Source organism: Hypanus sabinus, chromosome 22 (assembly GCF_030144855.1).
Source record: "Hypanus sabinus isolate sHypSab1 chromosome 22, sHypSab1.hap1, whole genome shotgun sequence".
In the NCBI taxonomy this organism is placed as follows: domain Eukaryota; kingdom Metazoa; phylum Chordata; class Chondrichthyes; order Myliobatiformes; family Dasyatidae; genus Hypanus; species Hypanus sabinus.
This window is the reverse complement of record NC_082727.1, coordinates 18,301,284-19,171,283: the sequence shown is the minus strand read 5'-3', so window position 1 is coordinate 19,171,283 and position 870,000 is coordinate 18,301,284. Positions and strand designations below refer to the sequence as shown.

Here is an 870,000-nt window from a genome sequence, read left to right as displayed (position 1 = left end):
TTTACTTGCCTGCCTCTAAACTTGCCCCCGTCTCTCCACCGTCAACATTCCCTACCGCCACCCCCCACCTCCTGTGAGCGCTCTCAGCAGTCGCTAAATCAATACCAAAGCCCTTCACTGCCGAACGGGTCGATTGATTACACCCCTCCCCCGAATTAATGGCCGTCTTGTGGATTCATTTAATTAAAAGGAACGGTTCGCTCCGCCCGCTCCGGCCGAATTAATCAGCCTTTCTCATCGATCCTGGTCATGGCGCTGGGATGGGATGATTAGGTGTGTGCTTTTGGCTCGAGTGTTTGGTGGCGCATCAGAACACCGGGATACGGAGCAGGAAACGGCCATTCGGCCACTAGCACGTTCCCCCCTTTAAGAGCACAATGACTGTTCTGATCTCCACTCACCTGCGCGTTTCCGGCCAAAACATTGTCCATTGCCCTCCATAGATGCTGCCTGACTGGCTAAGTTCCCCCGACATTTGCATCATCTGCAGAATACCTTGTGTTTAATACTTGCCTGTTGCCCCAGCACCCGGCTCCGGAGTGCCTACTCTAAATAACCTCTCCAGCTAGAGGGTGCTTTACCTCCGAAAGACCTCCGTCCGATAAAGGTTTAGAAGTTTGTGGGTTTAGCCGTTAACATCAGAGCGCCAGCTGTACGACCGGGTCTCGGTTCCTGGCACTGTCTGTGAGAAGTTGGTACATTCTCCCCACGCCCGCTTGGGTTTCCTTCACAATGCAAAGCTGTACTGGTTAGGGTTGGTAAGGTGGGGACCCCTTGCGGGCTACCCCCAGCACAATCCTCGCTGATTTAATTTGACAAGAATGGCACATTTCACGGTCTGGTTCAATGTACATGTGACGAGTTAAGCTAATTGGACTAGTTGGAATCAGTTGGAGGGGCCCGCTTCCCTGATTCTAAATGGGTGAGGCCTAACCCCCACGCAACCCCTCGGCGTTGTCGATTCCTCGGGCGCATGGGGCGTTCGTGCCTGGTCGGGTTCTGTCAGTTGGCTTTGGTGGCTAGTACGGTTGAGTAATGGCAGTGAGAGGTGGTGATCAGGAGATGCCGCCATTAGAGTCTCGGTGAGTTCTGGCTTTTCCTCGAGACCAAACAGACCCCGGCCGGGACAGTCAGAAAGTTTGAGTGGAGCGAGCTGCAGGTGCCGGCCGATTTCGGAGTGCGGGGAGAATGTGAGGTATGGCTTAAAGTTGGGAAATAGAGAGTCACTGATTTATATGATGCAACCTGTATAACAAAACTAACTCAAATTTTAATCTACATGCATAGTTTACTTTCATAATCTATCTTCCCTTTCCTCAGAATCGGGTTTAATATTACTGACATATGTCATAAAACTTGTTGTTTTGTAACAGCAGTACATTATAATGAAATACTATAACTACAATAAAAAGTATATATATTTCTTATTGTAAGTTATAGTTTTAATGTTATATATATGTGTGTGTGTGTGTGTGTGTGTGTGTGTGTGTGTGTGTGTATATATAATGTGTATTTGTATGTGTGTGTATATAGTGCTGGAAAAAGAGAAAGAAGCACTGTGGTACTGTTTATGATTTCATTGACCATTCAGCATTCTGACAGTGGAGGGGTTGCTTAGAACTTTTGTAGTTGTTTAAAGTTCTCCCAGTACAGACCAATATAGATTATTAGCATAAGATGACTCATGAGATGTTTAAGAAATGGTTTCTAGATCAGAATGTTGAAGAGCGAAGCTACCGCTGTTCATTACTAGGGGAGAGGCAGAACATGGAACATAAATCATTCGAGTACTGTCACACTCTTCAATCTACAATGTTGTGCTGGCCACAGAGCAGTCCTCATTCTCTCCAGGCTCTAGCTCGCTCAGCCTGTCCTCGTTAGACATGCTCTCTAATCCAGGCAGCATCCAACATGGGCTGAGTGAGCAGAGGCATTTCTCTTCTATACTATGTGAAATTTTCTAGTAAGATTAAAAGGGCTTTATTGTAATTTTAGATCTACAAAAGAGAAACTCTGAATGCATGAAACATCGAGTATCTGAAGTTATAAGTTATGATGGAAACTCAGCAATGGATATCGCTGAGTTTTAAATCCAAACTCTGTGATGTTACCAAAAAGACCAGTAAGCCTGAAGATAGGGAAAATATCAGACGTCAGCAAAGGATGACCAGTACATTGAGTCGAAGTGGGAAAATAGAATAAGAGTAATCTATCAAAAAAATTAGAAACACCTGTAAAAACCTCGATATTAGCTTTATTTGTCTGAAGCATACAATGAAATGCATTGCTTTGTGCCAACACAGTCCAAGGATGGGCTGGGGGGCAACCAGCAAATGTGGCCACACTTCCAGCACCAACATAGCATGCCCACAGCTTACTAACCCTATCCCGGATGTCTTAGGAATGTGGGAGGAAACCAGAGCACCAGGAGGAAACCCACATGGTCATGGGGAGAAATGCAAACTCCTTACAGACTGGTGGGATCCAAAGCCCAGTGTGTGATTGCTGGCACTGTAGAATGATTGCTCCAATCACTGTAATACTGACCCAGGGGTTGAAAAGTTAATGCATGCCCTTACAGACAGGAGAAAGTATACATGGGAATAAAGAAATGATGAATGAATTAAAAACTTATTTTGCATTAGCCTGCAACAAAGCTAAACAGGAAATGTCCCCAAAACAGTAGTAAATAGATCTAGAGTAAATGAGAAACAGAATGAAATGAGCACTAATTAAATAGAAATGTTGGAGTAATTAATGGAAGTTAAGTCACTATTCCCATAGGTCCTAGTGAGGAACATCCTAAAGTTTGGAAGGAAGTGACCTTGTAACTAATGTATACATTGTCACTTTGCAATATTCCAGAGATTAAGAAAGGTGGCAAATGTAACCCGTCTCTGTAGGAGAAGAGGAGGGATTAACTGGAGATTTGTAGTCAGTTACTGAACACACGAGGGGCAGTTTGGTAGTGTAGAGCCCAGCATAACGTTGTAACAGTGCCAACAATCTGAGCTCGAGTTCTGCCACTATCTGTAAGGAGTTTGTGACCATTAAAGATTCCTCCAGGTGCTCGGGTAACCTCCCACGTACGGGTTAGGGTTAGTCAGTTGTGGGCATGCTATGTCAGCGCCTGAAGCATGGCAGCACTTGTGGGCAGCCCCCAGCACACCCTTGGACTGTGCTGGTTGCTAACGCAGACAATGCATTTCACTGTATGTTTTCAAGTTCCGATGTACAGGTGACAAATTAAAGCAGTATTTATGGAAGGGTGGCAGTTCATGTGAAATTCAGAGGACTGGACAATCAACACTAGTTTGTTATCACTTACAGCAGTTTGTAGATAGTTTAGCTAGTTTTCTAACTAGCTAAATAGATCCAGTTGATATATTTGGAATTTCAGGCAACATTCGGAAACATGAGGTTATCAGACAGTCAGAACGTGTAGATTGGGGTAACCTGCTGGCAAGGGTGGAGAGTTGATTACTGAGCTCAGTCTTTGTTTATGTAGAGTTTTTCACAAATTATATTGTATTTCTTTATTTTCCTGTGAACGCCTGCAAAAAATGAGTCTCAGGATAGTACATGGTGACATATACGTACTTTGATCCTAAATCTACTTCGACGTTTTTGACTTCTGAAGAGCAAAACAAGTGTTAGAGTCATGAGGCTGTCTTTGGATTAGGAGAGTGGGACTGTAGGGAACCACAAAGATCAGACCTGTGGCCCCAGATACAATGAAGGCCAATATCAGTGTTCTGGATGAGGGCACCATGTGCCACCACGGTGTTGTACCATTTGTGGGCTTGTGTAAATACCTAACACTTAACCTGCTCATCCAGATCAATGCTAAGTAATTATTAATAACGGCAGCCTCCGACTTGATCGCTGGGACACCATTCTGTTCACAGCTTCCCACCCCCGAGATAATCTGGCTATCCCAGCTCTCTGAACGTGGACCCATTCTATTCTGTCAGAGGCAGCATGGTAGCGTAGTGGTCAGTAAAATACTTTACATCAGTTGTGGAATCAGGTTCAATTCCTGCCTCTGCCTGTAAGGAGTTTGTATGTTCTCCCAGAGACAACTTGGATTCCTCCGGATGTGCCGGCTTCCTCTCACATTCCAAAGTCCTATGATTTAGGGTTAGTGAGTTGTGGGCATCTCCTGTCGGTGTCGGAGTTATGATGATGCTTGCTGGCTGCCCCCAGCACATTCTTGACACAAACGGGGCATCTCACTGTACGTTTCGATATGCTGGTGTACGTGTGATAAATAAAACTCACCTTTAACTTTATTTTGTCTCTCATCCCAGAGAGAGAAAAAAAGAGCCATCGGTGCACCTGTTTCAAGGCAAATAGGTCCTTCTTCAGGTACAGTCATCAGAACAGTAGCAGAGTATTCCAGGTGTGAGCTCACCAAAGCACCATGTAATTACAGCAAGGCTCCTTTACTGATGTCTTCCAACCCCCTTGTTATAGAGGCTAACATACCATTTGCTTTCTTAATTGCTTTCAGCAGCTGCACGTTAAGGTTTTGTGATCCTTGTCCAAGAGCACCTACATCCTCTAAAATAACAATACTTAGTGGTCTTTACTTAATTTTTTCTCTTCTTCATACCAACATAAATAATTGTTCACTTCCTCCTCAGCCAATCATTTCCTTGGTCTACACACCCACTACTTTTCATCTGCACTCGTCCCATTCCTGGGCTCACTGCTTGGATCCTGCTCATTGTGGTCCGATCAACGAGCCCTGGAATGGTTACAGCCCTCAACTCTCTGGAAGAGACGCCAACCTCACAACTACTACGGCTTCAAAAGTTCAGGATGAGTTTATTATCAAAGCACATGCATGTCACCGTATACATCTTGATATTCACCTTCTTGTGGGCATACCCCAATACGTCCAAGAACGGTAACGGATTCAGTGAAAGACCACACCCAACAGGGTGGACAAACAGCCAGTGTGCAAAAGGCAACCAACGGTGCAAATACAAAAGAAAAAAATAAATAATAGTAATAAACATATAAGCAATCAATATCAAGAACATGCGATGAAGTGTTGTTGAAAGTGAGTCCATTGTGGGAACAGTTCAGTGATGGGGCGGGTAAAGTTGAGTGAGGTTATCCCCACTGGTTCAAGAGCCTGACAGATGAGGGGTGCTAACGGTTCCTGAACTTGGTGGTGTAAGTTCTGAGGCTCCTGTTTCGTGTTCCTGATGGCAACAGCGAGAGGAGAGCACGACCTGATAATGGATGCTGATATCTTGTGACAGCACTCCGTGGCTAGGGCTTTACCCGTGATGGACTGCACCGAATGCACTATCTTCTGTAGGATTTGCCATTTAAGGGGGTTGGTGTTTCCATGCCAGGCGGTGATGCAATCAGTCAAAATGCTCTCCACCACACATCTGTAGAAGATTTTCAAAGTTTTAGATGCTTTGCAAACTTCTCGGGAAGTGGAGGAAGGGTAGTTTGGGACATGCTATGTTGGCATGGCTGCTGGTAGCGTAGCATTAACACAATCGCTTTACAGGGCCAGAGATCACCGAGTGGGGTTCAATTCCTGCCGCTGCTTATAAGAAATTTGTACATTCTCCCCACGATCACATGGATTTCCTCCCGTTTGTTCCCACTTTCCAAAGTCATACGGGTTAGCTTTAGAGAGTTGGGGGCACAGTGACACTTGCAGGTGGCTCTGCACAATCCTAGCTAATTTAGTCTGATTCAAACGACACATTGCACCGTACATTTCAATGTTTTGCCGTACATGTGACAAATAAAGCTAATCTTTAACCAGACGCATGGTGTCACTTGAGGACTGTTCCTAGAACATCCCCAGACAGTGTTGGTGATTGACACAAAAATGACGCATTTCGATATTTTTCAATTTACATGTGACAAATAAAGCTAATCTTTTTTTAAATCTGTAGTTCTCTGCGCTAAATGCAGAATAGGAGATGAAGGGAAGTTTATATAAACATGAGTGGCTAGTTACTGGTGGTGGTGGCATCCGTTGGTCTCGAGAGACCGTGGATCTGCGCCTGGAGTTTCCAGGACGCAGGCCTGGGCAGGGTTGTATGGGAGACCGGCAGTTGCCCAAGCTCCACGCCACCGACGTTGTCCAAGGGAAGGGCACTAGGACCCATGTTGGCACCGGTGACGTCGCAGAGCGATGTGTTGTTAAGTGCCTTGCTCAAGGACACAAACACGCCGCCTCAGCTGAGGCTCGAACCAGTGACCTTCAGGTTACTAGTCTGATGCCTTGCCCACTAGGCCACGCGCCAACGTTTTATTTTAAGCAGGTATGAAACTGGAAGGTACTTTCTGTAAAGTTGAATATCTGGAGACAGTTTAAAGCCGCCATGTTTGCGTGAGTGTACGGGCCAGAATCTGAGAGCACTTGCTGCTTAGCAGGAGACCAATCAGCCCATTGAGTCTGCACCGGCATGATTTAACATGCACGTGCTTAGGTTCATTGCTGATCCCTCGCTGGTCTGAGTCAGTAGTACCAGGCCTCCTTCAGAGAGTCAGCAAGTCAGACAGTATCGATGGAAAGGAATAAACAGTCAACCTTTTGGGCTGAGACCCTTCACTAGTCTTGGTCCAAAATGTCAAATGCTTGTGCCCCTCCACAGATGCTGCCTGATCTGTTGAGTTCCTCCAGCATTTTGTGCCTGATTCTCAAGATTTCTGGAATCTCTTGTGTTTGGGACTGGTGTCACATGTAGGATATACAAGGCTGGGATTTTCCTCCTTAAGGCCAATTGGTGAGGTAACTGGGACTGTAACATCAGTTCAGCAGTTTCTTGAGCATTTCCTAGTTTGACTCTGCAGTTTGCATTTATTGAATGGCCCTGGTGGGATTTGAACTCATTTTCTCTGGATTACTGGTCAGAGCGATCAATTCCACATGCTGAATATTCATGTTGAGACTGAGGTTAGAGAGCTGGGGAGGATGAGAGGTGACTTGATAGGGGTGTATATGATTATCAGCGGCATAAAGAGAGTGGACTTTTCCCCAGGTGTGGGAAATGGCTAATACAAGAGGGCATAATTTTAAGCTGTTTGGAAGACAGTATGAGGGGGTCCCAGAGGTGGAGCATAAGAAATAAGGAGTAGGCCAGCTGGCCCATCGAACCTTCTCCACTATTCAATAAGATCATGGCTGATCTGACCATGGACTCATCTCCACCTACCTGCCTTAATTCCCCTACAATGCAAAAATCTATTCAACCTTGTCTTAAATATATTTACTGAGGTTGCCTCCACTGCTTCATCGGGCAGAGAATTCCACAGATTCACTACTCTCTGGGAAAAGCAGTTCCTCCTCATCTCCGTCCCAAATCTACTCCCCCGAATCTTGAGACTATCCCCCCTAATTCTAGCCTCACCTACCAGTGGAAACAGCTTTCTTGTCTCTATCCTATCTATCCCTTTCATAATTTTACATTTCTTTATAAGATTCTGAATTCCAGCAAGTTTCTTTTTACACAGAGAGAGCTGGGTGGTAGAAGTAAGTCTCCAAGAGTCTCTTAGATAGATACATGGGCAATAGAAAATGGGGCCTTTAAGAGCCTCTTAGATAGATACATGGGCAATAGAAAATGGGGTCTTTAAGAGCCTCTTAGATAGGTACACGGGCAATAGAAAATGGGGCCTTTAAGAGTCTCTTAGATAGATACATGGGCAATAGAAAATGGGACCTTTAAGAGCCTCTTAGATAGGTACACGGGCAATAGAAAATGGGGCCTTTAAGAGGCTCTCAGATAGGTACATAAATGATAGAAAATGGAAAGCTATGCAGGAGGGAAGCGTTAGATTCATCTTGGAGTAGGTTAAAATGTCGGTACAGCATTGTGGACTGAAGGGCCTGTACTGTGCTGTATTGTTCTATCTTCCATGTTCTTTAATATCAGGTAATGACACAAGCCAGCAGACAGTGGAATGCAGAATTCCCATTTCCCTACACAATAACTCTACAGGTGCAGAGTTGTTGAAATCAGGGTGAAAAGGGGAGGGGGTAACTACAATGCACAATACTAAGGCTACAGTGCAAATGAAAGCTAAATTCTGCTGTTACTACATCTGACAAGTGGGAGTCATTTAAAAGTTTGGCTTTGTCGCACGTACGTTGAATTGTTAGAAACAATCCCATCTTATGGAGAGAGGCAAGGGAGGAGACTCCTTGGGCCTTGACCGGGACATTTGGATTCTCTTTAGCCACAGGTAAGGTCCCAGAGGACTGGAGAATAGCTGATGTGAGGGCAATAGAGACAACACAGGGTAGTATTTAAGTATAAGTTTTGTTATATTTGTCACTTGTACATTGAAAGGCCAGTTTATACAGTGAAGTATTTACTGCATCGACGACCAACACAGTCCGAAGATGTACTGAAGACAGCCCACAAAGCCGCCATACTTCCAATGCCAGGGTAGCATGCCCACAACTCACTAACCCTACCCCATTCTCTGGCTTCCTCCCACGCCCCAAAGAGTGTGGGAGGGAACGGAAGCACCCGGAGGAAACAAACGGGGTCACGGGAATAACGTAGAAACTCCTCACAAACAGTGACAGGAATTGAACCACAGCCTCTGGCATAATAAAGCACTACGCTGACTGCTACACCACAATCAGCAGTACGAAAACTTGTGGCGAAGCTCGGTAGGGGTACGTCTGAAAAAAAGCCTAGACATGAGGGACGGTCAGCATCTTTGTGGGCGGAGACTGTGTCTCACAAGTGATTGAGTTTTCTGAGGAAGTGACAAAGAAGATGGATGAGGGTAGGACAGAGGACATTGCCTACTGATAGTGGACTTCAGTGAAGCATTCAACAAGGCCCATTGTGGTAGGTTGGTCCGAAAGGTTGAGATGCATGGGATCCATGGAGACCTGGTAGATGGGATTCACAATTGCTTTGGTCACAGAACGGAGAGAGTAGCAGTGGAGGGGTGTTATTCTGACTGGAGCTCCGTGACCAGTGGTGTTGCACAGGTGTAGTTTCTAGAGGACATGAAAACTGGCAGAGTTGTGGACGTGAGGAAGGTTATTGAAGAAGACAGCAGGGGATAGATCAGTTGGAAACCTGGGTGGAGAAGTGGCAGATGGACATCAATCCAGACAATTGTGAGGCTTTGCACTTCGTGAGGTCATGTATAAGAGGAAAGTATGCAGTGAATGGCAGGACCCCGAGGAGTGTTAATGTGCAAAGGGATCGTAAGGGGTAAGTCCATAGATGCCAGATAGGGATGACGCAAATGCACTCAATGGCCGCTTTATTGGCTACCTCCTTACCTAGTAAACTGGCCACTGAGTGTATGTTTCTGGTCTTCTGCTGCTGCAGCCCATCCACTTCGAGGTTTGACAGGTTGTGCATTCAGAGACGTTTTTTTGCCCCTGTGGTTCTTTGAGTTACTTTCGCCTTCCTCTCAGCTTGAACCCATCTGGCCATTCTCCTCGGACCTCTCCCGTTAACGAGACGTGTTCGCCCGCTGAACTGCTGCTCGCTGGATGCTTGTTTTTTTTTGTTTTTCACACCGTCCTCTGTAAACTCTTGAGTCCGTTGTGCGTGAAAATCCCAGGAGATCGGCAGTTTTGGAGATACTCGAACCACCCTGTCTGGCACCAACAATCCACGGTCAAAGTCACTGAGATCTAATTTTTTTCCCCTCGCAAGAGAAAATCTGCAGATGCTGGAGTTCCGAGCAACACTCACAAACTGCTGGAGGAACTCAGCAGGCCAGGCAGCATCTATGGGAAAAAGCACAGCTAACGTTTTGGGCTTTTTTTCCATAGACGCTGCCTGACCGGTGGAGCTCATGAGTGTTGCTCATTTCTTCCCTATTCTGGTGTCTGGTCTGAACAACAACAGAAGCTCTTGACTGTGTCTGCTTGCTCTTATGCATGGAGTTGTTACCACGTTAACGAGCAGGTGTACAGATGGAGCTAATAAAATGGCCACTGGTGTAGAAATCACAAATAGTAAATTGGATTCTGAGTCTTTTACGTCTGTATTTAAATATTACTGCACGTTCCCAGCTTGGCTGCTCCACGCCTTCTGTTGCTCGTGCGTCCCGATTCAGCGAGTGGTTCTTCATGATCGTGACTCAACTTTTCAGCTTTCTCTTTCGATCCCCCTCCTCGTCCACCACTCTTTCTCTGTCTGAAGTCTCTACCGACTCCATAATTTTCCGAAGTTTCGCTGCTCTTTTGCCGCGTGAGCATCTCATAACTGGCGGCCAAGACCTCAGCCGCCAAGCGTGGCATGGCGGCATAGTGGTTAGCGCCACGCCTTACAGCACCGTGTGGTGCCCAGAACCTACTAACCCTAACCCGTGCGCCTTTGGAACGTGGGAGGTTGCCAGGTCAGGGTTCAATTCCTGCCGCTGTCTGTACGCTCTCCCTGTGATTGAGTGGGTTTCCTCCAGTTTCCAAAGATGCACGAGTCAGCGTTACTAAGTCCTGGGCAGTGTATCTAGGCAAAGCAACATGAGTGGGCTTCCCCAGCAATCCTTGGACTGTGTCGGTCATTGACTAACACAATACATTTCACTGTACTTTTCAATGCACATTGACAAATAAAGCTGATCTCCAGGACTATGCTGATTTAATATTATTGCCCCTACATCTGCCCAGAAGTCCTGTACAGATTGCAAAGGGCTTACCAACACTGTTAGGAGGCATTCCTGAAGGCATTTACCAATCCAGTGCAACAAGCACCTTTGGCCCCATCAATATTCGTAGAAAATGCAGAGAAAATCAGATTTTTCTCCTGGGTGTGAATCAGAGTGTTGGGCTGTAGTTGGGGGAAAGGAGGTTGGGAGGGGGGCTCAAGAGTAGTGGTGACCATCCACCTTCCCCTGGGCTACGTGTTCAGGGATACAGATCTCCAGCTGACAGCCATACAGGGAGCAGAACTGATAAAACCTGCACGAGGATGAGAGGCAACCCCTAACTATGGAGGTTCTGCAATTATGTTCCCGGTGGTGATGGAAGTGATCCTCCATACAGGCAATGTTGGGGGTGGTCTTTGATACAGGCAGTATCAGGTGTAGTCCTCGATACAGGTGATCATCGATGCAGGCAGTGCTAGAGGAGGTGACCCTTCATACAGAATGTGTTGGTGTGGTCCTCAGTATAGACAGTGCAATCGGTGATCCTCTATACTGCTGGTGGTGGAGTGATCCCTGATAAACCAGACCTACAGTGTTTCTTCCATACACACAGTAACTTCTCAATCTGAGATTCCTTTCTTCGATTACATACTGCAGGGGAGGACAACCCTCCTACATGTCAAAGAGTCGATATCCTGGATATGAAAGCAGTCTTCTCATCTCATCCTCCTCCACCCTCCCATCGCAACTATTTCACCCCCCCCCCTCCACTCACCAACCTGGTTCCTCAACCTCTCCACAGTGCGATGCTCTATTGCCTGCCAGTCCCTCTCACCACTTTATACGGGCCATTTCCCCTCTGCGTCCTCAGCCCTGATGAAAGGTCTTGACCTGAAACATCGACTATCCCTCTGCCTGCACAGATGCTGGCTGACCCGCAGAACTTTTCCCGCACACTCTTGTTTCATTCCAGATCACAGGGTCTGCATTACGTTGCAGCTCCGGGCTGCCCCTCCTGGAAGGAGTAATCCTCAGGAGGGTGGTGCTGTGGTGAGGCAGAGAGGTGTAACTTGCCAACCGATAGAAGGTGGGAATTGTCCATTTTTATCAAAACGATTCAGTCCAGAAGAAAAAAACTGTAAGCTGATACAAACGGGGACGCTGTGGAAGCGTAGCGATTAGTGCTGCGCTATTACGGCTCGGAACGTTGGAGTTCGGCGTTCCGTTCTGGCGCTGTCTGTAAGTTGTCCGTCCGCCCGCCCCGTGAGTGCATGGGTTTGCTCTGAGTGCTTCAGTTTCCTCCCACAGTCCAAAGACGTACCCACTAGCAGGTTAACTGGTCGTTGTAAATCGTCCTGTGATTAGGCTAGTGTTCAATAGGTGGGTCGCTGGGTGGTGCGTCCCTGGGGACGGAAGGGTCTGTTCTGCTCTTTATCTCTAACTAAACTAAAACAATGAAGCGGTTGACATCACACGGTGTGAGGTTATTAATAAACGATAGCAAACGTCAACACTAATTGTACATTTTCTAGGCACCTTTCCAGCAATCCTCCCCACAATGCCCAGTCAGTCAGCACCAGCGTTCAGTCAATCTCTCACTAAATGGGATAGTCATTGGGAGAGATTGTAGCAATATGTTGGAGTAATGTATCATTGAGTGGTCAGACATTATATTACTGGTCGGGATGGCGTCTTTGGTTGCGATTATTTTTTCAATGGACAGGATTCTGTGTCATTGGGTGGGGTGATATCATTTTGAAGTACAGAAGGGATGGCCAGGAACATTTTCCCAGGGTGGAAAAAGTTTAATAAAAGTTTGGATAGATTTTTGCATTGTAGGCGAATTAAGGGTTATGGGGGGAAAGGAAGGTAGGTAGAGATGAGTCCATAGTCAGATCAGCCATGATCTTATTGAACGATGAAGCAGTTCAGATGGTCTATTCCTGCTCCTCTCTCTTCTCTTCTTGTGTTCTAATATGAGGGGCTATAACCTTAAGGTGATGGGAGGAAAGTACAGGGGGGAGATGTCAGAGGTAGTTTTTTTCTTCACAGAGGTTGGTGGTAGTGCAGAAAGCCTTGCCAGGAGTGATGGTAGAGGCTGTTACATGAGAAACTCAGACAGGCGCACGGATGATGGAAAAATGGAGGACTATGTGAGAGGGAAGTGTTAGAGGAGGTTAAAAGATTGGCACAACATCAAGCTGTGAGACAGCATAAACAGATGGAATAAGGTAACTTTTGATGGGATAGCTGGAAACTTCCAATATCAGAAAATTCATACAAGCAGAACGATAAAAAATATTTCTTCACATATCTAACATTTTCTACTTTTGAATTCTTTTGCTATTTCTATTTTAGAGCAGTAATATTACACAGGCAGAGAAACTTAAGAGAAAAAATGTTTCAATGTTTGAAAATTTTTAGAAAGTGTAGGTCCATGGGGAGATGAGCCTAACTTGATAGCTCTTCTTACAAACAGCACTGACTACATAGAGCACAAGGCACTACTTTAAAATGAATCTAATCCTTCCTTTCTAGATAGCCCTCTATTTTCCTATCAACCGTACTTTCCACTTGCTCTATATCTCTAATCATCTGTCAAGTCACCTATCATTCTCCTTCACTCTAACTTGTTCAACCGATCCTCTCTAATCCAGGCAGCATCCTGGTGAATCCCCTCTGCACCCTCTCTAATCCAGGCAGCATCCTGGTAAATCTCCTCTGCACCCTCTCCAATCCAGGCAGCATCCTGGTAAATCTCCTCTGCACCCTCTCTAATCCAGGCAGCATCCTGGTAAATCTCCTCTGCACCCTCTCTAATCCAGGCAGCATCCTGGTGAATCTCCTCTGCACCCTCTCCAATCCAGGCAGCATCCTGGTAAATCTCCTCTGCACCCTCTCTAATCCAGGCAGCATCCTGGTGAATCTCCTCTGCACCCTCTCCAATCCAGGCAGCATCCTGGTAAATCTCCTCTGCACCATCTCTAATCCAGGCAGCATCCTGGTAAATCTCCTCTGCACCCTCTCTAATCCAGGCAGCATCCTGGTAAATCTCCTCTGCACCATCTCTAATCCAGGCAGCATCCTGGTAAATCTCCTCTGCACCCTCTCCAATCCAGACAGCATCCTGGTGAATCTCCTCTGCACCCTCTCTAATCCAGGCAGCATCCTGGTAAATCTCCTCTGCACCATCTCTAATCCAGGCAGCATCCTGGTAAATCTCCTCTGCACCCTCTCCAATCCAGACAGCATCCTGGTGAATCTCCTCTGCACCCTCTCTAATCCAGGCAGCATCCTGGTAAATCTCCTCTGCACTATCTCTAATCCAGGCAGCATCCTGGTGAATCTCCTCTGCACCCTCTCTAATCCAGGCAGCATCCTGGTGAATCTCCTCTGCACCCTCTCTAATCCAGGCAGCATCCTGGTAAATCTCCTCTGCACCATCTCTAATCCAGGCAGCATCCTGGTAAATCTCCTCTGCACCCTCTCTAATCCAGGCAGCATCCTGGTAAATCTCCTCTGCACCCTCTCTAATCCAGGCAGCATCCTGGTAAATCTCCTCTGCACCATCTCTAATCCAGGCAGCATCCTGGTAAATCTCCTCTGCACCCTCTCCAATCCAGACAGCATCCTGGTGAATCTCCTCTGCACCCTCTCTAATCCAGGCAGCATCCTGGTAAATCTCCTCTGCACCCTCTCTAATCCAGGCAGCATCCTGGTGAATCTCCTCTGCACCCTCTCCAATCCAGGCAGCATCCTGGTAAATCTCCTCTGCACCCTCTCTAATCCAGGCAGCATCCTGGTGAATCTCCTCTGCACCCTCTCCAATCCAGGCAGCATCCTGGTAAATCTCCTCTGCACCCTCTCTAATCCAGGCAGCATCCTGGTAAATCTCCTCTGCACCCTCTCTAATCCAGGCAGCATCCTGGTAAATCTCCTCTGCACCATCTCTAATCCAGGCAGCATCCTGGTAAATCTCCTCTGCACCCTCTCCAATCCAGACAGCATCCTGGTGAATCTCCTCTGCACCCTCTCTAATCCAGGCAGCATCCTGGTAAATCTCCTCTGCACCATCTCTAATCCAGGCAGCATCCTGGTAAATCTCCTCTGCACCCTCTCCAATCCAGACAGCATCCTGGTGAATCTCCTCTGCACCCTCTCTAATCCAGGCAGCATCCTGGTAAATCTCCTCTGCACTATCTCTAATCCAGGCAGCATCCTGGTGAATCTCCTCTGCACCCTCTCTAATCCAGGCAGCATCCTGGTGAATCTCCTCTGCACCCTCTCTAATCCAGGCAGCATCCTGGTAAATCTCCTCTGCACCATCTCTAATCCAGGCAGCATCCTGGTAAATCTCCTCTGCACCCTGTCTAATCCAGGCAGCATCCTGGTAAATCTCCTCTGCACCATCTCTAATCCAGGCAGCATCCTGGTAAATCTCCTCTGCACCCTCTCCAATCCAGACAGCATCCTGGTGAATCTCCTCTGCACCCTCTCTAATCCAGGCAGCATCCTGGTAAATCTCCTCTGCACCATCTCTAATCCAGGCAGCATCCTGGTAAATCTCCTCTGCACCCTCTCCAATCCAGACAGCATCCTGGTGAATCTCCTCTGCACCCTCTCTAAAGCTTCTACATATAAAACCAGGCATGTTAGAACTGGTGACGCAGCCTTTTGCTCTAATGCCCCACAAATCTGTATGTTCTTCCTGTGACACCATCCCCGCCCCCCGGGTTTCCTCTGGGTGCTCTGGTCTCCCCCCACATACTGTTAGGCTTAGTGAGCTGTGGGCATGCTATGTTGGCACCGGAAGCACAGGGACACTTTTGAGGGCTGAACTCAGCACGTCCTCGGAGTGCGTCGGTTGCCAGCACAAAACAATGCCTTTCACTGTATGTTTTGATGTTTCAATGTACGTGTAAGAAACAGAACTTATCTACCTATCTAAAATATATTGAGGACACATAGAGTAAGGTAGGGGACATGGTCGCCCCGCATACAACAGCCCCAAAAAAAGATCAGATATAGTGATGTTAATTGAGAGGTAAGTATTGGCTGCGACACCGAAATATGCTCCCTTGCAAATGGTAATACTGCATCTACCTAACAGGCCATAAACTGGGTTTGGGTTTAACCACGTTTGTGCAGAGACAGTACTTTCTGCAGTACAGCACTCCCTCAGAGCAGCACTGGCGCGTCAGCTAAGAAATGGGGACTCAGTCTCTTGAATGGAGAGTGGAAAATGCCCAGCTAGGGTGTGGCGAACTGGGGCGTTCACGTCAAGTCACCTTTCGTAGTCAAGTAGCTAAATGGAATTTAATGCAGACCAGTATGAGGAGGTTGGGAGGACCATCTGCACGGTGAGCGGTAGGGCATTGACGAATGCAACAGGACAGAGAGATCACCATTATTCCTTGAAAGTGGAAGATAGAGTTGCAAGGACACCTTCATAAATCAGAGTGCCGAGCACGGGACTGGGACGCTGAAGTTAATGCTCAGGCTAAATTTGGAATATTGTGTGCAGTTCTGGTCAGAATTACAATCAGGTTTATTATCACTGACATACGTTATGAAATTTGTTTTGCAGCACCAGTACAGTGCAAGAAAAGAAAATACTGTAAATTACATTCAGAAATATATATTTAAAAAATTAAATTAAACAGTGCAAACTGAGAGCAAAGATAACAAAGTAGTGTTGATGGGTTCATTGCCTGTTTAGAAATCTGATGGAAGAGGGGAAGAAGCTGTACCTAAAACATTGAGAGTGGGTCTTCAGGTTCCTGTACCTCCTCCCTGATGGTAGTATTGAGTAACGGGCACGTTCTGGGTGGAGAGGGTCCTTAGAGATGGATGCCAACTTCTTGAGGCATCACCTTTTGAAAGTGTCGTTAATGATGGGGAGGCCGTGATGGAGCTGGTTGTGTCTCTAGCTCTCAGCTGCTTCTCCTGACCCCGTACACTGGTACCTCCACACCAGACCGTGTTGTGACCAGTCAGAATGCTCGCATGGCACTTTTGCAAAAATTTGCTAGGTCTTTGGTCACACACTAAATCTCTTCAAACTCCTGAAGAAACATAACTGTAGGTGTGCCTTCTTTGTAATTGTATCAATATCTTGGGCCCAGGATAGATCTTCAGAGACGTTGACACCCAGGAACTTGAAGCTGCTCACTCTTTCTATTGCTAACCATTCAATAAGGTCCACTGTGTGTTTCTTTGATGTCTATTGCAATCCTCCAGTTACTTTATTGCAAAGGTCAGCTGTTGCTAATCAGAGGACAGAACTTCCCTGCTCTCAATATTAGCCTTTACATTTCCAACAACATTGGGGGGGATAATCCCAATGATCATCTAATCCACTTTTCTTCGGAATCAGCCCAGTGCTATCACTGCCCCAGGAGTGTGTGATAGACAGTGTGGAGGGAGATTCACTCTGTCTGACCCCGGGAGTGTGTGATAGACAGTGTGGAGGGAGATTCACTCTGTGTCTGACCCCGGGAGTGTGTGATAGACAGTGTGGAGGGAGATTCACTCTGTGTCTGACCCCGGGAGTGTGTGATAGACAGTGTGGAGGGAGATTCACTCTGTGTCTGACCCCGGGAGTGTGTGATAGACAGTGTGGAGGGAGATTCACTCTGTCTGACCCCGGGAGTGTGTGATAGACAGTGTGGAGGGAGATTCACTCTGTCTGACCCCAGAAGTGTGTGATAGACAGTGTGGAGGGAGATTCACTCTGTGTCTGACCCCGGGAGTGTGTGATAGACAGTGTGGAGGGAGATTCACTCTGTCTGACCCCAGAAGTGTGTGATAGACAGTGTGGAGGGAGATTCACTCTCTGTCTGACCCCGGGAGTGTTTGATAGGACGGTGAGGAGGGAGTTTCACTCTGTGTCTAATCTGTGTAGTCCATGCTATGTTTGAGGAAATACTGGAGCCTACCATTCCCTTTTCTGGAGGAACTTAACAGGTCAGGCAGCATCCAGGAAGAGGAATAAACAGTCTACGTTTTGGGCCAGGACCCTTCATCAGGACTGGAAAGGAAGGGGCTTCTTCATTGACTGTTCATTCCCCCATAAAAGCTGTCTGACCTGCTTAGTTCCTGTGGGATTTTATGTTTTTTGATCTGGATTTCCAGCATCTGCAGAATCTCTTGTGTTTACGATTCCCTTTTCCGGAAGTGTTTAAACAGAACAGAGTAACCTGCTCCCAGAGTCACTCTGTGCCTTTTTGCTTTCAGCTAAACTGATTGTTGAGACGGACACCTTTGGAAGCAGAGTGCGTATCAAGGGAGCTGAGTCGGGGTTCTACATCTGCATGAACAAACGGGGGAAGCTGATCGGAAAGGTAAGGGTTAACGTGAGAGCGGTGGCTTTGGAGAACGGGGATGGGAGACAGAGCGAGAAAGTGGACAAGTGGCAGAGAGCATGAAATAGAGAGAGATGGTTACCCGACACCAACTATCAGTGACGTGCGCAGGTGACATTTCAGCTCCTGATGCAGGATTTCAACCCAAAACTCGGACAATTCCTTCCCCCCCCCCCCACCCCACGTAGATGCTGCTCAACCTGTTGAGTTCTTCCAGCAGATTGCTTGCTGCTCAAGATCCCTGCATCTGCAGTTCCTGGTGCCTCCACCTGTTAGTTAGTAACAAAGTGCTCCCAGCTACTTCATGCAAGCTCATCCCAACACCTTTTGCCCAGATCAAAAAACAATCATCTCACCTTTTTTTAATCTCCCCAGCACCCCTGCCTTTCCTTCACTGTAAACCTTTCTCTGCCTCCACCTTCCCATTCTCTCGCATTCCACCTCAGCCTTTCTCCCTCTTCACCCCAATCCCTCCCTACCCCATGCTCTTACTCTGCTCCTGATTAACATAGAACACAGAACATTACAGCACAATGAGGTCCACTATGTTGTGCCAACCTTTTAATCAACTCCAAGATCAATCTAACACTTCCCTCCCACATAACCTTCCATTTTTCTATCATCCACGTGCCTATCTAAGAGTTCCATAAATGCCCCTAACTTATCTGCCTCTACAACCACCCCCTCTCTTGATATTTCCATGATACTTTCCTCAATCACATTAAATATGTCCCCTCAGATTAGTCACTTCCGCCCTGGGAAAAGTCTTTGGCTGTCCACTCTATCTATGCCTCTTATCATCTTGTACACTTCCATCAAGTCACCTCTCAATCTCCTTCACTCCAAACAGAAAAGCCCTAGTTTGCTCAACCTATCCTCATGAGACATGCTCTCTAATCCAAGCAACATTCCGGTGAACTTCCTCTGCACTCTCTGAAGCTTCCACATCCTTCCCATAATGAGGCGACCAGAACCGAACGCAACACTCCCAAGTGTGGTTTTATAGAGCAGCAACAATACCTCACAGCTCTTGAATTCTATTCCCCAAATAACGAAAGCCAGCACACCATACGAGTGGGGTAGGGAAAGGGGGGAATGTTGGGTGGGGCAAAGGCAATAAAATATGACATGGACAAAGTGAGCGAGGAAGGAGCAAAGAAGGTTAAGACTGGAGAGATAAAGAAGGAAACAGAAGAAAGTGAGATGCAGTTTTGGAGGAACTCAACAGGTCGGTCAGCATCAGAAGCATAAACGGTCAATGTTTTGGGCTGAGATCCTTCATCAGGACTCTGGGTGTGCATCTGAATCTGGTTTCTCCCCTGTCCCTGTTGGTCACAACACTCGATATCTGTTCCAAATGTACTTCCAGTCACTGTTCATTTGTGTTTCCTCTATTTTGGATTCTCCAGCTCTGCAGTCGTGAGGTGGGGCTTTTCTAACCCATCTGCCCCACCCCCACCCCCCCCCCCCCCCCCATGGCTGCTGCCTGACCTGTTGAGTAAGTTTAAAGGACGGCACAACATGATGGGCTGAGGGGCCTGTACCATGCAATACTGTTCTATGTTAAGTCCAATCACGATATTTCCGATGACTCAGAGTGCCCTGACTTATCAAGAACCTATCAACCTCTGCTTTAAATATACCCAATGACTTGGCCTCCACAGACATCTGTGGCAATGAATTCCACAAATTCAGTACCCTCTGGCTAAAGACATTTCTCCTCATCTCTGTGTTAAATGAATGTCCCTCTATTCTGAGGCTGTACCTTCTGGTCCTGGACTCCACTGCAATAGGAAATATCCTCAGCACATCCACTCTACCTAGGCCTCTCAATATTTGAGAGGTTTCAACGAAATTACCCCATATTCTTCTAAACACCAGCGGGTAAAGGCCCAGAGCCATACATTAACCCTTTCATTCATGGGAATTTTCTCTGGACCCTCTCCAATGCCAGCACATCTTTTCTTGGGTAAGGAGCCCAACTTTGTTCACAACACACCATGTGGTCTGACCAATGCCTTATAAAGCCTCAGCATGATGTCCTTGCTTTTATACTCTAGTTCTCTCGAAAAGAATGCTAACAATTGCATTTGCCTTCCTTACAACCAACTCAACCTACAAGTTAACCTTCAGGGAATCCTGCATGAGGTCTCCCAAGTCCCTCTGCATCTCTGAATTTTGAATTTTCTTCCCATTTAGAAAACAGTCTATGTCTGTTCCTTCTACCAAAGTACACAAGAATACACTTTCCTGCACGATATTCCATCTGCCACTTCTTTGTCCATTCTCCTAATCTGTCAAAGTCCTTTCGCAGAATCTACTTGCCGCTCCACTCATCTTCATATCATCTGCAAACTTGGCCACATCTTCATCCAAATCATTGTCATAGAACATGAAAAGAAGTGTTCTTTGACATTGAACACCACTAGCCACCAGCAGCCAACCAGAAAATGCCCCCTTTATTCCCACTCTTTGCCTCCTGCCAGTCAGCCAATCTTCTATGCATGCTAATACCTTTTCCGTATCCAGAGCCATCAAGCACTCCTTATACTTTAACCCTTTCATTCCCATCATTTCCCGAGAACCTCCTCTTGACACTCTCCAATGCCAGCCTTTCTTAGATAAGGGGTTCAAAACTGCTCGCAATACTCCGAGATGACACCTTGCTGTCGGCTAACATGCGGTCTACTATTCTGCTCCTTTATGCAGCGAAGCGGGAAGAGTAAAGATTGTGTCTTCACTGAGATTGTGCTGGAGAACAACTATACAGCCCTGCAGAACGCCAAGTACGAGGGCTGGTTCATGGGCTTCACCCGGAAAGGAAGACCCAGGAAAGGGTCGAAGACCAGGCAGCACCAGAGGGAGGTGCACTTCATGAAGAGGCTGCCCAAGGGGCATATGTCCACCGTGGACAATCACAGACACTTTGAGTTCATCAATTACCCTTTCTCCACCAGGACTAAACGCACCAGACACTCCAGGCCGCGATAGAAGCAGCCATCACCTCAGCAATAACCTCTCTCCAAAAACTAGCCCTGGTTTTTTACTGAATAAATAAATGAGAGGCTTTATTTTTCTACGCAACTCGAACCAATGTGACTAAAACCGCCTGAGATTTGGCGAGCAAATTCTGCAAGCCATGGATTTGGATGATAAAGGACTGAGGCACACACGGATTCTGAGAGAGGAGAGGAAATCCATGCAGACTCGAAGGAAACAGGCGAAGCTGCTTCACGCTCACCTGAGTTAGAACCGGCGTGTATGTATATAATGAGCTAGTTAGACATCGCGGGGGAAGGAGCAAAAGGCGGATTGCACAGTTTCTCTTTAAGCGCTGCTTTGGAAACTTGTTCACCTGAGGGTGCCATCCAGGAAAAAAAACGCCAAGGATTTACTAAAACACAGGTGCCTTCCACCTGGGAGCAGGATTAACTCTCACCCTGGATGCTGCTATCAGTCGATTACTGTCGAACTGTACTGACTGAATCTGAAAAGAGATCTGGTACAGCAAAGGATTATAACCTCACCACTGACTGTCTTTGTAATACTTTATTTGTTTGCTTTCACCTATTTTAGTAAAACACTGTATCATTGCCAAGAGATTGGCACAATTTTTATATTCACCTTTTGCAGAATTGTGTAAGATATTTTTTAATGGTGAGAATATTTATTTAATAATGGTATTAAATTTGTATTAGATTACAGAAAGTAATTGTGTGATGTCCACTGTAACAAAGGTTGGGCTAGGTGCCAGTGATAATTCCTGCATCTGTACAGTCAGCACAGAAGGACAAACTGGGGTGGTGGTGGGGGGGGGGGGGGGAGAGAGGGATGTAGAATGAAAAAGAGTAGCACGTACAAACACGCTGGAGGAACTCAGCAGGTTGGGCAGCATCTGTGGAAACGAGCAGTCAACATTTTGGGCCAACTGTCCTGACAAAGGGTCTCGGCCCGAAACGTTGACTGCTCCTTTCCAGGGATGCTGCCCGGCCTGCTGAGTTCCTCCAGCTTGTTTGTACGTGTTGATTTGACCACAGCATCTGCAGTATACCTTGTGTTTATGAAAAAGAGCAGAGTTTTTAAAAAAAAAGAGAACAAGAGAAATAGAAAGGAAGGAAGAGAGATAGATAGGAAAGGTGATTCATTCCATGTATCCAAAGCCTATTTTGCTGATACATTGACACCCATTATGGAGTCTTATTGCAATTGAATAACTTACTTTATTTTCACCTGTTTCCTTACTTGAGGGATTGTTACAATTACCATTTATTAATACATATGAAGAGTGAATTTATAATAAATGACAAAGAGGTATAGGAAAAGGCAGGTTTTTTAAGAGATACAGCACAATAACAGCCCAAATCATTCATGCAACCAGTTAACCTCCTAACCTGTACGTCTTTGGAATGCGGGAGGAAACTGGAGCACCCGGAGGAAACCCACACAGTCACAGGAAGAACATAAATCTCCTTACAGACCACTGTGGGAATTGAAAACAGGCTGCTATTAATGTGTATAAAGATAAATGTTATTATGCTCATGGGGTGGGTGGATAGATGGATAGGCAGACAGATGGAGTGAAACTGAGAGAACAGAGAATAGTTGCCTAATCTAGTTTAAAAAGTTGGGAATCTTTCTTTTCCCATTAGGAAAACCATGAGCATATTATACTCAGATTTATATTTCTAAATGAAGAGTGGAAATTTCCCATCAGGTGGTTGCAATTACTGGTAGAGAATTTGAAAGTCACAGCAACTCAGAATAAGGAGTGGAGTTAATTTGAATATAATGGTGACGTTGACAACAACAGCTGATCGGTGTTATCTATCCACTGCCAGGCTCTGTATAAACCCTACACTTTACAACACTGTTTGAGGTTGCTTCCTTTTTGTTGTTACCCATCTCGGACACTACAAAGGAATTTGTATGCTGCATTTTGAAACAACCTTCCATGAAATCTTGATACACCAAATACCTATTGAATTGAGCTGCTTTGTAATTAAGCTGAGGGCATTTGCAGAATGGAACATCGTCAGTGCTGGGTAGAGGGGAGAGTATCTAACCCATGCCTTTTCTTTACTGGAATATTTAACGGGACTGTGCAGGGGAAATTTTATACTGCCTCTGCTATCTTAACTTGGGAGTGATTGGTAGAGCAATGGAGGGAGAATATTATCAAATCCCTCTTGTCCTGGGAGTGTTTGCAAAGGGAGATTTACTCTACCAACCTATCTGAGTAGAGGTAGACATCATGCTGGAGTGCTTGGTTTCTCTTCATCTGTGCACGGTCATTACTCTAGAAGATTCTATCTGAGATGTGACATCGGGATTATCCGCGGGCATTCAGAGCCTGGCGCAAGTTACTGTACTGGTTTAGACAAGGGTGATGATTGGCATTTTAACAGTGTGGGCAGCACAGTTTAGAAAGACATTCATTAAAGATTAGCTGTATTTCAAGTTCAGTTTATTGCCATTTCGCATATGTCGCCAAATGAAAGGATGTTCCTTCAGACCAAGGTGCACAAGAAACCTATAATGCACACAAATAACATATTAAAGTGTTGGCGCGTGGCCTAGTGGGCAAGGCATCAGACTAGTAACCTGAAGGTCACTGGTTCGAGCCTCAGCTGAGGCAGCGTGTTGTGTCCTTGAGCAAGGCACTTAACAACACATTGCTCTGCGACGTCACCGGTGCCAAGCAACATGGTCCTAGTGCCCTTCCCTTGGACAACATCGGTGGCGTGGAGAGGGGAAGGCCTGCAGCTTGGGCCACTGCCGGTCTCCCTTACAACCCTGCCCAGGCCTGCGTCCTGGAAACTCCAGGCGCAGATCCACGGTCTCTAGAGACCGACGGATGCCACCACCATAACATACTAAAATAATATCACCACAAATAAATTAGCAAATTATATACAAGGTGAAAAGTGAACAGTATAACGCTACTGGCGCTTCATACGTGATGAGAGCATAAGATGAGATTTATGGGTGGTGGCAGGGAGTTCAGTTGTCTCACAGTCTGGGGGAAGAAGCTGTTTCTCATCCCAACAGTTCTTGTCCAAATGCTACAGTGCCTCCTGCCTGATGGGAGGGGGTCAAAGAGGTTGTTGGACAGTTGGGAGGGAACTGCTTATGCAGCACTCCTGGTAAATATCTCTAATGGCTGAAAGAGAGACCGTGACGATCCTCTCAGCAGTTCTTGCGATCCTTTGTAGGGACTTGTGGCCACGTGCTTTTCAATTCCCAAACCGGACAGTGACGCAGTCAGGACACTCTCCGAGGTGCCCCTTTAAAATAGGGGGGAGCCTCCCCATTTTACAGAATTTCAGATGATGCCAGGAGATGTATCAGCTAGCTGAGTTATGTCACAGCAACAACATTGCACTCAATGTCAGTAAGGCTAAAGAACTGATAGTGGACTTCAGAAAGGTTGAGACAAGGGAACACACACCAGTCCTCATAGAGGGATCAGAAATGGAGAGAGTGAGCAATTTCAAGTTCCTGGGTGTCAATATCTCTGAGGATCTATCCTAGCCCTAACATATCAATACAGCCACAAAGACGACAAGACAGTGGCTAATTTTATTAGGAGTTTCAGTAGATTTGGCACTCACAAATAAAGGAACTCGGCACAGATGTACTGTGGAGAGAACTCTAACTGGCTGCATCACCATGTGGGGGTGGGGGTATGGGCTACTACACAAGATCGAAATAGGCTGCAGAGTGTTGTAAAGATGGTCAGCTCCATCTTGGGTACTAGCCTCCATAGTATCCAAGACAGTTTCAAAGAGCGTCCATCATTAAGGACCCCTATCACCCAGGACATGCCCTCTTCTCATTGCTACCATTAGGGAGGAGATACAGGAGCATGAAGCCACACACTCAGTGATTCAGGAACTACCCCTCTGCCATCCGATTTCTTAACGGACATTACCATGAACACTACCTCGCCGAAATACCTTAGGAATGTGGGAGGAAACGGGAAAGCCCAGCACGGGGAGAACGTCCTTACAGACAGCAGCAGGAATTGAACTCCAATCTTCCAGCTGGTGCTGTTATAGTATAATGCTAACTGCTTGGCTATCTCATCATCCCTACAGTATCCAACTTCCCTAGCAATTGTCTTCACAGGAATGGCTCGAGCCTGCTCCCCTGAGCCTGGGCACTTAGCCAGCAAGGAACGTACAAACACAATTCACACCTGTTCTGAGTAGTTCAGAACCACTGAGAATTGTATCAGGAAGTTTGTACTCCTCCCCATCCCTCACCACCTTATTCTGGCTTTTTGTTTCTATTTTTATATAGAGAGATACTGCATGGTAATAAGCTCTTCCAGCCCAATTACACCCAATGGACCAATCGACCTACCAACCCATACGCCTTTGGAATATGGGAGGAAACCAGAGCACCTGGAGGAAACCCACGTGGTCATGTGGATAATGTGCAAATTACAAACAGCAGTGAGATTGGAACCCAGGTCACTGCCGCTGTGACAGTGTTACGCTAAGTGCCGCCCTACCCCTCCCCTTTCCTTTCCGGTCCCAATGAAGAGTTCTGGCCCGAAACTTCAACAGTTTATTCCTCTCCATAGATGCCTCCTGACCTGCTGAGTGCCTCCAACATGTTGTGTGTGCTGTTGAGAATTGTATCAGAGGCAATTGGAGCTGATTCTTTAAATAGAAATATAGGAGGGACTTAACTATCTATTAATGTTATTGAACTGACAAATTGATATTTTAATACGGTATGATTTCAATGAGATGAAGTTTGTCAGTTCAATATTAACAGGCAAGAACTCTAAATTAGATCTGCCTTCGTAACTCTCCGTTGCTTCACCAATGTGCAACAACCAAGATCTTTTTATGGGTAGCAAATGCCAGAAATACCCTGAGCAGATTATATTGTAAATTATGTATCCCTGCATCTGGAGTGTAGCAAGCATATCCAATGCAAATTCAGACTCAGGTTCAAAGTTTCAAAGTACATTTATTATCAAAGTATGCATAAATTATACAACCTTGAGATTTGTCTGCTTACAGGCAGCCACAAAAGAACCATTAAAAAAGACCAATACACAGACAGAGCAAGTAAAAACTACAAATCATACAAATAATAAAAGTAAGCAACAGCAATCTGAGCCAAATTGAGCCCGTAGACCCCGAGGAGCCGGAGCAGGCCCATAAACTCAGTCTCATTTCAGGGCCAATTGCCACAAAGCTCACAGACACAAAGTGCAGAGCAGCCAGAGCAGTCTCACAGCCTCAGCGCCATGGATGGAAGAGCGAGCGGAATCGGTGCAACCCTCGCCTCCACTCCCAACACCCTGCCTTTTCAGTCTACCTGAACCGGCATTCAAACGGTCCAAACACGGAGTCGCGCTCCACACTAAGACCCAGTCCTCGCTGATATGCTCGGGGCCTGTACCCCATTCCCCAGCCTGAGGCTGATCTCGGCCTTTCCAAATCGGCTCGGCACTTAAATTGACCCACCCTCGCTCCCGGTTTCGGTGGATGGGCTCCGAAACTCCTCTGCACCGACTCCTCTCCGATTCACTCCGGTCAACTCCATCCCTGACTCTGACGCGGTCTCAGCCATACCTCAACCTCGCTTCTCCTCGAACATGCCACGCCTGAACTTTACATCCCCCCCCCCCCCACCGCACGGCTCAACCCTCGAGTCAGCCTTGTCTTTGCTCGCCTCTTCATTGTTTGTGGTGATAGTTTACCACAGAAAATGTTATTAATAAAGTACTTAGTAAATTTCTTGCATTTTGAATCACCAGTAAGTTGTCACCCCACTTCAGTAGTTCCATCTTTAACTGTAAGTTTAAGATTCATTTTTTTATCACATGTACATCAAAACATACAGGACTGCTGAGGGGTCTTGGCCCGAAACGTCAACAGCACTCTGAAGAGTCTCACCCTGAAACTTCTGTATTCTTTTCCGTAGATGCTGCCTGGCCTGCTGAGTTCCTCCAGCATTTTGAGTGCGTTGCTTGGATTTCCAGCTTCTGCAGTTTTTTTTCTTGCTTGATATTCAAAATCATCTCATTTCCCTACAACTTCTATCACTATTCATTCCTCTGCCCACACTTTTAATGTAAAACTTCCCATGTAATGGGATCAACACCCCCGGATATATTGCAGAGCAAATGTTGGCAAATCAGACTATTACCGTGTGGCATTAATTGATTGCATTATAAAGCGGTACATAGAAATTACATGAAAATTTAAAAATAACAGATGTTAAAGTGGTTATTTTTTTATCTCTTTAAAACCAAACGTGCTGTCTTAAGCCAATTAATCACTTCTCTTTAATCCTGATCCACGCGAAGGCCATACTCTCGCTCTCAGCTCCCCAGCTTGTATTTCACTCTTGTTACCAGGAATCCGAGCCACCAACCTGTGATAAATCTACCATTACCCCATTTGCTTCGCAGCGTGTACTGTGTGTGTTATGTTAATGGCCGATGGTAGGAATCTGCATCCGAGTGGGTGGGTTAATTGGCAATACCGCTTGTTAAGAGCAGAAGCAGGCGACTAGGTGTTAGCAGGCAGTAGATGCTCCAGGTCTTGAGTAGAATCGGTAGATCATTGAGATAGAAGTTAACACAGGACAAAAGCTGATGGTGACAGGGAAGAGCAACTTGTGCTCCAGGCTGGTATTAAGGCTGTCATCAATCCACTCCAATGATTCAAAGATAAAGCAATTAGCTTTATTTGTCAGGTGTACATTGAAACATACAGTAAGATGCATCGTTTTGCCTCAATGACCAACACAGAGCAAGAACGTGCTGGGAACAGCCCGCGAGTGTTGCCGCCCTTCCTGCGCCAACACAGCATGCCTACAGTTTACTAACCCTTACTGATCCGTACGCCTTTGGAGTGTAGAAGGAAGCTGGAACACCCGGAGGAAACTCCTGCTGGAATGGAGAGGGCACACAAGCTTCTTACGGACAGCAGCAGGGCCACTGGCACTCTTAATCATCACGCCAATCGTTACGTGACCGTGCCATCCCTACTGAAAATAAAAACAGTGAGATTACAACATAGTGCTAGAAATGTTTTACTGATCTGATGAGTGTTTATAATGGTAGGCAACGTGCACCTACCAATACAGTCAACCCCCTCCCGATCTCACTCATCCTAATCATCCTGTCCCAGCATTTGCTGTCTACTCCCCTCCACTGATGCTGCTCCCCCAGCAGATTGTTTTATGTTCTGCGTTACAGTATCCTGTAGCTTCTCGTGTTTCGAGAACATGGAACAGATCAAGACAAGACCCTTCAGCCCGCGATTTTGTGCTGACCTTGAAACCTACTCTAAGATCAATCTAACCCTTCCCTCCCACATAGCCCTCCATTTTCCCACCTCAGAGTCTCTTAACTGCCCCTAATGAATCTGGCTCTAACACCACCCCTGGCAGTGCGCTCCACGCACTCACCACTCCCAGTGTAAAAAAAACTGCCTCGACACCCCCCCGCCCCATACTTTCCTCCAACCAATGTTATGCCCCCTCATGTTAGCCATTTCATCTCTCAGTTTGTTCACAACTTTCTGTATCTGTCAAGCAGCATTCAGTTCAAAGAGCAATCTCGGCTGCCTGTAAACACATTTTTGAACCAAGTAGGTCATGCGGCATCCTACCTGTCATGGAGGAACAGTAAATCTTCGAGGACTTTCCAGTAAAAGGGAAGTGGCATTGTTTGCCAACGTGGGACGCAATGTTCCATTTTCAGCACCGCGCTATAAAATCAGACCTATAAAATCAGGCTTAGATCCTGCCGTTGTTTGTAAGGAGGCTGCTCGTTCTCACCTTGACCGCGTGGGTTTCCTTCACGTGCTCTGGCTTCCTGGCACGTCCCAAAAGGTAGTTAGTGAGACGTGAGCATGGACCCAGGAGCACGGCAAGCCCAGCGCACCCTCGACACAAACAACACATTCCACGGTGACACATAAGGCTAATCTTTATCTTTAATAGTTAAATATTTGGAAGCATCCATACCACTAAAGAAGCTCCTGAATCGTCAAAGGTCAATGTAAATTTATTATCAAAGTAAATATACATCAAAATTCACTTTCTGGCAGAACAGTAGAACAAAGAAATACAATCGAAATCAATGCAAGACTACACACAAAGACTGACAAACAACCAAAGTTCAAAGTTCAGAGTACATACATGTCACCACATAGAACCCATAGATTCATTTTCCTGCAGGCATACTCAGCAAATCTATAGAATAGTAACTGTAAACAGGATCAAGAGCACGGGCATAGGAGACAAAAAACTACGTAAATACAAATATAAATAAATAGCAATAAATAATGAGAGCATGAAGTAACAAGATAAAAGGACCTTAAAGTGAGATCATTGGTTGTGGGAACACCAGAAGCAGAATGAGCGTTGTTATCCCCTTTTGTTCAAGAGCCTGATGGTTGAGGGGTAGTATCTGTTCATGAACCTGGTGGTGCAAGTCCTGAGGCATTTGTACCCTCTACCTGTTGACAGCAGTGAGAAAAGAGTATGGCCTGGGTGGTGAGGGTTTCTCCGATGATGGATGCTGCTTTTCTACGGCAATGTTTCGTGTAGATGTGCTCAATGGTTGCAAGGACTTTACCCACAATGTACTGGGCCAAATCCACTACCTTTTGTGGGGTTTTCCACTCAAAGGGAATAAAATCCTAACCTATTCAACCTTTCCCTATAATTCAGGTCCTGGCAACAACCTTGTAAATTTTTTTAATACTGTTTCAATTTTATTGATATATTTCCTGTAGGTAGGTGACCAGAACTGCATACAGTATAACACAAAATTTGGCCTCACTAACATCTTATACAACTTCAACATAACATCCCAACTCCTGTACTCAATACCTCAATTTATGAAGGCCAATATAGCTAAAGCTATCTTTAGAGCTTTGCCAAAGAGATACAGGTGTTTTAAAAGTGGGAAAGCAAGTTACAGAGGCAGAAAGCTTGAGAGAATGAAGTCCACAGCTTGACACACAGGCCTCGTTAGGCACAGCCACTTGAGGGAATCTAGGACCAGAGGCCGCAGACTCAGAAAGCACGTTTGCATATTTAGAACAGATCTCTTTAGCCAGAGGGTGTTGAATCTGTGGAATTCATTGCCACAGGCATCTGTGGAGGCCAAGTCATAGAGTATTTTTGTCACTTGATTAGTAAGGATGTCAAAGGATACAGGGAGAAGGCAGGAGAATGGGTTTGAGAGGGATAGTAAATCAGCCATGATGGAATGGCGGAACAACTCAGCAGGCTGAATGGCCTAATTCTGCTCCTGTGTCTCATGGCCTTATGGTCTTATTACAATTCCCAAGCGCATAGCAGCAGTGATCCACTACAGTGAATCCTGCATGTCCGCTGGTGAATGACTGTGAGCAGCTTTCCACTACAACTGAAGATATAACTGTCTTAACCTGGGGACTACAGTACATTGTAGTGGATAAACCAACCATACTTAAAACACGAAAAGAATCAGAAATTGTTTGATCCACAACATCGAGGAGGCACAGTCGAGTAGCGGCTTGCATAACGCTTTACGGCACCAGCTGTAAGATCAGGGCTCAAATCCTGCCTCTGGCTGCAAGGAGCTTGCCCACCCTCCCCGTGACCGCGTGGGTTTTCTCCGGGTGCTCCGGCTTCCTCCCACATCCCACAGATGTGTGGGTTAGGGTTTCCGAGTTGTGGGCACGACGTGTTGGCACAGGGGAGCGTGGTGACACTGAGGGCTGCTCAGCACAATCCTGGATGATTTGATTCGACACAAATGACTGTTTCACTCTATGTTTCAGTGTTTTGATATACGTGTGATAAATAAAGCTAACCTAATCTTTAACTGAAATCAAGTCATCCCCAAACCCAAAGGGACAGACGGAAAAAAATTTGAAGCTTTATTGAAATATCAACCGTCCTGGATAAAGCCCATTCTTAGACTATTGATGATACCGCTTGCGTGAAGTAAAGGTGTCACACTGATGGGGTAGGCCAGGGGTTTCTGAGGCTGCAGCTGAGACACATAATCGGTGAATCCTCTAAGTCCTATAACTGATGATCTAGTCCAAGGAACAGCGCAGATGAAGCTTTACTACGCATTTAACCTGACTGGCCCTGCCCTGTGAGTGTTGATATGAATTGGGCTGAAGAAACCCTGTCGTGCAGCTAACCCATATTACACACTCCCGATGGGGCAGTGGAAAGGGTAGCCTAAGTGGAAAAAACATAATTGCTTTTGTATCGTTGCTATGCACGGTTACAAAAAGAGTAGTAAAAAAATTAGCCAGCTCCATCATGGGTACTAGTCTCCGTGGTGTCCAGCTCATCATCAAGGAGTGGTGCCTCAGAAAGGCAGTGTCCATCGCCAAGGACCCCTGTCATCCAGAACATGTTCCCTTCTCATTGCCACCATCAGGAAGGAGGTACAGAAGCCTGAAGACACTAGACACTAGAATACTACAGCACAGTACAGGCCCTTCAGCCCTCCATGTTGTGCCGACCCATATAATCCTTTAAAAAAGTACTAAACCCACACTACCCCATAACCCTCCATTTTTCTTTCATCCATGTGCCTGTCCAAGAGGCTGTTAAATGCCCCTAATGTTTTAGCCTCCATCATCCCTGGCAAGTCATTCCAGGCACCCACAGCCCTCTGTGTAAAAAACTTACCCCTTAAGTCTCCCCTAAACTTCCTTCCCTTAACTTTGTATATATACCCTCTGGTGTTTGCTATTCGTGTCCTGGGAAACAGGTATTCTCACAATCTCATAGACCTCTATCAAGTCCCCTCTCATCCTTCTACGCTCCAAAGAGAAAAGTCCCAGCTCTGCTAACCTTGTCTCATAAGACTTGTTTTCCACACTCAGCGATTCAGGAACAGCTTCTTCCCCTCTGCCATCAGGGAGGAGGTACAGGAGCCTGAAGACACACACTCAGCGATTCAGGAACAGCTTCTTCCCCTCTGCCATCAGGGAGGAGGTACAGGAGCCTGAAGACACACACTCAGCGATTCAGGAACAGCTTCTTCCCCTCTGCCAGCAGATTTCTGAATGGACATTGAACCCCATTACTTTTTTATTTCCTATTTTTTGCACTACTTATTAAATTTAACTACATTTTATATATTTATTGACTGTCATTCACAGTTTCTTTTTCTCTCTATATACTCATGTATTGCATTGTACTGCTGCCACAAAGTTAACACGTTTCACAACACATGCTGGTGATATTAAACCTGATTCTGATTCTGATTCACAAACTGATTGCTGAATTGGCTCGGTTTCAAAGCGACTATTGTCTAGAACTGCTTTATAATAGGCTGCAATGTACTTCGGGGTGCTCCGAAACTGTTAACATTCAAGCTCCTTTTTTTTTGATTTTGCACTTATCTAAATCCGGCTCCTGCTCATTAAACCCAATTTATTTAGGAGGTTTGACGAGCCGGGGTCTGAACGCTAAATTGGGGGAATGAGCAACGCGTCATAGTGCAGTCTGCAAGGGCAGATGACACAGAAACCAGAAGCGTTGGAAAGAATCAGAGCCTTACCTCAAATCTGTGCTAATGTTTCTGACTGTAGAGTGTTTGTCACGACTCAGTCATGGGCTGAAATTGTCACTTTGGCATTAGTGTGGCGATACTCTGTTGGAGGTGTTGTACTTGAATGGGATTTTAAACAGAGCTCCTAATTGCTCTCACAGGCAGATGTTAAAGATCTACTATTTCGAAGAGAAGAAGATTAATCCTTGGTATCCTTGAGGATATTTATCCTTTAATCAGAATATTTGTAGAACAAATTAATTAGACATTAACATATAGCCTTGCCTGTGAGAGCTTGCTGTGCCCTGTGTGGTTGCTACCTTCCCCACACTGTACACTTCAAATTACTTAATTGTCCGGAAAGTGCTCTGGGATGCTCTTGTACAGACACTATAAAAATAAAAGTCTCCCCACTCCGTAACATTTCCATGGTAGGAAAGTCTATCTCAGCTGAGACACTGGCAAGTCAGAAAAGGAGAGAGAGGAGAGCCCGTCGTGGGGGCTCAGCACACTCAGACAGAGTTCCTTCACAGCCACTAGCCACCCCACCCCCCCAACATTGAGGACACCTTCAAAAGGCCTTGCCTCAAAAAGGTACACCCATTATTAAGGACCCACTCCACCCATCACCCAGGACATTGCTAGCATCAAAGAGGGGGTACAGGAGCCTAAATATACACAGTTAACATTTTAGGAACGTCGTCTCTCCGCCAACAGATTACTGAATGGACAAAGAGCCAACCCATGAACACTAGCTCTCTTCTTGCATAAATTATTTTATATATATATATATATATATATATATCTCTTATTGTAAATTATAGTAGTGTTGGCGTGTGGCCTAGTGGGCAAGACATCAGACTAATAACCTGAAGGTCACTGGTTTGAGCCTCAGCTGAGGCAGCGTGTTTGTGTCCTTGAGCAAGGCACTTAACTACACATTGCTCTGCGACGTCACTGGTGCCAAGCAACATGGGTCCTAGTGCCCTTCCCTTGGACAACATCGGTGGCGTGGAGAGGGGAAGGCCTACAGCTTGGGCAACTGCTGGTCTCCCATACAACCCTGCCCAGGCCTGCGCCCTGGAAACTCCAGGCACAGATCCATGGTCTCTCGAGACTGACGGATGCCAGCAATCTAATTTAAAGTATATTTCATCTATTGCTGCCACAAAACAGCATATTTCACAACATATGTCAGTGCTAAACCTGACTTGGATTCTGAACACACAAGAACACTGGAGAAACTCAGCAAGACTTGCTGTGCTCCTCAAGCATTTGGGTGCATGTTACTCAAGATTTCCAGCAACTGCAGAATTTCTGCTTAGTGATGGAGAATGGTTGAAGTTGCAGGGCAAAAGCCAACAAAGTAATCGATCTATTGTCCATCGGTGTGCAGAAGTTCAAAGCTCACTGAGATTTAATAATTTGATTTCAGTTTTTTTTAAAGTCTGGAAAGAAAGCTTCCATTTTTGTAAGCTGACAATGAAACTGCACTATAAACTCCTATAGGTTTATTCATGGCCTTCTTTAAGAAAGTTCCATGCACCCAGCATTCTTTTTAGAGAACTTCCACTGATTCCTCTCTATACTTGCAACACACACAAAATGCTGGTGGAACGCAGCAGGCCAGGCAGCATCTACAGGAAGAAGTACAGTCGACGTTTTGGGTCGAGACCCTTCATCAGGAATTTCCAGCATCTGCAGATTTCCTCGTGTTCCCCTCTATACTTTCCTCCTATCTCCTTAAAATTATGCCCCCCCCACTTATATTAGCCATTTCTACCCTGAGAAAATGTCTGGCTGTCCACTGCATGTAGGCCTCTTATCATGTACATCTCTGTTAAATCGCCTTTCATCCTCCTCCACTCCAAAGAGAAAAGTCCCAGCTCACTCAAACCATCCTGATAAGACAATCTTCTGTGTTCTATGTATCTGTTGCTAACCGGATCAGAGACCTTGGTAACACTGACATGAAGAAGAACCTACCAGAACGCTCCTTTTTGTATATTCCAAAACAATGCAGTTTAACTATAACCATTTTCTCTTAAACCTTAATTAATCCCAGTAAGAAAAGCCCTTGATGCTGTGAAAGGGGGGGGGGGTTATCAGATACCTGTGGGAAATGTCACACTCACAGTTTGCACTCACTCACCAATTTCAATTCTCATGTAAATGCAAGGTGTTAATCCCACCCTCCATCTCAACACCCCCACCGACCCTTTCATCTGCCTCCCAAACACAATTGCTTTGCTATTAAACACTGCAATCTAATTTGATTGCATGCAATTCATGTCAGGGGAGTGTGATCACCAAGTGTCGGCCCATGAACACTGCAATTAGTCTTTTTACTGTGGGGAACCTTGGCACGGGGTGAGAAGCAAACAGAAGGGCTGTAGTAAACTTTGCTTCTTCACACCTGAGGGGCTGGTGGGGGGACTGCAGAAGGGGTGTGAACCTCAGCTAGGGCTTCTGAAAACGTTTGAATTCCATTAGATGTTTCAGCAACCAGGACTGGAAAGAAGTGATCCCGATTGTCCCAATAACTCCAACTGTCATGAAGGCAGTTAGCTGTGGGCTTGCTGATGTTTCTATCAGGAGTTGTCAAGTTTCCTAGGAAGCAGCCCAAACTTCGGGGCATTGTGAAGTAAATGAGTTGGGCCAGCTGGTTCCAGGGAGTCCCTAGCATCTTTTAGATCTGAGATCAAATAGCACCATTATATACTCTTCCCTCTTCGTGAGATGGTTTCCAAACATAGGTTTGGAGTCTTCTTAAATCACGCCAGACTTAGTTAAAGATAAAGATCTAAATTATTAACTTTATTTGTTACATGTGCATCGAAACATTGAAATATAAAGTGAAAGAAATTCGCTATTTTGCATCAACGACCAACACAGCCCTTCGGGGGAGACCGCAAGTGTCACTGTGCTTCCAGCACCCGCAAACTACCAACTGACTGACCCGTTCAGCTTTGGTAAGTGGGAGGAAACTCAAGCATTCATAGGAGGAACATACAAACTCCTTACAGACCGTGGCGGGAATTGAACCCCACTCACTACTGCTACACTACAGTGATGTCCATAGTGTTACAGGGCTACCACCTCCAGTGCAGGTTTGGGGGTCGCAGCAGTGTAGGGGGTACTGCATTTTTGATAAAACACTAACCGAGGTCCCAGCTGCACAAGTGGACACAAACACACCCACAAGCTATTGTTCTTCAGAGAGCGGAGTGATTTCCCGTCAACCTGGCCTACGTTACTCTTCGAAACTATAACATTAAATAATTAGCTTGTTCATGTGCCTCGTGTGATCTTAACTTGTGAAAATAATATCTTGTGCTTCATAACTTCAGCATGTACCAAAACATTTTAAAAATTATTCTATTTAGAGATAGAGCATCTTTCTGAGCCCAACAAGCCTGTGCCACCCAATAACACCCATGTGACCAATTAACTTATTAACCCTTTGGAAATAGATGTAAACTGGAGCACCCAGAGTAAATTCACATAGTTGTAGAGAGAAAAAGTAAGTTCTTTACAGATGGCAGCAGGATTATAGTCAATAATTTGATTCTAAATGATAGTGACTATTGAAATACAAGGAACCATTGCAGTCAGCTTGTAACAGCAAGTTCTCATAGGTAGTATTGTAATAAATGTCCACATCAGCTTAGTTAAATAATTGTTGAAGGATGAGCATTATCTAATATCCTTGCTTTTCAATGAATAGTACTAATAACAAAAGAATATAAGAAAAGATAGCAACACACACACAAAATGTTGGAGGGACTCAGCAGATCAGGCAGCATCTGTGGAAAAGAGTAAACAGTCGACGTTTCAGGCCGAGACCCTTCTTCAGGGCTGAGAAGGAAGGGGGAAGATGTCTGAATAAAAAGATGGGGAGAATGGAAAAGAGGCGAGCTGGAAGGTGATAGGTGAAGCCAGCTGGGTGGGAAAGGTCAAGGGCTGGAGAAGAATCTGATTGGAGAGGAGAGTGGGCAATAAGAGAAGGGGCAGGAGGAGGGGACCGAGGGGGAAGCAAGAGGCAGATGAGAATGAGTGAAAGGTCAGAGTGGGGAATAGAGGAGGGGGAGGTAAGGGGGGAAATTGGTTAACCAGAAGGAGGCACACAAACATGAGGAAATCTGCAGATGCTGGAAATCCAAATGAACTCAGCAGGTCAGACAGCATCTATGGAAAAGAGTAAACAGTTGACGTATTGGACAGAGACCAGTCTGCAGGACATTTTGTGTGTGTCACAAATTCATGCCGTCTGCTTGGAGGCTACCCAGATGGAATATAAGGTGTTGCTCGTCCATCCTGAGGGTGGCCTCTTCTTGGCACAAGGGGAGGCCGTGGATCAACATATCCGAACAGGAATGGGAGTCAGAGTTAAAATGTTTGGCCACCAGAAGTCCCGCTCATGGCGGATGGTGCAGAGGTGCTTGACGAAGCGGTCCCCCAATTCACCAATGTAGAGGAGGCTGCATCGGGAACACCGGACACAGTAAACAACCACAGCAAAGTTAGAGGTGAAGCGTTCTCTCACCTGGAAGGACTGTTTGGGGCCCTGAATGGAGGTGAATGGGCACTTTGGCAGCTTGCAGGGATAAGCACCTGGAGGGAGATTAAAGGGGAGGAACAAATGGACAAGGGAATCACAGAGGGAGTGATCTCTGCAGAACCCAAGAGGAGGGTGGGAAGTAAAGATGTGTTTGGTGCTCTCTCCTGGCTGCTCCACTATTCAATAAGATCATGGCTGATCTTAGTTCCTCATAGGCAGTTTTTTCCTGACACTAATCCCAGTCCTCTTTAATCTATCAATATCCTAAAGCCCATCAGTCTTCCCTTCAGTGACTGGGCCTCCATAGCCCAGTTCAGTAAAAATTCCAACAATTCACCACTCACATTCAGATTCCGATTTATTTATCTCACGGATATTGAAATGCATCATTTGCCTCAGCAATGTGCTTGGGTCAGCCCACAGGTGTCACCAAACATTCCAGTGCAAACATAGCACGGCCATAATGTTCAGCAGAACAACACAACACTACAACATACAACGCAACAAATGATAAAACAACATCAGCGAAACAAGCATCATCCCTCCCTCCCTCCCTCTCATTCACTCGCGTATGCAGTCCTCCAACCCCACACAGGCCATCTTCGACCTTCAGCCTCCACTGGACCCACAGACTTTGGGCCTTTGACTTCCCCAGCGGACTCGCAGAGATTCAGAGTCAGGCCATCGGGCCTCAACTTTGGGCTTCAATCTTTGGTACCCCTTTAGGTGAAGAAACTTCTCTCTGCCCTTGAATGGCTGAACCCTTTGAATCTGAGACTCCTGGTTCCAGATAATCCAGCCAATGAAACATCATCCCAGCAGCTACCTTGCAAGTCCATAAGAAATATACATGTTTCAATGAGATTACTGCTCATTCTTCTAAATCCTAGCGAGTGACTGGCCCAAAATGCTTAACCTCTCCTCATTCACCAAACCCATCATCCCAGAAATTAATCTAGTCAATCTCTGCCACACACACTCCATCACAATTATATCTTTTCATTAGCCTCGAGGACACCCAGCATCAAGGACACCTTCAAAAGCAATGCCTCAAAAAGGCAGCATTCGTCGTTAAGGAGTCCCATCACCCAGGGCACGTGCTCTTCGCATTGCTACCATCAAGGAGAAAGTACAGGAGCCTGAACACATAAATGAACATTTTAGGAACAGCTTCTTCCCCATTACCAGCAGGTTTCTGAATGGACAATGAACCCACATACACCAGGTTGGTTGGTTGTCCATTGTGTCCGATGATGACAGGGAATCTGTTCAGTGGAGGTTTTAAAGTGGAAAAGCAGTTGCACTGGGGGCAGTTCCACTCTCTTGACCTCAGAAGTCCGGGTCCAGTGGTACGAACAAGTGTCACCAACTGGGGTCTTCCTTGGTTTCATGAATGACCATGACGTCTTCCTGTGCTTTGTCATGCCCTTCGCTCTCCGTGAAGCCTTGCAGAGCCGCCTTCCTGTCCATTGGATCTCACTGTAGATCTCATTGGCCTTTGCATGCTGGGTGTGAGGCCCGTCAGCTACCCTCACCTCATTTAGCCCGCCTGTCGACGCGGTGCACCGGGGTGTGGCTACAGTCGCTTGCAAGTAGCTACTCGGTGAGAGCTGAGTGTCTGGTGGGGACCGAAGGTGAGTGAGCTGCCCCAGAACGGATTCGACAAACCCCTTCACACAGATTCTACCCCTCCCTGGACACCTCATTCACCCCCACCCATGTACACTACCTCACTATTTTGGGAGAGGGGTTTTGCTCTCTTTTTGCACAAGTTGTTTAATTTAATTACATATATTTATAGTTTTTTTACTATGTATTGTAATGTACGGCTGCCACAAAACAATGACTTTTGTGAATATGCCAGTGATATTAAACCTGATTCCGATGCATCACGTCTTCCTTATCACTTGGCTTCACCTATCAACTGTCAATTTGCATTCCTTCCCCTCCATCCACCTTCTTAATCTGGTTTCTGTCCCCTTCCTTCCTCTCCAGTCCTGGGTATCACAGTTCTTTACTTCATATACACCACGTATTACTGGACATACTTGATAGTGTGGGTTGAGGGAAAAGAATATTGTCAAGGACACTCGGAGAATGCCTTTACTCTTCTTCTGGTAAATCTGATTGAAAGAGAATTTCAAGCAAGCATTACATTATTCAAAAATATCCTTTCAACTCTTTGGATGATATACTGCAGGATACACACTGGACACTGTGAAATAAATAGATCTCAGAACCATGAATGAGGCTGTATGTTGCTACATCCATTTGAAGCTAATAGTACAATGTACAGAACAGTGAAACAAGCCCTCAGTTTGACTTGAAAGAAAGCCTATTCTGCATGACATCCTTCTCTCAGTACTGCACTGGGAGCAGAGACCAAGGTTAAATGGTCAATTGGCCATACGGCATTCATAGAAAAGAGAAAAATTTGACATTTCAGACCGAGACCCTTCATCGGGACAGGTTTACTCTTTTCCATAGATGCTGCCTGGCCTGCTGAGTTCATCCAGCATTTTGTGTGTCTTGTTCGGGATTTTCAGCATTTGAAGATTTCCTTGTGTTTGTTAAATAGTCAATTTCTTGGTTTGGCAAGCCAGTCTTCCCTATGAACATAACATCACGGGATCAGTACACCTATAAAATAAAATAAGTTTACCTTTTACTTTTTGTTTTGTCCTGACAAAGGGTCTCGGCCCAAAACGTCGACAGTGCTTCTCCTTGCAGACGCTGCCTGGCCTGCTGCGTTCCATCAGCATTGTGTGTGTTGTTTGAATTTCCAGCATCTGCAGATTTCCTCCTGTTACCTTTCGTTATTCTTGTCATTGGAAAAGAGTATATGCCAAGTGGTCCAGATGAAGGGACTCAACCCAAAATGTTGACCGCCCATTTCTATCTATAGATACTGTTTGATCTGCCCAGGACAGAAGGTGGTGGCTACAGCCTGCCCATCCCAGGCAAAGCCCTCCACACCATTGAGCACGTTCACAAGGAGAGCTGCCACAAGAAAATAGCATCTATCGTCACGGGACCCCGACCATGCTCTCCTCTCACTACTACCGCTGGGCAGCAAGTACAGGAGCCTTCAATTCTACACCACCAGGAGCAGTTATCACCCCTCAGCCACCAGGCTCCTGAACCAGTGTGGATAATCTCACTCACCTCAACTCTGAACTGAGTTCACAACCTACAGACTCACTTTCAGTGACACGGCAACTCATGTTCTCGGTTTTATTGATCGATTGAGATACGTCACGGAATAGCCCTTCCGGCCCTTCAAACCGTGCTGCTCATCAATCCCTCGACTTACTCCTAGACTAATCACAGGACAATTTAAAACGGCCAATCGATCTACTAACCAGTCCATCTTTGGACCATAGGAGAAGCACCTGGAGGAAACCCACACAGTCAAGGGAAAAACCGACAGACTCCTTACAGACAGCGACAGGAATCGAACCCATGTTGTCAGTGTTATCTTACCACTACGCTACTATGCACCCTTTTTATTATTACTTGTACGCTTTGTCTTCTTTCGCACATTGGTTGTTTGTCAGTCTTTGTTTACAGTATGTATAGTCTGTCATAAATTCTATTGTATATCTTTATTTTTCCAGTAAATTTCTGCATGAGAACGAATCTCAAGATAGTAAATAGTGACGTATAATACACTCTGGTGTCAAAATGGTTGGTGTGTTTCATCTAGTGTGGTGGTGTAGTGGGTAGCGCTTGTCACTGTCATTTTCAGCTTCCACTGCTGGCTAGCAGTCTTGCGAAAAGGAGAGCTGAATGAGTAAATCTCTCCCTGCCAGTAGATAGCCTCTCCAACAGCAAGCCTCACTTACTGCCTTCTCGCTGGTGATACATGGAAACTGGGCTCCTTTCGAAACTACAGAGGACTGGGAGGAGGTCTGGCCCGGCCCACCAGTGTGTGGATACACCCTGGTACTCATGTACCAGATCCCCGGCCATGGGTAAATAACCCCACTGCCTTGTGGGCAGCCTTGGGAGGGACGAAGGCTACGGGAGTAAACTCAGACGGCAGATCCGGAGCGGAGCCCCTAAGGCGGCTGGACGTCATCGGACATCCTCCCAGCAGCTCCTGCAGCCAAGATGGTGACAAGTGTATTAGAACCATGGAACCATAGAACATTACAGGACAGAAACAGGCCTTTTGGCCCTTCCTGGCTGTGCCGAACCATTTTTCTGTCTAGTCCCACTGACCTGCACCTGGACCATGTCCTTCCATACACCTCTCATCCATGTACCTGTCCAAGCTTTTCTTAAATGTTAAAAGTGAGCCCGCATTCACCACTTCATCTGGCAGCTCATTCCACACTCCCACCAGCCTTTGTGTGAAGAAGCACCCCCCCCATGTTCCCTTTAAACTTTTCCCCCTTCACCCTTAACCCATGTCCTCTGATTTTTTTCTCTCCTAGCCTCAGTGGAAAAAGCCTGCTTGCATTCACTCTATCCATACCCATCATAATTTTATACACCTCTATCAAGTTTCCCTTCATTCTTCTACGCTCCAGGGAATAAAGTCCTAACCTATCCAACCTTTCTCAGTCACTCAGTTTCTCAAGTCCTGGCAACATCCTTGTAAACCTTCTCTGCACTCTTTCAACCTTATTAATATCCTTCCTGTACTTTGGTGACCAAAACTGCACACAATACTCCAAATTCAGCCTCACCAATGCCTTATACAACCTCACCATAACATTCCAACTCTTATACTCAATACTTTGATTTATAAAGGCCAATGTACCAAAAGCTCTCTTTACTACCCTATCTACCTGTGATGCCACTTTTAGGGAATTTTGTATCTGTATTCCTAGATCCCTCTGTTCTACTGCATTCCTCAGTGCCCTGCCATTTACTTTGTATGTTCTACCTTGGTTTTTCCTTCCAAAGTGCAATACCTCACACTTGTCTGTATTAAATTCCATCTGCCATTTTTCAGTCCATTTTTCCAGCTGGTCCAGATCCCTCTGCAAGCTTTGCAAACCTTCCTCACTGTCCATTACACCTCCAGTCTTTGTGTCATCAGCAAATTTGCTGATCCAATTTGCCACATTATCATCCAGATCATTGATATAGATGACAAATAACAATGGACCCAGCACTGATCCCTGTGGCACACCACTAGTCACAGGTCTCCACTCAGAGAAGCAATCCTCCACTACCACTCTCTGACTTCTCCCAATGAGCCAGTGTCTAATTCATAAGCTTTCCTTTGGACTCCACTGGTGAGGCCGAGAGGGGGATCTTGATGACTGGGCATCACCATACCTCTCTCCCAGGCTTCTGATGATGATCACCGTCACCCATTGTCCTTCAAGATGGACCGATGCCAACCAACCACCAATGTACTTTGACTTTGCATTCGTCCAGTTCTTCGTTGCTCCATATTCAAGCATCTGCAGCCTCCTCTGTGTCAGGAATAAAAGTGTGCAGTTTTTTAGTATTCAATTCTAAAATGAGACAGTCTGAGAACCACCAGCACTGCAACAGGACCATGTAGGATGGGAGAACGTGTAAAGGAAGGGCCAAGGTGCCAACAACCATGTCATGGTGCAATAGCCAGATCACCCAGGGATTGCACGGCCATTTGCAACATTGCAGAAGGATTTCATTGATTGTGAAGATACATAGACTATCCTGAACGAAACTACAGTTGACTCTCAATTACCCAGCAACTAATTGGGTTTTTTTTTGCTTCTGTTTAAGATGGCGCCGAGCTAGAATATCCATTGTTGTCATGGCTCAGACATAGTTGACACACTGGGTGTGTGAGTGGGATGGGAAAGGGGCGTTTTACTGTTGTTGTCGGTGTTGCTGCTTGAGGTGTTTTCTGAACATAACAGGCATGCTGCCGCCAGAGTGGAACCAGAATGTGTGGCGACACTGGCGCCTATGCCCAGCAAATCGTTGGGTGTACTGGTTGTTACTGCAAACAAATCGCCGAATACTGAAGTTGGGCTAACTGGCCTAGAATTCTCTTTTTTTTTGCCTCCCTCCCTCCTTAAAGAGTTGAGTTTTCATTTGCAATTTTCCAGTGCCCTGGAACCATCTAGTGATTGTTGAATGATCATTATTGATGCCTCCACAATCTCTTCACCACCTCTTTCAGAACCCTGGTGTGTAGTCCATCTAGATCAAGTGACCATATCTAGTTGGTGCGCTGGGTGCAAGGCAGAGTTTGTTAAGCTTATTTTTAAAGCTGTTTCAAAAACATTGCACAGAGCTCGATTTATGTTTCTTAAGCTATTTTGATATTTTTTTTTCAAATATTTGTCTATAAGTACGTCGGAGTAGTTAGTCAAGTAACCTGCTGTATTGTACAAAAGCCCGAAGTCCTGTACCATCCACTTCAAGAACAGCTATATTCAAAAAGAATTGCCATTTGCTTCTTGAACCAATCAGAAAACCCTAATCACTGTAGTTTAGTAACTCTGTGGCCATTTTGATCACATAGCTCTAAAAGGGATTTTGCTAGTTAGTTCTAATTGTATGCTTTCTTGTAAACATTATCATTTATATTGAATTTATGTGTATTCATTGTTGTTTTATTCAGAGTTTGAAACAGGAACTCAATGTTTCCATGTTCAAGGAAGACCAAAGCAGCAGTTACTGGAGATACTCAGAGTTCAGAGAGGAGCAGTGTTGAAATTTATTCTGAGGTGAAACGTCTTTGGCCTGTGTGTGTCCACGTGTGTGAGTTGGTGGGTGGGAAGGAGGGAGAAACGCGGGTTGTTCCGTTGTTGTTGCTTGTGTTGTTCTGCTGAACATTGTGGACATGGTGTGCTGACACTGGGATGTGTGGTGACACCTGCAGTCTGCTCCCAGCACGACCTTTGGTAGTGTTGGCTGGTAACACAAGTGACGCATTTTAATGTAAGTTTCGATATACGTGTGAGAAATGAATCTGGTTGTGAATCGGTGTTGTGAATGCTGCTTATAGGATACTATGTGCTTGTGATGCTGCTGCAGCTAAGTTTTTCATTGCAACTATGCAATGTACAAACTTTGTACATATGTAATTGTCCATATGACAATAAGGTCAACTTTGACTTTATATGACCAAGCATTCGCTCAGCATAAGTGCAGCCTGAGCAAGCAGATGCTGCGCAGTCAGGTTTCATTTTGCTCCTTCATCGTCCTGCAACAAGATGGTCTTTGTGCTTATTTCTTGTTTCACTGTCAGAAAGCAGGTCAAATGTAGATGCCTGGAAAGTAATGCACAGCCAGTCCTCAACATTCCCAGTGTCAATGCTTTCACTTTCAGTTGTTGAGTGAACCAACTTCTCACCTCTACAATTACCCTATTCGGTATGGTTGGTTTCATTGCACTGTCTCCTCTGGTCACATCATAAATCACACCCACAACTGAGTTTCAAAAAGCATTCCAGATCTTTTCCCAAACAAGAGAAAATCTGCAGAAGCTGGAAATCCAAGCAACGTACACAAGTTACTGGAGGAACTCAGCAGGCCAGGCCGCATCTATGGAAAAGAGTACCGTTGACATTTTGGGCAGAGACCCTTCAGCAGGAATGGAATGCATTTCCTTTCATTTCAGATCTATGAGCCACTCTCTGGTCTATATCTTGGAGTAGACAGCAACACATAAAATGCTGGAGGAACTCAGCCCTGAGGAAGAGCCCAGACACTAACTATCCATTTCCTTCCGTAGGTGCTGCCCGACCCATTGACTTCCTTCAGCATTTTGTGTATTGCCCTAGATCTCCAGCATCTTCAGTGTTTCATGTGCCTTGGGTTGCACAGAGTACAGCACCATTATCAAATTCTTCAGACCATGAATTCCAAAACCCAGAAATCTTGAACGCTTGAAAGGATTAAACACTTCAAAACCATTTTTGTTCTTCCACAGTGCCCTCCAGTGTGGTGTTTTTTTCTGAAGTCTACCTAAGGGCACATTTTGTTCTAAGGGGGTATCATTCAGCCACGTTCTCATGTAGTGCCTGAAAGCAGCCACAACCTTTAGCCAAATGTTCCAATCAGAAATAATCCCCAAGCATAGCCACTGCTTTACACATCCTCTGCTTTTAAAACTAACTTTCCCAGTTCTGACAGAGGATCTTTGACCTGAACTCTGAATTGTGTGGCTGCAAGTGTAGCTCTTTCTCCCCTTGCTTGACAGGATTCAGATGCATTTCTCACACGTATATCGAAACTTGCAATGAAATGCGTCACTTGTGTTACCAGCCAACACTACCAAAGGTCGTGCTGGGAGCAGACTGCAGGTGTCACCACACATCCCAGTGTCAGCACACCATGTCCACAACATTCAGCAGAACAACACAAGCAACAACAACGGAACAACCCACGTTTCTCCCTCCTTCCCACCCACCAACTCACACACGTGGACACACACAGAAGTAACATTTCAGGCCAAAGACGTTTCACCTCAGAATAAATTTCAACACTGCTCCTCTCTGAACTCTGAGTATCTCCAGTAACTGCTGCTTTGGTCTTCCTTGAACATGGAAACATTGAGTTCTTGTTCCAAACTGAATAAAAAAACAATTAATACACATAAATTTAATATAAATAATACACAATTTTTACAAGAAAGCATACAATTAGAACTAACACAACAAAAATCCCTTTTGGTGCAAAGTGGCCGTAAAGTTACTAAACTGCAGCGATTAGGGTTTTCTGATTAGTTCAAGAAGCAAATGACAAATCTTGAATATAGTTGTCCTTGAACTGAATAGTGTATGACTTTGACCAGTGACCAATCAGCATCTGGGATTGATCAGTAAGAACTAATTAAAGGAGGGCAGGGTCAAGCACAGTGGCAGTCATCTGAGTGGGCAGAGTCAGAGTGATGATCTTGAGGCTTTAGCTCTTCGAGGCTTCAGTCCGAGAAAGAAAAGGAAAGAAAAGCTCAAGTTTTTTTTTCATTATCTTTCTATCTGCTCAGCTAGGGACAGTAGGGATGATGGGGAGGGTAGTGAAATACTCCTCTTGCGGGATGTGGGAAGGCAGGGACATCTTCAGTGTCCCTGATGACTACAACTGCAAGAAGTGCATCCAGCTGCAGCTCCTAACAAACCCTGTTAAGGAATTGGAACTGGAACTGGATGAGCTCCGGATCATTCAGGAGGCTGGAGATGATAGATACATAGAGAGTAGTTACACCCAAGGTGCAGGACACAAGAAACCGGGTGACATTCAGGAAGGGGTAAGGGTTAAAGAGCCAATGCAGAAGACCCCTGTGGCCATACTCCCTCAACAACAGGTATATTACTTTGGATACTGTCAGGGGGTGGTTGGCAATGACCTAACAGAGGAGAGTCACAGTAGTTGGATCTCTGGCACTGAGTCTGCCTCCGAGACAGAAGGGGAGGGGAGAGGTGTTGGTGAAGAGGCACGCTGTGGTGATAGGGGATTTGTTAGTTAGGGCAACAGACAGAAAGTTCTCAGCTAGAACAAGATTCTCCAAGATTCCTCCCAGATGCCAGGGTCTGGGATATCTCGGATCAAGTCCTCATCAATCTTAAGTGGGAGGGTGAACAGCCAGAAGTTGTGTTCTATGTAGGTACCAATGACATGGGTAGGCAGAGGGAGTTCAGGGAGTTAGGTGCTAAGTTAAAAGGCAGGACCTCCAGGGTTGGAATCTGTGGATTGCTACCTGTGCCACGTGCTAGTGAGGCTAGAGCTATGAAGATTATACAGTTTAATACATGGCTAATGAGTTAGTATAGAAGGGAGGGCTTAAGATTTTTGTATCATTGGGCTCTCTTCCAGGGAAGGTGGCATCTGTACAGAAGGGTTGGTTTGCACCAGAACTGGAGGGTGAGGGGCTAATATCTTAGCAGGAAGGTTTGTTAATGCTGCATAGTGGGGTTTAAACTAGAGTCGCAGGGGGATGGGGACCAGAGTGCCAGAACAGTTAGTGGAGAGGTTGTGGACGCAGATGCTGGTAAGAACTCAGACAAAGTTAGGAATCAAAAGGTTGAACATGGTGCAATGAGTGTCATGAGCTCTGTATACTTCAATGCAAGAAGTATCGTAGGAAAGGCAGCTATTAGTGCTGAAGATGAGGTAACTGGTTTACAAACAGAGGCAATGTGTAGTGAGGAGAAGCTGTTGGGAGTACAAAATTGGAATCAATAGGATGGGTTACAATGTAAAAGGCAGACAAAATTGAAAAGGGTGAATTACAGGACTGAAGGTGTTGTATCTGAATGTGCGCAGTATATGGAATAAGGTTGATGAACTTGCAGCACGTTGCAGATTGCCAGGCGTGACGTTATAGGCATCTGAATCATGTATTGAAAGGACAGGTGGGAAGGCAGAGGGGGCGGCATTGCTCTGATGGTAAGAAATGAAATCAAATCACTAGAAAGAGGTGACAAAGGGTCGGAATCATTGTGGGTAGAGCTAAGGAACTGCAAGGGTAAAAAAGACCCTGATGGGAGTTGTATATAGACCCCAAATAATATTAAGGATGTGGCTTACAAATTACAATGGGAGATAGAAAATTCATGCCAGAAGGGCAATGTTACAATAGTCAAGGGGGACTTCAATATCAGTTTGGTGTTGGATTACAGAAGGGGAAATTTCTAGAGTGCCTATGAGATGGATTTTTAGAGCAGCTCCTGGTTGAGGATCAGCCATTCTGGATTGGGTGTTCTGCGATAAACAGGAATTGATTAGAGAACTTAACGTAGAAGAACTCTTTGTTGGCAAGTTATCATAATACAATTAAATCTACCCTGAAATCTGAGAATGAGAAGCTAAAGTCAGATGTATCAGTATTACAATGGAGTAAAGAGAATTACTGAGGCATGAGAGAGGAAGTTGGCCAGAATTGATTGGAAAAGAACACTGGCAGGGATGATGGCAGAGCAGCAATGGCTGGAATTTCTGGAAGCAATTCAGAAGGCACAGGATATATACATCCCAAAGAGGAAGAAGTATTCTGAAGGTAAGATGACACAACCATGGCTGACAAGAGAAGTCAAAGCCAACATAAAACCCCAAAAAAGGGCATATAAGAGAACAAAAATTAGTGGGAAGTTACAGATTTGGAAAGCTTTCAAGTACAACAGAAGGAACTTAAAAAGTAATTAAGAAGGTAAAGATGGAATAGGAAAGTAAGCTAGCCAATACTATTAAAGAGGATACCAAAAGTTTCTTCAGATACATAAAGCGTAAAAGAGAGGTGAGAGTGGATATCGGACTGCTGGAAAATAATACTGGAGAGGGAGCATTGAAAATCTGTGCCATGTGCAATGTGCTGCTGGAAAACAATGCCAGAGGCGGACAACGAAATGGCCGGTGAACTGAAAAAGTATTTTGCATTGTGGAAGACATTAGCAGGAAGGTGGAAGTTCCAGATGTCAGGAGGTGTGAAGTGTGTGAAGTTACCATCACTAGAGAGAAGGTTCTTGGGAAACTGAAAGATCTGAAGGTAGATAAGTCACCTGGACCAGATGGTGTACAGCCCAGGATTCAGAAAGAGATGGCCAAAGAGATCGTGGAGGCATTAGTAATGACTTTTCAAGAATCACTAAGTTCTGGAATGGTTCCAGAAGACTGGAAATTGCAAATATCACTCCACTCCACTCAGAAGGGAGCGAGGCAGAAGAAAGGAAACTATAGGGCAGTTAGTCTGACCTCAGTGGCTGGGAAGATGGAGTTGGTTATCAAGGATGAAGTCTCAGGGTATTTGGAGGCGCATAATAAAATAGGCCATGGTTACCTCAAGGGAAAATCTTGCCTGACAAATGTGTTGTTCTTCAAAAAAATAACAAGCAGGATAGACAAAGGAGTAACGGTTGATATTGTTAACTTGGATTTTCAGAAGGCCTTTGACGAGGTGCCACGTGTAAGGCTGCTTAATGTACCAGCCTGTGGTATTACAGGAAAGATTCTAGCATGGATAAAGCAGTGGCTGATTGGCAGGAGTCAAAGAGTGGGAATAAAGGGAGCCCTGTCATTCTGGCTGCTGGTGACTGGTGGTGCTCCACAGGGATCTATATTGGGACCGATTCCTTTTACATTACGTATTTTCCAATGATTCGGATGATGGAATTGATGGGCTTGTCGAAAGGTTTGCAGGCGATATGAAGGTAGGTGGAGGGGCAGGTAGTTTTGAGGAAATAGGGAGGCTACAGAGGACTCAGAGAGATTAAGAGAATGGGCAAAGAAGTGGCAGATGGAAGTGTATAGTCATGCACTTTAGTGGAAGAAACGAAAGGGTTGACTGTTTTCTAAATGGAGAGAAAATACAAAAAACTGTCATGCAAGGGAACTTGGAAGTCCTCGTACAGGATTCCCGAAAGGTTAATTTGCAGATTGGGTCTGTGATGAGGAAGGCAAATGCAACGTTAGCATTCTTTCATCATGGAAATATTGTGCAATGATTTGGAAACATTTAAATAAGCTTAGAAAACTCTGCCTTTCGCCCATTGCACCATGTCAACTAGATATGGTCACCTGGTCCAGATGGACTACACTGCAGGTTTCTGAAAGATGTTGCTGAAGGGATCACGGAGGCATCAGTAATGATGCTGGAAAGGTTCCAGGGGACTGGAACATTTCAAATGTCACTCAATTCTTTAAGAAGGGAGGGAGGTAAAATACAGGAAATTATAGGCCAGTTAGACTTGATTTCAGTCATCTGGAAGATGTTCAACATAAAATAAGCCAAAGTCATCATGCTTTCCTTAAAGGAAAATCTTGCCTGACAAATCTGTTGGGATTCTTTGAAGAAATATCAAGAGAGATAGACAAAGGAGAGTCAGTGGATGTTGTTGACGTGGATTTCAGAAGGCCTTTGACAAGGTGCTGCACTTGAAGCTGCTAAACAAGAACTCATGGAATTACAAGAAAGGTACTGTCATGGATAGAAGATTGGCCGACTGGTAGAAGGCAAACAGTGGGAATAATGGGGGCCTTTTCTGCATGGCTGCCTGTGACCAGTGATGTTCTGCAGGGGTCAGTGATGGGACCACTTTCTTTGATGCTATATGTCAATGATTTGGATGTGGAATGGATGGCTTTTTGGCCAAGTTTGCAAATGATGCAAAGATAGATGGAGGGGTGGAGAATCTACAGAAGGATTTAGACAGTTTTGGAGAATGGGCAAAAATGAGGCAGGTGGAATACAGTGCAGGGAAGTGTATGGTCATGCATTTTTATAGAAGGAATACAGGCATAGACTATTTATCAAATGGGGAGAAAAATTGAGAAATCAGAGGTGCAAAGGGACAGGAGTTCTTGTGCAGGATTCTCTAAAGGTTAACTTGCAGGTTGATTCAGTGGTAAGAAGCAGTTAGACCACGTTAGCATTAATTTTGAGAGGACTAGAATATAAAAGCAAGGATGTAATGCTGAGGCTTTATAAAGCATTGGAGTAGTTTTGTGCTCATTGTAAAGAATGTACTGGCATTGGAGACGGCCCACAGGAGATCCATCAAAACGAAAGGGTAAATGTATGAGGAGCATTTGATGACTCTGGGTCTGTCATCATTGGAGATTGGAAGAGTGAGGGGGTGGGGTTGGAATCTCATTGAAACCTATCAAATATTGAAAGGTCTAAATAGAGTGGATGTGGAGAGAATGTCTTCTATAGTGGAGGAGTCCAGAACAAGAGGACACAGCCTCAGAACAGTGAAGAACACAGCCTTTAGAACAGAGAAGAGGAGGAATTCCTTTAGCCAGGAGATGGTAAATTTGTGGAATTCCTTGCTATGAACAGCTGTGGAGACTAAGTCGTTGGGTATACTGTATTTAAAGCAGAAGTTAGTAGGTCAAGTCAAGTCACTTTTATTGTCATTTCAACCATAACTGCTGGTACAGTACATAGTAAAAATGAGACAACGTTTTTCAGGACCATGGTGTTACATGATACAATACAAAAACTAGACTGAACTATGTAAAAAAAAACAACACAGAGAAAGCTACACTAGACTACAGACCTACACTGGACTGCATTAAGTGCACAAAAACAGTGCAGGCATTACAATAAATAATAAACAGGACAATAGGGCAAGGTGTCAGTCCAGGCTTCGGGTATTGAGGAGTCTGATAGCTTGGGGGAAGAAACTGTTACATAGTCTGGACGTGAGAGCCCGAATGCTCCGGAGCCTTGATTCTTGATTAGTAAGCATGTCAAAGGTTACAGAGAGAAGGCAAGAGAATGGAGTGGAGAGGGATAATAAATTACCCATGATAGAATGGTGGAGCAGACTCAATGGGCTGAATGGCCTAATTCTACTTATGATCTTATGATCTTTTCAAAGTTCAAAGTACATTTTTTAATCAAAGCATGTATACTTTACACAACCTTGAGATCTGTCTCCTCACAGGCAGCCACAAAACAAAGAAACCCAAAAGAACTCATTAAAAAAAAGAATGCAATCAAACACCCAACGTGCAGAGAAAAAAAATCATATTGTGCAAACAATACAAGTAAGCAAATAGCATTCAGAATGGAAGTTTTACGAAAGCGAATCCAGAGACACAAAGCCAGACATTACTGCAGCCAGAGCAGGCCACAGGTTCAGTTCAGCACAAGCCGATCACACGTCACAGAGCAGTGAATGGAACTGGCTAGTTCCTCACTTACAGTCCCAACGCCCTGACCTTTTCAATCAGGCCCAGTGTTTCAATCATCCAAACATCAGGTTGTTCTTTGCTCTCGGACCACTCGGGGGCCTGCACCCTGCCACCACAATTCCCCCCAAATTTTCCAATTAGGTTTGGCACCTAAATCAAACAAACCTCTGGTCTTCTGTTTTCTGAAATATACAGTACACAGATAAAGCTGCTTACTGTAATATTCACAGAGTATGTTGTTTCCTGTAATATACGCAGACTATTCTGTTTCCTGTAATATACACATGGAATTCTATTTCCTGTAATATACACAGTGAATGCTGTTTCCTGTAATATTCACAGAGTATGTTGTTTCCTGTAATATAGGCAGACTACTCTGTTTCCTGTAATATACACATGGAATTCTATTTCCTGTAATATACACAGTGAATGCTGTTTCCTGTAATATTCACAGAGTATGTTGTTTCCTGTAATATAGGCAGACTATTCTGTTTCCTGTAATATACACATGGAATTCTATTTCCTGTAATATACACAGTGAATGCTGTTTCCTGTAATATACACAGAGAATTCTGCTTCCTGTAATAAACACACACAGAATTCTGTTTCCTGTAATATACACAGAGGATGCTGATTCATGTAATATACACGAAGAATGCTGTTTCCTGTAATATACACACAAAATTCTGCTTCCTGTAATATACACAGATTACTGTTTCTTGTAATATACACAGAGAATGCTGCTTCCTGTAGTAAATGCAGAGAATTCTGTTTCCACATGGAGGGAACATACAAACTCCTTGCAGACAGCTGTGGGATTTGAATGTGATCGGGGATTGTTGGATTGTAATGCGTTTTGTTAACCACTATGCTACCATAACCAGGAGCTCAATGACTATACTCAAACACTGCTGAACATATTAAAGTGGTTGCAGCAATGAAACAGCAATAAGAACGGGATTCAGAAGCACGATGTATAGGCAATGGGAATGAGGTCCCGGAGCACGGTGTGCAAACCTGGTAAAAACAACCAGACTGCTGAAACAATGCAGATTGTCATATTACTTTCAATAGTTCAATGTCAGAGAATGTATACAGATACAACCTGAAATCCTTACCCTTCACAGACATCCACAAGAAAATCCCCAAGGAATGAATGACAGGAAACATTAGAAATCCGAAGCACCCCCCCCCCCCCGCTTCCCATGCACAAGCAGCGGCAAAGCATCATCCCTCCTTCCACTTGCTCCAGCAAAAAGCATCAACCTCTCCCACCACCCACCACGCAGGCCATAGCAAGCCGCCAACGTCCATCAAAACCTACTGTTCCTCCCAACAGCCCGACATCCCAAAGGGCCCTGGTTAAATGTAATGGCCATGTGGCAGTTAGCACATCATTTAAAGGAACAGTGACCACTGATCAGGGTTCAGTTCCTGGCACTGTCTGTAAGGAGTTTGTACATTCTCCCGGAATCCACCTAGGCTTCCTCTGGGGGTTCCGGTTTTCCGAAGATGCGTGGGTAGGGTCAGAGATTCGCGGGCGTGCTATGTTGGTGCTGGAAGCGTGTTGACACTTGCGTGCAGCTCAGCACAATCCTTGCTGATTTGATTTGACTGGTCACGTACTGAAGACCTGCACTGAGACCAAGAGGCCAGTGTGTTCGCTGGGATCTTTAACCTCTCGCTTCAAAGCAGGCGTCAATTATACCAGAGCCCAAGAAGAGCGTGGTGACCTGCCTCAGTGACTATCATCCAGTAGCACTTACACCTACGGCGATGAAGTGTTTTGAGAGGTTAATGATGAAACATATCAACTCCTGCCTGAGAGAAAACTTGGATCCACTCCAGTTTGCCTACCGGAGCAATTGGTCCACAGCAGATGCTATCTCATTGGCTCTTCGCTCAGTTCTGGAACATCTGGTCAGCAAAGATGCATACACCAGGATGCTCTTAATTGACTACAGCTGTAACACCTCCTCTGCAATTGGATCCTGGATTTCCCAACTTGTAGATCCCGGTCAGTTTGGATTGGCAAAGACATCTCCACGATCTCCATCAGCACAGGTGTACCACAAGGCTGTGTGTTTAGCCCCCTGCTCCACTCACTTTACACCTACAACAGTGTGGCTTGGCACAGCTCCAACACCATATTCTAGTTTGCTGATGACACCACTGTTGTGGGCTGTATCAAAGTTGGGTGATGAATCAGCATACAGGAGGGAAATGGACAATCTGGCTGAGTGGTATCATGACAACAACCTCTCACTGAATGTCAGTAAGACCAAGGAGCTGATTGTAATCTTCAGAAGAGGGAAACCAGAGGTCCTTGAGCCAGTCCTCTTCAGAGGATCAGAGGTGAAAAAGGTTAGCAACTTTAAATTTCTGGGTGTTATTATTTCAGAGGATCTGTCCTGTGTAATTGCAAGGAAAACATGGCAGTGCTTCTATTTCATTAGGAGTCTGCGGAGATCCAGCGTGACTTTGACGAGCTTCTACAGATGTGTAGTGGAGAGTGTATAGCCTAGTATGGTATCACCAGTGCTGTTGAATGGAAAATCCTACAGAAGGTAGTGGATTCGGCCCAGTACATCACGGGTAAAGCCCTCCCGACCATTGAGCACATCAACATAAAACGCTGTCGTAGGAAAGCAGCATCCATCATCAGAGATCCCCACTGCCCATGACATGTTCTCTTCTCGCTGCTGCCATCAGGTAGAAGGTACAAGAGCCTCAGCCTCACACCACCAGGTTCAAGAACATATACCAACCACCAACCATCAGGCGATTGAATAAAAGGGGACAACAACACTCATTTGCCCCATCATTTGAGATGTTCCCATGAACAATGATCTCACTTTAAGGACTCTTTACCTGATTATCTCATGGTCTCGTTATTTATTGTTAATTATTTATATTTGCATTTACACAGTTTGTTGTCTTCTGCACTCTGGTTGATCTTTCATTGATCCTATTTTAGATACTATTCTAGAGATTTGCTGAGTATGCCCCCAGGAAAATGAATCTCAGGGCTGGTGACATATATGTACTTTGATAATAAAATTTTACTTTATACTTTGAACTTTGATGCAAACGATGCATTTGACTGTAAGTTTCAATGTTTCAATGTGCATCTGACAAATAAAGCTGACCTTTCAAAAGCAATGTGACATTTATTATTGTAAATACAGCCTGTAAATACTCTGCAGGACACTTTCTAATCCATTGCAATACACGTTTAATTGTTAATGTAGGAGGAGGTGAGCGGAGTTTGGGTCTGCAGAAGTTTGTTGCTGGCTCGGGCAACCAGAGAGAAGGGCTAGAATGAGTTCACACCTCTCGCAGAGAGTTAAACAATCAACACAAGACAACTCTCTTCGCCAAACCAGATCACAACTTCCCAGCAGATTTAATGACATGAAAATGATTCTCTCTCTGTGGAGTGACACATCTTGAGAACTTATTTGCTAAAACATTTTCACAGCTAGTGCCATGCTGACCTTAATTAGCACCTGTTAGATACTGTTCCCGCTTTACCACTGATTCAGTTGCCTCTAACTGATTGCACCGCTGATGTGGATTGAGTTTGCGTTAGTGCAATCACTCGACTCAAGTATGGTATTCTCCTAAGGGGTTGTCAATTGTTGTGTCTTCAGTTGGCTGGTCCAGATGCCACGGGACTTCATTGGGGATGTTAAAGTGGATTCCCTTTATGGAGAGCTCCTGTGCATGAATTAACGTGGAGAGGCTGATGCGCGCGCGGGCAGCCACCACCTTAGGGTCAAGGTCCAGCGGCGCGGAAACGTCTGTACAGAACCACAGCAGCATAGCTCAGCTGGAGGTGACTCTGCACAACTAAAATATTACAGTGATAGAACATCACAGTAAGGCCCTTTGGCCCACGATGTTCTGCCGACCCCTTAATCTACTAATATATTTTAAAATTTAATTTTAGCGTTTATTTCGCTCCATAGATGCAGCCTGACCTCTTGAGCTCTCCCATCATTTTCTGTGTGCTGCTTAGGATTCCCAGCATCTTCAGAGTCTCTTGTGCCTAGTTTTCTGTCTTATGCTTGAGATAGTCCCTGCAGTGAAGGGTTTGAGCACATTCTGTGAAGTACAAAATCCGGGCTGAGGTTTCATCGTTACACTGAGGGAGTCCTGATGAAGGGTCTCGGCCCAAAATGGCGACTTTTTTTCCTCAGATGCAGCCTGGCCTGCCGAGTTCCTCCTGTTACTTTGACTTCCAGCGTCTGCGGATTTTCTCTGGTTTGTGGTTCACCACGCTGCCAGTCGATTGCTGGCTTGCAGGGTTGTCATGTGTGGAGGGATTTTACTTATTTATTTAGAACAGGCCTTTCCGACCCAAGGAGCTTTTTCTTTATTAAACAAAATATACTTTATTCAAAAATAAAATTATATACAATAAACCATTCAATGACTTTCAACCCTTCACAACTGTTTCCATTACAGTCTTTACATTTTCATACTTTTCGCTGCCCACGTGGCACTCTGTTATTCCATATTTACATACACTTGTTTAGGGGTGTACACCCTGCACGCCCCTACCCCTCAACTCCCACGGGAGAAGAACCCTAGACTGTGGTCCTTCCCCATTGGGCCTTTGTGGTGGCTGCACCAAGTTTGAGTGCGTCCCTCAGCACGTACTCCTGCAGCCGAGAATGTGCCAGTCGGCAGCATTCCCCCACGGACATCTCCGTGTGCTGGTAGACCATCTTTGGGCTGACCAAAGAGCGTCTTTGACCGAGTTAATGATCTGCCAGCCGCACCGGATGTTGGTCTTGGTGTGCATCCCCGGGAACAGCCCGTAGATCAGAGAGTCCTCTGTTACGCAGCTGCTGGGTATGAACCTCCAACAACCCACGCACATAACCCTACCATAATCTTAGGACAATTTACAATGATCAATTAACCTACTAACTGGTACATCTTTGGAATGTGGGAGGAAACTGGAGCACCCAGAGGAAAACCATGTGTCCACAGGGAGGACGTACAAACTCCTTACCGAAGACGCTGGAACTAAACTCCAAAATCCAACACCCTGAGCTGTCATGGTGTCACACTAACTGCTGTGCTAATGTGGATTGGACCTCCGGGCCTATATTCAGTAGAGCTTAAAAGCATCAGAGGGTGTGTGCATGAAAGGTGTTGAAAGGCTGAATACTGGGAGGATGTTTCACCTGGCAGAGAGGCTTTCTGAAATCAACAGTCGCAGTTTCAGGTTATGGGGTAGACATCTAGGCTTGAGATGAAGAGAATTTTCTGCTGCCAGAGGGTGGAAAACCCATGAAATTCTCCACCACAGAAATCTGTGAAGTCAGCCAAGAGTATGGCCTTAATGATAGAACTGGAGCTTAAACCTACAACGTACCAATTCAAAGACATCTAAGCCAAGACATTATTCTTACTTATCAATGAGCTTCTCATGTACAGAATGATCACATCACCAAGTTCAAGAGCAGCCACTTCCCTTCAACCGTTCTGTTGTTGAACCAACCAGGACAACCCTAATCCAACTTTAACCACTTTGATCACCCTGCATTAAAATGGACACCTTTGTTTGTGTTCTTTCTTGTAAAAATGATGTATAATTTAAATTTAATTTATGCTTTTCTTGTAAATACTGCTTTTATGATGCTATGTGCCTGTATCACCGCTGTGTTAGTCTGTCCATTATGTCAGCCCAAATATACTCCAAATGTTTTATCTATAACAAATAGCTTTCAAAATAGATACATGAAGTGACTTAACACTGCAAGTCTATAAAGTAAAGGAACAGCCTGCCTTTAGCTGGTTTGTCCTGACAGTCCACATTCAGGCTGAATCTTCAGCTCCTTGTCTTGTGTTTGAAGGTAATCACAACATGGGCAAGCCTTACCTGGCTCGGCTTGGTTCCCTTCAAAGCCAAAGTTGAGTTTATTGTCATTTGTACGGGTGCAATGAGAAACTAACTTGCAGCCGCATCAGATAAACAGCATTCACACGAAAAGCATAAATATAAATTATACACAATTTATATAAGAAAGAATACAATTAGAACAAAAAAAAATCACAGTGCAAAATGATCACAGTGGTCAGTGTTGCTAAACTGTAGTGATTAAGGATTGTGCTAGTTGGTTCGAGAACCGAATGGTTGAAGGGAATTCGCTGTTCCTGAACCTGATGATATGGAACTTCAGGCTTCTGTACCTCCTGCCTGACGGGAGCTGTGAGGAAATGGCAAGGTCCGGATGCTGGGGATCTTTGATAACTGATGCTGCCTTCTTGAGACAATGCCTCCATTGGGGAGGGATGTCCCTATGATATATTGGGCAGAGTCTATTACTCTCTGCAGCACCCTACACTGCAGCACATTGAAATTTTCATACCAGAAAATGATGCAGCCAAACAAGATGCTTTAACCAGTACATCTCTATAAGTTTGTTAGTGTTAGGTGACAAAGCTAAAGTTCCTTAACAGAGCTCTGGACCATAGTTCTGATTACCGTCCATTCCCATTTCCTTCCAGTGCCCAGATATTAATGGAGACTCATCTGTATTATAGGGGGATCTAAATGAGAAAGCTGGCAGTGAACTCTTGTAAACTTGACTTCACAAGAATTAGAATGTGCTAAGAGCCCTAGATCGAGTGGACAACCAGAGACTTTTTCCCAGGGCAAAAATGGCTAATACAAGACGGCATAACTTTAAGGCGTTTGGAGCAAAGTACAGGAGGATGTCAGAGGTGTGTTTTTCACAGAGAGAAGAGGTGGGTGCACGGAACATGCTACCAGGAAAGGTGGTAGCATCAGATACATTAGGAACAGTAAAGAGATTTTAAGATAGGCACATTGATGATAATAAAATGGAGGGCTATGTGGGAGAGAAGGGTTAGATTGATCTTTTAGAGGTTAAAGGGTTGGCACAACATCATAGTCCAAAGGGCCTGTACTGTACTGTTCTGTGTTCTATGGTGTAACTCTTGAAAATAACTCTATACCCTGTAGTTGTTCTCACTAATACCATTCTTTTCCCTTGACCACTGCAGATTTTTTATTTACAAACCCACATTACATCAAATTAAATCTTTCCATTGAAAAATAAGAGCATACAATGTGCAGTCAGACACACGCAACGCTTCACATATTCGCAGTCAAATCATCTGCAACTTGCAAAATTTATTTAACATTTCTACCATTGGGAAGGATGTACAGGAGCTTCAAGATCTGAACTCGATGCCTTAAGAACTCCCCTCCTCCATCAGATAGCTGAACAGTCCATGAACCCATGAACACTACCTTGTTATTCATCTTTTGCACAATCTATTTGCTTATGTAACTTATAATAATTTTACATCTTGCCAAAAATCAACAAATTTCACAACATACAGTATATCAGTGGTAATAAACCTGATTCTGATTCAATTTAACACTTATTCTGAAACCATCACATGGTCTATCAGGGTTACGTGTAGTGAAGGAGGTTTGGCAGAGGAACCAGCGTGTAGTGGCATTCCCCACACGTCCCTTCTGGAGTTACACTTGTCTTTGTGGGTCTCCTGGATCTTGGTGTCATTAGTCAGCAGCAAAAAATCATGAGTGGTGTCTACTCTGCCCAAGCTGTCAGCAATTGGCATCAGTCGCTGGCGAAAGAGTGGTGGTGCTGAGTCTGCGAGGAACAGGACAGAAAAGGATCTACTTTAAATGATAATTTAATCAACTTTGCCTCCAGCTTCCACACTGCCCTCAAATTTCTTGGCCCATCTCTGACAAAATTTATGAGGATGTTACCAGGACTCGAGTTCAAAGTTCAAAGTAAATTTATTAGCGAAGTGCATGTATGCCACCATATACAACCCTGAGATTCAATCTCTCCCAGGCATACTCAATAAATCCATAATAGAATAAATGAAAGACTGCACCGATTTGGGTGCTTAACCAGTACGCAAAAGACAGCAAACTGCGGAAATACAAAAATAAATAATAATAATAAGAAGAAGAAGTAAGTACGCAATACATTTTGGGAACATGAGATGCAGGGTCCTTGAACGTGAGTCCATAGTTGTGGGAACATTTCAATGATGAAGCAAGTGAAAGTATTTTAAAAGCCTGGTGATTGAGGGGTGATAACTGTAACCTGAGTTATAGGGAAAGGTTGAATAGGTTAGCACTTCATTCTAGAGTGTAGGAGAATGAGGGGAGAGTTGATAGAGGTATATGAAATTATGAGATATATTGATAGAGTAAATGCAAGCAGGCATTTTCCCGTGGGGTTGGGTGAGACTAGAACTAGAGGTCGTGGGTTAAGGGTGAAAGGTGAAATGTTTAAGTATAAACTGAGGGAGAACTTTTTCACTCAGAGGGTGGTGTGAGTGCGGAACCAGGTGCCAGCAGTTTCAATATTTAAGAGAAGTGTGGATGGGAGGGGTATGGGTCGATGGGAATAGGCAGAATAATGGGTCGACATTATCTGGATGGACCGAAGGGCCTGTTTCTGCGCTGTAGTGTATGACCTCTCCCCTTTCTTGATCTCTCTGACTCCATCTCTACTGATAGGCTGCCCAATTATATATTTTACAAACCTACTGATTCTCACAGATATCTTGCCTTCTTCCCACTCTGTCACTTGTAAAAATGCTATTCCCTTTTCTCAGTTCCACCAGCTCTGCCACAGCCCAGGCTTTCCATTTCCAGAACATCTGAAATGTCGTGCCCTGATGAAAGGTCTCGGCTGAATCGTTGACCGTTTTATTCCTCCCCATAGATGCTGCCTGACCTGCTGAGTTCCTCCTGCATTTTGTGTCTGTTGCAGAAAAGTGTTACTCCCTAAATTGTCTTTCAGTTGGGGAATTTCGCGATGCGAAGTTGGTTACCTGTAAACCCCTTACAGTCGTTAAGGCAAAGAGTCGAACCCTGCCCGCCGTCCCAAATGGCGTGCGCTTCGTCAACAGGGGTCAGTGCAAACTCCGTTCTGCAAGCAGCCATGAAACGGACGCGTAATTTGAGGTGGTTGTACGGCAATGAGATGTCGGGACTGGAAAAGAGATGAAAGGAGATAGGGGGAGGAGACATCCCTTTACAGGCAGGAACGCTGTTTGTGTGTGTGTGAGTGACACCCGGGCAGCTGTGTGTGCTCAGTGAGTTATAAAGGGGGTGTGAGCATGTTGTCAGTGAGACCACTTTGAGCGCTCTCCTGAATAGCGCGGGGTCAAAGCCCCGCTCACAGAACAATCTGTGCACCAGCGAGCGGCTTTCTCTCCCCATTCAGCGAGCATACGGCGTGATCAAACGCCGCTTTTGTAGCACTAATATAAACCGTGTAATACAATGTCTAACTGCTACAATAACACAGAGAGAGGCGAGGATCAAAACGACGACTTGTCACAGAATGAAAGGGCCCGGCGCTTGGGTGCGAAGACGATGCGGGGGAAGAGATGAAGGAATGGATGAGAATACCGGGGGGAGGGATGTGGATATTAATACATTGTATCCGTCTTGTTATAATTTATAGCTTTTTTTATGAATTGCACTGTACTGCTGCCGCGAAGCGACACATTTCACAACACATGTCACTGATAATAAACCTGATTCTGATAATGTTACGGGAATACGGGCAACGAGCATAGGAGAAACGTGAATGCAGAGTATCGAAAAATAGAGAAAGCAGGCAAAAATAGACAGGCGGGGACGACAGCAAGTATGGGAGGGAAGGATTCATCGTGAGAGGAGATAGGGTGACAAACTTGGTTCTGATATGAAGAACAAACCGCGGGAGGAACTCGGGGGGGTCAGGCAGAATTTCTCCGGCCGTTTGTTTTTTTATATATAAATTTACTTCAGATTCCGTGGTTCTCTTAGGCATCGGCCACGGGCGAAGCTAGGTGTTCTGCCAGGCTGCATGAGACACAGGTCAGTGTTGGCGGGCACGCCACTGGGTTCCGAGGACATCTCGAACATTGTCACCTGCTCCGCCCTGGACGATAGCGAAATGTGCCTGACCCATCGTGTTCTCCCGGTTCCTAATGGCGGGACAAATCCGTCCAGACAGGGCCAAGGGGACAATTGATTTGAGCGAGAAGGAAAGAAACACATTGGAGGAACATGAGCATGTAGGAAAATATGTTAGTGTTTAGAATTATTTATCACATGCAAATTAGAATGCGTCGTTTGCGTCACCAACCAACACAACCCATGTTCTGAAGAAGTCAACTACTTCTTCACTTCCACAGTCGCTGCCTGACCTGTTGAGTTCTTCCAGTGTTTTGCGTGTGTTGCTTTGGATTTCCAGCATCTGCCGATTTTTCATATTTAGGACACCCTGAGGATGTGCTGGGGGCACGTTGACACGAATTAAACTTCAGAATGACAGAAGACTCCGTGCTAATGTTGGATTTGGGGATATCTTTCTTTTAATTTTAATGCCTGTCAGTGGAATTTGCCTTGTGGGATGTCCCTGGATGAGATCCCAGCCAGGGGATACCCACTTTCTAATCTTGCATGGTAGTTATGTGTCTACTTTCGATGCTGAAGTTGGGGGGGGGGGATCTTAATAACAAAGATGGGTTATTAGATGTTTTCTGACTTCTTGGAGGTGACCTTTGCTGGCATTTTCTACTTCAGACTCAGATTCATTTGTTTATCAATCACATGTTCATCGAAACCTACAGTAAAATGCATCGTCTGTGTTAACAACCATGCGTGGGGGCAGCCCACAATTATCACCACCCATTAGTACACCAACATAGCTTGCCCATAGTGTTCTGCAGAACAACACAAGCAGCAGCAAAAACAACAGAACAGCAGCAACACACACACACACACACTCCAACTCCCAGGACATGCTGCCTCTTGGCCTCCAGCCTCCGGAGATCAATTGAACTTGCCGACTTGACACCTACCCTCTGCCTAAGTGATACCCATGTCTTCTTGCAAGAAGGCATAGTTCATTCATTCTTCTGTGAATGAACTATGAATGAAATTATCCATTGCCTAACAATGAACAATACCCCCACTTTGGATTCCTATCGGAAGGAATGTCATCGATGAAGTCCCTAGCATGGCTGGATCAAGGACACTGTCCTGCGGAGCTCCTGCAATGATGACCTGGGGCTGGTAATGATGGACCTCCTATCTTCCTTTGTAGGAGATTTCACTCCAAGCAACAAAGTGGTTTCCCCTTGATGGTCATTGACTTGAATTCACTCAGTCAAATGATGCCTTGAGCTCCAGGACAGACTCCCCACAACATCTTTGGAATGTAACTCCCTGGTCAATGTTTGGACTAAAGCTAAGGTCTGGAGTGGAATGGTCCTGGTGAAATCCAAATTGGTCAATGGTGACCTGTTACTGGTGAATAAATGGTGAACATCCGATAACAATGTTAGAGATGAGAGCAGAAGCAGGTTATTTGGCCCTTTGACTTTCATCAGGATCACATCAATCTTTTTACTCAGCACCATCTTTCTCTACTATTATGCTAAACCCATATCCAGGGAATACATTAACTGGCCTCCCACAACTCTCTGGGGTAGAGAATCCCACCCTGTCAAGATAAGAAATTTCACCTTGTCTCAGATCTAGATGGCCAGAGATTTACTTTGAGACATCCTCCCTGCATTTAGCCTCTCAGTTTTAGAAGTTTCTCTGCGATTTCTTCTCATTCTTCTAAGCTACCAGCAATATGGATGCAGTGAACTCCATCTCTTGTACAATAGCACATTGCAGCTCTCCGTCCATGGTAGCTAACATCCTTGCGTAGGTAAGGAAAACACAATAATCCAGGAGTGATTTCACTGAGGCACTCCACCAACAGCAACAAGTTTTCCTTACTCCTGCAATCAAACCCTCTCAAACACGAGTAATCTGGAGATGCTGGAAATCCAGAGCAACACCTACCAAACGCTGGAGGAACTCGGCAGATCAGGCAACTATGGTGAACGACATATACCTGTCTGGACACGCCACCCCGCTGACCGCTCCTGTGGCTCCTCCCACGGACCGTGGCTCCTCCCACAGACCCCGGTATAAAGACGATTGGAGACACAGCCCCGGCCTCAGTCTCCAGGATGTAGTGTGGTGGTCAATTGCTGCTTGTTCTTTCTTCCAGCCAATAAAAGCCTATATCTCGCCTCACATCTCCGAGAGTTATTGCTGGTGCGTCACCTATGGAAACGAATAAACAGCTGACCCTTCTTCAGGAACTGCCTCTCATATAAAGGCTAGCATACCACTTACCTTCCTAATTGTGTCCTGTATTTGCATATTGACCCTCAATGATTTGTGTACACGTAGTCAAGTCCCTTGGACTATCAACACAGCTTTGTCTCCCCATTTAAAAAATTCTCCATCTCTTGTCCAGAATAGAAATATCATTCTGCTGGTATTTGAGATGTTTTCTGTTGGGACAATGTCAAAATTTCTGGATGACATTAACAACCTATAATACATTCAGATATGTTTGATTACAGAAATGCAATGATGAAGGTCTGAATTGTGGACCGTTCATTTCCCTCCATAGATGCTGCCTGACATGCAGAGTTCCTTCAGCACTTTGTGTGTGTTGATCCAGATTCCCATTATCTGCAGTCTAACACATACGTTCTGATTGTTTTCCCCAGATACCTCAAAATTCCTTAGAAATGTGGAATGTTTTCACACAGAACAACTGCAACTCTCTCTCTCACACACACACACTCTCTCTCTCACACACACACACTCACACACACACACTCTCTCTCACACACACACACTCACACACACACTCTCTCTCACACACACACACTCACACACACTCTCTCTCACACACACACACTCTCACACACACTCACACACACACACACACACACACTCTCACTCACACTCACACACACACACACACTCACACATACACACATACACACACACTCACTCACACACACATACACACACACTCACTCACACACACACTCACACACACACACACACACTCACACTCACACACACACACACACACACACACACACACACACACACACACACACACACACACACACACACACACACACACACACACACACACACACACACACACACACACACACACACACCCATGCTACATCCCGACTCTATCACCAGAATCAAGAGAATCAAGTGAAGAATTTGGATCCATTTTGTTTTGAAACTACATCTTAAAAGAAAAACAGAAACTGTTGGGCTATTCTCAGTAGGACAGGATTGTTGCATCTGTGGAGAGTGAAACAGAGTTAATGTTTCAGATCAAATGTCTTTAATCAGAATCTGAAATAGTAACTGATCTGAAACAATCCAGATGAAGGCTCTCGGCCCAAAATGTCGACTGTTTATTCCTCTCCATGGATGCTGCCTGACCAGCTGAGTTCCTCCAACATTTTGTGAAATAGTAACTCTGGTTTTCCCTTCACAGCCGTGGTCTGACCTACTGAATATTTTTGCCGTTTAGCATTTTAATTTCAGATTTCTGGAATCTGCTGCACTTTCCTTGTCAATTCCGATCTTCATCCTGCACGACGTCTGGACCGTACCGAGTTGATTTCAAGAATATGACAAGAGCGCATGTGCCAGTCGAATGCCTTGCTCCGCGAATACTCATTTGTTTCTCTTTAGGAATACTGCATGGAGTAAGGCCCTTCTGGCCCTTCGCACCCAGCAGCCCCCAACAAATCCCAGCCAAATCACAGGGCAATTTACAATGACCAATTAACCTACGAACTGTTACGTCTTGGGACTGTGGGCGAGGACTTCAAGCACTTGGAGGAAACCTTCCAGGTTTCCTTGGGGAGGATGTACGATCTCTTTACCTAGCACGTAGGGTTTGATCTCCAAACTCCGGAACGCCCCAAAGTGCAAGTGTTGCAATAACCATGGGGCCCAGAGTAACAACTTTGTATAAACTTCCTCTCTGATTCTTAATAATGATGAGGGACTTATTTAGCCAGAGAGTGGTGAATTGTGTGTTAAATCCAGGCCTTTGATAATCTTTCAAGGCATTGGGTATATTTAAAGTAGGGGTTGTCAGGTTCTTGATTAGTAAGGGCGTCAAAGGTTATGGGGAGAAGACAGGAGAATGGGGTTGAGAGGGGTAATAGATCAGCCATGATGGAATGGTGGAACAGATGCAATGGGCTGAATGGCCTAATTCTGCTCCTATGACATATGTGTTTTGAAATGTTTGCTTTGGATCCAAAAATGGGTTCTATTTTATTCACGAGATGCAGGTTTAGGGCAGGGGATTGGAAGTGTGGTAGATTTCACTCTTAGCTGCACACAAAAAAAACGGAATGGCCTCCTCCCTTTCTACTATTTCAACATTTCTATATTTGTCAGGGGGGAAATGCACCTTTTAAAATCTTGTCTGGTATCTGAAAAATGTTAATTGTGTTATTTTCTATCTTGGTAGTTGTGTTTCATCCGTAATAATATGGTACATCTATATTTTTTAAAGCATTCACAGAGAAATTGGGGAAAAAGTAAAGCAGTTGGGGGAGGTGGTTCACTGCTAGGTGTTAAATCCAGGCCTTTGATAATCTTTCAAACCGTTATGACTTCCTAATCACAATTTAAAGTGTTGAAAATTTACTTTGAAAGAGATAGCTTGGTTCAATAGTGTTTGTGTGGGGTGGGTCTAATTGTAAAATCATAGCAGTTTAACACAGGGATAAAAGGGAGCAGGAAAATGAGAGAGAGAGAGAGAGAGAGAGAGAGAGAGAGAGAGAGAGAAAAGCCCAATTGCTTTTTAGCCTGTTCAGGTCTGTCTGTAAAGCACAATAGGCTGAGAGTTTGCTGAACTGCACAAGTCCTCAAACTGCCTTTTCCCAGGGCACAGGAGGCAGACCGAAAGAGAGTGAGGGAGGTAACAAAACCTGAGCAAATAGCAAGGATACAAAAGATTTAAAGATTGCAAGCTTCTCCCGGTCTGGTTATGTTACAGGGCTAATGTGTCCATTCACGGCGAAAGGTGAATACAAACTTTCAAGTGTTCCTACATTAGGAAGTGTCAGAGCAGGTAAAACAGATATACACAGATGCGTGTACCGTGACCGACTAGTCAACATCTCTGTTCACCTCCGGCTCTTCTTCCTTTTTATCCTTTTTTTCTACAAAAATAAAACAACCTATCCTGGGAATATATGCGTTAAATGTACCATCAACAAATTGCAAAATCAAACCATCAACCACTATCGACCCAAGCCTTCCTCAGCTGCCTACCCCAACTTCCTACATTGCAATAGGGTCTGCATCACAAAAGATTTATCAGGACTTCCTGAAAGGGAGAGGAATGAGGCAGAAGAAAAATTATATTTTGTTTCCAATGTCAAGTGAGAAACATCAACTCTTTATTCCTCTCCATTGACGCTGCCTGACCTGCTGAGTTCCTTCAGCATTTTGTTTGTGTTACTCTCATTTGAAATGTCTTTTCTTTGCTCTCCAGTGTAGAGGTGCTGAAGCTATCCTCTGCCATTTAACAATGGCTATGAGGGAAGGTGGGCAATTCATACAACAATGCAGGCCTGTCAGCCCATAATGTTATGCTGACATTTTAACCTATACCAAGATAAATCTAACCCTTCCCTCCTATATAGCCCTCCATTTTTCAATCATTCATATGGCTATCGAAGAGTCTCTTAAATGCCCTTCCCTTAATGTGCTGGTCTGTCACTACCACCACCACAGCAGGGCATTCCACGTACCCACCACACTCTGTAAAAATCCTACCTCTGACATCCCCCCTATACTTTTCTCCAATCTTCTTATAATTATGATCTCTCACATTAGCCATTTCTGTTCTGGGGAAAGAAATTGCTGCTGTTCTCTTGATCCCTCCCTCTTATCATTCTGTGTTTCCAACAAGTGAACAGCTGTAGAGTGCGGTGAGAAAAACACAACAGCGCCTGTTTCACCTCAGGCAGTTGAAGAAGTTTGAGCCCCCAAATTCTAAAAATTTTCCACAGGGGCACAATTGAGAACATCCTGACTGACTGCATCACTGCCTGGTATGGGAACTGTACCTCCCTCAATCGCAGGACTCTGCAGAGAGTGGACAGCCCAGGGCATCTGTGGATGTGAACTTCCCACTATTCAGGTCACTTACAGTGACAGGTGTGTAAAAAGAGCCCAAAGGATCATTGGGGACCTGAGTCACCCCAACCACAAACTGTTCCAGCTGCTGCCATCCGGGAAACGGTACCACAGCATAAAAGCCAGGACCAACAGGCTCTGGGACAGCTTCTTCCACCAGGCCATCAGACTGATTAATTCACACTGACACAATTGTATTTCTATGTTATATTGACCGTCCTGTTGTATATCTTACTGTTTTATTATAAATGTCTATAATTTGCACATTTAGACGGAGCCATAACGTAACAACATTCACTCCTCACGTATGTAAAGGATGTAAGAAGTAAAGTCAATTCAATATACTTCTATCAGGGCACCTTTCATCTTTCTTCACTCCAAAGAGAAAAGCCCCAGCTCACTCAACCTACAGTATCCTCCTAAGACAATTAAACTGTGCATTTATTCACAGCCAAGCCTAGTCCTGATTTAAAAGGCTTACAACAGAGATCAGTGATACATTCTCTGATTGAAAAAAATACCAAGGTCATTTACTGCCATCTGGCTGAGATCAGTAGACAAACAGAGATCAACGTAAACAGGAGACCTGGTAACACTCTTACAGAGAGAAGAGGAGGCAAGTCATCAACACAAGAGATTCTGCAGATGCTGGAAATCCAGAGAAACCCACACAAAGCGCTGGAGGAACTCAGCAGGTCAGTCAGCATCCACAGAGGGAAATAAGCAAAAGTTGTTTAGGGCCGAGAACCTTCATTGGGACCAGAAAGGAAGGGGGTGAAGTCAGAATAAGAATGTGGGGGTGCAGTACATAAGGAGTACAAGCTGACAGGTGAGGGGCAAGGTTGGGGGGGGGAGAAGTAAGAAGTTGGGAGGGGATAGGTGGAAGAGGTAAAGGTCTGAGAAAGGAATCTGATAGGAGAGGAGAAGGGGGAAAAGCAAGATGAAGGGGCCAGGAGGGGTGATGGACAAGTGAAGAGAAGAGAATGGGTAAGAGGGGAACCAGAACGGGGAATAGAAAAAGAGAGAAGTGGGAGGGGCAGGGAGAAAGCACTGGAAGTTAGAGAAATTGGTGTTCATGCCATCAGGTTGGACGTTACCCAGATGGAAAGTGATGTTTGACTCTCCAACCTAGAAGAAGAAGCCACTTAGAACCTCAAATACATTGCATCATTCAGTGATGTCAAGGCTGATGTGTCAACTCTTTAACACTGTCCTGTTCCATATCTCCAAGATCTTATAATCCACTTCTGAGCCTCTGCTATATCATTGGAGATGCTGGATAACGCATTAAACAGGATTTGGCAAGGTTCCCCGGTGACTCTTTTAAAGAAGAGATTTTCTTTTTAAAGGCAGCATTGCACCTGTTCCCTTAACACCACGTCTTTGGTCGCAGCTTGGCATGGAAACACCAATACCCTTGAACAGGAAATCCTACAGAAAGTAGTGGATACGGCCCAGTCCACCATGGGTAAAGCCCTCCCCACCATTGAGAACACTTACACAGAGCACTGTCACAGGAAAACATATCCATCATCAAGGACCCCCACCACCTAGGAAGAAGGTACAGGAGCCTCATGACCCTCACCAGCAGGTTCAGGAACAGTCATTACCCCTCGATGTTGTTGTTGATGCAGCCAGCCGCTCTGCAAACGTGATGACACGGTTTGAGCTGAATCTTACGACACAGTCAAGCGTCAGCAGTGTGAGTAGCAGCGGGCTGAGCGAGGCTCCCATCCTCTCATTTTACAGGAGCTCCATCGAGAGTGTCCTCACCAGCTACATCACCATTTTGAATGGGAATTGCAAGGAATCCGACCATAATTCCCTACAAAGAATTGGGAGGACAGCTGAGAGGATCATCAAAATCTCTTTTCCACCCATCAAAGTCATTTATCAGGAGCACTGAGTATGTAGGGTCTTCAGCAATATCAATGATCCCTCCCATCTGTCCAACAATCTCTTTGGCCCCCTACCTTCAGGCAGGAGGTACCGTAGTATTAGGACAAGGCTTGTTAGGGTGGAAAATAGTTTCTCCTCCAGGCCATGAGACTACAAAACTCGTTGCCACCATCCAGGTCTCATCACATATGAAGAGCCAATAGCATAATACTGTTCACTTTGTAACTTGTACCTTCAGAATCAGGTTTAATATCACTGGCATATACTGTATCTTGAAATTTGTTTTGCAGCAGCTGTACATTGCAATAAATAATAATAACAACTATAAAAATAGTATATATAACATAATAAGTACATATAACAAAAGAAAATTAAATAAATAGTGCAAAAAGACAGGAAATAAAATTGTGAGGCGGTGTACATGGGTTCATTGTCCATTCGGAAATCTGATGGTGGAGGGGAAGAAGCTGTTCCTGAACTGTCTTCAGGTTCCTGTACCTCTTCCCTGATAGTAAATTGTGAACTTGCAGCTCCTTGAGGTTGTCATAGCCGGAGGTGGGGATAAGCTCCCACCACCTATAAATGCTCCCAGTGGCATATATCTCAAATATCCTCTGACACACAAGTCCAGTTCCTGGCCTTCATGTGTGGCTTAGCTACTAAGCCTGGCGGAATTATTTCTACCGAAAGAAGGGGCAAAGCCAGGTTACTGGCATCTTAAAAACAGTTGCTGCGGGCAAATGGGGCTCTTCCACTGTGGTTGGTAGCTCACTTAGGAGAAGGAAAACTCTGATCTCAAAGCTCAGCAGCCTTACAGCTGTGCCCACTCAAGAGGAAGGCCTCAGGAGTAAACCGCAATGCAAAATACAGAGCCAGAGTCCTTAAGGCAGTCCTACGTTGAGTTCAAAGTTGACTGGCAACTCCTGCGACAATGCTGGTGCCAAACTCTCCTTGGGATTCATCAGCCATGTGGAGCGGGAGAGCCTACTGCATGAGCAACAGACTGCTCGCCAGACTCTACTGCCCTACGTACGTAGACAGCTAGGACGCCACATCTATGGTTGCCATGAATTTGAACTCATTGAGCTAGCCAATGTTTACCACAGGCGATAAATAACCTGAATCTGAATTTGAAATACAATATTTCATTATATTCACCTCTAAGCTGAGTTTATGACTGTTCAAGCAAGCACAAGGAATTGAATTATTAGAACCGGAGAAGCATGATGGGCTGAATAGCCTCTTTACATTCTATACAATTTCATGATATTCCGCATCCAACATTTACTAAAGCTTAAACACATGCGATTCTACTGACACGGGAAATTCAGAGCAACACACGGTAGGAACTCAGCAACTCAGGCAGCATCTTCGGAGAGGTCTCTTCATCAGGACTAAAAATGAGCAAAACTCTGATTAGCATTTAGAATTCCCTAGAAAGACAAAGGTATCTGAAACTATGGGATAACCAAAAATTGCCCTAATAGTCGTATAACTATTTGGAGCACATTGGGCAAGCCACTTTAATAACGATGATGGAGACTACTGACAATATTAACTTAGAGCATCGTGGCCACAATTATTCAGCAAACAATTCAGATTTATCAGTCTGGAGGTGACATAATTTTAATTCACTGTTCAGGCCCACCAAATAGTTTAGAATTTGTTTGAGTTATTGAGGACTTTTCATTATTTTAGATAGTTTTCCACTTTACACTTTGTTCTGAATTGCTATTGTTTTGTGTAGTGATTTCACTTTATCGTCCATCTGCACCGCTCTCTCAGCAACTGTTGCACTTTATTCTGCATTCTGTAATGAACTGATCTGTATGAACAATATCTAAGACATGCTTTTCACTGTTTATTGGTACTATGACAATTATAAGCCAATGCTATAAAATCATAAAGCATAGTAGCAGAATTAGGCCATTTGGCTCATTGAGTCTGCTCTGCCATTACATCATGGCTGATTTATTACCCCTCTCAACCCCATCCTCCTGTCTTCTCCCTGTAATCTTCAACACCTTGACTAATCAAGAACCTATCAACCACTTCTTTAAATATATCCAATGATTTGGCCTCCACACCCATCTGTGGCAATGAATTACACAGATTCACCACCCTCTAGCTAAATAAATTTCTCCCCATTTCTGTCCTAAATGGACTCTTTTCTGAGGCTCACATGAGGGAATCTGCAGATGCTGGAAATTCAAACAACACACACAAAATGCTGGTCCCTCTAATCCTAGACTTCCCCACTGAAGGAAACATTCTCTCCATGTCTCTATCCAAGCAATGTTCAAGCAACACACACAATTTGTAGATACTGGAAATCCAAAGCAATATATAAAAAATGCTGGAGGAACTCTGCAGGCCCGGCAACATCTATGGAAATGAGTAAACAGTCAACATTTTGGGGCGAGACTCTTCATCAGTCTTGATGAAGGCTCTCGGCCTGAAATGTTGACTGTTTACTCTTTTCCTGGCCTACTGAGTTCCTCCAGCATTTTGTACGTGTTGCTTTGGATTTCCAGTATCTGCAAATTTTGCCTTTCAATATGCAATAGGTTTCAATGAGACCCCCGCCCCCCATTCTTTTATCAATTCATTCTTCTATGAATACAGATACTTGTGGCTGAAGGAATCGTTGACAAAGTCACTGAAGGTGCCTGGTGATAGGTACACAGCATAATCAAAGAGGCTGATTAAAACGTGAACTTTCTGTCAGGAGGACAAGGGGCTATGCTACATCTAGAGGACTGTGTGTTGGCCTGGCTATAATACACCTGATGAAGGCTTTGGAGGGAAAGCAGTGTAGATGGACTGCAATGATACTCTAGCTCCTTGCATTCAATAATAAGGCAAGATTATGTGAACTATTACAATTAAATTATGAATAAACTAATTATAACTATTTTATTGGTAAACTGATTGATTATTGTCATATACTGAGGTACAGTGAAAGTTTTGCATGGCATCCACTCAGATCATTTTATCTCATCAGTACATCAACATGGTACAGGGGAAAAGCAATAACAGATTTTAGAATATAGACACAGTTACAGAGATTTTATTCAGAATTCAGAACTCTATTACAGAAAAACTTATTTTATAACTAAATCGTATTTTATTGAATTCAGTGGGGTCACCAGGTTAGTGCAGTGGTCAGAGGTCTGAGTTCAGTTCCAGCATCCTCTGTAAGCCTCCTAGAGGACCACAATCTTGTCGTAGGGTTTGGAGGCTTGTGTGCCTCAATGACCCGGAGAGCTATGTTGGCTGGAGTCAGGGCTTTATGCTTTGGCTCTTGGTGGGGTCCTCATGCCAAACAGGTCAAAGGGTAGAGGCCAAACTAAGAGTGGTCTACTGGACCTCCAAATTTGGGGGTTCAGCACAGGGCTAGCAACCCTGACTGGTAAAACAAAGTTGTTACAGAGACAGCAATGAAGATTTCTTCTTGATCTGAGTGCGAAGGTTTTCCTGAGTCTCCACCCGGGACTTGCATGACTGACAGGAGTGAAAACCAAGACGAAGCTACTGACGTGATGAAGGAAGCCCAGAACACCACCAGAGATGGAGGACCTTCACTGCTGCCCCAAACGCCAGCGGCGTAACGGACAGTAAGTAAGTCCTCTATCAGAACGTTCATACATTCTTCCCATGTACACATGGGTTTTTTCCCACAGTCCGATGGTGTACTGGTTATTAGGTCATTGTGGTCAGGATTGGGTTAAATAGGTCAGTGCTGTGTGGTGCAGCTCTTGGGGGCTGGTCTGTGTTGTGTCTCTATATAATAATAAACATGTGTTGGCGCATGCCCTAGTGGGCAAGGCATCAGACTAGTAACCTGAAGGTCACTGGTTCGAGCCTCAGCTGAGGCACTATGTTTGTGTCCTTGAGCAAGGCACTTAACAACACATTGCTCTGCAACGTCACCGGTGCCAAGCAACATGGGTCCTAGTGCCCTTCCCTTGGACAACATCGGTGGCGTGGAGAGGGGAAGGCCTGCAGCTTGGGCAACTGCTGGTCTCCCATACAACCCTGCCCAGGCCTGCGTCCTGGAAACTCCAGGCACAGATCCAAGGTCTCTCGAAACCGACGGATGCCACCACCATAATAAATAAATATGCAAGGATGAAATGACTACATTGAAAAGTAGTGCAAGTGATTTCTGAAATGTGTTCAAAGGGAAGTAAAGGCACTAAATGCACCACGTAAACTTTCCTTTTTTCTTGCCAAGGCATCATGTATGGCGAGGAAGTGGGTTCTTCAGCCCACCGAGTTTACACCAACTTTAATAATCCTACATTAATCCTACTTTTTTATTCTCCCTCTCTCACCACTCCCTCTAATTCTACCATTCACCGGGGGCAATTTACAAAGGCCAGTTAGCCTATCAACCCGCACACCTTTGGTAAGTGAGAGGGAACTGTAAAATGGGGGGGGGGCAGTGGGAGAGGGAAATCAGACACTGTCATAGGGAGAGCATACAAACTCCACACAGACAAGACCCAAGGCCAGGACTGAACCTGGCCCGCTGGAGCAGTGTGGCAGTGGCTCCGCTGGCTGTGTGTGCCACTCAGCTGCCCTTCTTCCCATTGCTTCTTTCCTTCGTAGAGTTATAGACACTATAGCACAGAAACATGTCCGTCGGCCCATCCAGTCTGTGCCAAAATATTATTCTGCCTAGCTCCATCCACTTGCACCTGCACCATAGCCCTCCATACTTCCTCCCACCCATGTACTTAGTGAAACTCTCTTCAATGTTAAAATCAAACTCACATCCACCATTTCCACCAGCAGCTTGTTACACATTCACAGTTATTAATTAATTATTGTACTGCCCTGCACTTTGTGCACTTTAGGTAGTCCCGTGTAGGTCTGTAGTCTGGTGTAGTTTTTGTGTTGTTTGATGTAATCTAGTGTAGCCTTGCATTGTCTCACATAGTCTAGTGTAGTTTTATGTTGTTTCATGTAACACCATGGTCCTGGAGGAACGTTGTTTCATTCTTACTGTGTACTGTACCAGCAGTTTATGGTGGAAATGACAATAAAAAGCGACTTGACTCGACTTTAAGCGAAGAAGTTCCCCCTCATGTTCCCCCTCATCTTCACTTTTCACCCTTAACCCACAACCTCTCGCTGTAGATTCACACAATGTCTGCAGAAAAAGCCTGCTTGTATTTACCCACTCTATGCCCCTCATAATTGTGTATACAATATTATTTCCTCCATTAAGACCTATCTCTTTGAACAAGTTGTATGTGACTAAGTGATATATTGAGTTTGAGATCTCTTTTGTTAGGATTTAGCGCTGATGGTGTTAAAGGTGCCACGTACATGCAAGTTATTATGGTTGAGTTAGCACTTTGCAGAGGTTTGGGATAAGCCTGACAAGTGAGTACCAGCAGCAAGTTTAATAAAAGCTGTCTTCAAAGTTCAAGGTACATTTACTATCAAAGTATGTACAGTATACCTTATACAACCTTGAGATTTGTCTCCTTGCAGGCAGCCACAAAACAAGAAACCCAAAAGAACCGATTAAAAGTGACTGACAAACACCCATTGTGGAGGGAGAGAGGGAGAGAGGAAAGGAGAGAGAGAGCAAAAGAAATTGTACAGGCAATAAAAGTAAACTATACCATTCAGAATGAAGTTGAGTCCATAGACACGAAACCTGGAGTAGGCCCACAGCCTCAGCCTCAGTTCATCACACAGCAGAGCAAGATGTTGTGGAGCTCACAGGCACAGGGCCTAGAGCAGTCGGAGCAGGCCCACAGCCTCAGCCTCAGTTCATCACACAGCGGAGCAAGATGTTGTGGAGCTCACAGGCACAGGGCCTAGAGCAGCCGGAGCAGGCCCACAGCCTCAGCCTCAGTTCATCGCACAGCAGAGCAAGATGTTGTGGAGCTCACAGGCACAGGGCCTAGAGCAGCCGGAGCAGGCCCACAGCCTCAGCCTCAGTTCATCACACAGCGGAGCAAGATGTTGTGGAGCTCACAGGCACAGGGCCTAGAGCAGCCGGAGCAGGCCCATAGTCTCAGCCTTAGTGTAGCAAAGAGCAGAGCAGTGAACAGAACTGGCCCGACCCTTGCCTCCGGTCCCGGCAGCCCACCTTTCCAATCCAGCTAGCCCAACATTTAAATCACTTAAACATCAGGCCGTTCCTTGCTCAAAGACACGGGCCCTGTTGCATCTGGGCCAGCTTATTTCTCCTCATATCTACATAAGCATTTTGCAGCAGAGTTCACAGGACATCAATCAGATCGCTGATTGCTCGGACATCACTGTCACCTTGCTATTGAGCAGTTCAGTCTTGGACTATACCATATCGCTCAAATCCACTCAGTATGTCGTGTGACTCATTGAGCTGTTCATTATCAGCCTGATTCAGTACTTACTTAACAGTACATGTATCTGTAATACCAATGAATAGGAAACCTTATCCGTGTCCCCATTTAACATATTTTACCATCACTTTTATATAGGTTGAGCGAGCTAGGGCTTTCCTCTTTGGAGCAAAAGAAGACGAGAGGTGACTTGATAGAGGAGTACAAGATAATAAAAGGCCTAGGCGGAGTGGATAGCCAGAGACTTTTCCCATAGCTAATACAACAGAGCATCATTTTAAGTATAGTGTCGGAATGTCAGAGACAGTTTTATTTTATACACAGAAAGTAATTAGGGATGGTGGTAGAGGCAGATGCATTAGGGACATTTAAAAGACTTTTAGATGGGCACGCAGATGAAAGCAAAATGGAGGACTACAGGGAAGGAAAGGGTTTTAAAGATCTTGGAGTAGGTTCAAGAGTCGGCACAGCATCGTGGGCTGTCCTGTTTTATGTCCTATGTTATTTCAAATGGATTCATTCAAAGGACACATTGTCCACCTCCAATTGCGCCATGAACTGAGTGGCTTGCTGGGTTGTTTCAGAGAGCCATTAAAATTGGTGGCATGTAGACCACACCAGGAAGGGAGGGCATAATTCCTTCTCTGAAGAAGATGAATCCTTTTAATAGATATTTGACTTCCTACCTATCTGTTTACCTCAATAAAGTACTCTCTTAGAAAAGGTTTATGAGGCAAATTCATTCCAAAAATTCCAAAACAATAGGAGATTTATTGCTGTATGAGCATAGTAAGAAAAAGATACTCAAGTCTGTTCTATTTGTCAAGAATTCAAGGTTTTTTGTTGAACAGGATCAATTGTGACTGTCAGTCCTCAACTCTACAAATTCTATTATCAATCATTGTACTCAATGTAGTTGGCTAACAGGCTATAGTGTGAACCCATTCCAGGGCAACATCTTCCATTTATGCAATTGTGTTTAACATATAAAACATCTAAAGAGTGCTTAACTAAAACAAGCTACAATTGATGCTGATCTAATCTTAAAACTGATGACCAAAGGTTTTGTCAAATACTTAACTTAAGGTAACCTCTTTGAAAAGTAAGAGGCAGAGCAGTTTTGGGAAGGGGTATCAGGGATTGGGGCCGGGCGGCTGAAGAGCCTGTGTTCAATGATGGACTGATGAAAGGAGCCAGAATTAGAGGAATTCATATTGAGAGGATTCCCTGTTTGACCACGGTTTTCCTAATACCATGATGACTATGTCATTGGTACAATTGCAAGATTATCTTTGGATAAATAAACAGATAGAAATTCCACTTTTAGGACAGAATATTACAGCAAAATACAGGTGCTTCGGCCCAAGATGTTGTGCCAACCTTTTAACCTACTCTGAGATCAATCTAACCTTCCCTCCTACATAGCCCTCCATTTTTCTATCATCCATGTGCCTAAGCATTTCTTAAATGCCCCAATGTATCTGCCTCTACTACCATCCCTGTAGGTATGCTCCATGCACCCACCACTATATAAAAAAACTACCTCTTAAATCCGCCTTATACTTCCCTCCAATCACATTAAAATTATGTCCTCTTGTATTAACCATTTCCATCCTGGGAAAAAGTCTGGCTGTCCACTCAACCTACACTTCTTATCAACTTGTACACCCCTATCAAGTCTCCTCTCATCCTCCTTCACTCCAGAGAGAAAAGCCTTGGCTCATTCAACCTCTCCTCATAAGACACAGGGAACCGCTCCAGCCCAGTCTGGTCTACCTGACTCCAGTGCTGTTGATTATAAACTGCTGTTCCCTGGGAAGCAACTCCGTATAATCAGGAATGAAAAATAATGCAGAGGATAAAAATTGGACAACATCCTGAGTGCCAAACAAAAAACTGTTGCAGGAATATGCTTATCACCTCAGAGATCATCAAGGGCTGAACTGCTCTTACCAGCCACAGCAAGGCTCAAACCTGGAGTACCTTCCATGGGTTATCAAAGATCCTTGTGGAACAGCAGTAAAACCTGAGTTGTGCTGCTATGGTGGTGGGGGAGAGTGGCATTAGGGGGGCAAAGTTTGTTTAAAGAGAATTACTTTCTTCTTCTGTGCCCCTGAACACAAATCACATCTTATGTCTTCCTCTCTCACTCTTTCATTCCCTTCTTTCTATTTTCTGCCCTGTCGCTCACAAGAACTCAATTACCTCAGCAGGTCCAGTCTAATCCACAAATCACCTCCTTTAGTAAAACATTTTCAATGATACAGTAACGTGTAATTTTGCTAACTATTTTCCAGCTGTCGTCACGGTCGTAATAGATGCCGGGGTCTTTGATCATGAACAAATAGAATAAAGTTAAAAAAACACATTTTCATCTTTTCCCCCTCCCTCTCAAATGGGAAGCACTTTAGTTTATTGAGGTGTGAGTTCTGCAACATTCTTTGCATTTAATCCTTTCACTGATGAGCATACAGAGAATTGTTCAATAGCCAGGCACCCTATTCAAACAGTGTAATACATTAAATTACAGGCGTTGCTCAGATATACTTGTATACTGTTACACAGTACCTGGGATTAGGCTCAAAACTAGCCCCCCATTCACATGAAAAGACCTCTTCTCATATGACCTATCTTTAAATTGGCTGCATTGAAAAATAAAATGAAGAGCACGGTCTTACAGTAAAACCGATTGAAGTATAAATCTGGTAAGTCTGTAATTGCGTTAAGCTGTAATTCCAAACACACAAACTATTTCCTATCACCAGACGTTGCATTCTGTTCCCTGTGATGTAACCACTAAATTCTTTCACTTTGGTTCAACAATTGCTCGAGTACAAATGACCCCATATACTCTTGTGGCTACCCATGTCAATTCAACTTCTCATTCGTATTCTGGTATGTCCATCCATGGCCTCCTTTATTGCCACGATGAGGCTAAACTCAGGTTGGAGGAGCATTGCCTAATATTCCTGCTGGGTTGCCTCTAACCTGATGACATGAACATTGATTTCTCCATCTCCCGGTAATTTCTGCCCCTACCTTCTCTCTTTTTCTATTCCCCATTCTGGTTACCCCTTCACCCCTTCTCCACCTCCCTTGCCCATCACCAACCCTCTTGCTCTCCACCTCCTTCCCTTTCTTCCTTAATCCACTGCCCTCTCCTATCAAACTCCTTCTTCTTCAGCTCTTTACTTCTTTTTGTCGATCACCTCCCAGCTTCTTACTTCATCCCACACATCTTCCCCTCACCTGGTTTCACCTTTCAGCTGCCAGCTCGTACTCCTTCATCTCCTCCCAGTCCTGATGAAGGGATTTGGCCCGGAGCATTGACTTGCTGTGTTCCTCCAGCATTTTGTGTGTGTTGCTCAAAGCCTTGTAGAGGTTTTCCATCCTTTCAGTGTGTGAGTATTGATGTAACCCCATAGTGGCTCGAGCCTATATCTGTGTTACTAAATGCCTCTATACAACAGAATCTTTGACTGTGATCCTACATAGCAAGAACACTGTTACTCTCTGTAAATGAACCTAGACAGGGAGGCCTTCACTCGATGGCTGTGATCCTATGCAGTAAGAACCCTTCACTCTGTAGTTTTAAACTTTCATATTGAGGCCATCTCTCTGTGGCTGTGATGTTCTGCATTACTTTGTGCCTGTGTGTGATCCTACACAAGATATGACTACTGTGTAATCCTACACATTAGAGACGTTGTTGTTGCATTACTGTGATCGTAGTTGGATTCCTATGTTTGTGCGACTTTGATTCTAAAGATTAGCGTTACTTGTCCCATGTGCATCCAAACATCAAAACATGCACTGAAATGCTTCGTTTTCGTCAATCACCAGCACAGTCCAAGGATGTGCTGGGGGCAGCCCGCAAGTGTCGCTATGGTAACAGCGCTAACGTAGCATGCTAACAACTTACTAATATCTTTGGAATGTGGGAGGAAACCAGAGCACCTGGAGGAATCCCATGCCGTCACAGGGAGAATGTACAAACTCCTTACAGAGAACGGCAGGAATTGAAGGCCCAATTTTCCGATCACTGGCATTGCAAAGTCTGTTGCTAACTTGTATGCTACTGTGCCGCCGTAAATAGCAACACCCCGTTGTGTTACCAAGTGATCCGACACAGCCAAATTATATTGCTTCTGACAACAACCCTACACAGCAAGTCTCTGTTCCTGTATTACTGTGACCCTATACAGTGAGAACATGTTGTGTGACTGTGTGATCTTACTTGGAAAGATCCCATTCCCATGTGACTGCGATTCCACGTAAGAAAGAAGATCTTGTTGTGTGATCAAGTGAACCTACAGACCAAGAACCTGCTGATGTATGACTGTGGAACTATTACTGTGTGACTGGAATGGAGACCACATAACACCCTGTTGCTCTATGTCTAAGACACTAATCAATAGGATACCAACACTGCTCAAAATTGGAATTGGTTTATTATTGTCTTACATACCTCCATAAAGATCAATTCATTACACAGTGCATTGAGGTAGTACAAGGCAAAATAATAACAAAATGCAGAATAAAGTGCAACAAATCATAAACACAAGATATTCTGCAAATGCTTGAGATTGTGAGAACAATATCAGTTCTGATGAAGGATCTCGGCCAAAACATCAACTATTTATTGCTGACCTGCTAATTTCCTCTGTCACTTTGTGTGTGTTTCGCAGAATATAGTGTGGCAGCTTCAGAGAAAGTGCAGTGCAGGTAGACAATAAGATGCAAGATCATAAAGGCATAGATTGTGAGATCAAGGTCCTATTTTATCTTACTTATATAACAGTGGGGTAGAAGCTGTCTTTGAGCCTGATGGTAAGTGCTTTCAGGCTTTGGTATCATCTGCCTGATGGGAGAAGAGAGAACGTCCAGGGTAGGTGAGGTCTTTGATTATGAAATATTCAGCTGAAATGATCAAAACTATACTGACATACCCTGTGGCTACTCAATTGACTAATCCTTTGTAATGAGTCCTAATTGCTAAACAACCTCTGCAGAGGGAGAAATCAGAAACTGATGAGAATTGTATACAAATTCACACAACATGACACATTCTATATATATATCTTAGTATCTTCAGGAAAAGTCTATTTTTTAAGGAAAGTAATGGTTTCTCTAATTTAAATTTGAAATTATTTGTCTTTTTTTCTTAACTCTTCAGATAAATATCCTGATTCATAGCGTGGTGGAGGCATAATCAAACTTTTTTGAGATATATCTGATTTTTAAAATTCACTCAATTTTCAAAAATAAGGGAATGTGATTATATATTCAGCGAACATTGCTGAATAAAGTAAAAATAAAGCAAACCTCTTTCAGGCTTAGAAAAATTCAGAAAACAATGGATTTAAAGTTCACTGAATGTCTTCTTCTTAGGCAGTGCTTCAGAATTGAGGGTGGCTTGTCTCTACGCTGAAGTCTGAGATCACTGCTGAGGCCAATTCTGGATCCTCAGGTTCTGTCACAGAGGGGCAGAGGTGCCTGATGAGATAGGTAGGTGAACAGTTAGTGAGGTGATGCACCCCTTCTGCTCACTATTCTTGGTTTTCATATGTTCCCAAAGCATAGGCACAGGGTTCACAAGCCATTATGAATATTTGCTTCACAACCTGAGATGGAAACATCAATGTCGCGGAATGGAAACGTCTACAGAAAACGGTTGATGCAGTCCAGTCCATCAGAGGCAAAGCCCTCCCCATGAGTACACTTATATTAAGCGCTGCCGCATGAAAGCAGCATCATCATCAAAGACCCCCCCACCCACCACCCAGGCCATGCTCTCTTCTCGCTGCTACTATCAGGAAAGGGTCCAGATACTTTAGGTCCCATGCCACCAGGATCAGGAACAGTTATGACCCTACAACCATCAGGCTCTTGAACTGGTTTAGATAATTTCACTCACCACGACTCTGAACTGAACCTATAGACTCACTTTCAAGGGCTTCTACAACTCAGGTTCTCAATATTATTTTTCATTTTCATGATCTGTCTTTTGCATAGTGGCTGTTTGTCAGAGTTTATGTATAAGTTTTCATAAGTTCTATTGTATTTCTTTATTTTCCAGTAAATCAGTAAATGAATCTCAACATAGTATATGGTAACAGATACGTACTTCGATTCATTTTCCTTTGACTTTTCCCACTTTGAACAGTCACGACCCAGTGATTCCATAGAGTCATTGGTAACACTGCACATTCTCAAGAAGGCTTTGAGAATTCCTTGAATCTTTCCTTATGTCCACCTGGTGATAGCTCAGAAAAACAAATCTGTTTTGGGAGTTTGAGCATAAAATGACTTGGCTAGCTCAATTGAAAAGGCTGAGTGTTACCAGGGCCCAGCGTTGGAGATATGGACCTGGGAGAAGACACCGACATTGTTCCATTATCCTACCAGTCAATTTGGAGGGTTGTGCTGAGGCAACACCAGCACCTTATGGTTTCTGCCATACGTAATCTAAACCTCCAAAGAATGTAGGAGGGCAGGGATTGTTGCTGTCTAGTTGCCTATGAATTTTTCACCAGACTTGAGGTCTGGATTTTCAGGCACCCTTTATTTCAGACGGCCAACAGCTACTAAATGCACGGAAGTTCACCACTGACATTTGCTTTCACCTGGAGTTGAATACCAAGCTGTCGAAAGTGGTACACATTTTCGAAGGTTATGTCCTGAACCGTTATTGTTGGAAGAAATGTTGTATAGGCTTGTTCAGGCTGGAAGAGAACCTTTACCCCATTGTTGCTAATTGTACATCCCATCTTCTCATATGCTTTAGTGAATAAGTCAGTGAAAACTTGAAGCTCTGCCTCCAAACACATGCAATTGCATGTACAGACTATCAGTTTCAGTTCTTCTACCAGCCTTGCTTCTGGAGCCAAAGGTTCTGCAAATGCTGGAAATCTTGAGCAACACACACAAAATTCACGAGCAACTCAGCAAATCAAGCAACATCTATGCAGGAGAATAAAGAGTCAGCGATTCAAGCTGAGACAATCTATCAGGACCGGAAGAGTCTTGACCTGAAATGTCGATTGTTTATTCCCCTCCATAGATGCTGCCTGGTTGCTGAACTTGCTGAGTTCCTCCAACATTCTATACGTATTGCTCAAGTTTAATACACACTTTCTGTTTTACTAATAATCTATTTCACCATCAGAAAGTGAAAATGATTTTTCAAAGGAGTGCTCAGAGGAAAAGTCATTGGCGGTCAGGTCTCTGGCACTGAGTCTGGTTCTGTGTCTCTGCAGGGAAGAGGGAAGAAGAGGTGAGCTGTGGTGACGGGGGATTGGTTAGTTAGGGGGCTAACTAAGAAAGGAGATTGAGCGCATGAGAAAGAGATTCCCAGATGGTACATTGCCTTCTGGGTGCCAGAGTCTGGGACATCTTGGATCAAGTCCTCAGTGTTCTTAAGTGAGCAGCTAGAGGTCATGGTCCACGTATATATCAATGGCATGGGTAGGACGAGTAATAAGGTTCTGCAAAGTTAGTTCAAGGAGTTAGGTGCTAAGTGAAAGGATAGGACATCCAGTGTTGTGATCTCAGGTTTGCTATCCATGCCACATGTCAGTGAGGCCAGAAATAGGAGGAGCATACAGTTTAACATGTGGCTAAGGAGTTGGTGTAGGAGGAAGGGCACCAGATTTTTGATCATTGGGCTCTCTTCCAGGGAAGGTGAGACCTGTACCAAAGAGATGGTTTACAACTGGAGAGGGACTAATATCCTAACAGGAAGTTTTGCTAGTGCTGTATGGGGGGGAGGGATTTAAACTAGAGTTGCAATGGGATGGAACAGATAGTGGAGAGGTTGTGGGAGATGGTTGTAGTTAAGAGCTCAGACAAAGAAAGGAATCAAAAAGTTGAGCATGGTGTGACTGATGCTCTGAGCTGCATATAATTGAATGCAAGAAGCATCGTAGGAAAAGCAGATGAGCTCAGGGCATGGATCAACAAATGAAATTATGATATTGTAGCTATTAGTGAGACTTGGTTGCAGATGGGGCAGGATTGGCTATTCAATATTTTGGGGCTTTGCTGTTTTAGATGCAACAGAGTGGGAGGGTTTGGCTGGGGGGGGGGGGTGTTACCAGTTACAGAAAACGTCATGAGGAACAAGAAAGGCATGACCATTTTAATGGGGCTATACTATAGACCACTCATAGTAGGTGGTTTTAACTTTCCACATATTAACTGAAACTCCAATATTATAAAAGGATTTGATTGGAGAGAGTATGTCAAATGTATTCAGGAAAGTTTCCTTACTCAGTACATAGAAGTCCCAACAAGAAGGTGTGCGATACTTGATCTCCTATTAGGGATTGAGACAGGGCAGCAGACATAAGTCTGTGTAGGATAACACTTCACATCTAGTTTTAAAGTAAATACAGACAAAGATACTTCTGTTCTGTGGGTTGCGATTCTACATTAGAGAAAGGCTAATTTTGATGTTGCCAGATCAGAAAGGATCTGGCAAATGTGGATTATGGCAAAGAAGACCTTCAAAAGTGAAATATTTAACGTATGAATCTTGTATGTGTCTGTCAGAATAAAAGGTAAAGATAACAGGTTTAAGGAACCTTGGTTTTCAAGAGATTAAGGCCCTGGTTAAGAAAAAAAAAGGTGCATAGCAGCATAGCAGATATAGGCAGGTGGACCTAATGAGGTGCTTAAGGAGTACAAGAAATGCAAGAGAAAAGATAAGAAAGAAATCAGGAGGGCTAAAGGAAATCATGAGGTTGCCCAGCAGACAAGGTGAAGGAGAATCCTGAGGGATTCTACAGGTATGTTAAGAGCAAAAGGATTGCAAAGGACAAAATTGGTCCATTGGAAGATTAGAATGGTATTCTTTGTGTGGAGCCAAAAGAGATCACAATTTTATATTGGTATTTACTTGGGAGACAGACACAGAATAGATAGAAATGAGGGAAAGCAGCAGCGAGGTCATGGACTCTATAGAGAGTACAGAGGAGGAAGTGTTGGCTGTCTTGAGGCAAATTTGGATAAATTTCCAGGGCCTGACAAGGTGTTCCCTCAGACTCTGTGGGGGTGGGGAGAAAGTGCAGAAAATGCAAGGCCCTACTGAGATATTTAAATCATCCCTAGCGCCAAGTGAGGTACCAGAGGAGGATTGCCAATGTTGTTCTGCTGTTTAATAAACGCTCTAAAATTAAACCAAGAAATTATAGGCTGGTGAGCCTGACATCAATAGTGGGGAAGTTATGGAAGGTATTCTAAGGGACTGGATATATGAGTATTTCGACAGCCGTGGACTAATTAGGGACAGTCAGCATGGTTTTGTGCATGTTAGGTCATGTCTAACCAATCTTATAGAGTTTTTTGAGGAAGTTACCAGGAAAGTCGATGAAGGCAAGGTAGTGAACGTTCTCTACATGGACGTTAGTAAGGCACTTATCAAGGCCCCACATGGGCAGTTGGTCAAGAAGGTTCAGTTACTTGGCATTCAAGATGAGGTAGTAAATTGGTTTAGACATTGACTCTGTGGGAGAAGCCAGAGTGTGGTAGCAGAGGGTTGGCTCGGCTGGAGGCCTGTGACTAAGTGGAAGGCCGCTGGGATCAGTGCTGGGCCCATCGTTGTTTATCATCTATATCAATGATCTGGACAATAACATGGTTAAATGGATCTGCAAATTTGTGGATGACACCAAGATTGAGGATGGAGTGGACAATGAGGAAGAGTATCAGAGATTGCAGCAGGATCTGGCCCAGCTGAAAAAATGAGCTGAAAAATGGCAGATGGAGTTTAATGCAGACAAGTTGAGGTGTTGCACTTTGGTAGGAACAACCAGGTTAAGTCTTACACAGGCTCTAGGAACACAGGTCCAAATTTCATTGAAAGTGATGTCACAAGTAGATAAGGTCGTAAAGAAAGCTTTTGGAACATTGGCCTTCATACAGCAAATCAAAATATTGAGTACAGGAGTTGGCACATTATGTTGAAGTTGTATAAGACGTTGGTGAGGCCTAATTTGGAGTATTGTGTGCAGTTCTAAACACAAAAAATTCTGCAGATGATGGAAGTTTGTGGGTTCAAGTCCCAGAGACTTGAATCCAGGGTGACCTTCCAGTAGAGTGGCACTCGAGTGGAGTTATTGATCAAGTATTGAGTACGTTGAAGTTGTACATGATGTTGGTGAGGCCTAATTTGGAGTATCCTGTGCAGTTTTGATCACCTACCTACAGGAAAGATGTAAATAGTTTAAATGAGTACAGAGAAAATATTCAATGGTGTTGCCAGGATTGGAGGACCTGAGTTATATGGAAAGATTAAATAGGTGAGGACTTTATTACTAGGAATGAAGAAGATTGAGGGGAGAGAAATACAAAATTATGAGGGGTATAGATAAGGTAAATGCAAGCAGGCTTTTTTGTCCACAGAATTTGGGTGGTATAACAACTTGAGGACATGGGTTAAGGGTGAAAGGTGAAAAGTTTAAGGGGAACATGAGGGGAAAGCTCTTCACTGAAAAGATTGTGATATTGTGGAAAGAGCTGCCAGCACAAGTGGTGCATGCAAGCTTGAGTTCAATGTTTAAGAGAAGCTTGAATAGGTACATGGATATTAGGGGTATGGATGGCTATGATCTGGGTGCAGGTCAATGGGACTAGGCAGATTAAATGGTTCAGCATGGACTAGATGGGCCAAAAAGTCTGTTTCTGTGCTATACTTTTCTCTGATTCTAATATACAGAATCATAGAAATTTAAGTTTTATACCAACAAAGACTATTCATCTCACTGTGTCATTACCAGGCCAAAATACTATGATTTGGATGCTCCCACTTCTGAGCTCCTTATCTGTAGCTTTGGGGATCTTGACTCCAGTTAGAGTAGCGTAACAATTTGGATAACGTTTTACAGCACCAACTGTAGGATTGGGGTTCATTACCTGCCGTTGTTTGTAAGAGGATTGTATGTTCTCCCTGTAATCGTGTAGGTTTGTTCAGGTGCTCTGGCTTCTTCCCACAAACCTAAAAGACATACATGTTAGGGTTATTAAGCTGTAGGCGTGTTATATTGGTGCTGGAAGCTTGGAAACATTTGCAGATTGCCTCCACCTCATCCTCAGACTGTGCTTGTGGTTGACCCAAAATGTGTATTTTGAAGTTTTGCTGTACATACAACAAATAAAGCTAATCTTTAATATGATGATCATTTCTGGTTTCAATACCCCCTTCAAAGGATGTTCAGATCCAATAACATAATATGGTGGGGAAAACTCAATTCCTTTTTAATCAGATGAACCTAAACCATCGGTCAACCACTTTACAAGTGCCATTGGGAAATTAAATCCGTGTATGTGTAATACCTTTGCGTTCACACATATCAATCCAATACATAAAACAATTATGCAAAACGTATTAGAAGTTGCAGTATTATATAAAATAATAAAAACTGTATATAACACTTGCTTGCAAATTCTCTCCCTGCTTACACGTGTGTTTGTACTTTTCCACTAGAACGGATGATCTGCAGTTGTACTTTATATAAACTCTGACATAAATTATATATATGCCACTGGCACAGTTGACACGACAGTCCCCGATTACACGTGTGACTCTCGTGTGCACGGCTGGAGATGGCGGCCGGCAGAGTATAGAAGGAGGGGAAGGATGGGGGTGAATGCGGGTGGAGGGGTGTGATTTGCTCTGTTCGGGTGTCAGGTCAGGCCAGGCTGCCGTGCCTAAGGGGGTCGAGGAGGGCGATGCTGGCGCTGCTGCTGCCCCAGCTCCCGGACGACATCCTGCTGCTGCTGTTCTCGTACACAGACACCCAGGCCCTGGGCAGGCTGTCGCAGGTCTGCAGGAGGTTCCAGCGCCTCATCGGCAGAGACACTCTATGGAGGAGCATCGCCAAACTCTCCCTCAACACCGGCCTCACCCGCCTCGGCAGAGACGCGTAAGTGAAAGCCGTTTTTAAAACCGATTCCCTTTTAAAAAAAATATGGAGGCGCGGCCTACCCGAGTCCGGGGTTTCTGGCGACCCGACCACCAGTCTCCATGGTTACCGCCCGTCACCTTTTCTTGAACATCGCTGGAAAATATTTAATTCCACCCTCTGCCTAAGAAAGTTTTTTTTAAATTCCCATCATCTTCATTGCTTAATTTTAATTTTCACATTGCTTTCATTTTAATCCCACTAGCTAAGCGTTTTCCCCCGTTTATTTTCTGCATCGAAGCTCAATCGATCTGCTGTTATATATTTTTTATTCTTGAGAAATTTATTTTGAAAATTTTAATCCTTTATGTTAGGGTACATTGCTCAGTTCAGTATTTAGTTTTTGCTTGGAATTTACGGGGGGCGTGGTTAGAAAGGAAGATTTAGTCAATAACCCTTTTAGGGGAGGGCTGGGGTGCTGAGGAACGCAAAGGGAAATGGAAAATGTATTACCAAAGAACATAAACTTATGTAAAATAATAATTTGTGATAGTTATGTTTTAATGAGAAAAGTTGCACAACAGATGATGGCATGCTGAATTCCTGGGTTCATCCAGCATTTTGCGTGTTTTGGGGTGATTTTTTAAAATTTAAGACAACTTTATTCGTTAGTTTAAAAAAGGTTAAGTCAAGGCTCGTTTTACAACTCCAAAACAAAACTAATTGAAAGAAAATCATGGAGCCAGGAGATGCATGTGTACTTCATTTCTTACATTACTGAGATATGTACATATGATGATGTATGCCATATATATCATAAATAATTTATTGCAGGATATATATTCTGACAAGGTCCCCCCCCCCCCCCGTAAATTCCAACCAGAAACTAAATAAATTATACATGTATATTCTGTAAAAAGTTACTTGCAAAGAATGCTTAATCAAACAATATATTTACAATGCAACATACACACAATGCAGGAGGAATTCAGATCAGGCAGCATCTATGGAAATAAATAAATAACACAGACAAAATGCTGCTGGAACACAGCAGACCAGGCAGCATCTATAAGGAGAAGCACTGACGAAGGGTCTCGGCCCGAAACATCAACAGTGCTTCTCCCTGTGATGCAGCCTGGCTTGCTGTGTTCCACCAGCATTTTGTGTGTGTTTGAATTTCCAGCATCTGCAGATTTCCTTGTGTTTGCTAAATAAATAAATAGTCATGTTTTGGGTTGAGATCCCTACTTCAGTTCAGGATTGAGAAGGAAGAGAGAAGATACAGATAAAACACACACGCACCAATATTGAAGTTCTGGGGCTTGCTCTGTGGTGGTTATAGGAGTTGAACTGCAGGAGGTGGTTCTGACAGCTCTGGACACCTTTCTTCTGGACATGTTGGCATACTGAGCAGTGCATGGCTGGCTGCTCAATGTGCTGATCTACCTCAGGCCGCCTGACAAAGTTTTGGGCTTGTGCTTTCATTGTGATCGGCATGTAGCTCACTCCAACACTTCGAACAGCAGTTATCCTTTCAGCAGGTTGAGTTCTTAGTTGGATATCTGCAGGCTTCAGTTCAGTATCTAGTGGGGTACCGCAAAGCTCAGTGCTGGGACCCCAGTTGTTTACAATATATATTAATGATTTAGACAAGGGAATTAAATGCAGCATCTCCAAGTTTGCGGATGACACGAAGCTGGGCGGCGGTGTTAGCTGTGAGGAGGATGCTAAGAGGATGCAGGGTGACTTGGATAGGTTAGGTGAGTGGGCAAATTCATGGCAGATGCAATTTAATGTGGATAAATGTGAGGTTATACACTTTGGTTGCAAAAACAGGAAAGCAGATTATTATCTGAACGGTGGCCGATTAGGAAAAGGGGAGATGCAACAAGACTTGGGTGTCATTGTACACCAGTCATTGAAGGTGGGCATGCAGGTACGGCAGGCAGTGAAAAAGGCAAATGGTATGTTGGCATTCATAGCAAAAGGATTTGAGTACAGGAGCAGGGAGGTTCTACTGCAGTTGTACAAGACCTTGGTGAGACCGCACCTAGAATATTGTGTGTAGTTTTGGTCCCCTAATCTGAGGAAAGACATTCTTGCCATAGAGGGAGTACAGAGAAGGTTCACCAGATTGATTCCTGGGATGGCAGGACTTTCATATGAAGAAAGACTGGATCAACTAGGCTTATACTCACTGGAATTTAGAAGATTGAGGGGGGGATCTTATTGAAACGTATAAAATTCTAAAGGGATTGGACAGGCTAGATGCAGGAAGATTGTTTCCGATGTTGGGGAAGTCCAGAATGAGGGGTCACAGTTTAAGGATAAAGGGGAAGCCTTTTAGGACTGAGATGAGGAAAAACTTCTTCACACAGAGAGTGGTGAATCTGTGAAATTCTCTGCCACAGGAAACAGTTGAGGCCGGTTCATTGGCTATACTTAAGAGGAAGTTAGATATGGCCCTTGTGGCTAAAGGGATCAGTGGGTATGGAGAGAAAGCAGGTACAGGGTTCTGAGTTGGATGATCAGCCATGATCATACTGAATGGCGGTGCAGGCTCGAAGGACCGAATGGCCTACTCCTGCACCTATTTTCTATGTATCTATGTATCTATGAAATGCCATTCAGGCACATTTTGTGGAATGAGTGAAACAGCTGATCCAGTGTTCAATTCGCAAACATGAGGAAATCTGCAGATGCTGGAAATTCAAGCAACACACACAAAATGCTGGTGGAACGCAGCAGGCCAGGCAGCATCTATAGGAAGAAGCGCTGTCGACGTTTCGGGCCGAGACCCTTCATCAGGACTAACTGAAAGGAAAGATAGTAAGAGATTTGAGGGGGAGGGGAAAATGCGAAATGATAGGAGAAGACAGGAGGGGATGTGGTGAAACTGAGAGCCAGAACTCAGGTTGGAGGAACAACACCTTATATACTGACTGGGTAGCCTCCAACCTGATGGCATGAACATTGACTTCTCTAACTTCTGTTAATGCCCCTCCTCCCCTTCTTTCCCCATCCCTGATATATTTAGTTTTTTTTCCCCCTCCTTTTTTTTCTCTCTGCCCATCACTCTGCCTGTTCTCCATCTCCCTCTGGTGCTCCCCTCCCCCTTTCTTTCTCCCTAGGCCTCCTGTTCCATGATCCTTTCCCTTCTCCAGCTCTGTATCCCTTTTGCCAATCACCTTTCTGGCTCTCAGCTTCACTCCACCCCCTCCGGTCTTCTCCTATCATTTTGCATTTCCCCTCTCCCTCCTACTTTCCTTTACTATCTTTACTATCATTTACTATCTTTCCTTTCAGTTAGTCCTGACGAAGGGTCTCGGCCCGAAACGTCGACAGTGCTTCTTCCTATAGATGCTGCCCGGCCTGCTGCATTCCACCAGCATTTTGTGTGTGTTGCCAGTGTTCAATTCCATTTTAATGAATTTGTTTTCTTCTGGTGTAAGCTATATTGCTTGTTTCTTGTTAGTTTTCACAATGTAAGTCTCAAGGCTAGTCAGTCCTGTGTCAATCTCATCATTATCAGATCTTTCATCAATGGCATGAAGATTAGAGCCCTTTTTGAAACTGCAACTTGATTTTTTATCTTTTTCTCTTCCCTGCACAGTCCATTTATTTTTGTTTGCTCGGCATGCTCTTTGTATGTGTCCTATACTGTTGCATTTTCTGCAAGTTTTGCTTTTAAACATTGCATTGGTGTGGTGTATATGAATACTTACAAAAAATGATAACATAGTTTGTTCTGCTAGGCAGGTTTCCGATAAGAGGTTGCAATTTTGTTCATGTTCACTTTCATTCGTGACTGCAATTCAATTGCTTCTGTGTCTGCTGTTTCCATTGATACAGTGACTTCAACTGCTCTTTCAAGTGTGAGTTATGCTACATTCAGGAGTCGTTCTTGTATGCTTTCTTGTAAGATTCCGCAAAGTAAAGGATCTCTAGGTGCATCATTAACCCCATCACTGAACTTGTAATGCTCAATATCTTCAATTTAATCATGTATGCTGAAATGGACTCTCCTTTCTGATTCTGCTTATGGAACTTGAAGCATTCTGCAATTAACAATGGTTTTGGTTCTAAATATTCCCACATTACTTTCATGACATCAGCAAAGTTCATTTTAGCTGGTTTCTACAGAGACGTCTCTACTTCCTGAGGAGACTGAGGTCCTTTAGCATCCGCCAGATGATGTTGAGGATGTTCTACGAGTCTGTGGTGGCCAGTGCTATCATGTTTGCTGTTGTCTGCTGGGGCAGCAGGCTGAGGGTAGAATCAACAAACTCATTCGTAAGGCCAGTAATGTTGTGGGGGTGGAACTGGACTCTCTGACGGTGGTGTCTGAAAAGAGGATGCTGTCGAAGTTGCATGCCATCTTGGACAATGTCTCCCATCCACTTCATAATGTACTGGTTAGGCACAGGAGTACATTCAGCCAGAGACTCATTCCACCGAGATGCAACACTGAGCATCATAGTCAAGTCAAGTCAACTTTTATTGTCATTTCGACCATAACTGCTGGTACAGTGCATAGTAAAAATGAGACAACGTTTTTCAGGACCATGGTGTTACATGACACAGTACAAAAAACTAGACTGAACTACGTAATAAAAAAAACACAGAGAAAGCTATACAACAGACCTACACTGGACTGCATAAAGTGCACAAAAACAGTGCAGACGTTACAATAAGTAATAAACAGGACAGTAGGTCAAGGTGTCAGTGCAGGCTTTGGGTATTGAGGAGTCTGATAGCTTGGGGGAAGAAACTGTTATATAGTCTGGTCATAAGAGCCCGAAAGCTTCGGAGCCTTTTCCCAGACGGCAGGAGGGAGAAGAGATTGTATGAGGAGTGCATGGGGTCCTTCATAATGCTGTTTCCTTTGCGGATGCAGCGTGTAGTGTAAATGTCTGTGATGGCGGGAAGAGAGACCCCGATGATCTTCTCAGCTGACCTCACTATCTGCTGCAGGGTCTTGTGATCTGAGATGGTGCAATTTCTGAACCAGGCAGTGATGCAGTTGCTCAGGACGCTCTCGATACAACCCCTGTAGAATGTGATGAGGATGGGGGTTGGGAGATGGACTTTCCTCAGCCTTCGCAAAAAGTAGAGACGCTGCTGGGCTTTAGACAATAGACAATGGGTGCAGAAGTAGACCATTCGGCCCTTCGAACCTGCACCGCCATTCTGAGATCATGGCTGATCATCTACTATCAATACCCGGTTCCTGCCTTGTCCCCATATCCCTTGATTCCCCTATCCATAAGATACCTATCTAGCTCCTTCTTGAAAACATCCAGAGAATTGGCCTCCACTGCCTTCCAAGGCAGTGCATTCCAGACCCCCACAACTCTCTGGGAGAAGAAGTTTTTCCTTAACTCTGTTCTAAATGACCTACCCCTTATTCTCAAACCATGTCCTCTGGTACTGGACTCTCCCAGCATCTGGAACATGTTTCCTGCCTCTATCTTGTCCAGTCCCTTAATAATCTTATATGTTGCAATCAGATCCCCTCTCAATCTCCTTAATTCCAGCGTGCACAAGCCCAGTCTCTCTAACCTCTCTGCGTAAGACAGTCTGGACATCCCTGGAATTAACCTCGTGAATCTACGCTGCACTTCCTCTATAGCCAGGATGTCCTTCCTTAACCCTGGAGACCAAAACTGTACACAATACTCCAGGTGTGGTCTCACCAGGGCCCTGTACAAATGCAAAAGGATTTCCTTGCTCTTGTACTCAAATCCCTTTGTAATAAAGGCCAACATTCCATTAGCCTTCTTCACTGCCTGCTCCACTTGCTCATTCACCTTCAGTGACTGATGAACAAGGACTCCTAGATCTCTTTGTATTTCTCCCTTACCTAACTCTACATCGTTCAGATAATAATCTGCTTTCCTGTTCTTACTCTCAAAGTGGATAACCTCACACTTATTCACATTAAACGTCATCTGCCAAGTATCTGCCCACTCATTCAGCCTATCCAAGTCACCCTGAATTCTCCTAACATCCTCATCACATGTCACACTGCCACCCAGCTTAGTATCATCAGCAAACTTGCTGATGTTATTCTCAATGCCTTCATCTAAATTGTTGATGTAAATCGTAACAGCTGTGGTCCCAATACTGAGCCCTGTGGCACCCCACTAGTCACCACTTGCCATTCCGAGAAACACCCATTCACAATTACCCTTTGCTTTCTATCTGCCAACCAGTTTTCTATTCATGTCAATATCTTCCCCCCCCCTAATGCCATGAGCTCTGACTTTACCCACCAATCTCCTATGTGGGACCTTATCAAATGCCTTCTGAAAATCGAGGTACACTACATTCACTGGATCTCCCTTGTCTAACTTCCTGGTTACATCCTCGAAAAACTCCAATAGATTAGTCAAGCATGATTTGCCCTTGGTAAATCCATGCTGGCTTGGCCCAATCCTATCACTGCTATCTAGATATGCCACTATTTCATCTTTAATAATGGACTCTAGCATCTTCCCCACTACTGATGTTGGGCTGACAGGACAATAGTTCTCTGTTTTCTCCCTCCCTCCTTTCTTAAAAAGTGGGATAACATTAGTCATTCTCCAATCCTCAGGAACTGATCCTGAATCTAAGAAACATTGGAAAATGATTACCAATGCATCCGCAATTTCCAGGGCCACCTCCTTTAGTACCCTAGGATGCAGACCATCTGGACCTCAGGATTTGTCAGCCTTCAGTCCCATCAGTCTACTCATCACCGTTTCCTTCCTAATGTCAATCTGTTTCATTTCCTCTGTTACCCTATGTCCTTGGCCCATCCATACATCTGGGAGATTGCTTGTGTCTTCCCTTTCTTTGCTATGGAGCTGGTGTTGAGGGACCAGGTGAGATTCTCTGTCAGGTGAACACTAAGAAATTTGGTGCTCTTTACGATCTCTACCGAGGAGCTGTCGATGTTCAGTGGGGAGTGGTCGCTCCGTGCCCTCCTGAAGTCAACAACCATCTCTTTTGTTTTGTTCACATTAAGAGACAGGTTGTTGGCTCTGCACCAGTCTGTTAGCCGCTGCATCTCCTCTCTGTAAGCTGACTCGTCGTTCTTGCTGATGAGACCCACCACAGTCGTGTCATCGGTAAACTTGATGATATGGTTCAAGCTGTGTGTTGCAACACAGTCGTGGGTCAACAGAGTGATCAGCAGTGGACTGAGCACGCAACCCTGGGGAGCCCCGTGCTCAGTGTGATGGTGTTGGAGATGCTGCTTCCGATCCGGACTGACTGAGGTCTCCCAGTCAGGAAGTCTAGGATCCAGTTGCAGAGGGAGGTGTTCAGGCCCAGTAGGCTCAGCTTTCCAATCAGTTTCTGAGGGATGATTGTGTTGAATGCTGAACTAAAGTCTATGAACAGCATCTAAACGTATGTGTCTTTTTTGTCCAGGTGGGTTAGGGCCAGGTGGAGGGTGGTGGCATTGGCATCATCTGTTGAGCAGTTGGGACGGTACGCAAACTGCAGGGGGTCCAGTGAGGGGGGCAGCAGGGTCTTAATATGCCTCATGACGAGCCTCTCGAAACACTTCATGATGATGGATGTAAGTGCAACGGGACGGTAGTCATTTAGGCAGGACACTGAAGACTTCTTTGGCATGGGGATGATGGTGGCGCTGCTCAGGGAGATGTTGAAGATGTCAGTGAGAACATCTGCTAGCTGGTCTGCACATCCTCAGCACTCTACCAGGGATGTTGTCTGGTTTAGCAGCCTTCCGTGGGTTGACCCTGCACAGGGTTCTTCTCACTTCGGCCACGGAGAGACACAGCACCTGGTCATTCACAGGAGGGGTGGACTTCCTCAGTGCCAAGTCATTTTCTGCCTCAAACCGGGCTTAGAAGTTATTCAGCGCATTTGGGAGGGAGACATCACCTGCACAGTCAGGCATATATGGAAGTCATTCCTGCCTGTGGCCATCAAACTTTACAACTCCTCCCTCGGAGTGTCAGACACCCTCAGCCAATAGGCTGGTCCTGGACTTATTTCCACTTGGCATGATTAACTTGCTATTATTTAATTATTTATGGTTTTATATTTCTATATTTCTACACTATTCTTGGTTGGTGCAACTAACAAAACCCAATTTCCCTCCGGATCAATAAAGTATGTCTGTCTGTTTGGTTGGAGCAGTTAAACTTCTGAGCAAACTGTATGCTTTCCTACCTTTTACACTCTGTAACACTGGCACTCCTTCCTCATTGGCTTTTCCATTTGCTTCAAGATACTGCTCAATTCTCTCATTATACAATATCCGATTATCTGTAATGTAATGAAATGTGTCTATTTTTCTGATATAGCCCGGTATTTCTGTTTAAAATTCATGATTATTACCATCTAATACAGTGTATGAACCCTGAATTTGGTCTTTTTTTCTGCCTTTGTTTTAATCAACCATCTCTCTCTTCCCCTTGTGAAGAAACAAACATTTTGTGCTTGTTTTTTTTTAACTCAAACTTCTCTTTTTCCTTTGTGAAGAAACAAATGTGCTGCTCTTCAATATGTAGGTAGTCGTCTCAGGTTCAGTTTAAAAGTTACTCGTCTGCACTGTTAGGGATGTTTTTTAACTCCAAAACATAAAATTAATTGAAAGAAAAACACAGGGTCAGGAGATGTGTGTGTTTTTTGTTTCTTACTTTAGTGAGGTGAGCACATATGACATAGTGGTGTAATGAAGAATGCTATTCATGTACTTTTATATATAGCCTGTAATAAATTATTTAAACAACAAAGAATGCTTAAACAATATATTTACAATATTACTGAATTATTAAATAGACAACAATTTTATCTTTATTTCTGAATGAACACTGTTTGATTGGAATGGCCCCCTGCATTGAGCACCTCATCCTGGTTAGAATTTTGAGATGGCCAGTTAGGATAGTTTTTTCTATTCCCTTAACCCAAAGAGTGCTTTTGTGCTGCAAATGTAAGGTCAACTAAAATTTATTTATTACCCATTCTGCAGAATTAAAGTTGACTGGTATTACATAAACAGAGGTGCAAGTGTGAGGAATCACTTATTATTGCAATATTATGCTGTAGAACATAGGACACTACAGCACACCACAGGCCTTTCAGCCCATGATGTTGTGCCAGCCTTTTAACCTACTCTAAGATCAATCTAACTCTTCCCTCCTACAGAGCTCTCCATTTTTCTATTGTCCATGTGTCTATCTAAGAGTTTCTTAAATGTCCCAAATGGATCTGCTTTCAACGCCATCTCTGGCAGTATGTTCCACACAACCACCAATTTCTATGTTTTTAAAAAATAAAGTTACCTCTGACATCCTCTCCTATGCTTTCTTCCAATCACTTTAAAATTATGCCACCTGGAATTAGCCATTTCTGCCCTGGGAAAAGTCTCTGGCTGCTCACTCCGCCATTGCCTCTTCCACCTTGTACATTTCTATCTGAGAGAAAAGCCGAGCTCAGTCAACCTATCCTCGTAAGGCAACCTCTAATCCAGGTAGCATCCTGGTAAATTTCCTCTGCACCCTCTCGAAAACTATAATGAGGCGACCAGATTGGAAAACGATATTTCAAGTGTGGCTAACCAGGGTTTTATGTGCTATGTTTCAGTAGTATTTTGAGTTTATGATAAATGGTCTCAACCCGAAACATTGATTCTCCATTACCCTCCACACCTGCTGAGATCCACCAGCACTTTCATTTTTGCTTTACTTACAGTCGCAAAGTTTTTGATCAATTTGCATGTAAATTCTTAAAATTGGAAGTTAAAATGAATTATCTAAAAACATAAGTAAGGACTATAAAAGCATCCATTGGAATGTTTAAAATGAGGAAAGACTAGTTAAAAGGCAATGTGGTTCTCTTCTACTCTTGTAGAACTAAGGAAATAGCAGAGAAAATAAATAATTCTTTTGTGCCTGCTTTCATTGAGAAAAAAACTTCTGAACATACTGGCGAATAATGCATCTAGAGTGAGTGAAAAGCTGAAAGAAATTAGCATTAATTATAAAAATAGTTGTAAATTTAATAGAACTGAAAGCAGTTAAATCCCTAGGACCTGTTGACTTGCAATCCAAGGATTTGAAAGAATTGGCAATGGAGAGAGTAGATAAACTGGTTGTCATCTAATTCTTTTGCACCTTATTGTCTGTGTGCACTGCACTTTCATTATAATTGTTACTCCTGTTATTGTTTTCCCTTGTACTCGCTCAATGCTTTGTTGTAATGAAATGATCTGTATGGCTGGCATGCAGAACCAAGTTTTTAGATGTAGGGCACCTCAGTACTTGTGATGATAATAAACCAATTTCTAGAACTGTCCTCACAAATTGAAAGGAAGCAAATAAAACCCTTCAATTAAGGATAGGAAAAAGACAGCAGGGAAACTATAGATCAGTTAGTCTGGGATAGGGTAAGTGATAGAATCAATTGAGAAGGAAGTATAATATATAAAGAGACGGCTGTTTCCTGTAATATACACAGGGATGGTGGTCCTCGTGTATGTTAGTACTGGGAATGGCAGCCCCTGTGTATTTTGTAGAATATTTTAACGTACATGTGTACAAATAAAGCTAATCCTTAATATTTATGTACCAATGTTAGTAGTGGAAAAATCTACATCAGTTTCCGAAAGAAAAGCATGATTAGCAAGTCTTTTTGACATGACTAGCATAAATAAAGGGAACCTAGTAGATCCTGGTGGTGTATGTCAGTTTTCATTGATGAGGTACTACGCAAAAAGTTATTAAATAAAATTAGAGTTGTGGAGGGATTATGATGGTAAATGGATAGAAAAAGTTTTAGAATAAATCTGTTATATTCAATTTGAAACTGTGACTGTAGAGGTGCTGCTTGGTGAGTGCTGAGTCCCTGTCTATTCACAATTTATATCAGAGATCTGGAGGTAGGGACCAGGAGTCATATATCTGGGTTTCTTGACAATACAAAGCTGGGTTCTCTATCTCTATGGCCGATGAGGTTGATGCAGAGAGGCTTCAGGGGGATAACATCATACCAAGTGAGTTGATCAGGATGTAGCAGATGAAATATAATATAGATTAAAGTTATAAAAACTAGAAACTCTAGAATTTTTGAAAATGTTAAGTGACTGAAATTGTTAACATAGAACTAATAGAAAGAAGAACAGGAGAGACCAGGGAAACGTGGACTCTTCATTTTTACTTTTATTGAGGCACACAAGTATAACATAGTGGCATAATGACATATGTCATTCACATACTTTTACATATATCGTGTAATGAGCCTGTAATGTTTAAGTAATATTGTAAATGTATTATTTGATTAAATGTTCTTACAACAAGCAATCCTTAACCAAACAATGTATTTACAATATACTCAAATATTAGTGAAATATAAAATACACAACAATCCTCCCTGCTTAGCTATACAGTAAACTCCAACTCAATGTAGAATGGTTTACAACTTGTATACTGTATATAACTACTATATAGACATCCACAGCATAGTAAGTTCTAAATTATCTCATTCAAGCCTAAATATTTAATCGCTGTGGAGGATTTCTCACTCTTATGGAATAATGTCTTTCCTGACCAGAGAGGTCAGAGTGCACAGTTGTGTAATCCATGCATATCATAGGTGTGACCACAGATGCTTGGTTTAAATAATTCACACTTATTGCATTGTGCCCCGAGCCCATAGTCTTCTAAGCTTTGTAACACAGAATGGAGATTTTGCAGATGTTCCTTGTCATCTAGGTAACCAATTCCATTTTGCTTGCCTATTGTTAGTTTTCACATTGTAAATCTCAAGGCTACTTAGTCCTGTGGTACTGTCATCAATTGCATGCAGATTTGTGAAACTCATTTTGAAACTGCAACATGACTTCTTATGTTTTTCTCCTTCCTGTACAGTCCATTTATTTTTGTTTGCTGAACATGCTCTTTGTAATTGTTCTACTTTGTTCCAAGGTTGTCAAGCTGAGGAATGGTAGTGGGGACAAGCTCCCACTACCTAAAAGTGCTCCTCATGGCATGCGCCTCAAACAGCCTCTGACAACCAAGTCCAACTCCTGGCCTTCTCGTGTGGCTTAGCCTCTAAGCCTGGAGGAACCGTTTCTACTTTCAGGAGAAGGGGTGAAGATGGGTCCTGGCGCCTTAAGTGCTTCTGTAGGTGGAACTCGTCAGCCTGGGAAGGCAGTCCATCTAAGATAGGGAAAATTTTGATTTCAAACCTCCGCTGCCTTGCGGCCATACCCACTTGTGGAAAAGGCTTTGGGAGTAAATCCTGAGGACAAATTCAGAGTTGGAGACCCCAAGGCAGTCCGACATTGCCTTCAACCTCATTCTGGCAACTCCTGCAATGTCACTGGTGCCAAGCTGTATCAGCCTTTGCCCTTCCCTTGAACTATGTCGGTGGCATGGAGAGGGGAGACTTGCTGCTTGGGCAACTGCCGGTCTTCCATACAATCTTGCCCAGGCCTATGCCCTGAAGAGGACACTTGCAAGACTTTCCAGGTAGATCCATGGGCTCGTGAGACTAACGGATGCCATCCACTTTGTTGCATTTTCTGCAGGTTTTGCCTTTTGACTTGCACTGGCCTGGTGTATGTGAGCCCCTTCTACAATGGGAACACAGTTTATTTGGCCAGCCAGGTTTCAGTTTAGACGTGCCAATATTGCTCACTTTCACTTTCATTCCTGACTGCAACTCAACTGCGTGTCTGTCTGCTGTTTACATTGATAAAACAATTTTAAATGCTCCTTTAAAGTTGAGTTATGCTTCATTTAGGAGCCATTTTTGAATGCTTTCTTGTAAGATTCCACAATCTAAATGTTCTTTCAGTACATCATTAAGTCCATCACTGAACTGCCAATGCTCGGACAATCTTCAATTCAGCCACGTAATCTGAAATGAACTCCCCTTTTGAATCTGCTTATGAAACCTAAAGTATTCTGCAATCAACAATGGTTTCCTTTCTAAATGTTCCCACTTCCACAATATCAGCAAAGCTCTTTTTAGCTGGTTTGGTTGGAGCAATTAAATTTCTAAGCAAATTGTATGCTTTCTCACCTATTACACTCAGTAAATCTGTCACTCCTTTCTCATTGGCTATTCCATTTGCTTTAAAATACTGCTCAATTTGCTTAAAATCCAAAGTCCAGTAAATAAAATGTGCCTTTCTTTCCAATGTAACAGCCATTTTTGTTCTTTTTTAAAAAAAATACTATTATTATCAGTGTTGGTTGCCCGTTGTTTCTGACAGTGACGTAAGCCTGTGCGGGAGGAGTTTTATAGTGGAAAAAACTGTTACATCGGGGCAGTTCCACTCTCTTGGTCTCAAAAATCTTAAGTCCAATGGTACGAAAAATCATCACGACTGGAGATTTCCTCAGCTGCAGTGGATCGCCATGACACCTTCTGTGCCTTGTCATGCTCTTCACTCTCCATAAAGTGTTGCAGCACCACCCTCTTGGCTGTCGCATCTTGTAGTCGATCTCATATACCCAGTCTGCTGGAACTGGCTTCGCACGCTGGGGTAGGCGTATCCTTATCTCACTGGGGTTGGAGGTTCCCGGCCACCCTCACCTGGTTTAGTCTGTCTGTCAAAGTGGTGTACCGGGGTGTGGCCACTGTTGCACGCAAGCAGTTACTTGGAGCCACAGGTGAGAGCTGGGTGGCAGGTGGGGACTAAAGGGGGATGAGTTGCCCCTGGGTGCAGTACGACAAGCCTTGCCAACAGAAGTGCTACCCCTCCCTGGACACCCCATACAGTACTATCAGTACTTGCTGTTTATGAACCGGTGAATTCGTCTATTTCCTGCCCTTTTTTTTTAGCTCGAACGTCTTTCTCCTCTTGCAAAGAAAAAACTGTGCTATGATGTTTTAAAACTTGACTGTCTTGCTGTGCTTCACAGGTAGGTTTGTTTAAAACTTCCTTGTCTCCCATGTTGTGTTTTGTAACTCCAAAACATAAAGCTAATTAAAGGAAAAATGCGGGGAGACCAGAAGAATTTATATGCTTTATTTTTACTTTAGTTTTCTTTAGTGAGGTACATAAGTGTAATGTATTGGTGTAATGACATAGCTATTCATGTACTTTTTACATATAAGCTGTAATGAATTATGTAAACAAAGAATGCTGAACCAAATAGTATTACTTAAATATTACTGAAATATTAAATACAGAAATGTGTTCGATGGGTAGTGGGCTGAATCACTGAAAGTTAACGTTCAGGATCGCAAGTAATTTGGAAAGAAGGTGGAATGTTGGTTTTTGTTAAAAAGGATTACCAAATGAATAACTGGAATTGTATAGGGTTCTCATGCAATTATTCCTGGAATATTGTGTATGGTTCTGGTCCACCGACCCAACAAAGGGGATAACTGAGATAGAAGGAGCAGAATAAAGACACAAAATGCTGGCAGAACTCAGCAGGCCAGACAGCATCTATGGGAGGAGGTAGTGACGATGTTTCGGGCGGAAACCCTCCTGATGAAGGGTCTTTTTTCTCTGTCTCTGTCTCTCTCCCTTCTACCCTACCCTTTTCACTCGTGTTGCCTTAGAAAGAGCAGAATGGGTTTCACCAGATTGAATTCTAGGATCTGTGTTATTTTGGGTGGGGTGGGAAATATTTATGTTGGGTTGTTTTTTTTTGGGAGGAGATGCACTTGGATCTAAACACTAGGAACAAATCTAATTGAAATGTACAAAATTATTATGGATTTGACAGGGAACACAAATCAATCTTCGTGGAGAGACTGAGCAATTTCAAGTTCCTGGGTATCAGTATCTCTGAGGATCTAACCTGATTCCAACATATTGATGCAGCTGTGAAGGCAAGACAGCAGCTATATTTCATCAGGAGTTTGAGGAGATTTGGTTTGTCACCTAAAACACTCAAACTTCTACAGATGTACTGTAGAGAGCGTCCTGACTGGCTGCATCACCATCTGTTATGGCGGGGCTACTACACAGGATGGAAGCAAGTTGCAGAGAGTTGTAAAATTAGTCAATTCCATCATGGGTACTAGCAAAACATCTTCAAGGAATGTGCCTCAGAAAAGCGGCTTTCCTGAAGAACCCCCACCACCCAGGACACGGCCTCTTCTTGTTGTTACCATAAAGAAGGAGGTAGGAAACCTGAAGTCACACACTCAGTGATTCAGAAACAGTTTCTTTGCCTTGGCCGTCTGATTTCCAAATGGACATTGAGCCCATGAACACTACCTCATTACACTTTTATTACATTTCTGTTTTTGCACTATTTATCTTAATTTAACTTTAATATACATATATTTATTGTAATTCAGTTTTTTTTCCCCTATATCATTGCATTGTACTGCTTCCATGAAATTAACGTATTTGATGACATATGCCGGTGATGTTAAACCTGATTCTGACATGAGGGGGCATAGTTTAAAATGCTTGGAAATAGCCTTTATCACCGGTACCCACCCCCTTCGACGGCCTTTGTCACCCCGTACCCGCCCCCTTCGGCGGCCTTTATCGCCCCGTACCCGCCCCCTTCGCCGACCTTTATCACCCCGTACCCACCCCCTTCGGCGGCCTTTGTCGCCCCGTACCCGCCCCCTTCGGCGGCCTTTGTCGCCCCGTACCCGCCCCCTTCGGCGGCCTTTGTCGCCCCGTACCCGCCCCCTTCGCCGACCTTTATCACCCCGTACCCGCCCCCTTCGGCGGCCTTTGTCGCCCCGTACCCGCCCCCTTCGGCGGCCTTTGTCGCCCCGTACCCGCCCCCTTCGGCGGCCTTTGTCGCCCCGTACCCGCCCCCTTCGGCGGCCTTTGTCGCCCCGTACCCGCCCCCTTCGGCGGCCTTTGTCGCCCCGTACCCGCCCCCTTCGGCGGCCTTTGTCGCCCCGTACCCGCCCCCTGCGCCGGCCTTTATCAGCCCGTACCCGCCCCCTTCGGCGGCCTTTGTCGCCCCGTACCCGCCCCCTGCGCCGGCCTTTATCAGCCCGTACCCGCCCCCTGCGCCGGCCTTTATCAGCCCGTACCCGCCCCCTGCGCCAGCCTTTATCAGCCCGTACCCGCCCCCTTCGCCGGCCTTTGTCGCCCCGTACCCGCCCCCTGCGCCGGCCTTTGTCGCCCCGTACCCGCCCCCTTCGCCGGCCTTTATCACCTTTGCCATTTTTGCAGCCTGGGAGATCCAGCTTTTTCTGGCAGGTGCTCAGTGAAGTGGTCTACCAATCTACACTGAGGGGATGTCGGGTAGGTTTTCCATGCACCAAGTGGTGGGTGTATGGAATGCACTGGTGGCAGTGGTGGTGGAAGCAGGTACAATAGGGTCTTTTCAGAGCCCCTTAGATAGGTACATGGAGCTTAGAGGGCTATGCGATAGGGAAATTCTAGGCTGTTTCTTGAGTAGGTTACATGGTCAGCACAACATTGTGGGCTAAAGGGCCTGTAATGTGCTGTAGATTTCTATGTTCTATGAGAAAAATTTAACTGGGGAAAATTAATCTTTGGAATTCCCAACCTCAGGGCTGTAGGGGCTTAGTCACTGATTAAATTCATGGCAGCAAGTGAATTTAAATTCAAGTCACTGCTAATTTTTTTCCTTGAAATAATGTTTCTGTAAGTCCCCTGCCAGTGAGGTTAAATTAATTAGTGCATAGTTTCTATGCTTCTTCCTGCTTTTTGTTTTGAAGTTTTGAAAATCGAGACTACAGCCACATCTCCCAACCAAAGCAGGATAATTTCTCCAAGAAAGTGAGCGGGGAATTTGTCACATAGAAATTATGCACACTAAAAAAAATTCAGTCCCAGTCTTGTGCAGCAGTGCAATAATATATACCTGTATAGTACTATTGCCTAAATGTCAAGAGCTGGATGTTTGGAATTCAGGAGTAGACTAATTTAAGACTACACCTCATAGCTGGTAAGCCACAGGAACCGTGAGCACAATGCATAGGACATCAGTTATACCCCATGAGCTGTCATAACAATTTCTGTACCTACTGCATGTTAAAGATTAATCAGGTAAAGTTAATCCAGTAACACAGTAATAAAACTGGGTTTAATGGTGCTGTATATTCCCTGTGGTTTGCTGGCAGTGTTAGAAAGTTGCTGAACACCAATTTGCAGTATTTCTGTAACTGTCAAGTGATGCCCCATTACATTCAGAGAATAGGTAATTTGTTATTTCTGGCAGCAGTGATGAGGGCTATGGTTTTATATAGATACCGGACACTCTTATGAGTGCCCTGAACTTGGTTACAGCTTTGGCAATAGTGATAGCAAGCTGCTCTCTTGTGAGGGGGACATTGCATCTCGTATGTCTCAATAGTTAACTTTGGAACCGTTGAAACTTGGACAAGGGTCACTGCATTTCTAGTTGGTGCTGATTTAGCTTCAAGGATACTCTTTTGGTTGCTATAGTTAGCCTCAGCATTCCAGAAGCAGGAATAAAATGGGTTTCATTCCTGACCGCTGTCCTTCAGTTTATCAACAGGACAGTCTCAACTAACCTGTTTTGTTTCCTGTCCGTAGCAATGTTGGTGGTGACCCATATGGGAGCATGGAACGTAGTGGTTAGCATAACAATACCATTATCTATAAGTGTTTAATTCTTCCCATGACTTTGTGGATCTTCTCTTGATGTTCCCATTTCCTTCCACATTCCAAAGATGTTAATTAGCCACATGGGTGTAATTGGATGGCGTGGGCTCATTGGGCCAGAAGGCTTTTACCATGCTGTATCTCTTTTATATTTAACAAGGATTGATTACTTGCAGAGAAAATAGTACAAGTAAGAAAATACAAGGCTCACAGTGCTGGTGAAATTAAATAATTCGTTCTTTAGTACTCATGATTCACAATTTGGCCTCTATACAGGAGGAACCAAATGCAGATTGGATGATTACTTTGTGAAGAACTTGTGTTCAGTCTGCAGTTAACTGCCTGCTTTAATTCCCATCCTAAATATAGTCTAACTTCTCAGTCTGTTGCCCCCTATACTGTCGAGTCTCAAACTCATACTGTTGAGACTCAACGAGTCTCAAAACGGACTTGAGGAACCCCACTTTATGTTCTGTCTGGGCCCACTGTGGCCTTCTGGACTCCAATCAATTCCACAGACTGGCTTCTCAGTACAGTTAATTAATTGAGACTCATTGGGCCCAGTACATTTTGGCCCAATTAAATGCTGCCCCGATTAGCAAAATTCATGGAAGTAGTTAAAAAGGTATATTAAAAAAAATTAACATTTAACTGAGTAACAACTTGTGTATTTAAATGAAAGACAGAACAAATTAGAACACTACCAATTGTTGGATAGTACTATTAGTTCCTAATAGTGTTCGATGGAGGAATTCATCTACGTATGCTGCAGTGTTCTTTTGATTGACTATAAATGACCAAAGTCACCACAGACACCTAATGCAGATAATAGACTGACTTCATTACCTTCCTACATGAAGTAGTAATTGTAATCCAACAAAATTTTTCCTGATATCAGATATGTCATCTTAAAGTCAGAATAAAAAAACAAAATAATCAAAAATCACTGCTCTTTTGAATTGGTGCCTGTCAAATGGATAACACAACTGATGCTATTTAAAAACTGTTCATTGTAGCGTTTAATGGTTATGCAACTGATACTAGTTAGAAATTGTTCGGCAACAATTTCCTGTCCCAGTTATGTGGCATGGTGTACCAAATATATGAAGGGAATCCTAGCTATTTTCTCCATTAGTTTTTGTTCTTTAAGAGTTGTCCCAAATAAGTGGCTGCCCTAATTAACCGATGGCCCAACTAACCAGAATCCACTGTATTCACTCAGCTTGTTATATCTCGTTTTCCTTCTTTCTCTTTCTCTGGGATTGGAGATGATGTCCAGCCTGACCTGCTGGGCTTGTCTGAGTCACAAGATTCTGCAGATGCTGGAAATCTTAAGCAATGCACACAAAATGCTGGGGGATCTCAGCAGGTCAGGCGGCATCTATGGAGGGAAATGAACTGTCGATCTTTCGGGCTGAGACCCTGTATCGTGACTTCATCTCAGGGTCTCAGCCTGAAACGTATCCTATTCATTTCCCCGCATAGATGCTGCCTGACCTGCTGAGTTCCTCAAGGATTTTATGTGTGTTGCTGCTGGGCTTGTCCACCTGCTTTGCATTTTCCAATTTCTATATTCTTTTGTCTATTCATCTGTCTAGTGTTCTGACTCTATTGGCTCCCGTTCACTAAGTGACTGGACAATCTGTTTACAGCTTATCCCCATGGTCACCCCTGTATTACCTTGTCAGAAGCATTCCTGTTACCTTACCCTCTCTGCCACCTTACCGGCTGCTTTTCAGTTAAAACAAATGATATCTGACCTGACATGGTGAATCTTGTTTCTTTTTCCGCATATGAGACCATAAGACATTGAGGCAGAATTAGGCCATTTGGCCCATCAACTCTGCACTGTCATTCAATTATGGCTGATTTATTTCCCCACTCAACCTCATTCTTCTGTCTTCTCCCTGTCACCTTTGACAACCTTACTAATCAATAGCTTATCAACCTCTGCTTTAAATATACCCAATGACTTGGCCTGCACAGCCATCTGTGGCAGTGAATTCCACAGATTCTCCAGCCTCTGGCTAAAAAAATTCCTCCTTTCTTTTCCAAATGGAAATCTTTGTATTCTGAGGCTGTGCCCCCAGTACTAGGCTCCCCACAATAGGAAACAGGACTTCACCGTGTCCAGTTGACAATTTCCTATTTTTATTTTTATTTTCAGCATCTATTTTTAAAAAATTTTCAGTATTTGGTCTTGGCTGTGAGTTTCCATAATAAAATATTGCATATAATTTGGGCTTAGTTTTGAGTAGTACATGATCTTTGGAATAACGTTGCTGTTGGTGCCTGAAGATGCTGGTTCACCAGTTTTTGACAGAGGAATTATAAATAAGGAGTTGTTGAGCGATCTTGGCTCGGAGGTTGTACACAAATCCGAGGCTTGATACTCCCATGCGATTCTTGGAGAGTGCTGTGCTATATGTGGTGCTGTCTTTCAGATGAGACATCATCTCATAAAAGATGGTGAATTTCTGGGATTCTTTACCCTGCAGGGTCATTGGAAGTATTTAACGAAGAGTTTGACAGATTTTGAAAGATTGGGAAATTGAGGGCTGTGGGAAACTGGCACAGAGGAAGAGATGTGGTTTCAGGCAGATCAACGATGATCCCATTGAATGGCAGATCAAGTCAGAATCAGATCTACTATCACTGACATGTGACGTGAAATTTTAAATAATTTCTGCAGGTGCGGAAATTCAAAGTGATGTACATAAAGTGCTGGAGGAACTCGGGTCAGGAAGTTTCTATGGAAGTGAATAAACAGTCAATGTTTCAGGCCGCGACCCTTCTTCAGGACTGAAGAATATTTGTGAAACTTGTTTTGCAGCAAAGATATGGAAACCTATAAATCAGAAAAATATACAAATAGTGCAAAGTAAAAGGTGTCAAGGTAGGCCATTCGGAAGTCTGATGGCAGAAGACATGAAGCTGTTCTTAATCATTGAGTGTGAGTCATCAGGCTCCTGTACTTCCTCCTTGATGGTAGTAACAAAAGAGGGCATGTTCTGGATGGTGAGAGTCCTTAATGATGAATATTTAGAATTTATTTAAATCTTATTAATATACTACAACAGGAGGGAATAAGGATCCTTGTGTTATGACTCCATCGCAATGTACAGACATGTGAATTTAAAAGTCTGATTGTTTGTAGAAAGAAGCTGTCCCATAGCCTTTTGGTCCTGGCTTTAATGCTGTGGTACTGTTTGCCAGATGGAAGTAGCTGAAACAGTTTATGTTTGGGGTGACTGGTGTCCCTGACGATCTTCCAGGCCGTCTTTCTGCCTCATTAATGTTGAATACTATGTTCTTAAGTCTTTTGAGGGTAGGTTGAGTGAACCTGGTTTTTTTCCTCCTTGGAGCAATGGAGGATGAGAGGGACTGAATAAAGATGATGAGCAGCATTGTTCGTGTGGATTTTCCCAGGGCTGAAATGGCTAACATGAGTGGGCATTGTTTTAAGGTGCTTGGAAGTAACTACAAGCGGGATGTCAGAGGTAAGTTTTTCACACAGAAAGTGGTGGGTGTATGGAATGCACTGCCAGCAAAGGTGGTAGAAGCAGATACAACAGGGTCTTTTAAAAGACTACTGGGTAGGTACATGGAGCTTAGAAAAATAGAGGGCTATGCAGTAGAGTAATTCGAGGCAGATTCTAGAGTAGGTTACGTGGTCGGCACAACTTTGTGGGCCGAAGGGTCTGTAGTGTGCTGTAGATTTTCTATGTTCTGTGTTCTAAGTCGGTGTCCCTTGAAGGTGTTCTCAATGGTGGGGAAAGTTGTCCCCATGATGATACTGAAGGAGTCCATAACTCTTCAGTCTCTTGCAAATCTGAGTGTTGGTGCCTCCATACCAGGCTATAATGCAAGCAGTCTGCTCTCTGCCATATATCTGTAGAAATTGCCAGAGCCTTTGACATAACAAATCCCTTCAAACTCCTGATGAAGTAGAAATGCTGGTGTGTGACTTCTCATGATTGCATCGTTGTGTTGGGCCCAGGACAGATCCTTTGAGATGTTGACGCCCAGGAACATGAAGCTGTTTGCCCTATCCACTGCTGATCTCTCAGCTTGCCCTTCCAGAAGTCCAAAATCATTTCCTTGATCTTGCTGATGTTGAGTACAAGGCTGTTGTGACACCAGTTAAGCAACAAATCTATCTTGCTCTAGTACACCACCCTGTTTCCACCTGAGATTCTAAAACAAGTGGCATCATTGGCAAATTTATAGATGGTGTTTGAGCCACACAGTCTTGAGTGTAGAGAGAGTGGGAAAGCACACATCCTCGAGGTACACCTGTGTTGATGGGCCGCGAGGAGGAAATGTTTGGGCCACTGAGTGGCTGCCTTCTACTCCTAACTTCTTGCTTTAGTTTCTCAGCCCTCTTAGTTGAACAGAAAAGCCGAAGTACAGTGAGTGAGTTCTCATTTGTATCTGCACCACTACTTATCCTTCACCCAGCACTTTTTACTATGTGGTCACTATCGATTTTCTGTTTGAGGCATCTTGCTATGTGCAATTTGACTCCAGTATTACCTACATTACAACGAAGACCTCTCAGAAACTTCTTCTTTGGGTGTAAAGCTCTGAAAGGCAACCGAAGGCACTCTGTGTATGCAAGTCTTTTTGTTCTTTTGAGAGAGGACTAACTGCTATTTCAGAAAATTGCTTTGTCTTTCAAGCGACAAGCTCTGATTCCGTCCCCTTCCCCAACCTGAATCAGCAGACCCTGAGAAAGCAAATTATTTTCTCGCCTGGCTTTGATGATCACAAGAGCAAAGACGTGGAATGGGTGACTTTAAGTCAGATGTCTAGGAATGCAATCACACTAAAAAGAAAGTGTCAAAAGATATACAGGGCTTGGGGCAGGTGAATGGTGTAGAGAGAGAGAAAAGTGCCTGAGGCTATGGCAAGAGGATGGGAAAATGGAACGCCAAGGCATTCTGTGTGCGAAGCGGCCACTGTAACGCGTGTTAACAGCTATGTGAGATGCTTATTTACTGCCTGAATCATTTTTAAGTGGCCTCGGGGAACAATGGCTTGGAACAAAAGCTGATGGGAATGTGGCTTGAAGGAGAAATGGAGGGGTGGTGGGGGTAGTGGAGGTGAGATGCATTGAACTGTTTTATTGAGCCAAGAGGTGTATGCTGCAATATTGTCAAATTCCAGCAAATGTCATTAAGTGCAGGGCTGCCCACCCCAAGTCAAAGACCTGTTCATAATAAAAATGTTTAAATTAAGATATGAAGCTATGATTGCTGTTGATTTTCTTTTTGTCTGGGTAGTTGGTGGATTATTCATTTGGTTCAGCCGATTCTGAAACTGACTTGTGTTAGATTCTCCCCCTGAAGCTAACCCTTGCCATGGGTTTAAATGCAGCTGTGTCCTTACACCTCCTGATTAGTGAGTGTTGAGCAACGACAGGGTTGGCTAGACTGTGAAGTTCCACATTTCAAAGGGCCTGTGATGGTCCTTGGCTTGCATGTTACAAAGAATAGTTAATGGTGGTGATTTGTGGAATTGTTTGCAGATTAACGGATGATCATGGTTTAAAGGGTGAATAGAGTGTGGACTAAGTGAGCCATTCTGCTAATCTAAGTGAGCCACTCCAAAAATGATCAGTGCCAATCACTTTCTTAACTTCATCTCCAAACCCCATTTCCATATTTCTTAATGGGTGATTTGACAAATGGTCTGTTTCTATAATTGTGATTAATTTCAAATTTTGCAGCTTTTAATTGATCCTCAACAGAGGATCAATGGCAGAGTTCCATATTTTCACTCCCTTTTGTGTGAAGAAGTGCTTTGTGATCAAGGCATAGTGCCTTATGACTCTACAGCACAACAACCCACTCTTCTGCCCCTTCTGGTCTGTGCCAAATTGTTATTCTGCCTAGACCCATCAACCCAGACTGGGGCTACAACCTCATACTCCTGCTATCAACGAACTTATCCAAACTTATTTAAAATGTTGAAATCGAGCCCACATCCAGCACTTCCGCTGCTGTTCCATCAAGTCTGCTCTGCCATAAAATCATGAGCTGATCCAATTCTTCCAGTCATCCCCACTCCCCTGCCTTCTTCCCATACCCTTTGATGCCCTGGCTAAACAAGAACCTATCTATCTCTGCCTTAAATGCACCCAATGACTTGCCCTCCACAGCCACTTGTGGCAACAAATTCCACAGATTTACCACCCTCTGACTAAAATAATTTCGCTGCATCTCTGTTCTGAATGTACGTCCTTCAATCCTGAAGTCGTGCCCTCTTGTCCTAGACTCCCCTACCATGGGAAACAACTTTGCCATATCTAATCTGTTCAGGCCTTTTAACATTTGGAATGTTTCTATGAGATACCCCCCTCCCCCATTCTCCAAAAAATGATCTACGATTTTCTTTATACAATGAAAAACGATTAAAAGTCTGTAAATGCCAAAGTAGCTGCAGCAGATTTTCACTTGATGGCACCAGTTATGACACCTCTGCCACTACTTTGGCCGTCTTGAATTAACGCAAAGGAGCTCTAGAAATGAAACATTTTGGCCCAGAATAAACAATGCAAAGAACAGGTGTTGTGCCTTTGTGGGAGGTTAGGTGAGGTGATTAAAAGTGCTAAGATGTGTGTTGATGATGCTTTTAAAGGCAACATAATGATTAAGTTCTTGTAATAATATGGGAGGAGTCAATTCAGTCAATGAGTCCACGCTAGCTTCTTAAAGAGCAAACCCCATTCACTCCTCTCTTGCTGTTGAAGGTCAGGCTCTGAGGTACTCATCACCATAAAGCCATAAGACGTGGGAGCAGAATTAGGCCATTTGGCCCAACAAGTCCATCCACGATTCCATCATGGCTGATTTATTATCACACGCAACCCCATTCTCCAGCCTTCTCCCTGTAACCTTTGACATCCTTGCTAATCAGGAACCTATCAATCTCTGCTTTAAATATACCCAATGATGAACTCCACAGCCATCTGTAGTAATGAATTCTACAGATTCACTATCCTCTAGCTAACAAAATTCTTGTCATATCTATTCTAAAGGGATGCCCTTCTAAACTGTGGCTATGCCCTCTGGTCCTAGACTATAAAAATAGGAAACATCTTCTCTACATCCACTCTGTCTAGGCTTTTCAATATTCAATAGGTTTTAATGAGATCACCCTGCATCATTCTTCTAAACTCCAATGAATATAGACCCAGAGCCATCAAACACGCCTCATAATGTTAACACTTTCATTCCTGGTTTAGTAATATTGCCTGGTCCTCTAGAAAGTTTCAGTCTTCTCAGTTGCTCTCTGATTTCCAGCCTTGCTGCTGCTTGCCATTCTTCTAAAGGCCTTTGCCTCTCTTTGTGGCGCTCACAAAGTTTGTGAGTGATTTCAGTCTCCTGTATCTCTGACACCACATATCCCTCACCAATTCCTTTAACATGATTTCCTACATTGCAACAATAACCACACTTAAGTAATTCATCGAACATCTTCACACTGTCCATTACAAAAGGCAGGACTTCCTGTTGGCCACCTACTTCAATTCATCTTTCTACTCTGACATTTCGGTCCACGGCCTTTTCTTTTGCCACGATGAGTCCACACTTGGGTTGGTGGAGCAGCACCTCATGTTCTGTCTGGGTTGCCTCCAACCTGATGGCTTAAATACCGATTTCTAACATTTGGTAATTTCTCCCACCTCGTCTCTATTTGTATTTCCCCATTCAGTTTCTCTTCTCACTCCCTCTCTTCACTCCGGTTCCTCTCCTCCTTCCTTTTCTCCTATGTCCACTGTTCTCTTCTACTAGATTCCTTCTCCTTCAGCCCTTTACTACTTCCACCTATCACCTCCTACCCACCCACCTTACCCCTCACCTGATCTCAACATTCACCTGCCTGCTTGTACTTTTTCCCCCCTCCCCTGCCTTATTCTGGCATCTGGCCCCTTCCTTTCCAACCCTGATGAAGGATCTCAGCCTAAAGTTTTGACTGTTTATTCCACCCCCCCTCCCCATAGATGCTGGCTGACTTGCTGTTCCTCAAAGACTGTGTGTGTTGAACTGAGGCCCTGACTTAACCTGTACTAGGTCATATAGCACTATTCTGGAGAAGGGTACCTGGCCGAGTACTAAAGACTTAACTTGATGAAATCGCTGGAGTGTTCACTGATATCTTTAACTTCTCGATTCGGCAGCCTGAGGTACCCACTAAGGATCTGATTGTTGACTTCAGGAGGAAATCAGAAGGTCTGCTTCAAGTAGGCTTTAATTTTACTGGCGCCTAAGAATAATGTGTTGACCTGCCTCAATGACTATTGTCCATTACCACTTGCATCCACTGTGATGAAATGCTTTTGAGAGGTTGGTGATGAAACATATTAACTCCTGCCTGAGAACCCACTCGGATCCGCTCAAATTTGCCTACCGTAACAGCAGGTCTACAGCTGATGCCATTTTGTTGGCTTTTCAACCCTGAAATGTCTGGACAGTGAAGGTGCATATTTCAGAGTACTCTTCATCAACTACAGCTCCAGCATTCAGCACTATCACCCCCTCAAAGCTAATCAATAAGCTTCAAGACCTTGGCTTGAATACCTCCTTGTGCAATTGGATCTTCAATTTCCTGATTTGCAAACCCCAGTTAATTTGAATTGGCAAAAACATCTCCTTCATAGTCTTCATCAGCACAGGTGTACCACAAGGCTGTGTGCTTAATCCCCTGCTCTACTCCCTTTATATTTATGGCTATATGGCCTAGCACAGCTCTAATATTAGCCATATCTAAGATGGCTGATGACACATCTGTCATTGGCTAAATCATCATATAGGAGGGACGTTAAAAATCTGGCCGTGTAGTGCCATAACACAGCCTCTTTTCACTCAGCGTCAGCAAGACCAAGGAGCTGATTATTGACTTCAGGAGGAGGAAAGCGGAAGGCCAGGAACCAGTCCTCATCAAGGGATCAGATGTGGAGAGGATCAGCAACTTTAAATTAATTGGTGCTATCATTTCAGCGTATCTGTCCTGTGCCCAGCACACAAGTACCATTAGGAAGAAAGTATGGCAGTGCTCTACTTCCTTGGAAGTTTGCAAAGATTCAGAATGACATCTAAAACCTTGACAAACTTTGAAAAAGTGTGGTGGAGAGTGTATCGACTGGTTGTATCATGGCCTGGTATGGAAACGCCAATGCCCTTGAATGGAAAATCCTACAAAAGGCAGTGGGTGCAGTCCAGTCCATCACAGGTAAAGCCCTCCCTACCACTGAACATACCTACATGGAGTGCTGTCACAGGAAAGCAGTATCCATCATCAAAGACCTTCACCATCCAGGCCATGCTCTCTTCTCACTGCTATCATCAGGAAGAAGGTACCAGAGCATAAAGATCCACGCTGTTAGTTTCAGGGACAGTTATTACCTATAAAACATCAGACTGTTGAACCCAAGGCGATACCTTCATTCACCCTATCACTGAAATGTTCCTATAACCTACGGACTCACTTTCAAGGACTCCTCATCTCATGTGCTAATTATTTATTTATTTATTTATTTTTGTGTTTGCACTGTTTGTTGTCTTTTGCATGTTAGTTGTTTGTTCATCCTTGTGGGTGCTGTGTTTCTTGGATTTACTATGTATGCCCACAAGCCAGTGAATCTCTAGTTGTATTTGGAATCCGAATCAGTTTTAATATCACCGCATGTGTCATGAAACTTGTTAACTTGACAGCACGGTTCAGTGCATTACATAATACATATGGAAAGAAATAAGTAAATCAATTACAGTAAGTATATATGTATTAAATAGCTAAATTAAAAATAGTACAAAAACAAAAATAATAAAAGTGAGGTAGTGTTCATGGGTTCAATATCCATTTAAGAATTGGATGGCAGAAGGGGAAGAAACGGTTCCTAAATCGCTGAGTATGTGCCTTCAGACTGTGCCTTCATGGTGACGTATATGTACTTTGACAAAAAATTTACTTTGAACTTTGAGCAAGAGAATCCTCTTGGATTGCTGATCAATATTAATTTCTCAAGCATCATTGCCAAAGGCAGATTATCTGGTCATTGCAGACTGTAGTTTCATACATTGCTAATCTAACCAAGACCCATGCACTTGATCTTGAAGAAGGAGACATAACCAAGACATTGCAAACATCTCAAGATTGAGCTGGTGTAGAAAGTGTCTAGCTTGAACCAAGAAAGATGTGGAGTCCATATGAAAAGTCTGGACCTGAATCAACTGTCCATTTTCCTCCACAGCTGCTGCCTGAGCTGTTCAATTCATCCAGCTGTGTGTGTTGTTCCAGATTTCCAGCACTTTGGGTTATTCTCAATATGGAAATGGAAGTTCCTTTTTCAGAGGTTCAGAGATCCAATTTAATGTCAGAGAAATGTATACAGCATATGTCTGAAATACTTCACAAGCATCCATGAAAACAGAGGAGAGCCCCAAAGAATGAATGACAGTTAAACGTAAGAACCCCAAAATCTAACCCCCCCCCCCCCCCAGCTCCCCTCCCTCCCATCCGTAAGCGGCAGCAAGCAACAGTCCACAGTAGACCTGACCACAAGCCATGGACAGATTTCCAAATCAGACTGAACACAGTCTGGTTGTTGAAGATTACTGATATTTGCTGCAGTAATTTCACAGAGCTCCCTGAAATCTATGACAACTTGTTGTGGGTGGGGTGCAGAGCAATATAAAGAAGGACATGATTGTGCTTGAAAATGTAAAAGATTTGCCTGGGCAAAGGCAGAAGTGCATGAGATGTGTGAAATGTGACAGCAAGCTAGATTGTCCTTCGAGGGTGTGGGGCTCTTGCTCTAGTCCAAACGCACTGTTGATTTACAGTCTGCTTTGTGTGTGAGTGAGAGAGAGAGATGAAGATCTATTGTTGGTGAACATATGCGTCTCACATTTGTTTCTAGAGAGCAGCAAATGGCAACTGTTTAAAATAAGCGTGCTGCTTGCTGACCTTTGTACTTTGACCCAAGTAGGTGTTTTACATTGGGTTTGGATGTGTTGAAGGAGTCTCAGATTACCAAAGCTGTAACCTTGTATATTTTTCTTTACAATCTCTCTTTTCTGTACTAAAGCCAGTGAGGCCATGCTCCTGCTATGACTGCAGGTACACTGCTTGTGTCCCTTCCTGAAGGGACATGGACCGTGACTATTGCCAAGTCACTCAACAACAAAGTGCTTCACTGAGGGGCCCTAACTCCTCACATTAATCTCTGAACAATTTCCATGATCACCGCATGTTGTTGTTTGGTACAGGGAGTCCTAATCAGTCATGCTTCCTCATTGTCAGCTGTAGCTCAGTGGTTACTGCTCTTGCCTGATTCAGAAGGTTTTGGGTTCAAGTCTGACTCTAGACATGAGCAGAGAATCATTGTTGATATTCCTGAATTAGTGCTGAAAGCATTAGATAAAATAAAATAGTGAAGTAAGGTGGTGCATGTTTTTGTAGATGGAGATGTAGCATCATTTCAAAAGTTGACCAGAGGAGGTCTCCTTGGTTGGAAGTTCTACATTTGGAACAAACTTGATGGGCTGAATGGCTTAATTCTGCTCCTATGTCTTATGGTCTTCGAATATCTTACTTGCTGTCCATTACACCTACTGGCATTTAGGGCAGCAATTAAGGTCCTCCATCTCTCTCTGTCCTTGGCCTTGGTGGTGTTCAGGGCTTCCCTCCTTGTGCTTTCCAGTATTGTCAGCCATGCAAGTCCTTGGAGACTCAGCAATGCCATTGCACGCAGATGTACAAAGGTTCTTCATTGTTGTTTCCCTAACAGTTGTGTTTGACAAGTCAGGATTGTTAGCCCTGAACTGAATCCCTGATCCTGGAGGACTGGTGGACCACTCAGCCTGGCCTCTCCCCTTTGCCCTGTTTATCTCCCCGGGTTGCTGAGGCATAAAATCCTCCAAACCAGAACAAGGTTATGGCCCTCTTGGAGGCTTATTGTATTTTAGCCAATACTTCATAGAATATAGAACCTAGCACAGTATAGGCTCTTGGCCTCGACGTGCTGACCTTTTAACCTATTCTAAAATGGATTGAACCTTTTCTACCTGCACAGTGCTTCCTTTTCTCTTATCCTTATGCCTATCTAAAAAGTCTCTTAAATGTCCCCAGTGCATTTGTCTCTACCAGCACCCATGTTCCACATACTCACCACTCTCTGTGCAAAAACAAAACTCTGCTAACATCACCAGGAAAGAAAGTGCCACACTGCTGTTTTGTGAGATTTTGCTACAAGGTGCTTTGGGATTCCTGAAATGTTAAAAGGTGTTTTAGAAATTCAGTGAGTCTGTGTGTGCTGTTCTCTAAAGTGGGACAAACTGTCCGACTTTACACAGGAGGCAAGGGACTGCTAAAGAGTAGCTTTATTGAAACGTAGTGTGAAGTGCATCACTGGTGTCAATGACCAACACAGTTTGAGAATGTACTGGGGCCAGCTTATAAATGGTACCATGTTCTTGCTGCCAACATAGCATGCACGTGCTAACCCCTACTGACCCATACCTCTCAAAATGTGGGAGGAAAGTGGAGCATTCAGAGGAAACTCATGTGCTTTCAGGGAGAAAGTACAATCTTCTTGCAGACTGGCAGGAATTACTGGTGCTGTAAACCATTACATTGGCCACTGCACTACGCTTTCTAGCTTAATGGGATCTTTCCTATAACAGGATAACCAAAACAATACACAAAACTCCAACTGTGGTCTCACCAACATTGTGTACAATGCAACATTATGTCCCAATTCTTGTGCTCAGAGCTCTGACTGGCAAAGGCCAGTTGCCTTCTTCACCACCTTGTGACATCACATTCAGTGAATTGTGTACCTGTACTCCCAGGGCCCTCTGTTCCACAGCACTCCTCAGGGTGCTACCATTCACACTTTTAGTCCCACCCTGGTTTGACTTCACATAGTAACTGCCCCCATCCACCTCACACCATCACTGATCCATACCCATTGTGATATTTGGCCGTTACTAAAATAATTCTGAGGTTTTGTCTCCACAGTCTGGACTTGGTCTTATATAGTTGCTGTGAATCAGCAGTTCTTGTGTTGCCTTTTATGGTTTTGAACCTGTGCTTCCCTGCCTCGTCCGTGGATCAGTGTATCTTCCCCCTGTGAACTCTGACACAGTGCATTCCCGATCTCAGCCAAGCTGTTTTGAAGAGAGAATGGGAGATTGTGTCTGAAAGACGGAGACCTTGTACCGGAGAAGCACGAGTGATGACAGCAGGTGCTGCCCATAAATGCCCACTGTTTCCTTGCACTCCATCAGATTTTTTTTCCTTTGCACCACACATGTGAATCTTAACGTACTCCATTGCTTAAGCGCTCTGCCTAGATGAATTAGCTCCAGGCATTTACAAGACTAAGCAGGGTGGTCACAACACTGCTGACAGGTCGGGTAATATATGAACAGGCTCTCCACAGCTTTTGATCAATTTACATTTGAATCTGTGACCAAAATAAAAAGGTTTGGATTTTTGTAGCACCCTGTTGTACATCTCATTGCAATTAATAACTAGACTTTTACTTTTGAAGTGCAGCTACAACTAGGGACTAACATGTTTTTCCCATAATATAGACCCAAGGTGAGTCATTAGTTCATGATAGTGAAATTGGGGAGGAAGTATTGACCAAAACACTCCAAGTCTTTGCTCCACACCAAAACCAGGTCCATACACTGTCTTTATTATGGTAAATTGTTCCAAGATAACTCCCAAAGATTAATCAGACACTAAATTACACTGAACCAAAAGAGACATCGAGTCAAGAGAAGGTGGAGCAGGAGTTGACCATATAAACTGAGTCCTGACGAAGGGTCTCAGCCTGAAACGTTGACTGCTCATTTCAAAGGATGCTGCCCGACCTGCTAAGTTCATCCAGCCTGTTTGTACATATTGATTTGACCACAGCATCTGCAGTGTACTTTGTGTTGACCATATAAGCTGTTGTGCTTGCTCTACCATCTGCTAAGTCTGTGGCTCATCCAATCTTCACCTCAACTCTGGTTTCATAACTGTCTACCACAATTCTTTTTTTCTCCTAAAGCTCTCTCTGGCTTAGGATACTTATTATTACTCAGTATCTTCACTTCCATAAGATGAAGGATCCTTTTAGACAGTTGAGTTATTTTAAATCCATGATCCATGATCTCTGAAATTGCCCTGAACTGAGATTACCAGGTGTATACCCTGTCAGCATCTACCAAGTGAAGCATCCTCAGATCCTTGTGTGTTGCAATGAAATTGTCTTGCAGTCTTATAAACTATAAGAGCATAGGTCCACCTGTGTAAACTTTCATCACAAGGCAAGATGGATGAACAGGATGTTTGTATAAGACATGAGCAGTACTCAGTATTATGCAGTATTTACAGCGCTGTGCAAAAGTCTTAAGCACACATAAAAGAATCCTGTAAAGCAAGGATGCTTTCAAAAATAATGAAATGAGAAGTTTCTAAATATCAACAAATTTACTGTAAAGAGCAGTCAATAGTTTTTAAAAAAAACCTAAATCAAATCAATATTTGGTGTGATCACCCTTTGTCTTTAAAATAACATCCGTTCTCTTGGGTACATTGCCCTGCAGTTTTATGAGAAAATCAGCTGGTAGAACTTGCCACTGATCTTCTGCAGATTTTGGCTGTCCTGGTTGCTTCTGTGTGTCTTTCCAAGTAATCCCAGACAGCCTCGATGATGTTGCAATCAGGACCCTGTGGACGTGTTGCAGAACTCCTTGTTCTTATTTTTGTTGAAGATAGTTCTTTATGATCTTGGCTGTATGCTTGGGGTCATTATCCTGCTGCACAATAAAGTTGGGACCGATCAGATGCCTCCTTGATGGTATTGCGTGATGGATGAGAATCTGCTTGCACTTCGCAGCATTGAGGATTCTGTTAATTCTGACCAGATCACCAACTCAATTTGCAGAAATGCAGCCCCAAACCTGCAAGAAACCTTCATGTTGCTTCATTGTTGGCTGCAGACACTCATCCATGTAGTGCTTTCCAGCTATTCTACCTACAGACGCGAGCTGCCTCCTATATGAGCCAAATATTTTAAAGTTTAACTCGCCAGTTCAAAGCACTTGTTGCCATTGTTCAGCACCCTAATCCGTGTGTTTTTGTACGTAGCAGAGTCTCTTAGCTTTGTTTCCACTTCAGAGGAATAGCTTTCCAGCAACAACCCTTCACCAAAGCCCACTTCTGACAAGAATTGTCTGGTCTATACAAGGGTGTACTTTTGTTCCAGTGGTTTCTGTGAGTTCAGAACTGCTAGCAGTGCTGGACTTCTGATTTAGAAGAGACATCCGTTTGATTTTTCTCTCATCTGCTGCATTCAGTTTCTGTTGTCAACCACTGTGTTTCTTGGTCCTCAAACTTGCTCATTTCTTTGTGCCTCTTCAGAAGAGCTTGGACAGCACATCTTGAAACTCCTGCCTGCTGTGAAATGTCTGCTTCGGAGGGACCTTGCCACTCTTGCTGTAGTGTAAGAATTGGTGATTTGAAGGTTAAACTGTCAAATCCTCCACACCTCACCCTTTAGTTTGGTTTTCCTTCACTCAGTTTGATTCCTCCTATACCCAGGTAGAGAAAAGGTAAAAGGCCAGAGTGGGTAATAGAAGAAGAGGAAAGGGGAGGGAAATTTTTTTACTGGAAGGAGAAATAGCTATTCATGCTGTCAGGTTGGATGCTACACAGACAGAATATAAGGTGTTGCTCCTTCACCTAGTTACCAACCTACAGGAAAGAAAGATATCATTAAGACTGAAAGAATGCAGATAGAATTTACAAGCATATTGCCAAGACTTGTGCACCTGGGTTATTGGGGAAGGTTGAATAGGTTAAGATTTTACTCTCTAGAGTATAGGAGAATAAGGGGAGATTTTATGAGGGGTGCAGGTAGGGTAAATGCAAACTATCTTTTTCCACTGAGTTTGGGTGAGGCTGGAACTGCAGGTCAAGGGTTAAAAGTGAAAGGTGAACTGTTTAAGGAGAACATGAAGGGGGAGCTTCTTCATAGAGTGTGCAGTGAGCTGCCAGTGGAAGTAATGGATTTGGGTTTGGTCTCAAAACTTAAGAGAAATTGGGATAGATACTTGGATAGGAGGAATATGGAAGGCTGTGGTCTTGTATGCAGGAAGTTGGGACCAGGTAGTTCGGCATGGATTAGAGGGGCCAAAGAGCCTGTTTCTGTGCTCTAGTGTTCTGTGACTCTGTGGTACTTGCATGTTAGGAACTTGCTGTTGTTAAATAATGCCAAGTGCTTCTTAATCCCATGTTACTGCTAGATTAATTTTGCTCTATTTTAAGGAGTGAGATGAGATAGAGAGAATTAGTTCTGTCAGTCTGGAATGGGTCAGAGCTGAATTCTAGGCAGTGAGTGAGCAGCAGTCATACTAGCTAAGCCTTGTTACATTTTGTGTGAATTCCTCCTACATGGACTTCTTTAGCCTTTTTCTGTTCCTTTTCTCTGCAGAGTTCTCTGTGCTAGTTCAGGGAGGTGATTGAAAATTGCTGGGAATTATGTCAGTCTGCCATACAAAATTAGCAGTCCTTTCTCCACTATGCTGGATATTTTCTTTTTTGTTTAAGGTTGCTAGCAGAAAAAGATGGGCAAAGAGTAAAACAGATTTGACATTGTTTTGGCAGTACTACTGAAACTGATTAGAGCCTCTGTATCACTGGCACACTGTAGTACAGTGTGCATTCAGTTCTTTTCTGTACTGTACTGTTTCAGGTTTCCCCAGATAGCTCTGAAAGAGCGTGTGAAGGGCTCTCAGAACTGGAAGCATGGGAGGTGTCGTCAAGAGGTTACTCTAAGGTGGAAGTGCAAGTAAGTGGCAATTTTTTCTGTTTATGGCCCCATTTCTTCCCAATATGATGTCATCTACTTTATCTGCCGAGGGAGTTTTCAGCCATCATCCTAGTACAATCCTTCTCAGGCCAGTGTCAGGTAGGCACAGGAGGAGCTGAGCACCATAATCAGCAGGCACACTCTAATGCCTTCCCTATCATTGTGGGGGATATCAATCGGGCCAGCTAGAAGATGTCTCTGAAAAAACTACCACCAATCTATCGCTTGTGGAATCAAAGGAGCTAACACGCTTGACCACTGTGTTATCGCAATCAAGAACGTTCACCGTGCCATCCCACACCCACTCAATCACCTGACTGTACCTGTACTCCCAGGCAGAGACCACAGCACCGGTCAAGGGAGCTGGAGGAGTGCTTATAGAACTGCTTTCAGTCAGCGTCGATATTCAGCAGTTCGCTTTCAAATCTGAATGAATGTGCAACAGTTGTCAGCGACTTCCTCAAGACTTGTGTGGATGAGTATGTGCTCTTCAGAACATAGTGGGCATACCCAAGCCAAACGCTGTGGATGAACCAGGGGATTTGTAGTCTGCTGTGGCATTCCAAACCGGTGATCCAGTTACAGATGGAATCGGATACACGTCTGGTCTGGCAGGGTTTGCAGGCCGTGACAGCCGTCAAAGCAAAACCTGACATTGTGACTGGCTTGTGATGCTTTATTCCCTGATGAGCTCAATAAAATTACACCTGTGCAAATCCTTGCGGCATCTGGTGACTGTGATTTCTGCGTCAGAGCCCGATGTCAGAACATCTTTTAAGAGGGTGAACCCTCGCAGGTACCTGGACCTACTGCAGTTTGCCAATTGCCACAATAACTCTACAGAGGATGCAATTTCACTGGGTCTCCACTAGGCCTTGGATCATTTGGACAACAGTTAACACCAACTGTATATCAGACAGTTGTCTATTGATTACTGCTCAGCGTTCAACATAATCGTACCCTCTGTTCTTATCAGTAAGCTTCAAAACCTGGGCCTTAGTCCTTCCATCTCTTGATCTCTTCACAAAAGATCACAGCCTGTGCCGATCGGAAACAGTATCTCCCCTTCACTGACCATCAACACTGGTGCACCTCAAGATGTGTGCTTAGCTCATTGCTCTATTCTCTCTAAGCTCACGACTGTGTGGCTAGGCACAGTTCAAACATCATCATAAATTTACTGATGAAATAACTTGTTGGCAGAATTTCAAATGGTGACGAGGGGGCATATAGTTACGAGGTTGATCATCTGGTTGAGTGTCGTGCAACAACAACCTTGCACTCCATGTCTGTAAGACCTTGGAATTGATTGTGGACCTCTGGAAGGGGAAGTCAAGGGAGAACACTCCAGTTCTCATTGAGGGATCAGCAGTGGAAAGTGTGAGAGCTTTCAAATTCCTGGGTGTCAACATCTCTGAGGATCTATCCTGGGCTCAACATCTCGATGAAGTTACAAAAAGGCACAATAGTGGCTATATTTCATTAGGAGTTTGAGAAGACTTGATATGTGATCAAGATACTTGCAAATTTCTACAGATGTACCACGGAGATCATTCTAGCTGGTTGCATTACTGTCTGGTACAGGGTGGCCGTTGCACAGAATTGGAAAAAGGTGCAGAAAGTTATAAGCTCACTAAGCACCATCGTGGGTACTAGCCTCCCCAGCATCAAGGACACCTTCAAAAGGTGATGCCTTTTAAAAAGGTTCATTTATTATCAAAGTACACAACTCTGAAATTCTTCTTCTCTGGGTAGTCATAAAACCAAGAAAGGAAAGAAAGGCAGCACAATCATCAACCTCCAAATCCCCCTTCCCCGCACAAAAATACGAACAGGCACGTCAACCCCCAAAATCCCTCCTCCTGCACAAGAAAGGAACAAAACGGAATAGGCACATTAACCCCCAAATCCCTAATCAAGCACTAAAAAAAACCGAACCAAACAGAACAGGCCCATTAACCCCCAAATCCCCCTCCCTGCACAAAATAAAATAAGAAAGATCAAGCGAGAAACACAGAATATTAAAAAAAAACTATAAGACTCAGTGGGAGGAGCCTATAGTCCAAGTCCACATTCAAATACAGAGTGGGCAATACCCTCTGGGCAGAGCGAATAAAAGGCAGGCAGCTTCTACACTCACCTCAGTGCTTCAGTCTCCCTCGTTGCCTTAATCAGCACACAATGGAAGGTTTAAATGGCAAAAATGGAGACAAACATCGGCTGGCAACCCATCCCACAGCCTGCCCGTCATGAGGTTTGTGCACTCTGCGTCTGCCAGAATCTTGGATACTGCAAGTGCATCCATCGTTAAGGACCCCCATCACCCAGGATTTGCCCTCTTCTTATTGTTACCATCAAAGAAGAGGTAAAGGAACCTGAAGACACACACGCAATGTTTTAGGAATAGCTTATTGAATTTAAATTTTTTAAAATATATACTTACTATAATATATCATTTTAAAAAATCACAATGTATTGCAATATACTGATAAATCAAAACAAGACATTTCACAACATATGTCAGTGATATTAAACCTTTATTCTGATTTTGAAATAATGAGCAATTTTGTCTCTACGCAGTCATATCAAACCCTTTCAAGACAGGTATGGAATCAATGAGCCCAGCCTAGGTTGAGAGAAAGATAGTGAAGATATTACAAACAGGAAGAAATATAATAACAGAGAAGTAAATTAATTAAATTGGTTTATTATTGTCACACATGCCAAGGCACACTTAAAAACATGTCTTGCATACCATTCATATAAATCATTTCATTACAACAGTGGTATTAAGATGTAAGGTAAAGAAATAACTGTGCAGAATGAAGTGTTATGGTGCAGGTAGGTAATGAGGTGTAGGAGTATAATGAGATAGGCTGTGAAGCCAAGAGTCTATCTTACCATACTAAGGGATCATTCAATAGTCTTATAACACTAGAGTAGAAGCCGTCCTTCAACTTGGTAGTATATGCTTTTAAGCTTTTCTGTCTTCTCCCCAAAGGGGGAGGGAGAAGAGGGGGTGACGAGGATGGGTGTGATCTTTGATTATACTGGCTGCTTTACTGAGGCAGAGAGAAGTGCAGACAGAGTCCATGGGAAGGGGGAGGCTGGTTTTCATGACGTGCTGAGTTTGTCCACATCTCTCTGCGGTTTCTTGCATTTCAGTTTCAGTAGAATTTCCTTAAGTAGATAAAAGGGAAGAGAGAGGTTCCAATCAAGAATGAGGCTATGGCAATAGTTATGGGAGCAAGGAAGTGGAAGAGGAGTTAAGCAGATATTTTGGAACTTTTTTTGTAGTAGAGGATGTATAGCGTATACATCCATTAATACTGAAAGATACTGGTGGGAATTAGAAATATCATCACCATTACTAGAAAATTAGGTAAGCTAATTGGAATAAAGACAGAGAAGTTCCCTGACCTGATGGCTTACATTCAGGGAACCTCTGAACCTTTTTAAGGCATCACCTTTTGAAGGTGTCCTCGATGCTGGGGAGGCTAGTACTCATGATGGTGCTGGCTGAGCCACACAGCACCTCTCCCACGCCATCGGTCTTGCAGGACTCTGCATTACCAATGGCCAACTGGAATCACTGGGAAACCATGGAAGACAATCATCTGCACCATTTGTTGGGCAGGTGCAGTCCTGTAGCAGGTGGCAACAACGTCCGAAACAAGTCCATCTCCATCGCTATCGAGCAACTTGTTAGTGGGTTAGACCTGCAGTTCTTGATGATCTTAATATCCAGGAGTGTCTTGTGATCATAAAATAGCTGTAAAGGATGAACAACTATGCCTCTGTTTGAACCCAAAAAGGCTTCTGCAACCAAGCACACCGCATTTTACTGGAAAATGAGATTAGTGTATTAGAGTAAATATCTATTTGCTGGTCTTCGTTTACTCTCCTGATTACCCCAACTCTTTGTACATGGAGATCCAAACACTTACTCTGGTGAAGCTTTCCTAAAGAAAAGTCTAACAAATTTGCCCCACACATTTTCCACCATGAAGCAATGTTACTTCTGCTCGATTACAACTTTCCTAATTTCCTAAAAGTGACTGCCGTCACTCCTTTATAAACCAATTTAATTATCGTACAACAAGAGACGTTAGGCTAATCAGCTGAGAGTTACCTGCTTTTTGAATAGGGCTATCAGATTAGCAGTTTTCCAATCCTGTGGCATTTCTCCAGAACTGAAGAGTTTTCAGAAGATTACAGCTTTTTATCCACTCTCCCATTAACCAATCTTTTCAGGTTTGCAAACAAGAGAAAACTTGCAGAGGCTGGAAATCAAAGCAATGCACACACAATGTTGGCGGAACTTAGGCAAGGCAGCATTTGTGGATAAGAGTAAACAGTCGATGTTTTGGGCCGAGATCCTTCAACAGGACTGGAAAACAATATGAGAAGTCGGCTTCTTTGTTAGACTTTTCTTTAGGAAAGCTTCACCAGAGTAAGTGTTTGGATCTCTATGTACAAAGAGTTGGGGTAATCAGGAGAGTAAAGGAAGACCAGCAAATAGATATTTACACTAATACTACATTAATCTCATTTTCTGGTAAAATGTGGTGTGCTTGGTTGCATTTTGGGTTCAAACAGAGGCATAGTTGTTCATCCTTTACAGCTATTTTATGATCGCAAGACGCTCCTGGATATTAAGATCATCAAGTACTGCAAGTCTACCCCACTAGCAATCTGCTCGATGGTGATGGACGTGGACTTGTTTCAGACTTTGTTGTTACCTGCTACAGGAAGGCGCTGTCCAACAAATAGTGCAAGGGATTGTCTTCCATGGTTTACCAGTGATTCCAGTTGTCCATTGGTAATGCAGAGTCCTGCAAGACCAATGGCAGGGGAGGTGTGTGGCTTCACTCGATGCATGGACTAAGCTCTGATGCCAGCTTAGCGGAGAAGACACCAGAGGTGATGTGGTGTGGTGGCACCCATTCTCGGCTGGGTTCTGGTCTCTCCCATCAGTGCTGTCCTCTAGGGTTCACTCAGTGCAAGATAACCTGGATTGTGCTCATGTGTAGCTGCACAATGCACGATGATCGGACTGTTGCAGGCTCGTCCTTGCTGACAACATCCCATGCACTATCAATCAACAGAACATGACACTCGGACTTGGGCTATATTACTTTTTTGAAACTGTATGCTCGCTGCTATCAAATTAATTGTGCCTTGTGTATGACTGTTGGTACTGCGTTTTGCACCTTAGCCCTGGAGAACACTGTTTCATTTGGCTATATTCAAGAGTATTCGTATATGGTTGAATGACAATTAAACAAACTTTTTCTTAAGCCCTCATTATTATTAACTCTCCCCAAATTCTACAGTCATTAATGTATGTGAACAATTAGCTTACTAGCTTGCTCAGTTTTGGATGGTGCAGTGTCGCAGAGGGAAATGCATACGATCTTGGAGAATGGGAGAAGTCCATGTGAACAGCCCTGGAGCGTGGTAGCACCCAGGCCAGTGGAGCTGTGGGATTGTAGCTCTACCAGTTGTCTTCCTGTGTCACCTTCATGGTTTTAAATACACAACAAGCCAGTTCATCCTTTAGTTGTTCAGTACCGTTAATACTCAGAACCACATTGAGTTCTTGATATGCCAGCTAATATTCATGGTTGTATAATTATGGATTGCTATGTAGCAAAGCTATGCTGGAACAGGCTCTCTTCCTAGACAATAAGTTACTGGAACAGAATTGGGCTATTCAGCCCACCTAGTCTGCTTTGTTATTTGATCATGGCTGACTTACTATCCCTCTCAACCCCATTCGCCTGTCTTATCCCCTTAAAGTTTAATGCCAAGAGCCTATCTTGCTTCATTGAAACATAGAGAAAGGCTCCCTAGTTGTGTTGTCTTGAAGGATCACAGCACAGGATCAAAAAAAAAGCTACAAAAAGTTATAAACTTAGCCAGCTCCATCACGGGCAATAGCCATTCCAGCATCGAAGACACCTTTAAAAGGCATTGCCTCAAAAAGTTGGCATCCATCATTAAGGACCCCCATTATCTAGGACATGCCCTCCTCTCATTGCTACCATCAAGGAAGTGGTACAGGCACCTGAAGACACATGCTCAACTTTTTAGGAACAGCTTCTTCCCCTCCATTATCAGATTTCTGAATGCTCCCCCCCATGGACATTACTTCAGTGAATTTCCTCTCTTTGAACTGCTTGTTTATATATATATTGTAATTTATAGTTATTATTATGTATTGTTGCATAAAACAACAAACCATGATATATGCCAGTGATATTAAAACTGATTCTGACCTGATCTACCTTTTAATTTGTCTTTAGTTTGTTACCTTGGTTACAACTGGACAAACAATGGCTCTATCTCTCCCAAGCATCTGACATCCGAGCCTATCCCTTGAGTCGGAATGCTATTGGTCTGCATCGGCACCCTGCTGCTGTGTATACCGGTCACCAGGATGATGTCTGCCGATTTGTCGTCAGTGAACCACATGTTGTCAGTGGTGGCGGGTAAGAGATCCAGATTATTAAGTCTTCTTAGGCAGTCCTTTGCAGTGGATAATTATCTAGTTTGTTGGCTACTGATGTGGCATGAAACACAGATTTTGATACAGGTGGGCCAGGAAGTGCCCATACGGATCGATGGGTAGGTGGTTTGGCTATATTGCAGTTTTCCTACTCTTTATCCTTGGCCAGAAATATCCATGGATGTTAATTTTATTAATTTTTTTTTGGCCAAGGAGGCCTTTAGAACATTTTCTCTAGCCTCCTGGAACTCCCAAAGTTCAAAGTAAATTTATTATCAAAGTACATGTATATCTCCATATGCTACCCTGAGATTTTTTTCTTGCAGGCATTCACAGTAGAACAAATAAGTACAACAGGATAATGAAAAACTACACACACAGACTGAGAAACAACCAATGTGCAAAAGAAGACAAACTGTGCAAATGCAGAAGAAAATTGTAGTAAATAAATAATTCTGCGAACATGAGAATTTTTTATGCCATTATGAAAATCAGTTTTCTGGGAATCTGGTATCAGGCATGCAGATGATGTGGCTGCCTTGTGAAGCCATTCAAGCCATATCAGAGCTTCAGCATTAGCCTGGAAGGAGCCACTGATGGTTTGCTTATCTTGGCAATGCATGCACGTTTGTGGAAATGTAGAGGCATGGATTGGCAAGATGGGTAAACCAAGGTCATTGCCTTCTGATTTTGGAGGTTATGAACAGTGCCTTCCGATTTTGGAGGTGAGGTATAATCTTTTTTGTTGAAAAAGTTGGAATGATCATGCAACTTTGCTTGACTCCAACCTACACTGAAATCAAGGCTTCCATGGCATCACCAAACTGACATGGGACCACCCAGATTTGAGAAGGGTTATTCACAAATCTTCTCACTTCACAAAATGAAACATTCTTGTGAGGTCAAGAAAGTCTCTGCATTATGGTTGATGCTGTTACCTGGATTTTTCTTGGAGTTGGTAGGCCATGAAGATCATATCTATTTTGATGGCATCTGCTATGCAACTTGGTTAGGAGCTCCAGCCACTGGGAGGAGGCATAGAGAAATGGGGTAGCACAGTAGTGTAGCAGTGTCACAGTGCCAGCAGTCTGGGTTCAGTTCCTTTGTTGCTAGGAGGCGGCATGGGAGCATAACAGTATTACAGCACAAGTGACCAGCGTTCAATTCCTGCTGGTGTCTGAAGGAGTTTGCATGTTCTGCCCATCACCATATAGGTTTCCTCCAAGTGCTGTGGTTTCCTCCCACATTCCAAAGACTTCTAGGTTAATAGGGTAATTGGTCACATGGGTGTAATTGGGCAGCACGAGCTCGTTGGGCTGGAAAGGCTTGTTACCATGCTGTCTCTCTTAAATAAATAAATGAAACTAAAAAGAATGTCCTTTAGAAGATTTTCCCTCACAGAAGGCAGCAGGGACTGTCATTACTGTGATTGGATTTATTTCCTTCCTTGAATGTAGTTATGAGCTATTTTGTCTCAGACGCTCTCAGTTATATTCTTGTGTTCCTGGATGAGGGAAGTGAGGTTGTGAAAGACCCTCTCTACAAGGTTTAAGAACCAGTGGTCTTACTTGCATTCTGTGACTCTTTCACACATAGTATGGGTCATGTAGAAGGAGGCATTTAATTTTATTTTGCTATTGGGAGATATTTGTTCAAAGGCCAGCTCTACATCTGCTCCCTCAGCCCTTCTACGTTTCACGGTTCAACCTTCTCCCCAAAACATTCCCCCCACCCCACTTGGCCGTCTCTGCTTCCTGTTCAGTTCACTTTTACTCCCTGATGTGTTACCTCTGTGCATGCCCTTCTGTGGCTTCTTGCCTCTGCTCTCCCACTCTGTCTCTTACATGTGCCCTCACTTTCTTGTTGTCTCAGCTTCATAGTGACAGCACATGAAGGAATCTGCATGAAAGGTTAAGTGTATCTATCTCTGATCAGCTTAATTGTTTTAGGAGCCATTACATTTTTAAAAGTTATTATTTTCTTGTCCAAAAGTGTCCAAACTATTTCAACAGCCCTGTGAGGCAATTGTGTGTGTATTTATGTACTAAACCTAATGACAATTCTGATGCATGTTGCTGAGACAAGATGTTAAACTGCTTGGCAGGGATGGGAAGATCATTATCTACGATACTTGCAACTCATTCTGTGCAAAGTACTCAGCACACAATCAAGAGGTCAACTGCATCGACAGCCGAGGACATGTCATCGTTAGTGGCTCAAGAGACAAGACAGCACGGGTAGGTGTGGAGTAACAGCCTGGTGTTAAGCTCAGTTTGGCAGTTAATCTAGTCTCTATCAGAAGTGGAATTTGCACTATCTGGGAGGGAAGGATTATTTTTAACTGTTCAAGGAGAAGGCGAAGTCTTGGAATGCCAGCAATGAATCTTTCTGTTTTCACCTTCAGCTTTGTGAACGGGCTAAGGCTGGCAAAGAATTTAACATTGATATATAGAAAAAGGGTAAATAGTATGTCGGACAGGGGGGAAATACATATGTTTATATATAGAAGGACACACCACAAATTTATGTCATTCAGTGTTGTGTTTCATATACATACACACACACACACACACACACACACACACACACACACACACACACACACACACACACACACACACACACACACACACACACACACACACACACACACACACACACACACAATGTAATTCTTTTCTTGAAATATATTTTTAATCTGGTTCCAGTTCCCTTTCATGCAATGCATTCTAGATTACAACAGACAGTTTCTAAGAGAAATTTCCACTCATCTCTACCCTTGTCCATTTTGCAAATGATCATACATAAATCTGTGTTTTCCGGTTACTTAATGTCCTACTGGTATACAAGTTTTTAATATCTCAAAGTACTTGAAATTCACCTCTTATCCAAAATCCCCCTTAGTTTTCTGGCCTCTATTTCCAGTTTCTCCATTAACCTTTTTTTTTCATTTTTACATCTTCATTGTATATGGATTCTGTAAATAACGTCTCATGGAGCAGAAAGGTCAGTCTCTAGTCCGAGCTTGAGTTTCCGGAGATTTCATTGGACTCGATGCTTCTGGACTAAAGAGGAATGGAATAAAAGATGAGGCTTTGAAAACTGCTTCTCAATACTGTTAACCCATTCTTTGTTGAAAAATGTGCATCATACTATTCTCCAATCCGTGATACCACTGAGGAAGAGGTACAGGAACCTGAAGACTTGTACTCAATGATTTAGGAAGAGCTTCTTCCCCTCTGGCATCAGATTTCTGAACGGTCCATGAGCCATGAATATTACTTGGTTATTCATTTTTCTTGTGCTGTTTATTTATTCTGTATGCTACAGTAAACATCTTTACACTGCACTGCTGCTGCAAAATAACAAATTTCTTGACATATAAACCTGATTGTGATTCTGACCAATTGAGATTAACATTTTAAACTGGTTTCAGGTCAGTTTTACACGCTGGATCATGGTGGAATTGTTCCGGTGTTTTGTGAATAGCCACATGGTAACGTAGCAGATAGAGTAATACTCTACAGTGCCAGTAACCCCCCTTCGGGGTTCAGTCTCACAGTTGTTCATTAGGACATTGTACATTTTCCACAATTGACAGTGTAGGTTTCCTCCAAGTGCCTCAGTTTCTTCCCACATTCTTCCCACAGGTTAGGGTTAGTAAGTTGTGGGCATGCTGTGTTGGCTTCGGAAGTACACCCTCAACTTACTATCCCTAAGGTGGCACTTGAGGGCTGCTCCTAGCACATCCCCAGACTGTATGTTTCAATGTACAAGTGACAAATAAAGCTAACCTTTTATCTTGTTGATCAAAACTTGGATTTGAAATTGAATTATAGGGGATGAAGAGCAGTAGCAGATTACTGTGTTATACTTATTAAATGTATCTGTCTTACTGCCCATGTGTTGAGCTGTATTATGACAGCTAGTCATTCATTCTATGCACCTTTTGTCCTACATAGTAATTCTGAAGCTATCACTCTCAGAATCAGGTTTCACATCACTGGCATATATTCTGAAATATGTTGTTTTGTTCTAGCAGTACATTGTAATAAAATCTATAAGTTGCAGTAAGGAATATATATAATGCAAAAAGAGAGCAAAGGAATAAAAAAAATAATGAGGTAATGTATATGGATTCATTGTCCATTCAGAAATCTGATGGTGGTGGGGAAGAAACTGGTCCTAAAAGTCTGAGTGTGTGTCTTCAGGTTCCTGATGGTAGCAATGAGCAGAGGGCATGGGTGATGGGGGTCCTTAATGAGCGATGCCACCTTTTTGAGGCATCCACCTGTTTGAAGGTGTTTTGGACGCTGGGGAGGGTCATGCCCATGACAGAGCTGACTGAGTTTGCAACCTTCTGCAGCTTTTTCTGATTCTGTACAGTGGCCCCTCCATACCAGACGGTGACACAACCATTAGAATGCTCTCCACAGAGCATCTGTAGAAATTTGCAAGAGTCTTTCGTGATATACCAAGTCTCCTAATAAGATTCAAAGTACATTTATTATCAAGGTATGTATACAAAATATAACTGAAATTTGTCCACCCACAGACAGTTATAAAACAAAAAAAAAGCACAGCATGGAACCCATTCAAGAAAACATCAAACACTCAGTGACCAAAAAAAAAACTTTTTCAAAAAGTGAGCAAATAATACATAGAATATCAAACAGGAGTCCAGTAGTATTCAGTTTAGTTCAGATCAAGGCCTTGCCACTAGTCCATTGTAGGCCTCAGGGCCATTCTTTTCCAAAGTGCCCCAGTCTGCATCAATCAGATGGAAATATAGCTGCTGTCATTACCTTGGAAATTGCATCATCTGTTGGGTCCAGGATAGATTTTCAGAGATGTTAACACCTAAGTACTTGAGACTGCTCATCCTTTCCACTTCTTATCCATTCTTTTCCGTTCACTTTTCTTGGTTGTTGACTAACTTCTGAAACACAGTTCAGTGGATTCCAGTGAATTGGGACACATTGCGACCAATACATTTTGGCCAATTAAGTGACTGCCCCAGTTAACTGAAATTTCATGAAAATAGTTAAAAGGTATTGATGCACCATCAATAACTCACTCTGAGACGTGAAGGCGAGATATTGGCTTTTATTGACTGGAAGAAGGAACAAGCAGTGAGTGACCACCATACTACATCCTGGAGACTGAGAGGCCGGGCTCAGGCCTTGATCGCCTTTATACAGGGGTCTGTGGGAGGAGCCACAGGAGCAGTCAGCAGGGGGCGTGTCCAGACAGGTACATGTAGTTCATCACAGGTATAAAAAAGACAAACTACCATTTAACTGAATAACAATGTATGTGTTTAAATGAAATTCAGAACATTACTAATTCCTGTACAGTACTATAGAGCTGCATTATGTCCTAATAGTTATCAATGGAGGAATTCATCTGCCGTGTTCCTTTGATGACTGTAAATGAACAAAATCAGTGCAGATGTCTTCATACAGTGCTTTAGATGATTGCATCCTCCAAATCTTCATTTTTATTCAAGATGATTGTCAATACCTTCATAATTCTTAACTTGTTGAAGTAGTGAAATCAGGCAGAGGCTAAAGAGCAAAACTCCAGAGAATTGGAAACAAAGAGGTGGTTGCGAGAAGCGGAGCAGTGGCTACAGGTTTGCTTCAAGTCAGAGGACTGGGCCCTGGTCAGTGGATCTGAATGAATATACTACAGTTGTCGCGGATTTTAGTAAAACAGTTTAGACAAGCGCGTCCTCACGTTGAGGACATGCTTGTCTTCCCCAGTCAGAAACACTGGATAAACCATGAGATCTGTAATCTGCTCAGAGCCAGTCAGAGGCATTAAAGGCTGGTGACCAAGAAAGTTTCAAGAGATCCAGGTACAATCTCCAGAAAGCCATCTGAGTGGCAATTCCAGACTAAACTTGAATCAAAGAAGGATGCTGTGCAGCTGTGACAGGGCTTGAATGCTATCACAGCTTATAAGATTCAAGATTTCAAGATTCAAAAACTTTATTGTCATTCCAACCATACATCAGCTCTGCAGGGCAGAATGAGACAGCGTTTCCCAGGAGCAGTGCAATCATAACATAACAAACGCAACAATAAATAGTAAACACAACAATAAATAATAAAACGCAACAGCCACATGTTGGTTAAAATCAAGTTATAAGTGTCCAAAGCAGAGTCAGGTAGAGCAGCTATTTAGCAGTCTGACTGCCTGTGGGAGGAAGCTGTTTAGTAGCCTTGTTTTGATGCTACTGTAACGTTTGCCTGATGGCAGAAGAACAAACAGTTTATGGAGAGGGTGTGAAGGGCCTTTAATGATGTACCAAGTCTTCTGGAGGCATCGACTCTGAAAGAGATCTTGGACAGAAGGTAGGGAGACCTGAATAACCTTCTCTGCTCCCCTAACCACCTTCTGCAAGGCTTTTTTGTCGGCAGCACTGCAGCTGGAGTACCAGGTTGTGAAGTTAAATCAAGTGACATGGGAAACAACAGGGTTTCACTTCCAGATGAGCACAATGCCTTCTATGCTCTCATTGACCATAGAAGGCACTGAGGAACCATCACAAGCTGCTACAGCCCCTGATGATCCTATGACTTCTGTCTCTGAGGCTGACGCACAAACAGCCTTCAGGAGGATGAACCCACAAACAGCTGCCATCCCAGATCGAGTACCAGGCCAAAACCTGTGCTGATCAACTGATTAGAGTGTTCACTAGGATCTTTAACCTTTTGTTTCAGCAGTCTGAGGTACCCACCTGCTTCAAGCAAGTTTCAAGTATGCTGGTGCTGAAGAAGGATGTGGTGACCTACCTCAATGACTATCATTCAGTAGTACTTACATCCATAATCTTGAAGTGTTTTGGGAGGTTGGTGGTGAAACACATCAACTCCTGTCTGAGAAGCGACTTGGATCCACTCCAAATTGCCTACCAGAGCAACAGGTTCACAGCAGATGCTTTCTCATTGGCTCTTCACTCAACCCTGGAACAGCTGGACAGCAAAGATACGTACATCAGGATGCTGTTTATTGACTACAGCTCAGCATTCAATACCATCATCCCCACAAAAGTAATCCATAAGCTTCGAGTCTTCAGTTTCAATAACCCCTGTGCAATTGGATCCTCTTTTTTTTTTCTCTCTTGCAGACCCCAGTCAGTTCAGATTGGCAACAGCATCTCCTCTACGATCTCCAATAGCGCAAGTGCACCTCAAGGCTGTGTGCTTCGCATCCTGCTCTGCTTGTTTTACTGTGAGTCTAACCACAGCTCCATTGCCGTATTTAAGTTTGCTGATGACACTGCTGTCACAGATAAAATCAAAGGTGGAGATGAATCAGCATATAGGAGATGGAAAATATGGCTGAGGGTGCCATAGCAACTACCTCTCGATCAATGTTAGCAAGACCAAGGAGCTGATTATTGACATTAGGAAAAGGAAACCAGATGTCCACAAACCAGTCCTCATCAGAGGATCAGAGATGAAGAGGGTCAGCAACTTAAATTTCCAGTTGTTATTATTTCTGAGGATCTGTCCTGGGCCCAGCATGCAAATGAAATTATGAAGAAAGCATAGCAGTTCCTCTACTTCCTTTCAGCATGACATTTAAACCTTTAAACTTCTGTAGATGTGTAGTGGAATGTATATTGACTGGCTACATCACAGCCTGGGATGGAGGCACCAATACCCTTGAACATAAAGCCCTCCTCACCATTGAGCACATCGATATGAAACACTGTCACAGAAAAGCAGTACTCATCATCGGGTACCCCCCCCTGCCCAGCACATGCTCTCTTCTCACTGGTACTATCAGGACTTCAGATCTCACACCACCAGGTTCAGGAACAATTATTACCCCTCAACCATAAGGCTCTTGAACCAACGGGGATAACCACTCAACTTCACTTGCTCCATTGCTGAAATGTTCTCAATGGACCCACTTTCAAAGACTCTTCATCTCATATTCTTGATATTTTTAGCTTATTTCTTCATTGCTTCTTTCTTTTTAAAACACTGAAGTTGGTGTGATCTTTAATTGATTCTGTAATTGTTATTATTTTTTGGATTTATTGAGTATACCTGCAAGAAAATGAATCAGGATTGCATGTAGTTTGGTATTAAGTTTACTTTAAACTTTGAAATCATTCGTTTTCACTCCTGGCATCACCAAGCCTGAATGCTTGAAACCCCGGTGAACAAAACAATTCTGAATTGTCTTACTGCTTATTTCTCACCAACTGTCAGTAACAAAAGTTGCCACTTTTTGAACACACAACTGATGCTGTTTAATAACTGAGTACACTAAGCACAGTGCAGTGTCTAACGGCCAGTTAAGTGCGCCCGACTAGCGCAGTGAGAAACTGTTAAGTAACAGTCTCCTGTCCCAATCCCAAATAAACAAAAGGAATCCCGGCTATTTTATTGATTTTGTTTTTGTTCTTTTAAGAGGTGTCCCAAATAAATCGCTGCCCCAAGTAACCGATGACTCAATTAACCCAAATCCATTGTACTTGCTTCCCTCATGTAGGAGGATTGAAGCCTATCATGGCTCCAGCAGGGATTAGCAAACTCATTAGTCTAAATATGAAACCCAGGACCTCCCTTTGCCTGAAGTGAAATAAGCATCACATAATGAAGACTGGACTATCTGGAGAAATAAATAAACCTTAAGTAAAAGTTGTAAGTTTTGTTTTGGGATGAGCAAGTGCTGCATTAGTTCTTTAGAGGTTCTGTTGCTGTTATAACCCAGAAATGTAAAGCTGACATAATACAGACTGCAGTCTGACCTCGAAGCTGCCAGAATGTGTAGATACAGAGTGATTTGAGTCTCAGTTTTTTGGATAATAAAGCAGTACGGTGACAGCATGGGCATTACTGGGCCTTGAGATTAAAATTTAACACTTTGAGGACTGGCCCAGAATAAAATTACCTCCATTTTTCTCTGGGTATGTAGCTCCAAAAGTCATTGGAGGAGAATTAGGTCATTCAGCCCATTGAGTCTGCTCTGACATATGATCACGGCTAATTCATTATCCCTTTTCAACCCCATTCTCCTGCCTTCTCCCCATAACCTTTTGACACACTTTCTAATCAAAAATGTATCAACTTCCACTTTAAATATACCCAATGACTTGGGCTCTGAAGCCATCTGTGGCAACAAATTCCACAGATTCACTATCCTCTGGCTAAACAAATTCCTCATTGCTGTTCTAAAGGGGTATCCTTTTATTCCATTACCCCTGGTTATAATTGTGTGTGGGGGGGGAGGCATGGATCGATTGAATAGCATTGATATTTCCCCCAGGCAGAAATGCTTAATATGGAGGGGAATAATTTTAAGGTGATTTGAGGAAAGTATGGCGAAGTGTCAAAAGTAAGTTCTTTACACAGAGTGGAGGGTGCATGGAACTGCCAGAGGAGGTGGTAGAGGCAGATACATGCATTAGGGACATTTTAAAAGACTCTTGGATAGACACCTGGATGAGAGAAAAATGAAGGGTTATGTAGGAGGAAAGGGGTAGATTGATCTTAGAGTAAGTTAAGAGGTTGTGGGCCGAAGGGCCTGTACTGTGCTGTAGTCTGTGTTCTCTTTCCAGGGAGGGGAGAGGGGATTGTGGGGAACAAGTACATTATAAACCTTAATGCTTCAAGCCGAGAATTGGCTACTGACTCATTCTCAGTGGATCTTTCCTGTTGCTGTAGTTTTTTTGTCACTGCATGGAAGTAAAAATTGGCCATTTGAGTCCTCACCAGCTATTGGAGGAACAATCCAACTAGAATCAGGTTTGATATGTCATGAAATTTGTTATTTTTGCATTAACAGTACATTGCAATACATAATTAAAAATTAACATACATTAAGTGTGTGTGTGTATACTGTGCATCCCTCTCACCGGGTGTTGTATACCAACTTGACTCATTACCTAACTCTACTAACAGCCATGTGATTTAGCAGTGAGAAGACCACCTTGCATAAGTAGAATATATCAACGGTCAAAGGTTTCAACCAAACAGGATAGTTGTGATGTTCCGATTAAGGAACATTGATTGTAGCAAATGTTGTGTAAATACTGCTCTCACACAATCATCGGTCACCAAGAGATATCATATACCAGCATAAAATTGTAAAGAAAGCATATTTACCAATTTTCAACTTTATTTAACGGTTAACAGGAAAAGAAAGAGAAAAGGGCCCATTACAGTTAAACCAGTCCAATGTGCATGTAAATGTGGACCTCATTTCTGAAGTAGTCGGGTGTATTGCTGTACTTGCACACTGAACAGTACAGTATATTCCTGTAGGCACACACACTCATCCACTCAAGTTTTAATAAAGTCAGTCAGAGTTGTAGTGCACTCATTCAGATTTGAAGATGAATCCTTGAGTGCAATCCAGTCCATTGTCTCAAAGCAGTCCTGTAAGTGCTTCTGTGCCTCCCTTGTCCATATCCTCTTGGTCCTCACTACTGGTGCTGAATATTCAGTCTCTGCCTATACTCAGGGAGTAGAAGTACAGCCGGGGATCAGTCTTCCCAAAGTGTGTGTATGGGATAGCACGGTAAGCGCCTTTGATAGTAGTGCAACAGTGGTCCAGTGTGTTGGCTCCTCTTGTTTCTCAAGTGATATTTTGATAATAATTATAGAGAGACTTTTTCAAGCCTGGTTCAAATCTTCCAAGATGATGGGAAGGCTCCAGAATGTGCCTTTTTCAAGCCTGTTTATTTCGTAGCTCAGTTCATCTAGAGCCTGTTTGATACTGGCCTGAGGTGGGATGTACAACGTGACCAAGATGATGAAAACTCCAGCGGCAGATAAAATGGATGACACTTGATCCCACTCCCTGTCCTCTTCTCACAACTTTACAAGTACTTATCCGCATTTCCTTTGAACACTACAATTAATTCTGTCTCCACAATTAACCCTGGCATTGCATTCCAAACCTAAACCAACATGCTGCATAAGATAATTTTTGTTTCTTTTGACAATCACCTGATTCTTGACCTTTCCTCTAATGGGAACAGATTCTCACTATTTACTGTCTATATCCTTAATAATTTTGAATATCTGTATTGGATTTCTTCTCAATCTCCTCCTTTCCAAGAACAACACCAGCTTTATTCTATCCACATAACAAAAATTCCACATTCCTGGAATTATCCTATTTTTTTTTCTGTAGTCTCACCAAAGCATTGAAACCGCTTCTAAATCATGGCATCTAAAATTAGATGCAAAGCTGTGTTTCAGGCCAAACTTATGTTTCATGAAAGGTCATCATGGCTTTTTTTTTACTCAGATTAGAGCTGTAGAGTCGTACAACATGAAAAAAGGCTTTTAAGCCCAGCACATCCATGATGATAAGTGGGCACCAATCCAGCAGTACTTGGCCCATTCTGTAATTGGGTAATTCGAGTGCTTGTCTAGATATATTTTAAAAGCTACACATGAATCTTTTTTCAGTACAGCATTACAGGTTGTCATAACTCTGGGTTGAAAAATGTCCCCTTGCACCTTGCTCTAAATTTATGCCCTTTAGTGCTATTCAACAATGAAAACATAGAACATTATCATATTACAGTACAGTTTAGGCCCTTTGGCCCATGATGTTGTGATTACCTATTAACCTACTCTTCAGAACAAGCTAACCCTTCCCACATAGTCTTCCATTTATCTTTGAAAGGAGAAAGATTCTTGCAGTCTAACTCTCATAATTTTGTATACCTCAATTATGTCCCCTCTTGATTTCCTCCACTTTGGGTAAAGCAGACCTAGCCTTTCCAGTTTCTCATTACTTAAATTATCTGTAGCATTGAAGTTATAAGAGACTGGTAAATCTCCTCTGCACCCTTTTCAATGCAATCATTTTTTTTTGCCCGTATGCAGTGATCAGAGCTGTATGCAGGACCAGTCTTACCACAGCGTTATAAAGTTCGAGCATAACTTCCCTGCTTTTGTATTCAGTGTTCTGCCTAATGTGCTTAAGGCAGCATGTCCTATATGCCTCAACTTGTGTTATCTCCTGCATTATGGCATCAAGAAACTTTGGATTTGCATCCCTCTTTTCCTCAATATTTCCTAGGACCTTGCCATCCATGGTGTATGTCCTGGTTTCGTTAGAACTCCCAAAGTGCCTCACATTCCGATTCCTCCTTGTATCAGTGCACATCAAAGCACACAGTGAAATGCATCTTCTGCATTAACAACTAACACACCCGAGGATGCTGAGAGCAGCCTGCAAGTGTTGCCACACATTAGTTTTAAAGTTAAGATTTTCAGTACTTCCCTTTGCGTTTTTAATTTTCAGTTTTCAGTTTTAAGAGGGGAAATTTTTAAAGTAGATTTGAGAAGCAAGTTTTCCACTTAAGAGGTTGCTGCATATATGGAATGAGTTACCAGAGGTAGTAGTAGAGGCAGGTATAATTACAATATTTAGAAGGTATTTGGATGGGTAATTGGAACGGAAGGATTGAGAGGATTATGGGCCAAATACAGGAAAATGGGTATAGTTTAGAGGGGCATCATGATGGTATGGACAAGGTGGCTTGAAGGGCCTGTTTCAGCACTGTATAACTACGACTACATGCAGTCCTCCAGTCCTCTGGTAACTTATTCAAGGCCAGCAAAGATGTAACATCTGAGCCAGAGCCACAGCAGTCTTTTTGGTTACGTTCCATAGCAGACTGACTTATAAATCCCATCTGGCCCTGGGAATTTATCCACCTTTAAACCCATTAAGCTATCGAGTACTTCCTCTTTATGGAAACTTGCAATCAACTTTCATCTTCCCTTTTGCGGAGCTCTCCACGTACAAAGTCTGTTTCTTTATGAAAGATATTCATTTAGTACCTCACCTATACCTTCTTGCACATGTTGCCTCTTTGTCCCTAACAGCCCTAGCTACTTCCTGTTTTTTCTTTTCTCCTTAATATACATAGAAATCATCTTTTAATTTACCTTAATCCTGTCTGATACTTTGTGGTTATTTTTGTGATTTTTTTTTTGCCTTTGTAATTTACTTTAAGTGTACACTTTTTATACTCTTGACGGGCTCCGACTTTAGGTTTTTATACCCTGACATCCAGGGTGCCTATACTGGTAACTCTCAATACTCTATATCTTCCAAAATACCTTTTTCCCTATTCTTTCCTACATTTTGTAGGCAAACCTCAAAAGCTCAACATAAATTTATTATTAAGGTACATATACTGTACGCCATGGACGATCATGGATCATATACTGTACGTCATGGACGATCCAGAACCCAGCTGCGAAAGGAGGAGGGTTGGGCATGGAAGAAGCCCAATCCCGTAAAAACCCAGTGCTACAGAAGCTTCAAAACCCTCCTCCCTGGCTGAGGATGAGCTACAACTGGGGACAAGTTGGAAGACTGGTCCAGGGCAGGATTCTGGTGAGCTGCTGTAGGTGACCTGTGCCCCATTAGGGGTGATGAGCTTAAGAAGCAGATATACTGTAAATGTCACAATATACTACCCTGAGATTCAGTTTCTCATGGAGAAACACTGTAGAATCAATAGATCTCTCAAAGCTCTCATTATTTCCACGTCGTATGTTGTTTTGTATATATTGCTGTTTGTTAACTTCTCTGCATCTCCATTTCATTATCTCTTCCTTTTTAATTGTGTATTTTTCTCCTTTTCAATCTCTGTGTTCCTCTTTCTCTCTGTGGGTCTTGCATTTGGGTGTCTCCCCGTGAGTGCATGCGTGCGTGTGTGTGTTGCAGTCTATTGCTCCCTTTCATTCTCAAAAGGAGGGAATGTTTCTGGGAATCAGCCTCCTGAATGCGGGTGTTCCGTGGCTGAACTACAGCTTTTAAAATTGGGTGAGTGGATTTGACTGAGGAATGCCTTGAACATTAGGTGAATGATCTGAAATGTAAAGCAGAAAAGAGGAATCCTTTTTAAAAGACATACATTTTTAAAATTCTTGAGAGTTAACACATCTCTTCAACTCATACAGATTTGGTCACTGTGTTCGAACCGCCTGGGAGAATGCTTGCACACGATAAGGACAGAAGATCGAGTTTGGTCAATCGCCATTAACCCTACGCTGAGGTAATCTGAGGTTCTCCTTTACCTTCAGTCCAGTTGTGGCAGGCATGTTGATTCTAGAATGAATAGTAGTTTTTGTAATGATATCTTGCATATCCATATCTTATGAAATTTCGTGTTCTGTTGCCATATGAAGAAAGGCTGGACAGATGTATCTTCTGGAGTTTAGACAAATGAGAAGTAACTAAATTGAAATATGTAAGATCCCGAGGGCTGGCAAGGTGGATATGAGATGGTTTTCAAGAACATAGAATTTGAGTTCACTGTTTAAAAATAGGTGAAATTCATCCAGTGTCTTTGAATACTTAAGCAGAATTAGATGGATATAGATAAGCAATGGAATGGAACCAGATTAAAGGGAATGTGTTGAGGTTACAATTATATTGGCTATAAACTTAAGTGGTGGAGCAGACTTGAGGGGCCAAGTGGTCTACTTCTGCTCCTCGATTGCACGTCGCTCTTCCTAGCCACCCATCTTGACCTCATTATTGTTAAGTTTCTGACAAGACTTCGTTGGATCTATTTCCCCGTGTGAACTAACTATACAGATTTCTTACACCATCTGCGAAGTTTCTCACAAATCACTCAGGTTGCCTTCAGGAAAAATTTTTTGAATGCAAATTTTTCCCTTAATCAAAATGTTGAATTTTATTCAAAGCAATATACAGGTGGCCCCCATTTTTCAAACATTCACTTTACGACAGCTTGCTGTTACGAAAGACCTACATTAGTACCTGTTCTCGCTAACCAAAGAGGATTTTCGCTTTTACGAAAAAGGACGCCCGCTTTATACGTGTACTTACCCCGAGAAAGACTACCATGACCGTGAAGCCTTATACGGGCAGTTGTGTGCATATGTGTGTACGTGCCAATTCCCCCCCCCCCCCCCAAATCGATTTTGCTCGCTGTCTTCCTGATTTTGATAAACGAAACTACACCATACATACAATATTTTTACTTTATATAGGCTGTATATTTATCATATCATTCCTGCTTTTACTATACGTTAGTGTTATTTTAGGTTTTATGTGTTATTTGGTTTGATTTGGTAGGTTATTTTTTGGGTTTGGGAACGCTCAAAAATTTTTCCCATATATATTAATGGTAATTGCTTACTCACTTTACGACGTTTCGACTTACAAACGGTTTCATAGGAACGGTCTACATTTGGATAGCAGGGGAAACCTGTATATAGAATTTTGAATTGCCTATGTAATAGCTTGAAGAAAATTCAAACTATTAATATTTTCAGTTTCTCCCAAAAGCTTGGGTGTGGCCTGATATTTTTGCCCCAAGATATCTGCGAAGCACCTGTACTGTTCTGTGTTCTATATGTGATTCTATGACCTGAGTTTGAATTGTACAGATTGTGCATATACAGAGTCACTAATTATCCAGAATTCTTCTGAATATTTCAGTGCAATCACATTAATGTAGGAAGGAGAAAGAGTCACTACAGGTGGAAGAGAGTAAATACATTGTGATGATCACATAGCTAAATTGTATTATTAAGCTGAACCATGGGATTTACAGTAAATAGTAAAAGTAAGATTTAGAGCTTGATTTCAAAATAGAACAGCATTATATGTACACTGTACTCCATTCTGCCACCCTATTAAACCTTAACATAATACTTTGCCATCATTCTCTGCTTGAAACAGTGCGAGAGATTAACTAGTTAATGTTACTATTTAGCCACCTAGCTTCTCCTTCCTTTTATTGAAACAATGAACATTGTCCTGAAGGCATTTTGAAGCCAGGGAAATCATAGAATCTGATAATATGAAGAAGTGGAATGAGTATCGTAACACCCTTAATGGTTATTCAGGCCTCCTTCTGATGCCACCCTATTTGTATATCCTTTTTAGAAGCTGTCATTAAACAGGAAAACACATGCACGCGGACACATAAAAGGACAGTCGTGCGCACACACAGACACCAATTCCTAACATAGAAAAATCTATTTTTGGCAATATCTGAAATACCTTGTCAGGTTATCCCTCTTCCTACAAAAAGAATGTTTCTCCTTCTGTATTCTCTTGCAACCCACTGTAATTTGAACACCTGCATTAAAATTCCCTTTAATCTTTGCTCTGGGAACCTCAGCTTCACTTACCAACCCATGACTTGAGAGTTGTTTTGGTAAATCTCTTCCGCGCGCTCTCTTGTAGGGCATTGGGAACGCAGCCAGTAACAGTGTGTGTGGAGTTACTGAGCCTAAATGTGAGAGCTGGATTAAGATGAAGGCAGTAATGGCTAAATGGGATGAGCCACTGAGTTAAGTTACAAATCTGGTCATCTTTCCCTTGTATTAAAGATTAGCTTTATTTGTCACATGTACATTGAAACATACAGCAAACTACATCATTTGTGTCAGATCAAGTCGGTGAGGATGTGCTGGGGGTAGCCTGTACATGTCGCTACATCTGCGATACCAACATGGCATGCCCACAACTTGCAAAGCTTAACTGTACATCTTTGGAATGTGGGAGGAAACCGGAGCATCCGAAGGAAACCTACATTGTCACAGGGAGAACATATAAATTCCTTACATATAGCAATGAGAGTCAAAGCTGATCTTACAGCAGGCTTTATAATAGCATTACGTTAACTGCTATACTACCTTAGGTGGAATGCTGTGGTGGATCCATGTTGCTTGGGAGCTGGAAGGTTGCCTACATCTGATACAGAAACAAAATGTGCAGGGAGGTTAGATAATACCTGTGGAAATGGAAATAGACTTCAAGACATCCTGCGCGTGGTGTGTGTGTGTTATGCCATTCCTGTTTTCTCCCTGTATCCTTTGATCTCTTAGCCATTAGAACTATAATCTATTCCTTGGCAAAAAAAAAAGGTCTAGCATTCTTGGGAAGCATTATGCAGTCTGGGAAAAACACAGCAAACTTTTAAACTCTTATAATATTGCAGTCCTGTAGAACACACTTGGACTATTGTGTTCAGTTCTGGTCACCTCATTATAGGAAGGATGTGGAAGCTTTTCAGAGGGTACAAAAAAGATTTAACAGAATGCTGCCTGGATTAGAGCATGTTTTATAAGGATTGAGTGAGCTAGGACTTTTCTCTTTGGTGCTAAGGATGAGAGACAGCTAGATAGAGGTATAAAAGATAATGAGAGGCATTGATAGAGTGGACAGCCAGAGACTTTTTCCCAGGGTGGAAATGGCTAATGTGAATGGGTGTAATTTTAAGGTCATTGGAAGTCAGTTTAGTGTGGGATATCAGAGGTAGGTTTTCTTTTACACAGAGTGGTGGGTGTGTGGTAAATGCTGGCGGGGGTGGTGGAGGAGGCAGGTATTTCAGATACATTTAAGAGACTCTCAAATAGACATATGGAGGATTATCTAGCAGAGAAGCGTTAGATTAATCTTAGAATAGGTTAAAGGATCAGCACAACATCATGGGCTGAAGGGCCTGAACTGCACTGTTCTGTGTTTTTAAAAATTCTCTTCTGGCTTGCCCAGTCTCTTGACCCCATTGGATAGTTGCGTCAGAATAACAATCGGCTAATCCGTTCTGATGGTACTTAAGAGTTTGTATGAGGATTTTACCACTTAAGTTCACTTACCACTAACTGCACTCCATTTTCACGAGATTAAGTTTATCATCTAAAATGATATTTCAGTGTGGCATTGCACAATGCTGTGTTGTTAGACTGGCATAGTACATTTAAAACGAGATTTTAGCACTTTGTTGGGTTTTTAAGACCTATGGCAGTCTTCCACTCTCAAACATCTGACCCATGTATTAATGCTATTTGTAGGGTTGTGAAGAACAGCTTTTGCATTTGGTTGTGTAGCACTCATCAGTGTACGCCAAAGCTTTTTCATCCTCTAGAAAGCGCTATGAGAGGCAGGAATTAGTGAAAGGCTTTAAAGCGGTTTCTGAACTTTATGGGTTCAAGGCTGCATCTGAATTACAGGCCACCTGAGGAATATTGTGAGTACAACAGCCATCAGTGCGTAGAGGAGAAGCCAGAAAGTGGTAGTAGCTGGTTGCCTCTCTAGCTAGTAGAATGCTGCAGAGATTGGTGCTGATTCCATTGTTTGTCATCTGTATCAATGATCTAGATGATAATGTGGTAAACTGGATCGGCATATTTATGGATGACACCACGGCACTTCTGGTTCAAGCCTCTTGAACCAGTGGAAATAACTTCACTCAACCTCATTTACTCCATCACTGAACTGATCCCACAACCTATGGACTCGCTTTGAAGGACTCTTCATCTCTATGTTCTTGATGTTTATTTATTTGTTATTTTTGTGTTTCTTTTGTATTTGCACAGTTTGTTTTCTTTTGCACATTGGTCGTTTGCCTGTCTTTGTTGTGTGCAGTTTTTCATTGACTCTATTGTGTTTGTTTTTGTTTACTATGAATGGCTGCGACAGAGTGAATCTCAGGGTAATATATGCCATGGTAGCACAGTGGTTAGTGTGACACTATTACAGTTCTCGGCGTCAGAGAGCTGTATTCAATTCGGACTGCACCTGTAAGGAGTCTGTACTTCCTTCCTGTGGGATGCATGGGTTTTTTCCAAGTCCTCCTGTTTCCTCCCGCTGTCCAAAGGTGTACTGGTTAGTAGGTTAATTGGTCATATTGGTCATTGTAAATTGTCCCATGATCAGGCTAGGGTTAAATCGGGAGTTCCTGAGCAATGTGGCTCAAGGAACAGGAATGGCCTGTTCTGCGCTGTATCTCTAATAAAATAAATATGTTGATAAATATGTATTTTGATAATAAAGTCACTTTGAAGATTGGGATGTAGTGGATAGCAAGAAGGGCTATCAAAGCCTGCAATGGGATCTGGACCAGCTGGAAAAATGGGCTGGTGTGGATAATGCATCAAAGTAATTCATCTCTTCTCACCGTCGGCTCAGTTTGATTTGCTTATGTGCTACTATCATTTCCTGGTGTTATTTTGGACTTTGAACATTGTAAAAAGAGTTTATCCTGCCCCTTGTCTGAACTATGCATGCTGTTGTGCTATGTCTAAGGCTACAAAGCAAGTTAGTACAGAATAAAAATTTTAAACTACCTTTTGTTCATTGAAATTCTGCCTGAGGTGAAGATTACAAAACACTTTGAGAGATGCTTTGGACGCATCTTCTTTATAATAACTAATTTCTTCAAGCCACCTACTGAATTTATTTTTATCAGTCTGTACGGTGTAATAGAGATTGTTAAATGATTTTATTTGGTGGAGTCATACCCTTGTTGACTGCTACTGATGTGATCCTTTGTTCTGCAGCTTTCTAATGAACAGTGGGCAAAAGCAGGATGACGCACGTACTCGATCAGCCGTGTGTAAGGAGTCTCCCAACTGGGATCTGTGTGCTAAGATAACATTGCATTGTTGATAGCAGTAAATGTGGGCTTCCCCAGCACACTGCTCTGACCACCTGCAATGCTGCCTTGTGCAGCCGTAATCCACTGTTTTTGTAGTCTCCTCCTGAGAAGCTCAACCCCAACCTTTGTAAAGATGTGTGTGTGTGTGTGTGTCTTTCCCTGTCTTTTGAAGGAGGCATCATTCTATTGTCTTTTTATTGGAGTGGCCAGGGTGATCTTCAATACCTGTGAAGCTGAATAACCAAGTACAGAGAGGTCTGGCTGATCTCTAGCTCAGCTCTGCAATTTTCCTGTTCATTTTGCCCACCACCACCATAGGTATACCATCTGTAAATATACCAATGTGAAATTTGTTAACATAGCAGCAGCAGTGCAATGCCATACATGATAAATATAGAATAAATATATGAATAAATGTATATTAACTAGTTAAATTTAGAAATGATAGTGCAAAAAAAAATACTTTTTAAAAGTTGAGGTAGTGTTCATGGATTTAATGTCCATTGAAAGATTTGATAGCAGAGGGGAAGAAGCTGTTCCTGAATTGCCTATTGTGTGCCTTCAGGCTTCTGTCCCTCCTTTCTGGTACTAACAATTAGAAGAAGGCATACCCTGGGTGATTGGGATCCTTAATAATAGATGCCATCTTTCTGAGACACCGCTCTTTGAAGATGTCTTGGATACTACAGAGGCTAGTACCCATGATGGAGCTGACTAATTTTACAATTTTCTGTAGCTTTCAATAGCACCCCCACCCTGCGCATAACAGACAGTGATGCAGCCTATCAGGATACTCTCCATGGTACATCTGTAGAAGTTTTCAAGTGTTTTGGGTGAATTACCAAATCTCCTCTGACTTACCAAATCTCCTCAAACTTCTAATGATGTATAGCCACTGTCTTGCCGCCTTTATAGCTGCATCAATATGTTGGGATAAGGTGAGGTCCTCAGCAATATTGACACCCAGGAACTTGAAGTTGCTCACTCTCCACTTCTGAACCCTCTTTCAGGATTGGTTTGTGCTCCCTCGTCTTACCTTTCCTGAAGTCCACAATCAGCTCTTTGGTCTTACTAACATTGAGTGCAAGGTTGTTGCTGTTACACCACTCACCTAGCTGGTATATCGCTCCTGTACGCCCTCTCATCTCCATCTAAGATTCTGCCAACAACAATAATCAGCAAATTTATAGGTGGCATTTGAGCTATGTCTGGTCAGACAGTCACGTCTATAGAGAGAGTAAAGCAGAGAGTTAAGCACACATCCCTGAGGTGCGCTAGTGTTGATCGTCAGGGAGGAGGAAATGTTATCACTTATCTGCACCAATCTTGTGAACCTCCAGTTAGGAAGTCGAGGATCTAATTGCAGAGGGAGGTACAGAGGCCCATGTTCTGAAATATTTTGATCAGGACTGTAAGGAAAGATGTTGTTAAACACTGAGCTATAGTCAATGAACAGTATCCTGACATGGGTATTTGAATTATCCAGGTGGTCTAAGGTCAAGTGAAGAGCCATTGAGATTGCACCTGCCGTAGACCTATTGTGGCGATAGACAAATTGCAGTGGGTCCAGGTCCTTGCTAAGGCTGGAGTTGATTCTAGCTATGACCAACCTGTCAAAGCATTTCATCACTGTAGATGTGAGTGCTACTGGATGATAGTCGTTAAGGTAGCTCACACTACTCTTCTTGGGCACTGATATAATTGTTGCCCTCTTGAAGTAGGTGGGAACTTTGAACCGTAGCGGTGAGAGTTTGAAAATGTTCAAATCAGATTTAATATTACCAGCATATGTCATGAAATTTATGGCAGTGGTACAATGAAATATGATATATAAATATAGAGAAAAAACTGAGTTACATTAATTATATAAATGTCTATTAAATAGATAAAATAAGTAGTGCAGAATAACAGAAATTTAAAAAAAGTAGTAAAAAAAAAAGTTAATGGGTTCAATGTCCATTTAGAAATCAGATCGCAGAGGGAAGAAGCTGTTCCTGAATCACAGTGTGTGCCTTCAGGCTTCTGTACCTCCTTCCCAATGGTAACAGTGTGTAGAGGGCATGTCCTGGGTGTCTTTGAATACACCCACCAGTTGGTTGGCACAAGTTTTCAGAGTCTTACCAGGTACTCCAATGTGAGGTTTCAACTCCTGAATGACAGTCTGATGTCAGCCTCCAAGACAGAAATCACAGGGACACCGGCTGCAGCAGGGATCCTCACGGCTATAATTATATCCTCCCTTTCAAAGTGGGCATAAAAGATGTAGAGCTCATGTGGTAGTGAAGCATCACTGCCATTCATGATGCTGGGTTTCACATTGTATGAAGTAAGATGCTCTTGAGCATCTACTGATTACCATAGTTATTTTGACTATACCTCTTCCCACCCTATCTCCTGTTTCAAAAGAAAATTGCTATTCCCTTTTCTCAGTTTCTTCGCCACTGCCTCATCTGTTCTCAGGATGCAGCTATCCATTCCAGGCCACCAGAGATCTCCTTCTTGTTTGAAGAATGAGGTTACCCTTCATCTACTATTGATGCTGCCCTCACCCGTGTCTCCTTCATTCTTAGTGCATCTGCGCTCACCCCATCTTCCTACATTCGCAATAGTGATAGAATCCCTCTTATCCTTATCTATCACCCCATCAGCCTCCTCATCCAACAGATTATCCTCCATGACTTCTTTCATCTCCAAAGGGACCCTATCACTAAACATATCTTTACCTCCTCTACCCACTCCGCTTTCCGCAGCGATTGCTCCCTTCGTGATTCCCTTGTCCATTCGTCCCTCCCTACTAGATTCTCTTCAGGCAATAATCCCTGCAAGCATTCTAAGTGCTACACCTGCCCATACCCCAACTCCCTCACGTCCATTCAGGGGCCCAGTCCTTCCAGGTGAGGAAACACTCCACCTGCAAATCTGCTGGGGTCATCTATTGCGTCTGGTGCTCCCAGTGCAGCCACTACATTGATGAGACCCAGTGTAAATTGGGGGACCACTTCGTCAATCACTTCCACACCATCTGCCACAAGTGAGACTTACCAGAGGCCAAGCGTTCTACTTCCGATTCCCAATACCGTTCTGACATGTTGATCGATGGCCTCCTTTTGTGCCAAGATGAGGCCACCCTCTGTGGAAGAGCAACACCTTATATTCCATCTGGGTACCCTCCAAACAGATGGTATGAATATCGATTTCTCAACCCCTCCCCCTCTATTCTCTACCTGACCTTTTACTTCTCACCTGCCTATTACTTCTCCCAGGTCCCCTCCTCCTTCCCTTTCTCCTATTGTCCCCTCTCCTCTCCTATCAAATTCTTTCTTCTCCAGCCCTTGACTTATCCCACTCACCTGGCTTCAGCTATCACCTTCTAACTAGCCTCTTTCCCCTCCCCTCATCTTTTAATTCAGGCATTCTTCCCCCACGCCCCCCCCCCACCGAATCCCACCTCCCCAGTCCTGATAGAGTTTCTCGGCTGAAACGTCAACTGTTGACTCCTTTCCTTAGATGCACCTGACTTGCTGAGTTCCTCCAGTATTTTGTGTATGTTGCTATGCTCTTGAGCAGTTTGTCCATAGTGTCATAATGTTATAGAAACAGGCCCCTCAGCCCAGCTTGTCCATCCTAACCAATATGCCAATCCAAGCTCTTCTTATCCCAAGCTGTCCTCTTTCTCAGTTCTGATGAAGAGTCTTTGACCTAAGATGTCAACTGCTTATCCTTTTCTACAGATGCTGTTTGACCGGCTGAGTTCTTCCTCCATTTGTTTTCTTAGCAGCCAGCGAATTCTTGATCTAACCATCTAATTTTGTTTATGGTTTGATCTGCCTCTTTGTTTCTATTTCACATTTTTCCTAACACTAGCAAAGAATTGTTTTCTAATAAATACCGCATAAAGTGTCAGTAGGCACAGGCCCAGCAATGTGGTTTCTTCAGCAACTCCTTCTAAATAAATGTTAGCTACCATCCAGAGCACAGGGTCCCAACCTTTGTATGCCATATAGGAACAAGGTTGATAGGCTTTTCCTCAGTGGTGTGTGTGTTGTGTGTATATATAATTTTTTTCATTTATATCAGTATGTATATACTCTACCCTCTTATTGTATCCCTTCCTGTTTTGTGTGCTCTCTCTGTCTTTATACTCACTTTTTACCTCCCTCCATTAGCTTTATCTCTCCCTTTGCCCTTCCGCTTCAAGTTCTTTTTTTAATTTTGCTCCTTTAGTTAGTCATTGCAGGCACTTTTTTTTTACCCTGGTCATACTCACTATTTTCAATTTTCTTTCCTCTTTTTGCTCTGTTCTCTGGTCATCACCTTTACTTTTCCCTCATTTGTGCTTTTCAGTCCCTGTCTTTCAGCTCCCTTTCTCTCTACCTTCCTACCTATTATTCCTTCTACACTTGTTTTGTCAAAATATGTTACCGTTATTTTTCCCTCCTGCCCTTTCTCTGCCATTTACATGAGTGGATGGGATATTTTTGATGTGCACTGCCACCCAGCTGGCTGCTTTGAGTCACTCACCCATTTTATTAGGTACGGCGCCACTTTATGTCTTTCTGATCTTTCTCTCTCCAGCTCAACTTCTCTCCGCTGCAGAGCCAGTATCAGAAGCGATTAAACAGCTCATTAATTCTTCAATATGATGGTTGATATATTAGAGCAGAACAAAGCCAGATCTGTCAGATAACAGACACCTTTCCACATTACATTGGTGCCGTGGGTTAATTGAAGTTTTCCCTGGATAATGGTGTCAAGATGTAGGTTAAAAGTATTTTTAAAATGAAAATGCCCATTCTTGTGTGAATATATCCATCAGTTCAATCTTTTAGAAAGGCGGGAATAAGAATATTAGCTGTTATTGAAGTGATGACAAAGTGTCTTTACAGGTGTCGTTGGGCACCAGTGAGCTTTGGATGTATTTCTGACGTGGTTGAAGCAGTGAGAATCACTAGCGGTAGCTGAAATACTTGCTTGATTTCTTCCTGCAGATCTTTTGCTCTTTTGCAAACTGGTGCGATGTATGTGTGTACATGGGCACAGAATCAAGTGCACCTCCACAGTTCAGTAGTCTGTTAACAATTGCTCTCACCAGCATGAAGCATGGCACTTTGGCAAGGTGCCTGATAGCTGAAGACATCGCCATCCTTTAGCTCACGCTGGTGAAAATGTGCTGCCTGCAGGAACAGAAGACGGACAAATGTTATCGTTCTGGAGGATCTTTCCTGGGTTCAGCACGTAAATGCCATTATGAAGAAAATACAGTAGCACCTCTACTTCCTTAGGTGTATGACATCTAAAACCTTGACAGACTTCTATGGATGTGTAGTTAGAGCATATTGACTGGTTGTAACAAGCCTAGCATAGAAACACCAATGTCCTTGAACAGAAAATCCTATAGAAAGTAGCAGATATGGCTCAGTCTGTTCTGGGTACAGCCCTCCCCACCATTGAGCACATTTACACAGAGCAGTATCATGGAAGGAGTATCCACCATCAGCACCACCCACCACCAGGCCATGCTTTCTTCTCATTGCCTCCATCAGGAAGAAGATACGGGAGCCTCAGAATCCTCACCACCAGGTTCCGGAACAATTATTACCCTTCAACCATCAGGCTCTTGAACAAATGAGGACAACTTCACTGAACTTCGCCACCCTGTCAATGGACTGTTCCCACAATCTACAGACTCACTTTCAAGGACTCTTCATCTCATGTTCTTTATATTTATTATTATTATTATTATTATTTTTCTTTTGTATTTGCAGTTTGTTGTCTTTTGCGCATCGATTGTTTCTCCATCCTGTTTGGCGGGTTCTTTCATTGATTCTGTAGTGTTCTTTGGATTTACTGTGTATGCCTGCAAGAAAATGAGTCTTGGGATGGCATATGGTGACCTATATATACTTTGAAAATAAAGTTACTTTGAACTTTGAAATGGGAAATCAACTGGTTATTGGCTGAAATTGTAGATGCAGATTAGAAGACAAGACCATAAGACAAAGGAGCAGAAGTCGGCCATTCGGCCCATCGAGTCTGCTCCGCCATTTCATCATGAGCTGATCCAATCTCCCCTTTAGTCCCATTCCCCCACCTTCTCACCACAACCTTTGATGCCCTGACTACTCAGATACCTATCAATCTCTGTCTTAAATACACCAAATGACTTGGCCTCCACTGCCACCCATGGCAACAAATTCCATAGATTCACCACCCGCTGACTAAAAAAAGTTACTCCGCATCTCCGTTCTGAATGGGCGCCCTGCAAACCGCAAGTCATGCCCTCTGGTACTAGACTCCCCCACCATGGGAAATAACTTTGCCACATCCGCTCTGTCCATGCCTTTCAACATTCAAAATGTTTCTATGAGGTCCCCCTCATTCTTCTAACCTCCAAGGAGTACAGTCCAAAAGAGAGACAATGATCAGATCTGGGACAGCTGCTGGTCAAAGTTCAAAGTAAACCGTTATGTATATGTCTCCAAATACTACCCTGAGATTCATTTTCTTGCAGGCATTCACAGTAGAACAAAGAAATGCTATAGAATCAGTGAAAAACTGCACAGAAAGGGCTGAAGACAAACTGTACAAATACAAATAATAATAATAATAATAATGATGATAAATAAATAAACAAACAAATAGAATTGAGAATATAAGTAGTAGAATCTTTGAAAGTGAGTCCATAGATTGTGATCAGTGATCAGTTCAGTGTCGTGGTGAGTGAAATTATCTACGCTTGTTGAGGGGTAGTAACTGTTCCTGAACCAGGTGGAGTAGGACCTATGGCTGCTGTACTTCCTTTCTAATGGTAACAGTAAGAAGACTAATTTTTATAGGTGCACCGTAGAAAGCATTCTTCTAGGGTGCATCACAACCTGGAATGGAAGTTGTCCTGTCCAAGACCGGAAGAAGCTGCAGAAGATCGTGAACAGAGCCCAGCACATCACACAAACCAATCTTCCATCCTTGGACTCACTTTACACCGCATGCTGTCGGAGCAGTGGTGCCAGGATAATCAAGGACACGACCCACCCAGCCAACACACTTTTTGTCCCTCTTCCCTCCGGGAGAAGGTTCAGGAGCTTGAAGATTTGTACGGCCAGATTTGGGAACAGCTTCTTTCCAACTGTGATAAGACTGCTGAATGGATCCTGACCCGGATCTGGGCCGTACCTTCCAAATATCCGGACCTGACTTGCACTACCTTACTTTCCCTTTTCTATTTTCTACTTATGATTTATAATTTAAATTTTTATTATATTTACTTAGATTTGTACTTCAGGGAGCACGAAGCGCAGAATCAAATATCGCTGTGATGATTGTACGTTCTAGTATCAATTGTTTGGTGACAATAAAGTAAAGTAAGAGAGCATGGCCTGGATTGTGGAGGTTGCTACCACTCTTTGTAGATTTATTCAGTGGAAGGGAGGGCTTTTCCTGTGATAAACTGGGCTGTCTCCACTACTGTTCGTAGGCTTTTCTGTTCTTAGGCACTAATTTCCATATCAGGCCATGCTGTCTTCTTGCTCCAGCCTTCTGTGGAGGAATTTGGAGATGGACTTGTTGCATGTGACATTAGAGATGGAGCAATGGTGGGGATAGACCGGTGAGTGAGTAGTGAAGAAATTACTCTGGTTACGTCCAAGCCTCTTGATGTGTGCTCTTCTAGCATACAGACATTGACGTGTGTGGCTGCTCCTTTAAGAATCGACTGAGTAATACACAAAAGCAAGAGTTCAAAGATAACTTCACAGTGGTGGAAGCTGCGTGCCGCCGAGGAAGCTTTTCAATGGAGACAATGGGGCAGTGACGGGTTAAGAGGGAAATTAGAGGGTTTTGAAGGTTTTGCCAGGGAGGGGGTGAAAGGTTAAAAAATGGCCCTTTGTTCCAGCCCTAATTCTGAGGAACATGCTCTCCAAACAAATCGTACAGGTCGGATGCTTTTGTTACCACTTTTACTGATTGATCTTTTACTAGTTTACTTTTCTGTTTAGTGCATGTCTTTTGAAATTCTATGCAGTCTTGTTATGTAAGGTGTCTGCCTATTGAGCGCGAGTCTGTGAGCAGCAAGGCTGTATAGCCAACTTCAGGCACAGAGCTGCTAGAGAGTGATTTTGTTTTCCTCTGTCTTCTTGTGCTGAAGTGACTGATGCCTGGTCGGGACACATTCCAGTTAGTTCCCATTTCTGTTATCCTGATCTGCTATGTTCCTGCTCCTCTACTTCATCAAGAGGAGAATTAAATCATTACTCTCTGATTATCATCCTGTACACCTACCACAAACTTACTACCTCTGTTCTTGCCTTCAAAAACCTTTATCGCAGGCTTTCCTCTTCAAAAGTGTACAAGTCTGTTAACTATTTTCCTCATCTTAGTATTGAAATACCTTTCTTTCCCCCCCCCCCCATACAGCAGGTATGCTATTACAGCTGGGGGCATTGGAGTTCTGAGTTCAGCTCAGGCATTGTCTGTAAGGAGTTTGTATGTTCTCCCCAGTGACTGCGTGGGTTTCCTCCGAGCGCTCCAATTTCCTCCCACAGTCCAAAGACGTACCGGTTGGGAGGTTAATTGGTTATTGTAAATTGTCCTGTGATAGTCTAGGATTAAATAGCTGGGTTGCTCGGTGGCGCTGCTCATTGGACCAGAAGAGCCTATTTCATGATGTATTTCTACATAAATAAATATGTAACCTTACACAATATTGCCTCCCTTGTTTGAATGTTTTTATTAAGTTGCCTTTCTTGTGTGGCATTTTGTATATTTGCTCTGCCAAAGCCTTGCAGAATTGTAAAAGAACCTTCTATCTTTCTTAATAATTACAACTGTTTGGTCAAAGTACTTTTATAGATCCTTTGGATATAAGTTAGGACCAATTAACCTACCAACTGGTACACCTTTGGACTGTGGGAGGAAACCAACATCCAGAAGATGTCACAGGGAGAATGTACAAACTCCTTACGGACAGTGCCCGAGCTGATCTCAGAACTCCAATGCCCCTCGAGCTGTAATAGCATACCTACTGTATGGGGGGGAAAGAAAGGTAATCAATACTAAACGAACTGAAGAGAATAGTTAGCAGAGTTGTGCACTTTTGAAGAGGAAAGCCTGCAATAAAGGTTTTTGAAGGCAAGAACGGAGGTAGTAAGTTTGTGGTAGGTGTACAGGAAGATGGTCAGAGAGTAATGATTTAATTCTCCTCCTGATGAAGTAGGTCCCGCTTGGTGACGCAATAATATCAGTGCTGGACTCTAGAGCGAAGGTTCCCGAGTTCAAATCCAAGTCGGGTTGAGCGTCGAGCTAGCAATTCGGCCTCGTAAAAACAAGAATACCTTGCCATGGAAACACCGTCAAAAGGTGGTGCCCCGATAACTCCACTGCCGAGTTAAGGGCTATACTTCTTCTGATGAAGTAGAGGAGCAGGAATATAGCAATATGTGTACACACAGGGAGCATGGTTGCCCAAGGGTGCAGGGTGACATACAGTATGACATACCCAGAAGGTTGGGTGGAGTAGTGCAAGATGGAATTTAATTCAGGCATCTGCGAGGTAATGCATTTTGAATAGCCTAATATTGCCAGGACATGTACCCTGAACAGAAGGGAGTTTACAATCATTGGTCTACAGAGGGATGTAAGTTCGTAGCTCCCTGAAAGTGGCAACATAGGTGGCGAAGGTGGTGAAAACATTTCGCTATTTTCTTTCATAGATGGAGGCTTTGAGTGTGAGTTGAAGTTTTACTAGATCTTAAATGACACTTGGGATATTTTATAAGGTTTTGATCACCACAGTATGGAAAGAATGTGGTAGCGTTGGGAAGAGAGCAGAAGAGATTCACAGAATGGAGGACTTCAGTTACGAGGAGAGATTGATTAGGCTGGGATTGTTCTCACTGGAGCATAGAGGGCCGAAGGGCTACCTTACAGAACACAAGAGATTCTGCCAATGCTGGGAATCCGCAACAACATACCAAAATCCTGGTCAGGCAGCATCTGGGGAGAGGATTAAACAGTTGATATTTTTGGGCAGAGACCCGTCACCAGTCCTCATGAAAGAGTCTCGGCCTGAAATGTTGAGTTCCTCCAGTACTTTGTGTGTGTTGACTTTATAGAATGTTAACATTGAGGGGAACCGTTTTTCTTTCCCCAGGGCAGTGAAGTCTAAAACTACACAGAATTAAAGTAAAAAGGGAATATTTAAAGGAGATCTGAGGGGGAAATTTTTCACCTGGAGGATGGTGGATGTATGGAACAAGCTATGAGAGGAGGTAGTAGAGGCAGTTACAATCTGAGCATTTCAAAAGCATTTTGATGGGTATGTAGATAGGAAAGGAGTAGAGTGTTATGGGGCAGATTTAGGAAAATGGGATTAGTGTAGATTGGCATCCCTGGCAGCATGGGTGAAATGGGCCAAATGGCCTGTTTCTGTGTAGTACAATTTTATGAAATACAGAACTTAAATAAGAGCAGGAAAAACAACAAATAATGTGGGAAAACTATTGGATTGTTTTAAAACCCCACCAGGTTCACTATGAAATCAGTCCTGATTAAGGATTTTGGCCTGAAATGTCAACTGTTTTCATTGGTGCCTGACTGTTGAGTTCCTCCAGTATTTCTCTGTTACTCTGGATTTCTAGCATCCACAGAATCTCTTGAGTTTAAACCTCTGTGTGGGACTTGGATCTACCCCATATGGTGTAAAGTACTTTTAAATGCTTTTTAAAATGGCCCAGCAAGCACTCAATTCAGGGGCAATTTAGAATGAACATAAAATTCTGGTTTTACCAGTGATGTCAGATCTGAAAATAAGAATGAACAAAATATTGGCCCTTTATCCTAAGATGATACCCCTAATTCCTTAAGGTCACTTTTTGCTCTTTTAAAGATCTGTCAGTTAACCTATTCCACTCAGTTTTAGTCTTGGTTCATTCCCTCATTTTGGGTATCAATTTGATGAAAGTTTGCCTGTTCCTTCTGTGAATAAGGCCAAAATTAAGCAGTACTCCAAGTGGTTCTTAAAGTCTATGCCACTGAACTCCAAGACCCGATGAAGGGTCTCGGTCCAAAATGTCAACTGTTTAGTCCCCTCCGTAGAAACTGAGTTCCTCCAGTATTTTGTGTGCATTACTCAAGATTTCCAGCACCTGCAGAATCTCCTGTTTATGCAACTGAAACAAAATGTTTTTTTCTATAGTCTTTTGTCTCACTGGTAATGAAGTTAATAGTTTGATATTCCTGCATATAACACTCTGTGTTGTGTTTTTGGGTGCCAGTATTTAACATGCTCTGACCATTTTTTAAAAATTCTATACTTCCTATCAAAGCAAACTGCCTTGTATTTTCCCACATTGTAGGCCATCTACCACTTCCTTGTCTGTTCACTTAGACTGTATATCTGCAATTTTTTTTCGTTGTGCACATTCCTACTCTACTATCCTGTTGTACACATTCCACACAAGCCTCCTTTGCCTCTGGTCTCTTTGTCAGCAGTTCCCCCTATTTTGTCCCTCATTTTTATCTGGATTTTCTCAAAACTTTCTGTGCTGTTCATTAGCTTATCTATTCTATTTATCCTGCTTCATTTTAGACAGAGCATCTGTCTTAAGGTCATAGAGTCCTGGAGTTATACAGCATGGAAACAGGCCCTTCTGCCCACCTCACCCATGCTGCCCATGTTTGGCCCATACCTCTCTCAATCCCTCCTATCCGTGCACTTATCCAAATGTCACTTAAATGTTATTATTTTACCTGCCTCAACCACTTCCTCTGGCAGTTCATTCCATATACGCACCACCATTTGCATGAAGTTGGCCCTCGGTCCTTTTTTAAATCTTTCACTTCTTGAGTTACAACATAAACACTTTTATTAATGGCTTCATCAGCTTCAATAGGCAATGTCTCAAGAAGGGGCATCTATTATTAAGGACCCTCACCATCCAAGACATGTCGTATTCTCATTGCTGCCATCAGGGAAGAGTTACAGGAGCCTGAGACATAGTCAAAGTTCTTCCCCTCTGCCATCAGATTTCTGAAGAGACCATGAACTACCTCACTTTTTACTCTCTTTTTGCACTATTTTTAATATTCTTTTGTAGCATGGTAATTTTTGTATGTATTGCACTGTATTTTGTTTTAAAACAACAAATTTCACAACATATGTCAGTGATAATAAACCTGATTCTGAGCTATGTGGTGAATGATTTGCTTTTAACCCAAATTTGTTGTCTCTCCTCCCCCCTCCCCAAATGCTTAAGGCAAATGTAATGCCCTCTCCTGTACAGATGTTATACTAAATGATAAAGGTTTGCTTGATGCATAATAGGCTCCAAATCCAGAACTTACTTTAACACAGAAGGGCACCATAACAACCAGGCTGTTAACTGAAGATCGCTCCAGTTTACAAGGCAACCACTTGGCCACTTTGCACCTAAGGCACATTAAGCCATAACATAATGTCTCATCTGACTGTCAGTTCAATCTTATCTACCTGCCGAAAATTTTCACCCTTTTTGGTCATCAAATACGTTTCTTAAAATTATCAAAAGACTGCTGCTATTATTCTTTGAAGTGAATAGTTCCAAACACTCACAGGAATTTGAGAGCTAAGATGTCACCTCATCACCCTCTTAAATGGGCTTAGTTTTTTAACTTTGATCTCCAGTTGGAGACTGGCAGACATACAGAAACACTCTTTCCAAAACCATTCTGCCAACATCCTTCAAGAATCCATGTTTCATTCAAGCCCTCGCTCTCAGCAAATTTAAGCCTAGTCTATCTAACCATTCCTCATTAGACAACCCAACCATTCCAGGTATCACCCACATAAACCTTCTCTGAAATTGCTTCCAATGCATTGACAGCTTAAGGGAGTCAATACTATATGCTGTACTCCAAATGTGGTCTTGCCAGTGCCTTGTATCACTGAAGTGGGACTTCCCCACTTTTATGTCAATTTCCCTCTGTTTTCTATATGAGCTAGCTATATGAGGTCATTCTTGCCTTCAGCCATTAGGTTCTATAATGAGTCAACCTGTAGTCGGAGAAGTGATGACCTCTCCTGTTAGACTGTTTGTGGTAACTTTTTTTATTCTTTCTATTTCTCTTTTGATATTTATATCTGTACACTTGTAATGCTACTGTGACACTGTAATTTTTTTTGGGATCAATAAAGTATGCTTGCTATTCCTAATCTTTGCGCTCTTGTGAGCTGCCCATACTACGTGAAAATACAATGATGGAATGGTAACAGCAACGAAGGCAGCCATTTGTAGTCGAGCTGCATTCATTTATCACATGTACATCGAAACACACAGTGAAATGTATCACTTGCGTTAACAACCAACACTCTTAAGGATGTGCTGGGGGCAGCCCAGCCCACAATTGGTGCCACATAGCATGTCCACAGGGCTCGGCAGAACAACACAGAACACAACAAGCAACAAAACAACAGCAAGACCAATTTAGAGTTGATGAGTCTCATCAACTCTATCTGTTACTTCATTAACAACTTTTATCAAATTGATAAAGCACATTTTACAAATCATTTTTATGTGGCAGATGATTCTGTCCCAGATCAATCTTTCTAAAAGTTTTCTAACCACTCAGATTAAACTCACTAGCCTGTAGTTGCTGAGCCTTTCCTTCCTTTATAGAACAAGGGAGTAATGATTGCCCATATCCAAAAATAATTAAAATATTGTGCTCAATGGCCCATGATTTCCTCCTGTACTTCTCTCAGAACCCGGGATGCATTCCATCAGATCCTGGAGACTTGCATCATTTTCAATTCTTCCATACTATCAATTTTTAACATAGCTAGCGCCTGAACTTGTTGTTGTGAAGACAGGTGCAAAGAACTCATTTAGTAAATTAACTATGCCCTCCGTGCAGGATCCCATTTTATTTGTCCTTTATAGGCCCTGCTTCTCCATGTTATGTTATTTATTTGCCTTTAAAACACTTATAGATCCCTTTTAATGTTGTCTGTTTACTTTTTCTGATTTTCTTTCTGTACCACTTATTTTAGTTTTCTCTTTTCAGCTAAAAAAAATTCTGTTTATTCCAGTTTTCATTGACATTTAGAACTAGTTGCTTGTTATGAGCAGAAGTCTTTTGCTTTATCTTCCTCTGTGCCATGCAGGGAACTCTTTAATTAATTATTCTTTCTTTGCTCTAAAATCAAATGTGCCTCAACTGTATCTGAACCACTTCTTCCTAAAGGCAACCCATTGCTGTAACCTATTGTTGTAGCACAGTTTTGCGCGTCAACTTTTGGTTCCAATTTTTCTGGGCCAGATCCATTACCATCTTCTTGCGATCAGTCTTTCTTTAATTAATAGTTTTTACTTTAGAGTGCAGTCTCTCTTTATCTGTTGCGCACCTAAATCAGAATGGGATTTGATTGACTGCAATGGAGGTTAGAATATCAAGGTTGCTTATTCTCAATTATCAGTTCACAAGTGTAAAGGAGAATGAAATAGTTGTGACTCTGGATGTGATGCAGTATTTTTAAAAAAAAGCATAAAGAAGACAATTTATGAAAAAAAACACAGTAAATATAAATATTAAATATAAGGTCTGGATGAAGGATCTTGACTTGAAACGTCAACTGGTTATTCATTTCCATAGGTGCTGCCTGGCCTGCTGAGTTCCTCCAGCATTTTGTGTGTGTTGCTCTGGATTTCCAGCATCTGCAGAATATCTTGTGTTTATAAATATATAAGATAGTTTATATTCAGAGACTGATTGTATGTGGCGAGGATTATATTTAGATCTGGTCTTATTTGTGAGAAGTTAAGAGGCTCGTAATAAATTTCTTTGTAGTACAAAATCTCGATGCAATGCAGCTTCGTATAAATAGCCATGAGATGAGCAGACACTTCATCTATAATTTCTGTTGGTCATACTGGATATATGTGTTTTGGGAAGTTAGAACACTGATGGATGAAGGAATACTAGTCAGAACAATGGTGAAGCTGTTGTGTGATGAAGGAAAGCCAACCAGCAGATGGTGGAGCACTGATGGGGGCAGATGGTGAAATGCTGCTTGCAAGACAAACCTTGTGAGAGCAATCTCCTGTCCAGTGTTTATGCATAAAGTCATTGAGAAGTGATAGAACTAATGGAGCAATTGTATTTAAGGCAGGAAGAGATGGTGGGACACTGGATAAATATCCTCTCAGTCATCCCTAAAAATGAACAGAAACTAGGAAAGACTACTAGGTAACTCAAATCTTCAAAGCACTTTGACCAATTTTCTGATGAAGGGTCTTCAGTCTGAAATGTTAATTCCGTTTCTCTTTCTGTAGATGAAGCCTGATCTGTGTGTGTGTGTTTTGTTTTTAATTTCAGATTTCCAGCATCTGCAATTTAAAAAAAAAAGTCCTACCGTATAGTCCTTAATGGATAAAACACATATAGATCTGGTCCAGGTGCAGGTCAATGGGACCAGGTAGAATAATAGATGGGCTGAAGGGCCTGTTTCTGTGCTGTAGTTCTTTATGGCTCTAAATTTGTGTTCTATTCCCTATGTGGTTGCATCCAGACTCTATAATGCTACCTACTGTCAGCTGTACACGGCAGAGTAATCCCTTGAGGTATAGAGTCATAGAGCAAAACAGCATGAGCACAGGCCCTTTGGCCTTTTGAGTCCATGTTGACCACAGTACCCACCCAACTAGCCTCAATTTCCTGCATTTGACCCATGTCCCTCAAAGCCTTGGCCCTCCACCTACTTGTCCAAATGCTTCTTAAATGCTATTATACTTGCCTCAACTATTTCCCCTGGCAGCTTGTTCCATATACTTACCACCTGCGTGAAAAAGTTACCCTTCAGGTCCCTTTTAAATCTTTCCTCTCTCATCCTAAATCTATGCCCTCTAGTCTTGGATGCTGCTAACCTGGGGGAAAAGCTTGTTGTCTATGCCTCTCATTAAATGCTTACATAATATCGCCCCTCATTCTGCTTAATCCTGAGGAATAAAGACCTAGCCTGGCCATCCTCTCTGCATAACTCAGGCACTCTAGTCCTCGCAACATCCTCATAAATCTTTTCTTCGCTCATAAAAGAGCAGGCTTTTTGGATTCTAAGCTAATGTTCTGTCTGTCTTTTGGACAAAAAGAAGTTCTTCCTGGCACCCTGGGTGATGTTTATCCATTTCTTGAAATCGCTAAAACCAAAGTTCAAGGTAAATTTATTATCAAAGTACATAAATGTCACCATATGCACCCTAAGATTCATTTTCTTGTGGGCATACTCAATACATCCATAATAGAATAATAACCATAATCGAATCAATGAAGGACTCACCAACTGGACATTCGACCAGGGTGCAAAAGACAACAAACTGCAAATACAAAAATAAAGAATAATAATAAATAAGCAAGCAATAAATGTTGAGGACATGAGATGAAAAGTTATTATTTATTTATTGATTTGCAGCATGGAGTAGACCCTTCCAGCCTTTTGTGCTTCGCCGCCAGTAATCCCCAATTTAATCCTTTACAGGTGTCCCCCGTTTTTCAAACGTTCACTTTATGTCAATTCGTTGTTACGAAAGACCTACATTAGTTACCTGGTTTTGCTAACAAGGTGTTTTCACTGTTAAGAAAAAAGGTAGCGTGAACGCTGAGCAGCCAAGCTCCTCCCCCGGAACTGCATTCTAGCCGGCATTGCTTAAACACGTGCCTGTGAGCATCTGTGCTTTATGTTGATTTATTTTGTACGTCCGTTAGCAAGATGAGTTCTGAGGTATTGGAAAAGCCTGAAAGAGCGCGTAAGGGTGTTACACTTAGTGTGAAACTAGACATAATTAAGCATTTCGATCATGGTGAATGAAGTAAGGACATAGTGAGTTTGGCTAAGGGCTTGTGGAAGTTGATGAAGATGATGTTGAAGAGGTTTTGGCATCCCATGACCAAGAACTGACAGATGAAGAGTTGATGAAGAGGAAAGGATAACAATTGAAACCGAGCGCAGTAGTGAACAGTCAGAAAGTGAAGTCGTCCAGGAACTGAATGTGAAGCAATTGAGTGGGATTTTCACTGCGATTGACAACGCTGCAATGATTGGAGAAAAGTATGACTTTAATTTTGAAAGGGTACGTAGGTTTAGGGCATATTTGCGGGATGGTTTGAGTGCTTACAAAGAACTGTATGATAGAAAAATGCGCAAGGCTAAGCAGTCAAGCATATTGTCATTTTTCAAGCCCACATCAGCCACAGCAGATAACAAACGTCGACCTTCAACATTGAGGCAGGCAGACATGGAAGAAGGTGACCTGCCTTCCCTGATGGAAACAGATGACGATGAGATGACACCCCAGTGTCCCACCACACCAACCTCCAACGACTCTGCCTAACACACCATCATCAGTGTGCTCACTGTCTTTCCGATTTCAGTAAGTGAAACTACACTGGGTGTACATTATTTCTACTTTATATAGGCTGTGTATTTTTATGTGTTATTTGGTACGATTTGGCAGCTTCATAGCTTAAAGGTTACTGGAAAGAGTGCTTCTGGCGAGAGTGCTTGCGTGAGATTTTCGCTACGGTGGACAGTGCTGCAATAATTGCAGAAAAGTATTCCTACTTTATATAGGCTGTGTATTTATCAGATCATTCCTGCTTTTACTATATGTTAGTGTTATTTTAGGTTTTATGTGTTATTTGGCATGATTTGGTAGGTTATTTTTTGGGTCTGCGAACGCTCACAAATTTTTCCCATGTAAATAAATGGTAATTGCTGCTTCACTTCACAACATTCTGGCTTACAAACCATTTCATAGGAACGCTCTACCTTCGAATAGCGGGGGAAACCTGTATTACTATTTAACAGAGTTCATTGTAAGCAAGTGATTGTACGACAGAGTTGAGTCTGCTTGTAAGATACTTAATGGGATTAAGTGATGCAGGCTATCCCAAAAGTCACTGAAGAAGTTGTGATTCTGCTCTTATCAATGCCTAGGAAGGAACAGTGGTGTGTGGGAAAAACGAGATAGTGTTTGACTGTCAGGGGGTGGGGAGGAAAATGGGATGTGGATCTAGTAAGGTGAGGAGTGGAGTAGTGGCTAGGATGAAATTAGTAAGAGACCAAGGAAGGATGCAGATTCGAGAAGGAATAAGGGGCTTGAAGTTGGGAAGGGTAGAAATAGAATGGGAGACAGCGAAAAAACATCCTAATAACAAAATAAACTTTACAGCTTGAGATGGACTGTCATCGGGTATTTCCTCCATCACCAACCCCCCTCCCAACCTCGCCCCTCTATGAAGTTCGGGGTTGCTGTGAAGCTGATGAAAAATGACCAAAAGGGATTCACCCTGCTGGGATATTATGCCAGGGAAGGCTCATGTTGTGGGATAGTGGCAGTCAAGTGTTGAACCTTTTCATCGAGTGGATGGATAAAGGCAGTGACACTTCAGACTGAATGTTTCATTGTTTCTTCACTGAGAAAGCAGTTGTTTTTTTCTCCCTATCCAGGGGCTCTGCCTTGTAGTTACTTTCGCTCAGCGTAGCACTGGCCCTTTGTTTTTTGCCCTGCTTTGATCATGGCCCTGCCAATAGATAATTTGGCAATGGCATCTCCCAAAGTGGAAGCGTGGAATTAATGTAAAACAGCTTCTCTTTTCACTGGTTCAGTGGTCGACAAAGCGAAGCAAGGACCAGCCGTAAATTTTCGCCCAGGAGCTGATTAATTCTGAGAAGGTTGAGATACATGGACTGTAAAGTGCTCACCTCCTCATCAAAAGAGAACACAAATTGGGTAGACACTTTTTATTAACCCATTTCACTGACGTTAATTTTTTTCCCTAAAAAGAGCTTGAAGTACAGAAGAGGAAAGTACCAGATTGCATTCCTGATATTCATGGATGTGCTGGATCGGAAAGCAGTAATTTGACTGGGACTGGGACCATTAATCACACTCTTCATCTGCCTGGGACCTAGGCTCTGAAATTCTCTTCCTAACTCTGCCTTTCTTTCCTCCTTTTAAGACATTCCTTAAAGCTAATATTTTTAGCACCTGGCCAATACCTCCTTATGGGACTAGGAGTAAATTTTAATCACTAATCTCGCTAGGCTGTCTTGAGACATTTTCTTCTGTTAAAGTTGTAATATTAATACCGACAGTCATAAGACTAATGGGTCTCTGGGGGTGAGATCTAAACTGGAGTTAATTAAGATGAAGTGTGTTTATTTCTCTCGATGTTCCATGTCTGCAGTGTCACAAAACACGTAGTTGTTTTCCCTCATTGACCAAGTGTGTGGTCATTTATACAGGAGATTCTGCAGACACTGGAAATCCAGAATAACATGTACAAAATGCTAGAGGGACTCAGCAGGTCAGGCAGCACCTATGGAGAGGGCAGTCAATGTTTTGAGCTTTGACACTTTCATCAGGATTGGAAAAGAAGGACGGAGAAACCAGAGTTCATTCAGTGTTTTATAAATGGTTATTTATATTTGGTAGTTTCCTAAATTGGACTATTCTGTTTATGTTGACAATTTGAATGCAGCAAAAACCCACACCTTTCCTCTACTTCATTCCTCAGAAAATAAAATTTGTAACATAAACAGCCTCGATGCAACAGGCCATTAGATTAGATTATTAGAGGTGAGAGAGCTGTCCCTGGAGAACACACTGATGTTGGTTTGTTTATTCTAGTGAATGTGGGGAATTTTGAGAGTTCAGCATTGGTAGTATTGTTTCAGTGCCTTGAGGAGTCTGCTTCATGTTGTCTAGCTCTCAGACATATATAGAAGGGCAGGGATTACACCTCCTTGGTAATAAAGGAATATTGTACCAGGTTTGAAGTCTTGAAATTCAGCTGCTGTTTTCCTCAATCAACTAAGTACATTGAAAACTTCAGTAAATTTCGGTATTCATGTTCGAATTTTCCATGAAGTGACTTTAGAGGTATAAGTAGTCCATGTTTTTCACGGTTTTGTTATGAACCTTTATTGTTGGTGAGCATTGTGGCAGACGGTCGTTTTGTTGGGCGAGATTGTGGTAAAGGGTCTTCATTGTTGTAGAGCAGTGTGGCAGAGTGTCTTCATTGCTAAAGACTGATGTAGTTGAGGGCCTTCACTGTTGGATGAGAATGTGATAAAGGGTCTTTATAGTTGGAGGGCAGTGTGGTGGAGTGTCTTTATAATTGAAGGACAGTGTTGTAAAGGTCTTAATTATTGGAGGGCAGTGTGATGGATGGTCTTCGTTGTTGGAGAACAGGATGCTTAACGCTTTTCATTGTTAAAAGGTAGTGCCGTTGATGGTATTGTTAGGAGGGGAGTGTAGTGGAGGGTCATTGTTGGAGATCAGTGAGCTAGAGCATGGTTATTGATGGATGTCATTGTGGGGGAGCATGATCATTGTTGGAGGTCAGTGAGGTGGAGCATTGTCATTGGTGCAGGGTAGTGAGGTTGAGCATGGTCATTGTTGGAGTTCAGTGTGGTGAAGTGTTGTCATTCTTGGAGGTCAGTGTGGTGGAGCATCACCATTGTTGGAGGTCAGTGTGGTGGAGTATGGTCATCATTGGAGGGCAGTGTGGCGGAGTATGGTCATTGTTGGAGGTCAGTGTGGTGGAGTATGGTCATTGTTGGAGGTCAGTGTGGTGGAGCATCATCATTGTTGGAGGGCAGTGTGGCGGAGTATGGTCATTGTTGGAGGGCAGTGTGGCGGAGTATGGTCATTGTTGGAGGGCAGTGTGGCGGAGTATGGTCATTGTTGGAGGTCAATGTGGTGGAGTATGGTCATTGTTGGAGGTCAATGTGGTGGAGTATGGTCATTGTTGGAGGTCAGTGTGGTGGAGTATGGTCATTGTTGGAGGTCAGTGTGGTGGAATATGGTTATCATTGGAGGGCAGTGTGGCGGAGTATGGTCATTGTTGGAGGTCAGTGTGGTGGAGTATGGTCATTGTTGGAGGTCAGTGTGGTGGAATATGGTCACTGTTGGAAGTCAGTGTGGTGGAGCATCATCGTTGTTGGAGGGCAGTGTGGCGGAGTATGGTCATTGTTGGAGGTCAGTGTGGCAGAGTATGGTCATTGTTGGAGGTCAGTGAGGTGGAGCATTGTCATTGGTGCAGGGTAGTGAGGTTGAGCATGGTCATTGTTGGAGTTCAGTGTGGTGAAGTGTTGTCATTCTTGGAGGTCAGTGTGGTGGAGCATCACCATTGGTGGAGGTCAGTGTGGTAGAGTATGGTCATTGTTGGAGGTCAGTGTGGTGGAGTATGGTCATTGTTGGAGGTCAGTGTGGTGGAATATGGTCACTGTTGGAGGTCAGTGTGGTGGAGCATCATCATTGTTGGAGGTCAATGTGGTGGAGTATGGTCATTGTTGGAGGGCAGTGTCGCGGAGTATGGTCATTGTTGGAGGTCAATGTGGTGGAGTATGGTCATTTTTGGAGGTCAGTGTGGTGGAGTATGGTCATTGTTAGAGGTCAGTGTGGTGGAGTATGGTCATTGTTAGAGGTCAGTGTGGTGGAGTATGGTCATTGTTGGAGGTCAGTGTGGCGGAGCATCGTCATTGTTGGAAGTCAGTGTGGTGGAGCATCGTCATTGTTGGAGGGCAGTGTGGCGGAGTATGGTCATTGTTGGAGGGCAGTGTGGCGGAGTATGGTCATTGTTGGAGGGCAGTGTGGCGGAGTATGGTCATTGTTGGAGGTCAATGTGGTGGAGTATGGTCATTGTTGGAGGTCAGTGTGGTGGAGCATCGTCACTGTTGGAAGTCAGTGTGGTGGAGCATCGTCATTGTTGGAGGTCAGTGTGGTGGAACATCGTCATTGTTGGAGAGTGTGGTGGAGTATGGTCATTGTTGGAGGTCATTGTGGTGGAACATCGTCATTGTTGGAGGTCAGTGTGGTGGAGTATGGTCATTGTTGGAGGTCATTGTGGTGGAGTATGGTCATTGTTGGAGGTCATTGTGGTGGAGTATGGTCATTGTTGGAGGTCATTGTGGTGGAACATCGTCATTGTTGGAGGTCATTGTGGTGGAGCATCGTCATTGTTGGAGGTCATTGTGGTGGAGCATCGTCATTGTTGGAGGTCATTGTGGTGGAACATCGTCATTGTTGGAGGTCATTGTGGTGGAGTATGGTCATTGTTGGAGGTCATTGTGGTGGAGCATCGTCATTGTTGGAGGTCAGTGTGGCGGAGTATGGTCATTGTTGGAGGTCATTGTGGTGGAACATCGTCATTGTTGGAGGTCAGTGTGGTGGAGTATGGTCATTGTTGGAGGTCAGTGTGGTGGAGTATGGTCATTGTTGGAGGTCAGTGTGGTGGAACATCGTCATTGTTGGAGGTCAGTGTGGTGGAGTATGGTCATTGTTGGAGGTCATTGTGGTGGAACATCGTCATTGTTGGAGGTCAGTGTGGTGGAACATCGTCATTGTTGGAGGTCAGTGTGGTGGAGTATGGTCATTGTTGGAGGTCATTGTGGTGGAACATCGTCATTGTTGGAGGTCAGTGTGGTGAAACATCGTCATTGTTGGAGGTCAGTGTGGCGGAACATCGTCATTGTTGGAGGTCAGTGTGGTGGAGTATGGTCATTGTTGGAGGTCATTGTGGTGGAGCATCGTCATTGTTGGAGGTCAGTGTGGTGGAGTATGGTCATTGTTGGAGGTCAGTGTGGTGGAACATCGTCATTGTTGGAGGTCAGTGTGGTGGAGCATCGTCATTGTTGGAGGTCAGTGTGGTGGAGTATGGTCATTGTTGGAGGTCATTGTGGTGGAGTATGGTCATTGTTGGAGGTCATTGTGGTGGAACATCGTCATTGTTGGAGGTCAGTGTGGTGGAACATCGTCATTGTTGGAGGTCAGTGTGGCGAAACATCGTTATTGTTGGAGGTCAGTGTGGCGAAACATCGTCATTGTTGGAGGTCAGTGTGGCGAAACATCGTCATTGTTGGAGGTCAGTGTGGTGGAACATCGTCATTGTTGGAGGTCAGTGTGGCGGAACATTGTCATTATTGGAGGGTAGGTTGGCAGGCATCATTCCTTCTATAGTTTTTTTTTACAGCTGTGCAGACCAACAATTGGTCTGACAGGAAATTTTTTACACAGCCTGAAAACTGCTGTACTTTAATAACTAATTACTGTATATCAGAGAAAATTTTAGCTGCAAGGCAACCAGCACTATCTATGTGGAAACACTTCAGTTACTGTGAGACTGCACTCACTCATCTTTGTGGTAACAGTGGTTGGAGGGCAGTGTAGTGGAGTGTCTTCATTTTTGGAGGGTGGTGTGCTAAAGAGCAATGCACACAATGTGCTAGGGGAGCTCAGCAGGTCAGGCAGCATCTATGGAAGGAAAGATTGTGATGAAGGCTCTTGGCCCAAAAGGTTGACTGTTTATTCCCATCCATAGATGCTCCCTAGCCTGCTGAGGTCCTCCAGCACATTGTGTGTATTGCTTTAGATTACCTGCACCTGCTTGTGTCTGTGAGTTCTAAAGGGTGTTCGTTGTTGGAGGACAGTGTGGTACAGGGTCTTTATTTTGCAGATGTTAAGCATATGAAGCATCAGTGACCAGGAGAATGCTGATTCAGGACTTGGTCAACATGCATAAGCAAGCACAAGCTTTGTTGGCTTACTCCAGCCTTACTACTGAGTGACTTTAATCCTGAAGTGTTGTCACCTTAGGTGAACAGTTTTCTATTAATTCTGAAAATTATGTACACTCCTGCAAGTATTTTGTTGGAATTGAGATATCAGAGCCAGAATCAGGTTTATTATCACTGACACATGAAAGAATTGTTGAGGCACTGATGCAACTTTGGTTGACACAGGTCTTCACTGAGATTTGTGAAGATGTGTTCACTGAGTTCTGTGGAAATCGGTTAGTTAGCATCATATTTTGCTTGACTTCATGGAACAATTATGAAAAGGAAATGAATTTTCTTGACGGCTACATCTGAGGAGTGTGTTCTATACTTACTGTGGGGTGGTTGAGAAAGTTATTGAATATGAGAGTGCTCATATAATATGATGAATTGTGTCTTCATTTTACTTGGAGTTGTTGCAAGCTGAAGACTAGTCCATCATTCTTCTGGAATCCACGGTGCATTCCAGGAAGCAGCTGGTAAATAAAATCCCTGGTATTAACGTTTCCTGTGGCAAAGAGCAGGGAGATCTCCCTGAAGTTAGTACATTTGGACATCTTCTTTTTATGACTTTGTTCAATGATACTGCATGCTGTTTTGTTGCAAGGCAAAATTGATGTGGGTCTAGTATTTAACTGTTAAAAGTGGGATCTAAATTCATCTTTCCAATTGTACTGGTTTAACACAAATTGTATACTATTAGCTTAAAGGACAATGAAAAGGATTGGAGTGAAGGAGAATGAGAAGTGACGTGATAGAGGTGTACAAGATGATAAGAGGCATAGGTAGAGTGCATAGCCAGAGATATTTTCTCAGGGTGGAAATGACTAATATGAAGGAGCATAATTTTAATGTTATTGGAGAAAAGTGTAGGGGGGGACGTCAGAGGTAGATTTTTTTCCACACAGAGAGGTGGGTGTGTAGAGCCCCTTGCCAGGGGTGATGATAGAGGCAGATCAATTAGGGATATTTAAGAAACAATTACCAGTTAGATAGGTGTGTAGTTGAAAGAAAAGTAGTGGGTTCCATGGGTGGGAAGTGTTAAATTGTTCATAGAGTAGGTTAGTAAGCTGGCAGTACTGTGCAGTACAGTACTATGTTCCAATGCGGTTCTGTAATTGTACAAGAAATGCATAAATGATAGTTAAACCCTAATATTACATCACAGAGTTTTTCAACCACGGAGTAATTTGCAATCAACTTCACTTTGTTCTCTCTTACTGTCTAAATGTGCATGCTCCTTTCATTAGAGAATCTCTGAAAAAAGGGATGGAAACTACCCATAAAAATAGTGAGATAGTGTTCATGGGTTAATGAAAAAAGACTTGCATTTATATATTTTATTTCATCATTTCAAAATGAAATTAAATAGTTATTAAGTATAATATATATAAAGTATATTGTTAAGTACTTTATGTATTACACTACTGCTGCCGCAAGATAACAAATTTCATGAGAAAGGTCAGTTATAGTAAACCTGATTCTGATAATCCTTGTTGTAATGCAGGAGAGGCAAAAGCCAGTTGATACTTGTTAAGGTGGCACCTGACACTGGTTCCAGGGAAGCTGCAGAGGAGAACACAAGTTACTGGGCTGTATAATTGTAGTTAGGAAGAGGGAACATAGACTGGGGGATGGATTTAAATTAGTCAGTAGAAGGATTAATGGGGAAATAATATCTTCTCTTTTATTAAGTGATAAGGGTCAGAACTCAATGCCTGAGAGGATAGTGGAGGCAGAAGTCCTCCTGACAATTAAGGAATACCTGGGTGAGTACCTGAAGAGACACAAACTATGGACCAAAAGTTGGGAAGTGGGATTTGTTTGGCTGGCATGGACCTAGTAGATCAAATAACCTCCTTTTGTGCCTTAGTGTTCCAAGGTTCTGTTAAAGTCCACGAACAGCATTGTGAAAATGACCAACCAAGAGATGCTGAGGGAGAAATATTAGTCAGCACACGAAGGATAAATCTCATGGTGCTTTACAAGAATGAGCATTCACCTGAAAAGGCAGACAAGTCAGTGGTCCACCAGACGGTGCAGTATCTCCTATACTACACTGCACAAGATGGCGATACCTGAAGTGGTTCAGCATCTTGTGTACTGTATTGGGAGTGTCAGCCTGCATTATCTGTTCAATCCTTTGGAGTGTGATTTGAACCCATACGCTTCTGACTTGGAAGAGAAACTGTGACAACTGACCCACAGCCGGAACTCTTTATATCCACAGCTGCAGTTGATATATCTTGCCTTTTGAAATTGGGATAAACTTTTCCAATATTTCTTTTAAACATGCTATTCAGATAACTATAGTGGTGAAGTCGGCAGGGAGTTTATTTTACAAGGTCTTTCAGATTGGATCCATTAGAGGTAAATGTGATGGGTGGCCAGACCAAGCTGGTCTTTGTATGGTTCACCCCTTTTGTATTGGGATGTTTTTGAAACAGTTTTAATTCAATAGAAATTATTTGAAAGGTGCCGAATCTATTAGCAGCTCCCGCGATGGCATGGGACTTGATTGAGGGAGTCCGAAGTGCTGACTTGTATGTAGAATGGGCTGTGAAATACAAAGGGTTTTGCAGTGGGTGGGGATCTCCCTTGGCCACTGCAGTGATGGGAGGGTTCAAAAAGCACTGGAGAGAGAAGTGTTCCAATGTGGAGGGAGGGGGGTCAAAGGAGATAAAATAGAACTGAAGAAGCCCACTTACTTGTGCGGAGCCTGTCAAGCAAATCTACAGAATCACTGCAGCCAAGTTTTCAAAGGCAGCTGATCGTTTGATAAAACCTGCTCTGACTCACCGTTTTCTCACTAGTGAGGCGACAAGACCTTTGACCATTATCACTTTGCTCTTTGGAAAAAATTATTTCTTTTCTCAATAATATTCTGACTTCTACAAACCCTTTACACGCGCTCTCTCTCTCTCTCTCTCTCTCTCCACATCCTCACCCACTTTGCCAGTCATCTCCACTTCTCACTCGCTGTCAGAGACATTAAGACTGAGCACTCGCACTCACTCAATGTCTGACTGTAACAGTTGCCTCACATGTTCTCATCATTTGCATATCTTGGGAGAACAGCACAAAATACCATTGAAACAGGTGCTAGGAGTTGTGAAGTTCCAGTGAGAGATATTTGGGGGATTGAGCAGGCAAGAGACAGAGATTCCTGAGCCTCACTTTGGTGGAGTTTCATTAGCAAATAGTTTTTAAAGTCTTTGTAAATGTTTCCACGGTCCATGAGTTTGTTCTGCATGGGTGAACAGTGCCTTCTCTTCCCCGCCTGCCCCCCCATCCACATTTCTCCTTTTCTTAAAAAAAAGAATGCTGGCTTGACCTCTGTGTGTCAATTCTATTAAAGACCCGATGAGTCTAATTTTTTTGTTTAAGTCATAGAAATTGTATTAATGTTGCTAAGGACATGTTGCTAGGACTTGACGCCTCGAGGCCTGGAATGAACAAGGCACCTGAATTTAGACTGAAGATGTCAGCATTGAGGGAGGAGGACAGCAAAGTGGTGAGGTGGGGGAGACTTCCACAGTGGTGACATGCATGCTCTGCGTAACAATGGTGTGGCCCTCCATTTAAGTAATGAACTTAAGTACAATGTCCTGGCTGTTAGACCCTGTGCAATGCCTAGGGTGGTCCCTCTGACAGAAGTCCTATCTTGTAGAGTAGATGTTAGATTTGAGTTCACTCATTTCACTTAGGAGTGAACCTTTTCATTCACCTTCAAAGAAAACCAGATAAGCTCTTCACTTGTACCCATTGACCATCAGGGCATATTTTTCCAATAACTAAGCATTCATTATCACTGTTTATGGGTACAAATTGGACACTGCTTTGAAACTGCAGTAAGCGCTTCATTTATATAGTGCTCTTATAGGGTAGCAAATAAAAATTTTTTGACCAAGGCACAGAAAGAGGTTTTGGAATGTGTGGCTGAAAGTTCTATCAAAGAAGTAGGGTTTTTGAAGTGTCTTAAAAGAGAGAGAGGTTAAGAGAGAATTCCAGACCTTGGGGCTTGGGCCTAGCTATTGATGTGAATGAACAGTAGTAATATACTTTAAATGAACTTTTAAGGGCTTTAGGACATCACAAGGACCAAAGTGACCCTATGGGAATGCAAGCAATTGCTTTTTAATTTCTTTATTGATTTTTGATTAAAGATGAAAGGAGTTGAATTTAGATAGAGGGCACTCAGATATATTTTACCAGTTGACACATTTATACCACTGGAATATCTACAAGCAGTGCAGGATGTTAATTTAGGCCCTGTTGGGATCATCTGGTGTGCTGTATTTCTTGTAAGAAGAAAATATGTTAAATGACTCAGTATTTAAAGAAGACATTCCTAGTTTCTGTCTTGGTACATTGGTCTTGGGGGCGGGGGGATTCTGTCTGTCACCATCGGGGCTGACCAATGTGGATCTGTTGCTCAACTTTTCTGACAAAAGCTGCAGGGAGCACTTCTGTGGTTTCAGTCCTCTGGAGTTTGGTGGTGTATAACAATTAATGCTTCTCTGTGATGGACCAGTAGGAGGCAGACTAGAGCTAGGAGAGGTGATCCAACTTTATTTTTTTAATTTTGTTAAGAGATACACCACAGTAACAGCCTCTTCCAGCCCAACGAGCCTGTGCCACCTAATACACCATGTGACCAACTAAACTACAAACTTGTACACCTTTGGAATTTGGGAGGAAATGGAACACCCAGAGGAAATCCACGTCAGTGGCAGGAACTGAACCTAGGTTATAATAGCGCTGTGTTAACTTTAGTGAAGATTGAAGGGAAGAGGCAGGAGACAGATTTTGCATTTGGGAATGAAGTGAAAAAATGCTGGTACATTTAATTTATCACATGTTTATTAAAACATACAGTGAAATGTGTCAATTGCATTAACAGCCAACACAATCTTGGGTATGTGCTGGGAGCAGCCCATAAATGTCACCACACATTCTGGCATCAATATAGCATGATAACGTTGCAGGGCAGATCAACATAAGTCACAACAAAACAATACACAACAAGCAACAGCGAAACAAGCGCTAATCCTCCCTCCTAAGCACCTACACTGCCCCCCAGCCGGACACATGCACAGTCCTCCAACACAGGACAGGCCATCTCCAGCCTCCAGTGGACTCGTGGATCATAACTTGACTCTAGTCCACCTGTCATGGGTATGTGGCACCTGTGATGTAGCTTCAACACTCTATGGAGTGCTAAGGACAGTAAGTGGAATCAAGATGATGCAAACTGTTTTAAACATTTAAATAATATTGCCTTCTGAAATTAATATCTAACAAAATAGTATTGTGACCTTCATAAGCATGTTTCACGGGCATGAACTCATAAAGATTGCACATTGCTGAGATGTCTGAAATGCATAAGAGTGACTACAAGAATATTGACCTTTGATCCATATTTGGCACTGGGTTTGAAAGGGTTAACTGACCAATGATAATTCCTCCTCCTTTGATATTACATTACGGTAGAACTGGTGGTGACTGCAGACACAGGCGACTAATGGAGAGAGGAAGCCCATTTCCTCTAACGCGCTGAGCCTGCGGCAGTTGACGGATTGCCCTAAAGATTTATAGGAGTGATGGAACCTCTGTGCCCTGACACCTTGTTTCCATTTAGAAAGACATATGCCAAGGATAGGAAGCAATTAGGGAGGCAGGAGGGGAAGAGTGAGAGATCTGTGATGTTCCGCAGTGTACTACATTGCGGTAGCTCTGACTGAGTTACCGACTCAAGCCAAGCACTGATGTGTGATAATTCAAATACATCACCTTGTGTACTGGTTTGTATGTTTGCAGAATGTGATTTTTTTTTTTGACTTCCTTTCTCATTCTGGTTTTCATGTCTCACTCACTCACTCACTCAACTAGTAGTAATGCAATCACTTGAGTTGAGTCTGAAGGGATTGTCTACTGGTGGGTCCTCAGGTGGTTGTAGAGGCTGATCAGGTATCCACATATTCTGGTGCAATGCGGGCACGAGTAAGTAGTGACTGCGGTTAGTTTTTGGGTCTTCTGGTTGTTCAGTCTGTCCTTTCGCAGCTGACACTCGTTCTCTGCAGCGCAGGGGAGATCGTTCTCAAGAAGCGCAGCTCCCTCTTGAACAGGATTTCTTCCATATGTATCTATTGAGTGCAAAGTCTCCCCAGTTTTTAGATGTAATTTGAATTCCATCAGACTGATTTTGATATCTTCTGCCCTCCAGGGGCTCACTGAATTTCCTCCACCGGAGTTCGTGCATCTGTTCGTCCAGCTGATCCTCAGAACCTTTTATAAGGCTCTTTGGTGGTATTGTTCCAGGGATTTCAGGGACCAGCTGTAGGTGGTCCTTGATTCAGTTCCATACAGTAATGTCAGAAGTACGACTGCTCTGTAGACCAAAACTTTGGTTTGGACCTGTAGGTCGTAGTCTTCAACAACTGCTACTACTCAGGCAGTGGTTGATCTCTGAGTCGATGTCTGCTTTTGAGGACAGAATGCTGCCAAGATAGTAAAAGTGATCTATATTTTCAAGGGTGATATCGTCAACTTTTATGGAGGGCTGATATGCAACCTGTGTCTTTTTTATATTCAAACAAGATCCTGGGCCCTATATATGCCATGGCATCTAGCCACCTAGCACTACAGGACTTTCTCTCTATCTTTATCTCTCTCACTCACTCACTCACTCACATTTTTCAGTGCCCTCAGCACAATTACCCTAATTAAGCAAGAGACAACCCTAATAGGAATGTGGAAGAGTGTCACCATTTTACAAGAGATGAGTCAAAGTCAAGATAAAGTCAATTTATTATCGAAGTACATACATGTTAACCATATACTATCTTGAGATTCATTTTCTTGCAGGCATTTACAGAAAAATATTACAGTAGAATTTATAAAAAAAATATGCTTGAACAACCAATGTGTAAGAGAAGACAACTTATAAAAGAAGACAAGAATATATTTCCGAGATGGCGGCGCGACGCAGCTTGCAGCGGCCACTCTGGAGCTGATTATCTATTATTTGTGATGTGGGGTGCCGTGCGCAATCATAATCCATTGAAAACGGACGTGAGAGCACAGAGGAACATTGGGAAATCTCCAGGAAGACCCTCTTCGTTGCTGCTGCTGCTGTGAGGTCCGGGACTCTGCTGGGAAGAACAGGCCCCCAGTCCTCGGGGTCGGTAAGACGGTAGCACGATATTAATACACAGCAGCCTCTCCGGATTCTGGATTGGGGAGTGCCAAACGTTATGTGGATTTTCTGGTGTAGTCTGTTTTGTCATATGCTTTTGTGATATCATTCTGGAGGAACGTTGTCTCATTTTTTAACTGCATTGCGTTTGGGGTTTCTAAATGACAATAAACTGAATCTGAACTTGTGCAAATAAAAAAAATAATACTGAGAATTTGAGTTGTGCAGTCTTTGGAAGTAGGTCTGTAGCTTATGGAATAAGTTCAGATTAGTGATGATAGAAGTTAACCACGCCGATTCAGGAACTTGACAGGTGTAGGGTAATGAACTCTTCCTGAACCTGGTGGTGTGGGACCCAAGGCTCCTGTACCCCCTGCCAAGTGGACATAGCAAGAAGAGAACTTGGCTTGGGTTGTGCAGTCCTTGACGATCGACCCTACTTTCTTGTGGCAGTACAGCTTGTAAGGGTGGTCATTGGCGGGGAGGTCTTTGCCTATAATGGACTGGGCTATATTCCCCACTTCCTGTAGCCTTTATAGTGTTCTTTTAAATTATATATTGCAATGTACTTACAGCCACAATACAATATATTTCACAACATGTTAAATCCAATTCTGATTCTTCCCCATTCCTGCTCACAGGTGGGGAAATTTGAACTGTATCCGTGCCTTCCAGTATCCTTGGGGGGAAAACATCTGGGTGATGGAGATCAGTGAAATAATAGCAATATATGAGAGCCTAGAGAAGGTGTGGGGTGAAAATTCCCTGGAAGATTAGGAAAAATAGTCCTATAGTGCTAGCTTGCTGTTGCACACCAAAGAGACTTTAGTGCTGGAATCTAATTGAGGGTTTGTACCTAGGGGTAAGGTGCAACTTGGAATTTAATCAAAGATTTTGGAACGTTTATACAGTGAATCATATACTGGAATCTAATTGATGGTTTCAGATGGTCAGGATTGACATCTGCAAATCGTGCTTCTGACTCAGTTTATATTTGTATTTGATTTACACAATTAATCATTACTGGGGTATTAAATCCAACAAAAAAAAAGTGCTGTTGTCTACTTATCAGGAGTTTTGATGTCTATTAGTGTAATTACACACAAAAAAATGACAAAATTGTGGGGAATGAGTGTTCCCTCAGTGCTCTCCTCATCTGCTCTTTTTGCGTCACTGAGTAACGCATTGGAGTATATCAAAGGTGCAGAGTACCCTCATCGGCCATTGTGGTAACTGTCTTGTGTTTTCATCTGCACGGACAGGAGAGATTGGTATCAAGTGTTACTTGTAATGTAACCAGTTAAAGAGCAATTTGGTGCTGGGAATGCTGCCCTTACAGGACTTTGTTATGAGGGTCTGCCTTTTAGGCACTTGAAGTGTCTTCACCCATAAAGTTTAAAAGGCAGAGAGGCTACAGTATCAGTCTGAATTGTGCCCTCAGGACCAGATGGGTTTTTTTTTGAAGATTTTAGTGATTTGCATGCAGGTATTTAACATTTCAGGGCAGTTTGATGTTGAGCTTTATTTGTGATTGCTTTTGTATTTTTAAAGAATCCAATCGTTCCCATCTTGAAGAAATGACCCCATTTACACTATCTCCTTTAGTTCCCTGAGAGCATACTATGCAACTCGGTCACTTCTTTAAAAACAATTTTTTTAGTCCTCATGCTTAAAATGTTATATTTTTTTCTTCATGTTTAAGTCCCTCAGAACAACTTTATCCCTGTCTAGTAACTTCCTCCAGCGCTATTATATTCCAAACTCACAGCTCTCCTCCAAACTCATCTTTTTATGCATCTCTGATTTTGTTCATCATACTCCACTTTACTTAATCGCTCCATCTCTTTCTCTTCCTCTTTGACAAAATTCTTGACCACCTAGCCCATTATTTATTTCAGAATTAGCTTTATTGTGTCGGTCTTATATGATGTGAAATTTGTTGTTTGCAGCACCAGTACAGTGCAAAGAGATAAATGAACTATGCATTTAAGAAAAATAGTGCTTGATAAAGGGGTAATGAGATAATGTTCATGGCTTCATGGGCTGTTCAGCAATCTGATGGCAGAAAGAAAGAAGTTGTTTCTAAATCGTTGATTATGGTCTTCAAGCATCTGTATCTCCTCCCTAGATGCTAGTAATGAGAAGAGAGCATGTTCTGGGTGGTGAGGGTCCTTAATGATTGATACCACCTTTTTGAGGCACTACCTTTTGAAAATGTCCTCGATAGGGGGGAGGCTAGTGCCCATGACAAAGCTGGCAGAGTCTACAACTCTCTGCAGACTCTTGCAACCCTGGGCATTGGAGCCTCCATACCAGGATGAGAGGCAGCCAGTCGGAGTGCTCGCCACAGCACATCTGTAGAAATTCGCAGCTTAGGGTCAAATTTAGTCTGACAACACTTCTGTGAGTCACCTCAAAATGTTTTGCAGCATTCAAGCTGCTATATAAATGCAAGTTGTCAGCCTTAAGAAGATGAAAAGGATCAGCAGTTTAGGCAGATAGATTGAAACACTGATTATTTTTCTATTTGCAGTTTTTTTTACCGTCTAGTATAGGAGTATGAAACATTGAAACTGAGCCACATTTGGAAGCCAGGACAGGTGATTAGGTTGCCAATGCAGCAGTGAGTCGGAAAGAAATGAGGAAAGAATTTCAGATATTACTTTAAAATACTTGAGTCTTGAGGGATTGTTAGTTTTTTTTATTCTGGTGGTGCCAGCACATGGAAGTATTCAGAATTATTTTTTTCTGATCTGCCTGTGCTGTAGGCACGCCTATTGCCAGTTGATCAAGGTGGTTGAAGCTGCTCCTGTTTTTCATATCTTCCCATTTTATTCTTAATTCTTTTTCATCCCTTGCCAGGCCTCTTCTTCATACCCAGCCCACACAAAGAGTCTGGGGAGATAGACATATTCTATTGATGGTAGTTTATAGCAAAGCCAGTGTCTGTTATGAGCAATTTTGGCAAAGACAGCAGAAGCAGATTGCGTTGTAAATGGGATCAAGTTACAGTCGATGAGTATGATTGGTCGATTAGAGTCTAACAGGGCATTCACCTGCAGCACCTGCTGATTGCTGTCTTGTTTCTGTGCTGTCTCCTGCAGGTTTGCCTTCTGTGGGGATCCTCTTCATAGGGGTAGCATTGTTCAATAAGTATAGTGCAAGCTCCACTCCCACAGTAGCAGAGCTAAATTAAATCTGCACTTTCCTGCTCTTTAACTGGTTCAGTCCAACTGTTGAAGCTCTCCGTTGTCAGGGTCAACAATAGCTGTCTATGCATACGCAAGCCACTGTGCGAGCCAGGGCAGTACAATATGGAGAGCAAGCTGTTGCCAATGCAGCAGGCTTCCCCTCTCCATGCAGCTGATGAATCCAAAGGACCAATACTGTTTGGCACCAGTGGCATTGCAGGAGTTGCTATTCAGTGTTGAACTCAGCATAGGACTGCCTTCAGCTCCAGATTTTTCTTCCGGCTTGACTCCTGGAGCCTTACCCATGAGTGGGTATCGCTGCAAGGTAGCTGAGGTTTGAGACCACACACAGAAAGCTGGAGGAACTCAGCAGGCCAGGCAGCATCTGTGGAAGAGAGTACAGTTGATGTTTCTGGCTGAGACCCTCCAGTGGGACCTGCTGAAGGGTCTTGGCTCGCAGGATCAACTGTACTCTTATCCATAGACGCTGCCTGGCCCGCTGAGCTCCTCCAGCATTTTCTGTGTGTTGCTTGGATTTCCAACATCAGCAGATTTTCTCTTGTTTGTGAGGGCTGAGGTCAGAGTTTTCCTTCTCTTCGATGAGCTGCCAACCATGGCTGATGAGCCCCTTCTGCCCAGAATGACTGATTTTAAGGCACCAGTAACCTGCTTCTGCCCCTTTCTTCTCTTGTCAATAGAAACTGTTCTGCTGGACTTAGTAGCTAAGCCACACATGAAGGCCAAGAGCTGGACTTAGTTGTCAGAGGTTATTTAAGACGTATTTCATTGGTAGAGGGAGCTTATCCCCATTACCCTGCCCATCCCCCCATGCCAACTTTAAGGAACCAATATCCTACACTGCCATGTTTATGTAAATTTGTAACAGGTCTACATGGAACCTGAGCTAAGTTAGTGCACAGTGAGGATAATGCAGAAATAAGTATAGGATGCATATTATATACCAGGTTGTACGTTATATGCAGGGTGATTCAAACAAGAGCCAGAAAGTCCAGGGACAATCCAGATTCTAGATTGTGAATGCAGAACTATGGGTACACTGCATATACGAAGTGACTAAAACAGGATCATACTATGCTTGGTATAGATGAGAATCACAAGGCATTTGTATTACGTATGCATGGAACAAGAATGATTGGACCTCCTTCGTGTAAAGGTCTCTCCCTCTTCTGGCATGGACTTCTGTGTGCGTACGTGTTTCGTCTTGACAGACCTAGATCATCGCTCCCACAGTGTATGTTGCCCAGTGCAGCCTGTTACTAATATGACTCAGTAAAAATATTTAGTTATACTAATCCATTGTCGTTCTTGCTCCACGCATTTATAACATTTGGCGATAAGGATCAAAACCAGAATGGCTGTTCTACTCCAAACATCCCGTCCATTTTGGTCTGCTGCCATAGCAAAACTGATTCCTGGAAGCTGGCTGCAATGGAAGACAACCTTGGATTACATTGAACTCTTATCAATTTTAACAGGAGTGGCAAAGCCACTTACTCGTGCATTCGTAACTGTTTGTTATATGTACAATGACTTCAGCATGGGTGGAGAATGAAGGCAGAAGTATAGGGTGCACGTTATCTACCAGGAGTAAAGGACGTTTGTGAAATTCAAAGTCCATAGAATATGTTATATGCAGAGACTTATGGTGTATATTATAAACTTTTAAACTGAAAAAAAAAATGAGTGGCGTCAGATCTAACAGGAGACACAAGTTTAGGAGGCTATAGAATAACTACTGGAAGCTCTCAACCAGCCCAGTTCCTTCAACCCTATTAGCAATGGTGTCATTGGCATGTATTCCTTGTGCCCATTTCCAGCAACTTGGTGTATTAGAATTGTTATATGCATTTTTCCTTAGTCTCATGTTTGTCAATACATTAGACATGAGCCAACTGCAGCTAATCAAATCAAGTTTAATTGTCATTCAAACCATACATGGATACAGTCAAATGAGACAGTGTGCCTCTGGGGCATATTGTACATTCAAAACAGCGCACCAGAGAGAGAAAAAAATACGCATTGTTACACAAGAAAACACGTATATAGTCCAAGACCGTGAGCGACATGCAAATGGATGGTACAGATCCTGGCAATCCAGCCTCTCATTCCACTGGTTGAGCAGTGGAGAGTAACACTGATGGAAGAGGCCAAACTGAGCACAGATGCCGCACTACACCATCTCCAGCGTCGTCTCACCTGGACTGCAACAACAGGCAAGACTGCTTGAGCCTAGTCCTCTCTACAACTGAGGTCACGCTGCTGCCTCATCGCCTGGCTCACCACCAAATAAATGAAACAGGCCTGCGGCATCTTATGCTATCAATGTCCAACAGGGTCTTGCGATCACAGGAGAAACATCCAGGGCACTCACTCACAGTTACAGTGCACGCTGCCTTCATGTACCAACTCTGCTGCCTTCGAGTAACAGACAGTAACATGGTCTGTACCCAGGTCAGCTTCTCTGACCTCTCCCTGGCCTGTTTGCCTGTTTCACCCTTCTCCAAACTGTCCACTGGCTTCACCTTCTCCGACACGTCCGGCGGCTCTTTCGACACCCCGGCCGGTGGCTCTGAGCAATGAACAGATCACTTAAAACACATTTTAAGAAATAAAGCATATCTTTGGTTGACCCCCGAGAGGCTGCTGCGTTTGAGTGCACTGCCATCTTATTGGAATCTAAATATGAATGGTTTCATTTCTCATCAGCAAGTAAAAATTCTTCCATGGTCCACTGTCCTCTCTTAATAGATTCCTTCTTCATCCTTTGATATATTTGAAAGACAGATTCAATCTTTCAACCCCTTCCATAAATCACCTCCAAACTTTCTTCATCCCCTCCCTGTCCTCCACCCACCCACATTCCCCTTCAATTGGTCTCATTTACCTCCTGCCAGCTTGTACTCCTTTTCCCCACACCTTATTCTGATTTCTGCTCCCTTCCTCTCCAGTCCGGATGAAGAATTTCAGCCCAAAGCGTCAACTATTTCCTTCCATAGATGCTGCCTGACCTGCTGAGTTTCTCCAGCATTTTGTGTGTGTTGCTCAAGGTGTCCGGGATCTGCAGAATCTCTTGTTTTTATAGAATATTGCAGAATCTGTGTGTGGACTTCGATCTTTTCATGCAAATCTTCCCATTTTTGAGTGATTCTTCTTGGTTTCTGAATGGTGTTATATGACTGTGATATGAATACACTCTTGCGAGCTTTGTGTAGTATGCAAGATGTGTAGGGATTGTAGGAGTGTTGCCATGCCATGCCATCCTGTGGCTAGGGAGTAACGTACAGTGTAATGTGAATTCTGGTTAATTGGGACACATTCAGGACCAGTACTTTTTGGCCCAATTAAATGGCTGCCCTAATTCGTTGAACTTTTGTGGAAATAATTAAAAAGATATTCAAAAGTCAAACTGAGTAACAAATTATATATTTAACTAAAATACAGAACAAATTAGAACATTACTAATACTATTGCAGTACTATAAAACTGTGTATTAGTTCCTAATACTGATTGATGGAGAAATTCAGCCATGTCACATTCTTTTGACTGTAAGTGTACAAAATCAGCAGACACCTAGTGCAGATAATGGACTGTCTTCATTCAATGCTATCAATGATTACATCCTTCAGGTCTTCATTTTCATTGTAAAATTCAAGATGATTGTTGAAACCTTAAAATTCTTCATAGTTCCTAACTTGATGAAGTAGAAAAATCATTTCATTGTCATTCCCAGCTATTTCTGGCATCTCTAAGCCGGACTGCTTAAAACTGCAGTGAACAAAACAATTCTGAACTGTTTTGCTGCTTATTTCTCCCCAGCTGTGACAAAAATTGCTGCTTTTATAACACGTGCGTTGGCGCTTGGCCTAGTGGACAAGGCATCAGACTAGTAACCTTGAAGCTCACTGGTTCGAGCCTCAGCTGAGGCGGCGTGTTTGTGTCCTTGAGCAAGGCACTTAACAACACATTGCTCTGCGACGTCACCGGTGCCAAGCAACATGGGTCATAGTGCCCTTCCCTTGGACAACATCGGTGGCGTGGAGAGGGGAAGGCCTGCAGCTTGGGCAACTGCCCAGGCCTGCGCCCTGGAAACTCCAAACTCCATGGTCTCTCGAGACCGCAACAGATGCCACCACAATATAATACATACACACACACATACACACCTTTTCTACAACTCATGTTCTTGATATTATTCATTATTTATTTATTATTATTATTTGCTTTTTTTTGTAATTTCTCATTTTGTCATCTTTTGCACATTGGTTATTTGTCCAACTTTATGTGAGTGTTTAGTTGCTCATTGATTCTATTATGTTTCTTTGTGTTTACTGTGAATGCCTGCTAGAAAATGAATCACTGGGTTGCATGTGGTGACATATACTGTATGTATTTTGATAATGAATTTACTTTGAACATTATATTGGGTTTGTTCCATTCCGGATGTTGTATTGCGCTAGATCTATCGGCTTTCTTCATGGTGACAATGCAGGAAAGAGGTTATTGGTTGCCATTTGTACTCACCTGCTGACAGTTGGTTTCAATACAGTCCAGATAACCAAATGTTAGGAGGTCAATACTCATGCACACATTTAACTTGGTGGACTGAAGGAATTTCTCCTCGATATCTCCTCTCTAGCTCAGTCAGTAGATGTGGGAAAATGTGTACAATGAGAGAGAGAGAGTGGGAAAAGAAGAGGGGAAAGGGGGGTGGGTGCAGGGAAACCGAGAATCTTTGATTGAAGGGAATCCGTTAACTTGGAAACGGTGGGCTGGGTTTGGTCCTAACAATGTTGGTACTGTGGCAGATGCTATCCCGCTAGGAATGGCTTTGTGTTTGTGTGACCTCTGGCAATAATTCCATGCCTCTGAGGTACCTCCAATAATGATGTCAAATGATTAGGTTACCGAAAATGTGAACAGTGGCAATAGGACGTGACATGTTCTAATGACTGCTGGACACACTCTCAGGTCCGATGTACCTGTGCTGATATAACCTTTGCCACTATAATATCGCTTGTTCACAGAGTGCCTACTTACACAAAAAACCTTTTCCTTCTTCAAAAGCTGACTTAATTGCGTTTTTTACTCTTTTTTTCCCTCTCCATGCGGGGATCAGTGGGCTATAAATAATTTGAGTAATCGAGAGTAATAGGGTTGAGGGGGAGGAGAGGAGGGCAGGTTTGGGGAGGGGGGGAGGATGAACTTTTCCTCTTTTGTATCCTGTGTCAGTGAGGGTCAGAGGTCAGGAGGCTTGCATATTCTATTAGGTCGAGTCGTAATCATTGGAACAAATGAGTTTACCCAACAGTGATTAAAGTGCCAGGGAAGCTCGGCAAGGCTGAATGTGTTTGACAAGCTCTCTGGTGAATAATGTGACAGGCCCCAGAGCCCGTCATTGCCAAATTGCTATTGCACTACAGAGATACTTGAAAATAAAATAAACTGGATGTGTTGACCTCACTCATTTGGCCTGCTTTTTCCCAGTGATACGAGGAACACACAAGCACACCAGTTTTCTATGCATGTTTTAATTGTACAATCTATTTGTTGAACTCCTAAGGCCGGGATACAAGTGACTGATCTCCACCTGATCCTGCATAATGGAGAGCATCCTAACTAGTTCCATCATTGTCCTTGTATGGAGGGGGCCACTACACAGGATTGGAAAAGGCTGCAGAAGGTTATAAACACAGCCAGCACCACCTTGGGCACTAGGTTCCCCAGCGTCAAGGTCACCTTCAAAAGGCAATGCCTCTCAAAGGCGGCGTCCACCGTTAAGGAGCCCCATCATCCAGGATATGCCTCTTTCTCATTGCTACAATCAGGAAGGAGGTACAGGAGCCTGAAGACCCATACTCAGCGTTTCAGGCAGGAACCGCTTCTTCCCCGCCACCATCAGATTTCTAAACGGACAATGAACCCATGAACATAACTTCACTATTTTTGCTCCCCTGCACTACTTATCTAACTTAATTTCACATATACTTATTGTAATTTACAGTTTTTTTAAATTGCAATGTTGCAATGTTCTGCTGGTGCAAAACTACAAATTTCAAGACATATGTCAGTGATATTGTACCTGTTTCTGAAATGCTCGTTGCACCTGTCACTCTCCAGAAAATTGCAGCTTAACTTCTAAAATCCAAGTGATAGGAATAATTTATCTGGTGCATGCTATCACAGTTCAGGCATAGCCATGGAATCCAAGTCATAAACCAATAGATTCTGCAGATGCTGGAAAAACACACAAAATACTGGTGGAATTCAGCAGATCAGGCTACATTAATGGAGAGAAATAAAGAGCTGACATTTTGGACTGAGACCCTTCATCAAGACTGGAAAGGAAAGGGGAAGAAGTCAGGAATGTCAGCTTTTCAGCTGACTTTATTCCAAAGCCAGCTTTTCTTTATTCCTCTCCATAGATGCTGCCGGACTTGCTGTGTTCCTTCAGCTTCTTGTGTGTGTTACTAAGGCTGCCCAGTGTCCAGCTGGCACATATAGAAAGAAAGATGGTGCCTTCACAGCCTCAGTATGTACAAAAATATAAAAATAGTTAACTTTATTTGTCTCTTGAACATTGAAATATACAGTGAAATTGCGTCCTTTCTATCGACAACCAGCATGACCCGAGATGTGCTTGGGGACACACTGCAAGTGTTACCATGCTTTCAGTGTCAACATAGCGTGCCCACAACTTCCTCTCTCTAACCCATACAACTTTGGAAACCAGAGTACCCAAAAAACCATCATCAGGGAGCCCACCATTCAGGCTATGCTCTCTTTTCACTACTGCCATTAGAAAGAAGGTACAGGAGCCTTGGGTCCCACATCACCAGGTTCAGGAACAGTTATTACCCTTCGACAATCAGTATGCATGGATAAATTTACTTATCTCAACACCGAACTAATTCCACAGCCTATGGATTTTTAAGGACTGCACAATCCTATTTTGGTATTATTTATTTATTTATTTGTCTGTTTATCTATCAATCATCTGTGTGTTTTTGTATTTGCACAGCTTTTCTTTTCTACATTGGTTATTTTTTCTGTCTTTGTAGTTCCTCAGTGATTCTGTTCCATTTGTTTGAATCCACTATGAATGCCCACAAAAAATGACTCCCAGAGTAGTAGTGACATATTTGTACTTTGATAATAAATTTACTTTGAACTCTGAATGCACAGAGACACTTTGAAAACATAGAAACCCCTTACAAACAGTGGTGGGAATTGAACCCTGATCTTACAACTGGCCGTTACGCTCACCACTATGGTATCAAACCCAATGAAGTACGATTGAATGGTTAAATTTAGCCATTGTGTTACATGTAGCAGGCTCCCACAAACAGCAATGTGATATTGATCAGATCATTGGTGTTTTAGTTGCTTATGAGATGAGTAATGGCCAGAATACCAGAGAAATCTTCCCTGTTCTTCTTAAAATGGGCTGTTTTGAATCCATTTGAGGGGTGGACAGGTTTATCCTGTCATCAGACCCCGCAGAGGGAGTAACACATGCACAATGCCAGGAAAAACTCAGCAAGTCAGGCAGCATCTATGGAAAGGAACAAACAGTTGACTTTTCAAGCTGAGACCCTTCAGCAGGAGTGGGAAGTCACCTTAGATTTGTGCTCAATTCTCTGGACCTTCTGATGTGCAAATGCTCCTGCGGCCTTCTAAGTTATTAGTATTCCTTCCTGGCCAATTGCCTTTGTCACATTCTGCCTCCTTTTAAATCTGGGTCTGCTGGTCTTTGATAGGTTCATTAATGGATATTCTACCTTTTACCCCATCTTAAACTGTCATGGGTCTACTGAAGTTCAAGTTGCTGAAGGATACAGATGTATTGCCCTTATAGTGGAGGTGATAGTAGAAGCATGCCACAGGGTGGGAATGGGAGTTAATGTAAATGTGGGGGAAGCAAGAGAAAATGGATTAATTTAGACTTGGTGTAAGCAGGTGGGTAATGGTTGGCACAGATTTGATGGACCCTGAATTCAAACTGAATTAAACTCTATTTAAACAAAGCTAGACTACGAAATATATAACTAAGGAATCTGGAGAACATAGTGTATGAAGAAGTAGATAGCTTTCAGGTAATGCAAGTACATAGGAGGACGCATAGAATATTGGTTTGTATTGCAAGGTGTATGCAAGGGGGAGAAAAGTAGGGAAGCTTTGATGCACCTTTGCAGAGTACTAGTGAGACTGCACCTGGTGTATTTCATTTCGTTCTGCTCTCCATATTTAAGAAAGGACATCTCACACAAAAAGCTGTCTTTGGCCTTGATGAAGAGTCTCGGCTTGAAGTCTTTACTGTTTATTCCCCTCCAAAAATTACTTGCTAAGCTCCTCCAGCATTTTGTGTGTGTTGCTGAAGGTTTCCAGCATCTGCAGAATCTCTTGTGCCTTCGCTGGAGGAACTGGAGAGAAATGTTTACAGGTTCACCCTAGGATGAAGGGGTTGAGAGGTGAAGAAATGTAGAGGCCTGTATATCAAATGGTCGGAAAATAAGAGGTGATTTTTATCAAAGTGTACCGAATTTGAGGAGGTTTGATATTACAGGGTGGATGCTAAGGGGTCTGTGGTGACAGATTTTAGTTTCAGAAGAACGCGTTTCCTAGTTTTGCTGGGGAGAACGAGGCACTTTTCTCAGAGGATTAAGAATCTTTGAAACTCTGTCTCAACAGCTGTTTTGGAAAGAGAGTGGAAGCTGATGGACACCTTTTTCTGAGAGCAGGAAGGTGGTGGATTATCCATGACCTTCATGAGGGATGGAGATCAGTGATGACCCAATCATACCAGACAAGTTCAACTTAACCTTCCTTTTTGCAAAGCTCTGCAACCCACCAGTTTTATTAACTATTTTCTCCACCTGTTCTGATTCTGAATGTGCTAAAGAATCAACCATGTTGTGTGTGACAAAGAACTTAGTAATAGTGAGTTCCATGGTCCGTGTTAAACTGGCTGAAGAGAGAGCAAATCAATGGACAGCCACATCCAAACTTTGCTTTCCCAGAACCTCCGCCTATTTGGCATTATTAATGCCAGATCTTCTGCTTTCTCACTAGTGGTAAAATTAATTCCTTACAAATTGAGTGCCTATAGGTCTTGTTCACATCCACCGCGAGCAAAGCCCTCCCTGACATTGAGAACATCTACAAGGAGTGTTGTCTCAGGAAATCAGCATCCATCATCAGCGACTCCTACCATCCAGGCCATGCTCTCTTCTCACTGTTGTCATCAGAAAGAAGGTACAGGAGCCTTAGAACTCACACCACCAGGTTCTGAAACAGTTATTGCCCCTCAACCATTAGGCTCTTGAACTAGTAGGGATAACTCCATTCAACATGCCCCACAACCAATGGACTCACTTCCAAAGTCTCTTCATCTCATGTTCTCAATATTTATTGTGTATTTATTTATATTATGTTTGTTTTTTGTAGTTGCGCAGTTTGCTGTCATTTGCACATTGATTGTTCATCTTGCTGTGCAGAGTTTTTCATCGATTCTGTTTTGTTTCTTTTCAGTAACTGTGAAGGAATGAAAATGAATCTCAAGGCAGCATATGGTGACATGTACTTTGATAATACATTTACTTTGAACCTTGATTAATGCCAGATCCACTTATTTCCACTACTGATGAAATTAATTCCTTACGCATTAACTGCATTAAGTGGCTGTAAGTCTTAATCTGATTTGACTCTTTAAGTCTAACTCTGTAAGCTGTGCTTAATTCACACTTGGCTTATAGAACTTACTACAGTGAGTATCAAGTCACTTCATGGATTCTTAGTGCCAGGCATGGAATCTGCTGCCATACTACTTTGAGAAGTTCAGGGGTATATTGTGTGATGGCCTTTATTTGTTAGGGAACCAGTTTCAAGAGTCATGAGGTAATCTTGCAGCTCTATAAGAACTCTCACAGCTACCTGGACTACTCCTCTTCCCACCCTGTCTCTTGCAAAAAGGCTATCCCCTTCTCACAATTCCTCCGTCTCCACCGCATCTGCTCTCAGGATGAGGCTTTTCTTTCCAGGACGAAGGAGATGTCTTCCTTTTTTAAACAAAGGGGCTTCGCTTCGTCCACCATCAATTCTGCTCTCAAACACATCTCTCCCATTTCCCACACATCTGCCCTCACCCCATCCACCCACCACCCCACTAGGGATAGGGTTCCCCTTATCCTTACCTACCACCCCACCAGCCTCCAGGTCCAACATATAATTCTCCGTAACTTCCGCTACCTCCAACGGGATCCCACTACCAAACACATTTTTCCCTCCCCCGTTTCTGCTTTTCGCAGGGATCACTCCCTACGTGACTCCCTTGTCCACTCGTCCCCCCCATCCCTTCCCACCGATCTCCCTCCTGGCACTTATCTTGGCACTTATCCTTGTAAACGGAACAAATGCTACACCTGTCCTTACACTTCCTCCCTCACCACCATTCAGGGCCCCAGACAGTCCTTCCAGGTGAGGTGATACTTCACCTGTGAGTCGGCTGGTGTGGTATACTGCATCCGGTGCTCCCGGTGTGGCCTTCTATATATTGGTGAAACCCGACACAGACTGGGAGACCATTTCACTGAATACCTACACTCCGTCCACCAGAGAAAGCAGGACCTCCCAGTGGCCACACATTTTAATTCCACAGCCCATTCCCATTCTGATATGTCTATCCATGGCCTCCTCTATTGTTAAAATGATTCCAAACTCAGGTTGGAGGAACAACACCTTATATACCAGCTGGGTAGCCTCCAACCTGATGGCATGAACATTGACTTCTCTAACTTCCGTTAAAGCCCCTCCTCCCCTTCTTACCCCATCTCTGACATACTTAGTTGTTTGCCTGTTCTCCATCTCCCTCTGGTGCTCCCCCACTCTTTCTTTCTCCTGAGGCCTCCCATCCCATGATCCTTTCCCTTCTCCAGCTCTGTATCACTTTCGCCAATCACCTTTCCAGCTCTTAGCTTCATCCCACCCCCTCCGGTCTTCTATCATTTCACATTTCCCCCTCCCCCCACTACTTTCAAATCTCTTACTATCTTTCCTTTCGGTTAGTCCTGACGAAGGGTCTCGGCCCAAAATGTCGACAGCGCTTCTCCCTATAGATGCTGCCTAGCCTGCTGTGTTCTACCAGCATTTTGTGTGTGTTGTTGTTTGAATTTCCAGCATCTGCAGATTTCCTCATGTTTGCTCTATAAGAACCCTGGTTAGACCACACTTGGAGTTGTGTTCAGTTCTGGTCACCTCATTATAGGAAGGATGTGGAGGCTTTAGAGAGGGTGCAGAGGAGATTTACCAGGATGCTGTTTGGATTAGAAAGCATATCTTATGAGGAAAGGTTGAGTAAGCTTTTCTTTTTGGAACAAAGAAGGATGAGAGCTGATGTGATAGGTGATGAGAGACATAGATCAAGTGGACAACCAGTGACTTTTTCCCGGGATGGCCATGACCCAGGGACAAAGAATTTAAGACAATGGTATTGGACAAAAGAAATTAACAATATCTTTATTCTTGAGTAATGGAGTCCAGTCCTGATGAAGGGTTTCAGACCAAACTGTTGACTGTTTATTCCCCTCCATTGATGTTGCCTGACCTGCTGAGTTCTTCCAGCTTTTTATGTGTGTCACTCTGGATTTCCAGCATCTACAGAATCTCTTGCGTTTCAGGAGGGTAGCTGGCTAATCCGGGAGGTGATGTAGAATTTCTGTGTGCTCTGATGAAGGGGTCCAAGGTCATCCAATATGCAGAGAAGTCACATGTTAAAGTAAACTGTATCTGTACAGTTTTTTTTCCACGTATGAAGTGAGTGACCATTACTATAAAAAAAAATGACTATGCAGTGAGCCAACAATTACATAATGAAGAACGAAGCTGTACAAATATAGTGATCCATTTGAAACTCTAACACTATGCAATTGCATAAAGTTAACCTGAATTAACAGACTCCAGACCATGATGCCTGGCTGGCTGGCTGGTGGTGTAGTGGCATCCACACACTTCTTTGAGGCGAACGGTCCCGGGTTCGAATCCAGCCGGCTCCCAGCCTGCTTTCCATCCATGCTGGGTTGAGCGTCAAGCTAGCAACTTGGCCTCGTTTTTTAAAAAAACAGACAAAAATGCTAAAGAAACAGCAAGGTTGCCACCCGATGTACCACAAGGCACAGATAGGAACAACAACAAGACAATGATGCCATGAATTGCCCTCAATTCTAAATAAAGAGTAAGTCTGCAGAGAAAAAAAACACCAAGTAACCTTTGTGAGGTTGCACGTTACTCCCTTCACACATCTATTTTAAAAGCAAGTAACACATTTCAGGTGCCAGCTCGTGAGCCATTATTTCTGCCTCTACTTGTTCTGTTTGCCAATCAGCAAAGGAAGCTAATTAAGTGAGCCATGGATATCTCTGTTGAGTTATCAAAGGAAGGGTTTTTCATTGATCAAGAATTGTATAGAAGTTTGAACATTTTGGTCCCTTAGTACTAAAATAAGTTTCTGAGATTGAAAATTAGTCTTTGTCTGAGGCTTGAGGTGAGGAAACACAGTGAGAGGAATAAAACCTTGCTATGAAAGGTTGGGTTGGGGAGGGCTCAGTGTTGGTGGTCTGCTGGCCAATTTTAGTGTGGCAGGTTTTGTGTGAATAGAAACTAAAAGCTATTAGTGTGTACGTGAGTGTGATGGTCCCCCAGGGGCAGAGTGAAAGAAGCTAGGTGGTGGGAACACAGCAGGTAGTGGCTGGAACTGGGGAGGGGGTCTTTCAGGTGATCCGCAGCCTGTGTGGGATTGTGCAAACTGCTCCACCCCTGCATTGTGTTGTGTAATAAATGATTCTGGGCTTCAGTGGCCTGCTCAAGAGCAGTGTACCAACTGGAAAACAGCTGATTCCAATCTCTTCCCCCCTCCGAGCCCCTCCAGCGCACCTCCCCTGCTCTTAACCCGGCATCCAGACCCTGGTTTGGGTTAACCCATTACTAGTTTAACCTGCCCGCAGGATCTGTGTAGACACTTTCTCCTTTTATCTTCCTTGAGCGTTACGGTTCTGACACTTTAATAACTTTCACAGTGCAGCTGATATTGGAGGTAAATGCTTCGCTTGCCACCACCCCTTCCCCTTCCTCTGGTGGGTCAGGCAGCCTTCCTCCTAAAGCAGCTGAAACTTCCGACCTGGAACATGTGGGGTGCAGGCTCTGGATAAGACTGAGATGTGGATGAAGCAGGCCAGCGTCATGAGTATGAGTATTTCCATAATTGACCTCAGCGTTTGTTTTGAAGGGTGACACAATTCATGCAACAGTTGCAACAGTAAGATTGGGATTCAATTCCCACTGCTGTCAGAAAGGAGTTTGTACCTTCTCCCTGCGACTGCATGGGCTTCCTTTGGGCACTGCAGCTTCCTCCCACAGTCCAGTGGTGTACGGTTAGGGTGAGTGAGTTATGGGGATGGTGTGTTGGCGCTGGAAGTGTGGCGTCACTTGTGTGCTGCCCAGTGCAATCCTTGCTGATTTGATTTAACACAAACAAAGCTTCTAGCTGTATTTTTGATGTACATGTGGCAAATAAATATAATCTTCAAAGGGAGCATTTGCTGAATTTCCAGTTTTATGTACAACAGTCCCTATTACCAAATGTTACTGGGCTAAAGTGAGGAGCAAAGTTTTTTGCCATGCCTCCCCACTGCATCCACTCCAAAGCAAAAGTATAGAACCCAGGAAGTGACAAAGACCCTATACCTTCTGATTAATCTTGTTTGATTTGTAAGTAGTTGTACTTTCTCTTTTCCAGTTCTGTCATGACTGGGACTGCTTGCTGTGGCCATGCCTCACCGTTACGGATTTGGGACCTTCAGAGGTAAGGAAACCGATTCCATGAATCATGCAGCACAACCTGTGTCCGGATGTTACCACTGGGGTCCTATTTTTAGAGGGAGGAGAAGACTTGCACCTTTCTCATCTGTCAGTTGTTCATGTGTGCATTGCAGTCAATTGGATATCTTTAAAGTATTGTTGCTGTAAGTTGCAAGCACTGTAGGCAGCTGCCAGAAAACAACATTGTTTAGAAACAGAATCGGGTTTTTCATCACCAGCATGTGACAAGAAATTTGTTAACTTAGCAGCAGCAGTTCAACGCGATACATAATCTAGTAGAGAGAAAAAAATAATAATAAATAACCAAGTAGATCAACTACAGTATGCATATATTGAATCAATTTTTAAAAAACATGCAAAAAAAAGAAATGCTGTATATATTTTTAAAAAGTGATGTAGTGTCCAAAGACTCATTTGTCCATTTAGGAATAGGATGGCAGAAGGGAAGAAGCTGTTCCTGAAACACTGAGTGTGTGCCTTTAAGCTTCTGTACCTCCTACCTGATGGTAACCGTGAGAAAAGGGCATTCCCTGGGTGCTGGAGGTCCTTAACAATGGACACTGCCTTTCTGAGACACTGCTCCCTGAAGATGTCCCAGGTACTTTGTAGGCTGGTACCCAAGATGAAGCTGACTGGATTTACAACTTTCTGCAGCTTCTTTTAGTCCTGTGCAGTAGCCCCTCCATACCAGACAGTGATGCAGCCTGTCAGAATGCTCTCCACTGTACAACTATAGAAGTTTTTGAGTGTATTTGTTGACATGCCAAATCTCTTCAAACTCCTAATAAAGTATAGCCACTGTCTTGCCTTCTTTATAACTGCATAAATATGTTGGGACCAGGTTAGATCCTCAGAGATCTTAACACCCAAGGACTTGAAACTGCTCACTCTGTCATCGTGTCATGTGTTATTAGAATTGTTTGAGATATAAATATTTCTCACAACACTTTGGAGAGCTCTCATTCTGCTCTTCAGAAATGTCTGCGGGTCTTTAATGTTCAATCAGCTCTGAGTCAAGAGGATCCTTACATTTAATACCTCGTCTGAAAGACGGCTGCTCTGACAGTGCAGTTTTCCTTCACTTTTGCACCAAAGTGTCAGGCTAGTCTTTCTGTTCAGCTCAGCAGTACAAATAAGAAATAATCCCAAGATTATGAGTCCTTGAAAGTGAGTCTCTACTTTGTAGAATCAGTTCAGAGTTGTGGCAAGTGAAGTTGTCCACACTGGGTCAGGGGCATGATGGTTATAGGGTAATAACTATTCCTGAACTTGGTGGTGTGGGACCTTGGGCTTCTGTACTACAAGCCCAATGATAGAAGCATGAAAAGAGCATAGCCTGGGAGGTGGGGGGGGTTCTTGGATGATATCTATTCCAAGCATCAAGTACACATCTATACTAATCCTACATTCCACCCCTGATCTTTGATCTGTTTTTGCCTTGATGATTTGTGCTCATTTAGATGCTTCTTAACTGTTGTGCGAGTTCCTGCCTCCACCACCAGTTGGCTGAGCATTCCATATTCTCAAAGCCCTCTGGGTGGAAAAAAAAAATCGTCCTTAGGTTCTTATGCAACTTCCTACCCCTTAACTTAAATGTTTGCCCATTGGTTTCAGACTTCTCTGCAGTCAGGAAATATTCCTTACCGTTTACATGGGTCTATGCCCCTTATAACTTGCTATACCTCAATCATGTCTTCACTCCCCCTGCCCCCGATAAACATCCATCATCCTCCACTCCAAAGGAAATAAACCCAGCCTGTAAATTCTCATAAACCCCAGACAAAAAAAAAATCAGGTTTTTCTCCTTTGCTCTCTGTCCAGTGCAATTATGAACTCTATTGTGTGGCAACCAGAACTTCACACAATGTTACACCCATGTTCTTGCCTCCCCTTTCTTATAATCCAAGCTCCAGTCAGTAGAGGCAAGTATTCCTTGTGCTGCCTTCACCACCCTATCTGCCTCTTTCAGTGATGCTTGGACCTGAACACTTAAATTCCTGTGATCCACTGTATTCTCTGGGGTCCTGCCATTCATTGTGTCAGGTATTATTAGTCATCCCTTGCACTTAGCAGGCTTAATTTCCATCTGCTCTGTTCTCCTTACCAGCCGATCAAAGTCATTGTTGTAGCCTGAGATCACCCTCGGGAATGACTCACCAATCTCAAAAAAAATAAGCTTTATTTGTCAGGTGCGCATGGAAACAGTGAAATATGTCATTTGCATCAATGGCCAATACAGTCAGAGGATGTTACGGGGACAGCCCGCAATGGTCACCATGCTTCTGGCACCTATATAGCATGCTCACAACTCCCTAAACCCTAACCCTAACCCTAACCTTTGGAATGTGGGAGGAAACCAGAGCACCTGGAGGAAACCCACATGGTTACAGGCAGTAGTGGGAATTGAACTCTCATTGCTGGCACTGTAAAGTGTTATGCTAACTGATAGGCTAATGTGTCACCCCACGATCTCCCACATCTATATCCAGATCATAAACAGCAAGAATCCCAGCAGTAGTTCTGTGGTTCCCTTGGTCAGAGACTTCTAATCACAAAAATTATGGGTATAGCTGATTTGATACGACATATTTCACTGTATATTTTGATGTACATATGACCAGGAAAACTAATCTTAAAAAAACTGCTCTCCATTATCACTCACTACTTCTATTGCCAAAACAATTAATTTTGGCTCCAACTTACCTTGGAGTGGAGTAAGAACTCTCAGACTCCTAAGAGTGCAACTTAGCCGTGGCTGAAAACCCTCATGGAGGCTGAGGGAAGAGGATAATTCTGCACTATTTAGAGATGGTGGGGGACAATGAGTGAGAGATAATGGTGAGCAATCTTGGATATCAGCACAGTGAAGAAGGATTGCTTTAGTGAAGAGGGTGACTGACCTATAACCATTCCAGTGATGACCAGCTATCTGTTTCTGCTGAAGCTGCCCACTTGAGCAATGAATAAACACTCCATACAATTTTAAAGCCAAAGAAAATTTATCGGGCAGTTCTCATTGTAGTGGCAAGATAGCTCAGTGCAGCTGGGCAGTCTGAGTCTGCCTGAGTAACAAAGCTGTATTAGTCAGGATTAGGAACAAGGACAGACAGGGTTTGAGTTTATCTAGTGAAGAGGCAAGCACGGGCAATTGAAGGAGATTAGTCTTGTCTAGTAGTTTAATTTCTCTTTTAACTGGCAATCGCTCTTCATTTGGTTGGCAGGTTGTGCAAGTGGTTTAGTGTCAAGCCTGCTGAGCAGGGCAAGAAGTAACAGATCTATTTGTAATAGACAGGTGTCAAGTTTAGGTGTTGCGTGAAGCTGCTCAAAGGCTGACAGCCTTTTTTTTTCCCTCTTTCTTTGGTTTGGTTTTCTATGTGCTCCCACCATCTGTCCATAAACTGCTTACATCTCTCTCCTTTCTTGTTTTCACATCCTTTGTATATTTCTGCTTCTCAGTTCCATGCCCTCTTCTCATTACTGCCATCAGTGAGGAAGTTGCAGGAGCCTGAAGACCCACACTCAGTGTTTTAGGAGCTGTTTCTTCCACTCACTATCAGATTTTTGAACCGTCTATGAACAGTATCTTATTATTCGCAGCTCCCTTTTTGCACTATTTATTTACTTCTTGTATGTTTCTTATTGTACTTAGAGTAATTTTCATGTATTGCACTTTACTGCTGCTGCAAAACAATAAACCGTGATATATTTCAGTGATATTAAACTGGATTCTGATCTAGCATTTTTTTTTATTTAGTGGATTCTGGTTAATTGGGACACAGTGGAACCAATACATTTTGACCTAATTAAGCAACTGCCCCAATTAGGTGAAGTTTCATGGAAATAGTTAAAAAGGTATAAAAAAGACAAACTACTGTTTAACTGAGTAACAATTTATGTATGTAAATGAAATACAGAACAAATCAGAACACAATCAATGCTGTTACAGTTCTATAAAACTGTGTACTAGTTCCTAATAGTTATCGACAGAGGAATTCATTTGCCATGTTCTTTTGATTGACTGTAAAAGAACAAAATCAGCTCGGACACCTGGTGCAGGTGGTGGACTGCCTTCAAGCAATACTTTCAACGATTGCATCCTCCAACAAATCTTGATTTTATTTGTCATTCAAGGTGATTGTCGATGCCTTCAAATTCTTCATAGTTCCTAACTTGTTCAAGTCGTGCAATTGTTTCATTATCACTCCCAGTTGTTTCTGCTCCAACACATGAATGCATGAAACTACAGTGAGCAAAACAGTTTTGAATTGTCTTACTACTAATTTCTCACCAAATATCAGTGATTAAAAATCACTGCTGTTTGAACATAAATACACACACAATTGATGTTTTTTTTAAACTGATCGCTGTATACTGCTTCGTAATTTTTTTTCTTCATTCTTTCGTTTTTCTTGGTATTTCCTTCTCTTGCATCCTCTGTTCCTGTTTAACCATCCCTTTGAAGGGTCTCGGTCTGAAACATTGGTGCTGCCAGACCTGCCAGACCTGCAGAGTTCCTCCAGCATTTTTGTGTGTTTCTCTGGATTTCCAGCATCTGCAGAACCTCTTGTGTTCCATGCTTGCCTGCATGTTCATGCTCCCTTGCTTGCCTGCCTCACTTATTGCACTGTGCTGTCACTAAGCTTTCTGTGGAGAAGATAAACCTTCTTGGCAATGGTTCTGTGAGCCAGAAATTTGGGTTCCCAGTCCAAAGACTTCACCTCATTATATAGCCTGATGCAGGTGTTCTGTACAGAAGGAAACTTGAGTGGATGTAAAAGATTCCCTTTACCTGCACTGCTTTGAAGAGCAAGGGAGTTCTTCCAGGTTTCCAGAAATTTATCCCTCATTATCAGGTACTTCTCGCATGCTGATATGGGATCCTGCTGTGCAGAACATGTTTAGCATGTTTTCTACATTGCAGCAGATGGGTCTTAAGGACCTGAGTTATATGGAAAGATTGAATAGGTTAAGACTCTTCCTTATAGCATAGGGAAAAGAGGAGAGATTTGATAGTGATATACAAAATTGATGGGTATAGATAGGTTTTCTCCATTGAGGTTGGATGAGGCTTGAACTAAAAGACATGAGTCAAGGATGAAGGGTGAAATACATTAAGGGGAACATGAGGGGGGATCTTTGTCACTAAGATGCTGGTGAGAGTGCAGAATGAGAAGTAGATGTGGGTTCATTGAGAGGTTTGGATAGCTACTTGGATGTGAGGGGTACAGAGGGCTATGGTGCAGATGTGGGTCAATGGGACTAGGTGAATAATAGTTCAGCAAGCTAGATGAGCCAAAGGACTATAGTGCTCTATGATTCTATGGACAATGACTATGCTTTTAAAATAACACTCTGTTGGCCTAAAATTGGATCTTCTGAAAGTGTTAAAAAAGGAGCTACAGAAACCTATTTAAAAGCTGAATTGCAAATCTTTTCATTACTGTATGCAGTGGGTAAATGAGACATGGGTGGGAACTGTTTTCCTGTGGCAGTAATGAATAGCAGTTGGCAAACCAATCCCTCGAACTTGCTTCATCAATCAGTATCATGATGATCATTTGCTTCAATTCTACACTCCATAATCTCCTTTTTATTTTCCCCAATTTGATTTTATGGCGTTCTGGAGTAGAGAACTCCTAAAATTCACAACTCTGTGGGTGAAGAAATGTTCTGCAATCTTAATCTTATGGCTGATAACTTATCCTGAAACTATATCTCCCAGTTCTAAACTTCCAATCAACAGAAACAACTAAATAAATTTTACCACACTCTTTGCACTACATGGTCACCCCCATTGCCCATTCCCCATTCTGACTCCCCTCCCCTTACCTCTTTCCTTCTCCTCACCTGCCAATCACCTTCCTCTGGTCACCCTCTTTCTTCCCTTTCTCCCATGGTCCACTCTCCTCTCCTATTAGATTCCTCCTTCTTCAGCCCTTTACTCTTCCACCTATAGCCTCCCAGCTTCTGACTTCATCCCACCTACCTTGCCCTTCTTCCACCTTCTTATTCTGTGTTGTTCCCCCTTCCTTTCCAGTTTTGATGAAGGATTTTAGGTCAACTATTTACCCCCCTCCATAGACGCTGACTGACCTGCTGAGTTCCTCTAGCATCTTGCATGTGTTACTCTGGATTTCCAAAATCTGCATAATCATTTGTGTTCAAAATTTACCCTTTTTACTCATGTACTTTTCATTGAAATCTTTGAATTTTCTAAAGTCAAGATGCTTTTATTTTTGGAAAAATTCAAGGCTCTGTTTGGCTTATTCATGTGGTTTGTACAAGGTGGTACCTGAGCAGCAACTGAGTTTGAAATAAGCAACTCTATCACTATCTATTGCTGTAATGTAAATGCGTGCAGTGCTTCTGTGTGATGTCAATATTATCATCAACTTGTATATATACACACTCAGAAATGGGTAACACCCCAGTCTTTAGTATTGAAAAGAAAGAAAAATACCAATAGCTCGTGTATGGTTGAAACCACAAGTTAATTTGAAAAAGTGATTACAATCTAAATAGAATTCTTAAATGATTTTTGTATTTGGATTAATACATATCTGGGACCGAGTTCAAGACTGGAATCTAATCAAGGGATTCAGGTGGTTCATTTATAGAATAGCAGATACCTGTGATCTAATCAAGAGGTTCAGGTAGTTTATATATTGAATTACAGATACCCGAGGTATAAGTTATTGCTGTGCATAGTTTGGTCAGTGAAGATAATGTAAGAATCTAGAAGTTTGGATTTATCTTTTTTTTCCCCCTCGTGGGGGCCAGATGGGCTGCTGTGAAACAGCTGTTTTGCTTTCATCCTTTTATCTTCTGTGTGTGTAATCATGTATGTTTTGTCAAAGTACAAAGTAGCCCTGGTACAGGTTTACCTTTGTAAGCCATTGTGATGGCATATGTCTTGTGTGTGATTGTGTGCGTTTTCTCCCACATATAGGGGCCACCTTGGCCTCCCCTTTTTTTTTGTATCTTCCATTATCTGAAGCTCTTTCTCTGCATGTCGTGCTATTGAAGCTCATGCCCGGGCTTGCGGTGCAGGTTCCCACCATTCAAGACAGATAGTCAGGTGTTCGGGAAAGGGAGAGCCCTTTGATGTAAACCGCTGAAGTCAGCACCAATCAAGGAAAAAATACAAGCTGCACTGAGAGGCAACAGAATTTGCCTCAGACTGTGCAACAGCTGGACATGCCTGGAACCTAACAAAAATTGAGCAGAAAAATAATCTGTTTATTTCTGTTGTTCCTTTTCCCCTTCATCCTTCCTAGGGTGCTAGAGTTTGCCATTTTCACCAACATTCTGTTAGTCGTGGCTGAGAATAGATTGTAAATGTAGAGCTTCACCTCATCCTGGCAATAGCAGATTCATGTTGATTTTGACTGATGGTACCTCGTCCAACTGAGCACAGATCTGTTTAATCACCCTGTAGGCTTGCTGCAGTATTTTGCTGTTGACCTTACAAGGTTGCTTTATATTGATAAACATTGTGTTAGCTGAGGTGTTTGAAAAATACATCAAACGTAGGAAGCACACCTTTGCATTTTACCCGCTGGGCTGTTTATAACTAGAATAATGGACACCTGGTGGTGTGTTATAGTCTGGAATCTAATGTCCGGGTGGTTTATATGTAGAATAGTTGATACCAGAGTACGAGTTACAGGGTAGAATGTAATTGAAGGGTTCAGGAGCTTCAATTATTGAATAACAAACCTGCAAGTGAATTACAGGATGGAATCTAATAGAGGGACTCAGGTGGTTTCTGAATAGAAAAGCAGACTGGAATCAGGTCTGGACACCCATGTACACTTAGTCTCCATATCTGTGAAAGGTTAGGTACACTTTGGAATTAGTTTAGTGGAATTATGAAGTTGTGCTGTAAGGAAAGATCAAGTAAGACTGGCTGTAGTTTGGAAGGAGAAATGTGCAATAGAAGGTTCTGGGAGGGATTGACAGAAAACATTGTTTTCAGAGTCCAAAGTTATGTATTTATTTATTTATTGTGATGCAGTGCAGCACAGGTCTTTGCAGCCCTTCAAGCCTGGCAGTTCCCCGGTGTAACCCTCGCCTAATCATGGGACTGTTTACAATGACCAGTTAACCTACCAACCGGTACGATGTTGGACTGTGAGAAGAAACCGGAACACCCAGACGAAAACCCATGCAATCATGGGGAGAATGTACAAACTCCTTACAGACTGATTATTACAGTTTATTTACTTACAGACTGTTTATTTACAGAGTTGAACCCCTGTCGATGGTATTGTAAAGTGTTGTGTTAACCACTATGTTACCATGCTGCCCATGAATAGGGACGAGTGGTCTCAGTATAAAGATGTAGTCATTTAGCTTTCAGCTGAGGACATTTATTTTATGCAGAACTTTGTAAAACTCCATAATTCCCCATCCCAGGGAAATGGATGTTCAGTTTTTTCATACGTGAGAGAGAGCCTCCTGATTTTTGGAAACTAAGGTAATGAATTAGGTGCACAATTAAGCCTGGTGTAACTGAATGGCAGAGCAGATTGGAGAGGCCTTTTCACCTATTTGCACTATCATGTTGCATTTGTTTTCAGTTGAGAAGTACAGGGAATTCTTACATTGAATGTCAGATAGCTGGGAGTGAGCTAAAAGATGGAATCTAATCAGGAGGATTGAATATGTTATGAATAAGCAGATATCCAGGAATGAGCTAAATAATGGAGAGCATTGTTTGTTCTGGTTCACTTCTTGCCCTCGTTGGGGGATTGTTTTCAGCTTTAATATGGAGCTGATCAGTAGCTTGTGGTGTGACTGAGACTCCTTGATGTCGCATGGTCTCCAAGGTGGGATCTTTTGATGTGATTTCACCCTCATCCTAGGTGAACAACTTTGTATTATTTTTTCTTCTTTGCCAAACTGGAAGTTTGCCTTCTCTTTATCTACTGAAAGATTTGCACAGATGAGATGGGGAACCACATCAAAGCAGACATCTCGTTAATGACCGCAGAGATTCGGAAGTGTGCAGAGCATCCTGGCTGGAAGCCAAAACTCAGGCGGTGCAGGGTGCTGCAATCTCTCACAACACTGACCGCTCAAAGCCTCCTCTGACTGGAGTTCTATCCAGGTCAGGCTAGTGAAGCGACAATTTCTTCTCAGTCCAACCTGGACTTCGACAAGATTGGACATTAGAGGATGGTCCAGGGTGCATCAGCAGGCAAAACTGGTTCAGTATTAGAAGGCAGAGGATGGTAGTGGATGATTGTTTTTCAGACTGGAGACCTGTAACTAGTTGTGTGGCATGGTGATTAGTGTTGGGTCCTATATTGTTTGTCATGTATATTAGTGATTTGGATGAGAATGGAGATAACATGATTAGTAAGTTTGCAGGTAACCCTAAAATTGGTGCCATCGTGGACAGTGAAGGTGACCTTGGGTTGCAGTATGTTATAGGTCAACTGGGAGAGTGGGCAAGGGAACGACAGAAGGAATGAGTACAAAGTGATGCATTTTGGGAAATTAAACCCAGGTGGACCATGCACAGTGAATGGTAGGACCCCGGGGTATATTGTTGTCTAGGAAGACCTTGGGATACAAGTGCAGAGTTCTCTGAAAATGAGAACACAGGGTGGTGAAGAAGGCATATGGTATGTATGCCTTCATCTGATGATTCTCTTGACTATCAGAGCTGGGGCATCATGTTACATTTGTACAAACATTGTTTAGGCTGCATTTAGAATATTGCATGTGCTGGTTAGACTATGAAGATTAGCCTTATATGTATACACCAAAACATCGACACGTGCAATGAAATCTGTTGCTTGCATCAACAACCAGCACAGCCTGAGAATGTGTTGGGGGCAGCCCGCAACATAGCATGCCCACAACTTGTGTCTTTGGAATGAGGAAGGAAATTAGAGCATGTGGAGTGAACATTTTCAACCTCTCACTGTTACGGACAGAAGTTCCCACTTGCTTCAAAAAGGCAACAATTATACCAGTGCCAAAGAAGAATAATGTGGGCTGCCTTAACAACTGTCGCCCAGTAGCACTCTCATCAACAGTGATGAAATGCTTTTTAAGAGGTTGGTTATGACTAGACTGAACTCCTGCCTCAGCAAGGACCTGGACCCATTGCAATTTGCCTATCGCTACAATAGGTCAATGGCAGATGCAATCTCAATGGCTCTCAACATGGCTTTAGACCACCTGGACGACACAAACACCTACATCAGGATGCTGTTCATCAACTATAGCTCAGCATTTAACACCATCATTCCCACAATCCTGATTGAGAAGTTACAGAACCTGGGCCTCTGTACCTCCCTCTGCAAATGGATCCTCGACTTCCTAACCAGAAGACCATAATCTGTGCGGATTGGTGATAACATATCCTCCTCGCTGATGATCAACACTGGCGCACCTCAGGGGTGTGTGCTTAGCCCACTGCTCTACTCTCTATATACACATGACTGTGTGGCTAGGCACAGCTCAAATACTATCTATAAATTTGCTGACGATACGACCATTGTTGGTAGAATCTCAAGTGGTGACGAGAGGGCGTACAGGAGAGAGATATGCTAAGTAGTGGAGTGGTGCAGCAGCAACAACCTGGCACTCAATGCCAGTAAGACAAAAGAGCTGATTGTGGATTTCAGGAAGGGTAAGATGAAGGAACACATACCAATCCTTGTAGAGGGATCAGAAGTGGAGAGAGTGAGCAGTTTCAAGTTCCTGGGTGTCAAGATCTCTGAGTATCTAATCTGGTCCCAACATATCGATGTAGTCATAAAGAAGGCAAGACAGTGGCTATACTTTATTAGGAGTTTGAAGAGATTTGGCATGTCAACAAATACACTCAAAAACTTCTATAGTTGTACCGTGGCGAGCATTCTGACAGGCTGCATCACTGTCTGGTATGGGGTGGGGGGGGGGGGGGGTGCTACTGCACAGGACCAGAAGAAGCTGCAGAAAGTTATAAATCTAGTCAGCTCCATCGTGGGCACTAACCTACAAAGTACCCAAGACATCTTCAGGGAGCAATGTCTCAGAAAGGCTCCAGCACCCAGGGCATGCCTTTTTCTCACTGTTACTATCAGGTAGGAGATACAGAAGCCTGAAGGCACACACTCAGTGATTCAGGAACAGCTTCTTCCCCTCTGCCATCCGATTCCTAAATGGATATTGAAGCTTTGGACACTACCTCACTTTTCTTAATATACCGTATTTCTGGTTTTTGCACATTTTAAAAATCTATTCAATGTACATAATTGATTTAATTGTTGATTTATTATTATGTTTTATTTGTTTATTTTTCTCTTTCTGCTAGATTATGTGATACTAAACTTAATTCTTTTTTTGTAATTTTTTTTATTGAAGATCATCATCAAACAAACATTTCCATAAGATGTATTTCAGACATTGTACATATATATCATATAATCATGTATGTCACAAATTCCCACATAGTATTTATCTGAGGTATACACTTATAGAAAAGAGTGGAAAGAAAAAAACAAGCAAAAGGAAAGAACTATGTACAAGTAGGGAGTGATCTTTTTTTAACTACAGATTCATTAATTTGTGAGAATAAAATCAGGCCTATGAGGCATTATGTAGTTAAACCATTTTTCCCAGTATGAATCAAATTGTTCCAACTTATGATTAACAGATGCTGTTATCTTCTCCATTTTGTAAATGTCCGTTGTAATTTCCATCCATGCATTTAAAGTTGGGCTCTCCTGTGATAACCATTTCCTAGTATGAGTCTTTTTACCAGCCACCAACAGTATATTAAATATTTATCTCTTTTCAACCATTCTTGAGGTATGGTCTTACTCTCTAAGGGTATAATAATAAACTTAATTCTGATTCTGATATCCTGTTTTCTGCCATGCTGCAGCTGGAATTTAAAGTATAATTGTGGCAAATAAGATGTTAAGTTTGCTGTTAGAGAAATGGGGATGGTAAGTTGAACATTGAGCAGTACAGACCCTTTGGCCATGATGTCATGCTGACCTACATAAACCTATTCCATGATCAATCTAATCCTTCCCTCCTACACAGCCCAAAACCCTTAATCTTTCTTACATCCATTTGCCTGAGTCTTTTAAATTTCCCTATTGTATCACCCTCCCCCACCACTCTCTAGGTAAAAACTACCTCTGACATCACCATAAGTGTTCCTCTCCTCACCTTAACTAGATGTCCTCTGGTATTGGCCAATGCCACCCTGAGAAAAAGGCTTTGGCTCTCTACCCTATCTATGCCTCTTCTTACCTTATACACCTCTATCAAGTCTTCTCTCATCCTCCATTGACCAAAAGAGAAAAACCCTAGTTTATTCAACCTTCCTCATAGGCATCTTTTCTAATCCAGGCAGCACCTGGTAAATCTCCTCTGTGCCCTCTGTAAAGTTTCCACATCACTCCTATAACGTGGTGACCCCACAATACCCCAAGTGTGGTCTAAACAAAGTTTATATAGCTGCAACATTACCTCCCGGCTCTTGAGTTCAATCCCCCAAATAACCGAGCACCTTAACCACCTTATCACTTGTGCAGCAACGTTGAGGGATCTGTGGATCTGGACCCCAAGATCCCCCTGTTCCTCCACACTACTAAGAATCCTGCCATTGACTTGTATTCCACCTTCCATGTTCTGTTTAATCAGGTAAGAGCATGCAACTTGCGTTGTCCTTTTAAATCATCAAGTAAATGGCTTGATCAATTTGCAAACAGTGCTTTGAACATGAGATAACTGCTCCAATATGACCCAGTACTAAAAATTCAAAGGTTGTCTGTGAGTAGTGTGTCTGAAAGTTGCTGTTATGGGTCTACCTTATACCTACATATTTACTACACAGTCCTATAGTGCTTTTCAATTTCTTGAGATCTCCCTGAGTTCTTTAAAATGAATGAAATACTTCAAGTATCATCACTGGGCATTGAGACAATCAATTTGCAACAGAAGATCCAAGTTGAATACAGCAAGATAAATGGGCTAAACCTGTTCAAGTAATGTTGATTAAGGGATAAATATGCTCAGATATTGGGAAGAACTACTCTTTTTATCATTTAATCTATTGTCTTAGGATCTTGTACATCCATCATAATAAGCAGACTAATGTTAATGTCTCATTCTTAAGATGCCATCTCAACGTTCAGCACCCCGTAGGTATTGCACTTGTTGCCCCATAGGTCATTTGCTCTGTTCTATTGACTTTTAATCCACAACTTCCCAATTTACAGTTGCGAGAGTGCTGTCCAGTTATGACAGTACTCTCTGATGCCAGTTATAATATCAAAAAAAGGAAATATAAAAATAGTTTCTGAATAATCTGTGGGAATGTGCAGTTTGTGTTTGTTTAGCTTCAAAGGGCAGCTGGGGTAAAGAGGAGTAGGTGTAAAGTATTACTTTGACATCTAAACATTCTTTGATGTGTTTTTGTTCTATTTTTATAACTGTTGATTTCTTTAGAAGAAGTGACAGAGAGTGGGAATCTTCCTTTAGTTTCACACCCCATTCTCTGTTTCTCTTCTCAATTTCCTCGCACTCTGCCCAGTGGCACAGATTCCTTAGCAGGGTTTCCATCACTGAGACTTTAAATTGTAAGAAGCTCCAGTGGGTGGCACATTTTGGCATGTGATTATCTTCCCCAAAAGTCAGTTCATTCCTGGTTTAACTACAACTAGAGATGATGGATATCATTCAAAATTTTCTAGACTGAGATTGACATGTTGGGAATGAAATATGAAGTGCAGATCTAATATAGTTTAATTACAAAACTCTCTATTTCTCTTTCACCCTCACTTTTTTCTTTCTCTTCACTTCTGGTCAACATTCACCTGCTGCCTTGGACTTTCTCAATTCCTAAGTTCAACTTTGCTTCAGTGCCTTATTCCCATCCCTTTTTGGCATCCTGTGTTTTATTTTAAAATTCTCCCTTTTTAGATTTAAAAATGTTGATACTACCTGAGATAACGGGGCATCGCTTTTTCTAGAGTGGGATCAATATGTTGGGAAAGATAATTGGACTAATTCTGGCTTCTTCCCACTACCTTTCCAGTGCTGGTGAAAGGTTGCGGCCAGAAACGTTGGTTCTTTATTCCTCTCCACAGTTGCTGCCCCACCTGTTGAGTTCTTCCAGCATTTTGTGTGTGTTACTCTGGATTTCCAACATCTGTTTAATCTGTTCTGTTTATAAATGGAGCGCAGATCAGATACGGTCTAACTAATTAAAAAAACTCCTCTCAATTGTGTTTGTATTTTCTCTTCTTTGCCCTCATGTTGTTTTGTCTGCCCATTTCTGCTCGGTATTTATCTGCTGTCTTGGGGTTTTCACAATTTCTCAACCCCATATTTGCTTCAGTGCCTTATCCCCATGTCTTCCCGGCACCCTGTGTGTTATGTAAATGTTCTCCCTTTTAGATTTAAAAACGGTGGTACTTGTGTCATTGTTGTGCTGCAGCTGAAGTAGTGGAACAATGACCTTCTACCTTCCCACCACCCATCCTGGCCCTAATGAGTTAAACCAAACCCACCCCCTCCCCACTACCTTTTAAGGCCCTTACTTTTCTCTTTAATGCTGCGGAGACCAGCTAAGATCACGACAACGCAGTGACCAAAGTTGTGTTGCTATGCAGCCAGCAATTAAAGGCAAGCAGCACTGAAAAATCTACCCACAGTCTTACTGCACTTGCAGCGTGCCTCATCTTCCTCCAGCCCGGCCACATTGTGTGTTGCTGAAGGATTGGACTGGTGCAGAGGGGGGCTTTAGGGTCTCTTGCCTGTAACAAGGGGGCTGGGGGGAGCGGCTTTTGCGTTAGTGGTGGGTGGCCTGATGGAAGGCTGGCTGTATTGTGCTTTGGCACATTGCAGCCACTGGTAGCCACAGATGGTCAATAAGGAGAGGGTACAGTGCCATCTCTGTTTGTTTTTGCAAGAGGAACGGGAGTCACAGGTCATTGTCTTTGCCCCTTGGCTGCCCCAGTTACAGGGGGTGGCAGTTTTTCATAGCTGTGTGACATGACCGTTTGCACACACAAACTTAACCTTTACAAGAGGGGTTAAAATAGAAGAGAGAAAAGGCACAGCAGTACCCAGCGGCTCTGTGGAGGGGAGCAGAGGAATCTGGGCTTTGTAAAGGAAGGTGAAAGAAATCCTGATGCGCTACAGGCATCTCCAGTCAAGTGAGTATTTCTATAAGAAAGCAAAGCGAGGAGAACTCCCCTCCTCCAGGTTTTCCACCCACACATTGTATTTGCTCCAGATGGCTGAATGTTTAGTTTAAAACTTTATTTTTTTAAGTTCAGTAAATTTTACTTTTGTTTTAATCTTTGCTTCCCTCATTACAAATTTTCTCCTCTGCCCTGAACCACTACCTCAATAAAGAAGTCCCTCCTTACCTCCCCCTTCTCAAGGGATGTCCTTGTATTCTGAGGCTGCGCCCTCTGGTCCTAGACTTTGGTCCTAGTCGAGAACCAATCAACCTCTGGTTTAAATATACCTGATGACGTGGCCTCCACAGGCATCTGTGGTGAAGTATACTCGATGGGCTGAATGGCCTCGTTCTGCTCCATGTCTTATAGTCTTATCGTTAGCTCTGTTGTGTTCAATAACAAGCCAGTAGCTTGGATGCGATTTCTCCCAACCGGTGTGATCCTAGATGCAGGATTCTGGACATCGTAACATAACTTAGAATCCCTGAACCACCTGCTCACACATTCTCACACTTGGTTTTACACAAGTGTGATTCTTCTCTCACTTCACTCACATGCACACACTCTGAGAGCCGGGATTACCTCATTCCCTTCTCCAACGGTACCTCAGTACAGGGAACAATTTCTAAAATGCCTACCACTGTTCCGGCTAAGTTGGCAATGGCAGGAGGTCCAGTCTGAGACCATTTTAAATATCTTTCCTCTCTTTCAGGTGGCCTGTTCTACCATTTTTACCATTCCTGATAGCACATCGTCACCCTGCTATATGACTCTTGTTAATCCGTTAATGTACAAAATTGCAGTAAGCACAGAGCAAGGAGTTAACCTTTTAATCAGTAGGTCAAATTGCTTCCTAATTCTGCAAATACCCCACAATATAAACTGTCTGACAGCTTCCCAAATGCATTGTAGAAAGGGGTCTGTAATTAAAGGATGGTTTCCAATGTCAGTCTGATCCTCTCACATTTCGGATCACGTACGAGCTGGACGACGACATTCACCCCTCGAGCCAGATTCACCACGCAGAGATCATCAGTGATCTTCACTTCAGGCTCCAAATCCTTTGTTTAATAATGAATCGGTCCCAAGCTTTATTTATTTGATGTAAGTTTTAAACTTTTCACGCACATTCGATTGACCTGGCTCTGATTTTAAAGTTGACTTGACAGAGGTGAAATGGGGCATAGATGGAGCGGACAGTCAAAGATTTTTCCCCAGGCTAATACAAAGGGGTATAGCTTTAATGTATTTGGAGGAAAATATAGGAAGGATGTTAGAGGCAGGTGTTTTACACAGAGAGTGAAAGGTGCATGGAACACGCTGCCAGGTGTGGCGGTAGAGGAAGATACCATTAGAGACATTTACGAAACTCTTAGATGGGCATGTGGATGAAACAAAAATAGAGGGAGATGTGGGAGGAGTTAGGTTGATCTTAGAATAGGTTAACGGGTAGGCACAACATTGTGGCTGAAGGGCATGTACTGTGCTGTATCTTTCTATGTTCCCCACATCGCCTTCCCTTTGTCGAAGATGTGGTTATGAGAGACCAGCAGCTGTATAAATTTAGTCAATTAAATAAAGCTGAAGAAAGTACTCCATAGTGTTGGTATGTGGGAAATAAATGGTTGATGAGCATGTGAGAGAGAATAAGTTGCAGGCATACCAAGCAATAAGGAAAGGGGAATTGGTGTCAGCAGGATTGCTCTGCCAGGTGCTGACATCCACTCAGGGGGCTGAATCACCTCCTGTATTGTAATAAGTGCAAAAATCTGTAATGGCAAGCAGGAGACTGCTGGGCTGTCACAATCTGTTGTCTGTCCTTGGTTTTCCTTGTGTCCTCACTTCATGAGACAATCAGAGATGGAGAAGATGCCTTGAAGCATGAAAGAGAAAAGGTGATATTCTTCTCACCAATGCTCACTTCTAAAGTTCATTCTATAATCACAAGATCCTGCTGATTTTGGATTACTAGCGATTTCTGATTATGTTGATGAAGTTTGTGATACCTGCTGTATATCGGTTACTCCTTTAAAGTAGTAAACTACACAAGGCAGGAAGATTATTAGGGAAAATATCAATGTCATCAAAGGACTCTTCCCCAGTAGTATAAATAACCACAACAGTTTGTCACCTCTTTGAATCAGTGATGAAATGTCTGAAAAGATGTTATGGTGTCAGTCCGATAGACAGGTTGGACAATGAAGTACAATAAAATTCAACTATGGACCAAGATCCTGCCTGCATTAGTCCAGACCCAAGTGTTTATCAATGATATCCCACCCACCATCCCCCACCCCTCCCTCCATTCTGTACTCCCCGGGCCCTGTATCTGACTGTGACATTCCCACCTCTGCCCACAGCCTCCGGAAAAGAGAGAGATTTGCACTCTCAGAATCAGAACCAGGTTTCTTGTCACTGACATACGCTGTGAGATACTTTATTTTGTGGCAGCAATACAGTACAATACCTAAAAATTACTATTAATTACAATAAAAATATATTTTTTTAATAAGCGCTAAAAGAGAGCAACATATTGAGGTAGTGTTCAAGGCCCATTCAGAAATCTGTTGGTGGAGGGGAACAAGTGTGTGACCTCTCATTGTGGGAGTAATGAGAAGAGGATATGTCCTGGGTGGTGCGGATCCTTCACGATGGACAACGCCTTCGTATTCTATAGCATATCCAGTGAAATAATAACTTTAAAAGTGAAGCTACTGGTGTTACATTAATTCACACACGGCAAGATTGTGCAAAAGTCAATAAGAGAAATAACCAGATAATAGTAACTGACAGTTTAGTTAGAGCCTCCGTTTAATATCTTGCGTGAAAGGCAGCCAGGTAGAGAAGTAAATCACAGCATGTCTGAGAAACTGGTGTGGTAGTGGAAGAACAATTCTGATTTTTAAACAGGTTTTCCTGGGCCACTACCAATGTGAATCTGATTGAACAAGAGTTCTTGAACATTTGCAAATGGAACCAGAGCCACTGATTGTAGTTTACAGAGGAAAATATATTTACAATCAAAGATCCCTGTTCAAGTAAGCAGAGTTTAATGATGAAACATCTGCAGGACCAGCACAGGCTGGGGGAAAGGGTTAAACAATGTGTCTCTTTGTTCTCTGTGTAGCAGGCATGTGAACTTTCCCACTCACAAATGGGAAGACTGCCCCCCCCCCCCCACAAACTATGATACCCACTTGTACTTGTTGAAACATTTTTTTCCACAAACCTGATATTGAATATGGGTTTTCTTTGCCATTGCTCCTCTGGAACTTTTGAGATGAGAGCAGTCACCCTCTAAGTAAACTCGCCAGTTAGCTCTGAGGTAGACTCTTCCCTTTTGCTTTACCAGCAATTCTCCACGTGGAAGTCACACCCTCTCCAACCAACACAGTGTGTGCAGGCCAACATCATCAGCCTGATGTCAGCATCAAACCCTGATGTCTTTTAATTTCCTTGTAGGCTTTGCGTTAGAAATTATCATCCAGTTTTCACCCTGTACACCCTCACTTTTTCTGTAAATGTTGCAACTCCTCACTTGGGTGTAGACACTAGTCATTGACTTGGAAGATTGAGGAATTGAAAGTGATAAACCTACGCAAAAGAAATAAGGCCTGGGGTAGATTAGCAATGATTATTATTGAGGGGTAGGCTTAAGGGGCCAAGTGGCCTATTCATATTTTCTGATGTTGTCCAAGTCATTTGTTAGGGAATTGCATTTGACAGATATTGATGATTTTATTCATTCACAAGTCAGTCTTCATTATCTATTGCTAGTTAAAGAAACATTTTCATTAGTGTAGCTGGAGTCATACATAAGTCAGACTTTAATGAATTAAATGAGTTTTTATGACAATTCAACAACTTCACTGTCACCATTAGTCATGGTGGTTTTTTAGATTCCTGATTTATTTTATAATTTTGTGACTTAATCTTCCTGTGATGGCTAAGAAATTTATGTTGTCAAATCATTGGCCTCCAAGTAGTTGTATGACTTAATTTACTAATTTTGTAGCATTGCGTATTATGCCATTAAGAATTTATATCGAATTTCATGGAAGATCAAGTCCTGGTACATTTCACATTAAAACATATTTGTTTGGGGTAGGTTGTGAAACTCTGTCATGGACAGTCCCAAGCCCAGCTGCAAAAGGAGAAAGAGGGTTGGGCATGGGGCTAGCAACCCGTCTTGTAAAAACCATGGGAGAGCAACGTACACCAAGAAGAGGGGCTACACATGGGAAACATTGAAAGACTAGCCCAGGGCAGAGAACTCTGGTGAGCTGCAGTTGGCGGACTACGCCCTAGTAGGTGTGATGGTCTTAAGAAAAAGATGAAGACATGTTATGAGCTCCAGCTCCAGTTGATTTTTTTTTATTCATTGGATGGAAAGATTGTTGTAGGTCAAATACAAGGATAAGGAAAGACCTCCTCAACTCTTGGGTGATGGTGAGGGGCGACATTAAGGTCTTAATGGATGGGGATACATTTAGTTTCCTCAATTTGCCAAATTCCTGTCAGGGTTGGTGCTTGGTGATGAACAGAAGGAAAAATTCTTCACTCAGGGTAGCAATAATGTGGAATAAGCTGCCAGCGGAAATGGTGGATACAGGTTTGATTTTAACTTTGAAGAGAAGTTTGGATAAACACATGGATGGGAGTGGTATAGAGGGCTCTGGTCCAGGGACTAGGCAGAATAATAGTTTGGCGTGGACCAGTTGGGCCAACGAGCCTGCTTCCATACTGTGAGTGATGTACACCCGCATGATGAGACAGGAGGTTGGGGCTGACTCCTGGCTTCATTGGATGTCACCAAGTGTGACTATTTCTGACTTGTACTGGATTATAGATTACAACAGTTGTACCTTCCATTTATTTTCCATTTTTTAATATCTTTCTGGCGATGGAGGAAACTGGGTTACTGAGAAAAGTAGTGCTGAAATAAATGATCAGCTGTGAAGTTACTGAACTGTGGAATGGTTAGCAGGCATTGTGTCTGCCTTTACTCCATTTCTAAACTCATGCTTGAGGGCCAACATGGACACTGACTGACCTTGCTCAGCCTGTGCTGGTCAAAGTTTCCACACCACATTGACCTTTGTCATCTTCTGGGCAGCTTCATCTTTAAATGGTCACAGATTATTAACATGAAGTCCACCCTCACCACATGTAAATTGGAGTGGGTCATGTCGGACAGTCCCACAAGATGTTACCCTGTTTTAGTGATCACAGTGTGATGACTTAATAGCTCAATGTTTGGGGAAAAAATGGTTCTCTACCAGAGCTTCTGAGTCAAATAAGTCTGAATAAATCTCTGATGTGATCCTTAAGTGTCAGCTCATATTATAATCACTGATACTTCCTGTCCTATTTAATTAAATGTACGTGTTATTCAAGGTCTTCATGTTTCTCCAAAGACTAGAACAATGTAGAATTTATGCAACAAAACAGACCATTCCGTAGGTCTATAGCTGTTTATCCTTCATCTGTTCTACATCCTGTGTTACTTCAGCTAGGTCTACCGAATATCTTTTAGTCTTCATTGACTTAAACAGTCCTGAGGGAGTGATTGCATGTTCTCACACGTATCTGGGTGTACTTTCTTCTGAATTCATGTACTGTATTTATTAATGGGAGAATCAACGTTTCTGGCTGAGGCCCTTCATCAAGACCAAAGCATTGACTCTTTATTGCTTTCTATAAGTGCTACCTGACCTGCTGAGTTCCTCCAGCACTTAATCTGGCTCTTTTGCATTCTTTCCCTCACTCTCATTCTCATTTGCTCGCTCTTGTTCTTTAATGTCTTTGCCCTTGTTCATGTTATTATGCACTTTTTCCTTCTCTGTCCCTCTCAGGCTCTGTGCCTCTCACGTTCCGTCCGCGTTTCCCTCCTGTGAATAATCTTGTTTGTGCTTTCCATTTGCTTAAGTCAAACCTTCATCATCCGAGCCCTCCTAATGGGGAAATCCAGACTCAAACCCTCAAAACACTGCCTACACTGCACCTTGCATGTGTCTGTACACATACGGCAGAGGAAACTGCCGATACTGTCAGACATGGGATTGTTTTGAAAGGTGTGTGTGTGGCACAAAGTGTTTGAGACATTGTTACTGAAGAACAAAATAAAATAACAACAATTCTTGCAGTGAGAGTGTTTTGTTGAAATTAAGGTATCAAATTTCTGTCTTCCCTAGACTTTCTCTCTCTCATCTTTTCTTTTTAAAGAAATATCAAACACCAAAATGACTGGATGCATTCAACTTTTATCTGGGACTTTTAATATCCTCCCAGCTGGTATGACTGGGACAACATGAGGGCACCTCACAGCAAGGGTGGTGTGGAGCACCTGGCTAGCCAAGTGTCTCCTCACCTAGTCTCCAGCCAACCTGCCGCTCTCATGTTTGGGGAAAACAGTTCATGTCAACACCCGATTCCATGGTTATCCAAAAAGCAGTGCATTAGAATCAGGTTTATTATAGATTTATGTCGTGAAAATTGTTGTTTTGTGATATTGCAATACATAAAAATTAATTTAAATTACAAAAAGAATATATAAAATCTGCAAAAAGGAAGTAAGATAGTGAGGTAGTCTTGATGCATTCATGGGCCATTCAGAAATCTGATGGAGGATGGGAAGAAGCTGATCCTAAAACATTAAATGTGTGACTTCAGGCTCCTGTACCTGCTCCCTGATGGTAGTAATGAGAGGAAGGTATGTTCTGAATGGTGGGGGTCTCTTGTGATAGATGGCGTCTTCTTGAGGCTTTGCCTTTGAAGATGTCCTCGATGGTAGGGAGGCCAGTGCCTATGATGGAGGCACTTTTACAACTTTCTGCAGCTTTCTGTGGTCTTGTGCCTTGGATCTCCAAACTGGATAGTGATGGAACCAGACAAAATGCTCTCCATGGTATAGCTATAGAAATTTATGAGCCTTTGATGACATACTAAATCTCATCGAACTCCTAACATTGGCATGCCTTTGTGATTGCATCAATATGTTGGTCTCAGGATAGATCTTCAGAGATATTGACACCCAAGAACTTGAAGCTACTCGTCCCTCTGAGGACTGCTGTGTGTTCTCCTGACTTCCCACTCATGAAATTCACAGTCAGTTCCTCTATCTTGCTGACGTTGAGTGCAATGTTATTATGCAATGCCACGTAACCAGCCGAAGAACAATGGAGGGTCTTCTCACTGCCTGTTAGTGGTGGGACTACTGCATGCCTTGTCATGTGAAAGGGTAGTACAGTAGTGTAGCAGTCAGCGCAATCGCTTTACAGCACCAGTGATCACCGATTGGGGTTCGATTTCCCACCACTGTCTGGAAAGGGTTTGTATGCTCTTCCCGACACCATGTGGGTTTCCTCCAGTTCCTCCCACATTCCAAAGGCATACGGTTAGAGTTAGTAAGTTGTGGGCATGCTCTGTTGAAGCCAAAAGCATGGCCACACTTGTGGATACCCCTACCACATCCTTGTGTGATGTTAGTCATTGACGCAAATGATGCATTGCAGCGTGCTTTGATGTTTCGATGTACATGTGACAAATAACAGTTCCTTATCAAGGAGTATTGTACATGCTAGCATTGTGCCAGCATACACACAGGACTTGCCCAGTAATCCACTGCGTATTAGAAAATAAATCTTTAAATAATACACTGTATTATAAAGTCATGATGTATAACATAGAAACCATGACCATATACAGACCATCATGCCTACTATTCATATCTACATTATTCCATACCCATCTATTCCCTGGTCATTCTTGTACCTGTCCAGCTGCCTCTTAAATGTTGTTACTATTCCGGCCTCCACTGCCTCCTCAGGCAGCTTGGTCCTGATACCAATTACTACTTGTGTTTTAGTAGGAATACCTGTCAGATCCCCTTAAACCTATGTTCTCCAGTTTAAGATACCCTTACCATGGGAAAAAGACTTGGCTATCAAACCTATCTATGCCTCTCATAAATCTATATATCTCCGCTATGTCACCTCTCAGCCTCCAGGGGAGGGAGACCCAGACAATTACATTTCTTTTTGAAGCTCAAGCCAACCAACCCAGTTAAAACACCATTGTTTTATAATATAAACTATAGTATTATAATGTTAATTCTTAGTAACATAATGTGTTTTCTTATGTAGAGGTGTTGTCTATTAAAGATCAACTTTATTTGTCACCTGTACATTAAAATTTACAGTGAAATGAGGCACCTCTGGCTCCAATGTAACATGTCCACTACTCACTAACACTAATCTGTACGCCTTTGGAAAGTGAGGGGAAGCCAATGCACCCGGAGAAAACGCACAAGGTCACGAGGAAAATGGACATAAACCTTACAGGTAGTGGCTAACTGCCACACTAAAGAAATCTCTGCATTGATATATATACTATATACGGCTTCTGTGGCTCCCAATAATGGTGCTAGTTTCAAATTCTTAAACAGTGCTTCAGTTGTTCTAGTCAAGGATTTAATTTACCAAAGCCTTGCAAATACAGTATTACTGAACTCTTAGACAAAATTACTTTTACAGATACTCCTGCAGCTAGTATCATTTTCTGTATATGCAATCAGTCTATGCGTGTATGGACACACTCAATTACTTGTACATAGTGTGTTTTTATAGGATTACCTTTATATTTATATTTACTGTGTTCCTTACACCTATCGTGTGTTTTTATATGCTGCATCAGATCCAGCATTACAACCACTTCATGCTCTTTTGCACTTGTGTACTGAAGAATGGCAATAAATAATCTTGAATTTTGAATCTTAGTTGATAAATGCATTTTCCTCTCTGAGATTTAAAACTCAGTTCTGCTTCTTATTGTGGGACTTTCCATTGCTGCTTAGTGTAATGCTGTTTGAACCACACTGACTTGGGCTAATGCCACAGTCCTCAGTCCGTGGCTGACAAGATAGCTGCTTCATCTCATCAGCAGGCAGTGAAGGTGAAAGGTGGACAGAGTGTTTCTTCTTCCTCATAGTATCGTGACTGGAGCTTGGACCTTCTACCCTGCCGTTCAGAGGGCTTTGTGAAATCTACAGCCACGTGTGTTGCTCACTAACTGAGGGATGGGACCATTCCCGTTGAATCAAGATTTAGAAGTGAGGGCATGCAAAACCTCTTTGCAGAGAGTTCACAAAGATTCTGGAATTCACAATGGGTTGTGGTTAAGAAAAAAACTCACAAAGTTGCTTTAGAGAAGTAGATAAGGGAGAAGGGGTCGAACATGAAGCATATGAAACAGATGAGCACCAATGTGCAGGTTGGGCCAAAGTGGTTACCTGTGTTTCTGATACACAGGGTACAGTTCAAAGTTCAAAGTACATTTACTCATTGAGATTCATCTCCGTACAAGTGGCCACAAAACAAAGAAATCCAATAGAACCCATTAAAACAAAGACCATCAAACTCCCAATGTGCAAACAATAAAACTAAGCAAATGCTATTCAGAACCGAAATTCACTGAAGTGAGTTCACAGCCATGAAGCCAGTCATCCCTGCAGCCAATCCGTGAGCCGTTAGTTGCAGGCCACAGTCTCACTTCAGCACAGAGATGTGTACACCTCCCAGAGTGGCAAGCTGAACCCTGGCCCGGACACCCTGACCTTCTCAATCTGGCCTGGCACGTAGATTGGCCAGTTAGCCCATGTTCCTTACTATCAGGCCCAGGCCGTGCTACTTCGATACACTCTCAGGCCTGGGCCCCACCGCCTTGATTCAACCTCTACCCGACATTTCCAGCCAGGCCCAGCGCTTAAATCAGTCAGACCTCAGCTTGTTCCTCACTCTCAGGCCCAGGACCCGTGGCCTCAACTTCATTTCTCCTTGGTTCTGCCACTTCAAATCGCCTTCAAGTCCACTCCCACTGGCAAACATCGGCTCATTCTCTACTCCCAAGCCTCGCCATCTTTATTCGGCCTGTGCATGCCATGCTGCAAACATACTGCACCTTCAAGACTTTAGTTCACACCACAAAAATGCCAAGTCGGACAGGCAGTTCAAAAGCTCGAATCTGATAAGGAAGTTAGAGCCTATTGATTGCAGTGATCATTTCTGAGAAAACGTGATCAATTAAGTAATTAATAGTTGTATTTGATGCCAGCAAGTCAACACTGTGCTTCACCAAGGCCATCTTAAACAGGAGTGTCCCATTTGTGAGACATCTCACCAGTTGCTTTTCTTTTCAAATAAAATTTAGCATGAAATAGACAGTGACATAATAAATCAGGTGGATTTTAAGGAGCATCTTACAGGAGGACTGGTAGAGAGGCAGAGATGTTTATGGAGAAAATTCCTGGCTTTGGCTTTGATAGTTCAATGTACAGCTGCTGGAAAAAGAACAATCACATTCGTGTATTATTAAAATAATCAGAATTAAGAGACTGGTGATATTACAGACAACTTTAGTGCTGGAGGAGAAAATCTCGCCATTTTTTGGGCATCTCTTATTCTCCCTCCCTCTCTCCCCTCCCCCCACCTCCTCCCAATTCCTGCCTCCCTCTCACTTTCTCTCTCTGTTCCCCATCTCTCTCCCTCTCTTTTTCTCTTCCCCATCTCCCCTCTCCCTCTCTTCCCCATCTCCCCCTCTCCCTCTCTTCCCTATTTCCTCATCTCCCCCTCTCCCTCTCTTCCCTATCTCTCCCTCTCCCCCTCCCCTACCTATCTCCCCTCTCCCCTATCTCCCCCTCTCCCCTATCTCTCCCTTTCTCTCACTTCCCCATCTCACTCCCTCTCTCCCCTCTCTCTCTCTCTCTCTCTCTCTCTCTCTCTCTCTCTCTCTCTCTCTCTCTCTCTCTCTCTCTCTCTCTCTCTCTCTCCCTCTCTCCCTCTCTCCCTCCCCATTTTAAGATGTTCATGCAGTGATGGAGATTGACGCAGCATCGATTGCCCTAGGCATTTGTGCAGTCCTGTCTGTTTGTGTGTTTAATCATAGAATAAGTGTCTCTAAGTGATGCTGGTTGTGGGGTTTTTTTTGATGTTCAAAGTGTTGACTGAGGATTCTTTTCCTTTGATTCTCCTTTATCAAGTCCCATCTGGTTTTACAGTGAGTGCAGCCACTGGCTGGTGTGATAAGAGATTGCCCCAGTCCCGGTACAGTGCACAGAGCTGGAGACCTACGGCATGCTTACTTACACCGTTACTCATTGTTCTGGGACCTGGTTTCAAGCATGGAAATGTTCAGTAAAATGTTTCTCCTTCAGCCTTGTGTGAAATGGGTTTGCGCTTGCTTCAGTCTATTGGATTAGGTAGGGATAAGGCTACTGGTACATTACCCTGGAAGAACCTGTCCATCGACATGAGATTTATCATCAGCTCTACTGGCCCAGTTCCTCTCTGTCATGAACTCCTATGCACACATGCCCCACCTTGTCACAGCACACTCCACTGTGTCAAAGAGAGGGCAGTTCCCTCCGTGGCTCTGGTGTGATCCTCATCTCTACTCCTCTGTTTGTGAAGATTACACATTCTCCCTGTGACTCAGCAGGTTTGAGTTGGTAAGTTCATTGGCGACAGTAGGAGAATCGGAGGAAGCGAATGGCCACATGAGAGAGAATTGATTAAAACTAGTGGGGGAGTGGTATGAAAGGGATTACTCGGAGAACCAGCATAGATTAATGGGCCGAATACTTTTTCTTTGTGCCATGAGAAACTGTCAACCATCCCAACTTAATGCTGGGAGGCAGAGCTACCTCATGTTTTGCCCAGTGCTTCTCTCCCTTGCAGGGCTGGCAGCCTGCATCCCCCTATAAAACAAGCCCTCTTGACTCCTGAGCCAGTGTGGGAGGAACCACAATCAAACCATGAACAAATAGTCATGAATTAAGGGGCAAAACAGTTAATGCGTTACAGCCCCGGTGACCAGGATCCAGTTCGTCTTCCAGGAGTTGTAGGTATTCCCCTTGACCCCAAGGGTTTTCTCCGGGTGCCCCAGTTCCCTCCTGCATTCCACTGAGATGCAGGTTAGTAAGTAATAGGTCACACGGGTTCGTCGGGCCAGAAGGCCCTATGAACTGTTACTGAGCAGTTAGTCAAAATAAAGTTGGAGCTATACAGAATGCTGCAGATCACAGCAAGATGTTAGGATCTGCATCCTGCTGCCCAAATGGGCAGTGGAAACAGATTTAACGGGGCCTTTCAGCAGTGAATTGGATTACTGGGGGATCGGACCCCCATATTAAGGAGAAGAAGTGAGGATGTCGGACCATTCAGGAAGGGATGGAATGGGTAGGGGTTTGCCATGGAGCTATCAAAGCATGATAGAGTGTATCCTCCTTCTGTGATAGGTGTATCACTTTGCATAAGGTTGCTTTCCTGTTCCACTCTTTCATATTCATCCTTCTTCATCCCTTTGCCCTTCCCTACACCCTTGACCATTCTTTCTCATCACTACTCATATTCTAGGTACTGATTTTGATCAACTCCAAAAGCCAACTTGCTTAAGGTCAAGCAGCAGCTGTGGAGAGGAAATTTGGGCTTAAACCCTTCATCAGTCCTGATGAACTGCCTCGGCTTAAAACAGCAACTGTTCATTTCTCTCCATAGATGCTGCCTGACCTGCTGACTTCCTCCAGCATTTTGTATGTGTTCCTGAAGATTTCTGCCATCTAAAGAACATGTTTACCACCTAATGCTTTGGGTAAATGTCTTCAACCATCATCACCAGCCCTTTTGCAGCTTTTGACCTGAAGAGCTGTGCCCTTGTTCCTGCCACCTGAGTTCTCTTCATTTGTCAACCTTCGAGCTGACGCTGGAGAGCTCAGGCATCTCGCACAGACATATTCTTGCTACTATTCCCTGATAGGGAAACACCAATGCCCTTGAACGGAAAAGCCTACAAAAAGTAGTGGATAGGGCCCTCCCTGCCGCTGAGCAGATCTACATGGAACACTGTCACAGGAAAGCTGCATCCATCATCAGAAACCCCCGCCATCCAGGCCATGCTTTCTTCTTGCTGCCATCAGGAAGGAGGGACAGGAGCCTCAGAACCCACACCAGCAGGTTCAGGAACAGTTATTACCCCTCAACCATCAGCCCCTTGAACCAGAGGGGCTAACGTCACTCAACTTCACTTACCCCAACACTGTAATGTTCCTTTAACCTATGGACTCACTTTCAAGGCATCTCCATCTCAATTTCTCAATATTTATTGCTTAATTATTTATCATTATAATTTTGCTTGGCTTTTCTTTGTTTCTTTGTATTTACTGTGAACACTCACAAGAAAACATCTCAGGGTTTCCTATGGTGACATATACTGTATGTACTTTGATTATAAATTTACTTTGAAGTTTGAATTTAGCTGGTCAACTCCGGGAAACACTGTGGAAAAACCAAGATAGTTCATTATTTATTTAGTCTATAATATATCACATCTCTAAACTCCACATTAACACCAGATTCCATACAATATGTATTTATGTCCATCCATTGAAACTAATGTCTTGATCCTCCCTCCAAAGACTGTGGTTTGAGCAGGACGGCATGGTTATGGTAACTGTGTGACCTTGACGTTACTCCCTATTGCACCGACGTGGGTGGCACAGTAGGGTAGCGGTTGGCATAACGATATTACAGATTGGGGTTCAATATCCACTGCTGTATGTAAGAAATTTGAATGCTCTCCCCGTGACCATCTGGGTGTCCTCTGAGTGCTCGTGTTTCCTCTTACATTCCAAAGACGTAGGATTAGGATTAGTAAATTGTGGGCGTGCTGTGTTGGTGCCAGAAATGTTATGGAATCAGCACAACCCTCGCTGATTTGATTGATGCAAACAAAACATTTAACTGTATGTTTTGATATCTTGGTCTAAAACTTTCCATCCCACTTTCTCCCTGAAAATAGCTTTATGACCAAAGTTCTGGTCATCCACCTCAAAGTTTGCCTGTGTAGCTTCTCATGTTTGACACCCCAAAATGTTACATATGAAGATTCAGAGAATTTTACCTATGAGAAATAATTGCCCAGGATTATCTTCTTTGAACCAGAAGAGAGGTTTGAGACCTCTAAAACTGCGATATTGAAAATGTATAAAACTGATGTATTAGATGTATTTAATTGAGTTGTATAAAATTCTGAGATGGAGTGAATCAGAATCAGGTTTATTATCACTGACATATGTCATGAAATTTGTTGTTTTGTACCAGCCATACAGTCAAGACATTAAATTATTGTAAGTTTTTTTAAAAAATGGACAGTGCAAAAGACAAAATATGAGGAGGTGTTCATAGGTTCTTGGACCATTTCAACATCTGATGGCAGAAGGGGGAAAGCTGTTCTTGAAACATTGAGTGTGTGTCTTCAGGCTCCCGTACCATGTTGGTAGTAAGGTGAAAGGGCATGTCCCAGGTGATGAGGGCCCTTCAGGATAGATGCCTCCTCATGATGTCCTGCACAGCGGGGAGGGTTATGCCTGTGAATGGCTGAGTCTGCAAATCTCTGCAGCCCCTTATAATCCAATGCATTGGAACTCCATGGGAGGCAAGTCATGCATCTCCATAGCAACCAGTCAGACTACTGCCCACAGGTCATCTGCAGAAGCTTGCCGGAATATTTAGTGGTTTACCAAATCTCCTCAAACCTCTAATGAAATAGAGCAGTTTGTGTGCCTTCTTTGTGATTGCGTCAATGTGGATGGGGAAAGTCATGAGGGGAGAAGTTCCTGAGGTGAGGATTGTGAAACAAGAGCTCTGAACCCCAGGGAGCTAGGCATGCTTAGAACACAGAACGGTCCAGCACCGGGACAGGCTCTTCAGTGTGTAAAGTTGTGCAGATCATTAGAACATAAAACAGTACTGGACAGGCCCTTCTGTCAACAACGATGCGCTGATCAAATGGTTATCCTTAGGCAGATCAGAAATGAGATAGAAATCTTGGTGATAGGGAAGTTGACGGTTACTGGAGCAGAAAAGGACCTGGAGATCAGCTCAGCCATGGGTTGTTGAATGGCAGAGTGCCTATCAGGCCAAGTGACTGATTCCTGTGCATGTTTTTGTCCTAATTAGCATGCTGTAATTTCCATTGCATCCCACTGGTAGCTGCACGTTCAGGTGTGAGGCACTAAATTCTACCACTTCATCACCAAACATCTCCACTCTCTCTCTCCTTTTGCCTCGTCAAAAGCTCTGACCCAAGTTCCTGATGTGGCTCTCTGTCAAACTGAGACAGTTTACTGCACTGAAATCTCCTGTCCCTTTGAGTGAAGCAGGGAAGATAGGGTTAAAAATTTGACTCAGATTCTGATTTATTTATCACGTGTACATCAAAACACAGTGAAATTCACCATTTGTGTAAACAACCAACATAACCTAAGGATATGCTGGGAACAATTTGCATGTGTCGTCACACATTCCAACACAAACATAGCATGCCCACAGAATTGCAACAGCAAAACAAGCCTCTTTTACCACCCTCTCTCACACACAGACAGGCCTCCAACCCCAGGACAGGCTCCCTCTGGGCATCTAGCCTCCAGTGAACTCACTGACTCGCAGACATCAGACCCCTGACTTCTAGGCTCACCAACTTCGGTCTTCAACCCTCAGTGTCAACCCCAAGACTCGCCAGTGATAGGACTCCGAACTTCAGGCCTCAAACTTTGGACTCGCAAGGATCTCCGACCTTGGGACACACCGATCTAGGGGTTCACAGGCCCTCCTGCCTCCTGCCCATGCAGACTTCCAATGCCAGAACCTGTTGGCCAGCAAGGACTCGCTGGCCTGGGAAGTCACCAACCCTTGTCCACGGGGCTCACTGACCGTGCTTGCAACCTCAACGTCCCGCAGGGATCACTGGCCTTCAACTGTGGAGTACTCAAACCTGGACTCTTGCCTGAATCCCTCTCATTCCTGACCCTAAACCCCTAACCTGACCCCTAACTAACTCCTCACTCTGTCCCCAAAATCATCACTTTGAATAAAACGGAAAAGGAAGGGTTAAAGTCTTGATTCTGGTAGGTTTTGGGTCACCTCCAGAGTTGAGAATCTGCGACACAATAACACTCCACTCCAGGTTAATGTCAAGGATTAGTCAAACTACTTGACGATAAAGCTTGTCAAGGGATGCTTACAAGGGGCTGTTGCTAGGGCCGGCCTAGCTGCTTTAGCTGGTTGCCAGGGGCAAGGTATCGAGATGCAATGTAGTCATGCACAGTCATGGCCAAGGGGAGAACTGAACATTGACAAAGAAATTGTTACTCTAAATAATCTGCCCTTTGCAAAGCGAGTGAGGAGCAGGTCTACCCCAGCGTGTGGCTAGCTGTGATCAGAGGACTGTAGTTAGTCTCTGCTTGGTCTGTGTTGGGCCGCTCCGTTAGATCTCCAGCACTTTGCTTCAACTAATAAACTCCTTTTGCAAGCCATTCCCCCGGACAAAGGTGTGTATTTATTTTTGAACATTGCCCGGCCTTTATTCTCCCCTCTGCTTCACTTTTGGTGTGGTCTCCATCTTAATAAAGTCTGACCCTGCCGATATACCAGGTCAGTCAGATTAAATAGTCACCATTTTCTTTTTCTTACCCTGTGCAGCAGGCTTTCTCTTTCGACTGTTTGCAAACTTTTATCAGTGTCATTCACCATCGCTCTGTAACCGTGTCTTCCTTCAGCCAGCCTAACCTAAAGATGTGCCCCCAGCCATCCTCAAACTGTGCTGATTGTTAACACAAATGATGCACTTCACTGTGTGTCTCGATGTACATGTGATAAATAATCTTGAAACAACCTATCACCTCTGGCTGTTTATTCATTTCCATAGATGCCGCCTGACCTCCAGCGTTTTGTGTTTGAACCCTGTCACACCAGCCACTGCCACGCATGAGGAGTTACGCATCACTCACCGAGTTCACAATATCGTGGGCCAGGGTTAGCATTTATCGAGCACCCCGATGGCCAAAGCCAGGTGCCAGTCCTGGAGTTGGAGAACTGTCCATGTGTAAGTGTGGGAGGGAGGAATGTTCTGTTGTGTTCTGTGTTGTCATGTTGAACATTGTGGGCGTGCTACGTTGGTGCCAGAATGTGTAGTGACACTTGCGGGCTGCCCCCAGCACATCCTTAAATTGTGTTGCTCATTAAATGATGCATGCTTTGAGGTACAAATGATAAATAATCTATTGCGATACAGCACCTCCCGAGTTAACCCTAACCTGATAATGGGACTACTTACAATGACTAATTAACCTGCCAACCGGTATGTCTTTGGACTGTGGGAGGAAACAGGCACCCAGACGAAACCTGTGTGGTCATGGGGAGAACGTACAAACTCCTTACAGGCAGCGAGGGAATTGAACCCAGGTTGCCGGTACTGTAAAGCCTTGTGCTAATCACGATGCTACTGTGCCGCCCACAGTAAACAAACCTTGAATCTTGATACTATCCATCATGTGTCCTCCTTCAGCCACACACACAAAATGCTGGTGGAACTCAGCAGGTCAGGCAGCATCTATGGAAAAGAGTACAGTCGATGTTAAAGGCCGAAACCCTACAGGACTTGCAAGGAAAGGGGGAAGATTCCAGAATAAAGAGGTGGGGGTTGGGAGGGAGAAGTGCAAGCTACCGGGTGAGAGGTGAAGATCACAGAGAGGACGCAGTGAGAGAGGGTATTACTGAATTCCCATCGAAGAGAGGATTTAAAACATTTCAGGGTCGGCATGCTTTGAAGACTGCAATGGAGCAGCAAATCATAAACATCCTTGAGTCAGCCACCCTCCCCTCCAAACTGCACTCAGTCCTGACTTGGAAATCTGTCACTGTTCCTTCTGGTGCAGAATGGTGGAACTCCCTCCCCACCAGCGCTGTAGGAGCAACTTCACCTGCAGGACTGCAGCAGGCCGAGAAGGCAGATGGAGGAAGGGCAATTATGAATGGGAAGAAACGCTGGCCTTGCTCAGTGACACCCATATTCTTTTCATTAATCCAACTAACTCATAAACACAGGAGATTCTGCAGATGCTGGAAATCCAGAGAAACGCACAAAAAATGCAGGAGGAACCCAGCAGGTCGGGCAGCATCTAGGGAAAGCAATAGACAGCCACAGCTTGCCGATTGCTTCAGGATCTCCAAGATTCGCTTAGTTATCACGTGTATGTAGAAACAGTGAAATGCGTCATTTGCATTAACAACCAACACACCCGAGGATGTGCTGGGGGCAGCCTGCAAGTGTCACCACGGATTCCAGCACCAACGTAGCATGCCCATGGTGTTCAGCAGAATAACACAGAACAGAACAAAACAAGCCCCACACACAAACAGTGGTTCAACTCCAGGACGGCGTCCAGTCTCCAGTCTGCACCCCTTAGTCTCAGGGTGCTTGATAAATGCTACCCCTGTGTAATGAACTCAGTGAGTGATGTGATGTGATTTCTCAGTAGTGTGGTAGGGGCAGCACGGTAGTGTAACACTTTACAGTGCCAGCGACAAGGGTTCATTTCCTGCTGCTGTCTCTAAGGAGTTTGTACGTTCTCCCCATGACTGTGTGTGTTTCCTACATCCTCGAACTGCGTTTGGCATTGATGCAATTGATGTATTTCACAATGTTTCAATGTGCAAATGACAGCTGAGCCTAATCTTCGGCCTTATCAGTCCTGATGAAGGGCCTTTGCCTGAAACGTCAACTGCTTATTCCCCTCTGTAGATGCTGCCCGACCTGCTGAGCACCTGAGCATTTTGTGTGTGTTGCTCTGGATTTCCAGCATCTGCAGGATCTCTTGTGTTTATAATCCTTGTTTCTATTTTGTCTTTGGCAAGTGTCAGTGAGACTAGAAAGAGGATTGAATGGAAGAACCACAGTTACTGTCCTTGTTGCACAGACGGTTAATGTGATGATTGAATTGATGTGCAAGTTTTCAGAATAGATGTTTAATAGCTGAGTTTCTATTAATTGGTAAAATAAGTCCAAGCTGCATCATGACGTTGTGGGCTGAAGGGCCTTTCCAATGGTGTATTGTTCTGTTACTGTCTACTAGAGGATCAGATCAGTTTCAGTGTTGTTGTGAAATCTCACTGTGCACAAACTAAGTCTCACCATTCCTAGACTTCCCATACTGTCTCAGAAAAGTCTTCTCTGCCTGTAATATCCTGAGTTTAAATGCCTGACTTTCTTTCCGAGTGTGCACTAACTTCTTTAGCATATAATCAGAACCCATCCTCTGATCTCTTTCAGCGGGCAGCTGGAGACCAGCCTGGGGTCGGACTTCCGAAGGGGAGCTGGAGTCCTGGACATGCTCTATGAGAGTCCCTCGGTTGTGCTGACCTGTGGGTACGATGCCTACATCAGGCAGTGGGATATGAGGGCCAGCACCAGGTGAGAACCTGATCTCCTCTCTGCCCCCAGCCCTTGGCATCCATTCACAAATTGGTGCTTTTCTCTTGGTAGTTCATGGCCACAGGATACCTTGAATAATCTTACAGCCAATATTGCTAGTGTGGAGTATGTGACTATTCCCAAACAGGAATACAGAGACTGTGAACTGGGTCGATAACAGGGTAAAGGAGGGAATGTGGACAGTAACGGTGTTGGGGATTGGAATATGAGGCAGTGACGGTGTACGGGGGTGCGACATGGTCAGTGAATGTTTAAGGGAAGGTGGCAATAGGGAGTGTGATGCAAGACATTGCTGTAAGAGGAGGTACAGGGTATTGATGGTGTAAGAAGGGGATGTGGGTGGTGAGAGTGTAAGGGAGGGGATATGGGGTTCTGATGGTGTAACGGAGGGATATGGGGTGGTGACGGTGTAAGGGACGGACGTGGGGTTCTGACAGTGTAAGGGAGGGGTTTGGGGTTGTGACAGTGTAAGGAGGGATATGGGGTTGTGACGGTGTAAGGGAGGGATATAGGGTTGTGACGGTTTAAGGGAGGGATATGAGGTTGTGAAGGTGTAAGGGAGGGATGTGGGGTGGTGACAGTGTAAGGGAGGGGTATGGGGTTGTGGTGTAAGGGAGGGATATGGGGTTGTGATGATATAACGAAGTGGTCTAGGGTTGTGATGGTGTAAGGGAGGGATATGGGGTTGTGATGGTGTAAGGGAGAGATATAGGGTTGTGACGGTGTAAGGGAGGGATATTGGGTTGTGACGGTGTAACGGAGGGGAATGGTGTTGTGACATTGTGAGGGATATGGGGTTGTGACGGTGTAACGGAGGGGTATGGGGTTGTGACATTGTAAGGGAGGGATTTGGGGTTGTGACGGTGTAAGGGTGGGGTATGGGGTTGTGACAGTGTAAGGGTGGGATACAGGGTTGTGACGGTGTAAGGGAGGAATATTGGGTTGTGAAGGTGTAACGGAGGGATATGGGGTTCTGACAGTGTAAAGGAGGGAATATGGGGTTGTGATGGTGTAAGAGCGGGGATATGGGGTTGTGACAGGGTAAAGGAGAGGTATGGGGGACAGTGTAGGGGAGGGATACAGGGTTGTGATGGTGTAAGGGAGGGATATTGGGTTGTGACGGTGTAACGGAGGGGTATGGGGTTCTGATGGTGTAACAGAGGGATATGGGGTGGTGACGGTGTAAGGGAGGGATATGGGTTCTGACAGTGTTAGGTAGGGATAAGGGGTTGTGACGGTGTAAGAGCGGGGATATGGGGTTGTGACAGGGTAAAGGAGAGGTATGGGGGACAGTGTAGGGGAGGGATACAGGGTTGTGACGGTGTAATGGAGGGGTATGAGGTTGTGACAGTGTAAGGGAGGGATAAAGGGTGGTGACGGTGTAAGTGAGGGATGTGGGGTGGTGATGGTGTAACGGAGGGATGTGGGGTTGTGACGGTGTAAGGAAGGGGTATGGGGTTGTGACGGTAAAAGGGAGGGGTCTGGGATTGTGACGTGTAAGGGAGGAATATGGGATTGTGACGGTGTAAGGGAGGGATATGGGGTTCTGACAGTGTAAGGGAGGGGTTTGGGGTTGTGACAGTGTAAGGGAGGGATATGGGGTTGTGACGGAGTAAGGGAGGGATATGGGGTTCTGACGGTGTAAGGGAGGCGTCTGGGATTGTGACAGTGTAAGGGAGGGATATGGGGTTCTGACGGTGTAAGGGAGGCGTCTGGGATTGTGACAGAGTAAGGGAGGGATATGGGGTTCTGACGGTGTAAGGGAGGGGTCTGGGATTTTGACAGTGTAAGGGAGGGGTATGGGATTGTGATGGTGTAATGGAGGTGTATGGGGTTGTGACAGTGTAAGGAGTGATATGGGGTTCTGACAGTGTAAAGGAGGGACATGGGGTTGTGACGGTGTAATGGAGGGATATGGGGTACTGACGGAGTAAGGGAGGGATATGGGGTTGTGACGGTGTAAAGGAGGAATATAGGGTTGTGACAGTGTAAGGGAGGGATATGGGGTTCTGACAGTGTAAGGGAGGGATATGGGGTTGTGACGGTGTAAGGGAGGGATATGGGGTTCTGACAGTGTAAGGGAGGGGTTTGGGGTTGTGACAGTGTAAGGGAGGGATATTGGGTTGTGACGGTGTAAGGGAGAGATATGGGGTGTTGATGGTGTAAAGGAAGTGATTCAGTGTTCAAACTATCTTTAAAAATCAAATATAAACATGATAAACAGATATTTAAATTATATCAGGTTATGGATTGTGAACAGTCACTGGGAGTAGAAAGGGATTGTGAACAGTGACAGGGAGTTAAAGGGATTGTGAACAGTCACTGGGAGTAGAAAGGGATTGTGAACAGTGACTGGGAGTAGCAAGGGATTGTGAACAGTGACTGGGAATAGTAAGGGATTGTGAACAGTGACTGGGAGTAGAAAGGGATTGTGAACAGTGACGGGGAGTAGAAAGGGATTGTGAACAGCGATGGGAGTAGAAAAGGAATGTGAACAGCGATGGGAGTAGAAAAGGACTGTGAACAGTGATGGGAGTAGAAAGGGATTCTGAACAGTGACAGGGAGTAGAAAGGGACTGTGAACAGTGACTGGGAGTAGAAAGGGATTGTGAACAGTGATGGGAGTAGAAAGGGATTGTGAACAGTGATGGGAGTAGAAAGGGATTGTGAACAGTGATGGGAGTAGAAAGGGACTGTGAACAGTGACGAGGAGTGTGAACAGTGATGGTGAGTAGAAAGGGAATGTGAACAGTGATGGGAGTAGAAAGGGATTGTGAACAGTGATGGGAGAAGAAAGGGACTGTGAACAGTGACGGGGAGTGTGAACAGTGATGGTGAGTAGAAAGGGAATGTGAACAGTGATGGGAGTAGAAAGGGACTGTGAACAGTGATGGGATTAGAAAGGGATTGTGAACAGTGACGGGGAGTACAAAGGGACTGTGAACAGTGACGGAGAGTAGAAAGGGATTGTGAAGAGTGATGGGAGTAGAAAGGGACTGTGAACAGTGACGGGGAGTAGAAAGGGATTGTGAACAGTGACTGGGAGTAGAAAGGGATTGTGAACAGTGATGGGAGTAGAAAGGGATTGTGAACAGTGATGGGGAGTAGAAAGGGACTGTGAACAGTGACTGGGAGTAGAAAGGGATTGTGAACAGTGACTGGGAGTAGTAAGGGATTGTGAACAGTGACTGGGAGTAGTAAGGGATTGTGAACAGTGACTGGGAGTAGAAAGGGATTGTGAACAGTGACGGGGAGTAGAAAGGGACTGTGAACAGCGACGGGAGTAGAAAGGGACTGTGAACAGCGATGGGAGTAGAAAGGGACTGTGAACCGTGATGGGAGTAGAAAGGGATTGTGAACAGTGACGGGGAGTAGAAAGGGATTGTGAACAGTGACTGGGAGTAGTAAGGGATTGTGAACAGTGACTGGGAGTAGTAAGGGATTGTGAACAGTGACTGGGAGTAGAAAGGGATTGTGAACAGTGACGGGGAGTAGAAAGGGACTGTGAACAGCGACGGGAGTAGAAAGGGACTGTGAACAGCGATGGGAGTAGAAAGGGACTGTGAACCGTGATGGGAGTAGAAAGGGATTGTGAACAGTGACGGGGAGTAGAAAGGGATTGTGAACAGCGATGGGAGTAGAAAGGGACTGTGAACAGTGATGGGAGTAGAAAGGAACTGGGAACAGTGAGGGGAGTAGAAAGGGACTGTGAACAGTGACGGGGAGTGTGAACAGTGACGGTGAGTAGAAAAGGATTGTGAACAGTGACGGGGAGTAGAAAGGGATTGTGAACAGTGATGGGAGTAGAAAGGGACAGTGAACAGTGACGGGGAGTGCGAACAGTGACGGTGAGTAGACAGGGATTGTGAACAGTGACGGTGAGTAGAAAGGGATTGTGAACTGTGACGGGGAGTAGAAAGGGATTGTGAAGAGCGATGGGAGTAGAACGGGACTGTGAACAGTGATGGGAGTAGAAAGGGACTGTGAACAGTGATGGGAGTAGAAAGGGATTGTGAACTGTGATGGGAGTAGAAAGGGATTGTGAACTGTGATGGGAGTAGAAAGGGATTGTGAACTGTGATGGGAGTAGAAGGGGATTGTGAATAGTGATGGGAGTAGAAGGGGATTGTGAATAGTGATGGGAGTAGAAGGGGATTGTGAATAGTGACGGGGAGTAGAAAGGGGTTGTGTACATTGACGGTGTAGAAAGGGATTGTGAACAGTGATGGGAGTAGAAACGGACTGTGAACAGTGATGGGAGTAGAAAGGGATTGTGAACTGTGATGGGAGTAGAAGGGGATTGTGAATAGTGACGGGGAGTAGAAAGGGGTTGTGAACTGTGATGGGAGTAGAAAGGGATTGTGAACTGTGATGGGAGTAGAAGGGGATTGTGAATAGTGACGGGGAGTAGAAAGGGGTTGTGTACATTGACTTGGTGTAGAAAGGGATTGTGAACTGTGATGGGAGTAGAAAGGGATTGTGAACTGTGATGGGAGTAGAAGGGGATTGTGAATAGTGACGGGGAGTAGAAACGGATTGTGTACATTGACTTGGTGTAGAAAGGGATTGTGAACAGTCACTGGGAGTAAAAGGGATTGTGAACAGTGACGGGGAGCAGAAAGGGATTGTGAAGAGTAACGGGGAGTAAAAGGCATTGTGAACACTGATGGGGAGGAGAAAGGGATTGTGAAGAGTAACGGGGAGCAGAAAGGTATTGTGAACAGTGACTGGGAGTAGTAAGGGATTGTGAACAGTGACGGGGAGCAGAAAGGGATTGTGAAGAGTAACGGGGAGTAAAAGGGATTGTAAACAGTGACTGGGAGCAGAAAGGGGTTGTGAAGAGTAACGAGGAGCAGAAAGGTATTGTGAACAGTGATGGGGAGAAGAAAGGGCTTGTGAACAGTGATGGGAGTAGAAAGGGACTGTGTACAGTGACGGTGAGTAGAAAGGGACTGTAAACAGTGACGGGGATTAGAAAGGGACTGTGAACAGTGACGGGGAGTAGAAAGGGATTGTGAACAGTGACGGGGAGTAGAAAGGGATTGTGAACAGTGACTGGGAGTAGAAAAGGATTGTGAACAGTGATGGGAGTAGAAAGGGATTGTGAACAGTGATGGGAGTAGAAAGGGACTGTGAACAGTGACGGGGAGTGTGAACAGTGATGGTGAGTAGAAAGGGAATGTGAACAGTGATGGGAGTAGAAAGGGACTGTGAACAGTGATGGGATTAGAAAGGGATTGTGAACAGTGACGGGGAGTACAAAGGGACTGTGAACAGTGACGGAGAGTAGAAAGGGATTGTGAAGAGTGATGGGAGTAGAAAGGGACTGTGAACAGTGATGGGAGTAGAAAGGGACTGTGAACAGTGACTGGGAGTAGTAAGGGATTGTGAACAGTGACTGGGAGTAGAAAGGGATTGTGAACAGTGACTGGGAGTAGTAAGGGATTGTGAACAGTGACTGGGAGTAGGAAGGGATTGTGAACAGTGACTGGGAATAGTAAGGGATTGTGAACAGTGACTGGGAGTAGAAAGGGATTGTGAACAGTGACGGGGAGTAGAAAGGGATTGTGAACAGTGACGGTGAGTAGAAAGGGATTGTGAACTGTGACGGGGAGTAGAAAGGGATTGTGAAGAGCGATGGGAGTAGAACGGGACTGTGAACAGTGATGGGAGTAGAAAGGGACTGTGAACAGTGATGGGAGTAGAAAGGGATTGTGAACTGTGATGGGAGTAGAAAGGGATTGCGAACTGTGATGGGAGTAGAAAGGGATTGTGAACTGTGATGGGAGTAGAAGGGGATTGTGAATAGTGATGGGAGTAGAAGGGGATTGTGAATAGTGACGGGGAGTAGAAAGGGGTTGTGTAGATTGACTTGGTGTAGAAAGGGATTGTGAACTGTGATGGGAGTAGAAAGGGATTGTGAACTGTGATGGGAGTAGAAGGGGATTGTGAATAGTGACGGGGAGTAGAAACGGATTGTGTACATTGACTTGGTGTAGAAAGTGATTGTGAACAGTCACTGGGAGTAAAAGGGATTGTGAACAGTGACGGGGAGCAGAAAGGGATTGTGAAGAGTAACGGGGAGTAAAAGGCATTGTGAACACTGATGGGGAGGAGAAAGGGATTGTGAAGAGTAACGGGGAGCAGAAAGGTATTGTGAACAGTGACTGGGAGTAGTAAGGGATTGTGAACAGTGACGGGGAGCAGAAAGGGATTGTGAAGAGTAACGGGGAGTAAAAGGGATTGTAAACAGTGACTGGGAGCAGAAAGGGGTTGTGAAGAGTAACGAGGAGCAGAAAGGTATTGTGAACAGTGATGGGGAGAAGAAAGGGCTTGTGAACAGTGATGGGAGTAGAAAGGGACTGTGAACAGTGACGGTGAGTAGAAAGGGACTGTAAACAGTGACGGGGATTAGAAAGGGACTGTGAACAGTGACGGGGAGTAGAAAGGGATTGTGAACAGTGACGGGGAGTAGAAAGGGATTGTGAACAGTGACTGGGAGTAGAAAGGGATTGTGAACAGTGATGGGAGTAGAAAGGGATTGTGAACAGTGATGGGAGTAGAAAGGGACTGTGAACAGTGACGGGGAGTGTGAACAGTGATGGTGAGTAGAAAGGGAATGTGAACAGTGATGGGAGTAGAAAGGGATTGTGAACTGTGATGGGAGTAGAAGGGGATTGTGAATAGTGACGGGGAGTAGAAAGGGGTTGTGTACATTGACTTGGTGTAGAAAGGGATTGTGAACTGTGATGGGAGTAGAAAGGGATTGTGAACTGTGATGGGAGTAGAAGGGGATTGTGAATAGTGACGGGGAGTAGAAAGGGGTTGTGTACATTGACTTGGTGTAGAAAGGGATTGTGAACTGTGATGGGAGTAGAAAGGGATTGTGAACTGTGATGGGAGTAGAAGGGGATTGTGAATAGTGACGGGGAGTAGAAACGGATTGTGTACATTGACTTGGTGTAGAAAGGGATTGTGAACAGTCACTGGGAGTAAAAGGGATTGTGAACAGTGACGGGGAGCAGAAAGGGATTGTGAAGAGTAACGGGGAGTAAAAGGCATTGTGAACACTGACGGGGAGGAGAAAGGGATTGTGAAGAGTAACGGGGAGCAGAAAGGTATTGTGAACAGTGACTGGGAGTAGTAAGGGATTGTGAACAGTGACGGGGAGCAGAAAGGGATTGTGAAGAGTAACGGGGAGTAAAAGGGATTGTAAACAGTGACTGGGAGCAGAAAGGGGTTGTGAAGAGTAACGAGGAGCAGAAAGGTATTGTGAACAGTGATGGGGAGAAGAAAGGGCTTGTGAACAGTGATGGGAGTAGAAAGGGACTGTGAACAGTGACGGTGAGTAGAAAGGGACTGTAAACAGTGACGGGGATTAGAAAGGGACTGTGAACAGTGACGGGGAGTAGAAAGGGATTGTGAACAGTGACGGGGAGTAGAAAGGGATTGTGAACAGTGACTGGGAGTAGAAAGGGATTGTGAACAGTGATGGGAGTAGAAAGGGATTGTGAACAGTGATGGGAGTAGAAAGGGACTGTGAACAGTGATGGGGAGTGTGAACAGTGATGGTGAGTAGAAAGGGAATGTGAACAGTGATGGGAGTACAAAGGGACTGTGAACAGTGATGGGATTAGAAACGGATTGTGAACAGTGACGGGGAGTAGAAAGGGACTGTGAACAGTGACGGAGAGTAGAAAGGGATTGTGAAGAGTGATGGGAGTAGAAAGGGACTGTGAACAGTGATGGGAGTAGAAAGGGACTGTGAACAGTGACTGGGAGTAGTAAGGGATTGTGAACTGTGACTGGGAGTAGAAAGGGATTGTGAACAGTGACTGGGAGTAGTAAGGGATTGTGAACAGTGACTGGGAGTAGGAAGGGATTGTGAACAGTGACTGGGAATAGTAAGGGATTGTGAACAGTGACTGGGAGTAGAAAGGGATTGTGAACAGTGATGGGAGTAGAAAGGGATTGTGAACAGCGATGTGAGTAGAAAGGGACTGTGAACAGCGATGGGAGTAGAAAGGGACTGTGAACAGTGATGGGAGTAGAAAGGGATTGTGAACAGTGACGGGGAGTAGAAAGGGATTGTGAACAGTGACTGGGAGTAGAAAGGGATTGTGAACAGTGATGGGAGTAGAAAGGGATTGTGAACAGTGATGGGAGTAGAAAGGGACTGTGAACAGTGACGGGGAGTGTGAACAGTGATGGTGAGTAGAAAGGGAATGTGAACAGTGATGGGAGTAGAAAGGGACTGTGAACAGTGATGGGAGTAGAAAGGGATTGTGAACAGTGATGGGGAGTAGAAAGGGACTGTGAACAGTGACTGGGAGTAGTAAGGGATTGTGAACAGTGACTGGGAGTAGAAAGGGATTGTGAACAGTGACTGGGAGTAGTAAGGGATTGTGAACAGTGACTGGGAGTAGTAAGGGATTGTGAACAGTGACTGGGAGTAGAAAGGGATTGTGAACAGTGACGGGGAGTAGAAAAGGATTGTGAACAGCGACGGGAGTAGAAAGGGACTGTGAACAGCGATGGGCGTAGAAAGGGACTGTGAACCGTGATGGGAGTAGAAAGGGATTGTGAACAGTGACGGGGAGTAGAAAGGGATTGTGAACAGCGATGGGAGTAGAAAGGGATTGTGAACAGCGATGGGAGTAGAAAGGGACTGTGAACAGTGATGGGAGTAGAAAGGAACTGGGAACAGTGAGGGGAGTAGAAAGCGACTGTGAACAGTGACGGGGAGTGTGAACAGTGACGGTGAGTAGAAAAGGATTGTGAACAGTGACGGGGAGTAGAAAGGGATTGTGAACAGTGATGGGAGTAGAAAGGGACAGTGAACAGTGACGGGGAGTGCGAACAGTGACGGTGAGTAGACAGGGATTCTGAACAGTGACGGGGAGTAGAAAGGGATTGTGAACAGTGACGGTGAGTAGAAAGGGATTGTGAACTGTGACGGGGAGTAGAAAGGGATTGTGAAGAGCGATGGGAGTAGAACGGGACTGTGAACAGTGATGGGAGTAGAAAGGGACTGTGAACAGTGATGGGAGTAGAAAGGGATTGTGAACTGTGATGGGAGTAGAAAGGGATTGTGAACTGTGATGGGAGTAGAAAGCGATTGTGAATAGTGATGGGAGTAGAAGGGGATTGTGAATAGTGACGGGGAGTAGAAAGGGGTTGTGTACATTGACTTGGTGTAGAAAGGGATTGTGAACAGTGATGGGAGTAGAAACGGACTGTGAACAGTGATGGGAGTAGAAAGGGATTGTGAACTGTGATGGGAGTAGAAGGGGATTGTGAATAGTGACGGGGAGTAGAAAGGGGTTGTGTACATTGACTTGGTGTAGAAAGGGATTGTGAACTGTGATGGGAGTAGAAAGGGATTGTGAACTGTGATGGGAGTAGAAGGGGATTGTGAATAGTGACGGGGAGTAGAAAGGGGTTGTGTACATTGACTTGGTGTAGAAAGGGATTGTGAACTGTGATGGGAGTAGAAGGGGTTTGTGAACTGTGATGGGAGTAGAAGGGGATTGTGAATAGTGACGGGGTGTAGAAACGGATTGTGTACATTGACGGTGTAGAAAGGGATTGTGAACAGTCACTGGGAGTAAAAGGGATTGTGAACAGTGACGGGGAGCAGAAAGGGATTGTGAAGAGTAACGGGGAGTAAAAGGCATTGTGAACGCTGACGGGGAGTAGTAAGGGATTGTGAACAGTGACGGGGAGCAGAAAGGGATTGTGAAGAGTAACGGGGAGTAAAAGGGATTGTAAACAGTGACTGGGAGCAGAAAGGGGTTGTGAAGAGTAACGAGGAGCAGAAAGGGCTTGTGAACAGTGATGGGAGTAGAAAGGGACTGGGAACAGTGACGGCTGTAGAAAGGGATTATGAACAGTGACGGGGAGCAGAAGGGGATTGTGAACAGTCACTGGGAGTAAAAGTGATTGTGAACAGTGACGGGGAGCAGAAAGGGATTGTGAAGAGTAACGGGGAGCAGAAAGGGATTGTGAACAGCGATGGGAGCAGAAAGGGACTGTGAACAGTGATGGGAGATGAAAGGGACTGTGAACAGTGATGGGAGTAGAAAGGGATTGTGAACAGTGACTGGGAGTAGAAAGGGATTGTGAACAGTGATGGGAGTAGAAAGGGATTGTGAACAGTGATGGGAGTAGAAAGGGATTGTGAACAGTGATGGGAGTAGAAAGGGACTGTGAACAGTGACGGGGAGTGTGAACAGTGATGGTGAGTAGAAAGGGAATGTGAACAGTGATGGGAGTAGAAAGGGACTGTGAACAGTGATGGGATTAGAAAGGGATTGTGAACAGTGACGGGGAGTAGAAAGGGACTGTGAACAGTGACGGAGAGTAGAAAGGGACTTTGAACAGTGATGGGAGTAGAAAGGGACTGTGAACAGTGACGGGGAGTAGAAAGGGACTGTGAACAGTGATGGGAGTAGAAAGGGACTGTGAGCTGTGATGGGAGTAGATGGGGATTGTGAATAGTGACGGGGCGTAGAAACGGATTGTGTACATTGACGGTGTAGAAAGGGATTGTGAACAGTTACGAGGAGTGTGAACAGTGATGGTGAGTAGAAAGGGACTGTGAACAGTGATGGGAGTAGAAAGGGACTGTGAACAGTGACGGTGAGTAGAAAGGGACTGTGAACAGTGACGGGGATTAGAAAGGGACTGTGAACAGTGACGGGGAGTAGAAAGGGATTGTGAACAGTGACGGGGAGTGTGAACAGTGATGGTGAGTAGAAAGGGACTGTGAACAGTGATGGGAGTAGAAAGGGATTGTGAACAGTGATGGGAGTAGAAAGGGATTGTGAACAGTGATGGGAGTAGAAAGGGACTGTGAACAGTGACGGGGAGTGTGAACAGTGATGGTGAGTAGAAAGGGAATGTGAACAGTGATGGGAGTAGAAAGGGACTGTGAACAGTGATGGGAGTAGAAAGGGATTGTGAACAGTGATGGGGAGTAGAAAGGGACTGTGAACAGTGACGGAGAGTAGAAAGGGATTGTGAAGAGTGATGGGAGTAGAAAGGGACTGTGAACAGTGATGGAGTAGAAAGGGACTGTGAACAGTGACTGGGAGTAGAAAGGAACTGTGAACAGTGATGGGGAGTAGAAAGGGATTGTGAACAGTGACTGGGAGTAGTAAGGGATTGTGAACAGTGACTGGGAGTAGTAAGGGATTGTGAACAGTGACTGGGAGTAGAAAGGGATTGTGAACAGTGACGGGGAGTAGAAAAGGATTGTGAACAGCGACGGGAGTAGAAAGGGACTGTGAACCGTGATGGGAGTAGAAAGGGACTGTGAACCGTGAAGGGAGTAGAAAGGGATTGTGAACAGTGACGGGGAGTAGAAAGGGATTGTGAACAGCGATGGGAGTAGAAAGGGACTGTGAACAGTGATGGGAGTAGAAAGGGACTGTGAACAGTGACGGTGAGTAGAAAGGGACTGTGAACAGTGACGGGGATTAGAAAGGGACTGTGAACAGTGACGGGGAGTAGAAAGGGATTGTGAACAGTGACGGGGAGTAGAAAGGGATTGTGAACAGTGACGGGGTGTAGAAAGGGATTGTGAACAGTGACTGGGAGTAGAAAGGGATTGTGAACAGTGATGGGAGTAGAAAGGGATTGTGAACAGTGATTGGAGTAGAAAGGGACTGTGAACAGTGACGGGGAGTGTGAACAGTGATGGTGAGTAGAAAGGGAATGTGAACAGTGATGGGAGTAGAAAGGGACTGTGAACAGTGATGGGAGTAGAAAGGGACTGTGAACAGTGACTGGGAGTAGTAAGGGATTGTGAACAGTGACTGGGAGTAGAAAGGGATTGTGAACAGTGACTGGGAGTAGTAAGGGATTGTGAACAGTGACTGGGAGTAGTAAGGGATTGTGAACAGTGACTGGAAGTAGAAAGGGACTGTGAACAGTGATGGGAGTTGAAAGGGATTGTGTACATTGACGGTGTAGAAAGGGATTGTGAACAGTGACGGGGAGTGTGAACAGTGATGGTGAGTAGAAAGGGACTGTGAACAGTGATGGGAGTAGAAAGGGACTGTGAACAGTGACGGTGAGTAGAAAGGGACTGTAAACAGTGACGGGGAGTAGAAAGGGACTGTGAACAGTGACGGGGAGTAGAAAGGGATTGTGAACAGTAACGGGGAGTAGAAAGGGATTGTGAACAGTGACTGGGAGTAGAAAGGGATTGTGAACAGTGATGGGAGTAGAAAGGGATTGTGAACAGTGATGGGAGTAGAAAGGGACTGTGAACAGTGACGGGGAGTGTGAACAGTGATGGTGAGTAGAAAGGGAATGTGAACAGTGATGGGAGTAGAAAGGGACTGTGAACAGTGACGGAGAGTAGAAAGGGATTGTGAAGAGTGATGGGAGTAGAAAGGGACTGTGAACAGTGATGGAGTAGAAAGGGACTGTGAACAGTGACTGGGAGTAGAAAGGAACTGTGAACAGTGATGGGGAGTAGAAAGGGATTGTGAACAGTGACTGGGAGTAGTAAGGGATTGTCAACAGTGACTGGGAGTAGTAAGCGATTGTGAACAGTGACTGGGAGTAGAAAGGGATTGTGAGCAGTGACGGGGAGTAGAAAAGGATTGTGAACAGCGACGGGAGTAGAAAGGGACTGTGAACCGTGATGGGAGTAGAAAGGGACTGTGAACCGTGATGGGAGTAGAAAGGGATTGTGAACAGTGACGGGGAGTAGAAAGGGATTGTGAACAGCGATGGGAGTAGAAAGGGACTGTGAACAGTGATGGCAGTAGAAAGGAACTGGGAACAGTGAGGGGAGTAGAAAGGGACTGTGAACAGTGACGGGGAGTGTGAACAGTGACGGTGAGTAGAAAAGGATTGTGAACAGTGACGGGGAGTAGAAAGGGATTGGAAACAGTGATGGGAGTAGAAAGGGACTGTGAACAGTGACGGGGAGTGCGAACAGTGACGGTGAGTAGACTGGGTTTGTGAACAGTGACGGGGAGTAGAAAGGGATTGTGAACAGTGACGGTGAGTAGAAAGGGATTGTGAACTGTGACGGGGAGTGTGAACAGTGACGGGGAGCAGAAAGGGATTGTGAAGAGCGATGGGAGTAGAAAGGGACTGTGAACAGTGATGGGAGTAGAAAGGGACTGTGAACTGTGATGGGAGTAGAAAGGGATTGTGAACTGTGATGGGAGTAGAAGGGGATTGTGAATAGTGATGGGAGTAGAAGGGGATTGTGAATAGTGACGGGGAGTAGAAAGCGGTTGTGTACATTGACTTGGTGTAGAAAGGGATTGTGAACAGTGATGGGAGGAGAAACGGACTGTGAACAGTGATGGGAGTAGAAAGGGATTGTAAACTGTGATGGGAGTAGAAGGGGATTGTGAGTAGTGACGGGGAGTAGAAACGGATTGTGTACATTGACTTGGTGTAGAAAGGGATTGTGAACAGTCACTGGGAGTAAAAGGGATTGTGAACACTGACGGGGAGGAGAAAGGGATTGTGAACAGTGATGGGAGTAGAAAGGGATTGTGAACAGTGATGGGAGTAGAAAGGGACTGTGAACAGTGACGGGGAGTGTGAACAGTGATGGTGAGTAGAAAGGGAATGTGAACAGTGATGGGAGTAGAAAGGGACTGTGAACAGTGACGGAGAGTAGAAAGGGATTGTGAAGAGTGATGGGAGTAGAAAGGGACTGTGAACAGTGATGGAGTAGAAAGGGACTGTGAACAGTGACTGGGAGTAGAAAGGAACTGTGAACAGTGATGGGGAGTAGAAAGGGATTGTGAACAGTGACTGGGAGTAGTAAGGGATTGTCAACAGTGACTGGGAGTAGTAAGCGATTGTGAACAGTGACTGGGAGTAGAAAGGGATTGTGAACAGTGACGGGGAGTAGAAAAGGATTGTGAACAGCGACGGGAGTAGAAAGGGACTGTGAACCGTGATGGGAGTAGAAAGGGACTGTGAACCGTGATGGGAGTAGAAAGGGATTGTGAACAGTGACGGGGAGTAGAAAGGGATTGTGAACAGCGATGGGAGTAGAAAGGGACTGTGAACAGTGATGGCAGTAGAAAGGAACTGGGAACAGTGAGGGGAGTAGAAAGGGACTGTGAACAGTGACGGGGAGTGTGAACAGTGACGGTGAGTAGAAAAGGATTGTGAACAGTGACGGGGAGTAGAAAGGGATTGGAAACAGTGATGGGAGTAGAAAGGGACTGTGAACAGTGACGGGGAGTGCGAACAGTGACGGTGAGTAGACTGGGTTTGTGAACAGTGACGGGGAGTAGAAAGGGATTGTGAACAGTGACGGTGAGTAGAAAGGGATTGTGAACTGTGACGGGGAGTGTGAACAGTGACGGGGAGCAGAAAGGGATTGTGAAGAGCGATGGGAGTAGAAAGGGACTGTGAACAGTGATGGGAGTAGAAAGGGACTGTGAACTGTGATGGGAGTAGAAAGGGATTGTGAACTGTGATGGGAGTAGAAGGGGATTGTGAATAGTGATGGGAGTAGAAGGGGATTGTGAATAGTGACGGGGAGTAGAAAGCGGTTGTGTACATTGACTTGGTGTAGAAAGGGATTGTGAACAGTGATGGGAGGAGAAACGGACTGTGAACAGTGATGGGAGTAGAAAGGGATTGTGAACTGTGATGGGAGTAGAAGGGGATTGTGAATAGTGACGGGGAGTAGAAACGGATTGTGTACATTGACTTGGTGTAGAAAGGGATTGTGAACAGTCACTGGGAGTAAAAGGGATTGTGAACACTGACGGGGAGGAGAAAGGGATTGTGAAGAGTAACGGGGAGCAGAAAGGTTTTGTGAACAGTGACGGGGAGTAGAAAGGGGTTGTGAACAGTGACGGGGAGCAGAAAGGGACTGGGAACAGTGACGGCTGTAGAAAGGGATTGTGAGCAGTGACGGGGAGCAGAAGGGGATTGTGAACAGTCACTGGGAGTAAAAGTGATTGTGAACAGTGACGGGGAGCAGAAAGGGATTGTGAAGAGTAACGGGGAGCAGAAAGGGATTGTGAACAGTGATGGGAGTTGAAAGGGATTGTGAACAGTGACCGGGAGTAGAAAGGGATTGTGAACAGTGACGGTGTAGAAAGGGATTGTGAACAGTGACGGGGAGTGTGAACAGTGATGGTGAGTAGAAAGGGACTGTGAACAGTGACGGTGAGTAGAAAGGGATTGTGAACAGCGATGGGAGTAGAAAGGGACTGTGAACAGTGATGGGAGTAGAAAGTAACTGGGAACAGTGATGGGGAGCAGAAGGGGATTGTGAACAGTGACGGGGTATAGAAAGGGATTGGGAACAGTGACGGGGTGTAGAAAGGGATTGTGAACAATGACGGGGAGTAGAAAGGGACTGTGAACAGTGACGGGAGTAGAAAGGGATTGTGAACTGTGATGGGAGTAGACGGGGATTGTGAATAGTGACGGGGAGTAGAAACGGATTGTGTACATTGACGGTGTAGAAAGGGATTGTGAACAGTGACGGGGAGTGTGAACAGTGATGGTGAGTAGAAAGGGACTGTGAACAGTGACGGTGAGTAGAAAGGGACTGTAAACAGTGACGGGGAGTAGAAAGGGATTGTGAACAGTAACGGGGAGTAGAAAGGGATTGTGAACAGTGACTGGGAGTAGAAAGGGATTGTGAACAGTGATGGGAGTAGAAAGGGATTGTGAACAGTGATGGGAGTAGAAAGGGACTGTGAACAGTGACGGGGAGTGTGAACAGTGATGGTGAGTAGAAAGGGAATGTGAACAGTGATGGGAGTAGAAAGGGACTGTGAACAGTGACGGAGAGTAGAAAGGGATTGTGAAGAGTGATGGGAGTAGAAAGGGACTGTGAACAGTGATGGAGTAGAAAGGGACTGTGAACAGTGACTGGGAGTAGAAAGGAACTGTGAACAGTGATGGGGAGTAGAAAGGGATTGTGAACAGTGACTGGGAGTAGTAAGGGATTGTGAACAGTGACTGGGAGTAGTAAGGGATTGTGAACAGTGACTGGGAGTAGATAGGGATTGTGAACAGTGACGGGGAGTAGAAAGGGACTGTGAACAGTGACTGGGAGTAGTAAGGGATTGTGAACAGTGACTGGGAGTAGAAAGGGATTGTGAACAGTGACTGGGAGTAGTAAGGGATTGTGAACAGTGACTGGGAGTAGAAAGGGACTGTGAACAGTGACGGGGAGTGTGAACAGTGATGGTGAGTAGAAAGGGAATGTGAACAGTGATGGGAGTAGAAAGGGACTGTGAACAGTAATGGGAGTAGAAAGGGATTGTGAACAGTGATGGGGAGTAGAAAGGGACTGTGAACAGTGACGGAGAGTAGAAAGGGATTGTGAAGAGTGATGGGAGTAGAAAGGGACTGTGAACAGTGATGGAGTAGAAAGGGACTGTGAACAGTGACTGGGAGTAGAAAGGAACTGTGAACAGTGATGGGGAGTAGAAAGGGATTGTGAACAGTGACTGGGACTAGTAAGGGATTGTGAACAGTGACTGGGAGTAGATAGGGATTGTGAACAGTGACGGGGAGTAGAAAGGGACTGTGAACAGTGACTGGGAGTAGTAAGGGATTGTGAACAGTGACTGGGAGTAGAAAGGGATTGTGAACAGTGACTGGGAGTAGTAAGGGATTGTGAACAGTGACTGGGAGTAGTAAGGGATTGTGAACAGTGACTGGAAGTAGAAAGGGACTGTGAACAGTGATGGGAGTTGAAAGGGATTGTGTACATTGACGGTGTAGAAAGGGATTGTGAACAGTGACGGGGAGTGTGAACAGTGATGGTGAGTAGAAAGGGACTGTGAACAGTGATGGGAGTAGAAAGGGACTGTGAACAGTGACGGTGAGTAGAAAGGGACTGTAAACAGTGACGGGGAGTAGAAAGGGACTGTGAACAGTGACGGGGAGTAGAAAGGGATTGTGAACAGTAACGGGGAGTAGAAAGGGATTGTGAACAGTGACTGGGAGTAGAAAGGGATTGTGAACAGTGATGGGAGTAGAAAGGGATTGTGAACAGTGATGGGAGTAGAAAGGGACTGTGAACAGTGACGGGGAGTGTGAATAGTGATGGTGAGTAGAAAGGGAATGTGAACAGTGATGGGAGTAGAAAGGGACTGTGAACAGTGACGGAGAGTAGAAAGGGATTGTGAAGAGTGATGGGAGTAGAAAGGGATTGTGAACAGTGATGGGAGTAGAAAGGGACTGTGAACAGTGACGGGGAGTGTGAACAGTGATGGTGAGTAGAAAGGGAATGTGAACAGTGATGGGAGTAGAAAGGGACTGTGAACAGTGACGGAGAGTAGAAAGGGATTGTGAAGAGTGATGGGAGTAGAAAGGGACTGTGAACAGTGATGGGGAGTAGAAAGGGATTGTGAACAGTGACTGGGAGTAGTAAGGGATTGTCAACAGTGACTGGGAGTAGTAAGCGATTGTGAACAGTGACTGGGAGTAGAAAGGGATTGTGAACAGTGACGGGGAGTAGAAAAGGATTGTGAACAGCGACGGGAGTAGAAAGGGACTGTGAACCGTGATGGGAGTAGAAAGGGACTGTGAACCGTGATGGGAGTAGAAAGGGATTGTGAACAGTGACGGGGAGTAGAAAGGGATTGTGAACAGCGATGGGAGTAGAAAGGGACTGTGAACAGTGATGGCAGTAGAAAGGAACTGGGAACAGTGAGGGGAGTAGAAAGGGACTGTGAACAGTGACGGGGAGTGTGAACAGTGACGGTGAGTAGAAAAGGATTGTGAACAGTGACGGGGAGTAGAAAGGGATTGGAAACAGTGATGGGAGTAGAAAGGGACTGTGAACAGTGACGGGGAGTGCGAACAGTGACGGTGAGTAGACTGGGTTTGTGAACAGTGACGGGGAGTAGAAAGGGATTGTGAACAGTGACGGTGAGTAGAAAGGGATTGTGAACTGTGACGGGGAGTGTGAACAGTGACGGGGAGCAGAAAGGGATTGTGAAGAGCGATGGGAGTAGAAAGGGACTGTGAACAGTGATGGGAGTAGAAAGGGACTGTGAACTGTGATGGGAGTAGAAAGGGATTGTGAACTGTGATGGGAGTAGAAGGGGATTGTGAATAGTGATGGGAGTAGAAGGGGATTGTGAATAGTGACGGGGAGTAGAAAGCGGTTGTGTACATTGACTTGGTGTAGAAAGGGATTGTGAACAGTGATGGGAGGAGAAACGGACTGTGAACAGTGATGGGAGTAGAAAGGGATTGTAAACTGTGATGGGAGTAGAAGGGGATTGTGAGTAGTGACGGGGAGTAGAAACGGATTGTGTACATTGACTTGGTGTAGAAAGGGATTGTGAACAGTCACTGGGAGTAAAAGGGATTGTGAACACTGACGGGGAGGAGAAAGGGATTGTGAACAGTGATGGGAGTAGAAAGGGATTGTGAACAGTGATGGGAGTAGAAAGGGACTGTGAACAGTGACGGGGAGTGTGAACAGTGATGGTGAGTAGAAAGGGAATGTGAACAGTGATGGGAGTAGAAAGGGACTGTGAACAGTGACGGAGAGTAGAAAGGGATTGTGAAGAGTGATGGGAGTAGAAAGGGACTGTGAACAGTGATGGAGTAGAAAGGGACTGTGAACAGTGACTGGGAGTAGAAAGGAACTGTGAACAGTGATGGGGAGTAGAAAGGGATTGTGAACAGTGACTGGGAGTAGTAAGGGATTGTCAACAGTGACTGGGAGTAGTAAGCGATTGTGAACAGTGACTGGGAGTAGAAAGGGATTGTGAACAGTGACGGGGAGTAGAAAAGGATTGTGAACAGCGACGGGAGTAGAAAGGGACTGTGAACCGTGATGGGAGTAGAAAGGGACTGTGAACCGTGATGGGAGTAGAAAGGGATTGTGAACAGTGACGGGGAGTAGAAAGGGATTGTGAACAGCGATGGGAGTAGAAAGGGACTGTGAACAGTGATGGCAGTAGAAAGGAACTGGGAACAGTGAGGGGAGTAGAAAGGGACTGTGAACAGTGACGGGGAGTGTGAACAGTGACGGTGAGTAGAAAAGGATTGTGAACAGTGACGGGGAGTAGAAAGGGATTGGAAACAGTGATGGGAGTAGAAAGGGACTGTGAACAGTGACGGGGAGTGCGAACAGTGACGGTGAGTAGACTGGGTTTGTGAACAGTGACGGGGAGTAGAAAGGGATTGTGAACAGTGACGGTGAGTAGAAAGGGATTGTGAACTGTGACGGGGAGTGTGAACAGTGACGGGGAGCAGAAAGGGATTGTGAAGAGCGATGGGAGTAGAAAGGGACTGTGAACAGTGATGGGAGTAGAAAGGGACTGTGAACTGTGATGGGAGTAGAAAGGGATTGTGAACTGTGATGGGAGTAGAAGCGGATTGTGAATAGTGATGGGAGTAGAAGGGGATTGTGAATAGTGACGGGGAGTAGAAAGCGGTTGTGTACATTGACTTGGTGTAGAAAGGGATTGTGAACAGTGATGGGAGGAGAAACGGACTGTGAACAGTGATGGGAGTAGAAAGGGATTGTGAACTGTGATGGGAGTAGAAGGGGATTGTGAATAGTGACGGGGAGTAGAAACGGATTGTGTACATTGACTTGGTGTAGAAAGGGATTGTGAACAGTCACTGGGAGTAAAAGGGATTGTGAACACTGACGGGGAGGAGAAAGGGATTGTGAAGAGTAACGGGGAGCAGAAAGGTTTTGTGAACAGTGACGGGGAGTAGAAAGGGGTTGTGAACAGTGACGGGGAGCAGAAAGGGACTGGGAACAGTGACGGCTGTAGAAAGGGATTGTGAGCAGTGACGGGGAGCAGAAGGGGATTGTGAACAGTCACTGGGAGTAAAAGTGATTGTGAACAGTGACGGGGAGCAGAAAGGGATTGTGAAGAGTAACGGGGAGCAGAAAGGGATTGTGAACAGTGATGGGAGTTGAAAGGGATTGTGAACAGTGACCGGGAGTAGAAAGGGATTGTGAACAGTGACGGTGTAGAAAGGGATTGTGAACAGTGACGGGGAGTGTGAACAGTGATGGTGAGTAGAAAGGGACTGTGAACAGTGACGGTGAGTAGAAAGGGATTGTGAACAGCGATGGGAGTAGAAAGGGACTGTGAACAGTGATGGGAGTAGAAAGTAACTGGGAACAGTGATGGGGAGCAGAAGGGGATTGTGAACAGTGACGGGGTATAGAAAGGGATTGGGAACAGTGACGGGGTGTAGAAAGGGATTGTGAACAATGACGGGGAGTAGAAAGGGACTGTGAACAGTGACGGGAGTAGAAAGGGATTGTGAACTGTGATGGGAGTAGACGGGGATTGTGAATAGTGACGGGGAGTAGAAACGGATTGTGTACATTGACGGTGTAGAAAGGGATTGTGAACAGTGACGGGGAGTGTGAACAGTGATGGTGAGTAGACAGGGACTGTGAACAGTGACGGTGAGTAGAAAGGGACTGTAAACAGTGACGGGGAGTAGAAAGGGATTGTGAACAGTAACGGGGAGTAGAAAGGGATTGTGAACAGTGACTGGGAGTAGAAAGGGATTGTGAACAGTGATGGGAGTAGAAAGGGATTGTGAACAGTGATGGGAGTAGAAAGGGACTGTGAACAGTGACGGGGAGTGTGAACAGTGATGGTGAGTAGAAAGGGAATGTGAACAGTGATGGGAGTAGAAAGGGACTGTGAACAGTGACGGAGAGTAGAAAGGGATTGTGAAGAGTGATGGGAGTAGAAAGGGACTGTGAACAGTGATGGAGTAGAAAGGGACTGTGAACAGTGACTGGGAGTAGAAAGGAACTGTGAACAGTGATGGGGAGTAGAAAGGGATTGTGAACAGTGACTGGGAGTAGTAAGGGATTGTGAACAGTGACTGGGAGTAGTAAGGGATTGTGAACAGTGACTGGGAGTAGATAGGGATTGTGAACAGTGACGGGGAGTAGAAAGGGACTGTGAACAGTGACTGGGAGTAGTAAGGGATTGTGAACAGTGACTGGGAGTAGAAAGGGATTGTGAACAGTGACTGGGAGTAGTAAGGGATTGTGAACAGTGACTGGGAGTAGAAAGGGACTGTGAACAGTGACGGGGAGTGTGAACAGTGATGGTGAGTAGAAAGGGAATGTGAACAGTGATGGGAGTAGAAAGGGACTGTGAACAGTAATGGGAGTAGAAAGGGATTGTGAACAGTGATGGGGAGTAGAAAGGGACTGTGAACAGTGACGGAGAGTAGAAAGGGATTGTGAAGAGTGATGGGAGTAGAAAGGGACTGTGAACAGTGATGGAGTAGAAAGGGACTGTGAACAGTGACTGGGAGTAGAAAGGAACTGTGAACAGTGATGGGGAGTAGAAAGGGATTGTGAACAGTGACTGGGACTAGTAAGGGATTGTGAACAGTGACTGGGAGTAGATAGGGATTGTGAACAGTGACGGGGAGTAGAAAGGGACTGTGAACAGTGACTGGGAGTAGTAAGGGATTGTGAACAGTGACTGGGAGTAGAAAGGGATTGTGAACAGTGACTGGGAGTAGTAAGGGATTGTGAACAGTGACTGGGAGTAGTAAGGGATTGTGAACAGTGACTGGAAGTAGAAAGGGACTGTGAACAGTGATGGGAGTTGAAAGGGATTGTGTACATTGACGGTGTAGAAAGGGATTGTGAACAGTGACGGGGAGTGTGAACAGTGATGGTGAGTAGAAAGGGACTGTGAACAGTGATGGGAGTAGAAAGGGACTGTGAACAGTGACGGTGAGTAGAAAGGGACTGTAAACAGTGACGGGGAGTAGAAAGGGACTGTGAACAGTGACGGGGAGTAGAAAGGGATTGTGAACAGTAACGGGGAGTAGAAAGGGATTGTGAACAGTGACTGGGAGTAGAAAGGGATTGTGAACAGTGATGGGAGTAGAAAGGGATTGTGAACAGTGATGGGAGTAGAAAGGGACTGTGAACAGTGACGGGGAGTGTGAATAGTGATGGTGAGTAGAAAGGGAATGTGAACAGTGATGGGAGTAGAAAGGGACTGTGAACAGTGACGGAGAGTAGAAAGGGATTGTGAAGAGTGATGGGAGTAGAAAGGGATTGTGAACAGTGATGGGAGTAGAAAGGGACTGTGAACAGTGACGGGGAGTGTGAACAGTGATGGTGAGTAGAAAGGGAATGTGAACAGTGATGGGAGTAGAAAGGGACTGTGAACAGTGACGGAGAGTAGAAAGGGATTGTGAAGAGTGATGGGAGTAGAAAGGGACTGTGAACAGTGATGGAGTAGAAAGGGACTGTGAACAGTGACTGGGAGTAGAAAGGAACTGTGAACAGTGATGGGGAGTAGAAAGGGATTGTGAACAGTGACTGGGAGTAGTAAGGGATTGTGAACAGTGACTGGGAGTAGTAAGCGATTGTGAACAGTGACTGGGAGTAGAAAGGGATTGTGAACAGTGACGGGGAGTAGAAAAGGATTGTGAACAGCGACGGGAGTAGAAAGGGACTGTGAACCGTGATGGGAGTAGAAAGGGACTGTGAACCGTGATGGGAGTAGAAAGGGATTGTGAACAGTGACGGGGAGTAGAAAGGGATTGTGAACAGCGATGGGAGTAGAAAGGGACTGTGAACAGTGACTGGGAGTAGTAAGGGATTGTGAACAGTGACTGGGAGTAGAAAGGGATTGTGAACAGTGACTGGGAGTAGTAAGGGATTGTGAACAGTGACTGGGAGTAGTAAGGGATTGTGAACAGTGACTGGAAGTAGAAAGGGACTGTGAACAGTGATGGGAGTTGAAAGGGATTGTGTACATTGACGGTGTAGAAAGGGATTGTGAACAGTGACGGGGAGTGTGAACAGTGATGGTGAGTAGAAAGGGACTGTGAACAGTGATGGAGAGTAGAAAGGGATTGTGAAGAGTGATGGGAGTAGAAAGGGACTGTGAACAGTGATGGAGTAGAAAGGGACTGTGAACTGTGACTGGGAGTAGAAAGGAACTGTGAACAGTGATGGGAGTAGAAAGGGATTGTGAACAGTGATGGGAGTAGAAAGGGACTGTGAACAGTGACGGGGAGTGTGAACAGTGATGGTGAGTAGAAAGGGAATGTGAACAGTGATGGGAGTAGAAAGGGACTGTGAACAGTGATGGGAGTAGAAAGGGATTGTGAACAGTGATGGGGAGTAGAAAGGGACTGTGAACAGTGACGGAGAGTAGAAAGGGATTGTGAAGAGTGATGGGAGTAGAAAGGGACTGTGAACAGTGATGGAGTAGAAAGGGACTGTGAACAGTGACTGGGAGTAGAAAGGAACTGTGAACAGTGATGGGGAGTAGAAAGGGATTGTGAACAGTGACTGGGAGTAGTAAGGGATTGTGAACAGTGACTGGGAGTAGTAAGGGATTGTGAACAGTGACTGGGAGTAGATAGGGATTGTGAACAGTGACGGGGAGTAGAAAAGGATTGTGAACAGCGACGGGAGTAGAAAGGGACTGTGAACCGTGATGGGAGTAGAAAGGGACTGTGAACCGTGACGGGGAGTAGAAAGGGATTGTGAACAGTGACGGGGAGTAGAAAGGGATTGTGAACAGCGATGGGAGTAGAAAGGGACTGTGAACAGTGATGGGAGTAGAAAGGGACTGTGAACAGTGACGGGGAGTAGAAAGGGACTGTGAACAGTGACGGAGAGTAGAAAGGGATTGTGAAGAGTGATGGGAGTAGAAAGGGATTGTGAACAGTGATGGGAGTAGAAAGGGACTGTGAACAGTGACGGGGAGTGTGAACAGTGATGGTGAGTAGAAAGGGAATGTGAACAGTGATGGGAGTAGAAAGGGACTGTGAACAGTGACGGAGAGTAGAAAGGGATTGTGAAGAGTGATGGGAGTAGAAAGGGACTGTGAACAGTGATGGAGTAGAAAGGGACTGTGAACAGTGACTGGGAGTAGAAAGGAACTGTGAACAGTGATGGGGAGTAGAAAGGGATTGTGAACAGTGACTGGGAGTAGTAAGGGATTGTGAACAGTGACTGGGAGTAGTAAGCGATTGTGAACAGTGACTGGGAGTAGAAAGGGATTGTGAACAGTGACGGGGAGTAGAAAAGGATTGTGAACAGCGACGGGAGTAGAAAGGGACTGTGAACCGTGATGGGAGTAGAAAGGGACTGTGAACCGTGATGGGAGTAGAAAGGGATTGTGAACAGTGACGGGGAGTAGAAAGGGATTGTGAACAGCGATGGGAGTAGAAAGGGACTGTGAACAGTGACTGGGAGTAGTAAGGGATTGTGAACAGTGACTGGGAGTAGAAAGGGATTGTGAACAGTGACTGGGAGTAGTAAGGGATTGTGAACAGTGACTGGAAGTAGAAAGGGACTGTGAACAGTGATGGGAGTTGAAAGGGATTGTGTACATTGACGGTGTAGAAAGGGATTGTGAACAGTGACGGGGAGTGTGAACAGTGATGGTGAGTAGAAAGGGACTGTGAACAGTGATGGAGAGTAGAAAGGGATTGTGAAGAGTGATGGGAGTAGAAAGGGACTGTGAACAGTGATGGAGTAGAAAGGGACTGTGAACTGTGACTGGGAGTAGAAAGGAACTGTGAACAGTGATGGGAGTAGAAAGGGATTGTGAACAGTGATGGGAGTAGAAAGGGACTGTGAACAGTGACGGGGAGTGTGAACAGTGATGGTGAGTAGAAAGGGAATGTGAACAGTGATGGGAGTAGAAAGGGACTGTGAACAGTGATGGGAGTAGAAAGGGATTGTGAACAGTGATGGGGAGTAGAAAGGGACTGTGAACAGTGACGGAGAGTAGAAAGGGATTGTGAAGAGTGATGGGAGTAGAAAGGGACTGTGAACAGTGATGGAGTAGAAAGGGACTGTGAACAGTGACTGGGAGTAGAAAGGAACTGTGAACAGTGATGGGGAGTAGAAAGGGATTGTGAACAGTGACTGGGAGTAGTAAGGGATTGTGAACAGTGACTGGGAGTAGTAAGGGATTGTGAACAGTGACTGGGAGTAGATAGGGATTGTGAACAGTGACGGGGAGTAGAAAAGGATTGTGAACAGCGACGGGAGTAGAAAGGGACTGTGAACCGTGATGGGAGTAGAAAGGGACTGTGAACCGTGACGGGGAGTAGAAAGGGATTGTGAACAGTGACGGGGAGTAGAAAGGGATTGTGAACAGCGATGGGAGTAGAAAGGGACTGTGAACAGTGATGGGAGTAGAAAGGGACTGTGAACAGTGACGGGGAGTAGAAAGGGACTGTGAACAGTGACGGGGATTAGAAAGGGACTGTGAACAGTGACGGGGAGTAGAAAGGGATTGTGAACAGTGACGGGGAGTAGAAAGGGATTGTGAACAGTGACGGGGTGTAGAAAGGGATTGTGAACTGTGACTGGGAGTAGAAAGGGATTGTGAACAGTGATGGGAGTAGAAAGGGATTGTGAACAGTGATTGGAGTAGAAAGGGACTGTGAACAGTGACGGGGAGTGTTAACAGTGATGGTGAGTAGAAAGGGAATGTGAACAGTGATGGGAGTAGAAAGGGACTGTGAACAGTGATGGGATTAGAAAGGGATTGTGAACAGTGACGGGGAGTAGAAAGGGAGTGTGAACAGTGATGGTGAGTAGAAAGGGACTGTGAAGAGTGATGGGAGTAGAAAGGGACTGTGAACAGTGATGGTGAGTAGAAAAGGACTGTAAACAGTGACGGGGAGTAGAAAGGGACTGTGAACAGTGACGGGGAGTAGAAAGGGATTGTGAACAGTAACGGGGAGTAGAAAGGGATTGTGAACAGTGACTGGGAGTAGAAAGGGATTGTGAACAGTGATGGGAGTAGAAAGGGATTGTGAACAGTGATGGGAGTAGAAAGGGACTGTGAACAGTGACGGGGAGTGTGAACAGTGATGGTGAGTAGAAAGGGAATGTGAACAGTGATGGGAGTAGAAAGGGACTGTGAACAGTGACGGAGAGTAGAAAGGGATTGTGAAGAGTGATGGGAGTAGAAAGGGACTGTGAACAGTGATGGAGTAGAAAGGGACTGTGAACAGTGACTGGGAGTAGAAAGGAACTGTGAACAGTGATGGGGAGTAGAAAGGGATTGTGAACAGTGACTGGGAGTAGTAAGGGATTGTGAACAGTGACTGGGAGTAGTAAGGGATTGTGAACAGTGACTGGGAGTAGATAGGGATTGTGAACAGTGACGGGGAGTAGAAAGGGACTGTGAACAGTGACTGGGAGTAGTAAGGGATTGTGAACAGTGACTGGGAGTAGAAAGGGATTGTGAACAGTGACTGGGAGTAGTAAGGGATTGTGAACAGTGACTGGGAGTAGTAAGGGATTGTGAACAGTGACTGGAAGTAGAAAGGGACTGTGAACAGTGATGGGAGTTGAAAGGGATTGTGTACATTGACGGTGTAGAAAGGGATTGTGAACAGTGACGGGGAGTGTGAACAGTGATGGTGAGTAGAAAGGGACTGTGAACAGTGATGGGAGTAGAAAGGGACTGTGAACAGTGACGGTGAGTAGAAAGGGACTGTAAACAGTGACGGGGAGTAGAAAGGGACTGTGAACAGTGACGGGGAGTAGAAAGGGATTGTGAACAGTAACGGGGAGTAGAAAGGGATTGTGAACAGTGACTGGGAGTAGAAAGGGATTGTGAACAGTGATGGGAGTAGAAAGGGATTGTGAACAGTGATGGGAGTAGAAAGGGACTGTGAACAGTGACGGGGAGTGTGAATAGTGATGGTGAGTAGAAAGGGAATGTGAACAGTGATGGGAGTAGAAAGGGACTGTGAACAGTGACGGAGAGTAGAAAGGGATTGTGAAGAGTGATGGGAGTAGAAAGGGATTGTGAACAGTGATGGGAGTAGAAAGGGACTGTGAACAGTGACGGGGAGTGTGAACAGTGATGGTGAGTAGAAAGGGAATGTGAACAGTGATGGGAGTAGAAAGGGACTGTGAACAGTGACGGAGAGTAGAAAGGGATTGTGAAGAGTGATGGGAGTAGAAAGGGACTGTGAACAGTGATGGAGTAGAAAGGGACTGTGAACAGTGACTGGGAGTAGAAAGGAACTGTGAACAGTGATGGGGAGTAGAAAGGGATTGTGAACAGTGACTGGGAGTAGTAAGGGATTGTGAACAGTGACTGGGAGTAGTAAGCGATTGTGAACAGTGACTGGGAGTAGAAAGGGATTGTGAACAGTGACGGGGAGTAGAAAAGGATTGTGAACAGCGACGGGAGTAGAAAGGGACTGTGAACCGTGATGGGAGTAGAAAGGGACTGTGAACCGTGATGGGAGTAGAAAGGGATTGTGAACAGTGACGGGGAGTAGAAAGGGATTGTGAACAGCGATGGGAGTAGAAAGGGACTGTGAACAGTGACTGGGAGTAGTAAGGGATTGTGAACAGTGACTGGGAGTAGAAAGGGATTGTAAACAGTGACGGGGAGTAGAAAGGGACTGTGAACAGTGATGGGAGTTGAAAGGGATTGTGTACATTGACGGTGTAGAAAGGGATTGTGAACAGTGACGGGGAGTGTGAACAGTGATGGTGAGTAGAAAGGGACTGTGAACAGTGATGGAGAGTAGAAAGGGATTGTGAAGAGTGATGGGAGTAGAAAGGGACTGTGAACAGTGATGGAGTAGAAAGGGACTGTGAACTGTGACTGGGAGTAGAAAGGAACTGTGAACAGTGATGGGAGTAGAAAGGGATTGTGAACAGTGATGGGAGTAGAAAGGGACTGTGAACAGTGACGGGGAGTGTGAACAGTGATGGTGAGTAGAAAAGGAATGTGAACAGTGATGGGAGTAGAAAGGGACTGTGAACAGTGATGGGAGTAGAAAGGGGTTGTGAACAGTGATGGGGAGTAGAAAGGGACTGTGAACAGTGACGGAGAGTAGAAAGGGATTGTGAAGAGTGATGGGAGTAGAAAGGGACTGTGAACAGTGATGGAGTAGAAAGGGACTGTGAACAGTGACTGGGAGTAGAAAGGAACTGTGAACAGTGATGGGGAGTAGAAAGGGATTGTGAACAGTGACTGGGAGTAGTAAGGGATTGTGAACAGTGACTGGGAGTAGTAAGGGATTGTGAACAGTGACTGGGAGTAGATAGGGATTGTGAACAGTGACGGGGAGTAGAAAAGGATTGTGAACAGCGACGGGAGTAGAAAGGGACTGTGAACCGTGATGGGAGTAGAAAGGGACTGTGAACCGTGACGGGGAGTAGAAAGGGATTGTGAACAGTGACGGGGAGTAGAAAGGGATTGTGAACAGCGATGGGAGTAGAAAGGGACTGTGAACAGTGATGGGAGTAGAAAGGGACTGTGAACAGTGACGGGGAGTAGAAAGGGACTGTGAACAGTGACGGGGATTAGAAAGGGACTGTGAACAGTGACGGGGAGTAGAAAGGGATTGTGAACAGTGACGGGGAGTAGAAAGGGATTGTGAACAGTGACGGGGTGTAGAAAGGGATTGTGAACTGTGACTGGGAGTAGAAAGGGATTGTGAACAGTGATGGGAGTAGAAAGGGATTGTGAACAGTGATTGGAGTAGAAAGGGACTGTGAACAGTGACGGGGAGTGTTAACAGTGATGGTGAGTAGAAAGGGAATGTGAACAGTGATGGGAGTAGAAAGGGACTGTGAACAGTGATGGGATTAGAAAGGGATTGTGAACAGTGACGGGGAGTAGAAAGGGAGTGTGAACAGTGATGGTGAGTAGAAAGGGACTGTGAAGAGTGATGGGAGTAGAAAGGGACTGTGAACAGTGATGGTGAGTAGAAAAGGACTGTAAACAGTGACGGGGAGTAGAAAGGGACTGTGAACAGTGACGGGGAGTAGAAAGGGATTGTGAACAGTAACGGGGAGTAGAAAGGGATTGTGAACAGTGACTGGGAGTAGAAAGGGATTGTGAACAGTGATGGGAGTAGAAAGGGATTGTGAACAGTGATGGGAGTAGAAAGGGACTGTGAACAGTGACGGGGAGTGTGAACAGTGATGGTGAGTAGAAAGGGAATGTGAACAGTGATGGGAGTAGAAAGGGACTGTGAACAGTGACGGAGAGTAGAAAGGGATTGTGAAGAGTGATGGGAGTAGAAAGGGACTGTGAACAGTGACGGTGAGTAGAAAGGGACTGTGAACAGTGACTGGGAGTAGAAAGGAACTGTGAACAGTGATGGGGAGTAGAAAGGGATTGTGAACAGTGACTGGGAGTAGTAAGGGATTGTGAACAGAGACTGGGAGTAGTAAGCGATTGTGAACAGTGACTGGGAGTAGAAAGGGATTGTGAACAGTGACGGGGAGTAGAAAAGGATTGTGAACAGCGACGGGAGTAGAAAGGGACTGTGAACCGTGATGGGAGTAGAAAGGGACTGTGAACCGTGATGGGAGTAGAAAGGGATTGTGAACAGTAACGGGGAGTAGAAAGGGATTGTGAACAGCGATGGGAGTAGAAAGGGACTGTGAACAGTGATGGCAGTAGAAAGGAACTGGGAACAGTGAGGGTAGTAGAAAGGGACTGTGAACAGTGACGGTGAGTGGAAAAGGATTGTGAACAGTGACGGGGAGTAGAAAGGGATTGGAAACAGTGATGGGAGTAGAAAGGGACTGTGCACAGTGACGGGGAGTGCGAACAGTGACGGTGAGTACACTGGGTTTGTGAACAGTGACGGGGAGTAGAAAGGGATTGTGAACAGTGACGGTGAGTAGAACGGGATTGTGAACTGTGACGGGGAGTGTGAACAGTGACGGGGAGTAGAAAGGGATTGTGAACAGTGACGGGGAGTGTGAACAGTGACGGGGAGTAGAAAGGGATTGTGAAGAGCGATGGGAGTAGAAAGGGACTGTGAACAGTGATGGGAGTAGAAAGGGACTGTGAACTGTGATGGGAGTAGAAAGGGATTGTGAACTGTGATGGGAGTAGAAGGGGATTGTGAATAGTGATGGGAGTAGAAGGGGATTGTGAATAGTGACGGGGAGTAGAAAGCGGTTGTGTACATTGACTTGGTGTAGAAAGGGATTGTGAACAGTGATGGGAGGAGAAACGGACTGTGAACAGTGATGGGAGTAGAAAGGGATTGTGAACTGTGATGGGAGTAGAAGGGGATTGTGAATAGTGACGGGGAGTAGAAACGGATTGTGTACATTGACTTGGTGTAGAAAGGGATTGTGAACAGTCACTGGGAGTAAAAGGGATTGTGAACACTGACGGGGAGGAGAAAGGGATTTTGAAGAGTAACGGGGAGCAGAAAGGTATTGTGAACAGTGACGGGGAGTAGAAAGGGGTTGTGAACAGTGACGGGGAGCAGAAAGGGACTGGGAACAGTGACGGCTGTAGAAAGGGATTGTGAGCAGTGACGGGGAGCAGAAGGGGATTGTGAACAGTCACTGGGAGTAAAAGTGATTGTGAACAGTGACGGGGAGCAGAAATGGATTGTGAAGAGTAACGGGGAGCAGAAAGGGATTGTGAACAGTGATGGGAGTTGAAAGGGATTGTGAACAGTGACCGGGAGTAGAAAGGGATTGTGAACAGTGACGGTGTAGAAAGGGATTGTGAACAGTGACGGGGAGTGTGAACAATGATGGTGAGTAGAAAGGGACTGTGAACAGTGACCGGGAGTAGAAAGGGATTGTGAACAGTGACGGTGTAGAAAGGGATTGTGAACAGTGACGGGGAGTATGAACAGTGATGGTGAGTAGAAAGGGACTGTGAACAGTGACCGGGAGTAGAAAGGGATTGTGAACAGTGACGGTGTAGAAAGGGATTGTGAACAGTGACGGGGAGTATGAACAGTGATGGTGAGTAGAAAGGGACTGTGAACAGTGACGGTGAGTAGAAAGGGATTGTGAACAGCGATGGGAGTAGAAAGGGACTGTGAACAGTGATGGGAGTAGAAAGTAACTGGGAACAGTGATGGGGAGCAGAAGGGGATTGTGAACAGTGACGGGGTATAGAAAGGGATTGGGAACAGTGACGGGGTGTAGAAAGGGATTGTGAACAATGACGGGGAGTAGAAAGGGACTGTGAACAGTGACGGGAGTAGAAAGGGATTGTGAACTGTGATGGGAGTAGACGGGGATTGTGAATAGTGACGGGGAGTAGAAACGGATTGTGTACATTGACGGTGTAGAAAGGGATTGTGAACACTAACGGGGAGTGTGAACAGTGATGTTGAGTGAAAGGGACTGTGAACAGTGATGGGAGTAGAAAGGGACTGTGAACAGTGACGGGGAGTGTGAACAGTGATGGTGAGTAGAAAGGGACTGTGAACAGTGATGGGAGTAGAAAGGGATTGTGAACTGTGATGGGAGTAGAAGGGGATTGTGAATAGTGACGGGGAGTAGAAACGGATTGTGTACATTGACTTGGTGTAGAAAGGGATTGTGAACAGTCACTGGGAGTAAAAGGGATTGTGAACTCTGACGGGGAGGAGAAAGGGATTGTGAAGAGTATCGGGGAGCAGAAAGGTATTGTGAACAGTGACGGGGAGTAGAAAGGGGTTGTGAACAGTGACGGGGAGCAGAAAGGGACTGGGAACAGTGACGGCTGTAGAAAGGGATTGTGAGCAGTGACGGGGAGCAGAAGGGGATTGTGAACAGTCACTGGGAGTAAAAGTGATTGTGAACAGTGACGGGGAGCAGAAAGGGATTGTGAAGAGTAACGGAGAGCAGAAAGGGATTGTGAACAGTGATGGGAGTTGAAAGGGATTGTGAACAGTGACCGGGAGTAGAAAGGGATTGTGAACAGTGACGGTGTAGAAAGGGATTGTGAACAGTGACGGGGAGTGTGAACAGTGATGGTGAGTAGAAAGAGACTGTGAACAGTGACGGTGAGTAGAAAGGGATTGTGAACAGCGATGGGAGTAGAAAGGGACTGTGAACAGTGATGGGAGTAGAAAGTAACTGGGAACAGTGATGGGGAGCAGAAGGGGATTGTGAACAGTGACGGGGTATAGAAAGGGATTGGGAACAGTGACGGGGTGTAGAAAGGGATTGTGAACAATGACGGGGAGTAGAAAGGGACTGTGAACAGTGACGGGAGTAGAAAGGGATTGTGAACTGTGATGGGAGTAGACGGGGATTGTGAATAGTGACGGGGAGTAGAAACGGATTGTGTACATTGACGGTGTAGAAAGGGATTGTGAACAGTGACGGGGAGTGTGAACAGTGATGGTGAGTAGAAAGGGACTGTGAACAGTGATGGGAGTAGAAAGGGACTGTTAACAGTGACGGTGAGTAGAAAGGGACTGTAAACAGTGACGGGGAGTAGAAAGGGATTGTGAACAGTAACGGGGAGTAGAAAGGGATTGTGAACAGTGACTGGGAGTAGAAAGGGATTGTGAACAGTGATGGGAGTAGAAAGGGATTGTGAAGAGTGATGGGAGTAGAAAGGGACTGTGAACAGTGATGGGAGTAGAAAGGGACTGTGAACAGTGACTGGGAGTAGTAAGGGATTGTGAACAGTGACTGGGAGTAGAAAGGGATTGTGAACAGTGACTGGGAGTAGTAAGGGATTGTGAACAGTGACTGGGAGTAGTAAGGGATTGTGAACAGTGACTGGAAGTAGAAAGGGACTGTGAACAGTGATGGGAGTTGAAAGGGATTGTGTACATTGACGGTGTAGAAAGGGATTGTGAACAGTGACGGGGAGTGTGAACAGTGATGGTGAGTAGAAAGGGACTGTGAACAGTGACGGTGAGTAGAAAGGGACTGTAAACAGTGACGGGGAGTAGAAAGGGACTGTGAACAGTGACGGGGAGTAGAAAGGGATTGTGAACAGTAACGGGGAGTAGAAAGGGATTGTGAACAGTGACTGGGAGTAGAAAGGGATTGTGAACAGTGATGGGAGTAGAAAGGGATTGTGAACAGTGATGGGAGTAGAACGGGACTGTGAACAGTGACGGGGAGTGTGAACAGTGATGGTGAGTAGAAAGGGAATGTGAACAGTGATGGGAGTAGAAAGGGACTGTGAACAGTGACGGAGAGTAGAAAGGGATTGTGAAGAGTGATGGGAGTAGAAAGGGACTGTGAACAGTGATGGAGTAGAGAGGGACTGTGAACAGTGACTGGGAGTAGAAAGGAACTGTGAACAGTGATGGGGAGTAGAAAGGGATTGTGAACAGTGACCTGGAGTAGTAAGCGATTGTGAACAGTGACTGGGAGTAGAAAGGGATTGTGAACAGTGACGGGGAGTAGAAAAGGATTGTGAACAGCGACGGGAGTAGAAAGGGACTGTGAACCGTGATGGGAGTAGAAAGGGACTGTGAACCGTGATGGGAGTAGAAAGGGATTGTGAACAGTGACGGGGAGTAGAAAGGGATTGTGAACAGCGATGGGAGTAGAAAGGGACTGTGAACAGTGATGGCAGTAGAAAGGAACTGGGAACAGTGAGGGGAGTAGAAAGGGACTGTGAACAGTGACGGGGAGTGTGAACAGTGACGGTGAGTAGAAAAGGATTGTGAACAGTGACGGGGAGTAGAAAGGGATTGGAAACAGTGATGGGAGTAGAAAGGGACTGTGAACAGTGACGGGGAGTGCGAACAGTGACGGTGAGTAGACTGGGTTTGTGAACAGTGACGGGGAGTAGAAAGGGATTGTGAACAGTGACGGTGAGTAGAAAGGGATTGTGAACTGTGACGGGGAGTGTGAACAGTGACGGGGAGTAGAAAGGGATTGTGAAGAGCGATGGGAGTAGAAAGGGACTGTGAACAGTGATGGGAGTAGAAAGGGACTGTGAACTGTGATGGGAGTAGAAAGGGATTGTGAACTGTGATGGGAGTAGAAGGGGATTGTGAATAGTGATGGGAGTAGAAGGGGATTGTGAATAGTGACGGGGAGTAGAAAGCGGTTGTGTACATTGACTTGGTGTAGAAAGGGATTGTGAACAGTGATGGGAGGAGAAACGGACTGTGAACAGTGATGGGAGTAGAAAGTGATTGTGAACTGTGATGGGAGTAGAAGGGGATTGTGAATAGTGACGGGGAGTAGAAACGGATTGTGTACATTGACTTGGTGTAGAAAGGGATTGTGAACAGTCACTGGGTGTAAAAGGGATTGTGAACACTGACGGGGAGGAGAAAGGGATTGTGAAGTGTAACGGGGAGCAGAAAGGTATTGTGAACAGTGACGGGGAGTATAAAGAGGTTGTGAACAGTGACGGGGAGCAGAAAGGGACTGGGAACAGTGACGGCTGTAGAAAGGGATTGTGAGCAGTGACGGGGAGCAGAAGGGGATTGTGAACAGTCACTGGGAGTAAAAGTGATTGTGAACAGTGACGGGGAGCAGAAAGGGATTGTGAAGAGTAACGGGGAGCAGAAAGGGATTGTGAACAGTGATGGGAGTTGAAAGGGATTGTGAACAGTGACCGGGAGTAGAAAGGGATTGTGAACAGTGACGGTGTAGAAAGGGATTGTGAACAGTGACGGGGAGTATGAACAGTGATGGTGAGTAGAAAGGGACTGTGAACAGTGACGGTGAGTAGAAAGGGATTGTGAACAGCGATGGGAGTAGAAAGGGACTGTGAACAGTGATGGGAGTAGAAAGTAACTGGGAACAGTGATGGGGAGCAGAAGGGGATTGTGAACAGTGACGGGGTATAGAAAGGGATTGGGAACAGTGACGGGGTGTAGAAAGGGATTGTGAACAATGACGGGGAGTAGAAAGGGACTGTGAACAGTGACGGGAGTAGAAAGGGATTGTGAACTGTGATGGGAGTAGACGGGGATTGTGAATAGTGACGGGGAGTAGAAACGGATTCTGTACATTGACGGTGTAGAAAGGGATTGTGAACAGTGACGGGGAGTGTGAACAGTGATGGTGAGTAGAAAGGGACTGTGAACAGTGATGGGAGTAGAAAGGGACTGTGAACAGTGACGGTGAGTAGAAAGGGACTGTAAACAGTGACGGGGAGTAGAAAGGGATTGTGAACAGTAACGGGGAGTAGAAAGGGATTGTGAACTGTGACTGGGAGTAGAAAGGGATTGTGAACTGTGACTGGGAGTAGAAAGGGATTGTGAACAGTGATGGGAGTAGAAAGGGACTGTGAACAGTGATGGGAGTAGAAAGGGACTGTGAACAGTGATGGGGGGTGTGAACAGTGATGGTGAGTAGAAAGGGAATGTGAACAGTGATGGGAGTAGAAAGGGACTGTGAACAGTGACGGAGAGTAGAAAGGGATTGTGAAGAGTGATGGGAGTAGAAAGGGACTGTGAACAGTGATGGAGTAGAAAGGGACTGTGAACAGTGACTGGGAGTAGAAAGGAACTGTGAACAGTGATGGGAGTAGAAAGGGACTGTGAACAGTGATGGGAGTAGAAAGGGACTGTGAACAGTGACTGGGAGTAGTAAGGGATTGTGAACAGTGACTGGGAGTAGAAAGGGATTGTGAACAGTGACTGGGAGTAGTAAGGGATTGTGAACAGTGACTGGGAGTAGTAAGGGATTGTGAACAGTGACTGGAAGTAGAAAGGGACTGTGAACAGTGATGGGAGTTGAAAGGGATTGTGAACAGTGACCGGGAGTAGAAAGGGATTGTGAACAGTGACTGGGAGTAGAAAGGGATTGTGAACAGTGACGGGGAGTAGAAAGGGATTGTGAACAGCGATGGGAGTAGAAAGGGACTGTGAACAGCGATGGGAGTAGAAAGGGACTGTGAACAGTGATGGGAGTAGAAAGGGATTGTGAACAGTGACGGGGAGTAGAAAGGGATTGTGAACAGCGATGGGAGTAGAAAGGGACTGTGAACAGTGATGGGAGTAGAAAGTGACTGGGAACAGTGATGGGGAGCAGAAGGGGATTGTGAACAGTGACGGGGTATAGAAAGGGATTGGGAACAGTGACGGGGTGTAGAAAGGGATTGTGAACAATGACGGGGAGTAGAAAGGGACTGTGAACAGTGACGGGAGTAGAAAGGGATTGTGAACTGTGATGGGAGTAGACGGGGATTGTGAATAGTGACGGGGAGTAGAAACGGATTGTGTACATTGACGGTGTAGAAAGGGATTGTTAACAGTGACGGGGAGTGTGAACAGTGATGGTGAGTAGAAAGGGACTGTGAACAGTGATGGCAGTAGAAAGGGACTGTGAACAGTGACGGTGAGTAGAAAGGGACTGTGAACAGTGACGGGGAGTAGAAAGGGACTGTGAACAGTAACGGGGAGTAGAAAGGGATTGTGAACAGTGACTGGGAGTAGTAAGGGATTGTGAACAGTGACTGGGAGTAGTAAGGGATTGTGAACAGTGAGTGGGAGTAGAAAGGGATTGTGAACAGTGACGGGGAGTAGAAAAGGATTGTGAACAGCGACGGGAGTAGAAAGGGACTGTGAACCGTGATGGGAGTAGAAAGGGACTGTGAATAGTGACGGGGAGTAGAAAGGGGTTGTGTACATTGACTTGGTGTAGAAAGGGATTGTGAACAGTGATGGGAGGAGAAACGGACTGTGAACAGTGATGGGAGTAGAAAGGGATTGTGAACTGTGAAGGGAGTAGAAGGGGATTGTGAATAGTGACGGGGAGTAGAAACGGATTGTGTACATTGACTTGGTGTAGAAAGGGATTGTGAACAGTCACTGGGAGTAAAAGGGATTGTGAACTCTGACGGGGAGGAGAAAGGGATTGTGAAGAGTAACGGGGAGCAGAAAGGTATTGTGAACAGTGACGGGGAGTAGAAAGGGGTTGTGAACAGTGACGGGGAGCAGAAAGGGACTGGGAACAGTGACGGCTGTAGAAAGTGACTGGGAACAGTGATGGGGAGCAGAAGGGGATTGTGAACAGTCACTGGGAGTAAAAGTGATTGTGAACAGTGACGGGGAGCAGAAAGGGATTGTGAAGAGTAACGGGGAGCAGAAAGGGATTGTGAACAGTGATGGGAGTTGAAAGGGATTGTGAACAGTGACCGGGAGTAGAAAGGGATTGTGAACAGTGACGGTGTAGAAAGGGATTGTGAACAGTGACGGGGAGTGTGAACAGTGATGGTGAGTAGAAAGGGACTGTGAACAGTGACGGTGAGTAGAAAGGGATTGTGAACAGCGATGGGAGTAGAAAGGGACTGTGAACAGTGATGGGAGTAGAAAGTAACTGGGAACAGTGATGGGGAGCAGAAGGGGATTGTGAACAGTGACGGGGTATAGAAAGGGATTGGGAACAGTGACGGGGTGTAGAAAGGGATTGTGAACAATGACGGGGAGTAGAAACGGACTGTGAACAGTGACGGGAGTAGAAAGGGATTGTGAACTGTGATGGGAGTAGACGGGGATTGTGAATAGTGACGGGGAGTAGAAACGGATTGTGTACATTGACGGTGTAGAAAGGGATTGTGAACAGTGACGGGGAGTGTGAACAGTGATGGTGAGTAGAAAGGGAATGTGAACAGTGATGGGAGTAGAAAGGGACTGTGAACAGTGACGGTGAGTAGAAAGGGACTGTAAACAGTGACGGGGAGTAGAAAGGAACTGTGAACAGTGACGGGGAGTAGAAAGGGATTGTGAACAGTGACGGGGAGTAGAAAGGGATTGTGAACAGTGACTGGGAGTAGAAAGGGATTGTGAACAGTGATGGGAGTAGAAAGGGACTGTGAACAGTGACGGGGAGTGTGAACAGTGATAGTGAGTAGAAAGGGAATGTGAACAGTGATGGGAGTAGAAAGGGACTGTGAACAGTGACGGAGAGTAGAAAGGGATTGTGAAGAGTGATGGGTGTAGAAAGGGACTGTGAACAGTGATGGAGTAGAAAGGGACTGTGAACAGTGACTGGGAGTAGAAAGGAACTGTGAACAGTGATGGGAGTAGAAAGGGACTGTGAACAGTGATGGGAGTAGAAAGGGACTGTGACCAGTGACTGGGAGTAGTAAGGGATTGTGAACAGTGACTGGGAGTAGAAAGGGATTGTGAACAGTGACTGGGAGTAGTAAGGGATTGTGAACAGTGACTGGGAGTAGTAAGGGATTGTGAACAGTGACTGGAAGTAGAAAGGGACTGTGAACAGTGATGGGAGTTGAAAGGGATTGTGAACAGTGACCGGGAGTAGAAAGGGATTGTGAACAGTGACTGGGAGTAGAAAGGGATTGTGAACAGTGACGGGGAGTAGAAAGGGATTGTGAACAGCGATGGGAGTAGAAAGGGACTGTGAACAGCGATGGGAGTAGAAAGGGACTGTGAACAGTGATGGGAGTAGAAAGGGATTGTGAACAGTGACGGGGAGTAGAAAGGGATTGTGAACAGCGATGGGAGTAGAAAGGGACTGTGAACAGTGATGGGAGTAGAAAGTAACTGGGAACAGTGATGGGGAGCAGAAGGGGATTGTGAACAGTGACGGGGTATAGAAAGGGATTAGGAACAGTGACGGGGTGTAGAAAGGGATTGTGAACAGTGACGGGGAGTAGAAAGGGACTGTGAACAGTGACGGGAGTAGAAAGGGATTGTGAACTGTGATGGGAGTAGAAGGGGATTGTGAATAGTGACGGGGAGTAGAAACGGATTGTGTACATTGACGGTGTAGAAAGGGATTGTGAACAGTGACGGGGAGTGTGAACAGTGATGGTGAGTAGAAAGGGACTGTGAACAGTGATGGGAGTAGAAAGGGACTGTGAACAGTGACGGGGAGTGTGAACAGTGATGGTGAGTAGAAAGGGACTGTGAACAGTGATGGGAGTAGAAAGGGATTGTGAACTGTGATGGGAGTAGAAGGGGATTGTGAATAGTGACGGGGAGTAGAAACGGATTGTGTACATTGACTTGGTGTAGAAAGGGATTGTGAACAGTCACTGGGAGTTAAAGGGATTGTGAACTCTGACGGGGAGGAGAAAGGGATTGTGAAGAGTAACGGGGAGCAGAAAGGTATTGTGAACAGTGACGGGGAGTAGAAAGGGGTTGTGAACAGTGACGGGGAGCAGAAAGGGACTGGGAACAGTGACGGCTGTAGAAAGGGATTGTGAGCAGTGACGGGGAGCAGAAGGGGATTGTGAACAGTCACTGGGAGTAAAAGTGATTGTGAACAGTGACGGGGAGCAGAAAGGGATTGTGAAGAGTAACGGGGAGCAGAAAGGGATTGTGAGCAGTGATGGGAGTTGAAAGGGATTGTGAACAGTGACCGGGAGTAGAAAGGGATTGTGAACAGTGACGGTGTAGAAAGGGATTGTGAACAGTGACGGGGAGTGTGAACAGTGATGGTGAGTAGAAAGGGACTGTGAACAGTGACGGTGAGTAGAAAGGGATTGTGAACAGCGATGGGAGTAGAAAGGGACTGTGAACAGTGATGGGAGTAGAAAGTAACTGGGAACAGTGATGGGGAGCAGAAGGGGATTGTGAACAGTGACGGGGTATAGAAAGGGATTGGGAACAGTGACGGGGTGTAGAAAGGGATTGTGAACAATGACGGGGAGTAGAAAGGGACTGTGAACAGTGACGGGAGTAGAAAGGGATTGTGAACTGTGATGGGAGTAGACGGGGATTGTGAATAGTGACGGGGAGTAGAAACGGATTGTGTACATTGACGGTGTAGAAAGGGATTGTGAACAGTGACGGGGAGTGTGAACAGTGATGGTGAGTAGAAAGGGACTGTGAACAGTGATGGGAGTAGAAAGGGACTGTGAACAGTGACGGTGAGTAGAAAGGGACTGTAAACAGTGACGGGGAGTAGAAAGGAACTGTGAGCAGTGACGGGGAGTAGAAAGGGATTGTGAACAGTAACGGGGAGTAGAAAGGGATTGTGAACAGTGACTGGGAGTAGAAAGGGATTGTGAACAGTGATGGGAGTAGAAAGGGATTGTGAACAGTGATGGGAGTAGAAAGGGACTGTGAACAGTGACGGGGAGTGTGAACAGTGATGGTGAGTAGAAAGGGAATGTGAACAGTGATGGGAGTAGAAAGGGACTGTGAACAGTGACGGAGAGTAGAAAGGGATTGTGAAGAGTGATGGGAGTAGAAAGGGACTGGGAACAGTGATGGAGTAGAAAGGGACTGTGAACAGTGACTGGGAGTAGAAAGGAACTGTGAACAGTGATGGGAGTAGAAAGGGACTGTGAACAGTGATGGGAGTAGAAAGGGACTGTGAACAGTGATGGGAGTAGAAAGGGACTGTGAACAGTGACTGGGAGTAGTAAGGGATTGTGAACAGTGACTGGGAGTAGAAAGGGATTGTGAACAGTGACTGGGAGTAGTAAGGGATTGTGAACAGTGACTGGGAGTAGTAAGGGATTGTGAACAGTGACTGGAAGTAGAAAGGGACTGTGAACAGTGATGGGAGTTGAAAGGGATTGTGAACAGTGACCGGGAGTAGAAAGGGATTGTGAACAGTGACTGGGAGTAGAAAGGGATTGTGAACAGTGACGGGGAGTAGAAAGGGATTGTGAACAGCGATGGGAGTAGAAAGGGACTGTGAACAGCGATGGGAGTAGAAAGGGACTGTGAACAGTGATGGGAGTAGAAAGGGATTGTGAACAGTGACGGGGAGTAGAAAGGGATTGTGAACAGCGATGGGAGTAGAAAGGGACTGTGAACAGTGATGGGAGTAGAAAGTAACTGGGAACTGTGATGGGGAGCAGAAGGGGATTGTGAACAGTGACGGGGTATAGAAAGGGATTGGGAACAGTGACGGGGTGTAGAAAGGGATTGTGAACAATGACGGGGAGTAGAAAGGGACTGTGAACAGTGACGGGAGTAGAAAGGGATTGTGAACTGTGATGGGAGTAGACGGGGATTGTGAATAGTGACGGGGAGTAGAAACGGATTGTGTACATTGACGGTGTAGAAAGGGATTGTGAACAGTGACGGGGAGTGTGAACAGTGATGGTGAGTAGAAAGGGACTGTGAACAGTGATGGGAGTAGAAAGGTACTGTGAACAGTGACGTTGAGTAGAAAGGGACTGTAAACAGTGACGGGGAGTAGAAAGGGACTGTGAACAGTGACGGGGAGTAGAAAGGGATTGTGAACAGTAACGGGGAGTAGAAAGGGATTGTGAACAGTGACTGGGAGTAGAAAGGGATTGTGAACAGTGATGGGAGTAGAAAGGGATTGTGAACAGTGATGGGAGTAGAAAGGGACTGTGAACAGTGACGGGGAGTGTGAACAGTGCTGGTGAGTAGAAAGGGAATGTGAAGAGTGATGGGAGTAGAACGGGACTGTGAACAGTGATGGAGTAGAAAGGGACTGTGAACAGTGACTGGGAGTAGAAAGGAACTGTGAACAGTGATGGGGAGTAGAAACGGATTGTGAACAGTGACTGGGAGTAGTAAGGGATTGTGAACAGTGACTGGGAGTAGTAAGGGATTGTGAACAGTGACTGGGAGTAGAAAGGGATTGTGAACAGTGACGGGGAGTAGAAAAGGATTGTGAACAGCGACGGGAGTAGAAAGGGACTGTGAACCGTGATGGGAGTAGAAAGGGACTGTGAACCGTGATGGGAGTTGAAAGGGATTGTGAACAGTGACCGGGAGTAGAAAGGGATTGTGAACAGTGACTGGGAGTAGAAAGGGATTGTGAACAGTGACGGGGAGTAGAAAGGGATTGTGAACAGCGATGGGAGTAGAAAGGGACTGTGAACAGCGATGGGAGTAGAAAGGGACTGTGAACAGTGATGGGAGTAGAAAGGGATTGTGAACAGTGACGGGGAGTAGAAAGGGATTGTGAACAGCGATGGGAGTAGAAAGGGACTGTGAACAGTGATGGGAGTTGAAAGGGATTGTGAACAGTGACCGGGAGTAGAAAGGGATTGTGAACAGTGACGGTGTAGAAAGGGATTGTGAACAGTGACGGGGAGTGTGAACAGTGATGGTGAGTAGAAAGGGACTGTGAACAGTGACGGTGAGTAGAAAGGGATTGTGAACAGCGATGGGAGTAGAAAGGGACTGTGAACAGTGATGGGAGTAGAAAGTAACTGGGAACAGTGATGGGGAGCAGAAGGGGATTGTGAACAGTGACGGGGTATAGAAAGGGATTGGGAACAGTGACGGGGTGTAGAAAGGGATTGTGAACAATGACGGGGAGTAGAAAGGGACTGTGAACAGTGACGGGAGTAGAAAGGGATTGTGAACTGTGATGGGAGTAGACGGGGATTGTGAATAGTGACGGGGAGTAGAAACGGATTGTGTACATTGACGGTGTAGAAAGGGATTGTGAACAGTGACGGGGAGTGTGAACAGTGATGGTGAGTAGAAAGGGACTGTGAACAGTGACGGTGAGTAGAAAGGGACTGTAAACAGTGACGGGGAGTAGAAAGGAACTGTGAACAGTGACGGGGAGTAGAAAGGGATTGTGAACAGTAACGGGGAGTAGAAAGGGATTGTGAACAGTGACTGGGAGTAGAAAGGGATTGTGAACAGTGATGGGAGTAGAAAGGGATTGTGAACAGTGATGGGAGTAGAAAGGGACTGTGAACAGTGACAGGGAGTGTGAACAGTGATAGTGAGTAGAAAGGGAATGTGAACAGTGATGGGAGTAGAAAGGGACTGTGAACAGTGACGGAGAGTAGAAAGGGATTGTGAAGAGTGATGGGAGTAGAAAGGGACTGTGAACAGTGATGGAGTAGAAAGGGACTGTGAACAGTGACTGGGAGTAGAAAGGAACTGTGAACAGTGATGGGAGTAGAAAGGGACTGTGAACAGTGATGGGAGTAGAAAGGGACTGTGAACAGTGACTGGGAGTAGTAAGGGATTGTGAACAGTGACTGGGAGTAGAAAGGGATTGTGAACAGTGACTGGGAGTAGTAAGGGATTGTGAACAGTGACTGGGAGTAGTAAGGGATTGTGAACAGTGACTGGAAGTAGAAAGGGACTGTGAACAGTGATGGGAGTTGAAAGGGATTGTGAACAGTGACCGGGAGTAGAAAGGGATTGTGAACAGTGACTGGGAGTAGAAAGGGATTGTGAACAGTGACGGGGAGTAGAAAGGGATTGTGAACAGCGATGGGATTAGAAAGGGACTGTGAACAGCGATGGGAGTAGAAAGGGACTGTGAACAGTGATGGGAGTAGAAAGGGATTGTGAACAGTGACGGGGAGTAGAAAGGGATTGTGAACAGCGATGGGAGTAGAAAGGGACTGTGAACAGTGATGGGAGTAGAAAGTAACTGGGAACAGTGATGGGGAGCAGAAGGGGATTGTGAACAGTGACGGGGTATAGAAAGGGATTAGGAACAGTGACGGGGTATAGAAAGGGATTGTGAACAGTGACGGGGAGTAGAAAGGGACTGTGAACAGTGACGGGAGTAGAAAGGGATTGTGAACTGTGATGGGAGTAGACGGGGATTGTGAATAGTGACGGGGAGTAGAAACGGATTGTGTACATTGACGGTGTAGAAAGGGATTGTGAACACTAACGGGGAGTGTGAACAGTGATGGTGAGTAGAAAGGGACTGTGAACAGTGACCGGGAGTAGAAAGGGATTGTGAACAGTGACTGGGAGTAGAAAGGGATTGTGAACAGTGACGGGGAGTAGAAAGGGATTGTGAACAGCGATGGGATTAGAAAGGGACTGTGAACAGCGATGGGAGTAGAAAGGGACTGTGAACAGTGATGGGAGTAGAAAGGGATTGTGAACAGTGACGGGGAGTAGAAAGGGATTGTGAACAGCGATGGGAGTAGAAAGGGACTGTGAACAGTGATGGGAGTAGAAAGTAACTGGGAACAGTGATGGGGAGCAGAAGGGGATTGTGAACAGTGACGGGGTATAGAAAGGGATTAGGAACAGTGACGGGGTATAGAAAGGGATTGTGAACAGTGACGGGGAGTAGAAAGGGACTGTGAACAGTGACGGGAGTAGAAAGGGATTGTGAACTGTGATGGGAGTAGACGGGGATTGTGAATAGTGATGGGGAGTAGAAACGGATTGTGTACATTGACGGTGTAGAAAGGGATTGTGAACACTAACGGGGAGTGTGAACAGTGATGGTGAGTAGAAAGGGACTGTGAACAGTGATGGGAGTAGAAAGGGACTGTGAACAGTGACGGGGAGTGTGAACAGTGATGGTGAGTAGAAAGGGACTGTGAACAGTGATGGGAGTAGAAAGGGATTGTGAACTGTGATGGGAGTAGAAGGGGATTGTGAATAGTGACGGGGAGTAGAAACGGATTGTGTACATTGACTTGGTGTAGAAAGGGATTGTGAACAGTCACTGGGAGTAAAAGGGATTGTGAACTCTGACGGGGAGGAGAAAGGGATTGTGAAGAGTAACGGGGAGCAGAAAGGTATTGTGAACAGTGACGGGGAGTAGAAAGGGGTTGTGAACAGTGACGGGGAGCAGAAAGGGACTGGGAACAGTGACGGCTGTAGAAAGGGATTGTGAGCAGTGACGGGGAGCAGAAGGGGATTGTGAACAGTCACTGGGAGTAAAAGTGATTGTGAACAGTGACGGGGAGCAGAAAGGGATTGTGAAGAGTAACGGGGAGCAGAAAGGGATTGTGAACAGTGATGGGAGTTGAAAGGGATTGTGAACAGTGACCGGGAGTAGAAAGGGATTGTGAACAGTGACGGTGTAGAAAGGGATTGTGAACAGTGACGGGGAGTGTGAACAGTGATGGTGAGTAGAAAGGGACTGTGAACAGTGACGGTGAGTAGAAAGGGATTGTGAACAGCGATGGGAGTAGAAAGGGACTGTGAACAGTGATGGGAGTAGAAAGTAACTGGGAACAGTGATGGGGAGCAGAAGGGGATTGTGAACAGTGACGGGGTATAGAAAGGGATTGGGAACAGTGACGGGGTGTAGAAAGGGATTGTGAACAATGACGGGGAGTAGAAAGGGACTGTGAACAGTGACGGGAGTAGAAAGGGATTGTGAACTGTGATGGGAGTAGACGGGGATTGTGAATAGTGACGGGGAGTAGAAACGGATTGTGTACATTGACGGTGTAGAAAGGGATTGTGAACAGTGACGGGGAGTGTGAACAGTGATGGTGAGTAGAAAGGGACTGTGAACAGTGATGGGAGTAGAAAGGGACTGTGAACAGTGACGGTGAGTAGAAAGGGACTGTAAACAGTGACGGGGAGTAGAAAGGAACTGTGAGCAGTGACGGGGAGTAGAAAGGGATTGTGAACAGTAACGGGGAGTAGAAAGGGATTGTGAACAGTGACTGGGAGTAGAAAGGGATTGTGAACAGTGATGGGAGTAGAAAGGGATTGTGAACAGTGATGGGAGTAGAAAGGGACTGTGAACAGTGACGGGGAGTAGAAAGGGATTGTGAAGAGTGATGGGAGTAGAAAGGGACTGGGAACAGTGATGGAGTAGAAAGGGACTGTGAACAGTGACTGGGAGTAGAAAGGAACTGTGAACAGTGATGGGAGTAGAAAGGGACTGTGAACAGTGATGGGAGTAGAAAGGGACTGTGAACAGTGATGGGAGTAGAAAGGGACTGGGAACAGTGACTGGGAGTAGTAAGGGATTGTGAACAGTGACTGGGAGTAGAAAGGGATTGTGAACAGTGACTGGGAGTAGTAAGGGATTGTGAACAGTGACTGGGAGTAGTAAGGGATTGTGAACAGTGACTGGAAGTAGAAAGGGACTGTGAACAGTGATGGGAGTTGAAAGGCATTGTGAACAGCGACCGGGAGTAGAAAGGGATTGTGAACAGTGACTGGGAGTAGAAAGGGATTGTGAACAGTGACGGGGAGTAGAAAGGGATTGTGAACAGCGATGGGAGTAGAAAGGGACTGTGAACAGCGATGGGAGTAGAAAGGGACTGTAAACAGTGATGGGAGTAGAAAGGGATTGTGAACAGTGACGGGGAGTAGAAAGGGATTGTGAACAGCGATGGGAGTAGAAAGGGACTGTGAACAGTGATGGGAGTAGAAAGTAACTGGGAACTGTGATGGGGAGCAGAAGGGGATTGTGAACAGTGACGGGGTATAGAAAGGGATTGGGAACAGTGACGGGGTGTAGAAAGGGATTGTGAACAATGACGGGGAGTAGAAAGGGACTGTGAACAGTGACGGGAGTAGAAAGGGATTGTGAACTGTGATGGGAGTAGACGGGGATTGTGAATAGTGACGGGGAGTAGAAACGGATTGTGTACATTGACGGTGTAGAAAGGGATTGTGAACAGTGACGGGGAGTGTGAACAGTGATGGTGAGTAGAAAGGGACTGTGAACAGTGATGGGAGTAGAAAGGTACTGTGAACAGTGACGTTGAGTAGAAAGGGACTGTAAACAGTGACGGGGAGTAGAAAGGGACTGTGAACAGTGACGGGGAGTAGAAAGGGATTGTGAACAGTAACGGGGAGTAGAAAGGGATTGTGAACAGTGACTGGGAGTAGAAAGGGATTGTGAACAGTGACTGGGAGTAGAAAGGGATTGTGAACAGTGATGGGAGTAGAAAGGGATTGTGAACACTGATGGGAGTAGAAAGGGACTGTGAACAGTGACGGGGAGTGTGAACAGTGATGGTGAGTAGAAAGGGAATGTGAAGAGTGATGGGAGTAGAAAGGGACTGTGAACAGTGATGGAGTAGAAAGGGACTGTGAACAGTGACTGGGAGTAGAAAGGAACTGTGAACAGTGATGGGGAGTAGAAAGGGATTGTGAACAGTGACTGGGAGTAGTAAGGGATTGTGAACAGTGACTGGGAGTAGTAAGGGATTGAGAACAGTGACTGGGAGTAGAAAGGGATTGTGAACAGTGACGGGGAGTAGAAAAGGATTGTGAACAGCGACGGGAGTAGAAAGGGACTGTGAACCGTGATGGGAGTAGAAAGGGACTGTGAACCGTGATGGGAGTTGAAAGGGATTGTGAACAGTGACCGGGAGTAGAAAGGGATTGTGAACAGTGACTGGGAGTAGAAAGGGATTGTGAACAGTGACGGGGAGTAGAAAGGGATTGTGAACAGCGATGGGAGTAGAAAGGGACTGTGAACAGCGATGGGAGTAGAAAGGGACTGTGAACAGTGATGGGAGTAGAAAGGGATTGTGAACAGTGACGGGGAGTAGAAAGGGATTGTGAACAGCGATGGGAGTAGAAAGGGACTGTGAACAGTGATGGGAGTAGAAAGTAACTGGGAACAGTGATGGGGAGCAGAAGGGGATTGTGAACAGTGACGGGGTATAGAAAGGGATTGGGAACAGTGACGGGGTGTAGAAAGGGATTGTGAACAATGACGGGGAGTAGAAAGGGACTGTGAACAGTGACGGGAGTAGAAAGGGATTGTGAACTGTGATGGGAGTAGACGGGGATTGTGAATAGTGACGGGGAGTAGAAACGGATTGTGTACATTGACGGTGTAGAAGGATTGCGAACAGTGACGGGGAGTGTGAACAGTGATGGTGAGTAGAAAGGGACTGTGAACAGTGATGGGAGTAGAAAGGGACTGTGAACAGTGACGGTGAGTAGAAAGGGACTGTAAACAGTGACGGGGAGTAGAAAGGGACTGTGAACAGTGACGGGGAGTAGAAAGGGATTGTGAACAGTGACGGGGAGTAGAAAGGGATTGTGAACAGTGACTGGGAGTAGAAAGGGATTGTGAACAGTGATGGGAGTAGAAAGGGATTGTGAACAGTGATGGGAGTAGAAAGGGACTGTGAACAGTGACGGGGAGTGTGAACAGTGATGGTGAGTAGAAAGGGAATGTGAACAGTGATGGGAGTAGAAAGGGATTGTGAACTGTGATGGGAGAAGAAGGGGATTGTGAATAGTGACGGGGAGTAGAAACGGATTGTGTACATTGACTTGGTGTAGAAAGGGATTGTGAACAGTCACTGGGAGTAAAAGGGATTGTGAACTCTGACGGGGAGGAGAAAGGGATTGTGAAGAGTAACGGGGAGCAGAAAGGTATTGTGAACAGTGACGGGGAGTAGAAAGGGGTTGTGAACAGTGACGGGGAGCAGAAAGGGACTGGGAACAGTGACGGCTGTAGAAAGTGACTGGGAACAGTGATGGGGAGCAGAAGGGGATTGTGAACAGTCACTGGGAGTAAAAGTGATTGTGAACAGTGACGGGGAGCAGAAAGGGATTGTGAAGAGTAACGGGGAGCAGAAAGGGATTGTGAACAGTGATGGGAGTTGAAAGGGATTGTGAACAGTGACCGGGAGTAGAAAGGGATTGTGAACAGTGACGGTGTAGAAAGGGATTGTGAACAGTGACGGGGAGTGTGAACAGTGATGGTGAGTAGAAAGGGACTGTGAACAGTGACGGTGAGTAGAAAGGGATTGTGAACAGCGATGGGAGTAGAAAGGGACTGTGAACAGTGATGGGAGTAGAAAGTAACTGGGAACAGTGATGGGGAGCAGAAGGGGATTGTGAACAGTGACGGGGTATAGAAAGGGATTGGGAACAGTGACGGGGTGTAGAAAGGGATTGTGAACAATGACGGGGAGTAGAAAGGGACTGTGAACAGTGACGGGAGTAGAAAGGGATTGTGAACTGTGATGGGAGTAGACGGGGATTGTGAATAGTGACGGGGAGTAGAAACGGATTGTGTACATTGACGGTGTAGAAAGGGATTGTGAACAGTGACGGGGAGTGTGAACAGTGATGGTGAGTAGAAAGGGACTGTGAACAGTGACGGTGAGTAGAAAGGGACTGTAAACAGTGACGGGGAGTAGAAAGGAACTGTGAACAGTGACGGGGAGTAGAAAGGGATTGTGAACAGTAACGGGGAGTAGAAAGGGATTGTGAACAGTGACTGGGAGTAGAAAGGGATTGTGAACAGTGATGGGAGTAGAAAGGGATTGTGAACAGTGATGGGAGTAGAAAGGGACTGTGAACAGTGACGGGGAGTGTGAACAGTGATAGTGAGTAGAAAGGGAATGTGAACAGTGATGGGAGTAGAAAGGGACTGTGAACAGTGACGGAGAGTAGAAAGGGATTGTGAAGAGTGATGGGAGTAGAAAGGGACTGTGAACAGTGATGGAGTAGAAAGGGACTGTGAACAGTGACTGGGAGTAGAAAGGAACTGTGAACAGTGATGGGAGTAGAAAGGGACTGTGAACAGTGATGGGAGTAGAAAGGGACTGTGAACAGTGACTGGGAGTAGTAAGGGATTGTGAACAGTGACTGGAAGTAGAAAGGGACTGTGAACAGTGATGGGAGTTGAAAGGGATTGTGAACAGCGACCGGGAGTAGAAAGGGATTGTGAACAGTGACTGGGAGTAGAAAGGGATTGTGAACAGTGACGGGGAGTAGAAAGGGATTGTGAACAGCGATGGGAGTAGAAAGGGACTGTGAACAGCGATGGGAGTAGAAAGGGACTGTAAACAGTGATGGGAGTAGAAAGGGATTGTGAACAGTGACGGGGAGTAGAAAGGGATTGTGAACAGCGATGGGAGTAGAAAGGGACTGTGAACAGTGATGGGAGTAGAAAGTAACTGGGAACTGTGATGGGGAGCAGAAGGGGATTGTGAACAGTGACGGGGTATAGAAAGGGATTGGGAACAGTGACGGGGTGTAGAAAGGGATTGTGAACAATGACGGGGAGTAGAAATGGACTGTGAACAGTGACGGGAGTAGAAAGGGATTGTGAACTGTGATGGGAGTAGACGGGGATTGTGAATAGTGACGGGGAGTAGAAACGGATTGTGTACATTGACGGTGTAGAAAGGGATTGTGAACAGTGACGGGGAGTGTGAACAGTGATGGTGAGTAGAAAGGGACTGTGAACAGTGATGGGAGTAGAAAGGTACTGTGAACAGTGACGTTGAGTAGAAAGGGACTGTAAACAGTGACGGGGAGTAGAAAGGGACTGTGAACAGTGACGGGGAGTAGAAAGGGATTGTGAACAGTAACGGGGAGTAGAAAGGGATTGTGAACAGTGACTGGGAGTAGAAAGGGATTGTGAACAGTGACTGGGAGTAGAAAGGGATTGTGAACAGTGATGGGAGTAGAAAGGGATTGTGAACACTGATGGGAGTAGAAAGGGACTGTGAACAGTGACGGGGAGTGTGAACAGTGATGGTGAGTAGAAAGGGAATGTGAAGAGTGATGGGAGTAGAAAGGGACTGTGAACAGTGATGGAGTAGAAAGGGACTGTGAACAGTGACTGGGAGTAGAAAGGAACTGTGAACAGTGATGGGTAGTAGAAAGGGATTGTGAACAGTGACTGGGAGTAGTAAGGGATTGTGAACAGTGACTGGGAGTAGTAAGGGATTGTGAACAGTGACTGGGAGTAGAAAGGGATTGTGAACAGTGACGGGGAGTAGAAAAGGATTGTGAACAGCGACGGGAGTAGAAAGGGACTGTGAACCGTGATGGGAGTAGAAAGGGACTGTGAACCGTGATGGGAGTTGAAAGGGATTGTGAACAGTGACCGGGAGTAGAAAGGGATTGTGAACAGTGACTGGGAGTAGAAAGGGATTGTGAACAGTGACGGGGAGTAGAAAGGGATTGTGAACAGCGATGGGAGTAGAAAGGGACTGTGAACAGCGATGGGAGTAGAAAGGGACTGTGAACAGTGATGGGAGTAGAAAGGGATTGTGAACAGTGACGGGGAGTAGAAAGGGATTGTGAACAGCGATGGGAGTAGAAAGGGACTGTGAACAGTGATGGGAGTAGAAAGTAACTGGGAACAGTGATGGGGAGCAGAAGGGGATTGTGAACAGTGACGGGGTATAGAAAGGGATTGGGAACAGTGACGGGGTGTAGAAAGGGATTGTGAACAATGACGGGGAGTAGAAAGGGACTGTGAACAGTGACGGGAGTAGAAAGGGATTGTGAACTGTGATGGGAGTAGACGGGGATTGTGAATAGTGACGGGGAGTAGAAACGGATTGTGTACATTGACGGTGTAGAAGGATTGCGAACAGTGACGGGGAGTGTGAACAGTGATGGTGAGTAGAAAGGGACTGTGAACAGTGATGGGAGTAGAAAGGGACTGTGAACAGTGACGGTGAGTAGAAAGGGACTCTAAACAGTGACGGGGAGTAGAAAGGGACTGTGAACAGTGACGGGGAGTAGAAAGGGATTGTGAACAGTGACGGGGAGTAGAAAGGGATTGTGAACAGTGACTGGGAGTAGAAAGGGATTGTGAACAGTGATGGGAGTAGAAAGGGATTGTGAACAGTGATGGGAGTAGAAAGGGACTGTGAACAGTGACGGGGAGTGTGAACAGTGATGGTGAGTAGAAAGGGAATGTGAACAGTGATGGGAGTAGAAAGGGATTGTGAACTGTGATGGGAGAAGAAGGGGATTGTGAATAGTGACGGGGAGTAGAAACGGATTGTGTACATTGACTTGGTGTAGAAAGGGATTGTGAACAGTCACTGGGAGTAAAAGGGATTGTGAACTCTGACGGGGAGGAGAAAGGGATTGTGAAGAGTAACGGGGAGCAGAAAGGTATTGTGAACAGTGACGGGGAGTAGAAAGGGGTTGTGAACAGTGACGGGGAGCAGAAAGGGACTGGGAACAGTGACGGCTGTAGAAAGTGACTGGGAACAGTGATGGGGAGCAGAAGGGGATTGTGAACAGTCACTGGGAGTAAAAGTGATTGTGAACAGTGACGGGGAGCAGAAAGGGATTGTGAAGAGTAACGGGGAGCAGAAAGGGATTGTGAACAGTGATGGGAGTTGAAAGGGATTGTGAACAGTGACCGGGAGTAGAAAGGGATTGTGAACAGTGACGGTGTAGAAAGGGATTGTGAACAGTGACGGGGAGTGTGAACAGTGATGGTGAGTAGAAAGGGACTGTGAACAGTGACGGTGAGTAGAAAGGGATTGTGAACAGCGATGGGAGTAGAAAGGGACTGTGAACAGTGATGGGAGTAGAAAGTAACTGGGAACAGTGATGGGGAGCAGAAGGGGATTGTGAACAGTGACGGGGTATAGAAAGGGATTGGGAACAGTGACGGGGTGTAGAAAGGGATTGTGAACAATGACGGGGAGTAGAAAGGGACTGTGAACAGTGACGGGAGTAGAAAGGGATTGTGAACTGTGATGGGAGTAGACGGGGATTGTGAATAGTGACGGGGAGTAGAAACGGATTGTGTACATTGACGGTGTAGAAAGGGATTGTGAACAGTGACGGGGAGTGTGAACAGTGATGGTGAGTAGAAAGGGACTGTGAACAGTGACGGTGAGTAGAAAGGGACTGTAAACAGTGACGGGGAGTAGAAAGGAACTGTGAACAGTGACGGGGAGTAGAAAGGGATTGTGAACAGTAACGGGGAGTAGAAAGGGATTGTGAACAGTGACTGGGAGTAGAAAGGGATTGTGAACAGTGATGGGAGTAGAAAGGGATTGTGAACAGTGATGGGAGTAGAAAGGGACTGTGAACAGTGACGGGGAGTGTGAACAGTGATAGTGAGTAGAAAGGGAATGTGAACAGTGATGGGAGTAGAAAGGGACTGTGAACAGTGACGGAGAGTAGAAAGGGATTGTGAAGAGTGATGGGAGTAGAAAGGGACTGTGAACAGTGATGGAGTAGAAAGGGACTGTGAACAGTGACTGGGAGTAGAAAGGAACTGTGAACAGTGATGGGAGTAGAAAGGGACTGTGAACAGTGATGGGAGTAGAAAGGGACTGTGAACAGTGACTGGGAGTAGTAAGGGATTGTGAACAGTGACTGGGAGTAGAAAGGGATTGTGAACAGTGACTGGGAGTAGTAAGGGATTGTGAACAGTGACTGGGAGTAGTAAGGGATTGTGAACAGTGACTGGAAGTAGAAAGGGACTGTGAACAGTGATGGGAGTTGAAAGGGATTGTGAACAGTGACCGGGAGTAGAAAGGGATTGTGAACAGTGACTGGGACTAGAAAGGGATTGTGAACAGTGACGGGGAGTAGAAAGGGATTGTGAACAGCGATGGGAGTAGAAAGGGACTGTGAACAGCGATGGGAGTAGAAAGGGACTGTGAACAGTGATGGGAGTAGAAAGGGATTGTGAACAGTGACGGGGAGTAGAAAGGGATTGTGAACAGCGATGGGAGTAGAAAGGGACTGTGAACAGTGATGGGAGTAGAAAGTAACTGGGAACAGTGATGAGGAGCAGAAGGGGATTGTGAACAGTGACGGGGTATAGAAAGGGATTAGGAACAGTGACGGGGTGTAGAAAGGGATTGTGAACAGTGACGGGGAGTAGAAAGGGACTGTGAACAGTGACGGGAGTAGAAAGGGATTGTGAACTGTGATGGGAGTAGACGGGGATTGTGAATAGTGACGGGGAGTAGAAACGGATTGTGTACATTGACGGTGTAGAAAGGGATTGTGAACACTGACGGGGAGTGTGAACAGTGATGGTGAGTAGAAAGGGACTGTGAACAGTGATGGGAGTAGAAAGGGACTGTGAACAGTGACGGGGAGTGTGAACAGTGATGGTGAGTAGAAAGGGACTGTGAACAGTGATGGGAGTAGAAAGGGATTGTGAACTGTGATGGGAGTAGAAGGGGATTGTGAATAGTGACGGGGAGTAGAAACGGATTGTGTACATTGACTTGGTGTAGAAAGGGATTGTGAACAGTCACTGGGAGTAAAAGGGATTGTGAACTCTGACGGGGAGGAGAAAGGGATTGTGAAGAGTAACGGGGAGCAGAAAGGTATTGTGAACAGTGACGGGGAGTAGAAAGGGGTTGTGAACAGTGACGGGGAGCAGAAAGGGACTGGGAACAGTGACGGCTGTAGAAAGGGATTGTGAGCAGTGACGGGGAGCAGAAGGGGATTGTGAACAGTCACTGGGAGTAAAAGTGATTGTGAACAGTGACGGGGAGCAGAAAGGGATTGTGAAGAGTAACGGGGAGCAGAAAGGGATTGTGAACAGTGATGGGAGTTGAAAGGGATTGTGAACAGTGACCGGGAGTAGAAAGGGATTGTGAACAGTGACGGTGTAGAAAGGGATTGTGAACAGTGACGGGGAGTGTGAACAGTGATGGTGAGTAGAAAGGGACTGTGAACAGTGACGGTGAGTAGAAAGGGATTGTGAACAGCGATGGGAGTAGAAAGGGACTGTGAACAGTGATGGGAGTAGAAAGTAACTGGGAACAGTGATGGGGAGCAGAAGGGGATTGTGAACAGTGACGGGGTATAGAAAGGGATTGGGAACAGTGACGGGGTGTAGAAAGGGATTGTGAACAATGACGGGGAGTAGAAAGGGACTGTGAACAGTGACGGGAGTAGAAAGGGATTGTGAACTGTGATGGGAGTAGACGGGGATTGTGAATAGTGACGGGGAGTAGAAACGGATTGTGTACATTGACGGTGTAGAAAGGGATTGTGAACAGTGACGGGGAGTGTGAACAGTGATGGTGAGTAGAAAGGGACTGTGAACAGTGATGGGAGTAGAAAGGGACTGTGAACAGTGACGGTGAGTAGAAAGGGACTGTAAACAGTGACGGGGAGTAGAAAGGAACTGTGAACAGTGACGGGGAGTAGAAAGGGATTGTGAACAGTAACGGGGAGTAGAAAGGGATTGTGAACAGTGACTGGGAGTAGAAAGGGATTGTGAACAGTGATGGGAGTAGAAAGGGATTGTGAACAGTGATGGGAGTAGAAAGGGACTGTGAACAGTGACGGGGAGTGTGAACAGTGATGGTGAGTAGAAAGGGAATGTGAACAGTGATGGGAGTAGAAAGGGACTGTGAACAGTGACGGAGAGTAGAAAGGGATTGTGAAGAGTGATGGGAGTAGAAAGGGACTGTGAACAGTGATGGAGTAGAAAGGGACTGTGAACAGTGACTGGGAGTAGAAAGCAACTGTGAACAGTGATGGGAGTAGAAAGGGACTGTGAACAGTGATGGGAGTAGAAAGGGACTGTGAACAGTGACTGGGAGTAGTAAGGGATTGTGAACAGTGACTGGGAGTAGAAAGGGATTGTGAACAGTGACTGGGAGTAGTAAGGGATTGTGAACAGTGACTGGGAGTAGAAAGGGACTGTGAACAGTGACTGGGAGTAGTAAGGGATTGTGAACAGTGACTGGGAGTAGAAAGGGATTGTGAACAGTGACTGGGAGTAGAAAGGGATTGTGAACAGTGACTGGGAGTAGTAAGGGATTGTGAACAGTGACTGGGAGTAGTAAGGGATTGTGAACAGTGACTGGAAGTAGAAAGGGACTGTGAACAGTGATGGGAGTTGAAAGGGATTGTGAACAGTGACCGGGAGTATAAAGGAATTGTGAACAGTGACTGGGAGTAGAAAGGGATTGTGAACAGTGACGGGGAGTAGAAAGGGATTGTGAACAGCGATGGGAGTAGAAAGGGACTGTGAACAGCGATGGGAGTAGAAAGGGACTGTGAACAGTGATGGGAGTAGAAAGGGATTGTGAACAGTGACGGGGAGTAGAAAGGGATTGTGAACAGCGATGGGAGTAGAAAGGGACTGTGAACAGTGATGGGAGTAGAAAGTAACTGGGAACTGTGATGGGGAGCAGAAGGGGATTGTGAACAGTGACGGGGTATAGAAAGGGATTGGGAACAGTGACGGGGTGTAGAAAGGGATTGTGAACAATGACGGGGAGTAGAAAGGGACTGTGAACAGTGACGGGAGTAGAAAGGGATTGTGAACTGTGATGGGAGTAGACGGGGATTGTGAATAGTGACGGGGAGTAGAAACGGATTGTGTACATTGACGGTGTAGAAAGGGATTGTGAACAGTGACGGGGAGTGTGAACAGTGATGGTGAGTAGAAAGGGACTGTGAACAGTGATGGGAGTAGAAAGGTACTGTGAACAGTGACGTTGAGTAGAAAGGGACTGTAAACAGTGACGGGGAGTAGAAAGGGACTGTGAACAGTGACGGAGAGTAGAAAGGGATTGTGAACAGTAACGGGGAGTAGAAAGGGATTGTGAACAGTGACTGGGAGTAGAAAGGGATTGTGAACAGTGACTGGGAGTAGAAAGGGATTGTGAACAGTGATGGGAGTAGAAAGGGATTGTGAACAGTGATGGGAGTAGAAAGGGACTGTGAACAGTGACGGGGAGTGTGAACAGTGATGGTGAGTAGAAAGGGAATGTGAAGAGTGATGGGAGTAGAAAGGGACTGTGAACAGTGATGGAGTAGAAAGGGACTGTGAACAGTGACTGGGAGTAGAAAGGAACTGTGAACAGTGATGGGGAGTAGAAAGGGATTGTGAACAGTGACTGGGAGTAGTAAGGGATTGTGAACAGTGACTGGGAGTAGTAAGGGATTGTGAACAGTGACTGGGAGTAGAAAGGGATTGTGAACAGTGACGGGGAGTAGAAAAGGATTGTGAACAGCGACGGGAGTAGAAAGGGACTGTGAACCGTGATGGGAGTAGAAAGGGACTGTGAACCGTGATGGGAGTTGAAAGGGATTGTGAACAGTGACCGGGAGTAGAAAGGGATTGTGAACAGTGACTGGGAGTAGAAAGGGATTGTGAACAGTGACGGGGAGTAGAAAGGGATTGTGAACAGCGATGGGAGTAGAAAGGGACTGTGAACAGCGATGGGAGTAGAAAGGGACTGTGAACAGTGATGGGAGTAGAAAGGGATTGTGAACAGTGACGGGGAGTAGAAAGGGATTGTGAACAGCGATGGGAGTAGAAAGGGACTGTGAACAGTGATGGGAGTAGAAAGTAACTGGGAACAGTGATGGGGAGCAGAAGGGGATTGTGAACAGTGACGGGGTATAGAAAGGGATTGGGAACAGTGCCGGGGTGTAGAAAGGGATTGTGAACAATGACGGGGTGTAGAAAGGGACTGTGAACAGTGACGGGAGTAGAAAGGGATTGTGAACTGTGATGGGAGTAGACGGGGATTGTGAATAGTGACGGGGAGTAGAAACGGATTGTGTACATTGACGGTGTAGAAGGATTGTGAACAGTGACGGGGAGTGTGAACAGTGATGGTGAGTAGAAAGGGACTGTGAACAGTGATGGGAGTAGAAAGGGACTGTGAACAGTGACGGTGAGTAGAAAGGGACTGTAAACAGTGACGGGGAGTAGAAAGGGACTGTGAACAGTGACGGGGAGTAGAAAGGGATTGTGAACAGTGACGGGGAGTAGAAAGGGCTTGTGAACAGTGACTGGGAGTAGAAAGGGATTGTGAACAGTGATGGGAGTAGAAAGGGATTGTGAACAGTGATGGGAGTAGAAAGGGACTGTGAACAGTGACGGGGAGTGTGAACAGTGATGGTGAGTAGAAAGGGAATGTGAACAGTGATGGGAGTAGAAAGGGATTGTGAACTGTGATGGGAGAAGAAGGGGATTGTGAATAGTGACGGGGAGTAGAAACGGATTGTGTACATTGACTTGGTGTAGAAAGGGATTGTGAACAGTCACTGGGAGTAAAAGGGATTGTGAACTCTGACGGGGAGGAGAAAGGGATTGTGAAGAGTAACGGGGAGCAGAAAGGTATTGTGAACAGTGACGGGGAGTAGAAAGGGGTTGTGAACAGTGACGGGGAGCAGAAAGGGACTGGGAACAGTGACGGCTGTAGAAAGTGACTGGGAACAGTGATGGGGAGCAGAAGGGGATTGTGAACAGTCACTGGGAGTAAAAGTGATTGTGAACAGTGACGGGGAGCAGAAAGGGATTGTGAAGAGTAACGGGGAGCAGAAAGGGATTGTGAACAGTGATGGGAGTTGAAAGGGATTGTGAACAGTGACCGGGAGTAGAAAGGGATTGTGAACAGTGACGGTGTAGAAAGGGATTGTGAACACTGACGGGGAGTGTGAACAGTGATGGTGAGTAGAAAGGGACTGTGAACAGTGACGGTGAGTAGAAAGGGATTGTGAACAGCGATGGGAGTAGAAAGGGACTGTGAACAGTGATGGGAGTAGAAAGTAACTGGGAACAGTGATGGGGAGCAGAAGGGGATTGTGAACAGTGACGGGGTATAGAAAGGGATTGGGAACAGTGACGGGGTGTAGAAAGGGATTGTGAACAATGACGGGGAGTAGAAAGGGACTGTGAACAGTGACGGGAGTAGAAAGGGATTGTGAACTGTGATGGGAGTAGACGGGGATTGTGAATAGTGACGGGGAGTAGAAACGGATTGTGTACATTGACGGTGTAGAAAGGGATTGTGAACAGTGACGGGGAGTGTGAACAGTGATGGTGAGTAGAAAGGGACTGTGAACAGTGACGGTGAGTAGAAAGGGACTGTAAACAGTGACGGGGAGTAGAAAGGAACTGTGAACAGTGACGGGGAGTAGAAAGGGATTGTGAACAGTAACGGGGAGTAGAAAGGGATTGTGAACAGTGACTGGGAGTAGAAAGGGATTGTGAACAGTGACTGGGAGTAGAAAGGGATTGTGAACAGTGATGGGAGTAGAAAGGGATTGTGAACAGTGATGGGAGTAGAAAGGGACTGTGAACAGTGACGGGGAGTGTGAACAGTGATAGTGAGTTGAAAGGGAATGTGAACAGTGATGGGAGTAGAAAGGGACTGTGAACAGTGACGGAGAGTAGAAAGGGATTGTGAAGAGTGATGGGAGTAGAAAGGGACTGTGAACAGTGATGGAGTAGAAAGGGACTGTGAACAGTGACTGGGAGTAGAAAGGAACTGTGAACAGTGATGGGAGTAGAAAGGGACTGTGAACAGTGATGGGAGTAGAAAGGGACTGTGAACAGTGACTGGGAGTAGTAAGGGATTGTGAACAGTGACTGGGAGTAGAAAGGGATTGTGAACAGTGACTGGGAGTAGTAAGGGATTGTGAACAGTGACTGGGAGTAGTAAGGGATTGTGAACAGTGACTGGAAGTAGAAAGGGACTGTGAACAGTGATGGGAGTTGAAAGGGATTGTGAACAGTGACCGGGAGTAGAAAGGGATTGTGAACAGTGACTGGGAGTAGAAAGGGATTGTGAACAGTGACGGGGAGTAGAAAGGGATTGTGAACAGCGATGGGAGTAGAAAGGGACTGTGAACAGCGATGGGAGTAGAAAGGGATTGTGAACAGTGACGGGGAGTAGAAAGGGATTGTGAACAGCGATGGGAGTAGAAAGGGACTGTGAACAGTGATGGGAGTAGAAAGTAACTGGGAACAGTGATGGGGAGCAGAAGGGGATTGTGAACAGTGACGGGGTATAGAAAGGGATTAGGAACAGTGACGGGGTGTAGAAAGGGATTGTGAACAGTGACGGGGAGTAGAAAGTGACTGTGAACAGTGACGGGAGTAGAAAGGGATTGTGAACTGTGATGGGAGTAGACGGGGATTGTGAATAGTGACGGGGAGTAGAAACGGATTGTGTACATTGACGGTGTAGAAAGGGATTGTGAACACTGACGGGGAGTGTGAACAGTGATGGTGAGTAGAAAGGGACTGTGAACAGTGATGGGAGTAGAAAGGGACTGTGAACAGTGACGGGGAGTGTGAACAGTGATGGTGAGTAGAAAGGGACTGTGAACAGTGATGGGAGTAGAAAGGGATTGTGAACTGTGATGGGAGTAGAAGGGGATTGTGAATAGTGACGGGGAGTAGAAACGGATTGTGTACATTGACTTGGTGTAGAAAGGGATTGTGAACAGTCACTGGGAGTAAAAGGGATTGTGAACTCTGACGGGGAGGAGAAAGGGATTGTGAAGAGTAACGGGGAGCAGAAAGGTATTGTGAACAGTGACGGGGAGTAGAAAGGGGTTGTGAACAGTGACGGGGAGCAGAAAGGGACTGGGAACAGTGACGGCTGTAGAAAGGGATTGTGAGCAGTGACGGGGAGCAGAAGGGGATTGTGAACAGTCACTGGGAGTAAAAGTGATTGTGAACAGTGACGGGGAGCAGAAAGGGATTGTGAAGAGTAACGGGGAGCAGAAAGGGATTGTGAACAGTGATGGGAGTTGAAAGGGATTGTGAACAGTGACCGGGAGTAGAAAGGGATTGTGAACAGTGATGGTGTAGAAAGGGATTGTGAACAGTGACGGGGAGTGTGAACAGTGATGGTGAGTAGAAAGGGACTGTGAACAGTGACGGTGAGTAGAAAGGGATTGTGAACAGCGATGGGAGTAGAAAGGGACTGTGAACAGTGATGGGAGTAGAAAGTAACTGGGAACAGTGATGGGGAGCAGAAGGGGATTGTGAACAGTGACGGGGTATAGAAAGGGATTGGGAACAGTGACGGGGTGTAGAAAGGGATTGTGAACAATGACGGGGAGTAGAAAGGGACTGTGAACAGTGACGGGAGTAGAAAGGGATTGTGAACTGTGATGGGAGTAGACGGGGATTGTGAATAGTGACGGGGAGTAGAAACGGATTGTGTACATTGACGGTGTAGAAAGGGATTGTGAACAGTGACGGGGAGTGTGAACAGTGATGGTGAGTAGAAAGGGACTGTGAACAGTGATGGGAGTAGAAAGGGACTGTGAACAGTGACGGTGAGTAGAAAGGGACTGTAAACAGTGACGGGGAGTAGAAAGGAACTGTGAACAGTGACGGGGAGTAGAAAGGGATTGTGAACAGTAACGGGGAGTAGAAAGGGATTGTGAACAGTGACTGGGAGTAGAAAGGGATTGTGAACAGTGATGGGAGTAGAAAGGGATTGTGAACAGTGATGGGAGTAGAAAGGGACTGTGAACAGTGACGGGGAGTGTGAACAGTGATGGTGAGTAGAAAGGGAATGTGAACAGTGATGGGAGTAGAAAGGGACTGTGAACAGTGACGGAGAGTAGAAAGGGATTGTGAAGAGTGATGGGAGTAGAAAGGGACTGTGAACAGTGATGGAGTAGAAAGGGACTGTGAACAGTGACTGGGAGTAGAAAGGAACTGTGAACAGTGATGGGAGTAGAAAGGGACTGTGAACAGTGATGGGAGTAGAAAGGGACTGTGAACAGTGACTGGGAGTAGTAAGGGATTGTGAACAGTGACTGGGAGTAGAAAGGGATTGTGAACAGTGACTGGGAGTAGTAAGGGATTGTGAACAGTGACTGGGAGTAGTAAGGGATTGTGAACAGTGACTGGAAGTAGAAAGGGACTGTGAACAGTGATGGGAGTTGAAAGGGATTGTGAACAGTGACCGGGAGTAGAAAGGGATTGTGAACAGTGACTGGGAGTAGAAAGGGATTGTGAACAGTGACGGGGAGTAGAAAGGGATTGTGAACAGCGATGGGAGTAGAAAGGGACTGTGAACAGCGATGGGAGTAGAAAGGGACTGTGAACAGTGATGGGAGTACAAAGTAACTGGGAACAGTGATGGGGAGCAGAAGGGGATTGTGAACAGTGACGGGGTATAGAAAGGGATTGGGAACAGTGACGGGGTGTAGAAAGGGATTGTGAACAATGACGGGGAGTAGAAAGGGACTGTGAACAGTGATGAGAGTAGAAAGGGATTGTGAACTGTGATGGGAGTAGACGGGGATTGTGAATAGTGACGGGGAGTAGAAACGGATTGTGTACATTGACGGTGTAGAAAGGGATTGTGAACAGTGACGGGGAGTGTGAACAGTGATGGTGAGTAGAAAGGGACTGTGAACAGTGATGGGAGTAGAAAGGTACTGTGAACAGTGACGGTGAGTAGAAAGGGACTGTAAACAGTGACGGGGAGTAGAAAGGGACTGTGAACAGTGACGGGGAGTAGAAAGGGATTGTGAACAGTAACGGGGAGTAGAAAGGGATTGTGAACAGTGACTGGGAGTAGAAAGGGATTGTGAACAGTGACTGGGAGTAGAAAGGGATTGTGAACAGTGATGGGAGTAGAAAGGGATTGTGAACAGTGATGGGAGTAGAAAGGGACTGTGAACAGTGACGGGGAGTGTGAACCGTGATGGTGAGTAGAAAGGGAATGTGAAGAGTGATGGGAGTAGAAAGGGACTGTGAACAGTGATGGAGTGGAAAGGGACTGTGAACAGTGACTGGGAGTAGAAAGGAACTGTGAACAGTGATGGGGAGTAGAAAGGGATTGTGAACAGTGACTGGGAGTAGTAAGGGATTGTGAACAGTGACTGGGAGTAGTAAGGGATTGTGAACAGTGACTGGGAGTAGAAAGGGATTGTGAACAGTGACGGGGAGTAGAAAAGGATTGTGAACAGCGACGGGAGTAGAAAGGGACTGTGAACCGTGATGGGAGTAGAAAGGGACTGTGAACCGTGATGGGAGTTGAAAGGGATTGTGAACAGTGACCGGGAGTAGAAAGGGATTGTGAACAGTGACTGGGAGTAGAAAGGGATTGTGAACAGTGACGGGGAGTAGAAAGGGATTGTGAACAGCGATGGGAGTAGAAAGGGACTGTGAACAGCGATGGGAGTAGAAAGGGACTGTGAACAGTGATGGGAGTAGAAAGGGATTGTGAACAGTGACGGGGAGTAGAAAGGGATTGTGAAGAGCGATGGGAGTAGAAAGGGACTGTGAACAGTGATGGGAGTAGAAAGTAACTGGGAACAGTGATGGGGAGCAGAAGGGGATTGTGAACAGTGACGGGGTATAGAAAGGGATTGGGAACAGTGACGGGGTGTAGAAAGGGATTGTGAACAATGACGGGGAGTAGAAAGGGACTGTGAACAGTGACGGGAGTAGAAAGGGATTGTGAACTGTGATGGGAGTAGACGGGGATTGTGAATAGTGACGGGGAGTAGAAACGGATTGTGTACATTGACGGTGTAGAAAGGGATTGTGAACAGTGACGGGGAGTGTGAACAGTGATGGTGAGTAGAAAGGGACTGTGAACAGTGATGGGAGTAGAAAGGGACTGTGAACAGTGACGGTGAGTAGAAAGGGACTGTAAACAGTGACGGGGAGTAGAAAGGGACTGTGAACAGTGACGGGGAGTAGAAAGGGATTGTGAACAGTGACGGGGAGTAGAAAGGGATTGTGAACAGTGACTGGGAGTAGAAAGGGATTGTGAACAGTGATGGGAGTAGAAAGGGATTGTGAACAGTGATGGGAGTAGAAAGGGACTGTGAACAGTGACGGGGAGTGTGAACAGTGATGGTGAGTAGAAAGGGAATGTGAACAGTGATGGGAGTAGAAAGGGACTGTGAACAGTGACGGAGAGTAGAAAGGGACTGTGAAGAGTGATGGGAGTAGAAAGGGACTGTGAACAGTGATGGAGTAGAAAGGGACTGTGAACAGTGACTGGGAGTAGAAAGGAACTGTGAACAGTGATGGGGAGTAGAAAGGGATTGTGAACAGTGACTGGGAGTAGTAAGGGATTGTGAACAGTGACTGGGTGTAGTAAGGGATTGTGAACAGTGACTGGGAGTAGTAAGGGATTGTGAACAGTGACTGGAAGTAGAAAGGGACTGTGAACAGTGATGGGAGTTGAAAGGGATTGTGAACAGTGACCGGGAGTAGAAAGGGATTGTGAACAGTGACCGGGAGTAGAAAGGGATTGTGAACAGTGACAGGGTGTAGAAAGGGATTGTGAACAGCGATGGGAGTAGAAAGGGACTGTGAACAGTGATGGGAGTAGAAAGGGACTGTGAACAGTGACGGGGAGTGTGAACAGTGATGGTGAGTAGAAAGGGAATGTGAACAGTGATGGGAGTAGAAAGGGACTGTGAACAGTGACGGAGAGTAGAAAGGGATTGTGAAGAGTGATGGGAGTAGAAAGGGACTGTGAACAGTGATGGAGTAGAAAGGGACTGTGAACAGTGACTGGGAGTAGAAAGGAACTGTGAACAGTGATGGGAGTAGAAAGGGACTGTGAACAGTGATGGGAGTAGAAAGGGACTGTGAACAGTGACTGGGAGTAGTAAGGGATTGTGAACAGTGACTGGGATTAGAAAGGGATTGTGAACAGTGACTGGGAGTAGTAAGGGATTGTGAACAGTGACTGGGAGTAGTAAGGGATTGTGAACAGTGACTGGAAGTAGAAAGGGACTGTGAACAGTGATGGGAGTTGAAAGGGATTGTGAACAGTGACCGGGAGTAGAAAGGGATTGTGAACAGTGACTGGGAGTAGAAAGGGATTGTGAACAGTGACGGGGAGTAGAAAGGGATTGTGAACAGCGATGGGAGTAGAAAGGGACTGTGAACAGCGATGGGAGTAGAAAGGGACTGTGAACAGTGATGGGAGTAGAAAGGGATTGTGAACAGTGACGGGGAGTAGAAAGGGATTGTGAACAGCGATGGGAGTAGAAAGGGACTGTGAACAGTGATGGGAGTAAAAATTAACTGGGAACAGTGATGGGGAGCAGAAGGGGATTGTGAACAGTGACGGGGTATAGAAAGGGATTGGGAACAGTGACGGGGTGTAGAAAGGGATTGTGAACAATGACGGGGAGTAGAAAGGGACTGTGAACAGTGACGGGAGTAGAAAGGGATTGTGAACTGTGATGGGAGTAGACGGGGATTGTGAATAGTGACGGGTGTAGAAACGGATTGTGTACATTGACGGTGTAGAAAGGGATTGTGAACAGTGACGGGGAGTGTGAACAGTGATGGTGAGTAGAAAGGGACTGTGAACAGTGATGGGAGTAGAAAGGGACTGTGAACAGTGACGGTGAGTAGAAAGGGACTGTAAACAGTGACGGGGAGTAGAAAGGGACTGTGAACAGTGACGGGGTGTAGAAAGGGATTGTGAACAGTAACGGGGAGTAGAAAGGGATTGTGAACAGTGACTGGGAGTAGAAAGGGATTGTGAACAGTGACCCGGAGTAGAAAGGGATTGTGAACAGTGATGGGAGTAGAAAGGGATTGTGAACAGTGATGGGAGTAGGAAGGGACTGTGAACAGTGACGGGGAGTGTGAACAGTGATGGTGAGTAGAAAGGGAATGTGAAGAGTGATGGGAGTAGAAAGGGACTGTGAACAGTGATGGAGTAGAAAGGGATTGTGAACAGTGACTGGGAGTAGAAAGGAACTGTGAACAGTGATGGGGAGTAGAATGGGATTGTGAACAGTGACTGGGAGTAGTAAGGGATTGTGAACAGTGACTGGGAGTAGTAAGGGATTGTGAACAGTGACTGGGAGTAGAAAGGGATTGTGAACAGTGACGGGGAGTAGAAAAGGATTGTGAACAGCGACGGGAGTAGAAAGGGACTGTGAACCGTGATGGGAGTAGAAAGGGACTGTGAACCGTGATGGGAGTTGAAAGGGATTGTGAACAGTGACCGGGAGTAGAAAGGGATTGTGAACAGTGACTGGGAGTAGAAAGGGATTGTGAACAGTGACGGGGAGTAGAAAGGGATTGTGAACAGCGATGGGAGTAGAAAGGGACTGTGAACAGCGATGGGAGTAGAAAGGGACTGTGAACAGTGATGGGAGTAGAAAGGGATTGTGAACAGTGACGGGGAGTAGAAAGGGATTGTGAAGAGCGATGGGAGTAGAAAGGGACTGTGAACAGTGATGGGAGTAGAAAGTAACTGGGAACAGTGATGGGGAGCAGAAGGGGATTGTGAACAGTGACGGGGTATAGAAAGGGATTGGGAACAGTGACGGGGTGTAGAAAGGGATTGTGAACAATGACGGGGAGTAGAAAGGGACTGTGAACAGTGACGGGAGTAGAAAGGGATTGTGAACTGTGATGGGAGTAGACGGGGATTGTGAATAGTGACGGGGAGTAGAAACGGATTGTGTACATTGACGGTGTAGAAAGGGATTGTGAACAGTGACGGGGAGTGTAAACAGTGATGGTGAGTAGAAAGGGACTGTGAACAGTGATGGGAGTAGAAAGGGACTGTGAACAGTGACGGTGAGTAGAAAGGGACTGTAAACAGTGACGGGGAGTAGAAAGGGACTGTGAACAGTGACGGGGAGTAGAAAGGGATTGTGAACAGTAACGGGGAGTAGAAAGGGATTGTGAACAGTGACTGGGAGTAGAAAGGGATTGTGAACAGTGATGGGAGTAGAAAGGGATTGTGAACAGTGATGGGAGTAGAAAGGGACTGTGAACAGTGACGGGGAGTGTGAACAGTGATGGTGAGTAGAAAGGGAATGTGAACAGTGATGGGAGTAGAAAGGGACTGTGAACAGTGACGGAGAGTAGAAAGGGACTGTGAAGAGTGATGGGAGTAGAAAGGGACTGTGAACAGTGATGGAGTAGAAAGGGACTGTGAACAGTGACTGGGAGTAGAAAGGAACTGTGAACAGTGATGGGGAGTAGAAAGGGATTGTGAACAGTGACTGGGAGTAGTAAGGGATTGTGAACAGTGACTGGGTGTAGTAAGGGATTGTGAACAGTGACTGGGAGTAGTAAGGGATTGTGAACAGTGACTGGAAGTAGAAAGGGACTGTGAACAGTGATGGGAGTTGAAAGGGATTGTGAACAGTGACCGGGAGTAGAAAGGGATTGTGAACAGTGACCGGGAGTAGAAAGGGATTGTGAACAGTGACGGGGAGTAGAAAGGGATTGTGAACAGCGATGGGAGTAGAAAGGGACTGTGAACAGTGATGGGAGTAGAAAGGAACTGGGAACAGTGAGGGGAGTAGAAAGGGACTGTGAACAGTGACGGGGAGTGTGAACAGTGACGGTGAGTAGAAAAGGATTGTGAACAGTGACGGGGAGTAGAAAGGGATTGTAAACAGTGATGGGAGTAGAAAGGGACTGTGAACAGTGACGGGGAGTGCGAACAGTGACGGTGAGTAGACAGGCTTTGTGAACAGTGACGGGGAGTAGAAAGGGATTGTGAACAGTGACGGTGAGTAGAAAGGGATTGTGAACTGTGACGGGGAGTGTGAACAGTGACGGGGAGTAGAAAGGGATTGTGAAGAGCGATGGGAGTAGAAAGGGACTGTGAACAGTGATGGGAGTAGAAAGGGACTGTGAACTGTGATGGGAGTAGAAAGGGATTGTGAACTGTGATGGGAGTAGAAGGGGATTGTGAATAGTGATGGGAGTAGAAGGGGATTGTGAATGGTGACGGGGAGTAGAAAGGGGTTGTGTACATTGACTTGGTGTAGAAAGGGATTGTGAACAGTGATGGGAGGAGAAACGGACTGTGAACAGTGATGGGAGTAGAAAGGGATTGTGAACTGTGATGGGAGTAGAAGGGGATTGTGAATAGTGACGGGGAGTAGAAACGGATTGTGTACATTGACTTGGTGTAGAAAGGGATTGTGAACAGTCACTGGGAGTAAAAGGGATTGTGAACACTGACGGGGAGGAGAAAGGTATTGTGAACAGTGACGGGGAGCAGAAAGGGACTGGGAACAGTGACGGCTGTAGAAAGGGATTGTGAGCAGTGACAGGGAGCAGAAGGGGATTGTGAACAGTCACTGGGAGTAAAAGTGATTGTGAACAGTGACGGGGAGCAGAAAGGGATTGTGAAGAGTAACGGGGAGCAGAAAGGGATTGTGAACAGTGATGGGAGTTGAAAGGGATTGTGAACAGTGACCGGGAGTAGAAAGGGATTGTGAACAGTGGGTGTAGAAAGAGATTCTGAACAGTGACGGGGAGTGTGAACAGTGATGGTGAGTAGAAAGGGACTGTGAACAGTGACGGTGAGTAGAAAGGGATTGTGAACAGCGATGGGAGTAGAAAGGGACTGTGAACAGTGATGGGAGTAGAAAGTAACTGGGAACAGTGATGGGGAGCAGAAGGGGATTGTGAACAGTGACGGGGTATAGAAAGGGATTGGGGACAGTGACGGGGTGTAGAAAGGGATTGTGAACAATGACGGGGAGTAGAAAGGGACTGTGAACAGTGACGGGAGTAGAAAGGGATTGTGAACTGTGATGGGAGTAGACGGGGATTGTGAATAGTGACGGGGAGTAGAAACGGATTGTGTACATTGACGGTGTAGAAAGGGATTGTGAACAGTGACGGGGAGTGTGAACAGTGATGGTGAGTAGAAAGGGACTGTGAACAGTGATGGGAGTAGAAAGGGACTGTGAACAGTGACGGTGAGTAGAAAGGGACTGTAAACAGTGACGGGGAGTAGAAAGGGACTGTGAACAGTGACGGGGAGTAGAAAGGGATTGTGAACAGTAACGGGGAGTAGAAAGGGATTGTGAACAGTGACTGGGAGTAGAAAGGGATTGTGAACAGTGATGGGAGTAGAAAGGGATTGTGAACAGTGATGGGAGTAGAAAGGGACTGTGAACAGTGACGGGGAGTGTGAACAGTGATGGTGAGTAGAAAGGGAATGTGAACAGTGATGGGAGTAGAAAGGGACTGTGAACAGTGACGGAGAGTAGAAAGGGACTGTGAAGAGTGATGGGAGTAGAAAGGGACTGTGAACAGTGATGGAGTAGAAAGGGACTGTGAACAGTGACTGGGAGTAGAAAGGAACTGTGAACAGTGATGGGGAGTAGAAAGGGATTGTGAACAGTGACTGGGAGTAGTAAGGGATTGTGAACAGTGACTGGGTGTAGTAAGGGACTGTGAACAGTGACTGGGAGTAGTAAGGGATTGTGAACAGTGACTGGAAGTAGAAAGGGACTGTGAACAGTGATGGGAGTTGAAAGGGATTGTGAACAGTGACCGGGAGTAGAAAGGGATTGTGAACAGTGACCGGGAGTAGAAAGGGATTGTGAACAGTGACGGTGAGTAGAAAGGGACTGTAAACAGTGACGGGGAGTAGAAAGGAACTGTGAACAATGACGGGGAGTAGAAAGAGATTGTGAACAGTAACGGGGAGTAGAAAGGGATTGTGAACAGTGACTGGGAGTAGAAAGGGATTGTGAACAGTGATGGGAGTAGAAAGGGATTGTGAACAGTGATGGGAGTAGAAAGGGACTGTGAACAATGACGGGGAGTGTGAACAGTGATGGTGAGTAGAAAGGGATTGTGATCAGTGATGGGAGTAGAAAGGGACTGTGAACAGTGATGGAGTAGAAAGGGACTGTGAACAGTGACTGGGAGTAGAAAGGAACTGTGAACAGTGATGGGGAGTAGAAAGGGATTGTGAACAGTGACTGGGAGTAGTAAGGGATTGTGAACAGTGACTGGGAGTAGTAAGGGATTGTGAACAGTGACTGGGAGTAGAAAGGGATTGTGAACAGTGACGGGGAGTAGAAAAGGATTGTGAACAGCGACGGGAGTAGAAAGGGATTGTGAACAGTGACGGGGAGTAGAAAAGGATTGTGAACAGCGACGGGAGTAGAAAGGGACTGTGAACCGTGATGGGAGTAGAAAGGGACTGTGAACCGTGATGGGAGTAGAAAGGGATTGTGAACAGTGACGGGGAGTAGAAAGGGATTGTGAACAGCGATGGGAGTAGAAAGGGACTGTGAACAGTGATGGGAGTAGAAAGGAACTGGGAACAGTGAGGGGAGTAGAAAGGGACTGTGAACAGTGACGGGGAGTGTGAACAGTGACGGTGAGTAGAAAAGGATTGTGAACAGTGACGGGGAGTAGAAAGGGATTGTAAACAGTGGTGGGAGTAGAAAGGGACTGTGAACAGTGACGGGGAGTGCGAACAGTGACGGTGAGTAGACAGGGTTTGTGAACAGTGACGGGGAGTAGAAAGGGATTGTGAACAGTGACGGTGAGTAGAAAGGGATTGTGAACTGTGACGGGGAGTGTGAACAGTGACGGGGAGTAGAAAGGGATTGTGAAGAGCGAAGGGAGTAGAAAGGGACTGTGAACAGTGATGGGAGTAGAAAGGGACTGTGAACAGTGATGGGAGTAGAAAGGGATTGCGAACTGTGATGGGAGTAGAAAGGGATTGTGAACTGTGATGGGAGTAGAAGGGGATTGTGAATAGTGATGGGAGTAGAAGGGGATTGTGAATAGTGACGGGGAGTAGAAAGGGGTTGTGTACATTGACTTGGTGTAGAAAGGGATTGTGAACAGTGATGGGAGTAGAAACGGACTGTGAACAGTGATGGGAGTAGAAAGGGATTGTGAACTGTGATGGGAGTAGAAGGGGATTGTGAATAGTGACGGGGAGTAGAAACGGATTGTGTACATTGACGGTGTAGAAAGGGATTGTGAACAGTGACGGGGAGTGTGAACAGTGATGGTGAGTAGAAAGGGACTGTGAACAGTGATGGGAGTAGAAAGGGATTGTGAACTGTGATGGGAGTAGACGGGGATTGTGAATAGTGACGGGGAGTAGAAACGGATTGTGTACATTGACGGTGTAGAAAGGGATTGTGAACAGTGACGGGGAGTGTGAACAGTGATGGTGAGTAGAAAGGGACTGTGAACAGTGATGGGAGTAGAAAGGGACTGTGAACAGTGACGGTGAGTAGAAAGGGACTGTAAACAGTGACGGGGAGTAGAAAGGAACTGTGAACAATGACGGGGAGTAGAAAGAGATTGTGAACAGTAACGGGGAGTAGAAAGGGATTGTGAACAGTGACTGGGAGTAGAAAGGGATTGTGAACAGTGATGGGAGTAGAAAGGGATTGTGAACAGTGATGGGAGTAGAAAGGGACTGTGAACAATGACGGGGAGTGTGAACAGTGATGGTGAGTAGAAAGGGAATGTGATCAGTGATGGGAGTAGAAAGGGACTGTGAACAGTGATGGAGTAGAAAGGGACTGTGAACAGTGACTGGGAGTAGAAAGGAACTGTGAACAGTGAGGGGAGTAGAAAGGGACTGTGAAAAGTGACGGGGAGTGTGAACAGTGACGGTGAGTAGAAAAGGATTGTGAACAGTGACGGTGAGTAGAAAGGGATTGTAAACAGTGGTGGGAGTAGAAAGGGACTGTGAACAGTGACGGGGAGTGCGAACAGTGACGGTGAGTAGACAGGGATTGTGAACAGTGACGGTGAGTAGAAAGGGATTGTGAACTGTGACGGGGAGTGTGAACAGTGACGGGGAGTAGAAAGGGATTGTGAAGAGCGATGGGAGTAGAAAGGGACTGTGAACAGTGATGGGAGTAGAAAGGGACTGTGAACTGTGATGGGAGTAGAAGGGGATTGTGAATAGTGATGGGAGTAGAAGGGGATTGTGAATAGTGACGGGGAGTAGAAAGGGGTTGTGTACATTGACTTGGTGTAGAAAGGGATTGTGAACAGTGATGGGAGTAGAAACGGACTGTGAACAGTGATGGGAGTAGAAAGGGATTGTGAACTGTGATGGGAGTAGAAGGGGATTGTGAATAGTGACGGGGAGTAGAAACGGATTGTGTACATTGACTTGGTGTAGAAAGGGACTGTGAACAGTCACTGGGAGTAAAAGGGATTGTGAACACTGACGGGGAGGAGAAAGGGATTGTGAAGAGTAACGGGGAGCAGAAAGGTATTGTGAACAGTGACTGGGAGTAGAAAGGGGTTGTGAGCAGTGACGCGGAGCAGAAAGGGACTGGGAACAGTGACGGCTGTAGAAAGGGATTGTGAGCAGTGACGGGGAGCGGAAGGGGATTGTGAACAGTCTCTGGGAGTAAAAGTGATTGTGAACAGTGACGGGGAGCAGAAAGGGATTGTGAAGAGTAACGGGGAGCAGAAAGGGATTGTGAACAGTGATGGGAGTTGAAAGGGATTGTGAACAGTGACCGGGAGTAGAAAGGGATTGTGAACAGTGACGGTGTAGAAAGGGACTGTGAACAGTGATGGGAGTAGAAAGGGACTGTGAACTGTGATGGGAGTAGAAAGGGATTGTGAACTGTGATGGGAGTAGAAGGGGATTGTGAATAGTGATGGGAGTAGAAGGGGATTGTGAATAGTGACGGGGAGTAGAAAGAGGTTGTGTACATTGACTTGGTGTAGAAAGGGATTGTGAACAGTGATGGGAGTAGAAACGGACTGTGAACAGTGATGGGAGTAGAAAGGGATTGTGAACTGTGATGGGAGTAGAAGGGGATTGTGAATAGTGACGGGGAGTAGAAACGGATTGTGTACATTGACGGTGTAGAAAGGGATTGTGAACAGTCACTGGGAGTAAAAGGGATTGTGAACACTGACGGGGAGGAGAAAGGGATTGTGAAGAGTAACGGGGAGCAGAAAGGTATTGTGAACAGTGACGGGGAGTAGAAAGGGGTTGTGAACAGTGACGGGGAGCAGAAAGGGACTGTGAACAGTGACGGCTGTAGAAAGGGATTGTGAGCAGTGACGGGGAGCAGAAGGGGATTGTGAACAGTCACTGGGAGTAAAAGTGATTGTGAACAGTGACGGGGAGCAGAAAGGGATTGTGAAGAGTAACGGGGAGCAGACAGGGATTGTGAACAGTGATGGGAGTTGAAAGGGATTGTGAACCGTGACCGGGAGTAGAAAGGGATTGTGAACAGTGACGGTGTAGAAAGGGATTGTGAACAGTGACGGGGAGTGTGAACAGTGATGGTGAGTAGAAAGGGACTGTGAACAGTGATGGGGAGTAGAAAGGGACTGTGAACAGTGACGGGGAGTAGAAAGGGACTTTGAACAGTGATGGGAGTAGAAAGGGACTGTGAACAGTGACGGGGAGTAGAAAGGGACTGTGAACAGTGATGGGAGTAGAAAGGGACTGTGAGCTGTGATGGGAGTAGATGGGGATTGTGAATAGTGACGGGGAGTAGAAACGGATTGTGTACATTGACGGTGTAGAAAGGGATTGTGAACAGTTACGGGGAGTGTGAACAGTGATGGTGAGTAGAAACGGACTGTGAACAGTGATGGGAGTAGAAAGGGACTGTGAACAGTGACGGTGAGTAGAAAGGGACTGTGAACAGTGACGGTGTGTAGAAAGGGACTGTGAACAGTGACGGGGAGTAGAAGGGGATTGTGAATAGTGACGGGGAGTAGTAAGGGATTGTGAACAGTGACTGGGAGTAGAAGGGGATTGTGAATAGTGACGGGGAGTAGAAAGAGGTTGTGTACATTGACTTGGTGTAGAAAGGGATTGTGAACAGTCACTGGGAGTAAAAGAGATTGCGAACAGTGACGGCGAGTATAAAGGGATTGTGAACAGTGACGGGGAGTAGAAAGGGACTGTGAACAGTGACGGTGAGTAGAAAGGGACTGTGAACAGTGACGGTGAGTAGAAAGGGACTGTGAACAGTGACGGGGAGTAGAAGGGGATTGTGAATAGTGACGGGGAGTAGAAAGGGATTGTGAACTGTGACTGGGAGTAGAAGGGGATTGTGAATAGTGACGGGGAGTAGAAAGAGGTTGTGTACATTGACTTGGTGTAGAAAGGGATTGTGAACAGTCACTGGGAGTAAAAGAGATTGCGAACAGAGACGGGGAGCAGAAAGGATTTGTGAAGAGTAACGGGGAGCAGAAAGGGATTGTGAACAGTGATGGGAGTAGAAAGGGACTGTGAACAGTGACGGAGAGTAGAAAGGGACTGTGAACAGTGACGGGGTGTAGAAAGGGATTGTGAACAATGACGGGGAGTAGAGCGGGACTGTGAACAGTGATGGGGAGTAGTAAGGGATTGTGAACAGTGACTGGGAGCAGAAGGGGATTGTGAACAGTGATGGGGAGTAGTAAGGGATTGTGAAAAGTGACAGGGAGTTAAAGGGACTGTGAACAGTGACGGCGTATAGAAAGGGACTGTGAACAGTGACGGGGAGTGTGAACAGTGACGGTGAGTAGAAAGGGACTGTGAACAGTGATGGGGTGTAGAAAGGGACTGTGAACAGTGATGGGAGTAGAAAGGGATTGTGAACTGTGATGGGAGTAGAAGGGAATTGTGAATAGTGACGGGGAGTAGAAAGGGGTTGTGTACATTGACTTGGTGTAGAAAGGGATGGTGAACAGTGATGGGAGTAGAAACGGACTGTGAACAGTGATGTGAGTAGAAAGAGATTGTGAACAGTGATGGGAGTAGAAAGGGATTGTGAACAGTGACTAGTAGAAAGGGATTATGAACAGTGACGGGGAGTAGAAAGGGACTGTGAACAGTGACGGGGTGTAGAAAGGGATTGTGAACAGTGACGGGGTGTAGAAAGGGACTGTGAACAGTGACTGGGAGCAGAAGGGGATTGTGAACAGTGACGGCGTGTAGAAAGGGACTGTGAACAGTGACGGTGAGTGTGAACAGCGATGGGAGTAGAAAGGGACTGTGAACAGTGATGGGAGTAGAAAGGGATTGTGAACAGTGACGGGGAGTAGAAAGGGATTGTGAACAGCGATGGGAGTAGAAAGGGACTGTGAACAGTGATGGGAGTAGAAAGGAACTGGGAACAGTGATGGGGAGCAGAAGGGGATTGTGAACAGTGACGGGGAGTGTGAACAGTGATGGTGAGTAGAAAGGGACTGTGAACAGTGATGGGAGTAGAAAGGGACTGGGAACAGTGATGGGGAGCAGAAGGGGATTGTGAACAGTGACGGGGAGTGTGAACAGTGATGGTGAGTAGAAACGGATTGTGAACAGTGACGGGGAGTGTGAACAGTGATGGTGAGTAGAAAGGGACTGTGAACAGTGATGGGAGTAGAAAGGGACTGTGAACAGTGACGGTGAGTAGAAAGGGACTGTAAACAGTGACGGGGAGTAGAAAGGGACTGTGAACAGTGACGGGGAGTAGAAAGGGACTTTGAACAGTGACGGGAGTAGAAATGGACTGTGAAAAGTGACGGGGAGTAGAAAGTTACTGTGAACAGTGATGGGAGTAGAAAGGGACTGTGAGCTGTGATGGGAGTAGATGGGGATTGTGAATAGTGACGGGGAGTAGAAACGGATTGTGTACATTGACGGTGTAGAAAGGGATTGTGAACAGTTACGGGGAGTGTGAACAGTGATGGTGAGTAGAAAGGGACTATGAACAGTGATGGGAGTAGAAAGGGACTGTGAACAGTGACGGTGAGTAGAAAGGGACTGTGAACAGTGACTGTGAGTAGAAAGGGACTGTGAACAGTGACGGGGAGTAGAAGGGGATTGTGAATAGTGACGGGGAGTAGAAAGGGATTGTGAACTGTGACTGGGAGTAGAAGAGGATTGTGAATAGTGACGGGGAGTAGAAACAGGTTGTCTACATTGACTTGGTGTAGAAAGGGATTGTGAACAGTCACTGGGAGTAACAGAGATTGCGAACAGAGACGGGGAGCAGAAAGGATTTGTGAAGAGTAACGGGGAGCAGAAAGGGATTGTGAACAGTGATGGGAGTAGAAAGGGACTGTGAACAGTGACGGGGAGTAGAAAGGGACTGTGAACAGTGACGGGGTGTAGAAAGGGATTGTGAACAATGACGGGGAGTAGAGCGGGACTGTGAACAGTGATGGGGAGTAGTAAGGGATTGTGAACAGTGACTGGGAGCAGAAGGGGATTGTGAACAGTGATGGGGAGTAGTAAGGGATTGTGAAAAGTGACAGGGAGTTAAAGGGACTGTGAACAGTGACGGCGTATAGAAAGGGACTGTGAACAGTGACGGGGAGTGTGAACAGTGACGGTGAGTAGAAAGGGACTGTGAACAGTGATGGGGTGTAGAAAGGGACTGTGAACAGTGATGGGAGTAGAAAGGGATTGTGAACTGTGATGGGAGTAGAAGGGAATTGTGAATAGTGACGGGGAGTAGAAAGGGGTTGTGTACATTGACTTGGTGTAGAAAGGGATGGTGAACAGTGATGGGAGTAGAAACGGACTGTGAACAGTGATGTGAGTAGAAAGAGATTGTGAACAGTGATGGGAGTAGAAAGGGATTGTGAACAGTGACTAGTAGAAAGGGATTATGAACAGTGACGGGGAGTAGAAAGGGACTGTGAACAGTGACGGGGTGTAGAAAGGGATTGTGAACAGTGACGGGGTGTAGAAAGGGACTGTGAACAGTGACTGGGAGCAGAAGGGGATTGTGAACAGTGACGGCGTGTAGAAAGGGACTGTGAACAGTGACGGTGAGTGTGAACAGCGATGGGAGTAGAAAGGGACTGTGAACAGTGATGGGAGTAGAAAGGGATTGTGAACAGTGACGGGGAGTAGAAAGGGATTGTGAACAGCGATGGGAGTAGAAAGGGACTGTGAACAGTGATGGGAGTAGAAAGGAACTGGGAACAGTGATGGGGAGCAGAAGGGGATTGTGAACAGTGACGGGGAGTGTGAACAGTGATGGTGAGTAGAAAGGGACTGTGAACAGTGATGGGAGTAGAAAGGGACTGGGAACAGTGATGGGGAGCAGAAGGGGATTGTGAACAGTGACGGGGAGTGTGAACAGTGATGGTGAGTAGAAACGGATTGTGAACAGTGACGGGGAGTGTGAACAGTGATGGTGAGTAGAAAGGGACTGTGAACAGTGATGGGAGTAGAAAGGGACTGTGAACAGTGACGGTGAGTAGAAAGGGACTGTAAACAGTGACGGGGAGTAGAAAGGGACTGTGAACAGTGACGGGGAGTAGAAAGGGACTTTGAACAGTGACGGGAGTAGAAATGGACTGTGAAAAGTGACGGGGAGTAGAAAGTTACTGTGAACAGTGATGGGAGTAGAAAGGGACTGTGAGCTGTGATGGGAGTAGATGGGGATTGTGAATAGTGACGGGGAGTAGAAACGGATTGTGTACATTGACGGTGTAGAAAGGGATTGTGAACAGTTACGGGGAGTGTGAACAGTGATGGTGAGTAGAAAGGGACTATGAACAGTGATGGGAGTAGAAAGGGACTGTGAACAGTGACGGTGAGTAGAAAGGGACTGTGAACAGTGACTGTGAGTAGAAAGGGACTGTGAACAGTGACGGGGAGTAGAAGGGGATTGTGAATAGTGACGGGGAGTAGAAAGGGATTGTGAACTGTGACTGGGAGTAGAAGAGGATTGTGAATAGTGACGGGGAGTAGAAACAGGTTGTCTACATTGACTTGGTGTAGAAAGGGATTGTGAACAGTCACTGGGAGTAACAGAGATTGCGAACAGAGACGGGGAGCAGAAAGGATTTGTGAAGAGTAACGGGGAGCAGAAAGGGATTGTGAACAGTGACGGGGTGTAGAAAGGGATTGTGAACAATGACGGGGAGTAGAACGGGACTGTGAACAGTGATGGGGAGTAGTAAGGGATTGTGAACAGTGACTGGGAGCAGAAGGGGATTGTGAACAGTGATGGGGAGTAGTAAGGGATTGTGAAAAGTGACAGGGAGTTAAAGGGACTGTGAACAGTGACAGCGTATAGAAAGGGACTGTGAACAGTGACGGGGAGTGTGAACAGTGACGGTGAGCAGAAAGGGACTGTGAACAGTGATGGGAGTAGAAAGGGACTGTGAACAAACTGGGAGCAGAAGGGGATTGTGAACAGTGATGGGGAGTAGTAAGGGATTGTGAACAGTGACAGGGTGTTAAAGGGACTGTGAACAGTGACGGTGTGTAGAAAGTGACTGTGAACAGTGACGGGGAGTGTGAACAGTGATGGTGAGTAGAAAGGGACTGTGAACAGTGATGGGACTAGAAAGGGACTGTGAACAGTGATGGGAGTAGAAAGGGATTGTGAACAGTGACTGGGAGTAGAAAGGGATTGTGAACAGAGATGGGGAGTAGAAAGGGATTGTGAACAGTGACGGGAGTAGAAAGGGACTGTGAACAGTGATGGGTGTAGAAAGGGATTGTGAACAGTGACTGGGAGTAGAAAGGGATTGTGAACAGTGACGGGGAGTACAAAGGGACTGTGAACAGTGACGGGGAGTAGAAAGGGATTGTGAAGAGTGATGGGAGCAGAAAGGGACTGTGAACAGCGATGGGAGTAGAAAGGGATTGTGAACAGTGACGGTGAGTAGAAAGGGACTGTGAACAGTGACTGGGAGTAGAAAGGGACTGTGAACAGTGACGGGGAGTGTGAACAGTGACGGTGAGTAGAAAGGGATTATGAAGAGTGACGGTGAGTAGAAAGGGACTGTGAACAGTGACGGGGAGTAGAATGGGATTGTGAACAGTGACTGGGAGTAGAAGGGGATTGTGAATAGTGACGGGGAGTAGAAAGAGGTTGTGTACATTGACTTGGTGTAGAAAGGGATTGTGAACAGTCACTGGGAGTAAAAGAGATTGCGAACAGTGACGGGGAGCAGAAAGGGATTGTGAAGAGTAACGGGGAGCAGAAAGGGATTGCGAACAGTGATGGGAGTAGAAGGGGATTGTGAACAGTGACGGGGACTGTGAACAGTGACAGGGAGTAGAAAGGGACTGTGAACAGTGACGGGAGTAGAAAGGGATTGTGAAGAGTGATGGGAGTAGAAAGGGACTGTGAACAGTGACGGGGAGTAGAAAGGGACTGTGAACAGTGACGGGGTGTAGAAAGGGATTGTGAACAATGACGGGGAGTAGAGCGGGACTGTGAACAGTGATGGGGAGTAGTAAGGGATTGTGAACAGTGACTGGGAGCAGAAGGGGATTGTGAACAGTGATGGGGAGTAGTAAGGGATTGTGAAAAGTGACAGGGAGTTAAAGGGACTGTGAACAGTGACGGCGTATAGAAAGGGACTGTGAACAGTGACGGGGAGTGTGAACAGTGACGGTGAGTAGAAAGGGACTGTGAACAGTGATGGGGTGTAGAAAGGGACTGTGAACAGTGATGGGAGTAGAAAGGGATTGTGAACTGTGATGGGAGTAGAAGGGAATTGTGAATAGTGACGGGGAGTAGAAAGGGGTTGTGTACATTGACTTGGTGTAGAAAGGGATGGTGAACAGTGATGGGAGTAGAAACGGACTGTGAACAGTGATGTGAGTAGAAAGAGATTGTGAACAGTGATGGGAGTAGAAAGGGATTGTGAACAGTGACTAGTAGAAAGGGATTATGAACAGTGACGGGGAGTAGAAAGGGACTGTGAACAGTGACGGGGTGTAGAAAGGGATTGTGAACAGTGACGGGGTGTAGAAAGGGACTGTGAACAGTGACTGGGAGCAGAAGGGGATTGTGAACAGTGACGGCGTGTAGAAAGGGACTGTGAACAGTGACGGTGAGTGTGAACAGCGATGGGAGTAGAAAGGGACTGTGAACAGTGATGGGAGTAGAAAGGGATTGTGAACAGTGACGGGGAGTAGAAAGGGATTGTGAACAGCGATGGGAGTAGAAAGGGACTGTGAACAGTGATGGGAGTAGAAAGGAACTGGGAACAGTGATGGGGAGCAGAAGGGGATTGTGAACAGTGACGGGGAGTGTGAACAGTGATGGTGAGTAGAAAGGGACTGTGAACAGTGATGGGAGTAGAAAGGGACTGGGAACAGTGATGGGGAGCAGAAGGGGATTGTGAACAGTGACGGGGAGTGTGAACAGTGATGGTGAGTAGAAACGGATTGTGAACAGTGACGGGGAGTGTGAACAGTGATGGTGAGTAGAAAGGGACTGTGAACAGTGATGGGAGTAGAAAGGGACTGTGAACAGTGACGGTGAGTAGAAAGGGACTGTAAACAGTGACGGGGAGTAGAAAGGGACTGTGAACAGTGACGGGGAGTAGAAAGGGACTTTGAACAGTGACGGGAGTAGAAATGGACTGTGAAAAGTGACGGGGAGTAGAAAGTTACTGTGAACAGTGATGGGAGTAGAAAGGGACTGTGAGCTGTGATGGGAGTAGATGGGGATTGTGAATAGTGACGGGGAGTAGAAACGGATTGTGTACATTGACGGTGTAGAAAGGGATTGTGAACAGTTACGGGGAGTGTGAACAGTGATGGTGAGTAGAAAGGGACTATGAACAGTGATGGGAGTAGAAAGGGACTGTGAACAGTGACGGTGAGTAGAAAGGGACTGTGAACAGTGACTGTGAGTAGAAAGGGACTGTGAACAGTGACGGGGAGTAGAAGGGGATTGTGAATAGTGACGGGGAGTAGAAAGGGATTGTGAACTGTGACTGGGAGTAGAAGAGGATTGTGAATAGTGACGGGGAGTAGAAACAGGTTGTCTACATTGACTTGGTGTAGAAAGGGATTGTGAACAGTCACTGGGAGTAACAGAGATTGCGAACAGAGACGGGGAGCAGAAAGGATTTGTGAAGAGTAACGGGGAGCAGAAAGGGATTGTGAACAGTGATGGGAGTAGAAAGGGACTGTGAACAGTGACGGGGAGTAGAAAGGGACTGTGAACAGTGACGGGGTGTAGAAAGGGATTGTGAACAATGACGGGGAGTAGAACGGGACTGTGAACAGTGATGGGGAGTAGTAAGGGATTGTGAACAGTGACTGGGAGCAGAAGGGGATTGTGAACAGTGATGGGGAGTAGTAAGGGATTGTGAAAAGTGACAGGGAGTTAAAGGGACTGTGAACAGTGACAGCGTATAGAAAGGGACTGTGAACAGTGACGGGGAGTGTGAACAGTGACGGTGAGCAGAAAGGGACTGTGAACAGTGATGGGAGTAGAAAGGGACTGTGAACAAACTGGGAGCAGAAGGGGATTGTGAACAGTGATGGGGAGTAGTAAGGGATTGTGAACAGTGACAGGGTGTTAAAGGGACTGTGAACAGTGACGGTGTGTAGAAAGTGACTGTGAACAGTGACGGGGAGTGTGAACAGTGATGGTGAGTAGAAAGGGACTGTGAACAGTGATGGGACTAGAAAGGGACTGTGAACAGTGATGGGAGTAGAAAGGGATTGTGAACAGTGACTGGGAGTAGAAAGGGATTGTGAACAGAGATGGGGAGTAGAAAGGGATTGTGAACAGTGACGGGAGTAGAAAGGGACTGTGAACAGTGATGGGTGTAGAAAGGGATTGTGAACAGTGACTGGGAGTAGAAAGGGATTGTGAACAGTGACGGGGAGTACAAAGGGACTGTGAACAGTGACGGGGAGTAGAAAGGGATTGTGAAGAGTGATGGGAGCAGAAAGGGACTGTGAACAGCGATGGGAGTAGAAAGGGATTGTGAACAGTGACGGTGAGTAGAAAGGGACTGTGAACAGTGACTGGGAGTAGAAAGGGACTGTGAACAGTGACGGGGAGTGTGAACAGTGACGGTGAGTAGAAAGGGATTATGAAGAGTGACGGTGAGTAGAAAGGGACTGTGAACAGTGACGGGGAGTAGAATGGGATTGTGAACAGTGACTGGGAGTAGAAGGGGATTGTGAATAGTGACGGGGAGTAGAAAGAGGTTGTGTACATTGACTTGGTGTAGAAAGGGATTGTGAACAGTCACTGGGAGTAAAAGAGATTGCGAACAGTGACGGGGAGCAGAAAGGGATTGTGAAGAGTAACGGGGAGCAGAAAGGGATTGCGAACAGTGATGGGAGTAGAAGGGGATTGTGAACAGTGACGGGGACTGTGAACAGTGACAGGGAGTAGAAAGGGACTGTGAACAGTGACGGGAGTAGAAAGGGATTGTGAAGAGTGATGGGAGTAGAAAGGGACTGTGAACAGTGACGGGGAGTAGAAAGGGACTGTGAACAGTGACGGGGTGTAGAAAGGGATTGTGAACAATGACGCGGTGTAGAAACGGACTGTGAACAGTGACTGGGAGCAGAAGGGGATTGTGAACAGTGATGGGGAGTAGTAAGGGATTGTGAACAGTGACAGGGAGTTAAAGGGACTGTGAACAGTGACGGCGTGTAGAAAGTGACTGTGAACAGTGACCCGGAGTGTGAACAGTGATTGTGAGTAGAAAGGGACTGTGAACAGTGATGGGGAGTAGTAAGGGATTGTGAACAGTGACTGTGAGTTGAAAGGGATTGTGAACAGTGACCGGGAGTAGAAAGGGATTGTGAACAGTGACTGGGAGTAGAAAGGGACTGTGAACAGTGACGGGGAGTAGAAAGGGATTGTGAACAGTGACGGGGTGTAGAAAGGGACTGTGAACAGTGACGGCGTGTAGAAAGGGACTGTGAACAGTGACGGGGAGTGTGAACAGTGACGGTGAGCAGAAAGGGACCGTGAACAGAGATGGGAGTAGAAAGGGACTGTGAACAGTGATGCGTGTAGAAAGGGATTGTGAACAGTGACGGGGTGTAGAAAGGGACTGTGAACAGTGACTGGGAGCAGAAGGGGATTGAGAACAGTGATGGGGAGTAGTAAGGGATTGTGAACAGTGACAGGGAGTTAAAGGGACTGTGAACAGTGACGGCGTGTAGAAAGTGACTGTGAACAGTGACGGGGAGTGTTAACAGTGATTGTGAGTAGAAAGCGACTGTGAACAGTGATGGGAGTAGAAAGTGATTGTGAACAGTGACTGGGAGTAGAAAGGGATTGTGAACAGAGATGGGGAGTAGAAAGGGATTGTGAACAGTGACGGGAGTAGAAAGGGACTGTGAACAGTGACGGGGAGTGTGAACAGTGACGGTGAGTAGAAAGGGATTGTGAACAGTGACGGTGAGTAGAAAGGGATTGTGAACAGTGACTGGGAGTAGAAGGGGATTGTGAATAGTGACGGGGAGTAGAAAGAGGTTGTGTACATTGACTTGGTGTAGAAAGGGATTGTGAACAGTCACTGGGAGTAAAAGAGATTGCGAACAGAGACGGGGAGCAGAAAGGGATTGTGAAGAGTAACGGGGAGCAGAAAGGGATTGTGAACTGTGATGGGAGAAGAAGGGGATTGTGAATAGTGACGGGGAGTAGAAACGGATTGTGTACATTGACTTGGTGTAGAAAGGGATTGTGAACAGTCACTGGGAGTAAAAGGGATTGTGAACTCTGACGGGGAGGAGAAAGGGATTGTGAAGAGTAACGGGGAGCAGAAAGGTATTGTGAACAGTGACGGGGAGTAGAAAGGGATTGTGAACAGCGATGGGAGTAGAAAGGGACTGTGAAAAGTGACAGGGAGTTAAAGGGACTGTGAACAGTGACGGCGTATAGAAAGGGACTGTGAACAGTGACGGGGAGTGTGAACAGTGACGGTGAGTAGAAAGGGACTGTGAACAGTGACGGAGAGTAGAAAGGGATTGTGAAGAGTGATGGGAGTAGAAAGGGACTGTGAACAGTGATGGGAGTAGAAAGGGACTGTGACCAGTGACTGGGAGTAGTAAGGGATTGTGAACAGTGACTGGGAGCAGAAGGGGATTGTGAACAGTGATGGGGAGTAGTAAGGGATTGTGAAAAGTGACAGGGAGTTAAAGGGACTGTGAACAGTGACAGCGTATAGAAAGGGACTGTGAACAGTGACGGGGAGTGTGAACAGTGACGGTGAGCAGAAAGGGACTGTGAACAGTGATGGGAGTAGAAAGGGACTGTGAACAAACTGGGAGCAGAAGGGGATTGTGAACAGTGATGGGGAGTAGTAAGGGATTGTGAACAGTGACAGGGTGTTAAAGGGACTGTGAACAGTGACGGTGTGTAGAAAGTGACTGTGAACAGTGACGGGGAGTGTGAACAGTGATGGTGAGTAGAAAGGGACTGTGAACAGTGATGGGACTAGAAAGGGACTGTGAACAGTGATGGGAGTAGAAAGGGATTGTGAACAGTGACTGGGAGTAGAAAGGGATTGTGAACAGAGATGGGGAGTAGAAAGGGATTGTGAACAGTGACGGGAGTAGAAAGGGACTGTGAACAGTGATGGGTGTAGAAAGGGATTGTGAACAGTGACTGGGAGTAGAAAGGGATTGTGAACAGTGACGGGGAGTACAAAGGGACTGTGAACAGTGACGGGGAGTAGAAAGGGATTGTGAAGAGTGATGGGAGCAGAAAGGGACTGTGAACAGCGATGGGAGTAGAAAGGGATTGTGAACAGTGACGGTGAGTAGAAAGGGACTGTGAACAGTGACTGGGAGTAGAAAGGGACTGTGAACAGTGACGGGGAGTGTGAACAGTGACGGTGAGTAGAAAGGGATTATGAAGAGTGACGGTGAGTAGAAAGGGACTGTGAACAGTGACGGGGAGTAGAATGGGATTGTGAACAGTGACTGGGAGTAGAAGGGGATTGTGAATAGTGACGGGGAGTAGAAAGAGGTTGTGTACATTGACTTGGTGTAGAAAGGGATTGTGAACAGTCACTGGGAGTAAAAGAGATTGCGAACAGTGACGGGGAGCAGAAAGGGATTGTGAAGAGTAACGGGGAGCAGAAAGGGATTGCGAACAGTGATGGGAGTAGAAGGGGATTGTGAACAGTGACGGGGACTGTGAACAGTGACAGGGAGTAGAAAGGGACTGTGAACAGTGACGGGAGTAGAAAGGGATTGTGAAGAGTGATGGGAGTAGAAAGGGACTGTGAACAGTGACGGGGAGTAGAAAGGGACTGTGAACAGTGACGGGGTGTAGAAAGGGATTGTGAACAATGACGCGGTGTAGAAACGGACTGTGAACAGTGACTGGGAGCAGAAGGGGATTGTGAACAGTGATGGGGAGTAGTAAGGGATTGTGAACAGTGACAGGGAGTTAAAGGGACTGTGAACAGTGACGGCGTGTAGAAAGTGACTGTGAACAGTGACCCGGAGTGTGAACAGTGATTGTGAGTAGAAAGGGACTGTGAACAGTGATGGGGAGTAGTAAGGGATTGTGAACAGTGACTGTGAGTTGAAAGGGATTGTGAACAGTGACCGGGAGTAGAAAGGGATTGTGAACAGTGACTGGGAGTAGAAAGGGACTGTGAACAGTGACGGGGAGTAGAAAGGGATTGTGAACAGTGACGGGGTGTAGAAAGGGACTGTGAACAGTGACGGCGTGTAGAAAGGGACTGTGAACAGTGACGGGGAGTGTGAACAGTGACGGTGAGCAGAAAGGGACCGTGAACAGAGATGGGAGTAGAAAGGGACTGTGAACAGTGATGCGTGTAGAAAGGGATTGTGAACAGTGACGGGGTGTAGAAAGGGACTGTGAACAGTGACTGGGAGCAGAAGGGGATTGAGAACAGTGATGGGGAGTAGCAAGGGATTGTGAACAGTGACAGGGAGTTAAAGGGACTGTGAACAGTGACGGCGTGTAGAAAGTGACTGTGAACAGTGACGGGGAGTGTTAACAGTGATTGTGAGTAGAAAGCGACTGTGAACAGTGATGGGAGTAGAAAGTGATTGTGAACAGTGACTGGGAGTAGAAAGGGATTGTGAACAGAGATGGGGAGTAGAAAGGGATTGTGAACAGTGACGGGAGTAGAAAGGGACTGTGAACAGTGACGGGGAGTGTGAACAGTGACGGTGAGTAGAAAGGGATTGTGAACAGTGACGGTGAGTAGAAAGGGATTGTGAACAGTGACTGGGAGTAGAAGGGGATTGTGAATAGTGACGGGGAGTAGAAAGAGGTTGTGTACATTGACTTGGTGTAGAAAGGGATTGTGAACAGTCACTGGGAGTAAAAGAGATTGCGAACAGAGACGGGGAGCAGAAAGGGATTGTGAAGAGTAACGGGGAGCAGAAAGGGATTGTGAACTGTGATGGGAGAAGAAGGGGATTGTGAATAGTGACGGGGAGTAGAAACGGATTGTGTACATTGACTTGGTGTAGAAAGGGATTGTGAACAGTCACTGGGAGTAAAAGGGATTGTGAACTCTGACGGGGAGGAGAAAGGGATTGTGAAGAGTAACGGGGAGCAGAAAGGTATTGTGAACAGTGACGGGGAGTAGAAAGGGATTGTGAACAGCGATGGGAGTAGAAAGGGACTGTGAAAAGTGACAGGGAGTTAAAGGGACTGTGAACAGTGACGGCGTATAGAAAGGGACTGTGAACAGTGACGGGGAGTGTGAACAGTGACGGTGAGTAGAAAGGGACTGTGAACAGTGATGCGTGTAGAAAGGGATTGTGAACAGTGACGGTGAGTAGAAAGGGACTGTGAACAGTGATGCGTGTAGAAAGGGACTGTGAACAGTGACTGGGAGCAGAAGGGGATTGTGAACAGTGACGGTGAGTAGAAAGGGACTGTGAACAGTGATGGGAGTAGAAAGGGACTGTGAACAGTGATGCGTGTAGAAAGGGATTGTGAACAGTGACTGGGAGTAGAAAGGGATTGTGAACAGTGACGGCTGTAGAAAGGGATTGTGAACAGTGACGGGGAGTAGAAGGAGATTGTGAACAGTCACTGGGAGTAAAAGTGATTGTGAACAGTGACGGGGAGCAGAAAGGGATTGTGAAGAGTAACGGGGAGCAGAAAGGGATTGTGAACAGCGATGGGAGCAGAAAGGGACTGTGAACAGTGATGGGAGTAGAAAGGGACTGTGAACAGCGATGGGAGCAGAAAGGGACTGTGAACAGTGATGGGAGTAGAAAGGGACTGTTATCAGTGATGGGAGTAGAAAGGGATTGTGAACTGTGACGGGGAGTGTGAACAGTGACGGGGAGTAGAAAGGGATTGTGAACAGCGATGGGAGTAGAAAGGGACTGTGAACAGTGATGGGAGTAGAAAGGCACTGTGAACAGTGATGGGAGTAGAAAGGGACTGTGAACAGTGATGGGAGTAGAAAGGGACTGTGAACAGTGATGGGAGTAGAAAGGGATTGTGAACTGTGACGGGGAGTGTGAACAGTGACGGGGAGTAGAAAGGGATTGTGAACAGCGATGGGAGTAGAAAGGGACTGTGAAAAGTGACAGGGAGTTAAAGGGACTGTGAACAGTGACGGCGTATAGAAAGGGACTGTGAACAGTGACGGGGAGTGTGAACAGTGATGGGAGTAGAAAGGGACTGTGAACAGCGATGGGAGCAGAAAGGGACTGTGAACAGTGATGGGAGTAGAAAGGGACTGTGAACAGTGATGGGAGTAGAAAGGGATTGTGAACTGTGACGGGGAGTGTGAACAGTGACGGGGAGTAGAAAGGGATTGTGAACAGCGATGGGAGTAGAAAGGGACTGTGAACAGTGATGGGAGTAGAAAGGCACTGTGAACAGTGATGGGAGTAGAAAGGGACTGTGAACAGTGATGGGAGTAGAAAGGGACTGTGAACAGTGATGGGAGTAGAAAGGGATTGTGAACTGTGACGGGGAGTGTGAACAGTGACGGGGAGTAGAAAGGGATTGTGAACAGCGATGGGAGTAGAAAGGGACTGTGAAAAGTGACAGGGAGTTAAAGGGACTGTGAACAGTGACGGCGTATAGAAAGGGACTGTGAACAGTGACGGGGAGTGTGAACAGTGACGGTGAGTAGAAAGGGACTGTGAACAGTGATGCGTGTAGAAAGGGATTGTGAACAGTGACGGTGAGTAGAAAGGGACTGTGAACAGTGATGCGTGTAGAAAGGGACTGTGAACAGTGACTGGGAGCAGAAGGGGATTGTGAACAGTGACGGTGAGTAGAAAGGGACTGTGAACAGTGATGGGAGTAGAAAGGGACTGTGAACAGTGATGCGTGTAGAAAGGGATTGTGAACAGTGACTGGGAGTAGAAAGGGATTGTGAACAGTGACGGCTGTAGAAAGGGATTGTGAACAGTGACGGGGAGTAGAAGGGGATTGTGAACAGTCACTGGGAGTAAAAGTGATTGTGAACAGTGACGGGGAGCAGAAAGGGATTGTGAAGAGTAACGGGGAGCAGAAAGGGATTGTGAACAGCGATGGGAGCAGAAAGGGACTGTGAAGAGTGATGGGAGTAGAAAGGGACTGTGAACAGCGATGGGAGCAGAAAGGGACTGTGAACAGTGATGGGAGTAGAAAGGGACTGTGAACAGTGATGGGAGTAGAAAGGGATTGTGAACTGTGACGGGGAGTGTGAACAGTGACGGGGAGTAGAAAGGGATTGTGAACAGCGATGGGAGTAGAAAGGGACTGTGAACAGTGATGGGAGTAGAAAGGCACTGTGAACAGTGATGCGAGTAGAAAGGGATTGTGAACTGTGATGGGAGTAGAAAGGGATTGTGAACTGTGATGGGAGTAGAAGGGGATTGTGAATAGTGACGGGGAGTAGAAAGGGGTTGTGTACATTGACTTGGTGTAGAAAGGGATTGTGAACAGTCACTGGGAGTAAAAGGGATTGTGAACAGTGACGGGGAGCAGAAAGGGCTTGTGAACAGTGAAGGGATTAGAAAGGGACTGGGAACAGTGACGGCTGTAGAAAGGGATTGTGAACAGTGACGGGGAGCAGAAGGGGATTGTGAACAGTCACTGGGAGTAAAAGTGATTGTGAACAGTGACGGGGAGCAGAAAGGGATTGTGAAGAGTAACGGGGAGCAGATACGGATTGTGAACAGTGATGGGAGTAGAAAGGGCTTGTGAACAGTGACGGGGAGTAGAAAGGGACTGGGAACAGTGACGGGGAGCAGAAGGGGATTGTGAACAGTGATGGGGTGTAGTAAGGGATTGTGAACAGTGACTGTGAGTTGAAAGGGATTGTGAACAGTGACCGGGAGTAGAAAGGGATTATGAACAGTGACGGGGAGTAGAAAGGGACTGTGAACAGTGACGGGGGGTAGAAAGGGATTGTGAACAGTGACGGGGTGTAGAAAGGGACTGTGAACAGTGATGGGAGTAGAAAGGGACTGTGAACTGCGATGGGAGTAGAAAGGGACTGTGAACAGTGATGGGAGTAGAAAGGGACTGTGAACAGTGATGGGAGTAGAAAGGGATTGTGAACTGTGACGGGGAGTGTGAACAGTGACGGGGAGTAGAAAGGGATTCTGAACAGCGATGGGAGTAGAAAGGGACTGTGAACAGTGATGGGAGTAGAAAGGCACTGTGAACAGTGATGGGAGTAGAAAGGGATTGTGAACTGTGATGGGAGTAGAAAGGGATTGTGAACTGTGATGGGAGTAGAAGGGGATTGTGAATAGTGACGGGGAGTAGAAAGGGGTTGTGTACATTGACTTGGTGTAGAAAGGGATTGTAAACAGTCACTGGGAGTAAAAGGGATTGTGAACAGTGACGGGGAGCGGAAAGGGCTTGTGAACAGTGAAGGGATTAGAAAGGGACTGGGAACAATGACGGCTGTAGAAAGGGATTGTGAACAGTGACGGGGAGCAGAAATGGATTGTGAACAGTCACTGGGAGTAAAAGTGATTGTGAACAGTGACGGGGAGCAGAAAGGGATTGTGAAGAGTAACGGGGAGCAGATACGGATTGTGAACAGTGATGGGAGTAGAAAGGGCTTGTGAACAGTGACGGGGAGTAGAAAGGGACTGGGAACAGTGACGGGGAGCAGAAGGGGATTGTGAACAGTGATGGGGAGTAGTAAGGGATTGTGAACAGTGACTGTGAGTTGAAAGGGATTGTGAACAGTGACCGGGAGTAGAAAGGGATTATGAACAGTGACGGGGAGTAGAAAGGGACTGTGGGGAGTAGAAAGGGACTGTGAACAGTGACGGGGAGTAGAAAGGGATTGTGAACAGTGACGGGGTGTAGAAAGGGACTGTGAACAGTGATGGGAGTAGAAAGGGATTGTGAACTGTGATGGGAGTAGAAGGGGATTGTGAATAGTGACGGGGAGTAGAAAGGGGTTGTGTACATTGACTTGGTGTAGAAAGGGATTGTGAACAGTGATGGGAGTAGAAACGGACTGTGAACAGTGATGGGAGTAGAAAGGGATTGTGAACAGTGATGGGAGTAGAAAGGGATTGTGAACAGTGACTAGGAGTAGAAAGGGATTATGAACAGTGACGGGGAGTAGAAAGGGACTGTGAACAGTGACGGGGAGTAGAAAGGGATTGTGATCAGTGACGGGGTGTAGAAAGGGACTGTGAACAGTGACTGGGAGCAGAAGGGGATTGTGAACAGTGACGGCGTGTAGAAAGGGACTGTGAACAGTGACGGGGAGTGTGAACAGTGATGGGAGTAGAAAGGGACTGTGAACAGTGATGGGAGTAGAAAGGGATTGTGAACAGTGACGGGGAGTATAAAGTGACTGTGAACAGTGATGGGAGTAGAAAGGGATTGTGAACAGTGACTGGGAGTAGAAAGGGACTGTGAACAGTGATGGGAGTAGAAAGGGATTGTGAACAGTGACTGGGAGTAGAAAGGGACTGTGAACAGTGATGGGAGTAGAAAGGGACTGTGAACAGTGATGGGAGTAGAAAGGGACTGTGAACAGTGACTGGGAGTAGTAAGGGATTGTGAACAATGACTGGGAGTAGTAAGGGATTGTGAACAGTGACTGGGAGTAGCAAGGGATTGTGAACATTGACTGGGAATAGTAAGGGATTGTGAACAGTGACTGGGAGTAGTAAGGGATTGTTAACAGTGACTGGGAGTAGAAAGGGATTGTGAACAGTGACGGGGAGTGTGAACTGTGACGGGGAGTAGAAAGGGATTGTGAACAGCGATGGGAGTAGAAAGGGACTGTGAACAGTGATGGGAGTAGAAAGGGACTGTGAACAGTGATGGGAGTAGAAAGGGATTGTGAACAGTGACGGGGAGTGTGAACAGTGACAGGGAGTAGACAGGGATTGTGAACAGCGATGGGAGTAGAAAGGGACTGTGAACAGTGATGGGGAGTAGTAAGGGATTGTGAACAGTGACTGTGAGTTGAAAGGGATTGTGAACAGTGACCGGGAGTATAAAGGGATTGTGAACAGTGACTAGGAGTAGAAAGGGATTATGAACAGTGACGGGGAGTAGAAAGGGACTGTGAACAGTGACGGGGAGTAGAAAGGGATTGTGAACAGTGACGGGGTGTAGAAAGGGACTGTGAACAGTGATGGGAGTAGAAAGGGATTGTGAACAGTGATGGGAGTAGAAGGGGATTGTGAATAGTGACGGGGTGTAGAAAGGGGTTGTGTACATTGACTTGGTGTAGAAAGGGATTGTGAACAGTGATGGGAGTAGAAACGGACTGTGAACAGTGATGGGAGTAGAAAGGGATTGTGAACAGTGATGGGAGTAGAAAGGGATTGTGAACAGTGACTAGGAGTAGAAAGGGATTATGAACAGTGACGGGGAGTAGAAAGGGACTGTGAACAGTGACGGGGAGTAGAAAGGGACTGTGAACAGTGATGGGAGTAGAAAGGGACTGTGAACAGTGATGGGAGTAGAAAGGGATTGTGAACAGTGATGGGAGTAGAAAGGGATTGTGAACAGTGACTAGGAGTAGAAAGGGATTATGAACAGTGACGGGGAGTAGAAAGGGACTGTGAACAGTGACGGGGAGTATTAACAGTGATGGGAGTAGAAAGGGACTGTGAACAGTGATGGGAGTAGAAAGGGATTGTGAACAGTGACTGGGAGTAGAAAGGGACTGTGAACAGTGATGGGAGTAGAAAGGGACTGTGAACAGTGATGGGAGTAGAAAGGGACTGTGAACAGTGACTGGGAGTAGTAAGGGATTGTGAACAATGACTGGGAGTAGTAAGGGATTGTGAACAGTGACTGGGAGTAGCAAGGGATTGTGAACATTGACTGGGAATAGTAAGGGATTGTGAACAGTGACTGGGAGTAGTAAGGGATTGTGAACAGTGACTGGGAGTAGAAAGGGATTGTGAACAGTGACGGGGAGTGTGAACTGTGACGGGGAGTAGAAAGGGATTGTGAACAGCGATGGGAGTAGAAAGGGACTGTGAACAGTGATGGGAGTAGAAAGGGACTGTGAACAGTGATGGGAGTAGAAAGGGATTGTGAACAGTGACGGGGAGTGTGAACAGTGACGGGGAGTAGACAGGGATTGTGAACAGCGATGGGAGTAAAAAGGGACTGTGAACAGTGATGGGAGTAGAAAGGGATTATGAATAGTGACGGGGAGTAGAAAGGGGTTGTGTACATTGACTTGGTGTAGAAAGGGATTGTGAACAGTGATGGGAGTAGAAACGGACTGTGAACAGTGATGGGAGTAGAAAGGGATTGTGAACTGTGATGGGAGTAGTAAGGGATTGTGAACAGTGACTGGGAGTAGAAGGGGATTGTGAACAGTCACTGGGAGTAAAAGTGATTGTGAACAGTGACGGGGAGCAGAAAGGGATTGTGAAGAGTAACGGGGAGCAGAAAGGGATTGTGAACAGCGATGGGAGCAGACAGGGACTGTGAACAGTGATGGGAGTAGAAAGTGATTGTGAACAGTGACGTGGAGTGTGAACAGTGACGGGGAGTAGAAAGGGATTGTGAACAGCGATGGGAGTAGAAAGGGACTGTGAACAGTGATGGGAGTAGAAAGGGACTGTGAACAGTGATGGGAGTAGAAAGTGATTGTGAACTGTGACAGGGAGTGTGAACAGTGACGGGGAGTAGAAAGGGATTGTGAACAGCGATGGGAGTAGAAAGGGATTGTGAACAGTGATGGGAGTAGAAAGGGATTGTGAACTGTGATGGGAGTAGAAGGGGATTGTGAATAGTGACGGGGAGTAGAAAGGGGTTGTGTACAGTGATGGGAGTAGAAAGGGACTGTGAACAGTGATGGGAGTAGAAAGGGATTGTGAACAGTGACGGGGAGTAGACAGGGATTGTGAACAGCGATGGGAGTAGAAAGGGACTGTGAACAGTGACGGGGAGTGTGAACTGTGACGGGGAGTAGAAAGGGATTGTGAACAGCGATGGGAGTAGAAAGGGACTGTGAACAGTGATGAGAGTAGAAAGGGACTGTGAACAGTGATGGGAGTAGAAAGGGACTGTGAACAGTGATGGGAGTAGAAAGGGATTGTGAACTGTGACGGGGAGTGTGAACAGTGACGGGGAGTAGAAAGGGATTCTGAATAGCGATGGGAGTAGAAAGGGACTGTGAACAGTGATGGGAGTAGAAAGGCACTGTGAACAGTGATGGGAGTAGAAAGGGATTGTGAACTGTGATGGGAGTAGAAATGGATTGTGAACTGTGATGGGAGTAGAAGGGGATTGTGAATAGTGACGGGGAGTAGAAAGGGGTTGTGTACATTGACTTGGTGTAGAAAGGGATTGTAAACAGTCACTGGGAGTAAAAGGGATTGTGAACAGTGACGGGGAGCGGAAAGGGCTTGTGAACAGTGAAGGGATTAGAAAGGGACTGGGAACAATGACGGCTGTAGAAAGGGATTGTGAACAGTGACGGGGAGCAGAAATGGATTGTGAACAGTCACTGGGAGTAAAAGTGATTGTGAACAGTGACGGGGAGCAGAAAGGGATTGTGAAGAGTAACGGGGAGCAGATACGGATTGTGAACAGTGATGGGAGTAGAAAGGGCTTGTGAACAGTGACGGGGAGTAGAAAGGGACTGGGAACAGTGACGGGGAGCAGAAGGGGATTGTGAACAGTGATGGGGAGTAGTAAGGGATTGTGAACAGTGACTGTGAGTTGAAAGGGATTGTGAACAGTGACCGGGAGTAGAAAGGGATTATGAACAGTGACGGGGAGTAGAAAGGGACTGTGGGGAGTAGAAAGGGACTGTGAACAGTGACGGGGAGTAGAAAGGGATTGTGAACAGTGACGGGGTGTAGAAAGGGACTGTGAACAGTGATGGGAGTAGAAAGGGATTGTGAACTGTGATGGGAGTAGAAGGGGATTGTGAATAGTGACGGGGAGTAGAAAGGGGTTGTGTACATTGACTTGGTGTAGAAAGGGATTGTGAACAGTGATGGGAGTAGAAACGGACTGTGAACAGTGATGGGAGTAGAAAGGGATTGTGAACAGTGATGGGAGTAGAAAGGGATTGTGAACAGTGACTAGGAGTAGAAAGGGATTATGAACAGTGACGGGGAGTAGAAAGGGACTGTGAACAGTGACGGGGAGTAGAAAGGGATTGTGATCAGTGACGGGGTGTAGAAAGGGACTGTGAACAGTGACTGGGAGCAGAAGGGGATTGTGAACAGTGACGGCGTGTAGAAAGGGACTGTGAACAGTGACGGGGAGTGTGAACAGTGATGGGAGTAGAAAGGGACTGTGAACAGTGATGGGAGTAGAAAGGGATTGTGAACAGTGACGGGGAGTATAAAGTGACTGTGAACAGTGATGGGAGTAGAAAGGGATTGTGAACAGTGACTGGGAGTAGAAAGGGACTGTGAACAGTGATGGGAGTAGAAAGGGATTGTGAACAGTGACTGGGAGTAGAAAGGGACTGTGAACAGTGATGGGAGTAGAAAGGGACTGTGAACAGTGATGGGAGTAGAAAGGGACTGTGAACAGTGACTGGGAGTAGTAAGGGATTGTGAACAATGACTGGGAGTAGTAAGGGATTGTGAACAGTGACTGGGAGTAGCAAGGGATTGTGAACATTGACTGGGAATAGTAAGGGATTGTGAACAGTGACTGGGAGTAGTAAGGGATTGTTAACAGTGACTGGGAGTAGAAAGGGATTGTGAACAGTGACGGGGAGTGTGAACTGTGACGGGGAGTAGAAAGGGATTGTGAACAGCGATGGGAGTAGAAAGGGACTGTGAACAGTGACGGGGGGTAGAAAGGGATTGTGAACAGTGACGGGGTGTAGAAAGGGACTGTGAACAGTGATGGGAGTAGAAAGGGACTGTGAACTGCGATGGGAGTAGAAAGGGACTGTGAACAGTGATGGGAGTAGAAAGGGACTGTGAACAGTGATGGGAGTAGAAAGGGATTGTGAACTGTGACGGGGAGTGTGAACAGTGACGGGGAGTAGAAAGGGATTCTGAACAGCGATGGGAGTAGAAAGGGACTGTGAACAGTGATGGGAGTAGAAAGGCACTGTGAACAGTGATGGGAGTAGAAAGGGATTGTGAACTGTGATGGGAGTAGAAAGGGATTGTGAACTGTGATGGGAGTAGAAGGGGATTGTGAATAGTGACGGGGAGTAGAAAGGGGTTGTGTACATTGACTTGGTGTAGAAAGGGATTGTAAACAGTCACTGGGAGTAAAAGGGATTGTGAACAGTGACGGGGAGCGGAAAGGGCTTGTGAACAGTGAAGGGATTAGAAAGGGACTGGGAACAATGACGGCTGTAGAAAGGGATTGTGAACAGTGACGGGGAGCAGAAATGGATTGTGAACAGTCACTGGGAGTAAAAGTGATTGTGAACAGTGACGGGGAGCAGAAAGGGATTGTGAAGAGTAACGGGGAGCAGATACGGATTGTGAACAGTGATGGGAGTAGAAAGGGCTTGTGAACAGTGACGGGGAGTAGAAAGGGACTGGGAACAGTGACGGGGAGCAGAAGGGGATTGTGAACAGTGATGGGGAGTAGTAAGGGATTGTGAACAGTGACTGTGAGTTGAAAGGGATTGTGAACAGTGACCGGGAGTAGAAAGGGATTATGAACAGTGACGGGGAGTAGAAAGGGACTGTGGGGAGTAGAAAGGGACTGTGAACAGTGACGGGGAGTAGAAAGGGATTGTGAACAGTGACGGGGTGTAGAAAGGGACTGTGAACAGTGATGGGAGTAGAAAGGGATTGTGAACTGTGATGGGAGTAGAAGGGGATTGTGAATAGTGACGGGGAGTAGAAAGGGGTTGTGTACATTGACTTGGTGTAGAAAGGGATTGTGAACAGTGATGGGAGTAGAAACGGACTGTGAACAGTGATGGGAGTAGAAAGGGATTGTGAACAGTGATGGGAGTAGAAAGGGATTGTGAACAGTGACTAGGAGTAGAAAGGGATTATGAACAGTGACGGGGAGTAGAAAGGGACTGTGAACAGTGACGGGGAGTAGAAAGGGATTGTGATCAGTGACGGGGTGTAGAAAGGGACTGTGAACAGTGACTGGGAGCAGAAGGGGATTGTGAACAGTGACGGCGTGTAGAAAGGGACTGTGAACAGTGACGGGGAGTGTGAACAGTGATGGGAGTAGAAAGGGACTGTGAACAGTGATGGGAGTAGAAAGGGATTGTGAACAGTGACGGGGAGTATAAAGTGACTGTGAACAGTGATGGGAGTAGAAAGGGATTGTGAACAGTGACTGGGAGTAGCAAGGGATTGTGAACATTGACTGGGAATAGTAAGGGATTGTGAACATTGACTGGGAATAGTAAGGGATTGTGAACAGTGACTGGGAGTAGTAAGGGATTGTTAACAGTGACTAGGAGTAGAAAGGGATTGTGAACAGTGACGGGGAGTGTGAACTGTGACGGGGAGTAGAAAGGGATTGTGAACAGCGATGGGAGTAGAAAGGGACTGTGAACAGTGATGGGAGTAGAAAGGGATTGTGAACAGTGACGGGGAGTGTGAACAGTGACAGGGAGTAGACAGGGATTGTGAACAGCGATGGGAGTAGAAAGGGACTGTGAACAGTGATGGGGAGTAGTAAGGGATTGTGAACAGTGACTGTGAGTTGAAAGGGATTGTGAACAGTGACCGGGAGTATAAAGGGATTGTGAACAGTGACTAGGAGTAGAAAGGGATTATGAACAGTGACGGGGAGTAGAAAGGGACTGTGAACAGTGACGGGGAGTAGAAAGGGATTGTGAACAGTGACGGGGTGTAGAAAGGGACTGTGAACAGTGATGGGAGTAGAAAGGGATTGTGAACAGTGATGGGAGTAGAAGGGGATTGTGAATAGTGACGGGGTGTAGAAAGGGGTTGTGTACATTGACTTGGTGTAGAAAGGGATTGTGAACAGTGATGGGAGTAGAAACGGACTGTGAACAGTGATGGGAGTAGAAAGGGATTGTGAACAGTGATGGGAGTAGAAAGGGATTGTGAACAGTGACTAGGAGTAGAAAGGGATTATGAACAGTGACGGGGAGTAGAAAGGGACTGTGAACAGTGACGGGGAGTAGAAAGGGACTGTGAACAGTGATGGGAGTAGAAAGGGACTGTGAACAGTGATGGGAGTAGAAAGGGATTGTGAACAGTGATGGGAGTAGAAAGGGATTGTGAACAGTGACTAGGAGTAGAAAGGGATTATGAACAGTGACGGGGAGTAGAAAGGGACTGTGAACAGTGACGGGGAGTATTAACAGTGATGGGAGTAGAAAGGGACTGTGAACAGTGATGGGAGTAGAAAGGGATTGTGAACAGTGACGGGGAGTAGAAAGGGACTGTGAACAGTGATGGGAGTAGAAAGGGATTGTGAACAGTGACTGGGAGTAGAAAGGGACTGTGAACAGTGATGGGAGTAGAAAGGGATTTTGAACAGTGACTGGGAGTAGAAAGGGACTGTGAACAGTGATGGGAGTAGAAAGGGACTGTGAACAGTGATGGGAGTAGAAAGGGACTGTGAACAGTGACTGGGAGTAGTAAGGGATTGTGAACAATGACTGGGAGTAGTAAGGGATTGTGAACAGTGACTGGGAGTAGCAAGGGATTGTGAACATTGACTGGGAATAGTAAGGGATTGTGAACAGTGACTGGGAGTAGTAAGGGATTGTGAACAGTGACTGGGAGTAGAAAGGGATTGTGAACAGTGACGGGGAGTGTGAACTGTGACGGGGAGTAGAAAGGGATTGTGAACAGCGATGGGAGTAGAAAGGGACTGTGAACAGTGATGGGAGTAGAAAGGGACTGTGAACAGTGATGGGAGTAGAAAGGGATTGTGAACAGTGACGGGGAGTGTGAACAGTGACGGGGAGTAGACAGGGATTGTGAACAGCGATGGGAGTAAAAAGGGACTGTGAACAGTGATGGGAGTAGAAAGGGATTATGAATAGTGACGGGGAGTAGAAAGGGGTTGTGTACATTGACTTGGTGTAGAAAGGGATTGTGAACAGTGATGGGAGTAGAAACGGACTGTGAACAGTGATGGGAGTAGAAAGGGATTGTGAACTGTGATGGGAGTAGTAAGGGATTGTGAACAGTGACTGGGAGTAGAAGGGGATTGTGAACAGTCACTGGGAGTAAAAGTGATTGTGAACAGTGACGGGGAGCAGAAAGGGATTGTGAAGAGTAACGGGGAGCAGAAAGGGATTGTGAACAGCGATGGGAGCAGACAGGGACTGTGAACAGTGATGGGAGTAGAAAGTGATTGTGAACAGTGACGTGGAGTGTGAACAGTGACGGGGAGTAGAAAGGGATTGTGAACAGCGATGGGAGTAGAAAGGGACTGTGAACAGTGATGGGAGTAGAAAGGGACTGTGAACAGTGATGGGAGTAGAAAGTGATTGTGAACTGTGACAGGGAGTGTGAACAGTGACGGGGAGTAGAAAGGGATTGTGAACAGCGATGGGAGTAGAAAGGGATTGTGAACAGTGATGGGAGTAGAAAGGGATTGTGAACTGTGATGGGAGTAGAAGGGGATTGTGAATAGTGACGGGGAGTAGAAAGGGGTTGTGTACAGTGATGGGAGTAGAAAGGGACTGTGAACAGTGATGGGAGTAGAAAGGGATTGTGAACAGTGACGGGGAGTAGACAGGGATTGTGAACAGCGATGGGAGTAGAAAGGGACTGTGAACAGTGACGGGGAGTGTGAACTGTGACGGGGAGTAGAAAGGGATTGTGAACAGCGATGGGAGTAGAAAGGGACTGTGAACAGTGATGAGAGTAGAAAGGGACTGTGAACAGTGATGGGAGTAGAAAGGGACTGTGAACAGTGATGGGAGTAGAAAGGGATTGTGAACTGTGACGGGGAGTGTGAACAGTGACGGGGAGTAGAAAGGGATTCTGAATAGCGATGGGAGTAGAAAGGGACTGTGAACAGTGATGGGAGTAGAAAGGCACTGTGAACAGTGATGGGAGTAGAAAGGGATTGTGAACTGTGATGGGAGTAGAAATGGATTGTGAACTGTGATGGGAGTAGAAGGGGATTGTGAATAGTGACGGGGAGTAGAAAGGGGTTGTGTACATTGACTTGGTGTAGAAAGGGATTGTAAACAGTCACTGGGAGTAAAAGGGATTGTGAACAGTGACGGGGAGCGGAAAGGGCTTGTGAACAGTGAAGGGATTAGAAAGGGACTGGGAACAATGACGGCTGTAGAAAGGGATTGTGAACAGTGACGGGGAGCAGAAATGGATTGTGAACAGTCACTGGGAGTAAAAGTGATTGTGAACAGTGACGGGGAGCAGAAAGGGATTGTGAAGAGTAACGGGGAGCAGATACGGATTGTGAACAGTGATGGGAGTAGAAAGGGCTTGTGAACAGTGACGGGGAGTAGAAAGGGACTGGGAACAGTGACGGGGAGCAGAAGGGGATTGTGAACAGTGATGGGGAGTAGTAAGGGATTGTGAACAGTGACTGTGAGTTGAAAGGGATTGTGAACAGTGACCGGGAGTAGAAAGGGATTATGAACAGTGACGGGGAGTAGAAAGGGACTGTGGGGAGTAGAAAGGGACTGTGAACAGTGACGGGGAGTAGAAAGGGATTGTGAACAGTGACGGGGTGTAGAAAGGGACTGTGAACAGTGATGGGAGTAGAAAGGGATTGTGAACTGTGATGGGAGTAGAAGGGGATTGTGAATAGTGACGGGGAGTAGAAAGGGGTTGTGTACATTGACTTGGTGTAGAAAGGGATTGTGAACAGTGATGGGAGTAGAAACGGACTGTGAACAGTGATGGGAGTAGAAAGGGATTGTGAACAGTGATGGGAGTAGAAAGGGATTGTGAACAGTGACTAGGAGTAGAAAGGGATTATGAACAGTGACGGGGAGTAGAAAGGGACTGTGAACAGTGACGGGGAGTAGAAAGGGATTGTGATCAGTGACGGGGTGTAGAAAGGGACTGTGAACAGTGACTGGGAGCAGAAGGGGATTGTGAACAGTGACGGCGTGTAGAAAGGGACTGTGAACAGTGACGGGGAGTGTGAACAGTGATGGGAGTAGAAAGGGACTGTGAACAGTGATGGGAGTAGAAAGGGATTGTGAACAGTGACGGGGAGTATAAAGTGACTGTGAACAGTGATGGGAGTAGAAAGGGATTGTGAACAGTGACTGGGAGTAGAAAGGGACTGTGAACAGTGATGGGAGTAGAAAGGGATTGTGAACAGTGACTGGGAGTAGAAAGGGACTGTGAACAGTGATGGGAGTAGAAAGGGACTGTGAACAGTGATGGGAGTAGAAAGGGACTGTGAACAGTGACTGGGAGTAGTAAGGGATTGTGAACAATGACTGGGAGTAGTAAGGGATTGTGAACAGTGACTGGGAGTAGCAAGGGATTGTGAACATTGACTGGGAATAGTAAGGGATTGTGAACAGTGACTGGGAGTAGTAAGGGATTGTTAACAGTGACTGGGAGTAGAAAGGGATTGTGAACAGTGACGGGGAGTGTGAACTGTGACGGGGAGTAGAAAGGGATTGTGAACAGCGATGGGAGTAGAAAGGGACTGTGAACAGTGATGGGAGTAGAAAGGGACTGTGAACAGTGATGGGAGTAGAAAGGGATTGTGAACAGTGACGGGGAGTGTGAACAGTGACAGGGAGTAGACAGGGATTGTGAACAGCGATGGGAGTAGAAAGGGACTGTGAACAGTGATGGGGAGTAGTAAGGGATTGTGAACAGTGACTGTGAGTTGAAAGGGATTGTGAACAGTGACCGGGAGTATAAAGGGATTGTGAACAGTGACTAGGAGTAGAAAGGGATTATGAACAGTGACGGGGAGTAGAAAGGGACTGTGAACAGTGACGGGGAGTAGAAAGGGATTGTGAACAGTGACGGGGTGTAGAAAGGGACTGTGAACAGTGATGGGAGTAGAAAGGGATTGTGAACAGTGATGGGAGTAGAAGGGGATTGTGAATAGTGACGGGGTGTAGAAAGGGGTTGTGTACATTGACTTGGTGTAGAAAGGGATTGTGAACAGTGATGGGAGTAGAAACGGACTGTGAACAGTGATGGGAGTAGAAAGGGATTGTGAACAGTGATGGGAGTAGAAAGGGATTGTGAACAGTGACTAGGAGTAGAAAGGGATTATGAACAGTGACGGGGAGTAGAAAGGGACTGTGAACAGTGACGGGGAGTAGAAAGGGACTGTGAACAGTGATGGGAGTAGAAAGGGACTGTGAACAGTGACGGGAGTAGAAAGGGATTGTGAACAGTGATGGGAGTAGAAAGGGATTGTGAACAGTGACTAGGAGTAGAAAGGGATTATGAACAGTGACGGGGAGTAGAAAGGGACTGTGAACAGTGACGGGGAGTATGAACAGTGATGGGAGTAGAAAGGGACTGTGAACAGTGATGGGAGTAGAAAGGGATTGTGAACAGTGACGGGGAGTAGAAAGGGACTGTGAACAGTGATGGGAGTAGAAAGGGATTGTGAACAGTGACTGGGAGTAGAAAGGGACTGTGAACAGTGATGGGAGTAGAAAGGGATTTTGAACAGTGACTGGGAGTAGAAAGGGACTGTGAACAGTGATGGGAGTAGAAAGGGACTGTGAACAGTGATGGGAGTAGAAAGGGACTGTGAACAGTGACTGGGAGTAGTAAGGGATTGTGAACAATGACTGGGAGTAGTAAGGGATTGTGAACAGTGACTGGGAGTAGCAAGGGATTGTGAACATTGACTGGGAATAGTAAGGGATTGTGAACAGTGACTGGGAGTAGTAAGGGATTGTGAACAGTGACTGGGAGTAGAAAGGGATTGTGAACAGTGACGGGGAGTGTGAACTGTGACGGGGAGTAGAAAGGGATTGTGAACAGCGATGGGAGTAGAAAGGGACTGTGAACAGTGATGGGAGTAGAAAGGGACTGTGAACAGTGATGGGAGTAGAAAGGGATTGTGAACAGTGACGGGGAGTGTGAACAGTGACGGGGAGTAGACAGGGATTGTGAACAGCGATGGGAGTAAAAAGGGACTGTGAACAGTGATGGGAGTAGAAAGGGATTATGAATAGTGACGGGGAGTAGAAAGGGGTTGTGTACATTGACTTGGTGTAGAAAGGGATTGTGAACAGTGATGGGAGTAGAAACGGACTGTGAACAGTGATGGGAGTAGAAAGGGATTGTGAACTGTGATGGGAGTAGTAAGGGATTGTGAACAGTGACTGGGAGTAGAAGGGGATTGTGAACAGTCACTGGGAGTAAAAGTGATTGTGAACAGTGACGGGGAGCAGAAAGGGATTGTGAAGAGTAACGGGGAGCAGAAAGGGATTGTGAACAGCGATGGGAGCAGAAAGGGACTGTGAACAGTGATGGGAGTAGAAAGTGATTGTGAACAGTGACGTGGAGTGTGAACAGTGACGGGGAGTAGAAAGGGATTGTGAACAGCGATGGGAGTAGAAAGGGACTGTGAACAGTGATGGGAGTAGAAAGGGACTGTGAACAGTGATGGGAGTAGAAAGTGATTGTGAACTGTGACAGGGAGTGTGAACAGTGACGGGGAGTAGAAAGGGATTGTGAACAGCGATGGGAGTAGAAAGGGATTGTGAACAGTGATGGGAGTAGAAAGGGATTGTGAACTGTGATGGGAGTAGAAGGGGATTGTGAATAGTGACGGGGAGTAGAAAGGGGTTGTGTACAGTGATGGGAGTAGAAAGGGACTGTGAACAGTGATGGGAGTAGAAAGGGATTGTGAACAGTGACGGGGAGTAGACAGGGATTGTGAACAGCGATGGGAGTAGAAAGGGACTGTGAACAGTGACGGGGAGTGTGAACTGTGACGGGGAGTAGAAAGGGATTGTGAACAGCGATGGGAGTAGAAAGGGACTGTGAACAGTGATGAGAGTAGAAAGGGACTGTGAACAGTGATGGGAGTAGAAAGGGATTGTGAACAGTGACGGGGAGTGTGAACAGTGACGGGGAGTGTGAACAGTGACGGGGAGTAGACAGGGATTTTGAACAGCGATGGGAGTAGAAAGGGACTGTGAACAGTGATGGGAGTAGAAAGGGATTGTGAACAGTGATGGGAGTAGAAAGGGATTGTGAACTGTGATGGGAGTAGAAAGGGATTGTGAACTGTGATGGGAGTAGAAGGGGATTGTGAATAGTGACGGGGAGTAGAAAGGGGTTGTGTACATTGACTTGGTGTAGAAAGGGATTGTGAACAGTCACTGCGAGTAAAAGGATTGTGAACAGTGACGGGGAGCAGAAAGGGATTGTGAAGAGTAACGGGGAGCAGAAAGGTATTGTGAACAGTGATGGGGAGCAGAAAGGGCTTGTGAACAGTGATGGGGAGTAGAAAGGGACTGGGAACAGAGACGGCTGTAGAAAGGGATTGTGAACAGTGACGGGAGTAGAAACGGACTGTGAACAGTGATGGGAGTAGAAAGGGATTGTGAACAGTGATGGGAGTAGAAAGGGATTGTGAACAGTGACTAGGAGTAGAAAGGGATTATGAACAGTGACGGGGAGTAGAAAGGGACTGTGAACAGTGACGGGGAGTAGAAAGGGACTGTGAACAGTGATGGGAGTAGAAAGGGACTGTGAACAGTGACGGGAGTAGAAAGGGATTGTGAACAGCGATGGGAGTAAAAAGGGACTGTGAACAGTGATGGGAGTAGAAAGGGATTATGAATAGTGACGGGGAGTAGAAAGGGGTTGTGTACATTGACTTGGTGTAGAAAGGGATTGTGAACAGTGATGGGAGTAGAAACGGACTGTGAACAGTGATGGGAGTAGAAAGGGATTGTGAACTGTGATGGGAGTAGTAAGGGATTGTGAACAGTGACTGGGAGTAGAAGGGGATTGTGAACAGTCACTGGGAGTAAAAGTGATTGTGAACAGTGACGGGGAGCAGAAAGGGATTGTGAAGAGTAACGGGGAGCAGAAAGGGATTGTGAACAGCGATGGGAGCAGACAGGGACTGTGAACAGTGATGGGAGTAGAAAGTGATTGTGAACAGTGACGTGGAGTGTGAACAGTGACGGGGAGTAGAAAGGGATTGTGAACAGCGATGGGAGTAGAAAGGGACTGTGAACAGTGATGGGAGTAGAAAGGGACTGTGAACAGTGATGGGAGTAGAAAGTGATTGTGAACTGTGACAGGGAGTGTGAACAGTGACGGGGAGTAGAAAGGGATTGTGAACAGCGATGGGAGTAGAAAGGGATTGTGAACAGTGATGGGAGTAGAAAGGGATTGTGAACTGTGATGGGAGTAGAAGGGGATTGTGAATAGTGACGGGGAGTAGAAAGGGGTTGTGTACAGTGATGGGAGTAGAAAGGGACTGTGAACAGTGATGGGAGTAGAAAGGGATTGTGAACAGTGACGGGGAGTAGACAGGGATTGTGAACAGCGATGGGAGTAGAAAGGGACTGTGAACAGTGACGGGGAGTGTGAACTGTGACGGGGAGTAGAAAGGGATTGTGAACAGCGATGGGAGTAGAAAGGGACTGTGAACAGTGATGAGAGTAGAAAGGGACTGTGAACAGTGATGGGAGTAGAAAGGGACTGTGAACAGTGATGGGAGTAGAAAGGGATTGTGAACTGTGACGGGGAGTGTGAACAGTGACGGGGAGTAGAAAGGGATTCTGAATAGCGATGGGAGTAGAAAGGGACTGTGAACAGTGATGGGAGTAGAAAGGCACTGTGAACAGTGATGGGAGTAGAAAGGGATTGTGAACTGTGATGGGAGTAGAAATGGATTGTGAACTGTGATGGGAGTAGAAGGGGATTGTGAATAGTGACGGGGAGTAGAAAGGGGTTGTGTACATTGACTTGGTGTAGAAAGGGATTGTAAACAGTCACTGGGAGTAAAAGGGATTGTGAACAGTGACGGGGAGCGGAAAGGGCTTGTGAACAGTGAAGGGATTAGAAAGGGACTGGGAACAATGACGGCTGTAGAAAGGGATTGTGAACAGTGACGGGGAGCAGAAATGGATTGTGAACAGTCACTGGGAGTAAAAGTGATTGTGAACAGTGACGGGGAGCAGAAAGGGATTGTGAAGAGTAACGGGGAGCAGATACGGATTGTGAACAGTGATGGGAGTAGAAAGGGCTTGTGAACAGTGACGGGGAGTAGAAAGGGACTGGGAACAGTGACGGGGAGCAGAAGGGGATTGTGAACAGTGATGGGGAGTAGTAAGGGATTGTGAACAGTGACTGTGAGTTGAAAGGGATTGTGAACAGTGACCGGGAGTAGAAAGGGATTATGAACAGTGACGGGGAGTAGAAAGGGACTGTGGGGAGTAGAAAGGGACTGTGAACAGTGACGGGGAGTAGAAAGGGATTGTGAACAGTGACGGGGTGTAGAAAGGGACTGTGAACAGTGATGGGAGTAGAAAGGGATTGTGAACTGTGATGGGAGTAGAAGGGGATTGTGAATAGTGACGGGGAGTAGAAAGGGGTTGTGTACATTGACTTGGTGTAGAAAGGGATTGTGAACAGTGATGGGAGTAGAAACGGACTGTGAACAGTGATGGGAGTAGAAAGGGATTGTGAACAGTGATGGGAGTAGAAAGGGATTGTGAACAGTGACTAGGAGTAGAAAGGGATTATGAACAGTGACGGGGAGTAGAAAGGGACTGTGAACAGTGACGGGGAGTAGAAAGGGATTGTGATCAGTGACGGGGTGTAGAAAGGGACTGTGAACAGTGACTGGGAGCAGAAGGGGATTGTGAACAGTGACGGCGTGTAGAAAGGGACTGTGAACAGTGACGGGGAGTGTGAACAGTGATGGGAGTAGAAAGGGACTGTGAACAGTGATGGGAGTAGAAAGGGATTGTGAACAGTGACGGGGAGTATAAAGTGACTGTGAACAGTGATGGGAGTAGAAAGGGATTGTGAACAGTGACTGGGAGTAGAAAGGGACTGTGAACAGTGATGGGAGTAGAAAGGGATTGTGAACAGTGACTGGGAGTAGAAAGGGACTGTGAACAGTGATGGGAGTAGAAAGGGACTGTGAACAGTGATGGGAGTAGAAAGGGACTGTGAACAGTGACTGGGAGTAGTAAGGGATTGTGAACAATGACTGGGAGTAGTAAGGGATTGTGAACAGTGACTGGGAGTAGCAAGGGATTGTGAACATTGACTGGGAATAGTAAGGGATTGTGAACAGTGACTGGGAGTAGTAAGGGATTGTTAACAGTGACTGGGAGTAGAAAGGGATTGTGAACAGTGACGGGGAGTGTGAACTGTGACGGGGAGTAGAAAGGGATTGTGAACAGCGATGGGAGTAGAAAGGGACTGTGAACAGTGATGGGAGTAGAAAGGGACTGTGAACAGTGATGGGAGTAGAAAGGGATTGTGAACAGTGACGGGGAGTGTGAACAGTGACAGGGAGTAGACAGGGATTGTGAACAGCGATGGGAGTAGAAAGGGACTGTGAACAGTGATGGGGAGTAGTAAGGGATTGTGAACAGTGACTGTGAGTTGAAAGGGATTGTGAACAGTGACCGGGAGTATAAAGGGATTGTGAACAGTGACTAGGAGTAGAAAGGGATTATGAACAGTGACGGGGAGTAGAAAGGGACTGTGAACAGTGACGGGGAGTAGAAAGGGATTGTGAACAGTGACGGGGTGTAGAAAGGGACTGTGAACAGTGATGGGAGTAGAAAGGGATTGTGAACAGTGATGGGAGTAGAAGGGGATTGTGAATAGTGACGGGGTGTAGAAAGGGGTTGTGTACATTGACTTGGTGTAGAAAGGGATTGTGAACAGTGATGGGAGTAGAAACGGACTGTGAACAGTGATGGGAGTAGAAAGGGATTGTGAACAGTGATGGGAGTAGAAAGGGATTGTGAACAGTGACTAGGAGTAGAAAGGGATTATGAACAGTGACGGGGAGTAGAAAGGGACTGTGAACAGTGACGGGGAGTAGAAAGGGACTGTGAACAGTGATGGGAGTAGAAAGGGACTGTGAACAGTGACGGGAGTAGAAAGGGATTGTGAACAGTGATGGGAGTAGAAAGGGATTGTGAACAGTGACTAGGAGTAGAAAGGGATTATGAACAGTGACGGGGAGTAGAAAGGGACTGTGAACAGTGACGGGGAGTATGAACAGTGATGGGAGTAGAAAGGGACTGTGAACAGTGATGGGAGTAGAAAGGGATTGTGAACAGTGACGGGGAGTAGAAAGGGACTGTGAACAGTGATGGGAGTAGAAAGGGATTGTGAACAGTGACTGGGAGTAGAAAGGGACTGTGAACAGTGATGGGAGTAGAAAGGGATTTTGAACAGTGACTGGGAGTAGAAAGGGACTGTGAACAGTGATGGGAGTAGAAAGGGACTGTGAACAGTGATGGGAGTAGAAAGGGACTGTGAACAGTGACTGGGAGTAGTAAGGGATTGTGAACAATGACTGGGAGTAGTAAGGGATTGTGAACAGTGACTGGGAGTAGCAAGGGATTGTGAACATTGACTGGGAATAGTAAGGGATTGTGAACAGTGACTGGGAGTAGTAAGGGATTGTGAACAGTGACTGGGAGTAGAAAGGGATTGTGAACAGTGACGGGGAGTGTGAACTGTGACGGGGAGTAGAAAGGGATTGTGAACAGCGATGGGAGTAGAAAGGGACTGTGAACAGTGATGGGAGTAGAAAGGGACTGTGAACAGTGATGGGAGTAGAAAGGGATTGTGAACAGTGACGGGGAGTGTGAACAGTGACGGGGAGTAGACAGGGATTGTGAACAGCGATGGGAGTAAAAAGGGACTGTGAACAGTGATGGGAGTAGAAAGGGATTATGAATAGTGACGGGGAGTAGAAAGGGGTTGTGTACATTGACTTGGTGTAGAAAGGGATTGTGAACAGTGATGGGAGTAGAAACGGACTGTGAACAGTGATGGGAGTAGAAAGGGATTGTGAACTGTGATGGGAGTAGTAAGGGATTGTGAACAGTGACTGGGAGTAGAAGGGGATTGTGAACAGTCACTGGGAGTAAAAGTGATTGTGAACAGTGACGGGGAGCAGAAAGGGATTGTGAAGAGTAACGGGGAGCAGAAAGGGATTGTGAACAGCGATGGGAGCAGAAAGGGACTGTGAACAGTGATGGGAGTAGAAAGTGATTGTGAACAGTGACGTGGAGTGTGAACAGTGACGGGGAGTAGAAAGGGATTGTGAACAGCGATGGGAGTAGAAAGGGACTGTGAACAGTGATGGGAGTAGAAAGGGACTGTGAACAGTGATGGGAGTAGAAAGTGATTGTGAACTGTGACAGGGAGTGTGAACAGTGACGGGGAGTAGAAAGGGATTGTGAACAGCGATGGGAGTAGAAAGGGATTGTGAACAGTGATGGGAGTAGAAAGGGATTGTGAACTGTGATGGGAGTAGAAGGGGATTGTGAATAGTGACGGGGAGTAGAAAGGGGTTGTGTACAGTGATGGGAGTAGAAAGGGACTGTGAACAGTGATGGGAGTAGAAAGGGATTGTGAACAGTGACGGGGAGTAGACAGGGATTGTGAACAGCGATGGGAGTAGAAAGGGACTGTGAACAGTGACGGGGAGTGTGAACTGTGACGGGGAGTAGAAAGGGATTGTGAACAGCGATGGGAGTAGAAAGGGACTGTGAACAGTGATGAGAGTAGAAAGGGACTGTGAACAGTGATGGGAGTAGAAAGGGATTGTGAACAGTGACGGGGAGTGTGAACAGTGACGGGGAGTGTGAACAGTGACGGGGAGTAGACAGGGATTTTGAACAGCGATGGGAGTAGAAAGGGACTGTGAACAGTGATGGGAGTAGAAAGGGATTGTGAACAGTGATGGGAGTAGAAAGGGATTGTGAACTGTGATGGGAGTAGAAAGGGATTGTGAACTGTGATGGGAGTAGAAGGGGATTGTGAATAGTGACGGGGAGTAGAAAGGGGTTGTGTACATTGACTTGGTGTAGAAAGGGATTGTGAACAGTCACTGCGAGTAAAAGGATTGTGAACAGTGACGGGGAGCAGAAAGGGATTGTGAAGAGTAACGGGGAGCAGAAAGGTATTGTGAACAGTGATGGGGAGCAGAAAGGGCTTGTGAACAGTGATGGGGAGTAGAAAGGGACTGGGAACAGAGACGGCTGTAGAAAGGGATTGTGAACAGTGACGGGGAGTGTGAACAGTGACGGGGAGTAGACAGGGATTGTGAACAGTGATGGGAGTAGAAAGGGATTGTGAACTGTGATGGGAGTAGAAGGGGATTGTGAATAGTGACGGGGAGTAGAAAGGGGTTGTGTACATTGACTTGGTGTAGAAAGGGATTGTGAACAGTGATGGGAGTAGAAACGGACTGTGAACAGTGATGGGAGTAGAAAGGGATTGTGAACTGTGATGGGAGTAGAAGGGGATTGTGAATAGTGACGGGGAGTAGAAAGGGGTTGTGTACATTGACTTGGTGTAGAAAGGGATTGTGAACAGTCACTGCGAGTAAAAGGGATTGTGAACAGTGACGGGGAGCAGAAAGGGATTGTGAAGAGTAACGGGGTGCAGAAAGGTATTGTGAACAGTGACGGGAGTAGAAAGGGCTTGTGAACAGTGATGGGGAGTAGAAAGGGACTGGGAACAGAGACGGCTGTAGAAAGGGATTGTGAACAGTGACGGGGAGCAGAAGGGGATTGTGAACAGTCACTGGGAGTAAAAGGGATTGTGAACAGTGACGGGGAGCAGAAGGGGATTGTGAACAGTCACTGGGAGTAAAAGGGATTGTGAACAGTGACGGGGAGCAGAAAGGGATTGTGAAGAGTAACGGGGAGCAGAAAGGGATTGTGAACAGTGATGGGAGTAGAAAGGGCTTGTGAACAGTGACGGGGAGCAGAAAGGGATTGTGAACAGTGACTGTGAGTTGAAAGGGATTGTGAACAATGGGAGTAGAAAGTGATTGTGAACAGTAAGTGGGGCTTGAAAGAAATTGTGAGCAATGACTGAGAGTAGAAAGTTAGCTGTATTAACCAGGGACTATTGGGAGGCCTCCTGTGTTACTGCTTTAGTGATTCTGGCACTGTGTGTGAGCTGCCGTTGTTCTGTTAGCGTTGTGATTCTTTCTGTTCATGGGATACTGTTGCCACCTTGTGGAAATTCAGATTCCAGTTCAGACTATTTTTTTACAAATATGTTGAAATGTACAGTGAATTGTGTTGTTTGCATTAATAATGAACACAACCAAAGGATATGATGGCAACAGCCTACAGGTATCACTACACATTCCAGCACCAACATCGTATGCCTGCAATTTTCAATGTAACTTTCTCAGCTCATCAGTTTTTGGAGGCTGTAACTTGTCAGCTTCTGTTTTCCACTAAATATGACTTGTGTGTTGACCAAGTCAGATTGGGATTTCGCAGCAGTTCATTTGGACCACCCTGATACCTTCCACTACCGAGGACAAGGGCACCATGTGCCTGGGAACACTACCCCCTACCCTAAGGACACAGGACAGATTTTATGAGGAGGCCACCAGCTCCTCACTGTGATTATGACTGCTCCACACTGACCTGAACTCCTCTTCTGTACCACTTTCCTCAATTCATCCAGCTCTCCAACATTGTGTTGATTTTCATTAGGTGATTGAGTTCAAGAGCAGCAAGGCAATGTTGCAGCTCTATAAAACTCTGGTCAGACTGCAATTGGAATATGGCGTTCAGGTCTGGTCAGTTCATCATAGGAAGGATGTGTGGAAGCTGTAGAGAGTGTGTAGAGATTTACCAGGATGCTACCTGGATTAGAGAGCGTGTCTTACAAGAATAAGATGAGAAATGAGGGCTTTTCCCTCTGGATTGGAGGAGGATGAGAGGTGACTTTATGGAGGAGTACAAAAAGATAAGAGGCATATAAAGACTGAACATGTGATTGGAAGAAAGTATAGAGGGGTTATCAGGGGTAAGTTCTTATCACAGAAAGCAGTAGGTGTCTGGAATGTCCTGCCAGGAGGTGGTGGTAGAAGCAGATACATTAGGGACATTTAAGGGACTCAGATAAGCACATAGATGATAGAATAATGGAGGGCCATGTGGGAGGGAAGGGTCAGATTATCTTGGAGTAGGTTAAAGGCTCAGCACAACCTCATGGGCCAAAGAGCCTATATTGTACTGTAATGTTCTGTGTTCTTAAAAAATGAGACTAGTCAATGAAAAAGTGCAGAAAGGTTCACAAATCTTATTCCTTAGATGGCAGGGATGGTATGAGAGGATGGGTCAGATGTACATGTAAGACTGAGAAGGAATACAGTGGAAGAGTACAGAAGTCTAACAGAGCTAGACAGGCTGATGTCAGGGTGATTCAGAGTAGAATTGTCTGTTGCAGAAGTTCTGAAATATGTTAAAGAATACAAGAGATTTCACAACACAAAGATCTCAAAGGGTTCAGGAAGAGATGGGGATGAGATGGAGAATCAGCAGTGACGGTATGGAATGGAGGAACAGGTTGTGGGACTAAATGGCCTCCCCTGCACCTGTTTGCTATGTCTATGTTTGGTAGAAATAACAGAAATACTGTCTTCTTTTTAAGAGATTGTGATGTTGATGTTGAAAGGGAGCCAGGTGTAGTAGTACAATCACTGAAGACCAGCATACGGGTGTAACAAGCAGTTAGGAAGACAAATGGTGTCGGCCTTCACTGCGGTTATACAAGGCCCTGATGAGGCTGCACCTGGAATGTTGTGCACAGTTTTATTTACCTGAAAAATTACGTAATTACTGTAGAATGATTCACCAAACTGGTTCCTGGGGTGACAGCCTTATAATATGAAGGTAGGTTGAGTCAATTAAACCTTTTCTCAGAGTTCAGGAGAATAAATATTGACATTTAAACTAACAAAATACTTAAAGACAACTGTGAGGATAGATGTAGGAAGGAGGTTTCACTAGGAAATCTTCAACTTGAGATCATTTATCCAAATGGACTGGTTTCTTCACAAAGTGTGGCGATCCTGAGGAATTCTCTAGTGGGAAGCCAGTGGACTCTCAGTCACTAAATATACTCAAGAAAGATGACCGATTTTTAGACAGTAAGGAAATCCAAGGATATGAGGTTAATGACAGAGCAATCAGCCATGATTTTATTAAATGACAGTAGCATGAGGGGCTGAACGACCTTATCCTGTTTATTTCTGATGTAAACTCCCTTGAGTGCTGTATTTTTTTGAGATTTGAATTTGAGGTCTTTATCTTTTCTGTTTGGTGGATGTAGTCAATAGAGTTGCTCCCATTGTCTTGGCCAATATTTACCTCTTAACCCTCAGGTTAAGGGGTCACCATCACATTGTCTGCAATGAGATTTTACATTGGACACTTTGACATCTATGCTTCCTGAATATTACAGTGACTACATTTCAGAAGAATTTAACTGTATAGATTGTTAAAGGTGCATTAAGATGTCAGGTATTCTGTGTTGGAGACACAAGAGATTATAGATGTTGGAATCTGGAGTAACACAAAAAATTCTGGAGGAGTTCAGCAGGTCAGGCAGTATCCTGTAGAGAGAAATGGACAGTTAACGTTCCAGGTTGAGATCTTTCATCAGTTAACTGTCTATTTCTCTGCAGATGCTGCCTAGCCTGTTGCTGAGTTCCTTCTGTGCCTTATTCTTATTCTGTCCTGTATTCTTACAAGTTCCTTTCAAAACCTCTTACCTCACAAAGAGTAGAGTGAACAGTCTCGAAGGGATAGAGTTGTCTTGTAGAGAAGTTGGGAGGCTGGCTTGATACTCAGAAACTTGGAAGAATGGGTGATGATGGTATTTAAATTTTTTTTGTGTCATGGAAGAAGTATTGTTTCAGTATGAATGTGAAATTCTGTACTCAGGGAGAAATTTATGTGGATAATTGATGTGGATGGATGTTGGTATTACAGGGGAATCCTGGGCAGTAGGGCTTGATGAGGCAAAAGTTGTCAATTGTAAACACACTGATTGGTAGAGTAGATTGGAGAGGCCAGGTGGCTAACTCCCCTTAGTTCATTTATATTCCTAAACTCATGTCCCTCACCATCACCTGTATTGTCTATCTACCCCACATCATCCCACTTCCCCTTTCCTGTTTGCCTCCCAGGTGCTCCCATAGATAGTTGTGGTTGATGAGTACAGTGGATGTTTATGTGGCCATGTGTAGGCTTCTGGGACTGACAATGCCATCAGTGCTGTTTTCGGTGCTTGTTTGACGCTGCCTCTGGTCCAGCCTTTTGTGTGCTTTATTCCAGGCGCTGTGTGATGGAATGGGAAGAGCCACATGATAGTGCCCTCTACTGCTTGCAGACCGATGGAAACTTCATGATTGCCAGCGGCTCCTCACACTACGGCGTTGTCCGTCTCTGGGACAAGAGACAGTCAAAGAGTCTCCAGGTATGATGGGTGACCACTCCCACCCTGCGGATACCAGTCATCGTTGCCTCACCAGAAGCACTCTTCTGGTGATGCCAAGGTGCTAGGATGGGTTTTGCTGTCCTGCCTCAAACTGGGAAGAATTTGGGTTCAATCACATTGTAGATACACAAAGGCACAAAGCAGAATGGTGCTCCAAGGAAAGCACCCAACCTCCAGAGGCACTGCTCGTTAAAGCAAATGCATAATTCACTCAGTGAACAGGACGATTCACCTCACTCTCCCAAGGAAGAGGTCATTCAACTTACCCCCTCTCAGTATCATAAAGAAAGATTACAGATTAGTTTTACTTGTCACATATACATTGTTCGTGAGGATTGTGTTGGGGACAGCCGCAAGTGTTGCTGTGCTTCTGGCACCAGTGTAACATGCCCACAACTTACATTTTTGAGATGCAGCAGGAAACCCATGCAGTCATGGGGAGAGCGTACAAAGTCCTTACAGAGAATGACAGGAATCAACCCCAATCTTACAGTTGGTGCTGTTAATAGCATTATGCTACTATGCCTCCCCATTTTGTGTGGGAGCTTACTGTGCTGCCGCTGGTCCTGTAACATGAGGAACATTTCACTGGCGAGAGAGTCATTACATGTCCGTGCAATTGCACTTGCTGACTACAGCAAAGTTGAACTCTGTGGCCCATCTTTTCGCTGAACCAACGTGCTACTTTCTGAGTGATGCACATCACTTGTGTAAGCCAGTGTCTCCTCTGGCTCTGTTGTGTTCATGGGTCACAGCAGTGTGGAAAATACAGCACAGAAAGAGGCCATTTGCCTCCTCTCCTGCGCAAGTGACTCCACATTTCACAAATCTCCTTCCAATCATACATCGTTAAGAACAAATTTCCCCTTAGCCCACAAGCCTGATCTGTGATGGTTAGTTATAACCTTAGTTCTCAAAATTCAAAGTAAATTTATTATCAAATATGTATATGTTAACCATATACCACATTGAGATTCATTTCCTCACAAACATTTACGGGGGATAAAGAAAGCAAACTAGAACTTTCAAAAAACTACACATAAACAAGGATTGACAAAGTACTGAGAACAGGAATTGTAGAGTCTGTAGGTTGTAAAATTAGTTCAGAGTTAAGGTGAGTGAAGTTATCCATGCCATTTCAGGAGTCTGATGAGGTGAGACCTCCTGCCCAATGGTAACAGCGAGGTCATGGTTTGGAGGGTGGGGGTCTTTGATGATGGATGACCATGTAAATGTGCTCAATGATGGGAAGGGCTTTGCCTAGGATGGACTGGGCTGTATCCACCACTCTTGAGACTTTTCTGTTCCTGGGCAGTGGTGTTCCCAGCCAGTTAGGATGCTCCTCACTGTGCATCCGTCTATTAAAATTTGTCAAAATTTTAGGTGACATGTGAATCTATGCAAACTTCTAAGATGCTGTCATGACTTAGGATGACAGTTACATGCTGGTCCCAGGACAGATCCTCTATGTCAATGCCAAGGAATTTCTTTCTTCCCCCTCATTGATCAGGGATGTCTTCCTGTACCTGACAAATATTCTGTTTCTTCAGAAAATTTCAGAGACTCGTGACCAACTTAAGCAAATGTTTGACCTTTTACAGTGACCCTAGTTCTAGATTCTGCCAGAGGAAACATCCTTTGCACACCCAGACTGGAGACATTCAGGCTGTTCAATCACCTCCCATTCCTTTCTCCCTTATCAGTTTTCTCAGCTTTGCTGTAAATGTTGCCTCTGCTTCTTCTTATGGGAACCATTTGCAGACTTACCATTCTCCAAACTTTTCTTGCACCCTTTCTCACATTCATTTGTAACAGTATTTTTAAGGCCATTGGATCCCCAATAAGTCAAAACATCAGAATCCTTTTTATGAACCCTTCTTCTCTTAAAGCTTACCCTCAATCAATCCTTTAGCCTTGCTGAATACGATTCATTGTCCTTGAAAGCTGTAGCAAGAAAGGGGCTTTCAGTCCAGAAAGGTGACCCTTCAGGGTGTAGCCTCTATTAACGAGGGTGGGAGAGGTTGGAATCATGGATATGAGCATAGCTACAGAAACCACCCCCCACCCCTGCACACACAGTTGATGTAATTATCACAGGCAGACGGGTCAATGGAGAGTTTCTCAGTGTATTCGGCTTTCTGTTCCTGCTCTGTGGTGTCACAGCAATGCTCAGCCCAGCACAAAAACAGGTGTTTGCATAGAATTTCCATTTCTTTAGGCATTTCTTCACACAAGTCCGTTCCATGGGTTAAAAACGGGTTGTAAGTGTCAGACTATCAAATATTTCTCTCCGGCACCCTAACCTTAGTGCTGTTGTAACATGACAGAACTGGCAGTGAATTCCCTATCAGGATGATAATCATTTCACCTCTAGAGTTCAGCCACTGAAATTTAAGTGAATCTTATGTACATGCATCGTGGAAGATGGAAGCCCGAGACTTCCTGCCAGGTGGCTGTGCATCTGTAGCTACGCTACATCACTGGTCTCCGTCAGGCCCTGTGATGCTGGGAATCCCACCCCCATGAGGATTCTGAACCTGCAGATTTGGAGGCAAAGGTGAAGTTTTTTTTTGTGAGCAAGTCTGCATTTTAACTAACTCTTTAATTTAAACATCTTGCAGCTTTGACCAGATACAAAGTTCTGGATTTCACAGTGGTGTCCCAGGTTGGGACTTGGTCACATCAAAGACCTCACAAAGCAAGATCCACCCTCAGGGTCTGGGCACCCTGGGAACAGGACATAAGAGCCATGAATCCTGAACAGGATCCAGCATGATCTGACCCAGTGCCACCGCCTCACTCAGTAGACTCTGCTCTTGTGAAGAATCTCAGGACATTGAGGCTGGATAATTACTTGTTAGATCAAGACACCTTGCATTTCCTGGGTCCAGGCAGACCTCTGCTGCCCTGATAGCAACTGTATATAAATAGCAATTAAGCTAAGTTTGTGAGTTAACTGATTTGTTCTTCCACCCCCTCCAGATGTTCTTCCTGTCTTGCCCTAGCAGCAGCCCTGTGTACTGCCTGCGATTTACTACCTCGCACCTCTACGCTGCCTTAGCCCATGCACTTTATACACTGGATTTTACATCTGCGGACTCATGGCTTTCAAAGTAAATGGCACTTGGCATAAAGTGAGACATATCTGGAATGGAGCTTCTGAAGTCAACAGGTATCCAGCACACTTGGCAGATGAGACGGAAACCACGCCTTCACCCATCTAGCTCAGCAGTCCCTTTAAAATTCACCTTTTGTGGCTTTTTTTTAATATAAAGAGAACGAGGTCTTTATTTCCAATAAATATTTTATGACCTGTGAATAAATGTTGCACAAAATGTCTTCCGTAACTGCATTTGTATATGTACAGAAGCTGTCAAGGGCTGTAACAACGTCCTGATGTTTGCAAGCATTTTTATAAATAAAGCCTTGCATTTCGAAATAACATAACACTGTGCTTCACAGGGAGCTGTTGTAATGTAAATCTATTAATAAATTTATCAATGATTCTATCTATTACCACATCACTGCACTATAAACACTAAACCATTTTTTATAATGCTGTTTACATTGTGAAATACAAGCTGGTATTTATGAAGATTTTATTCCATTACTGTACTTTAATCTTTATATTTTAAATTATTTTTATTCAATATAACGTGAATGTTGTTTTTGTTGCACAACACACTGCAGCAAATTCCTAACACACATGAATGTGTATGATAAAGTTAATTACTTATTTGTACAACAGTTATAGAGCTGGGCAGAGTAACCCAACAAGCAACTGACTGAAATTGTGGAGTGGGTTGAGGGCCTGGGAGCTGAATGCTGTGGCCATATCCAACATCGACGCAACTAATCACAGATCAGAAATGGCTGATGAGAGCGGGTACGCGTTTATGGTGATTTGAGTATGGGGGGGGGGTGGCGGCAGATGTCAGAGGTAGGTTAATAGGCGGGATCGTGGAACACCCTGCCAGGAATGAAAACGCATACATTAGGGATATGTACGAGACTCAGTTAGGCACATGGCTGAAAGTAAAACAGGAGGGAAGGGCAAGATTGACTGTGGAGTAGGGTAAAATGTTGTCTGAAGGCCTATACTGTTCTATGTTCTACAATCCAGTGCAAAGGTGCTTTGCATTAGAAACTTAATTGAATGTTTTAACACAGTGCTGAAAAATGGATTTGGAACAGTAGGCCCAACTACAAGAGATGTGCATGAGGTAGAATGCCAGTGAGTGCTGTGGTCATTGTGTTTTACACTCCACATCTCCATCCTCAGCCACTTTCATCTTCTTCAGTTCTTGCACCACTTCCTGCTCCAGCTTCAGGATTGCAGTTGGCTTCTGATACTGATGAGAGGAAGGGAAAATACCCAGTGAATGCATTTTAAATTAACCCCCAACCACCACACCTCTTAAGTTGCTTTTATGCTACCAGCTCCACCACTTCATTCCAAGGCTGGACGCAGAAACTGTAGCCTGTGATCTACCTTTCAAAGAAATGTGGAGCAATAATCTGCTGGAGGAACCCCGTAGGTCAAGCAGCTTCGGGGGTGGGGGTTAAGGAGTCGTCGATATTTTGGGTTTAAATGAGAACCGAGAGTGGATTTGGGAGATGGTCGAGGACCAGAGATGATTGTTGGACTGAGGAGCAGTAATGAATTGAAGCAGGTAGGGGAGGAGAGACAGGCAGCTGGGTGATAGATGGCGGTAAACCAATAAAGAAGGCAGATAGAGTGGCATGCTGGTTTTGCAGAGCATAATACTGTTAACATTGCCAGCAACCTTGGTTCAATTCCTGCTGCTGCCTGTATAAGAGTTTGTATGTTCTCCCTGTGAACCTGGGTCACAGGCGCTGTAACAGCATTAAGCTAGTCACTATGCTGCCAAATGGAATGGCTTTTGACTCTAAACTAGGCCTGATCTATCCACCTCTATCAAAACTTACTTCAACCTGTCTGCTCCAAGGAAAACACAGAACATGGAATTACGTTCTATATTTCTACAGGACATAACAGGTCTTTTGGCCCACAATGTTGTGCTAACCTTATAACCTACTCTAAGATCAGGGTTAGGCCTGAGAAGCACAGTTTCACAGGTCTAATCATGGAGCTGAAATCCCTCATCACCAGAATTATTCCAGTAAATATTTACTGGGCCTTCATATCTTTCCTAAGTCAGAATGACCAGGATTGGACAGTGTTCTCCATTCACAATCTAACTGAATCTCTCACTACTCAGTTTCCATTTCCATGAGTTCACGGAGCTAACAGACTTGAACTATGCCTGACATGGAATGATTTAAATATCTAACGCAGCTGAGGCCCACCACATATTCCACCTGCCGTCTCAGTGAGAGCTGTATGGGAAGTTGAATGTGCTCACTGTGATGATGAGGGTGTTGTTGGCATGCGTGAAGCTGAGTGCAGAACCGTCCAGAGGGAGGCAGCAGCGGTCCAGATCAGGAATGTTGAACTTCTTGAAATACCTGGAATCAGAAAAAGTCCACTAGCAACAAAAAAACCTGTATTTATATAATATGACATGTTCAAAGAACAAATATGAATTGTATCTGATAGCACCAAATAACTTGAATTACTGTAAATACATATATATAAAACATCATTAAATTAAATAAGTAATAGAAAAATGGAAATTAAAAGTAGTGAGGTAGTGTTCATGGGTTCAATGTCCATTCAGAAATCGGATGGCAAAATGGAAGCAGCTATTCCTGAATCATTTCTGTTCCTCCTTCCTGATGATAGTAATGAAAAGGGGACATGACCTGGGTGATGGAGGTCCTTAATGATGAACACAGCCTTTTTGAGGCACTGCTCCTTGAAGATGTCCTCAATATTACGGAGGTTAGTGCCACTGATGGAGATGACTAAGTTTGCAACTCTCTGCAGCTTGCTTCGATCCTATGCAGTAGCGCCCTTCCCCCATACCAGACAGTGATCCAGCCAGTTACAATACTCTCCACGGTACATATGCAGAATCAAGATTGTTGCTGCAACACTACTCATTTAGCCGAGTTCCCCAAGATATCCTAATGTATTTTCTGAAATTAAGTCATTTTTGCAAGAAATTTAGGAGCAGCTAACTGAAAAGCTTCCACTAACAGGACAGAAAGTTGACCAGATTATCTGCAGTGGCTTAGACTTGATTCTGTGAGTACAATAGCGTCAGGCTCTGGAGACGACAGATGCTGGGTCATGAGTCATGCTATAAATGACTGCTTACAGCTTTCTTGTCCACTGAATGGAAAATTTACAAGGGTGCTGCCAACACTTGAGAGCCTGAGTTATAGGGAGGTGTTCAGTGGGCTAGGGCTGCAAGTCTGAGGAGTCTCCTTATAGAATGTGTATAAAATCATGAGGGGCACATGCAGGGTGAACGCACACAGTTTTTCCTGGGGAGCAGGTGCTAAAAAGGCAGGTTTCAGGTAAGAGGCGAAAAATTTAAAAGGTACCTAAGAAGAAACTTCTTCATACAGAGATGGGTGTGCATCTAGCTTGAGGCTGGTATATTTACATTTAGAAATACATGAATAGGAAAGGTTTAGAGCAGGATTTCCCAACCTTTTTTTTATGCCCTGGACCAATACCATTAAGCAAGTGGTCCATGGACCCCAGGTTGAAAACCCCTGGTTTAGAGGGATACGGGCCAAACACTGTCAAATAGAACTGGCCTGGTGGGCACCATGGTCAGTATAGGCAAGATGGACCGAAGGGCTTTCTTCAATACTACACCACCATGGCAGTTGATTCTATACTCAGTGGCTACTTTAACTAGGGTTTAGGAGTGGAACCCAGTGCAAGTTTTTCTGCTGCTGAAACCCATCCACTTCAAGATGTTGTTCTACACACCACAAAAGTAACACATTTATTTGAGTTACTGTCACCTTCTCATCAGCTTGAACAGTCTGGACATTCTCCTCTAACCACTCTCATTAACAAGGTGTTTTCACCCACAGACCTGCCACTCATGAGGTTTTTAATTTTTTAATCTAATCTCTAGAGACTTGTGCATGAAAATCCCACAAGATCAGCAATTTCTGAGATAGCCAAACCACTCCATCTGGTACCAACAATTATTCCACAGTCAAAGTCACTTAAATCACAATTCTTCCCTATACTGATGTTTGGTCTGAATAACAACTGAACCGCCATGTCTGCAAGTTTCTGTGCATTGAATTGCTGCCATATGATTGGCTAGTTCAATATTTACATTAACAAGCAGGTTTACAGGTGTATCTAATAAAGTGACCAGTGCGTGTATATTGTGAAACTTCTTTTGCAAGTTAACAGTGCAACACATTAAAATGTTACTATGTCACTAGAAGTTACAATAAGAAATAATTAATAAATAGTTCCTAAACAGAGTGAAATAATGAGGTGGTGTATATGGTTCATGGACCATTGGTGGGGAAGTTTCTTCAGGGTACGGATCTCTGAGTCGCGACTCTATCTGCTCACTTGGCGCATTGGTGGCAATAACCAATTGGGAGAATGAGTTCAGGTGCAGAAAAACTCACAGTATGTTGAGCAGCATACAGATTGCTATTTAGTGTTAAAAGCAGCAGCAGGTGCCTCTCATTTGGCCCCTTGTACCTGCCACACTATTCAATAAGATGAAATCAATCTGATCCTGACGTCAGTGTTACTTTTCTATCTGTTTAGTCAATATCCCCTGACCACCCCACCCCCAAAAAAAATCTGAAAATCTGCCTTCAATGTATTTGGTTACTATACGGAGAGAATTCAGTATCACAATCAGGTTTATTATCACACTCAGTGGCCACTTTATTAGGTAACTCCTGAAGCCCATCCACATGTATATTCAGAGATGCTCTTCTGCACAACACTGTTGTAACACAGACCTTCACAACACTTTTGCCTTCCTGTCAGCTTGAACCAGTCTGGCCATTATCCTCTGACTTCTCTCATTACTAAGGCGTTTTTACCCTTAGAACTGCCACTCACGGGATGTTTTTGGTTTCTCGCACCATTCTCTGTAAACTCTAGACTTGTGTGTGAAAAATTCCAGATTAGCAGTGTCTGAGATACTCAAACCACCACATCTGGTACCAACAGTCATTCCACGATCAAAGTCATTTAGATCACATTTCTTCCCCATTCTGATGTTTTTTTTCTGAACAACTGAAACTCCACCTTTGAGGCTGCCCTCACCCGCATCTCCTCCATGTCTCGGACATCCACTGTCACCCCATCTTCCCACTGCCTTAACAGTGATAGAGATCTTCATCTTTACCTACCATCCATCAGTTTCCACATGTAACACATTATCCTCCACAGCTTCTGCCATCTCCAAAAGGATTCCACCAGTAAACATATCTTTACTTCCACCCCCACTCCATGATTTCTGCAGGGATCGCTCCCCCTGTGATTCCCTTATCCATTTGTTTCTCAACTAACCTTCCTCCCAACGTTTATCCCTACAAGAAGCCAAAGTGCTTCACCAGCCCATTGACCTCCATTCAGGTTTCCAAACAGTCCTTCCAGGTGGGGCAACACTTCACCTGCTGGGGTCATCTATTATTTCAGGTGCACCCAAAACGGCCTCCTCTGCATAGGTGAGACCTGTTGTAAATTGGAGGACTGCTTCATTTAGCACCTTCGTTCCATCCACCAAAAGTGGAACTTCCCAGTGGACAAACATTTAAATTCTGATTCCCATTCCTGTTCTGATATGTCAGTCCATGGTCCCCTTATGTGCCAAGATGAAGCCACTGTCATGATGGAGAACAAAACCTTATACTCCGTCTGAGTGGCCTCCAACCTGACGGCATGAATATCAATTTCTCCTTCCCGTAAAAAAAATTCCCTCCCCTTTCCCTCTTCTTCTATTCCCCACTCTGGCCTCTCACCTCTTCTAAACTGCCTATCATCTCCCCCTGGGTCCTCTCTTCCTTCCCTTTCTCCTATGGCCCACTCTCCTCTCCTATTAATTTATTTTTCTCCAGCCCTTTAACATTCCAATCCACCGAGCTTCACCTATCAGCTTCTAGTTTTCCTTCCCCCCCCCCCCACCTCCTACCATTTTATTCTGATGTCTTACCCCTTCCTTTTCAGTCCTGAAGACGGGTCTCAGCTTGAAATGTCAATTGTTTATTCATTTCCATTGATGCTGCCTGATCAGCTGAGTTCCTCCAGCATATTATGTGTATACCTAATATTCCATCTGGGTAGCCTCCAACCAAATGGTATGAATATTGATTTCTCCTTCCAGTAAAAAAAATGCCTTTGATCCTCCTTAGGTGGAGAGATGTTGCCCCGCCCACTCATGCTCAATGGCTGGACCTCGAAAAAATTCATTATTCAGTTCTCAATTCGGATCTAAAGTTCCATGTCTGGGGACCTTTTATCAAGTACTTTCATAACCTTCCTCTTGACTAGGGTTTTTTTTTCAGTCCCTTGCTTTCAGCTCCTTTTTTTTTCTGGTAGAAGGCATTATTATCCTCTGTTGCTGAGTGCATTCACAGTCTGGGAGTTCGGCTGTCCTGACTTATACTCTCTATATTGTGTTGTGGTTGGTCTGGAGTTGCTGTTGTTTTTTCTTGTGTTGTGGGGCTTGGGGAGGACACTAAGCTTACTTGTCTTTAATTCAGGTGCTTTTTTTTTGCTAAACTCTCTTCCTTTGTAGTATATTGTTATTGTATGCTTAATTTTGCACTGTTTTAATGTTCCTCATTGGGATTTGGGGTTTTTAATTTGTAAAATGTTTTGAAAAACTAATAAAATTTTTTTTAAAAAAAGCCTCCCATTTCACTTTGCTTTTCTCACCTGCCCATCGCCTCCCCCAGTGCCCCTCCTCCTTCCTTTTCTCCTACAGTCCACTTTCCTCTCCTATCAGATTCCTTCATTTCCAACCCTTTACCTTTCCCACCAACCTATATCCTTCTAACTTTTCACTCTGGTATCTTCCCCTTCCTTTCTAGTCCTGTTGAAGGGTCTCAGCCAAAATGTCAACTGTTTATTCATTTCCATAGATGCTGCTTGATCTGCTGAGTTCCTCCAGCATTTTGTGTGTGTTGCTTTGAATTTACAGCATCTGCAGAATTTATTGTGTAACTGAACCTCTTATCGATGTCTACATGCTTTTTATGCATTGAGTTGCTGCTACCTGATAAGGTACCTGATCAGCCAACCTTGCTATCCCACACATATCCCACACATCTCCTCAAAAGAGGAGACACCCTTGGCATAGACATATCATGGAACTGCAACAGCACAGAAGAAAACTGGCTCAACCAATTTATGCCTGAGCCTTAGGCTGATTACTTTTTGTTAGATGTCCTCACAATACAACGTTGCTCATCTGGGTCAACGGTAACGCTGTACACATTTTTGGGGTACGGTAGATTTCGAATCCGCCACTGGAAGCAGGTCTTTGTGTCCTTTCTTGTAAATATTGGCTGCATTGATTTAAAAACACAAATAAGTTACTGGAATTGGTTTATTATTGTCACATGCAACAATATACAATGAAAAGCTTGCATAACTATTCTTACAGATCAAATTATTACACAGTGCATCATGGCAGAACAAGGTAAAACAGTATCTGTGTGGAATGAAGTGCAACAGCTACAGAGAAAGTTCTAGGAAGTTTCTGCGTTTATAAAGTATTGACTTTAAAACAGTATAATCTGCAATTCAGAAGAATGAAAGGCAAGTGATATTACCAAACCACAATAGAGAGGGGATTAACAGATACTGATGCTTTCCCTGGAGGGGGTGGGGGGGGGACTCTCAAAACCAAGGGACATGGTTTCAGGATAAAAGGCCAACTACTTAAGATGAAGTCAAAAAGGAATTATTTTTCAGTTAAGGAGCTGTGAATCTTAAAATTTCTCCATCTTTGAGTTGTGGGCGTCACCAGTTACTTGAACCAAGATGGAAAGGTTTCTAGATTACTAGGAAATCCAAAGTTTTACAGGGCTCAGGAGGAAAGTGGAACTCTGTGCAGTAGACTCAAAGGACAAATGATTTTTGTTTCTGTTTAAGTCAGTGCAGAATGGGTGGTTATCAACAGATCAAAGTCAGGTAGTCTCTGTAAATTTACGAATGCCTGCCCTCTCCCTGTACACATGTATTCCTAAACTGACAGAAACTACCCATCTACCCTTGTACCACAGGTGCACCCACATAAATAAATCTTACAATGCTTTGGCAGAGACATTTAAACCACTTGCTCTACGAGCACTTACATTGCTGCTACTCTCCTGTATCAGCGGCTGCTCGAGGCTCCCGACAACTCTAGAGTACGCTTCCCCCACCTCGAATTGCCACTGTCCAGGGGATCCCAGCGTAGTCTTCTGCTTCCACTTTCTAACTACAAGCAAAGGTCTTAAAGTGAATGGAAATGCAACATTCTACGGATATGTGCAGTAAAATGTGGGCAATGTATATACAGGCTCTATATGTATTCCGCAGTGTCCTAATCTGGACTGAATATGGGCGCCGAGTTTAATTCTGTAATGAAACGTTACCGAACAGACAGGAACAAAGGTAACTACTGAGACAGTAACAGCCTATGTGACATCACTCCCATAACCACAACAACACGGCACAGTAACAGAGCTGACAGGAGCAGCTGTAAGATCGGGTTCAATCCCCACCGCTGTCTGTAGGGAGTCTGTTCGTTCACCCCATGGCCACATGGGTTTTCTCCAAGTGCTTCTGTTTCCTCTCGCATTCAAAAGACGTACAAGTTAGGATATTAATTGGTCACATGGGTGTAATTGGGCAGTGCAGGCTTGTTGAGGTGAAAGGGCCTGTTACTGTGCTGTATCTCTAAATAAAAATAACACTGTAACACAGGGTGCAGAGACCAACACTATGCACCTTCTCCCTTCTACTAACAACCTCTAATGCCCTTAGTAATTACAGTTGAAGTCAGAAGTTTACATACACCTTAGCCAAATACATTCAAACTCAGTTTTTCACAATTCCTGACTTTTAATCCTAGAAAACATTCCCTGTCTTAGATCAGTTAGGATCACAACTTTATTTTAAGAATGTAAAATGTCAGAATAATAGTAGAGAGAATGATTTATTTCAGCTTTTATTTCTTTCATCACATTCCCAGTGGGTTAGAAGTTTACATACACTTTGTTAGTATTTGGTAGCATTGCCTTTAAATTGTTTAACTTGGGTCAAACGTTTTGGGTAGCCTTCCACAAGCTTCTCACAATAAGTTGCTGGAATTTTGTTCCATTCCTCCAGACAGAACTGGTGTAACTGAGTCAGGTTTGTAGGCCTCCTTGCTCTTGTACACATTTTCAGTACTGCCCACAAATTTTCTATCGGATTGAGGTCAGGGCTTTGTGATGGCCACTCCAATACCTTGACTTTGTTGTCCTTAAGCAATTCTGCTTCAACTTCGGAGGTATGCTTGGGGTCATTGTCCATTTGGAAGACCCATTTGCGACCGAGCTTTAACTTCCTGGCTGATGTCTTCTTGAAACATTGCTTCAATATATCTACATAATTTTCCTTCCACATAATGCCATCTATTTTGTGAAGTGCACCAGTCCCTCCTGCAGCAAAGCATCCCCACAACATGATGCTGCCACCCCCATGCTGCACAGTTGGGATGGTGTTCTTCAGCTTGCAAGCCTCACCCTTTTTCCTCCAAACATAATGATGATCATTATGGCCAAACAGTTCAATTTTTGTTTCATCAGACCAGAGGACATTTCTCCAAAAAGTAAGATCTTTGTCCCCATGTGCACTTAAAAACTGTAGTCTGGTTTTTTTTCTGGCGGTTTTGTAGCAGTGACTTTTTCCTTGCTGAGCAGCCTTTCAGGTTATGTTGATATAGGACTCGTTTTACTGTGGATATAGATACTTGTCTACCTGTTTCCTCCAGCATCTTCACAAGGTCCTTTGCTGTTGTTCTGGGATTGATTTGTCCTTTTCATGCCAGACTACGTTCATCTCTAGGAGACAGAATGCGTCTCCTTCCTGAGCAGTATGACAGCTACGTGGTCCCATGGTGTTTATACTTGTGTACTATTGTTTGTACAGATGAACGTGGTACCTTCAGCTTTTGGAAGTTGCTCCCAAGAATGAACCAGACTTATGGAGGTGCACAATTTTTTTTTCTGAGGTCTTCGCTGATTTCTTTTGATTCTGTTTGTAAACTTCTGACCCACTGGAGTTGTGATATAGTCAATTAAAAGTGAAATAATCTGTCTGTAAACAAAATTCCAGCAACTTATTGTGAGAAGCTTGTGGAAGGCTACCCAAAACGTTTGACCTAAGTTAAACAATTTAAAGGCAATGCTACCAAATACTAACAAAGTGTATGTAAACTTCTGACCCACTGGGAATGTGATGAAAGAAATAAAAGCTGAAATAAATCATTCTCTCTACTATTATTCTGACATTTCACATTCTTAAAATAAAGTTCTGATCCTAACTGACCTAAGACAAGGAATGTTTTCTAGGATTAAAAGTCAGGAATTGTGAAAAACTGAGTATAAATGTATTTGGCTAAGGTGTATGTAGACTTCTGACTTCAACTGTATCAACCTTTGCTTTAAAAATACCCAATGACTTGCCTGCCCAACTGCCTGTTGCAAAGAATTTCAGATTCACCACCCTCTGCCTAAAGAAATTCCTCCTCATCTCTGTTCTAAAGAGACAGTCTTCGATTCTGAGGCTGCGCCTTCTGGTCCTGGACTCGCCCGCCATAGGAAACATCCACTCTAGGCCTTTCAATAGGTTTCAATGAGATTCCCCACTCATTCTTCTAAATTCCAGCAGGTACCAGCATAGAGCCATCAAATGCTCCTCTGACATTAACCCTTTCATTCCCATGACCATTCTTGTGACCTCCTCTGTACCCTCCCCAATGCCAGCACATCCTTCACCTAGACATGCAAGCAGGTCTCACCAAAATACTTCTCCATTTCTGTATTAGTATGTGCAATAGTTGACAATGGGAGTATTTGGAAAAATAAAGAACTGGTATAACAAGGGAAACAAATTAAGAGTAATTGGGAAATATATTTTAAGAACCACAAACAAGAGAAAGTCTGCAGATGCTGGAAATCAAAATGCTGGAGGAACTCAGCAGGCCCGGCAGCATCAAAGGAAAAGAGTAAACAGTTGACAATTCAGACCGAGACACTCCTTCAGGTGAGTGCACTTCAGTGATGGAATGAGTGAAGCTATCCCCTCTGGTTCAGTTTCCTGACGGCTCAGGGATGAACCTGGTGCTGTAAGAGCATCCTGGGAGAGTAAATGGAGTGCCCTGAACACACAATACGCTCCACAGCCAGTAACAAGGAGAAAGTACTTTTCCAGTAATTAAAAGGGTGCCTCAAGTAAGCATCAAGTGTTCTAGGTGTTGCCGAGCTTGTTAGAGCTGACACAGCACGCATTCCAATTCATTTATCTCACGAGTGCTTAAACCTCCGTTAGTCTTGATAGACCATGGATTTGCACCTTGGGAAGTTTCCAGGGCACAAGCCTGGGCAAGGTTGTATGGAAGACCAGCAGTTGCCCAAGCTGCAAGTCTCCCCTCTCCATGCCACCGATGTTGTCCAAGGGAGGGGCATTTTTATCTCACGTACATCAAAACACACAGTGAAATGGGCCTTTTACGCTAACAACAACACAGCCTAAGGAGGCGCTGGGGCAGGGCACACAGGTCATCACACATGCCGGTGCCAACATAACGTACCCCCACAATGCTCGACAGAACAACACAGAACACAAAAAGCAACAAAAGCAAAACATGCCCCATTCCTTACACACACACACACCCCCCACCCCCCCCCCCCCGAGGTAGGCAGGAGGCAAAGGGAAGACACCCAAATGCAAAACTCGAGGAGGAACACAAAGACCCACAGAGAGAACGAGGAACATACAGACTGAAAAGGAAAAAAAATACACAATTAAAAAGGAAGGGATAATAGACAATAGGTGCAGAAGTAGACCATTCGGCCCTTCGAGCCTGCACCACCATTCTGAGATCATGGCTGATCACCTACTATCAATACCCGGTTCCCTTGTCCCCATATCTCTTGATTCCCCTATCCATAAGATACCTATCTAGCTCCTTCTTGAAAGCATCCAGAGAATTGGCCTCCACTGCCTTCCGAGGCAGTGCATTCCAGACCCCCACAACTCTCTGGGAGAAGAAGTTTTTCCCTTAACTCTGTCCTAAATGACCTACCCCTTATTCTCAAACCATGCCCTCTGGTACTGGACTCTCCCAGCATCTGGAACATATTTCCTGCCTCTATCTTGTCCAATCCCTTAATAATCTTATATGTTGCAATCAGATCCCCTCTCAATCTCCTTAATTCCAGCGTGTACAAGCCCAGTCTCTCTAACCTCTCTGCGTAAGACAGTCCGGACATCCCAGGAATTAACCTTGTGAATCTACGCTGCACTTCCTCTACAGCCAGGATGTCCTTCCTTAACCCTGGAGACCAAAACTGTACACAATACTCCAGGTGTGGTCTCACCAGGGCCCTGTACAAATGCAAAAGGATTTCCTTGCTCTTGTACTCAATTCCCTTTGTAATAAAGGCCAACATTCCTTTAGCCTTCTTCACTGCCTGGTGCACTTGCTCATTCACCTTCAGTGACTGATGAACAAGGACTCCTAGATCTCTTTGTATTTCTCCCTTACCTAACTCTACATCGTTCAGATAATAATCTGCTTTCTTGTTCTTACTCCCAAAGTGGATAATCTCACACTTATTCACATTAAACATCATCTGCCAAGTATCTGCCCACTCACTCAGCCTATCCAAGTCACCCTGAATTCTCCTAACATCCTCATCACGTCACACTAATGAAATGGAGATGCAGAGAAGTTAACAAACAGCAATATATACAAAACAACATACAACGTGGAAATAATGAGAGCTTTGAGAGATCTATTGATTCTACAGTGTTTCTCCATGAGAAACTGAATCTCAGGGTAGTATATTGTGACATTTACAGTATATCTGCTTCTTAAGCCCATCACCCCTAATGTGGCACAGGTCACCTGCAGCAGCTCACCAGAATCCTGCCCTGGACCAGTCTTTCAACTTGTCCCCAGTTGTAGCTCATCCTCGGCCAGGGAGGAGGGTTTTGAAGCTTCTGTAGCACTGGGTTTTTACGGGATTGGGCTTCTTCCATGCCCAACCCTCCTCCTTTCGCAGCTGGGTTCTGGATCGTCCATGATGGCGTACAGTATATGTACCTTAATAATAAATTTATGTTGAGCTTTTGAGGTTTGCCTACAAAATGTAGGAAAGAATAGGGAAAAAGGTGTTTTGGAAGATATAGAGTATTGAGAGTTACCAGTATAGGCACCCTGGATGTCAGGGTATAAAAACCTAAAGTCGGAGCCCGTCAAGAGTATAAAAAGTGTACACTTAAAGTAAATTACTAAGGCAAAAAAAAAATCACAAAAATAACCACAAAGTATCAGACAGGATTAAGGTAAATTAAAAGATGATTTCTATGTATATTAAGGAGAAAAGAAAAAACAGGAAGTAGCTAGGGCTGTTAGGGACAAAGAGGCAACATGTGCAAGAAGGTATAGGTGAGGTACTAAATGAATACCTTTCATAAAGAAACAGACTTTGTACGTGGAGAGCTCCGCAAAAGGGAAGATGAAAGTTGATTGCAAGTTTCCATAAAGAGGAAGTACTCGATAGCTTAATGGGTTTAAAGGTGGATAAATTCCCAGGGCCAGATGGGATTTATAAGTCAGTCTGCTATGGAACGTAACCAAAAAGACTGCTGTGGCTCTGGCTCAGATGTTACATCTTTGCTGGCCTTGAATAAGTTACCAGAGGACTGCAGGACTGCATGTAGTCGTAGTTATACAGTGCTGAAACAGGCCCTTCAACCCACCTTGTCCATACCATCATGATGCCCATCTAAACTATACCCATTTTCCTGTATTTGGCCCATAATCCTCTCAATCCTTCCGTTCCAATTACCCATCCAAATACCTTCTAAATATTGTAATTATACCTGCCTCTACTACTACCTCTGGTAACTCATTCCATATATGCAGCAACCTCTTAAGTGGAAAACTTGCTTCTCAAATCTACTTTAAAAATTTCCCCTCTTAAAACTGAAAACTGAAAATTAAAAACACAAAGGGAAGTACTGAAAATCTTAACTTTAAAACTAATGTGTGGCAACACTTGCAGGCTGCTCTCAGCATCCTCGGGTGTGTTAGTTGTTAATGCAGAAGATGCATTTCACTGTGTGCTTTGATGTGCACTGATACAAGGAGGAATCGGAATGTGAGGCACTTTGGGAGTACTAACGAAACCAGGACATACACCATGAAAACACACCCCCACCACGACAGGCAGACAAGTGGAGAGTGTTCGATTAGATGCTTAACTAGTCCCTTGCAGACGGTGGAAAGTCTGCAGCATACCAAGAGGTCATCACAAGATTTGACCTAACCTGCCGTGTATTGACTGTAATCACGTGGCCAGTCCTGCTGAGTTTCTGGTGATGGTAGGAGAGAGGGAGTTGGCAATGTCAATGAACGTTCATGTGCTTAGACCCAGCGTTCAATGGCAGGCACTTGCATGACACAGATGTTACTTGTTAGTGATCACCCCACATTACTCTTATTAACTTTAAAAGGTGACATTAATACAAGTGAACAATAAATAATACATATACTAAACCAGCAAGTTACCAGAGGAAATTAACTTCAAATTCTCACCTTTGAGCTCATCACTGCTAATTTCATACTCTTCCACCATTTCAGCGCCATCAGGAAACACGTAATGTACTTTCCTCCGACCTGGGTTTGCAGGGGACAGTCAGGTACAGTAATAATCAGCACCACTGGCATCTTTATTTTCACAGGCTTAGGGTAGACTATCAGCGCTACAGAATAAGCCTTATTTGAGTTCTGGCCAATTCCAGAAAACTCAACAATCCCAGTTTATCAATGTATCACACGTGTAATGACCTGAGCTGAATGGACAATTAGCAAGACAAGCTTTTCACTGTATCTTGGTACGTGTGACAATATTAAACCAGTTCCATTTATCTCCACACCATGCCCATCTTGTTCTGGCACCAGCAGCATTAAAGCCATAAGACATAGGAGCAGAATTAGGCCACTCTGTGCATTGAGTCTGCTCCACCATTCCATCACAACTAATTTATTATCCCTATCAACCCCATTTACTGCCATCTCCCCTTAGCCTTTGACATCCTAATTAAAAACCTACTAATCTCCGCTTTAAATATACCCAATGACTTCTCCACAGCCATCTGTAGCAATAACTTCCACAGATACACCACCCTCTGGCTAAAGAACCTCCTCCTCATCTCTGTTCTAAATGGACGTCCCTCTATTCTGAAGCTGTGTCCTCTGGTCCTAGACTCGCCCACTATAGGAAACATCCTCTCCACCTAGGCCTTTCATTATTTGATCGTTTTCAATGAGATCTCCCCTCATTCTTCTAAACTCCATTCTCCTCCTTATATCTGCACAATATCCTCCCCCTACACTAAACTCTCTCCACAGCATGGCACAGAATCCCACCTGGTTCACTGATAAACAAAATTCTTCAACCCTTATCTCATCCATACATGACCCCCGGCCCTGAAATGTCACTGACTCTTAAATGCACTCCATACTCACTGGAATTTAGAGGAACGTGTGGGGATCTCATTGAAACCTACTGAATGTTGAAAGGACAAGATAGGGTGGATGTGGAGAGGAAATGTCCTGTGGTGAGGGTATCCAGAACTAGAGGGCATAGCCTCAAAATTGAGGGGCAACCCTTTAGAACAGATATGACTGGTGTCGTAGTGGCATCAGTGCTGGACTCCGGAGCGAATGGGCCCAAGTTCAAACCCAGCCGGCTCCCTTGCACGCTTTCCATCAGTGCTGGGTTGAGCATCGAGCTAGCAACTCAGCCTCGGAAAAAAAAAACTGGAGAATGGTACAGAAACGCCACATGATGAGCAATCACCAATAAGATTGGTGCAAAAAGCTTGTCATGATGGCGCCCCAATGACTCCACCAGGAGTTAAGGGCATTCTCCTTCTTTAGAACAGAGGTAAGGAGGAATTTTATTTTAGCCAAACAGTAGTGAATCTGTGGAATGCTCTGCCACAGACTGCGGTAGAGACCGAATCCTTGCGTGTATTTAAGGTGAAAATTGATCGTTTCCTGATCGGTCAGGGCATCAAAGGATATGGCGAGAAGGCAGGTGTATGGGGTTGAGTGGGATCTGGGATCAGCATGATGGAATAGTGAAGCAGACTCGATGGGCAGAATGGCCTAATTCTGCTCCCATGTCTTATGATCTATAACGTTCTGCTGAACATAACAGGCATGCTGTGTTGGCAACGGAATGTGTAACAACACCTGCGGGCTACCCCAGCACACTCTTAGGTCCTGTACTGTAGCAGTTAGTGGAGGGTTCAATTCCTCCACTGTCTGTAAGGAGTTTGAATATTCTCCCCGTGAACACGTGGCTTTCTTCTGAGTTAGGGTTAGTAAACTGTGGGTGTGCTACATTACCACTGGAAGCATGGCGACACTTAGGAGGTCCAGCCCAGCCTCAGATTGCTGCTCTTTGAAATATTCACTGTACATGTTGATGTACCTGTTGTGTAACCCTCTCACCGTAAGCTCGTGATGAATTAGTTGTTACTGTGAAAGCAAACTATCAGCAACATAGCTCTACACTCCACGAGGAATAACAATCTGCAAAGGCCATTTCCGATAAATAAACTGTTCTGGGGTAAATACGATTCGGGTAAACACAAACATAATAAAAGTATGAATGTCCCTTTAAGAGAAAATGAGGCTATCACTTGTATGAACACGGACCCACCTGTGCAAGTCTATCGTTCGCCAGAGAGCAATAATTTAGCTCACACCAGATTTAAATTGTATTGACATAATATTTTAAACTATAACAAAATAAACGATTATGTGCAAACTGAGCCTAAATTTGGGCATAATAATTTAAGCTCATTGTTGCGTTATCATCCCCACGCGCCCTCAAACTCCCTCGTACGCACCCCTCGCCCTCGCTCTCCCTCGTACGCACCCCTCGCCCTCGCTCTCCCTCGTACGCACCCCTCGCCCTCGCTCTCCCTCGTACGCACCCCTCGCCCTCGCTCTCCCTCGTACGCACCCCTCGCCCTCGCTCTCCCTCGTACGCACCCCTCGCCCTCGCTCTCCCTCGTACGCACCCCTCGCCCTCGCTCTCCCTCGTACGCACCCCTCGCCCTCGCTCTCCCTCGTACGCACCCCTCGCCCTCGCTCTCCCTCGTACGCACCCCTCGCCCTCGGTCTCCCTCGTACGCACCCCTCGCCCTCGGTCTCCCTCGTACGCACCCCTCGCCCTCGGTCTCCCTCGTACGCACCCCTCGCCCTCGGTCTCCCTCGTACGCACCCCTCGCCCTCGGTCTCCCTCGTACGCACCCCTCGCCCTCGGTCTCCCTCGTACGCACCCCTCGCCCTCGGTCTCCCTCGTACGCACCCCTCGCCCTCGGTCTCCCTCGTACGCACCCCTCGCCCTCGGTCTCCCTCGTACGCACCCCTCGCCCTCGGTCTCCCTCGTACGCACCCCTCGCCCTCGGTCTCCCTCGTACGCACCCCTCGCCCTCGGTCTCCCTCGTACGCACCCCTCGCCCTCGGTCTCCCTCGTACGCACCCCTCGCCCTCGGTCTCCCTCGTACGCACCCCTCGCCCTCGGTCTCCCTCGTACGCACCCCTCGCCCTCGGTCTCCCTCGTACGCACCCCTCGCCCTCGGTCTCCCTCGTACGCACCCCTCGCCCTCGGTCTCCCTCGTACGCACCCCTCGCCCTCGGTCTCCCTCGTACGCACCCCTCGCCCTCGGTCTCCCTCGTACGCACCCCTCGCCCTCGGTCTCCCTCGTACGCACCCCTCGCCCTCGGTCTCCCTCGTACGCACCCCTCGCCCTCGGTCTCCCTCGTACGCACCCCTCGCCCTCGGTCTCCCTCGTACGCACCCCTCGCCCTCGGTCTCCCTCGTACGCACCCCTCGCCCTCGGTCTCCCTCGTACGCACCCCTCGCCCTCGGTCTCCCTCGTACGCACCCCTCGCCCTCGGTCTCCCTCGTACGCACCCCTCGCCCTCGGTCTCCCTCGTACGCACCCCTCGCCCTCGGTCTCCCTCGTACGCACCCCTCGCCCTCGGTCTCCCTCGTACGCACCCCTCGCCCTCGGTCTCCCTCGTACGCACCCCTCGCCCTCGGTCTCCCTCGTACGCACCCCTCGCCCTCGGTCTCCCTCGTACGCACCCCTCGCCCTCGGTCTCCCTCGTACGCACCCCTCGCCCTCGGTCTCCCTCGTACGCACCCCTCGCCCTCGGTCTCCCTCGTACGCACCCCTCGCCCTCGGTCTCCCTCGTACGCACCCCTCGCCCTCGGTCTCCCTCGTACGCACCCCTCGCCCTCGGTCTCCCTCGTACGCACCCCTCGCCCTCGGTCTCCCTCGTACGCACCCCTCGCCCTCGGTCTCCCTCGTACGCACCCCTCGCCCTCGGTCTCCCTCGTACGCACCCCTCGCCCTCGGTCTCCCTCGTACGCACCCCTCGCCCTCGGTCTCCCTCGTACGCACCCCTCGCCCTCGGTCTCCCTCGTACGCACCCCTCGCCCTCGGTCTCCCTCGTACGCACCCCTCGCCCTCGGTCTCCCTCGTACGCACCCCTCGCCCTCGGTCTCCCTCGTACGCACCCCTCGCCCTCGGTCTCCCTCGTACGCACCCCTCGCCCTCGGTCTCCCTCGGACGCACCCCTCGCCCTCGGTCTCCCTCGGACGCACCCCTCGCCCTCGGTCTCCCTCGGACGCACCCCTCGCCCTCGGTCTCCCTCGGACGCACCCCTCGCCCTCGGTCTCCCTCGGACGCACCCCTCGCCCTCGGTCTCCCTCGTACGCACCCCTCGCCCTCGGTCTCCCTCGTACGCACCCCTCGCCCTCGGTCTCCCTCGTACGCACCCCTCGCCCTCGGTCTCCCTCGTACGCACCCCTCGCCCTCGGTCTCCCTCGTACGCACCCCTCGCCCTCGGTCTCCCTCGTACGCACCCCTCGCCCTCGGTCTCCCTCGTACGCACCCCTCGCCCTCGGTCTCCCTCGTACGCACCCCTCGCCCTCGGTCTCCCTCGTACGCACCCCTCGCCCTCGGTCTCCCTCGTACGCACCCCTCGCCCTCGCTCCCTCGTACGCACCCCTCGCCCTCGCTCCCTCGTACGCACCCCTCGCCCTCGGTCTCCCTCGTACGCACCCCTCGCCCTCGGTCTCCCTCGTACGCACCCCTCGCCCAGTCTCCCTCGTACGCACCCCTCGCCCTCAGTCTCCCTCGTACGCACCCCTCGCCCTCGCTCCCTCGTACGCACCCCTCGCCCTCAGTCTCCCTCGTACGCACCCCTCGCCCTCAGTCTCCCTCGTACGCACCCCTCGCCCTCAGTCTCCCTCGTACGCACCCCTCGCCCTCAGTCTCCCTCGTACGCACCCCTCGCCCTCAGTCTCCCTCGTACGCACCCCTCGCCCTCAGTCTCCCTCGTACGCACCCCTCGCCCTCAGTCTCCCTCGTACGCACCCCTCGCCCTCAGTCTCCCTCGTACGCACCCCTCGCCCTCAAGTCTCCCTCGTACGCACCCCTCGCCCTCAAGTCTCCCTCGTACGCACCCCTCGCCCTCGGTCTCCCTCGTACGCACCCCTCGCCCTCGGTCTCCCTCGTACGCACCCCTCGCCCTCGGTCTCCCTCGTACGCACCCCTCGCCCTCGGTCTCCCTCGTACGCACCCCTCGCCCTCGGTCTCCCTCGTACGCACCCCTCGCCCTCGGTCTCCCTCGTACGCACCCCTCGCCCTCAGTCTCCCTCGTACGCACCCCTCGCCCTCAGTCTCCCTCGTACGCACCCCTCGCCCTCAGTCTCCCTCGTACGCACCCCTCGCCCTCAGTCTCCCTCGTACGCACCCCTCGCCCTGTCTCCCTCGTACGCACCCCTCGCCCTCAGTCTCCCTCGTACGCACCCCTCCCCGCTCACCTTCCTGAACCATCGCTGTTTTCTCCGCCGCTCTCAGGCGGCCCAGCCAATTCCCCGCCGCCATCGCGCCCAACACCTGCTCCGTCTCCACAGCAACGGCGCCGCGCTGACCCCTGACCCCTGACCTCGCCCCTGCACTGATTTCCTTAAACACCGATGGCGGAGCCGTTCGCTCCCGCCCCGTGTCCTGGTCCTCAGCGCGGTTTGGTTCTGGCGTGCGAGGGGAAATTTAAATTATAAATATAATGAGTGAGTGAAGGGTGGGACGGGCCTCGCCGGAAGTGGTTTCACTGTTCCGGGCATTTCCGGTGAGGTGAGGTCGGTCGGGGAGGGAAGGGAGGGTGGGAGGTGGTAGGAGAGGGCGGATTTAAGAGGAGGAGGGGGCTCCTGGGTGACTCAAGCCCGGAGTTTGATCAATTCTGTCACTGATTTCACTGTCCGGTAGATTCAGGCCACATCCGCCCGTCTCTGGCTGTTTTTTTTTGCCAATGGGCCGTCGCTGCTGGTTATTTTAATTTAAAATGTCACCAGCTGGGGTTTGGGCAGGAAACTGGGGCTTTGGGATCCGAGCCTGGGCGCCACACCTACTGGACCCGGCCATTGGATCTGACACCAGCGATCCACCTGCTAGACTCCATTAACACCCGGGATTCGACCCGTGGAATCCAATCATTGAACTGCCTCCAATGGAATCTTTCCCATGGGCTACAGGGTGTGGAATCTTAATGATGGGACACGACCCGTGGAATCCGACCCATGAACTCTTAACTCATGGAGGCAGAAGACGCTGGAATTAGGAGGAGAGAACCATCTGCTGGAGGAACTCAGACGGGAGATGTTGACAATTTCTTTCCTCCCAGACAGCAGATTGCTTGTGTCATCATCCCATGAATTCTGACTCATGAAGTCCATTCCCTGGAGTTTCAGTATTTTGGTATTTACGTGGAAGGGGAGGTGCTGGTGTTTATGGCAATGGAGATGTGAGAGACTGAAGATGCTGGAATCTGGAGCAGCACACAACATGCTGGAGGAACTCAGGCCACATCTGAAGGGGAAAATGGACAGTGACCTTTCATCTTGTGTGAAGATAGAGGGAATATAGCTTCCCATCACCAATCATCTTTCATCTCCCACTTCCCTCCCAGCCTCTATCATTATCTCCGCTCCTCCATCTGCCTAACACCTCTCCTCATCTTGATCCACCCATCATTTTCTGGCTCCTGCACTACTCTTTCTCTTCAGCTCTTAATACTGGCTACCACCCCAACTATTTAAGAAACTTGTATTTACCTGCTTCTTGAAACCACATCACACTGGAGTTGATGAGAAATGAATTATCAAAGAAAAGTTTACAGCAGATTTGATGCAATGTGTCTCTGCCGGGGCAGCTTCCTTGTGCCAATCTTTAGTCAGGTGGTAATAGTACTGTGGTTAAATGCACTGTTTGGCATGCTTCTAAATGACACTCATAAACACTAGAGATTCTGCAGATGCTGGAAATCTTGAGGAACACAGGCAAAATGCTGGAGGCACTGTACAGGTCAGGCAGCATCTGCAGAGTGGAATAACCAGTTGACATTTCAGTCTGAGTCACGGTAAAGGGTCTCAGCTCAAAACTCCTTCTTGTCGGAAAAACATGGAGGCACCTATGAAAACTCCTACAGCCCCCGGCGGCCCTGTGATTTCAGGCCAACTTGAGAGAAGGTGAACTCACAGAAAGGCCAGACGGGGTACCTGGCTGAGTACTGGGGACCTGTGCTGATCAACTGGCTGGAGTGTTCACTGATATATTTAACCTTCGCTGCAGTAATCAAAGAGAGATTCAAAACCAGTGCCCAAGAGAAACATGGTATCCTGCCCAAGTGACTGTTGTCCAGTGGCACTTGGATCCACTGTAATGAGGTGCTTTGAGAGGTTAGTGATGAAACACGTCAGCTCCTGCCTGAGCAGCTGGCATTTCATTTTCTCTTCATTGATACCTGGAACATCTGACGCATACGTCAGGCTGCTCTTCATTTGCTCCAGCTCAGCATTCAATACTATCAACCCCTCAAAACTAATCAATAAGCTTCAAAACCTAGGCGTCAATACCTCCTTGTGCAACTGGATCCTCGATTTCCTCACCTGCAGACCCCATTCGGATTGAATTGGCAACATTTTCTCCACGATCACCGTCAGTGCATGTGTACCGCATTGGCTTTGTGCTTAGTTCCCATAATATCACTGGCATACGTCGTGAAATTTGTTGTTAGGCAGTAGCAATACAGAATAACTAAAAGCTAAATTACAGAAAATAAATGTCTTTAAAAAGTTAAATAAGTAGAGGAAAAAGGGAAATAAGGTAGTGTTCAATGTCCATTCAGAAATCTGGTGGCAGAGGGGATAAAGCTGTTCCAGAATTGTTGAGAATGTGTCTTTAGGCTCCTGTACCTCCTCACTGATGGTAGCAATGAGAAGAGGGTGATGGATGTCCTTAACAATGGACTTCACCTTCTTAAGGCATCGCTTCTTGAAGATGCTGTTGAGGCGAGTGCCCACGATGGAGCTGACGTGAGTTTACAACTTTCTGCAGCTTTTTTTTTGATCCTATGCAGTGCCCCCCGCACTGGTGAATTGGCCAGTTAGAAAGCTCGGCATGGTACATCTGTAGAAATTTGCAAGTGTCTTTAACTTACCAAACCTCCTCAAACTCCTAATGAAATATAACTGCTGTCGTGCCTTCTTTGTGACTGCAATGATATGCTGGGCCCAGGACAAATCCTCAAGAAAAGTTGACACCCAGGAACTTGAAATTGAAATTGCTCACTGTTTCCACTACTGATCCCTCGATGAGAACTCTCTTCTTACCCTTTCTGAAGCCTACAGTCAATTCTTCGGTCTTACTGACGTTGTGCAAGGTTGTTGCTGTGACACCACTCAGCCAGCTTATCTACCTTGCACCTGCATACAATTTTGTCACCATCTGAAATTCTGCCAGCAATAGTTGTGTCTAGACAACTCCAATGCCACATTTAAGTTTGCTGACTACACCACTGTCACTAGCTGAATCAAAGGTGGTGTCAAGTCAGCATAGGGCGATTTATAAAAATCTGGTTGAATGGTGCCACAAAAACAAACCCTCATTCAAAGCCAGCAAAACCAAGGAACATTATTGACTACAAGAGCCGGAAGCTGGAAGTCCATGAGCCAGTCCTCATCAGGGGAATCAGCAACTTCAAATTCCTCAGTGATATTATTTCAGTGGATCTATCTTGGGTCCAGTGTGTAAGTGCCATTACAAAAAAGGCAAGGCAGCACCTTTGTTTTCTTGGAAGTTTACGAAGACTCGGTACGTCATCTAAAACTGTGGACAGACTTATGTAGACGTGGAGAGTATATTGAACGGTTTCTTAAATGGGCGGATGCCCTGGCAGGAAAGACAGTGGATCAGCAGTGGCAGATATTCTTGGGGATAATACAAAAGATGCAAAAGCAGTTCATTCCAATGAGAAGGAAGGATTCAAAGAGGGGGAAGGGGCCACAGTGGTTGACAAAGGAAGTCAGAGATTGTATAGCATTAAAGAAAAAGAAGTATGACAGGGCTAAGATGAGTGGGAATACAGATGATTGGGAAAGTTTTAAGGAACAGCAGATCTTAACTAAAAAAGCAATATGGAGAGAAAAAATCAGGTATGAGCTCAGTCTAGCCAGGAATATAAAAGGGGATAGCAAAAGCTTTTTTAGCTATGTGAAGAGAAAGAAGATAGTTAAGAACAATGTTGGCCCCTTGAGGAATGGATTGGGAGAAATTGTTATGGGAAACAGGGAAATGGCAACAGAATTTAATGCGTACTTTAGATCTGTCTTCACCAGGGAGGACACAAGCAATCTCCCAGATGTATGGATGGGCCAGGGTCATAAGATATCAGAGGAATTGAGACAGATTGACATTAGGAAAGAAACTGTGATGAGTAGACTGGTCGGACTGAAGGCTATTAAATCCCCGGGTCCAGATGGTCTGCATCCGAGGGTTCTAAAAGAGGTGGCTCAGGAAATTGCGGATGCATTGGTAATCATTTTCCAATGTTCCTTAGATTCAGGATCAGTTCCTGAAGATTGGAGAGTGGCTAATGTTATCCCACTTTTCAAGAAGAGAGGGAAGGAGAAAACAGAGAACTATCGCCCTGTTGGCCTAACGTCAGTCGTGGGGAAGATGCTTGAGTCCATTATTAAGGACGAAATAGTGGCACATCTTGATGGCAGTAATAGGATTAGGCTGAGCCAGCATGGATTTACCAAGGGCAAATCATGCTTGACTAATCTGTTGGAGTTTTTTGAGGGTGTAACAAGGATGTTAGATGAGGGTAAGCCAGTGGATGTTGTGTACCTAGATTTTCAGAAGGCATTCGATAAGGTGCCACATAGGAGATTGGTGAGTAAAATCAGAGCTCATGGCATTGGGGGCAGGGTTTCAACATGGATAGAAAACTGGTTGGCAGATAGAAAGCAAAGGGTAGCAGTGAATGGGTGTTTCTCGGACTGGCTGGAGGTGGCTAGTGGGGTACCACAGGGCTCTGTATTGGGACCACAGCTCTTTACAATTTATGTCAACGATTTAGATGAGGGCATTGAAAACTATATCAGCAAGTTTGCTGACGATACTAAAACGGGTGGCAGTGTGACATGCGAAGAGGACGTTAGGAGAATACAGGGAGACTTGGATAGGCTGGGGGAGTGGGCAGATACTTGGCAGATGTCATTCAATGTGAATAAATGTGAAGTTATCCACTTTGGAAGCTGGAACAAGAGGGCAGAGTATTGTCTGAACGGTGCAGAGTTAGGTAAGGGAGAAATGCAAAGAGACCTAGGAGTCCCAGTTCATCAGTCAATGAAGGTGAATGAGCAAGTGCAACAGGCAGTGAAGAGGGCAAATGGAATGTTGGCCTTTATTACAAGGGGAATTGAGTACAAGAGCAAGGATGTCCTTTTGCATTTGTACAGGGCCCTGGTGAGACCACGCCTGGAATATTGTGTACAGTTTTGGTCTCCAGGTTTAAGGAAGGACATTCTGGCAATTGAGGAAGTGCAGATTCACTAGGTTGATTCCTGGGACTGGGTATTGATAGTGAATGATCAGCCATGATCTCAGAATGGCGGTGCAGACTCGAGGGGCCGAACGGTCTACTTCTGCACCTATTGTCTATTGTCTATTCACGACCTTGAATGGAAATCCTGCAAAAAGTAGTGGATATGGTCCTCCCCACCATTGAGCAAATTTATAAGAAGATGCTGTTGGAGGAAAGCATCATCCATCCACAAGGACCCCCACCATCCAGGCCATGCTCTCTTCTCCCAGCTGCCTTCAAGAGCCTCAGGACCCACACCAACAGTTATTACCTCTCAACCATCAGGCTCTTGAACCAGGGGGAGATCTTCACTCAGCTTTACTCATCCCAACACTCAACTATTCCTACGACCTATGGACTCACTTTCAAGGACTCTGCATCTCATATTAACAGTATTTATTGTTTATTTATTAATATTTTGGGGGGTTTTTTTGCTACTTGTGTTTGCACTGTTTGGTGTCTTATGCACGTTGGTTGGTTGTCTTGTGTGTGGTTTTTCATTGATTCTATTGTGGTTCTTTATATTTACTGTGAATGCCCACAAGCAAATTGATCTTGTGAGGAGAACAGGTACTGATTCAAGTGTGTTTTCCTTGTGAATCGTCGAACAGGTGGGTGGACCGCTAGCCCTGGCAATCAACTGGCGTGCTGTGCATGGAGCCTCAGGGGATTGTAAAGGCATTTCGAAAGGTGAAACGAGGCCAGGAGATCCACTCAACCACAGCAGGGACACCCCAGAAAAAGGCAAAGCCAGAGGAAGTCAAAGGTAGGCTAACTGTGATCTTCACCTCAAGACATAGGAGCAGAAGTAAGCCATTCAGCCCATCGAGTCTGCTCTGTCATTCGATCTTGCCTAATTTATTTTCCCAACCAACAGTTTATCCCTGTAACCTTTGACACCCTTGCTAATCAAGTACCTATCAACCTCTGCTTTAAAAATGCCTTATGACTTGTCTTCCACAGCTGTCTGTGGCAATGAATTTCACAGATTCACCACCCTCTGGCTAAAGAAGTTCCTCCTCATCTGTTCTAAAGAGACGTCCTTCTATTCTGAATCTTTCTATTTTGAGGCTATGCCTGACTCTCCCACTACTGGGAACAACTTCTGCATGTCATTCAATATTCAATATCCACACCCCTACTGTGTGAACTTTAAAACCACTGTAAACTAGAGATTGTGTGTATTTATTATAGACTATTTTTGCCACAGCTCTGTTTATATTGTGCACAAACTGGCTACCGTATTTTGTTATACCGCTGTATTAACATAATTTAGAATACGTGCTGTTCTGTTTTGCAACTTTTAGAGGAGCTTGAAGTGCTGTGATCTGCAGAGTTACAGAGCTAAGTACTGAGAACAGATTATCAGATTAAAGATTATCTGCATTTGTCGTATGTACATCGAAATATCTGTGTCATTTGCGTCAACTACCAACACAATACCGGGATGTGCTGGGTCAGCCCACAAGTCTCTTCTGACTGCCATGATAGCAAGTCCACAATTTACTGACCCTAACCCAAATGTGTTTGGAAGCAGAGCACCCACAGGAATGCACATTGTCACTGGGAGAACGTGCAAATTCCATACAGACAGCAGTGGGTGATGTAAAGTGTTACACTACCTTGCCACCTGGCACTGACGCAAAAGGCTTGTTGTAAATTCTCTGTCTGTGAGTCAACAAGTTAATACTTTTCTCGTTCTTATCGACCTCAATTCGGTCATCCATGTTCTCAGTTAAGAAGCTGTACTCAACCTGCCGCTGAATTTTTGTTTGGTAATGTTCGATCATCTTTTTTTACACCTGATGCCTGGAGCAATGTGGGAGCTTTTCATTGGTGATTCACTGCAGAGTCTGATCTACTGGACAAGTAAGAATCACTGGACCTAAGCTTACCGGGCATCAGAAAGCAGCAGATGCCTTCAGCCTGTTCAGGTTATTGTGCCTGTGCTGTCCCTGAGAAAGTCATCTATTCAAGTATACAGTCTTCCAAAAGCAACACACAAAATGCTGGAGGAATTCAGCAAGTCAGGCAATCTGTATGAAGGATCTCATCCCAAAAAAACTTGTCAGTTAGCACAACGCTTGGCAGAGCCAATGACCCCGGTTCAATTAAAACTGCTGTCTTTAAGGAGTTCCTCCAAATGCTCCAGTTTCACCTCACATTCAAAGACGTACAGGTTAAGGTTGGTAAGTTGTGGGTGTGCCGTGTTGGCACTGGATGCATGGCGACACTTGAGGGCTGTCCTCAGACAGTGTTGGTCGTTGATGCGAATGACATATTTTACTGCATGTTTCGATTCACATATGACAAATAAAGCTAAGCTTTAGTATTTAGAACTTCAGCTTTTATCTTCCTCCTGTCTGACCTGCTGAGGCCCTCCAGTATGTAGTGTGCATGGCTCAAGGTCTGCAGAACCTCCTGCATCAATCTTTCAAAGTGTGCTTTTTGTTTAATTGCTTATGGCATGTGGCATCACTGGCAAACTGGCATCTGCTACTGTCCCTGTCTACGCTTGATCAGAACGGCTCAGAAATGCATGGCACGCCTGGCAGGGCAGGCTCCTTCCTCAGAACTGGGAAAGTGAAAAACAACCGTGTTTTCAGCTGCAAAGTGGGTGAGGGGGGCTGGGAAACAAAGTCAAAGTAGAATTTGTTATTGAAGTATGTGTATGCTACCGTTTACTACTTTAAGATTCATTTTCTTGCAGGTTCAGTTACAAATGCAGATTTTGTTCCTGAAGACACTAATAAGCCAGATGCATTTCTGTATCTTTCAGTAGTTTTGTGATCATGCTAGTTCTTTATTCCCGATTTATTTAAATTCCCTGGCTGCTGTGGTGGGATTTGAACTGATTCTTGATCATCAGTGCCAACCTCTGAATAGGAGGCCCACCAAGCTGAATACATACAGTCCTTCTCTGCCCAGCCGCTCACCCGGTTTCACCTGTCACCTGCCAGCTTGTAATCCTTCCTTGCCCCTCACTTACATATGCTGGCTCCTGCCCCCTTGCTTTCTAGTCCTGATGAAAGGTCTCGGCCTGAAATGTTGACTGTTCTATTCCCCTCCATAGATGCTGCCTGATGCTCCAGCACTTTGTGTGTGTTGCTCAAGATTTCCAGCATCTGCAGAATATCTTGTTTATAATCTGACTCCACTATCCTTTTGAGTAGCTTGGTCCAGGTAGTAACAACTCTGGGTGAGGGAAGCCAAGCTGGAGTGGCATTTTCTGCCTTCTCTTCTCATGGCCTCTGATCACTGGCCCAATCACTTGCTACACTGGTTACCCCTGTCCTTTCAGGTCCACAACTACTGCTATCCCAGCTCACTGCAAATGTTGTCAGCGCCTCTCACACAGTACGACTGGGTTTTTACAGTCCTTGCTGCCTTTCTTGCCTCTCTGCAGAGCAGTGGCTGAGTGGAGTGACAGCATATATCGTCCAGGCGGGGATCGGAAAGACCCGGGCAGAAATCTTTCAGAAGCAGATCAGACAGAACGGTGGCGAGGTCCTCCTGGCCTTCAGCCCAGCAGTGACTCACGTGATCGTGGAAGATGGGATGGACTGTGACCGAGCCCTGCGCCTCCTGAAGCGTGAGGTGCGGCCTCCCGGTGCCCATGTGTTGCGCTCCGTCTGGCTCAGCTCGTGTATCTCAGAGCGGAGGCTTCTGAGCCCCTCGGGCTTCAGCATCTTCACCCCAGATGACCGTCAGCTGCTGGAACAGCAGGACCGTCCTCAGAGATCAGGGGATGAAGACCTGCAAGGGAACAAGTGTACCGAGGTGAACAAGCCGTCTTCACTGTTGCCGGATGCGAACAACACAAGGCCAAAGGAGCCTCTAGTTGAGCACCAGCAAGGTATTACCACCAAAGAAAATGTGGAACCATTTCAGGACTCTGCAGCCCAGGTAATGTAACCCACTTCCTACCTCTTCCGCCCCAACTATCACTGGTGCCTTCTATTGGATCTGGAGTATAGGATTGGTGCAGGGGGCAGGGTTTCAGATTTCTGGATCATTGCCATCGCTTATGGGAAAGGTATGACCTGTACTTAAAGGACAGGATACACCTGAACTCGAGGGGGATCAATATCCTTGTGGGTAGGTTTGCTAGAGCTGTTGGGAAGGATTTAAGCTAATTCGGTAGAGAGATACAGACGTCGAAACAGTACCTGGGATGTGGTATACAAATTACAATGAGAGATAGAAAAGACTTTTAAAAGAGCAATGTTACAATAGTCATGGGGGATTTCAATATGCAGGTAGATTGGGAAAATCAGGTTAGTGCTGGATCCCAAGAAAACCCACTGGAGAAAGGCAATTCTGGATTGGATGTTGTGTAATGAACCAGATTTGATTAGGGAGCTTAAGGTAAAAGAACCCTTTGGGGTCAGTGATCAAATTCACCCTGCAGTTTGAGAGAGAGAACATAAAGTCAGATGTGTCAGTATTACAGTGTAAAGGGGATTACAGAGGCATGAGAGAGGACCTGGTCAAAGTTAATTGGAAGGGGGAACCAGCAAGGATGAAGGGAGAACAGCAATGGCTGGAGTTTCTGGGGACAATTTGGAGAGCGCAGGATTGATACATCACAAAGATGAAAATGGTATTCTAAAGGGAGGATGAGACAACTGTGACTGACAAGGGAAGCTAAAAGGTAAAGAGGCGCATATAATATAACAAAAGTAGTGGGAAGTTAAAGGTTTGGGAAGCTTTTAAAAACCAGCAGAAAGCATCTAACAAAGCCATAAGGAGAGAAAAGATGAAATATGGAAACCTAGCCAATAAAATAAAACAAGATAATAGAAGCTTTTTCAGATATGTAAAGAGTAAAAGAGAGGCAGGAGTGGAAATCAGACTGCTGGAAAATGACACTGGATGGGTAGTAATGGAGAACGATAAAATGATGGACAAGCTTAATATGTGTTTTACGTCAGTCTTCACTATGGAAGACGTGAACAGTATGCCAGAAATTCAAGAACGTCAGGGGGCAGAAGTGAGTGCAGTTGCTACTATTAAGGACAAGGTGCTTGAGAAGCTGAAAGTAGATAAGTCAGCTGGACAACACCAAGGGCTCTGAAAGAAGTGGCTGATATATTGTGGAGACATTAGTAATGATCTTTAAATAATCACTACAGAAGTGTATGAGGAGCCTTTGATAGCTCTGGGTTTGTACTTGCTGGAGTTTAGAAGAATGAGGAGGGATCTCGTTGAAACGTATGGAATATTGAGAGGTGTAGATGGTGTGGGCGCAGAGAGGATGTTTCCTATAGTGGTGGAACCTGGGACCAGAGAGCAAAGCCTCAGAATAGAGGGACTCCATTTAGAATACAGATGAGGAGAGATTTCTTCAGCCATGATGGAACAGCAGAGCAGACTCAATGGGCCAAGTTTCCTAATTCTGCTTCTGCATCTTATGATCTTATATTTCCAGCATCTGCGGAATCGCTTGTGTTTATGCTGTGCTGTGCTGTTCTATGTTCTAATACATTGAACCCCTCTGGAATGTCTCCTCAGTTCCCCAACGCTGACAGCAGCAGTGATTCTGAGGATGATGGTGTCTCCCAGCTTGATCTGCGGGCTCTGATCTCCGGGGACAGGCGTCCAGCTGCCAGCCCCGAACTCCGAGAACAGGGCGTGAGCAAGAAATGGGTGTGTTCTCAGTCATCGGAAAGCAAGAAGGTGAACCACAACAAGGCCATCACGGACAAGCTGAAAGTACTGGAGACTGCATACACACATCAGGGTGACAGATGGAGAGCACTGGGATATGGCAAGGCCATCAACGCTCTGAAGAGTTATCATAAACCAATCTCCTCCTATGAGGTAAGACCTCTTCCACAAAACATACTCAAGTTTCTAAAGATTTAATGATTGGAAAAAGGATCTAGTGCTTTCTCAGTGTATATGATGAATAAATCTGTTATAATCGATACCTGTACCCAGTTGTAAGCCCGAGAAGAGTTTATTTAATGATTGGCTTCATTTGTCAGATGTGGAATGTGTCATTTGCAACAATACAGCCTGAGGATGCGCTGGGGGCTGCCTGCAAGTGTTGTCATGTTTCCAGTGCCAACATAGCATGCCCATAACTTTTTAACCCTATGCTGTACGTCTTAAGAATGTAGGAGAAAACTGGAGCAGCAGGAGGAAACTCACACAGTCACGGGGAGAACATACAAACTCAGTGGTAATTGAAACCTAATCAGTGATCGCTGGCACTGTAAAGAGTTTCACTAACCATACTGCTGTCTGTGTGACAGGTTTACAACATGTATGGTAGGTTCTGTTACCATCTGCACATGTATATGTGTGGACAGGTGCAATGAAAAGCTTATTTGCAGCAGCATCACAGGCACATGACATCAGATAAGCAGCATTCACAAGGAAAGCATAAATTCAACATACTACACACAAAAGAACACCATTAGAATAACAAAAAAGTGAAGTGAACAACAAAAAAGTGACTCATTATAGTATAAAGAGTCGTTCACAGTGATTAAAATTGTGCAGGTTGGTTCAAGGACTGAATGGTTGAAGGAAAGTAGTTGTTGTTCAACCTGGTGGTATGGGACTTAAAGATTCTGTACCTCCTGCCTGATACTGTGAGAAGAACGTGGTAACCTATCTTAATGACTATTGTGCACTAGCATTTACATCCACTGTGATGAAGTGCTTTGAGAAGCTGGTGATAAAACATCCCAACTTCTGCCTGAGAAGTGACTTGGATCCTCTCCAGTTTGCCTACTATCACAAAAGGTCAACTGCAGATGCCATTTCATTGACTCTTCACTCATTTGTGGATACATACAAACGCTCACTCAATGTCAGCAAGACCAAGGAGATAATTATAGACTTCAGGAGGAGGAAACCAGAGGTCCATGGACTAACAGTCCCCATCAGAGCATCAGATATGAAGAGGGTCAGCAACTTTGAATTCCTTGATGTTATCATTTCAGAGGATCTGTCCTAGGTCCAGCATGTAAGCGCTATTACAAAGAAAACATGGCAGCACCTCTACTTTCCAAGAAGTTTGCAAAGATTTGGCATGTCATCTAAAACTTTGACAAACTTGTATAGATGTATGGTGGAGAGAGTATATTGACTGGTGGCATCATGGCCTACTATGGAAACACCAAAATCCTCGTTCAGAAAATCCTTCAACACAGATAAGGCCCTCTTCGCCATTAAGTACTCTTACACAGAGCGTTGTCACAGGAAAGCAGTAGCCATCATCAAGGACCCCACCATCCAGGCCATGTTCTCTTCTCGCTACTACCATCGGGACGAAGGTACAGGAGCCTCAGGACCAGAATCACCAGGTTCAGGAACAGTTACTACCTCTCAACCGTCAGGCTCCTGAACCAAAGGGGATAACTTCACTCAACTTCAGTTACCCCGTCACTGAACTACACCCTCAACTGAAGGACTCACTTTCAAGGATTCTTCATTTCATTCTCAATATTTATGTTCATTTATTTTTTTATTATGTTGTTTCCTTTTTCCTTTTATTTTGTATTTGCACAGTTTGTTTTTATTTTTTGCACGTTGGTTGTTGTCTGTCCTATTGGGTGTGGTCTATCACTGATTCTATTGCGTTCCTTTGTAATTACTGTGAATGCCCATGAGAAAATTAATCTCGGGGTTGTATATATGTACTTTGATAATAAAACTACTTTAAACTTTGAACTTTTGAACTTTGAAAATAGCATGGCCCAGATGGTGGGTATCTGTGCTGTTACAAGGGAATTTCTGTTTGAGGATAATGTTCTGACCAGACCTGGCAGGAAATAATGGAATCTGAAAAGAGGAAAATGTTCTGCAGATGCAGGAAACCTGAAAGAAAAACCAAAAGCACGAGCAAATATCAGCAGTTCGGGCAGCTCCTATAGAGAGAAAAACACAAGTAACATTTTAGACCAAAGACCCTATCTAGATTTAAGGGAAAAAAGAGAGGATAGAATAAAAGTGAAAGTTTGTGGGGCATCTGAAAGGATTAACCGAGGAAAGGGCTGATGCTCTAAAGAAAGATACTGCCTCAATTCTAAATTAAGCCACTAGCCTCTTCCTTCAGTTTGTTTTTATCTATTCATTCACAGGATCTCTCACCCTATTACAGAGTCCAGTGGTTTTTCTCGCCAATCACACCGAAATAAGATCCTGATGGCATGAATATCAATTTCTCCTTCCAGCAAAAATAGTTTTCTTTCCCTTCCCCCTTCTCCTATTCCCCACCCTAGTCTCTTACCTCTCCTCACCTGACTATCACGTCCCCTTGGGACCCCTCCTCCTCCCCTTTCTCCAGTGGCCCACTCTCCTCTCCTATCAGATTCCTTCCTCTCCAGCCCTTTACCTCCCCACCCACCTGGCTTCACATCACCTTCTAACTACCCTCCTTCCGCTCCCCCCAGCTTTTTATTCTTTCTTGTTTTGAAGAAGACACCATGTTTCTAAGGTAATCTGCTGGACTGAAGATAATTTCCAATTAAGAAGTTATTTGTGAGATGTTCTTTGGTTGGCTATAACATGCAGGTTTGTGAATGTTGGGGTTGATGCCTGCCTGAAGTGATTTGAGCTCATTGCTGATTGAGAACAAAGAATCATAAATTATTGACTGTCTCTTGATGGGAAGAGGGCAATAAATGGATGCTGGCTTGGAGCAGAGCCAATAACAAGGTGTTAAAGGACAGACACGTGGCCTGTGGCCAATGACACTGGAATGCAATATTTGAATTGATAAGGAATGGATATAAAAGTGGATGCTTCGTGTGTGTTGATAGCAGTAACTTCAAAGAGTAACTATCGTAAATACAAGTGTAATCAACCCTGTGTGAAACATGTGGTAAGTGAATCGGGAAAACAAGTAATGCCTGGCCAGAATAAACTGGCCCAGGTAATACCTTTGCTATTCTTTGACTATTCAAGTGAGTCAGGGATGCCTAGCAAGTGTGCACACAAGGTATTTAGTGTATGAATTCACATTCTTCTTAGTTTAAACAGTAAAGGTACTTGTCAGTAAACAACAGATCTCTCTGTGCCTCACTAATCATCGTTGTAAGTAGTAAGTATTTTTTTTTAACAGTATATTACCTCCTGAATGCCAGGGTACTGGAATCTTGGATTGAGTCCTCAGCATGTTTAAGTGGGAGGGTGAGCAGCTAGAGGTCATGGTCCATTTAGATACCAATGACGTAGGTAGGAAGACGGACAAAGTTCTGCAAAGTGAGTTCAGGGAGTTAGGTCCTAAGTTAAAGGATAGGACCTTCTGGTCTGTAATCTCAGGATTACTACCTGTGCTACATGCTACTGGAGCCAGAAATAGGAAGATCATACAGTTTAATATGTGGCAAAGGAGTTGATGTAGGACGGAGGGCATCAGATTTTTGGATTATTGGGCTCCCTTCCAGGGAAGGTGGGACCTGTACGGAGGAGATTGGTGGTCGGCGTGGCACGACGATCCGGAAGGGTCTGTTCCTCGCCGTATCTTAATAAATAAATAAAATAAACAAAAGGCAGATGCGCTCAGGTTGAGTCAGGCTTGGTTGCAGGAGGCAGCTCAGAATTCCAGGGTTGCGTTGTTTTAGACACAATACTACGAGAAGGATGGCATTACTAGGCAGGGAAAATGTCATGGTAGTGCTCAGTCAAGATAGACCGGAGAACTCGTCTAGTGAGTCTTTAAGGGTGGAACTGAGGAACAAGAAAGCTATGACCACGTTAATGGGGTATGTTATAGACACCCAAAGGTCCACGGGACTTAAAGAAGCAAATCTGTAGAGAGATCACAGATTGTTGCAAGAAACACAAGGTTGTGATGGTAGGTGATTTTAATCTTCCGCATATTGACTGGGAGTCCCATACTGTGTTCAGGAAAATTTCCTTAATCAGTACATAGAAGTTTCAATGAGAGAGCGTGCAATACTTGATCTTCTATTAGGGAGTGAGACAGGGTGGGTGACACTTTGCATCGTAATGCCATTAATTTCAAGGTAATTATGGAAAAGGATGGGTCGAGACCTCGATTTAAGATTCTAAATTGGAGAAATTTTGATGGTATCAGAAGGGAACTGGCAAGTGTGGATTGGGACGAGTTGTTTCCTGGCGAAGGCGTACTTGGTAAGTGGGAGGCTCTCAAAAGTGAGATTTTGAGAATACAGAGCTTGTATGTGTCTGTCAGAATAAAAGGCAAGGATAATAGGTTTAAGGAATCTTGGTTTTCAAGAGATGTTGAGGCCCTGGTTAAGTAAAATAAAGGAGGGGCATAGCAGGTATAGGCAGGTAGAAACAAATGAAGTGTGTATTGAGTATAAGAAATGCAAGAGAACATTTAAGAAAGAAATCAGGAAGACTAAAAGAAGGTATAAGGTTGCTCTAGCAGACAAGGCGAAGGAGAATCCTAAGGGATTCTATAGATATGTTAAGAGCAAAAGGATAGCAAGGGTCAAAAATGGTCCTCTGGAAGACCAGTGTGGTAATCCATGTGTGGAGCTAAACGAGCTGCAGGAGATCTTATTTGGATTTTTTTGCATCTGTATTTATTCGGGGAAATAGACACCGAGTCTATAGAAGTGAGACAAAGCAGCAGCGAAATCCTGGACTACAGGTTACACAGGAGGATGTATTTGTTCTCTTGAGGCAAATTAGGGTGAACAAATCCCCAGGGCCTGACCAGGTGTTCCCTCAGACCCTGAGAGAGGCAAGTGTAGAAATTGAAGTGGCGCGAGCAGAGATATTTAAGTCATCCTTAGCGACAGGTACTGGAGGTTAGCTAATGTTGTTTTGCTGTCAGCTCTAAGAATAAACCAGGAAATTGTAGGCTGGTGAGCCATACATCAGTAGTGGGGAAGTTATTAGAAGATATTCTAAGGGACTGGATATATGAGTATTTGGATAGATGAGGACTCATTAGGGATAGTCGGCTTTATGTGTGGTGGATTTTGTCTAACCAATCTTCGAAGAAGCTGCCTGGAAAGTTGATGAAGGCAAAGCAGTGGATGTTGTCTACAGGGAGTATAACAAAGCATTAGACAAGGTCCCACGTAGGAGGTTGATCAAGAAGGCGCAGTTGTTGGACATTCAAGATGAGGTAGTAAATTGGATTGGACAATGGCTTTGCAGAAGAAGCCAGAGAGTGGCAGTAAATGGTTTGCTTCACTGACTGGAGGCCTGTGACTGCTGGAGTGCTGCAGTGATTGGTGCTGGGTCCACTGTTGTTTGTCATCTACATCAATGATCTGGATGATAATGTGGTTAACTGAATCATCAAATTTGCGGATGACACCAAGATTGGGTGTGTAGTGGGCAGTGAGGAAGACTATCAGAGCTTGCAGTGGAAAATGAACCAGCTGGGAAAATGAGGTAGAAAATGGCAGATGGAGTTTAATACAGTCACGTCTGAGGTATAGCACTTTGGGAGGACCAACCTGGAACAACCTGAGGGGTGCAGTAGAACAAAGATCCATAATTCATGGAAAGTGATGTTACACGTAGATAGAGTCATAAAGAAAGCTTTTGACACATTGGCCTTCATAAATCAAAGTATTGAGTACAGGAGACAGGATGTTATGTTGAAGTTGTGTAAAATGTTGGTGGCGCCTAATTTGGAGTATTGTATATAAAGAAGATTGAAAGAGTGCAGAGAAAATTTACAAGGATGTTGCCGTGACTTGAGGACTTGAGTTATAGAGAAAGATTGAATAGGTTAGAACTTTATTCCCTCGAATATAGGAGATTGGGAGAAGGTATGATAGAGGTATACAAAATTATGAGGGTAAATGCAAGCAGGCTTTTTCTACTGAGGCTGGGTGAGATTCCAGTGAGTAAAGGATGAAAGGTGAAATGCTTAAGGGGAAAATGAGGGGTAACTTCTTTACTCAGAGGGCCCATGAGAGTGTGGAACAAGCTGCCAACACAAGTGATGCATGCAAGCTCGATTTCAACATTTAAGAGAGGTTTGGATAGGTACATGGATGGTAGGGGTATGGAAGACTGTGGTCCGGGTGCAGCTCAATGGGACGAGGAAGTTTAAATGGTTCAGCATGGACTAGATGGGCCAAAAGGCCTGTTTCTGAGCTGTTGTTTTCTATGACAATTCTCCTGTTGAGCTGACATCAAGCTTTCTCCTTTGCACTATATCCTGCTTTTGCGGTGGGAACCACAGGGGATCACTCTCCAGGCCAGCATTTATTGCCCGCTCCTATCAGCACCTGGTAAGGGGTAACTGTTTCAGTCCTAGTGATGAAGGTGTCCCCACAGTGCTGTTGAGGGACTGAACTCAGTACCTCACTGTGTTCACTGGATCTAAACACAGTTCCAGGATTTAGACTCAGTGATATGAAGGAGCAGTGAACTATTTATGATCTGCATCTTGTGTTTTTTTTTAATCTCATTTAAAATTCTGCCACTTGTGTGGTTTTGAGCCAGCCTTCCCCTTACTTTCCGTAGGAGGCCTGTCAGATCCCAGGAATCGGCAAGCGGATGGCCGAGAAGATTTGGGAGATCCTAGAAACTGGGCACCTGCGCAAGCTGGACTACATCAATGACAGCGTCTCTGTGCTGGAGGTTTTTGCCAACATCTGGGGGGCTGGTGTGAAGACAGCCCAGGTGTGGTACCAGCAGGTGGGTACTGGATTTCAGTGTTCCATGTTCAGCAAATGAGCTTATCGTCACTGTCTCGTGGCTCTCAAGTGCCTGTTCTGGCCAGGACTTCTCAATGGAGAGACATCGAATTATACCGAAAGCAACCCATGAATTATGTACAATCTCAGCACAGAGTCACGGCTTCTCAGTTATCAAGGCATAACAGGGCAGGAAAGTATGGTAGTGTAGTGGCTAGCATGACGCTATGACAGCGCCAACATCCCGGGTTCAATTCCACCACTGTCTGTAAGGAGTTCGTAGGTTCTCCCCGTTGCCGCATGGGTTTCCTCAGGGAATTCTGAGTTCTACCCCCATTCCCAAAATGTATAGGTTAGTAGTTGAATTGGTTACATGGCTGTAATTAGGGGGTGCATGCTCATTGGGCCAGAGGGGACTGTTAATCTGCTGAATCTCTAATAGAAATAGAAATAAAAGTTTTAAGAAACACGGGAGTAGTGCAGGAAAGTGACTCTGAGGTAAAAGATGTGCTGTGCAGTAGATTGCACGGGATCAGAATCAGTTTATTCAACCTGAAACTTGTTGATTTGTGGTCATAGGACAGTGTAAAGACATCAAGTTACTATAAGTTTCAAAAATAAATAAATAGTGCAGAAAAAAGGGAATAACTTGTGTTCATTGACCGTTTAGAATATGATAGCGGAGGGGAAGAAACATTGAGTGTGGGTCTACAGGCTCATGTATCTCCTCCCTGATTGTAGTAATGAGAGGATGTCCCAGACAGCGTGGGTCGTTTGTGATCGATGCTGCCTTCTTGAGGCACTGCCTTTTGAAGATGTCCTGGATGGTGGAGACAGTTGTGCCCGTGATGAGTCTACAACCCTCTGGAGCCTCTTTCAATCCCGTGCAGTGAGGCTTCCAGGCAGATGGTGATGCAGCCAGTCAGAATCTTCTCCACCGAATATCTATAGAAACTTGCAAGTCTTTCATGGCATCTCCTCAGGCTCAGAAACCTCATGGGAATCAGCCTTGGAGGCACTAATTTTGTGGTCTGATAATGCAGAAATTTCTCATCACCACTAGCTGGAGTTTTAGAGCAGGCATGACAGTGCATAAGTTAGTGCAACACTATTACAGTGCTAGTGCCCTGAGTTTAATTCCTGCCGCTTTCCGTAAGGAGTCTATTTCATCCAAGTGCTCCAGTTTCTTTAAGACCGTATGACATTGGAGCAGAATTAGGCCATACAGCCCATGGAGTCAGTTCCGCTGTTCAATCATACTTCTCCCTCAATCCAAAGATGTACCGGTTAGTAGGTTAATTGGTCACATGAGCATAATTGGGAAGTATGGACTCAATGGGCCGGAAAGGACCCTTTACTCTGCTGTATCTAGATAAATTTACAAAACATGTTGAAAACACTCATCAAGTCAGGCAGCACCTTTGGAAGAGGAAGCAGGATTGTTTAATGGGGAGGCTGTTGGTAAGTGAGAACAAGATTCTGTCAGACTTCCTGAAGGTGCTGTTGAAGTGCTGCGTTAAAACAAGGAAACAGAGAGCCATTAGCCTATCATGGTGACTCATCCATAGTCATCAGCGTCATTATATGCATGTCCTGTCCACGATATTCCCTCCAAATAATCCTGAATCCCACATTGACATCAGACTGAATAATTCCTTTCAGAGGACTTAGGAAGTTCTGAATAGTTCCCTAAATGGACTCTCGACCTCACAATCTACCTCTTCTACCTTAGTGTCTACCTGCACTGTACTTCACTTTCTCTGCAACTCTTTATTCTGGGTCTGGTATAGTTTTACCTTGTTCTACCTCAATGCACTGTGTAACGTTCATCTGTACGGACAGAATGCAAGTCAAGCTTTTCACTCTGCCTCAGTCCTTCATAATAATAACGTATTTATAGGGCACTTTTCATACAGATGATGTAGTTCAAAGTGCTTTACAGTGGAATAAAGTGCAAACACAAAAATAAATAAAAATTTAAAAAAAATGAAAATAAAAGACAAAAAAATGTATTGAATTGACTTTACTACTTACATCCTTCACATACATGAGGAGTAAAAGTCCTTTGGGCCCTTTTTACACGCCTGTCTTTGTAAATGTCCTGAATTGTGGGACGTTCACAACTACAGATGCGCTGGGCTGTCTGCACCACTCTCTGCAGAGTTCTGCGATTGAGGGTTCCCATACCAGGCAGTAATGCAGCCAGTCAGGATGCTCTCAATTGTGCCCCTGTAGAAAGTTCTTAGGATTTGGGGGCCCATACCAAACTTCTTCAACCGTCTGAGGTGAAAGAGGTGCTGTTGTGCTTTTTTCACCGCACAGTCGGCATGTAGAGATCACGTGAGATCCTCGGTGATGTGTAAGCCGAGGAACTTAAAGCTGTTCACCCTCTCAACCCCAGATCCACTGATGGTCAATAAGGGCTGGCCTGTCTCTATTTCTCCTGTAATCCACAACCAGCTCCTTTGTTTTTGCGACATTTTCTACGTCAGGGTGATGACTTCTTCTCTGTAGGCTGCCTCATTATTATTTGAGATTAGGCCAATCAGTGTAGTGTCATCAGCGAATTTAATCAGCAGATCGGAGCTGTGGGTAGCGACACAGTCATGGGTATACAGAGAGTAAAGGAGGGGGCTTAGGACACCGCCCTGAGGGGCTCCTCTTTTGAGGGAGCCCACCTTTACCACCTGCTGGTAATCTGACAGGAAGTCCAGCTACACAAGGCAGGGTGAAGGCCGAAGTCTCTGAGCTTCTTGTTCAGCCTGGATGGAACTATGGTGTTGAATGCTGAACTGTAGTCCAAGAACAGCATTCTCACATAAGCATCCTTCTCCAGATGTGTAAGTATGGTGTGTAGAGCTGTGGCTATTGCGTCATCTGTCGGTCAGTTGTGTCAGTAGGTGAATTGTAGGTAAATTGATGTTAGTTAAAAGCAAGGTTAAATAAATGGGTTTTGAGCTGGCATTTAAAACTGTCATCTGGCTGCATCTTAGGTTTTGAATCCACAATTTAGAAGTGTAGTTCAAAAGAGCTAACCTGATAATTATCTTTTGAGGAAATTGTTTAAATTTATGAAACCGGCAGAAAAAGTCTAAGAGCTTGAGCAGGGATAGAAAGCGAAAATGATGAGTCAATAAGTACATGTGATAATAATAAGCCAATTACCATGTACTGTAATTACCAATTACCCTACAGCTAGGCTTGGAACAGAATCATGGCAGCTCCTTTGCCTCAGCACCACTTTCCTTTCCCATTTATCTTCCTGATTCTCTTGATACCTATAGAACTCTACCTTGGATGTTTCATTGACTAACCCTCTCCAGTCTCCTTCGGTTCATCATCTGGATCGGGGGTTCCCAAGCTTTTCTTATGCCATGGACTGATACCATTAAGCAAGGTGTCCATGGACCCCAGATTAGAAACCAATGATCTAGATAAAGTGTAGAGTGGAGAGGATATTTCCATAGTAGGAGAGTCTAGGACCACAGGGCACAGCATCAGTATAGAAGGATGAATTTCTTTAGTCAGACGGTGGGGAATCTGTGGAATTCTTTGCCACAGGCAGCTGTGGAGGCCAAGTCCAAATATTTTTAAAAGAGGAGATTGATTGTTTCTTGATTAGTCAGAACATTAAAGGTTACAGGAAAAAGGGCATAAGACTTGGGTTGAGAGGGATAATAATCCAGCCATGATGGAATGGCAGAACAGGACAGGCTCGATGGGCTGAGTGGCCTAATTCTTTTCCTTTGTTTTATGGTCTTGTGGGTGAAGAGATTCTTCTGATATGAGACCGGAATGGTGACTCCTCACTTTGAAACTCTAACCTATTCGGGTTTCCACAGCCCACTCTGGGCTTTTAATCAAAGTTTCTCGTGAAAAGCAAAACCTTTCACTTATACTCTGCACAATTCATGTCGGTGTGTCTTCCAGGGCTTCAGAACTTTAGAGGACATTAAGACGAAAGCCACTCTCACCAGTCACCAGACAATTGGCCTCAAACACTACCATGATTTCCTGGATCGGATGCCCCGAGAAGAGGCTGCTGAGATCGAGAGCACTGTAAGTCCTTCTGTTTATGAGCATGTGAGTGTTTCGGGCGAGATGGGACTGCCAAACAAAGTCTTTCAGCTCAGCGCATTCCCTCATCTGAGCTAACCCCTGAAATGACTACCCACACATGCCCTCCCAACAAGTAGAATCATTGATAAGCTCTCCCTCTCGCCCTTTTGGGAGGGCTGATGGGGCATCTATCAACTCGTGGGAAAGGCATCAACCAGTACTACAGTCACTCCACTGTTCTGGGACTGGCCCTTCTCCCATCCTGGATCCTGTCACAGTGTTATCACCGAATAGGTGGACTCTAACAATTCGCCCTCATCTCCCAGTTGGAACTGCTGTTGGTCTATTACTGCCTCATGTACCGAGATACAGTGCACAGATTGCCTTGCATATACAGATCAGATCGTTATGTACCCACTGAGTTAGCATAAAGTAAAACTGAGAGAGCACTGTGCAGGTACACAATGAAGTGCAAGATCATTAGGAGGTAGATTGTGAGTCCGTGTTGCCATACACGAGATCTGTCCGAGAGTCTGATGACATTGGACAGAAGCTGTCCTTGAGCCTGCTGGTATGTGCTTTCAGGCTGTTCGACCTTCTGCCCGATGGGAGAGCGAATGTCCAGGGTGGGTGGGCTCCTTGCTTCTGCTGGCTGCCTTACCGAGACAGTGAGAAGTAAAGACAGACTCCATGGAGGGGAGGCTGGTTTCCATGATGTGTCCACTACTCTCTGCAGTCTCTTGTGGTCACAGGCAGAGCGGTTACCAGACCAAGCTGTAATCATCTGGGCAGAAAGTTTTCTATGCAGCATCAATTCAGTCTCACTTTATTTACTTGTGAACAAGGAGAACAATTCAGCCCCGTCTCCAAACTGTTCTGAGACTTCAGCTCAGAATAATCAATTTTATATAAATATTGACCCAACTTTCCAATTCTTTATTATTATTTTTATTATCCGAATATCAATCACAATACATTCTTCAGGTGATAGTAACCAATGGAAACTACATGTATATACCTTGGTGTTGGTAAAGTGATGTGTGTGCCTGCAATCCTTCATTTCAGTATCTTGCTGTGTGTGCATGTCCTTGGTCCTTTATTGCTGTTCACGTGGGAATTTATTCTCCTATTATGTACAGCTGCAGCTGGCTGCCCCCTTCACTTAACCCTTTCCCTGCTGCAGCTTCTGCAGCAGTACTGAAACTGTTCTTGTAGGGTCATATGTCATATGCTCCTCAGCCTCCTGAGATGATGGACCATTCCACCCTCCACTGGAGGGGCACACAATCCCTGTTACCCTCCACTGAGGGTTCCAGAGTCCCCAGCCCTCTCATCCCTCTGTCGCTCAATGATCTTGTCGAGCTTTCTGTGACGCTCTGTATCTCTCCTGATCCCTCCTCTGTAGGCTGCATGTTTGATACCCAGTGACGGGTGAAAAGAAATTTCCTCCCACTTGAAACTGGAAAGATTGATGGTCATCTCCACCATTGCTATGCTCATCATTGGATGAAACCTCAGCCACAACTTTTTCCAAAGGCCACTTTGACATTCTCTTGCCCTGAGCTCCTCTGAACTGTTGCTACCTTTATCTTAAATTGCACCAGCTCCTTGGGATCCTGATACAATAGACAGTAGGTGCAGGAGTAGGCCATTCAGCCCTTCTAGCCAGCACCACCATTCACTGTGATCATGGCTGGTCATACACAATCAGTACCCTGTTCCTGCCCTCTCCCCATATCCCTTGACCCCGCTATCTATAAGAGCTCTATCCAACTCTCTCTTGAATGCATCCAGAGACTTGGCCTCCTCTGCCTTCTGGGGCAGAGCATTCCACATATCCACCACTCTCTGGGTGAAAAAGTTTTTCCGCATCTCTGTTCTAAATGGCCTACCCCTTATTCTCAAACTATGGTTTCTAGTTCTGGACTCACCCATCAGTGGGAACATGCTTCCTGCCTCCAGCGTGTCCAGTCCCTTAATAATCTTATGTTTCAATCAATCCCCTCTCATCCTTCTAAATTCCAGTGTATACAAGCCCCGTCGCTCCAATCTTTCAACGTAGTCCCGCCATTCCGGGAATTAACCTTGTGAACCTATGTTGCACTCCCTCAATAGCAGGAATGTCCTTACTCAAGTTTGGAGACCAAAACTGCACACAATTCTCCAGGTGGGGTCTCACCAGGGCCCTGTATGGCTGCAGAAGGACCTCTTTACTCCAATACTCAATTCCCCTTGTTATAAAGGCCAGCATGCCATTAGCTTTCTTCACTGCCTGCTGTACCTGCATGCTTGCTTTCATTGACTGATGTACAAGAACTTAGATCTCATTGTACTTCCCCTTTTCCTAACTTGACACCACTCTGGTAGTGATCTGCCTTCCTGTTCTTGCCACCAAGTGGATAATCTCATATTTATCCACATTAAACTGCATCTGCCATACATTTGCCCACTCACCCAACCTGTCCAAGTCACCCTGCATTCTCATAACATCCTTCTGACTTTTCACACTGCCACCCAGCTTTGTGTCATCAGCAAATTTGCTAATGTTACTTTAATCCCTTCATTTAACTCATTAATGTATATTGTAAACAGCTGTGGTCCCAGCACCGAACATTGCAGTACCCTACTGGTCACAGCCTGCCATTCCGAAAGGGACCCGTTAATCACTACTCTTTGTTTCCTGTCAGCCAGCCAATTTTCAATCCATGTCAGTACTCTGCCCCCAATACCATGTGCCCTAATTTTGCCCACTAATCTCCTATGTGGGACTTTATCAAAAGCTTTCTGGAAGTCCAGGTACACTACATCCACTGGCTCTCTCTTGTCCATTTTCATAGTTACATCCTCAAAAAACTCCAGAAGATTAGTCAAGCATGATTTTCCCTTCATAAATTTGATAAGGTCCCACATAGAAGATTGGTGGGTAAAATCAAAGCTCAGGGCATCGGGGGGGGGGGAGGCATTGACATTGATAGAAAACTGGTTGGCAGATAGAAAGCAAAGGGTAGCGGTGAATGGGTGTTTCTCGGAATGGCAGGTGGTGACTAGTGGGGTGCCACAGGGCTCGGTATTGGGACCACAGCTGTTTACCATTTACGTTAACGATTTGGATGAAGGCATAAAAAATAACATCAGCAAATTTGCTGATGATACTAAGCTGTGTGGCAGTGTGGCATGTGATGAGGATGTTAGGAGAATTCAGGGTGACTTGGATAGGCTGGGTGAGTGGGCAGATACTTGGCAGATGACATTTAATGTGAATAAGTGTGAGGTTATCCATTTTGGGTGTAAGAACAGGAAAGCAGATTATTATCTGAGCGGTGTAGAGTTGGGTAAGGGAGAAATACAAAGAGATCTCGGAGTCCTTGTTCATCAGTCACTGAAGGTGAATGAGCAAGTGCAGCAGGCAGTGAAGAAGGCTAATGGAATGTTGGTCTTTATTACAAAGGGAATTGAGTACAAGAGCAAGGAAATCCTCTTGCATTTATACAGAGCCCTGGTGAGACCACACCTGGAGTATTGTGTACAGTTTTGGTCTCCAGGGTTAAGGAAAGACATCCTGGCTGTAGAGGAAGTGCAGCGTAGATTCACGAGGTTAATTCCTGGGATGTCTGGACTGTCCTACGCAGAAAGGTTAGAGGGACTGGGCTTGTACATGCTGGAATTAAGGAGATTGAGAGGGGATCTGATATAAGATTATTAAGGGATTGGACAAGATAGAGGCAGGAAATATGTTCCAGATGCTGGGAGAGTCCAGTACCAGAGGGCATGGTTTGAGAATAAGGGGCAAGTCATTTAGGACAGAGTTAAGGAAAAACTTCTTCTCCCAGAGAGTTGTGGGGGTCCGGAATGCACTGCCTAGGAAGGCAGTGGAGGCCAATTCTCTGGATGCTTTCAAGAAGAAGCTAGATAGGTATCTTATGGATAGGGGAATCAAGGGATTATGGGGACAAGGCAGGAACAGGGTATTGATAGTAATTGATCAGCCATGATCTCAGAATGGCGGTGCAGGCTTGAAGGGCCGAAAGGTCTACTTCTGCACCTATTGTCTATTGTCTAAATCCATGCTGACCGGGACTGATCCTTCTACTGCTGTCCAAATGTGTCGTAATTTCCTCTTTTATAATTGACTCCAGCATCTTCCCCATACGTCTGTGATCCAAAGGTTCTTCAGAATGACACAAAAAACCTGTTGCCTACGATGGTTTTATAAAGTTGTATAAGAGCAAAAATGAACAAAAGAGGAGCCCAAAGACAAAGGAAAAAGGTCACCTCATACTCGCTAGAGAAAACAAAAATTCCAGTGATATCTATTAACCTATAAAGTAGCCTGAATCAGGTGGCATGCCACCTGCTACTAAAAACTAAGAAGTTTCTAGAAAAAGCACAGAAGCAACTGCACTGTAACTACTGGGAATTCACTGAACAATTACATATGCTGTATGGAGGCTGTTATTCCTGTGTGGGGAATCAGATGGTAACCTTGCCGTTCCTTTAGCATTTTGTTTACTTTGCATGAGGCCGAGTTGCTGGCTCAATGCTCAACCCAACACAGATGGAAAGATTGTGAGGAGCCGGCCAGATTCAAACCCGGGACCACTCGCCTCGAAGTCCGGTGCAGGTGCCACTGCACCATCGGCCGGCTGTATCTGGGTGATTCAAGAGAGCATAGCAGAGTAAACTGCAAGAGGAGCAAATGAGGGGCCTAAGAGTCTGCTTCTGTGCTGCAGTTCTCCATGACTCTTTGATAGTCGATATGTTGAGTTCATCAGTACATTCTCCCCTGCGGAAAACTGAGCACGTCTGACCACACGTGATGCGTGCAGGAGCCAGCTCATAGCTGCCTCCTTCCACCACCAAGTGGCGAACGCAGGAAAACACTGCTCCAGCAAGCATGGGTGTGGGCGGACGTGCCTCCTGCCTCACAAGCCCCAGGTTGGGGATTGGTCAGCAGCCACTCCCCTGGCAGGGGTTTGCAAATCAATACAGACGCCCAGCAAGGGTCTGTCTGAGAAAAGCCAACCTCTAAATTCACAGATGGAATGCATTCAGTGATGCTTCTTTCATGGGCGGCACAGTAGCGTAGAAGTTACTCTACTGCTTTACAGAGTTAACTCCCACCACGATCTGTAAGGAACTTGAACATTGTTCCTGTGACTCTGGGTAGTCCAGTTTCCCCCCACCTTCCAAAGACGTACGGGTTAAGATTGGTAAGTTATGGGCATGCTATGTTGGGATCAGAAGCAGGACAACACTAGTGGGCTGTCCCCAGCACATCCTTGGACTTTATTGGTTTCTGATGCCAATGATGCATTTCACTGTGTGTTTGATGTACATGTGACAAAGCTAAGGATACTGCAGCAGCACCTGCTCCCCCAGCCACGTCTTGGGGAGCTGAGAAAAGGCAGCTTACACTGTCTGACCATTACACGGTTTAAATTCAAATTCATATTCAACTGTAGTTCAACCATAGATGGAATACCCATGAATACAGACAAGGGGAACGGTATTACTCTGGGGCCCTGGTGCAATTCACACAGAATCAACAGTCATTCACAGTATAGGCAAATATAACACATATAAGACAGTGAGAAAACACAGTTATACATAAAAACATATAGTCCAAGTCCCTGCATCTGTGAATGTTGCAGCAGTCTGCGGTCAAACTCAGCACATCTTGTCTTCTGCCAAGAGAACTTTGAAGGGCAGCACCGAAACAAGTATGGACGCTACGCCACACTGCCTTTGGTGGAGCGTACGGACTCCGACACCTCTCTCCTGGGCAGCTGCAAGCAGGTGCCACTGTGGTTTGAAACCTAGTCCTTGCTACAACCGAGGCCACACAGTTCCCCCGCCATTCGCCAATAAAACAGTGAAGCGGACGCAGCATTCCACTTACCAGTGCCCAACAGGGTCTTATGATCACAAGAAAAACAACCATGACTTGCCGTTAGATTGTACACTACCGTCATGCAGGCAGCAGCATGATCCACACCAAGTCCAGCTCCTTCAGTTTCTCCGCCAACGAGCAACTCACCAATGGGGTAGACTTGCAGTACTTTAAGTTCTTCATGTCCAGCAGGTTCTTGCGATCATAGCAAGATCAATAACAGCTTTGGTTGGCCAGTGGAATCTGTTACGTCTGAGCACACCACCATCTCTCCAGAATCATTAGAGAGGTCATCAGGATTCCTCACTCACATCCAGCTGTAGCACCAATACATTGAGGTAAATGTGATCCTCAGACCAGGGAAGATGTTGAAGGTAATCAAGTTCAAGTTAATATCATCTGACTGTACATATACAGTATATAACCAAATGAAACACAGCGTAACTCACAAAACATATCTCACACACACAGAAACCAAATACTACCATAAATATGGTAGTAAAATATAATGGAAAATGCATGCGGTGCATAGGACAGGTAAATGACAATTTGAAGTGTCAGAGTAGGGAATGAGCAAGAGAGAATTTTGTACAGCTGGAGCAGCATGGAAGGAAACAAAATATTGAATTGATGGAGCCATTGGGATCATTGTGTGTTCTCCAGGTGTGCAACACGGCTCGCTCCATTAATCCAGGCCTGATCGGCTTTGCCTGCGGCTCCTTCCGCCGTGGAAAGCCCACCTGTGGCGACGTGGATGTCCTCATCACGCATCCCGATGGAAAGTCACACAGAGGCGTCTTCAGCAAACTTCTAGAAGGTCTGAGAGACCAAGGTGAGAAGGATGTGAATTGGTAACTGGTACAGGGACACAGTTTGGAATGAAGGTCTCCAGGGATCTAATGTACAGCCTTGTGCAGGACATTGCAAAGTAAACTACAGCAGAACTCTGAACCAGAAGCCACTCAGGTACTCAACAGGTCAGGCAGCATCTGCGACATAGAACATTACAGCACAGTTTTGGCTCTTTGGCCCCCAATGTTGTGCCAGCCTTTTAAACTCCTCACAATCTTCTCACGTCCTTTCCTTCTCCCGTAGTCCTCTTTTCTATCATCCATGTGCCTAAGGGTCTCTTAAATGTTCCTAATGTATCTGCCTGTACTGCCACACCAGACAGGGTGTGCCACTCTCTATGTTAAAGATCATCCTCTGATATCCCACTTTATTTTCCTCGAATCACCTTTAAGTTACAGTGCCGTGCAAAAGTTTCAGGCATATTTATAAACCTAGAGTGCTTAAGTCTTTTGCACAGTACTGTATAACATATCTTTTGAGTTACCAAATAACACTCAGCTAATAAGCTAAGAAGTCTTATTTCTGTTTTATAGACAATTGGTGCAGGAGTAGGCCATTCAGCCCTTCGAGCCAGCACCGCCATTCACTGTCATCATGGCTGATCATCCACAATCAGTACCCCGTTCCTGCCTTCTTCCCATATCCCTTGACTACGCTATCTTTAAGAGCTCTATCCAACTCTTTCTTGAAAGCATCCAGAGAATTGGCCCCCACTGCCTTCTGAGGCAGAGCATTCCATAGATCCACAACTCTCTGGTGAAAAAGTTTTTCCTCAACTCCGTTCTAAATGGCCTACCCTTTATTATTAAGCTGTGGCCTCTGGTTCTGGACTCCCCCAACATCGGAAACATGTTTCCTGCCTCTGGCGTGTCCGGTCCCTTAATAATGTTAATGTTTCAATCAGATCCCCTCTCATCCTTCTAAATTCCAGTGTATAGAAGCCCAGGCACTCCCGTCTTTCAACATATGACAGTCCCACCATCCCGGGAATTAACCTCGTGAATCTACGCTACACTCCCTCATTAGCAAGAATGTCCTTCCTCAAATTTGGAGACCAAAACTGCATACAATACTCCAGGTGTGGTCTCACCAGGGCCTTGTACAACTGCAGAAGGACCTCTTTGCTCCTATACTCAAGTCCCCTTGTTACGAAGGCCAACATGCCATTAGCTTTCTTCACTGCCTGCTGTACCTGCATGCTTACTTTCAGTGATTGATGAACAAAAACACCTAGATCTCATTGTACTTCCCCTTTTCCTAACTTGACACCACTCTGGTAGTAATCTGCCTTCCTGTTCTTGCCACCAAGTGGATAATCTCACATTTACCCACATTAAACTGCATCTGCCCACTCACCCAACCTGTCCAAGTCACCCTGCATTCTCCTAACATCCTGCTCATATTTCACACTGCCACCCAGCTTTGTGTCATCTGCAAATTTGCTAATGTTACTTTTAATCCCTTCATCTAAATCATTGATGTTTATTGTAAATAGCTGCAGTCCCAGCACCGAGCCTTGCGGTACCCCACTAGTCACTGCCTGCCATTCTGAAAAGGACCTGTTAATCCCTACTCTTTGTTTCCTGTCTGCCAACCAATTTTCTATCCATGTCAGTACCCTACCCCCAATACCATGTGCTCTAATTTTGCCCACTAATCTCCTATGTGGGACCTTATCAAAGGTTTTCTGAACGTCCAGGTACACTACATCCACTGGCTGTCCCTTGTCCATTTTCATAGTTACATCCTCAAAAGATTCCAGAAGATTAATCAAGCATGATTTCCCTTTCGTAAATCCATGCTGACTCGGATCAATCCTGTTACTGCTATCCAAATGTGCAGTTATTTCATCTTTTATAATTGACTCCAGCATCTTCCCCACCACTGATATCAGGCTAGCTGGTCTATAATTCCGTTTTCTCTCCCCCCTTTCTTTAAAAAGTGGGATAACCTTAGCTGTCCTCCAATCCTCAGGGACTGATACTGAATCTATAGAACATTGGAAAATGATTACCAGTGCGTCCACGATTTCTAGAGCCACCTCGTTAATTACCCTGGGATGCAGACCATCAAGCCCTGTTTTCCAATCACCTTCCTATTTTAACCAATATACAGTTCTGTGCAAAAGTCTTAGGCACCACAGATATACATGTGCCTAAGATTTTTGCACAGTACTGTATACCTCCTTGTATTAGCCATTTCTCCCTGAGAAAAAGTTTCTGGCTATCCACTCGATCTATGCTTGTTATCATCTTGTACACCTCTATCAAGTCACCATCATGCTCCTTTGCTCCAAAGAGAAAACCCATAGCTTGTTCAGCCTATCCTCATAAGGCATGGTGTCTAATCCAGGCAGCATCCTGGTAAATCTCCTCTGCACCCTCTCTGTAGTGTCCATGTCCTTCCTGTAATGAGGCAACCAGAAGTGAGCATAATATTCTTAGTGTGGTCTAACCAGAGTTTTAAATAGGCTCATGAACTCTGTCCCCTGACCAGAGAAGGCTGATGCACCACGTGCCTTTTTAACCACCCTGTGGACAGTTGTGTGGCAATTTTGAGTGATCTGTGATGTGGACCCCAAGATCCCTCTCTTGCTCCACACTGCCAAGTACCCTGCCAATAACTGTATTGTGTGGAGAGAAAAAAACAGGGTTAATGTTACAGGTTGAGGAATCTGTTGCAAGTGACAGCTGACCTACTGCATTGAGGTCACTAGAGGTCATTCTGACTGTGAGCCAGCCCCCGCTGACCTGTATAATCCAGGGAGTTACGAGGGAGAGCAGATATAAAATGTCTTGGAGGAGAGGGTCCTGCCTCTAGTTTCTGGCTGATAATTCTCCTTCACACGACATGATGGCAATTGCTGTAAGAGTTTGGTCTGAGAGATTGGGCAGCCACATTTCCAGCAGAACTGCGCTCTCTTCTGTTCCCCACCCTCTGCAGCATCAGCGTTTCCCACATGGATGGGTGTAACTTGTCACAGAGCAGCTGTGAAGCTTATTGAGTTCGACAGCTTCTGTGGTTCCAGCTGTACACATGGGACTGGAAAATGTCCTTGGAGAAGTTATCTTCCAAACCTGTGTTGCAAATGTCCTGGAGTGTTTGATGGAGTGCTATGGAAGAACTTTATTGTGTCTAACCTGTGCTGCCCCTGCCTGGGATTGTGATGGAATTGTTCAAAAGGAGTTTAACTGTATTTAACCCCAAGAGTGTGACATGGGATGATAAGGAAGGAACTGCATTCAGTGCCTGACCCCAGGGGTGTGTAATGGGGCGGTGTGGAGGGAGCTTCACTCTGTATCCAATCCCAGGAGTGTGTGATGGTACAATACGGAGGGAGCTTCACTCTGTATCTGACCCCGGGTGTGATGGGACGGTGTGGCAGGAGTTTCACTCTGTGTCTGATGTCAGTGATGTGTGATGAGACAGTGTGGAGGGAGCTTCACTCTGTGTCTGACCCCAGAAGTGTGTGATGGGACAGCGCAGAGGGAGCTTCACGCTGTCTCTGACCCCAGGAGTGTGTGATGGGACAGTGACAAGAGCTTCACTCTGTACCTGATCTCGAGGAATGTGTGATGAGACAGTGTGGAGGAAGCTTCACTCTGTGTCTGACGCCAGAAGTGTGTGATGGGACAGCGCAGAGGGAGCTTCACTCTGTCTCTGACCCCAGGAGTGTGTGATGGGGCAGTGTCAAGAGCTTCACTCTGTACCTGATCTCCAGGAATGTGTGATGGGACAGTGTGGAGGAAGCTTCACTCTGTGTCTGACGCCAGAAGTGTGTGATGGGACAGCGCAGAGGGAGCTTCAATCTGTCTCTGACCCCAGGAGTGTGTGATGAGACAGTGTCAAGAGCTTCACTCTGTACCTGATCTCCAGGAATGTGTGATGGGACAGTGTCAAGAGCTTCACTCTGTACCTGATCTCGAGGAATATGTGATGAGACAGTGTGGAGGAAGCTTCACTCTGTGTCTGACGCCAGAAGTGTGTGATGGGACAGCGCAGAGGGAGCTTCACTCTGTACCTGATCTCCAGGAGTGTGTGATGGGACAGTGTCTGGACAGTGTGCTTTGTGTTTAGACTGTACAGAAATTTAACATTTCCGATAACTCTGCCTGTTGCAAGGTTTATTGACCGCTACCTTTTCTTTTGCAAGGGTTTATCACAGATGACCTGGTCTGCCAAGAACAGAACAGGAACCAGGTGAAGTATCTGGGTGTTTGCCGGCTGCCAGGGTGCGGGCGCCGTTACCGCAGGCTTGACATCATCGTGGTACCGTACACGGAGTTTGCCTGTGCCCTGATGTACTTCACTGGCTCCGCATACTTCAACCGCTCCATGCGCGCCTTGGCCAAAACCAAGAACATGAGCCTGTCCGAGCACTCGCTAAAGAGCCAGGTGCTGAGGGAGGGTAGGACCAAAGTCAGCTACGGCCACACTGTTCCCACGCCCACCGAGGAGGCCATCTTCCAACAATTGGGGCTGGTGTACAGGAAGCCACAGGAGAGGGACTGGTGAAGGGTGTTACCACTCTCGGGGGGGTAAGGCAGGCAATCTGATCCCAAACATGGGCACCTACCAGCTTATAGCCCTACTGCAGCCACCGTCCCCACCCCCCCCCACCCAGCTTCTGTCCTCTTCCACTCCAGTCTTTAAAGCAGGGATTGATAGGTTCATGATTAGGCAATAAAGGTTATAGAGACAAGGCAGAAGAAAAGGGTTGAGGGGGATAATATATCAGCCATAGGAGCTTAATTATGCTCCCATGTCTTATGGAATTGAGAGCAGGAGGGATCTATTTGGATCCTCAACCCTCCTGCACTATTCTACCAGTGAGTGACCTACCCAAGTCCTGTTTCTCTGCCTTATCCCCATATCCCTCAACTCCGATATCCAGGAATCTCGTCCTCCGTCATTGACTGAGCCTCCACTGTCCGCGCAGGCAGAGAATTTCAGCAATTCAACACTGCTGCAGTTGAGCGGGAGGAGGCCATCTCAGCTCCATTATTTATTTTTATTTATTCAGTCTTGATATGGTGTCCATAAAAAAACAAATTTAAGTACTTAGGTGGGTTAATTTCAGAAAAAATTAAAGAGATGGCTGCATTAGATTCCCCTTCACGTGAGGGGCAGGACTATGCTGTTTGTACCCTGACCAGATGGACTGAGCTACAGTCTAACTTTAAGCAAGTGATTTGTCTCTGCCTTGTGGACAGAAATAAACCTTCCCCATGGAAACACACTGCTGGAAGAACTCAGCATCAAAGGAGAGGAATAAACAGTCAACATTTTGGGCTGAGACCCATTGAACCCAGAAAGAGCAAGTGTCTGGCCATCTCGTACTATCAAGCACTTATCAATTCTGAATTTCACATCATCAACCCCCCCCCCCCCCCCCCCCAGCTTCTAACCCACTGGCCTACATGTCTTTGGGAAGTGTGAGGAATGTGGAGCATATTATAACAATGAGCATAAAACTCCATGAAGGCAACAACCGAGGTTGAGATTGAACCTAGGAACCTAGTTGAGGCAGCAACTCTACCCTCCACGCCACATGGCTTTTGCTGGGCACCTAATTTGAGGGCTTGCTAGGATCTTGGTTGCTGCAGTGATCCACCACCAGAAAGTTTGTAAGTGAACACAGATCTAAGGTAACTTTGGGCATGGGATGACAATAAACAAAAATTTATTTTAAACACAAACTTTTAAAAAGTCAAAATTATTGAACTATGTACTGCATAAGTTACCATGTAAAGTTCAAAGTTCAAAATAAATTTATCATAGTACATATATGTCACCTTATAAAATCCTGAGATTCATTTTCTAATGGCATACTCAATGACTGTATCAATGAAAGACCGTCCACCTAGGGCGTTCAACCAGAGAGCAGAAGACAACAAACTGCAAATACAAAAATATTTATAAGCAGTAAATATTGAGAGCATGAGATGAAGAGTCCTTGAAAGTGAGTCCATTAGTTGTGGGAACATTTCAATGATGGGACAAGTGAAGTTATCCCCTTTAGTTCAACAGCCTGATGGTTGAGGGGTAGGGACTATTCCTGAACCTGGTAATGAGAAACCAGAGGCTAATTTACCAATAATAAAATTTTTTCCCATTGCTCAGTAGATATAGGACAATGCAGCTTTTCTTGCCATTCCTTTTTATTTTTTTCTGATACATCTAAATTCTGTACTGTAAATTCATGATCATCTTAAAATTTTATTATTGGTAAATTTGTCCTCTATTTGTGCTAAACATGCCCTAATACAATTTATGGTTGTACATAGAGCTCATATGTCTAAGGATAAACTGGCTCGATTTTATTCTCATCTTAATTCAACCTGCGATAGATGTCATTCTGATGTTGCTTCATTGACTCATATGTTCTGGTCTTGTCCTTGTTTACAAAATTATTGGTAAGATATTTTCAGTATTATTTCAAGAGTTTTAAATATTAATTTTCAACCGCATCCTCTTACTGCAATTTTCGGTTTACCAATGACGGATAATAATCGTTTATCCGCTTCATCTCAATGAATGATTGCATTTGTTACATTAATGGCTAGAAGATCTATTTTATTGAATTGGAAAGAAATTAATCCTCCAACTGTATTTCAGTGGTTTTCTCAAACTATTTCTTGTTTGAGTTTAGAAAAAAATTAGAAGTGTGGTTTTTGATCCTTCAGTTAAATTTGAAGAAACTTGGAGACCTTTTATTCAACATTTTCACATGAGTTGAATTGTCTTTTTCTAAACCTTACTTATATTATCCTTAATTAATTGGATGGAGGTTTGGAGTTATTGGCACTACTGTATATGTACTTAATATTATTCAATTGCCCATGTTGGTTAGTGTTTTTTTTTCTTTTTTTGGGGGTTTTCTTTTTTTCTTTTTTTACTTCTTTGTTCATTAATGTTCTGAGTTTGAGAGGTTATATATTTTTATTATACATCTGAATGTCTATTTAAACTATTAATTATGTACTCTCAAACATTTTGTATTCATGTTTCATTTATGTTTGTTTAAAACTAATAAAAAGATTTTAAAAAGAAAGAAGGAGACCAGAGGCTCCTGTACCTTCTTTCGCATGCGTGTCGTGAGAAGAGAGCATATCCGGGGGGTGATCACTGGTGATGAATGTTGCTTTCCTGCAAGTGTTTCATATAGATGTGCTCTTTTCCTGTAATGGACCAGGCAGTTATTTGTACCAGGTTGTGATGCAGCCAGTCAATATATTCTCCGCTACATATCTATAGAAGCTTGTCAAAGTTTCAGATGTCATGCCAAATCTCTGCAAACTCCTGACGTAGAGGTTTTCTTTCTAATTGCACTTAGATGCTGGGCACAGGACGAGTCCTCCGAAATCAAGTTGCTGATCCTCCAACGAGGACTGGCTCATGGACCCCTCGTTTCCTTCTCCTTAGGTCTATAATCAGTTCCTTGGTCTTGCTGGCATTAAGTTGTTGTGGCACCACTCAGCCAGCTTTTCAATCTCCCTCCTATATGCTGATTCATCACCATCTTTTGATTCGGTCTACATCAGTGATGTCTCAGCAAACTTGAATATTGCATTGGAGCTGTCCTTTGTCATACAGTCATAACTCAAGTGACCATGAGTGTCATTTTCTTGTAGGCATTTAAGCAAAAGAAAAATAGAATTGAATTTATGAATAACTATACATAATTCCAACAAGTTTTTTGGATGAACCAGCAAAAATTTATTCAAATTAGAAGAATTCAATAAGCAACTATCCTCAATCTCCTTTATTTGCAAACCCCAATCAGTTCACATCAGCAATATCTCCTCCACAATCTCTACCAGCACAGGTGTACCACTAGGCTGTATGCTCAGCCACCTGCTCGCTCGAACTTTGATTGAGACCCAAGTACAGCTTCAAAGCCCCATATTTAAGTTTGCTGACAGCACCACGGTTGGCCAAAATGAAGGGTGAAGACAGATCTGTCTCATTTTTTTTTCCTGTAACTTCTATTATTGTGTGCATGCCTCAAAGAAAATTAATCTCAATGTAGCATATGGTAACAAATACATACTTTGATAAGAAATTTACTTTGACTTTTAGATCAGTGGTTAACAAAAAGCAATGTTAAACCATTCTCCTTTCCCATCATAGTTGAACAATCAGAGGCTGCAGTTACTGGTGGGGAATAGCATAAATGTTTTCATTTTATTTGCTCCTTTTAAATCTGTAAACATGCATTGGTAACATTGTGACTATGTACCCATGTTGGTATAATATTGAAAACTTCAGTATGACCACACTGAACTGAGGCAATTCTATTGTGAGCTGGAGGCTCTGCTTCCAGGAGCCAGGGCAGTCAGTGAGTGGTAAGTTTTTGCCCCAGTTTCATCATCTCCTGAGACACCAGAGCCAGTAAACTCAGACTTTAAAAAAAATTCAGATTTATTTAAGTTAAAGCTTTTTCAATGCTGGATATGGCAGTTTCATTTTTACCGGAGTGCACACAAAACTCCCATGGAATTGGAAAACCCAGTTGGAAATCTGGTGCAGTTTGTGGAAATAAGTGTAAAATGCCACCCTCACACCAGAAAAGCAGTACCACTGTAACCACATCCCAACTTCCCTCAACCGGAAACACCTGGGGAGATGGAAGAAAGCGCAGGGTGAGGAGCAGCTGTACCAAGCGCCGAGCCTAACTGGTGTTTGCCACCGTGTCTAGGCAAGCCTAGCATGTGTGTATGTGGCTGGTGGCAGGAAGTGGATTCAGAGAAGCATTATGAAAACAAGAGATGTTGTGACAGGGCGAAGCAGATTCAGACAGCAGTACTTCAGCTTGCAATTCCCTGCAGTCAGTTCTTGGCCAATTTGAAGCCTTCCATTCAATCTGCTTCTCCACCGGACACCTCTGGTGAACTGAGCCCTCTCATTGTAAGAATTAAAGGAGGTGCATGAACTGACAAGGTGGTCTGAGAGAATGTAATGTTTATGCAGGTGGGAAAGGAAGCTTCACTCAAACTTGCACAATGATGTTCATATACACAATTCCAGGTCACCCTAAAGCACTCCCCAGCCACAAAGATGTTTACTTTTGTATAGGCAATGTTTAACAGAGGAAACAGCACACATTTTACACAGATCAGCACAGATTATCTGCATTTGTAACATATAGGGCATCTAATCGTATCACCTGCCCAGATCTCTGGATTTTCAATGACATTTTTCTCTACATAATGGGCAGCAAAGTGTTAAAGACAAGTTATTCATGCCTTTAACACCTTAAACTGTATGGTCTGCAGGGCAAGCATAGTGAAAGATGACAATCATTCAACATAGAAACATGCTCTTCAGCCCAACTCATCTAGTCTATCCAAAATACCCATCCCAGCTAGTCCCATTCACCTGTGACTCATATCCCTCAACTTTTGTGATTAAAGTGCCTCTTCAATGTCAGCAACAGGAACTGCCTCAACCATTTCCTTACCACCCTGTGTAAAAATAATTGACCTTCAAGTTAGTATTAGGTCTTTCCCCTTTCACCTTAAACCTATGCCTTGTGCACTCCCCACAGGGGAATAAGACAGCAGATATTCACTACCTATACCAGGGGTGTCAAACTCATTTTAGGTCACGGGCCGGATCAGTCGGGCGCGGGCGAACGCAGCTTTCATTGCCTCCGTTTTTTCAGCCTGTTCTCATGTGTCTCAGTCTCTGCTATAACTACAAAGTGTTTCACTTCACAAATTCCGTTTCTTATGAAGACTGCTGAGCAAGCATTATTTTTATGATTGGTATTAACTTACAATCATAAGCTTCATATCGCCGGGCCATTAATAATTAAAATAATAGATCTATCTAAAATGATCTCGCGGGCCAGATATGGCCCATGGGCCTTGAGTTTGACACCTATGACCTATATCCTTAATGATTTTAAACACTGCTTCCAAAATAAAGTCTTAGCCTGGCCAGCCCCTTCTGACAACTGTCCCTCAAGTTGGGGAGGGGCATCCTTTCTGCACCCTTTCCAGTTTGAAGCGTTAGGAGCTGTTTTGCCACAAGACGCCGAGCAATGCATTCCTGGTGCTGGTTCTCACCACTTCAAGCTATGAACCTAGCCCCAACATCACTCATCATGACAGCAGCTGTAATTCTTTTAGATGAATTGGCCACGTGTCTAAAGACGAATTTGACATGTCAGCTTCATTGTCCAGTCCATGGATGTTTTACTCAATTGCAATAAGGTTAATGCTCTTCATTTCTCTAATTCACTGCAAGTTGTTTAGGGATCAGCTTTTCAAATGGCCTGGCAAGGGGCTCCCCTTACATCATCCATGGGCGGCTACAGATGCTCGAAACCCCATTCACCGTGAGCCAGCTGCTGAGACCACTCACATTTCAGACTGAAACCTACATAAGCCCCACTAGTGTTTACAAAGGCATCAGCTCTCAAACAGCAGACAGCAATGATAGGGTTAAAGGAACTCAGGCTAGCTTGCTTTCAGTAAGTGCCAGTAAACCCAGTCAGGGTATCTTCAGATGGTATACAGACAGGGAGCTCTCCCATCACACTCAAACATTTCATGTACATTTAATTAAGTTGATGCACCCAAATTATTAGCCCATCCTTCTCTACAGAAACTAAGACCCAGTGTGCATCCCAGCAGTGTGACACTCATTTTCAACATTTAGCTTGTTCCTCTCTGCAGAGAGCAATTCCATTAACCATTCAGACTGAGAATCACCACATACAAAATGCGTTCAGAGGTACTGAAAGATCATTAGTTTTCACAGATGTGCATGAGCTGCAGAGAGCAATTGCCAGCTGAAGCCCGAAAATCTCAGTTAGTGTAAATGAACTGAGCTCCAGGGATCAAGGACCCCAACTACTCCAGCACAGGATTGGTCATAGACAGAGCCAAGTTGTGACAGCAAAGTACTTGTTTAAGAGCAAGCCCATACTGTGATCAAGGACTGCTGTCAGGCAGTGGAGAATCTGAATAGCTCTCTTCATCACTGCAAGGATACAGTGGACTGAGCCACCAGGTTCCCCATTCTAGGCCGGAAACATGTCAGTTGTCCAATATTTGTGTGGGAGATGTGAAGAGGGCAGGGGTGGGGATGAAGGACTGGATTGAAATATCAGAAGGAAAAGGAGACAAGATAATGCTGTTATTGCATCAGTAGAGGGTCACCACCTTCAAAAGGTCCTTCTGGAGCTCACTGTGTATTGCACATTTTAAAAAGTTAAAATATAAAATATTACTGAACACATTATTCAGTTTAAGGCTAAATTTAGATACATTTAATTATACACATCCTTTAATTACACTACAATGAAGAGGCTGCCCGTTACAAATTCCTTCCCAGCACCAACATCTCTTTTGGGAATCCCTCCATCCTGGCCAACTCCAGGAAGCCCAGCTTGCTGTAGAATTCCAAACCACGCCTGTCATTGGGTCTTACTTCACAGAACGCTCCTCGAGATCCTGAATGGGAAGAAAACAATAGTGTTTACAGCTGGCAGTGGAAAATGGCATCACCAACATTCACATGTAGGAGGCGAAGCACTCATGCCTGCTGACCTCAGGAGGGTTTAACAGCCAGTGTGGAACAGGCCACCCAGCAACCCCCGATTAAACCCTCGCCTAGTCATGAGACCATTTAGAATGACTAATTAACCCACCAACCAGTATGTCTTTTGGACTGGGTGGAAACCAGAGCACCCGGAGGGAAACCACACGGTCACGGGGAGAATGCACAAACTCCTTACAAGCAGCGACAGGAACAGAACCTGGGTGTTGTGCTAACCACTACTCTACCGGGTCTCGGTACTTGTGTTAACCCTGTAATGTCTTGTGAAATGTCTTGATGTTCGCTATGTAATGTGTGCTAAATAAATTTTATGTTAAAGTGCATGCAGGTTCATCCTTGTATCGACTGTGACAGGACCAAAGGCCCCCCCCCCCCCCCCCACTGTCTTAGGGACACACAAGACCCATTGATTTATGGATTCCTGACTTTTGTGTGGGCTTATTATTGTCACATATACTGATAGTGAAATACTTGTCTTGTATACTGTTCATACAGATCAGACTATACATGCATTCAGCTAGATTAAAGGTGAAATAACAATGGAGAATAGTGTAAAAGCTACCAAAAAAGTGTAGTACAGCTAACTGATAAAGTGCAAGATCAGAACGAGAAAGATTGTGAAGCTGAGAGTCCGTCTTATCGTACAAGATGTCTGTTCAGGAATCTGATAACAGCAGCACAGAACTTGACCTCAAGCCTGGTGGTACGTGTTCACAGGCTTATGTATCTTCTGCCCAGTGGAGAATGCCCGGGAGGTTGGGGGTTGAATTGCAGAGAATGAACTCTCTTACTGACAGGCTGACACTCTGAAATGTCAGCTGTGAGCCACACACTCATCATTACCATTTGTTGCAGGAGAGAATCAATTTTTCCTCTGCCAGTGGTTTTAGTTATCAGCTTAACCCAATGTTGTTACTTGCAAAGGAACTGCCAATGGCTGCAGTCCTGATATTTAATGTTTACATAAAAGCCATGCAACTAAAGATTGGGTAATGATTTAAATTAACATTATCTGAAAACTTGCTGTTTACAATAGACCAGATAAACTACTAGATTATAAACCAGGAAGCCACAGGCACTGCAAGAGCTACTAAACACAAAACAAAGTACATATTTAAGCACCTCAGCTAAACGCTCTACAGGATTCAAAGAATTAAAGGTTACATAGATAAGAGGAGCCAACATAACTAAAATCCATAACTTCTATCACTTGTCAGAAATGCATGTGAAGATACAAGATGGTGCCAGTGACCGACGCAACCAACAGCTCAAAAAATCACTTCTACTTATATGCTTCTCCTGAACTGCGATTGCTTGCATCCAATAATTTACATTTTGATGACATTGAGAGTGGAGAGTGCAGCCATCGTTTCCCAATGGTGCAAGATGAAATGGTTGGCTCTATTACTCCTCACCAAGCAAGATTGTAATGAGAACAAGAGCTGAAGACGAGTGGGGGTTTAGTGCAATCTGCCATTCACTGCTGCCAGAGGAAGGTGCCCATTCGATTGCCTTGGCGCAGCTCATGGCTATGGGATTCTGCAGTTTAATATGTAATGTCCTCGGCACTGAACATGCTCCGCAGTTGTGAACTCATTTTTGGAGGAATCTGAGATTCATGCTCCATGTGTTTTGGGTTAGGTTTTTGTTATTTGCACAATTTCATCAAGACTATTCAGTGCAGAAGTGGCTCTACAGCTGAGGCCTGAAGTCACTAAACTGAACTGACTTGCTAGCTGTCATTTGTGGACTGTGGTTTGATGTTCAATAATCTGAATATTTGCATGTGTTTTGCTCTTTTCTCACATGTTGGGTGTTTGATGTTTTAATGGGTTTAAATGGCTTCGTGGCTTCCTACAGGAGGATGAACCTCAGGATTATATTTTGCATAGATACTTTGATAATAAATGTACTTTGAAACTTTCAATGAATTTTGGTCTGAGAGCTCTAAGAACAGATAATGATGAACTATTTATTGACACGCAGTACAGAACAGGCCCCTGGAGCCATGCCGCCCAGCAATCCCCCAATTTAATCTGAGCCCAATCCTGGGACAATTTACAATGACCAACTAATCTACGAAATGGTAGGTCTTTGGACTATTGGAGGAAGCTGGAGCAACCAAGGGAAATCCACACAAAAATATTGCACAGGTTTCTATTTTCAACATACCATAGCCCCCCGCACTAAACAAGCCACCCAAGTTCACCGCTCTCTTCCTACCTTTTTGGGGTTCCCAGCTTCCTTAAGAAAACCGGTATTTAAAGTCAGACAACAGTATTACACAGTAACATTGAAATACTGTGAAGTAGAGAATTACTTTAATTCTATTTGAAATTTTTAAATTATACCAACAGCCTGCCCCAGGAAACAATGAATACCCATGAGATTCATGAACCTTATGGATGTAGATATAGAGCAGTTGCAGTAAAGGAGACACTGGTCCTTACCATTGGCTTTTAAGGAAGAAAGCAAACAACCCATCATACTTTTAGCAACACTCGGATCGGTCACTTTTGAATGAACATCCACTTTAATCAGTGAGGGAAAGGTGGCGAGGAAGTTCTCTGGCAATCCTTGCTGTTCTTCATGGAAGCTCAGCATCATTTTCTGTGAGGGAAGCAAAGACAAGAAATTAAAGGCTCACTCAATGTAACTGTTCAACAGGATATAGAGAATGAGTAATGGCAAAGATTCTATAAAACTTGTGAAATTCAGCACAGTCCATAAAACAAGGGTGCAAAATTAGGTCATTCAGACTACTAAGTCTGTTCCACCATCACGTCATAGCTGATTTATTATACTTCTCAACCCCTTTCTCCTGCCTTTTTTCTCTCCATATCCTTTGACACCATAACTAACCAAGAACCTATCAACCTTTGTTTTATATATATTCAACAGCTTGGCCTCCACAGTCATGCATGGCAACAAAGTCAGATTCACCACCCTCTGGTAAAAGAAATTCCTTCTCATCTCTTCTATACGGACGTTCCTCTATTCTGAGCCTGGTCCTAGACTCACTCACTACAGGAAACATCCTCTCCACATTCACATTATGTAGGCCTTTCAATAGGTCTCAATGAGAACCTCCCTCATTTTTCTGAACTCCAATGAGAACAGGTCCAGAGCCAAACATTTTCTGTGTTAACCCTTTCATTCCTGGAATCATACTCGTGAATCTCCTCTGGACCCTCTCCAATACATTCTTAAATAAGGATCCAAAACTGCTCAATATTCCAAGTGTAGTCTGACCAATACCTTATCACCTCTTTCACTTGTGATATATCTGAATAAACTTCTGGTATCCTCTGATATTCTTGGCTACCTTACTTTCATATTTCATCTCTTCTCTCACATTTTCAGTTGTCTTATGCTGTCTTTTTTTAAAAAAAGCTGACTAATCCTCCCCACCAATTTTTGCTATATTATATGCTTTTCCTTTTCTTTTTACGCTGCCTTTGACTTCTCTTATCATGCTGCCTTTAGAGTATTTTTCTCTGAGATGTATTTCTCTTACAGGTGGGGATTGCTCCCAGAAACTCCAGCCATTGTCATTCCACCATCATCCCTACTAGTGTCCCCTTCCAATCAACCTTGAACCACTCCTCTTTCATTCCTCTACATCGGCCCTCTATTGATCAGGGTCAACAATGGATGTTGCGTCCTAGCCGTCCACATGATACGCAAGCCAGGGCAGTACGATATGGAGAGCAAGTTGTAGCCCATGCAGCAGGCTCCCCCTCACCAAGCAGCCTATGAATCCAAAGGAATGGTAGGGACCGATACAGTATGGCACAGCAGCAATGCGAAGTGTTGCCAGTCAGCACTGAACTCAATGTACAACCGCCTTAGGGAATCCAGCTCCATATTTTTCCCCAGGGTATACTCCTGGTCTTCCCCATGAGTGTGTATAGCCGCAAGGCAACAGTGGTTTTATGATCGTTTTCCATCTGCAGCTGACAAGCTCCATCTACCCAAAGCAACTGGTTTTAATGCCCCATTAACCTGCATTTGCCCCTTTTCCAGTCAGTTCCGCTAGGCTTAGTAGCTAAGCCACATCACATGTGAAGGTCAGAAACCAAACTTGGCTGTCAGAGACCATTTGAGACAAGCCACTGGGAGTTTACCCCACTACGCAGCCCAGCTATGACAACCTTAAGGAGCCATCTACTCCACTGTAATACAGATATATCTGATTTATCTTCTCATCTTATACTATCTCCTTTCCTTTAGCTCCCTAGTTGAATCTGTTTTATTACACAACACCCACTGTAGATTAGCTGATTCCCTAGTGGGCTTAACCACAAGTCGCTCTAAAAAGTCATCTCAGGTATTCTACAAATTTACTCTCCAGATTCAGCACCAACCTGATTTGCCCAAACTACATGCACATCGAAATTCCCACATGATTATTCCCGTCTTTTTTCTACTTCTCCATTGAGATTTATATCCTGCATCCAGCTACTGCTCGGGGTGTGTATACAACTTCCATCAACTACAAGTATAATGGTCCCAATCGAATTCAGGTGTAACCCACCCTATATGTACAAGAGATCCCAATGATCCAGAAATCAGAAACCCAGCCCCCTGCACCAGTTCCTTACCCATTCATTCATCTGTACTACCATCCTGTTACTGCCCGGACTAGCACGTGGTACTGGGAATAATGCAGAAATTACTACCTTGGCAGTCATGCTCTGCAGCCTCTTCCCTAACTCACTATAGTCACTGCAACCCCCCCCCCCCCACCCCCCACCCAGACATCACTGGATTTGCTAATACCAAGTGTGAAATGTAGATGTCTTGAGTGCTGGAAGACACTGAAAGGCATAAAGAATGATCAAACTCCATCCTCTTAAGCATCAAAGCCTGGAAACATTCTTAAAAGTACCCCAAGTTATAGCAACAAAAATTTTGGGTGGCACATAAGTGTAGCAATTAATGTAACATTATAGCGCCAGTCTCCCAGGTTTAATTCCACTGCCATCTAAGGAGTTGGCGCATTCTCCCTGTGACCACATGAGTTTCTTCCAGGTGGTCTAGTTTACTTCCATATTGCAAATACTACAGGTTAGTAGGTTAATTGGTCACATGGTGCAATTAGGCTGTGCGGGCTCGTAGCACTGAAAGGGATTGTTCACAAAGAAGATAAACCAAAGACCAGAGTTTGGCCAAGCTTTCTGCCAGAAAGATCAATGAACATGGCTGTTTACTCAACACCACTGCAAAATGGTGATTGAACTTTATAAAGTGTAGAGGCAAAATTTCAAAATATGATAAGGCACCAGATGTGGATTTAGACAAAAACATGAGATTCTGCAGATGCTGGAAATCCTGAACAACACACACATAATACTGGAGGAACTCAACAGATCAGCAGCATCTCTGGACAGGAATAAAAAGATGAAGGGTCTTGACCTTAAACAATGATTATTCCCTTCCACAGATGCCACCAGACTGAGTTCCCTCCAGCATTGTGTGTTGGAGGACAAGCTTCATGCAAATAAAGACTTTCAGAAAGCAACTAATGACAAGCAAACTTACTAGCCAAACAAAGGGGCCAGTTGGTGGCATTGGGGAAATCATCCTGATAGTTTAACAAAGCACAGTGAATGGTTGTTTTTCAGCTTGGAGAAGGGTATATGACCCTGAATTAGGCACACTGGCTACAATACCAGAAAAGAAAACTGAAAGTCAGGCAAATAGGGCCTAGACAGTCTGGTGGGTTGCCAGTGTAAGTGATAAAATTTACCAGCATAAAATTATGTATTTTGGTTGGAAAATTAAGAATGTGCAACAGGTTTAGTATCTCTGGCATACGTCATAAAATGTTTTGGAACAGCTGTACATTGAGATACATACTAAAAGCTAAAATAAATGCAAGCTATAGAAAAAAGTGAAATATATCATTCATTTCTAAAGGCGGTTCAAGGTCGCAGAGGTCTACAGTATAAATGCACATATCTCTAAAGGTGATAGGTTAATGAAACATTGATTTGGCTAAATTGTATTCAGCCCCCAGAACTAGGCAGTGGACCATGGCAATTCATGAGAGCTTTCAAAAGGTGTGGAATTTCTTGTGGCGTATTGTCCCTCAGTGAGTAGCAAAATCTTGGAGTTGGGTTGGGGAATGTGGAAACGTGGGGACAAAATAGGATTAGTGTAAACGGGAAGCCGTGCCTTTACAAGAATCCAATATCTTTAATTGTTGTAGTTTCTTCTCTTAAAACAATATATTGACAGCAGGTCAACTTAATGAAAAATTACCTGTTGTTCCGAGAGTTCTTTATTAGTTTCTGGTTTAACGTATTTCTCCCGCATAGCAGGTATCCAGGAAACTTTACACTTTCTAGCATATGGTTTCACATCCACCGTGCCAAGGGCATAGCCACATATGCTGCCCTCATCTTCCAACACGAAGCAATAATCTGGGCTCAGTGAGAGAAGTCCGCCCACCAAACTGTAACACAGCAAGAACAGCAGAGATATACTCACATCCACCATCCATAATAACTAAACATTAATTAGACAACACCTTATACTGGGAGTTGTTTACAGAACAATCAATGGACAATGTTTCTCTGTAAATTTGCCCAAGATGTTTAAACACTGAATGGCTTGAAAAGAGGGTGATATCTCCCACTGACTGACTGATCCAGATCTGGTCAAATTGGCTAGAAAATGTTTCAATAGACCATGGTGTCGTTGAATAGGAAGGGGTGAATAACCTATTCCTGCTCCTGTTACTAAAGTTTTTTTGGAGGTCTGCACTGTTGGCAGCAGCAATAAAAGGAACAAGAACACTTGGCAGCAAGAAACAGGAACCCCAAACAATCTACACCCCCCCCCCCCCCCCACTATCAGTCTCTCAAATCAGAGGCCTCTCTCAAACTTGACTCACCCCATCAGTGAACTGCTCCCAGAATCGCTGGACTCACTTTCAAGGATTCTTCATTTCATGTTCAAGAATTATTATACTTTTGTTTGTGTTTATTGTGAAGGAACCTCAAGGTTGTATATATGACATATGTACTTTCGATAGTAAATCTACTTTGAACTTTGTAGTTTGCCCAAAGACAGCAGTCTGACATGAAGACAAGCTCAGACTCAGTATTATTTGCCCAGAGCAGTGTCCTCAACATGGATCTGCTGCATCAGATAGATAGTCCTTAGCTGCTTATACGATTAGTCATCATTCAGAATTCTGGTAACAAAGTTACTAGCTAACTAGTAGCATCCAGCTACTCCATTCCCCATTAAAAGCCATTAGTTTCAATTCAAAAATAAACTTCAATTTTAAAAAAAGGGACAATTTTGGGACAACTGAACTCTCTCCAAACATACTCACCTGTCACCGATGATATCTGGCTGATCACACATTGTGTCACTGTCCATTTCATCATCATACATCTCCTTACAGATTTTATACACAGAGGCCTGTGGATAAAAGAAAATCCAGTTAATATAGTGCCTCAATGTGGGCTGATACAACATTCTGATAAAATACTGTGGGATGCATACATTTTATCCTTTCCTATGTATTGACAAGCAACACCCAGAGTCATCATGGAAACAATCCAGCACAGTATACAGAACAGCACCGGCTCTATGGTGCCCGTGCCAACCACATTGCCAAAACTGTCTGCACGTGATCCAGATCTCTCCACTCCTTGTGTTCATGTACCTGTCTAAATGTCACTCAAGTACCATTACCACCACCACCCTTGGAAACCCATTCCAGTACCTACCAATCTATGTCCAAAAAAAAAAATACCCTGCATATCTCATTTAAACTTTCCCTTCAAAGCTATCTCATCTAGTATTTGACATTTCCATTGTGGGAAAATTTATAAATTTTACCCCTCAGACTCCAATGCTCTAGAGGAAACAGTTTAACCAACCTTTCCTTTAATTCACTAAGCCTAATGAACGTTTTTTGCACCCTCTCCAAAGCCTCCACATCCTCTGTTAGGGGTGACCAGAACGGCACAGAATGCTCCAAATGCAGCCCAAAGGGATTGTGGAATTGGGGTTAGCTTTCCACTCTCGCAATGAGGCAACTGGAATCTTAAATCATACTTTATCACCCATGCTTAGCAACATGCACTGGCTCCCAGTGTATTTAAAATTCTCTTTCCTAAATTACTGTGGAATGCTTCAATTCCCATCTTGCTACAGCGCTCAACCTGGAACTCCTTTAGACCAAACTGCTCTAGGACAGGCAGTTACGTTTTCAGCTGCCAGCAACACTCTTAAGTGACACCACCCCCCCCCCCCCCACCAATTTCATATCTCTATCCTTTAAACACTTCATAAAACATACCTGTCAAAAGTTTTGTCATCTGTGGCTGTGTCAAATTTTATAGCACTCCAGTAAAGCACCAAGATTTTTGCTTCACTAAAGATGTGCAGACGTAACTGACCTACAGATCAGAAAATCACTAATAGTTTATGATAGCACAAGAACAACGGAGAAAGGGCAGCCTTCAGTTTGGGGAAAATTATTTAACTTCTAAAGGCAGCACAAGCTCATTAACATTTTATGGCATCTTAAATAGCACCTGGTGAATCAGAAATCAACTGAGGAATGGTGGTTCCATTAGGAGAATCCAGGAGACATCATTAAAACGAGACATGAAGTTCACAAACTGCCAAGTTATAGGAGGCGAATTTGGAATGAAATAAAGCTCCAAGAGGAGCAGCGAGCACGGTTATCATTTGCAGGCATAAGCAGAGATCTTCAGTGCCACTTGGAATCAATCATCAAGGCTCTGCCGCCGTTCCATGTACACTTTTATGGCACAGTTATTTCAGTGATACACAGGTAGTAGTTCCCATTTCGGATGTCTGCCACTCTTCAACTACACACTTCCCAGGAAATGACAAATACAGAGCAACAAGGTCCACAGGGTCTTTTCAGTTCCCATGGCTAATGGTAGTGGGACTTCTCAATCCATTTGTTGGAGAGAACTGTGGCGGTCGAGCACATGGTCAAACTGTTGAACATCCAAATCAGTCATAGCGAGAAACCAGCCAAGATCTGCCAAGGTACCAAAGAGCTTAACAATGAATGAGCCAGACCAAAGGACTAGATCAGAACTTTACAACAAACTGAAGAGATTGCTGAGAAGTGGGCAAGACTAGTATAGTCTTAACCATTGTCTTGCAGCACAAGAATCTGGACTGAGTAGATACAAAGCATTTAGTTTTGACGAAATAAATCATTCTTCCTCTAAATTACAAATCAAGATCTTTACAGTAAAAAGAAACTCTGAAACTTGAGTGTAATTGATACACACTCAGACCCAGTGTCTTCACAAGACTGAGAAGGCTGGTGATAAACAATAGCTTTGATGAAGTCTGAGGCAACACCCATGTAATTCCAAATACAAGAGACAAGGTTTTGTTCAAAGCATGATTGGATGTAACAGAGCTTTAAATAATTGCATGCAGAATTTTAACTAAATTCAGAACCTCCAAATAGTTCTTTGCTCTCAATTCAGGAACCAGATCCATTAACAAAGCTGATTACAAGGTAACACAGGTTTCAGATGGCAATGATGAAACTCAGATCTGTCCAGAAATCTCTCAAAAGAGCTATAGGATCTCAAGTCCATTGGTTTGGCAAATAAAGGGGAAGGAATTGTTTCAGGTTGAAACCTGCATCAGGGCAGACAAGAAATGTTGTCATTTTCTCCCACCACAGACACTGCTCAAGCTCTCCAGATATTACTTTCCCACTCCAGATTTGGAATAATCTCGATATCCATAAGACCATTAAGCACTTATGATATAGGAGCAAGAGTCAAGCTATTCAGCACATACATTCTGCTCTGCCATTGCTTCTGGGTTTTTTTTTCCCCATCCCATTCTCCCACCTTCTCCCCATAACCCTTAACCCCCTTACCAATCAAGAACCTATCTGGCTCTAAATATACCCACATCTTATCACATATGAAGCATCAGTAATGTTATACTGTACTTTTTAAACTTGCTTTATATATGCACCTTATTATTTGATCACGTGTACTTATTACTTTGTGTAATCGGTTCGAGTTATATGCTCTGTCGTACACCATGGTCTGAAGTAATGTTGCTTTGTTTGGTGGTATACACGTGTATGGTTGAATGAAAATGAACTTGATTTCTTTTCCTCCAAGTATCCAAATATTTATTACCTGAATACTACAATGGAGTTTAGATGTGTACACCTTCATAGGTATCAGGGTCACTACAATAGAGACCATCACCTTGGCTCAAAAGTTACATCAACTAAGTTCAAGAGGTGACTGACTAGACCGGGGGTCGGCAACCTGCGGCTCCCGAGCCATTTGTGGCTCTTTCACCTCTGTGCTGCGGCTCCCTGTGGCTTTGGGTAATAATTGGTCAGTATTTAATTAAAATGTATTTTATGTTAGTTTGTTAGCTTTTGAAATGTAATTATGGTGATCTTGTACAACCTAAGTGTAGCGACACATTTCCTGCCACATCCGAAACGGCTCACAATTAGCCAGCATTCCGGCTAAGGGAGATAGCCTACGGGGGTTTGTGAGTACGCGTCTTTTGCAGCATCTGCGTCCATGGGGGCTGGGTTGAGGGAGGCTTAAAAGCAAGGCTGTTTAGTTCGAATAAAGCTATCTTTGACTGCAGTTTACTGACACCGCTACAACGTGTTTTTATCGCTGGCTGTCCAGACGGAAGGTGCTGAAACGCTTTGTCGCGTGTCTGGAAGAAGTGAAAACTTTCCTGGGCAGCAAAGGGCTCACCTTTCCTGAGCTGGAACAGCCAGAGTGGCTGGAAAAGCTACACTTCATGGTAGACATGACAGCGCACCTGAACACGCTGAACACAGCTCTTCAGGGGAAAGGACGTACAGCCCTGCACATGTTGGAGGATGTTTTGGCATTCGAGCGCAAGTTGACAGTGCTTGCCAGAGATTTACAGAAAGGCACATTGTCTCACTTCCCCAATTTGAGAGAGTTCAAACAAGGTCACGACATGATAATTTCGGAGTATTTACATTCTGCAATCATCGCAATGCAAACATCGTTTGGGAAACGCTTCTGTGAGTTCAGAGAGGAAAAAAACACATTATCCTTCCCGGTCACTCCCTTAAGCATCGATCCTTCCCTACTGAATACGACTGCATTGGCAGGTGTGAGTCAACCTGATCTTGAGATGGAACTGGCCGACATAGCCGACAAAGACATATGGGTGTCCAAGTTTAGACGCTTGACAGCAGACCTTGAAGATGTTGCCCGTCAGAAGGCCGTTCTTGCTCAGAAACACAAATGGAGTGATATTGAAAACCTCACAGATGACAGCTTGCGATCCTGTGTAAAGATGAAGGTGACATCATACAGCCCTGATGTGCAGACGCTGTGCGCTGAGGTCCAGGAGCAGAAATCCCATTAACCAAGTATGATAAATATTTTAATTGCCTATTATTTTACTTATATTCATATTTTTTCATTGTTCAGTGAAATAGTCCTTTCATTTTTCAGGATGACAGCTGGCTGACGTTATTTTTGGTTTGCTGCTGGCGGAAAATTTAAGTTCGGCGTTTTTCATAAATACAAGAAGGACTCAAATAGACATTGAATATTTTACTTAAAAGTAACTTTCAACCCAACGTCTTTTTTTCGGAGTTCAAAATGTTTTTGTTGCATGCAGAAATGTAATTTCGTTTTCTCTGCAGGAGTTCATCAATTTCATAAATGCAACACATTATAGTTTGTTTATACATAGCATAAAGGCAAAAAAAACGTTGTATGCAGTGTTATTTCATTTTAAATGTCAAACGGGTTTTGCGGCTCCCAGTGTTTTCTTTTCTGTGGGAAACGGGTCCAAGTGGCTCTTTCAGTGGTAAAGGTTGCTGACCCCTGGACTAGACAATCTAATATCAAACTCACCAAGTAAACTCACTGTCAGAGGACATAGTGGCCATAGAGAATTCCAGTTTCCCCAGATTCTTTTACCTGCAATCACTATTTTAGGAACACTGGAGATATGGAAGCAGTCAGATGATCCAGTGGGGTTCAACAGTACGGAGTCCAAAGTCCCAATGAAATGAAATGTTCAACTTTGCTTCTTCCCAAAATGGGAGTGAAGAACACCAACAGTGGTGCACTTGTTTCTGATATTGCAGAATACGAGAGTAGATGCAATGTTTAATTAGGTTGCTGGATATTTTGAACATAAAAGACGCCCAACCCAAACAGCCTTGACTAAATTAAAGCAATAATCACAGAAACTTGCCCAATAATGGCCCCGGCTTTTGGACCAAGATCTTGCCAGATTGGATTCCGACAAAGACATTGCAAAACCATTAATCCATATAGTCTACTTTATTTAGGGATAACAGGCCCTTCTGGCCCAACAATACCCTTGTGACCAATTAACCCATTAACCATGTGGGAGGATACCAGAGCACCTGGTCTTGAGGAGAACATACAAAATCCTTACAAACAATGGCAAAATTAAACCTGGGTCACTGGTCTGTAATAATAATAATTACACCAACTGTTACGCTAACATACTGCAAACTTTTGGAGAAATCCAAATATTATTCCACTTCCAGTCTTACCCCATTAACTTGCATTGCATTCTGTTTTGAAGATTTAATAGAACCCAGGTTACAATTCTCCTTGCAGTGTAGGAATGCTAAGAACAGGCCAATCTGACCTGATTTAGTGCAAGTAGGCTTTGAGAACTCCAAACACAACAATGTCTGCTGAAGAGATAGTCAATAGGACCTTTAATAATGTCATTTCTAACGTATGAAGGGATTATAAATTGTGAATACTATTATTGGTCAAAATTGCCAAAAGGTGCAGACATTTAAGATACTTTCTTCACATTAAAGCATAAGAAGAGGGATTAAAATCATTAATAATGAAGGGAAATGTGGAAGAGCTGATGACGAGCCACAATGAAGAATTGCTTCAAGAGCAACTGAATAACTGATGGAAATATAGATAAGATTCTATATAAGGGGCTTCTGTGTACAGACAGCAATAACATGCTGCAACAAATCTCCAGAGTCTCATGCCAGGGGAACGTGGCTCGACTGTGCAGTTCCTGCATGGCTGGCTTCACAGAGCAAAGTAACTCAACTAAAGTTCAGTTACATCTTACTTTACATGAAAACAAAAGCTAGGATTTTGACGTTAGTCATGATCATCCAGCAGTTTGGCTTGCTTACATTTAATCTAATTATGCTCAATTCATTCTGTAATTTCAGCATTATAATGGACATAATCCAATGGATATAATAAATAGGAGTTACCTACATTGAATTATAAACTTTGATTCACTGGTGAAAAGGGCAAGCCTATCATAACTGTACTCAGTATCCACCATCTCATTCCCATGTTACATTCTGTACAGATAACACCTTTTGGTTTAGAGTTAGAGAAAGACAGCAGGGAAACAGGCTCTTGGGCCCAACTAGAGATTTCTTGCTTTTAGACCCAGTTGCCTGCTTTCAGCCCATAGCCCTCCAAGCCCCGCCCCACCATGTCCCTATCTAAATGCCTCTTAAATTGTTGCCATTGCAGCCACATTGACCACTTCCTCTGGCAGATCATTCCTGGTGCTCACTTCCCTCTGGATAAAGTAGTTCTCTCTCAGGTCTCAATCCTCTCCTCATCTTGTTTTTGTGCCCTGTAGAGTTGGGCTCTCAAACCCTGGGAAGAGTTTATGATCGTCCAGTCTTGTCTGTACCTTACAAGATGTTATAAACTTCTATGAGGCAACTTCTCATCCCCCTATGATACAGGGAATAAATATCCAGCATGATCAAGCTCTCCATATAATTCAAAGCCTCTAATACAGGTAGTGTCCTCTTAAATCTGAAGCACAGGAGATTCTGCAGATGATGGATATCCAGAAAAATACAGATATACAGAGTCAGGTAGAATGTATGGAGAGAAATGGTCGAGACACTTCATCCTCTGAAATCTTTTCTGCATCCTCTCCTGCTTGATAATGTCTTTCCAAAACTGTACACAAAACTCCAAGTGATCTTATCAACAACTTACTTACCATGCCTCTAGTTCTAAAACTGATTTTAATTAAATTATTATGAAACACCACTCACCTCATCTTTTGGAAAGTACGGTCTAATTGCATAGACTTTTGAGGTTGGCATGGGGGGTGGAGGCTGGTAGAAGAGATCATTTGCCCCATCAATGGGCAATAAACGCTGCGAAGAATAAACAGCTTAGTCAGTATAGTTCTACATCAGAATTTGGACATTAGTATCTGCTCCACATAACATACCTTCCAATCTCAAACTCATTTGCTACTGAAGACACCTTGTAAGACAACCATCTGTGTAATAACCAGATGACATCAACTGTATGTCTTACATGCTAAATACCAACTAGTATCTACTGCAGCAAATAAGTGAAGATGTGGAAATCACTGCACTTACGATGGAATTTGTGGATTACAAGCTTTTTTTAAAAAAGTCAAATATTTCTTTTGAAGGGTGGGAGCAAGGAATTTTTTGGGGGGGAGGTTTGGTCTGGAGAGGGTTAACTGGCTGTCGAAGCCGTGCATCCAGAGCTTCTTCGCAAGCGCGGTTTCGCAGGCTGCGCGTAAAAGCACCTGTAGGGGAGAAAAGAAAAACAGCGCGGTGAAGCTCCATGAACCTTTAGGGAAAACCAAGATTCAGCAACAGTCAGGAATATCTTTATCCATCAACTCACCTACGAGTCCATTGAGCACCAATGGCAAGGGGAGTTAAACTGTACTTCTATTGAAGTCAAAGCCTGGTCATTTATTTCCCACCCTCCACCCCACCTACACTTTAAGAGGCTGAATGTTCATCATTACTTGGTCACCCTTGTTCATGGAACTTCAAGATCTGAGCACGCTGCGCCAGTGCTGAGTAACTGTTGCGCAACCTGCAAAGGAACGTTTCTGTCAACCACATGTGAACTAAAATTTGCAGTGCACGCATGCGCAGTGGGATTCCAACATCTCCTTCTAACTGAAAAGAAAGCAAATTAGTGCCAGTACCAAATGTACCAAATTCTACTCAGAAAACCAGCTAGCCATCAACAGACCAATCCTTGCTTTTTATACAGTGTTTCTCTTTCAAAATGAAGAAAAAACAAAATCAGTCAGTGGGAATTCGTTGAATACCTGAAACTCTCCTGCTAGACCACCTCTAAAGGCCCAGGGTTCTTGGTCGCCACTCAAGAACTGTGCTGAAGATTGACTACGACACCCTGTTGATCAGATCCAAGCGGAGAATGTTACGTGGGGGCTTCCTGTGGTCTTACTTTTCCGCAAAAGCAATACACCACCTTCTCAACAGAAAGAAAAAGCGCGCAGCAAGAAATGCCCTGTCTGACCTAGACTACCTCTTACAAGATTTAGGGCTGTAATGATTCATTCTTTTTGCCCACTTGTTTTTGTAAAGTAGTAAAATGAAACAACCATCTATTAACCAAACAAGTGCCACCCACAACTTGAGAAATTTCTACTGTGGCTCTTTACAAATGCTTTATTTAAAAATGTGCATGGAATAATCCCAAGTTTTTCCATTGTCTTTGGGAAGCTTGAATAACACTCAAATATTGGTATTCCACAAGTCCCATTGCAGCCCTAAGCAATACCTTAAATGAAGTCACATTTTGGTGCTCCTCTTGTCAGATGACATTTGGTACTAGAATTTGTTTGTTTAAACAGAAAAAACGACCTATGCTGGTTATAGACCAAATATAGGGTAAACCTTAATTCAAATGTGTAAGTGCTGGAAGTACTCCAGTGGAGAGAAAAAAGAGGCAACACTTCATTCCCAGAAAGGCTGCCAGGAATCTTGAGTATTTTCAAGATTGTTCTTCCAGAATTCCAACATCTGCAGTATTGTGTCTTTCAATAGGCCGAGCATCACTGTGAACCAACTGATCAGCAGAATCATTGAAAGCTTAACCATAATGACCTATGGCATCTCTCAGTTCTCGCACAAAATCCAACGATAAAAGCCTCCACATGGAAAAACAGTCGTAATTGTCAGAGTAAGGCAGCATTCTGTAGACAAATTGAGATGGCTTCACAAGCTCACTCTTGTTCTTCCAAGGATTGGAAAAATCAGGTCCTGCACATGAAGTCTGGGTCACTCCCACCTGCTTAACTTGTTCCTTCCATGTTCTTCAGCATGTTTGACCAAAAGTTTTCTAAGGAGGTAATCATTCAAAGCAAGCTCCAGACTGTTGTCAACCAGGGCAGGTCTCTTCGGTTCCAGGTTCATCCAAGCAGATAGCTGATGGCTTAAATAAACATCAGGTATCCAAGATAGGCACTCTAAAGTTCTTAGCGTTTTCCATTTTGTGGTCTGGATCTGTAGTAGAAATTCAGTCAGAATCTGTGTACCAGTTGAAGGACTAGGCTTCAACCCTGCTCACCTTGATCAGAAGCATGAACAAGGTTCACATTCATACAGTGCCTTTTACAATCATGGGCCACTTTACAGTGCAAGGCGAACAAGTGCAGTCACTGTGACTGTTTCACCACTGTGAACACTGTACTTCCTCAACAAAAGGGAACAGGGAGGGGAACACCGAACTGGATAGCCTGCAGAATCTAGCACAGCATATACACGTGACAGATCCCTTAAGAACCTAAAGATCCAGAACTACTTGCAACTAAGTAGTTGAATCTAACTGCATAAATATCCTCTACAGTCCTGCATTAAAGTCTGACCACAGTGATGCTCACTGATAGCAATGGGATTGGAAAAAGTGAAAGTGAACAAAGGAGCAGAACTAAAGCAACACTGAAGAATATTATCTGATATGAATTGGTTGCAGCTCAGTTTCCACTGCAGTTCAAATAGATTATTTCTTTAGCTTCCGGTCAAGCACCTTCACAGAATGGCTGATAACCACTGCAGTGCTGGGTGACTACATACAAAGCTTCAATCAGAGAGCAAAAGAGGAAGCCAGACAAAAAGCACTTTGGAATCTGGATAGTTAACTATGTCAGACATATCAGCCAAGTCAGTAATTGAGTCAGACAAAGTGGCTTTGTTCCACACACATCAATAAACAGGCACAGGTCAATGCGGTCTGAGCTGACGTCATGATAGAATGCAGAACCTAGAAAATTCTGGTGGGCTTAGTAAATACTCTCTCCATTCTAAATTCTAGGCAGACACTGAGCATTTAACATTTAATAAGAGGTGAGGAAAAGACACGCTCACCAAAAACAATTTAGAAAGTTAGGGAAGAAGACACTTTAAGAGAAAATGGGAAGTCTTTGTTTACCAATAGCAGTGTCTAGAACTAATTGTTGCGTCCAGATTTTATATATTTCTGCCTCCAATATCCTTCAACACTGGGCAACTCTCATCAGTGGCAGCAGGCTGCATCTCCACTGTAGACACTATAGGCAACTCAGGTTTCTGACAAACATCAAAGACTTCACCCCTCCGTAAATAAGCTTTAAGGAATGTCTTTAACCAAACCCATGCTTTGATGACAAAGACTCCAAGCTTACTTGGGCAAATAACATTTCTTATTGCTACTGACATTACTGATAGGACAGGTAGCTTGGGAGGAACAGGTCTATATGGAGCACTCTTTCAGCAGATGACTAAATGATTCTGATTGAATAGGCTGATCGAAGTGCCAAATAGAGCCATCTGAAAATCAGAACTATAGAGTCAGCAGTAAAAAATAAAAGCAGTTAAATGTTTAGGTTCTGTGTAGACCTATAGAATATCGGTTTTCTCTTATCGGCTTTCCTAACTGAAGAAATTGAAGCCTGCGTTGATTCTTGCACAGAGAAACCAACTCTACATTATTTTCAGGAACAAGGCAAGAGACAAATACACTGAAGCCCTCAATAAGGCAATTTTCCCAGCAAGATTTTTAACTGTGAGCGATATGAAAAATTCAATTCACTTTGGCTTTCCTCTATCTCACCATTCCAAATGTGTGAACTTCTGATCACCAGTATGCACTCCATACCATTACAGTCATCTGACAGGTTCAGCACTGCAGCACAAGAGGGAAAGCTTCAATTTCTGGGTCTTACTCGTTTTATTGGATCAATTCAAAACGAGTTCAAAACCTGGCTAGGAATAAGGAAGCCTTCCTCTCAATCCACTAGTGAGATACAGTCCTGAGCAGTACCCAAGTTACATGCTATTCGGGAGGGATAATGCAATATTCAGTAAACTGAAACATACCATATGGTAGGGAAACACTTTACTTAACCTTCAATTTTAAAAAAATTTTTTTTTTTTTTTAAAGGGAAGGGGAATGGAAAATTTGTACAATTAATTTTACGCTGCAACTGACTTTCATATGCAAAGTGAGCCAGCTTAAAAACTGAACCCATTTCTAAAAATTAACTGCAGCTTCAGGAATCGTTGATCATGCATTATTACAGACCGCAAAACAAATTTATTTCAAAGAGCTTGTAACGGGTACTTGGGGACAGTAGCACAACTAGCTTTGATTTTAAAGATAATCTAGACTGTTCTATAAAAAATGTTAAAGCATGTCTTATAATACTGGCTGCACAAATGTGACTTCAAGACCTTTCCTCAAATTATTTTTTTTAAACCCTCATTGCCTATCACTAAGCTAACGAATGATCGCGCCACGCTTCGTACATCTGGCGTTGTCGATCCCACAGCTGTAGTAACTTGTGCTGAGGATTCTTCCATCTGTACACAGTGAGGGAAGAAGACAAGACAATAGAAGAGGTCGTTAGTAACCCTTCACATCACAGCATCACACTCAGGTTATGACAGACTGCAAACTACATCACTAAACACTAGAACCATCTCAGAATTCTACAATTAAACAATGGGCTGCCTTGCACAACTTGGGCTCCCAATATTCAATGGTCTAATGCTGAATGCTTCGACAAAAACACTTATGCTTGTCTCACCTATCACTAATTTGCCAAAACTATATGCCAGAGGAACAGGTTGAGCCAGTTACGATAACATCTTAAAAGACATCTTGGCAGGTGAATGAATAGAAAAAGTTTGAAGGGCTTTGAGTCAGCTCAGATGGTCTCCTTGAACAGTATGGATATTTGGACCAAAAGGCCTTTTGTACTGTTTCTCTATTGCACATTGTAATTGTTTAACTTAACTGCTACAAACCTAAGATCAACAAGGACTCTTTTGCACCCTATCTACTCTTTTCAAAATGGTTAAATTCATTTGTACTATTTACCAGAAAAATTTGCCATTTCATATCCTAAAATGTTTTAAATTGTCTCCCCTGATCCAGATCTTTGTTATTGCATTGCTAACTACGTTAAGATAGGACCTTTCTCACCCACTTCCCCAGTACACAATGGCAGCCAATCTTTCAGAAACCGCATCAAATGCTTTGCCCTTGAACCGGGGACCCCATTTCTAAAGGATTCTTAACCCTGGGGGCTTCAAAAGCTAGTCCATGAACTGAATCCAAGCCGTGATCACGGTGCCAGTTGAGCTGCCTGCTGCATCGTTTTTAAAAGACTGCATCCACGCCATATTCCCTGCCATCTGCGTAGAACCTGTGAATAAAATCTGGTTACATGCTGTAACCCAGACTATGCTGGTGCCTGAGGCAGTCTGCACTTCCCTCATCTCAATATGCCTGTAATGAAAGTAGCCATTACAGTTGCTTTGTCCCATGACTGGAATTATTATTCTTTAGGAAAAAAGGAGATTGCAAATCTCCCATTTTGAAGCAGCTCCCCACCCTGTTCTTATTTTTCGAACTGGTGGCAGTTTTGAAGTACAGACTGCAGCAGCAGACACCAGAATAGCCTTGCGCGTTTTATAAAGCTCGCATGCGCCGTGCCTGGAGTTGCGCTCCAAGCTTTCGGACTGCTGCATCTGTTGGCCTGCCACTGTTCTGTTGAAAACAGTAATGTTACAAAACACACAGCAAGCAGCTCCCAACAGCAGTGCATGATCTCGGCATATTTCAGCTCTGTCATGGGTAGTTCTTTGAGTGTTGTTATTCTCTTGGGTGGCATTCCCCAATTTTGGATACACTCAGCTAGTTCTAGTGATGTAATGTAGTCCACAGTCAGTCCCAGAAAAGAGACAATACAAAAATAAAATGCAATGGGTTGTCATTTAAGAAATCTACCACTAGACTTAAATTGTTACATGTAACAATTACATCAGCCTCTGAAAAACAGTCACCAGAATAAAGTTGTTTACAAGTGGTTTAGAAAATATAAATTCAAATTGAACCTGGTTTCAAATGCCAGTTCAGAAACAAGGCATCAAGTTACTAATGCCTTGTACTGTACAGGTGAATGAAGAGAGTCAAGATCAAAGTGGGATAATTAAAAACATAACTTGACTGGATAAAAGCAGCAAATGGCATATTTAAAAAGCAAGAACAGTTTAAGAACTGCCACCTCCAGATAATTCGCCATAGTAATGAACTTTTGTTTAAGTTTTCAAGGGCTGACACAACTGTAGGATCTCAAACCATGAGCATACGGGATGAAAACCAAACTGTGCTGTTACCTACCTAGCCACTGGACAAAGGATTTCACCATAGACACAACACCCTTTATATCCCAGACATAGGGGTACAGATCATAAAGAATGGATCTGTTTTCACAGTTGGCAAGACGTGTAAACATCTGCATTACGTTGCAGCACATTTCTTCGAACTTGGTGGCTCTGATATGCCATTTCTCAATCTGCAAATAGAAAATTTGGAACTATTCATATCTGAATACATGCTTTAGTGGGTGAAAAATGTAACATCAATTTTACATCTGCATATTCATCAGGGAAAATCAACCTTCATTCTTTTGCAGAATTTGATACTTTCAGATATTAATAACCACAATATTGCCAGGAATAGGATCTTGTTAGCTGCTGCCTGCACCATACAATTGCAAATCAACCAAGTTTGCCCCATCTAATGATCCACCAAGCTGCACCCAAAAATTGTTTATGAGAAGAGGCCACTTAAGAGATCCTTAATAGTAGTAAAATAAGGCCAAAGCAGCCAAGGAAAACAAAATCGAAGCTGCACTCAACTCAGAGCAAGCTGGCAACTGGCTCATTACTATTAAGTTGTGGTCAAAAAATTGACTGCTCCTGTCTGGGAGATTTCTGGTAACATTTCAACTAACCACAAGTCAGAATGCATGTGCAAGCAAGGAATAGTGTGGCAATCCATATGCATGGAATGAAAATGCATGCCAAAAGTCAGAACCAAAAACCTAAGCTAATGAATACTTCAGCTTCATGAATGTTCAAGGTGATAACACAGCAAAGGCATGGCCATCAATGTTGCAAGGAAGACTTTGAATTAACAAAATTCTCATATCCCCAGAGGAAGAAATCTGATACTTTTGTAGTAACTGAGCAGATCACTGCAGAGTAGTGAACGTCCCTTCTTCAGCTCTACAGTGAAGACCCCAAAACACTACAAGGAAAAAAAGCTTGCCAGACTGTTGCATGATTTGATACTAATTCACTGAAACAAAGACATTCAGATACTTTGTAAATATGTGAGAAGGGCTTCTGCCATTCAACAATCAGGTAATGCAGTCCACAACTCTCACTCAGTATATTTAAAGTGGAGATTAATAGACTATTGATTAGTAAGAGTGTCAAAGGTTGCAGAGGGAAGCCAGAAGAACAGGATTCAGGGGTATAACTAAATGGAATGGAGCAGACTCCGTGAACTGAATGGCCTAACTCTGCACCTATGTCTTACGAAAAGCTTTTCCTTGACTTTAAATCCCAATACCCCTGCCAGAATTGACCCTGCAGTGAACAAGTTCTTCCTTCTAGGCCACTAGGAGAGAAGGAGAATGAAGCACCTGATGGCACAAACATAGATTTGCCCAACTTGGACCATAAAGCCTACCAGCAGAATTAGGAAATTTAGTCTGTCCACTCATCATTTCCATCATGGCTGATTTACTTTCCCCCTAAACCTCATTCATTGCCTTCTCCTCCCAAGGTCTGACACCGTAATAAAAAACCTACAGACTTCTCCATTAAATATAACTAATGGCTTTGCCTACACAACCATGTGTGGCAAAGGATTCCAAATTCACCATCCTCTGGCAAACGGAATTTTTCCTCATCTGTTCAAAATGAATGATCCTCAATTCTGAGGCTGTGGCCCCTGGTCCTAGACTCACCCACTATGAGAAGCTTCTTCTCCACATCTACTTTATGCAGGCATTTCAATATACAATAGATTGTACAGAGATCACTCCTTCATTTGTCAAAGGCCTTCTGAAAATCCAAATAAACACCCAATAGATTTGTCAGACAAGATTTACCATTTAGAAATCCTGCCGACTTTGGCCATTTTGTCATGCGCCTCCAAGTACTCCAAAACCTGATCCTTAATAATACATTCTTCCAAGTATTGAAGTCAAGCTAACTGGCCTATAACTTTCTTTCTTCTGCAAGCCTCCCTTAAAGAATGGAGTGACATTTGCAATTTTCCAGTCCTCAAGAACCATACTGGAATCTGGTGATCCTCGAAAGGTCATTATTAATGCCTACATGATCTATTCAGCAATCTCTTTCAGGACTATGGTACATAGTCCATCTGGTCCAGGTGACCTGCCACTTTCTACCCCCTCTTCACCCCCACCCCATCCATCCTTCTCTTTTCCATTCCACATCTGGTCACTCTCTCATCTCTTCTCACCTGCCCAAGACCTCTCTCTGGTGCCCTCTTCCTTCCCTTTCTCCCATGGTCCACTCCTATCAGATTTCTTCTTTAGCCCTTTACCTCTTCATGTCTCCCTTCCTAAAAATTGTTGCAGAGTATATGGAAGCTGCCATAGACAAGAGATGCTGTTAATATCAGTGTTTAAAATGCATTTGGAAAGATACGTGAATAGGGAAAGAGGGAAAAATATCTACACTTAACAAAAGTTTTCAATGCTGATCCCTGGAACACAGGGATCAGCATTGAAAACTTTTGTTAAGTGTAGATATTTTTTAACAGTCAGGTAAATTTATCAAAATATATAAACTGTCATCATATACTACCTGAAAGTTAATTTTCTTGCAGGTTTTTTGAACCAAAGGGCCTGTTTTATGCAGTATGATTGACATGTTGACTTCTGTCTGCACATGCCCCATCTCCTTGCACATTAAGTTGGAGCACATTTTTTTTCTCCCCCCCACCCCAGAAGATTTATAAGTCAATTCAAAAGCTATACTCATTAGTCAACCCTCCTGTACAACTGTCCAGAGCATTGAAGGGATAGATAAAATGGCTCTTGTATTTTACCTTCTCTGCATCTTTTCCTTTACAGTTCACACTGACAACACTACTGTTCGCTCGAAGCCACTGGAATTCCCTTAGCATTTGAACAGCTTTGGGTCCATGCTCGTAAGGCAGATAGAACATCTCAGCCAGGAGGTTCAAATCTTCCAAAGTCACAGCTTCAGCAGTGTAGAGTGGCTTTTCGTTGGGACCTGGGATATACTGCTCTTTGTTTGTCTGTTCATCAGTCTGCATTGGTGCTATATCACTTCCTGAGTCTTCCTGCATAAAGATCTCAGGAGACTTCGATTCAGCAATACTGTCTTTGTCCATCTCCATAGGTTTGAGATCCTCAGACATTTTGGCCTTAACAATGTCCGTGAGGATCTGATTAACATTTTTGGTTTCTTGCTCATCTGGCTTCTCTACTGCCATCTCCATTGGCTCTTCATCAGACTGCTGCTTCTTCTCCTCCTCTTCCTTGGCCAGTAAGGCTGGCTCACCACTCAGTGGACTCCCCTGACTCATGATGGGCTGCTGGTAGACTGTGGTGACAGTTGTAGAGGAGTTAAGGCAAGGTCTGTCGATCCCTCCCACATCAATTGTGTTTGTCTTTGCACCACTGTGAGGGACTGTTCGGCCTGAAAACAAACACACCTTCTTTAAACCAGAGAACAAATCAAAATTCATGAACTGCTCACAGGAAAAAGACTTAGCATCTATATCTTTTAGTGTTAGACCAAATTAATGGAAGTTACAGTATCATAGCGCAGCAGTAGGACAACGGAATCTAGTTGGGGCTTTACTCACCAAACATCTACTACAAATATTAAAGGAATTAAAGGTGTCGTCAAGCAGAATTTACCAATGACGTAACGGATGGGCTTCAGATGGTTAAAGTACCACTCAAGATATCAGAGCCACATTTAACAGAGAGAGCCCAGCAAAAACAACAATAAAGATGAGATTGTTAGAGAGTGCACAGATGCACCGGACATCATTTAGATTGGAGACTTTGGATAGGCTTGTATTTCCCTCGAGTAAAGGAGCTCCAAAGTCACCTCTCATCTTCCTTCGCAGTAAACAGAAATGCCCTTGCGCACTCAGCCTTTCCATACAAGACATTTTATGATCCAGGTACCATCCTGGCAAATCTCTGCTCCCTCTCCAAAGATTCCACATCCCTCCTATAATGATGCAACCAGAACTGAACACAAAATTCCAAGTGTGGTCAATCAGGTTTTTATAGAGCTGTGACCATTACCTTGTAACTCTTGAAGTCAATCAGCTGTCTGCTGAAAACCAACGCACCATACGCCTTCTTGACCACCTCAGAACTTTGATGGATCTATGAACTTGGACCTCAAGATCTCTGTTACTCCACATGGCTAAGTATCCTGCCAATAACCCCATGTACAGTCTTCAAATTCAATCTTCCAAAGTGAATCACTTCAGACTGAACTCCATCTGCCACCTCTCAGCCCAGCTCTGCATCTGATGTTGTTGTAACCTGCAACCTTTTACACTACCCACTGCACCAACCTTCATGTCATCTACAGTCTTACTAACCTACTCTTCCACTTTCTCATCCAAATCAGCCAAAGAGCAAGGCCCCAAAATGGTTCCTGCAGAACACCACCAGTCACCTAACACCAGGTAGAATATGCTCCATCATCTACCATCTGCTATCTGCTGCAGGCTAGCTAATTTCAAATGTACACTGCAAGGTTCCACAGATCCCTTGCCTCATGATGATCTACAACAGCATTTAAGAATGGTGCAAGCAGAAACCCTCACACAGATAAGCTATGGGTTGCATATAAGGAAATGGACTAAGAGATGAAAAATGGGATTAACCTTTGGCCAGCAAGGATTGACCTGATGCCTTATCTTGTGACTATATCCACATCTGTTCTCAGTGCTCATTAACCTTCAAATCATGTATGCAGTAACCATGTCACATAACTAAAAAAATTGTGCCATAATCACCTGGCAAGCATTATAGATGTACGATGTAAAAGACAAGAGCAGACAATATCAGAACTTCGGAAATATTATCAACAGACTGCCAGTAAGAAAGACTACTGGGGAAAATTCAAACACTTACAGTTATACTGATGTGGCACTCCAAATTCTTGCATCCATTCTGTTAAGGCCATCTTCAAAGCCACTTGAGGACTATACAGAACATCGGTCTCTATCTCCTCATCACTGCCTTCATTTTCAAGTTTGATCTGAATGGATACAGTGCTCTCTTCCGTGTCAGCTGAAGGAAACAAAATTAACTACTGCATCACCCAAAACAGTATCGATATTACCAACTAATATCCCAGATAAATGCAGAGGTTACATAAGGGAACACAGATACAAGACAGGATGGCTATTTTTCCGCCTTATGGCAACTTTTCTTATTTAATGAAAAGTTTCAACACTAGTCTGTCAGTAAAGCATGATCCCAGCCTCACACATGGATACAAAGGAAGACCACAGCAAGGTGAGCAACAGTGGCACTTGGCTGAGCAATTGTTCTTTAGCTGTACACAGCTCAAGGGAAACAGACACAGGAGTTTCACCTGGTGGAACACATCTTCAAAACCTATGGTGGCCCGGTGAGAATAGGCAGCAACAGACAAGGGAATCGACAGCTGATTTGAAGCTGTCTTTCGTCCAAATCATTGTACCTCAAGTGGTGGTGGGAAACAAATGAAGTTCTTTCTGAGCAGCTTTTCTGGGACCACAACTGACTCAACAGATTTCATTGCACTGTTGGAGTGATCTACTTCTGTTGGAAATGGATTCACAAGTTACAACAATTCACATGTAGCCAAAGTTTCACACTGTCTACTTACTCATTACAACGTCCTTCCTCACACCATTCATGTTGGATTTGTACCATGTAGCTAGTGTGTGAATTGCAACAAAGTTCCCTTCAAATTCACAGTTAGGGTTTGTCAATACTCCTTTCAGCCGTGGAATGAGCTCAGTCGATCTCCCCTTGTACGGACCAAGGAAGAGTCGCTTCTGATCGTAATCATTGGCGTGTAGATTATCCCAGATGAGAGGAGACCTTTTCAAGATTTTGGTGACTTCCTCGATGGATTCCACAGAGATATCTTTTGACACTACTTTTGGACCTAGAGATCATTAAAAAAAAATCAGCTTCTCACACTTTAATTCTATTTATCATTTGTATTTAAGAAACACTTAACTATTTCAATGCCTCAAATTATTTTGTAGTGAATAAAACATTAAGAATTCAATTTAATCTTAACTGGAAATCTTAAAAGGAGGGGAACCAAAACTGGCTTCATTTATATTCTTGTTTAGGAAGAACAGGAGCCAAGTTTTCACCCTGTATCCTGGCTTAGTAACTAAAAATCAAGTCCATGTTTCAGCTTTTAAGAATGCTTACAGAACACATGCTGGCCAGCCAAAACTGTCACAGGATCAGAACAGTGATACACATAGTGATCGGCCTTATAAAAGAAGTAGCATACAGGTAACTCAGATGCTACCCAAAACTGACAGAATGCTGCCCCATATTAGGGGAAATGAAAAGGTTGAATTCACTGGTATCCCTTCGGAACATTACATTATTAAATAAGCATACAATACATACAGGGACAACTCAGCATAGAGCTATTTGAACACACTTCTGAAGAGACCATAAGCAAATATAGCACTTATCAGACAAATTAATCAAAAATACACAAGCACAATACTGAAGTACACAGCTCACCTGTCCACAATACATCAATGCCAGGAAGAAGTTTTTCGCCAACAGTCCTGAGGTATGGAGATTGAGCAACGTTGGGGTAGCAAAAAGTTCCACAGTACTCTGAACAAGATTTTTTAAAATTAGGAATCAGTATCATTTCTAACACCCTGTACACATGATTAAGTGGTTAACAGGCAGCAAAACTAAACATGTTTCTAGTTATTAAAATAGAAAGTGCAGAAATTATTTACTAAGATGTTGTCTAGACTTGGGACCCCCGAGTACCAAGGTTACTTAAACTATGACTTTACTCCCTTGAATATATGATACTGAGGGATTACCTAGTTTAACTAATTTACCATCAGGAGCATAGAGTGAAAGCAAGTAGTTCTTTACCTAGGAAACAGGCAAAGGATTAAAAGGGAAATTTAAGATGGGAGGCCAGGGAAGCTTCTTCACACAAAGGGTGGTGTGTACTTGGAATGAGCTACCAGAAATAATGGCTGAAATGGGCACATTAGCAACATTTTAAAGCCATCTAGATAAGTGCATTGCTGGGAGAGGTTTAAGAGCTTTGGGCAGATGGAAGTAGCACATTAGGCAACAGTTGGCATGGACAAGTCAGGCCAAAAGGCCCATTTTCATTCTGTGTAATTGACTATAAACAGAAAGCCAGATGTCATCCTGATGTACCTTGGAACATTTAAGCTAAAGTCTCATCTGAGGTCACAGTATACTGCAGTGAACTTCCTTTTTCCAACAAGTTTCCTTGTAACTTCAGTTACACAAGCTGTAGAAGTATATAGCAACTCAGACATCAGCCCTAGAATCCTTTTTGTCAACAAGTCTATGAAGCGACTTCACTGCACTTCTGACTTGTATATATAGAGCTCAAACTAGATTGTGAAACAAAACACAGGAAAGCAAATTTTCTTCACAAGACATTTATACGTAACTCAAATCTTATGAGAAGTCACTGTTCAGTAATACAAAAAAGACTTTTCAAACATGTCATTCTTAAAGATCAGCTTCATTTATCATGTGTACCGAAACAGTGAATTGCATCATTAGCATCAATGACCAACACAGTCTGTGAACATGCTGGGGACAGCCCACAAATATTGCCATGCTTCCAGCACCAACATAACATGTGGATTTCTCTCAGCCTAACTCGTACATATTTGGAATATGGAGGGAAACCAGAGCACCCAGAGGAAACAAATGCAATCTACCCACAGAGCGGAGGAAATTGTAAAGCATTAAGTTCAAAGATTTACACTGGCAATTGTACAGCTGGACTTGTGGCTCAAAGTTTGGAAATAGCAGACATACCTCAATGGAAGAAGTCCCTGCAACATGGCAAACCCAAGGACTCAATTCTGAACCATTAACATTTCTGGTTTTGGACATCCACCCTGTGCTCTGTTGTGCAAGAGGGAAACTAGCATAACAGGCTCACTGGCAGCAGAACCCACAACCAGGCTGCACTAATATATCGACTATGGAGGCATACTCACCAGTTGGACAGAACAGAAAATGCTCTGGCTCTCCCAAATATTGATAGATCTCATTAGTAACAGAAAGTTGTGCATGTGCAAATGAACTGAAGACCTCTTTATCTGCTGGACACATATTGTGGTCAATGTCATCAAATAACAGTGCAAAGGACTTGCACCCAAACTGTGACACCTGAAAAACAGGAAGGCAAGTCAGGACTGCAAGCACAACTACCTTCAACCCTAGACACCTCCCTTAACTAGAAAGGCAAGAGAATAACTTAACACAAGAAAATCTGCAGATCCTGGATATCCAAGCAACACACACAAAATGCTAGAGGAACTCTGGTCAGTGAGCATCTGTGAAGAAGAGTAAACAGTTGACATTTCAGGCTGAGATAGGAATGGGAAGTGGAACTGAAATTGGTGGTCACCAGGATATCCCACTTTGCAGTTCTTTTATAGTGGTGATGTTTATCTCAGTGAACAGGTTACCCAATCTACGTGCGTCCTTTTCTGCCATGTCATTCCTGGCGTCCTCTACTGTCACGATGGGGCCACACGCAAGGTTCGAGGGGCAACACCTTACAGTGCCTATAAAAATCATTCACCCTCCTTGGATGCTTTCATGTTTTATTGTTTTACAGCATTGAATCACAGTTAATTTAATTTGACAATTTTGACACTGATCAACAGAAAAAAAATACTTCTGTCAAAGTGAAAACAGATCTGTCCAGTCATCTAAATTACAAATATAAAATAAAATGATTGATTGCACAAGTATTCATCCCCCTCCCTTAATATGACACAACAAATCATTACTCATGCAGCCAACTGGCTTAAGAAGTCACATAATTAGTTAAATGGAGAGCACTGAGCGTTCAAAGTATTACAATTGATTGTAGTAAATACACCTGTATCTGGTAGGTCCAGCTGCTGATGAGTCAGTATCTGGGCAAAAAAATACACCATGAAGTCAAAAGAACCCCCTCAAGCAACTCTGCAAAAAAGTTATTGAAAAGCAATACAGGAGATAGATCTCAGTTAAGGTTTGCCAGAAGGCATGTGGAAGACTCTGAATTCAGCTGTAAGAAGGTTTGATAATCTGATGAAACCAAAATTGGGCTTTTTGGCCATCAGATCAAACACCATGCCTGCTGTACGTCAAACACTCACATAAAAACTACACCATCCCTACTGTGAAGCATGGCAGTGACTGCATCATGCTGTGAGGATGCTTCACTGCAGCAGGCCCTGGAAGGCTTGTGAAGGTAGAGGGTAAATTAAATGCAGCTGAATATAGGGAAATCCTGATGCAATCTGCAGGAGGATTGTGACTTGAGAAGATTTGGTTTCCAGCAAGACAATATCCCCCCCACCCCAGCATAAAACCAAAGCTACAAAGGAATGGCTTACAAAGTTATTATCCTGGACTGGCCAAGTCAGAGTTCAGACCTCAATGCAATTGAGAATTCGTGGCTGGACTTGAAAAGGGCTGTTCACTCACAATCACCTTGCAATCTGATAGAGCTTGAAGTGGTTGTGTAAAGAATGGGGAAAAATTGCAGTGCCCAAATGTCCAAAGCTGATGACCTATCCACACAGACTTAAAGCTGTAATTGCTGCCAAAGGTGCATCTACTAAATACTGACTTGATGGGAGTAAATACTTATGCAATTAATTATTTTATGTTATATTTGTAGTTAATTTAGATCATTTTGTAGAGATCTACTTCCACTTTGACATGAAAGAGTCTTTCTGTTGATCTGTGTCAAAATACTGTGATTCAATATTGTTAAATTAAACATGAAAAATGCTGGGAGTTGGGGGAAGAGAGGGAGGCAGTAGAATACTTTTTATAGGTACCATATATTCCATTTGGATATCCTCCAACCTGATGGCATGAATATTGATGGCTTGAACTACCAGTGAATGGCCCCTTCCCCTTCACTATTTTCATTTCCCCCTCCCAGCTCCTTACTTGCCCATCACCACCTGCTGGGTTCCTACTTCTTTCCATGGTCTTGTCTTCTCCTATTAGATTCCCTCTTCTCCAGCCATTTATCTCTTTCAAAGGCTATCTTAGATTGGGTGTTATGTAATAACTCCCCAGGGTACACAAAAGAATCCTTAGGAGGCAGTGAACATGATTGAATTCATACTGCAACTTAAGAGGAAGAAGCACACATCACATTTATCAGTATCACTATTGAATAAAGAGGCATAGGAGAGGTGGTTGCCTAGGTGGATTGGAGGAGGATACTGCTGGGGGTGACAGCAGAGATGGTTGAAGTTTCTGGGAATACTTCACAAGGTGCAGGATAGATACTTCCAACAGAAGCAGTTGTTCACAAATGCCAAGGGTAGGCAACTGCCGTTGACAAGGGAGGCTAAGGACTGCACAAGAGTCAAGGGAAGGATATAGGATGTAACAAATGTGAGTGGGAAGTTGGATTATGAGGAAGCTTTAGAACAACAAACGGTAACAAAAAAAGCTACAAGGAAAAAGATGAAATACAAGGGCAAACTAGAAAATAATATAAAGCAGGATATTTTTTTTAAATATGACAGTAAAAGGAAAGAGTTGATATTGGACCACTGTAAAATGATGCTGATGTGGTAATAACGGGAGACAAAGAAATGGCAGATGAACTTAAGGGTACTTTGCATCTGTCTTCACCGTAGACGACACTAACAGTGTGCCAGAGGACCAAGAGTATCAGGGAGCAGGAGTGAATGCCATTGCTATTACAAAGGAAATAGTGCTAGGCAAATTCAAAAGTCTTAAGTTGGATAGGTCACCAGGACCAGATGGACTAAATCACAGAGTCCCGAGAGGTTGCTGAAGAGATAACAGATGCACTGGTCATGATCTTACAACAATCGTTTGATTTTGGCATGGCCCAAGAGGACTGGAATATTGTAAATATCATTCCACTGTTTTGGAGTATCAGAGTCTATCAAGGATGATGTTTCAGGATACATGGAGACTAATGATAAAATAAGTCAAAGTCAGCATGCTTTCTATAAAAGCAAATCTTACCTAACAATTCAGTTAGAGTTCTTTGAGGAAGTAACAAGCAGGGTGGACAAAGGAGAGGCAGTGGACGTCATTTACTTGGATTTTTAGAAGGCGATTATTAAGGTGCCACATGAAGCTGCTTAACAAGATAAAATCTAATGGTGTTACAGGAAAGATATTGTCATGGATAGCGGAATGCCTGAGAGGCAGGAGGCAGTGAATGGGAATAAAAGAGGCCTTTTCTGGTTGGCTGCTGGTGACTAGTGGTGCTCCTCAGGGGTCAGTATTGGGCTACTTTTCACATTGTTTGTCAATGATTTGGATAATGGAATTGATGGCTTTGTGGTAAAGTTTGTGGAGGATACAAAGATAGGTGGAAAGGTAGGTAGAACTGAGGAAGTGATGTGATTGCAGCAGGAGACAAAGTGGACGAATGGGCAAAAAAGTGGCAGGTGAAATACAGTGTTGGGAAATGTATGATAATACATTTTGTTAAAAAGAACAATAGTGCAAACTATTTATCTAAATGGGGAGAAGGTTCAAAAATCAGAGGTGCAGAGGGACTTAGGAGTCCTCGTGCAAGACTCCCAGAAGATCAATTTACAGGTTGAGTTTGTGGTAAAGGAGACAAATACAATGTTGGCACTTGAATAAAATATAAATGCAAGGAGATAATGCTGAACCTTCATAAGACACTAGTCAGGCCACACTGTGGAGTATTGTCAACAGTCTTGTCATTGGAGAGTGTCCAGGAGGTTCACAAGGATGATTCTGGGAATGCAAGGGTTAACATGAGGAGCATTTGGCAGATTTGGGCATGTACTCACTGGAATTTAGAAGAATGCGGGGGGGGGGGGGTCACAGAAATCTACTGAATGCTGAAAGGACTAGATAGATGAGACACATGTGGAGAGGATGTTTCTTCTGCTGGGTATATCCAGACTAGATAGCCTCAAAACCTTTTAAACTAGAGTTAAGGAGGTTTTTGTTCCTTTTAAAAGCCAGAACATAGTGGAATGGTCTGCTACAAATTGCTGTGGAGGCCAAGTCCATGGCTATCGTTAAAGTAGTTCATAGTTTTCTGATTGGTCAGGGCATCAAAGAATACATTGAGGATGAGGATATGGGGATGAGTGGAATCCAGGATCAGCCGTGATGGAATGGTTTAGCAGACTCAATGGGATGCATAGTCTAATTCTGCTCCTATGTCTTACGATCTAACTTTCCAGCTCTTGACTTCACCCCTCACCCAGTTCCACCCATCACCTACCTTGTACTACTTCTGCTCCTAGCCCAATGTCCTGCTCGGCATCTCATCCTTTTTGTCCCATCCTGATGAAAGGTGTCAGCCAAAATGTTGGCTGTTTACTCTTCCCCACAGGTGCTGCCTGACCTGAGTCCCTCCAGCATTTTGGGTGCATTGCATAGATTTACTCAGGATGGCTTGCATAAAGAAATTTAGAACTTAGAAAGAATCTCAGCAACACCAACCTGATCCAATTTGCGTTTGAGAGTTGCAACCTCCTTCTGATTTGAGAATGTGATATCCAATCCAGGTGATATAGCATAAACAAACTCAATATTGTGCTCTTTTGCTGAAGTGATTAGCTGCATCAATTGTTCTGGAAGAGAAAAAAAGGTTTGAATAAACAAAAGGCTTGGGACAGATACAGCAAAACACACATCATCCAAGGAGCAAGGAACAGCCAATTCTCGAAACCAACCCACCTTCTGTAGTACAATGTAACACTGACAAGACAAATGACTAGAGCCAGCTACCTCTTCCCACTATAGAAGACCATACAATTCATACAATTATAGCAGCTCCCTCCAAAGGAAATAGCCACAACTGTAACATTTACAGTTAGATTGTTTTGATGGAGTTCCAACTACATGTATTTAACAATATTACTAAAACCAATAGGAGGGCATTACCGAGGCACCTGCCAATGAACACCTAACTAGTCAGTCTGTTGGAGTCACTGAGTTTTCACCTTGAGGACATCGATGCTGCTTCAATTGGTGGCTACAGACTCAGACACTGACAACCAAAGCAGACAACCTCAAACTGAGTTTTATCCCCAACCCAGTGAACCGCTTTGCTAGTGCACAACTAATCCTCGCTATAATGAAAGAACAGATTTTAATGGCTAAATTTACCTTCTACTGCCCAAACAGATGAATAATAGTTTTAAACATCAATCCACACGCTTTCTAGAAGTTTACTTTGTCACAACCTACAGCAGCAAGCAGAACAGAAAGGAGTAATGAACTCTGATCAAAATCCACACTGCAATGCAACATTTCTCTAAAATACATTGCTGGAAACAGTGAGGTCAAGCACCATTTGTGGAAAGGGAAATCAACCTTGCAAACAGTGACCTTCAAAACTTGGGAGGGAAAATTGTTTCCTAGTTGTGATTAAAGGTCGGTAACTAGAAAAAATATATCACCCAAGCTGTTACTAAAGGATCAACATTCATACATTTTCAAGCATTAGGAATTTGCTGTTGTGTGTTGGTGCCAAATGCAACTAAAACTAACATTCAAAAATTATTCTTAAAAATTAAAATAAAGCTAGATGTGCAAATATGGAATAAAGTGTGGATACCAGCACGTATTTATGATGTAAACAAGGTTTAAATGTTTACAGTGCAGTGTCTGGGAGAATAGATGGAGGAGGTAGGACTAAGTAGAATTTTTTCCAATGGATACCATATGATTGAATGAGCACTTGAGAACTTTAAAAGCTATTTGCAAGACTGCCCGTCTAAATTATCAACAGCAAATGCTGACAAGAATGATGACAGAGATACACAAGTTTATGGACACGAAGGGAATCAAAAAATATGGAAAGTGAGTGGGAATAGCGGAGCAAGAAGATAGACATAACTATGACAGCAAATGCACAAGCCACAACACAGCTAACTCCTGCTTCTTATGACCATGAACTACTGATAAGAGGAAATTCATATGCAGGATAAACTGCACAACAAACTGAAAGTGGAAATGGAACTGAATCTCACCTGCTTCTTCAACAGAGTACATCTCCCGCCAGAACATTCTGTGCTTATAGTCATCCTTTGGCGCATATAGGTACGTGTTCAATCCCCACTTGCGCATTCTGTTGAAGAATGTAACAATAAAGATGCAAATCAAGTCTCCTAATTGTGTATGAGATGCTGAAGATCCAACTTAAAACCAGAACACCAGCTCAGAACAGACCACATACAACTAACCATTAAACATGCAACACTGCAAGCCAAAAAAAAAATCGGTTAAGATTAAAATTCTCTCAGGATAGTTATCATTGCAATGATTATCTAGGTAGGTTAAAGACAAAAGCTTCAGAATTAGCTTGATTTAAAGACAGGTGTAGCTTACTTCCATATGATTAATGCATTAAATGGATGTTATTTTTCTAAGTGGAAATTCACACTACGGCAATTCCTTTGTTGGGGGACTTAGTCAAAGTTCAGGTTTTGTTTATGAACAGTCATGAGACTGCAGAATTAAAAAGTCATGTCAACTTCAAAGAACTTAAAATAATGAAGCTTACCTTCTGAACAGCTCCTTTCTCTGTTCCATGCTCCATGGGCGCCCATAAAAACCTAGGAAATCAGGAAAACCCAATTCAAATACTTCAAATGAATCAGATTTCAAATAGCTGCCTGAAAAAATTGATGTCATTTAAATAGTTTAAAATTTATGAAACAGGATATAAAAGCAGAACTAAACTCTATACTAAACTCATTTTTACTCATTCCTGACTATGGACCTGGGCAAAGGCAACATTTACTGCTTACCACCATGGAATTACAAGAGAACTGCTAGCCCATTTGCAACAGTATAGAGAAGCTTGTTAAATACATGGATGGGAGGTTTACAGAGGTCTGTGGGATCAGACAGTTGTTTGGCTGGAGGGACCAAATGGCCTGTTTCCGCACTGTAGTGCTCTGACTATTTTTTGTAAGGACATCCAAAAGTCAGCTACACTGGCAATATGGGGACAAGTAGCATATCAAGCAAATGGCCTTTCATTTGTTATTACTCAACCCTTTTTTTAATTTTCAGATTACCAATTGCCACAGTGGGATTTAAATTCACAGTGTTGTCACCCAAGGTCACTGGGTTATTAGCACATTCACAAATGCTACACTGATATTTCAGAACAAAGTTAACTTGATGTTACTCGAAGAAAATTGCTTCATATTTTTATTCATTGCAATGCAGCATAGAACAGACCATTCCAGTCGCACCAGCCTGTGACACCCAATTTAATCCTAGACTTATCACGGGACAATGACCAATGACCAATTAATCTGTCAACCAGTACGCCTTTGGACTGTGAGACAAAACCCACGCGGTCAAGGAGACAACGCACAAACTCTTTATAGACGGGCAGGAAATGAACTGTTACTGTAAAGCATTGTGCTAACCACTACAATACTGTGCTGCCCCATACAAAACAGTGTAGGTACTCAGGATACTGACAGTTGCAAACCAAGCCCAGTCTTGGGGACCTAATTTGCACCATTTCTATGCAGTTCTGAGCTTCTGCTGCAACCAAACATCTGACACAAAAGAAAAACATGGAGATTTATATCATCTATATGACACAGCATCTGCTGACTCCTAATTACAGTCTGATGGTTCTGATTTTGCATATGGAAAATATTCAACTTAATTCAAAAGTTCTTTATAAAATCATTGGACCAGACATGAGGAAATGAAAGACTGGATTGAAAGAAAATGCTGAAATGAAGTCTACAAATGAATTCACTACATGCAGTAATGGGACTGTTCAAATCACTGCTCAACTGGAGAGAATAATTTAAACACCTATGCTGCTGATATCCATCTCATCTTCAAGTAAACCTATTTTCATCCATTACCTCTACCTCCTACACTGGTTCATATAGAGCTGAAACCCTGATCTCCCCACTGAGCCTCAGAATCAAGTTTATTATTACGGATATGTCATGAAATTCATTGCTTTGCAGCAGCAGTACAATACGTAAAATGCACTATAAATTCCAAAAAATTAGTGCAAGACAGCAAAAATACCTAATTCTTCCTTTATCTAATCTTAGCAAATCTTCTCATCTCTTACTATGTCCAATTCATTAATCAACATTCCACTGACCACATGCACACCGAAAACAGTGAAATGCAAGGATGTACTGAGCATCTGCTTGCACCACATCTCAATCTTACAATTGTGTTCATCTAATATCTAAATGTACATCGCTCCATTTGAGTGCCCATGCATTCAGCTACCAAAACACATCACTCAAAAATGCAGTTTCTAAGAATGTTTTGTGTGCATGTCTCACACTGCTTTAAACTCAGAACGCACTCACTACCCAGTTACACAAACAGCTGTCAGTGGATTCCTTGATGCAGAACAATTGTTGCCCTGACAACCCAAGAACCAATGACTTTGCAGCAACACTGCCACATCAACACCAATAATCAGCCCCAATTTATGTTTTGACCTTGACCATAAAAAGGAATAGGTTAAATTTAGGCATCAATTGCGAAGTTTCCTGCAAATTATACCACGCAAACACTATTATCCGTTATTGCCCCTAGGAAATTAAAAATACATTAAATTGAAGCCTTGAAGTAGTGCTATTGTTTTGCCACAGAGGGAGCTATTTCAGAAATCTTAGTCATAAGACATCCATTTCGGGTTTCGGCCCGAAACGTCATCACTACCTCCTCCCATAGATGCTGAGGGGCCTGCTGAGTTCTGCCAGCATTTTGTGTTTTTAGTTATATCCAGCATCTGCAGATTCACTCGTGTTGCACTTAAAACAAGTTTCCCAACCAGGTGTCCACTGATCCCTCTGTCACTAGGTCTATGGCATAAAAAATAGATTGGGAACCCCTGATTTACAAGATAAATAGCTTCTACTTTGGCATGGAGGAAAGGAGGATTCGAAATGCTTGGGGAGAAAAGTGTTTTCAGATTTCATATTTTGGAATATTTGCATCTATATAATGAGATAAATTGGAGATGAGGCCCAAGTATAAACACAAAATCCTTTTATATTACATATACCTTGAAGGTACTTTTATATAACCATGGAAACAGAACATCTCGGCCCTTTTTGTCCATGCCGAACACTTACTCTCACCTAGTCACACTGGCCTACACTCAACCCATAACCCTTCATTCCTTTCCTGTCCATATAACTATCCAATTTTACTTGAAATGACAATACCGAACCTGCCTCTACCACTTCTGCTGCAAACTCGTTCCACACAGCTACCACTGAGTAAAGAAATTCCCCCCTCGTGTTACCGTTAAACTTCTGCCCCCAACTCTCAGCTCATGTCCTCTTGTTTGAATCTCCCCTACTCTCAATGGAAAAAGCCTATCCACATCAACTCTATCTATCCCCCTCAATTTTAAATACCTCTATCAAGGCCCCCCTCAATCTTCTACGCTCCAAAGACTAAAGACCTAACTTGGTCAATCTTTCCCTGTAACTGAGGTGCTGAAATCCAGGTAACATTCTAGTAAATCTTCTCTTGTACTCTCTCTATTTTGTTGACATCTTTCCTGTAATTCAGTGACCAGAACTGTATACAATGCTCCAAATTCGGCCTCACCAATGCCTTGTACAATTTTAACATTACATCCCAACTCCTATACTCAATGCTCTGATTTATAACTTACTTACTTTTGTGTTTGAGACAGTAAGCACAAACCACACAGTAATCACTTAGTATTGCAAGGTCTGTATATGACAACTGCTGAAAATAAGCTAGCAGCAACAGATCATTTCTCAGAATTGTCTGTAGTGTGCAGGGACATGTGCATCACCTGGGAACCTTACCAGCATCTCATGGAATTTTTCCATTAGAGGTGTCAGCTCAGCACTCAAGTAATTTCAAATTGCGGATAAGGGGAACTCAACCTATATTAAAGGAGATATTGTTTGTATTTCGATACTTTATGCTTCATTGACAGCCATACATTGAGCAGTTGGCTTACTAGTGAACTTCAAATCAAGCAAAATACATAGCAAATTACTTCTTCTAATGTGTATTTACTCATATCAAACCAAACCTAATTCCTCGTACTACACAACACCAGGTTTTCACAGTAGTTGGTCAAAATGCAAAAAACATCAGCCATGGTCAATGTGCTCTGTAATGAACCTCTTTCCTACACTTAGACAGCCTACGGCAGTTGTTTGCTATCCAAACTCACATTCCTGGTCAGTCTAAATAAAACTAAACTGTGTTCCTGAAACCAGTGACATGAGGAAAGTTCAAAGACTATCCTGATTCATTTCATTAAGTGCAACATTTGCCAAACTCAGAGGGTTCCCTAATTAACTGCAATTGTGCCACTTTTAAAGATTTGTTTTTGCCTTTTCTGATATCGATCTTGGTTCTGAAGGTTTAATACAAACCTTACCCTAATGAATGGGAAACAAAGCAATGCTAGTCATCTGTATTTCAACTAGCCATAACATGAAACACCCGAGTACTTTCAAGAATCACTCAAATCTTCCCACACATGAAAGGTCCGTTATCAATTGCAAGGAAAAATGAGAAAAAAAAAGTGAGTGGACAATTTATTCACATTGTTTTCCCAAACCATCCGCAATGAAGCAAAACTGAGAATGAGTGAAGATTGGAAAACACATTCCAGAAAGGTTAAGTCTGAAGAAAACAGTCTAGCAGATAATCCAAGCAGCTGATTTGGAATATACACGGGTTAGACCAGAGACAAAAATGTTGTGTATGTGAGTGCCTAAGTTTATTAGAGAACAGCTGTCACAATAATCTCAAAGGGAACTGATTGTCTAGGAGAACATCATGCTGAATAATCAGGCCACTCCACCTCCAAAATTGTGCCCTAAAGCAATTGTACCCCCATGCACAAGAATACATCAAGTATCCTGCACTCTCTCTTACTTAATAGCAATGAGGCAGCGAATAAAAAGCCCAGATCACCTCCATGCAATTGTGCAGAGGTTTAGGAGCTGGGAACAGCACTAATAATTTTAAAATGGTGCATTCACCCAATAATGACCTGAATCACTGCTGTCCAACACACCCACCAATTAGGCAACACTGCCAAAACATTAGCTTGCAAATGCAGTCTGTGCATTTTTCTTTCTAAACTGAAAGGCATGAGTTGCAGGGACAACCACAAAGAACCATCTACAGTTGTTTTTATCCTGCAATACCAAACAGAAAATCAAAGACCAGGTTTAGTGAGTAACACCTGAATGAAATTGACTGGACTAAATTGACAATTAAAGTATGCAAATAATACATTCACTCTCCCACCCCCACTTCCTTTTGTGCAACCAGAGAATATAATTCACAAGTAGGCCTGCAAGGAGGACAAAAGGATAAATCTTGTTTCTATTCTTAAAGTGAAAAAGGAATGTGGCAGTGAACCAACAGCAGGCTGCCAGCTGTTGCAGGATAGACTGTAATAGTTTAGGCAGATTCCATTGACATTGGTAATACTGTGTCAGCAAGTTCAATTCACTAAATCCGGGAGGAGAAACACAGCATTATTTCTATCACTTTGCAAATAATCAAAACCACAACATAAACAATGCTCAATTTTACACAAAGGCTTTAAAATAACAGAGTCAAATGAATGCATTAAGAGACCTGGTGAAAGCAGTTTGGTGCAGTGGGTGTTTTAGCACGAGGATTAGCTCATAGTAGGCAAAATGGCCAGATGGAGAATCATTCTGTTACAGCCTGTTAACATCCAAATTACCACTGTTCCCCAACAGAATAAAATTTAATGAAATTTAACAGACCTTTCACAGTAAGAACACATTGTACAGTTAGCAGTCAATGAGATTACATCTTGAGTGCATTCTCATTTAAAACAGCACAGCAGCACAAAAGTCAGAAACAAAGTATTCAACATTTCAGTTTAATATTTCAACTCACTAAATACAAATAGGACTAGTTCAATTAGGCCATCTGATCCATAAGCCTGTTTCTGTGCTGTATATAATGATTAACAATCACCATTCATAAACTAATGTTCCACTTGGAGACCCGATAAAGGATTTGGCTTTAACAACTTTGGAGCGAGCTCTGGTCATTTCAATTAACTCAGGTCCTAACACACTGCAAATCTGATAGCACCAACTCGATACATTAAACTCACTCATTTAATACCTACCATCATTCTCTATGTTGTAGGTCACTCATCACATTTTCACCAAATTAGCCAGCAAATCCAATTTGACTAACTTCACCTTATGGAGACACTGGAGTTTTATGCCACAGGTGACTATTCTTCAATACATTCATGATCAGTAGTAGGTGGCTTTGGCAACAAAGGTACACCATTGAAGACAATAAAATAATTCTAGTTACAGACAAGATAGATTCTGCAGACGTTGGAAAAACTCAGCAAGTCTGGCAGCATTTATGGAGCAAATAAAACAGACAACACTATGGTTCAAGGGAGTAAAAATAATTTAGGATGAAAGTTCCAGAGCAAGGGACTGAACTGGACAAAGATCAGAATAACAAAACGAGCACACCAGTGGCCAAAAATCATAACTGACAGTATCAGGCTACAAGCCAAACTGAGAGAATTACAAACGATCGTGTTTTTTTTGTCTGAAGTATCTGTATAACACATCAAAAGCTCAAAAGTAACCTTGCAGACCTGAAAGGATACGAAGCAGCCAACAATCCCACATTTAATAAGAGCAGACAAAGCAGTAAACAGATAGCGATTTAAAAATATTACTTTACATTATAATCACCTTTTATGTTGGTTTGCAACTTCAGGCAATAGTCAATAAATCAGAATAACCATGATTAAAGTCTTCTGGCTAACTAAAAACTTAGCAATCATACAAGCCTATTTCAACTCATGATCTAACCTTGGATATAGTGAGAATATTAGGCAACTAACGTTTAAACAAAAGGATAATATATTGATATCTTATAACTTACTCACATTTTCCTGATAAATACACATTAATAAGGAGATAACCAAATGTTACTAAAATCAAGTCGGCTCCTTCATGTTTCAGCTCAAGCAAGTTTGAGCGTTTTAAAGCAATTTCACAGCAGACATTTTGTGTCGTCTATTTTCATCATTACTGGAGCACAACTTCATGTCGTCACAACAAGAGAACTTAAAACAAAATGTCTGCCTGTGAACTATGAAAACAGCCTGAAAAAGAGGAAATCCAACTTGTGTATAATGCCTAATAATTACTCGTGTCTCAGTTTGGGTTCTATAATCAGCTGAATCCTCAGTCTGTAAAGCCATTTCTCACCTCCCCCCACATCTGAGTTTAAATAACCTGAAGTATTAACATTTTTAAAACAACAACGAGCACATAACTTATGAATCAAACATTTGTTCAATGGTGAAATTATGGAAGAAAAGAATGCACGTGCCTCTGTAAACTGTCAGCCTAATTGTGACCTTTATTCCTCCACTATCTAAATAGCAAGCTATGAAGAGGACAATCAAACCAAAACCAGTTGGCACGGACTTAACATTAAACTGATTGTCATTGTGAAGGACCGCACTTATTGCCCAGTCTAATTTTGCCCTCCACGTAACATACATTGTTGGGCCATTATTTGGGAGAGTTTAGCAATACAGGCTCATATACACAAACCCTTAACATGAAAAGCAACCCTTTAAGACATGACACACTCAACATTTTAATGATCAAATTATCAGCGCTGGCGTCCACCTCCAGATTTACATAAAATAATAAATCAACTGTAAATCCACTTAACCCTGAAGTTGATGCTGACCCCCAGCTCCCCATATCCCCCACCGTTCTCCAGATTGGAGAACTCTAAATGTGACCTACAACGCTGAAAAAAGATTCCTCACCTCCATTTTAAAAAGACACAGCGAGAGTTAAATGTTCCAACTGGATCCATGCCTCCAGAGAGACAGCAGCTCACAGACTCTGAAAGACAAGCCGGACGACCCAGTAACTAGTACCACCCTGCCCGCCGACGTGCCCCCTCCCCCGTGCTGAAATGCCCTGCTACTCACAGGACTGGGACAGGGAGAAAGAGCAGAGTAAGATTATGACATCACAAGTCATACCGCCCCTCCCCCAACAGCGGCAGGAAGGGGCCAGACCAAAAAAAAGCTGCAGCTTCGACACCAAGAAATCAACCGCGACACATCTACAGGGTGTATCACTTGTATAAGGCAAACACCCACATGACGAGGTTACAGTCCATAAAGAATAGGTGCTCGGCTATTTAACCATTTACCTTCCACGACACCGCAGAGGAACTTCCTCTTGCCTCCGGGAGGCTCCGGCCGCTGGGGCGGAGGATGATTATCGAGTGTGCCGTTGCCGATGGTCGGGTCGGGAGCGGCGCCGGGCTCGGCGGAGGCGGCGGCCGATGCGTCGCCGGGTGGGGGGCTGGGGAGACTGAGCTCAGCAGGGGCGGGGGTAGGACTAGGCTGGGCGGGCGGTGAACAGTCACCTCCGGCGCCGCCGTTCTCCTGCGGCCCGCTGGGTACTTTGTCCGTCTGCACCATGGTGACCGGAGGACCGGGCACCACCGCGACGCTCGCCGCCCAAACCTCAAGTACAACAGCCGGATCCCGAAAGTCTGCCGTTCGTCAACCCTCCTTATTTACAAAGCAGGAAATTATTTTTTTTAATAAAAGGCGTCTTTTATTTTCTCCTCAGGACAAGCAAACGATCACTAGCTTCCGTCCCTTGTTGTCTACAGAAGCACTCTGGGATAGCTGGTCCGCCCCTCCGCATGCGCAGTGACAACTACCACCCATCACCCTCTTTCCCCTCCATAAGGAGCGCATGCGCAGCCGCATCTTCGTCACGGACTCCCACCCAGTGCGCATGCAAGCGTCCCTATTTCGCCCCGCCTCCTCCGCACCCCGCATGCGCGTTATGGACACTGCCCCTTCCCTCTGCGGGCGCGGCGCAGATGCGACGCTACCCCTTAAACAGGGCGCATGCGTAAAACCGCAGCCCGCCCCTTCCTAGGGCAGTCCGCATGCGTAGTGGAATCCTTTGCCTTACGGCACGAACCCCAAATACATTTTCACTTTAAATTCATTTCCAAAAATTTATTGTCCATATTTTCCCAGAATCATTATCCATTTGTTCCGTATGCACAAAATCCGCAATTTTTTTTGCAGATAGGCTACGGTGGAAAACCTGTGCGCATGCGCGTCCTTTCAGATATTTGGTCGGCAGAGCCCTCTTTCTATTGAGTTAAGTTAAAAATAGTTTTGCTATTTTCATTTCTGTCATTAACGTCCAATTACTGTCGTTTTAGGCAACTAAATGTTAAAGGGAGGCTGCTGGGAGTTGGGCGTGACGCAAACTGCGCATGCGCTGAAACCGCCCGAAACCAGTGTCAACCGGTTTGTCTAAACACCCATCTTTAAATAGCATCCTCTTTAAGGTCGCTTCTTTAGACTGCCAACGGATGGTTTATTTTTATTCTAAACGATTACGCTTTTGTGGTGATTTGTTGTAATTCCCAGATTGTCATCCAGTTGTCTTGCTTTTTATAAAGCTTTCCCTCCGTCGACCTGTAGCGCATGCGTGGCAATTGTTTTTAAAAAGGCGCTGGCTTTTAGTCACGCATGCGCTTTGGGTGACGACGGCAAGCGAAAGCGCATGCGTGTGTGACTGGGGATTTAAATCTGGGCATGCGTCTTGGTTAATCTGCCCACCCCTGCAACATTCAGTGACCTAATTTTATGAAGCGGAGGGAGGAAGGGGGAAGAAATCGCTTAGTTATTATTTAACTTGCTCTTTCAGCAATTTCTATAGCAACTGACCTCGTGATTTTACTGCTCCAATCATTAACTTGCTGTGTTTATCAAGAAGTTGTGGTTTGGCGAGGGGGGGGGGCCTCCATTTAAAGGGGTAATGTAAATTGGTTTATTATTGCCGCATGGACTGAGATAACAGTGGAAAAACTTGACTACAGATCAATTCATTGCAACAGTGTGTTGAGGTAGTAATTTAAAAAAGTACGACAGAAAACAATACCAGAGTGCAGAATAAAGTATTACAGGGAAAAAAATGCAATGCAGATAGACAATACCCTTGGAAGTGAGGGCAAAGATTGTACGAACTCTTTTCAGGGAGAAGTCCTAACTTGTTATCTTTGCAACAGATGTGGTGATGCAGCTGTTTTTTTTAAAAAAAAAGAAACGTAGGCTAGAGTTCTCCATTTCAAAAAAACCTCAAAAACAAATTACTTGCCCAGTGTCATTAAGTTCTATGCAGATGCATCTTGAGTGATTTACTTTCAAGGATAAATTTCTGACTAGTTCTATCATTTGTTACAGGAATGTGAATTATGCGCTTCTCTATGGGAGAAGAAGCTCACAGCCCCCCCCCCCCCCCCACAACAACCATTCACTGGTCTAATTCAGTACATGTGGAAGACCAGGCAGGCATGGAAATATGAATTCTGGGAGAATAATGGAACACTGCCAGAATGCAAAGAAACCAGAAGCCTTTGATCTTAAACAGTCACAACAAACCAGTCAGGAGATACAGATTAGCATCATGGAGTTATCCAATAGGGATACAGGCCCTTCAGCCCATCACATTTTTGCCCACCATTGCACTAATCTATGCGTATCCCTTTTACCTGCCTAGAGCCCATGGCATTTTATGTGATTTAGAAGAAATGAATAAAGGCAATCACATTTGTCTTATGGTCAACATTTTTATGAAGTACGTTTTTCAGTTATGAAGTTAGACTGGAGAAGTAGTGGTTATTTCCCTCGGGGTGAATCAGGTGAGAGAAGAACTTTTGAATTGTCCAAGACACAGTGTTAAAATTTTGAGGGAAAGATAAAATAGAAGATATGAAGAATCTTTTTTCTTAGTCGGAATGTTATGAACTGACGTTCATTGCCTATACAGATAATTTGGTGTATTTAAAAGGGAATTGAATAGGTAGTTATGAGAGAATAATGTGTCGTTCTATGTTCAAAGTACATTTATTATCGAAGTATGTATACCATATGCAAACTTCAGATTCATCTTCTTGCAGGCAGCCACGAAACAAAGAAACACAATATAACCCATTATAATATAATCCCACACAACATAGACCATTAAACACCCAAAGTGTGAAAATGAACAAGTCATGCAAACAGTAAACAAATAGCATACAGATCATGAATCGTATACAGAAAGACCAGAGAAAGAGACTGATTCAATTGCTCTAGAACAAAGTTCAAAGTAAATTTATTATCGAAGTGTGTCACCACATACTACCTGAGGTTTATTTTCTTGCAGGTACTCACGGTAGAACAGAGAAATACAATAGGATCCATGAAAAACCTACAAACAAAGACTGACAAACAGTCAATGAGCAAAAGAGGGCAAACTGTGCAAATAATAAATAAACACAAACACGAGTAAGTCTGAAGATGCTGAAAGTTCAAGCCACACACACAAAATGCCGGTGGAATGCAGCAGGCCAGGCAGCATCTATCGGAAAAAGTACAGTCGACGTTTCAGGCTGGGACCCTTCGTCAGGGCGAGCTGAAAGATGATTGGGTATATAGCAGGAGTTAGCATTAGCTCAATGAGGTGCAATGGCCTGTGCCTCAATTCTGTGAGGAAGAGAAGTTTGTATCTTAGAAACTTGTATAAGGAATCATGAGTAGAATATGTGCTTGTGAGTCCAGGAACAGAAACGTAAACCAGTTGAATGTGTTGCTGAAGAGCTGGTGCAGGGGGCAAAGATCCAGCTTCTTCAATCATTGGGATCTCTTCAGAGGCACAGTCAACCTATACAAGAGAGATGGGTTGCACTTGAACCAGAGGAGGGCCCAGTATCCCAGCTTTTGCCACCAGGGAGTTTAAAAAATTTTTTATGGGGTTTGGGACTGGAGAGGCCAAAGTCAGTGAGAAGATGTGCTGCAACCAAAGCATGTAAGTCTGGTATTCAGGATAGGCACGCTTACAGCGAGTAGGCAGATAGAACCACTGTGTTAAACTGCTTCTATTTCAGTGCAGGTAGCAGATGAATGGAGGGTGTAGATTGCCTCTAAGGTCTGGGATATTGTGACCATAACTGAAACGAGGCAGAGAATGGCAGGACTGACCATATCAAGAGTCCAGGGGCATCATGTTCCTCTTAGATTGAAGGATAGACATACTAAGTTCACGGAACCTTGGCGGATGAGAGATATCTAGGCTGTTTCAAAGGTACATTTAATGTCAGAGAAATATATACATACTGAAATGCTTTTTCTTTGCAAGCATCCACAAAAACAGAGGAGTGCCCCCAATGAATGAACAACAGTTAAATGTTAGAACCTCAAAACTCCCCCCCCAACGTAAACGGCAGCAAACAACAATCCCCCTCCCCCCGCCGGCAAAAAAAAGCATTGGTACCCGCCGCCAAGTACTCAGGCATGAGCAAGGCAACAGCAAAGACACAGACTTGCAGTACTTCAAACACTACATTGTTCACCCGGCATTCGACATACCGCAGGCTCTCTCTCTCTCCCCAATAAGGGAGAAAGAGGGGTCTCCGTTTCATAGTGGTCAGTGGAAGTGTGACTAAGGAGAGACCACCCCAAACATGCCCTCTTTTCATTGTTACCTTGAGGTAGGTACAGAAGCCTGAAGGCACACACTCAGCGATTCAGTAACACCTTCTTCCCCTCTGCCATCCGATTCCTAAATGGATATTGAACCCATGATCACTACCTCACTACTTTCTTATTTCTGTTTTTCTTGCACTGCTTATTTTTAACTTAACTGTTTAATAGACGTATATATACTTGTTGCAATTCAGTTTTTTTCTCTCTAAAGTTATCATGTATTTCATTGTATTACTGCCATAAAGTTAACAAATTTCACAACATATGCCAGCGATATTAAACTTGATTCTGACTGGATCGTCTTAAAACTATCTGCCTATCCTGTGGAGCCACAGCTGAGATTTTTAACATCTATTTCTTTTTGGTGTTTACTGAGGAGAATATATTTGCTGACTCCGTGATGGGAGGAGATGGTGGATACTGAGTACAGTTCTCTGATAGGCCTATCCTTTCCCATCAATGACTCAAACTTTGTAATTCAGTGCAGGTATCTCTAATTCATTATATCCATTAGAGTGAAATAATCCAGAAATTACAGAATTAATTGGGCATAATAATATCTAATGTAAGCAAGTCAAACTGCTAAAGGAACCCAGCAGATCAAGCAGCATCAGTTGGGGGAGGGTGTAGGTGCAGTGAAAGAATTTGCAACCATTTTGGGTTGAGAGCCAGGTTCAGGACAAGCCTTACAGCCTACAACCCCTGCCCCTCCATCACAAAAGATCTACTCAACCCACTGATTTCCTCCACAATTGTATATTACCTCAAATACTAGCATTTATTTATTCAGAGATTCAATGTGGAACTGGCCCAATGAGCCACACTGCCCAGGAAACCACCTACTTAACCCTAGCCTAATCACAGGACAACTTACGATGACCAATTAACTATTAGCCAGTATGTCTTTGGTCGGTGGGAGGAAACTGGAGCACTCAGAGGATGCTGGATTTGAGCTCTGATTCCCCAAGTGGTGCTAATGGCTACACTACCATGCACCCATGGTATCAGCATATGTAATCTCTTGTGTCTCATTTGAAATGTAATTATGAAATGAAGGTCTGTGAATGGGATTCCTTGACTTTCTCCTCAAAAATACAGAAAAATCTGTAGTGGGACTACATTGAGAATGGTTTTGCTCTAACACAAAGCATTGAATGGTCTCTCGTTTCACATTTCTGTCATTCATTATTAAGCAGCAAACTGTATTTCCTGTAGGGACAGCAACAAACCCAGGCACAAATACCAGGTTCTCTCTGCTCAATCTCCATATAGTTTCCTTGTCCCTAGGGAAGTTATTCAGATTGGATGGCTGCATTATTTCCCCTGAACTGTCCTGTTGATCAGGTTCACACTTACTTTTTCAGAGGTTTCTGAAATACTTGTAGGAAGTCTGGTGATTGTGCAGCTGCCAAAGCCTTGATGGAAACTTTCCTGAGCTGTGAGATTCCATGAAGTCCTGACCACAGACACAAGAAATTCTTCAGATGCAGGAAATCGAGAGCAACACACACAAGACGCTTGAGGAAATCAGCAGTTCAGGCAGCATCTATGAAGAAGGATGAACAGTCAATGTTTCGGGCCGAGACCCTTCAACAATCCTGATGCATAGTTTCAACCCAAATCCTCAACGATTCCTCCCAGCCCCCACAGATTCAGATTAATTCACTTACCACATGCACATCAACACATCCAGTAAGGGGGTGCTGGAGGCAAGTGACACCACACATTCCAGTGCCGGTATAGTGTGCCCATAACGTTCAGCAGAACAATACAAGCAGCTAGAACAACATCAATAAAACAACACCAGGAAAACAAGCCTCTTTCCTCCCTCCCAACCACTAGCACACAGACAGACAGGCCGCCTCCAGAGTCATAGAACACAGCAGGACAGAAACAGGCCGCTCAGCCCATCTAGTCTGCACTGATCTAATCCTATTGACCTGCATCCAGATCATAACCATCCAAGTACTTGTACAACTTTCTTTTAAATATTGAAATCAAACCCACATCCAGCATTTGTGCTGGCAGCTTGTTCCACACTCTCACTGCCCTCTGAGTGAAGAAGTGCCCCCCTCTAGTTCCCCTTAAACATTTCACCTTTTGCCCTTAACACATGATCTCTAGTTCTAGTCTCACCAACCTCAGTGGAAAAAGCATGCTTGCATTATTGGCATCAAAATCCCTCATAACGTTGCATACCTCTATCAAATCTCCTCTCATTCTCCTATACTCTAGAGAATAAAGTTTTAACCTATTCAACCTTTCCCAATAACCCAGGTCCTCAAGTTCTAGCAGCATCCTTTTAAATTTTCTCTTCACTCTTTCAAACTTCCTGTAGGTCCAAAACTGCACACAATAGTCTAAATTAGGTCTCACCAACGTCTTATACAACTTCAACATGACATCCCATCTCCTGTATGCAATACATTCATTAATTTATGAAAGCCAATATGCCAAATGCTTTCTTTACAATCCTATCTACCTGTGATGCCAGTATGGACCTGTATTCCTAGATCCTTCTGTACTATCGCACTCCATGGTGCCCTATGCTCACCATGCCAGTCCTACCCTCATTTGTCCTCCTAAAGTGCAACACCTCACACTTGTCTGCACTAAATTCCATCTGCTGTTTTCTCAGCCCATTTTTCTACCTGGTCCAGATCCCTCTGCAAGCTTCGATAGGCTCTCTCGCTGTCCACGCCAGCCCCAATCTTGGTGTCATTTGCAAATTTGCTGATCCAGTTTACCACATCATCATCCAGATCGTTGATGTGTAGATGACAAACAACAACAGTCCAATACCGAACTCTCAGACTCACAGACATCGGGCCTGGATTCGCAGTCACAGACATTAGGCCTCTGACTTGCAGGTGATGCTCGATCCGCTGTTCCTCCATCTGATTTTTCTTGCTCCTTCTCAGCCTATACGGTTGATAGGTTATTGATTGATTAAGGGCTACGGAGAAAAGATTGGGGGGGAAGAGGTTGAAAAGAAAATCAGCCGGTTCAATGTAAAGGAATAAAGGTACCATGGTACCATAGCACTTAGTGTAACAGTTTACAGCACCAGTGATCGCTATCGGGGTTCAATTCTTGCTGCTGTCTGTAAGGAGTTTGTAAATTATTCTCATGACAATGCATGCTTCCTTTGGGTGCTCTCGTTTTCTCCCAGATTCCAAAAAAGGACAAGTAAGTTGTGGATATGGAAGTTGGCACAGGAAACCTGGTGACACGGGTGGGCTGCCCCCAGCACACCCTTGGGCTGTGTTGCTTGTCACAAACAACACATTTCACTGTTTCAATGAGCATGTATGTGCCAAATAAAGATAATCTTTTAATCTTTCATCTTTAAACAATGTTAATGTTTTAGGGCAAATAAAAGTGGTTGATGCTTAGAGAAAGATTGGGAAAACTGTGGAGTCTTTGCGTGACACAGTTTGGACAGCTTGTAGTCAGGATATTTGTGAGGGGTGGTTGGATTTTGGAATGGTATGCAGTACTGTACTTTTGTTTTAAGTAATCACATTTTTTGGAAACCACCATGATCTCCCTGATATAATGGTCAATGTCTATACCTAATCAACATAGTCAACTAAAACATGTTATCTAGTTATTAGCAGATTGTTTTGTGATGCATGTAGATTGGCAGGAATATTTCCTACACTGAATTTGTGTAAACCTTTCCAATGTTTATAGATCCTGAAATTAGGAAATGCTCCCATTCAGGCCACATCTGAAAGGGAGAGAAGGGATTAACATTAATCAATCACTTTTGCCTGCCATGAAGCAGGGGCAGAATTAATTTCTTTATAATGAAGAGGCCATGAAGGGTGTCATTGAAATGCAAACACTTGCTCAAAGCCGGGGGCTTTACGTTGCTTGTGGAATCTTGGAATTCGACCAGGAGACAGTGCAAATTCCTGAGGATCTAAGTGATAACAAACCACTTCGGAGCACTGCCGTCTCTCTTTGCTCTTAGTTCCATGGAAGCTCATCTGACTGTTTCCTTATGGGTGGGAGCAGCCATTTGCTAGATTTAATATCAAAGAAAAACCCCCTGCACCTCTGAAACTGGTACATGTACTGGTGGATAGTCAGAGTAATGTCTACCACTTGTCATTCACCAGCAGGCTGGGACAGCCTGTTTTAGAACATTGAGTAAAACTCTCTTTCAGTGTCCCATCATGCACTCCTGGTACTAGAGGGCTTGAGCAGGACAGAGTAGGCCAGGACTGTTTTACCTGGTGTGAAGAAGAATGCTCTTGTAGAAAGGTGACACAGTAGTTAAACAGTTAAGAGGAATTTATATGATCTCCCCATGATTTCCAAGTGCTCTGGTTATAAGATCATAAAACATAAGCCATTGAGTCTGCTCCGCCATTCTATCATGGCTAATTTATTATCCCATCTGTGGTGAACTACATATACCCGTCTGGACACGTCCCCCTGCTGACTGCTCCTGTGGCTCCTCCCACAGACCCCTGTATAAAGGCGATTGGAGGCACTGCTCCTCCCTCAGTCTCCAGGATGTTGTGTGATGGTCTCTTGCTGCTGACTGTGCTTTCTTCCAGCTAATAAAAGCCTATCTCTCGCCTTAAGTCTCCGAGAGTTATTGACGGTGCATCACCATCTCAACCCCATTCTCCTGCCTTCTTCCCTTAACCTTTGTCACCCTGACTAATAAAGAACCTATATCAACCTCTGCTTTAAATATACCTAATGGCTTGGCCTCCACAGCTGTCTGTGGCAATGAATTCCACTGAAATTTCTCCTCACCTTTTTCCTAAATGGACGTCCTTCTATTCTGAGGCTGTGGCCTCTGGTCCTAGACTCCCCCACTATCCACATCCACTGTGTCACATTCCAAAGGTCACATGGATGCAATTTGGTGGCAGGGACTCATTAGGCTTGCTACTATGATGTACCTTTATACACAAGTACATCTAAAAACTCATAAAGGGCTTAGGTGAATGAGGATAGTCACAGTCTTTCCACAGAGTAGTCGAGTTGAAAGCTAGAAGGCAGATGTCTAAGGTGAGAGGGGAAAGATTTAAAGAGGATGAAAGGAGCAAATTATTCAGACAGAGAATGGTTGGTATGTGGAGAAAGCTGCTAGACTCTGGCAAAGGTGGCGACAATTACAATATATAAAAGACATTTAGATGGGATACATGGATAGGGAACATTTAAAGGAATAAGGGCCATAGGTGGGGGAAATGGGATGAGCTGAAGCAGACTTGTTGGACTGCAGGGCCTATTTCTAACTCTGGCACTCAAGGATCCAAGTTCCTGGGTGTCAACATCTCTGAGGATCTACCCTGCGCCAGGCATATCGATGCAGCTACGAAGAAAGCAGGACAGTGGCTATGTTCCATTAGGAGTTTGAGGAGGTTTGGTATGTCACCAAAGACACTCGCAAATGTCTATAGATAGACGTACCGTGGAGAGCATTCTAACTGGCTGTATCACTATCTGGTATGGAGGGGTGTTGGGGAGGGGAGGGGAGGTGGGAACGACTGCACAGGATTGAAATCAGCTGCAGAGAGTTGTAAACGTAGCCAGCTCCATCATGGGCACGAGTCTCTGTAGTATCCAAGACATCTTCAAGGAGCAATGCGTCAACAAGACAGTGTCCATCATTAAGGATGCCCACCACCCAGGACATACCCTGTTCTCATTGCCACCATCAGGGAGAACATACAGGAGCCTGAAGACACCCACTCAGCAATTCAGGAACAGCCTCTTCCCCTCTGCCATCATATTCCTAAATGGACATTAAACTCATGAAAATTACCTAGCTACTTTTGTTTTATTTTTACATTACTTATTTAATTTAACTATTTAATATATATACTTACTGTAATTAACAGCTTTTTCTCTTTTATTAATTGGTACATTGTAATGCAGCTGCAAAGACAACAAATTTCATGACATATGCTGGTGATATTAAACCTGATTCTGATTATGTGATAGGGATGGCAGGGGTTGGACACAAAGTAAACCTCCTACACTAACTCATCAGACCTCCCAGGCACGAGTCAAATACACAATAAAGCTCCCTCTCTGCTCTTCTATCATACACCTTTGTCCCATCACATTTGAGGATTGTGACAGCGTAGACTGAAAACTTTGTCTCTCCGACTGCACAAACTGGGTGGACCACTCCTTGCTTTAAGCTTGTTCAGTTGTTAATTTGGTTCCCCTAACTCCAGGACTTGTCCAAGAAAAATCCATCAGAAAGAAATAGAGAATCTTCATCTCTCTCCACAGGAGCTACATATGTAGTTACATATGTATTTCAGATTTCCAGCATTGGTAAAGTTTTAATTTTCTAAGATCCATCAATCCTGGAGTTCTCTGGGCTGCAGCCCAACCATGCAAAGCTTTTGGGATGAACAGATTTCCATGTGGGTAGCCTCCAACTTGACACATGAACATCAATGTCTCTAACTGCCGGTAGTTTCTCCATCCTCTCCCTTTGCTCTTTTTCCTTTTCCCATTCTGGCTGCCCTCTTATTTCTTCTCCTTCCCTGCCTGTCACCTCCATTTGGTATCATTGCTCCTTCCCTTTCTCCCATGGTCCATTTTCCTCTTTCACCAAATTAATTCTTAAGTCCTTTACCTTATCCACCGAAGACCTCCCAGTTTTTCCATTCTTCATTCCCCCCCCCACCCCCAACCAATCCACCTTGCCTCTCACCTGGCTTCAGCTATCATCTGCCAGCTTGTACTCCTTCCCCTCTCCCCACCACTACCTTATTCTGGCTTTTTCCCCCTTCCTTTCCAGTCCTGATGAAGGGTCTTGGCCCAAAACATTGACTATTTATTACTTTTCACAGATGCTGCCAGACCTGATGAGTTCCTGCAGCATTTTGTGTCTGTTGATCAGGATTTCCAGTATCTGCAGAATCGCTTTGTGTTCAAATGTGTTTCCATTTTGCTTTTTGTGAAGGAGCAGTTTCTGAACAAATCCTTTGATCGTTTTAAACTTCTCAATTAAGTCAACCGGTACCTTTCCAAACTTGGGGAATTTATAATATAAATCAAAGCAGCTTCTACTTATCACTGGATAATTGTGGTGGATCTTCCCAAAGTTAATCCTCACTTACATACTGTATAAAAAGCAGGGCACTTGATACCTTTACACTGCCACCCCACCCCCCCCCAATCCCTGTTCGTGGCTCAACTGTGTTCTGTGTTGCTCTGCCAAGCATTGTAGGCATGCTATGTTGGCACTGGAATGTGTAGCGACACTTGCAGGCTGTGTCGGTTGTTTATACAAATGACACATTTCACTGATATTAAGCTCAAATCCACGACTCTGCCTATCCCACTAAACTTCTTTTCCCTTGCTTGTCAAGTTTATTGTCATGTGCACAAATGCGGTGAGGCACAGTGCAATGAAAAACTTGCTTTGCACCGGCAACAGGCATGCTGGGACAGATAAGGCACAGAGTCTAAATTATACCTAAAATGGTACCGTAGAGTGGGGGAGAAAAAAACATGACTTAGTGCAAAGTAAAACGTAGACACAATTGAAGATGTCCAAAGTAATGCAAGAGGTGCATAGCTGAGGTAGGGTGAGGGTTATGCTGGTTAGTTTAAGGACCAAATTGATGATAGGAAGTAGCTGTTCCTAAACCTGGAAGAGTAAGGCTTTAGGCTTCTGTACCTCCTGCTCAATGGTGGCTGTGAGAAGAGGGTGTGACCCTGATAGTGGGGATCCTTAAAATATTCATATTTTGTTTCCACTGCCCTTTAAGAAACAAGAGTACCAAAGACTCATGACTTCTTAGGAGAAGAAAATATGGATTGGAAGATGTGCAGGCTCAAAGGGGGCTTAATGGGATATTCAGACCCGGTTGAACATAGAGAGTTGAACAACAATCAGAATCAGGTTTATTATTACCGACATGTTGTGAAATTTGTTTTGTGGCAACGGTACATTGCAATTCAAAAAATACTACAAATTATTAAGAGAAATATATGTTTAAAAATAAATAAGTAGTTCAAAAAGAGAGCAAACAATAGTGAATTGTGTTCGTGAGTTCATTGTCCGTTCAGAAATCTGATTGAAGAGGGGGAGAAACTATTCCTAAAATGTTAAGTGTCTATCTTCAGGCTCCTGTACTTCCTCTCAATGAGAAGAGGGCATGTCCCGTGTCTGTGTGATGCGAGTCCTTAATGAAGGATGCCGTCTTTTTGAAGGTGACCTGGATGCCGGGGAGCTGAGTGCCCATGACGGAACTGGCTGAGTTTACAACCTCCTGCAGCTTTTCCTGATCCTGTGCTGACGCATCATCAATAACTCTCGGAGACGTGAGGCGAGATATAGGCTTTTATTGGCTGGAAGAAAGAACAAGCAGCCATTGACCACCACACTACATCCTGGAGACTGAGGCCAGGGCTGTGTCTCCAATCGTCTTTATACCGGGGTCCGTGGGAGGAGCCACAGGAGCAGTCAGCGGGGGGGGGGGGGGGGGGCGTGTCCAGACAGGTATATGTCGTTCACCACATGTGCATACTGGACAGTGATGCAACCAGTTAGAATGCTCTCCACGGTATATCTGTAGAAATTTACAAGAGTCTCTGGTGTCAAACCAAGTCTCCTCAAACTCCAAATGAAATGTAGCCACTGTTGTGCCTTCTTTGTAATTGCGTCAATATATTAGATTTAGAAAAGATCTTTAGAGATGTTGACACCCAGGAACTTGAAATGGCTCATGGCTGACCACTCCAGCAAAATGTATTTCATTACATGCATTGCATCAATGAGGCATAAACCAGCTCTACACTGCTAAATTTAGGGATGTGAAGGTCTTGGAGAAGGCACAGAAGTATGAACTGAAACAGTTCCAGGGATGAAAGATTTCAGCTACAAGGTTAGCACGGAGGATCTGGAATAGTCTTTCATACAGTAAAGCAAAGAAGACTGAGACAGTTCTGCTGAAAAGTCGGCCCATGGGATGCGTGGGTTTCCTCCACGAGCTCCAGTTCCCTCCCACACTCCACAGACATACCGGATGGTAGGTTAATTGGTCATTGCAAATTGTCCCATAATTAGCTAGAGTTCAACCAGTGGGTTACTGGCAGCGCTGTTCCAAGGGCCTATTCTATGCCGTATCTCTTAATGATTTTTTAAAAAATCAAGTAAATAAATCATCTTGAAACATTAACAGTTTCTTTCTGCATTGATGCTCCTTGACCTGCTGCCATTTTCTTCACTTCATTTAAGGTAAAATCATGGGTGTAATTTAGGCAGCCCGGACTCGTAGGGCTAGAAGGGTCTGTTAATGCTGTATTTCTAAATTAAAAAAAAGTCATGAGTGAGGGCAGCTGGATATTATTGGATGGTTCAAAGTGCCAGGGACACGACCTTTGTACAATTGCGCAAGAGAAAACGTTATGCAGAGTGTGTATGATTTAGAATTTGTTGTCCTGATTATAGTGGTAGTAGAATCAATCAGAGAGCTCAGAGACATGTTGGGTAGGCAGTCAAGAAAGACTGGCAGGACTTTGGGCAAAGAGCAGAGAATGTGGCTTATGGTATAGCTCACCTCAGAGATAACACAATGTGCCGTGACACTTCTGCCATACTATGTACGCATTAGACACAGGCTAAACAGCTGAGTGTTGCATTTCCTGACTCCTTCGAGAAATGCCTTTGCTCATTTGAGTAACAGGAATGGCAGGAACCTTATCACAAGGCTCCCTCAGTGTCTTTGTTTGGATGCAGTTTGTGCTGTGATAAACAGCTGATTGGATCATCAGCTTTCAGCTTCCTGTGCAAACCTCTGCTGTTCTGTCTCTCCAGAGATATCTCAGTTAAAGTACGCCCTGGTCTGCCTCGTACTGAGTCTAGCAGTAATCTTAAGGTCTAGAGTTAGGAGTAGACCCTTGTATTTTATGAGAGTCAACCCCATCAGTCTGTAAGGACTATTTTATATCCATATCTCCCAAGTGAAGCATTCAGTTAAATCAGCTCTCTGTGCACAGAGCTCCGGCTTGATGTGTGCTGGAGCTCACAGATCCTGTGCACTATGCCGTCAGCATGCACAATACCAAAGAAACAAGATTAGCTTTATTTGTCATCGAAATGTACAGAGTAATTCATCATTTGCATCAACGACCTGCACTTCCAGGAACATGCTGGGGACAGCCTGCAAATGTCGCCATGCTTCTGGCATATCCACAAATCACTAACGTCTGTGGATGCGGGAGGAAACCGTAGCACACAGTCACAGGGAGAACATGCAAGCTCCTTACAGACAGCAGCACGAATTGAGCTCTGATTAATGGCGCCATAAACGTTATGCTACCCACCATGTATGTGTGCGGAAACCCAATGCACCATGACATTAGCGTGTGCAAATCCAGTGCTCAGCATCATCAGTGTGCGCAGACCCTGTGCAATGCACCACGCCCTCAGCATGCACAGAATGCTAGGCTGTCCTTGTGGCCACTTCCTAACACACTCTCCTGTACTTGCATCTCCCCATGTGGTGAAGGCTTTGTCCCCTCTGGGTGTTCCTGCGGTGTGCTAGGCAAGGCTGGGCCTTTAGTAGGCCCCTCTCTCGTCTGATAAAGTCCTGGCCGTCTGCCCAAAGCAATCAGGCTGAACAGAAACTTCCTTGTGTCCGTGAACAAAATTACTTTAAGGATGATTATCCTCAGGAATGTTTTGTTTGGAATTTGGACTGGCCTTGAGAAAAATGCCTTGACTCTTGGCAAGAAGGGACAGCTGAAAATGATTAAATGATTTAGAGTTGGGAGAGGAGAGTTTGCAGCAGATGAGACCCACAACCATGGATCCCCATTAGTTCCTCTACCCCCTCGGATTGTGTTCCCTCATGTTCTTTCATTTCACTCTGTTTGCTACAGCTTCCCGTTTGTGTCTGAGTCAGTAAGTCATGTGGTTAAGCCATGAGCATTCAGTACAGGCTAACATTCCCTGTTCTGCTGTGTGGTATCGGCAGAACCGTTCTTTAGGAGAAAGAGTTTCTGCTGAATTCCCTGTCTGACTCCTGACACTGACAGTCTCTGGTTACGCTCTGCCTCACATTGGGCCCAGGATACAATTTCAAGAGATGTTGACACCCAGGAACTTGAAACCGCTTACCCCTTCCATTTCTGTTCCCTTGTTGAGGTTTGGAGTGTGTTCCTTTGACCTCTCTCTCCTGACGTTCACACTTAATTCCTTAGTCATATCGACGATGAGTGCAAAGTCGTGACACCATTCAGCCGGAGGATCTATCTCACTCCTGTACATCTCCTCATCACCATCTAAAATTCTGCCAATGATAGTTGTGTCATCGGTAAATTATAGATGGCATTTAGGCTGTGCCCAGGTACGCAGTCAGGGGCGTAGACTGAGTAGAACAGTGGGCTCTACACGCATCCGTGAGGCTCACTTTCAAGGATCTACAACTCATGTTCTCAACACTATCTTATTACTTCCACGATTTGTCTTCTTTTACACATTGGATATTTGTCAATTTATAATTTTTCATTAAATTCTATTGGATTTCTTTAATTTCCTCTAAATGCCTGCAAGAAGATGACTCTCTGGTGACTTTGACAATAAATGTACTTTGGCACCACAAGAGCAGAGGAGATTTTCCGCATTTTCTCCAGAACTTCTGCCTTGACTTTGACGGGAAATGGGTAGAGACCCCAGAGCAAAGATGTGTGGGCATCCAATTCTCCCTCACTGAGGGTTTATTAAAGTGTCACGGTGAACAGGCATCGTTCCAGGTATGAAAGATTAAGCGGCCTGTCCTCCCCAGGGTGCGAAAGAATGCAGAACAGTCTCGTTGTGTGGTGCTGAGGAGATTGACAGACTGTGATGAGTGGCTGCTTCCTGTCTTGGGAGAGTCGGCATGTGGAGGGCAGAGTATCAGGTTTAAGAGCCGAGAGGAAGAGGAATTTCTTCTGTCAGAGAGTGGTGAAGGTGCTGTTGTTCGTTTGCTTCAATTGTTTGCATGACTTATTTCTTTTTCTTTTTCTTGCACATCAAGTGTTGGTCTTTTAGTTTGATTTTTATTCTTTTTCTCTAATTGGGTTCTTTCAGGTTTCTTGTTTTGTGGCTAACTGTGAGCAAGCAAATCTCAAGGTTATATAATTTATACACTCTTTGATAATAAATGAATCCTGAATCTTGGAATCTGGAATGTACTGTGGAGAGCCATTGGATTCCCAAACAGTCTAGGTACCCATAAACACAATCTCACTCTTCTGCTCAATTTTTGCACTACCTATTTATTTCTTTTGCATTCCTTAGTGTAACTTACAGTAACTTCTAGTTACTTTTTCTGTATTGCCCGTTAATTGTTGCTGTAAAACAACTAATTTCACAATATACACTCAGTGGCCTCTTGATGAGGTACACCTGCTTGTTAATGCAAATATCTAATCAGCCAATCAGGTGGCAGGAACTCAACACATAAAAGCATGTAGACTTGGTCAAGTTGTCGTTCAGAGCAAATATCAGAATGGGGGAGAAATGTGATCTAAGTGACTTTTGACCGTGGAATGATTGTTGGTGCCAGACGGGGTGGTTTGAGTATCTCAGAAACTGCTGATCTCCTGGGATTTTCGCACACCACAGATTTGAAAAGCAAAAAAAAAAAAGTCAGGTTTGACAGTTCTGTGGGCAAAAATGCCTTGTTAATGAGAGAGGTCAGAGGAGAATGGCCAGATTGGTTCAAAGTGACAGGAAGGCAACAGTAACTCAAATAACCACACAACAGTGGATCAGAAAAAGATCCCTAAATGCACAACATGTCAAACCTTGATGTGGATGGGCTATAGGAGGTACCTAATAAAGAGGCCACCAAGTGGATGTCAGTGGTGGTAAAGTGACGTAATGGTTAGCACAATGGTTAGACCAGGGTTCAATTCCCGCCATTGCCTGTAAGGAGCTTACAGTTCTCCCGGTGACCACATGGATTTTCCCTGGGGGCTCTTGTTTCCTCCCACAGTCCAAAGATGTACTGGTTGGAAGGTTAATTGGTCATTGCAAATTGTCCCGTGGTTAGGCTAGGGTTAAATCGGGGGGTGCTGGGCAGCACGTCTCGAAGGACTGGTAGGGCCTGTTCCATGTTGTATCTCAATAATTATATAATAGACCTGAATCTGATTCTGAATTCTCTCCCCGGAGTGTAGAAGAGGCAGAGACACTAGGTACATGCAAGGCAGATTTTCAGGTGGTGGGGGAAGTGAAAGGATACAGGGTAAACAGACAGGAAGGTTGCACTGTTGCCAGAATCGGATTGATTGGATCTTAATGGATAGGCTAGCAGGTACAAGGGGGGCATGGGAGCGTAGCAGTTAGCACAACGCTGTTACAGCTCAGGGCATTGGATTTTGGAGTTCAATTCCAATGTTATCTCTACATCATCCCATGGAATGTATGGGTTTTCTCCAGGTGCTCCAGTTTCCTCCCACAGTCCAAAGACATTCTGGTGAATAGGTTAATTAGTCGTGGATTGTCCCATGATTAGTCTAGGATTAAATTGGGGGAGGGGTTCTGGGCAGCAGATCTCCTCAAACTCGATGTCAGTGGTCAAGCAGACTGTGTGTTGCTCTGGGCTCCAGTATCTGTGCTCTCTTGTGTCTCCAAGTCTTCCAGAAGCCGTTTAATCGGGCAGGAGGCTACAAAGCCCTCACACCAAGACCACCTGACTCAAAAACCGTTACTCTCCTATTACTGATCAACATCTCCACCCACTAACCCACCACTACTTTATTATTTCCTGTCAGTCACCTTATCTACAGCCTAGCATCACTTTATGGACATACAATCCATCCATGTATATAAGCAATTTTATGTATTTATGTATGTATGTATTTATTTATTTATTTATTGTATTTTTAATTATTGTTGTGTTCTTTTGTGTTTTTTTGTGCTGCATCATATCTGGAGTAATAATTATTTTGTTCTCCTTTAAACTTGCTTAATTACATTAAACAAATTTGAATCGTGAATCTATGCAGTGTCTGAAGGATTATTTCTCATATTTTTGATGTTTGATCGGAAGCCCCTCTGAGAGAAAGTCCACTGAGGTTGTGAGACCAAAGTCTTTGTCACCTAACCGGGAATCACGCTTGGTGGGCCGAATGGCCTTAGTGCTGCGAAGGAAATCGTGGAATGAAGGGTGGGTCCTTTCAATTTGCTTGTCTCAGTACGCAGTGGAAAAGGACAGCCATTTGCTGAGCTTGCATCATTTAATTTCTGACCCAGCGGAACATCCCTTGCCGAATGTTGCTCGGCCGCCTCCCGGAAGGGGTTAAACATTCGCGTCTCCCAGATCCTGGGAGCTGGAGGTCGGTGAGGGGAGGAGCGAGGGTAGGGAAGTGGAGGGGGGCGATAAACAAGGCCGGATCAGCTCGCTGGGGTTGTGGATGGGCGGCAGGAGAAGGTTGTGAGAGAGAGAGAGAGAGGAAATCTGGGTCACATGCTTGTTCAGGCTTTGCCATCCCTGTTTCCTGGGTTACACTGCCAGACACACACTCCACCCACTGAATCTCACATTTGCATATTAATGAGTGGAGGTATTCTGCTTTGAGGGAATGAATAATTTCTGCTTCCTGTTTGTCTGACGGTCCCTCTCTCTCTCTCTCTCTTTCTCTCTCCTTCCCAGAGATTTCAGTACGTGACATCAACACACACAGGGCACCATGAAGTAGAGAGAGAGAGAGAGGGGAGAGAGAGAGAGAGGCAGGCTGTGTTGTCTCGAAACCAGAAGAGGCAAAAAAAAAGGATTTAAAAGGAAACGTATTTCCACACACACACATAGGAAGGGAGTTCAGAGATGTGAAAAATGTCAGGAGGTTGCTCGTGTCCTGGTGAGTACAGTATACTCCAGTAACTAATGGCTGACCAATTAACTTTATTGATGTGGAAATGTGTGGTTTGTGTGGAGCTGGTATTTAGGCCTGTGGCTTTACCTTCCTCTTGGTTTCAGTATGTTCTGTGAGGAGAGCAAGAGAGAAAAATGCCTTAATGTGTTTTTTTGTGGTTGAACCATTTTAGATTTGATTGGTGAGGAACTTTCTCGTCCAAGGATACCCGCAGTGTTTAACAAAATGATGCCTGCTGAATATTTTATATTTCCATATATACATACACACACTCACACACTCTCCCGCACGCTTACACATATGCATTCTGTCTCTCATAATCACTCACATGCATACACATACTCACACACACACAGTCGCACACACACCACTCACACTCATATATACACACACACACACACACCCTCTCTCTTTCTCTCACACATGTGATACGCACAGGCAAATGCTGTGTCTCTAGCATTCACCACTCCCCAAAAAAAAAGCAGGAATAGAGGTCCTTCCAGAGGACGTACGGTCTGTAAACTTTTGCATTTCTCTTCCCGAGAGTGCGTCACTTGACTGATATTTCACATCTGCTGTAGTTACCTGTGGTGCCACCACCATGTTCATTGAGTTGTTTGTATAAAGGAGTGTGTCTGAGGTCTACCACTGAACATGGTGGCTTCATGTGTTTTTTTTTGTGGGTTTGTACATTGCAGGAGTTTGGGTGCCCAGATACCTGGGGTCCTGGGTGTGAATCTTGGTCCCCCAGGAGTTTCCTGGTTGCTGTTGTGGGTATCAACAACTCCCAAGCTGAGAAAATCACCCTGACGTCCAACTGAAGTTTTCAAGTACCCTCCCCTGCCTTGCCCTCTCTGCTAACTTCCTCCAGTCCCATCACCCTTCTCTCACCCTGGCTTCTCATGTGTCCCCCACCAGAGGCAACCTCCGGGTAGGGTGATGGCACAGAGGGGGACAATCTATTAATGCAGAGACCTGACCAACAATCCAGAGAGCCTGGTGGGATTTGAAATTTAAAAAAAATTCTTGCATTAATAACCACAGAACGACTGGATTGTTGTTAAAAACCTGCCTACATCAGCAATGTCCTTCAGAGGAGAAATTCTGCCTCGTCTCCCCCTCCGAGTTGGCTGAGCAAGCCCTCGGTTGTGTTGTAACAGAAGGAATTAAAACCATCTCTCTTTGACCTAGGCTCTGATCAAACACAGCCAGATGACCTTGCAAAGTCCTCCCATCTGGGGACTGCTCTGTCTCCACCACCACGCCCCCCCCCCCCACAACCCCCGAGACAGACAAGGGCAGCTTGCACGTGGGCGCACTGGGTCCCCTCCAAGTTGCAAGCCCTACCTGACTCTGACTCAGTCCACCACCCTAAACATTTAACCCCTTCCACTCCTGATGCACAGAGTGTGCTCCCTGTAAAGTGTATTGCAGTTATCACTCAAGGTCTCCTGACAGATTGAGGAGGAGCGGGACAGCAGGCACAGGGGAGCACCCAGTCTATCTCATCGTGGCCCTTGCACAATATTTGCCTAACTGTACTGAATATAACCGTGACACTACATTCTGCTTTCCTTTTTCCCATCTCAATGTACTTAAGTTCGTCATAGTCTGCCTGGAGGCCCTCCGTTGGTCAGGGTCAAACATGGATGTTGCATCCTGGCTGTCGCAGGCAAGCCAGGGTCGTACAATATGGAGAGCAAGCTGTTTCCCATGTAGCAGACTTCTCCCCTCCAAGGAACGGCAGAATCCGATACAGTTTGGCGCCAGCGGCATCGCAGGAGTTGCCAGGCAGCGTTGAACTCGATGTAGGACTGCCTTGGGGACTCCAGCTCCAGATTGTTCCCTTGGGGTTTACTCTTGAAGCCTTCCCCCGTGAGTGGGTGTAGCCACAAGGCCGCGCAGGTTTGAAATCAGAGTTTTCCTTCTAGATGAGCTGCCAACCGCGGCTGACAGGCCCCACCTGCCCGAAGTTACTAGTTTTAAGGTGCCAGTAACTCTGAGTAGAAACAGTTCTGCTGGGCTCGGTAGCTAAGCCACAGGTGAAGGTCAATAGTTGGACTTGGTTGTCAGCGGCTATTTGAGACAATTCCGTTGGGAGCGTTCAACAGACAGTGGGAGCTTATTCCCCACTCACCTAGCTATGACAACCTTAAGGAACCACTATCTGTCTGGATAGCAGGCAAACAAAACTGATCTTGGTACATTTGAGGATAATAAACTAATACCAATACCAAGTTGCAGGTTCTCTTCCAAACATGAGGGAATTTGTTGCTGGTCCCTCAATACCACTGGATCCAAGTCCTGGAATTCCCTCCCCATCAACACAGTGCGAGCACCTTCAGCAGGAGGAGATGGCTCGGCACCCCCTTCTCGTCTGCAGTGGCAGCTGCCTTTGCCCTCAGAAGCTCCAGTGGTGACCATGCGACCTAAGCAACGGAATTCCCTCTGGAAGATTAAGATCAGCTTTATTTGTTACATGTGGATCGAGACACAATAGTGAAAATGTGTCATTTGGCATCAACAGCTAACGGAGTCAGAGGATGCGCTGGGGGCAGCCCACAAGTGTCGCTACACTTCTGCCGCCAGCGTAGTGTTCTCACAACTTACTGCACCTCTATGGACTGAGGGATAGTAACCAAATCTTTCCAAAAATTGGAACGTGAACATGGAGCACAGTACAGGCCCTTTGGCCCGCCATGCTATGCTGACCTTCTCTTCAATCAATCCAAATTGCCCCTCCAACACGAGGCAAAACCCTCCATTTATCTCGCGTTTGTGTGTCTGTCTAAGAATCTCTTAATTGCAGATATTTTCAGTACACTGCAGAGCTTGGAGGGGTAATGTTTAATTTGGGCAGATGAATGTTTTTGAAGTCATTGGGAGTTATTTCTGCAGTCCCTTTCACCGACTCGAGACGTTCAGGGCACCTCAGAGCAAGTGAAGCATGGTTGGGCGAAGGCTGAAGGTGACTGGATTATGAACAAAAACAAAAAGAAATAAGACTTCTTAGCACTTGCATATTATGACACAGAAGGAAGCTCTTCGGCCCATCAATTTCCTGCCAGCTCCCAGCAGGTTAATCTCATCAGGCTAGTCCCCTTCTGTCTCTCTGTAACTTATTTTTCTCGCTCACACACATGTCTCTGAAGCTCCCCCATGATTCTCCCCCTCCCTCACACACCAGGGGCCACTTATAGCCCCCAGCCCTCCCATCTTTGGGGTGGGAGAGGAAAACAGCGAATCTGGGGGAACCACATGCAGTAACAAGGTGAGCGTGCAAACTCTACACAGACAGCAGGATTAAACCTGGTTCTCTGGCGCCGTGGGGTCGTGGCACTAACTGGTGTGCCACTGATCTGTCGCATTCTGCATTCCCGTTCTCTGCACACAAACTGGGGCGGTAGTCGTGAGCATCAGATGTGGCTGAGTGGACAGAGGCAAGAGGCTCTTGGAAGAGTCCCTCGGCATGATTACCTGGCCTAGCACATTGCATCTATTCAGAGTAAAGCTGCAAGTGAAAGGTGCCCACTTCTAGGTGGGAGGTTCACCTGCGGCCCAGTTTGCCATTACATCTGCTGTTGGTACGATGTCACAGAGTCCCAAAGCATGTTGGAAAGCTTGTAAACTGTTTGCACAGATTAAATTATTACACAGTGCATTGAGTTAACACAAGGTAAAACAACAACAATGCGGAATAAAGTGTAGAAAACTACCAAAAATGTGCAGTGCAGTTAAGCGATGAAGTGAGAGATCTTAACAAGGTAGATGGTGAGGCCGAGTTCATGTTGTTATAAAAGCGATCCATCGAAGGATGTGGGATAGAAACTGTCTTTGAGCCTGGTGGTACGTGTGTTCAGGCTTTTGTGTCTTCTGCCCGATGGGAGAAGAGACGATGTCCAGGGAGGGTGTGGACTTTGATTTCGCCGCCTGCTTTACTGAGGCAGCGAGAGGTAGAGAGGGGAGGCTGGTCCCTGAGCCTTGTCTAAACCTCCCTGCAGCTTCTCGTGGTCGTGGGCTGAGCTGTTGCCTTACTAAGCCGACATGCATCCAGATAGGATGCTCTCCATGGTGCATCAGTAAGAATTGTTAAAGATTGATAAGCTCGGGCAGTGTTTATTTACCGCCTCAGACTTCTGAGTTCCTGGGACCTGCATTGTGAATGCCTGATCACCATTGGCACTTCCAGCTTTTGCAACATTAATATTGGGATAGAATAGGTTTAAGGTAATAGGGTACAGAGGAGGCAACTTCTTTACACAGTTGGTGGTAAAAATATGGAGTGAGCTGCCAGGCAGGTACAGTACAGACATTATAAAAACACTCAGACAGGTCATTGGTTAGGAAAGGTTTGGAGGGATATAAGCTGGAATGAAGCATTGAGGGGGATTATTATTTTTTATTATTGTCACATGTACAAAGATACAGTCAAAGTCTTGTCCTTCACCCCACCACCTTCTTCAGACCTTTAGCCTCTCCCACCTATCACCTGCCAACTTCTTACTTCATCCCCACCCCTCCACCTTTCCATCTTATCCCTCCTTGGTCTCACCTGTCACCTGCCACCTTTCACTCATTCCTTCCTTAATCTGGTTTCTGCCCCCTCTCAGGTCCAGATGGTGTTGGCCTGAAATATCGACTGTTTATTTCCCTCCACTGATGCTGCTGAGTACCTCTAGCATTGTGTGTGTGTGTTGCTCTGGATTTCCAGCATCAGCAGAATCCCTTGTGTTTATGGTTTGTCTTGCATACCTTTATACAGATTGAATCGTTACTCAATGCATTGAGTTCAACTAGTGTAAAACCATAACAAGCAGAATAAAGTTTGAAAGCTCCTGGAGAAAGTGCAGTGCAGGTAATCGATAAACTACAAGATCATAACTAGGTAGATTGTGAGGCCAACCGTCCACTTGGAGGTCCATACAAGAGACTGGTAACAGTGGCATTGAGTTGTCGTTGAGCTTGGTGGCACGTGCTTTCAGGCTTTTGTATCTTTTGCCTCGGGAGGGGGCAGAAGGGAGAATGTTCATGGTGAGTGGGCTGTTTTATTAAGTCAGTGAGGCACACAGCGTTACATTAAGGGACCGAATGGTTGTGTTTTTTTTAATATATGTTTCCATGAATTGAGTTTAGTGTGATGGCTAAAAAAAGACTAGCCATTGAAAGGCTTGGATGAATGAGTCTGAATCCCTCATAGTAGCTGGGGAATTTTAATTACGTTAATTAAATAAATCCAGACTTTTCCAAAGTGTCAGTTGTGGTAGCTGTGAAGCTGTTTTAAAAGCCCTACTCTTCACTACTGGCCTTTGCAGAAGGAGATTCCCGTCCCTCCTCAATTTTGCTTCTGTGACTCCAGACCCACCAATCTGACTGTAACCTGCCTTCAGAAATGGCTAGCAAGCCTAGCCATTCAAAGGGGCAATGGCTGCCACCCACAGCCCACGAGTGAATAAAGGGTAGTTCACTCGTTATCCTGTCGGCATTTCATTAGCTTCTGACCAATGTTTGTCCCACAGCCAGATTTGCTTATGTTGGTGACCTGGTCACTCTCTCCCTGTGTGTGGGAACCATGTTCTCTCTGTCACAGGAATCTCCGCATTTCAAAGTTTACTTTGCTGCTTTTGCTGTGCTTTGTGACCCTTGAAAGATGCTCCATATGCAAGAGTTATTCTGAGATATTCTTTGATAGGACTTAAGAGCCATTTTCTCCAACTGTTGCAGTAACGTAGTAGTTCTCTTGTTTGCAATGAAACACCTCTCTTTTTTAAATAGTGATGGATATAACCGAGTGGGGTTCCCCATCCCTGCTGAATCTAATTATTTAATGATGAGCTCAGGGAATTGCAGAGCATATCAGATGCATGAAGAGTGTTTACATGAAAACTATTCTCAGGAAGCGTGAGTGAATTTTAGTAATAAACGTTAAAGCGAATGCACAGCTTTACTTATTTGTTGTTTTGTGAACTTCTTGAGCTATGTACGAAATGTCCTTGGAAAGAAAATCAATGCCAGCCATGTCATGGTCCATTCTCATCTGCTAACTGTGTTTGCAAGTGCAGGTGTGTGCGTATCTGTGTGTGGGCTTTGCTGGCGCACGTGGGTGAATGTTAGTTAATGCAGGAGTTTTGCATATTCAGTTTGTACAAGAATGAGGTGGAAGAATACCTTCTGTGCCTTATAATTTAGCCACTGAGTGTATGTCTCATCTGTTGCTGTAGCCCATCCACTTCAAGGTTTGATGTGTTGTGCATTCAGCGATGATCTGTACTCCACCTGTTGGATCACCTGATTATTTGAGTTACTGTCGCCTTCCTGTCAGCTTGAGCTAGTCAGACCATTCTCTGACCTCTCCCATTAACAACGTGTTTTCACCCACAGAACTGCCGCTCACTGGATGTACTTGTTTGGGGTTTTTTATTTCGGCGCTATTCCCTGTAAACTCTAGAGACTGTTGTGTGTGAGAATCTCAGGGGAACAGCAGTTTCTGAGATACTCAAACCACCCCATCTGGCACCAACAATCATTTCACAGTCAGTTAGATGAACCTTACGTGGATATTAAATTTACAAGTTATAGGGAAAGGTTGAATAGATTAGGGCTTTGTTTTGTAGAGCGTAGGAGAGTAAAGGCCGATTTAATAAAATTATGAGGGTTATAGAATTTGAAGTGAATTTATTTAAATCTCACATCCATCCCATAATGCAAGGGAGTAAAAAATCTTTGTGTTATGACTCCATCGCAATGTATAGACGTATGAATTTATAAATCTAATGGCTTATAGAAAGAAGCTGCCCCATAGCCTTTTTGCTGCAGTGCCGTATGCCAGACAGAAACAGCAGAAACGGTTTATGGTTGGGATGACTGGTGTCCCTGATGATCTTCCAGGTCCCCTTTATGCACCTGCTGCAGTAAATGTCCTCAGTTGAGGGAAGTTCACGTCCACAGATAGGGTAAATGCAAGCAGGCTTTTTCCACTGAGGTTGGGGGAGACTAGTTCATGGGTGAAGTGTGAAAGGTGAAATGTTTAAGAGGAGTCTGAGGGGGATCTTCACTCAGAGGGTGGTGAGAGAGTGGAACGAGCTGCCAGTAGACATTGTGTTTGTGGGCTTGATTACAACATTTAAGAGAAGCTATCTGTGGGTAAGAATATGGATGGGAGGAACATGGGAGGGCCTTGTTCCAAGTGAGGGTTGACTGTGCTTGGTAGAATAACAGTTCAGCATGGACTAGATGGGCCAAAGGGTCTGTTTCTGTGCTGCAGTGCTCTATGACTTTATAGCCAGTGGGTGAGAGGTGAGAAGCTGCTCTTTGCCTGACTGTTTTCGACACTGAAAGTAGCCACAAGCCAGAACAAGCTCCAAAAAGCAGAAAATTGCCTTTGTTTGCATTGTAGAACAAGAATACTGCACAGTACAGGGGTTGCATTAGCAGCCCTATCACTCGGAAAGAGGGTATTCAAAATGTAAGTTACAATTGTTGTAGAAATGTTGGAATGCAGAAGCTGTTTTTGTTGATGTCCACTGGTGAGTTCTAGGGAGTGAGATCTAATATCGGGGCCTAGTGTGCTATTTCGTTGTGGATCACTGTGACGGTTCCCATCTCCCGAAGCTAACCAGCAACGCATTTGTTTGAATCAAACAGCACTCTTGCCTACACCAGGGCACTTGTCCACATTCCAGCAATAAATAGTTTGATTAATTACTCCTGACAGGTTATGATGTCAGCATTATTTCTGTGTCGAGCAGCATTTCCTCATGCCTGATGTGTGCGATTTTTGTTCTTAAGAGTTAAGATAAACTTTATTTGTCACATGTACATCGAAACGTACAGTGAACTGTGTCGTTTCCTGAATGGCCTAATTCTGCTCCCATGTCTTATTAGTCAGGGCATCAAAGGTTACGGGGAAGAAGGCAGGAGAATGGGGTTGAGAGGGATAATAAGTCAGCTGTGTTGGAATGGCGGAGTAGACTCGATGGGCTGAATGGCCTTATGCTACTCTTGTGTCGAATGGTGTTTGAGGATTTGCTCAGGGCGGTCTGCAAGCGTCGCCATGCTTCTGGTGCCAAAGAGGCACGCCCACAACTTACTAACCCTAACCCGTACAACGTTAGAATGTGGGAGGAAACTGGAGCACCCGGAGGAAAGTCCATGTGATTGCAGGAATCATGTACAGACCATACAGGAAGCGGCAGGACCTGAACGGGTCACTGGCGCTGTAAAATGTTGCACTAAACTCTTTGCTACCATGCCGCCCCTTAGCAAAGGTGAAAATACAGTATGTCATCCATGTTTAATCAGGAAAATATATTTAAAAATTCTTTTCTTGCCTTGTAGCAATTTCCCATTTTGAGGGACCTTTCCTTCACTTTCCACCTTCCCAGCGTTCAGTCCAGCACCAGCTCCACCTGCACAAGTGCAGCAGCAGGCTACTCGGCTGTCAGAGTCGCAGACCTGTCTCAACGCCGTGCCTAGTTATGGAGAGGAGGGATTAAATTTGGGGAGAAATTACTCAAAACCGACCAGCTTTGGGGTGTTGGGAGTAGGTCACTTGATGCTGGTCTGCCTCTGACCTGTTATTAGTATTTTTGTGGCGGTACTTACATGGCAGTATGCATAATCAAAGAACCCCACCATCCAGGCCATGCTCTCTTCTCACTGCTACCATCAGGCAGGAGCTACAGGAGCTTTAAGCCCCACACCCGCAGGATCAGGAACTGTTATTACCCTACAACCATCGGCTCCCGAACCAGTCTGGATAACTTCACTCACCTCAACTCTGAACTGCTTTCACAACCTGCAGACTCACATTCAAGGACTCTGCAACTGATGTTCTTAGTATTATTGTTTTATTTGAACAACTCGTCTTCTTTTGCACTCTGGTTGTTTGTTAGTCTTTATTTATGTATAGCTTTTTCATAAATTCTGTTGTGTTTCGTTATTTTCATGTTAATGCCTGTAAGAAAATGAATCTCAGGGTAGTCAGTAGTAAAGTATACACATTTATCTTGACTTTGATGACTGCTCCAGTGTAATTCCTGGTCAGTGAGCTGACGGGGTGATGGGGGACTTTGGGCAGGCGGTTGGGAGATTGTAACTTGTAATTTATTAGCTCACGTCTGAACGTTGTCTGAGTCTCGGTGCATACAGGCACGGATTGATTCACTTACTGAATATAGGGTGCTACGTACGTCACAGACTGAATACTGCTTCGTGCCCCGACTCTCCACACTTGCACCTTCTAGTGCAGGGGTCAGCAACCTTTACCACTGAAAGAGCCACTTGGACCTGTTTCCCACAGAAAAGAAAACACTGGGAGCTGCAAAACCCGTTTGACATTTAAAATGAAATAACACTGCATACAACGTTTTGTTTTGCCTTTATGCTATGTATAAACAAACTATAATGTGTTGCATTTATGAAATTGATGAACTCCTGCAGAGAAAACGAAATTACATTTCTGCATGCAACAGAAACATTTTGAACTCCGAAAAAAAGACGTTAGGTTAAAGGTTACTTTTAAGTAAAATACTCAACGTCTATTTGAGTCCTTCTTGTATTTATGAAAAACGCCAAACTTAAATTTGCCGCCAGCAGCAAATCAAAAATAACATCAGCCAGCTGTCAGCCTGAAAAATAAAAGGACTATTTCACTGAACAATGAAAACATATGAATATACGTAAAATAATAGGCAATTAAAATATTTATCATACTTGTTCAGGTTGACTCACACCTGACAATGCAGTCGTATTCAGTAGGGATGGATCGATGCTTAGGGGAGTGACCGGGAAGGATAATGTGTTTTTTTCCTCTCTGAACTCACAGAAGCGTTTCCCAAACGATGTTTGCATTGCGATGATTGCAGAATGTAAATACTCCGAATTTATCATGTCGTGACATTGTTTGAACTCTCTCAAATTGGGCAAGTGAGACAATGTGCCTTTCTGTAAATCTCTGGCAAGCAACGTCAACTTGCGCTCGAATGCCAAAACATCCTCCAACATGTGCAGGGCTGTACGTCCTTACCCCGTTGAAGAGCTGTGTTCAGCGTGTTCAGGTGCGCTGTCATGTCTACCATGAAGTGTAGCTTTTCCAGCCACTCTGGCTGTTCCAGCTCAGGAAAGTTGAGCCCTTTGCTGCCCAGGAAAGTTTTCACTTCTTCCAGACACGCGACAAAGCGTTTCAGCACCTTCCCTCTGGACAGCCAGCGATAAAAACACGTTGTAGCGGTTGCTACACGCAGTCAGTAAACTGCAGTCAAAGATAGCTTTATTCGAACTAAACAGCCTTGCTTTTAAGCCTCCCTCAACCCGCCCCCCATGGGCGCGGATGCTGCAAAAGACACGTACTCACAAACCCCCGTAGGCTATCTCCTGAACGCTGGCTAATTGTGAGCCGGTTCGGATGTGTCAGGAAATGGGTCGCCACAACGTCTTAATTAGATTGTACAAGATCACCATAATCTTCAAATTTAGATTTACATTTCAAAAACTAACAAACTAACATAAAATACATTTTAATTAAATACTGACCATGTAGCGGTGTGCTACACGCAGCGCTAAAATTACGACACGGAGTCGGTAACTGCAGTCGAAGGAAAAAACCTTATTCGAAATCTTCAGCCTCACTTTTAAGCTTCCCTCAACCTGCCCCCCATGGCGCAGAGGCTCCAAAGCTCTGTGCTCGCAAACCCCCGTAGGCTATCTAATTGTGAGTCGGTTCGGATGTGCCAGGAAAAGGGTCGCCACAACCAATTATTTCCCAAAGTAACAGGGAGCCGCAGCACAGACGTAAAAGAGCCATATGTGGCTCCGGAGCCGCGGGTTGCCGACCCCCGTTCTAGTGGAAGCCTTTGAAAATCGCTGGGTGGCCGTTCCTGCTCTTCTTCCCTTGGCTATCCAGGACCACCTCAGCAGGGGAGGTTGTTTCACTAGCATAGCAGTTAGCGTGATGCACCAGCCACCAGGGTTCGGTTCCTACCGTTGTCTGAAAGGAGTTTGCACGTTCTCCCCGTGATGGCATGGGTTTCCTCCACATTCCAAAGACGTACAGGTTAATCGGTTGGTCACGTGGGGGTAACTGGGCAACACGGGCACATGGGCTGTATCTCTAAATAACATTTGCTCAGTCCTACAGAAAGAAGGTTGTAATTTTCTGAGCTGATACTGAAGAGCCTCTGTTTGGAACCAATAGGTTGGCTTGTATTTCTGTAGCTTCTTTTCACAACCTGAGATCCAACCAAAACACTATACTCAGCACAAACATTGGGCTGTCATATTGCAGCTGTACAAGACGGTGATGAGACTATAGTTGCTCACCACACTGCAGGAAAAATGTGACTAAGGTAGAAAGGGTTCAAAGTTCATAGTAAATTTATTAACAAAGTACATATACGTCACCATATGCAACCCTGAGATTCATTTTCTTGTGAACATACTCCATGGACTCCAATAGATTTAATGAAAGACCACATTCACAGGACAAACAACCAGTAGGTAAAAGACACCAAACTGCAAATAAAAAAGAAATAATTACCATAAATAAGCAATAGATGTTGAGAACATGAGATGAAGAGTCCTCGAAAGTGAGTCCAAAGATTGTGGGAACATTTCACAGATGGGGCAAGTTGAGTGAATTTATCCTCTGGTTTTGGAGCCTGATGGTTTAGGAGTAATTGTTCCTGAACCTGGTGGTGTGAGTCCTGATGCTCCTGAACCTCCTTCCTATTGGTTGAGGGGGTAATAACTATTCCAGAATCTGGTAGTGTGGGTCCTGAGGCTCCTGTACCACCTCCCTATTGGTTGAGGGGGTAATAACTGTTCCAGAATCTGGTGATGTGGATCCTGAGGCTCCTGTACCTCCTTCCTGATGGTTGAGGGGGTAATAACTGTTCCAGAATCTGGTGGTGTGGTTCCTGAGGCTCCTGTACCTCCTTCCTGATGGTTGAGGAGGTAATAACTGTTCCAGAATTTGGTGGTGTGGGTCCTGTACCTCCTTCCTGAAGGCAGCATAATCAGGGACCCCCATCACCCAGATGATAAATGCTGCTTTCCTGTGACAGCACTCCATGTGGACTGCTTTATTCATGGTGGACTGGGTTGCATCCACTGCTTTTTGTAAGATTTTCCATTCAGGGGCGTTGCTGTTTCTTTACCAGCCTGTGATGCAGCTAGTCAATATACTCTCCACCACACCTAAAGAATTTCATCAAAGTTTTAGATGTCATGCCAAATTTTTGTAAGCTCCTAAGGAAGTAGAGCTGCTACCATACTTTCCTCTTAATTTAACTTAGGTGCAGGACTCAGGTCAGGTCAGGTCCTCTAAAATTATAACACCAAGGAATTTAAAGTTGCTAATCCTCTCCACCTTGATCCTCGGATGAGAACTGGCTCATGGACCTCTCGTTTCCTTCTGAAGACAATAATTAGCTCCTTGGTCTCGCTGACATTGAGAAAAAGGTTGTTGTGGCATTACTCAGCCAGATTTTCAATTTCCTCCTCAAATGCTGATTCATTTCCCGGTTTGATTCAGCCCACGACAGTGGTGCTGTGTGCAAACTTAAATACGGCATTGGAGCTGTGCTTAGCCTCACAGTCCTTGGTATAAAGTGAGTAGAGCAGGGAGCTAAGCACACAGCCTTGTGGTGCAACTTTGCTGATGAAGATTGTGGAGGAGATGTTGTCGCCGACCGGAACTGACTGGGGTCTGCAAGTGAGGAAATTGAGAACCTAGTTGCACAAGAAAGTATTGAGGTCTAGGACTTGAAAGTTATTGATTAGTTTTTAAGGGGATGATAGAATTGAATGTTGAGCTGTAGATGATAAAGAACACCCTGATCTACTCGTCTTTGCTGTCCAGATGTCCCAGGATTGAGTGATCTCCTTTCTGATGGTTGAGGGGGAATATCTGTTCCAGAATCTGGTGGTAGGGGTCCTGAGGCTCCTGTACTTCCTTCCTGATGGATGAGGGGTAATAACTGTTCTTGAACCTGGTGGAACAGGTCCAATGATATCTGTTCCAGAATCTGGTGGACCTGTTGCACTAGGTCTGTACGGACCTGTTGCACCATTAGGCAAATTGGAGTGGATCCAAGTCGCTTCTCAGGCAGGAGTCGATATATTACATCACCAACCTCTCAAACTTTTCATCACTGTGGATGTAAGTGCTACTGGATGGTAGCCATTGAAGCAGGTTAACACATTCATCTTGGGCACCGGTATAATGTTGCCTGCTTGGAGCAGATTGGTACATTGGACTGCCAAAGCGAGAGGTTAAAGATCTCTGTGAACGCTCCAGCCGGTTAATCAGCCAAGTGCCGTATCTGGGCTGGCTGCTTTCTGTGAGCTCTTGAGATTGTACCCGGACCTCTTGTAACTTTCCTGGTGGCCACACTTAAATGCCTCTAATCTGGTCTTCAGTACATTGTGGATCTCCTGTTTCATCCAGGGCTTTTGGTTGGGGAAGACTGTGAATGTGGGGACACGCTCGTCTACAACTGATTTTGTAAAGTCCATTATAACTATGGTCTCTCATTCAGATGATTCTTTGAACACGGCCCAGTGCACTGACTCGAAGCAACTCCATAGCCTCCCATGACCACCTTCTCATTGTCCTAATCTCTGGAGCCTTTCTCCTTATAGGCAGAAAAAAAATCACAAGGTTGTTACTGTGATAGAGGTCTGAACACGCGGAGAAACCGGACAGACTGGGATTATTGTCCCTGGAGCCAAGGAGGATAAGGATTGACCATACAGAGGTTAATAAAATCATGTAGGGCATTGATAAAAATGGATGGTCACAGTTTCTTTCCTAGGTAGGAGAGTCTAAATCCAGAGGACATTTTAAGGTGAGGGTCAGATTTTTCCACAGTGGGTATATGGAACGAGCTGCGAGAGAGAAAGTGGTTGAAGCACATACATTGACAACATTTAAAGGGGATATTTGGGCAGTTACACAGGTAGGAATAGTTTAGAGGGATATGGGCCAGGAAGAGGCAAATAGGACTAGCTCAGGAAGACACATTTCGTCGGCATGGATGAGTTTCTGTGAGTCTAAGGAAGCAAGGCCTGTATTCATTCAGTACATTTTACAAGTCTAGGATGTTCTGATATGTTTCAAGCCAACCTAGTCGATGTGGTTCATGTGATATTGTAGGAAATGCCATGGCCAATTTACTAGAGCGAACTCGTGAGATGATGCACGGGAGGAGCAGAGAAGCTGCACGCACCTCCCGTTAGTTCCCCCGTGCTGTTATTAGAATTGACATGCTGCAGTTGTCTCGAATTGAGCTCAGTCTGTGCCTCTAGGCAGCCTGGTCACAGCTGACCAGTTGGAGGTCTTAGAATAGCCAGCAGATGGCAGATTATTCACACATGTGCATTCACACATGCAATGTGTGTGTACAAGTTTTCTCTCTCAAAGGGAGTCCAAGGTTGGGTGTTCTCAGAAACTCTCGTAGTTGGGTTTTTCCAACAAGGGCCAGCGCACTGTGGTAGTGAGCACACCCCTATGATGGGTGGAATCCACATTGCAGCTTGAGTAGCTGTTTGGCCTGTGGGAGGATTGTGGTCACAGGGGACTCCTTTGACAACCTTGCCTCAGCAGCGAGACCTCTTTATAGACCTCCGACTGGTCTCCTTACTTAAAAATCATCTCAGTCTTCCCTGTTGAGGGGGCTGAGGTTGTGTGGCTCTCCACTGACTTTTAGAATCACCAATGGGATGGAGAAGTCTACAGAAAGTGGTGTATGTAGCCCATTCCTTCATGAGCAAAACCCTCCCCACCACTGGGCACATTTATGTGGAGTGCTGCCACCAGAAAGCATCACCAAAGACCCATTAGCTCATGCTCTCATCCCAGAATCATCATCGGATGGGAGGCGTTGGAGATTCAGGTCCCACACCATCAGGTTCAGGAGCAGTTATAACTATGGAGTTATGACTTCAACCCTCAGGCTCTTGAACCAACAGGAATAACTTCATTCAGCCCAACGCTGAACCGATTCCGCAACCTACAGACTCTCTTTCAAGGACTCTTTACGACTCGTGTTCTCAGTATTATGTATTGATTTGCACAGTTAGTCTTCTATTGCTCATGGATTGTTTGTCAGTGTTTGGTTATCTATGGCTTTTCAGAGAATCTATTGTATTTCTTTATTTTTCCTGTAAATGCCTGCAAGAAATTAATCTTGGGGCACTATTTGGTAACATATATTTACTTCGAACTTTGAAAATGTTTTTCAGTGTCCTCATGGCTTTTCCATCTCTTGTGAGACTGATTAGTGCACTATGAGATGACAGACTGGTTAAGGACAGAGTTCCAGTTGAGAAGTTGCATCCCCAGCGAATTTCTCCTTCCAGAGGAGGCAGACGTATGTCTGTGACCAGTTATCCCCTAACCCTCCCTGGTTCTTCCAATTAAACATTTTCTGGTAGAGAATTGAAGGGTTTCTTCACATGGTGAACTTCAGGCCAGTTGAGATTAAAACGGATGAAGAGTTTCATCCTGAAATGTAGACTGTTTATTCACCTCCGTTGATGCTGCCTGACCCCTGTGTGTGTGTGCTGCTCTGGATTTCCAGCATCTGTGGAATCCCTAGTGTTTATAAGCGTAGCCTGCTGGATTTGTGTTCGCTTGAGCTGGAGGGTCAGGGATGTTATCCACGGGAAGGGGAGTTGAAACATCAGGCAGGCTCGTTCTTGTTGGTGAAAACCACCCTCTGGCAGGAACGTTTCTCTTCTCGCCTGCCCTTCCAGAAGCAGGTTTCACATCAATACGTCAGAGATTTAAATCCAGTCCTGATTTAGATACTATATTTTGTAACTGTGGTGCTACCTTCAGATACAAGAGCCTGAAGACCCACACTCAATATTTTTGGAACAATTTCTAACCCGTCTGGTATCAGATTTCTGAACAGTCCATGAACACTACCTTGCTATGTCCCTTTTGCACTACCTATTTTTTATTGTCTTACAGTAATTATGTCTGCACTCTACTGCTGCCCAATTTATGACATACGTCAGTAACAGTAAGCTTGATTCTGATGTAATCACAACCATCTTCTATGAGCTGACCTTCTGCCTGTGTGTCTCTCTCAGATGGCAGTGTTAATGTTTAGGACCTCCTGGGCTAGCACAGTAGCATCATGGTTAGCACAACTCTCTATGGTATGGGTGACCTGGGTTCGATTCCCACCCACCCTGGCCTGTAAGGAATTTGTATGATGACTGTGTGTGTTTCCTCCCACAGTCCAACGATGTACCAGTTGGTGGGTTAATTGGTCATTGAAATTGTCCTGTGAGTCGGCTAGTACGGCACCGCTCGAAGGGCCGAAGGGTCTATCCCGCGCTGTATCTCTATTAATAAAGATAGAGGAGCAGCGTTCAGGAGTATGTCGTCGTTGTCCATGAGGGACCTGATGTTCCATGTGACGGTGCACACACATGCATACATAGATACACGCAGACACACATGTGCAAGAACGTACACGCAGAGTGGCACATGTGGATTTCAAAGCCTTCCTGTTTGCGGCCAGGGCTGTATAAACATTCTGCCGTGCTGCTGCCTGCCTGTGTGTGCAGGGCTCCCCCAGTGCAATTAAAAACTTCCCTTTGGAGATCAGGCAGGCTGTGGAAAGAAGCCAAGAGAGATTTGATCCAAACCATCTTCATGCTGCACCGGAAACCTCAGTCCCCCAAAGACTGAACCGTTTCTTTAACCTTTCTGCTTGCATGCTGTAACGCTGCAGCGAACGCCAACAGTAAATCTGCTCAGACGTTAAAGAGCAGGTTTCTCTTAAATATAACGCTGCAAAAATAAAACAAAACGTGAAGTAAAGATTATATTTCATCCTTAACCAGGAGCCGAAGGGTATGAGGTCAGTGAATGTAGGTTGCGCTAAGAGAGAAGGGTAGTCTTGGTCGTCTTGAATGGCAGGGCAGCATGAGGGGTCAAATGGTCTCCCTGATTCTGATATTTTATGTTTCTGTGTTTTATGTTGTGAATTCCATTGGTTTTGTTGACTCTATTCATCCTCTTTGCTTATTTTCTCAGTCCAAACTTTATTATTAAGTAAATAATGTCTTTTTCTAAAGCTCACTTATCCAATGAAGTATTTTCAAAGCGTAAACAATGTTGTGATGTCGGAAACAAGACAGCTAATTACTGTGTCTTAACTCCCACAGACAGCAGCGTGGTAATGAGCAATGGCCTGTTTGTGTGGTGTGGTTGAGAAACTGCGTGGATAGCTTACATCTGCAGGAGAAGGAGAGGGTATGAATTAAATCAGCAAAGCTGTGCCAGTGCTTCAGGCGCCAACGTAGCATGCCCACAACTCGCTAACCCTAAGCGTGTGCCTTTGGAATGTGGGAGGAAACCAGGGTGGCTGGGAGAAAGCCACCTGGTCACGGGGAGAATGTATAAACTCCTTATGGAGAGTAGCAGGAATTGAACCCCAAGCGGTGATCGCTGTTCTCTAATGCGTTACACGAACTGCTATGCTACTGCACTGCCCCATCTCATATGAAAGGCAGCCTCTGACAGTGCCACATTCCCTACTTGGTACACTGGGAATGCAAGCTTTTGTTGGTTAGTTATTGTCCGTTACGTCACTGGTGTTTGGGGCAGCAATGAAGGTCCTCCATCTCTGGCGGTGTTCAGGGCTTCCTTCATCATGTCTGGAGCTGCTTCCGGGTTTTCACTCCCGTCAGTCATGCAAGTCCCAGGTGGAGACTCAGGAATACCGTCGCACTCAGATGTAGAGGGATTCTTCATTGCTGTTTCGGTATCAATTTTGTTGTACCAGTTAGCCCTGAGCTGAACCCCTGAACCTGGAGGACCAGTGGACCACTCTTAGTTTGGCCTCTACCCTGTTTGGCATGGGTGACCCTACCAAGAGTCAAAGCATAAAGCCCTGACTCCAGCCAACATAGCTCTCCAGGTCATTGAGACACGCAGGCCTCCAAACCCAACGACAAGGTTGTGGTCCTCTTGGAGGAAGCCTGTGCAAACTCCTGGGAAGTTTGAACTCTCAACCTTCCAATTCAGGTGAGGTTGTGACCCCATCACTCACTCACTTAAGACCATCACTCGTGCGGGGGCATAGGCCGCTGATAGCAGCTTTCCAGAGTCTTTGGAGCTTTTGTTGGGGTTTCTGTAGCTCGAAGTTTTATATATAAAGTGCCATGATTATGAAATGTCCGAAGTTGTAAGTAGCCCACACCACACCATTTCAATACACCAAGGCACCCAAATGGAAAGAGCCTCAGGTCAGGAGTGTGATGGAACACTCTTCACTTGCCTGATGAGTGCAGTACAATAGCGTATGAAGTTCAATTCTATCCAGGACCAAAGCACCCGAAACACAAGAGGTTCGACTGACGGTGAAAACCTCCAGCAACACGCACAAAATGCTGGAGGAACTCAACAGGGCAGGCAGCATCTGCGGAGGGAATAAGCAGTCAATGTTTTGGGGTGAAGCCCTTTGCCAGGACTCTGCTTGACCAGTCCCATAATCGACCACCTTTGCCCTTTGCTCCTCCATCACTGGGACACAGTGGCTGCTTCAGTGTACATCGTCTACAAAATGCAATGTAGTTACTCAGAACCAGAATTATTATCACTGACACAGAGTGTGAAGTTTGTTAACTTTGTGACAGCAGTACAGTGAAAAGACACAAAATCTACATATATTACATAAATAAATACTGCAAATAAAAACGGAATAATGAGGTGGTGTTTGTAGGTTCATTGACCGTTCAGAAATCTGAACACAGAGGGGAAGAAGCTGTTCCTGAATCGTTGAGAGTGGATACTGATGGTCGTAACAAGAAGAGGGCGTGTCTCGGACTGTGAGGGTCCTTAATGATGGATGCTGCCTGTTCACTCAGGTTACTCCAACAGCCCTGCCCAAATCTGCGACTGTCACCAACAGGGACAAGAAGAACAGGGCCAGGAAACACCGGCTCTGCAGGCCCCACACCATCCTGAGCTGGAAATCCATCACCAGTCCATCATGACTGCTGGGTCACAATTCCCCCACGGCACTGTGGGAGCATCTTCACCTGAAAGACTTCACTGGTTCAAGCAGGTAGCTCACTAACCTGCCAAAGGCAGTTAGATGTTGGTCTGACCCGTAATGCCCACATCCTGAAGGCGTATTAGATGAAAACATTTCTTCAGCTGCCACTTCCTCCTCGGGTATATGGAGGATGGGTTCACAGAGGTCAGTTCTGCCATGGACAGTCCCAAGCTCAGCTGCAAAACGAGGAGGGTAGGCCATGGGGCCAGCAACCCCATCCTGTAAAAACTTCGTGCTACAGAAACCAGCATCAGTAATTTCACAGTGGTATAAACGAAGGGACCCAGACACCCAGAACAGTTCAGAAGGCAGATGGCATCATTTAGGCCATTTTGCTGTGAACCTCGCACTGGATTTCTTAAGAATCTGGTTTATTATCACTGACATGTATTGTTCTGCTGAAGGGTCTCGGCCAGAAACGTCTTCTGCATTCTTTTCCATAAATTCTGCCTGGCCTACTGAGTTCCTCTGACATTTTGTGTATGTAGCTTGGATTTCCAGCATCTGCAGACTTTCTTGTGAAATTTGTTGTTTCATGACAGCAATAGTGCAATATATTTAAAAAAAACTATAAATTACAATAAGAAATATATACAGTATAAAAAAAATTAAATTAAATAGGTGGTACAAAAAGAAAGCAAAAATAGTGAGGAAATGTTAATGGGTTCATTGTCCGTTCAGAAATCTGATGGCAGAGGGAATGAAGCTGCACCTAGAATGTTGAGTGTATGTCTTCGGGCTCCTGTACCTCGTCTCTGTTGAGAGGAAGGCTCTCACCATCCTCACCTGGATGGTGAGGGTCCTCAATGATGAATGCTACTATTTTGAGACATCGCCTTGTGAAGATGTCTTCAGTGATGGACAGGCTTGTGCCCATGTTAGAATTTGTGTCCCAGAGTGAAATACCTCAGATGTTCCAGTGTTGAATTGAAGATGCTAGAAATAGTAACTGAGTCATGAAGCACAGAAACAAGTCCTTCAGACTATTATGTCCATCCATCCATTCTAACCCCTTTTACCAGCACATGGTCTGTGGTCTTCTCTACATTGGTGGTTCAGGAGCTCATCCAGATACTGCTGTTTAAATGTCACGAGCATCTCCGTCTCCACCACTCTCTCAGGTAATCCACTTCTATATTCTAACCACCCTCTGAGTGAGGGGATTCTCACTCTTCAACTCAAACATGCCCTCTGGTTAAACAGTATCTGTGATGGGGAAAGGTTTCTCACATACCCAACTCTGTCCTTGATCTTCATAATTCTGTATCACTCTACAAAGTTCATCCTCTCTGCCTCCTCCATTCCAAGGAAACCCAGCCCATCCTGTCCCTCCTTATAACTAAACCATTCCCCCCCCCAATGACATCCTGGAAATCTGCTCTGCACCCCCTCCAGTTCACTCATGTCCTTCCTATATTGTGGCGACCAGTATGGCCTAATCAGAGCTTTATAAAGCTGAGCTGTTACCTCCGTGATCTTGAATCAGAACATAGAATGGTACAGCATAGTTCAAGCCCTTCAGCCCAAGATGTGCCGACTTTTAACCTACTCCAAGATCAATTTAACCCTTCCCTCCTATATAGCTCTCCATTTTTTTAATCATCTAGGTGCATATCTAAGAGTTTCTTAAATGCACTAGTGTACCTGCCTCTCCCACCACCCCTGAGCAGGGTGTTCCATGCACCCATCTCTCTCTCTCTGTATTAAAAACAAACATCTCTGACATCCCCTCTATATTTTACTCCAATCACCTTAAAAATATGCCTCCTCATAGGAGCCATTTCCACCCTGGGAATCTCTCTGGCTATCCAGTCATTCTACGCCTCTTATCATCTTGTACATCTCTTAGAATTTTGTACAGCCCTATCAAAGTTATCACCTTTACAGATCTATGGACGTGCCTCAGAGTGCTTAGAAGATCAAGCAGCATCTGCAGGGAAAGGAGTAGTTAACGTTTCATCTGGATGACATTTAGTCCAACTGTCCAAACCATTCTGATGAAAGGACATGGATCTGAAGTGATCACTTTTCTTTCTCCACAGATGCTGACTGATGTGCTGAATATTTACCAGTATTTTCTATATTTATTTCAAATTCTCATCCATGTCCGTGTCTGTTTAAATTTGCTTTGGTTGACGCAGAGACCCTTCGCAGGCTTGCTGTTTGTGTTTTGTTTCCCCTAACTTGCCTGCAGCTGCTGCCTTGGATAGAGGGAACCTGATGGGGGGGGGGGGGGCGAAGTAAAAGTTATTATCAATGTACATACATGTTACCATATACTACCTTGAGATTCATTTTCATGTATTTGCCAGAAAATAAAGAAATGCAATTGTATTTATGAAAAACTATATATCAAGACTGACAAACAACCAATGTGCAAAAGGAGACATATTGCACAAATGTAAAAAATTAATAGTGACAACATGAATGGCAAATTCCTTGAAAGTGAGCCTGTAGATTGAGAATAAGTTCAGAATTTAAGGTGAGTGGAGTTACTTAATGCCAGTTCAGGAGGCTGATATTATTACAATAATAACTGTTCCAGAACCTGGTAGAGTGGGACCGAAAGCTCTTGTACCTCTTGCCCAAAGGTAGTAATGAGAAGAGAATGTGGCCTGGATGATAGGGACCCATGACGGTGGATGCTACTTTCTTGCGGCAGGGCTCCTTGTAAGTGTGCTCGGGGGTGGAGAGGGCTTTGCCTGTGATGGACCGGGCTGTATCTGCCACTTCCTGTAGATATCTCCATTCCAGGGCACTGGTGTTTCTATACCAGGCTGGGATGCAGCCAGTTAGGATACTGTACATCTATAGAAGTTTGCAGAAGTTTTTGGTGACATGCTGGATCTACCCAAACCTTTAGGAAAATAGAGGCGCTGTTTTCTTTGTCCACTTAACGTGCTGGCATATTGTAGGAGGAAAGAGTCGAAGGATTCGGAAGTGAATTCCAGAGTTCGAGAAAGCATGGCCAGCATTAGTGGCACGGTTACATTCTGAGACCCAAGAGGTTGGAACGGGAGGAGTGCGGAGAAGTCAGAGGGTGGTTGGGTTGGAGGAAGGTTGCAGGCGGGACAGCAGGAAGGCCACGGGGTGGGGGGTTGCTGTGGATGAAGCAAGGGTTGTGTAAACGGGGCAGGGTTTCATGCTGCTGCAAGCAGTGAGTTGAAGGCTGCAGCCCGCCCGGTGTGTCAGTTGCTTTCCCGAGCACTGTTCTCCAGGCTTTCATCGGGGAGGCGTTTCTGTCCTTGGCAGGGCTGGGGGAGGGGAGAGCCACCAGGAGGACGGGTAAGGAGCTGAGCTCAGCCAGCCAGTGATGGCAGAAATCTGAGCAGGAATTCCCCATTTCCTTGGCTGAGAAATTGCCACATCGTGGTGCCATATCCTAACTTGCACCGTATCCCACTCACTTTTCAGCCACTGGCATGCTAAACTTAAAAATGATCTTGCTTAAAAGCACTTTTACTTATTCAGAGGATTTGCATGTTACTGGAAAGGCTGATGTTTATTATCTGTCCCCAGTAATTTGTTGCAAAGATTATGAAAAACAAGTAGAGGATATTACTTTGTTTTCATTCACCCGGTGGCACAGCGGGTACTGCTGCTGACTCTCAGCTTCACAAGCCCAAGTTCAGTATTGATCTCGGTTCTGTCCAAGTGGAGTTTGCGTGCTCTTCAGGTGACTTTGTGGGTTAGCCCTGGCTGCTCTGCTTTCCTGCCACATCCCAAAGACCTGTGGGTCAGTGGTAAACTGGCCTCGTATGGGGATGAGGGGCTGACTCTGAGGGGAGTTGCCATGGATGTGTGGAGAGTAGGGTCTGTGATGCTGTAGAAGAGTGCTTGATGATCAGTGTTAAGTCAGGTCGATGGTATCTTAATTCTGTGTTGGGTAATCTCGAGAATATTATCAGTTTAATTTATAAACATCACATTAGGCTAGTATTGCACCAAATTTTCATTCCCAAACAATACAGCTCAGTAAGAAGCCTTTCAACCCATGGTGGCTGGACCAACCGGGGTGAAATTCCAAACTGAAGCCACTTGTCTTCATGTGGTTGATATCCCTCCATTCCCTGTCCATTCATGAACCTTTCTAAATGCCTCATAAATACAGCAAGTTTCATAGAAACCAACAGCACAATGTATGTCAGCCATAATATACATGATGCTGACCTTGCTGTCTTGTCTGCTTCCACCATCTCACCAGGCACCATCCACTCTCTGTGTAAAGAAAACACTGGCCACGCAAATCTCCCTTAAACTTTCTCCCTCTCACCTTGAAGCTGTGTTTTCTTTCCTTGACATTTGCACACTGCGAAAGAAGACCCATATCTATGCCTATCATAACTTTACAAACCTCCGACAGGTCACCGAACCTTCAGAGAAAACCATTTAAATTCTCCAACGTCTCCTTGTAGCTAAAATTCTCCAAACCAAGCAACATCCTGCTGAATCTCTTCTGCATGATCTCCAAAGCCCTCATCCTTCTTGTAATGGGGCAACCAAATCTGCACACAGTACTCAAAGTTCAAAAGCTCAAAGTATATGTTATTATCAAAGTGTGTGTGTGTGTGTGTGTGTATAATATACACACACACACACACACACACACACACACACACACACACACACACACACACACACACACACACACACACACACAGAAACAAACAACCCCCCCCCCCCACCCCCGGGATTTATTTTCCTGTGGGCATACTCAGCAAATCTATAGAACAGTAACTATATCAGGATCAATGAAAGATCAACCGGAGTACAGAAGACAACAAACTGTGCAAATGCAAATATAAATAAATAACAAGAACATGAGATAATCAGGCAAAAAGTCCTTAAAGTGAGATAATTAGTTGTGGGAACATCTCAATGATGGGGCAAATGAGTGTAATTATCCCTTTTTATTCAATGGCCTGATGGTTGAGGAGTAGTAACTGTTCTTGAATCTGGTGGCGAGGAGAAGCATAACTTAATGTATCTGTATCACAATGGAATAAAGGGAATTACAGAGGCACAGGAGAAGAGCTTGCCCATCTGGATTGGAGGAGGATACCGGTGGGGATGATGACAGAGCAGAGATGGCTGAAGTTTCTGGGAATAGTTTACAAGTCGCTGGATAGATATGTTCCACAAGGAAGAAGTTATATAACGAGTAAAAGGGAGATGAGAGGTGATATTGGACTGCTGGAAAATGATGCTAGACTGGTAGTAATGGGGGACAAAGAAATGGTGGATGAACTTAATAAGTACTTTGCATCAGTCTTCACTGTGGAAGACACTAGCAGTGTGCCATAGGTCTGTGTGTGTCATGGAGCATGAGTGAGTGTCATTGCTACTACAAAGCAAAAAGTGCAAGGCAAACTCTAAGCCCTTAGGGTGGGTAAGTTACCTGAACTAGATGGACTACATCCCAAAGTTCAGAGAGAGAGGTTGCTGAAGAGTTAACAGGTGCTTTGGTTATGATCTTTCACAAATCACTTGATTTTGGCATGCTCCTGGAGGACTGGAAGATTGCAAATATCACTTTACTCTTTAAGTAGGGAGGAAGGCAAAAGAAAGGAAATTAGAAGCCAATTAGCCTAATCTCAGTGGTTGGGAAAGTGTTGGAGCCTATTATTAAGGATGAGGTTTCAAGCTACTCGGAGACTAATGATAAAGTAAGTCAAAGTCAGCATGGTTTCTGTAAAGGGAAATCTTGCCTGACAAATCAGTTAGAGTTCCTCGAGGAGGTAGCAAGCCGGGTGGACAAAAGAGAGGCAGTGGATCTCATTTACTTGGATTTTCAGAAGGCATTTGATAAAGTGCCACACATGAGGCTGCTTAACAAGATAAAATCCAATGATGTTACAGGAAAGATACTGGCATGGATAGAGGAATGGCTGACAGGCAGGAGGCAGTGAGTGGGAAGAGAAGGGGCCTTTTCTAGTTGGGTTGGCTGCCGGTGACCAGCTGTGTTCCTCAGGGGTCAGTGTTGGGATTGCTGCTTTTCACATCGTTTGTCAATGATTTAGATAATGGAATTGATAGCTTTGTGGCAAAGTTTGTGGATGATACGAAGATAGGTAGAGGGGTAGGTAGTGCTGAGGAAGCAATGCGATTGGAGTGGCAGATGGAATACAGTGTTGGGAAATTTATGATAATTCATTTTGGTAAAAGGAACAATAGTGCAGACTATTATCTAAGTGGGGAGAAGGTTCAAAAAGCAGAAGTGTAGAGTCTCGTGCAAGACTCCCAGAAGGTTAATTCACAGGTTGAGTCTGTGATAAAGAAGGCAAATGCAATGTTGGCATTTGCCTCAAGGGGAATAGAATATAAAAGCAAGGAGATAATGTTGAAGCTTTATAAGGCTCTAGTCGGGATGCCTTTGGAGTATTGTCAACAGTTTTGGGCCCCATATCTCAGAAAGGATGTGTTGTCGTTGGAGAGAGTCCAGAGGATGTTTACGAGGATAATTCCGGGAATGAAGGGATTAACATATGAGGAAAATTTGGCAGCTTTGGGCCTATACTCACTGGAATTTAGAAGAATGCAGGGCGATCTCATTGAAACCAACTGAATGTTGAAAGGACCAGACAGGGCGGGTGTGAAGAGAATATTCCCTATGGTGGGGTTATCCAGAACTGGAGGCACAGCCTCAAAATTTAGAGGCAACCCTTCAGAACAGAGGTAAGGGGGAAATTTTTTAGCCAGAGAATAGTGAATAGAAATAGTGAAATGCTTTGCCACAGACTGCGGTGGAGGCCAAGTCTGCAGGTATAATTAAGGTGAAAGTTGATAGTTTTCTGATCGGTCAGGGCATCAAAAGATATGGCAAGGAAGCAGGTGTATAGGATTGAGTGGGATCTGGGATCAGCCATGGTGGAATGGCAGAGCAGACTCGATGGGCTGAATGGCCTAATTCTGCTCCTATGTCTTATGATCTTATGGCGTCCTGAAGCTGATGGCAACAGCCAGAAGAAAATGTAGCCTGTGAGTGTGACCTAACAACCATACAGCTGCAATATAAATTCCTGACTTCTGCACACAACGTCCCAACTGATGGAGGCAAGTGGACCAGCTGCTTTCTTTACCAACTTATCTACTTGTCTGGCCACTTTCAGGGAGCCATCAACGTAGACCCCAAAATCTCTCCATACACCAATGGAAGCAGTTTCCAAATTCTGTCTACACTGTGTGAAGAAGTTTATTTTGAATTTCTCGTTGGACTTACAAGTATCCATTTTAACTGGTGGCCTCTTTGCTTTGAGCAACACAGACAAAATGCTGCAGAAACTCAGCAAGTCAGGCAGCATCTCTGGAGGGGAATGAACATTTGACATTTGAGGCTGAGACCTTTCATCAGGATTGAAAAGGAAGAGGGCAGAAGCCAGTTTAAGGAGGTAGGGGAGGAGGAGTACAAGCTGGCAGGTGAGACTAGGTTAAGGGGTAGGTGGGGAATGGGGGGGGTATGGATTAACCTGGGAATGGATAAGTGGAATAAGGTTGAGGAGAAGGAATTTGATAGGAGGGGAAAGTGGACAGTGGGCCACTTGTTTGTAAGTACAATATGCTCAATTGCACCATTACTGGTCTGATTAACCTTCTGTCTTTGTCTACAACAGCAGAGACATCTTCTTTCAATTGTCTGGGAGCCTGGTGAGAGCACCCCTGGGATATTGCAGCTCGCTCTGGTCCACTACCTAAGAAAGATTATACAGTACTTGGGGTGAAGGCTTACCAGACAGATTTCTGAGATGGTGGGTTTTTCAGGAAGAGGAGTGATTATGTGTAAGCACACAAAGTTCCTCCATCTTCTAAAACACTACTTGCCTCCTCTTTAAATACCACCATGTTTCAGCCTCCATGATCCACTGGTAGAGACGTCCGGAGAGCCACTTCTCTTGAGCTGAGGAGCTCAAGAACACGTCAGCTGCTCCCTCAAAGGGTGAGAGTCAAAGAGCAATACAGTACAGACGCAGGCCCTTCGGCCCAACCTGTCCATGCTGTCCCTTTGCCCACTCAGCTAGTCCCAATTACCTGTGCTTAGCCCATATCTCAACAGGTCACTCCCCTCCACGTAGCTCACCAAGTGCTTCTTCAAGGACAGTATTGTACCTGCCTCAACCATTTCCTCGGGCAGCTTGTTCCAAATACTCAGCACCCTCCGTTACTTCTTGGGGACATTTTAAATCTTTTTACTCTTACCCTAACCTACACCTCTGGTTTTGGACTCCTTTCCCCTGGGGAAAACACTGTTACAATCTATGCCTCTCATTACTTCAAACACTTCCACAAGGTCGCCCTTCATTCTCCTACATTCCAAGGAATGAAGACCAAGCCAGCCTCTCCCTATAACTCACAGGCCCTCTGTTGCTGGCAACATCCTTGTAAATCTTCACTGCACTCCTTCCAATCTTCCGAACCATGTCTTTCCTTTAACAGGGTGACCAAAACTGTACACTGTGGTCTCAGTGAGGCCTCACCAATGTGTTTTTAAAAAAACTGCAAATTAATGTCCCAACTTCTTTTCTCAGTGCCCTGACTGATGAAGGCCAGTGTGACAAAATGTCTTTATCACCACACTGTCTACCTGTAACACCGCTTTCAATTAACTTGTACTGTCAGGTCCATTACACTGTGTGGTACCCGCCATTCAGTATCATGTCAAAGTGATTGTCACTATATACATGCCTGCACAGGTGCAAACATAACTTCCTTGCAGCAGCTTTGCAACCACATAACAGCCTAAAAGCAGCATTCACAAGAAAAACATAAATGATTTTTTAACTAGAAGACACAATTAGAACAACAAAAAAGTCCATTTCAGAGTCATGTGGTGAATGTATTGTGAAGCTGTAGTAATTAGGGTTGTCTCAGGAACCAAATGGCTGTAGGGAAGTAGCTGTTCTTGAACCTGGTGGTGTGGGGCATCTCCTGCCCAATGGTAGTTGTGAGATGGCATGGCCCGGATGCTGGGGATCCTTGATGGATGTTGCCTCCTGTAGATATGACTTTGCATCCGCAAAGGAAACAGCATTACGAAGGACCCCACGCACCCCTTGTACAAACTCTTCTCCCTCCTGTCGTCTGGCAAAAGGCTCCAAAGGTTTTGAGCTCTCACGACCAGACTGTGTAACAGTTTCTTCCCCCAAGCTATCAGACTCCTCAATACCCAGAGCCTGGACTGACATCTTGCCCTACTGTCCTGTTTATTATTTATTGTAATGCTTGCACTGTTCTTGTGCACTTTATGCAGTCCTGTGTAGGTCTGTAGTCTAGTATCACATTGGTTTTTTTTATTACATAGTTCAGTCTAGTTTTTTGTACTGTGTCATGTAACACCATGGTCCTGAAAAACGTTGTCTCATTTTTAGTATGCACCGTACCAGCAGTTATGGTCGAAATGACAATAAAGGTTGACTTGACTTGATGATGGGGAGGGATGTGCCAGTGATGTACTGGGCAGAGTGATGTACTGCTCTCTGCAGCTTCTTGCATTCCTACACATTCAAGTGCCATACCAGATCACGATGCCACCATCGTGCTGTGCAGCAGATTGTGATATCTTCATCTAATTAGATAGGGATTGATCTTTTACCTTGGGACAATTTCCTGCACTAACCTTCAATTCCCGCATTACCTAAAAATCTATCAATGTCTGCTTGTTACTTGAAATTCTGTGGGCAGTCTGGTTGCCTCACTATAGGAAGGACGTGGAAGCTTTAGAGAGGGTGCAGAGGAGACTTGGCAGGATGCTACCTGCATTAGAGAGGTTAGGATAGGTTGAATGAGCATGAGAGGGGTTGATAGAGGTGAACAAAATGATAAGGAGCATCCACAGAGTGCAGAGCAATCATTTTTCTCCCAGTGAAGCGATGGCCAATACCAGATGACATCTGTTTAAGGCAGGTGGAAGAAAGTTTAGGGAACATGTCAGAGGTAGTGTTTTTTACACAGAGTTGGGGGGTGTACCTGGAATGCACTGCTGGGTCGGTGGTAGAGGCAGATACATTAGGGACATTTTAAAAGAGTCTTGGATAGGCACATGGATGGAAGCAAAAGGGAGGGTTGTGGGCTGTGTAGGCAGGGATGATAGATTGATCGTGAAGTTGTTTAAAAGGTCGGCAGAACAGAGGGCTGAAGGGCCTGTATGGTGCTGTACTGTTCTTTGGTTGTACTTAGTAAGGATGGGTTAGCAATTACAGTGAGTCACTACCCCCGACAAAAACATTTCCACCATAGGTGGACAGTGATCCCTAGTTCTGAACCTCCAGCCAGGAGAGTATTGACTCATGGAGACAGCTGGAGAAACTGGAAATGGAGCAGAGCCCTTTGGGGAAACCGGTTGCTCATTGCAGTCAGTTCCCAAGGCAACGCCATGTGGTAGACAAGCTAAAGCCCTGTACTGTCGGTTTAGCTTCAAGCTGTACTCTGTAATCATAAGCACAAGATTCTGCAGATGCTGCAAATCTTGAGCAACACACACAAAACGTTGGAGGAACTCAGCATGTTAGGCAGCAGCTATGGAAATGAATAAACAGTTGACATATTGTGCATCACCAGAATGGGACAGAAACCAGAATGAGATGGTGGGGGGAGGAGAAAGGAGTACAAACTGGCAGATGATGGGTGAACGACAAACACAAAGTCTGCAGATGCTGGAAATCCAAAGCAATGCACACAAACTGCTGGAGGAACTCATCTATGGAAAAGGGTAAACAATCGACGTTTCGGGCTGAGACCCTTCTTCAGGATTGAGAAGGAAGGGGGAAGATGCCAGAATAAAAGGGTGGGGTGGGACCAGATTGCGGTGAGGGAATGTAGTGAGAAAATTGAGGTGGTAAGTGGAAGAGATAAAGGGCTGAAGAAAAAGAAATCTGCTAGGAGAGGACAGTGGACCATGGAAAAAAGGGAAGAAGGGGAAACCAGAGAGAGATGGTGGGCTGATGAGAAGAGAAGGTGTGAAAGGGGAACCAGAATAGGAATTGGAAAAAAGAAAGGAGGAGAGAAATTGATGTTGAAGCCATCAGGTTGGAGTCTACCCAGATGATATGAGCTGTGGCTCCTGCAATCTGAGGAGTCGGACAGCATCTATGAGTTCATCAAGATGGAAGGTCTCAGTCCGAAATGTCGACTGTTTATTCCCCTCCATAGATGCTTCCTGACAGACCGAGTTCCCCTGGCATTTTATGCATGTTTGGGAACCATGTCAGTATCTAATATGACGTGAAGTGGCAGTTGTGAAGGGATAGCTGGGTGCATCCACAGTCCGGGGAAAATAAGGTAGGTGTTGAGAGGGGCTGTTGTGGGGGGGGGGCTGTGTTGTTACGGTGTACAGTGGATGGGTGGTATGGTGGGAAGCGTGGGGTTAGGGAGGCAGTGGGTTAGCTGGTATGAAGATGCTGTCGATGGGTGAGGTGGAGAGAGAACGTGATGCGGAGTGTTTGGGAATGATCTCTGGAATGTGGTGGGATGCCTCGGGTCTTTTCCTGGGCTGACAACATTCTGCAAGTGGGATGGTCGGGAGCTGCGATGTGAAGAAGCTGGCTCTCTGAAATTATTTGTCAGAGATAGGATCTTCGAATCAGAGATTTAGGGCAGAGATTAATTACCCAACTGCTACAGCTGCACAATCGGGCCCCAGTTACCATGGAGACAAACGTGCTGGTGTTCATTGAGGTGAACTCTCTATTTCCTCTGTTCTGTTTTAGAATGTGATCCACCCCTCCCTCTCATTTATTTAGTTGTCTCTCTCGGTTTAATTTCTACCCTCTGCGCTCTTTGCTGAGCTGATCTCCAGCCACCCTGAGGAAGGGGAGGGCACTTGTCACCAGCTGAGCCTGCCTCATCTTCCTCCGGCTCAGCGGGCAGCTCCCCCTTACCCTGAGCCAGAAGGTTGCAGGTTCAAATCCCGGTTTGGAGGCAAACGCAGTGTGGACTTTTCCAGCGCTGTGCAACGCAAACATTAACCAGTGGAAGGGATACCCTGAAGAGAAGCAGTGAGTTCTCCCTGAGGGTCCTGGCCAAGCAGTTGTCTCCCAATCATCAGCGTCATAGAGAGCTATTATAATACATGAGGCCATGCAGACCTGAGGGTCGATACTGACTTCAAGTACGTTGGACTTTTTCTCTTCAGCCCTGCAGATTATTGTTTTGCCGAGCATTATGGCCATGCCACGTTGGTACCGGAGTGCCCACAAAGGCACTTGCAGGCTGCCCCCAGCATGTCCTCGGGTGTGTTAGTTGTTTTAACACAAAACACCACATTTCACTGTATGTTTGGATGTACACATGATAAATATGAATGTGAATATGAATCTAAATTGTTTTCATTTAATCACCAATCCGGCTCCCTGCTGATCACTTACCAGTTATGAACCACACCAACCCCCCCATCTCCTCCCTTCCTGCCCGTAGCTGCACTGCCCCCCCCCCCACTGTATCAATTGCTCGTTTACTTAAGCCCATCACCCTTATGGGGGTTATAGGCCGCTGACAGCAACTCACATGGGTCCTGGTCCAGTCTTTCAAGTTGTCCCCAAGTGTAGCCCATCTTCAAAGATCCTTCCTTTCCCAGGGATGAGGTCTTTGGAGCTGTTGCTGTTTCTGTAGCTCTGGGTTTTTAAGGGAGGGATTTACTCAGCTCTCCTCCTTTCGCAGCCAAGCTTGGGACTATCCATGGCGCAGTGTGAATCTTTCACCCTTGGTCCTGAACAAAGTAATGTTGCAGCTCTGTAAACCCTTGGTTAGACCACTCTTGGCTTATTGGTTCATTGCTGGTCATTATAGGAAGGATGTGGAAGCTTTAGAGAGGCTGCAGAGGAGATTTGCCAGGATTCTGCCTGGACTGGGGAGCATATTTTATGAGGGTAGGTTGAGGAAGCTAGTGTTTTTCTCTTTGGAGTGAAAGATCATGAGAGGTGACTTGAAAGAGAGGAGTATATAATGATTCAGAGGCATAGATCGAGTGGACAGCCAGCACTTTTTTGCCACAGGCAACTGTGGAGACCGAGGCATTGGGTATATTTAAAGTAGAGGTTAATAGATTGATCAGAGCATGAAGCAGTACAGGGAGAAAGCAGGGGTTTGGGACTGTGAGGAAAATGGACCAGCCGTGATGAAATGACGAAGCAGTGGAGGTGGTGTGAATGGAATGGAGGAACATAGAGAGAGGGGATTAAGCAAGGGAATGTGGTGATTGTGTCTTTTGATTTCGGGGGGGGGAAAGGTGGCTGAGTAGGTAATGGTTCCATTGAGCAAAACAGCCTGGATACAGTCCATGTTCACCACGGAGCTGGTGCCAGTTCCTTGTGTTTGGTCCGTATCGCTCTGAAACCTGCCCCTACATGTACCTGTCCAAGTGCTTCTTAAATGATACCAGTTTACCTCAACCAATTCCTCTCATTCCATACACTCACCATCCTGAAAACATGGTTTCTCAGGCCTCCCTTTCATATCTTTCACCTCTCACTGTAATTCTCTACACCCTGTTTTTGGGGAAAATACTGATACCATCCACCTTATCCATGCCTCCCCTAATTTTAAAAGCCTCTATAAGATCACCCCTCATGTTCTTACATTCCAGAGAAAAAAAGATCTAGCCTGGACAACTTCTCCCTAAAACTCTCCTACAATTCTGTCCTGACAATGTTCTTGTACATCTTTTCTGCACTCTTTCCTATAATAAGGTGACCAAGACTTTCGACACTACTCCAAACTTTGGCCTTACTAATCACTTCTACAGGTATAACATAAATGTCCCAACTCCTATAACCATATAAAAATTACAGCACGGAAACTGGCCATCTCAGTCCGTGCCGAACGCTTACTCTCACCTAGTCCCACCGACCTGCATTCAGCCCATAACCCTCCATTCCTTTCCTGTCCATATACCTATCCAATTTTTTTTAAATGACAATATCAAACCTGCCTCTACCACTTCTACTGGAAGCTCGTTCCACACAGCTGTCACTCTCTGAGTAAAGAAGTTCCCCCTCGTGTTACCCCTAAACTTTTGCCCCCTAACTCTCAACTCATGTCCTCTTGTTTGAATCTCCCCTACTCTCAATGGACAAAGCCTATCCACGCCAACTCTACCTATCTCCATCATAAATTAAATACCCCTATCAAGTCCCCCCTCAACCTTCTACGCTCCAAGGAATAAAGACCTAACTTGTTCAACCTTTCTCTGTAACTTAAGTGCTGAAACCCAGGTAACATTCCTGTAAATCTCCTCTGTACTCTCTCTATTTTGTTGACATCTTTCCTGTAATTAGGTGACCAGAACTGTACACAATACTCCAAATTTGGCCTCACCAATGTCTTGAACAATTTTAACATTACATCCCAACTCCTATACTCAATGCTCTGATTTATTAAGGGCAGCATACCAAAAGCTTTCTTCACCACCCTATCCACATGAGATTCCACCTTCAGGGAACTATGCACCATTATTGCTAGATCACTCTGTTCTACTGCATTCTGCAATGCCCTACCATTTACCATGTATGTCCTATTTTGATTCGTCCTACCAAAATGTAGCACCTCACACTTATCAGCATTAAACTCCATCTGCCATCTTTCAGCCCACTCTTCTAACTGGCCTAAATCCCTCTGCAAGCTTTGAAAACCCACTTCATTATCCACAACGCCACCTATCTTAGTATCATCTGCATACTTACTAATCCAATTTACCATCCCGTCATCAGATCATTAATGTATCTGACAGACAACATTAGACCCAGTACAGATCCCTGAGGCACATCACTAGTCACCGGCCTCCAACCTGACAATCATATGCCCTCTCTCCTGCCGTGACACCGTTTTCAATAAAGCATAACTTGACTCCTAGATCCCTCTGTTACTTTCCACCCCCTCGTACCCTTCCATTCATAGTACATTATTGGTTTGGCTTTCCAAAATGCACTACCTCAGAATCAGAATCGGGTTGAATATCACCAGCATACGTCATGAAATTTCTTGTCTTTGCGGCAGCAGTACATTGCAAGAGGCTGTCCTGGTTCTGTGCGAGAGAGGCTCTGCGGTGTGATCCTGCTGTTATCAGCAGCATACCAGGCGCTTGCGGTTTTCCTGAGGATGCCTGTGAGGAGTCGTATCTGCCCTGGAGGCCACCTTCTCCTCCCCATTCTTGCTTTATCATGCCGCCTCAGTGATGGGCAGACTGATCTGACATCAGCTCTTCCTCCTTTGGGGTCCCCTCTCCAGGCAGTTGGTCCAATGCTGGTGGAGAAGCTCGGTCACCCCTCCCTTTTGTGCCCCGCCCATGCACCCGACGCTGCCCAACACACAACGGTTGGAGCAGGAGGAAGTGACCCACACTTGCTCATCCCAAGCACAGGCTTGATCCTGAGCAAAACAGCATCACATCCCTCCAGTTCTGAAATCATCTCGGCTTTCAGTAAGAGGGAGAGTGTGGAAGGGAGTGATGGAAGAGCAAATTGGGGAGCAAGGTATGTAACCAGCTTGGAACCTCCCAGCTCCCCCCACCCCACTGCTCTGCAGTTGGTACTGAGCTTACTGAGGCCCAGCCTCAGGCCGTGCTAGAACAAGAGGCTGAACAAACTTGGGTTGTTTTCTCTGAGTGGCGGAGGCTGAGGGAAGATCCGATGGAGGTTTATAAGATTATGCGAGGCATAATAGACATTATCTCTTTCCAAGGGTTGAAATTTCAGAGGGTAAGCATATAAAGTATGAGGGGGTAGTTTTGAAGGAGAGATGAGGGGGATGTTTTTATACGGAGAGTGCTGGGTGTCTGGAATGTGCTGTCGGGTGGCGGTAGAGGCAGATATGTTAGAGACTTTTGACAGACACACAAATAGGCACATGAACATGAGGAAAGTGGGTAGGCACAAGAGGCTGGTTTAACCATTTGATTACTAATTTAATTGGTCCTGCACAGCATTGTGGGCCGAAGGGCCTGCTCCTATGCTGTACTGTTCTGTGTGAGAGCAGCCATGAGCTGGGGCTGTGTGAGTTTTTGACTCGGGTGGGCTCATAGCCGGCTAACGTGCAAACTGCTGGACTCTTCATTCCAGAGGCTTCAGGGACTTCTGTTGACACCCTTATGGGGGTAGAGTAAAAAAAGTTGTTGTGCATGCTATCCAGACAACTCAATCCATCACATTGAGGTAACACAAGGGAATAAACAGTGACAAGATAACGATGAACCTTGTCACGCCTACATCAAAACAGTCAATTCGCTGTTTGTGTCAACGTATCAGCATGGTCCAAGGATGTGCTGGAGGCAGCTTGCAAGGTGCCAACATAGTCTGCTCACAGTTCACTAACCCTAACTCTAATCCGTGTGTCTTTGGAATGTGGAAGGTAAACCGGAGTGCCAGGAGGAAATCCATGGAGTCACGGGGAGAATGTACAAACTCCTTGTAGACAGCAGCAGGAATTGAACCCCTGTTGCTGGCGCTGTAAAGGGTTAGTCGCTGTGCTACCATGCTGAACTAATACAGAATAAAGAGTTACCGGAAAGTTATAATGCAGACAGAACAATAAGGTGCAAAACCACAACAGGGTAGATTTTGAGGTCAAGTGTCCACCTTATCGTACGAGGGGACCATTTAATAAACAGCATGATAGTTAGTTTCAAATCAAGAGGAACTTAAGTTCCATTAGTGGAATAATCCAGAGTTTAGAATGGTTAGAATAGTCCTCATGACCATGAAACTAATGGATTATTGTAAATAGCACAGCGCTTTACAGTACCAGTGACCTGGGTCCAATTCCTGTGGCTGTCTGTAAGGAGTCTGTACATTCTCCCCATGACTGCGTGAGTTCAAGCTGTCTTGAAATAGACTTCAAGCTAGTTGTGTCAAAACGTCTTAGTGGTCCCTGAACAACAGTTCAAGGAGGTGTCTCACTGCCACCCTCTAAAGGGCAATTAGAGATAGGAAATAAACATTGACCTCAACAGCAATACCTATGTCCTTCAAATGAATTCAGAGAAGCGATCTCCTCTCCTCTTGTAATACACAAACGCTGGAGGAATTCAGCAGGTCAGGCAGGCAGCAGTCGACGTTTCGGGCTGAGGCCCTTCTTCAGTCCTCACCAGTCTTGTTTGTGTTTCCTCTTGTCTTTGGCATGGTCTTGGAGATGAATACATCAGAATCAGGTTTAATATGACCGGCATACGTCGTGAAATTTGTTAACTTTGCGGCAGCAGTACATTGCAATACATGATAATAGAAAGAAAAAACTGAATTACAGTAAGAGTGTGTATATGTGTGTGAGAGTGTAAATAAGTTTTGCAAAAAATAGAAATAAAAAAAATAGGTAGTGTTCATAGGTTCAATGTCCATTCAGAAATCGGATGGCAGAGGGGCGTTGTTGGGTTCTTTGAGTAACTTCCATCTTTTGGTTATGCTCATCCTAGACCAGTGCCCACTCTGGTGACGCTCAGACAACCCACTATAGTCCTTCAACTCTGCTTCACATTCCCGTTCGGATATGTCCATACCTGACCTCCACTACTGCCATGATGAGGCCAAACTCAGGTTGGAGGAGCAACACCTCATATACCGTCTGGGTAGTCTCCAGCCCCTTGGTATGAACATCGAATTCTCCAACTTCCGGTAATTCCCTCCCTCTCCCTTGCCCCATCCCACTTTCACTCTGCCTCCTCTTCTAGCTGCCTATCATCTCTCTCATGATTCTGCCGCCTTCTACTACCCATAGTGCTTTCCCCTTACATTCCTTCTTCACCTCTCCGGCCTATCCCCTCCCCCAACCCTTCATCTTTCCTCTGATTGGTTTTCCACCCTCCCCCCACCTTCTTTATAGGCCCCCTCCTTCAGTCCTGACGAAGGGTCTCGGCCCGAAACGTTGACTGCTCATTTCAACGGATGCTGCCCGACCTGCTGAATTCATCCAGCTTGTTTGTATATGTTGATTTGACCACAGCATCTGCAGTGTACTTTGTGTCCACTATAGTCCTGCTGGGTACCCTCAGAGCTTGCCTCTGTAACCCCTGTGGAACAGTACACATTAGAGCAATTCTTTATACAGTCAGAAAGTTTGCTTACAAGCCTTTGTTTATTTACTCATTCCTACTGAGTGATCTGGACATTAATGACAAGGCCAGGATTTATTACCCATCCCTAATTACCGCTTGAGAAGATGGGGTGAGCCACTACCTGGAACTACTTCAGCACCTTTGGGGAGGGTTCTCCCACTGTGCTGTTGGGGAAGGAGTTACAGGGTTCAGCGACAAGGAGAGAATGTCGATGCATTTCCAAAGTGGAATGGAGTGTGAGTTGAAAGTGAAATTGCAGGCAGTGAGTGGTGTTTCTTGCTCTTGCTAATGGGGGCGGTGGTGGGTTTGGTAGGTATTGGGTGAGTAGCAGTGCACAGCTCAGCCACTGTGTGCCGGCAAAGCTGGGAGGAAGCGTTTTGGACAGTGGGTGGGTTGCCGATGAAATGGGCTGCTGTTTTTAAAGATTAGCTTTGTCACACGTACATCGAAACATACAGTGAATTGGATTGTTCATGCACGCTTCTGGCGTGCCCACAGCTTAATAACCCTGACCTGTACGTCTTTGGAATGTGGGAAGAAACATCCAGTCACAGGGAGAACGCACAAATTCCTTATAATAGATGCAGGAATCAGCGCTGCAAAGCAATATGCCAAATGTTCTGCTATTGTGCTGCCAACTTATTTCAGAATGATGTTAAGCATTTTCAGAGTTGCAGTTGTTCAGGCAGACACATCATCCCATCAAGTTCTCAGGGCTGAAGAGTCTAATACCAGAGAGTACGCATTGTAGGTGAGAGGGGGTAGGTTCAGAGGGAATGTGAGGGCTAAATTTTTTACTCAGAGTGGTGGATGCCTGGAATGCACTGCCTGGTATGGTGGGAGAGGCAAATGCATTAGAAGTTTTTAAGAGACATTTGGATAGGCACATGGATGTGAGGAAGTAGGAGGGATTTGTGTTTGGGTGTTTTCAATTTGCTTTTTAGCTGGTCGGGCTGTTCCTGTGCCCTACTGTTCTATGTTCCTGACTTCTGCATTGTAGATGGTGGAAGAGGTTTAGGGTGCCAGTATCACCCGTCTCCAAGCCGTTACAGTAGACGAGCGGCAGTCATTATAACCTACAGTTTCCTAAAGCTATCTTGACTGTACATCTGACTATTCTTTCATTCCTCTGTCTTTCCTGTGTCTGCTCTGACAGTGAAACTTTCAGTTGAGACGTCTTCCTTTTTCCTGAACTGTGGTTTCCCTTGTGCCACAATTATCAGAGCCCTCAACCACACCTCTTCTATCTCCTTTGCCTCTGCTGTCACCCCACTTGCATGGAGCAAAAACAAAATTCCCCTGCTCCTCACCTGCTACCGTACCAGACTTTAGATTTCTTTGTCTTTGACAATTTCCACCACCTTTAATGAGATGCCTTCCTTTTTCCTTTCAGTGTTTCAGAGGGAGTGTTCCCTCACAACTCCTGGGTCCATTCTCTCTGAAAACCTCTTCCCTTAATGCAACACTTTCCCAAGCAACCACAGACATGCAACACAAGTCTTCTTCCCCGTCCTTTTCTCTTTTCCAGTTGAAACCACTGTTCTCTTTTAATTCTTTCAGTCTGGAGAATCTCCGTGTGGTGTCCACAGTATAGTCTCCTCCACACTTGAGAAACGCAGCAATGATCAAGACGACTGCTTGCTCAAGCACCTGTCCGTCTGTGACCAATCTATACGCTCAGGGTACAACACCTGATCTTCGGGCAGGTCGCAGCTTTCTGGAAGCAACATCAAACTCAACGTGCTTTCACTTTTTGTGTCAACACTGGCCATAAAATCATAAGCCCATAAGATATAGGAGCAAAATTAGGCCAGTCATTCTTTTAAGTTTGCTATCCAATCGTGGCCTTAAAAAAAAAAATCATTCTCCCACCTTCTACCCATAACCCCAACACCTTTACTGATCAAGAATTTATCACCAGCCCTGTGAACCCCACCACACTGATGCCCCAGCACCTGTATTACCTCCTCGGTCCGGTGCACTGCTGTCCCCTCTTTTGTATGAGTCACTGGGCCAACTCTGAGACCATAAGACATAGGAATGGAATTAAGGCCATTCAGCCCACAAGTCTACTGGCATTCCGTTATTATCCCTGTCAACCCTATTCTCTTGCCTTCTGCCGCATAACCTTCAACACACTTACTGATCAAGAATCTAGCAACATCTGCTTTAATATACCCAATCACTTGGCCTCCGTAGCTGTCTGTGGCTAAGAATTCCATAGATTCACCATCCTTTGACTAAAGAAATTCCTCCTATTGTCCTTTCTATTCTGAGGCTGTGCCCTCTAATCTTACTCTCCCCCATGATAGTAACAGCCTGTCCATGTCCACTATATCTCGGACTTTCACTTTGGTCCGTTCTCCACCACTAATATGAATGTGGACTTTCTCTCTGTGCTATCACTTTCCGGGTTCTCCTCTTGGTTTTAGTCTCTGACCCACTTCACGACGGTATCGTGTTCCTTTGCCTGTTGTTTGTGTCTCTATCCGACCTCGTTAATCTGTCAGCCTGAAAAGCCACACCAAGCCTGGTCTCAACCTCTTTGCCGTATCTGTCCTTACCCCCATCTTCAAGCTAGTCGGGTTTCTCACTCAGAGTCAGGATTACTTTCACTGACTTGTGCCATGAGATTTGTTGTTTTGTAGCAACAGTACAGTGAAGTACAAAAAAATTACTGTTACAATCCAGAAATACAGTATGTTAAAAATAATGAGTGCAAAAAGAGCAAAATAATTTATTTGTATGGAATAGGACCTTCTCTTCCTTTGAGCTACACTGCCCGGCATTCCCCCATTTAATCCCAGCCTAATCACGGGACAATTTACAATGGCCAATGAACCTACCATCTGGTGCATCTTTGGACTGTCAGAGGAAACCCACATGGACACGGGGAGAGCGTACAAACTCCTTATAGGCAGTGGTGGGAATTGAACCTGGGTTGCCTGGTACTGTAAACCGTGGTGCTATGAGGTGGTGATAATGGGTCCGTGGACCTTTCAGAAATCTGATGATGGAGGGGAAGAAGCTATTGCTAAAACGCGTGTTTGTCCTCTGGCTCCTGTACCTCCTCCCTGAAGGTAATAACGACAAGTGTCTACAGAGGATATGACAATGCTTCATGATGGATGGTCCCTGTCTGAGGAATCTCCTTTTGAAGATGCCCTTGATGCTGAGGAGGCTAGTGCTCATGATGGAGCTGGCTGAGTTTGCAACCTTCTGCACCTTTACCTGACCCTTTGCAATGGAGCCTTCGTAGCTGGTGGCAATGTAGCCGGGCAGGGTGCACTGCACCTTACATCTGTAGAAATTTGCTAGAGTCCTTGGTGACGTACCAAGTCAACTCAAACTGACTGATCTACTTGAGGGTTTTTTTTAAAAACCCTTTTTACTGATTTTTATTTCTTTCAATGCTGTGCTGACACTGTATCACACCCTGTTCCCATTGATCCACCCGGACTCCGTGTCCCGGAATACCTGCACTTTAAAACTCTGTGGCCTTGTACCTCATGCTTGAGAGTCCCTAAATGTAATGCCACCAATGGTAGTGTTGGTACCTTCACCCTGCCTGGCTCTGAGTGCAGGATTCCCCTTTCAGTATCTCCCACTTCTGCTGGTCACCCGCTGTGGTATCTACTCACACAGCATGGTTACGTCACATCACTGTGTGAAATGTCTTGGGGAATTTTGTGTGATGTTGAGGCTACACTTAATCTGTGAATCTGCTGGAGTTGTTTGTTGTGTCTGGTGCTCCTGACGCAGGCCTCCTCTACATCGGCGAGACAGATCATAAACAGGGACGGGCTATCTCGTTGAGCACCTCCACACCATCTGCTACAAGTGGGACTTCCTGGTGGCCAAGTGTTTTAATTCTGATTCCCATTCTGACACATCGATCCATGGCCTCCTCAGGGTGGAGAAGCAACACCTTATATTCCATCTGGTACCCTCCAACCTGATGGCATGAATATCAATTTTTCTTTCTGATAAACAAATCCACCCCCCCATTACCCACTCTGACCTTCTACTCTTCTCACCTGCCTATTACTACCCCCTGGGTGCCCTCCTCCTTCCCTTTCTCCTATCAGATTCTTTCTTCTCTCCTTAATCATTTGCACCTACCAGGCTTCACCTATCACCTTCCGGCTAGCCTCTTACCCCTCCACCCACGTCTTTATCCTTGCATCTTCCCCCTTCCTTCTCAGTCCCGAAGAAGGGTCTGGGGACTGAAACACCGACTGTTCATTCATTTCCATGGATGCTGCCTGACTTGCTGAGTTCCACCGCGTTTTGTGTATTTTCTTTGATGTTGAAGGTACCAGTTCAATTAAGGTCATTGTAGAGGACCAGGTGCAATTTACACCTAATAGGCAAATTACTATTTCTTAGATTAGTGGTTGTCTATAAATCCAGAGGTCAATGCAGGAAATGAGAAATCATTCTTCTCTTCTTTTAATGATTGCTTTGTTGGTTTAGTGTGTGAAGGGTGAGAGAGGGTGTAATTTTTTCTGTTTCTATGGTAATGCTGTAATATGATTGTGGGTTGCATGTTAATGTTGACAGACCTTGTCTGGTCTTTGTAGTGAGCCACTCTGTCTCCCTGCTTCAACTTGGACCATTGTTCAAACTTTTAGTCATTTGACCAAACACCTGCTGTTGTTTAACAGGTCTTGTTTAACATTCACTCCCATAAAATGGGCATATTGCTCATTTAAGTGTAGTACTTAACTGCATGTTTTTGCTGAGCTGTGTTGGCAACATGGAAGCATCTCTGTTTAAGCTCACAACCTTACCATCAAGCTGACCTGCCCAGCTTCCTGTTGCAAGTATAACACCCACACGCAAAGTTCTGGAGGAACTCGGCAGGTCAGGCAGCATCAACGCAAATGAATAAATGCTCGGCATTTCGGGCAGGGAGTCTTTGTCGGGACAGTAAAGGGAGAGTAAAGATGCCAAAATACAAAGGTGGGCGGGGGGGGGGGGGTGGGAGCGGAATGGAAGGAGGACAAGCTTAGAAGGTGATGGGTGAAGCCAGGTGGCTGGGGGAGAGAGGATGAAGTAAGAAGCTGGGAGGTGATAGGTGGTAAAGGTGAAGGGCTGCAGAAGAAAGAGTCTGCCGCATGTACGCACTGAGCAGCGGTGTCTTCCTCGACATGCAGCACGGGGGTGTGAAAGGGCGGTGCAGTGATTGGTGTCATCACTGATCCGATCCTGCCCACCACCATTTTGTACGTTCAGCAATAGCTGTTTATTTCTGACAAGGGAGTGGAGATTGTGGGGTGAGGGGAACAGCTAATGAATAGAATTGTAGAGGAATAGAGTTATAAAAGCAACGAAGCAGTCCCTTCAGACCACCCAGTCCCTGACAACCATTTGACCCTTCTAAAACTTTCCTGTCCTTGGGTGAAAGAAAAATGGAGGACAGTGTGGGAGGGAAGGGTTAGATTGATCTTGGGGTAGGTTAAATGGTCTGTACTGTATCGCACCGTTCTGTGTTTTATATCCGTCTCTTCCAATTGTTGCCTCAACTACTCCCTCTTATACCCACCATCCTCCAGAGCAGGGGTTCCCAGCTTTTTTTTTAATGCCATGGATCAATACCATAAAGCCGGGTTAGGAATCTCTGCCGTAGATGAAGATGTTGCCCCTCAAGTCCCTTTCAAATAACTTACCTATCATCTTATAGCAATGCCCTCCGAGTTTCTGATTCCCTTTCTGTGGGATTCAGTGTATGCATGTCCCTCGTGATTTTCTGTACCTCTGTAGGATGCCTACTCAGTCTCCTCTGGTCCAATGAATAAAATCTTAAAGCTGCACAACCTCTCCCTCTGACAGCATCCTTATGAATCTTGTGTTTGCACTCTTTCTTGTTCTGTAACTGAACGGAAAGACGGGATTCCATTTTCCCATATTTCAAGCTGTGGGTGTTAGGAGTAGGGATGGATTATCCCCAGTAAATTCTCATTGCCGCTCACACAGGAGATGAGAAGGTGCTGGTGGATATATGTCAAGGGGAATGCCATAATAATCAGAACATGGTGTTCCCATGTGGCTGATCTGATGAATGCAGATTGGGAAGAGGTGACCATATTTGGGGAGCGGTGGGAATTTATTGGGGATACTCCATTCCTGCTACCAACAGGAAAATGGCATCCTATTATGGGATAGCCTCTTTCCTTCAGTTACAGAAAGCCATGAAATGTGCAGGACGGTTCGGGTTCATGTATACATTGAAACATATGTTGTTTTGGATTAATAACCAACACAACCTGAGGAATGTGCTGGGGACAACCCACAAGTGTTGGCACACATTCCAGTGCCAACATAGCCTACTCACTATGTTCAGTAGAACTGCACAGCAACAGCAAAACAAGCCACTTGTCTCCCTTGATGGTCCTTGTGAGATGACACTTCTGAGTTGTCCCCGGGTAGTGGGCGGATACAGTTAAGAGTTGGGACGTTGGTGGATTCTGATGGGGTCACGATGAATGTAGGTCAGTTTGGGGTGGTGTGAGTGGGATGTTGATCGTTTAATAGTTCTTTCTCCTACCCCGTCAATCAATTCACATCACACTATTAACATCCAAAACACTACAAGGATCCCCGACTACCATTGTTCCCCAAGGTCCAGCACACACATCCTGAAGGAAGAACATCATCACTTTCTATTTAGTTAGTAGGATCACTCGGCTGATTTATTTTAAAAGGCTAGGTGATGAAGGAGAAGATAAAGAACAAATTGTGTCTCTGAACACGTTGCTGAATGCCTCATTGGCATTTTAATTTATCTTTAATTGCCCGATAAGTGCACAGTCTCAGTACTTTTCTAAAGACAACAAGTTCAGCTTTCATTTCATTTCTGACCCCTTGGCTCACATGACAGAAACATTCACAGTGGTTAAAAGATTTAAATGCCACAAATGTTAAAAATGAAAGTAGATGCTGATGCAGCCTTATTGGCAGGAATCAGTGAAAGTGTTCTTCACAGGGCACCATGAGCCGATTGCTTCTCATCTCAAGTGCAAGAACGTTATTTCACCAAGGTTTTTCCTGGTCAACGTGGTGAAACATCCCAAGAATAACACACACACAATGCTGCAGGTCAGACAGCATCTATGGAAAGAAATAAAGAATCAACGTTTTGGGTTGAGATTCTTAGTCAGGATGTAGGGTCCCAAGGTTGTTTTTAGGAAATCGACACCAGGCCACTGAGTGATCACAAATTTCACAACATATGTCAGTGCTAATAATCTGATTCTGGCTTGTTTAAACTCTAGGTTCATGGAGGGAACCTCAGAACTTGGGGCAAACACAGTTGAGGATGGGACCACCAGCAATGGGGAGATTAAAACTGATGAGAACTGGGAATGGAGGAGTGGGGGAATGAAGGATCTCGTAGATGCTGAGTTTCTTCAGCATTTTGTTTGTGTTGCTTTATGATTTCAAACATCTGAGCAATATCTTGTGTTTATGACAGAGGAGGGTTGTAGGACAGGGCGAGGTTAAGGTGGGGACCAAGGAGCAACCTGAACTGCTTCCAAGGGTGCAAAAACACTGTTTACTCCTGCAGATCGCTGTGGTATTATCTCTACCAGCCTCTCTTTGTCTTGGAGTCAGTGTGGCAGATTGGGAAGTAGTCTGCCTCCCTCGGGGAGGGGGAAGGGAAGCGAGAGTTGATGGTGGGGTGAGGGGAGGGGGTGGTTTTGGATGTGGGAAGCAAATTCTCCTAGGCCTTGGGTTCACCCTATTGTCTGTCCAGGAGCAGGGGGGGGGGGGGGGGGGAGGAGCCGCCCGTCTGCCACAAGCCTGTGTAATTCAGTGCAAACTGGGGCCACATAACACCAACACACACAGACACACAGTGAGTCCGGGCTCCTGCACACGCTATTGTTGTTTGCCTGACAGCTGCCTGGCCCCGCACAGAACAAAAGGCTCAGCTCCTCGGCTAAGCAGAGAGGGCAGGCGTCCCAATTCACCGCAGGGCTTTGCTTTAAAGCAATAATAAACAAATAAGAATATATCACTGAAGTGGTTTGTTTTTCTGGCTGGGAGAGGGAGGGGGTTTCTCAGTTCCAGTCAGCCCTGGGTGTCCCCACTGGACCAGCTTCCGTGAAGGTAAAAAATAACCCCTCTTTTTTTTAACTATTACTCTCTCTCGTTGCTCTGTGTGTGTTTGTGTGTGGGCCTTGTGTCTGTGAGTGTTCGCACCTCACATTCTCGGGACTTTTGTTAACTTGCTGCAGTCAGCGCCGCTTTAACTGCGTTGAGGCGAGCGAGGCCCGGGGGCTGGAGCGGCCGAGGAGGTCCCCGGCCGGCCGGCCGGCCCTGGCTGTGGGGTGGGGTGGGACGGGAAGGGGAAGGGGTGGTCTCACCGCGAAGGCCGAGGCCTGCCACACGCTCCAAGGGTTGCCGAGCTCTTCCGCCGCCGCTTTCTCCCTCTCTTCCGCGAGTGTTCGGTTGCTGGCTGCAGCTGACCGTATGTTTGTGTGGAGGATGAGGTAAGCAGCAAAGCAAGGGGGGTTAAAGTAAAATTTTAATAAAAGAACCCCTCCGAGACCTGGGTGGTGAATGCCTGGCAGTGATGGTCACGACAGGGATAGGGACAGAGAGGGGGGCGATTGTTCCTCCCACAACTGCTGACATGTGCTGTGTTCAAAGAGTTTTTGCCATCCAGATAATTTAATTTAAAATCTAGAATTGATGAAGAGTCTAACTGGGCATTGCAAGTGTAGTTTGGGACCACGACTCCCATTGCTAACCCCAACCCCCCCCCCCCCCCACCCCACTGCTCTCTGGTCATTTTGTGCTTGTCTCTCGTTTTATATTTCTTTCTGAAAGGTGCCTCAACTCTTACAAGTGTCCTGGCTAAGATCTGCTTTGGGGGTGTGTATGTGTTTGTGCTTCATTGTTGCTTTGCTGCGTTGGGCAGTGTTTACCCTGAGTATGGCTGTGTGATTTCTCAAAGAAATGGAAAAAAAACACAATTTTATAGCACTTTTCACTTAACTTTTTTTTAAAACAAAAGCTGCCAAGTTGTTTTGTGGAATGATGTACTGTTTTCAAAATGCTGCTGCAGTCAATTTATGCACACTCAAGTCCCCATGAGGGTGTTGATTGTCGGGTAAAATCGGCCAGAATTCTGGCGAAACGATAAACACAGTTTGAAGTTGTGCTGTGGATGTTTGAGTCTCTGTTGACATGCCAAGTCTTTTATTCTTTTTGTCCTTCTGATGTCATTTGAGATCTTGTGTTGATTGTGATGAAATTAACTATGCTGTACTTTAAGAGAATGACTGTGACATTAGGGGGAACCACTGCCTCGTAGATCCAGAGACCCAGATTCAATCCTGACCTCAAGTGCTGTCTGTGTGGAGTTTGCATGTTCTCCTTGTGACTGCTCGTTTCCCCAGGTACTTTGGTTACCTGCCAGATTCCAAAAATATGAACAAGAGGTTAATTGGTTACGGTAAATTACCAAGTAAAAGTTGTAATTAGAGCCATGAGAGAGTTGGTGAGGAAATTTAACTGGAATTGATGTGATGTAAACAGGTACTTAATGCTTATTATGGATCAGTGGGCTGAATGGCCCATTTATGTGTCGTTTAACTCTATGACAAATAATCGTGTGTGTCTTGTTAAGACATTGATGCCTCCCCTTGTTTAATAATGGGGGGGTGTTTGCAAACCTTTGTGTAATTTCTTGAAGAAATGATTAAAACCTGAATTTTATGGCACTTTCCGCTTAACTTTTTAAAAGCACCAGCTGTAAGGTGTTTTATAGAATACTGTTCAGTTTTCAAAATGCAACCACAGTTAATTTATGCTGATCAGATCCCCATAAGCAGCAACGTGTCATTGAACTTGGGATATTACTGGCTCAGGGCCTGTACTCACTGGAGTTTGGACGAATGAGGAGGGAGTTCATTGCAACCTACCGAATTTTGAAAGGCCTAGATAGAGAGGATGTGCGAAGGTTGTTTCAAATACTGGGAGAGTAGAGCCAGAGAGCACAGCTGTGGAATAGAAAGAACAGACATAAGGAGGAATTTCAGGAGTCAGGAGGTGGTGAATCTGTGGAATTCATTGCCACAGAAGGTGGTGGAGGCCATGTTATTGGGTATATTAAAACAGAGACTGATAGATTCTTGATTAATAGGACGTTAAAGGTTATGAGGAGAAGGCAGGAAAATGGGTTGAGAGGGATATTAATCAGCAATGATAAACATTGAAACAAATTTGATAAGCTGAATGGCCTCATTTGTGTTCCAATGTCTTATGGTCTTTATGCTTGGCCTATGACTTGTGCGAGAGTCTGGGCAGGAGTGTTTGGGCCTTGGGGCATTCCTGGGTCTGAAGAATCAGTGTGGGTCGGCAATATCTCCTCCAAGTTCTCCATCAGCACAGGTGCACCACAAGGCCGTGTGCTTAGCTTCCTACTCTACTCAGTTTACACTTATGACCGTGTGGCTAAGCACAGCTCCAATGCTGTATTCAGACTTGCTGATGACACCACTTTCGTGGGCCGAGTCAAAGGTGGTGATGAATCAGCATTTAGGAGAGAAATTGAAAATCTGGCTGAGTGGTGCCACAACAGCAATCTCTCACAATGCCAGTAAGACCAAAGAGCTGATTATTGACTTCAGGAGAAGGAAACCAGAGGTCCACGAGCCAGTCCTTGATGGAGAATCAAAGGCGGAGAGGGTCAGCAACTGTAAATTCCTCAGTGTTGTTATTTCAGAGGAGCCTGTCCTGGGCCCAGTACTTAAGTACAATTATGAAGAAAGGACGACAGCAGTTCTACTTCCTTGGGAGTTTGTGGAGATTTAGCATGACATCTAACACTTTGACAAACTTCTATAGATGTGTAGTGGAGAGTATATTGACTGACTGCATCACGGCTTGATATGGAAACACCAATCAATAGCCTTCAAAGGAAAATTCCACAAGGGCCCTCCCAAACATTAAACACATCTGTCACAGGAAAGCAGTATCCATCATCAGGGACCACAACCCAGGACGTGCTTTTTTTCTTGCTGCTTCCCTCAGGAAGAAGGTACAGGAGCCTCAGGACTCACAACGCCAGGTTCAGCGACCATTATTACCCCTCAGCCATCAGGCTCTTGAACCGAAGGGGATAACTTCACTTGTCCCATCACTGAATGTTCCCACAACCTATTGACTCACTCTCAAAGACTCTTCATCTCTTGTTCTAAATATTTATTGTTTTTTTATTTTTTATTATTAGTTATTTCTCTTTGTATTTGCACAATTTGTTGTCTTCTGCTTTCTATTTGAACACCCAAGTTGGGTGACCTTTCATTGATTATGTTATGGTTATTAACTTGCAAGTTGAGTTGGTGGTGGTGAAGGCAAATGCAATGTTAGCATTAATTTCAAGAGGTCTAGAATGCAAGAGCAGGGATGAAATGCTGAGGCTTTATAAGATACTGGTGAGGCTTCTCCTTAAGTGTTGTGAACAGTTTTGGGCTCCTCATCTAAGAGAAGATATGCTGGTATTAGAGAGGGTTCGGAGAAGGTTCACAGGGATGATCCTGGGAATGAAAGGGTTACCGTACCTGAAACACTTGATAGCTCTGGGTCTGTACTTGCTGGAATTTAGAAGGGTGGGCGGAATCTCATTGAAACCTTTTGAATGTTGAAAGGCATAGATGTGGAAAGGATGTTTCCCATGGTGGGGGAGTCTAGGACAAGAGGCACAACCTTAGGATTGAGGGGCATCTATTTGAAACAGAGATGTCGAGAAATTTCTTTAGCCAGAGGGTGGTGAATTTGTGGAATTTGTTGCCACAGGCAGCTGTGGAGTCCAGATTGTTGGGTGTATTTAAGGCAGAGCTTGATAGGTTCTTGATTAGGCTGGGAGAAGGGAGAAGACCGGGAAGTGGGGCTGAGGAGGGGAAAAAAGGATCACCCATGATTGAATTATGGGAGCAGACTCGATGGGGCCCAATGACCCAATTCTGCTTCCATGTCTCATGGTCTTATTCCATAGAGTTATTGAGTACACCCAAAAGAAAATAAATCTCAAAGTTGTATATGGTGACGTATATGTACTCGTGATAATTTGCTTTGGGGGTCACAGCGTTGATGAGGGCTTGGGGATTGGAATAGCCGTTGAAGGATTACAAAGGGAAGGAGACCAAGAGATGCAAGTAATTTACTTTCAGTAGGTGTCCCAAGTTTGTGAAGAGCATATTGTCCTGGTTCATGGACCAAGTTCCCTGCTGCAGTCTAAAAGTGGAGTGGTGGTTTTTCTGGACAGCCCTAACACTGAAACCATGAGTTGTTCGTGCTGGAATTGCCTGGGAATTGTTTGGCTTCACTGTGGGGTGAAAAGGGCGTGATTTTCAATTGTGCAATGCTAGGAAAGCTGCTTTGTATAATTGAATATCTAGGTGAATGTTGGTGAGCTTGATGGCTGTCACTTCCCGTGGAGAGGCAGTGCTGCCAACGACACAAATTTTAATTTCAAACTGGACAAGTGGGTAGCTTGAAGGTGCCTGTGCATGGAGAGCTTTCCGACTCTATCTTGGGTTACATATAGAGCGGCAACCAGATTAAACCACTTCAAATCCCTCCATTGCTTCCCAGAGCCACAGCAGGTAATCACATTGCTATTGGTGGGATCATGCTGAGCAACAGTTGCTTCACCTCATTGTTGCTACTGAACTTTGGGAAGCTCTGAAAGAGTTGGAAAAGGCACTGTAGAAATTGAGCCTTTCTGTCCCCGTCACCATTTCCAGGTGCCATAGAGATCTCTTCTTCCTCCACTAGTGGCCTCTTGCCCAGTGTTACCCACTGCACCAATGATGGCCATACCTTCAATGGCCTACACTCCGAGCTTTGGCAATCCTCACTATATGATCCTGGGAATTAAAGGTTTAATGTATGAGGGAACGTTTGATGGCTCAGAGCCTGTACTCGCTGGAGTTTAGAAGAATGAGGGGGGGGGGGGATCTAATTGAAACCTGTCAATTATTGAACGAATGAATGTGGAGAGGATATTTCCTAAGAGAGCGAGAGAGTCTAGCGTCAGAGGGTACAGCCTCAATATAGAAGGGCGTCCCTTTTTAACAGAGATGAGGAGCAATTTCTTTAGCTAGACTTCGGCAAATCTGTGGAGTTCATTGTCACTGGTGATTGTGGAAGACAAATCATTGGGTGTAATTTAAAGTGGAGGTTCTAGGTTCTTGATTGGTAAGGTTGTCAAAAGTTTTGGGGAAGAGGCAGGAGAATAGGTTTGAAAGGGATAATAAATCAACCATGATGGAATGGCAGAGTGGATCAATGAGTTGAATAGCTTAATTCGGCTTCTATGTTTTATGGTCTGTTAAATCTCTGCTACTCTTTCCTCCCCATTAAACCTGCCGCTAACCAAGCCCAGTGGCTTTCCTGTTAAGCAGCTTTCGGGTGGTATTTTGCCACCTTTATAGAAGTGTAGCTTTCCACTATCCTGGGCAAGGGGTGTGTCAGTGATCTGTCTCTCAAGAAGGTGCATAGAGCTATCTGTTGTGGTTTATACCTAATGCCAAGTTGGAGGTTTGAGTTGTGGAGAGGATTGGACCATCATCACCAGAGGAAGCCATGTCTTCAGCTGTCTTGTCCCACAGAACATAATTCTCTGCCTAAATTCTTTCCTTCCATAAGACCTCCCTCTTTGCCAGATCAGGATGTCATTGTAATATTCCCTTCTTCCAAACCAGTCTGCATGGCTCGCCACAAAAGTTCAATGACACTCATTAGAACTAAGGGGCGTTACAACTTTTCACAGGGAAACGGACTGGGGTTAATGTCTCCTGCAGGATGAGATTTCTGGAGAAGGAGCAGAGGGTTTTTCTGGTTGGTCGGATTGACCATGGCATGGATCGGTGGAACTATTCTGTGAGATTTCTTTCAGCTGCATGCAATATGTTGTTAAAGTTCTCACTCATTGATTGCGCTGTTGCCTTTGAGTTAGAAGCTGGTGTATCTGACACCAGGCGGACACTCGCGATGCAGTACTGAGGGACCTTGTCCATATCTGATGTCTGGTCGTTCCGAGGAGGCATTAAGTTGATGCCCTCTCCGGGTGGCTGTTGTGATAAAGAACGGGGCAGTTTAATTCATTACTCCATTCGTGCAGACCCTCAGGCTGAGGATGCTTTGCCTCCCTTCTGGTTGTGAGGAGTGGAAGATGTCCGAGCTTGCAGCTACTACACAGCCCTCAGAGATCTCTTCCTCTCCGTCACTGATGGCAATGTTCTCCAGTGGTCATGGTCCTGCTCGTCATTGGAGCCCTAGACAGATGGACTTAGAAACTGTGATTGTGGTCAGACCCTTCTGTTCTTCAGTGCCAGAAGCCCCACCATCATAACCGAATCCCGTCCCCCCTCCAAACCCTCTCTCCAAGTGTCCGCACCTCTGTCCTGCTTGGCTAACAACCTCCCTTAGGTTCCACTGTCTGTCTCAGCTCCAGTGTCCCTCAGTCCCTCCACAGACCATTTTCAAGGTCAAGTTTATTGTCATCGAGCATAGAACAGTAGAGCTCAGGAAGGCCCTTCAGTCCATGATATTGTGTCAACTTTTAACCTACTCTAAGATCAGTCTGACCCTTCCCTCGCAGTCAGCCTTCCCTCTGGTTTTCTTCCATCCACTCGTCACATGCGCAGGTGCAGTGAAAAGCTTACTTTTCTGTTTCTTTCCTCCTTTATTCTCTGAACTGTCCATTCCTAACCTACTCTGGCCGCTCCCTCTCCAGCTCGTTATGTGAGGGGACCGGATTTAGGGAGACCTGCGAGAAGATCTGGAGGAGGGGCAGGATAAGGGTATGGTGGTGAGGCTAACCTCTGATTACTGCGGGTCACCCTCCCCCACCCGGCTACTGTTCCTGGCCCACCCCCTCTTCCTCACCCTTGTCTGACTGGCACAGCAGCGTAGCCCAGAAACCTGGGGCTGCACAGGGCAGTTGCTAACCTGCCTGCGAGATGCCAGCAGATCGTGGTCTCCTGATGGGCTGTGGGTGATCTGGCAGCTCTTTCCCAGCCAGTAGAGGTGGATTCATCCCACTTGACCACCGTCATTGTGTTAAAGATTAGCTTTATTTGTCACATATATTTCAAAGCTTATGGTGAAATGCGTTGTTTGCATCAACGGCCGGGGCAGTCAGAAGATGAGCTGTGTGTGTCGCCATAATTCCGGTGCCAACACAGCATGCTCACAACTTGCCAGTCCTAGTCAGTACACCTTAGGAATGTGAGTGGAACCTAGCGGAAAGCCGCACAGGGGGAATATACAAACTCCAGAATCGAACCCCAGTCACTTGCGCTGTAATGCGTTACATAATCTGCAATGCTGCTATTCAGACCATTCAGCTGCAGACATCCCTCTGTCACAAGCTCTGCTTCCAAAGCAGTTTCCTGGACAGCCTTCACCTGTCCTAACTGAACCCACGTGCTGGGCAGAGCAGCTGCCTCACAGCACCAGAAACCTGGTTTCGATCCCGACCTCTGTCACCTTCCCTGCATGGAGTTTGCCCGTTCTCCTTGTAACAGTGAGTCTATTCCCTCGGTGCTCCGGTTTCCTTCCTCAACCCAATGACATGCAGGTCAACAGTTAATTGCCTGCTGTTAATTTCTCCTTGTGAAAGTGAGGGGTGGTGGGTTAATGGGAATTTGGAAGAATAAAATAAGATTAGTGTGCGATTGGTGTAAATGCCTGGAATAGGATGCCAGGGGGTAGTGGTAGAAGCAGACCCTATAGTCCAGTGGTTCCCAACGTGGGGCATACGCCCCACAGGGGGGTAATTTGATTTTTAAGGGGGGCAATTCGAGAATGAGTTATTAACAGTGAATTTTTTCTAGTAAGTCTGTGTGAGTATGAGTGTGTGTGCGAGTTAATACATGTGTATATACAGTATGCATACATAAAAATACTTGTATGTACATGTGTAATTGCGTATGTACTGTATATATAGTGTATCACCATCATTACAACCATCAAATGGCTTTCATAATTAAATTAATGAATTGACTGATGTAGGAAGGAACGAATGAACAAGTCCAAACGCGTAAGAAACTCGTACAAGGTCGCGCCAATGCTGCTTTTTGCAGTAGCTTTCGGTTCTTGGTGGTGTGAAGGTGTGTACATTGTGTCATCTCTTTTAAACGGTGTATCTGTCTTTATATGCTGTAGAAATGAATCGGCATAGTTTTATTTATTTTTTTATTATTTTTTAATATCACATGTTCTTTTTTTTACAATTTCTTAATAATTTCTTCCTCAGAACTTTAACAGTCCTTTGGTTCTTTTATTTTTCTCTTTCATGAATGCCATGTTCTTTGGAAGCTTGTTTAAACCAAGTTAATGGTCTTTTAGGCTTCCTCCGGGTGAATAGCAGTTCACTTTTTGAATAATAAGAATTATATATCACCACAGGGGGCATCAGGATTTTAGAGGTGATTAGGTGGGGCATGGCCAAAAAAAGGTTGGGAACCACTGCTATAGTCGCTCTGGGACGTGAATCTCGATCATGAGCAAGCAGGAGAGATTTAATTTAATTTGGCATTGTGTTCAGTGCAGACTTTGTCGGTCAAAGGACCTGACCCTGCGTTGTGCTTGGTGGTTAGTGCTGAGCTGATGGGCTGAAGGGCCTGTTTCATGCTATGTGATTATGACAATGTGAAGCAGAGTATCTGGGTGATATCCATCTTTCTGCTATTTCCAGGATATACCTGTGTGCACATGTTAATAGCTTACAGTTAACCTCAGCATAAAGTCAAAAGGAAGCAGCTGAGGTCAAAAACCATTTTTGTTTTCCAAGCCAAAAATATTGCGAGAAGCATTAGGTGGGAGAGGAAGGGCAATATTTATATTCTAGAGATACAACAGGGTAACAGGCCCTTCTGGCCCAAAGAAAACAAATACTTTTATTAATATTTTTCTCTGGAAAATGATCATTGTAAACAATAGCCTGTAACTTACCGTTCGGAGTTGAGCCTTTGAACTGCCTGTGTGACCTGACAGTTTTTGTGGGTGAACTGAAGTCTCGTAGGAGCAGTGCACTGGTGGCATGGTGGGCCGAAATGAGATGGCGGGGCCTGGGCCCGAGGGTGGGCAATGAGCCAATGTTTGGGCGTTGCTGGAGTGGACTTGAAGGCGCTTTGGTGCGGCAGGACCGAGGTGAGCAGATCTGAGACGGGACCGGGGTTGAATTTGGCAGGGTCCAAGCCTGACGGTGTGTCAAAGCAACAGGGCCTGGGTCCGAGAGCAAGGAATGACCCAAGGTTTGGACAATTTAAATGCCAGGCCGGATAGTAATGGTCAGAGTGTCGGGTCTGGAGGCGAGGACCAGGTCCGTTCTGCTCACTGCTCTGTGACACTTGCTTGTCCCTGTGCTGAACTGAGAAAGTTTGAGGCCTGCTCCTGAATCAGCTGCAGTGATGCCTGACTTTGTGTCTGTGGACTGCATTCCATAAACCTCAGTTCTGAATGTTACTTGCTTGCTTTTATCGTTTCCATCATTTGTATTTTCACCCTCTGCACATTGGGTATTCGACGGTTTTTTTTCATGGGTTCTATTGGGTTTCTCTGTTTTGTGGCTGCCTGTAAGGAGACAGACCTCAAGGTTGTATAAAGTATGCGTACTTGATAATAAATGTACTTGAACCAAATCACTACAGTGCCGCCCCAGAATGATTTTCCTCAAGAGCGCGGAGGGATCTGGAACTCTCCGCCTGAGAAGGTGGCAGAAGAGGGGACCTTCCCCACAGTTGAACGGTATCGGGGTCGGGACCCGAGAGCTGTTATCTGCAGGCTGGCAGATCCACTGTGGGAAGGTGGTCGGAGTGGGGAATTCCGGCTTGGGTTGAGCAAGTCCTTAACCAGTTTGAACTCGATGGGCTGAACAGTTTGTTGTGTTGTAAACGTTCTGTGATTTGAGTGCATATTTAATTAGACCAGGAGACACAGGAGCGGAATTAGCCCACTTAGCCCATTGAGCCTGCTCCACCATTCGATCGTGACTGATATATTATCCCCCTCAACCCAGTTCTCCTGCCTTCTCCCTGTATCCTTTGATGCTCTAACTAACCAAGAACCTGTCAACCTCTGCTTTAAGTATACTCAATGACTTGGCCTCCACAGCTGTCTGTGGCGATACCACTGGTCTCGGGCTGCCAAACGGAATAGGTTTCCTTTATTCCGACTGTCTTTCTCCTGCTAGTTCGCTGATCCGTGCTGTCATCTTTCCTGTAATACCATCTTGTTAAGCACCTTGTCAAAGGCCTTCTGAAAATCCAACTAAACAACATCCACTAGATATCTTGCCGATTTCCCCCCCCCCAAAGAATTCCAACAGATTTGTCAGACAAGATTCCTCCTTAAGGAAACCATGACTTCAGCCCCAGTTTATCACGTGCCTCCCAATACCCAGAAACCTCAACCGTAATTATGGTCTTCCCAGCCACTGAAATCAGGCTTACTGGCCTAGAATTTCCTTTTTCTGCCTCCTCCTCCTCTTAAGAGTGGAGTGACATTTGCCACTCCTCTGGAACCATTCCAGAATCAAATAATCCTTGAAAAATCATTTCTAATGCCTCCATAATCTCTTTAACTACCCCCTTCAGAACCCTGGGGTGTAGTCTATCTGATGTAGTTTGTGTATTTACCTTCTGACCTATCGGCTTCCTAAGTACCTTCTCCTTAGTAATAGCAACTACACTCACTTTTGCCTCCTCACACTCTTGAATTTCTAACATACTGTTAATGTCTTCCACGGTGAAATCTGGTATAAAATAGTTAGTAAGTTTGTCCATCATTTCCTTGTCCCCCACTATCTCTTCTCCAGGAGTCAAATATCCACTCTTGCCTCTTTATATATCTGAGGAAACTTTTGGTATCCTCTTTGATGTTACTGGTCAGCTTACATTCATACTTTTCTCACCTATATTCAGATAGCAACAGAGCTGACCTTCATGTCATCTTTTCTCACCTTTATGATTTTTAGTTGTAAACAAGAGATGGAAGAAAGCACAGCCTTGAGCTTGGATCACAGAAAGAACCCATTTCTCCCATCTTGTCCAGGCCAGTCTCTAACATTGGACTAGTCCCACTGTGTAGCTCCCACCCCATTGCCCTGTAGGTCCCTGAACTTCCCAAGTATAGGGAGTGTTTCTGTTTCCTGCACCCTTTTAGGCTGAATCACCGCCATTTCATATCTGAATTGTCCACGAACCTTACTCATTATTTGCCTTTTGTACTATTTATTTTATTGAGAGATATAGTGCAGAACAGGCCCTAACATAGTAACTGTTATGTTTGTACTGTATACTGCAGCAAAACAACCTACTTTAAGTACAAAGTTCAAAGCACATTTATTATTATCAAAGCTTGTTCAATGATTTCCAGTTAATGTCAGAGTATGTATATAATACGTCACCTGAAACTCTTACTCTCCACAGACATCCACAAAATAGAAGTCAAACCCCAAAGAATGAATAATGTTAGAACCCCAAATAACCCTCCTGTGCACAAGTAGCACCGAAGTATCACCCTCCCTCTCCCCCCCCCTCAGCAAAAGCATCAGCCCCCTGCACCACCTGGTATACAAGCAATAGCAAAACCCCTACAGAGACCATGATCCCGAGTTCATCAAAAACACTGTCCGCCCCAAGAGTTTGACGTGCCACAGGCTCTCCATCTCTCTGACGAGGGAGAGAGAGCAATCACTCCTGCCACAGTCCGTATACAGCCCTGAGATTAATCTGTGCATAGACAACCATGAAACAGAGAGAACCGTGGAACCTGTTTAAAGAGAGAAATCACCCCCCCCCCCCCCCCTTAGTCTGACAAATCTGATCTGTACAAACTTTCCTCCAGTCCACCTGCCAATAACTTGAGGCAGGTATTGACCTTCTGCCAAGGGAGGTGGGGCCATTCTGTTCATTTCAATGCTTGTGGATGTCTGTACATCAATTCAGCCTCCTTTCATTGCGAAGAACAGCAACTACAACATCGTTGGTCCCCTACATCGTAACCTTTGTCCCAGCAAGGGCCTGATCGTGTCGTCTGAACTCTCTCATACTGCCATACCATGAGAACACATGTCTACATTTCTTTAAATGGACCAGGTTAATTTTACTGTGGGTCACCTTGGACAGGACCACCTGTAATATCAAGCAAACGGCAAGGGTTGTTGGACTTGTATCACCTTTGAAGCACTTGGCTGTCTTGGTAACAATTGGGTCGAATCAGCTTTGTTACCATTAACATAAGTTGTGAAATTAGTTCTGCAGTGAGAGAGTACAGTGCAATATATAAATTAAATAAATTAAAATAATATATAATAAATTAAAATAAGAAATATAAAAAACAAACAAGTAGTGCAAATTGAGAGCAAAATAGTGAGGTAGTGTTTATGAGTCATGGAGTGTTCAGAAGAGGTCTGATGGTGGAAACAGAAGCTGTTCCTTAAACGTTGACTATAGGTCTTCAGGCTCCTGTACCTCCTTCCTAATGCTGACCGTAAGAAGAGGTGTGGTGTGGTGGGGGTTCTTAGTGATGGATGCCATCTTTTGAGGCATCACTTGAAGAGGTCCTCAATAGTGGGAGGCTAGTGAGCGTGATGGGGTCCTGACACATCACAGTCCCATCACATATTTACAAGGTAGAGGCAATATAGGTTAGAAACAAGGTAAAGCTCCCATTAAGCAAGCCCAGACAGGAACAGAATAGGTTAAAAGCAGAGTGAAGCTCCCTCCTCACCTTCCTAGATAACAATGGCTGGACACCCAATATCCACCGATCACAGATCAAATATTTTGTAACACAAATGATCCTGCTAATGATGGAAATCTTGAATAACACAAGATGCTGGGGGATCTCGGCAAATCAGGTAGCATCAATGGAGAGGACAGGAGAGGGGACAGTTAACTGACGAAGGGTGTCGGCCTGAAACATTGACTGTTTACTTCCCTGTATAGATGCTGCTTGACTTGCTTTTTGTGTGTGTGGGTCAGGTATTCTGTAGTAGTTCCCACCTGGCTCATCGTGACTGTCCACAAATTGGCACCAGTCCCCCAGTGGGAAGGTTTCTTGAGGTAAGGAGTTTGGATAACTTATGTAAGGGATGGTCATTTAAAGTAAATAGTGTACAGGAAAATTAATCCCGTGTCCAGTCCTTGCCCTGGGAGTGTGTGGTGGGATAGTGTAGAGAGAACCACAGCTGCCTCTGTTCTGGGTCGGGTGTGTTTGATGGTATTGATGAGTGTTACCCTGTTTCTAACTCATTGCTTCTTCCTGGGACTATGTGATGGGATGTTTTTCTCTCCATTCTGGCTGTAAAGTGGAGATTGATAGGTTTTTGACTAGTAAGGCCATCAGAGATTACGGGGAGAAGGCGGGAGAACTGGGACTGAGAGGGATGATAAAATGGAGATTGATAGGTTTTTGACTAGTAAGGCCATCAGAGATTATGGGGAGAAGGCGGGAGAACAGGGACTGAGGGATGATAAGGCCATCAGAGATTATGGGGAGAAGGCGGGAGAATAGGGACTGAGAGGGATGATAAAAGGTGGAGCAATCTCAATGGGCTGACTGACTCAATTCTGCTCTTGTGTTTTTATTTTCTTGTGTTTCAAACCCTTTCAAAATTTTAGTTACAAAACTTAGACAAAAATGTTCCACTGTGTGTGGTCCCTGCGATGTCTACTGATTCCAGAAGGCCTCCAGAGAGACAGTGTTCTGAATTTAGGGTACTGATGTATCCAGGAAATGGGGCAGGCAGTGAGCTTTGCAGAACCCTTGGCATCCTGCTGCCTGGACCTGCGGATGGTCCCCTTGGTCAGATGCAGAAGCAGACCTACCCGCCCCTCTGCCAAGGGTGTCCAATAATCAGGGGCAGCTGCTTCGATGGGGGCTGCAACTTCTCGGTCTCAGTACCTACGTGGAACCGTGGACATCTGCAGGTCTGGAGTCCACAAGCCAGCAGTGATCTCCTGCGTGGAGAGACCTCCACAGGGGACCCTGTCACCTTTGCAAAGGCAGAACGCCATGGCGTGTTGGCACAGGAGATTTTGGGGTGGCACGATAGCACGGCAGTTAGCGCAACACTATTAAAGCACCAGCAACCAAAGTTTAATTCCTGGCACTGTCTATAAAAAGTTCGCTCCCACGTTCCAAAGATGTATGGGTTAGTATCCTAATTGGGTGGAGTGGGCTGGGAAGTCCTGTTACCATGCTGTATCTCTAAATTACAATTAAAGTGAGGTCAGAAGAGGGGTAAGCCCTGCCTCGAGTGCCTGTAGGTGCTGTGGAAGAGCATGGAGGCATCCCTTCGGCGGGCGTGCGTTCTGTGGGACTGCTTCTCTGTGATTCCGATCCCTGACAACACTGGGGGAGGAGCCTTGGGGGTGGGTGCTCCCGTCTGTCCAAGGTCAGTGGGGTTAGGCTCTGACCCAGAGGCAACCATGTCCCAAACACCCTCAGACATTGCAGCATAGGTTTAGGCTTTGTTTTATTATTCTTATGACAGTTAGGGTTAGGCTAGCGCTGTAAGTAGCGGTACACACTGCTGCTGCTGCACCAACAACTGGGGTTAAATTCCTGCCGCGGTAAGAAATTTCTACATGCTCCAGTTTTTCCCCACATCCCAAGTAAGTTTAGATTAGGGTCAGTAAGTTGTGGGCATGCAACTCTGGCGCCAAAAGCATGGCCGTTCCCAGTTCAATCCTTGGACTGTTAGACACTGACGCAAACAACACGTCTCACTGTATGCTGCAATGTACTGTTCGTGTGACAAAGTTAATCTGATTGTGACAGTGAGAAACCTGTCTGGCATACTGTTCACTTCAATACAGCAGTGCATTGAGGTAAAACTATAGCGGAATGCAGAATGTAGCGCTACAGTGAGAGATGGCAATGCAGGTAACCAGCGAGGTGCAAGGCTATAATGGTGAGGTCAAGAGCCCATCTGGTCTTAACTGCAGATGCTGGAATCTGGACCAACACTCAATCTGTCATTGGGAGGAGGAATTGCAAACATTTCCTGTCCTGTCCCAGATGCCGCCTGACCTGATGAGTTCCTCTGGCAGATTGTGTGTTGACCCCTCAGACAGCTGAGGTCATCCCGAAGGCTGTGTCCCTGACCAAAATATTGATGTATCCCTGTCCTGGGACAGTGTAGAGGGAGCTTTGTCCTGTATCTAACCTGAGACGGTTGCTAATGGTGGGTTTAAAAATGGTTAGTAGTTTGCTGAGACACCTGACAGTGTAAGTCTGGTGTTTGGTGCGACTCCAGACGTGTGCATTGTATTCATTGCTGTCGGGTACCAGATTGTGATAACCAGACCGCCTGCACTCATGACCTGGAGGAGATCAGTGGTCAGGGGACATCCTATAGGCTCCTGGAAGGAGGCAAGAGCTGCCATCCTTGATCCAGGAGCAGCCAATGTGATGGAACACTGCATTGCATTCTGATCACTGTTCGGGGCTGCGATGAAGGCGCTGGGTGGTTTAGAGGTCAACTGTGTCGACCTTTGTCGAAGGCCCAGAAGCCGTCTGTCCTCGGGTTGGAGATCCATGTGTGGGGTGGCAAAAGGGGCTTCTTTTGCTGCTGCTGTTGTTGCTTGTGTTGTTCTGCTGAACATTGTGGGTCTGCTATGTTGGCACCGGAATGTGTGGCAACACTTGTGGGTTGTCCACACTGTAAACTGTTGGTTGCTAACGCAAGCGACACATTTCATGCTATGTTTCGATGAACGCGTGATAAATACAAGTATCTGAACCCGTGTTAGTTGAAGGGTATAGAAAGCTGATAAAGTGAGTTTGTAGTGAACACTGAGCCCAGAACCCAGCACCTTTGGTCATCTTGTGGCCTTTCAACATGATCTACTGCAGGATGTCAGACTCTTGTCCATGTTCTGTAAGACTATAAAGCATACAAATAGAATTAATCCATTCGGCCCATTGAGTCTGCTCTGCCATTCCATCACAGCTGAGTTATTATCCCTCTCAACCCCATTATCCTGCCTTCTCCCCATAACCTTTACTAAGCAAGAATCTTGTCAACCTCCGCTTTAAATATACCCAGTGACTTGGCCTCCACAACCGTTTTGTAATGAATTCCACGGATTCATTGCTCTCTGCCTAAAGAAATATCATCTCTGTTCTAAAAGACACCCTCCTATTCTATAGCTGGGCCATCTGGACTCCCAAACTATAGGAAACATCCTAACCACATCCACTATTTTAGGCCTTTCTGTATTCAATAGGTTTTATTGCGATCTCCTTACCCCGCCCTCTCCTGTTCTTCTAACCTCCAGCAGGTACAGGTCTCGTACGCGAACCTCCTGCAGGCCCTCTCTAATTCCTTTCTTAGATAAGGGGCCCGGGACTGCCCGGGAATTCAGTTGCGCAGTGATGAATCAGTGTTGGTAACTTCCTGCATTCTCTCTGCGTGGTTAAACTCCATTTAGCTGCCAGCTTTTTGGAAGGAGAATCTGAAGTTGCCACCAGCTTCTGTGTGAGTGTTTCCTTTTTGGTTTTACTAGGATTATTGACTTCATGGTCTCCCTGACTTGCTGAGTTCCACCTGCATTTTTAATTTTATTGACTTATTTTGAGATACAATGCTGTAAGCTTAATCACAGGACAACTTACAACGACCATTTAACCTACTGATATGTCTTTGGACTGTGGGAGAAAACTGAGTACCCGGAGGAAACCCGCGTGTGCATGGGAAGAGCGTAGAAACTTTCTAAAAGAGAACGTGGGAATTGAGTACTGAAACGTCATGCTAACCAGTACACTACCAGGGTGATTTATGTGCGCATGTTGCTGTGGGTCTAGCAGCATCCATGGGAGGAAAGGAGCTGTCAACATTTCCGGTCGAAGTCCTGATGCAGGGTTTCAACGTGAGACATTGCTTACTGCACACCTCCCCCTCCCTCCTCTGCCCCCACCTCCCACAGATGCTGCTGGAGCCACTACAGAGGAGTCCCTCTGGGTTCCAGCATCTACCATCTCTCGCAGCTGGTTATCGGCTTCTCCAGCACATGCTGGACTGAAGGATTCCCTTTAGTGTCTGAGACTCTATCAAATGTTTAACAGCGTTGGACAGAGGGGCTGCTCAGGAGGAGCAGGGGAGGCCATTTGTCCTCTCTGTGCTATTCCTCCATTCAGTGGGGTTACTGGTGTGGTGGGGCAGACAATAATGCCGCTATTAACATTTGAGATGGTTCAGAAGGTGGTGCAAGTGTCATGGTCCGGGGAGAGGGCCGGGGGGGGGGGGGGTGGTGGTGCTTCATACAGCAGGGAGGAGCAAAGTCTCTGGATATAAAATGAATGAAGAGCACGATGCCGTTGATATTATTCTAAGCAAGCTGGGAAACGGGCTGCACTTAAGGTGAGAGGGGTGATGTTCAAAGGAGATCAGCAGGACCATATTTTACAGAGAGTGCTGGGTGCCTGGAGTGCATGCCGGGCAGTGGAAACGGTAGATACCATCAGGGCCACTTAAGAGACCCTTAGTATTACCAAACAGAATGAAATAGACCCCCCCCCCCCCCGATGTACTACATCAGACCCATACCCAGTGAAGGACTATGTCAAACTCCCACCCAGTGACAGACCGTATCCCCCCCCCCCCCGATGTACTGACGTATCAGACCCCCACCCCATGACAGACTGTCTCCCCCACATACTATATTAAACCCCAGCTTATTCTAAGATCAATCCAGTGCCTCTCTCCCACGTATCCCTTTGTTTCTCTGTCATCCCTGTGCCTCTCTTGGAGTCCCTATGGACCTGCCTCTCCCACCGTTCCTTCGCAATGTGATGTGGGTGATCATGGTGTTTCCATGACTGTTACTGTTCTTGGCAAGTTTTTCTACAGAAATGGTTTGCCATTGTCGTCTTCTGGGCAGTGTCTGTACAAGATGAGTGACCTCGCCCTTTATCAGTACTCTTCAGAGATTGTCTGCCTGGCGTCAGTGGTGGCATAACCTGGACTTGTGATCTGCACCAGCTGGGCATACGGCCATCTCCCAAGACTGTGCATGCTACATCTTGCCCAAGACTAGTGGAGGGAGGGAGTATCTTACACCTCCTTTTGTAGAGACATATCTCCACCCCACATGCCCCCCCCACACACCCACCACTCTGTTTAAAAAAAAAACAAATAAATAAATAAAATAAACTACCTCTATGCTTTCCTCTCATCACTGGCAAACATCAGGCTCCTGAACCATATAACGATTACAGCGCGGAAACAGGCCATCTCAGCCCTTCTAGTCCATGCCAACGCTTACACTCACCTAGTCCCACTGACCCGCACTCAGCCCATAACCTTCCATTCCTTTCCTGTCCATATACCTATCCAATTTTACTTGAAATGACAATACCGAACCTGCCTCTACCCCTTCTACTGGAAGCTCATTCCACGCAGCTACCACTCTCTGAGTAAAGAAATTCCCCCTCGTGTTACCCTTAAACTTTTGCCCCCTAACTCTCAAATCATGTCTTCTTGTTTGAATCTCCCCTACTCTCAATGGAGTAGGGGTTTGGAAAACTTCACTCACCTCAATTCTGAATCAATTACCCAATTTACGGACTGACTTTTAAGCACTTTACAAGTCCAATCTTCAGAATTATTTATTTATTGTTAGTTTTTTCTTCACGTTTACACAGATTGTCTTCTTTTCCTGTTGTTTGTCAATAGATTTTCACCGATTCTACCATATTTCTTTGTTCTACTGTGAATGCCCCCAAGGAGATGAATCTCAGCAGAGTGTACAATGACATTTACATACTTTGATAATAAATTTGCTTAAACCTTAAAATTATGCCCCCTCGCATTACCCCCTCGGTCCCCTTCTGGAAGCACTGATTAATGGTTCCCTCCCCCGCCTGGTGGTGGATTCCACGCTTGGCGGGAAACAAGTTTAACTTGCAGCCCCTGGTATCTTTTGCCCAGCATTTAAACCCTGCCCTCCTGGTCCTTGAGTGAGTACCTCAGATGAGCAGCTTCCCTATTGAGACCTATCAAGGTTGTTCCTGCCTCTGCCCGACCTCCTCTCAAGCTCTCAAACAAGCGCAGGGTCGAGCCCCCAGGCCTAGAACTGTATATGTAAACCTTTCCCACACCACTTTGGGGGGGGGGGGGGCTTGTGCGGTAATTAACCGAAGCAGAATTGGTATCAGTGTCTTCAACAGGTTCCCTGCTATTGCTGGCTGTGCCTCTAATTCTCGGTCTCGAGATGACTTGTAATCTGGAACATTTATTGGTTGACTGAGATGCAGTGTGGATGGAATAGGCCCTTGGAGCTGCATCTCCCAGCAATCCTCTGATTTAATCCGTGCCTCATCACGGGACAATTTACAATGACTGGTTAACCTCCCAACTGATACAGCTTTGGGCTGTGGGATGAAACTGGGGCACCTGGAGGAAACCCACACGGTCATGGGGAGAATGTACAAACCCCTTACAGGCAATGGGGTCATCTGGACTGTCCTATAAAATATTGTGCTAACCACTACCACATAGTAGAGCACAGGTACAGGCCCTTCATCCCACCATGTTGTGTGTATGCGCCCTTAACGCCCGGTGGAGTCCTCGGGGCACCGTCACCGTTTTGCACCGATCTTTTTGGTGATTGCTCACCGTACGGCGTGTCTTGGGCATCCAAAACCTGGCAGAGCCCAACCACTCCAGGTTTTTGGAGCCGGCTGGATTCGAACTCGAGAGCTTTGGCTCCGAAGTCTGGTGCTTAATGCCACTACGCCACCAGCCAGCTCTCCAGTGGTGGCGTAGTGCTGGGTGATTAAAATCACTAATCCCTTGCGTTTCTTCTCCTTCCATTTTCCTCACATTCATGTGCCTATTTGAACGTCTCTTAAATGACCCTAATGTATTTGTCACCCACCATTTTGTGTGTGTGTGTGTGTAAATAAAAATAAATCTGCCCTTTGCATCTCCTTTGAAATTACCCCCTTTCACCTTAAATGCATACTCTGGTATTAAACATTTCAACCCTGGGTGAAAGATGCTGTCTGTCTCCTCTATCTTTGCCTCATAATGTTGTAAACCTCTATCAGATCTCCCTTCGGCCAGCCATTTTTACCAATCTGGCAAAGGTTTTGGACACCTTGAGCCCTCCATTCCTGCACCCACCCCCCCCCCCCCCCCCCCCAGATCTGCAGCTTGTTGGTCTTTCTTCGAGGTTTGGTCCTGGTGAGATGACCCCATGCCCGTTAAGCCAAGGTGGTGAGGTGTGTACTGTGGATGTTTTGTTTGAGAGGAGAGGCCTGCTGGGAGCAGTTCAAATGGTTGGGGCTTTCTACTTACGTCTGTTTCTTTCACTGCAGGGTGCTCGTCTAAGTCGTTCAAGCTGTACTCGCCGAAGGAACCCCTCAACGGCAACGCTTTCCCTCCCTACCACCCAAGCAGTATGCTGGATCGCGATGTCGGGTAAGCGAGCTGAGCGGAAAAGCCTTTGGCGGTTCCACCGTGGTGGATGTGATCGGCACAGCGTGACAGCAAGCTGGGGTTAGACACCTCCGTTCCCATCGAGATATCCCGCTGTAGAGGCTGTGTGAAACCAAACCCGCCTCTGCACAGCACCTCGCACACGCGCAGTGACCTCCCCACACACACTCACACACACTGACCCTCACTGGCACACAGTGCTGGGGTTAGACACCTCCGTTCCCATCGAGATATCCCGCTGTAGAGGCTGTGTGAAACCAAACCCGCCTCTGCACAGCACCTCGCACACGCGCAGTGACCTCCCCACACACACTCACACACACTGACCCTCACTGGCACACAGTGCTGGGGTTAGACACCTCCGTTCCCATCGAGATATCCCGCTGTAGAGGCTGTGTGAAACCAAACCCGCCTCTGCACAGCACCTCGCACACGCGCAGTGACCTCCCCACACACACTCACACACACTGACCCTCACTGGGGGAGTGGGCAGTGCAATTCTTCCTCAGATTATTTAAGTAGGCAACAGTGACGACAGAAGTTTGTCTTCAGCATTGGCTTGTATTCTGTGGGTAGAGATGGAAGGCTGGTGTTCAGCCTGGATGTCTGTGACCAGTGGTATTCCGCAGAGATCCATACTGAGACCTTGTGAAATGTATATGTAATAGGATTGGGTGAAAACCTTAATGGGTTAGTAAGTTTGCAGGCGCCACAATCATTGGTGGAGTTGTGGAAATATCGAGGGCAATAAGGATATAGACATGGGCAGAGAAATGGCAGGTGCAGTCTAATCTGGATGGGTGTGAGGTGCTGCATAGTTGGAGGCCAAAGGTAATGGGGAAGTATACAATTAATGGTAGGACCCATAACACAGATGTACAGAGGGATCTTGGGGTTCAAGTCCACAGTTCCCGGGAAGTTGTTAAGTAAGTAGAGAGGATGGTGAGGAACGTGCTTGGTGTTCTTGGTTGGAGCTCTGAGTTGAAAAGAAAGTAACTCCCCTTGCAGCTGTCTAAAAGTTAGTTTTGGCTCCACGCAATATTCTGATCACCCCATTACAAATGTACATGGCAGGTTTGAAGAGGTTCACCAGGGTGCTGTCCGGATTAGAAGCTATGTATTTATACGGGGCAGCAGAGGCTGAGTGGAGGCCTGATGGAAGTTTATGGAACTCTGAGAGTCGTAGATAGAACATCTTGTTTTCCAGGGTAGAAGTGAAAAGTATTAGAGGACGTACATTTAAGGTGAGAGGGGAGAAGTTTAAAACTTGATTTATAAGGGAAGGTTAGTTTATACAACAAGTAAGTGCTGGGTACCTGGGCTGCAAGAGGGGTGGTGGCAGCAGAAATGGAAGGGGTAATTACCAGGCTGTTGTGCAGGCAAGTGAATTTGAAGGGGGTGGTTTATTGGCTTATTATTGTCTCATGTACCGTGCTGTTCATATGGATCAAATCATTAACTGAAGTAGGACAAGGTAGACCAATAACGGTGCAGAATAAAGTGAAAATGCATGCAGGTAGATAATAAAGTGCAAGATCGTAACAAGGTAGATTGTGAGGCCAGGCATCCATCTTGTCGTCCAAGAGCTCCATTCAGGAGTCTGATAGCAGTGGGATAGAAGCTGTCACTGAGTCTCATCGTTTTGTATCTTCTGCCCAGTGGGAAAGGGGAGAAAAGAGACTGTGAGACTGTCCGGGGCAAGAGGGATCTTTGATCATGCTGGCTGTGTTACTAAGGCAAAAAGTTGTGTGGAAGATTGGCTAGTTTCTGCCATGTGGAGGCAGAGGGGAATTAATTTCAGCATCATCCCTATCTGTGGAATTCTCTGCCCAATGAAGCAGTGGGTGGGGGAGGACCTCAGTAAATATATTTAAGACGGGGTTGGATAGGTTTTTGCATACTAGGGGAATTGAGGGTTATGGGGAAAAGGCAGGTAGGTGGAGATGGCCAGATCAGCCATAATCTCATTGAATGGCAGAGTAGGCTCGGTGGGCCAGATGGCTGACTACTGCTCCTCTTTCTTATGTCCGTAACATGTTTGATCCCCACGTTGTGGGCCAGAGGGCTGTCACTGTGCTGTACTGTTCAGTGCTGAGTGTGTTTCAGGGGTGGAACCTCACCCAGTCTGGCAGGACTAACTCCAGTCCCACCAGTGGGGTGACTGGTAATATCTTCCTCATTCAGGGATGGACAATAATCACCGGTGATGTCCCATGAACAAATAAACAAAAATGACTCCATTAATAACTTGCCAATTCTCTCATCAGGCCTGTGTCCAGTGAGGGCCGGCTCTATTTCCTGCTTGTCTTCACAGACTGGGACATATTTATTCTATTCTAATGGTGCCTGACTCCTTTAAATGTACCTTTAACCCTCTCTTCATGTTTTCCAACAATTCACTCTTTCTCCTCAATGTCATTCAAGACCTGGGAAAGCAGGCGTGATTGGCAGTTGGTTAGATCCTGGGATGGGTCAGTGATTGACAGACTGGGACAGGTCAATGTGATTGATAAGCAGGGATGGGTAGGTGTGATTGATAAGCCTGAGACGGGTCAGTGATTGACAGCTGGTTGAGACCGGGGGCAGGTTGATAGGATTGATAGCTGGTTAGGACCGGGGGGAGTTTCCAGTGACCTCTCAGCCTAGCTGTGGACTGGGAAGCTCGCTGAAAGCTGCCTTGGAGATAGAGCAGCTTGCTGACAGTAATTGTTTGGGTGATACAAATGTAGTCCTTAATCTCTCTGGCCCAGTGCTCTGAAGATACAGTGGTGCTAAACAGTTTGTGAACCCTGTAGAATTTTCTCTGTTTCTGCATAAGTATGACTTAAAATGTGATCAAGTCTTCATGCAAATCCTAAAACTAGGTAAGGAGATCTCAATTAAATAATAAAAATTATACATGTTCATTTATTTATGGAGAAAAATGATCCAATATTACATGTATTTGTTGGGAAAAGTATGTGAACCTTTGTTTTCAGTGTCTGGTATGACCCCCTGTACAACAATAACTTTGAGCAATCGTTTCCGGTAACTGTTGATCAGTCCTGCACGTCAGCTTAGAGGGATTTTAAGCCATTCTTCCTTACAAGACTGCTTCAACTCTGGGATGTTGGTGGGCTTCCTTGCACAAACTGCTTGCTTCACTTGGGTCCTTCCGTAACATTTCTACAGGATTAAGGTCAGGACTTTGACTCGGCCATTCCAAACCACGAATTTTCTTCGTTTTAAATCATTCTGTTGCTGATTTACAGGTCTTTCAGATCATTGTCTCGTTGCATTATTCAATTTCTATTAAGTTTCAGGAGATGAACTGCTACCCTGACGTTCTCCTGTAAAATGTCCTGATACAATTTTGAGTTCATTGTTCTCTCAATGGTTGCAGACTGTCCAGGCTCCGAGGCAGCAAAACAGCCCCAAACCATGATGCTTGGTGAGACCACACCTGGAGTATTGTGTGCAGTTTTGGTCCCCTAATCTGAGGAAAGACATTCTTGCCATAGAGGGAGTACAAAGAAGGTTCACCAGATTGATTCCTGGGATGGCAGGACTTTCATATGAAGAAAGACTGGATCGACTAGGCTTATACTCACTGGAATTTAGAAGATTGAGGGGGGGATCTTATTGAAACGTATAAAATTCTAAAGGGATTGGACAGGCTAGATGCAGGAAGATTGTTTCCGATGTTGGAGAAGTCCAGAACGAGGGGTCACAGTTTAAGGATAAAGGGGAAACCTTTTAGGACCGAGATGAGGAGAAACTTCTTCACACAGAGAGTGGTGAATCTGTGGAATTCTCTGCCACAGGAAACAGTTGAGGCCGGTTCATTGGCTATATTTAAGAGGGAGTTAGATATGGCCCTTGTGGCTAAAGGGATCAAGGGGTATGGAGAGAAAGCAAGTACAGGGTTCAGAGTTGGATGATCAGCCATGATCATACTGAATGGTGGTGCAGGCTCAAAGGGCCGAATGGCCCACTCCTGCACCTATTTTCTATGTTTCTATGCTCCTTCCAACGGGCTTCACAGTTGCAGTGAGGTGTTGGTGTTGATGTGCAGTGCCCTTTTTCCTCCAAACATAGCAATGTGTATTTCTGCCAAAACGTTCAACTTTTGTTTCATTTGTCCACAGAACATTGTCCCAGAAGCATTGTAGAACATCCAGGTGGCCTTCTGCAAACTTGTGACACACAGCAAAGTTTGTTAGGAGAGCAGTGGTTTCCTCCGTAGTGTCATTCCGCAAACACCATTCTTGTTTGTTGTTTTTCTTATGGTGGATACGTGAACAGAGGCTTTAGCAAGTTCTAGAGATTTCTGCAGCCCTTTTGCTGTTACCCTTTTTCATTTCCTTAAGCATTGCACATTGTGCTCTTGGTGTGATCTTTGCAGGATGCCCACTCCTAGGGAGAGTAGCAACAGTACTGAGTTACCTCCATTTGAAGACAGTCTCTCTTACTGTGGACTGATGAACAGTCAGGTCTTTAGAAATGCTTTTGTAGCCTTTTCCAGCATCATGCATCTCTATGATTCTTCTGCTAATGTCCTCTGAAAGTTGTTTTGATCGAGGCATGCTGCACATAAAGAGATCATTCTTGAGGAGAACAGGCTCCGTCAGTAACCTGACTTTGTGTGTCTTTTTTATAGGACAGGGCACCTCCAATCTCATCTCGTTGATTGGAACACCTGGCTTCAAATAGCCTTTGTAGAAGCCATTGCCCCAGAGGTTCACATACATATTCCAACAAATATATGTAATATTGGATAATGTTTCTCAATAAATAAATTAACAAATATTATGCTTTTGTGTTGTTTAATTTGGTTCTCTTTATCTAGTTTAATGATTTGCGTGAAGATCTGATCACATTTTTGGTCATATTTATGCAGAAATGGAGACAATTCTGCAAGGTTCATAAGCTTTATAACACCACTGTATGAGCTGCTCTGGAAAGACCATCACAGGGAGCTGTAATGCCACAAAGGGCCAGGTGGCGGTGCTGTAATATGTTGCCGTATTACCATAGGCCACGTGATGGCGCTCCAGTAGCAGAGTGACGCCCCCCGCTGGCGACCTGAGATACTGCGGCTCCGAAATGTGCGCTGAGGCGCCACCACCTGTCTTGGTGATGAAGTGCAGCTCCTTGGAATGGCTGACACACCCCTGGGTCTGTGTCTCACCATGGCTTACCCCTTTCTGCCTCTCACATTGCAGACTGGGTGATTTCCAGCTGATGGATCCCTTTTGTGAGATTGTGGGAGTACGGATACTGGAGTCTGGAGCAAGACATGATCTGCTGGAAGAACTCCCAGAGGGTCAGGCAGCATCTGTAGGGTGAAAGGAATTGTCCAGATTTAGGATTGATGGTCCCTTAGTAGGCCAATGGGACTAGTCAGAATAATAGTTCAGCATGGACGAGATGTACTGAAGGGCCTGTTTCTGTACCATAGTGCTCTAAGACTCTCCTGAGATAAATTTGGATAGGCACATAGATGAGAGGGGTTTGGAGGGTGCAAGTAGAAAATCAGGTCGGCATGGATTAGATGGGCCGAAAGGCTGTTTCTGTGTTGTACAGCTCCATGATTTCAGTGAAAGAATTGAACAATCTAGGAAATTAAAGAAAAATAAATAAATAATGTTTGTTTATTTATTTAAGGGGGAAGTGAATGATGCTGAGTTTTAAAATGCACTCTTGTTTTCCTCCTCCCAGTCCAACACCAATGTACCCTCCAACGTACCTGGAGCCTGGTATAGGGTAAGTGCCTGATGTTGTATGTGTTATGGTCCTGAGCTCAAACGCTTGTGTGGCACAGAGTGATCAAGCAAAGCGTAGGCTCGCTCCATCTCCATTGTCCGCACCCAAGCTGTGGGGACCTGGGCTGTTATGATTCACCTCGGCTTGGAATGGTGGGAGGGAGTTCCAGAGCTCACTAAGCAAATCGCGTCCCCCGCACCCCCCCAGCACTGCGCAGGGAATCGCATGCCCACAAATTGCACCTCAGCGCATTCGTTCCTTTGCGAGTTGCTGCCTTCAACACTGCGCCTTCCTCCGTTGGTTCCCCATGATGCAGCGACACCCGTAAACTGCTGGCGACGAGGACGAGACGCGGTTGGGTGAGGCAGAGGCTGAATCATTCATCCGGTGATAGAGAATGTGGTTCCCTCCGTAATCCTGTGGCCCCGGAAGGCCTTGCCCTTCCTTTAAAGTTCTGTTCCTTTGTTCTCGACCATCCCCATCCCACATTGGGTACCTCACTCACTGGGGAGATCTACTCTGCCCCATCCCTCACTGGGCAAGTATACTCTCCACATGTCCCACACCAGGAAAAGTCTTCCCTGCCCCCCCATCTCCTATCCCATCCTACGCCAGAGTAAGTCTCTATCCCCTATCACACTCATGCACAGACACACACCAGAGTCTTCATATTGCGGTCCCAAACTTAATAAAATCTGTTCTTGTCCATGTCCCCCTTCCATGTGGGACAGCCTCCTCCCTCGCCATCTGCCAACACTGGGGAGTGTCCCTCTCTACCCTCATCGCCGTGGTTTCTGTCAAACCTATGAACTGCTTTAACTGATTTTGAGTGAGTGGAATATTCAGTCTTGTGAAAACTATTATCAAACATGTAAATAATTAAAAGTACAAACCATTTAAAAATAAAGAAGATGAAGCACTTAACAACACATCAACAAAGGCACTGGGGCACAGAGTGATTCCTCAGAGCTGCTCTGGTGTCCTGGCACTGTTCCGTCTGTAGTGGGCCTGCGATGGTGCAAAGGCTGAGGATGGGGATTGGTGGGCTGGCTTCTGTACGCTGAATCTCCCGGCAAGCTGCCGCTTCCACTGCTTGTCTGCGTGTGTGTTCTCGCACTGGTTTTGAACAGTGACAGTACAGAAGCAGTCTCCAGAGTAAAGATCACCCGGGAAGCTGTTTCTGAGGGCGCCCGCTGGGTGAGGGAGAATGAACCTCCCCAACGTCAGTAAAGCAAGCTCGTGGCTTGAGGCTGGAGGTGATAGCCTGTGCTTTGTTCTGTCACAGGAGACACACACCCTACATGAACCAGACTGACTACAGGATATTCGAGCTCAACAAACGATTACAGAACTGGGCAGAGGTAATATAGCCGGTCCATGTTCCTTCTAGTCTGATCATTAACTCTCCTTCCCCCTCACTCACTCCACCTTGTTTTCCTTCTTGTACTTGTGCATGAAACGAAATGAAGTGTTGGAGAGGGTGAAGGTTATTGTAGATTACAGGGGCAATTGATCAGTGGCAAATGGATATTAGTGCAGATAAGTGTGAGGTGATGCATTTTGGAAGGTCGAACTAGTGTAGGACTTGCACAATGAATGGTAGAGCACTAGGGAGTGTAATGGAACAGAGGGACTTGGGAGTACAGTGCATAGTTGACAGAAAGCCTCGTCACCTGTAGATAGAGTTCAGCGTATTGGCCTTCATCACAGAGTATAGGAGTGGAACGTTATGTTTCAGCTGTGTATGAAGTTGGTGAGGCAGCTCCTGGAGTATTGTGTACAGTTTCAGTTACCCCATGGTAGGAAAGACACAGTTAAACAGGAAAGAGTGCAGAGAAGATTTGAGGATGTTACTGGTGCTGGAAGGCATAAGTATTGGGGAGTGATTGACCGCTCTAGATCATTATTCCTCGCAACAAAGGAGAATGAGAGGTGACCTTATAGAAGTGTTTACATTTTTGAGAGGCTTAGACAAGGTGGATGGTAATAGTCTTTCCCCCAGGGTAGGGGAGTCCAAAATTAAGGGACATGGGTTTAGGGCAGGTGTTCCCATCCTGGGTCCATGGACCCCTTGGTTAATGGTAAGAATCCATGGCATAGAAAAGGTTTGGGAACCCCTGGTTTATGGTGAGGGGGAAATTACCTAAGGGGCCAATTTTTCTCACAAAGGGTGGTGAGTATACGGAATGAGCTGCCAGAGGAAGTAGTTGAGGCAAGTACAATAGTATAATTTAGGAAGCTGTTGGATAGGTATGTGGAGGGATATAGATTGAATGCAGGAAATTGGGACGAGCTTGGTGGACACTTGGTTGGGCTGAAGGGCTCGAATCTGCGCTTCAGTGCTCCACGCCTCTATCTGGATCTTCTTCGTCTTCCCTAGATGCTTTCCAAATCTTGGCCCTTTCCTCCTCTTGGCACTTGTGTTCTTGCTTCTCCCCTCCCCACACTCTCAGACTCTGCCTGAAACTGAACGTCTGTCTCCCCAGGAATGTGACAACCTTTGGTGGGACGCCTTCACCACAGAGTTCTTCGAGGATGATGCCATGTTAACCATCACCTTCTGTTTGGAAGATGGTCCCAAGCGATACAGTGAGTCACTCTGTCATTCCAGTATCTCCCTTCGTCTCACCTTGCAGATTCTTCCTCCCAGGGTGGAAACGTGTAATATTAGAGGGTGTGCGTTCAAGGTGAGAGGGGCAAAGTTCACAGGAGATGTGGGAGGCAAGTTTCTTTCACAGAGTGATGGGTGCTTGATAGGAAGGCTGCCAGGATAGTGGTAGAGGTGGATATGACAGAGCTGTTTGAGGCTGTTAGAGACACGGATCGTGTCCATGAGATTAATTTAATTTAGTATCACATTGGGACAACATGGTAGCATATCCATTTGCATAACGCTATTTATAGCACCAGCGACCTGAGTCCAGTTCCTTTGCTGTCTGTAAGCAGTTTGTACGAGACTGCGCAGGTTTCCTCCACGTGCTGTGGTTACCTCCCAAATTTCAAAGAATGGCCAGTAGGTTAGTTAGGTAATGCAGGCTCATTGGGCCAGAAGGACCTGTTCACATTTATTTATAATAACAAAGTGATTATTATATTTTGGTTTTTAGGATGTTTTTGAGTAAATTTATTTTTTCTTTTAATTTTATATATCTTCTCAGATGATTGGCATTTATTTGAATTGGTTATCAGTGTCAGAGGCTTCCACAAATCGGTGAAGGTCCTTTGACCAGGAGCAAGCTGTCAGATGTCACGGGCAGAGTTTGAGGTGGTCATTCCATTCAGTGATAGGAGGAGGAGCACTACAGCGCAGTGCAGGCCCTTTGGCTCACGATGTTCGAGCCCTTCCACTGGCCCTCCATTTTTCTATCTCCCATTTGCCTATCTCAGGGTCTCTTAAATACCCCTGTACTGCCACCTCTGGCGAGTTGTTCCGCTCACCTTCTGTGTAAAGAACTTGCCTTTGGCATATCCCCCCCCCCCCCCCCCCCCCATACTTTCCTCCGATGGACTTAAAATTATGCTCCATTCCACCCCATTCTGGATGGACGTGTGTAGGCAGGGGAGGGGAATGTGGGGGTGGCAGGTCCTTATAGTAGTTTGGGGCAGGCACAGTCCATGTGTCCCATGTCCTGGAGAAGGGGCTGCCTGCCAACAGTTCTGACTTCCAGCGATCGATTAAGATGAAACCACCCAGAGAGTTTAATTCCTGGATTCCTGGTCTCCATCCCGTGATTCCAGAGGCAGAGAGGAAGCGTGTGTGGATCTTGAGGCGGGACATGGGGGGGTGGGGGTTAGGCCCTACCCACGGCTGAGACTGCCCCCTTGCCCAGAAGGCTGTGGGTTCAAACCCCACTCAGAGGCATCAACACTATATCTAGTCACTACCAGGGCAGGGCTGCCACCTTTCAATCAGTGGCTGCTTCTGCCCTCTTGGATGGGTTTTACTGACATCTTGGGACAGTTCTGAAGCAGCAGTGAAGAGTCTCCCCCAGGCCCTGGTCAGTATTTACCCCTCCCCATCCAAAGCAGGTGGGAACACTGAGCACAGGTGTAGCTGCCACATTCCTCTCACGTCATGACATCAAAACCCCAGCACGACGTAACACACACAAAATGCTGGAGGAACTGAGCAGGTCAGACAGCATCGATGGAGGGGAATAAACAGTCAATGTTTCAGGCAGAGAGCCTTCATCAGGACTGGAAAGGAAGGGAGAAGATGCCAGAACAGGAAGATAGGGGAGGTGGAGGAGTACAAACTGGCAGGTGAAAGTTGAGACCGGGTGGGGGGGATGAAGTAAGAAGCTGAGACGTCACAGGTGGCAGAGGTAAAGAGCTGAAGAAGCAGAAATCTGATCGGAGAGGAGAATGGAACGTGAGAGAAAGGGAAGGAAAGGGAACCAGAGGGAGACGAGGAGAAAAGGAGAGAGAGGAGAGGGGTGCAGATATTTACAAAAGTTAAAGAAATCGATGTTCATGCCACCACATTTGAAGCTACCCAGAGAGAATATGAGGCACACACAAAATGCTGGAGGAACTCAGCAGATCAGGCAGCGTCTGTGGAATTGAATAAACAGTCGGCATCTTGAGCCAGCATATGCCAATCTTTCTCTTGTTTAACACTTTGGGCCGACCCTTCTTCAGATGTCGATTCCCCAAGTGGAATGATTTCTCGTGTTTATGATTTCCAGTACGGTGTTGTCAGCAAAATGTTCTGAGATGTCCCAAGGACGTGCAAAGTGCGTTAGAAATTCTTCCCCAGTGAAACTTGCAATGTCTGCCTTCCTAAACAGTAACCTGGGCAGCCGCTGGAGAGAGCCCAGTCCCATTGAACTTTTGGTCACAGAGGGAATCGGTTTGCTTGCCCCCTGATAATCCGTCATCTCTTTCACACCTTTTCCCTGCAGCTATCGGCCGGACATTGATCCCCCGCTATTTCCGCAGTATCTTCGAGGGCGGGGCCACTGACCTGTACTACGTGCTCAAACACCCAAAGGAATCGTTCCACAATAACTTTGTGTCATTGGACTGCGATCAGTGCACAATGGTGACCCAGCATGGCAAGCCCATGTTCACCAAGGTGAGGCGGAATGGCCTTGACTTGCTCATTGACTTCAGTGGCCTGATTGAACGGGTGATTCCAGTACGGGGAGAGTCTAGGGTCAGAGGACACAGCTTCAGAATAGAAAGACATCCCGTTAGAACAAAGACGATGATCTCTAAATCTATAAAAAGTCTTCAAAGAAAGGATGTGGTGGGATTGGAGGAGGTTCAGAGGGGGTTCACGAGAATGATTCCAGGAATGAAAGGGTTATGTGAGCAGCAATTGGAGACTCTGAGCCTGTACGCTCAGGAATTTCGGAGAGTGAAGGTGGATCCCTTTGAAACCTATCGAATGTTGAAAGGCCCAGATAAATTGGACGTGGGGAGGATGCTTCCTATAGTGGGGAGGTCTCGTACCAGAGGGCACAGCCGCAGAATGTAAGGACATCCATTTTGAGCAGAGATCAGGTGGAATTTGTTCAGCCAGCGGGTGATGTATTTGTGGAATTCATTGCCAGAAATGGCTGTGGAGAATGTATTTAGTATATTTATTGATTAATATAAGCTGTCAAAGGTTACAGGAAGCAGGCAGGTGAATGGGGTTGAGAGGGATACTCTGTGATGGAGTAGACACGACAGTATTTATGGCCATTATTTATTGTAAACTTGGGGAGCTCTTGCTGATGAAGCTGTGCCCTGTCTATTCTCAAAGATCAAAGTCTGCCTAAGGAAAGGTTCTCTGGTCTGATTCTTGGGAAGAAGGAAAGACCTTGCCTGCCCTCACTGGAGGTTTTGGGGAATGAGGCTAATGGACGTTGGAGTCTCCGGGGGGGGGGGGGGGGGTTGAGAGCTCGTTTCCCCTCGGGGAAGGAAACTGGAACTAGGGTCGTGATCTTGAATGAGTGCGTGGAATTTAGGGTGCAGAGGAGATGAAATTTCTGATGGGTTAGTGCTCTTATCTCAGGGAACTGGAGTGGGAATTCAATGAATATATTCAAAGAGGAGATGGCCGAGGTTTGATCGAAAGGTGGATCGAGGGTTTGGGAAAGAGGGGAGACCGCACATGATGCCAAGAACTGATCGGGAGATGGGGCTGACTTCACTATCAAATCAGCTGCAAGCTTATGGAATGGTACTGCAGCTTTGAGAAGCAGAACGGCCGACTTGCTCTCCGATGTCTGAGAATCTTTGGCTTTGATGTTCACGTTGTTGCTCCCTTCAAAGAGTTCCCTGCCTTTCTGCAGTAATGGCGGGGAACTTCAGACAGCTCCCTAAGAATGATGTCTCCTAATCGCCTTACTATAAATTTTCCTCTGCAGACGATGTTTAATCTCCTGGGCTTTGTGGTGCCCAGCTCATGAGAGTAAAGCCACAGAGATGTTAAATTTGTACTGTATTCCATATTAAACAGGGGTGGAGATGCTCAGTCATTTGGGAGGGTTCGTGTTGCAACTGGGGCTGTTGGACTGCCATTAATGATGTGCTGAATGTTATAGGTGTGTGTGGAGGGACGGTTGTACCTGGAGTTCATGTTCGATGACATGATGAGGATTAAAACCTGGCATTTCAACATCCGGCAGCACCGCGAGCTGATCCCGCGCAGCATCCTCGCCATGAATGTGAGTACTCCTCTGGGACCTGCTCTGCCTGCGGTTTTTACCCAGTGACCCTGGCACCAGCCCCCTGGGCAGGAGAGAGCATCCTGGGGCTAACCACAGCCACTGTGTCCACCTAACCCGAGGCAAAGTGGCTGCAGGTGCCTGAGATCTGGAAATGCTGGGCAATACTCGGCAGGACCGAGACCCTTCAGCAGGACTGGAGAGAAAAAGCGGAGTCAGATTTAGAAGGTGGGGGGAGTGGAGAAAGGTGAAACTAGGAGGGTGAGGGGTGAAGTAAAGAGATGGGAAGTTGATTTGTGAAAAAGATAAAAGGCTGGAGAAGGGGGAGTCCAATAGGAGAAGACAGACAGCTATGGAAGACAGAAAAAGGGGGAGGAGCACCAAAGGGAGGCGATGGGTGGGCAAGGAGATGAGGTGAGAGAGGGAAAAGAGGATGGGGAATATGGGGGCGGCATTACCAGAAGCTTCACCCGTACTCTCCAGCATCCCACCCTCATTTCACCTATCACCTTGTGTTTCTTCCTCCCCTCTTCTCACCTTCTAAGTCTGACTCCTCATCTTTTGTTCTCTCCAGTTCTACTGAAGGGTCTTGGTCCAAAACGTCGACTGTTCTCTTTTTCCATAGATGCTGCTGCCTGGCCCTCTGAGTTCCTCCAGCATTTTGTGTGTGAGGGTTGCTTGGATTTCCAGCATCTGCAGGTTTTTTTCTTGTTAGTGAAATGTGTTGTTTGCGTCAACAATCAGACAGTCTGGGGTGGTGCTGGGGGCAGCCCACAAGTGTCACCACACTTCTGATGCCAGTATGGCTTGCCCACAACTTACTAACCCTAACCAGTGTGTCAGGAATGTGGGAGGAAACCAGAGCACCCGGTGGAAACCCACACGGTCACTGGAAGAATGTACAAACTTACAGAGAGCGGCAGAATTGAATCCCGATTGCTGGCGCTCTAAAGCTACTGTGTCACAATAGAAGGTTATTGGTCTGAAACATTAACTCTCTTCATAGAAAATATTCCAAAATATCAAAAAACTAATGAACATCAGAGAATTTTTTTTGCCGCCTCTAATTTTTTTGTTGCTCTGGGACGAGGGCACCGTTTAGACGAGGATGTTTACTGTCCATCAGGTAGATGACGGGGAATGCAGAGGTGGGGGGAAACTGTGAGGAGGATGGGAGTGAGGAACAAGGAGTTACAAACGGAGCAGAGAAGGCAGTAGGTGAAATTTACTGCTGAGTGTGTGAAAAATCACATTCTGCAATAACAGCAATGTAAAGCAAAGGGGGCAATTGTAAAAGCTATAATTACGGAGAGACCTATCATGGATACTTCACAAAGTAACGGGACAGGGAAGCTTTTGGGATCCGAGTTATAAGACCATAAGGTATAGGAACAGAATTAGCCCATCTGGCCCATCATTTGTCCTGCTGTTTTATCACAGCTGATTTATCTTCCTTCTCGACACCATCTCTGTTCTAAAGGAATGTCCTTTTATTCTGAGGTTGTGCCCTCTGGCTCTAGAATCTCTACAAGCTTCTATAAAGGTAGAGGTACTGCCATACTGTCTTTGTAATTGCACATGTGTGCTGGGCCTAGGCCAGATCCCCCAAAATAATAACCCTAAGGAATTTTAAATTGCTGACCCTCTGCACCTCTGATGAGGGTTGGCTCATGGACCTCTGGTTTCCTGCTGCTGAAGTCTATAATCATCCCCCTAGTCTTTACAATTTTTCAACCTCCCTCCTATATGCTGACTTGTCACCACCTTTGATTCAGCCTATCACAGTAGTGTCGTCAGCAAACTTGAATATGGCATCGGAACTGTGCTTAGCCACACGGTCATAATTAAGCAAGTAGAGCAGGGGGCTAAGCACACAGTCTCGTGGTGCACCATGGAGGAGATGTTGTTGCCAATCCGAACTTTTGGGTCTGCAAGTAAGGAAATCAAGGATCAATTTGCTCAAGGGGATATTGAGGCTAAGGTCCTAAACCTTATTGAATAGTTTTGAGGGGATGATGGTATTGAATGCCAAGCTCTGGTTGATAAAGAGCATCCTGATGTTGTTCAGATGTTCCAGGGTTGAGTGAAGTGCCAGTGTGGATCTACTGTGGACCTGTTACTCCAGTAGGCAAATTGGAGCAGATCTAAGTTTTTTTCTCAGTCAAGAGTCGAGATGTTTCATCAACAACATCTCAAAACACTTCATCACTGTGGATGTAAATGCTTCTGAACGATTGTCATTGAGGCAGGTTACCATACTCTTTTTGGGCATCGGTATAATTGAAGCCTGCTTGAAGCAGGTGAGTACCACTCACTGCTGAAGCGAGAGGTTAAAGATCTCAGTGAACACATCAGCCCTCTCATCAGCACAGATCTTTAGTACTTGGCCTGGTACCCCATCTGCGCCAGATGCTTTTTGTGGGTTTGCCGTTCTGAAGGCAGCTTGCATGTCAGTTTCGGAACTGAAATCATAGGATCATCAGAATATGGGAGTTTGTGATGGTTCCTCCATGTTTTGACGGTCAAAACCAGCATAGAAGTGAAGCCCTACTGTCTCCAGTGTCGCTTGATTTAACTTTATAAGAGGTGATAGTATTGAAGTCTTCAACTCTTGAGCATCCTTCATTGATTCAAGTTTAGTCCAGAATTACCACTGAGATGGCTTTCTGGAGATTGTACCTGGATCTCTTGTAAGATTCTTGGTCACCAGATTTGAACGCTTCTGATCTGGCTCTCAGTACATTTCAGGTCTTATGTTTCATCCAGGGCTTCTGGTTGGGGAAGACTCTGAATAATTTTGTGGGGACACACTCATCTACAGCTGTTTTAAAAGGTCCATTACAACCATGGTGTATTCACCCAGATGCACAGATGAGTCCTTGAACACGGCCCGGTCCATCGACTTGAAGTAATCCCATAGCCATTCCTCTGCCTCCCTCGACCGCCCTTTGTTGTCCTAATCTCTGGCACTTTTCCCTTTAGCCTCTACCTGTGTGCAGGTAGGGAAGGACAGTCAAATGATCAGATTTCCCAAAATGCATTGTGACCATGGAATGGCAGGCATCCCTGACCTTAGTACATTAGGACTTCTAGTGCTACAGGTTATGTGCTGATAGTAACTGGACAGGTTTTCTTCAAACAAGCCTGGTTGAAGTCTCCGACGATGATATGAAATGCATTGGGATGGACTGTTTCTTGTATATTACAACTACTGAGAAAAAAGTGTTACAGCTGCTGAGAAAGAACAGTGCAGGCAGAGAAGAAAGCATACGATCCTAGCAAGGTAGATTGTGAGATCAGGAGTCCATCCTGTTATACTACGGAACCACTCAGTAGTCCTTTCACTGTGGAGTAACAGCTATCCTTGACCATTAGGCCATTCAGACCATTGAGTCTGCTCCACCATTTCATGACTGATTAATTTCCCTCAACCCCATTTTCTTGCCTTCTCCCCAATACCTTTCACACCCTGACTAATCAAGAACCTATCAGTTTCCGCCTTAAATACACCCAATGACCTGTCTTCCGCAGCCGCTTATGGGAACGAATCCCACGGGCTTACCATCCTTTAGTTAAAGAAATTCCTCCTCATCGAAATGAATGTCCCTCTATTTTGAGGCAGTGTCCTCTAGTCCTAGACTCCCCCACCCCCACCCCAGAAAACATTCAAGCACCCTACTCACATCAACTTTGTCTAGGCCTTTCAGCATTCGATAGGTTTCAATCTCCCCTCACTTTGCTAAATTCCAGAGAGTACAGATCTAGAACCATTAATTGCTGCTCATATAACCATTTCATTCCCAGAATCATTCTTGTGAACCTCCTCTGAACCCTCTCCAATGTCAACACACCCTTTCTTAAATAAGGGCCCCAAACTTCTCATATTACTCGCAAGTGAGGCTTCAGCAGTGCCTTGTACAACCTCAGTATTACATCCTTGCTTCTATATTCAAGTCCTCTTGAAATGACTGCTAATATTGGTTTCACCTTCCTCCTCACTGATTCAACTTGCAAATTAACCTTTAGGGAATCCCGCACAAGGATTCCCAAATCACTTGGCACCTCGTTTTTTTTTAAAGTTTCTCCCCGGTTAGAAAATAGTCTATGCTTTCATTTCTTCTACCAAAGTGCAAGACCATACACTGTATTCCAACTGCTAGCTCTTTGCCCATTCTTATAATATGTCTAAGTCCTCTGCAGCCTCTCTACTACTTCAACTCTACCTGTCCCTTAACCTATCTTAGTTTCATCCACAAACTTGGCTACAAAGCCATTAATTTCATCCAAATCATTGACGTACAATGTAAATAGAAGCAGTCCCAACGAAGACCCCTGTGGAACACCACTTGTCACTGGCAGCCACCTGAAAAGATCCTCTATTCCCTCTCTTTGCCTCCTGCCAATCACAAAATACTCTATCCATGCCAGTTCTTTCTTGTAATATCCTGCACTCTTATCTTGCTAAGCAGCTTCGTGTGGCACCTTATCAAAGATCTTCTGTAAATCCAAGTACACAACATCCAGCGATTCTCTTTTGTCTATCCTGCTTGTTATTTCTTCAAAGAATTCCAACAGATAACGTCAGGCTGTCTTATAATTTTGTTTCTTCTGACTCCCTCCCTTGAAGAGCAGGATGACATTTGCAATTTTCCAGTCCTCTAGAAGTATACCAGACTCTCTTCATTCTTGAAAAATCATTATTGCTGCCTCCACAATCTCTTCAGCCACGTCTTTTAGAACTCTGGGGTGTAGTCCATCTGGACCAGTGGACTTAGCGACCTTCAGACCTTTCAGTTTCCAAAGTACCAACTCCCTAGTAATTGCAACAGTACTCACTTCTGGCTTACGCTAGTGTCTTCCACACTAAGGACCGATGCAAAATACTTAATCAGTTTGTCCACCCTTTCTTTCTTCCTTGTTGCTATCTCTCCAGCATAATTTTCTAGTGGCCCAATGCCTACGCTCGCCTCTCTTTTACTCTCTTTTACTCTCTATATAGTGCCTATATAAAGTATTCACCCCCCCCCCCCCCCAAAATAATCTCTGCTGCGGCCAATTGGTTTTAGAAGTCACAGAATTAGTTAAATGGAGATCTGTTTTTGGAGAACTGTGCAGTCAAGGTGTTTCAATTGATTGTAGTAAAGATACCTGTGTCTGGAAGGTCCAACTGCTGGAGAGTCAGTATCCTGGCAAAAGCCACACCATGAAGACAAAAGAACACTCCAAGCAACTCTGCAAAAAGGTTATTGAAAAGCACAAGTCAGGAGATGGATACAAGAAAGTTTCCAAGTCACTGAATGTCCTTTGGAGTACAGTTAAGTCAATCATCAAGAAATGGAAAGAATATGGCACAGCTGTACGTCTGCCTGGAGCAGGCCATCCTCAAAAATTGAGTGACCGTGCAAGAAGGGAACTAGTGGGGGAGGCCCTGAAGAGACCTATGACAACTCTGGAGGAGTTACAAGCTTCAGTGGCCGAGATGGGAGAGAATGCGCATACAACAACTGTTGACCAGGTTCTTCATCAGTCACAGCTTCATGGGAGAGTGGCAAAGAGAAGGTCACTGTTGGAAACAAAAAACTCACATGAATCTCGGCCAGAGTTTACCAGAATGCATGAGGGAGACCCTGAAATCAACTGGAAGAAGGTCTATGGCCTGTTTAAACCAAATTCAGGTGAAACACCACATATTATCAAAAATATACCATCCCTACCATGAAGCATGGCAGTGGCTTTGCTGCCACAGGCCCTGAAGGCTTGTGAAGGTAGAGCATTAAATAAATGCAGCAAAATACAGGGAAATCCTGGAGAAAACCTGATGCAGTCTGCAAGAGAACTGCAACTTGGGAGAAGATTTGTTTTCCAGCAAGACAATGACCCCAAGCATAAAGCCAAAGCTACACAGGAATGGCTTAAAAACAACAAGTAACCTGGAGTGGCCAAGTCAGAGTCCAGACCTCAATCCAATGGAGAATTCGTGCTGGACTTGAAAAGGGTTGTTCACTCATGATCCCCGTGCAATCTGACAGAGCTTGAGCAGTTTTGTGAAGAAGAATGAGGAAAAATTGCAGTGTCCAGATATGCAAAGCTGATAGAGACTTACCCACACAGACTTAAGGCTGTAATTACTGCCAAAGGTGCATCTACTAAATACTGACTTGAAAGGGTGAGTAATTATGTTATCAACTATTTTGTGTTTAATAATTGTAATACATTTTAGACCAATTTGTAGAAATTTGTTTTCACTTTGACACGAAAGTCTTTTCTGTTGATCAGTGTCAAAAAAGCCGGCTTAAATCCACTGTGATTTAATGTTGTAAAACAATAAAACATGAAAACTTCCAAAGGGGTTGAGTACTTTTTATAGGCACTATATCTGAAAATAACTTTTGGTATCATTTTTTGACATTATTGGTTGGCTTAACTTCCTATTTTATCATTACCACTCCTTATGGGTTTTAAGGTGCCTTCTGCTGATTTTTGAAAAAATTCTCAATCTTCTAACTTCTTACTAATTTTTGCTCTATTATGTGCCCTCTCTTTTGCTTTTATGTTGGTTTTGACTTCCCTTGTCAGCCACGACTGCATCAATTTGCCTTTTTTGAATCCTTCCTCCTCTTCGGGATGTATCTATTCTGCACCTTCAGAAACTCAAGACATTGCTGCTCTGCCATCATCCTTGCTGCCGACCCCACCCAAACAACTTTGGCTGGCTGCTCCCATATGCCTCTGTAATTCCCTGTTCTCCACTGTAATAATGATACATCTGACTTTATCTTCTCCCTTCGCAGGGTGAGATCTATCATATTGTGATCACTGTTTTCTAAGGGTTCCGTTACCTTCAGCCCCTAATCAAATCCGGTTTATTACACAGGATCCAGAGTTCCTGAATTTCTGATCCCCTAGTGGGCTCAACGAAAAGTTGCTCCATAAAGCCGTTTGGAGACATTCCACAAATTCCCTCTTGGGATCCAGCATCAACTTGATTTTCCCAATTTATCAGCATATTAAAATCCCCTATGACTTGCCTTTTTGACCTGCTTTTCCTGTCTCCCGCTGTAAAATGTAGACCACTTTCGGCTGCTTCTCAAATGCCCATGAATAACTCCTTACCCCATGGGTAAGTTTCTTAACTCTACCCACAAGAATTCTGCATCTTCTGAACTTGTGTCTCTTCTTTCTAAAGGTTTGATTTCATTTTTACCAAGAGAGCTACTGCTGCTTCTCTGCCTTATCCGCCTGTCCTTTCTATAGATTATGTAAGCTGCCAACTAGAATCGTCTTCCAGCCGTAACCCCGTGAAACCCACAGCATCATACCTACCAATCTCTAACTGCTCTACAAGATCATCTGCTTTATTTTGTACACTGTGTGAATTCAAATACAACACTTCCAGTCCTGTATTTATCACCCATTTCAGTTTTGTCCCCCATTTACACTGCAACCCATCCAACTGACTGCAATTTTGCCCTGACATCTGCCTGTCCTTCCTGGCATTCTCACTATACGCCACCTCTGCTTGTAAGCCAACATCCCTTTCCTCAGCCCTGTCACTCTGGTTCCCACCCCCCTGCCTAACTAGTGTAAACCCTCCCCGACAGCTCTAGCAAACCTGCCCGCAAGGTTATTGGTACCCCTCAGGTCCAGGTGTAGCCCATATCTTTTGTGCTGGTTTTACCTTTCCCAGAAGGATCCCAATGATCCATAAATCTGAAACTGTCCCCTGCCAAATCATCCTGTTCTTACCCTTACTGGTGCCTGGCACAAGACAGGAATCCAGCGATTGATACCCTGCCTGGTAGTTTGTGCCTTTGGGGTTTTGTATCTTTTGCTTGATGACACAGAAGTGGGTGGGGGTCTTTGATTACATTGGCTGCTTTGCTGAGGCAGGGACCAAGTCTAGACGGAGTCCATGTTGGGGAGACTTGTTCCTGTGATGTGCTGAGTTGCAGTCCCAAGCAGAGGGCAGTTAGCATACCAAGCTGTGATCTCTCCAGGATGGTGCATTAATAAAAGTTGCCAGATGTCTTGAGGAAGTAGAGGGGTGTTGGTGGCCATGGTCTTTGAGTTGAACACTGACAGACTATTCACATGAAGGCTTTGAAGAGGTGCAGAAGTGAATTGAGCTGAGTGAGAAGGGACTTCAGTTGCACGGGTGTGTGGGGGATGCGCGGATTATTGGAACAGAGAACATGGTGGACCCACGTGTCTGTTGTTTAGCCCGTTGCTGTTGTGCTTCATCTCGCATTGTTGGAGCTGCTTCTTGCTCCCCCTTTTTCTGACCTTTGCCCTGGGCTACAGCCCGAGGGGTGACCCACACTCGGTGTTCGAGGGTCGGACTGCGTCAGAGTGAGGGCCAGGGCACATGAGATGTTTTGCTTCAGCCACACCTAAACGCTGGTACTTTTCCTCACTCACAGGAAGGTGCAAATTCTGAAGTTGAAGCGGTTTCAGATCAGATTGCTCCCTGACAGCAGCGAACCAATTTCCTTTTTAAGTTGTACTGAACTATGATGAGTGCTTAACTAAAATCTTTAAATGACCTCAAATCTCCTTACTAGCCTTCCTCTTTGAATTTCCCAGCTTCACAGCCTGAATTTTAAGGTTCCTTCTATTTTACAAATCAGCAAATCTTTTACAAAGTATATTTATTGTGTAGGGTTGGGGGGGGGGGGGAGTGGTTGCTTCACTGGAAAAAGGTGTTTGCTTCCTTGCTTTCCAAAAAAAGCTGAATTTAGCTCCTTGAATCTTTCTTCCAACTTTTCCTCCAAGACGGGATTCATTCTCCTCTGTGGAATTCTGTTCTGTAAACTTACAGAATTCAGTGAGGAAGAAGAGTTTTAATTTGGTCGGTAGAGGTTCACCACCACTGAAAGAATGTTTACTTCTTTCATCTCTGTAAACTTGTATGTAATTTTATTTAAAGTGGTAAATACTCAGCAATGAAACATAAGGTTTTCGCAGATGAGTATTATGTTTCTGATTTTGCGGTAATACTTCTGAAACTCTGGAGGAAAACATAAATGTAGGTTTCGTTCTGTTTTTGGGGGGGGGGGTAGTCACATGTCTGACCACAAAAACAAAACAAATTAAGATACAGGAAGAGATCAGAAGCTGACGAAAGTACTACATGTCTCTCTGCAAACCCCACTCTCCACAACTCATTGGTGTAGTCGCAAAAGCAAAATAATGCAGCTGCTGGAAGTCTTAAAATAGCCTCACCGCGTAAGGCAGTACCGGGGGTGGGGAGGGGGAAGGGTTTCATCTGGAGATGACGCTGTCTAGAAGGTTCTTGGGAAGTCAACATTGAGGCACAAATCTTATGGTTACCACTGTTTTATTAGCTGGTCATCATGGTACAGGTCAGCCTGCTCCGGCAAATGAGGCAGAAGTGACAAAGGAGCCTGAGCACATGGTCTCCCTTTATCCTGAAAACCAGTCTGGATCAGTTTGGGTACGAAACTAGTGAATAGGCAGAGAGTCACAGTTCGGCTCTGCGGACAAGCAAGTTGAAGAAGTATAGAACAACATATAAGGATGCTGAAGGAACACAGCAAAGGCAGCATCTGTGGAGGGGGAATAAATGAACAAATGTTTCAGGCCAAGGCCCTTCATCAAGCATCTGCCGAATCTGTTGTGTTTTTAAGCATAGCTGCTGATTTTGTGCCTGAGTGAGCTGGAGAGTCAGACGTTATCCACAAGGAGTACACGCAGATGGAGAGCTCCCTTCTCTCCAGTGGCTCTTGGGGGCCAGAACTCCATGTCTCCCAACTATCCCCAGATCGCCCCCTCCGCGTCGTCGGGTGACCTACCATTTGATGTGAACTCGGCCGAGCCTCATCCTCTCCCTCACTGACACAGGATGTGTGTTTCCCACAGTCCCAGGATCCACAGATGTTGGACCAGCTCTCAAAGAACATCTCACGGTGTGGCCTCTCCAACTCGACCTTGAACTACCTCCGGGTAAGGGCACTTTGCACACCGTTTCCAAACCCACCAGTAACACAGAGGTGTGGGTAGCAGCTGAGAGCTGGGAAACGGGTGGGCATTCACAGTTTGTCCATTGCAGAGAAATCAAAGCTCACCTACCCTGCACAGTACTAAAGGAGGGGTGTTACTCAGGGAGGGTCACACCACGGGAGGGGCGGTGCCTGGGAGGGTCACAATATGGGAGAGGTGGTCCTGGAGGAGGGTCACAATATGGGAGGATCAGCCCTGGGGGAGAGTAATGAGGGAGGGATGGAACTGACTGTCCCCTTGTGCCAAGTCCGTACTCCTCACAGGGGAAATGTTGTCTCAGCACCATTCGAACCTTTAAAGACTGTAAAACTGTACAAGAGCAGAAGAGGCGCTGTGACCCATGATATTGTTTTAAACAGATTAAACTAGTAGTGAGATGGCTATTATTTTTTCTAAACTGCAAACAGTTTAGGCTCAACCTATCTTTCTAAGACTACACTTTCATCCTAGTATTCAGTGGTTTACAGTTATTCAAAGACGGGAGGTGGTATTTATGGTCTACTGTCGTGGCTGTTCCATGGAGGGGGAGGTGATGCACAAGTTTCTGGGTACTAAAAATGTGTAACTGTCTTTTCTCTTGTCCTGATTCTGCCCGTTGCTCCTGTTTCCCAACCCCCCGCCCCTCCCCACTGATCAGCTGTGTGTTATTCTGGAACCGATGCAGGAGTTGATGTCCAGGCACAAAACCTACAGCCTGAGCCCCAGGGACTGCCTCAAGACGTGCCTGTTTCAGAAGTGGCAGCGGATGGTGGCCCCACCAGGTGCGTACATGTTTCAGGAGGCTCCGACACCAAGCAGAAAGCGGTCGGGCTCAGATTTGCCACGGGGAGGTAACAAATGCCGCAAGGAAGGTTCTGCTTGGCCCTCGAACCAGTCCCCCCCCATGGCCAGTCCAATTCCAGAGAAGAGCAGAGGCCCCTCTCCAGCATGCAGGCGAAGGAACTCCAGTGTTGGAGGGGGAAGGGGTGGGTGTGGCAGAACTCCCTCCCATCAGTGGTTTGGGAGGGGGTCCCTCACGACAGAGGACACGGTAAAGAGATCTCTTCTGCCAGCCAGGCATGGTGGCGCAAGTGGAGATCCCTCACGGCCAGCAGTGGTGAGGGGTGATAACGCATGGCCGGGAATGGTCTTGGGAGATCCTTCATGGCCGATCTGGGTATGATCCTGTCCAGCCCCTGTTGCACGAGTCTGAGGGCTAGACCCCTCGTGGATGGGGCAGGAGGGTCTGGACAGATCCCTCACGGTGGGGTGGATCCCTCTCAGCCACGCGGGTGTGTGGGGTGGGCATGTTTGTGGCGATGCTGACCGTCCTGATGCCTTCTCCCCTCAGCCGAGCCGGCCCGGCAGGCCCCGAGCAAGCGGAGGAAGCGGAAGATGTCGGGCGGCAGTACCATCAGCAGCGGCACCAACTCCAACACCAACAGCAGCAGCAAGAAGAAGAGCCCAGGCGGCAGCTTCGCCCTCTCCAGTCAGGTACCTGTAAGCATCCACGCCTCTTCCATCTTCAGCCTCGCGGCGTGCGGGGACCGGGGGAAGGGGAGAGACACACCGGTGGGATGGCCTGGGCCGTCGTCCCTCTGGGATCCCCGATCTGGGTCAGTGGGGAGTGGGCAGGGCCGTGCGTCCTGATGCTGAGGTGGGGGACGTAACAGGTGTGGGGAGTGAGAGCAGAGCAGCGGACATTCGGCCGGGAGCTCAGTCTCGCTCGGTGAAGTCACGGCGACCGGGGCCTTGGCTCCACTTTGCAGCCCGTGTCCCAGAACCTTCGGCACCAGTGACAGGGCCACGTTAACAAACTGTTGTGTGTCTGCTTCCGTGGCCGTATCTGTACACGCTGCCTTGCGTGTGCTTGAACATGTGTGTGCTGGTGCAAACATGGCTGTGTGTGTATGTATATATGCACTGCTGTCCCTACCTCTCCTCCCCTCATCCACCCACCACAACACCCCCTCCCTTCCCACTCCCCCTCCTACCCACGCACTCCCCCCTCCTCCCCTCCCCACCACCACCCCTCCCCCTCTCACCAATCCCCCAGCCACTTCTCCTCCCCCAACCACTCACCCTCCCACCACCACTACTCCCACTCCCCTCCTACCCACACACTCCCACCACCCCTCCCCTCCCCACCACCACCCCTCCCCTCCCCACCACCACCCCGCCCCTCCCCACCACCACCCCGCCCCTCCCCACCACCACCCCGCCCCTCTCACCAATCCCCCAGCCACTTCTCCTTCCCCAACCACTCACCCTCCCACCACCACCACTACTCCCACTCCCCCTCCTACCCACACACTCCCACCACCCCTCCCTCCATCACTTCCCTCACCCCCCACCCCAACCACTTCTCCTCCCACCCCCAACCATCACCACTCCCCCTCCTACCCACACACTCCCACCACCACCCCACTCCTCCCCTCCCCACCACTCCCCACTCCTCCCCTCCCCACCACTCCCCCCTCCTCCCCTCCCCACCACTCCCCCCTCCTCCCCTCCCCACACTCCCCCCTCCTCCCCTCCCCACACTCCCCCCTCCTCCCCTCCCACCACTCCCCCCTCCTCCCCTCCCACCACTCCCCTTTCCTCCCCTCCCCACCACTCCCCCTCCTCCCCTCCCCCTTACCAATCCCCCAGCCACTTCTCCTTCCCCAACCATTCACCCTCCCACCACCACCACTACTCCCACTCCCCCTCCTACCCATACACCCCCCCTCCTACCCATACACCCCCCTCCTACCCATACACCCCCCCTCCTAACCATACACCCCCCCTCCTACCCATACACCCCCCCTCCTACCCATACACCCCCCCTCCTACCCATACACCCCCCCTCCTACCCATACACCCCCCCTCCTACCCATACACCCCCCCTCCTACCCATACACCCCCCCTCCTACCCATACACCCCCCCCTCCTACCCATACACCCCCCTCCTACCCATACACCCCCCCTCCTACCCATACACCCCCCCTCCTACCCATACACCCCCCCTCCTACCCATACACCCCCCCTCCTACCCATACACCCCCCCTCCTACCCATACACCCCCCTCCTACCCATACACCCCCCCTCCTACCCATACACCCCCCCCTACCCATACACCCCCCCCTACCCATACACCCCCCCTCCTACCCATACACCCCCCCTCCTACCCATACACCCCCCCTCCTACCCATACACTCCCCCTCCTACCCATACACTCCCCCTCCTACCCATACACTCCCACCACCATCACTTCCCTCACCCATAACTCCCAACCCCCCACCCACTCCCAACCACCCACCCACTCCCAACCACCCACCCACTCCCAACCACCCACCCACTCCCAACCACCCACCCACTCCCACCATTCCCCCTCTCCCACCATTCCCCCTCTCCCACCAATCCCCCAGCCACTTCCACCATTCCCCCTCCCACCCACTACCACCATTCCCCCTCCCAGCCACTACCACCATTCCCCCTCCCAGCCACTACCACCATTCCCCCTCCCAGCCACTACCACCATTCCCCCTCCCAGCCACTACCACCATTCCCCCTCCCAGCCACTACCACCATTCCCCCTCCCAGCCACTACCACCATTCCCCCTCCCACCCACTACCACCATTCCCCCTCCCACCCACTACCACCATTCCCCCTCCACACACCCCCCAACCCCCTTCCCTCCCCACTATGGCCCCTTCCCTAAGTGAGCTGAGCCCCACTGTGTGTTGCAGGACGTGATGGTGGTGGGCGAGCCCACCCTGATGGGGGGCGAGTTTGGCGACGAGGACGAGCGCCTCATCACGCGCCTGGAGAACACCCAGTACGACGCCACCAATGGCATCGACGACGAGGACAGCTTCAACAACTCCCCGGCCCTGGGGGCCAACAGCCCTTGGAACAGCAAACCGCCATCCAGCCAGGAGAGCAAGTCCGAGAATCCCACCTCCCAGGCCTCCCAGTAAAGGTGAACCCCTGCGGCCAAGCACATTCCGAATCCCCCACTCAATCTACCTGTCCAAGTAGAGGTACCTGCAGGGTCAGACTGGAACGTGTACCCCCAACATCCCCATTCTCACATGGCATTAGCTGTGGATACGACACACGCTTGTTTCACTTCTAATCATTGCTTCAAATTTCTCTTCTAATTACAGAAAGTAAATTGCGTCTGAGGAGGGCTAAAGCTCCTCTTTCCCTCCCTCCTTCCCCCCCCCCCCCCCCAGTTTTGGAGTGGGCAAGGCCTTTAGGCCCTGATGGGGTGTTATCTGGTCTTGAAAGGATCTCAGTGGTGGAGATCTGCTGTCAAATGTGGAGTCCTGGAGGTTGTAGAGATATCCCACTTTATTGCCCCAAAGTGTTCACCAGAAGGGGGCAGAGGAGTCACCTGTACTGGGGTGAGTGGGTAATGGGCATCTGAATTCCCCCTGCTCCTGCAGAGGACAGGCTCAGCATTCAGCTCAGGGCAAAGGGTGGGCTGATTGCAAAGTGTTCCAGCAGATTATCAAACCCTTCCCATTCTGACTGCGCCGCACCCACCAACCATCCTCCTGCCTCCACAGATGCTGCTCGACCTGCTGGGTTTCCCGGGCAGTTCGCTCTTCCCACCCTTGCTTTTAGTGCAGATGCCCGTGTCTGTGGCGGGTATCAGAGTTTGACCTGTTGCTCTTTGCAATCTCCCAAAGTCTGGAATTGTGCACAGCGTGTGGGAGTGCTGCCCATGACCCCGGGGTGGAAGGGGAACTGGATCTGGTTGGGTTGGTTTTCCTATCTCCTTAGTCATACACTTGGCCCATCGAGTCTGTGCAGACCCAGTCCTCTCATTTCCTTACAACATTGTCTCCCCAGATTCCCATCAACTTGCCCAAGATTTCTAACTCTTCCCCACATACTAGGGGACAATTTACAGTGACCAGTCTAGCCCACCGACTCTGCTAGTCTTTGGGATGTGGGAGGAAATGGAGCTCTCGGCACTAAATATGTTATTATTCTGCCAAACAAGCTCACACTCCCCCCCCCCCCCCCCCCCCTCCACCTCAGTCATCTGGGACCACTGTGACCCCACTATTGGGAGGTGGAGATACCTATAGGAGGGTCAACCCCCCCCCCCCCCCGACCCAGCTCTGCAAGACTGCAAAGTCACACCATCTTGCATTGCCGTTGCAGTTGGTATATGTATTGAAGAAGAGCTGTGGCAGAACTCGCCCTTGTTAGTTCCAAGTTTAACTTTCACACACTCTACTTCACTGTTCTACCCCGTGTAACCGCAAAGAATCTTCAACCCTGCTGTCTGGTGTCCTGCCCTGTATCGAGCGCTGTTACAGTATTATTTACTGAGCCCACGGGTTCCAGTGATTTGAGATATTCTCACCTTTCAGATCCCACCACAGTCTTCCTCTCTCCTCTCTATCCCTCTGGCCCCGTCCAGTGAGGTTTAATCAGAACCGGCCTTGGGTTACCTAGCTCCTTCCCACATCTCTGCACCTCTTATTGTGGTCTTGACATCAGCCCTGAAACAGTGGCTCTGCCCTGAATGGCCCAGCCTTGTGAGCTCCAGAACTCCCTCCGTTACGCCTGTAGGATCTCCTGAAATTTGCAACTAGTACTGGGCAGCTTTGAGAGGTGGATCAGTGATGGGTTTTGTCTGAGCTTGTTCCTGTGGTGGACCTTCAGGGTCTTTCACTACGTTAAAGGCTCCACACAAACACAGGTGGCTTTGGGAGTAATATAGGAAAGCGTCTTCCCTATGGAATGATTGGACAGTGACCAATGAATTAACACCATATGTGGCCCAGCCCTGATTGTGTAGCCCGTGGGGGTTTCTCCTGCTCCCTGCTATGTTTCAGAGGAACAGCGACAGAGCAGATCACAAACTCAACCATCAGCCAGAAGCATCGCAAACACCACACCAGTGTCCTGACACTTAAATCCTAACATGTAATTTGCTGTCCATGATGTACCAGGCACAGTACACATGCATGCTGAGCCAAGGTGGGTTCAGCTTGTCTCTCGTTATAAGTACCTCTATATTAAAAGGATTCTTTTAACTACCTTCCAAATCTAACCCCTGGTACCTCTGTGAACAGAGAGCGTGAGACGGAGGCAAGGATTTCTTTGCTGCTGCTCACGATTTTCTAATTTGCTGTAAATCTGTAGAGAGAGAGAGAGAGAGAGAGACAGGAAGAATATAAGATGCACAGTGTCGTGTTTTATACAGCAAAAGAAATCCGGGAAAAATAAACTTTAATAAATGCGTTAGGAAGGTGGAATGCTGAACAATCCCCTCAGAATTGTTTGTAATGTTTTTTAATGTTAACTTGTGTAGGGGAACTGTGTTTATTTTGGTTTTGAAGCCTTGTTCTGTGTATCTCTGCTTGTATATTGAACGCTAGTATTTACCAATCTGTATTGCTGTCATTAAACATATAGTAAACCTTACAATGAATGCTTCCTGTACCTCGCTGGAGGGATTGGGGAAATGGTTGGTGAGGGAGCAAAGCATCTGAAGTGGCCGTGCCGCCAGTTTGTGAGGGAGATCTTCAGCAAGGTCTGGAAATGGGTGGGGATTAGTGTGGGGAGCATAAACACAGGAGATTCGGCAGATGCTGGAAATCCGGAACAACACACGTATGCGCGTGCACATACACACATCTCGGAAGGTCAGGCAGCATCTGTGGAGCAGAATGAACAGTTGAAGTTTTGAGCCGAGACCCTTCATCAGGACTGGGAAAGACGGGTTCAGAAGCCGGAATAGGAAGTGGGGAGGGAGGAGTACAAGATGGCAGGTGACAGGTGAGTTCAGGTGAGGAGGAAGGTGTGTGGGTGGGGGAAAGGGGGATGAGTGGAAAAGGTAAAGGATTGAAGAAGAGGGAATCTGACAGGGGATGACAGTGGTCTGTGGGAGAAAGGGAGGGAGGAGAAGAAAAGGGATGAGAGGGGAGCCAGAATGGGAAAAAGAAAAAAGAAGGGGAAGGGGGAAGAAATTACCAGAACTTGGAGAAACCGATGTTTATGCCATCAGGTTGGAGGCTGCCCAGACAGAGTATGAAGTGTTACTCCACCAACCTGAGAGTGGCCTCATCATGGCAGTATGGGAATGGGGATTGGAATTAAAATGGTTGGCCTTTGGGAAACCCTGCTGGTTGTGCATGGAACCAAGGTGCTGACAAAGCAGTCCCCCAATCTCTGTCGCGTCTTGAGAGGTGAGTGAATCGGCCAGGGTCTACGGGTGAGAAGTGACCTGAAATCAAAATGAATGGTTGGAAAAACTGGTGATGTATTTATGGAGTGGTGGAGGCTGAGGGGAGATCTGGTAGAGGTTTATGAGAGGCATAGATAGAGTGGACAGAGAGTATCTGTTTGTAAAGGGTTGAAATGTCTGTACCAGAGGGTATGCACTTAAGTTGAGAGGGAGTAATTGAGAGGAAGTGAGGGGCAGATTTTTTTCTTTTTTTAAATGTGGAGTAGTGCCTGGAATTCACTGACTGGAGAGGTGGTAGAGGCAGAAACATTAGAGACTTTTAACAGATTTTTAGGTAAGCACATGAATGTAAGGGAAATGGAAATGGGTGGGGCATTGTGTAGGCAGAAGAGATTAGTGCAGTTAGCCATTTGGTTGGTTAGGCAGAGCTTTGTGAGCTGAAGGGCCTGCTCGTGGGCTGTACTGTTCTGCATTCTAATGCCTGAAACGAATATCTCATTGAAACACTGGTTGTGTAAAGTGTTGAAATTATAGGTGACCTGGAAATTCTTTCAGCAGTTGGAAGATTCATGTGCGATCTCTTTTGGACAGTGTTACATAGGCTCCCCAGTGCTCAGGAGGCAACAGTGTGGGCTCCGGCCACAATGATCAGCATGCCACTGTACTGGTTAGCATAATGTTATTACAGTGCCAGTGGCTGGGTCCACTGTCTGTTCTCCCTTTGACCGTGTGGCTTTCCACTGGGTGCTGCACATTTCAGAAACGCACAGGTGGGTAGGTTAGTTGGTCATGTGAGCGTAATTGGGCGGTTTGGACTCAGTGGGCCGAAGGACCTGTTACTGTGCTGATTCTTTAAGTAAATAAGAAATAAAGTGTATGTGGTAAACAAGAGAGAGTCTGCAGGTGCTGGAAATCCAAAGCAACACACACAAGATGCCGGAGGAACTCAGCAGGCCATGGAAATAAATAGGCCATCAATGTCTGGGGCTGAGAATTGTTTCGGTGCCTGGATGATGGGGAAAAAAGAGGTAAGAGGGCATGTGTTTTGTGGGGGAAATACCATCAAAAGAAAAGGGGGTCTGTGGATGGTTGTGGGTGACTAGTGATGTTCTGCAGGGGATGGTGTTTGGATGGCTTCTTTTCACGTTATATGTCAATGAGTTGGATGAGAAAATAGATGGCTCTGTGGCCAGGTTTGCAGATGATACGTGGAGAGGCAGGTAATGTCGAGGAAGCAGGAAGTCTGCAGAAAGACTGGGACAAATTAGAAAAATGGGCAAAGCGGCAGATGGGATATAGTGTCATACACTTTGGTGAAAAGAATAAAGGTGTAGGCTATTTTCTAAATGGGGAGATAATTCAGAAATCAGTGGTGCAAGGACCTGGGAGTCCTTTTGCAGGATTCCCTAAAGGTTAATTCTCAAGTTCAGTCAGTGGTGAAGAAGACAAATTCATTGTTAGCATCAATTTTGAGAGGACTAGAATATAAAAGCAAGGATGTAATGCTGAGGCTTTATAAGGCATTGGTTAGATCACACTTGGAATATGGTAAGAAGTTTTGGGCCCTTTATCTAAGAAAGGATGTGCTGGCATTGGAGAGGTTCACACCAGGTGATCCTGGAAGTATATGAGAAGCATTTGTACTCTTATGTAATTCAGAGAAACGAGAGGAGATCTCATTGAAACCTATTGGATATTAAATGATCTAGATAGAGCAGATGTGGAGAGGATGTTTCCTATCGTGGATGAGTCTAGGATCAGGGAGAATAGTCTCACGTCCCTTTAGATAAGAGCTGAGGAATAATTTCTTTAGCGAAAGGATAGTGAATCTGGAATTCATTGCCACAGACAGCTGTGGAGGCCAGTTCATTGTTTATATTTAAAGGGAAGATTGATAGGTTCTTGATTAGTACGGGCTTCAAAAGTTACAGGGAGAAGCCGGGAGAATGGAGTTGAGAGGGATAGTAAATCAGCCATGATGGAGCAGACTCAATGGGCTGAATGGCCTAATTTTGTTTCTGTGTCTTGTGGTCGTTTGAGATGATGGAAGTGTGGACCGGGGAATTTGTAAATCCCTTTGGAATACTGACACAGGAAAGGAGGAGTCATTGATGGCACCACTGGGCACATCGGAGGGTTTGGATATTGTGGCAGTAGTTCGAATGCCCGTTGAGCGAGTGTGTGGATCTGTGCCCCATTCATTAATGTCCTAACCAAGCGGGCAGAGAACACTGCAGGGTTGCACATTGCCAACACAGCTTGCATTTCAGTAATATCAGGGTTTCACATGAGCAACAACAGGCGATCTGTGACTCCAGTGCTGCCTGTTACACTAGAGAGCAGGTTGCGGGGGGAGGGGGGGGGTCACCGATGGATTTGTAACAGCAAAACTACGTCGAAAGGTTCCACAAGTGCAAGTTGGATCCAGATTCTAGATCGTGTGGACATTGAAACATCCAGTGATATGTGTTCATTGTGTGAATCGTGAACAGGACACAAGGATGTGCTGGGGCCAACATAACAAGTCTGTAATTTTCAGCAGAGCAACACCTGCAACAAAAATCGTTCACTTTGGGGAATACTCTGCTTTACCTTCCGGATGGTGAATGTGGAAGAAGGTCAGAGGGTTGGCAGCTGATTCCTGAACGCCTTTGCTTCAAAGTGACTATTACGAATGGAAATCAGACCTTTAAATAAAATTTGTGCAAGACATTGGATCGATCACTGGAACAGGCACACGTAGAAGATAAAAGCAGGGTCAGGCCACTCGGCCCCTCAGAATCAGCCCCACCATTCAGTCTGACCATGGTTGATCCACACAGCCTCAACTCCAGCTCCAGTTCCCCATCACATTGAATTCCTGATACTTTAAATACTTATCTATCTGCTCTTTAAAATTATGACTGGTGCTCCACCATCCTCGGGAGGAGGGGCAGAGAATTTCAGAGGTTCATCCCTGGTCATGGACAAAGCAATAGGCCTTTCAGCCCATCTACTCCATGTCAGTCTGATATTCTTCCTGGTTCCATCAACCCAGACCAAGATCATAACCGTCCCATTAATGTACCTGTCCAATATTCTCATAAGTGTTGCAATCAAACTGGCCTTCGCCAATACTGGCAGCTTGTTCCACAATTGGTTAATATCTTTCAGCTCCACCAATCTTTGTTATCAGCAAATTTACTAATCTAGCCATCTACAGTTAATCTAAGTCAGTTATAATCAGCAAAGGTCCCAGCATTGACCACCGGTCACTAACACCTCTCCATCATTATTCAAAGAACGAACTCTGAATCCATATCCAAATTCAAAGATGGTTTCCCTCACTTTCCTTTCTCTAAACCCACAGTGATCGTATCTGCCTCTCAGACCTCTCCTCAATCTTCTCTGCGCCTTCAGGGGAGTTGGATCGGGAGCCTCTCAAACTGCAAACAGACTGCCTTTAGGACCCAGTGAAACACCGAGCAGGCTTCAGTGAGGATGCAGATCTGAGCTGACCCATTTTACATTTAAATCACTCAACAAAATTGTCCAGAGCAGTAGATAAACAGGCTGAACTTTCACATTTTGTTAAGACTCTCCGCACTGCCCCGCTCTCAGCTGCAGACCACATTTTGATAATTTTACCTCTGGCTTCATCATAAATTTAATCTATTGTTGACATCACAGGCATCAACTGTTGTCAACAACCACTGGTCTCCAGGGCAACCCATCCACTAGGTCTTCAACAGTCAGATTTCAATCTCGTAAATAAGATTTTGCTGCCCAGTGTTCAGGAGTGGTTGCACGGCTGTTGAAGCATGCATCAGGTGCTCTGGATTTGTCCACTCTCCTCGCTGAGGTGACTGGCCTCTACCCCGGAGAAGGGCATTAAACCAGCCTGGGTCTTGGAAGGAGGGAATGGGCCAAGGCTTGTGCTCCTGGACATGGGTTTCAGCGGTCCAAGATCTGAACGAACCAGGCCAGGGCTCAACAGCTTAGGGTCACAGAATAGGTCCAACAAGAAAGTGAACCTCAGTGTATTTACACGCACATACTAAATTGACTTTTGAACCATTTTTTAAAAAATCTGCGGTCAAATGAGCTGACAGTATCACACAATAACAAGCAGGAAGGAAGATCCTTGAGCTGTGTGAGAACTGGGGAGGGCGGTGACTGATAGAGGAGGAGGCCATTCAGTCAATCGAGTGTGTCCCTGCTGTTCCAATGCACCCGCAGTTTGCTACTGTCTTTTCCTTAGGTCTAATGAAGAGATGCCTCATCTTTAATGTTAACCGTCTCTCTCTCTCTCTCTCTCTCTCTCTCTCCTGCTAAGTGCCTGTCTTGAGTGTTTACAGCATTTCACAAATGTTTTAATATTGTAAACATACAAGTCTACCCTGCCTGTCAGTCTAACACTGTTCCATCAAGAGCTCCCGACACTGACAGTACAGCACAGGAACAGGCCCTACGGCCCACAATGTTTTGCTAAACCAATTAAACTAGTTATTACCAGTATGGCCCAACTAAACTAATCCCTTCTGCCTACCCAATGTCCATCCATATCCCTCCATTTCCTGCACCTTCGTGTGTCTGTAGATTCAATATAAAAGTATGCATGTGTTTTAACAATCAGAATCAGGTTTATTATCACCAGCATGTGGTGTGAAATTCATTAACTTAGCAGCTGCAGTTCTATGCAATACGTAATATAGAAGAGAAAAAAATAATAAGTAAATCAATTTATAGTATACATATTTTGAATAGATTTAAAAAGTGCAAAAATCAGAAATACTGTATATTAAAAAAAACTGAGGTGGTGTCCAAGGGTTCAGTGTCCATTTAGGAATCGGATGGCAGAGGAAAGAAGCTGTTCCTGAATCACTGAATATGTGCCTTCAGGCTTCTGTACCTCCTACCTGATGGTAACAGTGAAACAAGGACCTTCCCTGGGTGCTGGAGGTCCTTGTTAATGGACGCTGCCTTTCGGAGACACCACTGCCTGAAGATGTCCTGGGTACTTCGTAGGCTAGTGCCCAAGATGGAGCTGACTAGATTTACAACCTTCTGCAGCTTCTTTTAGTCCTGTGCAGTAGCCCCTCCATACCAGACAGTGATGCAGCCGGTCAGAATGCTCTCCATGATACAACTATAGAAGTTTTTGAGTATATTTATTGACATGCCAAATAGAAACATGGAACATAGGTGCAGGAGTGGGCCATTCAGCCCTTCGAGCCTGCACCGCCATTCAGTATGATCATGGCTGATCATCCAACTCAGAACCCTGTACCTGCTTTCTCTCCATATCCCCTGATCCCTTTAGCCACAAGGGCCAGATTTAACTTCCTCTTAAATATAGCCTATGAACCAGCCTCAACTGTTTCCTGTGGCAGAGAATTCCACAGATTCACCACTCTCTGTGTGAAGAAGTTTTTCCTCACCTCGGTCCTAAAAGGCTTCCCCTTTATCCTTAAACTGTGACCCCTCATTCTGGACTTCCCCAACATTGGAAACAATCTTCCTGAATCTAGTCTGTCCAATCCCTTTAGAATTTTATACATTTTATAAGATCCCCCCTCAATCTTCTAAATTCCAATGAGTATAAGCCTAGTCGATCCAGTCTTTCTTCATATGAAAGTCCTGCCATCCCAGGAATCAATCTGGTGAACCTTCTCTGCACTCCCTCTATGGCAAGAATGTCTTTCCTCAGATCAGGGGACCAAAACTGCAGACAATACTCTAGGTGTGGTCTCACCAAGGCCTTGTACAACTGCAGTAGAACCTCCCTGTTCCTGTACCCAAATCCTTTTACTCCAAACTCTTAATACAGTATAGCCGCTGTCTTGCTTTCTTTATAACTAAATTGATATGTTGGGACCAGGTTAGATCCTTAGAGATCTTGACACCCAGGAACTTGAAGCTGTTCACTCTCTCCACTTCTGATCCCTCTGAGGATTGGTATGTGTTCCCTTGTCTTACCCTTCCTGTAGTCCACAGTCAGCTCTTTCGTCTTACTGATGTTGAGTGCCAGGTTGTTGCTGGCACTAGTTGGCCTATCTCACTCCCGTATGCCCTCTCGTCACCGCTGAGATTCTACCAACAATGGATGTATCATCAGCAAATTTATACATGGTATTTGAGCTATGCCTAACCACACAGTATGGGTATATACAGAGTAGAGCAGTGGGCTAAGCACACACCCCTGAAGGGCACCAGTGTTGATCGTCAGCGAGGAGGATATGTTATCACCAATCTGCAGAGATTGTGGTCTTCTGGTTAGGAAGTCGAGGATCCAAGTGCAGAGGGAGGTACAGAGGCCCAGGTTCTGTAACTTCTCAATCAGGATTGTGGGAATGATGGTATTAAATGCTGAGCTATAGTCAATGAACATAGCCTGATGTAGGTGTTTGTGTTGTCTAGGTGGTCTAAAGCCGTGTGGAGAGCCATTGAGATTGCATCTGCCATTGACCTATTGTGGCAATAGGCAAATTGCAATGGGTCCAGGTCCTTGCTGAGACAGGAGTTCAGTCTAGTCATAACCAACCTCTCAAAGCATTTCATCACTGTCGATGTGAGTGCTACCGGGCGATAGTCATTTAGGCAGCTCACATATACGTACCTTGCCCCAACATATCTTTGCAGCTTTAAAGAAGACAAGACTGCGGCTCTATTTCATTAGCGGTTTGAGGAGCTTTGGTATGTCACCAAAAACACTCGCAAATTTCTGCAGAGTTACCGTGGAGAGCATTCTGACCGGCCGCATCGCCGTCTGGTATGGTGGGGTGGGGGGCTAATGCACAGGATGGAAGTAAGCTGCAGAGAGTTGTAAACTTAGTTAGCTTCATCATGGGCACCGGCCTCCGTAGTGTCCAGGACACCTTCCAGGAACAATGTCTCAACAGGTGACATCCATCATTAAGAACCCCCATCAGCCCGGACATGAACTTTTCTGATTGTTACCATCAGGAAGGAGGTACAGAAGGCTGAGGGCACGCAGTCAGTGATTCAGGAACAGCTTCTTCCCCTCTGCCATCTAATTTCTGAATGGACATTGAGCCCATAAATACTACCTCAATGCTTTATTAAATTTCTGTTTTTGCACAACTTTTTTTAATATACATATACATTTACTGCAATTCAGTTTACTTTCTATATTTATCATGTATTACAATGTACTGCTGCCGCAAAGTTAACCAATTTCACAACATATGCTGGTGATATTAAACCTGATTCTGATTTTAAATGCCTCTGTCACATCTGCCTCCACCACTCCCCCAGGACTAAAAAAAAGTTTAAAAGGTAAATTTAATATCGAAGTATGCCTATGTCTTAAACACCTCTACCATATCTTTCTCCTCAGCTAACACATTTCAGGCACCCAGTAAAATACTTGCTCTGTATATCTCCTTTGAACACACTCCCTCTCACCTTAAATGTATGCTTTCAGGTATTAGGTATTTCTCTGGGAGAAAGGGGCCAGGCGTCTATCTGTGCCTGTTATAATCTTATAAACTTTAATCAGGTCTCCCCTCAGCCTCTGCTTCTCCAGAGAAAATAGCCCAGGTCTATCCAACCTCTGCTTGTTGTACATGCCCTCTAATTTGGGCAGCTACCTCTCCTGCACCATCTCCGCAAAGCCGCCGCATCCTTCTTGTCAAAGAAGCTGAAATTCCTGATAAGTGTCCAGATGAATCCTATCACACACATTCCCCTTTGTCCCACAAAAACCTCCCCACCTTCTCTCTTTCTCAACTCTGCTAAACGGAGCATGTGACCATAACACTAACAAGAGAAAATCTGCAGATGCTGGAAATCCAAGCAACACACACACAAACAAACACACACACAATTCTGAAGGCCAGGCAGCTTCGATGGTAAAGAGTACAGCTGACGTTTTGGCCTGAAATGTTGACAACTTTTTTCCCTAGGTGCTGCCTGGCCTGCTGAGTTCCTCCAGCATTTTGTATGTGACCACGATAAATGAATTTACCAGTTCAGAAGCTAGATTCCTAGTATTTATATAAAATGGACAGCACAGCGCACTTTGGTCTACATTGTTGTGCCAATTCAATATGCTACTCAAAGATCTAACCCTCCTGCACAGCCCTCCATTTTTCTATCATCCATGTGCCTATTTAAGAGTTTCTTAAATGTCCCTGATGTATCTGCATCTACCACCACCCCCATTAGTGAATTCCATGTAGCTACATCCTCTGACATCCCCCCTCCCCTTTACCTTCCTCCAGTTACCTTAAAATAATGCCCCCTGTGTCTCCAGCTGTCCACTCTCATCATCTTCCACACCTCTACCAAGTCACCTCGCTCCCTCCTTCGATTCAGAGAGAAACACCCTGGCTTGCTCAACCTTTCCTCATACGGACAGGCAAATGACAAACCTGGGTAGGTCCAAGTTGTGACTGAATCCAGGTTCAAAACCAAAGTTCACACAGCTACTGAGGGCAGCCAGGACCAGTGAGGGGGAAGGTTAACCATTTCAACCACGCCAGCACTGGGTGTTGGTGCCCATCGGCTGCTGGTTTAGGGTCAGAACTGGAGGAATCGGAACAGTTAGAGCTTGACAGATCTTTAAGATGACGGTGACGGGGCTGGGAGTAAAGCCCTCCCGACCATTGAGCACATCTACGTGAAACACTGGGGTAGGAATGTGGCATCCATCATCAGAGACCCCCACCGCCCAGGTCATGCTCTCTCCTCGCTGCTAGAAGGTACAAAGGCCTCAAGACTCGCACTACCAGGTTCAAGTTACTACCCTACAACCATCAGGCTCTTGAATAAAAGGAGATAACTACACTCACTTGCCCCATCGTTGAGATATTTCCGCAACCAATGATCTCACTTGAAGGACTCTTTATCTCATGTTCTTGTTATTTATTGCTACTTGTTTATATCTGCATTTGCACAGTTTGTTGTCTTCTGCACTCTGGTTGACCTTTCATTGATCCTGATATAGTTACTGTTCTATAGATTTGCTGAGCATGCCCACAGGAAAATAAACCCCAGAGCTGTGTGTGGTGATATATATGTACTTTGATAATAACATTGACCTTGAACTTTTGCACCTTGAGTACTGTGTGCAGATCTGGTTGCCCCATTACAGGAAGGATGAGGGCTTTGGACAGGAGGTACAGCAGGATGTTGCTTAGTGTGGCACTCATCGACTTCATTAACTTTGCCTCCAACTTACACCCTGCCCTCAAATTTACCTGGTCCTTTTCTGACACCTCCCTCCCCTTTCTTGATCTTTCTGTCTCCATCTCTGGAGACGGCCTATCTACTGATATCTACTATAACCCTACAGACTCTCACAGCTACCTGGACTATTCCTCTTTCCACCCTGTCTCTTGCTATCCCCTTCTCACAATTCCTCCGTCTCCGCCGCATCTGCTCTCAGGATGAGGCTTTTCATTCCAGGATGAAGGAGCCATCTTCCTTTTTTAGAGAAAGGGGCTTCCCTTCCTCCACCATCAGCTCTGCTCTCAAACGTATCTCTCCCATTTCATGCACATCCGCTCTCAACCCACCCTCCCGCCACCCCACTAGGGATAGGGTTCCCCTTGTCCTCACCTACCACCCAAGCAGCCTCCCGGTCCAACGTATAATTCTCCGTAACTTCTGCCACCTCCAACAGGATCCCACCACCAAGCACATCTTTCCCTCCCCCCACCTTTCTGCTTTTTGCAGGGATCACTCCCTACGCAACTCCCTTGTCCATTTGTCCCCCCCATCCCTTCCCACTGATCTCCCTCCTGGCACTTATCCTTGTAAACGGAACAAGTGCTACACCTGCCCTTACACTTCCTCCCTCACCACCATTCAGGGCCCCAGACAGTCCTTCCAGGTGAGGCGACACTTCACCTGTGAGTCGGCTGGTGTGGTATACTGCGTCCGGTGCTCCCGGTGTGGCCTTTTATATATTGGTGAGACCCGACGCAGACTGTGAGACCGTTTCGCTGAACACCTACTCTCTGTCCGCCAGAGAAAGCAGGATCTCCCGGTAGCCACACATTTTAATTCCACATCTCATTTCCATTCTGATATGTCAATTCAGGCCTCCTCTACTGTCAAAATGAATCCAAACTCAGGTTGGAGGAACACCTTATATACCGGCTGGGTAGCCTCCAACCTGATGGCATGGACATTGATTTCTCTAATTTCCGTTAATGCCCCCCTCCCCTTCTTACCCCATCCCTTATTTATTTATTATTTTCCCTCTTTTTCTTCTTCTTTTCTCTCTTTTTTCTCTCTCTGTCCCTCTCACAATCACTCTGCCTTGTTCTCCATCTCCCTCTGGTGCCCCCCCCCCCCTTTCTTTCTCCTTAGGCCTCCCATCCCATGATCCTTTCCCTTCTCCAGCTCTGTATCACTTTCGCCAATCACCTTTCCAGCTCTTAGCTTCACACCTCCCCCTCCGGTCTTCTCCTATCATTTCGGATCTCCCCCACCCTCTCCCACTTTCAAATCTCTTACTATCTTTCCTTTCAGTTAGTCCTGACAAAGGGTCTCGGCCCGAAACGTCGACAATGCTTCTCCTTATAGTTGCTGCCTGGCCTGCTGTGTTCAGTCCTGACGAAGGGTCTCGGCCCGAAACGTCGACAGTGCTTCTCCCTATAGACGCTGCCTGGCCTGCTGTGTTCCACCAGCATTTTGTGTGTGTTGTACAATGATTGATATTGTTGGCCAGCTTATCTTCTCTCCCCTCTTTTTTTGTTTTTGTTTAATTGCCTTCTGTTAGTTTTTTTAAGTATTCCTATTCTTTTAACTTTCCACTAAGATTTGCTCTATTATATAAGAACATAAGAAATAGGAGCAGGAATAGGCCATCTGGCCCATCAAGCCTGCCCCACCATTCAATAAGATCATGGCTGGTCTGTCCATGAACTCAACTCCATCGACCTGCCTTTTCCCCATAACCCTTAATTCCCCTACTATGTAAAAACCTGTCTAACTGTATCTTAAATATACTTAGTGAGGCAGAGAATTCCACAGATTCACCACTCTTGTCCTAAATCTTCTCCCCTGAATCTTGAGGCAATATCCCCTAGTTCTAGTCTCACCTACCAATGGAAACAACTTCTATCTTATCCATCCCTTTCAAAATTTTGTATGTTTCTATAAGATTCCCTCTCATTCTTCTGAATTCCAGAGAATATAGTCCCAGGCAACTTAATCTCTCTTCATAGGTTAACCCCTGGTGAATCTCCTCTGCACTGCCTCCAAAGCCAGTATATCCCTCCTCAAGTATGGAGACCAGAACTGCACACAGTACTCCAGGTGTGGCCTCACCAGTATCCTGTATAATTGTAGCATGACCTCCCTGCTCTTGAATTCAATCCCTCTAGCAATGAAGGCCAACATTCCGTTTGCCTTCTTAATAACCTGTTGTACCTGCAAGCCAACTTTTCGCAATTCATGATCAAGCACTCCCAAGTCCCTCTGCACAAAAGCATGCTGCAATCGTTCACCATTTAAATAATAATCTGCCCTTCTATTATTCCTTTCAAAGAGGATAATCTCACATTTACTAATGTTGTATTCCATCTGCCAGACCTTGGCCCACTCACTTAACCTATCTATATCCCTCTGCAGACTCGCCACATCCTCTGTACAATTTGCGTTTCCACTCAGTTTAGTATCATCAGCAAATTTTGCTACACTACACTCAGTCCCCTCTTCCACATCATCAATGTAAATGGTAAACAGCTGCGGGCCCAGTACCAACCCCCTGCAGCACCCCACTCACCACAGACTGCCAACCGGAGAAACACTCATTTATACCAACTCTCTGCCTTCTATTGGTTAAACATTCCACTGTCCATGCCAATACACTTCCTCCAACTCCATGCATCCGTATCTTATTTATAACTCTCTTGTGTGACACCTTATTGAATGCCTTCTGGAAATCCAAGTATACGACATTCACCTGTTCGCCTCTATCCACTGACTCATTATATCCTCAAAGAACTCCAGTAAGTTTGTCAAACAGGACTTGCCCTTTCTGAATCCATGCTGCGTCTGTCTAATGGAACCATTCCTTTCTAAATGTTTCGCTATTTCTTCATTAATGACAGGTTCAAGCATTTTCCCAACTACAGATGTTAAGCTAACTAGCCCATAGTTGCCCGTCTTTTGCCTACATCTTTTTTTAAAACGTGGCGTGACATTTGCTGCCTTCCAATCCACCAGGACCTGCCCAGAGTCTAGAGGTTTGATAAATGATTATCAACTCATCTACAATAGCCTCCTCCAATTCCCTCAGCACCCTGGGATGCATCCCATCAGGACCAGGGAACTTATCTACCTTCAGGCCCTCTAGTTTGCTCATCACTATCTCTTCAGTGACAGTGATTTTATCGAGGTCCTCACCTTCCATTTCATCCATAACATCTTTCTTTGGCATATTAGACGTGTCCTCCTCTGTCGCTTTTTAAAGTTTTCCCAATCCTCCAGTCTCCCTCTACTCATTGCAACTTTGTACACATGAGTGTTTAATTTGATACTATCTTTTATTTCCTTAGTTATCCAAGGCTGGCTCTCCCCACACTTACTGTCCTTACTTTTGACTGGAATATACTTTTGTTGAACACTAAAAAATCTGTTTGAAAGTATTCCACTGTTCCTCAACTGTCCTACCAATAGACTGTGCTCCCAATCCACATTAGCCAACTCCTCCCTCATCCCGTTGTAGTCTCCCTTGTTCAAGCATAATACACTAGTTTTAGATTTAACTATTTAGCCTCCATCGGTATGCGAAATTCAATCATACTATGATCACTCTTTCCAAGAAGATCCCTGACTATAAGATCGTTAATGTTACCTGTCTCTTTGCACAGGACTAGATTTAAGAAAATATTTTCCCTTGTAGGTTGACTAACAAGCTGCTCAAGAAAGCCATCACGGATGCATTCTATGAAGTCCTCCTCAAGCCTTCCTTGACCAACCTGATTCACCCAATCTATGTGGAAGTTAAAATCCCCCATGACAACTGCCATTCTGTTCTTACAAGCCTCAGTTATTTCTTGGTTAATCACCTCTGCCACTGCAATATTTTTATTAGGTGGCCTATGGACAACTCCCACCAGTGATTTTTTCCCCTTTACTATTCTTAATCTCTACCCAGATGGACTCAACATTCTGCTCCGTAGATCTTATATCCTCTCTCACAATCACCCTGATCTCATCCCTTATCAAGAGCACCACCCCACCTCCTCTGCCTTCCTGCCTATCTTTCTGTATTATATGCCCTGTCTTATGCTTTAATGTTGACTTTGACTTTGCTTGTCAGCCACAGTTCTGTCATTGTACCTTTAGAATAGTTCTTCTTCCTTGAGAATTATATACCCTGCACCTTCTGAACTGCTCCTAGAAGCTCCAGCCATCGCTGCTCTGCTCTCACCCCTGTTAATGCCCTCTTTGAATCAGCCTTGGTCAGCTCCTCTCCCAGGTCTCTGTAATTCCCTTGCTCCACAGTAATACTGATACATCTGACTTTAGCTTCTCACTCTCAATTTGCAGGGTAAAGTCTATCATATTATGATCACTGTTTCCTAAAGGTTCCTTTACCTTAGGCTCCCTAATCACGTCCAGTTCATAACACAACACCCAACCCAGAATTTCTGATCTCCAAGTGGGCTCAATCACAAGCTGCTCTAAAAAAAAGGTCACTCCACAAATTCTCTCTCTCGGAACCTATCATCAACTTGATTTTCCCAGTTCATTTACATATTGAAACCCTCCATGGCTAGCTTAACCGCCTTTTTGACAGGCTTTTCCTGTCTCTTGCTGTAGTTTGTACACCACATCCTGGCTACTGTTTGGAGACCTGTAAATAACTCCCATCAGGGCCGCCTTACCCTGGCAGTTTCTTAACTCTACCCACAAGGACGCTGCATCTTCCAATCCTATGTCACCTCTTTCTAAAGATTTGATTTCATTTTTTACCGGCATCGCCACTCCTCCTGTTCTGCCTCCCTGCCCGTCCTTAGGGTAGATGGTGTATCCTTGATATTAAGCTCCCGTTTGCAATTATCTTCCAGCCATGATTCTGTGATGCCAACAACGTCTCACCCGCCAACCTCTAACTGTGCTACAAGATCATCTACCTTATTTTGTATACAGCATGCATTCAAATATAATACCTTCAGTCCTGTATTTATCACCCTTTCAGTTTTGTCCCCCTTTTACTCTGTAACCCATCCCACTGACTACAACTTTGTCCTATCATCTGCCTGACCTTCTTGATGGTCTCAGTGTACAGCACCTCTGCTTGGAAACTAACATCCCCACCCTCAGTCCTATCTCTCTGGTTCCCACCCCCCTGCCAAATCAGTTTAAACCCTCCCTGACAGCTCTAGCAATCCTGCCCATACTGGCACCAATGCCATTGGGAGGGAAAAGGTGGCAGTCCTAAAGATTGAATTCAGGGAGCGAGGTTGAACGCTGAAAAGTAGAACCTCCAGGGTAGTAATCTCTGGAATGCCACCGGTGACGGTAAGAATAGGGTGATTTGGCAGATAAATGGGTGGCTGAGCAACTGGTACAGGGGGCAGGGTTTCAGATTTCCAGACCATTGGGATCTCTGCTGGGGAAGTTCTGAGGCCTCTTTCAGGGTTGATCATGGATACGCGAGCCTGGGCAGTACAGTACTGAGAGCAAGTTGCTGCCCATGTATCAAGCTCCCCCTCTCCACACATCTGATGAATCCAAGGGAACAGCAGAGACCATTACAGTTTGGCACCAGCAGCATCGCAGGAGTTGCCAGTCAGCATTAAACTCAATGTAGGACTGCCTCAGGGACTCCAGCTCCAGATTGTTCCCTTGGGGTTTTCTCCTGAAGCCCTCCCCATGAGTGGGTGTATCCGCAAGGCAGCGGAGGCTTGAGATCAGAGTTTTCCTTCTAGATGAGCTGAAAACCATGGCTGATCAACCCCATCTGCCTGAAGCGATTGGTTTTAAGGCTCCACTAACTCACCTTTGCCCCTTCTTCTGTTGGTAGAAATTGTTCCAATGGGCTTCGTAGCCAAGCCACATGTGAAGACCAGGAGCTGGACTTGGTTGTCAGACAATTTGAGGCACAAGCCATTAGGAGCATCTAATAGGTTGTCCTTGTTCTCACTCCCTGGGGAGGGTATGACCTGTGCAAAAGGGACAGATTACACTGGAACCCGAGGGAGACCAATTTCCTTGTGGGCAGGTTTGCTAGAACGGTTAGGGAGGGGTTAAACTGATTTGGCAAGGGGGTGGGAGCCAGAGTGACAGGGCTGAGAATGGGACAGTTGAAATACTATCAGAGACGGTGAGGAGTGAGACTGTCAGGACAAAATTGTAGTCAGTGGGATGAGTTGCAGTGTAATCGGGAAATAAATTCAAAAAGGATGATGAATACAGGACTGATGGTGTGACATTTGAATACATGCAGAATATTTAACAGAATAAATGATCTTGTAGCGTAGTTACATATTGGCATGAATGACATTGTGGGCATCACAGAGTTGTGGCTGAAAAGGTTACAATTGGAGGTTTAGCAGGCAAGGATACACACTGTATTGAAAAGACAAGCAGGCAGAGGGGTTGGCGTGGTTCTGTTGGTAAAAAATGTAATCAAATCCTCAGAAAAAGGTGACAATTGATCAGAAGATGTAGAATCATTTTGAACAGAGTTAAGGAACTGCAAGGGTGAAAAGACCCCAATGGGAGTTACACACCAGCCCGGTCCGAACAGTAGCCTGGGTACAGGCAATTTTACAATAGCCATGGGGAATTTCAATATGAGGGTACAGCTGGTTGGTGCTGATTTTGGATCACAAGAGAAATCATTTATAGAATGTCTGAGATGACTTTTTAGAGCAGCTTGTGGTTGAGCCCATTTGGGGATCAGTTATTCTGGATTAGATATTGTTTAATGAATGGGATTTGATTAGGAAGCTTATGGTAAAGGAACCCTGAGGAGACAGTAATCTTAATATGGTAGAATAGATCTACCGTATTAAGATGGGGGTGTGTTTGGATGCAGCAGTGCCTTGGGGGCCATCCTAAGATGTTCTTTTCTTTGTTAAGTATAGTTTTTTTATGATCATAAGGCTATACTGGACTCCAAGAACTTTGGGTACATCAGGTGTACCGCATCAATGAGCTGCTTGCTGATCGGAGTATTCGGCCGGTGGGTTGGAGAGGAATGAACCAGCTGATGGGCCTGGGTGCAGACCGTGTTGCCTTCGAGTGGCAGGCAGCATCGGAGTTGATGCGCAAAGGCAGTGGGAAGTGTAACCATGGGTGGCTGTCTTTGACAGTTCCCTTGCGATTGCAAGACCCTATCAGACATTGATAATGTAAGATGTTGCCGGCCTGTTTCCCTTGCTTGGTGCTGAGGTGGGAGGTGCGGGAGCTGCTCAGCCTCGGCTGTAGCGACGACTAAGCCTCAAGCTGTGGGTTTGCCTGCTGCAGCAGTCCAGGTGGGGAGACGCTGGAGGTGGTGTAGCGTGGCGTCCATGCTCAGTGGGGGTAGCCTCTCCCCAGTGGAGCGACAGGGTGCCGTGCCAGGAACTGTACCATCAGTTTGCAGGACATGTTGCTCAGGGTCTTGGTCTTCCTGTTTTACAACATTGAAACTCAGCAGAATTAATTTGGCTTTTTTTTATATTGACCAAAAGAAAAAGACTCTTTTGTGTCAAAGTGAAGACAGATCTAAATTAATTACAAATATAAAACACAAAATAACTGATTGCAGAAGTATTTACCCTTTCGTCAGTAATTACCCTTTCGTCAGTATTTAGCAGATGCACGTTCGGCAGCAATTACAGTCCTGTGTCTGGGTGGATAGGGCCCTATCAGCTTTGCACATCCAGACACCGCAATTTCTCCCCATTCTTCTTTACAAAACTGCTCAAGCTCTGTCAGATTGCATGGGGATCGTGAGTGAACAGCCCTTGTCAAGTCCAGCTACAAATTCTCAATTGGATTGAGCTCTGGACTTTGACATGACCACTTCAGGATATTAACTTTGTTGTTTTTAAGCCATCCCTGTGTAGCTTTGGCTTTATGCTTGGGGACATTGTCCTGCTGGAAACCAAACTTTCTCCCAAGTCACAGTTCTCTTGCAGATACATCAGGTTTTCCTCCGGGATCTCCCTGTGTTTTGCTGCATTCATTTTACCCTCTACCTTCACAAGCCTTCCAGGGGCCTGCTGCAATGAAGCATCCCCACAGCATGATGCAGCCAGCAACGTGCTTCACGGTAGGGATAGTGTGTTTCTGATGATGTGTGGTGCTTGTCTGATGGCCAAAGAGCTCAATTTTAGTTTCATTAGGCCATAGAACCTAACGGCTGACTTCGGAGTCTCCCATACGCCTTCTGGAAATTTCTAGCTGAGATTTCAGGTGAGGTTTTCTTTGCCACTCTCACATAAAGCTGCAACTGCTGAAGCAACTGGGCAACAGTTGTTGTATGTGCAGTCTCTCCCTTCAGCCACTGAAGCTTGTAACTCCTCCAGAGTTGTCATACGTCTCTTGGGGGGGCCTCCCTTACTAGTTCCCTTCTTGAACAGTCACTCAGTTTTTGAGGACGGCCTGCTCCAGGCAGATTTACAGCTGTGCCACATTCTTTCCATTCGTTGGTGATTGACTTAACTATACTCCAAGGGATATTCAGTGACTTGGAAACTTTCTTGTATCCATCTCCTGGCTTGTGCTTTTCAATGACCTTTTTGCAGAGTTGCTTGGAGAGTTCTTTTGTCTTGATGGTGTAGTTTTTGCCGGGATCCTGACTCACCAGCAGTCGGACCTTCCAGATTCATGTGTATTTTTACTACAATCAATTGAAAGGCCTTGACCGCACACAGGTTTATATATAGCTAGAACCAATTATGTGATTTCTAAAACCAATTGGGTGCAGCCAGAGATTATTTGGCATGTCATATTAAAAGGGGGGTGAATCCTTATGCAATCAATTATTGTGTTTTATATTTGTAATTAATTTAGATCACTTTGCAGAGATCTGCTTTCACTTTGTCATGAAAGAGTGTTTTCTTGCATGACTATTTTACTTCAAGCTCTTTTGAATGTGCTGCGTTTGCTTTGCACCTTGGCCCCAGTGGAACACTGTCTCGGGCGGCAGTATCCACGTAGTGTTAAATGATAATTAAATGTGATTTGATTTACTATGAATTCCCCCTGCATGGTTTCATATAGAACACAGAACAGCACAGCACAGGCCATTCAGCCCACAACATTGTGCTGAACAGCTAAAAAGCAATCAAAAACAGGCAAACACTTATTCTTCCTGCCTGCACAAGTCCTTATCCCTCCGTCTACATTCCCTAAGCCGCCTTATCCACCTTATCGACCTGTGTAGCTACTTTTAAAGAGCTATGAACTTGCATCACAAGATCTCTCTGCTCAGCAACTCTCTTAAGGATCCTGCCCTTAAGAGTGTACAGTCTCTTTGCATTTGCCCTACTCAATTATTATCTGGGTTAAACGATCTGCAATTTCTCTGCCCATATCTGCAACAGATCTGTATCGCAATGTAATCTTATCCAGTTTTCTACACTATCCACAACTTCACCAATCTTGGTATCGTCCACAAACTTGCTAACCCCTCCCATCTTCCTTTTCATCCAGCCCATTTATATCTATCACAATTAGCAGAGGTCCCAGCACAGATCCCTGCAGACCTCCAGCTCAAAAATCCCTTCAACCATTACTCTCTTCATGCAAGCCAGTTCTGAATCCAAACAGCCAATTCACCATGGACCTCGTGCATCTTAATCTTCCAGATTGGACACAAGCTGTTTGGGAATAGATGGGTACACACTGAACTGGTAGACAGGGTTAGCACATTGATGATGGGCCAAAGAGCTTGTTCCTCTACGTGATCATTTGATGAGAGAAGATGGCCAGTTCAGAAGCACGTTCATTATCCACCAACAAACTGCTGAAGGAGCTCAGCAGGTCAGGAAGCATCTACGGAGGGAAATGGACAGTCCATGTTTCACACTGAGACAAGATGGGAAAAGAAGGTGGTAGAAACCAGAATAAGGTGGGAGGGAGGAGTACAACAAGCCGGCAGGTGATTGGTGAGATCAGGATTGAAAGCGGCTCTTGGCAGACATGTTGAATGTTTATTCCTCTCCATAGATGCTGCCTGACCTGTTGAGTCCCTCCAGCATTTAGCGCATTGCTCTGGATTCCCAGCATTTGCAGAATCTCCTGTGTTTACCATTATCCACCATTTGCCCCTGAACCAAGCGGTGGCATTTCAGAAGGCAGAGGGGCCATCATGGACAAGATGGGCTGAAAGGGCATTTCTGTGTATGTAGCTATTCAAGGGCAATCAGAGTCAACCACATTGGACTGTTGGGGAGTGTTTATTATGGTCATTACCCAGTCCAGACAAGATTGCTTCCCCCTGTAAACACCAGCTCATTAGACTGGAAGGCACAGGAGCAGAATTAGGCCATTCAGCCCATCGAGCCTACTTTGCCTTTCCATCATGGGGGACTTAATTTCTCTCTCAACTCCATCCCATGCCTTCTCCCTGTTACCTTTGACACACTTACTAATCAAGAACCTATCATCGTCCACTTAAATATACCCAATAACTTGGCCTCCACAGCCGTGTGTGACATTAAATTCTGCCAATACTCCACCCTCTGGCTAAAGAAATTCCTCCTCATCTCTGTTCCGAAGAGGCATCTATCTATTCTCGGGCTGTGCTCTCTGATGCCAGACTCCCCAGCAACAGGAAACTTCCTCTCCACATTCACTCTATTTAGGCCTTTCAATAGTCGATAGGTTTCAATGAGATCCTCCCTCATTTGTCAAATTTCCAGGAAGTACAGGCCCAGAGCCATCAAACACTCCTCGTACATTAACCCTTTCATTCCCTAATAATTCTTGCAAGACTTTCTCTGGACCCTCACAAATCCCAGCACGTGCTTTCATAGACAAGGCACCCAAAACTGTCAACAATGCTCAAAGTGTGGTCTGACCAAAGCCCTGTAAAGCCTCACCTTACATCCTTGGTTTTAATTTCTATTTGTTTACTGAGATACTGTGCAGAACAGGCCCTTTGAATCACACTCTCCAGCGAACCCCTCCTCCGATTTAGTTTGAGTCCAAGACCAATTAACCTTCCACCCGGTACATTTTTGGACTGTGGGAGGAAACCGGAGCATCTGGAGGAAACCCATGGGGAAAACATCCAAACTCCTTACAGCGAGCAGCAGGAATTGAACTCTGGTTGCCTGTGAAGTATTGTGCTAACTGCTCAGCTACCATATTCTAGCTCTCTCTCGTTGCAAACAGTCGGCTCACGGTTGTCAAATCAGAATTAATCCAAACAACAGGATGGTTGCTGAAGGAAATTATTCTTTTTATTGATGGATCCAAACAAAAAAATCATTACACATTCCAGAAACAGACTCTTTAAATAAGAAAATTATAATGAGAGCTCTAACAAGTTTCAGAGTCTTTGACAGATTTGAACTACAATTAAATAAAATCTTAAAAATAAAAGATGTGAACAGAATTCTTCTTTAAATGTGGAAATAAACAGAATGCAGCAATGTTAAAACTTACAGTGGGCAGGAGCACTTACCCTGGAGATCCTGCGAAACCAATTATCTTGTAAGACAACTCTGCATCAACTGACATCTGATTCTTGAATGCTCTCGGGCAGGAGTTGGGGATAGGCCGGGGGGTGTTCTGTGAGAAAACCACCTCCTTTGACTGAACAATGGCTGCTGACCTGTCCAAACACTGCTTGGATAGATGAAACCCCCTCAAGACCATTGGAAAGGTGCAAAGGGGAAATCGAGGGTTGGAGTCAGCCCTCGCTTACAAGGGGTGTGGGGTTGGTGGGGGGGAGCCTTCAGCTCTGCCCTCCGCTGAGGTGAAAGGTCAGAGGGGGAGGGGTGCAGCACAGTGGTGGGCCAACACTACAGCAGAGACCTGTTCTTGGACAAAGTTTTCCCACTGTAACACCCATCTCCAGCAGGCTGCAGGCCTGGAACATCTCCCCCTTCATGGTGGAGAGCTCGGGCAGGCCATCCCCTCTTGGTGGAAATGAGGATTTCAAGCACGCTGAGGATTTCCTTTGGGAAGTCACTGGAGATGGACTCGATGAATAATGAAAGAAGCTGCGGTAGTGACTGGACAATTCCTCCCAAGACACTTGGGCAAGGAGCTTCACTCGTCACCATCTGGGACGGGTTGGGCAGACAGGACCTTCAGCAATGCAATGGCCCAGAAAGGTGTGGGGAGGGAGGGGACAACACCTGACACCATCACGGAGATAGGAGGGAATCCGAACAATGGAAGGGCTAGACAGTTCTCCAAAGGACTGAGTTCTCCTGCGGCCAATCCTCAGGACAGCAGGGGATCACTGTGGCCTTCGGCAGGACTTGTAAAAGATCACAGCCCAACTTCCACCGGCCCCAGCAGTATGTAAATCATTACGTTCCTGTCCGTCGTCAGAGGTCAGCAGTGGGTCACGGTGTGGCGACCTTCCCTCGATGTCTGCCCCCCCTCCCCCCACTGATAAAGTCAGTAAATTTACCATGTCAGCATCATTGGATTCGTTCTGTCAGCTTCACCTAGACAGACCACCTTCTGTCCTCGGATCTGCACAGTGTTACAGCTGGGCTGAGGGAGTTGGCGGCCAGCAATCCAGAGTGCGCGTTACTGAGGGGGGAGAGGAGCCGCCTCTCCCAGGACTGGGCGGGGAGCCTCCAAGAGTAGGGACACCACAACTCAACACACCCTCCCCTTCCACAACGCAGCGGGGAGGGAGTCGTGGTTAAGGTGTTGGCGTGACCCTCCTAATGAGCAGCTTAAGGGGTGGGTTTCTCGTCCTCCCTCCCGTTATTTCTGGAACTGACGAACCCCTGCCCGCACCTCCCACCTTGCCAAAGGGTTGGATGTCAGTTCTTTAATAACAGTAACACATGCAAAATGCTGGAGGAACTCAATGGGTCAGGCAGCATCTTCAGAGAGGAATAAACAGTCAACTCTTCAGGCCGAGCTCCTTCCGCCAGGACTCAACCTGGCTTCATCTTTCACCTGCCAGCTCCTGGAGTCTTCCACCTCCTTATTCTGGCTTCTCCCCCCTTCCTTTCCAGTCAGGTTGAGGTCTTAACCCAAAAACAGACTGTTTATTTCTCTCATGGATACTGCCTGACTTGCGGAGTTCGTGCGTCTCAGGTTTCCAGCCTCTGTAGTCTCTCGGGTAGCAGGAGGTGCTGAGGGTCAGAGGTCAACAGGTCAAAGGTCTCTGACCCATAGGAGGGGGCGTGGGCCTGTTCGGTTTTACCCCGTCAGTAGGAGCAGGAGTTGCTGACGCGGTGGGGCAGTGGGGAACTATCTGGAAAGGTGCAGGAACAAATAAAACAGAATCTCACAGCGTCTGCTTTTCCCAAGCAAAGCCGTTTGCTGTGATGGATGTCCGATGCCCCCTTCACCAATGGTGACAGGAAGTGCAGGGAGGGGCAACAGGGCGAGGGAGGAAGGATCAGATGTCAGGGGGCGATGATACTGTCCAACAGGGATCCCACATCCTGCTAGGGACCCAGTGCACTGAAAACGAGAGCACACGGCACCCAATTACGACATGGATTCCAGTGAAACAACAAAATGTCCTGTTGGATTCTGAGCCCGGTGACACCAGTATGTGGAAAAGCTCAGGCAGTGACCAGCAGAAGCTTGCTTCTCAATTGCTCAGGGTTAGAAGCAGAGTTTGGGGGAGGGAGGACAGGATGGGAGCAGGGGTTTGCTTGGTGGGGGGGTAAGGTTTCACAACCTCCAACAGGGGGGCCCCAGCCACGCAGGATGGAGGAGAACCCAGCTTCTGATAACTACTGGATATCCTCAGGACACCAACAGTGGACCACAGCGTGGACCATGGGAGGATAAATGGGTGTCCACAAGGTCACGTCAGGAAGGAAGGGCAAAATAATATTTTATAAAATAGGAGTTTGGGTGATGGGAAAGGACGGAAATGGGGAGATGATATCGAGGAAAGACAAGGCACTCAAGCCCATATTTAAGGGCACAGCTTTAGAATGAAGGGCAGGGAGACTAGGAAGGTGGCAAAACTTGTTGGGCAAATCATTAAAGCATGAACCAATGTCTCCAGGGATGTGACCCGACCTTGGGGAAATGACACTTCTCAGCTCTAAACCCACTGAGCTCAGCTGTAACCATGGCAAGAAATGGGGGTTTATATATTGAATACACACAGTACAATTTCAAATTGCTCATGAAAACTTAGACAACTAAAGTGTACTCTTAACAATACATTTACTGCACAAAGTAGTTTACAGTACTCATTAGGCAGAGACAAGGAAGTAGACCTCTGGGTATACATATGACACTTGCATAACAAGCATAGAACACTGTAGCAGCTTTCAATAACAAATGGCCGGCTTCTCTGGGATTGCAATGGTTCCTGTTACAATGGGTATTGGGACCTTAGGCTGGAGACCAGATCTTCGTCAGAAAATAAATCTTCTGCTGTCCTTTTCATCTCGACTTTACCAATCCTACTCCAACCCTGTCTTTGGTGACCCAACTGCTCTGCGTCCCATGTCGACACAGCCCTGCACTCTCCCACTCAACCTCCCCCGCCCGCTGCTCTTACCCAATGCCATTCTGCCTTAGGGGGCACCCATGGTTGGCACAGTTAGATTGGCATGTTGACATCATCCAACATTCACCAGGGCTCCAAGACGCAGCTTGTAACCAGAAGAGATACCAGGGTGGGTGGGGGCGGTAAAGAGAGGGGGAAATAAATTTCAAACAACTTCACGAATTTCAGGAAGGCTCCCAACTACAGCCTGGGACTTGCAGGGGTTCACATCCACCAACCCAATTGCTCATCGTCAAGGAACCCTGTCCAACAGACCCACAAATCTCCAAAGAGACCTTGCCCAGTCAGAGGGGGCCCCCGGTTACCTTCTGGCGTACAGTCACCAGCTCGGAACTGTCCGCCCCATACACATCGAGGACTCGGCCGGAAATTGGGGTGATGGTTTCGGGCACAGTCTTACCCTGGGCAGCTGCTTGTATCAGCTCTCCGAATGTTGGTGGAGGGGAATTAGCAGTCTGTGTTTTAGCTAAGAGTGTTACATTGCTTTGACCAACATCCAGTCAAACAACAGCAGACAGAATCGGGAAACGTCAGAGGACTATGATTCCTAACTTTTGCCCTGTGAACCAGATCTGAAAGATGATCAGAGGCAACTGCTCCGTTATTACTGCAAGAGGAGTTAGTGTGCCACGGTCAATACACCGTGTTTAGAGCAAGGGGGAACAAGTCCACCCCACCCAGGGAGGGCGATGCGATGACGACACTTCAGGGCCCATCGGCAGTGAGAAAATGCTGAATGTTACAACTCCTGCACGTGGAGGAACCCCTCCTGGAAAGACGAGGTGAAAACCACCAGCCCCTCGGGATGTTAGAGTAGTTCTCCCCCTCTCGGCACGGCACAGATCGAGCCCCCACCAATCCTAAACCTCAGCTCCCCGATTGCCTGGCAGGAGAACAGGGAGGGTTTGCAAAGTCCAGGGAAGTCGGCCATTGACACTTTACAGAAATCACACACACACACCAGTGCTGAGTTAATCTTAGAAAGAGCCCGCCTTAGAACAATGACTTCAAGTATTACATTCTGTTCAAAGCCTACAGCCCCCCTTCACTCAAAAGGCATATCTTGTGTTTTCAGATAAGATACGTCAGTGCTAAGCCTATGAACTGCAGGCACTGATCATCTCTAGGCTCTGCACAAACTACAATAAATTGCTTAAAGTGCTTAGAGTCAGTAATACGAGTTCCACAACTTTACAATACTAGATGCTAAATACATTCGTTTCCATTAAGAGGATTCTGATTATCCAAATGCTTTGGCCCCAAATAGATTATAAAACTTATCAGCCTGGTTATAACCCAGGCCAGTCCTTCCCCAACCCGGGGAGCACCACCACCTCGACCAGAGGACCCCCCACCCCCACAACTCCCGTAGGCTGGGAGCCATTCAGCCCATCTTCACTGTGCTGGGACACACACACAGAAAAGGGCAGGGTTCGGCGGAGGCCAAGCCAATTTTGGTTCCCTTTGCTCGGTCCAGATTCATGAGGTGAAGACCCAACTCCCACAGGACCCTCCCCACCTCACTGAAAGAAAACAAAAAGGCAGCTTTGTCACAGCGAGTGGTGAAAAGACAACAGGCAGAACAACTGGTGTCGCCTCTACAACGCGTTCAATCACCATGATGCTATTAGATCCGGACACAGCATAATAGTCAGTCATTATAATATCCCATACTCAAAGCAAAACCGATCCCCATCGGCAACTCCTTACAGCTATAGATCTTCAGATGTGAACAATGTAAATCTAACAGTAACTCAATGTCACACCTTGCGGGGGAATAGAGTGGCTGGTTCTCTGACAAGCAGCCCTGACCACCCAGGGCAAACTCCAACAGAAACAACACAACTTCGTTCTAATGTGTCCCTCGCTGCCACTGCCCACTCATCAACCTCTCAGAGGGTACTTCCTTAACAAGAACAGGACAGTGGCGCAGTGGGTAGTCACTGCTTCGTTCCCGACCTCAGGCACTGTTGGTGTGGAGTGCTTGTTACTACGTGGGTTCTTCCTGCAACCCCCCCAAGCTAACACTCCATATCCTAGAGACCTGGATTAACCTGTTACTGAAAGCAGGAAGAAATTAATGTAGAACCAGTGGAGAAAAAATTGATCTGGGGATAGGACAGATGTGAGTGCTCTGAAAGTTAGTACGGACTGTGCAGGCTGAACGGCTTCTTCAGTTCACGTATGACACCGATCGGATCCCTAGGACTGATGCTGATGTGGCCCCTTGGGGAAGTGGTCTGTGGGAGTACAAAGTGGGGGCTTTTTTGGGGGGAGGGTCAGAACATGGGCTGGAAATGAAAGGTCTGTAAGGAGCTACATAACTGGGATCGAGTGAAAAAAAAAACAACACAGGCGTGGTACAGGGTCGAAAATCGCCCAAACACCACCGGAGATTATATTCCAAAAGTGCTTCTCTAGCTTATTTGAAACAGAAAGGGACTAGTCCCTCAGCAAAAGAAATATGGATTTGCCTGTGAAAAGGGGGGCAAGCGTTTTCACTGACAAGAAACCCCTCCTGTCCCACTTCCACCCCCTCACAGTGGGGTATTTACAGGGTTTGCTTCCTTCCTGCCCTTCACTGGGACCGAGACAAACAGCATCCAAGACCAACTAGCAAGGGCGGTCAACAGCAGATGGAACACACCCCCAATGAATCATCTGTGCAGACCACTGATTGCGGGTCCCTCCTCACGGGCAAAGGGGAGAGGAAAAGCTCGGACAGATTAGACATCCCTGACCGACTTCCAAAGTCTGAACCACTGGGTTTCAGAGGAAGAGATGGGATTACTGAATCTGGAAACTAAGGATTGGCCTAACTGGACGTGTTTAGGTTTGACACACACTAAAGTGTGATGCTTTGCTGGATACTCGAACCAAGGTGAAACATGTTGGAATAGCCAGTGGGCCAGGCAGCGTCTGTGGAGAGGGAAGGAGCTAACATTTCAGCAAATGAGCCCACCTTCCACGGCAACTCTTCCTCCGCACTGAGGCAGTTCCTCACCCTCCTTTGGTTAGACCAGCGATTCCCAGCCTGGGGTCCACAGGCCCCTCAGTTAACAGCATACAAAAAAAAAGGTTGCAAAGCCTCAGGTTAGATCCTTCCGCGATCTTCGCGGTTTCGCTCACGCGTGGTGTCGATGGGTGGGAGGGGCCTGCTTCCTCCGTCAAGCAGTGGAGCAGGAACCAAGGTCAGTCACGTGTGCTATACACAGTCCAGGCAGAGAGAGCATGGCTCCCCTCAGGACTCCGGAGGGAATAGGCCATTTCCGTGTCAGGAGGGAATAGGCCATTTCCGTGTCAGGACGGGTGAAGTCAGTCATAGGCAGAAAAGAAGTTTTCAAAAGAAGCTGGTGAGAGAAGTGATTTTGGGCACCTACTGTGTCTAAGAGCTGGGGATTAATTTTTTTACACCTCTGTTGCTATGGCACCTCCAGGCTGTCGTCTCCTTCCAAAACTGAGGGTGGCGGAGAAAAATCTTTCTCGCTCCCACTCTCAGTACCTCTGTGCCCGAGGTTCCCAACAAACTCAAAGGAGGGTCCGACTTGCTCTTACTGCTCAATGGAAGGCCCAAACACCACATCACCCCCCCCTACAGTTCGTCACCCAACCTCAGGAAACTGGGCGCACACAACTCAAGCTTCGGAGAAATGGCCCTCGGTCACTCTCAACCCTTTGCTCGGTTTCCCTGGCTCTCAAGTAAAACACTGGCGGGGGAGAATCAGACCCTCACTCGTGGGGTAGTCAAATCTGAAACCGCACCGCCCCCACACAGAGAACCGAGGCTGCCAAGGGCTTCATCAGGCCAGTGTAGCTGGGATCACCTCTCCCTGTCCCAAAATGACACTCCTCCCTCCAACATCGGACTGAACCTCCCCCCCCCACCCCCGATCACCACTGAGGTAGCCACAGCGTGCCGGCTTTTCAACAGTAAATTCTTGCCTTCCCCATCCGAAGTCCAGTAAAGTGCCCCCACCTGATGAAATGGCTTCCTTTCCCAGGCCTCGGGGATGTGACTGCACCTTGGCAGCACCAGAGGCTCCTCTGTCCACGTCCCCCCCCCCCCCACACCAGGCAATGCCTCAGGAACAGTAGGTAACCTTTCCTGCCTCATTCCCCCCACCCACCCCTCAAACACAAAGGGTGGGGACACTCCCCTCAACAGAGGCTGAGTCATGGAATCAGGAACTCGGGGCCCACCAGGAGCTTCCCCAGCTGCTTGACGCCGACATCTTGGGGCAAAAGGGGACAGACAACTCCATGGAGTTTTGGACAAATAGCTCTCGGTCACTCTCACACCCTTTGGTCAGTTTCCCGCTGTCTTCAAGTAAAGCACACCAGAGAGGAGAATCAGGCATGTGTCAGCTGGGCGGACGACACACAGCCGGCCCACACCGTTCCGCCTGGGAACACCAACAGCCCACCTCCCAGCTTATACATTCATTGTCAGTTGCTGAACACCCCACCCACCCACACAAAAAGTCAGTCACCTAACACCTGTAACAGTGAACTTCTATAAAATGTAAAGTGCTCGCATGTCAGATAAAGGAACCACAATGGGCTTTGCAGCATTTTTGCAGTTCACAGTATTCGCTGAATAAATCCCGATTGTCGGACACTCGCAGGCTCGGAAGCCTCAGAAACTGGACAGAGGGACGGTAGGGTGGGGAGTGCCTCACCGTCACAACCCATCCCTGGCCCTGGCACAACTCCCTTGCAGAACGACTGCTCCAGAAACGACCGGCACATCCAACGTCTTGGGAGGAGGGTTTTGTCTCGGAAATTTTCATAGCAAAAGCAACAGGAAACAAGTCACAGGAGAAGGAGCTGGGGAGCGAGTCCGGAGGGAAGCTGACGCATTCTGGAGGGCTTCGCATCTGCAGCTGGGGTATTTCAGAAACAAGGGGCACTCCACAACACCTGCTGTGCGCACTAAGGCCCCGTCACCACGACGTGTCGAGAGAATCCATGGAAGCAGCTGCTGGGGCTGTCCACACTAGGCCACCGGCTTCCAGTTCTCCTCCTCGTTCCGAACGTCACTTCTACCTCAAAACCACCCTGAGGGGGATCTCACTTCCTTCTGGCTCCTTGCTAACTCGGCCGGGGAGGGGCTAAAAGAGAGGGCTGAGGGGGGAGGGTGTGGAGAAGCAAGGTTATCAGGAGGGAGGCTAGCGTGACAAGCACACCCTCCTGCAAAAGGGGAAATAAAGGCTGGCAGCAAGTAGATGGAGGCTGAGGGGAGGGAGGACGTCTTCTCCAGCAACCAAGTCCCTGCCTTGTTGCTGTTTAACGAGACCACGCTTTCACAGCACAGATTCCGGGCAGAGGGCAACCGGTCAACTCAGACTGCTGCCGAGTTCTCCCGCCGACGCCTTCTCCAGCACCTCGTTCACAAACTCAGACGTCTGCCCTGCCACCGACCGCCCTGGAACGCAAAGCAACGGGCTTAGTAACTCCTGGCGCATCGGCTGCCTCCAGCCGGGCGGCGGAGAGAGTCTCCCAATGAACGTGGGTCTGTGGGGGGAGGGCCCCATTCGGTTAGAATCTGATCACTGTGCCGGTGCCCCACACCACCCCGGACTCCAGCGCTGTCTGTGTGGAGTTTGCACATCCTCCCCAAGGCCCTAAGGTGCTCCAGTATTCTCCCACATCCCGAAGGGGCTGTTTGTGAGGGGAAGGGGCAGAATAGACAGGATCAGTGTTACACTGGTGTAATTGCTCAGTGGGGATGTGTAAAAGGACAACGTGACCTTGCTAATTAGCTATTTCCAATATTCAGTCCCCCCAAATTTTCTTCCCTGACACCCCTCGCCCCCTTGGATCGTCTTCTCTGCAGTGGAGGCTGATGGAAAATACTGCACGGCATCAGGCCCCTCTGACCCAGTGAGTCCCCAACCCCATCCAATGAACACGTCCATCTTTGGAATGTGCAAACTCCTTACAGGCAGTGGTGGGAATTGAACCCTGGTCGCTGATACTGTGATAGCATTACACTGGCCGCTGTGCCACCGCGTCACCCATGTCATGATGAGAGGGTGCAGTCAGAATCTTTCCCCTGGGGTGGAAATCTCTAATATTAGAGGCTACAGGTTTAAGATGAGAGGGGGAAAGAGTTGGAAAGTGAGAGGGAAATGCCTAATGCTAGAGGCCGCAGGTTGAAGACTAGAGGGAAAGGTTAAAAGGAGATTTACAAGCTTTTAAACACTAGGAGTTTTAGACGCCTGGAATATGGTGCCAGGAGACATATAGGGCAATGGGGTTGAGGCACTCAGACAGGCAGGAAATGGCGAGATGTAGACCACGTGCAGACGGGATTGGGTCGAATGGCTCACAGGGGTATAGATAGGCTAAACGCAAGCAGGCGTTTCCCACTGAGATTCGGTGAGACTAGAGCTAGAGGTCATGGGGCTGAGGGAGAAAGGGGTGATGCTTAAGGGGATTCTGAGGGGGAGCTTTGTATGAGTGTGGAACGAGCTGCCGGTGGAGGTGGTGAATCAGGTTTGACTGCAACGTTAAGCTTGGGTAGGTACAAGGATGCGAGGGGTATGGAGAGCTATGGTCCAGGTTTTGGGGGGGGGGGGGGTTCGAAGGGACTAGGCAGAGTAATGATTCAGCATGGACTGGATGGGCTGAAAGGCCTGTTTCTGTGCTGTAGCACTCTGACATGAGGGGCAGCACAGACTGGTGGGCCGAAAGGCCTACTCCTGAGCTGCACTGTTCTATATTTCTGTCTGCGCAGATGCCCCCTGACCGGCTGAGTGTTTCTCAGTTATCTGCAGTGTCTGGCTTGTCCAGTTTGACCCCCCGCCGAGTGCGGCTCTGCCCTTACCAATGGTGTCTCTCAGCAGCATCTGCAGTTTCTCAGTCATGCTCCCCTCCTCTGACCCGTCACTGTTCTCCACCCTCTGCACGATCTGCCGCTTGATCGCCACGATGACCCGGAGCAAGTTATCTGCGTGAGGGAAAGCAGGAAAGACAAGTCAGGCAGGCAGGCAGCCAACAATATTCCAGAGCAGACCAGGAGAGGGGGATAAATCCTCAGCACTGTATCCTTGCTTTTGAAAACCATAAAGCATAAGAGCACAATTAGGCCAGTCAACCTACCATTCCACCATGGCTGATTTATTACCCCTCTCAACCCCATTCTCCTGCCATCTCCCTGTAACCTTTGACACCCTGACTAATCATGAACCTATTAACCTCCACTTTAAATATACCCAATGACTTGGCCTCCACAGCTGTACGTGGCCATGAATTCCGCCTATTCACCACCCTCTGGCTAAAGAAAATCCTCTCTTCTCTGTTCTAAAGGGACACCTGGCACGTGGACTCCCCTCCTTTGCACCTGTGATTTCTGAATCCACCAACTCCCGCCACTCCATTTGGAAAATAAACTGATTGCTTCCATGCTATTGTACACTGCAGCGCTGGGGTAGGACTAATCTTGGTCTAAGGATTGTCACACACCTTCTGCCACAGAGGGTCGGAAGTAGACTGAGGTCCTGATGAGGTCAACTCTGATCCTACTGAATAGGATAGTAGGCTTGAGGGGCCGAAAGGCTAGCTCCCACTTTCAATTTTTCGTGAGTTTATAGCCAACGCTTGGACTCGGGGTGAACCTTTCGCGCGGTCTCTGGCCGGTAACCCCGGGTAGACACTCACCGTGCTCTGTATTGAGCCCCCAGAGCTTGATTTTGTTTGCCTCGTGCTGGGCTTTCTTCTTTAACCTGCAGGCCCTAGAGGGTCGAGGAGAAAACAGAGGGTCAACAGTGGAGCACCAACGACACATCCTCACCTCTCTGTGAAAGGCTACTGAGGCAGGCAAGCAATTAACAATACACACACAACACTGGAGGAATGCAGGTCAGGCAGCATATAGGAGAGGAATGAGCAGTCCACGTTTAGTCAATTAACAAATTTATCCAGTGCAATGGTTAATGTGCATACAGTCCTGTAAGTGAACTCATGAGGGGGGGCATTTAGGGTATACTCAAGCAAGCTTTTCTCCACTGAGGTCAGATGAGACGACTAGAGGTCACAGGTCAAGGACGCAAGCTGAAATGTCTAAGGGGAATACGAGTGGGAATTTCACTCGGAGCACGGCTGGTGTGTGGAACGAGCTGCCTGTGGAAGCGGTAGACATGGGTTCAATTCCAGCATCTAAGAGGGATTTGGATAGGTACATTAATGGGAGAGGTATGGAGGACTATGGCCCAAGGTAAATTAATAGTTCGGCACAAACTAGACGGGCCAAAGGACCTACTTCTGTGCTGGTAGCGTTCTTTGACTCAATGACTGTGTAATGCTCTGGTTAAGGATTTTACTGCTCTGCTATAGGCATTTCATATTAGCAGTTCTGTAAGAACGGTCTATTCTGTTTTTAGAAATGCTTGGGTCTTGGCTAAAAGATAAGAAGCTACGATGTTCAACTTAGCAACGTGGTGTCAGCTAATCAGGATGGCAGAATCAGGAGAAAGTTCGAGAGAGTGGGGCGGAGAGAGATTTGAAATGGACAATATGGTTTGCGGTTTATTTTTTGGGGGGAGTTACGGAGAAGACAGCAGGGAAGATGGCTGCGGACGCCGTGGGAAGGGGCATCCCTGTTTCACATGGTGCTTTGTGCAGATGAATGGCTCCAAGGAGGAGGGGTCAATACCCCCGAGAGAGAGCCCATTACTTCAAGATGGACTTTGAGCGAAGATCGGAATGTGGTGTGTGCTTTCATGCAGAACTTGGGTCCAGCGGGTGAGTAAACAGACAACTTCAACGTGAGCTCCAACCTCGCCTGCAGGTTTGGACTGGTTTAACTGTAATGGGGTCCTTTATTTTCTCCTTTTCTTTCCCCCCCACTAACTGTTCGATAAAGCTGAAGTTTGTGAATACACTTTCTCTATAAGTTTTTTGCAGTGTACAATTTGTTATTTCTTGCTGACTGACAATTGTGTATGGGCAGTATTTGCACAACCGAGACTATGAAAGGTGGCCTTCGTACCGCTGAGTCCCGTGACTGTCAGTAAGAGCCGACAATCAGCCAATTTGAGCCTGGTGAGGGGGCTGAAATATTTCAAAAATTTGTAGTGTTTGTATATTTACACACACAATGTTCTACGAGTCACAAATTTAAATCAATTCCAAAGAATCAAATATTCAATGCACGCCCTTCACTTTGTAGACAATCAACACTGGCACTCCACAGGGATACGTGCTGAGTCCACTGCTCTACTCTCTCTACACCCTTGACTGCGTGACTAGGCACAGCTCAAATACCATCGATAACTTTACTGATGGTGCGACCATTGTTGGCAGAATCTCAAGTGGTGACGAGAGGTCGTACAAGAGCCTGATGCACCAGCTGGTGGAGTGGTGTCACAGCCGCAACTTTGCGCCCAACGTCAGTAAGACCAAAGAATTGACTGTGGACTTCAGAAAGGGTGAGGCGAGGGGAACACACAGCAGTCCTCAGAGGGATCAGAAGTGGAGCGAGTGACCAGTTTCAAGCTCCTGGATGTTAATCTACCCGAGGACCTAACCTGGTCCCAACATATTGATGCAGCTATAAAGCGGGGAAGTCAGCGGCTATATTTCATTGGGACTCTGAGGAGATTTGGTTTGTCACCTAAAGCACACTGAAATTTCTACAGATGGACTGCTGTGAGCATTTTGACTGGCTGCATCACCATCTAGAATGAGGGGGAAGGGGCAGCTATTGCTCAAGATCAAGAAAGTTGCAGAGAGTTGCTAAATTAGTCAAAGTGTGCGGAAGGGTGGGGGGTGTGAGCGTGCTTGCGCACGCACACGTAAATATGTTTACTGTAATTCGCCTTTTCTCTCTACTATCATATACTGCAGTGTACTGCTGCTGCAAAGTCAACGAGTTTCACACCGGTGATGTTAAACCAGATTCTAAAAGTGATGGATTGCGACAATGTGCAATGTAATTAGTGCTAACTATTGCCAGTATTCCAGATTCTGCAGTAGATTATGTCCCCAAAATTAATCCAATGCTGAAAGGTCTCGGCCCAAAACGTCGACTGTTTACTCTTTTCCATAGATGCTGCTTGGCCTGCTGAGTTCCTCCAGCATTTTGTGTGTTGCTATGAAATGGTTATTTTGTTCTGCTGAATACTGTGGGCATGCCGTGTTGGTGAAGGCAAGTGTGGTGACTCTTGCGGGATGTCCCCCAGCACATCTTTAACTTGTGCTGGTCGTTAACACAAACAACAGATTTCACTGGATGTTTTCACGTTCATGTGATAAATGAATGAATCCTAATCTGCTTTAATACACAATTTAATATCTGAACGAGAAATTGTATCAGCTATAATTAGACCAGGTGCATGGATCGGAAAGGTTCAGAGCGATGTGGGTCGGACGCAGGTAAATGGGACCAGTCATCTTGGGGCCAAAGGGCCTGTTGTATGCTGTAGGACTCTGGGAAAAGATCAATAACATACAAAATAATCCCAGATCAATTAATCTGAAACTTTAAACCTGTCTCTTGCTCGTACCATGGGGCAGGAGGTACAGGAACGCATGGCCCACATCATCAGGTTCAGAACAGACATGACCCTTCAACCATTGTTTTCCGAATCAACGAGGGTAACCTCACTTACCTCAACTCTGAACTGATTCAGCAATCCAGAGACTCATTTTCACGTGCTCTTTACCACTCACGTTTCTCAGTATTGTTTATTTTATTTGCTCAGTTTGTCTTTTTGCATATTCTCTCCTTCACATGTTCTACCAGTCTGTTGTCGCCAGTACAGTCTTCTATGCGGTGGTGTGCTGGGGCAATGGCATCAATATGGGTGATGCCAACAGGCTCAATAAACTGATTAGAAAGGCTGGCTCTGTTATAGGAGTCAAACTGGACCCAGTGGAAGCTATGGGAGAGCAAGGGACCCTACGGAAAATCCTGGCAATTCTGGACAATGTTTCTCACCCTCTGCATGCCACCTTGGCTGAACAGAGGGGCACTTTTAGTAATAGACCAGGACAACTGCGCTGCTCCAAAGAGTGATATATGAGGTCATTCTTACCATTGGCCATTGGGCTCTATAATGAGTCAGCCTATAGCCGGGGAAGTGATGACCCCCTCCCGTTAGACTGTTTGAGGTAACAAGGTAACTTATTGTAGTAACTTATTTTTTTTTTAATTGTTTCTTACTTCTCTTCTAAGATTTGTATATCTGTGCACTTGTAATGCTAATATGAGACTGTAATTTCCCTTGGGATCAATAACGTATCTGTCTATTGGTTATTTGTCAGTCTTTGCTAATGAATAGTTTTTTTAAATAAATTCTATCACATTCTTTACTTCTCCTATAATTACCTTCAAAGAAATTATTTTGAGGTAGCATATGGCGACACGTACATACTTCGATAATTAATTTACTTCAAACTTTGATGGTGAGAGACACCAGAGACACGAGAAGATTGTTGTTGCTAACACCCGTGATCTTTAACAAAAAAGCCCAAGGACCTTCTGCAGCTGCCCAAGGAAGGGAGAAAGGGCAATGAATTGGAACAGCAGCCCCAACAACTGCCCTGGAGTGGTCTCCTGGATCTCTCTGCTCAAAAACCCCAGAGTGGCTGGGACTCGAGTCGTCCATCTTTGAGTGGCGACTACAAGCCGTCAAGTTGAGGTTTACACCTCAGTCTAATACAGGAGTTGTGCCAAATCAACGTCCCTTTTGGCTCAGGGACAAGGGCAGGAGTTACATCTGTTACAGAGGATGGGTGGAACAATAGCATAATGGCCAGCGTAACGCTTCACAGCGCCAGTGATCAATCCCCGTTGCCGTCTGCGAGAAGTTTATACTTTCTCCCTGTCACTGCATGGGTCTCCCCGGGTTCTCCTGATTCCTTCCTCTTTCCAAAGATGTACGGGTTAGGGTTAGTCGTTGCGGGCATGCGATGTTGGCGCTGGAAGTGTGGCAACATCTGCCGGCTGCCTCTAGCGCATCCTTGCCCAACAACTAACCAGCACTCGAGTCAAAAAAAAAAAAATCCTGAGGGTGGGGTGGGATGAGAAACTATAGCAGCTTCTCCCAACCATAGCAGAGCAGGCTCACCAGAAACACAGGATAGCTACTGAAATTCTGCGGTTGAATTCAATCTGACGCACATCGTATGCAGTCAGTAGAATCACTGAATGACATTCTGTCAGATGACTCCAAACATCACCGACACTCAATCAAAATCCTCTCTCAGGTTAAATATGACCATAAGAAATAGGAGCAGAAATAGGCCATTCAGCCCATCAGGTCTGCTCCACCTTCCCATCAAGGCCAATTCATTCTCCCTCTCAATTCCATTCTCCTGCCTTCTCCCCATAACCTTTAAAGCCCTTACTAATCAAGGGCCTATCAACCTCTACTTTAAGTACATCCGATGACTCGGCCTCCACAACCATCTGTGGCAACGAATTCCACCGATTTTCCTCCTCCTGGCTAAAGTACCTCCTCATATCTGTTCTAGGCCTTTTGATGTTCAATAGGTTGCACTTGCTGTTTTCCACAAGGGCTATATCCGAGGGATGAGAATGACAGAAAGAAAGTGCAAAAGAAGACAGGGAAGGTGAAGCGCACGTCTGCCAAACGACAATCTACCGACAGTGCTGAGCTGATTAGCGGGCCGTGGTTATTTACCTAGAGGCCAGTTTATTTTTCTCCTTTCTGGATCGCGGCCTGGCGTTCATCGGCAGTTCACTCACTGGCCGGAGATCATCAATTACCTTTTTCAGCTTCTTCAGTTGGTCTCCGATGAGGAGCAGCTTGCGCGGGTTGGGAGATAGGTCGTCGACATCGGTGCGGCGCGACTTTTTCGCCAGTCTCCGCCCTGGAGATCGAGGACAAAGAGAGGCCAGATGGGCGCAGCGAACGAGAAGGGAGAGCGGTTCGCGAGAATCCCGAGTCACCTCCCCCTCACCCCGGAATTCAGAACGGGATAACACAAGGGAAACAGGACACGAGGAGGGATGCAGGTGCTCAGTGCGAGGGGGCAGGCGTCTGACAAGTGGAGGCACGCCGGGAAAAAGGCCGATACAGTGATGTAGCAGTTAGCATTATGTTGCACAGCACTAAAGACTGGGGTTCAACGCCCGTTGCTCTCTGTATGGACTGCGTACGTTCTCCCCGTGATCGTGTAGGGTTCCTCTGGGTGCCCTGATTTCCTCCCACATTGTAAAAGTATATGGGTGTGCTATGTTAGCGCTGAAGCGTGTCTGCCTCAGCACGCCCTCGAATTGTGCTGGTCATCAACACAAATTGTGCATTTCACTGTATGTTTCATGTACACCTGACAAATAAAGTTAGCCATTTCAACCGGGGGAAAAAAATTAAAAACACTAAAAGCTGAGATATTAAGAGAGCCCTGAGGAATAAAGGCCTTCATGGTCAGGGCAACTGAGTACAGGAGCTGGGGATGTTACAGGCAGCAGTTCGAGGGTTGTCTAAAGTTTTGGTCCCACGCTACAGGACGGATGTGGCTGAGCTGGACAGGGTGCAGAGGAGATTCACCGGGATGCTGCCCAGAACGAAGGATTTTGGTGGCGGGGAGAGGTTCAATAGGCTGGGTTTGTTTTCCCTGGAGAGAAGGCTGACTGGAGATGAGGTATAAAAGATGACGAGAAGCACAGATAGGGTAGGGTCAGAAACACTTCGCTATGTAGGAGTGTCAAAAACATGAGGGGAAGCTTTTTTTAAAAAAAAATAAACCCAGGAAGTGTCTGATATGTGGAACTCGTTGCCAGAGGCAGAATAAGATACAGTGACAAGAAAGAGATGTCTAGACCAACACTAGTCAAGGAGCAGGAGGAGATGGCCTCAGAGGGGGACCTGTGTAAATGGGCAAAAATGTCAGCATAGATGTGATGGGCTGAATGGCCTGTTTCTGTGGGGTCTGTATGACCGGATAACTGCAAATTATAAATATTATAAAATCTGACTCCAAGTCATCTTCTGAGTGCTTTTACAAGCAGCTGAGGAGACATATAATTTTCTCATAAAACTAGGTTTGGTAGAATAAAAGGATTTTAAAATACCTCTATTTTCATATGCTTATTTAATCACTTCGGGCAAGACTTTATAAAAACATTATCAATCCTGGAACAAATAGGGTTTCAAAATTTGAATTGGTTTTGATTCTTTTTTGCCATTATTAATTGAAAACTTTCAGGAGAAAATTCATTACATCCCAGAAGATATTTACCTGATATTAACATTTCAAAGACAGGCTGGGATGTACATTGGGTTTCACAGTGATATAATGATGTAAGAAAATTCCTCAAAATTGGCTTCACAGAAGCCAATGAAGTTGGGACTCCAGAGCACAGGAAGACTTGAATAGTCAAAGATACCTGTGGTTAAGATAACCAGTACCATAATCTATCTCGTGTTTACCTTGTCCGACGCCATTCTCCTTTTGGTAAATGTTACTGGGCAACGTGGAGGGGTCCCATTCCGAGGGCTGCAGGATATGCTCTTGCTTGCTGGGCGTGGTGTGGCTGTCGCTGTACTCCCAGAAGTAACGCCGCTTCAGTCTCCTAACGCCTGTTTCCGAGGCAACGTCAGCAGAGACCTCTTGTTCGTTTCCTGAGAAAGATTAATGAATGCACAAAGGATGACTTATCCTTAAATGGACTAATTCACTGCAGAGTTCACTCCGAGAGAAACCAGTTTTATTCCTCTTCCTCTTTGACATTTCCACCTTTATATCTGCCACTTTATTACTGCAGGGGTGGGGGGAGAACTAGATCATACTAAAATAACCAGCAGATCAGGAACCAAACCATCTACTCTCTGGCAAACAAGACAGTCAGTCAGAGGCCCACATCATTGAGTTTAGGAACAACTACTTCCTTTCAACATTTGGCTTTTGGACCAACCAGCACTACATCATGACCTTGACTACTTTGCACTGCAATGGACTGTACTTTTGTTATGGAGCAATGCAGTGCAGAAAGAGGCTCTTTGGCCCATCCAGTCCATTCTGGATCGGTACTCGGCTTAGGCCAATTGATCTGTAGCTGGACTACAGCCCTCCACATTACTCTCAATGACCAATCCAAATTCCTCAATGTTGAAATTAAACCCACCTTCACCAATTCCACTGACAGCTCTGTGTGAAATGCCCCCTCAACTATTTCACCTTTCACCCCAATCCATGACCTCTAGTTCAAGACTCACCCAACCTCAGTGGAAAAAGCCTGCTTACATTTACTCTATCTATACCTCCTCATAATTTTATACACCCAAATTCTTGGCATTTATTCTAGTATAATCTATGTTTAATTTATGTTTTTCCTATGAATGTTGCATCCCTAACGCTATGCATTTGTGTTACTGCTGCCACAAGTGTGTTCTTATATCAAGCTTGTGCATTTGGCACTGAACTCGAATTGACCTGCTGAGATCAACACTCAAGATGCAGGCCACCAGGGCGAAACAAATCGGTCCACGGCTGGAGTTGGAGATGTGACCTTAGAACCAGATTATTTTGACGGCAGCTCATCAGCCTGATGTGGACTCTCTCCACAACTGCTGCCTGCCCCGGGGAACAGTTCCAATACTTTAAGACAAGGGGAGGAATGTTTAGGGGAGATGTCCGAGGTAGTTATTTTTAAACTACATGGGTGCATGGAATGGTGTGCCCAGTGTGGTGGTAGAGGCAGATACAGAGACACTCTTAGATAGGCCCATGGATGATAGAAACATGGACAGAAGGGCTAGGATGGTCAGCACAACATCGTGGGCTGAAGGGCCCATTCTATGGCATTATTTTATTTAGAGATACTGTACAGTGATCTGACCAACGTGTTACAAAACCTCAGCATTGTGTTCCTGTTTTTATATTCTAGTCCTCTCAAAGTGAATGCGAACACTGCATTTGCCCTGCTTACCACCTCCGCAACCCGCAAGTTAACCTTTTGGGGACTCCCAAGTTCTTTTGCATCTCATATTTCTGAATTTTCTCTCCATTGAAATAATAGTCAGAGCCTTTAGTCCTTCTACTAAAGTACTTGAGCAATCACACCCCCACAGTGTTCCAGCTGCCCAACTGCAGACTCCCTGCTTCCTCAACACTGCTGTCCTGCCACCCATCTTTTACCAGATATTATTTGGTTACTTCAAGCTTCTCAGCTATCTTAGAGAGAACTGAACGCCCTTGCGTGAATGCTCACCAACGTTTCCATTTCTTCTTCCCACACGATACCTTCCCTAAACACCCCTCATCATGTCGAGATGACTACAGCGTATAAACAATGATGACACAAAGATTGGGTGTGTTGTGGATAGTGTGGGGGGCTGTCACAGCGGGACATTGATAGGATGCAGAACTGGGCTGAGAAGTGGCAGATGGAGTTCAACCCAGATAAGTGTGAGGTGGTTCATTTTGGTAGGTCAAATATGATGGCAGAATACAGTATTAATGGTAAGGCTCTTGGCAGTGTGGAGGATCAGAGGGATCTTGTGTCCAAGTCCATAGGACGCTCAAAGCTGCTGCGCAGGTTCACTCTGGTTAAGAAGGCAACCGTGGGATTGAGTTTAAGAGCTGAGAGGAAATGTTGCAGCTAAATAGGACCCAAGTCAGACCCCACTTGGAGTACTGTGCTCAGTTCTGGTCGCCTCGCTACAGGAAGGATGTGGAAACCAAAGAAAGGATGCAGAGGAGATTTACAAGGATGTTGCCTGGATTGGGGATCATGCCTTATGAGAATATATTGAGTGAACTTGGCCTTTTCTCCTTGGAGCGACGGAGGATGAGAGGTGACCTGATGGAGGTGTATAAGACAATGAGAGGCATTGATCGTGTGGATAGTCAGAGGTTTTTCCCCAGGGCTGAAATGGCTATCACGAGAGGCCACAGTTTTAAAGGTGCATGTAAGGAGGTACAGAGGAGATGTCAGGGGTGAGTTTTTTTTTATTAACACAGAGTGGTGAGTGTGGAATGGGCTGCCGGTGACGGTGGTGGAGGCAGATATCATAGGGTCTTAAAAGAAAGACTCCTGGATAGGTACATGGAGCTCAGAAAAATAGAGGGCTATGGGTAGCCCTAGGTAATTTCTAAGGTAGGGACATGTTCGACACAGCTTTGTGAGCTGAAGGGCCTGTATTGTTCTGTAGGTTTTCTATATTTCTATGTCTTGATGAGGCTTTATAAGGCATTGGTCAGACTGCACTTGGAGTACTGTAAGCTGTTTTGGAACCCATATCCAAGGAAGGATATACTGGCATTGGAGACTATCTAGAGGAGGTTTACGAGAATGATCCTGGGAATGAAAGTGTTAATGTGTGAGGAACATTTGATGGCCCTGGGCTTGTACTCAGTGGAATTCAGAAGAATGAGGTGGGATCTTATTGAAACCCATGGAATATTGAAAGGCTTGGATAGAGTGGGTGTGGAGAGGATGTTTCCAATGGTGATCGGGTCGACAACAAGAGTACAGTCACAGAATAGAAGGCTGGCCCTTTAAAACAGAGATAAGGAGGAATTTCTTTAGCCAGAGGGTGGTGAATCTGTGGAATTTATTACCACACACAGTGGTAGAGGCCAAGTTATTGGGGTATATTTAAATCAGAGGTCTCAATTAGTCAGGGCATCAAAAGGTTATGGGGAGAAGGAATAGGGTTGAGAAGGAAAATAAATCAGGCATGATGGAATGGTAGAACAGATTCGATGGGCTGAATGGCTTAATTCTGCTTCTTGGTGTTAAGGTCACATGACTTCTGCACACTGCTTAGTGCTAATTTTACCCCAGCTGAGATCAACACTAATGGGGATTTGAAACCAGTTGTACCTGCTTCAGAAAGGTAATCACTGAAGTCATCTTTATCTTCATCATCTTCCTCCTCTTCATCTTCATTCTCGCTATCATCCTGCTCGCTGTCCGAACAATCCTCGGGCTCCAGTCGGTCCTCACCCGGATGCAATCCCAGACTCTCCGCGCTAAACAGCGAGTAGTTGTGCTCCTCGTACTTCAGCTCAGCCCTCGCCTCCGGCCCAGCCTCCTCGCTCGGCCGCCAGGCAGGGAAGGTCCGGCCGTCTCCGTCATCAGCGCCAGCTTTCTCCGCCTCCGCGGCTGCCGGCCACTTGAGCTGCTTCCAGGAGCTGGGCGCCGGCCGGTCACGAGCGGCTCCCTTTCCCCGGTCTGGTGCAGGCTCCACCGGGGCTGTTTGGTCAGCGAGCAGTTGGTTACCAGATCTTGGGGGAGCTTCAACATTTCTGGGCCCTGTTGTGTTGTTACTGGGCACAACGCTCTTCAAGAGGCCAAGTTGGTCTTCCCTCCTCTGGAAAAACACCCCATCTGAGTGGAAGTCAGAATCCATTAAAGAATCCATGGAGTTGGACTTCTTAGGGGTCTCCATGGCCCTAATGGCCACGTCAAGCCTGGTAGAGAATGGAGAAGCCTCCCTGGCAGCCCGCAGGAGACACCAGGAGTCAGCCACCTGCTGGGAGTCATCCGCATTCAGTTCGGCCAGCGTGGGCGTCTGGGCGACTCTGGCCTCGTTCTGGTAAGGGCTGGGGTTCTTATCCAGGCCCAGCAAGTCCAGCTCCTTATTGTTCCACAGGTCAGCTTTGGTGTACTTGGTGAAGTCCTCCAGTGCTGACACGTCCCAGCGCTCGTACCTACTGCTGTCGGAGGGCTCGTCGTCCACCAGGTCGCTCAGCAGCTCGATGTTCTCCTTCATCGGGCTCCTGTACAGGTTCAGACTCAGCAGGTCGTTCCTGGAGCTGTTAGTGTAGGCCAGCTGCCGCCCCTGCAGATCGGCAACGGAGAAAGCAACGATTAGTATGTTCTGTTTAAACATTTCCCTTTCACTCCCTCACGAAGATTAGTTCGTCATACATTAGTACACGAGCGTAAATGAGAATTAAATTATTGTTACTCTGAATCCAATGCAGCACAAAAAGACATAATATCCAGAAAGAACAGAGAAAAACACAAGATGAACTTATATATGCAGCGTGACAGGAGGGTCTGGATGCCAGGTGATTCTGACATGAAATGATACAGCAGTGGTGATGGGGAGGGTTAATGGAGTGGGGTAGTGGGTGGAGGTGTTGATCAGCCTTACTGCTTGGGGAAAGTAACTAATGGTCCTGGCGTGGATGCGATGTGCCCTCCCCCCCTTTCCCTCAGAATAGGGTAGGGCAAACATGAGTAGTGTGGGTGGGCTCCTGGCCTTTTCCCAGCAGCTTTCTGCCCCTGGTGATGGGTAGGCTGGTGCCAGTGATGTGGTGGGCAGCCTCAACGACCCGTTGTTAACGACAGGCCGTATGGAGGTGGCACAGTAACCTAGCAGTTAGCACAACGCTTTGTGGCGCCAGCTGAAGTTCAACCCTGCCGGTGGAAGGAGTTTGTACGCTCTCCCTCGGGTGCCCCAGTTCCCTCTCACAGCCAACGCATTCCACCATGTTTCGATGCACGGGCCAAACAAATTTAATCCCGTATTAACAATCTTTCATCCGTAGCACGTGATGCAAAACAGGCCATTCGGCCCAACAAGGCTGTGCAGAACCTCCCATTGTTTTTCCCATGTCAATCAGATAGCAGGGCCCTCTTTCCCCTTCCTCTGCACCCAGCTTCTCCTCAAACTGACGCACTCCACTCCAATCCCTCCCTGTGGGAGTGAGTTCCATGTCCTCGCCGCTCTCTGGGGAAAGGAGTTCCTGCAGAATTCCCTGCCGGACTTTCTGATCCCGACAGCCTCTGCTTACCCTCTTCCCCAGGAGTTGGAAACATTCTTCCCGTATCTTCTTCATAGTTCACTCCCAGTAGGTCTCCTCATCAGCTTCCCTCAACAAGTAGAAGTGGGGGGGGGGGGGGGTCAGCCTCTTCACGCAGTGGGCCTTCGTTCGATCAGCGTCACTCTCTCCAGTGCCACCATCACCTTTGTTCTGTGACACAGCCCTTGTTAACAGTGGAAAAACTTCAGGGAGACTGGTGGCGAGTGACTCATCACCTCACACAGAGCCTCCCACTGCGTGCCTATCTTGAAGGGAGGTGGAATGCTTGGCCGAGTGGTGCCACAGCAACCACCTCTCATTCAATGTCAGCGAGAGAGCTGACGCCTGCCTGCGGGAGGAAAAAGCCAAAGGTCCACGAGCCAGTCCTCGTTAGGATAATGGAGGCAGGGAGGGCCAGTAGCTTTAAATTCCTTGGTTCGAGAGGAACTGCCCTGGGACCAGCACCTGGCATTTCAACAAAAGGCATAACAGCAGTTCTACTTTCTTAGGAGTTTGCATAGAATTGCCCCGTCTCCAAAAACTTTAACAAATTTCTACAGATGCATGTGGAGTTTAAATTTATTACCCAAAACGCATTTATTTCACCATATACAACCCAGAGATTCATTTGCTTGAAGGCATACACGATAACCCATCGTAGAATAATACAACAGAAATTAATGTAAGACCATACCAACTTGGGTGTTCAACCAGTGTGCAAAATACAACAAACTGTTCAAATACAGGATGAAAGAAATAATAAATAAGCAATAAACAAAGAACGTGAGATGAAGAGTCCTTGAAAGTGAGTCCATTGGGAACATTTCAGCAATGGAGCAACTGAGGTTGAGTGAAGTTGTCCCCTTTTGTTCAACAGCCTGATGGTAGAGGGGTAAAAGCTGCTCCTGAATAAATTGTTTGATTAAACCAGGGGTTCCCAACTTGGGGTTCCAGGGACCCCTTAGTTAATAGTAGAGGCCCCATGGCATAAAGGTTCAGAACGTCTGGATCAAGCATTCTCAGTTATTTACATAATTCATGATGGCTGTATGTAAAATACATGAATTTCATACATCATGACACTACCACTGTGGTATGTAAAAGTAAAACATGAAGTTAGACCCGCGTCCACGGCTTTTTTATTTTTCCTTTGAAGTTTAACGTGGTGACAAGGTATTTTTAAAACAAGCCTAAGATGGCTACTGAGCTGTTGAAGTGCCGCAAGGAACAAGCTTTTTTTTTTTAAAAATAATTTTTTTTTATTGTGTTTTCAAATAATTACAGAAATAAAAGAAAATATATGAAAAAAATTTATATATACCTTTACCCCCTCCCCCCTAACATCCCTATAGAAAAAAGAAAGAAAGAAAGAAAAAGAGAGTGCCTGGATATCAGAAGATCCCCACATGCTCCATGGAGTTCGTAATAACTTTAGTATATATATTTATTTATTTCCCCAAATAACCAATTATTTCATCTTTGGAGCACCTATATATTTAATCCTGTCTTTTGTAAATAAGGGCGCCAAATTTTCGAAAATGTTTCATATTTATCTCTTAAATTATAAGTAATTTTTTCAAGTGGAATACAGCCATAAATTTCCTTCTTCCAACGATCTATACTTAAGTATGTATCCGATTTCCAAGTAACTGCAATAGCCTTTGCTACTGCCAGTGCAATTTTTATAAATTCTTTCTGATATTTATTCAATTTGGGTTTCGGTTTTATCCCTTCAATATTGCCTAGTAAAAATAATATTGGATTATGTGGAAGTTGTGTTCCAATAATTTGTTCCAATAAAACTCATAAATTTGTCCAAAAAGGTTGAATTTTAGAACAAGACCAAGTAGAATGTAAAAAAGTACCAATTTCTTGGTTACATCAGAAACACTGATAGGATAAATTTGGGTTTAATTTATTTATTTTTTGTGATGTAATATATAATTGATGTAAAAAATTATATTGCACTAATCTTAACCGGACATTTATTGTATTTGTCATACTATCAAGACTAGTCTTGACCAATTTGTTTCTTCAATTTTAATATTCAAGTCACTTTCCCATTTTGGTCTTGACTTATGGACTCCTTGTTTAATTGTCTGTTTTTGAATCAAGTTATACATACAAGAGATAAATTTTTTAATCTTTCCTTTTTGAATTAAAGTTTCTATTTCATTAGATTTCGGCAATAACATTGTTTGACCTAATTTTTCTCTTAAATAAGCCCTTAGTTAGAAATAACAAAAAAAGAGTTGTTTGATACTTTATATTTATTCTTTAATTGATCAAATGACATTAATATACCTCCTTCAAAACAATCTCCTATATATCTAATCCCTTTTTGAAACCAATTATATAAAAGTTGATTATCCATTGTAAAAGGAATAAAAGTCAATTTTGAATTAAAGATCTCTTTGCTAATAAAGATTTCTTTATCTCATCATGAACATTTATCTTATTCCATAAGTCAATCAAATGTTTTAATATAGGAGATTCTTTCTTTTCCCATATCCATTTAGATTCCCATTTATATATAAAAACTTCTGGTGTATTTTCTCCTATTTTATCTAGTTCTATTCTAATCCATGCCGGTCTATCTTTCTCAAAAAAAGATGCAATAAATCTAAGTTGATTTGCTTTATAATAATTCTTAATATTTGGAAGTTGTAACCCTCCTAGATCAAATTTCCATGTCAATTTTTCCAACGATATTCTTGACATCTTACTTTTCCAAAGAAACTTCCTCACATATTTGTTTAACTCTTGAAAAAACGTCTGGGGTAGATGTATTGGTAGTGATTGAAATAAGTATTGTAGTCTAGGGAATATATTCATTTTTATGGTATTTACTCTACCTACTAATGTTATTGGTAATACCATCCATTTATCAAGATCTTCTTGAATTTTTTTCAGTAATGGTAATTTAATTTATAAAAGTTCTTTATATCATTATCAACTCTTATACCTAAATATTTTTACCATTTGCCGGCCATCTAAATTGAGTTATTAATCGACATTGACTATAATCTCCTTTAGTAACAGGTAAAATTTAACAAGCTTTTTTTTTAAAAAAAGCACAGCATGCACAGGACCAGTCAAGTTTTAAAAGGACAGAAAATGGAAGAATTCATGGATTCATAAACAGCGAGTGAGTACCAATTGATAATCATTAAAATAAAACAGAAATGGCTGGCTACATCAGAAATATAGATGTGTTTGATTGCTCAATGGTTAACTGACCATGCAAACTGAGCTAATTGGACAGTACTTTGAAGCAAATAGAATAGCCAATGAAAAACAAGTACCAATTTTACAGAGTCCATTGGGTCTAAAGGCACACAGTTTGCTTCAAAGTTTAACTGCTTCAACCAAACCAGCTGATATGAGCTTTGCTGATATTGTGAAAGTAATGAAGGAACATTCAGAACCAAAACCATTGTTGACTGCAGAACGCTTTAGGTTTCATAATCAGAGTCAAAAAGAAGGGAGTCCATTTCAGCATAAATGGCTAATCTGAAGAGATTGTCTGAGCATTGTCAGTTCAGTAATGGGCTTAATTATTCTCTGAAGTATAGTTTAGTTTGTGAAACCCTACAGGAAAGCATTCAAAAGAGGCTCCTAACTGAAGCATAACTTACATTTAAAAGCACAGTTCAAATTGCAGAACCAATGGAAACAACAGCCAGAGATGCAATTGAATTGCAGTCAGGAATGAAAGTGAGCATGAATAAAATTGCAAGATCCAAACAGAAACCGACCTGGCTGAACAAATTGTGTTGCCCTTGTGGCAGATTTTCACATTCACTGGACCAATGCAGATTTAAAGGTGAAACTTGCAGAAAATACAAACTAGCAAGTAGGGTGCTTACAAAGAGCATGCTGGGCAGACAAAATTAAATTAACTGCACAGGGAAAAGAAAAGGCTAAAAACCAAGTTGCACATTTCAAAATCTGCATGCTGTTAATGAAAAAAAAAAATGAGATAATGATGGAGATGACACTGAACTGGCTAGCCTTGAGATTTATAATATGAAAACTAACAATAAACAAGCAATGCGGCGTAAGTTAGGAGTGAACTGCAAATTAATTAAAATGGAATTGGTCGCTGGCTCAGCTGTTTCAGTCGTACCACAAAGTGAGTTTGAACAGCATTTCAAAAATAATCAGCTGAAGCCTGCAGCTATTCAACTAAAAATTTATAGTGGAGAAAGGATAACTCTTGTGGGGAATGATGTTCGTAACAGTGAAATATAACAACCAACAAGCCACTAGGGGCATGTACATGGCAAAAAGGAGGGCAGCAGACAAGGGTGTGAGTGGCAGAGACACCACTCAATTGGAGATCCATCCACCATTTACACGCCTCACCACACCCCTGCAATAGAGAGTTAACTGAAAGCAAATTAAGAAAGTTACTAGATGATGCCACAATTGTCTCCATGTTGCGCACCATGAACTACTGCCCGGAGGGCAACCATACGCTGGTGCCAATCTCTGTGCCTCTGTTTGGAAAGCATATTGGCTTGGAGGAATTGTGAAAGCTACTAAAGCAGTGGTCCGACTACAACAGCTTTTGTAAGCAACATATCTGAGAAACCTCCTGATCTATTAATCAGGAAGTTACTTGAGAAATGTGGCTTGGTTTTAAGCTGTTCAAGGAGCTTCAGGGAAGTTGCACACATTCAGCTTTTGAGAGTATAAAGAACCAGAATCTACTCAGCGTGCATTAAGGTTATTGCATGAACTGCAAGTATGAGATAAGAAAGCTGCTTATAAAAGCAGATACAAAGGCCAAAAGCCCAGCTGGATGGCCAAAAAGGAAGAAGTCAATGGAGATAAGAAAACAGAGGATTCATCAGAGGATGTTGTGGTTGAGGAAACAGAGAGATCAGACGATAAAGGGAGCAATAAAAGGATTAATAACAGAACACTCATGCTCCTTCCCTAGATCAAGATGCTCTTCCTAGAAGATGAAAAAGGAAGAAGGAGGGTTCCCAGAGCTGTCGTGCACCCTTCTGGGGACAAAAAAGACCATTTCTTGCAGTCTTGGAATCAACTCCTACAACACACCACAGAGGAGGAGGCAGAACCTGAGATTGTTTCTCTGCCGCAAGCCTCACCTGCCAAACAGAGCGATTCCCTCACTCACCCACATCAAGCAAGAAATCCTCCACAGGAATTAAATCTTTAGGCCCGAATGAGACAACCTAAAAAAGACTATACTGTACTGAGGCTGCATGATAATAGTTCACTGTGCATAAAGTTGAGATGTATATTGAGTTGAAGTTTCCATTTAAGCAGGGAGGAGTAAATATATTGTTAGATTAAGCATTCTTTGTTTACATGGTTCATTGTGGTTATATGTAACAATGCATGGATGGCTTACAATGCAACGTGTCACAATGCGCACCTCACTTAAAGTTAGTCTTGCATTCCCAGCTTGCTTGTGTTTCCTTTGAATTAAACGTTTTGAAGTTACTAAACATAACACTGCTTTTTGTAGGACAGATCGTTGGTGTTTCCATACCAGGCTGTGAGGTAGCCAGCCCAATACATTCTCCACCACATATCTATTGAAATTTGTCAGGGTTTTAGATGCCATGCTGAATCTTCACAAACTCCTCAAGAAGTAAAGGCACTGCCATGCTTGCTTCATAACTGCACTTGCGTGCTGGGCTCGGGACAGGTCCTCTGAAATGAGGACACTGAGGAATTTAAAGTTGCTGACTCTATCCACCTCTTATCCTCCAATGAGGACTGACTCATGGACCTCTGGTTTCTTCAGTAATCAGCTTCTTGTTCTTGCTGACATAGAGTGACAAGCTGTGGCACCACTCGGCCAGATTTCCCTTCTCCTTCCTAAATGCTGTATCCTAACTGGTGGTATCACGATCTTATCTGGAAACACCAATGCCCACGGACTGGAAAAGTTACAGAAAGTGGTGGATACAGGCATCCTATCACAGGCTAAGCCCTCGCCACCACTGATCACATCCACAGGGATGGTGCCACACGAAGGCAGCATCCATCATCAGGAGCCTCCACCATCCAAGCCATGTTCTCCTCTCACTACCACCATCGACCGGGAGGTACAGGGGCCTTAATTCTCACACCACAAGATTCAGGAGCAGTTATCATCCTACAACCATCAGGCTTCAGAACCAGCATGGATAACTTCACTCACCACAACTCTGAAGTGATTTTATGACCCAGAGGTCGAGTTTCAAGGACTCCTTACAACTCACATTCTCAGTATTGTTTTAAGTACACAGTCTGTCTTCTTTTGCACATTCGTTGTTTGTCACTCTGGTATGGTTTTTCATAAATTCTACTGTATTTTTTATTTTCTTGTAAAGGCCTGCAAGAAAATGGATCTGAATGTACTTTGACCTATCAAATGCCCTCAAAGCCATCGTTGTCCCTCCTGTCAGGCCAAGTTTGAGGTCAATTGCGCCCCTCCCCCACCCCTGGTGGTGGGAATTTAGCGATGACCGTCAAGCCCACCCTCTGCAGGGGGTCACAACAGGTCCTCGGCCTCCAGAGGGTTGAAGGGTGCGCAGCCTGCATCCCTCGGTACATTCCAGAAACTGGTTTATTATCGCTTGTCTTGAGACTGGGAAGTTGTTGATCTGTGGCAGCTGTACAGAGCAAAAAAAAACACAAAATTACTATAATCTACTGAATCAATAAACAAGGAACAGTGAGGTAGTTCTCATGGAAATCTGAAGTCTGAGGGGAAGATGCTGCTTCTGGATCGTTGAGTGTGGGCCCTCAGGCTCCTGTACCTCCTCCTGGATGGTAGTATTGAGACGAGGACGAGTCCCAAACGGTGAGGCTCCTTCGTGATGGCCCCATTCATTGAGGCCACTCGGCCCACTGCACTAAAACTGGAACATTTTGACGGAAAGGATCTCGGGCTGACTGGCAACTTTCAGAGTAGAATTAAAGATTTAAAGATTAGATTCATTTGTCAAATGTACTTTGAAGCATTCAGTGAAATGTGTCCTCTGTGTCAATGCCCAGCATAATGCGAGGATGTGCTGGGGGCAGCCTGCAAGTGTTACCACGGCAACATAGCATGCCCGGAACTTACTAATCCTCTGGAATGCAGGAGCAAACTGGAGCACCAGAGGTTATGGGGAGAACGTACAAACTCCTTAAAGACAGTGGTGGGAATTGAACCCTGATCATTTCCACTGTAGGGTGTTACATTAGCTGCTGTGCCACTGTATGTGAAATAAGAGAGTTTACAGGACATTGGAGGCTTATTTTAAGAAGTAGATGAAACTTGGGCAAAATGCTCTTCTCATTCTGTGGCAATTGCCCCCTTGTCTCTTGCCGTACCCAGATGGGAACATGTCCACTGTACAGTTGTTGGGTTGACATCAACTCCTACCCCTGCTAACCGCCCTTCATGCCTTACGCTGTGGAAACATTCACTGCCGCTGTACCTGCTCGTACAGGAATCCGGAGTCTGGGCTGCTGTCTGGGCTGGCAACAGTTTGATCCAAGGAGTAACACGTGCAGCTTCTAAAAGCATCCCCAAACGCAGGTTCCATCCCACGGGCATTGGGCTGCAAGTGAAATCAAAGTTAGTCCACATTGCAACAGTGCTGTTTAGTTTAAATGAAACAACCAACTCACCACCCAAATCGATGCTCCAAGCAACTAGAGAGTCTTAAATCCTGGATACACATTGCAATCACCTCTGGTCATAGACCAATACAGCAGGGCAACAGGCCTTTTAGCCCAACTTGTCTATACTAGGCAATATGCCCACCGGAGCTAGTCCCACTTGGCCCATATCCCTCTACTTCCTGTCCTATCCAAGTATCTTTTGAAGATTTTTATATTACTTGCCTTGTAACATTTCCTCTGGCAACTCGTTCTACACACCTGCCACTCTCTGTGAGGAGATGTCCTCTGGGTCCCTTTAAAATCTTTCCCTCTCACCTTAAAACCATGTCTTCAGCTTTTAGTTCCCCTTTCCTAGTGAAAGAAAATCTGTGTTCTCTAAAGTCTCCATAAAGTTCTCTATAGTGTTCTATAAAGTCTCTCTATATAAAATCAAGGAGCAGAGAGAGACAGCAAGGAAACAGGCCCATCAAGTCCATACCAAATCTGAAAACCATCTATTTATACTAATCCTACATTGACCCTGCCACATTCCTCCCCCCACCCCACAAAAGATTTTATCCCCTACCCACATACTGGGGGACAATTTACAACAGCCAGTCAACCCACTGACCTGCCTGTTTTTGAGATGTGGGAGGAATCTGGAGCTCGAGGTGGGTGAGGGGAGACCTACACAGTCACAGGGAGAACAGACAAATTCCAACAGACAGATGGACATTGAACAACTAACACCACCTCACCACTCCCCCTCCCCCTCTTTTTGCACTACATATCCAAGTGTCAATATACACACACACACACACACACTTTTCTGTAACTTCCAGTTTTTAATGTATATTGCAATGTACAGTCGCTGCAAAACAGCAGATTTTGCAACAAATGCCAGCGATATTAAACCCGACTCTGACAGCGGCAGGACTGAACCCAGATGGGGGGCTGCAGCTCCAGCAATAAACTCTCCGCTAATACACCTCCACAGCCGCTCCTTGGTCTCCCACACTCCTTTACACCACGGAATAAAGTCCTAGCCCGGACAACGGCTCCCTATACGTCAAGCCCGCGTCCTGGCCACAACCCTGTAAATCCTCCCTACACTCTCTCCAGCTTGCCGCTTGTAATACAAGCACAGATGAAATCAGGCTGGCCATACTCCACCTTTCCATCAAGACAGAAGCCTCTAAAGTCACACTGGAACTCCCTCAGCATGAGAAACCCACGCCTGCGGTTTACTTTGCAATGGGCACAGATCACTGGACATCTTTAGCCGAGGCATGGAGAAGGGCTTAGAGTGCTGCTTTTATACTGAACGCTGAGGAGATTCGTGGGTTACCACAGTCGCCTCTGGGTGACTCATCTTTCTAAGACACGGCCACTGCAGGATTATCAGCCTCGCATGTAATCCAGCACTAAACATCAGCTTCCCATGGAAACCTCGGTGAGCCTCGGCCTCTTGGGAAGCCGCCGGCAGAAACTCACTTCACGCTCAAATGCAAGATGTGGCGTCATTATGGGAGAGTCCCATTCCCTGATGAGACTGAGCACCTATCTGTCGATAGCCTCCCCAGTCCTTGGACGAAGGTGAGAAGGAAGTGCCTTTCCCAGAGTAGTCAATCTGTGCAATTCGCTGCTCAGGGAAGAACTTGAGGCTACCTCATTAAATACGTTTCAGCAGCCTCCTCGGCAATATAAAAGGACAGCCATTTATGGTGGGGGGGGGGTGGGGAAGTGGGAGGAAAGTTTAGGGGAGTTGACAGACAGTGGCAGAGGAGATTCATCAGGACGCTGCCTGGATTAGAGAGCATGTCTTGTGAGGATAGAATGGGCCTTTTCTCTCCGGAGCAATGGAGAAGGAGAGGTGTATAACATATGAGGCATAGATCGCAGGCAGCCAGAGACTTCTTTTGGCTAATTAGAGAGGGCATAAGGTGATTAGAGGAAAGAATGAGGGGAAGGGGTGGGTGGGAATATCAAAGTTAGTTTTCTTTAAGAAATCACACAGCCTGGTGGGGGTGTGTGGAACCCAGTAAGGGCATTTAAGAGACTTTTAGATAGGCATATGGATGCAAGAAAAAAATAGAGAGCAAAGGGCTGTCAGATTGACCATGCAGTAGGTTTATATAGATCGGCACATCATAGGCCGAAGGGCCCATACTGTGCTGTAACTGTTCCACGCTTTGCTTCAGACACAATTTGCACAGCAGGGAAATTAAGGGTTCTGGGGAACAGGCAAGTAGGAGGATCTGCGCCCACAGCCAGGATCTTGCTGAATGGCGCAGAAGGCTCGATGGGTCAGATGGCCGACTCCTGCTCCTATTTCTTATGCAATCTCAAGGCCTGGGTTAACAATCTAGAGAACGGAGTTTGAATCACACCGGCTACAGAATCACCACTCTTAGCCGTCTGGGATCTGGTTTGCAACAGGAATCTGACCATCTAAAAAGAGGGAAGTCTCCTGTCTCGCAGAGTCTGGTTGCAGACTCACTGTTGACTTCCATTCTGTGTCACGGGCGAGCTGGCCTCTCAGCTCACTGCCAACCCTGAGGAACAGGGACTAGCGATGCCCAGATCCTTGCAGTGGATGCCCCTGCACCACAGGGAGTGGGGGACTGCAATGCCAGAGGTCCCACCTCACTGACAGATACCCCGCAGGTGTCCAGTGGCATCCGAAAGGAAATCATAAACACGAGGGATTCTGCAGATGCTGGAAACCTTGAGCAACACGCACCAAATTAGAATACGAGGATGTTCATCTAGAACAGAGACGAGGAGGAATTTCTTCAGCCAGAGGGTGCTGAATCATTGCTACAAATGGCTGCGGAGGCCTGGTCTCTGAGTGTATTTGAGGTGGACATTGACAGCTTCCTGATTAGTAAGAGTGTCAAAGGTTACTGGGAGAAGGCAGGAGATAGAGTTGAGAGAGAAAATAAATCAGCTGTGATGGAATGGCAGAGTAGGCTCGATGGGCTGAATGGCCTAAGCCTGCTCTGTTAACTTGTCTTATGAAATTGCAGGACACTACATGTGCTATTTGGTCCCTTTACAAACCCCAAAACTTCCAGTAACCACCCCCTCATCCCCTCTGGATCCATCTGCCCATCACCCACACACTCCCTCCTCATCTCCCTCCCTGTATTCCATGGCTCACCTTCATCTCCCATCAGATTCCACCTTCTTCCACCCAGCACAGCCCCGTTGCTGACAGTTCTCATTCCCTCTTCTCCCTCCCCATCCACCCATCTACCCACTCACCTTGATCCACCTCATGCTTCCCCCTCCTCCCTTCTATATATTGTGTGCCTCCCCTGTTTTGCCAGTCCCGATGAAGGGGCTTAACCGGAAATGTTGACTGCGCACTTCCTTCCACGGATGCTGCCCGACCCACTGGGCTCTTCCGGCTCCTTTGTCAGTTGATCAGCATCCAACTGATGGTGGTTTGCTGGATCCTGCTGTGCACACACTGCCCAGCACAAAGCTGTCGGACAAAGTACTTCAAACAGCAATGCTTTGGGATGATCACAGGGATAGTTACTGCTGGAAATGCTCCCCACAGCTGTAGTTTAGGGTGTGACCTTTATTCCACGCCTGGACACCGGACTAAATGCACGGTCCTCGGGAGCCATCACCCAGAATTGTTCCAACATCTAACATACTCTGTAAAATCTGCTGGTTTGTGGCACTACCCAATAATAGACACTACGAATTACCATAGTAAGATTATAAACACTAAAAATAAATTAAATGAGCAAAAAGAGGGGGAAATAATCATATTGATGTTTGTCCATGGGTTCATTGTCTAATTGGAAATCTGATGGTGGAGGGGAAGAAGTTATTCCTGAAGCATTGAGTGTCCCTTTTCAGACTCCTGTACCTCCTCGATGGTAGCAATGCGAAGAGGGCATGTTCTGGGTGACAGGGGTCTTCTATGACATGCCGCCTTTTTTGAGGCACCAGGAGTCACAGATTTGTGGCTTGAGATCGACCAACTTCCTTTGCACACGTACATCAAATCGCACTGTCGCGAACCAACACAGCACCAGATATTGCTGTGCACGCACTGCCCGGCACAAAGCTGTCGAACAAAGCGCTCCAAGGCCAAGATCGCAGCAAGCTCTTGCAGGGTTGGGCTGGGGGCTGTTCGCAAGGAATCACCAGACATCCCTGTGCCAGTGTATCCTGCCCACAATGCACTGCAGAACAAGAGAAGCCCTGACCAAACCAGCAGTAGAACAGCTCCACGATGCGACTCCCCGGGGACACTGTGCCAGTGCAACTGGCAGGTAGCAGAGATGGACGGGGCAAAAACTGACACGTTTCACTTACTTGGCCCCTGAAAAGAGCAATAGTCAACCACTTTTGTGGACCAGGGCCCAGCAACAAACCCCAGTGGACAAGTAGGCTTCTGAGTTCATTATTAGTAACATTTTGTTTTTAAAAATCTACTTTGTTCATTGAGGCCTCTAGTTTACTGGTCCCTTTAAGCTATCTCTCCACATTGGGGTAGTGGTTACGAGGGAAAGTGAGACAGAAGAATGGTAAAATCATAAACACAAGACTTCCTGCAAATGCTGAAAATCCAGAGCAACACACACATCGATGGAAATAAACAGTTAACATTTCAGGCCAAGACCCTTCATTAGGACTGGACAGGAAAGAGGAAGATAACCATATAACAATTACAACACGGAAACTGTCCATCTTGGCCCTTCTAGTCTGTGCCGAACGCTTACTCTCACCTAGTCCGAATGACCTGCACTCAGCCCATAACCCTCCATTCCTTTCCTGTCCATATACCTGTCCAACTTTACTTTAAATGACAATATCGAACCTGCCTGTACCACTTCTACTGGAAGCTCGTTCCACACAGCTACCACTCTCTGAGTAAAGAAATTCTCCCTCATGTTACCCCTAAACTTTCGCCCCCTAACTCTCAACTCATGTCCTCTTGTTTGAATCTCCCCTACTCTCAATGGAAAAAGTCTATCCACGTCAACTCTATCTATCCCCCTCATAATTTTAAATACCTCTATCAAGTCCCCCCTCAACCTTCTATGCTCCAAAGAATAAAGACCCAACTTGTTCAACCTTTCTCTGTAACTTAGGTGCTGAAACACAGGAAGGATGTCAGAATAAGAAGGTGGAGGGACAGGGAAGGGATACAAGCTGTAAGGCGATAGGTAAAACCAGGTTGGGGGTGGGGGAGTAAGAAGCTTGGAGTGAAAGGTGGAAAAGGCCAAGGGCTGGAGAAGAAATCTGACTGGAAAGGAGAGACAGGGAAGGAAGAGGGGCACCAGGGGGAGGTGATAGGAAGGTGAGGAGAAGGGATAAGAAGCGAGAGCAGGGAATAGAAGAGAAGGGATAGTAAAACCATCCACAGGGTCAAAAGCTGTGAGTGGCAAGTCTTTGAGAACTTAACACTCCCATGATGCACCTCCTGGTGCCAGAGCACCTTATCACCGTGCACCAAAACAACACACACAGAAACTGCTGGAGGAACTTAGCAGGTCAGGCAGCATCTACGGAGGGGGAACAAACAACCAATGCTTCAGGGCGAGACCCTGCTGCGTCCCTCCAAAAATTCTGTGTGGTGTTACTCCAGATTTCCAGCATCTGCAGAATCTCCTGCTACCCAATCCTCTAAAGCCCACTTCAAGGTACAATGAATAAAAACTGCTCCCAAGTAATCCCCTCTATAGGTGCTGTCTGATCTGCTGAGATCCCCCAGTATTGTGTGTGTTAGGCTGAATGAAATCAGAGTTTTGTTACAATTATTCCAGCTGATGAATAATCTGGTCCTTGAGTTGAGGGGATTAAAATACAAAAGGACATAATGCGGAGGCACTGGTCAGACCACATTTGAAATACGGTAATTTTGGGCCCCGTATCCAAGGAAATCCATAAGGGTCTGGTGGAGATCCATAATGATTTCAAGAATAGAAGGTTTAAAATATGAGGTGTGTCTGATGTTTCTGGGCCCATACTTGATGGATTTGGGGGTGGGGGGTGGGGGAAGAAAATCTCATTGAAACCTACCAGATGCTGAAAGACCTGACTAAGTAGATATGGAGAGGACCCTCCACAAGTCCAGGACCAGAGGGCACAGCCTCAGAATAGAAGGACATCCCTTTAGAATAGAGAGGAGGAGGGATTTCTTCAGCCAGTGGGTGGTGAATCTGTGGAATTCATTGCCACAAATCACTATGGGGGGGAGGGGGACAAATCATTAGGTATTGTTCTGCCCTTTGGGTAATTCATTTATGCTTTCCAATGTGATTCAGGACACTCACCCTTTATTTTAATGAGCAGTTTCAGTTCTGTATTAGGTCACTTCCTGTGCAGCCAGGAAGTATAAAAGCACAGTGGCTGACAGTAGGCCAAAGGTTTACGTGAGGAGCTAAAGAAGTTTCTGTCTAAAACCATCTTGTTACTTCCCCAGCAGAAGCATTGCTTTTCAACTCCTTATTCACCATGCCATGGCATTGAGTCTGCAAAAAGCTCGGACACAAAAATCTGACCCTCGTGTCATTTTTGAGTGGAGTTTGGTTGACTGTCTAATTGATGTTACAACTCCTCGGTAAGGGCAGTACAGGTGTATTTAAACCAGAGGTTGATAGGTTCTTGATTAGTCAGGGGGTTTACTGAAGATTTGTGGAAACTGTGTGATGGTTTCTTTCGAACTTATGCCATTGTTTGCACTGTTGTAACTATAGGTTGTAACTATGTGGTTTTGTGTAGGTCTTGTGGCTTTAGTTTTTGATTTGTTGGGTGGTAGAGTTGGTCTCCTGACTTGGTGTGTCTGGGTCGTCGTTTTGTCTGGTGGGTTTGGAGCTCCTTTCCGGGGAATGCGCTAAGATGGTCGCACAATATTAATACACAGCAGCCTCTCCGGACTCTGGATTTGGGGATTGCCAAACGTTACGTGGATTTTCTGGTGTAGTCTGTTTTGTCGTGTGCTTTTGTGATATCATTCTGGAGGAAGATAGTTTCATTTTTTAACTGCATTGCATTTGTGGTTTCTACATGACAATAAACCAAAATTCAATTCAATTCAAAAAGCAGCAGAATGGGGTTGGAAATACAAACAGCATGACTGAATGGCAGAATAGACCCAATGGGCTGAATGGACTAATCCTGCCCCTATGTCTTAAGGCCTTGTGATGGAATGAACAGGTTATCAACATTTAATGTGTTGAATGGGTAAAGATTCCTGAGGGCAGGGGAGCAGGCACAGAAAGCCACTGGCCATCTTGTGCGGACTGCTTTAGGTTGTGGACGCTCCACCGTAATGCCGGAGCTAGACAAGTTCATTGTTGCCGCCTGTGGGCCAAGTGAAGTGCAGTGTTTGAATGGGTGAGGTGTGCCACAAACTGGGAGTTCACCGTCTCAGGGGCTGCCAGCACACAGGTACAAACCCAACATCTCTCGTCGCTAACATGCGGGATTCTGCAGACGCCAGAAATCCACAACACACACACGCTGGAGGGACTCAGCAGGTCAGGCAGTATCTGTGGAAAAGAGTACAGTCGCCGTTTCGGGCTGAGACTCCTTCCAGTCCTTAAAGAAGAGGGAAGAAGCCAGAATAAAAAGATAGAGAGAGGGGAAGGAAAGGATCTGGAAAGTGATAGGTGAAGCCAGTTGGGGGTGGGGGGGGGGTGAAGTTGGAAGCTGGGGGGGTGATACATGGAAAAGACAGCCTGAGGGTTCCCTCCACCCCCTTCCCAATTACTTTTGGTTTAGTCCCAATCCCCTAAACCCGACAAGTTTCTGTGCTTATTCTGGTCACCTCACTACAGGAAGGATGTGAAAACCATAGAAAGGGTGCAGAGGAGATTTTCAAGGATGTTGCCTGGATTAGAGAGCATGCCTTATGAGAATAGGTTGAGTGAACTCGGCCTTTTCTCCTTGGAGCGACGGAGGATGAGAGGTGATCTGATAGAGGTGTATAAGACGATGAGAGGCACTGATGGTGTGGATAGTCAGAGGCTTTTTTCCCCAGGGCTGAAATGGCTAACACGAGAGGGCATAGTTTTAAGGTGCCTGGAAGTAGGTACAGAGGGGATGTCAGGGGCAAGTTTTTTAAAAAAATATATAAATACAGAGGGTGGTGAGTACATTGAATGGACTGCTGGCGGTGGTGGAAGTGGGAACGATAGCGTTGTGGCGTCCCATTTCCTGGCACATCCGAACCGGCTCACAATTAGCCAGCTTTCTGGCTAAGGGAGATAGCCTACGGGGGTTTGCGAGCAGAGAGCTTTGGAGCCTCTGCGCCACGGGGGGCAGGTTGAGGGAGACTTAAAAGTGAGGCTGAGGATTTTGAATAAAGTTTTTCCTTCGACTGCAGTTACCAACTCCATGTCGTAATTTTAGCGCTGCATGTAGCACACCGCTACAATTGGTGACCCCGACAGTCCAAACGGTTTTTGGACCAGAAATGACCGACGCCGCCTCTGTTCATGCGGTTTCATTGAAACTGCCGGGTTTCTGGACACGGCGTCCGAACCTATGGTTCCAGCAAGCCGAAGCCCAATTCCACGTTCGCCAGGTCGCCTCAGAAGACACCCGCTACTACTACGTGGTGAGCTCCCTCGACCAGGACACAGCGGCCCAGGTCACGGAGTTCGTACAGTCGCCCCGGCAGACGGCAAGTACACGGAATCCTACATCTCTGAATACATGACGAATGTCCGGCACGTCTCGGGTAAGGACAATGTCGTGGCGGATGCGCTCTCTCGCCCTACCGTTCATGCCCTTTCCCAAGGGGTAGACTTTGAGGCACTGGCAGAGGCACAGCAGGCAGATGAGGAGATTCTGAGTTACAGAACCGCAGTCTCCGGTTTGCAGCTCCAGGACCTCCCCGTAGGCCCGGGTGAGAGGACCCTACTCGGTGACGTCGCCACCGGCCAGCCCCGTCCCGTCGTCCCGACAGCCTGGCGGCGCCGTGTTTTCGACTCCATTCATAACTTGGCGCATCCCTCTATCCGAACGACTGTCCGGATGGTTTCCAGCAGGTTCGTTTGGCACGGACTCCGCAAACAGGTCAGTGAATGGGCCAAAACGTGCATGCACTGCCAGACGGCCAAGGTGCAGCGGCACACCAAAGCCCCACCGCAGCAGTTCCATCCCACCCACCGGCGTTTCGACCACATTCATGTGGATATCGTGGGCCCCCTGCCAGTGTCGCACGGAGCGCGGCACCTCCTGACTATCGTGGACCGGTTCACAAGATGGCCAGAGGCGGTCCCGCTCACCGAAACCACCTCCGAATTTTGCGCCCGAGCCCTGATCACCACCTGGATATCTCGCTTTGGTATAATGGCCCATATTACCTCCGACAGAGGCGCCCAGTTCACCTCCAGCCAGTGGTCAGCTATGGCCAGCCTTTTGGGGTCTCAGCTGCACCACACAACTGCCTACCACCCACAGTCGAACGGGCTAGTGGAGCGTTTCCACCGTCACCTGAAGTCGGCCCTCATGGCCCGCCTGCGAGGAGCCAACTGGGCGCACGAGCTTCCCTGGGTCCTACTCGGCATCCGCACAGCGCCCAAGGACGACCTGCATGCCTCGTCGGCCAAGTTGGTATACGGCGCGCCCCTGGTCGTCCCCGGGGAGTTCCTACCAGCCCCACGGGGGCAAGAGGAAGATCCCGCAGCAGTTCTGGGCAGACTACGCGAGAGGCTCGGTGACCTGACCCCCATGCCCACTTCACAGCACGGGCGGAACCCGACCTGCGTACCCAAAGACCTGCAGAACTGTAAGTTTGTGTTTGTACGCAGGGGCGGGCATCGGCCACCGCTGCAGCGGCCATACGAGGGGCCGTTTATGGTGCTCCGGAACAACGGGTCCACGTTCGTGCTGGATGTTGGGGGGAAAGAGGAGGTTTTCACAGTGGACCGCCTCAAACCGGCCCATGTGGACCTGGCGCAACCGGCCGAGTTTCCAGCACCTCGGCGCAGAGGCCGACCTCCCAAGCAGGTTCTGGCCCAGACTGTGGACATTGGGGGGTGTATCGCCGGTTCTGGGGGGGGGGGGTTATGTGGCGACCCATTTCCTGGCACATCCGAACCGGCTCACAATTAGATAGCCTACGGGGGTTTGCGAGCACAGAGCTTTGGAGCCTCAGCGCCTCGGGGGGCAGGTTGAGGGAGGCTTAAAAGTAAGGCTGAGGATTTCGAATAAAGTTTTTCCTTCGACTGCAGTTACCGACTCCGTGTCGTAATTTTAGCGCTGCATGTAGCACACCGCTACAGCGTCTTTTAAAAGTCTCCTGGATAGGTACATGGAACTCAGAAAAATAGAGGGCTCTGGGTAAAGCCTAGGTAGTTCTAAGGTAAGGACATGTTCAGCACAGCTTTGTGGGCTGAAGGGCCTGTATTGTGCTGTAGGTTTTCTATGTTTCTAAGTTTAAAGAGGAACTTTGTCACATGTACATCAAAACATCCAGTGAACTGTGTCGTTAGCATCAACGACCAACAGAGCCCGAGGATGTGCTGGGGGCAGCCCGCGAGTGTCACCATAGTTCCAGCACTAACATTGCTTACCCACCGCTGACTGACCCCAAACCGTACGTCTTTGGAACGTGGGAGGAACCCGGAGATACGCACATGGTCATGGGGAGACGGACAGCAGCAGGAATTAAACCCCGGTTGCTGGGCTCTGTAAAGCCTGCGTTTACCACTAGGCTACTGTGCCCTCCGCTGACCTCCCACCCACCCTCAGTCGGGGGAACTGAAGGCAAGGTCTCACTTATATTTCATCAGTGGGTTCCCACAAAAGTAAAGGCAGCCATTCCAACCATGAACTTCCCACACTAACTGCTGTGGGCTTAAATCTGGGGCGTGATGGCTGAGGGAGGGGAGAGGGGGTTGTCTTGGAATTCCAACGTCTGCATTCATGCTTTGGGGACTTTTTTTGTTTGTGGATATGTCTGTGAAGAGTAAGCATTTCAGGTTGTAGACATTTTCTGATATTAACTTGAAATGAGGGCTCAAAATACAGAATACTGATATCCAGGGCAACTAGGGATCACTGGGAGTCAAGCAACGCCAGCATTTTCTGCCCATCCTTAATTGCTCCCGTTAAGAGGCGACAATGCTGCAGGCTTGGAGTCACAGCTCAGACCAGACAAGGTCAGCAGATTCTCTGAAGAGCATTAGTGGAAAAAGCTGGGTGTCCACAACAGCCTAGCAGCTTCACAAACTCTGCCAATATGATTTTTACTGCAGATATTTTTAAAACAAGTGCAACTTCCTAGCTGCAATAGTGAGTTTCAAACTTACGGTCAAGGCCTCAGAATAGTTTAACCACAACAGTATCATTTTCATAACATGCCGCGGATCCTTCTGAAAGCAGAAACACTCAAATACACACACACACACACACACACAAAGGCTACACCTGCCTTAAAGTGGCAGGTGACTTGGAGTGGGGGAAGAAGGAAGACAAGGGGTTCATACCTGTGGCATGTCCGAGCTGAGGGTGGTGTCACAGGACAGGGACAAAATGTTGATGAACACTGCGATCGGCTGCGCCCAAATCCTTCTCGCCAGCAACCACTGACTAAGAGCGGGAGGATCACGGTAATTGAAATAAAACTTAGAACTCAACGTCAGTCCCAGTCAGGAGCAGCCAATGTCTTCATCCCTGAGGGCAGAGGGGCGAGGAGAGGAGGAGGAAAATTAGAAGCAGTTCCAATGTTGTTTCATTGAGACAAAAAGGAAAATGACACTAGAAACGCTCAGCAGGTTAGGCAGCATCCACAGAGCAAGACAAATATGTTGACTCTTTCACTGAGTCATTGAACATTCTGGGATTCTGATGGAAGACCACTGACCTGAAATGCCAGTCCCGTTTCCCTCTCTGTGGATGCTGCTCAACCTGCTGACTATTTCCAGCAATTTTGCCTTGATTGCCGATTTCGCGCACCGTAAGACAAAGGAGCAGAATTAGATCAGTTGGCCCATTCAGTCTGCTCCACCATCCAATCCCAGCTGATCCTCCCCCCCCTCCCACCGCAGGGTTTTGCTTCTATGGACATCCCGTGCGCAGAGTGTGGCCGAGATACAGGACCAGAGATGTTATAGGAAGCTTTACAGGGGATTTCCCAGGACGCTGCCTGGATTAGAAGAGCATATTTCATGAGGACAGGTTGAGTGAGGCAAGGCTTTTCCCTATGGGGTGACAGGGGAAGAGTGGTGACTTGGTAGAGGGCTAGATAGAGTGGACAGCCAGAGTGGAAATGGCTAGTGTAAGGTGGAATAATGTTGTTAACGGGAGGAAAGTATAGTGTGTGGGGGGGGGGGGAAAGGGGTAAGAATGTCAGAGGGAGGTTATTTTCTCTTCAGAGTGTGGTGGGTGTGTGGAAGATGCTGTCGGGGCGGTGGTAGAGGCAGATACCTTAAGGGTATTTAGATAGGATGAAAGAAGAATGTCGGCCATGTGGGAGGGAAGGAGAAGATTGATCTTTGAGTAGGTTAATAGGTCAGCACAACATTGTGGGCTGAAGGGCCTATACTGTGCTACAGGACAAAAATAAAATCCCCCACTGCAGACAATTATTGGGAAAGGAGGGCTGACTGGCTGAAGGAAACCCAAAACACCGTATACGGAATCGTGCAGGGTTCCCCAAACAAGGGAGGCAAATGCAACGTTTAATTTAATTTCAAGATGACGAGCATATAAAAGCATGGATGTAATGATGAGGAACTGCATTTGGAGTATTGAGAGCAGTTCTGGGCCCCATATCTAAGAAAAGATGTGCTGACATTGGAGATGGTCTAGAGGAGGATCACAAGAACGAGCCTGGGAATGAAAGGGTTAATGTCGACGGCTCGGGACCTGGAGTCGCTGGTTTAGAAGAATGGGGGTGGGGAAGAACCTCGGTGAAATTTATTTAACATTGACAGGTCTGGATAGAGTGAATGGAGGGATGATATTTCATACTGTGGGAAAAAGGATATCATCATTCAGGTGCTTTGCTGTTCAGCGTGGGCAATCATGTCTCTCCATGCATCATGGTCCCTGACCCTCGAATTGTAGTCGTTGCCTCCCCTGTTTCTAACCCTGATGTTATTCCATCTGTCATTTCACTCTCTGTCTGCCTCTGCTCGTTTCCTTCCAGCTTTCCAGTTGTAACTCAATGTTCTAATGTCTCTCTTCGCACAATGTGTCCAAAGAATTTCGATTGCTGTTTTCTGATTATTTTTAAAGTAATATACATTTTGTTTTTGTTCTCTGTAGAATTTCTTCGTTGGTTATGCTGTCCGTATATGATATGCATAGCATTCTTCTGAGGAGCCACATCTCTGCTGCATTGATTCTCTTTTCCATTGCATTTGTGATGGTCCATGACTTGCAGCCGTACATCAATACAGGAAGAGTGTTGCAGCTGAGAGTTCTATGGTGGACGTCAATTGCTATTTTCTTGTTCATTAGGATGTTTCTCATTTCTGAGAATGCTGTTCTTGCCATTGTTATTGTTGCTTTTATGTCTGTTTGGCATTTGCCAACAGATGTTACCCATGATCCAAGGTACTTGAAGTTGTGAACTTGTTTCAGGATTTCATTTCCCAATACGATCCTACAGTTTGGGATATCAGGTTCTTTGATATTACCATTATTTCAGTTTTCTTTTTGTTTAAGGTTAGGCCAAGTCTTCCGCTCTCTGTGTTGATGGTAGAATCTAGTTTCTGTAAATCTACTTCACTCTTTTCTGTCAGTACTGTATCATCCGCATAGCGGATGTTGTTGATATTGTGTCCTCCTATACTTAGTCCAGGTAGGTCTTGTATAGTTCTCATGATGTTTTCACTATACAGGGAGAACAGGTCTGGTGATAGAACACAACCCTGTCTGTCTCCTGGCTTTATTGGCTCACCAATACTCTTACTCACCAATCTCGTTGTCTATCCGTATGGCTGCACTTTGTTGCCAGTAGAGATTCCTGATTACTCTTAGATATTTTCCATCTATATTAATATCTTTAAGCATTTTCATGATGACTTGGTGTTTCACTGTGTCAAAGGCTTTTGTATAGTCAATGAAACAGAAGTATAGATTTTCTATAGATCTTCTATTGACCTTTCGATAATATTCCTGAGAATACAAGTGGCCTTTGATGTTCCCTTGCCTTCGACAAAGCCGCACTGTTCTTCACTAATCTCTGGTTTAATTTTGTTTCTTATTCTGAGCATGATGATTCTAAGTAGAATTTTTGTGAGGTGGCTCGTTAAACTAATTGTTCTGTGTTGTCCACACTCTGTTGCACCCGGTTTCTTTGGCAATGCAATGAACACTGCCTTTAAAAGATCTTCTGGTGCTTTGCCACTGTTGTATATTCTATTCAATAAGATGGTTAACTTCTCTACACCAAAACCTTCTAGCGCTTCACAGAGTTCAACTGGAATGTGATCTGGTCCTGATGATTTCCCCTTTTGCATCTTCTTCATACTGTAGCATGCTCCGCTTCTTCTTTCAGTATTGCTGGGCCCTCGTTGTCGTTGCCAATATCAAAGTTGTCCCCTCAGACTTTGACGTATTCTGACCATCTTTGCATTATTTTTCCTTTTTCCCTAATTGTAGAGCCGTCTTTTGCTTTTATACATCCTGTTGTTGCCCCGCTTGTCTTCCGATTTGTGACCTCTTTGATCTTGTCGTACATGTGTTTGCGTTGTTGGTCTTCTGCAATTGTTCTACTACTTATCCTTAAGCCACTTTTCCTTTACAGCTTCAGAGTTGAGGGCCATCCATTCAGAATGCAGGTGGACAGGAATTTCTTTAGCCAGAGGGTGCTGAATATGTAATTCATTACCAAAGGCACCTTGTGGAAGCCCAGTCATTGGGTAGATTTAAAGCAAAGGGTGAAAGGTTCTTGATTAGTGAGGTTATCAAAGGTTACAGAGAGAAGGCAGGAAAATGGGGTTGAGAGGGATAATAATTCAGCCATGATTGAAAGATAGAGCAGACTTGATGGGCTGAATGGCCTGATTCTGCTCCTTTGGCTTATGGTCTTATGGACTGAGCCAGTCGAAGGGGCTAGGAGATGATGGAGACAGTGCCTGACCAAAAGGGAGGAGATGGAGAGGGTAGACAGCAGTGGTCAACTCATTACAGAGAAGAAACGTTTCAGGCTGGGGTTCGCTACTATGCAAGGAAAGGGAGCCAAGAGATTTAACAGTGCATAAAATTAGCCTAGGCCCAACCAGAATGAACAAGTTGAACTATTTTCCATTGCCAGAGAGATTGGTAACTAAAGGGAATTTGGGATGACTAACAGGGGAGTAGAGGGAGTGTGTATTTCACTTCAAGAACGGGATTTCTGGACACCAAACCCCTTTCACCCACCAAAGAGGGAGTGCAAGACTGAGGGGGGCAGAAACCTATCCCACATTTGCACCTCTCCCCTGGATGAGCTTGTGACACACAGGCTGTAGGCTGGCAGACGGGCAGCGGCTTAACTACAGTACGTTTGTCATTTCCGCACATACCCCCCCCCCCAAATGTTGTCCCCCCTCCCCCAATACCTCCACCATCAGTTGTATTGACAGGAGACGCTGCCTCAAGATGGCAATGTCTAAAGATCCCCGCCATCTTCTCACAGCACCAGATACAGCTACTTCCCTCCAACCCATCGGCACAATCTTGCTCACTTAGCAACACTGACCAAGGCAGACTTGCTTCTTTTTTTAATTGCAGTTGTATTTCCTTTTAATTTAATGATCAATTCTTGTGAAAACTGCTTAACTGCGGCTATGTGGCTGCAAGTCCAGTGCACCTGTGCATATGATAAGCTTCACTTTGACCTTGTCTGGCAGGCTTAAGCCAAAGCACCTCGGGTGCTGAGAAACTCCGGGACTTGTTTATTATACAAGAGCCTCCCTCTGTTAGTCAGAATCTGGCTTATTATCCCAGACATACAGGTATGTCATGAAATCTGTTGTTTTGTGGCTGCAGTACAGAGCAGCATTAAAAAAATACAAGTTACTATAAGAAATATCAAACTATAAACAAGCAGTGCAAGAAGTAGCTTTTGTTATTCAGAAATCTGGTGGCAGAGGGGAATAAGTTGTTCCTAAAACATTGAGTGTGTGTCTTTAAGGTGGAAGAGAGAGAATAAAAACACCCACTGCATAAACTGAGGTTAAATCAACTCCGTTAAACATTCAGAAGTTAGCATCAAACAATTCTGTGCAATCAGAAACGATCTGAAGATCCACAGGGGTGTCACTCGAGACAACGACCGACTGATTTAGCACTCAAAACAACAGACCACAATCCCCATGCTCAATTCCCCCGGAGAGTCTCAGCTGAACAGCCTGCGGCAATCGAGAGAGTGCGGCTGTTACAAAGGTTGCCATCAGCCAAGGGACTGCCGAGTAGAAACGGGTTAGCTGAGCGTAAACAAATTCCTTCGCCGTCTCTGGCCCGCGCTCAAGGTAACCAGCTCAAAATTCTCAGATAAAGCAGCACAAGACAAAGGAACAGCTGTCAGGAATCAAAGTGCTCCGTCATGTCTGGCCTGTTAAGTCCCAGATGCCGAGCATCTGTCCGGACTGCATTGGCTGCCCTCTGCGGTTGTGCCAGGGGGAGGGCAGTGTGTCTGAAAGCACAGCTGTGCTACCCAGCCTCGCCATTAGGTAAACAGGCTGAGATAGAGTGAATGCGGAGAGGACGTTGGCGTGGGGGAATTTAGGGCCAGAGGGCACAGCATCACAGTAGAAGGACCTCCATCTCTTTAAAACCACAAGGAGGAGGAATTTACCCGAGGGTGGGGTGAATCTGGGGAATTCATTGCCACAGACGGCTGTGGAGGCCAAGATTGGGTGTACCTTAAAGCAGCTGTTGACAGGTTCTTGATTAGTAAGGGTGTCAAAGGTTATGGGGAGAAGGCAGGAGAATGGGGTTGATAGGGAAAATAAACCAGATTCACATTTATTTATCACATGTCCGCCAAAACAGAGTGAATTACTGTTAGCAGCCAACACAACCTAACGATGTACTGGGGGCAGGGTGCACATTCCAGCACCAACGTAACATGTTTACCAGAACTCAATATACACAGATCACCGGAGGAACTCAGCAGGTCGGACAGCATCCACGGGAACGAATAAGACAGTTGACGTTTTGGGCCAAGACATTCAGGACTGAGGAGGAAAGGGGAAGATGCCAGAATGAAAAGGTGGGGGGAGGGAAGGAGGAATATGATAGGGGAGGAGAGTGGGCCACAGGAGAAAGGGAAGGAGGAGGGGACCCGGGGGAAGTGCCAGGCAGGAGAGAGGAGGTAGGTCAGAGGAAAACAACAGCAGCAAAACAAGCCTGGTTTAAAAAAAACACAAACACAAAAGCACACACACATACACAGTCCTCCAGCTATCAGGCTTTCACTTCCAGACTATCAATCGAATGGCAGAGAATACTCAGTGGACTGAATGGCCTAATTCTTACATCGGTGCCTGCCTCTCAGACTACTGTTGTGGCTTCGAACAGTCTTGCGACTATCAGAGACCCCGTTAGCTGCAGCAAGTCACAGAGGTGAGGTTCTGCACAGCCGCTTAACCCAGTGTGTCCGCAGTACAGCCCACAAGGTCGGGGCAAAGATAGGCAGGTCGGCAGAGGGGGTGGGGTGGCTCTGCTTGTAAAAAAAGAGAAACCAAATTCAGAGGCGATCGGAAGATGTATTATCCTTGTGGGTAGAGTTAAGAAACTGAAAGGGTAAAAAGACCCTGATGGGAGACTTCCGAGCAGTAGCCAGGATGTGGGAGATAGAAAACGCATGTTAAAGGGCAATGGTACAATAGTCCTGGGGGATTTCATGGTGGTTGACAGGGAAAATCGGGTTGGTGTGGGAATCCCGGGAGAGAGTTTATAGAATGCCCACAAGATGTCTTTTTAGAAAAACTTGTGGTTGAGCCCTTTAGGGGATCTGCTATTCTGGATTGGGTGTTGTGTGATTAATTAGATTCAATTAGGGAGTTTATGCTAAAGGAATCCTTAGAGACAGTGATCATAATATGATAGAATCCCCTCTGCAATTTATGAGGCAATAGTCAAAGTCAGACATATCAGTATTACAGGTGTTACGAATGAGGAGCAAATCTGATGGACAGACGGGTCCAGAATCGCCAATGCCCGCCCCCCTCCCCTTTTGAGAATCGTAAGATCGTTATTATTTCGGGTCTGAGACCCAGGAAATGAGAGATACACATCATGTCAGTAATGAGAGAGACACGCAGGAATAAACAAGGTTTGGAATGTCTCCTAACAAAAAGCGGAACAAAACCACTGATTACTGCTATTGTCTCTTGGAGATGGAATTGTGTATTGAGTACTGTACTATTCATTGAAACCCCTCAGCGGACAACCAGAGTGGTCTGGTTGAGGGATTGCATCATCCCAACCTGCTTGACATCCGAGATCCCGTGAGTGAGGATAAAAGTCGGGTCTGGGGAACACCCCTTAGACACACCAGGAGAAACGCTAGAAATCCAGGGACAGCGTTTTATAGCGAAGCCGGTGAGAGCTCGTGTGCGTCCTCCCTTGCCAGGGTAGCGGGCTCATCACGGAAGAACGGTTTAGCTAAAGGAGAGGTCACACTTGAACGGCCACACTAACGAGACTCCGACGGATCGAAATCATAAAGGAAGGTTGGCAAAAACAATAGCGGTAACTGTTCCCATTCTTCTAGCTCTCTCTCTCCAACAATTGCAACACAGCGACAAACAAACACCACAGCCTGTGTGAACTGAAACGAACTTTATATTTCCATTGGACAATTCATTATCCCCTAGACAACGATAGAGCTTATTTCTTATTATTATTATTATACCCGCACTTTTAGGTTTAGACTTATATTATCTGTATATTTGCATTGATATTATTTTTACTAATAAATACTGTTAAAAATAGTATCATCAGACTTCAACGGACGCCTCTATCTTTGCTGGTAAGTGACCCAGTTACGGGGTTCGTAACACAGGGGAGTAATGCGAATTATAGAGGCACGAGAGAAGAGCTGGCCAAAGTTGATTGGAAGGGGACATGAGCAGGGATGACAGCAGAGAGCAGCAATGGCTGGACTTTCTAGGAAAAATTTGGAGGGCACAGGATAGATAAATCCCAAGGAAGAGGAAGTATTCTAAAGGCTGGATGATGCAACTGTGGCTGACAAGCAAAGTCAGAGAGAGAGAAAGTACAGAATTGACCAAAAAAATTGGGAAGTTAGAGGATTCCAAAGTTTTTAAAACCCAACAGAAGGCAATTAAAAAAGTTATAAAGGAGGAAATGATGAAATATGAAGGTAAGCTAGCCAATCATATCAAAGAGGATACCAAAAGTTTCTTCAGATATCCAAATGTAAAATGGAGGTGTCGTAGATATCAGACTGCTGGAAAAATGGTGCTGGAGAGGTAGTAATGGGGGACAAGGAAACGGCAGACAAACTAAATAGTATTTTCCATCCGTCTTCACTTTGTAAGATGCTACCTGTATAGTGGAAGCTCCAGGTGTCAAGGGTCATGAAGTATGTGAAGTTACCATTACTAGGAAGGTTTTTGGGGAACTGAAAGGTTTGAAGGTAGACAAGTTACCTGGACCAGATGGTGTGCACCCCAGGATTCTGAAAGCAATGGCTGAAGATATTGTGGAGGCATCAGTAATGTTCTTTCAAGAATCACTAACTTCTGGCATGGTTCCAGAGGAGTGGAGAACCGCAAACGTCACTCCTCTCAAGAAGGGAGTGAGGCAGAAGAACGGAAACTATAGGAGAGTTAGCCTAACCTCAGTAGTTGGGAAGATATTGGAGTCAGCTGTTGAGGATGAGGTCTCGGGGTACTTGGAGCCACGTGATAAAATAGACCAACGTCAGCATGGTTTCCTTAATGGAAAATCTTGCCTGACAAATCTGTTGGAATTCTTTGAGGAAATAACAAGCAGGTAGACAAAGGAGAGTCAGTTGAGGTGTGCTTGGATTTTCAGAAGGCTTTTGACAAGGTGCCACACATAAGGCTGCTTAGCAAGAAAAGAGCCCATGGTGTTACAGGAAGGATTCTAACATGGATAGAATATTGACCGATTGCCAGGAGGCAAAGAGTGGGAATAAAGGGAGTTTTTTCTCGTTGGTTGCCGGTGGCTAGTGCTGTTTCACAGGGATCAGTGTTGGGACTGCTTCTTTTTATACATCAGTGGTTTGGATGACAAAATTGATATTTTTGTGGCCAAATTTGCAGATGATATGAAGATAGGTGGAGGGGCAGGTGGTGTTGAGGAAGCAGGGGGGTTAGGCATATCAGGCAAATATGCAAAGAAGTGGCAGATGGAATACAGTGTCGGGAAGTGTATGGTCAGCACTTTGTATACGGAACAAAAGTGTAGACTATTTCCCAAATGGGCAGAAAATTCAAAAAACCAAGGTGAAAGTGGACTTGGGAGTCCTTGGGCAGGATTCTCAAAAGGGCAACTTGCAGGTTGAGTCAGGGGTGAGGAAGGCAAATGTAATGTTAGCATTCATTTCACAAGTATTGGGATATATAAGCAAGGATGTAATGCTGAGGCTGTATAAAGCACTACTGAGGCCTCACTTGGAGTATTGTGAGCACTTCTGGGCCCCTTATCGGAGACAGGATGTGCTGGTATTGGAGAGGGTCCAGAGGAAGTTCACAAAAAAAACCGATTCTGGGATTGAAAGGGTTAACATATGAGGCGTGTTTGATGGCTCTGGACCTGTACCCAATAGAATTTAGAAGAACTGTGGGGTTGGTGGGGGGGGGGGGGGGCAGGGGGTAACCAAACACAGACTGTCCTCCAACTGCAGGACAAGCCTCCAGGGTTCGGTCAACAGGATGACTTCCGATTGACCTTTGGGTTTCGACCTTTGGTATTGACCCCCCTGGCCATCAGTACTGACCTGGCCACGTGAACCACTTGAGTTGGGACCCTGCCCGACTGTGCAGCTGACATCCCAAGGGAAGAGGAGCATGGGGGAGGGCTGTGAGGAGGAAGAGGAGAACTGGGAGACACGGGGAAGGGAGAGGCAGGGCTCAGTGGAGCTCACTGTTTACACACTCAACAAAGAAGACAAAACAACTGGAATGCAATACAAACAGAAAACAGGTCAAACACTTTCATTTGAAACTGACAGACAAACGGGCAGCATACAGTGAAACCCAGATACGATCAGACTCAAGCCCAGGGGGTTATAAAACATTGCATCTCGGCCCGACACAAGGTTAGGCTCACGGAGGCACACTAAAATAGACCCTGGGCTGTTACAGCAAGATGGAAGCCATTCAGCCCATCAAGGACCCCTCCCAACTACTACTATCCTTTTGGCTTCCTACTGTCAGGCAGAAGGTACCACAGTACAACAAGGACCGTATGGCTGGGTAACGGCTTCTTCCCCCAGGCTGTCAGACCATCTGTTACCACCCAGCACACGTTATTATACTACAGGACCAGTAGCATTATACCGTTCTATATTTAACTACATATTATATATGCACTTTATGCCAACTCATACATGTACAGAATATTTATTTTTATTCTGTTAATATTGCTTTAACATTTACTGTGTTTGTACCTTGGTCCCAGAGGAACTTTGTTTCGGTTAGCTGTATACGTGTTTACTTGGAGTGACAATAAACTTAAACTTGACTCCAGCTGCTGGAAGAGGAATTCCACCAGTCCCAACTTCCCTACTGGTTATTCTCCATCCCAGTTCCCTGCTGAAATATCTGAATTATACTGGGGGGTCATTTGCTAAAGAAATGCAGGTTGAGGTCAGAGATAGACAGCCTGGCAACAGGCCTTTCAGCCCATCGAGACCCTGCTGACAGTCAAACTGATCTTATTCTTTGCTTCCCACTTTCCCATCACATGTCTCCTCTGATTCCACCGTGGGGGGGGGGGGGGAGAATCTACAGTGGCAATTAACTCACCATGTCCACCTTTAGGATGTGGGATGAGAAAGGTACTGGGGTGGGGGGGCACACAGTCACAGAAAGTCCTCTCCCCACCACGTAAAACTGATATTGCTGCCTGTTTTCCCTGGAGTGAAGGAAGCCAAGGGGTGACCTGACAGAGAACTACAAGGGTATTGAAGGGTAGATAGATGGGCAGGATTTTACCCCTTTGTGAGGGTACCAAAAACTGGAGGGCATTGGTTTAATGCGAGTGGAAATAGAGCTGAGGGGCAAGTTTTTTTAAAAAAAGTGGATGATACCTGAACTCTCCCGGAAGAGGTGATTTCAGAGGCACGGAGGCAGACAGAAAGGCTCAACGAGGGCAGAGTCCGAACAGTACACAACGGTGGTCCAAACAGCTCACTGCACCACCGGTACCAGCCTACCTGCTGTCAAGGACACATATACAGAAAGGTGCCGGAAAAGGGCCAGTTAACATCATGAAGAATTTCACCCACTCTGCCCACGGACTGCATGTCCCCCGTCCCATCAGGGAGGAGGCTACGTAGCATCCACGACAGGCTGATCAACACCTCCACCCACTGCTCACCCCTCCACACCCCCAACCACCACTACCTCATCACTTCCTGTCAGAGTCACCTTGTGTACAGACACTCCTGTGCCTTGCATCACTTTATGCAGATACAATCAATTGGTATACACAAGCTATCCGATGTATTTATAGTCACTGGTGTTTCTTTTTAAAAAAAATCTAACTGGGTTTATGTTCTGCATCAGATCCGGAGTAACAATAATTTTATTCACTTCGAGATGGAGTGGGGAACAGGCCTTTCTGAAACAACGAGCTGCCCTGGCCAGCAAACACCTATTAAACCGGAGGCTAATCACAGGGCAATTTACAGTGACCTGTGGGAGGAAACCAGGGCACCCGGAGGAAACCCACACAGTCACCTTAACTCTCGTGTACCGGAAACAGCATTAAATAACCTGGAATCTTGATTTCGAGGTTCGCTCAATTGGCAAGGTATATTGCAGGTAAAGGTGATTAGTGTAGACGTGCAAGAGTTAATCGTCTTTGTACAGCTCATTTTGTCATTTACAGCAGTTTTAATGTATAGCACAATGCTGCAGCTGTGACACAATCTCATGACATCAGTAAGTTTTGTTTGTTAGAGTATGTGAGTGTGTGGAATGCCTTGCCAGGGGTGGTAATACAGGCAGATACATTAGGGACATTTAAGAGTCTCACGGATGATAGAAAAAAAATGGAGGGCTATGTAGAAGGGAAGGGTCTTAGAGTAGGTCAAATGGACAACATAAATTGTGGGTCAAACGACCTGTTTTACTTTATATTCATAAACCTTATTCTGATCCTGAGGCCGAGAACTGAGTGGCCATAATGTTACTGGATGGTAGGACAGGACCGAGGGGCTGAATGGCCAATTCTCGTTCCCATTTCTTATGTGAAAATGTGCCCTTTATCACCAGGATGTAATTTCAAGTTTCTCTGCAACAGAAGAGCGAAACGCCAAGAAGACGAGGACTGTACTGATGGCTTTCCCCAGAGCCGGCAAATCCCAACCAAACCCCGACATCTTGCTGAAATCCTGGCTGATCCGCAGACGGGCTAACGCTGCGAACGTGGCAGCCAGCCAAGTGCGCTGTGCACAGCGTTTCTGGAACGCACTATTAATAGTGCTGACCCAGTCAGTGACAGATTTCTGTCACATCTGGTCCGTGTGGGCAGGAGTCCATTGCCTCCTCCTGCCCCCCCCACCCCCCGGAGGAGGGAACCCAGAGACGTGGGACCCCCAACACGCTTGAATTGTCCTCTTCTTTCTGCTCTTGTGTGTATGCCTGTACCGAAAGAGGAGGGGGGGGGAAGAGGAGGGGGGAAGAGGAGGGGGGAAGAGGAGGGGGGAAGAGGAGGGGGGAAGAGGAGGGGGGAAGAGGAGGGGGGAAGAGGAGGGGGGAAGAGGAGGGGGGAAGAGGAGGGGGGAAGAGGAGGGGGGAAGAGGAGGGGGGAAGAGGAGGGGGGAAGAGGAGGGGGGAAGAGGAGGGGGGAAGAGGAGGGGGGAAGAGGAGGGGGGAAGAGGAGGGGGGAAGAGGAGGGGGGAAGAGGAGGGGGGAAGAGGAGGGGGGAAGAGGAGGGGGGAAGAGGAGGGGGGAAGAGGAGGGGGGAAGAGGAGGGGGGAAGAGGAGGGGGGAAGAGGAGGGGGGAAGAGGAGGGGGGAAGAGGAGGGGGGAAGAGGAGGGGGGAAGAGGAGGGGGGAAGAGGAGGGGGGAAGAGGAGGGGGGAAGAGGAGGGGGGAAGAGGAGGGGGGAAGAGGAGGGGGGAAGAGGAGGGGGAAGAGGAGGGGGAAGAGGAGGGGGAAGAGGAGGGGGGAAGAGGAGGGGGGAAGAGGAGGGGGGAAGAGGAGGGGGGAAGAGGAGGGGGGAAGAGGAGGGGGGAAGAGGAGGGGGGAAGAGGAGGGGGGAAGAGGAGGGGGGAAGAGGAGGGAGACACACACAGTGCAGGAACAGCACAGTAGTATAGCGGTAAGCACACAACACCAGCAATCGGGCTTCCAATTCCCACTGGGAAGGAGTTTACCCATTCTCCCCACGACCGCCTGGCTTTCCTCTGGGTGCTCCAGATTCCTCTCTCAGTCCAAAGTCTAGTGAGCTGTGGAAAGGTCACAGTGACACTAAAAGCATGGTGACATTTGCGGGCTGCCTCCAGCACATCCTCAATGGTGATGAAAGCCAGGCCTTTCACTGAATGTTTTCGATGTAAATTTGACAAATAAAGCTGATCTTACTTTCATCTTTTATTTGTTTGCGTGCCAGAGTGCACTGCCTCCATCCTGTCCTCCGAGGACAGAAGCCAGACACACACAGGACTTGGTGCAGCCCCTTGCCTGTGTGTGAGCGTCTGTACCAGAACAAGGGAGTCAAGACTCCAAGCTGTCTGGTGTCAGAGGCAAGGCTTGAAATTTAACAGTCCCTCCGTGAACCAGAGAAAGAGAGAGAGAGAGACAGACAGACAAATCGTTTGAGCTCTCGGCCCTGCCGAGCCGGACAATTATTTCTGAAGTGACCAATGAGAGGAGGCTTCACTCCCGAGCACAGTGCAGCTGCCTGGTCACAGCTTGGGACGGGGTTCAATCGATCAGGTGCCTAGCAATCAGTCAGAGATGGTGCCGACCACTGCCGCTAAGCTGACGAGACCAGAGCCAAACAGTGACTCAGCATTCCGCCAGCTCCACTCGTTACGTCAACTCTCCCCCCCCCCCCCCCCGCACACGCTGGGCCGAGGGCAGACCAGCCTCGCATTAAAAAGGATTAACTATTTGTCACAAGTACCTCGAAGCTCTGGAACATCCAGCGACATGCACCCTTTGCGCCAAAGACCCAACACAGACCGAGGACAGGCAGGGGGCAGCCCCCAAGCATCGCCGGGCTTCGAGGAGGAAACCGGAGCACCTGGAGGAAACCCTCGCATTCACAGAGAGAGAACGCGCAGACTCCTTACAGACAGTGACAGGAATTGGACCTCGATTGCTGGCGCTGTGCTATTGCGCTGCCCTCGTCCCGTTCCAGCAGGTTGAAAGCCCTTGGTGGGCTCCTGGAGTTCTGTCGCACACCAACACTGGGAACAGGGCAGCAGGCTAGTCAAAGCACAGACACGTCACCACGAATAACCTTGTGAATCATGTTCTTGCAGGCGTTTACAGGGGAAAGAAAAGGAAATCCAGTACTCTATGTACAGCACACCTTCGGAAAGAGCAACACAGCATCACCAGACTGTCGAGTGGAGTAATGCTGGCTCAGGGGGTGACCGTGGGGACTTACCCTCACTCTCCCTCGTGGTGATATCATGGGAATTCCAACAGTGCAGCACACCCTCAATCTGCACTGACAGCTGCCTCGGGAGGGGGTGAGATGGAACTCGCAGTCTACCAATGGCACCCCGCTGATCCGCGGCCTGCGGCCCACCGGACGGGACAATGCCACCGGGCCCATCCAGGTGTGACAGCAAACTGAAAGGCCAAACGGTGCCAGAGTTCGACTACCGGCGATTTATTAAAAATCCGGTGCGCGCCAGTCAAAGGTGACCTAGCCGAACAACTGCTACATCCTCAGCTGATGGGAATACCAGCCAAAGCAACAGAATTGTTGTTACAGAAATAAGTAGATAAATAAGTAACAGACTACGTCTTGAATACAGAATTAAATGATTCTCCACAGGTCTTACAGCTAATCCAATTTTCTATTCCAACAAGGGGTGCCCAACAGAACATGATCAGTGAAGTTCCTGAAATGTGGGTGTCGTCACTTCACTGCTGCATTCTAAGTCTCTACTTCTAGGCTTTGTCTATGGTTCCCTGTTACCGCATTAGCACAATCCACATCCCCATTTACCAGTTATTAACCCTCACTACTCTTTCCCACTGCAACACTTGGCAGTTCTGCTCCACTGTCCCCACTCGCGCAACGGTCAGCCTGGCCTATAACCGTCCCGACCGGTGCCCTCCTCCCCTCCTCATGGACCACCCAGCGTTCTCCCACTCCTTGGGCAAGGTAGCTCAGCCAAAATCTCAAATGGATTTATCACCCACCACAATTTACAAAATTCGGCCCATCGAGTCCACTCTGTCATTCCATCACGGCTGATTTATTCTCCCTCCCAACCCCGTTCTGCCTTCTTCCCATAACCTTTACTTCCCTTACTAAACAAGAAGCTGTCAAGCTTTGCTTTGAATATCCGCAATGACTTGACCTCCACAGCTGCCCCATGGCAATGAACTCCACAGACTCACCACCCTCTGGCTAAAGAAATTCCTCCCCACCTCTCTTCTAAAGGGTTAGGGTAAAGGGATGTCACATGACTACTCGTTTCACATTCCCTCATTCACCCAAAGTGTCCCCACACAAATTAATCTGTGTGGTACTCGCTCCACGTGCGCCCTCCCCTCTTTGAACCCAGCTGCATCCGCGAAGCCCTCCTCCCCCACTTGCCTGTGCATCCCCTCTGCTTGGGTCAAGGGGGCAGTGTCAGGAGTAATTCAGCTTGGAAACAGGTTCTTCAGCCCAACTCATCCATGCTGATCAAGGTGTCCATTGCAGCCAGCGTTTGGCCCTCAAAACATCTCCCTGTCAACATGTCTTTTTACACATGCTAACTGCTCCCACCTCTACCACTTCCCCGGCAACTTTGTCTAAATAACAATCGTCCCCTCAGGTCCCCCTTAAATCCATGCTCCCTAGTTTTATTTTTAAAACTCCCCCTACCCTGGGGTGGGGGGGGGGGGAGAGAAGAAAACAATTTGCATCTAGCTTCACTATGCCCCTCAAGATTTTATGAACGTCTACAAGGTTGCCTCTCAGCCTCCTTCGCTCAGTGAGAGCAGAATGAAGGGTCTCCGCAGATGCTGCCTGACCAGCTGAGTTCCTCTAGCATTTTGTGTGGGTTACCCCAGGCCCTACAAGAAGTGGAGAGGATTGTGGGCACATCTCAGCACATTGGAGACCAGCCTCCTTCCACAGACCATCTACACTTAACGCCCCAGTAAAGCAGCCGGAACGATTACAGAGCCCCACCTACCTTGCACATTCTCTCTTCTCCCCTGTCCAATTGAGCACAAGATATTAACCTTGAAAGCACGAACCACCAGGCTCGAGGACAGCTTCTACCCCATAGCTACTCCGTCTGGCAGAACTGGTCCTCATCCTCAACAATTTCTCCTTCGGTCTCTCCCACTTCCCTCGGACCCAAGGGTGTCACGGCTCCCAGTTACGCCAGCCCTTGCATCGGTCATGTGGCACAGCCTAGACTGGCAAGCATGCCGCCCCAAACTCTCCCTATGCTACACTGACCACCGCATAGTTGTTGCTTCCTGCATCCATGCAGAGCTCAATGACTCACCAACTTTGCCCCCAACTTCCACCCCGCCCTCAAATTTACCTGCACTTATCCTTGCAAGCGGAATCAAGTGCCACACCTGCCCCTACACCTCCTCCCTCACCACCATTCAGGGCCCCAAACTGTTCTTCCAGGTGAGGGGGCACTTCGCCTGAAAGTCAGTTGGAGTCATCTGCTGCAGCTGGTGCGACTCCCTGTATCATCAGTCGGACCCACTTTGCTGAGCACCTTCACTCTGTCCGCCGCAAAAACTGGGATCCCCCCCGTGGCCACCCATTTCAATTCTACTTCCAGTCCATGGCTTCCTCTACTGCCACGATGAAGTCGCACTCAGGTTGGAAGAGCAACACCTTATATTCTAGAGGCTACCCAGACAACCTGATAGCACGAACATCTTGCACCTCCCCCCTCCACCATTCCCATTTCCCTCTTTCACCTCACCTGCCCAGCACCTTCCTCTAGTGCTCTTCCTCCTTCCCTTTCCTTCATGGTCTTCTGTCTTCTGCTATCAGATTCCCCTCTCTCCAGCCCTTTATCTCATTCACTGATCAACCTCCCAACTCTTCACTTCCTCTCCAGGAGGCACCTATCCACTTCATCGCATGATGCAGCACCCATCATCAGGGGCTCCCACCACCCAGGACTTGCTCTCTTCCCACTGCTGCCATCAGGGAGGAGGTCCAGGAGCCTGAGGACTCACACCACCAGTTTCAGGAACAGTTATTACCCCTCAAACCATCAGGTTCTTGAACCAAAAGGGACAGCTTCACTCACCCCGTCACTGAAATGTGGCCACGACCCATGGACTCTCTTTCAAGGACTCTTCATCTTGCTTCTTTATTGTTTCTTTCTTTTCTGCACCGCACAGCTTGTTGTCTCTCGCACACTGGTTGAACACACAACTTGGTGCGATCTTTCATTGATTCTATTACGCAGTTATTGAGTATGCCCACAAGAAAATAAACTTCAGGGTCGTTTACAGTGACACAAGTATTTTGATAATAAATTACTTACAACTTTTCTTTTAAATTGCTGATTTTATAGTGTTCTCCCTTGTAGTTTTAGCTGTCTTTATATTTGTGTTAGCACAATTACTTGTTTGTCTGCAAACATTTAGTACACCTAGTTCTACACTTCCATAGTTTGTCCAGAAAGCTGAGATGTACCCAGTCGGTACCTGTTCACTAGTTTCTTATCTAAACCAGCTCAGACTGGTTGTCAGGATAAAGGGAGACCATGTGATCAGGCTCCTCTCTCACTGCTCTGCCTCGTTTGCCGGAGCAGGCTGACCTGTACTGTGATGACCAGCTAATAAAACAGTGGTAACCATAAGATTTGTGCCTCAATGTTGACTTCCCAAGAACCTTCTGGACAACGTCATCTCCAGATCTAACACACAGGCACACACACACAAACTGTGCTGACAGACTGCTGCAATATCTTCAGACGAGACCCCAGTCTACCCTAACCCAATACCCTCGGCAGAGAAGACCTAATGTCCAGGTCAATACCTCAACGACTACACTACTGCAAGTGACCAGGTCACATTACGGTGGAGAATGCAAGAACGTCGTACACTCGAACCAATACATCACCGGTACATCCCTCATTATTAATAACTACAGGAGATGCTGCCACAAGGTTGCAAGATCTGTTATCAAAAACACAAGAAAGTTTGCCAATGCTAGAAACCCAGAGCAACACACACAGGAACTCAGCAGATCAGGCAGCATCTATGGAAAGTAATAAACAGTTGACATTTTGGGCTGAGATCAGTTCTGATGATGGGTCTCAGCCCAAAACATTGACCGTTCATTGCTCTCTCCATAGATGCTGCCTGACCTGCTGAGTTTCTCTGGATTTCTAGCATCGGCAGGACTGCTTGTGGTTTTGATAACGGACATTATCTAAAAGGTCCCCACCATCTGGGCTATGCCATCTTCTCACAGTTGCCATTGGAACGAATCTCAAGGTTGTATAATGTATACATACATCAACAATTGGCACGACATGGAGGCCTGAAGGGCCTGTACTGTGCTGTAATGTACTATAATAAATTTACTTTGATCTTTCCCTTCAACAATTTGGTTCTTGATCCAATCGGCACAGCCTTAAACATCACCTCGGGTAAGCAACCCTGAGCACTTTGCAACACTTTTTTTGTTCCAGATATGTTCTGTTACATGTAGTTTTATGCTTCTCCTGCGAATTCTGCTACCTGATGCTGTGTGCCTGAGACACCACCGCAAGTGAGTTTTTCATTGCACCTGTGCAGACGTCGACTTGAGCAATAAACAATAAACTCGACTTCCTGTGTACAAACACTGACTGCTCCGTTTCCTGAATCACAGCGGCCGGCTCCTCCCACACTCCCAAAACGTTCCTCTCAGCTGCACGTAGCCAGGCTCCACCGGGTCAACCTGGGGTCTGATACGGGGATTGGGCACGGAGGCATTGCTACACGGGATCAGGGAAGGCTGCAGACTGTTGCAGACCCAACCTGCCATCACGGGTACTAGCCTCTCCACCACTGAGAGATCTTGAAAAGGCAGCACTCATAATGTGCGATCCTCACCATGCAGAACATGCCCTCGCCTCAGGGCCACCATCAGGGAAGAAGTACAAAAGCTTAAAGACACACACTTAAAGTTTTAACAACAGCTTCCTCTCCTCTGCCAGATTTCTGATCAGTACATGAATGCTACCTCATTATTTTGCTGTGTTAGGACTACTTACTGATTTTTAAATACATTCTTGCCACAGTTTATACTAATTTCACATACTGCACTGCACTGCTGCTGCAAAACAACTGATTTCAGGGCATGCGAGTGATATTAAACCAGATTCTAATTTCCTCAAAAACACAAGTGACTGTGGCGGGCAGCCATTCCCCCTCCCACCCCACACACCATTCAATGCAGCCATGGCCTCTGCTCTACCAGCATGCCAGCTCCCCACAACTATCGATTCCCTGACCGATCACCACTCTATCCCAGCATCGGTTACATTCAGAAACTGATCCCACAGCTCTCGGAGAAAGACAATTCCAGTGAGTCACTGGTGAAAATGCCCCTGCTCTTCCCCACCTCCAAAGGGAGACCCCCTTCGTGTCTTCTTAACGCAACAAGCACTAAGCCTAAACCCCTGGGACAGATCTGTGGGGTTAGAGAACACTCTGCTGTAGACAAAACTACTCACGTTAAGGTAACAAACACTTTAGAAACATCAAATGCTATTGAAGTTCTGCTGTGAGGTTCACTTCCTCATTTTGCTGAATATCCAAAAGGTAATGGTTGTGACTGCTCTGAACAATCTTCTCCACATTCCACTTCCCACCAGCTCCACCCTGGCGATCTTGTGTGAGAAGCTCCCGTGTTTCCTAATGGTCCCAGAGGCCATTTTGGCCCATTGAATCTCTGCCAGCCCACAGACCAATCCCAATCCCTCGTTAGTTGTGCCTGTGACCTATTCTCCCTGTGGTGAACTACATCTACCTGTCTGGACATGCCCTCCTGCCTGACTGCTCCTGTGGCTCCTCCCACGGACCCCGGTATAAAGGTGATTGGAGCCCGAGCCCTGCCCTCAGTCTCCAGGATGCAGTGTGGTGGTCAATTGCTGCTCGTTCTTTCTTCCAGCCAATAAAAGCCAATATCTCGCCTCACGTCTCCGAGAGTTATTGATGGTGCGTCACTCCCCATGTTAGAGAGTCCAGAGGAGGTTCACATGAATGACCCCAGGACTGAAAGGGTTAATGTACAAGGAGCTTTTGATGACTCACTGAGTTCAGAATCTCATTAATTCCTATTGAATATTGAAAGGCTTAGATAGAGTGGATGTGGGGTAGATGTTTCCTCTGGTGGGGGAGTTTAGGTCCAGAGGGCACAGCTTCAGAATAGAAGGACATTCCTTTAGAACAGAGATAAGGAGGAATTTCACAAGCCAGAGAATGGTGAATCTGTGGAATTCATTGCCTCAGACAGCCCTAGAGGCCAACTTAAAGTGGAGGTTGCTAGGTTCTTAATTAGTAAAATAAGGATGCAAAAGTTACAGGACATAGGCAGCCGAATATGGTTGAGAGGGATAATAAATCAGCCATGATAGAATGGTGCAGCAGACTTGACGGGCTTGATCTGCTCCCATGTCTTAGGATTTCTTCATTGTCGTCCCTCCCAGAGTCTAACCACAGACAATTTACAGAGACCTATTACCTCAACAACCCACATGCCTTTGGGACGTGGGGGGGGGGGGGGTAGAATGAGGAACCAACATGGTGGCAGGGAGAACGTAGAAGCTCCACACATACAGAGCCCAAAGCTGGAATCCAACAGGGTTGCTAGAGATGAGAGGCAGAACATGTACTAGCACCAACACCCAGTAGTCCTTTATCTGTCTTCCACACCGTGACTCCTCACTCGAGGGAATTTGGAGGCAGTGGAGGGGCAGAAAGCCGATTCCAGAGATGCAGAGGTTAGCTTACGAGGAGACACCGAATCACCTGGGACTATACTCTTATGAATGAGAGGCGACCTTATAGAAAACAGTATGAAAAGGACAAGGCAAGGCAGAGGTAGGAAAGTTGTTTCTACTGGCACACAAGACTAGAACTAGGAGACAGACCCTCAAGATTTGTAGGAGTAGATTTAGGACAGGGATGAGGAGAAAAACACAACACACAAGGTTACGGATATCAGGGTCAACCATGGATATTGCGCCCTGGCTGTCTGCGTACACAAGCCAGGGCAGTACGATTCGGAGAGCAAGCTGTTACCCACACAGAAGGCCCCCACCTCTCCACGCAGCCTATGATTCAGCAGAGCCCAATGCAATGTGGCACCAGAGGTATCGCAGGAGTTGCCAGTCAGCATTGAACTCAACATCAGACCGCCTTGGGGACTCCAGCTTCAGATTTTCCCTCCGAGTTTACTCCCAAAGCCTGCCCCATGAGTAGGTATCGCTGCAAGGCAGCTGATGTTTGAAATCAGTTTTCCTTCTCCTAGATCGGGGGTCGGCAACCCGCGGCTCCGGAGCCACATGTGGCTCTTTTACGTCTGTGCTGCGGCTCCCTGTTGCTTTGGGAAATAATTGGTTGTGGCGACCCTTTTCCTGGCACATCCGAACCGACTCACAATTAGATAGCCTACGGGGGTTTGCGAGCACAGAGCTTTGGAGCCTCTGCGCCATGGGGGGCAGGTTGAGGGAAGCTTAAAAGTGAGGAGGAAGATTTCGAATAAAGTTTTATCCTTCGACTGCAGTTACCGACTCCGTGTCGTAATTTTAGCGCTGCGTTTAGCACACCGCTACATGGTCAGTATTTAATTAAAATGTATTTTATGTTAGTTTGTTAGTTTTTGAAATGTAATTCTAAATTTGAAGATTATGGTGATCTTGTACAATCTAAATAAGACGTTGTGGCGACCCATTTCCTGACACATCCGAACCGGCTCACAATTAGCCAGCGTTCAGGCTAAGGGAGATAGCCTACGGGGGTTTGTGAGTACGTGTCTTTTGCAGCATCCGGGCCCATGGGGGGCGGGTTGAGGGAGGCTTAAAAGCAAGGCTGTTTAGTTCGAATAAAGCTATCTTTGACTGCAGTTTACTGACTGCATGTAGCACACCGCTACAACGTGTTTTTATCGCTGGCTGTCCAGAGGGGAGGTGCTGAAACGGTTTGTCGCGTGTCTGGAAGAAGTGAAAACTTTCCTGGGCAGCAAAGGGCTCAACTTTCCTGAGCTGGAACAGCCAGAGTGGCTGGAAAAGCTACACTTCATGGTAGACATGACAGCGCACCTGAACACGCTGAACACAGCTCTTCAGGGGTAAGGACGTACAGCCCTGCACATGTTGGAGGATGTTTTGGCATTTGAGCGCAAGTTGACAGTGCTTGCCAGAGATTTACAGAAAGGCACATTGTCTCACTTCCCCAATTTGAGAGAGTTCAAACAAGGTCACGACATGATAAATTCGGAGTATTTACATTCTGCAATCATCGCAATGCAAACATCGTTTGGGAAACGCTTCTGTGAGTTCAGAGAGGAAAAAAACACATTATTCTTCCCGGTCACTCCCCTAAGCATCGATCCATCCCTACTGAATACGACTGCATTGTCAGGTGTGAGTCAACCTGACCAAGTATGATAAATATTTTAATTGCCTATTATTTTACATATATTCATATGTTTTCATTGTTCAGTGAAATAGTCCTTTTATTTTTCAGGTTGACAGCTGGCTGACGTTATTTTTGGTTTGCTGCTGGCGGCAAATTTAAGTTTGGCGTTTTTCATAAATACAAGAAGGACTCAAATAGACGTTGAGTATTTTACTTAAAAGTAACCAACGTCTTTTTTTCGGAGTTCAAAATGTTTTTGTTGCATGCAGAAATGTAATTTCGTTTTCTCTGCAGGAGTTCATCAATTTCATAAATGCAACACATTATAGTTTGTTTATACATAGCATAAAGGCAAAACAAAACGTTATATGCAGTGTTATTTCATTTTAAATGTCAAACGGGTTTTGCGGCTCCCAGTGTTTTCTTTTCTGTGGGAAACTGGCCCAAGTGGCTCTTTCAGTGGTAAAGGTTGCTGACCCCTGTCCTAGATGAACTGCCAACCAAAGCTAACTAGCCCCATCTGCCTGAAGCGACTGGTTTTAAGGTGCTAGTAACCCTCCTTTGCCCCTTCTCCTGTCAGTGGAAAAGGTTCCGCAAGGAATAGTAGCTAAACCACATGTGAAGGCCAGGATTTGGACTTGGTTGTCAGAGGCTATTTGATTCACGTGCCATTGGGAGCAGTTAATAGTAATGGGAGATCATCTCTGCTACCTCCCCCAGCTATAATCATCTTAAGACACGGTAGCTAGGTAGATTTTTGTTTCCAGGGAATTAAGGATTATGGAGAAAAAGACAGGTAGGGAAGGCTGAGATCACGTCCAGATTAGCCATGGTCTTCGTGAATGGCAGAGCAGACTCGATGGGCAGAATGGCCAACTCCTTCTCCTAGCTCTTATAGTTTTTTTTAAACTCCCCTTCCAGAAGACAGTTTCTCTCTCTCCTCCCCCCTCCCGAGAAACCCTCTTCAGATATGTTAGGCATCTCAAACAGATCACCCGTTAATCTTCCAATGAGCACAAACACATGCAAGTAGAACAGTTATGGTTCTCTAGACACCTCAATCCAAGAATGTCTACTTCAGCCTTGAAGACCATGACTCCCTCCTCCAAGGCTCTCTGGAGGAGAGAATTCCAAGGACTCCACACTCTCAGAACATACTCCTCACTTCCGCCATTAATGGACAACCCTTCACTCCAGGTCTCAGACTCTATATTCTGGATGCACAATGGGAGCCTGTCTCTCTACAATGACCCTACAAGTTTGCTACAAGATTACCCCCCCCCCCAATTCTCCTCAGCTTTAACAATGCCAGACGTCTCTCCTGTCACTCCCACCTGCTGGCTCCCTTGCTTGCTTTATTACCACCCACTTTACCAAACAGAATGCGTCATGAAATTTGTCATTTTGCTGCAGCATAATAATAAAACTATAAATTACGAGTATATAAAAAGAATAAATTAAATGAGTATTGCAAAAGGAGAGAGGAAAATACCGAGGAAGTGTTCATGGGTTCATTGGCCATTCAGGAATCTGATGGCAATGAGGCAGAAACTGTTTGAGGCATTGGCTTTTGAAGGCTGATGCCACGATGGAGCTGGCTCAGTTTACAATTTCCTGCAGCGTTTTCCGATTGTGTACAATCAGCCCCTCCAAACCAGATGGTGATGTAACCCGTTTGGGCATGTCGCCAAAGATATGAGCAAATTTCTACAGAGGTACCATGGAGAGCATTCAATCTTCTCAAACTCCTAATGAAATATATTCGCTGTTGGGCCTTCTTTGTAAATGCATCAATATGTTGGGCCCAGGATAGATCCTCAAAGATGCTGACACTCAGGACCTTGAAACTGCTCACCCTTTCCACTTCTGATCCCTCAAAGATGACTGGTGTGTGTTCCCTCATCTTACCCTTCCTGAAGTCCACAATTAGTTCTTTCGTCTTACTGATGTTGAGTGCAACGCTGTCGTTGCAACACCTCCCAACCAGCTTACCTATCTCACTGCTGTACGTCTCCTCGTCACCATCTAAAATTCCACCAAAAAGAGTTGTGGCGTCAGCAATTTTGTAGGTGGCATATGAGCTGTTCCTAGCCACACAGTCATGGGTGTGGAGAGAGTAGAGCAGTGGACTAAGCACTCACCCTTGAGGTGCGCCAGTGTTGATCGTCACCGAGGTGGAGATGTTATTTCCAAGATGGTGGTCTTCTGGGGAGGAAGTCAAGGACCCAGTTGCAGAGGAAGGTTCTGGAGCTCTTTGATCAGAACTATGTAGTCAATAAACAGCAGCCTGATGCAAGCATTACTATCATCCAGGTGATCCAAGGCTGAGATTGCATTACTGTGGCAATAGCAAGGACCAGGGCCCACTGCAACCTGCCTAGGCAGGTGTCGATTCCAGCCATGGCCAACCTCTGAAAGCATTTCACCACAGTAGTAGTGAGTCACAGGGTGATAGTCATTGAGGCACTGATATTACCGTTGTCCTTTTAAAGCAAGTGGGGATGGCCAACTGCAGATGTCCTTGAACACTCCTGCCTGTTGGTTGGCACAGGTTTTCAGAGCCCCACCTGGTCCATCATCAGGGCCTGACACATTGTGAGGGTTCGTCCTCTTGGAAGACGTTCTGATGTTGGCCTCCGAGACAAAGATCATAGGGTCACTGGATGGTGCAGAGCTTTGCACGGGTATAGTTTTATTTCACCTTTCAAAGCGCGCATAAAAGGCGTTGAGCTCATCTGGGAGTGAAGCTTCAGGGCCATTCAGGATGGGAGAAATCGCCGGCCTCTCTCTTCTATCCCCGCATCCAAATCATACTGTGACTTTTCCCCTCCAGTCCTGGCTAAAGGTTGTTGACCCAAAGGAAGAATGGTTTCTCTTCCCACAGGTGCTGCCTGGCCTATTTGCATTGTTTTGGTTTTATTTAGGCATACAGTCGGCCCTCCTTATCCGTGGATTCAACCAACCACAGATTAGGAAAACCCAGAAATTCTCTCCCCAGCACTCGTCGTTTGAGAATGTACAGACTATTTTTTCTTGTCATTATTCCCTAAACAATACAATATAACAACTATTTACATAGAATTTACATTGTATTAGGTACTATAAGTAATCTAGAGATGATTTATAAGTACAGGCAGTCCCCAGGTTATGAATAAGTTCTGTTCCTGAGTCTGTCTTTAAGTCGGATTTGAAGTCGGAACAGGTATATCCAGTATTATTTAGTGTCAGTTAGTCAAACGTTTGTCTTAGTATATAGTACATATTTTACCTTTCTATGTATATAAGACACTGAAGAAACATATGTATTTCAATAATTAACCACTGCGTTGCTTAGTAATAATTGTAGCTTTCATCGGGGCAGGGCCTTTCACATGCTCCATTAAAATTGTTCCGATCGTTGACCGACTGTAGCCTAACACTTTTCCAAGTACCGATGGTGTTTCACCTCTTTCCGATCGCTTTATTATTTCCACTTTATTTTCAATTGTGATCGTGATTATTTTCTTGAACAGAAACACTGCGGATTCAGAGCTGCGCTGGGTCCCAAAGTCCACCGCACGGAGACAGGTTAAATAAGGGACTTGAGCATCTGCGTTTTTTTGGTATCCGCCAGGGGTATCCCGGAAACAATCCCCTGCGGATAAGGAGGGCCGATTGTACAGCACAGTAACAGGCCCTCCCAAATCTGTGGCACCCAAAACCCCCCTGTGACCCATGGACCTACTAACCGACATGCCTTTAGAACGTGGGAGGTAACCAGGACACCCAGAGGAAATCCATGAGGCCACAGGGAGAACATACAAGCTCCTTACAGCAGCAGGAATTGAACCTGGGTCACTGGCCCTGCAGTAGTGTTATGCTAACCACAACATGCATCTAGTGTGGAGAGTCGAGGGTGGTAGTGCTTGTTGCTCTCACTTTCAGCTTCCGTCGCTGGCTAGCAGTCTTGTGAAAACGAGAGCCGAGCACGCAAGTCTCTCCCTGCCAGTACACAGCCTCTCTAACAGCAAGAGAGAAAAAAAATTCAGACCATTGCCAAGATACCACAAAAAGATTTAATCTAGTTTGAAAAAATAAAAATCACCTTTGGTGTTTATGCTGATTTTGTTCGAAGAACACAGCAGCGTACACTGGATGAATTCCCCCATTGAGAACTATTATGAACTAATACAGTTTTATAGCACTGTGGTAGCAATGGTAGGCTTCTAATTTGGTCTAGATTTTATTTAAATCCAAAATTTGTTACTCAGTTAAACAGTAGCTTTGTGAGCTGTTTTCGGTCCCTTATCTGAGAAAGAATGTGCTGGCGTCGGAGAGGGTTCAGAAGAGGTTCATGAGAATGATCCTAGGGAATGAAAGGGTTAATGTCTGAGGAGCACTCGATGGCTCTGGGCCAGAACTCACTGGAGTTTAGAAGAATGGTGGGGGGGGGGGGAAGAATCTCAGTGAAGCCTATCAAATACTGACGCACAGGATGTGGAGAAGATGTTTCATATAGCGGGGGAGTCTAGGACCAGAGGCCACAGCCTCAAAATAGAGGGACGTCCATTTAGAACAGAGATAAGGAGGAACTTATTTTTAGCCAGAGGGTGGTGAATCTGTGGAATTTGTTGCCACGGACAGCTGTGGAAGTCAAGTCATTGAGTGTATTTAAAGCAGAGGTCGACAGATTCTTGATCAGACAGGGTGTCAAAGGTAAGGGGAGAAGGCAGGAGAATGAGGTTCAGAGGGATAATAAGTCAGCCATGATAGAGCAGACTTGATGGGCTGAATGGCCAAAGTCTGTTCCTGTGTCTTATGGTCTACTTCCACAAAACCTTGGCTAATTGGGACGGCCACATAATTGGGTCAAAGCGTATTGGTCCCGATATGTTCCAATTACCCAGAATCCACAGTGTGGCCTCCGTCGGTCATGGTCGACCATGGGTACTGCGCCTCTGGTAGTAACTGTGAGTAACTTGTGCCTCTCCAGGGCACAAGCCAGGGCAGAGTTGATATGGAGATCCGTCTGTTGCCCATGCAGTGGGACCCCCCTCTCCATGCAGATGACAGGTCCAAAGGAACGATGGAACTCGGTACAGTTTGGTGCCAGCAGCCTCGCAGGAGTTGCCGTGCCGGTGCCGGGTACAGCAGTCAGCCGCCTTCGGGACTCCGACTCCGGATTTCCCCTCAGGGGTTACTCCCGAAGCCTCTCCCGTGAGCGGGTATATCCGCAAGGCAGCGGAGATTTGAAATCAGAGTTCTCCCTCTCCTGGATGAGCTAACATCCGTGGTTAACGAGCCCCATCTGCCCGGAGCAACTGGTTTTAAGGCGCCAGTGGTCCGCCTTTGCCCTTTCCGTTGTCAGTGGGAACAGCTCCGCCGGGCATAAGGACTATGCCACACGTGAAGGCCAGGAGTTGGACTTGGTTGTCAGAGGCTGTACTTGGAAAACATTTCATAAGAATCTACTGTACTTGGAAAAAATTTCACAGAAAATCTTCCTGTGAAACTTTTTTGGTTCCTTTTATCCTAAAATCTCCAAATTACAAACACGGTTTACTGGGGAAAATTTGCCTCCCACCACAGACAATTCCCCCACCCAAAGGAAAAGGGAATTCGCAGTGTAGAGGAAAGTACTTGGAATCCTTGGGTTATTTAAATCCAACTCACTGGAGAAAGCACAGTCACTGTTGATATGTAGGAATGTGGAAGCTAATTTGGCCCACAGCTATGTCCCATGAGCAGCTGTGTTTTAATGCACCACCTTGTCTGTTTCATTATTTAAGTGTTGATCTAGGGATAGATACTGACTCCAGGATTTCTGGGAAGAACTTTCTTAACTATTAGAACATGGAACAGTACAGGCCCTTTGGTCCACGATGTTGTGCTGAGCTTTTAACCTACTCCAAAGATCAATCTAACCCTTCTCTGCCACATCTCTCCATTCGTCTTTCAACCATACACGTGCCCATCTTGAGTCTCTTAAATACCCCTAAAGATCTGCCTCCACCACCACCCGACAGTGCACTCCATGCACCCACCGCTCTGAATGAAAATCCTACTTCTGACGTACTACTCTAACTATACATTCCGCCAATCGCCTTAAAATTATATTGTCTTATATTAGATATTGCCACCCTGGGATAAAGGCACTGGCTATGCCTCTAATCACCTTATCCCTCTATAAAGTCACCTCTCAGTCTCTTTTGCTCCAAAGAGAAAAGCCCTTGCTCAGTCAAACTTTACTCATAGGCAGCATCCTGGTAAATCTCCTCAGTAACCTTTCTAAAGCTTCCACATCTTTCCTCTAATGAGGTGACCAGAGGGGGACATGATATTCCCAAAAGTGGTCTAACCATAGTTTTAATACCCTATCCATAGATTCCTAGATGAGTACATCACAGAAACAGGCCCTTTGGCCCATCTAGTCCATGCCAAACCAGTTTAACTGCCTATTCCCAATTACCTGCACTGGGGCCATACCCTATCATCCATGCACTTAACCGAACAATGTCCTTAAACATTGAAATCAAGCTTGCATGCACCACTTGTGCTCGTTCCACACTGTCATGGTCCTCTGAGAGAAATTTCCCCTCATGGTCCCCTTAAACTTTTCATCTTTCACCCTTAACCTATGACCTCTACTTGTAGCCCCACCCAACCTCAGTGGAAAAAGTCTGCTTGTATTTACCCTATCTATGCCCGTCATAATTTTGAATACTGCTATTAAATCTCTCCTCAATCTTCTACGTTCCAAGGGATAAAGGCTTAATATATTCAATCTTTCCTTATAACTCAGATCCTCAACTCCCAGCAAAGTTTTTGTAACTTTTCTCTGTACTCTTTCAACCTTATTTACATTTTTCCTGTTGGTAGGTGACCAAAACTGAACAATACTCAAAATCAGGCCTCACTAATACCTTGTACAACTTCAACATACTCATTACTTTGATTCATGAAGGCCAATGTGTCAAAAGCTTTCCTTATGACCCTATCTAACTGTGGCACCACGTTCAATGAATTATGAACCTGTATTCCCAAATTCCTTTGTTCTGCAGCATTCCTCAGTGCCCTACTGTTCATTGTGCAAGACCTTACCTGGTTGGTCCTACCAAAATCAAAACCTCACACTTGTCTGCATTAAGTTTCATCGGCCATTTTTTGACCCATTTGCCCAGCTGGTCCTGATCCTACTGCAAGGTTTGGTGGTCTTCCTCACAGTCCACTACAACCCCAATCTTGGTGTCTTCTGAAAATACGCTGATCCAGTTGACCACATTATCATCTGCAAACGTTTGTAGATCATTGACACAGATGACAAACTACGACAGATCCAGCACAATCCTTAGGGCATCCCACTAGTCGCAGGCTTCCACAGACAGAGGGGCAACCATCTACCACCACTCTCTGGCTCCTCCTGCTAAGCCAATGTCTAATCAATTTTACTACCTCATCTTGAGCGCCGAGCGACTGTCCAACCACGCGGGATCTTGTCAGATCCAATCCACAGCTCCAAAGACAGAATAGCATCCTGATGTCTGAAGAGTCCCATAATAACTACATCCAGAATCCTCTCAGAACACATCCGTGTCCAGCAAGCAAGAAAACAGCATCCAAAGACCGCATCATCCAGGCCAGACTCTCTCCTGACTACTACCACCATCAGGCAGGCAGTACGGGAGTGTTCAGGAACACTTACTACTCAGCAACCATCAGGTGCGGATAACTTCACTCACCACAACTCTGAACTAATTCCACAATCCATGGACTCGCTTCCAAGCACTGTACAAATCTTGTTCTGTGTTATTCATTTTTTTTATTTATCAGTCTTTATGTATGGTTTCTCACAAGATCTACTGCAGTTCTTGATTTTCCTGTAAATGCCTGCAAGAAAATGCATATCAAGGCGACTAATAACGTACTTTGATGACAAATTTCTTTAACTTTTCGACAGCACCTCACCCATGCACTGTTCCCACATCTGTTTGCTGCCAGTTTTCACAGCAGGGCAGGATTTCCAAATTCCTCGCTCCGGGAGAAGGCCCGGCCCTCAAACCCAGGGAGCAGTATCTGTGTCTGCGTTAGAATGGCCAGCACATTTCCAAATGCCTGTGTAACCAAGTGCCCTTACCTACTTCAGTTAGCAACACGTACACATTTGGTACAGACCTTGGTGTCTGCTGCCTGACGATCTGACCTTGACTGGAGACCTTGAGTTACACAAGCCTTCGCTGGCATTACTTAACAAGTGACACATGTGATAATGCACTGGCCGTCTTCACCACTCCCCAAGGTCCTAGTGCCCTAGATCACCAAGATCGATGTACGCTGCATCAAAAGTAATGCCCGCAGCTCAGGTCAGATTCAAAACACAGCACCAGCAAAATTCCTGCATTTGTATAGCGCCTTGGAAAGCCCGCAAGATAGTGGGTATACAGATCGTGCTGCCAGAGCAAGGGGCAGAGTCAGGGACATTGGCAACATTTAGGTAACAGCTGGTATATATGGATAGGAAAGGTTGAGATGCAGATGGGCAAAAAGGAATGACTTGGATTGGAATCTTGGTCAGCATGCACAAGTCGGGCTGAAGGACCAGTTTCTGAGCTATATGACTGACACAAGATGCTAACAGCTAATATGACAGCTCCAGGAGAATTTTTAATGTGTACATTTATCCAGGCATACCTAGTTAGTGGTCTACAATGACAGGTACAGGACACACAAGTTCCTCGATTATTCTAAACCAAAGAAATACTGACACACACACAGTGCTGGAGGAACTCGGCAGGTCAGGCAGCGACTAATGAAGGGGCATAAACAGTTGACGTTTCAAGCTGAGAACCTGCATCAGGACTGGAAAGGAAGGGCTGGGGGAGGGGTAGGAGTACAGGGTAAGGTGGTGGGGGGGGTACAGGGGAAGGAGTGCGAGCTGGCATGTGAGAGGCGAGACCAGGTAAGGGGGGGGGGAATTTGTGGATGGGGGTTATATGAAATAAGATGGAGATGGTAGAGCTGAAGAAGGAATCTGATCCTCTTCCATGGTCCACTGTGCTCTGTCAGATCCCTTCTTCTTCAACCCTTTACTTCTTTTCTTCCAGTGTTGGCGTGTGGCCAAGTGGTTAAGGCGTTCATCTATTGATCTAAAGGTCGCCTGTTCGAGCCTTGCGTGTGTGCCCTTAAGCAAAGCACTTAACCACACATTGCTTTGCGACAACACTGGCGCCAAGCTGTATGGGTCCTAATGCCTTTCCCTTGGACAACATCGGTGGTGTGGAGAGGGGAGACTTGCAGCTTGGGCAACTGCTGGTCTTCCATTAAAAAAACCTTGCCCAGGCTTGCGCCCTGGTAACTTTCCAAGGCGCAAATCCATGGTCTATCGAGACTAACGGAGGCCCACCCACCTACTACTTCCACCTAACTTGTCCCAGCTTCCTTCTTCATTTTGTTACTGCTGTTCCAAGATTTCCAACATCTGCGGAGTTAGGAAGTAGGATTTAAGGATGTCTAACTGTGGGGGGAGAAAGACAGAAAAGTACTAATTCTCCAGTGTAAGGCCCTGGCACCATTTATGGGCTCCAATGGAAGAGCAACTAAATTTGGAAATATGAATAGGAGAGGTCATGAAGTCATAGAACAAAGGCATGGAAACAGGCTCCATGTCTCAACTGGTCGTGTCGATCACAGATTCCTCCTGCTAGTCCCAATTTGTGCGTGTGTGCGTGAATATTAAGCATTCTTGCTTAAATAATTCATTACAGGTTATCTGCATAATATGTAAAATGCATATGTCATTATGCGACCAAGTGTGCACCTCACTTAAAGTAAATTTTAACATACATGAGTTATCTCCAGACTCTTGCATTCCTTTGAATTAGTTTAGTGTTTTAGAGTTAAAAAAACACAAGTGGTGACAAGGTATTTTTAAAACGAACCCGAGACGGCTACCAACTTGTTGAAGCTGGTTTAAAATAAAGCAGTGCAGCACATGTTCTTTGGAAGGGAATACACGATCGAGTTCTTTTTTTTAAAAAAAAGGCCAAAAATAGAAAAATTCACGGGTTCATAAACAGTGAGTACAGAGCGATAATAATCATTAAAGGCTGGCTACATCAAAAAGATAGACGTGCTCGATTGCTCAATGGGTAATTGGCTCATGTATATTGAGCTAATTGAACAGTATTTTGAACCAAATGAAATAGCCAAATGAGAAACTAGTACCAATTTTATTGAGCTCATTGAGCTTAAAGACAACCAGTTTGTTCAGAAGTTCAACTGCTCTAATCAAACCAGATGAAATGAGCTTGCTGATATCGAAACTAATCCAGGAACATTTAGAACCAAAACCATTGTTTACTGCAGAACGCTTTAGGTTTCATAAACAGAATCAGAAGGAAGGTTAGTCCATTTTGGCATGTGGCTGAATTGAAGGTGATGTCTGAACATTGTCAGTTCAGTGATGGGCTTAATGATACACTAAGTTTGTGGAATCTTACAAGAAAGATTCAAAATCAACTCCGAACTGAAGTACAATTTGCATTTAAAAGAGCAGTTGAAATCACTGTATCAATGGAAATGGCAGACTGAGATGTAATTGACTTGCAGTCAGGAATGAAAATGAAAGTGAACAAAATTGCAATGCCCCAACAGAAACCTTCCTGACTAAACAAATTGTGTTACCGTTGTGGCAGTGGCTCATATATACCAGATCAACGCAGGTTTAAAGGTGAAAGTTCCAGGTTAAAGTACAATTATTATCAAAGTATGCATGCATACAGTAAGCGACCCTGAGATTCATCTTCCCACAGACAACCACAAAACAAAAAATCCACGGAACCTGTTCAGAGAAAATCAGACACCCCAAGCTCAGGAAAAAAACCAAACAAATCACGCAAATGGCAAAAAAGAGAGAAAAAAAAATCTCAGATTACAAAACACCAGTCCACAAAAGTAATCAAAAGAGTCCAGGAAGATCCAGTTTCAGCTCAGCTCCAGTTCAACGAACTGTGCCGTTCGTTATCTGAAAACCCCAATCAAAATCATTCAAAATAACAGAAATAAAGGAGTGACCATAACGTGAATGAAGTACAGAGTCCAATCCACAACTGTGTCAATTAAACCTTGCCCAAGATCCAGGTCTCCAGCACAGTCCTCTGGCAGCATCGACCGAGAGCGCGAGAGAGATCATTCAAATGCAAGGACCTTCCTTCGGGACCAGTGAACAAGGGGGAGCGAGACACTGTCACACGCAGACACCTTCCCCCGGCAGCAGCAAGCGAGAGGCTGGTAGACGGCTGCATTCCGCTTTCGCTTCAATTATTTCAATCTTCCTCCAGCTTTAATCAGCGAGAGCGGTGAGGAGTCGTCGATCGTGGGCTCGTGCACCATCTCCAGACTCCTTGGCCACCAGGTTGCATGCCACCCTCAGAGGCAGCAGAGTGCCAGATTGCTCAATTGGTCCAAAACCACACCACCAAAATATAGATTGCATGCTCCGACAGCTGAAGAACCACTTTTGGAAAAAAAACAATGTAAAAGAAGTGGAAAAAGTAATTTTGTGCCCTTAGCTGCTGGCAACAAAGTAGGACACAGACAAAGAGCATGACGGGCAGACAAAAATATATGCAATGCACAAGGAAGAGAAAAAGATGAAAAGTTGTACTTTCAAAAGCAGCACTGATCTGCATGCTGTTGATGATAAATCTGATGAGTGACACAGGACTGTGCAGCCTTAAGATTTACAAGAAGAAAACTGATAAAAGACAAGCAATATGGTTTACACCAGAAGTGAACAGCAAACTAATTAAAATGGAATTGGACACTGGCTCAGCTGGTTTTAGTCATCCCACAAAATGAGTTTGAATGACATTTGAAAGATACTGAGAAGAAGCTTCTGGCAATCCAACTAAGATTTTATACCAGAGAAACAATGACTCCTGTAGGAATGACATTTGCAAGAGTGAAGTACACCAACCAACAAGCCACATTGGGCTTGTATGTGTTAAAAGCAGAAGGGCCTCCATTGTGGCATTGTGATTGGCTGAGATAACTACAACTTGACTGCAGATCAATTCACTATTTGCATGCCACCTTCCCTGCAAGAGTCAACTGAAAGCTAATTAAGGTAGGTGTCAAGCAGTGTTCAAGGATGGCACTGGAAATATATCAATACTTTATATTCTGTCTGGGTAGCCTCCAACCTGATGGCATGAATGTCAATTTCTCAAACTTCCAGTACTGCCATACCCACCCCGCCCCCCCACCATTTCTGTCGCTCCCTTATCTGCCTATCAACTCCCCCTGGTGCTCCTCCCCCTTCTCTCCCTTCCATGGCCTTCTGCCCTCTCCTATCAGACTCCTCCTTCTCCAGACGTACAAACAAGCTGGATGAACTCAGCTGGTCGGGCAGCATCCGTTGAAAGAAGCAGTCAACGTTTCGGGACCTGCTGAGTTCATCCAGCTTTTTTTGTACGTCTTGATTTGACCACAGCATCTGCAGTGTACTTTGTGTCCCCCTTCTCCAGCCCTGTACCTCTTTCACCAATCAACTTCCCAGTTCTTTACTTCATCCCCCCACCCCCCCCCCCAGGTTTTACCCATCACCCTGTGGTTCTTCCTCCCCCACCCCCCACCTTCTTACTCAGACTCTTTTGTTCTATTCCCGAGGAAGGGTCTCGGCCCAAAACATTGACTGTACTCTTTTCCATAGATGCTGCCTGGCTTGCTGAGTCCCTCCAGCATCCTGTGTGCGTTGCTTATCAAGAGTAAAATACCATTAAATGAAAATGCTGCTCCCAAGTTTTATAAAGCCCATCCTGTTTCTGTGACAAAGTAGTCAGCGAACTAGACCACATGGCTGAAGGATTTCTTTCCTAAGTTGAGTGGAGCCAGTGGTCCCAGTAGCCAAGAAGAAAGGCTCTGCCAGAACCTGTGGTGATTTTAAGGTCACCATCAACCCAGTACTGAAAGTAGATCAATATCCTCTGCCCAGGATAGAGGATACCTTTGCAAACCTTTCTGGAGGGAAAGTGGACAGCTGAGGCCCAGATACAGATGGAGATGAGAAAGTCCAGTGTTTCTCACCGTAAACACGCACAAAGGGATTTATCGCTACAATAGGAGAAGCATCTGCACCTGCTCTCTGGCAGAAAGCAATGGCCCAGGTGCTGCAAGGCTGCCCAGGTACTCCGTGCTACCTGGATGACAACCGCCATCGTCAGCAAGGAACATCTCCAAAATCTCAAGACAGTATTAAAAAGATTATGGGCTCAGAGTACAAAGCGACAAGCATGAATCCTTTATACCAAACATCCATTACTGTGATCAGACTATTGACGCACAAGGATTACTGCGTGCTGAAAAAAATTCAAGCAGTGAATGGCACAAGGCCAAAGGATATGTCACAGCTGTAGTCTTTTTTTTAAGGATCTGTCAATTACTACAACAGGTTCCCACCAAGCCTGGCCACTGTGCTCCACCCCTTCATGAGCCTATTTAAGTGTTTCTTAACTGTCCCTAATGTATCTGCCTCTGGCTGGGTGTTCCACGCACCCACCACTCTGTGTGAAAAAGCCTATCTCTGACATTCCCCCCCCCTACCCATACATTCCTCTAATCGCTTTAAAATTATGCCCCCTCCAATTATCTAGCTAGTGAAAAGATCTGGCCCTGTTGAGGGGGGAGGGGTATAGTCAATGATTTGGGAAATGGGGGATCATAAGGAAAATTACAAAATGTAAGGAGAAGGTGGCGGAGTAGACTGAAAGGAGGTTTCCCTCCCCACAACCTAAAGTGGACTAGTACAGGTTGAAGAGCAAGATGTCAATATGGGGTACGAGTATTTCTTATCTTCTCCCCTCCCACAAGGACTAGTTAGAATCTGGGACGTACAACTGGAGGCAGAGAGGCTCAACACACAAGGAGCATCTAGACCAGAACTGAGGCATGGAAATGGGATCAGCTTAGATGGGGCTGGTGGTTAGGGTAGACACAACGGGTCAAAGGACCTCCTTCTGTGTTGTAGGACTCATCAACAACAGCTTTTAGATAGCATTCAGCCAGAGAAATATTACTGGCCAACCAGTGATGGGTACCAGACAATATTCTGATCATTTGTGGGGTGGGGAGGTGCAGAAGTGGGTTTTAAAAGAAAGAGCAAAAATTGTAAGTGATTTTGGGTCCCATATCTAAGGATGTGCTGGCATTAGAACAGAGTCTGTAGTAGAATAATCCCAGGAATTAAGGGTTAATAGAGTCATAGAAAAGTACAGCACAGACCCAGGCCCTTCAACCCATCTAGTCTGTGCTAAACCATTTAAACTGCATACTTCCAATGGTCTGCACCCAGACCTGAGCCATCCATACCCCTACAAACCTCTTATAAACATTGAAATCGAGCACCCTAATGCATCACTTGTGCTGGCAGCTCGCTCCACACTCTAACAACTCTCTGAGTGAAGAGATTTCCCCTCATGTTCCTTGTAAACTTTTCACCTTTCACCCTCAACCAATGACCTCTAGATGTAGCTGCACCCAACCTCAGTAGAAAAAGTCTGCCTGCATTTACCCTATCTATACCCCTCAGAATTTTGTATATCTCTATCAAGTCTCCTCTCCATCTTCTATGCTTCAAGGGAAATAGCCTTAACCTAATGTATGACAAGTGTTTGATGGCTCTGGGCCTGTACTCACTGGAGTTTAGAAAAATGAAGGGGGAATTCTCCTTGAATTCTATCAAATATTGATAGGCTAATTGGTCACATGGGTGTAAATTGGGGATTGTGGCTCACTCGGCCTGAGAAACCTGTTATTGTGCTGTATCCCTGAGTAAATAAATGAACGAACAGCAGATGGAGAAATTCCTGCTCGTCTCAGTCCTGATCCTGAGTCAACAAAATCCCAAAGTCTACCTGAAGGAACTGAGGGTTCAGCCCCTCCCCAAACTCTCTACACTTCAATGAGATGGGTCAGCCTTCTTCACCCAATCCTCATTCAGCCATCCCGAGTCAATCCAACCAACAGTGGCAAAGTATTAATTCATGATCAAAGTACTGAAATGTTACCGTATACCCTGAGATTCGCTCCCGCAAAGGCATTTACAGGGATACAAAGAAATACAATGGAATTTGAGAAGAACTCAGCATAAACAAAGACTGACTGACAAACAACTAACGTGCAAAAGTGCAAAACAGAAATTACTGAGAACATGAATTGTAAAGAGTCCTTGAAAGCAAGTCTGTAGAATGTGGAATCAGTTCAGTGTTGAGGTGACTGAAGTTATCCTCGCTGGTTCAGGAGTCTGATGGTTGTAGGGTAACGACTATTCCTGAACCTGCGGGTGTGGGACCCAAGGCTCCTGTACCGCCAGCTGATGATAGTAGCGAGGAGAGAACATGGCATGGATGGTGAGGGTCTCCGATGATGGATGCCACATTTCTTGCGGGTGCCATTTCCTTGTAAATGTGATCAATAGTGAAAATGGGCCTTCCTTCTGATGGACTTGGCAGTCTCCACCTTTCTGTAAACTTTTCCATATCTGGCTACCGACATTTCCAATATCGCCCTAACCAAACTCATCTTCACACAAGGACAAAACCACACCTGTGCTGGCCACTCCAGACAAGCCTCGTCAGTGACAGCAAGTGATCCTCACTAGTGTACTCCCTATAAATAAAGGGCAGCAGACCACACACCTTGTCTGGATAGGTATCGGCAGAACATTCTGCAATCAGTCACCGTGCAGCAGTGGTGGTGGGAGTGATTAGGGTTGCGTTCGGGCTGCTTTGTCCTGTATGGGGTCAAGTTCCTCAAACATTGTTGGGTCTGAATTCATCCCGGCAAGTGGACAGGGTTCCATCACTCTTTTGACTTGTGCCCTGTGGATGGTGGGAAAGGCTTTGGGGCGTTGTTGGTGAACCCCTCAGATTCAGATCAGTTTATTGCCATACCCATGCATGAAGCTCACAGAGAAAGACCGTTAAGACATAGGAGCAGAATTGGGCCGTTCAGTCTGGCCTCCGCTCCGCCATTCTTTCACGGGTGATTTATTAATTTTCTCAAAGTCATTCTCCAGCCTTCTTCCTGTCTAATCAAGGAGCTATTAATCTTGGCTCTAAATATACCCAATGATTTGTCAGTGGCAATGAATTTCACAGATTCAACACCCTCGGGCTAAAGAAATTACTCATCTGCTATACAGGGACGTCCTTCTATTCTGAAACAGTGGCCTTTGGCTCTCAACTCCCTCCACTATAGGAAACATTCTCTCTATGTCCACTCTATCCAGGACTTTCAATATTTGATAGGTTTCTATGAGATCTCCCCCAAACTCCTGTAAGTACAGGCCCAGAGCCATCCAACGCTCCTGTCTATTACCACTATATGCTAATAATAAATACAAGTACAAAACAAAAGAATGGACTCTTAAGATCTCAGGTTCTGCAGCAACATATAGAAGTCCACTTTGAAATTATTCACCAGCCCAAACCCTGACTCCAGCAGAGTGCAGTTTTGCAGAGTAACATGACAAAGGACTAGGTGTTGTGTCATGTGATACAAGCTCAGAGATGCCACATCAAACCCAGCACAAAGTCCAGTCACCAACTCAACCTCAGCTACACTCAGTGGCCCCCTTTCAACCTTATTAATTTCAAAATTAACTCCCTACACAACATCCAGCTGATCTCAGGTGCCTGTTATCTGCGGGACAAATGATAGGTCTGAAGGGGCAATTAGATAATTGCAGTTTCATCTTCCACATCGATGAATCTTTTTGCAATTTTACCTACGACTTCCAAAGGACTTCAGCCAACCGTTCATTCAGCACTCACCCATCGCACTCAATTACTTACACAATAACTCATCCTTTGTACTTTAAAACCTCCCACACAAGAAGCATTCTACTGCTCACAACCCGTCCTTTGAACTTTCTCATCTCTGGCTAGAGACCTGTGAAAACATTTAAACAGCCCAAAGATGTTTCCAAAACAACATAATCCACGTGACATCAGATACACTGGCATACCAAAAGTATTTGGAAAGACCCATTAACAGAATATAGAACAGTACAGGCCCTTTGGCCCAAGATGTTGTACTGACCTTTTAACCTACCCCAAGGTCAATCCAACCCTTCCCTCCCATGCAGCCGTCTATTTCCCTTTCTTCATGCGCCAGTTGAAGAGTCATCACCCTCCATACCTTCCTCCAATCACGTTGAAAACCTTACAATTACACCCTCGTTGCGTTAGCCATTTCTGCCCTGGGAAGAAGCCTCTGGCTGTCCACTCATTCTTTTTTTTAAGATCAAAAAAAGATTGAAAATGAAAAAAGATCAAATACAAATCAGAGAAGTTATATCAAATACATATTTCAATACAAGTACAAAGAAAGGAGTGTACACTGTCAAAATCACGTATAGTACGGTATTGAGCCAACAGATAAAATGAAACTCCTCTTAACAATTCATAAAAAAGACTCGAAATTTCTATTGTTGAGAAGAAAACCCCCTACTAAACTAACCTAAAACAAAAAAAAACTGGGCAGTCCATTTGAGGATATAATTATAAAAAAAATTGGCCACTCAATCTATGTCTCCTCTGCACTATTTATTTCCACAATTTATAACTTTTAAGTCTTGCATTGTATCGAGGCTGCAAAACAATGTATTTCACCTCATCAAATCATCTCTTATCCTCCTTTGCTCCAAAGAGAAAAGCACTAGCTCACTCAACTCATCCCCAAAAGACCTGCTCTCTAATCCGGGCAGCACCCTGGTGAATCTCCTCTGCACCCTCTCCAATCCAGGCAGCACCCTGCTGAATCTCCTCTGCACCCTCTCCAATCCAGGCAGCACCCTGATGAATCTCCTCTGCACCCTCTCCAATCCATGCAGCACCCTGATGATTCTCCTCTGCACCCTCTCTAATCCAGGCAGCACCCTGGTGAATCTCCTCTGCACCCTCTCCAATCCAGGCAGCACCCTGCTGAATCTCCTCTGCACCCTCTCCAATCCAGGCAGCACCCTGCTGAATCTCCTCTGCACCCTCTCCAATCCAGGCAGCACCCTGCTGAATCTCCTCTGCACCCTCTCCAATCCAGGCAGCACCCTGCTGAATCTCCTCTGCACCCTCTCCAATCCATGCAGCACCCTGCTGAATCTCCTCTGCACCCTCTCCAATCCAGGCAGCACCCTGCTGAATCTCCTCTGCACCCTCTCCAATCCAGGCAGCACCCTGCTGAATCTCCTCTGCACCCTCTCCAATCCAGGCAGCACCCTGCTGAATCTCCTCTGCACCCTCTCCAATCCAGGCAGCACCCTGCTGAATCTCCTCTGCACCCTCTCCAATCCAGGCAGCACCCTGCTGAATCTCCTCTGCACCCTCTCCAATCCAGGCAGCACCCTGCTGAATCTCCTCTGCACCCTCTCCAATCCAGGCAGCACCCTGCTGAATCTCCTCTGCACCCTCTCCAATCCAGGCAGCACCCTGCTGAATCTCCTCTGCACCCTCTCCAATCCAGGCAGCACCCTGCTGAATCTCCTCTGCACCCTCTCTAAAGCTTCCACATCCTTCCTATAATGAGGCAACCAGAACTGAACATAATAATCCAAATGTGGTCTAACTGGAGTCTGTTTTTTAAAAAAATAATACACACACACACACACTCACACTCACTCCACTACCTCTTGGGTCTTGAGCTTAATTCCTGACTAATGAAGTATTAATACTTTGAACAGCTCTGTCATCCCATGAAATTATCAGATGACCAACCGGTACAACACAGCAACGGCATCCAACACAAGTACTACACCACATCTGGGGTATCTGTTCTACAGATTCTTGCTGGATCCCTTGGAGCAGTAACACTTTCAGGACACTGGCAGAAAAAAAACTACAGAACTCATAGGATTGCTCAATTACCGTCAGCCTATGCGCTGCAGCATCAGAGGTCCCAACATACTAGACAACTGTTACACGAATGCCCACCACTCCGCGCCCAAACTACATTTTGGTAACTCAGATCACTTGGCTGTCCTTCTCCCACCTGAATACAGGTTGAGGCTAAAGAGGAAAGCCCCAGAGATAAGGATGACAAAGAGGTGGTCGCGGGAGGCAGAGGAACTGCTACGGGATTGCTGAGTCAAACACAGGCCGGGCCCTGTTCAAGGCATCATCTGTGGATCAGAATGAATGCACCATGGTTGTCATGGACCATTGTAGACGAGGGTGTTACCACCAAATCATTCAGCATCTTAACCCAACCAGAAGCCCTGGATGAGCCATGAGATTCAAGCTTTTATCTGTAATTTGAGAAGGATAAGGGCAGCTCGGAGGTTTCAGTGTTGCAGTTGACAGGGGAGACTATGGAGCCATGAGGGAGGAGCTGGCCAAAGTTGACTGGACGGATAGCCTAGCAGAAAAGACAGTGGAACAGCAATGGCAGGTATTCTTGGGAATAATGCACAAGGTGCAAAATCAGTTCATCCCCCAGAGAAGGAAGGATTCAAAGGGGGGAAAGGGGCCACAGTGGTTGACAAAGGAAGTCAGAGATTGCATAGCATTAAAAAAAAGGAAGTATGACAGAGCTAAGGTGAGTGGGAGGACAGATGATTGGGAAGTTTTTAAGGAACAACAGAACTTAACTAAAAAGATAATACAGGGAGAAAAATGAGGTACAAACACAAGCTAGCCAGGAATATAAAGGAGGATAGCAAAAGCTTTTTTTTCTCTTCGGTATGTGAAGAGAAAGAAGATGGTTAAGAACAATGTTGGGCCCTTGAAGAATGAATTGGGTGAAATTATTATGGGAAACAGAGAAATGGCAGAAGAATTTAATGAGTACTTTAGATCTGTTTTCATTAAGGAAGACACAAGCAATCTCCCAGATGTATGGATGGGCCAAGGACATAGGGTAACAGAGGAAATGAAACAGATTGACATTCGGAAGGAAACGGTGATGAGAAGACTGATGGGACTGAAGGCTGACAAATCCCCGGGTCCAGATGGTCTGCATTCTAGGGTACTAAAGGAGGTGGCCCTGGAAATTGCGGATGCATTGGTAATCATTTTCCAATGTTCCTTAGATTCAGGATCAGTTCCTGAAGATTGGAGAATGGCTAATGTTATCCCACTTTTTAAAAAAGGAGGGAGGGAGAAAACAGAGAACTATCGACCTGTCAGCCTGACATCGGTGGTGGGAAAGATGCTAGAGTCCATTATTAAGGATGAAATAGTGGCATATTTAGATAGCGGTGATAGGATTGGGCCGAGCCAGCATGGATTTACCAAGGGTAAATCATGCTTGACTAATCTGTTGGAGTTTTTTGAGGATGTAACCAGGAAGTTAGACGGTGGATGTCGTGTACCTCAATTTTCAGAAGGCATTTGATAAGGTCCCACATAGAAGACTGGTGGGTAAAATCAAAGCTCAGGGCATCGGGGGGGGGGGGGGGGGGAGGCATTGACATGGATAGAAAACTGGTTGGCAGATAGAAAGCAAAGGGTAGCGGTGAATGGGTGTTTCTCGGAATGGCAGGTGGTGACTAATGGGGCGTCACAGGGCTCGGTATTGGGACCACAGCTGTTTACAATTTACGTCAACGATTTAGATGAAGGCATTGAGAATAACCAGCAAGTTTGCTGATGATACTAAGCTGGGTGGCAGTGTGACATGTGATGAGGATGTTAGGAGAATTCAGGGTGACTTGGATAGGCTGGGTGAGTGGGCAGATACTTGGCAGATGGCATTTAATGTGAATAAGTGTGAGGTTATCCACTTTGGGAGTAAGAACAGGAAGGCAGATTATTATCTGAACGGTGTAGAGTTAGATGAGGGAGAAATACAAAGAGATCTAGGAGTCCTTGTTCATCAGTCACTGAAGGTGAATGAGCAAGTGCAGCAGGCAGTGAAGAAGGCTAATGGAATGTTGGCCTTTATTACAAAGGGAATTGAGTACAAGAGCAAGGAAATCCTCTTGCATTTGTACAGGGCCCTGGTGAGACCACACCTGGAGTATTGTGTACAGTTTTGGTCTCCAGGGTTAAGGAAGGACATCCTGGCTGTAGAGGAAGTGCAGCGTAGATTCACGGGGTTAATTCCTGGGATGTATGGACTGTCTTACACAGAGAGGTTAGAGAGACTGGGCTTGTACACGCTGGAATTAAGGAGATTGAAAGGGGATCTGATTGAAACATATAAGATTATTAAGGGATTGGACAAGATAGAGGCAGGAAATAAGTTCCAGATGCTGGGAGAGTCCAGTACCAGAGGGCATGGTTTGAGAATAAGGGGTAGGTCATTTAGGACAGAGTTAAGGAAAAACTTCTTCTCCCAGAGAGTTGTGGGGGTTTGGAATGCACTGCCTCAGAAGGCAGTGGAGGCCAATTCTCTGGATGCTTTCAAGGAGGAGCTAGATAGGTATCTTATGGATAGGGGAATCAAGGGATATGGGGACAAGGCAGGAACTGGGTATTGATAGTAATTGATCAGCCATGATCTCAGAATGGCGGTGCAGGCTCGAGGGGCTGAATGGTCTACTTCTGCACCTATTGTCTATTATCTGCAATCTGCTGAGGGCCAGATCAGAGGCATTCAAGTCTGGTGACCAAGAAAGTCTCAAGAGGTCCAGGCATGATCTCCGGAAAGTGAACTCACATGCGAAGTGGCAATTCCAAACTAAACTTGAATCGATGAAGGGTGCTTGACAACGGTGTCAGGGCTTGAATACCATCACCTTTTACAAAGTTAAATCAAGCGACAGAGGAGGAGGCAGCAGGGCTTCACTTCCAGTTGAGCTCAAAGCTTTCTATGCTCGCTTTGACCAAAACATGGAGGAAACCACTACAAACATCCACAGCCCCCGATGATCTTGTGATTTCAGTTCTGAGACCGACCAACGAGCAGCCTTCAGAAAGTTAAGCGCATGCAAAGCACCTGGCCCAGACGGGGTAGCTGGACAAGTTTTAAAACCTTGTGCTGATCTATTGGGTGAAGTGTTCACAAAGATCTTTAGCCTCTGGATTCGGCAGTCTAGGGCATCCAGCTGTGTCAAGCAGTCTTCAATTATACCAGTGCCTAGGAAGAATGTGGTGACCTGCCTCAATGTCTACTGTCCAGAGGCACTTCCATCCACTGAGAAGTGTTTTAAGAGGTTGGTGATAAAACATGTCGACTCCTGCCTGCGAGGTGACTTGGATCTGCTCCAATTTGACAACCGGAGCAACAGGTTCACGACAGATGCCATCTCACTGTCTCTTCACTCAACCCTGGACAGCAAAGATGCACACATCAGGCCACTCTTCATTGACAGCTGAGCCATAGTCAATATTATCCCCTCAAAACTAATCATTAAGCTTCAAGAACTTGGGCTCCACTATCTCCTTGTGGAATCGGATAGAGTTCCTCACCCATCAGTATGGATTGGCAACAGCATCTCCTCCATGGTCTTCATCAACGCAGGTGCACAACAAAGCTGTGTGTTTAGTGTGCTCAGCCCCCTGCTCTATACACAGCTCCAATGCCATATTCAAGTTTGCTGGCAACACCACTGTCACAGGCCGAATCAGCATATAGGAAGGAGACTGAAAATCTGGCTGAGTAATACCATAACAACAACCACTTAATCAATATCAGCAATGACAAGGAACCAATTATTGATTTCAGGAGCAGGAAACCAGAGGTCCATGAGCCAGTCCTCATCAGAGGAGGAGAGGGTCAGCGACTTTAAATTCCTCTGTGTCATTTCAGAGGAACTTGACCCAAGCCTAGCATCTTAACTTCCTGAAGAAGAAAGTTTGGCAAACGCCTCTACTTCCTCAGGAGCTTACTTAGATTTGCTATTACACCTAAAACTGACATACTTGCATAGATGTGTAGTGGAGAGTATAATGACTGGCTGTGCTGGCACGTGGCCTAGTGGATAAGGAATCGGTCTAGCGATCTGAAGGTCACAGGTTCGAGCCTCAGCTGAGGCAGTGTGTTGTGTCCTTGAGCAAGGCACTTAACCACACTTTGCTCTGCAACAACACCGGTGCCGAGCTGCTTGGGTCCTAGTGCCCTTTCCTTGTGCATGGAGAGGGGAAGGCTTGCAGCTTGGGCAACTGCCGGTCTCCCATACAACCCTGCCCAGGCCTGCCCTGGTCTCGTGAGACCAAATCCATGGTCTCACGAGACTAACGGATGCCTATTAAAAGACTGGCTGCATCACAGCCTGGTATGGAAATGCCAAAGATATTGAATGGAAAATCCTACACACAGTAGAGGATATGATACAGGTAAAGCCCTCCCAACCACTGAGGACATCTACACAAAGCATTGCTGCAAGAACGCACATCCATCATCAGGGATGCTCGTCACCCAGGTCATGCTCTCTTCTCATTGCCGCCATCAGGAAGATATCCAGAACTCACATCACCAGGTCCAGGAATAGTTAATACCCTTCAACCAGCGGTGATAACCTCACATGCCCCATCACTGAAATGTTCACACAACTTTCAAGGACTCTTCATCTCATGTTCTCGATATTTATTGCTCATTATTATTTCTTTTTGCATTTACACAATTTTTGTCTTTTGCACAGTGGTTGAACGCCCAAGATGGTGCAGTCTTCCATCAATTCTATTATGCTTATTATTCTATTATGGATTGATATGCCTGCTAGAAAATGAATCAGTGTCATATACAGTGACATACATAAATTTACTTTGAACCACATAACAATGGGCTAGGTCAGACAGGATGGGCAGATTGGCTTCATCCTGTGGTGCAGTGGCTACATTAGTGTCATGGGATGATGCCTGGGCGTCAATTATCCCCAGCCAGCGTGACAGGGACAATCTACTCTTAATACTCATTGGCATTACCATTGCCGATTCCTCCCCGCAACAGCCCGAGAGTCACCGCCGATCAGAGTTTGCAGCATCTCCCCGAGACCGCGTGGGTTTACACTTGGTGCTCCAGGTTCATCCCACATTCCACAGGCGTACTCTACGCTAGTGACGGAAGTGTTGCCCCCCAGCGCACACTCAGATGGCTGACATTTCACCGCAGCTTTCAAAGTTTTGATGCACATGTGACAAATAAAACGAATCCTTAACCGAGGCGAGCAGAGACCTCTGCTCACAGAGCACACAGCCATCGGGCACAACGGCCACCATCATTTATACGGCACCTTTCCTCAACTCTGCTAACACAAGTCACAGCACACCGTGGAAAAGTCAATCCCATCAGTTACTACGAGAGGAGCAAATGGAAAATCGGCACAGTGGGCTGTCTGCACACCGCATGGGTGCTTCCTGGGGTGGGGGGTGGGGGGGGGAGCCTAAACTAGACTCCCCGTGGATTTGCTACAGAGAGTCGAGAACAGGACAGTCAGCGACAAAGCAGAGGGACTGGGAGAGGGAAGCATTTAGTTTTCAAACCCTATCCCCCAACCAAGAAAAACTAGGCACTGCTCGAGAGGCAGATGATCCTGGGATTCCCCCGGTTGCTGGACGGATTCAAAGGGAGCAGCTCAGGGCCTGCACAGGTTCACCCACGCAAGCTCAATCCTGATCACAAAACAAAGCTGGCAGCTCGGCAGCAAAGGAAAACACATCACACACACTGTGACAAACAAGCGCAGAACAACAGGTTAGTCCAAAATACAGCGTTTAATGTGGTCAAACAAGGTTCCGCTTCCTCCACAGAGACTGACAGAGGTGCAGAGAGAGTTGTGTCAAACACCTTGCAGGAGGGGTGCGTCAAAGGCCTTCCAGTGGGGTCCAGGGGTTTAGAACTCATCCCGCAGCCGTTGGCAGCTGACAAAGGTGAGTGCAGACACATCAAGGTCTGTGCCAGGTCATAAGTTTTTCTGACAGAGATTCAAACCTAAACATGAAGGTAATGATTCAAAATTTTCGCCGTTTTAGTTCATTACATTTAAACAAATCCACTATACTATAGACTATGATGCAACACACCTTTTAAAAACTCAAGTAACCTTGAGGTACCTCACCACAACTACACTCAGCATCTGGCTGATAATGTAGCAAAGTAGATCAGCAAATTTGTGGACGATACCGAGATTGGGGGGCACGGTAGACAGCGAGGTAGATCATCAAACCCTGCAGCAGGATCTAGACCAACTGGGAAAAAAATGGGCTGAAAAATGACAGGTGGAGTCATTGAGTCTGCTCCACCATTTTATCATGGCCGATTTATTAACCCTCTCAACCCCAACTTCCTGCCAACTCTCTGTAACCTTTGACACCCTGATCAATCAAGAAACTATCAACCTCTGCTTCAAATATATCCAATGCTTTGGCCTCCTCAGCCACCCGTGGGGATGAATTCCAGAGATTTACTAAGTACATGTACGTCACCATCTACCCTGGGATTCACCATGCTCAGCTAAAGAAATTCCTCCTCATCTCTGTTCAAAAGGAAAGCGCTTCTATTCTGATGCTGTGCCTTCTGGTCCAATACCTCCCCACTACAGGAAATACCCCCTCCATGTCCACTCTGTCTGGCCTTTCAGTATCTGATAGGTTTCAATGAAAAGCCTCCTCTTTTTTCTAGACTCAAGCAAGTACAGGCCTAGAGTCATCAAAAGGAACAAACCAGCCAAGATGTCCTCCCTAGGGTAGCCCCATCTGCCTGCAGTTGGTTCTACCCCTTTAAACCTTTCAGACCCAAGTACTTACCCAAATGTCTTCAATATTATTGCACTTGCCGCAACCATTTTCTCTGGCAGCTCAGCCCACAACCCTCCCCTCCATGGTTTGTACGCCTCTTATAATTTCACTCCCTCAGTCTCCTGTCTGCCAAGGAATAAGCTCCTAGCCTACCCAACCTCTCCCGGATCGCTCGATTCCAGGCAACAGTGAAGGGCCCTTCGGCCCACGATGTTGTCCCAACCTACACAAACGTACTCCTCAATCAATCCAACTCTTCCCCTCGACACAGCCCAGACTTTCTCACACCTGTGTCTATCTAAGAGATTTGCAGTTACATTGTCCGGTTGTAACAGTACCTACCGGCACTCCTAACAGTGCACTCAACTCTGTGTTTAAAAATATCCTCTTCCCTCCACTCACCTGCGCTCTGACCTTGGCCACTGCCACCCTGGGAGAACGTACTAGCTGCCAACTCTATTGGGTCAAACAAAAGTCTAACCCAACTTTGAAGGCACGTAATGACTCAGTATTAACAACCCCTTGAAAGAGAACTTGAAAACGTAAAATGGTGCTCGTGAACCCGCACGTTAACGTTCTCAAATTTCCCTTCAGCTCTCAACTCCCTTACAGGCCAAGAGCTTACCAGTCTCGGTGTTGAACACTATTTCTAGGAGAAGAGAATTCCAAACAGTCCCCACCCTCACAGAGAACAAATACTTCCTCATTTCTGCCTTATATAGACAACTCCCCAGTCTGAAACAACACCCTCACTGCGAGGTTCATATAAAGGGAATGCCACCTCCGCATCTCCCCCACTGATTCCCTCCTCCGAAACAGGTCCCATTAGGTCAATTCCCATCCCCCCCAGGGAACATCAGCCCAATTTAGACCTCTCAACCCCATCTTTCTGCCTTCTCCCTGTAACCTTTGACACTGTGGCCCCGCCCATCCCCCACATGATTCATCTGTTGTCGGCCCCCAACCAACACATACTCCACTCTCCCCTCCTCACAGCCCCCCCACCCTGCTCTCATGACTACACCCCTCCCCCACCTGAAACCACTACAGTGGGCTTCACAGCTGAACAGGTGAGAAGGCAGCTCCACCCAAGCAAGGCTGCAGGCCCGGATGGTGTCAGCCCCAGGGTGCTCAAAGCCTGTGCCTCCCAGCTATGTGGAGTACTTCACCATGTCTTCAACCTGAGCCTGAGTCTCCAGAGGGTTCCTGTGCTGTGGAAGGCGTCCTGCCTCGTTCCTGTACCGAAGACGCCGTGCCCCAGTGGCTCCAATGACTACAGACCGGTGGCATTGACCTCCCACATCATGAAGACCCTGGAGAGACTTGTTCTAGAGCAGCTCCGGCCTATAGTTAGGCCACACTTAGACCCCCTCCAGTTCGCCTATCAGCCCCGACTAGGAGTTGAGGATGTCATCGTCTACCTGCTGAACCGTGTCTACGCCCACCTGGACAAGCCAGCGAGCACTGTGAGGGTCATGTTTTTTGACTTCTCCAGTGCGTTCAACGCCATCCACCCTGCTCTGCTGGGTGAGAAGCTGACAGTGATGCAGGTGGATGCTTCCCTGGTGTCATGGATTATGATTACCTGACTGGCAGACCACAGTACGTGCCCTTGCAACACTGTGTGTCAGACAGAGTGGTCAGCAGCACTGGGGCTCCACAGGGGACTGTCCTGTCTCCCTTTCTCTTCACCATCTACACCTCGGACTTCAACTACAACAGAGTCTTGCCATCTTCAGAGGTTTTCTGATGACTCTGCTATAGTTGGATGCATCAGCAAGGGAGATGAGGCGGAGTACAGGGCTACGGTGGGAAACTTTGTCACATGGTGCGAGCAGAATCATCTGCAGATAAAAGTGAAAAAGACTAAGAAGCTGATGGTGGACCTGAGGAGGGCTAAGGCACCGGTGACCCCTGTTTCCATCCAAGGGGTCAGTGTGGACATGGTGGAGGATTACAAATACCTGGGGATACGAATTGACAATAAACTGGACTGATCAAAGAACACTGAGGCTGTCTACAAGAAGGGTCAGAGCCGTCTCTATTTCCTGAGGAGACTGAGGTCCTTTAACATCTGCTGGACGATGCTGAGGATGTTCTACGAGTCTGTGGTGGCCAGTGCTATCATGTTTGCTGTTGTGTGCTGGGGCAGCAGGCTGAGGGTAGCAGACACCAACAGAATCAACAAACTCATTCGTAAGGCCAGTGATGTTGTGGGGGTGGAACTGGACTCTCTGACGGTGGTGTCTGAAAAGAGGATGCTGTCCAAGTTGCATGCCATCTTGGACAATGTCTCCCATCCACTTCATAAGGTACTGGTTAGGCACAGGAGTACATTCAGCCAGAGACTCATTCCACCGAGATGCAACACTGAGCGTCATAGGAAGTCATTCCTGCCTGTGGCCATCAAACTTTACAACTCCTCCCTCAGAGTGTCAGACACCCTGAGCCAATAGTCTGGTCCTGGACTTATTTCCACTTGGCATAACTTACTTATTATTATTTAATTATTTATGGTTTTATATTGCTATATCTCTACACTATTCTTGGTTGGTGCGACTGTAAGGAAACCCAATTTCCCTCGGGATCAATAAAGTATGTCTGTCTGTTACTAATGATGAACCTATCCACCTCGTCTTTAAATATACCCAATGTCTTGGCCTCCATGGATGTCTGTGGCAATGAATTCCATTGATTCACCACCAGTTGACTAAAGAAATTCCTCATCTTTTCTAAAGGGACTTCATATTCTGAGGCTGTGACTTCTGGTCACTACTGACAACGTCCCCTCCATGTCCATTCTACCTAGGCCTTTCAATATTTGGTAGGTTTCAATGAGATCCCCCTCCCCCATTATTCTAAACTCCAGTGAGTACAGGGCCAGAACCGTCCTCAACCACTAACCCTTTCATTCTCAGGATCTTGCTTGTGAACCTCCTCTGGACTCTCCCCAATGCCAGCGCATCCTTAGACATGGGGCCCCGAAATGCTCACAATATTCCAAATGCAGTCTGACCAAAGCCTTCTAAAGCCTCAACATCACACCCTTGCTTTTACGTAGTAGCTCTCTTACATCGAAGAAAACTCAGCATCAACGGGTGAACCTCCTCTGGACTGCATTTGATGCAACTGCATCTCTCCAAGACGAATAAAGCTGGTGGGGCATCTCCACCACCCTGTACAGATGCCCTACTTTTATACCCTAGTCCTCTTGGCAACTTTAAAAGTGCTGTTAACGAACCTGCCTCAACTACTCCTCGGACAGCTGATCCCATAATCCTTGCAACGCACCCTTCAACTCAATTTCAAGACTATCCATTGCCACTCCTCAGTACACAAGGATTAAAAAGAACAAATTAATTGTTACTCCAGATTCGATGCCGGATAAGTAAAAGAACACAATAAATGAATCATGCCTTTCCCAATTACTTTCTGCAGATGAAGGAGCAACAAGTTAACTCTGCAAGCTGAAGGAATAATCACTAGAGATTCTGCGGATGCTGGAAATCCAGAGCAAGGTGATGTAAGAGCTCAGCCGGTCGGGCATCATCTGTGGCAATGAATAAACAGCTGACGTTTCAGGTGGAGCCTTGATTGGCTATTTATTAGTTTCCATAGATGCTGCCAGACCGACTGAGTTCCTCCCGCATCGAGAGAGCGCAGAGCCAATAGAATAACTGTTTGGTTGGAGATCTGTATGGACGTTAACACAGAGCTGGCCACCCTCTGGTGAGGGACGAACCGCCCGGTTAGACAGCTCCGTCTCAATGTACACAGTTTAATATTACAGACTAGCTTTATTGTCACGTGTATCAAAACACAGAGTGAAATGAGCCATTCGCGTCCATGACCAACGCAGTCCGAGGATGCGCCGGGGCAGCCCGCGAGTGTCACCACACTTGCAGTGCTGAATTAGCGTGCCCACAACTTACTAACCCATAGGTCTCTGGGCTGTGGGAGCACCCAGAGGGAACGTGCAAACTCCTTACAGACAGAGCTGGGAATTGAGAGGCAATCACTGGTGCTGTAAATTGTTACGCTAACCACTACCCTACTGTGACGCCCAGCGGCACAGACATTAACACACAGCTGGTCAGCCCACAGAAGCCAAGGGAGCCACCCGACCGGTAGCTGTGTCTCTGAGCTCAGTGAAGGGACAGCGTTCTGCATCAACCAGCCTAGGATAAAGGGCCACCAACAGCAGCTAATTGCACTTTTAAACAACTCATGCCAAGACCACCAGACAGGGGTGTCCAGGACAGAGAGAATAAGGGCAGGGGTAATGGGGCAGCAAAAGAGGAACGGGAGGAGAGGCTCAGGGAGAGAGCTGGGGCCCCACCAACGACTGCACAATTAAACCAGGAAGGAGGACCAGGGATGCCCAGTGATCTCAGCACTCTCACGGTGCTGATGGGTCGCAGAGGTCAAGCTCAAGTTTATTGTCATCCAACTGTACATGTACATAGCCAGACGAAACAGTGTTCCTCCGGACCACAGTGCACCCACAAAACATACATCACACACAGCACGTGAAACCAAAATATTATACCAAAAAAGTTAACAAAAAATACAATTTAAAATGTAAGAAGCGAAACCCAACATAAACAGTACAGCAACCAGCTCGCTGTCCTAGTGATGAGATCTCAGTGGTGGCAGGGTATTCACTGGTCTCACATCCTGAGGGAAGAAGCTGTTACCCAGTCTGGCAGTCCGAGTCCTGATGTTTCTGCACCTCCATCTAGACAGTAATAGGTCAAAGAGATTGCAGTGGGTTTTACTGTCCTTTGTAAGGTCTTATGGTCTAATGATTTGTACCAGTCTATGATGCAGCCAGACAGGACACTCACTGTGCTCCTGTAGAACATTGTTAGAATGGGGGCGGGGAGCCTTGCCTATCTCAATCTCCTCAGAAAGTGCATGTTTCCAGGGCTTCTTGACTTACGAGGTGGTATTGTAGGTCCAGGTTAGATAGTCCGTTATGTGCACACCAAGGAACTTTGTGCTCGTCCCTCTCTCCACAGCAACGCCATCGATGAGCAACGGAGAGAGGCCGACCTGCCCCTTCCTGAAGTCCACAATCATCTCTTTTGTCTTGTCCACGCTGAGACCCAGGTTGGTGCTCCCACACCATCTGACGAGCCTCTCTGGCTCCCCCTGTAGGCCGACTCCTCATTGCTGCTGATGAGGCCGACCGCTGTCATATCATCGGCGGACTCGATGAGGTGGTTCGAGTTGAATCTGGCAGTGCAGTCGTGAGACAGCAGTGGATTGAGCACGCAACCCCGGGGGCACCAGTGCCCAGTGTGATGGAGCTTGAGATGTTGCTGCCAATTCAGACTGACTGGGGTGTTGTTGTCCAAGATCCAGTTACAGGGAGGACAGCTTACCCACCAGCCTCTCGGGGATGATTGTTCTAAGTGCCGAGCTGAAGTCAATGAACAACATCTTGGTGTACAAGGCATCGTTTTCTAGAGTGGAGGGCTGAGGCTATGGAATCCCCAGTGGACCGCGGTAAACTGGGAAGTTCCCAGTACAGCTGGAATGAGGGATTCTATACCATCCACTATCAGCCAGTTCACAATGAGACAAGAGCCCTGGGGGGGGGGCAGGGAGGTGGGGGTCCTCAGACTTAATTGATGCAATTACAAAGAGGGCACACCAGCAGTTATTTCATTGGGAGCTCGATGAGATTTGGTATGTCACCAATGACTCCAGAAAATTTCCACAGATATACTGTGGAGGGCATTCCGACTGGCTGCATCACCTTCTGGTATGGAGGGGCTGCAGAGGGATGAAACCTGAGTCAGCTCCATCATGGGCACTAGCCTCCTCTGCACTGAGGGCATCTTCAAAAAGGGGGTGCCTCGAGGAGCTGATGCCCAGCATGAAGGACCCTCAGCACCCAAGTCATGCCCTCTTCTCATTACTGCCATCAGGGGGGAGGTACCGGAGCCTGAAGACCCACATGCAACATTTTAGGAACTACTTCTTCCCCTCTGCCATCAGATTTCTGAATAGTCCATCAACACCACCTCAATATTTTGCTCTTTCTACACTCATCTTAAAATATTCTTATTGAAAGTTAAGGCAACTTTAATATATTGCACTGCACTGCAAACCAACCAACTTCACAACATGTCAGGGACAATGAACTGGATTCTGATATAGAGGTCCTGGTGGGATTTGAAAACACGAGCAATGCCAGACAGGCACAAACTGTACCTCTTCCCCACAGCATTACCTTAAATAGCCCTGCACTCTGCAGCGGAAACTCCAACTCAAAGCAGAGAAACCCGTGTGCATGAAAACCCCACCATACAACTCTTAATGGCAGCCCCGGGTACCAACGACTACTCACCATCACCTCTGTACCTTCGCTCCACACCGCCAGTTGCGCCAGCACCGATCCGGTCGCGGATTATCGGCAGTTTACAGGAAGGAGCTGTGAAAAGACAGGCTCAGATTTAACATGCATGGAACGCTCTCCAAAAAGCTGCTCCTATAAAACAGAAAGCGTAGTAATACCAAGTCTTGTTTTTTTTTCCCCTAAATAGACGTGGGTTTCCCCAGTTTGTGTGCAAGTCTCAGCTTGAGACATACAGTTTGCAGAGAGCATCAGGACTTATCAATTCCCGAGATTGATTTCCGATATTGGCGGGTCCTACAGTTGACTCCTCTGTCCGTCCTGTCATCCGCCATACCTCAGCATCCCGAAACAACCCCCGACCTCTGCTATTAAAACAGCCACATTAAAAACTCTGCCGGAAAAAAACACCCTCCAGTTTTGTAATAATGACTTTTAAGTCACTTTCTGATTATAAACAAAACTGTTTCACATCCCCCTTCAGGCTTTAGATAACAAGGAGAATCTTCAAGAAAAAAAAAGTATTTCATCAGACGACACTTTAAACATTAAAAGGCAATTAAAAATTACTTTTCAGTTCACAGCTGAACGTATATTACTTTAAAATTGGCTGCATACGCTTTGAATTATTTCTAGGGCAAGGGTTGGGGGGGGTGGGAATGTAGGAATTTAAAAGGCTGCAAGTTATTTCAGATTTATCCAGGCATCAATATTCCACAGTTCACTCACTGATTTATCAAAATATTTATGTCTCTCCCAATTCACATCGCTCACTTTGTCCAAATTTGCATAGAGATTAGTATTACATAAAGAGGTTTTTTTTCTCATCAAACTTCCCATCTAAACCCCTCAAAAAACTTCTGACTGAACTTTGAATGGCTGGTATTGATGACATAATTTTAATGAGGAAAGGGGCATTTTTTTTTATATGAGTAATTGGAGGGAAGTATGGAGGGATGTCAGAGGTAGTTTTTTTAAAAAACACAGTGGTGGGTGGCTGGAACATACTGCCAGGGGTGGTCGTAGAGGCAGACATTTAGGGATGTTTCTCCCCACCAAGCCCCAAAACAGGAAATACAAACAGGATACTGGAGCATTAGGCCATTTGGCCCATCAAAACTGCTCCACCATTTGACCGTGGCTGATCCATTTCCCTCTCAACCCCATTCTCCTGTCTGCTCCCTGTAACCTTTCCACACCATGACTTATCAAGAACCTGTCAACCTCCACCTTAATGACGTGGCCTCCACAGTCACCCGTAGCAACAGACTCCACAGATTCACCAACCTCTAGCTAAAGAAATTTCCCCTCATCTCCATTCTAAAAGGACACCCCCCCCCCCATTCAGAGGATACGTTGTTTGGTCCTAGACTCCCCCACTACAGGAAATATCCTTCCCACTCTTTCTAGGTCTTTCAAAATGTGACAGATCTCAATGAGATCCCCTTCATTCTTCTAAATTCCAGTGAATACTGGCCCAGAGCCATCAAACACTCCTCATATGGCAAGCCTTTCAGTCCTGGAATTATTGCTATGAACCTTCTCTGAACCCTCTTCAGCGTTAGCATGTCCTTTCTAAGATAAGAGGCCCTAAACTGCTCAACAACACTCCGAGTGAGGCCTCACCAGTGCCTTTTAAGCCTCAACACTCAATCCTTGCCTTTATATTCTTAGTCCTCTTGAAATGAATGTTTAACATTGCATTTGCCTTCCTCACCACAAATTCAACTTGCAAATCAACTTTTAGGGAATCCTGCACAAGGACTCCCAAGTCCCCTTGCACCTCAGATTATTTGAATTCATTCCCTGTTTAGAAAATAGAGTACAATTTTATTTCCCCTACGAAGTGCAAGGCCACGTTGTATTCCATTTGCCGCTTCTTTGCCCACTCTCCTAGTGTGTCCAGGTCCTTCTGTAGCTTCTCTGCTTCCTTAAAACCACCTGTCCCTCCACTTATCTTCATAGCATCCGCAAACGGCCACAAAGCCATCAACTCCATCATCGAAATAATTGATGTACAACGTAGAAAGAACCGCTCCCAACACCGATCCCTGCGGAACACCACTAGCCACCGGCAGCCAATCAGAAACTGCTCCCTTTATTCTGCAGGAAGGTGGATCTCTCCCCCCACGGTCGCTGCGTGGCTTTCTGAGTATTTCCAGCATATATTTTTTTTTAATTTTCAAGATTTCCAGTTTTCTGCAGTTCTAAATTTGCAGTCTTCCCGGAAGATTATCTGTATAAACTTCAATGTGAAATTCTATAGAGACTCTTTGAAAAGATCATGAGGAATAAATGCCAATATGAATTTGAATAAACTAAATGTAGGTGACATTACTCATCAGCCCACTGATTTACAATGTTTAAAGCATCAGCGTTCTTCTTTGTGAATAAGGATCCGTCTCTAAACGACTTCCATTTAAACACTCCAGAATGGAGCTGAGGATCCATTGAACGAAATTAAAATTATAAACATTCGCTGAGGAAATACCGAAATCACGGCCGGGTTCTCGATTCTGGAAAGGAAAAGGCACGCCTCTCGACCAGCAGATTAAATTCCTCCTTCCCGCTCTCCGTGCAATTTAGACACATCCCCTGGCCGCTGAGGTGTTTGTGATGGCTGGGGATTGGAAGAGTGCGCATTGAACTGGACAAATAACGCAGGCTGGGGCACAGCTGCACTGCACAGACTGGGAGAGGACACAAGGTCAGACAGAGAGGAAATTAAACACTCCCACATCTAACAATATGGTGCATTTGTTCTCCGGGAACTCGTATCAGTTGAGTTTCATTTTCCAGTGTCAGTACAAGCCGGCTCTTATCATGAAAGCTCAGAGTTTCTCTTTCTCATTTCCCCTCCCATTCCTGTACTGGAGTTTGCTGGGTAGACCCCCACTCTCCTGGACATAGGCGCCACCCCCACCGCAGCGCCCAAAGGAATTCCGCAGTGTTACCAGGGCGGGCAGACGCTAAACCGATATCCCATCTGAAACAGAACATAGTACAGCACTGGACAGGCCATTCGGCCCACAATGTTGTGCTGACCTTGATGCCAATTTATACTCCTCCTACAGGTCGCTCCATTGCCTTCATATTCGTGGATCTGCTTAAAAGCCTCTTAAACTTTACCAAACTCCTACTATTCCAGTAAGCCTGATAATCTTTTAACTCCTCGAAACTGCAATTTTCACAGCAATCCGTTCCTGGTTGCTAACACTTCCTGCACTTTAAAAAAAAGCACAACTTGCCCCTCATGCCACCTTTAAAATACCCCCCTCTAACCCTTGAAAACACATGACATTTCCACCCTGGGGCAAAGATTGTTTGAAGTCTGCTTCCAAAGTGGATGCAGTGGGTTATTTTGAAGAGCAGAGAAGACTTCCCCAGGGCCAACAGAACCACCAGCATTATTACCATACCATTACAACACCACTCCCCCGCAGCAGCTTGCCCTATGCTAACGGCTGGTATGCTCTGACAGTAAATTCACATCATAGCACATGCAATGCGAACCTCATCTTGAAAATTAAAGTGAATTCAAATTTTAAAAAAAATAAAACTGCAGTTGCTGAAAATCTGAAATCAAATCAGCAAATATTCCGCAGGTCAGTCAGCATACGCGGAGGGCAGATAGCGTGCACTTGGAGTACTGTATTCCATTTTGGTCACCCCATTTCAGAATTCAAATGATTACAGGAATAGCAGCGGTTTGGTGAGGTTTAAGAGGGTTGTAAACAGAGCAGTGAATATGAAGGGAATAGAGGGATCTGAATGATACAGAGGAGGATGTTTAGTATAAATTGGCATCGTCAGCACAACTTTGTGGGCCGAATGGCCTGACAAATGCTTTACTAGGTTCTATCTCAGATGGGATATCAGTTTAACTCTTCCCCTCCCACCAGTAGATTGCTCCACACCCCCTTCCCCATGGGCGCTCTGCAGTGGGGGTGTCACTTTCAGGACACTGCCCACGTCCAGAAGAGTGGGAGTGTAACCTTCTGATTCCAGACAGAGCCCCTGAGGCGTGGAGAGCAAACAGAAGAGATTTACCAGGTTGCTGCAGGCGCTCGGGGCTACGTGCTCCAGGGAACAGCTCAACAAACTTGGGTTGTTCTCTCTGGAGCGTTGGAAGCGGAGGGGAAACCCGATACAGTGTTCTTGTTCACATTATGAGAGGCATACAGACAGTCGGAATCCTATCTGCAGGGTAGAAATGTCACACACCAGAGGACACATCTCTAAGGTCAGACGGGGAAGTTTAAAGGTAGCGAGGGGGACAAGTTTTTTTTAAATTCTGAAGTAAACACAGCGGCAGGTACCTAGCTTGGTACACAGCAAAACTGGAAGGAAGCAAGGGTCTCGGCCTGAAACAGCAACCATTTATTCTCCTCTATAGATGCTGACTGACCTGCTGAGTCCCTCCTGCATTTGCACGATCTCCAGCCTCTGCAGAATCTCTCGTGTTTACAGTGGAGCTTCACAGTATTTTAGATAGACACATGAACATGAAGGGAATGGGTGATGTTCACGAGGACATTTAGTATAAATTGACATCAAGATCAGAACGACATTGTCGTACTGTTCTGTGATCTATGAGTTAATGTTCAAGCAGAAGACCCTTCATTACATCCATATTGACTTTGTTCTTCTCTCGGATGTCACCAGGCTTCCTAGCCATTTCCCCGCTTCTGCCCCCTTCCTTTCCAGTCCTGATGAAGGGCCTCAGCTCAAAACATCGGCCGTTTATTCCCCTCCATAGATGCTGCCTGACCTGCAATGATCCTCCTGCATTGTGTGTATGTGTATGAGGGAGAGAGACTCAAGGTTTCCAGAATCCCTTGCTTGGCTTCCAACAGCTTCCATTTTAATTGATATTGTCCAAGATGTTCTTTGAAACATTTCTGGCTTTCTTCACTCTGGACGCGACCATGAGGTACCACTGGTTCAGCTGATGCCTGCTCCTGGTCACTTGTTACTCTTCCCTCAGCTCCCTACCACATGACTTTCACCCAACACCGTCAATGTGGGTACTCCAGGCACCTCACCGACTCTCTCTTGCAGCAAAGTTCTACACAAGCTGACCACTGACGACGTCAGGCTAGTTGCCCCAGGGGTGGGAGCAGTACAAATATTTAAGGGTGGACAAGAGCCCAGAAACTTGCCTATACCTGAGGCTGGAGGTGGTCAAGGGAGGGAGCAAGACAAGAAAGGAGTATGAAGACAAATACAGAGGGAGCATCCCTGATATAGGGGCAGTAGGAAGCCATTCAGCTCATAGAGTCTGCTCCTTCATGGCTGATTTATGTTCCCGTACAATCTCCACTTTCCTGCCTTCTCCCCATAACCTTTGATGTCATTACTAATCAAGAACTTATCAATCTCAGCTTTAAATATGCTTTGGTCTCCACGGCCATCTGTAACAATGAATTCTGTCAATTCACCATCCTCTGGCTAAAGAAATTCCTCCTCAGCTATTCTACAGGGACACCCATCTGTTCTGAGGCTGTGCCTCTGGTCCCAAACTCTTCCACTATAAGAAACATCCTCTCCTCATCTGCTAAGTCTTTCAGTATTCAGTAGGTTTGAAAGAGATCCCCTCTCATTCTGTTAAACTCCAGTGAGCGCAGGCCCGGAGACAAGAAGCAGTAACCCACACACGTCAGGTACAGCCCGGCTCAGCCTGGCATCTGCTCTGCCCAAGAACACAGGAAATCGCAGAGAACTCTGAACTCCGCTCAGCACATCAAAGAAACTAGCCTCCCCTCCAAGGGCCGTCGGCACTTCCCACTACCTCAGGAAAACAGCCAACATGCTCAAGGACTACCTCCATGCCAGCTAGTCTCTCCTCCACCCCCGCCCATCAGACAGAAGATACAGAAGCCTGTAATCATAGACCATCGCAGGTTCAAGGACAGTCATCGAAAAGCGAAATCATGATCTGCCAGTCTGCCTCACCGTTTCCCTTTCACTTTCTCGCCTCTCTGTAACACAATACTCTGCATTCTGCTCTCGTTTTTAATGGAACACAGGGAATGGAAATTAGCAAACGCTGTGAAAAGAGGTGGGGGTGGTGATTAGAGAGTGAGATCTTGTAGGAAAACGAAAATGTGGTGAGATGCGCGGCTATCATAGGGCAATGATAATAAACCTCATTTCCATTCCCTTCTGAAGCCATGGCTGGACAAGCACACCCATAGACACCCTCACCAACACTGGCTCTGTTTCATCAGGATTTGAGAGGTCTTGTTCTGCCAAAGACTTCTGCAGATTGTTACAGGCGTACCATGGAGGGGATTCGAACTGGATGCATCACCGTCTGGTAAGGAGGATTGGAAAAAGCTGCAGAAAGCTGTAAACTCAGCCAGCTCCAACACGGGCACGAGCCTCTCCAGCAACGTGGACATCTTGAAAAGACAACGCCTCAAGAAGGTGGCATATAACTCAAAGTATTCCCCCAAACACCCAGGACGTGTCCCCTTTTCATTGCTAACATCATGGAGGAGGTATAGGAGAACGAGGAATACACTCAATGTTTTAGGAATAGCTTCCCCCCCCTCCCCCCGCTGCCATCAGATCTCTGAAAGTATTGGGAATCGCACACTAGACAAATTACAGCAGTGGTTTGCCATTGCCTCCTGTGAGGAGAGTTGTTTTTTTTAAAAAAAAGGAGATCACCAGCTCTTAACGGGAGCCGGCTGGATTCGAACTCGGGACGTCTTGCCCCGAAGTCCAGTGCTGATGCCACTATGCCATACATTTTTTATTGTAACTCAGGTTTTTTTAAAATTATGCATTGCAGTGTACTGTTGACACAAAACAATATATTTCACGGAATATGCCAGTGATATTGAATCTGGTTCTGATTCTGCATTAGTACCCTAATGAGGGTGGTATCTTCACCAACCCAGACTGCAACCCTTTCCTTCTACTGCTCAGCCCCACCCCCCCCCAAACTTATGCCACTACTTATGGGAGTAAAATGTCTTCCCACCTGCAGAAGGTTCATCGGCTTCGCCCGACCACCATGATGGAGATGGTCACCAATCTGCACCTTCCTACACCTCTCCCACTTTCCAGTCCTTCCCCACTCACTGTCCTCAGTGTCACTTCCCACAATCCCACCCTCTTCCCGATTACCCGACTTGACCCATTTTTCTCCAGGCAGTTCAACACATTTTCCCTACCTCCTCCTCCTCCACCCAGCAGGATCACATTCACCCCCGTGGCCACAGCCCTGTCCGCTCCCATTACTCCCAAACTTGCTTTCTGCATTGAGATCTCAAACCCTCCCCCCCCCCCCCCCGAGCCTCCAGGATTCCCACCGTCTGGCACTGATCTGGTTTACTGTGACAGAATTGGAATCAAGTTTATCATCGCCGATGTGTCGTGAAATTTGTTGTTTGACCATCCTCCTTTCATATTCTACCTAGAAAATCAGCTCAAATTTGAATAGAGCACTACAGTAGAGAAACAGGCCCTTCAGCCCATCTAATCTGTGCCAAACTATTATTTTGACTACTCCCACCTACTTGAACCTGGATCACAGCCCTCCATATCCCTCCCATTCATGTACCTATCCAAACTTCTCCTGAAAACATTGCAATTGAACCTGCACCCACCACTTCTGCCAGCAGCTCGCTCCACACTCTTAAATTGAGGACATTCCCTCTCATGTTCTGTAAATAATTTAATGCTGTTCCCATCCCCAACACTGCACACCATCTTCTGCCACGATCAGAGGCATTCCCTTCTTTCACCCCATCACCACTCCTCCCGTTCGGGATGCCCCCACCCCCTGCCCCTGCATTTTACCAACTACTGCATAGATAGTTAAGCTTTTAAATCTAAGGAAACCTTGGCATCAGCAGCAGCCCACGGCCCAGAACTCGGAGGCACAACAAGCGTATCTTGGTAGAGGGACTTCCCAACATCCTGTGAAATTCCTGGAAACAAATCCCCAGGCAGAGAGGAGGAGCAAGTCACTGCCATTCACAACAATTCCCTTCTTCCCACTCTCTCACTGGATACATCCAGCTCCAAAAACAATACCCAACTCCTTGAGTGCATTTAATTCTGCGGTAAACACAACACCACAGCGCGGTACAGGCCCTTCTGCCCATCATTTTGTGCCAACTTTTTAAACCTACTCCAAGACCAATCTAACCTCTCCCTCCTAAACAGACTCCATTTCTTCTCTCATCCATATGCCTATCTAAAAGGCTTATAAACACCCCTAATGTCTCTACTTCTATCACCACCCCCACAGCAAATTCCACACACCCACTACTCTGTGCAATAAACCCAGCATACATTCCCCCAAATACCTTAGAATTATGTCCCCACATATCTGTTCGAGAACAAGTCTGACTGCCCATTCTTCATCACCTTGTACACCTCTACTGTCACCTTCCATCCCCCTTCAAGATATTCTGAGAATAAACACAAAAGGTTCTGCAGGTATCGACACACAAGATACTGTTGGAACTCAGCAAGTCAGGCAGCATCATTAGAAAAGTACAAACAGTTGACGTTCCTGACGAAGGGTCTTGGCTGAAACGTTGACTGTGTATTCCCCCTCCACCCCTGCTGGCTAACCTGCTGAGTATTTCAGCACCGTGTGTGCTTGTATTGCAGAGTGACTTGTTTCATCTCTGGGAGAGATTCTAACAAATCCAGGAGGGGGGAAAATTCTCCTCATTTCCCTTTACCCTCTGACTGTGAACCCCACAACCTCCTCCAACCTCAGATCCATTTCTTCTAACTTCAGGCAGTATCCATCATTAAGAACTCCAGGACGTGCCCTTTTCTCATTGCTATAATCCGAGAGGAGGAACATTTTCCAAACAGCTTCACCTTTTGGAATGGACAATGAGCCCACATACACTAGCCCTCTACACCATTCCTCTTCTCTTCTACTAACATGATTCATTTTTTATGTTTCTTATTTATAGTTTTTATGTTGTGCACTGTACCGCTGCTTTAAAACACTTCACAATACATGTCAGTGATAATAAACTTGATTTTGATTAGTCTGGTACCCACCAGGAAAGTAGTTCGGATTTGAACAGGTTTGTTAGAAAAACCACCAGAAAAACAATAAAAAGAGCAAAAGTGACTGATGTCTGTCTCGGAAAGGCCACACCACTCCTCCCTCCTCCACAGAGATCCCATGATATATAGAGAATTACAGTGTGACATTGAACCGTCTTGAACAAAACACCAGAGGAACTCAGCAGGTCAGGAAGCATTAATGTAAATGAATGGGGGGTCGACGTTTCAGGCCGAGACCCTTCTTCGGGAAGGGGGAAGACGCCTGAATAAAGAGGTGGACCGGGGGGGGGGGGGTGCAGGGTGGTGGATATAGCTGGAAGGAGAAAAGGTAAAGGACTAGAGAGGAAGAATCTGATAGGAGAGGAGAATGGACCATGGGAGAAAGGGGAGGAGGAGGGGCGGACCTGGGGGAGGAGTCAAAGAGGTAAAAGGCCAGAGTAGGGAATAGAGGGGAGGGTGGAGGGGATTTTTTTTTTAAAAAACTGGGAGGAGAAATGATATTCCTGCTATCAGGTTGGAGGTGTTGCTCCTCCACCCTGAGGGTGGCACAAAAGGAGACAGTAGACTGACGATGCTTGGAAGACACGGAATAGTGTGTTCAATTCTGGTCACCTCCTTGTGGGAGTGATGTGGAGAGGGTGCAGGGGAGATTTACCAGGATGCTGCCTGGATTAGAGAGGATGCAGAGGAGAATTACCAGGGTGCTGCCTGGATTAGAGAGGGTGCAGAGGAGAATTACCAGGGTGCTGCCTGGATTAGAGAGGGTGCAGAGGAGATTCACCAGGGTGCTGCCTGGATCAGAGGGTGCAGAGGAGATTCACCAGGATGCTGCCAGGATTAGAGAGGGTGCAGAGGAGATTCACCAGGATGCTGCCTGGATTAGAGAGGGTGCAGAGGAGATTCACCATGATGCTGCCTGGATTAGAGAGGGTGCAGAGGAGATTCACCAGGATGCTGCCTGGATTAGAGAGGGTGCAGAGGAGATTCACCAGGATGCTGCCTGGATTAGAGAGGGTGCAGAGGAGATTCATCAGGATGCTGCCTGGATTAGAGAGGGTGCAGAGGAGATTCACCAGGATGCTGCCTGGATTAGAGAGGGTGCAGAGGAGATTCATCAGGATGTTGCCTGGATTAGAGAGGGTGCAGAGGAGATTCACCAGGATGCTGCCTGGATTAGAGAGGGTGCAGAGGAGATTCACCAGGATGCTGCCTGGATTAGAGAGGGTGCAGAGGAGATTCACCAGGATGCTGCCTGGATTGGAGAGGGTGCAGAGGAGATTCACCAGGATGCTGCCAGGATTAGAGAGGGTGCAGAGGGGATTCACCAGGATGCTGCCAGGATTAGAGAGGGTGCAGAGGGGATTCACCAGGATGCTGCCAGGATTAGAGAGGGTGCAGAGGAGATTCACCAGGATGCTGCCTGGATTAGAGAGGGTGCAGAGGAGATTCATCAGGATGCTGCCTGGATTAGAGAGGGTGCAGAGGAGATTCACCAGGATGCTGCCTGGATTAGAGAGGGTGCAGAGGAGATTCACCAGGATGCTGCCTGGATTGGAGAGGGTGCAGAGGAGATTCACCAGGATGCTGCCTGGATTAGAGAGGGTGCAGAGGGGATTCACCAGGATGCTGCCTGGATTAGAGAGGGTGCAGAGGAGATTCACCAGGATGCTGCCAGGATTAGAGAGGGTGCAGAGGAGATTCACCATGATGCTGTCTGGATTAGAGAGGGTGCAGAGGAGATTTACCAGGATGCTGCCTGGATTAGGGAGGGTGCAGAGGAGATTCACCAGAATGCTGCCTGGATTAGAGAGGGTGCAGAGGAGATTCACCAGGATGCTGCCTGGATTGGAGAGGGTGCAGAGGAGATTCACCAGGATGCTGCCAGGCTTAGAGAGGGTGCAGAGGAGATTCACCAGGATGCTGCCTGGATTAGAGAGGGTGCAGAGGAGATTCACCAGGATGCTGCCTGGATTAGAGAGGGTGCAGAGGAGATTTACCAGGATGCTGCCTGGATTAGAGAGCATGCTCGATCAGGATAGGTTACACAAGCTGGGGCTTTTCTCTTTGGAGAGCTGTAACTCTCAGAAGTAGACTGGATAGGCAGCGACTCTCCTCCCGGGGAAGATATGGCTACTACAAGGGGGCGTAATTTTAAAGTGATTTCAGGGTGCTGGACCGTATGTGTGAGGTAAGTTTTTTTTTAAATGCACAGTGGTGGGTGCGTGGGAATCAATGCTGGGGTGGGGGTAGAGGCAGATACATTAGGTACATTTCAGAAACATTTAGATAGGCAGATGGACGATAGAAAAACTGGAGGAAGGGCTAGATTGATCCTAGGGAAGGTTAACATGGTTGCACAATATCCCAGGCCAAAGGCCCTGAACTGAATCCAATCAGAATCAAGTTTCGTGCCAGTGGCATGTGTCATGAAACTTGTTTTGCAGCAGCACATAATAAAACTGTAAATTACAATTAGGAATATGTTTTAAAATAAATTTAGTAGTGCAAAAAGAGCAAAAACCTGAAACGATAAAAGTAGTGAGGTGGTGTACGTGGGTTCGCTGTCCATTCAGAAATCTGACGGCGGAAGGGAAGAAGCCGTTTCTACAACACTGAGTGCGCGTCTTCAGGCTCCTGTACCTCCTCCCTGATGGTAGCAACGAGAAGAGGACACGTTCTGGATGCTGGGGGTGGGTCCTCAGTGACGGGTGTCGCTTTTTAAACTCTCTGTTCAATGACAGGGGAGGGACAAACCAATCCACCGCAGTTAAAGTATTGCGTTTGCGTCCACTTGAAGCCATGTACAAGCGGGGGAAATCCCCACGGGGTTGGGCCAGTGCCAGGAGGTGGAGTTCCTCGCAGAGTATTTAAAAAAATCGGCCCCTCCGAGCAGGGGTCAGAGAGGGTGCCAGTGGCTGGGCCTCAAAGAAAACAAGGCGCAAAGTTAACTCTCCGCACCGAAACTTGTAACTCCTGACAGGCAAACTCGGGAATATTTTATTGCTAAGAGTTCACTTTGGGTGGGGCGGAATGAAGGGGCAGGGTAGACGGATTTCAGAGAGAGGTGGCCCTGTGTTCGGGAACCGTAGTTGTCTGGTCTGTAAAGGGCACTCGAGGAGTCCAGCCTCCCCAGCTTTAAAAGGACTCCGAGGGAGCTGGCCCTCTGCTCCGGCACCCTCGTAGCCAATTTCCGCCCCGCTAGCAGCCCGAACCCGGAGTTGGTGAGAATTCAACTCGCGGCCACTCCATCCGCCCGGGACCCTGTCCACCCTCTCCAGCACACACATACACACACACCCTTCCTCCCAATCCACGGAGTTTGGAAAAATAAAACATTACAGAGGGAGAGCAGCCGGTGCAGAGTTCCCGGCAGCTGAACGGGAAACGAAGGCGCCCCCGAGCCCGGACTGGGGAGGGTGAAGTCGGCAATGTGATCAGAAATCATCCTCCCCTCCCCTCCCTTCCGCACCCCCTCAAATCACGAAGCAAATGAGGGCCAGACGGGGCTACAAAGTGAACTTACTTTTCCGCAGGTGCGAGGGGGAACTCGCCGTGACCTGAGAAGCAGAGCCGCCCGTCAGCTCCTGCCCCACTTGAGCTGCTCGGTTTGTTTTGATTCCGTGTAGCTGATCATATGACCGGCTGCTCGAACCCTCCCCACCCCCTCCATTCCCCTGTCACATGCTCCCTTGTCACTCGCGGAATTAAAGCGGCGATGCCTGTCTGCCCCACGCCGGCGGTCCGCCCGCAATGCCTTCAGGGGTAGGCAGCTCGCAGGACGCAAAATAAATTATTATCCCCCCCCTCCCCAATTTCAGCATCTGCAATAGTCCTTCAACAACAGCAAACGGATTTGCAGGAATAGCGGAAGGGAGAGGAGGGGTTTCAGTTGGTTACACCGAACCGGTCCAAAGTGCACAGAAGTGAGCCAGAACGCTGTGCCCCTGGGTGACGGGGCAGGGCGAGTTTTGGGAATCCGCACAATATTATCGGGCTCTGTTTTGCCCCCACGTGTGAGGGTCGGGGAGAGATTTATCCAGGGAAAACCGCGCCATCTCTTCCCGCTACTACCATTAGGCAGGAGGTACGGGAACCTCAAGTCCCACCCCACCAGGTTCATGAACAATTATTACCTTCCAACCATCGGGCGTGGATAACTTCACTCATCTCAACTCTTGAACTGATTCCACAACCTACTGACTCACTTCCAAGGACTTTTTACAACTCCTGTTTTCGGTTTATAACTTGCACAGTTTGTCCCCTTTTCCTGCAAGTGGAAGAAAATGAATCGCGAATGAACTTTGAACCTTGAACTGTGTTTTCACTGGGTCGGGGAGATTGGGTCTGCGGGAGTCTGATGCAGATATAACGTGATAGGGAGGAGGTGTTTGAGGAAGAATACTTGCAGTACAAGAGATATCTGTGGCCCAGAGCTGGTTGCAAGTGGTGAAACAGACAGGGGAGGGAAATCATTGACAGGGTTCTGGGGAAAGAGTGGGGCGGAGGCAATGGCTGACAAGGGACTGCGAAATAGGCGACGGTCCCTGTACAAGTAAATTTAAACTATTAATCAGTAAGAACCCTCACCACCCGGGACGTGTCCTGTTCTCATTACTACCGTCAGGGAGAAGGAACAGGAGCCGGAACACGCACACTCAATGTTTTAGGGAGAGTTTCGTCCCCTCTGTCATCAGATCTCTGAATAGTCCATAAACACATAATTCACAGCCCTGAAGAGGGGGCTTGGCCAGAAACGTCGACTGTTTATTCCTTTCTATAGATGCTGCCCAACCTGCTGAGTTCCTCCAGCGTTTTATGTGTGTTGCTTTGGATTTCCAGCATCTGCCAACTTTTACCTCACTGCTTTGCTCTCTTTTGCCCTATTTTATCCCTTCTCACCTTAATGCCCTCTGGTAATTAACATTCCTACCCTGGGAGGAAACCTACCTTGTCTCCCGAAATTCTATAAACTTTTATCAGCCTCTGATGCTCCAGAGAAAGCAATTAAAAATTGTCCAGCCTCTCCTTGTCGCTCACAGTCTCTAGACCGGGCAGCACCCTGGTGACCCTCTTCTGTACCCTCTCCGAAGCCTCCACGTCCGTCCTGTAATGGGGCAGCCAGAACAGCATGCAGCAATCCAGTTGTGATGTAACTGGGGTTTCATACAGCTCCCACATGACCTCCTGACCCTTGCACTCAATCCCCTGACCGAGAAGGGCAAGTAAAGAGGGACAGAGGAGAAGTTAGCTTTCGTTGTTACAACGTACGTTGAGGCGGACAGTGAGATGCATCATTGGCGTCAGTGTTCCACACAGTCCGAGGATGTGCTGGGGGCAGCTGGCAAGTTCTGCCTCTGACGTGGCACGCTGTGGTGAACTACATCTACCTGTCTGGACACACCCCCCTGGGCTGATTGCTCCTGTGGCTCCTCCCACGGACACCGGTATAAAGGCGATTGGAGACACAGCCGCGGCCTCAGTCTCCAGGATGCAGTGTGGTGGTCAATTGCTGCTTGTTCTTTCTTCCAGCCAATAAAAGCCTATATCTCGCCTCACGTCTCCGAGAGTTATTGATGGTGCATCACACGCCCACAACTCACTGGCACTAACCCGCACCTGGGAAGAAACTGAAGCAAACCCGAGTGGTCGTGGAGAGAACGTACAAACTCTCTAAGACCTCAAGACATAAGAGTGGAATTCAGGTCATTTGGCCCGTTGAATCTGCTCCACCATTCCCTCATGGCTGATTTATTATCCCTCTCAGCCCACATTCTTCTGCCTTCTCCCCATAACTTTTGATGCCCTGAGTAATCAAGAACCTAGCAACCTCCATTTTAAATATACCAAATGACTTTGTATCCACAGCTGCCTAAGGCAATGAATTCCACAGCTTTACCACCAGTGGCTAAAGAAACTCCCCCTCACAGAGTCATACTGCACAGAAATACGTCCTTTAGTCAACTAACCCGGATGCTGATCCCATCTGACACGTAACCTTTCGTTTTAATTTTGAGATACTGCACAGATCAGGTGCTTCCAGCCCAACAAGCCACACCACCCAGCAGCCCACCTATCACCCTAGCCTAATCACAGCACAAATGATTATGACCAATTAACGTGCCAACTGGGGCACCTTTGGACTGTGGGAGGAAACCACAGCACCCAGAGGAAACCCACGCAGTCATGAAAAATCATGCAAACCTAACTACAGAGGGCGCCAAAATTGAACTCCAAACTCTGATGCCTCGAGCTGCAAAATTGTCGCATAAACCACCACACTACTGCGGCGCCCAACCTTCTAAAGCTTTCTTATCCATGTAGATGCTGTTGGAAGGCCATTGCACATACATAAACCCTTGTGTAGAAAACACTGGCCTCGAGTTCCTATCAAACCTGTCCCCTCTCACCTTCAACCTATTCCCTCTAGTTATCGATTTCCCATCTCTGGGGAGAAAGATTGAGTGCACTCGCCCTCTCTCTGCCCCTCACGATTTTTATACTCTTCTGTAAGAGCTCCTCTCAGTCTCCTATGCTCCAGTTAACAATTCAACTTTCCCCTCGAAATCGGTCTGACAAGTCCTGGCACCATCTTTCCAATTTAGTGACATCTTTCCCCCAGCAGGGTGATCAAACTTGAACACAGTACTTCAAGTGTCGCCTCGCCTGTGTCCTGTATAACCCACACTATCACCTCCCACTTGGAAAGGCCAGCCTTCTTCACCTACTTGTCTACCTGTGATGCCGCAGAAAGGTCAAATAAATTAGCCACAATCAAATGCTAGAGCAGACTTGATGGGCTGAATGGCCTTAAGCTGCCCCTAGGTCTTATGGCCACTTTCAGGGGATGATGAAGTTATACTCTAAGGTGCCTCTGTTGTACAACACTCCCCAGGGCTCTTCAACTCAAAGCAAAAACCTGACCTGTGACTGGCCAGATCACAGCTGACCCAGGTCAGTGTCCGTGCCCCAGGATTTGTAATCTCCTTCCTCATGAAGCTAGGTCCTATTTAGGGTCAACTGGGACCAGAAGAACAAACAAGGTCAAAGCCCAATGAAGTAGATGTCCTGTCCTTGTCCCAAAGGTCCCCAATGAGCTCATGTTCGTGATTGGTGCCAATAATCTGATTACAATAGAGGACAACGTTCAGTACACGTGGCACACTCCAGAATCAGGCTCATCATCACCGGCACATGAGAAGTTCATTGCTTCGCGATCACAGTGCAGGACATAAGAAGTTACAATGTGAAATATATTTAAAAATAAATAAATAGTGGATAAAGAGAGCAAAATAGTGAGGTAGTGTGCCAGTGGGGCAATGGGCAGTGAGTATGGATGGGTCCATGGACCATTCAGACATCTGATGGCGGAGGGGAAGGAGCTGTTCCTAAAACACTGACTGTGCACCTTCAGGCTCCTGTACCCCTTCCCTGATGGCAGCAATGAAAAGAACATTTCATTTGTTTTCAAGACTGTGACCATCTGCAGTTATGTTTAGGATTGTGCGCTTGCTTTTGGCTGCTCTCTGCACCCTTCCCTCTGTTAAAGAACGTTAGGGGGTAATTGTGGCTTTTCACTCTCCGCCCTGAGTCACAGGATCAGGGTAATAATGCAGAAAAAATCAGCATGGGGTGCCTCTCTGAATGCCCAAAACGAGTTAACAGCTGGGCCCAGGGCCAATTCTATGTGCACATTCTCTCTTCAGAAAGGAATCCACCCGCTGCAGGGACTTTCCACTCCAACCTGCATTTAACTTCAAGTTCAAAATCAAATTTAATTGTTATTCAACCACATACATGTATACAACTAAACGAAACAGTGCTCCTCTGGGGCCAAGGTGCAAAACACAGTACGTACAGTCACAGACAGCACACAATATATTAGCACTAATCCCGGAGTGACACGGCCTGAAGATTGATATTCGGTGTTGACGTTGGATCTGAGCACCGCAAGTGGGCTGGGGCATGGAGCAGGCAGTGTCTGGGTGTGGTGAACTATGTGCCTGTCTGGACACGCCCCCTGCTGAATGCTCCTGTGGCTCCTCCCACAGGCCCCTGTATAAAGGCGATCTGAGGCCTGACGCTCGGGCTCAGTCTCCAGGACATAGTATGATGGACACTCACTCCTGGTTCCTTCTTCCAGTCAATAAAAGCCGATATCTCGCCTTACGTCTCAGTGTGAGTTATTGATGGTGCATCACTGGGAAACGGTGAGGAGAGGCACAGAGCCAGTATTTCCACGAGTGTCGTTCACTGGGGTTGGAAAGGTCAGGGTGGGAAATAATCCTGAGATATTGAGAATGGGGAGGCTGTGGGGATGGAATAAAAGGGAGGGTGTGTGAGAGGGAAGAGGGAGGGAGGGACACGAAGGGTGGATCTGTGACTGAGAGAGGGTGGTGAAGAACGTGAGGCTTGTCCGAGAGACGGGTAAATAGGAGTTGAGTGAACTGGCCAACTCACCGTGGGGGTGACAAGATCCATTGTCGATTGACACCAACACCTCAGGACAATCACACTTAAGAAGGAGATGAACAGATACCTGGATACCTGAGGTAGAGCAGGGGTCCCTGCCTTTTTTATGGCATGGGCCAATGCCATTGAGCAAGGGGTCCATGGACCCCAGGTGGGATCCCCTGAGTTTGAACGGCAGGGCTGGCTTTCTCCTATCACTCGCGTCTCAACTTTCTAAGCTCCATCACCAGTGCAGCGTGCTTAGTTACCTTCTGTCGTTCTAATGGGCTGTGCCTAGGCTGTCACTGAGCTCAAGAGGTGCAGAGAAGATTCCCTGGGGACAGGAGGGCTCAGGTTATCAGAGACTGCACAGGCAGGGGCTGTTTTCCCTGGAGCGAAGGAGGCCAAGGGCTGACCGTAGAGGTTATAAAATCATGAGGGGCGTGGCTAAGGAGGATAGTGACAGTCTAAAACTAGGGGCCACAGGTTTAAGGTGGGAAGGGAAAAATTTAAAGGGGATGTGAGGGGCGCCATTTTCACACATGTGGAACAAGCTGCCAGAGGAAGTGGTAGAGGTGGGTACCATTGCGATATTTAAAAGACATTTAAGTTGATACATGGAAAGGAAGGGTTTAGAGGCTTGGATGTGGACCAAATACAGGCAAATGAGACCAGCCCAGGTAAACATCTTGGTCAGTATGAATGAGCTGGGCCGAAGGGCCTGTTTCTGTGGTATAGTCTATGACTGTGACTTTTCTCCTGAGATTCCTTCCAGTGAGTGTTGTGGAGATAACTCCCAGCAACTGTTCTGGGCGATTGGCAACTGGAATCCTGAGGATTCAGGAGGGCAGGTGTGTCCCACAGACCCACCGTGGTCCGTAAGGAGTTTGTACCTTCTCCCTGTGACCACCTGGGTTTCCTCTGCTTCCCCCCTACATTCCAGAGAGATATGGGCAATAAGAATGTTGACCGTTTTACCCTTCTCCGTAGACGCTGCCTGGCCTGCTGAGTTCCTCCAGCATTTCCCTGAGCCTTGCTTTGGATTTCCAGCGTCTGCAGATATTCTCTTGTTGGAGTAATAAGTTATGGCTGCCTCCAGCACAACCCTCGGACGGTATTGGTCGTTGATGCAAACGTCGCATTTCACGGCGTGCTTCAAAGTTTCGATGATTAGATATGACAAATAAAGTCAATCTTATCTCTCTTCTGGCTGAATTTGGTGAATCTGGACAGGCTGGGGCTGTCTTTCCTGGAGAGAAGGACCCGAGGCGTGACCTTGTATGCTCATAAAATCATGAGGGGCGTAGGTAAGGTAGGCCGCCACAGTCGGAAACTAAAGGGCACAGGTTTAAGGTGAAAGATTTAAAGGGGATCTGAGGGGCAACTTTTTCATACAGAGGGAGGTGGGTGATGAAAGCTGTTCAGCAGAGACATAAAAAAGGCAATTTTAAGGTCTCTTGGATCAAAGTGAAACCATGACAACCAGCATCTTATCTGCCAACTGTGTCATGGTTCACGGCTCAGTGAGGATGATAATATTGCTCAGTCTAGCCGCCAGCATGACATCCAGATGAGCAGATTCCCCGGAGGCAATCTCCTCGTGTTCTCGAGAACTCCCTGTGACACAGCTCCAACTTGAAAGTCAAGTGACGCAATGTTCTTTACAACAGGAACAATGTTTGACCAAGAGAGAGGGAAAATAGATCAGCCATGATCGAATGGTGAAGCAGAGTTGATGGGATGGATCGTCCGATCCTAGTCCTACGGCTTATGATCTAAGTGGGGGTATCCAGATCTGGGAAGGACAGCATCAGAACAATGGGGTTATCCGCTGAAGTCAAAGTCAAGGTCGAGTTTGTCGTCTGCACAGATCCACAGAAGCACTCTCAGCAGCATCACAGGCAAGCACGCACAAGAAAAACATAAATTAAACATTAATTCATATGTTTTGGTTTTGCCCTAAAATTGAAAAGTTTTGGCAGCAAGTATTCCATACCTTCTCACAACTTTTTAGGGTCCAATTTGACCCAAATCCCCTTACTGCCATGTTTGGTATTATTGCAAATGAAGATATAACTTTAAATACTCCTAACCTACAGGTTTTAGTTTTTACCTCTCTTTTAGCAAGGAGAGCAATCTTGTTTAAATGGAAGGAGTCTACCCCTCCTACACATCTTCAATGGCTACGTGATATTACGTCTTATTTAAATTTAGAAAAGATCCACTGCTCAGTCTTAAATTCGAAACAATCTTTTTATGATATCTGGGGACCTTTCCTAAATTACTTTTCCAATTTATAAAGTTGACTTTTATGCACAGCACAGCACAGACTTTTATGTATATTTCTATCTTCTCTTCTTAAGCAAGTAAATTTTTTTGTCTAATTATCCATTATCATCCATCCACTTTTTTCTTTGGTAGTTGGTAGGGAGTTGACTTTTTTTTATATAAAAAATTTCTTTTATGATGGATGACCTATTTTTAAATTTTTGATTACGGAGTGGTATACCTTTATGTGTTATGCTATAACATTTTGATCAATTTTATTACAATATATGAATGTACACAAGTTATGTTGAGATGTATCTATGTGTTGCACTCTGTAAATCTTGTTTTTTCTTCTGAATAAAAATATTGTAAAAAGAAAAGAAAGAAACATTAATTATACAAAATTACATAGGAAAGAACACAATTAGAACAAAATAAGTCCACTGTCATGCCAAGCGTTGCTCTGCTGGATTGTGCCAGTTGGTCCAAGGACCGAGTGGTTGAAGGGAAGTAGCTGATCCTGAACCTGATGGTGTGGGACTTCAGGCTTCTGTACCTCCTACCCGATGGGAGCATTAGGGTTAGGGCTGGGATTAGGAGAAAGCTGCAAGAAGGTGTCATGGCCGGGATGGTGACGATTTTTGATGATGGCGTTGCCTCCTTGAGGCAGTGCCTCCTGTAGACACTACCGACGGAGGCGAAGGATGTGGCGGTGATGGTCGGGCTGAGTTTACCACTCTCTGCAGCTTCTTATGTTCCTGTGCATTCAAATTGCCCTATCAGACCACGATGCGGCCAGTTCAGGTTGAGGAGGAGATGAAGAGGAACTTCTACCTTCAGAAGGTCGAGATTTGTAAGAATTGGCCTCAGCTGGGGACTGATGAAGGCTGAATTATTGACTGACATTCAAGGGTGGATATTGTCAAGCGTTTGCTGTGGACGGGAGCCAAGAGTTTCAGAATCAGAATCCGACACAGGGAAAGGTGGCTGAGTGTGGAATTGTTACACTGAAAACAATGCACAGAGCAACTGAGTAACACAGCACAGATACAGACCCTTCAGTCCAACTAATCAATGCTAGTACCAAGTTCCTGCAATTGGCCCATGACCCTTTAACCCACACCCCTCTCCGTCCCTATCCAAGGGCTTCCTGAATGACACGAATGTGCCTGCCTGAACCATTTCTACTGGCAGCCCCTTCCATATACAGTACTCACCACCCTCTGTGTGGGGAAAATTTGCCCATCAGGTTTATTTTAAATCTTTCCCCCTCACCCTGAATCTAACCCTGCTGGTTTTGGTCTCCACTACACCGGGTAAGTTATCATCCACTTTCTCTATGCTTCTGTCATAATCTTAAACATTTCTATAAGAGCATACAAAATAGGAGCAGGAGTAGGCTGCCCCATCGAGCCTGCCCCGCCATTCAATAAGATCATGGCTGATCTGTCCGTAAACTCAGCTCCATCGACCAGCCTTTCCCCCATAACTCTTAATTCCCCTACTATGTAAAAACCTATCTAACTGTTCCTTAAATATATTTAGTGAAGAAGTCTCAGCTGCTTCCCTGGGCACCCCTCACTCTCCTACGTCCCAGGGAATAAAGACTCAGCTCGGCCAATCTTTCCCTGTAACTCAGGCCCTCTAGTCCTGGCAACATCTTCATAAAAAATTTCTGCCCTCTTTCCAATTAACCACGTTCTTCGCGTAACAGAGTGACCGAAACGGTACACAATGCTCCAAGTGCAGTCTTGCCGACAGCTTATCCAACTGCAGCATAATGTTCCAGCTCCCATAGTCAGAGCCCTGACTGATAAGATGAAGGGACCTGACCTGAAATGTCGACTGCCCACCTCCTTCCACAGAAGCTGCCTGAGCCACTGTGTTCCTCCAGCATTTTGCTTGTCCCTATGAAGAGAGATAAGTTCTATGGGGAGTTAACATAAAAATTACTGCTGCTCAGCCATCTGACCACCCTACCATCCTATAAGATCATGGCTAATCTGATCTTGGCCTCAGTTTGACTCTCCTGCAAGTTCCCCGTAACTCCCACCCATCTTTGATCTTCGCATTTCCTCCTTGCATAGCTCTCTGAGAGAATTCAGAGAGTCATATTCCTCAGACACGCAACTTCTTAAATGGTCCAAACATGTTTCCTGTCACTGGTTCCAGGAGTCCCAGCACTCAACCATTGAGGCTCATTTTTGTTTCAACAAGATCACCTCTCATTCTTCAAACTTTCCTCATTAGACAATCCCTTCATCCCAGGAATTAAAGCATATAGAACATAGAATCGTACAGCTCAGTACAGGCCCTTCTGCCCACAATGTGCTGACATTTTAACTTACTTCCAGATCAGTCTATTTCTTCCCTCCTACATAACCCTCCATTTTTCTTCCATCCATGTGTCTGTCTAATTAAATGTCCCTAATGTATCCGCCTCTGGCATCGCCACAGGCAGTGCATTCCACGCACCCGCCACTCTCTGTATAAAAAACCTACCTCCAACACCCTTCCAATCACCTTAAAACTGTGCCCTCTTTTCATTTGCAGCCTGGGGAAGTCTCTGGCTCTTCATTCAATCTCTGCCTCTTTTCAACTTGTGTATCTCTATCAAGTCACCTCTAACCCTCCTTCGCTCCGAGGAGGAAAGCCCCAGCTTGCTCAGCTATCCTGCTCTCCAATCCAGGCAGCATCCTGGTAAACCTCCTCTGCACCCTCTCTAATCCAGGCAGCGTCTTGGTGAATCTCCTCTGCACCCTATCTAATCCAGGCAGCATCTTGGTGAATCTCCTCTGCACCCTCTCTAATCCAGGCAGCATCCTGGTAAATCCCCTCTGCACCCTCTCTAATCCAGGCAGCATCCTGGTAAATCTCCTCTGCACCCTCTCCAATCCAGGCAGCACCCTGCTGAATCTCCTCTGCACCCTCTCCAATCCAGGCAGCACTCTGCTGAATCTCCTCTGCACCCTCTCCAATCCAGGCAGCACCCTGCTGAATCTCCTCAGCACCCTCTCCAATCCAGGCAGCATCCTGGTGAATCTCCTCTGCACCCTCTCTAATCCAGGCAGCGTCTTGGTGAATCTCCTCTGCACCCTCTCTAATCCAGGCAGCGTCTTGGTGAATCTCCTCTGCACCCTATCTAATCCAGGCAGCGTCTTGGTGAATCTCCTCTGCACCCTCTCCAATCCAGGCAGCATCCTGGTAAATCTCCTCTGCACCCTCTCTAATCCAGGCAGCATCCTGGTGAATCTCCTCTGCACCCTCTCTAATCCAGGCAGCATCCTGGTGAATCTCCTCTGCACCCTCTCCAATCCAGGCAGCATCTTGGTAAATCTCCTCTGCACCCTCTCTAATCCAGACAGCATCCTGGTGAATCTCCTCTGCACCCTCTCTAATCCAGACAGCATCCTGGTGAATCTCCTCTGCACCCTCTCTAATCCAGACAGCATCCTGGTGAATCTCCTCTGCACCCTCTCTAATCCAGGCAGCATCCTGGTGAATCTCCTCTGCACCATCTCTAATCCAGGCAGCATCCTGGTGAATCTCCTCTGCACCCTCTCTAATCCAGGCAGCATCCTGGTGAGTCTCCTCTGCACCCTCTCCAATCCAGACAGCATCCTGGTAAATCTCCTCTGCACCCTCTCCAATCCAGGCAGCATCCTGGTGAATCTCCTCTGCACACTCTCTAATCCAGGCAGCATCCTGGTGAATCCATCAGCTTCTCATCGCTACCTCAGGAAGGTGGTACAGAAGCCTGAAGGCACACACTCAATGATTCAGGAACAGCTTTTCCCCTCTGCCATCCAACTTCTGAATGGGCGTGAACACTACCTCACTACTTTTTTATTTCTATTGTTTACACGACTTATTAAACTACTTAATGTGTATTATAAATCATGCATTACAGCAGTGGCGTATATACATATATATTACTACTGTAATCAAATTTTTTTTCTCTGTTATTATGTATTGTAATGTACCGCTGCTGCAAAGTTAACAAACATCGCGACAGATGCCGGTGATATTAAACCTGATTCTGAACTGGGGCATAGGCATCCAACAGCAGCTCACCAGAGTCCTCTCTTCTGGGCCAGTCTTTCAAAATGTCTCCAGGTGCAGCCCATCTTCGAAGATCCTTGTCTCCCAAGGTTGAGGACTCTGGAGCTTCTGCTGGGTTTTTTACAAGATGGGGTTGCTAGCCCCCATGCTCGACCCTCTTCCTTTTGCAGTCAGGCTTGGGATCAAACTAACATACTTGTTATTGGGATCACAATAACATACCCACAACTTACTAATCCTAACCTGTAAGTCTTTGGAATGCGGGAGGAAACTGGAGCACCCGGAGGAAACCCACACGATCACAGGGAGAACATACCAACTCCTCACCGACAGCCGAGGGAATTAAACCCCAGTGGCTGGTCACTGGTGCTGTAAAGTGTTGTGCTAACTGCTGAGGTAATTGTTCCAAGCAATAAAGTTCTAACTCAAAACACTCGAGCATTAAGATTGCACGTGACAAGGATCCCAGACAACCCACTCCTTGCTGTGTGTCTGGAAAACTGCCGTGGACCTCACCATGGGAGGCTCCAGGGAACAACCCACAGACCTGCAAATCCACCACTCTGGAAGCATTATTCCTGGTAATGATCAGCGACCAGAATCCTCGAGCTCTACCTCTGTCCGGTACCGTCACTTCAGCATTGCTTTCTTCATTACTTCAGATCTTTTCCCAACTCTGTTGTTCTGTGTTCGTTGGAATTGGTTTCGTACTGTCACAGTGAGAAGCTTGCCTTGTGTTGACCTGCATTCTGTTTGAGCAGATCAAATCATCGCATGTTGCCAGAGGCACCGCGGAGGGCATTCTAACTGGTTCCGTCACCATCTGGTGTGAAGGCACCAATGCGCAGGATTGGGAAAAGCTGAAGAGGGTTGTAAACTCGGCCAGTTCCATCATAGGCACTGGCCTCCCCAACACCAAGAGCATCTCCAAAACCAATGCTCAAAAACGCTGCATCCATTGTTAAGGAACCTCACTGTCTAGGACATGACTATCAAGGAGAAGGCACAGGAGCCTCAATGCTTTAGGAATATTTTTCCCCCTCCATCGTCAGAGTTCTGAACAGATAACAAAACAATGGACACTACCTCACTATTTTTTTGCTCTCTGTTTTGAAGTTGAGGCCCACTATTGGTTGGGGTTGACCATGGATGGTGCAAGCCAGGGCAGTACAATATGGAGAACAAGCTGTTGGCCACGTAGCAGACTCTTCCTCTTCACGCAGATGATGAATCCAAAGGAACGGCGGAGACCGATACAGATTGGCACCAGTGGCGTCGCAGGAGTCGCCAGCCGGCGTCGAAGTCAATGTAGGACTGCTTGTCTTAGGGAGTCCAGCTCCAGACTTTTCCTCAGGAATTACTCCTGAAGCTTTCCCCATGAGTGGGTACGGCTGCAAGTCAGGATTGAGATCAGAGTTCCCTCCTCCTAATTGAGCTGCCAACCACAACCGACCAGCCACATCTGCCCGAAGTGACTGGTTTTAAGGCATCTTTGCCCCTTCTCCTGTCAGTAGACACAGTCCCGCGGGCTCAGTAGCCGAGCCACACGTGAAGGCCAGGGGCTGGACTTGGTTGTCAGAGGCTGTTTGAGGAGCACGCCATTGGGAGCATTTAATAGGTAGTGGGAGCTCATCCCCATTACCACCCCCAGCCGTAACAATTTTAATGAACCTTTTGTATTTCTTAACTTACAATTTATAGTATATTTTATTTATCACACTGTACTGCTGCTGCAAAACAACAAATTTCATGACACACGTCAGTGATAATAAACCAGGTTCCACAGTGCACTGAGGTAAACCAGAATAAAGTGTTACAGTCACAGAAAAGGTGCAGAGCAGGCAGACAGAAGATGTTGTACTTATTATTACCAATCTTCTTCTTCTTTTGCCTGTAACACACCTGCTGTTTAGGGCAGCAATGAAGGTCCTCCATCGATGCTGGTGCTCCGGGCTCCCTTCATCATGTCAGTAGCTTCCTCTGAGTTCACTGTCGGTCACACAAGTCCTGGCTGAAAACTCAGGAATACCGTCACACTCAGATGTAGAAGGATTCATTATTGTTGCTTCTGCGACAGTCAGTCAGGGTTGCTGGCTCCGAGCTGGAGTCCCCGAACCTGGAGGACCGATGGGCCACTCGTAGTCTGGCCTCGACCTTTGACCTGTTTGGTATGGGTGGCCTTCCCAAGAGCCCTGACTCCAGCCGACATAGATCTACGAGTCATTGAGACACACAGGCCTTTAAACCCCATGACAAGGTCGTGGTCCTTCTGGAGGTTATTATTACCATGTACACTGTCAACTCCGTGAGCTTCGTATGAGCAAGGAATTGTGCACTGTGGTGGACAGAACAATAAAGGATCCAAACAGGTGAACAACACGCACAAAATTCTGGAGGAACTCGACAGGTCGGGTAGCATCTGTGGAGGGAAATAAACAGCTGATATTTCAGAGCCTTCAGCAGGACCGGAAAGGAAGGGGGGCAGACGCCAGAATAAGAAGGTGGAGGGAGAGGACGGTGTCAGGTGATAGGTGAGAACAGGTGAATGAAGTAAGAAGTTGGGAGGTGATAGGTGGACAAGGCAAAGTGCTGAAGAAGAAAGATTGGGAGTGGACAGTGGACCATGGAAGAGAGGGAAAGAGGAGCGGAACCAAAGGGAGGTGATGGGCAGGTGAGGAGAAGGGATGAAAGGGTAACCAGAATAGGGAATGAAAGAGGGAGAAGAGGTTTGGGGGTGAAATCACTGAAAGTTAGAGAAATCACTTCGTTTTCAGTCCTAATGAAGGGCCTTGGCTTGAACTGTTGACTGTTTATTCTCCTCTATAGATACTGTCTGGCCTGCTGAATTCCTCCAGCATTTTGTGTGTATTGCTCAAGATTTCCAATGTCTGCAGAGTCACTTGAGTTTATAAACTACGAGCTGAGTCTGCTGTGAGCTAACTGATTGAGACAAGTAGGTACAAATCTAGTTGATGCTGGGCCACCTTGGTGGATCTCAGTCACCTTGAACCCTCTTGTCCAACAAGAGGTTGAGTCATGCTTCGCTCCAGTGACTTGAGGTTAGAAATCTTGGACAAATCTCCAGCCTGGAGCCGTGGGAATGGTGAATCATATGCACCACGGAACAATGCAGAATATCCTCAAACATGGCTTGACAGAAGGGCAAAGTCTCTATGCACTCATATCAACCCCTCCACCAATTATTAGAGTCATCCAGAACACAGAAACAGGACCTTTGGCCTAGCCAGTCTATACTGACAAAGGTGCTTGTCTAAGCTGGTTCCATTGGCCTATGTTCTTCTTCACCTTTCAGATCCATGAACAGTGGTGCTAGAAAGTTTGTGAAACCTGTAGATTTTTTTCTATATTTGCATAAACATGATCTAAATATGATCAGAACTTTGCACAAGTCCTAAAATTAGATAAGGAGATCTCAGTTAAATAAATAACAAAAAATGATACTTGGTCACTTATTTATTGAGAAAAATGATCCAACATTACATGTATTTGTTGGGAAAAGTATGTGAACCTTTGCTTTCAGTAATTGGTGTGACCCCCTTGTACAGCAATAACTTCAGCTAATCGTTTCCAGTAACTATTGATCAATCCTGCACATCGACCTAGAGGAAGTTTAGGCAATTCCTCCTTACAAAATGGCTTCAACTCTGGGTGTTGGTGGGCTTCCTTGCAGGAAATACTTGCTTCAGGTCCGTCCACAACACTTCTGTAGGATTAAAGTCAGGACTTTGACTCGGCCATTCCAAAACACAGATTTTCTTCTTTTTAAACCATTCTGTTGTTGCTTTACTCATCTTTCGGATCATTTGTCTTGTTGCATTAACCAACTTCAATTAAGCTTCCGGAGACAGTCTGCTACTTTGACATTCTCCTTTAAAATATCTTGATACAGTTTTGAATTTATTGTTCCCTCACCGATCGCAAGCTGTCCAGCAAAGCAGCCCCAAACCATGATGCTCCTTCACAGTTGGGATGGAGTTCTGGTGTTGGTGCCCTTTTTCTCTCCAAACATAGCAAGGCACACTTCTGCCAAAAAGTTCAACTTTTGTCTCATTTGTCAACAGAACATTGTCCCAGAAGCGTTGTAGAACATCCAGATGGTCTTTTGCGAACTTGAGAAGCGCAGCAATGTATTTTTTTGGAGAGCAGTGATTTGCTCCGTGGTGTCCTTCCGTAAACACCATTCTTGTTCAGTGTGTTTTTCTTACACTGGACACATTAATAAACACTTCAGCAAGTTCTAGAGATTTCTGCAGGTCTTTTGCTGTTACCCTTGGGTTCTTTATCACCTCCTTCGGCTTTGCACGTTGTGCTCTTGGTGTAATGATTTGCAGGATGCCCACTTCTAGGGAGAGTAGCAACAGTACTGAGTTTCCTCTATTTGAAGACAATTTCTCTTACTGTGGACTGATGAACATTCAGCTCTTTAGAAATGCTTTTGTAGCCTTTTCTAGCTTGATGCATCCCTGCAATTTTTCTAGGGCTCTCTGAAAGTTGTTTTGATCAAGGTGTAGTGTACATACAGATTTTTCTTGAGAAGAGCAGGCTTTATCAGTAACCTGACTTTGTGTGTCTTTTTTATAGGACAGGGCACCTCCAATTTCATCTCGTTGATTGGAACACCTGGCTCCAAATAGAAGGCATTACCCCAGAAGTTCACATACTTTTTCCAACAAATACACGTAATATTGGGTCATTTTGCTTTAAGTAAATGAACAAGTTTTTTTGTGTTATTTATTTAATTGTGTTATCTTTATCTAGTGTTACGTCCGTAGCCCCCTCCTTTTTGAGAATCGCAAGATCACTATTAAGTCAGTTCAGGAGACCCAGGAAATGAGAGAAAGACATGCAGAATCCACAAAGAGTTTGGAATGTGTCCTGGCCTCTGAAAGGCGGAACCATTGCCTCTTGGAGACAGAATTGTGTATTGAATACTGTACGATGCATCAAAGCCCCCAGGCAATGAACCGAGGGGGGATTGGTGGAAGGATTGCATCATCCCAACCTGATTGACATCTGAGACCCTGTGAGTCAGGATAAAAGAGGGTCTGGGGAACAGCCCCTTCAGACGCACCAGAAGAAATGCTAGAACTCCTGTAACAGCGTAATAGCGAAAGCCAGTGGAAAAGCCCACGTGTGTCCTTTTCCATTTGCCTCGGAATCGGTGGGCCTTTTCCATGGAAGCACGGCTTTAGCTAACCACAAAGGGGAAATCAGCCCCCAACGACGCTCGAGGGATTGACATCATAAAAGGAATGGGCAAGTTTTAATCCATCTTTCTCTCCAACCAAAAAGCTGCAGCTTGAATGAACTTGAGTGACTTTTATATTTCCATCGGACAATACATTATCCCCTAGACAACGATAGAGCTATTTCTTATTGATTATTATTATACCCGCGCTTTTAGATTTAGTATTGACGACGTATATTATCTGTATGTTTGCATTGATATTATTTGTGTATTTTTACCAATAAATACTGTTAAAAATAGTACCATCAGACTTCAACGGACCTCTCTATCTTTGCTGGGGAGTGACCCAGTTACGGGGTTCGTAACACTAGTTTTAGGACTTACATGAAGATCTGATCACATTTTAGGTTACATTTATGCAGAAGTAGAGAAAATTCTGCAGGGTTCACGAACTTTCTAGCACCATTGTTCCTGTCCAAATATCCTTTAAATACTATTGTACCTGCCACAACTACCTTGGCAGCCAGAAAGGAAGTGGGAAGGCGGCAGAATAAAAGCATAAGGGAAGGTGTACAAGCGAGCAGGTGATGGGTGAGACTAGGTGAGCGGGGGAGGGAGTATGAAGTCAGAGGTGATGGGTGGATGAGGTAAAGGGCTGAAGAAGAAAGAATCTGATAGGACGACAGTGGATCAACCTTTGTACAAACATTTCCTTATTCACCTTAACCCATGTCCTCTAGTTTTTAATTCTTCAATCTTGGGGTGTGGGGGGGGGGGGGGAGTGTGCATGCATCATATCTCTGCCCCTCATGGTATTATACACCTCTAAGATTATCCACTCCTCCCCCACCCCGCCAATCTCCGATGCCCCAACGTTTAAAGTCTGAGCCTAGTCTCTCCCTCTAACTCAGGCTCTCGACTTGGTAACATCCTCATCATTATCACATCGTGCACACACTCAGCTGATCTCCTCACGTTACAGCCGGTTCAGTGCTGCAAAGTGCTCCGAAATACTAAAAGGGATTGGGCTTGCAATGAGCTAGCAAGGACTCAATGGGCCAAATGACTCCTCCCGTACAGTAAAGATTCTGCTATTTGACGTAATTCCTCCTAATTAGTTGTGTCAGGAGTGCAGATACCACCTCTCTGCCTCTCTCCCTGAAACAATTAAACAGAAGCAGTGAATAAGCACAGGTGAAAGGAGATATATGAAATTTGTGGGTGTATCAGGGACATCAATAAAAAAACAAATTAAAGTTGGAACACATTTATTGCACCAGCTAAATATAGTTTACAGTATTGAATAGGTTGCTTACTTTTAACATCTTAATATTTTAATTATAAAATAAATCTTCTACAGAATTCACAGAAGTACATGATTTATTACATTAACTCACTATGCATGACACAATCAAACATTAGTGCTCTTTATAAAAAGAATTAATTGGGTAGCGTCGAGTTCTTTCAACTAAACAAGACTAGTGAGAGTTTCATCCCAGAATTCTGCGATTTCCTCTAAACTCTCAACCCCTGAATCATTGGGGTGACAGCATCCCTTTCTTCCTTGCTACGGACTTGGAATAGAGAGAAAGTGTGGAAGTTTACTCGAGACGGAGAAAGGGAAATCTGTTGCAGCACTAGGTCTGAGGGAGCGGAGAGACAACAGGAAACTCCAAACAAAAAATACACCTTCGACAGTCGGCATCTGTGGAGAGACAAGTTTACGAGTCAGTGCAAAGCCTCCCTAGCAAGGAATGAAAAACAAAGGAATGAGGGGAAAATGGGGTCATAGAAAGCTGTGACATGGGTCTCTGGGGCTGTTGGGAAAAGTGGGGAAGAGTTGGCATGAGGACCAAAAGGAAGAAAAATCTCTTCACTCGGGGGAGGGGGTGAATCTTGGTTATTAAAAAAAAGGATTCCAGGAAATGGTTGGTGCTTCTGTCTTGAGTATTTGCATGTCTGGGATCAGTGGATTGACTCGGTGCTCACACGTCTTGAGAACCTGGGGATGGGACAGCCAGCTGGAGGTAGGTCCCGGACTTTGCAAATCCATCACCTTCTCTTTCCTATCTGTCCTTTAGACCCGCTGAAAAATCCCCCATTTGCCCACTGAAGCTTTGATAGTTTACTCATGGAAACAGTCCCTACGTTGATGATGCCCAACACGTTCAACATTTCAGACTCTCTCAAGCTAACACTAAATCACCAAAAGCTTCACCTTGTGCAACTTACCTGATGCCTGCAAACCCTTGTAAATCCGAACTGGACGTTTACCCTTGTGTGATCCTTCATTAATCTGGGATATATTAACCCCCCACCACCCAGGACTTGCCCTCTTCTCATTAGCATAATCACAGAGGAGTCACAAGAGCCTCAAGCCCACATTAGGAACAGCTTCGTCCTCTCCACCATCAAATCTCTGAATTCTCCGTGAACACTATCTCACTTTTTGCCGCGCACACAGAATGCCGGAAGAACCCAGCGGGTCAGGTAGCATCTGTGGAGAGGAACAAATGGTTGATGTTTTGGGCTGAGATCCTTCAGCAGGACCGAGTCAGTCTGAAACCTCGACGGTTTATTCCTCTCCACAGATGCCTCCTGACCTACTGAGTTCCTCCAGCACTTTGTGGGGTCAGTATCCAGCTCTGCATCTCTTGTAGAACGTCTTGCTTCTACCTCGCCATGTTGTTCTCTTTTCGCACTAGCTGTTTTTTTATATTTCTTGTTGACATAAATAGCACATACTTACTTTTATAATAAATGTACTTTGAATCTGTACTGTTGCTGCAAAATAACAAATATCACATCAATTATAGCAAACCTGATTCCAAACTACGGCAATTTTACATTCATATGTCTGAGTGATTGGGCAAGAACAGAAGACGGGCGTGAGAGTATGCGTGTGTAAAGAGAACGCAAAGTGGGCTGTTGATGCTGACAGGTTAGGTGAAGAGGTAACAACATAGCAGGTGGAATATGGAATACAGGGCCATCACTCCAATGGAGAAAAACAAGCAGAATATTTATTTCAGCGGTGAGAGACCCGGTGTCTTTGTAGAAATCAGATGGTAAAGCAGCCATCACAATCACAAAGACCCCCCCCCCCTCACCCACCACAGACATTCTCTCTTTCCATCAGTCACAAGGCAGAGAGCCTGTACTGCCTGCTGCCCCCCTACTGTGGTTGATTGACTTAGACACCAAAGTTCTTTTGTTCCTTAATACTGCTGAGCCCCCCCCCCCCCCGCCCGGTAATTATTGCTGAAATAATCCTCCTCGTCTCAGTCACATTAACTTTTATGGCTGGTTTTCTTTTCACACATCAAGTCGGCCTTTCTCATGGGGAGGTGGTTTTATAGAGATGTACAAGAGGCAAAGATCAAGTTGGCAGCTAGTAACCCCAGGGTGGAAATGGTCAATGTGAGGGAGCATAACTTTTAAGAGGAAATAACTTTCCTCCAGTCCCCTTAAACACAAAGTGGTGAGTGCACGGAACACCCTGCCAGAGGTGGCCGTAGGGGCATTTAAGAAACTCTCAGATTGGTACACAGATGAGAGAAAAATGAAAGACTACGTGGGAGGGAAGAGTTAGATTGAACTTGGAGTGGATTAAAGAGCTGGCACAACATTATGGGCTGAAGGGCCTCTACTGTACTGTTCTATGTTGCATTAAAAATTTAAAGATCTCCTTTGTATGTCTTCAGCTTGCTTGCATGTTTCCCTTCCTCATTCTTGGGCATTCGCTACTGAATTTTGCAAGTCTCCCACTTGTGTTCACCACTTTTTGTTTTTTTACAACTTTAAAAGCTTTTTTACTTTGATCTTTAACTTCTCTTTTCATCGTAGCCAAGAGTGAGAGCATCTTGTCATAGATTTAGAATAGAATGAACATCAGAAAGTTTACGGGAGAACCCCAGGGAGAGGGGAAAATGTGCTGCAACAGAGATCTGAAGGAACAGAGAAGACAACAAAACTCCAAACAAATACACCCTGGGCAATGCCACTGTCAAAAAGAGATTTACTAAGTGTAAACTAATTTTGAAAAAAAAGTTTAAAGTGTTAAAAATTGTGCCTCTTAAAAGTTTTCCAAATCACACCTAGGGCAGTTTGTTTTACTTAAGTCCACGTCCCAGGTTTCAGAACACAATTATTTCAATCACACTGAGGTCACTGTTCTCAACAGGCCTCCTAATTCCCAGGTCATCAATGAGCCCTTTACATTACAGCAGATTTACAATAGACTGCTTTCGTTGGCCCAACATTGGGATCTAGAAAATTCCCTGCTTACTCTGCACTCAATTTCCACACTGTGGCTGTTAATGTGGCTTGTCCAGTTTATCCCCCTCCTTTCCTGTGTCATCATTACACACACCTTTAATTGCCAAGGGATCTCTAACCCGATACCATCAACTGTTTTGCTCCCTACAGATGCTGCCTAGTTCACTGAGCGTTTAGATTTTCTTAAATTTTAGATATCCAATATTTGTATTTATCTGCCAAAAAAAAAAGTCTAGCTTCCTGTGTTTATATCACATCTAATACCTGGAATTGGTAGCTGTTATTTTGTGGGAAGGTTTATGGGATAGGCTTTCAACTAACTGTATTGGTGGGCAGCAGTTACCAGGATTAGGGATGAATCCCTGCCGCTGTCTGTAAGGAGTCTGTTTGCTCTCACTGTGACCTTGCAGGTTTCCTCCCGCATTCCAAAGACGCATGGGTCAGTAAGCTGTGGGCACGTCATGCCGGGGCGCGGTGACACTGGGCTACCCCCAGCCGCATCCTCTGACTGCGTTGGTCACGGATGCATATTGATGCATTTCACTGACGGACGCGTGACAAATAAAACCAAACTAGATCTTGAAATTGCTGCTGTTAATGAGAGGGAGGACAGAGAGAGGGCATTTCCTCTTGTGGGAAAATCCTCAAGCTAGAGGTCACTGTTTAATAACATGGGACACTTAGTCCTCCTTAGATGGAGAGATGTTGCCCCACCCACTCATGCTCAATATTATGTCCTGTTTAGACCTTGAAAAAATTCATTACTCACTTCTCAATTCCGACATAAAATTTCCAAAGGTGTGGGGGCCTTTTCTTGAATATTTTCATAACTCCCCTTTAGATTAAGTTTATTCTTTTTAATCCTTTACTTTCAGCTTTTTTTCCTCTAAGTTTTATGGTTTCTTTTTGATGGAAATTACAGTATAGTTTGGTAGTAGGCATTATTATTTTTTTAATTTATATTTACAGTTTTGTCAGCTCAAATGCTCTGATTATTATTTTTTTACATATTGTAATGGTTGGCCTGGAGTTTCATAGTGGGAGGGAGGGAGGGGAGGATACTAACTTTATATGATTTTATTCTAGGTGCTGTTTCCTTGTTGTTACGAATTATATAATTGATATGTTTATTTTGCACTGTATTAATCTTCACTTTGTTGTTGGGTTTTTTGTTTGTAGTTGGTTTGTAGAAATGCATTAAAAATTATTAAAAGAATCACCCACTGAAGACATTTTCTTCCCCCCCCCCCCCAGAAGGTCATATCTGCAACTCTCCTCCTTAAAGGCAGTTGGAAGCAGAGTCCATGAAAATTAAGGCAGAGGTCAACAGATTTTTGGTTTGGGGAGAAAGCTCACAGTCAGCAGCAGGGAGCTGGGATTACAATCAGATCATCTGAGCTTTCAGGATGGCAGGCGATGGGCTGAGTGGCCTACTCAGCCACAGATTTCTGCAGCATGGAAACAGGCCTGTACTCACTGGAACTCAGAAGAATGTGGTCGGGGTGGGGGGGGGGGGAATCTCATTGAAACCTACTGAATGTTGAAAGGACTAGATAGGGTGGACATGAGGAGGTAGATTCCTATGGTGGGGGTATCTAGAACTAGAGGGCACAGCCTCAAAATTGAGGGGCGACCCTTTAGAACAGAGATGAGGAGGAATTTTTTTTTAAGCCAGAGAGTAGTAAATTTGTGGAAGGCTCTGCCACAGACTGCAGTCTGTCCACGGATATTTTTAAAGCGGAAGACAGTTTCCTGATCGGTCAGGGCATCAAAGGATATGGTGAGAAGGCAGGTGTATGGGGTTGAGTGGGATCTGGGATCAGCCATGATGGAATGGCGAAGCAGACTTGATGGGCAGAATGGCCTAATCCTGCTCCCATGGCTTATGGTCTTAACATGCCAGTTGGCCCATCTGCTCCATGCTGACCAAGGTGCCCCCCACTCATCCAACCTGCCCATTCAAGATAGTCCCATTTACCCATAAACCTTTCCGATCCATATACCTGCCCAAGTCGCTTTAGAAAGCTGCATTGGAAGCTCATTCCACATACACACCACCCTTTGTTTAAAAAACAGGTTGGCCTTGAAGTTCCTGTTAAATCATTCCTCCCAACTTCAAACCTGCACTCTCCAGCTCTCGATTCCCCAACACAGTGAAGTGTACATTCACCATATCTATGCTCTTTATTATTAAAGTTCATACATCACCATACACAACCCTGCGATTCATTTTCTTGTGGGCATACTCAATAAATTCACAAAATCAACGAAAGACTGCCCATCTTGGGCATTCAACCGGACTGCAGAAGACAACAAACTGTGCAAACACAAAATAAAAGAAATAATAATAATTAACAATAAACAAACACAAAGAACGTGAGATGAAGAGTCCTTGAATGTGAGTCCATTGTTTGTGGGAACATTTCAATGATGGGGCAAGTGAAGTTACCCCTTTGGTTGAAGAGCTTGGTGATTGAGGGGTAATGACTGCTCCTGAACCTGGTGGTGTGGGTCCTGAGGCTCCCGTACCTCCTTCCTGATGGCAGCATGGCCTGAATGGTGGGGGGGTCTGAGGATGGATGCTGTTTCCTGCAATGGTGTTTCATGTTCAACGGTTGGGAGTCTTGATCTGTGATGAACTGGGCCATATTCACTAATTTTTGCAGGACTTTCTGTTCAAGAGCTTCAGTGTTTCCATACCAGGCTGTGATGCAGCCTGTCAGTATACTCCCTACTGACTAGGCATCTATAGAAGTTTGTCAAAAGTTTTAGGCGTCATGCCGAAGCTCCACAAACTCCTAAGGAAGTAGAGGTACTGCCATGCTCCCTTCATAGTGGCACTCCAATGCTGAGCCCAGGAGAGGTCATCTGAAATGAGGATACAAAAGAATTTAAAGTCGCTGACCCTCTCTGCCTCTAGTCCGACGATGAGAACTGGCTCGTGGACCTCTGGTTTTCTTCTCCTCAAGTCTTCAGTCAGTTCCTTGGGGTCTTGTTGACATGGAGTGTGAGATTGTTGTTGTGACACCACTCAGCCGGATTTTCAGTCTCTTCCGTACAATGCTGATTCATCATCACCTTTGATTCGGCCAGTGACAGTGGTGTCAAGAAACTTGAATATGGCAGTGGAGCTGTGCTTAGCCAACACAGTCACAAGTGTAAAGCCAACTAAGCAGGGCAGTGCATATGTGGGCCTCTGTTCACTTCTACATGGCCTTCTTGGTTCTATGCTGTAGTTCTCTTTGTCTCCTATGACGTCTTACTCTGTTCAAACTCTCCTTATAACTTAATCTGGAGTCCTGGCAGCATCCTTGTTCCTAATTTGTATGTATGTACGTACTGAGGAGGAAAATTCTTCATCCTCGTCACATGGGGAAAATCAGCGTGATGCTTCCCCCCACCACCAAGTGGCGCTGTCGCTGCCTGCCCTAACAATGTCACAGCTCTGCCATCTGCTGGCAACTGTAATTAATGCATCGTCAAATCAAAGTATTAATCCGCAACGCACACAAAATGCTGGTGGAACGCAGCAGGCCAGGCAGCGTCTATAGGGAGAAGCGCTGTCAACATTAACAACAACGCACACAAAATGCTGGTGGAACGCAGCAGGCCAGGCAGCGTCTATAGGGAGAAGCGCCGTCAACATTAACAACAACACACACAAAATGCTGGTGGAACGCAGCAGGCCAGGCAGCATCTAGAGGGAGAAGCGCTGTCGACGTTTCGGGCCGAGACCCTTCGTCAGGACTAACCGAAATAAAAGATAGTAAGAGATTTGAAAGTAGTGGGGGGAGGGGGAAATGCAAAATGATAGGAGAAAACAGGGAGGGGGTGGGGTGAAGCTGAGAGCCAGAAAGATGATTGGCGAAAGTGATACAGAGCTGGAGAAGGGAAAGGATCATGGGACGGGAGGCCTAGGGAGAAAGAAAGGGGCAGGGGAGCACCAGAAGGAGATGGAGAACAGGCAGAGTGATGGGCAGAGAGAAAAAAAGGGGGGGAAATAATTAAATCAGGGATGGGGTAAGAAGGGGAGGAGGGGCATTAACGGAAGTTAGAGAAGTCGATGTTCATGCCATCAGGTTGGAGGCTACCCAGCCGGTATATAAGGTGTAGTTCCTCCAACCTGAGTGTGGCTTCATCTTGACAGTAGAGGAGGCCATGGATAGACATATCAGAATGGGAATGGGATGTGGAATTAAAATGTGTGGCCACTGGGAGATCCTGCTTTCTCTGGCGGACCGAGTGTAGGTGTTCTGTGAAACGGTTTCCCGCTCTGCGTCAGGTTCAGCGAAACGGTCTCTCAGTCTGCATCGGACTCTAAGATCACTGACGTTTGCAGGAAAATAAAGAAATACAGTAGTCTACAAAAAAAATCCCATAGACAAAAAAAAAACCGATGTGCAAATAAAAAATACTGAGAACTCGTGTTGCACAGAGAGCTTGACAGTGAGTCCGTAGGTCGTAGAATCAGTTCAGAGTTGTGGTGAGTGAGTCAGGAGTCTTGACAGCTGTAGGGCAGTGCCTGCTGCTGAACAGGTTTCTGTACCTCCTGCACTACAGTAACCGTGAGAACAAGGCAAGGCCTGGATGGTGGGGGCTCCTTGAGGATGGATTCTGCTTTCTTGTGGTAGCGCTCCTCATAAATACACTCAATTGCCTGGGTTGCATCCACCGCTTTGGTAGCATTTTCTGTTCCTGGGCATTAGCGTTTCCATGCCAGGCCATGACACAACCTGTCAGGATATTTACCACTGTGTATCGATAGAAGTTTGTCAAAGGTTTTGGTGGCGTGCCAAATCTACACAAATTTCTAAGCATGGAGAGGCAGTGATGTGTCTTCTTTCTGACGACATTTATGTGCAGGTGAAGGGCACAACCTCTGATAACACCAAGGAATTAAGCTACTGACTCCCTCCACTTCCAATCTGCTGATGGGGACTGGCTCGTGGACCTTCCTCCTGTGGTCAATGACCAGCTCTTCGGTTTTGCTGACATTGAGTGAGGAGATGTTGTTTCAATTTTCCTTCTATAAGCTAATTCATCAGCGTAAAGGTTTAGCGGCTCAACGATAGCGGAGGTTCCAGCTAAACTCTGTAACCCAGGCCACAGACCTCTTCGGGGAGCAGCAACACTGCACAAGGAAAGATGGCCAAGTTCGATCTCCGTTCACCTGTGCCCGGGGGTGGCGGAGTGGTGGGCGGTGTCCACACCCCACCCATCGGCAGCGCTCTCCCAGTCCGCGCGCATCATCTGCTGGAGAGAGACTGAACGCCTCTTCACTCCGATTGTGGAACGAGCTGCCAGCGGACGAGGCGGGTGTGAGGTCGATTGTAACATTCAAGAGGAGAAGTTTGGATAGGTACATGGATGGGACAAGCATGGAGATGACATGAGGCAAAAGACTAGGCTGGCGCGGACTAGACAGGCTTTAAGCCTAGTTTCTGTGCTACACTGTGCTATGATTTTATGACTTAGAAACGTGAATCGCTATTACCACTTGGAAGAGCTGTATTAAAACTAAAATTATTAAAACTACACTAACGCTTAATTGAAAATCTTCAGTTAAAAAAAATCAGAAAACATGGCAATTACTCAGGTCAGGCAGCAGCTACAGAAAGAGAAATCACGGTTTAAATGATCTGCTGAGTGTTTCAAGCATTTTCACTTGGTTTTTGTATTTCAGTATGACACTTTTTTTAAAAAAATAAAGTGGGTTCCATAGGCATGGAGTTGTTGGGCAGGGAAAGGGACTATCCACAGGTCCAGCCATCCTTAATAAAGGCAGAAATATTTTTGGTAAAGATAGACTTATTTGTCACATGTACATCGATACGATAGGGTCTTTTAAGAGACTTTTGGATAGGTACATGGAGCTTAGAAAAATCGAGGGCTATGGGTAACCCTAGTAATTTCTAAGTTTGGGACATGTTGGGCATAATTTTGTGGGCCAAAGGGCCTGTATTGTGCTGTAGGTTTTCTATGTTTCTATGAAACATGCAGTGAAATGTATCACTTACATCAAATCAACAAGGATTGTGTTGGGGGCAGCCTGTAAGAGTTACCACATTTCTGGTGACAACAGTGCAAGCCCACAACTTACTAACCCCAACCTGCAGGTCTTTAGAATGTGGGAGGAAACAGGAGCACCTGGAGAACTCCCACGTGGTCACAGGGAAAACATTTAACCCCTTATAGACAGTGGTGGAAAAATGTTACACTGCCGTGTCACCCTTACACCAGTCACGCCTCTGCTCCCTTCCTGAGGTGTCAGAAATGTAAGTTTCCTTGTCTGAGATATTGGGGCCCTGCCCTCCGCCTGTCCAGCTGGGTCACAGTTCTTACTTCTGCATTTACCCACCCCTCTCACTAATGGAAATTGCAAGGCAGATCGAGACTTTCGCCCTCAGTCTCTCCGGAAGGAACGGTTAATCACCGAAACCGCTGGGCACCACGGTTAGTACGGTGCTGTTACAGCTTGGTGTCAGAGTCCAATCGCGGTGTTCCTCTGTAAGGAGTCTCTGGGTCCTCCCTGTTGAATGCGTGGGTTTTCTCTGGGGGTCTTCTGGTTTCCCCCAACAGGCCGAAGTTGAACCAGGTACATTGATAGGCTAATTGTCCCATGATGAGGTTAAGGTTAAATCTGGTTTTTCGGGGTTTGCTGGGTGGCGTGGCTGGAAGGACCTGACCGTGCTGTATCTCTGAATAAATAAACAAAAGCAACCTTCACTTGGCGGATCCCGAACACGAAAGCTGAAAGGGAAAGCTTCCAGCTGGCTGTTGGGCAAGTCCCCGGCTGGTCAGAGACTCACAGGCAGGCCCTTCGGCCCAGTGGCAACCAGGATACACCATCTGAGCCAGCCTCCCATACCCCTTTAAACCAGGGAGTCCCAACCATTAATCCAGGGGTCTGCGGACCCCAGGTGGGGAACCCTCTACTCCAAACCTTTCCTATCCATGAACCTGCCCAGGTATCTTCTAAATGCTGTTATTGTATCCCCAGCAACCATTTCTCCCGGCAGCTCATTCCCTACACACACCGACCCCACATGAAGAAGTTGTCTCCCGGTTCCCTTTTTCTTTTAAACCTCACCCCTCTCACTTTAAACCCGTGCCCTCCAGTTCTCCATTTCCCAAAAAGACTTTGTACTTTCAGCCCGCTGATGCCCCTCAAGAGGGCACTGTACCAGGTATAGTGGGGCAACATTACAAGGGGGGGGGGGGAAATACCTGCTGTTCACTCACAGGGCTCCTTGGGAGGGGCGGGGGGGGGGGGAAATATCCCTCCTAATGTTCCAGATCTAAAACTCTCCTGTTCTCGTTTAAAGGAATCAATCCACTCGCAGGGTAAGAGTACATTTGCCCAGTTTAAACTTCACAACTGTCAAGCACACCACCTGGATCAGATCGATTCATCACATGGAAACGTGCCGTGAAAGGTATCGGCTGCATTAGCAATCACAATCCGAGGGATGTGCTGCGGCAGCCCGCAAGGGTCGCCACATATCCCTGCGCCAACACGGCGTGCACGCGATGCTTGGCAGAACGACGTAAGCAACAGCAAAGCCTCCCTCGCACAGTCAGCCCTCCAACTCCAGCACAGGGACACTGGGCGTCAAGCAATCAGAACCTGGCAGACCCAGCACCCTCACCCTCAGACCAACACCGGCCTTTGGCACAGAAGTGATTTCTTGGACTGTCCTGTAGGAGGGAGAGGTGGAGAGGCTTGACTGAGAGTTTCAGAGTCTGGGCACCAGCCCAACTAAACATTCAACTTGTTCCTTTCCCAGATCTTGCAAAATTTCAATGATTCAGGGGTTAAAATAAGAAGCCATATCAGTAAAATAATAGACCGATGTAAAGGGGCATTAAATATCCTTGGGCGTTTATGAGGGTGCTTCACAAAAATCTATTGACCATTTAGATTTGCTTAATTAGATCTGTATTTGATCAGCTTCATCTTAAAATTGAAAGTGTTCGGATGTGATACGAGCTCAGGCTTTAAGATTGTGTTGTGTTGCAGTAAGGTCGTCTCCTGTTTCAGCTTTACTGTTTGAAATGACACAATTACCCTGCGAGTTGTGGAGGCTGAGGTTGTTGTTAACATAGTGGGTTAATTTGAGGGGGCAGAGGCATGATCACCCTGTTGGAAGACTGTTGGGAACATCACAAGAAGAGAGTGTTCAGTTTTGGGTGGCTGGGTTCCTATCACGCTAGGAATATGGGTTTCAAACCACAAACCAAAGGGTTTTGGCACGGAACGAGGACTGTACCTCCCCCCCACCCACATAGATGCTGCCTGGCCTGCTGAGTTCCTCCAGCATCTTGTATGTGTTGCTAGGAATATGGGTTTGCTGGATTATGCAATATGGCCCACTGTAGCTTCTTCAGTAACCCCACCTTGCACTTTTATACCCCCCCCCCCCAAGAGTTCAGTTGATTTTAGGTTTCATGATTTGATGAAATCCAAGGATTGTGATCTGCCTGAGAGTCTGGTGGTTCAGGAAGATTATTGTGATATGTTGACCATTTTTACTACTGGATCAAAAGATAAATTAATAGGGAATACTACTGGATCAAAAGATAAACAGGGAATGCGGCTCTTTTTGTGCCTGAATTGCAGGTAACAATAAAGAAATGTCTTGCTATCAGTATATACTGCAGAACTGGTTGCCATCATTTTGGGGGGGCATCTGACCTTGCAAAGTTGTCATTTGTTCGGGTTCTTTCTCGGTTTTGACCCGTCATAAAACAGGCCATTCTAACAGTAGGTCAGATTTACTGCTGGAAGCTCTTCCAAACTTACTTCATATTCAAAGTATTTGCCTTCATGTCTGCTTCTTGTGGGTTCCTGCACATAGAGGTGTTGAAGGGGAATGAGCAGTTCGACTGTTCGGCCGAAAAAGCTGTTAGAAGTTCATCTGCGGATATAGACCTTCCACTTTAGCAAATTAGAAGCTAAGGGGTTGAGGGGCTAAGACTTAGGGGATTATGTCAAGTCTTGTGGGATAACGGGCATGAGGGGAGGTACCTTCACAGAATACATGAAACTGTTGGACTGATGGGAGAAGGGGGTAAAACAAGAGGGAAGGAATTAGATTGACTCGACCCAGAAATGGGCAAACTATGCTCAATTATTCCTTGTACCTTTTTGGAAAACATCAGTCTGGAGTGTGTGGGTGTTGTCATCATTATGAAACAGTTGAACGCATCCTTTTACAATGTGAAGCATACAAAGCTGAAAGAAAGCAGATGCAGGCTGGGGGCTGATAGCTTTCATTTAAAACCTTGACTAAGAAGTGACTAATTTAATTCACAATATTGCCTTTCCTCATTTACAATCTATAGGGCTTTTACGGGGTAATTTAGTTTTCATTCAATAAAGAACTAGTGGGGGGGGGGGGGTTTATTTCCCAATTCTTTACACCACACTCCAGTCCAGTTGGTGGTGCTAACGCACGTTTAAGTTGCCCTGCCAACCACCATTAAAAGTAGGTAGAGGAAGAAATTAAGAAAACCGTGGAGTGAGTTACAAGATGGGATTGAATCCAAGCGTTCATGGGGTTTATATATAGAATAACAGATCCCTGGGACTGGGTTACAGGCTGGGATCTAATTCAGGGGGTTTATATATAGAACAACAGATCCCTGGGACTGGGTTACAGGCTGGGATCTAATTCAGGGTGTTTATATATAGAATAACAGATCCCTGGGACTGGGTTATAGGCTGGGATCTAATTCAGGGGGTTTATAAATGGAATAACAGATCCCTGGGACTGGGTTACAGTCTGGGATCTAATTCAGGGTGTTTATATATAGAATAACAGATCCCTGGGACTGGGTTACAGGCTGGGATCAAATTCGGGGTGTTTATATATAGAAAAACAGATCCCTGGGACTGGGTTACAGGTTGGGATCGAATTCAGGGTGTTTATATATAGAATAACAGATCCCTGGGACTGGGTTACAGGCTGGGATCTAATTCAGGGGGTTTATATATAGAATAACACATCCCTGGGACTGGGTTACAGGCTGGGATCGAATTCAGGGGGTTTATATATAGAACAACAGATCCCTGGGACTGGGTTACAGTCTGGGATCTAATTCAGGGTGTTTATATATAGAATAACAGATCCCTGGGACTGGGTTACAGGCTGGGATCTAATTCAGGGGGTTTATAAATGAAACAACAGATCCCTGGGACTGGGTTACAAACTGGGAACTAATCCAGAGGTTCAAGGGTGGGGGGGGGAAGGAAGGGAGTAGGGTTATCTACGATATGAACAGGGAACGTGAGATGGAGCAGCAGGCCCAATATCTGGCCGGCTCCTCTTGCCCAAGTCTAGGAAAACTTCTGTCTTGAGGGGATGGAAGAAAAATGGCACCTGAAGCAAATCGTGGGGGCATCAAGGCTGAGTTTCCTTCCTCCTTCTTCCCCCACCCCATGAAGAGTTACAGCATCTCCTCTTCACACAGAGGGCTCCTCAGGGGCACGGGTACACAAGTCCAATTCAAACTTTAAACTGACAACCATGATAACTGAATACCTGGATTGGGTTCCAACCTGTAACCCAATCCCAGTGATCAGCCATTCTATATATAAACCTGCGTACTCCGGCACTGGATCTCAGCCTGTGACTCACTCTTGGCAATCTCTTATTCTACATGTAACCCCACCCCCTCACTCTTCGCTGAGGCCCTCCCTCCCCTCCCACCCCATCCTTCACCATTACACTGCGGGTACCTCGTCACCAATGGCTCCAGCATCGTCTTGTCCTCATTCCCAGAAGTAGCGGAGGTACCAGAGGGTTTCATTTCTGAGCTGGGGTCCAAAGAGAGGGTTCATCTGAGCCAGCAGAGCGATGAGCCAGCTATGGAGAGAAGAGATTTACCCATTTATACGGCCCTGTAACAGGCCATTCTGGCTCAGTGAGCCCACACCACCCAATCACTCCCACGTGACCGATTAACATACTCCCCTGTATGCCTTTGGGAATGTGGGAGGAAACCGGAGCACGAGGGGGAAACCCACGCAGTCATGGGGAGAACGTGCAAGCTCCTTAGACAGCAATGAAACTGAACCCGGGTCACTGGCGCTGTAATAATGTTACACTAACCGCTATGCTACCCTGTCACCCCAAGTGGACTCCCTCCCTCCTGCCATCCGGGAAAAAGGCACCGAAGCATTCGGGCTCTCACGACCAGACTGTGTAACAGTTTCTTCCCTCAAGCCATCAGACTCCTCAATACCCAGAGCCTGGGCTGACACCAACTTACTGTCCTATTGTCTTGTTTATTATTTATTGTAATGCCTGCACTGTTTTATGCACTTTATGCAGTCCTGGATAGAGCTGTAGTCTAGTGTAGTTTTTTTTTCTGTGTTGTTTTTACATAGTTCAGTGTAGTTTTTGTACCGTTTCATGTAACACCATGGTCCTGAAAAACATTGTCTCGTTTTTACTGTGTACTGTACCAGCAGTTATGGTCGAAATGACACTAAAAAGTGACTAGACTAAAGCGGAGGTTCTTGAAGAGCCAGGACATCAAAGGCGAGAGGGGGGAGAACGGGATTGAGGGGGAGAGGGGGAGAATGGGATTGAGGGGGAGAATGGGATTGAGGGGGGAGAATGGGATTGAGGGGGAGAATGGGATTGAGGGGGAGGGGTATTGAGGGGGAGGGGTATTGAGGGGGAGGGGTATTGAGGGGGGAGGGGTATTGAGGGGGGGATAAAGGGGGGATAAAGGGGGGATAAAGGGGGGATAAAGGGGGGATAAAGGGGGGATAAAGGGGGGATAAAGGGGGGATAAAGGGGGGATAAAGGGGGGATTAAGGGGGATTGAGGGGCAGGGGGGATTGAGGGGCAGGGGGGATTGAGGGGCAGGGGGGATTGAGGGGCAGGGGGGATTGAGGGGCAGGGGGGATTGAGGGGCAGGGGGGATTGAGGGGCAGGGGGGATTGAGGGGGGATTAAGGGGAGGGGGATTAGGGGGAGGGGGATTAGGGGAGGGGGATTAAGGGGAGGGGGATTAAGGGGAGGGGGATTAAGGGGAGGGGGATTAAGGGGAGGGGGATTAAGGGGAGGGGGATTAAGGGGAGGGGGATTAAGGGGGGATAAAGGGGGATAGAGGGGGGATTAGGGGGAGGGGGATTGGGGGGGGGATTAAGGGGGAGGGGGGATTAAGGGGGAGGGGGGCTTAAGGGGGAGGGGGGCTTAAGGGGGAGGGGGGCTTAAGGGGGAGGGGGGCTTAAGGGGGAGGGGGGCTTAAGGGGGAGGGGGGCTTAAGGGGGAGGGGGGCTTAAGGGGGAGGGGGGATTAAGGGGGAGGGGGGATTAAGGGGGAGGGGGGATTAAGGGGGAGGGGGGATTAAGGGGGAGGGGGGATTAAGGGGGAGGGGGGATTAAGGGGGAGGGGGGATTAAGGGGGAGGGGGGGATTAAGGGGGAGGGGGAGAACGGGATTGAGGGGGATATGACAGAATGGCGGAGCAGACACAATGGGCCAAATGGCCGAATCCTGATCCCATGTCTCGTGGTCTAATCTAACCAGGTGTCTGCAACAGATTGCCAATGTTCCGAAACAAGGAAAAAAAACTCAACGAGACCCCATGTTCAGACACATTCTCTAGTCATGCAGATTGTAGTATGTTAAATTACATTGCTTTCTGATCGGCTGCATCACTCTCTGGTATGGTGGTGGTGGTGGGGGGGGGGGGGGAAGCCACTGCAAAGGATCGAAGAAAGCTGCACAGTGTTGTAAACTTAGTCAACTCCATCACGGGTACCAGCCTCCGTAGTATCTTCAAGGAGCAATGCCTCAAAAAGGCGGCATCCATCATTAAGGACCCCCGTCACCCAGAACATGCCCTTTTCTCATTGTTACCATTGGGAAGGAGGTACAGAACCCTGAAGGCACACACTCAATGATTCAGGAACAGCTTCTTCCCCTCTGCCATCCGATTTCAGAATGGACGTTGAACTCACGAACACTACCTCACTACTTTTTAAATTTCTATTTTAGTGTTACTTATTTGATGTAACTATTTTATATAGTTACTACAATTCAGTTTTTTTCCTATATTATCATATATTGCAATGTATAGCTGCCGCAATGTTAACAAATTTCACAACGTATGCCGATGATATTAAACCTGATTCTTTATTCTAAATTAGGCCCAATCGGGAGTGATAATCAGCACAAGGACGAAACCAGACAACTACAGCAGAACTACAGGTGAAGATTGCAGTTATACTGCCACAGCATAAAGGAGTCTAGCTCAGTTGTGAGAGCCAACCAAAATCAGGTGATGAGTAGACCTTCAGCTTCCTGTCACGTGCCTAGCTTTCAGTCTCTCCCTCTCTCCACAGACGCTGACTGACCTGCTGAGTATTCCCAGTTTGAATAAACACAAGAGATTCTGCGGATGTCTTTCTTTTCCAATCTTCTTATTAATATCAAAATGACTTTATATCATGTGATTTGACCCCTTTCCAAACCTGTTCTCTTGTGTTAATACATGCAGGGAGGTTCGGAGTCGATGACACTAATGGTCCTTTTTTTAAAAAAAATGTTATAAACAGCCCATGTTCTTTTCTTTTCTTATTTTTTTTTTGGTTAGTATTATTTAGATCAGTTTTGTTTGAGGGTATATTTTCTTTTTGGATATGTTAATCCCTTTTTATGTATTCTACATTTGTACTCAAACATTTTTAGGAGGTTTGTTAACTTTGTATTAACTGAATATATAATTATATGTATCCATTAACAATGTAATCCCAACAATTGTGTAGCAATCATATGTTATGTCCATTATCTTGATTCTGTGGTTGTCAGAAATCCAGGGTCACGCACACAAAATGCTGGGGGGGCTGTCAGCAATCCAGGCAGCATTGATGGAGAGGAATAAATGGTCAGTTGTTTTGAATTGGGACCAGGACTGAAGACTGTTTATTGCTCTTCATAAATGCTCTGCAGACCAGCTGAGTTCCTCCAGCGTTCTGTGTGTGTGTTTCAGCTATGCTGGATCTCAAGCATCTGCAGTATTTTATTTACCCAATTTCCTGTCCATCTGCTCTTTGCCCACCATCTGAACATCAAACCCCGAATTTTAATCCCAATATCTCAAATCCAATCCATCACGTCCAAGCTGACAGTTTCAGTAACTTCATCTTCTGGGTTTGTCCAAACCTCGAGAAGAGGGGACCCCGCCAGCACACACACCCAAGGGGCACGCCAGCCAACCCCTCTGAGCCAGGGCTTAGGATGCACAGTGTACTTACAAGAGGTAGCAGCAGACAGCTGTGGTCACGATCATGGTTATGATGACTCTGCAGAACAAAGGCAAGAAAGGATCAGAGCACAATCAGTGAAAGCGCCCAGTGGCAGCACTCGCCCATCCCCACTGACAACAGGACACCAACGCCCCTGGAACGCAGTACAGGCCCTTTAGCCCGTAGTGTCTGTGCTGTACACAATGGCAAATCAATCTAAATCCCTTCTGTCTGCAGACAATCCATATGCCTGCACACTTGTGTCCAACACCTGTCCACCACCATCCCTGTCAGACTGTTCAAACATCCCTTTTTGAACTTTACCCTGGTCACCTGAAATGCATGTCCACTAGCATTTGATATTTCTGCCCTGGGGAAAAAAATTCTGGATGTTAAAAAAATTAATTGAACCATAGAGCACAAGCTTTTCAGCCCACGATATTTTGCTGACCGTTTAAGATCCTCCATGATCAATCAAATCCTTCCCTCCTACACAGCCCATAACCCTTCAGAACAACACACACAAAAAGCTGGAGGAACTCAGCAGGTCAGGCAGCATCTATGGAGGGGAATAAGCAGATGATGTTTCAGCCAGGGATCATTCATCAGGACTGATGAAGCTTTCTCCATTTTATAAATGAATACTTAGCCTCCCCATTTTTCTTTCAACTGCGTGCCCAAGTCCTGAAGAAGGGTCTCGGCCCGAAACAACTGTTTATTCTTAACCAAAGGTGCTACCTGACCCGAGTCACTCCAGTGTTTTGTGTGTGTTGCTCTTTTAAACATCCAATCTTTGTCCCCAGTCTACACTAATCCCACTCACCAGTGTTAGGAATGCATCCTCCTGTCTTGTTCCATTGGTGCTGACAAATCAAACAGGGAGCAGGAAGATTCCTTGTGCAGGAAGAACGTTGGAATGTGGGGCATCACCAGACCTGTGCCCAAAGCCTCTGCCACCATCACCTTGACAGCGGGGAACAGCAGTGCCACAAACGCTCTGGGTGTGAAAGCCACGCTTGCCTCAGCGACAGGCATCACAGAAACACAACTAGGAATGTTTTTCCAGAGCAGTTCAGGATTGTGGGAACAGCACTAGATGGTAACATTGCTTTCCCACGTCTGCAACACACTGAGCTCCCTCAGAGATGCTGGATTAGGGTCCAGACTGCTGTGTTTCTGCTTGCTCCCATTTCCATAACCACGTGTACATCTGTAAACCTTTGCAGTCTGTAGTTCCTTTGTCGGCAGAGAAGACGCATGGCTCAGCACCTGTTCACAGGTTTCCTCATCTGAACTGGTCCAGGCTGGTTTGAAGTACAAATGTGGAGAATTGCTCAGCTTTCTTGTTATGTTACATCACTTCCTTGCCTTGTTTGCTGGTGTAGGTTACTACAGTGCAGAAACAGGTCCGTCTAGTCCACGCCAAACTTTTCCTGCCTAGTCCCATTGAGCTACACTTGGAGTATAGCCCTCTGCACCCCACCCACACAACAGGAACTTGTCCAAACCTCTCCTAAACACTGCCATCAAAACTGCTGGCAGCTTGTTCCACACCTCAGTGAAGATACCCCTCAGGCTCCCCTTAAACATTTCACCTTTCACTCTTAATCTATGACCTCTAGTTCTAGTATTAACCAAACTCAAAAGAAAAAGCCTGCCATCCATTTACCCCCCATTTACCCTTCATAATTTTGCTAGCTCTCTCAAATCTCACCTCATTCTCCCATGCTTCAGGAAATATAGCCTTAACCTACTCAAACTTTCCCTGTAGGTCGGGTGCTCAGGTACGGCAACATCCTTGAACATTTTCTCTGTAGTCTTTCAATCTTACAGATATCTTCCTTGCGGATGACCAGAATGGCACGTAATACTGCAAATTTGGCCTCATCAACACGCACAAAACGCTGGGGGAACTCAGCGGGTAAGGCAGCATCTCATCATGCTGTCTGGACCCTGTCTGACCTGCACGACGATGAGCATCTTATGAAACCGCTGTGACCACAAGGTTTTCACCTCATTCTTGACTTCTGAAGAACCTTCTGGGCAACACCACCTCCGGATCTAACCCAAGTGATGGAGCCCCACAACTCGGCACGAAGCCCAATTCCCTGTGTTGAACTGAGGGAGTGCTCCACAGACAAATGAGGCTGTAGTTTCATCTGTCCATTCAGGTAGACAGCAAGGAAGATCTTGGGTGAACTTCGAGGAATGGCAGGAGTGCTTCAAGTCCTGGCAAATATCAATTTGTCTATCAACATCACGAGGAATATTTTTAGACAGTTTGTCATTAGTGGGGGTCTAATGTGTATAATAGCTAAAGCAGAGACAGGGTACTTTATCGAATGTGACTGTAATGTCAAAACAAAGTAAATTTATATCAGAGTATGTGTTAGTAGACACATTTTATTTCTGGCATTCACAGGACAATAGAGATATGTAATAGATTTAATAATAAGCTATACATAAACAAAGACTGATAAACAACTAGTGCTTTAACAACAACCAATTGTGCTCACGACAGCCAATTTCACAAATTAAAAAATGCTCGGAATGTGAACTTTAAAGTCCTTTGAAGCGAGTCTGTAGATTGTGAAATGAACAAGACCACATCAACTCTGGTCAGATTAACAGTGCAATCATCTGATAAATGAGGGGATTGTTCTACTGGGTGCTAGTACAGACTCTTGGGGCTGAATGGCCAGCTTTATGCCACGATGGTGCTATAATTCTTCCTCTTGGAGCTCCAAGCCTAGTGACATCGAACTCTGATCTGTCACCCACACTTGTCTTAGAAATCCCTTGGTGTTTCTGGGACAGTCGGTCACCTGCTGGCCACTGTGAATCGGGTGGAATATTTCACGCCGTTCCCCTCCTGCTCAGGGAGTCCAAACAGAAACACAAGAAACTGGAGGAGCTGAGCATGTCAGACAGCACCCATGGAGAGAAGCGGGACAGTTGATGTTTATGTCAAGACCCTTCATTTGGGCTGGAGACAGCCAGTACAGAGGTAGGTAGGGGTTGGGGGTGGGGGGGAGAAAGAGAAGAAGGGCTGGAGCTAGAGCTGGTTGTAGATAGTTAAAATCCAGATGATGGAGCTGATTGACAGGTATATCCACCTATCAGCTCCACCTTTTATGTTGGCTTTTAAGTTTCATTCCACATGAAAGATCTCAACCCAAAACAGATGCTGCCTGACCCGACGAGTTCCACCAGTGTTTTCTGTTGCTGCGGATTCCCAGCATCTCCCAGTAAAAGCAGAAACACCGTCGTTCAGTCAGTCATGATCTTTTGGGGGGGGGGGGGGTGTTAAAGTTAAAGAAAATTTACTCTTCAACAGGAGGAACTTCAATGAGGACTTTGCTCTCTGCAAATCTCCAGAATCGGAGAGGGCTTGGACACAGAGTGTCATGCTAACAAGAGTCAGTCATCAATAAGATGACTTCATCAAACAATTTCAAAGGTAAAAATTACCAACCATAAACTAGTAAATTAATGATCAACATCTTCCTTCAACTGGACCAGAATTTTTATACACAACCTTTGGAACAGCAAAATGTCCGAGTCATAGAACATTACATCACAGAAACAGACCCTTCATGCCATCCTTAGTCTGCTAGTCCAATCAACACACACCTGGACCATATCTCTCCATACCCCTCCCATCCATGTACCTATCCAAACCTTTATGTTGTAAAAAAAACTTGCTAGTTCCACTTCTGCTGGGAGCTTGTTCCACACTTGCACAGCCCTCTGAGTTAAGACGTTCCTTCTCAGGTCCCTCTCAAATATTTCAGTTTTCACCCTTAACCAACTTCATTCTTTGCATCTGAAAGAATATGCTGCAATTGTCACTGACTTCATCGAGACCTGTGTGGATGAGCACGTCTCCAAGAACACACCAGATATCCCAAACTAGAAGTCATGGATGAGCTCAGATTCCCAGTCTGCTGGGGGATAGATCCCAGATGAAGGATCTTCGTTGCTGTCCGAAACACCAGTGGAATAACAGACAGTGAGGGCCAGATCTGTGACATTCAAGTTTGGTGATCCAGAACTCTACCAAGAAATCAAGGTACGACCAATGAAAGGCCATCTTGATAGTGAAAAAGCAATTCCAAGTGAAGTTAGGGGTGGAATCAGACACACACATCAGCTCTGGCAGGGTTTGTTGGTCATTATTTCTTGAGAGGCAAAACCTAACATCATGAATGGACGTGATTCTTCACTCTCTGATGAACGCTTTGAAAGCGAGAATGAAACTACACCTGTATGAATCCCTGCAACATTTGGCAACCCTGTGATATCTGTCTCAGAGACCACGAGCAAAACATCCTGCAAGGTGTCAGGGCCTGATGTTCACCTGGTAGGGCATTGGAAACCTTTCCAAACATTGGGGGAGCGTTCAACGACATCTTCAATCTAACGCTGCTGCAGTTGGAGTTCCCAACTGCTTCGAAAAGGGCATCAATCAAGAGCAGGGTGAGCTGCCTCAATGACCATCACACATCTACAGTGATGAAGTAAAAACACAAAATGCTGGCAGAACTCAGCAGGCCAGACAGCATCTATGGGAGGAGGTAGTGACGACGTTTCGGGCCGAAACCCTTCATCACCCGTCGTCACTACCTCCTCCCATAGATGCTGTCTGGCCTGCTGAGTTCTGCCAGCATTTTGTGTTTTTATTTATTTCCAGCACCTGCAGATTCACTTGTGTTACAGTGATGAAGTGCTTTGTGTGGCTAGAGTCGACTCCTGCCTAGGAAAGAACCTGAACTCACTGCAAGTTGCCTACATTGTCCCATCAGCACTAATCAATTAGCTTCAAAAACTAGGGGTCAGCACCTCCCTCTGAAACTGGATCCTTGAACTTCTTCATCGAGAGGCCACAGTCAGTGCAGATTGGAAACAGCATCTCCTCTTCACTGACAATCAACAAGTATATGTACTTAGCCCTCTGCTTCACTCTCTCTACACCCATGTATGTGTGTTTCGGCACAGCGCCAGCAGGACCTATAAAATGGCCGATAACGCACCTGTTGTCCGCACAATCTCAGAAAGTTAGGAGGTGGCGTTCAGGAGTGAAATACATCATCTGGTTGAGTGCTGTTGCAACGGCAACCTTGCACTCTGTCAGTAACACCAAGGAACAGATCACAGGGGAAGTCAAGGGAACACCTAGTAGTCCTCATCGACAGCAGTGGTAAGGGCGAGTTCTTTAGAGTGTCAATACCTCTGAAGGTCTGTCCTGGGCTCGACATGTCAATGCAATTGAAAAGAAGCAATGCCAGCGGCTGTGTGTCACTGGGAGTTTGAAAAGATTTGGTACGTCACAAATTTCTACACGTGCACCGTGGAGAGCACTCTTACTGGATGCATCACGCTCTAACGTGGAGGCGCCAATGCACGGGATGGGAAAAAGCTGCAGAGGGTTCTAGAGTCAGACAGCTCCATCGTGGGCACCATCGGGGACAACTTCAAAAAGGTGATACCTCAAGAAGGCAGCATCGATCATGAAGGGCCCAGGACACTGTCCACAAGGCAATGGCAGTATTTTGTATGGAGGTGGCCTGCAAAGAGCAACCATGGTTAAAGGACCACAATCACTCACATCACACAAGATGCCACTTAATGATGTGGACGACCACTCACCCAGGACATGCCCTCTCTTACTACAGGAGCACGAAGATACTCAACATTTGAGTATCTACCTTTAATGAACCCATGACCATCACCTCACCATTTCCCCTCTCTCTTTTGCATTCACTTATTCAATTTATACATATAGTTCTCATTATAATTCACAGTACGTCTTATATATCACACGGCACTGCTTGCTGCAAAACAACAAATTTCACAACACATGCCAATGGTAGTGAGCCTGATTGTTTTTCCAGGTGACGGTCTGTACAGACACCCCCACTCCCCCTCACTGGGCAGGGATACCACAAATTCCCACTTCTCCTTATAGTACAGGGCTGCTTCCTCTTGTTGGAAGGGGTGGGGGATGAAAAACAAAGTCTCACCCTTCAACCCAAATATGCCCCCTTGTTCATTAATCACCTTTCCCCATTCACTGCCTCAGTCATCCCCCCTTACTCATCTTTCCAAATCCCTGCCTCTCCCCTCCCCTCAAACCCAGCACCCTCTCCCCTCCCCCTCCACCCCGACCCCAGCACCCTCTCCCTTCCCCCACCCCAGGACTCTCTTCCCTCCCCCTCCACCCCAACCCCAGCACCCTCTCCCCTCCCCTCCACTCCATCCTGACCCCAGCATCCTCTCCCCTCCCCACCACCCCGACCCCAGCATCCTCTCCTTTCCCCTCCCCTCCATTCTGACCCCAGCATCTCTCCCCTCCCCACCATCCCGACCCCAGCATCCTCTCCCCTCCCCACCACCCCGACCCCAGCATCCTCTCCTTTCCCCTCCCCTCCATTCTGACCCCAGCATCTCTCCCCTCCCCACCATCCCGACCCCAGCATCCTCTCCCCTCCCCACCACCCCGACCCCAGCATCCTCTCCTTTCCCCTCCCCTCCATTCTGACCCCAGCATCTCTCCCCTCCCCACCATCCCGACCCCAGCATCCTCTCCTCTCCCCTCCATCCTGACCCCAGCATCCTCTCCCCTCCCCACCATCCTGACCCCAGCACCCTCTCCCCTCCCCACCATCCTGACCCCAGCATCTCTCCCCACCATCCGGACCCCAGCATCCTCTCCCCTCCCCACCATCCCGACCCCAGCATCCTCTCCCCACCATCCGGACCCCAGCATCCTCTCCCCTCCCCTCCACCCTGACCCCAGCATCCTCTCCCCTCCCCTCCACCCTGACCCCAGCATCCTCTCCCCTCCCCTCCACCCTGACCCCAGCATCCTCTCCCCTCCCCTCCACCCTGACCCCAGCATCCTCTCCCCTCCCCACCATCCTGACCCCAGCACCCTCTCCCCTCCCCACCATCCTGACCCCAGCATCTCTCCCCTCCCCTCCACCCTGACCCCAGCATCCTCTCCCCTCCCCTCCACCCTGACCCCAGCATCCTCTCCCCTCCCCTCCACCCTGACCCCAGCATCCCATCCAACGTACCCTCTGTTCGGGCCCTTGGGCACGAACCAGGGCAGGACGCAGCCGACCAGCCCCCACAGAACGGTGAAACAAATGACAGGGACCGTCACCGAGTGTCCACCCATCTCGTCCTCTCCGATCAACCAGCGGCTCCCGAGTCCCCGACCTACCTGTCACATGACACACACTCGCCCCGCCCCCACTCCTCTCTATAGGTGGGTGATAAACACAGTCTCTGCCCATTGGTCCGTGTGGACATAATCAACACTCAGTTGGTTGCCTTGTTTGTCAATCATTGTTAATCCCAAGTATGATTGGCTCTTTATTTATCATAGGTTTATTCCCCTTGCCTCTAGAGATTCCCGATAGACTCTTTTTGCCTCAAATGGGACTTGTTACAATAATATGAACATGACATATTATACCAAATAATTGTTCTGTGGCTGTATCAGGTACTAATTATTGGAGAGGTTATTTTTGGTTATTGGAGAGGTGGTTCTGTGACAAGCTGCTCGCTAGTTATTGGTTTATTATGCCAAGCTGCTGAGACCTGATTGGTGGAGGTAGGTGCCACTCAGCATCTGAGCGGGCTAACAGTCTGGGGTAGGCAACAGTGAGGCAGATCAATAACGTTAGTGGTATCGGATTCTGACCCTGAACTAGAACCAGTACCAGTCCGGGAGTGGCTCCGCTCACAGACTGGTGCAAGACCAAGAATAAAATAAAGAACTAAAATTTAGCTTGAGCAACACAGATACACAATGAGCTCAGCATCCGCCAAAAACGGGGTAAACCAGTGGTCAGAGCTAATATCACCTCTCGTTCTCTCTTCTTCTATTCTCCACTCTGGCCTCTCACCTCTTCTCCTCGCCTGCCTATCACTACCCTGGTGCTCCCATGGTCCATTCTCCTCTCCTACCAGGTTCATGGTTCTCCGTTTCCCATCTGCCCGGCGTCACCTCACCTTCTAGCTTGTCCTCCTCCACCTTGTTATTTTGGCGTCTTCCCCCTCCCGTCTCAGGCTCGAGGGAAGGTGTCGCCCGAAACGTCGACTTATTTATCCATTATCCATTTATTTCCATAGATGATGCCTGACCTGCAGAGTTCCCTCAGCATTTTTTTCCAGAATTGCAGAAGGCAGAATCAGTCTTTTCTTCAGGGTAGGGGAGACTAAAAGTAGGTTTAAGGTGAGAGAGGGGACCTGAGGGGCACTTTCTTCACGCAGAGGGCAGTGGGGGCATGAGACAAGCTGCCAGATGAAGTGGTTGAGGCAGGTACATTAATAACACTTAAAGTGCACTTGGTCAGATACATGGGTAGGAAAAATTCGAGGGACACAGGTCATCAGCGAAACGGGACTAGCTCAAGTCGTGATGCAACGTTTTGATGGGAAACATCAGCAATCCCTCATTGTTTGTCGTTTAAGAGAACACCTAGGTTGGTATGGATGAGTAACACACACACACACACACACACACACACACACACACACACACACACACACACACACACACACACACACACACACACACACACACACACACACACACACACACACACACACACACACACACACACACACACACACTCTCACTCACACTCTCACTCTGATGGAGCAACCCAGCAGGACAGACAGCATCTATGGAAAGAAATAGATAGTCGACACTTCGACCCTACATCAGGCCTGGAAAGGAAGCCAGGAGAAGCCTGAATAAGAAGCTGGGGGTGTGGAAGGAGTACAAGTTAGAAGATGAGGGGGTGAGACCAGGTAAATGGGAATGTTGGTGGGCGGGGGAGGAGAATTAAACAAGAATCTGAGAGATGAAACAAGGGGTGATTGATGTTCATGGCCTAAGGTAGAGGGAGATGAGTTATACAGCTCTCGTTACATGCACGTGCAGGGCAACTCTGAGTGATTATGCAGGAGGTTTGAAGTTAATAACTCATCTCCTTCTACCTTAGGCCACGAACTTATCATTCACCCCCAGTAGATGGAAGAGATGAAGAAGACGGAATCTGATTAGACTCAAAGGGGTGTTTAAATCTGGCGTTGGATCTACCAAGACCAAGGGTGGAGTTGTCGGAATTTGGATGGGAGCTGGTGGTGTTGGATTGTGACTGGTGTGGGGTTGATGGGGAGTAGTGTAGGCTCAGGTAGCGGGGAGGATCTGGAAAGTGCGGGTTGGCGGGAGGAGGTTGGAATGACGTCGAATCCAGATCTGGAGAAACAGAAGAAGAAGCATAATATTAGGAGTGATTTCTAGCGATGGGGAGGAAGGGCGGGATTTCTTTTGAAAAAAAGGAAGACTGTTTTCAGCTCTGCATCTCATTCCCATCTAGATATGTCCATATATGGCCTGTTCTACTGCCATGATGAGGCCAAACTCAGGTTGGAGGAGCAACACCTCATCTACTGTCTGGGTAGCCTCCAGCCTGGTGGTGTGAACATTGAATTCTCCAATTTCTGGTAATTCCCTCCCCCTCCCCTATCCTATCTGCTTCTTTATCTCTACAGTTCTTTCATGCTGATCCCCTCCCCCTCCCCTCTTTATCTTTCCTCTGATTGGTTTTCCACCTGGCGCCTCTAGGTCCTACCCCCTCCCCTATCTCTATTACTGGCCTTCGGCCCTCTCTTCCCCCCCATTCCTGATGAAGGGTCTTGGCCGGAAACGTTGGCTACTCTTTTCTCACAGATGCTGCCTGACCTGCTGAGTTCTTCCAGTGTTGTGTACGTATTGTTTCTTATCAAAGATACTTTACTAGTGGATAAAGTAGTTTGTGATGTTCATAATAGATGTGGTGAATTGTTCTGCTCAGACATCTAGTCGTACTGAGAAAATTAAAACTATTGTGAAGGCTGCAGAAATGTATCTTGGTATAACTGGAAGCTGTAAATGAAGCTCTAATGGTGCATACATCCTAGTCTACTTGTGAAGGTACATAATGGATTAAGTATATTGTTGTCCAAGGTGAGAAGCCTGATTTACAATGGTCAAGATTTTAAGAAGTTTATTTCTGATTTGACAAATCCTTCCGATGTTACATGTATTCGGGAAAGCTGGTTGTTAGCACAAGTTTTTCTTTGCAGGATTGTATTGTTATTAAGTGTGATAGGTTGGTCAGTAGAGGATTGTATTGTTATTAAGTGTGATAGGTTGGTCAGCATTTCCAGTTTTTTAAGGAAAGGAGCAGGGCATAAATTTCTGGATGTGAATGAGCGTATGAGGCACTTATCAAAATATTTCATTCACGTGGTAGGGGGTAATAAAGTGGTTAATTTTTACAATCCTATTGGAAAACTTTCTATTGATTTGTCGGAAAGTATATGTAACATTGTGAAGCTGTTTGCAGATTGATTGTAGAAGAATTTTTAGATATTTCTCATCTGGTGTGTCTAAATAATGGGAAGGGTACAAGACTTAATGTCCATATTAGTTCTGAAATGGCTATAGATTTAACTTTAGTTTTGAACATACTGGCTGGAGTGAGTGAGTGGGATGTCATGGGAGATGAAACATTGGGGAGTGATCATTTTCCTATCTTTATAAACTTGGACTTGGATTTATATAAGGGACAGGAGGTCATTTTTAGACTTATCACTTTCCAAATGACCTTTTAGAAGGTGAAACTTTGGTGAAGCGAATCAGAATCAGACTTTAATCGCCAAGTACCTGTGCACATACAAGGAATTTACTTCCGGTAGATGTTGTCTCTCTGCTCATAACAATAATAATAATAAATATAAATGAAAATATAGATTATACATACAGGTAGTACAATCCAAGTAATAGTTAGCCGACAGTTAACTGTTCAGCAAAGTGACCGCAGTAGGGAAAAAACTTCTCCAGTGTCTATTAGTCTTAGTCTGGAGAAGCTTAAGAATTGGGAGAAGCTCAAGGTTTTCTGGGCTGAATGTTGAGGATGGTGTAGATTTCTGCAATGAAAGGTTCTGTCACATTATTCATCAAACTGTGATTCCTATTAAAAAGGGCGTTAATAGGAGAAAGGCTGTACCATGGTGGACAGAGGAGTGCGTAAAGGCAATTAAGGAGAGAAATAAGGCATTTAGGAAAGTTAAGAAGTGTCACTCTCCAAGTGACCTTATTAAAAGGGCACGGGCCGTGGTGAGGAAAGTGGCAAAGATTGTAAACTGAGTTTGCTGGAGGTCATATTGTGACAGAATTGGAAGGGATATTAAACTTGGAGATGTTTGGGGAATGATTAAGAAAATGTGGGGATTTGTAGGGATAATAATATTCCAGTACTGATTGATGAGGGTAACATTGAAACAGGGAAGGTTGAGTTACTGGCTAGGTCATTTGCTACAATTCATAATGAAGATGATTTAAGTGAAGAGGTTAAACAAAGTAGGGGTAACGTTCCTGGTCTGCTGGAAGCCAGGTTTTGCAGTGACAGTATTATTGATGTAGAGTTTTCTTTGTACGAACTTAAGAAGGCTATTATTAGTACAGACCAAATGTCTCCAGGAAAGGATGACATATGTTATTGTATGATTAGATGTATGACTGACAATCCTCTCGATAAAATATCAAAATTTTTGAAAATTATTTGGAGGTTAGGCCATCCTCCTTCCTAATGGAAAATGGCAGTAATAGTGTTGATTCTAAAACCTGGAAAACCCTCGTCAGATCCTCCTAGTTATGGCCCTGTATCGTTAACATCTTATTCATGTAAGCTTATGGTAATACAGCGTTTGAATTATACTTCGGAAAAAAGAGGTAATATATTGTTTTATCAGCAGATTTTGGAAGGGTAGAATGATATTGGATTTAGTTTTATGTTTCGAAGATGATATTAGAAAAGCACAGGTAAATAAAGAAGTTGCAATAGCAACTTTGATATTGAAAAGGCGTATGATATGTTATGGAAGGAAGGTCTTTTGACTTAACAAATTTCACAACATACATCAGTGATGTTAAACCTGATCCTGATTAAACTATGGAAATTAGGAATGAGGGGGAGATTGTATACTTTTTTCTCAGATTTATTTGGATAGTCTATGCAGCTAAGGGTGGGCAAGGTATATCGTGTTTCTATGAGATAGAGACATTGTTTGTAACCCTTTGTTATTTGATATTATGATTAATATTTTCTCTGAGATAGGTACTGAGGTACTATAAACAGAAAAACAGATCTTTATGGGTCAGAGGTAGAAATGTCCATTTTACTGTATATAGGCTGAAATTAGTGATTAATAAGGTCAAACAGTGGGGAAATTATATAGTCAAGCTCTTGAAGAAGTGTTGGTGATAAGATTTCTAGGCATGTAGGTGGATTCTATGCTTACATGGAAGCACCAAGTTAGTAAAATAATTGATAAATTTGAAGGAGCAATAAATATTCTCAGGAGTCTGTGTGGTTATTCTTGGGGTGCCACATGAAAATCTTTGTCAAATTAGACCTGTTCTCGATTATTGCTGTGTGGCTTATGGATCAGCTTCATCTTCAGCTTTATGATGTTTGGATGTGATACAAGTCCAGGCTTTAAGATTATGTTGTGGTGCAATCAAGTTAATTCCCTTTTTTGCCTTTTACTTTCTGAAATGGGACAATTAAGACCATAAGATATAGGAGCACACAAGTAGGCCATTCAGCCCATCAAGTCTGCTCCACCATTCAATCATAAGGCTGATCCAATTCTTCCAGTCATCCCCACTCCCCTGCCTTCTCCCCCATACCCATACAATTCATCCTGTTAAAACTGTTGGGAACATCACAAGAAGAGTGTTTTTAGTTTTGGGTGAGTGGGTTCTTATCATGCTAGGAATATGGGTTTGTTAAATAATGTAATATGTCCCACTGTTGCTTTTTCAGTATCTCCACCTTGGTTTTTTATCAATGACCTTAGTTGACTTTAGGTTACATGATTTAATAAAATCTAAGGATTCTGTTATGCCTTGTTGGGTCATCAATAAATATTAACCATTTTTACTGATGGATCAAAAGAAAATTTAATTGGAATGTTGGCGTGGCTGTTTTGTGCCTGAATTACAGGTAACGATAAAGAAATGACTTACTAACCATTTATCAGTATATATAGAATTATTGTCATCATTTTAGGCTTACAGTGGAGGAAATTTGTCCATGTAAAGTTGTAATTTGTTCAGAGATCTTTGCAGTTTTGATGAGTCTTAAAGCAGGTCATCCGGCAGCAGGGCAGATTTACTGTTGGAAGCTCATCGAACATTATTTCATCTACAAAGTATTGGACTACATGTTCTCTTCTTGTGGGTCCCTGTATAAGGTGTTGAGGGTCCCTGTATAAGGAATGAGCGGGATGATAGGTTAGCTAAAAATGCTGTTAAAAGTTCAACAGTAGATATAGACCTTCCACTCAGCAAATCAGAAGCGAATGGGTTGGTAAAGTTAAGAATTTGGAGGTTATGGCAAGACTTGTGGGATAATGGGCATAAGGGGAGACACCTTTACAGAATACACAAAACTTGGCTTTATGGGAGAAGAGGGTAAAACAAAAAAAGGGAAGGAATTATTTTGACATGACCTAGAATTGGGCAAACTAGGCCTAACTATTCCTTATATCTTGTTGGAAATTATCATTCTGGATTGTGTAAGTTTTATGAAACATTTGGACGTATAACTGTTACAGTGTGAAGCACATAAATTTCAAAGAAATCAAATGCAGGCTTCATTACAATCTTTGGGGGTTGATCGTTCTCATTTTAAAACTTTGTAAAGTTATGGGAGTGACCTTACTTTAATTCACAGTATCGTCTTTCATTACTTACGATCTATAGGGTTTTTGGGGGTAATTAAGCTTTTGTTTGAAAAGAGAAGTAGTCAGGGTTTTCCCCAATTCTCTGCACCACACTCCAGTCCAGTTGGTGGCGGTAATGCACCTTTAAGTCCGACTGCCAACCGCCATAAAAAGTCAAAAGAAGAAGAGAAGAATCCGTTAGGAGAGGACAGTGGACCATGGAAGAAAGGGAAGGAGGAAGGGCATCATTAAGGGACGGATGGGTAAGGAGAACAGAAGAGGTGAGCTGGAATGGAAGACGGTAGATGGGCAACATTCCCTCTATTATTTTTACAGCTGTGCAGACCGAACATTGCTCTGAGCAGGAAAAGTTTACACAACTGGAAAACTGAAGGGCACTCTAATTTTTTTGTAATATGTGCATACCATGAATATTTAGAATGAAAATTGAAAAATCATATACCTTTGATTTTAATTATTGATTAAAGGTTATAATAAAATACAGCACAACAAAGAAAATCTTGAACATTTAGTAAACTTTTTTTTTAACTGCATCAAAATCTAGCTGCATGGTTACAAAGGCTATGTGCACAGGAGCATTTTGGCTACTGTGCGGCCGTGAACCCGTGGAGCTTAGGGGGTGATGGGTGGGATGGGGGGGAGAAATTACCAGATGTTAGAGGAATGAATGTTTTACACGTCAGGTTGGAGGGTACCCAAAGGGAATATGAGGAGTTGCTCCTCCACCCTGAGAATGGTCTCATCTTGATAGCAGAGTGGGCCAAAGGGACTGTTTCTGTGCTGTACAACTCTATGCTTTTAAGGGAAAAGGCTATTTAATAGCACCCTATGTTAAAAGAGTCCGACATGCAGCACGTGACGGGTGTTATTTGATCCTCTGCGTTCAAAAGGCAAAGTCAATTTTATATCAAAGTACGTATACAGGAAGTCACTATACATTGTCTTGAGATTCATTTCCTTGCAGGCATTTATAGAAAATAAGAAATACGATAGAATTTATGGAAAACTGTACATAAATAAAGACTGATCACCAATGTGCAAAAGAAGGCAAATTGTGCAAAAAAAAAAAAACCCAGAAATGAGTTGTAAAGAGTCCTTGAAATTAAGTCTGTAGGTTGTGGAATCAGTTCAGAGCTGGTGAATATGTTTTTTTCCAATGATCCATTATCATCCATCAGCTTTTTTCTTTGGTATTTGGTAGGGGGTTGACTTTTTTATATAAAAAATTTCTTTTATGATGTATGACCTATCTTTAAATTTTTGATTACAGAGTAGTATACCTTTATGTGTTATGCTATAACATTTTGATCAATTTTATTACAATATATGAATGTACACAATTTATGTTGAGATGTATCTATGTGTTGCACTCTGTAAATCTTGTTTTTTTCTTCTGAATAAAAATATTGTAAAAAGAAAGTAAGTTCAGAGCCGAAGTGAAGTTATTCAATCCGGTGCAGGAGCCTGATGGTTGAAAGGTAATAACTGTTCCTGAAGCTTATGGTGTGGGAGCTAAGGCTCCTGCACCTCTTGCCCAATGATAGTCACGAGAAGAGGGCATGGCCTTAATGGTGGGGGTTTTTGATGATGTATACTGTTTTCTTGAGGCAGTGCACCAGGTAAATGGGTTCGATGGTGAGGAGAGCTATGCCTGTAATGGACCAGCTGTATCCATCACTAAGGGTGACACTGTAGTACCAGTGACCAGGGTTCCATTTCTACTGCCTGTAAGAAGCTTGTAAGTTCTCTCCACGACCTCCGCGTGCTCCCACATTCCAAAGGGTTAGTAGGTGAATTTGAAAGGCCTGTTACCGTGTTGTGTCTCAAAATGATAAAAAAAATAAAATCCTTCAGTCTCCTCCGTTCCTGAGCGTTTGTGTTTCCAGTTATGCGACCAGTGACTATACTCTCCCTGTGCATCTAGAAAAGTTTGCCCAAGTTTTAGATGACGTGCAAACTTTAAGAAAGTGGAGGCGCTGACGTGCTTTCCTTATGGCGACTCGTGCTACCGACAGGGAATGTGAAGCTGCAGACGGTTTCCCAGAGAGGACCGGCTCGTGGAGCTTCTGCTCCTTCCTCCTGTAGTCCAGGACCAGCTGTATGGATTTTCTGGCACCACTCAGCCAGCTTTTCAACTTCTCTCCTATAAGCCGATTCGTCGCCACCTTACTTTCGGCCAGGAGATGCCCAGGGAGCTGGTTTGGAGGCGACGAGCCGAGCCCCAGCTCCGACTGGTTCGAGGCGGAGCCGCCCCCTCTGTTGCTGTAGGCGGGTCCGAGCGCCGTTCTTCGGGGTTATGGCGATCGGTTGGGAGCGGGTCTGCCTCCGCCGAATCCTGCCCAGGGTCCCCGGGACGCGGGGCAGCGCCGGAACGGGGCTGCGGGGGCAGTACGACGCCGTGGTCATCGGGGGAGGTGAGTGTCCGCTGAACGACCCCTGTCTGCACTGTAAACGGAGAGAAGGGCTGTTCACTGCCAACCCCGAAACTACATAGTGTCGTGTCAATATACTGCCTGAGGCGAAGTGAATGTGTATAGGACGGCGGCGGAGAGAGATGATGTCTGTGTAAGGCTGCGAGTGTGTGAACACACTCAGGGTTACTCTCCGCTCTGTGTTTAATTCGCCATCACTGCTCTGCGACATTGAAACGCCGGGAAAGGTTGAGGTACTGGGTGTTATTCGGCGTGCTGCGTTCTAGAAGAAGTAAATACTTGTTTTATTTGTCAGCTGCCCTGAGATGTATCGTTTTACATCAGTGGCCAACACAGCTGAAGGCAGCCAGCAAGTGTGGTAATACTTCCAGGGGCAAGGTAGCATGATCATAATTTACTGATCCTAACTTGTACATTGGACTGTGGGAGGACACGGAGCTCCGGGAGGAAACCCACGTGATTACCGGAGGTGGGGGGGGGGGGGCGGGGTGGTGTGTACATGCTCCTTACAGGCAGTGGTGGGAATTGAACCCCAATCTCCCAGTCACTGGCCCTGTAAAGTGTTACTCTAGCCACTATCTGCAACGTGCCCCCCCCCCCCCCCCCAATGAGAGCACTCTGAGTTCTGCTGGTTGCTCACATGGGCACAAACCGTCACCAGTGGGGGCAATGATGATGTTTTACCTTCTCCGGATACCAAATGAACCTGGTGGCATACTTGGGGAACCACGTGCCCTTGCCTAAACCTCCTTTAGAGACGGTGGCAGAACAGGCACAAAATGCAGGAGGAACTCAGCAGGACAGGCAGCGTCTATGGAGAGTTGATGTTTCGGGCTGAAACCCTTCACTAGGATTTATGAAGTCTCCCTCTCCACCTTCTTACTCTGGCATCTTCTCCCTTCCTTTCCAGTCCTGTTGAAGGATAGTAAACCTGAGCCTGATGTTTGACTCTATCACTCCATTGAGGCTGGAGATCTGCTCCTGTGAAACTCTCCCTCTCGCTCTTTTCCTTCTGCCTTTATGCACGTATGTCAGAGGAATTAAAGTGGATTGAATTGTTTGTTATTACGGTCTAATATGGCATAAAATGTGTCATTTGGCAGTCACAGTAGAATGCAAAAACATAAAATTACTATAAATATCAAAAACAGCAGAAAAAGGGAATAATAAGATAGTCTTCATGGGTTACATAGAACATAGAATAGTACAGCACATTACAGGCCCTTCAGCCCACAATGTTGTGCCAACCCTCAAACCCTGCCTCCCATATAACCCCCCCACCTTAAATTCCTCCATATACCTGTCTAGTAGTCTCTTAAATTTCACTAGTGTATCTGCCTCCACCACTGACTCAGGCAGTGCATTCCAAGCACCAATCACTCTCTGAGTAAAAAACCTTTCTCTAATATCCCCCTTGAACTTCCCTCCCCTTACCTTAAAGCCATGTCCTCTTGTACTGAGCAGTGCTGCCCTGGGGAAGAGGCGCTGGCTGTCCACTCTATTCCTCTTAATATCTTGTACACCTCTATCATGTCTCCTCTCATCCTCCTTCTCTCCAAAGAGTAAAGCCCTAGCTCCCTTAATCTCTGATCATAATCCATACTCTCTGAACCAGGCAGCATCCTGGTAAATCTCCTCTGTACCCTTTCCAATGCTTCCACATCCTTCCTATAGTGAGGCGACCAGAACTGGACACAGTACTCCAAGTGTGGCCTAACTGGAGTTTTATAGAGCTGCATCATTACATCGCGTCTCTTAAACTCTATCCCTCGACTTATGAAAGCTAACACCACATAAGCTTTCTTAACTACCCTATCTACCTGTGAGGCAACTTTCAGGGATCTGTGGACATGTACCCCCAGATCCCTTTGCTCCTCCACACTACCAAGTATCCTGCCATTTACTTTGTACTCTGCCTTGCAGTTTGTCCTTCCAAAGTGGACCACCTCGCACTTCTCCGGGTTGAACTCCATCTGCCACTTCTCAGCCCCCTTCTGCATCCTATCAATGTCTCTTTGCAATCTTCGACAATCCTCTACATTATCTACAACACCACCAACCTTTGCATCATCTGCAAACTTGCCAATCCACTCTTCTACCCCCTCATCCAGGTTGTTAATAAAAATCACAAGAAGTAGAGGTCCCAGAACAGATCCTTGTGGGACACCACTAGTCACAACCCTCCAATCTGAATGTACTCCCTCCACCACGACCCTCTGCCTTCTGCAGGCAAGCCAATTCTGAATCCACCTGGCCAAACTTCCCTGGATCCCATGCCTTCTGACTTTCTGAATAAGACTACCTACCGTGTGGAACCTTGTGAAATGCCTTACTAAAATCCATGTAGATCACATCCACTGCATTACCCTCATCTATATGCCTGGTCACCTCCTCAAAGAACTCTATCAGGCTTGTTAGGCACGATCTGCGCTTCACAAAGCCATGCTGACTGTCTCTGATCAGACCATGATTCTCTAAATGCCCATTGATCCCATCTCTAAGAATCTTTTCCAACAGCTTTCCCACCACAGACATTAGGCTCACTGGTCTATAATTACCCGGACTATCCCTACTACCTTTTTTGAACAAGAGGACAACATTCGCCTCCCTCCAACCCTCCAGTACCATTCCCATGGACATAAAGATCCTAGCCAGAGGTTCAGCAATCTCTTCCCTTGCCTCGTGGAGCAGCCTGGGGAATATTCCGTCAGGCCCTGGGGACTTAACCGTCCTAATGTATTTTAACAACTCCAACACCTCCTCTCTCTTAATATCAACATGTTCCAGAACATCAACCTCACTCATATTGTCCTCACCGTCATCAGGTTCCCCCTCAGTGGTTAATACCGAAGAGAAGTATTCATTGAGGACCTCGCTCACTTCCACAGCCTCCAGGCACATCTTCCCACCTTTATCTCTAATCAGTCCTACCTTCACTCCTGTCATCCTTTTGTTCTTCACATAATTGAAGAATGCCTTTGGGGTTTTCCTTTACCCTATTTGCCAAGGCCTTCTCATGCCCCCTTCTTGCTCTTCTCAGCCCCTTCTTAAGCTCCTTTCTTGCTACCCTATATTCCTCAATAGACCCATCTGATCCTCGCTTCCTAAACCTCGTGTATGCTGCCGCCTTCCACCTGACTAGATTTTCCACTTCACTTGTCACCCATGGTTCCTTCACCCTACCATTCTTTATCTTCCTCACCGGGATAAATTTATGGGTTCATGGACTGTTCAGAAATCTGACGGTGGAGGAGAGATGCTGTTCCTGAGTGTGTGTCTTCAGGCTCCTGTACTTCTTCCCTGATGGTAGTAATGAGCGGAGAACATGTCCTGGATGGTGAGGGTCCTTAGTAATGGATGCCAACTTATGGACCTTGGAAGGTGTCCTTGATGCTGGGGAGAGCTGGGGGAGCCTCCTTCCCTTTGCAGCCTCAATCGTGTCTCTTAGAGCCTCCATGACAGGCAGTGATGCAGTCAGTCAGAATGTTCTCCACTGCGCATCCATAGAGATATGTAAGACTTACTGAATCTCCTTGAACTCCAGACAAAGTAGACTTGTTGGTGTGTTTTCTTTATGATTTCATCGATGCTGCCCGTGACTTTTGATGATCTCTGTGCCACTTGGGAAAAGCACGTTTTGTGTGTGTTCATCTTACCCGGCTGCCCTACACTGCAGAAGAGGCCTCACCCTGACTTTGATGCTGTGCATTGGTCAGAGTTCAGTGTAACTACAGGAGGTGCAGGAGCCTGAAGGCACACATCAATGATTCAGGAACAGCTTCGTCCCCTCTGCCATCCGATTCCTAAATGGACATTGATCCCGTGAACACTCCCTCACTTTTTTTATTATTTCTGTTTTTGCACTACTTTTAATTTAACTGTTTAATATACATGCATAAACTTACTGTAATTTATTTTTTCTACGTTTATCATGTAGTACATTGTACTGCTGCCACTAAGTTAACAAATATCACAGTATATGTTGGTGATACTATTTCTGAACTCTCTGTTGTCCCAGTGCCTACCCTCTGCCAGCACTGAGGTGGGCATCAGAGCAGTTTTCTTCTGGTGCCATCTCCCATGTGATTATTTTCTCCCAGGTATTAGAACACAGATCACAGGAACAGAACCTTTGATCCACAATGTTTGTGCCAAACTAGTAATTAAATGCCTAACTAAACTCATCCCTTCTGCTTACTCAATGTCTATATCTCAGCATTACCCACACATTCCAAGAGCCTCCTAAACAGCTCTGTTGTATCTGCTTTCACCACCGCCACTAGCGGAATTTTACAACATTAGACTCAGAAAATATGCACTGACGAACTTTGTGAATGGCGTCCAATTTTTTGTCTTCATATCCTAGCCCTAACTATTGTACAGGTGCTATATGAATGTAGAGGAACAAAAACTATATGAGTGCTGGAGGAACTCAGCAGGTCAGGTAGCCAGGTGAGGGGGAAGGTGGGTGGCAATGTTCTAATTTTTACGCTGCGTGGCCTAACCATTACTCTAAGCAGGAAATTTTTACGGCCTGAAAAATGTGCGGCATTTTAATTTTTATGTAACGTGAATAACTAGAATGAAAATTGAAAAATCACACACCTTTCTAGAATACACCTAACTGTTGGGTTTATGGGAGAAGGGAGTAAAACAAGGAGGGAAGGAATTATTTTAACATGACTTAGAACTGGGCAAACTAGGCTTAATTATTCCTTATATCTTGTTGGAAAGCATCATTCTGGATTGTGCAAGTTTTGTCATCATTATGAAACCTTTGGACATAATACTGTTACTGTGTGAAGCATATACAGTTAAATTAAATGCAGGCTTCATTAGTCTTTGGGAGTTGATAGTTATTTTAAAACTTTGTAAAGTCATGGGAGTGACCTTAATTCACAGTATCGTCTTTCGTTACTTACAATCTGTAGGGCTTTTTGGGCTGCTTTAGCTTTTCTTGAAAAGAGAAGAAGCAGGATTTTCCCCTTCTTTCCCTATACCACACTCCAGTCAGGTGGCGGTATTGCACCTTTAATTTTGACTGTCAACCGCCATTAAAAGTTAAAAGAAGAAGAGAAGAATCTGATAGGAGTGGACCATGGGAGAAGGAGGAAGGAGGAGGGGCATCATAGAGAGGCGATGGTTGGGTAAGGAGAACAGAAGAGGTGAGAGGGCAGCTGGAATAGGGAATAGAAAGTGGTAGGTGGGCAACATTCCCCCTATTTTTTTTACAACCGTGCAGACCAGAGTTTGCTCTGAGCTGAAAATGTTTATGCAACCTGAAAACTGAAAACACTCTAAATGTTTTTTTTTCTGTAATATTATAATATGAACATTTAGAATGAAAAATGAAAAATCTCACATTTATTGATCAGAGGTTATTCTAAAATGCAGTACAACAAGGAAATCATTAACGTTTCATAAACTTCTGGCCGCGTCCAATTCCAGGTGCGTGGCAACAACCGCAACTTGCACGGGAGCGTTTCAGTTACCGTGCGGCCGTGCACTTGTGCAGCTTAGAGGGGAAAGTGGCCGGTGTGTGGGGGAGGGGAGTAAAGTAAGAAGCTGGGAGCTGATAGGTGGAAGGAGTAAAAGGCTGAAGGAGGAGGGATCTGATAGGAGAGGAGTGTGGACCATGGGAGAGAGGGAGGGAGGAGGGCCACTGGAGAGAGATGATGAGCAAGTGAGGGGAAGGGAAGTACGTTTGAGTTTGTTTGTGTGGATTTCCAGCATCTGCAGAATCTCTTGCGTCTATATAAATGTATTTGTTGTTCATTGAAGCCATCAGCAGGTTACTTTGCTCGTGCTGAGTGCAATCTCACTGTGAACAACAGGACGCTGACATGTTTTCTTCATTTCTCTAGGACACAATGGTCTCATTGCCGTACGTACACCTTCTTGACTTCCACTCTAATCGAGATATTGTTCCTGCTTGAATCGGGGGAGCTGTTAACGCCAGGCGCAGCCCAGACTGTCTGCTCCCTGCACCGTGTACCCATGGCAAGTGGTCAACACCCCTCGGTTCCTCAGGAGAGAAGGGAGAAGAAACCAGGCTGACTCCCCAATTCCCACTGCTCGGTTTGGAATGATGTTGGGACTCTGTCTTGGGCAGCGAGAGGAGGGTTGGGGGGATTGTTTCGGAGGGTGGATGCTCACAAGAAGATAGAATCAGAGAGGCTCTGAAACAACTGAAGGGTCTCAGAGGTGACAGGACGATTGGGGGTGGGAGCAAGCTGGCCCATCTCAGGTCCTTCATCCTGCAAACAGATGAGGTCAGTCAGATGGATGACATGGTCAGTGCAGGCATGGTGGGCCAGGGAGCCTGGTCTGGATCCCTTCCCCAGATACCTCCCAACATTGCTTGGCGCCAGGTTTTAGTTGAAAGTGCTCCTGTGGCATACTCAGCGACGTTTGAGGATAACAACACACACAAAATGCTAGTGGAACGCAGCAGGCCAGGCGGCATCTATAGGGAGAAGCGCTGTCGACGAGTCGGGCCGAGACCCTTCGTCAGGACAGACGTTTGAGGATGTTATGTAACAGTGTTATCTCATCACAAGCTGTTGTCATTCAGAGTGTATTCAAATACGTTCTGCTAGAACAGGATTACAGGAAGCTCGAAACCTGGCCTCTGCGGAATGTATGAATTACAAGCAGGCCTAGGCCACTCGGCCCTTCAAACCTGTCCCACCATCATGGTTGCTGTGGTTGTAATCTCAACACTGAATTTTGTTCAGAATCTGAATCCAGGTTATTATCACTGGCCACACACAAAACTGGAGGAACACAGCAGGCCAGGCAGCATCGATGGGAAAGAGTAAACAGTCAACATTGTGGGCAGAACCCTTCTTCAGGACTGGGGAGAAAAGAGATGAGAAGTCAGAGTTAGAAGGTGGGAGGAGGGGAGGAAGAAGTACAAGGTGGTAGATGATAGGTGAAACCGGGAGAGAGGGAGGGGTGAAGTAATGAGCTGAGCAATCGATTGGTGTGGCACATGTCACACTTGCAAGGGTAAGTACCAGGAGGGAGATGAGTGGGGAGAGACGAATGGACAAGAGAGTCACGTGGGGAGTGATCCCTGTGGATAGTGGAAAGGGGGGGTGTGGTGGGATCCTGTTGGAGATGGTGGAAGTAATGGAGAAACACCTGCCCAACACCTCCTCCCTCACTACCATTCAGGGCCCCAGACAGTCCCTCACATTGAGGGGACACTTTATCTGCGAGTCTGTGGGGTCACTTACTATACCCGGTGTTCCTGGTGGGGCCTCCTGTGTATCGGTAAGACTCTGTAGATTGGGAGATCACTTTGGCAAGCACCAGAAAAAGTAGGATCTCCCGGTGGCCACTCATTTCAATCCTACTTCCCATTCCCATTCCGACATGTCAATCCCTGGCCTCCTTTACTGCCACGCTGAACCCACACTCAGGTTGGAGGAGCAACACTGTATATTTCATCTAGGTAGCCTCCAACCTGATGGCAGATTTCTCAAACTGGTAATTGCTACCCCTTCACCATTCCTCCCTCTCATCTCCTTACCCGCCCATCACCTCCCTCTGGTGCTCCCCTCCCCATTTCCCTTTCTTCCATGGCCTTCTATCCTCTTCTCTCTTCTCCAGCCTTTTATCTCTTTCACCAATCAACTTCCCAGCTCTACTTTACCCCTCCCCTTCTGGTTTCAACTATCACCTGTCACCTTGTACTTCTTCCTCCCCTCCCACTCCGCCCCCCCCCCCCACTCTGACCTCATCTCTTTTTTTCCAGTCCTGAAGAAAGGGCTCGGTCCAGAACGTCGACTGTTTATTCATATCCATAGATGCCGTCTGATCTGCTGAGCTTCTCCACCATTTGTGTGTGTTGCTTTGATTTCCAGCACCTGCAGATTTTCTCTTATTTAGTATCACTGGTGCACGCTGAGAATTTTTTTTGTTTGTAGCAGCAGTACAGTGCATTGCATAAACATTTCTATAAGTTAACAAAGAGAAATGTTTAAAAATAAACAATTAGCACAGAAAGAGAGCAAAATAATGAGGTAGTATTCATGGCTTCTGGGCTGTTCAGAAAACTGATGGTGGAAGGGAAGCAGCCGTTCCTAAGATGTTGAGTGTGTGTCTTCAGGTTCCTGTAGCTCCTCCCTGATGGTAGTGATGAGAAGAGGGCACGTCCTGGTTGGTGAGAGACCTTCATGCTGGATGCCTCCTCGCTGAGGTATCCGCGTTTGAAGATGTCCTCAATGGCGGGGAGGTGAGTGCCCGCGATGGAACTGGCTGAGCTGACAACCCTTTGCAGCTTTTTCTCACGCCTCCATACCAGACAGTGATGCAGTCAGAACGCTGTCCATGGTACGTCAGTAGAAATTTGTTATAATCCTCGGAAAAATACCGAGTTGTCTCAAACTCCTAATGAAATACAGCTGCTGGCGTGCCTTCTTCATGATTGCATGAATATGCTGGGTCCAGGGTAGATCTTCAGAGTTACTGACACCCAGGAAGTTGAAGCTGCACACCCTTTTCAAAATATTAAAGAACTATGCTTCCTGTGTCCCGTCAAAGTCAAGTTTAGTGTCACGTGCAAAAGTCCATGTGTGCACTGAGGCAACAGAAAACTTCACAGGCTCGTAGCATCGGATAAGCAGCACCCATAAGAAAAATAACACACACAAATTTCTGGAAGAACTTAGCGGGTCAGGTGCATCAACGTAGATGAATAAACAGTCGACGTTTTAGGCCAAGCCCCTTTATCAGGACTGGAGAGGAAGAGGAAGCCAGAATGTGGAGGGAGGTGGAGTATAAGCTGGTAGGAGATGGTAGGTGGGTGGGTGGGGAGAGGTGGTGGATAAAGTTAAAAGCTGGGAGGTGATAGGTGGAAAAGGTAAAGGGCTGAAGAAGAAGGAATCTGATAGGAGATGAGAGTGGACCATGGGAGAAAGGGAAGGAGGGAGGTGATGGTTAGGTGAGAATGGGTAAGAGAGATGCCAGAATAGGGAATAGAAAGAGAGAGAAAGGGGAGGGGGGCAGAAATACAAGGTGTTGCTACTCCAACCCGAGGGTGACCCCATCTTGGCAACAGAGGAGAATTTGGACTGACATGTCAGACTGGGAAGTAGAATTAAAACTGGTGGCTTATTATTGTGTTAATATTATTATGTTCATAAGAAAATGTAGATTATTTGTAACTTATACATTCCGCCTATGAGGTTGTTCTGTAGTCACAAGCAGGTCAGACCGGGTAAGGTCAGCAGAATCCCTCCCTGAAAGACATTAATGAATCCACAAGATTTTTCCAACAATTGGCTAGTTTTGTGATTACTATTAGTAATTGTTAAATTCCACAACCTCTACAGAATCTTGATTACTTCTGTGTTTCACTAAAACAATATATCTCAGCTCAATAAGACAGAAAGACACAAACTCCAATGGTCTAATTAGAGCAACAAAACTTTGTTTGTTAGGGCAGAATGGAGCAAGCATTGAAATATTTATCTAGTCGTGCCCTGGCCCGTCTCACTGCATTACAGCTTCCGTCGGATCCGTGGCATTGTTCATGAACAGTCCATGGCGAGGCCCCGAGAAACTAACAAGCCTCCTGATTGCTCAACGTTTCGACCCTTTTTGCTGATATGAAATGCTGCAGGAAGTGGACCAAAACATTATCACCAGCTCAAACCACCAGATCAGAACCGGTCATTGCTTGCCACGTCTCTTCAGGAGTCTCACCCCGTGCTCCACTTGCATTCCCGTTCCCAGGGTGGTACTGCATTCTTGTACTGCTACTCCCGTAATCGTAATCCATGCTCCTGCGAACATAGGGCTCACATATCGCTCGGAGTTACAGGGCACGGGGGAGATCCATGGGAAACAAGAAAGAATAAAGAGCAAAGGCAAACCGTAGTTTCATTTTGAGATGCATGATTACGAGTATGCGCAGGTGCGATGGAAAATTTACTCATCAAATCAAGTTGAAGTTCAAGTTTATTGTCATTCCACCAGCCACGTGTATACTGCCAAATGAAACAGTGCTCCTCTGGACCAAGGTGCACAACACAGTACCTGTAACTGACACACAACTCAAATAACTTAAATAATATAATCCAGAATATTGACACTTATTAAGGTGTACTTATGACACAAGGTAATAAGTAAACTGTACAACTCTACTGGTGCTTCATACACACTGAGTGGTGACAGGGAGTTCAACAGCCTCATGGTCTGCGAGAAGAAGCTGTTTCCCATTCAAGTAGTCCTTGTCCTAATGCTAGGGAGTCAAAGGGATTGTGGGACAGATGGAAGGGATCTATGAAAATGCTAAGGACCCTGCGTTATGCAACGGTTCTGATAAATATCTCGGACGGGCGGAAGAGAAACACTCCTCATCCTTTCAGCAGTCCTCTCAATCCTTTGTAGGGCCTTGCAATCGGATACCTTGCGATTCCTGAACCTGAAGGTCACGCAAGTCGGGGCACTCCCAATGGTGCTTCTGTAATAATTGGTTAGAAAGGGCAGGGTGATGGATGGGGAAGCCTCACTCACCTCAGTCTCCGTGGGAAGTGGAGACGCTGTTGTGCTTTCCTGACTAACGAGGTAGTGCCGAAAGACCCGGTGAGACTGTCCATTTTGTGCACTCTGTTGGAATCTCTCTTTATTGTCTGATCCTTATTCTCGGACAATTAAGAAACAGAGGAATGTTTTACCTCCCAGCTGCACGTTTAAAACTTCCTTTCTTTGTCTAGTTTTCCTTCAAGAAAATGTCCCTTGTTCGGGCGCCATAATATCTATTATGGCAACAATATCTATTTTGTAATCATAGGGGTTCTTCCAGGAGTCAAGAATGAAGGGTGGTCTTGATTCTTAATGATCATTTATTTTAAAGTACAAACAAACTAAAGAGGTGAGAGGTAAAGCTAAGATGAATGAAAAGCAGTCAGAAGTTGAAGATAAAAGAAAATAATGATGGCGCCTCTGAAAAATCACATCACCTTTATAATCGAGATAAGAAAATTCCACAGATAAAATAAACCAATCATTGGTTGCACAATTATGTCACATGGGTAATGTGCTAATACTTAGCCAATGAAAAATGAGAAAGCTGATTAGCCATTAGTTTAACTGCTATACTGTTTGCTGGGGATGAACCACCACATACTGTGAAAAATAGATGAGTTTGTTAAAAAGTACAAATGATTAAAGTACAACCTTAGTCTTACATTAATTCATCTTACTAAAAAGTATTAAAAAACAATGGTTTCCAACAGTCCCCCCTTTCATTCTATTAGGGACACTGGCAGAATCACATCTGAAAATTCAGGGGCAAAAATAAAACTTTAAGTATCTATGTTATAGAGTAATCAAAAACTATTCAAAATCATTTATAGTACTGCATATTTATTGTGAGTCATTTCAACCGGTGCATCATGAGCAAGGGAAATAGGCAAAAATATAATAACAACAAGCATCAAAATAAAGTCCACAATGTTCAATAAAAATGTCCAATTATTATATTTGTGCTTGAGGTCGTCTCACCATACTTGTCTTTATCTGGAGTCATTTTGGATCGATTGCAGTGGCTGGTGTATTTCCACTTATGGTCTGCCCTCCTCCGATGGACCACTTCAATAAGCGGTGACCTGTTGGTAAGCAGACTGAACAGCTGGGGTTAGTTTTACACAATAATCAATTAAACCGTCTGCCATGACATGTATATCAGTCTCTCTGAGATTGAGAGCTCCCAGCAGTGACCCCTTCAACTGGGCTCAGTTTTGTTCTCTTGTTTTGGGGTTGCTCCAATGCTGCATCAAACCAAAGAAAGCTGTAGGCCGTGATACGCCTTCCTCGTGATACTTAGTCAACCGTTGTTTGATGATGCCGTTCATTCTTTCAACTTGATGACTCTGGATGATGTGGGCAATAAAAAGGCCATTCAATGTTTATCATCTACATAATTTTTGACAAACACTCCCAATGAGATGTGTTCCTTGGTCAGAGTCAATGTGGCATGGAAATCCCCATCGAGGAATATTGTCCTTAATCAGAGTTTTGGCTGTGTATGTGGCTGTAACTTTACTTGCTGGGATGGTTTCCACCCATCTTGAGAATTTGTCCACCATTACTAGCACATCTGAATATCCTTGACTCTTCGATAAAGTAGATGTAAAAATGGACCAGGTGGGGCAGGAGTACTTAGTTGAGGTAGCTTCTCTGTTGATCCAGGGTTGGTTTTCTGGCAATGTAATACATCTCTTAACTGTTTGTCGAGCTTGCATCCCGAACTTTGGATTCCACCACCCTGGAAGAATCTGTTGACCATCTTTTGCATCCCTGTGTGTTCTAAGGAGTGTATCTGCTGTGCCAGGTAAGGAAGGAGCTTAGCTGGGGCCAGCAGTCTACGACTAGTGCCATATCGCCGTACTCCATCGTCGTTTTCCATCCAGTATCACTTCTCTTCATTCGATCACTGATCTTGCACGTTCGTCTGAGACACAGTGTTCAACTTGGTTTCAGTTATCGGGCTTTCTTCTGTTTCTTTATTCCTGTTCTGCTGCTCCCTTTGCAGTTTCATCTGCAAATGTCTTTCCACAGCTTTCCAATGTGGTCATATTAGAGTGACCTTTACATTTCCACTCTGCAGCTTCTGATGGTACTTGCATGACTTTGATGAGTTCTCGTACTAGTTGGCCATTCTTGATTGGAGTTCCCATGGTTGTGAGAAATCCTCTTTCTCTCTATAAATTTCTGAAGTCATGAACAACTCTGAAAGCATATCAAGAATCTGTGTAGATATTAGCTGATCTTCCCTCCGCTAGCCTTCAGTCCTGCCTGTTGTGCAGAGGTACCAGGAGTCATGTTTCCCAAGGCCATCACTTCATAAGAACATAAGAAATAGGAGCAGGAGTAGGCCATCTGGCCCATCGAGCCTGGTCTGTCATTCAATAAGACCATGGCTGATCTGACCATGAACTCATCTCCACCTACCTGCCTTTTCCCCTACTATGCAAAAATCTATCCAACCTTGTCTTAACTATATTTCCTAAGGTAGCCTCCACTGCCTCATTGGACAGAGAATTCCAGATTCACCACTCTCTGAGAAAAGCAGTTCCTCCTCTTTTCCATCTTAAATCTACTCCCCCGAATCCTGAAGCTATGTCCCCTAGTTCTAGTCTCACCTACCAATGGAAACAACTTTCCTATCTCTATCTTATCCATCCCTTTCATAATTTTATATGTTTCTATAAGATCCCCAAAACTCAACTCTCAAAACACACCATGAGAAGACTCTCATGTTGGGTAAAACAGAAGGTAAAAGGAGGGCAGGACGGCAAAGGCTACGATGGATGGATAATATTACTCAGACAATGTGTATGACCTCAGGATCTTAGGCAGTTTCCAACAAGAAGGCCTGGTGTGCAGGAGTCCGTGAGATCACAAAGAGTTGGACTGACATAACGACTGAATAACAGCATGAGACCTACTCCCATTCTTCTGAATTTCAGCGAGTACAGTCCCAGGCAACTTATTCTCTCCTCATAGTCTAACCCCCTCACCTCTGGAATCAACCTGGTGAACATACTCTGCAATGCCTCCAAAGCCAGTATATCCTTCCTCAAGTAAGGAGACCAGAACTGTACACAGTACTCCAGATGCAGCCTCACCAGTACCCTGTACAGATGCAGCATAACCTCGTTTTCCTTTTCTCCGACGACAGCCCAACCAGGCATTTGAACTCCTTCCTCAATGGCTGAGGAGCTGTCAGAGTGCAGAACCAGATCTGGGCTCAACAAAGGGACTTCTTTATGGTAATGTGTATCTTCTTGACACTTTATTGTTCTTACACAGTCATGATCATCATCATCTTCCATGCCCTCCGGCAACAGTGTAGCTGGACTTGCTCATTGATGATATTAGGTGCCTCAAGAACAGTGGTCCACTTGAGAGGCCCTGTTCATGGTCAGTGAAGTGTGCACTGAGGGTGGGCATCAAACATTTAACGTCCGATCCAGCACATTGTTTGAAACAGGTAGGTTCCCTGCTCTACTCATAGACACTAAACCCATCCGAAGGCTACATTGCTCAATTTGGCAGAGTGATAACCAACAGGATGCTGTTGGAATCCACATTCTTGAGTTAAAACTGGCGTCATGTAGCCATGCTTCTTGTTAACAAATGGGGTAAATGGTCTTTCCGTATCAGGGATTCCTATTGCAGGTGGAGTACTTGGTATCACCTTTAAAGTTTGAAAAGCTTCTTCAGGGTCATCAGAGTGCTTGCTGCCTTTCAACAGACTAGTGAGGGGTTTGAGCAATTTCCACATGTGAATCGAACCGTGTGCTGTTGTAGTTGCACAAACCCAGACATGATCGAAGTTGCTGGACTGTTGTAGGTGACTTTGCTGATTTAACAGCCTCTGCACGATCTTCAGTGATTTCCCATTTGCCCAACTCATATAAGCCACTTCCTCATGTTGTAATGTGCCTTGCCCAAGTTTGCTTTGTTTCCCTTGAGGGCCAGGTATATTCACAGAAATGAAGTACATCGCATTCACTTCCAGCTAATAAATTAATATATTGCTGTGAATTCCAGTTCCACTTCTTCTGTGTAGGCAGTTGGTTCATCTGTCTGGATCTTATTCGGACTTTGATATGTTGTTTGGCAGTTTGCACCAGATTGTGGTAGGAAATGGGGCAGTTTCACTCCAATTTGCTTTTGCTAGCTTCACCGTTTTGGGAACATGCGATTTCAAACCATCCACGAAAGTTGACTTCAGAGCGCCGTCTGTGGATTCTTCCACATTGTCTTCAGTTGTTCCCTGAACTCCTGAGTAGCTGATCCAAACTGTCTTCATATTCAGAAACATCACCCGAGGCTTTCTGTTTGCAGCCATCGTGCTGGGTGTTGTCATTCCAACCGTTTAAAAAAAAATTACATCCCAATCATCTGGTAAATTCCACTTATCCTCTCCTATGCAATCTTCAGTTCACCATGCCAACTGATTTATTTGCTGAGTTGTTAGCATAGCAGCTAAAATTTGAATGCAGTTGGTATATATTCTTAATCCGTCGAAGTTCAACCCAAGTCTTTTGAGTTTCCTTTTTTTTGGGATGTGGAACTTCCTTGGACAAATGGTCCAATTTGCCAATTCTTATTGTTTCTGGTGATTGGAAACCTCCTGTCGTTTTACAATATCTCCACCTGAGGAGAGCTGCAGATGTTGGCTGCAAAGAAAAAGGAAGTCGTAGTGAAGCCGTGTCAGACTTCAGTCGGAGTACATTTGGAGTATTGCGTGCAGTTCATATAGGAAGGATGTGGAGGGTGGAGAAGGTATGATAGGTTGGACAAACCTGGGTAGTTCTCCCTGGAGCACTGGAGGCTGAGGAGAAACCTGATAAAGGTTTTTAAAGTTAATTATGAGATGCATAGATAAGGTAGGCAGACAGAATCTTCTTCAGAGGGTGGAAATGTGTCAAACACCAGAGGACGTGCTTTTAAGGTCAGAGGGGAGAATGTTTTAGGGTGATGTGAGGGCACAGATTGGTAGGTGCCTGGAAGGGATTGCCAGGAGTTGTGGTGGAAGGAGCTAGTTTGGTGGAGTTTATGAGACGTAAGTATGAAGGGAATGGATGGATACGGATGATACAGAGGATGATATTTAGGATAAATTGGCCTCAAAAGCAGCACAATGTAATGGGCTGAATGGCCTGTCTCGTGCTGCCCTGTTCTATGTTCACAGTGCCCTGAGTGATAAATTTTTTTAATTCAAATTATGTTCTTTCTTGTAAAAATAGTTCATTATTATGTTTGTTTTTTTGTCAATAATGCTTTGTGCCTGTGATTCTGCTGCAATTAAGTTGACTGTTGCATCTCAGTGTACAAGTGGAAATGCTATAAGCTCGACTATCCCCTGTCCTAAGTAGGTGCTCCCTTAGTTTAGAACAGTGGCCTTTGGTCCCAGAATACCCCACAATAAAAGTCATCATTTCTGCGTCTGCGTGGCCTAGTCCCCTTGCTTTCTCGCTCTTCTGAACTCCAGTGTCTCTTGCAGGCTGCCTACCTCCAAAAGTCTGGAGTGAACACGGCCGTGTTAGAGAGGCGGCACCTCGTTGGTGGGGCGGCTGTCACGGAGGAACTCATTCCGGGTAAGTGTGGCGGCTGCACCAGCCCGCATTAAATGTGGCGGGCCCGGAGTCAGGCAATGTCCATGGAGAGAGAATGAGAGTGAACGTTCCAGATCAGTGACCTTTCCTCAGAACGAGGAGTGGTTAAAATTCAAATCCGTTTTAGAATTGGTGAGGGGGAGGACGCTGGGAAGTGGAGGGGAGGGGGTAGGACGCCGGGAAGTGGAGGGGAGGGGTAGGATGCTGGGGAGTGGAGGGGAGGGGTAGGATGCCGGGGAGTGGAGGGGAGGAATGAAAGGGAAGGTCTGAGGTCAGGAAGGAGGGATGGAGGGTCTAATATAGCAAGTGACAAAATGAATGGACGATGGGTTACTCCAGAAGCCTGTCCTTCCCCTGCTCTGTGGTCCATGAACAGTACCAGGCTGTAGACACAGCCCTGTCCACTCCATGGACTCCGCCTGTACTTCCCACTGCCTCAAGAAAGCTACCAACGTCATCAAAGACCCCATCCATCTTGGTTATTCTCCCTTGGCCCCCACGTCAGTCAGAGGGTACATATAACACCAAGCTCCAAGACAAATTCTATCCAACTTTTATCAACTTGTCTAATAAAGATGAACTCTTGATCGTAACAATCTCTTTGGTCATGGCCCTTGCTCCTTATTGTCTGCCTTTCTCTGTAACTGCAACAATTTTACTCTGCATTCTGTTATCGCTTTTCCCTTAGTACTGCCTCACTAGTTTCCTTTGGCAAAGGAGACACCTCAAAGATAACACTAAAATCGGTCTGAAGGATTTCAGCTGGGAAGACATGGACACACGTGGAGGAGGTCTGTTTAAGAGGGAGCTGTCTAACATGAGGTCGACCTCCTCAGTGCTGTAGAGAACAAGCGGTGGCTGTGAAAGCAGAGACTGAACCAAAAACCCCAAACGCTAACCACAGCCACCACTTACTCTACCCACACAGCACCAGAATAGGAGGATCCCGGATCAGCCTCGACAACCACCTGAGGACCCACCAGTAGACAACTCCTTGTGAGTCATACTCGACTCGAGAGATTGCATTACTACCTCGATGCACTTGTGTTTTGAGCTGATTTGTATCGACAGTACACAGAAGTTTTTCACTGTGCTCAGCACGAATCATTCCTGCCACCAGGGGTTAATCAGAAGCACAAGAGATTCTGCAGATATTGGAAATCCAGAGCAACACACACACAATGTGGCGGAGGAACGCTGCAGCTTGGCAGCATCTGTGGAGAGGGATAAGCTGTCAATGTTTCGAGACAAGTCCTTTCATTAGGACAGACTGGACAGAAGTTGGCATTAGTATGGAGGGTGAAACACTGTCCCTTGGTTGAAGGCTTGAGTCCCAGAGGAGGAGAAGTGGATGAAGGAGAATCATTATCTGAGATTGCTGAACTCAGAGCCGAGTTTGGAAGGCTTGGACGTGTTCGCCCAGAAGGTGCTGTTCCTAAAGTTTCTGTTGAACTTGGTTGGAACAGTGATGAAACAAAGATCAGGGAGGTCTGGATGAGATGTGGGAACTAATGTGAGAGGAGCCTGGAAGCCATCATTTCTCCCACATGGACACACTTCTAGCAAAGGGTTTGAAAGTGAAGGAGTCACTTGTGTTCTCAGTCTTACTTTTTAACCAACACAATTTTTCTTCTTTGGCGTATCGGTTGTTTGTCAATGCTCACGGAAAGCATTGTAAAGCCAAGGCTTTGTAATGCATTGGCCAGACCACACTCGGAGTACTGTGAGCCATTTTGGGCTCCTTTTCTAAGAAAGGATGTGCTGGCCTTGGAGAGGGTCCAGAGGGGGTTCTCCAGAAGGATCCGGGGAATGAAAGGGAGCATTTGCTGGTTCTGGGCCCGCACTCGTTAAAGTTTATAAGAATGAGGGCGAGATCTCATTGAAACATTGAATATTGAAAGGCGAAGCTAGAGTGGACATGGAGAGGAAGGCCTGAATGGCCCAATTTGGTCTTATTTGTAACTTCTATTGTGTTTCTTTATTTTGTTACGAATGTCTGCAGGAAAATGAATCTCAAGGTTGTACATGATAATGTAAGCATACTTTGATAAATTTTACTTCGAACTTTGATTTAAACAGTCTCTGCCTCACCACACTCCTAAGCGCCGACACTAATGAAGAAACGTTATTGGCTGCTCAGATTAAACAAAGCCAAGAAAAGTGGTCACAGAGGTGTGACCTTGTGTTATATGGAAGTTGAAAGCTCATGTTCTCCTGGGGTTGGGATCTACCCCTTGAGTTATTAGGTCCTGAAGGAGGGTCCCGGTCTGAAAGGTTGACTGTTTACTCCTTTCCATAGATGCTGCCAGACCAGTATTTTGTGTGTCCTGATATTGGGCCATCAGTACCTTGCTTATGGGATCTTCCTCTGCAGAGATTCCATGCTGTGTTTCCGACATCACAAGAGTGATACACTTGAAGAAGTCCTTTGTGAGCTCTGGACTGGTTTGGGATGTCCCGAGGTGGCGAAAGGTGCTGTAAAAATGCACAGCCCTTTACATCGTGACTACGTGTGACTCTCAGCAGGAGATGATTCCATCCAGTCCAAGGACCAGGAGTTAGGACAAAGCAATGATTAAATGAGTTTGGTAAAAGATACAGTACAGTAATAAATAACTCATAAAGTAGCCAGCAGGTTAGTAGGTTGATAATAGGATAGATATACCAACATATTTTATAGCCATGAATGTTCTGTTGCAATGTTAGGCAAGGTAAGTGATAACAAGTGAATAATCGCCACCGCAGAACACAGTACAGGTCCTTCAGCCCACAATGTTATGATGACCTTTTAACCTATCTAAGATCAGCCTAGCTCTTCCCTTCCACATAACCCTCTGCTTTTTATTATCTATGTGCCTAAGAGTCTCTTAAATGTCCCTAATGTGCCTCTGCCCCCATCCCTCGAAGCACATTCCACACATTCACCACTCTGTAAAAAACCTAGCCCTGACGTGCCTCCTGTGTGGTGTGTGGCCAAGTGGTTAAGGCATTGGACTAGCGATCTGAAGGTCGTGAGTTCGAGCCCCAGCCGAGGCTGTTGTGTCCTTGAGCGAGGCACTTAACCACACACTGTTCCAGTCCACCCAGCTGAAAATGGATACCGGCAAAATGCTGGGGCAAAACGCAAAAATAACCTCGTGATAGACTGGCGTCCTATCCGGGTGGGGAGTCTCGTACTTTCAGTCGCTTCAGGCTGCGGAAACTGGCCTAAGCGCTGGCTCTGATGAGCCTGTATGGCTTGGGACAGACTTCAACTTTTAACTGCCTCATACCCTTTCCTCCAATCACCTTAACATGATCTGGAACCCTGCTCGGTGACGGTGTGAATGGGAGGGGGAGCCTTGGACGGGACACTGGGAGAATTTCACTGCTTTACGATGAGGTCAGTTGCTCCCACTGAGGAGGTCTTCATTTCCCATTCCCTACAAAATATGAGACCTCTGACAGTACGTCACCGGCTTACAGCTTGGCCCTTTGCTGTCGAACTCCAGGACCGGCAATCCCACAAAAACACAGCCGTCCCTGAGGTGCCCGCGGAGGAGTGCTGCTGACCGCCCCCGTTCCAGGCCGCAGGAGTACGGGCTGAGGGACGCACTGAAGCTTGGTGCAGACACTCTAAGGACCACGGTGTAGGGTTCTTCTGCTGGAGAGGAAGGGGCTGGGTTGGGGGAGGAAGCTCTTCAATTTTTGTGGTGGTGTGGCACCCTAGCGGGCAACAGTCTGGTTGGTTTTACGGAATGGAACGGAACACTATTTAACTCATTGATATGAGAATGAAAATCTGTTCCATGGCTTATTCTTTATTATGAATGGAGTTTATTTTGATATAAACAGATGGCAGGGCATCACCCTCTGAAATGACTCATCTGTGGTAGCGGGTGTATCCAGGCTCCGTTCAGGAATCACAGGCATGTTGGTAGAGCCGTGACCCGGATTCAGTCCTGAGCACGGGTACTGTCTGTTGCACGCTGTCTCTGTGACCGCGTGGGTTCCCCCCCACCCTCGGGCGCTGTCCGCATGTGGGGTTTGTATGCTCTCTCTGTGACCACGTGGGTTCCCCCCCCACCCTCGGGCGCTGTCCGCGTGTGGGGTTTGCAAGGTCTCTCTGTGACCGCGTGGGCCCCACCACCACCCCTGGGTGCTCCGATTCCCTTGCACATCCCAAAGACGTACATGTCTGTAGGCTAATTGCCCACTATAAATTCCCCCTGGTGTGTGGTGGGTGGGGATAAAATTGGCAAGTGGAGTTGGTGTGAAAAGGACATTACGGGCTCTATGGACATCAATGTAATACAAACCTACTCCATCACCAATCTTGCTTTCCCTCCTACTCCATCCAGGACCCTCCATTTTTCTTGCATCTATGTCTCTTCTTCTTAACCCCATACCACAGCCCTGTCGGGGCATGGGCCGCCCAGAGCGGCTCACTAGAGTCCGCTGCAGTGGGCCAACACAAGGCTGATCGGCGTCTGCTTTCACCACACGACTTCATACGCCTTCGAGGTGAAGATCCCTCCTCTCCCAGGGACGGGGTCTTTGGAGAATCTGTTGGTGTTTCTGTAGCTCTGGGTTTTTAGGGGACGGGTAGCACACACAAAATGCTGGAGGAACTCAGCAGGCCGGGCAGCGTCTATGGAAAAGAGTTGACGTTTTGCACCGAGACCCTTCACCAGGACTGGAAAAAAGAGATTAGAATTCAGAATAAGAATGTGGGGGGAGGAGAGGGAGAGGTACAAGGTGGTGGGTGATGGGTAAAACTGGGAGAGGGGGAGGGGTGAAGTAAAGAGCTGGCAAATCGATTGGTGAAAGAGATAAGGGCGGAAGAAGGGGAAATCTGATAGGAGAGGACAAAAGGTCATGGGAGAAAGGGAAGATGGGTGATGGGCAGGTAAGGAGATAATTTTAATGCAGGGTGCAATTTTAATGTGGACATGATAAAATGACTGCTTATTTTTTTTCCTCTTGCTCCTTCTCTTCTCATTTGTCCATCACCCTACTCTTTTCCTTTCAACCATTGTCCTCTCCTGTCAGATCCCTTCTTTATCTCTTCCACCTACCACCTTTCAGCTTCTCAATTCATTCCCCTCCCCCACCTTCCCCCTGACCTGGCTTCACTGATCATCTGCCAGTTTGTACTCCTCTGCTCCCCCACCTTCTTATTCTGGTTCCTGTTCCCTTCTTGATTAAGGGTCCCAACCCAAAGCGTCAACTGTTTGTTCCTCTCCACAGATACTGCCTGACCTGATGAGTTCCTCTAGCGTTGTGTGTGTGTATATACATGTGCCTGTGAGTGTGTAAATGTGTTGTGTACACACTTGTTTGGGTGTATGTGTGTGTGTGCATGCATATGTGTGTGTGTGTGTGTGTTACTCAAGCTGAACTGTCTCCTGAGCTGCTCCTTTCACTGTGACTGCTGTAGTCAACCAGACTCTCAGCCCTCGGTTCTGTTCCTCTTCCGCCACAGGCTTTAAGTTTTCTCGGGCCTCCTACGTGCTGAGTTTACTGCGGCCGCAGATCTACCGAGAACTGGAACTGAAGGTGAGGCCGCGGTTACAAACGTGGTCCTGGGGGCAAGTGGATCACCTAATGACCTGGCTCCTGCTTTCTGCTGGGTGACTAATCCAAGCTGGGCCCAGCCCCTCACAGATATACCCCTGGTGGGTCCTGTCTGTCTCCCTCAAATTTACTCCAACTGGTTCCACTTCCCCAGGGTTTGTAGGGTTGATCTGGGATTGGCTGGAATTGACCTGACTGGGCTGTGATTGGCCAGGGTTGGGTTGGGCTGGAATTGGCTGATTTTTACTTAGGCTGGATTGGCTGGGCTGTGATTGGCCATGGCTGGGCTGAGCTAGGATTGGCTGGGCTGGGACGGGCTCAGATCGCTTTCATCAGTAGTTAATACAAAATAATAAAACTTCTTCCCTCCTTCCACAGCAGGTCAAGCCCTTACACAGTGCATTGAGGTAGAACAAAACAAACCTAATCAGCCAATCACACGGCAGCAGCTCATTGAATAACAGATGCAGATTGAAGTGTAGCAGCTACAGAGGAAGTGTGGTGCAGGTTAATGTGGCCATGGCGAGGTAGATAGTGAGGTCAGGAGTCCACCACCGTAGCACAGCAGTTAGCGCCATGTTATCATAGCTCGGGGTGTTGGAATTCGGAGTTCAACTCCGGCGCCCTCTGTAAGGAGCCTCTGTTTTCCCTGGGCGTTCCGGTTTCCTCCCACAGTCCAAAGACGTACCGGGTAGGTTAATTGGTCATTGTAAATTGTCCCATAGAAAGATAGAAAATCTACAGCACAATACAGGCCCTTCGGCCCACAAAGCTGTGCTGACCATGTCCTTACCTTAGAACTACCTAGGCTTTAACCATAGCCCTCTATTTTTCTAAACTCCATGTAGCCATCCAGGAGTCTCTTAAAAGATGCTATTGTTTCCACCTCCACCACTGCCGCTGGCAGCCTATTCCATGCACTCACCAATCTCTTGTGTAAAAAAACTTCTCCTCTGTACCTACTTCCATGCACCTTAAAACTATGCGCTCTCATGTTAGCCATTTCAGCCCTGGGAAAAAGCCTCTGACCACATGATTAATGCCTCTCATCAATTTATACACCTCTATCAGATCACCTCTCATCCTCCGTCGCTCCAAGGAGAAAAGGCCGAGTTCACTCAACCTATTCTCATAAGGCATGCTCCCCAATCCAGGCAACATCCTTGTAAATTGCCTCTGCACTCTTTCTATGGTTTCCACATCCTTCCTGTAGTGAGGGGACCAGAACTGAGCACAGTACTCCAAGTGGGGTCTGACCAGAGTCCTATATAGCTGCAGCATTACTTCTCAGCTCCTAAACTCAATTGCATGGTCGATGAAGACCAATACACCGTATGCCTTCTTAACCACAGAGTCAACCTGCGCAGCAGCTTTGAGTGTCTTATGGACTCGGACCCCAAGATTCCTCTGATCCTCCACACTGCCAGAGTCTTAATGCTATATTAGGTGGGGGTTAAATTGGGGCTGTCGAGGTTGCTGAAGTGGTGTGGTTTGAAGAGTCGGAAGGAGTTTTTCCGTGGAGTATTTCTGAATAACAATATCTGAAATAAATTATCCTCCCAGGGGACCATTTGACAGTCTTGTAATAATGGGATACCACCTTGAGCCTGGTGGAAAACGCTTTCAGGCGTTTGTGCTCCCTGCCCGATTGGAGGGAAAGATCAGAATGGATGGGGTCTGCAGTGAGAACCGTAAACAGAGATGTGTACTGGAGGATGAGGCCCGATACTTGGATAAGAGCAGAAAGTAGATCAAAGTGGTATAAAAGAACACAAAATAGTGCTACAGTTACCAAGAAAGTTCAGTACAGGTAGACCATAAGGTGCAAGGGCTTCAATGAGGGAGAACAAACAACTGGGAGTACATCTTTATCCTCTTTTGTAACAGTGTTATAAGACTTTTGGATGCCATTGGTGTTGGTCTATTATTGTCACGTACTGAGATTCAGTGAAACCCTTCCTTACAGGTCAAACCTTAAGCAGCGTATTGAAGCAGAACTAGGTGAAGCAATAACAGTACAAAGGAATTCAAAGAGACGGAATTGACACGCAGTGGCCACTTTATTAGGTACACCTGCTCGTAAATGCAAATACCTAATCAGCCAATCAGGTGGCAGCAGCTCAATGCATAAGAGCATGCAGACGCGGTCAAGAGGTTCAGCTGTTGTTCAGATCAAACATTGGAACGTGATCTTATGACTGCGAAATGACTGCTGGTGCCAGACGGGGTGGTTTGAGTATCTCAGAAACTGCTGATCTCCTGGGTGTTTTCTCATGTGCAACAGTCGCTAGAGTTTGCAGAGAGTGGTGTGAAAAACAAAAGACATTCAGTGAGCTGCAGTTTTATAGATAAAAAGCCTTGTTAATGAGAGAGGTCAGAGGAGAATGGGCAGACTGGTTCAAGCTGACAGGAAGGCGACAGTAACTCAAATAACGACGGTGTGGAGAAGAGCATCTCTTAATGCAAAACATGTCAAACCTTGAAGTGGACGGGCTAGAGCAGCAGAAGACCAGGAACATACGCTGTGACTATTTCATTAGGGACCTCCTGGACCTAATAAAGTGACCACTGAGTGTAGATTTAAGAGCAGAATGATTACAGTGAAAGTAATGCTTGGATCTGTAGAGAGCAGCCTGCCATGAATAACTGGAACCATTGTGCTTAGTGCATTAAATGGACTCTTCACCTCACAATCTACCTTGTTTTGGCCGTGCACCTTGTGGTTGGCCTGCACTGCACGTTTTCTGTAACTGTAGCACTTTATTCTGCATTCCATTATTGTTTTGCCTTTTGCCGTCTCAATCCATGGTGTAATGAATTGATCTGTACGGACGGTATGCAAGAGAGGTCAGCTCAGTACCTGTGACAGTAATAACATCAATTTACTGAGGTCTGTTCACGAGTCTGGAACCCTCCTTGGGCCTGGTGGCTCCTGAGCTCATATCTTCTGCTTGATGGGAGGGGGGAGAATTGAGAGTGAGCACGGTGGATGGGGGTCTCTGAGGCAGTGGGGGGGGGGGAGGCTGGTTTGCGGAATGCCTTACATGGGGTAGCCCGACGATGCACTTGGGGTAAAGCCTGCTCTGCAAGGGAGAACTTGCACTCTTTTCTCTGTGCCAGAGACACGGACTGAGGGTACACATCCGCGACCCCTCGTCCTTCACTCCGATGCTGGAGGACGGCGTGGGAGGGAACCCGCCCCGCTCGCTCCTCTTGGGCAGTGACACAAAGGAGACACAACGGCAGATCGCTCGGTTCTCACTGAACGACGCTCGGGTGAGTCGTGGTGGGGGTGAGGCACCCTTGGGTTTGGCGATCTTCTTGGGGGGGGGGGGTCTCTTGGGATCGAGGGCGATCAGATTTCACTCCAGTTCTGAGGTGATGGATGAAATCAGTGTGGAACTGCATGGATGATGCAAGAGATGTGAGATGGGGATAATTTGTGAGGAACTGTGCTGCTGTCGTGACCTTTCTTGGGCTTGTGTCTGTTTCCATAGAACCATAGAACATTACAGGGCAGAAACAGGCCTTTTGGCCCTTCTTGGCTGTGCCAAACCATTTTTCTGCCTCGTCCCACTGACCTGCACCTGGCCCATATCCCTCCATACACCTCTCATCCATGTACCTGTCCAAGTTTTTCTTGAATGTTAAGTGAGCCCGCATTCACCACTTCATCTGGCAGCTCATTCCACACTCCCACCACTCTCTGTGTGAAGAAGCCCCCCCCCCATGTTCCCTTTAAACTTTTCCCCCTTCACCTTTAACCCATGTCCTCTGATTTTTTTTCTCCCCTGGCCTCGGTGGAAAAAGCCTGCTTGCATTCACTCTATCGATACCCATCATAATTTTATACACCTCTATCAAGTCTCCCCTCATTCTTCTATGCTCCAGGGAATAAAGTCCTAACCTATTCAACCTTTCTCTGTAACTCAGTTTCTCAAGTCCCGACAACATCCTTGTAAACCTCTGCACTCTTTTAACCTTAATAATATCCTTCCTGTAATTTGGTGACCAAAACTGCACACAATACTCCAAATTTGGCCTCACCAATGCCTTAGACAACCTGACCATAACATTCCAACTCTTATACTCAATACTTTGATTTATAAAGGCCAATGTACCAAAAACTCTCTTTACTACCCTATCTACCTGTGTTGCCACTTTTAGGGAATTTTGTATCTGTATTCCTAGATCCCTCTGTTCAACTGCATTCCTCAGTGCCCTGCCATTTACCTTGTATGTTCTACCTTGGTTTTTCCTTCCAAAGTGCAATACCTCACACTTGTCTGTATTAAACTCCATCTGCCATTTGTCAGTCCATTTTTCCAGCTGGTCCAGATCCCTCTGCAAGCTTTGCAAACCTTCCACACTGTCCATACACCTCCAGTCTTTGTGTCATCAGCAAATTTGCTGATCCAATTGACCACATTATCATCCAGATCATTGATATAGATGACAAATAACAATGGACCCAGCACTAATCCCAGAGGCACACCACTAGTCACAGGCCTCCACTCAGAGTAGCAATCCTCCACTACCACTGTCTGACTTCTCCCAATGAGCCAGTGTCTCATCCAATTTACTACCTCACCATGTATACCTAGTGACTGAATCTTCCTAACTAACCTCCCATGCAGGACCTTGTCAAAGGCCTTACTGAAGTCCATGTAGATAACATCCACTGCCTTTCCTTCATCCACTTTCCTTGTAACCTCCTCGAAAAACTCTAATAGATTTGTTAAACATGACCTATCACGCACAAAGCCATGTTGACTCTCCCTAATAAGTCCCTGTCTATCCAAATACTTGTAGATCCTATCCAAAGCATGGATTCCATGTTCTCGGGATATATTCCGGATGCTCCTTTTCCATTCTAACCAATTACGAGCCAGTGACTCCCAGGAATTGGTGAGGATGTTGTGATTATCAAAAAGATTCATCCTGTAGAACATAGAATATTATAGCACAGTAAAGGCCCTATGACCTAAAATGCTGTGCTGACCTTTTAACCTTTGACCTATGATGCTGTGCTGACCCTTCTCCAATATCTCTGTTGATCTTACACCTTCTCTATTGAGTACAGGAGTTGGCATGTTATGTTGAAGTTCTATGAGACGTTGGTGAGGCCTAATTTGGAGTATTGTGTGCAGTTTTGGCCACCTACTCAAAGGAAATATGTAAACAAGGTTGAAAGAGTACAGAGAAAATTTACAAGGATGTGGCCAGGACTCAAGGACCTGAGTTACATGGGAAGATTGAATAGCTTAGGACTTTGTTCCTTGGGAAGTAGAAGACTGAGGGGAGATTTGATAGAGGAATACAAAATTAAGAGGGGTATAGATAGGGTAAATGCGAATAGGCTTTTCCACTGAGGTTGGGTACGACTAGAGGCCGTGGTTTGATAGTGAAAAGTGAAAAGATTAAGGAGAACATGAGGGGAATTTCTTCACTCAGAGGGTGGTGAGAGTGTGGAACGAGCTGCCAGTGCAAGTGGTGCAGGCAAGCTCGATTTCAATGTTTAAGAGAAGTGTGGATAGGTACACGGACGGTAGGGGTACAGAGGGCTATGGTCCAAGTGCAGGTTGATGGGTGTAGGCTGTTTAAATGGTTCAGTATGGACTAGATGGGCCAAAGGGCCTGTTTCTGTGCTGTACTTTTCTATGGTTCTGTCAATTTAACACTTCCCACATAGCTTTCCACTTTTCTATCATCCATCTATTGACCTCTTTAAGAGTCTCTAAATGCCTCGAGGATCTATCTGTCTCTACCACAGCCCCGGCAGTGTGTTCCACACACCTCCCACCCTCTGTGTAAGAAACCTACTGTGCCTCTGACATCCCCACTGTGCTTTCCTCCATGCCCCATGACAATACTCGGAACGAAACATCCATTACAGGGGTCCAGGGTCAGAAAAGCAAGATGCTTCTTGCTGGTCCTGTTCGTGGAGATGGCAGTGTGATGACCCTATGACCATGAGTCTGCCTGAGAGCCACTGGGCAGGGCGAAGGGGTTTAATAGGAATGTTGGGGAGGAACTGAACAATTTCATCACATTCCTTTCTACAGTCGCTCCCCCTTCCTCCACTTGCCCTGCTGAGTTCCTCCTGCAGATAGTTTCGTTGCTGTAGTGCGTGGTGTCTCCTTCCTGTACCACTCGCGTTTCTGAGGGGCACGATGAGGCCACTCTCAGGTTTGAGGAGCAACACTTCCAACCAGATGGCATGAAATTGGTTGCTCTAACTTCGGGTAATTTCTCCCCCTCCCCCCACTTCTCTTTTTTGCCATTCCCCATTCTGCTTCCTCTCTCATCCTTTCTCCTCAACTGCCCATCACCTCCCTCTGGTTTCCCTCTTCCTCCCCTTTCTCCCATGGTCCACTCTCCTTTCCTATCAGACTGCTCCTTCTTCAGCTCTTTATCTTTTCCACCTATCACCTCCCGGCTTCTTACCTCACCCTTACTCCCCCACCAACCCACCTACCTCCACACCTGGCCTCACCTATCACCTGCCAGCCTGTAATCGTCTCCCTTCCCCACCTTCTTACTCTGGCTTCATCCCCCTTCCTTTCCAGTCTCGATGAGGGGGCCCCCGCCCCAGCCGTCGACTGTTAATTCCCCTCCATAGACTCTGCCCGACCAAAGTCTGCGTGTGTTTCTCTTTCCTACTTTGCAGGCCTACGCCGCGTACGAAGCCTCGACCAGTCGCATCGCCGCAGCTATCCAGCCTCTCCTGGACTCGGTACCGGTGGACATCCCGTCGCTGACCGGCAGCTCCCTGGGGCAGAGACTCCAGTCACTGCGCACCGTGAAGCCTCTGGTGCAGGCAGGTAGGCGGCCGAAATCGTGCCTTGCTCTGAGCCCCCACACTCCTCGAGGGGCCCCCCGACCGATTGGTTCTGAAACACGGTCAACACTGGAGAAGATTGGACAGAGATCAATCCTCCGACCACATTTCATTGGTTCACTCAAACTATGCTATGTTTAAACAAAGAAAAAATTATAAGCGTTATATATGATCCTTCTATTAAATTTGAAAAGATTTGGAGGCCATTTATTCAATACTTTCACATGATGTAATTTGACCTTTTCCAAACATATTTCTTTTTTCCCCCCTTTTGTTCTGTATGTGTAGAGGGGATCGGAGTTCCGTACGCGTAGAGTGGGTGGGAGTTCCGTACGCGTAGAGTGGGTGGGAGTTCCGTACGCGTAGAGTGGGTGGGAGTTCCGTACGCGTAGAGTGGGTGGGAGTTCCGTACGCGTAGAGTGGGTGGGAGTTCCGTACGCGTAGAGTGGGTGGGAGTTCCGTACGCGTAGAGTGGGTGGGAGTTCCGTACGCGTAGAGTGGGTGGGAGTTCCGTACGCGTAGAGAGGGTGGGAGTTCCGTACGCGTAGAGTGGGTGGGAGTTCCGTACGCGTAGAGTGGGTGGGAGTTCCGTACGCGTAGAGAGGGTGGGAGTTCCGTACGCGTAGAGTGGGTGGGAGTTCCGTACGCGTAGAGTGGGTGGGAGTTCCGTACGCGTAGAGAGGGTGGGAGTTCCGTACGCGTAGAGTGCGTGGGAGTTCCGTACGCGTAGAGTGGGTGGGAGTTCCGTACGCGTAGAGTGGATTGGAGTTCCGTACGCGTAGTGTGGGTGGGAGTTCCGTACGCGTAGAGTGGGTGGGAGTTCCGTACGCGTAGAGTGGGTGGGAGTTCCGTACGCGTAGAGTGGGTGGGAGTTCCGTACGCGTAGAGTGGGTGGGAGTTCCGTACGCGTAGAGTGGGTGGGAGTTCCGTACGCGTAGAGTGGGTGGGAGTTCCGTACGCGTAGAGAGGGTGGGAGTTCCGTACGCGTAGAGTGGGTGGGGGTTACGCACGCGTAGAGAGGGTGGGTGTTACGCACGCGTAGAGTGGGTGGGGGTTACGCACGAGTAGAGAGGGTCAGAGTTGACAACACTTACGGTTCTTTTTTTTCTCAGAAATTACAAACAGCCCATGTTTCTTCTTTTCTTTATTTTTAGTTATTGGTTAGTTTTGGATAGATTAGGTCTTTTGGGGTATATATATATTTTTTATATATACTTTCTCTTTTTCCTTATTTGTTATTCCTTTTAGTTTGCTCTGTGTGCACCATATTTGTATTTTGTACAATTTTGGGAGGCTTCATTCCTTTGTATCAATTGAAAATATATTCATTTATATTCACTATTCACAATGTAATCCCAATAATTGTGTATCAATATTTGCTATTTTCAGCATGTTGATATTAATAAAAAGTTTGAGGAAAAAAAAGAAGAAAAAAAAACTGGCAAAGAAATGTGACGGACAGACAGCCCCGCACAGGGGCGTGAACGGGCAACCTGTTCCTTCGCAATGACCCTGCGATCTCCTCGGACAACTTCCACCCACCTCGCTTTCTACAGATTGTCTGTATTTGTCACACGGACACTGGAAATGTGTCATAGACATCGATGGCCACCGCAGTCCGAGGATGTGCCCACAAGTGCTTACTAACCCTAACTCACACGTCTTTGGAATGTGCCACTGACGGAAAGCCACACGGTCACAGGGAGAAAACACAAGCTCCTCACACACAGCGGTGGGGACTGAGCCCTGATTTTCCAACTGGAAAGTGATGTGCCCACCGCTACTCCCACTTTCCCCAACGTCCCACACCCTGCGCGATGGACTTCTCCTCTTCCTTGAATCACGGCTGACAGATCGATTGGCCCTGATTTCCACCAGCCCTTTCCTCTTAGCCTGGCCCTCAGTTTCCACCCGCCAGCCTCCCACTCAATATTCCATCCTTTGTGAGTTCCATCACCTACAACGTGACCCTGCCACCAGACACAACTCCCCCTCCCCTTTCAGTATTCTGAGAGAACTCTCCCCCCTGCAGTCCCTGTACACCCTTCCACCTAGACTTGTTGATTCTCCCTTTTTGACATTACCTCCCCATGTAGCTTCTGTCCTCCCCCCCCCCCCCACTCCCCCTCACCATCCAGGGGCACGCCAGCCAAATTATAGAGTCATAGAGCACTACAGCGTATAAACAGGCTCTTTGGCCCTCTGCCTGATCCCATCAACCTGCATCTGGACCATGGCACTCCCTACACCTCCCATCCAGGTACTTGTCCAAATTTCTCTTAATTATTGCAATCGAACCCACATCCACCACTTCCTCTGGCAGCTCATTCCACACTCTCACCACCCCCTGAGTGAAGAAGTTCCCCCTCGTGTTCCCCTTAAATATTTCTCCTCACAAACGTGTGTAACCGCACGAGGGGCATAGTGGGGGTGAATGCAGACCATCTTCTCCCCAGGTTGGAGACTCAATGTCTAGGGGTTTAAGGGGACGGAGAAGGGTGGGATTTAATAGGAAGGGGGATATATATGTTTAAGTGGCTGTCAGATAGACACATGGATTACAGGGAATGGAGGGAGATGGATGATGTACGCGTAGAGGGATTTAGTTTAACCTGAATTGTGTTCAGTGCAGATATGGTGGGCTAAAGGGTCTGTTCTCACACTGTGTACTGTTCTATGTTCTAACCCATTCCAAACACGTGGCCCTGCACGTACGGTCACCGTGGTAACAGCCGGACAAGGGGGAGCAAGATCCTGTACAGAGGATGGTGATGGTGAGGGGGTACTGAGACTGTTTCTCTGTGGACTGGTGGGTCCACAGGCCAAAGCCCAGAGCTTGCTCAGCTCAGTAAGTCGTCCGAATGCGTTGAACACAATATCCACTCCTGTCTTGCAGGACTGAAACTGGGCAAGGATATTCCACAATTCTACGAACTTCTGACTGCGCCGATATCCAGGGTAAGCAGTGGGGCCTTTCGTTTTCGAAGCTAGCGTTCGCGTGCGAGCCCCAGAGGCCCAGTGCGGGCTCCGCGGTCCTTCAAGTGACCAGAGCAGCTTGCCAGTTAAGTGCCAGGCAGGCGTCTATCTCCCCGCTCACCCCCCCCACTTCACCCCCCAACTCTCTGCCCCTCCCGCCCTCCCCCCCCGCCTGCCACTCACAGCAACACCTTCCCCGGGAGAGCAGGGATTGGGAATTAGGAAAGTGCACCAGCTGGAAATCCAGCAGGACAACAGGGTTGGGCTGAATCATAAATCACTTTGATTGAATGGCAGTGCAACCTCAATGGGCTGAATGGTCTGCGTCTTATGACCTTAAACAAAAAATGTTGGATACAAGCAGCACCTGTGGAGAGGGGAGGGGGAAGGGAGAAAACATGCCATCAAGTGCCGGTTTTGACAAAGGATCCCAAACATAAGACAAAAAAACATTTCTCTCTCCACAGACGCTGCCTGTTTTGCTGAGTGTTTCCAATGCTTTCTGCTTTTAGTGGCATCAGGGCTGGGCCTTGAGGGACAAATGAGCAGGGAGAATCCTGTCTGACCTGAGCTGAGAACAAGAAGTAGGCTGGGCTCGCACTGGCCACCTCTGGAGCTCAGTGGGACCAGATGAGTTTTGATTTGAGTTCTTGGGTATCTCTGGTCGGGATGGCGGGCAACAGGACAGTGTAAAGTGATCGCTAGCGCGTTGTTCACCAGCTGTCCTTGGGAGGGTCAGGAAGGACGGGTAAGGACTCCTCCAATTCCCTACGAGGGAATCATAAACTCAAGAAATTCTGCAGATGCTGGAAATCCAGAGGAACACACACAAAATGCTGGAGGATCTCAGCAGGCCAGGCAGCAAGGGGAATAAACGGTTAATGTTTCAGGGCAAGACCTTTCATCTCCACGGATGCTGCCTGACCTGCCGAGTTCTCCAGCATTGTGTGTTTGCTCCCCACAGGGAAAGTTTTTACCTCACAGCCCCCTTTTGGACGTGGCCCTGACATCCAACAGGACATTGGCCAGGGGTAAGGAAGGGGTAGGGAAAGGATTAGTGCCATCTGCCTTCTCTTGTCAATGGGGAAGGAGGTGGTGAAACTCCAGGAGCTGTTTCCTGGCAGAAATCCCTGAGGAGAGATCTGTCTGGGACCAGAGCGTACTGTTTCTGTGTCAGTCACCCTGTGCTGTTTCTGGCAGATTCTAAATCGGTGGTTTGAATCGGAGCCTCTCAAGGCAACACTGGCCACGGACGGAGTGATTGGCGCCATGGTCAGCCCGGAGGCCGCGGGCAGCGGGTAGGACCCTCGCCCTTGCTCTGGATCACACCTGCTAACAAAAGCTGCTTCCGTTTGTAGAGATAAATATAACCATTAGTTCTATTTGTCACACGTGCATCGAAACGTACAGTGAAATGAACTATTTGCGTTAACGCCCGCAGTCCAAGGCTGTGCTGGAGCAGTCACAAGCGTTGCCATGCTTCCAGTGCCAGCATAGCCTGCCCACGGTGTACCAACCCTAGCCCGTACGCTTATGGAATGGGGCAGGAAACCCAGGGAAAACGGGCTCCCGACGAGGATGAGCCCGGCTCGCTGTCACTGTGAAGTGTTAGGCTACCACGCCGAGATAGGAGACTCCCTCCTTCCCCCAGCTCCCAATCAGCATTAGCCATGATCACATTGCAGTTTTCATGGGAGCTCGCCGTGTTCAAATGGGAATTCAACACGAGTTTCATTACAATAATGGCGCACTTCACTCGTCCGCCACTGACTGTGGAACGCTTCGGAATTCCCTGCCGTTTGAAAGGTGGTACGGGGTTGGAATACCGTGCGTAGGGCTGGAGCAGAGTCGGTGCGATTCTCTAGACTAATCCCTGGGATGAGAAGGCTGAGCCGTCAGGAGCAGCTGAAGAAATTGGGGCCATACTGTTCAGAGGAATGTTCAGTGCACATTTCTTCCGGCTCAGTTGGAAGTTTTAGCAAAGATACAGGCCCTTTGGCCCATCTGGATGCTGCTGACCAAAGTGTCTCTCTGAGCTAGTCCTGTTTGCCCACATTTGGCCCGTATCTCCTTAAACCTTCCCTATCCATGTATCAGACCAAATGTCTTTTTGTACCCAACTCCGTCTAGCTCCACTATTCCACTGCATCTCACCTTGTGTGCACAAACTGCCCCACAGGTCCTCTGGAATAAAGGGGACGTGACATGAGAGAGTAAAGGTGCTTCCACCGGGAGAGAGGGGACAGAGTTATGTTTAACAGTGAGGTGCAAGTGAACTTCTGGCATAGGGTGTGAACCTCCAGAATTCTCTACCCCAGAGGGCAGTGGAGGGAGGAGGGGGGGAGTTAATAAGGAAGAAGATAGATTTTGAAAGATGAAGGAATTGAAGGATTGAGGGAATTGGTGCAGGAGAGGAGATTGGGCCTGAGGGGCCATGTTGGTTCTCTGCTGCTCCGTTTAACTGTGACCGTCACTGACCGGTGTGGTGCAGTTTGCGGCTCTGGCCACCAGGTGGCGGTATCTGCTAAGGTTCTGACAACGCTCCCTGCACCATGATCAAACTAATCTGATTCTAGTCGTGAGCTGGTACAATGGCAGGACCCTGGGCAGGCTGCAGAACAGGATGGCCAGAGAGAACAAGTGCATAGTTTGCTGAAGGCAGCATCACAGGGAGACAGGGCGGTGAAGGTGATTGGCACACTGCCCTTCATCAATCAGTGAGTCTAGGGGTAACATGCACAAAGTGCTGGAGGAACTCAGCAGGTCAGTCAGCATCTATGGAGAGGAATAAAGAGTCAACATTTTGTCAGGATTGAGTTGGGAAATTATGTTGCAGTTATACAGAACGTTGGCGGGTCTACACTTGGACTATTTATTGGGTATGGTTTTGTTCACTCTAGGAAAATGTTATTAAATTAGAACGGGTTTGCCAGCATGTTGGTTGGACTTGGACCTAAGTTACGAGGAGAGGTTGTGTAGACTACATTCCCTTCCCTTGAACGTAGGAGATTGCAGAGTGACTTGATAGAAGGAGTATATGTTTTTGAGAGACATAGACAAGTATATAATCACTTTCTCAGGGAGGGGGTGCTGAAACCAAGAGGCATAGGTTTGAAATAGATCAGAGGCAAGAGATTTCGAAAGGACCTCAGGCAAAGGAAGGTGTGTATTTGGAACCAGCTGCCAGGAACACTGGCTGAAGTGGGCACAATGTTTAAAAGCTATCTCGATAAGGACATGGTTAGGAGAGTGTGAGAGAACTATGGGTCATAGATAGACAGATTGAACTAACTGGGCAACATGGTTGGCATGGAGGAGTTGGGCTGGAGGCTCTGGGACCATTAGCCGTCTCATACTTCAGAACTGGAATCAGTTGCATTATTACTGACAGACGGTGCCTATAGAAAATATTCACCCACCCCCCCACCCCAGAAGTTTTCATGTTTTACCCACTGAATCACAGTGGATTTAATTTGGCTTTTTTTTTACATTGATCAACAGAAAAAACTCTTTTGTATCAAAGTGAAAACAAATTTCTACCGATTGCTCAAAATTTATTACAATTATTAAAGAAAATACTTGATTGCATAATTAATCACCCCCTTCAAGTCAGTATTTAGTAGATGCCCCTTTGGCAGCAATTACACCTTGAGTCTGTGTGGATAGGTTTCTATCAGCTTTGCACATCCCGACACTGCAATTTGTCCCCATTCTTCTTTACAAAACTGCTCAAGCTCTGTCAGATTGCATAGAGATCGTGAGTGAACAACCCTTGTCAAGTCCAGCTACAAATTCTCAATTGGATTGAGGTCTGGACTCGGACTTGGCCACTCCAGGACATTAACCTTGTTTTTAAGCCATTCCTGTGTAACTTTGGCTTTATGCTTGGGATGATTGTCTTGCTGCATAATAAATCTCCCAAGTCACAGTTCTCTTGCAGACGGCATCAGGTTCTCCTCCAGGATTTCCCTGTATTTTGCTGCATTCATTTTACCCTCTACCTTCACAAGCCTTCCAGGACCTGCTACAGTGAAGCACCCCCACAGCGTGATGCAGCCAGCAACGTGCTTCACTGTCAGGATGGTGTGTTTTTGATGATGCTTTTGATTAAGTTTGATGGTCAAAAAGCTCAATTTTGGTTTCATTGGACCATAGAATCTTCTTTGAGGTGACTTCAGAGTCTCCCAAGTGCCTTCGGGCAATCTCCAGCCGAAATTTCATTTGAGTTTTTCTCCCCCCCCCCCCCCCCCCCCGAACAGTGGCTTTCTCTTTGCCACTTCCATAAAGCTGCGAGTGGTGAAGCACCCGGGGAACAGTTGTTGTACACGCAGTCTCTCCCATCTCAGCCACTGAAGCTTGTAACAGACAGACAGACAGACATACTTTATTGATCCCGAGGGAAATCGGGTTTCATTACAGTCACACCAACCGAGAATAAAGTAGAGATATAGCAAAATAAAACCATAAATAAATAATAATAAGTAAATTATGCCAAGTAGAAATAAGTCCAGGACCAGACTATTGGCTCAGGGTGTCTGACACTCTGAGGGAGGAGTTGTAAAGTTTGATGGCCACAGACAGGAATGACTTCCTATGACGCTCAGTATTACATCTCGGTGGAATGAGTCTCTGGCTGAACGTACTCCTGTGCCTAAGCAGTACATTATGGAGTGGATGGGAGACATTGTCCAAGATGGCATGCAACTTGGACAGCATCCTCTTTTCCGACACCACCGTCAGAGAGTCCAGTTCCACCCCCACAACATCACTGGCCTCCAGCATTGTCATTGGCCTCTTGGTGGCCTCCCTCACTAGTCTCCTTCTTGAACGGTCACTCAGTTTTTGAGGACGGTCTGCTCCAGGCAGATTTACAGCTGTGCCACATTCCTTGATGATTGACTTAACTATACTCCAAGGGATATTCAGTGACTTGGAAACTTTCTTGTATCCATCTCCTGGCTTGTGCTTTTCAATGACCTTTTTGCAGAGTTGCTTGGAGAGTTCTTTTGTCTTGATGGTGTAGTTTTTGCCAGGATCCTGACTCACCAGCAGTTGGACCTTCTTCTTCTGACTCTTAATGGCGATTGGCAGCCCCACTCAAAGGTACATTAGCGCCACCAGCTGGACTGGAGGGTGGTATAAAGAATTGGGAAACAAACCCCTACTAGTTCTTTATCAAAATGAAAACTAAATTACCCCCCAGAATCCCTATAGATTGTAAATGATGGAAGACAGCATTGTGAATTAAATTAAAATCACTTCTGTAGCTTAATAAGGTTTTTAAATGAAAACTGTCAACCCCAAAAGACAGTAGCGCAGCCTGCATCTGCTTTCTTTCAACCTGGTATGCTTCACATTGTAAAAGAATGTGTTCAACTGTTTCGTAATGATGACAACACCTACATGCCCGAGAGATACGAGGAATAATTAAGCATAGTATGCCCAATTCTAAGTCAAGTCAATATAATTCCTTCCCTTCTTGTTGTATCTCCCTCTCCCAATAATCCAACAGTTTTACGTATTCTGTAAAGGTGTCTCCCTTCATGCCCTTTATCCCACAGGTCTTGTCATAATCCCCTAATTCTTCACCCCACCAACCCCTTAGCTTCTTAGTGGAAGGTCTATATCCGCAGATGAACCTTTAACAGCTTTATCGGCCGAACAGTCGAACCGCTCATTCCCCTCGACACCTCAATGTGCAGGAACCCACAAGGAACAGACATGAAGGCCAATGCTTCAGATATGAAATGAAGTTTGAAGATCTTCCAGCATTAAATCTGACCTACTGCTAGAATGACCCATTTTAAGATGAGTCAAAACCGAAAAAAACCCCGAACTTTGCAAGGACAGATTTCCTCCGCCCACTGTAAGCCCAAAATGATGGCAGCCAGTTCTACAGTATACACTGATAAATGGTTAGAACGACATTTCTTTATTGTTACCTGTAATTCAGGCACCAAAACAGCCACACTGACAATCCCTGTTAAATTATCTTTTGATCTATCGGTAAAAATGGTTAATATATCCCAATAATTTTCTTTAACATACTGATGAACCATTGGACTCTCAAGCAGATCAAGATCCTTGGTTTCATTAAATCATGAAACCTGAAATCAACTAAGCCATTGGAAAAAAACAAGGTGGGGTTACTGAAAAAGCTATAGTGCATATTGCAAAATCCAGCAAACCCATATTCCTAGCGTGATAGGAACCCAGCCACCCAAAGCTGAACACTCTCTTCTTGTGATGTTCCCAACAGTCTTCCAACAGGGTGATCATTCCTCTGCCCCCTCAAATTAACCCACTATGTTAACAACAACCTCAGCCTCCGCAACTCTCAGGGTAATCGTGTCATTTCAAACAGTAAAGCTGAAATAAGAGATGACCTTACTGCGCCACAACACAATCTTAAAGTCTGTGCTCGCATCATATCCAGACATTTCAAAGTCGAAGCTGAAGCTGATCCATAAGCCACACAGCCATGATCTGATTAAACAAATACTAATAGTCAACAAAGATTTACATGTGGCACCCCAAGAATACCCACATAGACACCCAAGGACAGTTAATGCCCCTTTACATTTGTCAATTACCTTCCTGATATGGTGCTTCCATGTCAGTTTATTATCCAGCCACATGCCACAAAATCTTACTTCTGACATTTCTTCAGGAGTTAGACTGTACAATTTCAAATTAAGTGCAGGTCTATTGATCCTCTTTGTAGAACGTAACCTGAAATCTTAAAATCCCATCTATTTGCCCATTGTTTGACCTTAATTGCTAATTGCATCCTATGTACAGTTAAATTGGAATTTCTACCTCTGATCCACAAAGCTCCATCATCTGCAGAAAGTGATTTACCTGCCCCAGTACCTATCTCAGAGAAATATCATTAATCATAATATTGAATAATAAAGGGCTACAATTACTGTCTTGTGGGGTCCCATTCTCTCTCTCATAGAAGCTCGAATATACCTTACCTGCAAAGAACGTCCAAATAAAAAGCTGAAAAAAAATTATATAACCTTCTTCTCACTCCTAATTTCCATCATTTAATCAGAAGACCCTCGCTCCATAACATCATATATTTTTATTTCAAAATACTATTACATCTTTATTTGCCCATGCTTCCCTAATATCATCTTCCAAACACAAAACTGAATCCAAAGTCTTTCTACCCCGCTGAAATCCACTCTGAGAAAATGCTACATCACCTCTTTTTTCCAAGATATAATTCAACCGCCCCATTTGCAGATGTTCCATAAGTTTACACAAATGGGACGTCAATGATATTGGTCTATAACTAGTAAAATCCGACGGGGATTTTCCAGATTTAAGAATAGGCACTATTTCTGCCATTAACCATGAGGAGGAAGATGGCCTGAACTCCAAACACAATTCAAAAATGTTAGTATTATCTTGAGAGTTGTCGGCCATATGCTAAACATACAATAACATACATCATCCTTTCCTGGAGCCGTCTGGCCTATACTATTAATAGCTTTCTTAAATTCACACAAAGAAAACTCTACATCACTAGCATTGCTACAGCTGGCTTCCAACAGGTCAGGGTATTCACTTATCAACTTATTGTTTAGCCTCTTCACAAATTATCTTGATTATGAATTGCATCAAATGACCGAGCCAGTAACTCAACCTTCTCTATTTCAGTAACAATCGTATTACTTTCTTTAATCAATACTGGAATGTTACTAGCCCAATGAATTCCCCCCCTTCAATTTTTTTGTTAATCATTCCCCAGACATCTCCAAGTTTAATATACCCCTTCCAGTTCTATCACACTATGACCTCCGGTAAACCCATTTTACAATCTTCACCACTTTCCTCACCACGGCCCGTGCCCTTTTAAACTTAATAAGGTCACTTGGACAGTGATACTTCTTAACCTTCCTAAACACCTCATTTCTTTCCCCAATTGCCTGTATACACTCTGTCCACCATCTGTCCACCTTTCTCCAATTAATGCCCTTTTTTTTTTAACCAGGAATCACTTCCACTGCAGCTTAACATGACATAACCTTTCATTGCAGAAAACCACATCATCCTCAACATTCAGCCCAGAAAACCTTAAACTTCTCCCAATTTGCTTTACCAAAGTTCCACCTCCTAAAAGTGACCTCCTGTTCCCTATACAGATCCAAACCCAAGCTTATAAATATGGGAAAATTATTGCTCCCCAATGTTTCATCACCCCTGAAATCCCATTCACTCACTCCAGCTACAATGTTCAAAACTAAAGTTGTATCTATGGCAGTTTCAGAGCTATTATGAACATGAAATATCACACCCACCCAATATTAAGACACACAAGATGTGAAATATCTTTTACAATCGAACCATCACCGTCATTCTGCGAACAACCCACAGGGAACTATGTGCAGCAGAGTTCTCACACCAATCAACGCTAAGTGAGCTACAACAAATCAATCGAAAGCTTTTGTCGAGGGTTGTAAAAATTTACCACTTTAATGCCCCTACCTGTTGAAACAAAAACTTGTACTACAAGTGCCTCATACACTGCACTCACATCCACACATCTCTGTCCTGTCCCTTTCCTTATAAAACTCGCAACACCACCCCCTCTAACAACTAACCTATCGCACCTAATTACAATATAATCCTGCAAGGAAAAACTTAAATGTGGTAACACGAGGAAATCTGCAGATGCTGGAAATTCAAGTTCAAATGTGGTAACAACCAGGTTTCTTGAATGGATATAACATCAGGAGGATTTGATCCATCCAATATTTTATTAAATTTCACATAGGGAAATACAGAGTTCATGAGGATACATATTATGAATCAGAAAAAAAAGATAGAATAGTACAAAATGCTATTGCAATCAGAGGAGCTGGTACGGAAACCGTGCTGTGGCGGGCAGGAAGGCTCTGCAGCAAGTAGTCAAAACTGCCCATGCATCACTGGCACCAGCCCTCCCACCATTGAGGACATATCGTATAGGCAGAAAAGTGCTGGAAAAGGGCCAGTAACATCATGAAAGATCCCACCCACCCTGATCATGGACTGTTTATCCCACACCCATCAGGGAGGAGGCTATGTAACATCCAGTCCAGGACCGCCAGCCTTTGAGGTATGAACTTTCCCCAAGCAGTAAGGCTGATCAACATCTCCACCCGCTAACTCCACCACGACTTGATTATGTCCTGTCAGTTGCCTTATTTGCAGTCTTTATGGACGTACAATCGATCTATGTATATGCCATATTATGTTTTATATTTATTGTGTTTTTTTTGTGCTGGAGTAACAATGATTCCATTCTCCTTTACACTTGTGCACAGAAAATGACATTAAGCAATTTTAAATCCTTCAACAAATAAAGGCTGACACACCCTCCTTAACAACTCTGCCAACTTGTGTGGCAGCTTTGAAGGATCTGTCGACGTGGGTCCCAGGACTGCCCCCCGCTCCTCCACACTGTCGAGAATCCTGCCGTTAACTGTATTCTGCCTTCAAGCTCAGCTTTCCAAAGTGTCTCACGTTGCACGTTGGCGGATTGAACTTCCTCTGCCACGTCTCAGCCCAGCTCTGCACCCCGTGAATGTATGCTGCCTTCCACACAACTCCACCAAACTGCGGGCTCCCGTACCTCCCCTCAATGGCAGTGGCGAGACGAGGGTATGTTCCGGGTGGTGGTGAGAGCGAGGGGCAAGTGACCGGTCACAGTTAGCACTCTGATGAGGTGTTCTCTCTTACCGAGTGTAGGTATGTTCTGCTCCATCACGTGATGGGGGAGCTGGAGGGTGTGAAGGGGGCCTGGGCTTACGTGGAAGGCGGGATGGGTTCCCTCTCCAACGCCATCGCCCGCGCAGCTACAGTTCACGGAGCCTCCATCTTTACGGAAAAGGTAGGAGACTGCCACCCATGGACAGGTTCTGCTCATGTCCTCTCGGTGGGGAATTTGGAGTGGGGGGGGATGATGAGAGAGATTCTGGGAGCAACTGACTCAGGCTTGGTAAAACAACCGAAGGAAATGGACAAGAAGGGGCAGTGAGAAGGTTTTCACGCACAGGAACATTGGTAGTGAAGCATGGTCAACTTTCCAAAGAGAATTGGATGAATACTTTGGGGAGACACAAAGTGCCGGAGGAGATCTGCAGGACAGGTAGCACCTATGGAGAGTCATTGTTTCAGGCTGAGAGTCTTCATCAGGACTGGGAAGGTGGGGGGAAGCCAGAATAAGGAGGTGGGGGCAAGGGGAAGGAGTGCAAGCTGGCGGGTGAGACCAGGGGAGGGTGAGTGAGAAGCTGAGGGATGATTGGTGGAAAGGCAAAAGACCGAGGAAGAAAAATTCTGATAGGAGAGGACAGTGTTCCATGGGAGAAAGGGAAGGAGGTGATGGGCAGGTGAGGAGAAGCGAATGGGTGAGAGGAGAACCAGAATGGGGAATGGTAAAAATAGAGAAGAGGGACCATGGGAGAAAAGGGAGAAGGAGGTGTGGTCTTTTCTTCATTTATTCCAGGGATGTGGGCTTCACAGATTGAGTCAACATTTAATTACTTATCCCTGGTTGCTCATGAGAGGATGGTGGTGAGCTGCCTTTCCCTAGTTGCCCTTGAGAGGGCAGTAGTGAGCTGCCTTTCCCTAGTTACCCTTGAGAGGGCGGTAGTGAATGACCCGTCTCTAATTGTCTTTGAAAGGCTGGTGGTGAGCTGCCTCCTTGAAGCTTGGGATGTGGGTACAGCCACCGTGTTGTCAGGGAGAGAGCGACAGTGAGGGTGAAGAAATGACGGTATATTTCCAAGTCAGGATGGTGGGGCTGTTGCTGCCCTTGTCCTTCCAGCTGGTGGAGATGGTGGTCTGGAAGGTGCTGTCTGATGAGCAGTGCAGCGAAGCTGCTGCTACTGCGGGGAAATCAGTGAACGGGGTGTCTATCAGGTTGAGTGAGGAAGAACTGTCTGGAGCACCCTTTCAATGAGCTAGCACAGGCACACTGGGCCAAATAGCCTCCCTCTGTGCTGGTGGGAGGTGGTGGGGATGGGAGACAGAATTTGGGTACTCCACCTTTTCTTGTCTTCCAGCCGTCTCCGGTGACTTAATGAAACATTATCGTGGGGCAACAAGAGAGTAAAATCCTGTCACGTCTGGTTAAGCTGGTTCCCCGTCCTCTGGGCTGGAGTCTCCCCACTGGAGCTGAACTGCTTTATTCTTGCGGTGTTGGGGAGTCGCCAGCTGGCAAGGTGATGGTAGCCTGATGAGTCCAAACGTGATCTTTACGGGCCTGAGGATCAATAGATTTGTGAATATCAAGGGAGTGGGGACAGTGGAGGAATATCGGGCTGAGGTGACAGACCAGGAAAGTCAAAGTCAAATTAAATTTACAATCAAAGTATGTAAGTGTAAATTACCATATACTACTGTACCTTGACGTTCATCTTTTTGCAGGGATTTACAGGAAAATAAAAAAATACAATTTATGGTGAGCTGTACATAAACAAAGGCTGACAAATCAGCACTGTGCAAGAGAAGATGAATCATGCTTAGAGTAAAGGAAACACACTGAGTCCCCTCTACGCAATCTTTATTCTGGTCGCTCTCCGGAGAAATTGCTTTTTGGAGACTCTTGTCACCGGGTATGAGTAGCCACGCAGATTGGGCCTGTGACTTTTTCCAACATTGGGCAGGTTCACGGTGTTGTGGGATGGATGGTCACCGGTCACTCTAAGCCTGATTGCCTAGTCCTTGTGACCTGCTGCCTTTAAACTGAAACAAGTACCTCTGAATTTCTAAGGAGAGTAGGAAAGCAAGGGGAGAGAATTTGAAGAAGAGAAGAAATTAATATCAATGTCAAAAGACAAAGTAAAATTTATTATCAAAATACACATACGTTACGATCTTCTGCATTGAGATTTATTTTCCTGGACGCATTTACAGGAAGATGAATAAACTCAATAGAGTTTATGAAAAACTATACATAAACAAAAACAATGTAACAATTGTAATAGATGAAATAATGATTACAATTATGTTACTATAGTATTTATTTAATAATATTTTTTTTATTTAATATATTTTTATATTTGCATAATTTATCTTTTGCATAAATGGTGAGGCAGGCAGGATGACAAATTTATGATGTTCTGTTTACTTGATCTCTCTCTCTCTCCCTCCCCCTCTTTCCCTACCTCTTTCTCCATCTCCTTTCCACTCTCCCCCTCTCCTCTTTCCCCCACTCTCCTCCCTCTCTCCTCCTACCCTCTGTCCCTCTTGTCTCCCTCTCTCTGCCCCATTTCCTCCTCCTCTCTCTGCTCTCCCTCCTCTCTCCCCCTCCCTCACTCTCCTCTTCCCCTCCCTCTCTTTCCCCTCACTCCCCCTCCGTCTCTCCTCTCTCCTCCTCCCTCTCTCTCTTCTCTCCCCCTCTTTCCTCTCTCTCCTCTGTCTCTCTCCTTTCACTCGCCTCCTCTCCCTCTCCCCACTCCCATCTCTCTCTCCTCTCTTCCCCCTCGGTAATTAGGCAGTGCGCTCGATACTGGTGGATCAGAATGGGACTGCCCAGGGCGTGGTACTACAGGATGGGACAGAGATCAGAAGCAAAGTGGTTTTGTCCAATGCCACTCCTCATGTGACATTCCTCAAGCTGACACCACAGGTGAGATGGGGAATGTCCCTCTCCCTCCTCAACACCACACCAGTGAGGTGGGGGCGTGTCCCTCTCCCTCCTCAACACCACACCAGTGAGGTGGGGGCGTGTCCCTCTCCCTCCTCAACACCACACCAGTGAGGTGGGGGAATGTCCCTCTCCCTCCTTAACACCACACCAGTGAGGTGGGGGCGTGTCCCTCTCCCTCCTTAACACCACACCAGTGAGGTGGGGGCGTGTCCCTCTCCGTCCTTAACACCACACCAGTGAGGTGGGGGCGTGTCCCTCTCCCTCCTCAACACCACACCAGTGAGGTGGGGGCATGTCCCTCTCCCTCCTTAACACCACACCAGTGAGGTGGGGGCGTGTCCCTCTCCCTCCTTAACACCACACCAGTGAGGTGGGGGCGTGTCCCTCTCCCTCCTCAACACCAGACCAGTGAGGTGGGGGAATGTCCCTCTCCCTCCTCAACACCACACCAGTGAGGTGGGGGAATGTCCCTCTCCCTCCTCAACACCACACCAGTGAGGTGGGGGCGTGTCCCTCTCCCTCCTCAACACCACACCAGTGAGGTGGGGGAGTGTCCCTCTCCCTCCTTAACACCACACCAGTGAGGTGGGGGAGTGTCCCTCTCCCTCCTCAACACCACACCAGTGAGGTGGGGGAATGTCCCTCTCCCTCCTCAACACCACACCAGTGAGGTGGGGGAATGTCCCTCTCCCTCCTCAACACCACACCAGTGAGGTGGGGGAATGTCCCTCTCCCTCCTCAACACCACACCAGTGAGGTGGGGGCGTGTCCCTCTCCCTCCTCAACACCACACCAGTGAGGTGGGGGAGTGTCCCTCTCCCTCCTTAACACCACACCAGTGAGGTGGGGGAGTGTCCCTCTCCCTCCTCAACACCACACCAGTGAGGTGGGGGAATGTCCCTCTCCGTCCTTAACACCACACCAGTGAGGTGGGGGAATGTCCCTCTCCCTCCTCAACACCACACCAGTGAGGTGGGGGAGTGTCCCTCTCCCTCCTCAACACCACACCAGTGAGGTGGGGGCGTGTCCCTCTCCCTCCTTAACACCACACCAGTGAGGTGGGGGCGTGTCCCTCTCCCTCCTCAACACCAGACCAGTGAGGTGGGGGAGTGTCCCTCTCCCTCCTTAACACCACACCAGTGAGGTGGGGGAATGTCCCTCTCCCTCCTTAACACCACACCAGTGAGGTGGGGGCGTGTCCCTCTCCCTCCTTAACACCACACCAGTGAGGTGGGGGCGTGTCCCTCTCCCTCCTCAACACCACACCAGTGAGGTGGGGGCGTGTCCCTCTCCCTCCTCAACACCACACCAGTGAGGTGGGGGAATGTCCCTCTCCCTCCTTAACACCACACCAGTGAGGTGGGGGCGTGTCCCTCTCCGTCCTTAACACCACACCAGTGAGGTGGGGGCGTGTCCCTCTCCCTCCTCAACACCACACCAGTGAGGTGGGGGCGTGTCCCTCTCCCTCCTCAACACCACACCAGTGAGGTGGGGGAGTGTCCCTCTCCTTGATTCCACACCAGTGTGATGTGGGAGGGGGCGTAGATCTCACTAGCAAGGGGCTGAGTGTCCCTCAGGGACACCCAGTGACAACCAGTGATACAATGGTTTGTGGGGAGTTACTCTGTTCTGGGTTTTTGTCTGTTTTTTGGACCTACAGTTATCCCAGCTGTAGGCCTTCATTTCCAGTACAGAGGGAGTGCTGCATAATCAGCCAGTTTCTCAAATCCAAGTTCTGCCGAAGGGAGACACAGCATGGTGAATGGCCCTTCAGCCCATCATGTCGATGCCAGTATCAGTCACCGAAATGTAGCCAGTTTCTGCAGCTGTACTGTGTAGGGTACTCTGATTCAGAATCATGTTTAATATCACCAGCATATGTCATGAAATTTGTTAACTTTATGGCAGCAACACAATGGATTATACAATATAGAAGAAAAAAACTCTAAATTACAGTAAGTGTATTAAATAGTTAAATTAAGTAAGTAGTGCAAAAACAGAAATAAACTGTAGTGAGGTAGTGTTCATGGGTTCAATATCCATTTAGGAATCAGATGGCAGAGGGGAAGAAGCTGTTCCTGAATCATTGAGTGTGTGCCTTCAGGCTTCTGCACCTCCTTTCTGATGGTAGCAATGAGAACAAGACATGTCCTGGGTGATGGGAGTCCTTAAAGGTGGGCACCGCCTTTTTGAGGCACCGCTCCTTGAAGATGTCCTGGGTACTACGGAGGCTGGTACCCATGATGGAGCTGGCTAATTTTACAACTCTGCAGTGTACATCGTTCCTGTGCAGTAGCAACCCGAGACGCTGATGCAACCTGTCAGAGTGCTCTCCAGGGTTACATCCATAGAAATTTTCAAGTGTTTTTAGTTGACATTCCAAATCTCCTCAAGCTCCTAATGAAACATAGCTACTGTCTTGCCTTCTTTATAGCTGCATCAATGTGCTCAGACCAGGTTAGGTCCTTAGAGATATTAACACTCAGGAACTTGAAATTGCTCACTCTCTCCACTTCTGATCTCTCAATGAGGACTGGTGTGTGTTGTTTGCCTTACTCTTTCTGAAGTCCACAATCAGCTCTTTGGTCTTCCTGACACTGAGTGAAAGGTTGTTGCTGTGATACGTATATTGCTCCTGCACGCGCTCTCGTCTCCATCTGCTAAAAATGGTTGTATCATCAGCAGATTTATAGATGGCACTTGAGCTGTGCCTAGCCACACAGTCGTGGGTGTAGAGAGAGTAGAGCAGCCACACATCCTGCGGCGTGCCAGTGTTGATGGTCGGCAAGGTTGAGATGTTACTAACCAATCCGCAGGGATTGTGACCTACCAGTTAGGAAGTCAAGAATTCCGTTGCCGAGGGAGGTACGGAGGCCCAGGTTCTGTAGCTTTTTGATCAGGACTGTGGGAATGATGGTGTTAAATGGTGAGATATGGTCAATAAACAGCATCCTGATGTAGGTATTTGCACTGTCCAGGTGATCTAAGGCTGCATGGAGAGCCAGTGAGATTGCGTCTGCCATTGACCTATTGTGGCGATAGGCAAATTGCAGTGGGTCCAGGTCCCTGCTGAGGCAGGAGTTCATTCTAGCTATGACCAACCTCTCAAAACATTTCATTACCATAGATGTGAGTGCTACTGGATGATAGTTATTAAGGCAGCTCACACTACTCTTCTCGGGCACTGGTTTTATTGTTGCCCTTTTGAAGCAGTGAGAGTTTGAAAATGTCTTTGAACACCCCCGCCAGCTGGTTGGCACGAGTTTTCAGAGCCTTACCAGGTACTCCATCGGGGTCTGTCACCTTGCAAAGGTTTACCCGCAGCCTGACGTCGGTCTCTGAGACAGAGATCACAGGTTCACCGGGTGCAGCAGGCATCCTCATAGCTGTGGTCTTATCCTCCCTTTCAAAGCGGGCACAAAAGGGGTTGAGCGCATTTTGGGAATGAAGCAGCACTGCCATTCATGATGTTGGGTTTGGCCTTGTGGGAAGTAATGACCCGATAGCTTGCATCATATGGAGGGTCCATTGCACAGGGTGGCAGGAGGCTTCAGAGGGCAGTCGATACAGCCAGCTCCATCACGGGCGCTCGCCTCCCCACTGTCAATGACATCTTCAAGAGATGGTGCTTCAAGAAGACAGCATCCATCACTAAGGACCCTGACCATCCAGGACATGTCTGCTTCTCATTACTGCCATCAAGGAGGTGGCACAGGAGTCTGATAATCCACACTCAACATTTCAGAAACAGCTTCTTCCCCTCCACCGTCGGATCTCTCAACAGACCACGAACGCTACCTCACTGTTGTGCTTTTCTTTTCACACGTACTGAACCATTTTGTATGTTTCTTATTATAACTTCTTTGATATTGATCTGTAGTGCTGCTGCCAAACAACAAAGCTCATGGCATATGTCAGTGCTGATAAACCTGACTCTGATCTCATTGTCAGCGTCTCAGGGGATCCACTACTTTGATTCGATCGTGAAGGAGGCACATCAGTGGCTCAACTTTGTTAGGAGTTTGAGGAGATTTGGATAGGAATGTTGGTTGGTATGGATGAGTTGGGCCGAAGGGCCTGTTTCCGATCTGTATGACTCTGTTAGCGAATAAAAATTAATGATGGCTTTAATGGCAGATGGGTGGGTGGGTGGGTTGGAGATACGTCTCTACCAAAGGTGATACGAGGTGTGCCTTCTTTCCGCTACCCTTGAGCAAGGTGTAGCACCTGCTTAGCCCCCCCTCCCCCCCGATCAGGGTCACGTGAAGCCATGGGAGCAGGTGGTGAATACTTGTATGACAACCGGTGCAGATTGCAAGTCCTGGTTATGCAACCACTGACTCCAGGCAGACAGTCTCTGAGGAGTATTGGTAATGACTGGGCTCACTCACCTTGTAAAGACCCTGGCCAGAAGCAGGCAATGGCAAACCACTTCTGTTGAAGAACTTGCCAAGAGCAAGTGGAAAGACCATGGTCACCCACGTCAAATGACAGGGCATGTGATAAATGAATGAATGTCAGGTACTTTAGTCAATGGGTTTCAATAATATTTTGAAGAAGAGAGAGACAGCAGAGGCTTGGGGGATGAAATTCTGGTGCGAAGGTGTGGTGGTCTGTGGGGTAACGATTAAACGCAGGTACAGAAATGGAAGGGTGACAACTGTTTCCGCCCCCCTGCCCCACAACTAAATCCCCATCAATTTTTTCCCAAATATCCTCGGAATCCACAAATTAAGGAAAATTTACAGTGAGCAATTAACCAAATGGCCCACATGTTGTTGGGATGTGGGAGGAATCAGAGCAGAAGGGGAAATCCACATAGTGAATGGGAGAATGTGCGTGTTCCTTACAGACAACGTTGGACGTCAGGATTGAAAATGGGGGTCTCTGGGCTTTGGTAGCTGAATGCATGGTCTCCTTGGTCTGAAGAGAAATGAGAAGTTCTCCCCTCCTACCTGGGACCAATATTTATCTCTCGTCTGGTAACAGCAATTTGTCTAACCCTTGCCTTGTTTCTGTTTGTGGGACCTTACGTTGCCGCAGTGATCACTGGAACCTCTGAAAGGTCTTACGCAAATGCAAGTCTTTAACCTGGGTTTGTTCTCCATCTGTTTCAGAAGTCAATGCCCAAAGAGTTCATTAAGGAAATTTCATCCATTGACTATACATCACCAGTGACAAAGATCAACGGTAGGCTGGCCCTCCGCGAGGTAGGGAGCTCGATATGGGGGGAGTGACCTCTGGTGCCCCACGGACTCCTCCCCAAAACTCACCCACTGTTAATGAGGTAGGGAGCTCGATATGGGGGGAGTGACCTCTGGTGCCCCACGGACTCCTCTCCAAAACTCACCCACTGTTAATGCAATGATGGAGGGGTGGAGAGCTTTGTGGGGAGGGGGGTGGATTCTAGGGCCAACCGGCTGAAAGCAAGGCCACCAGCCAAGGAATGTGAGATGGCCCGCTGGTCCAACTTGGACGCCCACAGAGCTGTCAACTGATGGGGCTGATGGCGGTCACCAAGGTAGGGAGAGCATGGAGAGGGTTAAGGAGAAGGATGAGGATTTTACATTTGGAGACAATGGCTACATTATTACGTACCTCCTGTACCTAATAAAGCGGCCACTCAGCGTATGTTCCTGGTCTTCTGCTGCTGGAGCCCATCTACTTCAATGTTCCACATGTTGTGCGTTGAGAGATGTTGTTCTCCACAACACTGTTGTAACGTGTGGTTACTTGAGTTACTGTCGCCTTCTTGACAGCTTGAACCGGTCTGGTCGTTCTCCTCCGACCTCCCATTAACAACGTGTTTTCACCCACAGAACTGCTGCTCACTGGGTATTAGTTAATCTTCACACCGTTCTCTGTACACTCTGGAGAATGTCGTGTGTGAAAATCCCAGGAGATCGGCAGCTTCTGAGATACTCAAACCACCTCAAACATTCCATGGTCAAAGTCACATTTCTTCCCCCACTCTGGTGTTTGCTCTGAACAACAACAGAGCCTCTTGACCATGTCTGCATGCTTTAATGCATTGAGTTGCTGCCACATGATTGGCTGATTAGACATTTGCATTGACGAGCAGGTGGCCAGAGTGTAAATAATAGCGGCCTTTGCCCTGACACCACACTCAGAACTGAATAACAGAATGGCGGTAGTTTCTGATGCTGAGGGAGGGCCATTCTGTTCATATCTGCCTCTCGAGTTAGAAATTAAGAACCCCTCTTCCCACACTGGGTCTGTCACCCTGCAGCCCAGAGCCCTTCATGTTGTGGACTCCATCAGACTCTGGGTGAAAACACTATTTCTCATCTTCCCTCTAAATCCTCGATCAGCTCCTTTGGATCTATGCCCTGTTCTTTGACCTGGTTGCTAAGGGCATTAGGTCCTTTCTATTTCCTCTGCACCCCCCACCACCCCCCATTTTAGGCACCTCCACAAACTTCAGAGGAAACTTCCAAAGGCAACAAACCTTCAGGACGGGTTAGGCAGCATCGTAGAGAGAAAGGCTCAGTTGGTTTCTGGTTAGATCATAAGACATAGGAGCAGAATTAGGCCATTTGGCCCATCGAGTCTGCTCCATCATTCCATCATTCTTGGTTTATTTTCCCACTCAGTCCTATTCTCCTTGTAACGCCCTTACTGATCAAAAACCTCTCAACCTCTGCTTTGAGTATACCCAATGACTTGGCTTTCCTCAGCCATTTGTTCATCGGGACCTACAGAGAGATGGCAAGATTTAACGAAGAGTGGCCCTGTGGTCTGCAGTGAGGAGGGAAGCTTTGAGGGAAGAGTCCTGACGAAAGTGTCTCGGCCCAAAGCGAGGACTGTTTATTCCCCTCCATAGACGCTGCCTGGCCTGCTGAGTTCCTCCAGCATTTTGTGTGTGTTGCTCTGAATCTCCAGCATCTGTAGAATCTCTTGTGTTTATGCTATGGAGTCTGTAGCCACTCTACACCTCCATTCCACGCCTTGGCTAATAAAGTTTACCTTTCCAATCGTCACATTCTCTTGTCCGCTCACCTTTGAGGATGTGTAGATGCGTCCCCCTTTCTGTTCCTCCACTCAATAACCTCCCGTTTATTGTACATCAGAGTGTTGGAGTCAAACAGGACAGATGTGGGTTCTTCATTCCACCACATCCGTAAGACACAGGATCAGAAGTAGGCCATTCAGCCCATCGGGTCCGCTCTGCCACCCTATCATGGCTGGTTTGTTCTGCCTTTCAACCCCATTCTCCTGCCTTCCGATACTCTGACTAATAAAATAAACTATCAATCTCCACTTTAAATATTCCCAGTGATTTGGCCTCCATGTCTGTCTGTGGCAATGAATTCCACGGATTCACCACCCTCTGGCTAAAGAAATTCCTCTTCATCTCTGTTCTAAAGAGATGTCCTTGTATTGAACGACTGTGGACTTCAGGAAGGGCAGGACGAGGGCAAACACACCCATCCTCGTAGAGGGATCAGAATGGGTATGAGTTCCTGGGTGTCGGCATCTCTGAGGATCTGTATGTTGGATCCCAGACCCAACATGTTGATGCAGGTACAAAAAAGGCACAACGACGGTTATATTTCATTCGGAGTTTGGGGAGATTTGGTATGTCGCCAAAAACTCACATCAATGTCCACAGATGTATGTATCATGGAGGGCAATCTAACTGCCAGAATCGTGATAAGCTGCTGGTAGCTGGATCCTCAGTCACCTCCATCACCTCCAGCCTCCATAGTATCCAGGACATCCTTAGGGAGCGGTGCCTCAAAAAGGTGGCGCCCATCATTAAGGACCCCCATCACCCAGGACAGGCCCCCTTCTCATTGCCACCATCAGGGAGGAGGTGCAGGAGCCTGAAGGCACACACTCAATGTTTTAGGAACAGCTTCTTCCCCTCCGCCATCGGATTTCTGAATGGACATCAAGCCCCTGAACACTACCTCACAACTCCTTTTGCACTATTTATTTAATTTATATATATAATCTGAAGTTTACAGTTTTTATTATTACGAATAACAATGTACTGCAGCTGCATAACAACAAATTTCATGACATATGCCAGTGATATTAAACCTGATTCTGAGGCTGTGTCGTCTGGTCCTAGACTTCTGCACTATAGAAGCAGCCTCTCCATGCCCACTCCGTCCAGGCCTTTCAATATTCGATAGATTTTAATGGGATCCCTCCTCGGTACAGGCCCAGAGCCATCAGACGCTCCTCATACATTAACCTTTTCATCTCCGGGATCATTATCCACGCTGACTCTTGCTTCGTTGCACCCCCACAACTGCACGACCCTGCGCTTCTCTGTATCAAACACCATTTGTCACGCAGATGCCCAAATGAATAGCCCGCTTGTGTCTTCCTGAAGCTGAAAGCTTCCCTCCTCACAGCCAGCCAAGGGGCCACTCTTCGCTAGATCCTCCGTGTAGGTCCAAACCATTTCGAGGCACCTCAAAGAGGGAGGAGCTGAGTGCCACACTCTGGCTGGACATCTGCAAGAGGGAGGCATCACCATCTGGACATACCCTCCTCTCATCACTACTATCAGGGCAGAAGTACAAGAGCCCAAAGACCCACACTCAGTATTTTAGCAACAGCTTCCTTTCCTCCATCATTAGATTTTTGAAAGGTCCGTGAACACTACCTCACTATTTTGCCCTATTTATTTACTATTATACATTATGTTATTAGTGTAATTTACAGTAACTTTTTACATCCATGAAACCTAGCAACACTGCCTCACTTTTTGCACTCCTCATTTATTATAAATAATACTGTATGTATGTGTATTTTCTCTTATTGTAATTTATAGTAGTTTTTTAATGTCTTGCACTTTACCATTGCCACAAAACAATAAATTTCACAACACACGTCGTTGTTAATAAACCTGACTCTGATCAGAGTGGTGCAGAGGAGAAGCACTAAAACATTGTTTCTCTCCGTTATCAGTTGCCGTGGATCAGTTGCCAGGATTCCTGGCAGTGCCCAAGACTGATGGGGTGCCCCCTGCCCGCTACTTGGCTGGCACCATCCACCTGAACTGCGAGGACACGGCCTACATCACGGAGGCGTACGACGAGGCTTACCGAGGGCTTCCTTCCACGAAGTGCGTCCCAAAGGGCTGGCTGTTCTTTGTTTTAGATCCACCACTCCCCACAACTTTCTCCATAAACTGGGGCCCAGGGGATCAGACTCACCACAACAACGTGCATCTCAGTAGCACCTTCAACACAGCGAGATATCTGCGCATTTTCCACATCTCTTTTCCCCAGGGCTTGAGAATCATGAGCTCGAGGGGATGAGGAGAGAGGGGCACGTCCTGATAGGGATGTGAAGGGTATTTTTTTTTAAACCCAGAAGGTAATCCATATTATGGAACAAGTTGCCAGAGGAAGTGGTTGAGGCGGGTACATTAGCAACTTTGAAAAGACACATACAGCTGTTGCAGGTCGATGAGTTTGAGAGTCTGGAGGCTCAGAGGTGATGCGCTGGGGCTGGAGGCCTGTTTGTGTATGGGAGGGTTGTTAAAGGGCTTGTTTTGCTGCTGTTGCTGTGTTGAATATGATGGTGTACTATGTTGGTGCTGGAATGTGTGGCAACTCTTGTGGGCTGTCCCCAGCAGTGTGTTGGTTTTTACCGCAATTGATGCATTCCACTGTATGTTTCGAGAAGGCAGGAGAATGGGGTTGAGAGGGGTAATAAATCATGATGGAACGTTGGAACATACCTGATGGGCTGAATGGCCAGTATGTCACTACACCTGAAACTGAATTAGAGATAGATGGATAGTGGAATATGGAGCAACCTTGGGCAACTGGGACCAGCTAGGTTGGTTAGCACAAATGAATTGGGCTGAAGGGCCTTTTCCATGCTGTATAGCTGCATGACCTTATCAAATGAAAATTTATGAGAGCCTTCGTGCCAAATGTCCTGACCAATGGGCTTTAATAAAAAAAAAAATTTAAACTAAGAGAGGGGCAGCAGATGTTGGATGGGCTGCAAGGGTGGAAATTCTCGAGCTAAGACATGGCAGTCAGAGGGATAAAGGCTAGCCTTGATTAGAGATCACAGAGATCTCTGGGCTGGAGGAGGTCACAGAGGCTGCGAGGGGTGAGATCATGGGGCACGTTTATAAGAAGATGAAGTATCTGAGGTTGGGAAGTGGTTTTGGTCTCTGACTCCTGTGTCCTGGAGATGGGTGTTACGTGGTACCAGGGATGATGGGTGGGGGAGACCGAGTCAAATATTATTCCTTGAGTTAGAAAATAGGATCAGCTTTATTTATGTGACATCAGAATATTGAGACATGCAGTAAAATATGTTGTTCACGTCAACGGACCACACAGTCTGAGGATGTTCTGCGGGCAGCCCGTGTCACCATCTGTCCTGTACCAACATTGCATGCCCACAACTTATTAACCCTAACCTGTCTGACTTTGGAATGTGGGAGAAAACCAGAGCACCTGGAGGAAACTGGTGATGCTGTGGGGTGAACGTACAAACTCCTTACAGGTAGTGGCAGAATTGAGCCTGGGTTGCTGGTACTGTAACCTGGGTTACACTGCCATGTCACTCGATAAGCTTTATAAGACACACAGACAGATGGTTTAGAAACAGTGGAAGGGGTAAATGAAGGTAACACTGCACCTTCTTGCTGTGCAGAAACTGGCCTCTGCAATTCCCCCAAGGACATTACTGTGACCCACTGTTCAAAGAGAACTGTGCACGTTGGAATTCAGAAATAAAATGCTCGAGACATTTGCTTGGTCGGGCATCATCTGTGGGGAGAGAAGCAGGGAAGGTGTTTGACCTACTGAGTGTTAAAATTACAGAGTGATACAGGTCAGGAACAGGCCCTTCAGTCAAAATGGCCCACGCTGACCAATCTGTCCACCTAATCTAGCCTCATTTGCCTGAGTTTCACCCATATCCCTCTAAACCAGGGGTTCCCAACCTTTTTTATGGCTTGGACCCCACCTTTAACTGAAGGGTCCATGGACTCCAGGGTAGGAACCCTTGTAACCTTTTCAATTCATGGACTTCTCCAGGTGCCTCTGAAATGAAATGCTGTTAATTAATCAGCTTATTATTGTCACATGTACTGAGATTGTCCGGCGTACTGTTTATACAGACCCAATCATTACACAGTGCATTGAGTCAGCTAAAGCAGCAACGAAGGAGAATAAAGTGTAAAAACTACGGGAAAAAAGTGCGATGGAGGTGACAATAAGGTACAAGATCATCACGAGGTAGATTGCGAGGCCAAGAGTCTATCGTATCAGACTAGAAAGAGTCTGCAGCTGCCTCCACCACTTCCTACAAGGAGATCACGCTCTGTATGAAGATGTGACCCCTCGGGTGCGGGGGGGGGGGGGGGTCCCTTTTTAATCCTGCCCTCCTCACGTTGAACCTGTGACCTTTAGTTTGTCACTCCCCTTCCCTGGGGCAGAAACTGTGTGCATTCATCCCCATGGCCAGAGGGTGGTGAATCTGTGGAATTCATTGCCGCAGATCACTGTGGAAGCCAGGCCATTGGGTATATTAAAAGTGGCGGTTGATAGGTTCTTGATTAGTAAGGGTGTCAAAGGTTATGGGGAGAAGGTGGGAAAATGGAAGGGAGAATAAATCAGCCATGATGGAATGGAAGGCCCAATTCTGCTCCTGTGTCTTCTGACTCCGGCAGCTTTTATTTCAGGTATCAAGTGTTTGCAGTTTTGGCTTTCCATTTACCGATGAATTTCTTGTTTGCTTTCTGCCCACCAGGCCGATGATTGAGTTATGTATCCCCTCAGTTCTGGATTCAACCCTTGCTCCACCGGGCTGCCATGTGCTCTCCATCTTCACCCAGTACACTCCCTACCATCTCCAAGGGGGAAAGGAGTGGGATGAGGAGCAGAAGAACCTCTATGCTGACCGAGGTAAACCACACACCCCGAGTGAAAGGAAAGGAGGTCCCCAGAGAGGTGATGCACTGAATATCGCTTCCAAAGCTTGGTGCTCTCGACTTCAATAGAACCAAACTGCATGTGGACCCGGAGTGCCACAGTGGACAGAGCTGCTGCCCCACAGCGCCAGAGACCCAGAGACCACCGGTGCTGTCTGTGTGGGGTTTGCATGTGCCCCAGTGTCTGCTAGGTGCTCCGGATTCCCCGCAAAGGCAATCTGGTCATTTGGCTGTTAGAATCAGAATCAGATTATTACTGCTGACTTGCATGAGGAGAAATTTCTTTCTATATGGAATGAGCTGCCAGAGGAAGCAGTTGGTGGGTAGGTACATTGATAGCCTTGTAAAGACATGGATAGGAAGGGTTTAGAGCAGGGGTTCCCAACCTGGGGTCCATGGGCCCCTTGCTTAATGGTGTGTGTGTAGGCCTCCGTTAGTCTCGACAGACCATGTATTTGTGCCTTGGAAAGTTTCCAGGGTTTTTTTATGGAGGACTGGCAGTTGCCCAAGCTGCAAGTCTCCCCTCTCCACGCCACCGATGTTGTCCAAGGGAAAGGCATTAGGACCCATACAGCTTGGCACCAGTGTCATCGCAGAGCAATGTGTGGTTAAGTGCCTTGCTCAAGGACACACACACAAGGCTCGAACTAGCAACCTTCAGATCACTAGACAAACGCCTTAACCACTTGGCCACACTTAATGGTATTGGTGCAAGGCATAAAGAAAGATGGGGAACCCCTGGTTTAGAGGGAGATGGGCCAACTGGGACTAGCTTAGAGGGGTGTCTTGGTTGGCATGGACGTCTTGGGCCAAAGGGCCTGTGAAGTACTACATTGGGAGTGTCCTGAAGCAGACAATGGGGCTGGGACCTTGTCCTTTCCACAAATGAATTCCAGGTCGCATCCACTTGAATATCACTGGGTGGTCAAGTCAAAGAGGGGACACCTTCCAGACAGTGGGCAAGGTCAATCTGGTAAATCTGACCTGCCCTCCTTAGAGAAGTAAGCGACTTCCATTCCTCTCTCTTCCCAGTGTTTGACTACATCGAGCAGTACGCTCCGGGGTTTAAGAGTTCAGTGATCGGACGTGACATCCTGACGCCTCCAGATCTGGAGAAGGTGTTTGGTTTGACAGGTGGGGTAAGTACTAACTTGTTCTGTGACCAGGCTCATCTGAGATTATGAGTCCAATGCTGAAAATAAAGCAGGTGCCGACACTTTTGGAGGGTTTATATTTCTTCTGGGGGCATTGGTGAATTGGTTTGTAGTTGTCACATGTACCGGGGTTCAGTGAAAAACTTCGTCATACAGGCCATCCGTACAGATTTAATCTCATCAGTGCAGGCAGGCAAGAGAAGGTAAAACCACAGCAGAATGCAGAATGAAGTGTTACAGAGAAAGTGCAGTGCAGGTAGACAATAGGTGCAAGGGCATGATGAGCTAGGTTGTCAGGGCAAGAGTCCACCTCCTCAAACTGGGGATCCAGTCACTGTCTTATAAGAGTGGGATAGAGGCTGCCCTTGAGCCTGGTGGTACATGCCTTTGGCTTTTGTATCTTGTGCCTGATGGGAGAAGGGAGAAGAGAGATGTCTGGTGTGGGTTGGGTCTTTGGTTATGTTGGCAGTGAGAAATATAGACTTGTGACATGCAAGGCTGTGCCCATATCTCTCTGTGGGTTCTTGCAGTCATGGGCAGAGCAGTTGCTGTAGCACGTGTTGACGCATTCACCACTCAGGGCATCAATAAAAATTAGTGAGGGTCGATGGGGACATGCCAGATTTCCTTAGCCTCCTGAGGAAGTGGAGGTATGGGGAGCTGTCTTGGCTGTGCATCTACCTGGTTGGACCAGCACAGTGTATTGGTGATGCTAACTCCTAGGAGCCTGAAGCTCTTGACCTTCTGAACCTCTCAACTCTCTCGACCTCATTGACGGGGTTAAAAAGTTTGTGGGGTGGGGGGGGGGCGGTTCTAGATCTCTCCAGCCTCTCCTCCTCCTTGGCACTTGTGTTAATGGCTGTGGGTCTCAGATGTGGGATCTTCCTATGTGCTGACGGGTCATTTTCCTATCCACACCCATAGCCGTGTTTCATGGTGAGCACCATTGGTTGAGAAGTGTTTCGGGATGTCCCAGGGATTTAGCAGCCATACAGAAAGCCAGGTCTATTAAATAAAGAACATTTTCATGCTCCCAGGCTTCAGAATGGGAATAGTTACGCAGGAACGCTCTTTCCATTCGTTCCAGCTGGGATAGGTGTAGCAGGAGGTGAGACGACATTCACCAAGCAACTCCTCTTCTGGTGAGGGTTCAGACCTCTCAAGTGGAGATAAACGTGTCCGTTAAAGTCCAAAGCACATTTATTACCAAAGTACTATGTGCAACCTTTAGATCTGTGTTCTTACGGGCAGCCAGTAAAGAAACCCAATAAAATCCATTAACAATGACCGTCCAGCACCAAATGTGCGAAAAAAGAACGAATAGTGCAAACAATAAAAAGTAAACAAATTACACTCAGAACTGAAGTTTGTGGAAGTGAGTTCACAGCGACGAGGCTGCGGCAGGCCCAGGAGCCTGTCAGCTGCGGGTTGCGGCAGGCCCAGGAGCCTGTCAGCTGCGGGCTGCGGCAGGCCCAGGAGCCTGTCAGCTGCGGGCTGCGGCAGGCCCAGGAGCCTGTCAGCTGCGGGCTGCGGCAGGCCCAGGAGCCTGTCAGCTGCGGGCTGCGGCAGGCCCAGGAGCCTTTCAGTTGCGGGCTGCAGCATCAGTTCAGCGCAGAGACAAATAAACCTCGCCGAGCAGCAACTGAGCCTCAGCCTGACCCGCACTTCCAACCCTGACACCACAACCTTTTCAGTCTGGCCCGGGAGCATGAAAGTGTTGTTTATTTAATAGAACTGGGTTTCTATATTACTGCTAAATCCCTAGGACGTCTTTCATTCTATTCTACCTTCTGCCCAACTGACACGAAACAATAAGGAGCTGGGAAAGTCAATGGGTCAGGCAGCATCTGTGGAGTCAAGGAGATGGTCAATGGTCAGGATTAAAATATTCACCATGGCTTTGCCCTCACAGATGCTGCCTGACTCACTGAGTTTCCCCAGTAGTTTGTGGGTATTTTTGGCTTCTGAGGTTGGGCTTGGATGAATATTGAGCAGACACAAGGACAGATATCTGGGGGAGGGTTACCTGTGCATTTCTTCTGTTCCCTCTGCACTTACCACATCTTCCCACCTGGTTTGGCATCACGCGGAGTAACCGCAGGCAAATTGTGCGTTGGTCTTTGCAGAACATCTTCCACGGGGCGATGACGCTTGACCGCCTATACCTGGCACGCCCCTCGGCCCTGAATTCGGGATACAGGTCGCCCGTCAAGGGCCTGTACCTGTGCGGGAGCGGAGCCCACCCAGGTAAGAGCTGCTTGGGAAATATGAACCCTGGGATTCCTGGGGTGAGGCAACAGGGCTGGAGGGACAGCAAGTTAGAATCAGAATCAGGTTTAACATCGCCAGCATATGTTGTGAAATTTGTCATCTTTGTGACAGCAGTATGGCGTAATACATGATAATAGTGAAAAGTGTGCAGTAGCCCCCTTTCCCCATAATAGACAGTGCTGCGGCCAGTTAGAATGCTCTCCACAGTACAACTGTAGAAATTTTCGAGTGTTTTCGGAGACAAACCAAAACTTCTCATACTCTTAGTGAAATATAGCCACTGTCAGGCCATCTTTGTAGCTGTATCGATATGTTGGGTCCAGGTTAGATCCTCAGAGATATTGACATCCAGGAACCTGAGATTTGGAATCTGAGATAAGATTAGTGTTATTTATCACATTGAAACGTACAGTGAAATGAATCGACTTGTGTCGATGACTAACACAGTCCGAGGATGTTCTGGGAGCACTGCACAAGAGTCACCGCGCTTCTGACACCAACACAGCTTACTAACCCAAACCGGAATGTGGGAGGAAACCCATGCAGCAAGGGGAGAACCTGAAAACTCCTTACAGACAGCAGCGGCAATTAAACCTGAATAGCTGGCATTGTAAAGTGTTCTGCTGACCGCCGTGCTACCATGTTGCACTCCCCCCCCCCCCAACCGGGTTGGTGGAGGGAAGGTCAGTGAGGGTAGAGGGTCATTGGAGAGAGAGTGAAGGTGAAGGGGAGGAGGAAGCGATGAAGGAGTTGATGGAGGGTTGATATCGGATGTTTTGGTGGAGAAGTGAGGGTAGGGTGAGGGAGGATCGGGAGGTCTTCCGGCAGGGAACCAGGCCCTTTGGCCCATCCTCTCCATGCTGACCACCAGCCACCCACCCACACTAATCCCATTTTTCCCTCTTACATCCTCTTCCACTCCCAGGTTCTGTCCCTGACCCGCACACATGGGTCTGGGGGGGAGGGGGAGTGAAATTAATGGCGGCCAATTAACTCACAAACACCTGACGTCTTTGGGATGTGGGAGGAAACCAGGGCATCTGGGGCAAATCCAAGCGGTCACAGGGAGAACGTGCAAACTCCACACAGACAGCGCTGGCGATCAGTATCGAACCAGGGTCCCTGAGACAGAGTGGGGGGGGGGAGGTGAAGAGGAGATGTGATGTGGGGGTTTGTGGACATGGGACATGGTGACGTAGATCCACGACCTTCTGCCAGATTTCCAGCATCTGCAGAGGAGTTGTTACAAGACCGCCACTCAGCCCATCTAGTTGGTGCCAGCTCCTAATACAGACCTAATTGGTTCCATGCCCCACTCAGTCCCCACAGCCCTGTGGATCGTTCTGTCTCCACCCTCCCCACCTTTGAGGGTACCCAAGGAGACGGAGCCTCAAGAAGGCAGCATCCATCATTAAGGACCCCCACCAACTGGGACCTGCCCCCTTCCATTACTACCATCGGGGAGCCTGAAGACACACACTCTCTAACAATAGTCTCTTCCTGTCTGACATCAGATTTCTGAGCCCCTGTACTCATTATTCTTCTTTCGAACTATTAATTTATTTACTTACTGTAAGTTTTGTGTTTTGCACTGAACTGCTGCCAGGTAACACCGTGTCAGTGATCACTGAGACACGGGAGGCTCTGCAGATGTTGGAAAGGCAGAGCCGCATGCACAGAAATGCTGGAGGAACTCAGCAGCTCGGGTAGCATCTGTGGTGGTGGGGGGGGGGGGGTGGACAATCGATGATTCGGGCTGTGACGTTGACATTGCCCTTTACAGATGCTGCCTGACGTGTTGAGTTCCTCCAGCACTCTGTGTGACAGTAGTAATAAACTGGATTCTGATTTAATCCTGATGAAGGGTCTCGGCCCAAAACACCGACGGTTTATTCCCCTCCCTAGATGCTGAGTTCCTCCAGCAATTTGTGTGAGTTCCAGCATCTGCAGAATCCCTGTGCTGTTTCTGATTGGGTTGCATTCAGAATGCTGACTGTCTCTTTAGGAGGTCTGACTGTCTTTCCTGTGTGAGGGTCTCCAACCCCTGCCCGCTGTATGCCCAGGAGACACAGTGACGGTCAAGGCCTCCTGTTCCATGATTGGCAACTGACAGCCCTCTCTCTCTCTGGTGCCAGGTGGTGGTGTCATGGGATCGGCCGGTCGTAACGCAGCCCACGTTGTTCTGTCTGACCTGAGGAGGTCACGGTGGTCCCGCTGACCCTGCCGGCTCGCAGCTCCCCTCCCGGACTCGCGGGCTCTCACATGCACAGGAATCACTGTTGAATCGGGAAGCACTTAATGTAATTTAACAGGCGCTCACAGAATATGATCGCACCGGGGGAGTCCATTCGAGCCATCAAGTCTGTACCAGCACCTTCAAGCCAATCCTGCAAGTTTATTCTTCCCTTGAGGGCTTCTTTCTGTGGCCTCTTTTTAACCCACCCCCACCCTCCTGCTATGGACCACATTCCCCCCCCCCACCCTGAGACCTGCACATGACAAGTATATACCTTTGAACAGGACCGCCGGTGGGTAAACACATCCTGTTACGCTGCCCTAATTGATAAAAGCAAATTGAAACTAAACTTTTGGTGGTATAATTAGAATTTCCAATAAAACTGGAAAATCCCTGACTGTGGTGCTTCTGTCTGTTCATCTTCTTGGTACCTCACCTCCTACTGAAGTGCTGGCCGCTCACCAGTTTTCAAATAGTCCCCAGGCGTAACCTATCTTTCCTCTCCCGGGGATGAGGTCCTTCCAGCTTCTGATGGCATTTCTGTAGCACTGTTATTTATGGGACAGGGTTGCTGACCTCCTCCTTTCACAGCCGGGCTTGGGACCGTCCATGGTGGAGTTGTGTCCATTTATAGTCAAGTCAAGTCACTTTTTATTGTCATTTCGACCATAACTGCTGGTACAGTACACAGTAAAAACAAGACGACATTTTTCAGGACCATGGTGCTCCATGAAACAATACAAAAACTAGACTGAAATACGTAAAACAGCACAAAAACTACACTAGGCTACAAACCCACTCAGGACTGCAAAAAGTGCACAAAACAGTGCAGGCATTACAATAAATAATAAACAAGACAATAGGGCAGTAAGTTGGTGTCAGCCCAGGCTCTGGGTATTGAGGAGTCTGATGGCTTGGGGGAAGAAACTGTTAGTTTGGTCATGAGAGCCCGAATTCTTCGGAGCCTTTTCCCAGACAGCAGGAGGGAGAAAAGATTGTATGAGGGGTGCATGGGGTCCTTCACAATGCTGTTTGCTTTGCGGATGCAGCGTGTAGTGTAAATGTCCGTAATGGCAGGAAGAGAGACCCCGATGATCTTTTCAGCTGACCTCACTATCCGCTGCAGGGTCTTGCGATCCGAGATGGTGCAATTCCCGAACCAGGCAGTGATGCAGCTGCTCAGGATGCTCTCAATACAACCCCTGTAGAATGTGATGAGGATGGTGGGCAGTTTGGATTCAAGAATGGCTGACTGGCAAGAGGCAAAGAGTAGGAATAAAGGGGGCCTATTCGGGTTGGCGGCTGGTGGCGAGCAGTGCTCCGCAGGAGCTGGTATTGGGATTGCTTCCTTTCACATTATATGCCAATGATTTGGATGACTTTGTGGGCAAAGATAGGTGGAGGGGTAGGTAGTGTTGAGGAATCAGTGAGTCTGCTGATTGACTTAGATCTGGAGAAAGTGCAAAGAAGTAACCTACGTAATATAGTGTAAGGAAGTGTATGTATGGTCATGCACTTCAGTAGAAGGAATAAATGTGTAAACGGTTTTCTAAAGGGGGTGAAAATGCAAAGAGATGTGGGAGTCCTTGTGCAGGATTCCATGAAGGTTACCTTGCAGACTGAGTCGGCCGTGAGGAAGGCAAATGCAATGTTAGCGTTCATTTCGAGAGGACTAGAATATAAGAGCAGGGATGTAATGCTGAGGCCTGATAAGTCACTGGCCAGACCAAACTTGTAGCAGTTTGAGTCGCTCATCTAAGAAAAGATGTGTTGGCATTAGAGAGGGTCTAGAAGAGGTTCATGAGAAGGATTCATGGAAAGGATTAATGTATGAAGAGTACTTGATGGCTCTGGGCCTGTACTCGCTAGAGTTTAGAAGAAATGAGTGAGATCTCATTGAAAATTATTGTTTATTGAAAGGCCTAGATAGAGTGGATGTGGAGAGGACATTTTCTATAGTGGGGGAGTCTAGGACCAGAGGACATGGATGTGGAGAGGATGTTTCCTATATTGGGGGAGTCTAGGACCAGAGGGCAAAGCCTCAGGTGATGTCCATTTAAAGCAGAGATGAGGAGAATTCCTTTAGCCAGAGGGTGGTGAATCTGTGGAATTCATTGCCACTGACAGTTGTGGAGGCCAAGTTAGTGGATATATCTAAACCGGAGATTGATAGGTTCTTGATTAGTCAGGGTGTCAAAAGTTACGGGGAGAAGGCAGGAGAACGGGGTTGAGAGGGGTAATAAATCAGCCATGATGGAATGGTGGACCAGACTCGATGGGTTGAATGGCCTAATTGTTCTTCTATGTCTTACGGATTTAAAGCGCCAAATGTTGGAATCACAAAATTCCCTTTTCCTTTTATGAAACATATTTATTGTAAATTCAAACCACAGTAATACTATCATACAAACATGCAAAGAGCAGACAAATGACTACTAACACATTCCTATCTTCATTGAGGATGGTATTTATTGCCCTCGGTGTCCAACCATCTCAAAACAATTCTATGTTATCCGTGGTCACCGTGAGTTCTTTATTCACAGCTACCCGGGCACGGACATACACTCCGAACATTGCTCAGCAATTGGCCCAGGCTGGACTCCCCACTGCCCGTCTTCAGGGCTCACTGATAGTTATCTTAGCCAGGCCCAAGCCTGTTTGTGTGGAACTGTCCATTGTGGGCTGAAACTGGGCAGAAAGTGGTCCACAATGTGACCAGATTTGCTCGTACCTCAGAATTAGATCAAACCAGCATATAATTAGAGCTCAGATGGCCCCAAATGTCAACTATCCATTTCCCTCACCTGTGGAGTTCCTTCAGCACCTTGTAAAGCTGGACAGGATGGATAACGGAACCTTGATACAGGTTGTTGATTATTGTTACGACGTTGGCCGTCATGATTCTCTCACTTACACCCTGATCCATAGGGAGGAAACTTCATTCCTCATTCTGTCTGAACGAGGAAAGATAAATTCCAAACAACGAACAGTCTGCTGGAGGAGCTCAGCGGATTTTGCAACATCTAAGTCATACGGCACAGAAACAAATCATTTGGCCCATTTAGTCTATGCTGGACTGTTTTCAACCTGCACCTGGACCGTAATCTCAGGATCGCTGCCTGTGCACATGCTAGCGAGTGCAAGAATATCATGATCAGGCATATTAATGTGTGGCTGTGAGACTGGTGTAGGGGCAGGGCTTCAGATTCCTAGATTACTGGGACCTCTTCTGGGGAAGGTACCACCTGTACAAAAAGGACGGGATACACCTGGACCCAAAGGGGCCAATATCCAAGCGGGCATATTTAATAGAGCTGCTAGGGAGGGTTTAAACTAATTTGGCAGGGGGATGGGAACCGGAGTGATAGGGCTGAGGAAGAGGAAAACAAATAAATCAAGGATAGCATGCAACAGAGATTATAGAAAGAACAGAGAGGAGATGAGGCTTAATCAAAGCCAGTGGGATAAGTTACGGGGCAATAGAGGCGTAATGGAGTTAAAACAGAAAGCAACAAATACTGGACTGAGAGTGTTATATTTGAATGCACACAGCATAAGGAATAAATGGGGCGATCTTGAAATTCAGCTACAGATTGGCAAATATGATGTTGTGGCCATCTCTGAAACTTGGCTAAAGGATGGCTGCCATTGGGAGCTGAATGTCCAAGGATATACGGTGTATCGGAAAGATAGGTTAGCAGGCAGAGGGGGTGGTGTGGCCCTGTGTATAAGAAATAATATTAAATCATTAGAAAGAGTTGACATAGTATCGGAAGGTGTAGAGTCTCTGTGGGTTGAGTTAAGAAATAGCAAGGGTAAAAGGACCCTAATGGCAGTTGTATTCAGGCCTCCAAACAGCAGCCGGGATGTGGATTACAAATTACAGCAGGAGATAGAAAAGGTGAGTCAGAAGGGCAATATCATGATAATCGTTGGGGATTTTAACACAAAAGTGGATTGGGAAAACCAGGCTAGTACTGGACCTCAGGAGAGAGAATTTGTAGAATGTCTAAGGGATGGATTTTTAGAACAGCTTGTTGTTGAGCCCACTAGGGTATCAGCTGTGCTGGATTGGGTGTTGTGCAATGATCTGGAGATGATAAGAGAGCTTAAGGTTAAAGAACCCATAAGGAACAGTGATCACAATATGATTGAGTTCACATTGAAATTCGAGAGCGAAAAAATAAAATCCAATATGTCATTATTTCAGTAGAACAAAGGAAATTACAATAGCATGAGAGGGGAACTGGCCAAAGTTGACTGGAAAGGGACGTTTGCACGAAGGACAGCAGAGCAGCAATGGCTGGAGTTTCTGCAAAAAATGAGAGAAGCAAAAGACAGATATATTCCAAATAAGAAATTTTCAAAGGGAAGAAGGACTCTACCATGGCTGACAAGCGAAGTCAGAGACAAAGTAAAAGCAGAAGAGAGGGCATACAAGAAAGCCAAAGCTAGTGGGAAGATAGAGGATTGGAAAGCTTTTAAAAACTTGCAGAAGGAAACTAAGAAGGTCATTAGGAAGGAAAAGATGAATTACGAAAGGAAACTGGTGACTAATATCAAAGAAGATACTAAAAACTTTTTTTTAAGTATGTAAAGGGTAAAAGACAGTTGAGCGTAGATATAGGACCAATACAAAATGATGTTGGAGATATTGTAATGAGAGATGCAGAGGTGGCAGAGGAATTGAATTCGGTTTTTGTATCAGTCTTCACAGTGGAAGATGTCTGTAGTATACCGGACATTCAAGAGTGTCAGGGAAGTGAAGTACGTACAGTGAAAATTACTCCAGAAGGTGCTCAGGAAGCTTAATGGTCTGAGGGTGGATAAATCTCCTGGACCTGATGAAATGCATTCTTGGGTTCTGAAGGAAGTAACTGGAGAAATTGTAGAGGCATTATCAATGATCTTTTAAGAATCGATAGATTCTGGCATTGTACCGGACGAATGGAAAATTGCAAATGTTACTCTGCTATTTAAGAAGGGTGGGAGGCAGCAGAAAGGAAACTATAGACCTGTTAGCCTGACATCAGTGGTTGGGAAGTTGTTGGAATCGATTGTTAGGAATGAGATTACGGAGTACCTGGAGGCAAGTGACAAGATAATACAAAGCCAGCATGGTTTCCTGAAAGGAACATCCTGTCTGACTAACCTACTGCAATTCTTTGAGGAAATTACAGGCAGGGTAGACAAAGGAGATGCAGTTGATGTGGTGTACTTGGATTTTCAGAAGGCCTTTGACAAGGTGCCACATGCAAGGCTGCCTAGCAAGATAAGAGCCCATGGAATTACAGGGAAGTTACTAGCGTGGGTGGAGCATTGGCAGGTCAGCAGAAAACAGAGAGTGGGAATAAAGGGATCCTATTCTGGCTGGCTGCTGGTTACCAGTGGAGTTCCACAGGGGTCAGTGTTGGGACCACTGCTTTTTACAATGTATGCCAGTGATTTGGACTATGAGATTAATGGATTTGTGGCTAAATTTGGCGATGATACAAAGATAGGTGGAGGAGTGGGTAGAGGAGGAAACAGAGAGCCTTCAGAGAGACTTGGATAGTTTAGGAGAATGGGCAAAGAAGTGGCAAATGAAATACAATATTGGAAAGTATGTGGTCATGCACTTTGTTGGAAGAAATAAATGGACAGAATATTATTTAGATGGGAAGAGAATTCAAAATGTAGAGATGCAAAGGGGCTTAGGAGTCCTTGTACAGGATACCCTAAAGGTTAACCTCCAGGCTGAGTCGGTGGTGAAGAAGGCGAATGCAATGTTGGCATTCATTTCTAGAGGTACAGAATATAAGAGCAGGGTTGTGATGTTGAGGCTCTATAAGGCACTCACGAGACCACACTTGGAGTATTGTGTGCAGTTTTGGGCTTTCTTATTTTGGAAAGGATATACTGACATTGGACAGGGTTCAGAGAAGATTCATGAGAATGATTCCAGGAATGAAAGGGTTACCATATGAGAATGTCTGGAGCTCTTGGGTTGTATTACCTGGAGTTCAGGAGAATGGGGGGGGGGGGCGGAATCTCATAGAAACATTCCAAATGTTAAAATGCCTGAACAGATTAGATGTGGCAAAGTTACTTCCCATGATAGGGGAGTCTAGGACAAGAGGGCATGACTTCGGGATTGAAGGACGTCCTTTTGGAACTGAGATGCGGGAGGAATTACTGTAGTCAGAGGGTGCTAAATCTGCGGAATGTGTTGCCATGAGTGGCTGTGGAGGCTGGGTCATTGGATGTACTTAGGGCAGAGATAGATACGTTCTTGATTAGCCAGGGCATCAAAGGTGAAGGCGGGGGAGTGGGGGTGACTGGAAGGATTGGATCAGTCCATGATCGAATGGCAGAGCAGACTTGATGGGCCAAATGGCCTATTTCTTCTCCTATATCTTATGGTCTTATAACCCTCCCAGACATATCTTAAAGAGAAGTGGAGGGAAAGGAGCTATCGACACACACTAGGGGAACTCAGCATGTCAGGCAACATCTATGGAGAGGAATAAATAGTTGAACTTTCATCAGGACTGAAATGGAAGGGGCAGGAGCCAGAATAAGAAGGTGGGGGAGGGCAAGGAGAACAAGCTGGCCAGTGACGCGTGAAATCAAGTGAGGAGGAAGGTATCTAGATGAGGGTGGGAGGCTGAAGTAGGAAGCCGGGAGGGGGACAGATGGAAATGGTAAAGGACCGAGGAAGAAGGAATCTGATAGGAGAGGAGAAGAAGGCAGTGAAGAAAGCTAATGGCATGCTAGCTTTTATAACAAGAGGAATTGAGCATAGGATTAAAGAGGACCTTCTGCAGCTGTACAGGGCCCTGGTGAGACCCCACCTGGAGTATTGTGTGCAGTTTTGGTCTCCAAATTTGAGGAAGGACATTCTTGCTATTGAGGGAGTGCAGCATAGGTTCACAAGGTTAATTCCCGGAATGGCGGGACTGTCACATGTTGAAAGATTGAAGCGACTGGGCTTGTATACACTGGAATTTAGAAGGATGAGAGGGGATCTGATTGAAAAATATAAGATTATTAAGGGATTGGACACGCTGGAGGCAGGAAGCATGTTCCCGCTGATGGGTGAGTCCAGAACTAGAGGCCACAGTTTAAGAATAAGGGGTAGGCCATTTAGAACAGAGATGCGGAAAAACTTTTTTACCCAGAGAGTGGTGGATATGTGGAATGCTCTGCCCCAGAAGGCAGTGGAGGCCAAGTTACTGGATGCTTTCAAGAGAGTGTTAGATGGAGCTCTCATAGGTAGCGGGGTCAAGGGATATGGGGAGAGGGCAGGAACGGGGTACTGATTGTGTATGATCAGCCATGATCAGTGATGGCGGTGCTGGCTAGAAGGGCCGAATGGCCTACTTCTGCACCCACTGTCTATTGTCTGTTGAGAGTGGAGCATGGAGGCGAAGGGGGACCGTGAGGAGAAAGGATAAGATGGGAAATGAAAACAGAGAGAAGGGGAGAAGAAAAAATTACCGCAAGTTACAGAAATTGTCGACATTCCGGGTTGATCGCATGTATTGGAAGTAGCAATGGCGGATGTAGTTTCCCAGATCACCACGCGGCTTAGAGCAGGCTCTATCTACCTTGGCTGGGGCAGGGGCTTCGTCCTTCCGGGGCTGCCCTTGGCTGCAGCTCTCCGGGGTCCCTGTGCCCGCCGCGTTAATCAGACATCAACGTGGTACCCATTGCGATCCAATCAGGTGCTCAGAGCCCCTTTGGCCACCCTTACCTCGGATCATACGCATGAAGGGCAGAGTAACACAAAGAAGAGCAAAGTGCAGTCAACTCCCAAAGTTGTACCTGGTTTATCAGAGGATCTTCTCGGACTGTGCAAATGGACACGCGACCAAGGCTGCCGTTGCTATGACAACACACACATTTCTATGTACTATCCGAGTGCTTCTAAGTGTGAAGTGTGAGAAATTAATTACATCCCAACGTAACTAATTAACAGAAACAGATGGAGAGAATCAATAGCCTTGCCGTTTTTATGATCAAAATGTGGCAAATGCTATTAATTAATTAAGTTTTGAGCTGATTCACTTGAATTAGGATCAGAATCAGGCTTAATATCACTGTTGAATGTCATGAAATTTGTTGTTTTGCGGTGGCAGTACATTGCAATACGTGGTAATAAAATCTATTACAGTAAGGAGTATGTTGGGGATGCAATATAGCAAATATCAGTTCGAATGCAACCAGCTTTCAGATGCTGAATATGGATTGTAGATTGAATTTAAAATGCAGCTCGGAACAGTAAATTGCAGACCCGGAAACACCCAATGACTGATATATATCTACATATGCATGAATGCAATCAACACCCCATCGCATGAACAGGACTCAAATTCCACAGTAATTAACAGTCATTTTGGGTACTTTGGTGAGAAGACCCTGGAATTTGAAAACTACATGTAACTCAATTAGATCCATAAGACATAGGAGCAGAACTAGGCCATTCAGCCCATCGAGTCTGCTCTGCCATTCCATCATGGTTTATCCTGGATCCCACACCCCTTCCCTCCCACTATATCCTTTGGTGCCCTGACCAATCAGGAAATGATTAACTTCCACCTCAGACATACCCACGGACTTGGCCTCCACTACAGTCTGTGGCAGAGCATTCAACAGATTGACTACTCTCTGGCTAAAAAATTTCCTCCTTACTTCTCTAAAAGGTTGCCCCTCAATTTTGAGGCTGTGCCCTCTAGTTCTGGATACCCCCCCCACCATAGGAAGCATCTTCTCCACATCCACTCTATCTAGTTTTTTCAACATTCAGTTGGTTTCAATGAGATCGCCCTGCATTCTAAATTCCAGTGAGTACAGGCCCAAAGCTGCCAAACGCTCCTCATATGTTAACCCCTTCATTCCCGGAATCATCTTTGTGAACCTCCTCTGGACTCTCTCCAATGACAGCACTTCCTTTCTGAGATATGGGGCCCAAATCTGTTGATAATTCTCCAAGTGTAGCCTGACTAGCGTCTTATAAAGACTCAGCATTATCTCCTCGATTCTATATTTTATTTCCTTGAAATAAAAATGCCAACATTGCATTTGTCTCCTTTACCACAGACTCAACCCGTAAATTAACCTTCAGGGAGTCTTGCATGAGGACTCCCAAGTCCTCTCTGCACGTCTGATGTTTGAACCTTCTCCCCATTTAAATAATAGTGTGCACTATCGTTCCTTTTACCAAGATGCGTTATCGTACATTTCCCAACACTGCATTCCATCTGCAGCTTTTCTTTGCCCATTCTTCCAACTTGTCTAACTCCTGCTACAATTGCATTGCTTCCTCAGCACTACCTGCCCCTCCACCTATCTTCGTATCATCCACAAACTCTGCCACAAAGCCATTATCCAAATCATCGACAAACAATGCGAGAAGTAGCGATCCCGATACCGACCCCTGAGGAACACCGCTAGTCTCAGGCAGCCAACCCAACCAGAAAAGGCCCCTTTTATTCCCACTCGCTGCCTCCTGCCTGTCAGCCATTCCTCTATCCATTCCAGTATCTTTCCTGTAATGCCACGGGATTTTATCTAGTTAAGCCTTCTCATGCGTGGCACCTTATCAAATCCAAGTAAGTGACACCCACTGCCTCTCCTTTGTCCACCCGGCTTCTTATTTCCTTGAAGAACTCTAACACATTTGTCAGGCAATATTTCCCTTTACAGAAACCATGCTGACTTTGACTTATGTTATCATTAGTCTCCAAGTTCCTCAAAACCTCATCCTTAATAATAGATTACAACACTTTTTTAACCACTGAGTCTAACTGGTCTATAATTTCCTTTCTTTTGCCTTCTTCCCTTCTTAAAGGGCGGGGTGACATTTGCAGTTTTCCAGCCCTCTGAACCATTGCAGATCCAAGTGGCCCTTGAAAGATCATGACCAATGCACCCATTATCTCTTCAGTAACTTCTCTCAGGATTCTGGCATGTAGTCAATTAGGTCCAGGTGACTTATTGACCTAAGACCTTTGGGTTTGCCTAGCACTTTTTCCTTTGTAATAGCAAAGGTGCAGTAGTCACTCCTGCTCCCTGATGCTCGTGGATCTCTGGCACACTGCTAGTGTCTTCCACAGTGAAGACAGATGTAAAGTACTCACTGAGTTCATCTGCCATTCCTTTGTCCCCCGTTACTACCTCACCAGCATCATTTTCCAGTGATCCAATATCAACTCTCATCTCCCTCTTACTCTTCATATAACTGAAAAAAAACTTCTGGTATCCTTCTTTCTAGGAGAGCATTGTGACTATAGAAATTGTCCCGTTACCTTTGTTCTTTAACATATGAAAAAGTGCTGCTCTGTTGGGCTGGGGAGTCTGTCTCTGCCCTCCCCCTTCTCTCTCTTTCACACACACACTCATGCCCTCTTCTCAATGCTGTAAGGTAGGAGGTACAGGAGACAAAAGGCACACACTCAACATCTTAGGAGCAGTTCCTTCCCCACCATCATCAGATTTCTGAATGGACTGAGTATCCATGAGCATTACCTCCCCATTTGTACCACCTACTTACATTTCATATTTTTTATTGTAACTTACAGCAATTTTTCATGTATCACTCTGCACTGCTGCCACAGAACAGCAGATTTCCAGTGATGATAAACTTGACTCTGCTTCTGATCCAGAAACACTCAGCAGATCAGGCAGAGTCTGTGGAGAGAGGAACAGTTGAAGTTTTAGCCACATCGAGGGGTGCTGAGGAAAGGTCTCTGACCTGAAATATTTACAATATTTCTCTCTCCACAGCAGCTGCCTGACCTGAGTGTTTGCAGTGCTTTCTGTAAATGAAGATCTAATTCATTTTTAGTTTAGATTTAATAATTTTAATAGTTTTTGTCTTAGTTCAACCTTTCCCAGCAGGTTGGGTTTCTAAGTCATGGAATCATAGAGCATAATAGTACAGAAACAGGCCCTTCAGCCCATCTGGTCCATGTCAGGTCAAAGGCTATTTGTTAGGACTTTATGCAAGAGAGGTTTATGTGGTTTTTGTCACGTTGCTGTTGTATTCAACACATCCTGGGAATTACCTGGCGTGAGCGAGTGCCTCACACTGAAATACTCGTAAAGACCAACTGCAGAAGTATTGAGGCCACGATCACCCAGCGTCAGCTGAAGTGGCTGGGGCATGTGATAAAGATGCCCCCATGTCGGCTACCCTGCAGAGTGTTGTACGGCCAGCTACATCACGATCGACGCTCAGCTGGAGGGCCGAAGAAGCGCTATAAGGACCAGATGAAGAATGCTTTAAGGAAGTGCAAGATCAGACCTGAGGACCTGGAGGATGTTGCTGCTGACCGTAACACTTGGCGACAGCTGTGTAGGGACGGGGTTCGTATTCTGGAGATGGAAAGAACAACCAGAAGACAGCAGAAGGGAGCCAGGAGAAATGCAGCCATGGTTGCCATCACTACCACCACTTCTACCATATATACATGTCCCACCTGCAATAGAGCTTGTGGGCCCAGGATAGGACTGTATAGTCATCAAAGATCTCACCGTTAAAGGAGTGGACGTCGTCATTGGATTCTGTTGGAGAACTGAAGAAGAAGAAGTTGTGTTCAAACCAGCTGTGAAGCTTCACTGGAGACTGGGCTGCCCAAACTACCCGAGTTCGATCCTCACTATGTGTGTTGTCTGTGTGGAGTTTGCATGTTCTCCCTGCAATCACATTGGCTTCCTCCCATATCGTGAAGATGTGTTAGGTTATACTTCAGCCCTGTGCTCCTGATCTGTGGCCAGCTGGTTCGGAGGTGGGAGATCTCCTGGTCGGCCCGCTCCTGGGTCTGGACATTCATAGGTCCAGGCAATGGGATGTTAAGGGCTGAGCCCAAGTTGACTGCCTGTCCCTCTTCTGGGGTTAAATCCATGCCCCGGTATTCCTGGAGAAGGAGCGCACAGTGTTCTCAGGGACAGTAGGGGATTTCCGGGAATGCTGGGCTCCTCAGGGCACGGAAGTGTCATCGCTATTGACAGTCATACACTTAGTGGCCACTTTATCAGGTACAACAGGTCATTAAGAAGGCAAAAGGAGTGTTGGCCTTCATTGCTGGAGGGATTGAATTCAAGAGCAAGGAGGTCATGCTGCAACTATACAGGGTACTGGTGAGGCCGCACCCGGGGTACTGTGTACAGTTCTGGTTTCCTTACTTGAGGAAGGATATACTGGCTATGGAGGCAGCGCAGAGGAGGCTCACCAAGTTGATTCCAGAGACGAGGGGGTGAGACTATGAGGAGAGATTGAGTTGCCTGGGATTGTACTTGCTGGAATTCAGAAAAATGAGAGGGGATCTACTTTGTAAAGGAAATATACAAAAATTTGATAAGGATAGATAAGATAGAAGTAGGAAAGTTGTTTCCATTGGTAGGTGAGACTAGAACTAGGGGACATTGCCTCAGGACTCAGGGGAGAAGATTTAGGACGGAGATGAGGAGAAACTGTTTTTCCCAGCGAGTGGTGAATCTGTGGAATTCTCTGCCCAAGTGAAGCAGTTGAGGCTTCCTCACTAAATATATTTAAGATACAGTTAGATAGGTTTTTACATAGTAAGGGAATTAAGGGTTATGGGGAAAAGGCAGGTCGATGGAGCTGAGTTTATGGACAGACCAGCCATGATCTTATTGAATGGTGGGGCAGGCTCGATGGGCCAGATGGCCTACTCCTGCTCCTATTTTGTATGCTCTTATGTTCACCTGTCCACCAGTCATTAGTACAAACATCAACCACGAGGCAGCAGCTCAATGTATAAAAGCAATCTAATCCAATCTAATCAATCTAATCAGTCAACCACGAGGCAGCAGCTCATGCGGACATGGCCAAGAGGTTCAGTTGTTATTCAGTCCAAACATCAGAATGGGGAAGAAATGTGATCTAACTGACTTTGACTGTGCAAATGATCGCTGGTGCCAGATGGGGTGGATTGAGTATCTCAGAAACTGCTGATCTGAGATTTCTACACACAGCAGTCTGCAGAGTTCACAGAGAATGGCGTGAGTAGCAAAACACATCCAGTGAGCAGCAGTTCTGTTGGCAAAAATGCCTTGTTAATGAGAGAGGTCAGAGGAGAACGGCCAGACGGGTTCGAGCTGACAGGAAAGTGACAGTAACTCAAATAAACACGTGTTACGACAGAGGAGCACCTCTGAACAGACAGCACCTTGAACCTGGAGGGGCGGCTGCAGCTGAAAACCATCAACGTACACTCAGTGGCCACTTTACCAGGAGCAGAGTTACTAATAAAGCGGCCACTGGCTGTATTTTAATTTGAAACTGTGGATAGTTCATGACGCCCTGATTATTGTATAATGTTTATGCTGGTAAATAGTCTTCTGTAAGATAAATTTTTAAAAAATGCTAACTTGATTGGACTCTGTAAATTGCTCCTTTGCATAATTAAGTATCAAAAAGAATCAAATGAAAATTGATGGATGTGTGTGTGTGAGAGGGAATTTTACAGCACCTCAGGGGAGTGGGGTGTATGGGGTGTCTAGGGAGGGGTAGCAGCTCAGGTGAAGGGACTTGTTGTGGGCAGCTCACTCACCTTCGGTCTCCCCCGGACACTCAGCTCTCACCTGTGACTGTCTGCATGTGACAGTGGCCGTACCCTGGTACGCCGCGTCTAAACCAGGTGAGGGTAGCCGGCGGCCTCATTCCCCGGCGGGATGGGGATGTGCCCATCCTAGCATGCGAAGCCGGCTCCGGCGGAGATCTACAGTGAGATCTGACGGCCAGGAAGGTGGTTCTGCAACGCTCCGTGGAGAGCAAAGGGCAAGGCGAAGCACAGGAGATGTCAAGGTCATCCACTGCAACCAAGGAAGACCCCATTTGAAACGACCACTTGGATCAGTAGTCCCGGACTTCCGAGGTGGAGAGAGCGGAACTGTCCCTCCACTTCACAAACTCGTCCACACAGATTTTCTGTCAATGTCAGATATGACGCACAGTCGACAGCCAGGGAAGTAATAAGGTTTAAAGCGACAGATAGGATTGTTCCACTGGGAGCCAGACGAGGCGAATAGCCTCCATCAGTGTTTTAAAAGTGAAGATAAGGGGACGAAGGCCTGTGCAGGGCATCAATCCTCCTCGCCTTTGTACAGTCCGAATCAGAATCAGGTGTCATGAAATTTGTTAACTTAGCAGTTCAACACAATACATAATACTGAAGGAGGAAAATAAATAAACAAAGAAACAAATAAATAAGAAAGCAACATAGTAAATCAATTGCAGTATATGTATATTGAATGAATTAAAACTCATGCAAAAAAAAATGCATTTAAATAGAGAGAGGTAGTGTTCACGGGTTCAATGTTCATTTAGGAACCGGATGGCAGAGGGGAAGAAGCTGTTCCTGAATCGCTGAGTGTGTGCCTTCATGCTTCTGTATCTCCTACCTGACGGTAACAGTGAGAAAAGGGCATGCCCTGGGTGCTGGAGGTCTTTAATAATTGATGCTGCCTTTCTGAGACAGCGTTCCTTAAAGATAGAAACATAGAAAGCCTACAGCACAATACAGGGCCTTTGGCCCAGAAAGTTGTGCCAAACATGTATCTATCTTAGAAATTACTAGGGTTACCCATAGCCCTCTATTTTTCTAAGCTCCATGTACCTATCCAGGAGTCTCTTAAATGACCCTATCGTATCCACCCCCACCACCATCGCCAGCAGCCCGTTCCATGCACTCACCACTCTCTGAGTAAAAAAACTTACCCCTGACATCTCCTCTGTACCTACTCCCCAGCACCTTAAACCTGTGTCCTCTTGTGGCACCCATTTCAGCCCTGGGAAAAAGCCTCTGACTATCCACACGATCAATACCTCTCATCATCTCCATCAGGTCACCTCTCATCCTGGCTATTTTTTAGGCTATTAGCCAAGATGGAGCCAACTAAATTTACAACCCTCTGCAGCTTCTTTCGGTCCAGTGCAGTAGCCCCCCCCCACCCCCATCCTCCTATACCAGACAGTGACACAGCCTGTCATAATGCTCTCAGAATGGTACATCTACAGAGTGTATTTGAGGCCTGAGACATAGCTCCATCTCGGAGGAGGTACAGGAGCCACGCTCAGTGATATAAGAACAGCCTCCATTCTGCCATCAGATTTGTGAAGTCCATGAACCCGGAAACACTATCTGGTTATTCCATTTAGAATCACAGATATCACAGAACAGAAACAGGCCCTTTGGCCCACCTAGTCTATGCCACATTGTTCTTTTCACCGTTGACATATTTGTAATTTATAGTAAGTTTATGCTTTTGAACTGTGCTGTGGTCGCAAGACAACAAATTTTGCATTAAGACATCAGAACTAAACCCAATCCGATTCTGTTTGCAAGGTAAATGGGCGGACTGCAATGCTGGCGGTGTGCAGCGGAGGGAGCCAATGGGTCAGAAATGCCCCGTGGCCACTTGCTACCGATCAGACTTCAAGAGATTTTTATTTTATTGATTAACACGCAGTGCGGGACAGAGTCGACCGGCGTTGTTTAACAACCCACCTATTTAACCCTAGGCTAATCGTGGGACAATGTACAATGACCAATAACACAGTTTTGGACTGTAGGAGGAGACCTGTTCACCCGGGGGAAACCCGGTCACATGGAGAATGTAAGCTCCCAAAAGAAAGCGGCAGGAATAGAACCCGGGTCACTGGTACTGTAAAGTGTTGTGCTAACCACTACTCTACTTTTTAATAAGATTAGTGATATCAACATAACACAGTGATTAGCTAATGCCTTTTGACATTATACAGCACCCTGCGAAACTGCACGGAACTGCCATGTCCCTGTTGCAATGGGAATTGGACCCTTAAGCAGCAGGAAAGACGCTCCAAGTTTCCTAGTGTTTTTTTTTAAGATTAGCTTCACTTGTACATTGAAACAGACAGTGAAATGCAATATTTGCACCAACAACCAACGCAGTCTGAGGACGCGCTGGGGGCAGCCCGCAAGCATTGCCACGCTTCCAGTGCCAACACAGCGCACCCACAGCTCGCTAATCCTGAATTGTACACCTTTGGACCGTGGGAGGAAGCCCATGCAGGAGAGGGTGGAAACTTCACGCAGGCAGCAGTGGGAATTGGACCCCGGTCGGTGATCTCTGGCGCCGTGAAGCTTTACTCTATGTGCGGCCCATGGTTTTTTATTGTGCGTGAGACAGGAGCTCAACCACCTGTCACTCGCTTTGCTGGACTTGGGATGCCCTGTCCCGGTGACCTGGTGACGGTGGGGAGGGGTCAGATCGGATTAGAGAGCACGCCTGATGCTGAAGGGTAGAGTGAGCCAGGGGTTGAATGAGGTTGAAAGGTGACTTGCTGGAGGTGTACAAGATGATAAGAGGCACAGAGAGAGTGGACAGCCAGAGACTTTTTCCCAAGGCTGAACTGCTAATTTGAGAGGGCCTAGAATGCTACAGCACGGTATGGGCCCTGCCACCTACCATTCTGGGCCGACCTTTTAACCTACTCGAAGATCAAGCTAACACTTCGCTCCTACATGGCCCTCCATTTTTCTATTGTCCATGTGCCTTTCTAAGAACTTCTTAAATGTCCCTAATGGATCTGCCTCTACCAACGCCCCTGGTGTTCCACACACCCACCACTCTGAGTATAAAAATCTTACCTCCGACATCCTCCCTAACTTTGCTTTCCTTTTGACTAGGGTAAGGTCGAGGGGGGCTTGGGCATCCCAAGATCTCCATATCTTCTACCCAGGTGTGTGCTCTGGAGCAGAAAGGTGGAGTGAGCTACCGTTGTACTCCAGTATCACACTGCATTAGCCTTCGAGACCACACCTGGAGTATTGTGTGCAGTTTTGGTCTGCAAATTTGAGGAAGGACATTCTTGCTATTGAGGGAGTGCAGCGTAGATTCACGAGGTTAATTCCCGGGATGGCAGGATTGTCATATGTTGAAAGATTGGAACGACTGGGCTTGTATACACTGGAATTTAAAAGGATGAGAGGGGATCTGATTGAAATATATAAGATTATTAAGGGATTGGACATGCTAGAGGCAGGAAACAATATCCCGATGTTGGGGGTGTCCAGAACCAGAGGCCACAGTTTAAGAATAAGGGGTAGGCCATTTAGAACAGAGATGCAGAAAAACTTTTTCACCCAGAGAGTTGTGGATCTATGGAATGCTCTGCCTCAGAAGGCAGTGGAGGCCGTCTCTGGATGCCTTCAAGAAAGAGTTAGATAGAGCTCTTAAAGATAGCGGGGTCAAGGGATATGGGGAGAAGGCAGGAACGGGGTACTGATTGTGGATGATCAGCCATGATCACAGTGAACGGCAGTGCTGGCTCAAAGGGCCGAATGGCCTACTCCTGCACCTATTGTCTATTGTCCAAGACACGGATGCCATTATCATCAGTGCTAACGAGGTGTCCCAACCTGAAACATTAACTGTCCATCTCCCTCCACATCTCCCTGACCTTCTGAGATCCTCCAGTGGTTTGTGTGTTTCTCCAGCTTCTGGCATCTGCCGTCTGTCTTGTGCAGCGGTTAGGGCAATGATTTACAGCGCCAGCGATCGGAGTTCAGTTCCCGCCTCTGAGTGTACGTTCTCCCCGTGACTGTGTGGGTTTCCTCTGCCTGCCTCAGGTTTCTCCCGCGTTCCGAAGACGTGCGGGTTGGGGCTGGTGAGCTGTGGGCACGCTATGCTGGGGCCAGAATCATGGTCAAACTTGTGGGCTGCCCCCGGCACATCCTCGGAACCGCTTTGGTCGTTGGCACAAATGATGCATTTCACAGTCTGTTTGAAAGTTCAAAGTACATTTATTATCAAAAACTGTCTACATTATACAAAATTCCTCTCCTTACAGGCAGCCACAAAACCAAAGAACCCAATGGAACCCATTGGAAATAACATCGTCAAGCACCCAATGTGCAGATTTAAAGAATAAATCATGCAAACAATAAACGTAAGCAAATAGTGTTCTGGACTGAAGTCCACAGACCCTTCACTCAGTTCAGAGAAGAGCAGCAAGCTGAACAGGCCTGTCCCTCACCTCTGACCCCTACACCCTGACCCTTTCAACCTGGCCTGGCGCCCATATCGTCATCGTACGCTCCGGGGCCCGGACCCAGCCACCTCGTTTCGGCCTGGACCTGACCTGTCTGATTCCGCCAGTGTTTAAACTGACCAAACCTCCCGTCTTCCTTGCTCTTTTCGATGGGCCCGCTGCCTCACCTTGTCTCGGTTCTGCCGCAGCGAATTGCCTCCATGTCCGAAAGGAAGCTACAGGCTACTGTCTGTGATGGTCATTTGCCAGAAAAAGAGTGATTAACGTGTGCATGTTAATTGAGATACTTGTGGTAAATAAAGCTAATCTTTATCTTGTTTTTACCTTCTTGCTCTCCCTCTATCCTTTTGTCCGTCTGTCTGTCCATCTGTTTGTCCGTCCGTCCGTCTGCCTGCCTGTCTGTCTGTCCATCTGTTTGTCCATCCGTCTGTCTGTCTGTCCACCTGTCTGCCCGTCTGTCTGTCTGTCTGTCCGTCTGTTTGTCCGTCCGCTTGTCTGCCTGTCCATCTGTCTGTCCGTCAGTCTGTCCATCTGTTTGTCTCATTTTCCTCCGTTCTCTCTTTCACCTTTACTTTCCCCTCTCTCTATTCCCTGCACTGACGTTGCTAATGGGACCAGTGTAGACAGCCACCTTGGCCAGAATGGACCAGATGGGCTGAAGGACCTGTTCCCATGCAGAATGTCTCAGTGACTCCCTCCGTCTCCCCGGTCCCTCACTCTGGCTGCCTTTCCCCCTCCCTGTCTGAACAGGGAGAATCATAGTTGAAGCAGTCGAGCCTGCAGTGAGTCACCACGTCTCCCAGCTGGCAGGGAGCTTAACCTCAGACCACGGCACGGAGATCTGGGCTGACGATGGATGGAGGCAGAACTTTGCAGAGAGACGTCGGCCAAGGTCCTGTCTGTTCTCCCGGGTGGATCCCATCTCGAAGGGAACCTCCTGCACGTCTACTTCCCCCTCAGCTACTGGTCCTGAAACAGCCTGCCTTCCCCTTCCCACACCCCGACGGTGGCAGTCTGCTCTGCACAGAGACTGGCCCCTCCCCAACAGCATCCCGTCTGGGTCCATCACAGCCTGGCTCGGCCGCGGAAAAACTGCGGAGGGCTATGGACGCAGCCCAGCGCATTACAAAAGCCAGCTCTGGGTGGGTCAGTCCTCACTGGTCTCCCTCAAGCTCTCGCCTGATGGCCTATCTGCTACTTCAGCAAGCTGTCAGTGACCCCCCGACACATTCTCCGCCACCCCCCACCCCCCTTGACCAGCACTCACCCCTCCCCAGTCTCAGTGCCCGCCCCTCTGTGAGGCAGCCAGCACCCAGTGAGGTGACCACCTCACCCACCCCGGGCAGAGGACTCCCACTCAATCTGCTGTCTTAGCTGCTCCGGGTCCGTCAATGGCCACGCATAGGAGCTTCAGACACATTTTCTGTCACAAGGACGCTCTAAGTAGAAAATAAACATTAGCTTTCTGTCCAGTTCCCTTGGTGACGTGGCGTTCATGGCACACAAATCACCCAGGGTTCAGTATCAGTGATCAAGAGTTCAAATCCAATTTACCGTTGAATTCAAAGTAATTAAATCAATTCTGCACTTAAAGAGAAGTCAGTCTGAGAAACAGTGACCCTTGAATGAAGGACATTTATTGTTCACTGAGATACAACACTGAAAAGGCCCTTTCGGCCCTTTGAGCTGTGCTGCCCGGTAACCCCCAATCTAACCCAAGCCTAATCTCAGGGCAATTTACAACGACCTTTCAACCTACCAACTCGTACGTCTTTGGACTGTGGGAGGGAACCAGAGCACTCGGAGGAAACCCATGCAGCCATGGGGGAAACGTACAAACTCTTTACAGGCAGAGACAGGAATCGAACCCGGGACCCCTGTACTGTGAAGCATTGTGTTAATCAGTACGCTACCATGCCACCCCAACGTAGAACATAGAACATAGAAGATGTCCTCTTAACCTGCTTAAGACCAATCTAACCCTTCCCTTCTACACAGCCCTCCATTTTTCTACCATCCATGTCCCGACCTAACAGCCTTTTACAAGCTCCTAATGTATCTGCCTCTATAACCAGCATTGGTAGGACGTTCCACGCACAACAGACAATAGGTCCAGGAGTAGGCCATTCGGCCCTTTGAGCCTGCACTGCCATTCACTGTGATCATGGCTGATCATCCACAATCAGTACCCCGTTCCTGCCCTCTCCCCATATCCCTTGACTCCACTATCTTTAAGAGCTCTATCCAACTCTCTCTTGAATGCATCCAGAGAATTGGCCCCCGCTGCCTTCTGAGGCAGAGCATTCCACAGATCCACAACTCTCTGGGTGAAGAAGTTTTTCCTCAACTCCATTCTAAATGGGCTACCCCTTATTCTTATTCTCACACCCACCACTCTCTGTAAAAAAAACTTACCTCTGGCATTTTACCCCCTCCCCCAACATACTTTCCCCAAAACACCTTAAAATGATGCACCCTTGTATTATGCAATTCCACCCCCCTGGCTGTTCACTCAATCTGTGAATCTCATTGTACCCCTCTCATCACTACCGCCAGGGAGGAGGTACAGGGGTCTCATGACCCATAGTCAACACCTCAAAAACAGCTTTATCCGCTCCGCCATCAGATTTTTCAACGTTCACGAACATTACTTCACTTTTTTGCTCTTCTTCTGCACTTATTTTATATTTTCATTAGATCTTACAGTGTTATTTATGCATTGCACTGTTCTACTAAAATCGAGGCGAGAAGACTGCATCTAGTGGGGCACTGTCTACGCCACCCTGAGCCACCTGCCACATGGGAGGATGAACCCCGGGCGCCCTCCCAAGACTACGGTCAACACGCTCCTAGAAGATAGCGGCGTGGCTAATGCAGGTGAAATGAACACACTGATGAGGGAGAGGGAGGAGTGGAGAGTCCGTCATCGTGCCCAACACCAGCCTCCTAGGCCTGAGTCGACGTAGTAAGTAGCACAGTACTGTTGACACAAAACCAGAAATGCCATGACATAATGACAGTGGCAATAATTCTAAATTTGATTCTATCAAGTCACATCTCACCCTCCTTGTCTTCAAGGAGAGAAGCCCTAGTTCACTCAAACGTTCGTCATAAGACCTGCTCTCCAATCCAGACAGCATCCTGGTGAATCTCCTCTGCACCCTCTCTAATCCAGACGGCATCCTGGTAAATCTCCTCTGCACCCTCTCTAATCCAGACAGCATCCTGGTAAATCTCCTCTGCACCCTCTCTAATCCAGACGGCATCCTGGTAAATCTCCTCTGCACCCTCTCTAATCCAGACAGCATCCTGGTAAATCTCCTCTGCACCCTCTCTAATCCTGGCAGCATCCTGGTAAATCTCCCTTGCACCCTCTCTAATCCTGGCAGCATCCTGGTCAATCTCCTCTGCACCCTCTCTAATCCAGGCAGCATCCTGGTGAATCTCCTCAGCACCCTCTCTAATCCAGACAGCATCCTGGTAAATCTCCTCTGCACCCTCTCTAATCCTGGCAGCATCCTGGTAAATCTCCTCTGCACCCTCTCTAATCCAGACAGCATCCTGGTAAATCTCCTCTGCACCCTCTCTAATCCAGGCAGCATCCTGGTGAATCTCCTCTGCACCCTCTCTAATCCAGGCAGCATCCTGGTGAATCTCCTCTGCACCCTCTCCAATCCAAGCAGCATCCTGGTGAATCTCCTCTGCACCCTCTCTAAAGCTTCCACATCCTTCCTCTATTGAGGCGACCAGAACTGAACTCAATACTCCAAGTGTGGTCCAACCAGAGTTTTACAGAGATGCAACGTTATCTCGTGGCTCTTGAACTCAACCCCTGACCAATGAAGGCCAACTCGTCACTTAACCATCCTATCAATTTGTGCAGCAACTTTGAAAGATCGGTGGATGTTCAACCCCAATGTCCCTCTGTTCCTCCACACCGCTAAGAATGCATGCTCCCAAGACTATGAAACTACTATTGGAAAGCAACGCACACAAAATGTGAGAGGAACCCAGCAGGCCAGGCAGCATCTGGACAAAACCTGCTTGGTTTACAGAGGTAAGGGAATTGTCTGTACCCAGTCCAGTCAACATGTGATTCCAGACTTGACAATGTGGGTGACACTTCACAACAATAAGCATTGAACTTGGAACAGTACAGCACAGCCCAGGAACAGGCCATTCAGCCCTTTATGTCCATGCTGAACATGATGCCAATTTAAACTCAACCCACCTGCCTTCACATGGACAATATCCTTCTGTTCCCTGCCCATTCATGTGTCTGTCTAAATGCCTCTTAAACATTCCACTCTCTGGGTAAAATACTTGTCCCATACATCTCCTTGAAACTTTCCCCCTTGATTTAAATACGTATCTTTATATCAGAATTAGATTTTATCTCTGACATACGTAAATGCTGTGAACTGTGTTGGTTTGCAGCAGTGATACAGTGCAATACATGAAAATTACTCTAAGTTACAGAAATATATAAACAGGGCAAAAGAGGAAGAATGAGGAAGTGTCGATGGGTCCATGGACCGTTCTGAAATCTGATGGCAGAGAGGAAGAAGCTGTTTCTGAATTGTTGAGTGTGGGCCTACAGGCTCTCCCCTAGTGGTGGAAATGAGAAGAGAGCATGTTCCAGACAGTGAGGGTCTCTAATGATGGATGCTGCCTGCTGAACACCAAATTTCTTGGAGTTCACGTGACAGACAATCTCACCTGGTCCCTCAACACCAGCTCCATAGCAAAGAAAGCCCAGCAGCATCTCTACTTTCTGCGAAGGCTGAGGAAAGTCCATCTCCCATCCCCCATCCTCATCACATTCTACAGGGGTTGTATCGAGAGCATCCTGAGCAGCTGCATCACTGCCTGGTTTGGAAATTGCACCATCTTGGATCGCAAGACCCTGCAGCAGATAGTGAGGTCAGCTGAGAAGATCATTGGGGTCTCTCTTCCTGTCATCATGGACATTTACACCACACGCTGCATCCGCAAAGCAAATAGCATTATGAAGGACCCCACGCACCCCTCATACAAACTCTTCTCCCTCCTGCCGTCTGGGAAAAGGCACCGAAGCATTTGGGCTCTCACGACCAGACTATGTAACAGTTTCTTCCCCCAAGCTATCAGACTCCTCAATACCCAGAGCCTGGACAGACACCTTACTGCCCTATTGTCCTGTTATTATTTATTGTATTGCCTGCACTGTTTTGTGGACTTTATGCAGTCCTGGGTAGGTCTGTAGTCTAGTGTAGTTTTTTTCTGTGTTGTTTTTTACGTGGTTCAGTCTAGTTTTTGTACTGTGCCATGTAGCACCATGGTCCTGAAAAACGGTGTCTCGTTTTTACTGTGCACTGTACCAGCAGTTATGGTTGAAATGACAATAAAAGTGACTTGACTTGATCTTGGAGATGTCCTCACTGGCGATGGAGCTGGGTGAGCCTGCAACCCTGTGCAGCCTCTTGTGACCCTGAGCGTTGGAGGCTCCCTACCAGGCTGCGATGTTGTTGGAACGCTCTCCACCGTTCTCTGACCCTGACTCTGGCTGTCTACCCTCTCACAGTTTTATAAACTTCTACCAGATCTCCTCTCATCCTCTGACACTCCAGAGAGAACAACCCAATTTTGCCCGACCTCCTCTTGTAGCTAATCCAGGCAGCGTCCTGATGAACCCCCTCTGCCCCCTCTCCAGAGCCTCCACATCCATCCAACAATGCGGCAGCTTTGCAGTTCTCCAGATATAGCCACTAAACTCAGGAGTTGCCCGTGATGTTTAGATCCACCTAAAGAAATCTCAGGAATCCTGTTTAGATTCCATTTGTATTACACCGTAGAGTCGGTGTTGCTCAGCCTGAGCTGAGTCATAGGTCTGTGGGTCCCGTGTTATGCCTGGGAATTGCAGCTGACATTGAACTGCCCAGGGAGTTTTACAGGGTGGCCTGGAGTAACTGGGCAAAACCCGGGAGATTGCCTCCTCTAAAGAACGTCAGCACTCTAAGTAGGGTTTCACAACAGTCCATCGCTTCGTACTCATTGTCTCTGAGGAAAGTCATTAATTCCTGATTTATTGAACTGCTTGAATTTAAATTCAGATTCGTGGTCAGATTTATTTACCATGCGTACATCAGAATTTACAGTGAAATACACCATTTGTGTTAACGATCAACACAACCTAAAGATGGTTCGATGTACTGTACCTGTGATAAGGTGGGTCCTTCCCATGGAATGAGTGGGTTTCTCTCAGGTCCTCCGATTTCCTCCAGTCCAAGGGTGAACTGGTTGGGTTAACTTGTCGCTGGTCATTGTAAATTGTCCGGTGACTAGGTTAGGGTTAAATCGGGGTTGTTGGTCGCCATTAGAGGGCATGGTTCAAAGGGCCGAATGGACCTATTTCCTTGCTGTACCTCTCAATAAAAGAAGCGATTAATGAATTAAGTTGAGTGATGAGCGTTCAACTTCATTGTTATGGGGCTGGAGAATCAGAACCTTGGTTTAACGTCCGGATGGTTTTTGTGTGTGAGTGTGTGGGAGAGTGTGTTTGTGTGTGTGTGCAGAACAGGACTCGAGCTCTGCCTCGTTGGGTGACAGTGACCCGGCTGACGATAACCCAGGGGCGATTGCACTCCTGATCCCTGCAGCAGCTGTCATCGTTCCTGGTGGGAACAGTGCTGAGATCCCTGGACAATGGAGGTATTGGGCTAGGTCCAGACTGTTGCCGTTGTTGTGTCTTTCTTTTGTAGTTTTAGCTATCTTTACACTTAAATGTTTGCATAATCACCTGTTTGTAAACTTTTAATAATCCGTAGTACAGTTGGTTCTATATTTCTGTCATTTCTTTGTTTGCAGAACTGAGATGTGACTCAGTCAGCACCTGATCCCAACTTTCTTTTCTAAACTGGTTGTCAGGATAAAGGGAGACCATGTGCTCAGGCTCCTCTCTCACTGCTCTGCCTCATTCGCTGGAGCAGGCTGACCTGTACCGTGATGACCAGCTAATAAAACAGCGGTAACCATAACATCTCGCCTCATTCCTGACTTCCCAAGAACTTTCTGGACAGCATCATCTCCAGATCTAACAGACATGTATCTACCTGGACTCCTGAAGTTGGAGTGAGTGAGGAAAGGAGGGTATTTGGGAGCTCTACTTGTTGGGGTTGTGAGTTAACAGCCACTCTCCCTGCTGTGGTTGGGGGTAACAGTCAGTTTGCCTGTTGGGGTTGGGAGGTAACAGCCTCTCTGACTGTTGGCGTTGGTGGTAACAGTCATTCTCCCTGCTGTGGTTGGGGTTAACAGTCATTCTGCCTGTTGTGGTTGGGGGTAACAGTCAGTCTACCTATTGAGAGGTTTCCCATGAACTGAATGGTTGAGACAAAACCAAGGACGTTGTGATAATTATGGTGGAGATAGCATTCAGCCTCTGTGCTCCTGAGGCCTGGCTGTATGCTGCTTCTGAACCAGGGCAACTGCCTGTGGACCAGAGGAAATCCACGTAACGTGCAGATATTTCACACCACCATAACCAAAGGTTCCCGATCAGAACCTTGCACGTCTTTGCACCCAGCACTCCGTTCTTCAAGCACCCTCCTCCTTTGGTGACCCAGACTGCTGGAAAATTACACTGAAGATGTAGCAATGGAGGGGACAAAGAAGTGGAAGATGAACTTAATAAGTATTTTGTGTCAGTCTTCACTGTGGAAGAAACAAGCAGTGTGCCAGAAATTCAAGAGTGTCAGGGGGCCGAAGTGAGTGTAGTTGCTATTACTAAGGAGAAAGTGCTTGGGAAGCTGAACAATCAGAAGATAGTTAAATCATCTGGACCAGATGGACTATACCCTAGGATTCTGAAAGTGATGGTGGAGGCATTAGTAATGGTCTTTCATGAATCACTAATTCCATAAGACTGGAAAATTGCAAATGTTACTCTACACTAAGAAGGGAGGGAGCCAAAAGAAAGGAAATTATTAGGCTGACTTCAGTGGTTTGGAAGATGTTAAGAGTCCATTCTTAAGGATGAAATTTTGGAGTACTGGAGGCACACGGTAAAATAGGCCAAAGTCAGCACGGTTTCCTTAAGGGGAAATCTTGCCTGACAAATCTGTTAGAATTCTTTGAGGAAATAACAGGCAGGATAGAGAAAGGAGAGTCGGTGGATGTGGTGTATTTGGATTTTCAGAAGGGCTTTGACAAGGTGCCCGACATGAGGCTGCTGAACAAGATAGGAGCCCAGAGGTAGGAGCAAGAAAAGAAGATTGATTGGCAGGAGGCAAAGGGAGAAAATAAAGGGGTAGCTGCTGGGAACACTTCTTCTCACAATATACCTCAAAATTTGCACGATGGAATTGATGGCTTAGTGGCCAGAGTTGCAGACAACACTAAGTTAGGTAGAGAGGCAGGTAACCATATAACCATATAACAATCACAGCATGGAAACAGGCCATCTCGGCCCTCCTAGTCCGTGCCGAACTCTTAATCTCACCTAGTCCCACCTACCCGCACTCAGCCCATAACCCTCCACTCCTTTCCTGTCCATATACCTATCCAATTTTACCTTAAATGACACAACTGAACTGGCCTCTACTACTTCTACAGGAAGCTCATTCCACACAGCTATCACTCTCTGAGTAAAGAAATACCCCTCGTGTTTCCCTTAAACTTCTGCCCCCTAACTCTCAAATCATGTCCTCTCGTTTGAATCTCCCCTACTCTCAATGGAAACAGCCTATTCACGTCAACTCTATCTATCCCTCTCAAAATTTTAAATACCTCGACCAAATCCCCCCTCAACCTTCTACGCTCCAATGAATAGAGACCTAACTTGTTCAACCTTTCTCTGTAACTTAAGTGCTGAAACCCAGGTAACATCCTAGTAAATCGTCTCTGCACTCTCTCTAATTTATTGATATCTTTCCTATAATTCGGTGACCAGAACTGTACACAATATTCCAAATTTGGCCTTACCAATGCCTTGTACAATTTTAACATTACATCCCAACTTCTGTATTCAATGCTTTGATTTATAAAGGCCAGCATTCCAAAAGCCTTCTTCACCACCCTATCTACATGAGACTCCATCTTCAGGGAACTATGCACTGTTATTCCTAGATCTCTCTGTTCCACTGCATTCCTCAATGCCCTACCATTTACCCTGTATGTTCTATTTGGATTATTCCTGCCAAAATGTAGAACCTCACACTTCTCAGCATTAAACTCCATCTGCCAACGTTCAGCCCATTCTTCTAACCGGCATAAATCTCCCTGCAAGCTTTGAAAACCCACCTCATTATCCACAACACCTCCTACCTTAGTATCATCGGCATACTTACTAATCCAATTTACCACCCCATCATCCAGATCATTTATGTATATTACAAACAACATTGGGCCCAAAACAGATCCCTGAGGCACCCCACTAGTCACCGGCCTCCATCCCGATAAACAATTATCCACCACTACTCTCTGGCATCTCCCATCTAGCCACTGTTGAATCCATTTTATTACTCCAGCATTAATACCTAATGACTGAACCTTCTTAACTAACCTTCCATGTGGAACTTTGTCAAAGGCCTTGCTGAAGTCCATATAGACTACATCCACTGCCTTACCCTCGTCAACATTCCTCGTAACTTCTTCAAAAAATTCAATAAGGTTTGTCAAACATGACCTTCCACGCACAAATCCATGCTGGCTACTCCTAATCAGATCCTGTCTATCCAGATAATTATAAATACTATCTCTAAGAATACTTTCCATTAATTTACCCACCACTGATGTCAAACTGACAGGTCTATAATTGCTAGGCTTACTTCTAGAACCCTTTTTAAACAATGGAACCACATGAGCAATACGCCAATCCTCCGGCACAATCCCCGTTTCTAATGACATCTGAAAGATCTCTGTCAGAGCTCCTGCTATCTCTACACAAACTTCCCTCAAGGTCCTGGGGAATATCCTGTCAGGACCAGGAGATTTATCCACTTTTAAATTTCTTAAAAGCGCCAGTACTTCCACCTCTTTAATTGTCATAGGTTCCATAACTTCTTTACTTGTTTCCCACACCTTACACAATTTAATATCCTTCTCCTTAGTGAATACCGAGAAGAAATCATTCAAAATCTCTCCCATCTCCCTCGGCTCCACACATAGCTGACCACCCTGAGTCTCTAAGGGACCAATTTTATCCCTCACTATCCTCTTGCTTTTAATATAACTGTAGAAACCTTTCAGATTTACTTTCACCTTATTTGCCAAACCAACCTCATATCTTCTTTTAGCTTTTCTAATCTCTTTCTTAAGATTCCTTTTACATTCTTTATACTCCTCAAGCAATTCCTTTACTCCATGCAGCCTATATCTATTGTAGACATCCCTCTTTTTCCGAACGAAGTTTCTAATATCCCTTGAAAACCATGGTGCTTTCAAACCTTTAACCTTTCCTTTCAACCTAACAGGAACGTAAAGATTCTGTACCCTCATAATTTCACCCTTAAATGACCTCCATTTCTCTATTACATCCTTCCCATAAAACAACTTGACCCAATCCACTCTCTCTAAATCCCTTCGCATCTCCTCAAAGTTAGCCTTGAGAAAGTCTGTGAAAGGACTTAGATATATTCGAAGAACTGCAAAGATGCGGCAGATGGAATGTAACGTAGGGAAGTGGATGGTCATGCATTTTGGTAGAAGGAGTAAAAGAGTAGACTATTTTCTGAACAGGGAGAACATTCAAAAGTCAGACTTGGAAGTCCTAGTGCAGGGTTCCCTGAAGGCTAACTTGCCGACTGAGTTGGTGGTAAGGGAGGCTAATGCAGTCTTAGCATTCATTTCGAGAGGACTAGAATATTAGGGTGACGATGTAATGCTGAGCGTCTGTAAGACATTGGTCAGACTGCACTTGGTGTATTGTGAGCAGCTTTGGGGCCCCTACCTGAGGATAAGATGTGTTGGCGTTGGAGAGGGTCCAGAGAAGATTTACGAGAATGATCCAGGAATGAAAGAGTCAACAGAAGAGTAGAGTTTGATGGCTCTGGGCCTGTACTTGCTGGAGTTTAGAAAAATGGTGAGGTGGGGGAGGGAAGGGTGGAAGGGATCTCATTCAAACCTACCAAATGCCTAGGTAGAGTGGAAGTAGAGAGGATGTTTCCAATAATGGGAGAGTCCGGGACGAGAGGGCACGGTCTCAGAATAGAATGATGTCCCTTTAGAACAGAGATGAGGAGGAATTTCTTCAGCCGGAAGGTGGTGAATCTGTGGAATTTATTGCCACAGATGGCTGTGGTTATATTTAAGGTGGGGGTTGATAGGTTTATGGTTAGTGAGGGTGTCAAAGGCTATGGGGAATGGAGCTGTTAGGGAAAATAAATTAGCCACGATGGCATTGCGAAGCAGAGTCAGTCCCTACGTCTTATGGTCTTCTTGTTCAAATACTTGAATTTAATTTGCCCTGGTGAGATTTGAACCTTCGTCTCCAGTTCGGTAATGCAGAAATCCAGATTGTCATCCACATCACCTCTCGAGCCAAGAAAGTGAAGCAGCTTCTCCACTTCCTGAGCAGATTGGGGTGAGTGAGGCTCCCCCACCCCACATCCAAACTATTTTTACAGGAGCCCCACTGGGAGTGGGGTTACCGTCTGGTATGGGAATTGAAGGGCATCTGACTGCATGACCCGACACGGATTACAAGGGCTACTGAGAGGATCATCATCATGGTCCCCCTTCCACCCAGTAGAGATATTTATCAGCAGTGCTGCGTATGCAAGGCCTTTTGGCATTGTCAATGATCCCTCCCATCTGTCCCACAATCTCTTTGACTCCCTACCATCGGTACCGTCGCTTTAGGGCAAGGACTGTCAGGATGGGAAACAGTTTATTCCCCCAGGCCGTGAGACTATTGAACTCTCTGCCTTTACCCAGGCCTCATCACGTATGAAGTGCCAGTTGCTTTATACTGTTTACTTATTAATATGTGACATAAATGCATCTTATTACTTGTTAACTCATTTGTAGTAATATTACTCTGTGTGTTGTGTGTGACTAATAAGTTGTGCGCTTTGGTCCAGAGGAACATTGCTTCATTTGGTGGTATGTGTGTAAATGGTAGAGTGGCAATAAATTTGACCTTGAGCCAGGTACCCCAAGTGAGTGATCCACCTGGCCGTTCTCCGACATCACAAGGCAGTCTCAAAGGAGTAGGTTATAGACCCTGAGAAGGTGGGGTGGAGAACACAGAACGGTGCTGAGCTGGAGATGGTTGAGAGCTTCAAGGTTCAAGGTGTAAATATTAACATTAGCATCTCCTGGTCCTGCCAAAAGGACAGTACAGCCACAAAATTTCCTTAGCCTACCGAGGAAGTTGAGGCACCATTATCCCTGCTTCCTCAGTAGGCTAAGGAAGTTCATCTGACTTTTACAGATGCACCACAGAAAGCATCCTGACCAGCTCGGTATGGAAACTGCTCTACCCAAAACTGCGAGAAGTAGCTGAGAGCTGTGAACACCGGCCTCCCTTTCACTGACTCTGTCTAATACTTCCTGCTGTCTTGGTAAAGCAGCCAACGTAATCAAGGACCCCTCTCCCCCCGGCCATTCTTCCTTCTCCCCTCTCCCGCCGGGCCAAAGGGCGTCTTGCTCTTGAGAAGGTGCACCACCAACCTCGTGGACAACTTCAATCCCGCTGTTATCAAACTCCATGGATCTCTCAGACACTAACTTTGAACTTCTGATCTTCCAGTCTACCTTGTCAATACTCTTGCACCTTGTCCGCCAGCACTGCACTTTCTCTGCAATGGTGACACTACATTTTGCCTAGTAAACTAATCTCCTCTGCCCACACAATGCCCATATCCCTTATTCTCTACATATTCATGTGACTGTCTCTTAAACACGTCTGTTGCATCTGTCTCCAACCTTGGCAGCACATTCCAGTCACCTACCACTCTGTGCAAAAGGTGTGCCTCGAATATCCTTTTAATTTATTCCCCTCGCTAAAATTCATGCTGGAGCAGAGCTCCCTAACCATACGCCTTACACCCTCATAAACCTCGATCAGCTCTCCCCTCAACCTCCGCCGCTCCAGAGAAACCACCCCAAGTTTGTCCACCCTCTCCTTATCCCTCCTACCCTCTAATCCAGGCAGTGTCTTCCTAAACTGTGTCCGCACCATCTTCTCCAAACCCTCCAACATCTTCCTGTAATGTTGCAGCCACCGTGCTTTGTCCTGGACACTACCCAGACAAACAGCTCACTCCATCGGTGCCCCCTCCAACAACCTTAACACTTCCTGTCACCACCACCAGCACAAAATGCATGACAGTTACTGACGCAGGCTACACCCACCCCAAACCTGGCACCTCCCTTACCAAGCTGGGCAAGGGCTGCGGCTGTGGGAAGCCTCCCTGCACGTTCTCCTACTGGACACAGAGCAGATGTGGAAGTTGTGGAGGTTTCCTCATCATTGGATGTTAACAGTCTCTCTCTCTCTCTCTCTCTCCCTCTCTCCTTCTCTCTCTCTCCCTTCTCTCTCTCTGCCCCCTCCCTCTCTCTCTCTCCCCTGTCTCCCTCTCTCTCTCCTTTTCTCACACCTTATTCTCTGCCTCTCTCTCTCCCACAATTTCTCTTTATTTCTTTCCCTCTCCTATCTCCCACTTTCTCTCTCTCATACAAATAACTCAGACACCCATCCACCCATGCACACACACACAGACCCCCATCTACCCCAACACACACACACACACACACAGACCCCCATCTACCCCAACACACACACGCACAGACCCCCATCTACCCCAACACACACACACAGACCCCCATCTACCCCAACACACACTCGCACAGACCCCCATCTACCCCAACACACACACACAGACACACAGACCCCCATCTACCCCAACACACACACGCACAGACCCCCATCTACCCCAACACACACACACAGACCCCCATCTACCCCAACACACACACACAGACCCCCATCTACCCCAACACACACACGCACAGACCCCCATCTACCCCAACACACACACACACACACACACACACAGACCCCCATCTACCCCAACACACACACACAGACCCCCATCTACCCCAACACACACACACACACACACACACACACACACACACACACACACACACACAGACCCCCATCTACCCCAACACACACACACACACACACACAGACCCCCATCTACCCCAACACACACACACACACACACACGCAAACTTTTCTACCCTTATATAATGCTCCCTCACACACACACTGACTATCCACACTTCCCGAGTGAATATTAATTCACACGCTCATTCACTATCGAAATGTTTACACACTCACTCACACTTTCTCCTACTGAATAGTGACAGTCACACCTCTGACATACTCTCAAACGCTTAGTCATTAGGGTAAAGAAGGTGGGGGGGGTGTGTGTGCAGGGGGGGGGGGGCAGGATGTAACATCACGTGGTAGGAATATAAAGTCAAAGCGTTCGCGGATGCGCTCAGCCTGTGAAGCGCGCAGGGAGAGTTCCGATCTGTCACCGATACCCGCGTCCACTGTTCGGATTCTGAACTCAAATTCACTCGGGTCATCTGTGAGTAAGTACCAGTTCGCTTTTAAACTAATTTCCCTTTTCATACCCCTACACCGCGCATCCGCACCGACTTGCAACGATTGTCTGGAGCGGTGCAGGGAGATGAGAGACTAACGTGTGTGTGTGTGAGTGTGTGTGTGTGAGTGAGTGTGAGTGTGTGTGTGTGTGTGAGTGAGTGAGTGAGTGTGAGTGTGTGTGTGTGTGTGTGAGTGAGTGAGTGTGAGTGTGTGTGTGTGTGTGTGAGTGAGTGTGAGTGTGTGTGTGTGTGTGTGAGTGAGTGTGAGTGTGTGTGTGTGCGTGAGTGTGTGTGTGTGAGTGAGTGAGTGAGTGTGTGTGTGTGTGTGTGTGTGTGTGTGTGTGTGTGTGTGTGTGTGTGTGTGTGTGTGTGTGTGTGTGTGTGTGTGTCCCAGGTTTATCTCTGGTCTGGCTGGGACAAACGTCTTCCTCCGTTCTCCCGGGAGAAGTTTTAAACTCAGTCATTTGGTTATTGAAACTTCTCCGACAGTTTGATTCCAGTGAACCTCGGCTACCCAGCCCGGAAACTGGCTCCCGAGCCGGTGGCCGCTGCATCTCGGAACCCCTTTAGTCTTTAAATGTTCCCCGCCCCTCTCCGAGTTATCCTCACCTCGATGACCCTTTTTAATATACCCTCTCTCACGTTTTCCCACCGCTCCCCCTTGTTTCTCCAACTTTGCCTAATATCTATCTTCCTTATTCTCTCGTCTCCTTTTGTCCTCTCCCGCTCCACAGTCACTTATCCCGTCTCACCCTTTTCCCTTCCTCTGGGCAGGGGGCGGTCGAGGACCCCCACCCCCACCTCCGCAGATCTCCCAGCCGCTCTCCCTCCTCACCGACCCCTCCCGCCTCACGGATCAGGTGGAGCAGTCTGCTGAAGAGTAGTGCGGATTTAGGGAGGGGATCCCCGAGTTTATCAGCTTCGTTTTACATAATCCAACCACTGGGCTAAACGGGATCCTTCTGTGCCCGGAATTTGCTACCATCCCTTGAAGCGTCCATCTACAGAAGGACACGAAAGAAGCCATTCGGCCCCTCCATCCTTTCCTCACCCTCAATACAAATTAGTTCCGTGCATGAGACTGTAAAAAGAAAGCAGAATGAAGTGTTACTCAGGAAGAGCAGTGCAGGCCGACAATACGGTGCGACGGCCACGATGATCATTGTATGGTCGAGGGCAACGGGATGGAAGCTGCCCTCGAGCCCGGTGGCTTTCGTGGCCCAGCGGGAGGGGGAGGAGTGAGGACCAGGTCGGATGGGTCTCTGATTATGCCGGATGTTTTCCTGGGGCCGTGAAGATGTGCTGCATCCACGACCCTCGCGGTCACGGGCAGAGCAGTTGTCACACAGAACGCGATGCACATGGATAGAATATGCTTTCTGTAAAACTGGCGGATTTGTTGATTCCCCCAATATTGGGAAATCTAGCAACGCGTATTCTGAATTCTCTCTTGGGTAGAAAGTTTCAAACGTTCACCCCACTCTTGCCCCCAACCCCCGAACAGATTTGTCCCGCTTACCCCACAGCCACCAGCCAGCGGGAAACATCCTCCCCTGCACCTAGCCTGCCGAGTCCCGAAGGAGCTTTGCTTGCTTCAGTGAGACCATCTCTCACTCTTCTAAACTCGGGAGAGTACAACCCTTCCTGAGCGACAGCAGAAGCTTGTCAGGTGAGCTATTGCTGCTCTCTCCGCCCCGAGGGTGCTGAGCCTCCCGCTTGCCGTGTTCCTCTGTGGAAGTGCCCGAGGTTTGGGCAGAAGGTCCAGTCTGGTCTCCCGGTGCTGGTTCATGGTCAGAGGCGGAGTCCTATGGTGGAGTGAATCCCAGGAGGGAGTCTGGAATGGAGGGTACAAGAGGCACAGAAACAGGCCCTTCGGCCCATCTAGTCCATGCCAAACTATTATTCAGTCTAGTCCCACCGAACTGCACCAGGACCACTGCCCTCCATTCCCTTCCCATCCAAACTTCAATGTTGCAGCTGAACCCACATCCGCCACTTCCACTGGCAGCTGGTTCCACACTCCTCCCAGCCTTTGAGTGAAGAGGTTCCCCTTAAATAGTTCACACCCTTAATCAATGCCTCTAGTTTTAGTCTCACCCGACCTCATTTACCCTATCTATACCCCTGCTAAACCTCTATCAAATCTCCCCTCATTCTCCTACGCTCCAGGGAATAAAGTCCTAACCTATCCAACCTTTCTCAGTAACTCAGGTCGGACAGCACCTTTGGGAATGTTCTGTGTTCCCTTTCCTGCAGGCAGAGGAGCACCGTTGCACACAATACTCCAAACCTGAACGTAACTTCCCATGAAGTTAGGATGGGAGCTGATCCTGAATGCCAGTGATTGGCTGGGGGGGGGGGGGGGGGTGGACTCATCCGCTCACTGTCCTCAGACTAAACAAGTGCGCCATTACCCCAGGCAGAGGCAAGCGGCTGGGCTGAGCCATAGGAATGCTCAGACACAACCTGGTGCCATGTGGCCGGGCACCAGAGCCCAGCGCTTTGCTGTGCCTTTGAAGAACTTCCTGCAAGTATTGACAAGGTGCCAGTCAGACTGTGACAAGGATTGAGCACCGGAGTATTTGCTGGTGGTATTCCTAAAAGAATCTTTTGTGGGAAAACGGATTAAAAGCCTCGGGAACAACATAGAGTTTTAGATCACTACAGCACTGAAAAGGGCCCTTCAGCCCATCTAGGCTGTGCTGAACTATTATTCTGCCTAGTTCCATTGAATTGCACCTGAACCATAACTCTCTATATACTTATCTCTTAAATGTTGAAATCAAATCCACATCCACTACTTCTACTGGTAGCTTGTTCCACATTCTCACCACCCTCTGAGTGAAGCAGTTCTCCCTCAGGTTCCACTTAAATATTTCACCTTTCACCCTTAAGGTATGATCTCTGGTTGCAGTCTCACCCTCCCCTTCTTACCCCATCCCTGACATATTTAGCTGTTTGCCTGTTCTCCATCTCCCTCTGGTGCTCCCCCCCTCCTTTCTTTCTCCCTAGGCCTCCCGTCCCATGATCCATTCCCTTCTCCAGCTCTGTATCACTTTCGCCAATCACCTTTCCAGCTCTTAGCTTCACTCCACCCCCTCCGGTCTTCTCCTATAATTTCGCATTTCCCCCTCCCCCCACTACTTTCAAATCTCTTACTATCTTTCCTTTCGGTTAGTCCTGATGAAGGGTCCCGGCCTGAAACGTCGACAGTGCTTCTCCCTATAGATGCTGCCTGGCCTGCTGTGTTCCACCAGCATTTTGTGTGTGTTAAAGCTTGCATCTACACTGTCTATACCCCTCATGGTTTTGCATGTTGTCTGATCTCGACTGGTTCATGGCTGCACCCACACTCCACTGCGCCGGGAGACAACGCTGCCTTTTGAATTGATATTTGGAGTCATGGAGTCACACAGCATGGAACGAGACTCTTCGGCCCAATTCAGAACCTGGTTTATTATCACCGACATACGTCGTGAAATTTGTTGCTTTGCAGCGGCAGTACAGCGAAATAGATAAGCAAAATTATAGCGCATAGTTACAGAAATAAATATACAGCGCACAAGAGGAATTGTGAGATACTGTTCATGGGTTCACGGACCATTCAGAAATCTGAATGCAGAGCTGACTTTAAAATGTTGAGTGTGGGTCTTCGGTTCCTGTGCCTCCTCCCTGATGGTAATGAGAAGAAATGTCCTGCATGGGGAGGGTCTTTAATGATGTTCTCGACGGCGTTGAGGGTCTGATTCAACCAGTCATTGGTAAGTTTTTTGGAAGGGGTTTATGAGCTCCCCAGACAGAATATGAGCTGTTGCTGCTCCAATCTGAACGTGGAGGAGCACGATACTCTGCATTCTGCTTTCTGTTTATTACCCCGATGTACTTGTGTACGGGATGATCTGCCTGCGGATGATCAGCTGGTTAATGGACAGGATAGAGGGACCGAATGGCCTCTTTTATGTTCTTCTAAAGGTCGATGCCTCAGGGAATATAGCAAATCCCATCGCCGGTGAGATGGTTGCATGTACAAGCTGCAAAATATTTGAATGAGTAACTTCGATATGAGGTCTTTCTTGGTCTTTCTCTGGGCTCACCTCTCACCTGCCAGCCTCTTACTTTGTCCTCCCTCCCCCAGCCAACCACCTTGCCCCTCACCTGGTCTCACCTGTCACCTGCCAGCTTGTACTCCTCCCCCTCCCCCCATCTTATTATTCTGGCTTCTGCCCCCTTTCTTTCCAGTCCCGATGAAGGGTCTCGGCCCATTGACTGCTTATTCCCCTCCATAGATGCTGCCTGACCTGCTGAGTTTTTCCAGCATTTTGTGTGAGTTGCTCAAGGGTTCCAGCATCTGTGGAAGCTCTTGTGTTTCGCAACTAACACACTGACCCGCACATATTTGGGGCAGGAGGAACTGGAGCACCCGCTGGATACTAAATGGAGGGCTTGCAAACTCCACACAGATAGCGCAGTAGGTCAGGATTGAACCGGCATCTATGGATCAGAGAAGCAGCCTCTCCCATGCAGCCATACCCTCCCTGTTGTGAGTTCTGTCACGGTGGGTACAACCGACTCCTTCAATGGCACCCAGCCCTTCCATTGCTGGTCTCCCCCACGTCGGCAGAGGTCTGGGATGATACCGTGACTCCCAACACTGCACGCGAGGAGAAATTAGATACCTCATGCAGATATTGCAGTGGGAGGTCATTCAGCCCATTGAGCCACTGCTAGCTCACTGTACTGAATCTGTCAGTCACATTCACCCTGGTCTTTCCCAGGGTGAATTATTGTTGTTTGATGGTTATTCACCTGTTATGTGCATTGTCACTCAGTTTGACCACACCTACATATACGCAGTAGGGAGTATCCTAACACGCTGCCTCACTGCATGGTACAGGAATGCTCTGCAACGGGTAATCAGAACTGCCGAGCACAGCACCCATGCCAGCCTACCCGCCATCAAGGGCATATACACAGAGAGCTGTGGGAATAGGGCCAGCAACATCATGATGGGTCCCACCCACCCTGCTCATGGACCGTTTGTCCCACTCCCATCAGGGAGGAGGCTACGTAGCATCCACGCCAGGACCACTAGACTCAAAAATGGTTACTTTCCCCAAACAGTAAGGCCGATCAACCCACTAACCTACCTCTCCACAATTCCTACCACCACTGCTTTATCATTTCCTGTCAGAGATATGTACAGACACTCCTGTGCCCAGCGTCACTTTATGGACATACAATCAGTCTGTCTATATGTTCTCTTATGTATTAACATTTATTGTGCTTTTTTATTATTATTATTGGAGAAGAAAAATGCTGATCTCAACCTCCACCTCCTTGTGGCTATACCCAATCACGGGGAAGGCTTCAGGCATAAACCCCGAGGAAAAATCCAAAGGTGAAGCCCCTAAGTCAGTCTGACTGGTAACGCCTGTGATTCTGCTGGTGTCAGGCTGTATCGGTCTTGGCCATTCTTTAGTATTCCTCAGCCCCGTGGGGAGGGGGAGCCTGCTGCATGGGTAACAACCTGCTCTCCATTTCGTACTGCCCTGGCTCGCATGTGAACATAGACAGCTTGGAAACACCGTCCATGGTCAACTTGGACCAATAGATGGCCTCTCTAACCTTACTGTGCTTTCTTCTGGGCTGCATTGGACCCAGGACTAAAATTAGTTCGTTCTCCTTTACACGCGGGTATTGGAAATGATCTTGAATCCTTGTTCCTCATTTTATGGAGTCCCTTGGGTGCCAACTGTGGGAGCCTGGTGGCAGACCTGTGACTCCTTACAGCTCCAGCTGTAAGATCGGGGTTCAATTCCTGCTGCAGTCTGCAAAGAGTATGTATATTCTCCCGTGACCATGTGGGTTTCCTCCTGGTGCTCCGGTTTCCTCCCACAGTCCAAAGACATATGGCTGGGGTTAGTGAGTAGTGGGCATGCTGTGTTGTTACCAGAAGCATGACAGCACTGCGGGCTGCCTAACACAATTCAGACCGATTTGATTTGAAGCAAATTGATGCATTTTGCTGTTTGTTCTGATGCACATGACAAATAAACCTAATCGTTGTCAAGTTCCATCTCCCTGGCCCTGTACTCATCTCTGGGGCATTTGCACAGTAAAGGTACCTTTGCCAGACTATTGTTTATTCTCCACAACTCTGCTTTCAAACAAACTCATCACCAGACTCTGGACCCTGGGAGTCAACGCCTCTCTCTGCAACTGTATCCTTGACTTCTTGACCAACAGACCACAATCACTCAATCATCCTCCGCCCCCTCGGTCCACGTTCTGTACACTTGGGACTATGTGGCCAGATTCAGCTCTAAGGGTGAAAGGTGAAAAGTTTAGGGGGAACACGAAGGGGAATTTCTTCACTCGGAGGGTGGTGAGAGTGTGGAACGAGCTGCCAGTGGAAGTGGTGCAGGCGAGCTCGATTCTACACTTAAGCGAAGTTTGGATGGGTACATGGATGGTTGGGATAAGGAGGGATGTGGACCGGATGCACGTTGATGAGAGTAGGCAGTTTAAAGGGCTCAGCACAAACTAGATGGGTCAAAAGGCCTGTTTCTGTGCTGTTCTTTCCTATGACAATAACAAATTACTGTAAGTTACAATAAAAATATAAATAACTAAGTAGGGTACAAAAGAGGAACAGTAATGTTGTGTTCACGAGTTCGTAGACCGTTCAGAAATCTGGTGGGAGAGGGGAAGAAACTGTTATTGAATTGCGAGTGTGTGTCTTAGAACATAGAACAATACAGCACAGTACAGGGCATTTGGCCCACAATGTTGTGCTGACCCTTAAACCCTGCCTCCCATATAACCCGCCCCACCTTAAATTCTTCCATATACCTGTCTAGTAGTCTCTTAAATTTCACTGGTGTATCTGCCTCCACCACTGACTCAGGCAGTGCATTCCACACACCAACCACTCCCTGAGTGAAAAACCTTTCTCTAATATCCCCCTTGAACTTCCCTCCCCTTACCTTAAAGCCATGTCCTCTTGTACTGAGCAGTGGTGCCCTGGGGAAGAGGTGCTGGCTGTCCACTCTGTCTATTCCTCTTAATATCTTCATGAAGTCTTCAGGCTCCTGTACTTTCACAAGGATGGTAGTATTGAGAAGAGGGGATGTTCTAGATAGTGACGGTTTTTCATGTTGGATGCTACCTTCTTGAGGCACCACCTCTTGAAAGATGACCTTGATGGTGAGGAGGTCTGCTAATTTCGCTCCCTCGATGCTGCCTGACTTGCTGAGTTTTTGCAGAAGTTTGTGCGTTTACAATCTGGGTGTAGGTTGGAGTGGCTTCAGTCGACGGTCCAGTGCAACTGATGGTCATTTCCCTGTTTTGCTCTCCCAGGTCAGAAGTGCCTTGCTGCGATGGAGGGTACTCCTCGGAGCCTGCTCCTGACTGCATTACTGCTCCTCTGCAGCCCACCCGCCCCCTGCAGTGGCGCGACGCCCTCGGGAGAAGCAGCGGAATCGGTGGTGGTACAAATCCGGCTGGCGGGGGAGAAGCGCACACACCACGAGGGCCGCCTGGAGATCTTCTACCAGGGGCAGTGGGGCACGGTGTGTGACGACGACTTCAACATTCACTCTGCCACCGTGGTTTGCAGGCAGCTGGGTTACGAGGGAGCGCTGAACTGGGCTCACAGTGCCAAGTACGGACAAGGGACAGGTAAAGCCCTCCCTCCTCCATCATCACTATTAAAATAAAGACTTCATTCTGAGGCTTTGTAAGAAATTGGCCAGAATGCAACTGGAGTGTTCTGAGCAGCACTGGTCCTTTATCTAAGAAAAGATATGCTGGCATTGGAGAGGGTCCAAAGGAGGTTTACGAGAATGATCTCGGGAATTAAACAGTTAACATTTGAACAGCGTTTGATGGCTCTGGGCCTGGAATTTAGAAGAAGGGGGAAATTTAATTGAATATTGAAAGGGGTAGATAGAGAGGATGGAGAGGGAATGTTTGCTATAGCGGGGGAGTCGTGAGAGTACAAGGACTTCCCTTTAGACGGAGAAGAGGGCGAATCTGTGGAATCCATTGCTATAGACGGCGGGAGAGGCCAAATCATTGGGTATAATAAAATCAGAAGTTGATAGGCTATGGGGAGAAGGCAGGAGATTGGGGTTGAGAGGGAAGGTAGATCAGCCAAAACGAGTTATCGCCAAGTAGAGCTTACTCGAAGGATTCCTAGAGCTGAGAAAACAGCAGCTGATTGAAGGACTCTGTTGATGAACTTTGTCTGGAGTGTGAGTGCAACGAAGGAGGTGTGAGAGTTATATATAATTCACAGGAAGCATTGTAGGTACATTGTAACTATAGAATTGACCTTTGATCTTTAGTGTCATGTTAGGTCGAGTAGGCCTCCTCCTCTGAAGGGGTCTCAGTATGGTGCCTGCTCTGTCACATTTTTGTGGAACAAAAGACTTTATATCAACACATACCCCCGGTGAAAACCATTCAGCATCTGCCTCTTCAAGCCCAGCTGCCCACCCCTCTTTCCAAGCCAACCCCATCACCCTGTTTCTTCCCCTTCTTCAACCCCCTCCACTCCCCCATTACCTGCACCCTACTCCCACTGGGTCTGTGCCCTCCCCACCTCTCTCAACTGGCTCCAGGCTCCACCTCCCTCTCCGTTCAGATCCCACCTACCACCTTCCAGCCTCTGTCACCCCAACCGCGCCGAGCCGTGGTGGAGCTGGGCTGGACTGTGGGGCTCAGTCCCGCTCAGTCACACCGTTGATGGGGTTGACTGGGACGGCAGCACAGCTTGCTCAGTGCTGCCGGCGAAGGATTGGGGTAAGAACAAAGCCCTCCACTCGTCCTTGTATCTTCTGTTACAGTGCTCCATGCAAAACAGTACGCTAAATAACACAGTACCATGTGAAACAACGTGTATTGTTTTACAGGCCTCACGTGTAGAGGGCATTGTACATACTGGCGTGCAGGGCACTGTCCTCCCCGGTGACCATCACTGCCCTGAACCCGATCCACGGCATTCCCCAGTCTATCCCGCCACTGTTCTTGTGTGAGGGACTGTGAGGTGGTAGGGGGGAGCTTCAGTGTGCTCCCCCTCGATGGTTTGATCCCCATTGACTCCCCGTCTGCCCACAGGCCCCATTTGGCTTGATAACGTCAGCTGCCGAGGCGAGGAGACAACGGTCGCTGCCTGTGGATCCAACGGTTGGGGCGTCCACGACTGCAAGCACTCCGAGGACGTGGGGGTGGTCTGCACAGAGAAGAGGCGAGCCGGCTTCGAGAACCGGGAGGCCTTTCAGGATTCCGACCTGCAGGTAAGTTACAAACCACTCCAGCTCAGCCCTCTCCCTTGCCGGCCCCTCACCCTCAGAGACCGGTTCATCCGACGTTCCATGGATGTTGAGATTGCTTGCTGCTTCAATGAGATTCCCCCTCAGTCTTATGAAATCCTGCGAGTACAAGTCCAGAGTCATCAAATGTCCCTCATACATTAACCCTTCACCTCCTGGGATAGTTCATGAGCTCCTCCTTTGGAACCTCTCCAATGCCAGGGCATCCTTTCTTAAATATGGGGCCAAAGTTGCGCACAGTCTCCAAATCCAGCCTGACCAATGCCATGTGATATAGCACGGTCTGGCTTTTTCTTAATAAACATCATTTTATTCAGAAATTTGTCACGGTAGCAGCGGCTTCTGGCCCGGCAAGCCCGCGCTGCCCGATTACACTCACGTGACCGTCGTACGTCTTTGGAATGTGGAGAAACCAGAGCACCCGGAGGAAACCCAGCCGGTTGCGGGGAGAATGTACAAGTGCGGGAACATCCCGGGTCGCTAGCGCTGTAATAGCGTTACACTACCACCACGCTACTGCATTGCCCATTTCATTACAATTGTTACAATGCCACAACAAGTCACCGTAAATTTCACAGTATCCGACACCAACAAAATTAGAATATTTCTGTCCTCATCTAGGGTGCAATGTATCCTTTTCTCACAGAAGTGCACTTATTTCAACTTCTATATTGTGACAACATACAACGAAAACACCAGAGACGGTAATAAATAACACAAACTAAATCAAAATGTCCCCATCCTCTTCTAAGCTGCAGTTTATTGCCTGTGGTTCCTGATGGTCCTGGAGCCTCCATGGATACTGTGTTTTCTTTTACTAGGGATACCTGGGCACAAATGTTGAACTCCACAAAAGTTGCCAGACACTCAGCCTTTTGTCTTTCCATTCCGTATGTGTATTACACCCTTACAATTAGAAACATAGAAATCTACAGCACATTACAGGCCCTTCAGCCCACAATGTTGTGCTGACCATGTAACCTACTCTAGAGACTGCCTAGGATTTCCCTACCACATAGCCCTCGATTTTTGAAAGTTCCATGTACCTTTCTAAGAGTCTCTTAAAAGACCCTATCGTATCCGCCTCCACCATCATTACTGGTGCATTCCACACACCCACCACTCTCTGTGTGAAAAACTTACCCCTGACATCCCCCTTGTACCTACTTCCAAGCACCTTAAAACTATGCCCCCTTGTGTTAGCCAGTTCACCCCTGGAAAAAAAGCCTCTGGCTAACCACACGATCAATGCCTCTCATCATCTCATAGACCTCTATCAGGTCACCTCTCATCCTCCGTCGCTCCAAAGAGAAAAGGCCAAGTTCACTCAACCTGTTCTCATAAGGCATGCTCCCCAATCCAGATAAATTCCTTGTAGATCTCCTCTGCCCTCTCTCTATAGTATCCACATCCTTCCTGTAGTGAGGTGACCAGAACTGAACACAGTAATTCTGCAATATTATCCATAAATACTACAAAATCAATCATATGACATTGTACCAATGTTAGCTTTCATTCTGAGAGGGCTGGAATGTAAAAACAAGGATGTGATGCTGAGGCTTTGTAAGGCACTTTTGATTGGTCAGCGCATGAAGGGATTCGAGGAGAAGGCAGGAGCTTGGGCTGAGAGGAAAATAGGATCAGCCATGACGAAATGGCAGAACAGACTCGATGGAACAAATGGCCTAATTCTGCTCCTATATCTTATGGCATTGGTCAGACCCACATTTGGAGTATTGTGAGTAGTTTTGGGCCTTGAATATAAGAAAGAACGTGTTGGCACTGGAGAGGCTCCAGAGGTGGTTTACAAAAATAACTTTGGGAATGAAGGGGTTAACTTATGAGGAATGTTTGATGTACTCACTGGAGTTCAGAAGAATGAAAGGTGGGGGGGGGGGGGATCTCACTGAAACATCCCAAATATTGAAAAGCTCACACGGAGATTACCTGGAGAGGGTATTTCCAATTATGGGAGAGTCCAGGACGAGAGGGCACAACCTCAGAAGAGAATCCTTTTAGACCAGAGGGTGGTGAATCTGTAGAATTCATTGCCACTGATGGTTGTGGATGCCAAGTTATATGGTGCATTTAAAGTGAAGATTGATCGGTTCTTGATTAGTAAGGGCACCAAAGGTTATGGGGGAAGGCAAGAGAATGGCATTGAGAGGTAAAAAATATCAGAAATAATCGAATGATGGAGCACACTCAAAGGGCTGAATGAGTTAACTTTGCTCCTATGTCTTATGGTCTAAATAAAACATTTCCCACCCCATCTAGTTGACATTTGTCCCAGGCGGTTCATGGTTCTTCTCCAGGGGTACCTGGGCACGAATATACCCCTGGAAGATTGGCAGGTAGTCAACCTGTGCAAGGCCCTCAGCCGTCTGTCTCCATGAACTGCAGATAGAAAGATGTGGTTGTGCTGGAGAAAGTGCTGAGGAGGTTCATTTGGGACATTGTCAGGAATAGGAACCAATTGGATTGATTTTCCTGGAGTGATGATGGCGGGTAAATAAAATGATAAGAAGCGTATGACAGATCGTCAGAATCTTTATCCCATTGATCCCGAAAAATCAAAAACAAGAGGGAAGACATTTAAGGTGGGAGGAAAGGGGTTAAAAAAAAAGACCCGAGAGGTAAGTTTTTGTTAACAGATAATGATTTGAAATCACTGGGAAATTAGGAAATCACTTTCAGAGGAAATATTGGATTCAGAGGCTGGTGCAGGTGTGGAGGTGCTGGATTCAGGTTCAATTTTAGCACTTAAGAGGAGTTTGGATAAATACATGGACAGGCTTGTAGGGATATTGTCCGGATGTAGGTAAATGGGACTTGGCAGAAGATCAGGTTGGTGTGAACAAGATGGGCCATGGGCCTGCTTCTGTGCTCTTTGACTCCAGTTACTGTAGAACATTGTACAGCACAGGAACAGGCCCTTCGGCCCACAATGTCTGTGCTAAGCATGATGACAAATTTAGACACTTAAATAGTCAAGGCATAGAATGAAGTTATCTTAATGTGGGAAACTGGGGTTGGTGTTTATGACAAAGGGTCAGCACGGTACATGATGGGCTGAAGGTCCTGATTCTGCTCTGTACAAGTCTGTGACTGGATGAACTCTTGCTGTGCAGTAACAATTCCAGATGTAACATCTCCTTAAGTGTTTCAATGTCCAATGTCCTGGCAGACACCTTGTGGTCAAGTCGCTGTGTAAACACAAGTGCTCGTTGAGGCAGGCCTCATAGTCATCATCTGGGAACGCAGAGCAGCAAGTGACCTCGTGAGCTTGTGGGATCAGCCCTGCCTGCCTGGACCGAGGATGGAAACGAGCGGCAGGGAATTTGGCCACACTGTGTGACTAATCGGGGCCGAACTCGAGGAACAGCAGCCCCATTCATTCAGGATAACGAGGGGAAGGGGGCTGGAATGCGTGCAAGGCAGCTGGAAAAACTGACGTCTGAGCGGTGATATTGCCCTCAGATAAGGACAGCAGCAACACCCAGCTCACTCTGACGTCTGCACATTCCTGCATGTCACATACCCTCAGAGACCTCAGTAAGCAGTGTCAAACTCACGCCACTGCGGGAGGAAGGAATCTGAGCCTTGCCTTTGAAAGTCCTGTGTTTCTGTAGCGCCTTTCACAACCTCAGGATACTTGGAGCCTACGGAGCACGCCCCTGATGTGTGGTTGCTAGGAGATCTGGCAGCCATCTTGTGGCATTAGGCTCCCACAGACAGCAGTGTGATGGAACATGGGAGGTAGAACAGAAACCGGCCCTTTGGCCCACAATGTCCGTGCCGAACACAGCGCCACGCTAGTGTAGCAGTTAGCATCAGTTGTAAGATCAGTGTTCGATTCCCACTGCTGTCTGTAAGGAGTTTGTATGTTCTCCCTGTGATCCTTTGGGTTTCCTTCGGGTGCTCCGATTTCCTCCTGCATTCTAAAGACGTTCGAGTGAAGGTTGGCAAGTTATGGGTGTGCTACATCGGCGCCGGAAGCCCTGCACAAACCTTGATTTGATGCACAAGACAGATTTCATTGCATGTTTCGATGTCCATAAGACAAATAAAGCAAACCTTTAAACTAAACTAAATTCCTTCGGCCTGCACATGATCCATATCCTACCATTCCCTGCAAATATAAGTATTTATATTATCTAACAGCCTTTTAAACACTACTTTGATACCTGCCTCCACCACCATCCCTGGCAACTTGCTCTAGGTACCCAGCACTCTCTGTGTAAAAAAAATCTTGCCCCACACATCTCCTTTATACCTACCCTCTCACCTCAATTGCATGTAGTCCAGTGTTTGAAAACTCTAACATGGAGTTAGAGTGAAGGGGCTCGGTCTGAAACACCCATTGTTCATTTCCCTCCGCGGGCGCTGCCTGGCCCATGGGTTCCTACAGGATTTTGTGTGTTGCGCGCATTCGCCTGCTTTTGGACCCTATAACTTTAAACCTTTCCTATCCATGGACCTGTCCAAGTTGTTAAAAGTTGTAGCCCTCTGTCTACTCTTTCACTGCCTCCCATAATTTTCTAAACTTCATCAGGTCTCCCCTTAGCTTCTAATATTCCAGAAAAAAAGAAACAGCCCAAGTTCGTCCAGCCTCTCCTTCTATCTCATGCCCTCTACTCCAGGCAGCATCTTGCTAAGTGTCTTCTGAACTCTTTCCAAAGCCTCCATCCTGTCATGTGGTGACCAGGAATACCTGTAATACTCGAGTGCAGCTTTTTCACTTTGGCAGTATGACTTCCTGACCCTTATACTCGACCAGTGAAAGAGAACAAGCCTCCTTGACTACCCTATACGTGCGGCCACCCTCAGGGATCTAAAAGAATTGGAGACCCGGAGGGAGCCCTGGCCGCGTTGATTAATGCAGAAGATGCACTTCACTGAATATTTCAATGTACCCATGATAAATAAACTTAAAACTTCAATCTTGAGCCTTAATCCTCAGCTCGTCAGCCTGGGCTGTCAACACCGGTGAGGTTAGGTGGGGCTCGGTGGGCAGCTGCCTCACCCCTGGCTCAGAAGGGTGGTGAGGCTTCAAGTCCTGCTACACACAGTAATCTAGAGCAGTAATCTAGCTCCAGTGTGCTACAGAAGGGTTGACGCTCTATCAGAGAGCTGTCCTGTGGTTTCAATGTAAAACGGAGGAAATCCTGCGCTCTTAAGATAGTAAGATTGTAAATTGTCCTGTGATTAGGTGAGTTGCTAGGTGGTGTGGGCACTTCGAGCCAGAAGGGCCCTTTCTGCGCTGTATCTCTAACTAAAATAAGGGTGGGCTAAGAAAAAGGGAATCAAAAACCAGAGGGCATGGTTTGAGAGATGAGGTTTAAAGAGGAGCAGAGGGACATGTGGAGGGTAGTGTGTATGTGGAGTGAGCTGCCACGTTTAACAACTTGGACAAGTCCATGGATAGGAAAGGTTTAAAGGTATAGGGACCGAACGTAGGCGAATGCGCGCAACACACAAAATCCTGTAGGAACCCGCAGGCCAGGCAGCGCCCGCGGAGGGAAATGAACAATGGGTGTTTCAGACCGAGCCCCTTCAGCAGTCCATAGCTGCTGTTCGATCTGCTGAGCTCCTCTAGCATTTTGTGTGTTGCTCCAGACTTCCGACACCTGCAGAGTCTCCTGTGTCTCCACTCTCCTGGTGATGGGCTCAGACGGGCATCTTGGTCAGCATGGATGAGCTGGACCGAAAGGCCTGTTTCTGTGCTTTGAGTCTCTATGAGTACTGCAATTCTATGCTCCAATGTTCTCTCTCTAAATACTAGAGGCCACTTAAACGTTCAGCTCTTTTAGACCTGCCTGCCACATGAAGCGCTAAGGATGTCCTATCGAATACCGAGGATGGCACTTGGGACAGGGAGACACAGCTGGCTGACCACCGTCCGCTGGTCTGCAGAGGTATCAGCATTAGTCACTCTGCACGTTCTGCGTAAAGGCTCAGAACGGCACCATCTCCATGACAACAGGTCAGGGTCAACAATTCCAAAACATAGAACGTTAGCAAGCCTTGCAAAGGCACGGCAGCCTACGTGACCCTTTCATTCAATGGAGCAGAGCCCTGGTTACGGTGCAGGAAACACAGCCTAAGGGAAGTTTCCATAGCCAGTCTGCTCATGGACAGGCATGCGGAGGCTGAGTGATGCACAGCTACTGACCCAGGCTTCATTATATCATAATTTTCCATCTCATTCCCATTCAGCCCATCGAGTTAATAGAGTCGCTGAACATGAGTGAGTTTCTACAGATGTACCATGGAGAGAATTCTGAGTGCTTGCGTCACATCTGCACAGGACTGGAAAAAGTTGCAGAGGGTTGCAAGTTCAGCTGTCAGGGGCGCTAGCTTGCCCACATCGGTGACATCTTCAGAAATGCCTCAAAAAACAGGCATCAATCATCATGTCCGCCCCACCCAGCGCATGTCCTCTAATCATTACTAGCATTAAGTTGGAGATCCAGGAGCCCAAAGATGAACACTCAGGAAGAGCTTCTTCCCCTCCCCCATCACATTTCAGAATGGTCCCTGAACCCAAGAACATTTCCTCTCTATTTTTCAAACTTACTTAATCTTTTAAAATACTTATTTTTTATTGTAATGTGTAATATATTTTAGATGTTGCACTGTACTGCTGTTGCAAAACAAAACATGTCAGAGGTTCTGGTTCGATTGTTTAATGCCAGCTAACCCATCAGTCCCATTCCCGTCACTCAGTTCTCTGCTCCCTACTTCTCCCAGATTGTGCAACTCATCCATACACTAGGGGTGATTTACCAGTTAAGCCACCAATCCACGGGATGTGGATGGGAACCAGAGTACCGAGCGGTCACAGTGAGAGTGTGCAAACTCCACACAGACAGCGCTGGAAGTCGGGAGCGAGCCTGGACTTCTGGAGCTGTGATTCAGGGGCTCCACCAGTGACACACCGTGTTACCCTTTATTTCCCTTCCTTTTCCAAAGACCCTGGAGTCATAGAGAAGTACAGCACAGAAACAGGCCCTTCAGCCCATCCATTCCACGCTGAACTATTTAACCTGCCTACTCCCATTGGTCTGTACTGGGACCATAGCCCTCCATACCCCGACCATCCACATACCTATCCAAACTTCTCTTCAATGTTGAAATTGAGTTTGCATGGTCCACTTGTGCTGGCAGCTCATTCCACACTCTCATGACCCTCTGAGTAAAGATGTTTCCCCTCATGTTCCCCTTAAACTTTTCAGCTTTCACCCCTAACCCATGACCTCCGATTGTAGTCGCACCCAACCTCAGTGGAAAATGCCTGCCTGCATTAACCCTACCTACATCCCTCATAATTTTGTATACATGTATGTAATCTCCTCTCTATCTTCTATGTTCTAAGGAATAAAGTCCTAACCTATGCAATCTTTCCTTATAATTCAGGTCTTCCAGTCTCGGCTCATCCTTGTGAATTTTCTCTGTCCTCTTTCAACCTTATTTACATCTTTCCAGTAGGTAGGAGACCAAAACCACACACAATACTCCAAATTAGGCCTCACCAACGTCTTATATATAACTTCAACATTTCAACCAGTTGTATGTTTTTGTTTATATTCATTTAGTGGAGATTGAGAGGTTCTTGATTTATCAGGGTCAAAGGTTATGGGGAGAGGGTAGGAGAATGGGGTAGAGAGAGAAAATAAATCAGCCATGGTGGAATGGTGGAGCAGACTCGATGGATTGAATAGCCTAATTCTGTTCCTAGGTATTAAGAGAGAAGGGTTTCCTCAGTTTTACATTGAAACCACAGGACAGCTCTTTAATATAGCATCAGTCCTTCTGTAGCACATTGGAACATCACTAGATTATTATGGTTAGAGGACGATCCCTCACCACCCCTCTGAGTCAAGGGTGAGGCAGCTGCCCACTGAGCCCCAACTAGCCTCAGTAGTGTTGGCAGCCCAGGCTGACGAGCTGAGGATTAAGCCTCAAGATTGAAGATTCAAGCTTACTTATCACGCGTACTTTGAAATATATAGTAAAATGCATCGTCTGCGTCAACAACCAACACAGCCAGGGCTCTGGCCTGGCCTCTAATTCTCCAGAAGGAGGGAGTGAGGAGGAAGGACAAGACAAGGGTGCGGCATGGGAGTGTAATGTTTAGCATCTGTGATTGGGGTTCAATTCCCGCCAAGGAGTTTATACGTTCTCTCCCTGACCGTGTGGGTTTCCTGCGGGTGCCGTGGTTCCTCCCACAGTCCAAAGATGTACCGGTTGGTAGGTTTCTTGGTCATTGTAAACTGTTCCGTGATTAGGCTAGGGTTAAATTGGGGGATCGCTGGGCAGCGTGGTTCGAAGGGTGGTAGGGCCTGTTATCAGTAAATAAATAACCAGTACACCTTCGGAATGCAGGAGGAAACCAACACGTTCATGGGGTGTACATATAAATTCCTTACAGGGGATGCCAGAATTGAACTCTGAGTTGTAATAGTTTCATGGCAACTGCTATGCTACCGCGACAACCCATAGGGTACAGTATAGTGCACAAGAACACCATTCGGCCCCTTACATTTGCATTCTGGCTTGTTTTCCTTTCTACTAATTAAATGTACTTATGTATAGAACGATCTGTCTGGGTGGCACCCAGACAAAAGCCTTTCACTCTATCAGATAAAGTGCGACAACAATAAACCGACATTTGGGCCGAGACCCTTCTTTATACAGAGTTCCTCCAGTACCTTGCGCATTGCTTCAGATTTCATCCTCCACGGTCTCTTGTGTCCTCGAGTTCCTTCTCACCTCTGGAATGACTTCATATCTCTGAACGTTGACGGCCACCCTCTTGGAAGCTGCCTTGGCAGGGGAGCTTTACGCAGCTGGATACGGGTATCCTCAACTGGGGTTTAACGAGAGGCAGAACTGCAGCAAGTTGTGGGACTTTGTGTTCACCTGTTCCCAGAGGAGCAACACCACCCCTCCACTATCCACCCCCTGCCCCCCCCCCCCGGCTCCCTCCTGTGAACCACATTGTATGGGCATCCCGTACTTAAAGAGAAAGATTAGCTTTAATCGTTACACATACTGTACATCGAAGCGTACAGCAAAACGCATCGTTTGGGTTAACGGGCAACACACTCTGAGCGCGAGCTAGGAGCAGCCTGTAAGAGTTGCTGTACATCCACTGCCAACGTCACATGCCCAAATTTGCTAACCCTAAGTTTTGGAGTGTGGGAGGAAATGGAGGAAGCCCATGCAGTCACGGGGAGAACGTATAAACTCCTCGCAGACGGTGGCGGGAATGGAACAGCAATCGCTGGCATTGTAAAACGTTATGCTAACCACTACACTATCTCACCACCCTTGTCTTGTCTTCCCTCCTCGCTCCCTCCTCCAACCTGTCAGCGATAGATCTCCGAGAGGTTGTCAGACAGAGCAAGCACCCTCAAAAATAAATTATCAAAGAAGCCCTTGGTTCAAACTGCCAGTACATAAGAGAAAAGAAGGGGTGTGTTGTATTTGAAAAGGTTGCAGAGAAAGCTGTGCGGTGCCACCCTGCGAGAAACTCGAGGAAATCAGGAACAACCATGCGGCTGTCAGTGAGCGGATGCTGATGTTCTTGTCACTCCATTTGGTTGTCTCCTTGACAATTTCTTCTGACAGTTTGATCACAATGCTGACATAACCTTTGAAGTCCCTGCTCTATAATCTAAATTAACAGTTGATGGTAACTAACTCTTTGGAATTTAGAAACAAGAGAAAATCTGCAGATGCTGGAAACGTGTGTTCTTTGGTGTTTATAGTTGCTATACAATAGTTGCCTTGATGCAGTTGCCGGCAGGATCAGCAGGGCCTTTGATTCTTTCCTGATGCCTCCTAATACTTTTTCAAAACCACTTACAGTTTTGGACTCCCTGACTTTGAGGGAAGCGGTTTGTCTTGCTGAAACACACATAAAATGCTGGAGGAACTCAGCCGATCGGTGGAGAGGAATAAACAATTGAGGTTCTGGAAAAGGTGAGGGAGAGGGGGAAGATACAAGGTGAGGGGAAGGGGGAGGATACAAGCTGGCAGGTGGTCGGTGAGACCAGGTGAGGGGTAAGTGAGTAGCTGGATGGGGGGGGTGGGATGAAATAAGAAGCTTGGGGGGAATATGATAGATGGAAGAGGTAAAGGACTGAACACGGGGGAATCTGATAGGACAGTGAAGAAAGCGAAGGAAGTGATAAACTGAGGGAAGTGAGGTCAAGAGGCCGGTGATGGGAAGAGAAGGAGAGAGAGGGCCACCAAAATGGGGGATAAACAAAAAAGTGGGGGGGGAACAAGGAGAGTGGTCACTGGTGGGTATTTTACCATTAGTTGAAGACAACTCGGCCAGAATTTGAGGTGTTGCTCCTCCAGTTTGCATTTGGCATCGTCGAGGCAGTAGATGGTCCCATCGACAGACATGTTGGCAAGAGAACGGGAAGTTGAATTGAAATGTGTGGCCACCGGAAGGGAGATCCTTCCTTTTACAGCTGTCAGACTGAAGGTGCCTGACGAAGTGGATCCCTCAACCTGTCTCGGGCCTGCCCAACGTAGAGGAGGCCACTGTGGGAGCACTGTCCAATATATGAGAGACTCACAGGTGAAGTGTTGCCTCACCTGGAAGGGCTGCTTAAGGCCCTGAATAGTGAAGAGGGAGGTACCAGCAGGATCTCTTTTGTCTCCGCCGCACAGCGATTTGTCACTCTGTACAGAGGTGACGTTGTGCACCGGTAGAACACAATTCATCTGTCTAATGGCCTACAGAAAGAGTTGCAGAATGAATTGCTGTCCAGATTTTCAACTCAACTATTACTTTGTATATTTTTGAGTAGGTAATATATTACTTATTCATAGCGGTTAGCCCGACTCCTTAGAACGCCGGCAATTAGGGTTCAATTCTTGCCACTGTCTGTAAGGAGTTTGTGTGTTCTCTTCATGACCATGTAGGTTTCCTCCGGGTGCTCCGGTTTCCTCCCACATCCCAAAGATGTACAAATTAGAGTTAGTAAGTTGTGGGCATGCTGTGTTTACACAGGAAGCATGGTAAAGCTTGCAGGCTGCCCCCCGGCACATCCTCGGACTGTGTGGCTGTTGACGCATGTGACAAATGAAGCTAATTGTTAAACCTTAATAGTATTTGAACACATTAAAGGGAAGTATGAAAAAAGAACAGTCAACTTTCCATAGCATCTCTTGTTACCCATACTTTTTACAGCAATTGTCTGTGCACAGAAAGATCCCACAGGTCGGAACATGGTGTGCCGGACCAGATTGGACCAGACTGGCCATTTCACTCTTTCCCTTGTGGTCTGTAGCATCAGGATTCCTATTTTCCTGCCAATAGGTGCTGGGAGTTGAACGGTGAAAGGACACAGTAGCACAAACCCAGTGGAAAGGGACTGCGCCAACCAAGCTCGTGCTCGCTGGAATTTCATAAGTACAAGTGTGAGATGAGTCAAGGTCAATGTCAAGTTTGCTGTCAAATGCAGGGGCGCAGGTGAAATCTTGCTTGCACTAGCATCACAGCAGCAGCGACACATTTCCAAGAAACAAATGAAATGGAACATAAATTACATTAGATTCTACAGTGATTAAAACAGAAAGAACAAGTACAAGAAAATCTGCAGATGCTGAAAATCAAAACATCACACACAAAGTGCTGGAGGAACTCAGCAGGCCAGGTAGCATCAATGGAAAAGAGTAAACAGTTGATGTTTTGGGCCAAGACCTTTCAAAAGGGCAAAAAGAGGTCTACTGTAGAGGTTGAAGTGGTCAGAGTGATTAGGGACGTGCTCATTGTTTCAAAAATTGATTGGTTGAAGGGAGGAGGTGTTTCTGAACCTGGTGGAGTGGGACTTCAGGCTTCTGTACCTTCTACCCAATGGGAGCTGTGAGAAGATGGCATGGTCTGGATACTGGAGGTCTTTGATGGTGAATAATGTTGCCTTCTTGAGGCAGCACCTGCTGTAGATACTACCGATGGTGGGGCGGAGTGTACCCATGATGAACTGGACTGAGACCACTACTTTTTGCAGCTTCCTATGTCTTATGGTCCTGCTGACTTGAATTGCTGTTTCAGACCTTGATGCAACCAGGCAAGACCAACAATGTACGAGGGGTGATTGATAAGTTCGTGGCCTAAGGTAGAAGGAGTCAATTTTAGAAAACCTAGCACATTTATTTTTCAACATAGTCCCCTCCTACATTTACACACTTGGTCCAGCGGTCGTGGAGCATACGGATCTTGGTCCTCCAGAAAGTGTCCACAGCATGGTGATTGATAAGTTCGTGGCCTAGGGCAGAAGGAGATGAGTTATACAGCTCTCGTTACATGCACGTGCAGGTCAACTCTTTGAGTGATTCTGCAGAAAGTTTGAAGTTAATAACTCATCTCCTTCTACCTTAGGCCACGAACTTATCAATCACCCCTCGTATCTGTGGAGGTTTGAAAGGATTGAAAAATTGATTGAGGACATTAAAAGTATTTGACAGTGTGGGAAGCAGGGAAGCTATTCCCATTGTTCGGGGACTCTGCCTGAAAATTAGAGCCTCGTTTCTGATTGTCTGCATTTGGGTTGGGTCATCTGGTATTGGTAGCATCCAGATCGAGTTTGGATTGGCCAAAGCTGGATGAGGCCATGTTAAGTGCAAAGTAAATTTACTGCCAAAGTACATATATGTCACCATGTACAACCATGAGATTCATTTTCTTGGGCATTCAAACACAAGTAAGTACAAGAAATGCAATAGAATCAATGACAGACCACCCCAACAGGACAGAAAAACAACCAACGTGCAAAAGACAACAAGCTGTGCAAATACAAAAAGAAATAATAATGATAATAAGTAAGCAATGAATATCATAGACATCAGATGAAAAGTTCTTGAACATGAGTCCATTGGTTGTATGAACAATTCAGTGTTGGGGCAAGTGACACTGAGTGAAATCCCCTTTGTTCAAAAGCCTGATGGTTGAGGGGTAATAACTGTTGCCGAGCCTGATGGTGTGAGTCCTGAGGCTCCTATGTCTCCTTCCTGATGGCAGCAGAGAGGAGAGAGCATGGCCTCGACGGTGGACATCCTTGATGATGAACGTTGCTTTCCTGCGAGAGAACTTGGTGTAGATGTGCACTATAGCGGAGAGGGTTTTACCTGTGACAGACTGGGTGTATCCATGACTTTCGAGCGAAGATTGGCTGTGGTCACATTGCTTGTGTTTCGATTGGCTGGGGATGGGTTGAGTCAGGCTGTTACTGGGCTGGGTTTGGACAGGCTGTGAGAAACATTGCCACACATGGAGGGTGGGAGGAAATTTGGAACTCCATTCACCGACAGCAAGTAACACTGGATTAATCATTAATTCTCAGAGTCATAGAATCAGAGAATCATGTCATGCAGAAACACATCTATTGAGTCTATGCTAACCATTGACCTGCACCGGGAACATAGCCCTCCATACCCCTACTATCTGTGTACCTATCCAAACTTTGCTTGAACGTTGAAATCCAGCTCATATTCACCACTTGCTCTGGCAGCTCGTTCCACACTCTCACAACCCTCTAAGTGAAGAAGATCCCTTCATGTTCCTCTTAAACTTTTCACCTTTCACCCTTAATCCATGACCTCTGGTTGTAGTTCCAACCAACCTCAGTGGAAAAACCCTATCTATGCCCCTCATAATTTTGTATACTGTACCTCTGTCAAAAATGTTGTACAATTGCAATACTTAGAAGGGATTTGGACAGGCAGCTGGACAGGAAAAGAGAGGGATATGGGCCTAATATGGGCAAATGGGGTCGGTGCAGGTACAGCAGGTACCACGTTCAGCATAGACAAGATGGGCCAAAGGACCATTTCCATGATGTACTCTCCATGATTCCAGTGTGCATCAAGATACTTCTTTATACGTGTGAGAGTCTCTGCCTCCACCACTCCCTCAGGAAGTGCATTCCTGGTTTCACCCTCCGTCTAGGTGAAAAACTTCCTCCTCAGAACCCTCCAACCCTCCAACTCCCCATCTTGAACTAATGATGCCTATTGGTCTTATACTGGTGAAATTCCCAACCAGCCACCCCGCCAATGCCCCTCAGAATTTTGTACACCTTTAGCAAATTCACCCTCCGTCGTTTCTCTCCAAGGAGGGTAAACCCAGACCTCGTGGACACAGAAAGCTATGGACGTGATGTGGGTAAATGAGATCTGTGAAGGTGTATGGCGGGCAGTATGACGGTGACGGGCCAAAAGGCCTGTTGCTATGCAATACGATCCTCTGCATTAAACATGAGGGGTTAGGTAAATACAAGAGTTGGTGGGTATGGGGAACCACCAATTAAATTGAACATAGAACAGTAGCAGAACAGGAACAAGCACATCAGCCCAGGATGTCTGTGTCAAAAGTCCAACCATATTGAATTAAACCCCTTCCAACTGCATATTATCCATTTCCCACACTGCCTACACATTCATGTGTCTATCTAACAGCCTCTTAAACACCACCATTGAATCTGCCTCCACCACCACCTCTGCCAGCCCATTCCGGGCACCCACCCCTCTCTCTGTGTAAGCAAAGTTCTGCCTGAGTATCTTTAACATTTTCCTGCGCACTTTAAATACACAACCTCTAGTATTTGACATTTCCGCACTGGGAAAGGGGCTCTAGCTGTCACCCCTACCGGCATCTCTCTCACCTCTTTAGCCAGAGGGTGGTGAATCTGTGGAATTCATTGCCACTGATTCCTGTGGAGGCCAGTTCATTGGGTATATTTAAAACAGAAGTTGATTGGTTCTTCTCCTGTACTCTTGCCAAAGAGTACAGGAGAAGGCTGGAGACTGGCGTTGAGCGGAAAAGAAATCAACCATGATCAAATGGTGGAGGGAACTCAATGAGCCGAAAGGCTGAATTTTGCTCCTATGTCTTATGGTCTTATAAGCGTCTATCAAGTGTTCACTCAACCTCTGATGGCCCAGGGAAAACAGCACAAGTCTGCCCAACCCCTCCTCACGGGTAAAGGCCGCCCAATCTGTGTGAGTGGCAGACAGACTCGAGCGGATGAATGGCCTTCTGCTGTGGTGCCCAGCAGCAACGGCGGTGTGCCTGCATCTTGGAGAGCCAGGGCTGGTCTCAGAAACAGGATCAACATCAGGTTTAATATCACACGTTGTGACATGTGTTGCTTTGTGGCAGCAGTACAGTGCCATACATACAATATACTATACATTACAATAAGAAATTTATATTAAATATTGAATTAAATAAGTAGAGCAAAACGAGAGCAAAAATAGTGAGGTAGTGTTCGTGGACCATTTGGACATCCGATGGTGGAGGGCAGGAATCTGTTCTAAAATATTGTGTGGGTGTCTGCCTCCTCTCTAGCAATATGAAATTTGGATAAGTACATGGATGGGACAGGTATGGGGGGCTGTGATCTGGGTGGATAGATCTGGGCAGAATAATCGTTTTGCATGCACCAGATGGGCTGAAGGTCTTGTTTCTGTGGCGTGACGCTCTGTTATTCTGTGACTGTGACTCTAAGAGGGTGGTGGGTGTCCTTCGGGAAGGATGCCCCCTTGTTGAGGCATCACCTTTTAAAGACAGTGCTCAGTGACGGGGAGACTCATCCCAATGATGAATCTACAAACCTGTGTAAGTGTGATCCCTCCGTACCAGACGGTGATGGAACCAGTCAGAACCCTCTCCACCGTACCTCTGTAGAAACTTGCTAGACTGTTTGCTGACGTAACCGAATTTCCTCAAACTCCTCATGAGGTAAAGCTGCTGGCCTTCTCCGTAATGGCGCAGGGTAGATCTTCCGAGGCAGTGACACCCACGAGCTCGAAGCCGTCCGTCCTTTCTAACCATTGATTCCACTCCCACTCTGCTTCCCTCTAGCAACTCAACAAGGTGGACAAGGTCCGTCTGCGGCCAGCTCTGGCTTCCGCCAGGAGGCGCAACCCGGTGACGGAGGGGGTGATCGAGGTGAAATACCAAGGGAAATGGAAGCAGGTGTGCGACCTGGACTGGAATTTCAACAACAGCAGGGTCGTGTGCGGGATGCTGGGATTCCCTGGAGTCATCCCCGTCAACATGAGGCTCTACAGGTAGGCACCGACTGTCTGCAGACACTGGAACTCCAGAGCAACATAAACGCAGAATGCCAGAGGGACTCACGCAGTGGTTAGTGTGGCATTATTGCAGCTTGGGCGTTCCCGAGTTCAGAGTTCATTCCCAGCACTGCCTGGATGGAGTTTGGATGGTTTCCTCCAACAGTCCAACTGCTGATTAATTAACCAATATAACCTGTCCTGTGATTAGGCTGGAGTTAAATCGGTGGGTTGCTGGGCAGGGCACCGCGTGTGAATGAATCAATAAATACTCACCAGGTCAGGCAGCATTTGTGGAGGGGTCTAAACAGTCGACATTTCAGGCCGAGACCCTTCATATTAAAAACAATCAAAGGCTAATTAATTCATTCCTCACACCCGCCTTACTTGGGTTTCTTACCTTTCCTTTCCGGTCCTGATGAAGGGCGTCGGTCCGAAATGTTGACTGTTGCTGAAAGTTAATTTGTGGTGAGGAAGGCAAATTGAGTGTTTGTGTTCACTTCGAGAGGGTGGATGTAAGTCGGAGGCTGTATAAGGCATGAGTCAGACCACATTTGGAGTATTGTGAACAGTTTTGGTCCTCTTATCGAAGAAAAGATGAGCTAGCACCGGAGAGGTTTGCAAGAGTGATTCTGCGTATGAAAGGGTTAAAATATGAGGAGAGTCTGATGATTCCAAGCCTGTTCTCGCTGGAGTTTAGAAGAATGGGGGTGGGTAGATCTCATTGAGTATTGAAAGGCCTAGACAGAGTGGATGTGGAGAGGATGTTTGCTATAGTGAGAGAGTCTAGACCCGGAGGACACAGCCTCGGAATAGAGGTTTGTCCATTTAGGGCAGAGATGAGGAAAACATTTCTTTAGCTAGAGAGTGGTGAATCTGTGGAATTCATTGCCACAATCAGATGTGAAGGCCAAGTCATTGGATATATTTAAAGATAGGTTGATAACTTCTTGATTAGTAAGGGCATCAAAGGTTACAGGTGAATGGGGATAATAAGTCAGCCATGATGGAATGGCAGAGCAGGCTTGCTGGGCTGAATGGCCTAATTCTACTCCTGTGTCTTACGGTCTTAGTCATTAAAAGTATTCGCAGCCTTAACTCACAGGGAAGTAGAGAACGATGGGGAATGGGCAGGAAAGTGGAGTTGGGACATCGGAGCTGGCCATAAACTTATCCAAAAGCAGGACAGGTTGGAGGGGCCTAGTGGGCCCAGCTTCATCCTCCTGCTCACAAGGTGGACAGCCGTGCGCTCTGTTACAGACACTACCCAATTTTCCCATTGTCTGCGAATGTAGGGGGCACCTGACAGAAGCTGTTAGCATTGTGAAAAACAGCCAGGATCGTTGACCCCAGGGCTGAAATGTCTAATAATAGAACATGAGCATTTCTGGTGAGAGGGAGCAAGTGTAAAGGAGATTTTTTTATACAGAGAGTTGTGGGTGCCTCGAAACTGCTGCTCGGGCTGCTGGTGGAGGCTAATGTAACAGAAGCATTCAAGAGGCTCTTACATACATTTCCAGAGAATGGTGGGATATGGATGTTGTGTAGGCAGAAGGGAATAGTTTAATTAGGTGTTAAATTACTATTTTAACTAGTTCAGTAGGCCTGATCATGTGCTTTATAGCTCTAAATTCACACTGCCTGTACCGTCTGGTCTCTGTTGGATGTTCTGAATCACAGACTGATGTACACTCTTCCCCCGACTGAGAGAAGGTCGAGGAAACTTGTCTCCACACAAGACACATTGCAAAGGGATTCCCGTTAAAGAATGAATCACCCGTCGGAGCCGGGACCTGAAGAAACTCAGAGACACTGCCTACCCCAATCCACCACCAGTCGCATCCAACCCCCCCACCCCCCTTGGCAGAGGTCAGGGGTATTAACCCGTGCCCTGATCCCTGGTTGTTTAAGCAAGGACTGAGCTCTCGCCTGTTGTATAAATACTCCAGAGCTTCATGACTCTTCTCTTTGTTCAGGTCTGACATCTGTAACAACTCCTGCCTGACAGTTCATGCACACACCAAGCATATCCTTACATGATGACCAACACGTTTCAGGCCTTGAGTCATTGCACAGATATTTTTTTCCCCTCTCCTCTATTTGCTAAACAGTGTCTCCTTATGTTCTCAACAGCCAATTCCTTCTGGAATGCAATTCCGAGAATGTGTTGCTGCAGACTCATCCAGCCTCTTGGCAACCTCTGAGAAATCTTTAATTAAACACAAGGATGGTTCTGTTCCCACCAGTGCGGCTCAGGCACATTTTAGCATTTCTGGACGTGTTTATATTCCTGTGTGTGAGACAACAGTGATGGACACTCCCCCCCCCCCGCCCCCCCCAACAGCACCCTCCCGACCTCCACTCTCTGCTAATGAGCCACTTTTAGAAACTGTTTAAAATGTTCTGAGGTGAGTGTCTCACTCTCGACTAGAAATAATGTCGAGGATAACTACATTCGTTTATTGAGCTGTTCCCACAGCCAGTAATTTCACTTTAAGGCCTCCATATCTTGTTATTTCATGCTCCCATTATTTATTGCTATTTATTTATATTTCCATTTGCACAGTTTGTTGTCTTCTATGATCTTGCTCTTTCATTAATTCTGTTTACAGTTACTGTTCTATAGATTTGCTGAGAATGCCCACAGGAAAAAGAATTTCAGGTTTTTGTGCAGTGATGTACTCTGATAATAAATTTTACTTTGAATTTTGAATGCAGAAGAATGAGGTAGAAACTTGGGCACTTAGCTTAAGAAATGGGCTTTATTTGTCATGAAAACGTCAAAACATAGAGTGAAATGCCTCATTTCATCTACACAGTCTGAGGGGCAGCCAGAATGCGTCACCAGCACCAGCGTGCTCGCAACTTTCCAGCCCGATTTGTATGTCTGGAAAGTGCGAGGAAGCCGGGCAGCTAGAGAGAATCCACACAGTCGCAAGAAGAATGTACAAACTCCTTACTGACAGTGGCGGGAATTGAACTCTGAACAGTGATCGCCGGTGCTGTAAAGTGCTTGCACTAACTTTTAAGCTACTGTGCCGCAGTTTCCCCACCACCTCTGGTCTGGACACACAAGGTGCTGGGGCACGGAGTATCGCACAATCTGCCTGAGGAACACAGCGGGACTTTGGTTTGAAACACGGACAATTCCTGTCTTCTGAATGACCCAGCGGATTATTGGGTACACTCATTCTCAGTTAGGATGCTTCCTATGGTGCCACTTTATGAATGAATAGTATAACCTGGGACTGTGTAAGGGATTCTACAAGGGAACTGTGAATGAGAACAGGTGAATCTCACCAGTGCCCACAATACAGTCCTTACTGTGTGTGGAATCTTGCTGTGTACAGTTTGGGCTCTGTCATTGCAACTAACACCACCTACCAGATCTATTCCATTGGACCTTTGGAAACAAATCAACTGATCCTTCATCTTTGTGGAGATCCAGGCTGCTGTCTGTGTGGAGTTTGCACGCTCACTGTGTGGTTTCTCCCTGGATGCTCCAGTCTCCTCTTACAGTCCAAAGACATGTGGGTTGGTGAGTTAGTTGGCTGCGGTAAGCGGTACCCAGTGTGTGGATGAGGGGTAGAATCTGGGATGTGGGGAGATAGGGTTAGCTTTGTGAAAATGGGCGGTTAATGGACAGCATGGGCTAGGTGGGCTGAAGGGCCTGCTTCCTCTATGAAGCAGATGAGGTGGCCAGAAAGCTTGCCAAAGAGCTGGGTTTCCAGGAGATCCCAGGGAGCAGGCTCCGTGGGCTCCAAGCATGGTTACCAACAGGGTGGGTGATAGGATGAGAGAGAGAGAGAAATAACTGGCATAGAAATAAGAAAAGAAACAATGGGACTGCTGAGGGTTAGCATGGCCTCAGTGGGCCAAGTGGCCTTTTTCTGTGCTAAGAGGGGCTGAATGGCAGCATCCTCTTCTTAGATGTTTGAGAAAGCAGAGCATCTCCTCTGGTTGTGGATAACTTGGCAAGACTCCTGTCATCAAACGTCTCCAGCCGCAGTGGGGCATCTCCCACTGGGCTCCCACGACACACACTGATGCTCCTGTATTCTAGTCTATCAATTTGCTCATGCATTTGAGGGTAGAGGTTTGAGCGACTGCCTGCGATATGACCACAGTTTGTCTTATCCTGGCGATAATGTCCTCATATGCATAATTTATGTATTTCCTCACTGTGTTCAGGATGAGGTGAAAGTGACGGGGTGTGTTCAACCCTAGATCTGTATTTCTTGCAGTTTAGAACAATGTAGGCTCTGCTGGTCTCTGATGCCCCCTGCACCTGAACTTTTGGTAATTTATCGCCCCTCCCCCTTTGTCCATACACCATTGATGCTCCTGTGTTACCCCCTCTCTTTTCTTCTCCTCCCCTGCCCACCAGCTCCCTTTGGTGGCCCTCCCCCATGGTCCAATCTCCTCTCCTATCCGATTTCTTCTTCAGCCTTTACCTCATCCACCTATCGCCTCCCGGCTTCTCACTTCATCCCCACTCCCCCACACCAACACACCTCCCTCCTCACCTGGTCTCACCTATCACCTGCCAGCCTGTAATCGTTCACCTTCCCCCACCACTAATTCTGGCTTTCCCCCTCCTTCCTTTCCAGTCCCAATGAAAGGTCTCGGCCTGAAACGTTGACTGTTTATCCCTCCCTATAAATGCTGCCTGACCTGCTAAGTTCTTCCAGCATTTTAGTTGTGCAACTGGAAGAACTATTCCTGCACCCAAAGGCGAGCCTGCAGTATTTCAGCACCAAGAAACATTGGGCTGATTTATTCACGTTGTAACTTGAGAATGCATGGAATCTTTTCCCAATGTTGGATGCTCTGATTTGTAGAGATGGGAGAAACATTCTGTTCCCAGCAAGTTCCAGGGATATGCTGGCATTAGGAAAGGGAAGGTTTTCATGCCCCGGACTGCAAGCTTGGCTCCTGTCCCAGAACACCAGACCGTGACCAATGCACTCAATGAGGAAATGGGAAAAGGGAATGCAATGTCAACCCGGGCAGAACACTCTGCTCCTTCTAACATATCCGGTGCTTTGATCAAGTCTACAGATGTGCAATGTTTCCATGCCCCTGAGGTATAGCCTTTCAAAGGCATGATGTCACTGGCTGCTGCTGCAGTCCAGACCACTCTGCCGTCTATTAGTAAACAGGCGCTGGATGTTTGTTTTACTTAGACTGATGCAGGATATTCAGCCCTTCGTGCTATGTTAGCTCTTCAAGTAAACATTCCGATTAAACCCAGCTGTGTGCATACAGAGACATTTTACAAGGAATGCTGCCGGGATTTGAGGAACGATGGGGAAAGGTTGAGTAGCTTAGGACTTTATTCCCTGGAGTGTAAGGGAATGAGGAAGTATTTTATTGAGTTATTCTCAAGTTGTAGACAGAGTTAATACAAGCAGGCTTTTTTTCCCCACTGAGCTTGTCTGACTAGAACTCGAGGTCGTAGGTGGGGTAGGCTTGAGGGATCCCACTGGCCTGGTCTCGCTCCTATTGCCCTGTGTGTCCCTTGGTACTCTGTGTCTGGTATCTGGAGACTGTGACCATCTAGACAGTGCTTACATCTCTTTGGGATGAAGGGGATGGAAGGTGACTGGATAGAGGTGTACATGATGACAAGAGGCATCGATAGAGTGGACAGCAATGTTTTTGAGGGATATAACTTTAAGGTGATAGACAATAGATGATACGTGCAGGAGTAGGCCATTTGGCCCTTTGAGCCAGAACCGTCATTCAATGTGATCGTGGCTGATCATCCACAATCAGTACCCTGTTCCTGCCTTCTCCCCATATCCCTTGACTCCGCTATCTTTAACAACTCTATCTAACTCTTTCTTGAAAGCATCCAGAGAACCGTCCTCAACTGCCTTCTGAGGTAGAACATTCCATAAATCCACAACTCTTTGGGTGAAAAAGTTTTTCCTCAACTCTGTTCTAAATGGCCTACCCCTTATTCTTAAACTGTAGCCTCTGGTTCTGGATTCCTCCAACATCGGGAACATGCTTCCTGCCTCTAGCGTGTCCAATCCCTTAATAATCTTATATGTTTCAATCAGATCCCCTCTCATCTTTCTAAATTCCAGTGTATACAAGCCCAGTTACTGCAATCTTTCAACATATGACAGTCCCGCCATCCTGGGAATTAACCTCATGAACCTGTGCTGCACTCCCTCAATAGTGAGAATGTCCTTCCTCAAATTTGGAGACCAAAACTGAACACAATACTCCGGGCGATACTTAGACAATAGTACGGGGGGATGTCAGAGGTAGGTTTTTACACAGAGACGTTGTGGGTGTGTGGAGCCACAACGGGTGGTGGTAGAGGCAGATACATTAGGGATATTTGTGAAACTCTTAGATAGACACAGCTATGTGGGAGGGAAGG

At 45.8% G+C, this 870,000-nt stretch overlaps 11 protein-coding genes and 4 long non-coding RNA genes across 41 annotated transcripts in view; 9 read left to right on the top strand and 6 right to left on the bottom strand.

Annotated features, from left to right (window-relative positions):
* LOC132379736 (fibroblast growth factor 8-like) overlaps positions 1 to 20,966 on the top strand; it is a 23,177-nt gene extending 2,211 nt beyond the window's left edge. The window contains exons 4-5 of the mRNA XM_059948022.1: positions 17,848 to 17,954; positions 20,685 to 20,966. Coding sequence (XP_059804005.1) covers positions 17,848 to 17,954; positions 20,685 to 20,966 — 389 coding nt within the window. The remainder of the gene's footprint in view (positions 1 to 17,847; positions 17,955 to 20,684) is intronic.
* Positions 20,967 to 57,831: 36,865 nt separating this feature from the next.
* LOC132379399 (uncharacterized) lies at positions 57,832 to 88,179 on the bottom strand. 3 transcript variants are annotated; one of them, XR_009507415.1, is made up of 4 exons: positions 87,999 to 88,179; positions 86,927 to 87,008; positions 63,622 to 63,836; positions 57,832 to 59,343 (listed from the first exon to the last, which is right to left on the bottom strand). It is a non-coding gene; the product is annotated as an uncharacterized LOC132379399 (long non-coding RNA). The 3 variants fall into 3 exon arrangements; XR_009507413.1 differs by lacking the exon at positions 63,622 to 63,836; XR_009507414.1 differs by lacking the exons at positions 57,832 to 59,343; positions 63,622 to 63,836 and adding an exon at positions 80,482 to 81,508.
* Positions 87,588 to 346,642, top strand: fbxw4 (F-box and WD repeat domain containing 4). Of its 2 annotated transcripts, XM_059947196.1 has the most exons (9): positions 87,589 to 87,936; positions 122,229 to 122,324; positions 128,654 to 128,839; positions 130,961 to 131,093; positions 142,818 to 142,912; positions 196,060 to 196,125; positions 230,510 to 230,650; positions 342,552 to 342,693; positions 345,697 to 346,642. In XM_059947196.1, exons 1-9 carry the CDS (start codon positions 87,743 to 87,745, stop codon positions 345,829 to 345,831), a joined length of 1,188 nt encoding a protein of 395 aa, XP_059803179.1. In that variant the 5' UTR covers positions 87,589 to 87,742; the 3' UTR covers positions 345,832 to 346,642. The 2 variants fall into 2 exon arrangements, with proteins under 2 accessions (XP_059803180.1, XP_059803179.1); XM_059947197.1 differs by lacking the exon at positions 122,229 to 122,324 and having other exon boundaries at positions 87,588 to 87,936.
* Positions 169,143 to 173,051, top strand: LOC132379397 (uncharacterized). The gene is made up of 2 exons (XM_059947199.1): positions 169,143 to 169,159; positions 169,576 to 173,051. Exon 2 carries the CDS (start codon positions 169,580 to 169,582, stop codon positions 170,735 to 170,737), a length of 1,158 nt encoding a protein of 385 aa, XP_059803182.1. The 5' UTR covers positions 169,143 to 169,159; positions 169,576 to 169,579; the 3' UTR covers positions 170,738 to 173,051.
* Positions 346,132 to 365,923, bottom strand: dpcd (deleted in primary ciliary dyskinesia homolog (mouse)). The gene is made up of 6 exons (XM_059947200.1): positions 365,767 to 365,923; positions 360,447 to 360,527; positions 353,947 to 354,071; positions 353,021 to 353,154; positions 348,102 to 348,204; positions 346,132 to 347,066 (listed from the first exon to the last, which is right to left on the bottom strand). Exons 1-6 carry the CDS (start codon positions 365,828 to 365,830, stop codon positions 346,962 to 346,964), a joined length of 612 nt encoding a protein of 203 aa, XP_059803183.1. The 5' UTR covers positions 365,831 to 365,923; the 3' UTR covers positions 346,132 to 346,961.
* A 140-nt stretch (positions 365,924 to 366,063) lies between these two features.
* Positions 366,064 to 403,817, top strand: poll (polymerase (DNA directed), lambda). Of its 3 annotated transcripts, none has more exons than XM_059947195.1 (8): positions 366,064 to 366,079; positions 371,483 to 371,637; positions 374,278 to 374,777; positions 376,386 to 376,694; positions 383,313 to 383,486; positions 387,416 to 387,544; positions 394,098 to 394,266; positions 398,440 to 403,817. In XM_059947195.1, the coding sequence occupies exons 2-8, from the start codon at positions 371,526 to 371,528 to the stop codon at positions 398,799 to 398,801; spliced, it is 1,755 nt and encodes a 584-aa protein (XP_059803178.1). In that variant the 5' UTR covers positions 366,064 to 366,079; positions 371,483 to 371,525; the 3' UTR covers positions 398,802 to 403,817. The 3 variants fall into 3 exon arrangements, with proteins under 3 accessions (XP_059803178.1, XP_059803177.1, XP_059803176.1); XM_059947194.1 differs by lacking the exon at positions 366,064 to 366,079 and adding an exon at positions 366,123 to 367,680; XM_059947193.1 differs by lacking the exon at positions 366,064 to 366,079 and adding an exon at positions 366,123 to 368,316.
* A 1,727-nt stretch (positions 403,818 to 405,544) lies between these two features.
* On the bottom strand, positions 405,545 to 449,095 carry oga (O-GlcNAcase). 5 transcript variants are annotated; one of them, XM_059947189.1, is made up of 17 exons: positions 448,602 to 449,089; positions 440,893 to 440,944; positions 440,360 to 440,457; positions 438,825 to 438,955; positions 434,333 to 434,504; positions 432,837 to 432,935; positions 431,947 to 432,231; positions 431,205 to 431,363; positions 429,122 to 429,738; positions 426,371 to 426,545; positions 424,492 to 424,545; positions 421,011 to 421,096; positions 419,959 to 420,063; positions 413,206 to 413,294; positions 412,125 to 412,317; positions 408,308 to 408,467; positions 405,545 to 405,751 (listed from the first exon to the last, which is right to left on the bottom strand). In XM_059947189.1, the coding sequence occupies exons 1-17, from the start codon at positions 448,873 to 448,875 to the stop codon at positions 405,615 to 405,617; spliced, it is 2,886 nt and encodes a 961-aa protein (XP_059803172.1). In that variant the 5' UTR covers positions 448,876 to 449,089; the 3' UTR covers positions 405,545 to 405,614. The 5 variants fall into 5 exon arrangements, 4 of the variants coding, with proteins under 4 accessions (XP_059803172.1, XP_059803174.1, XP_059803173.1 ...); XM_059947191.1 differs by lacking the exon at positions 448,602 to 449,089 and adding an exon at positions 448,207 to 448,456; XM_059947190.1 differs by lacking the exon at positions 424,492 to 424,545 and having other exon boundaries at positions 448,602 to 449,088.
* A 3,802-nt stretch (positions 449,096 to 452,897) lies between these two features.
* LOC132379735 (uncharacterized) lies at positions 452,898 to 455,967 on the bottom strand. The gene is made up of 3 exons (XR_009507522.1): positions 455,772 to 455,967; positions 454,309 to 454,498; positions 452,898 to 453,028 (listed from the first exon to the last, which is right to left on the bottom strand). It is a non-coding gene; the product is annotated as an uncharacterized LOC132379735 (long non-coding RNA).
* Positions 455,968 to 467,494: 11,527 nt separating this feature from the next.
* LOC132379392 (LIM domain-binding protein 1) lies at positions 467,495 to 562,237 on the top strand. 4 transcript variants are annotated; one of them, XM_059947186.1, is made up of 11 exons: positions 467,495 to 467,799; positions 533,278 to 533,380; positions 539,099 to 539,143; positions 540,429 to 540,504; positions 541,630 to 541,732; positions 544,048 to 544,220; positions 545,680 to 545,802; positions 555,682 to 555,765; positions 556,460 to 556,583; positions 557,153 to 557,295; positions 559,534 to 562,237. In XM_059947186.1, exons 1-11 carry the CDS (start codon positions 467,775 to 467,777, stop codon positions 559,762 to 559,764), a joined length of 1,230 nt encoding a protein of 409 aa, XP_059803169.1. In that variant the 5' UTR covers positions 467,495 to 467,774; the 3' UTR covers positions 559,765 to 562,237. The 4 variants fall into 4 exon arrangements, with proteins under 4 accessions (XP_059803169.1, XP_059803167.1, XP_059803171.1 ...); XM_059947184.1 differs by having other exon boundaries at positions 467,508 to 467,799; positions 557,153 to 557,301; XM_059947188.1 differs by lacking the exon at positions 467,495 to 467,799 and adding an exon at positions 513,013 to 513,036 and having other exon boundaries at positions 557,153 to 557,301.
* Positions 562,238 to 590,728: 28,491 nt separating this feature from the next.
* On the bottom strand, positions 590,729 to 693,278 carry LOC132379390 (CREB3 regulatory factor-like). 7 transcript variants are annotated; one of them, XM_059947179.1, is made up of 10 exons: positions 693,121 to 693,278; positions 679,931 to 680,014; positions 625,455 to 625,641; positions 613,821 to 613,943; positions 604,439 to 605,399; positions 601,041 to 601,232; positions 599,289 to 599,478; positions 594,301 to 594,374; positions 593,468 to 593,590; positions 590,730 to 592,063 (listed from the first exon to the last, which is right to left on the bottom strand). In XM_059947179.1, the coding sequence occupies exons 3-10, from the start codon at positions 625,461 to 625,463 to the stop codon at positions 591,975 to 591,977; spliced, it is 1,761 nt and encodes a 586-aa protein (XP_059803162.1). In that variant the 5' UTR covers positions 625,464 to 625,641; positions 679,931 to 680,014; positions 693,121 to 693,278; the 3' UTR covers positions 590,730 to 591,974. The 7 variants fall into 7 exon arrangements, 6 of the variants coding, with proteins under 6 accessions (XP_059803165.1, XP_059803162.1, XP_059803161.1 ...); XM_059947178.1 differs by lacking the exon at positions 693,121 to 693,278 and adding an exon at positions 692,511 to 692,630; XM_059947181.1 differs by lacking the exon at positions 693,121 to 693,278 and adding an exon at positions 691,509 to 691,667.
* LOC132379391 (uncharacterized) lies at positions 594,385 to 612,627 on the top strand. Of its 2 annotated transcripts, none has more exons than XR_009507411.1 (3): positions 594,385 to 595,429; positions 609,450 to 609,517; positions 611,318 to 612,627. It is a non-coding gene; the product is annotated as an uncharacterized LOC132379391 (long non-coding RNA). The 2 variants fall into 2 exon arrangements; XR_009507410.1 differs by having other exon boundaries at positions 609,445 to 609,517.
* A 16,947-nt stretch (positions 693,279 to 710,225) lies between the features above and the next one.
* On the bottom strand, positions 710,226 to 734,756 carry LOC132379389 (V-type proton ATPase subunit e 2-like). Of its 3 annotated transcripts, none has more exons than XR_009507408.1 (5): positions 734,596 to 734,756; positions 727,526 to 727,573; positions 723,994 to 724,120; positions 719,686 to 719,950; positions 710,226 to 710,679 (listed from the first exon to the last, which is right to left on the bottom strand). XR_009507408.1 is itself a non-coding variant. In XM_059947176.1 (4 exons), the coding sequence occupies exons 1-3, from the start codon at positions 734,697 to 734,699 to the stop codon at positions 724,027 to 724,029; spliced, it is 246 nt and encodes an 81-aa protein (XP_059803159.1). In that variant the 5' UTR covers positions 734,700 to 734,756; the 3' UTR covers positions 710,226 to 710,679; positions 723,994 to 724,026. The 3 variants fall into 3 exon arrangements, 1 of the variants encoding a protein (XP_059803159.1); XR_009507407.1 differs by lacking the exon at positions 719,686 to 719,950 and adding an exon at positions 711,724 to 711,758; XM_059947176.1 differs by lacking the exon at positions 719,686 to 719,950.
* Positions 734,757 to 743,381: 8,625 nt separating this feature from the next.
* pyroxd2 (pyridine nucleotide-disulphide oxidoreductase domain 2) lies at positions 743,382 to 805,926 on the top strand. 2 transcript variants are annotated; one of them, XM_059947174.1, is made up of 16 exons: positions 743,405 to 743,745; positions 749,628 to 749,647; positions 759,794 to 759,887; positions 765,370 to 765,443; positions 768,582 to 768,737; positions 772,132 to 772,285; positions 775,199 to 775,260; positions 776,479 to 776,576; positions 785,023 to 785,164; positions 787,772 to 787,906; positions 793,045 to 793,117; positions 796,874 to 797,030; positions 799,688 to 799,842; positions 800,901 to 801,007; positions 803,149 to 803,269; positions 805,429 to 805,926. In XM_059947174.1, exons 1-16 carry the CDS (start codon positions 743,628 to 743,630, stop codon positions 805,509 to 805,511), a joined length of 1,749 nt encoding a protein of 582 aa, XP_059803157.1. In that variant the 5' UTR covers positions 743,405 to 743,627; the 3' UTR covers positions 805,512 to 805,926. The 2 variants fall into 2 exon arrangements, with proteins under 2 accessions (XP_059803158.1, XP_059803157.1); XM_059947175.1 differs by lacking the exon at positions 803,149 to 803,269 and having other exon boundaries at positions 743,382 to 743,745.
* Positions 749,770 to 752,903, top strand: LOC132379388 (uncharacterized). The gene is made up of 2 exons (XR_009507406.1): positions 749,770 to 752,547; positions 752,603 to 752,903. It is a non-coding gene; the product is annotated as an uncharacterized LOC132379388 (long non-coding RNA).
* Positions 805,927 to 826,422: 20,496 nt separating the features above from the next.
* Positions 826,423 to 870,000, top strand: part of LOC132379386 (lysyl oxidase homolog 4-like) — a 126,272-nt gene continuing 82,694 nt past the window's right edge. The window contains exons 1-5 of one of the 5 annotated variants that reach the window (XM_059947168.1): positions 826,423 to 826,534; positions 827,453 to 827,626; positions 845,527 to 845,847; positions 847,288 to 847,466; positions 863,392 to 863,600. In XM_059947168.1, the coding sequence (XP_059803151.1) occupies positions 827,473 to 827,626; positions 845,527 to 845,847; positions 847,288 to 847,466; positions 863,392 to 863,600 (863 nt within the window). In that variant the 5' untranslated portion in view covers positions 826,423 to 826,534; positions 827,453 to 827,472. Of the gene's footprint in view, positions 826,535 to 827,123; positions 827,627 to 838,032; positions 838,156 to 841,362; positions 841,929 to 845,526; positions 845,848 to 847,287; positions 847,467 to 863,391; positions 863,601 to 870,000 lie in introns of those variants that run through there. The other 4 variants (XM_059947170.1, XM_059947171.1, XM_059947173.1 and 1 more) reach the window with 4 other exon arrangements.

Bases quoted from the DNA above. Each gene is read 5' to 3' on its own strand.
- LOC132379397 (XM_059947199.1), top strand. From the start codon at position 169,580: ATGTGGTGGAGTATGGTCATTGTTGGAGGGCAGTGTCGCGGAGTATGG.
- pyroxd2 (XM_059947174.1), top strand. From the start codon at position 743,628: ATGGCGATCGGTTGGGAGCGGGTCTGCCTCCGCCGAATCCTGCCCAGG. The intron at 765,444-768,581 runs GTGAGGCCGCGG...TCTCTGTGCCAG, and splicing joins ACCGAGAACTGGAACTGAAG to AGACACGGACTGAGGGTACA. The intron at 801,008-803,148 runs GTAAGTACTAAC...TGGTCTTTGCAG, and splicing joins TGTTTGGTTTGACAGGTGGG to AACATCTTCCACGGGGCGAT.
- fbxw4 (XM_059947196.1), top strand. From the start codon at position 87,743: ATGCTGGCGCTGCTGCTGCCCCAGCTCCCGGACGACATCCTGCTGCTG. The intron at 87,937-122,228 runs GTAAGTGAAAGC...GTACTGTTTCAG, and splicing joins ACCCGCCTCGGCAGAGACGC to GTTTCCCCAGATAGCTCTGA. The intron at 342,694-345,696 runs GTATGATGGGTG...CACCCCCTCCAG, and splicing joins GACAGTCAAAGAGTCTCCAG to ATGTTCTTCCTGTCTTGCCC.
- LOC132379392 (XM_059947184.1), top strand. From the start codon at position 467,775: ATGTCAGGAGGTTGCTCGTGTCCTG. The intron at 467,800-533,277 runs GTGAGTACAGTA...CTTTCACTGCAG, and splicing joins AGGAGGTTGCTCGTGTCCTG to GGTGCTCGTCTAAGTCGTTC. The intron at 533,381-539,098 runs GTAAGCGAGCTG...TCCTCCTCCCAG, and splicing joins ATGCTGGATCGCGATGTCGG to TCCAACACCAATGTACCCTC.
- dpcd (XM_059947200.1), bottom strand. From the start codon at position 365,830: ATGGCGGCGGGGAATTGGCTGGGCCGCCTGAGAGCGGCGGAGAAAACA. The intron at 360,528-365,766 runs GTGAGCGGGGAG...CTGCAAACCCAG, and splicing joins AACAGCGATGGTTCAGGAAG to GTCGGAGGAAAGTACATTAC. The intron at 348,205-353,020 runs GTAATCAGCCTA...TTCTGATTCCAG, and splicing joins GTGAGGACATCTAACAAAAA to GTATTTCAAGAAGTTCAACA.
- poll (XM_059947195.1), top strand. From the start codon at position 371,526: ATGGAGCCTCAGGGGATTGTAAAGGCATTTCGAAAGGTGAAACGAGGC. The intron at 371,638-374,277 runs GTAGGCTAACTG...GCCTCTCTGCAG, and splicing joins AAAGCCAGAGGAAGTCAAAG to AGCAGTGGCTGAGTGGAGTG. The intron at 383,487-387,415 runs GTGGGTACTGGA...TGTGTCTTCCAG, and splicing joins CCCAGGTGTGGTACCAGCAG to GGCTTCAGAACTTTAGAGGA.
- LOC132379390 (XM_059947179.1), bottom strand. The intron at 605,400-613,820 runs GTACAGCGGCAG...GCCGATCTGCAG, and splicing joins CCGGATTCCTGTACGAGCAG to GGGCGGCAGCTGGCCTACAC. The intron at 594,375-599,288 runs GTAAATAACCAC...TCGACCCTCTAG, and splicing joins AAAAATAAACTGGCCTCTAG to GGCCTGCAGGTTAAAGAAGA.
- oga (XM_059947189.1), bottom strand. From the start codon at position 448,875: ATGGTGCAGACGGACAAAGTACCCAGCGGGCCGCAGGAGAACGGCGGC. The intron at 440,945-448,601 runs GTAAATGGTTAA...CTGATTTCCTAG, and splicing joins CCTCTGCGGTGTCGTGGAAG to GTTTTTATGGGCGCCCATGG. The intron at 426,546-429,121 runs GTAAAATACAAG...TTCTATTTGCAG, and splicing joins AAGGAAAAGATGCAGAGAAG to ATTGAGAAATGGCATATCAG.
- LOC132379389 (XM_059947176.1), bottom strand. From the start codon at position 734,699: ATGGGTGGACACTCGGTGACGGTCCCTGTCATTTGTTTCACCGTTCTG. The intron at 727,574-734,595 runs GTACGTTGGATG...TTTGTTCTGCAG, and splicing joins CCCAAGGGCCCGAACAGAGG to AGTCATCATAACCATGATCG. The intron at 724,121-727,525 runs GTAAGTACACTG...TTCTCTCCATAG, and splicing joins GCTGTCTGCTGCTACCTCTT to CTGGCTCATCGCTCTGCTGG.